The sequence below is a fragment of the Lynx canadensis genome, chromosome B2, assembly GCF_007474595.2.
Source record: "Lynx canadensis isolate LIC74 chromosome B2, mLynCan4.pri.v2, whole genome shotgun sequence".
Classification (NCBI taxonomy): Eukaryota; Metazoa; Chordata; class Mammalia; order Carnivora; family Felidae; genus Lynx; species Lynx canadensis.
In genome coordinates, this window is record NC_044307.1 from 22,309,304 (window position 1) to 23,397,608 (window position 1,088,305).

General features: G+C 41.5%; 5 protein-coding genes, 2 long non-coding RNA genes, 2 other non-coding genes and 5 pseudogenes across 19 annotated transcripts in view; 7 read left to right on the forward strand and 7 right to left on the reverse strand.

The window, feature by feature from the left end:
- The first annotated feature begins 34,175 nt into the window (after positions 1–34,175).
- Positions 34,176–34,607, forward strand: LOC115513627 (annotated as a pseudogene).
- Positions 34,608–45,175: 10,568 nt separating this feature from the next.
- Positions 45,176–45,338, reverse strand: LOC115515156. The gene has a single exon (XR_003969208.1). It is a non-coding gene; the product is annotated as a U1 spliceosomal RNA (small nuclear RNA).
- Positions 45,339–49,516: 4,178 nt separating this feature from the next.
- Positions 49,517–58,398, forward strand: NRN1 (neuritin 1). The gene is made up of 3 exons (XM_030314917.1): positions 49,517–49,762; positions 53,888–54,032; positions 57,294–58,398. The coding sequence occupies exons 1-3, from the start codon at positions 49,708–49,710 to the stop codon at positions 57,520–57,522; spliced, it is 429 nt and encodes a 142-aa protein (XP_030170777.1). The 5' UTR covers positions 49,517–49,707; the 3' UTR covers positions 57,523–58,398.
- A 71,364-nt stretch (positions 58,399–129,762) lies between these two features.
- LOC115514872 lies at positions 129,763–135,370 on the forward strand (annotated as a pseudogene).
- A 29,837-nt stretch (positions 135,371–165,207) lies between these two features.
- LOC115514873 lies at positions 165,208–166,028 on the reverse strand (annotated as a pseudogene).
- A 97,190-nt stretch (positions 166,029–263,218) lies between these two features.
- Positions 263,219–799,264, reverse strand: FARS2 (phenylalanyl-tRNA synthetase 2, mitochondrial). Of its 8 annotated transcripts, XM_030314912.2 has the most exons (10): positions 799,093–799,262; positions 747,669–747,755; positions 707,523–707,557; positions 671,354–671,549; positions 662,556–663,190; positions 619,537–619,696; positions 596,117–596,248; positions 469,200–469,360; positions 417,740–417,891; positions 263,219–263,512 (listed from the first exon to the last, which is right to left on the reverse strand). In XM_030314912.2, exons 5-10 carry the CDS (start codon positions 663,165–663,167, stop codon positions 263,374–263,376), a joined length of 1,356 nt encoding a protein of 451 aa, XP_030170772.1. In that variant the 5' UTR covers positions 663,168–663,190; positions 671,354–671,549; positions 707,523–707,557; positions 747,669–747,755; positions 799,093–799,262; the 3' UTR covers positions 263,219–263,373. The 8 variants fall into 8 exon arrangements, with proteins under 8 accessions (XP_030170772.1, XP_030170771.1, XP_030170774.1 ...); XM_030314911.2 differs by lacking the exon at positions 671,354–671,549; XM_030314914.2 differs by lacking the exon at positions 671,354–671,549 and having other exon boundaries at positions 662,556–663,147; positions 799,093–799,251.
- LOC115515176 lies at positions 357,416–357,514 on the reverse strand (annotated as a pseudogene).
- LOC115513630 lies at positions 363,869–365,912 on the forward strand. Its single transcript, XR_003968760.1, has 4 exons — positions 363,869–364,020; positions 364,216–364,347; positions 365,022–365,297; positions 365,704–365,912. It is a non-coding gene; the product is annotated as an uncharacterized LOC115513630 (long non-coding RNA).
- Positions 799,265–799,810: 546 nt separating the features above from the next.
- Positions 799,811–971,450, forward strand: LYRM4 (LYR motif containing 4). Of its 4 annotated transcripts, none has more exons than XM_030314919.1 (4): positions 799,811–800,099; positions 845,467–845,587; positions 907,275–907,382; positions 970,995–971,450. In XM_030314919.1, the coding sequence occupies exons 1-4, from the start codon at positions 800,014–800,016 to the stop codon at positions 971,061–971,063; spliced, it is 384 nt and encodes a 127-aa protein (XP_030170779.1). In that variant the 5' UTR covers positions 799,811–800,013; the 3' UTR covers positions 971,064–971,450. The 4 variants fall into 4 exon arrangements, with proteins under 4 accessions (XP_030170779.1, XP_030170782.1, XP_030170781.1 ...); XM_030314920.1 differs by lacking the exon at positions 799,811–800,099 and adding an exon at positions 843,507–843,663; XM_030314922.1 differs by lacking the exons at positions 907,275–907,382; positions 970,995–971,450 and adding an exon at positions 845,728–845,862.
- Positions 852,733–853,915, reverse strand: LOC115513631 (annotated as a pseudogene).
- A 3,296-nt stretch (positions 971,451–974,746) lies between the features above and the next one.
- LOC115515142 lies at positions 974,747–974,880 on the reverse strand. Its single transcript, XR_003969194.1, has one exon. It is a non-coding gene; the product is annotated as a small nucleolar RNA SNORA70 (small nucleolar RNA).
- Positions 974,881–991,314: 16,434 nt separating this feature from the next.
- PPP1R3G (protein phosphatase 1 regulatory subunit 3G) lies at positions 991,315–993,700 on the reverse strand. The gene has a single exon (XM_030314923.1). The coding sequence runs from the start codon at positions 992,964–992,966 to the stop codon at positions 991,929–991,931; it is 1,038 nt and encodes a 345-aa protein (XP_030170783.1). The 5' UTR covers positions 992,967–993,700; the 3' UTR covers positions 991,315–991,928.
- A 62,340-nt stretch (positions 993,701–1,056,040) lies between these two features.
- Positions 1,056,041–1,067,691, forward strand: LOC115513634. Its single transcript, XR_003968761.1, has 3 exons — positions 1,056,041–1,056,145; positions 1,064,477–1,064,479; positions 1,067,679–1,067,691. It is a non-coding gene; the product is annotated as an uncharacterized LOC115513634 (long non-coding RNA).
- Positions 1,067,692–1,080,087: 12,396 nt separating this feature from the next.
- Positions 1,080,088–1,088,305, forward strand: part of RPP40 (ribonuclease P/MRP subunit p40) — an 8,737-nt gene continuing 519 nt past the window's right edge. Inside the window, exons 1-7 of the mRNA XM_030314925.1 lie at positions 1,080,088–1,080,228; positions 1,081,835–1,081,979; positions 1,083,292–1,083,360; positions 1,084,163–1,084,258; positions 1,084,939–1,085,064; positions 1,086,782–1,086,980; positions 1,087,124–1,087,258. Of these exons, the coding sequence (XP_030170785.1) occupies positions 1,080,106–1,080,228; positions 1,081,835–1,081,979; positions 1,083,292–1,083,360; positions 1,084,163–1,084,258; positions 1,084,939–1,085,064; positions 1,086,782–1,086,980; positions 1,087,124–1,087,258 (893 nt within the window). The 5' untranslated portion in view covers positions 1,080,088–1,080,105. The remainder of the gene's footprint in view (positions 1,080,229–1,081,834; positions 1,081,980–1,083,291; positions 1,083,361–1,084,162; positions 1,084,259–1,084,938; positions 1,085,065–1,086,781; positions 1,086,981–1,087,123; positions 1,087,259–1,088,305) is intronic.

A 1,088,305-nucleotide genomic window follows, 5' to 3' on the forward strand; every position in this document is an offset into this window, starting at 1 on the left:
AGTGATATTGACCACAATATAACTTACTGAATCAATCCTTCTTTTTCCAGTTCTTTAATAATAAACAATAAGGATTGAGTTACTACATGATCTAAGAGATACAAGGTATGTGGTTTCATAAGAACAAAGAATTCCTTGTATGTTTTTTATAGGTTCTTCATTTCATATTAAATCAAAGGTTCTATAACATATTACATTGGGGCTCTAATGGTTCTTACCTAATATTATCAATATCATCATGAGAGCCAATGGAAGAGTCAGTTCCTAGATCTGCTGACGAGGCTGCAGAGGCTGTGAGTCATTCTTGAACTAGAATGGCACATGGGACCTTCCAGCTGCCATGTGGGCTCAGTCATTTTTCTGCTTATGAACAACAACAAAATAACAAATTAAGCAAGTATTTGGTATTGCTCCGGGATTTAGAGTGAAATATCTTTATCCGAGGACTAAAGAGTCCTGGTAGCAGACATATTGTGATGTTTCCCTTTTCAAGCTCTTAATCCTTTTTGCCAGCGAGGCCAGATGTACACTAAATGAATGACATTAGCCAGATCCCACTCAGGGTCGTGTCAAGGAGGAGTTCAGCTCTGGTAATGAGAAAATACGACCTCCTCCGGTTCTCTCTATAGAGGTCACTTGGTCCTGCTTTGACAAATACTTTTTGTAAGGCTGATTATAAGAGGTGCTCCAGAACAGTGATTCACAAACTGGGCATCTTGTTCATTTGCATTAATTAGGTCTGGGGTGGGACCTGAGATTCTATATTGCTAACAAGCTTCTAGATGACGCCTATGCTGCAGGTCCACGGACCACACTGTCAGTACCACGGTCTAGAACATATTCAGAAACTAAAACAGCAGTGTTTCTGAGATATGTCAGTGGTGACAGAGATATCTAGCCAGAAAAATTAAGATGTTGAATCATTCCAGAATATCTGAGGCGTGTGGTTATCCTCTTTGTACCCAATAACTCTTAGAACCATATGTGGATTACAATCACAATTTCTTACACAATTGTTCAGGTGAATCTTATTTTGGGTCCTCACCAAGGCTACTCATAAGCAAACTGATGACAAAAGGGGCTTATAGATGATGAACATCTATAAGTGTTCATATTTGGTATGTGTTTCCCATTCCGTGGTACCCATTCTCCTTCCTCTTCATCATCCCTTTCCCCCAATCCCACCTCACCTTCATCTGAATTAAGTAATTCTCAATCCTGTTTCCGAATCCTCCTCCCCATAAAAGCATTCCTTTAGGAGGAAAATCTGACTGTCAGCTTAATGGGGTGTTAACCTAATCCAAAAGAATGACCCTCCAGTGGTAGAATTCCAAGTACAATCCAGACAGGAGAAAACAATACTTGGGAGCATTAAGACCTTTCCAGCAGTGGTCTGTGGCTGACTTGAAAGTCCATCCCAGGATGGCCTGAGTCCACTTCCAGACTCTCCTCTGGCCTAGGATCCCTCACCTCTACCCCAGTAGAAGCTTCTATCCCCAACCAGTGGGCCTGGCTTTGGGCCACCATAGTTTAAGCAGGTGCATGGGCAACACCTCAAGATTGGCTTGATGAAGGCATTTGATGCCCTGTTGGGTATTATATTCCTGTTCTTTAACTCAAATTATCTAAAAGGGAGTTTTTAATCTTACATGTATTTACTTATGTTTACAGAGGCAATGGATGGAGTTAAAACCCCTCTGAGTTGAAATTTAACTGCTATACAATATCAGATTTGCTATGATTGAAAGGGGAGCCCTCTATTTATTCTTCATCTTTAGGTGTATTACATTTGTCAAGTTGGGGGAAGCAGGAACAAATGGCAAACCCCTGTTCCCTCGCTTCCCTTCCCTCTCTGTGTCCTAAAGAACACTCCTCTATCTCAGCTCAGTGGAAAAGTACAATGATTCTTGTATCACTCGGGCTGGGTTTCTTGGGTTAAATCGCTGGGGCTGAGTCACTGGGGCCAAACTGAAGACGCTTGTTGCCATAGGCTATCTGATCTGTCCACCATGTCATTTTTGAAGTAAAGAAAATATTGAATTAGAATATAAGAGGACTGTGAATCCAGATGTCCAGCCGATGGAAAGATGGGTAATGAGAAAACAGAGCTGACCTCTTTCAGCAAAGCTAGGAAATGGCAGGGGATTGGAAGAAGCAGCTGTTCACTTTTGGCAGCTGCAGTGAAGGGCAATGTTACGGAATGTCAAAAAACAGCATATTTCATTGCAGCTTCTCTATTGCCCTTTAATGATTCAGGAGCAGAGCCATCTTTAACGACACTTGGCATGCTGTCTGCTTTAAAGGCAAATAAAATGTCCTCATTTCATCTGGCTTTCCCAGAGAAGGGGCATTTGAAACACTGGAGAGGAAGAGATAATGGTCAAAATGTGTCCTTCTCATGTAACACCTGAATAATGGTTTGTTACCTGGAAGGACCACTTTGCCTGTGAAATAATTTCCTGGTTTACTTTGAGAACATATGATAAGATATTTTTAGATCCTAATTCTACCATAGCATCTAAATACTTGAAATAATCTGGATCCTAATTTGAGGATATAATACCACGTTACAGCTGAGATAATTTTCATAGCCAATAGTCTTAACCAAGACTTTCTTATTTGAACAGTGAACAAACTTCACTACCAACAATTGTAACATATTCTTTTAAAATGAGCTCTATCCTTAAAAGTTCCTCACCACAAAAGTCATTAAATGAGGCATTTGAAGATTTTTTTTCATAGTTCAGCTTTGTGTACATAGTATGAAGAAGAAGACTTAGTGATTATCCAGTTGACTCAAACTCAAAGAAAACCAACTACTCAGTTTGGTTATACAAGGAACAACTTTTGGTTAATTGTTGACTAGACCCAAGTTCAACAGCAAAATCTCAAAGGTTGTTTAATTTATGGCATTTATGTCATTATGACACAAAATATAAATTATGGGGTATGGGGGCACTTGGGTGGCTCAGTCAATTAAGTGACTAACTCTTGGATTCAGCTCAAGTCATGACCTCATGGTTCATGGAACTGAGTCCCACGTTGGGCTCTGCATTGACAGCATGGAGTCAGCTTGGGATTGTCTCTCTCTCCCCTCTCTCTCACTTGTGCATGCTCTCTCTCTCAAAATAAATAAACATAAATAAATAAATAAATAAATAAATAAATAAAATGTGTTTTATGAAATGCATTGTGATATATGAAATCATTGATTTTCACCCAAGATGTTGTTACTTTGAGACTCCTAGCATGTCATTATCAATTCTGAGGTGTATCATGCATCATTTGTGATATTTAATTATGAAAGTACTTGGACTTTTAAATAATTTGCCTTTTATAGTGGCCACATTTATAAATTGTCATGTGTGTGTGGGTGGGAACAGATTCAAGATGACTCCCAATATGTCATTCACATGACTATTCCTTCTGAATTGTTGGGGAGAGAGAGAGAGAGAAAAAAAGGTGATACTAGAGAAATAACTGTTGAGTCAAAACTGAGCAATAGTAAGCAAGCATTGTAAATGCCATCAATAATTATGTTTAAATGGGCTCTTCTAATTACCCATTTCATTCATGAGGGACTCTCCTGCCAGTCTGTTCCCAGCTGGTTCATCCTGAAGGAAACCCAGCTGTGGAACTGCTCTCACAGCCCACCATGACTGAGGGAGAGTCAGACAGCGGGCTCCAGAAGCTTCTAGCCACTGCAGAGCAGAGAGAGGAGAAAAAAGCCCACCAGGAAGCCAGACAGTCATTCGTCTAATTATTGATGGGGACCACTCTATTTTCCAAAACTTATAAACCTAGATTTTAATTTTAGAAATACAAACATAAGATATCTGAGTCACCAAAACACTTGACTCCCACCAACACTGAATTAAAGCAAAAAAGGACAAAACTTCTCAACTATTCCAGATTGGACACCAGTGAGATTTGAGAGTTTGGGGAGACAAAACAAGATCATCAGAGGAACAATATGAGATAAAGAAAAAACTCTTGGGAATACAAAATAAAAAACAGATGGTGTGGTTTTTCCACCTAGAAAAATCCATGAGGGCTGAAAGACCTTTTAAAGTCATACATTTTGGCAAGTTGTTAAAAGATAATTATGGAGTTTTTTAATCTCCCTGAATCCACCCCCTGCCCCACCATAAAAAAAAAAAAAACAGAAAATAGAATCACAAAACCAAAAAGCCACAGATAATATCTAGAACAAAACTAGACAATACTAAATTCCCAGAAACCTAAAGCAGGAGCAGTCAAGGACAATTAGGGCCACAAGATCCATGTGGTATTAGCAACTGGGCAGGAAAGAGGGGGAGACAGTAGGGTATCTGTCAGCCTCAGAACAGAAGAGCCCCACAACCATCAAGAATTTTACATCAACTATACTGACCTTCAAACATAAGCTGTTTTGGACATGCAGGAAGAGCTTAGGACATGTGTTCCCAGAAGCCCTTCCTGGAAATCCACAGGAATGAGCTGAGATCCACCAAATGACTCAAGATACCCAATGATAGCACTGGAAGGAATACAGGCAACAAAGGAACATAGTAAATGACCACTGAATTCAAACAGAAAAAAAAAATCAGAATATACGCAACAAAAGACTTGAGTTCATCAACAAACAAAAAAAAAAATGGATGGGGGTAAACCCATAGGTTAAAAGACACTTATATGACATATCAAATAATTAGCGTGCTGGAACTGATTTGTATCCTGATTCAAACAAACTTTAAAAATAATTTAAAGACAATAGGGAAATGGAAATACTAGATAGTTAATGATGTTAAGGGATTGTTGTTCATATTATTTAGGTACAATAATGGTATTATAGCTATACTTCTTTTTTAAAAAGAGTCTATATATTTTAGAAATGTATACTGAGGGGCACCTAGGTTGCTCAGTCGGTTGGGCGGCTGACTAAGGCTCAGGTCATGATCTCGCGGTAGGTGAGTGAGTTCGAGCCCCACCTCAGGCTCTGTGCTGACAGCACGGAGCCTGGAGCCTGCTTCCCATTCTGTGTCTCCCTCTCTCTCTGCCCCTTCCCTGCTTGCTCTCTGTATCTCTCTGTCTCTCAAAAACAATAAACATTAAAAATTTTTTTTTAAGAAATGTATAGTGAAATGTGATGTCTGATAGTTGCTTCCAAATAAGCTGGAGTTGGTGGAGAGCATATGCATGCTACACATGCACTGGGGTTGGCTGACAGACGAAGGCTATTGGCTCTGGGTGGGGGGAGCACAAAGATGTGTTGTATGTTGCCTTTAGTTCGGTGTATGTTTGGAATTTTCCATACTAAAAGCTAAAACAAATAAAAATAGATGAGTTTATAAAAATCAGTGGCAAAGGACCCCTGGATGATGCAGTCAGTTAAGTGTCCTACTCTTGATCTCAGCTCGGGTCATGATCTCATGGTTTGTGAGTTTGAGCCCCACATTGGGCTCTTGCTGATGGTGCAGATCCTGCTTGGGATTCTCTCTCTCTCTCTCTCTCTCTCTCTCACACACACACACACACACACACACAAAATAACTAAATAAACTTAAAAATAATAAAAATAAAAATCAGTGGCAAACTTTAATCCACAAATAACAGGTAATATAATATGAGAGGGAGATGCCCTACTTAACAAAATGCCTAAAATACCTAGAAAGTTGCTTATAAAATATAAAAGACTCTATAGAGAAAAAAGAGAAATTACAAAACTTGACTGAAAGTCATAGAAGAACTTAATCAATAGACATTATATGCTCCAAATGCCAACATTTAGAGATGTCACTTTCCCACATATTTATCTATAAATTTAATGCAACACCAATCTTTCAACAAGGTTTTCTTTAACTTGACTAATTAGTTATAAAGTTCCCCCAAATAAGAAAACATTAGAAAACAATGAGGAAATTGTAGAAGAGTTCAGAAGAGAGGATCTTTACATTCCTAGTTAACAAAACATGCCCCAATACTGGAGAAATTAGAACAGTGCTATGCTGTTGCAGCCCAAACAAATCAATCACTGAAACAGAATAGAGATTTTGGAAACAGACATAGGCATTTATAAGAATTTATTATAGAGTAAGATGGCATTTCAAATCAGTGGGGAAAGGATGGAGTATTCAATAAGCACCTGCTAGGACAATTGAATCTCTTTTTGGAAACAGAAACAGAAGCAATGTTCAGATGAAACCTCATGAAAATAATTTTCAGACGTTAATATACAAATGTAAGAATTAAATCTATCAAAATATAAGAAACACGAGAAATTACTTTTCTACTTTTAAAATATGGAGAGCCTTTCTTAATTAGGACACAACCACTTCAGTAGAGTGATAGTTTCTAGGTGTAAGTAGGGAAAGAACTCCCAAAATGTAATGCTATTTAAAAAAAAAAAAGATCCAGAATAGTGTGTATAATTTTCTACCTTTTGTATATAAAATAAGAAAGGATAGACATCTACATTTACATTTGTTTCTATACTCAAAAATAAACTCTGGAAAAATACACAATAATACACAATATACACAATACACACAAAATACACAATAAGGCACTAATAACAGAAGCGCCTGTCACAGCTGCAGAGTACGGGAACTGAATGGGGGGTGGGGGGGAAGAGCCCTGGAATAGGAAGATCTTTCACTCCACAACTTCGTTTCCTTTATTTTCTTTTCATTTTTTTTCATTTTCTTTAATTTTTGAATTATGTGAATGCCTCTTGCACTTATTTCAAAAGTGAAAGAAGTAAATACAGTGAGGAACTAAGGTATTTTCACAACAGATATCATAAAAAAACTGGATAGACAAATACAGAGGAGGAACTGTTTGTCCTCTGGATGACCAAGTGTTAAACTCCTTAATAGATATAAAGCTCTTTAAACTTAAAGAAGGGGGAAAAGGAAACACCTGGATAGAAAAAACAAACAAAATATATAAACAAGTGGGGTGGGGTATGGATGGGTCAGTCGTTTAAGCCTTAACTCTTGATTTCAGCTCAGGTCATGATTTGGGGTTCGTGGGATCAAGCCCCAGGTTGGGCTCTATGCTGACAGCTTGGGATTCTCTCCCTCTCTTTCGTCTCTCCCCCTTCTTATACACTCTTTCTCAAAATAAACATTTAAAAAAAAGAAGTTGAGGGTTGATGGGGGGTGGGAGGGAGGGGAGGGTGTGTGATGGGTATTGAGGAGGGCACCTTTTGAGATGAGCACTGGGTGTTGTATGAAAACCAATTTGACAATAAATTTCATATATTGAAAAAAAATAAAAATTAAAAAATTAAAAAAATAAAAAAACTTAAAAAAAATAAAAATAAAAAAAGAAGTTAAAAAATAAATAAACAAGCAATTGACTCCCCCCAAAAGGCAACCCCCCCAAATGCTCAAAGCCTTAGAAAAAATGTTGCTAAGATTTTGCTAGAGAAATGATGCTAAAATATTTCTGCCTTTCAAGTCAGCAGGACTGGTGACACCTAACATTGGTGAGGATGTGAAAAAGCAGTGGTGGCTATGTTGGTGGTGACAGAATCTGCTCGGATCTGTCTATATCACAACTCTCCACTTAAGCTGCCCCTGCTAAAGCTGCTAATAACTCCCACACACTAAATTCAGGACCACTTTTCAGTACGTGTACTTCCTGCCACACCTTTCTGTCTTTGGCATGCAAGACACCATGGTTCCATTCATTTATTCATTAAAAATATTGATATATTGGGGCCTCTGGGTGGCTCAGTTGATTCAGCACCCCACTCTTGATTTCAGCTCAGGTTGCAGTTGATGAGATCAAGCCCCTACATCGGGCACCACACTGACAGTGTGGGGTCTGCTTGGGGTTCTCTCTTTCTGCCCCTCCCCCACTCACACATATGTGCACACTTCCTCTCTCAAAATAAAGAAATAAACTTTTAAAAAATATTTACATATTTCCAGGAGTTGTGGAGATCCCTAGAAACAAAAAAGTGACCCAAACCAAACTTGGCCCATAACCACAGGGAGCTTCCTGTCTACACGTTTTCTCCATGCCCTGGCTCCTTCTCAGCTGCCTACAGAGGCTTCACTAGCCTTTAAATTCTAGAGTTTCTCTGGCCTAAGCCTTCTCCTCTCATCTAGTGTCTCTGCTGGGGGTGTCTACTTCCTTAGTATCCAGTGCCCATTCTGCCTAATACAGACCCCCACTTCTTCCTGGTTTCACTTTTCAGTTTGTTAGCCTCTTTTGCTGCAGTCCAGAAGCAGATGACTTTCAAGTCATCACAATATGTCAGAAGGTCAATACAAGCCGACACTATGTCACATGCCTATGTCATTCCCCTAACTTCACGTCCTTACATGGGCCTTTTATCATGTCACAGCATCACAAGAAGAAAGGTGAGAAGGGTACAGTAAGATATTTTGAGAGAGAGAGATCACATTCATATAACTTTCATCACAGTCTATTGTTATCATTCTTCTATTTTATTATTAGTGACTGTTGTTAATCTCTTGTGCCTAAATAAATTAAACTTTACCATAAGTGTGTATGTATGGTAAAAAAACATAGTATAGACTTTTGTCCTATCCATGGTCTCAGACATCCACTGTTGGTCTTGGAACATACACGCTGTGGATAACAGGGGACTACTGTACTCAGCCACTTCTCTGTACTCTAGATTCGTGAATTTTCACTTGGATGTTCCACAGGCACCACAAATTTGACAGTCAAAATGAACTCATGATTTACTGCCTCCTCCAGTGTGATCTGCCAATACTCCCTCGCTCACCAAACAGAACTCCCTAAATTTAGCCCACCATACCCGCCTCCAAGACATTCTCCACACCCGCCTCTTCCTCAAACCCATGATCAATCAAGAGTCAGGTTGTTCCTACTCCGCCTTGTAAACGGATCTTGAATCCATCCACTTCTCTCCTCCTCCACGCCATCTCCCTGGTTTAAGGCACCATCATCCCCACAGTGAAACTAGCAATAGTCTTGAGCCTTCCCAGATCTGTTCTTGCCCCTTTCCATCTATTCTTTGCACCGCAGCCACAGTGGTCTTTGGAATGTAGGTTTGATCATGTCACTCCTCAGATTACATTCCTCCAATGGCTTCTCACTGCTCCTAGGGTAAAATCCAGACTAACCACCAGGCTCTGGAATAACTGGCCCCTGACTGCCTCAGTGGCCTCCTCTCAAAACTACTCTTGCATGGCCGTGATTGAAAGGATATGGTAGATCTGTATGTATTGACACGGAGAATTATCTATGCTCACTATGCTCACCATTGGTGGGCACTGTATAACGTATAGAATTGTCAAATCATTATGTTGTACACCTGAAACTAATATAACATTCTGCCAACTGTATGTCAATAATAAACATTTTAAAATTTTTTTTTCAACGTTTATTTATTTTTGGGACAGAGAGAGACAGAGCATGAACGGGGGAGGGGCAGAGAGAGAGGGAGACACAGAATCGGAAACAGGCTCCAGGCTCTGAGCCATCAGCCCAGAGCCCGACGCGGGGCTCGAACTCACGGACCGCGAGAGCGTGACCTGGCTGAAGTCGGACGCTTAACCGACTGCGCCACCCAGGCGCCCCAATAATAAACATTTTTAAAGTAGGTTACAGGCTGATCCTATTTTTTAAAATTTATATACATATACAAATATATATAAATATTATTCATATGTATGTATATATGTATCTATATATAAATGTGTATTTTTTTTAAAGGCCTGTCTTCTTTTTTATTTTTTTATTTTAGAGAGCATGCACAAGGGAGGGAGAGGGGCAGAGGGAGGGAGAGAGAGAGAGAGAGAAAGAGAGAATCTTGAGCAGGCTCCACACCCACCTCAGAGCCCAATACAGGGCTCAATCCCATGACTCTGGGATTATGACATGAACTGATATCAAGAGTCAGAGGCTCAACTGACTGAACCACAAAGGCACCCCTAAATGTCTACTTAGATACATATATATACATACATACTTACATACATATACATCTGGAATGAGAGCCTCCAAATTGCTTTATTTGTAGGCTGTGCTTATGTAGAGAAGTCAACTTTCTTCATCATACACTTTGTCTTTAGATGATGCCACACATATGTACTACTTTTTCTAATAAAAACAAAACACTTAGTTCCATTTAAAAATTTACTTTGGGATTCTAAGTTGTGATTTTGTAGCCCATTGTTTGTTTTATCTGTTGACCTAAGGAAGAACACAGCAATAAGTAAAAAAAAAAAAAACACAATGTCGGATGCATTTAGATCTTCTGGGCACGTGAGGGAGAGGGATGCTGTGAACATGCTTGGTAGTCACATGCCAACAGTCATTTCAGTCAAAGATAGACAAAATGATCAGCAATAAAATTATTCATAGGAATAAGAGTATGTTGAAAAACTGCTACATCTACATGTTGTGATTTTTGCATGAAACAATTTTGTTTGTTCTTATTCTGTAACAGCACATACTTTCTAGCTTGTTAATATTACTTACAGAGTGACAACCTAAAAGCATCAAGCCTCTTTTTAAAAGTTCAATTGTTTTTCCAAAATTAAGTAAGCCATATTTTCTTTGTAAAAGGACAAGTTTTGACATCTCCAAAAGGCTGATTCATTATTCACGTGATTATACGATATATTTTATGAATGCCATAAAAATTGTAACGTTATTTGCTTTATTTCTCTGCCACGCATGCCAGGGATACATCAAAATCCAGAAATATTCATGGCAGTGTGTGGTGCCTGTGAACACTAGCCAGCATGTGAGCACAGCACGACGGGGAGAGGAGTTTAGGATGCTGCTGGTCTAACAGAGGTCAGAGCTATGCATTTGGCATCTTAGTCTTAGTAGCCATGCCATCGCTGACTTCAGGAAAGCCAAAATTCTATAGCCCTTTTGCCTCTATCCAAATATGGTTATAATGCCAACATTGCTACATCAAAGCAGTCACTTCAAAGATCTTCAAAAAGAAGACAGGTCAGAAAATTACCTACAGAGAGGTAAAAGGGTTGTTCTCAGAGAGGGTCCCTGGATCCAACCTTAGTGAAGCACCTGGTGTTGGACAGCTCCCTATAGACCGAGTAGAAAAGGCACCATAAATGTCTCATGCTCCAGATTCTGAGATCATTTGTCCACCTGTCAGAACATCCACAGTGATGACAATGATTGTCCTGATTGCTAATTACCATAAATCTTAAGTGATGTGACTTCAGAGCTTAGGAAGGGCACAGTCATTTTTAAAAATATCTGCTGGTATTAAAAATAAGTTTATGAAATAAACATAAACATTAAGCATGTGTTTTCTCACAGCTGTCTGTGTCATTTCTCAGCTAATACTCCATTCCTCCCAAAAATGTCATGGGCAATTGTTTTGTTACCAACACAATCTATTTCCTATCTCCTCTAGCTGCTTGTAACTCCTGAGAGAGAACGGCACAGGGAGAATATATTTTGTTTACTTGTGTGTGGTTGTTTTTAAAAATGAGGCCATTTCAAGCGGCGATGGTGGGGGGGGGGTTGTTTGTTTGCTTGGCGGGTTATTCATTTATGGGTTACTCTTGTGCCCTCTCTCAGCTCGCCTTCAACATGTGTGATGTGTATGAACAGTTAGCACCCCCCTGCAGCTCTCTCAAATCTGCTAATATATGGACTCCAGTCTGCAGCACCCTGTGGCAAATGCAAATAAGGAATCCCTAAAGTTAGTACTCAGTCTACACACAGTCCAATTCTAGACTTCATTTTTATCTTCCTCAGTCTCCACTCCCTACCTGACTCAGCTCTCTTTTAACGACCTCTGAACACTCCAAAATATTTTGATCGTTGGGGTAGGCTGGGCACAAGCAGGTCTGAGGTAGCATGGCATGGTCTGATGCACAGTGCAGTGATGTTCCAGCCCTGGAACTCTGCTCAGCACCCACCCACAGGATTCTGTGAATCCTACCCAGCTGCAGCTCCCCACATCTTCAAGAAGGCCTCTTCTCCATATGGAGCCACTGGAAATATTCAGTCTCCTTGTACACAGACCCTTAAAAATCCAAATTCTGAACATTTCCCACATCTCCTGATCTCTGAAATATGATAGGTTCCTCTGAGACTGAAAGGAGGGGAAATTCTACCATCAGCATACCCTCCCAGAGGTGTTCATGGCAACAGCCAAAACACAAATCTCTCCCTCACTCCAGCCTACTTTCAGCCTCCTGTGCACTGTCTGGACTAGCACTGGCACAATGATTTGAGCATATCTAGAATCGGCCTGGGTCACAGTTCACTTCCCCTCTTGTGTCTTTGGCAGTGGCAACAAAGAACAACCTGTTTCCTGTAAACTGCAGAAGATAGAAGAAAACATTACCTCCACAACCCTGGTTCATTCATACCCTCACCAGTGCAGGACGACTCGGCAAGAGCCCCTTGCAATCTTTCCATCTGAAGGGTACAGTGAGTGGAGCTATTGCCTGGTTTTTTAAAAAGTGTATAGTTTCAGCCACTCTATTTCCCAGTCTTCAGTTTCTTCACCTGCAAAATAAAATAGGTGAATTAGAAGGAATGCTTTGATAACATTTCCAGCACCAACCATACTGGAAGGTTCTGAGTGGAGATACTACATGTGGTAACAGGACACATTTGGAGGAACCTATTGGCCATCATGCAAACTGATCAAGTCAACTCAGTTTCTGCATTGATTCCAAACTCTCTAATACTTTGTAATAAGTAAACAATCTCTATTGTTCAATTTTTTTGCTACATATCTTTCATGCTAACAGATGTTCATAATTTCCAATCTGAAGCACTACAAAATCTTGATATTGTCAGAGGGAAAATACATTCAGTTTAGTTTAATCAACCTGAATATAGTCTTTGGAAAATCAGTTCTGTCATCTCTCCCTATGCCACCAGAATATCATATTCCAAGCATTATGGAAAATAGATCATTTACCGCATATAAGTTAAACTTGTACTTCGCCAGTGATATAGTTAGAACACTCTGGCATTCTGGACTTATGTTTTTAAGGCTACTTTTTGTTAATATTATTTTCCTTAGTCAAATGTGAGGAATGATTAAACATTCATGAGAAACTCATTTTGATCCTTATAAACTGTTAAATCTTGATAAGTCTAATAACCTTAAAATCTAAAATACTAAAATAAGACCTGTCTTTTCCAAATGTGAACAAAGTACAAAAAGCAGGGGAAGAAAACCTGCCAAGCTTATAATGGGTCTGAAGACTCATGTCGGATGGGGCCCTTATAAGAAGAGCTCTGCAGAGAGGTCTCGGCTTTGTCCCATATGTGGGCATTGACCATATTCATATTCTAGTAAATTATGGCCTCATAATTGACCAGATCCACAATACTATCTATCTGACTTGGTTTTAGTATAAGTCTGATCCCAGAGAGGCCAGGCTTTTCTATACCTGTATCAGTCAGTCATTGACTGCAGAAGGTTATGTAGCAGGGAGGATAGGTATAACCTCCCAACATCTGTGGACAAGGGGCTCCTGTTAATGAAGGAGAAGGCACCAGAAAAAGCTGCAGCTGTGTGCTGTTAGCAGACAACACAGGTTGGAGGCACCAGCCCAAGTAGAGATGATGTGGGCAGAGCACCACCAGCATCTACTCCGCAGATGCAACCAACAACTACTTCCAGTGCTGGGGTAATAGAGGGACAATTATTCCCAAAGCTGAATCAATATTGTATGCAGAGTCATGGGAGAGCTGGAATACTTCATAGTTTGGAATTTTTAGAGGGAATGTTTTGGTTGTAGGAAAACTGAGTAACAATAAATTACCACCCTTACAAAATGTTGAATTCTTCCATTGGTTAATTGATTTCGAAAATGTGTATTGAATGCTTAATGTTTGCTAAGTTATACTTCAGAGCTATCTAGATGAATATGCCTTGCTCCTGCCCTTAGGCTGCTCACCATCTAGAGATAAGGACAGGTCTGATTTTTCTAACTCCTAATGGATTCTCAAGCCCCTGCTTCTGACTACCCCATGTGCAATGCCTATCAAATTGGGAGGCAGAGAGAAGTAGGAAAAGAATCTCCTAATAATTTAACCTATAAATACCAAATTTAGAGAGTCGACTGGGAAGAGAAAATGGGATGATTTCTGGGACTGAGTACATTGAACATCATTTTTTTTTTTTTGCATTCCAAGCAATTGGTATATTTTATGACTAATCTCATGAACTGCTACACTATGGTTTTGAAGAAGAAAAATAAGGTCATGTGCCAACTTGATATGTCTTATCTGCTGAGGCAAGGTAAAACTCTTATCTACATTTTTCTCTAAAATAAGAGAGATATATTATCACTACAGCTATCAAAGTGTCTGTGAATGCAGAAATGCTCATTATTTATATAGCAACATAAATGCATGCAGCAATTGACTATACATAGCACCTGCTGAACAAACAACTGCATCCCCAAACTGCTGAGAAGAGTAAAATATAGAAGAATACAATGCAGGAAAAACATAATCTAGGCAACAGAAAGTAGTTTGTGGTCTTTATGAGCAGAAAGCTTTATAGAACAGATACCATTCTCTGTTTAAAATATTCAGTGATGAGACCTTATGCATTGTATTTGTAAAATATGCATTTGTCTTATCAGATCTATCATTTTTATGGACCTCAGGAAACCAATGAAACTATGTTTTAAAATAAGTTCATTGAGAATCAAAGTCAAAGAAATGGCAATGGTTTAGGGAAATGTAGTTGAGTTGTGGATAAAAAGACAAAATAAACAAGTGGGACTACATCAAACCACAGAGCTTCTGGATAGCAAAGGAAACCATCAACAAAACGAAAAGGCAACTTGCTGAATGGTGGAAGATATTTGCAAAGCATACATCTGATAAGGGGTTAGTATTCAAAATATATAAAGAACTTACGCAACTTAATATTAAAAAAAACAGCCAGGTTAATAAATGGGCAGAGGACTTGAGTAGACATTTTTCCAACGAAGCCATACAGATGGCCAGTGGGTACATGAAGAAGGTGTTCAGTCAACATCACTGATTATCAGGGAAATACAAATCAAAACCATAATTAGATATCACCTCACACCTGGCAGATTGGCTGTTATCAAATACACACACACACACACACACACACACACACATACACACACACAAATGATGGTGAGGATGTAGCAAAAAGGGACCCCTCATTATTAGTGGGAATGTAAACCAGTGCAGCCACTATATTTTGAGGTTCCTCAAAAATTTAAAAATAGAACTACCATACAATTCAGCAATTCCACTTCTGGGTATTTATCTGAAGGAAAGAAAAACACCAACTCAAAGAGATATATGCACCCCTATGTTCACTGAATTATTTACAATAGCCAAGATATGGAAGCAATGTAAGTGTCCATCAATAGATGAATGGATATTATACACAACAGAATATTACTCAGCCAAAAAAAAATGAAATCTTGTCATTTGTGACAATATGAATGGACCTAGAGTATTATGCTAAGTGAAATAAGTCAGAGAAAGAGAAATACCATATGATTTCACTTGTATGTGGAATCTAAAAAGCAAAACAAACAAAACAAAACACAAACAGACTAATAATCACAGGGAACAAACTGTTGGTTACCAAAGGGGGCATGGCGGGGGGGGGGGTGCGGACAGTGAAACAGGTGAAAGGGATTAAGCGGTACCAACCTCCAACCTCCAGTTATAAAGTAAGTAAGTCAGGGGATATAATGTACAGCATAGGAAATATAGTCAATTATAGTATCATGACAGATGGTAACTAGACATTGTGGGGATCATTTCACAGTGTTTAAAAATATGGAATCACTACGATGTGCACCTGAAACTAATAGGACATTGTATGTCAATTATACTTCAAAAGAAGCATAGTGTATCAACACTGCTCTAGTAATTGTGACAACTGAACCATACTAGTGAAAGATGTTAATAATAGGGAAGGAAGCCTGGCCAAGAGTATGTGGGAACTTCCTGTACCATATTCACAATTTTTCTGTGTATCTATAACTATTCTAAAATCAAAAGTTTATATTTTTAAAAAGACAAATTAGGATGTAGAAGTTAATATCATGATTAATAGATATGATTTAGAAACATTTTGCATAAAAGGTTAGAGAAGTTCTGTTTATCTCATAGAAATGTGTTTGTGGGTTGGGCAATGAATTGGATAAGGTCGATATGGCTTGATGCAAGTTACCTAGTTTTATCTGGGGCCACAGATTCAATCTCCATGGTCTACAAAAGCAAGTCACAAATGTGGGTTGTGGATCACAAGACGAAATTGCCCACACTGGGGCTTGAGGGACAGAGGTCATCACTATTCTGGACAAGTTATTCAAATTAGCTACTGCAGTGATGATAATAAGTCAAATTAACTATTATTAAGGAGTTATTTTTAAACTGATAGCACTAAAGTTAGGTAATATATATTATTTTAAATGGTGTCAATGTGTCACCAAAATACCCACTGGCCAATAAATAGTAGGGTGACCATACAATTTATTGTCTCAGCCAGGACACTTTTGATGTTAAAAAGAGGTACTATTAATAATCCAGTACAATATGGGCAAACCGTGACTGTTTCAAGCAAACCTAGAGCCAGGTACAAAATGGGGAAATGGCCGGGTTACCAAAAAAAATCTGTGAAACTTGAATCCTCTTTATTCATCTTCAGCCTTCAAGAAAGTCAGTTACCCTCCAGGAAGTATGATAAATACAAGACTACATTCCACAGAGCCTCCTGGACAGCAGCCAGAGTTAGGTTTCAAACAAGTTCGAACAGTAAGTTTGTCCTTATCACCTACTGCATTTCTTAACCAGTTTTACTGGCTTCAAAGGAGCTTTGAAGAAAAAAGAAGAAATCTTTAATATGTGTGTGAAAACTACAACATAAAGGGCATATTCAGCAGTATTTCTAGCTCATAGCTTAGGAAAATACTACCCACTGACTGTGAGTCAACATTTATCCATCCAGCAACTCTCTACACTCTTCCATAAAGAAGTCACTGGATTTGTGAAACTATACACCAACATTTCTCAACCTCACCACTATTAACATTTGGCACCAGATAATTCTTTGCGGGGGGTGGGGGTGGGGAGGGGGGGACCTGTGCATTGTAAGATGCTTAACAGCATTCTTGGCTTCTACTCCCTAGATGTCAATACCAGTATCCCTCTAGTTTTGACAACCAAAATGTCTCCAAACATTGCCAAGTGCTCCCCAGAGGACAAAATCACCCATATTTGAGATCCACTGGTATATACCATGACCTTTTTTCTTTGCCATTATACCTGCTACTAAGTTGTCCCATGCCCTGAAGGTCTACAGATCCTTGCAACGTTCAGCTGAAAAGGATCTCAGAGGAAATAAATCCTCTCTTCCACATGTTTGTTAAAGCATCTGTAACATCCTGGAACATAATCACCAAGATTCTGGTTGGCTCTCCCAGCATCAGGGAGCTCACTTCCACATGAGATAATCTATTTAATGCTTAGGCATTTTGAATATGAGGAAGTGTATTAATGCTGAGCCAAAATCAGTTTGCCTGTGATTACCTCTCTCATCCTAACTTTACCCAAGGGAACCCCATAGAAGGTGTCTCCTCCCTCTTCCTCTCCCTCCTCCCTCTCCACACAGCCCTTCCTTTCTTCCCAGAGAAGTTTTTCTATTAAATACTTCCCTTAAGCAACTCACCAGTTTCTCTCTCTGCCTCAAGACTTTCCAAATAATCAAGATGATATGAGAGTGAGGATGATAATGATGGTGTTGATGATGAGGATGAAGATGATGATGGTGGTGGTAGTGGCAGTTGTGGTGGTGATGGTGGTGGTGGCAGTGAGGATATGATGGTGGTGATGATGATGATGGTGGCAGTGATAAAGATGATGATGGGGATGGGGTTGATGATGATGGTGGTAGTGACAGTTGTGGTGATGATGGTGGTGGCAGTGATGAAGATGACAGTGATGGTGGTGGGGGTGATGATGTTAGCCATAATTTGTTGAGCTCCTTCCATGTACTATATTCTCTTCACCCATCACAATGCAATCCAATATACCAAGCATATTAACTACCCAAAATGAAGTTGGCAGATTAATCTAAAATATAACTTCAGGACACTTGGGTGGCTCAGTCAGTTAGGCAACTCTTGATTTCGGCTCAGGTCATGATCTCATAGCTTGTGGGATCAAGCCCCGCTTTGGACTCTGTGCTAACAGCACAGAGCCTGCTTGAGATTCTCTCTGTCTCTATCTCTCTTTCTGCCCTTCCCCTGTTTGCACGTGCACACGTTCTCCCTCTCTCTCTCTCTCTCTCTCTCTCTCACTCCCTCTCTCTCTCTCTCTCTCTCTCTCTCACACACACACACATAAATAAATAAACTTTAAAAATAAATACAATACAATACAATACAATACAATACAATACAATACAATAAAATATGACTTCTACCAGGTCATTCCCTACTTCACGTACTGACCTTGGCTTTCTACTACACAGTCCTCTCCCAGACTTCCAGGGCTCCTCTTGAGCTGTCTCTCCTTTTGGAAGGCAATAAAATTCTTCTCCTTTCCCCTCTGAGAGGCTCCAATGCCATCTCTCTAGTCTTCTTCACAGCCCACCACACACATATAAACCCACAACTACCCACACTCTGATTCTTATTTCCATGGGATGTTCTCCTACTGCCTCTACACCTACTCAGATATTGCTCTTCCTTCTAGGTCAGGTAAAAATCCTCTTCAATTCACTTCCATTCACTCACATTTTTGAATACCTCTTGGTGCCAAGCATTGTGCCACCCACTCTGATGCAGAACTCAAAGCCTCACAGGCACCTTGTGACAGACATCAGATTTAGCCATCAGCGAGACTTCCCAGGCTTCCCTCCCCCCCACATCCAGCCTACTCAAAACAACTTTGTCTGTCCAGTTCAGATTCTTTCCCTCCATCACCCTCTGGAAAGAGTTCTATCTTTGCCTGACTGGCTTCAGCAGTTTTGTGAAGCAGGATTAAGGGAATGGATAGAGAAAAGAGAAGCCACATAGACAACCCCCCCCCCAAAAAAAAAACTTTAAAAAGCTAAGAGAAGCAAGACAGACAAAACCAAAAGGTGTGGTTTGGGTGTTAGGAAAGTTAGGAGTGTTTTGTTTGAAAAGCTTTAGAGCAGCCACTGCTATCAAGAGCACTTAGGGACAAGGGGAAATAAAATTCTGAAGAATGTCACTGAAGGTTATGACATAGATCACCTTTAATGTTCTTCCTGAGACACAAGAAATATTTTTAATTATTTTTAGTTACTAGATTGTGCTTATTTGAATGCAAAAGTATAAAAAAATAAAGCCTGGGCCACGTGGTCCTCAGTTCATATTTATTTATAATCTAAACTGTGACCTTGGGGAGTTAAAAGGGGAACTATTAATAATTATTCTGGAATAAGAGATATACATCAGGAATGTGCTGGTGAAACCAGGATGTCCAGTCGCCCTAGTTATCATCATTATAAAATGTGGCAAGGGAGGGCATGAGATGTGCCCAGGAAATCCCTGGGGCCCAAAGATTAGTAGTTCATCTAGTATGTGGCAAGAGAGAGAAGAAAAAAATCTTTCCAACAACATGGGCCTGTAGTGAACTTCCTCTTTTCTGAATTAAACCCAGCCTGAATCACCTGAGTTACATCCTGTCTCTTACCATTTGCTAATTTTTTTCTAATGTTCACAAAGAATAAAAAAAAAAAAAAGGTGGGGAGAGACATCAGTCTTTTATACCATCAAAAGGAGACAAGAAAAGAACAACATTCTTCTATATCTCTCCCAAGGCTGGGAAGTGTAGGAGATTAAAAAAAAAGGAGAGGGGGGTCACGATAAATACATGCTGTTTGAGCAATCTTATTCCCCTAGACTGGGGGATGTGTACCCATTTTCCAAGTATTTTGTAATGGCCTTAGAGCAACATCAGCAGTGGGGCAGAAAGGGTAATGTCAATATTTACAGGCAAGCAGGCCAACATTTCTATCTTGGATTAATAGAGAAGAGAGTGAACTAGAGTCTCATTTACCAAGCTTCCCCGACATTCCAAAACGTCACTTAAGAGTCCATCACATTTATACACCTACATTGCCAAGCAGAGGTAAACTTTCTTTGTCTCCAGCTCTGAAAAAGAAAAATGTCTATTACACTCACCACAACCTTCCTCCCTCCATCCACATCTGCTGCTCCAACAGATTCTTGAGTAAATAATTTCAAACACTCTTCTGCAACCAATAGGCAAGTTTTGAGGAAAAAAAATGGCTGATATCTCTTGTTCACTTCAATTCAGTGTGATGAACACAAGACAGATTTGGGATACAAGCAACTTTCTGGCAGGTGGGGGAGCACTTTGCTGCAAAGTCACCTCTTTGGGCCCTCCCCAGTGCAGGTGGTGTTGGAGGGTGTTGAAAAAACCTGATGAAGTATGTTGTCACGAAGGTCTGGACTCAGACAGGAAAGCCATAGGCAGGTAAGGGAACCTAGGCTGACCAACGTAGGTCTTTGGATTTGAATGTCAGGCTAACATTGACTTTTTGCTGATGAGTACAAAAATGTTCTCTCACCTGCCTGACCTGAGGTGGAGCTTTCACTATCTGGTCATCTCCATTATAAAATTGCTTCTTGGGCACTCAATTTCATGACATATTACCTAAGACATATTTCTAGGACACAGCCAGTTTCTTGAGGCTAATAGTTATTTATTCATCTATGCATATAATAAAACTCAAGCATCATATTAAAAAAAGAAGGGAGGGAAAGAAGAAAGATGTTTCTTCACCACCAACGTCAGGCTGAAGGAGCATGATCAACAATTCATTAGATGCCACAGAATGACAGAAAGTTGGATAAACTACTGGTCAGTCATGTCATGCCCACCTTGTCTGTATTCCTTAAGAAACATAAGGCACTCCAATAAGACAGACCCTATTTTCCAATGCCAATATTATTAAGGAGTTCTACTTTAAACCAATAAAATATATATATTAATAAAACCACCTTCCAACTTTTCCATTAAAATGCCATCACCACCATGATTTAATGGGGAATATAAATGTCACTTCAACTTCAGGTTCAATTCAAGGCAGATTACGACTAGGAACAATCTGTCACAAATTTTTGGTACATTTTATCCTGTTTTGTGACAAAACACCAAACAATTAGGCCACAGGGTACAGGGAGTAGAGCTCAATAAAGTTCTAAAGGTCTAAAGAGTAGTCTGTCCTTTTAGTTTGCGGCTAATAAATATTTTATTGTTGTTTGGAGAACACGTAAGTGGAGATAGCAATTTCCTTTCTGTGACTATCCTAGAAATGGTAGTTACTTCTTGATGAGTGGAAACAAGAATTTCCTTTTAGGTACTTGCCTGTGACTAAAACTTCACTTAACTATGCAGCCAGTATGCTCCTAAAAGACTGGGCGAGAGATGATCTCACACTAGCTTTGGTCATGTATCTAAAGAAATAAATATTAGACTGGGAAGCCTTTGTGAAGAAAATACTTGTTTCCATAGCTAAAGTTTTCTGCAATTTATGGTTCTTCATGGTTTCATAATTTAGAGATCAGTTCATGGGAAAATATTCAACTCAATTTTCTAAGGCACTTTTAATTAACAAAATGCCTTGTCTTTCCAACAATATGAGGAAATACAGTATTCTACAATTATTAACTTCTCTGAAAATGGGAGTTGAACACAAGCTTTATTTTTTTAGGATTTCTTCATGTTTGTGAAAATTCCTTTAAAAACATATTAAACAGGGGCACCTGGTTGGCTGTTGGTTGAGCGCCCAACTTAGACTTAGGTCATGATCTCATAGTTCAGTTCATGAATCCAAGACCCGCATCGGGCTCTCTGTTGTCAGCATGAGCCCACTTCGGATCCTCTGTCCACACCCCCTCCCCCGACACCGCTCTCTCTCTCTCTCTGCCCCTCCCCAACTTGTGCATGTGTGTGGGCACACTCTCTCTAAAAATAAATAAATAAACTTTTAAAAAACATATTATACATTTGCCTGCTTTCTTAAACAAAATACAATGAACACAAACAACTGTCCTTAGGTCAAGACCTATATTAAAATTCAATCAATCCAGGAGTGCCTGGGTGGCTCAGTCAGTTGAGCTTCCAACTTCGGCTCAGGTCATGATCTCGCAGTTCATGATTTCGAGCCTCGCATCAGGCTCTGTGCTGACAACTCAGAGCCCAAAGCCTGCTTTGGATTCTGTGTCTACCTCTTTCTTTGCCCCTCCCCTGCTTTCTCTCTCTCTCTCTCAAAAATAAATAAGCATTTAAAAAATCAATCAATCAATCAATCAATCCAAATCAATCCTAATGATTCGGTGTCTTAATGTCTCAGGAATCCATCTACTTCTTTCCATTTTCATAGCCACCACTGTCTTTCCCCACCTGCCACTTCAATAGTTCCTGCATGGCCTCCTTGCCTCCTCCCTGGCCCCACTCAGTCCATGCCCTATAGAGATTCAGTGCTATATCCAGACCAGATCAGATCATGTCTCTACCTCTACCATTAACACATAACACTGCCTTCCATTGGAACCTTTAAGCGGCATCCCATAGCCCTTGGAATAAAATCCAAATTCCTTATGATGAACTGCAAGGCCCTGACTAATCTGATCCCAGCTACTTTTCAAACTCATCTGGTACCACTGTCCCTTTCACTATACTCCACCTTCACAGGCCATGTGGTTTTAGACTCTCACACATGCAAGCTCTTTCCCTCAAGTAATAAACAGACCTCAAGTTTACAGCTTTAATTTTTTTCCTGGAATGGTCTTCCCCTGGTTCTTTGCCCACCTTTCTCATTTTTTTTCTTTAAGGTCCCAACTTAAGTGTCATCTCCTAGGAGAAAACATCCACAATCACTAGGGTGGGTTGAATTGTGTCCCCCATAAAGGTCTTAACCCCAGATACCTGTGAATGTGGCCTTATTTGGAAATAGGGCCTTTGCAGATGTAACCAAGTTAAGGTGAGGTCATGCTGGAGTAGGATGTCCCCTAAACCCAATGACCAGTGCCATAAGAGAAAGAGTCAAAGACACAGACACACATGCCACATGAGGCAGGTTGATGTTGAAGGCAACTACAAACCAGAGAAGGCCAAGGATAGCCGGGCAACCACCAGAGGCTGGAAGAGAGCAAAGGAGTCATCTCAAAAGCCATCAGAGGGAGCACGGCTGTAGGACACCTTGATTTTAGGCTTCCAGCATCCAGAATGGTGGGACAATGAGTTTCTGTTGTTTTAAGGCACCCAGTTTGTGGTAATCTGTTACAGCAGCCCTAGGAAAGCTGATACAATCCCCCAATGTCACATAGGTTCCAGGTTCTTCCTTCTTATGCTTTGAGAAACTGAGAGCACCTTTCATAGATCAGAATCATTCATCGGTGTGTTTACCCGTGTCTCTCCCACTATACCAAAGGAGACATGAGGTCGAATCTGGGTGCATTTTGTTCACCTCCATATACTATACACCTCCAGATGGCACCTGTCTTCTAGAAGATGCTCATTGAAGGCTTCTTTAGTTCTACTCATGGCACTTTAATACTTCACACTCTCTTGGGCTCTTGAAATGTGTGGGGTGGACTGTCCTAAAACTAAATAGTCCCACATTGCCAGACTGATACCTACTGGTCCAGAATCATGGATTTGTAGTGCTGGAAAGAATCTTAGAAATCCATCAGCTCCCCCCACCCCCACCAGAGGCCCTCACTGGTTTTTCAGATGTGAAAACTGTGTCTTCTGCAGATGATACCAGCTGTCACTTCTTACAGATGTCAGTCTACCCCTGCTTCTAAAGAGCAGCACTAGATTGCCTGCAACTGCCTCACCTAAGGGTCCCAAGGCAGCTTTCCCTCACCTGAAGAAGAAAGTCTGTGGCACATGACAGCTCTTCACTGCTTGGTAACATTTTTATGTAATTGCAATAATAGAAATTTAAGCCTGGAAGCAACCTCTTTACACATCATATGAGCAACACCGTCCCCTCATCTAATTGACTATGTCTTGGTTATATACATTGTTAAATTTAGCAATATTTATTGGTGTGAATTACCAATTAACAACTCCCAAAGAGTTCCCTTGGCTATTTCTGAGCATTTCCCTAAGGGCTACCTCAAACAGGCCATTACCATGGCCCTCAGATTCCCCCGCTGCTCACACAAACTCAGGGGCCTCTTCTCTTGCTTTCTGTTGAGCCCCTGCATCCCAAATGTGGGGCACCATTTCTCACATTACACAGATTCTGTGCTATAAAGTTTTAGTGAGACTTTCTGGAAAGAAATAATGAAGTAATAGAAGGGAAATGCCATATTCAACCCAGAAAACAATATACAGCTACAGCCCGAGCCCACAACTTCAGCCTGCCTTCTGTGGTCAGAAGAGAATATGAGTTTCTACCACAAGTGGAAGCAGGTCCGGATCCCCCAGGCCTCAGAGCCTCATCCCAGTGGCCCTGTGGCCACAGGGAAGGCGAGAAGCCCTTCCTTCAGCTCAGTTCCTTGGCCAGCTCACTTCCTGCACCAAGACTGATTCCCTTCCATGAAGCACCACCCTCAGTGGTGTCTTTTGCTCCTTGGACTACTTGTGAGGGCTGCCTTAACAGAGTGACACAAACTGGGTGTCTTCAAAGACAGAAATTTATTGGGGTATCTGGGTGGTTCAGTGGGTTAAGCATCCAACTCTTGATTTTGGCTCAGTTCGTGATCTCATGGTTCATGAGTTCGAGCCCCACAACCAGCTTTGCGCTGACAACGCGGAGCCTGCTTGGGATTCTCTCTCTACCTGCCTCTCTCTGCCCCTCACCCCCCTCTCTCTTTCTCTCTCTCTCTCAAGATAAATAAAAACTTTTTTAAAAAGTCAGAAATGTATTGTCTCCAACTTCTGAAGGCTGTAAGTACGAGATCAAGGTGTCAGTGGGTTGATTCCCTAGGAGTGCTGTGAGGGAGAATCTGTCTCACGCCTCTGTCCTAGCTTCTGGCGGTTTACCAGAAACCTTTTGTAATAGGGGGAAACTAAGCATGTCTGACTCCAGGTTTGCTTCTACTGCTGCAGTGGGAAAAGTAGCTTAGGAACTTCTGCTTAGCCCAGCACTCAGGCATGTTAATCATCAAAAGAATTTTGCTTATAGTTAAGATTTGTCAAAAACTGCTTTCTCACCCAAAACCTACCTCACTCAAGGAAATAAAGAAGGACATAAGGTTCTGAGCAGAGTACGCACAGAAAGACAAAGTTGATGGAAAACAGAGAAGAGAAGAGCTTCATTAATCTGGGCAAACACTAGACAACTCATAGCAAAGCTCTAATAAAAACTGGAGTAGTGAAGATGGCTTAATTTGAGGCCTAATGGGCTTCCTACCAACAACTCCAAATTTAGGCCTTCAGGGCAGTGTACCATACCCCCCTGTCTCTAGAAGGTGGTGTATGCAGGCTGTAGAGTGGATTCCAAGTTCACATATATAGCAGCTTGTCCAGAGGTGGACTACAGGCAAACCCTGTCAGAGGCTCCTGGAAACAGAAAAAAGACCATCACCCAGAATCAGAACTGACCCATAGCACAATGACCTGACCCACACTGGAGAGGTGACTCGAAAAAACCAGGCTCTAAGGAAACAGGAATCAGGCAGAGCAGCCAAAAGTGTTGTACCAATGCTCCCCTGAGTGAGGAGGGTAAGAAGGTTCCATGGTCTGAAAATAGAAGGCAGAGAAGATTACTGCCTTACCGATTCTATACCCTATAGGGAGATTTTTACCAAGAGCTTCTTTATACCCATAAACAGAAAAGAAGTCTATGCAAAAAGTTATCTTAAAGATTGTCGCTCCTCATCAGGGAAATACAAATGAAAACCACACTCAGATATCACCTCACGCCAGTCAGAGTGGCTAAAATGAACAAATCAGGAGACTATAGATGCTGGCAAGGATGTGGACAAACGGGAACCCTCTTGCACTGTTGGTGGGAATGCAAACTGGTGCAGCCACTCTTGAGAACAGTGTGGATGTTCCTCAAAAAATTAAAAATAGATCTACCATATGACCCAGCAATAGCACTGCTAAGAATCTACCAAAGGGATACAGGAGTGCTGATGCATAGGGGCACATGTACCCCAATGTTTATAGCAGCACTTTCAATAATAGCCAAATTATGTAAAGAGCCTAAATGTCCATCAACAGATGAATGGATAAAGAAGATGTGGTTTATATATACAGTGAAATACTACTTGGCAATGAGAAAGAATGAAATCCTGCCATTTGCAGCAACGCGGATGGAACTGGAGGGTATTACGCTAAGTGAAATAAGTCAGTCAGAGAAAGACGATACCATATGTTTTCACTCATATGTGGATCTTGAGAAACCTAACAGAAGACCATGGGGGGAGGGGAAGGGAAAGAAAAATTAGAGAGGGAGGGAGGCAAACCATAAGAGACTCTTAAAAACTCAGAATAAACTGAGGGTTGATGGGGGGTGGGAGGGAGGGGAGGATGGGTGATGGGTATTGAGGAGGGCACCTGTTGGGATGAGCACTGGGTGTTGTATGGAAACCAATTTGACAATAAATTTCATATTTAAAAAAAATTTGTCCTGGAGGGACACCTGGGTAGCTTCGTCAGTTGAGCATCTGACTTTGGCTCAGTTCATGATCTCACAGTTCATGAGTTCAAGTCCCACAAACTACTGTCAGTGCAGAGCCCGCTTTGGATCATTTGTTCCCATCTCTCTGCTCCTCTCCTGCTCACACTCTGTCTATAAAAAATAAATAAACATTTAAAAAAAGATTATTCTGGAGCCCAGCCTCACACCAGGATAGAGAGGAAAAGGGAGAATTCTCTTGTGGTGGCTGCTGTGCTGCCAGCCAAGCTCACTTCCCACCCTTCTGACAAAATAATTGGTGGCATTTGTGACCAGCCTGGCTTCCGTATCAGGACTGTCTCAGTACCAGAGCTCCATAAACTCTTGAAGATATAATCACATTTTTTCAAAATTACAGTTGGAAAAAATATTTATCTGATAAAATGACACTTCAGATGTATCAGTTGAACTATTTAAAAAATTACACAATCTTGGGGCACCTGGGTGGCTCAGTCGGTTAAGCGTCCGACTTCGGCCCAGGTCACGATCTCATGGTCCGTGAGTTCGAGCCCCGCGTCGGGCTCTTGGCTGATGGCCCAGAGCCTGGAGCCTGCTTCCGATTCTGTGTCTCCCTCTCTCTCTGCCCCTCCCCCATTCATGCTCTGTCTCTCTCTGTCTCAAAAAAAAAATTACACAATCTTTAGGAGCAGGAAGAAAACATGCAGTGTTGAAAGAAGTAGATTCTCTTTCCTGCGTGGCCACAGGACGCTGATGGTCAGGGGAAGCTTTCACCCCTGCTGAAACCAGAGGACAAGAGGGTACCATTAAAATGAAGCAAAAATGAAAAACTTTAGTAGCAGCATAATGTTTCCTAATTCAACATTAGCCTAATGTCTAAGAAATCGTTGTGAACAATTCATTGAAAGCAAAAAAGCCTCCAATTCTAAATGTACATAAAAGTAATCTACAATACTTTCAACCTTTCAGAGGCCGTCCTGGGGAAGAAGTCTGAGAAATTATTTAGAACTGAGTTTAAGAAAAATCCACTCATTTGTCTTGTTATTTTTCTTTAAATCTTATTCCAAATGCTTTCTATTTAAATCTTATTCCAGGGTCATGTGGGTGGCTCAGTTGGTTAAGCGTCCAACTCTTGATTTCAGCTCAGGTCATGATCTCACAGTGGTGAGATTGAGCTCCACATCTGGCTTTGTGCTGAAAGTGAAGCTTGCTTGGGATTCTCTCTCTGCCCCTCCCCTGCTCACATGCTTGCTGTCTCTCTCACTCACCCTCTTAAAATAAATAAATAAATAAATAAATAAATAAATAAAAGAAAGAAGACAATTTTATCCAAATATGTAAAAGTAGATAATTCTCATTTAATGAATATTTATTTTATTATGGCAATGCTTTATTTTTTAGTTTTTAAAAAAAGTCCTACTTGGGGCAACTAGGTGGCTCAGTCAGTTAAGAATCCGACCTCGGCTCAAGTCATGATCTCACGGCTCCTGAATTCGAGCCCTGCATTGGGCTCTGTGCTGACAGCTCAGAGCCTGGAGCCTGCTTCAGATTCTGTGTCTGCCTCTCTCTCTGACCCACCACTGCTCATTCTCTCTCTCTCTCTCTCTCTCAAAAAAAAAAAAATAGCCCTACTTAAAAGATGCACTATGAGCTCAACCATATTTTAACTCTTCATGATAGAAAGCTCTATTGCAGAGGCAGGGTCCCACTAGCAGATCCTTGATGCACTGAGAAACTGTACAACCCACAGTGAATGTGCCCTGCGATCTCACGGTTATATCAGTGACATAAATGTCACATTCCCTTTGATCACTGAAACATGCTGTTTATAATTTTCTTACAACATAGGCATATACTTGTTTCTTCAAATGCAAGGAAGGTTGGGTGGAAGAGAAAATGACATCCTCAGAGAATCTATAGTCAGAGGTCTTGAGATCTCCAAGCCAGACCTCACACAAACTTGTGGCCAGAAATCACATTCCCTTAAAGTTGGGGTGCCGGGCTGACTCAGTCAGTAAAGCATGTGACTCTCAAGTACCTTCTGGGTAAAGTCACCTTCCATACAGCATCAAAGATTCCAAGCATATGAAAACTTAAATATTAGAATACTAAACTATGCTCAAACAGTCCCATTTTTTTGGGTAAAATGTGTTTCTGTAGTGATTCATAGAACAAAAGCCTGCCTCTATGAAGACTATACATGGACCAAACATGTTCTGTCATCTTCATTATCCAGACATGATCAGAATCACCAGGGGAGACCATTAGATGCTCAAGCAAAGATGGAGAAAGTATAATATAGCCCACACTATATGTGTCTCTATTAGGACATATTGACTGTATGCATCAACAAAATGCAAAGCAGCAAAAAAGGAGAGATACCTGTGTCTTCCATGGGATCAGGTCAGCTTTAGAAAAAGAGAACCAAGATGACAATTCTTAACTTTTGAATATGTGGATGGCAGGATAAAAAGCTCCTGAGTAAGCATAGCTGTTATTAGTAATCATATCAGATACATATCCATTTTCAATGCTAAAAAATTAATAGTTTCATAAGCAATAGGTGGTGAGGTTATTTATAAGATACAAAATCCAGAAGCCAAACATGAAGATATGGACAAACCTCAGTACTTGAAAATTATAGACTTTTCATAGCAGAAGACGTCACAGACAAAGTCAAAAAAGAAAATAATAGTTATGGGGAAATATTTGAAATGTGTACAGAAAAGACAAAATTTATATCCAAAGTGCATTTGCCTTAGTGAAGACCAGGTCAGCTGGGCTCTCCTGGAGAATACATCCAAGTGGTAAGGCATTTGGTCTCATGCAATAAATGCCTTCTAATACACACACCTCCTTGAGCCTTCTGATTTCTTCTGTGCTGCTCTGTCAAGGAAGTTCAGGTATCTATAGCTGGATTGATTATACCAGCATTGTGTGCAAGCTTCACAGAGCCACCCCAGTGCATGTCAACACTGGCTCTGGGACTCCTTCCTAGGATCTTAAATCCCTAGCCACAGGAGTCCCATGGCAGTAAAGTCACCCTCATCGACTTTATTCCACCCTCCCTCATCTACCACTTTCAATACCCACTTCCACTTGTGTATTGCCAGTTCACACTGTTATATATTTTCCAGGTCTTGTAATTCCTTGGGTGAGTGCACTTTTTGCCCTGGAGTAGGGACTATATTTCTTACTGAGGTTGTATGCACCTTGACCCTAATTTATTGTTCCGAAGGCAGTGAGGTGAGGCAGGTCTAAAGGTTGAGAATAATACACCTGCCTTGGATGGGGTTTTTGCAGTCTCCGACATCTTCAAAGGGAGGCTGCATGGGGAGGGAAATGTTTCTGCTGGCCTGGAAGGTTCCAGATAATTCCAGGTTAAATATTATCAGATTCATCTACCCAAATGTCTCATCTCAGGTGAAAGGCACCACTCTTTTCCTATCAAGGTCCTAACTTTCACATTTGAGATTATTCAAGCCTATGCATTTACTCTGGTAGCTCCGATATCCTTAAAATTAAATTCTGGGTCCCATTTTCAGCACATTCTGAAATAAGGTTATTGAATAAAAGGTTCTCTTTAAATATTCAACTGTCTAGTACAGTAATCATTAGCCACAAGTATCTAATGAGAACTTGAAATGTGGTTATTACAAACTGAGATATTCTAGAAGTGTAAAATACATACTTGATTTTGAAAACTTAGTCCAAAAATGTAAAGTAGCTTATTTTATATGTACATGTTGAAATTACAATATTTTGGATACACTGGGTTAAATAAAATATATTACGGAAATTAATTTCACCTGTTTCTATTTTTTAATTTGAGGCTACTAGAAGATATAAAATAACATATGTAGTTCATGTTATATTTCCATCGGACAGAATGATTCCATGGGGGCTCTCAGGCTTTCACAGTGATCCCTGAGTAAAGAATTAGCTAACTGAACTTATTCTTTTCACAAGAATTGTAAAGCAGCACAGAAGTCAGTCCATTTCAATTTTCATTTGTCAAGGTGCATAGAACTTTACGGTACAAAAAGTGAGCCTTAATGTGTAAAAATTTTTTTAAAAATCCTTTATGGGGTGCCTGACTGTTCAGTTGGTGGAGCATACAACTCTCGATCTCAGGGTTGTGAGTTAGAACCCATGTTGGGTATAGAGATTACTTAAAAATAAAATCTTTTTAAAAAATCATTTAGGAGGTTGAGGAATCCAAGATGGAATACAGAATATGACAAAAGAGTCTAACTATATTACAAATCTATGAAATAATCTCACTGAAGGGAATGGTGCAAAAAGACGTTGATCTCAGTAACTTTGAACTGAGTGGAGTCTGTGAGACTAAAAGCAATAAGAACTCTACATAAGCACAGTACTCAGGGTGTTTCCCATGGGAGTACAGGTTAACATTTCTTTCTTTTTTTAAGAGAGAGAGCGAGAGAAAGCGAGAGACAGTATGAGTAGGAAAGAGGGCAGAAGGAGAGAGAGAGAATCTCAAGCTGGTTCCATGCTCAGCACGGAGCCCAATACAAGGCTCAATCCCATGACCCTGGCACCATGACCTGAGCTAAAATCAAAAGTCAGACACTCAATCAACTGAGCCACCCAGGTGTCCCAAAAGAAAGGTCTAACTTTTTAAAGTAGATCCACTCCCAGTATGGAGCCCACTGTGGGTGGGGTTTGAACTCATGACCCTGAGATCAAGATCTGAGCTGAGATCAAGAGTCAGATGCTTGACCAACTAAGCCACCCAGGCACCCCTGCAGGCTGACCATTCTGAGGCCACTATACATGTATACTAGAACTGAACAATTAAGTAACTGGGTTAGAGATGGTAGGAGTAATGTTTCTCATTGTTGGAGTGAGAGGTTACAGAGAAGCATGGGGAGGAGGTCAAAAAGATCTATATGGTAATGGATTAGAGTTGTAGACATTAGTATGAACTCACATTTGACTTAATGACTTAACACAAATGGTTACATAGCCAAATATTTATACATCTGTGCATATGCACATATATTTTATATGTATTTTATTGCTAAATCAGATGAAAGAGCCTGGAAGAATTAACACCTCAGTTGCAGCAAGCACACCAAGTGCTTAGATTTTGGTTTCTAATACCATTCTACAATAAAAGGAACCAGAATTCCTTAAAGAAATAGTTGATTCTAGGACAGGGGTGGAAAATAGATAAGATGATCCTGGAGCATTTGTATGCCAGAAAGCAAAGAAGTGCTCCAATAAAAAAAAAAAAAAAAGGCCAACAACTATGGGATATTTAAAGGCACACAAGACCCAACTGAAACAGTTCACAGCAGTGAAAGTTTAACAATTTGAGCAATAAAATAAGTAAAGTAGTATTTAACACTGTGAAATCATAAGTTAAATATCAGTGAGTCCTCACTAATGGGGGGGGGAGAAAGGCTTTCATAAGTGAATAAGTGAACAACAAAATACAAATATTCCATGCAGAAAAATTCCAAATAATTTATGTAGCTACTGTCAAAGAGGTCGAGCATAATCCACACTCCTCAAGTGTGGGCTGTGCATAATGGCTTCTTGACAAAGAGGATGAAGGGAAAAGGATACAAAAGGAGTCACTTTATAGTGGAGAAACCTCAAAAACACTACCTCTGCCAGATGATCAAGGTTAACATGGACAGTGATTAAGTCATCATCTTAGTTCAGGCTGCCATAATGAAATACCATAGACCAATGGCTTAAACAACCGAAATTTGTTTCTCAAAGTTCTGAATGTTGGGAAGTCCAAGGTCAAGATTCCAGAAAGGTAGATTTCATTCTGAGGTCTTTTCTCTTACCTTGTAGGTAGCTACTTTCTTACTCAGGGCTCATTTTACTCATTCTTCCTCCCCAAGTGTTTGTGCACTGTTGGGGAGAAAGAAAGAGTAAAATCTCTGGTGCCTCTTTATTAAGACATTAATACTATAATGAGGGTCTTTCCCTCTTGATCTCATCTAACCCTAGTTATTTCCCAAAAATCCCATCTCCAAATACTATCACATTGGGAGTTAGGGCTTTGACATATGAGTTTGAGGGGGACACAACATTCAGCCCATTGCATACATGTTGATAGTAAGTGATAAGAATGGCACTTTACCTCCATGGTCTTATTCTCAAAACCTCTTAACTACAGACTAGTCATAAGGAAAACATAAGACAAATCTCAATTTAAGGAGAGTATATAAAACACCTGACCAGTAATCAATCCTCAAACCTGTCACAGTCATCAAAAACAAAGAAAGTCTGAGAAACAGCCATAGCCATGATGATCCAAAGAGCTATAATAACTAAACGTAATGTGGTATCCTAAATGGGGTTCTAGAACAGCAAAAGAACATGAGGTAAAGACAAAGGAAATCTGAATAAAATATGACCTTTAATAATTATAAGAAATATACCATATCTATGTAAGATGTTAACAATAGGAGAAAGTGGGTGTGTGGTATATGGTAATTCTCTGTACTGCCTGAACAATTTTTTCTGTAAATCTGTTCAAAACTAAACATTTCTAAAAGTAAAACTTTGATGAGAATGGAGCTAGAATGTATTATGCTAAGCGAAATAAGTCAATCAGAGAAAGACAAATACTATATGATTTCACTCACATGTGGAATTTAAAAAACAAAACGGGTGAACATATGGGAAGCAGGACAAAAAGAGAAGAGAAGGAAACAAACCACAAAAGACCTTTAATGATAGAGAACAAACTGAGGGTTGATGGAGGGAAGAGAGTGGGGGATGGGTTAGTTGGGTGATGGGTACTAAGGAGGGCACTTGTGATGAGCACTGGATGTTGTATGTAAGTGATGAATCACTGAATTCTACCCCTGAAACCAATACTGCACTATATGTTAACTAAAATTTAAATTTATAAAAGGAAAAAAATAAAATAAAAATTTATTAAAAAGAAGACTCTGCTAGAAATTCTTCTACAATTGTTTTTAAGAATAATGATCAATGGGGTACCAGGGTGAGTCAGTTGGTTAAGCATCTGACACTTGATTTCGGTTCAGGTCATGACCTTGTGGTTCACGAGACCAAGCCCCGAGTTGGGTTCTGTGCTGACAGCACAGAGCCTGCTTGGGATTCTGTCTGTCCCTCTCTCTCTTCCCTTTCCCCCACTTGTGCTCTTTCTCTAAATAAATAAACTTTAAAAAGAATAATGGTTAAAATTAAAAATTTACTGGATTAGTTTAACAACAATATAGATACAGATAACGAGAGAATTTATGAAATGGAAAATAGAAGGAAATATATAAAATGAGACATGGTAAAACAAAAGGATGGAAATATGAAAGAGTAACCCATAGAACATTTGGGGAAGGGTGGGAGGGCAATATATGTATACTTAGAAAAGAAGCAATAATTGAAGAGATAGTGGCATTAAAACACAGACGTCTTAAGGAGCCCAAGCAGAACAGTTTAAAAATGCATAAGATGGCAGGCTTGCAGTGAGTGGCTATCAGGAATGAAAACAGGTATGCCTGGAAAAGCAGTTTCTCTTCAAATCATCTTCTTTCATGCCACTTGATAAGCATCTTGATTCACCATGGCATTAGCATCAGTAAAATGGGTGATATCAACTATAACTATCTAGAAACATTTATTTCCAATTCAAAACAGAGATTTATATTGTGTTTGTCATAAATCTACATATTCTCCTCTTCCAGATGACTATAATTGCAAAGTAGAGCTTGCTTTGACATCTGATGGCAGGACAATAGTATGATACCACCCTTCTGTGGACATTCCATATGAACCTATAAAACCTATCCCTCAGCCAGATCCTGTATATAATAATGAAGAAACACATGATCAAGTGCTGAAAACCATATTAGAAGAAAAAAATGAACACTTTGAGCAAGGACCAATGATAGAACAACTTAGCGAAATGTTCTTCACTACTTAGCACCATCGGTATCCTCATAGACTGTATCATAGATTCAGTCATAGGAAACTGGAACCACCAAAAGACAGATGATATTGAGATTTTCAGGAATTAAAAGGATGTTATCTTGTATCTCATTTGCCATATGACAAAATGCAATTATGTTCACTGTTATGTAGCAAGACAATAATAAAATGTTTTTTCAGAAAGAAAGAAAGAAAGAAAGAAAGAAAGAAAGAAAGAAAGAAAGAAAGAAATTCAAACCAAAGCGCATGATGAAAATCCAAAAAACAAAGACAAAGAAAAACGTAGCTAACACAGCTAGAAAATAAATACTAATGGTGATCAAAAGAATAACAGTTAAGAATAATGACTCTCAACAGAAACAAGTCAGCAGGTAATGAGGTATTTATAAAACTCAGAAATAAACTGACAAGCTAGAATTGTATATTGGAGGAAGATATCCTTCAAGAATAAAAGTGAAATAAGGGTGCCTGAATGGCTCAGTCCGTTAAGCATCTGACTTCAGCTCAAGTCATGACAGTTTGTGGGTTCGAGCCCCACATCTGGCTCTGTGCTGACAGCTCAGAGCCTCGAGCCTGCTTCAGATTCTGTGTCTCCCTCTCTCTCTCTATCCTTTGCCTGCTTGTTCTCTGTCTCTTTCTCTGTCTCTCAAAAATAAACATTAAAAAAAGAATAAAAGTGAAATAAAGCCACTTTCAGACAAACAAAATCTGAAATAATTTGTCATTTGAAGACTTACACTAAACAAAAATGATCCCAGATGGAAGGTCAGAGGATCTGATCCCAAAAATGATCCCAGGAAGGAATGAAGAACAATGAAAATGGTAAATATGTGGATAAATATGTAGAAAATATGAATAAATTCTGGATGTATAGAACAATAATAATGTCCTATTAAGTTTTAAACATAAAGAGAATTAAGATGTACAAAAATGATGCTACGTAAATTGAGATAAGCAGCAATTCAGTTAAAGTTTCAAAAATATTTGTGTTATCAAAGAACAGCATAATTTATATGGGACTTGGATAAATTTGACACACATTTCGTAATTTCTAGGGGATCTAGAACCATAATAAATAGTATATAACTTCCAAGATAATAAAGAGAGGAAATGAAGTAATGAAGCATAATCAATCCAAAAGAAGGCAACAGAGGAGATTAAAAAGGGACATGGCAGAGATGAGATAAATAGAAAATATATAAGGAGATGGTAGATTTAAACCCAAATATATTGGTACTTATACTAACTGTAAATTAACTTAAGGCTCCAATTCAAAAGCAAAGATTGTCAGACTGGACTTTTTCAAAGGATGTGTTGTTTACAAGAGAAGTCTAAAATAAAAGGATACAAGTAATTTGAAAGTAAAAGAATAGAAAAAGATACACATGCAAATATTCTCCTAAAAAATGTTAGATGCTATATTGATATTAGGAAAAGTAGGCTTTAAGGCAAAAAAAAAATTTTATAAAGATAGAAACTTAACAATAATAAAGGTTCAAATTACTAGGAAGATATTAAAAAATCAGACACCTATTGTAGGTATCTAATAGCATAGTCTTCTACAAAGCAAAAGCCGACTGAATTAAAAGGAAAAATAAGGGGTGCCTGGGTGGCTCAGTCGGTTTAGCGTTAGACTCTTGGTTTTGACTCAGGTCATGATCTCATGGTTTATGGGTTGGAGCCCCAAACCCAGCTCCACACTGACTGCTTGGGATTCTCTCTCTCCCTCTCTTTCTGCCCTTCCCCTGCTGGTGCTCTCTCTCTTTCTCTCTCTCTTTCTTCTCTCTCAAAATCAATAAATAAACTTTAAAAAAAGGAAAAATAGACAAATTGAAAATCATCACTATTTCCAACAAATCTCTCTTGGCAATGAAAAAAATGAACACATAAAAAGTCACTATGGATATAAAATATTTGAGGAACACAATCAGAAAACTTGGCCTAATGGACATTTACAAAACACTGAAACCAATCACTATTTTATATATATATATATATTATATATATATATATATATATATATATATAATATATATATATACACACACACACACACACACACACAATTTCTCAAAAAATGATTGAAATCATGCAGCATTGTCTCTAACTATGTTGTAGTTCAGCTGTAAATCAATACTCAAAAGGCAACCAGATTATCCCAGTCCTGAGAAGATGCTGAACAAGCAAGACTGTTGGCCCCCAGCTTCAAGGTCAACACTGAGGAAATTAGAGAGAAAACTTGGAGAAACCTTGAGATGACAGGGTTTGTTCTGAACGCCTGATGATTAAGTGGTGGCTGTGGCCAGTGGACCAGAAATCCTGACAAGACTGAGGAAGAATAAAATCAAAAAGAAACTATTGGCATTCTAGTTTTGTTTTTCCCTTGCCCTCCCTGAAGGAACAAACATATCTTCCTTCTGTCCCATTGTGACTCAGACTTCTGGTCCAGGTGTCCACTGAAGCAAAGTAAAGGCAGTATAGAGCCCTATACTACTGAGGAGCTAGAAAAATAAACAGGGACCAACTAACCAAGGATATTCATTTTTCCATCCTTCCACCTCCAAATCCCCAAGACTGGTAAGTTAAAATCTAAAAGTAATCTCTAATATCCAGATAATTGGAGATCTAAAAAGAGAGAAATAGTTTAAATGGAGAGAAGGAAATGGAGTTAAATTTCCTGGAACTAAAAAACTAGGAAAGAAAGACTTTGGACTGAAAAGTGTTCCAGAGAAGAGTAATGAGGAAAATGTCCAACTAGACATATTTTAGTGAAATTTGAGAATATCAAGGTCAAAGAAAAAATTCTTTTTTTAATATTAATGTTTATTTATTTTAGAGAGAGACAGAGACAGAGTGCAAACGGGGGAGGGACAAAGAAGGGGGGGGGACACAATTCAAAGCAGGCTCCAGGCTCCATGCTGTAGGCACGGAGCCCAACATGGGGCTCTAACTCACGAACTGTGAGAGCATAACCTGAGCTAAAACCAAGAGTCAGACGCTTAACCAACTAGCGCCACCCAGGTGCCCCAGAAAAAATTCTTAAAGTATAAACATAATACAGCCTCATGTATGGGAGGTAGATAGACACTAGATTTTCCAACAGCAATACTGGATACAAGCAGACAATGGAGTTACATTTTTAAAGTATTGAAGGAAAAGCCGCATTGTCATTCAAATAAATAAAAAACATTGAAATATACAAAGTATCAAAAGGTATCACTGAGATGCATAGTTAAAAGTGTCTTGGATGAATAATTTAAATAGAGGAAAGATCATGTAAATAATGCTCAAAACATAGGTAAATTAAAGGTTACTTAATTGTGCTATTTTAAAACTAACAAAACAAAAGCTAAGACTAAAGTAAAAGAAAATAATGCATCCATTTTAATCAAAAATCAAAATTGTAATTTTAAAGCCTATATAGTATCTAAATGTATAACTGTAAAATTCTTAGAAAGAGCATAACAGAAATTCTTTGTGACCTAGGGTTCAGTGAATAGTTCTTGTACATAATCCCAAAACCATTATCCATAAAAGCAAAAACAAAAAAAAAAAGATAAATTATATTTCATGGAAATTTAAAACTTTTGTTTACAAATGACGGTGTCCAGAGGATAAAAATAAAAGGCACCAAGTGGAAAAAAAATATTTGCAAATCACAAATTTAACAAAGGATTCATATTCAAAGAAATTCATATGCAAAGAAATCTCTAAACTTAACAGCAGGAAAACAAGCAATCCAAGGAGAAAATGAGAAAGTGACTTGAACAGACACTTCATCAAATAAGAAATGGGCATGGCAAAGAAACACATGAAAACATGTTCACCATCACTAGACATGAGGAGAATGCAAATGGAAAGCTGATGATATATCACTACACATCTATCAGAACAGCTAAAAGTAAAAGGACCGATGACACCAAATGTTGGTAAGGATGCAAAGAAACAGTATCTTTCACACATGCTACTGAGGATGTAAAATAGTACAGCAGTACAGTACTTGAAATCAGTCTGGCCATTTTTTTAAAAGTCAGACACAGACTTGCCATACAATCTAGTAACCACATGCCTACGCAGTTATTCTAGAGAAATCAAAATTTATGCTTACATGAAAATCTGTACAAAAATGTTCATATCAACTTTATTTGTAATAAAGTTCCCCAAACTGGAAACTACCCAAATGTCCTTCCATACATGAATAGTTAAGCAAATTTTGGTACATCCATAGCATGGAATACTATTCAGCAATTTTTTTTTTTTAATGAGCTATTGGTACAACAGTTTAGGTGGCTCTTAAGAGGATTGTACTGAGACACCTGGGTGGCTCAGTCAGTTTAGCATCCAACCCTTGATTTCAGCTCAGGTCATGATCCCACAGTCATGGGATCAAGCCCTACATCAGGCTCTGTGCTGAACATGGAGCCTGCTTAAGATTCTCTCTCTCAGGGCACCTGGGTGGCTCAGTCAAACATCCAACTTTGGCTCAGGTCATGATCTCACAGTTTCTGAGTTCAAGCCCTGAGTCGGGCTCTGTTCTGACAACTCAGAACCTGGAGCCCGCTTCAGATTCTGTCTCCCTCTCTCTCTCTGCTTCTGCTCCCCTGCTTGTGTTCTCTCTCTCTCTCAGAAATAAATAAAAACTTCTAAAAATTAAAAAAAAGATTCTCTCTTTCTACCCCTCTCCCTCTCCACCCCGTGACTTGCTCTTGCTCTCTCTTTCTCTCAAAAAAAAAAAAAAAAAAAAAAAAAAAAAAAGGAAGGGGAGATTGAACTGAATGAAAAAACCCAATCCATTTTATATGACATTCTGGAAAAAAGAAAATTATAGAAATGAAAAACAGATAAGTAATTGCCCAAGATTAGGGAAGAGGACGGGGGGGTTGCCTTTTTTTTGTTTTAAAGTGGGGGAGCCCAGGTTACTTCCTTTGCAATAACAACTGTACCTAAATTGTGGTGGTAGTATACAAATCTGTACATGTGATAAAATGTCATAGATTATATACATATAAAAACTGAGTACCTATAAAAACACTGGTGAAATCTGAATAAGATCTTTAGCCACTTTTATCATGTTAATTAATATTTTGATTTTCATAACGTACTACAGTTATATAAGATGTCACCCTTAGGGGAAACTGGGTGAGGATATATGAGAACTCTCTGAACAGGGGCGCCTGGGTGGCTCAGTCAGTTGAGCATCTGACTTTGGCTCAGGTCATGATCTCGCAGTTCAAGAGTGCTAGCCCCACATCAGGCTCACTGCTGTTAGCCTCTCAGTGCAGAACCCGCTTCAGATCCTCTGTACCCCCTCTTTCTATGCCCCTCCACTTGCACTATCCCAAAAATAAAAATAAAATAAAATAAAATAAAATAAAAATAAAGAACTCACTGTGCTATTTTTGGAACTTTTCATGAATCTAAAAAATAAAATGTTTTTTTAAAGCCTAGGGGCCTGGGTGGCTCAGCTGGTTGAGTGTCCGACTTCGGCTCAGGTCATGATCTCACGCGCTGAGTCAGGCTCTGTGCTGATGGCTCGGAGCCTAGAGTCTGTTTCGATTTCTGTGTCTCCCTCTCTCTCTGCCCTTCCCCCACTCGCACTCTGTCTCTCTTTGTCTCAAAAATAAAATAATTTTTTTTTAATTTGTAAAAGCCTATATAGTATCAATATAATAGTGTTAGGAGTATGAGAAAACCAATGGATCAAAGAATAGACTAATGTCTTGCTTTCTTTGGGAGAACATATCTATGTCAATTCAAAATATTAAAGAAATAATTAAAAAGAAATATAACTTGAAAATGAGATAAACTGAAATATAAAAATAGTAGAAACAAGTCTGAAGATGTCACTAATTACAATTAATATAAATGGATCAAACACACCAGTTAGAAGATAAATATTGTCAAATCGGGCTTTAAAAAAATCTGTTTAAGATACCATATGTTTTCACTCTTATGTGGATCTTGAGAAACTGAACAGAAGACCATGGCGGGGAAGGAATAAAAAAAAAGGTTTGAGAGGGAGGGAGCCAAAACATAAGAGACTCTTAAAAACTGAGAACAAACTGAGGGTTGATGGGGGGTGGGAGGGAGGGGAGAATGGGTGATGGGCATTGAGGAGGGCACTTGTTGGGATGAGCACTGGTGTTGTATGGAAACCAATTTGACAATAAATTTCATATTTAAAAAATAAAGATAAAAAAATCTGTTTAGGGATGCCTGGCTGGCTCAGTCTGTTGAGCGAGCGACTTCAGCACAAGTCATGATCTCACAGTTCATGAGCTCCAACTCTGCATGGGGCTCTCTGCTGTCAGTGTCCAGCCACTTTGGATCCCTCTCTCTCTGCCCCTCCCTCTCTCTCTCTCTCTTTCTCTCAAAAATAAATAAACATTTTTTTTAAAAAGTAAATAAAAATCTGTATTACCAGAGGGGAGGTGGCCAGAGATAAAATAGGTGATGGTGATTAAAGAGGACACTTGTAATGAGCACCGGATATTGTATGGAACTGTACACCTGAAACTAATATAGCACTATATGTTAACTAACTGGAATTCAAACTAAAATGTAATTAAAAAAGAGAGAGAAATGGGGGGAGAGAGAGAGAGATACACCTAAAACATAAGAACAAGCCAAGGTTAAAAGTAAAACATGAAGAAAACAAGACATATCTTTAAAAAAAACTTCCAGCCTAATCATACCAATATCCTATAAAACAGACTTTAAGCAAAAGGACTGTTAGATACAGAGGGGATTGTTATATAATGATGAAAATATTCAATTCATCAAAGAGAAATAATAACTCTAAACGAGTATCCATTTAATAAAATACTCTAAAATGACCATGAATAACCAAGATACTTCTGAAAAAGAAGGGCAGAAAGGAATGTTTGCCTATCCAATATCAGGACTTATCCTGAAGGAATAGTTATTAAACAGTGTGGTGCTGACCTTGGAATAAACATATGGACCAATGAAAGAGTGCAGAACCAGATCCTTCCCTGTGCGGAACTCAGGTACGTGCACAGACCATTTGTAATAGCCCTGGGAGGGAAAGGGCTCGTCAATAAGGGAAGGTGGTGGCAAATATGACTCACAATACAGAAAAACATGAAATTAGATCCCTTCCTCAAGCCACATATAAAATCAAGGCAGCCTATCTTCTTTTCGCTTTCCTTCCCAGCATGGAGAAATTACACGTTGGTGGAGAACACGGGACAATAGACAGACCTGAGGAGCCACAAGTTGGTGCAGGCAGCTAGCCCAGAGGATGAACGCATGGACCCATGCGCCTGAGGAAGCAAGGGGGGCTGGCGCATGCGCTGACAGGGCTTGCTGCTGAGAATGTGGGGCAGTGAAGAACAGTGGGGAACCACGGAGGGCATGGAGAAATGGGAGCAGGCGGAGGGAGGAGACAGCCAGTGAGGTTAAAGATTGGTTAGACCGAACAATTGAGTAAATTGAGCAACAAAATAACATGCTGAGGATAATGGGAGTCCAGATTCTCAGTTTATTTACACATAATGTGAAACAGCACCCCACTGGATGAATGAGATTAAAATTCACCAGCAACACCCACCCACCCCCCACCCTCCCTTCTTCATAGGAATGCTAACCTTATCTTTTAGAGGAAGACAACAGGATGAGTTCCAGGTGGCCTAAACCACTTTGAGCTTGGCCACCATCTCAGGCCTGCACAGATGGACCACAGAGTGTTAGACAGTTATACCTCATTATAATGTTAAGATCTCCACCTAAGGATGTCAAACCTAATTAACATAACATACAATGCATGTATAAGCATGTTTCCTAAGTACACATGCATGACCTTATGCGCACCTCTACATGTGATGACAGAACTCCCTTTGCTGAATATGTATCTTAGACCTAAATACAAGAAACCTATTCAGGCCACCCCATCTGGGGAGTCATGATTTTGGGAGTTATTCCCTGTGATCTCCTACTTATTATAAATACAGTTTCCTTTGTGTGACAATCCCACCTGGGGTAGTCTATCTGTAGCTCACCAGGGAGTGAATTCACATTAGTTCAGTTGCATATTGAAAGGGTATTGGACTGATATTGGAAGTGTCAATATAAATTCATAGTTCTATATCATAGTCATAGAATATGTTTGTACAGACTATACAGATACATAAATAGAAATGTGTGTGTGTGGTATGTATGTGTACCTAGAAGTACACACACATATTCCTCACTTCTATCTTCTCAGAGGAACTTAGAAGCAACCACACTCTAGCAACAACAAGCACTACCAAGGCCTAGATCTTGTTTTAAATTTTTTTTAAAAAAGCTGAGCTTGTGGAAAATTGACTGAGTCCAGGGCTAGGTCAGGACATGACGAGCCCAGAATACCTTTTTGTGGCAGAACATAAGAATTCTCAATGTATGATTAGGATACACTGAAAAGACACAAAAATCAGCTTGAAATGCCTCCCACCGGCTAAATAAGGAACAATTTGGGCATTAAAATAAGAAGGGATTACAGCACATCGAAAAAGATAGGGATCCATCAGTGCACACTGATTTAAAGGAAGGAAGGAAGGAGGGAAGGAAGGAAAGAACAAAGAAAGAAAGAAAGAAGAAAGAAAGAAAGAAAGAAAGAAAGAAAGAAAGAAAGAAAGAAGACAGAGAGAGAAAGAAAGAAAGAGGAAAAAAGAAAGCTCTTTTTTACAGTAGAATGCCAAATAAATTTAGAAGAAATGAGAAAGAGAATCACTATTTGCCAACCACCCTAGAGGTGCATGATTTAGGCAGGAGGGCTAATGGATACTAAGACTGTCGTGTGGAAGTATGATGAGGACTAGGAATCATCCTAGTCTCAGAATACTTCCCTACAAAATACTAATCACTTACAAAGGAAGACATGGAAATGGTGAATTTCAGGAAGAGAAACCTGGCAGACACCAACACAACCAGGTAATCCAGATTAACATCAACTGTGATAGAATGGGTCAATATGTGTTACTCCTAATGAGGTGCATTGAGAAGAACACAACTTGTTTCTGAAGTAGTACTATGGTGATTGTATGGTGTGGGTGTGGTCACCAGAAACATGAGACTGACCACAGTGAGATCAACCTGTAATCTTTAAAACCCTCAGGACTGGAAAGACATGGAGACACCGAGACCTTTAAATGTTAAACCAGTTTGCTTGCATTCCTGGAATAAATCACATATGCTTTCTCGTCTATGAAACACCTCTTCATGTATTTTGACCATTTTTTAATTTTAGGGATTGTATATGTGTGTGTGTGTGTACGTGTACATAACATACTTTTAAAAATTTGGTTTGAGTTCTTTAGTTCTTGATACTCATGTTTTGTGACAGTTTATAATTTATTCTTTTATTTTATTTAAGGTGTTACTTTATGAAAAGAAGTTTTTCATTTATTATGCTCAAATTTATCAGTCTTTTCCAGTTCATGCTTTTTATGCTTATTTAAGGTTTAAAAATGTCTATATATTTCACTTACTATATTAAGGCTTTATTTTCAACATTTAAGTCCTCAATTCACCTGGAATAGATTTTTTTGTAAATAATTATTTTGAAATAATTGCAGACTTAAAGAAAAATTGAGAGAACAGTCCAAGAACTCCAGTAACCCTTCAGCCAAAGATTCCCCAGTTATTAACATTTTACTGTGTTTGCTCCATTGCTATTTATTTATCTCCATGATTGGCATTACTTTTCTGAGGCTTCTGAAAACAAGCTGTAGCTATAATGTCTCATTACCCCTCAATACTCCAGTGTATGCTCTCCTTACTCGATAAAAAACCCCAAACCAACAACCAACCAAACAAAAACCAAGGACACCCTTCTCTATAATCAGCATGCAACTCTACAATTAGGTAATACACAATGGTACAAACTAATGTCTAATTCACAGACCACAATGAAATTTTGCTAACTGTCTAACAATTCTCTGGCCTTTTTGATTTAGGATCTTATCTCAAAAAAAAAAGGTTGCATTTAGTTGGCATGTCTGTCCTGACTATTTCAATGTGAGTGGGAACCACTGTGTGATAAATCAATGTCCTGGGCATCTTTGGTTTGTGTGCATTGTTCTGTGTGTATATTCCATAACAATGTTAATTTTTATTGAAATATTAGTTTTAAATAGAAAGCTAATCACATTGATGTATTTCAAACACAGTATTTGCTCCCAGAATTCAAATTTCTGCATAAATAATTTTTCAGTCACCATATTTGTAAAGCCCAGAAATTTAAACTAATTTTGAAGCAGTGCTTAGAGAGTGAAATATCAGGGTGCCTGGGTGGCTCAGTCAGTTAACTGACCAACTCTTGATCTTGGCTCAGGTCATGATCTCACAGTTAGTGGGATGGAACCCTATATTGGGCTCATAGGGCCTGCTTGTGATTCTCTCTCTGCCCATCCCCTACTGGTGTTCTCTCCTCTCTCTCTCTCAAAATAAATAAATAAACTTAAAGAAAAAGAGTGAAAAATCATCTTACCAAGTACCAGATACCAAGAGAGATCTGAAACGGATTTTTATTGGAACCCCTACCTACATAGCTCTACAAAAAAATCATTCCCCTCCTAATTTATATGATTACTTAAACATGGTATAGTTCTCATTTTCTCTCTTTTTTTCCCCCAGGGGAAAGCACAAACACAGTCCCCCATTACCACAAACTATGCAGTCGAGTTTCCCACATTTGGGGAAGTCGCAGGGGTCAGCACATGCAGAGTGCAATGGATAGCCTTGCCATGGGAAAACCACCTTCATGATCATGCTATCTCCCTGGTCAGATAAGTATTAGTTGCTCTCATTTTAAAGTAAAGAGTATTATACTTTACATTCATATTTTGATCAAAGGTTTCAGTTGAAGGTGTTAAAAAACAAAATTCAACTGAGTACATTTGAAGATCTAATTGGCTTTATTAAGCAATTCATGAATCAAGTAGCATCCCATCTAGCTAGTTTAGAGAAGCTCTGAGGAGTTGTATAAAATTGAAGGATTTTAGAGGGAGAGTGGGACAAGAAGTTATTAGCAAAAGAAAAGAAAGGATTGTTTCTGGCAAATTCCCCTTCCCTTTGAGGGAGAAGGGCAGGGGCTTTATCACACAGATTATCTCCTCTGCCTTTGGTGGTGTAGTGCAGGGAAGGATGGAGAGGGCCCAAGTGATAGATTACCTAATTGTTGCTGACCAGAAAATTCCAGATTGATTTGCTTTAACATTCCATTCCTAGAGAGGTTGAAATTGCAATTAAGTCTTGGTTTGCTGTCCTGGGGGTTAGTAATTCCACCTTGGGGCTGCGGTTTTCTTTTTAACAAAGTTATAAAAAATGACAGACTACATTTATGAGAGAGAGGTATTGCTAGACCAATCCATTTTAATATAGCAATGGATTCTTTCTGACCAAAAAGAGGTAGAATTTTCTAGTGGCCCTGACAACTGCTCTTGCAGATAATTTCCAAGGGATGTTTTTTGAAATGGCAGCTTCTGGAAAGTCCACTTATGATGGATTGGTGGAGAGTTGGGGGATGGACTGGCTCAGTGCTTTGACCTGTTGCCAATGTGGAAACACGGAACGCAGGTCTGGCCCACACCAGGCGTTCGTGTGTGTGTGTGTGTGTGTGTGTGTGTGTGTGTGTGGAACATATGCATGCCCACTTGCTGAGGCTGGGGCGGCAGCAAACTTGAACTGAGGGAGGAAGTCGATGCCAACCAGGCTTAAAATTAGACATGGTCTCTTTCTGGCAGTTTTAGGGATAAAAAGTTTTGCATATTTTTGTCTTAATTATGCAGACCTACTTTCAGGGGTACCTTTGGCTCAATGTGATATGCAGACCCAAACAGCACCAATGGCTTTTTTCCCCTATCCTTCACCGTATTTGTTTCTTTAGCTTGAAACAAAATTGCTTATCTAATGGAAACATGCCCTTTGCCAGAAGCTGGCCTACAGCAACCACACTTGCATGGACTTTGTTCTTTTCGTGCACATCCCCACTCCCAACCCCATCAACGGTTGGGAGAAAATCTCCGGTTCACAAAAGTCAAAGGCTAAACCATCTTGGAGATCGCGTCCTATGTCCGTTTTTCGGATCAGTAAACTGACACCTAGAGAAGCGTAGAGACCAGTCGGGGTCATGCCAATACCCACAACACAAGGCCTGGGTTTCCCCGCTTTCCTTCGCTGCTCCTTCACCTCTAATACGGTGTGGGGTGGACTGATCGGATTAAAGAAAGAAAGGAAGAAATGTTGTCCAATGCCGCCTTCAACTACTGATATCGCCCTCCAACGTTCCCAAACAGTTAGCTTGCATTGGCAACCACGGAACCTGTACGGAGTCCTAACTGCAAAACGACCTGCAATTTTAAAAGCGCTTAAAAACCCAAACAAAAAACACCGTTAGCATCTGCTTTCAACCTTTTGTAGTACTAACTCTGCTCTCTCATTTCCTCACTTTCAAAGCAACCCACGCGGGCGGGGGAGGCCAGGACGCGAGGGGAGGAAAGAGGAGAGTTCGGGAAAGCCAGCGGGGGCTTGGGGGTGGCGCCGCGCCGCACGGCGGGGTAGAGACCACCGAGAGCCGGCCCCAGAGCCCCAGCGCGGGCGGCTGTGCGCACGCGCGCGGGTCGGCGGGCTGCAGCTTTCCTGCACCCCGCTTCATTCTGCTTCATTGAGCCCTTTAGCGCTGCCTCCTCCCAACCCCCAAAGCCCCAGGCTGGGATGGGGGAAATCCCAGGGCATCCTCAGAAAACGACGTTTTGGAAGATCCGGGATGGGTGGGTAGCAGGAGGAAGGCAAGGACGTTAAGGGCAAAAATCTTAAATCGCCCCCAGCTGCGTCTCTGCAAAAGTCTAAGAGAGACACCGGCGCCACCGCTCACGGCTGGCGGGAGAGCAGACGACTGGGCAGGCAGAGCGCGGGACCCCGAGGGGCGGGGCGGAGCTGTGGGCGGGGCCTGCTGCCACTCCCCCGAGGCCCCGCCCCTCGGACCAACCTCCCGCCCTGCCATTGGAGGGCGTCGGGGGCGGGTCCGAGGGACACCCCCCTCTCGCCACCGGCCCCCGCCCCGCCCTCTGCCCGCCTACGCTTTCGGCCCTTCCAGGAGCCTCTGAGCACCAGGAAAGGAAACACCGGGGCTGCCAAAGAGCCCCTGGACGCTGGAAAGGCGGGCCCCCGGCCACCCCACCCACCGGTCTGGTGACGTCACCGGGTGGAGCTACGTGGCTCCGCCCCCGGGGCCGGGGCCCGTGCCCACACCTCTGAGTCTGCGGCTCCCGCGGGACGCGGGGACGCGGCCGCCCTGTGCAGAGGTACCACGTCACAAAGTGCTGCAGCCAGTACCCCCGCGCTCCCCTTCAGCCCCTCACTCTCCACAGCATGTCCCACCCCTCTTTTTTTGCCCCTTTTTCTGACTCTGCTTCTCCAAATGGCTGAGTGTGGGGACCAGGAGATGGGAGCGCAGATGGCACGCTGCCTGAAGGAAGTAAATTTGATTTGATATCTCCTTAATCCGTTTGCATTTCTACTGCTTATTTAATATCTTGATATTTTCTCGTGTAATTTTGGAAGATTTCAGGGGGCGTTTTCTTTTTGTGTGTGTGGGGGGAGGGTTCTTTCTTAGGGGACTTAAAGTTGGCCGATGCCTTCTTTAGCTTTTGATTTAAAAAAACTGGGATTTAGTCATCTTTTCGTGCAGAAGGGAAAGAAACCAAAGCTTAACGGCCTTTAGAAAGGAAACAGCCCTGTTTATTTTTCATTCTTAACTCAAGCTGTCGTCGTTAGCACCTTGCACTGAGCACAGACGCAGCTGCAGAAGCACTTCGTTGCAGAGTACGCTGCGTCTACACAGGATTTGTGCCCGAGCATCAAAAGACAGTGCAGGTGTATATGGATGCGGGAGTGCGTGTGCGTACGTGATGTACGTGTGTGCGTGTGTGTACGTGTGTGTGTGGCCCAACAAATAACCCCAAGAGGCGCATCAGGATCAGAAAGAACCCCACATACTATCGATGGCCTAGGAAATTTCCTAAAGCTCTTAGTTTGAAACTAAACTGAGTTAGCAAAATCTCTAGTATCAGAAAATCATCTTTGCAGAGAGAGGCTCGTTTCTCCGTGCTCTCCTGTCCCCCAAAACAGGTGTCGCTGTGTCTCGTGAACCCATCTCTCGCTGGCTGGGGCGTCCGAAGTGATGAGATTCACCGAGGGCACTTGGTGGAGATTTCAGGGGCCCCACGTGTGCAGACTAAACCCCAGGGCCTGGGTGTGTGTGCGCGCTCCCGTGCGGTGTGAGCAGGCGGGCAAGGGGGCGCTCGGCTCATTGGCGTGCGTGTGTGTGTGCGTGAGTGTGTGCTCACGCGCTCTAGGCTGCGCGCAGAGCTCAGCTGCTGGGTTGGAGAGAAAGAGTAGGCAAGTGCAGGGGACAGGAGGCTGAGCGGGGGGGGGGGGGGGGGGCGGGGGGATGTCGAATTAATAGAGCTCTTTAGCTGTTTTCCCTTTCCCGTTCTCGCTCGTTTAAACCCCACTACAACGTAGGGATAGGGGGCTGGATTCTCCGTTGAGCTGATGGAGGAGGGGGAACAAGTTGAAACAATCGAGTGGGCGCGCCAGGACTCCCCGGCTCCAGGCAGGGAGGGGAGAGGGAGCCCCTGTTCCGCGCCGGGAGGGGGCGGGGTTGGGGGGGGCCCCAGGAACCGCGAGGAGGCGGGGGTGGCTGCGGGGACGGACAAGTGGTCACCCCCAGGAGGCGAGAATTCGTTTGGATTGTACATTAATTGGAGATATCTGATTAATTCCAGTTTCTGATGACTATAAATGGCGATCTCTACCAAGGTGTCTTTATTTAAAAAAAAAAAAAATCATTCCGTGTCATCCCCCACGTCAGGCCTGCTCGTGGGCGTGAGGCTGTACTTCCTCCGCCCCCTCCTAATGGAGTGAACCATTCCCAGCTCTTCCCCCTCTCTCTCTCAGCCTCTCTCTCTCTTTCTCTCTCTCTCTCTCTCTCTCTCTCTTCCTCGCTCCCTCTCTTTCTCTCCTCCCTCTGCCTTCCCCGTGCATAAAGTCTCCGTCGCTCTTGGAACTTGTTGGCAATGCCTATTTTTCAGCTTTCCCCCGCGTTCTCTAAACTAACTATTTAAAGGTCTGCGGTCGCAAATGGTTTGACTAAACGTAGGATGGGACTTAAGTTGAACGGCAGATATATTTCACTGATCCTCGCGGTGCAAATAGGTAAGTGGCCGCCCGGCCAGGCTTGCGGCTGTCGGCAGGCGGTAGCCGGCCGGCCCGAGGCGCCGAGGGGACCTACTGGCTGCCCGGGGGTGCGGAGAAGCCGGCAAACCCCAAGGGTGGGGGCAGCGGCTCCTAGGGACTCGGGCGTCCCGGGTTGGTTTTTCTTAAAAAGAGAGAGAGAGAGAGAGAGAGAGAGACACTCCAAACGTTCGCCAGGATATGTATGCAGCTGGCCGTTTTCAGAAGGGGGTTTCCCCCCCCCCCCTTTTTCCCCCAAAGCGCACGTCCATTTTTGCTTCCCTTTCTGGGGTTAAAGCAGGTTTCAGGCGCTCTGGGGCAATGCATTGGCCCCTGCGATGCTGCAAGGTATTATTTTGAAGGGTCGAAAGGTGAATGCAGGAACAAGATGGCTAGGCAGCTAGAATGGAAAGTTTATGTGCAGAAAGCAAAGATATTTCGGGGCTCAGACTGCTGCATTTAGAACTTTGTCATTCTCCCGCCCCCCTACCCCCCATAGCCTAGCTGCAGCGTTTGCACCGGGCACCGCAGACCCGGCTGGAGAGCAAATTGAGAACGATAGGGAACCCCAGAGCACATATTTTAATAGGCTTATCACTAAGGAGGTTGAATTCAGCCAAATATACGTGGGTATAATATTCTATGAATATTTGCCTGTTCCTTTCCACATAGGCATCTGTATTTTATATCTAGGAAAGGGTTAAGAAGTGTTTGCAATGTGCCATATGGGGGGATTCTTATTTTTGTTTGTTTGGGGGTAATTATTACGGATTTATTTAGTCCCCATTTTATGTTAAGGAATGTTGAGTCGTAGTTATACTGTTTGGGGCTTTTAAAAGTTCGCGTTTTCCATCCAGAATGAGGAAGACGTGATGGAAGCCAGCACTAGAAAACCCACTTCTTCGATGCAGGTCGTTGCATTAATTAACCTGACCTAAAAGTGAAAGTGAAGTAGATTATTAATAGAATGGACAAGAGAAAAAATAGAAACTCTTCAAACGGGTTTTCTGGAGACTGAGGGAATTGTTGCCTCCTACCATTTCAGGCTGTAGCATTCTTTACAGACAAACCCTTGCAGTATTTGGGTGGGAGGGTGCTTTAGGGAATGGGGCAACAGAAAATGTACATTTCTCTTCGTGAGAAATGTGGAAGAAACAGGGTTTGGAGTTATCTGTATATTAGAAATGGATTCTCTGCAGTGGGTTTTTATGCATTTGACATGATTTTGTGTATTTTGTTGCATGAACATTACAGGGATTTTAGACTATGTGCAGGATGTTGGCGTTTTCCTTTAAGAAATGACTTGATATTTTGAATCTGGTTCTTTTGAATCTTTGACATTAGTGCAAAGAGATTTAAAAAATATAAAAAATGCTAATTGCAGCAAATGCCTTAAATGTTGGAAATAAGTGAATGTGACATTTAGCAATTAGCCTGCAAATTTTTAGAGAGCAGGAGACAGCGGTTATTTTTGACACAGGGATTTTCATGGGAGCAGGTTTGGGGTTGTTTTCCTGGAGGGATATAACCTTACTTTGGAGGGGTTAAAGAAAAAAAGAGAGAGAGCGTTTGTGCTTGCGGGATACTCTTGGAACACATTAACCTCGGCCGGAAAATGACCATTTGTTGGCTGTGGAATTGAAATTGAGCATGTTTGTTCCCGAATGTCTGCCCTTTCCCGCACCAGAGCCTCGATCTTTAATTCATGGCTGGGAGCTATCCCAAGTCATTGACATTTGGCAACAAAAGTGGGGGTTGGGAAGGGACGGGGAGATGGAGAGGGTGGTGAGCACAAATGAAGACACGCGGGAGGAAGTTTGAAATGAATGAGAGGTCGAACGAATGAATGAACGGATAGGAAAGGCACAGGACATGGACATCGGAGAGGACAGGGAAGGAGCCCGGGTCGCCCTCCGGAGCCGCCTCGCTGAAGCGGGGTTCAGGAAGGACAGCGAGGGTCGCGCGGGCTATGACCTGCTCAGATGCATAAGCCTCAAAACGCGTCCCGCGCGCAAGCTCCGGTCCTCCCACAGCGAACTAGAGACGAAGCAGTCATAGTTGAAAAAAAAAAAATTTCACGACTTCTTATTTTACACACGCACACACTCACACATGCGCGGTGTGGAGGGAGGGTCTTCTCTTCCAGCAGCGCCCGCAAAGATAACGTGACAGGAGCGCTTCCCGCCCCAGGCGAGCCCCAATTCCCCTTTAAAATATTGTCTGTACATCTTAGGGGCTACTTTTTTGCCACTGAGTTTTGGGGGTGGAGGTAAAGGGTAAGGAGAGACGGGAGCTGGGTGGGGGAGGGGAGGATGAACTGTATTTTATTCCGTTTCGACGCTGCAAAGCAGCATTTGTGGCATGCATTATAGAAGAGGACGCGTAGGGTTCATTTCATTGTGACCGCATTCTAGCAGAACAAAGATTCGTTTATTCTCTCTCAGTGTTATATTAAATATTGCAGTCGCAAGGCCTTTTAATATTTCTCGGAGGTGGGGGGAAGGAGATTTATGAAGGTTTACGTCTCTGCCCGAGCGGAGGTCGAAGTTAACCTTAGTCCCTTCCCTTCCCCGGTGCTTCCCGTTCCGGATTAGAAAGCGCAAGGCCCGCCTCGCTCTTCCTGCTGCAATTTGCAAACGGGGCACTCTCGGAGGCTGCTGCAGGTTCGGTCACCTTCCTCTGGTCTGCGTCTGGCCCAGCTCTCGGGGACCAGCGGCTGAGGGTGGTGGGGGCGGTGAGGTATAAAGTCCTCTCCGGACACACTCCTACGCAAGCGGCGGCGGTCAGAACACTGCCCGGGAAGGGAGCGAGCGCTCAGGGTCTTGGGTACTGGAGGCCGATTTCGATTCTAAGATTCGCCCTTTCCCTCTGCTCCCCCAGCCCCAACAGCGCGGATCAACGCTACTGGCGCCCCTCCTGGCCCCCGGCGTGCTTTTGGCCAAGAGCCATCGAACGTTTAGCCATTTGTTGGCCTTGGGGTGGAGAGAAATGGCCTTCGCAGCGGCAGTCCGGCGCCTTGGGGTTTGACCGCCCCGAAGCCAGGAGCGAGGACTTAGGTGCCGCTTGGGTTACCTCCCCGCTCCCCTCCTCCCACGGTCCCAGCCGCTATCCCGGCTCCCGCCCCTCCGGAGGGAACCAGGAGCTAGAGGCCCAGAGCCCCAGGCGACTGCCACCTGTGCCCCTCAGAGTTGGGGCCTGGAGAGAAAAGGTCCCACCCGCTGCGGGCGGGAGTGGTGGCCGGTTTTTCCGGGTGTGTGGGGAGCTCAGCCGCCACCAGAGGCTCACGGATTTGGCCTTCGCGGAGATAACCCACCCGCGCAAACACAGCCGTGACTCTGCTGGGTCCTGACTGCCCCGACCACTCGTCACCCCCGCCCAGTCTCCGGACACCGAGGCTGCTCTCTCTCAGTGGGGTGGGGAGGGTGCCTGCGAGGATCTCCCTCGGAACACAAACTCCACGGTAGGCAATCTGTTTTATAATGAAACAATCCACCTCGGTGGCTGCTGCCGGGTTCCAGAGACTTTATTAATTTATTCATTCAGCAGTGTTTGCTGAGAACCCACCAAGCACCGCGCGCCGGCCCGAGGCTTTCTCGCAAGTCGTGGCCTGGGGTTCAGCGGCGTGGCCCCACGCGTTGCCGCCTCGCCCACCTCTTCCTCTCCCCCGCACTCTGCTGTCGTGACCCCCTCTGTCACCTCAGAAATGCAAGATTGCACTTCGAGAGCCAGGACGGACTTGCTGGGGAAGTGTTGGGAAACGAAGGAGGGAGTGAGGAGAAAGGGAGAAATAAAAGAGACGGGGGAGGTGAGAAGAGGGGGCGAGGGAAACAGAAAAAGATAGATGCAGAGTGAGATGCTGGAGGGAGCTGCAGGAAAGGAATGGACTCAACTCCCCCTCCCGCACACGCTCACCCACCCGACCGTAGGCACCGGACACTAGTTGGGGGCGGGTCAGTCATTCTTGGGCCACATCTTTCATTCACCTTTAACACAGGCGTCCCGCGAGGCTGGGCGCTAGTGGACGCGGCGGCTCGACGGGGCTGGTGGGCCGCGGGGCTGTAGGGCAGGGTCGCGGCGCTGCTGACCGGTGTCCCCTCCTCCCCGCAGCGTACCTGGTGCAGGCCGTGAGAGCAGCGGGCAAGTGCGATGCGGTCTTTAAGGGCTTTTCGGACTGTTTGCTCAAGCTGGGCGACAGCATGGCCAACTACCCGCAGGGCCTGGACGACAAGACGAACATCAAGACCGTGTGCACGTAAGTGTTCTCTTTGGCATGCTAGGTTTCCATTCTGGGGGGCGCTGCTGAGGTCGGAGAGGGCCTTGCCTACCCGCCTGAGCTCTGAATTCCCCGCCAGCGCTAATCCGTGCGGGCTAGCCCTCGGATCTTGGCCAGGGTCTGCACTACCCAAGGGGACCCTGTGGCCTGAGATGGGCAGAGGATGATCCTCCCACGCGGGGGCCAATCCCAGCCCTGCGCAGCTCCACCGGCACCCACAGAGGCGCGCGCACTCAGCGCACTGGAACCCGGAGGGGCCTGGAGAGCTGCTAGCAGTTCCTCGCTCTACTTTGAGTCAGTCTTCATCATTCTTTTTTCTGCGTGCATGAGTGGACTGCTGGCTACTCTCCGAAAAACGTTTGGTTCTGGTTTGAGGAGCTTTTTAGGAAATACTAGGTTTGCATAAAGGAAAAGTCACTCTCCTGTTTGGTCCATTTCCCCTGATGAAACCCCCTTCCAATACACACCAAGAACATTGAGATGTAGGCAAGGGAGCGTGGGTCCCTCTTCCTCTTTCTAAGAGAGAGACTGAAGGGATATTTTGTTTTGTGCCAATGATTTTGCCCAAAGAAAGTAAGTCCTGGGCACCCAGTGATGATATCTGCCGAATCTGTGGCAGATTAGAGGTGTAGAATAGCCACCCTCCTTGCTCCACCCCCTCCTCTCTGCATCTGCTCGGTATCCCCAGGCCAGGGCAGCTAAGGGCTAGGAACCAGTTCACAGTCAGGTAGTGTGGGTGACTTTTCCCAGAGCTAGACTGGAAAGTACAGCTCCCACTGGCAAAGGAAGTAACTAGTAGAGAGCCCGGCTGTGGTAGACCAGCAACATTTTAGCTGCTGCAGACCTTGAAGTACCTCCATCCTCTGCAACACACACACACACACACACACACACACACACACACACACACTTATTTTACTTTATTTTTCAGAAAGAGCTGTAACTCCCACCCCTTGCCCAATAATGACCCTTCCAAAAAATGCCAAGACAAGAGGTGTTCCCTGTTCCCTGTAGGTTGGAGAAACCATTTTCTGCACCACCTTTTTTATACTGTGAAGTCCTTGTCCTCTCTCTAATTCCTGGGGAGGGGGGTGTTTATTTGTTTAAATTATGAGCACTTAAATGGGGGTCAATTTTGCCACACACTTTCCTAAATACCCTGGTGTCCTCCAACAGTCACAGCAGTTCGGTGGCTGGTACTTTCCCACCAGAAAAGGACAAAAGGCAGGATCTGGGTTGCATGCCCACCTACTTTAATCCTGAATGTCTGATGATAGGTAAGAGTATATCTATAAAGCTGGATGAAAGGTTAAATATAGATCAGCTCCCCAATATTCCATTATTTGCCAGAATTTGGTTATTCCAAGTTATTTTAATTTTTTAGCAGGGCTTGGTCCCGGAGAATGGAAGTGAGGGGGACCCCTGCTGCGGTCTGGGCTCACTTCTTTAGTGGCACTGGTTGCTCAACACTCTGCTGAAGCCCACCCCCTCTCAGTTCCATGTGGATATCAGCCACTTTCCACCACAGTCCTCTTCCAAGAGGGTCCTGTCCTCATCTGGGCATGCATAAAAAAGGAGAGATTTAGATATACTTTGGGACGTGCAATTATAGCAGAGAGCTGTCCCTGCTCCTCTTAGTTTCTCTAAATCTTGCTATTTATTACGAATTGAGGCACCTGGAAGCCCTGTGGTTCAGGATCCGCAGTCCTCATAAATTAGAGACTCATAAAGGTCATTACAAAACAGCCAGAGCTCAAGGCAATCCAACAAGCATTTATATCTTTTCTATTAGCCAGGGGATGGGGTGGGAGTGGAAACACGGATAAATCAAACATGGTGCTTGCCTTCAACGTACTTACAGTCCAGGCTAGCGAGCAGCAGGGAGAGATAGGAGAAAATACAACCAAATTGCGTGGAGGGCGGTCGCTAGTGACCTGGCACTAAAGGCCCGGGCTAAGTGGGAGCCAGCCCGGAGTTACCGAGACGCACAGATCGACCGAGCACCGAGAGGAGACAGCGCCCCAGGAATCGATCACGGGTTGGAATTATATTTAGTCTAGGGATCTATTTTGGGTTTTCAGAAGAAAGGGGGACAATAAAAAAGGACAGGTTGGTTGAAGGTTGTGGGGGCGGGGCTAGGAGCTCAGCGGAGGAGGAGGAAGCGGCTGAGGAAGAAGGCGCGGGGCACCGGGAAGAGGCGGGGAGCGAGGACAGGGAGAGGGGTCCCAAGAAGGCTGGCAGCGGTGGGCACCGCGGCGGCACCGGAGTCCCGGCCTGGGGGGCTGTGACTACACCGGCAGACCGTGGGGAGGAGGCTTCGTGGGGTCCCAAGCCTATGAAAGACTGCGGAGGGGGAGAAGAGGAGGGACAGAGCGCCCAGGCAGGGCGCTCCGGGATTCGCGAAAGCAGAAGGTGGCTACGGAGCTGGCCCTAGGGCACTGACACTCACCGACCCGGGGAGGGGAGAGGCAGGCAGGCGTCTCCGGACCGAATCAGAGCCGGGGGACTGTGGAGAGCAAGGCCAGGGGCCACGGAGGGCCGAAGAGGAAGGGGAAGAGGCGGAGGAAGAGGAAGTGAGGAACTGAACAGAGGAAAACCGAGGGGAGGGAAAAGGAGGAAGACAAAGAAGGGAAGAAGAAAGGATGGGAAAGTCGGAGAACGGGAAACAAAAGGAAGGGAGGAGGGAGAGTGCGGGCGAAGGCGAGAGAGTACCGCAGCGAGTGGGGGGAGGAGGGACACAGAAGGGACGAGGGGGAGGAGAAAGTGAGAAGCCAAGAGGGGAGGGCCGTGTTCAGAGCAAGTAACCCATCTTGCAAGCTAAGAGGCATTAATGGGCGGCAGCTTGCAAGGCTTAGCACTGTTTTCCTAGCTTTCCCCGAGGAGGACGAGCAATCTGTTTGAGCAGGCCGAGGTGCCAGCGCGGCGCAGCCGGTGCGGCCCGGCTCCCGGCTGCCGGGTGCCTGCCAGGGAGCGGGAAAGGGAAACCAGACGCCGAAGGGGGCGGCCTCTGTCCTTGGACGGCGGCTTCCTGGGTGGGCCGAGGTCTGGCGAGGGCCCGCCTGGCCCGACTCAAGCGCCGGGACGGTGGAGAAGAGGTGGCGTGGGGGGATGGGGGGAGGCGTCCCCGGGAGGTTTGCGAGGCCGCGACCCGGGAGGCGCAGGGGCGCAGCGGCGCAGGCCCGGGTCCTCCCCGAGCCCAAAGTCAACCTGCTTCTTCCGTTTTGTTCTGTTCCTCGCCAGATACTGGGAGGATTTCCACAGCTGCACGGTCACAGCCCTTACGGATTGCCAGGAAGGGGCGAAAGATATGTGGGATAAACTGAGAAAAGAATCCAAAAACCTCAACATCCAAGGCAGCTTATTCGAACTCTGCGGCAGCGGCAACGGGGCGGCGGGGTCCCTGCTCCCGGCGCTCCCAGTGCTTCTGGTGTCTCTCTCGGCAGCTTTAGCGACTTGGCTTTCCTTCTGAGCGCGGGGCCGGCTCCCCCCCGCGCGCCCACCCACACTCACTCCATGCTCCCGGAAATCGAGAGGAAGATCCATTCGTTCTTTGGGGACGTTGTGATTCTCTGTGATGCTGAAAACACTCATATAGGATTGTGGGAAATTCCGATTCTCCTTTTGATTTCGTTCGATTTCTTGTGTTTTATTTGCCAAATGTTACCGATCAGTGAGCAAGCAAGCACAGCCAAAACCGGACCTCAGCTTTAGTCCGTCTTCACACAAAAATAAGGAAAACGGCAAACCCACCCCATTTCTTTTTTAATTTTTATTTTTTTGGCACAAGAATCTCAGGAACGGCCCTGGGCCACCTACTATATTAATCATGTTAATACATGACAAATGATGGGCTCCTCCTAATAGCAAAGAGAGGAGAGGAGAAGGCCAGGGGAATGAAATCAAGAGAGATGTCCGCGAGGAAGGCATATGGTGAATAACTCACGCTCACGTCTTTCTTCCACAGTATCTTGTTTTGATCATTTCCACTGCACATTTCTCCTCGAGGAAAGTGAAAGGACAGATCGTTGACTTTGTGTTTTAAGGATAGGAGGGAGAGAGGGAAAGGATTGAGGAAATCTCGGGGGTATAGGGAAAGGCTGCCAGCAGAATCGTTGCTAAAGTCACTGAGAGGTTAAGCTTTACCTGGTGTTGTTGATGCATCTTTCCAAGTCCACTGCCTTTATTTTCCCTCTCGTTTTAGCTGTTACACATACGGTAATACCTGAATATCCAACGGTATAGATCACAGGGGGGGATGTTAAATGTTAATCTAAAATATAGTTAAAAAAAGATTTTGACATAAAAGAGCCTTGATTTTAAAAAAAAAGAGAGAGATGTAATTTAAAAAGTTTATTATAAATTAAATTCAGCAAAAAAAAAAAGATTTGCTACAAAGTATAGAGAAGTATAAAATAAAAGTTATTGTTTGAAACGGGGGTGTCGTTTGTTTCCTGCCCCAAGCCTGCTTTCTTGGTCCAGTTCTCGGGATTCCCTGTAGGGACACGGGATGCCAGATGATAAATGCTCCTGTTCACAAGCCAGTTGGTAACCTACCACCTTCAAGCAGACCCTCCTCAACTAGGTCACTTTGTCACTTTTCCGAAATTCTGTTTACTGAAAGAAGAGGAAGAGGCAGTTGTACTTTTGATAAGTGAAAAGCAGAGATGTTAGCTCTGGGTGAGGTTTAGGGGGAACTGGGCTTGCGCGAGAGGACACACGCAGACCCCGCCCCAGGCGGGTCGGAGCCCTAACCACCATCCCGGCAGGCCGAGCCCTAACCACGATTCGCCTTTTCCTCTGCGGTGGCCTGAGGCAGCTTGAACGAACCGCCATTAAGGGCTCCAGCAGAGGGGCCTAGAGGCTGTGGTCCCTGGCAGGGAGCAGGTGAATCCTTTCATAATTAATAAGACAGCTCAGCTGAAATGGCGAGGAGACGGGGCCCTATTGATCCGGCAGGCGAGCTGCTTCCACCTCTCCTATTTATAGGCCCCGCATGGCCTTACGGAGAAGTAAACATTCGAGAGTAAACACGAGCAGAGGAGACCGGGGTCCAAGGCCTCGGAAACTGGAGCAGGCGGGGGGGGGGGGGCGGTGGGGGGGTGGCGACAGAAACGAATGTTCGCCGCCTCTGGGTTCAAGGAAATCGAAATCTGATTTCTAGGACAAGGTGAAGGTGGGAGGGAGCTGCGGGCCTCCTCCCCCCCAGGGTGGGGGGTGGAGGGCTGGTGGAGGGAGGCCTTGGAGGCTGCGGCGGGTTCCCGCGTCAGCGGAGCGAGCGGCCGCCGCCCGGAGGGTGCGCGGGGGCTCTGAAATGCAATGTGTAAACAATCGCTAGAGTAACAGTTCATAAATCAAACCCAGTAGGTCGCGGCCCAATCTGCATTCCCCCCACGGATTGAATTCCAGCAACACATGCGTCCCGGAGCCCCGAGCGCTTGAAGCTGCCCGGATTCTTAATGGCAGCATATATTACCGCGGCCAGTTCACGCACGCGCCGCGCGCCCGGCCACTCCTGGGAATAATTTCACCCGCCACCCCCTACCCAGCCCCGCCTCCGTGAATCCCCGGTTCTCAGCCAAAAGCAAAGGAGATCCTCGCTGCCTGCGCAGAGTGGTCACCCACAGGGAACGGCGGTTGTTTTGGAAAATAGCGTTTGGTTTTGATCATTTCGTTTCAGTGGTTATTTTCGGCCCAAGTAGAAGTAGGATGATGCTAACCCGAGCCCAATCCCTGGAATTCAGATTAAAATGTCTCTGCCTATTTTAAATACGAATCTATTTAATGAGGGGGAGGAGAAGTGGAGAAAGAGGGAGGGTCTTCTCCTGTCGTTTTTGCCTGGAGAGCTCGCCGCCTCCTATTGGTATCTTTCCCAAGGAAAACAGGGGGCGAACCCGTGCACACAACTGGGCAAGGGAAACGCACGCACCGTGCTCCCCAGGCTTTGCGGGGAGGGAGACTCCTGCGACACACGGAGGATGCCCCTCCCCTAGCAGCGAGGCTGTCCCACCTAGACAGCAGTCTCCTTCGAGATCTGGGAGGAGGCGAGGCTGAAGGAGGGGGCAGACGCGACGGGGCGGGGAGGATTGGGAACGAGGCTCGCTAGCTCTTCCAACAAGATTCTCTCCAAGGAACCCCGTCCTCCTGCGGCTCCAACTGCCTCCCTAGAGAGAGGGCGCCGCACCGCCACGTCCTTCCAGGCCCCCACTCCGCCCTGCCCCTGATTGTCCTGGAGGTGCCTCGAGAAAGCTCGGTGACGTGTCGGGGGCTCCTCTGCCCTGTCCTGGGCCGGGCACTACGAGCACGTGCGCTTGGAAGGAGCCGCAGGAACGCAGGGCCGCGAGTCTCGGAAACCCAGGCTGCCGCATCTGACTCGTTAGAGAACATTTCTTCTTGTTGTGGTGATTGTTTAGATTATTATCGCGCCGTCTTCGACTATAATTTGCTGTTTAATCATGATGACATCTCCGTATGTTAGCTGATGTTGTTTTTAAGCAGCAACGCAGTAAGCCCTGTTCCCAGCTCGGGGAGATATTAACCAGGGTGCCCGCACTCCTTGCCCAGATGGGGGCGGGGGACCGGGTGGGTTTCCGGCACCAAGGAGATCGTCAGACCAACCTCCACCTCACCCAGCAGCATCTCCAGCTCTTGCACAGCCCGTTGCCACGTGGCGCACCAGCGCTGGCTCTGAGCCTTTGAGAACTTGTTGGGCTTGCAGAAGCTCCCTCTTTCACTCCCCTGCCTGCCCAAGTAGATTCAAGTCACAGCAGTACACTTGAGTGTAACGTTTGGTTTTCCTCGTGAAAATGTCAGAGAGGTCAGCTCCAGAGCCCTTGGGAGGGGGAGTTAGAGGGAACAAGGACCTGAAAAAGGGGGCTCAGAGAAAACTGGGAAAACGTCCAGAAATAGTCAGCGGAGGGGAGAGAGGCGATCATCTTAAACACAGAAGGAGATGATGAAGAAACTTTAAGCTGGAGATAGTCGAGTTTCAGAGGAAGGGTGGAGGATAGAGAAGAAATTGGGACTAATTTTCATTCAGGACTCTCAGAGAAGCAAACGCCCGCAAGGACCACCATGCAGATTCTCCTTCTGTGACCCCAGAGATGCTTTCACTCCAGCTGGAGCCTCAAGGGCTAGGGCCACAGTCATCGAGGAGCCTGGGGTCTGGGCAGGCCTGAGAGAGGTGTCTGTGGGGCCGGAGCACCAGCAGCCCCCACCTCCGCATACCAGAACGCACCCTGGGGAAATAAGACCGCTGAGAAGAAGTGAAGCCTATCCCCTCTCCGCCTTCCTGAAACTCCTTCAGATAGGACAGAGCTGCTTCTGGGAAGGTCTCCAACCATTCTCTCCTTCTCCTGCTCCCCCGCACACATAAGGCTCTGAACCCTTGGCAGCTCCAGGCTGGGTGAGGGTGGTCCTGGAGGTGTCCACTCTCTGGAACAGTCTACTGCCTGGTCCCATAGGACCAGAGGAAATGTTCTCACTGCTCCAAAGCTTCCCTTGTCCCTTGTTTCTACTGTGAAAATAAAGTGGCGGGGGGGGGGGGAGGTGGAGGGCAGTGAGGATTCCAGCTGTGTGGCTAGAGCAAGACCCAGGGTTCATCTGTGGCAAGCCCTGCCCCCTCAAGTCACTGCAAGACAGGTCATCAGGGAACTTTGTAATGCTATATTCTGTCCCCTCTCCCCCAAAGAGAAGAACAGCATCTCCTAGGGACACTTCCTTGATGTTGGGGCCAGGCAACCTCAGCTGAAAACCCCAATGCTAGAATAAAAAACCCAGCCCAGCCCTGCCCAGCGTGGGCTCTGGCAATCTCCCCAGTTGTGCCTCATGGGGTGAGGAGGAGGTTAACATTTCCATCCAGATTCTCCTCCTGGAAGAACATGGCCTTTAGAGTGAGGACTAAGGAGCCAAAATACCTGTTTGCCAGCTGCATAACCGTGGGTGGGTTACTTAACTCCTCTATCACCCCTCTGTTTTCCTCCTCTGTAAAATGGGGATAATCCTACCTACCTCGTTGGGTTGCATTTTGTATCAAATGGAATAACATAGGTAAAGTGTTTTTCCACTACATGCCTCTTACTAGCTATTATTTTCGTTTCTTCCCGCCTCTATGCCAGCTTAATTCAGTGAGTCTCGCTGAATTCTTCAAAAATAACCTCTAGTAGAAAACCTCATTATGACCTGTAATACCTTGGGGAAGTTTTCCTTCATAGTCTAGCAGCTTAAACTCTTCTTGCTGCAGGCTACTTAGCACTCCACCCCACCAACTGGCCTTCTCAGAGGATGCTGTAGATAAGCTCCTTGAATTAGTCAGCTGCTCCGAGTTGACTGTGCCCCAGACCCTACAGCCACACCCCTCCAGCTGGGGCTTTCATTCCCCAATGTGGAATCCCTAGGTTTTCCCAGAACTGGCCAGATTCACCTTGGAGATTTCTCGGCAACTTCCATTCTCCATCTTCTCTCTGCTGCCATTTATATTATGTTAATTTATTATAAATTAATATTTATATTAAATTCCTCTTTCCAAATTAAAACATAAAGAATTTACTGTAATCATCAAAGCAATACACTGATACATAGAACAAAACAAATGAACCCACCTGCACTGTTAACAGACCGATGTGTATCCTTTCATACTTTTCTCCATGATCTGAAAACATATTGACATGAACCCATACAGAAGGTAGAGGGGTTTTTTTTCATTTGGGCAAAATTATGGTATATATTATTCTTATACCAAATCCTTTAAGATCAATAATTAAACAAACAACTCCTGCTTTTAAATAGTTACACAATATTTCTTAGATGGCCATACCACAGTTTATTTAATTATCTGCCTATTGGTGGACATTTAAGTTTTCCCAGTTTTTTGTTGTCCTACAAATATTGTTATAATAAGTATTCTTGTTCAAACAATGTTATGTACTAGTATTTTGTTTCTTCTATAGAATAGATTCTGCCAAATTTGGATTGCTGGGCAAAAAGATATGTATGTGTGTTTATTTTTTATTTTATATATATATATATATATATATATATATATATATATATATATATTTTTCATTTGGGGGGAAAAAAACACTGTTGGATTATCTTCCCAAACTGTGTAGAGTGCATATTTGCCATCGCCATTAATACTGTATGTTAAAACATTTTTGGTTTTGTCAACACAGTAGGTAACCTAGTGGCTTTCTGGAAGGCCAGCCTTTCTAGGCACACACATTGGGTTGCCTGGGCCCCTCTGGGGCCCTGATAATCTCCAGAGCTCTGGCCAGAAAGGCAGCCAGACTTGGAGTACCCCCAGGGCAGCCATGTTGCCCTGCAAGTAGTGACTTTCATGCAAAGTCAGGTGTAATTAGTCCTGGAAAATTATGACTCTCTTCTGCTAATCTAACCCACAGGCCTGGGGAACTGAGGGCAAAGGTGCTTCGAGCAGGTTCAGCAAGTGATTGTGGGCCGGCAGAGGTTGAGCTCAGCACTGGATCCTTCCCCTCCCCCACAGCTCCTGCCACTTACAGCAGGAGCTATTCTCTGGGTCAAACCGGCTCTATGGGTCAGTACCCAGTCTTCAAACCCCGGCCCATCTGCAGTGGAAGGTGGGTGAAGGAAAAGGCAGCAAAAGAAAAGAAAATTGCAGACCTCAGGAAGGACAGCAAAGATGACAGCTGAACTTTTCTTTTCCCTACCCTGTGAGATGGAGAGGCTTCCACAGACGGACCAACTTGGAGCCAGTGGGGGGAGGACTGAACCATCAGTAGGGATAAGGTGTACAGAGACCTCGCTGTCCCTTCTCTGCCCACATCCTGGCCAAACTTAAAAAAAAATTAATTTACTTTTATTAAGCATAGTACATGCTAAGCATTATGCTAAAGCTTTGCAAACATTATCCCATTTCCTGCATTCATTTCTGTAGGAGATTGTATTGTTTTACTGATGAGAAACAGGTTTAGAAAAGAGGTTAGTAACTTGCCGGGAATCAGCAGGTAGTTAAGAGGCCGGATGAAAATTTGAGTAGTAATCTGTTTTGGAAACCTATTTTAAGACTTCACTTTGCTTATTTGTTACTATTTTGAGCCAGAGAGAGAGAGAGAGAGAGAGAGAGGGAGAGGGCACAAGTTTAAAAACAACAACCACAAAACTTAAATCCTGTGACAGAATAATCGCTTCCTGAAGATGCTTTGTCCTAATCCTGGGAAACTGAACATGTGTTATTTACATGGCAAAGGGGAAGTAATAAGGCTGCAGGTGGAAATAGGTGGCTAATGGGCTGAGTTTAATAAAATAATCCAGGAGATTATCCTGGATCCCCTTAGGGTCCCAGTGTAATCACAGAGATCCTTAAAAGTGGAAGAGGTCAGAGTAAGGGGGTGCTGGGAGGACTGGACTCACCATTGTTGGCTTTGATGGGAAGAAAGGGCCCAAAAGCCAAAGAATTCCAGTAGTCTCTAGAAGCTAGAAAAGACAAGAATACGATTCTTCCCTAGTCTCCAGGAAGGAATGCAGCCCAGTGATTTCAGCCCAGTGAAACTTGTGTCAGACTTCTGACCTATAGAACTAACTGTAAGAAAACAAATTTGCATTGTTGAAGCCACCAAGTGTGTGGTAATCTATTACAGTTGTGAATAGAGAAATAATACAAATCCTAATTTGCATCAAACCGATTAGATTATACATTTACATATATCCAGAGAGCCTGAGTGTTTAGGATGTATGTTTGCTGGGATCTCCTCAGGGAACCTTCTTTGTCTGAACGGGGTTTTCCAGAGGAGGTGGGATGGGGAGGGGATGACAGCTTCAATTCATTGGGGAATGAATTTCAAAGGACAAACAACAAAAAATTTATGTTGATGTTTTCTGATGCTTTGGCATAAAACCTTTTTTATTATTTTCTCCCCCATTTTGTGCTGTCTTTTACCTGCCAGAGCCTCTTACTTGCTTCCTTGACCTCCAGCAATTTAATAGACATGCAGGCAAGTTCCTTGGTTCTGTATCAGTCACAGGCCTCCTCAGATATGAAAAGTTCATCATCACATTGATAGATGGTTTGATGGTACATTTGTGAAATGTACCACCAGGTAGTTATTCTCTTGATAAATCACAGCAGCTGATATTAACTACAAACCTTACTTATCACCTGGACAAATCATGTGTTAGGTAGATTTTTAATGGTGGTGGCATTCCTGACTTTGTACATTACCTGAACAGAACACAGAAGGAAGTCGATTCAATCTCCTTGGATTGTCTGGAATGAATCCCTCACTATGGGTGTGATAGGAGGGAGGTGGATAATAGAAACACAGGAAAAAGCAAAGCCAGATCAACCACAGGCGGGCACTGCCTTCCACATGGAGAGAAACTTCTTAAAATAGTCCAAACCTGGTAAAGAGATGAAGGGAGAAAAGGACACACTTGTCCATCTGGGTTAATCAAGTCACAAATTGCTTTGTTTACATTAAGACACCACTGTAGGAGTCTCTCTTCCTGATTAAGACAAAAGCAAGACTGAGCAAGCCGACTAGCGGAGCAGGGGAGGGCAAGCAGGGATAATTAGCTTTAGCCCGACTGAAGGACTGAGCTGCCACAGATTCCTGTGCCTGGTCCGACTTCTGTCTTGCCATTTTCTCAGAGGGGTCTGCTGATGACTGGGGAGTCACTGTGAAAAATGCCTCTGGGACCCTTATGTTCTCCAGTCACCTCCTCAGGCTTTTGCCTGAAACATGGCCAAGCAAAGTGGTTCATTTAACTCCGGCCAAACACAAAGTCTTCAAAACAGGCAACTTTGAAGGGGATAAAGATCAGAGCGTGTCAGAGGCACACCCACCAACACCAAGTCCAGAGCTGTGACAGTCTGGAGTCTTTATATCTGCTCAGTACATGGGGCTGTCATGTTGTATCCTGCACACCTACCACCTTTTACAGAGCAGCCAGTTGGCAGTGTATTTTGCTGTGTAACCATTCTTCTGCCCCTCATCTTACACTGTTTTCTCCTCTTCTGAACAGAATGAGGGAGGTGTGGATTTCCTCAATTGTTTTGTATATGGGATTTTTGTATATTTTTCCTCTTTCTGAATGAATGCATACCCACTTATATAGATACTCATAATTACATACTCTCTATTTCATATATTCTCCCTAAGATACACACACACACACACACACACACACATGCACACTGCGCCTGCAGCCTTGACCTTATTCCCTCTGTTTTGCTCTTGGATCTTGCCTCTCATCTACTAAATTGTCATTGTTATCTTGTGTTTCATCATTCAAGCCTTCCATCCCCTCAGCTTACAAATACACTCAGGGCTCTTATAGCTTGAAAGATAACCCTGTTCTCTTGTCCATTCTACCTTCCACTGACCCATTTCTCCAGCAAACTCTTGCAGTAGTGCCCAGGCCAGGGCAGATACTCAGGGAATTTGGAATGACACATGATTGAAATTTTCCCTTTCCCTTCTCTGCCAGCTTTCCCTCCAGTGCCCCATCCCTGGCCTCAGGAGCCCCTGGAGACCCAGGTTCTTTCCTACCCACTGCGGACATTCACCCTCATTGGCTTCCTCCATTCTCCCCATTCATGATTTCTATTTTACCATATAAAAATTATTTTATGTATTTTATTTTACAATTTGCCAATAATCCACACTCACTGTAGGAAAATTAACAATCAAAGGTAATGAGCCAAAAAGGGAAAAATTTAGATAGCCCTAAGTTCTTCAGCCAGCAGTATGCGTGTTGGTCTCTGTGTCTCTTGTATTAATTCTCTCCTTCCTACATGGGTGTGATAATGTCATTTCCTTTTTCAAGAAGTTCCCCTTCCTTCCCATTGCTGAATCATTGCTGAGTGATTCAGGCTCCCTGCATGGCAATGACGACTTATCAGGATCTGGTCCCCCTCACCTTGCCAGACTCCCCACCCCGACCCCATCCATAGCCCTCCAGGCCCCACATACACAGCAGCCACGCTCTTACTGTCACATCCTCTCCCCCACTCCACATCTTTGCTCATTTAGCTCTTCCGCTATGAAATACACTGTTACTTCTTTCTACTGTCTTCCCTCCACCTGGGGATACCCTCCTCCTTCCTCAAGACTCTGTTCAGACTCAACCATTCATGAGTCCTCTGATCCCTGAATCAGAATTACTGAGTTGCCCCTTGTTGTTCTTAATTTTGTATTATAATTAGCTGTCTACTGGTCTGTTTTGTCTTAAAACCGTAAGTTCCTTCAGGTCAGGAAGTATGCCTCATTAATCTCTGAATATGCCACAATGCCTAGCACTGTGCCGGCACAGATGTTTACAGAATGAAGAACATTTCCAGCTCCTCTTGCCTCACACATATGTAGTTGTTCATTCTAATTTTGAGAGGAAAGGAAGAAGTATTGCTGATGTTAACACTGCTTCTCATTCATCCCTTTTCTCCCTTAGAAACTCCTCCGTGGTGGCCTGGGTGTTTACCCCCAGAAGAGGGGAGGCATAAAATTGTTGGATGTAAGCCATGGAGTATTGTACCATACAGTGGTTAGAAGCAAAGGAATAGATGTGCCCATAGCACTGTGGGTAAAAGGGAATTAATGAATGGTAGCTACAACAACAGGGTGGAAAGAGAAAAGAAGCAACTCCTTGGTATACCCTTTCCGTGCCTCTCAGAACAACTTACTCAGTGTTTTATTAGCTTGTTGTATTTTTTTGTAGGCTACCCGGAAACCTGGAAGACCTTCATCCCCTCTTCTCTAAAGAACTCTTGGGGTGCCTCGGTGGCTCAGTCAGTTAAGCATCCGACTTGATTTCAGCTCAGGTAATGATCTCAGGGTTTGTGAGTTTGAGCCCCGCATCGGGCTCTGCACTGTTAGTGCAGGGATTCTCTCTCTCTCTCTCTCTCTCTCAAAATAAGTAAATAAACTTAAAAAAATAAATAACTCTTGAAATTGACCACTTTTCTGCTCTTTTGTTTAAAGAAGAGAACTTTCCATGCCTCATTTTCACTTGGATTATACACTTAGCACCTCACATATACACAATGACTATGCATGTGGTAGCCAGCCTCCAAGATGGCCTCCAATGATCCTTGACTGCTGACTACATGCCTGTGTGAAGTCACTTTGCATAACAAACCAGGGTTGGCCCCATGTGACCAATAGAATACAAATGAAGTAATGATGTGTGAGTTTCAAAGGTAGGTCATAAAAGGTATTGCAGCTTCCTCTTTAGTTTCTTAGATGACTTTTTTGAGGGGAAGTCATTTTCCCAGCCATAAGGATGCTTTAGCAGTCCTGAAGATAAGTCCAAACAGAAAGGAACTGTATCCACCTGCCAATAGCGTCACTGACCTCCCAGCCGTGTGAGCGAGCCGCTTTGAAAAGTAGATTCTCGGGGCGCCTGGGTGGCGCAGTTGGTTAAGCGTCCGACTTCAGCCAGGTCACGATCTCGCGGTCCGTGAGTTCGAGCCCCGCGTCAGGCTCCGGGCTGATGGCTCGGAGCCTGGAGCCTGTTTCCGATTCTGTGTCTCCCTCTCTCTCTGCCCCTCCCCCGTTCATGCTCTGTCTCTCTCTGTCCCAAAAATAAATAAACATTGAAAAAAAAAAAGAAAAAAAAAAAAAAAAGAAAAGTAGATTCTCTAGCCATAGTTAGAACCTCAGATGACTGCAGCCCTAGCTGATATCTGACTGTAACCTCACGAAGACCTGAATCCAGGACCATGCATGTCAAGCTGCTCTAAATTCCTTGTGCACAGAAACCAGGAGAGATAACAGATGATTACTGTTGTCAAGCCAATGTTTGAGGATGCGCTAGATGGCCAATAAAATGCATCTGGTATTTCCTTTCATTTTATTCTTCAGTGTTTGCTCATTTATCCATATATCCAAATGAATTTTGGAAGACTTCTTTTTGGTGGGACCCAAAAAAGAAAGGACATTATGTATTGAACTGTTGTATAGTGAATAGGAACATACTTTGGGGGGGGGTGAGTATCTAAATACTTCAAATAGTGATTCTTGGCCGAGTGACTGTGGTACCATAAAGTAGTTGGGGAATGTATCAAGAAATGTCCAAAAAGGAAAACAGAAAACAATCTAGGTATCTCAAAGAGAGGTGACTTAATATAAAAGATTGGTTAAAATGTGTTAGAAAGACTGAAAGAGCCTGGGTAGCTCAGTCGGTTAAGCGTCTGGCTTCAGCTCAGGTCATGATCTCGCTGCTTGTGGGTTTGAGCCCTATGTTAGACTCTGTGCTGACAGCTCAGATTTTGTGTCTCCATCTCTCTCTGCCCCTCCCCCACTCATGCTCCATCTCTCACTCCCTCTCTCCCTCTTCCTCTCTCTCTCTCCCTCTCTCAAAAATAAAACATTAGGGATACCTGGGTTGCTTCAGCTCAGGTCATGATCGTGAGCTCAAGCCCCATGTTGGATTCTGTACTGACAGCTCAGAGCCTGGAGCCTGCTTCGAATTCTGTGTCTCCCTCTATCTCTACCCCTCCCTCACTTGTGTGCTCTCTCTCTCTCTCTCTCTCTCAAAAAATGAATAAACATTTAAACAATTTTTTAAATAAATAAATGTTTAAAAAATTTTTTAATTAAAATTTTTAAATTAAAAAAAATTTTTTAAAAAGAAAAAGAATAAAAAGGAGTCATGCTACCCAAAGATTAGTAGTAGGAAAACACCACAATACTTAGTTCTGAAGGAATAAAAGGGAAAATGGCATTAACCAGAGCCCATGGCCACTTCAACATCAAGGCTGCTGTTGTACAGCTGAAGACACCCCAGAAGTTAGAGAGAAAAAGCTGGTTTCAATATTCTTCCCCCCCCCCCAGTCTCCTGCCAAAGGCTCCCATTGGCAGAAACTAAGAGACATCAGTAGACAATGGAGTCTGGGAAATGTAGTTCTCAAGCTTCCTGCATGGGTACTAGAGAAAAGATATCAATAGAAAGTTTTCCTATCTCAGTTGAGGAGCTGAGAGCCAAAAGACATTACTTATCACTGGGAACAACAACAGAGATAACGGAAACAAGTGTGTGCATGTTTGATGAGGTTCTATTCAAAAATAAAATATCCAACATAAGGTAGTCATTTGCTATTAGAGAAAGTCAGAGAAATTCAAATATCCCCACATTCATCTTTTAAGACACATTTCAGTAGCAATACGTTCAAAACTAAATTCTTCAAAAGAGCTGCCACACCAAAGGCCTTGTTATTAATTGTGGAAGAACATATGGAATAAGAAGAGCTAACACATTAAGCATGCAATATAGACCCAGCACTATAGTAACTGCTTTTCAATTATTAACTCTTTACCTCTCACACATCTCTATGAAGTCAGTCCTATTGGGATCCATTTTACAGGTGAGCAAATTCAATCCCAGAGGAATTAAGTCACCTAGATGGTGACTAGCAAAGTCAGGGTCCCAACGTAGTAGCCTGGCTTCAGAGGTCATATGCTTGACCCCTCCACTGTACTGCCGCTGTGTTCTTCTCACCCCACCTGAAAGGGAGAGCTAATCACTGGTTACAACTCTGCCTAGAATATTCCAAAAGATTAATAATATTCAAAGGGATGAAAGACAAAGCCAGCAGAAACCCAACCCCTGAGCCATGGGGTTAATTTTGACTCAGTTTGTCCAAATGTTGACTCTATTAGAATGTGACCTATTAATTCTTTCAGAATTAGAAAGGCCGTGGTTCCTAAATTATCTGGGGCTCTCTGTAAAAGTATTCTTAGTCTGGAAATACCACACCCAAGTATGGAGGAAGATTGATAACTGGCATCCTGGGTGGGCCTGTGAGAGGGAAAGCTGTGTGCTTGGACACTAATGAAACTCCATGCAGAACAACACAAGTGTGGTGCTGCTTATTGCCCCCTGTACCCACACAAAAACCTAGAGATGGTCATGTCGACAAGCTCGCCTCAGTTCTTTCCTTCAGTAGAGAGGCACAGAGGAGGAAGAGATTGGTTCTTTAGAAATTGCACCCTATCATCTATGATATGTTGTTTTCAAAGAGCCAGTGATTTGCATTACCCGGAAATCATCAGTGACATCCTCGTTGTACCTTGAGAGAGACTAGGCTAAAGAGAAAGGAGACGTGGCAGGGGGTGGGGGAATGGGACTCATCGTATAATAGCATCAGACCCTCCTGCCAACCACCCTTATTTTCTGAAGATGTTACTTTTTTCTTGGAGACCACACGTGGGTCCTGCCTGTTAGGTTTGAAAAGGAGCAGAAGGACAGTAGTGACATAATTCTCCAACAATTTATGTTTTAATGTTTATTTATTTTTGACAGACAGAGGGACAGAGCGCGAGTGGGGTAGGGGCAGAGAGACAGGGTGACACAGAATCCAAAGTAGGTTCCAGGCTCAGAGCTGTCAGCACAGAGCCCAATGTGGGGCTCATGAACTCATGACGCAAGATCATGACCTCAGCCAAAGTCAGATGCTCAACTGACTGAGTCATCCAGGAGCCCCCTCCAGTAATTTTAGATGGCAGACCCGGAGTACCTAGTGCCACTGAGTCTAATTGCAGAAGCATTAATGCTTCTTCTGAAATAATGTGATTGGCCTATCAGGGCAGAAGGGCAGATTCACACGGCCCAGAGCTGTCTCCAGGCCCATTAAGAGTATTCTTGTGTGTTTGGGTTAGCCAAAGTGGACCCAATCCCTGACCTCCAGGAGGGGCATCTGAAACAGAACATTGATATGGAAACTTAGAAAGGATTCCACAGCTGTGATTATAACTTAAGAGATGAGTTACCATGCAATTTATGGAGAAAGCTGTTTATTGTTTTTTAGTCATCTCATGTACAGACTCATATAATAAACCAATCATTTTCCTTTTGCCTCACTCATGGCCAGAGGAGAAAAATTGGGTACCTCAAGTAAAAAGAAAAAATGACCTATTATCTTGATGGCCACGTGCCTGTGTGTGATTATGAATGGAGGCACTAGGAAAGAAGAATTAATACACAGAACTTTTCCTTAAGGTGAATGGCTTGTTTTAAAGAATATGTGTTTCTTTCTTTCTAGGAAAGAGTTACTATAAAACCACCATTTCTGTCACTGCCTTGCACCCCAATCAGGACGAGCCATCTTCCGTTGTGCAAAGCACATGCAAGATGTCAACTCTTCCCTCCAAACATCCAACTCAGGGAGGTAGTAACTCCAAAGTTCACACTTACATATCCCAGAGTAGCATATTGGTTTTGTCCTTCTCTCTTTGGGGTCTTTTTTATAATATAGCTGTCAACATGAAAAGAAGAAAGTCGACACTGAAGAAGAAAGAGCTCCCTGATAGAGACAATGGTTTCTGAGCACATGCTGCAACACTATGAAAAGGGGTGAAAAATATCAAGTCACAGATGTTTGTCTGCTACATGGAAAGAAAACAGAGATGGGAGGACCCATCAAGGTTTGAATCTTAATTTGCTATTTCTTTAACATTCATGTCCCTACTTGACCCTACATGTGCCTTATTCTCTGACCTCACCACCTCCTTGCTCTTTCGATGCTCTGCATGTCACAAGCTTATCAGCCTTACTGCCTTTGTACTTATTATTTCCTCTGCCTCTCCCCAAAATCTTTGCATGGAAGATTCCTTCTTGTCATTTAGTTTTAACCTCAATGTCACCGCTTCGGAGATACCTTCTCTGACCTTACATTGCAAGTGAGAGCCACCCTCCACTGAAACTTCTCCCACAAACAGGCATGATCACATTGTCTGGTTGTGTTTTGTTTAAACCCTCTAACCCTTATACCATTTAATAAATTCCTGCCTAACATTGATGTATCTTCTGAGTTTTTAATTTTTTTAATATGAAATTCATTGTCCAATTGTTTCCATACAACACCCAGTGCTCATCCCAAAAGGTGCCCTCCTCAATACCCATCACCCACCCCCCATCAACCCTCAGTTTTGAGTTTTTAATTTTTTTTAACATTTATTTATTTTTGAAAGAGCATGAGCAGGGAAGGAGCAGAGAGAGTGGGAGACACAGAATCTGAAGCAGGCTCTAGGCTCCGAGCTGTCAGCACAGACCCCAATGCAGGGCTCGAACTCACAAATTGCAAGATCATGACCTAGACCGAAGTCGGACGCTTAACCGACTGAGCCACCCAGGCACCCTGTATCTTCTGAGTTTTGATGCCCTGGGCAAAGCTGTGCCCCAGACCTTGGGCAGATAGACCCTCTGTGCAGGTCTCTCCCCTTAAAGATCCTGAGTTTCATCTCTGGGTCTCCCCTCTGCTCCCTTCCCTGCATTTACATTTCTACAGTTCCACATCTAGAATTTACCTACACTATTCAGCCCACAGTTTGGCTGTCTTGGTTTTAACTATAAGCAGGTCTCAAAATGACATAGATTGGCGCCTGCTGAAAGCTCTCCAGAGAATCAAGTGGAGCCTCCCTGGGAACCAGCACAGGTAGTAATTGGCAATGGCAGGCTGGCCTGGTCTTTCCTGGGTGGCCTTGGTGGTGGAGCAAATGTGGGCAAGGATGGCCGACTACACCCCAGCCGCAGTCAACACCCCTGGAAATCAATGTTTGATTATAGTAGAATGGTCCAGATGGTTCAAGGCCCCAAAGCCCCTGTCCAGCTGTCATCTGCACGAACACAGAATATGGAGGATAAGGTGGTATTTAGGTGTTAATATTCACTTTGTGGGAAAACCATACTACCTTAGGAATAACTCAAACATTTAAAAAAAATTTTTTTTAATGTTTATTTATTTTTGAGACAGAGAGAGACAGAGCATGAATGGGGGAGGGTCAGAGAGAGGGAGACACAGAATCTGAAACAGACTCCAGGCTCTGAGCTGTCAGCACAGAGCCCGACGCGGGGCTCGAACTCACGGACCGCGAGATCATGACCTGAGCTGAAGTCGGCCGCCCAACCGACTGAGCCACCCAGGCGCCCCTCAAACATTTTTTAACAAATGTCATTCTGCAGAAAGATCTCTCTTTCTTTGTAATATGATATAACATATATAACAAACTGCCACTCTCTTAAGTAAAACCAAACCCTGGCCCTTCAGAGTTGGCCATGGAGGGAGAATTTCTATATGAAGCAGACCTCATCCACCTGACTTCTGTTCCAGGAGATTTACTACTCCTTTGAGAGTCTCTGGGAGATTGCTTCTGCTACCACCAGACTGGCCCCAGGGGGGTGCCGCCCCCCATGACAATATGTTCTGCCCCTCCCTGGGGGGGGGGGTCTCAATCTTGGCTGTACATCCCAATCTCCTAGGTGATGTTTGGTTTGATACAGGACATCCTGGCTTGGACCCTATCCCAGTCCTATATAGCATCTGAAAGCCAAGTGGGGACAGTGATGGTCGTGGACTTAGCAAATGACTCTGGGCCGGAGTTGGGGGTGATGATCACTAAACGTGGATGTACAGACCTTAAAATCATCCCTTAGTTTCCATTAAGCAGCATGGATGAAACAAGATCATTTTAGAAAGATATTAGGGAAGCCCTTGGGAAAGAAAAATAAACAGAGAGTAACATCCAAGTAGATGAGCAAGATTACAATTTTCTGGTCTGGAGTTCTCTACAGCACCAGTTTCAAAGGAACAGTAATCTAGAAAGAAGTTATGTCAAAATTAAAACATGTAAGAAGTTTCCATAGTCAAATGAGTTTGGAACACGCTAGTTATTTGCTCCTAATCTTGACAGCAATGGTGCAGCATTGCATTTTGAAATCTCCTAAAAGTCCTACAGTTAAAAGAACCCATTGGGGTTGTTCAACCCGTAATTTCCTAAATGTATATCACTGCTGAAACCCAATAACCAAAGACATCGTGAAGCACATCTAGATTCTTTCAAAGCCCACAACAGGGCTTAGGGAGTGACTCAGATGACTCCCACTTCTCCACTTGGCCCAGCTAGAGTTCCTGCCACCTAAGGAGTCTCATTAGTTTTGGACTGATCATCTTCTCTTGAGAAAAACCCACCCCTAAAACCAGGCCCACTCCACAGGCTACCATATCAGAATTTGATACAATAAAACTTCTCTCCCTTCAAGAGATATGCACAGTAGCAAAGAGGTCTTTGTCTTAAAATATGAAATCAATGCAGCTAATTGTACATCCAGAAGAAAAGAAAGTAAGCCTTCTTCATGGCCCTCTGTCAGCTCATCAACCCATTATTACATGAGTAAATGCAGGGTTCTGCTTCAACTGTGGCTGAGGGTCATCCAGATTCTTGGCAAAATGGATCAGGAGGCAAAGTTTGTCTCCAAGGAAGCACCTCTCAGTTCCCTCCTCCTCCCACCTAAGAGAGGACCTGCCCTGTTGGAAAGCACCTTTGCTTTCTTCTCTTGAGTTCTCTTCTTGCCCTTTCTGCCACAGAGTGGAGGGGAAGAAGAAAATGAAATCCTTGTTGCAGGGCAGAGATTAGAAAAAGAAAAAATGAAAATAGTAAAAGAAGTTCCCTGAGACTATTGGGTAAGGACACTGTGAAGGCAGAATATATTGTGTCTAGGGTCCCTAGCTGAAATTTGGAAAACTTTTTCCCATAGACCATTGCTTCTTAGCCAAGGACTATTTTGTTTCCAGATGACATTTGGCAACGTCTGAAGACAGTTTGAATTGTCACGTCTGGGGAAGGGGTGCTCGTGGGAACTAGTGGGTAGAGGCCAGGGATGCTGCTAAACATCCTACAATGCATAAGACAGTCCCCACAACAAAGAATTTTCTAGCCTCAGATTGCTAGAAAATAGTGATAAGGTTGGGAAACTGCCATAGATCTATGATGTATTTGGTAATCCTGTTTGATAATCAGGCATGATGGCTTAAATAGATTTTGTCGGTCATCTTTGATATCTCAGTAAAAGTCTCTCCACAAGATAATGTATTTTAAGCTCTATTTGGTCAAATAACATGATTATATGACTTACACACAGTAGCTTCATTTCCTTCATGGAGGACTCATTAATTAATTGCCGACTATCCATCCCAACTGAGATAGAAACTTCTAGAACATTGCCTGATTGAGAGTAGACAACCAATATTGAATGAATGAATGAATGAATGAATGAATTCAGACTGTTGGGAACTGCCTGGTTGTTCTCATAAGCAGAGCCCATCTCATCTATATGTTTCCACATCTACAGCACCTGGTCTAGGTCTTTGCATAGAGAAAGAGACTCAATCCTGACTGCTGAATGCATGAATCTATGAAAGTGAATTAAAAAAATGGGCCAACAGTATCAATATCTCTGTGTTTCACTGTGAAAAATTAATGAACACACCCACCACTTTTGAGGATAGTTACACACGAGGTGACTGTACTCTGCTTCAGGTTCTCATTGGAACGTTCTACCAGGGAGTCAGGTGAAAAGTCTAGACTTGAGTGTTGGAGACAGTGGTTCTTATCAGAACATCAAGCCCAAACCGAGGAGTCGATTATTCCTCTCCCTTCCAAACCGCTTTCTAAGAATGTTTTGGCATTCTGCCATCAAAGGGTGCATGCCTCATGTGGTAGAAGTTAGTAATATGGGGAATCTGATGATTCAAATGTCTTAAAGTAGGAAAAAAAGGGAAGAAAGAAGAAAAAAAGAAGGCTTTGTGACAGTCTTCTCTTTCCTGTTCTTTTCTATGGATAACATGTTGATTGTTAAGAGCTGTGAAGATTTGAGGCGCCTGGGTGGCTCAGGTAGTTAAGCTCAAGTCATAATCTCATGGTTCATGGGTTTGAGCCCCGCATCCAGCTCTGTGCTGACAGCGAGGAGCCTGGAGCCTGCTTTGAGTCCTGTGTCTCCCTTTCTCTCCGCCCTTTCCCTGCTCTCTCTCTCTCTCTCTCAAAAATGAATAAACATTAAAAACAATTTTTTAAAGAGCTGTGAAGATTTGATAAATTTCCTTTCCTGAGCGCTAGATCAGTATCAAGCAGTGTCATCATGCTACCGTTCCCAGCTTCCTCACCTATGGACACTACTTTAGCTTCATTTTTTTCCCCCTGTGATACATCTTTGCATGATTAGCAGGTCCCTCATTAGGGATTATAGGTGCCAGCAAAGAAGAAGGCAACAAGTTTAGATGAGGAGAGTGAAAACAGAAGAGAAGCCAGTTTGCAAATTGTCCCAATAATGTTCTAGGGGTGTTTCTCTGGAGCCAGATCCAACACAGGACCACATGTTGCATCTACTTGTCATGCCTCCTTCTGTTCTTCTAACCTCAGACACTTGCACATCCACTCGGTTAATTGGAAAGTTTTCATAATCGTTTTTGTCCATAAAATTAAGTTTCTGAAGGAAGCATTAATAATATAATATTTTACTCCTGAAATGACACTTATTTCCACATCAACTGACAATGGAATTTCAACCTGCAAAGCACCACAAGAAGACTGGTCACCCTCAGTTACATCTGGAATATTTGACTATTCAGATACTGACACTATAATTCAACAGTGTCTAACCCATCTTATTTGTGTTGTTATGCTGATTATATGTGATAACTTAGGCACTCACATGCTTGCTGATGCACAAGGATGGGGATGCCAGAAATGACACGAGGTCAGCATTCAACTTTGGCCTTTGAAAGTCCAACACCAAAGGCAAAGAACTGATTTTGATTAACAATGAGGTTGTTACTCACTCATTATCAGGGAAGTACAAATCAAAATCACAATGAGATACCACCTCATACCTGTTGTTAAAATTAACAACTCAGGAAACAACAGATGTTGGCAAAGATGCAGAGAAAGGGGAACTCTTGTATTGCTGGTGGGAATGCAAACTGGTGTAGCCACTCTGGAAAAAAGAATGAAGGTTCCTCAGAAAATAAAAAATAGAACTACCTTACAACCCAGCCATCACACTACTAGGTATTTATCCAAAGAATACAAAAATGCTGATTTGAAAGGGCACATGCACCCTGATGTTTATAGCAGCTATATCGACAATAGCCAAATTATGAAAAGAGCCCAAATATCCATTAACTGATGAATGGATAAAGAAGATGTGGTGTATATATACAATGGAATATTACTCAGAGATGAAAAAGAATGAAATCTTGCCATTTGCAACACTGTGGATGGAACTAGAGTGTATTATGCTAAGTGAAATAAGTTAGAGAAAGACAAATATCATATGATTTCACTCCTATATGGAATTTAAGAAACAAAACAAATGAACATAAGAGAAGGGAAGCAAAATTAAGATAAAAACATAGAGGGAGACAAACCATAAAAGACTCTTAAATACAGAGAACAAACTGAGAGTTGTTGGAGGGATACTGGGTGGGGAATGCTCTAAGTGGGTGATGGGCATTAGGGAGGGCACTTTTTTGGAATCAGCACCAGGTGTTATATGTAAGCAATGGATCACTAAATTCTACTCCTGAAATTATTATTATACTATATGTTAACTAACTTGGATTTAAATGTATATAGTATAAATATATATAATATATTTAAATATATAACATAAAATAATATATATTAAATAAACAAAGAATGAGGTTGTAGCCAATTTTGTGCATTTATAAAGTGTCTATCAGAGGTGAATTTACTGTGAGGCTAAGAAAGTTTAAGCTGGGACTCTAGTGGGTGCTAGTTGGGAACTACATGGGAGGGCCCCTGGCAACACGTTCTCATGTCCCCCTGTCTTGCTTCCTCTCAGCCTACCTTTTAGTCCAGCAATGCTGTAGCAATCATCTTCATGCAGGTGAAACTTGGCAGCACCACACACCTCTCCCCGCCCCAGAGCTTCTCTGACTTTAAAGTGAGGGATGTTGGGGAGAACCCCACCCAGTACTCACACATATACAGTTGGAAAGTGCTAGAAAATTAACTTTCTAAGAGTAGCTCTTAATCAGTGGAAGATGGAGAGCTGGCGAGTTAAATACTCCCATCTTCCCTTCCTTGGTTGGGCAATTCTGAGATACATTCTGCATGGTTTCTCAAAAGGTCCCCAAAGCACTAAGATGCATTTACCCCCAAACATGAGCAAATTAAGAACCTATCTTTGCAAGGATCCAAGAAAGGAGAACCCAGGAAGGAACAGTAACACCAACAAATCAGTCAAAAGAAAAATATGAGAGAAAAATTAAAAGACATGGAGTTTTCACCCAGAAGCTCACATCTTCATTTAAAGAGCTCTCCAGAAAGAAAAAAACAGAGAAAACAGGAAATCATAAAAGAAATTTTCCCTGGCTGAGCAAAAGCATGAGTTGCCAGATTGGAAGAGTCTTTCTAGTGACTTCTCCAGAGAGAAGAAAGCCATTACCTAAAATGAAAAGAAAAATAAGCATCACATTTTATATGGCAACACCAGTCTTTATATGGCAATGCCACCCTTTAAGTTTCAACACCAATGTACAAGATAAGGTGGCGATATTTCCATTGTGTTGGAGATGAAGCCCTTTGATAGCTCTTTCCCAGATAGAGTTGTCTTTCCCAGCTTCCATCTCTGATTGTTGTGGAGGTCTGGAGCTCTGCCAAGCCCTGCTTTCTTATCCTCTCAGGACCTTATATCAGGATAGTCTGTCTCCACAGAAGGAATTTTCCTTTCTTCAGAGTGTGGTTGTGTTTTCAACCTAGAATCAAACACATGTGTTGGCTGTATAACCCAGGGGAGGCTTGGTTGCTGGACTGTCCTCTCCGTTCTGTCCTCAATGGTCCCTCCCTTCTCCTTCCATTTGTTTTGTCTGATCTTGAAATTTCTCTGGATTGGTTCTTCTCTTTATGGGTGTCTTGGATTGTTTTCTGTTCACATCTGTTAGCAATACAATTCCATCCATTTTCTATCTTCTTTTCAGAAATGTCTGAACATTTCTCGTCTTTAGATGTGTTTGTGTTTTTCTTGGTCATTGTAAATTTGTGCTTTTTAGGATACAGCTTTTTTTATTTTAGTATATGCAGGATTGGAGGAAAAGTGAAAGATTATGTTCAGTTTGTCTTCCTCCACTATCCTTTCTGTGTGTATTCTAATTTTTATAGACTATAGAAAAAGTATATTGTGAAATATATGCATACTAAAAGTCACATTATATGAGTTACTTTATTTATTTATTTATTTATTTATTTATTTATTTATTTAAAGAGCATGAGTGTGAGTAGGGGAGGGGCTGAGAGAGGGTTAGAGAGAGAATCCCAAGCAGGCTTCACAGTAGTCCGATGTGAGGCTCGATCCCATGAACATGAGATCATGACCTGAGTCAAAGTCAAGAGTTGGACACTAAACCAACTGAGCCACCCATGCATCCCACTTGGCATTATACTTCAAACATTTCCCTACAGAAAAAACTCCATTGCATTTTCTTCAAATGTAAAAGAGAGACAATATCATGGGTAAATTTAGCTCATGGCGGAAATAGGAACAAAAATTCAGGGTCTAATACTTTCTTATGCCATACACAAAAATTAATCCAAAATGGGAGAAAGACCTAAATGTAAGACAGGAAACCATCAAAATCCTAGAGGAGAACACAGGCAGTAACCTCTTTGACCTTGGTCATAGCAACTTCTTACTAGCCACATCTCCAGAGGCAAGGGAAACAAAAGCAAACATGAACCGTAGGGATCTTATCAAGATAAAATCTGCACAGCAAAAGGAACAACCGACAAAACTAAAAGACAACATATAAAATGGGAGAAGATATTTGTATATGACATATCTGATAAAGGGTTAGTATCCAAAACATATAAAGAACTTACAAAACTCAACACCCAAAAAAACAAATAATCCAGTTAAAAAATGGGCAGAAGATATGAATAGACATTTTCCCAAAGAAGACATCCAGATGGCTAACAGACACATGAAAAGATGTTCAACATCACTCATCTTCAGGGAAATGCAAATCAAAACTACAATGAAATACTACCCCGCATCTATCAGAAAATGCCTACAATTAACAACACAAGAAACAACAGGTGTTGACAAGAATGTGGAGAAAGGGGAAACCTCTTGTACTGTTGGTGGGAATGCAAACTGGTATAGCTACTCTGGAAAATAATATGGAGTTTCCTCACAAGGTTAAAAATAGAACTACCCTACACCCAGCAATTGCACCACTAGGTATTTACCCAAAGGATACAAAAATACTAATTCGAAGGGATAATTGTACCCCGATGTTTATCATCATTATCAACATTATCATCATTATCAACAATAGCCAAATTATGAAAAGAGCCCAAATGTCCATTGACAGATGAATGGATAAGGAAGATGTGGTGTATATACACAATGGAATATCATTCAGCCATCAAAAAGAATGAAATCTTACCATTTACAATGATGTAGGGAGCTAGAGTATATTATGCAAAGTAAAATACGTCAGTCAGAGAACGACAACTACCATATGATTTCACTCATATGTGGAATTTAAGAAACGAAACAGATGAACATAGGGGAAAAAAGAGAGAGAGGCAAACCAGAAAACAGACTGTTATGTTACAGAACAAACTGTTACAGAACAAACTGACGTTTTCTGAAGGGGAGGTGGGGGGGAGATGGGTTAATAGGGTGATGGGCATTGAAGAGGGCACTTGTTGAGATGAGCACCAGGTGTTATATGTAAGTGATGGATCACTAAGTTCTACATATGAAACTAATATTGTGTTGTATGTTAATTAACTGGAATTTCAATAAAAACTTGGAAAAAATAAATAAAATTCAGGGTCTATTAATTAACAAAATTGGCAAAAGTAGGGTATATTATTTTTCTTCTTTAATGTCAGATCTTAAAACACCTGGATATCACACAACCAAAAATTGGTCAGTATATCGATGTATTTGTCAATTTAGCTGTTTTGTAGTCCAGTCATTTCAGTTTCTTCATGGTTAAATTGTATCAACAATGCAAGGATTCAGTGACTGTAAAGGGAAACCTGTATTCTTGTTGGATATATGTATTTTTAAATCTATGTTATACTCATAACATGAAGTAAAGATGCAAGGAAATTGCACAAGAGTTATTTTTAAAAAATGTCCTCATGGAAAAATCAGGATGGAAGGATTGTATAAATATTTGGAAGTCAAGGGAAAGAACACAGGTAGATAAGAAAACTCTTTCCCCTCTCCTGGGGAGAGGAAAAAAGACTTCTTTTTCCCTCCGAAAAACATAGGGAAAATTTATGACGTGGACCCTCTCCAAAAGACCGAACAGAAAGAAAATAAACGTATGCAACAAGGATGCAACTCATGTTATAGTTGATGATGTTAAGAATAAAAGAGTATGAGGAATAAAATAATGATATTGAGTCTCTGTGTAAAGCTCAGTGGGGAGGGTAATAGTGTTCTATGAGAGTTTACTAAAATATAAAGGAGTTCACTAAGAAACAGCAATAGTTGTAGCTAGAAGTATGAGGCTAGATGCTTTGCAAGGTATCTTTTTGGTTCACAGAGGAATTTACTCAAAGTTCCAAAGAAAATCTCTTCAGCACCCACCACACATCAAATGAACACTTTGGAGGCAAGCAAAATAATGTCCCTCCCACATCCAAAGATGTCTACCTCCTAATCCCCAGAATATGATACCTGGATTATTCAGGTGGGCCTAATCAGATCCCACCCATCCTTGAAAATGAAGGACATTTCTCAGCAGCTGGAAAGGACATGAGAGGGAAGGAGGAGAGATTCAAAACATAAGACGGACTCCATATCATTGCAAGTTTTGAAGCTGGAAGAAGAAGGCCACAAGCCAAGGCCTGCAGGAGCTTCTAAAAGCTGGGAACAGCCCTCCACTGAGGACAAGGAAATGAGGACCCTAATTTTAAAACCACAAGGAGTTGAATTCTGCCAACAACTTGAGTGAATAAGAAATGGATTTCCCTTAGAGCCTCTAGAAAGGAATAGAGTCTGCTGCTACCTTGGTCTGAGCCCAGGGAGGCCGTGCTGCCCTTCTGACCTACAGAGCTGTGAGATAATAAATTTATGATCATTTTATATGATAAATGTGTTGATGTCACTAAGTTTGTGGTAATTTGTTATGGCAGCAATAGAAAATGAACACAACTTTTATCAGATTATCTCTACCAAGGAGGCCCAGATAAAATCACATATTTGGACCTTGGAGTTTCCACAAAAGGATATGGATGTCTTGAAGGAAGAGGCTCATTTAAAACTGGAGAAATTTCAGTGTGGGCCATCAGACTCTATGGTACCTTTCTGAGAGTCAAGACTCAAAGGTAGGATTTGAGGTGATGGTGGCCCCATGTTTGCCTCTGATGGGGTCACGAACAAGGACTTTTCTCTCCGTGCGGCCCTGAGCAATCTTGTGTCCAAATGTTCCTGCTTCAGATGTCTCTCCATCATGACTTCTGCCCACAGTGCTACCCAACATTCTCCTGGGCTAAAATGTGTAACCACTTCATGCTTTGTTGGATGAAAGGAAGAACACAGATTCTAGAAAACATTGTTTTATTTGTTTTTCCTCAACTGTTATTTTTTCTTTTGCCCTTGAGTGTTTAGCCTAGCCCAAACTGGGAGATATTAAATTATCGATGTTTAGTGGTTGATGGCTATATTTGTAAATATTTTGATTAGCAAATCTTTAGACATTGTCTGGACAAACCCAACCTTTAAATTTAATGTTTCAATTTACAAAATACACACACAAATCTATGCCTAAATTATACCCATGATATATGTGAAAATTACATTCCACAGACACTAGTCAATTATGCATTGTGGTAACTCAGATTTAGAATCAGTTAAAGACACAAAGAAAAGTTTGGTATAACCAAGTATTCACATGTCCCACAAATCTCACCAGAGTAACTGGGCTTAGTTGAGAGTATTAGCTTCTTCCTTATTCTTTTTTTCTTTCCTTTATTCATCAAACATATATTGAGTCAACACTATTATGGATTACATTAGTGCTAGAAATTAAATGATTAGCAAAACATGTATGTTGTTGTTCTAATAGGACTTAGAATTGAAAGGTCATCCATACATGAAATAACAATGTCAATAGACAGAAAGACACTGAAATAAAAGTGTTTAAGGAGAGTGTATAGTAGGAAGCTATTATGAATGTTTGTGTCCCCTCAACATTCATTTGCTAAAACCCTAATCCTCACCAGGATGGTATTAGGAGGCAGGGCCTTTGGGAGGGAATTAGGTCATGAGAGTAGAGCCCTTATGAATGGGATTAGTGCCCTTATTAAAAGAAAACATGGAAGATGATTTCTTCCTCTCAGTCATGTGAGGAGGCAAAGAGAAGAACAGAAAACCAGGAAGAGGACTGTCACTAGACACCAGATCTGTCAGCACCATGATCCTGGACTCCAGCCTCCAGAACTAAGAGAAAGTTCATGGTGCTTTGTCTGTGGTGCTTTGTCACAGCAGCCTGAACTGGCCCAGCTGGGGACCTAGAACTGCTCTGGAGGTCAGAGAAAGCACTCTGAGGAAGTCATGCTTAAGCTGCACTGTGAAGGATGGGTGGGGCCAGATAGGAGAGATTAGCTTGTGTGGGTCCTGAGGGGGGAGCGTGGGGGCACTGAGGACTAAGAGAATCCAGGGTAGCAGGGAGAGAGGAAAAGAATTGCTGGAGTAAAGGCAAGGAGGTGAGTGGGCAGGGCCCAAGTCTACGTACTTTGCTGGCCTTTCAAAGATCTCAGTCCTTACTTAAAAAGCCAAAGGAAGGCATTGAAGATTTTAAATGGAGAAAAAATAGTCATATTTTTGACTCTTCAAAAGTTATTTGTGACTGCAGAAGATAGATTAGGGAGGGATGGGGGAGGCAAGAATGGATTTGGGGAAGAATGGTGGCCTGTTACCGTAGGGTCAAGTAGAGCATGAAGGAAGAGCAAAAGTCAAGACCACTCTTGGGTCTGGTCTGGGTATTGGATGGCTGGTGGGTCTTTCAACCTGGAGGACCAGATGTGGAAGAGAAGAGGTGAGGCCAAGTTGGACCCAGTGACTTTGAGACTCCCAGTGGAAATGTTGACAGGTCACTTGGCTGTGAGTCCCAAACTTGGAGAAGCTATGTTTGAGTATCATAAGCAAAGAATATCATTTGAAGTCATGGGTGCAAAAAAAATCAACTGAAAAGCATAAAGCACTTCAAGTCATCTTTGAGGAAAAGCATAATTTTTTAAACGTTTATTTACTTCTAAGGGAGAGAGCACGAGCAGGGGAGGGGCAGAGAGAGAAGGGGACAGAGGATTGGAAGTGGGTTCTGTGCTGACAGCAGCCAGCCCAATGTGGGGCTTGAACTCACAAACCACAAGATCATGATCTGAGCCCAAGTCGAATGCTCAGCCGACTGAGTCATCCAGGTGCCCCTGAGGAAAACCATAATTTAAAGGCCAGATAGAGGAGGATGCACTCTGACAAAGGAGGCTGAGGAGAAGCAGTCTGGAGATAGGATGACAACGAGGAGAGGGTGGTGATGTAGAAGCGAAGGGCAAGGGTGGATATGGACTTGGACATTTCTCTGTATCTCCCTATATGCTCATGACATGAGATGTGCCCCTAGTGGTTTTATCACAGCTGTACTCTGTGAGACTCTGTGAGACTCTGTGAGACGTTTTTGGAAAACACCAGGATGACCTTCATTCATCTTCCCCTCATAAGCTCTGTGGAACCTCGAAGAGCGACTGACCTGCATGGCCAATGGTGCCTCCCATACCCTCCTCCGCTGGCAGAATAAAAGGAATTGGTATTTTTAATGAGAGAAGTAGCAAACACATTTTATGTTAGTGTTAATGATCCCATAGAGAAAGGAAAATAATGATGTAGCAAAAGAATTTCTGGAGTAATGTTCTTGGGTTAGCCAGAGGGTACATCATAAGATATGAAGTCATGGGATTAGCTTTAATAAGAACATGGATAGGTAGTCCAAGGTCACAAATGGGAAGGCAGAGCTAGTCGGTGAAGGCAGGTGGGTAAGTGTGGGGGCAGTTATTGCTGCAGGAAGACTGTTACTTCTTGGCCCCTGTTGTCTCTATAGCTACACTCTGGGGAGGAACAGAGAAGAAACAGAGTCGGAAGGCATGAATTGGCTTTATTATTTCCCCAGCTGGGAAATCTCCCAAAAGTAGTTAACCAATGAGGAGTATTTTCTTTTTCACAGGTAAAGTTTTATTCAAGATATATAAAATATATTTTTATATATTTATGATGTTATCAATATTATTGATATTTATTTTTTCCAGGTTTACTGAGATTAATTGACATACAGCCCTGTGTAAGTTTAAGGTATATGGCATAACGACTTAATTTACATATGCTATGAAATGGTCACCATATCTCATATTGATACAAAAGAAAAAAAAGAAGAAAGGAAAAAAGCTCTTTTAGTTGTGATGAGAACTCTTAGGATCTACTCTCTTAACTTGCAAATATACCATACAGCCCAGTGTTACTTACAGTCATCATGTTGTACATTCCATCCCCAGTAGGAGGTGCTGTTTCTGGTTTTGTTTGTTTCTGTTTGTGTATATGTGTCAATATACATATATATATATATATATATTTGAGAGAGTGCAAGTGGGAGAGGGGCAGAGAGAGAGGGACAGAGGATCCAAAGCAGGCTCTGTGCTGACAGGCTGACAGCAGAGATCCTGGGCTCAAACCAACCAACCATGAGATCTTGACCTGAAGTCAGATGCTCAACCAAATGAGTCACCCAGGAGCCCCTCGGAGGTATTATTATAAACTCATGGGTTTTTACATACGTGATGTGTTTCAATGAGGACCAGCTGTTACTCCTCGTTATTCATTATTGTCCCACCTTTAGGCACTGGGAGCCTTGCAAATTGATACCTGTGTCCTTTTGACATGACCTTAGTAGTCTAGTCTTTATTTCCTTTCTTTCTGCCTTAATTTCCTGCCGTAGCCCTGGAAATGGCCACCATTCTAAGGAGCCTGGTTTGTTTTGGTGATGGAGAGTATCTAGAGACCACACTCCGAGCACTGTAGTCTTGCAATTTATTTTCTAGGCCTGCTTGTCCCTTGATCCGCAGTAGGCAGTTTTGCCAGATAGAGCTTCCTGAAACCCAGTTGGTGCATGTCTCCCCTGGGTTTGAATATCCTACAATGAACATTTACTGCCCCCAGGACACGGACCATTCAGGTGAGTCTGGAACTCAAGGTCTCCTGCATCAGCTTCCCTGCGCTCATCTTTCCACAAACATTGGAACAGAGACAAGAAGCGTGCTGGCTCCTGGAGAAGTTCGCTCCCATCCCATGTCCACGTCAGAGGTGGGTTGGGCCAGAATCCCAGCCAGAGACATCGCGGGGGTGGGGGCAATGTGAGGAGCCTGCTCTCAGATGGGTGCCGCATGCCTCCTACGGTCTTCCAGGCACAGGTGCTGGCCTGTCCCTGCATTTGCGAGCTGAGTGATTCTGGCATGTCATCCCTCACCACCAGCTGCTCATTCACAAAAAGGAGATGACACCAAACTCACAGGGCCTTTGTGAGGATGAAGTGAGAAGACCCACATTGAGCACCTGGCTCAGGATATTAACAGACAGTAAATAACCACTACTTGTCCTTCTCCAGATCACTGTACACTCTGTTATACAATCAGATGGCTCAGAATTTAAAAATACTGAGTCCCTCTGAAAGCACTGCGGCTATTTTTACCTGTCCCTTCACAAAAGGTCACAGGTGTGCCCTGTTGTTGGGGAGAGGGCAACCCTGAGTCACTTCCTCCCCCACGGCTGGGCCTGCTGGGCCGCCCTAGATGGGACCAGGCTGTTCACGGAGAGCTGCCCAGGCCCCAAGGATTCCTCCTTGTTGACATTCAAGAGGGTTTTCAAAAAATCACTGTCCTTGCAGGAGACTGGGCTGACTTCCCACTTCTGAATTGCTCATGCTTCTTTACCTCTCAGTCATCCTCTTTCTGAAATTGACCACTGCTCTTCCCGAAGTTAGCAATGATTAGCAGGCAGTTGATAATTCAAATTTGAGGCTGACTTATTTGGACTCGAAGCAAGTGATAAGACTCCTTCCTTTAAAAGATGAGGGGAGGGGGCGCCTGGGTGGCTCAGTCGGTTAAGCAGCCGACTTCAGCTCAGGTCATGATTTTGCAGTCCGTGAGTTGGAGCCCCGCGTCGGGCTCTGTGCTGACAGCTCAGAGCCTGGAGCCTGTTTCAGATTCTGTGTCTCCCTCTCTCTGACCCTCCCCCGTTCATGCTCTGTCTCTCTGTGTCTCAAAAATAAATAAACATTAAAAAAAATTTTTTTAATAAAAAATAAAAAAATAAAAGATGAGAGGGGCACCTGGGCCGCTTGGTTGGTTAAGCTTCTGACTCTTGGTTTCAGCTCAAGTCATGATCTCATGGCTCATGAGTTTGAACCCCGAGCCCTAAGACTCCACAGGGACTCCGTGTTGCCAGCGCAGGATTCTCTCTCTCCCTCTTTCTCTGCTCCTCTCTCTCTCTCTCTCTCTGTCTCAAAAATGAATAAACATTAAAAAATAAAAAAGGAGGGCACCTGGGTGGCTCATTCGGTTAAGCATCTGACTCTTGTTCTTGGCTCAAGTCATGACTTCTTGGTTTCATGAGTTTGAACCCCACTGTTACTGTGGAGCCTGCTTGAGATTCTCTCTCTCTCCCTCACTGTCTGCCCCTCCACTACTCACGCTGTCTCTGTCTCTCTCAAAAAATAAATAAACTTTAAAGATAAATAAATAAAAAAATAAATAGCGAGCACCTGGGTGGCTCAGTTGGTTAAGTGTCCAATTTCAGCTCAAGTCATGATCTCATGGTTCATGAGTTCAAGCCCTGAGCCCCAGGCCAGGCTCCTCTGTCCCCCTCTCTCTGTCCCTCCCCTGCTCACACATGCATTCACTCTCTGTCTCTCAAAAATAAATAAACATTAATAAATATAACATGATATAATATAATATAATATAATATAATATAATATAATATGATATATGAGAGTCAGTGGGGGTGTCCAACTCTTGGTTTTGGTTCAGGTCATAATCTCACAGTTGGTGAGATCGAGCCCCACATTGGGCTCTGTGCTGATAGCATGGAGCTGCCTGGGATTCTCTCTCTCCCTCTCTCTGCCTCTCCCCTCTTCTCTAAATAAATAAATAAATAAATAACTTAAAAAGATGAGAATGAGTGTATAGCTGTGGTCTACAACTGTGACTACATATTGGAAGGACAGAGGAGCTTAAAAATACTGACACCTGGGTCCCACCCTCAAAGACTCTGGATCATTGGCCTGAGGTGTGGCCTGGGCATTGGACTATTTTATACACTCCCCATGTGAGTCTGCTGTACAGCAAAAGGTGAGAACAGACATAAGGTGAATGCAGTTTCTCTGCGCCACACAGGAGAGTCATCAGCTGGGGAGCTACATAGGAAAACTTGCTTTTCTCTGGCTTCTAGAACTCTTGTGTGTATTGTGACTCCAGGTGAGGGGAGAGAAGGAAGCACCTGCCAGGTCATGGAGGGCTTGAACCCCATGTTGAAACATTTTCAGCATATTTTAAGCTTGGTCAAGTTTGCATTGTAGGAAATATTGTCTGGCAGTGTGGGGAGAATGTGCAGCAGTGGGCATGCGTGCAGGAGACCAACAGTCCATTGAAGGCCCCTTGTGAGATAACAAGAGTCTGAAACAAGGCAAGAGCCATGGCAGATGGCAAGAGCATGGAAAGCAAGAAAGAGGGGGCTTCACTATCTCCTATGGGCTCTGGCCCAGATGCCTGCCTTCCCTGTGCCAAGCCCACCCTACCCATTGCCCCTTGGCTTATTGGGACTTTTGTGTGCAGGCCTCTATGTCTCCACTGGGGTATCTCTTAATCAGCATAATGAACCACATTAATTATGCTTTTGTTTCGGGCCAGGCATTTGTCTAAGAACTTCTCGCTTTACCGTTAAGAAAACTGAGGCTTAGCAAGGTTAAGTGACATGCCCAAGGTCACACAGCCAGGGAGACATAGAGCTGGATGCACGCAGGTTTCTGACTTGACCCTTACACTCTCTGTGACTCCCCCTTCCTACCTGTGGCACTCAAGTGCCCCTTCCCCTGGCTGAGGCCATCTCCTTTTAAATTCAGTCTGAGAACTGACTGAACCCACAGGCTTCATCTGGTTATCCATCCTGGCCAGCCCAGCCTTGGAGTCTTAATGTCCACACCAGCAGGAGGTTCCAACCTGTATTTGCATCAGGTAAATTGGCCACCCTGTTAAAATAGTTCTAATTGATATGATTTCAACTTGTACTACCTCATAACTAAAAATATCCCCTAATCCCTTACGTTTTCCACATGCTAAAGCATTGAAGCCTCATAATTTTCTTTTCAGGAGAAGAAAATTAAAAATAGTATTGGTAATGAATTTAACCTTTGTGAAAAGTCAGAAAGGTCCTACATAAGACTGAGTACAGGCTCCCAGCATTCCTGGAGAAATCTGGAAGGCAGGAAATTTATCCTTTAAGAACTTCTACATGAACACTGTTGGAAATGCCACCTGAAATTATGGCCACAATAATTGGAACTAACTTCTTAAGGCTCTGTCAGTTTCCAAGTGATCATTTACTTCATCTTCTTTACATGTTATGTGGTTGTGATTGACATTTAGTGAGTACATGTGATATGACAATGCTGGACTATGCATTTACAAAAAGTACTCTCGTTATGATGTCCCTATTTTTCATATATTTTTAAAAGTTTATTTATTTATTTATTTATTTATTTATTTTTGAGAGGGAGAGAGAGAGTAGGGGAGGAGCAGAGAGAGAGGGAGAGAGAGAATCCCAAGCAGGCTCCACCCTTTCAGCACAGAGCCTGATGTGGGTCTTGGACTAACGAACCATGGGATTGTGACCTGAGCTACAATCAAGAGTCAGATGCTTAAATGACTGAGCCGCCCAGGCTCCCCATGACCTCCCTATTTCACAGATGAGGAAACTGAGGCTCAGAAAAGCTAACTTGTACAAGTTTCCAAGGTGGTGTGTAACAGAAACTACATTTGAAGCCAGATCTGTGTAACCTGGACACCATGCTTATAACCATTAACTGTATCGTTAGGACTCTCGATAAGAACAATTATAGCCTCATGTATACATTAATACCTGCCACTTTGCACACCACACCTATTAGCAACATTTTCTCTGAGCTTTGTTTTAAAAACATATATTGGAGTGGTTTTCCCTATAAAGAGTATTGTAATAGTTCCATTTAACTTTCTTGTGTGTAAAATGATATCACTGGCGTGTTTCAAATACATTTACAGTCAGTGATGGTTAATATTCAAAAGGGTAATGATTGGGGAATCATTTCTTATCAAGATCTTTGCCCAGCAGCTATGTCTCTGCTTGCTGTGTGATACTGTAGGGGTGTCAGTCATCTGGGCAACCTGTGATTTAGCCTTCAACTCGGTGTGGGACACCAGGGAAGGGCTCTCCTTCTTGGAGTCTCAGTTTCTAAATATAAGGTGTCTTGCAGCTCCCAAGCTTCTGTGATTCTCTCTGGAAAGCAGCTTGTAGTACATTAGTGACTCCCCAAAGAGTCCTTTGGCTCTATGATTTTACAGTTTCATTGTTGGATATAACATTGTCCTTAAAAACAAGAACCTGTCTATATTTTGCAGACCCTGTATCTCGCAGTCTATGGTATTCATTAACATCAACCTCTGATTAAACAGTTGATTCAATAAGATGTTTCTGAAAAAAAGTAAAATAGTCAGAACTCAGGCATTTGCATCCTCTGAAGAGTAGGAAATCCAGTCTGAAAAGCCAGGCAATTTGTGTGTGGGTGGGTGGGGGGGTACCCAGTTCATTTGGTAACAACCAAGTACATTCAGTAATTCCATTCATCAGATGGCCTTGCCAGAGCCACCTGCTGGCAGTGTTGCTTTCTCTGTGTAGTTGAGTGTTTTGGAAATTACAGTCTCATTAGTTTGAAAGAGCTCTTTGGTGATTATTTTGGGAAAGCTAAGAATTATTTGGTGATATGGATAATTTCCTCTAACTCAATTTGGCGGGGTGGTGGGGTGGAATTTTTGTGTGGTAGGTGTTATTTAAATCTGGAAAATCTGAGATTTGGGTACCACAACTGTAACACTACCAGACTGGGCTCCCTGAGGTCAGGACTGATACACAATCTTACCTGGCACAGAGTAAGTACTCGGTGAGTGCTTGTTGAATAAATGAGTACATGAATGAATGGTTATATTCCAGCATCCAAGAGGGCTTTAAATTCAAAATTCTTGACTTTTACTTTATAGGAATCACTGAGTTTCCTTGGGGACTATATATAATTATCTCCTTTATGTTATAAACATATTCTATGTGTTTTATAGATTCTTCTAATATGGAAGAGGATTGGATAAGAATAATGGTTTATGGTTGTTAAGATTTTCCAGTAGGCTTTATGATTAGAGCATATGGCTTTCCTTAGTATAAAATAATATGTGAACAGAGACAAGAAACCACATAAGAGGAAAATAAATGCCAGAAGAATTTTCCTTCCTCATTTAGGTAGAACTGAATGAAGAATTTGCTCAGGTTTTACCATAGAGAAGAGTCTTGTAAAAACTTCAGTTTGGTATTCTACTGGCTCTAGGTGAAATAACACAATAACCCCAGTAAATTTTTTAAAACTATGCTATTCAAGTAAAACAACACCTTAACTATAAATATGATTCTTCAGCTTGGATAAATGAATATAAAAATGAGTCAACTGATGTATCAAGTTTGAGAACTAACATTATCTGGATGATTTTTTAAAAGGTCACACCTAGCTGGCTCAGTCAGTGGAATGTGCTACTCTTGATCTTGGGCATGTGGGTTCAAGCCTCACATTGCGTATAGAGATCACTTAAAAATAAAAACCTTCGGGGCGCCTGGGTGGCGCAGTCGGTTAAGCGTCCGACTTCAGCCAGGTCACGATCTCGCGGTCTGTGAGTTCGAGCCCCGTGTCGGGCTCTGGGCTGATGGCTCAGAGCCTGGAGCCTGCTTCCGATTCTGTGTCTCCCTCTCTCTCTGCCCCTCCCCCGTTCATGCTCTGTCTCTCTCTGTCCCAAAAATAAATAAAAACTTTGAAAAAAAAAATTTAAAAAAAAATAAATAAAATAAAAACCTTCATGAAAAAACAAATAAAAGTCACCCTCTAAAGGAAATTCTGACACATGCTACAATGTGGATGAAACTCGAGGACACCATGCTCAGTGAAATGAGCCAGTCGCAGAAAGGACAAATACTGTATGAGCGCACTTATACATGAGGTCCTTAGAGTAGTCAAAATCATAAAGACAAGAAAATAGAATGGTGGTGGTTGCCAGGGGCTGGGGAAGGCAGAGTTAGTGTTTAACAGGAGAAGAGTTTCAGATTTGAGAAGAGTCATGGGGATGAATGGTAGTGATGATTGCACAACAGTGTGAATGCATTTAATACCATCGAACTGTATACTTAGGAATGGTTTAGAAGGTAAATTTTATGTTATGTGTATTTTAGCACACACACAAAAATTACAAAGTGAAAAAAAGGTCACCCTTTGTCTTGGTCAGCATAGCGTGACTTCTAGAACTTTGTGTCTTCCTTACTGTGTGGACAGAATGAGTATAATTTCACTTTGGTCATGTTGGGCAGAAGCGTGATATGGTGGTGGTTGCTGTTTGGATTTTTATTCTTTTTTTAAAAAATTTTTTTAATGTTTATTTATTTTTGAGAGACAGATACATCGTGAGCGTGAGAGGGGCAGACAGGGAGGAAGACACAGAATCCAAAGCAGGCTCCAGGCTCTGAGCTGTCAGCACAGAGCCTGACCCAGGGCTCAAACCTCTGAACAGTGAGATCATGACCTGGGCCAAAGTCAGATGCTTAACTGACTGAGCCACCCAGGCGTCCTATGGATTTTTAAATATGGGAAGAAGTGTGACAGATTTTTCTGCACTATCTGTGTTAATCCAGCATTATCTCTGCCCCCTTATGTGGTGTATTCTACATTGCTGAGGAAAAGTCTGCAATTTCTTTTCCTTGTATGGTTTGAGTTAAGGTTTTCCAATAAAAAAGTGGAAGAAAAGAACTCTGTCAGGCAGTGGAGATGGTTTGCTATGGCTTTTGCAGGAGGGGAACACCCTCTTTCCCAAGAGCCACACACTGAAATCCTTGATAGCAGCTGTCCTTGGCTTTGAGGCACCCTCTTGAGAACCACCTGCTTTGGGGCTGTAGGCAGCTGGAGTCTGGGTAGCAGCTTCCCTGTGATTCCTGCTCTTCCAGATTTCCTGAAAGCAGACTTCCCTAGCCCTACTCAACAGTCATGTTTTTCTTTGTATTAGATCTCTTTCAACTTGAAATACTTGGTGTCTCCTTTTCTCCTGAATGAATCGTGACTGTTGGACCATTTTTGCCTTATTGGACATTTTAGGGAAGAGGCTGTGTGGTCCAATCTCACTTCTGGGTGACCCTGAGTCCCAGAGTTCTGGAAGTCTTAGAATAGAAGAGGGAGGAGCTGCCCAGCTGTTAGGGGTAAATGCAATTCCTACCTGGGCAAGCCCAAAGCATGAGGTCCCAAGGAGTGAGGGGAGAGCAGGAAGGGTGTTGTGTGTAGGCGGAACCCTGGCAGTTCATCAGAAATAATGGTTAGTAGGGAGAAGGAGCTTTTCAGAAAGTCTGGGTGGCGAGGTTGGCTGTGGAGCTGCTGGGTCAGTTTTCACAGACATATTTCTCTAGCCATGAGAGAGCATGTATGAGGAAAGACCCAAAAACTGAGTAAATACATTGTCATTATAGGGGGATAATATAATGCACAGTTTAACCTGCTTTGACTGAACTGAAACCATGTCTTTTACATAAAATTAAAAATACTATACCTTAAGGACTTGTGGTAAACTGAATTATTTATCCTATTTCTTCAATCCTCAGCAGTAGCACTAGATGGCCACATTTGGCCATGGCCTCATGGTGTGAGAAATATACTTTTCTGCCCCTTGATTTTGGGCTTGGGCATGTGACTTGCTTTGGCCAATGGGATGTTAACACATGTTGATGCAAGAGGAAGCTTAAAATTTACTTATGCGGTCAGGTTCATTCTCTCATGCATCTACCATCCCATGGGAAGAATGTACCATATATAGTCAATGTCTCTGCAGCCTGAACCCCAGAATGAGTCATATGAAGTAGAGTCTGCAAAAGACTCAGAGGCATATGAGTGATACATAGTTATTTTCCATGGAGAATTTAGGGTTGTTTGTTACCCAGTAAACTTGTAGCAATAACTACCTGACACAGTTACATATAGCACATCATAGATACTGCTCTTTATGGAATAATTAATGACTTTTCGAGGATAGTTTTTTTTAAGAAATTTTTTAATGTTTATTTTTGAGAGAGACAGAGCACAAGCAGGAGAGGGGCAGAGAGAGAGGGAAATAGAATCTGAAGCAGGCTCCAGGCTCTGAACTGTCAGCACAGAGCCCAACATGGGGCTCAAACCCAAGAACCGTGAGATCATGACCTGAGCCGAAGTCAGATGCTTAACCAACTGAGTCACCCAGGCGCCCCAGAGGATAGTTTTGAACACATTCAATTTTCACAATCAATGTACTGACTTTAGACTCAAATTCATGCCGAGAGGAGATTCTGTATCACCTTCAATGACCACTTTGTTTTATTTAGTTTGATGAGTAAAAATTGTTTCAGTTTGTTACAGTTGATATCCTAGCTGGCTTGTGTATCATCTAGGTAATGAAGAATAGGCCTAGAATTGATGTGGATCAAAACAAAATCTGCATTCACAGGTCCACAGAGGCCTCTTCTTCCTCTTGTCAGCATTTAAAAATGGTGCTTTCAGATAATTTCATAATTATTTTTTTCCATTTTGCTTAGTGAAATTTACACAGCAGAGAAGTGTCTTTGAGAATGAACAAACTAAAAAAAAAGGCACGAACAAACTGAGAAATATACATGATCATTCATTTGGCACTATCTTCTAAAATTTCACACTTTGGGGATAAGCAAAATTAGTATAATTTGCTTCTTAAATTGCTTACTAACATTGTAAGTGAGCCAGTGCAAGAGAAAGGAAATTATAGCTTTCAGTGGAATATGACAAAGTGAGACTTCGAGAGTTTTAGTGAACAGTGATGCTGATGGATACCAACCCTACTGACCCCAGCACTGATGGCTCCCAGAAGGAGACCTGAACTGTCTGACCCCCTGAGTCCCCTTTTGCTTATAACTCCAGATTCTGGGTGGTCAAGGGGCAATATTTCAGTCACCAAATTTCTTCACCGGCTTTTGCTACCTGAGTTGAATGTGGTAAATTATCCTGACAGTTATTCTTTTAAGATAAAACCATCTTCTTTCTATTGGGTAGAGATTAGGGCATATCATGGTTGCTATGGTTACTCAGACTCCTGCCTTGAGTTTGGATAGTGCCACCCGATAGTCAAGAGAACCCGGTTTACATGAGCAGCTCCCCCCATACTCTATACAGTCCATCTGGGGGAGAAGCTGGGTTCAAAAGTTTCCCAGTCCATTTCTGTCTGGGTCAAAGACAAACAAGAGATATCTGTGGAGTGGCTTCCTTAGTTACTCCTGCATTACTTGGCTATTTTCTCTCCAGGTCTTGGGTGGACAAAGTATGGCTAAAATCCCAGGACCACCTGGGTCTGAGTCCCTACTTCATCATTTTATTAGTTGAGTGAACATGGGCAGGTTACTAAATGAACTTGGGCCTCAGTCATTTCATCTGTAAAATGGAGGCAATGACAGCACCCACCCTATAAGCCTACTGTGAGAACTAAACCACATAATCCTGTAAAAGGCCTGGCCAGTACCTGGTATACAGTGCATTCTCAACCAATGTTAGCTGCTATAAGAGAAATAACAGTTGTTCTCATGAAGGCATCTTCTGCCATAAAATAGGGCCCCTCCCAGGTACGGGGGACTTTAGGCACAATGACAGCAAAGAGACAGTTCCCTGTCTGCAACCTCACCCTTGTATCAGCCCCCAGAGGCTCCAGATAAGAATGGCCCAGTATTTAAGGATGTGGCATCTAGCATCTTGACCCCCTCACCAGGTTCCAGTGGATGCTTTCCACCCTCATTAGGACACAAAGGCTGTCTCTCAACACCTCCGTGATGGATGGAGGGGGCCGCCTACAGTGGTACCAGCCACACCTGATTCCTGAGGAAGAGAACGGTGAGGCAGGATGACATCCCCAGCCTGCTGGGGCTGGTTTTGATGTCTTATTTCAGATCCGTTGTAGCTGCCCCAGGCCCCCCAGGCTGCTCTCTGTTGTGGTTTGACAAACTCGTCTGTCACCGGGTACATGCCATTTGGGGCGACTGTGTGACAGGCAGGGCCATGTCATTCCTGAGCCACACAGTGACACTTTCTCTGGAAGACACCACATAGAAAAGCATGTGCACAACCTGCCTTTCATTTTTTTCCCTGTTCAGCCCCTTTCTTAGCTCCTGACATTGTAGTTTGGAAAAGACACACCTGCTTTTCCACTCTGCTCCAAAACACACTGTTTAGAGGCTTCTCAGCTCCTTCTAGGAAGCACTGAAAGAATACCAGGTCATGTGGTGAGTGGACAAATCTCTTCAAGCTCAGTGCAGGGGATCTCACCACACGAGCTTTGCTACACCTGGGAAGATGGTCCTCTACCTTCCCTGGCTCTTATCTTCACTTACTCAAACTAAATTGTAAGTTGTGCTCACCTGCGCCTTATTTCAAAGTGGGTCGGCTAGGTATGGTGCAAAACGCTGGGCTGCAAAGCCCTGCCCTGGAGGGCCTGACAACCTATTGGAGGAGCCACCAGGAAAAGACTGGCTGTAACATCGCATGTGGATGGTACACATCATGATACAACAGTGGAGTTGGACAGAAGGACAGACAAAGAAGTGCCTGATTCTTCCTAACGTACCTCACGCAAGTGGGTGTGGAGAGGGGAGGTGGTCAAGAAAAGACTACCCAGAAACTGATAAATCAGAACGTTCTAGAAAGAATTCCCCAGGAAGAGAAAAAATGAGCAGGTTTTTGATAGGAGAAAAGATATTTCAATCTGAAAAAAAAAGGCATGAGAAAGTCAGTGGTGTGAGAGTCTGGGAATGGCAGACTGGAGCACATTCTCTGCAGTGTCTGGAATGTGGGGTGTGAAGAAGGAATGATATTTGAAAGGTCGGTAGGGCCAAAACAGTGAAGAAAATATACGTTTAGGGGACTTCTGTGGATTCTTCCTCTGTAGAGTACCCTCAGGCCACACCCGTAAAACCAGCGAGTTGCCACAAGTTCATATGGCATCAGAGAGAAAAAAGAACCGGAGAAAAATAAAGGGAATGATGGATATTTATGCTGTTATTCCTTTTTGGTCCATAATGTTATTCATGCCTCAGACAAAGATTCACATTAACAAATGTAAAATAAATTGGCCAATAATTGGTGTATTCCACAGAGTGTTACGTTTTGCTTTTATCTCATGCTAAAATAAATTTTATTTAAAAAATAAGGGAAATACTCCTTTCTTCAAGATTAATCCTTTTTTTAACTTTATTTATTTCCTTTGAGAGGGGTGGAGGGGGGAGAGAGAGAATCCCAAGCAGGCTCTGCACTGCCAGCACAGAGCCAGATGTGGGTCTCGATCCCACACACTGTGAGATCATGACCTAAACCAAAATCAAGAGTTGGACGCTTAACCTGACAAAGCCACCCAGTTGCCCTCCCCATCCCCCCTTTTTTGTTGTTGTTGTAGATAAAGGTCAAAGGTAAATCAACCTAGAAATGATCTTTTTTAGATTAAAAACTCAACCGCTTCTTTTTAAGAGAAGAAAAAGTGAATGAAGTCAGAAGAGTGAAATGTCTTGCTTAAGTTAAGATCTGAACACAAGATATCAAATTTCCAGTTCAATCCAACAAATTTATTTGAAAAAAATGTTAGTAATAGGAGATAAGCCACCTTAGGGAGTCCCATTTTATAGCTGATGAAATTGAGGTCCTTCAAGAGGTGAAATGGGGGCACATGGCCTTAAAGTTGCCACACAGGCAAAACTGCCATTGAGAACCCCAACCCCCAAGCCAGTCAGTGTCATCTGGCTAGGACACAAAGTTCATTACTCTTTATCACAGCAGGAGAAGCAGCTCACGTATTCCTTGAAAGCGGTTGGTGGCACCATCTTTGTTTGCAAAGGGCAATGCCATTCTACAGAAGCTCAGAGAGGACCCCTCCCTGGGAGGTGTTTATTTATTGGAGACCTCAGCTGGAGAATTATGACCCTATAGGACTTTTTCAGCCTTCTGCCCATTATAGATGGCGGTTCCATATCTATGGAGCACCTGTGTGCCACATTCTCTGCTAGCCCAGGGTTACAGACCCTTTGCAAGCTGACCACTCCTCCTAAGGAGTCAGACAAACTCACAGAGTCACCTTCTGGATCCCAAGATCCACCTGGGATGTCTGAATGGTTTGTTGGAGGACCAAGGCTTGAATCTTCAGAGCCAGGCACGGGCAGACATTGTCACCTGCTTGATGTGACCCAGATTTCTTTTTTCCACTGCAATTGAATTTATATCTCTATTTAATCTTGTTCCTGTGTGGGTTTGGCTCTCTGCTTTGCTCTCTCAGCTCCTTAGAAATGTGGCCTTAGTAACCAGGGGGAACATTTGCTTTCACAGTGTGTATAAGTGACACAATGGGGCAACGTAGCCTGATCACCAGTGCTACGGAGGCATTTCACTCACGCACCTTCCACAAAAAGCTCCTTTGCAGTCCACAGTGGGATTACTAGGAACCAACGCTGGCCAAGCTCTCAAAGAGAAAATAATGACAGGGAAGAAGGCTTGAGAAGAGCAAGGCAAAGAGAATTGAGAGACATGTATACAAAGGAGTAATAAATAGCACACATCAAATATCACTCTCAGAAAAATCTATCAACCCACATATTCTACAAATGTGTATTGATAACCTACCACATGCCAACACTGTGCCCACTTGCATGCCTAATCGAGCTAGAATTGCTGCCCCTGATCTGACTCATTCAAACTGAAATTCTGTAATTGAGGGGAAAGAGGATCTAAAAAGCCAAACTTTCCAAAATGCCAAACCTGAGCAAATATGACTGACTGTCCACCTCAGTCAACCCCTCTACTCAAAGACCATTCTTGTCACTTCCCTTTGGCTATGGGTATCCCCAGATGCTTCACTTCCATCCCTATCAAGAGTAGATCACCTCACTACACAGTTCAAATGGAGAAGCAACCTCCAGAATTATGGGGTTTTTCTATTTTATATATTTTTTCCAGAATTATGGCATTTTATAAGTAAACCTTTTATTTTTGGAATAATTTAAGATTTTCAGAAAGTTTCAAAGATAGTACCCATAGTTTCCATATACCTTTCGTTCAGTTTCCCTGATGTTATCATCTTACATCACCATTACTTCTAGACTTTATTCCCTAATTTTCCTACTATCCAGGCCTTTTGTTTTGTTCCAGAATCTTCTCCAGGATACCACACTGCATTTAGCAGAATTTTGTTTTTCAGCCCATGTGTTCATAGAGAAGATTGCCAAAATTAAAGGAGGTTGTTGCTAAGTATTTAGAATTAATAGACTAATAATTCCAAAGGATTAGCTCACATTTCTCCCGTCTTGTATCTATACTCACAGCCTAAATAATTAACTAAGCGAACAGTTGTTTTTAAAAGAAAGTTTTAAGATTTTTGTTATTGTGGTAATTGCAAAATGCATTTTCTACTTCTGACTCTCCTTTGCCCAGAAATAGCAGCAACTAACTCTTCATAGTGGACAACAGAGATTTCCTTCAGGGCTGGAATTCCTGTTCTCTTGGAGTTCCAGGAGTTTTGAGGAAGAGAAGATTGGCTTCATTTTCCCTGAAGGGCATGGTGAAGTTTCTGTTCTCTAACTAAAATGTAAGAAATACAGACTCCTAAAAACTCACACCCAGGCTGTGGGGTTAAAGATAAGCCAGATTCCCAGCTAAGAGGTGGTCTGCATTTCTAGAAAGTGTTGTTAGAATTTGTGTAGCAACTTTTCATGAAGACGTTCTGAAATGGAGGTGGCCAGAGGTGAAGATCCAGATGTAAGTTCAGAGATGGGCATACTTGGGGCCCCCATACTGGTGTACCAAGGAGTCTGGAGTGCCTACTAGGCCCTTCTTTGGAACAGACTGGGGTGGAAATAGTCACATAGGTTTCTGATGAAATCTATTAATCCCAAAAAGATGGTGTTTCAGATAACTCATTTTTGCCACAAATTCTGATTTTTCCTTCATTAACCAACATACTGGCTTATTTATCTACTTAACAGAGAGAAGGATTTTGAGGGTGACGGCAGTGACAATTGTCATTCATGTTATTGCTGAAGTATTCTGTGTTTTGACATAGAGTGCATGCTTAGTAATAATGCTATTTAATCAAGAAGGATCAATGACAACTTAAAAGATCACCAAATTGTAAAGAGCTACTTTGGGGAACAGTTTGTGCCTTTTAGCTGTGGGCAAGGCAAGGAAGAAAATGGAGAGAAGGGGTAGAGGAGTAGGGCATTCACTCTGCATGGATGTGTCTGGACACATACAATCTGGGTACCTCTTCTTCTCTCACTTTGGGAAGGAAACATTTTCCCCTGCACACTTTTATTTCTGATTTATAAATTCTTTTCAGAGAAATATTTAACCCCAAGAAAGCTTCCTTTAAGACATCATTTTATCTTTTTTCCCCATGGATAAGAAAAAAGTAGAAGTGATTTTAAGCTAAAAAATATTTCTCTTAATAACTAAGAATAAATCACATGATTTTAACTACAACCTTCAAAATATTGTTTTTCCTCATTTAATAAATGATATTCTGTGCTTCATTCTTTAAATGAACTATACAATTATTTTTTAACAAATGAACTACAAAATCATCTGTGTTTTTTGTTGTTTGAACTGCATGTATATTAACATACATTGAAATTTAGCCATGGGTTATAGCGTTAAAACAGACAAAATAGGGGGTGCCTGTGTGACTTAGTAGGTTAGGCGTCTGACTCTTGATTTGCACTCTGGTCATGATCCCAGGGTCGTGGGATTCAAGCCTGTGTTGGGCTCCATGCTGAGCATTGAGTCTGCTTAATATTTTCTCTCTCTCTCTCTCTGCTCCTCTCCCCCACTTGTGCTCTCTCTCTCTCTAAAATAATAATAATAATAATAGACAAAATAGGTTTATTTATGTAACTTTATAGCTTTATTTCTGAATGATAAGAAAAGGGAAAGGATTATAGATTACTAGTTCTAAGCTCTTCGCCACAAATATTGCATTCCAGGATAGATAGTCGACATCTATATAAATGAGGAGGGTGGTTTTTGGTTCGTCATTATATAAAAACAACTGGATAGATTTTTGCCAGGTGTAGAGGATATGCTTGGGATAACATGACTTAAAAGATATGCTGTATGACATAGACAGACTTCCATTTGGACATCTAAGATTCACTGACAGAGAGAGGCAGACATTCTCCTAAGTAGCAGAAACAGGTCAAATGAGATGACCTCGCGCCCACCAGTCAGAACTGACATCTGTATATTAGGATGAACTGAACTGGAAACCTAGAAAAGCAGTGATTTCATTTATGAGCCCCAAATTAAAAATCAGTGGAACAGATCCACCTTATTGCCAAAGTTAATTTGCAACAGATATACTTCTCTCCTGGGGAACCCAGTGCTTCTCTTGGGTGATCAGTAGCAGAGATATATTTATTTCACAAATAATGCTTCTACACATTCTTGTAGAATATAATTCTTGGATCCATTCCTCTTTACAGTATGAGGAAGCCCAGCCCCAGACCTCAATAAAAGAATAGTCATATTGGATAAGCTCATTGTTTAGATGTCTTCTGTTTAATATTGGTATTTCAGGATCTTAGAGATATCTTGATATGCTGTGAAGAATTTTGATCAGATGAATACAAACTTCACACCTAATATAGATTCTCTAGAGGCAAATTTTCAGAATATCATCTTCATGCTCCTCATTAATTTGTTGAATTTCTTCATTAGTTTCAAATGCTTTCTGTCTAACCAGTGGTCTGTTGTGTGAATAATTGAACAATATTTGACTAAGATTACAAACAAGTGAAATTGTACAGTAGCCAAACATTTCAAGGCTGCTGGATGTTTTAGCTGAGCAACAAACGAGGTGCAGGAGTCATGAGCAGACCTCTCTGATCTTTATTCACCACCACATAGATCACTTGGTGTGGTCTTAGGCTCTCAAATGGTTCTATTAAAAATGTATTTATTTATTGGTTGGGGTGCCTGGGTGGCTCAGTCAGTTAAGCATCCAATCTTAGCTCCGGTCATGATCTCGCGGCTCGTGAGTTTGAGACCTGCTTCAAGCTCTGTGCTGAAGGCTCGGAGCCTGGACCCTGCTTCAGATTCTATGGCTTCCTCTCTTTCTCTCTGCCCCTCCCCCATTTGTGCTCTCTCTCTCTCTCAAAAATAAATAAACATTAAAAAGTGTTTTTATTTATTTGTGATTAAGGAACACATTTTACATTAAGTTCCAACATTGAAAAGTAAAAAAGCATGCTATAAAAACTTTCCTTCTGACCCTATAGCCCTGTTCTTCCCATAGATGACTTACCATTACTTGGTCTCTGGCAGAGGTATGTTATGACATGTAAGCAAATATACATTATATATTTGTTTGATTTAACAATACATTTTGAAGCTCAGTCTATATCATTACAAAAAGAGATGCCTCATTCTCCTTAGTGTCTGCAATTCAATTGTATAAATGTACTATAACTTATTTAAATTCTTTCCCCTTGTGGGACATTGAGGTTGTTCCCAATCTGTTGTCATCAAAAACAATGCTCTAATAATGAATAACTGTACGCTGATCATTTCTTACATTTCCACATATATATGTAGGATAAATTCCTACAACTGGGAATTGCTGGGTCAAAGAGTTCATGCATTTGACTTTTAATAAATATTGCTAAATTGCTATTAAATAAATATTAATTGCTTTTAATAAATATTGCTAAATCTCTAATTTAGAGATTGTACAAATTTTGACACCTGCCAGCTATACATGGTTTAATTTTAAAGGCAAGATATATTTAAATAATTTAATTAGTTAATTTTCTAAAAATGAAAGGGAAGCAGATGCCATGACCACTTTGGACACTGTCAACCCAACTGAGGCAACTCTCCTTAGTGTTCAACAGAAATCAGTATCAGCCAACCTCAGCTCTGCCAGTAACTGCAGTGCAACTTCAGGCAAGTCTCAGTTTCATCTGGGAATGGACACACCAGTGGGTAACTGTGCCTTCTGGCCTCCAGTGTGGTTCATCCAGTAGAAGTATTATCTGACACTCAGGTGTCAGGCCTAGACTGGAAGTCAGGAGCCAGGAGAAAACAGACCAGGGCCAAGCATGGAAAGTGACTAAGTCCAGGGAGGCACCAAGAGTAATAACAGCTAACATATGTGTGACGCTTTCTATGAGACAGACACTGATCCGAGGACTTTTCATGTGTGAATTCCCTTAATCCTTATAACAACACTAAGAGATAGGTACTATCATTGTTTTCCTTTTACAGATGAGGAAACTGAGGCTCAACAAGATTACTCAAGTAGTAAGCCACAGAACTAGGGTTTGAAGCTGAGAGGTCTGACTCTAGGGTCTCAAAGAGACCAAAGGATAAAGACAAAATATCCGAGGTCTGGAAGACATCTGATGTGCTATCAGCTTGCACAGGGGCCTATCTCAGAAGGTAGGCAACTAGGAGGTGGGTGTCTCTGGCAGGATGAAAAAAGGAGAAGGTGGGTTGGTTGACAGATAAATGCAGATACACTCTTCCTTGGAAGTTTACATAAACCTGACCTTCAACCTGCAAGTGAGGGACCTGGCCTCATGGTCTGGCAATTTGCAGTGCTGTCATTCCAGTTGTGTGTGGCACCAAACACCAGAAAGTTGCTGTATCTTCTGAAAGATGAAGAGCCAGGAGAACCAGACATGATTTTCCCAGCTTGGGATCTCATTACTTAGGTGGTTACTCATCGTAGGGCTGTTTGGACACACTTTCCTAAACTCACAGAGCTTTGGAGATTACAAAGACTGCCAGTACTAGGAACCCCCTACTCCAGGCCTTTTATAGAATGTTTGCAAACAGAGTAAACAATACAAAAATATTCATCCCTCTTAACTGAAATCAGGAAAGCTTAAATCTGTGGGCAGAGAAGAAATAACCAATTTACTCTAAAATTGCTCCTTTTTAAAAAACATTATCAGGGCAAATATCTTACTAATCGCTTGATTATTGCTATTACAAGCCAGTTTAGACAAGAAACAAGATACACCAGCAAACCTTTTTTTCCCAGCAGAATTTATCCCTCAATTAAAAAAAAATACTGTCTAGTTTTTTCATTTATGCACAACTTCAGTAGACTGGCTTAAATATTCGTTTAAAATTGCAGGTGTCCATCCAGGAGAGCAGCCCACTGCTGCAAAGACCCCATCATCTACCCTACAAGCAATGGGGTATACTTCTGGGGGAGGTGTGAATTGAGGGGCTCAGAAGAGGGGTCTAAAGGTGGACCTCATCCAGTAACTATATGGTGGGTATTTCCCCTAAAGGAGCTTCCAATAAATTCACACCATGGACTTCCAAAATAATTAGCATTTGGATGTCTGCTGTACTGAGTGCATTGGCTGTAATGTCACTTAAGTAAGAGACACTTGTCCCTTGCCTTATGTCCCTTTCTTCTGGGAAAACCCAGAGACCCAGAGGAGAGGGTAGGAAAGGCACTGGGTTCAGACAACCTCCCTCACCCCCTGCATTCCAAAGTCAGACCACAGGATTTCCCATACTCCAAGGTCTTTATGCTGAAACTCCACTGTTGCCCAAGGGAAGAAAAATGGAATTATATTTGAGATTGGAGTTTTAAACTGGATAATGCTTTTGATAACAGAATTTTGCTAACTAGTTATGGAATATGCCCAATTTTTCAATATGAAGCATAGAGGAGAAATTTGGTATAGCTTAAATGGGGAAGTACAGGGAGTGGAAATCCATTTGTGTATTCACTTTTCTGAGTTCAGACAATTTCACAAACCCATTGTGAGTGTGAGAATTGCAATGACAGAAAGAGGAGAAAGGGTCATGAGAGCAGATGCATGAAGGCCCAGAGAGATTGTAGCACCTTTAAGGGGTAGAAAGAAACTCCAAAGGGCTAAGGTTCAGAGGCCAGGATGTGAGGGCTGTGGTATGTGTGGGAGCATGTAGGGAGAGATGTTAGCAAGGTAAGAAGGAACCAGATCATAAAGGGCCCTGGAAGCCATAATCAGGAAGCTGGTGTTATCCTTAAAAAAGGGGAGAAAGTTGTGGAAGTGTTTTAAAACTGGTGGGGAGGGGGGAAGCAAGATGGAACAGGGGTTGGAAGAAGGCAAAGTTGAAGCTGTTGTGCTAATCTAAGCAAGAGATGATAATGAACTGGTCTGGGATTGTTGGCAATGAGAATTAAGAGCATCGTAAAAATTTGAGATATATGTAAGAAGCAGAATAAACAGAATATGTAGGGAATGGTTGGATGGTGGATAGTAGGGTAGATGGAATATAGAGTGAAGAAGATGAGGGGAGCCTGTGTGACTCGGTTGGTTGAATGTCAGACTCTTGATCTCAGCCCAGGTAATGATCTCACAGTTCCTGGGATCAAGTCTTGCATCAGGACTTGGAAATTTCCTGTTTGGAAATCTCTCTTTCCCTCTCTCTGTCTCTCAAAATAAATAAACAAACATTAATAAAAAAAAAAAAAGAAGATGATGATACCCAGGTTCTACTTTACCCGATCTTGAGTTGATGGTGGCAGGTGGAACTTCAGTATACTTCCTGAAAATAGACCCATTTCTTAACTTAGACCCTCTGGATACTGTCCAGTCCTCCCAGGCCCTAAAATGTCTACTGCTCACATCCTGAGTGGAATGCTGACACCCCAGCTAGGCAAACCAATTGTCAGGGTCAACTAAAAAGCAAAAAGCCTAATTCAGTACAAGAATTGTCTCAGTTAGCTAGTGCTAGAATAATGCTGAATAACAAAACCATCCCCAAACTCAATTTCTTAGAAGAATACTCATTTGTTCTCCTGAGACTGCGCGTTGGCTGGGGCAGTTCACCTAGGCTGGACTACAGTGGGCGTATTTGGGCTTCAACTATTGATCTGAGTCTGGCTGCGGTGGCTCTACTCCATGTGTTCATTCTGGGCTGAAGAGGCAGTAGTTACCCTAGAGAAAGCACATCTCATGGAAGATGGAAGATGGAAGAACCAAGAGAGCAAGCCCAATCATTCAGGTGTTTTCAAGCCTTTGGTTACATCATGTCTCCTAACACTGTATTGATATTGACTAAAGCAAATCCCAAGGCCAAGGCTAAAGCCAAAGGTCAGGATAGTATGCTTGGTGCATAAAGGTAAAAGTGGGGCAGGAATGACTATCACTAGACAACAATATGATTCACCATATGGATATAATAGAAGTGTTTTATTTTATTTAATTCTACATGACACATTATTATAGGCTGTAAAGCTAGGTAAGGGGAATAAACTTACTACCTCAAGCAAAGTTACTCTGCAGTGAAATAATTATCTAGACTCAGTAGGGCATGGAGAGAAATTCCAATCCCCCTAAAAATTCCCATCATTTTATAAGTTAGAGGTTGCAAGTCTTTCCCTAAGAGGACTTGTTGTTCCTTTCTAAAGGTTAGTTACATATTCTATTGAGTTGCTGCCAGGTTAGCAGTGGTACCTGATCTGTGGTCATGTGGACCCAATGATTAAGCAAGCAGATCACAGAAAGACCAAACAGAAAACACATAATTCAGCCATTCATGAATTTATGCCAGGATATAGCTTCTGATTCAAGTAACAGCATAAATATTTTAACCTTTTTCTGTGTAGAAGTGATTTCATATTCAGATTCAACCGTTATTAATCACTATTTAATATAACTCTGGTTTTAACTTCCAGACTTGAGTTCAGAAACTTTCTGAGGTATGTGCATTCTTATCAGTGTGTGGCTCCAATACTGAGGCTTTCGAGATGTTTTCTCATAAAAACCCTAGCCAGTGACTCGCAATTTTCAATTTCCTGTGTCTTCTGTGTTACTAATACTGTTCCCTTCTTCCATTGCCTTAATGAAAGTTTCTTATATGTCACTGCAAAGTGTCAAATCTCACAGAAGCCCTTGGAACAATGTTTTATAAAGGTTTTAAGCCTGTTGCCAACCTTTTAAAATAGGTGAGATTTCAAATCAAAATCTTAGCTTTTCTGGTTTTTCTCAAAATATTAGAAGATCTGGCTAATGGAGTCCTGCCATTGTAGGGTGTGAGGACTGGCTGGGGCTGGGCAGCCGCTGCCCCCTGCAGGCTGGGCTCTCACCCTGCAGGTGGGGCCCTCTGCCTCTGTTTCTGCTGTTAGCTTGGCTCCTGGAGGGGGGTTGTCCCCCCACTTTCCATCCTTGTACCATCTTTGCATGAATGATGGCCTCTCTCTAATCCATGTGATTTTTCTCTGTGCGCAGCCTCCTTCTTTTCCAAGAGAAGTGAAATTGATTTGTCGTTCTCCTCCATCTTTTCTGCAACTCATCCCATATATCCTTCCTAGGTGAGAAGGTTGCTCTCCTGCATCAGCATAAAAGCCTGTGGCGGATGCTTTTCCACCAGAAAAAATATCTCCCTGGCCATCATCCAACTGTCTTACCCCACCTTGCTTTGTGGTCTCTAAATCTCAGTGTGTTTTGAATTATTTTGCATAGAACACCCAAATCTCTGAAGATTATCCTCTGCCCTAGTGCCTCCAATTTACATCAAATGATTTCAAAGTGTCATGTTTTCTTTAGAAGACATTTGGAAAGCCACAATTTTTAAGCAAAATTATATAATGATTTTTTCACACCTACTTCACAAGTTTTTTTCCCCTCTGAAAATGTCTAAAGAGTTCCCTACTGAATAAGGAAGGGCCTACGATCCCCCTTGGTGACCCTTTGTGGTTTCTTCAAGCTAGAACAACTTTTAAGTCTTCTTTTAATTAATTTTCCAAAATGTTCCAACTCTCTACCCAAGGATTTCAAGGTGGATTCAAGAACGATGATAAATGGAAGCACAGCACTCTCAGCTGCTAACTAAATTCTTTCTTAATCATTAAGTGAAAAACCAAATCAATATAATTTTAAGGGAGAACAAAACATATAGTGAAAGGTTAGCATTCCATCTTGCTTAGAAATGGAGGCAGGTGTGTGTTTTTGTTTTTTGTTTTTGTTTTGTTTTGTGTGTGTGTGTGTGTGTGTTGCTTATAAAATAATGTGTATGTGGCCTCAGCTTGCCCATTGCTACGCAACTCACGGGAGCCCTGGGAGCAAACCAAAGGCAATTCCAGAAGCCACTGAACCACACGGACATGGAAACTCCCAGATTCCTCCCAGGCAGAGGCACTGTTTAAGCAGAATAGACTTAATCTAGCTGTTTAGACACATCCCATGCTCCCGAAGAATCTATTTCTGGCTCTGGGTTTCATTATAAATGTCAGGACACCATATAGTTATGGTTAAAAAGACACTTTCATTAGAAGTCCCTCTTCCCAGACATTTGCAGCTTTTTGAATAAATTACCCTTTGGGATGAAATTTCTTCTCGATGTGAAGGTAAATTAGTACGGAAAACTTAACAAAGTCCATGTTTTCTTCTCCTTTTGGTGGGATGCAACACCAGTATAAGGGAAATAAAGAAAAATGCCTTCCATTAGGATCTGGGAGGCATTCATTGCTAAAGTCCAGGTAGGATCATCTATTTGACCATTCTTTTTTTTTAATTATTATTATTTTTTTTTATGAAATTTATTGACAAATTGGTTTCCATACAACACCCAGTGCTCATCCCAAAAGGTGCCCTCCTCAATACTCATCACCCACCCTCCCCTCCCTCCCACCCCCCATCAACCCTCAGTTTGTTCTCAGTTTTTAACAGTCTCTTAGGCTTTGGCTCTCTCCCACTCTAACCTCTTTTTTTTTTTTTTCCTTCCCCTCCCCCATGGGTTCCTGTTAAGTTTCTCAGGATCCACATAAGAGTGAAACCATATGGTATCTGTCTTTCTCTGTATGGCTTATTTCACTTAGCATTACACTCTCCAGTTCCATCCACGTTGCTACAAAGGGCCATATTTCATTTTTTCTCATTGCCACGTAGTACTCCATTGTGTATATATACCACAATTTCTTTATCCATTCATCAGTTGATGGACATTTAGGCTCTTTCCATAATTTGGCTATTGTTGAGAGTGCTGCTATGAACATTGGGGTACAAGTGCCCCTATGCATCAGTACTCCTGTATCCCTTGGATAAATTCCTAGCAGTGCTATTGCTGGGTCATAGGGTAGGTCTATTTTTAATTTTCTGAGGAACCTCCACACTGCTTTCCAGAGCGGCTGCACCAATTTGCATTCCCACCAACAGTGCAAGAGGGTTCCCGTTTCTCCACATCCTCTCCAGCATCTATAGTCTCCTGATTTGTTCATTTTGGCCACTCTGACTGGCGTGAGGTGATACCTGAGTGTGGTTTTGATTTGTATTTCCCTGATAAGGAGCGACGCTGAACATCTTTTCATGTGCCTGTTGGCCATCTGGATGTCTTCTTTAGAGAAGTGTCTATTCATGTTTTCTGCCCATTTCTTCACTGGGTTATTTGTTTTTCGGGTGTGGAGTTTGGTGAGCTCTTTATAGATTTTGGATACTAGCCCTTTGTCCGATATGTCATTTGCAAATATCTTTTCCCATTCCGTTGGTTGCCTTTTAGTTTTGTTGGTTGTTTCCTTTGCTGTGCAGAAGCTTTTTATCTTCATAAGGTCCCAGTAATTCACTTTTGCTTTTAATCCCCTTGCCTTTGGGGATGTGTCGAGTAAGAGATTGCTACGGCTGAGGTCAGAGAGATCTTTTCCTGCTTTCTCCTCTAAGGTTTTGATGGTTTCCTGTCTCACATTTAGGTCCTTTATCCATTTTGACTTTATTTTTGTAAATGGTGTAAGAAAGTGGTCTAGTTTCAACCTTCTGCATGTTGCTGTCCAGTTCTCCCAGCACCATTTGTTAAAGAGGCTGTCTTTTTTCCATTGGATGTTCTTTCCTGCTTTGTCAAAGATGAGTTGGCCATACGTTTGTGGGTCTAGTTCTGGGGTTTCTATTCTATTCCATTGGTCTGTGTGTCTGTTTTTGTGCCAATACCATGCTGTCTTGATGATGACAGCTTTGTAGTAGAGGCTAAAGTCTGGGATTGTGATGCCTCCTGCTTTGGTCTTCTTCTTCAAAATTCCTTTGGCTATTCGGGGCCTTTTGTGGTTCCATATGAATTTTAGGATTGCTTGTTCTAATTTCGAGAAGAATGCTGGTGCAATTTTGATTGGGATTGCATTGAATGTGTAGATAGCTTTGGGTAGTATTGACATTTTGACAATATTTATTTTTCCAATCCATGAGCAGGGAATGTCTTTCCATTTCTTTAAGTCTTCTTCAATTACCTTCATAAGCTTTCTATAGTTTTCAGCATACAGATCCTTTACATCTTTGGTTAGATTTATTCCTAGGTATTTTATGCTTCTTGGTGCAATTGTGAATGGGATCAGTTTCTTTATTTGTCTTTCTGTTGCTTCATTGTTAGTGTATAAGAATGCAACTGATTTCTGGACATTGATTTTGTATCCTGCAACTTTGCTGAATTCATGTATCAGTTCTAGCAGACTTTTGGTGGAGTCTATCGGATTTTCCATGTATAATATCATGTCATCTGCAAAAAGCGAAAGCTTGACTTCATCTTTGCCAATTTTGATGCCTTTGATTTCCTTTTGTTGTCTGATTGCTGATGCTAGAACTTCCAGCACTATGTTAAACAACAGCGGTGAGAGTGGGCATCCCTGTCGTGTTCCTGATCTCAGGGAAAAAGCTCTCAGTTTTTCCCCGTTGAGGATGATGTTAGCTGTGGGCTTTTCATAAATGGCTTTTATGATCTTTAAGTATGTTCCTTCTATCCCGACTTTCTCAAGGGTTTTTATTAAGAAAGGGTGCTGGATTTTGTCAAAGGCCTTTTCTGCATCGATTGACAGGATCATATGGTTCTTCTCTTTTTTTTTGTTAATGTGATGTATCACGTTGATTGATTTGCGAATGTTGAACCAGCCCTGCATCCCAGGGATGAATCCCACTTGATCATGGTGAATAATTCTTTTTATATGCTGTTGAATTCGATTTGCTAGTATCTTATTGAGAATTTTTGCATCCATATTCATCAGGGATATTGGCCTGTAGTTCTCTTTTTTTACTGGGTCTCTGTCTGGTTTAGGAATCAAAGTAATACTGGCTTCATAGAATGAGTCTGGAAGTTTTCCTTCCCTTTCTATTTCTTGGAATAGCTTGAGAAGGATAGGTATTATCTCTGCTTTAAATGTCTGGTAGAACTCCCCTGGGAAGCCATCTGGTCCTGGACTCTTATTTGTTGGGAGATTTTTGATAACCGATTCAATTTCTTCGCTGGTTATGGGTCTGTTCAAGCTTTCTATTTCCTCCTGATTGAGTTTTGGAAGAGTGTGGGTGTTCAGGAATGTGTCCATTTCTTCCAGGTTGTCCAATTTGTTGGCATATAATTTTTCATAGTATTCCCTGATAATTGTTTGTATCTCTGAGGGATTGGTTGTAATAATTCCATTTTCATTCATGATTTTATCTATTTGGGTCATCTCCCTTTTCTTTTTGAGAAGCCTGGCTAGAGGTTTGTCAATTTTGTTTATTTTTTCAAAAAACCAACTCTTGGTTTCGTTGATCTGCTCTACAGTTTTTTTAGATTCTATATTGTTTATTTCTGCTCTGATCTTTATTATTTCTCTTCTTCTGCTGGGTTTAGGCTACCTTTGCTGTTCTGCTTCTATTTCCTTTAGGTGTGCTGTTAGATTTTGTATTTGGGATTTTTCTTGTTTCTTGAGATAGGCCTGGATTGCAATGTATTTTCCTCTCAGGACTGCCTTCGCTGCGTCCCAAAGCGTTTGGATTGTTGTATTTTCATTTTCGTTTGTTTCCATATATTTTTTGATTTCTTCTCTAATTGCCTGGTTGACCCACTCATTCGTTAGTAGGGTGTTCTTTAACCTCCACGCTTTTGGAGGTTTTCCAGACTTTTTCCTGTGGTTGATTTCAAGCTTCATAGCATTGTGGTCTGAAAGTATGCATGGTATAATTTCAATTCTTGTAAACTTATGAAGGGCTGTTTTGTGACCCAGTATATGATCTATCTTGGAGAATGTTCCATGTGCACTCGAGAAGAAAGTATATTCTGTTGCTTTGGGATGCAGAGTTCTAAATATATCTGTCAAGTCCATCTGATCCAATGTCTCATTCAGGGCCCTTGTTTCTTTATTGACTGTGTGTCTAGATGATCTATCCATTTCTGTAAGTGGGGTGTTAAAGTCCCCTGCAATTACCACATTCTTATCAATAAGGTTGCTTCTGTTTATGAGTAATTGTTTTATATACTTGGGGGCTCCGGTATTCGGCGCATAGACATTTATAATTGTTAGCTCTTCCTGATGGATAGACCCTGTAACTATTATATAATGTCCTTCTTCATCTCTTGTTACAGCCTTTAATTTAAAGTCTAGTTTGTCTGATATAAGTATGGCTACTCCAGCTTTCTTTTGGCTTCCAGTAGCATGATAAATAGTTCTCCATCCCCTCACTCTGAATCTAAAGGTGTCCTCAGGTCTAAAATGAGTCTCTTGTAGACAGCAAATAGATGGGTCTTGTTTTTTTATCCATTCTGATACCCTATGTCTTTTGGTTGGCGCATTTAATCCGTTTACATTCAGTGTTATTATAGAAAGATACGGGTTTAGAGTCATTGTGATGTCTGTATGTTTTATGCTTGTAGTGATGTCTCTGGTACTTTGTCTCACAGGGTCCCCCTTAGGATCTCTTGTAGGGCTGGTTTAGTGGTGACAAATTCCTTCAGTTTTTGTTTGTTTGGGAAGACCTTTATCTCTCCTTCTATTCTAAATGACAGACTTGCTGGATAAAGGATTCTCGGCTGCATATTTTTGCTGTCTAGCACCCTGAAAATCTCGTGCCAATTCTTTCTGGCCTGCCAAGTTTCAAAAGAGAGATCAGTCACGAGTCTTATAGGTCTCCCTTTATATGTGAGGGCACGTTTACCCCTTGCTGCTTTCAGAATTTTCTCTTTATCCTTGTATTTTGCCAGTTTCACTATGATATGTCGTGCAGAAGATCGATTCAAGTTACGTCTGAAGGGAGTTCTCTGTGCCTCTTGGATTTCAATGCCTTTTTCCTTCCCCAGTTCAGGGAAGTTCTCAGCTATTATTTCTTCAAGTACCCCTTCAGCACCTTTCCCTCTCTCTTCCTCCTCTGGAATACCAATTATGCGTATATTATTTCTTTTTAGTGTATCACTTAGTTCTCTAATTTTCCCCTCATACTCCTGGATTTTTTTTATCTCTCTTTTTCTCAGCTTCCTCTTTTTCCATAACTTTATCTTCTAGTTCACCTATTCTCTCCTCTGCCTCTTCCATCCGAGCTGTGGTGGTTTGCATTTTGTTTTGCATTTCCTTTAAAGCGTTTTTCAGCTCCTCGTGACTGTTCCTTAGTCCCTTGATCTCTGTAGCAAGAGATTCTCTGCTGTCCTGTATACTGTTTTCCAGCCCAGCGATTAATTTTATGACTATTATTCTAAATTCACTTTCTGTTATATTATTTAAATCCTTTTTGATCAGCTCATTAGCTGTTGTTATTTCCTGGAGATTCTTCTGAGGGGAATTCTTCCGCTTGGTCATTTTGGATAGTCCCTGGTGCGGTGAGGACCTGCAGGGCACTTCCCCTGTGCTGTGGTGTATAACTGGAGTTGGTGGGCGGGGCCGCAGTCAGTCCTGATGTCTGCCCCCAGCCCACCGCTGGGGCCACAGTCAGACTGGTGTGTGCCTTCTCTTCCCCTCTCCTAGGGGCGGGATTCACTGTGGGGTGGCGTGGCCCATCTGGGCTACTTGCACACTGCCAGGCTTGTGATGCTGGGGATCTGGCGTATTAGCTGGGGTGGGAAGGCAAGGTGCACGGTGGCGGGGGGGGGGGGGGGGGCAGGCTTAGCTCGCTTCTCCTTAGGTGATCCACTTCAGGAGGGGCCCTGTGGCAGCCGGAGGGAGTCAGATCTGCTGCCGGAGGTTTGGCTCCGCAGAAGCACAGAGTTGGGTGTTTGCGCGGAGCGAGCAATTTCCCTGGCCGGAACCGGTTCCCTTTGGGATTTTGGCTGGGGGATGGGCGGGGGAGATGGCGCTGGCGAGCGCCTTTGTTCCCCGCCAAACTGAGCTCTGTCGTCCGGGGGCTCCGCAGCTCACCCTCCCTTTGTCCTCCAGCCTTCCCGCTTTCGGAGCAGAGCTGTTAACTTATGACCTCCCAGACGCTAAGTCGCGCTTGCTGTGGGAACACAGTCCGTCAGGCCCCTCCGCTTTTGCCAGCCGGACTCGGGGGCTCTGCTTGGCTGGCGAGCCGCCCCTCCGCCCCGGCTCCCTCCCGCCAGTCCGTGGAGCGCGCACCGCCTCGCCGCCCTTCCTACCCTCTTCCGTGGGCCTCTCGTCTGCACTTGGGTCCGGTGACTCCGTTCTGCTAATCCTCTGGCGGTTTTCTGGGTTATTTAGGCAGGTGTAGGTGGAATCTAAGTGATCAGCAGGACGCGCGGTGATCCCAGCGTCCTCCTACGCCGCCATCTTCCTGCGCCTCTCCTAATTATTATTATTTTTAATGTTTATTTATCTTTGAGAGAGAGAGAGACAGATTGTGAGTGGGGGAGGGGCAGACAGAAAGGGAGACACAGAATCGGAAGCAGGCTCCAGGCTCTGATCTGTCAGCACAGAGCCTGATGGGGGGGTTCAAACTCATGGACCTCGAGATCATGACCTAAGGTGAAGTCAGATGCTTAACCAACTGAGGCACCCAGGTGCCCCTGTTTGGCCATTCTTAGTATTTGCAGACTCATTGTGGATTTTATGATCAGTCTAGCAGTGAGTTAAAAGGAGGGAGGCTGTCAAAGAGAGAGAAGGGAGAAAGAGAGGGATACCTCTGTTACCCCAGTATATACATATATCTCCATTCAGGAGGTCTAAGGCCCAGAAGCTAAGGTCAAGGGTTGTTTTCTTTAGGGTCAGTGTTAAAGCAGCACCAAGGTATGCTGAGTGTTGAAGCTCTCACTAAGCAAAAGCATGCAGGAGGAAAAGCCAAAGTTCACATACCAATGTCAACAGGGCAGAGAAAGGATCAAGGTCAGGAGTCTAGAGTCAAGAGTTGAGTTTATTGGGAACAGAACTACAACAAAACCAACATTGGTAAGATGCTGGTTAGGCCGGAGGGGCTGTCTTTGGTGGTCGCCTCAGCTGGCCCAGAGATATAGAGCTTGAGGATGCTTCCCAAAAGAGACGCCAGCATTGTGACAGTGACAAAAATGGGACCAGTGTCCACGATCCCTCCTCATCAGCTGGGAAATACAAATGCCCAGACATCAGTGTCATTGACATGACCTGAACATTTTGTCTGTCCTATGAGTCAAAACAGCATGGATGGAGACAGGTAGCCTTCTGCATAAATGCCTAGTTATTTAACTGTTTTATATTTTTGGGTTTGGGATGGCAAACAATTAGTAACCATAATGGTCCCATATAAAGCACTGTTAAGTGCTTTGAATTAAGAAAGGTTTCTGTTGAGAGCCTGAGTGTTTGAAATATCGAGGGCTGTATCTCACCTGTCCCCAGTGAGTGGGTGTGGAGACATGGGTTACCGCCGCTCTCTCTTGACATCATCCCCAGCAGAGTGTGAAGGCTCCTTACTGCCAAAAGAGAAAATTTCCTCCTTCCACCCCGGAGGCTCGAATTTCTTCTATATTCTGTCTCCTACCTTCCCTGCATGTGTGGGTGAACGGTAAGTGCCTTTGACACTTTTGAACAGACCTGTGTTAGGAATGAATCTCTAAGGCTCTTAAAAACCACCCGCTGAACAAGTAAAAGTTGTCTTTCTCACCCTGATAGAGATTTTCCAACTTTTTAATAAAGTATCAAGGTAGAAATGGGCTGTACTTTGAGCCACCACACTAGTTATGAACAACCAAACGTTTCTCCTGGCACATTTATAGCTCAGATAGACCCTTTGGATCCCAAGCGCTGTGTAAAAGTTGACCCACTGGATCTTTGCAATTCCAAGGTTCAGGATGAGGACAGATCAGCTCCTATGGCGGCTCCGCCCCTTCAGGGTCCAAACTTCGGTTCAAAGATTCCACAGCTTAACTGAATTTGAACAATAGTAACTGAGCATCTTGCCAAAAGAGCAAGGAAAGGGGTTGATTGGCATATCCTCCCATAATCGCACTAAAAGTCATCTTTAAAACAGGGATCATTTAGGGGCGCCTGGGTGGCTCAGTCGGTTAAGCGTCCGACTTTGGCTCAGGTCATGATCTCACGGTCCGTGAGTTGGAGCCCCGCGTCGGGCTCTGTGCTGACAGCTCAGAGCCTGGAGCCTGTTTCAGATTCTGTGTCTCCCTCTCTCTCTGCCCCTCCCCTGTTCATGCTTTGTCTCTCTCTGTCTCAAAAATAAATAAAAACGTTAAAAAAATTTTTTTTAATAAATAAATAAATAAATAAATAAATAAATAAATAAATAAAACAGGGATCATTTGAGTCATATTCTTGTGAGAATGGGGGAGTGATACAGATGAAAGCATGCAGACTCTGCTTACTTTAAAAGCCTATCTAGAATAATTCAGGGGAGACAACAATATGTGATTCTTTTCTGCAAGTAAATGTGTATTTCTTTCAGTATCAAGTTGCTGAAGATTCTACAGCAATGATGGACAGCCCTGCTATGGTAAGAATGTTTTTATCTTCACAAAAAGCACATGTTGAAATCCTAACCCTTGAAGGTAATGGTATTAGGAGGTAGAGCATTTTGGGAAGTGTTTAAGTCATAAGACTGGAGCTCTCGTGAATGAAATGACTGCCTTTTGAAAGAGACCCCTGCAGAGATCCCTAGCCCCTCCTTCCATGTGAGGATACAAAGAGAAGTCTGCAACCCCCAAAGGGGCCCTCACCTGAACCCAACCCTGTTGGAACCCTGATCTTGGACTTTCAACCTCCAAAACCTTGAGAAATAGATTTCTGTTGTTTGTATCCACCCAGTCTGTGATACTTTGTTATAGTAGCCTGCATGAAGTAAGACATGCCCTTTGGAGGATACTGGTGTTGCTGGGCCCTGTTAATAAGGGTATGTATGCTTATAATTTTTCCAGCTGTCAGCCGGTGTTCAAGCCACAGGGTGAAGCTCAGTCAGTGACCAAGGTTTTAGTCTTGCCAAGTGACTAAGTTCACATGAGGGGAAGAGTCACTGAGGAGCCCCATGTCCACCATGGTTACCAGCCTGGGAGCTTGGGAGTTGGAAAGAATGGTCTAGCCTTTTGCTATCCCTCTCTATGTGGGAAAGGTTCAGACCTCTTTACAAGGGTATCTCTTGCTTCCTGATTCTCATCAAGCACTCATGCATCCACTCCCAGGGGCATTGACCGCCGGTGCTAGTTTTTCTGACCCTTCCACCACAGAAGAGCTGTTTCTGTCATCCTGGTATCCTTATTGTTCCACAAACCAGGCCCACTGACATGTAAACTTTGCTCACTCTCCTGGAATACTTCAGCTTTCTGCCAATACTGAGTCAGATTCATTCTTGAGGGCTGAGCCAGTTCTCTGTCCTCAAGACCTCCCGGCCCTGACTCTGGTCCTCCCTGAGGTCCTCCTCTTCTGCTAACTGTTGCTTTAGCTTTCCCTGTTCATAAGTTGTGAAATGAATATTTGCTGAATCTGAGCCCCCCAGTGAAGCTTGGTCTTGCCAGGTGTCTGAGCTCATACAGTCCAGAGCAGGGGTACATGGGGGGCACCACTTCCACCATGGCTATAAGCCCAGATCTGAGGAGCTGGAAGGAATGGCCTATCATGGCCTTTCTCTATCCCTCACCTTGTGGAACAGGCTTGGGCCTCTTTACAGGAGTCCACCTTGGTTCCTAGATTGTTCTCTTGTCCCCTTGATAGAATGGCTGTGATTCTTGAACAGTCCTGAAAGGATCTTGGAAAACAGACCCTGCTTAAGTCAAATCCAAAAGCCCTTGTGTCTGCATTCATGTTGGCTTCATTCTTTACTTTATTTCAAAGAACATGGGCATCAAAGAAGCCAAAGATCCTTTGTCTTAATTTTATTCAACAAACTTGCTGAGCCTGTATCTTTCAGAATCCATCCATCATTCAATATTAGACATAGGTTGGACAGGGAGTGGATGGGACAAAGGGGGATTCGAGAATGACTACATAATGGTGGCTGTGTTCATGAACTTAAAATGAGCTTGAGAAAATCATATCAATAGCTGAGTACAATATAAGTCCCATTAATATAGATATTATAATAAAATTGTCATGGGTCACAGGTGTAGGTGAAATCCACCCCAATTCAGAGGACTACAGAAAGCTGCTTGACAAGATGTCATTTTCATTGAATGCTAAAAGCTGAAGAGAATAGGTAGATATAGAAGTGGAGGGAATAATGTAACATGTAGGGCTGAATATGGGAAAGTCATGTAGACTTCAGCAAGGTATCCTTGTGTTTGAGTTCCTGGGATGTAAAAGGAAGGGATTAGTGAGAAACAAGGTAGGAAAGAAGGGCTGGAGTAGAAAAATGGAGAGCTATGTTCAGAGACAGGGCCCTCTGGCTATAAACCAGCCACCTGATCCTCATGACATGTGCTCATGACTGAAGATCCCCCACTGCCCTGCCACTTCCTCTCCTGCCTTATTGGAGAGTTAAGAGCCATATGCTCTTTCCCTGCTTTCTCCCCAACACTTAAGGCAGTTATGTTTAAAAACAATGGACAAATGGATTTATTTTACTCTAACTTATTCCGTTTGCAGCACTTTGTTTCTATAGATCCAAATCTCTGTGAGGCATCACATTTTTTATGCCATAAGACTTCTTTTAATATTTCTTGTAGTGACGGTCTTCTGACAATGATGTCTCTCAGTTTTGGTTTGGTCGAGGAGGTCTTTATTTTTCCTGCATCTTTGAAAGGTATTTTCACAAGATATAGAATTATGGTGTAATCCCATTGCCTCTGGCTTCTTGGTTTCTATCGAGAAATGTGCTGGAATACTTACTTTTGTTTCTCTTTTGGTACTGTGTCTTTTATTCTTTTTCTGATCTCAAGATTTCCCCTTTATGATTTTGTTTCCAATAGCTTGAATCTGATATTCCTGGATGTGTGGGTGGTTTCTGAGCTTCATGGGTTTCTGAAATGGGGGCTGTCATTCATATTGGAAAAATCTTGGTCATGAGTCCCGACATGTTTCATGTTGGACCTCAAAGATAGCCTTGGTGCTTCTCCTTGTCTATTCTATTGGACTATCTCCGGCTCCAATGGCCTTAGCTAATTTGTTACCTAACCCACTTTTTAGCACCTGGCAGATATGGCCAATTTTCAGTCTATATTGACCAGACGCCTCAAAAGGGAAGCAGACACATGCTAAGCAGCTAGGACTTTACTTTGCTGGCAATACGGGAGCCATGTATAATTTTTGAGTAGGAGAGAAACTTGATCACAACAGTAGTTTGGGAGGCTATAACTCTGAGTGCAGAAAAAATAATAAGCTATAAGTGGTGGAGACTGATAGTGGGGATAATAAGTAAAAGGTTGATGCAAAAATCTTCTTAAGAGGAAAATCTGGGGTGCCTCGGTGGCTCAGTAGGTTAAGCATCTGACCTTGGCTCAGGTCATGATCTCATGTTTTGTGGGTTCAAGCCCCATGTCAGGCTCTGTGCTGATAGCTCAGAGCCTCGAGTCTGCTTCAGATTCCGTGTTTCACCCTCTCTTTCTTCCCCCGCCCTCGTTTTCACTCTGTGTCTCTCTGTCAAAAATAAATAAACATTTTTTTAAAAAGAAAGACAAAAGGAAAATCATGGAGGAAGTAAGCAATGGGAACTTCTGGGAGGAACATTCCAAGGATGTATCCATAACAGAATTTTCCAAATTAGTAATGAACCATTGTTATGTAGAACACTAACAGGAGTTCTAACAAATGTTCTGTGGTTGAAAAATGTGGAAAATTCTGTGTCAGATGAAGTTAAACAGGTTTCTAAATTGCAGACATTCTCAGAGACTTTAATATGGGAATGCACTCAGACCATCTCTTGGGAGGGGTGAGGGTATGGTATGTAGTGTTTCCCAAATATGCTGACCAAAGTATGCTGTTCTCATAATGCTTCCAATATCTTCAGTGCTTCATGGAACATCAGTTCTGGAAGTACATCTCAACAAAACCATGAACATTTGAATTCAGTATTAAGGAGTTAGGGACAGGGGTAAAGGAGAGGGAGGAAGATGTTGACCACAACTCTGAGGTTTAGCCTGAGTAATTAACCAGATGTTGAGGTCAAAACTGAGATAGGAACATGAGAGGGGTAGCTGACTTGGAGGGAAAAAATGAGAAATTCACTTTGGGGAATGAAAACACATATGCTGAAAAGAAGAATGGTTCTTTGATATTTCCTATAAGAGTGATTCATCTCTGCATTGGAAATTTCCAACTGATTTAATAAAAAATAAACCTTACATCCTCTAAGGCCATTAACTAGAGCAAAAATCTATCCACTAAGTGAAAAGCTGGATTCCAGAGACTTGGTATTAGTTTCCTAAAATTTCCTTCCCTTGGATCTCTCCATATTATTACAACCACCACCATCATGACCTTGGGAAGGACCTTGCTCCCCCTGTAAATAAAGCCCTCACCCAAATTAGGAAACATGATATTCCCCACTAACACCCAACAGCATGACTGAGATCAAGCTGGAATTTTACTAAAGGCTTTGGCTTAACAAAATGAAAGAAATATAGGTAGTCATAAGAAACTGGTAATCTGGCCTACAAACTGTTGCTTCCTCACCTTCCATTTAGGACCTACTCAGTTTTCCCTCTGTCCTTCTCTTATGAAGGCCATCACTAACTCCCTCACTCAGGAGCAATCTGAAAGACAATTCTATGTCCAACAGTCCTTGACACATAGAAGATGTTTGATAAATACTGTTGAATTAAACCACATTGTGTTTAGAGAAAAGCAGAGGTTTGTCTTCTTGTCTGGTTTCCTGGACAAAAGACCAGCTTTGTCTTCATGTGGCCAACAGCATGATAACCCCATTAGGACACAAAACACAGCACAGATTGCAAAATACAAAGCGCTTCTGCTTTCGGGTAGAATGATCACGTGTAGGCAGAGGGTAATTCTACTGCCTGCCATGTCTGCCTACTACAGAGAATGGCTTCAACCTTGAAGAGAATCTGTCCGTAAGTACAGGGTGAGGAGATAGAGGGGAGGAAGGGGTGATTTGTGTGCTGCTAACATTCTCTAGGGTGTATGTTGGACAAAGTGTGATGAGGTCCAGGGATAGTTTCCTTCTCCATGACCATGTCCAATCAAGTTTGGCATACCCTACGGAAGGATGCAGGTGGCATGCGGTATCTCTGTTTAGAATGAGGTTTAAGAAACTCAGGCATCAATCAGTGATCCTTCTGTGGCCATGTGTGAATCTAAAATCTTAGATGAGCAACTCCATACAAACAGGAACAATATCCTAAGTTATCTGGCTTCTTCTGAGTGTTTCCTGACCCCACCTTTCAGCTTAGATGTTGCTGTCCAGCATCTGACAGCTGAATCAAACCTTCAAAGAATTCTTCAGTGGTGGGAAAGATGTTTCATTTTTATTTAAATTAGTTCTCTGTGCTGACAGCTCAGAGCCTGGAGCCTGCTTTGGATTCTGTGTCTCCCTTTCTCTCTCCCCCTCCCCCACTTGTGCTCTGTCTCTGTCTCTCTCTCTCTCTCTCTCTCTCAAAAATAAATAAAATATCTTTAAAAGTTTTAAAAATAAATAAATAAATAAATTAGTTGTCAAACATTAGTTACCTGAAGCATTCACACAAAACTCCAGATTTCTAACTGGGGCTCCTGGGTGGCTTAGTTGGTTAAGCGTCTGACTCTTGGTTTAGGCTCAGGTCATGATCTCACAGTTTGTGAGTTTGAGCTCTGTGTCAGGCTCTGCTCTGACAGTATTGAGACTGCTTGGGATTCTCTCTCTCTCTCTCTCTCTCTCTCTCTCTGTCTCTCTCTCTCTGTCTCTGTCTCTCTCTCCTCTCTCTCTGCCTCTCCCCTGTTTGTGTGCTCTGTTACTCTCTCTCTCTCAAAATAAATAAATAAACTTAAAAAAAATGAAACTCCAGATTTCCAACTTCTCCTGAAAAATCAGAAGCTATGGCTACTCAGGTCCTGCAGTCTGTTGTCAGCTGGCTCTACGAATGGCTGTTCCTGGTAGCCATCTTGTCTTCAGTCTTCCACAGCCTCTCCCATCCCACTGAACCCATGCAACTTGCCTGCCTTGTGGCTGTAAGCATCAGCAGATGTGAGCCTTGGTTCACACAAAGGTCTGCTCTGGGCACTGTCATCTGATGGGAGATGTGGGCTATGTTCCTGAAATCCACCTCATAAAGAAATTCTGTGAGGAGCCAGCTAATTTCTGGGAACTGCTCTCCTAGAATTTCAGCAAAGCATGTCAGACACACTCATGGCCTTCCTAATCCAAAGAAAGCTATTCCTTAGCTACAAATTGTGTGTACTTCTGATTACCACCCAAGTAATGTCTAGGCAAGGCAAGCATCATTTGTGTGTAATTGTATTTGAGACTGTACTTATGTGCCAAGGCATTTGGCTGACTGACATGTGGTTGGCTCTAGTGTGGTCCCCAGTGAATTTAGGAACATGATTTAATGACTCATTTTCAAACTCACTGGCAATGAATGAGAATTGGTGGGGGTCAGAGGTGGGGAGCCAAAGCCAGTCAAGACCATCAAGACTTTTAGGCCAAAGCCATGGGATACCCTTTCCCATGGGAAGGTGAGGGAGGGAGCAAGAAGCAGTGGGAGACCTCAAGGAGAAAAGCAGAGAGAAGCAGTCAGGGGAGGGAACTTTGGGGGAGTCTTTTTGCAGCAATATTTCTTTATAGCAAAATTTGCACACTGGTTATCCCCGAACTAAACTTGGCCTACACATGTGCTTTAGCTGGCCTGCACAGTGTTTGTTTTACATTTGAGCTATCAAGATTATTGTGTAGGGGTACTTTGGTGGCTCAGTCAGTTAAGCATCCAACTCTTGGATTTGACTCAAGTCATGATCTCATGTTTTGTGAGTTAGAGCCCCATGTTGGGCTCTGCGTTGATAGCATGGAAGCTGCTTGGGATTCTATCTCTGTCTCTTCCTCTCTCCCTCCCCCCTCTCCCTCTCTCTCAAAATAAATAAACTTGAAAAAATAAAACCACTATTCATTGAAAAAATATATTGTGTAATTTTTAAAATACAGACTTTTAGGTTTTTTTGTGGAAAAAAATAGTCCCAGGCAAGATGTTGCAGGTAGGCATTCCGGCAGGACAAAAAGCCACTGTACTAAGTGAAGGCTAAGCCCTTGTAGAGAGTATGCTCTCTGACTCACTCAGCTCCCATGCACACAGCGACCCTGCTCATGCCTGGCTCCCTTCAGTCATCCTCATGGCCTACCTGCTCCAGGCAAGCATGTGGGTTGAGACTCTGCTTTCTAACAGTGAAATCTGGAAAAAACAAAAACAAAACAAAACAAAAAAAAACACCAGACGTCACCCTGAATCTAATCCTGGCTGAGTCACCTAGTCCACTGTAATGGTGGCCAAGTCACCTCGACAAACCTGAGCCTCTATTTTGTCATCTACGCAATGGGGAGGTCCTACAGAAAAACCCAGGTCCTTCCCAGCTCCAACAGTTATGATATGCATACCTGTAAACAACCAGGAAGGGGGGAATTATTTAAAACCCAAACTGACTGAGGTTGAATTTACCTTTGAAGGTGAGGGAAGGGTGTACCAGAGGGTAGTGAATGTCGGTGATCCTGTACCCCTCCTTGCAGAGACTGGGGTCGGGGGGAGGGGAGCAAGAAAGGGTTTGGCCCACTGGGTTTGTAAAGGGGATGCCTGGAACCCAGCTCAGGGGTGCAGGCCAGAGAGAGTCAAGTTTTTCTCAAAAAGAAGCTGGGAGAAACTGAGTTTGCAGAAATGGCTGAGGTCTAGAACAGCATGTACCCAATACTCACTTCTCAGCTGTTTAGTGTGTTCGGAGTACCTTCCCTTCAGCTCCCACATTCAGGAAAGGCTTTATGTGAGTGGGGCGTTTTGTGGGAAATCAAGAAAGGAGCCTCATAGTGCAATGTAGTAGGGGCTGTCACAGGTGGAGGGCAGTGGCAATCCATAATCGGAACGGATTCAGGGGAGCAGGTACGATGGGCAAGGTGGCAAGGAAAATGGGAGCCCCACCTCTACCCCACCTTCTCCTCTGCCCAGGAGGGCTTGGGAGGACACAGGGCTCCCTCTACAGCGGTGTGGAGTGGGACTGGAGCCTACTCATTTGAATCTCAGGGATAGGGTTCCTTCCCTGCAATCTGGGATACCACGTATGTGCATGGCATTCTGCATGTGTCCTTCCATGGACTCACATTTCTGACAAAGGGCTGACAGGGCACACCTCAAAGTCACTTCTCTTCTCACATGCAGAAATGGAAAGGAGTCAGACTCACTGCTTCCTTTGCTTGGGGGTATCTCGAAAGAAAGACTCCCAGAGGCCAGAGCTGTGGGCTCCCTGGAAACCTTCCTTCCCAGGTGTGTCTCTGAGCTGACATGAGGCTGGAAGCGTCCGCAGGTCCTGCCTGGGAGCCTGCACAGAGCTGCCGAGGGGCACACTGCAGGGCATTTGTCCACCGGCCCTCATGCGGGAGTCCTATCCGCATCTTTCCCTGCCTTTTCAGAACCCACAGAAACCCTGTCTGTCAGTCCTTTGTGAGCATTTCTTTTTTGGAAAGACTGTTCGAAGGAAAGAGACCCGTTATGGAGTGCGTGTGCCCTATTTTCACACTATCTCCTGCCACTCTCAAGGCCTAGTTCCCAGGGGCAAGAATTGTGTCATTTCCAGATAAAATGTGAATGTGCCCCAGGGGACATGAGGATGGGGTGTGTCAGGCTCTGCTGCTGCTGAGGCATTTGCTCCCACAGGACTTATCAGTGCCTCTCACTGGGGTTGAAGGCCTCACATGGCATGGCCCTGTTCCTCTCCCACTCAGGGCTATATCCAGGCTCTGTGGGCTAGGCCATGTCATAGAGCATTTTAGGACAACTGTCTATTTCTAGGCCACCTAAAGGAAGCCAGAGGAGTCATAATCAGACTCATTCATTCAAACAACATACCCCTTGAGCAACCTTTACCTGCTAGCTTCCGGGGAAAAGCAGTTAACATGAGGGAAGCAGTTCTTTCCTATATTGAGCTTATACTCCTGCAGGCCTTAAATGACTAATTAGACAATTTACTATTTACAGCAGTCATGATTAGTGGTATAAGGAGGTACCAGAATATGAGAGAGCATATAAAAGGATGACCTAATTTTGGGGTTGTCAGTGAAGGCAGCTCTTCGGAGCTACAGTATTTCATTGAATCGAAAGTGTCACCAGTTGTAACACACACCATTATTCTGTGTACACTAAGAAAGAAAAAGATGTTTCCAATTAAATATGACAGAAGACTTTCTTATAACTTATAATATTTATTTTATTTTTAATTTGACATAAAGCTTTGTTACCAATCATTTTGTGCATAGCTAAGAGAGGAAATGTAAGCAAAATAGGTCCTTAATGAATTCTTAAAATGTCTTTATACTGAGTCCATTTCTTCCTAATCATCTCCAACTCAGAGTTGATGTCTCCTGGTTTCCACACATTCTCATCCTCTATGCCATTAAGAGCACTGGTGATGCGATATTTCTTCTTTTAAAGTTTTTTAAATGTTTATTTATTTGAGAGAGAGAGACAGAGAGAGAGAGAGAGAGAGAGAGAGAGAGAGAGAGAGAGAACATGAGTGGGGGAGGGGCAGAGAGAGAGGGAGACACAGAATCTGAAGCAGGCTCCAGGCTCTGAGCTGTCAGCACAGAGCTGGAAATGGGGCTCCAACTCACAAATGGTGAGATCATGACTTGAGCCAAAGTCGGATGCTTAACTTACTGAGCCACCCAGGCACCCCCTGTGATGTGATATTTCTTAAAAGAATTTATAAAAGAACTAACAGCTATTGTTTCTGTGCTTTTAAGTCAAATTTGCAACAATGTAGAGCTGACATATTTTGAGTCCTGCTTGGGAAATGTTGCTAAGCATGTCCAATCCACCATTTCCTCCCTCCCATGACATAGCCACTTGATTCCACGCATAGCCAATGCACCCCAATTTTGGAGACATTAAAATGTGAAGGAATATGTGCTTTCAAACCAATGAAACATAGTAGTTTCTAAGATGAGATCTTATGGATGAGCAAGAACTAGCTATGGAAAAAAGGGATGGACAAGAGAGTATTCTGAAGGGAGGGAGACCACATGTAAAGGCTTGGAGATGAGAAAAGTGTGGTGCATGTGACTGACCCACAGAGTAGGGAGGAGATGACAAGGAATAAAGTTAAGTGATAGGTAGGGCTTGTCCTTACCTGTGCAAGTCCTTGCAAGCCATGCCAGGGACATGGAATTTCATCCTAAGAGCAATAGGAAGCCTTTGAAATGTTTGGGGCAAGAAGTGGGCACAGAAGGGTGAAAGGCAGATGCATTAGAGAGAATCTGTACAAGATATTTCCATCTGAAGTCTGGAGACTACATGTGAAAGGTCAAGCATAAGCCCTAGCAGTAGCCCCATGAGAGAGCATGGTGGCTTTGTAATTGGAATTTGTGGCTGGATCCTGATTGGATAGGAGGTGGTGAAGGGGAGGGAGGGAGAAATCCAAGATGACTCCCAGATACCTCTTGTGAGTCAACAAACACTGCATCCGGGCCAAGTCTGGGGATGGAAACAACTAATTGATTTTGGCCAAGTTGCATCTGCAGAAGCTCCAAGACAGCCAATGAGAGACAGTCCATAGACAGTAGGATGTATGGGTCTAGAGCTCATAGGCTGGGCATTTAGGCAGGAGAGGTGAATTTGAAAATCATCAGAACATGCCTGGCAGCTGCAGTGATGTGCATGGATGTGATTAGGGAGAGGGTGCAAAGTGAGACTTGGAAATGGCCAAGAGCTGAGTCTTGAGGAACTTCAAACTTTGGACTTGAGTGGTGGAGGGTAAGCTGTCAAAGGAGCCCAAGGAGGAAGAAGAGAAACCAGGACAGTGTATCACAGAGGCCAAGAGATGAGCACTGTCTGGGATGTTGCCTCTAGTGGTTCTTTAGAACTTGGGCATCTGCATACCTTCCTGCAGAGTATGGCTTCTTCCATATTGCCTCTGTCTTCAACATTTGCCTCCTTTATAAAGTATTTTACTTTGAACAAGCTCGACTTAATTTGCCTTCACATAAAATATACACCTATTCATCATAACCTCTCCTGGGGGCCCTCAAGCGCACCCAACTTGTCCAACTTAAACCCAACTCTCCAGCAAGCTCATCACAGTCCTGTCGATGAAGTTGTTGAGTGCTTCTGAGAAGAGAGAAAGGAGAGAGAGGGCAAAGGGAAGAAGCAAAGGAGAAGAAGAAAGCCAATGTTTATTGAGCACCAACTCTGTACTGTCATTATGCTTGTCTAATACCAGCAAAATGGTGCAAATGAGTATCACTATCAGCAACTTAAAGGCTCAGAGAGGTTAAATAATTTGAGTTAAGTCACACGGGTAATATACTGTGTATATAAAGCCAAATCTCCAACTTACATCTATCTTCTCGAAAAATATTTTTTGAGGGGCAGTCTTTTGTAGGAAGCTCATGTGTGTTTGTGAAATGCAAGCACATCAACTCTGAGGCAAAACCACCATAGTAAAGGGGAAGATTCTAGTGTGAAAAAGAAGTGGTAATAGTTGACAACAGAAGTCTAAACATAACCCTGATGAATGACCTCCATGAATAATTTTGTTCTTTTTTCTTTTTTTAGTGATATTGGTGGGTTAGAGTTTAGTAGAAATATCTGTACTGTGATGGATATATTGGTGGCAATTACCAGTGAGAAGTCTCCTTCATGGGGTCTATTTTAATGGGAACACCATTTGAAGGAGTTAGCGGTGACAAACCTATTTATTTCTCTGCTTCACTTGTTAGCTCCTTTCAGCACAGTAGGAAACTACAATCTAATGTGGCCCAGATTCCCTTCAGAATAGCCAGGGTCTTCGTAATTCTCATTAAGGTGTCTCTGGGTAGAGTCTGAGGAAGGAAGAAGGCATGTATGAGAGCACCAATGAGCTGTAACCATCTCTTTTACCTGGAGGAGGCGCTGCTCTGTGCTAAATACTCAAGAAATTAACAAATAGGGGCGCCTGGGTGGCTCAGTCTGTTGACTGTCCGACTCCAGCTCAGGTGATGATCCCCCAGTTTGTGGGTTCAAGCCCCGCAGCAGGCTCTGTGGTGACAGCTCAGAGCCTGGAGCCTGCTTCAGATTCTATGTCGCCCTCTCTCTCTGCCCATCCCCCCTCATTCTCTCTCTTTCTCTCTCTCTCAAAAATAAATAAACATTTAAAAAATTTTAAAGAAATTAACAAATAACTAATGTTCCTAAAATTAACCTAAGGGGGAGTGGGGGAAACCCAGGTAGCCAAGAAGAGCTGCAGTGCGGAGACATGGTGGCCTGTGGAGCCTCCCCTGACCATCCAGCAGGTCCTGAAATGTGGTGAACCCCGGTTTGTCTGCTACCAGGATGGACCGCAGCGGCCTCCTGCCCTTCCAGCTCTGGTGCCCCTGGCCCTTTGGCACCTACTCCCAGAACCAGCCACTCCCACCTGCCGCAGCCCTTAAGACATCAGCCTGCCCAGAGCCGGCCAGCGGGGCTGAGCCAGACCACAGGCCTGCCCACTCAGAGAACACCCCACCCACCTTGGCCACTGACGCCCCTGCCTCCCAGCCTGCCCCGCTCCTCTCCGCAGCAGCTGCTGGCGATGAGGGGCGAGTCCTGCTGGACATGTGGTACATTACCAAGCCCGGGAATACAAAGGAGAAGGTGGCCTTTCTTGTGGCCCACCAGTGTGGTGGGGACAGCCGGGCCAGCTCCATGAAGGTCAAGGGGCACTGGGGCAGTGACAGCTCCAAGGCCAAGCGGAGGAGGCGCTGTCTTCAGCCTACTAAGGCTCCACCGGACCCAGGGGGCCTAGAGGGCCCCCTGCCACTGAAGGGGCCCAGACTCAGCTGGTGAGGATGTAGACCTGCTCTCTGTGGCCGAGATGGTGGCCCTGGTGGAACAGCGGGCCGTCCTGGCCCTACAGAACTACCCATGCCCAGGCACCCCAGCGCCTATGGTCTCCGTGTCGGTTGAGCAGGGTGGGCCTGCCAAAGGTCTGGGGTCCAAACGGAGGTCTGGTGGCGGGGACTGCAGCCACATAGCTGAGGCAGTGGCCCACTTTGAGGCCCAGCGGGACAGCCCTCCAGCCAAAGGCCTCCGCAAAGAGGAGCAGCCTGGGCCCGGCCCAGGGAAGGTGCGCATCGCCTTTCCTATCTCCAACCGCCGAGAGCCTCAGGCTCCCGATGACAGCTTGCCCAACGGGAGCAGTGGCTGGCCAGTTGTGCCTACCCTGGCAGCCCAGGCCCCGGGGCCCGAGCCAAGGACAAGATCACCAGTGACCTGTACCAGCTCATCAGCCCCTCTCGGGATGTCCTGCCCAGCAATGTGGAGTTCCTTCTTGGCTCGGGCGGATGAAGCCAGCGAGGGGGAGACCACGGTCCCTGCCAGGCCTGAGGACACTCCCCCGGCGCCCCCTCCAGCCCCTGCCCAGGACTGCAGCGCTTCAGGCTTCCACGTGGACGTGGTAGTGACGGGTGTGGTGGACGAGTGCATCTTCTTTGGCAAGGATGCACCAAGAATGTGAAAGAGGAGACGGTGTGCCTGACGGTCAGCCCCGAGGAGCCGCCCCCACCTGACTCTTCTTCCTCCAGCTCTTCTTCCTCCAGTCCCAGCGTCCGGACGGGCCCCCCGAGCCGCCCCCAGCCGACTCCCCCGCCACCGCTGGACGACGCTGAGGGGACAGTGGACACCTCCCTGTGCCGCCTGTATCGGCACGTGTCACACGACTTCCTGGAGATCCGCTTCAAGATCCAGCGCTGCTGGAGCCGCCGCAGTACGTGCTGCTGCTGCCCGAGCAGGTGCTGGTGAAGATCTTCAGCTTCCTGCCCACGCGGGCCCTGGCGGCCCTCAAGTGCACCTGCCACCACCTCAAGGGCATCATTGAGGCGTTCGGTGTGCGGGCCACAGACTCGCGCTGGAGCCGCGACCCCCTGTATCGCTATGACCCTTGGAAGCAGTGCCGCAAGAGATACGAGAAGGGTGACCTGTTGCTGTGCAGCTAGCACCCGAAGCCCCTACCACCTCGACCTGCCTTACGGACGTTCCTACTGGATGTGCTGCCGCCGAGTGGACCGCGAGACGCCTGGCTGCCGCCTGGGTCTGCAGAATAACAACTGGGTGCTGCCCTGCAATGGGCAGGGAGGAAGGGAGGTGAAGCCGGGGAAGGTGTTGGGGGGGGAGCCCACTGTGTCCACCCCTTCCCCCCCCCGCCCCTGGGAGCCCAGGGCCAGACTGGGTCACCCTCCAGGCGGTATTGATCCCCTTCCAGAACTGAGATGGGGTTCAGGGGGATAATTGAGAAGGCACTCTGATCAGCCAACCCCTATTGGTTTTCTAGTCTTCAGACACAGGGCCTGTGGACCCCTCAAGTAGGGTGGTTTTTATCAGCATTTCAATTTCTTCTCCATTCAGCCCCAACACCCTCCTTGCCACTCTACACCCCAGGGACCCACCAGCAGGGAGCAGACGGAAGCTGATTTTGGTACTACTTAAAGGTTCCCCCATTCTGGGCCCCTTCTGCTGCCCCCCCCCCCACACACACACACAACCCATGCCAGCCAGTTCTTTGTCTCTGGAGCTGTGTTCTCCCAAGAGGATGTAGCATGCAAAGTCAGTATCTCTCCTGACTTGCCACACCAGGGCTTACCTCCTCTTTAGGAATTGGGGGCCATCAGATCACAGAACAGATGTGGCACTTTTCACGGCAACCTGCCATTTCTAGACCTTTTCCCCATTAAAACAATAAAAAAAGAAAAATCCCTGTTTTCTCCTTAACCTAAAGCTACCAGTCTCTTCACTTCCCCTAAAGAAGAGAAAATAAAGCTGAAATATAAAAATTCCCTATCTCCCATTATTTAAACTATTTCCATTGCTTCTCTACGCCCCACCCCACCCCCCAAAAAAAGCTGTGAAGCCCTTTGCCTAGCTCTTGACAGTGTGGGGGCCAGTGGGCAGGGACTGTGGGTTTGAATTTCTGGATTGTTTTTCCTTACACTCTGGGTATTTGTTCAGGCATTGGGGTCTCTCCAGCCCCAGCCACATGAGTTTCTTTAGAATCCTTTGGACACCTGAGACCTTGATTTTTCAGGCAGTTTGCTCTGGGGTATTTTCGTTCAGGGTTTTTTTTTGTTTTGTTTTGTTTTTGGTTTTTGGTTTTGGTTTTGGTTTTTTATCCTTGTGGTTCTGGAAGCTTCTGGTGTGCGTCATCTGACCAGTTTTGAATTGGTCCTTTCTATAAAATCAATATTTATAAGGCAAAAAAAAATTTAACCTAAGGAGACCAACCCTGGTCTCTCTAGCCCAGACAACATGGCAAGGTGTGAGGGCAGATAGTGGTTGTGATCCATGAGGATGTTTCCACAGCAGGGCAGGTAGCTGCTTTGGCCACATGTGCAGGGCAGAGGGAAGTAGCAAGGTGGTGGTTGCTTCACCCTGTTTCTTGGACATACAGATAATCATTACTGGCAGTTTCATCTTGATTCTCAAAGACAGCATCTGTGACAAGGAAGCTTAGTTCTGTACAATCATGGTGGGCAAGATTGCTGTCAGTATCAGAAATGCACATTTGTTTGTGGTACCTCAGCACCACATAATTAAGGAGGCTGAAACTATAGAGATTCTTGTGTCCATGTTCAATAGAGGCTCTTTTGGATGGGGAACTTCTTAGGTGAGCGTGAGGGTATAGAATAAAACAGAAGCAGGAATCACCTGAAAAGTATCCTATGTCTGCCTGGGGAAGACACGCTTCAGGTGATTCCTCTCCTCTCCCTTCCTCACCCCTGTCTCTCCAACAAATCCAGATGTGAACACCAAGAAAGTAGATGAACAGGAGAAGCTGGTGACCCACTAGAACAACAGCCAAACAGTGTCAACTGGACTTCCTTTTTGCCAAATAACTTGAAAATCTGATGAGAGTACTAAAGTACAGCACTAAATGGTTACTAAGCTGGTTTTTTCTTCCTGGGTTCACAATTATACCACATTTCCCAGAGACCTTAGAGTTGGAGGGAGCCATGTGACATACTCTTGCCAATGGAAACTGAGCAGAAGGGATGTGCCCTGGCAGACAGTGAAGAGGTGATGTGCCTTCTCAATCTTTCTCTGCATTGGCCTTTGTCGACTGGTGAGTGGATATGAGGGTTTCCTCAAGGCCACATATTAAAGATGGCTGTGCCTCAGCACAGAAGAAAATTGGCTCCCTGAATGGCTATGTGGAGCAGAGCTCACTGACCACATCAAACTATGACAAAAACAAGCAATAAACTTTTATTATACCAAATTACTGAGATTTTGAGGATCGTCTGTTACAGCAGTCACCATTAACGGATACAGCTGCACAGCCCAGGATTATGGATCTTTGCAGTAAGCCTCCTTCTTCCTTACCTCCTGAAGTCTTTAACGGCTTTGCAAAAATCAGGGTTGTGTTTTTGTCCTTTGCTTTTTAGTTCTTAATGCATTTGTTCAGGGACAAAGCATTTTTTGAAACAATTTTTAATGGAAACTCAATAAAAAGACCTCAAACCAATGTAGCAACTTGGTAATCATTCAAAATGAAGCATTGGAGTTCAAGGCCTGATGTGCTATTCAAATAAAATTATGAAGATTTGTTCCAAAAATCCAGCTAACATTTTAGGGGGGAAAAGCATGCCTTGTTTTCTGTTCTGAGCCTGTTTTTAGCTCTTGATCTGTCCAACACTCTGTACCAGCTCTTCGGAATGTGTGCCTCATGTGTCCTTTTCTGATGAAATGTCATGAGCTGGCCTTTGACATTCAGCATTTCCCAAACTTGGCACCAAGAGGTTTTGCCTTTGTTCACTGTAACACAATTGTTGTCTTTTCCCCAAAGTGGGATTTCTGATTCTCTTCTCTGAATCCTGAAAATGGATTTTCCTCACTCCTCTTACCTTGATTTTGAGTTGTGGGCCTGAAGGTAGTATCATGGGAACCATCATAGCAGTTAGAAATCAGAAAAGATGAAAGTACAGAGACCTGTATCTGGTGAGTTCCTGCCACAGTGGCTTGACTCAGCTTTCCTCCGGTCTTGAAAACTTCTTCTTCCTTCTTCTCCCTGTCTCTCTAAATCCTGCTAATGCTTCAAGGTCTGGCTCAGTGTAAGGTTTATAAGACTTCCCACATGGACCCTCACTAGGTTAAACTTTTCAAGAGCACAAAGAACACGTTTGGTTTTGTTCATAATTTCCCCAGCATATACTGCTCTGACTGCCATTTGCCACATGTTTTTAAAATATATGCTGAATGCATTGATGACTTGGAATAAATGGATGAATTTTAGGAACTCTGCCCATCTCAAGTAACTGAATTACCAGGAAGAATGGAAAGGAAGAGACACTCATTCTTCTCCAAATACACATTATCTACACGACATCATTTAGCAAGTAAGTGCATTTAATGCTCATTTTGACAGTACACAGAACCAGTAGCATTTGCCTTATGCACTTTGACAACATTTCTAACTTATCTGGGGGGGGAATAATAATCACAAATGACAGTGCCCATGACAACCTCCAACCCAAACCATAAAATAGATCATTGTGTTCTTGCATTAAAAAACATTGAGATATGATAAACTTTTCATTTTCTCATGTTTTATTTTTTTAATAGAAATATCCATTGACCTGCATGGCATTCTTTGAAGAATATACAATGCTGGGTGTGATAAAATATTGCTCCTCTCCCCTAAAAATGTCTATGTCTTAATCTCCAGAACCTGTGAATTTCTTATGTTCCATGATAAGGAAGAATGCAGGTTGCTGATGGAATTAAGGATGTTAATCAGCTGACCGTAAAATATAGGAGATTATCCTGTATTATTCAGGCGGCCCAATGTAATCACAAGGGTCCTTTAAATGTAGAAGAGGGAAGTATAATAGTTATTGTCCTAGTGATGCAGGGTGGGAAAGAATTGACTGCCATTGCTGGCTTTGAAGACAGAGGGGACTATGGAATGTGAGCAGCTTCTATAAGTCAGTAAAGGAAAGAAAATAGATTCCCTCCTAGAGTCTTCAGAAGGAATGGATTTTAGTGCACTGGGACCCATTTTGGAACTCTGATCTCCAGAACTATGAGACAGTACAGGCATACCTTCGAGATATTGGTTCAGTTCCACACCACTGCAAAAAAAGCAAATATTGCAATAAAGCAAGTAAAATGAATTTTTTGGCTTCCCAGTGTATATAAAAGTTATGTTTACCCTATACTGTAGTACATTAAGTGTGCAATAGCATTGTCTAAAAAGAAATATACATACCTGAATTTAAAAATACTTCATTGCTAACAAATTGCTAACCATCATTTGAGCTTTCAGCGAGTCCTAACTGCTGATCACAGATCACCATAACAAATATAATAATATGAAAAAGTTTGAAATTTTGTGAGAATTACCAAAATGTGACAAAGAGATAGAAATTGAGCAAATGCTGTTGGAAAAATGGCACTGATAGGCCTACTTGATGGAGGGTTTCCACAAACCTTCAGTTTGTAAAAAAATAAAATGCTGTATCTGTGAAGCACTGGAAAACAAAGCACGATAAAATAAGCCACTGAGTTTGTGGTACTTTGTTATAGCAGCAATAGGAGACTAATATACTGAGGTTCTAAACAAAACAGAGGAGAAGGGGTACAGATGCATTTTACAACTTAGCAAAAAAAGATACAACAAAAGCATTTATTTTTCTCATTTTGTCCATTTGAGCTTATTTTTTCTCTCCAAACATTCACCACCAGCAAAGACTAAGACATATGCTCTTTCAGTATTCAACACAGGGCAATACAACACCAATAGAAGGTGGCCAGAAACAACTATTGGTTAAAAATATACAGTGGATGGCAAACACATTCTGTTATTCAGTAAAGTGGAACTAATTTGGTGTTTTTCCAGGAACTCTTTGGTGATAAAGGAAAAGCTCACAACTCGAAATAAAATTATAACATACAGATGCTCTCCTATTGTCAGGAGGTTTGAAGACACTAGATCTTGGAAGAGACAGGCAGATCTCCATGGCAGGAAGGACAGGGCTTGGGTGGAAAGTGCCCTTGACAGGGCATCCCATTAATTTCCAGCTCTTCAACCACCTGGTCTTTAGCAGAGATGATAACAGGTAACTGTGTCTGACAGATGTGAGTTTCTGCTCATCCTCTCTCCCATTTGCAAGGGACATGTCTAGGAACAGAGGAATATCAGAAGGCGGGCAGGGAAGGGAGAGGGAAAAGAGGTGATGAGCCTGGACTATTTTAAACTTTAGTAATTGGTGCCAGAATGGTTAAGAGTAGGCATGCATTTTATATAATACCCAGACCTAAAAGAGATTATTTTCCAAAGGGAGAAAGAATTATTAGCAAACCCAGGGTTTCATGAAAACATGAAAAAGTTTCACTGGTCTTTCCAAGCATTAGTTCATAAACCCAGGCCGTTTTTCTGAAATGAAAGCTATAGACAACTCAAACACACTTCTGGGCATTTATCTGTTAATAACGTGAATGTTAGCTACCACCTGGGTTTGCTGGAAGGATTAACTGAATTCATATTTTTTAACTGATTAAACAGTGCCAGGCACATGGTAAGAAATGTGGAGGTGTTGCTGACCATTATTGTTAAATCAAAGTAAACCACCTTATATAGAATAATGAATCAAAAATAGAATGTGACCCTTTCAATCTATGCTCCACATACCAGAATTTAAGTCATGATTTGGTGGTGGATCCACCACCAGATTTGTGTGGTTTCCCAGTCCAAGAGAAATAAAAGGAGCTAAATAAGCTGAGTTCCTCATACAGGTAAGACCACACCAGGGGGAGAGGGAGCATGTGACCATTGGGTCAGAGAATCTCACTGAGCTCCAGCACTAGTGATGTCACAACAGGAAGCCGCATGGCTTCAGTGTGACTCTCCATGCATCTGTATGTACATTCTGCACAACCTACAAGGAGTCCAACTCCAGTCCTGATAAATATCTGTTGATTGAGTGAATGAGCTGAACAGGACACACACACACACACACACACACACACACACACCGAGCCTCCATAGCCCATTCTATAAAATAAAAAGAATGCATTTCGATAATTTTTAAAGACCACCCCATTGCCTTCTTAATAAAATTTTTAAAAGAATCAATAATCTTAAAAAAGAAAGATATTGAAAAATAATAAGGGAATCTGCGCTTATAAAACAAAAGCAGATTTAAACAAGTTTACCAGCACCTGTTCCTTTCTCAATTGCCTTTTCCTTTAGCTCTCAGACTTTGGGGGAGATCACATGACAATAGTGATGTATTTAAAAAAACGGTTATAACTGCAGTTATAACTGGCTGGCTCAGTTGCTAGAGCATGTGACTCTTGATCTCTGAGTCGTGAATGAATTCAAGCCCCACATACTTACTTGATCAATCAATAAATCAATTAACTAAAATTTTAAAAAATGTTATAACTATTTTAGGTTGGGTTCTCTGGAAACAGATATGAGGTAGAGATTGGCATGTAAGGAGTATTTTGTGGAATGGTCTCAGGTCAACTTGAGGGTTGACCTTAGTGTCAATCCCAAGGGGATAAAGAAAGCAGGGTGACAGTGGCACGTAGGTGTCTCAGTTGGTTAAACATCTGACTTCGGCTCAGGCCATGATCTCATGGTTTGTGATTTTGAGCCCTACGTCGGGCTCTGTGCTGATAGTTCAGAGCCTGGAGACTATTTCAGATTCTGTGTCTCCATTCTCTGCCTTTCCTCTGCTTGTGCTCGCTTGCTCTCTCTCTCTCTCAAAAATATATAAATATTTTTTAAAAATTAAAAAAAAGAAAGCAGGGTTAGAGAGAGAGGGATGGGGGTTGAATGCCTTGCAGTCACAACAGAGGCTTCAGTCAGTCCCATGATGAGTTCTGACATGGTCCTTCAGAGCTGTCCCAGCTTGAAGCAAGCAGGCTATGCCCTCACATTTCCCTGCCTTCCTGCCCCTTTGGCCAATCATTGACCAGTCTTTGGAGCTGACTGCCCATGAGGAGAAAGGGAAGCAGCCATGGGGGAGGTGGCTACCTTTGGTTGAGGGTACTTCCAGGGAGGGACGCAGCACCCACACCACAGGAACTGGGAGAATGAGAGCCTCAGTCTTTGTGTTAGTTATCTGTTGCACAGAAACAAATCACCACTTAGAGTTTTAAAATAGCACATATTTATTATCTCATCATTTCCATGGAGTAGGAGTCTGGACATGGCTTAACTGGGTCCTCTGGTCAGGGTCTTACAGGCTGTAGTCAATGTGTTAATTGGGTTGTGTTTTCATCTGAAGCTCCACAAAGGAAGAATCCATTTCCAAGATTATTCAAATTATTGGCAGAACTCATTTCCTTGCGGCTGTATGACTGCAGGCCTGGCTTTTTGCTGGCTATTGCCTGCCGGCCACTTTCACACCCTAGAAGTTATCCATATTCTTTGCCACATGGGCTTTTCTAACATAGCCAATTACTTCATGAAGCCTTCAGGAAGAGTCTTTCACTTGCAGACACTGTCAGTGTCTATTTCAAGTGCATTCGACTGATTAACTCAGGCTCACTCTTTTGATTGACTCAGAATCAACTGACTTGGGACCTTAATTATATCTCACAATCCCTTTACTACTGCTATATTCTATGACTAGAAGCACACTACAGGTCCCATCCAGGAGAGCTGGGGAGGGGAGGAGAGATTACATAAGGCATGAACATCAGGGGGTAGGAATCGTGGAGACCATTTTGGGATCTGTCTGCCATCGTCCTGAAGGGGAAATCTGAGTTGTATGCTATAGATCCACTATAATAAATATAAAATCTGGTAAACAAGATTCCTCAAGTGCCAAGTGATTTTAGGCTGACCCATTTTGCAGGCAGCTTTAAATTTGGGGGGATTTTAACAGAGATAGTGTCAAGGTCTTCATGGTGGCAGGGGACAATACCACCTAAAACCTAAATATGTAGCTCTCAATGGGCAAGTTTCAAAGGGGTGGGTGTTAGCACAGCCCTTTGCACATAGTGAGATTTCATAAATGCCTGTTGAATGAAATTCAGTGGGATAGAGAGCAGCGTTTTATGCTGCAAGGGAGTTGTGAGTCTCCTCGGTCTGAATCTTCTGCTGAATGTCTAACCATTCATAAGTGGCCAGACTGTCAGTGAAAATAATGGCTAAGTTTGAATGCCTGTAAAAGTCCATAGAAAAGTGCTTCTTTTGTCAAGTGAAAATACCAAGGGGAAAAAAAATCTTTCCTAAACTATATAAATTCACCTTTATTTTAAAAAAAAAATTTGTATGTAGGTTGTATTTATAAACTTTTATTTTTAAAATAGAAGCAGAGTAGAGGGAATAATAAAAAATGATCTGAAGCTCGAAGACAGGTCCTGCAGGAACCCCAAACTACCAACAAGAGTTATGGGCCCTGGCATTTTGGTGTGGGGACAATTCCAGCCACTGAAACTATGTGGCTGATTGACAGATGAAAATGGAGAAAACTGTTTCAAGTAGGAAGGGAACTAACTGCCTAATTCTTTACATATGTGATTGTCAGTTAATACTTTAAGGTCTGTGCAACACCCACTCATCTTCATTTTGTAGAAAAGGAAGCATTCTTTGCCCTCATGTGGCATAGTCTACTTTGGGGGCCAGACAAGGAGAGGCCATGTGACACTGGGGGTCTGTGCTCTGGGAGAGAACATGAAGGGGCTGCCGGGCAGGGGGGAGCACTTCACCCTGCACAAAGGAGGCTTCCCAGCAGGAGGAGATTCTGAGTGGACACTGTGTCTTTCCTTCATGGGTCAGTGGGAGAAAAGAATGCTATGTAGGATGGAAAGGGCAGCCAAAGAGGAAGCCTGAACCTCCTACTTTGCAGTTTTCCTGGAGTCACCTACGTCACTGTGTCTTATGTGGAAGGGGATGGCTTTGGGCTAGTTTAACTCACATATAGATAGATGGGAAGAGGCTAGATAGACAGACTTAGCTTATACAGCTCATAAGAAGTCCTACTTAGAGGGCACCTGGATGACTCAGTCAATTAAGTGTCCAACTCTTGGTTTTGGCTCAGATCATGATCTCATGGTGGTGATCTTATGGTTGTGAGATAAAGCTCTGCGGTGGGTTCCGTGCTGGGTGTGGAGACTACTTGAGATTTTCTCTCCCTCTCTCTTTATCCCTCCCCCCTCAAAGCCCTGCTTAGGAATATAGTACCTTCCTTCCTTTTGTTGAAGGTAATTTACCCTCAAAATGGTTTCTAACAATGTAGATTTCTTCTTTGATGAGTTTTGGAAAATCAAGCCCAAGCCACCCAAAGATAAGGCTTAATAGGTCCTCTTTCCCTAGCATATTATTCCTCACAATTAACTGTCTTCATTCTCTCATCTGGAAACATGGACCCTCTTAGAGTTAAGAAACCACACAATTAGAATTAGGGTGATCATATAATTTATCACCTAAAGTGGACACTTCAGAGAGTGAAAGGGAGCATGAATAATAATTATTCTAGTGCAACAGACAAAAACTGGGGCAATCCAGGCAGACCATCAGGCTACCATCAGCCCAATTTTTTTTAAGTTTATTTATTTATTTAATTTGAGAGAGACAGAGACAGTGCAAGTGGGAGAAGGGCAGAGAGAGAGGGAGGCAGAGAACCCCAAGCAGGCTCCACATGGTCAGCTCAGAGCCCAATGTAGGGCTCAACTCATGAAACCCTGAGTCATGACCTGAGCCAAAATCAAGAGTTTGACGCTCAACCTACCGAGCCAGCCAGGCAAACTCAACCCAATTCAACGCTAATTAGCTACAGAATGGAAACAGAACTTTCCCAGGACTCCCAGAAGCTCCCGTATCTGGGTGATAAGGAGAAAGGCAGCCATGTTCTTCCTGCCTGAGTTACACAGAGTGTGCCAGACTTTGTCTAAGAAGAATATTGTTACCTAATAAGACTTTAGGAGCCCTATGTTTAGGAAAAGTCTGTTCTCCGAAAATGAGAAGAGCAGATAATAAACAGTCAGCTCATTAAATGCCCAGATTTTTAAAAATTCAGCAATATCTATTTTTAGAAAGCTCATTTTTACTCACTCTAAATATTCTCCTGCTCCACCCACGAGCAAAAGTGATTTTGTAGCAATTGACTCTGAGGCTGCTGACGTCATTAGGTAGGGAATTAGACTGGAGAACTCCCAGGTTTGCAGTGAAACTAGTGAACACTGACATGCAATGGAGGAGAGCCACCCATCTGGAGGAGATACAACCTAGACTATGATTATAAAATGTGTATTGAGGAGGCCTGGGAAGCACTTATACCTAACTGGAGGACCAAGGGATAGCTTTAGTGTGCAATGGAACTGATGAAGAGGAAGGCTGTAGCCTAATCAATTCAGTTAATGTATCTGAAGACAGTGTTAGCCAAACAAGATGGTCTGCACAGAATCTAAAAGAGAACTGAACAACCTTGCATGTGACAGTGCTCCTCCATCAAGGCCAAATCTTTCAGACAGGAAAAGGTGGTTTTCTTTGTTAAGAGTCAAGGAAAGCCCCTCTGATTTTGGCAAGGCTTGAGTGAAACCCCATACCCCCCACCAAATCCTCCTCAACAACCCACTTTCCATTGTTCTGATTCTCAATTTATCCAAACAACTTTGAGTGACACCGCATCTACACAGAAATTCTCTGAGTCTCTAAATCTACTGATAGTTCAGCAACAGGGTCTAGTTGATGGAATTCCTCACCAACAGTCATAACCAGAATCTGAAATTCTCCTAAAATATTAAGAGGATGAAAGATGATAGTTTCATTTAAATTTTTAAAAAAAATTTTAAACGTTTATTTATTTCAGAGAGAGAGAGAGTGACAGCGTGGGAACAGGGGAGGGGAAGAGAGAGAGGGAGACACAGAATCTGAAGCAGGCTCCAGGCTCTGAGAAGTCAGCACAGCTTTCTCACTGGAGAGAATTTTCATATCTTTTGTTTACTAGTAAGCCTCTTCTAGATTCACTTCATTTCTCAATGCCTGTTGGAAAATGTGATTCTCAGAGCTAAACATGATGTTCAGGTGTGGTCTGACCATTAAAGAAAACAAGACAACCACTCTTCTCTTGATTGGTCCAATTAAGTACCTCAAGTCTGTATGATTCAGGACTGTCAGCAAGTCAGCTAAGCAAGAACTCTGGTGTGTGTGTGTGTGTGTGTGTGTTATTGTAATTCAATTTTTAAGTTTTAAGATAATTATAGATTTCCATATAGTTGTAAGAAATAATACAGAGAACCGTGCAACCTTTACCTAGTTTCCTCTAGGAGCAACATCTTACAATACTGTAATGTAATATAACCAGGGTATTGATTGACACACATATGCAGTCAAGATATAGAACATTTCCATCACTATAAGGAACCCTCATTTGCCCTTTTATAGTCACATCTATTTCTTCCTTCCCCTACTCTCTCTTAATCCCTGGTAACCACTAATCTGTTTTCCATTTCTACAATTTTGTTATTTTTTTTTAATTTTTTTTTTCAACGTTTTATTTTATTTTTGGGACAGAGAGAGACAGAGCATGAACGGGGGAGGGGCAGAGAGAGAGGGAGACACAGAATCGGAATCAGGCTCCAGGCTCTGAGCCATCAGCCCAGAGCCTGACGCGGGGCTCGAACTCACAGACCGCGAGATCGTGACCTGGCTGAAGTCGGACGCTTAACCGACTGCGCCACCCAGGCGCCCCAACAATTTTGTTATTTTAAGAATAAGTGGAGGGGCACCTGGGTGGCTCAGTCAGTTAAGCCTTCAACTTTGGCTCAGGTCATGATCTCACAGTTGGTGAGTTCAAGTCCCATGTCGGGCTCTGTACTGACAGCCTGGAGCCTGCTTCAGACTCCCTGTCTCCCTCTCTTTCTGCTTCTCCCCTACTCATGCACTCTTTTTCTCTCTCCCAAAAATAAATTTTAAAAAATTTTTTAATTAAAAAAAAGAGTAAGTGGAATTGTAGGGTAGGTAACCTTTGGGATTAGAATTTTTACTCACCATAATTCTCTGGAGAGTCATCCAGGTTGCTGTGTGCATCAACAGTTGTTTCTTTCCATTGCTGAGTAGTATTCCATGACATACTACATTCCATGGATGTACCAAAGTTGGTTTAGCCATTCATTTATTGAAGGACACCTGGGGTGCTTCCAGTTTTTGGCTATTAGTAAGAAAACTGCTGTTCCTGTGTGAACGTTAAGTCTACATTTTTCTAGGATAAATGCCCAAGAGCGCAATTGCTGAGTTTTATGATAGTTGTATGTTTAATATTCAAAGAAACTTCTGAACTGTTTTCCAGAATGATTTATACCTATTTTTGATCCAGATCTGTAGTTAAGCTGGTGTACCCCAATTCAAAGCCGTAAAGCATTTTGTGTTTTGGTGTGCTTGTGCATTTTTGTTCTTGGACCTGAATGCAATGTGCATTTATTTTCCTTAAATGTTATTTTGGTAATTTCATGCCAATATTCCAAGTCTTAAGATCTTTCATATCTGCTTTCTCTCATCCAACATATTAACTGTTCTTCTTGACTCCATTTTTTCTGTGCCTTTTGTAACCATGTTTATTAAAGCTTTCTTCACCCAGAGCTTGAAGGGAGAAAAAATGGAATAGGACAAAACCCTAAAGCATGACACTGGAGACAAACTCTCCAGGTGAATCTTATCAGCAGATCTACACTTTCTTCCCTGTCTATAAGGATAATACCAGGAAAATTTCCAAAGGATTTGCAAAAGTCTGATTCCTCTGTATATAGCATTTCCATTCCTATCAATCCAAACACTTCATTTATAAAAGAGAGAAACATTTAAGTTCCTAGATCACACTATTTCACTGTGAATACACTTTAATTCTTACTGAGAGACATTTTCTTTTCTTAGTTAACAGAGATGGAAGACATTAATAAAATTACTTTCAACATGGTAGCTTTGCTCTTTTTTTCTTTTTGAGAGAGAGAGAGAGCACAAGCAGGAGAGGAGCAGAGAGAGAGAGAGAGAGAGAGAGAGAGAGAGAGAGACTCTTAAATAGGCTCCACACCCAGTGAGGAGCCCAATGCGGGGCTTGATCTCATAATAGTGAGATCATGACCTGAGCCAAAATCAAGAGTCACATATTTAACTGACTGAGGGTGGCTTGGTTTTTCAATCTAGGCTGCAATGCCCATTTAGGGCATCAAGATTTTGGAAACAGGATGCTGACAATGATGAAGATGATGATGGTGGTGATGGTGATGATCACAGCTAACACAGGTAGCATGCTTACTAGATGCCAAACATTTCTGAGAACTATGAGGTTCTGTGTCATTTTTATACCTGTATCTGGTTTGTGAATAATTGTATCATTCATAGGGATTGGAAAAATGAGTGTTCTTTTTAGATGCACAGCATGGCTGCCAGACACTTTAATCATAAGCTTTACTTGGGATTGTGTCTGAATTCTTGGTAGAAAGGAAAATTGGTAATATAAAATCAAAGCCAAAGAAAGCTTGTGCTTTATTATCTGATTATTGTAGGCATAACAAGGCTTGAGAAGCCTAATTACCTTAATTTTAGTCACTGTGTACTATATCCTGAGAGCATTTTATATCTCTGCACTTTTCACATTTGAAACATGACAATTCAAATAATTAAAACTAAAATCCAAAAAAAAATTAAAAAAAAAAAAAAAAAAGGGGCGCCTGGGTGGCGTAGTCGGTTAAGCATCCGACTTCAGCCAGGTCACGATCTCGCAGTCCGTGAGTTCGAGCCCCGCGTCAGGCTCTGGGCTGATGGCTCAGAGCCTGGAGCCTGTTTCCGATTCTGTGTCTCCCTCTCTCTCTGCCCCTCCCCCATTCATGCTCTGTCTCTCTCTGTCCCAAAAATAAATAAACGTTGAAAAAAAAAATTAAAAAAAAAACACTAAAATCCAGAGTTCAATAAACACAGTATTTTAATTTTATTTCTTTATGTATTTATATATTCTTATTATTACTTATTTATTTTATTTAGCTCTCTTCTGATTCTCAAGAAAACCATTGAGTTAGTGATACCTGATAAGGTAAAGGAATATGCAATTTAAAGAAATAATTATACAATAACACGGATATAATTTGATTTATACTTGTAAGTGGTACAGGGAGAAACAGAGCTATATCATACTTTGAAGAGTGATAGTAATACTTATTCAGATTTAATCATTTTATTAATACAAAATTAAAAAAAAGATTTTTAAAACGTTGAAAATCAGCTTGGCTTAAGAATCTTTTGGTGGCAATTTAAGCAGCCATGGAAGGTGGAAATCTGTACTATATTAGAAGAGAGAAACAATAAAATGCAAGACATCCCACTCACATGGGAGCATACAACCTTAGTTATAAGCAAGAATCATTCTGCCTCACACTATAATGACATTCCAGAATCAGATTGAGGAGTCAGTCCCAAAATGGGATTAAAAAAAAAATCAGATCTTGAAGGAAGTCTTGGTTGACATGTTCATTTACTTTGTTAAATCCAAAGCGTCTTAAGTGGCAGCTATACAGACTAATCCAATTGTTACACAGGAGGCACTGCACTATTTCTTAATATGTAACTTCAAAGCACTTGAAACCATTAAGTTGGTTTGAACATGATACAGAAAGTACTGGGAGGGAAGGTGATATTAGTGGTCAAGAGCATAAATGCTGTTAAGATGAAAAGGCTCTGCTATTTGATTTATTATCACACCAAAGAGCAGATAATAGTCACGTGACCTCATATGAGTTTCATTTAGCATCTCTTAGACTCCGTTTCTTGTAAAAAATGGCAATTAAAATTGCCTTGGAGTATATATGGAAAAAAAATCCCTATTCCTGTATCTTGTATAGTATGCAGGGGGCAAATTATAGTTTCTTTTGGTCACTTACTGCATTATAATAATGACTTGCTTATTACTTACTTATTGAGCATTACTATGTGCCAAGGCTAAGGAACATTTTTATATCCTATCAAATCCTTACAATTCTATTGGAAAATGCCAATTTTTCTCATTTTTTGCTGATGGGAAAACTGAGGCACAGAAGTTAAGGGAATTAGCCAAGATTCCCAGGTAAAAGGGGGGCCAAGCCCATACATAAAGTCTATCAGTGAGATGGCAGAAATCAAGCATGTGATCACCACACTACACACACACACACACAAACACACACACACACACACACACACACATACTATGTATTTATTTATAGTATAAATTAGCTTTCAATGGACTAGAAATAAGAAACTGGGCTAAGTTGACTGGGGCACCCACCAACTTCCCTGATTTCAGGCTAAATGGTCTTTGAGTTTCTCTAAACCCATTTTCTTTTTCTTTTCCTCAGTAAACAAATATTTATTAATACCTTATTACTTTTCATGAACCTACAAATGGTGTTTTAGGAAAAATAACATTTTTAAAATGTGATGCAGTCTCCATTCTAGACGACAGTCATTATGCACACAGTGCACTACCCTCTGCCTTGTATCAGTCTGAGCACTGAGGTACCTCAGACAGACCAACACCTCAGCCCTCATGGAGCTTCCATTTTATTCTAACAGCTTTGTTGGGATATTATTTGCATACAATAATATTATCCTAGTTAAAGTGTATGACTCAATGACTTTTAGTGTATTTAGAGTTGTGCAAACATCCCAGAGTTGAAGTTTATAACATCTACATCACTCCAAAAACAAAATGTTGACTTTATTAACACTCACTCCCCCTCCCCAACCTCCAGCCACAGGCAACCACTAACGTGCTCTCTGCCTCTATAGGATTACTACTGTGAACATTTCTGTACCTGAACGAAGTGGTTTTTTGTGAATGGCCTCTTTCACTCAGCACAATGTTTGCAAGTCTCATCCATATTATGGTATTTATCAATACTTTATATTTTTAAGATTTTTTTTAATTTTTAAGTAATCTCTACACCTAACGTGGGGCTCAAGCCCACAACCCTGAGATCAAGAGTCACATGCTCCACCAATTGAACCAGCCGGCTAATTCTCAATACTTCATTTTATATTTATTTTTTAAATGTTTATTTATTTATTTTGAGAGAGAGAGAGAGCATGAGCAGGGGAGGGGCAGCGAGGGAGGGAGAGAATCTCAATTAGGCACGATGCTCAACATGGAGCCCCATGCAGGGCTCAATCCCATGAACCATGAGATCATGACCTGGGCTGAAATCAAGAGTTGGATATTCAACCTACTGAGCCACCCAGGCACCCCAAGATATTTTTCAAGTAATCTCTGCACCTAACGTGGGGCTCAAACCCACAATCCTGAGATAAAGAGTCACACACTTCACAGACTGAGTCACCCAGGCGCCCCAACACCTCATTTTAAAGCCTGAATAGTATTGCGTTGTATGGGTAGACCACATCTTATCCTTTCATCAGCTGATGGACATTTAGGTTATTTCCATTTTGTATCTATTATGTATGATGCTGTTATGCATTTTATATACATTTGTTTATAAGTTTTTGTGTGGACATGTGTTTTTGTTTCCTTGGAATGAAATTCCTAGCAGCAGAATTGCCAGGTGATGTGATTGCTCAATGTTTAACGCTTTGAGGAACTTCTAAATTGTTCTCTAAAGTGGTCACACCATTTTACATTCCTAGCAGCGTGTATGAGGGTTCCAGATTCTCTACATCCTCACCAATGTTCATTATCCAACACTTGTTATTGTACGTCTTTTTGCTTCTATGGTGTGAAGTGGTATTCCATGGTATTTTTTAAAAATTTTTTAACGTTTATTTGTTATTTCCAAGAGACAGAAAGAGAGCACAAGCAGGGGAGGGGTAGAGAGACAGCCCCAAAAAGGAAAGGATACATGCTATATGAGGAACCCTGGAAACATCATGCTAAGTGAAAGAAGCTAGTCACAGAAGACCACATATTATATAATCCCATTCATAGGAAGTGTTCAAAATAGGGAGATCTATAGAGACCCATTAGTGACTTAGGGCTGTGGGGGAGAGGAAATGGGGGTGATAACTAAAGGGTGTGGGGTTTAATTTACAGGTTGTGAAAAGTTTCTAAAATGAGCTGTGGTGATATTTGCATGTTATCTGTAAATATAGCAAAATCCATTGAATCATACTCTTTAAAGAGGAAGTTGTATGGTATGTGGATTATAAGCTGGTAAAGCTGACATTCTTTAAATAACTTTTTAAACATTTATTTATTATTTTTGAGAGACAGAGACAGAGAAAGCGTGAGTGGGGGAAGGCAGAAAGAGAGGGAGACACAGAATCTGAAGCAGGCTCCAGGTTCCAAGCTGTCAGCACAGAGTCCGATGCGGGGCTCAAACCCATGAACTGTGAGATCATGACCTGAGCTGAAGTTGGAATCTTAACCAACTGAGTCCCCTAGGCACCCTTCCATTGTGGTTTTGATGCCATGTCCCGAACAACCAATGATGTTTGGCTTTTTTTCATGTGCTATTGGCCATTTGCATATCTCCTTTGGGGAAATGTCTATTCAAATCCTTTGTCCCTCTTTAAATTGGGTTATTTATCCAGGAGCCTGGGTGGCTCAGTCTGTTAAGCGACCAACTCTTGATTTTGGTTCAGGTCATGATCTCATGGTTCATGAGTTCGAGCCCCACACGGGGCTCTGTGCTGACAGCATGGAGCCTGCTTAGGATTCTGTCTCCCTGTCTCTTTGCCCCTCCCCCTCTTGCTCTCTATCTTGCTCTCAAAATAAATAAAAATAAATAAATAAATAAATAAATAGGGTTATTTATCTTTACTGATCTGCAATTGTTCTATGTGTACCCTAGGTGTAAGTCCTTTGTCAAATATATGATTTACAAATATTTTTCTCCCATTCTAGAATTTGTCTTTTAACTTTCTTGTGGTATTGTTTGAAGCACCAAAGTTTCAACTTGTTTCTTTTTATTTATTTATTTTTATGGTAAAATATGCGTGACCTAAAATTTATCAATGACATTAAGCACCTTCACAATGTTGTGCAACCATCACTACCATCGACCTCCAGAAGTTTTTTCCACCTTCCAAAACTGAAATTACATGCCTCTTAAGCACTAATTTCTCATTCTCCCCTTCCCCTCAGGCCCTGACAACCACCATTATACTTTCTGCCTTTATGAATTTAACTACTCTAGGGATCTCATATGAGTGGAATCATATAGTATCTGTCCTTTTGTAACTGGCTTATTTCATTTACCATAATGTCTTTAAGGTTCATGTATGCTATAACATGTGTCAGAATTTCCTTCCTTTTTAAGGCCGAATAATACCCCATTTGTATATATCACATTTTGCGTATCCACTCATCCATTGATGGAAAAAGTTTTTTTTTTTATTTTGATGGAAAAAGTTTTTAATTTTGATGAAGACGAATTTGCTTATTTTTTTATTGCTTGTGCTTTTGGTGTCACATCTAAGGTATCATTGCCTAAGCCCCAATCATGAAGATTTACTCCTGAATTTTCTTCCCAGAGTTTTATCTCTCACATTTTGGTCTATGATCTATTTCAAGTTAATTTTTGTTCAGAGTGTGGATATCCAGTTGTCCTTGTACCATTTGCTGAAAAAAAAAAAAAAAACTATTCTTTCCCCCACTGAATTGTCTTGGCACCTTTGCTGAAAATCAATTAACCAGGGGCACCTGGCTGGCTCAGTCAGTAGAACATGTGACTCTTGACCTCAGGGTTGTGAGTTCAAGCCCCACGTTGTGTGTGGAGCCTACCTGAAACAAAACAAACAGAAGGAGAAAAGGAAAATCAATTAACTTAAACATAAGATTTCATTTGGGGATTCTCAATGCTATTCTCATTTCCTTATCTTTAAGTGAGCAATCTGATCTAGATTGCAGTTACTTTAAATTTGCCTGATCAGAATCACCTCTCATGTTTGTAAAAATAGACATTCCCAGGTATTTTCTCTGGTGATTCTGATTCAGTAGACTCCGGGGTAAGGCGGGAATTTGCTGTTCCTCCAGTCTTCCTTAACTCAGTTACCAGCAGCACATTTCCCCTGGTTCCTCAGACCAAAAACTAGAATGTAGCAGTGCTAGTTATTAAGCTACTGTCTGTTATTCCTAAACTCACCCTTCTCTACTCTGCTCAGAAGTTGGGCTGGAGCTCTGGAAACCACATACTCCATGGCAGCTGCTCTACAATGTGTTCTGCCAATAGGAAATGTGAGGGGGAGACTGAAAACCCAGGGGAAGGGAAGGAGAAGGACTTGCCCCTCCCAGTTTGTTCCTGATTATGTGTCGTTCTGTGGGCATCATGCCAGGGTGGCATCTTAACTCCAGTAGCAGCAATTCCTTCCCATTACCAGCAATTAAATCTATTTTGTAGGATTTAAAAAAAAATATTTGCAGAAACAACTTTATTTAAATCTCAGTTAAGACAGCAGCACCCACCAACCAGTCAGCACCCTCTTGACAGACGTCTGGGTTACATGCCCACAGGGCACTACTCTGAGTTCAGACACCAACACCAACACCAAATACGCAGCACCTCCTCAGATGTCTAAGTTTTAGCTCCCCAAGGTTACTACTCTAAGTTTCTAAGTTTTAATATTCTTTTTTAAATTTTTTTTTTCAACGTTTATTTATTTTTGGGACAGAGAGAGACAGAGCATGAACGGGGGAGGGGCAGAGAGAGAAGGAGACACAGAATCGGAAACAGGCTCCAGGCTCCGAGCCATCAGCCCAGAGCCTGACGCGGGGCTCGAACTCACGGACCGCGAGATCGTGATCTGGCTGAAGTCGGACGCTTAACCGACTGCGCCACCCAGGCGCCCCTCTAAGTTTTAATATTCTTAATATCTTCCCTTTGTTCCATTGACCCTACGTTTTGGGAGCTACTTCCTGGAATTGCTTCCCCCATACTACTTTAGACTTTGTGTTGCATCTTTTCAGTTACCTATATGACAACTAGTTAATTTTAATCTTTTTAAAAAATTTTTAATGTTTATTTATTTTTGAGAGAGAGAGAGACAGAGCATGAATGGGGGAGGGGCAGAGAGTGAGGGAGACACAGAATCTGAAGCAGGCTCCGGGCTCTGAGATGTCAGCACAGAGACTGACACGGGGCTCAAACTCACAAGCTATGAGATCATGACCTGAGCCGAAGTCGTACACTCAACTAACTGAGCCACCCAGGTGCCCCACAACTAGTTAATTTTATATATGAAATTCTCTCTTTTTTGACTTCCACCGCATGAAGAAGTACCTTGTTTGGAAGTTGCTTATTAGGCAACAAGCAGCCCCAGGACTATGGTCCCTTAGAGAAGAGAAAGAAACAGGAGTTCTCTATCATTGTCCCATCTTCATACTTAGAGGTAATCTCCACTCCATGGTTCAGAGAAGAGGAATCCAAGCAGAGTCTATTGTTCTCACTGAATTGAGGAGACAGAGAAAGACATTTGGAGATCCTGAAACAATGGGATTTTGCAGAGCAGACTACCAGGGAGAAGGGAGTTACACAGAGAAAGAACTCACAGATCTTCACTACAGTTCTGTTTAGTCTTTGGCTATGACTACTCTGGGCATGCATAGGGGTAAACTCCATGAAGCCAGGCAAAGAACAACTATCAGAGAGCTACAAAAGAAACAGATCTTAGGGCTAGGAGATATTTGAGATATTTGAGTTCCAAGTAGCCTAAGTGGAGTGAGGTAGATGAACACTTGGGCCATTCCATAGAGAACCCAGAGGGGTCACACTTTAATAATAGGGTTTAATTATCCCTAGAGTAAAAGCTACTCTGGATATACCTTAATAAAATTTGAAAACAAGCCTTGAGATAACCACGCTGACCTGAAAGTAACTTCACTGCTTAAGTGCTAAAACAAACTGTAGCACCCTTTAAAGGAAGACAGCATACAGGAGAAAAATTAGGCAATAGAAATCATGTTGTCTAAGAAGCTGGCATCAAAACAAGATGAAGCGTGCAAGGATTTTATTAGGGGAAGTATCTGTATGTGGAAAAATGTGAAAAGAGCCTAATAAGGGTGGGAGAAGTGTCAAAACATAATAAAATCTGACCCTGAGGGAAGAAAAGAGAAAGAAACTGAAAAAAAGTGAACAAAACCTCTGTGACCAATAAGATAACATCAAGTGATATAAAACACGTATAACTGGAGTCCAGAAGGTGAGGAGATAGAGGAGGGGCCAGAACATATACCTGAAGGAATAACAGCTGATTTTTTTTTTTTTGCAAATTTGATGAAAACTACGAACCCCCAGGCCCAAAAATCACAATAAATAGGAAAACATAAAGAAACCCACATCAAAACAGATCAGAATCAAATTTCTGAAAAACAACGAAAAAGAGACAATTTTAAAAGCAGCCAAAGGAAAGAAGACAAGTTTTATAGAGAGAGTAACACAGATAGGGATTAAAATAGACTTTTTGTCAGATCCCATGCAAATCAGAAGACAATGCAATGGCATGTTTAAAGTTCTAAGAGAAAAATCTGCCAAACTGGAATTCTATTCCTTGTGAAAATATTTTTCAGAAATGAAGACAGAGTGAAGATTGTTCAGACGAACAATGAGACACAGTCACCAGTAGATCTTACTACAAAAAATAGTAAAGGAAGTTTTGCTGTTTCATGGCAAGAAAAAGAAGTTTCTCGGGGTGAAGAAACATGATTCAAGATGGAAACTTGAATCTACACAAAAGAAAGTAGAGTGCCAAAAAGGAAAATGTGGGTAAATACAAAAGGCTTTTGTTGTTGTTGTTGCTGTTGTTGCTGTTGTTGTAGTTGTTGTTGTTAAGTCTGTTAACCTCTTTCTGTTCAAATAATGGGTGTGGTCTCTATTTCCTGGCCAAACTCCAAGTGATATAAGAGCCTATTTTTCTTCTCAAATCTGTCCCATCAGCCCAGAGGGCTCTGTGAACCACATTCTGTTGGCTTCCCATTATTCTTAAAAACAAAAAGAATACACTACAAAACAAAAAGAAATCACTTTCTATTGACTGCCTACCACAACCCACGCACTGCTTTTCTCCCAGCATTCTCCTTAAAATCCAATCTCTTCACCATCTCTGATCTGGCTCCTGCAAATTTCTCCAACTGCAGCTACTATCCCTGCCCACTTGCTGTTCTCTAAATCACACCAGCCTTTGGGTTCCTCAAAAACATCAGGTGTGTTTCCATCTCAGGATCCTTTTATACTTGCTGGTCCTTCCACTGAATGCTCTTCCCTCAGATACTTTCATGGCTCTCTCCTTCTTCTTAATGGGATCACTGTTTGAATACCACAGTCTCAGAGAGATTGCCTCACCCTATTAAGTGTAGCAAGCCCCTGGTTTCTCCCCAACTACCTTCTCTACCATTCACTTTCCTGGGTTTTATTTGTTGCTTTTTATTTGAGTATAGTTGACATGCAATGTTACATTAGTTTCAGATGTACAACACAGTTTATATTAACAAGTTTATGTGTTATGCTGTGCTCACAAGTGCAGCTACCATCTGTCACCGTACAATGGTATTACAGTATTATTTACTATATTCCCTATGCTGTGCCTTTGATTCCCATGACTTATTCATTCCATAATGGGAAGCCTGTATCTCCTACTGCCATTCACCCATTTTGCCCATCCCTCCCCCTCTCTCCCATCTGACAACCACCAGTTTGTTCTCTGTATTTATAGGTCTGATTCTGCTTTTTATTTGTTTGCTCACTTATTTGTTATTTGTTTGGTTTTTTTTAGATTCTACATAGGAGTGAAATCATGTGGTATTTGTCTTTTTCAGTCTGACTTATTTCACTTTGCACAATACCCTCTGGGTCCATCCATGTTGTTGCAAATGGCATGATCTCATACTTTTTCATGGCTACATACAATTCCATTGAATATACATGCCACATCTTTTCTGTCTATTTGTCTATCAATGGACTGTTGGGATGCTTCCATATCTTGGCTATTGTAAATAATGCTTCAGTAAATATAGTGGGGCATATATATTTTTGAATTAGTGTTTTTGGAGTTTTTTTTTTTGGAGGGGGGGAGGTAAATACCCAACAGTAGAATTATTGGATCATATGGTATTTCTATTTTTAATTTTTTGAGGAATGTCATACTGTTTTCCCCAGTGGCTGCACCACCTTACGTTCCTACCAACAGTGCATGAGGATTCTTTTTTCTCCACATCCTCACCAAAACTTGTTATTTCTTGTCTTTTTTAATTTTAGTTATTCCAATGGGTGTGAGGTAATATCCCATTGTAGTTTTGATTTGCATTAGTGATGTTGAGCATCTTTTCATGTGTCTGTTGGCCACCTGTACGCTACCATTCACTTTCTATTCTGTTACCCTGCTCAACTGACTTCAAAGCATTGCAGGTGGAAGTTAAGTGACTTACCTATCTTCTATTAGATTTTTGGGGCCCCTGGTAGATTGCATATTGACTCCGCCAAAATGTCTACATCCTAATCTCTACAATATGTGAATATTTTACCTTATATGGCAAAAGAACTTTGCAGATGTGATTAAATTAAGGATCTTGAGAGGATGAGATTTTGCTGGGTTATTTAGATAGACCCAATGTAGTCATTAGGGTCTTTAAAAGAGGAGGGAAGGAGGATCACACTCACAGAAGATGGTGTGACAATGGAAGCAGAGAGACAGAATAGGACATGTGATGTTGGAAGCAGGAATTTGAGTTATGAGTTTTGAACGACTGAGGAAATAACTATGAGCCGAAGAATGTAAGTGGCTTCCAAAAGCTGGAAAAGATTCCCCTGGGGCTTCCAGAAGAATCAGTCTATACCTTAACTTTTTCCCAGTGTGACTTATTTTGAACCCCTGCCTTCCAGAACCTTAAACCATTTATTAGTAGATTGTTTTAACCCACTTGTTTTGTGATAAGTTGTCACAGCAGCAAAAGCAATCTGATAAAGTTTCTTATTTTAGAACAACATAAGTGCCATGAAAAGAATCACATGATCTTTCTTTATCTTGTATCTTATATCATCAAATTAATCATATCAGGTGTCCTTTTGGGATAGATCCCAAATCCAACAACTTCACAAGACCTCTGACACTAAGACCACAGTCCAAGATACTGTTTTCTTTCACTGGGAGTACTGAACGACCTCCCAACTGGTCTCCCTGCTACTACTCCCATCCAAGTACTAATCGGGCCTGACCCTGTTTAGCTTCTGAGATCAGATGAGTTTGAGAGCATTCAGGGTAGTTTGGCCATAGACTCCCTGCTTCTACTCTTAATTTCTACTGTCTATGGTCCACAGAGCATCCAGAGGAATCTTTAAACACGAGTCATATCACAGATCCCTGCTGAAACCTTCAGTGGCTTTTCTTGTCATCCCCAGGAAATTCCTCAGTCCTTACTGGGGCCTCAAAGCTGCACATCATCTGGTCCTAAGATGCCTCTCTGACCTCATCCCCAGTCATTATACCTCTTGCTCCCCTAATAAAGCATTTAAGTGGTACAAACAGAATTTGAACCCAGAACTGTGCTCCAACATGATGTCAGCTTGATTAGGCATTCCAACCATATGCCAGTGAAAGCCTCTCTGTCTCAGGGTTCTACCTCGCTGGATCACGTGGGACTCAGCTGCTATGCTGGTTAAAATACAAATAGCTGGGCCACTCTCCCAAAGATGTCAATTCAGTGGATCTGACATGAGGCCCAGGAATCTGCTTTGAAGATTTAGGTGCACATGATAGTTTGAGAATCCCTGAACTGCTCAATGAATAGAGTGTAATTCACCTATACAGGTAAAAACAGCACCTTGTTGATAGGCATGAATGAACTTGATTTAGAAAGCCTAAGACTAGAAAGATCAATTTATGTTTCCATTATCAGCCTCAGCTGAGCAGCTGTGCAGAAGCCAGCTTAATTAAGTACATTATTATGGGGAAAGCCAAATAATTAAGGAAAAATTATCACTATATCCTGTAACTACTATATTTATTCTGAGGCACTGAAATAAATGTTGGCTTTTCCCAGCCTCCTCAAAGCAGAGGCTGGGGTAGGGATAACAGCAAATGACTATCAGTGATGTCAGGATAAGCACAGAGATGATGTCAATTGGTGTTAAAAAATTTACTTGGATGGTCTGGACCAACCAGCCAGGATTTGGAGATCAAGAGCATAGCCTGAGGAGCCTGACCCACCTGAATTCAATTCTGTCTTCTTGACCAACCAGCTGTATAACATTAAGCAAATGATTGACACTCTCAGTCTTTGTTTTTCTATTTGTAGGATGAGGCCACTAGCAGAACCTATTTTGTGAGGTGGTTATGAGGATTACATTTGAGAATATCTTCAAAGCATTTATTTCTGGCATGCAGGAAGCACTCAACAAATGGTTAATTTGATTATCACAGCTACCATATTAATTCTCTTCCTTGCCTTAAACACTGGCTAATTTTGCTTATGTAAAAACATATTAGGGATTCTTCCCCATTGAGGTTTCCTGGAACACACTCTGCATTCCATTCAGAACTATTCATGAGAAATGATCCCTGACCCTGAGACCTGATCCAACAGCTGATAACTGCATGAAGCATGTGGCTTGACTGTTTATACCTCTGCTATTATACAAAGAGCTCATGACCTGGTAGCATCAAAGACCTTGCTCATCACTGTTTTTACCCTCTACTTAAATATCTTGTGTACAGAGCAGAGTATCTGCTCGAGAAACACTTGTTGAATGAATACATAGGTAGAAGCCTGTATCTCAAGAATGACATAATGCCGTGTGTCAGCTAGGATTCAATAGAGGTCTTGCAATTCTCCTAATGAAAGCTATATGAGCAACTCAGTTTCTTCATGACTTCATTGTCATCACTGTATAGATAGATAGTAATGTTTTGTGTAGAGTAGGAGTCGGTCTTTTTACAGTGCAATGCCTGAACAAAATTGGGTTTGGGGTAAAATTTTTCAATAAGTATAGGGGCGCCTGGGTGGCTTGGTTGGTTAAGCGTCCGACTTCAGCTCAGGTCATGATCTCACGGTCCGTGGGTTCAAGCCCCGCGTCGGGCTTTGTGCTGACAGCTCAGAGCCTGGAGCCTGTTTCAGATTCTGTGTCTCCCTCTCTCTCTGCCCCTCCCCTGTTCATGCTCTGTCTCTCTCCGTCTCAAAAATAAATAAACATTAAAAAAAATAAGTATTAAAAATGTTCTCCCTAACATTGGGGGTCTTATTTAAGTGTCCATAGGAGAAATTAGACAGGATGGTTTTGTTGGCCTCTACTCATTGGTCTTGGCTATTAGCCTCGTGCTATATTTTGCCTGGAGCTTGAGATTCTTGACAGTGAATTATTACCTTCCAGATGTCTCATAAAAATAATAATAAAAGAAAAGATTATATGAAGAAACCCAAGACCTTGTCAGCCTTTGTGAGCAGACACCCATATCCTTTTAGCCACTGCCAACCTTCTAAGAGAAGACTGTATGAAATGTGGTCCTGTGAGTGGCCCCAGTGTGACACAAGGTTAAGAGTTTGGGCCCTGAAATCCAGCTCTACTTTTTGTTACCTGTAACATTTGATGAGTGAATGTAACATGCGTGGAACATGCCCTGGCACAATTACGTTTGTCATTATTACCTGGAGGAGTGATCCTTGTCTGTGTCAGTTATGGTCAAGTTCCAGGACTAGGAATTTACAGCAGCTATATTTTAGGGAGTGTAATACATTGGAAGGGCTGGAGGAATGGCTGCCAGCATGTCCTCAAGAGACGGCCTTGGGAACTGGGTTTAAGAGCACACAGCTACTGAGCTGAGATGCAAAGACCAAGAGACTATGCTGCCACCACCAGGAACCTGGGGACTGGACATGGCTGATTTGGGCCACGACAGCCACCAGAATGCCTTTCAACATCCATGAAGATTAAGCTGGACATGCTGCCCCAAATCCCTCCCTATTACCCTACTTGTGAGCAAAAGCAGCCATGGAAGCAAGAAAATGGCTCCCACCTCATTCCTGCCTCTTAGCCTGCATCTATGGTAGCCTGCCTCCAGGATGGCCCCCAATGATCCCTGCCTCCTGGGGTTCATCTCCTGGTGGAGTCCCTCCACCATTGTACCAGCAGTGGTTTGTATGGTTAATAGAACCCAGCAGGAATGATGGTGCATCACTTCCAAGACTGGGTTGTAGATGACGCTCTGATGTCTATCATATGACTTCTATCCCTTGTTCTCTTCCTTTCTCAGATCACTTACTCTGGGGGAAACCAGAGTTGCCTTGTCTTTAGGACATTCTTGCAGTCTTGTAGCAAAGCCCATAGGGTGAGAAACTGAGGCCTCTTACCAGCAACCATGTGAGTGAGCAAGGAAGCAGCCCCTCCAGCTTCTGAGACAACAGTGCCAGTAGACTTCTAGGCTTTATAAGAAACCCAGAGCCAGAACCACCCAGTTAAGCTACTCCCAGACTCCTGACCCTCAGAACTAGGAAAGAGAATAAATGTTCACTGTATTAAGCAGCTAGGTTTTGGACTAATCTGTTACTTAGCAATAGAGAACTAAACAGCATCTAAGTAGGAGGACTCAATTCACCTCCCAAACCCTAGCTGCAAGGAATATGCAATGTAGTTTCAGCCTTATGGCTGTGCAGAGCAGAGGAACACAGGAGGAAGGGGCTGGTTGCTGACTGATCCTATCCACACACTACGCCACACCATTTCATGCCAAGGATGCCAGTGTGATCATGTTTGTAAGCAACTAGGGATCAGACAACCAATACATTTCAGACAACTCTGTCTTACAGAATCTTGTCCATCTTTATTCACAAACCAAATCCTTCTTTTGCTATGATCATTGTCAGCCACCAAGAGCAATTCTCTCCTCTTTGCCTCCATTAAACAGAGAGAAGTGAATCCTTTCTGCATCACATAATACAAAAAATATCTCAAGATTCTCCACTCAGTGGAGAAGTATAATAAGTAGGGCTTATAATAAAGTGCAGATACCACAGTGACAAAATAAACCCATGCAAGTCACCAGGCTAAGACATGAAGCTCTTTTGTGGACCCACTTTTGCTACTGTTGATCAGTTGATGAGCAAACTATTTGAGCTACTCTCTGCTGCCACACCTGCCTCCTGCCTGGTGAGAATGAGCAGCTCAGGGAGGTCCATACTGCAGTATTTATAACAGAAACTGTTTTCCTTAGTGGTTCTCAAAAATGCCTCAAGGTAAAATGTCTGATGCTTTATAAAAATGAATGCATCATCTTTGAGGGGCCCCACACCAGGAACAAGTGACTGAGATAGGAGCTAACGGCATCAACGGAGATGTTTGTGTCTTTGTTTTCCAGAAGTCACAAGGACTGTTTAGCAAAGAAATGGTATGATATGGTGGGGACCTCTGCTTGGGAGACAGAGGAAGGCTCTGTACAGAGGAAGTAAGGCAGGCAGTTCTTCTAGGGTGGCATCAAGGGTGCAAACCATTAACACCTCTTTTTGGAGAAATTATAACAAGGCTTAAACAGAAGAGGCAAGAAGAAACTGTGCAAATGTCCCAGAGTAGATGCTGTGAATGAGGGACAGACCTGCACAACAAAGGATTTATGAACTGGTGGCCTTGAAAAGACTTACAGAGGGTGGCAGGCAGGAAAGAACATTTAATTTGTACTTTGCGCTTGTATGTTTTTTAACATAGAGCACTCTGAGAGGAATTTACTTTTTTAAATATATATTTTAAGGTTTTTTATTTATTTTGAAAGAGAGAGAGCATGAGCAGGGGAAGGGGAGGGAGAGAGAGAATCCCAAGCAGGCTCCATGTTGTCAGTGAAGAGCCCAACATAGGACTAGATCCCACAAACTGCGAGATCATGACCTGAGCTGAAACCAAGAGTTGGACACTTAACTGACTAAGCCACCAGACACCCCAAGAGGCATTTACTTTTTTATAAAGAAGGGTTTTTAAAAATTAAATATAATTTATTGTCAAATTTGTTTCCATACAACACCCAGTGCTCGTCCCAACAGGTAAGAAGGGTTTTTGTTTTTTGGTATTTTTTGAAAAGCAAAGGTATATATATTATATATAAATAAATATATCAATTTCCTGGCTTTCTTAGATTTTTTTAAGACCTAAAAAAGTCTAGCCCAAAACATGCTGAATACAAGTGTCAGTTATTAAGAGGCCGTTGCTCTCTGTCTCTAACTGGTATGCAATCTAATTTCATACAATCCACACCGACATCAACACCCTAAATAGCCTGTAGGGCTCAGAGTTTTTTAATTTCTGCATGTCAGCTGGTGAACAAACACTCTGAGATGATGTGTCCTGTGGTACCACCTACCTGTTCAACTTCTGACGTGTTGGCATCTTTAGGTAGTGGTGAACTTTGCGGGGCAGTTTTATTGTACTTGGACCCTCTTCTGTTCTAAACCTGGCGGACTATGGAAAAATCATAATTGCTGGCTTCCTAAATTTAACAGATTTAACGTAAAGATACAAATTGTTGCAAGATACAAAAGTACTGAATCCTAATCTTCAGTCAGAAACCAATTATACTTAATCTGATTGATTCTTTGTTCAATTATGAAGGAAAAGAACAATATTGGAGACTATTATGAAAAGATTACATATAAAAAGCAAATGTAGTTGGAGACCTTATGATTTTTCAATCTCTAGGAAAGGAACAATGTAAGAAAAGAGTTGTTACACTCTCAGAGAACAACAGGAACACATTATATGCAAATAGGGAGCATCATGCAAACAGACTCTCTAGGAGCAGTTTGTTCACTGCCATGCCATAAATTAGGCTCCCTCGATCCTTTCAGAGATAGAAAACTTGTCGAAATTAATCATTGTAATTTAGAGGGGCTCAGGATGGTCATTGAGATGCCAAGAACCAACAGACCCCGGCATCTCTGTATTCTTCCTTCCTTCCTTGTTTCTTTGCTTCCTTCCTTCTTTATTCTCTCTCTCTCTTGGAGCTCCTGCCTGGCTCTGTCAGTTGAGCGTCTAATTCTTGGTTTCAGCTCAGGTCACAATCTCACAATTTGTGAGTTCAACCCCTATATCAGGCTCTGTGCTAACATTGCAGAGCTTGCTCGGAACTCTCTCCTCTCTCTCTGCCCCTCCTCTGCTCACTCTCTCTCTCTCTGAAAATAAATAAATATTTATTCTCTCTCTCGCTGTCTCTTTCTCTCTCCCTTTTCAATTTATTTATTCTTTAATTTTGCCAATTTTATCATTTTTACTCTAAAATCCATTATTTCTATTTCTTTCTTTCTTTCTTTCTTTCTTTCTTTCTTTCGAGAGCAAGCAGGGGAGGAGCAGAGAGACAGTAGGAGAGAGAATTCCATTCAAGCTCTTCACTGTCAGCAGGGAGCCTGATGCAGAGCTTGATCCTACATGATATGACCTGAGCTGAAATCAAGAATCCAATGCTTAACCAACTGAGACACTCACTCACCCCTCTCTCTCCCTTTTTACAAATGTGAAATATCCACTTCTTTAACTACATACACATTCACAACATAGATAGGTATAGGAGTATATGAAGATCTACAGATGCATATACATGTAAATATAGTAAAGTCTTCTGCCCAATTCTGTTCCATTCCAACCAGGGAAGTTATTTAACTGGTAAAGTTGAGAAGCTATTTGATGATAGGAGAATACACTTGTGGACTGAGATAGGGAAATAATCGTGCGACATGGTCCAGAACAATGTTGTGTCTGAGATGGGGTTCCTTTTTTCTCTCGGCTCAGTAGGAGATTGAATGAGAATACTTGAGACCTGCAAGCTTCTGGAAGAGAACTGAAGAGAACAGATCTGTAAGAAATTTGAGAGGTTTTAGAAATGGACACATCCAATTTTCCCAATGTCTCACAATAACTCTTGTTTTATTGATAAAAGAAAATCAGTGTTTTTGCCCTTTGATGAAGAATTTCTTTTTTTTTTTTTAATTTTTTTTTCAACGTTTATTTATTTTTGGGACAGAGAGAGATAGAGCATGAACAGGGGAGGGGCAGAGAGAGAGGGAGACACAGAATCGGAAGCAGGCTCCAGGCTCTGAGCCATCAGCCCAGAGTCTGACGCGGGGCTCGAACTCACGGACCGCGAGATCGTGACCTGGCTGAAGTCGGACGCTTAACCGACTGCGCCACCCAGGCGCCCCTGATGAAGAATTTCTTGATGTGGTAAACTTGATGAAGGGAAGGATGCTACACACACACACACACACGTGCATGCACTCAGTTCCATGCACAAAAATGCTTACCATAGCCTCATTTATAATGGTCAATAACAATGACAAAAAGCAGGCAACTGAGGAACCCTAAGAGAGTTATAGGTAAGAAAATAATGATGTCTATGAATCATTCATGCCATCTTAGGCTCTCTGGGCTCTAAGATAAGCTCAAGCCAGTAGTGACAGAGGAGCTATCCAAAAATGTCCTTGGGACAACAGGTATGATATGATAAACACATACCAGGAGCTGGGATTTGGCCAGGCCCCAGGAGAACAGGAATTGGTTCCAAGTTTCTGGGGCTTTAAGAGGATGAGGTCAAGGATCTTCACTGTATGGTTGTGTCACTTATGAGTTCTTGCTACTCTCCCCTCATCTGTTCCATTTCCAAGTTCCTCAACAAGAGCAACTTCCTCGTCTGTCACCTGGAATCTCTTCTCCCCAGCTCACAGCTTCTGCTATGTGTCCTAGTTCCTGTTTATTTATGTTATTCATGTTTTTTTATTCCTTTTATGACTTTAACTTGCCTTGGCCCATGATGACACTTTTGCATCTTTCATTTATATTTTAGCTGTCATTGGTAAATGACAGAATCTCTGTTTCCATCTAGCACTTCTAAAAGAGAGAAGTTGACCAGTTGAGCAAATAGCCATCACCCTATTAGGCATGAGCCTCTAAGCCCCAGGCCTTCCGGTAGGCTGCTGATAAGCCTGTGGATTGCCTGCTGTGGGTGAGCAGTCGCCAGGGAGTGTGGGTTATTACATTATAGAAACACAGTTATGCAGGTTGTATCTCCAAAACAGACTATGGGTGAGCAGTCTCCCTTATAAGGGACTCCAGGCATGGGCAGGCACCACAATCTGCATCTCTAGGGCCAACCTGATGAGTGCATTACAATTGCCCACAGAGTGTCTGCATGCACTTCTAACAGGGAGTCAATGAATCCAGCTTGTCGAGAAGGTAATTTGGCAATATATATCAAATAACTTAATGTTCATAGACTTTGCCTGATCATTTTACTCCCAAGATTTTTATACCAAGGGAATGATTAAAGATGAACACAAAGATCTACATGTAAAAATCTTCTTCAGGAGATTATTTATATTAGAAAAAATATTCAAAAAGGAAATTTGTTAAGTATGCTCTATATAGGTGCAGTAGAATATGATGCAGGTATTGAAAAGATGGTGGAGACAAATATACAATAGGTAGTAGGGATGTTCAGGATGAACAGAAAAACAGATTTAAAAGTATGGTGTAATAAGAAATACATTTGGTCTTTGTCCCCAGTTCCTGGCACAGAGCTTCTAAAATCCCTTGGAATTTCCCCAATGATAGGACTGTCTTTTGTTATTCATTAGGAGCCCCTTTGGTTACACCTGAGTTTATTGGAAGGAGGGGGTGGGGCTGCAAACTGATCTCTATAAAAACTCATGAACAATGAGATGTGATGAGCTTCTGAATTGGAAAACACATCCATGTGCTGGGACGGTGGTACACCCTATCTTTACTGGGACAGAAGCTCCTGAACTCAGCATCCTTCAAACATTTTCCTATGCACCTCCTCATCTGGCTGTTCATTTGTATCCTTTAGAATAAACTGGTTTAAGTAAAGTGTCTTCTTGTGTTCTGTGACCCATTCCAGCAAATTATCCAACCTGAAGAGGGGGTTGTGAGAACGCTTGTTTTATGGACATTTGGTTAGAAGTATGGGTGGCCATTTGGCCTCTGGGCTGGGGGTGGTCCTGTGGGCTGAACTCCTGTGGAGTCTGATGCTGACCCTGGAGACAGAGGGGGTCAGAATTGTGTTGAATTGTAGGACACCCGATTGGTGTCTGAAGAATTGGATATTGGTGTTAGACATCCTCCAAATAGGAAAATGTAGAAAACATTCCCCAATATTATTTATAAACACACAAACACAAAAACAAAGGAGTTATGTAACAAAAACTTAATTATGATTCTTATTTATTTTTATGTGAGCAATCATCTGATGTATAAAAAGATGCAACTAAATTCAAAATGATACAAAATATCAATTTCAGGGTGCCTGGGTGGCTCATTTGTTTGACTCTTGATTTCAGTTCAGGTCATGATCCCAGGGTTGTAGGATAAAGCCCCCCACATCAGGCTCAGTGCTGTGCATGAAGCCTGCTTAAGATTCTCTTTTTGTCCCTCTGCACCTCCCCTGCTCCTGCACTCTCTGTCTCTCTAAAACAAACAAACAAAAAAAAACACACACCACAAGATATCAATTTAAAAACAACAAAAAGTGAGTATATTTAATCATACTCAGCTTATAAGAGAGCACATGGGTAAATAGAATAATTCATTCTATAGCATAGTGCTATATGAACTGGGAACGGAAAAAGTTGGTAAAGGAAGGCAGAGGAACTCTCAAGAATCGGAACCAAGCTTGGCGGGGTGGTGAGGGGCACTCCTGGGTGGCTCAGTCGGTTAAGTGTCCAACTTCGGCTTAGATCGTGATCTCACGGTTCACGAGTTTGAGACCCACAATGGGCTCTGTGCCGACAGCTCTGAGCCTGGAGCCTGCTTCAGATTCTCTGTCTCCCTCTCTCTCTGCCCCTCCACTGCTCACACACACTCTCTCTCTCTCAAAAATAAATAAACACTAAAAAAAAATTAAAAAAAGAATTGGAACTGAGGGGCTCCATAATCATCTGGCATCCACTCAGTGTTGTACCTATGGTTAGAAATGTACGTGATGTGGGGCACCTGGATGGCTCAGTGGGTTAAGCGTCTGACTTCAGCTCAGGTCATGATCTCACAGTTCAGGAGTTTGATCCCCCCATGGGGCTCCATGCTGGCAGTGCAGAGCCTGCTTGGGACTCTCTCTCTGCTCTCTCTCTGCCCCTCCCCACTCGTGCACACACTATCTCAAAATAAATTTTAAAAACTTTAAAAAAATAAAAAAGAAATGTACATAATGGGAACTCCAGGGATCTTCCATATCCTTCCTTTAAGCTCCCCCCACCAATCAACTGTGGCCACAATGTAACGGTTGTGCTGAGTTACTCTCTATATTAAGTAGTTATCCTCATGGGTTCCTTTGTGCATGGTAATCATTCAAACCTAGGATTCTCGGGAATCCTTAGAGCCACTGGATACTCTTGACCCAAATTCTCAACTTCAGCCATTAAACAGTCAGTTATACATTTGGCATACAGGCAGTCCATCTTTGACTGTACTAAGTCAAGTTTTCCTTTAATAGACAAATTGATAAAGTTGGTATCAACCAGAATGTCATAAGATGGGCCCAGCTATGTCATATTAAAAGAATACGCAGGGTGGTGTTGGGCAACTTCTCTTTCCTTGAGTGCACTGGAACCTTTCTTTTCTTTCTCTTTAGGTTTTAATCTATCTTTCTGTTGAAGCCTCTGATATCTGAGACTAAGCATTTACTTCACGGTCATGTACTTTCTTACCTTCCTTTGCTTCCCCATGTTCATGCTGCACTCTTATTTCTTTCTAATTACTGTTATTTCTAAAGGGAGACGTGGGTGCTTTTTCTAAAAATTGTTATTATGAATAGTTATTATGCTTACAACTGGAAACAATAGTTTAGCAATTAATGTTTACAAAGAGTTTGTGATAACACTCATATATAATGTTAAATGAAAACAAGAATACAAAATTGAACATTGTGCAGTTACAACTCTGTTAAAAATATGGAGCAAAAAGGCGGGAAACACATTGCAGGGTGGAAATGTCTATTTCTGAGTGGTGGACCTACAAGTGACTGCTTTTTTACTTGAGTGTATTTTGCTTGCTTTTCTAAAATGGGCATATGTTGGTTTTCACCAACTTAAAGGAAACTTGAAGGTTATGGAGATTAAGAGATCTATCCAAGGCCACAGTTGTTCAGCAGAGAAACTGGGATAGGGGGACAGATATTCTGACATACATGGAGTGGACACTGTGATGTCCTGCTCAGATCCCCTTCAGAAACAACATTTCTTCCCCCAGCTACCAGAAGTGTTAACACAAGACAGTGTGCAAAGGTCAAAGTGCTAATGCTGGAAAAAACCACTTTCCCAAGGTGAGCCACTCTTTCGTGGCAGCTCACACCCAATGATGGAGGGTCACAAAGGACTCTATTTGGGGCAACTCTAAAGGGTCATTCTGCTTCATAGTCCCCAAGGAGTCACCAAAGATCTTAGCATTGTATCACAGCTTGACACCTCCCTCTGCCCAGTCCTGCTTCCGTCCTCTCCCTTCCATGAATGTAGTTTCTCCCTAATAAACATCCTGCACAATAAGCTTTATCTCAGAGTCAGCTTCCCAGTGAACCCAGCCTGTGACAGTTGGTAGGTATCAGGAGTGGTTCAAGAAAGCAGACACTATAATGAGATATTGGAACAAGATCATCTGCCACCCAGCTGAGGATGAAAACTCTCTATCACTGGTGGAGGTGGAGTCCAGAGCCCACGGCATAAAACAGAAGGACAATTTCTAGAACTTTCACCAGGGGTGAAATGGGACAGCATATCTGTGGTAGGGGAGGCATCAGGCATTTGAGAAATATGAGGGAAATCATTGCTATAAGAACAACAGAATTGTGTAGCTACTGCTGAATTTGCTAGACTTCTGGAAAAAGAGAAAGAAAAGCTGGGAGCAACTAATCAGCAATGAAATCTAGGCTGGAAAGCCAGAGGGCCTTCTTGGAAGCATAGAGGGATGCGCTTGTCTCTGCGCTGGGAGACTGAAGACAAGGCAAGGAACTGAATCCACAGGGCAGCAGAGTTTGAGAGAGACCACTCTTTCAAACACGTCACACCTGTTGCTCCAAGGCCAGGCCCTGGAAAAAAAAAAATGGGATCCCAATACCCAAGGTGAGGACACGGGGGTTGAAAGGCCCAAATCTGCTGGTGCCCTGGAGCTTGCAGAGAGCTCCCTTAACCCAGCCCCATGTTTGAAGCCTGGCTATAGGTAGGTGCACAGGCCTCTCCTCCATAAAATACATGCTCCTCTTGGGATCCCACCCACCTCCACTTCTGGCATAAGCCTACACTAGAGCTAATAGGGCTAAGGCACAACACAGCCCAGCTAGGGTCATTCTGGGTCTGGGAAGGAGGAAAGGAACAATACCTCACAGGAGCAGCAGGACCCAGCCAGCTGAAGCAGCAGCCTAGGCACGTGTGTGGGGGCCAGACTGTGTGTTGGAGCAAGGGGAGCAGAACACAAGGTATGATAGTGGAAATGCTATAGGTTTGGAAGCACTCCCCCAGGATTCCAGATGGAGCACCCAGGGGACAGCCCCAGGAGACAGTGAGGACATGCTTGTAATGGAAAAGTAACCGCTGCACGAAGTAAGGTAGAATTGCCAGCATTTTGGTGGCATATGGTGGAGACTGTTCAGAGAAATGTGCACACTCAAGTGGATATACTGTATCAGGTTGGAAAACACAGCAGAGGAATATGCTCCGAAGGAGGGTCCAGGGGATGTCCAGGGGATGCCCTCGTTCCCAGGGCACTAAGGAAGACACATGTGAGACAGGCTCCAGCTTCCCTCAGGGACTCAGTGATGGCTCTGTAGGAGATGCTGCCACAGAATTGAGCTTGCCAACAACAGGATAGTGGGGTGAAAAGACTCTGGAACAAGAAAGACCACATCATAGCATGTCACCACCAGGAGTCAGGTGAAGGCAATTATCATAGTGTCCAGGTCAGAGGGGCAGCCACAGAGCTTGACCCCCAGGGAGGAAACAGTCACTAGAACTCAGGGCCCTTAGGGGTGCCTGGGTGGCTTAGTTGGTTAAGCGTCCAATTCCTGATTTTGGCTCAGGTCATGATCTCTCAGATCATGAGTTCAAGCCCCACATCAGGCTCTGTGCTGGTGGTGCAGAGCCTGCTTGAGATTCTCTGTCTCCCTCTCTCTCTGCCCCTCCCCTACTTGCATGTTCGCTTGCTCGCTCTCTCTCTCTCTCTCTCCCTCTCTCAAAAATAAATAAACTTTATTTTAAAAAATTTAAAAATTTAAAAACCTCAGGGCCCCTAGGGGTAAAATAGATGGGCAGCCAGTAAGGATGGTATTCTATCTGTGCAATCCAAGAAATCAAGAATGGATGAGCTGGGCAGTGCCCCAGTTTTGCTCAGTTCCCAAACCCGATCCAGAACCTACAGACTGAAGGAGAGTCTCCATCCTCAGAAAAAAGGAAGGGAAGGGAAGGAGGAAGGGAGGGACGGAGGGAGAAGACAGGCAGGTAGGCCTTGCAATCATGGAAAGTATACATGGTAATGATTTCTCATGTCTTCCCTAATGGAACATAAAGTCATTTACTTGGATTACTGTACACTGGAGAAAGCAAATATCCAAATATTCTGAGGACATTGTTGACATCATAAAGCCATAAAGCAATGTCATGCCTGCCTACCTTAACTGAGGAACGTAAGGGGTCTGGGTAACAAATGGAGCCCTGGCCTAGGCCCAGCTCACAATGGGCCCACTGGGTCCATAAACTCTGTCCCAATGGTCATTTCCCTGGTCTCTGAATGTCTAATTGGGACTGACATACTTGGAAGTTGGCACAGCATCCACATTGGGTCCTCAGCCAGTGAGGAAAGAGCTATCACAGGGGAAAAAGTCAAGTGGTGCTGGGAACTGGCAAACTTTTTCTATAAAGGTCTAGGTAGTAAATATTTTAGGCTTTTCAGACCAAGAAGCAATCAATACCCTCAACTCCTTGAACAACTGTTCCCACCCCCAAAATGTAAATGTAGTCTTTTTTTACACTTTACACTTAAAAATGTATAAAACCATTCTTTGTCCTCAGGTTGTACAAAAACAGAAGCATGATTTCCATCATGTTCGCTATATTTAGAACAAATATAAATGGACTGAGAGATCTCCCAGGATGCACAATGAAATACAATTTCCCTTGGGGTCAGATAGTCTCTAGGATTGTTGGATCTTGGACATATCAAAAGCTTATTTACTTTTTTCAAAACTAAGAAAACTCATCCCCAGAAGAATAAATTTAGATAAAAATATTTAGCCTGGGAGTCTAGTCCCTCCATTAAATTACATGCAAAGTTTTGTGTGCATGTGTGTTTGTCCATATGTTCAAAGATAGTAAGAACCTTGATATGGTGGTGCCATGCCTCATTGCATCCCAGACCCCTGTCTCCATGAAATTGAAGGTGAATGTTTGCCTGGCTTCCCCTGTGAGGACTCACCATCAACAAAAGTCTCCTGGGCTGCCACCAGGTCCCAAGGGCTTCAGGCATCTGAGGGACTCAAGGGGAAAAGCTACCCCAATCGATAGACTGAATGGTTCAATAACTCATTTTGCTGCCAGGGCAGTAAAATAAATAAATAAGAACCTAGCTGGAAGTAGAAATTGTCCATGTTCAGTGCTTCTTGGAGGCCAAGTTGATGGGCTTTAATAGCTTCAGTCGGCACAGGACACAGGCAGACTGTCCCAGCAGTGTGCCCTCTGTTTCCTAGGTAACCGAATTTGAAATAAGATGATGACTGGAACTGGGTATCGAATCAATTTGTTGGAGGTACAAATGTGGGAAAGGCAAACTTCACATAAAACCTCAGACTGCAGCATCCGCATTTATTATCATTTCAGCTTGTGTGTCTCTACCGCTCAATTACCTGCCACCCAGCTTAGCCAGCCCTTCCCTCCCAACTGAAGAGCCCCACCCCCTGAAAAAAAGAAAATCACAGTTCCTTGTGCTGTCATGATCAATAGGATGCTTCTCTCCATCAGATGAAAAGAGCTAGAGGCAGATATGCATGGGGAAAGCTCTTTTGTGTTACAAGCCTTAGTGGCGGGGTTCTGGCTAAAGTAAGGATCTAGAAATTGCTACGTGATCCGCCATCCATCCGATCTGGTTGTGAAGAGATTGCTCCAGGGTTTCTCCAGAGGGAAGGAAATTCCCAAGTACTGTAGCTAGTGGGTCACCAATTCTTAGCCTTTGCCCGGCTTCAGTTTCAGGGAGTTTCAGCAGTTACCACTTTGGCTGGGTCAAGGGTAGGAATAGGGATAGGAATAAGGAAGAACCTTCCCTGGGCAACTTGTGCCCCTCCCATCCTAACACTTAACCATGGTGTATTGTAATTGCCTCAAGATTTCTTAGTGTCATCTATTCTGTTCTGGACTCAATCAATGGCATCAGCTTATAACATATGTAATGAATGAATCAATGAATGAATTTTAGTGGAGATAGTAGTGAGAAATCCCTTGGTCCATGCCGAGTCCTTGAGTTTTTTTTTTTTTTTCTCTTGTCACAGCCTCCTTCCCAGCATCAGTCCTTATTTCCCAAATTTACAAAGAAGGGGAGCACATTCCCCCACCCCTGAACATAGAGGGCCCCAAGGAGAAAGCATTCTCCCCAAACCTGACACATAACGGTACTCGATACATACTTGCCAATTAAGTTGCTCTGATTATCATGCAAAATAATTTGACATGATTTTAGAAACAATTTTGGGCTTCCACCTTTTATAGTGTCGATTGGATTATTTAAAAGCTTTTACTGAATATTTCAATCGGGATAGGCAGGTATCAGCTAGCCTTGTCTTTACAGGGCCAAATGGTAAATATTTTCTGCTTTCCAGGCCATGCTGTCTGTGTTACACCTATTCATCACTGTTACTGCATCATGAAAGCAGCTGTATGTATACCCATAATGAATGTTTATGAATGGGTGTAGCTATGTTCTAATAAAACTTATTTATAAACACAGGTGGGGGGGCCAGATTTGGCCCATAGGCAGTAGTTTGCCAACCCATAAACTAGGCTAGGTTATACTAACAAAACCACCAAAATCTCAGAGGCTACGCACACTGAAAGGTTATTTCCCCCTCACGCTACATGTCCAAGATGGATGCTGGTGGCAAGGAGGTTTTTCTCCAAAAAATTACTATACACCATTTTAGGACACCTGCACCTCTATGTGAGGCTTCACTATTCCCCACAAGAGAGGGGGCGGGCAATAAGGTAAACTCTGGCAACTAAATGTCTTAGCCCAGAAGGACACACCTCACTTCTCTTCTCATGTCTGTCTGGAGCTCATCACTTTGCCATCCCTAAATTCAAAAGTGTGGAAAATTGTAATCCAAAATTAGCAGAGAACTGAATATTGGTAAATCAGAGAACTATGCACCACATTGAGCATTAGAATGTGCAGAGCCCTATTTGGGACTAACAGGAAGCCTCTGTCTCATAGTGGATGAGACAGATGTGCCTCGACAAAAAGTGGATGCAAAGTCACTGTGATAAGTGAGTAGTGGGTAGTGTGACATCTACAGTCCCTTTAGCTGCAAACTCTGTGATTGGATCTAAGTGTGATAAACACACAACACATGGAAGGGATAGCAGGATCACTGCTCTGTTTACACACTCAATGGACAGTGCAAATTCTGACACAGGATTCTCGCCACCCCCTCAGTGCCTCCAGCCTATTTCTAGATTGAGGAATATGGGTCTGCAGGGGATGAGGTGAGAAGGGCAAAAGAGAAGAAAGCAAACACAGCTTCCAGCAGGCAAAAGTCATCATGTACATTTCAAAAATGATAAAAGACTTACCTGGAACACAGTAGAAAGTTGCCAAGGACAGACATTTAACCCAAGCAAATTTTACACTATGTCAGCAACAGATACCAGTAGGTTCTCCTTTTGAACATCCAAATATAACTGGTCAGATTCATGTTCTAAGTGGGAAAAACACCAGAATTGAAAAGCCTGGTGTGAGACTGTCAGTGAAAGTAAAAGTTAAGACACACACACACACACACACACACACACACACACACGGCACATTGGTGCCCTCGTCCATAGGGCCCCCAGGCTCTGGGGTGGCAGGATGCCCCTGGGCCAGCCCCGTGCAAGGGGGACTCCTGAGGTGGAAAAGCTCAAGCCTCAGGGAAATGCTTTACCTGCTTAATGAAAAGTCTGTTTTGTCAGTTCCCAAGAATACTTACCTTCTCCCCAGAGACTTCCAAGAATTAATTAATACTAAATGCTTGTCCGGCCCTTTGCCAATGTAAAGGATTTGTTTAGTCTGAAAGGCCACAGGAAGCACAAACAGGAGAGTTGGGCTTTATTTTATAAAGACTCCACCTGCATTCATGCACAGAATGACCTTGCCATGTGGAAAACACAAGGGAAAGAGGCCCTTCCTATTTTAGGAAGTGTCATTTCCACACCACACAGAATGCAGGTCACACATTGCCAGATTCTCTCTCTCTCTCTCTCTCTCCCTCCCTCTCTCTCTCTCTATATATGGCATGTATATTCCACATTATGATGATATATGGACTGTTAGGGATACTACTAAAGATAAGAACTTTGTTATTTCCTCTAAGACCCATTTCTGAAATCTGCAATAAACAACAACAGCATGTGGCCATTTCTTGGGATTCCAGTGCAACAATAGAAATAGAGAACAATTCAAAGTTGTTTGTTGTCTAGAGGAGGCACAGAGGCAGAGGGGGGCCTTACCTGGAGCCAGTCAAGCTGTAGAGTCTGAAGGAAGAGTTCCCAAGGCTACCCTTGATTCTGACATCATCTGTAAATTCAGGGACTTTCCAAAACTACCTCCAGTTTCAACAGTTCACTGAAAGGGCTCACAGAACTCACTGAAGGCTGTTATACTCATGGCTACAGTTTATTACAGGGAAAAGATTAGAACCAACCAAAGGAAGACACACAGAGGACAGAGTCCAAGGGTTTCCAAACACAAGACTTCCATTGTCCTCAGGAGGTGACACCCTCTCAGCATCAGTGTGTGAGGATACACAAGGAGTATTGCCAACCAGGGAAACCCACCCATGCTTTGGGGTCCAGAGATGTTACTGGGGCTTCATTACATAGGCACGACTGATTGATTGATTGCCCATTGGTCTGAACTCAATTCCATCTCCCTCTCTAAGGAATTTGGACTGTTATCACATAGTCTGAGGGGCCCATCCTGAGCCACCCATTAGCATAAGCTATCTGTGGTCCAAGGGGCTCACTTGGATAGCAAAGACTGTCCTATCACTCAGGGAGTTCCAAGGGTTTAATGGTTACCTTCCAGGAGCCAGGGATAAAAGTGAGATCTCTCTGGGTGAAACCAAATTCCTTACTACACCTGTCCCAAAGAAGACACCCCCAGTAGCTTTGCCCGGGAAGTTTGCTGAGGACAGAGAGGTCTAAGCAGTAGCATCCAAGTTTCAAGGGAAAATGATATGTCCCCATGGGAGTAGTCAGTGGATTATCTGTTTATCATTCCTCTTCATGCCTAAGTCTTTTCTGGGCTGCATAGCTTCCCAGAACATGATTCCAGACCACAATCTCTTCTCTTCTCTTTTGTCCATTCATGAATTTCATTTACCCATAGCTCAAGGTCCTTCTCAAGCTTCATGTTCTTTGTGAAATGTGACAGTTTTGAAAACTGGCTGAAAGTAACAGGAACTCTCACTCATTGCTAGTGAGAATGCAAAATGGTGCAGCCACTTTGAAAGCCAGTTGGGCGGTTTCTCACAAGACTAAACATACTCTTACCATACAATCCAGCAATTGAGCTCCTTGATATTTACTCAAAGGAGTTGAAAATTTATGTTCACACAAAAACCTGCACAAGAATGTTTATAACAACATTATTCATAACTGCCAAAACTTGGAGGCAACCAAGATGTCCTTAAGTAGGTGAATGGATAGATAAATTTTGTTACATCCAGACAGCATAATATTATTCAGCACTATGAGCTACCAAGTCATGAAAACACATGGAGGAAACTTCAATGCACATTACTAAGTGAAAGAAGCCAATCTGAAAAGTCTACATACTGTATAATTCCAACTCTATGACATCTTTTCCAGGCAAAATTTGGGGGACAATAAGAAGATCAGAGGTTGGGAAAGGTTAAGAGGAAAAGAGGGATGAATAGATGCAACACATCTGGGAGGCAGTGAAACCTTTCTGCATGATACTATTGGTGAGGGAGCATGGGGCAAGCTGAGGGCAAAGTGCAGGCTAACAGTACCCCTCCCCACCCCCACCAACCCCAAAAAGTCTGATATTCCTTGGACACTCCAGGCTACCCAAAAACAGGGAAGGACAAAAAAACAAATGGTTAAACTGATAAGAGTTTCCACCAGTTTACCAGAAAGGACAATCCCACCATAGCCTAAAGTCCAGGAACTGTCTTAATGGTAATGCTTTGTTAGGGGGAAAAACAACCTTAGTTTGACAATAGCTAGGCCTCCAGTAAGTCTTTAGCATGTGAAAGTCTCTTTGGAAACTCCCTCTCCACTCTCCGACTCCATAACACCCTCCCCCACACACACTTACAATGCAGCTCTTCCTGCCCATGGGTCCTGTCCCCATGCTTTAATAAAATCGCCTTTTTGCACCAAAGACATCTTCAAGAATTCTTTCTTGGCTGTTGGCTCCAGACCCCATGAGTCCCCATCACCCCAAAACTTCATAATTATGACAGTGAACGCATGTCACTTATATTTGCCAAGGCTGTAGGTGTAGGGATCACACCAAGAGTCAACCCTAATGTAAACTATGGACTCTGGGTGATAATGATGTGTCAGTGTGGGTTCATTCATTGTAACAAATGTACCAGTCAGGTGTGGGATGAGCAGTGCCAGATGAATAACTCTGGAGTTATTTAAGTGTGTCTTCTTTCCCTGGCTGGGTTGCTGCTCTCTCTGGGGCAGGGACCAGCATGCATTTGGTGTCCAAACAGCACGGGGCAGGCACAGAGCTTTGTACAGAATAGGTGTTCTACAAGAATCTGTTAAAAAAGAAAAACCATGCAGGTCGCCTCGATGGTTCAGTCAGTTAAGCATCCAACTTTGGCTCAGGTCATGATCTTGCAGTCCGGGCGTTTGAGCCCTGTGTCGAGCTCTGTGCTGACAGCTGAGAGCCTGGAACCTGCTTTGAATTCTGTGTCTCCCTCTCTCTATGGCCCTCCCCCACTTGTTCTCTCTCTCTCTCTCTTTCTCTCTCTCTCTCTCTCTCTCTAATATAAATAAATAAACATTAAAAAAAGAAGAAGAAAAACTATGCAGACAAGCATCTGCATGACATCATGGTCTCGGTGTTGCCTGACAATAGCAGGGTCAGGTGGCACTGCTACATCTTCACGTGGTCAGCCCAAGACAGTCCCTCTCCCTGCCAATGCTCCTCCTCTTTTACCACTTCACTTACTCTCTAGAGTCTCAGCCTTTGGAAAATTTTGGTCCAATGAGTTCCATTCACCCCAGTGTCAAAGTACTTAAACCTCTCATTGTATTTCCTGAGAAGCTGTTGATTGGATTGGGAAGACACACACATGGAGATTCCTGGTATCACCCAGAGTTGACGTGGGTGTGGACAAATGGTCACTGACTTGGACCACTGCTGGTATGAGAGTTCTTTGATGTAGACATTTTGGAAAGTAAATTGGCACCACGTATTGAAAGCTGTAAAACAAAAAATGTATACCTAATTCTGAGAATTTGTTCTAAAGAAATAGTGTATGAGCAAAAGCACTTAGTTTTATGGATCTCTGCATTATCTATAAGAGGAGAGGAAATTGCTACAACGAGATGCCCAACAATAGAGACTGCTTAAACATACCACGATCTACCCACAGGTGACATGCTTTTTCTTCATTCTGTACCAGGCATGGTTCCATAGGAGAGAAATGTATGAACGACACAGACAGAAAGTCTGGCCTTGTGGAGCCTGCATGCTGGGTTGGGGAGGGTGGGTAAAGGCAACAAATTAACACATTTTTCACAAAAGTACAATACTTGGTATGTTGGAGAGTGATGTTGACTGTGGAGAAAAATCCAACAGAGCAGGGAGATGGAGAGTGTATGGAGGAAGGGTTTGGGTAGGAGTTAGAAAATATTAAATAGGCTAGTTGGGGAAGGTCTCATTGAGAAGATGATATCTAAGTAAAGCTGGAAGAGGCAAAGGAACAAGTTGGGGAAAGGGAATATTCTAGAGTATTCTAGAAAGGAAGAACAGAAAATGCATGGCCCTAAGGCTGGAGCATATTCAAGAAACAGCAAGGAAGTCACTGTGGCTGAAGTGGAGTGAGCAGGAGGGAAAGAAGTAAATAAGGTGAGGCATATGGTATAGGGCCTTACTGATCACAGTAAGAACTTTGAATTTTAGTCCGTGGAAGGAGGAGCCTATAGAGGGCTTGGGAGAGGAGCAACGTGATCCGACTCAGGTTTTTAAGTAATCACTCTGGCTGCTGTGTTTAAGACAAGCATAAGGGAACAAGTCAAAAGGGGAGGGTCTATTAGGAAGATGTTGCAATATTCCAAGGGTGCCTTGCACGAGGGGTAACGCCGTAGCAAAATTCTGGATCTGTTGTGAAGGCAGAGCCAACAGAATTTGCTACCATATTTGGACACAGGGTATGGCCAAAAGGCAGAAGCCAAGAAGAACGGTCATTCTGAATCCTATGCAGAAGGAAATCCAATAACAGAAAATATTCTGAATATATTTCTAATTGAATCAGGTTATAAAACAATGTTGTTAAAAATTACTCTATTATTGGAAAAGAAAATACAGATATATGCGAATACAAAAAGACTTGAAGGATATCAACTGAACTGTGAGAAGTGGTTACCTTAGGAGCAGGATTGCTGGTAGTTTTTATTTTCTTCTTTTGCCTGTTTTTAATGTCTACTTTCCCAGCATGAAAACACATTGTTTTTTAACCACAAAAAATAGAATAAGTCATTTTAACCTGACCCTCCTCTCCATCCTCCTAAAACTGGGTCAGTCAATACAAGACCCTCTTCTAGATAACTTCAGGGTTTCCTCTGTTTTCCTGATGTTAATTATAGCTACTTAAGACATTATGTAGTTTCAAAGAGAGACGACAGCAAATATTTAGAAATCCTTGTATTCTTTCCCAGAAGCAATCTCAGGTAGAAGGGCGGGACTGTCTGTGCCTTGTGATGTGAGTAGACAGATTCTTGGGAAAGTTTGTGGCAAAATACGGTACAGTAATGTGTGGGTTTTTGATTCATACCAAATTATTCAACACAAAAAGATGCCCATAATGGTATCAAGAATGACTGGGGACACCTATTGGAAGTGTGACCACCTTGCTGTGGAGGCTCTGTCTCTTGCTTTCTGAGGACAGCAAGACATGCATGTGTGGGAAAATGGGGGAAAACATGGTGCAGCTCAGACCATCAGCCTTACAGATGGGTGGAAAGAAGATGAAGCAGTGTGCTGGAGCATACAGGGACTTCTTCCTGGAGGTTGTGGAAGCTGACCCCAGGCCCAGAGAAAGAGAAGGGGAGGATGAGGGTAGGCACAGGGAACAAAGGAGGAGAGCCCAGATTAAGTAAAGGGCTTGTTACTCAGTCAGTGACATCTTTCCCAGAGAAAGCCCTGTAGCAATGCTTAAATAGCCTCTTCACATGAGGGCCTATTACTTCTGGCACTTGTCCACACAGTCACTTTGTCCATGGAAAGTTTTCCATCTCCCTGAAAGGAACCTCTATTTGAGTTAGGATTATTTAACTAATCTTTTTCTTCTTTTAAATGAACAGTTAAGATGGAAAGTTTTAAATTATGTGCTCGATGATATTTATGTGTTTAAGAAATGAATTATTTTAGCACAATAATTTGAACATTGTGCCAGTATCACAGTTAATGACTAAGTAAATGACTCCCACTTTTGGTTTGGGTAAATATTTCTCTCTCCATTATCATTTATTCCCTTATGGGAGCCATAGACTGCATCATAAACTCAGCACAGAGGATTGTTCTAAGTTTGTTTTATTCAATATTTAGTAGAAGCTACCTATAACATCCATTAGGGGAGATAATGGATGTCTTTCCTTTTCTAGAAAGTCTGTACTCCTATGACAGTCATAAAATGAGCATTTTATACGCTCTGGGTCTGGATTGACCCAAGTTCTCAAATTGTGCAGGTTTGGAAGCAGGCATGAAAGCAATTATCTGCCATTCTGAAAATATTCAGTCTTTTCCACTGCCTTCACTGTGGAAAGAAAATGCTGGTGCAAGACTGGAAGATCTGGAGGAGGTGAGTCTGTGTAGGTGCGTGTGTCTGAGACGGTTGGGGGAAGTCATGGAGAAGAGGTGACCACCAGCAGACCTATAAGCTGAACCCAGTCAATGGGAGGGTCCTCAACCCTTTCCCTGTCCTTGAAATATGGGTTCTTCTTGCTCCTCCTCCTCCCAGAAGATGCTCCAAGGACAAAGCCTTGAGATAATGATGTGGTGTTGAGAGCACCTGCATGACATGTGTGACTGAAATCAGTTAAGGCTTTAAGATGTGGTGGGCAGGTGTGGGGATCCATTCATCTTGCTGCTGAGCAAAACAAACCTTGTATGTAAATTCCCTTTGCTCAATAAAACAGCCACCTACCAACATAGAGTGGCCTGAGTCTTTCTTCAGTCTCTCCCTGCCCTCTGAGTATGGTGGCCAATTTCAGATTTCACCCAGGGAAACTCCAAAAGCGGTCATGAATCAATGAGGAGCCAGCTGGTAAACTGAGTCAGTGATCAGTGACCATACATGTGTGACCCAGGCTCACATGGCATTGAGTTCAGATGTTTTTCCTTCAATACAAAAGCATCATCAACAACCACAACAGATGCAACCCATGGAGTGTCAGGTTGTGCCCGCTGTGTACTGAAGAAGAGCACTCAGCTGTGTGCTCCTTGACGGCAGACACCAATGTCAAGAACCCCATCGTGGGAAGGTTGCAATATCCCTCCTGCCCCCTGCCCTCACACATCTCTCTACCCTCTTCCCTCCTCTGGGACTTTCCCAAAGCACCTGTCACAACCTAACTTACTAAATATTATTTATTGAATCTTGCTCAATGTCTGTCTCCCTCCCCTACAATGCAATCTCCATGACTGTTTCATACAGTGTGGTTCCCAATTACTAGTACAGTGTGGGTACTCCATAAATATTTAGTGAAGAATGAATGAATTATCCCCCAGTGCCTAGGAAAGCACCTAGAACACAGTAGGGACTCAATACGTAGTTTCAGAATGCATGAAGGGATCCACTGATTAACACGTTATGTAATTTAATCCTACATGATAATTATTATTATTTTCATTTGACAGACAAGAAAACATAGACATAAACAGGTTCAGCAGTTTGTTCAGGGACGTGGAAATGGTTAACAGCAGAGAGAGGATGCAAACAATTTTGTCTAGTGTCAAAGCCCATATAATTATGCTAGACTGAATAAGACTGTTTAATGTGGAATTTGGAAACAGATCCATTGAGAACGCATAGATTTACAGATATATATGTGTACATTTCATTACAGCTTGTAAACACTAGTGGCTTAGAGACAAAAATCTAAGATCTGGCCCAGGTTCTCTCTCTTTTAAATTGAGGTATAATTGACATGTAACATGATATTAGTTTCAGGCATACACCATAATGATTTGATACTTGTATATATTGTAAAATGATCACAATTAGTCTGGTTAACATCCATCACGAAAGATAGTTACAAAATGGTTTTCACTTGAGATGAGAACTTTCAAGACCTACTAAGTGAACAACTTTTATGTATGCAATACAGAATTACGAACTATAGTCCCCTTGCTGTACATTATAATCCTCAGGACTTGTCTGATTTATAACTGGAAGTCTATGACTTTTGACCCCCTTTCACCCATTTCGCCATGCCCTCCCAATCCTAACCTCTGGCAGCTACCATTCTGTTCTCTGTGTCTATGAGCTTGGTAAGTGGTGTTTCTTTTTTTTCCCATAGATGCCACAACTGAGTGAGATCACATGGTATTTGTCTTCCTCTGACTGACTTATCTCAGCATGATGCCCTCAAGGTCTCTCTGTATTGTTGCAAATGGCAAGATTTCCTTGGTTGAATAATATTCCATTGTGTATATCTACCACAATTTCTTTATCCTTTTATCCATCAGTGGACACTTAAGTTGTTTTCATGTCTTGACTATTGTAAATAATGCTGCAATGAACATGGGGCTCCAGATAAATGTTCAAGTTAGTATTTTAATTTTCTTTGCATAAATATTAAGCAGTGGAATTGCTAAATCTTATGGTAGTTTGATTTTTAATTTTTTGAGGAATCTCCATACTGTTTTCCACAGTGGCTGCACCAATGTATATTTCCCCCAACAGTGCACAGGGTTCCCTTTCTCCACATCCTTAACAACACCTGTTATCTCTTGTCTTTTTGATAGTAGCCATTCTAACAGGTGCAAAGTGACATCTCATTGTGGTTCTGGTTTGCATTTCACTGATGATTAATGATGTAGACTATCTTTTCATGTAACTGTTGGTTGCCTCTTTCTCTTCTTTGAGAAAATGTATATTGTGATCGTCTGCACTTTTTTAAATCAGATTGTTTGGGGGTTTTTTGTTATTAGTTTGTATGAGTACTTTATATATTTTGTATATTAATGTCTTATCAAAGTCTTTGCAAAACTTTTTCCCCATTTGGTAGGTTTTCTTTTCATTTTGTGAGACTACATCATATTAAAACCTTCTTTACATCAGAGGAAACCACCAACACCCATTGAAAAACAGTCAAAAGAGAACTACCATATGATCCAGGAATGTCACTTCTGGATATTTATCCAGATAATTAGGGAGGGTGTTTGTTTGTTTGTTTGTTTCACAGCCAGCATGGGGTCTAAGCACAACCCTGAGTTCAAGACCTAAGCTGAGATCAAGAGTCAGATACTTAAGCAACTGAGCCATCCAGGTTTGGATGGTTTCTTTGGATATTTATCCAAAGAAAACAAAAATACTAAGTCAAAAAGATATCTGCACCCCCATATTCATTGCAGCATTATTTACAATAGCTAAGACATGGAAACGACCTATTAATGGATGGATGGACAAAGAAATTATGGTATATGGAGAGAGTGGAATATCAGTTAGTCATCAAAAAAAAAAACAACAGTGAAATCTTGCCATTTGTGACAACATGGATGAACTCTGAGGGCATTATGCTAAGTGAAATAAGTTTGACAGAGAAAGACAAATCGTATGATCTCTCTTATATGTGGAGTTTAAAAAAGGAAGAAAAAGGCTCATAGAAGCAGACAACAGATTGGTGTTTACCAAAGGTGGAAGGAAAGGGTTAGGAGTAAATGGGTGAAAATGGTATAAGTCTATTTTTAAAATATTTTTAAATATGAATATGCCCAGGCTTTCAGCGAAAAAATGGAAAGGCAGTTCCAAGCAAGAGGAAAAAGTGAGCAAAGGAAAGAAAGCTGCAGCAATGAGCCAGAGAAATGAGGCAGGACTGGGAGGGCAGTTTCCCCAACATCCAGAACTACCTTGGTCACTGCTTTACAGCTGAGGAAACTGAGAGTTACCCACTCAAGGCCAGGCAATAGCTGCAGGGCCTTTGACGTTCGAGGTTCCTGCCATTCTTGCCTCAGTGGGTCCAGGCTATGAGGGTGGCTAAATACAAGCCTTGTCCAGCAGGAAACATGTCTCTCTTCTGCTAGTATTGCTAGAGAAGTACAAAAGGATAGCAGATTTTCATGTGTCTACCACTCAAAATGAAAAATGTTAACATTTTGTCACATTTGCATGGGGTCCTATTGCCCATGATTATTCCCAACAGGCAACCCCAGTGGTGAATCTGGTGAGGATCTAGGTTTTTATAATTCTACATCACACCACACACATGTATCTATAAACAAAATACACCATGTGTGTTTTAAACATGTACAGGCAGGACTCAAACAACACATACCATCATACCATTCTCCTGCCTGCTGTTTTCATTCAATATTGTATCTTCGAAGTTTATACAGGTGGAATCATACACTTACTTATATAAACCATTTCATAATATTCCTTTAATTTATTTACCTGTTTTCCTCCTGACAGACACTTTAGTGGTTTTCAGATTTTTGCTATTATGTCTCATTGTGCACACATGACAATTTGTCTAGAATTGGGATTGCTTGATAGTAGGTTATGCACATGTTTTGGCTCTAGTAGATGTTTCCAAAGTGGGAGGAGGAAGAAGAAGAAGAAGAAGAAGAAGAAGAAGAAGAAGAAGAAGAAGAAGAAGAAGAAGAAAGAGGAGGGGGAGGGGGAGAGGGAGGAGGAGGAGGAGGAGGAGGGGGGAGGGGGAGGGGGAGAAGGGGGAAGAGGAGGAGGAGAAAACTTGGGCCAACCCATCCCCTTTCTTCTGGAAATTTCTCCTCTCAATCCATCTCTAGCAAATAGGAACATTCTGCTTTGCCAAAACATCCCAGAGAAGAAGACCGGTGCAGAATTCTCTTCTAGGGAATTGTAGTGCTGTGCCATTTTGACACAAATGTTCTGCCTTAACACTTTCCCACTATAGTTAAATCCTCATCCTTCTTGTCCTAATCTATGGAAACAGTAAGAGGTTGCCATCATTTAATGATATCCTTTTACATACCTCATGATAGTTAATAGTTTTTACATTGGCTGGAGCCCATGTTTAATTGGAATTAAAGGGTGCTGAGAATGTACAAAGCCATTCTTGTTTGCAGGGAGTTATTCATTGCATTTGTGCTTGCCTTCTTGAGTAGACATCTGGAACTGTGCTACCATAATTATTTCTTATTGTAATGAGTTGAACTATACCCCCCACCTACCCAAATAGGTTGAAGTCTTAACCTCCAATACATTAGAATGTGTCTTTACTTGACGATAGGGTCATTGCCGATGTAATTAAGTAAGATGAGGTCACGGTGGAGTAGAGTGGGCCCTGGTCCCACACCAGGGCTGGTGTCCCTATAAGACAGCCATGTGGAGACTCACACAGCAGAACTCCACGTGGCGACAAAGGCAGAGACTGAAATTATTCAGTCGCACCCCACAGAAGGCCAAAGGTTGCCAACAAAGCACCAGAAGCTAGAGGAAGCAAGCAAGGATTTGCCTAAAGTTTTCAGGAAGAGCATGGACTCACTGACACCTTGAATTTGGACTTTTGGCATCAAGAACTGCGAGATAATACAGTTCTCCTATTTCAAAGACACCTGGTTTGTGGTGCTTGTTATGGCAGCCTGAGGAAACAATATAATTATATAAATGGTTTCTCTTTGATCAAGTATCTAACCTGTATTGATCTGGATGAAAGTGTGTCTCCACATTTCACTCATCTCCTCCTGCTTTGAGAGACTTTGGAAGCTTCTGAATGAGGAGGCTATTTTCAGAAATAGTAATGAAAGTTTCAATTTTGGATGTCTTTAATTATAATGTAAAAATGAGTAACACTCTTTCCAAAAAGAGCTACCCTAAATCCATCTGGGATTCAAGGAGATACTGAATTCAAACAACGCACTACTGCCATAGTCCTTAATGGATGCCCAATTCTAAGAATAGCAGAGCATTATTCTAAAATTAAAATAATCACTAAAGCTGGGTGACAGAATGCCTTTATGTGGGCCTCTACAGGCCTGGCTATGCCAGATTTAATTAAGGAGTTTTATTTGCATCAATAAATTATTATCCAAGGTAAAATTAAAGTTATTCGATTTGTTCACACTCAATTTCGTTTAGGTGTACAATTAGTGGTATAAGTCTATTGCAAAATAATTCAGCCAAGAAATCAATTTTAGCACCTACAAAAAGCCCAACCAAGCTATAATTACAATATTCCAAATGCTAATTGTGTACAGTTTGGGATAAGAAATATACATATATATCATCTCACTGTTTACAACCAAAAAATTATACTTGCATAAAACATGAGAAAATTATCTTCATTATTTATGACCCTCTAAAGGCTAAGATGTTCCTTTTAGGGCCCTTTTGGATGGATCCACATTAGAAATTATTGTCTTCCCTGGCTGCATATGTACAATTTCTTCTTCTTGTGGAGTCAGAAGCTAATGTGTGCTGATGCAGAGAGCCCCATAGTAGGAGGCAGCGGGGACCAGAGATCAATGCAGGAGCTGGGACCTCAGGGAAGAGCCTGGGTTTGGGGGAAATGTCTGTCACCTATAGTATCAACGTATTCTCATCTATGAGAGAAAGGTCACAAGTTGGGGGATGAGCAACTAATGGAATAATTGATAAAAATGATGTTCATTTCCAAATAGGAAATTAGTTGTATGCTCCAGGCAGGCCATAAGGTAACCATACTTGATGAAAACCAGTGAGAATTAAGACAACATTCAGCAGATTGTTCTGAGAGTCATAATGGCCTCTAGAGCATTCTCTCTCTAAAAATACTGGACAGAATCATTTGGAGCAATATAAGAACGCAAAGGTGGTAGATACCTGAGTTGGATTTTGTTATTTTGACAATGATCTCTTGCTATCCGCCAAAACCACATGCACTGTGACAATGATGCCATGCATTTGCATAGCAAGTCACAGTGTACAAAGGTCCAACATGCGTATCTCTCCCTGGGAGGTCCATTTGCAAGTGATTATTACCACCACATCTGTTTTTCAGTTGGAGAGGAAACTGAGTGAATTGAAGAAGAAAAAGGACTGGGTAAGTGGGAGACTCAGCCAAGACTCCACAGCCATGTTGGTAACATATTTTGACATACATCTTTCACATTTGCATTTCACAGAAATTCATTATTTTATTTATTGTAAAGAGTTACTCTGTTATGCGCTACACTGTTTGCCTGGGACTATGGGGAGAAATTCCTTAATATCTTAGCACCATAAAGAACTGTTCTCCTGAGCATTGGGCTAGTTACCTATTCCAGCACATTCTCCCTCTAGAAAAATGGATGGATGTTCTTCTGGGTCATTTTTATGCATAATGACACTTATGTGTCTCTCCAAGGTGCCCAAGTTCTGAAAGGGAAAAGTAAGGATTGATTCAGACAATGGGAATGGGAAAAGTAGGTGGAATAGGTAGAACTGAGGAGAACAGGAAGATGTCAGCTTCCCCTGACACTAACCCAACTGATTGGCTCACTTGTGTAGAATTTCATGTGACTCTGGTACTAAGTTTGGGGGGAGATGGTGACAAATGCAGTGCATTCAGAGAGAGAATGGGGAGCAGTTAGGAAAAAATTCCCATAAGGAGTTGTTGAAGTAACTGGAGATGTTGAGTCCTGACTACAGAAGTCTCGAGGAAACACTGTACATGCTTTGTATAATGTGGAGAGCCACCATACAAAGAGGCAGGAGAAATTTTCCGGTGAATGCACAGGACATAATGAGATCATTGGAAAAGAACACCAGGAAGAAAATTTCCTTTCAATGTAAGAGAAGGTATTTTAACAATTCTAGCAGGCAAACAATGGTCAGGGTGTCCTGTAGAACTTTCCACCCTTGACTGGAAGTATCCAAACAGTGACTGGAGAGTTGTCCTAAAGGGTACCATTTGGTTCAAGCAAATGGCTCTGGGGTCAGTTCAATGGTACCAAGTTCAATGGTACCAAGGGTACCATTTGGTTCTAGCTCCAACTGCCCATGACTTTATGAATAAGTTCTACTTGGTTCCCAGGGTTCATTATTTTTTTGGTGTTTGCCAGAGACCTCTCCATGAGACAGTAAACCTTTCTCCCTTCTATTATCTCATGGTCATTTTAGAATGTCATTTCTTTGGCTGGCTCCTTCTTCCCTGGCTCCTTGGGTCTGAAAAGTGATGCCATACTCTGAAGGAATTAGGAAGTGCTGGTGGAAAATTTCTATTAATTGCCAATATATTTTTTATCTTAGTAGACTTTTGTGTTCTCTCTGTACCTCACAGTTTGTAGGCATTTAATGAAGTTTTAATGGTGAATGAGTGAGTATGAATATTATCTTGGCAGCTAATTTTGAAAACAATATTCCAAGCTTTAAGGAGAAAAGAAAAGGGAAATAATCCAAAAAAATTCTAAACCTTTTAAAACAGCTCTAAGTTAGAAATTGAATTAATTGCTCATGATTTTTAAAAATACTCTTAGCAAACTGGAAATAGAAAATTTCCTAAAATGATTTTGAAAACACTATAAAAATACATAGCCTACATCATGCTAAATGGTGAAATATTAAAAATATTCTCTTTAAAATCAAATCAGATAAGGAGGCTTGCTATTTTCAGCTCCAGTGAACATTTTACTAAAGGTTCTACACTGTGTGATAAGACAAGAAAAAAGGTATAAATAATGCAGTATAAAAAACAAAATTGGTAGAGACACCTGGGTGGCTCAGTCAGTTAAGTGTCCGACTTCAGCTCAGGTCATGATCTTGCACTTTGTGGGTTTGAGCCCTGCATCAGGCTCTCTGCTGTCAGCATGGAGCCTTCTTCAGATCTTCTGTCCCACCGCTACCCTCCCCCACTCCCTCATGCTTTCTCTCTCTCTCTCAAAAATAAATAAACATTTTTAAAAATAGAGCAAAATTCAGGTCATGATCTCATGGTTCATGAGTTCAAGCCCCGCGTCGGGCTCTGTGCTGACAGTGCAGAACCTGCTTGGAATTCTCTGTGTCCCTCTCTTTCTGCCCCTACCCTTGCTCATGATCACATGCTATCTCTTTCTCTCTCTCAAAATAAATAAACATTAAAAAACACAAAGTTTTAAAAAATAGAGCAAAATAAACAAAGGTGTATCACCACAAAAATGGTCTCTTCTTAATTTGGCCTTGTTGAATCTGCTTTCCTGTCTCTGTTGTCAGTGGCTAAGCAGCACATTAACAAAAGTTTGCTACTCACCAAGTTCCTGTGAACTCTCCAGGTCCACCTGGTCTGATTGTGTCTTGCTTCTCAGCATGGCCAGCCTCTCCTGGGCTCCAGCCTATCTTCAGCAAGCAGCTTTACTTTTTGGAACCATATCTTATCTCCTGTCTTTACAGAGCAACTCTCGTAAAGGGGCACAAAGCAAACCTTGTCTTCCCTGCCTTATATGATTCTCTATAATCCCCCTTTTAAGGATTTAGCCCAGGTTAAATGTTGTTTATTTGCTTAAAAAAAGAATTTAAATAAAATTGAGTTTTTTATACAGCCTAAATATTAAATAAGTATGAACAAATATATGTTATGGGGTCAGAACAGGCATATCGATTGATGAGAAAACAGGCGTATTGATTGAGCAGTATGGCTGAAAGATCCAGTCATCTAAGATCTCATTGAGCACTTATCAGCATAGGGGTCAACAAGAGAAAGAGGTGGCCCCTGCCCACCATTAGGCAAGCAACACCATCTATCATACAGAACACAAGTAGATAATATATGCAGAAGAGCTAGATGGACTATTCCCATAGACAGATGGGGGAAAATGTGGGCTAGATGACAGAGCATTGGGTGATTCACACATAACTGGTTGAACTAACATACCCAGCAGAGCAGATTAATGAACAAATGCCAGCATATCGTGAGATCTCTATTGGCTCTACCCTCATTCCAGTCTTGTCCAACATTTTTATAAATGATTTGGACAAAAGAAGGGTAGTGTAATCAACCAAATGTATGTTATCATGAAAGTAGGAGTGATAGTAAATATGCTGAATAACAGAATCAGAATCCAAAAACCTGCAGAGTGGCTCCAATTAGCCAGCCCGGTTAGGGGTGATGTGTCCAGATAGAGAGACAGGATGTGTTCACCATGCCCAGTGCTGTACTTACCACACCTGCGTGGTCCTTCGGGGACAACATATGCAAATGGGAATTTTACAGTAAAACAAACTCTAGGCAAAGTGACCAGGATAATGTGACTGGAAACCAGGGTAACAAGATGTGCAATCTAGCACAGGAGATGTAGCCTATGACTACATGTGATCCATTGCCATACATTTAAGGGAATACATATGAAATGAAATAGGACTTCAGCTTATTCTGTGTCATTCCACAAGACTGAACTAAGACAAGACAGAGTTTGACTTTACGGAAAAGAAAAGGAATATTGGCTTAGTACCTATCTAGTGCCAGAAATGATGCTTAGTGTTTCATAATAATCCTCCCAACAACCAAATAAATTGTTCTGTTTATCTATGGCTAAATAGCAAACCACTACAAAACTTAGTAGCAGCTTAAAATAGCCATGTATTATTCTTCTAGCTCACCTGTCTGTGGGTCAGAAATTTGGACAGGGCAGAACAAGGAGAGCTTATCTCTTCTCCGTGATGCCTGGGGCCTCAGCTGGAGTGTCTTGAATGGCTGAAGGCTGTTCAGGTGTCCCTCTTGGTCTCTCTATCCAGCCTCCAAGGGTGGGCTTCCTCACATCATGGTGGCCTTGGGATCGGTGAACCTGTTAGGCAGGGCTCGGGGCTCCAAGAGGTGAGGCAGATGTCGCCCCTCCTCTCAGGTCTAGGCTAGCAGCTGGCAGAGCAGTTCCTCTTTACCGCGCTGGTCAGGCTGGTCCCAGGGCCAGTGCGCATTTGGGGAGAGGGAAAAGGAGAGACAGAGAAAGCCTCTGTGGCTGTCTATGACCCAACACACTGGGGAAGAAGCACAGGATCATAGGGACTGGCAGAGCCAGGACTCAAACCAGAACTGACCAGTGATCATTCCATTCAGTACCTTCAGGCCCTCAGTGACCTCCCAGATGTCCTCTCAATGTGCATGCTTCTTTTTAAAAATTATTTATGTTTATGTATTTATTTTGAGAGAGAGAACACAAGCAAGGGAAGGAGCAGAGAGAAAGAGGGAGAGAGAGAATCCCAAGCAGGCTCTGCACTGACAGTGTGCAGAGTCCAATGAGGGATCGAACTCACAAACCCATGAGATCATAGCCTGAGCCAAGGTCACGACTTGGACATTTAACTGACTGAGCCACCCAGGCACCCAGCCCCCACCCCTGCTACCTTGCTTATCTCCAAATGTGAACCACGCATCTCTGTTTGAATTTTACAGCAGCCCATCAGACTCAGCAGGCAGATGTGAATCCTAAACTTATCACGGGCCCCCTCTCCATCCCAAACTGGGCACACCCACTGCCCCTAACATCCACCTAGTCTCCCAGGCTCAGCACATCCTGGCGAATCTGTTCCCACTCGCTCACTCATTTCTTGGGCCCCATGTCAGTCACAAAGGCCTGTGAGTTCACGTACACCACAACAAACCAGGGATCTGGCCTGCTGGTTGGGATATCCCTCTCCAAGCTCACCTAACTCCAGTCATACTGTCCTGATGCTCCTCTGTCCTCATCCCCGCCTTCTGAGCAGAAGCTCAGACAGCATCTCCCAGATGCCACCGTGGCGGATGTAGCACCTTCCCTTAGCCCTTCCAACCCCTAAGCTCACTTTCTTCTTCACGGTGTTTATCCTTACCTGATATGGCGGTATCTATTTATTTGCTTATTTACTGACTGTCCCCATCTCTCCCTGGAACAGTGCCATTCAATAGAAATACAACATGAGGGGTGCCTGGTTGGCTGAGTCAGTTCATCACCTGACTCTGGCTCAGATGATGATCTCACAGCTTGTGGTTCAAGCTCCACATCATGCTCTGTGCCTGCAGCCTGCTTCAGATTCTCTGTCTCCCTTTCTCTCTCTGCCCCTCCCCATTTGTGCTCACTCTCTCTCTCAAAAATAAAGAAATAAACTTTAAAAGAAAGGAAAGAAATAAAACATGAGCCCTGTATGTAATTTCACATCTTATGGTAGCCACACGTTAAAAGCCAGAAAAGAAGCAAGTGACATTAATTTTAATCATATATTTTATTTTGCTCAAACATCCAGTGTATTATCATTTCAACATATAGCCAATGCAAAAAAAAAAAAAAAAAAAAGATTAATGGAATCCTTTCCACTTTTTGTTCTCTGTTTTGAGTTCCGGTGCACATGTTCTCCCAGCACTTCTCATTGAGACTCGCCTGTTTCAAGGGCTCAGTGGCTCCAAGAGCAGCACAGCTCTAAAATATAATAAGCCCCAGGGCTCAGAGAGCTTGTGCTCCTTGTCCACCTCTCTCTTCTCAGGGCCTGCAACAATGCCTGGCACTGAGTCAGTGTTTGTGGATTGCATAAATACCATAAAGTAAATTGCATCCCTTGTCTTGGTTCCTCTCCCTCCCACACCAGCCCCAGTCCCCCTCACCTCTTGTATGGCAGGCACTTCCTACCTGTTGGCACCTGCAGGTGTGGCCGGTAATTTCCTTTTCCTGGAACCTTGTCACCAGTTCCAGAAGCTACTGGAGAAAGGCTCTAAGGGAGCAGCCCGGGTGCTGTGTCTGTGCCTGGCACCAGTAGCAGCAACATTCAAGCTAGGAAAGGTTTAGAATCTGCCTGATCTGGTGGCCCCACCTGCGGGCTCCTGCTGAAGGCCTCTTCCCCTTCTTTCTTAGCCAGAGTGTCTGGGTCTCTGGTTCTCTCCTCCCCTCTCCCTGCCTTTGCCCTTAATCCTGAGCTCTAGGGTGGAATCCCCTCAGGGATTTCTAAAGGTCTTCAGTGTAACTTAGGTTGGGAACACTGACTTCTGATTCTATGCTTTTATAAAAAAATTTTATTTGAGAGAGAGAGAGAGAGAGAGAGAGCAAGCAGGGAAGAGGGAGAGAGAGAGGATGAGAGAGGAAGAGAGAGAGAGAGAAAGTCTTAAGCAGGCTTCATGCTCAGCACAGAGCCCAACTTGGGACTCAGTGCTACAACCCTGGGATCATGACTTGAGCCAAAATCAAGAGTCAGATGCTCAACCAACTGGATCCCAGGCACCCCGACCTCATGTTTTTTGACTGAAGAAATTGATGGCAGAGGCCTGTTTGGTCTGAACTGGTGCCTACCATGATGGCTGGCTCTAAGGACCCACTGCCTGCCCATTTGTCTGCTACTTCTGTGACAGCTTGGTGCCAGCCTGCTGCCCGAGCTCTTGGCCTTGGCTGACAGTTCCAAACTTCTTGTCCCTGGATGTTCCATCTAGGTGTGGCCCAGAGTGGTCAGCTGGCTTTGAGTTCCTCCTCTACGGATTCTTTTTTGTGCCTAGGTGATTCAGTCAAGCATCCAACTTTGGCTCAGGTCATGATCTCACAGTACATGGGTTCAGGCCCCACATGAGGCTCTGTGCTGACAGCTCAGAGTCTGAAGCCTGTTTTGGATTCTGTTTCTCCCTCTCTTTCTGTCCTCCCCCACTTGCACCCTTTCTGTCTCTATCTCTCAAAAATAATAAACATTTAAAAAGTTATTTAAAGAATGTCAGCTTTACCAGCTTATGATCCACATACCATACAACTTCCTTTTTAAAGAGTATGATTCAATGGATTTTGCTATATTTACAGATAACGTGCAAATATCACCACAGCTCATTTTAGAAACTTTTCACAACCTGTAAAAGAAACCCCACACCCTTTAGTTACCACCCCCGTTTCCCCTCCCCCACAGCCCTAGGTCACTAATAGGTCTCTATAGACCTCCCTATTTTAAACACTTCCTATGAATGGGGTTATATAATATGTGGTCTTCTGTGACTAGCTTCTTTCACTTAGCATGATATTTCCATGGTTTTTCATATAGCATGTATCCCTTCCTTTTTAGGGCTAAATAATATTCCATTGTATGGACATATCCACTCATCAGCTGATACGCATTTGGATTCTTTCCACCTTTTGGCTATTAGGAATAATGCCATATGAACACTCATGTACAATCCCCCATCAGTTCTGCCCGTATCTTGCTGCCAGGCTGATCTTTGACAAACATGGGAGAGCAGATCAGTTTATTGTTCTGACACTTCCAGGGGCTTGGCCCTTCACAACTGGAGTGCCCTCCATTTCTCCCCATGCTATGGAGGGAGCAATGGAGGAAGCAATGGAGGAAGCAATGGAGGGCCATGGTCAGGGCAAAGGCTTTGGACTCAGAGGTCACAGTTATAGTTACCAGTGGGCTAAGCCAGACACAAGACCAGCCCAGTTTTGGGATTTGGGGACAGCAGTGATGATTCTTTCACTTTGATTTACTATCCACTAGGCAACAAGCAGATCAAAGATGCCAGGGGCTGTACTCCACAAGGCTACCTTCTGACTTCCACAGAGATGTCCAGGCTCAGAGGACAGCTGGCCACCCTCCATGTGAGCCCACAGAGCCCAGCACTGCCCCTTATCAGCTAGAGAGGGACCATGACAGCACTTTAGGGTCCTCCACATTAGCACTGTAGCCACACTCATCTGTGTTCTACCTCTGACTGCCTCATCAGGTAACACCACAGTGCTTATTATCCCCTGTTTATGGGGATAAAAATACACCAACCTCACAGGATTCCTGAAAACCCATGCATGCATGCATGAACCAGGCCAGAACAAGGAAAGCACTCTATGCATGTCAGCCATGATCTCTTCCCAAGGCAAACACTTTGCTCTGTGGAGACTTCTCTTGAAGTCATCCCCTCTTCATACCTTGCATCTAGATTCTTAGGTTAACCAAGTTCTGGCTATTTCTATTAGTTTCCTACTGCTGTTGTAACAAATTGCCACAAACTCAAATGTGACGGCTTAAAACACACACACTTATTATATGTGCCTTCTGGAGGGCAGAAGGCCGAAACTTGTCACAGTGGGCAAAAATCAAGGTGTTAGCAGGGTTCTGTTTCTTCTGGGGACTCTAGGGAAGAATTGTTGCCCTGACCTTTCTAGCTTCTTGATGCTGCCCACAGTCCTTAGCTCACAGCCCCCTCCTCCATCTTGAAAGCCAGCCAGCAATGGCTGGTGGAGTCTTTCTCAAATTGGGTCAGTCGGCCTCTCTGAGTCTGTTGTCACATCTCTGCTTCCTCCCTTGAGATTTCCTTGGCCCACCTGGATAATCCATGATAATCTCCCCATCTCAACACAGCTCGTTAGCAATGTTTATTCCAGCTGCAACCGAATACCCTCTTGCCACAAAACCTTTTGTCATGGCAGCTCCAGGTATCAGAGTGCAAACATCTCTGGGGAGCATTATTCTGCCTACCACACTATTCTTTAATGTTCAGTTATGGCCTCCCCTTGCCACTTGGGTCTTCCCCAAATGACCCAGTCCTCTGCCTCCTTTCCTAAATGCCCAAAATACTTATCATCTGTAACCTTCATGTTTACATAGCTTTTGTGCCATCGTGTACTCTTCCATAAGTGAAATGTAAAGTCCAGAAAGGCAAGGACCACATCTCACCCCCTGAGAGAGGCAGCGTGGCAGAGCAGAAAGGCCCAGAACTGGGAGCCAAGGGGCCTTGCTTCCATTCTAGCCTCTGGCTGGGAAACCCTGAGTGATTTTCTGGACATCTGTGATTCTCATTTCCCTCTCTGTAAAATGGGGTTCATCCAAACTCTAGCCATAGCCACTGTTAAAAATCAAAACAAAGCAACACATCAACAAAAACAAACTACTCAATGAAAAAAAAAAATGAGCAGAGGTCTTCAATAGACATTTCTCCAAATAAGACATACAAATGACAAAAAAAGCACATGAAGAGATACTCAACATCACTCATTAGGAAAATGAGGTGCTACTTCATGTCCATTGGGATGGCTATTATAAAAAGAAAAACAGAAAATTACAAGTGTTGGCGAGGATGTGGAAAAATTGGAACACCTGTGCATTGCCAGTGGGAATGTAAGATGGTGCCGCTGTTGGGGAAAACAGTATGATGATTCTTCAAAAAATTAAACAGAGAATTACCATATCATCCAGCAATTCCACTTCTGGGTATATGCCCAAAGGGAAAGCAGGGACTTCAACACCCACGTCCACAGCTGCACTATTCACTACAGCCAAAAGGTAAAGCAACCCAAGGGACCATCAACAGATGAATGGGTAAACAAACTGTGGTATACTCATACAATGGAATATTGGGGCCACCAACAGGGATGGTCCCACTGCCCACCAGAGACACAGTCTTAACAAGGAAAGAAATTCTGGAACATGCTACAAAGTGTGTGAACCTTAAGGCTACCATGCCAAGTGAAATGAGCCAGTCACCAAAGATGAATATTTTATGATTGCATATATGAGGTTCCTGAACAGTCAGGCTTATAGAGATATAAAGGAGAAAGATGGTTGCCAGGGGCTAAAGGGTCGAGCAGGAGTTAGTGTTTAATGGGGGCAGACTTTCAGTCTGGGAAGATGGAAAACTTCCGGGGATGGATGGCGGTGATGGTCGCAGAACAACGTGAAGGTACTTATGCCACAGAACTTTCCACTTAAAATGGTTAAGATGGTACATTTTATATTACATATACCTTACTGCAACAACAACAAAAAATCAAGCAATGTAAGAAGTGCTCTGGTAGCTATAACATTTGTACAACTTTAAGGTGATGGTTTCCTGATATCCTATTACCTTCTCACCATTTTTCTGCTCATATTCCAGATCCCAATAAATAGTGCAGAGTTGCCCAGGCACATACATCTTCCTGTCCTTTTCTTTCCCAGCCCATCTGCAGACGTGTGTAGCTAACCATCTTACCTGACGATGTCTCGTAAACTATAGCAGTCTGAACATTTTTAAAAGTTTTTTTTAATGTTTATTTATTTTTGAGAGAGAGAGAGACAGAGTACGAGTGGGGGAAGGGCAGAGAGAGAGGGAGACACAGGATCCGAAGAAGGCTCCAGCCTCTCAGCTGTCAGCGCAGAGTCTGACGTGGGGCTCAAACTCATGGGCTGCAAGGTCACGACCTGAGCCAAAGTCGGAAGCCCAACCGACCTATCCACCCAGACGCCCCTGAACATTTTTAATGTGACAAAACGTGAAAAGGGATGGAGAAAGAAAGGTAGACATGTGTGTGCATTGTGCATTCATGGATTTGTGTTTATAATCCAAAGATGTTATTTTTCAAGTCTGCCTAAAGCTGGTTCCACCTGCTGGTTTCTTTTGGTGACCCAAATACGTGTGTGCATTCTCCATATGCTTTGGAGTCTGCACACAATGAGCTATGTTTGTCCCTCGACTGACTTTATGCAGTGGAAGCAGAGCACACAGCACGTAGACCAGGGAGCCCGAAATCCCGAGCCAAGCTGCACGCAGGGTAGGTAGGAGCTGGGGGAAGCAATAAGACCTAATAACCTCACCCATTCTCCTAATTGCTTTCTTCTCACAAAGAACCACACCAGAGGCTCCGGTGGCCCTCAGGGAAATCTCTGCTTGTTACGAGGCCGGTGGGCAAGCCTTCCCTCACTGTGAAATGCTGGCAGTTTGTGTCAACAAATCCAATTTCAGTCAATCAATAGCCCGCCTCCTAGCTCTGTCCTCCAGGCCCCACAGAGCCGGGAGCTGGCTTCCCCTTCCTCCCAGCCCTGCCCACAGGAGCCCTGGCAGGAAGAGCGGCTGGCTGGGTACAGAGGATGAACAGGCAGTGGGGTCCAGCTGGTTGTGGCAGAGGGCCACCAACAGGGATGATCCCACCGCCCACATGAGACACAGTGCGGCGTGTGGGTTACAAGCGCCAGCTTTGCACAGAGAAGCCCAGGTACAAGGGCTGGCTGTGCTACTTTTGCCTGTATGGCCTTCGGCAAGCTCTTCACCTCTTTGAGCTCCAGGTTCCTCCTTTCTAAGGCAGGATGGTAATGGTGTCCACATCCGGGATTGTTCAGAGAAGGATTACAATGCACGCAAGGCACCCAGCTCGTCTCTGGCCCATATTAAGTATAAAGAGGGAGAGGCACTGGAGATCTGCCAAAACTTACAAGCCCGATAGGACAGCACATGGGAGCTACTGTGGAGATTACAGTCATCATTAGCACCATCATCATGACCCCTGTCTTCTGGAGGATTGTGTGGGAAAACAGCTCAGGACTCTACTGGCAGAGAGGGAACCAGCCCATGTAGGTCTACCAACATGGAGGAGAACCTTTGACCATACACTAGTTCATGAAGGTTCCCTAAGCAGACATGCTTATTAGATGTCATCAGTGTTTGTAAAAAGAAATATCCAAACTGTAGTGCTGTCTGGGTGACTCAGTTGGTTAAGCATCCAAGTCTTGGTTTCAGCTCAAGTCATGATCTCATGATTTCATGAGTTCAAGCCCCACATTGGGCTCTCTACTGACAGTGTGGAGCCTACTAGGGATTCTCTCTCTCTCCCTCTCTCTCTCTGTCCCTCTCCCACTCACCCTATGTCTGTCTCTCTCAAAATAAATAAACTTAAAAAAATATATATCCAAATTGTAGTGTCCTCATCAGATGCCTGGTACCTGACCTCAGGAGAGTCATTTGCAGGCAGATGTTCCCAAGGAAGTTTGCTCCATCGCCTGGCACAACATGCAATAGGGACAGGGTTTAACCTCAGACATACTGGTTTTCCAGAGAGCAAGGCAAAAGGACTCCACAGCGGTTCCCTGAGATTTCTGCATTTCCCCTGGGAAGCCAGAAAGAACAGAGCCCTTCCCAAAAAGGAGCCCTCTCACCTGTAGGGGAGGTCACAGTTTCATAGATCTTTGGGTGCTAGAGGTCCCCACCGGGCAGCAAAGAGTTAACACAACCCTACTTCTTGCTAGCTGGCCATCATGCCCAATAGACTGGGGGGTGAGACCCTTCTGCATATGCATGATCATGTGAATTCCCCACAGGGCCAGGAGCAAAGCCCCTCAGAGCGGGACACACAAGGACAGGTTCAAGCTAATCAGGCAGCACAGGGCTCCAACTGAAGCTCCGGAAATACGGAATTTGTAACTAACCGAGGATGCAAACATTTCTCCAGCAGGAAATGGCTAGAAAGACAGACCATAGAGTGCATTTTGCGCCTGCCGTTGCTGCTGCTGTTTTGCTTAATTGGGAAAGGAAAGAGAGTAATTAGAGGTGTGGTTTCCAGATGCAGAATGCCTTAATATTTATGGAGTTTCTAGTCTGAGGCAAGCACTGTAAGAGACCCTTCCACATTCATTATTTCATTTTGTGCATCACAATAACCCTGCCTAGCCAGTATATTTACCTTTTTGTTGTTGTTAAATGAGGAAGCAGAGGCCCAGATATAACCTGAAAAGCTCAGGGACCTGGCACTGAGCAGGTACTCAGTAATGAGAGATTAACGGAGACCTGCCCAGGGTCACAGTCAGCAGGAAAGATTCAAATGCAGATTCTAAAGGTCCAGGCCACTCCTGACCCCACTTTGCTCTCTCCCTACCTGCTTGCTCAGGGCAGGAGACTAGGAGGCCTTCATCAGGAATGGGTTTTGGCTTCTGGGAAAAACTTCCAGATGGAGAAAATAAAGCTTTTTCTAGAGGAATCTGCTTTTACAGGAGCAGCCATATCTCCATGCAGCCCAAGGGGAGATCCCTCTGAACATTTAAGGTAGTCTCAGATATTCAGAGGAGAGAGCCAAAGATTCTGAATTTAAAAGAAAAAGGGAGTGAAAGACCCCCAGGCTAATAAAATGTGAGTTATATCTGCTATGAAATTGGGCTTTCCTATGAAAGCACGGGGTCAGTGCCTGCTTCCTTTCTGGAATTTACCTTACGGTGAGTACAGTGAAAACCAAAAGAACAAAAACCAAGTCGCCATGCATGTTTGGGACATTTGGGATTAGGATATATAAGCACAGTGGGAAGAGTCCTAGAAATTGCTCCCAGAAATTTGATTACTGGGTAGAAATGACAGGAATCTGGATTTCCAACCAGACTTCTTGAGTTCCAGACTCTAGCATATGAAACTTCTTCCTGACACTCCATGCAGATGCACCATGGGCATATACAACTCATCATACCTGCAGTCAAATGAATGATTGGTTGCTGCCTACACCCACCCCCCATGCCCACTGCCACCAACGGGAACATGGCCTGCCTTCTCTACTTGGGTTGGAGGTATCATTGTCATCCACCCAGCCTCTCAAACTAGATACTTGAGATATGTGTCAGCCCTCCCTCACTGATCCAGCAGGCTGCGTCCTGCCAGAGTCTCTCCTTCACACTGTCACTGACCTGTGGCATCTTTCTTCCATTCTCATACTCGAGCTTCTAGACCAGCCTCCCCAGTTGTAGTCTTACCCTCCTGTGCCCATCAGTGGTTCCAGAGACATTGTTCTAAAATCCTAATTTGATCATGGCACTCCCCTACTTATCAGCTTCCATCACTCACCAGCATTGCACACTCTAGAGTCCAAGCCTCTTAGCAGACTCTGAAAACTTGCATGATCTCCATAGATGGACAAATTGGGCTTGCCTCCAAAGTGCCTCCCATCTAGGTTAAATAAGTGCCACTGAGAGGGTTCATTTTATGTGTCACCTTGGTCAGACATACTAGTTGGCTTGGGCTGCCATGTAAGATACCACAGGCTGGGTGGCTTAAACAGCAGAAAAGTATTTCCTTGTGGTTGTGGAGGCTGGAAGTCCAAGATCAAGGTGCCAGAAGGATTGGCTTCTCCCAAGGCCTCTCTCCTTGGCTAACAGACGGCCACCTTCTCACTGTGTCCTCATATACCCCTGCTTTTTTTTCTCTGTGTGTCCTAATCTCCTCTTTTCATAAGGACATCAGTCATACTGGATAAAAGCCCACCCCAACAGGCTCAGTTTAACTTCAACACCTCATCAAGGGTCCTATCATCAAATACAGTCATATTCCAAGGTACAGGAGGTTAGGACTTCAACATATGGATTTGGAAGGGACATCATTCAGCCCATAACAGCGATAGTATCCAGTTTGGGGGTCAAACACCAGTTTAGATGTTGCTGTGAAGGTATTTTTTAGATGTGATTAAAGTTTAAATCAATGGTCTTTAAGTAAAGCAGGTAACGCTCCATAACATGGGTTGGCCTCATCCAATCAGTTGAAGGCCTTAAGAGAAAAGACTGAGGTCCCCTGAGGAAAAGAGCATTCTGCCTCCAGGCTGCCTTTGGCTTAGAGCCAATCATATCAATTCTTCCCCAGCTCTGGGATTTCAGACTTTCCAGCCCCAATAATTGTGTGGGACAATTCCTTAAAGCAAATCTCTCTTAGGACACCTGGGTGACTCAGTTGGTTAAGCATCCAACTTCGGCACAGGTCATGATCTCACAGTCAGTGAGTTTGAGCCCTGCATCAGGCTTTGTGCTGACAATTCAGAGCCTGGAGACTGCTTCGGATTCTGTGTCTCCCCCTCTGTCTAGCCCTCCCTGGCTTGTTCTCTGTCTGTCTGTCTCTCTCTCAAAAATAAATAAACATTAAAAAAAATTTTTTAAACAAATCTCTCTTGATATATGTACACATATCTTTTTGGTTCTATTTCTCTAAAGAACCCTGACCAGCCCTAACCACATACCCCAAAAGATACCTGAAAACACATAAAAATGTAAATACAGAGGTAGGCAGTCAAGGGTTGGTATGGTGTTTCCAAAATCACCAGGGGCCCAGGCTACTTCCATCTTGATACTTAGTGTGCTATCTCATGGTCCTACCTGGCTGCTTGAGCTCCAGATATCACGTCTCTATTCCAGCCAGCAGGAGAGAGGAAGGGACATAAAAGAGAATACCTCTTCCTTTCAGAGATACGTTCTGTAAATTGAACATGAACATCTCGTTCGCCAGAATTTGGTCACATCTAGTTGCAAGGAAACTGGGAATGTAGTCTTTATTCCAGAATATGTGTGCCCAGCTAAAATCAGAAGGTTTTATATAATCATAGAAAGGAGGGGTGGATATGGCATTGCACCACAATACATTTGCTACAAGTACCAGCTTAAGTGGGTGCCAACAGGAATGAATTATTTAGAAATTAAGAGATTAACGTGGGCAGGGGCAGGCAGAGAGGGCTCTATGATGGAAAGGGGACCTAGGCTACTTTTGAAGGAAGGGTTAATTCTCTCAAGCAGGAGAACATCCCCGCAAGCTTGTCCCAGGGTGCGCATAAACACTACTGTGAGCAGCATGACACTGGGGGGGGGGGGGGGCTGCTCAGCCCAGGATCGGCAGAGTGTGAGGCCAGTGCTGGAAGGCAGGCTCACTCTGCAACAGGCTGGCAGGCAGCAGCTGCCCGCCGAGGATGGACAGGCTGACGGCTAATGGGACCCACGGCCAAGGGCATGGCGACCCTTCCAGCACTGATTCAGTCTTCACAGAGACCAGGGGTCGGGGGAGGCCGGGGAGTGAGGGAGGGGCCGTGGGATTGCTTCCATCTCCTCAGGGCAAGCCAGCCAATGGGCGGCCTCGCTGATGTTGTAATGCTCCAGCTCGGCATTTCATTGGCCATCTCTCTTTCTGGGCTCAAACTATTTTTTCATTCCCCCCACCCCTACCCCCCCCCCAGAAGTCGCAACTAGGCATAAACAAGATACAGAGGAGCAGCGTTGAGCCCAGATGGGTGGAAGAACACGCCCCTCAAGTGCTGTGTCGTCTGTGAGGACAGAAACTGTGACAAGCCCCCAAGCCCCTCACAGGCCTTGGGGAGGCTGGGCTCGCCCACCCAGGCACAGGAGAGATTTCTCCCCCCTGATACTTATTTTTGTTTTCACAGTTTTACAATTCATGTTTCTTACTGTACGGTCGCTCAGGGCTTTTAACACACCAAAGGGCTCCGTGAAGCTTCAACAGGGATAAACCTGTAAGTGAGTAGCATTTCCTAAACCTGGTTGATCTCAGAGTCTTTTACTCGCAGACCATATTCCACCGGACACGCTCTAGAAGGTGCTCCGCTAGCGAGTAAGTCACTCCGGAAATCCCAGCTCTTCAGGAAGTCATCCTCCCAGGGCCCCTCCCTGGGCTGGGTTATCTGGCCTCCACACCCACCTTGGGGTCTGCCCTTGCCAGGCTCTGCTTAGTTGGAGCCTTGTGGCTTAATAGTCATGAGCAGCAGCCCAGGGTCACTCGTGGCCCCAAGTTGGGGTGGGAGGTGGAGGTGAGAAGTCTGGTGCTGGGAGAGCCTTACTCTCCCTCCTATGTCCCCCTTTGCACCCACCTGTGGATGCCAGGCGGCAATGACTGGGGCCCTTCTCAACACCAGCATCCTTGAGTGCTAGAGATGGATTCTGCACTCAGGGTGCTCCCTGGGAGGACCCAAGGCAGAGAACTGAGCAAGTCACTGCAATACCGTGTGCTGGGTGCAAGACTGGAAGTCATACCACATATGGTCATGGCTCTGAGGAAGGGAGTGATTGCTCTATTTTGGAGGAGACAGTGGGACGGGGCACCAGGGAGAAAGGGGATATAAGAGGCTAAAGATAGAAGTCAGTGCTTGAGGTGGTCAAATGAAACCTCTACGCAGTTTAGGGTCCTCCAAAGTGTTCGCATCCCAGGAAACCAGGCCTGAGAACCAGACTTATGGGACAAGGGCTAAGCTCACCAGTGCACTCCAAGTTAAAAGCAGGCCTAGTGCCTGTGCAGAGGGTCAATGAGCCTGGGCTGGTGTGTGCTCTGGCCAAGCCCATGCCTGGTTTTCCTACTGCAGCTCCCAGATTGTGTCTGATACCAGAGAGGGAACTTCTGTCAGGTGATAGCCACGTGGTCAGAGGCGAGCAAGCCTCTTCATCCCAAGCGGGGTTAAGCACGTTGTATGGCGGTGGGGCAGAGGCATGGGAGTTGCTGGTGCACTGAGGCTCGGGGCTAAAGTGGTAAGAAGAGGCTGAGGACAAGATGGAGCAGAGGCAAGGTAAAAGTTGAGCGGGAGGAAAAAGATGGCAGCTTGATGTAGTGCTGGTGCCCCGGGGATTAGGAGCTTTGCATTCTGGCTCCAGCTCGCCTTCTTCCTGCCTGTGTGACCTTGGGCCAGGCATCTCTGATCTGGGCTAGTTCACTTTTCTATAAAAGGAAGTGGGGAAGGGCGCCTGGGTGGCGCAGTCGGTTAAGCGTCCGACTTCAGCCAGGTCACGATCTCGCGGTCCGTGAATTCAAGCCCCGTGTCGGGCTCTGGGCTGATGGCTCAGAGCCTGGAGCCTGTTTCCGGTTCTGTGTCTCCCTCTCGCTCTCTGCCCCTCCCCCATTCATGCTCTGTCTCTCTCTGTCCCAAAAATAAATAAAAGCCCCCTCCTTCTCAAGTGTAATAACATCTTCCTTTCTGGAAGGTCCCTTACCAACTGCAGGTGTTACCACTGTAAACAGGAACGGATAGACAGGTGCGGGTGGCACAGTGATCCTCATGAGGGTGGGGTGAGGCTGCTAGCACCCTGGGCTGACTCAGAACGGTGCAGCACACAGCCCTCCCTGCCCCCCCCCCCACACCATCTCTCTGCTTTCTACCTGCTGAGCCCCCCAGGACACTGCAGCTCATGTAATAGTCTCCTCCAGTTCCCATAATGGTCCTGCAGCAGCTCCTGCAGGCTCAGCCTCTCTCTGCTGGCAGCAGGCTGTGAGTTCAGAGGGAAAATGAGCTCCTGGCTCTTGGGAAGGTGAAATCAGGCTCCAGAGTCAACCCAGGACAGTGGTAGAGCCACAGTTTCCCCTGGACACAAGGCCTGTGCAGGGCCCATACAGCGGAACTCTCACTCATTCCTCCACCCTGCAGAATCTAAATAGAAAGAGAAGGATCAGCCTTTGCTCCTCATTTGATATGGTACCCTTTTTTTTTTTTTTTAATTTTTTTTTTCAACGTTTATTTATTTTTGGGACAGAGAGAGACAGAGCATGAACGGGGGAGGGGCAGAGAGAGAGGGAGACACAGAATCGGAAACAGGCTCCAGGCTCCGAGCCATCAGCCCAGAGCCTGACGCGGGGCTCGAACTCCCGGACCGCGAGATCGTGACCTGGCTGAAGTCGGACGCTTAACCGACTGCGCCACCCAGGCGCCCCGATATGGTACCCTTTCTTGCAGTTGTTTCCAAACCATGTTTACCTAAGAGTCCTGTCTGTAAATGCAATCTAACATGAAAGTGTAAACAACAAGTATTCAATAATTATTCCTTGAAATAAATGTCTATCGGGTGCAGTGTTGAGAACTTGCTACACACTGATGATCCAAATAGACCTTCTCCCTGCCTTCAGAGCGTGTGGTTTAGTGAGTGAGACCACACATAAACAAATATTTTATGGACACTTATGATCAATGCAATGAAGGAAAAGAAAGCGGGGATGTGTTTAGGTTGATTTGTCAGGATGGATTTCCTGGGAAGGGATGTTCCTGCCTCTAACGAGGACCTGGTCAGTGTGAAAGCTGAGGACAGGGCCAGGCAGAGCCTTCAGTGACTGACAACACCCAGAAATAATGAGCAACCCCCACATGCAGATGGGACAGTGAGACGCCCCTGCCTGGTGGGAGGTGCTGACCTTCTCCACAGTGCAAGCCAAGCCAACAGCTCCCACCTGTGCCCCCAGTGGCCTGCCAAACATCAAGTCATAGGTTAATAAAATGTACAAATACAGAGATTTTCACACAATCGATACACATTAAGCATTTGAAGGTGACCAGCCCCATAAAAAAAGCATCAACAAATTCAACAAAACAAAGAGCTTACAACTGGGGAAACTGAGTTACTAGCGTATCAGAACAGAAAGTTTTAGATCCATGTATTTAATATCTTCAGAGAGATAAGGGAAGATGTATATATCACATATATCAAGAGAAAAGATGGGTATGACTCAAGAGCCTGGCAATTATGAAGAGAACTAATGAGAGATCTTAGAAATGAAAAATATAATTATGCAAAAATTATTCTGACTGTAGTTTGGAGAATGAATACAAGGAGGCAAGACAGATAGAATCCAGTAAGGGATGACAGTGGCTTTGGCTAGGATGGGGGCAGAGCAGAAAGAGAAGAGTAGATGTATTCAAAATATATTTTAATGAGGATTCTGCAAGACTTTCTAACTTGCTAAGGGTTTGAATGAGAGGATGAAGGAGAGAGGGCACTCAGGGATGATTTCTAGAACAAACACAGAACTGCTCCCTGCATAGACCAGGGAAGCCCCTTTACCCTCTGTGTGCATCAAAATGAGTTGTACAACCCCTTGTACAATCCCCAAACTGCACCTTTTGAGGTTTTCTCTTCTCCTTGCTCTTGACCTAGAGGGCTTGAAAAGAAGAGGCGAGAGCTGAGTCCCTCACTGAATGTGGCCATTATGTTTGTCATCCCTGGTGCCTCAGGGAGGGTCATGGTTGTGAGGGGAGAGAAATGTGACCATTGCAGATTGGGTGCCCTTGAAAGCAGGCCCTGAGATGGAGTTTTTCTTGCAGAATGTTGATTAAGGAGTCAACAATGAAGGAGTGGGGGGCGGGGGGAAGAAGGATCAAGCAGAGAAAGAAGTAGAACCAAACCTGATGACAGCCTTGGTCAATCCCATGGGGGATGGAATGACCAGACTGTTATGCACTTTCATTCTTCAGTCATTAGATTTGGGTAGCACTCCCCATTGCCGGAATAGCAAGTCCTTATTGAAGGGTGGCACATTATAAAGATCAGCACAGTGATTGAAGTCACAGATGCCCCTCAAGTGGCTTGAGTGCGGCCTTGTGTATATCTTACTGTTCCTTGTACTTACCTGGTCTGAGGTCATTACTAAACATATCTCCATATTGTGGGGAAATCATAAGTTCAGAGGCAAGGGAAGGCCTAATCAAAGCCAAGAACATCATTCATTGGGGTAAAAGAGAAAGGAGTGGCTTTAAAAATGGTCAATATGGAGCTGAAATCATCTCACTTATGGCAAACTGTATAACCCTAAGCACAAATCTTGGGAAGTTCATACCCTGAGATCCAGAGTCTACAAGTTCACAATATAATACCTTATTAAGAAAGCAAGTCTAAGTCAATCGATAGAGACCCTCTCTGCTGATTCAAATTCTGTTTTCACATGACCTGGCTGGCAGTGGGCTGAGACTCATCTGTCACAACACTTGGAAGCCCTAAATGTGGACTGATGAACTGCAATATAGAACATCTTTGAGTCCCTACATCATTCAGGGATTCTATATTCTACTAAAGTCTGCTTATGTGATATTTGGGATTGTGAATGTAAAAACTGAGGCAGGAGGCAAATGATAATGTATCCAAATATGCTCTCTGCTATTTGGTTCAATGGGGCCTGGGATTTTTGAAATTATGAAATAAAGTGGTTTACTGGGCAGTGTTCCATGGAGGGGAATAAGGAAGCAGGATAGGGAGAAGGAAGCCAAGCAAAATGCAAAGCCAACAAAGCCCCATGCTTGAAAGGTGACTGCCTCATCCCACACAGGAGGTCTGTGGACCATGAGCCCCTCTACTCACTTGTCAGAGGGATGGACATTGGCTGGTAATTCCCATTCTCCATGTGCTCAGGCAAAGCACCTTCCAGAAGTAGCCCTCTGACAAAGAATGGAGTCTAGATATTGGGAGAAAAAGCAAACTGGGAACTGAGGGGCATGGAAGTAGGAAGGGAACCTGAGGATACAGAGCGGAATGGACACCACAATTGCCAGGAAGAAGTTCCAAGGTTATGGAGTCAGCACCACTGTGTCCAAGACCATGCTGCCTATTGTGGAGAAGACAGAAGTCCCCAGACTCCACGGCTCTCATCAGTAACAGATGTCTGTTCCCTCAACATTTCAAACCAGGCTTAAGTTTCCTCACTGTTCAGATATGGCTTCCTGGGATGATGGCAGCGAGCATCAGTGAATGTTAGGGGTCATAGTTGCATCTGGAAAATGACTGGCTTTTCAATGCACTGTGTTCATAATGATCATAGCAACAAATACAACAATAATGTGGCTGAGATTATGCTCACCACACCTATTTTCTCTTCCTGGAATATAGCAAATCTTTCTATTCAAGCACCCTTGGGTCTAGGTAGATTGGGTCTAGTACCCTTGGATCTATTCTCAATAATGTCATTGCTTCCAGGTCAAGGCAGTAAAAGCAAGCGTGAATTTCCTTCAGAAACCTTAAAGTCCACATGCTGGAGATAGTGATTCCACAAAATGGAGGGCAGCATTCTTGAGTCCCTGGGTCACAGGAGAGCCACCTGACCACAATTATCCACACTGGACCCTGTGTTAGTGGGAAATAAACTTTTGCTAAGCCATGAAGATCTTCAAGCTGTGAGCTGTTAGCTTGCTCTGTTACATTTAACGGCAATAACCACAGAAACAACAACCTGTCATGTAGTATCATGATTTTCCTTTTGTAGGTGAGGAAATTGAGGATCAAAATGGTTAAAAGGCTAGCAATGGCAGAGGTGGAACTCAAAGTTTATCTTTAATCCCAGCCTATGTTCACTGTCATGTAAAGCCTAGTGTGACTATGTTTGATGCTTTCCCACATGTCAGCTTTGATGGGACAGAGAGGAGAATATAGAAACCTGGGGTCTCTTGGGTGGGATATGGAATGGGGAGGTAGGACACAGAAAATAAAGGCTCTCCACATCAGAAGCCAAGCTTTAGGCACTCTGCAATTTTGCTAAGGCCTTCCCCACCTGCTCACATATGGTCTTCCCTTAATATCCTCACTGTAATGAAGTTGTTTCTTCACTACAGTATGCTCATTTGTCTTGTGTGATTCTAATGACTACTTGCTACTGAAGAGAAGAAATGAGGTGATTTAAGTGTCCAACCTTAAATTCTCAAGGCTGTGCCCCTCAACTCCAAGCAGAAGCAGAGAACCTCTTGTATCATGTAGACATCTTGCTTGCTTTCTGTTCTGCCACTTACCCATTTCCTTCTTAATAAATCTGATTTTCCAAGTTACCATATCCTTTGGGGAAGTCTAAGCCATTCCTCTAGCCAGGAGTGAGAGTTCATGGCCTAAGCTAAATATGTATGATGGAGTGATTTCCCTGTCAGATTATTGGCTTAGGCATGGGCATGGGATGTAGTTCTGGTCAATGGACCTAAGCAGAAAGTCTGCTGATGAGGTTTCTGGGAAGGCCCTCCTTTAAAAAAAAAAAAAAAAAAAAAAAAAAAAGATAAAAATGCTTGCTTTTCTGTCTTGGGGCTTGGGTGTGTATGTTGTTCCTGAAACCAAAACAGTCATCATGGGTCCATTAGGAGAATAGTCTATCAGGATAAGCCAAAGATTCAGGATGGCAGAGTAGTAAGACAGAAATAACCTGAGTCTTTAAGACATTGGTGAACTTGTGAATTAACCAAAACTGGAATTTCTGCCCCTCTGGACTTATTATGTGAGATAATAAACTGCTTAATTGTTCACATCATGATGAATTAGGGTTTCTTTTTTTTTTTTTTTTTAATTTTTTTAAATTTTTTTTTTTTAAATTTTTTTTTCAACGTTTATTTATTTTCAGGACAGAGAGAGACAGAGCATGAACAGGGGAGGGGCAGAGAGAGAGGGAGACACAGAATCGGAAACAGGCTCCAGGCTCTGAGCCATCAGCCCAGAGCCCGACGCGGGGCTCGAACTCACGGAGCGCGAGATCGTGACCTGGCTGAAGTCGGACGCTTAACCGACTGCGCCACCCAGGCGCCCCGAATTAGGGTTTCTATTACTTGCAACCGAAAGCATCCCAATGGATTCAACTGATAATGTTGCCATATGCTCTAGGAGGGAGAGCACAAGAAGAGCTTAGTGGCTCCCACAATGCTTAGTGGCTCAGTTGGCTTTCTTGATAGGATCTTAGCTTCCACCCATGCCCTGGGCTCTGACTTAGAATAAATCCTTCCACATTTCACTTACTCATGACTCTGCTCATCTTAGCCCCACTGCCCTTCAGAGGGAGCATACCCTGAATTACTCCACGACAAATCCTCAAGTTTCCACCCAGTTTCCCAGCTGCCCATTCTCATTGCTGCAAGCAGGAGAAAGATGTTGAACACCACGAGTCCTGGCAATTCTTTGCAAAAGATGGTGACTGTTTTCTTGGGTTTCCATAGGTGAGTAATAGGAAGGAAAAGAAGCTCATTTTTTCTAACATTAATTAATTCACATAAGGTCACATTTTACATCATTTTAATTAACTTTCATTGAGTTCATGTTCAAAATGGGAAAAAAATATGTTCATTAAAATAAGTCATGAGGACCTTAGGTATAACAGTATGGGGTATTTAAACAGGTTAGAAAATTGGAAATCTTTTCCTTCTGCTCTGATGCATGGTGGGGTTTTGTGAATTCCTAACTTCTCTCTAACATATCACCTTTGCAGAATTCAGGAAGAAATAGACTTGAAGGTTTTAACTCTTTCAGGAAGCCTTTTCTGAGATTTCTCACCCCTGCTTGTTCCCTTCCTCAACCACTGGCTAAACCCCCTGTCCCATTAACACTTTGCAAACCTCTGTCTCACAACTACTACGTTATTTGACGTTAATCATTTAATATTTTATTTCCTCCACAACATTGTGAGGTTCTTGAGGGCAAGACCTTGTGTTATTTCTTTATCTTCTAGCAAGATGGTTGGCATACAATAGGTGCTCAGTATAAGTTTATTGAATGAATGAAAGCCAGGAAAATTTTTCCTGGGTCTCATTTTAATTTAAGAAAGGACAAGTATATATAGCACTGTGTAAAATGAAAATTAAAAGGCAAAGTCCTTTAATGGTAGTATTGAAGTCCTGCAGAATGTGCTGTCTATGTCAGAGTGGCTGGTGGAACACAGCTGGCAGCTGGGCTGGTCTCTGAAATGTGGACTTAGGACAAGTGTGGGTCCATGTGCCTCACACACCTGGGAATACAGTAACAGAGTCTTAAAGCATACCCAGTGACAATCTGCACTAATCTGGAGGGTAGGAGCTGCCTGAGGTGCATTTGTTCTATGTTTTGGCTTTTGGGATTGTCCCCAAATGAAGCACAAGCATTTTTCTTAGCTGAGCCTGACACTGATTCTCCAGATACCTGTCCATCTAACTCATAAGGCCTCCATGACTCTTTTTCCATTTCTCAGCAAGCCCCTGTCAGATGGAGTTTCATCACACAAGTCCTTGCTGAGCCTGGCAATGTGCCCAATTACATAGCAAGTCCAATTGCAGGACTACAGGTTCTCCTTGGTGCCCCATTTGTCCTTCCCCATTGTCCCCAACAGCCACTTCATTCACTGTCCTCATTCCCCTCCCCCTGTGGAATGACCTGCCATCCCCACTTGGTCAACAAGTATGAAATTGGCTGGAAAAAAAGGCAACAGTCTTCTTATTTTTCAAGAGGTGCTTTGTAGCTGGGAAAGTTTGAGACTGAATTTCCCCATGCTCAGATTTACCTCCCTGTTGAAATTTGTAAGTAGTCTTACTTTGTCTTTTTCTTTTCTTTTTTAAGATTTTATTTTTAAGTAATCTCTATATCCAACGTGGGGCTTGAATTCACTACCACAAGATCAAGAGTCACATGCTTGGGGCAGCTGGGTGGCTCAGTCAGTTAAGTGTTCGATTTCGGCTCAGGTCGCAGTCTCATGGTTCATGAATTTGAGCCTCACATTGGGCTCAGTGTGGAGCCTGCCTGGGATTCTCTGTTTCCCTCTCTCTGCCCCTCCCCTGCTCACACTTTCTTTTCTCTCAAAAATAGATAGATAAATAAATAAACAGAAAAAAAAAAGAGTCACACGCTCTACTGACTGAGCCAGGCAGCTGTCCCCTTGTGTGACTTACTTTTAAGAAACTCCAATATTTGGATTTCTAAATGTAGATTCAAACACTATTCACACCACAAAAGGATTTTCCCATCTTCAAAGGACTTGTCCTTAGACTCCTACAAATCAATAAGAATAAGTTAACCAAATAAAAAAATGAACAAAATGCTTGAACAAGCCTTTCCTTTCAAAGTTTATCCAAATGGCTGTTAACATAGAAAACTATGCTCAATTGCATTAATCAGGCACATGCAAATTAAAATCAAATTAATACCAATAGACACCCACCAGAATGGCCAAACATTCTGGTAAATGAAAAACATAGAAAATAATAAGTGTTAGCAAGGGTGTGGAGGAACTAGATTCACATACACTGCTAGTGAAATTGGTACAACATGTTTGACAATATAAAACTGAATACACATAAGCCCTGACTCACAGATTCCACTCTCAGGTATGTGCCCAATGGAAATACACATATATATGCACCAACACACAGGTAGTAGAATGTGCTGATCAGCATCATTTGTTGTACAATATGTCTGGTAATTATGCAAATGTTAATCAATGGTAGAATAGATATAAATAAACTGTGATATAGTCACACAACAGAATATTCTTCAGTGATGAAAACAGACACTACATGCAACAATGTGGATGAAATTGATGAACACAATGTTAAGCAAAAGATAGACACAAGAGTGTATCACTTTAAATAAAGTAAAACCTGGTAAAATTAAGCTATGTTCTTGGAAATCAGAATAGTGATTATCCTAAGGGGGTAAGAGATTGGAGGGAAGCATGGGGAGGGCCCTCTAGAGTTTTTATAATGTTTTATTTCTTGATCTGGATCCTGGTTACATAGATGTGTCCAGGCTGTGACATGTGCACTTTCCAGTGTGTGTATTAAATTTCAGTTAAAAAAAGGTTTTTTAAGTATGATGAAATTTATAAATTTTTCATGCCACAATAGAACTTTCTAGAATTATATTTGCTATCCAGAATGAAACATACCACCAATGTTCAGTTGGATTAAGTATTTTCCCTCCCTAGTGTCTTTACTAGCTTACTAATTCTGGAAGGCTAGGGAACTGAGTTAGGATTTAGGGACTAACTTCTACATGCATGGCATTGGATCATGTGTTTTTGGTATTCTCTAAATACCCTATGTTCCTGCACTCCAACTGAGGCCCAGAGGACAGAGACCATTTTTCATTCTCTTTTGTCTCCCCACCCCATCTCTTCCTCAATGCCCAGCTGCCCTGAGGATTCTTCAGAGGACATAGTTTCAGGCTGGAGAGGATTCCTTACTTCTCTAACTCTGTCACAGAACAAGCTCTGAGATAGGATGTCTTTCTTTTATGAAGCAAGAATTTATTATGTACCTGTAATTACCTCAGTTTACCTTCACATTCTCAAACCTATGCCCATTTTACGGAGGAGAAAACTGGGAAGCATCACTCAAAAGGCAACATCCTTCAGAAGTGACAAGCTGGTCACAGGATTCAGTTGGCTCCATGACCACACCATACTGCCTGGTGTTTTCTAGAGAAGCCTCACTCTGCAATTTTAGTTTCCAAAAGCAGCCACCTTCTTTCTGCAAGTAACAACCTGGGCTGGCTGGCCATCCCTGACCGGCCGTGAGTTTTGATGTCCCTTCATTCCGCCCCAGGGCCTGGAGACAATCATTCAGAACTCCCCTACTAGACGCTCTGGTTCTTCGCAGGTCCCAATGGGGCCCAAGACAGGGTCACCCCACTCTGAGCCTGCCTATTCCTTCTCTGCAGGAGAGGAAGGAAGACCCCAGAATTTTGCTGGCCTCTCTGTGGCGGACATGGAAGCTGCTCCTGCCTGATCAGTACCTGGGCGAGTCTGCTCCGGGTGCATGGGCCCTACAGATGCTGTCAGAGCTGCCCATTTATAGACAATGGCCGGGCGCCCAAATTTTCCCCAGGCAGCCTGACTGCACGCTTCACCTCCCAGCCCGGCTGTGTGGAACTCTCCATCTGTATTGATCACACTGGCTTACCACTGCAGACAGAAAGCCGCTCTGTAATCTGCTGGGGAAGGCACAGCGCTACCCAGCATGGCGATTACAACTCAGCTCAGGGAAATGAGCCTCTGGTCTTGAGCTCAGCCCAGCAGCCTTTTTTTCCTCAGTGGAATTTTCCCCAGGCTTGCTCGGCGCAGACTCAGGGATAGCAAATTGACCACTCCTCAGTGCTCTGGTTCTGCCATGGAAATCAGTAAAGGCAGCCTCAAGGGCAGGGTCTAAACCAGCACATCTTGATGGAGAGCATGCACACCCATTATCTCTGTGCTCAGGGTCCCCAAACTCCAATCTTTGGCCAACCTCCAATGACCATTTTCTGCACTTTATGCCTCCCTCACCCTTGGCAGAGAAATCGCTGCATGATCCCAGCAAGAGTGATGGAGTTGCAATGTGGCCAGGACTTTAGAGGCCATCCGGTGCTCCTTTTACCAGTGAGAAAACAAGCCCAGAGAAGTTAACTGACTTGCCCAAGGTCACACAGCCGTGCAGGTAGAAGTTGTATGAAAAGAATCCAGGCCTTCTGATTTGATGATCACCTCCCCCTCCCCCACAGCATTCTAGGCTGTTTTTCTTTCTTTACATAAGGGACTCCTCTAAGCCCTGCACAGTTTTGGGCTACAGATTCAGGAGAGCCTAGAGATGATCACTTTCCTTTGGGGAGGCCAGAGAGATTTGTGAGGGGACCCACCAGGGATGACAGTGCTAAAGGAGAGCACACCCCAGGGCCCAGGTGGCTCACAGAAAAGTAGGCAGAAGGTGAGCATTGTTTGGGCCACAGCAGGGAAGAGTGAGGGGAACACATGTGTGCACCAAGTCAGTGTCAGCTGCCCTCAAGCATCCGAATGTCCCAGGAGGGGCAGCAAATGCCTGCTTCCCCTGGCAATATTGACACCCGGACCAGTGACTGTCAGGTAATTCCTGTGCTCTGTTCACTGCATCAGTTGAAACCGAAAATGCATCACCCTCCAGGAGGGTTGGCATGGAGGACATCTGAGGCAGTGAAGGCAGGCGTCAGGTTGGTCACCTCCAGTATATTCAGAGATGATCAGAGGAGGGTCGCACAATGGCTGGATGTCCCCAGCCGGCAGCCTCTGCAATTCTCTCCTCTTTTCCCATCCCCAACTTCCTGTTCCCTGCCTTGGGCCAGTTTTCCCCCTCTCCCTCTCCACCCCATCTAGACATTCCAGGCCTGTGTCCCACTTTCCGAAGGACCTGCCTATGAGGTAACTGGCTAGAGAATTGGGCCGATGCAGAAGGATGGCCGTGGTGGCTTGTGATTTTCACAGTTTGCCTATCCTTGGATAACTTCCCAAATCTACATCGATGTGCCAAGTCTGGGCCAGTCTCCATGCCTCCGTGGGCCTCTGTTTCCACATCTGAAGCTCTGGGTCTTTTTAAGCAAGAGCAACCATACCTCCCATGAGGATGGTGCTATTACTTTTTTTAAAAATGTTCTTGTCTTATTATGTTTGTGCTCTGAATTCAGACAGCACAGACCTGAGGTCCAGCTTTGCCCCATCTTCACAGCCTGCCCTCCAATCCTCAGTGTCCCCATCTGTATTATGGGGTTGATAAAGTCAACCACATGGTTTGCTTGAAGGACTGAGTGAGATGATGCATGGGAAGTTATCCCAATGCAGTGTTATCCCAGTGTTATCCCAATAAATGTAACATGTTCACATGTCCTCATCATTTATGAAGCAGGTAGGGCATATTCTAGCATCAAAATGATAGATGCATAAATGGAACTCCAAGAAGTGACTCATCTAGAAGCAGAGGTTTCAGGGTCTGTGGACACCTCCCAATGCTACCTCCTCAGTATCTCTGTTTCTGATGAGCTATCCGCCACTCCTTGGGAGGTTTGGAAAATGCAGAGTGGGTTCTCATTGCTCACACAGTCCTGACTGCATGCAAGAATCCCAGAGTAAAATCTGTGTGTCTGACATTCCTTAGGGTTTGCCCTCATGATTAATTTTATAGATGAAGAAGTTAAGGCCCAGAGATGTTGAGTGGCATACCTGGGGGTCACACAGCTTATTCTCCCCTCACTCCCACCTCCATCTCTGTGCCCGGAGATGCTGTCCCTTCTCCTGATTCAGGGTTTGATCTAGGTTGTCCTTACTTTGCCCATTCACAGATCCTGGAGAGGGAACTCAGGGGTCTTGTAGTCCAGGACCTTCTGGGCACAAGAAGGCCCTCCTGAGCAATGCCTGCCCCAGCCCCTTCGCACCCTATCCCAAGTTGGTGGGATTCCAGGGTCACACTTTGCTCCTATCTTCCACGTAGCTGCAGTTGTCCAGTGGCTGTTCCTTTGCTCAGGCCAAAATGTGTCTGTCAACTCCACCCAGTAGGCCTGGGGTTAGGAAGAGGTCCCAGAGAGGGCCATAGCACAGCAGGTGAGACCAGGGACCCAGCTCATCCTGGGGGGCACACAGCCCAGTGAGCTACCACCAATCTGCAGGGACAATGAGCCCAAAAGTCACTTCTGCAGGGGGCAAAGCCTGACCTTCCCTCGTGGCTCCAGTGGGGCCAGAAGCACAGCCAGTTCCCCTCATCTGCCATCTGTGTCTGCTGTGCTGACTTCACTCTCAGGTTGCAAGGACAGTTGAGTAGATGCCATCAGAGAACACAACTCCTGAAGGAGCAGCGTCTGGGCGGGGATGGAGTTCACGTTCACAGGTGTTTGATGCTCATCCTTATTAAACCCAGTCCAGAGAACTTATTCCTGGCCAGCACATGTCCTGGCCTCAGAGGGGAGGAAGGCAAGTGGGCAGCAACCCTTGAGAGGGTTTTCCTCTTGGGATAATATTCAAGGCTGGATGAAGAGAGGGTGGTTGGCCCTGCCTTCCACAATGTTAGGGCTACGTAGGGGTCCAACTCCAGTTTTTAGGAAGGAAACACAAATATTTTCAGGTTTCAAGTGAAGCAAAGCATGTGCCTTGTCTCAGAGGAATCCAGTCACAACCTTCAAACAGGCTCACAGTGCTCCCCCCAGGACCCTCCCCAGCTCTTGTCCCTCTCCACAGCCCCTGCACCCCCCCCAGGTTGGGCCTCACAGTCAGGAAGAGCTCAAAATTCCAAGCTGTTATTATGACCCCACAGGGGGCCTCTGACATCCCCGTGAGCCAACACTGTGCATGGGGAAACAGGGCTATGACTGAAGCAACATTTGGGCCTAAAACCTCACTGCTGCCGGGCTCGGAAGCCCAGGGATCTGGCAGGTCTGAGCACAACAGCAGCTCAGGCCCGTCTGTGCGTCCTGAGCTGCCCTGTCCCTCAGCTCTCTGTAAGTGCTTGGGGATGGCAGGGAAAGTTGGGCCCTAGTGGGGAGTCCCTCCCAAACAGTGGGCACGATGAGGCCTGAGTGTGACCTGAGAGCCCATTTGACCACCAAGCATCCTGCAGCCCACTGTCCTCAGCTGTTTCAGCAGATCAGCTGTGCTCATTCCAGGTCTTTAAGTTTATCTCATATTTTTTTTTTTTTTGGCTCCCTCTGAGAGGCAAATGTTCTAACAAAGATGTGAGATACTGGAACAAGGCATTAATTTCAATAGTCACTTAAAAGCAATTGCTTGGGAAATATCTCATTTTCCCATTAAATGCTGCACAGCCAAAACCTCAGGTGATTCTCTTCCCTTTCTCTCTCTGGCCCCTTCCACCTCCATGCGCTAACCCCCCTTCCCCTCTGCCAACAGCTCACAACCAGCAGATCATTTCCCAGTCCTTCCTAAAATTATATCCAGAGTACATAAATGATTCCATTTGGCTAATAAGCAACCTCTAGACAGCAAATGCCTGACAGGTGACTTACCCTAAAGAAATCATCCTGGAGGGGCTTCCCCCCAAGGTGGGTGTCTTCTTAGGAGCACAGAGCAGGTGGCTAATCATGTTAGCAGCTTTGTGAACACTCCATTCTTGGTGCAGGGGGACTGGCAGGCACACAGGGGCCTGGAGAGGGGGCAGCCTGCCCTCTGAGGTCTCTTCTTGCTAATGAGACATGGATGATGTAAAGAATGCATTTCCAGGTTTTCCCTGGCCTTCCACTAGACAAAAGTCTGAAGAGGCGTGTCTTTCAAGACCTGTCTCAGGGGAAGCTGTGATCCAGGTGGGGCTGAGCCTGACAGACGTAGTGGATGATTTGAAAAATTGATTGTGGTCTTTCACTGCAAAACCGGGAGAGAAGTCCTGGCTGCCTCCCATCCTCCCCATCTGAAGGCCCTGGGGCCTGACTGAGACAGAGCTAGAGGCTGGAAAAGGGGAGTCTTGGCCTGTCCCCCATTTTCCCAGTCTCCCCATGCCCCTGGCCCCCAACCCCCTACTTGTCTTCCAACTACAGGCTCTTCTCTCTGGTTCCATTACTGCAGGGCCCCACTCTAAGATGCCATCTAATGTAATCTCTCTCTAAGGGAGACCCACAAAACACACCTGCCCCCTCTTTCACAGAGATTCTGATTATTATTATTATTAAAAATAAGAGTTGACTATATGTGACAGACTTCCGCAGGCTCAATTCCAACTGTCAATTTCATCGACAGTTTACAGAAGAACTGAGGCCCAGAGAAGCTCAGTCATGTCCCCTGAAGTCACACTGCTGTGTTCTGAGGATTTGAGCCCGGATTCTCTTGGTTCTGGGGCCTGAATACATGATTGCATGGCAGCACTCTCCATCTAGCCTGCAAGTCTCAAGGAAATTCATCTCCAGTGAGGGAGTTTTGAGTCCCGGCAGTGAGGAGCTCTCTGGAGCAGGGTACTGACCCCATAGACTTCATATGGCTTCACAGCTGCTGGCACCTGCAGCCTCTCCTCCCTGAGTAAGAGAGGAGCATGGAAAACAGTATGGTAGGTCCTCAAAAAATTCAAAATAGAGCTACCATGAGATTCATCAATCCCACTTCTAAGTATGTATCAAGGGAAACAAAATCAAGTTCTCAGAGATATCTGCACCTCCCTGTTCATTGCAGCATTATTTATGACAGCCAACATATGGGAACAACCCAAGTGCCCTTCAAGAGATGAATGGATAAAGAAAATGTGGTCTATACGTACAATGGAACATAACTCAACCTTTAAAAAAAAGGAAATCTTACCCTTTGCGAAAACATAGAAGAACCTGGAGGACATTGTACTAAGTGAAGTAAGACAGACACAGAAAGAGAAATACTGCATGATACTTTAATGTATGTGGAATCTAAAATAGTCAAACTCATAGGAGCAGAGAGTAGAATGGTGGTTGCCAGGGGCTGGGGGATGGGGGCACATGGGAAGATATTGGTCATAGCCAAATACAAAATTACAGTTATACAGGAGGAGCTAGTTCTGGGGATTTAAAGTACAACATGGTGGGGTGCCTGGGTGGCATATTCAGTTAAGCATCCAACTCTTGATTTCAGCTTGGGTCATGATCTCATAGTTCATGGGATCGAGCCCCATGTCAGTCTCTGTACTGAGCATGGAGCCTGCTTGGGATTCTCTCTCTCTTCTCCTCTCCAGCTCTCTCTCTCTCTCTCTCTCTCTCAAAATAAATAAATAAATAAATATTTTAAAAAAATAAAGTACAACATGGTGACTCTGGTTAAGAATATATATTATACTTGAAATTTGCTAAGAGGGTAGATCTTAAGTGTTCTCACCAAAAGAAAAAAAGGAAGAAGGAAAATGGTAATTAATCAAGGTGATAGATAGGTTAATTAGTTTGATTGAGGTGCTCCTTTCACAATGTATGCGTATATGAAAACATCAAACTGGGGGCGCCTGGGTGGCTCAGTTGGCTCAGGTCATGATCTCACAGCTCGTGAGTTCGAGCCCTACATCAGGGTCTGCACTGGCAGCTCAGAGCCTGGAGCCTGCTTTGGGTTCTGTCTCTCTCTCTCTCTTTCTGCCCCTCCCCTGCTTATGTTCTCTCTTTAAAAAATAAACTTAAAAAAAGAAAGAAAACTTCAAACAGTATACCTTGAATATTTACAATTTTTATTTATCAATTATACCTCAATAAATGTGGGGTGAAAGGAGAGACAGACCAGGAGCCACCAGCTCTGCATACAATTATGAGTCTCATCTTACTGATTCCCACCTTAGGGAGAGAAGCTGAGGCTCAGAGAGGCTGAATCAAATGATAAGGTCACATAGATTTAAGGTCTCTTCTCTTCTCTAGGCAATGGGCTTTAAGGCTGTCGTTCTCTTCTTCCCTGTAATTTGATGGCTCTGAGTTGCCCTTCTTGGGCTTTGGTGCAGCTGAGCTCTTGCATCAGCCTGCATATACATGTGCACTTAGAGACGTGAATGCTGTAATTTCCTTGTTCACGCACAGTCTATCCCAGGGCTGGGGGGTGAGACGGCAAGAGAAGGGGTCTTGAGGGTCAAGACCATGTGGGAAGGCTGGGCCACTGAACCCAGAGTGTGGCTCAAGTCAGCCAGCCCGGCTCCTGAAGCCACACACACATAGGAAGGTGTTATCCCATTTCAGGAGCTGCCCTGATGCCACAGGAGGCCACGCAGCTGTTGGAGGCTGCTCTGGTCTGTCTGGGATCACTCTAGCCAAGGTCTGGTCTTTCCTTCAGAGCAGAAAATCAAAGCACATTGAAGAAAACCCTGAGAAGGCTATCGTTTTCCAACCTTGAGTGCCTGGGGTGGAATTCTGGTCCGATGTTTGGAGGACTGACTTTTGTGAAGTAATGTGTCTGGGACAAGTGATGGTTCCTTCTCTTCCTACTGTCTGGTCTGCTCCTGCCAGACTCACCAGCAGAGTGGAGAGAAAGAGCGATTGAGTTCTATGATCTAAGGGATCCCAGGTGCCCCAAGGCAGCCATAGAGCCACACCATTTGGAGAGCCCAGTTTTATGCTTTCCACAGCCTCCTGCTGCTGGTGCTTGAGGAGGATGACAAAGCAGCAGCAGCTCAGCCAGTCCAGGCCCAGGCAGCGTGGGGCGAGGTTCTCGGTGTAGGAGTGCGATCATAGGCTTGGACAACAGAGAGACCTGGTTCCATTGATATATTCCATGTAAACTTGGGCAAGTCTCAGCCTCTCCAAGCCTCAATTTCTTCACCCATGCATTGGGGACAAGAGTGTCAATTCTGCAAGGCTAGTGTGAAAATTAAATGAGAATCTTAATAGAAGCCTAGAAATGTCAGCATCATAATGATGGTAGTCTATTACTGCCTACAACTCACATTTTCTCAGCACTGACTGCAGACCAAGCTCTGTGCTAAGCATTCATATTAACTGTCCCAAATACCAATCAAAACCATGATGAGATGCCACCTCATGCCTATCAGAATGGCTAAAATTAACAACACAAGAAACAACAGGTGTTGACCGGACGCAGAGAAAGGGAAGCCCTTTTGCACTGTTGGTGGAAATGCAAACTGGTGGAGCCACTCTGAACAGTGTGGGGGTTCCTCAGAAAGTTAAGAATAGAACTACCCTATGACCCAGCAATTGCACTACTAGATATTTACCCAAAGGATACAAAAAGTGGCAGATGCACCCCAATGTTTATAGCAGCATTATCAACAATAACCAAACTATGGAGAGAACCCAAATGTCCATCAAATGATGAATGGATAAAGAAGATGTGGAATACATATACAATGGGATATTACTCAGCCATCAAAAAGAGTGTAAATTTTGTCATTTGCAATGATGTGGATGGAGCTAGAATGTATTATGCTAAATGAAATCAATCAATCAAAGACAAACACCATATGATTTCACTCATATGTGGAATTTAAGAAACAAAACAGATGAACATATGGGAAGAGGGACAAAAAGAGGAGAGAAGGAAACAAACCATAAAAGTCCTTTAATGATAGAGAACAAACTGAGGGTTGGTGGAGGGAGGTGGGTGGGGGATGGGCTAGTTGGGTGTTAAGTACGAAGGAAGTCACTTGTTACGCTGAGCGCCGGGTGTATGTAAGTGGTGAATTACATACACTGAATTCCACTCCTGAAACCAATATTTCATTGTATGTTAACTAACTAGAATTTACATTAAAAAATTGAAAAAAAAATATTAACTATCCCACATAGTCATCCTAAAAATCAAATGAGTATGTATTATTACTATCCCTATTTTGTAGATGGGAAGACTAAGACTCCAAAAGGCTAAGTGGGCTTTCCAGAATCACTGCACATGTGTATGCAGACAGTAAGTCATAAGAAGCCAAAGTCATTGGATATCTACCTTTCTCTCCTGCCATTATCACACAATCACTTAAGTGGTGGTTGTTCCTTTAACTGAATGAGCGCACCTGCTGTTTCCAAGTCTGTGGACCTTCCCACATCCATACCACACAGAGTTCTTCAGTTATGCCATGAAATAGGACATGCATTGTTTTTTATTTTCAAAATGAAGAAAGCGAGGCATTGCAGAGTTAAGTTACACACAGCTAGCAAGTGGCAGAGAGTGGAAGAAAACCAGCATTTATGAGCACTTACTCTATGCCAAGCGCTGTGATTATTTCAAGCTTCTGTTGTCGCCGATCTGCAGGGAAGCTTTGGGGGATGTTGGAATTTCCTTGACTTCTCATAACTACCCTGTGAAGAAAGTCTGATTGTTTATTTTCTTATGTTACAGACAAGGAAACTGAGGTCCAGAGCATTTAATTAGACTCCAAAACTTGTTAACAAGGAAGGAGAGGGTTCCTTTCTGTTTTTTAGGGAATGTGTAGACAACCCCGATTCCCACCTGAGGACGAGATGGAGATGAGTTCTGTTCGTCCCACGTACTCCTGCTCACCCCCCAAATCCCACAGATCAGTTAGGGAAGGCTTTCGAGGCCCTGGCTTCCCAACAGAGTGAAGACATGGGTCAGAAAGGGCTGCTGCTTTTGTGGGTGGCCAGGGGGACCGAAATGCTGTGCTCCCCACTCCTGGATGCTTCCCCATCTCCTCCTCCCTATGTCCCCAGTAAACCCCGGGAGGACTGGAATGCTAGCAGGTATGGGAAACAGCCAGAAGCCATACATCCAGCCTCTGGTGATGCAAGGGTATCCTGCACTCTGGTTGTGGTGGAAGTCATCTTTCCTAGACAGCCAGGCACAGCGCCACTGAAAAGATTGGTGTTGAGCAGTGTCTAGAAGGATCCTGAGGAACAGACAGACATAACTGCAGGTGAAAGCTGAGGCCTATGGCAAGCCATCCTCTCTGGCCCCTGAGAGACCCGGGGGGTGGGACCTCGTCATTATCTCCAACATTAGACCCCATCTTTTTGTTCGCTTCCAATATTGGTAACATAATTGGGGGCATACATCCAATATGGGAATGTTTATTGATTTGCAAATTCTATTAATGTGCCACTGAGCTAGTGAAGGCATCCCAAAGCAGACACCAATATTGATATTACAAGGGGATAATAAGAAACCCTAATTAGAATTTCTGATGCTTTCTCCCTGCACGTATGACAAATCCCCCATGGTGTGGCCCCTCTGGCCTGGGAGCCACTGCTTTTAGACCTTGGTAGAGAGCCGGCTGGGGCCCTGGCAGGGCTTGGGCTTCAGGAGGCTGTTTAGTGAGGGCTTTGGAAGCACAGGCTTTGGAGGGAGTGGGTTTGGAGCCCATCTTTTCCTCTGAGGAGACATGTGGCCTAGGAATTGACCTTCCTCCTTGAAGCCTGTTTCCTCACTGCTGAAATGAGGCAGACAACCCTGTTGTGCAGAGTTGATAAGGTGACAACCATGGGGCCTAGCACTGGGGAGGTACTGAAGTGGCCTGGGTACCTGGATATCAGTCCCAAGGATGAGGTCTAAGTTAGGAGGGACTGATGGCACAGGAGAGAAGTCCAAGGACCAAGGACCCACTCTGCTCTTGAGCTCATCCCCTCCCCTAAGCTGGGTGGGCCTCCACGGGGAAGCCACACCAGTGTCACTCCAGGTAGAACTCCATTAACAGAAACGCACACATTCATAAGTTCGGTTTAATCCTTCTTCTGGCATCTTCCCAGTTTTGTTCGCAAAAGCTTGCACGTCCCTTTGGCAACTTAGAAAGCAGAGTAAAACCAGAAAAAGAATTCTGGAGAAGTAGAAATTTATTTTTGACCTGGAACAGCTTCATGATATGAGACCGACACTCTCTCCGAGTCAAGGCAGAGACTTGACCCCCACCCACTCCGCTGCCCCAGGCCATTTATTTAGCAGGACCCACATCATTCTCAGGAGGCTCCTGAATGAGCTGGGGGCCCTATCATTAGTAGGATGTGTGAAGCCACTGACCATGCCCCGGGGTAGCTCCTGTGGCCTGGGACAGGGTGTTCCAGGGGATAGCAGTCCAGGGCCAGTCCATCCCAATATGGCTCCCCCTGAAAGAACCACTTTCACACTGCTGCCAAATTAAACTTGCATTTGGGCAGGGGAAGGAAGTGGTGGGTAAAGGTGGAACATGGGGAGAACTGGCCACAGGCAGAGGGGGCAGCTGCTCTGGCTTCCCTGGGAACCACAGCCCTGTCTCTCATACATCCTACCCCGGAGCACTCACATCCGAGCTTTATGAGTGGGTATTAGATTCCACTGCGGCTGCAGTGGGCATGTTGATGGAGAGTTCAGCTGGGCTGCAAGGACACATCCCTGGTGCAGTCCTGGATCACAAACACTGTGGCTGAGGGGGGGCGGTGGTGGCGGGGAGGACAGGGTGACCTGGATACATCCTCCCTAATAACCCCACACTCTTTACTAGTTACCTTCAGTGTCTTTTGCCCTTCCATCCCCTTCAAAGTGAAGATACTCACAATACCTATCACCATCCTTAGCGCAAAGTTGCATAATCTTTCACTTTCCCTGAGCCCTGGCCTGCCAGTCTCTGCTGCAGCCACTGTGAGGACAGGACGAATTCATTTGCAAAGGACAAGCACAAGCCTCTGGTGGGAAACAAATGCAATGTACCACAGTAAATGGGAGCAGCTTAAAAAAAAAAAAGGACAAAATCCATTGGGGACCCTGTTGCCATAGGAACTGGTGTTACAGCTTGCTTCCGATAATTAATGGAGGGTTTTGCTATTACAGTATTCTTGAAACTTCGCTCTCCCCTGTGCTGCACTGCAGAATGCAGCATCGCTTCCCCATTCATAAATATTTCATTACCACCGGCTGCTGCGTTTCATCATGGAGGATAACACTTGGCCTAATCCACCCCTCGCCAAACTGTTGTCCTGTCAGAGAAGCAGAGCTTTTTTCCTTCTTCCTTCTGCAGCTTCCATTACCTGGTGTGAAGCTTTCTTCATTCCCCAACCTCAAAGGGCGGCTTCACTGGCTTTGCTTTCAGATCCTGACATCTATCCCCCGTGCCTCATCTTCCTTTCCTAGAGGTCGGGTTGGCCTCCGCCTGAGGCATCTGTCCAGCTCAGGGCCCTGCTGCCTCTCTGTGTCCCCTTGGATGGTGGCCTGGGAGGACGCTGGGCTTTCCATCCTGGTTTTGCAAGGTGCTGGCTCAGCTTCAGGTCCCTCATGGTTCAGTGGAGACATGGCCTGACCCGCAGGGTCAGAGAGGGAGGAAGTGAGCCTGTGCTGCCCTGGGATGTGCTCACATGGTGGTTTCTGGTGCTGGTTTGTTCTCAGATTTCCTGTGTTTATCTAGATGAAATCATATCCACGTTATTTTATTTTATTTTATTTTTTTAAATGTTTTATTCACTTATTTTGAGAGAGAAAGAATGCAAGCAGGGGAGGGGCAGAGAGGGAGAGAGAGAAAGAACCCCAAGCAGGCTTCGCGCTTGAACTCACAAACCATGAGATAAATGACCTGAGCAGAAACCAAGAGTCAGACACTTAACTGACTGAGCCACCCAGGTGCCCCTTTTCTTTTATTTTAAAAGAAGGGCTTGTTCCTCCTGGCTGCCAGGGCTGCCTGGCTCCTGGCTGCCAGCTGCTTCTGGAACCACGTGTGGACTCTGTGGCGAGAGCTGGCTCTGGCGAGGGCCCTTCACTGGAACTTGAGGGAAAGGACATTGAGCTATAAAAGGAGCTGTCTAAGGGCAAGAGGGAGGAGTCCTGAGCAAGGGGGAGCAGCAAGGTGGATTCATGTGCATGAAGTGTAGAAAACTAGTCTCAGGCTCACCTTCCCCCCAGGACTCAGCCAAACACACCTTCCCTCTCGTATTTCCTAAAAGCATTTTAAGGCTCAATTACTGAACGTTTACTCAGGGCTCTTTGAGTCTTGCTCTAGGAAGAGGCAGAGCAGAGGGGGTGGATGGGGTCTGCTGCTCCTCCAGGTGAGGCAGCAACACTGGGAGAGGGGGGCTGGGGGCTCAGAAGCCCAGCTGCTAGCAGATACTGAGCACTGGCCTGGGGGGAGACTTGGGGAAATTCCCCCGGGCTCTGGGCTTGTTTCCCTTCTGCCTCCCATAAGAATATAAGCACCAGCGTCACTCTCTACCAGCCCCAACTGTACAGTCTCCCGAGTTTTGATAAAAGGGTGTATGCCCTCTGTGATGCCTCTGCGCCCAGCCTACTCTGGGTCACCGTGGCATCCCCTTTCCAAGCCATCCCCAGACTGCAGGGAAAGTGGGGGCAGATGCCTGGGAAGCCACTCACTGCAGACAGGCCTGAATGCCTGGCCCCCCATGATCCACTTTTCTCCACGCTCCTCTCTCAAGGCACAGGGTCTAGGCAGATGTGCACTCCCAGGGGCCAGAGCCAGGTGAAAGAGGCGCCAAGGACAGGAAGAACCAGACAGGATCAAAACTGGGGAGATCAAATTGTGCCAGGGAGTCCCAGGAAAGAGTTCAGAGAAGACAGAAGACAAGGCCAAGAAGGTTAGAAATGGTGGGACTTCTGCAGGAACCAGGAACCAGAAGCAGAGAGCCAAGCAGGACTAAGCACAGACACGTCCAGCCAATAGTCAGGAACACCTAGATGCTCCTTTGCAGTGGTCTCTACTGTGGGGCCCAAGCGAGTCAGGCCAGCTAAAAGCATGAATGTGGGATAATGTCAGCCTCTGTGATTGCATTGCTTTTACTGCTTTTAGCTCCTTCTCCAAACCCTGCCTACATCATAGATACTGGCTTGATGGGTGCTACTGAGTTCCAGAACCATGTCTCCCACAACCATCAGTCATGCCAGTGTAGACAGTGGGCCAGAGGCTACCCATAGAGACACTCTTCCCTGCCCCTGAATTCCCCAAACTGCCTCCATGAGTTCAGGACTCTCTGACAGAACTTCCAGCCTTTTCAGTCTGAGGGGGAAGCTGGTCCAAGACTCGGTGCTCATTCCAGAAGCCCCTGATGCCCTGGAACTATCTAATATTCCCATCTAAGTGCTTTGACTTATAAGACCAGAGACCTGGGCTCAGTTGAGCATCTGACTTCGGCTCAGGTCGTGATCTCACAGCCCTCGTTGGGCTCTCTGCTGTCAGCACAGAGCCTGCTTTGGATCCTCTGTCCCCCTCTCTCTCTGCACCTCCCCCACCCACACTCTGTCTCAAAAATAAATAAACGTTAAAAAAAAAAAAAAAACAAGACCATGGACCTTGGGTGTACCCTCAACCTCCTGCCCCTGGGGACATTTTCTGGAATCCTGGCCTGCTCTGATTCTGCAGGGCCAGTCTTCGAGGTGGGCTCATACCAGCCTCAAAGAGCCTGGACCTCTCCACACCTAGTCTCAGTGGGACAAGCCTCTGCAAGGCCAGCTCGTGGGAGTCCTTTTCTGCAAGTTCTCTTTCTAGCCTCATCTGTTCCAGTTTCTGGGACACAAATTTAACTCCCCTGCCCACAGTGCTCACCACCTTCTCTGCCTATTTTTTTTCTTAACTGTGGTAAAATGCACACATAACATAAAAAGTACCATCTTAATCATTTTAAGTGTATGGTCCTGTGATATTAACTATATTCACAATGTCCTGCAACCATCACCATCTCCAGAACTTTCTCATTTTGCAAACCTGAAATTCTGTCCCTTTAAATACTAACTCCCCCTTCCCTCCCTCTGCCCCTGGCACCCACCCTTCCACTGTGTGTCTCTAAGAAGTAGGCTGATCTAGGAACCTCATGTATGTGGAATCATATAGTATTTGTCCTGTTGTGACTGGTTTGGCTATTTCACTGGGCATGATGTGTTCAAGCTTCCTCCATGTTGTAGCATGTGCCAGAATGTCCTTCCTTTCTAAAGCTGAATAATATTCCACTGTATGTATACACATTTTGTTTCATCCATTCACCCATCAACGGACGCGTACGTCGCTTATACCTTTTGGCTAATGTGTGTAATGCTGCTAGGAATGCGAGGATACTGATATCTGTCTGAGTCTCTGCTTTGACTTTGGCATACATACCCAGAAGTGGAATTGCTGGACTGCATGGTAATTCTATGCTTAGTTTTTTTTTTTTTTTGAGAAATGGCCATACTGTTTTCCACAGTGGCTGCACCATTTTACATTCCCACCAGCAGTGCACAAAGTTCCAATTTTCCCACATTCTTAACAATACTTGTTATTTCCTGTTGTTTTTGTTTTGTTTTTGTTTTACTACTCACCATCATAATGGGTGTGAAATGGTCTCACTGTGGTTTAATTCACATTACCCTAATGATTAGGGATGTCAAGCCTCATTTCATGTCCTTTTTGGACATTGGAGAAATGTCTCTTCAAGTTCTTTGCCCATTTTTCAGCAGGTGTCTCAATAAGTGTTTGTATTTTTGTTGAGTTACAGGAGTTCAGCTTGTTCTGGAGCTTTTGAGGCAGGCACCTTTGCTATGAATGAACCCGAGTGATATTCAGACACACACACCTTTAATTGTCCTTTGGAGTCTGGTCTCCCCAGCCAGGGATCCACCTACCTGCCCTCTTGGGAGCCATCTCCAGTCTCTTTTTTTACAGGCAGTAGTAAGAAGCACAGGAGCATTTTCAGGTTTGGGGACACCATGGCTCCCCTTGGGCAGAATGTGTGATGCATTGTTTTTGTGACCTTCCCCTTCCTACTGGTGCCTGGGCCTTGCTGACCTTGGGTCCCAGGAGCACTCTCCATTGATGACTTCTGGGAAGTTTCCACAGAGCTCCTGTATCACATTTTCCCAGGTCAAAGCCAAACATTTCATTACAGCTTCAAAGATTCAGCACCACATGCACTTCAGGGAAGCTCAAGGGCAAGGAAAAAGGAAACGTGGACCAGAAGTATTCTTTCAGTCCATTATTGCTACTATGAGAAGTGTGTAAGTACTCACCTTCCAGATCCCATTGTGTTCTGTGCCAGCGCATTTGCTGGGCATCTACTCTGAGCCACACACCAAGCTGGGTGCTGATCCCACAGCCTTCCCTGACAGCTTCACCTTATTCCCCACAGGTTTCTGCTTTCCAGCTCCAGGGAAGCCCCGGGGGAGTCAGTGCCACAGAAGAGAGAGAAGTCAGGGGAGAAAAGAACAAAGATGGAAAAGGGTAGGAAGACTTTCCCTCTGTCCTCTGCTCCCATTCAGGGGAGGAGCCCCAACCCCACACTTGTTTGCTTAGGAGAAGTGGACCAGCTTCTCACTCAGGTCTGGATTTCGTGGAGCCAAGCTGTACTAAGGCAGAAGGAAGCCTGGGCCAGGGTCTGACTTTCAAGGAAAAAGTTTTCTCCTAACATTGAGGAAATCTGACATATTTGTAGGTTAGCTCTGCCATCATAGGGGAAGACATCTGTCCTTCAGAACAAGCCCAGGGAGCCAGGTAGGGAGTGGGGGACAGGGTGACGGAAGAAGGAGGGAAAGGAGGGAAACACTGGAAAAGAGAAACAATGGTAGGCAGAGGTGGGCTGTGGAGGAGGGGGAGAAAGTGTTCATGAATACAGAGTGTTATTTGAAGAGCAATTAGCACAGCACCCAGTGTCTATGACATGCTTAAAGAATGCCCGTCACATCACCAACTAAGGCTGGCCCCACCAATCTATGAAATGGGGGGTTTCTACAGCAGCAACACCCCCTCTCCTCTTGACTTGCCACCCACCCATCCCCACCCTCACTTTTCTGTGGAAAATAAGGACTCAGGGTGTGGCCTCTGGAACATTATAAATCTCTCCATGTTGTGGAGGACGGGCGCTTCATGGGTGGGTGGAGTTTCCAGCCCACTATCCAAGGAGGGTGCCTCAGCTTCTGTCTGTTCTATATGTATGTATCGAAAGGAAGTTCTCCTGCTTAAACATGATGGTGTAAATTACTGGCCTGGAGACCCTCTAACGACCCTTCCACCTGGGACATCTCATGGTCCCACACTGCCCCAGACAGACAGTGATCGGTGCCCCCATCCCTGTTAGCCACAGGAAGCTGGCCAGGCATAAGGTGGCTGTAAAGAGGAAGCAGTTGGCCCACATCTCCTGCCCAACTGAGCAAGTGTGTTTGTCACACTAGGAATGGTTGTTCCCAGAAGTTGGAAATGGTTAGCAGAGTCCAACGTCCCCAGGAATGCTGGAATTTGATAAAGTGAGACTTTCTGGACCTGGTGTCAATCTAAGGAAGTGAAAGGGGACAGATTTTAACCTCACATGAGAGATTTTATAAAAAATGAAACTGATTTGGGGCGCCTGGGTGGCTCAGTCAGTTGAGCGGCCGACTTCGGCTCAGGTCACGATCTCGTGGTCAGTGAGTTCGAGCCCCGTGTCGGGCTCTGTGTTGACAGCTCGGAGCCTGGAGCCTGTTTCGGATTCTGCGTCTCCCTCTCTCTGACCCTCCCCCGTTCATGCTCTGTCTTTCTCTGTCTCAAAAATAAATAAACGTTTAAAAAAATAATTAAAAAAAATGAAACTGATTTGGGGTCAAATGGAGACCCAAAGTAGAAATATTTCACAAAACATAACAAACAGCTGGGTTTTTTAAAACCATTTCCCTTGTGCGCTCAAAGCCCACATGTGCATAGGTGGAGAGGCTGACTGAAAATCACACAAACCCAGGAGTCTGCTGTCAGCATCTGAATTAGTGACTCTCAACCCCGGCTACATACTGTGACGACCTGATGGTTTTGTTTAATTCTGTTGTTCAAGCCCCACGCTCACCAAGTCTGATTTAAATGGCCTGGGTGAGGGTGGGCGTAGGGATTTTATTACCTTATATCGGTCAGGATGGCTATTATCAAAAACAAAAGACAACAGTGTTGGTGAGGATGTGGAGAAAAGGGACCCTCGTGCAATGCTGTTGGGAACGCAAAATGGTGCGGCCACTGTGGGAAACAGTATAGGGGTTTCTCCAAACATTAAAAATAAAACTATTGGGGCACCTGGGTGGCTTAGTCATTTGAGCGTCCAACTCTTGATTTTAGCTCAGGTCATGAATGCAGGGTGGTGGGACCAAGCCCCACGTCAGGGTCTGTGCTGAGCATGGAACCTATTTGAGATTCTCTCTCTCTCCTTTTGCCCTTCTCCCCCACTTGTGCTCTCTCTCTCTCTCTCTCCCTAAAAAATACAAACAAACAAACAAACACATAAATATAAAGCTATCATATGATTTAGAAGTCTCATTTCTGGGTATTTATCCAAAAGAATTCAAGATACATCAGGATCTCAGCATTATTAGTCCTCCTATGTTCACAGCAGCATTATGCACAATAGCCTAGGTGTGGAAACAACTTAAATGTTCATTGATAGGTGAATGGACAAAGAAAATGTGGTCTGTACTCACAACGGTCCACTATTCAGCCTTAAGAAAGAAGGAAATCCTATAATATGTTGCCACATGGGTGAACCTTGAGAACATTATGCTCAGTGAATGGGCTGGTCACAGAAAGACAAAGACTGCATGATTCTACATAAATGAGGTGTCTAAAATAGTTAAGTTCACAGAAACAAAGAGTGGAAGGGTGGCTGCCAGGGGCTGGGGAGGGGGAAATGAGGAGTTATTAATCAACAGGCATAAAGTCTTCAGTTAAGCAAGATTAATAAGCTCTAGAGATTGTCTGTACAACATCTTATCTACAGTCAACAGTGCTGTACTATACACTTAGAGATTTGTTAATGGTAGGTCTCATGTTTAGTGTTCATACTACAATTTAGAAAATGTTTTTTAAATGCTAACCAGATAATCATGATGGGCAACCAGGGTTGAGGGCCACTTACCCAAAACAACAATAGCACAACTTCCACCAATCTCACACCTTGGTACTTACCCAAAGGAGTTGAAAGCTTATGTCTAAGCAAAAACCTGCATGTGGATATTTGCAACAACTTTATTCATAAGTGCCAAAATTTGGAAACAACCAAGATGACCCTCAGTATCTTCAGGAGGTGAATGCGTAAATAAACTCTGGTACGTCCAGACAATGGAATATTACCCAGCATTAAAAGGAAATAAGCTATCATGTCATGAAAAGACACAGAGGAATCTTAAATGCATATTTCTAAGTGAAAGAAGTGATCTTAACAGGCTACATGCTGTATGACTCCAACTCTATGACACTCTAGAGAAAGCAAAACCACTGTCCATAATCTATGGAGACAATAAAAAGAACAATGGTTATTAGGGCTTGGAGGACAGAGGACTGAAAAGGCAGAGCACAGAGGAGTTTTAGGGCAGTGAAACTACACTGTGTGATACCATAATGATGGAAACATGTCATTATGCATTTGTCCAACCCCACAGAATGTACAACACCAGGAGTGAACCCTAGTGTAAACTATACACTTTGGGTGATTATGATGTGTCAGTGTGGGTTCATCCATTGTAACAAATGTCTCACTCTGGAGGAGATGTTGATGAGGGGGAGGCTATGCATGTGTGGACCAGGGGGTTTACAGGAAATCTCTGTACTCTTCATCACTCAACTTTGCTATACACCTAAAATGTCTCTTAAAAAATCAAACCTTTCTTAAAAATTGCCTAATTTAACATGGGCAAGTCTTCTCACACACATGATTCACCATGTTGAAATTTTCATTAGTAAAACAAGAGTGATACATTTTTTTTTAATTTTTTTTATTTTTAGAGAGAGAATGAGGGCAGGGGCAGAGAGAGAGGGAGAGAGAGAGAAACTCAAGCAGGCTCTATGCTCAGTGTGGAGCTGGACACAGGGCTCGATCCCACGACCCTGGGATCAGGACCTGAGATGAAACCAAGAGTTAGGTGTTTAGCTGACTGAGCCACTCAGGTGTCCCAAGAGTGATAAAGTTTTAAAGATTTGAGTCAGGTATGTATTGACAGAAATGAAATGTCCATCCTTGGCTGACGTGTCTTTTGAGGGTAGTGCTGAGGTACAATTTCCCCCAGCTAATCCTTAAGATCAGGCTCACGACCAGCCCTCAGCATAGACTTCTGAGAAGTTTCAAAGACATTGAGAATACCTCAGTTAAATTAGCCATCCCCACATCAGTATTATCTAGAATTCTGCAACCAGAAATTCACCCTCTCCTCCCAGGAGTTTCTGGGAATGTCTATGTACAAAATATGAATAGCTAGGCACCCATCACAGCTTTTTATACCTCTTCCTGGGAACAGGATTTGATAAGAGAGAGTAGGTAAAGGGAAGAGTGAGGATCCCAGGGTTGAGCAGGGGGCCCTTCCCCTCCATCCCCTCCTCCATGACTGTTTCAGGGGGCAGCTCTGCAAAAGGGGCTTGAGGTAGGGATGGCCAGTGGTCTCCAGCTGACCCAGCTTCTGCCAGTGTGCAGGAGGCTTGGTAGGTCCTGCCTATTATGGCCAGACCTGCACCAGCGCCCACCTCTGGAAGAGAGGTCGGGCATGTGGGCACTGAGGCGCTGTGGCCACTCTCTTAGCCCAGTGGCTGTGTCCCAAGAGGGAGTGACCCACCTCACAGGCCCAGGATGATGTGCCCTGCGGGTATGAATTCTATACACAGCATGCTTCAGTCTAGGGCCCCTACATAGGGCACAGGGCAAGGAGTTCTGGGATGTTTCCCAGTCCAGCTGTCACCAATGTCCTTTGAGACGCCAGCAGGGCACTGGGATATAGGCCACAGCATGTGTGGAAGTGGCATTCACTCTTGAAGGAAACCTGGGCTGTTTCCTACCACAGGGATAACATTGGGATATAGTGGGAAAGAGCTTCAGGCCTGGAGTCAAGAGACCTTCCATTTACCACCCTGTGCTTTTATTTACTTAGATTTTAATTTCACCATCTCTAAGCCAGTGCAAATGTCTGTGGTGCCTACCATCCTGGAAGGTTGTAAGGATCAAGTGGGGTGAAAACCTTTGAAATCTTATTGCCCTTTATAAGTGATGGTTATCTGCCTGATGGGCCACTGGCCTTTTGGGGGAAAATGGGGTTAGTGTTTAACCAAATGCAGCTTACAGAGAAGTCCAGACACAGAGCAATTGGTTATACAGGCCATTTGTGTCCATCACTCACGTCACAGATGCAATCATTCTTTTGGGTTGCATGATGCCTGTTTTAGTAGCTTCCAAAACAACTAATCCTTTGATGTTAAATTAAAGAAAATTAATTTCTCATTGGAGTTCCCTGAGAAAGGGAACTTTGTTTCTTTTTGCAAAGGAATATTATTAATAATAATTTTTAAACTCTTATTCTGGAGTAGACCATTGTGGTAGAATCTCATGGTGTTTCAAGCCCTAAAGAATTGTCTGAGGCTGCCACCCTCAGAAGGGAGTCGTGCTGGCCTTGACTGTCCCTGGTCTGCCCAGGAGACTGAGTGCACGAGCAGGAGGAGAGAGTGACCCACAGGGGAGGGGCGCTCACAGTGCCAGAGGACCAGCCATCCCCACAGACAGCTCCCTTTGCCTCTGTTCTACAAACACCTCTTGGCTCCCCAGAAGGCACACAACACTAATGCCCTTGTAAATAGGCTCCCCCGACTTGGGGAGTGAGCAGTTTCAAGAAATCCAATGGAAGAAACAGCCAGTGTTGCAATCCTGGCAAACGCTCTTGGGCTTTCTCTCTCTCTCTCCCTCTCTCTCTCTCTTTTTTTTTCCTTTCCCCGTTTTAACTGTTAAAATTCATCTCCGACATCGCACACACGAATGAAATCAACAGTCTCTTATCAGATCCCAAATCTGTCAGCGATGTCTACCAGCCGCCTGGAGCCAAAAGCCTCTTAGCACATGTGTGACTTGAGCTGAAAAGGGGCTGGGACAACAGTGCAGGCAGTTTTGTTCTGGCACCCTCGTTCCCAAACATTTGCTCATTTAGAGCACGGCAAGCAGCGATGCCTGCATTCTCAACTATCTCAGTTCCATGGGCTTCCAGACATGGTTCAAGCATCTCCCTGGCATGCATTAGGGTCTGCCTTCTGCAGGCACCAGTCACCGGCCCATGGCTGTTTGACCAGTGGCCAAACTCAGTGCTCTCCCCCAGCCCTAGGATGCTAGCCCAGGTTTCCCCAGGGTGGGAAGAGCTGGGGGTACTGCCTGGGAGGAACAGGTGTCTGAGTGGATTGGGCTGAGCCCTGGGTCTGGGTTCACCCCCCACTCACCCTGGCCCAGTGCTTTCAGGACTTGGGTGCTTTGTATGGTAAGTCCACAGGCAGCTCCGGGAGTGCTGGACTCCAGGAAGATCCCATTACTCCTCTCTCTAAGACCCACCTTTTCCCACGATTTCTGCTAGAGAGAGACATGAGACTTAACAGAACATAAGTTTCCTGAGAATAAAGTGTGGGGTTAATCCATCTATGTATTCCTGGGTCTGGCACCTAAATACCAATATTAATAAGAACCATTCATGGGGCATCTACCAAGTGTCAGTTACTTTATATAGATCTTCTTGCAGATATTAATATAGTTTTTAAGCAGATGAGTAGAATAAGCTAGAAAGTTAAGGAAATTTCCTGAGGTAGTGAAAGTGGCAAAGCCTCTATACATTTCCCCTTGACTTTTTATTATAATGATTGATGAATAAATACATCGAATGGATGTGTGGATGAATGAATGAATGAATGAATGAGTGAATGAATAAATCTGTTATATTCAGTGAGTGAATGAATAAATCTGTTCTATTAATCAGTCTATGTGTCTGTCTGCCTGTCTGAAGACAGGGAGAGAACATGACCTAAAGGATGAACTTGGGTCTGTGTAGCAAAGGTAGGGTACCCCACCAGCTCTGCCCCAGTGAAGACCCAGATTTCTAGGTGGGGAGGTGTGTGAGCTCAGACTCATGGGCAGTAGAAATAGGTGCAACTCCTTCCTCTGCGCCCCAGGCAGGGCCACATGGGAAGCACCAGCATTGGTCAGGAAGCAGAACAAATGGGAGAAAAGTATGGGCCAGAGTCTTTATTGTGGTTTCCTTGGGCTGGAACTGGCAAATCAAGGTGGGCAGGCTTCAGATTGGCTATTTTAAATAATTCAGCTCTGGGACATATGGGCTCTCCCTAGTAGTCTGGTACCTGGCTCTGGGGTGATTAGGGCAGGTGGACAGTGGCCGGCAGTGAAAAAGCCCATGGAGGATATAGTTGGGGTGTTCCTGGATTGGTTTGTTTGTATTTGAAAGGTGAACTCTGAAGGGGAGAGTGCTATCTCCAGGAGTTAACTAACCCTGGGAGGGGCAGTTCCTCCAGGGTCAGCACGTCCTGAAGATGTCAAAACGTCAGAATATAGAAAATGAAAGACAGTTGGGGTGCCTGGGTGGCTCCAACTCTTGATTTTGGCTCAGATCATGATCTCATAGTGGTGAGATTGAGCCCTGCATTGGGCTCTGTGCTCAGTGTGGAGCCTGCTTAAGATTATCTCCCTCCCTCTCCCTCTGCCCCTCCCCTCATACACATGCGCATGTGTGCTCTCTCTCTGTCTCTCGCAAAAAAGAAAAGAAAATGAAAGAGAGTGAATGCACTGAGGCTCCTGAGGACCCATCAGGGCAGAGGTCTGCTTTGAATGCTGGATATCCAAAAAGATACAATAATGTTAACATGTTAAAAAATATAAACTATATCCAGGCTAACTCCCTTTCTAGATAGAAATCCAGAAAGATTATGCTTCTGTGGTCATCCATGGAGACATCCCATCATCACCTTCACCTTTTATCAATTCTGTTACCATTTAAGGGGGGACATTAAGTGCCAGTACTATGGCAGATACTGCATGGTTGGTCCCACCCCTACCACCTCCCCAACCACACCTTGGCCATCTTCCTGGGCTCCAATTCTTCCAGCATACCAGGCTCCTCCTTGGCCTCTTGTCTTTTGCAAATGCCCATCCTTCTTTGGCCTGCCCACCACTCCACCTTGCCTATATATACATATATATAAAATCTCTCTCTATTGTATCTCTCTCTCTCTCTCTCTCTCTCTCTCTGTGTGCGTGTGTGTGTGTGTGTGTATAGGGAGGGAGAGAGAGAGAGAGATTGTAATGAGTTGGCTTACACAATAATTGCCGTGGAGAAGTCCCAAGATCTGTAGCTGGCAGGGTGGAGACAGGAGAGAGCCAGTGGTAGGATTTTTGCTTGGAGGACAGGAGAAGACTGATGCTCCAGCTCAGTCAGTCAGGCAGGAACCTGACCTCTTATTCAGCCTTTTTGCTCTATTCAGGTCTTCAGTGGATTGGATGAAGCCCACCCACGTTAAGAAGAGTAATCTATTTACTCAGTCTACTATATCATTCATAGGTTAATCCTATCCAGAAACACCCTCAGACACACCCAGAATGATGTTTGACCCAAGATCTGGACATCCCATGGCCCAGTCAAGCACACCCCCCCACACAAAATTAACTACACTCTGTTAATGTCCTACAGACCCATAGAGCTTAAAATGTCCAGAACTGACCTCGATACCGCCCCCCACCCCAGCATGCTGCCCAAACCAGCGCCTAAAATGTCCAGAACTGACCGCGATACCGCCCCCCGACCTCCACCCCAGCACGCTGCCCAAACCAGCGCCATGTCCCACCTGTCACTCTGACTCCACGTCGCTCAGCACCACGACCCACAGCCCCGCCCCTAAAGCATGTCTCGAGTGCATCCCCACCTCTCATGTTCACGGTACCAGCCTTCTTTGGCAAGCCCATCACCTGCCTGAGTTTTGGCCACTGCCTGTGTGGCCTCAGGTCTTCAGTGTTTCCTCCAATCTTGTCCCCACACCGCCACCTTCACTGTCTTTCTGAAATGGTATGCATTTGGCTGAGATCTGTTTGTGGCGTCCTCTTGGGATGAAATTGCACTCCTGGGCCATGTACTCTGACGGCTTGGGAGGCCTTCGTCCACTGGATCTGACCTACAATGTGGCTTGCACTCCTTGGTGGAGAACGCTTAATATAAGTCACAGCCTCCAGCTCCCCACACCCAGGCGCCTCCACAGGGCTCAGAACACAAAGGAAGGCTGGTCTCAGTCCTGATCATGCGGTTCATCATGATGAACCTTAGGGAGCATGGGCAGCATTTTCCCCTGAAGAATTGTTTATTCATTCATTTATTCGTTCATTCATTTAACAAGTATTCTGAAACAGTATTTCATGACTAGTACTATTCTAGACACTGGGATATGAGGAGAAGTAACACCCGATCTGCAGTGAGGGAGTCAAGATGTGTTGTATGGAAGCCAACTAACAATGCAAGGCAATGAGAGGAAAGCACAGAGGGGCACGGTCAGTCCCTATGGTTTTCTAGATCCAGGAAGCACTAATAAAAGGGGCGGGGGGAGGAAGGAGGGAAAGAGAGCACAGGAATCCTTAATATACCCAGGAGAGTGTAAAACTGATGTCCATACCAAATTCTGCACATAGATGTTTATAGCAGCTTTATTTGTAAGTGACAAAACTTGGAAGCAGTCAAGACGTCCTTCAGTAACTGAATGGATAAATGAATTCTGGTATATGCAGACAATGGGATATTATTCAGTGCTAAAAAGAAATGAGCTATCAAGCCACAAAAAAGACACAAAGGAAACCAAATGCATATCACTAAGTGAAAGAAGCCAATCTGGAAAGACTACACACTGGATGATTCCAACTCTGTGACATCCTGGAAGAGGCAAAACAATGGAGAGAGTAAAAAGGTGGGTGGTTGCCATGGGTTTCGAGGAGAGGAGGATGAACAGGTGGAACACAAGGGAGTTTTAGGGCAGTGGAAATACTCTGTAGGACACTGCAATGATGGCAATTTGTGGAAACCCACAGAAGGTACAATTCCAAGAATAAACCCTAATCTAAGGGAAACTATGGACTTTGGGTGGTTTTCACGTGTCAGTGTAGATTCATCGATTGTAACAAATGTCCCACTCTGATGGGGGTGTTGATGGTGGGGAAGGCTGCATGTATGTGGGGGGAGGGGGTATACAGGAAATCTCTGTACTTTCCTTTCAACTTTGCTGTGAACCTAAAACTTCTTTAAAAATAAACTCTATTTTTAAAAAAGAAGAAGAAAAAGAAAAGGTGGGAGGGAGGCTGGGTTTTGCAGGAAATTGCTCTAAGGTTCTGAAATCCTTTTCCCTCCCTTTTCTGAAATGCAATGACGCTTACCAGCCACCAGCTTGCCTGCCTCTTGGTCCCCAGTTATGGAGATGACAGTGGTCTGTGATATGTGCCTCTGACTCAGTCACCTGGCCTGGTGTCTGAATCCCCTGAAAGCTGCTCCCTGGTCCCATATTCTCTCTGGCAGGCGCCCAAAAGTCTCTGCTCCCTGTCCTACTAGAGTTTCTCCCCAGGCCCCACCAGAAGTAAGTGGACCCCTCAGCGTCTGTAAGCAGGCATCTGGAGCCTCACTGTGTCTCTCTATTCTGCAGGGACTTCTGGGGCTCCAGCTTTTCCCAATTGTCAGCTTCCTCTGGGCTTCTTTCCCTATATCCCTATAGTTTCTGCTTTTTTTTTTTTTTTTCAACCTCTTTTGACAACGACCCTGCCTCCATCTTCTGGAAAGAGCCCTGTAAAATCTGAGCTCAGCCCAGATCCCCTTAGGGTCAACAGGGATGTCTTCTGTGGCCTTGGGAGGGACTGTGCATGGGCTGGCTGGATGGGTTTTACTCCCCTTGGATTTGACTATTCAGAGTTTAAATTTGATCTTCTGAATGTAATTCTTCATGTATTCCTTCTTTTTAACATATTTTTATATATCCTTATATAGAATTCTTACATATTTTTATATGCTTTTCTTTCCCCCTGAAGTCTAATGTATATGTTCAGCCCTATGAATTCTCTGATGGCATTCTCCTTTCTACCAAGACTCCTACTGATTCTTCTAAGATCAAAAGTTAATTCAGATAGTAGCTCCCCTTAATGCTTCCTTTTTGTTTTTCATTGCATGGCTAATTCAAAATTTATGTGAAAATATTGTGAAAATTTTTAATGTTTATTTATTTTTTTGAGAGAGAGAGAGAGAGAAAGAAAAAACTCAAGCAGGGGAGGGGCAGAGAGAAAGGGAGAGAGTGAGAATCTCAAGCAAGCTCTGCACTGCCAGCACAGAGCCCAGTGCAGAGCTCCATCCCGTGAACCATGAGATCAAGCCCTCAGCCGAAATCTATTCAGCCACCGAGGCACTCTGAAAATATTGTGAAATATTTAACAGGAAAATACTACCATGAAGTCAGACCTTATAATCACCACACTTTTCTTTTTTTTTTTCTTTTTTTTTTTAATCTTTATTTTTGAGAGAGAGAGACAGCATGTGAGCAGGGGAGGAGCAGAGAGAGAGGGAGACACAGAATCTGAAGCAGGTTCCAGGCTCTGAGCTGTCAGCACAGAGCCTGATGCAGGGCTTGAATTCACAAACCGTGAGATCATGACCTGAGCCGAAGTCAGACACTCAACCAACTGAGCCACCCAGGCGCCCCATCACCACACTTTTCTTTACACTGTTACTACATATGCATGCATCTCTACATGCCACATGGTATTGTTTTTTTCATGTAATCTTTATTGTAAATGAATCTCCATACCTGTATTCTTATGCACTTGCTTTTCTGAACTCAACATTACATTTTTTTATATTCAGGCATGTTAATATATAGAACACCAGCTCATGCATTTTCACTACTGCCTAGTACTTCCTTATATAATTATATCACAACTGATATATCCATTGTTCTGCTGATGATCATTGTAAATGACTCGTTTTTGGGTTTTTTTTTTTTTTGTTGTTGTTTGGTTTGGTTGTTTTGGAATTCAAAGAATGCTGCTATGAACATTCTAGAACAAGCCTTCTCTTCTATTTCAGTGTGGTGCATTATCCAAGAAAATTTTTTAATGTGAAACCATCTTTGGATTCTTAGGTGAAACGCAACTTGGTTACAATGTATTTTTATTTTTATAGATCACTGGATTTGGTTGAAACTTTAACACAGATGCCTGCGGTTGCAGGTGCCAGGTGGCCGTTCCCAGGGTCAGGATAATCCTCCAAGAGCCTTGTATAATTTGGGGAGGGGGGCGCAGTATAACCAACTCCTTTGGGACTGTTCCAACCACACCTCCCACGGTGCACACCTCCTCCTCAGAGACATGCTCCACCCCGCTCCAGGCCCCTGGCTGATGTTCATTCTCTAGTTTGGGAACAGAGTAAAATGACAGCTGCCACATCGAGGTCCCTCTCCTCCCAGCTGGGTCCATTGCCAGGGTACCTGCTTCTCCTCCTGTCCCTTCACTGAGTCTCTAGGCCATTTGCTGCAAGAGTCAAAATCCCACCTGGTGTCTACTACGCTCACCTTGCCACCTCCAGGGCAGCTGGAGAAAGTGTCACCTACATGGCCAGGTGCTGCTTGGCAGGTAGAGGTTGTTAATGCTGGGGGACTCAACCTGTAAAAGAGACACATCCCATCTCACTGAGAGATGACAGAACACTTCAATAAGTATGTTTTCTTTCTGAGGACATAGGGACTTGCAAGGGAGCTAATGTAGTGGAGTCTATTTTGAGAAACTGGGGGAGGGGGAGGGGAGTGGGCTTCAGGGTCTGCCTCTTTTACTCTCCCCCCTTTAAACAAATTGGCAACGATTGTGCTTCATGCTGTAGGGGGAGCGTGCAGTAGTGTCCACCACCAGAGTAATTCCCTTCTGATTGTTATTATTTTGTAGGAAACCCTAATTACTTGGGGAAAGGGAATTCAGAGTACCCTGAAGAAATGCAAAGGAAGAAAGAACCACACAGGATTAAAAGAAATGCCCTTGGCACATCTGCCATTGACAAAGCCAGGCGTGCATCTCAGAGAGGAGAATAAACCCCAGAAAGGGAAGAGCCACAGTGGGTGTCCAGCCCGATAGACCCATAGGGAGACGCACGGGGTTTCTTTGCCCCTGGCATGGCACAGGACCAGCAGCAGCCAGATGCTGTCCATGGTCCTGTCCACAGCAGCCTGGGCGTGCAGGCCCCCGGGTGCCAGACAGACACCCCTGGGCCAGTCAGCATTTTGCTCAACCCTGAAGCCGGGGAGGGGAGAGGCCCCGGGAACAAGCCCAGTTACACTTTTCAGCTGCCTGAGTGGAGATTCAGAATTAGGAATGCATCACAGAAAATGTGACGTGATATATATTTTTGCACAGTCAGGCTGTGGGCCACGAGTCACACTTGCCACACCTTGTTAAGTGGTGAATCCTGTCATTCTGTGTGTCATTAGTCCAGAGCCACAACTAAGGCTGTGGCTGGTTTGTGGCTGCAAGATGCAGACAAGTCACCTGGGGGAAAGCAGCAGAGCCCCGAATTCCCGTCCTGCAAACTCACACCCAAGGACCAGTAGTGACCCACCTAGAGATCCAGCTCTCAGGCTCTGCGAGGCTTTTCAGGCTGTGAAAAGCCAGTGAGGAGCAGGGTGGTAGAGGCTCTAGAGCTTTCCGTGAACAGCCGGGAGCAACATATTCTCAGGCCCTGAGAATCCCCACAAGTAATGAGTCGGGCAACAGTGGGGTCTTGCGGGGGATCGGGCATGTGTGTTTGAGACCCTTCAGTTTCTCCGTGACCATGATAATCATACTATTATGCCTCCAGTGTGTTTCCTGTTGGGACCCCTGTGAGTCCGTGTGGCAGGGACATTTGAAACTCCACAGGCTGAATGTAATTAGATGCAATGGAACACGCTGGTGGTTCTATTTTATTAAAGAAAAATGGAAATAAATTCACCTCAGAGGAAAGATCAAACCATGAAGTCATACAGAAAAAGGAACGGACCAGAAGGTTCTCTACGTTGTGCTTGGCGCCGGTTCTTCGGGTTAACAGACTGTCTTTTAAAGCCACTTTCTTTTTTCTCTCTTTTTTTGAACTAATTCTATCCAACCATCCAGCACAGATTCAGAACTGTTAACCTGGAAAAGAGGGGACATGTGGAGGTCGCCTTGGTAACTAGCGCCTGTGCAGTCTGTAGCTCCTGCCCCTGGCAGATCGGAACAGAGCGCGTCTGAATTGATCTTGCTGCTCAGCTCTTGCCCTCTTTGCCTGGAGGCATCAAGCAAGGTTTAGAAAGATGAGCACCAAACACCCCCATGTTCAGAGGACCATCTCTGCCTGGCGACACAGCCCCTGCTTCTCCCTCAGGATTTCAACTTCGCTCATTAGTGTCGTGGCAAATCTGCCTTTTTTTCCCCCTGTTATTCTCAAGTCTCTGTTTAGATCATCAGAAATATTTTTTTGATGTAAAATAGTACCCTTTGACCCAGAATCTAGTGAAATGAACTAATCCACAAGATGGAAAATGCTGTATGCCTGAAGATGTTCACTGCAGCATTTTTTATAAGAGTGACAGATAGCAACTTACATATACAGAATAGGAGGAGGATTATATACCTTGTAGTATATACATGAGAAATATGCAATTATGCAGTCAACAAATTATAACTATGTGGCAACAGAATAAAATACATCTCACAATCCTAAACTTGGAAAGACTACAACATTATACATTAGTTGGTTATATATATATATGCACAGGACAAAGGACTAGAAAAGAATGCACAAGAATATTTGTTGTTGTTTTAGATGGGTGACTTCAGGCATGATTTCCCCTCGCTTTTGTAATTAATAAAATGAATAGCATTCTTAACTTCTCCAAATATAAACCAATATCATAGTTATTTTAAAAGGCCTCTCACCAGTTTTTTTTTTTTTAAACTAAACCTGTTAGATATGGGGCCAAGTAAGTCAAGAAAGATTAAAAGCTGAACTTTTTCAAATTTGCAAGAAGATCTCTTTTCACCTGAGCAATAAATCTGTTATTCTCCTTATTCCTGTTTTGTTTCTGGTTTTTTTTTTTTTTTAGGCAAAATGCTTATTTTTCTTATCTATTCATTTTATTTAACGCTGTCTCTCATGCTACCTTTGGACCTCTATTGTCACATCAATGATGGCCCCTGTTTCCTCAACTACAGGCTCCAAAAACCATTGCATGTTAAGACAGAAGGGATGTTAGAATTCATTTCCCTAGTGTTCCTCAAACTGGGGTCAATTGTGGGTGGAGAGAGAGAGGACCCTATTTTCACTTCTTCAGTTTACTCTGCATTGATCACTATATAATATGCTATAAGCATAAAGCATTTCTATTTAGCTTTATGTTATACATATTTAAGTGTTATTACAATAGAAATATTTTCAGTCAACACTAGGGAGCATGAATATTTTCTTTCTCTTTTTCTTTATGAGGGGCAAGTCCTCATTAAGCCTTCCCCTGTCTTCAAGTGATAAGGACCCTGAGTGCAAGGGAGGAGAATAACTGGGTCCTGTTCCCTCTGGAGTGGGGACACTAAGGCCTGTTCAGTGCTTAACTATCCCATGCAGGGTTTAGAAGTGCCAGCTGGGATTGGCCTATCAGACTCTACATCACAGGTCTGAGAGCTCAGTGAAGGTTGTGGCTTTATAGTGATGGAATTTCCATAACCAGCCTAGACCTCTGCTCTGACCTCTAGATTTACCTACTGGGCTACACACCTGACATCTCTTCTTGGACATCTTAAACTTGACACAGGTCAAACAGAACACGTAGTCCTTCCCACTGACAAGGATCCCCTCCTTTACCAAATTGTAGTTAGGCTCCTCTGAACTTTCTTCTCAACTTCCTTGGCCTTGGCTGGTTGCCCTTGGTTTGTGAGCCCAGAATAGCAAGAAGTCTTCCAACCCATTCAGCAAGAATCCTCCTACCCTTGACACCTAATCAAGTTCCTCTTAATAATTTTCCACAAACTGACCCCCTTGCCCTGCCTATCAGATGCAAATCACCAGTTACCCTATTGTATTGGAGTTGAATTTAACCCCTCTCCACCATTGCAATAGTCTTGAATAAAGTTCCCCTGCTTAAGTCTGTCCGGTACAGTTTCTCTTGGACATCTCCCATACTCCCCAAACATGTATACTTCCGGTTTTCTCTACCAGCCACCCAGCTGCTTGAGCCATGAAACCCAGGGGCCATCCCTGATGCCACCCCTCCCCCTGTTCTTTGCATCCAAGCAATCCATCTTGAATCCCTTCTCTCCCCCTCTCTCTCTCCCTCTTTCCCTACCCTAGTCCCAGGTACTATGATCTCCAGCCTATACACCTGAAACCTCTAGCTGGTCTCCCAATTCTAGTTTGGCCCCCTGAAATCCATTCTATACAAGGCAGCAAAAGCAAACTTGTTATAGGATAAATGAGATCATGGCTCTCTCCTGCTCAGACCTTCGAAGAGCTTTTCATTTCTCTGAGATTTTAAACCAGGCTCCTCACCTGACTGCAAAGCCTTATGAGATTAGCCCAAGCACCCCTTCTTGGCCTCATCTGATTGTTATATATTTATGTGTCTGCTTATCTGTCTTTGTGTTTGCTTCCCACTAGAATGTAAGTGCCGTGAGGGTAGAGCCATGTCATTCTTGTTTGCTGTCATCTTTACATACCTATGACCATGCCTGGCTTGTGTTCACTCTCAACCACAATTTGTTAAATGACCTAATTTAACCTTGGGTTGAAATTGACTTTCAGAGAACCCCTTTAGTCACCTATTCCATGTACAAACCAAGAGCCTAGTCTTCCTTATGGGTCCCAGGGTCCCGTCTGCTCCAAACAGCTCCTGTATGTCCACCTTGCCACAGCCAAATGCAGGCTGGTTTGTAGCAGAGAAACACATATCTTTTATGTTAGCCTGAAAGTAGGACTTAATGTCCTTATATTCTGTGTCACAAAGTGGGAAGGGGGGGTCACATGACATTGACATTGTGTGGGCTGTGGGCAGGTGATCTTGTTCCATAGTCCACTGTAAACCATGAGTTCTGAGAACTTGAAATGCATCCAAAGTGGAGCACCTGGATGGCTCAGTCAGTTGAGCATGTGACTCTTGGTTTCAGCTCAGATCAGTATCTCATAGTTCGTCAGTTCGAGGCCCACATCGGGCTCGGTGCTGACAGTGTGGATCCTGCTTAGGATTCTCTCCTCCCTCTCTCTCTGCCCCTACCCCTACTTCTCTCTCTTAAATAAATAAACTTAAAAAATGATTCTTAAAAAAAAAGAATGCATCCAAAGTGATATTTGAGGAATTTTATATATCTTCAGTCCAACTGCAAAGAATTTCTGTATTTTATTTCCATTGAAAAAGGTCAGTAGGAATAAAATTAAGCATAAAAAATTCTTTTTTTTTTTCCAGCTTGTAACTAAAAGGCTTTGCAGGTAGGCAATAGATTTTGCTGAAAGTGGTTGTTTTATGGATGTCTGGTCTCTGGGATCCCCTGCTCATCTCTGGGATTCCCTAGCATACCCCACCAGAAGTGGTGAGAGATATCCTCAAGAAATTCTCATGGCTTCAAAGCATGGCCTTGCTCTTTTCAGGTTAAACAGTTTCAAATGTGGTTACATCAGGCTTATTCAACAGATAACAGGACAGAGGGGACAAGGGCTGGGTGAGGTCTTTGAATAGGCGAAGTCCTTGGGTAGTCGTGTGCACAACTGGTCTACACAACTAGCAGGGGTATGGGTGCTGACATGCATGGGGGGCAGACAAGGCACTGGGAGCTTCAAGATCTCTCTTCTCATTGTTTCCATGTACCAAGTTAATTGGGAATTGAGGTTAGGTCCCGAGTGCATGTAGGGGGAAGAGGGTGTTGGAGGCTTCAGGAGAGACAAGGTGTAAAATGACTATGTAGGATAGGGAAGAATGCTGACTGACAATGTGTAGTAGAATCTGGCAGTGCTGAGGGGTGCATGAGGTCTATGGTCATGAATTTCGAGTGATGCTTGTCTGTACTGGTTGGCCTTTTCTTCCAGGAAGAGAAAGTTGTTTGGGCGTATGTACAGAGTAGGTGGAGAGATGACGAGCAGGTGAGAGGTTTTGCCAGGCAAGTGTGATGAAGAAAGGGAGGGCAGCCAAGTGTGTGTGTGTGTGTTATATATATTTGTCAGTGAGTGATTAAAATAATGGAATATGGGGTGTTTCCACTGTAAGGTTTTTTTTTTTTCCACTGTAAGGTTTTTTTGTGCCATTCGATTAGTTACCATGTCCATAATTGCTAATATTTTTTAATTAGAAAAGAAAAGAGTAAAGTAGATGTCGGTCAGATTAAGAACAAGTCAGTCCAGGGAGGTACGTACTGAGGTGATCTCCAGTCCAACCTCCACTCCTGTCAGGTGCTGGTCCCATCTCTCTCCTCCTTGGGGTACAAGTATCACCGACACAAGGATTGAGGGGCCCACTCTAGGGTCTCCTGGGCCTCTGAATGGGTTTATTGTCAGAGTGTATCTGGCTCTCTAGGGCCTGGATCCCACTCATCTTAAGATCAAGTCCACTCCTCACTCTTTCTGAGGTAAAATATGAGTCAATACACCAAAGGTAGGAGGCTCAGGAGACTTTCTGTCTGTCAGGGACTGAATTGTATCCCCCCCCAAAATTAATATGAATCCTAACCTTTAGTACCTCAGCTGACCGTATGTGGAGATAGGGTCTCTAAAGAGGTAATGAAGGTAAAATGAGGTCATTGGGATGGGCCCTAATCCAATCTGACTGGTGTCTTCATAAGAAGAGGGGATCAGAATGCTGACACATACCCACACTGAGGGAAGATTGTGTGAAGACACAGGGAGAAGACGACCATGTACAAGCCAGGGAGAGAGGCCTCAGAAGGAACCAACCAGCCTCCAGAACTCTTATTTTAGCCACCCAGTCTATGGTACTCTGTCCTAGCCACCTGTGAAAACTAATATACCATCCAAACTAGGTGGGCTGTCTTCTAGAAGATTACTAAACTATGTCAAATATTTCAAAACTGTTTTTATGAAATACAAGCTGAAATGTTTCAGCAGTGTCTCCTCCTTTGCACACTTAGATGTAAGTGAATTACTGGCCCATGTCTTTGTAGGTTTAAGCATACGGCATCCAGTTTATTTCATATGTGTTTACTTTTGCCTCACTGAATTCTTTTGTTATTTACATTAAGTCCCAAAATGAGCTCTTCATCTAATGTTAAGGAAAGATTAAAATCATTTCATCAGGTAAGTAAGTAAATCAGATGAAACCCCACTGAAATTGGAAGTCATCATGTTGGGATCAAGTTCGTCCCATTCAGAGTGATAGTATACACATGGAATGGCATAAACGAGATGTATTACTAACAGTGTGTGTGTGTGTGTGTGTGTGTACTGATGTATAAACTCTGGAAAGATTTAAAAAATACCCAACTATGTGAACATGCTGGAGAGTGGATAGAAACAGGCAGAAACTGGAAGGGCACTGCCTCTGGGTAGAATGGGCATTTGTCTGGCTCTCAGCAGGACACTCCCTGGTTGGCAGGCAGAATAGCTGGAGCTGAGGCAGAAAACCCAGTCTTATTGCCTACTCCCTCAGAGCAGGGAGAAGGGCTGCCTGAGCTGCTAGAAAACAAAGGGAGAAATGCCAGATAGGAGGAAGCCAGTGAGGGGAACCCTGACATCTGCATATAAACTGCCCCCAGGTCCATGGCTGTCCTCTGAACTGAGCTTGCATGGAAAAGAATCCAGAGAACCTGGGAGGAGGAGGCATGGAGTATAGGGTGGGGGCGCGGAAGGGCGGGCATAAAGGAGAAGACAGGATGGTGCAGCCAATGTGGAAAACAGTATGGAGGTTCCTCAAAAAATTAAAAATAGAACTACCGTATCATCCGGTAATTCCACTACTGGGTACCTCCCCCAAAGACTGTGAAAATACTAATCTGAAAAGTTATATGCACCCCCATGTTTACTGCAGCATTATTTTTACCACAGCCAAATTATGGAAACAGCCCAAGTGTCTATCAATAGATGAATGGATGAAGAAGTGTGGTATATGATACACACACACACACACACACACACACAGAAATATATACACAATGGAATATTATTCAGCCATAAAAAGAATGAAATCTTGCCATTTGCAATGATATGGATAGAGGGTATAATGCTAAGTCAATCAGAGAAAGACAAATACTGTATGATTTCACATAAAGGTGGAATTTAAGAAATAAAACCAACTAACAAAGAAAAAAAGAGACAAACCAAAAAAATAGACTCTTAACTGTAGAAAACAAACTGGATGAAATAGGTTAAGGGGATTAAGAGTACATTTCCCGGGGTGGGGGAGAAGGAAAAAAAAAAAAAAAAGAATACATTTCCCATGATGAGCACTGAATGATGTACAGAATTGTTGAATCAATATATTATACACTAAACTCAGTATACATTGTATGTTCACTACACTGTAATTAAAGTTTTTAAAAAAGAAGACTTAGGAGATGTCAAAAGTTGAGCTCTTGGGGAGCATGTTCTTCCAACTACAGTGGAATTAATCTAGAAACCAACATTTTGAAAATCCCCAAATAGCTTCAATGGACCTTATTGGCACAATTGATGAATTTTGAATATGGACAGATTAGGCAATAATATTTATCCATGTGGAATTTCCAGATTTGTACAATTAGGCTGTGGTTATACAAAAGATGGTCCCTGTTCTTGAGAAATATCTGCTGGATATTTATAGCAAGACAGAACTGTATGGGGGAGAGAGGATGATAAAGCCAATGGGATCCATGGGAACAAGTAGTAAATCTGAGGAAAGGTATACAGGAGTTCCTTGTACTATTTTTGCAACTTTTATGGAAGTTTAAAATTATATCAGTAGAAAAACATTTAAAAACCTAATTCTGATCCTATCCATCTCTTTTGCTTCCATTTCCCTCTTGAAAAGTCTGTATTAGAGATCTGAGGCAAGACTTTCCATCACATGTGTTGTTTCTTCCCTACTTGAGCGGGGAATTGGCAAGGTTGGGACTGTGCCCAAACAGCAGGCAAGGGTTTTGTCTCCCAGCATCTGGTTGCCCTCAGCCGGCCCCACTTCCAGGCACCAGCTCACTGTTATTTGGCTTTTAAGTAGCCAGGCCCCTGTGTTCAACTGCAAAGCTAATCACAGAAAGCCAGCAGCAGGGATTAGTGTCCACTAGATAAATGACCAGCAGCTATTGTCATATTGTTCAAAGGGTAGAAACCTCTAGATAAGAAAGGTGAAGAACAATTGTGTCTCAATAATGAATTTGTGGGTGGTGGGGTGTGAGAGAGTATTCAGAGAAGGATGAAGAGGGAACGGAAAGGTTGCTTTAGCCCGTATCTCACAGGAGGGAAGAAAGGAGGGCCAGCATTTCTGGCGCATTCCCCACACGCCAGGCTCTATATGCTCTGTTGCGTCTGAAGTAGACAAGAGCTCTGTGCACTTGTCCTTCTGAACCACCTTTCACTGCTTTCCCATGTCTGGGAGAAGTTCCCCCTGTTGTGTCTATGTGGCCTGACTCGTCCCACAAGAGAATGCGAGGATGCCAGAACCTGTCTACCTCAGTCTTCCTTGCAGTGTCATGGGGCCTGTGACCCAGTCCCCCAGTCAGATGCACCAGCCTGGAGTCTCAGGGACCCGAGGCCAGGGTGGCTGCAGGAGACAGAGACCCTGGGCAAAAGGGCAGTGTCTGTGCGGTGGTGGCGTCCTCACAGTGAGGTTAGAGGTGTGGCTCCCACACTCTTTGCCTTTCACCCAGCACCTCCCCCCACCCCTGCCACACCTCTGTATATACTCTTTTTTTATTGTGGTAAAATACACACAATATAAAGTTTACTATCAAAACCATTTTTTTTTTGAGAAAAAGAGAGAAAGAAAGAGAGAGAGTTCATAAGCAGAGTAAGAGCAGAGGGAGAGAGAATCTTATGCAGATCCCATGCCCAGCGAGGATCTCACAAACGTGAGGTCATGACCTGAACCAAAATCAAGAGTCAGACGCTTAACCAACTGAGTCACCCAAGCACTCAAAACCATTTTCAATTGTAGTGGCATCAAGCACTTTCTCGGTGTTATTACAACCATCACCACCATCTAGTTCTAGAATTTCTTTATCGCCTCTGATGGAAACCCTATACCCACTAAGCAATTTCTTTCCACTCCTCACCTGTCCACACCCCAGCCCCTGGCAACCCCTAATCTGAATTCTGTCCCTATGGATCTGCCCATTGGATACTTCACATGAATGGAATCGTTATGGGATCTTTCGTGTCTGGCTTCTGTCAATAAACACAATGTTTCCAGGGTTCACCCGTGTTGTAGCGTGTTATCAGAACTTCATTCCTTTTTATGGCTGAATAATATTCTGTTGTATGTTTGTTTATTCATTCATCCACTGATAGACATTTAGATTGTTTCTAACTTTTGGCTGTTGTGAGTAGAGCTGTTGTGAATAGTCATGTAGAAGTGTTTGAACACCTGTGTTCAGTTCTTTGGGGTTTATACCTGGGAATGGAATTGCTGGGTCATATGGTTTTAACTTACAGGGGAGCAGTCCCACTTTTTCCCCTCAGCATCTTTTTAATACCCCTTTTTCCCCTCCTTGATATGAACATGTTTTTTTTTTTTTTTCCCTGCTGCTTGTTACTAAGAACTCTAATGCCTCATTCCCATCTCACTGATGGGAAAACTGAGGCTCAGGGAGATTGAGTCATCTGTCCAGGCTCCTGGCTGGTAGGTGCTTGATCCAGACCACAAACCCTGTAACAGTGTAGTGGCAAGACTCTGGGACAATGAGATTCCCTTTGTGTCTTACTGCCTGCATGATATGGTGCAGTGGTTCCCACTAGGGGGTCCCTGGAGGCCAGGGTCTCCATGATTTAGTGGCAGGAGTCTAGGAGCTGTTCTGAATATTTCACAAAGCTTAATGGAAAACTCCACATTCCCACAATGAGGCTATTCAGGCTATCTAAAATGTCAAGTTTCTTTGCTTTTGGAAGGAATTAAATCAACCTAGGGTGGTAATAAGGGTTATCTCCTGCTGATCAGCAGACTCTGGCTGGCAGTTATGTATATTTTTGATTAATTTAAAAATGGGAAAATGAATAAATTATTACTTGATAAATGCAGTTGTTTGGTAGATAAAAATCTCTTAAAACATGGGGTCCTGGGGGGAAAAAAGTAACAAATGAGTTTCTTGGTAGTAAAAAAAAAAAAAAATGGTGAAAGCATTGGCCTGGTAGGAAGACGTCTGAGGCTAGGCCTGTAGCTCTGGGTTTGGCCTCCGTTGTACCAACAGTCAGGCCTCATGGAAGTGACGGAATCTATGAAGACTTCAGTTTCCAACTCTCTACCATAAGGAGCGGCTTGCTGGGCTACTGTGGTTCTGACCTTGACAAGGAATGAGGCAATGAAGAGTGAGAGAGTTCATTTCTTCTAGGTGCCACAGCATGGTCTGGCCTCCCAAAGAAGCCAGACATGGAGCTCAGCTTCCCCCAGGATCTCAGTGTGGTCAGAGACAATAGATCCAGCAGAGAAAACCTGCAGGCAAAGGACACCACCGTCTCTGTCCAGACCCCTCCCCTGCAGTATCCTCTTTCTGTGATGGACCCCGCTGTTCTCAGCCCAGGGACTTTATATCTCTTTCCCATCTCCCTCCTATGTCAACCCTCTCCACCCCTCTGCTGTGTCCCACAGGGATCACTGCCTGGCTCCTTGTGGCCATGCCCCACCTGCTTCCCTGGCCATCTTCCCAGGTCATGGGTGTGTTTTCTTGCTCTTAGCCTGCAGTCATGTCACCAGAGCTCTCCAGTGCATCTCTCACCATCCTTCTTAAAACCACGGCCCTCCAAAGGCAAGGAAATTAAAAGCAAAAATGAACTATTGGGACCTCATCAAGATAAAAAGCTTCTGAACTGCAAAGGAAACAATCAACAAAACTAAAAGGCAACCAAAGGAATGGGAGAAGATATTTGCAAATGACATAACAAAGGGTTAGTACCCAAAAGCTATAAAAAACTCATCAAACTCCACACCTGAAAAACAAATAATCCAGTGATGAAATGGGCAGAAAACATGAATAGACACTTCTCTAAAGAAGACATCTGGATGGCCAACAGACACATGAGAAGATGCTCAACATCACTCCTCATCAGGGAAATACAAATCAAAACCACACTCAGATACCACCTCACGCCAGTCAGAGTGGCTAAAATGAACATATCAGGAGGCTATTGATGCTGGAGAGGATGTGGAGAAACGGGAACCCTCTTGCACTGTTGGTGGGAATGCAAACTGGTGCAGCCACTCTGGAAAACAGTGTGGAGGTTCCTCAAAAAATTAAAAATATATCTACCCTATGACCCAGCAATCACACTGCTAGGAATCTACCCAAGGGATACAGGAGTGCTGATGCATAGGGGCACATGTACCCCAATGTTTATATCAGCACTTTCAATAATAGCCAAATTATGGAGAGAGCCTAAATGTCCATCAACAGATGAATGGATAAAGAAGATGTGGTTTATATATACAATGGAATACTACTTGGCAATGAGAAAGAATGAAATCTGGCCATTTGCAGCACCGTGGATGGAACTGGAGGGTATTATGCTAAGTGAAATAAGTCGGTCAGAGAAAGACAGATACCATATGTTTTCACTCATATGTGGATCTTGAGAAACTTAACAGAAGTCCATGGGGGCAGGGAAGGGGGAAAAAGTTACAAACAGAGAGGGAGGGAGGCAAACCCTAAGAGACTCTTAAATACAGAGAACAAACTGAGGGTTGATGGGGGGTGGGGAAGAGGGGAAAGTGGGTGATGGGCATTGAGGAGGGCACTTGTTGGGATGAGCATTGGGTGTTGTATGTGGATCTTGAGAAACTTAACAGAAGTCCATGGGGGCAGGGAAGGGGGAAAAAGTTACAAACAGAGAGGGAGGGAGGCAAACCCTAAGAGACTCTTAAATACAGAGAACAAACTGAGGGTTGATGGGGGGTGGGGAAGAGGGGAAAGTGGGTGATGGGCATTGAGGAGGGCACTTGTTGGGATGAGCATTGGGTGTTGTATGGAAGCCAATTTGACAATAAAATATATTTTTAAAAAAACCCGGGGCCCTGCCACTAAAAGCCACATGAAGCCCCCCACCTGGGCCCAGCTGCTTCCCACCTCCAAGCCTTTGGATCAACCACAATTGCAATCTTGACATTAAACCTCAGAAAGTGACCAAGGGTTTAGCATTTTGATTTCTGGTGATATGCAGTCCCTGACAACAAATATGGTAAGCCCCTGTGAATCAGAACACTGGTTTCTCTGTGGTTTTGAACAAGTTCTTCCACTTTGTCTCCATACTGAATGCTCTCATCACTGGAAAGAATATTTGCCATCTACCTCACCATGAGTTATGGACATAAATAAATGAACATTTGTAAAGAGCTTAAAAGCGCTAGAAGAAAAGGCATGGGCTGTGAGTAAACACACTTCATAAAGTGTCAGCTCTGGAGGGCCATCTTTCATGTCATGAATACTGACGTCCTTGACTGATTAATCCACAAAGGGATGTTGGCCACCCTCACTGACAAACACCCTGGCAGAAAGGTCATGAGGGGTGAGCCCTGTGGGAAGTGGAGTTGTTAGTCGAGTGGCTTCGGTATCTAGCACACCCAGGCTGCCCTCCACAGCCTCATCCTGCTTGGACTAGCCTCTACACACTCTGTTCAGTTTGGACTCCAAGTTTCAGCTTAACTAGTCCCTGTAGTTTCTGACTGCCAAGGAGCTGCATGACATTGGGCCAGTCTGGGAGACACTGTTGGCTTCCTATAAAATAACATTCCCCACTCCACTTATTTTTTCTGGCAGAGCCTTTTTCCTACAACAGAGGCTGGAAATGCTAGATACTTCCTTTCCCACTTGCCTTGAGATGCTGGAGTGTGGGCATGTGAACTAATCCTGGCTGATGAGGTTTGAAGGAAGGCTAAGAAATACTTTCTCTATGATAAAAATAAATTTGTGAAGAGAAACTAAGATGCTTTGCCATCTTCATTCTTGCTTTTGGAGGTTGTATGGAGACATGTTTGTTGATGCGCTTGCAGCCATATTGCAACCATGAGGGGAAGACATGGTCCACATGCTGCAGTTGGTAGAGCACAAAGATGAGAAAAGCCTGAGGTCTCAGTAACAGCATCAGAGCACTGAATCAGCTGTCCCCTGCAGGCTTCTCGTTCTCTGAGATAATTGTGTAAGCCAGTCTAGATTGGGTATTCTGACATCTGATAGTTGAAATCATCCATATAATACAGCAAGTCATTTTACTTCTCTGGGTCTCAGCAATTCATCTCTAAAATGGGGCTACTGGACAAATGATCACTAAGGGTTCTTTGGATCTAGATTTTCCTGGATACCTCCAAGTGCCATATTTTTTCCCCCAGAAACTTCCCAGACCTCACAATCCCTTCAGTTGGGATTGTGGTCCTCTCTGAAACTACACCCAGATTGCCTTTCTCTTTCTTTCTTTCTTCCTTCCTTCCTTCCTTCCTTCCTTCCTTCCTTCCTTCCTTCCTTCTTTCTCTTTCTTTCTTTCTTTCTTTCTTCTTTCTTTCTTTCTTTCTTCTTTCTTCTTTCTTTCTTTCTTTCTTTCTTTCTTTCTTTCTTTCTTTCTTCTTTCTTTCTTCTTTCTTTCTTTCTTTCTTTCTTCTTTTTCTTTCTGTGCCTGCTTACCAGCTCCAATGCTAGCTGCTTTTCCATGCACTGTGTCACTTAATCCTTATGACAATTTCACATCTCATCCTACAGCTGTGGGTTTGTGAGGCTAAGTAAGAGGCATTGTGCTCAAGGATCCCACATTTCAACTTGCATCTGCCTGATTCCAAAGCCCAAGCTCCTAACCACCTTGGTGAACTGTCTGTGTTATCTTCATTATCTTGAGAATGAGCTTTAAGTGACCCTATTAAACAGTATTTTTCAAGCCCTGAGGCCCCCACACAGCATTAAACTCCAGGAATTAGACTAGCCCGTCCCAAGTGGAGTCACTGGCAAACACCATTCAGAGCCTTCTGGGGGTGGGGTGGGGGCTGGCCCAGCAAACACAGGTAACCTCGGGCCTGGGCCCTGACTGGAATAGCACAGCGTAACTGCATCAGAGCCAGCCAGCCCCGAGGCGTGATGCAGGGAGGCCAACACTGCTTAGCATCCCCTCCTCTGGGTTCTGGGGGGGCTTGTCCGAGAAGCTCAATGAGCTGTTTCTCCCCGTGCTATTAAGAGGCTCTGCTGCCTGTGCCCAGCCTGGACATGAGGTGATTAATGGGCAGTGACAGGAGAATTAGTGGCTGCCCTCACCAGGGAGTGGCAATTTGCCAGGTGCTGTTTCCCTCATCAAAGGGGGTGAGCGGGTGAGCAGGCCAGTGTCCTTCCATCTGGCCGGGGCTGTGGCTGCATTCCCATCATCCAGGGCTGAGTTAATCCAGGCCAGAGCTGCGTTCTCTAGGAGGGCTGAGTGGGGGGGGGGGTGAGGGGGCAAGGGGATGGGGGAGGAAGGAAGAGGAGAGGAGGGAGGGAGGAGACAAAGAAAAAGAAGGAAGAGAAGCAGGGGTGGAGGAAAGTGGGGACAGAGTTCTGTCCAGCTGCCTGAAGGGAATGGTTTGCAGGGAGGAGCAAATGGAACTAGGATTAAAGATATTACTTGTGATGCCTTGAATGCCTCTGAAACAGTCAGAACACCCTCTGCCTAGGCAGACCTGGGGGAGTAAGTGGTCACTGGCACTGGCTGGGGCCACAGTGAAAGCGCCCTCCCAGAGCCACACCCAACTACCCGCCACCAGGGGCTAGAGCAGGAGGCAGATTCTCAGATTCTTGTCACTCCCTTCCCAGTGCAGGGCGAACTCCTGGAGGATCCAGAAGACTCACCTAGTGTGTGAAAAGCATTTGAGACTCGCTCTTCCTCTTGTTACAGGCAGTCCACGGCCCCTCTGTCTCGCACACCCTGACAGCCTCGGGCACCAAGGTCACTGCCTGGTAGCACCCGCGGCCTTGGCACTCTCTGTGTGAACAGGCCCTCCTTCTCTGGCTCATTTCAGGGCTATCTGGCTGGAGCACCCCCATGTGTTCTGGTCCCTGAGGCCCACATGCTGGCCCTCAAGTCAGCTATCCTCTCAGTGTTTCCCTGAAGGGACCCATGAGATGCTCCTTCAAGGCCAGAGAAACCCAGTGTCTCTTGGGAAAGTGAGACTTGAAGGCCTCTCTCCACCTAAACACACCACATCTCCAGCTTCCCAGCTCACTCCCAGGCAGATTCCGCGAGGAGGGGCAACTGTGAGGTGACCCTCTTTTCAGAGTCCTAATGAGAAGGAGGGCTGGTCCCTCTGGCTTGGGGCTTATATTAGTTTCTTAGGGCTGCCCTAAGTACGTGCTACAGACTGGGGAGCTTAAACACCAGAAGTTCACTCTCTCACAGTTCCAGAGACCAGAAGTCCAAATTCAAGGTGTCGGCAGGGCTCTGTTGCCTCTGGAATCCTCTCTTGCCTCTTCCTGGTGACTGGTGGTTTATTGGCAATCTGGTGATCCTTGGCTTGGAGCTACATAACTCCAATCTCTGCCTGTATCATCACATGTCACATGGCGTTCCCTCTGTGTGCATCTCTGTCCTCATGTGGCCGTCTTCCTTCAGGGACACTGGACCTTCTGAACCAAGGCTCACTCCAGGATGATCTCATCTTAACGAATTACATTGTCAAAGACCCTGTCTCCAAATAAGATCACACTGTAGTAAGTGGGGGTTAGGACTTCCACAGCTCTTTTTTGGGTAAATGCAGTTCAGCTCCTAACAGGGGACAAGGATCTGAAGGGTGGGATTTTCTTCCTCATTCTCTCTGCAGCCCGGTTAGGCCTTAATGATGAGCAGTTCAATCCTCTATGCTCTGGAAGGTGCTCATTGCTCTAGCCAAAAGCTTCTTTAGATCTAGTGCACGCCAATCATCAGGGATCTTATTAAATGCAGATTCTGATTGCATTCTGGGGAGGGGCCTGGGACTCTGCATTCCTAACAAGCTCTTGGGTGATGCTCACACTTCAGGAACCCCACATCACACAGTAAGTAGCTGTCCCACTGAGCCATTCTGAGGAGGTCAAGTGCCAGCCCCTCCAGCCCTGGGGAGGGGTGGAAGGCTGCCAGGTCCATGTGCTAGAAGGCAGAAAGTAGAACACTCCATTTTAATCACCAGAAAACAGCATCCCTGGTAAGTGTGTGGTCGAATATGCTCCAAGTCTTGTGTGGGAGCTGCTGGCTGAATCCTCGGTGCGGCCAGATCCCAGGGAAGGAGTGGAAGACAGACTTGGCTGCAAGTTTCAGAGAAGGCACATCACATCCACATCAGTCCTAATTCAGGAAGATCCTTTTTTAAAATCTCTCTTGGGAAATAGGAATGGAATTGCTGGGTCATATGATAAATATATATTTATAACATTTTATTACTATTGAATGTCAATATTCTTAATGCTTTAAAAATAAGTTTTATTTATTTATTATTATTTTTTTAATGCTTATTTATTTTTGAGAGGTGGGGGGAGCAGGTGAGGGTCAGAGAGAGAGGGAGACAGAGGATCCAAAGGGGGCTCTGAGCTGATAGCAGAGAACCTGACGTAGGGCTCGAACTCACAAACTCTGAGATCATGACCTGAGCTGAAATCAAGAGTGGGACGCTTAACTGACTGAGCCACCCAGGCACCCCCAAAATATCAGTTTTATTGGGATTATAATTCACATACCTTGAAATTCACTCTTTCAAATCATACAATTCTGTGGACTTTAATACATTCATACGGTTGAGCATCCATCCCCCACAACCAGTTCCAGAACATTTTCTCAACATGGGCTTCAGAAAAATACTGCTACACCTGTAACAGCTCATTGTGCTAAAATCTTCCCATGCCTTAGCTCACCTAACCTCCATCACAATGAGTATGATTAGTGCCCCCATTTGTAAAATGGGGAAACTGAGTCAGGAGGCTCAGGAACTCCTCAAGTTCACCCAGCCAGTCAGTGGCAGGGCCCCCGCTCACATCTGATATCTAAAGCATGCATCTTGACCCCTTGGTCAAGCCTTCAGGTCCTCCCAGCTTCTGACCCAGGGAGGGAGTACCACTGACTATAGTCAGGCCTGGTGGCTTGAGGGCAGGAGGGAGAATGTCACGGGAGTCTGATTTCTCAATCCGGCCACAGTATGAACCTCCCCTAGGTGGGAGGGAGCTGCTCTGTGGATCCCGGAAGCCATCGGCAGCTGCTGGGCTTCACTGTGATGCCTGGGTGCTTCCCACCGGGTGGAAGATGGACACAGGACGTGCTTTGTTGTAAGCTTGATGCCCCAGCTGGAGCAGGGGAGTATGGCTACTGTCACCGTGCTGCTCTAGCTCAGAAGGACTTTGGGGAGAAGCTATATGGCTAAACCAGAGGCTCTATCAGCAACCCTTGGGGCCCCTCCTTCTCTTCTCTGTGCCACTGAGTCAGCCAGCCAGTCGCCCAACGTACCCCAGCTCCAAGGACAGCATTGAGGGCTCCATCACTTCTCGCCTGTGTCCTGTGCGGGGTGGTCTTGCACCCTCACTCCTCCACCTTCACCCAGTCTCCCCAGCATGTGTTGCCCCTCTCCTGGAGATGGTTGCACCTCAAGGTGCACCCCCAGCGTCCTTCTGGACACTTCTCTACCCATGTCTTCCAGAATCCCTGCTTCCACCCAGCTGAGCAGCTTTCTCTGCTTTGGAGTTGTAGCATTCATTTGGCTGTGAGAGCAGCTTGGTAATTTTTCTCTTTGTTACTGTACATACATAATTTACATGCAGTGAAAGGCACAGATCTTCAAGTGTATGGTTTGATGAGTTTTGACAAATGCATTTGTCCACATAACTCCCCTCCTCTCAAGATATAGAACGTTTCCATCACCTAAAAATGCCCCATGTGCCCCTTTCAGTCAATCACTTCCCAGGCCCAAGCAACCTCTGATCTATCTGCGTTTGCCACTGTAGATTAGTTCCGTCTGCTCGATCACTTCATAAATGTGTTTCTTGATGGCTAATAGGGCTGAGCATCTTTTCATCTTATTGGCCATTTATAAATCTTTTTGTGAAGTGTTTGTTCAAATATTCACTCATTCCGTTCAAAGGGTGTTTTGTTTTGTTTTGTTCTTTTTAAATTACCATTGAATCGTAGGAACTGTGCATTCTGGATATAAATCCTTGTGAAATACAGGTTGCAAATATTTTCTCCCAATCTATGGTTTGCCTATTCATTTTCTTAATGATGTGTTTCAAAGAATAGAAGTTCTAAATCTTGAAAAAGTCCAATTTATCACTTTTTTCTTTACTAGTTTTTTCTGTGTCCTCTCTAAGAAACCTTGTTTATCCAAGGTCACAAAGATAGTCCCTTATGTTTTTTTCCTGAAGCCTTACAAGTTATGGCTTTTGTATTTAGCTCTATGCTCCATCTCAAATTATTCTTTGTGTGAAGTGTGGAGTAGGGTCGAGATTCTTATGCGGATAACCAGTAGTTACAGAACCATTTGTTGAAAAGACTTTCTTTTTTCCATGGAGTTGCTTCAGCACCCTAGTTATTTCTTATTAATAATAAAGTATAGATGACTTCAAATAATTCACTCTTTTTTAAAGTTTATTTGTTTTGAGAGAGACACAGAGGGCGAGGGAGAGAGTGGCAGAGAGAAAGGGACAGAGAGAATCCCAAGCAAGCTCTGCACGGTTAGCACAGAGCCCAATGCGGGGCTCAAACTCACAAACCCTGAGATCATGACCTGAGCCGAAACCAAGAGTTGGAAGATTGACCGAGCCACCCACCCAGACACCCCAAATAATTCACTCTTGATAGGTGAAAAGATGTTAAAAATAGACTTTAAAGTTTTCCCTGTAAAATGGCAAGTCCACACATTGTCTTCCAAAATCCTTTCTTGACTGGGAAAGATGAAGTGCTGCTGTCTGGCTGGCCAGCCATGACCTGTACACAGCCCCAGGTGCACCTTCACCCTGCCCAGGAATGGCCAGTAGCTGAGGGTGTGGCAGGGAACATGGGCTGGGAAGTGCTGCTTTAGGGTGTAGCACACTGATTCTCTTTCTGGATGGATCCTTATTGTGTAACCAGTCTCAAGTGGCCTCCTTGATTTCTGCTGTTAACTCAGTGTGGTCTGGCGTCCCCTCCATTGTTTGATTCTTGGTGAGAACACCAAGCCCTCTGTGAGGCTTGTGTCCACATTAGGCGTGCACACACACACACACACACACACACCCTAGCCTTCATTTTGAGAGAGAAGGCTATAGGGGGGAGTTCCTTGTTTTATTGCTCCGGCTGCAGAGGGCAATGTGCTGTGATGGTGTTTTCATCCCTCTTCTGTGCGTGGCAGACATGTGGCAGACGTGGCATGGTGGAAGGCCATAGGCTTTTTAGTCTTACGGACAAATGGCCTTAAATTCTAGCTCTATTACCCACTGACTAGAGAAGCCTGGTCCTGGCCTTGGGCTTGATGTGTTCAACCCCTAAGCAGACATACTGTGATTACTTTCAGAGTTGTTGTGAGGTTAACATGAAATACTTGAGAGTTTTATGCACAGCTTTCTTAGTGCTTCTGAGCCATTCATTTCGTACTCTGTCTGCAGTAAGAAGGGCAGGGATTACCACCTTTGTTTTAGTGTGGAGGAAATTAAGCCTTAGGGATGCTAGATGACCCACCTGGAGCAGAGCTGGGTTTAGACCTGGGTCTCAGCCTCAGGCTTGGCCCTGTGCCCAGTGGAACATCCCTGCACCGCTCCCCTCCTGAGAATGGCCACAGGGCTCAGGGATGGGAGGAAAAAAGTGCCAGTAATTTGTTTTCTCTTGACTGCTTTCAAAGCAGTAAGGCATTTCTGGGTACAGAAGCCACCCAGAAATCTCAGAGTCAACACGACCTTGAGTAATTGCTGAGGTCAGGAATAACCACATTTCCTCCCTATCCCGGTGCTGGGACACTTTCCTGGGAGCACTGATTGCCCTTACAGGGTCCTAGATTGCTCAGTTTTGGTTCTCCCCTGTCACTCAGGAGCTGACCTTTTCGACTCTGAAAGTGACCTTGAATCTGACTTTCTGTCCAGAAGCAGCGATGGCTACATGTATAAATCTATTGAAGGTTTTGAGCATCAGAAGATAAAAAGCGGCTTCTAGTGGTTTTGACATAGAACCCAAAGCTGGCCCCCAGAGCCTACGTCAGATGACCTAGCATCTCACTGAGAGGTCCTGTGGCTTGTCTGTAGCTTCTGTCACTATCCTGAAACTTGAAGCTCCTGCAGGTGAGGTCTCCACCACTATGTGGTCCATCACCTCTTCCGTGGTCCAGAATGAACTCCCAGCCCTGACTACTGTTGTCTCAGTGCCTGGGCAGGTGCACAGGGAGGAGTGGGAGGCAATGTTAAGAGCACAGGCCTGGGGGTCAGAAGGACCTTCTCCAGTGCTGCTGGTTTTGTAACATTTCCCTGTGCACCTTAATCTTGCACCTGGAAATGAGAGATAATGGGACCAGCTCTAGGGGCTTGTGAGGTTTGAATAAGAGGAGGCATATAAACTCCATGAGGGCTGGACTTGGTCTCTCTTTCTATGACTCCATGCCTCCATCAGTTGTGTAGAACAGCGGTCCCCACTCTAAACAGCTGAATGAAGGTGGAGTACTGTGCCCGAAACACGACGATATTAGCCACATCAATGTCACTGTCATGTGATGCTTCCACTACCAGGCAAATACTTACGTGGCCTACAGATGGGTGGAGGCAGATGGCCCTGGCTCGTGGCCTGTAAGCGCTGAGTGACAGTAGTCACTGTGAAGACTGGAAGACTCCTAGCATGAGAATGGAGGACACAATGTGCCCACTGGGGTGTCTCAGTAAGTAGAGTCCACGTGTGGGCATTTGGAGGCTGCTGTAAATTCTTTGAGTTCACTCAAAGATGCATGAAAATGCATGAAAATGAATTTAAAAAATAAAAGAACATCCAGTGTCGAAGGGTTTCCTTTTTCTTTTCTTGACTACTGGGCCACCAGCCAATGGCTGGGAGCACTGGGCCAGTGTTGTGGTGACTGGCTGGTTCCAGGAATGATAAGTCACAGGGTACAGCACAGGGGAATCAGTTCAGCACGATGTCACTCATCCAGAAGAGGGAAAAGCAAGGAGGGGACAAAGGGGTAAATGGCTCCACCCTTGAGCTGCAGTTGGTCACGGAATTTATCACCATGACCTTCAGAGTAGCCAGTGTCTGCTGACCTCTGGCTGCCTGGCGTCTTGAGAGGCCTGTTGACATGGATAAGTGATGCATGGGCCTGAAGCATACTTGGCCTTCAACTCCAGGACATGGCTGCAACCCTAGCCTGAGCCTTCCTGCCTCTCATGTAAAGTCACGCTCAGGATGCCTGACTCAGTGTGGTGTTGTGGAAAACGGCTCCAGAAAGCCCAGTTCTGGGCACAGCTCTACAGTAACTAGTTATGTCCTCAGGGAAGCCATCTTGCCCCTCCGGACTCCAGGGTCCTCATGTGTAGACACTCACCTAGGGGCAGATGTGGCTGCTCCCAGGAGCTGTTCCAGTTGCAATATTCCACGGTTCTACTGTTTCCCACCTGAATCATGATCAGAGCAAGTATCATTTACTGCTGGCTTGTTAGGTTCCAGGTTCTATGCCAAGTATAGCACATGAGAGGTCTCATTGGGTCCTCACAATCAACCTCTGTAGTAGGTGTTATTATTACTCCCATTTTATGAAGGAGGGAACCGAGCATTCTGGAGGGTCACAGTGACGGTGCTGGTGTTAGTCACCATGCTCTACGTTATACAGAATTGTCTGTTTTTGAATTGCAAGGTGCTGTTCGTCTTATGGATTAAATTACCTTTCCCATTGTTTCCTTTCTCATTACTTATTTTCCTATGGGAACCATGAAAAAAGTCAAGAGCTGGATGGGGCGGGTCTGCTTTGGTGTGAGTGTCAGCCCACTAGATTAGAAAGAGGGGGTCAGCACAAGCTCGTGCAGCTGGAGTTCTTAGAAAAGAACAGAGGCCCAAGGAGCAGGAGGGAGGCACAGACCCGACCACCAACCAATGTCTGTGTAGGCAGAAGGTGCTAATTTGGAGGCGGCAGGCCTGAGTGTGAGGGTATTGTTCCTGGTCTAGTCCTGTGACATCTTTAGGCCTTAGTACCTCATTAGTAAAATGTTAGATAATGGATATACATTATAGAGTATTGAGAGGAAACATTCAGAAAAGTCCTCTGTGAACCTTCCTGAATGTCACTCCTACCCCAGGCCCGAGTATAAGGTTTGGCGCAAGCACGGTATTGGACAAATATTTGTGGGCCATGGGGTGGCACTGTGATTTTCTGGGTGTTATCCACCTAACTTGGGTTGTTACAGAATATTAATAAATGCCTAACTGGTCTTGGGGAGAAGATGGCTCTCTGAGGCTAGTCGGAAACGGTCTGCTGGCAAACGCTCCTGAAGAAGATATTACTAATCATGGTGTGCATTCCACACAAGATCTATCCGCTTTAGTAACTGCATCTAAGGGGCCTCAGGACCCTGGACAGCAGTTTGATGCCATGCATGGGTGCAGGAGTTGGGGCACTGCTCCCTTAATTCCCTTGAAAATCCAAAGGAAAAGTACAAATGAATAACACTGTAAAATGACATTAAGGCCCCTTTGGAGAGCAGCTGCCCACCCCCCATGCTGCTAGCCGATAATGGCCACCCCTCATCAAATATTTATTCCAGCCCTTGTGGTCGTCCATCAGCCTCCAGCATCATGCCAGGGATGGAATCTGATTATTAAAAATGGTCAGGAGCGAGGAAGGCAGACTACAAAGTGCTTGGGATGGAAAGGAGGGAACATCAAAGCCCCATATTCTTCCTTAAAGGTCGTCTCCGGAAGCAGAGGCCTCCTATTAGGCAATCAAACTCGCAGGGATTCAAGGACCTGGCCCCTGCGTGCTTCCCAGCCTCTTGCTCCTTTCTTTTCTCGCCAGTGGGCCAGAAGGGAGTGAAGCCAGAGCCTGACTCTGAGCCACGGGTTTATGAAAAGCAAGAAATACGCTGCCCCATGCAGACATGTGACTGCCTTCACTTTTGAGGGGGGTCCTGGCATTTCATTAGTGCCCTGTTTGAAGCCTGCCCTTTGCAAAGCAGAAAATGAAGAGAAGAAAGTAAGTACGGAGGCTGATTCAAACAATCTTCTGGTATCTTGAGTTTGTGATATCCCTTTGTGTGGCTTCACTTATTACATGGGTGGAAGAGCCTGTCAGGCAAGAAATCATGCCTGGTGTTTACACTTTAATGGAACCCAGGGACCAATTAACCACACTAAGTGCCAACGGGCAAAGCATTTCTTAAAGGAATAGGAGGGAACTCTTATATTAATGTTCCATTTCCCTCCTCTTTTCCCAAATAAAAGACAGATGCTATGTCAACAGTCTCTCAAGAGTGATCTTTTATTTTCTGAAAGTCCTAAAACTGACCCATTTATCAAAACATGACTGATGTCTCAGCCTACAAACAATATCCTTTTCTCCCTCACAAATCCTGGAGCCCCGAGAGGCTGCAGCCTGGTCCAAGCAGTGCCATCAAAATCTGCCCTCCACTCCCAGCAGCTGCACGGCGGCCTCCTGCACAGCCTGGTGGACACGCCTGACCTCTCTCTGGGACAAGGTCCTCTCCATGTGGCGGTAGGTGATGCGGTAGCAGTGGCTTGTCTTGTGTGTCCTGGAGAATGGAAGAGAAAGGCAGGTAAGTGAGGGACAGACGTGCCTGCCGCCTGTAGGAACGGTGTTGCCGGCTCTGACCAGATCAACCCCTGAGGAGAATAGGATGGGATCCGGGGCCTACTGGCATGGTGTGACAGAGACATCACCATCACTAACAGCCTGTACCTCTTACAGGCTTCCTGAGAGGTGGTGGTTGGGAGACCACTGACTTGAATAATCAAGAATGCTGGTTCCCACTGGACTAGCTGCATTCAAGTTCCCTGGGCAGGATGTTTCTTACAAGTCTGATTTCCTGGGCCAAGCCCTGGATAGGTGGGATGTGGGCTCTGGGTTTCTGGGCTTTTTATCGGTTCCTCAGGGGACTCTGCTAAGCAGAGATGGTCAGGAGCCAAGGCCAGCAAGCCTCCACCTTTCTCACGTCACAGAAAACATATTTGGAAGGCACACTGCAGTCACAAGGCCGGGATTGGCTCTGGGGGCTCTAGCCGCCTAAAAGGCTGAGTGGTATCACTCCGTTTGCACCTCTAACAGGCCATGGAAAGCATAGAGACAATTGTGCCATACAGACATGCTTCCAAGTTCCAGGTAGTGGGGCCTTTTGCAGAACTTAGTCTTCACAGAGACACGTGAAGCCACAGCTCCTGGTGCGGCTGCTCTGTGAACACGCTTCTCCACAGGTGTGCCTGTGTGTTTCAGGTATATTTGGACAGGCCTTCCGTTGCTGCTGGAAAGGCAAGGCCTGCCCTGCTGGGGTCCTTAAGAAGCGTTCCACTGCAAAAGTACAGCCCAACTGTGCCCAGTGGCACTGGGCCTCTTGTGGCCACTGGAAAGACTCCACACTGCCTCCCCCAGGTGCAGAAGACAGGCCTTTTTTTCAATTTGACATCATCAAGGAAGGAGGCTGCAACATCCTGAGTTTCTGAGAGATGGAAGATTCCAGAGGAGGAAAAATTAGTTAAGGAGTGAGAAGGAGGGCATAGGAATCATAGATGCTTGAAGATGATGCCAACATTTACTAGAACAAGTGTGGTGATAGGATCTGGGGGCCCAGGTTGTCAGTGACCTGGTGATGGTGCAAGGGTGTGATGGTTTCCTGCGGGTGGGGGGCACAGCCATGTCAAGTTACGCCCACTGCAGGGGACACCTCCACTAGCCTCCTAATTCCCTGTGCCAGTGAGGCAGACAGGGGCCCCCTGCAAGTCAGTGGCAGCTGGGCCACGACACACCTTTCCTGGGTCTCAGTTTCTCCTCTGTTGAAAGAGGTTAACAGCATAGCACTTACACCATCAACCTTTCCAATCTGTTGCAAAGACCTAGTCAGAAAGGGACAGGGCTCTGCAAATTATGAAGAACTTGAGTGTGAGGCAAAAGTATCCTTGTGGCAACTGTTGGTATGTGCTTTCGTTGGTTCACTCAGGCATCTTTTACTTAGCTGACGAGTTCGTAATATGGCCACTCTGCATGCTGGGATGCCCAACCAAAGATGAATGGGAAAAATTTATCATCTTGTCTCTATATGCTTCCCAGAAGGCCCCTAGAAGGATTCCCGGGATTCAAACAGCTTTTATAAAACATTTTGATGAGTGAGGTGTAAATGAATCATAAACATATGGATTAATTTTATAATTTGAGAGAAATAAAATTTGGCAGAATATTTGGTGATAATTCAGTAGCTTCAACTGAAAATCAACCAGCTTTGCCTTTTCCTAACATCACTGGGGAGAGAAAGAAGACTTACTTTTGTTTTCTAGAAACTTCTTTTTGAAGATTTTAGTTGGTGGGACATACTCCTGTCCTCATTTGCTTGTCGGAGGACTGAAAGCAGTGGAGCTGGCAATTGGTCATGAGTCTCCTCATCCTTGAGGAGTGGGTTGTCCCCGAGAACTACAGGGTCACAGACCTGAAGGGTCTCATGGCTCGTCACTGACCAGGTTAAGACGATGGATTTCTTAAGAGGAGGGATGCCCTCAGTGCCCAACTCCAAGTATCTGAATTAGAGCTCTTTTGATTCTTTTATACCACCCAATGTGGCCTTTTTGTGGTCAAAAAGCTTCTCAACCTTTTATCTGCCATGACCCTCACTGTCACTCAATGAGAGCAGCATTGATATAGTGCTTCTTATGTACCAGGAACCACTGTAAGCCCTTTGCAGGCATTAACTCATGTAAGCATCAAAACCCCACTGAGTTCCTAGCACTCTTGTCCTGGTTATAAAAATAAGGAAACTGAGGCACAGAGAGCAAAATAACTTGCCCAAGTTCACACAGCTACTAAGTGGCAGGGCTGGATTTGAAACCAGGCCATCTGGAGGGAATGCAATCGTGCAGCCACTGTGGAAAACAGCTTGGTGGGTCCTCAAAGAGTTAAACATGGAATTACCATATGAGCCAGCCATTCTACTCCTAGGTATATACACCCCAAAGAACTGAAAGCATGTATTCAAACAAAGACCTGTACGAAAATTTTCATAGCCAAACAGTGGATATGGCCGTCAATGGATTAATAGATAAACAAAATATGGTATAGCCATATGGTGGACCTGTACAATGGAATACTATTTAGTCATTGAAGGAATGAATTAATGATACATGCTGCAATGTGGATAAACCCCCAAAACATGCTAAGTGAAAGAAGCCAGACACAGCAGATCACATACTGCATGATTTCATTCACATGATATATCCAGAATAGGGAAATTCGTATGATAGAAAGCAGACTGGCGGTTGCCAGAGGGTGGGGGAAGGAGGTACAGGTAGAAACCGCTTAATGGTGTGAAAATTAATAAAGGGGACTGGGATGCTAGAAGGGGAGCCTACAAGGGAGAGCCCTTCCACTCAATGTCAATTACAAGAAGAATTGTCAACTACAGACTCCAACAGAAGTGTCAGTTACAGACCTCAACAGAAGAGTCTCAACAGGAAGCAATTGTCAATTACAGGTCCCAACAGGGAAGGATGTACACTGCATCTCCTACAGGAAATCAACCACCCCTGCAACACAGCCAGTGAGAAACCACCATCACCCTGAATTCCTGTTTCTCTCCAATGAACTTTTGTCCAAAACAACCCCTCTCAACTTCCTCCTTCTCTATAAAATAATATTCTTCGCTTGTGTTTGTTGGATTTGCCTATGATTGTGCTGTAGCTGGCTTGTTCCAGATTGTAATTCTCTGTTATTTCCAAATAAGTTGCTGGTAAGATAACTGGCAGTGTGAAGGTTGACATTTGGCACAAGGTTTTCTTTTGGGGTGAAGAAAATGCTTTGGAACTAGGTAGGTAGTGTGGCTGCCTAACATCGAGAATGTCCTAACTGCCAATGACCCTCCCACTTCAAAACTGGTTAATTTTCAATGTTTATTTATTTTTGAGAGACAGAGGCAGAGCATGAGTGGGGGAGGGGCAGAGAGAGAGAGAGAGAGAGAGAGAGAGAGAGACACAGAATCCGAAGCAGGCTCCAGGCTCTGAGTTGTCAGCACAGAGCCCGACATGGGGCTCGAACCCACAAACCACGAGATCATGACCTGAGCCGAAGTCGGACGCTTAACCAACTGAGCCACTCGGGCGCCCCAAAAATGGTTAATTTTCACCTCATTACAAATACACACAAGGAAACTAGGCAGTTTGGTTTCAGAGCCCAATATTAGCTACCATGCCTGAGCACTCCACCACACTCCTCCTTGTCTTCTTTTCCCTTCTCCAGCCTCTTCCTTCTACCCTAACTTTTCCTAAGAAGTGACAAGGCTTGCAAGCTACTGAGAAGGGAATTGCCCTTAATCCTTCTATTCAAGAGATGGAGTAAGCCCATGTTCCTTTCTAGCTCTGCTCTTTGACTAACAAGCCAGACATGAGGCATAACTGTGACATAGAGTGGGAATCCCTGGAACATGGATGCTTTTTAAGAGGTCTTTCCCATATATACAACGGAGTATTACTTGACAGTCAAAAAGACTGAAATCTTGTCATTTGCAACTCTGTCAATGGAACTAGAGGGTATTATGCTAAGCAAAATTAGAGAAAGACAAATATCATATGACTTCACTCATATGAGGACTTTAAGATACAAAACAGATGAATGTAAGGGAAGGAAGGCAAAAATAATATAAAAACAGGAAGGGGAACAAAACATAAGAGACTTAAATATGGATAACAAACAGACGGTTACTGGAGGGGTTGTGGGAGGGGGGTGGGCTAAATGGGTAAGGGGCATTAAGGAATCTACTCCTGAAATCATTGTTTCACTATATGCTAACTAATTTGGATGTAAATTTTGAAAAATAAAAAATAAAATTAAAAACAATAAAAAAAAATTAAAAAAAAAAAGGTCTTTCCTGCTTATGGGGCCATTAAAAGGCGCGTTGCAAAGCCAAACAGCTGGTGGGAAATCAAGAGGGCTTGCAGGGAGAGCATAAAAGGGGGGTTGGGGAGGGGTGCAGTCGCAGCTCCTGTCCACACACAGTTGGCTGGGCAGAGTGAAGCTGCCAAAGCCTTCCCCCCAGACTCACGTGGGCACAGCCTTCAGACAAGAAACCTTCCCGGAAAGAGAGAAGAGACTACATTGACAATTCTCTCTACTGTACCTGATAGCTTCTAGTCATAGGCAGAAGAAATGAGAATATCCCTTATGGAGTTTGTGAGGGCAAATTTCCTTACAGTAAGTCTGAAGAAGAGTCTAAACATTTCTTTTGGTGCTGGAATTTCACTGCATTAGGATATTGGCGGAAACGAGTTGGTCACTGGTTGGAGCTTGGATTTTTAACAGAGACTTTGGATTGAGAACCCGAGAATGTTTGAGCTTCAAGGGCTTATCACTCGTCTAACTCAGAGACTGATTCAGTTCTTGAACAGACAGCGCGTTCCAGGCACTGAGCTGGACAGAGGTAAGCGAGTGAGGGGAGTCCCGACCCAACAGGTTCACATCTGGGGACCAGAGGTCTGCAGAGGTCCTGCAGCAACCCGGGAGGAGCCCGAGTGGAGGACTGTTCCCCTTGTCTCCGTGATGCGGCTGGTGCTGCATTGAAATCAGCCATGCGGCACTCCCACCTCGCATCCTCCTTCAGCAAACGACTCTTTCCTCTGGTGCTTCCCCGTGAGCATCTATGTGGTACTACTCATGTAACACGAGGCTGGGCTCTCCAGGGCCTGTGAAAGGGATCCAGATCATCCTGCCTACTCAGGGGCTTACCTCTGGTGAGAAAAAGGACACAGGACGGCCCATGCGTGCCCACGCACAGAGGAGCTGAACGATGCTGTGGTTCACTGCTCTAACCAGCCTCCCACCTTTTGTGTTTTCCTACCTGGCCTCCCTTCAGTTCTCATTCTCAGAGATCCAACCTGGCTCATGAAGCTGGAAACATGGCTCAGAACTTTTTCTGAAACTTACTTCTCCTTGGGTCCTGTTCCCTGCTCCGGTGTGATTGCCAAGGTGCACCGAACTCTGCTGTCCTATGTGTCCGGCTGCCCGCCCCCCTCCCAGGAACTGAGGGGCAGCCCCCTGTGGACAGGTGGCAGCGCTGGGCTGCATGGTGGACGCACCTGTGGGCAGGGAGCCTGTATTTTCAGGCCTCCTTCTCCCGAAGCACTAACTAACCTTAAACCTATGGAAGGGGATGTTTGGGTGCTGCGCATGATCGAGTCTGGATTAGTAGAGGAGTGTCGAAATCAGACATGTTTAAGAGGAGTCCTGCCCTAGCTCTTTCTTTTCTTCCTGACCAAATAAGTGATAAAATTAACAAGTATCAAAAGTACCGTTAGGTGACTGGCTGTGCTCCAGTTCACAGGGTGCCAGCAATAGACTCTGAAAGAACGTGGGGCTAACCAAGCATCGCTGGAAAGAAGGGACAAGGGGTCTGAGTGCTAGCGAGGGTTGGATTACTTCTATTACACAACCACTTGGTTTACTCTGGCAACTAGACAGGTTCCAAATGTGAAATAAAACCCTTCCATGGGATGCAGCCAAAGCTCAGCTCCTGCAACACCCACAGTGGTTGGCTTTTCCATCTGTGACAAGAGCAGCTACTTCATGTTCTTGGCCACTGGACACATCCTGGAGTAGATCGTTTACCACCAGTAGTTACTGCAGATGCCACCTATGCGTGCTGGGACTACTCAACACAATAATGTCCATTTGGTCTGTCACACAGGTCAGCCTCACACTGGATTCTTTCATTTACTTCTGAGGATACACAACTACCTGATGTTTCCCTGTTTCCAGTATCATGGGTTATGTGCGATGTCACACGTATAATGCATACCTCTCTTGTCCTATACACAGCACAGAGGATATAGGTGTAGGTTATGTATACTCTCTTCTACTCAGGTCACTGTCTTTTTCTAAATTCCTGCCCCAGGTGCTGCCATGGGGTGGGTTCCGTTTTCTGAGTAAAGAAAACAGGAATTCCCCTGTTCACTTTTAATGTGTCTCCTGCATGTATCATGCAGAAGGTCAGTGGGAAGCCCCACAAGGCAATGTCCCGCACACCATCAGGAGGGTGCAGAATGCTTTCATGGGGTGGGGGTGGGGTTTGGCTCAGGCAAGGGAACAGGATGATGGAAAAAGGAGAATGGAAGGGAGTATCTGTTCAAGGCTGCTCCTGAAAATACAGAATGAAAAGGGGCCTGGTGGAATGCAGAGGAGCCCAGAATTTGCACCTAGAGACCTGAGTTGTAGTCCCTGCTCTGCCCTTTGCTTTCTGTGTGACTTGGGGCAGTTTACTTAACCCCTTGTGAAGTGAGGGTCACCACCCTACTCCTGGGCTTGTGCCGGCTGAGTGGGGCATGTCTGGAGCCTGCTAGGATGAGCCCTGGGAGCTCAACCCCTAGTCTGTCCCATCTCCTTCCCCTATTCCCGGGACGCGTCAGGAGAGGAACGGCACTACGGGGAGGACGACCTGTATTTCTTACATCCTTCTTTGAAATCTCCTTTTGTGGGCCTGGAATCTGACCTGTGGCCAAGGGTAGCATGAGCACATTGGTTAGCTGTGGCTGGGAAAGTTCAGTGAGGAGGACAGGTCAGGGAGAGTGATGAATTATCACTCAGAATTAGGCACCATTTAAATAAGTCATCTGGAAATTAAGTAAATTATTTTTTCTTCTTTACCTTTCATGTATATATGTATATATGAAATATATTTCATATATATATATATTTCATATATACATATATACAATATTTCATATATACATACACATTTCATAAATATATATAATATACTATATATAGTATATATTTAGTATATGTATATATACTAAAAAAGAGGAGAAAATAAAATCTGATTATAAGACAGCATACAGTGATTCTATATCACTTTCCTAATGAACTGCTCTGGGGTTTTCTCTGAAAGAGATATCACTGGTTTAATGTAAAGAAAGAATATAGGCGTGGGAGGCAGGAGACCCGGGTCCTAGTCCAAGCCCCAGCAACATCTGTGTGGCCTCCCCAGTGAGATGGCTAGACTGAATGGGCTCGAGGCCCCTCCCAGCTCTAACAGTCCAACAGTTACTTCAGAGGACAGATGAGTTTCTAAAGCAAATGCACATGCAGAGGAAAGGAGCCAGCCAGCCAGCAAGCAGCATTTGCAAGCTGCATGGAATGAAAGAGAAAGGGGCCCTGATCTGGCGGGCAATTTCTTGACAGGCTAATGCATGAACACAAGATGCATTAGTAATATTCATGATCAAAGCAAGAAGGAAGGGAGTTGGCTTCATGAGGTTGGATTACGGCTTGGTAGAGCCCACTGAGAAAGTCTTCTTGTAGAAGGTGGACCTCGACTTATAACAGACACTCTGGACAACTTATAGCCCCTCTCCATCAACTACGCTTTTCTAGCCTGCATCCCTTACCCCCACACTTTCCAGAACTAAGAGGTCTGCTTTTCTTATTCTCAGAATGGTAGGTTGTAGGCTCAACGCTCCCTGGTGGGCCGTTCTAAGTGAGGTCCCCCCCCCCCCCCCCACCCAGTTCCTAGCTAGCCAGCATCAGCAGTGCCTGTCACTGCCACTGCTGTGGTTACGATTTCTTCCCAGAGGGATTTCTGTTCCTGGGAGTCAGTCACAAGAAACCAAACCAGATGGTGCCTCTGACAGTTACTGCCTTGGGAAAGACAACTCCAATCCAGGCCTTGATGGAGGGAGAGTCAGAGCCAGGGAAAAAGGAACTTGCTGGGTGCAGCTTGAGTAGAGCTGCTTTCAAACCTGCCTCCCCCGCCCCCCTCCCCAGTTCCCAGTCATCTCGAGTGGTGGCAACTTAAGAGCTCCTCAGAGACGCACGTTTTGCAGGCAAGAAATGCTTTTTCACATCAAACACTTGTCAAGTCCTCAGGGAAGTTTCCAAACACCCCCAGGGTTTTATTTCCATCAATCCCTGTAACTTCTCCTGGTACTTCCCAATGAGTGTCTCATGCTAAGCTCCTCAGGAGGGACGGTGTTCATGCTCTCGCCTCCTGGGGAGCATGGCCCATGTTCCTGCCCCCCACATGCATGTATATACATATGAAAATTGTTTTGGGGAAATCATCTAATAGAATCTCTTATGGAGGGGCACAAGATCTAGACTAGCCAGTGCCACGAGGGCCTAGCTAGAGGACCTTAACCTTGGGCCAGTTCTTCATTTCTGATCTAGGTTCTCATTTTAAGACACAGATAATGAACTCATAGGGTTTTTTGAAGAAACTGCATGAAAATAATATATGTTAGGTGTTTAGCATAGTTCAGGCTTATAGTTAACAATTAGTATTATTAATTATGTACCTAAATATTAAATAGCCTCTACTTTGGGCCACACAGAAAGTGACCTTAGATGAATTATCAGAGTTTCTACTTCTCATTTGTAAAAATGGATCCCTAATATGATACATACTACAACACAGAAGAAACTTGGGGGCATTATATCAGGTGAAATAAGCCAGACACATAAGGTCAAACATGTAAGTCCACTTATACGAAGTTCCTAGAGAAGGGTGGTTGCGAAGGGCTGGGGAAAGGGAGGAGGGGGAGTTAGTGTTTAATGGGGACAGAGTTTCGGTCTGGGAAGATGAAAAAGACCTGGCGGCAGATGGCGTGATGGCTGCAAAACAGTATGAAGGTACTTAATGCCACAGAACCATACATTTAAAAGTGGTGAACATGGTAAATTTTACGTTATGTATATTTTATTAAAATAAAAAAAAATTTGACGAGGAGAGTTGGCCCAAATAACCTAGTTGACTATAACTAGGAATGGGGGTTGGCAACTCACATTTATATTTAGAACAAACAAACAAAAGACAACAACGAAAACCCGACCAGATCACTGACACCCATGTGGCAGACTGTTGGAGGGTATGACGTGACTGCTTCCCGTCCTCCCCAGATGGCTCACTTTGACTTCATTAACCTGTCTCCTAAGCTGCCCTGCATTTCATACAAATGAATTTTTACGATGCCCTGCTCGTAATGCTATAACAGAGAATTTAACCATATTTGAACAATTCTTTTCCATGATTCCATGATCTTCCAAGCTATCCTCATACATTTCTAACAAACTTGGAGTAATGGTTCATTTTGCACAGATTTCCAAAGCTCTGTGCTTTTTGGTTGTGTGGAAAATTTGGAAGAGGTTTTATTTTTCTCCCTGGCTTAGTCTGCCAAGCCAGAGTCAACAGAGCTAACTTTAACTCTTCTACTGTTACATGGCAGCTTCCCAAACGTGTTGACACTTTGGTGGATGACTCACGTTACAAAACAGAAGATTTGTGGTGGGTGAAGTGCTACATTTCCACCTCAATCAATTGATTAGCAATTATTTATCCTGTGATGAGGCAGACATTGTGGAAGATACAAGATACGAGTTGCTTGATCAACACACAAATATTCACAGAGTGGCTGTTCTGTGCACAGCTCAGTGGTGGTGTGAGGGGGAAGAAGTATCCCAAAATAATATAAAGAAGGACTGGCTAGATAACCATCTACTTGGGGCTTAAGACATTTATATATGAAAGGATACCAACAGGACAAAGCAGTTCACACTAAATGTTAAATGAACGACATAGGTTGTAAATAACTTAGTATTGAGAAACATTAGCAGGGGAGAAGAGATTAGATTTAGATCTTAAAGTATGATTAGGATTTTTGCAGGTGAAGGTCAAGGGGTGCATCTAGCTGGCAAAATGACACAAGGACTGGCTGAGAGGCATTGCTTATATCTTTTTTCCTCTTCCATTTCAACGCTGAGTTGGTGAGTGTATGTTACAGGTATAAATGGTCCAGTGAAGAGGTATCCAGAGGATGCACGATCTGCTTGCTGGGAGAGGGCTGTATACAACCACAGCAGGATGCCAGCTTTGGTCACAGCATGTACAGGAAGTGACTGACCCTGTAAGAGGGAAGGGTCATTTCTGCAAAGGCACAGACAGAATCATGCACATGCAATGGACAGGTTGAGGAGAGGTGAGTAGTTCAGAGTGGCTGGTCTGGGTGTAGATAGTACAGAACTGGTAGGGTAGGAGGCTGCAGGGTGGGTAGAGATTATAGAGGAGGGTCTTATGTTCCTAAGAAGCCTCAAACAAAAATCCATCATTAAGCAATCAACCAAACAACAGAGTCCAGGATCTTGTCTCTACAGTATCTTATAACTGCTCTGGACAGTTTTATTGCATCTAGAGTCTGGTCCTCAGTGAACTTCAGATCTCACTCCCCACAAACAACAGAGGATTACTCAGATATTATGGTATATTATGTCACCAATCTGGTAAAAAAAATTTTTTAAGGGAGAGATAGTGTGAGCAGGGGAGAGGGGTGGGGGGCAGGAGGGTGGGGAGCGGGAGAAAGAGAAAGAGAGTATCTTAAGTAGGCTCCATGCTCAGTACAGAGTCCAATGCAGGGCTCAATCCCATGACTCTGGGATCACAGCCTGAGCCGAAATCAAGAGTTGGACACACAACTGACTGAGTTACCCAGGTGCCCCCTGATCTGATATTAATAACCACCCAACAAAGGAATATCCTATAGATCTATCCTCAATCCCATTATTATGAGTAGAATTACCCATAACTGTGTTATGTTGTACAACTTATATTTCTTTAGCAAGTAATGGATCAAATGTGCTGATTGCTTTAAGAAAGACTCAGTGTCTAGATAATTATGAAGGAAGTATTAGGAAAGAGAAATTTATATACATTTCAAATGACTTATGGTTATTTTGCAAATGTTTTTGAGGAGGGACTCTCTCAGTCTAATTAATAGCACCATCTCTTGACAAATAGTGAGTGGGAGATTGAGGGAGAGAATGACAAAATAGAGACTTGGTTGGCAGGATGAGCTCCCACTAATTCATCGTATTCTAGGCTGGAATACAGCAGTGATATCTTGATTAAGGATTCATTGTACAAGCAACATATTTTATGGAATCATAGAATCCAAGACATATAGGCCTTAAAGATTTTCTGGCCCATGATTGAGCTCTTTCTATAAAGCCTTATGTTGGTGTACTTCTGGGGCAGACCATTCCAGGCTTCCCCAGCACAGGCTGAGAGCAAGATCCCCTTTACAATGAGCTGACAAGTGCTTCCTATGTTTGTCCTCATTGGTCCTCAGTTCTGCTCCATGACAGCCCTAGTGAGGGACTGCTAGGATCACTGATAGTCAGAGTTGGAGGCAGCACATGTAATGTTTAACATCACTGTCTCTAAGGTTAAATGTATGTCTGTCTATGCATCTGCCTATCCATCCATCCATCCATCTATCCATCCATCCATCCATCCAACCATCCATCCATCCATCCCATTTATCCATCCAACAGATGAAGTGAATATCCAATATATGTCATGTATTCTGCCAAGTATTGAGGACCAAATGATGGAACAAAAAACAAAACAAAACAAACCTGACCTCATGAAGCTCACAGTCTAGCATAAGACACAGGCATTAATCAAAGAATTACGAAGAAATGTAAATCGCAACTACGCTACTGGGTTTGAAGAAGAGGTATGTGAGGCTACATAAAAGGGCAATTGACCCACTCAAAGGGTGGGTCAGAGAAGGTTCCTTGTGCAAGTGTTAGTGAGCTGAGATCCTACAGAGGGTAGGAGCTAACCAGGAGAATGAAAGTGAGGGGTGGTGATCGGAGGAGTTTCTGGTAGAGGGGCTGACAAGTATACAGGCCCTATGGTCTGAGTTCAGATCCTAACTGCTCCTCCTCTGAGCTATGTGATCTCGGTCAGATTTCTGACCTTCTCCAAGTCTCAGTTTTCATGATAACATGGAGAAAACAATCCTGCATGTCATGCAGATGAAGCCTTCATGGGCTCAGTCCAGGTTCATTACTATGAGCACCATCATCTGAGAGTCCCATAGTTCAGGCCTTTTCTCTTAAGCAACAGAACCCCAATCTCTCTCCCATGTGATGCCCTTCAATTTTGTTCCCTATAATTACATGGTATATATAGAGTACAGCTTAAAGCAAAGCTACTTTGGTTAAAGTGGGCTTGAGGATCTCATGCACGTGGCCTCTGCTTCCTGCCCACAGCAGCCTCCTTCCCCAGAGGCTCATCAGAATCCCCAAAGCTCCAAGGAGGGCAATTTAAAAACCACCCCAGGGGCACATGAGTGGCTCAGTTGGTTAAGTGTCTGACTTCAGCTCAGGTCATAATCTCATGGGTTTTGAGTTTGAGCCCTGCATTGGGCTCTGCACTGATAGTTCAGAGCCTGCCTGGGATTCTCTCTCCCCCTCTCTCTCTGCCCCTGCTCTACTCCGTCTCACTCAAAAATAAATAAACTTAAAAAACAAAACATCCCAGATTCTACAATAAGAAGCAAAACTCAGAGAGGCAATGAATGGTTTGCCTGAACTCATCTCAAAATTTACAAATCACAGTGAAATTTGCTTACAATACAATTGAAGCTCATTTGGGGGAACATATTCTTCTATATAAAGAGAAATCTTTGCTTCCATGGAGTATAAATCCAGGAAGATACAGCAAAGAGCAGATAGGCTGCAGAAGTTAGAAACCTGGATTCTTATCTGAAAGCTTATCACTAAGACAAGTGACTTAACAGGTCTTTTAACAGTTCTGAGCCTCAGTTTCCCTATTTTATAGAAGGGATTACAGCTGTCTTGCAGTGTTACAAACAGTTAGTAGGTTTTTAAAGTGCTTTGCAAACAAGTGACTATTTAAATATACCATAATAAAAGGGAAATTTCATCTCTGCAAATGGCCAAACAATATTTAGTGCTAAACTTGGGGAGAAACGGTAATCTAATTGAATATTTCCTGTTAAAAGAAAGCACAGTGATATAGTAAACAAGATACATTTTCTGATATGGCCTACGGCTTGTCCTGTAATAATTCTTAAAAAAAAAAAAAAAGAGTTCCAAACAACTTTGGAGGACAAAACAGCATCATATAGCCTTTAACACAGACCACTTGGCAGGTTAGTGTTACTTGAAGTCAAGCTGCTGGACTGGCTGGGTGTACTACGTTATAGTCATACCACAGTCATGGATGTTCCTAATGGATCTATTTTTACCATCTAGAGAAAGACACAACTATCCCAGACCATCTATTCCCCCGGAAAGCTAACATGAGGAAACCACACTGACAGAAACCTGTAACATCTATATGAAAACAGTACTTAAATTCCACATATTGATAAAATTAAAGAAAGCTCTGGGCTTTGCCATCACATAGTCTTTGTAAAATTGAAGATACTTTGTTACTAATCATAGTAGCAACAGTAAGAAAAGTTAATTATAAAGTGATGCAGCTTCCAAAGCCTTGGACCCACACAATCTTATTGGTTGAGATCTACGTGGCAATCCTGACAGGCAGACACTGCCACTTCCTTCTGCAGAGCCAGGAACGGGCCCAGGGAGATGAAGGGACGTAGTGAGGGTCACAGCTAGAATATGTGGGCACTTGCTTCCTTCTTGAGCAGGTCTGCTCATCTTTTTGTCCTAGGCACACTGTTCAGCCTGTTAATGTCACCATTAGCGACTTTTAAACAGGGATATCACAGTAACCACTAAAATTACAGGATGCTTTCAGAAACAGGACTAGGACTTTGTCACAAAAGAGGAAAAAAGATATTCCTTAGTAAATATTACTTAGCAGAGAAAGTGGAGGAAGTATAAAGAAAGGATGAAACAAGAAAGAAAAAATATTTTAAAGGGAAGAATGATCTATTATGTACTCAGTGCTACGCACCACAATGTTTCACTTTATTCTCATCATTAATAGAAAATGTGGAGGAAAAAAAATAAAACAACAACAAAAAAATAGAAACAAACATGCCAGAATAAGGGAGAGTATGAGACTGATGAAGACACAGTCAAACCTAGAGAACACAGAACCCAGATCTGCAGGTTGTGAGTTAAACTAGTGGAGACAATACACTTGTTTTTAGAATGTGCAAACAAAATGAAAAGAAAGCCTTATCAATTCCATGGTTTGTACTGTCTGGGAGGAGAAAAGACCACAGTTCTTTAAGAAAGCAAAATTTACCCCAACATAATACTCTAAAAGAAATTTTTCAGGTGGGGCTCCACACAGGGAACTTCAAATTAATAATGACTATGATTTATGGATCACTAAGTATGTCTACATGCATTACCTCATTTAATTCTTAGCCAGTCCTATCATAATGGGAATTATTTCTCCTATTTTGCAGACAAGAAAACTATAGCTCAGAGAGGTTAAAAGTGACTTGCCCAGGTCGCTCAAATAGTAGGTAACAGACGCAGGATTATGATTTGGGTGTCCAAAGGCCTCCAAAGCTATGCTTTCATCCTGGGCTGGGAATATTGTCTGATATTAGTGGCCAATGTCTCAACCATATCACTATTTCAAGGCAGTAGCTGAGTTTCATCAGGCTGTTTCCTTGATGAAACTTGAGGGAATAGTCCTAAAATGTACTTCCATGAAAAGACAATTTTGCTTCAGGCAAGGGGCGGGGGTCAGTTCAACACAGCTTTTTGGGGGGTCCAGATATCTTTGCTACTTGGATAAATCCATTGACTTTTCCAGGTCTCAATAAGACAGAAGCAACGCTATTTGCTCCTGACTAGTCCCTCAGTTAGGAAAAAACTGAAGTCATGTGAGTAAAGCATTGTCAGCAACTTGGAAAAAAGTTACTAATACAGTAAGAGTCAAAGTCAATAAGTCATTTCAAATATTATTGAATTACAGTTGTTTGTTTTCAAATTCAGTGAAAATAAATATTTTCTTACTTCAAAATAATGTTATCAAGCTTGTATTTCTGGTATACTGGAGAGAAACATAATCAGTCTTCTTAAGTTGAATTCTATCCATTATAATAATTTAGCAAGATTTGATGAGTGCCCATGGGTTAATTTCAAGGGCAAAGTATCAAGACACCTCAATTGTGGGCTCATGGGGCAATGTGACACACTGTCATGCCTTGAAGAAACAACTAGTGTGGTCCAACATCTTTAGGTTCCCTTACTTCATGCTGATTTTTTTTTTTTTTTTCTGGGCAAAGGACTTGAGTGTGCAGAGTTGGGCAGTGTGTGCTTTGGACAGATTGCTGGGACAGGTAACCAAAGAGTATGTCTGTCTCTTCCATGCATGACAATTAGCTCAGAATAAGAAAGCAGTGAAGGAGGAAGGTTCCAGAATGATGACAGAATAAAATAAAAATCCTACTGCCATATACTCCCAGATGTGTTGAATAACATATAAGAACATTGGCTTAAAAAAAATAGCTAAATAGATAACATGAAAGCAAGGGAAAATCTCCCTAATGCTTCAGCTGTCTAGAGTAGAGAGAAATATCAGTTACTGTAACCTAGAGTTTATATTTTGATGTCCACCTGGGAATAGGGGTGAAGTCTTTGGTCCACATGAAGCAAGGAGTTGGAACTGGGTAAGCAGCTGGATTCCTGCACAAAGCTGGTACCCTAAAGGACTGTATCCTTAATAAAACAGTATACTAAGAAAAAATATACGCTTGGCACAAAGAGGGGCAAAACAATTTTGTCTCTGCCTAGATTCTGAGAACAATGCAAAGGAGTCTACCCTGAGAATCAAAATCCCAGGTTTGTGTCACAAGAGGCTTTTGGATCCAAAATACACAGTGCCTTAGATCCTCAAGCTGAGAAGTCAACATAAAATTGGTCCTGAAATGGTGCTAACCCCAGGATGCCTGGCAGAAGAACATGAAGAGCAGCTCTGTAGAGAAGGTTAGCTACATGGGATCACTTCAGGAAAAGCTTCAAGGAACATAACCTCATAGTCAAAAATTACAGAACACATGAGGAAATAACCCATTATATGCCCGAGTCATTAGATAAAAAATACAGAAGGATCAGTACCCCCAAGAATTTCAGATATAAGAACAACCTAAAAAGTGTTTAAAATGCTTAAAAATGGATTCAAACATTTAAAAATGCCCCAAATACTTAAAGACTTAAAAGAACCATATGAAAGAACATTATGAAAAGAGAACAGCAGGTCTGAAATAGACCTACATAAAAATGTAGAGAAATAAAAACACAGTTATAATTTGAAAATGGGTGGAAAGGTTAAAACAACAGATTAGACACAGCTGAATGAAGAATTAGTAACCTGGAAGACAGATCTGAGGAGCTGCTTAGAATGCAGTAGAGAGAAAGAAGTACAGAAATGGAAGACAGGAGAGAGGGTAAGAAACATAGGATAGAATACAAGTGCCAGAAGAATATAGAGAGAAGAAGGAGAGGCAATATCTGAAAAGATAACAGCAAGAGACTTCCAGAATTGATGAAATCCTCACACTCTGGAAGCACAGTAAATTCTGAATGGGATAAAAGGAAAGTCTACATCAGACACATTGTAATGAAACTGCAGAACACCTAAGACAATAAGATGACCTTGAAAACAACTAGAGAGGAAAAATACAGAATTTGCAAAAGAACAATGAAAGAAATAGGTGACTTCTCAATAGCTACGAAGGGGTCAGGAGGTAATGGAATAATACCAACAAAATGTCAACTCCTATTAATTGTACTCAGCTAAGCTGTTATTCTAGAATGATGGCAAAATAAAAACACTCTCACACAAAGTGGAACATGATGAGAAAGTTTACCACTCAATACCTTCATGAAAGAACTATGGAAAGTATATTTTAGGAAGGAAACTGAATTCAAAAAGAAAGTGGATGTGAGAAGCCAGCAACAATAATATGATGGCTTAGATCACAACCAGGTGAAAGCTAGGTCTGCGATGTCCCAGTTTTCAGGGATAGTCCCCCTCTTAGATGGTATTCCCAGAATTGCTTCGAGTTGGAGTAAGCTCTCAGGAAAGCCGATCTCCTGCTCTGGGCATTACCCTCAGTCCTAGGCCTCCCACAGAAGCCAACTACTTGCAGAAATGCACTGTGAAGCCACACGGCAGAACTGAGGGCTCCCGCTCTGGTCACATACACCGGCTTTCAGCACATGCTAGGTGTTATTTCTTTCTGGAAAGTTGCTGAATCTCTGTAAAAGTGGGGCTAATAACATACTTTATAGATATGTGCATGGAGATCCGAACACAGTGCCTGGCACAAAATAAATAGTAAGAGATAGCAGTCAGTATATAATTAGTATTAGCATCATGACCATTGCTAATTAGTTTAATGAACAGTACATACATTTATTTAGGTTCACAAAAAAAGTGATGTGTCCCCATATTTGTCAGAAAAAAGAAAAATGAACAAGAGTATTAATATCAACAGAAATTTATCAGGCACCAGGTGCTAAGTACTATACACTCTCCACCACACTACTTTTGGCCTTTGAGCACCTCTGACTGCATGACATCAAAGCAGGTCCTCTGATAGCATCACCCTGGTGCTGGCTGAATTAAAACTGTAGGGAAGCGGCTGGCAAGTCTTTCTCAGAAACACTGTTGTTGACTGTACTTGATTTGGAAGATACATCCTGGTTGGTTTTGTTCATAAAAAAAAATTTCTTTTTAATGTTTATTTATTTTTGAGAGAAAGAGACAGAGCGTGAGTGGGGGAGGGGCAGAGAGAGAGGGAGACACAGAATCCAAAGTGGGCTCCAGGGTCTGAGCTGTCAGCACAGAGCCCGATGCAGGGCTCAACCTCACGAATGGTAAGATCATGACCTGAGCTGAAATCAGATGCTTAACCGACTGAGCTGCCCAGGTGCCCTGGTTTTGTTTTTTAAAACCACTTTCTGCAGTTACCTCTGGCCACAGGAAAAATCAAAATAGAGCAGAGAGAAAAGACAGATCTGCTGCTCTCTTTTCAACATACAGGACAAAGCCATGAAATCTGCATGCATGTTAACATGGGGGGGGGGTGCGGCAAAAGAAGGGCCTGGATTATTGACAGCTCTGTGCCACAGCCAATTATTTTTACAGTTCATTAAAAGACCTCATTCACCTTCGTCTCTATTCCAATAAGCAAAACAGCAACTCACAAAACAGACACGTGTCCAAGGAGAAGTGCTGCAGAGGGATCTAATGTCTTGTTGGTGGACCCTGAGTGGAAAGCTCTACAGCTGGAATAGAGCTACAGGGATAAATCCTGGGCCTTCAAGCAAACATGCCAGAGGGGGCACACTTTCTCCTTGTTACTGACGAAATAAACTGATGTCCAAAGCAGAAACCCCTCTGGCCACCTGCTTGTTTCAGTGTTTGCAGAAGTGACTTTGACTCATAATGTTTCCATGCAACACATGTACTCTCTCTGCCCTTCTCTCTTTCCCTCCCTCTGTCTCAGTGCCCCCAGATCAAGATCCAAGGGACTTCTGGGTGCTGAGTTGCTACTTTGTTTTGGGCACGTTTATTTAAAAAGTGCTAAGTACTTTTGTAATATACTATAATATACTTTTCTAATATACTATACTATCTTGCATACTTCTCAAAACTCTCTTATATAGCATTACTCCCATGGGAACAATAAGGACACTGAGAGCCAGAGGGGATGTGTGACTTGCCCACTCCACCTGCTCTGCTAGTTGGGGCAGAGTCTGTGGGGCCCTCTCCAGGACACCCCGCTGCCCCTTTCCTAAGACACGGCTCTGGGTGAGAGAAGTGGGGGGCACTGGGAAACAGCAACATGTGGGGTGTGAGGAAGTTTGGTTTCCCATGCTGTTAGTCTTTCCCCTAACCACCCAGGTAATCCTGAGCAAGCAGCTAACATCTCTGGGCCTCACTTCCTTCACGTGGACTAGATGGTCACTGAGATCTCTGGCCTCTTCACTCAGGGTCTCTAAGTGCTTATGTATCCATAGCAGGTCAGGACGGACGAAAAACTGGGACCCAGGAGGAAGCATGTCTCTAAGTCACCTTGGCACCCAGCATCTGTCCTACTTCACCCTGGCCATGAAAACTGTTGCTTACAAACAAGCATTTGGCTGGGAGTTCCAGAGGCTGGCGGTGTATGAAGCTTTACTACGGTCCTTTTGAGTAAGTAGCTACAAAACTGCTAATTGGATTCGGTGAGTTGCTGAGTCACCATTGGGTAAGATCAAGTTGCTCTGCACATTTGATGAGGCCCATCCTGTCAGCAGCTGAGAACATTTTCTTTGTGATTAAAAAGAACAGGAGTGCGAGAAGACGTGCAGGGGATTGGCTTTCACAATTTATGACGAGTAATTAAAATCTAACAGGCCACAATTAGAAAGCCTCCACCACAACCTTATTTTGCCATTTGTCTTTTAATTAAATATGTCCCATGATTTAGCTCTAATTCAACACAGATTTCTGGTGCGGACAGGGGAGAGGAACACACAGAGGTCAGGGCTCTGATGGACTGGTGATGACATCTTCTTGGAGAAAGAGGGTAGTGAGAAGAAGCTCAAGTATTTCATATAAACCACTGATCTTTCCTTTCTGGGGATCTTTGCACATCACAAAAAAGAGATGAAATGTGCCTGGCCCTTCACAAAACCACCACTGGGCAGAGCTGGTGGAAGGACTTTTTAATCTTCCAGAATTGATAGGGTGATAAGTGGGAGAAATTTACCATTATGCCATGGAAAAGAAACATTTGTTAGGGCACTGTGGCACAACCCGGGGTGGGAGAAATCACTTTTAATGGAAGAGATTCAGAGAGATTTCTCTTTTGTGCTACTAATGGCTTACTGCAAACAAGCAGTAACTTTGTGCACAGCGTGTTTAAGGTGCCTGAGTGGGGCCATCGAACAAGGGTGCGAGGAGTGGGGGGTCCTTGGATGTGACTGTCTTCCTGAGTGCAGCCCGGGGTGGGAGACACTGCATGCCATCACAGGCTTCCACCAGGCTCATCCCTCAAGCCAGAAACAGGCAAGGGAGAAGCATTTACGCATCTGCTTTGTAATTTGGAGCTGGCATGAGGGAAGATGTTCCACTTTAGAAGCTTCGGAAGGATCCATGATTGGAATTAGATTTACTGACTCCCTTTTAAAGGATTTCTCACTGGAATGAATGCTGGTGAAGACAGAACTGAAGGCAGTTCACATAATGGATCATTCTTTAGCTTGCTTTGCTCAAAAGGAAAAAGTTGTCAGTTGCATGCTGGGAACTGATGCATTTTTATTATTCATCAACCATCAAGTGTCCAGGACAGCAGCACCTGATCCCTGAGCTGCAAGAGGCCATTTGTCTGATAAACTAGAGGCTGAAAGTCTATTGGCCTAAGTCACTTCAATGGCTACTCCTGACTTTCTTCCCTCTACCGACACACCCAGGAGGCTCAACTTCTATAATTTCCCCCCAATAGTTAAAATCACTAAAGGGGGGTGGGTGGGATCCCTTATGGAGAGTTATGTCCCAAATACCATTTAGAAGACAGTGAGTTTGTATCCAGAATACATGTTTGACACCCAGAAGCAACACTGGAGAGGTATTAGGATTCCAGCCTAGCCTCTCAGAATCCACCTAACTTACTATGCTTATGAGGCTTCCTCAGCATGAAAAAGGAAGGGAACATTTCTAGGCTGAATTAATAGGGTGCCTAGCAAAGCAATATCCAACATGGTGAAGACTTTGAAATCCTATAAAAATGGGTTCATCAAGAGAGATGCTTAGGGATCGATCAGTTGGAAAGTTGAAAGAGACCTTGAATAGTCATCTTTTGTTTTTTTTATTTAAAAAATTTTAAATGTTTATTTATTATTTTGAGAGAGGGAGGGGGAGAGATAGAGAGAGAGAGAGAGAGAGAGAGAGAGAGAGAGAGAATGAGAGAGGCAGAGAGGGAGATACAGAATCCGAATCTGAGCTTTCAGCCCGGAACCTGACATGGGGCTCAAACTCATGGACCACGAGACCATGACCTGAGCTGAATTCAGATGCTTAACTGCCTGAGCCACCCAGGTGCCCTTGAATAGTGATCTTTTAAATGATCGTGCCTTCTTTCCCAGGCAAAAATAAGAAGTCACAAGAAACCCCTTCAACTTTCATCTACTGTCTTGCCTCCTCCCGAAGCCTGGACCCCAGCATAGTGATGTGCATTCTACAGTCTCCAAATTCTGGGGGCCTTGTCTACCAACGATATTTTCTCCCTCCGGTATCTGCAGCCCTCTTCTCTCTGGGCCTTCCCCTGCCCTCCCACCAGTATTTAGAGAAGCCTAAGTCCATCTTAGAGAAACTCTTTCCAAGATGTCTCCTCTGATTCTCTTTTATTTCTTGCCTCTCTGCCAGAGCCAAGCTTACTGCAAATGTCTATCTAAATGCCTCCACGTTCTCTTGCTACTCATTTCCCAGTGCACTATGGTCTTGTCTGATCAAGAGGGTTGAGGGGCTGAGGTCCAGCTTGTGTTGTGCTCACCACGTGCGGGGATGGGTCCGCAGGTGAAGTCACACAATCTTCTCACTGGTTCTTCTAGGAGTACCTCATGTGCAACCCCCTGGCCTGGGGCCCTTCCCTCAGGAGAGGGATTAGCCTGAAGGGGAGGAAAGGAAGAGAGCGGGGCCTGAAGGTCTCAGTCCATGCAGGGCTCCCCCTTTTGCACCAGCCCAACCTCCGCATATCTGCCCATTCACGGAAGTAGGGAGTGGATTTCAGGGATGGTAATTTCGGGAGCCCAACCATATACCAATATTAAAACTGTATTTTGATCTTCACCTGATTCCTGTATCTACTTCTTAGTTACATCTCAATTCAATGAAGAAGAGGGATGCCATTTATTGGTCCTCCTCAAAATGTCAACAAACCCAATCTGTTACTGTTTCACGCTAATAGCATGCAAGTCAAAAAGCAAAGTAGCAAGGATCCAGTGTTCACCTATAGGCAGCACCGAATTTGTATTTGCTGAATGGGTGAATGAAAAGTATTCAGTAATGGCGGGCAGTAGTTGAACCAACTTATTTTTCATTACTGTTCCAGACTTTGTCAATGATGAGTCGTGTGTCCTGTAACAAGTTGTTCAACCTCTCTGAGCCTCAGTCATATTATTAAGACAAAATGATATATTGTATGTAGTACACTTAGCTGGCATACATTAATAATGAAGGCTGGTTCTTTTTATTTTCAGTTTTACTCTTAACCCCTGATTCTTGCCTGCGGCTATGATGCCTGGTGCTGGCCTTCTCCTGCCCCTCACCATTCTTGGTAAGGAAAAGGGTCAAGTTCTTACAGCACATTAGCCACGAGGGCTGTGATTCCCGAAGCTCTCAAGATTATTTTCTCTTTGTTTCCTGCGTTTATCTGGCAGTGCCCTTTGTACCAAACATACTGTTCTTTTCACTAGAAACGAGTCCCTGAGACATACTTATTTTTCCCTTTTGCTCAAAATGGGAGGTGTCATTTTCTCCCTTGGTCAGCTATGAGAAAAGAGGCTCCAGAATGCCAATGGGAAAGGTTTGAGGGGAGAAAGCAAAGTTCCGGGAGGCATTGATTCTGGCACCCATGCTGGGAAGACACAGGCAGGGGTGGGTAGAAGGGAGGTGGGGTAAGGGAGAGAGGGGCTACATTGGGAGAGTTTTCTTGAGGTGGGAACGGAACTGGGTTGGGGGGCAGATTTTGAATGACAATGTTAAAGTCATTTCAGATAAACTCTTGATCTTAAGAAACAGTCCAGGATAAAGCACAGAATAGTAAAGGGAATGAGCTTGGAACTGGAGAAGATGGAAAGTTTCGCTAAAGATTTTAAGAACAATCTCTAAATTCAATAATTGAAAAAGAGAGGCAAATGGGCTGGTAACTCAATATACTTCAGTGATAAGAAAAAGGTTGCTTAACAACAAGGTGAAGGCTGACAGGTGACTGCCAGTCACTTCTGTCATCTGACTCTCAAGATCATGTGTGTGGTTTTGGCAAGTGACTTAACTCCTCTGAGCCTCACTGCAGCCGACAGTAGCATCCGCTCCCCTTCCCACATTGTGGTATCCAGTCTGTAGGATGGTCTCCAATGATCCCTGCCACCTGTATTCATGCTTCCATGTAATTCCCTCTCACATCATACCATATTCCACACATACCTGTGCGACCAAGAGAATGTGGCAGACACTACAGTATGTTACTTTTATAGCCCATGACAACCCATAAGCAAACCCTGCAGGCTGTGGCTTCAAAGCACGCCAAGAACTGAGTGCTTCTCACCACCTTCCCAACTACCATCCAAATCAGCACCCTCTCTGTCTGAATTACTCTAATAGTCTAACTGGTCTCCCTGTCTCTCCCCTTGCCTCCTTAGAGCAGCCAAAATAATGCTGTTAAAACATTAAGTCACATCATGTCACCTCTGCTCAAAACATTTTTTTTTCAAATTTTTAAAAATTCTTATCTTTTTGGTGGGGGGGTTAATGTTTATCTTTGGGGGGGGGAAGGGCAGAGAGAGACGGAGACAGAGGATATGAAGCAGAGCCCAATGTGGGGCTCGAACTCACAAATTATAAAATCATGACCTGAGCTGAAGTCAGACGCTTAAGTGACTGAGCCACCTAGGTGCCCCCAAAACCTTCTAGAACCTTCTCACTGCATTCAGAGTTAAAGCCCATGTCCTGTCAATGGCCTACAAGATCCCGTGTGACCAGACCCCCAGTGTTACTCCCAATTTTCTCCTACGACGCCCATCATGCTTGCTGTTCTATTCTTCAAACTTGAGGTTTGTACCTGCCTCAGAACCTATCTCACTTCCCTGCTTTTTATCCACAGCACTTGTCATAATCCATAAAACACTATGTATGTTACTCATTTATTTTATTATCTGTCTCCACAGAACATAAGCTGTGGGTGGACACTGCTTTCTCTTCAATTTTGTTCATTGCTGCAGTCTCTGAGCCTGGCAAACAGCAGGGGCTTAATACATATCAACTGATATCGACGCTGGTTACTATCAAGAGATATGCATGGGCTCAGGCACTGAGGGGACAAGGATGAATAAGATCTGACCCTGTCCTAAGAAAGCATATCCCTTCTCCCTCCACACTCCAGCTTCCTCCTGACCAAGCCCCCGTCTCACCAGCCAGATCTGGCTGCTGCCCAGAGGCTGGGCCACTAATCATGGAAGCCCCAGGCCTGAGTAGGTGCTGTCTGCAAAGAACTAGGGTCTGAAAGAACTAAGAGCCTTCTGCCATCTTACTTGGCTGGGGGGGGTTCTGAGTGGCAGAAGCTCACTGACAAGGGGCCCAGAATGCCACCATCTGGATTACGCTCAGAGTGCAAATAAATGAATATATGGCAAGCAGACAAGAATCTGCCACTGTCAACACAAAAACAGACTAATGGTATGGAAGACTAACTGTGTGTGAGTGTGTATGTGAGTGTGCATCCTCTTCCATGCACCATCTAAGGACCACTGTCTTTGTTCACTAGGGTAGGCTCTGGCTTCTAGAGGAAAGCTTGCCCAGCTTTGGGCTCATCTCCACGGTATAAAAAGATAATTATCTACTGGCTGCCTGGGAATATATGGTATCAAATAGATTACTTTAGTAATTAAAATAATGAAAGGAGTTATCAGGGCTGGAAGATATTTTTTTTTTGTCTTTTTAATTGAAGACTCTAAATAAGGGTGAAAATATGAATGGGAGAGGAAGTCCTGATTAATCCATCTGATAATTACAGGGCATGTCAGTTGAGGGCTTGTCTCCACATCACAGGCCTTTGGGGTTCATTTCACTGGTCAGCTTTTCTTGGTGCCCTCCTCTGACTCTGAACCATACAGGGTCACAGAGGGCTTACGTTGGGATAAAAAGTGGCTCTTGCAGCCCATTTATTTATTTATTCTTTCGTTTGCAGCCATGGACATTTTGTACTTTCCTCAAACAGACCTTTTTATTCTACTGTCTTTGAAAAGAGCTAATAAAGAATCAATTACAAGGGATACACACAAACAGAAATTGGTATTTATCTATGCGGGATATCTGCTGAGAAATAAAAGGATCATTAAACCACAGGCACACACGATGAAGTGTGTCTACTGAAGATTGTCCGCCATGAAATGTGTGAGTGTGCCCTGCTCTCAAATGAGAGGCTCGTTCCTCGCCCACAGGACAAAAAGAGCCAAGGCTGAGGCCGTGGGGGGCAGTTGTCCCCTCTTCTCAAGAGCCCTGGGAACCACTCCATACTCCAGATTTCCAGGAAATCTCTTGAGAGGCCACTTTTCCCTGAGAATTTGGCGCTACAAAGAGCCAGAAAGTAGAACAGGGCTAATAATAACTTCATTGCTCTCATCCTTATTCAGAAACTCACTTTCATTTTTTTTTAATGGCTCTTTTCTAGGAGCCATTAAACCATTTTGTGGGTATATTTGTAGATGTTAATTTTGGCATAAACGTTAGAGGCTATGGCATAAACACCATTTCTTTTCCTAAAGAGCGTCAAATGCTACAGATAAAGTTAATGATGTGACTAGGTTGGGGAGAATGACTGAGATGATCGTAACTATTTCCTTTGTCACCAAAACCTAATTGCCAAATCCAAACAGACCTTGACGGGGGTATTTTCTTTATGATTGTTCATTACATCGTATATTTACGTTTTAACGCACTTTTCTGCTTATGTGTTGTATGTGGCAATAAAAAGGTAAAGCAGTTTAATGTGTTGCCTGCCAAGAGGAGGCTTATGGTATTTTCCGTGCTTAAAGTACGGGACTGCCTCTGAGCTCTGAGGTGCATTGCAGGGGTCACTAGGCATTTGCCCTGTGCTCTGGACTTCATTTATTCACTTGGGTTCTAAAGCTTCCTTCTGCCCAACCCCCCCCCCCCCTTCCTTATGAAAAGCTGGTCAGGATACGGGAATGGGTGGAAACTGGTGGGCAGGTGAGCGCAGGCTGAGGAATCAGATGGAAGTAGGTTTGCACTGCAGTTCTGTTACTTACTAGCTGTGTGACCTGGGGAAGCTGCCCCCCACAGCCTCTGCTTCCTAATCCGTGAACAGAGACCATCATAGTATCTATCTCAGAGAATTGTTGTAATGGGTAATTTGTAATGGGTAATGGGTAATTTGTTAACATACTGTTTCAGTCAGGATGCTGATGGCTGGGGGTAACAGAGTTCCCAATTCAAACAGGTGCAAGGAACGCAGAAGTGTGTTGGACCGAATTTGTCTTGTTAAGAGTAGGGCAGGTGAGAGGGCTGTCCTATGGCAGTGGCTTTGGTTTGGTTTCTCTGCCATTTCCCCAACTAGCTCCATCCCCAGACTTTTGCCAAAAGGTCCAGGCTTGTTACCCACACAGGAAAACATCCTCCCTGAGGTTCTCTCTCAAGTGTGAGGCTCCTTGAAGCCCTTGGATGTCTCAGATCTTCCCCTCACAAATCAATGGTCCCCACTGGGGTAGGGCCCATTCCTAGGCCAATCATCGTCACGGAGGAAATACCATGTACTGATTGGCTTAGAACTGGGTGGAAGAAATGAAATGAGCACCATTACCAGAGATTAGTTAGGGGTCTGCCCTGGAGCTGAGGGTGGGCAGTGGTCAAGGGTAGAAATGTTGAGGAGAAATGCACATTGAGTGTTATACATACATAAGATGCTCCTAGCATGTAATTAGCCCTCAGTGAATGGAAACTATTATTGTGGTAGTTGTGTAGGTAGGACATTTATTAAATGCCTGTTGATATATAATACATTTGTTTTTTACTTTCTCAAAGGAGAGTGCAACAGCTAACTTTAAACTCAGCATTGCTTCTGGGGTGCCTGGGTCGCTCAGTTGGTAGAGTGTTCGGTGATTTTGGCTCAGGTCATGATCCCAGGGTTGTGGGATCAAGCCCCATGTCAAGCTCTGCACTAAGCATGGAGCCTGCTTAGGATTCTCTCGGTCTCTCTGCCCCCACCCCCCAAAAAATCTAAACTCAGCATGCTTCTGTGAATATGCTTTCCTAGCCCTTATCTCCTCTCTTCCAACTCCTCTAGAGCATGGTATATACCCACAAAGATCTCCCTTTACAAAGCCTCTCTCACATGAAAACAATTTCAGTGCATGTGAGAGCCTTCAACAACAGCATTAGAAACATGGTTTTGTTCTAAGCCAGGCTTGTTACTGATCAAATGCTTACCATGAAAGTTTCATTAGGTTATTAGGGATCATGGCTTTCACCTTCTAATATTCAAGCTGTTTTGTACAGTTGCAAAGAGACTACAAAACTAGGAGCATTGATTAAGTGCTTCTGTAAATCAATACGAACACTGTAGCCTCTCAGACACTATAAGAAAGGTAATGTATGATCTTGGCCTCATCTGTTGCCCAGATGCTTGTGGTCAAAGTCCCCACAACAGGGACTGTTGCTGTGGATTTCAGTCTTGCCGGGTGGACAAAAGGAAGGCTTTGTGGTTTCCAATGTTACAGATCAGTTTGAAGGGTGAAAGTTACCCCCATCAAGGGAATTTTAGAGATGGGAGAAGTGAAAGTTTCTAAAGGGGATGCAAGGTGCCACTTAGTAAGATATTGGAATCCCAAAGGACTTTTCTCAAAGTTCTCAAGAGGGCTGGGTTATAGCCAGGGGAATTCTTAAGGCTCAAATAACTAGACAGAACTTACAAGGCAGGATACTGATAATGTTATTGACCTGCTGGATATATATCCTACTCCTGCTCCATCATCCTTACATATACCCTCAGTCCCATCCCCACACAAACACTTAAGCACCTGTGAGCAACTCACTGGCCATCAGGCAAAAGCATCATTTCTCTCAGCAGGGCTGTGCACTTCTGTTTTTGCCCATGTATATCTAATTCTTTCAAAGATTATGGATGACTTCTTTTGTTCTTCTTAAAGAAACCCTTATGGGATAAAAAGTTTACCTGTTTAGAATACTATTACCAGATTCCTCTGCCTTATTTTTAATACCCACGAATGTATCCTTTTCTTTGCAGACACTCAAGAAGCACAAGGCAAGTAAAGAAGGGGAGGTGGGGGCGAGGGTCATGTGAGGGTAAGAAAAATCAACCATCCAACCAAACAAGCCACAAAACAAAACAACGAAAGAAAAATAAAAATAAGAGGAAATTTTGCACAGACCAAAAAATAAGATAAAAAATAAGAGGAAATTTTGCACAGACCAAAGGAAAAGTCTCCAACTCTTCTAAAGGCTTTCCACAGCAAAGTTCTCCTTGAAGTTAATACTTAGAAGATTATACAAATAACAGGAAAAAATAAAATATGCTTAATAAAAAAACAACCTGCTAGAATTCTTGAGAATTATCACCCTTCTCGCCACCCTTATCCATTGGACTGACTGACTTGTTTCTTTTGAGGAAACTATGTTTGGAATCAAAGGGATAAGAAATCTGGGAAGAGCAGTGATGCAGAAAGAAGGGTCAAACTAAGAGATGGGATGATGATGACAGGAAATGTTGTGGGAGGGTGAAAAATTGTCCCCAAATTGGATCCGGGAAGAATGAGGCACCAGGAAATGCCCCATGTGCCCCCCTGCACTGTGAGCATCTTGCCAACAAATAACAAGTGAAGATTTGAGAGCAAGCAAACCTGGAATTGCGAGTCAACTCCAGAAACAAAGCTGGCGTCGAGATACTTGTTAATCTTAGAACTGAAGAGTCAAGCCTGTCTTTCTCCAGGCCAAACCCACACTGAAACTTTCCTCACAGGCAGAATAAAAACGTGGAGGCTGAGACTGAGTTCAGAACCAGATGCTTGGGAAATATCCCAGGAGCCTGTGGAACATGGAGGCACCTGTCACTAAGGGGAAGTCACTCAGTGGGGCCAGGCCAGAAGCCGTTGGGTGGGGCTGGCTGGCTGGCAGCGTGCAGCTGGGGTGGTTGGAAACCAATGGTCAGGAGGTGAAGTGTAGCTGCCGGAGTGAGTGTGGGCACTGGTGACATCAGCTGGAGGGTGTCAACTAAGCCATGGTTCAGGAGTGCTGGCATGCCCCTGTAGCCCTGGAGAAATGTCCCACACCTGCTTGGCAAGCTAATGCTACGCACAGTTTTGGAAGAAGCAACAGGAAACCGGGGAATAGCAGCAGACCTGTATCAGGGTGGGGAAACAGTGTCAGAGCCAAGGCTGCCATGCCACGAATCCGCTGCACTCCATGGTGTCCACACGTGCGGTCAGCTCATGGCACCTGCAGTGGGGGGCTTTGTGTACAGAGACAGCTGGGAAGGGGAAAGTTGAAAATGGGAATGTGGTCCTATCAGGGTTTGGTGAAATTCTTCCTCCTCTAACCTCTAAGGCGAACTTGTGTCCTCCTTCGCCTCTAAGGCGAACTTGTGTCCTGAGAATGAGGAATGAACACGCAGATGCTCTTGGGAGACACTGAGAGGCCAGTGTCAGGGGAGGGCAGCCATTTCTTGAGTAGCCGGCAGGGTGCTGCTGTAGGACTGACCGATCAAAGGATGTGGTGGCCGGAAGATAGTCTGTTTCTTTACTTAAAAAATTTTTTTCATGTTTATTTTTGAGAGAGACAGAGAGAGACAGAGCATGAGCGGGGGAGAGGCAGAGAGAGGAAGACACAGAATCCAAAGCAGGCTCTAGCCTCCGAGCTGTCAGCACAGAGCCTGACGCAGAGCTCGAACTCACAAACTGCGAGATCATGACCTGAGCCAAAGTCGGACGCCTAATGGACTAAGCCAGCCAGGCACCTCTAGTCAATTAGTTCAGCAGGTTGTTGTGCATGTTCTGCCTCAGCAAGGCTCCTGAGGAGAACAGGGAGCAGAGGGCAGAGACATTTATTTTCTCAGAGGTGCTGCCTACAAAAGATGGAGCTGGTGAGTGACACACAACACACCTTAATGCAGGTCTTCTGGAGAGCTACTCCCCAAGGTCAGAGACCAGCGTGACATTCCCCTCCTTTCATTTCCCAGATGGAGGGTCTATTTGCTCCGTAGGGATAACAGGCAAGCCTCTGCCTAGGTGAGGCATGGTGATGTGCCCTTTCTTACAGCAGGTGGGCGCTGAGATATGGGGGAACAGCATCCAGAAGTGCGGGTCCTTTGAGGCTCTGTGGGGGTCTGTGAATATCCTTAATACGGGTGCTTAAACCAAGCCCAAGGATTTGCCTTTCTCAAAAAAGCAAGTGACAGAGAAAAAAGAAGAAACTGAGATTTAAAAAAAATTTTTTCTTAATGCTTTGCTTTGTACCAAAGTCACTGATTTCTAAAGGTACCAACAAACTCATCTGGTACTTACTTTTGATTAGAATGGTGCAGGCTTCTGCTTCTACAGACTTAAGAAACCTCTATCCCTGACTTAGTTCATTGGGACAAACTAAAATGGCCCCAAAGGTCCCTGGTGTTTGAAAATCCCAGAGGCTGCCACACCATAAGCCCCCCCTTAGTTCTCAGTTTCTATTTAAAGAGCCATTTACACTTGCACGTGCGTATTTTGTCACACCTCAGATGGAGAGGGTTTGAAGGGCAGACATCAAGGCTTCTGGCGCCACGAGGTATATGGTCTCTCCCAGGACAAGGTGGAACATGCCAGTGTACATAGGCCCTTCGGCCTGCTTTCTGCTCTGGACTAAAACAACTTGGTGGTTAAAAGCAAGGAGTCTGGGGTCCTCTAAACCCTGATCCCAGTCCCGCGTTTTGCTCTATGGTCTTGGGCGGAAGGGTGTTAAACTTCCTAAGCCTCAACTGCTTTACCTGTGAAATGGGGTCAGTAACAGTATCTATCCTGTAGAGCTGTTGAAAGGACTGACGAAAATACTGCAAGTGGTGCTTCCAGTGGAGTGGCTAGGACTCGCTCTAGAGGCCCCAAGGACTGGGAGATCTGGATTGAGATCAAGCTCCCCTCCTTTCCTTTGCTCCAAAATGCCACGTATACATGTGGCAGCACGGGGAGCCCTCCTGGACAAGGATTACAGATGGAGGCCTAGAAGGGTAGTTGTTTTTCACCAATACTCCAGAATTTTGCCATGAGAAGTGAAGTGGTCAATATTAGCCTGGGAAACACGTGTCCATGTTGTAGATGTTTCTCAGGGAGTCAGCCCACCTCCTCCGCACAGGCTCCCAGGGACCCTGAGGGCCTAAGGTCACAGTTCCTCCTCCTAAGCAATTTTTATTTTGCTCTAAGTGTAAAAAATAACCAACTGCTTTGGTTTTTTTTTTTTTTTAATTTTTTTTAACGTTTTATTTTTGAGACAGAGAGAGACAGAGCATGAACGGGGGAGGGGCAGAGAGAGAAGGAGACACAGAATCAGAAGCAGGCTCCAGGCTCTGAGCCATCAGCCCAGAGCCCGACGCGGGGCTCGAACTCACGGACCGCGAGATCGTGACCTGAGCCGAAGTCGGACGCCCAACCGACTGAGCCACCCAGGTGCCCCATCCAACTGCTTTGGTTTTAATCACTCCTCTCAGGGAGTATGGGTCAAACAACAGGCCATGGTACCAACTTGGCCAAAGTTGGAAATGGCTGAGTTAGGAGTTAGTTAGGATTCTTGTTTTCTTGACACATGCAACAACTTGTATGGATCTGAAGGGCATTAGACTGAAAAAAAAAATCTCAAAAAGTCACATACTCTATGATTCCATTTATATAATATTCTTTTTTTTAATTTAATTTTTTTATATTTACATCTAAATTAGTTAGCATATAGTGCAACAATGATTTCAGAAGTAGATTCCTTAATGCCTCTTACCCATTTAGCCTATTCCCCCTCCCACAATCCCTCCAGTAACCCTCTGTTTGTTCTCCATACTTAAGATTCTCATATGTTTTGTCTCCCTCCCTGTTTTTATATTATTTTTGTTTCCCTTCCCTTATGTTCATCTGTTTTATCTCTTAAAGGCCTCATATGAGTAAAGTCATATGATATTTGTCTTTCTCTGACTAATTTCACTTAGCATAATATCCTCCAGTTCCATCCACGTAGTTGCAAATGGCAAGATTTCATTCTTTTTGATTGCCAAGTAATACTCCAATATATATATATATATATACACACACACACACACACACACACACACACACACACACACACCACATTTTCTTTATCCATTTATCCATTCATGGACATAGGGGCTCTTTCCATACTTTGGCTATTGTTGATTGTGCTGCTATAAACATTGGGGTGCATATGTCCCTTCGAAACAGCACACTTGTATCCCTTGGGTAAATACCTAGTAGTGCAATTGCTGGGTCGTAGGATAGTTGTATTTTTAATTTTTTGAGGAACCTCCATACTGTTTTCCAGAGTGCCTGCACCAGCTTGCATTCCCACCAACAGTGCAAAAAGAGATCCTTTTTCTCTGCATCCTCGCCAACATCTGTTGTTGCCTGAGTTGCTAATGTTAGCCATTCTGACAGATGTCAGGTGGTATCTCACCGTGGTTTTGATTTGTATCTCCCTGATGATGAGTGATGTTGAGCATTTTTTCATGTGACTGTTGGCCATCTGGATGTCTTCTTTGGAGAAGTGTCTATTCATGTCTTTTGCCCATTTCTTCACTGGATTATTTGTTTTTTGGATGTTGAGTTTGATAAGTTCTTTATAGATTTTGGATACTAGCCCTTTGATATGTCATTTGCAAATATCTTCTCCCATTCCATCTGTTGCCTTTTAGTTTTGCTTATTGTTTCCTTCGCTGTGCAGAAGGTTTTTATGTTGATGAGGTCCCAGCAGTTCATTTTTGCTTTTGTTTCCCTTGCCTCTGGCAACGTATTGAGTAAGAAGTTGCTGCGGCTAATATCAAAGAGATTTTGCCTGATTTCTCCTCAAGGATTTTGATGGTTTCCTGTCTTACGTTTAGGTCTTTCATCCATTTTGAGTTTATTTTTGTCTATGGTGTAAGAAAGTGGTCCAGGTTCATTCTTCTGCATGTCACTGTCCAGTTTTCCCAGCACCACTTGCTGAGAGACTGTCTTTATTCCAATGGATATTCTTTCCTGCTTTGTCAAATATTAGTTGGGTACACATTTATGGGTCCATTTCTGGGTTCTCTATTCTGTTCCATTGATCTGAGTGTCTGTTCTTGTGCCAGTACCATACTGTCTTGATGATTACAGCTTTGTAGTATAGCTTAAAGTCCGGGATTGTGATGCCTCCTGCTTTGGTTTTCTTTTTCAAGATTGCTTTGGCTATTTGGGGTCTTTTCTGGTTCCATACAAATTTTAGGTTTATTTGTTCTAGCTCTGTGAAGAATGCTGGTGTTACTTTGATAGGGATTGTGTTGAGTATGTATATTGCTTTGGGTAGTATCGACATTTTAACAATATTTGCTCTTCCTATCCAGGAGCATGGAATTTTTTTCTATTTTTTTGTGTCTTCTTCAATTTCTTTCATAATCTTTCTATAGTTTCCAGTGTATAGATTTTTCATCTCTTTGGTTAGATCTATTCCTACGTATTTTATGGTTTTTGGTGCAGTTATAAATGGGATTGATTCCTTGATTTCTCTTTCTGTTGCTTCATTGTTGGTGAATAGGAATGCAACTGATTTGTGTTCATTGATTTTATATCCTGCAACTTTGCTGAATTCATGAATCAGTTTTAGCAGTTTTTTGGTGGAATCTTTTGGGTTTTCTATATAGAGTATCATGTCATCTGCGAAGAGTGAAAGTTTGACCTCCTCCTGGCCGATTTGGATGCCTTTTATTTCTTTGTGTTGTCTGATTGCAGAGGCTAAGACTTCCAATACTATGTTGAATAACAGTGGTGAGAATGGACATCCCTGTCTTGTTCCTGACCTTAAAGGGAAAGCTCTCAGTTTTTCCCTGTTGAGGATATTAGCAGTAGGTCTTTCATGTATGGCTTTTATGATCTCGAGGTATGATCCTTCTCTCCCTACTTTCTTGAGGGTTTTTATCAAGAAAGGATGCTGTATTTTGTCAAATGCTTTCTCTGCATCTATTGAGAGGATCATATGTTTCTTGTCCTTTCTTTTATTGATATGATGAATCACATTGTTTTGCAGATATTGAAGCAGCCCTGCATCCCCATTTATATAATATTCTTAAAATGACAAAATTATAAAGATGGAAAACAGATTAGAGGCTAAGGGTTGGGGGGGAAGACACTCCAGGGGAGACACTCGAAGGGAGCATGAGGGAGATCTTTTCACAATAGGATCATTTTGTATCAGATGCCAGTGGCAGTCACACAAATCCACACATACAGTATAACAAGACAGAGCTGTGCACCTGTGCGCGTGCACACGTGAGCAACCCACTGCTTTGCTTTGCAGGAGTTATGACACAGTTAGCATTCAAGCAACAGGCCAGTGTCCTAACTTTTTCAAAGTTGGAAATTACTAAGCTAGAGGTCAGGATTCTTGTTTTGTCATTGTAATTTTTGGGGGGTGCAATGGGGGGAGGCCATCTTTCACTGTATCTAAAATCGAGGCATCACAGTGTTTTAAAAACCAAACCAAACCACTGCAGAGAAGGAAACCACATGTTACAACTCACTGCCTGGTGTGTTAGCATTCTGCCAATTCAGTGGTGACTAGATGGTAAACGATCACCAAAGAGGATCTGTATGATGCAATATGTTTCAGTATCCCTCTCTCTCTCTCTCTCTTTCTGTCTCTCACACACACACACACGCACACGCACACACTCACACACGCACACACCTGATGTCCTCCGCCCTGAGGTTTCCCAAGGGCTGACACTCCGTGACTTTGAACCTCTCGCCATGGTGAATGTCTGTTCTGCCGATGCTCAGGCTGTGTGCACTGGTGGTTAAATATTTTGAATGCAACTCATGACTCCTAGGTTTTGTATCCCACAGAATAAAAACAACAAGAACAACAATACAATGAAATAAATGCACAACCCTTCGATGAAAGTTTTATACTTTTAGGAGTCTTGCAACTTGCAATTTTTTTTTTTTCTAAATGTAGGGTTTGTGATAAGTATTTCGAATTTAACTGCTGGAAAGAAATCTGTGACTAGCTTCGTGACTTGTAACTAACTCTTCTTGCTGTTACCATATGGTGTTTCCTTTAATAAAAACATTTTGCAGAAATAATGATAAAAAATTACTTTAAGCTTTTATAAAAGTTAGATGTTCCTGGCAATAAAAACACTCCTTATAATGAGGTAGATAACTTTGCATGTGGTAAACAGGAAAAACTCTGCTGACCTTGCCACTTTATCTCTAAGTGAAAATGATGCAATCCATTTGTGTCATTCATTCTTAGACATTTCCTGAATCTCTCATTCACTGACCTCTTATTAGACTGCAGGGACATACATTTAAGGCTCCTGTTCTATTCATGTATCCTCTAGGATCCTGTTTCCTTTGACTGTTTGCAACAGAACAACATATTCTCTATCTTCAGAGCTCTGAGCCATACTGTGTGTCGGTTCTGATGAGTTTAGCTGAAGGGAGCCAAAAGAGCTGACCTGGCTTAAACACATTAAAAAACTTCTTGGAGGCGTGCAGACCAAAGCAGCTGTGAGTGATGGCAGGGGGAATCTGGCCTCTTTCTTCTTTCTGTCCCACCATCCTTAGCAAGCAGGCTGCTGTCTTTACGTGCATTCCCTAATGGCTACGAGATGGCTGCCCCATCTCCAGGCCTCCCATCAGCTCTGCGGATAGACAGGAGAAGAGTTGCCTGGTAAAAGGCCAAAGGGATGTCCTAGGCAAAAAGCCTTTTAGGAAACCTCATCCAGAAACTTCTCCTTATTCTTTGGCCAGAATTGGGTTGCACAGCCACCTCTAAGCCTGGGATAAGAGAGTCATGGATGAGGTTAGGTCAGCCAACGAATACCATCTTCTGCTCACACTACTGCAGAGAAGAAGGAGGGATGAGCCTGTTTTCTTATAGGATCTTATTTCTGAAGGGACTTCGGTTCTCCCACTGCCTTTTAAGATCCCTGTGAGTGGTTTTGAGTGTACATATGTGAGGTCTTGGTTGCTCAGCTTTACCTTTATAAGAACTAACTGTGCGATATTCCTTCTTGTGAGCCTGACTGTGTGGCTCATGTATGGAACCTATGAACTGTGATTTCATGTCCTTATGTTAGTTCACAGGGCAAAGTGAAAGTAGAGTAAGTTTAAATAAATGTCTTTACCCCCAAATCATCTGGCTTAGAGTGGAGGGAGGGAGGGTCCAGTCTCAGGCACGAATGGGTATTGTAGGGATAGAAAAGAGCTGAGACAGAGGGTATGCAAGTTATTCTACACTACAGATGTGGAAACAGTAAACTGGTTTGCTATGTATTTAACCACCACTCTTAGGTAACTCTCCCCTCTGGGTTGAAAAAGAAGTGTTCTAGCAATTATGATGGTTTCAAATTTATAAGAGTTGCATTCATGCCGGTCTGCATTGAAAAGTTCTGTGGCCACTTCTATAATAAATAGCCAGGGGTACATATAGTTAAAAAAGTCCCTTGAGGTTAAACTGAAAATATGTTTCTCGCTTTTGTTTCAAAACTATCATGATCACTGGGCTTTTCGCATTTTAATATAATCCACAAAATAATCAGCAGGCGTGTCCTGGAATAAATGTGGACTAAAAATTTCCTCTAAAAGGCTTCTTACCCCATTGTGTTGGTCTTTTTAGAGCTTAAGAGTTGTAAAGAGCGCGATTATGTCAGTTCTTCAGAGATGTGAATGTACTACCTGTGGTAGCCAGTCTCTGAGGGGCCCCCAGTGATCCCCACCTCCTGCCATTCACACTCTGTGTGGTCTCCCTGCCACCTGGACCAGGGGTGGTCTGTGTGGCACACACTACGGCAGAAGTGATGATGTGTTACGTCCAAGGGTAGGCTATGAAACACATCATGGCTCCTGTTCCCTCTAGTCACTCACTCATGGACGCCAGCTGCCATGCTGCCCTATGGAGAAGGCCACATGCCAAGGAGCAAATGACTTCTGACCAACGGCTTGGGAGGAACCAAGGTCTCCTGGCACAGCCAAGAGAGTGAGCTTGGAAGGGGATCCTCTAGCCCCTGTCAAGCCTTTAGGTGATACAGTACGAACCCCCACTCCCACCTCAACATCTTCACTACAATCTCATGACAGAACCGGAGCCAATATCACCCAGTCAAGACACTCACTCTCTAATTCCTGACCATAGAAACTGTAAGAGAATAAAACATTTGTTGTGTTCAGCCACACTGTTTTGGGAGTAATTCATTATGCAGCAATAGATAACTAATCTACTAACCTTCCCTCTTCTGAATGGTTCAAACCAGCTTTGCAATCATCTTGAGAATAGCTTCCTAAAAGGGGGAACATCAATGGTCATTGTGACACCCAACCTTCCTCACTATTTTGGGAAGTTAACATGACACACTACAGAGCACGGTGTCACAGACAGGGCCAGACCTGCAGGGTGTGTTCAACAGGCAGGGGGTGAACACAACTTGCCAAAGAGTGAATCTAGAGGTTTAGGACATAGGTAATATCCTATTTACTACAATCCTTAAAGTAACAATATTCAGAGGCTTACAATGGCCTTTTAGACTTTGCACGGCTCTATGAGTAGGCAAAGAATTCCTGAGAGAAAAGAGCCAAGGGTATATGATGTCCTATCAATTAGAACCACAATTATCACTTATGCACTGATACTTTACACCATTATTTCACCTAATGCTCCCAACAATCCAAGGAGAAATGGAGGTCCAGTGAGGACAAGTAATTTGAGGGCACGAAGTGATGGAACCACAATTTGGGCCAGGAGCTTTCTTACTATGAAGCCCTATTCCTTTAATCGCTAAACTCCCCACATTTTCCCTGGTTCAGCCCACCAATGTGATCTTGTGAGCCACCCACAGAAAGTACAGGGTAATGGAAGGAAGACATGGGAATGGCAGTAGACAGAATCAGAGAAGTAGGAAGATTACAGTTCTGCCACTTATTAGCTCAGTGACCTCGAGTAAGTCACTTAACCTTTCTGAGTCTTTCATGAAGAATGAACAATTCTATAATGAATAGCCAGGGGTACAGATAGTAAAACAAAAACAAAAACAAAAACAAAACCCTTGAGGCTAAACTGAATATATGTTTCTAGCTTTTGGTTCAAAACTAATAACTAATAATCCTTTTTGCATTTTAATATAACCTGCAAAATAGCCAGGAGATGTGTCTGGACTTAATCTTCTGAAAGGCTGCATACTTTATTGTGATGGTCATTTTAGAGGCCAACAGTCATGAAGTAGAGGAAGAGAGGAATTATCTATCTATAGAAAGACACAGTATCCTATCCATTCAACTCTCCATCTGTCTGTCCGTCCATCCATCCATCCATCCATCCATCCATCCATCCATCCATCCTTTGGTGGAGGAACTCTCTAGGCTCTGATTACTTATCCTCATTTTTTTGGTGAATCTCCCTATGTATAAGGTGAGTATAACACCAATATATATATCAAAGGATTATTATGAAGATTGAAATAATTTATATAAAGCATTTGAAGTATTGTCTGGCCATATTAAGTGCTGTGGAAGTGCTCCCTATTGTCATGGTCATCATCAGCACCATCGTCTAAGGAGAGAGACTCCAATCTGATGGGTCAGATTCCAGGACACAGCCTGAGTGACGAGACTGCAGAGTGAAAATGGCACCTCAGGGACATGGCTCTCCCTGATGCCCTCCTCGTGCTATCTCACAGTGCAAAGAAGATCAAAGGCCCAAGGCCTACTCCCTAATTCCATGTACTTAAAGTCCTAAAGAAGACCGACTCTTTTTTCCTGCTTGGGAGGAGAGCTGGCCACATCTTCTTTTCTCAGGAGAACATGCATTCAGTACCCCACTCTCTTGTCCTCCAGTAGTACAACAAATCTGAAATCTAGTTTGGGGGGTGAAACAGGTCTCTTAGGCCTCTAGGATAGGCCTCCTGCTCCAGCCCAGCTTTCCAGAATTCCCAGAAAAATCTGTCAGACTACATTCTCCATTGCTCATCATGTTCAAATCTGCCGATGGAACTTGCAGCTACCGTCTACATTCAGTGTTGGTAATTCCAAACCCCTTAGCTATAACACCAATGTAGCACTTTTGAATCCCATGGTTATACAACAGCAACAATGATTATAATAGCTGGTATTTCTTGTGGATTTACTATGTGCTAGACATTCATATATCTATCAATTCATTTAATTCTTACAACTCTGATGAAGAGGCTACTACAATCCCTATTTCATACATGTAGGAAACAGAGCTCAAGAAGGTTACTGATTTCAAGGTTACATATCAAGTAACTAGGCTGGGAACAGAACCCGGGTCTCTCTGACTTCAGAACCAGTGGTCCCCACTGCTGTGGGGGCCTATCAATGTATAGCAGCTACAGGCTCTCAGGCTTGATTACACAACACCGAGAAAAAAATCACATCAAAGAGTAAAGTATAGACTCCAAGGTTTTGACAAAAGTTCTGCTTTGGGCTACTAATCTTTTCATTCATTCATTCATTCATTCATTCATTCATTCATAGAGTAAGTGAGTGAGCTGGGGACGGGCAGAGAGAGAGGAGAGAGAATCCTAAACAGGTTCCTCACCACCAGTACAGAGCCCGTGGTGGGGCTGGAACTCACGAACCATGAGATCATGAGCTGAGTAGAAACCAAGAGTCGGACTGCTTAACTGACTGAGCCACCCAGGATCCCCATCTGGGATACTATTCTTTTCTTTCTTTCTTTCTTTCTTTCTTTCTTTCTTTCTTTCTTTCTTTCTGAGAGAGAGGGTACAAGTGACAGAGGGGCAGAGAAAGGGAGGGAGGGAGAGAGAGAGAAGCAGGGCTCAAACTCACTGGATGTAGGACTCCAGCTCACAAACCATGAGATCATGACTTGAGCCAAGGTCAGATGTTTAACTGAGCCACCCAGGCACTTTGGGTTACTATTCTTATATATTCTTGGGCAAAGGTGGTTAGATTAAAAAATGGGACAATCAGTGTGACTATGAAAATCAGGGTGTGGCAGTGGCAAGGAGGAGAAATAAAACAGATTATAAACCCTACTGGCTCTACGAAATGTTTTTGATATTTTAGAAAGAGAGTCAATGGTTAGGATGGAAAAAACAACAACAACCATCTTTTTAGAGTAAAAATCTCCTTTTTTTTAGACCATGGTATTACAAAAGTTTAAAGAAAATGTGCCATGAGATTTCCTGCTCTAATTTGCAATGATTCAGGACACACTTCACTTAGATCGGGAAATGATAAGCATGTGACCCACATAGCTTCAATTTCCTCTGTTGAAAACCAAATCCCATTTTCACTTGTGGGCATTTCATTCATCTTTGCTTTTTTGGTTTTTTAATTACATAGCAGAAAGCGCTACTGTAATTTCCTCCCTGCGTAACGACAGCATTATTCATCAAGAAGCTTTTAATTCTATACAGCAATTGCTTCTCTTCAAAAATCTGCTTTCAATCTCCACAGAGGCAGGAGGGTGTGATTTTTTGACCCTAAGGTTAATTGTCTGCAAATAAGTTAAAATCACACAATACCTCATCCTGGGAAAAGGGAATGCGAGCCTGACCCTTCACTTTACCTGTCTTATTGTTAGAGGTGGTATGGGATTGAGCTGGGGCAGGGCAGCCAGACCCTGTGGCATTCCTTGTCTGTCCCTCTGGACCTTGATCTGTGAGGGAGGGGCAGGACCATCTCTTCCATGGCTGTAATTTATTTTATTTCTCTAAATATAATTTATTGTCAAGTTAGCTAACATACAGTGTATACAGTGTGCTCTCAGTTTGATTCATCGCTTACATACGACACCCAGTGCTCACCCAACAAGTGGCCTCCTTGCTGCCCTATAACCCATTCCCCCCCACCCCCATCAACCCTCAGGTTGTTCTCTGTATTTAAGAGTCTCTTATGGTTTGCCTTCCTCTCTGTTTGAGGGCTCACATGGTATCTGGCTCATGGGAAGAAGTCGATAAATGATTGCAAAAGTGATCTGAGTTGAAAGAAGAGTGAATGGAGGACTGAGCTCTGAAGCATTCCTGACTTTTGTTTTTAAAGTTCTGTGTATGAAAAGATCCTATTTCTGGAGGAAAAAAAGGAGAGAAGCAATGAGGAGATTCACTAGGGGCCCTCAGGGGACTAGTGACCAGGACTGAGGAGTGAGGCTGATCTGGGAGGAAAGTCTGATGTGCCCATGGGATCCGGTGTCTTCTTCCCAGACTCTTCCCTCCCAATTGCACCACCAATAACATCCATCTTCTCTCCAGTGATGGGCCCAACTCTCACTTCTTCATTTGTTTCATTGTAATTAAAAACCACTTCTGAGTACCCTATGTGTGGCCTGATATTGAACTTTGGCTGGAAGGGAATGGATAAGAATAATGGTTGCTAACATGTGTGGAGTACCCACTAGGCACCAGGGACACCTGCACGCGGTTTCAAGCATTAACCTCTCAGCCTCACAGCACCCCAGGGGGCTAAACGCCAGGTGATCCCTGCTCCCCAAGGGGGGCTTGCATGCTTCATCACTACAGCATCCCACATGCACCCCTCGTTATACTTGTGTCTGGTGTCACCAGAACCATTTGTTGACATGTCTGTCACTTCTAAAGACTGCTCATTCACTTTTGTGTCCCCAACACCTAGCACAGTGGCTGGTACATGACAGGTGCTATATAATGTTTGCTGTGTTATTTAAGTGGCTTCTTAAATCCAACGGGGAAGGAACCACATTAGGAAGCAATGCAAAATTGTACACACAGTTCCAGAGGGGCAGAGTGCAGGCAGGGGCCTGGGCCAGTGACACAAACTTGGAACCTTGCGGGTTGAGGGGCAGCTAGGCAAGCCTGTCACAGCCATGGGGTCAGCAGGACCCCTGAAGAGGACAGCAGCAGAGGAGGCAGCGATTGTGGGAGGGCAGGTTCTCCTCACGTGGGTGACACGAGGCAGGGTCTCGGTGCGGTCCAGACGACACATGATGTGATAAATCACTGTGGGCCATTGAGCAGATAAAGGTTCCCAGCTGTGGCTAACAAATGTTGAGGACCTGAGAGGGACCAAGGGGCCCTATTTTTATGATCTTCAATTTTTAATGGGAAAGGATGTCTGAGAAGACGGAGATCAAACAGTGTGCCCCAACGTGATGGCTGCATAGGCTTCGAATGGAATTTCGGTGCAGAGGGACTTTGAGCTCCAGTAGACAACACAGCCCAGCTTCTGCCCCTTGGACAGGACACTACCCACAGAAGAATGTGCAGAACATCAAAGGGCAGGACTAAGTAAAACTTCTCACTAGAAACCACACCCCTGCCTGTGAAAAATGCTCCATCACATAGGATCTATGGCTCCTACTCCAGGGGGCAGGGGCTGATGGCGTGAGTGTGCTGGGGAGAGCACTGGGCAGGATCTGGGGCATGGGGTATTGAGGATCTGGGGTCCTACTCCCAGCAGAGAAAGGGGAAAGTTTTGTGGGCTGTATGGAGAGAGGGAGGACCCACAAAGAAAAAGAGAAAGAAGGGAAAGGAGGAGGGCAGGAGAAGGAGGAAAGGAAAGTGGGAGGAGAGGTGTTTTCCTCTGAGTGGTGGTCCCTGGGGTCTGTCTCATTTCCCAGCTTCTTCATACCTTTTTAAAAACCCCAATGCCCCAATTCTTTTAAATGCCCAAAGTCTGTCACCTTCTCAGGTCAGCTGAATTTCCAAGAGTTATTGGTCTGCCTGGGGCGGGGGGCAGGGGGGTAGGGTAGTCACACTTGCATCCAGGGCTCAGCGTTTTCCCCACACAATGAGCATGTAGCCTCAGAGTCCGTGCTTGCAGAGAGACTGCTTGGGTTGGTATACCAGCTCTACCTCTTAGTTGCTGTGAGACATGAAGCAAGTTACTTAACCTTGCTGTGCTTCAGTTTCCTCATCTTTAATGTACCTTCTAGGGCTGAGTGACTAATTGAGTTAACCCATGTGAAGCTCTTAGACTATAAGAAGCACATAATAAAGTTACTGATAGCAATGATTTGGGGAGGCAAATTTACTATTAACAGAAGAACCATTTAATAAGAGTGACTAAGTGAAGACTTAGCTCATGACCTCTGAAAGATCACCAGCTCATTGTATAATCCATCCTTTGTGAAGAACAGTTTTGTCAGTTGTACAGGAGTTCTTAGAAGGAGTCTTAATTTCTCTCTCCCGGCCTTGTGCTCGGACATACTAACCAATGATAATGAATTACTGCCCTATGACATATCTTGGGTAAATAAATCCAAGGAAAACAGTTCTAGTTGGACAAAGATCCCTTTGGCCCTGTAAATCCTCATTCTTTATAGACTGATCTAGGCCTGGGGTTGGTTGAAATCATCTTCCTAAGGACTGACCCATATGTGTCTCTCTTTTCCAGTCTCCCTTCCCCCTGGTTCTCAAAAACAGAAGCATCTATATCCTCCTCCCAAGCATCTTCTCCCAAACATTTAGTGCCTTCGATCTCCTGCTGTTTCCTCATTAATCGTCTTATCTATCTTCAATCTCTCTTTCTCCCTGAAAAAGGCTCATATTTCTCTCAAAAAAAAAATTTTTTTAAAGGAAACTCTTTTACAGTGCTTGTTTTCACTGAAAAAGTTCTTGAAATGTAATATACTTCTTGCCTCTACCCTCAGTTCCTAAGTATGGGGGCTCCATTAACACCATTCTCCTATAACTATGTATTTAAGTCTCTGGTGACCTTCAGTGTCCACCAGAGAGTCCTGTAATTCCATCTTCACTCATCTAGACCTTTTTGAGCATGTCAAAGTCAACCCTATCTTCCCCTCTGAAACTTCTCTCAGCGTCCCATGACCCTGTGTTCCTGGAAACCTTAGTAAGCTTCTGACTGTTCCTTCTTGGGCTCTGGATTTGCGCTCTCTTACAACCTCCTCACCTGCTCCCATATACGGCCTGCCTTACCTTGATGTGGGTGCTCCCAAAGGACCTATCCTTGGCAGTTTTCTCTTCTCTGCTCTTTACTTTGTCCAAGCACATGGTTCAAGTGACCACCTCTATGTAGAGAACCTGGGTGCTGACTTCTCCTGCAAGCCTACATTCCCCAACACCTGCTCAGCACCTCCAGCTAACTGTATGTCTATGGGGCTCAGTCTCAAGCTAGTCCAAACTGAGTCACCCCCTCCTTCCATGCCTGTGCATCTCCCTGGGTGCCATCACTCTGATCATGGCCCATCATTCTCCCAGGCACCCAGATACTCTCAAAGACTTGGGATCACCTTAGACTCTTCACTTTCTCTGGCCTCTACTTCTAAATCTTATCAATCCTGCAATCTCAGATGCACACCTCCTCTTCTCAGTGCTCATTAAACACATCCCAATTCAGTCCCTCCTCAACAGCTTTCGGCCTTTGCCTTCCACTCAGAATCTCCACCATCTGTTTTTCCCCAACTCCAACCCATCATCATCTCCACAAAGCCCAGTCTAATCCCGGTCCTGCTCTGTGTCTCACGAGTTGGGCACTGCTCTCTCCTTTCCTACATACAGATGGAGAGAGTGAGGTTCACGGAAGTTCAGTCTAAGGTCAGTAAGTAGGAGAGCCAAAATTTAAATTTAAGAATGTCTAGCTCCAAAGGCACTATTGTTCCATGGATGGATTGTTGGCTGGTGAGCTGGATAGACAGATGGATGGGTCAATGGGTAAAGAGGTGAATAAATGAAGAAATAATAAGCAGAGTTTGGTAACTAAGAACAACCCATCCCACCAAGTGGACTGGCATATGTTTAAAATGGGAGGGCAGCCTTGGCATAATTCCTGTAGAGCAGTGGTTCTTAACAGGGTAGTTTTGCTCCTCAGGGGACATTTGGCAAGATTTGGGGACATTTTCAGTTGTCACAACTGGCGTGTGTGGGGGGCATGTTGCTCATGGCATATGGTAGGTAGAGGCCAGGGAGGCTGTAAACATCCTGCAAAGCTCAGGACAGCGCCCACAGCAAAGACTTATCCGATCTGAAATGTCAACAGTGCCAAGCTTGACAAACCCTGCTTAAGAGTGATTCAGTGCCAAGTAGTATTCCATTTGCAGCAACATGGATGGGATTGGCGGGTATCATGCTAAGTGAAATAAGTCAGTCAGAGAAAGACAGATGCCATGTGTTTTCACTCATATGTGGATCTTGAGAAACTTAAACAGAAGACTATGGGGGAAAGGAAGGGGGAAAAAACAGCTACAGAGAGGGAGGGAGGCAAATCATAAGAGACTCTTAAATACTGAGAACAAACTAAGGGTTGATGGGGAGGTGGGGAGAGGGGAAAGTGGGTGATGGGTATTGAGGAGGGTACCTATTGGGATGAGCACTGGGTGTTGTATGGAAACCAACTTGACAATAAATTATATCTAATTAAAAAAAAAGTGATTTAGGCCAATCCCTTGGGAAATAGGCAAGTTTTCTGAGGGTAAGTGAAGGAATATGATGAGTAATTTTATACTTGGAAATCTGTGCTTCAAAAATAAGCAAACAGAAAACAAAACCAAAGCGTGGATGGCTTGTGCTTAAAAGAACAAGGGCCCACCCCTTGAGGGGAAAGAGAGAGAGGAGCCGAGGATGGAAACAGAACTCAGTACAGAGGAGTGCAGAGCATTGCCATATATCCTAAATGTTTCCAAGAGAAAAATAAAATGAGCACATACCTCACCTTTCAAAAACACATGCAGGTGGATGTGTGTTGCCTTTTCTGAACAACCCTCTCTGTTCTAAGACTGTGTGCCTACCCCTGCTTTCTTGTCCTCATCTCTTTGATATTCCTGCCCCAGTTTCCCCAGTGTTGTGCTCCCTGTGCAGCCCATGTCAGGCCGAGGGGCAGGCTCTGAGACTCCCGTGGCTGGGCTGGAGCTTTGGCTCAACCCAAAGCTGGTGTTGGCCAGCCGGGGTGCCTGGCCCTTGGCTCTACCTTTGGGACAGCCAAGGACACTCAACAGGCCCTCATGAGCCCTGCCAGGGGTTGACGGGACTCTGCGTCCACCTCACTCATTAGCACAAGCTACTCATTTTAGTTACTTTGAGAGGAAGTTGAGTCAACATACACTCAAAATCAACTCCATGTAGTGGCTGCATGGGCCTTGGTTCCTTCCTGAAGCAGCAAGATTGATTCTCCCTGGGACTGAATGCTTGCTTTGCTTAAGTGCCCCTTTCAGTTAAGTTGTGAGAAATGGAAATAATAGCCATCTGCAGGATGAGTGAGCACTGCAGTGCTGAGAGTCCTCAGAACCTACCATCCGCTTCCTGGGTACAGACTGCAGCCTGGGCCATGGTCAAAAGCATGCTGCCCAGTGCTGGAGACAAGGGGGACCTTCAAAAGTCCACGAGAGAAGGACTGGAGAGCTCAGGCAAGGTTTCAGGTGGCTTCAGGGCGGACAGCTTCAACACAGCAGGGTCCCTTGACAGAAGGCAGGGCAGCAGAGAGCAGAGAATTTTACCAAAAAATATAGTTCACACTGGGTAACTACCTGGTTGTTTCCTGGAAAAGCCCAAGTACAGGAGGCTCACAACTGGGCCTGATAGCTCTCATATTCTAAAACAAGCCTCCATTTGCTTCCTCCAACCAGGTTCTCCTGAAGTACAGTGAGCTGTGCAAACGGAGGCTTTCTTTATGATTTAGACCAATTCACTGCCAGTTATAGCTCTCCACAGTGCACGATGTGTTTTTCCTGTCACTTACTGCAGGGAGAGAATCATGTGAGTATGTTCTCAGTTTTGCCAACAGCAAAAATCATTTTGAAGAAGGCATTCTTACTAGATGAATAGAACTATTATTCCCTATACTTCCTTGTCCCCTCCCCATCATGAATAAACAGTCATTTCAGCTTTAGCAAACCTCGCTTCAAAAATAGGCAAAGCACAGACACACACACAAAAAAAAAAAAAAAAAGAAAGAAAAAACACCCAATAAAGCTGTAATGCTCTAAAATCCATAATTCGCCTCCAAATGTCACAATGTGAAAGCACCCGAGTCCCTTCTAAGCACATTAGTAAGGGACAGTAGGCCATTGCCAGCTATTAGACTACTTTGAAATAAACCCAAATGATTGCAAGCCAGGCATAATTCCTCTATTTAAGTTTCTCATGGAACTGCAACCCTGTGATTGCAAACTCCGGCTACCATTCAAAATTAACAAAGGATGCAGACACTGTCGATGAAACATTAATGACCAATTTGCAAATGTTCTAAGACCCCCTTCGTTCATCATGGGTTCATCAATGCAACACTCACCCATCTCTCTTTATTCTTTCAATTATTTAGCATCCATTAAGTGCCCACAGTAGGCCAAGCTCCGATGACCTTTCATCCACATTACCTCCCCACTAACAGCTTCATTCACCTGGTGGCCCTTCTAACTGCACAGCGAATCGACCTTTGCCTTAAGGCAGGAAGCTCATTTAGAAATCATTCTCTATGGGCACCCCTTGCATTACATCTCCAAGTGCTGAGGACACAGGGCAGTGTGCAGATATGACAGAAACTCGAGGAACTTTTCCAGGCTGTCCCAGTGCACTGGAGGAAAACATACCTGAAAATGAGATCCTTGTGGTACCTCAATCTGTGAATCCTTCAGACCCACTTTGTCTGACTTAATTAACTCAGACATCTTTAAATATTTACCATGTGCCTACAATAATGTTCCAAGAAGCACTGTCTCAGAGGGTGGAGGATACATAAGATGAGACAGGTAAAAGCATAGCAATGTCACAGCTGCTGTGGAGGGCTGAGCAGTGTTGTGGGTTCAGAGCCAAGTTCTGATCACCCAGATGTGGGGTCACCTCCACGTAAGTGGAGTTGGGGACCATGAAGGATTGAGGGACATGGAAAGGTCCTCCCCATTTCAAACGACTCCCCTTCGCTGCGTGTCCTAGACTCAAGTGCATCCTGAATCACAAAGACGGACACCAGACGGTGCCCTGAATGCACTTGCTTCACAGTTACCTGAAGCCCACCAGGGTAGCATTTCTGATCTTAAACAGGAAGTCCCTGACCTGGCCTTTCCTCCATTCTGGCCACTCAGCACCATGCCGTGACCTCTGAAAAGTGATAATGAATACAAATGACACCGCTACCATAGAGAAAGTAGCAGATGCTATGAAACAGGTATAAACAGAATGTTCCAGGAGACCAGTAGAGAGACAGAAAGCTCTTGGCAGAGGAACAGGGTCTGACCTCATGAAGGCAGTGGCATTTGAGCTAGCCATTGAATGATGGTTCTCTCCAATCAACTAATAATGATTAATAACAACCCCAACCCCCCACCCCACAGAGCAGCCACTACTATTTACTGAGTAATTCTCTGGGTGCCAAGCACTGTATTCATGCTCTTCCTATTAGCAACAGCCCACGGGAAAACCCCATTCTACAGATGGTAAAAGCAAGGCTCAAAGAGGCTAAGGTCACACCATTTGCACACAATAATGATAAAGCTGGAATCTGAATCATGTTTGTTTAGCTGAGATCATCACTGTGATGGCCCGAGGATGTTACATGTTCATTCCATGTCACTCTGGAAGAGCCTTGGTTCCTGGGGAGTGATGTGGGTGCAGAACAGGGGACCACTGCTGCTGAGAGCCAGTGCGGGAGCCACTGGCTAGGAACTTCCAAAAGTAGAGAAGACGGGTGAATTCTGGGGCGAGAGCGGGCAGAGGGAGCCCCGGCTCTGGGGACTGTAGTCTCGTTAACTACTGATGCCCTCTACCCTTCCACAGCCTCCATGCTCTTCCAGAACAATGCCTGCTGGGCAGTGGGGGTCTCTTAGGCACCGGGGGGGGGGGGCTCATGCTCCCTCCTTTCTTTTTACTGCTTTTCGCATATTCTTAAAACAATCACAGAAACGCTAAAAGAAAAGCAATTAATGTGCTCATGTCCCTTCTCATCTTAACACAAATGTTGTCACATGTCTGCATTTCTTTACAGTCCTTGCCAATATGTATCCCTATTTTCACACAGTTACGGGATGCACACACAATTTTAGGTTTTGTTTTATGTAACGTTATTGTCTAAATATTTTCCTATTTGCTGCAGTCTTCATAATTATCATCTTGATGGTGGGTTCCAGACATCAAATTTGCATCCCCCGCACAGGGGCCTGCTGGCTCCAGAGTGAGGCACTTGAAATTCACTCCCCAAATCTACATGTGGGAAGTACAGCCCTGAATGTGCACACGTCCATTAAACACTCTGGCGAAGGGGCTCCAGATTGACCCAAGTGAGGATGGAAAAAAAAAAAAAAAGATTTGAAAGAGAAAAAAAGGGCAAGGTTTCTATTTGTGTTTCAGCCGCAGGGATGGAAGAAGAGGAGAGAATCTGGAGCTGGTGCCTTGGTGGGGGTGGGGGGAAGGGTAGCACAGCCAGACTTTTAAAGTCAAGCCTCCCAAGGCTGGTGTGCTCCACTGTGCAGTCACTTAACCGCTCAGATTCACCCACCTTCCTTCCAATTAAAGTTCCTAAAATAGCAACAATGACAATGCTGATAAGCATAATACAAGATGACACTTTCACAGCACTTTGTCACATGCCACGTGCTGTTCCAAGAGCTTCACATGTATCAGCTCATTCAATCTTTATAAGTATCTACTATTTTTTCCTGTTTTACAGGTGTGGAAACTGAGGCACCAAGAGGAATAGGTAGGTCTTCCCACAGCTGGTGGCAAGGATTTGAACCCAGGCAGCCAGGCTGGAGAGTCCATGCTTGGAATCATTTCATAATAGCTGCCTCAAAACTCAGATTTCAATTCCTTCCCTGCTTAAAATTCTTTTCTCATCTCCCACTGAACATCAAATTCAGTTCCAACCCATTCGGCTGGCATTCAAGGCCCCACACAGCCTGCCTCCAAAGTCCCTTTCTAGCTTTCTTCCCATAATTCCCCTTCACACTTCTCCATTCCACACGTGAGGTACAAAGCATGAGCATGGGGTCCAAAGTATGACTGTTCCCAGCTAGTAATCCTTAGTCTCTCTTCCCTGTGTTGGCCTAGAATGTCCCCTGTTTCCACATATCCCAATCTTACCCGTTTTTCTGCTCCAGGAGCTTTCTCTTCCCATACTGCTCAGCTCTTCCTTCTCTGAGCTCTAGGAACCATGTACTGTGATACCTCCTTTCAACCTGGACACTGAAGTCCACGCAGGGAAGGAGAAGAGGGCTTATGAGGCATAACACACAGCTGTACATGATACTCTCTCTCCTCATTAGTCCCTGCACCCCACCCCACTGCCCCCACCTCACATTTTCCCTTCCCTTTGAGTTCAAGTCCATCCCATATTTCTGACTGACCTTCAAAGTCTGGAAGAAGTGGGTTTTGGAGGGCATTCTTCCTGCTGCTTCCTTCTAGGGTTTCTGAGTTTTTGAAGGAAGAAAAAGTATGTTGACTGAGTACTTTTTCTCTTAGGTACAGTTCATTAGAAATTGTCCTTCCAGCCAGAATCATAACACACAGGTGCATATTTCTACCTCCCTTAGGGCTGGTCAGGCCTTATTTATTATTAAACCTACCCCATCTGCTGGGCTAGCATGTAAGCTAACCTGTAACACTGGGAACAATCAGGGGCGATCTCTGCTCTAAGAAGGGAGCTGAGCACACCTCTGAGCAGGGATAGGAAAACTGCTGGCTTCTCTCTCAGCCCCACCAGGGCTCCACCCACTTAGAACCTGACCCCACGGGAGTATGGCATGACCCACACTTCTTACCTAGTGTTATTCTTATTTGGGAAAATATCTTACATTGCCTACATGGACCTAAGCTTTTTAGAGGTAAGCTATTTTTATATCCCACATAGTACCTTGTCGAAAACCTGCCACTTGATATTCAACAAATGTTTGATGAATGAATGAATAGCTTTTTCTAAGAGGACCAATATGATAAACTCATGAAGAATTAGTAATAAACAATAATAAATTTATTAGAGATCCTAGTGAGTGAAATAAGGCAAAAAAAAAAAAACGAAATAAAAGGCATGGATTGAAAAGGAAGAGATAAAATTCTCTTACTTACAGATGTCATGATTTGGCTATAATGATAACCCAAAATAATCTATTAAAAAAACTACTAGAACTTAGTAAGGTCACAAAACACAAAATCAATCTTAAAAAAAAATCTATATTTCTATAAACTAGCAATCAACAACTGAAAACCAAAATAATAAAAATGATGCCATTTGCAGTAGCATGAAAACACATGAAATATGTAAGCACAAATATGAGAAAATAAGTACTAGATATGTGTGATTAAAAATATAAACACTGGCAAAATAAATCAAAGATCTAAATAAATGATGAGATACATACACCACGATCATGGATTGAAACACAAAATATTTTGATGTTAATTTTTCCCAGACTACTATATATATTCAACACAATTCTAATCCGATTCTGAGCACAAGTGTTTGTAGAAATCAACAAGCTGATTTTAAATTTTATATGGAAAGCAAAGGAATACCCCAAACAGTTTTGTAAAAAAACAAAATTAGAGGACTGCACTACTTGATTTTGAGATGTCCTATAAAGCAATAGTAATCAAGCCAGGGTTGTATTAAATAAAGGACAAACAAAAATAACCAGAATAGAAAACCCAAATAGACCTATATATGTGGTCAACTGATTTCTCAAAACAGGAGAAAAACAAGGAGAAAGGAGAGTGCTGAAACTATTGGATATGAACATGGTGCTGAAACTATTGGATATCCATAAGCAAAAAAAAGTAAAAAAGGAACCTCAATTCACATCTTGCACATTCTGCAAAAATTAACTCAAATTAACTTAAGTGTAAATCTAAAACCACAAAGCATCTAGAAGATAATCTTTGTTGTCCTGGATTAGGTAAAGATTTCTTAGATACAATGCCAAACATATGATTTGTAAAAGAAAATACTGATAAACTGAATCTTAATAAGAAGAAAACAACTTAAGTAACAAAATGAACAAAAGATATGAAGAGACAATTCATCAAAGATATACAAATGGCAAATGAGCACATGACACTCAACATCATTTGATATATTAACAAAATGCAAATTAAAAACAATAATTTATCACTACATCTATTAGGTTAAAAAACAAACGATCTGACAATACCGAGTGCTGGTGAGGATTCTAAGGAACTAGAAGTGTCATACGTTGCTGGTGGGAATGAGAAATGGTACAGCCACTTTAGGAAACAGGGCAGTTTCTTACAAAGTTAGACGTACATTTACCATATGACCCAGAAATCCCACCCACTCTTGGGTATTTACCAAAGTGAAATGATAACTTATGTTCACACAAACACCTGCATGTGAATATTTACAGCAGTTTTATTTACATTTGCCCCAAACTGGAGACAATCTAAATGTCTCTCACCTGGAAAATGAAGAAACAAATTGTGGTTCATTAATACAATGGAATACTACTCAGCAATAAAAAGGAAAAAAAACTACTCACATACAACAACATGAAAAGACCTCAAGGGCATTATGCTAAATGAAAGGAACCAGATTCAAGAAGTTACATACTGCATGATTCCATTGCTATGACATTCTGGAAAAGGCAAATGCATAGGGTTAGAAAATAGATCAGTGGGTGCTATTGGCTGAGAGTGGGAGGTAGGGTCGGCTAAAGGGTCTCAGGTCTGGCAGATTCCAAAACGCTGTAAAACAGAACTTAAATCAGGCAGTTCAGGGAAAAGTGTGATGAAATTTACAACACTTGCCTGGCTTGGGGTCCCGTGGAACCCAGGGGGAGCCCTTCCCTTCCGACTTAGCGCACTCTCTTCCTGCCGCAGGTGAGTAACCCAGTGGGCAGCCCAGTGAGGGCTCTGCTGGGGGTTTCCACTGTCCTGGGGGAGTATGCCTGTCACCAGCAGGGCCCCTCACAACTGAGACCTCCTGCTGTGGCTGCTTCTAAAATTCACTGCGAGCCACATTTTGGCCTAACGCCCTGAAGCCTCTTTTCAGGAAGAAAGCATTGAACCTTCCAGTTTCATTTTGTTTTTTACTGCTTGTTCAAAGAACAATCATATAAAATAAAAATATCATCCTCAGGCAAGAGAATTTAATTCAAACATTCTTAAGAGTAGATTCAACAACAAACAAACCTGCCTCATTCTTGGTTTCCCCCGGTTACAGAAAGAAAAAATGGAAAGAAGCAGAGAGTATTTATGGGAACAAGAATTTTCACCTGCCCCTCACACATGACCAAGAAACTTTGTAACAAGCACTTTATGGACATGATCCTAGTACATCTTCCCAACAACCCGAGGTCAGGGATTCTGCTATTATCCCACCTTACAGATGAAAACACTGAGGCTGGAAGGATCAGTACTGTGTCCAGGTTGCACAGTTCGTAGGGCATAAGGCAAAGATTTGAATCCAAGCACTTTTGCCCCAAGGTCCAAGCTCTTAACCAGATGCTACAGTTGATATTTACACAGCTATGGTCAGAATGGGCTAGGAAGTTGCCTTTTGGTTTGTGAAGAAATGAAAAAGGTGTTAGATTTGTTTCTTCTCAACTCTCTCTTTTTATATTAAACCTGTATGCACACACTTGGGGTTAGTCATTATCTGTGCCTCCTGATGGACTCTTATGACTGGCCCATTCATGGCCTGCCTGCTTTCACTCACTCATCTGTTCTTAATAAGGTAAGATAATCAACACCCACAAAACCACCACTCAACATCAGAACTGGAACTTTGACAAGGAGCTATATCTCTCTATGTGGTCTTCCCTGAACTGGTCCCCCTGACTCCCCTATCTGAGGTCATCGCAACTTTGAATTTCTGTTTACTGTCCTCTTGGTTTCCTTTTTATATAGCCTTATCACAACTATAATATTTTTAGAATTTATTTTTATTGTATAAAAAGTATCATGCTATATGTAATCGCTTGGATTTTTCCACTTACAGTCACAACTTTATTTTTTTAAGTTTATTTTAAGAGAGAGAGAGAGAGAGAGAAGGAGAGAGAGGACACATGCAAGTGGGGGCAGGGCTGAGCCTGAAGTGGGGCTTGATCTCACAAATTGTGAGATCACGACCTGAGCTGAAATCAAGGGTTGGTGGCTTAACCGACTGAGCCACCCAGGTGCCCCACATTCACACCTTTATAGCCAGAAGTTGGAATTTCAAGGCCAGCTATAGTCATCTGCAGAAGGAGGTATGAAGATGGGTGAAAACACACTTCCTGGGGGCAGTACGAGGTGGCTGTCACCTTTTACTCTTCATCAAACTTAGAATAAAAGCCAGCTCCTTACCTTGGTTTCTAAGGCCCAATCCAGTGTGGACCTGGACTTTCTCGCTGACCTTCCCTCACACCATGTCCTCCTCAGTCACTACGCTTAGTGACATGGTCCTCTTTCTGTTCTTCAGCCATTCTTGCTTCAGAGCCTGACTAGCTGTCCTGTTCTACCTGCTCTTAAGTTTCACCTGAAATGTTACCTTCTCTGAGGAGCCTTTCATGACCACCCAACCTAAAATAGCCCCTCTGATGCACAGCCCTGCTTTAGTTTGGTTATAGGATCCTATGCATTTTGAACAAAATTTTCTCTCTTGCCCCTCTATAAGAAGAAAGTCTTGTATAGGTCATCCTGAATATCTACCGTAGACCCTTTGGGGGCCCCCAAGACCCTTTTAGGGGTTTATAAGGTCAAAACAATTTCATAAGAATAAAGCCTTGTTTGCACTTTTCACCGTGTTGATATTTGTAATGTTGGTGAAAAAGCAAAGGTGGATAAAATCCATGAGCCCCTAATGCCGATCATGGTGGCAGTGGCACTGACATGTGACTAGTGGCCATTGCATGTTTTACCATTTCATACTTACAGGGGAAAACAACAATCCATTTCACTTAAGAATGCCTTGAAAGAGCAGTAAAAATGATTGCCTTTGTTACATCTTGACCTTGGAGTACATATCTTTTTGATAATCTGTGTGACTACATGGGATGACTGTCTGTTACATACTGCGGTATGGGGGTGAAAAGCACTTCTGTGATCATTTGAGTTGTGAGACGAACTAGCAACTTTCTTCATGGAACACCATCAACTACTGACAGATCATGGCAGAAATTTTCTCAAAAGTGAATGACGTGGCCTGATAGTAATTTTTGGCAAGGAAAAAAATCAAGCTTTCAAGTGAAAATCTGCATTTTGGAAAACTTGTATCGGCCAATGCTTCCTGATACTTAAGACGTTTCTGATAAGAATGGCGGTGATATTAATAAATGTGATTTTTTAACCTTAGATAATGAAATGTGTCAACATTTGAAAGAGCTGCATAACTCAGTCAACCAATATCTTCCAACTGACTAATGTGAAATGTCACAAAAACATGCCTTTGTAAAAAATCCATTCAAATTGTATGATAGGCTAATAGATTTTAACTTAACTAACAAGTTCAAGTGCAGCTAACTTTTAAGAAACTACTACTTGCTGAGTTTTGGTGTAATACCAAAAAAGAATATCTACAATTCTCAAAAGGCTATTAAGACGCTCTCGCTTTTTCAGCAACTTATGGCAAGGTCGGATTTTCTTCAGATACTTCAATTAAAACAACTTAGAATACCAAATTGAATGTAGAAGCAGATATAAGACACCAGCTGTTTTCTATTAAGCCAGACATTAATGAGATCTGAAAAATATAAATCAATGCCACTCTTTCATTACAATTTTGTTTTTTTCATAAAAATATGTTTATGTTAACATGCAATAGCTTCCTTATTACCTCTATGTGAGTTAATAAAATATTTTTAAATATCACATTTTAAAATTTCAATATGGTCAACATCAATAGATATATACCCCCCACCCCCGCTTCAATATTTTTAAGAGTGTAAAGGGGATCTTCAGACTCAAAAGTTTGTGAATCTCCACTCTAGTGGCTAGCATATGCTGGGTACTTGATAAATGTTGTTAAATGAACATACTAAAGACATATTCTCTTTACTTTGTATCTGTCCTCCCTGCCCTTTCAAAATGTTCCACAAAGCTTTCTCAGTGGCTCAAAGTATTAGAGTAAGACCAGCGATATGAGGACCCAGTGACAGGAGCATATAAGTCCCTGCAGAACTCAGAAGTTTCCCTCAGAATCACCATATGTGTCTCCAACTATTTTTTTTATCCTTTCCCTTTTCTTAAGTGCTTACGTCAGATACAAAATTTAAAACTGGTTCTAAGTGTGTTTACTATGATTGCTTTAATTTTAACTACTGGTATTGCTGTAATATTGGTTTTTTTCTTTCTTTCTTTCTTTTTTTTTTTTTTTGCTGTTGCGCATTGAACATGCAGGTGATCTCACCACACTGCATGCTCAAGAGGAGCCTAACTGCCATTTAAAAATCACTTTTTTTTTCAATTTTAGAGAGAAGGAGAGAGAGAGAGAGTGGGAGAGAGGGGCAGAAGGAGAGACAGAGAGTGGGAGAGAGGGGCAGAAGGAGAGAGACAGAATCCCAAGCAGGCTCCATGCTCAGCACAGAGCCTGATGCGAGGCTCAATCCCACAGCCCTAGAATCATGACCAGAGCCAGAATCAAGAGTCAGATGCTCAACCAACTGGGGCCACCCAGGTGCCCCTAAACATCACTTTTTAATAGGAAAGCACATGACTTATTTTGAAAGTGACTCTCAATCTTCTGGGAGACAGATGACATTGTGGCTGTGGCAATTTCTGTGGCAAGACAGAGAAAGTTCACAGACGGCTTGCATCACACTAAAAGAAGTCACATTTGGAAGCTGTCTCATGTAAAAGTAAATACACTGTGCTACAGCTTTATAGATAAGCCAAATGATGCTGCAGAACCTGCCCTTGGAATTATATTATAAAGGTGTATGCTCTCTCCTCTTAGTGTCACATCAATGACAAACTAGTGACATCCACAGCATTTGGCTGGCCACAAAACCAAGAACTTCTACCAGAATCCACATAAAGTTCTTTGTGTTGAGTCCTAAGAGAATGTCCACACACAAGGGCACTGATTGTACCCTCACAACTGCCATGCCCAGATTTTCCAAATAGTGGTCTTCTGCTTTCAAAATCTCATGTTAGCATCTAAGTGTTCTTCTTCAGACAAGTATAACTGAATCAGCAGGTAAAACGGGTGCAGGGAGGCAGGAGACAAATCTCAGATCCTGACTATGTTGTGTAAACAATGTGCTCTGCACAAGTTGCAAGTGGTAAGGTTCCAAGTGGGGTTGGAAACACTCCTGAAAGCTTCCATAGGAAGACCGGGGACATACACTGGTTTAGGAGAACCAAAGTTTCAATATGAACAAGAAGATTCTAAATAAAATTTCCCAGGGTGCCTGGATGGCTCAGTTGGTTAAACATCCAACTTTGGCTCAGGTCATGATCTTGAGGTTCGTAGGTTTGAGCCCCGCGTCGGGCTCTGTGCTGACAGCTCAGAGCCTGGAGCCTGCTTTGGATTCTGTGTCTCCCTCTCTTTCTCTCTGCCCCTCCCCAGCTCGTGCTCTGTCTTTCTCTCAAAAATAAATAAACATTAAAAAATTTTAAATAAAACGTCCCTGTTTTTACAGCACACCTAACATGAAATTAATAAACCAGAATTTAACACAAACATTTTACTTTCCAATCCAAAAAAGGAGCCACACTGCTTTGGGCTGACAGATTTCACAGGCTCAGGAGGAACAGGCTCAAGCTTTCATTAACTATTCAGCTATGAGACATCTGGGGCCACAAAATGAGGGTGGAAAAGACCACATATTTTTTGCTTCAGTTAAATAAAAGAGGTTTGGTTAAAAGAAAAAATTCAGCTTGAATTGTGAATGGTCATCCTTGAATTTGATATTCTAAATGTCCCCCATTATACACTCAGAGTTACAGCCTGTTTCATCTGATTCACTGTTCAACAGTGGCATTATCTGAAAACCAGGAAGCCACTAAACACTTATCAGCAAAAATGTGACCAACCTTGGCCATCACAGGAAATCTTCTGAAGAGGGTACATAGCAAGGAGCACGGGATATTCACTCACTCACTCAACATCTACTTAGTAAGCTCTTACCATGCGCCTGGCTTAGGGGAGGTGGACATTAAGAACCCAGCACTAGCTCTTGCCCTCAGGAAGTCTAGCACAGAAGAGCTGAATAAATTTTTACACAGCTAATATTGAAAGTAAAACACCATCTTAATTACTGATACCTCCCTGCTTTCAACACTTCTGCAATATAAAGAAAATAGGGTATAGTAGAAAGCGTACTGTTGCCTTCCTGGGAGGCGCTTGACATGTGTGATTAGGTACGTAAGCTCCCCTGATGAATAATGGATCTAAGCCATGCTCACCAATGGTTGCCAAAAACATTAGTTAAAAAAGCCAATGGGGGAACTTTATCATAGATACGCTAAGCTGACAGTGCTCAGTACAGTGAGCTCAGTACAGTCCAGTGCTCAGTACAAAGAGAGAGACATACAGAAGTACAGATCACCACCCGTGAAGTAGTCTTGCCTCCCCACAAAACAGTCAAATTTAAATCTGATGAAGTCTCTAGATTCAACTACTACAGGAAATACAGAGGCTAGAAGAACCTGTTAAATGACACCACAGGGATGCAACTGGCAAAGTTTTAGAATGTAGGAAACTGTATAGGGCAAACCACCTAACTTCTTCAGCAACAAAAATTACCAAGAAAAGAGGAAGAAAGGAACCATAGACAAAAAGGGGCCTAAGAGATGTATCAACCAAATGCAAGCATGGGCCTCGTTTAGATATGAATTCAACAAACCACTGAAAGAAGAAAGTATGAAACAAACAGGGAAAACAGGAAAATTTGAACACTGACTATATATTTGATAATTAAATATTTTTTAAGGGAGTGATAAAAATATTGTGGTTACGGTTTTTGAAGAACGCTTTTTTGCTTGTTTTGTTATAGGTACATACATGGGTGTTTATGGATGAAACGGGATTAGCTCCAAAAGAATAAGTGGAGAAATAAGTATGTGAAAAGATGCTCCACATTTATTCGCCCTATTATTATCATCATTCAGCAATAAGAAGAAACAAAGTACTGACACATGCTACAACATGGATCAATCTTGAAAGCTTTATGCTAAGTGAAAGAAAACAGTCACTAGGGACCACACGTTACATGATTCCATGTACATGAAATGCCCAGAATAGGCAAATCTACAGAAATAAGAAGCAGATCAGTGGTTGCTTAGGGCTGGGGTGGGGAGGGTTACAATACTGGGGGATGGGGGTTGATGGCTTTCTTTTTGGGGTTATAAAAATATTCTAAAATTGACAGATGCACAACTCTGCACAATTACAAAAGCCATGTAATTGTACACTTAAAAAAAAAAGAATTCATGTTGGGGAGGGAGTAGGTAAGGATACAGGTGATAACAGATCATGTGTTGTAAATTTTTTACATGTGTAGGCTCCATCATAAATCCTTTGGGTCAAATCCTGGCTCTGTCAGTTACTGGCTGTGTGACCTTGGGCAAGGCATTTAATGTCTTTGAATCTCAGCTTCCTGGTGGAAAATGGGGACAATATAGGGGATAACAAAGACTCTACATGAACCTAGGTATATATGGGCTAAATGATGTTGATACATTTGTTTTTTTTTATTTATTTTTTAAGTTTTTTTAAATATATTTTTGAGAGGGCAAGCAAGGGCGGGGTGGGGGCAGAGAGACTGGGAGGGAATCCCAAGCAGGTGCCATGCCATCAGCGCGGAGCCGGACACGAGGCTCAATCCCAGGAACTGCGAGATAATGACCTGAGCCGAAATCCAGAGCCTGACCGCTTAACTGACTAGGCCACCCAGGCACCCTGAGGTTGATACATTTAAAGCATGTGGAATAGTGTTTGGCATGTATGAAATGCTCAGTTTGGCAAGTATGAAATGCTTACGTATTATTATTCTCAACTGTTTTTGTTTTCTTATATCAGCTCCTTCAGGAGCATCCATTTCTTCAGTATCTCCCTCAGAAATCACAGTAATTATGAACAAGTAGTAGATGCTCAATAAAAGCTTCCTGACACTTCCTGATGTTTTGTTGGCTTTGTGTTTCTCAATTGTTAGGATTCTCCTTAATATGAGGTATTATCCTTCAAAGTTTCTGTATTCTGTGAGTGAGTGAGTGAGTTTTCTTTTTGGTTTCAGGCTACAGATGGGGATTTGGGAGGAGCAGTGAGATATAAGGAGACCAACTATAGCCGCAGTAATCAGCTTCATGCCAGAAGAAAGTCTGGCTGAGCCCCCAAAGGCCACAAGTGCTGGGACAAAAAAGGATAAAGCCCACAGATGATCCTTCTAGACCCCTTTCCTTCGGTGATGCCTTTGAATAAGACTGGCTCAACCCAGAGATGGCCGCATTTTGTTGCTAATGTTAATGGGACTGCCAGCTTTCCCTCTGGATTCAAACGCAGTCATCTGTGGTTCTCACTCTTATACCCCCACTTAGCATCTTAAATTAGCAAAGTGCTGTGGCTCCTTTTCAATAACAAAGGCTCTACATGAACCTAAATCAGTAAAACCATGATAAATATTTTATAAATGGCACTCCGAAAGCACAGCTTGAGTGTGTGTGCGTGCGTACACACACGCACACACACACACACACGCACACACACAAGGGGATTTATATGCTCACACACGCTCTCCACACAGAACTCCGGCATTCCCTCCCATTCAAGTTTGCTCCAAAACAGATTTTTTATTTTTATTTTGTTGTACTGTACATATCAACTGCACAAGGCAATCAGCCAAGGAGAGATTTAAACATATGGACTAAATTTCATGGCTTTGAAAAACATGGTAGAGCAAGACCGTGTTATGTATGCCCTTCTGCTCTGCACTATGGACTGCCATGTGGCTGGGCAGGTGCTCCATGCTCGTGCCAGATTCCCCCTGGGGCCATGGGGTCAAAGTGCCTCTCCCACATCTGCAGTGGCCGGTCCAAACATGCAAAGGCTCCTGTGAAAGCTGACGTAGAGCTGTGATACTCAGCACTCTCTCCACTTGAAAACTGCTTGTCCCCCTGGGCCCACCAACGTCCAGCAAGACAATCAGAAATGTTGAATGGTACGGGCATTTGATATGCTATGGATGTGTAAGATCGTCACGTACTTTAGAAAATCAATGTGGTAATTCAATTTATCTTCCAAAGTGTTCATCTTTCCAGACCTCCATTCCATTTGTAAGGTGAGCAAGTATGTCCTACCAAAGAATGAACCTAAAATAAACTCGATGTTATTGTTATAATATCCAGAATTCACAAATTTTTAACGTTTGCTAAAATGAGTAGTATTCTTCCAGTTTACTTGCATAACCTCTTTGGCTTCTTCTGGCTGGGTAACTGAAACAGAAATGTGTTGATGTGTTATGACCAAAACACCGCTACCTCTGGGAACACAGTGCATCCTCGCCTACAGGTACACAACTCGCCACCTTCTTGTCAATGTTGTCCATTCCCAGGGAAAGGTAAAGAGAATAAGTGGAAACAAACAAACAAGTAAGTCCCAACCCAGCAGTGCCACCATAGTGTCACACTGCCATGACCCCAAAGGTCCTGTGGTCACGCACTGCAGGTCAGCCTAAGCTAGGAAGCAGGTCATACATTGTCCCTTGACTTTCTCTTCCTTTCAGAAAGCTTATCGGAATGGACACTTCATATTGGGGACAGTGACAGTTCTAGAGCTATGCCTCCTGCATGCTCCATTTTAGGGAGAGGTATTGGAATGGTACAGGCATGTGTTGTCTGCAGCGGGAGCTTTGGGACCAAGCATGACTAGTCACAGCTTCCTTAGTGCACGCCGGACACGTGCGTGTGGAGCAGCCATTTGGCAGCATTGGTGCAGGAGCTCTCCCCGGCCTCGCCAACTGGCTCAGGAGTACAGAGCAGGGAGGGGACAGGTGGCAGGGGGCTGGAGGGAGAGGCAGGCACTGCAGTGGGAAGACTATGGCCTTCATAGGCAGGTATCCCTTAGTTTGAACCATGGCTCTGCTACTTTCTAGAGGTGTGACTGGCACAGTGAATTCCATGGCTTTTTTTGAGCACTTCCTTCTTTTTCTGGCACTACAGGATACTTCAGGCTCGTCTCATGTATTTCCTGCCGCAGTCCTAGAATCTGTCATCTCACCAAGGAGCGTGTAAGCTTGCTTTCAAGCTTTGTTGGTCAGGACCAGGGCAGCCTTTAGTCTAGGGATCCTTTTCCCCCAACACTGAGGGATTACCCTTCTGACTACCATCGCCATGGTTTTCCTACTCTGGCTGGTGGGAACACAAACCATTCCCTGCCCTGTAGGACCTCAGAGATTGTTCTGTCTGTTCCTTTCCTGTGATTCTTTCCTCAGTTGCTGGTAGCTTCCTCACACCAAGTGCTGAGCAGTACCTGCTGAGGACCAAAGGGAAAGCCTCTGCAGACCCCCAAAGCTCACTCTCTAGGAAGCTCAGCTCCCTCTTGGACTCTACCTAGAGAATTCCAGCTGCCTTGGCCTCTGATTCCCTAACTCTGTCTCTTGAGAGTAGAGACTCCTGGGCTCTGTCTGGGTCCTCTTACCTGTGTTGTGGCCTTGGACCCCCCTCCAGCAGCAAGCTGGGAGGACTGTAGGGCCTACCCTGGTGTTTCTCCTCAGGGACCCCGTACTACCTAGGGTCCAATGTCTGCAAACCACTGTTTTGTATATTATGTCTAGATTTTTAGTCTTCTGAGTTGGGAAGGTAAATTCACTCTCTGTTACCCTATCTTGGCCTGAGCCGAAGTTCTGAAGTTCACTATATATAAAGGGTCCCATTTAGAACCATTTGTGATTGACTTTCCTGGGATACTCAATAGTGTTATCACAGTGATGTGCAGTGAGTCACCTCCTTGACAAGTGAGGAACACAGCTTGGGCCACATGGCATCATATGAGCAGGGCGAACCTGTCTACATCACATATGAGGGTGCTGGAGGTGTCAAACCTAACTAGTATGAAGCTGGGAGGCTGAGAAAACCAAAATGCCTTCCTGCACAGCTACAGGATGATCAGACAGCTGCTGGGGAGAGGGCTGCCTCACCAGGCACACCTCAGGAGCCAAGGGCCTGTGTCAGCCAGCGATGACCAAGGATTTTAAATGAAAACAGCCCACCTGAGTGATGTGCACATGTCAAAGCAGCTTTAATAGCCCACAGGAGAACAGTTGATTTCATACGATTTTCCCTTCATCCTAGGCAAGCTGAGAAGTGCTGGTTAATATGAGCACTCACCAATAGCTGAGAAACTCACTCAGCTAACAAGGGAAGACGGTGGAAAATCATGGCTGAAAATTCCCCCCTGGGGCTCTACTCGGAGTCTTCCCTACATCTCAACTATATCAGAGGGAGTGACACATTGCATGTGTGTACACACACACACACACACACACACACACACACACACACACACGCAGTATACATCCTTATGGAACATAAATAGGAAACCATCATTTTCTTCTGGGTCTCAATTCCATTGCCTTCAGGCCTTAGCAGCCTTATTCCCAAAACTGTGACACAGGTGTTAACGACTTGCAAACAAATTTTTAAAATTTAGGAGACTTCCACCAAAGGAAAGAATATGTTTCAGATGTAAGTGTGTCATTCACTGTCAATCAGAAATACTGCAAAGGGAATTTTCTTTTCATGGTGCACATTGGCCTCCCCCAAATGGTAGATCTACCTGTAACTTGCAACCCAGAACCACCGACTCCTCTCTACGCCAGTTAATGCGACCACGTTTTCTGTCCTCCTTCAACCAGGGGCGGGGAAGTAGCAACTAGAGTAGAAAAGCTGCCAAGGAGCAGCACCCAGAGTTCAGTTTCGGCAACTGTTTGTTGCAGAACTTTTGCATTCAGTGGGTGCACCATGATCTCTGCTAAGTTACACTGAAGTATTTCAAATGGTGTCCCCTTGTTTCACCCTATTCCCTTCAGGATAACTGCCTGGGGTCCTGCCTGTGAATTCCTGTGTCCTGGCAGACCAAGGGACAAGCTGAAGCTAACTGACCATGTAGGAATCTACTGAGAAATGACCGAGGCTGGCTAGCAGAGCTCCTCTGATCTCAAATACAGATAGAGTGAAATTAGGCCAAAAAAAAAAAAAAAGCCAAAGAAGGACAGAATCAATCTGAATATAGATATATAGATTTAGGCTTGAACCATAAGGAAATTCCATATTCCTGGGCCAATCTAAGGAATGGAAGTTTCTAACAAAACACGAGTAGTATTTTCCACAATGACTGCTTGTTAGTTAGAAGACCATGTACAAAACCTTTCTGCCCGGGCATTTTGCCACCACACCAGACTGTTCACTGCTCTGCAAACACACCGTAAACTTCCAGGCTTGTGAGTTTTCATTCTACCCACAACATCGTCCCCATGTGCTGCACGTGGTGAATTCTTGCACATTCTTTAAGGTTTAACTCAAATGTCACCTTCCTTGTTAGGCATATATCCTGACAATATCCTGACAATAAGGAATTAATAACCAATGCATTCCTTCTCTGTGCTGCACAGTGCTTAATGCATCCCTTAGTTAGAGCAGGTATCCTCTGCACCGCGATTACCCAAAAAATGTTTGCCTTCTGCTTTGGAATGTGGGGCACTTGAGGGCAGGGACTGAGCCTTGTTCATCTCTGGGGCCCCCTGAGCCTAAAAAAGTGCCTGGGACATGGCGGGGCCTGTGTGAGATGTGCACTGGGAGGCTGGGTGCACGAAAGCAGGGAAATGAGCTCCTGTACAGGAAAAGTACAGTACTTCAGGATCTTCATGGTGGATTTACACATGCGCTCTCATTTGCCCTTTTCTACCTCGGGAAGTGGGGGAGGTGCTCCTCACCATCTACTCCTAAGGAAGACATTTGTGTTTCGAAAGGTTTCATGAGCAGGAAATGCCTGGATTAGACCTAAAAAGACCGAGGTTCTAGTCTTGACTATCCTGCAGAATGTTCTGTGTGACTTTGAGCACGTCTGTGTGCCTGGGCTAGAGGAGATGATCTCAATGGTCTGTAATCTGACCATAAGCAGCTAAGCCTCCTGTAAGGTCATACATGTGGAGGAGGTGAAACCAGTACTGGCATCAAGGTTTTCTGATTCTTAATGTGTTGTCAGAGGTCCTGGCGCTGTTTTAGAGCGAACTTCTGACTTCGCTTCACTCTCAGATGCTGAATTTGTTTTCAAATCCATGTACTATTGAAATAATGGCTGTTCCCCAACTGTTAATGAGAAGCTGCTTTTAGGAGTGAAACCCATGTTGCCAGCACTGCGTGGGGTCGGCCCACGCTGCTAGCCGCAGACGGGTCCACGGGAGACCACGAGGACACATTAGTTTCTTTCAGCAAATATGGCAACAGGGCGATGATATCAAGCACGTCCCTAATAAAAGAAAGCGGGAAAGGACACACAAAGGAATAAAAGTGAATAAGAACAAGCACTTACAAGGTCCTGGGCTAATTGTGCCTTTGTTAAGGCAGAACATTTTGGTTCATCAAGGCACTTTGGAGAAAGCAAGGCTGTATCTGCTGAGCCCTTATTACAGGCTTCCTGACTGCAGTGATGGAAACAATGGGAGCTTCATAAATGGATGGAAAGACTGCCATTTCCCCCACTGCCTCAAAGTCTCACAAAAGCTCTAACTACTTTTCCGATCATCTCGTCCAGCAACATCTGGCAAATCTCAAGGCTGAAGAAGTAGTAAGAGAATGAATAGTGGAAGAGTGATGGCGGGAGTATGCTGAATGCAGTTCTCAGTCGTAAACAATAAGGAACCACACAGGGAAGGTAAAAGGTGGCCAGTATTAGCAAATAGCTTCCTTACTACAAAAGCATAGTAGCCAAAGCTCTCATTCAAAGGCAAGTTAAATATGGTCTTCCTTGTTGGAAACCCAACAGTTGACAGAGCTCTGGGTTTAAAAGAGCTGCCTCACTGGCTACTCTCAGGGCTCATTCATGGCAGGTAAGCAGCACAGGCTGTCAGCCATGCCCAGTGACCTGCAAGGCTCTTGGAAGTGGAATGGGGGGAGGGTATCTGAACTAATGGGGGCAGCACTGGCCACATTTAATTCAAGAGCTATTGCCCTTGAATTAAGGGATGTGCAAGGGATGTGACAGTGACCCAGACACAGCCCCTGCCCTTGGAAAGCTTGCCATCTAATGGAGGGAGGAAGATAATCCTGTCACTGTTGCATAGGGAAGGCTAAGATAATGATCATCAACAAGGAATCAATTGCAAAGTGTGATTGAGGTTCAGAGGAGGGAGAGAGCACAAGATACTGGGAAATAAGCATTCAAGATGGTTAGTGAAAGGCAAGAAAGAGCTCAACAGGCAGAGAGGGGTTGATGCAGAATGACAGTCATGAGCAACAGGTGAGGTGCTCGCCCGTGTTTAAGCAGGAACAATCCCAGGGATGGAGCAGAGGCTACATAAGTGGGAAAACAAAAGGAAATAACACTGAGAATATGACGGTGCTATGCTTTGAATGTCTGTATCATATGTTGTAATATCAACCCCAATGTGACGGTATCTGGAGATGGGGCCTTTGGGAGGTTAGATTAGGGTTACATGAGGTCATGAGGGTGGAGCTGCCATGATGAGATTAGTGCCCCTATAAGGAAATAAGGGGATGAGACTCTCTCTCTGTCTGCCATGTGAGGAAGCCAGGAACAGAGCCCTCACCAGAACACAACCATACTGGCATTCTGATTTGGACTTTGAGTTTCCAGAACCGTGAGAAATAAAAGTCTGTTGTTTCAGCCTTGAGTCTATGGTATTCTTCTTATAGCAACACAAGCTGACTAAGCTAGGTGGGCTCGAAAGGGCCCTAGGCATTAGAATAAGCCACTTGGTTTTGGTAGAGACACTGGAGAACCACCATGCATTTCCTAGCAGGGAGGTTTCCAGGTCTGTCTTCTAGGAAGATTAGTTGGACAGCGATGTTTAGGATGAATTAGGAAGGTCAGGATACAGGCAAAGGGAAGCAAGTTGGAGGCTGCCGAAGTAGTAGCTGTAACAGAAGGTAACAAGAACGTGAGTGCCCTGAGCTGACAATCCAGGTGGAAGGAGGAAAAGGCAGGGATGAAAGTGAGCAGAGAAAGGAAGGCAGATGGGAGGAGGCGGGGACGGGGGGGGGGGGGGTAGGTGAGGATGAGGTCCCAGGCCCAGGTGACGCAGAGAAGGCTGAAGCCATTTAGAAGGGTAAGAGGTCAGAAGGCCAAAATGAGCCCCATTTATGTATGTTCAACCCACGGTGCAGACAGCTGGAGATGTGGGGCTGAGGCTCTGCAGACAAGCCTGCTGTGGAAGCAGAGTGAGGAGCTGTCGGAAGAGGGTCGCTACTGATGCTGGAGGAGTGGGTAAGCAGGAGGGAGAGAAGCCTCACATCAGGGGATGGCAGAAGAGGAATCAGAAACTGGAGAGCCAGCCAAAGCAGCAGGGGTGCTGTGTGAGTCTGGCCATGGCCAGCACACCCAGAAGGCAGCAGAGGAACTTATGAAAGAGGGGTTCCTGGGGCGCCCGGGGGGCTCAGTTGGTTAAGCGTCTGACTCTTGGTTTAGGCTCAGGTCATGATCTTGCGGTTTCATGAGTTCAAGCCCTGTGTCAGGCTCTGTGCCAACAGTGCAGAACCTGCTTGGGATTCTCTCTCCCTGTCTCTCTGTCCCTCCCTCACTTGCGCGGTCTCTCTCAAAACAAACAAACAAACTAACTAACTAAAAAAAAAAAAGAGGGGTTCCCTAAACATACTTCCCTGTTCTTATCCCAAGTGATGCCTTTGGCCTAGATGGGGAGAGATTACATAAAAACCAAGGGAAGCCACAAGGAGAGTAGCAGAGGGAGGGAGATTCCCCAGTTTTTAAAGACTAAGACCCTTGGCACTTCCATTTTCACAGGACTGAAACAACTCTTGCTCTTCCTACCTGCCAGGCCCAGCTACATCAACCCTTAACTTCTCTGGTGGACCAAGGTTTCCTGGCATCCAAGGGCCACTTTAAGGGCATTTATCACATAGATGGGCAGGATTATTTGGTTATTTTTTTCAAAAGTTGAAGAAACGCTGGCTAACAAAACTGAAACTATTTTTAAAGTAAATATTATTTTTGGCTGCTGTCAGCACGAACCCTCTCAGCAAGGTACCTGCTTAGTGCAGGGATGGTGAGCCCGTGCCACAGCCCCCTCTCTGGTGTCTGTGTTCACGAGCGGGAATTCACAGCCACAAACCCTGGGGTCCCTGCCACAGTGCATGCCATGGCTCTGCCATTGCTGCTCACTAAGCCCCTCCGTTCCCTCGATGTATGCTGGGGACAGCAAGCTGACACATGGGGAGCATTATAGGAAGTGATGCTCTGAGAAATTATCTGCCACAGAGTCTCAGAAATGTTAACTATAACCATTACCCTGATTGTTAATAGTACTCTTTATTTCTACCAGAATAAAAATCCTGAAGACCAATTACTGTGGCTTGGCCCAAGGGCAAGTGTTTGGAAGCTTTGTTAGTGGCAGGCATGGGGATCAATCCACAGGTCATTGTGAATTTCCTCATTGGAAACTATCTCCGGATCAGTCAGATCTTAAATCCGTGAGCAGAAAACAGTCAGGAACTAGAAGGTTAAATGTGTCTGATTCAGGAGGAAGAAGACAGTGGGCCGATTCCTAATCTATCCTTTGATTGCCTTTCTTTCTACAAAGTACTTCCTATAGTAGCATTTGGATGTAGTTAGCAACTCTGGCCTTCAGTGCTTCCAGATTTCCTTTTCCCATGACTACAGAGAAAGAAACACAGGGAAAGATGTAAACTTTTAGATAAGAAGCCATTTGCACTGCAGTTCCTTTCTGATTTTGTTTTTGTTTTTAATGAATTCTATTATCCTACCTTCAGAGTTAAAAAGTGTAATATTTCAGTGACAGGTTCAGGCTATTCAAAATGCTGAATATGTCTCCATGATTTTGTTAAGTGTTTGAAATCACAGAAAGGCTTTCTGCCAGCATGCTCCCTGTCACCAGGAAATCCTTCTACCTGAACTCTTACTTCAAAACTCATGAAGCTAATGAATCAAATTCCATTTCTACGAAGTGCAAAAGCAGAAAAAACTCCCCTACAGTGACTGAAGTTAGAGTGGCTGTCTCGGAGGGGAGGGGTGAGTAGTGGGAAGGGACAGGAGGGAACTTTCTAGGGTGATGGAAATGTCCTATGTTTTATTTTCGATGGTGGACACATGGTATATACAACTGCCAAAACTCAAAGATGTGAACAATTAAGATTAGTTCATTTTGTAGGATATAAATTATATCTCAATAAAAATTTTGACATAAGTGAACAAAAATTCTTTGCAAGCACCTTTTCTTTAAAAACTGGCCTCAGGACAGAGCAGGGAAGTACAGTACCCACGGTCTCCCTCCCACTGTCATTCTTTCTTGGGGCAGGAGTGGGGGGCTTGTGTGCACACAGGACACAAGAAGCATGTGGTCAATGCTCTGCCAGGGCTTGCCAGCTGGTCGCCCTGGCATTTGGGTGCAGTTTCTTTCTTGGATAGAAGGCCCTTCCTTCTGGTCAGGTCGTGGTGGATCAGTAATGAAAGTAAGTACTCTTTCCAATCTACAGCATGCCTGGAATAATCATTAAATAATGGACGTCACTTCATGGCTTGAGTTTGAGGGGACAGATACAAGAGAAAGCTACCCAGTATTTCATCCACCTGCCCCATCCCCACCATCCTCCTCCTCACCCTGGACCCCGCCCCTGTGCGGGGAGGAACATCAGTGGCCCCAGCAGGAAGCTGACACACTCATGGAGCAGAACTGCCCTTCACAGTATACACAACCAAGAGCGTGTGGTGCCCGCACTGTCACTCAGCAGAGGACTTTGTGTCAGCAGCTCGCTCTGCTTTTCCTCTGAGCACGTTAAGTTGGAATATATGGATCTTCGAATACTTAACGTTGCAGACTTAAAAAAAGTGATAATTTCACGTTTTGAAAATTTCAGAGTTTTGACACATCTGCTATGTTTACTATATGGTTTATTTGACCAGATTGTAACTTGCACAAACTTTTACAACTCTTGAGTGACACTGCTACAATTCTGGTCATTTCTTCATCATTTTTTAAAAAAATTGTTTGAATGTTTATTTATTTTTGAGAGGGAAAGAGAGGGAGGGAGGGAGGGAGGGAGGGGGAGAGAGAGAGAGAGAGACAGAGACAGAGACAGAGAGAGACAGAGAATAAGCAGGGGAGGGGCAGAGAGAGAGGGAGACACAGAATCCGAAGGAGGCTCCAGGCTCTGAGTTGAGCTGTCAGCACAGAGCTCAACACGGGGCTTGAACTCATAGACTGCGAGATCATGACCTCAGCCGAAGTCAGAGCTCAACTGACTGAGCCCCCTAGGTGCCCCCACGTCTTCATCTCTAATGACAACATTTACCATTTGTGTGCCAATAGCATCAATATTTTCATTTGTTCGGAAAAATGCAAGAAGTTTATAGAGATCACTATGCCTGCCTTATGTTAATAACATTGATAAAAATGGCAATAACACTAACAGACAGCACATAAGTGTGTACATAAGCATTCCATATATATTAACTCATTTATTCGTTACAACAACTCTGAGGTAAGTTCCATTATCATCTGCATTTACAGAGAAGGAAACTATTTACCAGGATTCCATGATAATTACCAAAGCTAGGGCTGAATGGCTCCCAGTGCAAATAAGTTCAAAATTTTAGATATTCATTACCATACTTCCTATTTGTATGTTTCTTTTTTTGGCAGCTTTTGGGAAATCATCCGACTTGCAGACTGACCATCCATGCTCACATTATAAACCTGTGGACTATTACCATTTGCGTGTTGATTTGATTTCTAGGATTCATATTATACCCCCCCCCTTTTTTTTGGACTTCAATGAGTCATTCTGAACCCAAGATCCAACCACTAAAGAAAAGGGCAAATTTAGTATATGTAAATATTAACTTGTAAATGAGACAAAAATACATTTGTAGATAGTTGAGAAGTAAATAAGACAGTCCTTGGAGTGTATGTTAAATATTTAATACCCTTATCACTATGATGTATTAAGAAAAAAAAAATCTGACCGGTGTTAAAATTAAGAAAAACTAGGGGTGCCTGGGTGGCTTGGTCGGTTGAGTGTCCGACTTCGGCTCAGGTCATGATCTCACGGTCTGTGAGTTCGAGCCCCGCGTCGGGCTCTGGGCTGACAGCTCAGAGCCTGGAGCCTGTTTCGGATTCTGTGTCTCCCTCTCTCTCTGACCCTCCCCCGTTCATGCTCTGTCTCTCTCTGTCTCAAAAATAAAATAAAAAAACGTTAAAAAAAATTAAAAAAAAAAAAAAGAAAAAAAAAAAAAGAAAAACTAAACCCTCTAATCATCCCTATCAGTCATAGAAGGGAGAGCCCAGCACCGTGTTTCTCACTGACAGGAGGTGACACAGGATTTCCCAGGGAAGGCTGCGGGTGGAGGGGAGGGAGGCGGCTGGGTCTGAGGCAGAATAGGGGGCACAGACAATGAAAGTGCAGCAGGTTTGGAGGGTCCTGAGAGAAAGGGAAGCCAGTGGTCCATGTCAGCAATAGCACCTCCCAGGGGGTGGCAGGACCCCTGGGAGAGCTCAGGGATGCAGTGTGGACTCAACAGCAAAAGCTGAAGTTTCTGGAGTCCTGGGAAAGATCCTCATGCCCAGCTCTGCACAGAAGCAGAGAAGGACCTGTCTGCCTTCAAGAGATCCAGGCTTGGACACAGAACACATCACAGCTATGACCCGTGTGCTGTGGCTGCAGAGTGCTCCTTCCCAGATTTGCAAGGCCTTCAGGTGATATGGTGTATGTGTGTGGAAGAGGCAGGCGTGGTGGTGAGGTGGGTTAGAGGTAGGAGTAGGAGACTGATAAAATCATATTTTGACAAATAAAGGAAGGTGTCATGTCTCATATCCAGAGCTGTGGGATAAAACATATACCTGCTATAGACCCATTAGTAAGAATACAATGGGAACCTGCAAAAATCTCAATTATCTTATATTTTACATTTCCTCTAAAATTGTCAACTGCCAACAGACCCACTAGTATGCCTGCCAGAGACCCCCAGGGATTCACGAAACTTATCTTACAAAGCAGTGTACTCGATCTTGAGCACCAGAGAGTGGGGACCTTTTAGCACCTAGCAGACAGGAAGCACACAACAAAAATGTGTTGAGCTGAACTGATGTTGTTTGATTAGAGTTAAATCTATGCCTTTAGAATCATAACCCAGGATGAAAACCTGCCACTGCAGGGGCCTACCGGAGGTTCATCATTCTTTGGAACCATGACATACAAGCCACAAGACCTGACAGCTACATTTGTTTTTAACAATTGTCTGAATCTTATTAAATGGGAATTTAAAGGAAAATAATGTGTCCCTATGTAATTTCCTTCCCTTCTCCCTTTCTTCCTTTAAATTTTGCCTGTGGAAGTTTTCAAGCCTGAGAAGACCTCATTTCGTTTTGAAGCAGAAGGATGTCAAAATCTTGAAAAACCAATATCCGTTAAACCAGACCAACAGGTATGAAAGTTCTGCCAAAGTCCAGCTCTGTAAAATTTTCTGGTGTTCCCAAGGGGCAACTGTGGGGACAGTGACAACCAGAAGGTACACAAGAAAGGAGCCCAGCCGGGCCTTCCTGAACCACCAGTCCCTTGCAAGACTCACCATGGAAGCCATCCAGCTTAGGCCTCCCACCTCTCATTATCTCAGTCCCCAGTCTCTGGGGACATGGCAGTATACTGAAGGAAAGGGAAAACCAAAACATTTGTCATCAAAAGTCTTAATTAAGTAAAATCCAAGGAACCAGAATCCTCAGACAAGCTTTATTTTGCTGTCTTATTTCACTTTTAGAAGATGGTAGACTGAGCATTTGTTTTTAAACAAATAAAAAGTCCTTAAATATGGCTTAGGGACAGTCCAACCTTAGCCCCAAATTCCTAGCCTTCTAAAATTTTACAATAAAAGCTGACTTAAATTAATTCATGAAATTAGTGAATTGCCTTTCCACAAGTTCTAGAAATATCTGTGATCGTAGCCCATCAGAAAAACATTTCAATTATCAAAGAAAGGTTAAAGCTAAATTTTATCTACTTACTAAGGCAGAAGGTACACACATCACCATAGAAAGATAAATACGAACAGAAACTAAAAGGGTTTTCTGTATTAATTCTCATTACAAAAAATATTGAACTAGTCAGAACATACACTTCATAGAACATTCCAATTAATTAAGGTTGATCAAAATAGATGTCATTATCTCTGCAGGTACTGTCTCCTCAAAAAGTTTGCCACTTTTTTCAATATTAAAGAAAATATTACTGGAAATCTGGTTGAGCATGTATTTTGCTAAAAGAACACTTTAAAATATTTCTGAGATCACAATTAAAAAGCTTTATGCTTTTTAAACATAATTTCCAACAAGGAGAAAAACGTTAAAAGTTTTTTGTTGTTGATTTGCTTACTCTTTTATATTATTTATTTATTTTTGAGAGACAGAGAGAGACAGAGCACAAGCGGGGGAGGGGCAGAGAGAGAAGAGAGAGAGGGGAGACACAGAATCTGAAGCAGCTCCAGGCTCTGAGCTGTCAGCACAGAGCCCGACATAGGGCTTGAACTCACAAACCGTGAGATCATGACCTGAGCTGAAGTCGAATGCTTAACTGACAGAGCACCCCCAGGCACCACTGCTTACTCTTAATGAAAACACTTAAGAGGGATATGTACCATGAGCTTTCGAAAGTCCCAGATTTCGGGGTGCATTTTATAAGTTAGCACAAAATTCTAATTTGGCAAGATGTCAAGAACAACAATATAATAAAACAGAAGTCAGAGAAAGGCTACACTAGGTTAAGAAGTAGCCAGTATGAATCTGAAAATGGGATAAGAGCACACATATTACGAACTGCTTTATTTTATATTTGACAAGTCACATCTTTCTCACCTCATTATTGCTCCCAAGATGTTTTAATATTTACTGTGCATTAATAAAAATGAGTAACGAAGAGCGCTCCGCTCAACCACATGCCACAAGTAACCGCTAAAGCACAAAATAACTTAATAAAAAGTTCTTATTAGAATATACCAAGAATTTCAATTAGCCCTTTTATTTACCGATGTTATCTTAAAGTTGACATAAAGTTAACGGCTCCCTGCTTTTAATTTACTCCATTTAATGACTAATTCTTCTCCATTTCTATTATTCTTTTAGGGATGAAGCCAGAGAAAAAAGCAAAGCAAAGGTATTGCCAGCACTGTGACTGTCAGTTCCTGACATCAGCAATGTTGCTCTGGATTCTGAAGTTTCTGAAATGTCACTGGAGTCCTCTATTCTGCCCCTGTCCAAAGTTGTTGTGTGTGTCCCTCGTCTGGTAAAAGCCAATATGAAGGCCCAAGTGCAGCCATTCGTATTCACCAATAACGTCAGTTTCACCTGCAGGCTTCTGTAATGGACAAGCGCCTGCCTCCAGGCTGTGCAGGGCCCCAGGCAGAGGGCAATGTGCCCGGCAGCCAGAGGCAGACGCTGCTAATATCAGGATTCCCCATGTGTCACCAATGGCCTTTCCAGAGACAGGCACACGCGAGGCTCTAACTCTCCAAAGGCTGCCAGGAGCAGAGCCCAGGTAATCCCGATGAATTAGAGGATCCCGTCCCTCCCGACACCAGGGCCCACCGCGATTGCAAGCTTGTCACAGATGGGCAGTCCATTTGTCTGCCACGGCCCAGCAAATCCCATAGATCCTCTGAGCCTCTGAGGTAGGCTTTTCAGACCCTGAATCTTATTTAATGTTCACACGGAAAGGCAACTACTGCTTGCTGTGCCCATAAAAGTCTTGGTGAAAATTAACACCTTGCTCATATAAAAGCAGAAAGAAAGGTATTTCTCTCTTTGGAGGCCATTCGGGAAGGAACACGATCTACCTATGAGCAGGGTTCTACGTTAGCACTGGGGTGACAGGAGTGTGTTCCCCACAAAAGTGGGGCTCTGTTATGTGAACTGCGGGCCTGGCAGGAAAAACCCCCTTGTAGATGTCTGTATGTCTGACATCCTCAGTTCAATAGGGAAGGTAACAAAGAGGGTCTTTATTTGATTCTGTCCCCAAAGCCAGGTGTCTCTCACACATGTGTCACCAATCACAAGTTCAGTAAGTTGAAGCAGTGAGAATAATTAAAAGCAGATTATCACAGCTATTGCTACATGTTTTGGAAAAAGATCCCTCTGTATATAACCCTCAAAGTTACTTAAAAGTAAACACATCCATCTCATTATCTACTGTATTTTTGATGTTCAACAGAGAATAAAACCCGTTATGTTACATGATAACATAATAAGGTAACCTCTTGCTGTCATCAGGGGAAATTGAGTTTTAAATTCTATCCATCAGGAAAATACTTAAAATGGACAATTTAGTAAATTAACGTATTTGGATTTCCATGACTTGTAGTTATGGCATTTTAAATTTAGATGTGGTGGTCCTAAGCCCTCTGCAGTCATTAGGGAAGACACAGATAATGCCTGGTGAATTCTGATAACAGACTGGAATTGCACATTCTATAAAAGTGTAGAATGCATTGGAGGATCGGAGTCCAGTCCAAAATACAGTGAAATGCCACTGGGAAGGTTCTGTGGAAAACACTAATGGTGGTTGTGAATGTCACTTGGGTCCCTGTATAGCAGTGGTTCTCAAATTCTGCTACATGATAGAATCACCTGGGAGCTTTTTAAAATCTTGGTGCAAGGCCTCACTCCAGACCTGCAAACTGGGTGTTAGCAATTTTTAAAAGCCTCCAAGTAGTTCGAATGTGCTAATGTCTGAGAACCAGTGTTATAGATAAGTGCTTTTTATTTTTTATTTATTTTTTAAAATGTTTATTCATTTACTTAGAGAGCATGTGCACGCACACACACACGAGTGGGAGAGGGGCAGCAAGAAATGAAGAGAGAGAATCCCAAGCAGAGTCTGCACTGTCAGCATGGACCCCAATGCAGGGCTCAAACCCATGAACTGTGAGATGATAACCTGAGCTGAAATCAAGTGTCAGATGCTTAACTGACCCAGGTGCCCCGGATAAGTGCTTTTCAAAGTTGAATGTGCACACGAATCGCTGGATCTTGTTAAGACGCGGATTCTGATTCAGTAGGTCTAGAGTGGGGCCTGAGACTCTGTGTTTTAACAAGACCCCAGGGAATGCCGCTGGCCCATGGAATAGTTTCAGTAGCAAAACCATAGACAATGGTAAACCACCAAATACCTCTGTGAGGGGGTGATATAATCAAAGCTGAGCTTTCTAAAGATGAATCAAGCATGCTTTAGTTCAGTAGATTTCAAGGCGAGGGAATGGGATAGGAGACCAGTGAGGAAGCTACTGACAGAGACCAAGAGAGGGGCACAGGGGAGTCTCAAGGAATCCTGGTAGCAGACTCACTTAGGGGAAGTAACCCTACCTTCTTCAGTGCCACCCATTAATGCTGTTGCTAAGGGGTGCACTTGTACAAGGCCCTAGTAGCATCTCAAAGACCGTATAAAACTGCAGTCTACTTTGGTACATGGTCCTTCCGGGCAGCCTGAGTAATTGAAAAGCACAACAGGGGTGTGAATGCCAGTGCCTTTGAATTCTCCTTGTGGAAAAGACTCCTTGTTCACCTATCAATCACTTCTCCTTTCTTTGGAGGCACATGGGGGACTTCCTCCTATCTGCTCCTTGCAGTTGAGAGGGCCCTGTAACAATCTGAGCAGGTGGGGTGAGCCAAGCCGGCAATCACGCCCACTCTTCCCTCCCTGGCTGTCCCAGTAGTGGACCAGAGGGGAAATCCCAGCTCTCAGTGTAAGAAATATGTTTTTGTCAGGTTATGTGGCAGAGACCTTCAGGTTATTTGTTACCAAAACATTAGACTGGCCAATCTCTACTGATGGATACTCTGATCAAGTGGCTTCACTCTGTGTGGGTCAGTCCCAGCAACCAGGCAGGGGTGATCTGAGGCTCCTGGTGGCCTGGTGAGCCTGCTGATGAACTGTCCAAATTCTATTTAGAATGGGGGATATTCCTTTTGTTTGCTTGTTTGTTTAACAGTTTGTGATATTGAATTCTATAAAAGTTATTCAATCTATTACATCAAGTGCTGAAAAGAAAAAAAAATGTTGACAATATCCAAATGAATATCTAGCAGTTATTTAAAAGTTATTTTCTCATATCAAGCAAAAATTAAAAGTTGAGCTCACTAAAAATAATTTTTAAGCAATTTAATTTTTGAATTACAGCTAACTCTTGAACAACATAGGTTTGAACTACATGAGTCCATTTACATACAAATATTTTAACAAGTACAATACAGTACTATAAATGTATTTTCTCTTCCTTATGAACTTTTTAAAATGATTTAAAGTAAATATGATTTTTATTCATTGTTTTTATTTTTTTCCCATTATTCATTTTGTTGGAAGAGGTTATAGATGTATATTTTTTTAATTTCTTTAAATTCAAGTTAGTTAACATATCATGTAGTATTGGTTCAGGAGTAGAACTCGGTGATTCATCACTTACTTATAACACCCAGTGCTCATCCCAACAAGTGCCCTCCTTAATGACCAAGGATGGGGGGGTGTTTCTGAAAGATCCTAGTACTAATGACTCATGTAACCCACAGGCCCAGTGGGGAAACTTCACAAGGCCTCATGTCAGAAGGGTTTCCTAAGCTCCTGAAGCTTTCCTTCTTGTAAGTAAGATAGTTCTAAAATAAGTATTCTTGGCCACAGTGTTTATTTCTTTTTTCCCTTGTTCCTCCATATCATGGGTAGCAGGAACCAGGCATCATTATTTGGCTTTAACCTCTGCTCTCTATTTTAATCCAACTCTCTCAAAGCCAGTTTTCTACATCCAGAGTTTTAACTAAAAAGCATGACACAAACCTATTGTTACGATTCAAATTATATTGGGTGATTTTTTTTAATTAAAAAAAAATAACTGCTGCTTTTAAGTTGAAGATGTAGCTTGATATTCGTTTCAGACTTCTCACTTTTCACACCAAACCGGAGAAGGTTCAGGGGGCTCTAATGTCACTCAGCTAAACCTCACCCTGAAATTAGATATTTGAAGTCTGCAAATGAATGTAAAACAGGTTGGGTGTGAGCACAGTATTAAAAGGATGACCTGAAACCACTTCGAAGGCGAGTCATCAACTTTAGTGGTATCTCATCATTTTGTCTTTGTTTATTCAAAGTCATACTTATTTCTCAAATGGATAATGAGCAGAGTCCTCAGAAAATATTCTTGCCTCACTTATCACGAAGTGGAAAGAGCACTGCATTGTGTACTTGATAAATATTTTTAAATTTACTGAATAAACTGGACCCAAATTTCTCATTTGTGCAACGGAGTTAGATGTCTTTTCATCTCTGTAGTTTTCTGCCATGCTGGGTTAGGATTCCCTTCAGTGGCAGATGTGAACTTATCTTGGCTGGAAATCAAAGAAGGCTTTTAGTTCTCTGAGACTCTCAGACAGCCTCCTATTCTCTACCCCTCAGTCTTTCCTTTACCTCTCATACAATGCAGTTCAAAAGAAATTTCAAAACTCATTGTAATTGGTCATTTCACCCAAACATCTCTTTCTGCTTAGACATAATCACATAGTCATCTGTGTCTACCTTTACAGCCCATTAAAAATAAAGCCCTAGTGAGGTTTTAATTTGTTTTCTTTGAGTTTCTTGGTATTTTCCAAATTCTGACAATGAACGTGTTACTTTGGTAAACAGGAGAAAAGGCATTAAAATACATGAAATTGGATGACATCTCAGAAGCTGTGCTTTCTCCAAAATTATTTTTTCCTATTTCTGCTAAACTGAAAAACTCATCTAGCTGGAGAGACTTGTTCCCAAGAGAGTCTAGTTGGTTTTGCTGAAATTTTTATTACCTTTTGTTTATTAAATCATTGATATCTGTTCTCTATGGTTGGGTAAGTTCTATCTGTCAATCCAGGATGATCCACTTATATGGGCTGCATCTTGCAAATAGGGCCTAATAAATGAATGTCTTCCATACTGGATTTTTAAAAATTATTGTTTTATCATAAAAATAATATATGCTAATAGTAAAAATTCTGAATTATACAGAAGGTGGTATGAACTGAAGAGATAAAGATATCCCCAATTCTAGTCCCCTGCTGTGGAGGTAACGATTGTTAACAATCTCCTTTGTGTCTTTTTAGATATTATCTATGCACAAAAAACAGAAAATGAAATCTCCTATACAATGCTCTTTCAACATGTCTTATTCATCTTTTCTTATTGTTGGATATAATTGTTTATAATAACAACTAGTGTTCTGTAGTATGAACATTCTAAAATTTATTTACTCAGTCTTCAATTGAGGAACAGTTTTGGGCATTATATCAAGCAGTGCAATGAACATACTGGCCCACACATCTTTAAATACCACTATTAAGATATTTATGGGATGAGTAAATTCTGGGTTAAAGAGTGAGTGTATTTTCAATACTGGTACTTATCATGAAAACTGCCTTCCAGAAGAATTATACCTATCTGTACTTCCACAAATAATGTAGATGGATAGAACCTGTTATTCAATACATTTGACAGCACTGAGTATTATCAATTTTTAGGATCTTTACCAATCTAACTACTGAAAAAGTGTTAGTCATAATTATTAATTTGTATATTTCTCCAACCATGAGTGAGGCTGAGCACACTTTCCTATGTTTACTAGCAGTCTGTATTTCTTACTCTCACTGACTGACAAGGGCTCTTTCTTACATTAAGAAAAGTGGTCTTTTATCATGGTGTGTCAATTCTCCCTCCCCACCCATCCTCTTGTTATATGTTCTTGATCCACTTGTTGAGAAGTTTTACATTTTTATGTGGATAAATTCATCGCTCTTTTCCTTTATGGCTTCTGAGTTTTCTAGTAGGTTTATTTTTCTAAGAAAGGAAGGAATGATTCTAATTTAACCTGTATAAACCACTGAAAGTAGCTGAAGAGGCTGGCTCTATTACTAACATACAGTGCAACCTTCTGCAAATTACTCATTCTCCAAGAATTTCAATTTCCTCATCTGTAAAATTAGAAAAGCCACTACCTTCATGGATGATTGTGAAGACCAAATAAAACAATGTAAGTTGTGACTCAGTGCACTGCACACAGGGAGTATAGTAGCCTTGCTTCCCCCAGATTTCAGACATTGCCATCACTTAGCTCCAGGGGGTGAGTGCTAGCTAGTTCAGTGGTGAATTCACATTTCCCTGGGAATCCCAGCACACCGACCAGGAGCTCAGCTCCTGGCTTGCTGTGGTAATGCACGATACATTCTTAGCACGGTTGTTAGAGCACCCTGGGATCTAAAAGCTTTTGATTATTTTTGGGATCTATGCTCACCAAAATGGCTCAGGGCACACAAATGCCAGTGACAACTGTGGGGGCACACAAACCCCAGTGATGACTACACAGTTACCCAGCTTTTGAGTAAGAGTGACGTCTTTACCTTACTTTTCATGAGAATGAAGGGAGGAAGTTGCTCCAGAGCAAAGAACAGAATTGAAACAAGAAATTAAAAAGTATAAAAACTTACATGGCATTTCCCATTCTCTTCTTTCATTAAAGGAGAATTCATAAGCACCACACAGGTTGACAGTCCTCTTTACAATAGGAAGAGAGACATGTATGTACATCTAATTGACAGTCTATTCTGCACATTCACACTCGGCCTCTTATCTGATTTTATTTATTAGGGCTACATAGATCAAGAAGACCAAATATTTCTTCAGAGAACTCAATTATTTAATAAACTTCTTACTTAAATGAATATCAAATCCCAAGCAATTTTAATTAGAAGGAATTTATTTTTCCTACACACTCTAAGCACTGTAACATCAGGGTTATTCAAGCAAGAAGCAAACCTAGTTCCTAATTGTTTCTAGAACCTAATTGTTCCTAGAACCTAATTGTTCAGAGTGGCAGTTGCTCTTTTGGCTCAATTTTAAGTTTTAAGTATCTAGAAAATACATGTGTTGGGTACCTATTGTTAACCGAGCACTCAGAGCTACTGTTCTAGTACCAGGCCCAGCAACACTGATCTTAGCATCTGCAATAAAAACTCCAGAATTAGTCACATTCTATAAACACATTTTAGCCAGAGAACTCCATTGTTCATTTTTTACAGAAATCTGTGCACGGAATATAGCACCATCATTTTCTCAAAGGTGGCAGCAATGATATCGTCCATGCTACATGTGCTTCCTCCAATGTGACCTTGATAGTTCTTTCTTTGAGAGGTGCAAGCTGTGTTCTCTCCTCTTGAAAACAAATGGATTCTATGACTGTTTCCACTAACAGAGGCCAGCAGAAGTGAGCCTATGTGACTTCTGAGGTTAGGTCACAAAAACAGCTACCATATATAAGGAGTTTAAAGGTCCAGAGATGACAATGGTGAGGAAGCTCAGGCCATGTGGAGAGAGCCAGGTGTTCTCCAGCCCAAATCCCATCAAGTCCTAGCCAAGGCCTGCTGCCAGTCTCGAGGATTCCACCCTGCCATCAAGCCACTCCCAGTCTTTGAACCTTCAAAGGATTGCAGCACAGAGACAAGGATTTGTGCACTTACTACAGTCAGTGCCACAAAGTTTTGGGGCAGTTTGTTACACAGCAATAAATAACTAGATCTTTATCCTAGGTTTACTTGAAAACAGGCTATCTTGCAACTGCTGAGGATAAATGATTCCCCAAAGCACTGCAAAACTTCTGCAGGAACAATGTGAACAGATTAGCCACCCTGCCCATTAATATCCTGCTAAACAGCCCTGTGTCAGGAAGCAGTCATTCATCTGTTACTCTCCACGTAAAAGCCAAACGATGGATTCCCCATAAGTCATCAGGCTGCTCTAAGATTAGTGGTGAAGGGGTAAATCTGGAGAGGGTCTTCCAAAATGAAAATAAAATATTTAGACCATCTTGCAAGTTGCTCTTCAGATGCTGCATTTTTCTCTTTCATCGGTTCCAGCTGACAACAGTTGACAGCCGCTTCTGTGGCTGTTTAAGCCGAAAACCATTTATCCTGAGAACATAAAGACGAATGCCAGACTGGATCTGATATATGTAAAAGTAAACTCATAGGATGGAATCGTGTCCAAAGAGCACATTAATAACATTATTATTATTAATATTTATTTTGCAAAGTAGATGAAATATGAATCCTCTGATCCAGGGTATAAAATAAACTCTGGATGGGAAACAGGAAATACAGTATTGATTAACCTGAATTTATAAGGATCCTCACTGCGGGTGGCAAAAAAAGCGGGGAAGGTAGAATAAAGAGCTTCATCCCCATGAAACCTGGCATGGTTGGTAGCAATGTGGTAGACCTGGCGACAGTACCACTGACTTGGTGTTTATGACATGTTTAAACAACTGGACCAACATACAAGGCAAGAATGCAAAATAGCCACAGACACATCCCAGCCCACATGTTCATATGGCATAAACTCAACATATTGGTATACATACATTTTCACATTAGCATCCATTACAGTAGATTTTGGGCATTATGTTATATATAATTTAGCATTCCCCTGCCTACTGTTGGTTAGCAGTAAACAGATTAAACTTTCTAACCATTAAGCATTATATTTTTTTAAGCCTGCTAGCTTCTGCATGTCTATTTTACTTCCATCTTAAGGTTTAAAAAAATCTAATTATCAAGGTAGATTCTGAACAAGACTTCAGTGCCCAGCTCGGGGTGTGGTGAAGAGTGTTTAGCTAAGCTTTCAATGGAAAGAAGAAAAAAACTTGAGGCCAAAAGAGTTTACATGGCTTGCCAAAGGGCATACCAATGGCTGGTTATTATTTTAAAAGATGAAGCTGAGATCAATTTTCAACAGCATAAAAGGTTCATGGAAACAAAGCCTGTTATCATCAACAATATGAAACTTGCCTAATTTCTGTGGACATCTTCTGAGCATCCACGACAGCCCAGGAGCTATGCTCGGTGACATAAGACAAACAGAATAACCTCCCTGTTCCTCTCAGTCTTCCTTAGGCAGGCTTCCAGGTGCTATAAATTCAGCTCAGGTGTCATTTTCACCATCTTCCAGGGGAGTCCTGAGCTCCTAGAAAGTGATCTTAATATGTACTGAGTGGTGCCATAGGAAGTGTATTCTAAAGTTCTTAAATCTAATTAATAGCATTTAAAAATATAGTCTCTATGCTTAAGAAAACTGAAGAAGGTTTTCACACCTGAAAATATGGGAAAATACTGTCAAGGCAATGAGACTTCTACAGGATGTAAGAGACCCACTATAAGCCTCACCTGGGAAGCCTTTGAACATGACCTCATGGTGATCCCAAGCATGACCTAGAGAGGCCAGTCCGTGAGCTCCTCTCATCCTCATGTGTGCCATAACCGAAATCTCTGATGCTTTATTCACAACAGGCAGAATCTAAAATGCCCTTTCCAGTCCAGAGAGTCTCTCCAGCTTAAATCGCTCCCCCAAACTAAATTCTCCCTGCTTTCTGTACGGGAGAGTCAGGCTACTGGAAATGTCATTCTTCACGCAGTACTCACACATCAAGGTCAGCTACCTCCGGATTAAAGCTACCCCGTTACAATAGTGGCTTTCAGGATGTCTCAAACAGGCCTGCCTGTTTACCTCTAGTTTTACAATCTGGGCTGCTTGGAAAGGTTGGACAGAAAGTTCTGAAGCCAGCTGTTGGGTGTATAAATCCATATCAGTTCAATACTATGGTCTGGGGCACAGAACCGGAGAGGCTCACAGGAAACTGAGGGGGAACTCAGCTTCTGTACCTGGCTCACAAATAATGAATCTTTTATGCAAAAGCAATTACATATACGAGGAAAAAAAAACTTTCCTTGAAATGGCAGAAGTGAAAAAAAACTATTGATTGGTTTTGTCCCCAAACAATAGGATCATTTCCCCTTTGCTTTCAGCCCACATTCTGGATGGCTCTGCCTTGGTCCTCAGCTGGCTGTGAGGTGCCTCCTGAGCTAGCCAGCTCCTGACCTCCAAGGACTGTCCCCCATGCTTCTGCGCACACTTAATGTCATTTGAATTGAGCTCCTCACCGTCATCAGTCTCCGTGAACCCACAGTGTTTCAGGTGAAGGATTCTGAGTTTCAACACTTCAAGAAGAGAAATTATAAAAGGAAATTGTTCTCTGGCTCTGCTTACTTTTTTTTTATTTGCTTAACATTTCCCCCCTAGCTGGTGAGCGTGCAATTCGAGTGACTTTAGAGCTAAGTTTAAACAGAATACTAGGAGTCAAAGAAACCTGTCTTTTTTGTTTTAAAGTTTTTATTTACTTGAGAGGGGAGGGGGAGGGGCAGAGAGAGAGAGAGAGATGGGAGAGAGAGAATCCCAAGCAGGCTCTGCACAGTGTGGAGTCCAGTGAAGGGCTCAATCCCATGAATGATGAGACCATGACCTGAACCAAAATCAAGAGTCAGACGCTTAACTGACTGAGCCACCCAGGTACCCCAAGAAACCTGTCTTATTATTAGAGCCTTTAACAGATGTAATAGAATCAGGCTCCTGTTAGCAAGAAAAACATCTAATGGTTTAGATTAGCTCCCTCAATTGTCCTTTCAAAACCTATTCCACCTCTCCATTCACTGTAGAAGATGCCATCTTGAAGTGACAGGTACTGGGACTTCTCAAGATGCTACTTAAGAGGGAGAAAGTAGTTTGCTGATTAGGACCATTAAGCAGTGCTTGGAGGGGAGAAGTCAGCTTCTTGTTGTGGCTTCTCATTTATATGGCTGGCTTAATCTAGGGTAAGGCTCCTGGAAATGGCCCTTGGAAACAAACACAGGTGGGTCGTGAGAATGAAAAGCAACCAACTACCTCAGTTAGCAAGAGCCCTCAGAGAACAGAATGCAAATTTAATTTTTTACTCAGGGATACATCAGAATATGCTTTTGTTTCACTCTTGAAGCGGATCTTGCTAAGTCATTTGTTTTGAGGACGAGTGCACAGTGTTTGCATGTGATGGGGGTGCAGCAGGTGCTGGGCGACAGGCCAGGGGTGAATCAGTGGGCTTTTTTAAGAGTCAGCAAATCAGGGGCAATCCTCTGTTGACCTGTGCTTTCATGCATGCTCTGGGTCATGATTCTAAACAGGAATGCTAATATATACAAGTGTGTAGGTAACAAGAATGACACCATTATGTATCTGTATCGGACTTTAGTTTACAAAACTCTGAAAGGCAGATATACAGAAAACTGTACTTCTGAGAAGTGAAATGATGTGTCCTAGATGAAACTTCTGTTTTATAGCAGAGGCAGACCAAACTCAGGTTTCTGGGCTCCTAAGCTGGAAGTCTCTCCATTGGCCCATGAAACCCTTTTCCTACCCTTGAAGATACAGCCATAGAACTCTGGGAATTAGCAGCAGCTTCCAGACTGACCTAGATCAGATCTAAGTAATCTTTTCACTAGGAAATAACAGAAACTGGGGTGCCTGGGTGGCTCAGTTGGTTAAGCGTCCGACTTCAGCTCAGGTCATGACCTCATGGTTTGTGGGTTCGAGCCCCACGTCAGGCTCTCTGCTGACAGCTCAGAGCCTGGAGCCTGCTTTGGATTCTGTCTTCCTCTCTCTCTGCCCCTCCCCTGCTTGTGCGCTCTCTCTCTCTCTCTGTCAAAAATATATAAACATAAAAAAAAAATAACAGACCCTACTGTTCCTCCCTCCTAGCACATCATCACCATTCACCTGGTGACTCAATCCTAAACCTAGGAGACATCCTTGTGTCCTGACTCTTCCTCGTGTCCCATGTGCTCTGCCTTCATAACAGGCCTTCCCTCCATGCCTATGCCAGCCTCCCATGCCAAACTTCCTTCACCTTTCATCTGGACTGATAACCCACCAGCAGCTCGTCCTCTGTTTCTCCTCCACCTGACAGTCCATTCTCTACCCAAGCAGAAACCACGCTAACACTCCTTAAAACTTGCCATCACACTTAGAAAAGTTTCCGTGTTGTGGCTCACAGAGTTCCCAGGCTCACCAGCTTCTCTGACTCACTGCATCTCACAAACATACCAACCTAGTTCCTGTCTCAGGGCCTTTCCCTAACCTTTTCCCTCCACCTCCTCCAGACTTTGCCTGGCTGCTCTTTCACTTCCCTGTTTTCTCAGGGGGATCTTCCCTGACTCTCCTGAAAATAAGCTACTGCTTGCTTTCTGCTTCACTGTCTCTGTACTCTACTGTCATTCACTGTACATATCACTACTTGAAATCACACCGCCAATGAACTTATTTCCTGTCCTTCCCAATAGCCCAGAAGCCCCTTGAGGACAGAGCCCTGTTGTCTTGGTCCCTGTGTATTGCCCACACCTGAACAGAACCTGGCACCCATCCGCTGAGTGTGTGTGTGAAAGAATAACATGCAGCAGATGGGAGAAAAGCCAAAAGTCCTTGGCTCCCCGAGGACTCAACAGATATATTATAGTCCAGCAGCATAAGCTTTTCCTGGATCCAGTGTGGAAAAGAATGGTATGTTAAGGGTACCCTTTATGCAATCAATAGTGCCCACAGTAACATTTACAAAGATGAATTCCACCACACTACCTTACATTTCTTTAGAAACTGCTTTACATTAATATATTATATTATATTATATTATATTATATTATATATTATATTATTATACTATACTAATATTATATTATATTATACTATACCATATTATATTATTAAATATTATAGAACTAAATTTTAACAATAGACAGGACAGCGCACCTGGGTGGCTCAGTCAGTTGAGTGTCTGACTCGTGATTTCAGCTCAGGTCAAGATCTCACGGTTCATGGGTTCGAACCTCGCATCGGGCTCTGTGCTGACAGTGCTTAGTCTGCTTGGGATTCTCTCTCTCTCTCTGCCCCTCCCCTGCTCTGTCTCAAAATAAGTAAATATTAAAATAAAAATAGACACGGCTAGCATGGTGTCAGGCATATAGCGGGTGCCCAGTAAACACACATTGCTGAATTTTAAAAATTTCTATCATCTGCCATCAAATTAATTATTTTCATTTCCTCATGTTTCCTCTATCCCTTTCAAAATACAAATATATACTTTTACACTGTCGTAACCACATATAGGTATTGATTTGTTTCCTATTTTACATTTTTTAACACTTTTTTGATGTTGCAACCCAGTCTTTGTAATTTTTAACAACTATGTAATATTCCATCAAGGTGCCTTGCTATATAACTCACCTCGCCTCTTTGGGGCATTTGGCCACTGAGTTCACTGAAAGTAAAAACACCACATAAATTGAGGTAGGATCAGAAGTTCAGCAGAACCAAACCCACATTCTGACCAGGGCAGAGAATCAACCCAACTGCATGATGTCTGTCACAGAGCAGCCTAAATTCTCTCTATTGCATCAGTTTATTGGAACAAACTGTAGATTGTCATCAGAAAGCTCCAAATCACTGCACAAATTATTTATGAAAGAATGACTTCAACCATTGGCCAAGTGTAGCCAGACTCAGGAAAAGGCACCAGAGGAGGAAGAGGACGGAAGAGGCAGCAGCTGTAAGGGAGCTGGAAAGACTTTAATACAGGCGCCAGTCAGAGCCTATTTTATTCCTCTGCTCTCTTGAGAAAACAGTCAGCAGTTTGTTAGGGGATGAATCAGTCAGAGTCAGAGGGGGAAGAAAGGGCTTGTATATCTTGAGGATTATTGTTAAAATGCTCGATAAGTGGTTGTAAAGTTATGCGGTTTTCTTCTTTTTCCTCTTTAAACATTTCCCCCTCTTGGTGTATAGGCGAAATAGTCATTGGCAAGAATTTGGGGAACATGGGAAAGTATGAAGAAGAAAGTAAAAATCCCCTGTAGTCCTGTGAGCTGGACTGGCCACTGTGACACGTGTGCTTGTCGTGCTCTCCCTTACGGATACATCAATCTACATAAAAGTAGAATAACAACACCTAGCCTACTCTTTACCATTAAACCTACTATATTGTGAACCTTTTGTTCGATGTCTCTAACAATTATTTAAAGTAACACAGTGTCGAATATGTGCAAAATAGTTCTTTGTGTTCAGATGAGGAAAGCAGAATTGATTTGTTTCTCCGTGGGTAACATACAGGTTGTTCCCAAATTTTCTTATAAATAATAATGCAGAACTCTTTGAATTCTTCTTAAATGAATTCCTTAGGGCAGTTTTTTTTTTTTTTATTTTGTTTGGTTTTGGTTCTTTTTAAACTGAAGTATAGTTAATACAATGTTACATTAGTTTCAGGTGGATCTATGAGTATCTGCTGAATTTTCTAGACGAAGCATAATAAAAAGACAACAATCAATCATCTTCCACACCAGCTGTCTGTGGCGATGATGGCAGAAAGACGGGACAGGGAAGTGAACCAGAGAGTAGCTATGTGAGAAATACAGGGAGTACTGCTTTGGTTTTTAACTCTGGTTTACCATAATTCTCATTTACCACTTTCATTAGGTCTTACCTCTATCGTTGATAGAAACATCTACCCTAAATCCTTCTCTCTGTGACACTGTGGATAAACAATGGTGGGGGATAACTAGACCTGCTAGTGGTTTGGATGACTACATAACCCATGGCTACTTTTACCATTAGAATTACAGTCTTGTTTGCCTGGTTATGAGTCTTCCTGTTGGAAGGGCACCTTTTCTCAAGGTTGTGGACTGAAATACAACTTTGCCTACATTTACACCATGTCCAAGAGCACGCAAGTGTGCTGACCATGAAGCAGTTTCTCATGACCTCACTCAGTCTCAGCATCTGAGCTACACTGTAATGGTAGCCACTGGACTTGGTTGAAATCAAACTTTCATTAAGTAGCAGAAAGATACAATTGCTGTTAACTTACACCCGGATGCAGCTATTTCCACACTGGGTTTAAAGATAAAATTCTGCTACAGAGGGAGAAGAACCCTGTAGTTTGGGAAAACACTTTAATCAACTTATTATTATTCATATTATTATTATTATTATCATCAAGAACAGGGAAGGTGAAACAGAGGAAGCTAAACCACTCTAGTAGTTAAGTAAAAGGATATCCACATAGGGGGTTGTAATGAAAGAAACCGATTTGTGGGAGCTTCCTTGGGTCAGGCCAAAGAGATGGGAGTTTAGGGAAGAGCAGGCACTAGGGAGAAGCCAGGAAATAATAAATTTCCTCTAAAGAGACAGCTGCTTCCTGGTGTTACTCCAGAAACAAGACAAGAGATGGCCAGTAAGTGATTCACTGTGGTGACAAATCACTGATTGACTGTCACAACTGTGATGCAGAAATTCAGTTTTAGTTTCCTCTCCATTATTTCCAATCTCTTATAAGTCACTGCACCACTTAGGGTATCCTGAGGACTTAAAAGGAGGTGCAGTGATCAATGTCATGAAGCCAACAACCTGCGGAGTGTTGCCAAGACCGTAGGGGTGCTGGAGAAAAGGGCCAGAAACAAGAGCTAGAGGAGGGCATGATTATCCCCATGAGATCTGCAGAAACTCCACAGGGCATGATGGTTGCATACAGCTGAATATTTTTGTTTGGATTTTAAAGGAAAGGGTAAGAGAAGGCTTGCGACCCGAGGGCATATTTGGTTATAACCACAGGCTGGTGATCACTCATTTTGAGGACCTAGTTTTAATGTCTTGCAGATATGGTCTCTAAAGATATAGAGGATATCAACCCTAAGAAAGTATAGCCTGAAGGAAATGTTAGAAAGTAAAAGGCTTGCTTTCTCCTCTTTGTTTTCTGGCTTTCAACAGAAGGTCAGGTGCAGCATATCATCCTTCACCAGCAAGAAAATCTGAGACAATTTCCTAAGGACAGGCCTCTGGCAGGATGTTCCTGGAGCTTAGTTTACTATTCCAACCACAGATCAATGTGTTTTAGACATTCCTTCTGATCCAAGGGGCACCACTTTTGGGTCAAGACAAGATTGCAGGCTAATTCATTAGGATATCAGAGAGACAATGGACAAAATTCAAGAAAACACACAGCAGATACCTTTGCATCCTGTCCTCTGCTAGAACTTTCAGGGGAGTCCTTGGGAAATTTAGAGGGCTCACTCTAAAACTTTGAGGAATGAGGGGCTGAAAACTGAAAATGAATTATTTAAAATATCCTCTTTGTAATTCACAGACTTTAATTGCACATATCAGGATACATTCCTCCTAGCTTACATATCACCTAGCTAAGGTAGACCCTTCTTTGGCATTTCTAGAGGATGTAGGAATGAGACGTGTTTGGGGCTCCAGAGGCTATCAGACAGCAGAAACAGTGCCCAAGAAGCCCTCGAGCTACTAAAGGATGGCTGGGTATGAAATGAGGTGAATCTCCTCCCTCGAACATTATTTATCTAGATATTAAGAGGCTATCTCCAGTGGTGGCTCAGGGCACACAATCTATAGCATAGATTGTAAGTATAAGTGTCTTCTCTGATGTGGATTTAGTACCTTTAAGGGACATAAGTCCTAGGTGGCTGACCCCTGCCAGCAGTTACCTTACTATAGGATGGGCTTCTATTGGGTTGTGAGAACCTTCTCAAGGCATTAGTCTCAGCTTTTCTAGATCCCTTACCTGCCCCCAAGTCTACAAAGGATGGTGACCTTCAAGAATTGATGGAAGTGTTCTTGGGGCACCTGGGTGGCTCAGTTGATTGTCTGACTTTGGCTCAGGTCATGATCTTGTGGTATGTGGGCTTGAGCCCTGCCTTGGGCTCTGTGCTGACAGCTCAGAGCCTGGAGCCTACTTTGGATTCTGTGTCTCCCTCTCTCTTTCTGCACCTTCCCAGCTCATGCTCTGTATCTCTCTCTCTCAAAAATAAACATTAAATTTTTTTTTAAAGAATTGATGGAACTATTCTTTAAACCATATACATCTACCATATCTACAAAATAGTTTCTTTCTGTTGATAAGTAATCTATATTAGATCTCCAAGAAATTGGGTTGGGTATGTAAGACAGGTGTCAGAGGCACACTTAGGGACTGTTTCTTTGAGGAAAAGATTTTTGACACCCAGTTTGTCAATTTTTATTCAACTTGTCTGAAAAGATATTGTCAACTTCCCTCATGAAATTTCTCTTGTAGAGTTCCCCATTTAACCCATTGCCACTCTTGTTCTCCCTTTTGTTCAGCCCAAGCCCTAGAGGCATCGACCACTTATTTTTCTTACTTCTACCTCTGTGTATTTCACATCCATCCATTGTTTGCAATTTTCATTATTATCAGTTGAACCCATATTCTCATTGGTCTTGAATGAACTGTTTGCTTGATAGACTGATTCATTCACTCATTCATTCTACACCCATTTTCTAAGTGCCTCTTTTGTGTTGGGCACAAGATAGAATTCCTGCCTTCAGGAATTTCACCACCAAGTGGATGAAACAGACACGTATGTGGACATTTCAAACAAGTGCAAAGCAAAACCAGAAGTGTTAGAAATGTATATACACACTCAGGGCACCTGATGGCTCAGTCGGTTAAGCGTCCAACTCTTGCTTTTGGCTCTGGTCATGATCTCGCAGTTTGTGAGTTCAAGCCCGACACTGGGCTCTGTGCTGACAGTGCAGAGCCTGCTTAAGATTCTCTGTCTCCTGCTCTCTGTCCCTCCCCAACTTGCTCTCTATCTCTCTCTCAAAACAAATAAATAAATAAACATTAAAAAAAAAAGAATACACAATCATACACAAGCACATGGGAGAAGGAACAATGACCCTGGGCTTTGGCGACAGTCCCTTGCTTGTCCCTCTTCCAGGGGTGGGTGCCTACTCTTCTCTGTCCTACTCACTGAAGCCAGGTTAATTTCCCAAAGCAGTGTTGCGAGGCCAATATTCCTAACAGGGATTCATCTAGCACCTGCAGGACTTCCTCACACACACATGGACTGATTATCAAAGGCACCTGCCTGTGTCTTTTTGCTGTGGCTCTAATTGTTAGAAAGTCTTTGGAATATATCACCTAACTACTCTGTTGTTAGAGAAGTCTGGCTAATGGAATTTTATTATGTTGGCCCATTGCCAAATTCTTAACAGATACTATGGTGTAAAGGGGCAAAGGTGGGAAGAAAGAACTGTTGAAAGGGAGTTAGAAGAAGGAAATGTAAGAAAGCTGAACACAAATGTTAGCTACTTTACGACTGTCTTACGGACCAGTTCTTTTTAGTTATGGTGACTTTGATTATCAGCGTTTGCACCATGTTCATAAAAAAAAAAAAGATACATGGTTTGATAAGAGTATCTTTTGATTCACAAATATAAATTATATGAAATTAATCATCTTCGGTTATGCATTTCAAATGTTTTCCTAACTAAAAGAATATCCGCTCATGAAACTAATGAGCAACAATCTCGACGTGTGGGCACTTTAAATATACATATGCCTCTGAATTTGAGATAGATTTTTAAAGATCTATTTTGGTCACTGTTAAAGTAAAGCAGGGCAAAGTAATTCTTTCCAACAGTAATAACCACCTCTTGGTTGTTCCAGGAATGACTATGCTCTGTGGATTTCTCAAATGGAATTTTCTTTGTACTAGGCAAATATTGAGACAACATTTAAGTTGGCTCGAGTCTGTCTATATTGACTTCAGGAAGCAGCAAATATCATGGGACAATACAAGGGTGAGAGAGGGAATCTTGCAGTCATTACCACCAAGGCAAGATGAAGCATACATTCACAGAAAGTTGACCATAAGGATTTTCTCTCACTAATATAGTATAAAAGGACAGACTAAGTCCTATTAAGTTTGGGAGAGTTTAATAGATATAAACAAAATGAGACTTTTGCATGCAGAAATATGGCTCCATCTACAATTTTCTAAACTGCTTTGATCTTTGTATAAAATCCTATTTGAATCATTTAATGTATTATCACAAGGCACATGGCATACATCCTACCTTAATGTGACACCATAAATGTCCTTATGGCTAGCTGTGCTCCCTGAATCCTTTTATGAGGATGTTATTGAGAATTTAAGCAGATCCTAAACTAGGACACCAGATTCATGTGCAATAAAATATACTGTTAGTCCCATGATTTAAAAATGGAAGATTATATAAATGCGTATTTCTGGATATATAGCTGGCCTAATATGTATTTAAAAAATGCAAAGTCCAGTTGAATTAATGAGGGCCTAATAGGAGAATGAAGGAGAGAAAAAGACGAATCAAATAAAGAACTCATCCTGTTTCCGATTCTGTGTCTCCCTCTCTCTCTGCCCCTCCCCCGTTCATGCTCTGTCTCTCTCTGTCCCAAAAATAAATAAAAACATTGAAAAAAAAAATTAAAAAAAAAAATAAAGAACTCATCAATAATAGACGAGTATAGACACCCCTCATTCAACTAATGTTCCATTCAAGTGACTTTCCTTGATTAGTGAGGCTAGCATCTTTACGTATCATTTAGAAAATCTTCCTACATACTTAAATGGAATGTGTTAATTAAACTTTTCTGTAGCAAACTTCAGTCAGGTTGTTTGGACTGCTTTTATTAGCTTTATATGAGCCTAACCAAATTGAATAGACTTTATTTTAATTTATACTTTAAATGCCTTCTTCATTCAATAAAAAAAAGTGAAATTTCCCTTAGGTGGGAGAAAAAGGATGATTTTTGCCATAGTTTCAATGTAGCATATGCCACAATTATCATCAAGATGTTGTTCAATATGTGGAGAAGGTGATTAAGAAAACACGTTCTGTGACACAGAAAAGAAAATGAAATTTAACTTCCTGCCGGATATGTTAACCAATGGAAAACATGAGGAAAACAATGTTCTTCTGTAGGGTATTTATATATTTGTCCTGGTTTGTGTTCTTTATCTGTAAACTGATAAGAACAGATACTACACCTGATCTTAGTCAAAAGGCCGAGAAGTGACTGTGTTCTTTACCTCTAAACTGTTCACTCTGTTTTGGTGAAGATTAGCCCTTCTTGTAATGTTTTCTAATTTTCTAAGTTACTCTTTCTAATGTTTCTAAGTTACTCTTGTAAAATAAACGAAACTTGGAAGCACAACTCCAAAATCAAGATATACTGTTTAATTACCGGGTGATGTTCTTACTACACTTCCCCTATGACTTACCCTAATTTAATAGGTCTCTTCAACATTATAGGTGGTACAAGTGGAATGGCAGGTGACATATTGTGTGACTAAACAGTTACTGTAGACAATATTATACAGATAACAAGACACATTCACACAGGTTGCATATGGCTTTATGACTTCAGCAATTCTGTTAGGTTTTCAATGAAAAGGAGTATATTTTCTCTGTTTCCTAGAATCTCATGTCATTCCTCTCCAGAACCTCTTCCTTTGAAGAGAGCCATGTAGACTGGGGACACATGGTGACTAAATCCTTGTGCTGAGAACACACGTGCCATTACCAGTTACTTATTATCCACTACATGTCATCTATCTAGTCATCCACCCATCTACCTACCTACCTACCAATCTATGTGTTTGTGTCTGCAAACGTGCTATAGTTTTTACTGACTCAATAGGTGAATACATGCAAGCTTATCCATACCTTCTTCACCAAATATTTATTGACCATGTTGTGCCAGATACTGTGCTTTTTATTTCGTTTCTCCCTAAAAAAATGCAGATTAGAAAATATTTTAGTTACCCATAATAATTGGGAAATATTAGGTAAAAAGTACAGAATAGAAGTAGTAAAAAGAAAACTAAGCTCTGGCCTTAGCCCTGCCACTACCCACTTCTTGGGACTTTGGGCATTTCCCTCTGACTGTGTTGGTCTTAACTTTTTCATTTGTATAATGAAGGAACAGGACCAGACAATCTTTAAAAAATCTCCCTGAGTACAAAATGTCAGAGTTCCAAATATGGAAGTATTTTATACTTTATAACGTTGAAAACGGGCTAAAATAGTGCTTCTCCCAGAAGAACAACGACATTGATCTTATTTAGGTTACAAGCATTCCAATGTGAGAAAAAGGCAAATATTGTGCTTCTAACCCCTGCTTAAGAATCTGAGCCCAGGCAAAAAGAAATTGGGCATTCACAGAACTGTTGAACAAAACAAGTATGAATGACTGTAAACATTTCATAAATTTCACGTGCCATAAAATATAACAGTCAAATCAGTACCCCTTGTCTATAGTTGCTCGATAAGTGGAGGATGAGGATAGAAACAAGATTTCCCAGCCTCTCTATTGCTTCAGGGTATTTGAACATCCTCCAGGGGCCAAGCATCAGTGTCCCCTGTAGTTGGGCCAATTGGAACTAACATCTGACCATCAGGGTCTTCTCTTAATCCAGCTATCAAACACAAAAGGAAGTGGCCTTTAGGAGAATATTTACAAATGGAGAAAGTTTGGGCTGTTACCAGTTTGGGCCAATAGATACAAAGAAAATAAGTGGTGTGAATCTGTCAACATGCAACAATTTCTCTGATTTGTGACACCGGCTTTCCCATTTCTTTCTTTCATTTTTTTTTGAAGAGTATGCACCAACTGAAAATAGTCATTTTTAAAATGACAAAAAAAAAAAAAAAGAAGACAGTTTCTAAGTCAGTGCTGGAATATAATATATACATGAATCTTTGGCTGGGCCAAAAAACTTGGCAAGTCTTCAACATTTTGGTTAGCATTTGGTTGACTTAAAAAGTTATATGGTTAATTCATATAAATTATATAAAAATGAAGATAAATAAATATGTAAGCAAAATTAAAGTATACTATAATCCTACCATCCAGACACAAGCAGTTGACATCTTGTATAGTCTTCTAGTCTTCTGCAATGTATACACACATTATACATATTATGTCTGTATTTATATTCATCTATAAATCCATGCCATCCTGCAGGCATATCTAGGTGTCCAAAGAGCTCTGGAGATGACGATGTTGGCACACCTGTGTGTGTGTACATCTGTGTCCTAAGGCACCCCATTTGGGAAGCTTTGCTCTACACTCTCCATAAATTTGACTGTCTGAAACCAGCATCGTCAGCACTGGAGCGAAGCAGTAGCTTGATTTCTTGGAAAGCACCCACGGTTCTTATATCTGCCCCTCACTTCAAAAGAGCTGGCACAAGTCCAGTTAGCATAAATTTGGCTAAATTCTACACCAGTGTTGGAGAGCACAGAATTCTTTACTGTCCAAGTCCCACTTTTAGAATAAAGCCATTGTTGAGGCACCTGGGTGGCTCAGTCAGTTAAGCGTCCGACTTCAGCTCAGGTCATGATCTCGCGCTCCATGAGTTCGAGCCCCACGTTGGGTTCTGTGCTGACAGCTTGGAGCCTGGAGCCTGCTTCTGATTCTGTGTCTTCCTCTCTCTCTGCCCCTCCCCTGCTGATGCTCTGTCTCTCTCACTCTCAAAAAATGAATAAATGTTAAAAAAAATTTTTTTAAATAAAGCCATTGTAACTGTGTCCTTACTGACATGTCTCTCCTCTCCCTCCTCTGGACATTGCACCAGGGTGGACAGGCCCAAATCTGTGTCCTGAGATGGGCATGGAGAAATGGTGTGCTGAGTCCTGAGCACAGAGGGAGGCAAGCAGGTACTATAGGTAGTACCCGTGCACTTCAGTTCCTCAAGCATGACTGACCTCATGCCAGGCACCATGCACGAGCACAAGATGAGGCTTTCGCCCTCAATGTACAAAGCTGGTTTGAAGCAGACACATATATTGTTAGAATCAACATGGGAAGTACAAGCTGCTGCTGTCACTGGTTTATGTTTCCTCAAGTTCCTTTAGGGTAGGGACACATCTATTCAGTCTATTTTGTCTCTTCTCAATGGGAAGCACAGTTTGGGGCACAAAGAAGGTGCTGGAACACTTGGCTGGTAGACTTAGTATTGAGCTGCAGTGGTAGATGTGATAAACTTCCTGCCCAGTTATAGTCTCCATAGGTCTTTAGTTATGCTAATTACCCATGTTTTGCCCTAACTGGCTAGGGATTCTGTATGTCACAGCGGGAGGGCACACAGGGTGCATTCATGGCAGTGGCTTGTGTCATCCCATTACTATCGCCATGCAAAGGTGTTTCTACTCCAAAGGCAAAACACGGTGTTGCCAAATTCCAAAAACAGAAAGGAACACATGTCGTCAGTGGCAACCAAACTTCGTTTCTGTCATGAATCACTGTGGCCTCATTCTGACAGGTCCAGTTGCAACCTAGCCCTGGATCACACCAAGTAGTGACTCAGCTACATTGAGACTTCAGATGCTATTTTTAAGGGGGGGGGGGTAGGGGAGGTACAGAGAAGCTATATTATGTTTTCCTGAATTTTAATAGCCTAAACTAAATCTTTAGGAAAAGTTAACTGCCCCCAAAATTATGTAACTTATACAGTTTACTTTTTATATCATAGTTTGCCCATTGAAGTCACAAATCATTCTCATGACCAAAATTGATCTGATCAAAATGGAAGAGGGAAGTTTTCAGAAGAGTCTGGGTCCAAGGAAAGCAACTGTGGTGCACAGTGGAAAGAACGCCAGCCTGAGAGTCAGAAAGCCTGGCCCTGGTACGCTTAGTAGTGACATTTGGAGTGACCGGTTAGTGAGGCTGGGCCAGGTGTGCTGGGGGGAGTCTTGGGGACTGCGGGTGTGGGTGAGTGTGGTCTGCCCTGCTGGCTTTGTACTTTGGATCTGGTGAAGGAGACTGTCCTGACCCCAGTGAACCTGCCTGAGACTCCACATACTTCAATGCTGTCTTTGTGCTCTTATCTTCCCACCGAAGGGGCTCTGCTGTTTCCTAACTCTCATATAGCCACCTACTGACTCCTGTGTTCATCCACTCATCCTTGTCTGGAGTTTCTCCAAATGCCACCTTCTCTTGAGTGATCAGAACAGCACACATGTTTCCAAAGTAGATACATGATATTTTTGTTGAAAACTAGGACAGTGTTTTCCTCAAATCCTCATTCCTCACGATGATTGGAATTTTGTTTCCTCTCCTGGCACCATCCCTATCTTCAGGGGAACAGCCCACCTACAGTGAGTCTTAACTTTAATTCTTGGACAAAAGTGGAAGGCTCATAGGTGTTCACCTCTCCACACTTGTGTGGTTTCTCCTGTGCATGTCCCCTCACCGCTGTTGGTAGAGTAAGCCATCTAGCTTCGGAGATCTCTCGTGACACAAATTCTACTCTAAAAAGTGTTCCTTAGATGGAAACATTTTTAAAAGGTAAATGACCCTCTGTAAACATGTTTTTGGTTCTTTGAGGAAGTCCTTCTTTTCTATTTTTTTCCAGAGTAAACACTCTTTCAGGTTGGAAGGCCTAGGGAGAAATAATACCCAAACTGGCCCTATGACTCTGAGAGGAAGCGGTTAATGAAAGGAGGGGGCTAATAATCTACAGAGAAATCTGTTATCACAATGATGCTGGATATAAGGATTCTTTCTGGAACTTCAGGAAGTTCCGAATAGAAACAGAGAACTGCACAGAACCCCAGTTTAATGCTGAGATTTCCTGTTGCCACACCACACAATTCAATGCCTGAACAGCTCATTAACCAACCACTTTGAGCAACAAAGCCGTCCAACTCTGGGGACAGGAAGAGCGGAGACAGAGTGGGAGTAGCTCCTACGTCATGTTCTGAAAGCTCAGTCGTGGAGCCTCATTTTTTCTTTCTGAGGAACTCATGGACGCTGAAACTTCCTCCTCCTCAGCTGTTGGCCAGCAGCAGGCCCTAAATTAGTTAAATTTAACTATAATAAACATGCTGCAAATGAATTATATTTAACTCTAGCAGCCACCTCAGGGTTTGTCTCGAGATGGAATAATTTTAGCTTATGCCACCATACGTCCCCTAACTAAGGCAGAAAGTAATTACCTAAGCATTTACCATAACAAGTTCACTGACACTCACTATTTATTATAGTGTGTGAACATTCGAGTCCTTTGTATAGTCAGGCATAGACTGTAGGCTGCTGAATGTGTAGTCTCAGATGGACGCAATAGGGACACCAAAAATAAAAATGTTTCAGGCAAATATAAATCCGGTAGAACCACCTAACTTCATCTTCATTAACAATTAGTAATAATTTTGGAGAGTCCCAGTTGAAACTTTTACTTGTCAGTAGAACAGGGCCAGCTAAGAAATTGAACACTGTAGGTCAGATGATAAGCTTTTTGAGAGAAAAGGTACATGGAAACACTTATAAAGTGTATTTATTTAAAAACAACAACAACAACAACAACAACATAAAATTGGGCTTCAGTGCTATGCATGCTAATGAGAAATCATGTTTATCTATCCATTAAAGCAGGATCTTACTCAGTAGCATTTGGTTAGGGGAACAGTCTGTGTTTCTCAAAGTACCTACAAGTAATAACAACTTAAACTGCCATTCCTCATAAAATATTCTGATATTCTATACTTCATTTGTTCTGAATAATCTCCCCATTTGAAAAATTCTCACTTATTCACTCATCCCTTGTGCATTTATTATGCATCAGTTGTGGGCTGAGTACTATAAATGTAAAGAACAATAAGACATGGTCTCTGCTTTCTAGAAGCTAAGAGCTGAGTAGGAGACACAGCCCTGTAAACAGATGACTTCCTGCAGTGTGATATCTGCAATGATTAGTGAGGTATACTGCCTGTTCAATGAAAGTTAATTTGTTTGGTATTGATTTATGGGATTCAAGAAGGAGAACCTAACTATGACTTGACGAATAGCCAAACTGCCTGGGGCTGGCCCTGGCCACTGCACATGTGCTTTTAGGGCAGAATCACCCATATTTAAGTGCATATGTCATTAACACGCTACATTTAATTGGTATATGTGATCTGTGAAGCTTCATGTTTTCACTTCTTGCCTTAAAGAGGCTTACAAGAGAAAATATATAATAAAAAACGTTTAGATATGAATGAAAATGAAGAATAAATATGAGGGGTGGTATGTTCTTGACGCCTTTTCAAGCCAGACTCATTTCAGCCCACTCCCTCCCTGTTCCCCTCCAGAGGCCATGAGCCATATGAGCAAATACAAAGAGAGACCTGCAGGTGTGGGTTGAGAATGAGGTACAAGGGTGCTTTGGCCAACTCAGACCCTCTTGTCCTTCACCAGCTCTGGACTGGGGTGCTGGGTGTTGTTGAAGCTGACAAGGTGCTAGCCCAGCATCCCCTCTGTTAGGCTGCCTTCTCAGCTGATTCTCTCAAGAGCCCACAGGGGGCAGGAGAGGCTCATAGGGCAGGATTCAGCAAGTCCAGACTTGTGGCTGCAATCCATCTAGTGGCACCTCTCTCCTGACAGAACAGTGTGGGGAGGGGAAATGTCAGGAAGAGTAGGCCTGCAGAGATCAGGAAAGAGGGCAATGCAAACAGCAAGCTCTGAAGGCTTCTGCGTGGAGCCGGATGACCTTCACCCCCAGCCCTGAGCCTCTTCCCCACCAGAGTGAAAGGGAAAGTGGTGAGTAACATAATTCTTAAGATTAAATTTACCTGCACCTTAAGGCAAGCCAGGTTTTTCTTGGCAGTTAACTCTTAAGACATTTCTCACAGAAGCTTTTATAGAGGGGGTGCTGAAGGATAATAATGGATAAGATCCTCAGCAATTTTCCTGTTGGACATTCGGTAACACATTGCATATGGCTGTTTCTTACAGGACCTGATGATGAACGCCTAGTACAAGCTGCTCAAGCTTCTCTCCGTGAAGGCCCGAATAACGATGTGGACACGGTGTTATAAAATGATTTCCACAGCAGGATGGGAATTAACATTTGTTTGTTTGTTTCAGGTATGCGCTAGGTACTCCAGATTTATTATTTAAACACAACTCTCTTGAAAACACTACCCAGTAAGTATTACTATCCTCATTTTTACAAGTGAGCATACGGAGACCCAGAGAAGTTAAGTAACTTGATCAAGGCATACAGCAACCAAAAGGTAAAACCAGGATTCCAGCTTGGATATGTCTTCAAAGCCACACCTTTTTGCTTCAGCTGTTTCTAAATAATATTCTTTATTATAGTATTCTTTATAATATATTTATATAAATATATATATTTATAATATTCTTTTTGAAATGTTTTGCCTGAATCAAGCTGTAAAAACCACCTAAAAATCAATTCATTTAGTTAGGTTTTAGGGGTTCTTTTCCAACTGATTTCTCTGATGATCTGACCAAAATGATCAATTGGCTGGCTATTTCACTGTCATACAGACATTTGGGTAAGTCAGTCCCACACTTAAACTGGTGCAATATCATTTATATTAGCTGTCGCTGTCCAGCAGTACAAGAGCAAACATAAATATTTGCTAATGTGGCTGCGTATAAAAGACAAATAAAACTCACATTATATACAAGTCACCCCCATTTATAAGTAAAATTCAACATAACTGAAGCTACTGAACCCTACATCATCCCTTGGGGGAAAAAGCCATATTTAAAAACCTCTCATCTGTTTTCAGACCAACTATTTATTGTCAGCGTACAGAGACTTCTGAAGGAGTCGAGCTGAGGAACAGCTGAGAGAAACTCTCTGATGACGGGCATGAAAGCAGTATGTGCCAGGAAACAATAAAGCAGGGGGTTGGAGACAAAACTCAGCAGCTCAGGAAGCACACACACCACAGGCATAATTTCTCATCAGTGTCAGAAAGTGCTTCTCCTGCTCTAAGAGGTGGTCACCAGCAGCCAACACAGTTTAAGAAGAGAGAGCATCTGTCTTCATCAACCCACTCAAGGTGTGTTTACCTACTGGAAACTCAGAGAAAAAGAAATGTAAACTAACTAAATGTGGTTGATGTCTTCACCTCTCTTTGCTCTGTCTCCATTTCTCCATTTGCAAACTAAGAGCTTTGAACAGAGCTAAGGGCTCATCTGGGTCTGACATTCTATAATTCTATGAATTCAGCCACTGGCTCTATGACTGGTATTGATTTTTTTTTAAGGGGCTATCTTTAATATCAAATGATACTTCTTTTTTCTCCCCAGATTTTGGTTTTGTTGGTCATGATCTTAATCACATTTTGATCATTTTGTCTATTTTTGTATCTCTAGTGTCTAGCACTGCATATGCACGGTACATGGCAAATCTTCATCATGCACTAAATATTGATTAAATTTTTGTCTCTCCTTTCAACTGGCAAGCCTCCTGGAGCTCCCGGTACTGAACAGGAGAAGACTCAATACGGTTCTTGCACAATGAGGCTGGCTGCCCTCTTGTTATCAAGAGTCACTCATGGAGCATCTAGATTGGCACCTCTTCCAATTCAAAGCACATTCTGGGACCTGCAGTGGCTGTTAATCAGCAAGTGTTTACTGAGCTTGCTTTAATGTGCTTTGCTCCCTCTCTCTCTAAAAAAAAAAAAAAAAAAAATGGTGCCCCTTACTTCTGTTTCTTTTAGGTAAGAAATAAATATTCTAAGTTAGTTGAGGGAGTTGGATTTTTCTTTGTATAGTTCACCACTCCTATTTCAGGGCATTACACATAGGAGGAACTCAATATTTTGGGGTTAACAGAGTTCAGTGATTTAATAAACACCACAGTCTTTTCAAGCACAGTACCCTAGATCTTCTATGGCTAGGAACCCTCCTTTCCTACTTCTGGATCCTACCGTGGGGCTAGATGCACCTCCCCTTTTTAGGTCTCTTCAATGTCAATGCCTCTACAATTATAGCCACCTCTTTTCCCTCATGATACTCTTGCCAGATCACCAACTCGTTCTATTCAGAAGAGTGCAATTGCCGTAAAGAGAAAGCAGGAGGCGCTCACCTTCTGCTGCGATGTCACCCTGTAGCTGGTTTGTGGCTAGCTTTTGGTTTACCCACTTGAATTCTGCCAGGGTCTGTTTTGTGAAAGAATTAAAAAAGCAATACTATGTAGTTAAACTTCAAAGGAAATAGTTAAAGGAAAGAAGCACAATTTCCATTCTCTTTCCAAATGGCTAAACGCATTTCAGCCCCTTATGTTTCCAAAAACTGTTTATAATGTACTTTTCTCTATTCTAGGTCACTGAAACGCCTGCCCTGGGCTATGTGTTTCTGGCTCAGACATCCTCATATGAGGGGAAAATGAATACAATAGAAACATAAAGCATACAGCCTTATTATCAAGCAGATAGAAACCACCTCATATACACACACCCATGCCTCTGTGTCTCCTTGACATTCTCATCTCAAATCCCTCAGGAGTGTGTGAGTACTAAATCTCCAAGAAATTCTTTCTGTTTTGAAGACAAGCTGCATTATGGCCCCAGCATGCCTGTCTAGTCAGCATTCTCTGCGCATTCTCAAAGCTGTGCCCCATGGGCTCAAGAAACACAGTAGACCGCCAGCCCTAGCATTGTCCCTAGAGTGGGCCTAAGGAACATGGCCTCCTACCCACCTGCTGCATCTCCTCCATTGCCATCAGCCAGCTGAGGTTCCAGGCTTTAGGGATATTAGAGGGTCCCCAAGGAAAGCCACCAGTCAGCACCTTGGCCAGCTGAGCCTCAGTTTAGGCTCTGTCAGGACAATAGTCTTATGTGACCACCCAGATTCTGCTTAACAAACACCCCATTGTTAGAAAGCTCTTTGTATGAGCTGAGATCAACCTCTTATAATTTTCTCCTACTGGTCTTAGTCCTGCGCCTGAAAGAGTATATTCCATTTTCATCATGAAATTGTCTCTTTAAAACAACATAAAGTAAACAAAAAGCCAGCATCATTGGGTATGGAGGAATAGAGAAAACTAGGTGAAGAGTACTGGATCAAACTGATAAAGAGAAGCTTCTGTGTGATGAAGAAGCAGTGAAAACAGGACCCTTCCAATCTCTTCTTTGTCCAACTGCCTTTGAACTATGAGGGGACAGACCCAGAGAAATCGCTGGAGAGCAACAGTTATAAAATTTGACAAGTACATAATAAGTGCCTACTCTGAGGAAGGTCTCATGTTAGTGCTAGGTGCAGAGATGAGGTTCCTGTCCTCAATATCTCATGTTCTACCAAGAGAAATAGACAAATCCAGATCTAAACACAATACAATGTCCATTATTCAAAACATTCACAGTCATGGAGTTATGGGTTACTTTGTGCTTTTCAGATGACACTTTTTATGAATTAATTATTCATCTAAAATAGAAGTAGAGGAAATCAAAGGAAGTCAATTTTGGGATATGGATATACCAGGGAAATCACTGATGCAAGACCAAGGAGAGATATGTAGACTCTCTTGGTCATGAATCCATGCCCAGGACTTGGGGGCTGATTTCCTGGGTGGGAGGTGATGCCCTTCCCTAACATGGCCCTAATGGCAATGCCAGCTGTCTTGAGGGCCAGGCCAGCTCAGAGGACATTTTCTAAGTGGGATTGAGTTGAAGGGGTCTACTTGGCTCTTAGCCACTCAGATATCTTTGATTTCTGGCCCTTTCTCTCCTCTTCTAGTGCAGGAGAGTTTCTATCTTCAGCATAAAATTAGCATAGAGATGAAGCCATTTCAGGGGATATACAGTGAATTGACACAGCAGACATTACGTTTTTCATTTCTAAAATGAAAAAGTTACCTTTTTTCTTTAAAATCCCAAGACTGCCACTTAATTTGTGTTAGCCTGCACTTCCACTGTTGCTCTGTCAACAGTGGAGCAGTGCTGAGGAAGGCTGAAGAAGGCGGAGGAAGATAGCAGCTGTGGGCTGTGAACAGAGTCATCTATCCATGGGGACACCTAAGCACCTGCAGGGCATGGCACTGGGCAGCTTATGGACAGTTCATCCTTGGAGCCTCTAGTAGACACACTGATAATGGCCCAGGAGCGAACAATAGTGCTGACCAAATCTTGTCTCAAGATATATAGGGCAGGACCTGGTCCAAATTCACTCCTGTCTGTCTCTGACTTCCCTCACATCATTTCAAAGGCTTCTTCACTCTCCTTCCTTTTCCTACTGGAAAAAAAGATTCTGAGTAGCTAGGCTGGGACGAATGACAAATTTGCCATGGAACTGGCCCCACCTCTTCTTCCTCACCAACTTTTGTCTTTTTTTAGGTTTTCTCACGTCCCTCCTCTCCTCTCTTTTAAGCTCTTAAGTTCTTTCCACTTTTTCATTAGTGGATTGCTTCTGATCTCATCGGAAAACATTCTCTGAATCATTAACAATATAAGATGCTATGGAAAGCTGTCTGCTGGTGGCCCCAAAGGCAATCTCTCTTCAATGTCACTGTCAGAGCTTTTCAATTAAGGGAGCACAGAGTGGCTCTGAATAACACTGGATCTTTACAGCAAGTGATTCCATCCAAACAGATTTAGGAAGAATGTTTTCTGGAAAGTTCAATCATCTGATTCCACGGCTAAATAGTCTAAAAGAGCTAAAAAATAATGTTATTTATGTGTACCAAGCTGGAGGAAGGTATTCTGTGTCTCTGAGAGTCATGCTGTTCCTCCTGGGTGGGTGGGGTGGGGGTAGTGTTTTTAATACAAAGGGAATAAATACTGCTTATTGCATATATGGAAAATGATAAATCAACATTCATATAATATAAAATCTTATTACTATAGATCATATGAATTTAGACACTGTGAAAAACTGGACATACAATAACCTACTTTTAAAGTTGCATGTGATGAAGACGAGGTGTCTCCTAAATGAAACCTCCAACAAAAGGAGGCAGGAAGACAGACTTCTGAAGCCCATTCTAGTATCTAAAATAGCTAGACTCTGTTAAGTGCTTAGTATGTGCCAGCTATTGTTCTAAGAGTTTTATATTAACTTTTTTTCTTTTTTAAAAAATGTTTATTTATTTTTGAGAAAGAGAGAGAGACAGAACATGAGTGGGGGAGGGGCAGAGAGAGAGGGAGACACAGAATCCAAAGCAGGCTCCAGGCTCTGAGCTGTCAGCACAGAGCCTGACACAGGCCTCAAACTCATGAACTGCGAGATCACAACCTGAGCCAAAGTTGGATGCTTAACTGACTGGGCCACCCAGGTGCCCTCTGAGTTAACTCTTTCAATGGTTATAATAATCATATGAGATTAAGTAGTATTAGGTCTAGTTTATACAGAAGTAAAAAGGGGCACAAAGAAGTTCTAACCTGTCCAAGGTCACACATGGCCGGCAAATGGCAGGCCCGGCATTCAAACCCAGGCAGCCTTCCCCAGGCACCTTTCCTTTTGACCAGTGCTATTATACATTGCTGGCTTCTCATGAAAGAACCTGAAAAATAGCTAGTTAGCATCATTTTCTTAGATACTTATAATTTTGGTTAATTACTGAAAGTAGTATTATGCGGTCCTTACACACATTTCAACTAATCTAGGTAACACTTGTTCCTGAATTAGTTGAAATGGCAAATACCAGAAATGGGAATGGCCTCAGTAGACAATACTTCTCTGACTACATCCTGAGAGGAATCCTGGGAGGCTCCTTCTGCACACAAGGGGTTACATGAAGCTTTGGAAGCTGGCAGTATGGGTAACGACTTCCACATTGCTGTTGGAGCAAGTGTAACATATAGCACAGAGGTGTTACGACAATGATTGTCATATTTCATAAATTACATTCTGCTATTCACAGGGAAGTCCCTGCAAAACTAAAGCAATAATATGCATACAGAACAGCAGTAATAATATTGTAAGCAATGCATTGTAAGGATGGGGACATATAACAAATGAAAAATACAGTCTGTAATAAAAGAGCTGAGAGAAGAAACGAATACTGTGAAAAAAACATGTTGTGAATTTAAAAACATGTTGAGACAGAATAACTCATGATAAGAAGTTAATAAAAAATTACAGTGGCCTGGATCCATGTCAAAGATAAGCCCAAGTAGAAAATCTAAGCAAAGCAATAAAAACATTTTTTCCTTTTTTTTTTTTCATTCAATGTAAAATATCTTTTTGTCCAGTTGAACACAGTAACTTCTGGAGAGATTAGTTTAATAAAAGGTTTCCCAATGAAGGAAGGAGGCTGGTGTGCTTTGGCAGTATGAGACCCCCAGAAAGGATCTGTGCCTAAGTCAAACCACAGGGGGACAGCCTCATCCTCATTCACAGCACCCACCACACAAAGGCCTGGCTTCTCTGCTCAGCCTGCTTCCCCACTCCATCACACTATTTCAAATGTTCTCCATTATCCTCAAACCACCCTGACCTGACCTCTCCCTCATTCATCCTCAAGAAAGCCCTCCCATGTACTTCACAGAGCAGAGAGAAGCCACTCAGGTGGGGACTCCATCAATTTCCAGTCGCTGAATTGAGAAACCTACAGTACCTGTCTCTCCATTCTGAGGTCAATGCTATTCACCTCCTTCAGCTTTGGGCACCATGATGTCCCCTCTTCTTTCAAGAACAATGCACCACTGGGTATGCCCTCTCTCCCTCACTCATGTAGTCAATCTCTCCTTCTCTACTGGATCCTTTTATTGACTTTTTAATAGACTTTATTTCTTAGAGGAATTTTGGGTTCACAGCAAAAATGGGAAGTAGGCACAGACATTTCCCATATACCCCCCTCCTACACACATGCATAGCCTCCCTCATTATCAACATCTCCTGCCAAAGGGGATTTGTTACAACTTGGTGAATGTACACAGACACATAATCATCACCTACATCCATACTTTACATTGGGGTTCATCCTTGGTGTTTTTTGTTGACTTGGAAATACACAGAAGTCTACTACTTTTTTTTATAAAACTTTCCTTGACTCGCACATCCCCTCCAACTACCACTTGGTCTCTCTCCTTCCCTTGAGTTGTCTCTCCTCACTGTCTCTATTTCCTCCCACTTTTTTCTCAATCCACTTTAAACCTCACCTCTGCCTCCCCAAAATGCTCATTTCTCAATAAGGTGGCCAATGACTCTTATGTAGCCTAAATAACAATGGCTCTTTGTTAGTCATTAACAAAGTCATTACTTTTGTGATGTGCTGTGTGATATGTTGGCTACACTCAGTGTCTTGAAGTATGCATATTCCTTGGCTTCTATAACTCCCACACCCTGGCTCTCTCTCACTTGCCCAGCTCTGCCTATTCCATGCTGGTTTATTATCCTTCCCCTGGTCACTAAATGCCTGAGTTCCTCAATACTCACCCCAAATCCCTTGGTTCTCATTCCATTCTTCTAGTTGATCTTCTCCATACCCTCAGTTTCAAATATATCCTAAATGAAGATTACCCACAAATGTATATTCTAGTCCCCGTATCTCCTGTAAGCCCCAGACTATTTTGAATTGCCTGTGCAACATGTTTACCTCAGCATCTCAGGTAAGCCTCAAGGTCAATGTGTTCAAACCTAAATCTCAACCACCTATGTCCTTTTTATCAATAAATGGCAACACCGTCCATCCAGTTCCACAAGTCAGACACTTGGGGTCATCCATCATCACCTCATAGTCAAATAAGTAGCAAGTTCTGGAAATTTCAGTATTTATTAATGTTAGTATATGTTCACTTGCTTCATCACCTTGGCCATAACCTCAGCCCTGGCTACCATTATCTCCAGTGTAGCTATTGCAATAGCCATCTCTTGGCCCTGTAGCCCCCCTTTCCCCTTCCAATCTATTCTCCACAAAACAGCCAAAATACGTCTTTCTGGAAACCAAATCTAGTCATGCAACATGCTTTGCTTAAGCATTTTGGGGGCTTCCTATTGCTATTGATAAAATAAGATGTCCTTACCCAGCCTATAAGGCCCAGCATGGTCAGGTCTTGCCCACCTCTTCAGCCTGGTCGCCACATTCTCCCTTTTGTTCACCTACATTGGCCTTCTTACTGGGTCCACCATGCATCAAGTTTTTCCTGCCAGATCCTTGCTTGTGCTTCCTCAGCTTTGAATGTTCATCTCTCTCCCACCTTGCACTCAACCTTGATTCCAGTGTTCAGCTATTCTTAAAACACCACATTAATAACTTACCCCAGTTGTCATTTCACATTTATATTGATTAAATTTAGTTTTTCCATCTAGCCTAGACTATAAGCTCTTTTCAAATAGAGCCGTGTCTGTCTTTGCTTTCCACTGTAACTACACACAGCGGACATTCAGTTGAACAAACAAAAGAATGAATGCACTAATGAATGAAGGTGGTAACCAGACTGTGATAGAGAGAGTGCAGGATTGGTAAATGGCTTCTCTTTGTAGAGTGGGGTAAAGGAAGGTGGCAGCTCCAGTCTGGAGCGACAGTGAGGTCTACCAGCAAAGGCCTCTTTCAGAAATGACACATTCTGGCCATGTTTACCATGCCTCCCTTAAGAGAAAGGAAAGGGAAAGAGGGAGAGGAGGGAAGATAGTAAAGCAAGATTTCCAACCTCCTTTAAAATGTAAATGCCCCTGAGAAGGTACATTTTAAAGTTCATTCCATTAACTAACACATGAAATATCTGTGAAAGCCTTAGGAGGATTTAGCAACACTGAAACCGTCTTCAATGCACCTTGTCATTTATATTACAGTTCTTTTTAACACATCTTTGTACTATGTTCTCTATATGCCTATCTCCTTCAACTGGACTATAAATTACTTGAAGCCAAGGACTGTGATTTTCTTTCCCTGCTATGTAGCATTGAAGCGACACTGGTGTCGGGCATAGCTTGGGCACTCATGAGTGGTTTTTTTTTTTTTTTTTTTTTTTTTTTTTATGAAATTTATTGACAAATTGGTTTCCATACAACACCCAGTGCTCATCCCAAAAGGTGCCCTCCTCAATACCCATCACCCACCCTCCCCTCCCTCCCACCCCCCATCAACCCTCAGTTTGTTCTCAGTTTTTAACAGTCTCATGAGTGTTTTTTGATGAAGGTCAGATAGAAAAACAAGGAATTGGATAAATGTAAAGGTAGGCATAAAAAACAAAGCTGCCTAGTTTACCATTGTGTAGATGGACTAAAACGGTATATACCAAATAATTATATCACCCTGATAAAGGGCACTCTAGTGTAGGGGAATGAGCAACGGGCTGGAAATCAGAAGACAATTCTGTAATTATCTATTCACCTGATTGTCACCTCTTTAAACTGTGACTTCCTTAAGAGATGGCAGGCTTTTTTTTTTTTTTTTTTTTTTTTTTGTCTTTGCGCGGGGTAAATGTGATTCTCTTCTCAATTCCTTTAATATAGTTACCAAATGAATCAAAATCTAGTTGTAGCTCTTGAACTGACTAGCAGGTTAGTGTTGTCTAGAAGTCTTGTCTTTCTGGGTAAGAATCCTGATGGTAAAGTGATACAGTAGGACAATATGCTCTCCAAGATCTTTCTCTCAGGTCTAACATTTGATGAATATATAATTAAACATCTGAACAAGGAGAGAAAAGCTGGGGACAGCCAAGGAGGAAGTAATTGTGTTAATTACAGTAAGTCAAATGGGACTTTAAGAAATCTTGCATAATGTTCATCCTAACAGGTATTGCTAACAAGGATCACGATAAAGGAGCAACTAGTATAATATTGGCAATTTGCATAAAAGTCTCTTAATATATTGCAAAATGTTATGGGGAACAATTATAAAACAGGGGTGAACGTCGGTGCCAGGGAACCTGGTAGTTCAGGAAGACAGTAATTCAAATAAAAAAATGACCCAGTCTGAAATATGATATGAGCTTATATAAACTATTTTTACCAGCAGCATCTATGGAAAGGATGATTAAGTAATTTGACATGAATTTGAAATTATCTAATAACTTGGTTTTACCTTGGAGGAGAAAATGCTTAGTTTCTCCTAAAATTCATCTCCCTGAAGATTTCTGACAAACATGCCAGTCATATATTTTGCTAACAATGTATCTACCTCCTTCTGGAAAAATTAGTTCATTAATAGAAAATTCTTGGCAACTTCCCTCCAGTTTATACAATGTAAATGCCACCATGGCTACGACAATAATGTGCTGTGCAACATGGATTTCTCAAGGAAGCAAGTGTACAAGTAGATAATTACTTATAGTTAAATGTGGTTAAACAACAGTCTCAGACCCCAGAAGGATACATCTGCATAGCTCAACATTCACTTCCTTGAAGCATCTACGTGTTTTTTCTTGGTCTCAGTAACGTGCTGTGCAATGTGTATTTCTTAAGGAAGCAAGTGTACAAGTAGATAATTACTTATAGTTAAATGTGGTTAAACAACAGCCTGAGACCCCAGAAGGATACATCTGCACAGCTCAACATTCACTTCCTTGAAGCATCTACAGTTTTTTCTTGGTCTTAACAATTGGGGATGAAAATCTTTCAAAAATGTGTTGTTTCCAAACTCTGCAGAGTAATAACCATAATAACTTAGTGGTAACCACCAATGTTTATTGAGTACTTACTTTGTGCCAGACAGTCCTCAGTGCCTTTATATATTCATTTATATAATCCTCAAAGCAACTCTGAGGAAGGCACTATTTCTTATAATTCCCCATCTCACGGATGTGGACATTGAGGCACAGAGAAGTTAAATAACTTGCCTAAGGCAACATGGTGAGTAAGTGGTGAAGCCAGTATTTGAACCCAAGTAAGCAGCCTGCCTCAAAGCCCACACTCTTAACGACAATGCGATACCAGGCCTTTATAAACTACTGGCCATAATATAATGTAAACTTCTAGTGAAAACAGAGTTACAATTTTGAACATCAATTTTTGAAAATGACTCTGTGTTCCCTTTCCGTATTCTCTGCTTTTAAAAACCATTAATGCAATTCAGGCTTCATGCAGCTAAATGCATAGAAATCCCAGTGCAGCACTAATAACCAAAACCCCTTTGAAGCCAGAACCTCATGCACAAGGGCAAAGGACTCCAGAACCAGTTTTACTGTTGCCACCTTCCTGCATCTTAACGGTAAAAACCTGAGTGTCCCAAAGTAAGCGGACTTCAGTGATCTGACAGGAGGGCACATATTTAAGTGATTTCCCACATCTGGTGTTCCATGTCATTTCCTCTGCTAAGCTTGATTGGACAATCTGATCAGTGCAGCAAAGTGGAAGAGACGCCTTCACTGCACCAAGTGATCCTGAATCTGAGCTTGGCCAGAAAGATTTAAGCTCTGAGGCCCCCATTCAGATAAAGTCTTCTCCCTAAAAAGGTATAGGAGTCAGGCTTCTAAGCTGAGGCAGAGCTGGTAGCTGAACAATAATAAAGGGCACTTCCTCTTATGGGGGGAAATATACACCCATAAAAAGAGGGCTAGGGGATAAAAGCTGAAAGGAAATTTCAAGGCTTTTACGTATTATTATACATTTTTCTACATTATTATATACATAATAAATGTATACACACCTATACATATAATTCATGTAATATACATATACCCACAATGTATAATGTGCATGCATTATATATTATACGTATTACATAGTAAGATGTGAAATGTGTAACATTTTGGTGCCTGTAGTGTATTGATAGAATATTACAGTATCTGTCAAAGCCAGTCAGGTGACACTTGCTGGTTGAACAAGATACACGGAATATGGGTAACCATTCACAGGTTTTCCATTCTCCCTAGGAAACACCACATGGATGCTTAAAACGGCTGTACCAGAGAACAAATTTAAGGACAAACATGCTATTGGCCTAGGCTTTGTTTCAGTGTCACTCACTGCTCTGGCAGGTGGGCAAGGATTAGAATGACAGAGGAGACTGCTCAAGCATCTCATTCACTCAGCTTATCTCCTCCTATTCAGTGATGGGCAAAAGAATGGTCCCCCACAGATGTCTGCATCCTCATCCCTAGAACGTGGGAGAGGGGACTTTGCAACTGGGATTCAGTTAAGGATTGTGAGATGGGGGATGCCAATTATTTGGGTGGGCTCAAGGTGATCACAAGAATCCTAACGGAGGGAGGGAGGAGGTCAGAGTTTGAGGAGATGAGATGCAAGAGGTAGAAGTCAGGGTTACGTGAGGAAGGGGCCACAGACCAAGGAAAGCAGGCTACCTTTAAAAGCCAGGAAAGGTAGGGGACTTTTCTATATTAGAACCTCCAGCAGAAGGAAATAGCCCCTGGCGATGCCTTGACTTCAGCCCAGTTCTGATTTCAGACCTTGCTTGACCTGCATAGCTGTAAGGTAGTAATAAATCTGTATTGTCTTAAGCCACTGAGTTTGTGGTAATTGGTTAGTGCAGTAATAAGAAAGTAATACAGCTAATACAGAGTGAAAGGAGGGATTCTGGGCACAAAAATAAATGAGAAGAATCATTTGAAAGGAATATTACAGAAACGGTAAGGAAACAGGGCTTTCTCAGATCACACAGCAGAAACTCAAACTTTACTAGGCTTAAGGAAGAAAAATTTGGCAGAAGGGCATAGTGAGAGAAAAGCATGGAATTTGAAGGACAGGTGCCTGAGTAGACCCACTGCCTGCACTCAAGCACCGTGGAGAAGGAGGCTTCCAACATACTGAGTAGTGTAGGGAACATATAAATCTGTTCTCCACAATCTTTATAATAGCTGGGTTCCACCCTCAGGGCTTCAGATCTTTAGGTCTTAAAAGACTTTTGGTCTTATGATTTTCCTCACCAAACCTTCAGTTAGTCCTAAGGGGAAAGGCACTATCCCAACCCCAGGGGCAACTAATGCAGTCCAAGCCATTATTCACAAAGATGTATTGGTCTGACAACATCTTTCTTTGAAGGATAAATATTTTAAATAGCAACTCCAGGAAAACATTTTAAAATTCTGATTTAATCTTCCTGAAATTATCAGCTAACACTGCAGAGAAGGATTGAGAAAGGGCTGGCTGACCTATGATCTACCAAGAGGAAACACTTGGATGTGGCAGAGGTTCAGGAAAGGTTGTGATGACCCATCAGAGATCCTTCCCCTCCCGTGTCTCAGCTGGGCTGGGGCAGCTCTGCTTTTTCAGTGAGCCTGCTCCTGCCTCTCCCAGAAAGCCTGAGGACCCTAAATGGACTCTGATTCCATGGCCAAAGGGCCATCGATGGGCATCGCTCATTCTGTTAGTGATGTCATCAATGCTACCAAAGAGCCTAGGGCACCATTGACATTGTACTTACATATAGCACCCAGGTCAGGCACGCCTGAGACCACCAAGAACTGCCCAGCCCTGCTGAAGGCTAATGTCACATGTAACAGGAAACTTCTGAATGGTCACCGAACACAAGTTTGAGTCAGAGCAGAGGAGATGCGAGCTATCCTTTGCAAATTTTTGCCCAAGTAGCTGCTGTGATGGAAGGCGTTCCAGCTGGGCTATGTGCTCAATGAAGGGGGCTTTGTTTTGTTCACTGATATATCCTCAGTGCCCAGAGAGCCACCTGACACAGGGCAGGCACTCATGTTTGTGGAATGAGCAAATGAATGAATGAAAAGAGGCTGGGATGTGTTTTTTTAAAATTACAATATGGCAAATCCTTCAGACTTAACTCACTGGAGCTCTTCCTGGTCCCTGAAATGAGATCTGTGCCCCTTTGAGCCCCCATAAGAGGGCTCTCATATGTTCTTCTCCTCAGACTTGTGCTGTTGTCACTAAGTTCTTCCGAGTTTCCTCTCCAAAAGAAACTGAAAACGGCTAAGGGTTGAGCCTGCCTTATCCATCATTGTATCTGCTGCAGCCAGTCCAATGCCTTTCATGAAGGAGGTGCCCAGTAAATGCCAAGAGATGTGAATCAGTACAGCATCTTTTCTTCACTTTTCCTGGAGAGATAGGGTCACTTGGATCACAGTAGATTGTAGTAAATCAATACACTCTTTTTTTTCCCCCAAGCTCATAATTACCATATAAAAGAAAGAACTAATGTAAAATAAGAAGTGATCCTCCAATAAGAGGATCCAGATTTATCAATATCTGAGGTTTTGCCAGAAGTGATAAGCATTTTTAAGTCAATTTCTCAATACAAAAACCTTGATATTAATATAGATATATATGCATATACATAGGACTAGATTTACTAATAGGCTTTCCCTATCTTTGAAGTAAGAGGAGATAAAAATAAAATGCAGATTGCATTGAACAAATAGCATATGGCATGCTTTATAAATATATACGTTTTTGTCTCTGTCTCCCTCACACACACAAACCCCAAACTCTGTCTTTCAAGATACTGGCCCCTTGCCCTACTTTGAGGTACCTAAACAGAAAGCTTTGGGATCTCTGATGCTATCATTTCCTTACAGGCCGTCTGGGGGAAGGTTTGTCTGTTACCACCGGTCAGGAAATGCACTGGATGCTTGTTCCTCAGAACACCGTGAGATACTTTTGAAGCCCCTTCCCATCAAAGCTGGAGGGTTCTCTAACCACATTAGCTACACCTTAGGTCTCACCATTTGCTGTGCCTGGAGCCCGGTACCCAACAGGGGCTGCAGATGCTAACAAGCGCTGATCAAAAGACTCTGTCAATAGAATTCCCTACTTTTCTCTTCTTCGCTGAACATTAGTGACTGAAAAATGAAAGGGCCGAAGGGTAGCTGCGCCATGGAAAGTGGTCAGGCAGCACAAACACATGCCAGTCTTTTGATTTCTACATGTGATGGGAAATTGGTGCTTTGAAAGAAAGAGGGAGGACAATTAATATTTATCGGCTTTGTAAGAAGATAAAGCAAATTTATTCTTGAACAGTCCTGCCAATTATTCCTTGATAAAAATGAAAACTAAATTTTAGAAAAGTTATATTTGCACATATTTGGAGAGCCGAATCATTCTAAGGGCTTATTCCCAAAGACTGCAGCCCCCAGCCCAATCCTGCCATAGCCAGCTTCCCAGTGGCAACCTGCGTTCACCTCTTCCAGGGGATGCGCTTGGTATTTCTCTCTGGATCTTTAAATAACAGACTGTTATTGCTATGTCTTGTTGGAGTTTTGTTTGTTTTTCGTTTTCAGCATTATATATTAGCTCTGCATACCAGAAGAAAGGCACTGAGCTCCTCCACATCCCATTCCTCCCACACCACCATTCTGCACGTGCGTATGCCCCACCGTCATCCCAATAAAAGCACGTTGAGACTTTAGTTAGTTCACCATTCAGTGAATGCAGAGACTATGATTACTTTTCTTTCTCTGTGCAACTTTTTGTTCTCCCTGGCTTTAATAACCATGTTGATTTTCATCTGTGTTGTTTCTACAAATGTGTGCATTTCCATGCTCTTTTCCTGTTGTGCAGGGGGTGGAAGGCATGGTGCAGTGGTTATGAGTGTGCACTGCCTTGGGTTCAAATCTCACTTTGCCACTAACTAGCTGTGTAACTTTAGACTAATTATTAAAGCACTGAGTGCCTCATTTGTACAAGGAAGATAATAATGATCATCTGTCTAATAACTGCTACTCTTCAGATTCCACTAAATTGTATCTGATATACAGTGACTTTGCAGTAAGTATAAGTGATGATGGCTATTGTTAAGTATTCAATCATTATATCCTGCTAAAGCCTCCCCTGGAGCCTTCTGATCTGCTCCAATTGGATGGATCACCCTCTGGAAGACTGCACCGTAGCCAGGGCTTTGGGATGGTCGTTCTCCAGCATCCTGGGGATGCCCTTTGCCTTTCTCCGATGTTGGGTCTTCTTCCTCATGAGTCTTGTCTTGGCTTCTCACTTTGGTGGAATGTCCTCTGGTAGTCTGAAAGTACCCTTCTACCTTGAGGTTTGATGGACGGTATGGCCAAGCATCAGATGCTGGGTTGAAAATTATTTTTGTCAAGCTTTTGAAGGCATTGTTCTTCTGGTTTCTAGAGCTACTGCCAAGACATATGATGTCATTCTAACTCCTGATTCATATTCTGTCTCTCTCTCAGGTTTGAGCATCTTCTCTTTTGTCTCCATCACTCTGTCAGGCCCTGAGAGTCTTGATGTGACTCCCATTTTGTTCATTGCCCTGGGTACTTAGTCTGTCCTTTCAATGTGGAAATGCACGTTTTCTTCTGTTTCCTCTAAAATTTTCTTTCTCTTCTTAGGGGAACTCAACTTCAGTTTTCAACTCTCCTACTGACTTCTGTATTTGTGCTATCAATTTTCTAATGTTTAAGAGCTCCTTTTGTTCTCTGAATATTCCACTTTTAAACAAGTCTTTGTTGTTGGTCCAAAATCATTAGCATCTTTTACTTCTCTGAGGATGTTAAAAACAAGTTCTTTTTTTTAATGTTCTCTTCTTCCTCCACAGTCTTAGGATCCTTCAAGCTGCACTTGTTTTCATTTTTGCTTTGGTCCTACTTTGCAAATGCCTGGTACTTCTTGGATATGTGTTCATACTTCAGGGTGAGCTGCTGGGAGCCCTGTGTGTTTTGCATGTGTCTCGTGCAAGACTAGGGCTTTACTGTCACTGTAAAACTGTGCTGTTAGTGTAATAGCATCTTGACAGGTAACTGAAGTTAATGCTTGTTTCAATCCGCCATCTTTAATCAGAAGCCTATTAACCGTACTTCTTCGGTAAGGTAACTGAGGTATCAGGAGAGGGACTTCACTGAAGAATAATTTGTAAGCTCTGTTTCTTGGAGAACCCCTGTCAATATATTAGGCTCTTTTCTCACAGGCTGGTAAGATTCCCAGAATGGCTATTCCAATCCCCTAGTGGGGTAAGGGTGGGGATGGTAACACAAGTGGCTAAGATTCAGGGAGACGAGTGGGTGAAGAAGTTGGAGGTCTCAGTATCCAGCTAGTAAACTTTTACTTCATCCACCAAACCAGAGATCCTCTGCTTTATCCTCTCCAGAGATAAATCTTTAGCCTTCTATCAAGATAAAAGCTTGTCAGTTACTGGGTTGTAGCAGTACATATTACACAGAACTGGGGAGAAAATCTGGAGTTCTGCTTCCTGTTTTAGCCCTGTCTTTACCGCCCACCCCTGACCCCTCACTCCAGAGGGACCAGTACTACTAATGAATACTGGCATTTAGGTTGGGTTGCTTCTTGGATTTCCCCACTGCTAACTTGGATTTCAGCTTTCAGGGTCTACTTAAATAGCTACCACTTCTCCAACTGCTTCTCAGCTTCCAAAATTATGTAGCTGATGTCTCCTATTCACTTAATCTTTAATTAATTTATGCCACAATAAATAAGCAAAACTTTACTGTTACAGTAATGGTATCTTGAGAGGTAACTGAGGTTGATGCTTGTGTTCAATCTGCCATCTTTATTCAGAAGTCTGTTAACCACACTTCTTAGGTAAGGCACTTGGAGGTACCAGGAGAAGGTATGCAATTTGTTGAAGCTCATAAAAATCAGTAAGAAATGAAATCAGAACCTGAACTCAGGTCTGCCTGATCCTAAAACCTCACCCCTTCCACGAGAGCACACTCCTCTTCCAACAGGAGTCACCTACTAGAGTGTGTTCCACTTTAAAATCAGTACCAAGATAAATACCATTAGACCTTGAAGATTCAGGTGATGTCTCTCAGCCTAATGTCGCCAGAAGGCCACATTCCACACCTTGTTGCAAATGTTACACTTTTGCTCCATGAATTCTACCCAAAGCCCTGGCTTAGCCCTCTGACCTCAGTTTGAAAGGGTTTCTAGAAGGGAAGGGAATGCCTCCAACAGAAAGGTCCTTGACCAGTATTGTGAATGCCAACTGTTACCTTTTTCAGTGATCAAAAGACTCCCAGGAAATTAAAAAACAAAACAAAACAAAGCCTTCTCAGAAAATGTCTGAGGTCTCTGTATCAAAAAGTCAAAGAGAGGGGTACTTCTAGGTCTCACTCATCAATGGTCATGGTTATCTCCTCATGATGAACCCTGGACTCCATATGACAAACTTGTCCTGTGGGTCCCCATCAGCATTAGTCTTTTCTGCACAGCTAGAGTATCCGAGTACAGCTCTAGAATCACACAGGCTTGGGTTCGGATCCCAGCTTTGTCACGTACTACTCATGTGGACTATGAGAAAGCTACATAAGTTCTCTAAGCCTTGATCTTCTCTGCTATAAAATGACAAGGGTCATAGCAGTCACTTCATCGAGCTGCGATCAGTTTAAGTGAGATATTGTATATTAAGCATAATATCTAGTGGTCCATGGTAAATAAATTCTAAGTGATATTTTATTTTTCTTGTTATCACCACATTCAAGAAATGTTTATGCAGGGGCATGTGGGTGGCTCAGTTGGTTAAGCGTCCAAATCCTGGTTTTGGCTCAGGTCATGATCTCCCAGTTTGTGGGTTAAAGCCCCATGTCAGGCTCTGCACTGACAGTGTAGAGCCTGTTGAGTATTTCTCCCTCTCTTTCTCTGCCCCTCCCTAGCTTGCTCTCTGTCTCTCTGTCTCTCTCTCTCTCTCAAAATAAATAAATAAACGAATATAAAAAAAGAAATGTTTATGTATATACGCACAAAAAAACTTTGTAACTGTATACTGACAAATGCTAGCTCGACTTAATTGTGGTGATCATTTCACAACATATACAAATGTCAAATCATTATGTTGTACACTTGAAACTGACACAATGTTACATGTCAGTTACATCTCAATTGAAAAGACAAAATGTTTATGTTACAAATTCACTGGAGACTAAAATATCTACTATGTTCAAAGAGTTGGATTATACTTTGTGGAGGATACAAAAATGAACAAAAATCAGCTCTACCTTTAAATGGCTTGTGGTCTGGTGCCAGGCAGGGCGAACACAGCAGGCGTCCCGCATGATGTTACTGGGAACGGATTACCCAGCAGCCAGTGCCCACAGCTCCTGGCCCTGCAATAAGCCTTGGGGGCACTAGAAGCTGGCCCCAGTGTCTCCAGGGTTGCTCCCAGCCACTCAGATCTTCCAAACAATGTATTCTGGGGATAGAACTTCGGTTATGTAAAAGTTTAAAAAAGTGAAATGATGCAAGCTACGTGAAGGATACCGGAGATAAACGATCTATTTATATTTTTATGGTGAAGACATAAATAGAAAAAAACGCAGCATCAAAGAAATGTTCCTTAAAATATACATACAGCATGGATGAGAGATATATGCGCAGCACAAACACATGCTAACTATATACCTTTTCACATCAGCCATAATTCTACAAGACTCATTAAGGAAGATTTACCGACCACTGTAATTATAGAAATTAACCCTCTGACAAACTGGGGCATGGTGTGCTTCAGTGATTTTTTAAGACATTTTGTAATAAGACTGTCAAAACAGTAATGAGGAGCTCCTAAGTCCAATCCTTGGCTATTAGCCCACAGACAATATACACATAGATGACCATGTTGTTTTATGTAACATTAATGCACTCAATAACTAACTGAGCACCTATTAAGTGCCAGGGATTGTCTGGAACCTGAGGATATAGCATAAGCAATATAGAAAAGGTTCTTGTCCCTACGGGGGGGTGTGTTTGTTGGCAGACATTAAACATATTAATAAATAATATTTTTACAGCATTAAAAAAAGCTATAAAGAAAATAAAGAAGGCTAGTGGACTCGAATGATATTCCTGAAATAAAGAGAGTTGGTTTAAAAAAAACAACAACTAGTTTTAGGATTTGAATTCTTTGAAGGGTAAAGGCAGACAAACAGTTAAAAAAAAAAAAAAAAAAAAAGAAGAAGGAGAAGGCAAAGATGACAAAAGAAATCACAAAGGAAGCAAAGGAGTTCCGGAGCTCATTATATAGGATCCGAGGAAGGACATTCACCAGAGATCATGGTTCCAAAAAACCCTTGTTTCTTCCCTCCCTGCCCCCCTCCAACTTAGTGTGAGTGGGTCCCCAGGCACAGGGAGAGGGAGGCAAGCAATGGCTCCCACTGCAGGCACACAGAGCCCTGTCGTGTAGCACCCAGGCAGGGAGAGGGACAGGCCCAGGATAGCTGGATGGGACATTGGACTAGAAACTTAGGCTGGGGTACAGACGGCCCGGAGATTTGGGGATGTCTCGTATTCTTGCCAGCAAAAGACAGCAGGGACTGGGGGCGCCATTCAGGAAGCCGGTCCCTTTTCTGAAGTCTGAATGAGGCACACACACTTAGTGAGTTGGCAAAAGAGGCTGGCTGGGTGCTAAGAAATGTCAGGTTTGGCATTTAATTTAATGAATCCACCCTGGTTCAGCATACATGAGATTTTCAAAGAGAATTTCTCTGAAATTATCCCATGTCTCTCAGACTACTTATAAACCAAACAATGGTATACAGTAATTGTTTTCAGTGAGAAACAGTTGTCACTGAGACCAGGAGGCAGCGTGCCTGGCACTTTACATGCATTGATTCATTCATTTCTCACAACGCTCCGGATGTAGTTGGAATTATTATTACCCCCATTTTACAGATCAGGAAACTGAGGTAGAGAGATTAAAATAACAGCAAGTGAGTGCAGAGCTATCATTAGAACCCAGGCAGTCTGGCCCCAGATTTCCTGCTGTTAATCCTAAGGTTACAAGCTAATGGCAGGGGTTGCAAAACGGGGGAGAATCTAGAAACTGGAGGTGTGGTGGTATCACTCATTGATTATTCTGTGGATGTTAAAGCACATGTTGGTATTTTACCTTTTAATTCTGGTCATTTCACCATGTGACTCTTCTACAGTAGATGCCATGCTTTATTATTTTCTAATTTATTTATTTAAATTCAAGTTACTTAACATACAGTGTAGCAGTTTCAGGAGCAGAATTTACTGATTCATCACTTACATATAACACTCAGTGCTCATCCCAACAAGTGCCCTCCTTAATGCCCATCACCCATTTAGTGCCTCCCCCCAGCAACCCTTAGTTTGTTCCCTGTATTTAAGAGTATCTTATGGTTTGTCTCCCTCTCTGTTTTTATCTTATTTTTGGTTCCCTTCCCTTATGTGCATCTGTTTTATTTCTTAAATTCCACACGAAGCACGATACTCTATGTGGAAAACCCGAAAGACTACCAAAAAACCGCTAGAACCGATATGTGAATTTAGCAAAGTCGCAGGATATAAAATCAACGTACAGAAATTGGTTGTATTTCTATACACCAAAAATGAAGCAGCGGAAAGAGAGATCAAGGAATCAATCCCATTTACATTTGCACCAAAAGCCATAAGATATCTTAGGAATAAGCCTAACCCAAGAGGTCATGCTTTATTTTGAACCTGGTTTTTGCTCTGTTGTTCTCAAGGTGTAAGGGATGAGCTTCTCTAACTTTCTGAATGAAGAAAGCAGTGATTGCAGAGTGTTTGACAGAGCAAGCTACAAATTTTCCAGGATGCTACAGAAATAAGAAGTGATCGATCCATCCCAAAACTTTTTTCGATCACTCTTGCCAACATTTATTCAAGTCCAGGCTGGCAAATGTGTGCATGCTCTGTCTTTCCTAGCTTATAATGTTAATTTCATTTTATTTTTAGGACATGGTTGATCACATTAATTTCCAGTGTTAATTCCAAGTATTCTTTCTCATATTCTTGGTCTACTTTTTGAACCAAGGCAGTTGACACATACATTTGGATCATCTGTTATGTGCCAAGTACTATGCTTAGGGTACAAAGATAAATAAGACATTGGTGCCTACCAGGAAGGAAGGGAAAGAGGAGGCAGGAAAAGGGAGGCCAGCCCAAAGCCAAACTCCCTGCTCGGGATGGAATAAAGTGGTAAAAGAACAGTCATGCCCTTACTAATTGTGGGGGAGGAACACAGCAAACAAAACTAAACCAAAGATACATCTGGGCCACTGTTTTCATTCTCCTCCTAAATTTCAAACTCATTAGTGCTAATAACAAGTAAAGGAGTGATGGGTTTCATCTCCCCTCCCCAGGTATTCTCTGATAAAAAAACTTACAAGGAGCTAGGAGAACCATAACAGTTTTAATAAATGGATTGCTCATCCAAACCCCATTAGGCAATTCTTCTTATGCTTTGGAGAAGAGGAGCCACAGATGGGAATCCAAGGCCATGAGATGCAGACCACGGATGGGGAGCTCTGGAATAGACAGAGAGAATGGCATGGTCCCAGCCCCTCCTTCATCTCACAGGTGGGAAGTGGGTTCTCAGAGATAAGTCCAAGGTCACACAGCTGGTTAGTGGCAGAGCCCCTGCAGCCTAGATATATTCTTTCCTAATCTAATAGTGTAGACTTTATTTGTTAAGCAGCATTGGACATACCCTGAAAACAGTGAGGACCCAAGGGAATAAGAAAGACACTGATAAGTCATGATTAAGAATGAAAAGTAATCCCCAAGAAGGCCTCTCCATTGTCCTCGGTGTTTCCCCCTACTGCTCCCTCTCTGTCCTCAGTCCGGCTTCCTACTCTACTCGAAAACTCACTGCCATCTCAATCTGCCGAAGCATGAAAGACCTGATTTAAAAATACCACTTGCATCCTGAAAACAGGATGGCCTCCCTGGCATCATCCTATTCCTGTACCTCTGTTAAATCATGAGTAAAACGCGTGGAAAAATGCCTCAGTCTTTGAATGAAGTGGGAGACAACCAATCGCCACATGGCACTGGAGACGGTAGAACGGAGGAAGCTCTCTGTTGAAACGCATAGTTGACTTACCCTACAGCCTAAGGAAACGTGAGTCCTGTGCAGTTAATTTTAATATTTCTCATGTGCCAATTTTTTTGTGGCACCAGGTCAATTTAATGCAGCCGACTGTGCCAGACAACACAAATGCCAAGACAAAGGCACAATTCAACAGGACCAAATGTCCCCCGTTCTCAGGATGGGCCTCCTTCCTCAACTTGAAAGCTTCCACACATGCCAGCTTTGATTTTGCTGTAGTTCACACACACACTCTCTGTCTCTCAGACACACACACACACACACACACACACACACACACACACACGGAGGAAATTTCTGACGATGGTGAAGCAGAGAAAGGACTGTAAGGCACTGAACAAAAGGCACGTCTGCTCTCCTGCTTTGATTCTGGTCCTTTGTAAACAAATCTGCAAAAGGCGGCCCAAGTGTGGGGACAGAAGGAGGAGCCTGGCACTCTCCTTCCTAGTCCCTTAGGGTTTGTTAATCTCTTTATACTCTCTTCCAAGGTAATATTCAAATCAGCCACACAGCTCAATTTACTTTGCTTGGGACTCTAATTGAATAAATCTAAAATAACAACAGACGCAGTGGCCCTGCGCTTTGGTCAAGTTTTTCTTAGATACTTAAGGCACATTCTGGCTGTCTTAATTCTGACTGCATCAGGGAAAGGTGCTCTGTTCCGGTCCCTGATTTTACACCAGTGGCAGGCTGACTGTCATTCACTGTTTCAGAGGTTGATAATATTTACTGCTGGGTGAAAGGTTTCCAGAATAACATAGGAAGTGTTTAAGTATCCCTGAAGGTGTGAAGAATGTCTTACCCAAGTCAACTGGTACGTTTTTAAAGCAAAGAAATTCGGTAAGGTCCTATACTGTGCTAAATGTCACTTCTTCAGAATCACGAGACCTGGGTCAACTATGGGGTGGTAGTCTATTTGGTCCATTTTCTAAGTTACATTAAGGTGAGCCCTCGATGATCCTGCATTTGTAGCTATTCCCATTTGTAAACATATTCAGGGAATGACACTACAGTAAACCTGTCACTCATTCTAGCTTCTTTCCATCCTTTGGCAAAGGATAAGAATTTTAAAAACTATATTTTCACCTACTGGGAGTAGGGATGCAGGTTGAAACCTTAGGAACATCATAAGATAAGTGAGCCACTGATAATGAGTTTAAAACTGGTAGATCAAACCTTGGACCTTCAAGCTTTTCTCTGGGAAGAGTATCACCTAGTAAGAATGCTTTTAAGGAAATCATACACTAAACATGCTGAGAGGCTATTCAAGATCATGTGTGTAGAAATGCTGATATTCTTTCAGTTCTTTGGAGACAAGGGTTAAAAGGAATCAGTGCACACAACTGGCACCTCTCAAGGAAAGGAAGGAGCAGGTCTGTGCTGTGGCTGAATAGTGATCATGTTGTGGAGGGATCCTCTGTCTTACAAATGAAAGTAACATTCTGTGCCTGAGCATTGCCCTACTGCAGGATGGTCATCAGAGTGAACATTTCTGCTTCTTGGTGTGCAGGTGTTTTCATTATATGTTCACCATATAGTCTTAGGAGTTCAGAAACTCTCCCTCAGGGAACCATCAAAATCCTCAAGAAAAAAACAGGCAATAACCTCTTTGACTTTGGCTATAGCAACTTCTTACTTGACATGTCTCTGGAGGCAAGGGAAACAAAAGTAAAAATAAACTATTGGAACCTCATCAGGATAAAAAGCTTCTGCACAGTGAAGGAAACAATCAGCAAAACTAAAAAGCAAACAGCATAATGGGAGGAGATATTTGCAAATGACACATCAGATACAGAGTCATCCAAAATCTATAAGGAACTTATCAAACTCAACACTCAAAAAAAAAAAAAAAAATCCAGTGAAGAATGGGCAAAATACATGAATAGACACTTTTCCAAAGAAGACATCCAGATGGCTGGATTTCATCATTTCATCCATGAAAAGATGCTCAACATCACTAATCATCAGGGAAATATAAATCAAAACCACAATGAGATGCCTCACACCTGTCAAAATGCCTAAAATTAACAACTCAGGCAACAACAGATGTTGGCAAGGATACAGAGAAAGAAGAACCCTTTTGCATTGCTGGTGGGAATGCAAACTGGTGCAGCCACTCTGGACAATAATTAAAAACAGAACTACCCTATGACTCAGCAATAGCACTGCTAGGTATTTATCCAAAGGATATAGGAGTGCTGATTTGAAGGGGCACATGCACCCCAATGTGTATAGCAGCACTATCAACAATAGCCAAAGTATGGAAAGAGCCCAATGTCCATCAACTGACAAATGGATAAAGAAGATGTGGTATGTATACACACATACACACTGGAATATTACTCAGCCATCAAAAACAATGAAATCTTACCATTTGTAACAATGTGGATCGAACTAGAGTTCATTATGCTAAGCCAAATAAGTTAGAGAAAGACAAATATATGATTTCACTCTTATGTGGAATTTAAGAAACAAACCAGATGAACATATGGGAAGGGCAGCAAAATAATATAAAAAGAGAAAGGGAGACAAACCATAAGAGACTCCTTAATACAGAGAACAAACTGACGGTTGCTGGCAGGGTATTGGGGGAGGATGGGCTAAATAGGCGATGGGCATTAAGGAGGGCACTTGTTGGGACGAGCACTGGGTGTTAAATGTAAGTGATGAATCGCTAAATTCTACTCCTGAAATCATCATTACACTATATGGTAACTAACTTGGTTTTGAATAAAAGAAAAAAAAAAAGAAAAACACTAATTCAAAAAGAAAAAAGTAAAAAGAAAGTCTTTCTCATGGGTTCAGTAAATGCCCAGCAAACACTTTGGGCCAAAGACCTCCTCTCTCCTCAACAGACCAAGGGGTCTTCACCTTCTCAATAATCCCACCACACACTTGCCCCTAGCCTCTCAAGTTTTTCTTTCACTGGTAGAACTGTTCCAAGTGTATGAGTCCCTTTCCCAGGCCCCTGCCTCTCATCTTGGGCTCATAAGGCCCAGGTTCCACTACTGCTCAGGCTGGAGCATGAACCAAGCAGTCCATGCTGAAAACTGGCTCCTAACCACTGGGAAATGTGCAGGTGCAGGGTTAGGAGCCCAAATCCCTCTCTGCTACCTGAACACCTGTGAACTAATGCTCACACTTCAATGGGAGCCAGCTGCTTGCCCTGTCGTTGCATATAAGGGCAGAATGTGAGAAGTCACCTGAACACCCTGCTGCTATCGTCAGTGCAGCAGGGAAATGTTAACGAAGTAAATGAATGAATGTCGACATCACTACCTGGAACAAGCCTCCAACTTATTAAATATCCCACAGCCTGCGCATTTCAGCTCCTATCTGAGATTTTTTTCCTTCTTACATTCGTTTTATGCCCCTCTGATCTCACATCTTGTTTCTAATCACAGCTCAGAGTGAAACACATGTAAGGTAATTACTCCTTGGTGCTCTGTGGTAGCGCTCATTGATTAGAAATCATTTTCAGAGGGAACACTATAACAAGGAGTTTTGATCAAAGCTGGATTATTATTTCAGTTCCTTGTTTCACCCACATACATTTGCTTCCTCCTCCAGGAAGAAAATTTGTGTGTGTGTGTGTGTGTGTGTGTGTGTGTAGATAGAGTTTTTCTTAGAGTGGAACTATTTATTTCCTTAATCTAAAACAACTATTTCTTTAAAAAGCGGCTAATCAAGCTTCTTCCTGAAACTCATGTTTCAAGCTCTTAGTGTCACTACTTCAGTCCCATCTCTCTGGGATGGGGCCATGTTTATGTCAAGATGGTGGGCACTGCAGGGTCAGGCCCAGCCAGGGCCAGAGGAAACATGCTCATGGAGGATGTGGCCCTGGAATGTCATGAGGACGCAGAGGGAGCTCTGAAGGCAAAGACTGGGCTGTGGAGGGTCTGATGCGCCTAGTGAGTTCACTTGGAGGCCCCATCCTTCTGTGCCTGCCCTACTGGCACATTGGACTCAAATCATGAACACAGTGCATTTCAAATTTGCCCTTCTTTTAAGTTGTTTACAGCTGTGCAAATGACTTTCTTATCTAATCCTAGAAAGCAGGCATCCGAGGTCTGCCACAGAAGCTAGAGTGAGATGCACAGGAGGAAGTTCTATTTTTATTTTTTGACATTTAAAAAAATCCTCTTCCATTCTTCTTCCTGAGGTGCTGGGTTAGATTCTACAAGCAGGGCAAAGACAGGATACGCTAGAATGTCAACTCTCAATTACAGTTTTAAAAGGGGAAAGAAGAAGTTGAGATATTCCAAAAGGTTTTAAAATTAAGAGTTTATATTTTCAAAGTAACTGTTTTAGCTTGGAGTAAACCATCATTAGCCCTTAATCCAAATAATCAGAAAGCTTAAACAATGGTCAAGTGACTTAAAAGAAAAGAGACACATCTTGGATTCAGAATATTTAGAAGAGCACTATACATGGATTGTCCTGGATCAGCACAGCTCATGGTTAAGCCTTTAATGTTCTACATTTATAGTTCTCCATAGCAATGAACTTGTCCCCTGAAAATGAGAAGCTACTGGTATCTGAAATAGGTCTTATATAATATATATGTGTACACATATATATGTATAAGTGTGTTACAGTCCATATACATATACACATTACACATACACACATATGTGTATAGTATGAGCATATGGCAGACTTCCCCCGCTTGTCTACAGCTTTCCTTTCCAGGGTTCCAGCTACCCATGGTCTACTGCAGTTGGAAGCAAACCAGTCCTCCTTCTGACCTATTATCAGCAGGTCGGTAGTTAGCCTAATGTCTATGTCACTCACCTCACTTCATCTCATCATGTATGCATTTTGTCATCTCACATCATAAGAAGGATGATATAGTACAGTAAAGGTGTTTTGAGAGAGAGAGAGTGAGAGAGAGAGACCACATTCACATAACTTTTATTACAGTACATTGTTATATAGTTCTATTATATTATTGTTGTTAATCTCTTTCTGTACCTCATTTATAAATTAAGCTTTATCACAGGTGTGATATGTTATGTAGAGGAAAAACATAGCATATACAGGGTTTGGCACTCTCTGCAGTTTCAGGCATCCTCTGGGGGCCCTGGAACGTACCTCCTGTGGATAAGGGGGGACTGCTGTAAGTCTATGGCTAAGAAGATTTTATTCATTTAGTAAATATTTACTAATTGCCCATCATTATGGCAAGCCCTGAGAAAAATAGATCAATAAGATAAAATTCCTACCCTTGAGCTCACAGTCTAGTGGGAGACACATGAAAATATGAAGTACAATGAAATGTTAGTGGCTTTCTGATGGATGTACATATGGGCATAGTGAAAACCAACAGGAACAACTTTCCCTGGAGGACAGGGGTATCATGAGAGGTTTCCCAAGGAAAGGAGTCCTTGAGTTGTACTATTAAGGTTGCCCGGTGGCCTCAGTATTTGAACTTTGATATCCAGTAACCCACACTTGGTATGTGCAGTAACTCACAGATAAGCATTCTGGATAAGCAAGCATCTTCTGTACAGTTTCCTGGGCTAAAATTAACCCTGAGTTTCATTACCTGCACTTGGCACCAAGGGAATGCAGTCTGGGAGCATGCTGTCCCTAGGACCATTGACACACAAAATATAATGGACAGTCAGTGTACGAGACACCCGTGGAACAGAATGGGCCGGGATGCCTCTCGGCTCTGCGATCCTGCAATGACACACCACTTTGAGTAGGAAAAGTCCAAGGGAAATGAATAGCGTTTTGAAAATAAGGACCATCTTCCAAAATAGCTGTCCACTGCCCTCACGGCACTGCCCCAACAGGAAGAGGGGTTGGCCTGTTTCCAGCCTGCACTGGGAACAGAGCAGTGGGGGCTCTGTCCTAAAGCCTGGTCTGCCAGAGACCTCTGCATGAAACTGCTCAAGTCAGGACTTGAGTCTGGGACACTGACCTGGAAAAGTAAAATCCTGGTGCTCCAAGTAGGAGGGATGGCCAGCTCCCAGATTTAATTTGGTTGTTGTGCGTAAAAAGCAAAAAGAGCCACTGTGTCGCTTTTAAGACCTGCATGATTACTGAATAGCTGTGTAACATCAGGAGGGTGAATTAGACTTCTGAGCCTCAGTCTTCCCACTGTATCACTACATAATACAGTACCTTATACAGACCTGGTGCACAATAGCATACGCATACACACAGATACATACACCCTAAGAAAAGTACCCACATGGGATTCCAGGAAAAAGAGACCTCAAAGACACACCCTGACAAAAAAGTTAAATGTTATTTAAGGACACAACATTTAAAACCTCTGTCCAATAGTGAAGCATATTATTAGTAAAATGGAGTGTGATTAAAACAAGTTATTCAGAAACCCACCAGATGAGTAGAGAGTTGATTAAAGAGACAACTCACCATAGGGAAAGTATGTGACCCTCGGGCACTGAAGCCCTGAAGCAAGGAAAGTAGGTGACCCTTCCAAGAACTGCATGTTCTAGTCAGATGCCCAGGACCTACCCCCGTGATGGGTACTGGCCACATCTCTCTTGGTGAGTGACAGATTGGTTCTGTAGGGGACCTCACTTGCCAGTGGAATACTACAAGGACATCATGGATCCTTACAAGGCCCTATACCTCCAGAGCCATCACTGGCACCTGCTCTCATCTCACTGACCTGTTTGCAGAGCAAGAGCCAAACTCTGATTAAAGAAGAGAGGAAGATAGGTCTGATTCCCCAGTTCACAAAATGTGGCCCTTCCAAGACACCATGGCTCCCCATGGGCTATTTATGCAAATGGCCTGCTCAACTGTGAACCATACTTAAGCAAGAAGAAGCTACTTCTCATTTCTGAAAATTCCCCCAAATATTCTGAATATGTCCGACAAGATTCCCTGATGAACACAAGTCTTCAGAAGTTCTTTAAGTGCAGGGTACAAACATTAGAACATTTCATATGCAAATTTCACATAATCACTGAGACCAATATGGCTTCTGGTTAAAAAACTCCCCTGACAGGACATGAGATACAAAGGTTCAGTAACAGGCACTGGGAATACATCAGCAGTCAAACAGAAGGCTGAAGAAACACATGTTAAAATTAAAAATTCAATCACTTTGCTTTAAAACATTTGGATGTATTTTTAAGAACTTCATCTCATTTTAGACTTATAATACTGATTTTAAGGTAGGGTTATTATATCAGTTTTTTCAGAATGATGAACCAGTGGCTCAGAGAAGCTAAGTGACCTGTCCCAAAACAGGACAGAGGCTGGTAGAATGCAGAGCTCTTTCTCCTACATCAATCCATGCTCAGGTTACATGACCCCATCTGCAGGCCTCTGATGACTGGACTGGGGATGGGGGTTGGGCAGGCAGCGATGAGTGTCTTGAGCTCTATCCAGCAGAGGCCCCCCTCTGGAGGCCAATCAGATCTTCCCTTGTGGGGAAGCTGGACGTGTCACAAGAGAAAAAGAGTCATTAGGAGCTGTGAAATAGGCACCATTGGGTGCCCAGGCACCATCATGGTCAAGCCCTGTTGTGGGAAGCACATAACAGGGGCATGAGACAAGCTTCCTGGGTGCTAGCTAGCAAGGCACCCAATCCTGAGAGAGGTCAGTTCTCAGGGAGGTCTGCTCTGAGACTGGGTGGATTTTGTGTCTTCCCTACCGGTTGCACATCCCCAGAGCAAGCTTCTGTGCCTAAAGTAGCTCATTTCATTGTAAAAAGCAATGATACAAGGCAAAAGCAAAAGGAAAGCATGTTATCTTTACAGTCCTTTGCTAGAATATGGGATCAGAGAGTGATCAGACAGTAGCATCTCCCTGTATATGGTACAGCATCCTCAGCCAGGAGTGACTGCTCTAAAAGGGTGCTCCTTGTTTTCACTGCCCACCTTAGATATCAGACTGGGGACAGAAACCCAGAACTATCCATAAAATTCCTTTAGGAGCTGTTGTGGGCTGAATTTGTCCCCCCAAATTCATATGTTGAAGTCTTTACTCTCAGTACCTCAGAATATGACCTAACTTGGAGACAGGGTCTTTACAGAGGTAATTAACGTAAAATGAGGTCATGTAGTGGGCCCCAATCCTACAGGAAGATATCAGGACACAGACATATACAGAAGAAAGACCGTGAGAGGACGTGGGGAGAATGCGGCATCTGAGTCAAGGAGAGATGCCTCAGAAGGAGTCAATCCTGCTGACACCTTGATCTCGAACTTCTAGCCTCCAGGCCAGGGAAACAATAAAATTCCTTTGTTTCAGCAACCCAGTCTGTGGTGTTTATCATGGTGGCCCCAGCAAAGGAATGTGGAAGCCTTAATGTTGGGTCTCTAGCACAACACCAAAGGGGCCGGCGAGCAATTTCAAGCCACATGCTGGAAGCAGTAGAGTGATTTGGTAGGAACGTGTCTGGGGCTCACACCACTGGGGTTGAATCCTGGCTCCGCCACTAGAGGCCATGTCTCTTTGGGTGAGATGTTTCACCTAAGGTGCCTGGTATCTAAAAGGAAGCGCACAACCCTGCATGTCTCAAGGGAGGTGGTAAAGGTGTAATGAGGTCCGGCGAATAAAGACTTAGTGCTGAGCCGCAGCCATTGGACACAGCCCTCAACAAAGGTTTGCTTTTATTCTCACAGTTAATTCAGACACAGCTGATTGTATGGGGTGTGTCGAGGATGCGGACTCTGAGGCCCTAGTCCTCCTCACCAGGAACTGCTCAGTCTGACCTGGCAATCAGTTGTTCCTTGTTCTGCTCTGGATTATTCTCCTTCCTCTTCTCATGAGTTTGCCACACTCCTGGGAATGTCTTGTGGACCTCATGCCGGGATGGATGGCTGTGTGCATTTATTTGTCTCCCTGTACGCCTGCCTGAAGCTCCCTTCAACTCACAGTGTTTAGGGAAAGTATTAGCAAAGAGGCTTCACTTCTTATCAATATGTTCTATGAAATTCTCCTTGCCATCTGGTGCCTGGAGTGGCTTTTCTCGATTTGGGACGCACTCTCTGCCCACTCCCTGACATGGGAGCTGCTGTGCCAATGCAGTGGGTCAGAAAGTGTAACTGACGGATTGAAGTAGACACTTAGGCAGCAAAGCTCCTAATTGCCAGCGAACGTACTTAGGCACTTAGGCTAACAAAGCCTCTCAGGGGACAGAAACAGGATACCACTGTACTTCCAGGGTACCTTAGCTGGATGCCTGGGGCAAGTTAAGGAAATCTACTTTTCGTCCTGCTGGCTCCACAAGAAAGGGGAATTTGTTTCAGGAGCCAAACAGCCTGGGAGAGGAAGGCCTTCCAGCCCCAGGAAAGCATAGGAATAAGGGACCTGACTGCCCTCTGGATTTCATCTTGGCCTTCTGTCTCTACTTCTGTCTGTATATCTGCTTGGTTTTCTTCTCTGTAAACTGCCATTCTTTGCCTCTCTGCTCCTTAAGGCAAAAAGACAACATGGAAAGTACCTCTGTCGAAGAATGACTTAATCCCTGTCATCCCCAGCTGTAAATTCTCATGGGTCAAGCATCTGTCTGGGTCCAATCATCTGAGACTGGGACTAGGGGTAGGGTGGTGTAGAGAGGAAGCCTCACTGCACAACATGGCTGCCAGGGCCCACTGCTCTGGAGAGGGAGAGAGGAGGTGTTCACAGAGGAGGGGAAATCACTAGTAGCTATGCAGATACCCCAAAAGTTAACCACTATGCTCTCAAGCCTTAGCTGCAAAAGCTCAGGGTTCTATAGTCAAGCTCAAACCCACATCCATATACAAGAACTACACTTCCTCATAGAGATTTATACTTTTAGTCTTCCACTTAAGTGTGGCCATTTTCTTAGGTACATCCAGTGTTATAAATGCATATATGATTTTGAAGTTTGGAATGCTCATTACACATCTCCAAACAGAAATGCTGATTAACACAAAACACCCAAACAAACCTATCACATGTCTTTAAAACTCAAAAAGAAATGCAATTGCTTTTTGTAAGTCAATATAACTATGCTATTTAAAACTAGATGTCTAATAGTTGATGTGCTTTGAAAATTATTTTACCATGAAATAGACATGAAAATAACAATAGAGGGGTGCCTGGGAGGCCTAGTCGGTTAAGAGTCCAACTTTGGCTCAGGTCATGATCTCGTGGTTGGTGAGTTCAATCCCCATGTTGGGCTCTATGCTGACAGAGGGCTGGAGCCTGCTTCGAGTTCTGTGTCCTCCTCTTTCTGCCCCTCCCCCACTCACTCTGTCTTTCCCTCTCAAAAATAAACATTAAAAAAATACCGCTAGATGATGGCAAAATAGTGATAGCTCCTAAAAATGATTGCTATCCCTTGTTTCATGAACACTGACAGTAACTAGTTGGTATTCACTTACATCACTGAATGAACTTCTTGCTGAATTCCAAATCAGAATACAAAGTGCCGTCTGCCTTGTGCAGGATCCCTCTGGTATTCAGACTCTGTGGTGTAGACATCAGGCCTGAATCAAAACCCTGAGATACAAAGACATAGGGCCTGTCCAGAGTGGAAGTCTCATCAGATACCACCCTGTGAACAGATGTGCTGGCATCATTTCCTGGCATGGGGCGTCCTTCTCCTCTCCTTTGTCCCACTTTTCTACCAGCAGCATATACAGCACTTACCCCGCGCCACCCCCCCAGTATAATTAATTATAATTAATGTTTTCTTAAGATGCTAAAAAAATCCCTTTCTCATATCTTAACTCCACCATACTTTTCTTCTCTTGTCATATACTCAACCTTTTTTTTCTGTCTTTTAATCCAATATAATTAAGACCTTGAGAAAGCAACTTTATTGCTTGCAACAAACGATCGTTGAGCAACTGGATGCTTAATTTGAGTATGAGCTTAACTATAGTAAATACAACATATAAAGCTTTCCAACCTAGATGCTTTGCTGTTCTCGGTGTGTGTTTAATGCTTGCATTTAATTAAAGTTAGTTTCTCCCAGAAGAAATTCACCGCTAGGATATTAACATCACCATCAACAACAGTATTAACATTTATTGTATACTATGTGCCAGGCACTGCAAAATAGCCTTATAAAGTAGGCCCTAATGTTAAGTCCATTTTAAAGATAAAGAAACTGAGGCTTAGAAAGATAAAGCCAGCTGCTTAAAGTCCCAGAGGCCAACAAGTGACAAAGATAGGAGCTGAACTGAAGGCAACTCCAGAGCCCATGCTGCAGCCACTACCCCACAAAGGCTTCCCCGCTCTGGGCAATGACATGCTCTATTCCTTCCAGGACATAACATGAAATAAGACAGAATATGGCAACAACTACATTGTGTAGCTACTGAAGGTTAACTGAACCCCAGAAACCACAATCCAGCCCAATCTCAGGAACCTGATCAATCTGACACATAAGCATATGCCTGGGACAAAGGACATGCAAAGGCTTTGCTACCCAGTGTCCTCAGATGACAATGCAGCCTCCAGAACAGAGACTTGGGGTGGCCACATGGCTACTCTGGTCTGACATGACAGTGTGGCTACTCATTTAGTGAGAATAGGAATACATGTAAACCAAGGCATAAATGACCCAGTTCATATATATGCCAGTGTTTAAGCGTCTTTAAAAAAAAAAAAACAAAACAAAACTGAGTAAAGTAATTGGTTTCATGTCTTTGGTAACAGATTCTATTATTGCAAATTATTGATCTTGTATATGGTATCAGGAAAGACAGTTAGCTATTTAGGAAAATAAAAGTGTGACCCTCTCATCTCGCAATACCATCGTAAGTTCCAGATGGATCCAGAAATACAATTTAAATAAACAACTTAAGAGAAAATGTGAGTAGGGGTGCCCGGGTGGCTCAGTCAGTTGTGCATCCCACTTCAGCTCAGGTCATGATCTAAGGGTTCGTGAGTTCAAGCCCCAAATCAGGCTCGCTGTTGTCAGCACAGAGTCCACTTCAGATTCTCTGTCCCCCCCTCTGTCTGCCCCTCCCCTGCTTGTGCTCTCTCAAAAATAAAAAAAAAAAATAAAATAAAAGAAAAAGAGAAAATGTAAGTAAATATTTATATAATCCTTTACGTGTTAGATACGGACTTTTTAAGACAATTGAAGGAATCAGTGAAAAAAACATTAGATATGACAATACGAAAGAAGATAAAATATTGCTATGTCCCAAACACCACACAGAATAAAAGGCAGATAACAATCTGAAAAAAAATCATAACAACCATGAGAGAAAGTGGACTAGGATTCTGGGTATATAAATAGCTTATACAAGTTGATCTGACAGGTTTTATTGTTTACAAAACCCCAACTCTTATGAGAAGTATTCAAATGATTAACAAGCACACGGAAAGATTTTATTCCACCATTCACTGAAACAACGAAGTGCTCTGATAATTATATGTAAATAAGTATAACTTTTCCACATCAAAAAAGCATTAAAAAATTTAAATAGTACACGATGAAAGCAGAATTCTCTGAATATATATGTATGCATGTTCATTCTATATATTAAAAAAAAAGACTAGAAGAAGGACATAAAAATGAAAACAGTGCTCATCTGTGAGTGGTTGAATTATAGGGAATTTAAATTATCTTTCTTTTCTTAAAATAAAGATCCATTATATCTAATACCCAAATCTAATATTTTTAATAGATAAGAAAGAAAAGAATGGATGGAGCTAGAATGTATCATGCTAAGTGAAATAAGTCAGTTGGAGAAAGACAAATACCATATGATTTCACTCAAATGTGGAATTTAAGAAATAAAACAGATGAACATATGGGAAGAGGGGGAAAGAGAAGAGAGGGAAACAAGAGACTCTTAACGATAGAAAACAAATGGTTGATGGAAGGAGGTGGGTAGGAGATGAGCTAGATGGGTAGTAAAGAGGGTACTTGTGATGAGCTGCATGTAAGTGATGAATCACTGAATTCTACTTCTGAAACCAGTATTGCACTGTATGTTAACTAAAATTTAAATAATAATAAAAATGTGGTATAAAAAAAAGGAGGGAGAGAGGAAGAAAGGAAAGAAGGAAGGGGAAAGAAGGAAATAATTTGTAACTTTCAAGAGGTTAAGAGGCAATAAAAAGTTTGGTGTAATAAGTGCCCAGAACATATAAAGAACTCTTACAGCTCAACAAAGGACTTTATGAAAAGATCAGTTAGTTGCTAAGGAAATATAAATCGAAACCAAATGATGGATGGATGGATGGAAGGGAGGGGGAGATGGAGGAAGGAACAAGTGTCAGAGAGTATGCAGAGAAACTGAAACCCATGTACATTGCTGGTGGGAATGTAAAATGATTTAGCTACCATAGAAAACAGTTCGACAGTTCCACAAAAAGTTAAACAGAATTACCAAATGACTCAGCAACTCTATTCCTACGTATATCCCCAAAAGAATTGAGAACAGGGACTCAAATGCTTTTGCATACATGTTCATACCTGCATTATTTACAGTTGCCAAAATGTGGAAACAACCTAAATACCCACCAGGAAAGGAACGGATAAATAAAATATATGTTTCTACGTACAATGGAAAATTACTCAGCCATAAAAATGAATGAAGTATTGCTACACGGTATAAGGTAGATGGACCTCAAAAACATGCTAAGTGAAAGAAGCCAGACACAAAAGGTCACATACTATATAACTCCATTTTTTAAAATGTAATGTAATGTCAAGTTGGCTAACATACAGTGTATATGACATATTCAGAATAGGGAGACCCACCGAGACAGAATGCAGACTGGTGGCAGTTAGGGGCTGAGGGATGGAAGGAGTGGGGAAAGGGAAGCAGGGTGTGGGGTTTCTTTGGGGTGATGAAAACGTCTTGGATCTAGATAAGCAGAGAGATGTGGTGGTTACACAATACTGTGAATGTATTAAATGTCACTGAATTGCTCACTCATGTAAATTTCACCTCACTAAAAACAACAATAGAAAAATAAGTTGAGAGTAGCCTTTCCATGGGGACACCATCTACATGGCCACCAATTTAAAACAGATTTGTCAGACATCCATGAATTGGAGACTTAGATTCAGGGATAAAATGCAGTAGAGATCTCCTCCTCCTCACATCTGCTATGGATTGTTTGGATCTATTTTTCCACAGAATACATCCAGCAGATATTTTAACACACATGATTTCTTGATTTTTATTGGAGGCCTCAGGTGGGAAACTGTTTATTTTTTATTTTTTTAATGTTCATTTATTGTTGAGAGAGAGACAGAATATGAGCAGGAGAGGGGCAGAGAGAGAGGGAGATACAGAATCGGAAGCAGGCTCCAGTCTCTGAGCTGTCAGCACAGAGCCCAATGTGGGGCTCGAACCCGTGAACTGTGAGATCATGACTTGAGCCAAAGTCGGACGCTTAACCCACTGAACCACCCAGGCACCCCAAGAAACTGGTTTTAAAACATAATGCAAAGGCCCAATTGATAAACAAATATGAATTTTGAAATTACTGCTACTGTTTTATTCTAGCTTTATTTTTCATATTTACTGATGATAAGGACCTAAAACTACCACCTAACTAAAATTATTAGCCACTCAAGGCAGCATACCAAAAGATGATAATAGCTCTATTTCACAGTTGCTTGAAAGTATGCATGTCAGAATGACTGAATGTAATTTTAATTAAACAAATTTGTAATTAGGAATACAATAACTGTCGTGCCATTTTTATATTACGGCCTGAGCTAGAAGAATAAAAATCCTCCTTGTAGTACCATAAGTAGGAAACCTAAGTAAAAGCATTATTTAAAATAATTAAATGGTGTCATTACGATGTATAAATCTGGTCATATGTTATGGGATCCAATTTCGATCTCCACCTGGTCCAGCCATTGGCCGAACAAAGCTGTCTAAGGGGCAGGGCAGGCACTACTGGAGACATCAGATGATTTAAAGGCAGGGAGGAAGGGCACCCCAGAAACAGACATGAAAATGTGTTGCTCCCCACCCCGGCTAAAATCTCTAAAACACATGTTTTCTGAGACGCACTTGAAACCACTCTGCTCTGAAGGTTGGCGGGACCTTGAATTTTGGTTTTCTATTAACTATTAGGATTTTTCATCTTGAATACCTATACTGATCTCCTTTACTTTAACTATGCTAAGAATAGCTTCTATTCAGACTAGTCTTCTCAAGAATTTGATCTGTTTAATATTGCCAGGTATATTCCTGTATCAGACGTGATATAACATTATTCGGGATTCATATTGAAATAGATTTCCTGGCAGTAGGAATTCTGAAAAGAAGTTCAATGTGCAGGTATTCATTGATTCAATCCAGGTTAAAAAAAATATAACATTCTAAATATAATCAAAACCAGCTCTTCTTGGTTCTCCTTGCGATATGCTCCTCACACCTTCTTTTCCTAGCTTTCTTTCTCTCATTTTGGGGAGGCTGTTTTTGGCTCCAGAGGCGAGTGGAGGTCAAGTCTAATTTCAGGAGCTGTGTGTACTTTGTATTATACTGCACTTCTGTTCCCAAGGGGTGGCTTTATCTTCTGGAGGAGGCAGAGCTGCACAGCAGGTGCCTAGGTTCCCCTGTCTTACAGAAGTAAAGGGAAGCATATGCAACCTTAAGGAGTTTTTTCTTCCCCATGTGCCATTTTAGGAAATGCTGATCAAAGTATTGTTCAAATTCCAAATTCCATTCATATTTTCAGGTCTTCATTTGCATGCCATATCCTTTCTTAAGTTAAATACAGTGGCTATATACAGGCCCAAGTGAATTTAATTAATTTAATTGGTGCTGGGGAGTAATCTCTATCACTCCAGTATAATCCCTGCTTCTCGGAAAGGGCTAATGGATATCCTTTACCTGCTCTATCTACCCCTTAAATGAGCTATGCAGGAAGGGAAAATAAAACAGGTAAGTGTCTGAAAAGTGAAACTTCCCTACAACATTATTGTAAATGAAAATTACCAAGCACATAACCCTGAAGAGGCAGGTTTAAGTGCTAGAGTAAGGACATTTTGTTTGCTCCGTAACACATCAACCCTCTGTATCTACCCATTAAATCAAGTATTCTCTAATTACTAGCATTTGTGGAATAAATATTCATGAAGGCACAACAGGGGGGAAATGAGAATATGATTAACGAAAGTATTTTCTATCATTGAATTTCCTACTGAAGGCCTCCTATTGGCCAAATCCATGTGGTCTTGGCAGATCTATCTGACGGCATTCTATAATCTCGCTCCTGCAAGACAGAACCTTCCATGGCTTCTGTCCCCCAGCCTCTGCTCCTCTACGTGGACCTCCTGGATTGCACTTCCTAATTCCTTCACTCAGTCTTTCTGTCTTCCATCCCTTAAGACTTCCTTGGGGTTTGTTCTTTCCTCATCTTACCCTTTTCCTGTTCCAGACATGTCCTGGGCACCTCCTATCTAGAGCTGCCAACTGTATATCCTAATCTTGTCTTCTCGCTCATGTGCTCTTAGGTCAGCATTCCCACGTGGCCTACCTAAAACTCAAGAAGTGGGGCACTTGGGTGGCTCAGTCAGTTAAGTGTCCTACTCTTGATTTCAGCTCAGATCATGATCTCACAGTTCTTGAGTCTGAGTCTTGCATCAGGCTCCATGCTGACAGTGCAGAGCCTGTTTAGGATTCTCTCCCATCTCTTTTTGCCCCTCCCCACCTTGTGTCCACGCAATCTCTCTCTCTCTCTCTCTCTCTCAAATAGACTTGGAAAAAAAAAAACAAAAAACAGAAGAAGACCAGAAGTAATTAAAATCACCTCCTCCAAACCACTGCTCCCTCTACTTAACCCCTGCCTCAAGGTCAGCCCCCATCCTCGTAGTCATAACACTCAGGACTGGGGAGTGATATTTGGTCCCTTCATCTAGGTTGTCTCTCCCAAATGGGTCCACATTTCCTGTGGATTTTTACTGAATTTCCTTTCCATCAGTCAGCTTTTCCCACAAGGCTTCAGCCATGGTCTCAGCTCAGACAATTATCTCCTCTCATTCAGATGTGCTTCCATACCTTACCCTACCTCCAACCTTACCCCATGGCCAACACAGTCTCAAGACAGATAATCAGTTACAAACTTGAAAACAGCTGAATTAGCTCAATGAGTACCCGCATATTCTACCAGAGAGGACCACATGTTTATAAGGAAATACCAGGCCTTTAAGGTCTGGCCCCTCCCAAACTCTCCAGCTTTATTCCCTTCCCTTCCTCCCTGCCCTCCTGGCTCTGCCAAGCTTCCTGTATGCTAGGTACACTCAATTATGTTCATATCTCTGTGTTCCTGTCTCTGTGCCTGCTGTCTACTCTGCCTGGAATTTCTTGGCCCATTCCATACCTAATTCTTATTTGTCAGCTGAAACATAATCTGTAAACATTTCTTGGGCATTTAAGGCAAAGTGACACGATGCTCTTCCTTGAAACCATGGTGGCACCGTCTCTCACCTGACACTTCTCATATTAAATTGCAAATATCTATGTGCACTGACCTCCTATCAGATTGTGAGCTCCTTGAGGACAAGGACTCATTTAAAAAATCATTTAAAAATTTTTTTAAGTGTTTAGCTTTGAGAGAAACAGTGGGGGAGGGGCAGAGAGAGAGAGGGAGACACAGAATCGAAAGCAGGCTCCGGGTTCTGAGCTGTCAGCCCAGAGCCCAATGTAGGGCTTGAACCCACAAACCATGAGATCATCACCTGAGCTGAAGTCTGACACTTAACTGACTGAGCCACCCAGGTGCCCCTAAAAAGCCATTTGTATATCTCCTGACCATAAATATCATGGTGCCTCACCCATGGTAATGTTCAAATACATATTCACTAGAATGAATGAGTCACAACTTGAGACACATGAATTTTTAGCTATTCTAGCTAAGAGGAAAGGACCATTCAAAATTATACTGAATAGAAACATTTGGAGCTCAAGGGCCCTCTGCAGCCTCATCTCTGCAGTTCTCCAGAGTTCTCCGGAAAGGAAGCTGATGACTTCTGCCTGTCACCCTCTTATTTCCTGCCCTCTTCCAGTGCCAAAAGTCTGCGATTATGAGTCTTAGAAATCACTTGATCTCAAATAATGAAAACTCAAATGAAACAACAAGGGAGTCACACTTGCTTAGGGAATCTGACCAAGGATTGGACAACCAAGCTGTGGAAAGGGCAGGGTGCGGCTGGGCCCCAGAACACAATGGAACCTGGGACTCAACCATACCAGCATCTTCTCTCCATCTTGCATCTCTGTTCTGCTGCTTCCTTCTCCCTCTCTGCTTACCACATTCTCCCCGCATGGGACACATGGCCAGAGATGGTTCCTAGGTATGTCACTCACAGCTTAAGCTCTCTTTGGTCTTCTATCCAAACATTATGGAGAATAGGCCTTACTGGCCCAGCTTTATCAGGAGCTCACCCCTGGATCAATCACTTAGGCCGAGAGGCAGAGTCCCACTGGACCAGTGTAGATGCTCTCCTATTAACCATGCATATTGGGGAAGAAGATGCTTCTAGAAAAGGACGTTGGCAGCCATGTCAGGGGTCCACTATTCCTATTATGCCAAATGGCATGCCTTAGGTACACAGGTGGCTTGGAAAGTCCACATTCAAGACAGCTAAGGTTTTTCTGCCTTCCCTGTACAGACAGCTTTTTCTTCCTTTCATGTTATGTTCCTTCAAAATTTCCCTTGTTCCTCATCTTGCGGCAAACAAACATACAGAAAGCATGTCATGATTTGACTCTCTGAATTTCTATTCCACCTTGCAATTGCCCCTCTTCCAATCAGAAAAGGGTTTCCTAGGTAATCATGAAAATTTGCATACTTCCAACACCCCACACTTTTCTGATCCTGGATGCTCAGAGCTTTAAAATATATTTTACAGAGGATACAACCAATCTTCTTAAAAGGCATTTTTTTTTCCTTTTACTTTTTTTCCTTTTCTCTATTGGAACACTGGTCTCAAAAACATTATTTTTAAACCAGCAGTTTACTCAGAATCTAACTTGCTATGACCTAATTTCTGTTCCTAAGGAGCAATTCTCCTCTCCACTCTGTTTTTCCTCAGTAAGAAACCGTCATAATGGATATGGGTTGTAAAGGCTTCTGGTCACCCAGGTGCAAAATGTACCAAATGGGGTCTCTTCTACATAGAAAGGGATGCCAGTTTATCTGCAGAAAACATGACAGAAGTATGTTGTTGCTGGCTTTTCTTCCTTTTTATCATTCATTCATAAAAAAAATGTTTATTGAGTAGTTGCTATGTTTTATATCTCAAGTAGAGTAGAAAGTTACAGACCCAGTGTCTGGCAGTAACTGGCAGTGCCGTAGTGGGAACTGTATAAATACAATGCAATGTGGCAACTGCCAAAAAGAATGTGTTAGAAATGCTTATTCCACCATCACTACAGAATTCCAAAAAGTGCACACCGTGTGTGTTGCTGGACAGACGATCATCTAGGAGAGATTACCATATTTAATAAATGCTGGGATAAGATAAGTGATTATTCCAGTAAATTCTGTATAAATGTTGAGACCACAGCAGTCCCCTCTCGAACAAATACTTCACCTGCTTAATTTTCACTGCTGGTTTCCTCTCTTCTCATCTTACTATTGTACTTTCTTTCGGGAGAAGTTAGCCAGATACGCCAAATAGAGAATCTAAAACTTTCATGGGGTATTCTTTCTCCTCTAAGAAATATTAAGTAAGACATTATAAAAAAATTATGTTGACAAAAGATGAGGTGACTGGCATTTGTTGAATTTGTCCTCATTTCTGAGCTGTGCTTCCATGGAAAAGATTTTAGTCTAAGCTGAGATGGAGTCAGGTCTGCACTGGAATCCCCAAGCCTTCATTTGCATGGGGGGGGGCGGGGCGCATGCGGGAAGCCTGGGGGGGGGGGGGGGGGGAGAGCTCTGCAAGGTAGGAAAGAAGATGGGCTCAAAGCAGAGTTGCTGAAGTCCCAGGGGACAGGTGTGACACCAGAGGGGGAAAGCACAGGGACACCCAAACCTGAAATAGCACAGGACACCATAAAGACCTCAGAGTCCTACAGGTGTGCCAGCCAGGGGAAGCAGCAGCAGGGCCGGTGATATGCAGGAGGAAACCCGAGGGCCCCAGGAGAGTCACCAGCATGTTCACAGGAAGCTTGTAAGCAAATGGGAGACACCTTTTGGGATCTCCAGACATACTTGAGGGTAACTCTGCAGGAGGCTGAGGTCCCTGTGGGCACATGGTGGTGACATGCTGGGGATATCTGAATATAAGGTCCTGAATTCATTTCTTAAGTGTCTGACTAGTGCTCTGACTGCCAAGCGGCCCTATGGAGACGGGACTCCCTAACTTACACCACATTGCCTTAAGGTGTCCTCTTCCTCATGTAAATCTCATGGAACATTCTATCTTACTCTGTCCTCACTAGACACATGATTAAATTCCCATCATAGTAATACTTTCTCTGGCTCCAAACTCCACATGAATAAACAGACCCTCCTTCCCCACCAGTGAAGGTATAGGTATTCAAAACAAAAACAAACAACAAAAAACAAAACAAACAAAAAACCAAAACAAACAACAACAACAAAACCAAAACTGAAGCTCCTGTTGGTCTCCTGGATTTTCTAACTTACCACACCCCCCCCCCCCCACTCCCACATCTGGACTCCAAAGCCAATCCCAAGTCTAAGTAGGGGACAATCAGGAGCCTTGGGTCTTCAGCAACCAGTGGAGTGTCCAGGCAGATGGCTGCCCCTAAGCCCGGCTGCCCTGTGACTGCTTGTCTGCTCTGTCACCTGCTTCCACTGTGCTTGCTGACTGCATGGCCCCCTACCAAAGGTCCCCAATAAGAAAGATGACCTAGCTCTTGGGTACCATTTGGACCATCTGTGGGCACAACTGGTCCCTTCTGCTGGAGCTGACCTCTCATCCCGAGAGGTGCCTGCCTGCTGTGGCCACCTTTTGTACATCAACTGCTTGCGTCTCGGTTATGACCAAGTTAAGGAAGATAACTAGCCCAAGAGACATTCAGGTGACCAAATGGCACCACCCCAGCCCACACACTGTGTGCCTTGTAGCCCCAGCCTGTGTGATGCTGGAGCCAGAGGGATTGACAAGTCTGCTAAGTCCATCTCTGCTATTGAGAAATACGAATTTTCTAGAATGATTCAAAGAGGTCTCAGAGACTTTCTTACAAATCATAGGCCCATCTTTCGAGACTCAACTCTGAAATCTGTACTCAGGATAACTGTTTGGTTATCTTATATATGATTCTGAGGCTGTACGTGGATTCATAAATGTCTTGGTTACTAAGACATCATCGTTAACTGTGAGGGCTGTAGCACATTCAAGGTCAAGCCTCTGTGGGGTGTGAAGGACAAGGTAACTAACTGACACAGTGCAGACAGTGCCGTGGGGGAGGGGAGTGAGGGGGGGAGGGCTGGGAGGGAGGGGCAGCCTCCCAGGGCTGGCTCTGGGTATCAAATTTGGGTGGTAGCTTAGTTGAAGTGACCTTGTGACCTGGGATAACAGATTTAAAGATCCAAAATGATTTAGAGCATTGCTCATAATTGCCCCAAATGATGGGGTGGGGCTGCCCTTCCCTGTCACATTTCTGCCAGCAATTCTGTGGCAGGTTGTCCTTGGTGTGCATTTTAACTTGCTTTAATCTGATCAATATTGTTGGGGGTGAGACAGGGAAACATCAAGTGATGTTACTTGAGCCTCACATCATGGAAGAGAGCATTCAATCTCCACGCTACAAAAGGTGCACAAGTTGCCAAGTGAGGATAACATCCAAAGAATTGCTTGAAAACCGCTAATTGAAAGTTAAAGAGGGAGAGCGGCTCCATGGCTAATTCTCACAAAGGTGTGCTGTAACACAGCACATCACTGAAGATACAGCTCATTAAGTGCCTGGCCTCTCTCCTTGCCTGGCTGTCATCAAGCAATCTCTCTGCTCCTCCTCTGCCCTGTGCGGAGATGCTGTTCCTGGGGCCCTGCCAGGTCAGTGCTGAAGGTAATCCCAAAGAATCCTCAGCAATGGTGAAGTGCTGGGGCACAAGGCAGAACAAGGTGTTTTGGGGACTGAACTAATTGTGTTTTAATTTGTCTAGCGCTGGTGGCAACAGGGCTGCTGTGTGACGGTGAGGAAAGGCACCCTCGTGGGCTGCTTTAAAAGAAGCCTTGGAGAAGGAGGGAAAGGATGGGAGGCAGGGAAAAAAAACAAATATCCAAGCTAAAAATAGTATTCTTAGAATTGCTTCTGGGCTGTCTGAACCACAACAATAAAAGTTCTTACACTCACGCCACCAGCATTGCAATAAAAGTGAAGAAAGGGAAAGAAGCCAGGAGGGTTCTAAAGCAGGCCTGGCCACCTCGAGCCACCTCCCTGGGACTGCATGCTGTCAGCTTCAAGGGGACACAACTTCTGACAAGCTCTCTCAAGATTAGCTGTAGCTGGCTTTTCATTGCTGGCCAAGCTTTAAGTCCAGATAACTGCACTTACTTGGCTCTGTCACAAGAAACCAGACCAGGAGTGATTTGTAAGCCAGGATGTCATCCCACCGTCACTGTCCATAGCCTTTTCTCAACACACAACCCAGAGAGCCGCCATATTGACTACACAGCTTGGCCGGTCAGCATCTTTGTGATTAAAAATTTGCTCCTTAAGTTGCAGGAAGAACATGTATCATTTCAGAATGATACTTTTATATGAAGTCTGTTCTGCTTCCCTTTAGTACCAGAACTTCCTATTTATATGTAATTTGGCTGCCAAGTCCAAGACTCCTAGCTGTGCTAAGGTTATTCTTTATTTTAATAAACAAGACGGGTTGATTGTGAAAGTTACTAGTATTTACTGTAATAGCTAGCCATTAAAAAAAAACCCAAACAAACCTCTGTGCCATTTTGAAAGAATTTTACATATACGGGCTCATCTAATTTTTGCAGTTATACCCATTAAAGATGATGTTAGCGCCCTTGGTTGGCAGATGAGGGAACTGGGCTCAGACAGTCCCAATTTCAGACATATAGGAGGTGCAGGGCCAAGACTCAGCTGATGGCTTCTGACTCTGGATTCTGAGCTCTTTCTTGCCTCTACTTTTTATGTCATAAAATACCTCCAGTCATTTAACAAAAGCTCCTCTAAGGAATGAAGAAGGATCAATGAGCTATCCATCAAGTGTCACATAGTAAGGCAGCCTCCTTCCACTAATATAAACATTGTGGGAAGATACAAGTGAGCAACTATGACATCGTGCCTTACAGAGTGTCCATCAAGTGCAACAGCCTAGAAAAGTTTAAATGCAAATAAGGAACACAAGATAGGAATGAGCCAGTGATTAGGAGCGGTTACCTAGAGCCCTATATGTGGGGTAGACTAGTGGGCGACGGGGAAAAGAGGGCAGTACTCGGGTGCTTGTTCCGTTCTGAAAAACATCCTGTGAACCCTTTTGGTTGAAAATGTTCAGACAGTTGGCTCTTTGTTCTGGAAAGCAGGGCTGAGTTGTCTTATTAGTGGTCCCTGGCCAGATCAGCAATAAGGTCTTGATCCAAGAGTGGTCCATCCACAGATTGCCTGGAACCTCAGAAGGCAGCCTGGTACAAGAGCTCTCCCTAAAAGGGGGTACTGGCAGTTTGACCAGTCAGTTGGATTAATTCCTTCCAGTTTGCACTTTGATAATGGAGTGGACTGGCCAGAAAATACTTTGACCCAATGCAGAAGAAACAGGTGGAGGTGTCCGTGTTTGTGTAAGTAGCGGGGCGGGGGGCTGGGGGAAGACACAGACACTGTCTAAGAGGAGCCAGCAGAGGGATAGAGCCAGAGGCACCCCAGCTGAAGAAGGTCTCTGGCCTCTAGACCATCTTGGTTCCAAACAGGTTTCCTGTTCTGAATCAGGTGTACCCTTAAATGCATCCCCTATGTCTTAAAGTGGCTACCATGAATGAATTTGTCCCAGCAACAAAATAACATAACAACCCAGAATTCTTTTTTATAGGAACTGAAGGTTTCTACTGAAAAGCACTTACTGACAGTAATTAGAGTCAGAATTGTGTATATCTCATTCACAAGGTATCAGAAGGGAGACAGATGTGCAGAACTTGCTATTCCTGTCTCCTGGGAAATCTTCCTATCCCAATGGCTTCTTTCCTTTGAATCTATAACCCTAGACATGTGCCCCTTTGTTTTAAGTTCCATGAGAGGTTACTGAGCATCAGTTACGTGCAAGTAACCGTGCATGCAATTTACTAGGCTTAACCCACCTTATATCTATCCCCTTCTACTTTTTATTGCTGTTCACTTTCCTGTGTTATTTGGCTCCATAAAAATAGGATCTTGCCTTAATATCCTTGTGGTCCTAATGTCTCCTATGACACAGAAACTCAAGAATCAATTAATTAATGTTTTTTACAACATGCCTCTCTGCCTGAAGTTCAAGGAAGTCTAAAAATGGTAGTGCTGGAGTCAGAAGCTACTGAGTTCAGGTTAAAAAGGAACACAAGAAAAGATATGTATAAACAAGTGAACCTACTAACTTGTTAAAACAACGTCAGAGGCCAATTTGAATCATGTGGCTAATTAGAGCAAGGAGAGGCATGTGACTCAAGTGAAGCCTGTCCGCCAGCTGCTCAGTGACCTCTGACTTGGCCAGAAAAGTTGAGTGGGGCCAGGGAGATTCCTTTGTCGAAAGTGTCAGAATTGGGCTAGGTGCTAGCAACTGGTGCTGAGAGCTGACACCTGACAGTCATTTAGACTCAGGGGCTGGGCAGGGTATTCAGAACTCTGCAAGATACCGACAGAGCCTTGAGCTACATGGCAGAAAGTAGAAGGGCAGGGGTGGAGAGCCAGAGTGAGTGTGTGGAAATAAAATGCAATAGAGAAGTAGAAACTGGTACACACACCCCAGAAAGAGCTCCTGCTCTTTCTGAAGCCTAGTTGGTGTGCCCAGCTTTTTCCTATGTTCCACCAAGTATGTTTCTTGGAAACACAAGAAACCCCCCACCTGATACACCTCCCTCTTGTGAGGTCCTTCTCTTCCTTCTCCCTGCTGGCCAGAACATAAAACTAAAGCATGATTTTAAGAAATATTTTTCAGAAGACATAAGAAATTCTTTACTAAATGATATCCCAGTGGCTCTCAAACTGGGGGTGATTTTGCACCAACAGGGTGCATTTGGCAATGTCTGGAGGCATTTTTTATCATAAATGGGGATGGTAGCAGAGGCCACAGGTATTGCTGACAAATTACAATGCACTGAATAGCCCCCCAAAACAAAGAATTATCTGGCCCCAAATATCAGTGGTGCAGAGGCTGAAGAACCCCACTTTAGACCAAGGGGCTGATAATACAGAAATCATTCAAAGATCAAACATCCCCTGATAACATGTATAGAGAAAGTCAAGACAGGGAAAATGTAACAATATTAAGAATTGGTGTTAGGGTGTTGAGACGGTGAGTGAATCTCTACCTTTTTTATTTTTTAAACTTTCATGTTTTTATTGGATACAGTTGGACAAAGCAAAAACAAACATACCAGGAAAGGAAAGAAGGGAGGGAAAGATTGGAGGAAGGAGAAGTCACTCCAATGCCTCATCTTTAGGTGCTCCCACTGCCACATCATGGCCAGTTATGGGCAGGTGATGCCCATGACTCATACCCACTGAGAGGTGGGGCTGGCCACGTTGACAAGGTGCCTCTCCTGGTGAATTACCTCTTGAGCATTCTGTTAAAAGTGCTGACAAATGCTCCAGTATCCCTACCTATGCCAATTAGTTCAAACTACAAGTGGTCAGCCATAAAGGACAGAACCATTATGTATCAAGTCGGGCTGAAGAGAGCTGGGACTCACCTTTGGTGCCCAAAGCTTGCGGTATGCTCCCTTTTTAGCATCTCAGCCCCAACTAGACCCTGACTATGGGTTCACGCATTCAGGAAAGCATGACCATGACTGTGTGAGCAGGCTGTGCAGGGTAAGCAGCAGCCTCAGGAACAGGGTGGAAGTCTTTGGGAAGGCTCTGGTTTGGGGACATGCTGGGCAGTGCCTGCTGCAGACACCTGGGCACTTTCCCCACCACGCCCCACTCCTTGCAGTAAAATCAAGTAACTCTTTTTAATTCTCAAGTTCTAACTCCCAAAACCTCTGCCTTGAGCTTAAGCCAAATCTGTCCTATTTGAGCCCACTTTACAGTCCATTTCTACAGTTCACAAATAATTGGTGGCATTCCCAAATGATGGGTGTTAGTAGCTGAAGACACTGGATAAGTTTTCCTTCTGCCTTTCTTTGCTCTCTCTCCTACCCCGGGGCTAAGAAATATTTTAAGCAACTGTGTTACAGGAGAAAATAAACACTGTTCACCATAATTCCTTCAGTTGCATGGGCCATGACCAGTGTACTCAGAATGTGTCGGGCAACAGATATCCAAGTTTGTATGTTGACGTACATATTTTCCTAAGTTTTTCTCATTATTCAGCGCATGCATAGAGCACAATATTGCAAAGGCATCAGAGTGCATTGTGGTGACCGTAGTTCTCCTCTCCAAAGTAATCACTACTCTACTTTTGTTATGTGAAATTTGGAACTATAAGAACTCTACTGCACATTAAGGGGCCTACAGATTAAGTGGCAAAGATGCTCTGGGAGAAGGTTCCGAATGGCAGACTAGAACAAAATGTCATATTCTTCTAATATGAACAGCTACGTCCTTCAGGGCGCAAACTGTTATTTGTAATCCCAGAAAATATCTGCCCATTTGTCTAACATTATGAAATTAGGTTTCATATTCAGCAGTTTATGTCTCCCCGAAATATCTTAGGATATGCTTTTGTTCACAAAATGAAACCTAATTTGTTGAAAAAATAACACATGACTTTGTTCAACTACTTGTTTATTTCAAAGAGTCATTCACTCATTACTAGCATTTCTCAGTTTTTGATGTTAGGAGAAGAAAGGGTCACAGCTCTTTGGACTGTCTAGCAATATTTAATTTATGTGTTTAGAAGATAAAGTTAAGTCTTGAGTTCAAGATATGCATTGATGAGTGCAAGGTCAGGTGGCCCTCCACATGCCACCACCCAAGTCAGGAACTTTTAATGGGAGGACAACGGGAGGGGTTGTAGGGTCCCTCAGGTAAAAAGGACCTATGAAAGGAGGATTTTAGGAATATGTGAGTGGCTCCCTCCCCTATATCAGGGATCCGGAAACTATGGGTCAAATCTACCCCACCACCTGTTTTTCTAGTTAAAGCTTTGTTGGAACACAGCCATGTTTGTTTGATTTCATTTTGTCTATAGCTGCTTTTGTAACAGCAGAGGTGAGCAGATGTCACCTCAAAAGTCAAAAATATTTACTATCTGGCCCTTAATGGAAAAGGTTGCTACCCTCCTGCCTTAGATACTTGCTGAGAATTTATCAGTGAGCCGCTATTACTAAATAACATGTCCTTTTCTGTAAGTATGTCCTTTTCCTCAGGGCTATAATAGCAAAGTTTACCTTTGGTGGACAGTAACAAAGATCCAAAAACTAGTGGCTTCAACAAGGATACTTGTCTCACATAAAAGTCCAGGGCTGAATGGACTCTAGCGTCGGAGACCCAGGCTGTATGCAACACAACTTCCATTTTCAAAGGTCATAACATGGGTCATAATGGCTGCCAAAGTACCAGCCATTACATTCACATCGAAGTAGTAGCAGGAAGAAAAAAAGGACAGCCTCAACCCAACTTTTCAGGAAAACTTGTAGAAATACCATTAAACACTTCTACTTATAAATTATTGGCTAAACTCGGCAAATAGATACACTTAACTTATAGTGGAGGCTCAGACGTGTAGACTTTTAGTTGGCTGGCAAGCTGCTTAGATAAAAAATCAAGGTTACGTTATTTTTTTATATATATATTTAAAGTTTATCATTTATTATTTCTGATGAGAGGGAGAAAGCACATGCAAAAACAGGAGAGGGACAGAGAGAGAAAGGGAGACACAGAATCTGAAGCAGACTCCAGGCTCTGAGCTGTCAGCACAGAGCCCAACGTGGGGCTTGAACTCACAAAGGATGAGATCATCACCCGAGCCAAAGTCGGACACTTAATGGACTGAGTCACCCAGGTGCCCAAGGTGACATTATTTTTTAAATGGGAGGTGGATATTGAGAGATAATTAGCAATCTCTGCCACACCAAGTCCCTTTTTAAGATCGGTGCACACCTCTGGGCAGGCTAGTCATTTGGCAGAGCTCCGGAATAATAGGCCTTAATATTTGTTTAACATTTATTTAAAAGATGGTAAGATCAATGCCAATAAGACATATTTTTTGGTTAGATGGTTTCTTCCAAATTTCCAGTCAAAAGTACTGTCTCCTTCAGAAAAAACTGGACAAATTCTTCTTCCAGGTACTATGTGGTTGTGTGTATAGACTGGCATCAACAGAGTACTCCTAGACAGTCCAGTGATTTTTTAAAATTTAATTTTATTTATAAAATGTTTTTTTAACTTATTTTTGAGAGAGCACGACAATGTGAGTGGGGGAGGGACAGAGAGAGAGGGAGAACAGAATTGAAACAGACTTCAGGCTCTGAGCTATCAGCACAGAGCCCGCCATGCGGGGCTCCCAACTCACAAACCATGAGATCATGACCTGAGCTGAAGTTCGACACTTAACCAACTGAGTCACCCAGGCACCCCAGTGATGTGTTTTTCTGTTGTTGTTGTGTTGTTTTGTTTTGTTTTTAATGGAGTATCTGTCTGCCTGGTCTGTCTGTGGTCCACAGGACCCTGATGCTACCTCAATCTCATTGTAATGTCTCCAATTAACATGCCCATTCTACATTTACCCTAACTACTGCAAATCATCTACAAGTCAGGAAAACCCAATATTTGCTCCCTACCCCAAACCACACTTACTCCCACATCCAGGACAATAACATTGCTCTATAACCTTAAGATCTGATGATATTAACCACAAGGGCAACTCATCTAACTTGGGCACTGGTGATATGAGAGGCAGAGTACAGAAGCTAAGGCATTAGCAAGAAGCAAAAGCTTAAGAAGTAAAAATTTAAGAACATATTCTGAATCCTTGATTCCAAAGGACTTCTACATATCAAACCAACAATGGGAAAAAATTAACAAGTCATGTGCTTCTGGCATATCAGTTATTACTTAGCAATCAGTCTTATTCCCGTACTTTTCCTCCTTCTCAAAAGTGAGTAATCAGAATTTCAGTATTAACATGTAAATTCCTGGAAATTTCTCTCTCACATAAAAGTCCCAGGCTGGAATGCGTATGTCCATTGTGTCAAAAGCCCAGGCTGCTCCATACATTCTATTTTCTGTAAAGCTAAGGGGCAGATATCATTCTACAAACTCCAAAGTAGATTTCAAGGCAGCCAAAGCAGCTGAAATCAAGTAGAAGCCAATGAGAGGATGTGAAGAAAAGAAACACACACACAGTGGCATTTCCAGAAAACACAAGCAAAGATACATTTCTCAAGAGCTGAGGGCTACGACGGAAGTTCAAAATCTTTATCACTGAGGTAAACAAAAGGTGAATCTTTGTTTGTAATAAGAGAGGATTTGGGACGGGAGGCAGAACTACGTTAAAGAATCAATGAGATGAATGAGCCATATTTAAAGAAAGAGTTGATTTCCTGGTACTGGAGAGGAAGAAAACTATGTGTTGTGAAACACAACTAGCCCGGATGATCACCCTAGCCCCTCTCTGCCAAGTCAGCCCCCAACCTCACACTTCAACTTTATGCAAATAGCTGGCTCAGAAAAACCCAGTGCTGTTCAATACAAGTAACAAAAAGGCAATCATGTGCACACCACAGATACATCAATTTAAAAATCGGGGGAAAAAAATAATGAAGATGGCAGAAAAACTCACTAACAAAGAAGTCACAGAAAAAAATGTGCCACTGGATCATAAGAACTTGCTGGCGAAAATATCCTGCAATAAATTTTTAAAAACCAAATGAAGCAATTCTCCGTGAAGCAAAATTACAAAGCAGAATAGAAAGTAGACGGCAAGAAAACAGAAACGAACAGAAATGTGAGCTCACAGAACTCAGAAAAGGTGGGGAAAACAAAAGTAATCAAAGACGGAAATGGAATGTGAGCAGGGAAGAAGAGATTGCAGAAAACAGTAAGGGACAGAGAAGGTAGCAATGAGGAAAAGCATTCAAAAATGAAGTGGAGATAAAGAGTTTTAAAACATTAGACAGAAAGCTGACAAGTAGAGAAGTCAGACAAAGAAGAGCCTACTCATGTATAACTGGAATCCCTACAGAATGAAACAGAATAGAATGATGGATCTGAGCAAATCCCTTAACAATATAACTCAAGAAAACTTTTCTAAAGCCAAAGCAGAGTCAAATCTGATTAGCGTAAGACTATCTCTCCCTCTCTCTCTCTCCTCTCTCTCTCTCTCACACACACACACACACACACACACACACACACACACACACACCCCAGGGTGAACAGGCCCTCAGACAGTTAGTAAACTTTTATCCTAGGACCCAACACAGCTTTTGGCATGTGGCAAACACTTCATAAACATTCACTGAGAGGACCTAACCAAACAGCTTTTTTCCCACAAACTCCTCTGTTCCTGGGATGTGATATGGTAAGAAATAATTTCTAAAAGCAATACTGAAAAACTCCAAGATCCTTAAAACATTCTGTTTCACATATTTTTCTTTATGAAGGCAGAAAAGATTAAATACACAGTTTAGAAACATTTTCAGAAAGGACTGGTATAAAAATCTTTTCTGATAAACGATACATTCACTATAAATTCTAGAGACGTTTTGTATCATATGCATTAAGTTCCAGCAAAATTTCATTATGTGTTTCCATAGACATTTTTCACAGAGAAACAACAAAGGATAAAATCAGAAAGTTTTTTTGTTTTTTTTTGTTTTTTTTTACTTACTTTGGATGTTCAAACTTGTCTATCAGTTCAACTTTTTCCACCAGGTCTCCTCCAATTGTTCGTACTAAGTCATAGAAATCGTTTTCTGTATAATTCTCAGAGGGTAACCAGAATGAGATGTCATTTATCACAGCAGGATATTTGCTAAGAGGCTAACAAAACAAGAGAAGAAAAGAGATTGATTTGTTAGTTGGGTGAGAATGTTTAAATTTTTCATGGAAAGTTACACTTGGCTAATTAGAAAATGCTGGTAAAGCATTATTTCAGCACTTGGATTTTCAGGGACAAAGTGAAGAGAAAGATAAAGCCAATGTTCAAAATTAGCAAATTCCATTATGAATGTTATGGATTCTTATCACATTCATTTGTAACATTATCATATATTATATTTATATAACCATTAATGTTCAATTTAGTATAAAGCAATTTGAATATATCATATTTCAGGGTTTTTTTTTTCCCATTTGAATACTAGAGTAGAAAAGTTCACATTTAATTAACAAGTGATTCATTAATTTCCTGTGATATTTCAGGAAATCATTTTAATAGAGAAATAAGTAAAGGCTTGTCAAAATTGATATTTCAATTAGTAATGTCATTATTTGTTAGTATTTCTAGTTATTAAAATAAAAGACTGGGATGATAAGTAGTCATTTGGGGAGTTATTTTTCAAATTATGATTCCAAGAATAAACACAAATGTAGTCACTTCCCCCATTTTATCCCATTTTTTTCCAGTTTATTTGAGCTCATTATTATACTGGACAGGTGTTTAAAATTAGATGCTTTTATGAGTCACTGCATTTGTTTATGTGGCATATATATATATATATATATGTAATTATATATATATAATAAGTGTGGGTCCCACTTATATATATGTGGGTCTATAAGTTACTGCCACGATTAAAAATGTTTTGTTATATAACTATGAAGTCCTAAGGGAATATGTGCTAAAGTATAAATCTGTTAGAAGAGCAAGTTTATACACTGGTTTACAGCAAGCCTGATATCACTATAAACCCTTTAGTGAATCACTGATCAGGAAAAGTATAACTTTTTAAATGGCAAGACCTCTGAAGAATCAAATACTCAAACGAAAAATGATTATACAACTTGAAATATCAATAAAGTTGTCAGACAAATGCATCAGTTCAGAACACACATTCCAAATGAACGTTATACAGCTACCATCAAGGTGCTTTTGACAAAATAGCAAGGCTCCTGAAAAACATCCTTGGTTTTCTCTCCTATAATAAAGTCAGGATCCTGTGATAAATCATCCCTGGGTTAATGTAACAACACAACAGGAGTTTGGTGGTTACACAAGTTGCTCTTCCTTTGGACAACATCCTCCTGCCACTTTAGGAACACGAAAGTTTAGGGAGATTAGATGAAAGGCTGGGATTGACAGGAATTAGCACAAAATGTCCTCTTCAGCTGATCTGAGCTGAGATACCACTGAGCCCTGATGACAGAAATGGGAGGTGTCCAACTGAGCATTAGTGTTAGCAACCCAGTGACAACAAGAAACATGATAGTAACATAATAATGCTGTCAGCCAGGATATAGGACCCCAAAACATTAAAAATACATCTTACAGTAAATTACACTTTTAAAAATTAGGGCGAAAAGCCCAGACTGTTATACTGCAAACTAGTTTAAGCTAACAAATTATATATGACAAGTTTAAAGTAATGGTTTATCTAAAGGAAGCATTCACTATATTAATTGGTGTATGTCAGATGTGGGATACCTACTGATGACTTATGCTTTTTTGAGGGGGAAAATAAAATTTTGTTTTGAAAATAAGATTATGGATCTATGGTCACTGGAACGTAGGCTTTCTGATCCTGAGTCGGAGGTGGTGTTAAAAACTAACCAGGGGCTTCCCACTGCTCTTAGGATAAAGTCCCCAATTCTTGAAAAGTTCTAGTTCTTTCTGTTGTTCTCCAGGCTCTCACACCAGCCTGGTTATTCAGTTTCTTGAACACACTAAGTTACTTCCTCCATATACTGTTTCCTGCCCTCCCTACCCTATTTCTGATCCTGTGTTACCACATTCAATTCTAACCCTCGCAGACTCCATTAGTCCTTTGTCATGGCAGCCTATACTTCTCTTTCATACTACCTTTCATATTGTGATTGTGTAATTACTTAATGTCTGTCTTCCCAGTATATTACAATTTTTGAGGGTGGGGTGTGTATCTTTTTATACCTCCAAATCTCTATTACCTTGCATAGTCCCCGTGACATTGTAGGTATTCATTAACAGCAGATTACAACACTACCTAGTGTGAGCAATGGCTACATTACAGTGAATCAATTAGATGTTCTTTCTTCTGTAGCCAGACCAGCTAATGGGTGCGTAAGGTCAGTAAGGCATAGAGACTTGCCTCTATCCCTGGCTATGCTGCCATGAAGAGATAGTGATCATGTGGGATGACACAGAAGAGGTGGACAGGCAAAGTGATTTGGTAAAGACTTGATAATCCACAATCACAGAACCAGATAATTTTAGAATTGGAAAAAACCTGTTAACCTAAATAAAGAGGTAGACTGAGGCAAGCTTGAATGACCAGAAACTGAGTTTATTCAGGAATAGCAGAGGAATTGCAATTCAGAAAATTCATGCTGCAGGTGAGTCCACTGAGAGCTTGGGGCAGGCTATATCAACAGGGAGGAGTATGCAGAGAAGGCAGTCCAGCCAGAGTCTAAGCAGTAAGTACCCTGGCAGGAGGATGACAAAAGATCTAAATATATATAAAGAACTTATATAACTCAATATTGCAAAACCAAATAATCCAATTAAAAAATGGGCAGAAGACATGAACAGACATTTCTCCAAAGAAGACATACAAATTGCTAACAGACACATGAAGATACTCAACATCACTCATCATCAGAGAAAATGAAAATCAAAACCACAATGAGATATCACCTCATACCTGTGAGAATGGCTAAAATAAAAAATACAAGAAACAAGTGGTGGTGAAGATGTGGAGAAAAAGGAACCCTCGTGCACTGTTGGTGGGAATGCAAACTGGTGCAGCCATTGTGGAAAACAGTATGGAGGTTTCTCAAAAAATTAAAAATAGAATTACCATATGATTCAATAATTCCACTACCAGTTATTTACCCAAAGATTATGAAAACACGAATTCAAAAATATATGTGCACCCCTGTGTTTATTGCAGCATTATTCACAATGGCCAAAACAGGGTCCATCGATTGATGAATGGACAAAGATGATGCAGTATATATACACAATGGAGTATTATTCAGCCATGTAAAATGATGAGATCTTGCCATTTGTAAATGCATGAATGGATCTAGAGCATATAATGCTAAGTGAAATAAGTCAAAGAAAGGTAAATACCATATGATTTCACTCATATGTGTAATTTAAGAGACAATAAGAAAAAACCAGACTATTAACTATAGAGAACAAACTCATGGTTACCAGAGGGGAGGTGGGTTGGAGGATGGATGAAAAAGGTGATGGGGATTAAGAGGACACCTTGATGGATTCAGATGGGGTACCTAGGTGGCTCAGTCCATTGAGCATCAGACTCTTGATTTTGGCTCAGGTCATGATCTCATGGTTCCTAAGATGGAGCCTGCTTGGGATTCTTTCTCTCCCTCTCTCTCTGCCCCTCCCCTGCTCACTCTCTCTCTCTCTAAAAAAATAAACTAAAAAAAAAAAAAAGAGGACACTTATGAGCACTGAGTAATGTATACAATTGTTGAATCCCTATGTTGTACATCTGAAACTAATGTAACATTAAAAAAAAAAATTAACGATTATTTATTTTTGAGAGACAGAGCGAGAGCAGGAGCCAGAAAGGGGCAAAGAAAGGGGCAGAGAGAGAGGGAGACACAGAATCCCAAGCAGGCTCCAGGCTCTGAGCTGTCAGCACAGAGCCTGATGCGGGGCTCGAATCCATGAATGGTGAGATCATGACCTGAGCCAAAGTTGGATGCTTAACTGACTGAGCCACCCAGGCACCCCTAAAACTAATGTAACATTGTATTTAACTGTACCGGAATTAAAATAAAATTTTTAAAAAGAGGCCATGTCTCTGTCCTGCTCTGTCCCTAGGATCAAAGCTTCACTTAAGCCGGAGGTCATGGTGGCAGCAATTTGTAGCAGTGATTATTGCCTCCTTTCTAGAGTTTACAGAGCACAACCACCACCTGGCCCTATTTCTAAGAGTTTCGTGGTTCCTGTACTTGTACTTGAGTGAACACTTTGGCCCAGTGCATGATTCAGAGCTCTTTTAGTTCCAACATTCTGCCAGAGCCAAACCTCTGGTTTCCCTTCCCTGCTTATGAACCCAGAATGCACAGTGTCTTCATTCCCGCTCTCAACTTTGTGTTGGTCTTGTCCACAGATACAGATCTTTTGTAGGGGGAAAGGCGAAGGCATGGTTCTGTCTTTTTCATGTTCTCTTTTTAGACTGTTATCTCTCACTGCTGTGTGTGTGAAGCAGGTAGAGAGAGGCCTACAGAGCAACACTGACTTGACTCTGTATCTCCTTACACAACGGTTCTTAACTTTGTCTGGGAGAGGACAGAGACCTCCCTGACAATGTGAAGGTTCAAATCCTTGTTCTAGAACATATTTTCACAAACACAGATTTCTACATGGGACTTCTGGATTCACAAACCCAGTAAAAGTCATTCAAAGGGTCAGATAAGGACCCATACTCAAAACCGTGTCATGAGTTCAAATACAGACAACTGAAACTACTGTATGAAGGGAATTAAAAAATACCAAAATTGTTCTTACTACCATATGATATATACACATAAGTATGCAGTTTGCATTCATATACATTTAAGGAGTGTATATTTTATGATAATAAAACCATACATGAAGTCATCATTGTCTTATGGTAGCTACTAGAAATGCAGTCACATTTATATAAACAAAAAAAGTCTGCTTTTTATGGACTGGACTAAGAAACTCCTTATTGCAACTCAGGACAACTCTGAAGGGCCCCCCTCATTCCAGAGCTGCCTATGGGTAGGCAGAGGTCTTTGTGGCAAATGCATCATAGCCCACCTTCTCCCTCTCTCCAGTCCAGCTTCCGTCCCTTCCCGTCCACAGGGGTTGATCCTGACAGAACCTGATAATAAGCTTCCAGCTTGCTAACCTTCGTCTTAGAGTCTGCTTTCTGGGGGAACCTGACTTGTGACTCTGAGACATCAGCAAAACCAGCTGACAAAAAATTTAGTGCATTTAGGGGGACGCTAAGCATCAAGGAACATACACTTAGAGTGAGGCACATCTGGATTGGAGTGTGGGCCCTACTGCCAGCTATATGCTAGACGGAAATGGCTCCACCGTGGTGCCCTGGCAGACTGGCATATATTACATAGGCCCCACAGGGGAAGACCTGAACCACAGCCCCACCTGCATTTGGCAGGCTGCCTTGTGATCCTCATGGACAAGACCGCTAGGAGGCTATCTCCTGGTCACCCCGCTTTCCCCTACGAGGTTGTCATGAGGCAGCTTCTCATCACCTCCTGGGTTCTGAAGAGGTATGAGGCTTCCTGCCTTGCCGTCCTCTCAAAAGAATCCCAGGATATAAAACCTCTTGGCTGCCATCTAGAACTGTGTACTTCACAGTCAGGGTATAACTTGTGTTATAATCATCCACTCGTTAACAGACTGAATTATGTTTGAGTCCTAAAGCCCAATACGTCAGAACGTAACCTTCTTGGGAGAAAGAGTCTTTACAGAGATAATCAAGTTTAAAATGAGGTCATTAGGGTGGGTCCTAAATACAATAAGACTGGTGTCCTAATCTAAAGGGGAATTTTGGGCACAGAGACAGACGCAGGAAAGTTGCCATGTGAGGATGAATCCAGAGATAGGGAGGATGCTTCCACAAGATAAGGAATGCCAAGGACTGCCAGCAAACCACAGAAGCTAGGGGGAGGCTGGAACAGATTCTTCTTCACGGCCCTCAGGAGGAACCAACCCTGCAGGCACCTGAATCTCAGACGTCTAGGCTCTAGGACTGTGACGAAGGAGAAGCTGCCTGGTTTGCAGCACCCTGTTATGGCAGCACTGCGAAACCAATAGAGCCCCTTATGTTTCAGTGTCACCCTTTTAATGGTGTGTGGGAGGAGGACCACAGGGAGCTGGCAGTCTGCGGCAGAAACAAACTGTCCCAATCCCCAGGTGGCTCCCTGTAGCTTCACCAGCCAAATCAGCAGGCCTTGGCCTTTCCTGGTGTGTTCACAGGCCTGAGAAAACTTACATCACAGTTTCTCTGCCTATAACATGGAGACAGCACCTATTTAGCCATCTGTAGTGAAGAGGACACGAAGGGATGTTCGTAAAGCATATGCTTAGTCATTTTCAAGCCAAAACATTGACTTGGACAGTTCAACAAATACACAATTTTGACAGTTGTCCATGACACCCGGTTATAAGCTTGCCAAAGTGATTGAGGTGTGAACAGGGGTCTGAACAGTGAGATCTGGGTTTACCAATACTAGTCCATCCTAACTGGCCCCTTGCTCCAGACTCACCTCCAAATTTAAACTACAAATGTCCCCATGCACCTTCCCTCAAAGGCTCCCTTCTTATCACTCCATGATAAAATCAAAGCACTTTAGGCCCTCTGTACCTGTTCATAAATATTCTCAAGGAAGATAATCTTAACCTCCGGTTGGTAACACAAGCGAGTACTTTTATTCCAGATTATTAATCAAAATCTTCCTCTTAAATGTTCTTTTCTTGTGTAAGGATACTAAGGCAGGAGAACAGATCATCGTTCTCCACTATGCATATTTTCTGTATTCGTTGCTCAATTATTACCTCCACCTCTGTCTTCTTTCCTTTAGGCAAAGCTGTTATCTTTTGTTTTGTTTTCCTTTTCTGGTCTACTAATTATTTTGATAGTCCCTTTAACAGGGTACTTCTTCGATGAGTTATCCACAGAGTTCTAAAACTGTCAAGGTGACTTTTAGTCAGCTTTTAACCAAGGCCAAGTTTTGGCAAAGGACTACTTTGCAGCTCTCTTAGGCACTGCTTCTCTTTCTAGTTCAAACACATGGCCCTTGGTTTATTACTAAAACTATATTATTAATGATTACCATTCGTGGGATGCTGTGTGCCAAAGAATGTGCTCAAACTTTTTTTTTTTTTTTTTAATGTGTATTTATTTATTTATTTTGAGAGAAAGAGACCACAAGTGGGGAGAGGCAGAGAGAGAAAAAAAAAAAAAAAAAAAAAAAAGGAGGGGAGGGAGGGAAAGAAGAGGGGAGGGGAAAAAAGGATCTCAAGCAGGCTCGGCAGTGTCAGCACAGACCCGGTGCGGGGCTCAAACTCATGAACTGTGAGATCATGACCTAAGCTGAAATCAAGAGTCGACACTCAACCAACTGACCCACCCAGGTGCCCCTGTGCCAGCACTTTCTATGCATCAGCTCATTACTGTGCAGCACAATCCCATGAGATGAACATGATTCCTCTTTCCACCGTGCCCATGAAGAAACTGTGGCTTGCAGACCTTAGCTCATTTGCCCAAGGTCAAACAGCCGGGAAGTGGCAGAGCCAAGATCAAATGCAGGGCCAGGTGGTGCTCTTAATACTCATGCTTTAAGGCCTCCCATTTGAAACCAAGGGCTCGCAGAAAATGGCTCAGTTTCTAGTACTGTTTCCAGAAGTAGTCTCTCCAGCCTAATTAATAATTATGTAAATAAGAACAAATCTAACATTTATCCCTATGGTGCCTTCCATGACATTTCCTTTTCGAATGATTCATTGAACTTTTAGATTAATTATCTTGATTTATAAGTATCTCTAGACTGTTTACAGTCTGTGTGATTGTGTTCTTGTCTAAATTAACTTAAAAATCAGTCTTACCTATGAAAACAGTGTGCACTATCGATTACCTCGCTTTATATCCCAATGTTTCAGAGCTCCCTTACTTTTAATTCCATCTCTTCATTTTGTAATAAAAAAGCTGTTTATCAAATTGGGCTGGCAGGTTCGGTACTTCACAAATTCAGGTTGTTCTAACTCATGATTCCATGCTGCCTTGGTGTTTACAGATTCTCTCACTTTGTTCCAATGTTCTGTTTTTATCCTTACTTAATTTCGCTCAGTGCCGGGAGCATGGCGTGTTGGTCAGGGGTAAGCACGGCTCCTGCTCAGGCAGCTTCTGTTCTGTTACTTCGCCCAGAAACCACAGGAGAACCAGCATATTTGAAGCATTCTTTCAAACTTCCAGTTTCTCATATTTGTGCTTAATTTTTTGACAGAATTCCAGTTCTGGTTGAAGATTCACAGGAAATCAAGAATTTCCATAACGAAATAGTGTGGGACAATCATTTTGGCAGCCTGCTTAATGAATGAACTTTCCAAGTTTCTATGGCATGGTCCCTCCTCAACTATTTACTGAACTCCTTAAGAGCAGAAACAAAATTTCAAATCTTTTTGAATCCTCTCAAATTTACTTCAAAGCTCTGACCTCTAGTTATTTAAAACAAATCATATGCATGTGAGAAACAAAGATGTGTTTGCTACTCCAGTTAATGAAGAGGGCGGAAGTGGAGAGTGGTGGCCCTACATTCTCTGTGGGAACCTAGGGATCCACAGCAGGGTGTCAGGGCCCTTCCTGCAATAGTTTCTAACTTAAGAAACAAAAGAAAAAAGTAATCCTCAGAAATCTCTGTTCAAATAAAGTATCATGTGTGCTTCTAGTTAAAGAAGGAATCGCAGAGAGAGTGGGGGCCTGTGGTCCAGACCACCCCTCAGAGCACTGGCAGAGTGCCGCGCACAGAATACTAACGTGAAAAATACAAGAGTCTCTTTTGGGGGTGATGAAAACGTTCTCAAATCGATCGTGCAGAGGGTCGCACATCTCTGTGAATATACTAAAGACCACAGGATCACGCAATTTCAGTGGGTGAACTGTGCACTTATGTGGCTCAAATCTCAGTTTTAAAAGCAATACATGAATAAACCTCTTGGTCAAAAAAATAAGGGTTCTGGAAATGGAGAGCTGCAATTTTGTATTTAGTCTCTTTACTTCATCTTCCGAACTTAGCAAAGACTTCATCTCTTATACTCATCGTTTCAGGTGAGATCATTAAACCTTTCTGAAGCCGGCATTACTTCTGCATTCTGTGTTTTCCTCTCCGAGGTAAAATGTTTGTAAAAGTTTTGCCCAATTGTTTACATCTCCCATTAACTGTCTGGTCTGGATCTTTACAGCCTTGTACAATCACAATAGTTGAAGTGAGGTCACATTTGCCTTCATGATCATAATTTTTCCCAGTTAATCATGTTCACTGGGAGACAAGTATTTATTTCCCTTATGCCTCAAGGAAGTGAATGGAGGCCCCAATTCATCCCATCTCATTCTCTTGCCTCTCCTGAAAAAATACAAAATAGGAAACTAGGTTTCTTAATCTCCAATCCCAAATTTAACCTCAAAATGGTACATGCTAAGAGCAGGAACTCTGTGAGGGGATCAGTTTCTTTTTCATTTTTTGCCTCAGTCTATGCAATGCTGCTCCCATTCTGTTAGGGACTACACATGCCAGGAGGTAAAACCCAGGGCCAGCTAGAAAACATAACTTGAACTTGCCTGAGTTCATACAGGGCTGGCCTTCTGACTATTCCAGGGTTCAGAGGAAAACAGGCAAAACAAAATTTAACCTCAAGAACTTAAGACATCGAATTTCAATGGCTTGTTCAAAACTGGAGTAAAGATCAAACTTCAGACTCTCACAGACAAAAAGGTATTTTATAGAGCAGACTCTCTTCGATTTGACCTTCTGCCTTTCTTTCTCACTCCACATTCTTCCCCCACACTACTGTCTGCTGGTCCTTTTAGGCCAGATCCTTTTAGGTGTCTTAGGCCATCAAGCTCCCTTGATACTACATATTTTAATACTTCTTCCTGACTCCCATAAAGCCAAAGAATTAACACCAGTAAGCAGATACTCATCCTGTGTCTAACATTTTGTTCTTCATCCCTTTTGGTAAAAGAAAGGTCTGGGGGAGGCGGGTTAGGCTAATTACTTCTAAGAAACAGTTACTGATTTGTTTTTCCTAGAATATAATCTAATACCAACTCTCAGCCATAGCGTAGCAATGGATAGGGGAATAAAAAGTTGTGGCCATCTAAATTTTTAGAAGAAAACATCATAGCTGCTTCAGGCAAGGAGAGGGGACACAGGAGATGAAACGCGAGGAAAACATGAGGTACAAGGTACTGGTGATATTCACCACGGTGGGGTGGTGGCTTCACAGGTATCCACTGTATTAGTATACTTCACAACTTAAACATATCATTTTTCAAGTATCAAATATTAAAGAAATTAAAAGGTTAAAAGGGTATAAATGCTTAGTCATACCTGGAGAGATTGCATAATGGAGGGGAACACTGGCCACAGATTATGCATTCCCATGTTAAAAAGAAATCGTTTTTTCCCATATTTAAAAATAAAATTCCAGCTGTTACTATTGGATTCTATTTCAACAAAGAAAACAATGAGTTCGGCTTCTGCACATTAGGGACAGACGTGAGGCATTATTTTCTTCTGCACCAAATCCAAACCAGTCTAACAAAACCTACAACAAAAAGTTCACAGAGGGCAGATGTGACACCTTAGTTGAAAGTAAAGGGAATGTGAATGAGGGGTTCCAATCGAGAGACCTCCACTCAGGTGATAGCAGAAGAATTTACGCATCACTGGAGACAGAGAACGAGAGAAATTCACCAGGCACCTACTATGTGACTGCTCAGACACTGTCCCTGCCACCGAGGAGCTCACAGACTAGAGGAGAAGAAAACCATAAGAAGCGGTGCGCACAAATGTGGTTTGTGCACTGCAGCAGAGGGAAGACTCCCTTGTGGTGCAGAAGGAGACTCAGGCATCTTTGTAAATCCGGCAGAAAGCCTGAATGGGGACCCTTACATTACCTCCCCCACTCCTCAGAGAAAAATGCATCTTCCATTCATTAAAGAAAAGTTAAGTTCATTAAAGTAACTAAACCATGGGGGCACCTGGGTGGCTCAGTCCTTTAAGCCTCTGACTTCAGCTCAGGTCATGATCTTACAGTTCATGAGTTTGAGCCCCACATTGGGCTCTGTGCTGGCAGCTCAGAGCTTGGAGCCTGCTTCAAATTCTGTCTCTCTCTCTGTGCCTCCCTTCCTGGTACTCTGTTTCTCTCTGTCTCACAAATAAACATGCATTGTAATTAAAAATAGAAAATAAAAAAATAAAAAAAGGGGCTCCTGGGTGGCTCAGTTGGTTGAGCGTGTGACTTTGGCTCAGGTCATGATCTTGCGGTCCATGAGTTCGAGCCCCACGTCAGGCTCTGTGCTGACAGCTCAGAGCCTGGAGCCTGCTTCAAAATCTGTGTCTCCCTCTCTCTGCCCTTCCCCCACTCACACTCTGCCCCCCTCTCTCTCTCTCTCAAAGACAAATAAACATTAAAAATTTTTTTAATAAAATAAAATAAAATAAAATAAAATAAAATAAAATAAAATAAAATAAAATACTAAAACATGGAGTGTATACGAAGAAGTTTGGAGCCATTTGTCACATCAAAATCCAAACTTGACAGGGAGACAAAGGTGACGAATGACTACTTTCTGGAGCAGGTGCAGCCATAATAGGACACCCTCTGCAGAGAGGTGGTAGTTTCAGACTGTGCTCTTCTCTGACTCTGAATAAGCTGCCAAGCTCTCTGGGCCCAGATTTCCTCATCTGAAAAAGAAAGAACTTAGCACCTCATACACTGTTGTCTATTAAAACTGTCCCATGTGATGCCACAGGAGGCACCCTGAAGAACCTGGGCCATTGTCAAGTGCATCCGAGAAATGCTGGGTTTCACCATGTTCTGCAGGGAAATCTGCCCTTCCTCCTCGTCAGAGGGCTAGGTCTTCCTAAATTGTAAACTAAATGGACCATGTGCAACCCAAATTTTCGATGCCACTGATCATGAGAGCCACACCCCTGGCCAGAAAAGTGGCAGCGGCATTTGCCAAAAACATCTGTGTCCTGACTTCTAGGATGGCTCTGTGTCATCTCCACTCAAATCACAACTCCTCGAAGTGACCCTGGGTTTCTTGCCACTTTAAACAAACTTTTAGAGCTGGAAAAATAAGCTTTTCAGACTTCTATCAAATAAACCTTATGCCATGTTGCTGAGGCTACAAGCAAGCAAAACTGTCACTCCTTTTTCTCCAAAAAAATCATATCTGCTGATTACCTGTATGGGACATGAGGTTTTTCATTCTCCTGTACCCACCCTCACAGCGGGTTAAGGCACAGAGTGCGGTCCAGGTTGTGCAGATGGGGAAATGGAAGAGCAGAGGCTGTAGCACTCAAGGGTGCACACGGGTAACGAGAGAGTGGAGACTGGGTCCTGAGGGAGTGGAGAGAGGGTCCTGAGGGAGTGGAGAGGGGGAAGTCCTGAGGGAGTGGAGGGGGGGGGGGTCCTGAGGGAGTGGAGGGGGGGGGTCCTGAGGGAGTGGAGAGGGGGGAGTCCTGAGGGAGTGGAGGGGGGATCCTGAGGGAGGGGAGAGAGGGTCCTGAGGGAGTGGAGGGGGGGTTCTGAGGGAGTGGAGACTGGGTCCTGAGGGAGTGGGGGGGGGTTCTTGAGGCAGTGGAGATGGGGTCCTGAGTGTGTGGAGGGGGTTCCTGAGAGAGTCGAGGGGGGATGTCTCAACACAGCTGCAGGTAGCTCCCAAGTCTCCTATTCATCCAGGAAATCACAGCCCAGCCAGGGAAGGGCCCTCCTCCTGAAGGCCACCGGGCATATGGAGGACAGAGGTCATGCTGCCCCTTGCCTTCATCTCTTAGGACTCACCTTGTCCTTTTCGAGCTAGGGCACACCCCTCAGCCTCAGCAGACTCCTTGGTAAAATAGGAATGATATTCTTACCTTGCCGAATTATTATGAAGATTAAATGGGCTAATATATATTAAAAACCCTTATAAATAACAAAACACCATATAAGGTAAGGTATGATTAATTATCCCTTCTTTGGGTTTTGTAAGCTTTCTTAAAAAAAAATCATCAGACTAATGACACAATAATGGCTGCCATTTAGTACCATATACCAGGCACCGTTACCTCGCTTCCCCTGCAAATTAAGTCTCTGTCGGACTTTATACCACTGCTGGTACAACCCAGATACGCCACTTACTAGTTTTTGTAAGGTTGGGCAGTTCCTTTATCTCTCAATTCCCCATGTGCAAGACGAGGACCCGGCCAGGGGCCCCTCAGGGTGCTGTGAGGATTAAAGGCATCGGTATACGTAAAGCGCAATTGTAACTACCTAAGTGTTTAGTGCCTCATCTCTCCTTCATTTGTACGTGGCCCAACCATGTTTCAGATCCTGCTGTTTCTGCCTCTTTGTGCTGTGGCACTTACTAACGTCTGTAATCTGGGAAGAGTTGACATATCTCTATGGGTTATGTGATTAAAAGTGTCTCAAAGGGCAGGGACCATGTTTTCTCCCTCTTTATGTTAACGTGGTGCCTGGCACACAATGTTAATAACTAACGCATGTGGGACTGAATTAAAAAGCCACAAGGCTCGCTGCCATGATTACTGGTTTGCCAGCCTTGATCTGGTTGTGGTCCCAGGGTAGGTGGTTCCTGGGGTAGGGAAACAGGAAAAGGGGGAGAAGGGCGGTGCAAGAAACACTGACAGAGGAAAAGGACAAATGCTCGGGAGGTGGAGCTGAGGCATCATTTCCCCTCAGGGAAGTGCATCAAAGATCAAGGGACAGATCCCTTTTAGTGGAGGGAAGAGAGGGTTAATAAACCGAAAACAGAAACACGGAGGGCCTTTTCAGACTTTTGTTCTGGAGAGCTAAAGGGTCAAACGTGGAGTGGAGTGGAGAGGAGAAAAGAATGGGATGCTCAAGACTTTTGCATTTTATTAAGGCTCGGAGTGATGAGGGAGGAAGACCCTCTTAGGCTAACGGAGCAGCATACGTTCCTGGGTACCCAGCTCCTGCCTTCCAGCTCTGGACCCACCTCCCTGCTCTGCCCCAAGAGGATGGCTGGGCTCTACAAACCGCATCTCTGGAGGGAGGCTGCAGGAGGGAGGAGGGAGGCAGGAGGAGGGCGTGGTTCCCCCTGCTGGCTTCGTGCTGTCAGGGCCCCAGCAGCACCGCTTGGGCACCACCGTGGCGCCACTGTGACCCTGGCAGCAGCGGCTTTTCTAATGCCTGCAGAGCCAGCTTCATGGGACCCTCCCCAGCTGTGGGTCCCAGTCCCTCCTCTGGACTCAGAGACAGTTGCTCTTCCTCCTCTTCGGAGGCCCTGGTTTCAGCTTTGAAGGATCAAGCTTGTACATCTTATTATTTCCAACTTCTTTTGTTCTCTCAGCCTTAGAGGGGGGAGCTGCTTCCTGCAATTGCTACATCTGTGAAACCTCAGTGTTGTCCTTCTGACTTTTTAGTTACCTCCCTCACAGGTCCATTTCTTTAGATTAAATTCTTTATAATAATAAAAAAAAGTAAATGAACTGGTGTGGTTTTTGTCAACTGCTCAAACCCTGACTGATAATACCAAGGAAGAAAGGGAGAAAGAGATTTACCAAGAAACCTGTTGTCCCCAATATCACGTCAGATTCAAATAAACTTAGAAATAAGAGCCGGAATAACAAATTTGCAATGTAAGTCTAAACAAAGAAATGAAAACCAAAGAAGGTACTGAAAGTTGCTCACAGAACAACAAAGCTGCTTCCTCGAGCACCAATCCTCTGTTCATTTAGGGACACGTCAAAGGTACCAACCGTATCTCCTTCTTTTCTAAGAATCAACAAAGACACCCTCTCCAGGTACCACACCCCAGATTGAAGCACTCCATCCCTGCAAAGATAAAAGACACCAGACCTATGATCCTTCACGTTTCTTCTCCTTCCTTTGTCAAATACAACTCAGTGGTGTGAGAAGTGAACCTGGCAAGGTGGGGGTGGGGGTGGGGTGGGGGGCTGGGGAGAGGACATGGAACAAACACCCGGAGGGGTTAATGACTCCGGGCAGATGGAACAAGGCTGGAGGGACATGCCACTGTGTGTCTGGCTTGTAGCAGTGACTCCTTTCCAGGGTCATCAGCCAGGAGTTTAGCCACAGCTTGTCCAGCCACCTAGTACCCTGAGGAGCCATCAGTAATGGTGTTTCATTCAAAGCCTTTACCATGCTTTAGTGTTACCCTCACTTGACAGGTAATAGGGAGACAGTCTCTGTTCCTATGGAAAGTGTGAAGAACCTGAATTTGACACACCAGATAGGAGGTAATTTCCTCGTGGCAGAGTTTTTCAAGGTTCTGAATTTCTTTATCTGCTTATTTTTTTGAGAGAAAAGCTGAAAAAGGTGAGGGTAAGGGAAGAATACTGGCTCCTCATTTCAGTTGGAGGGTCGTGTTGCCCCTGAAAGATGGTGATAACTATGTAGCTGGGCACAAGGCCCTGTGTTTGGGAGGATGTTAGCAGAGGCCGGGGAGGGCAGGAGGCGTGGCTCCTGCCTAGAGGTGCTATAAGTGGTGAGCCTTCCAAGAGAAACGGCAGAAGAATGAGCTGTAAAACCTTGAACTTCCCTTGAGCTGATACACTTGTTACTTGCTCTCTGTCAGGGGGGATTCTGTCCATGCTGTCTGCCCCCTCCTTACTTGTTCTGTGTGCTGCTAATGAACCAGAACCCTGTCAGTGCTCGGGAAGGCTTTGATTGGCTCACCCTTTCTCTGATTGTGACAAGGAGATAAGGCAGAAAGCAGAGATGGGAGGAGGGAAAAGGCTGGACAGAGGATCTGGGGGCTGAGGCAGAACAGGGAAGAGCCTGTGATCACTGAAGAGGCTGGGACACGAGCAGTGCTGTGAGCTGGGGTGCGGCACTGGGCCAGTGTCACACAGGGTCCCTCAAGCTGTCTGTCCAGTACCTGCCTTGTCTCCTTTCTGGGCTCCTCCCACTGCAAAGCAGGGAGTGCTGACTGGGAGTGGACAGAAGTGAGGCAAGACACAAAGCAGGATATGTCAACATCAGGGACATTCTTTTTGGCTATTGATTGTGGGTGGTTGAAATATGGGATCCCTTCAGGTGACTGACAAACGCCCTCTCGGTCCTAAAGCAGAGACACTAGATAAATCCAATAAAGAGAGTCTGTGTGGAGGCCGAGTCTATTTTAGGGCTGGCAGGTTGGTGAATTTTCCACTGCTAGATCTCGCCACTGTTTTCAACCATTTTAAAAAATATTACAAGTAGAGAGTAGAGGTTGGATCTCTTAAAGATTTAAGACAATCAAAACAAAATGGCACATTTCAGAAAGGCTAGAAAAGGGACACAAGAACACAAATGTCTACAGAATACACTGTCTGCAAACACTTGGGCACTGATCAACCCACCTTTTGTCAGTCTTTCTTTTTTTTCTTCATTCATTCATTCAACAAATATTTCATGAATATTATGTGTAAGAAACATGAAAGGCACACAACAGACATTAAGATGGGGAACATATTCTTTTTCCCAGGAAATTTGCAAGCTGATAGGTGTGGTCAGTATGGATTACTATAAATATTTAACTTAAATCTCAGGGAAGTGAGTTTCAGGAATGAGGCACCAACACATAGGAATCCAATGAGCCATCACTGTCAGCTGGGATGTTCTTGAAGGGAGGGGCTATCTGAGCCTGAGGGCTGGAAAGTGGTATGTGTGGGAGAGAGCAAGGGATCTTCAGGGTACAAGAAAAATGTCTTCAGCAAAGATATTTTACCAGCAACATCCAGGAGATAATATCTGAGGTTCTTTTGAGTTCCAAAGGCTGAAAAATAGATGAACTACATTTGGTATGTTGAACCTGAAACTCAATCAGGACACCCATGTGGACAAGGCTAGTGGGCAAGTGGCCTGCCTGTCAAGAGGAAGAGTGGAAGCTTCACGAGAGCAGAAGGCAAGTCTCATGTTTTTGTGATCCTCCCCCCTAGTTTCTAACAGAGTAGTTGCTCAGAGAAGTTGATGTGGCTTGTAGACATAACGTACGATTTCTTGTCATATTCAACCACTCTCTAATGCCAAGAAATTGACTGCTTAGTCTAGGGTCACTCAGTCCCTGGGCTTAACTCCTTCCTATTATGATAGGAAAAGACAGGATTCAGTAGGCAGAGAGGGAAAGATTAGGACCTGAGGTCCCTGGGTGGGGAAAAACACACATTTTGGAACAATGCTGATAGTGCCTGACTATAGCAAACCTCCTCTGGCCCAGGAATTTGACAAAAGACCTGACTAAATATAATTAGACCATAAAACCTATAACCCACAGGAACGGTATGGCCACAGACTACCCCTCATACAATGGAAACGAGCCAATCAGGAATGGACAACCCAGCACACAGAGCTATCAAGCCAATAAGGGTAGAACCTGAGAAGGAGCAAGCAGGAAGGGGGGATGGACAACCAGAACCTTATAAAACAAGGGCCTTTGCCTATAGTCCTTGGGCATTCACTTTCAAATGTCCCCTCTCTGTAAAGACAGCTCTCCTATATTCTTACTTTCTGATCTTATATACTAATAAACTCTCCCTGCTGCTCATTTTGTGCCCACTTCTTCATTCTTTGAAGTGGTGAGACAACAAATCCTGAGTATTGAGGTAAAAAAAAAAAAAAAAAAGTCCTGCAACACTATTGCTGTTTGACCTTAGGTCTCTCTGTGACTTTTAGATATCTAAATTTCATTTAAGTATGGTATTTCCCCGAAATCCCAGGAAATTAATGTACAGTTTGGTTTGAAAAGATAAGACAGTGAAGTTTTCTTTATCCAAGTTTCAATGGCATTAACACCAGTTATGCCTCATCCATTCCCAAAGTTTCCATAAGCAGAAGTCTGGCCTTACTGTGAAATTATAATGTTCTATTTGTACTTGTTCTCTTAGATCTCTTTATTTTTTTAACATGTGGCTGATTTGGATAATTTAATGAGCCCAGAATACATTTTCGAAGCTGATCTTGATGACTGGTTACTAATTTCTCATGGCTAATCCAATTCCCCAGGAATTTCATTCTATGCCTACAACATGCAAGGCAGTTGTTAAGAAATTTAAAATGTAAGACATAGATACTCTTCAAAGGAGCTTAAAATTCAGTGCAAGAGAAAGCCCAGAAATGTTCATAACAGACATTCTAGGCTATGTGAAAAAGTGAAGCAAAATCTACCCACCCCCACCTCAAAAAACGGAAGTGCTGACCAGGTTGGTACAATTTACAAAGCTATACTTCCACAGACTACTATAATCTGATGGAACAGGTGCTACATATGTGGGGTTTAGCAGGAAAAGAGGAATGTGAGTGGTGTGTTAGTTCTCTCTCCAACCTAAATTCCTACCAGCATATTATATGCTGGGAATATCATCTCAGAGGTGGGGATGGAGATGAATGAATACTGGCACTCCAGCCTGTTTCTTATCAACCAATGCACATCCCTGTGCCAGGTGACACCGAGGTACAATTCGTGGCAAGGAATGCCCAGATGGACACTGGCCATGATCTCTTTACCCGTGGAGTACATGCTCTGGCCCAGGTGCCTGAGCCTCTAACTAACAGAATCCACACTTCTGGGGGGCTGGCCTGGCATGGGTCTCTTCCAAGAGCTCCCCAGAGGGCTCCAATGCAGACAGAGTACTGGGAACCACTGCCATAGTCTCGTTCACTGCTTCTCTCACTCTGTAAAAGGACACTGGTCATACATGAGCCACTCTTCACTATTCCATCTGCCCACACTGAGACCCAAATCAATAGCTCTGTCAACCGTAAATATGTATTATCCAACATTTGCTGAGCACTTACTATGTGCCAGCACTTGCTAGATACTGAGCTGAGGACCTTGCATACATTTTGACATTTAATCTTCAAAAACAACCTTAGGAGGTAAGCACTACTGGCTTCCCAGTTTACAGATGGAGAAACTATAACTAAACAGAAGTTAAGTGACCTGCTCAAAGTCACATAGCTATTCAGAGTGGAGTCAGACTTGAATCTTATCTGCTTGGCATCAAAGTTTGCGCTTCTAATCACTAAGATATACCAGCTCATTTATATGTATGAGACATTCAGTTTTTAAAATGTGTTCTGCATCTACATACAAAAGACTATTTGATACATATTTCTCCATAAAATAGAGAAAAATAAAATATCTACTTGGAAGTGATTTACTGAAAGGATATATATTCAGCATCTATTTTCATAGAACATTTTGCTGATGATGTGCATCTAGCCTTGGTGTCTGGAATCTTAACAGGATACTACTCGTGTTCCCAGAGATGGCATGTTCCAGTGTGCTTCATCTGACACCTCAGGAGTCACTGCAGTGCGCTGCTGCAGTCCAGCCCATCTGCAGAGGTGACTGAGCAGGCTTGGAAAAATGTTGACGCTGCTGAGCAAAGCTACAGGATTTTCACTGTTTTCAAAATAAAAGATGATCCTTACACTGTTCAAGAGAAGACTGCTGCTAAAGCCAAACTAGTCTTCTGAGTTCATTCCTCTTATCAGCACGTATCGCACTCCTTCCTGATGAACAGTAATCCCACTATTAATACGAGTCAGTATTTATGGAGCTCTGACTGTGTGCCAGATACTGCCCTAGTGCTTTCCATGAATCCTCACACCAACTCCTCATTATAGATGAGAGGACTGAGGCACAGAGAGGCTAAGAAGTCTGCCCAAGATTATAGTTACATAACTAGTATCTAACTCTGCTCTCTACAGAACTCGCGAACTATAGTTAGCGAGCAGAAGAGCTGGGAACCAGGCATGCTAGCTCCCATTCTTTGGTTCGTTACCACCCGCTTCCTATGTATCAGGCACCGTGACAGGCACAGAAGTTATGATACAGCACCTCTGCAGGTAGAGAAGCACACCAGTGGGAGATAGGATGGTGAGAGCCAGTTTCCCAGGTAAGTGTAAAGGAGTAACACTTTGAAGACTAACCTCAAACTGTCAAGAGAAATTATCAAGTAAGTTTCAGTCTGATGAGAGTAAGAACTCCTAGAGAATGGTCAGGAGCTGATAAGCCATGCCAAAGGTGTGAATATGGAGAAAGGCAGAGAGCAAGAAGAGGGAATGACCTTAGGACATGGCTCTGACCTGAGGGCCTTTCCAAGCTGCTGAAGGGCTCACCGTGTAGGCAGCTGGGTCTCCTGAGCCTGGCATCCACTGGGTAATCATGAATGAATGGTGATACCGGACAGGGAGAATTCAGAGGAAAGCAGGTCCTATGATGAGGAGAGAATCAGTAGGCAGAACCAAGGAGACCCATTAGTTTAACTGAAAAAAAAAAAAAAGGTTCTTTTTTCTTAGTAAGGAGAAGAACAGATGTCAGGGCAAAGCTTAAGGTGGGGAAAGATGTCAGGGGAGAAAGGAGGCAGCACCAGCAAGTTTGCTTTTGATGCAGAGGTTGCAAAACTGGGAACTCAAGGACCAAATATATGTTGTTTGTATTTTTTTTTTTAACGTCTATTTATTTTTGAGAGACGGGGTACGAGTGGGGAAGGGCAGAGAAAAGAGGGAGACAGAATCCGAAGCAGGCTCCAGGCTCTGAGCTGTCAGCACAGAGCCTGACATGGGGCTCGAACCCACAAACCGTGACATCATGATCTGGGCCGAAGTTGGACGCTTAACTGACGAGCCACCCAGGCACCCCTGTTTGTATTTTTAATCTGAATACTTTGTCTACATTACAAAATCAGGAAATCTCACATCATCTGGATTCTCACTTATCTCTTAAAATGAGAAGATGTGGCAATGCCAGGCTTGAACCTCCATATGACCACAGCAGGGACCCCCTTTAGAAGAGGTTTCATTGCCCTAATTGTCCGCAACCACTTCTTTACACTGGGTCCCTTACCTTGCCTATGTCCCCACAGAGCCCCTGTGCACATGCGACTTGCTGACCTGCAGTTTGGATATCAAGAACAGAGGTGAGAAGACTGCTCTGGGAGAATTCAGGGCCACACTTCACGGGAAGGGAGACTTATCATGCAGAGAACCTGGCAGTTGTCTTAATGGAGAATAAAAGACCAGAGAGGATGACAACTGGCCAGAAAGTCATTTCAGCGGCCCCCCACCCCACCCATCTCCAAAAGCAGAGTTTTTCATGTCTATAGATGTGTTAGTTCATGATTCACATGCAATACCTCATTTAATAGTGTGTATTAAAAACATGTTCTCATTTAACAACCTATGAGATAAATAATATTGCTCCTTTTTAAAAATGAGAATATTGAGGCTTGAGAGTTAAGTAATTAGCTCAAGGTCACATAACTGAGGTTTGAACATGGGCAGTCTGACTCCAAAGCTCAGGAACGTAAAGGAGTCTGGGCATTAGAAGAATGCTAATAGATGTGTTTCTTAAAAGGGTTCCATGGTCAAATAAATTTGGGAAATGGTAGCTTCGGGTTTCTTCCTGTAAGACTTCTCAGAACCTTTAAAACACTAACAGGCTTTGTGAACCTCCAAGTAAGGGAAGCCATGTCCCCAAGTTTACTTGTGAAACCTTCTTTGTGAGAAACACAATACGGAGTATGCTGTCGTGGACAGGATATGTTCTGGAGTCACATGAATGAAACCTGATAAAACTGGGTTGAACAGTACAGATTTTCTGAACCAGTCAAATGTTTTGCACAGCTTATATTTTTGAAAACAATATTTCATTTATAGAAGTCTTTAGCTTATAAACTCACCTTTTCCTTGCTAACCTGAGATCTCCTCCATTGAAATATATCTTGTTGTTTTGGTTCTATTAATCTGCATGTCTATTAAAACCCATTCTAACACATCTGTAACAGGAAGGTAATAAAAATAATCTTACACATACAGGATATTTTGACACTTCATTGCATTCCCATTTTAAAGATGAAGAAAATGAGCCCAAAGAGGTTAAATGAATTGACAATAGTCAAAAAGCTATCAAGTAAGTGCTTGTTAACCTATTCTTCCACTTTGTGATGGACATCACAAAGTACTGCCCGATGTCAGTGTACTCAAACATTAATTAGGTTTTTATGCCAAATGTATTTTGTTTTCTTATTTAACAGTCATTTTGACATTACTCATCTAGTTAAGTCATACAGTTCCCAGTTAGCCACACATTTTGATTAACTCCATTCCTCAACCATGGTGGTTTTCAGAGAATATATTATAATGAGGCTTCTAAATAATGTGGTTGAGGCATATTATGACTACTAGGACTTTAATATAACAAAGAAGTCAAAACTAAAGACCAATAGCCTGTAAGAAAGCAATGTGGACGGTTATTTTTATTTTACAAAAAAGTAAATATTTATTTTCCCCACAAATCTAAAGATCCCTAGCACCAATGTTTTGCCATGAGAAAGAATATGGGAAGAAGGGTATTACAATAATAAAAAATAATGCATTTTTCTTCTCTCTGCTGCCTCTTGTCATTTAGTTTCCATGTAACCTAATTCTTATTCTGATCAGAGGAGAAGGAACTGGAAACCAGGATTTTATTAACACCATCGATATCTACCCACGCTCAGGCACATGCACAAACACACTCCTCTGGTTTCTAATTATGCATTTTACAGATGAGCTTCGCTGGCTGCTCTCCTTGCAGATGATGAATAAAGTAGCTTTTGTTTTTAGAGATTTACTTCAAAGACCTCTTCATTAAATGCTATTTGGGGGCAGATACATATCTATGGAAGGTTTGAAAAAAAACATGCTGATAAAATAACCATCAAGGAAATGTGTCGCTGACAGAACCTAAGACAGTCTCTCTCCAAAGGACACACTTAAAATACTACACACACACACACACCCCCAGGGAGGAAGAAGTTTACTATGAAAAGGCCTTTAAAGACTCTTTTAAAATATCCAAAATTCCTATGCAGAGAGTAATAAGCACTTAAAGATATGGCTGCTTGTTGGCTGGTGTGTTTGGCTAGTGGAAGAGAGGGGAGGAGACAATGGTGTTGCAAAAACTGCCCCATTTTCTTTGAGAGTCTGTTGAATTCTGCTATTTCTGTCCCACAGCTTGGATGAATGGGTGGAGGAAAGTGTGAGGAAGGGGGGAAGTAGAACTCTGATAAGGGTGTGGCATAAACAGCCAGAGAGGAGGTCCTGACTCCGCCTCTAACTTCCCACCTAGGCAGGCAGAATTTCAGGTGGGTCCCAGCACCCTCACCTGAGCACTCAAGCCAGGTGGGGGGAAGGGAGGCCATGAAGGAGGGGAGGTCTATACCTGACAGCTGTTCCAAAACACAAATGGAGATGTTTCCTGCAAAAATCCAACTTTTCTGCTTTTGAATTTCACCACAAATTGGAAGAAAAAAGCATTTAACCTTGAGGCAGCAGTAATTTCCTCAAAATGCCCCACATTTAGGGACATAATAGAGAATCCATCCAACACAGGCTTCCCTGGTGAAATGGCTACTTGCCTGTGCTAGATCAGACCGAACTGCAGGGTTATCACATGTACTCATTAAGTGCATGAACCAGACTGCCCGCATTCAAACCTGGCTCCACTACTTACTGTCAGAGTATGTGGCTATTGCCCTATTTTATGACCTTTCGGGGTCTCAGTTTCCTCATCTGTAAAATGGGGATATTAACAGTATCTGTTTAAAATATGTAAACATGAGGGGCCTAGACTGGCACCTGGAAGTATGATATAAGGATCTGTTAAACAAATAACTAACTCTAATTGTAAATATAGGAGATAGTGAGCCAGCTGGTTTCTGTTACTGAACGATTTATTAACAATTTAAATGACATCCACATTTCACTGGAAGCGTTTAAGTTGTCATTCAAATGAAATCCCTTGGAAATAGAACTATCTTCATTCATTTTACAAGCGGGGAAACTGAGGCACCAAGGGGACATACTTAAACATATATGATTCTTCTGCACATCCTGCCAAGTCCTTCTCGTGTGGCTATATCCATGGCAGGTGTTTAACACACACTGGTGGCCTGAACTGAATTTCCTGAGGTCTGAGACCTAACTGGAAATGTAACAGAGCTAGAAATATTCTTTAATTTCATGCCTTTTACAGATTTTAATTGTTGAGGAAGAACAGTGATAAATTTGGCATACTGAACCATTTCATTTTTACAGTGACTTTTTTTTAAGCACAGGAAATTTTGTACTGGGTATGAGGAACATTCATTCATTGGTAAGATGTTTGTGTAAAGAGTGTCACTGGGCTAATGATGAATGAGTGAGGGCTGTGAAACACCAGACACTGCAGCAATTTATTTCCTAAACCCCATCAGGCCTTGGCTAGGCTGTCTTTTAATCTGTATGTGAGCTTCACTGGATACTCTGCTTTGAAAAAATTCAAGCCACTCAAAAGAAACTGATATACTATATCACAGAATCTGCAAGGCTGAATGAACGCTATTATGTCAGCAATGACATCATAAACTTCATTATTCTATAACTCACACTTTTCACACAAAGGACCATCCAACTTTGCTGAAAGACAATGCAAAAATGTTTTTTATTGTGACTTTGGTAAAGGACATTTTTTCCCAAGTGACCGAAATCTGATTAAAAGTTAGCCCAGCTCTGGAGTTCTCCATCATTATACACACACATACTTAGAGCTACCTGGCAGCAGAGGCTCTGACACAAATGATCATACTGAGCTGTGTGAAATTGCTAATGATTGAGGGTCTTGACTCTCCTAAAAGCAATTTCATAGGGTTCAATCTGATAGTTGTGTTACTTAGGACAGGTTTCAACATTCTGTAAATGTCAGTTTCCTCATCTATAAAGTGGGGATACTCTTAGTACTTTGAGGTGCTTTCATAAAGATTATATAAAATATACAAAAAGTACTTAGCATTGTCATGGTGGGCACATTAATGCTTACTAAAGGTTATTCATTATTCGTAGTAATAATATCAGCCTCTGGTTCTGGTTCTGATGTGGCCTTCCTGGGGTCAATCTGAACTGGAAGTACCTACTGGAATCATGTAAAGTGCCTCAGGAAGTAAGCACCCAGCAACTTCAGCAGAAACCACCCCATGCCCCCACGAGCACAAGCGGGACTTCTAACCACGTCCTTCTTTCTTCTCTGTCCCTATTAGGCATTAACGGCAGCGGCAATTTTCACAAAGCAGCTGTCAGCTGCGGGAAGGTGCCAGAGCTCAGAGCAAATAAGCACGCCCAACCTCTCGCACACACACCTGACTGGGCAACTGCCTGTGCGCCATGCTGAGAGATGGCACCCTGTGGGACACCGTTCAGCAACAAAACGCTGCCGCTTCGGCAGCAGCGCTAGCAGACCAGGCAGATGACTGACTTCTGTTTTTCTAATAAAAAGCAAAACAGAACCCATATAAAAGCTTTCCGAGATCCATTTTTCTGCTGACTACAGTCCACCCTCATTACTCCTTGTTTTTTATTTGTTTTAACTTCCTTTTGCATTCTTAGTCACGAGAGCATTCGCATGTGCATGAAATCGCTTCCTGTGCATTGGTTTTCTCTCCCCAGCTACACTGGGTGCTTTCTAAGGCAGAAGCCATCTCCATTGCTGGGCATATACCAGCCTCTCAATAAATCGCTGGTGAATAATTGATGTTGCAAATCCAGTGTGAAAATGGATCCTCCCCTCTGTCATCCTTCACACTTTTAGGCTGCGAAGCTTCAATACAAAACCCGTGTTCGTTTGTGGCTTCCTATAAACTCTGCCATGCTGCTGTGATTCCAAAGACTTGACTTAATAATTTTATGCACAGTGAGAGAGAACTTTCCAGAACCAGTGAACAGACAACTTTCCCAATGGTTCTGTTTATCCTTTATACTAAACAAATGTGGTTTTTGGCAACCTGTGTTCTCCATTAAGTGCACATATTGGCAGATACTGAATATACCTATGAATCTTAACAGAGATAGAAACCAGTCCTCTTTCTGGAAGTGAAGAGGACTACCTAGAACCCCAAGGGTGAAGTCCTCTCCCGGAAAATAGTTTTCTCAATTTGCACATCATGCAAAATGGTCTACAGTCTACAGAAGCATACAGATAATTTACATCTTTATAGCACTATCCAATACCACTCCAGCACACAAAGGGATTTCACATGCAAGGTCTCAACTACTCCTTTCATGTAAGGTGTGTGTGTGTGTGGGGGGGGGGGAGTGCTGATATTATGCCCATTTCAAAGAAGCAACTGAGGTTTAGAAAGCTTATGTATGTGGTGCAGGGCTCCACTGTGGACAATGCTGCCGGACATTTGGGTATCTAAGCTTTTGATAGGTGAAGCTACTAGGACAGGGCTACTTAGTTTCTGTGTGGTTGTCTTCCTGGACCACAACAGAATAGAAACACCTTGCAGCCTCAGTTTTGTCAGAAGAAAAAGGGGGGGTAACACAATCCAGAAATGAAAGCGTCTTAAACTGAATTTCCACCCTTTCTTCCCAGGGCCCTATGTTCTGGCAAAGAAAAAGAAGATGAAACCAAGGACTCAAGGAAAAAAAAACAAAAAACAAAACAAAAACCAAAGATATATAGAGAAAGGATGAGTACTTGATCTCAAATGGGAGAGCAATATTTTTAAAAACGATATTTTATTTCTAAGTTAGATTTGCAGCTAATGTAAGTCTTACTTTCATCATCAGTGAGTGACAATGCGTCATGGTGATTACTTGTCTGTTGCAGAAAAGAATAACCACAGAGAAGTCATCAGTGACTCAACAAGACACACGGTGCTGTTCTCAGCCTATCGGGTGCACACACCCCCTCCACACAGGATGTAAAGAATGTCCGAATGGGCAAATAAAAGCAATGGCTTCGGGGGGGAAAAACAACTTGGGCCCTTCTGCTGAATCCAGAGAAAAGGCATTAAATCTCATTATTTTTCCTTTTTTTGGGGGGTAAGTCATTCTGGCTAAAAAGTAAGAGCTCTCAAAAAAAATGTTTTTTCAGGGCACCTGGGTGGCTCAGTTGGTTAAGCATCTGACTTTGGCTCAGGTCATGATCTCACAGTTCGTGGGTTTTGAGCCCCGGGTCAGGCTCTGTGCTGACAGCATGGAGCCTGAAAACTGCTTCAGATTCTGTGTCTCCCTCTCTCTCTGCCCGTCCCCTGCTTGCACTCTGTCTCTGTCTCTCTCAAAAATAAATAAACATAAAAAAACTTTTATTTTCATACATTTGCCTCTTACCTTAAAGTAGATTCAACTAACTCTTAACAGGGCCCAAACAAGAGGTTTTTGTACACAAGCACTTTATAATTCATTTAAACACATGATGTAATGGGCGTCTGGGTGGCTCAGCTGTTGAGCGGCCGACTTCAGCTCAGGTCATGATCTCATGGTTCATGAGTTCTGAGCCCTGCACTGGGCTTGCTGCTGCTAGCACAGAGCTCGCTTCAGATCCTCTCTCTCTGCCCCTCCTCTGTTTTCCTCTCCTCTCTCTGTCTCAAAAATAAATAAACATTTAAAAAGATACATTATTTAATATGCTAACATGGACCTTTACAGTTCTAATAGTTAAGATTTACATAATACTACGTCAGCATTGTGCTAAGGATTTTACATATATTTAAACTGATTGATCCTCAACAACAACATTACCCTATAGGTGGAAATTGATATTATTCCCATTTTATAGGTGAGAAACAAGCCCAGAAAATCTTTGTATGTACATCTTTGTGTATACATGTATGTATATACGTACATATGTATACACACCTACTAGTATGTAGGAGAATTGGGACTTATCCGGGAGTCTGGCTCCAGAGGTCATGTCTTGCTACGTTTTATCTTTGTATCTCACTTCTAAATACCTTTTTTACATCGAAAAGGTAACGAAGTCACTTCTCCCCACACTGTGCACGCAGGTTTCTTTACAGCCATGTGCACATGGAGTGAAAGGCAGGTTTTTGTTTGAGCGCAGTCTCACCACCGTCCAGAGTAGCCTCCCCAGGGTGGTGGACACCCTGCCCAGTGAGAACCGGCCACTGCCCGGGGTGCTGTTGATACACTGGAGAGGAGGCATACTGGGGTCCTGGCTGAATACTTGCTTTTGGACACCAGCACCAAACGTGCTGAGGAAGAAGATGCCGGGCAGTCACCAGAGGAGTTAACCACTATTGATGCCTACAAATGCAATGGATGTTATCAGATTTCAGGAAACAGCAACTAAGATTAATTGTTGTAAGAGGATTCCATGAAAGATACAGTGCACATTATCTTTTCCTGCAAAGCTACTGCAAGATGTTAATTAGTGGATTCTGCTTTCTGGATTTACGCTTAACAAGGGCTCCATAGTTTTGCTTTCCTATAGACTGAGGAAGCAGGTTTAATGGAAAAAGTGAATGTAATTCAGTCTTTCACACAATGACTGTGAAGAAAAAATATATAATAAAAACTCATCAAGTTCAAAGACATATTCCAGGGTCATCTCATATTCTCCCTGCTCTGACCATGGATTCAGTTTTTTTCTACAAAGAACGCTGCTTCCTTTTAGGTAGAATGGTATTTAGAAAGTAAATCTGAGTACCAGGCCTGCTCACTGCTACTGCTATATCACTGCTTCTAGGCCCTCACAGTAGGCAGAGCTAGAGACGGGAAATGTGTGCATGTACACACACACACACACACATGCAACACACACACACACACAAACTTATATTAACTAGCTAAAAAACCATGAGTTGATACCAGTACCTCTAATTTGAATTTAGCAACCAGGGTTCACTGTTGTCTTTCCTTTCCTCATATCTATTCTTCCTTTCTTCAACAATGAGAAACCTGACTCTCATTATCCTGAGTATTACTGACCTCTTTGCTCAAGCTAGAAAAGAAGACAGTTTCAGAATTACTCACCCATAGTGTTATAGATTAAAAAAAAGACCCCACTGAGTAGAGTTGAACATTTTTTCAAGCCTTTTTCTTTGGTAAAATATACATACAGTGAAATGTATAAGTTGTAAATGTACATCCTTAGAGCCAGCTATCAAGATATAGGACACTTCTAATCACTCCAGGTAATACAAAAGTTGTCTAAGAATCACAGGGACACACCAAAAGGACATAGAAAGCAGACTGAAGTGCCAAATCTGAGAAATGAGAGGTTCAAAAAAAAATTAAGCAAAGGATTGCAACTCACTGGATAAAATAAACAAGTCCTTTTTATATGCATAACTGAAGGAAGGAAGGAAGGAGTGAAATTCTGATGAGACACAAGAGATTCAGAGTATCACCCCATAAATAACTTTCTTACTACTTACAAAGGGAAAACCAGTACCTTTCTGGTTAGAGAAACATGGCAGGTATTACCTTAACCTAGCAATCAGAGATCACCACTAACATGAGGTCAAATGGACATCGTGCTTCTCCTGATACCACACACTGAGAAGGACCAAACATGTTGGTTGTGGTCTTCCTGTGAAAAACACACAACCTGAATCCAAACGTGAGGAAACTTTGGACAATTCAAACTGAAGCCTGTTCTACGCAACTTATTTTACTTTTCAAAGAATGTCAAGGTCAAGAAACATAAACAAAGGCTGAGAAATTATTCCTGATTTAAGGTGACCAAAGAGATTTGACAACTAAATGCAACTATTAATTGTATTGGATCCTGGACCAGGAAGAAAACAGCCATAAAAAACATTATTGGGAAGGTTGACAAAATCTGAATATGGGTTGTGGGTTAGAGGTTGAATCAATGTGAAATTTCCTGACTTATATTAACTATACTGTGATCATGTATGAAAAAGTTCTTGTTCTTAGAAAATACAGGTTAATACGTTTAGGAGGAAAGGGCATGTATGGGCTACTGGATCTCAAACCAGAGGGAGTATATATGTGTGTGTACATATACACACTTGTATACACATTAAACACTATCTATTCAATCCTCATTATGTATCTCATAAAAGATACATATATATATTTGCTCATTATTCAGGTTCTGCTTCTGCCAATGTGCCTACTCTCTACCATGTATTTGCAATACCTGCAGCATTTTCATGGCCATTTGCAGATATGAGCAGAGTGGTGCCCATGTGCCCGTTCCCAGCTGAGGCTGAACAAAAACTACACTGCTGTCCTGGTCCAGCTCTCATACTATAAACAAGTGTCCCTTTGAAAGTTTATTTAGTGCCACATTTTTGCTATTTTTGTGTTTTTTGTGGGTGTTTTTGCTGTTTAAAATAGCCCCCGAGTGCAAGGCTAAAATGCACTAAGTACCTAAGTGCAAGAAGGCGTGTGATGTGTCTCATGCAAAAATACATGCGCTAGCTAAGCTTCGTTGAGGCATGAGGACAGCGCTGGCTCGTGAGTTCAATGTTTATAAAACAACTATATATTAAATAAGGTATCTAAAGCAGAAATGCAGATAAAGCAAGGTCACCCACTGATAAATTGATGACAGTGTTGTGACCAGAGGCTGGTAGGAATCTAATCCTCTATTCTCCCAAGAACTGCAGTTTGCTATTTGGTGTTCAAGGTGAGTTTACAGAACATGCCTACCACAAATAATGAGAATCAACTGTACATACACATACAGTTGGTCTCTGTACAGGGTCTTAGAGTGTTTTTTATACTCTTCTTGTAACTCTTCTTTAAATTTGAATTCATATGAAAATTAAAAGTCACCAAAAAATCACATCAGGTATAAAACTGCCAAAAATGTAATACATGCACATAGCAAGTAAGTCAAATGTTATAAAAGGGCATTTAATAAAAATGAAGTCTCCCTCCCAACCTAGACCTCGAGTCCCTTCCTCTCCCCAAATTCAATCACTGTTAAGAGTTTATGTATTCAGGCTGCCTGGGTGGCACAGTTGGTTTCAGCTCAGGTCAATTCTTGACTTCGGCTCAGGTCATGATCCCACAGTCCTGGGATAGAGCCATTCTCTGCCCCTCTCCCACTCTTGTGCTCCCTCTCTAAAAAAAAAAAAAAAAAAAAAAAAAAAAAAAAAAAAAAAAAAAAAAAAAAAAAAAAAAAAAAAAAACAGACAGACAGGACAAAATGAGTAAACAAAAACTGAAAAAAAAGTTTCTGTATTCCTCTAGGGCTTTTTTGGGAATATTCACATGGCATATATTTTTATTTTCAAAATCCACATGGGAACATGCTATAGCTACTGCTTTTCCTTTTTTTTAAAAAATTTAATGTTTATTAATTATTTTGAGAGAGAGAGAGAGAGAGAAAGAGAGAGACAGAGTGCGAATTGGGGAGGGGCAGAGAGAGAGGGAGACACAGAATCGGAAGCAGGCTCCAGGCTCTGAGCTGTCAGCACAGAGCCTGACGCGGGGCTTGAACTCATGGACTGTGATATCATGACCTGAGCTGAAGTCCGACCCTCAACCGACTGAGTCACGGAGGTGCCAGTGTTTCTCATTTTTATATAGAGCTACCTTATTCTTTTTCGTTGCAGCATAGTATTTCTTTCACAAACAGTCCTTAAGTCATGTAACCAGTCTCTTCTAGATGGAGGTGTAGGTTGTTCTCAGCCTTCTATTACAAATATCATTGCTCCACACATTACGCCTATTTTTTGGAAGATATTGTCCTTATGATTTTAATAAGGTAGCTGATAAGCACGTGCAATCAGTAGATGCACTACTGACATACATATGCTGCCGTTGAGGCGCCGCAGGGAAAAGCTTGTCCACCTTTACTATGTAACATTTATTTTAGCTGGCAGCTACTTTTAGTCACAGATTACAGAAAGCACACTTTAACTGGAAATGTTCCGCTTCCCTTGTATTACTCATGGAACATTACTGGATTGCTGCTGTTGGCCTGCAAATTGTGCTAGTGTCCAAGAGAAAACCTGCACTGGGTGCTGAAGATAAAAGGAGTATGACTTGACCCACTGCACTTAGGGGTCTTCTAAGCCCAGAGGCAAGGAGAAGGCAGGACAACTATTGCAAAAGTGGAAAATGCTATAATTAAGCCCAGTATGGGGAAGACACTTACATTTTGTTGAATGGTTACTGAATAAACAAAGTGCTTACTGGAAAACTAAAATAAAGGAGAGGAGGGAAGGTGTAGGGGAGAACAGAGTGGGTGTAATGTCGATCATGGCCTAAAGGGGGAGCAGTAGAGCATAAAGGGAAAGTTCAAGCTCTAGAGTCAGAAGGCCAGGGTGCCAAATGTAGAGTCTAGTTTTCTCAGCTCTAAGACTCTCTAAACTTCAAACACCTTCACTGCAATATGGGGATATCAAGATAACAGCATTTATGTCAGATGGCTGGGATTTAATAAAATTACACAAACTGAAAGACAGCCCAAGGTCAGCACTCAATAAAAGCTACCTATTGTTTCCAGCAAGAGAAATGGGGGAGGGCAGGGGCCTTTCAAAGAGAAGCAATAGAATAAAGTATGACTGTAATCTCAGTGAGGGCAGGGACTGTCTTGGTCATAAACCCAGTGGCTAAATGCAGAGCGTGGTCAAAACAGACTCAACAAGGAGTTGTGGAATCAATGAACTAAAGAATGACTGACTTCAGAAAACAGAAGTCCTATGTGACATCAGAAAGAGGGCAGGAGGGAGGCAGGGGCAGGAGATAGGATAGGAAGGGACAATTCATGAACAGATTGGACATCATGTAAAGAGTTCAGATCCAATCTCTAAGCAATGGGGAACCAGTGAAAGTGTTAAAACAAGACAGTAACATCATGATACATGGATGATGGTTGGGAAGGGGAAGAACCCAGAGCCATAGGAAACAACCCAGGAATGTTGGCTAGAGGTTCTCATAGGGTTAGGCACATGAGAATCACTGGGAGCATGTTAAAAAGCAGATTTCTAGATTCTGTTCTGAAAGATTCTGACTAGGTAGATCTAGGAGCGATAGAGGACTATTAAAAATCAAAAACAAAAACAAAACAGAAGTAGAGAATAAGGAAGATGTGGGATTCTGTGTAAGATGGCCTTACTTTTCCAGTGATAAAATGAGGTTATTTGTTAAAGGCAAGGGGTGAAAGAGGCTGTGACACAGATCCAGGACTCCCAGTAAGAGACTGGACATTTGCAGAGGGGTTAATCAGTTCTGCTCTGCTAATGTTTTGTAAGGCACATTCCACATGGGAACAATGTTCAAGCAGGAAACAGGTGAATCTGGGGCTTAACATAGAATAAGGGTCTGCCTATATGTGTTGACAGAAATGTGGGGGTATCAGTGAGAGAACAGTGGAGGCAGCTGACTGACCTCAGGCTCCATCTGGGCATGGAGGGCCAAGAAGTGAGGCCTGGGGGATGCAGGCAGAATGGCAGACTGGGCAAGAGCTGCAGGGTAGAGAGAAGGCCAAAGAGGGGGGTTGCTGGTAGAAATTCAGGGGGCAGAAGGGCAGAAGGACAGAGGATCAAGGCAAGAGAGGAGGTGCACAGAAAAGCCCAGCAGCTGGATGACCCGGGTGTGGCTGTGAAGTAAATCTGAGGCGGAAGTGCTTTTTATGTGATTCATAGAAGGCCAAGTGACTGTGGTATGCAAGCATTGCTCCTAGGATGGCAGAGAGAAAAACTCGGGTGGGGGTTGGAACCACCAGTTGATCAGGAGGGCGGTCAGATGATGGCAAGGGGAGTGGGAAGGGTGTTATTACCCGAGGGCTCCAGATTCAGCCACCTCTGAAAGTGCTGAGCAGGGAATTCAAATCAGGGTCTCAAGGTGCCCTCTTGTTAACTTCTGAGGCTTTGAGAGCAGGATTCCCTACATGCTTTCCTATATGATTCAACAGTCTTTCCCATATACTATTTATTATTATTTAATAGTTATGTAAGCACCTAAACCATTTTGAAATAAAGGTATTGTACCCACGTCACAAAGCAGGCATGAATTATATCAGACCAAAATGAAATCGACATGTTTATATTAATGCAGGCCTACCACAGGTAGTTTTACGCACTCTTATAGGCTCTCCTCTGATTACAATAAAACTAATTAGTCAATAAATAATGTTGGAGGCTCTACCTCATTTGTTCAGTGTCCAAGTTCAATTTACATACTAATGGCTGCATACTTGCCTTTAATAGATACAGTATGTGAAAGTAAGTATAATAAATGAATAACCGTTTAAGTGTAAAGTTAGCACATCTTCATGAGAAATCTGAAAAATCAAACAGACAGTGAATCTATTTATTTCTTCTATATTATGAACTAAAGCTAATCACTGGATGAGATGATAAATGAGAATTATTTCAGAGTGGCATAGCAATGAAGGTGCCTCTTCCATAAAGAAATGTGCAGAGCGGCACCTGGGTGGCTTGGTCGGTTAAGTGTCGGACTTCGGCTCAGGTCATGATCTCACGGTCTGTGAGTTCGAGCCCCATGTCGGGCTCTGTGCTGACCGCTCAGAGCCTGGAGCCTGTTTCAGATTCTGTGTCTCCCTCTCTCTCTGCCCCTCCCCTGTTCATGCTCTGTCTCTCTCTGTCTCAAAAATAAATAAACGTTAAAAAAAATTAAAAAAAAAAAAGAAATGTGCAGAAACTGGTGCAAAGAACAGTTTATCCATGAGGCTTGATCTCTGTGGATTGGAACTGGAAAGGCCCAGCTGCTAGGGACGGTGCAGATGTGCTCCCCGATTCCAGGAGCCTGTCAACAGCCTTTCTTATCCTAGTTCTAGAATCTATTAAACAAGCAGGTTCTCCCCTTCAGCAACCACATTGAGGCTCCATACCGAGACCACTTTCTCTGACGCCAAATTAGCCAAAATTAACAAAGTGTATTCTCCATTCTATCTTTTCTCCTTTAAAAGGTTAAGTGGCACAGGACAATTTTCTGTGTGCCACGTGTGCAGCTAACAAGGTAATAATTGAGAAATTGGGTGAGAAGGACAAAAAAACCCTAAAACTAGAAATCCTCAGTATCTGGGAAGAGGGCAACTGAATTACCTTTAAAAGATGCAAAAGTTATGGTAACACATCACTAAAGAAGCAAACTAAAGTCCACAAAAGGAAAAAGGGAGATGCTAGGGTTTTAATCATTCCACCGAAATTCAGAGGGCATACCATAATATTCCAGATTGCTGAAGCTTTAAACGAACAATGCAAGCCAACTTTAGATCTCCTCTCTTCTCACTTCCTCACATTTCCAACAAAATAAACACATTACAGAGATTTCCCAAGTAATTCAAATGTAGATGGAATTTATTAGAATATTTGATTCTAATTTCCTTTTCCTTTTCAATCTTCGGTCAAGAAAAAAATATTTTCTGCTTACCATACAGAAATATTACAGAAGTCTCCAAAAGCTGAAAACCACCGTAATTTTTTTTTTTGTGTGTATGTAATAATTTTATGCTGACCTTCCATGATATGAGCATTTCTGTCACTGCCCTAAGCAAAGGTTCATGAGCCTGAAGCAGGAGAACTGTCCATATGCCCCAGCAGGCCCTCCTCTGTCCCTACCCTGCCTCTGTTAATGTAGTCCTCTGGCCTGAAGGAAGAAGCTTCTTCACCTGTGGATTTGCTGGCCTTCGCATTCTGTCCTGAGCCAATTCCCCAGTGCCAACCCCGGTGCTTGCTTACCAAATTCATCTCACTTGGCAATGATGTGCACACCCATTGTGACCTGAGTATTATTAAAAATAGTCTTTTTTTTTTTAAGTCAAGATAATAAGAAAATGTAGAGGCCACTTTTGGGAACCAACGTGAACAATGGAAACGTGAGTAAGGTAGAAAGGCCACAGTGACTGACTTCAGCCCCCTGGCTGAATATAAACAGTCCCATTAGGTGACCCACCTCAAAATATCCATAATCCCTAGGTGACTAGTGGGTTACTTACACTGGCCACAGGTACCAAAAAAGGAAAATTCCATTTCCCACACCTGCTCACTTTCCCCCTTTAACTACAGCTCCCAGCCACTACCCAGTGGCAGACAGTCTCTGCTTTTTGTCCAGCCCACCACTTCCTTGTGGTGTATTCAATAAACTTCCATCTGTTTTGTTGTGCTTAGGGTGAATTCTTTCACCATCCACACTGCTGGCTTCCGCTGGATCGGGGCACCCTACATTTGGTGGCCCCCATCCGATCAGGAGAGATCCCGCAGAAAATATTACAAAGGACTTTATGCCAATACATTTGAAGTTAGATGAAACAAATTTCTAGAAAAAAATACAATTTATCAAAACTGACACAAAATAAAACAAAATCTGAATAGCGTTAAGAACTGTTAAGAAATTTAATCTGCGGTTAAAAACTTCCCACAAAGAAAACTCCAGGCCCGGATAACTTCACTGATAAACTGGATCAGACACGTAAGAAAGAAATAATGTCAATCTTCAAAATATTCTCTCAGAGAATAGAAAACAAACAAACAAACAAACACAAAACAAAACACTTCCAAATTAGTTTTATGAGGATAGCATAACCTTAACATCAAAACCTGGTAGGAACGAAAACTGAAATCTATTTCATCCCTCATCCACAAATTTAGAATCCTTAACAAATATCTGAAAATCAAATCCAGAAATCTATTAAAAAGACCATATATTCCAACCATATTCATTTCAGGACTAGAAGGCTTTAACATGCAAAAACACAATCACTATATGTCACTATATTAACAGAATAAAGCCAAAATATTATGAGATTGCTTTTCAATATATGGGTAAAATATAATTTACATAATTCTAAACATTTGAAATATATATATATATATCCCATTTATTGATAAATTTGTAGTCATTTATGATAAAAGCTCTTAGCAAACTCGAAATGGGAGGAAACCTCTTTTATTTGATAAAAGGGTTTACAAAAAAACTAAGCAGACCACTTTAAATAAATATACATTTCAAAATTTTAAGATCATACATTGGATTTGGTTTTAGTTTTACATTACCATAGTTCATTTAGCTCAATCTCCCCAGTTCAGTCTACTCCAGTGAGAAACAAAGAATCACTCCTGCTAAAATGACTGTTTCAAAGTCCGTCAGCTAGCAAACTGCTTTTGCATTTAGATTTACAAATCCCCTGGAATTCACTTTTTGATAATTAGGAACCTGGGGTCAAGTTCCATTTTTTCCATATGAACACTCAATTTTCCCTGTTCCACTTTGCACAAAAGGCTTCTCTGGTCTGTCTGTCCCACAGGGCACGTGTGTTTCTGGGCTCATCACTGCATTCTGGGGGCCTCTGTGTCCACCCTGCCTGAGTGCCACCCTCTCAATTACTGCAGCTTTTTTTTTTTTTTTATGAAATTTATTGACAAATTGGTTTCCATACAACACCCAGTGCTCATCCCAAAAGGTGCCCTCCTCAATACCCATCACCCACCCTCCCCTCCCTCCCACCCCCCATCAACCCTCAGTTTGTTCTCAGTTTTTAACAGTCTCTTATGCTTTGGCTCTCTCCCACTCTAACCTCTTTTTTTTTTTTTTTTTTTTTTTGCAGCTTTTAAAAGAACTTGACATCAATGTCCATCAACTTGGATAAAGAAATTGTGGTTTATATACACAATGGAATACTAAGTGGCAATGAGAAAGAATGAAATATGGCCTTCTGTAGCAACGTGGATGGAACTGGAGAGCGTTATGCTAAGTGAAATAAGTCATACAGAGAAAGACAGATACCATATGTTTTCACTCTTATGTGGATCCTGAGAAACTTAACAGAAGACCAAGGGGGAGGGGAAGGAAAAAACAAAAAAGGTTAGAGAGGAAGGGAGCCAAAACATAACAGACTGTTAAAAACTTACAACAAAGTGAGGGTTGATGGGGGTGGGAGGGAAGGGAGGGTGGGTGATGGGTACTGAGGAGGGCACCTGTTGGGATGAGCACTGGGTGTTGTTGTATGGAAACCAATTTGACAATAAATTTCATATTAAAACAAATAAAAATAAAAAAATAAAAGAACTTGACATCAGATTAAGCAAAGGCTTCCACTTTGGTTATCTGGCTATTCCTGGTCCTCTGTGTTTCTATATACCTTTTAGAATCCACTTATCAAATTTCTCATAAAATCTCTCTGAATTTCTACTTTTTAACTATTTTGGTCACTTAGTATGCATTTTGAAACAACCCTACAAACTGTTTTTGAATATACACATGTAACGTGAGAATGGTAAATATCAAACTGAAGTCAGGCGTCACCTCTGTGGAGGAGAGCAGGAAGGAGAATGTCATCGGGGAGGGCTAGGTGTTATCAACTGCATTTCTGATGCTTTCATTCTCTAAAAGAATCTGTGGTAAAATCTTAGCGCTTTTGAGGGAGGAAGGCTGCAGCTTAGCTGGAAAGAGGGCACACAGTCATGTTGTTAGCAAATCAAATCAAGAAATAGATGTATGTTTAGAATATTTTGTCTTTTTAAAAATAAATAAAAATAAATATAATACACTTACTTCGTTCTCAAAAAGCAGTTAACCTGGAGTTCAAAATCTGCCAAATGGGCTCTACAGGGGTCATGTATTTATCATTCAGTATCTTTCATAGTGAATCACGGCCTATAATTGTAATTTATAACTCTCACAGGGAGGCCCTTTAGAAAATAAATTCTTCCCTCATACTGAAAGAAAACATTTGATTCATTCCTCAGCCAAGTGAGAGAAAGAATAATTAAGCTATCTACTATATAAATTACTGCTTACTTTAACCATTCTTCATTTCCAAGATCACAAGATTACACATAACAAAATGCCAACATAAAGGCACAAAGTTTGAAAAGCTGTGCAGTAATGTGATCACAAAGTAATTCTCAATTCTCTATTTAAACACAGGCTGACTGTAAGTCCTAACATTTCAGATGAACCCAAATGTTCCTCTAACCCTTTGAGTAAAGGAGCAGAGCCCACCTCTAATTGCATCAGTGAAGTGACCTGTTTTTCCTATTGCACAGGATGAAATAAATTAAAGACACAGAACAACCTCACTTACCTTCCTTGACTAAGAATTCAATAAGGTAAACTACTTGGATTTAATTTGGTTCCCAGAACATTAATATATATCTTGGGTTTTCCATTTGAATTGGCTCTAATCAACACTTGTTATGTTTCTGATAACTCTCAGGATCTCATTCCCAGGTTAAGTGGCTTTGAGGTTAGTATTTCAGCCCTTTTCCCCTTAGGCCAAGATAGTTAACATAGTTGGATATGCCATGGTGACCCTGATTTTCTATGCTCAATCTGAAATACAGCCACACATGCCCATGAGCCCCATCCAGTTGTTCTATGAAAAGTAGGCACAGCACGTTCTAGGCAAAAGGAACATTTCACATTTGACTTGGGATCAAACTCTAAGGGATGATTTCAAGCATTAGCCAGCTTAAGGTAGGCTATAGGCTGGAATAGCTTTTCTAGCTGCCTTATCATCCCATTTCATAAGTGACTGTTTATTCACAGAAATGCCTGTGGTGATAAGAGACCGCATTGCCTACGGGGCCTAATTGTACACATCTGGTATCACAGTTAGTGAAGTAATGCAGAAAAATAAGCCTTATTGACATGAGCTCAGTATAAATATCAGAAAACAACGCGTTGCCATCACAGACCACTCCAACTGCCTTGAAAATGAGGTGACAAGACTCTGCTAAGGACTTCTGGAAGACTTTTCCTCACACTTAAAAGGAAACAAAAGTGTTCTGTTTTCTGCTTCTGGACCTTGTTGTATGAGGGGAGGCTCCGTGCTCCTGCCACCATCCTTCAAGTCTAAGGGGGAAAAAGCATTCAAGGTTCTAGAGCCCTGGCATCACTGAGGGATGCCTGCTGTTGTTCTTATTTTAACTACCCTGAGTTGGGTTTTTCTTGGTTGAAGCCAGAAGCATCCCTAATTCAATCTTGTAACAATCACTCCCTATATTAAGACCTGAGAAAAAAAAACCCATTGACCGACTCATCCTTGTTTAATTGACATGTTCTTTCTTTCTATGACAATTCCTTCAAAACTATGTTTGTTTCTGGTCTCTATTCTGATGATTTCCTCTTAAAACTATACATTTTTCTCCCCAGCTTTATGAAGGTATAATTGGACAAACCAAAATATATATAATTAAGGTACACAATGTGATGGTTTGAAATATATATATCATTTATATATATATATAATGAAATTTTTAATTTATATTTTATGTTTATATATATAATGAAATATTTAGTAAAACTGTAACTTTTACTTTATGACCCATCAACGATTAGTATTCAGTTTAGATGATTCTCTTTAGTACTAATGTACCCTTCAGTTTCCAGAGACAGAAATACCAAAACCTCCTCTAGTCAGTTAATTCCCAAAATATATTGCACATAATTTGTCAGATTTTATGGATGTTGGCAAGATTTAAAGTCTAATGTGCTGTCTATAAATAGGAAGTTCTTGTATATTTCCAAGGTTAATAGCCAAGAAAATGTAATATGGATATTGAATGTGTGTACATATAAAGGTCACATAACACACATCCTTCTAATCTATGCTATGAGAAAGCTGTGGAAGAAGACACTGATGGGCTCATTCTTTTTTTTTTTTTTTAAGTGCCTCAAACAAACAAACAAAACTGTGGTAGCAATTTTTGAAATATGTAAGTGCATCACAAGACCCCTGCCTTAACGATAGCAAAAAACCAGTCAAAAATCCACAGGCCTCTGATGATAGAGGCTCCAATACAAACATGGGGCCACAGTCCAGAGGATTCCATAGACTACAGGTCAATGAAACATCCTCACATCCCACGAGTAGGGTTATATAACACTAATGTTGCCAAAGCAAGCTAAAGATGGGAACTATGGGCAGGAAGGGTCAGGAATCACGAGGACTACAGCCGCTGCACTGAGAATAGTGTGTTTCGTAGTAGTTACAGTAGTGGTGGTGATAATACTGCTGGTGGTAAAAATATGAATAATAGTTAACCTGGATGAAACACTTACTATGTGATAGGGTCTGATATAAATGCTTTACATATAAGCACTATATTCCCAAAACAAACTTGTCCATTCTCTTGCTCACTGCATCTCTCCTCATTTTGCAGTCAACGATGATTACAGAGCACATATAAAAGGTTCTATAGATGGTCAGGTCCCCCACTTCTTCATCTACCTCTATTATAGGCATAGCTCCCAGATATTACAGGTTCAGTTCAGGGTGCCCATAATAAAGCAAGTATCACAATAAAGCAAGTCAAATGAACTTTTTGGTTTCCCAGTACATACAAAAGTTATGTTTATGCTATACTGTAGCCTATTAAATGTGCAATAGCATTAGGTCTTAAAAAACAATGTATATGCCTAATTAAAAAATATTTTATTGCTAACCATCATCTGAGCTTTCCATGAATTGTAATCTTTTTGCTGGTGGAGGGTCTTGCCTTCATGTTGATGGCTGCTGACTGAACAGAGTGGTGGTTGCTGAAGGTGGGGTGGCTGTGGCAATTTCTTAAAATAAGACATCAATGAAGTTGGCCACATTGATTGACTCTTCCTTTCACAAACAGTTTCTCTGTAGCTTGTGATGGTATTTAATAGCATTTTACCCACAGAACTTCTTTCTGTGGAGTCCATCTTATTAAACCCTGTTTTATCAACTGTTTTATCAACTAAGTTTATGTAATATTCTGAATCCTTTGTCATTTCAACAGTCCCCACAGCAGCTTGACCAGGAGTAGATGCCATCTCAAGAAACTATTTTCTTTGTTCATCCATAAGAAGGAACTCCTCACCTGTTCAAGTTTGAAAACAAGATTGCAACCATTCAGGCACATCTTCAGGCTCCACTTCTAATTCCAGTTGTCTGGCTCTTTCCACCCCATCTACAGTTACGTCTTCCACTGAAGTACTAAACCCCTCCAAAGTCATCTATGGGGGTGGGAATCAGCTTCTCTCAATGTTCTGTTCATGTTGATGCTTTGATCTTTTCCCATGAATCATGCATGCTCTTAATGGCATCTGGGATGGTGAATCCTTTCCAGAACACTTTCAATACAGTTTGCTCAGATCCATCAGAGGAATCACTGTTGCAGCTACAGCCTTACTAAATGTATTTTTTTTTTAAATTTATTTTTGAGAGAGAGAGAGCAAGTTGGAGAGGAGCAGAGAGAGAGGGGGACAGAGGATCTGAAGCAGGTTCTGTGCTGACAGCCAAGAGCCTGATGGCAGGGCTTGAACTCACGAACTGTGAGATCATGACCTGAGCTGAAGTTGGACGCTTAACCAACTGAGGCACCCAAGTGCCCCACAAAATGTATTTCTTAAATAACAAGACTTGAAAGTCAAAATTAACCCTTGACCCATGAGTTGCAGAATGGATGCTGTGTTAGGAGGCATGAAGACAACATTAATCTCATCATATATCTCCATCACAGCTGTTGGGTGACCAGGTACATTGTCAATGAACAGGAATACTTTGAAAAAGATCTTTCTGAACAGTAGGTCTCAAGAGAGGTCTTAAAATATTCAGTAAACCATGTCGTAAACAGATGTGCTATCATCCAGGCTCTGGGTTTTTGGAACAGTAAATGAGCATCGGCTTCAACTTCAAGTCACCAGCTGCATTAGCCTGTAACAAGAAAGTCAGCTTGTATTTTGAAGCTTTGAAGGCAGGCACTGACTTCTCCTCTCTAGCTATTCAAGTCCTAGATGGCATCTTTCTCCAACAGAAGGCTGTTTGGTCTACACTGAAAATCTGTTGTGTAGTGCATCCACCTTCATTAATGATCTTAGCTAGATTCTCTGGATAGCTTGCTACAGCCTCTATGTTAGCACTTGCTGCTTTACAGTTTGCACTTTGATGTTATGGAGATGGCTTCTTTCCTTAAACCTCTGCTAGCGGGGCGCCTGGGTGGCGCAGTAGGTTAAGCGTCCGACTTCAGCCAGGTCACGATCTCGTGGTCCGTGAGTTCGAGCCCCGCGTCGGGCTCTGGGCTGATGGCTCAGAGCCTGGAGCCTGCTTCCGATTCTGTGTCTCCCTCTCTCTCTGCCCCTCCCCTGCTCATGCTCTGTCTCTCTCTGTCCCAAAAATAAATAAATGTTGAAACCTCTGCTAGCTTCAAATCTTTCTTCTGCAGCTTCCTCACCTGGCTCAGCCTTCACAGAATTGAAGAGAGTCTGGATACCCTGGATTCAGCTTTGGCTTCAGGGACTGTTGTGGCTGGTTACCTTTCATCTGGATTACTAAAACTTTCTCCATATCAGCAATCGGGTGGCTTTTGTTTCTTATTCATGTGTTCACTGGAGTAGCACTTTTAATTTCTTTCAAGAACTTTTCTTTGCATTCACAACTTGGCTAACTGTTTGGGGCTAGAGGCCTAGCTTTTGGACTGTCTCAGCATTCAACATGCCTTCCTCACTAAGCTTCATCTGGGATTTAAAGTGAGATTTAAAAGTGAGAGACACGTAACTCTTCTTTTTACTTGAACACACAGAGACCACTATAGGGTGATTATATTGTGGTCTGATTTCAATATTGTTGTATCTCAGGAAATAGGGAGGCCCAAGGAAAGGGAGATGGGAACCAGCTGGTTGGTGGAGCAGTGGAGCAGTCAGAACACACACTTTTTTTTTTTTTTTTTTTTCAACGTTTATTTATTTTTGGGACAGAGAGAGACAGAGCATGAACGGGGGAGGGGCAGACAGAGAGGGAGACACAGAATCGGAAACAGGCTCCAGGCTCCGAGCCGTCAGCCCAGAGCCTGACGCGGGGCTTGAACTCCCGGACCGCGAGATCGTGACCTGGCTGAAGTCGGACGCTTAACCGACTGCGCCACCCAGGCACCCCAACACACACTTTTTTTTTTATTAAGTTCACTGTCTTATACGGGCGTGGTTGGTGGTGCCCCAAAACATTTACATCAGTAACATCAAAGATCACTGATCACAGATCACCTAAGGAATATAATGATAATGAAAAAGTTTGAAATACTGCAAGAATTACCCATATGTGACACAGAGACACAAAGTGAGCAAATGTTACTGGAAAAATGGAGTCAATAGACTTGTTCGACACAGGGTTCCCACAAACCTTTATTTTGTAAAATACGCCATACCTGTGATTTGCAATAAAATGCAGCACAAGAAGTGAGATATGCCTGCAGTTTCTTCTGGGATAAATATCCCTTTTTTAGAAAAAGAACAATAGTTATGTGTTTTCTGTATACATGTGAGATGGGAAAAAAAATGCACATGGAAATAGTGAAAAACTGTGAGATCCATTAATATCACCGCAGCACAACAAAGCTGAAGGGATTCTCACAGCTGGATTTATTTGGGGACAGAATGAAGAAAGTGTGCATCCTCCTGCATTAAGTCTCTATAGACAACATTTATGATAATGACAGCAGAGCTAGATCTAGGAGCTAGTCCAAGCCATGGAGATTAGCACGTAATCACAGGCTCAAGTCCTAATACAATTCTGGAGAGACACGGAGGGATTTCAAGAATTAAACTAGGAAAAAAGGATTAAAAAAAAAAAAAAAGGAAGAAGAAAATTTTAGCCTCCACATGCATTGGTCAGTGTCAGCAAAATTCTACATGTTCCATTATAGTACTTCTATATTATTTTATTATCTTTGATAATTCTGTCTCTTCTTCCAGACTATAAACAACTTGATGTCAGAAACTGTCAATTTCATCTTACTGATTCCAGAATAGTGTTTTGGTCTAGGGACAACAGAGTTCACTAGTTCAGTATCAGGAGCTCGCTGGAGTCCACTGCAGACAAAATCCTAGCTCAGTCACTTACTACTAGAGTCCTTATGGTTGAGCTACTTGGTGGTTCCAAGCCTCAGTTTCATCACCTATAAAACCAGTTTACGGTATCCACCCCATTAGATTGTGTTAATGAAAGTTATAATATCAGCAAAATATTTAGTCCAGTGGCCTGTACACAGCACTCAACAAATGGCAAGTATTATAAGCTATTTGATGAATTAATGTACAACATGTGGGCCACTGAACTATGATTGCTGGAAGACATCAATAAGGGAAAATGGCCAACCCTAGCCTTTAGAAACTACCAGTCTTCATATAACCCAGCATCCCCTGCTGATGCTTGGTACTACAGGGAGAGCAAGGACAAACTGTGACACACTTTCCCTCAGGTGTCTATCCATGATTGACCTCACAGATGACCTTCACAGTCAAGGTCCTGCTCATGCCTGCACCACATTTTGTGTACATCCAGCCTCATCCTTCACATCTTGGATTGTATGTTTTCTAATTCAAGTACTGACAGCTTCTCTTCATAAATTACTTAAAGTACACAAACACATCTCTGACTAGAGCACGGTTTAAATACACATTTAAACCGTGTGAGATTATTTACACAGTCTCCTCTCATTGACAAATACAATGAATGAATGAATGAATGAATGAGAGAGAGGAGATAGAAAGGAAGAAAGGAGGGAGGAAAGACAGAAGGGAAGAGAAAAAAGAAAGGAAGAGAAGGGGAGGGAAGGGAAGGTAGGAAGAAGGAAGAGAAGAAAAAAGAGGGCAAAGAAGAAGGCAGGAAGACCTCTGGCAGGTCATAAAAACAAAAGTGTTACAGTACTGCACCTGAAATTTATGGTAACAAAATCAAAGGCAAGAAGAAGAGTTTCAAGTTTTGTGCAAAGGAATCATAATTTGTTGTAATAGTTATACTAAACAGAAATTTAGAATGCATCAGAGGAGGAAGTGAGTTTAATCACCTGGTCAGACTATCTCACTTTATTATCTCATTTTACTGATGAGGCAGCTGAGGCTCTGACAAGTAAGATGACTTTGCTCATCATTATGCAGCTGCAGAATGTGGTCCATGGATCAACAGCATCGGCATCGTCTGGTAATGTTAGAAATGCAGACTCTCAGGCTCCATGTTAGCCATACTAAATCAGAATCTGCGCTTTAATAAGTTCCTTGGGTGATTCATCTGAACATTGAAGTTTGAGAAGCATTAACACAAGCAGCTTGTTACTAGTAAGTTAATAACCTGGATGATTTACTCAATGCTTTATTTTTCTATAAACTATACACCAATCTTTGGATCTGTTAGAAAAATTTAAATCCTTTAGCTGTGAAGAATCAACCTATGGATTTTACACTCAGGATAGAACTTTGGGAAACGGCTCTTCGAAGCCCTGAATAAACATGTGCTAACACATAACACACAGTGACCACTTGGCTACTGTTTCCTCATCTGTCAAGTGGAAAGAACAACAGTACCTAAACTCAGAAGGTTATTAAGAGGACTAAACGAAGGCATGTTAAGTCTTTAGAATAACGGACACAGAGTAAGGCCTCAATGACTGTTAAGCTTGGAGTGTGACTGTTGTTAGCTCTTACATAGGGTACATAGGGTGTAGTGCAATAGGCTTGCACACCGCAGCCCATGATTCTCACCTGTTCTGGCTGCAATGACACATGTATGAAGTACTATTCAGGATTACGAATAAGTATAGCCTGTGCCCACAAAAGAGAGCCGATAAAACTCCTTAATGGGGTGAAAACATAACAACCAACATTGCTGAAACTTGGCTTGCTGACTTTTCCACTCAGTGCACTGAAGTGGCAAATTTCACCTAGAGGCATTGGCAGGTGTACACACAACCAGTGCCCAGATGCCAGAGTCAGCCCAGCAAGGGGAGCTGGAGTGTGGGACAGAGATCTCTTGTGCAGAATGAGACGACACTTGTATGATAAAACCACCAGCTTGTTCATCCACGTTATTTCAAGCACCGATCCAGGTTGGGGAAAGAGAGCCATAACAGACAAAGCAGGTAATTCAAACCACGTAAAATAGAAACCAAAAATCAAAATCACATTATAACCTGCGTTTCTTACTTACTAGACACACACAATGTTGTGAAGGTATTCAGGAAAGAGTGGCATAGGGGGGGTCTTGGGGTGATACAAATCAGACCATTGTTAGTCCCTAGAAGAGAGCCATCATAGTGAGATGGACAGATGGATTTATAAGACTATGCAGAGGAAGATGCCAGAGAAGCTGAGAGCCTAAAACATAATCTTGGATGGCCTCAAGGGAGATGAAAGAAAAGGAATTTCTGTCGCCTTCCAGCCCTCCACAATACAATTCCCAAATGGCTCCCAGGTTTCCCAGCCAGAGAAGCCACGTACTCAATAGCTGCCAGCAAACCTTCTCCCCGCCACATTCCTCCCCTCCCCTCCCCTCGGAGAAGAGTCTTGCACAGTATTATGATCATGTTAAATATTCTTCTGAAGACAGGCCAAAAATATTAAGTGACAAAATGAGTCTCATTCCTTGCATATATATGAACATGACTGTTCCACACCAATAGGTAAAAACTGCTAACACTCAGGTACTGTCTGCATCACACTTATCTAAACACAAAATCTGCTCTATTATACCTTCCATGATGAAAATGGGATACATAAAGGTATACATGGTAAGTTGAATAATGGCTCCTCAAAGATGCCCACGTCCCAATCCCTGGAACCCGGGAACATGTTACCTTACATTCAAAAAGAACTTTACAGGGGCTCCTGGGTGACTCAGTCAATTAAACATCTGACTCTCAAGCATAAGAGACTCTTAAAAACTGAGAACAAACTGAGGGTTGATGGGGGGTGGGAGGGAGGGGAGGGTGGGTGATGGGTATTGAGGAGGGCACCTTTTGGGATGAGCACTGGGTGTTGTATGGAAACCAATTTGACAATAAATTTCATATATTGAAAAAATAAATAAACAAACATCTGACTCTTGATGTCGGTTCAGGTCATGATCTCACAGTTTGGGGGTTCGAGCCCCACATCGGGCTCTGTGCTGACAGGGCAGAACGTGTTTGGGATTCTCTTTCTCCCCCTGTCTGTCCTTCCCCTGTGCGTGCTCTGTCTCTCTCTCTCTCTCTCTCTCTCTCTCTCAAAATAAATAAACAAACATGAAAAAATAAAAGAACTTTACAGATGTGATTAAGAAAGGATCTTGGGGTGTGGAGATTATCTTAAATGATCTTGGTAGACTCCATGTAATCACAAGGGTCCTTTTCTTTTCTTGTAAGAGGAAGACAAAATTTCAGAGGCGATGTGACCAGAGAGGGAAGGAGAGGGGAAAAGGCAATGTGGGAGGAAACCATGATCCAAGAATAAGAACAGCCCTATAAACTTTCACAGGCAAGGAAACAGATTCCCTCCCACCTTGAGCCACCAGAAGGAACCAGCCCCACTGACACCTTTGTTTCAGCCCAATCTCAGACTGGTTCTGCATTTCTGACCTCTGGAACTAAGAAAGGACACTGTTTTAAGCTGCTAGATTTGTGGTAATTCGTTGTGACAGCAATAGGGAGCTAACACAGAATATAATCAATAAATACTAATTATAAGTGAATAATTAGGAAACAGCTCTCTGTGATCTATAATTTACAAAGTATTTTATATTTTTCAGTGATCAAATCCTAGCTGTTCATCAGAAATTCTTAAGTTTATTACACAAAGACAGCCATTTAGGTTATATAATAGTGCAAGTATGCATACATTGACTTTAAAATCTGAAAGCAAAAGAAATTACAAAAAATGACATGTAATACAAGAAACTCATAGTCTATTCCTGGATATCTTGGTATCTCCTAACAGATGACAGTTAAAGTGCACTTAAGATTGGACCTAAACCACTCACTTATGGTAGCATCTGTGTTAGTCACCTGTGTGCATCCCTCCAGTGTTGGGCACACTGCTCTGTACAGTGTTGGCTGGTGTTCCATCAATATTTGCCAATTAAATAAATGACTGAAAAAATGAAAATATGAATGAGAAAAACTTACACCCTTAGCCAGGTTTTACTTTTGATCATTCAGATGGAGCTTTATTCCAAATTAACCTAGAAGGACTTGGTGCTAGAATAAAAAAAAAAAAAAAAAAAAAAAAACAGCTTCCTTAAAAAAAAAAATAGGATTTTTTAAAAAGGCCATTAAAGATGGAGTCAAAATGTAAATAAATTATAGGAGATTTTCCAGTTCTGGTTAGGAGGCAAAAGGTCACAGAAAACCATCGGCCCCACTATAGTGATGAGAAAACAATAACTTTAGAGATCTTATTTGTCATACAAGATATTGAGGAGATCTGGACACAAGTCTAATCGAACAGACTGCCTTCTACTGTTCTACTGTCTGGGGGACAGATATTGATGGATACTTCCCCTACTGGTGCATGAGTGGGCAGAACTAGCCTGCTTTTGGTAAAGAAACCTTGCTGGAATAAGGAATAATGAGCCAAACTCTTCTCAGCCAAGCATTGGTGGGTGTGGCAGGCTGGAAAGTGGGGGAATGGCTAGCTAGCCCTCACTGCCAGCCAATCCTCCTTCATAATACTTTTGCTTGGCAGCTACTGGTGGGTAGAAGCTGGCAACTGGTGGAAAGTAGAGAGATCACATCTCATGTGCATAGATCCCAAAGTCTGCTGCAGGGCCAGATCTCACCACCAAGGGGATGGCAGACGTGAAATGCGGTTCAACTCCTGATTAGAACGAAGAGATGTGGCCTACACACCTTAGCTGCCTGACAGGGGAAAGGACAAGGCTTGCTGAGGACATATACTACCTATTTCGGTTTCTTTGTTCTTTTATATACAATATAAAAGTGAGACACATGAAAAAGCAGGAAAAGTGTGACCCATAACTAAGAAGAAAAAAAGAATAAAAGGAGAACAACAGGTAACAAAATGGTTGGAATTAACAAGACAAAAATAACTACTACATGACGATGCTAAAGAATTTAAGGTAAAATGTACAAAATGGGTGAGAAGACGAAGAATCCTCCAGAGTAATAAAAACTCTAAAAAAGAAGCAAACAGAAATTGTAGAACTGGTAAGTACAATATGAATTCATTGGAGGGGCTTAATGGTTAAGTGGACAAGACAGAAAGGCTGGTAAATCCAAAGATAAGGGAATAAAAACTATCCAAAATAAAGCACAGAGTGAAAAAAAAAAAAAACCAATAATAAAAAACACACCCTGAGAATCAGAGTACTAAGTCATAACTTCAAACGGTCTGACACACATGTAGTTGCAGCCTGAACAGAAAAGAAAGAATAGAGTATAAATGGAAAAGATATTAGATGAGGGTTTCAAAGATGGTTGAAAAGACATTAAATCCAACACAGTGAAACTCTAAGCTGTAAAACAGAAAATCATATACAGGGCAAACCACTGAAAACCAGAGTAAAAAGCTAAGACAATGAAATGACTTGTTTCAAGAGCTGAAAGGAAAACACATGCAAACACACACACACGCGCGCGCGCATACACATGTGCATACAAACTGGCAACCTAGACACCTATAATCAAAGAAAATATTCCTAAAAAGTAAAAATGAAATAAAGGCATTTCCAAACAACCAAACTGAGCACATTCATGCTGCATTACAGGAAAATATTTAAGGAAGTTCTCCAGACCGAAGGGAAATGATCACAGAGAAAAACCAAGATCGGCAGAAAGGAATGATCAGTGGGGTAAGTATCAAGGGAGATATAAAACAACATCGTTTTAAATTTCTTTAAAAAGACAATTGGCTATTTGAAGCAAATAGAGCGACTACTGTGGGATTATAATACATGGAGAAATAAAATAACAATAATAATATAAAAATCAGGGGAGTAAAAAAATGACACTGTTGAAGGATATTTAATATCTCATGAAGTTGTGTAATAGCTACTGATGGTAAAGGGTGATGCATTAATTATGTATATCGTAATCTAGAACAGCCACTTAAAAATAATACAAAATGGTGAAACTAAATAGTAACAGGAGTAATAAAATGGAATGTAAAAACAAACAAACCAAAAAACAGAAACTCTCAGTTTCCAAATAAAGAAATGAAGAAAAGAAGGGGGAAATGAGGGAAGAAATAAAAAATGACAGAATTAAGCCCAAGAATATCCCATGTAATTATAGTAAATGTAAGATGTATTCAACACTCCAATGAAATAAAAAGGCCCAGTTCTACACAACGTTCAAGAGACACTTTTAAGAACATAGAGTGAAAATAAAAGGATGAAAAAGACACACATGACAAACACTAATCACAAGAAAGCCAGTGTGTCTATACTAGTATCAGAAAAACTAAACTTTAAGATGGCTATTTCATAATGATAAAATGGTCATTAACAAAGCCCAAAGTTGGTTCTTTGCTCAGACTAAAAGCTTCGTAAATCTTTTTTTTCTTCTGTATACAGCTTCCGATGGTTTATGAATTCCTGTGTTTATGGACCTCTATTTAAAACTTCTTTTCAAATGCACATTATTTTATTTTTTTATTTTTTTTTAACGTTTATTCATTTTTGAGAGACAGAGAGAGACAGAGCATGAGCGGGGAAGGGGCAGAGAGGGAGACACAAAATCCGAAGCAGGCTCCAGGCTCTGAGCTGTCAGCACAGAGCCCGATGCGGGGCTTGAACTCACTAACTGTGAGATCATGACCTGAGCCAAAGTCGGACGCGCAACCGACTGGGCCACCCAGGCGTCCCACAAATTCACATTATTTTTAAATTCAACAAGTTTCTTTTCAAGTGCATGACCCCTTCAATTCTTGAAAATCATTATTATAATTAATATTTGATTCTTACAAGTCATGTTACCTGAAATTTCACCTTCTGGTTGATATCTGACACGCGGAACTGCTTCAGGAAACGCTCATCCTCACTCCAGAAGAGGCGGATATCAGGGATGTCATAGAGGATCATGGCCAGTCTTTCCAATCCCAGGCCAAAAGCCCAACCGATCTGATCTTGAGCACCAGCTACAATTAGGAAAGCAAAACACAACTGATTTTAAAAATATGAAGACTACAGGGTGCCTGGGTGGTTTCAGTCGGTTGAGTGTCCAACTCTTGGTTTCAGCTCAGGTCATTGTCCTGTGGTTGTGGGGTCAAGTCCTGCATCAAGCTTCATGCTGAGCATGGAGCCTACGTAAGATCTCTCCCTCTGACCTGTTCCCCTGCTCACGAACTCTCTATCTCTAAAACAAACAAACAAACAAACAAAACATTTTTTTTAAATATATAAAGACTTCACAGGTGCATCCTACTTTCCTACTTGTGGGTAAATAACCAGTAACACTGGTTGTGAGCCTACTAGCAGGCAAGGCACTGGGGAGAGACATCCATAAGCCCATCCATAAGTTTTACATTTCTTGTGCTCCCCACATTCCTCACTTCCCTCCCTGAGGCACTCTGGAGTCCCACTGCCTCTAATGTTTCCTTTCATTTTTTATTATATTCCAAGCACTTTAAGCCCTGCTTCCTGCCTCTGAAAAACAATTTTCCTGTAATCTTTATTTGCCCTGATTCAAATTTAGCCTACTATGTGTAGAGAGAGAGAAAAAAGATGGTCTCTGTCCCTGTGTGGCTTACTAAATGGGTGGGTATGTTGGAAGTGTGCCATAATGGACTGTTAATATTCAGAAAAATCCCTCATTTTGTTAAAACAACTTTTACCCTTAGTAAGAGCTACCTCAATAATGGATGGAGATCAAGCAAGCCAAGGTGGAACGTTCATTTAGTACCACTCACTCCAAAGGTAAAGTGTGTTGTTCACAGTACAGCAATGCTATGAACTCAAAGGGTTTATTTCACTTACCTGAATCAGACTAAGACCAAAGACATAGACCTGCTGTGTGAAGAAGGCAAGAGAGCAAGTCATACTACTTGAAAAGCTTACGGAAAGGGCTCATGAACATAATTTCAACTGGACACTTAGGGTGTCTGGATCCTGGGCAGGCTGCAATGGCCTCAAGATTTTACTCCCATCATACATGCCCTGTGTAAATCTCTCCCTTTGAGTGCGGTGGCCCTGGGAACAGAATGGGACTTCAGCCCTGTGATTAGTTACTTTATATTGAAGTTCATCTGAGCAAACCAGAGAGACTCTCCTGCTGGCCCAGGAAAAGTGAGCTGACACGCAGCGAGAGGGCCATGTGGCTAGGACCTGAGGGAGGCCTCTAAAAGTTGGGGGAAGCCCTGGCGGTCAGCAATAAGTGGGACCCTAATTCCTACAATCATAAGGAAATGAATTCTCCCAACAGGGTGAATGGGCTGAGAGGAGGACCAGAACTCCTGAAGAGCACATAGCCGTGCTGACCCCTTGATTTCTACCTGTGAAGACCCTGGGCAGAGGCCCCAGCCAACCTGTGCCTGGACTTCTGATGCAAGGAAACTGACATAATAAATTTGTGTGGTTTAATCTACTAAGTATGACATTAATTTGTTACCAGGCAAAAAATAAAAACAAACAAACAAACAATAACAACAAAAAACCCCACAAAACTAATACACATCCAAAATGTGGAGAAAGGTAAAAGAAAATTCCAGACTGAAGGAACGTCTTCAAATAGCAGAGGGGTAGCAGTGTAGCATAGAAGCGTTAGGAGTGCATTATGGAAACACAGAAGGTTTGAGGCAGATAGGACATTGCAGAAAGGATCCATTTCTGGCTAGGTGCTCCCACCACCATCATTTATAAATAAAACAACAAGGATAAATGTGTAAAAGAAGCCAGGCAGAAGTATGAGCCTCTTCAAATGGTTTGTTTAAAAGCTGAATGAATTAAATAATCAAATGAGATCACAAAAGAAAAAGATACTAAGAGAGAAAATGGATCAGTAGCGAGAGGGAAGATGAATGAGAAAGAAAAGCCAGTGGTTCGCTGAGTACACCTGTTCCTGAACAAAAATGAACACTCAGGTGAGGTAGAGGGAAGTGGGGTATTCAACCTCACAGACAGTGGGATCATGAACATTATGCACAACCCCTGACCCAGTGGTCACATGCCTAAGAGAGCAACTGAAGAGTGAGGCAAAATAGTTTAGAATAATTCATACTGATTCATGAGACTTGAAAAATAGGTTGGTGACTAATAAAAGACATGAAATTTAATATAACCATGATAGACTTTTAAAATCTACTTAAAGAAGAATTTTTATTTCCTTAAGTTTTTATTTATTTATTTTGAGAGACAGAGAGAGAGAGAGAGAGAGAGAGAGAGAGCGCGCGCATGAGCAGAGGAGGGAGAGACAGAGAGTCCCAAGGAGGCATCACACTGTCAGTGCAGGCTCTGATGCAGGGCTTGAACTCATGAACTGTGAGATCATGACCTGAGCCTAAATCAGGAGTCAGACGTTTGACCAACTGAGCCACTCAGGCGCCCCAAGAATTTTTATTTTTTTAAATGGAAAGAAAAAATGGCAGTCCTGCTGATGTGGTTCCAGCACATTCTGCATCGTGTGGTTCCACTGTCCTCATTCACTGGGGGGTTACACTAGGTATTCTTACAATTTGGAAACAATATATACATGTAAAGATCCTTAAGAATGTTCATACTCATTATTATTATGATTCTACTCAGGAATTGATCCTAAAGAAATAATTCAACAAAAGAAAAATATAAATGAAAGAAGATATTCAGCAGTATTACTTTATAAGAGCAAAAACATGGAAACAACCTAAGTGGCCCAAATTAGGGAATGGCTTACAAAATATACTACATTTTCATGAAATCATTAAAAATTGTAATTATAAAATACAGATTTATTAAGTGGCAGACTATAAGAAATTATGAAAAATATTTATGATAACATGAATATGTACTGTGATACCACTATTTAATATAGGTCCAAGTGAGGGTGGTAATGTGAAAAAACAAAAAACAAAACATGATGTTCAAGAATTATAATGGGTAATAGTTTTAAAACTTCAAAACATTTTCCTATAATTGTTAGTTGTTTCAAGTGAAAAAAAAAATAAAGATAGGTAGCAAGGTTAATGCTGCTTTGTGACTGAGGCTTTTTCTTTAATCTTTTCAATTTTATTATCATTCTTTTAGATATAACCAACCACTTAGAGCCTAATATCTGTAACTGAATAAGCAGTAACAGATATTTCCTACTATACAGTAACTACTGCTTATTTAGGGTATTTGACTTTATTTAATATCTAGTAATTTTTTTTAGTATGTTATGCTCCTTTCATGTTACCCTCAGTTAGTTCCCCATCCCCTGAAACTTTTTCTAAAGCAAAAACACAAATAGAGCCCCTAAAAGTAGGTAAGAAAATGAGCAACAATCTAATTTTTAAAGTTGAAAAAAATTAATTTATATTTGAGAGAGAGACAGAGTATGAGCAGGGGAAGGGCAGAGAGAGAGAAGGGAGACACAGAATCCAAAGCAGGCTCCAACCTGTCAGCACAGAGCCTGACGCAGGGCTTGAACTCATGAACCGCAAGATCATGACCTGAGCCAAAGTCAGATGTTCAAGTGACTGAGCCACCCAGGTGCCCCCTCTAATTTTTTAAATGGACCAAGAATATGAAGACATTCACAGAAAGGAAAGAAAAATTACCCTTAAGCAAATGAAAGCTTACTTAAGAAAAATAAAAGATGAAAATGCACAAAGTTATCATATTTTATATACCAGATTGGCAAAAATAAATACATCTGATTCCATACTTGAGAGCAAAGCCAAGGGAAAACAAGCACTCTCTATATTGCTGGTAGGTTCACAATTGAGTCTTTAAGCTATTGACCTAAGAAGCATAGTATACCAGTAGCTATCAGAATTACAGATGCATGTACCACCTTGTTACTTTAACTACTAGAAAGTATCCTCCTTACAGGAAATTAGGACTGTATAAGACCACTTGCTGGAGTATTGTTTATAAAAGCAAAAGACTGTAAACAACCCAAATATTCATCACTAGAGAAATGATTAAATAAACTATGCTATGTCTGTACAATGAAATATTATTATAAAAAGGCTCCAACCAATTTCAAAAACTCAAAGCAGCAGCTGTTTTTATTATTTTTATTATTTTATTATTATTATTATTTTTAATATTAAACTTACTGTCAAATTGGTTTCCAAACAACACCCAGTGCTCATCCCAACAGGTGCCCTCCTCAATGCCCATCACCCACCCTCCTCTCCCTCCCACCCCCCCTCAACCCTCAGTTTATTCCGTTTTTAAGAGTCTCATATGGTTTGCCTCTCCCCCTCTCTAACTTTTTTTTCCTTCCCCTCCCCCATGGTCTTCTGTTAAGTTTCTCAGGATCCACGTAAGGGTGAAAACATATGGCATCTGTCTTTCTCTGTCTGACCTCCGCCGCAGCAATTTCTTACTTGACACATCTCCAAAGGCAAGGGAATTAAAAGCAAAAATGAACTATTGGGACCTCATGAAGATAAAAAGCTTCTGCACTGCAAAGGTAACAATCAACAAAACTAAAAGGCAACCAACGGAATGGGAAAAGATATTTGCAAATGACATATCGGACAAAGGGCTAGTATCCAAAATCTATAAAGAGCTCACCAAACTCCACACCCGAAAAACAAATAATCCAGTGAAGAAATGGGCAGAAAACATGAAGAGACACTCCTCTAAAGAAGACATCCAGATGGTCAACAGGCACACAAAAAATGCTCAATGTCACTCCTCATCAGGGAAATACAAATCAAAACCACACTCAGATACCACCTCACGTCAGTCAGAGTGGCTAAAACGAACAAATCAGGAGACTATAGATGCTGGTGAGGATGTGGAGAAACGGGAACCCTCTTGCACTGTTGGTGGGAATGCAAACTGGTGCAGCCATTCTGGAAAACAGTGTGGAGGTTCCTCAAAAAAATTAAAAATAGATCTACCCTATGACCCAGCAATACCACTGGTAGGAATTTACCTGAGGGATACAGGAGTGCTGTTGCATAGGGGCACTTGTACCCCAATGTTTATAGCAGCACTTTCAACAATAGCCAAATTATCGAAAAAGCCTAAATGTCCATCAACTGACGAATGGATAAGGAAGATGTGGTTTATATATACAATGGAATACTACTTGGCAATGAGAAAGAATGAAATCTGCCATTTGTAGCAACGTGGATGGAACTGGAGAATGTTATGCTAAGTGTTTTTATTTATTTATTTTTAATTCGGGGGTAGGTAGGAAAGAACCGTGCAAATGGAGGACAGAGGTAGGAAGTCTTTATAGTACATGCCTTTTTATATAAAGACTGATAGAGATTTTTGTTACTAGATAAAATACAGGAATTTGTTTTCTGTTTATTTTTAAGAGGTTATAAGAAGCACAAAGTATTCCTCTTTGGTTGCACTGGGACCAAACTTTCAGGAAAATCATGAGTAGTAAAAATGGATCTCTATGTCCTCTTTTTAGAGCCAGAATTGGTCTCTTTCATTCTGTAAGAGGCAAGGCTGGAAAATAAGTGTTATCATCTGTAGGGATTTCAAAAACAACAACAAATTTCTTCTACCCTTCCTCTTCAATCTCAGTGGGTTGTAATGGCTTCAACCAATTGAGTATGGGGGAAGTGATACTATGTGACTTCCAAGGTCACATCAAAATAGCCACACAACTAACACTTGGTTTTCTTGGAATGCTCACTCTCCACACACCCTCTCTCACAATTCTTTCTCTAGAACATTCTCTCTTGGAACCTAGCTGCCATGCTCTGAGAAGGAAGTAACACAGAAAGATCATGTGTAGGTGCTCTAGTGGACAGTCTCAGGTGAATCTAGCTTTCAAACCATCCTGGTGTTGACAGCAGGTATGTCACTAAAGAAGACTCAAGAGGGTGCCAGCCCTAGCTCTCTAAATCACCTCAGCTGTTTAATCTTCCCAAGGCTCCAGCCATTGCGGATGAGAGACAAACTATCTCCACTGTGTGCTGTCCAAATTTGTGACCACAGAATAATAAAATGGCGGCTTTCTTAGGCTATTAAGTTTGGAGTGGTTTATTATTCAACAAGAGATAACCAGACATTGCCCTTGTTAAATCATCTGGGTTGTGCTTTCTATTGCAAACATTTCCCATATGGGTAATCTAAGGTTAACTGAACTGCTGATGTAAGTTCATATGTCTGAGATATAAGAATGATGTGAATAGCAACTAGATAGGGTTTCACATAGATCAGGAATTAAGCTTAAATAAGATGAATCCACTATACTATAGCACATCATATACACCAGAATATTAATTATGTCCTAATATCACATCTTATCCAAAGCCCATGCCACCCCACATCATTCATCGCATTGCCCATCCAACGTATAAACAAAACAGTCCTAAGCCAAAGCTATCCAAAACCCCTCTCCAAACCAACTACTGCTTTTCATCTTATTTTTCCACCTCATGATGAATGGGGTCATCATCCATCTAGTTACTCAAGGCAGAAACCTGGGAGTAAACTAACTTAAAACACTACCTCATTTCAGATATAGACCTTTAAATTATATCTCAAAATTTCTCTCAAAACCATCCCTTCATTCTAGTCCAATTGTAGCTAGAGATTTGTCCCTTCAACAAACATCTCCCACCTGGACTATTCCAAGAAACTCCCAAGTAGTCACCGTCTGTCTCCCTATTTGGTCCATCTGTGATAGTGCTGCCAAGTCTCTTTCTAAAACATAAATCTGGACATTGTCACAGTGGATATGTGTAAGGATAGGACAATGAATGACTCATCTCCAAGATAGCCATATGTGTTCTTATTTTTATTTTTCAGTGTCTTTCTAAACCATAAAAAAAAAAAAAAACTCTTAAAATTGTCCCACAGATTCCCATTCACTCTAGCTGAACTTGAATATTCATGGAATTTCAAGATTAGATATGCAAGGTCCAGCTGGAAAAATGCTTCATAATAAGTTAAATACTAACATCTCTGTTTATCACTTGGTATCAAGGCAATCATAATGACAAATGGGAAAACAAATATTTAGCTATAAGATACATACAGATTAAGAAGCACTGGTCTAGGGGTGCTGGGTGGCTCAGTCAGTTAAGCATCAGACTTCAGCTCAGGCTATGATCTCATGGTTTGTGAGGTTGAGCCCTGCTTTGGGTGAGCTCGAGCCCCACTTCTCTCTCTCTCCCTTTCTGCCCCTCCTGGGATTCTCTCCTCTTCCTCTCTCTCTGCCCCTTGCTCACTTGCATCCCCTCTCTCTCTCAAAACAAACAAACAAACAAACAAACAAACAAAGCCCTGATCTTTAGTGAAGAACTTTCTAAAAAATTTCCAACATATCACAGGTTGTTAATTTTGTCAAATATAAAATTATGCACACCATACAACAGAATTCACATTCTTTTCAAGGAAGATGGGTCATTCATCAACATAAATGATTTTCTGAGACACAAAACAAATTTCAAATACTTAAAAGGCATTAAATTTAAGAAATGTCCTATGTCCAAAGAGAAAATAAATCAGAAGTCAAGAGTATACAAATATCTAAAGACATTCCCAAATACTGGGAAATTATACAACATACTTTTAAATAACCCAAGTCAAAGAAAAAAAAAATCACAAGAAAAATTAGAAAATGCATTCAAATGAATACAAATTAAGATGCAACACAAAATAATGTATGGAATGAATCTAAAGCTGTAATTCAAAAGAAGCCTATAGCATTAAATGCTTATGTGAGAGGGGAAAGGTGTCAAATCAATGAACTACTACCTTACAAATGTAGAAAAAGAAAATAAAATTAAGAACAAACTAAGCCAAACAAAGGAAAAACTAAATATAGCAGTGCAAGTGATAACATTAAAAAAAAAAGGAAAGAAAAACAATAGAGAAAATTGATGAACACCAAAAACTGGTTTAAAATAAATTTTTTTAAATTGAAGGACAGTTGACACACAATGTTAGGTTAGTTTCAGATGTACAACATAGCGATTCGACAACTCCATACTTTGTGGTATGCTCACCACTCTGTATGTTGTGGTAGCTACCATATGTCACCATACAATGCTATTATAATACCACTGACTATATTCCCTATGCTGTACATTTAACCCTGTGACTTATTCCAGAACTGGACGGCTGTATCTCCCACTTCCTCTTGCCTGTTTTGCCCATCCTTCCACCACCCTCCTCTCTGGCAACCGTTAGCTTGTTCTCTGTATTTATGGGTATGTTTCAACCTTTTGTTTGTTTGTTTGATTTTTTAGTTTTCATATGTAAGTGAAATCATATGGTATTCTCTAGAATCAAAAAAGAAACAGTAAGTTTTGATGAGGATGTGAAAAAAAGGAAGCTTTGTGCACTGTTGGTGGGAATGTAAACTGGTGAAGCCACTGTGGGAAACAGTATAATAAGGAGGGTCCTCAAAAAATTAAAGATATATAGCATCTGTATGTTTATTGCAGCATTATTTACAGTAGCCAAGGTAAGGAAACAACCGAAGTATCCATCAATAGATGAATGGACAAAGAACAGGTGGTATACATACACAATGGAACATTAGTCATTGTATAAAAGAAAAAGCTTTCTCTGTTTGACTGATTTCACTTAGCATAATACCTTCTGGGCCCATCCATGTTGTCACAAATGGCAAGGTCTTATTCTTTTTTATGACTGAATAATGTTCCTTTGTATATGTATGTGTACCAAAAGCTGAGCGGTTTTGTTTTTTTTTTTTGAAATATCAATAAAATGGATAAATTGCTAGCCAGACAAATTAGGAAAAAACATGAAAAAGAGAAAGTACAAATTACCAATGTCAGGAACTAAAGATAGGACCTCACTAAAGGCAGATCCTAGTGGTAATAAAAGGATAATGAAAGAATATTATAAAATAACTTTATGCAGGTGAATTCAACAACTATTCAACAATCCATACAAAATGGACAAATTATTCCCCAAAAAACCCCCAAACTACCAAAGCCCATTAAGAAGAACAGATAACCTATATCAATTAAAATACTGAATATATAATTGAGAACCTTCCCACGGGCACCTGGGTGGCTCAGTTGGTTAAGTGTCTGACTTTGGCTCAAGCCATGATCTTGCAGTTCGCGAGTTCAAGCCCCGCACCGGCCTGCTGCTGTCAGTGCAGAGACCACTTTGGATCTGCTGCCCCCCTCTCTCTGTGTCCCTCCTCAGCTCGTGCTCTCTCTCTCTCAAAAATAAATAAAACATTAAAAAAAGAAAAGAAAAGAAAAACCTTCTTGCAAAGAAAACTCTGGGGCCAGATGGCTTCACTAAGTGAATTCTATCACAATGTTAAGAAAGAAATAATCTAAATCTATAAAACACTACCAGGAAATAGAGAATAAGGAAATTTTATGAGACCAGGATTGCCCTTATACCAAACCAGAGAAAGACATTACAAAAAAAAGACAACTTTAAACAAATATGCATCATGAGAAAACAAACAAACCACCTTTTACAAAATATTAACAAATTAAATCCAGCAATGCATACAAGGGACACTATGTCAGGACCGGATTTATCCCAGGAATGTAAGGTTAGCTCAACATATGAACATCAATCAATGTAATTCATCATATAAGCAGATTAAAAAATAAAACCCAACACACAATTAGAAAAAGCAATCGTAGATGCAAAAGTAGATGCAGAAAAAGCAGCTGAAAAAAATTCAACATCCATTCATTATAAAAATTCTCAGGTAATGAAGAACACAGGGCATTTCTTTAATCTGATGAATGACACAATACAAAAACCACAGCTAATATAATTCACAGTGATGAAAGACCAGTCGCTTTGCCCTCAGGGTCAGCTTGAAGATAGACAGGTATGTCCACTCTCTCTATTTGTTTCTACTAACCTGAGTTCTAAGCTAGTGGGGAAATGGCAGGGGGTGGGGGAAGGGTAGGGGGAGCAAAAACAGATGAACAGATTGTCTTTATTTGGAGATGGCATGATTGTCTACATAAAAACACCTAAGGAAAATATTTCAAAGGTTACTGCTACGTGAATTCAGGAAGATGATGATATACAAAAATCTGCAGTGTGATGGTCTTAGGGGCATCTGTTCCACCTGGCTGTCAGTGGGGACAAGTGCAGAACCTCTCCTGAACACAGGAGACTGGCTCTACTGAGAAGACCCAACGCACAGGCCAGTGAGGGAGCCATGACATCAAGCACCCGCAATCCCAAGCACCTTGGTCGAGGGCTAGAGTGTCATTAGTAACAGGGAGCAGCTGGCCTCCAGCTTCCTTCTGCTGTACTTTGAGTCTCGTAATCATTCTTATTGAAAAGATCACTTGTGACCATCACTGTGGAGGGCTGCAAGAAAGGATATGGCATCTCTTTGCAGAGCTGTACCAAACTTTACCTTTGAAACACTTAGTTTTGGTCCCACCTAGAACAGCTTCTTTTGAATTGTCCCCTGAATTGGGCTAGCTGGCCATGCCATTAGTAAGGCACCAGGCATACCTGTCCAGGATGCTGATCTCTGTACCACATAGTCTGCCCTAGGAGACATCATTAAATGAACTGACCTCAGATCTAAGAAGATGGAAATGGCAAACACTTCTTTCCCCTGAACAACTGGGTTGTTTTTCATTTTAAGGATACCATGAGTTACATAATTGACCGTAATTCTCTCCTTACTTTGGCCCCACAGATGCTTAGAGCCAACCTTGCAGGTCACCTCCACAACTGTGCAAGTGTTCAGGGTACATTTCTCTGTGTGACTCTTGGCCCAGTTTTATCTTCTTAGTCTTATTTCCTCTTTGTCCTGATTATCTCAACTATTTATTTTCTCCTCTTGTACATACTTTTATATGGTACTTCAAATTCTTTATGGAAGGAAGTGAGCCATAAATAACTAGATACTTAAAGATACTGTCAGCCAAGGCAGGTCTAATTTTCAGGTCTTTGGCACTCCCCAGCTATAATTTGTTGCCAGGTGCTCAAGGGCTGACAGGGTTTTAAGGCAGTATATTTTTTTCCCTATTCTAACACTAGAGAGTTCCAGTAAACTAGAGTCCCCAAAGCAGAAAGCTGACTGTAGGGAAACATCCTCACTTAAACAGAATATTCAGGATGGGAAGGAATTAGGTGTTCTGATTAACATGACTTTGTGCTGAATGGAGCAACCCACACAGGAAAAGATTTTGTTTTTGTTGTCGGTGCTGAAAATCATTCTAAGAAGGTCAGCCTATAAATAGAAGCAAAATAACATGAGACAGGAGCCCAGAGATGGGGAAGTTAAAAGGAGGGAAAGGAAAAGAAGAGGAGGAGTAGAACGGCAACTGAGAAGAGGGCAGTAAGAAGTCATCAGCGTGAACATGGAGAAATCAAGTGGACCTTAGAGCCTAAAAGCACCTAATCCCATACACTGTCCCTTCTACAGCAGATGGCCCTCCAGGCTCTGCCTCAACAGCCGCAAAAAGAGAAGCACTAGTAAGAGAGGAACCAGAGCAGTGCACAAGCCTCCACACACAGCCTCTGGTCTGGCCCCTCCAAAGCAAAGCCCCTGCGAGCATGAAGCATGTCAGAGAAGACAGCGGCTACGCTAGCCATGCAACAGGTTGGGAAACAAAGAGCACTAAGGGAAGATTAAAACTGGCTGCTATTGCTCAACACCATGCCTCTGAAGGCGTAGGACATCTGTGCTATCTGTGGAAGGCATTGGGGGTGGGGTGGGTGGAGATACCGCTCAAACCTCCATCCCCAAAGTCCTTAGAAAAATCACTGTGCCACACAGAAAAGGTTGTATCACCAACCTGAGAAAAGTCTGAGAATGGGCAGTTGTTGACTGTGACACAGATCTGTACACAAACACACAGTATTTAAGCTGCACCAAGACAAGTGAAGCCCATGTACCTTCATCGCTAGTATGGAGCCACATAAAGAAGGTTACATAATATAATTAGACTTTTGTCAGACAATGCCAGAAGATAAGGGATTTGGGAGAATTTGGTGGGGGGGGGCGGGCAAGAAGTAGAGAGAACTTTTAGGGCAATGAAAATACTTTATATGACACTATAATGATGGATACACGTCATTATACATTTTTCCAAACCCACAAATGTACAACCCTAAGAGTGAACCCTAAAGTAAACAATGAATTTGGGGTGATAATAATGTGTAATTGTAGGTTCATCAGCTGTAAAAAATGTAGCACTCTGGTGGCACATGTTGATAATTGGGGAGGCTGTGCATGTGAGGGGGCAGAGGGTATATGGTAAATCTCTGTACCTTACTCTCAAGTTTGCTGTGAACCTAAAACAGCTCAAAAAATTAATTTTTTAAAAAAATTTAAAATTAAAAAGAGGGGAGAGTGGAAAGACAACTCATTGAATTAGAGAAAGGACTTGCAAATTATATATCTGTTAAGGGTCTATTATCCAGGATATCTAAGGAACTCCTACAACTCAACAACAGATACAAAACCCAGTTGAAAAATGCGCAAAAGAGGGGCACCTGGATGGCTCAGTCGGTTAAGTGTCTGACTCTTGATTTCAGCTCATTAAGTCCCACAGTTTGTGGGAAAGAATCCCACGTTGTGCTCTGAACTAACAGCACAGAGCCTACTTAGGACTCTCTCCCTCTCTTTCTGCCCCTCCCCTGCTTGTGCACTCTCTCTCTCAAAAATAAATAAACGTTAAAAAGAAAAAAAGAAAAAAATGGGCAAAAGATTTACAGAGATATTTCTCCAGAGAAGTTATACAAATAGCCCACAGGCACATGAAAAGATGTTCCACATCATTAGTCATTCGGGAAATATAAACCAAAACCATAGTGAGATACCACTTCATATCTACTAGGCTGGCTACAATACAAACAAACAAAAAACTCATAAAACAAGCATCAACAGGGATGTAAATGAACTGGATCCCTTGTCCATTGCTGCTGGAATGTACCATGATGCAGCTGCTGTGGACAACAGTTTGGTCATTCTTCAAAATGTTGAACATAGAATTACTGTATGACCTAGCCATTCTTCTCTCTCTCTCCCTCCCTTTCTCTTTCAGTCTACCTGCCTACCTACCTACCTACCTACCTACCTATCGCTAGCTATATGCAGGTATGCATGCACATGCATACACACAATATAGTTATAGACATATATGGATATATAGATGAATATATGTATATCCAAAAATTGAAAAAAGGGACTCAAGATAACTGTACACTAATGTTCACACCAGCATTATTCACAAATGACAAAAGGAAAAAACAAAACAAAACAACAACAACAACAAAACTCAGTATCTGAGAATGAATAAACAAAATGTGGTACATATATAAAATGGGATATTATTCAGCCCTAAAAGGAAATGAAGTTCTTATACATGCTATAGGATGAGTGAACATTGAAAAGATACACTAAGTGAAACAAGCCAGACAAAAGGACACATACTATCTGATTTCACCTATGCGAAATATCTAGAATAAGTAAATTCATGGAGACAGCAAGATTAGAGGTTACTAAGGGGCTAGAAAGAGGGGGGAATGGGGAGTTACTGTTTAATGAATACAAAGCTTCTGCTTGAGGTGATGAAAATGTTTTGGAAATCGATAGTGCCAATGGTTGAACAACACTGTGAATCTAATTAATGTCAGTGAATTGTATACCTAAAAATGGCTAAAAATAGTTAAAAAGGCAAATTTTATATTGTAAATTTTACCACATAAATGTAAGATTTCAAAGGGGCTAAACATTTACAAACTTTGAAAAAAATTTCTGTGTGTTCTTCACTTTTTTTTTTTTCTCATTACCACATCCATCTCCAAAAACACTGAGATTTACCAACTGAGCCATTATGCAGCCAATTATTTCAGTAGATCTGGGCTGCTTCTCCCATGAAATGATAGAACAGCAGTAATACAGCATCTCAAGTTCCTTTCAGCTCTTAAAAGTCTAGGATGCGGCTCAGTTTAGAGGTAGTTAACTAAGCTCTAAAGAAGCTTTCTTTTTGTTGTTGTTGTTCATTTATTTTGAGGAGAGAGAAGGAGAGGGAGAGGAAGGGGCAGCAAGAAAGAGGGAGAGAGAGAGAGAATCCCAAGAAGACTCTGCACTCATAGCAACATGGGGCTCAATTTCATGAACCATGAGGTCATGACCTGAGCCTAAATCAAGAATCAGACGCTTAAATGCCCGTAAAGAAGCTTTCATCGAAATAAATACAAAGTACTGTAAAAATAATTTGTTTAATATTTAACAGCATAACAAAGGTAACTGCCAACTGCTCTCTCCTCTGGCCATCTGGTCACCTTCGACCCCTCAGACATGCAGGTACACTTGACTTTGCACCCTTTGCTTGGACAACTGTGTCCACTGGGAATGGTCTTTTCCTCCACCTGATCCAGGTCTCTGTTCAAATGTCACCTTCTCAAGGTGGCCTTCCTGACCATCCACTTTAAAACTATATACTTCTCCACCAATCCACACTTCCAAACCCCTTATTCTGCCCTGTTTTCATCAGAGAATATCATCTTCTAAGATACTACAACCTTTCCTATTTTTTCTATTTATTGTTTACTGTCAGATTGCTGCTAGCCTGTAATCTGCGAGGGCAGGATCTTTGCTGGCTTTCATCACTAATACATCTCAAGTGGCTAGAACAGTGTGGGGCATGTAGCAAGTGCTTGGGTATTTGCAATGTGAGTGAATGGCATGGAAGGAGAAGTGCTGAGAATTTTCTACTCTTTAAGTTACTTGTTTCATATAAATGGGTAGTATTATGAAGAATTTCAGACTTAAAATGAAGTCTTCAGTATGAGCAGTGACTTTCTCTAATGTATCTGTGAGAGATTTTATCCATCATATTGTGAGGTGATATTTTAACAGGGGTGATATCAGAAATGCCATTTCTGAAAAAGCTCAGAAAGCAGAGAGTTGGAACACAAAAACATAAGAGGAAAAAAATGAATATTCTAATCACTCATCCCACCCTTCACGGCCATTCACTGAGCTTACACTATAGAAGGTAGCTGGCACTGGGCACTAGCTCCTTGAAGTCTGGGACTTCAGCACTGCTTCTGTGCCAGTATTTTGTCTATTTTATTTTGTTCCTCGGTGACTGAACTGCTAAAATGTAAAGAGCCCCTGTACCCTGAGGTTCCCTCTCAAAATGTTTTGTTGCAAAGCCAAGGATCAAATTAAAACTTTAAACTATTTTGCTGGAAAACATTTTTTTAATTATATTAAGTATATTTTTCCTTCCTTGTCAATAGGGGCTAATTTCTAGGCGTCCTTTGACTTAATGAATTGACGCTTTCCCACAATAATTGCCACAAGTAATACTGAAACAACCCAGCAATTAACATTCATATTTTATAGAAGTTAACCAATTACAAAACATTTCATCAATATTATCTTGATTTTGACTCTCACAATTATCCTAAGGGGAATGCCAGGACTGGTATTATCATCTATATTTAAAAAATAAACACCATTTAAGCAAAATCACAGACAATGGGACTCAAATCTGTTTTTTCACTTCAAGTATATATCCAACGAATGCTTCCCTAGATTCACTTTCAAACATTATTGTAGAGGAGCTATGTTCAAAGTATTTCAAGCCATTAAAAATTCTACTTCTACTGTATGCCTTCTACCTTCTAACTAACTGCCAGCTTCCTGATTGACTTCATCGTTACTCCATGAAAGCTAGTAAAATGACTTGTATAAGTAAGTGCTCAAATATATCAGATTTTTCTGAATAAGCAAAATGTGGGTTTTTTCCACCACACCAAATAATGCTTTTAATCCTGAATTTGACTAACATATACAGAAACCCTGAGTGAGATGACAGGGCTAGTATTTAGCAGTGGTATTGGACAAAAGCTTCCCCCTCCCTTGATCATTAGGTACCCTGGCAGTCACACAAGAATGAAAGCCCCGTATACTGCACACCCAAAAGCAGGTCTAGAAAAGCCAGTAAAGGTACATAAATTCTGATTTCTTCTCTTTTCACCACTGGGTTAGTCCTTGATCCCCTGCTTTCTAGCTACAACTCTTGAATTCTTCAGAGACTTACTACTGGATGATTGACTTTTCAAGCTGTGCCCAAAGATCGATCTCCTGCCTGAAAAATTTCTCTAGTTGTATATATCCTTGGCCCCACACAATTCTGTCAATAAGTCCTTCACACAATCCAAAGGCAGACCTCTTTTAAAAGAACCTTTTGATGGTGTGGAGCAGACTGGGGATCAGATTCTATGAGCTGTAAAGACAGTGGTCCTTAATACAATCTGAGCTAGACTGCATGTGAATAAACTTAAAACAACAAATCCTTCAACACCCATGGTGTTGAAGGATTGGACCATGGCCTTTCCTTCTTGTGTTCTAGATTTCAGTTTTCTGTAGTTTAATGAAGGAGAAAACAGCTTCTGGTTCAGGTACCAATCAATAGTACATGAAGCAATTCCCAATGGTCTTGTCCCCTGAGAATCTTCCTCACGGATGTTTCCAGCTTCCTTTGAGGGCTTGTGTCCCAGGAATCGGCATCCTTCTGCTCCTTGTGCCTTTAATCTGGGTGTGGTGGATCGTATTAGTTGCCCCCCCCCCCAGCAGCCATCCTGTCTTCTTTGGAGTATGGGGGGCAATGTACCTACCCCCAGGGGAGAGAAGGATCCCTGTTTTCCAATGACTCATCTAGGGGAAGACATGGCTAATGAGATAGATCGGGAAATCTGCTAGGATGCTCAAGGGCAAGATAAAGGTCCTTCAAACTCTTCCTGTCTCCCTTCCTGCACTGAATACTGCCACATGAGAATATGATGCCTGAAGCTGCAGCAGCCAACATGTGACCAGAGGGCAACAAGCTGGCAGATGAAAGCCAGTGTGCTGAGGAGGGAAATGAGGGTGAGTGTAAAGAGCCTGGACCTTTCAAAACCAGCCCTGCAACCTATACATTAGGACTTACTAATCTTTGAAATGAATTATAAAAGTCTGTATTACTTAAACTACTGTTATCTATGGTTTCTGCTTCTTGCTGACAGATACTTAAAACCTGACATACCAAAGAACAGGGAGAGGACCATACAGAGCTATTTGTAAGACAGGTCCTGTTGGGAAGACAATGGTAATTTTAATGCATGAAATCTGGTCTTTTTGAAGCCTTGTCTCAGGACTCAAGACAACAAATTTCAGTTTTTATCTGGTCTCAGGTTGCCTTCTCTAAAGCCTAGCCATCATGCATTAGTGGGAGACATGCAGACCAGGGTACCAGTCACAATGGCATGAAGATGGAAACTGGGATCTTAGTAAGGTTATGAACATACTAAATGACCATTGATGGTGGAACAGAACCATATGAAAATTCCAGACAAATGAAACAAAAGGATGCCCTAAGAGATCCATCCCCCAAATGTAGAAAGACTAAGATATATTGTCATACAACTACTGATAGAGAAGTAGGACTTCAACTTTTATCAAAGCAGGGAAAATGGCGCTGAGAAGACAGCCAGATAACTCTCTTCAGCTATTTCTTCAATAGGTCCAACAGGTAGGAAGTGCAGTAGTCAAGCCTATATGCAATAACATACACATCTCTTTATGCAGAGTTAGTATTATACCTGAGTCACAAAGGATGTTAACACAGCAGTGCCTAGTAATAAACTTCTTATGGAAGGGAACTGACCAGTATGTCTCAGTCCAAATGCTCCAGTGAGAGGGCACAAGAAACTAATGGTGTTAACAAGTAAGAGGTACATACTGGTCACTGCAGATCTTCAGTCAAAAGTCAGAGTACAGGAACTCTGAACTCCCATTGGTAACTACGCTAAAGGAGAAAAGAGCACACACACCACCTTGATATCACCCCTTAGCGACCGTGATTTCGGTTTGCTCTTACAAGCTGCATGGCGCTCACGTTATACTCACTTGATCCGAGCATAGCAAAAGGTACAATCTATGGAAAAGTGAGCACACTCCCTAAAAACTTAAAGACACTTGCTGAAACTTTCCTCAGTCAAAAAAGTATGGCAGTAGCTATATCAGTTATTATTTTTATATTTATTTACATATTGATAATTATATAAACATATGTATTATATATAACTTATTTAGCAATTTGAGAGTAGGTTCCTTATATCGTGTTCCTTCATCCCTACTACTTCCATGTATATTTCCTAAGATCAAAGATATTGTCTTATATATCCATAGCAGAGTTAACAAATTTAGGAAATTTCACATCAATGTAACACTCTTATCTAATCTGTAGTTCATATTTAAATTTGGTCAGTTTCCCCAGGAATGTCCTTGTAGCCTTTTCTCCCTTAGTACAAGATCCAGTCTAGGATTACATAATGCATTAGGTACCATGTCTCTTTAGTCTCCTTTAATCTGGAGCAGCTACTTGAACTTCCTTGGTCCTGAAAGACACTGACATTGTAGAGAATCCTGACCAATTATTTTATAGAATGTCCCACAAGTTGATGTTTTCTGATGTTTCTTCATGATTAGATTAAGGCCCTGGAACCCAGATGGAGTACTACGACAGTGATATGGTGTCCTTCTCTCTTTTCCTAGGCATTCATCTTCGGACATATGGCATCCAGCTACCCCGTATTAGGGGTTCCTAAGACCATCCACATGTCACTTATTTTTTGCTACAAAAACTTAGTGGTTTAAGAAAACTATTCATTTAGCTTAATATCGGTTGGCACTTTGAGCTCAGGAAGAAACCTTTCTGTTTTCCAGGGTTTAGCACTCACATGTCCGGTGTTGGCTGCCTGTCAGCTAGGACTCCTTGGTTCTCTCTTACCATGCAACAAGCTAGCTCAGGCTCATATACATGGTGGCTTGCAGGGACCTACTTGCAGTAGGAAGGCAAGTCTCAATGTGCAAACACTTTCCAACCTTCTGTTTGAATCATGTTTGCTACTATCACTATAGGCCAAAGCAAATCACATGGCCAAGTTACACAGGAGTAGAGAAAGAACTAATAGGAAGGTTAGAATTTGTGGCCATTTTTTACCCTGCTGTAGTGAGAGATTGGTTGCGTTGTTCAGAACTGTTTTCCAAAACCTTCCCTCTCCTACCTATACCCCAATTATTAGGTGAATTCCTTCTCCACTGTCTACTCAGCTATTAACAAGTCTGTGGGAAGCCACTATAGTAGCCTGTCTTGCAAAGTCTGCTCAGCTGCTTTAATAGTCATTTAATTCACTCATCAGATATTTATTGTGGCTTATATTTGTACAAAAACATGTTTTCTGATGAACAGTATTGTATGAAGGAAGGAGCCAAAAGAAAATTATCTGCTTATCATGTTTCAGAAAATATTATCTCTTTTAATCCTCACATCAACTCTGTTATGTTGCTATTATTAGCTCTATTTTATAGATGAGAAAACCAAAGTGTAGAGAGTTAACTAATTTGTGCCAGATTACATAGCTATCCAGAAAAGCTTCTGGCTGCAAGTCACAGAATTATTTGGGCCATTTATTTTTAGTGACTTAAATAATTAAACTTTTCATTTCTCTAACTAGGATTCTCGAGGTAGGCATTTCCAGGTTCAGTACAGAGCTCAAGGATGTCCTGAAGGAGGCTTGCTCTGTCTTTTTGCTCCACCATCCTTGGTTTGGTTTTCATACTTATTATACTGCTATCATGACTGCAAAATGGCTTGCCCATTTGTAGTCATCATATTTCATACAAGAAGAAAACAGGGGGCACATGGCTGGCTCCGTTGGTGGAGCATGCTACCCTTGACCTTGGAGTTGTGAGTTTGAGCCCCACGTTAGGTGTAGAGATACTTAAAAATAAAATCTTAAAAAAAAAAAAAAAGAAGAAGAAGAAGAAAAAGGCAGGGGCAGTTCTAATGGTCACTGCTCTCAGGTTTGCTGCTTTATAGGGAAGCAAAAGCTAACCCCAAAAGCCCTTAAACTTCTCCTTACATTGCACTGCCTACAACTGTGTCACTTAGCCACCACTACATGTAAGGGGTACAAGGAAAATGAGTGTTTGGTTTCTTAAACTCTAAACTGGGGTGTGTCCAAGGAAGCATGGGGCTGGGAATGGCATTGGGTCAGCCAACCAACAACAAGTAAGTGCGAGATCAAGAATGTGAACACAGGCATGTATCATTCTACAGTTTATGCTCTCGAGGGATGAGTACTCTCAAATCAGAGAAAGAAAAACCTATGAACACATATATGATAGGTCCAATGAGTAGGAGAAGCTAGGTTCTCCTCCTCTATGGAATCACAGAGGAAGGAGAGGGGGTCTACTTTAAGGTCAGCTGAACAAGAATGTTTTGGAAGGGTTAGATGAGTATGGTCTTAAATGACAAGTAGAGTTTAAGAAGATAAAGATCTTCCAATTAGGGGGAAAGCTAAAATCAAACATATGGAGGCAGAAACATGAAATGAAGTTGAGTTGGCCAAATTGACAACACTACAGGGTAATTCAGAACCATCTGAAAATGTAAAGGGAATAGTCATTCCTTACTTAGCATTTATTAAGAGTTAAAAGTGAAATATATTGACTCAAATATAATGAACCAAGGATTCACATCCCACCTCTTCTACCTCCCTTTGACTAGCTGCTAAAATATAGTATTCATACCTTTTGCCCCTTTCCCTCCCGTTTCAATCTAAGATTCTAGAACTCAAGAGAATTAAGTACTGCTCCACAGTAAATCACAAACAAAAGTTTCATTCAGCAAACATTAGCCTTCCTAACAGTTTACTAGTCTTCAACATTTTCTATTTTTGATATAGAAGTTGCTTTTGTTCAATTTTTTTTGTTGCGTTTTATTTATAATTGCTTAAATTACATACAGAGCTGTAGGTAACAATGTATTCTCAAAATCAGCAGATGAGACTTTTTAAAAACAGAATCACATTTTAGGTGCATCAAGATGGTCATTAATTAAAAAATCACTTTCAACTAAATGTGGATTCATTATACATCAATTTTTATAAGGTTAGTCACGTCCATAATAGGTGTTTGAGGGAACACCATTGAACACTATACAGAGTTGTTAGGTGGGATATGCTGTTACTTACTTCAAATGTACCATTAAGTTTCCTTATTAACAAGAGTTATCAAAACTGGGCCACAAGTGAAAAAGCCAACTAGAATTGTGAAGTCTTCGAGGAAGAAAGGAGCAGAAATGGAAAGTGAGTCTGTAAATCCCCCACACTGTGGTCCTAGGGAACAGACCTTTGGATGGCAGGGTCAACAAAGTCCTTCCAACAGACACCATTGGCCCTTTCTCACTCTGATTCCAATTTCCATGAAACACAGACTTCTAAGGGTCAGCTCCAACTTGCGAGTAACTTGGCCCAGCTCCTTGATACCCAAAGGGAACACAGCTTAGCTACAATATTTACATAAGCACCAGAGAATGCCTTCTTCTTAGTGTGGAGAACATGAAAACCTGCTGATGCACCTTTTAAGCATTTTAACCCATTGCTAAAATTCCTGAAGTCTTAAGTTATATGTGCTTACCTATTCTTTCTGTTATAGAACCAAGGAGTAATACTTGTCTGCCTTGTAGTCTGAAAAAGTGTGCTTTCATATCTATATTAGAAAAATTGCTTTCCAAAATAAAAGTTAGTAGTGCTCTATTTCTTGTCACACTGTTATAATTTTTTAACCATGAAAGGAATTTAATTTAGAGTAAGTAATGCCACTGTCACTTAAATATATGAATGATAAAAGAAATGTCAGCTGTTCTAATTCCGTAATTCCCAAGTAACGACGATTAATGAAACACTCTTTACTAGTGGGAGTTGTTTTAAGCAGTAGATAAAGGAGCCACTGAGCCTTTTAAGATTTACTCTCATAACCAAATTACATCTCTCTTCATCATTATCCAAAATATAATTAAAAGATGACATTTAAAACAAACAAAAAAAATCAAACTACATCCCACTCCCAAAGGAAAGGCAACTGAGAAGCACCTCTTTACCTCCACTGAGAGTTGACATGTATTCCCAGAGAAACCCTTACTTCTAACTTCTACCTTTTGCACTGCATCTGTCAGCCTGGAGTGTCAATCTCCCATCAATACATGAAAAACAGGATGATTTTATCATTGACTGTTATTGGATAGATATTAATTGGGTTGTTTCACTGCTGTGGAAATATTCTTTGACCTTTCCAAAAAGAAAACAAATCAATATAAGTAATCTTATAAAGACTTCTGTTTTCTTTCTCGGTTTGCTCCAATAGTCTAAAATTTATTAAGTTACATTATCTGTGGTCTTTACGGTTTTAGACCATGTACTCTACCAACTATCTACACTCACAGAAAAGACATCCTTTCATGTTAGCCCAAATACACAAGGTTATATATAACCTCTTGGCTGAAGCCAAGTTAATTATCATACACAAGAGCATTTCTGAGCAAAAGTCAAGCAGCTTGATTCAATCTCTCCCCAAATATCTTAAGGACAAATGAACAAAAACTTTCTTGGCAAGCTCTTCGAACCATTTTTTCCTTTGTATTTTTAAACCTTAATTCTCCATTTTCTGTTCCCCTCTTGCACCTCCCACAGTTTTCTTTATATGACGTAACTCTCCCAACTAACAGAGTATTTGCGACTAGAGGGTGGGCACACCCCTTCTGAAGCCAAAGTTATCAGGGATTGATTGGAGGCATGGAACTAATGTCCACACTGGAATTCTTTACGGCCTGACCCTCCCAGTTGTGTGAAACCAATTATTACAAACTCGGAAAAAACATAGATCAAGTCTTAATACAGTCCTAAAGAGGCACTGTTCATTCACACCATAAGGAAATGCATACACAGCTGATGGTGTTACTGGTTTGTCAGGGACAATGGTAATTCAACTGTCACAATAATAAGTCTGTAACAGTATGAAAAATACACTAGATGAATTTTTTTTTTTCACATCAATCCAGATGTATTCGGTCTGTGCATGGTAAGAAATATGAGATAAAGTAAAAACAACCACTGGAAGGCCAATCCATCTATGACCCAACAGGTCAAAAAGTGAGTGTGCCAGATGTCCTTCAGCAGGTGGATGGTTAAATGAATGGTGAGACATCCACATGCCATGTAATGCTAATTCGTGTGATACAAAGGAATGGACTACTGATAGAGGTGACAATCTGGATGAATCTACAGGGAATTATACTCTGGGAGTGTCAATTCTAAAAGGTTATATGTTATATGATTCCATTTCTACAGCATTTTAAATACACAATTTTAGAAATGGAGAACAGATTAGTGAACGCTAGGGACAGCAGATAGAGGTGGGGGTGGGTACGGTTGTAAAAGGACAACATGAAGGATCCCTGTGGTGATGGAACTACTTTGTACCTTCATTTTTGTGGTGAATACACAAATCTATACACGATAAAACTGTATAGAAATGAATATGCATACAAACAAATAACTTAAGGGAAAACTGGAAAAATCTGTATAAGATCAATGGAGTGTCAGTGTCAATAACCTGGTGTAATACTGTGCTATATTTTGGCAAAATGCTACCACTGATGGAAATGGAATAAAATGTTTTTACAACTGCATACGAATCTACAATTATTCCCCAAAAATCATTAAAAAGAAAGGCAAGTGCAGCTCTACACGTTTGTGAAAAGCCAAATTCTGACCTCCCCTTCCATGGTAGTCTTGTAAAAGCCTTCCGAACAAGGTCGTCTACAGTTCCTACAAGTCAACATGCTTGGGAAATCCTCCCCAGCACCCTGGAAACACACCCGGCAGAGGGATGTCAGTGCACCATTCTGCAACTTCTTTCTGCTCTCATTCTTTATCCTGTCTTCCCTTCTCCAATAACCTACTCAGTCACATGCAAATATTCCTTCAATACCAAGATGCATTATTAACAAAGGACTACTTCTAAATGTGATAAATAGTACTGATTGGATCCCTGGATAAAGATATTTTCTATGCCCTTTTTCTCAATGTAAATCTGAGTTCCCTTGGGGAATCTGCTCTTGCCCCATCCCCTTTCTTTTTCTGGACATTTCTAGAACCTGAGAACTTGACAGAGAAGAAGGGACAGACATGGAACAGACCTATTTCCTGGGTCAGGGCAGCATCTGTGTACAAATAGGCAAGAGGTTGCCTTGTGGGGGGTTCTACTTGCGGGGAATTACATGGAAGCTGAGCAGAGATAAATCTCTCAGTAAGGAAGGCCAGGTGTTCCCTTTCTACAAATTCCCAGTGAGAGTGTGTGCCCACAGGAAGGACTGCTGGCCCTTCGGTATGCCACAAAGGTTGATTGGCCATTCCCTGCTCAGAGGCTCTCCCCAACCCACTCAGAAGCAGGCCCCGCTCTTTGGTAGTACATGGAGATGTCAGGCCAGGGGAAGAAAGTTGCTGCCAACTAACATGGGCTTGTTTTCTTCCTCAGAGGAAAACTGGGCCCTAAGTAAGTCGCAATCTTCTCCTGCAGTTAGCGTAATCACATACTGCTATCCAAACAGACAGGCTAAGAGCACTGACTGTGGATCCAGACTAGTCCTGGCTGCATCATTTACTAGGCAGGCAGTAACCTCAGGCAGGCTCTTTAACCTCTCTCTGAGTCAACTTTCCCATCTGTAAAATGAGGACAATTAAGAGTATCTACATTATGGAGCCACTTTGAGGCTTAAACAGGTTATTGAGGTGAAGGGCTCAGATAAGCACCTGAACAAAGAAAGGGCTCTCTGAGAGTCTGTAATGATCATCACATAGTTCTGTGGAAACATCAACACAGAGGGGAGCATTGCACTTGCTCCACTTTGAACTTGTGACTCGCACCAACCCTGTGAACAAGCAGTTCATATCAGATAGGAATACATCCTCTCATGCGAACATGAGAATCACGGCTGTCTCACTAGATATGCATATGAAATAGAAGGTTAAATGGAATATTTCCTGTTGTCAGTGGGGGTTCCAAAGGCTAAGAAAGATAGATACTCCATACACTCTGAGACAGTGAGATAAGCTTGCTCATCATCCACCTCCGCGATACATTAGTAAAAGCTAAGAATTCACTGTGTTACTGGAGAAATGCCCTCTTTTGGAGAGAGTTACCATTGGATAGCTGCCTTTCTCTTCGTCAGGGAAGTCAGGGAGTGATTCCCCGTCAAGGAAGTAGGGGGATTTAATGAACCATGTAGAGAACCTGGCAAATATCTCCCTGGATTTGGGGGACCCAGAGACTGCCCCTCACCCACACTTGAAAAGCTCTGAAGGCAGAAGACTGAATGGAAAAGATTGTAGTCACGGAGCAGAAAAACAAGTCTGTGCTAGACAACAGGGGGAGAACTCTGAGTTTTCTGTAGCCTGGAGAGGCACTCAAGCAGAAAGGAACTGGCTATAAGCAACCTTGAAAAGCACCCCATCCACGGGTAGCCTACAGTGGATGAGTTGACCTCAGCAGAAGAAGTCTATAAATACACAGAGACCCTGGGGTGGGATCCAGCCATCAGTCAGATATGACATGACCCATATGGGGTTCTTCAGTCAAAAATCACTAGTGGGAATCGCTAAGGAATCCACAAATGCACCCCCATGAGAAGAAGTTATTAGCATCCTCATAGTGGTCACACCCAGAAGTCACTGATGCCAGATTCCAAATCTAACTGTAAAAAAAGCCTCACTTCTGTCTTCCCTGCCCAATCCTCTTCTCCCCTTGCTCCCTGCTCCTCCATTACCACTCTTGGTGCTTCTACACCTGTGCCCCTGTTCTGACCTGAGGGAGGAGAAAAAGCTTTAAGTAGATGGAAGATGGAAACTTTGCTATTAGCCTGGACTGTACTTGAAAATGACAAAAAAAAAAAAAAAAAAAAAAAAAAAAAAAAAAGCTATGGGATCTATGGGATCTGCTTGAAATTTCACTCTGGATGAGGAAGAACGGTTAGAATTTGTTGAATGAAGGTCATGGTATGAAACATAAAACTATTTTAGAAGTTTATCTGTAGTGAGTCCAGCTCACTGAATGCAATGTTATAAAAAGATTTTACTTTAACGTTCCCTCTCCACTCCCCTCATCCTAAGTGCCTCAAAAAAATTCTCTCTTTTTTGTGCTTCTCACTGTCTCATACCTGCTCTTGCCTTCTTATGCCTCGAGGTTAACAAATACATAGTTGAAATATCTAAATATTTTACTCTTGACCCAAATTAGAATAGCATAAAATGTTAAACTGAGTAAAAATGATGAGGAATTGAAAAAGAAAATATAAGAATATGGATTAAATGTAACCATTTTTTTTCATTCTTAGTCCTAAATCTTGCCGCCAAATCATCCACTTAGTCAAAATTGCTCACTCTTTCCAAGCAAGTCCAATGCATTTTTTAGCCATGACTATGGAATATAAGAGATAAAACAGATGGAGGGTAACTTAAAAGGACATGAGAACAGAGCTGGATAAAAATAAGATATTGGTTGGCAAAGCTAAAAACACAATTCCACGGGTCTAAGCGCATGAAATTTGTGTAACATGATGTGTTAATCAGACAGACCAAATTGGCAGAGTTTATCTTGGAACAATGGTACAGATTGTCCCTTTCATCAGCAAACTCTGTCAATTCACATCTAGGCCAGTAAGAATAATCTGTGTGGGAGAAAATGCTACGTGAAAACCAAAACCCTGCTTTATTCTCATCTTTCTGGAAATGAAGGCAAGTATGTGTCCCTATCCTCCTTGCTGACAAACAGAGGGTTATGCAGACTTGTGCTCTTCCTAACAGAATCTAGGCAGACAGGACATGAGCTTCTTCTCAGTCTGGCCCTGGGAGACCCTCCCTCCAGCTCTCTCTTCCCCTGCTGCGGGGACCTTGGCAGTCACATGTTCCCATGCTCCCTGTGGATGGATGACTCCACGTTGGTCAATCTCAGATTCATTGTCAGTGGACTGTGGATTTTCAATGGATTAAGATACTGAGATTTCAGAGGATTTCTCTGTTAGTACAGCCTGACCTAGCCTATTCTGACTATAAATTACCCCTAACATTCTCATATGTTGGAGGAATCTGGACTTACTGAAGAGTTGCATAACCTAATTGGTACCAATCGTAGAATCAACACCACTTTTCCTTGTCCTATAAAAATAATTTTGCTAACTCAGTATAAACATTTCATATAAGGAGATTTGGAGAGTTAACCACTTACATACTGTTATAAAGAAAATAACGTTCCTCTACCGTGCAAAGGTTCAGTAAGCAAGAGTTTGGCTAAAATATAAGAAAAAGAGTTTTTGAATGTCTATACAACGAAGCACTAAAACAGGTTACTTAGAGTGGTTGTGCAATCATGAGTTCTGAAAGTCTTTATAATTAAGACTGACCATCGCCCTAGTGGCCTGTGTCAGACTTTCATTCAGTTTCTTGCCTTGCTAGAGGCTCAGGTCTTGGTTAGAATATCCAGAAGGGCTTTTCTGGCTTTATAAATTTTGTTCAGGAGGGGGCTTTCTATTACAGAAAGAAAACAAAGCAAACTCTGGTATGCATTCATCTAACAACTATTTAGTGAGTACTGCCTGGGTGCTTGCCCATGCCACACAGTACAAGGGATGGAATGGGGAGTGGAAGAGACCCTGCCTCTCCCTTCATAAGTTCGTAATCCAACAGCTTTATAAACTAGCCCACACATTTTTGGTAGGACAAGATCAACACCATATGTTGAACATTGCTTCTCAACTTCAGTGTCAAATGTTAACTGTTACTCTGAATACGGAATGTTACTAAATGTCAATGCACAAAAAATTTCCCACTGCCCATTATCACCCAAACCCAAACCTTAGATAAAAGCTGAACAGAAATCATTAGGATCTTCTTCAAACCTCCAGGATCTGGTCATTTTAGAAGTTTTTATGTTCAAAGTAAAAAAAGAGAGAGAAAGAGAGGAGAGAAAGGCAAATATATGTCGACATATACATATCAACATATCTATGTTGATATATTTTTGTCGATATTTTCTCATTTTCAATTTTAATAAATTTATTAAATTTATAGAAACCCCAAGGATAATTTGAAAAATACGGCTTCGTCATTTTTTACTCATCAAATTGGCAAACATTTCAGTCTGACAATGAATGGTGCTGGCAAAAGAGAGCACAAACAGGACGCTCCCACATTGCTGCCAGAGGCAAGGCAGGATACAGGGGCTTCAGCTGTATCTATAATGTCTCATTTCATGAGCTGTTAATTTGAACAGAGTGTCTATTATATTACTCTCCGTACTTTGTGGAATGCTTGAATTTTTCCTTAGTAATAATTTTTAGAATGTGTCCTCCAAGGGCAGGGAAGAAGAGGTCACTTCTTTCACACACTGTCGAGAACAAAGAAATAACTATGTAAGTTTAGTCTAAGAAAGCAAGAGACACAAGCACTTTTCTAACTGGGCAGCTTGGAACTGGATGTGGCTACTCCCAGCAAGAGCCAGAACCCAGACAGGAAGTATGGACACCAGCTGCAATCACAACTTGTGCTTAAAGACCTGCATTCAGGCCTCACAAATCCAGGAATACGACCATTCTTTAAAACAGTAACAACCAATCCAACATGATGCTTCATCTTTGAACAAAACGTGTGATCTTCAGTTTTCCTCAGCCTCAGGTACGACAGGATCCTCTGGCACGTTCCTATTTTTGGTCAAGAAGAAGTACCGCTGTCCACCTCCCCTGAAATCTGCTAATAGCTTGGCATTGTGGGGAATTAATTGGTCAGGACTGTGTGGCAGGGAGAACCCAATCTTAGTTACTCTCTTTGGCAAGAAGCAAACTGAATTTTTAAGGAAGTCACCTAACCTTATAGCTAAGCTTCTCTGCTTGAATTATCACTTCTAGTCTCATCTGCCTATTCAAAGCAACACAATACAACTATGAATAGATAAATCATCTCCTTTCTCAACACAGCTCAACAACATTAAGACCACATCTGTGAGTGTGAGGAAAAAACACTGTGATGGTATCGACAACCAGACAACTAAATTAAAAAAAAATTTTTTTTAAATGTTTTTATTTCTTTTTGAGACAGAGAGAGACAGAGCATGAGCAGGGAAGGGGCAGAGAGAGAGGGAGACACAGAATCCAAAGCAGGCTCCAGGCTCTGAGCTGTCAGCACCGAGCCCCACGCAGGGCTCAAACTCATGGACTGTGAGATCACGACCTGAGCTGAAGTCAGGCGCTTAACTGACTGAGCCACCCAGGTGCCCCACCAGACAACTAAGTTTGATAACACAATGGGGCCCTTATTTTATTCTTGCAAAAAAATTACATAGGGGACTGGGCTCACAGAGTCATATTGTTGTTAAGAGTATACTGGGGAAGAAATGGACACTCGGAATATAGTGGCTCTTCTATTAGATATATCTCCTTCCTTGGCCTTATGGAGGTGCAAGATTGATGGAGAAATTAACAGCATTGTTTTTGTTCTACACCCAAGCCTCACCCAGCAAATAGTGTTCAAAGTCATGACCCCTTTCTCCAACCAATCAACATGATTAAAATTCTCCCATCAAAACCCTCCTTGACCTGCTTCTACCTTGTTTTACTTCTTCTTTTATTTGACTCCTTCCCTTCTGGACAAGCTTTTTGAAAGGATAGTCTATACCCACTGCTTCCACATCCTCAACTCCCACTTACTTTTTGGGGCAATCAAGATTAACTGAGTTCTGGTTTCTACTGCACCATTCCATTAAGGTTACTTTCACAAACATTGACAAGATCTTCTATCTGCCAAATTCAAAGCCACTTCCTAGAGCCAACTGCCTTAGTTCAGGCTTTTATAGCAAAAATACCATTCTCTACGTGGTTCATAAACAACAAAAATTAATCTCTCACAGTTCTGGAAGCTGAGAAGTCCAAGATCAAGTATCGGCAAATTCAGTATCTCGTGAGGGCCTGCTTCCTGCTTCATGGACTATCTTTTCCTTCAATGCCCCTCGCATAGAAGGGGCAAAGGGAAGTACTCTGGGGTCTCTTTTTTTAGGGCCTAATGCCATTGATTAGGGTAAAGCCTAATCCTTCTCAAGGGCTACACCTCCTAATACCATCACACGGGGTATTAGGATTTCAGCATAAGAATTTTGGGAAATACAAACATTCAGTCCATAACACCAATCTCATAGCAAATCTGTCACATGACATCCTTCTTTTTGAAATGCTGCACATCCGCCCCTTGCAATGGATGCTTTCTGAGGTTCTGCACAGACAAGTCAGCTCATACACCCAACGTGAATGTGCCAGCAAACATCTTGCTTCTTCATGGCTATGGCCTGGTCACCACCTATTCGTAGCTTCTGGACAAATTTCCCCATGATGCTTTTCATCTGCTACAGAATTCTGTATGTTATGCGCTATGCCAAGTGTTATTATATCAACATTTTGCCGGCAAAATTTAACCTTAAAGTAATCACTCTTATTTTGTGCAAAAAGGTTTCTAATATACTGCAAGTATTACATCAGTTCACATGAATCTGAACATCTTCTAACCATGCAGAAAAACTGCAAGTGCTCATACTGGAACCATTACAAAGCTCTTACTTGTTTCAGAATTCTTAGATTTTATTAAGAACTTGCTTTGTTACTAATATTAATAAAATTACAACTGATTTGATTAGGGGTTATAGTTTTAGATATTATATGACTATAAAAATTATCAAATAGTCATCAAAATATATATTTCTTGCCTGATGCCAACCTTGATTCTACTATTAATAGAAATGCCACACTTTAACATTTATTATAATAAAAATTGGTGATCCTTTACGAAATCAATTATGAGCATATATCTTCACGTATTATAGAATCAATTAGAGTCTTATCTGTTCCCATATTTTCCTCTGGCCCATGCTTACATGTCAGTGTTCCTCAGGCAAACATTTCTGCCTCCTGTACTTCTCAGTCTACATTTTCTCTAGGTAGTTGTATAGAAAACCATTGTTTTATCCACCACCTGATCACTCTCAAATCTATTTCTCTAGCCCAGCCCTTCTTCCAGAGTTTAGATTCATCTACCCAAGCACCTTGTGAATGAGCCATAATCAAGTCACATCAACATTTTCAAAACTGAACTCACTGATGCATAGCCTACTTCTCCCAAATTCAAAATGTTAGTTTGTGACGCAACTGCCCATCAGTCACCCACACCGGAATCCCAAGAGTCACCCTCAACTCCTTGTTCCGAAACTCCAATTCCCAATTTCTATAGTCATTGCTACTGCTCTTATGCAACCCTCATGTTTGTCCCCCTGGATAGTGCAACAACCTTCTGGCCAGTATCCCAGTCTCCATTCTAGAGTCGGGCACACCATCATCAGTATTGCCCAGAGCTAACTAAAATGCAAACATGACGTTGTGATTCTACTATTTAAAAATTTCTAGTTTAAATAGTTAAAAACTAAGCTGCTTAGAGAACAGCATCCAAGACTCTTCCCTCCCTGGTTCCCGCCACCCTCTATATCACCAACTCCTGCCACATCATCCTTTACAAGTTATGCCCCAGAAAAGCCCCACCAACAGAAATATAAAGCAAGCTACATATGCAGTATTAAATTTTCCAGTAGACACATGAAAAAAAAAAAAGGAAAAATAAACAGGTAAAATTAATTATATTAATATATTTTATTTAATCAAGTACATCTAAAGTGTTCATTTCACCATGTAGTCATATTTTAAAAAGTATTAATGAGATAGTTTATATTCCTTTTATGAACTAAGTATTTGAAACCTGGTATATATTTTACTGTTAAAGCAAATCTGAATTTGAGCTAGCCACATCTTGCATGCGCAATAGCCACATGTGGTCAGTGGCTACCATATTGGACAGTACGGTTCTAGCACTGACAAGATGCGTGATTCATTTCCCTATTTACCATGATTTTTCATGCCTCTGTTGTTCTTTTTCCAAACTTTCTCATTTCATTTTTTGAGATTTAGCTCAGCCAGCCCTTCCTACCTCCCACACTGAACTAAGTACAGACTCATATTTCATGAGTTCTTGTGCACACCACCATCACAGCACTTCCAAAAGCACACTGAATTCATCTATCTACATGTGTGTCTCCAATGCTAGATTTTGTCTGGGAGACAAAATCCTACCAGATCTACTCATTTATATCCCAAATACCTTACAAAATGTTGTACACAGTAGCAATTAAATCATTGTTGAATTAAAAAGATTCAGAGTAGTGTGTATACCACTAAAATCAGAGTTATAAGTTTATGTTCTGGTTCCTGAGTGAACATTTTACAGTTAATCTTTGAACAATGCAGAGGTTAGGGCCACGTGGACAACTTTGACTCTCCCAAAATTTAACTACTAATAGCCTACAGTTGACCAGCCTTATTTACACATATTTTGTACACTATGTGTATTGCATATTGTACTCTTACAGTAAAGTAAGCTAGAAAAAAGAAAATATTATTAACAAAACCATAAGGAAGAGAAACTACTGTTACAGTATTGTACTGTACTTATTGAAGAAAATCCTCATGGAAGTGTACCTGTGCCATACATATTCGTCTTGTCCAAGGGTCAACTACATATCCTTAATTAATAAAAAATTGTAAAGATATATTGCAAATACACACAATCCTTGTATAGGTTCTCTTCCCATGCAGAGCCTACTTATAAAAAATTGTAACTATGGTGTAACTTGGGTATAATACAGAAATTTAAAATATGAAGTTATAAAACATCTTGGATATGATCCGGGTACTTCAGGAAGAAAGAGAAAATAGGTGCAAGAGTTTAAATGACAAATACAAACTATGAAAGTAGCTAATGTGGAACTAGTGCCATAACCATGTGCCCAGGTCCCTAGAATTTTCCATTACACCAAACTGCACATGAGGCTGTGTCAATGACGCACATTAAGCAGATACATGTTGTACTTAAAATCCACTTAAAATTGGAGAAAATTGTATAATTGAAAGTCTTCTGGTTATGACTGGTGTCGATTCTTTTCTAGACAGCATGGCAGATAATGCACTGCTCAACTAATATTCCTTATGCTCCTCCTTCTGGTCCTTCTACAGTTCCTTGGGGCCACAGACACATTCTAGCCATCAAAACAAGTGTAAGTGGCACATGTCACCTCTGGGATGAGGCATTGAAGAGCTGGTGTGTCTCCTCCACATTCCTCTTCCCTGTCCCTAGGTCCAGTGCTGCAATGGCACCTGCCGGCTCTAAGAGGCCTGCTGTGCCGAATTACCAAGTGCAGGGGTCAACTCCCACAGGAGCAAGAAACAAACTTGAGTCATGCTAGGTTAGTGAGAGTTTGAGGTTATATTTTGGTGGCAGCAGCTCATGTTTAATTACCCTGAGTAATAACCGACAGAAAACTAAATTACATTTCTAAGGACGTGTATCTTGAAATTGAGTACTGTAGCAATGTAATTAATATTACACTAAATTACCCAGGGCGCCTGGGTGGCTCAGTCAGTTAACCGCCCGACTTTGGCTCAGGTCATGATCTCGTGGTTCACGAGTTCAAGCCCCGCATAGGGCTCTGTGCTGATAGCTCAGAGCCTGGAGCCTGCTTTGGATTCTGTGTCTCCCTCTCTGTCTCCCTCCCCTGCTCAAGGTCTGTCTCTCTTTCAAAAACAAAGATTAAACAAAAAACTACCCTAAATTACTAAATACAAATCCACTTTAAGATATTTTCTGCTACTTTTCCCATTTTTAAAATGGCATAATAAACTATACATTAAACTTCAGATGTATCAGGTGTAAAGTCTGGTTAAAGACTTATAAAATCATCAATATTGAAAACACAGACAAAAATCAAATCCTGAACAAAATTTTAGCACTGGTAAGTTTTCCAAAACTGGCAGTATCCTCACAAAGTGGCTGTATCAGTGAAGGTCATTGTGAGTCTAGGACCTATAGTTTTCTTTTCACGTAAGATATCATTCCGTGAGGAATTCCTACTGACAAAATTATCATGGAACTTCAAGTAGGCTCCATTCATCATCCTTGAGTAGCATTACTAACATCATCTTACTTCTGCAAGTACAAAAAAACACTTTTTATTATTACAGTCAGCTATACCTCTTTAAATTTTACTAGTTGCAATTACTTCCCTCCCTACACATATATTCAATATATCTGTAATTAAAAGCCACAGATGCCATTTGAGGGAGGATTAATGATGTACAATATGCATCTCCTGACTGTACATATAGGGCTGTCACTATAAGATTGTATTGAAACATTTGGAAAGAGTTCGAGTTGGCGCTGGCATCAATTTTAGCGTAGATCCTCTTCGCCAGGCAGAGTGGCTCACAGCAATAGTTATTTTGCAAACTGAAAGCATGATTACCTTGTGTTTCAGCCAATTGTGGGGTGAATTCTCTGAATGTCTGAATTTTAAATTCATACTGAAAAACTTTTAGACATTTAGAACAGATTTCATAGATGCTTACACTTTTAAATGCTGCCAAGCCTTTCTAAATAATGAATTAAACTAGGTAATTCCCAATTACTATTATAGAATTACTATGCAAGGCGAGGCTACCCATATCTCTGAGATGATCAATATTTTTGTCTCTTTCCAAATAAATATCACTGAGACTGATGCCAAGGAGCTTACTGCCTATGTTTTCTTCTAGGAGTTTTATGGTTTCAGGTCTCACATTCAAAGTCTTTAATCCATTTTGAGTTAGTTTTTGTGAATGGTGGTCTAGTTTCACTCTTTTGCATGTGGCTGACCAGCTTTCCCTGCACCATTTATTGAAGAGACTATCCTTTCCCCATTGTATGTGCTCTCCTCCGTTGTCAAATTAATAAATTAACAATTAATTAATTGATCTTTTTGTACACGTTTATTTCTGAGCTCTCTATTCTGTCCCATTGATCTATGTGGCTGTTTATGGGCCAATACCAACTGTTTGATTACTACAGCTTTGTGGGGTAGTATGAAATCAGGGAGCCTGACACCTCTGGCTTTGTTCTTTCTCAAGATTACTTAGACTAATCAGGGCTTTTTGTGGTTCCATACAAATAGGATTATTTGTCATAATGGCTATTATCAAAAAGATAAGATCTATCAAGTGTTGCTTGGAATGTGGCGAAAAGGGAACTCTAGGACACTGCTGGTGGGAATGCAAATTTGTGCAACCACCATGGAAAACAGTATGGAGCTTTCTCAAAAGAATTAAAACTAGAACTACTGCATGACCCAGCAATTCCACTTCTAGGTATCTACCCCAAGAAAATGAAAACACTAATTCAAAAAGATATATGTGGGGGTGCCTGGGTGGCTGGCTCATTCAGTTAAGCATATGACTTCAGCTCAGGTCATGAACTTGTGTTCGTGAGTTTGAGTTCCACATTGCTCTCTCTGCTGTCAGTGCAGGGTCCGCTTCAGATTCTGTGTCCCCCTCTCTCTCTGCCTCTCCCCTGCTCTCACGTGCTCTCTACCTCTCAAAAATAAACATTTTTTAAAAATTAAAAATAAAAGACATATATGTGCTCCTATGTTCATTACAGCATTATTTACAACAGCCAAGATACAGAAACAACATAAGTGTCCATCAATGGATGAATGGATAAAGAAGATGTGGTGTGTGTGTATGTATGTGTGTAGATATAGATATAGACATAGACATAGACATAGATATATATCTACACATACATACAATGCAATACTATTCAGCCATAAATAACAAATCCTTAAAAAAAAAAAAAAAAAGAATGAAATCCTGCCATTGCCAATAATGAAGACAGACCTAGATGGTGATAATGTTAAGTGAAATAAGTCAGACAGTAAAACAATAGTGCATGATTTCACTTATAACAAATGTAAAAAACAAAACAAAACAAAACTCAAATGCTGAGATACAGAGAACAGAGTGGTGGTTGCTAGAGGTGGAAGAGGTTGGAGGATGGGGGTGGAAATGTATGAAGGGAATCAGAAGTACAAACTTCCAGTTATAAAAAAGTCATAGGGATGAAAAGTACAGCATGGGGAATATAGTCCATAATACTGCATTAATTTTGTACAGTGACAGACAGTGACCAGACTTACCATGGTGATTAGTTTGCAATGTATACAAATGTCAAATTTCTGTATTGTACATGTAAAACTAATATAATATTGTATTTCAATTATACTTCAATAAAAAGTGCCACTATATACTTCAAAGCAGTTAGAAAAAGATTTTTGTCTTTTTAATGTTAGTCTGAAGTACATTTCCTTACATTAAAAATGTGTACTTGGTTGGAAAGGATTTCATTATAATTCACACAACTTGTTTTAACTAGATGGTTGGCAGATTACTTGTGCTTCATTTAAGAATTTGGCTGAATACTCGTGAATTTGCAATACACAGACTTTTCTTAAAATCAAAACACATCTGGGACATTCCTAGATTCACTTTATCTTATATTTTTCCCTATTCCTCACTTTTATTTTTTCCTATTTGATAACTACATTGTGTGTTTTCCTGTAAGCATCCTCATACCTCTGTGTAACATGGAGGAACATAGATAACCAAATAAAGAGATAAAATATCACATCTGACCTATCAATGTATTTGTTTCAGAATATAAAAAGAGTTCTTGACTCTCGAATTTGTAATGGTTTATAAAGCCTTCCCTACCCTAGGCATCTGAAGGGACCCTGACCAGGGCCTAAGTGATAAGTTAGACAGTGATAAGCCCTAAACACTGTGTTCAGATTCTAGGCTGTTCTGGACTGGGACAACAAAACTGCTCCACAGTAGTTACTGTCGCAATCATTACTATTCTTCTCACCCTGGCCAACCTCCCAGCAGCCTAGACAGACAGAAGAGGCTAACAGGTAAAGCCAGGAATGGAGAGGGGACTAAAGAAGCACCCAGAACAGAAAGACAGGTGAACCCCAGATGGAATTTCAGGGTCACGTACACCATGTATTACAAAGTTCTCCTCCCTCTTCCCTGGCTAACTGCCATCCATCCTTCAACCTTAGGCTAAATATCACTTTTTCCAGGGGGCCTTCTAAATGACCTTCTGGATTAGGACAAATTCCCGTTCCAATGCTTCCACAAAACTTTGTATTATACTTTTGTTATATGCAGGTATTCATTCAAGAAATATTTACTGAACCCTTACTTACTATGTGCCAGGCACTTGTTCCAGGTAATAGGAACACAACGTGAACAAAATTCTGCTCCTTTTCCCAGAGTTTCAATCTCTTAATGATCTCACCATTCACCCAGATGCCCAAAATCTGTATTGACCCTGTTCACTGCCTCCTCCTCACATTTAAATGAGTCACTAAGGCTTACTGGGTTTGACCTCTGGATTCTCTCTTGAATCTAGCTTATTCCTATCCCAACCACGGCTGCCAAGCACAACTATCTGTCCTCTCCCCTGGGATCTATTCTCACAGCCCCCAACACCCATCCTCTCCAACCCAAGGTACACACATATAACTGGGGCTCCCAGAATTCCAGCTCCTACAACTGGAGCAAACCTGTCTAGGGTTTCTCTAGAAACCAAGAGATTTGACACTGGTATTTCCCTTGGTTCCCATATCTTCTCTCAGGTACCCTGTGCTGCTGCCATCTATTTGTACTTTCCCACCTATGTTCTACTATTTTGTGCCCACCAGTGACATCTAACATGGTTCCCTGACACCTACTACATGTTTAATACTTACATGTTGATTAAAAGAATCTGCATGAATTGTTGCCAATGCCTTCATCACATCTGCATCCCAAATGCCTAGCACAACACCTGTAACCTAGGAAATGCTAAGTAATGCTTGCAGAATAAATGTAAGGACAAATGATTGCTGGACAAGTGATCTACCTTCGCCTAGGACACAGAGTGTAATACAAGCAAGTAGAGAGCAATGATTTTCTCCTTCATAAAGAAGCCCAAGAGCCTTTGCTAGTTTCCTTCAGGAACATGAACTATGCAGGTCTTGAGAGGTAAAATCAGAATAACCTATTAGAGTGACTCCAGGGAGGACACATTCCCTTCTTGTTTCATTTTTCTTTTAATTCAGCTGATATTGATTGAGGTACTATGAAGGTAGCACCATGTAATGGAAACAGAATTGCCCTGGGAGTCAGAGGACCTGAGGTAAATTCTAACACTGGCTCTACCTCTAATTAGCTGCGTGACCTGGATCCAGCTGTATCAGAAGCCAGCCCACCCTGTGGACCTCCTATTTATGTAAGCAACTGAAATCCCTTTTTCTGCTGTAGTTGGACTCCTGACTCTTAAAACTAACAGTGCTAATAGCCCATCCTCATTGTCTATTGTGGTTGCATCACTGTGTGGATAAGCCAAAAAATGTCACAGATGAGGCACGTTTGGATTATAGCAAAGCACTTGATTAAAGTCTCTTAAAATATCCTTGCGAAAGAGAAAAGAGAGCTCAACTGTATACTTAGATGATCTGAAACCTGTTGAACCAATATATGCAAAATGTTCTGATTAACCAACGCACATGGAGAGAGTTTGCTGGTATCATTTTACAGGCTCCCTAAACCCACCAGTATCCTACTTAGGGTGCTCAGCAGGCACCTGGAGGAATGAAAGACATGCTTATCAGACTTCTAGGTCTCTCGAGGCAGAGAGAAACAGTTAATACAGTAGATATATGAGTCAAGATTCAATAGCCTAAAGAGGCCCAAGAGAATGGGTTTAATAAGGAAAACAGAGAAAAGGCCCATGTAGGGCCATACGTCTCCGAAATAACCCTTATCTTCAGTTTTTCCCCAAATACATTTGGAGAATTTACCTAGCCTAGGAAATGAGATTCTCTGCTTTTCTTTTTGGTTTTTATGGCTTGTAATTACGTTTCTTGTCTGTGCATTTTTATTCTCCTTCATAGATAGGGTATGATTTTTTTTCTTAATTGTAACTGTTCTTAGAGTTATTTGGGAAAGTTGCCCATTTATGATTAATTAGCTTTTTGATTATTTTGTATTTAAGAGCCTTGAGGCCTTCAGGCATATGCACCTGAAAATTAAAATGTATTAACGTTAACATAATGAAATCAAAATGATTTTATGTTACCTCGTGATTTATATTGATTTGAAAAGTTATTTAAGCATAATTTATAGGTTACTTCTCACCAGCACAATAGCTATTAGCCCCCTCATTTTCATCTGCAAGAAAGTCTCAAGATTTCTTAAATCCCTTCTATAAAAACTATTCATTCCACCTTCCATTATTCTTTCTTGTTACAACTTCCATCCCTCTAGCTTTCCTCTTGTTTACTGGTTTTGGGGGGCTCCTGGGTGGCTCAGGTCACGATCTCACAGTCTGTAAGTTCCATCAGCACAGAGCCTGCTTGAGATTCTCTCTTCTTCTTCTTCTTCACTCTGCCCCTCTCAAAATAGATAAATAAACTTTAAAAAATTAAATACTAGTTTTGGCCAGCAAGTCCAGCTAGTTTGGGGTGGCCATGTAGAAAACACTTTCATCCCAGGCCTCGTGCTCATTGTGTCTTTAGAGTGAAGGGACCTTCTGTCCTCTCTGAGCTCAGGGGAGGGTGCAGAGAACTACACTGGACCTGATGAGGGGCGGGCATGGAACTCATATCAGATTCGAACCACAAACATGAGTATTAAAAAAGCCCTCCACATATGCTGGGTGGGTTTGGGGGGTGGTTCCTGGAAATTTGCCTAGACATTAATAAACAGCAGCTCGGTTTTCATCTGGACATTATTTTTGTGAGCTCAGCTCCTCTGCCGGTGAATCCCCAAGAGGACACGAGGATGGTGGCAGGACATGGGAACAAGGCTCAGAACCCGTTCTACTACCTATGTGGTCAAGCTCATAACTTTATTTCATCATCCGTGTATTTATCTACTCATTCAGCAAACAGTGATTAATGCAGGAGGCTCCCTACTAAGCATAGGGATTGCAAAGGTTAGTAAGACACAGGTTCTGTGCTCCAACCCCTCCAGGTCCTCTCATTCTTCCAACAAATGCTGCATACCTACAAAGTGCAAGGCCCTGTACACATTGCTCTGGGGGCCTTGGGAAGCTTAAAGACTAGGAAGAAAGACGGGCTCTGCTGTGGTCAAAGAAAGCTTTAGAGAAAGTGCTCTCTGAAGCCTGAACAAGGAGAAACTGCTTTAGCAGAGAGGGTTTACAGAGGGCTTAATGGAAGGAAGCAAGATGGGATGGTAACCCACAGGGACCAACTGGAATCTCCCTTAAGTGATCACGTGCACCTCTGCCATCCCTGAGAACAGAACAGTAATGTTTCACTTTTTAGATAATCACAGATTTGCTGAATTGGAAAAAAAGAAAAAGAAAAAGAAAAAAGAAATGAGGCAAAATCTTTGTTAAATAAAGGGAGAAAAAAAACCCCAAACAACCTATCCTCTCCTCCCCAGTAAAACTTGTGGTTGCTGCTCTTCCCTGCCATCTATCTATAAAACAATCTCTGTAATCCCCAACCCCACACTGGCAGGCCTCACAAAATGTAAAGCTAAAATTATAGTTAACACCACCAAACAGAGCGCCACATTAAATTAGAAAACAAAATTGGGAGACATAATGTATTTTGAGTAAAAAGAAAATAAAGTCGAAATGATGTGTATATATAAACACATAAAGGAGTATACATATGTTATGTGTTAGTATATATAGATGTTGTATTGTGGATAATGCTCTTCCCACTAACCTGTTTTTTAAAAAACAGTGCACTACAGCAGGTGTCCACATAAAGAAACCACCCACATTCCAAGAACAGTCCTAATGCTCTGCCCACCCACCTTCTGCCCCGCTGCATTCCAGCTCCACATCAAGCTTGACTTATTACACTCTTGACATCTTTTTCTCACTCATCATCTACTGCCTGGAAAAGCCAGTCACTTAGACATTACAAGGACGCCTTGCCTTATCCTTAAGAACCCACCTTTCTGGGACCTGCGCCCTGAGAGACTGACCCTCATTCTCTGAGCTCAAGTGTAAAAACCTGGGCCAGTTCTATTCTACTACGATCAGCTCACTTAGGCAATATGCTCACTGGAATTTCTTTATGACATTTCATCAGCTACATAATGTATGCGAGGAACCATTCACCAGACAAAGTGTAGCTGAAGCAGTGGGTCATCTTGGAGTTCCAGGCTACGGAAGGCTGAAGTGCATAGATGTGGGTAATGTTGGATGTTTAGTATCTGGGAAGAAAGTGTTCATAACAGTTTTGGTTCAGAAAAACAAAATCTTGGTCACAAGATTACCAGTGTATATACCTAATGTTCATTTCTGTTGCCTAAGGCTATTTTCCCCCCATCCTTTATATGAAAGGGTTGGCAAACTATATGTGGCCCTTGGGCCAAATTCAGCCATGTCCATTCATGTCTGTATTTTCTGGAGACTGGCCCACACAGCTGAAAATATTTACTCTCTTGCTCTTTACAGAAAAAGTCTGCCACTTTAGATTTTTCACTATACATAATCACCTCCTAATATCACTGACATTTCTTTCCTCCAAAAAGCTTCTCAATTTCATAATACCCCCATTTCCAATGATCACACTATGGTTCATGCTCTCTCCACTTCATGGTTTGAGGTATTTTCCCTCTCCTATACCCATCCTCAACATTGCTGCCAGGCTGATCTTCATTATGAATCCTCTTAGCCCACACCCAAAGACTTACATGCTCTTAACTGCCACCAAAGCCAATTTCCTAAGGGCCCCAAGTCTTACCTCTGCCCTGTTTGGCTGGTGCCCTCCCTGCTGCTTGCACACTGCAAGCCTTCCTCCCCTACTGTTGTACTCCTGTTTCCTCCCCTACTGTTCCTCCCCTACAAGCTTCTGTTGCTTCCTCTGCCCAGCCTCCCAGACCCAGCACTGCTCCTATTTCCTTCTGTGGGTCTCCTCCCGATGGTCCACGGATGCCCTGCTGGCCACTCCACATTCTGCTCTTTTGTTTAACTCATGCTGCCAAGTATTCACTCACTCCCAGTTCACTTCCTGCTGAATTATCTGCTCACCTTGCAGATTCTGATGGTGGAAAAAAACATTAATTTATCAAGACAAAGACTACAATAGAGATTCTGCTGAGAGGAATTCATCTGGTGGATGGTCCTCTCTTGGATGTGGTTTCCAAAACTGGACCAGATCTCAATGTGCAGACCACCTACTCTTTGGCACATTACACTTATAGTTTATGTCACATACTTAACTCTTTTCAAGGTTATTTCACATTTTTGCCTTTTATCTCCTCTCAGAGTGCATAAATACCAGTTGAGATATGGGATATAGCTTGCAGGGCTTGGTAATACGTAGAGGAACTTAAAAACTGTGAGACAGCACTATAGCTGGCTTTAAAACCTCAAGATTTGTTTGCTCTCCATACCTGCATATGAAAAGCCAGAACTCTTTATCACATGCTTACCAGATATCATGAATTTGGGAAGAAAAGGAAACCCCTCCAACAGGGCATATGCTCTGGTCTCAGATACTCATTTGAATGGTCAGGTCTTTAACAGGCTGAATATTTCTAAATATACTGTTCTGGGAACTCTTGTACTTTCAACAAAATAATATAACCTTGCTATAAAATCCTTAAGAAAGAGAGACTGGAGTTTTCCTCCCTTGCTTCCTGCTTCTTCTTTGTTCCTCTGCTCTCTCTTTAGTCTTCTCTCCATTGCCCCATGAGGCTCCAGCATCACCCTCATTATCTGACCCACTAGCCCAGAGGTCACTGACTGCCAAACTGGGCCACTAGAAACTGATCTTTTTTTTTTTTTTTTTAATTTTTTTTTTCAATGTTTATTTATTTTTGGGACAGAGAGAGACAGAGCATGAACGGGGGAGGGGCAGAGAGAGAGGGAGACACAGAATCGGAAACAGGCTCCAGGCTCTGAGCCATCAGCCCAGAGCCCGACGCGGGGCTCGAACTCACGGACCGTGAGATCGTGACCTGGCTGAAGTCGGACGCTTAACCGACTGCGCCACCCAGGCGCCCCTAGAAACTGATCTTAATGTACAACATAATCTCAAATGACAATTCCTGCCTCTCTTGAAAGCTATTTTCATTATTCTCTTAAAATTATTGCAGACCCCCAGTCTTCTACCCCAGCACACCACTCACTCACTGTTGCCTGGGAACTTGCACTTCTAACTGCCTTATCAAACAGCAATGAAAGTACTAAAAATTAACAGCTGAAAGAAGAGATGAAAAAGAATATGCTTCAAATTCACTTTTAGTCATTATAGGTCAAAAGGTGCTAAATGTCAGCCTTAAAAAAAAAAAAAAAAGAGCTTCCTTTTTATGAATTGGTACAACAAATGTAGGAGATGATACCTCAAACCCCAAATGGGTTTTAAACACAAACATTTAAGTTGTGTGCCAGTTTCTAAGTCAATGTTAGCCAGTGTGACCACACTAAACAATGGGAAAGCCGGTCAGGCAGGGCAGGGGTAAGTAACCACTATTGTCAACCACACCGCTAATTTGCTAGGTGCCATCAATTTTTGCTGCCAAATTCTGAAACCTTTCTCTTTGAAAGGCTGTGAGCCCTGTATTCACAGAGAAGGTAGGTGGTAGAAAGGGGTTGGAGAGGTTAGGTGTCTGTGTGAATCAGTTTTTAGAAAGATCTGAAACCTGAAACAGCAGTGTGCATGCACTCGAATGTGCAAAACTGAAAGAAAGCAATCCTGGGTTGAAAAATCAAAGCCATTTGCAGTAGACACACATCCAGGAAAGGGGGGGGGGGCAGTCTTTAAATATACAGTTAGCCTTTTAGCCTCTCTCTGTGGAAAACTCTGGATTGCCAGAGAAACCGTCAGATTTCCCCTATCTTATTGTTCATGAACTTTCACAGTGATTTTACATCTAGCTGTTTTCACAAATGCCTAAATGATCAACCACTGCAGCAGATGGCTTTTCTCACCCATAGTCACATCTATTAGCTAAATCTGCTCTGTTCCCCCAAAGCAGATCCTTCCCCGGTCCAAAGCATCATCAGTCATATTATCAACAAGTATTAATGATTCTAGCCTGTCATTTGTAAATGCTGGTCTTCAGCAGACTGATACACATTGGGAATCTTCAGGCAATGGTGGGAGGTGCTAGAGACAAGCTAGAAAAGCTTATTCACTGATACCAACAGAAAACACAGGGAGGGTGCTCGCAGAGCAGTAAATAGAAAATAACAGGCTGTGAAGACAGCAGGCACACTAAGGGCTGGCTGGATAGTCTGGCCCCCAGCCATGCTCCAGGCCCACACTCTCTAGTTGACCTCCTGAACACTGGTGTTCTTTCATCTTGAGAGTTTAAATTCAGGTGTTAGTTCAGACTTGTGGTGGTTGTCCTCCTTTCTATCGGCCTTGAGTTTCCATCTGTGGAGAAATTTCTAGTAGAGCAACTGTTCTGATCTCTCACTCTGCCTGTACTGAGTCCCTGTTGAAGAAGTAAGTTCCCTGATTGGTCCATCTTTCTGAATGGGGTGCAGTTGATCTATTAAAAGACCTCAAACAGTAGAAATTTGCTTTTTTCCTATGCTTCCACCCCAGCCAGGTGAGAGACTTGGTGCCAGTTAATGTCAGGTTCACCATCCTGTCAGGTGAGCTGGAGAGGAAGGGTGGGAGTGGTGGGAAGGAAGTGCAGAATTCTTAATTCTTTCCCCTTGGAAAGCCATGGAAAGCCAGGTTATCCAATCAGCTTAGAAAAAATCGAGTTGACATTCCGTTTCCTCCATCTGCTTAGATGTCTTACTCTTAATTTGCTTTAAACTCAGGAGAGGAAGAAATGACTCTTATGGTTGCAATTGACAGCAATTAAACTTGAATTTACAATAGCAAAAAGTTAATTTATTATAAAAATGTTCAGGTGACTGGTGAAACCTAAATGGGAATATCAGGAAAAACTCCACCTGGGAAATTAAATATTATCCTGCCTCTCATTCTATATTTCCTTTCTTCTTTTAATTTCTGCTGACTCTCAAGTCCAAAGTATGGGATATATGGCCGCCCAATGCTCCCCAGCTTCACATCTTATAACTTTAGGCACTTAAAAGAGACTGTATTATTTGTTGTCTTCAATCCACAGTTCCTGGGCCAAAATTGTGAATGTTCCAGCCTGGGCCAGGGGCCCACTCCCGCCAACCATCTAAATGGAGTGGAGCTAATCAATTAAGGAAGAGGGTGTGGTAAGGCAGAACAGCTAAAGTACAACTAGACGGTGAATACCAAACTGGATGGGTGAAGGAAACCCCAAGGGAATGAGTTTCTGGGATAGCAAACCTTTTACAACCTGGTCTGAATATTCTTAATTCTGCCATGTTTCAATCCTAAAGATTCACCAAGCCATTAGTGAATGAAAGACCCACATAATTTATTATAAGACATTTTTGGGAGTAAAAATGGATGTAGCAAATAATTAAAATTATATTATTTTTTGAAGGATTTAGTTACTGACAAGCTAGTTTTCTTATATTAATGGATCTACAGAATCACTTTATTCAGAAACTATTTCCAAAAACAAATTTTTTCTAGAAAAAAATATGTTCATGAATATTAAAGCAAAATAAAAAACTTCTTTATATTAATTTTATGAATTTCTAAAAGCAGTATAAATGATAATTGGTCTTGGCATATATTTATAAACCTTGATCAGTTTCACAACAATCACTTTTAAATTCTATCTCTGATATTTTTCTAAAAGCACATGTTTTCAACATGACCTTGGTATTTTAATTTTGTGTCATGAAATTGCCTGAAATCTTCTTTGAAGTTGCATCCTGGGCAAGTTGAGATTGTTGACACCTTCAATGGACTCTTCTGTGAAGACTACCCAAGTTTGATTTTTGAAAACATCCTGAGGGTGTGTGATATGCTCAGAACAAGTCCTACCAAATGGAGAATATTTCTCGATTTTATTTTTTTATTGGAATGCATAAATATTTCAGCCACAATACTTTCAAAGGAAATGCCTTTCTGCTTCTACATTAACAAGAGCAAGCTCTTCATATAAATCGTCTCTATTTATGATTCTGTTGAATGTTTTGCCAAATTTAAATGATGCAATATTATGTCATCTCAATTTCATTCCATTGTGCTACAGCATAAAAATTTATCCAATTAAATACAGAAGTTACACTTAAAAAATACTTTCCATAGTACAGTTATGCTAAATCAGAATTACTGAATTTCAAATTAGAGTTTATGTACCACTGGGTCCTCATCATGTAATTTTTCAGTACCTGCTTTCCTTTTGTGAGGATATAGTCCAGTATCTTCTAGATTTCAGGCCTTGTTTTTAATAACTGCAATTCTCTAAAAGCTTCAAATGCTGATGTTTTTGGTGTTTCATTAACTGAATGCTTTAAGATTTCCAATGGATTTTGGGGAAAGAAATATAGCCAAAATGTAAAGGACTCATACATTCAATAACACTGTACAATAGTGAGGGGAGATACAAACTAGTTTTTCAAAGGCTGAGCCACTGCTAAAATTCAACTGACAACAGGTAGCAGAGACAGCAAGTAGGACAGTTCTTGGAAAACTGAGGTGTTTTTCATATTTAACTTCAACTTTGTTGAAAAAAATTTACAGTGATATATATCTCACAATCGATTCCAAGTATATTTTGGATCCACTTTTCTAAATTTAGAAAATTGTTTTTATTAAAACACCATACTCTACAAAATTTTAATATGTTATCATTGCAAAACTAAATAATTTGTTCATAAATGTTGAACTTTGGGACTGGATTTGCAATCACAAGTACAATAATGTCAGATGTGTTTCTTTGAACAGTATGAACTACCAAAAACTTTCCTTTGATCTCATGAATTGGATTTAAAAAAATGGAAAATTTATTGGAATCAATTTAATTTTCTACTTAAAGTATCTGATGAGATGATACTGATATAAAATTGGCATGATCAACATCACTAGTCATCAGGAAAATGCAAATCAAAACCACAATCAGATATCACCTCACACCTGGCAGAATGGCTGTTATCAAAAAGATAAGAAATAAGCATTGGCGAGCATGTGGAGTAAAAGAACTCTCATGCACTGTTGGTAGGAATGTAAATTGGTGTAGCTGTTGTGGGAAACAGTATAAAAGTTCCTCAAAAAATTAAAAATAGAATTACCACGCAATCCAGTAGTTCTACTACTGAGTACTTATCCAAAGGAAATGAAAACACTAAGTTGAAAAGATATATGCACCTCTACTTTCACTGCGGCATTATTTACAACACCCAAATTATGGAAGCAACCTAAGCATCCGTTAACAGATTTATGGATAATGAAAATGTCACACATACACACACACAATGGAATGTTACTCTCAGTTATTAAAAAAAGAAAATGGATGAAATGTCACCATTTGCAACATGGATGCACCTAGAGGGTATTGTGCTAACTGAAATCTAAATAAGAAAACAAACGAAGAAAATCATAAATATAAGGAACAAACTGGTAGTTGCCAGAGGAGAGAGGGGTGGGGGGAAGGGCAAAATAGATGAAGGGAATTAAGAGGTATAAACTTCCAGCTATAAAATGAATAAGTCATGAGGATGAAAAGTACAGCATAGGGAATACAGTCAATAATATTGTAATAACGTTGTATGGTGACAGATGGTAACCACATCTACCGCGGTAAGCTATGCATAATGTACAGAATTGTTGAATCACTATGTGGTTCACCTGAAACTAATATAACAAAAAAACTATGGCATGATCTCTTAATTGTTTACAAAGTTCTTTTGCTAGGGGAGCCAAGATATTAACAGCTACAACTATACTTTCTAAAAAAATGTTTATTTTTTGAGAGTGCAAGCAGGGGAGGGGCAGAGAGAGGAGGACAGAGGATACAAAGTGGGCTCCGTGCTCACAGCAGCGAACCAGATGTGGGGCTTGAACACAGGAACCGTGAGATCATGACCTGAGCCGAAGTCGGATGCTCAACCAACTGAGCCAGCCAGGTGCCCCTACAACTATACTTGTAATGTGTGTGCAAGGAAACTTGAACTCAAAAATGAGTGAAATTAACTTAGAGAAATAGTTATTTGATCTAAATGAAATAATAATGTAAAAGCGCTGCATCTGTTAAATTCTCACCTTTGGAATTTTTAGGTTAGTTGCTAATGCTTTTTCAACAGATTGATTTCCTTGTGTTTTCTTATGATCACTGATATTTTTATGGCCTTCATGTGAATGGTAAATATTGACAGGTTACATATTCAGTATCAACTTTCTTGAAAAATGGAAATCTGGCAATTCATTTTCCCTTTTAAAAGGGCACTTATTTGGTGTGTTGGCACTTATACAGGGGTGCTGTACTTTTTGTCCTCATGACTTATTCATTTTATAGCTGGAAGTTTATACCTTTTAATTCCCTTCATCTATTTTGCTCTTCCCCCCACCCCTCTCTCCTCTGGCAACTACCAGTTTGTTCTTTGTATTTATGAGGAATAATTGCTACTAAAAGCGTTTACAGAAAGATAAAAAACATTACCAAAAAGTGAAACAAAGGAATAGTTGCGGATTTATACCCTACACAATGTGACAAACCCCTGCAGCAAGAGCATGCAGACTGTCCTTATCTCTAGGCTCTGCTGCCCAACTGCTCACAAGCCCTTCCCCCATATATTTCGACCTGTAATTTGTTACAATTCTCACCGAGAAAGCTGACTGAGCACCAGTGGCTCCTAGAAACTGTGGAATGGACCCTGGTACACCTGGCTGATATACCACATGGCTGGCAGGGGTAGCAGTACCCAGCACTTCTCCCACCACCACGCTGGAGTAGGAGGCATTAACTGCCCCAACCCAGACCCTCATGTCTCAGTGCACTGTTTGCTTGAGAGCATAGTGCACAATATCCTTAAAGGGCGGTGTTGTTTAAGCTGCATCTGAAAGGCTTGGGAAAAGAGAGGTTATGGCTGGTCAGATTCAGATTTCACTGAGAACCCTGTTCACTGCACATGCTTCTCACATACTACTGAGGGACAGCAGGGCAGAGCTGGAAGTACAAAGCAAAGATCTATCAAGCCCATCCTGGTTTATTTTAATGCAACCAGTAATAATGACAGTTTATTTTATTTTTTAAATATTTATTTTTGAGGGGGGTGGGACAGAGGATCTGAACCAGGCTCTGTGCTGACAGCCACAAGCCCAATGTGGGGCTCAAACTCAGGAACTGCGAGATCACAACCTGAGCCGAAGTCAGCCGCTCAACTGACTTAAAATAAAACTCACAGTGCCCCATGACAGTTTATTTTAAACATTAGAAATCTGAGACAATGCTAATTTGGGGGGTATGAAGGCACAAACTGGGCCTGCCCTGAGCAAACTGAGATGTGCTTGGATCACCCCATCAATTAACAACTCTGCAAAGAAAACACGATTAACATAGCTAAAACTAATTACCTACTTACTAACCACAAGGTATATGCTAAATGCTTCATAGGTATTACCTTTTTTAATGTTCCAATAAGCATATCTATAAAGTAGGTATCATTTCTTCAGCAGACTTATTTCTTTCAGTTTTCTTAGTACAGAGCTGAAGTAGTGGAGGTATTACCCAAGTCTGAGATTTTACCCAAGATTCAGACAGTGAAACACTGAGTGGCAGGAGTCACTTACATCACACCCACGTGTTGGTTTAGTCTGCATAACAACCCTGGCTGCTTCTTTTGAAAAGGGTGGCCCAATCTTCTTTGGGTGAACCAACTTTGTTTATGTTAATCACTATGTCTCCCTAACCACCCACCCACCCACCCTCCCAAAAAAGCAAGGCAGGACCAATCATCTGTCTCTTAAGGATCTGGTTCCTGAATGACAGAAAATGTTTTATTTCAAGTCATTCCACTGGCACTGCCTTGGAGAGGCTGTCCTAGATACTACAGCTACCTTGTTCCTCCCCTTTTTGAGGGTTCCCTGTGTGAAACCTCACCAGTTCTGTGAATGACTCCGTGGCCTTTCCCCTCCCTTTTAAATTAAAGTTAGCCAGAACTGGTTTCTATAGTTTACAACCAAAGCACGTCGACCCCTCAAAAACGAAATCCAGGTCTGTCTGACTCTGGAGTCCGTGCTGTGCTCTTCACCACAGTAGCCTGGGATCTTCCTTAGCCACCACCTCGTGCCAGATGAACCCACACTTGGCTGTGCTACAGGGGGAACACACTGGAAGGAAACAGCACAGACCTCTCCTTGGAAAGCCTCTACCTGCAGCACCTGTGTCTGCTCTACTCCTGGCTGGAACTTCATTTCCCAGGGGTTGTCCGGGAAAGATACTTTTTAATGTGCTATCTTCCTCCTCAAATCTTATTTAGTCTGCATTCTGCTTCAACGAAATCACAGGCAGCTGTTAGCAGTCTTGTGAAAAACAGCGTTTCTATGAATACTTTCCAGCCTCCACATCAGCCTCTTTCGCAAGACACTGAAGAAAATGCAGTACCCCAGTGGCCAGAATTTCTCACTGTACCACACACATTTTTCCAAGCTGGAGGAGAGGAGGGAGGAAAAGGGCAGCAGAGTTGAATAACAGAGAACTGGATCAGATACTCAATAGGCTTTTCAACGACATTAAGTGGCAAAACGGCTGACACGAAGAATCGTGTGAAAGGTCTATCTTCATAAAACAACACATTTGCAAAGGACGCTGCCCCTAGAATTGCTGCCTCAGCTTGGACCAACTGGCATTTGCTTCTGCCCAAATCCCAGATGCCCCTTACAATCATTTCTGTGGAGGAAAGAGAGAAGACACTGTGAAGGAAGCAGAAAACCAACACAAAATGAACAGGAAATATAGGCCATTACTGCACCCAGTGTTTAAGTAGTTAGTGACTGCTATTTGAGTCAGAATTGGTTTTTCAAAGTAAAAGAGCAACATATGATCTCATCAAAGATATTCTGGCGCACAGTACTGGATAAATGGCTTTGTACCAGTTTTCTATTTCTGCACACAATGACGTCATCAAGCCAAAGGGAACTAAAGTGGGAGAAAGTGCCCCCAAAGTTTAAGCTCCAGCAAACACTGAGCACACTGGAGGAGCTTCAGAGAACAGCAGTCATTAGCCATCAATGCATTTAATTGTGGATGAGCATGTTGAGGTCCAGAGACAGTAAATGACTTGGTCTAAGGTCACAGACCCAATTAGTAATAGATCTGAGATTAGAAATCAAGCCTTCTAAATCCATTCTTCACCAGTCATTCCTCTTCACCACATTGCTCCAGTTCACACGAGTTAAGTCTGAAGGACTCCAGTGCAGTTTTCATCTCCTGAAGGGAAGACCCAGCCAGCGCTCCCTAAGAAAACCACCAGGGAACTTCCCCACACTGCCTGTTGCACCTCCACTTACTCCCAAAACACTTCACTCTGAAAAACCATATTTACTCCAACCTCTCAGATTCCTTGGCTTTCACTTGGGCCAGAACCAGGTTACAGAACTGCCAGTGCCAAGCGGGGTGCAGCCATGATCAACACATGCCTCACGCAAGCCTCCTCCAACAAGAGAAAGGCACCACTTGCCTCCGTGGAAATGCAACTGCTACTTGTGGGTTTCCAGCATCCTGGCTCTTCTGCTTTCCAGGTTCTCCCAGTGTAACTGAGATGTTCCTCTGCTTAACTCAGCAATCTTTTTTTTTTTTTTTTTTTTGAGAGAGCGAGCGAGAGCACTCAAGTGAGCAAGGGGCTGAGATAGAGAGAGAATCCCATGAGGGAGAGAGAGAGACAGAGAGAGAGAGGATCCCACAAAGGGCAGAGAGAGAGAGAGAGAAGCAGGGCTTGTGTTCACCCAAAGTGGGGCTCATATTGGCCTGAAGCAGCTTGAGTTCACCCAACGTTGGGGCCCAAATGGTGAGATCATGACCTGAGCTGAAGGCAGATGCTTAACCAACTAAGCCACCCAGGCACTCTTAACTCAGCAATCTTAACCTCATCTTCATGCTACTATCCCCATGTGAACTTTAACTGACAGGCACTCACCCTGAAAAACGGCTGATGGGCTGGGGATAGCTACAGCAAGTGCTGCTTTGTGGACAGCTAGACAACTTGTAGGCAAGACAAATTCAACTTTGTTCTTTGCAGGAAGTGAAAAAAACAAAGAGTATGCAGATAGAACATCTAATTCAACAATCAACTCAGACAACATCTACTGAGTGCCTGGTGTGGGTATGTCACTCTGTTGTTAGAGACACAGGAAGAATAGGATCTTCCTTCAAGGAACACTAAATTCTAGAGAAGAAACGCACAAGTCCAAAGATCACAACACCTTTGGCTTTATGCGAAAACCAGACTTCTTGGTGTCAAATAGTTAAATTTGGCTGATCTGACTTCCATCCTGGCATTTCTTTTCTCCTGTTGGTGCTCTTGAGCACTGACTTTGAAAAATGAAATAGTCAAAAGCCTGGTGACAAGGACAAGAAGAAAATAGACCCTTCAATCTCTACGACTCCAGAAAACATATCTTCTAAACATATGACCTAGAACTGACTTATTATCAGAGGAAGTCAGATTTCCAATTTAGAACTATGAAGTATGGAAAAAAAATTTTTTTAATCATTTCTTAACCTTTAGGATTTGTCCTAGATCGTTCAGTGAAATGACCAGTAGCATCAAGATGCCTAAGCAACAAATATTTGTGTCCTACACACTCCCAGGGCAGCTCCCTACCCCTAGAAGTCCCCAGTAGAGACGGCTAAAGCAGATGTGATTGGGAGAGGTTTTTATCCCTCTCAAAATTGGCCCCAGAGTTATAGAATTAGCTATCTGATCCCTAAATTATGGCAATTTGAGGGAAGAGGACTGAAAATTATTTGTTTATTCACAATGAACAATAATGTGAAACACTTCATTGGCTTCCAATGTCCCCAGATCCTATTATGATGAAAGATTAAGGGAGATTAACCTCTGGGGGTAAAGGAGAATAAATTAAGGGATTACATTTTTAAAGCAGACGGTTTTTAAAATCCCACTTAAAATGAAGCTAAGAGTAATAAAATCAGCCACATCTATAGCTCTTGATCAGAACAACACTGAGGAAATATTTTTAAAAATATAGTTAGAAAACTGTAAGAAGTTTGAAGGACACTACTGGTGTTCACTGTCAATGTTAATACCTTACTTACTACAGTAATAGTTAACACAGGCTTTTAACGGAAGGTGTGAAATAACGTTTGGTGGAACATTTTGATTTCCATTATTAAGAAAGGAACACAATGTTCCTTTTTACTCATTTTTTTTCCTGACATTTAATCCATGACAGTCAATCATTTCAGGTACTGTTTAGTTTGTCCTTCATCTGACATTATGAATTTCATTCTCAAGAAGCCTGGCAAAGAGATCCACGCTATAACTGCTCAAAACTCAGCAGAGTGGCAATGATGCAGACTGACTGCTCCTATCCCCAAATTCGTATTTCCTCTTCTACTTGCATTAGTTTCTCTGGAACTCTGGGAAGTGTAACATCAATCCAAATTCTTTAATTTCTCACATGGGTTCAAATAACATTTCAAATAACAATCATTTTATATTATAATAATCACATTATATTTACTGTCATACATTATATACAATGATAATGACACTGCCACCCGTACTAGTAAGGATTTGGAGTTTTCCAAATCTTTGTCACAAGATTTCATTTACTCTCAGTGTCATCCTGTAAGGGAGTTATCGTTAGTCTTCGATTTCCATTCATACCATTCAGGCAAGGGATTAGAGCTTACCTACCGCTGCTTAGGGCCAAACTGTACAACCTCCCCATTCGTATGTGGAAGTCCTAACCCCTGATACCTCAGAATGTGAGTGTATTTGGAGAAAGGATCTTTAAAGAGATAATTAGGTAAAATGAGGTTATTGAGGTGAGCCCCAATCCAACAGGGCTGGTGTCCTTATAAGAAGATGTCAGGACACAGGTAGGCACAGACAGAAGGCCACAGGAAGATACAGAGAGAAGGGGGCATCTATAAGCCAACATAGAGGCTAATACACTAATTCACAAAACTCTTCCTCTGCTGACAAAACAGTCTGAATACCAAACATTTCATAAGGTTTTACTTTTAATAATCTTTGACTCCTATAATACCAACACCAAAGTCAACATCTAAAAACACCTAAGTGATGAATGACCCACTTGTCACTTGAACGACATACTCTGCTACAGAGCAGTCAGGAAATCATGCAACAGATTCAAAACCTGAATAGTAAATAGAGTGAAATGAACAACTCCTGCTCCAAAAAGAAAAAAAAAAAGATAAGAAAGAAAAGAAATATATAGTTTTATGTGGTGTGGCCAGAGTAATTGGGAAGAAAGTCAGCAAAGGAATTAGTTGGTAGGGGAGGGCGGTCAGCATGGGGATGGTAATTTGGGAAGTGAGGGGTACTGCTGATTTTAAGAAATGAGTTTTCTCCCATGTGCAGACACGAATGAAAAGAACTGAAAATCAGGCCAAAAAAAATGCCACCATTTCAAAACATCTTTGTTCTTAAAGCAAAGACGTGATTGAGAGAAACACAGAAGACTCCATGCTCTGTATCACTGTGCTAAGTGAAACAAACAAAGGACATGCTGTCAGTGAAAGAGCTAACTATTCTGGAAGCTTCTCAACATGTCCCAGAAAGTCCAGTGGACAAACTCCTTCTTTACATGTATTTTCACCTGATTCCAGTTGACATTTCACTAAACAAAAAGCGTTCTTTTCTCCTTTGCTGTAATTTTGAGGCTATTTTGCTGTTCTATAGCATCCACTTAAAAGGAGGCAGGAGAAGGGCAACTGAGTGGCACAGTCAGTTAAGCCTCCGACTTCAGCTCCGGTCATGATCTCGCAGTCTGTGGGTTCGAGCCCCACATCGGGCTCTGTGCTGACAGCTCAGAGCCTGGAGTCTGCTTCCAATTCTGTGTCTCCCTCTCTCTACCCCTTCCCTGCTCGTTCTTGTTCTCTCTCTCTCTCAAAATAAATAAATATGTTTTAAACAAAGAGAGGAGGCAGGAGATGGGGCTCCTGGGTGGCTCAGTCAGTTAAGCATCCAACTCCTGATCTGGGCTCAGGTCATGATCTCAGGGTTCATAGGTTCCAACCCCACATCAGAACTCCATGCTGATAGTGCAGAGCCTGCTTGGATTCTTTCTCTCTCTCACTCTCTCTGCCTCTCCCATGCACTAACTCTCTTGAAATAAATAAGTATACTTTTAAAACAAAAAAGAGTAGGCAGGAGATGAACAAGGCAAAACTAGGGACACCTGCGTGGCTCAGTCAGTTGGGCATCCAACTCTTGGTTTCAGCTCAGGTCATGATCTCACAGTTCATGAGTTTGAGACCTGCATTAGGCTCTGAGTTGACAGCACAGGCAAAGCCTGCTTGGGATCCTCTCTCTGGCTCACTCTCTTTCTCTTCTCTCTCAAAATAAATAAAAACTTTAAAAATATTTAAAAAATAAAATAATTAAATTGAACTTTAAAAAGATGGAATTATAGATAAATGTGAAAGTTAGAAGAGACTTGAGAACTGTTTATCTAAAAAATCCACTAACCGTTAATCTGATTTGAACAAAGCTACTGGAGAATGAGCAAGGGGCTGATGCTTACAGACCTATTTAGGCCATCTCTTGGTGCTATCCCTGGCTCCTCCTCCTGTAGGCTAAGTGTCTCACGGTTTTAGTATTAAATCAATTTTATGTCCAGCCCATTTCCATATAGAGGTATGCCAAGTATCTAACTCTAGAACTTGCTGAATAAAGTCAAAAGAATAAAACTGGAATGTTTCACAGGTTCTCATTTCATTCATTCATTCATCAAACACCTATTGAGTCTTTACAATGGGTCAGGCACAGATCTAAGTGATAAAGATGTAATGGTGAAAAGACAGTCCTGCCCCTTGGCCTTGCAGTGCTTAAAGTCTCCTTTGTGTGCAATGCAGTCGTGTCAGAGTTTAGGGAAAAGTGATATCAAAGTGAAGGGCTGGTGAGTTGCTCAGACAGGACCTAGCAACTCTGCAATCTTGCCATGGACTCTCCAGTCTAGTCCTCACAGCCCTCCTCAGGCCTGCACTCTGGGAAACCAGTCCATTAGGGCTGAGACAAGAAATAGGTTCTACTTACTATTCTTGCTTAGAGCATGAACATTTGAATACAAATCTTTCCTAGTTCCAAACAGCTCTGTGTAAGTTTCTGCTCTTGATGACTTCACCTGGGAAGGTAATTCGTGTGGATCAAGCCAATCCTGAGCAGCACAAACCACCACCTCACTATTACTGGTTTAATTTTGGATAAAACTTAACTGATGATCTTCTGACCCAAATAACAGAGCAAATTTAGAATAGCTAACCCAAAAGCTTAAGGATTCATGTTCCATTAGGAACCCTTTAACCTGAATAGCATGCTTCCATTTTCTCTTTCTACCCCCAGATTCTTTTTTTTTTTTTTTTGCACCTTCTTGTGTTTCTATTAGACTAGACCCCAGAAGCAATGGCAGAACAGAGGCAGTGTTCACATTTTCAATTCACTTTTAATTATAGAAAACAGTTGGCAAAATATCAAAACCCCATGTACAATTTCTTCTGGTTCCACAGGGAGCACCAAGGTTTACCAAGGGGAGAGAACAACTGAGACAAATAACGAAGTTAGAGAATTATGACAATGCAGAAAAGAAAAGAGAAGATAAAACACAGGCAGAAAATGATGACAAATCTACATCTTCCAGCTGGCACACTACCTTGGATCAAAAGCTAAAAATGTACGTTCTAATTTAAGGTGGGTACAATTTTCACTGGGTTTAACCTGAGTCACATATTTGACCTCTACAGTTTCTATAGTTGGAAAAAAAGTTTTTATTATTTGAGAGGGTAGAACAAAGCCATGGGAGGGAAAACTACAAAGTTCACTCCTGCCAACCTTTGTCACCCAGGAAGCATAACCTCACAAAGCCAGTCATTTTAGGAAGTGTGTTTCCAAGAGAAGAGCAATTACTTCTTAAATGGGCCAACATGTTCGTTTGTTTAAAAGGGTCAAAAAGAAGAAAAAGATTAATCTGAACTATAAGGAAGCATCTAATAGAGTTATTTTCCATTGCTCTTTCTTTGCGTTTTCTTTTGACATTGTAGACAATTTGGATACCTTGAACTTGCCAGCTCTAGGGGAAAAGGAGGGAGGGAGAGAGAAAAAGGAAAAGAATATAACCTCTTTGTATACAGTATGTTTGAAATTTCAGTCATCAAACATGTGAAGTCAGGCAGGCAATATGGCAAAGGAGGCAACTTGAAAAGTAAAGAGATGTAAAATGCAAAAGATACAACAGAGGAAACACCCCAAATCAAAAGGACAGGTAGAGGGAAGAGAGAGGAGAGGAGTAGCAGGCATGAACCCACTCAATGGTGCGCCCATCTGCTAGAGAACCACCTTCCCCAAACATATGAAGTAAATCTCTACAGTGCAAGCTACACTAGTTTGGTCACACTATTAATGGGAAGACACAAAGGGAATGAGAGCATGCCAAAGACATCGAAATAGAGCAGGGGTAGCAATGTGTGATGCTTGCTTAGAAGCAAAGAAGGTGAGTGTAGAGTGCCAGAAAACACAGACAGGATTTCAGTCCTATAACTGTGCAAGCTCAGGCATGCTTCTAGAAATTTCTGAGCCTCATCTGTGGGATTCAGAATGGCTGGACTGTATGATCAGTAAGCTCTCTTCTTTTAAAAATGTTATAGTTCTAAAATCTAGAATTTTACTTTTTATTATTTTTTTAAAAAAATTTTTAATGTTTATTATTTTGAGAGAGAGGGAGACAAGAGTGTGAGTGAGTGTGGGGCAGAGAGAGAGGGAGACACAGAATCTGAAGCAGGCTCCAGGCTCCGAGCTGTCAGCACAGGGCCCGACGCGGGGCTCAAACTCATAGACTGAGAGATCATGACCTGAGCCGAAGTTGGATGCTTAACCGACTGACCCATCCAGGCGCCCTGAGAATTTTACTTTTTAAAACCAATTTTGACTCAAATACTAATCACTAACTACTGAGACTTTGAGTATATACCCCAAACTTTAAACTATCCCCACAAAGCTACTTATACCACAGAAAAAAGGGGGTACGGGGGAGTGTGGGAGTGGGACTGAAAACAAGACCTATAGAAAACAAGCAATACAAGGGAGGACTGAGGTGCTCCCAACCGTGGACCAAGATCAGCTTTTGACAGGAGTTCCAACAACTGCCCTCCATGCCTAAAGGCCTTCCAGACACTGTCCTAGTCACAGATGGCACTGCTCACTGTATCTTCAAACGGAAATAGTACTTCCATAATATAGAGGATATGTCACTGATGCCACAGACAAAATGAAAGCAAGTAAAATACTGGCATAACTTTGTGCCTTATAAAGTAATTTAATTACACAAGAGTTACATCTCTAGTGCTTTACAACAAAAATGTTGTAAATAATGTTCTAAGTGTTATGGGAGAGACACTCATGCCAATTTCTGTGCATTATTTCTTTTAATCCTCAGAACACCACTAGGAATAAGTAATACCCTTGTCTGCATTTAATGGCTGAGAAAGCTAAACTGAGAGACATGAGGGGAAGTGTCCAATGCTGCAGAACCTGCCAGCAGTGCAGCCGGAAGTCAGACCCCCGAGTCCTGGCGTAGCAATCTGCTGGAGACACAACACGATCCCTGGAGAACATGATCTTGCCTACTCATCACCTCAAAGGTCAATGTAATTCAGTCGTGATGGAGTCACATGACAAAAGACATGTATTCTATCACTATCTTGTCAGCCCCTTGTTTCATTTTAAAAAGTTCTTAGATGCTATTCTGTCCTAGGCACTATGCTAAAAGATACGATGATTCCCTCCTTTCAAGAATATGAAAATCTTACTAGAGAAATGAGAAACAAATGAAGCAAATGAAAATTAAAAGCAACCATCCAATAATTTAATAATCAGACAGCAAGATAGTGCAATATGTGGTTCATTTCTAAATGAGGAATATATAGAATACAAGTCCACAAGAGAAAAAGGCCAAAAAAAAAAAAAAAAAAGGAATTGGTAGGTAGCTTTGTAAACCATGGAAACCACACTGAGAGAGAAGAGAGGCAGACAGTAGACTTAGTCCACAAAGGGACACTTATAAAGCTGAAACACTTAAACTGGTGGGGACAGGACAGGAGTGTGGTTTGCTGAGTCTAGTGCAGTGCTTCCTGGTGATAGTCACTAAGCAAATTACATAAGCAAAAGGTTGCAAGGGGAAACAACAAATTGGCTTAGCATTACAGGATTTATCACGTTAGAAGAAAGTATCTTTTGAGGCGACATTAATTTGGGCTCCAATTATACAATAAACACACTGAAATAATCAAATTACCTAGACTCAAATGCATTTAATAATCACCAAAAAAGGAGAGGAAGATGCAAATGCACTAAAAAAGTTAATATAAATAACTTAGGTCAATGCTGAGATAAAGAAAAATGAGTCACAAAAATAAAATAAAATGATAGCAGATACAATCCTGTCCCTAAAACCTTGTCAATTTTTGATGCAGACAGCACCCTGTCTTCCACAATAAGGACATAAGAACATACGGAAATGTTCTGTGATATTGTTCTCAAAGACACTTCTGTGTATTGTCTTATCCTGCATAGTCTAGAACAACCTTTCCTGACTCTTGCCATTTGGTGAACTCCTGCTGGCCTTCAAAATTAAGCCCCAAGGTTACTCCTCAGGAAGCCTTTCTGGCAAACTTAGGCACAACTGACCTCGTACTCCTAGACAGCTGCCTCTGAGCTCTGTAAAGGCATTTCCTGCTGCATTCAACATTGCCTCATGGGGACTGCCAGCCTCCATGTCTGCTTATCTGAGGGCTCCTGGACTATAAGATTGTTGACTTATTCATTTTCATATGTCTACTACCTAGCACTGTTTTAACACTGTGCCCAGAACATGGGCTTAATAATTACTGGTTGAATAGCAAATAAATTAAAATTCATAGACAATATGCCAAGTGCTATTTGGCATTTACAGATGTAGTACAATGCTTAACACACTGCAGATATTTGAAAAATATTTGCTGGTATGATTCTATTGCTGGTAGAATTTAAAATCTCTGCTTGACATAAAGCTATGAGGAAATGTCCATTTAAACAAGGCCAGCCGTAAATAGTAGTAGTATATTAATGCTTACAGAATGCATTTTACGTTCTTGGGAGTCTATGCTTTAACTCATCTCTTAAGTTAGGAAAGTCAAGATATACACTATCTTATTATCTTTCCAGTAGCTTCATGGGGTAGATGTTAATAAAAAGCTGCTAATCTGACTGAAGACCATTCTGCTAGCATTCCCTGTTACTTGTACTTAATTTTAAGGTATCAGAAGAATAAGATTAGTCTCATGACATCTGAAAAGTACAAACAGCAGCGAGTGTTTAGGGGAGTAGTGAAAAAGGTGAGCTCATGGTAGAAATAAAAATTAGGGATGACTGTAACATGCGAATCAGGTGTGAAAATGATGAATGCTGCGCATATGTATGGAATGAAGCAGATGCTAGGAGAGAAAATTCTAAGGGCAGAGAAGGCATCAGGCAACCTGGGAAATGCTCTGTATTTATGCAACTCTCAATAATTGGCAAGAGACAAGAAGTGATCAAGGATATGGAAAAGCTTCTGAGTGGTAGCTAGAGAATTTGCTTCAATGGTGCATGATTATTAACCTGATGTGACTCCAGGAAAAGGCAAGGAGATTGAGAGCTTTAGGCTAAGTATGGTCAAAATGCTGCTGAGAAATGCTATTGCAAGGCCCACTTGATTCTGCTCAGCAACAATTCCAGAGGCCATGACTAGAAAGGATTCTTATCTCCCATGGAGATGGTACAACAGATTTTCAGTGCAGATTAAAAAAAAAAAAAAAAAAAAAAAAAAGCAAGCCAATTTAAAAAATGGGCAAGAATAAGAACAGACACTGCACAAAAGATATATGAATGGCAATTTAAAACATGAATAGATATTTAACATCACTAGTCACCAGAGAAATGCAAATTAAAAACATAATGATACCACTACAAATATACTAGAATCATTAATGTTAAAAAGACTGTCAATGTCAAAGGTTGTTGAGGAATTAGAGAAACTAGAACTCTCATTGTATTTGTTACCCATTGCTGTGTAACAAATTATTAAAAACTTATAAGTCTAAAACAACAAACAGTAGTTCTATCACAATTTCTGATGGTCAGGAATCCAAGAGCAGCTTAGCTGAGTGGTTCTGACTCTGAGTTTCCCATGAGGTTGGGATCATGATGTCCTCAAGTCTGAAGGCATCTAGAGATAGAACTGGCTGGAATATCTGCTTCCAAGCTCACTCATATAGCTAGCTATTAGTAGGAGGTATCAGTCTCTTTTCTTTTTAATGTTTTGAAAATGTTTACTTTGAGAGAGAGCATGTGTGAGCGGGGGAGGGGCAGAGAGAGAGGGAGAGAGAGGATCCCAAGCAGGCTCCATGGTGTTAGCACAGAGCCCAACGTGGGCCTTGATCTTACAAACAGAGAGATCATGGCCTGAGCCCAAAAATCAAGAGTTAGATGCTTAACTGACTGAGCCACCCAGGTGCCCCCAGGAGGTATCAGTTTCTAACAGGCTGTTGGCCTCGTCATGTGGGTCTCTGCATAGGGCTGCTTGCAACATACCAACTGGCTTCTCACAAAGTGAGTGATTCAAAAGACAGCAAGCAATCAGTCAAGATGACAGTTGCAGTGCATTTTAGAACCTAAGCTCAGAAGTAATACACCATCATTTCTGCTATATTCTACTGATCACCCAAAGTAATCCTGATACAGTGTGGGAGGAGACACTGTACAGGTAGGAATCTCAGAAAGCAGGGATCACTGTGGATCATCTTACAAGGTGGCTACCACAGTTATACATTGTTGGTAGGAATACAAAATGGTAAATCACCTTGGAAAATAATATAACAGTATCTTACAAATAGTTACCAAATGACCCTTCTTTCATTTCCAATCTCATTCACTCAAGAGAAATGAACACATGTATCCACACAAAGATGTGTACTTGGGTGTTCACATAATATCATTACATATGATACTCGCAAACTGAAAGCAATTCCAATGTTCATCAGCTGATGAATGGATAAACAAATTTTGATATATCCACTCTATGAAATACTACTCAACAATTATAAAGAATAAAATATTAATATATTCAACATGGATGAATCTCAAACACTTTGTAAGTGACAAAAGCAAACACAAAAGTCTATGCACTTTGAGTCATTTCCATATGAAATTCTAGACAAGGCAGACTATAATGACAGAAAACAATATATCAGTGATGGCTTACAGCTGGTGTGGGGGAGAGAGAACAACTGCAAAGGACCACAAGGAAGCCTTTTAAGGTGAGCCTTTTCTATATTTTGACTGAGGTGGCTACACAATTGTATATATTTACCAAAATTCATCAAACTGCACGCTTGAAATGGAGGTTTTATTTTACATAAATACCTTAATAAGAATATTACGTGCATGATATTACTGTATGCTTCTCACTCCGAAGATACGTTACTATACATAAAATGTAAAAACACTTAATATGCCAACACGGCTAATCAGAAAATCAAACTTAAAGGACACCAGTGACTGGTAGGCTTATCTGGAAAGTAATACAACTGTGCAAGAGAGGAAGGAAAAGCCCAGAACTAAAAGTAATGGTGTTATGAATAGAGGAAAGGAAAGAGATGGAAGCCACATTGCATAGGCTGAACTGATTGAATCTGTCAAGTGATTGGAGGTAAAGGAGAATCAAAGGAGACATTCAAATATTGGGCAACTGGGAGGATCATGATACCATTAAAATGCCAAATGCCACCTTCCCGGTGAGGCATCTGCTGATTGTCCTATTTTAAAATGAAATAACCTCACCCACCCCTCTAATCTGAACCTCCTATCCTCCTTCCCAGCTTCATTTTTCACTAACATCATTCATGATCTTATGACACTAGGATAATGTATTTCACTCACTCACCTTGTTGTTGATCTACTCCAACCAGACTCTACGCTCCAGAAAGGTATAGTTTTGTCCTGTTCTATTCACCACCGTATACCCAATGCCTAGAAAGGTACTTGCTACATAAGAGCTCAAGAAATATTTATTGAATGAATTGAATGAAAAGATTAAAAGAGATTTTAAAAATCAGGAAAATTAATGGGTGTGCATGTATTGTGTTTGAGGAGATAAGGAAGAATTGATAGATTTGGATTCAGATATGCAGAATGTGAGGTATTTAACAGCTAAAGAAGGACCAGAGCTGCTGTGGGAGAAGTCACAGTTGGTGATTTTCCCAAAGATAACGACTGAAGCTCTGCAAAAATATGAGATCTCTAACAGGCACCTCAAATTCGAGTCCACAACTAAACTCTTATGCTCCACTAAACTTGCTATCTTTCAACAAAGGATTCTAAGGCACACAAACAAATATCTGAAATATTATCTTCTGCATTGTACTTCACTGTGCTGTAAAAGTGTTTGTCTAAGTGTGGACATAATGCACACTTTGTAATGGTGACTTTGTGTATCATCAGATATCATTAACAGAATAAACAATTCTGTCCACAGAACCAAACATAAGCACATAAGGTCAGTAGAAATATTTAGGCAGCGCAACAGTAGACATCAACCATACTAACTCTTTAAGCCCTGATAGACCAATAGAAGTCTGAGTACTTAATAACTCCAGAACCACTGAAAACATTTTTCAGAAGAAACAGAATGACAGCCTGAGTAAAGTGAATATCATCACAAATGTATGGCTGCACTTTTGTTCTTGAAGCTTGAGTGATTCAACCACTATTGTTTTGGGCAAGGTTGAGTGAAGATGGAGACAGGATTCAGAGACAGTTAAAGAAATAGTCAGGGCCTAACACAAAAGCTAACAATTGACTCCAGGGATAGGAAAAAACACATTTGTCCCAGGACGCAGCTGACTCTAACACCTAGTTCCTAATGAAGAAGAAAGTGCTGAAGAAATTATCCCCAGGCATGATGGATACTGCCTCAAGGAAAGCATATTCTACAGAATCCAGCACTGCCCCTGGTGGCCAGCTCCCTTGTCCCCACCAACGTGGAATAATAAGAGTTTTTACAGAGCCTTACCATGTGCCAGACAGACGAGGCACGTAATGTCACGGAGCTCAACTCACGTAAATGAGTAAAGGTGCTGAGGGAAGACTGGTCATTCCAAGACTTAAAACAATCACATGCCCCAGGAGCCTAATGGAGAAAACACTAGCCTCCTAAAATCACCCAGGACTGTCAATGCCCACAGGGACTTTAGAACAGTTTTGTCAAACCGCTCACGCTCCAGGGGAGGAAACGAGGCCCCGAGAGGTAGAGCCGCGTGCATGCACTGGCCTCTGTCAGTACAGGGCAGAGCAAGGAGACAGAGCACAGGATCTGCTGCAGGACTAGCCAGGGTTGAATGCAGCTCTCCACCAATTAACACATGTGACTTTGGCCAAGTTACCTTCTGTAAATCCCCACTTGGTCAGCAGTGAAAGGGAATGGCAACAACAGTGTCAAGTGTACAGTGCTGTTGTGAATATTAAAGGAGATAACTGGGGCATGTTATTACCTGGGTACCTGCGCAGAGCTGCTGAATGTCCAGTCTATGTTCGCAGTTATGCTGGCTGGTATTGTCACTACTCTGATTCTGTTTTATCCTCTGAGTATTTGAGATCGGTTGTCGAACTCTGTTCTGGGATTTAGACTCACTCAGTGACTGTGTTTAACTCGCTTCATGAGCTGTTGGTCTAGATAGCTTGTTTCCAAAATTTCAGCAGCCTACCTAAGTGCCAGTCCCTGACTTCTCAAGCGGCTTGCACCAGAGGCTCTCACCTGTCAACCATCAGCACCCCTCCACGCTATGCTCACAAGGCAGGATGCAAAACCTGTCCCTTGAGGTGAGGATTGGCCCAAGGCGGGGACTGGGACTCTCAGTCATGCCAGCAGCTTGCTCATGATGAAGAGGAATCCATCCAGGCAGCGGACCCAGAGGCCCAGGCACACAAATAGGACTGCACATCTCAGGGGGGAACCACAAATGCCTTGATGTGCAAATTGAAAAACAAATAACCAAAAATTCCTTCCCTGTATAAGCATGGCCATTTCAGCTGAGTATCATCTTTTTATATATACCTCACTTTGTAACTTCTTCATAATAATCAGCAATACCCCTGAACATGAGCAACCAATATCCAATCACCTTCATTTCTGTCAGTGATGGGTCCCTCTGGGATTCTAATGGTATGAAGTATACAGAACACGAAAACAAATGACTGAGTATATAAATCATATAATTCAATTGATCAAAGCTTCATTTTGAATTACTAATAATATTACCACTGTCAGCTGATAATATTAGCATGTAAAGATCACGATCTCTCTTCAGCAAGGATAGAGGTAGATCATTTTGCATGGGAAGGCAAACAGGTCAGCTCTTAGTGGCTTGTTCATACATTCACTTGATGTAAATATGGCTGACAGCTGCCCACGGGGGAATGAAAGAAAGCAATGCCAACTTTAAGAAGCCCATGACCCCACAAGCTGCCCTCCTGACATCACACTTGGCTCATTACAACATATAAAAGAAGTCTTGTTGCTCAGCAACAAGTAATATGCTGGCATTGAGAAACGAATCAATACAGTGTTGGCTAGAACTCCTTCATAAGCAAAAGTAAAACAATAATTTACTCTGAAATTCTGATTGCAGAGCATTCTCCCCTGTGAGCTAACCTTTGTGTCTACCACACCACTAAGCTGAACAAATATTTATCATGGATTTTTTTCACGAAATTACTATAGGGTGAGTACTAACCTGAATCGAAGGTTAAATTGAAAACAAATCACAGAAATAACAGACAAGAAGACACCTGTTAGGAAATATGGTCAATAATACTGTAATACACTTACAACAGTGAGCGTTTCATATATAATTGTTAAATCATTATGTTGTACACTTGAAACTAACTTAATATTACATGTCAACTATACTTGAGTTAAAAATAAATAAAATAAATAAAATAAAATAAAATAAAATAAAATAAAATAAAATAAAATAAAAAGACAAATAGGTAGATGGACAGCACATGTCCTGTGTGGAAACGTGGTTCAGGACTTAGGTAAGCATTCTTTTGCACTGGGCAACTACTAAAACCAAAACCAATGTAATCTTGTACTTTACAAATGTCCTATAAAAAAGGATGATAATTCCTTTTTCCAAATATAACATTTCAAAAAGTTAAGCTCTATTAAAATTACCAGTTTAACAGAAACGCATCTGCTTCTATAATATTAATAGTTTACATTTACTGAGTGTGGCCAGGCCCCGTGCTAAGTACTTTATATTCATTAAATCTCTACCATATCCTTGAGAGAGGGAATGCTATAGTTTCCACTTTACAGTTGTGCAAACAGAATCTTAGAAAGAATAAATAACTAGTTTAAATACATGAGGCTAGTTAGTGGCAGAGTTAGGATTCTACCTAACTCTAGGGTAGGGCTGCCCAGTAGAACTATGTGTGAGACATGCTCTGGATGTATGCTGTCCAATTCAGAGCCACTGGCTACATGTGGCTCCTAGGCACTTGAAATATGGCTACTGTGACTAGGGAACAAGAGTGGCTAGTGGCTAAAACACTGGACTAGACAGAAAGGCTCTAGAGCTGTGATCATCAACCTGTAGGCTGTAGACCAAACCTGGCCAGCAGCCTGTTCAAGCATGACCATGAGCTAAGAATGTGTTTTATGTCTTTAAAAGGCATTACAGAAGCAGCAGCAGCAGCGGAGATAGCATATGGCCCACAAAGCCTAACATATTTACTATCTTGTATTTCATAGAAAAAAAGTCCATGGCCCCTTGCCCTACGGCTGTCCTCTTCACCACCAAAATCACTGCCCGTGGGAAAAGAGATTTGAAACCCAATCTCCCAGTTTAAATCTTAACAGTATGAGGATGATATTAAACATCATGCCATGTGAGCGTTTTTGTGTTTTCCATTATAGTATTGAAGAGACTCAAGCCTGAGCAAAGGCCAAAAAAAAAAAAAAAAAAAAAAAGAAAAAGAAAAGAAATGCTGACTAAGATATGCCCTAATTAAGTTCTTCTGTACAGTCAGCCACTAAAATAACACTTCACATTTACAAACTGCTTTTGCATTCATTATCTCATGTTTTATTTAAAACGACTTCATGAGCGGGGATGTCCATTTCACAAAGGAGAAAACTGAGACACACTAGGGCTCAATGCTGCATGGAAGAAGTGGTCTCTCCAAGCCCGCTGGCTTACCTATGAAATAAGATTTCTGTAGACGCTGAAGAAAACAGTACAATAACGAGCATCCCACATCTTCAACTGATTCAGAACAGCTAAGGCCACAGGTTTCCTCCCTCTGTGGGAGAAAGAGCCTCTGTTCTCCCACCAGGTAAGTGAATGCAGAGGGAGAGGTGGGGACAGGGCTCCTCCAGGGCTGTGTCTCATTCCTAGAACGGAAACAGTCTCTGACGGACAGAGTGGCTGTTTTGCAGGGAGTGGGGAGGCTAAAAATCAACAGGAGCACAACTCTTAAGAGTCAGGCCCTCTCAAAAGTCTGAGCAGCTTTGCCCTCTTTGACCTGGCTGTCAGGTGAGCACATGCATTAAGAAGGACACCACTCTTTTGGCAATAACTGAGACACTTTGGAAATTCACTGTACCCTTCTACAGAGCTGGCAGGTCTCTCTGACATCCCGCATGGCACTCCTGTGATTTCTGGGACCTGAGGTACCTCTAGGATTTACAGTGTGTGGCAAACTATGCTTTTTCTGTCCTGTGCCCACTGACAGTCCCCAGATTTTCCTGTAGGTACATATGAGCCTTTGGTTATTGTGATTCTTTTCTTAGACTTGACACAGCGCTGTCCAGTAAGACCCAATAGCTCCATGGGGCTATTTCAACTTAAGTGAATTAAAACTAAACATTAAAAATCTAGTTCCTTGGTTGCATTTATGTACAACTCGAGCTCAACAGCTACGTGTGGTTAGAGGCTACCATACTGGAGATGGTACAGAACATTTCCATCATCACAAAAAGCTATACTAGACTGTGCTGCAATCCAAACCCCAATATTCACACAAGTATCATTAGATGCACATACATGATGAGTGATCACGTTTTTGTTCTAACTTCTGATTTGTAATACACCAATGCCACACAACCACTACCAAAATACTTCCAGTAATTACTAACAGAAGTCCTTCACAGCACCACTAATTTAAATCACTCACTATTTTTGTATGCTTCCCTCCACACACTCCCCTTTGCCCATGGGACAATTACATTATTTATTAATGTGTTTGCCTGAACGTTTTGCTTGGCAATTTAAACTTCCAAATCTCCTTTCTCATCTGGGGTATTTTAGCCTTGATGGGGCGCGTGGAACTACTGACACTGTATATTACTGTGTAAATCAGTAAAGGCTTAGAAATGTGTGTGTGTACTTACCTCCCATCTGATTAGTTTTCTGTTACCTTTGTCTACTAGCCTTCCTTGACTCCTCAATGCAAGCTTTAAGTAATTACTATGGAAATAATTTCAGTGGGGAATCAATTTGGGTTGCTCCAAAAGCAGAGCCTGAGGCAAGGACTTCTTGCAGGTGGGTGTGGTGGCGGGGGGTTGATCCCGGGAGGCTGGAGTGAGGCTAGAGTGACTGATGAATGGAGAAAAGCTAAACACACGTGTGCTATGTAGGTGCTAGGGTACGCGTAGGATCTCAAAGCCACCATGTGGAAGACTTGTAGAAATCATCAGCATAGGGTATTTACCTATCCACCAGCTCCCAAACCCTTAGCTGAGAACTGTACTTTGAGGAAGCTCTCAGGCAGGGGTCTAGTGAGTGCCTGCAGCACTGGATGCAGAAAGTAAAAAAAGAAGGTGGGCCCTGGAAGTATAGGTGGGTCCCAGCTTGCATGATTTTTTCCCCTGCAGTTGTGGCTGAACCCAGGGCTGGGCTGAGAGGTGGTGAGGCAGCCGCCCAGGGCAGGCTTCTCTGAAAATGAGAACAAGCATTATTTCCCTTACTGTAATATCAACCAGTAACTTCCCTTGCAAAACTCTTCTTCATCCTTTGGGACTCAGCCAGAGTAGTTTCCTCCTTGAAGCTCTTGCAGCTCTGCCAACCCCCAACTGAGCTGGATGCTTTTTCTCAGGGCTCCCCCAGCACCCTGCTGCACTCACCACCATCACTTGCAAAAGTGTGCACTTGCTCGCTCTCTCTCCACTAGACTCTTAACTCCCCCATGGCAAAAAACGGTCTGTCCATCACCTTTAGGAATGGTGCTCCTCACATACTGCCAGGCACACCAGAACTCAGTACCTGTGCACTCAGTGAGTGGAAGGCAGGAAAGGAGGAAATGGGCATCCCCAGACATCAAATAGGAAGAGAGGATTCCAAATCTCTATCCATCTTCATGCTCACCATCAATGATAAAGGGCCCGGGCCCAACAAAATCAAATAGGAATTTGTAGAACTTTGTACTTCATGTTACTTCGTTTACTCCAGCAACAGCCCTGGTCAGTTAAACTGTATTTCATCAGACCTGAGACATCACTGATTAGAAGATGCTGCATTATCTGATGTGCTATCAGGAAAGAAAAAATACTGCCAAATAAATGAAAGATGAACTGATTGGTAAGACAAGTACTGACTTCAGAAATACAAAAACGTGGGAAAAAGAAGCTTTTTCTTCCTGGAATTTTTCAAATGTGATATTTATTTATTTCCCATCCGATTCCAAAAAAGGTCTAACTTGGCAAGCCTAAGAGACAGATATCATTATTTGCATTTTACCAATAAAAAATAAATATCGAAGATTCTAAGGAAGACCGCTGGCGTTTCCTTGGTTTTCGTCCCAGTCCATTTCATGATGCCCACCCCTCACTCTGCTCAAGACACCCTTAGATGAACTCATTCATGCTGACAAGGAACTTACAAAGACAGCCTTCCAGAGATATCTGTGTATACCTGGACTCCTTACACTTGAAACAGAGGAGCAAGAAACGGTAACTGAGGGCTGCACCCCTACATGAAAACCTAAGCATCCCTGTCAGAATATGCATCAATGCAGAAGTTCCACATTCCCAGGGGAAAAAGATTACATGTGCTGAAGTAAGTGAGGAATGTAAAAGGAAGTTCTTATGCATGGTTAAAGCAAGCGGCCAAGAATTTGATTTTTGACACTGATTTTTGACACCACTGATTTTGACAGGCAGCGGAACTGGTGGTAGGAAACGACGTCACAGTTTTGTTTTCTTTTGAAGAGTCAAGTGAATGGGTACAGATACTGGGATACTGATGCCAAATGGCTAGTCACCTTCCTCATTCCCCAAACTTAAGAATAATGAACGTGGGGGGACCCAAGAAGAGGAAGAAGGAAAAGAAGCTGTGGAAGTAATTACAGCTCGCACTCCATGTCCAACTGACAGCTCGCAATATGCCCCATGCCTTTTCTCCTCCCTTCCGAAGGGCCTGAACCAGCTAATGAACAGGTGACTGAGGCTCAATGCTTTGTGATGCACCAGCACTTCCCCTCCCCCATGCGGGCTCTCCCCCTCTCCCTAGCCTATTAGCAAGTAGGCCTGGCACAGTGTCCACGTTACCATGTGGTGCGCCTGGGCAGGAACACACGGAGGGCTCCCCTGGGCTCTGGAGGCAGGTGGTACCCGTTCTAAACAGAGATGACAAAAAGATGCTTGTGCCAGAATATTTCTCTTTCCAGGGTGAAGAGCCGTGAATTGAAAGGGAGGTGTAAGACATGTAGAAAGGACTGACTGCCTTTTCCTGCTGCCAGTAAACACTGTGCAGCAGGCCAACTGCAAAGGGGCATTTTTTAAAGGGTGCTTTCATTTTTAATTTTGCAAAATGGATTCAACCAACAGACTAGCATGTGCATGCACGCGATGTTGTTTTTCATTTTTCAAGTCCTCTACACAGCCTGCAGAAGCTGATTTTACAGAAAGAACCACAAAACACTTCAAATCCACCATACAGTTAAACACGGGCAGGGTAGGGTTGGGGACATATACATTTCAGTGAATAAAGAAGATGCCTAGATGGTACCTCTGCTTTAAGTAACAGTGGTGGTGGAGGTTTCAATTTTATGGTGGGAGTGGGATGGCAGAGAGCCAGGAAGGAAATAGCAAAGGGCAGGGCCTTCTCTAGATTTTTAACATTTCCCAAGATGGGTTTTCAAACATTCATTTCTCTGTTTCAAATAGTTTACCAAAAGTTATATATCTCACTTGGCAATTAAGTATTTTCACTTAACATATGAAAATGGACATATCAGTTGGTAATATTTGAATCCTAGTGTATCTCAGGTAGGGGGGCATTATTCAGTACAATAACCAGATGTGGTCTGCTCAATGGTAATACTTCCCTTGGACTGCACTCTGCTTCTATAATATCATCGACGTTTTTCAGCTGCCTTAGCATACATAAACTCATATTGAATTTGTGACAAATTACCTCCTCCACTTCTCCCCACCCTGGAGTTGTGTAATTAATTTTTTAAACCTAATTTAAAGATTTTATATTTATCTTTACTATTTTTTTACCCTCTTATTTCTGGCGCATCATTTTAGATTATCAAGATTTGCTTGACTCAAGATCAAGTCACTAATCATATTAGCTGTCCCTCCCAGCCTTGTGTCAACTGCCAATTTGATAAACGTGTCTTCATCACCATCATTGATAAAAATTATGAGCAAGACAAGTCGGAGGGCAGAGCTCTGCATGGCTCCACTATAAATATTCCTGCAGCTTAATATTAAACTGATAATCCACACTCTGGAAAGGTCTGTCTAAATAAATACAAAGGCACTATTCTTCTGCCCAGCCCACATTGCTCCATGTTACTCACAGGGCCTCTGGGGATATTTTCTCAAATGCCTCATGAATATCCAGATCCACAATATACTACATGGTTTCTATCTGCTCTCAGATAAATTTAGGTACTGAGCCTAGTGGAAAGGGAGACAGGAGGGAGGGGACAGAGGAGTTTCAGACAAGTATTGTTGGCACTCTGTCAACCTAGTCACAACTGCCAAGGCACCTCCCCAGCCCCAAGGAGGTAGTTAATCAGCATAACTTTCTTTTTACTCAGAACTTCATCTTCCACATCAGGGAATGTTAATCTGATGGCTTACGTGTTCCATTTACCAGAGGTTTGCATACTGGTGGGTTAAAAACCTGAGATTTCATCATCAGGACAAAGACAAATTAAAGGCAAAACCTGAAATTAACTAAAAAAAAAACAAACAACAACAACAAAAAAAAAAAACACCTCCCTCAAACAGTGAAAGCATCAAATAAATACAAGCCCCTAGCAATGTCTTTTTTTCCCATGTGCCTGAGCCGCTATACTGGAAGGGGCACTGAACTGGGTCTCAGAAGACTTAGCCCTAGAGCCGCCAGAAGATGCTCTGTCCTCTGGTTATATCATTTGTCCTCCAGTATTTCAATCACTTTATCTGTAAAGAGAAGGAGCTGTGCTAGAAGTCTCCCAGCTACCGGCCCTCTTCAACCCTGCACAAACCTTCACTTGCCTTTATGCACCCTGGTCCCTTTTTCACTTTGGGGAACTGGGTCTAACCTGCCAGGGATAAGAAAAGGCAACATCGTTATGTGTGTGTGCACGTGTGTGTGTGTGTGTGTGTGTGTGTGTGTGTGTGGCATGTGTACGTGGGATGTGTACAAGTGCACGCATGCGCATATGTACCTTGTGTGTCTGATGCTTACTACAGTGGGGAGGTATAGGAGCCACAGACACAGATTTGAGAGGACAGACTGCTAGTTCCCAATTTTGCCAATCGTCCTTCCTTCCTCCTGTTCCTTGGGAGTGGAAAGCTGCACTAGGACGTTGTGCATCAAGATGCCTAGCTGATGTCTGTCTGAGACTGGTCAACTCAGGTGCTCAGGTGTGGCTGTGTAGGTTTTGGCTTAACTGCTTTCAAGTTGCCAGTTAACCTTTGAAATTAATTGCTAGTTAACCTTTGAAATTAAGTTGTAAGGTGGTCAATACTATTAGTTCAAATCAGAATGTGTTTTTAAAACTATTCTGGAATTTTATTATATATACAATACCACCTAAACTGGGTCATTGCACAGAGCTTTGGAAATTGTTTTATTATGCAGAGGTCTGAGCTGTAACAGCATTTGTTCCAAGATGCTATAACTTTTATAGATATATTATGCAAAAGTAGAGATTAGGAATCAGAAAATGAATAAAATTTAAAAGATAAACAACTGCATATTAGAAGTGGTTTTATGCTGCTAGGAGACAAATCTAGACGAATATGTGGAGACCTTCCCGTTCCTGGGTTTTTGACAAAAGACTGCCCAGTGGCACCAGAGGAAAGAATAACTCAATCCCTGGTTCAGACTCCTATGACATATTCCACATCATGTTGCCTCTCTGATGGTGGTACCCACTTGAACAGAAGATGATCTATTTTCAACAGAATGGGTAGAATACAGGTATACCAACAAGAAAGAACAGACAAACCTAACACATTTTGTACGCAACCTGCTAACTACTGACCCCATGTTGGACTACAATAGGGACCTCTGAACAAAGGAATCACAAGTGAAAATATCTGCATACAGGAGCCAACATAAGCCCAGAGTTAACATGGGTAAGAGGCATCTCCAAGTGCGTCCAGGAAATGTAGGATCACAGGTTAAGCACACTGGAATTTTTAAAAGCCACCATTTCACTATATGACACATAATGTTAAGTGATTTTATATATTAAAATAAGAATATATGATGGTGCCAACAATGTATATATTTTATTGTCAAGAAAAGACGGGAGGCTTTGAAAAATATTTATACTTGGAACAAGCATTGGGACTTTATCTTACCCAGCCATGGGACTGAGCACCCTCTCCTCCACTGAGAATGGGGACAATTCTGGGAAGAAACGCCACATGGCCACCAAGAGTAAATGGCCAAATTGCAATCAGCTGGCCATTCACAGTTGCTGAGAGCAGGTCATGAGACAGCCCAAAGCAGCACCAACTTTGGGGGAAGGTGGGAAAGCTACCCAAATGAACGAATATACCGGCCACCAAAAACCAACCATTTTTGTGGTGACGTGGTTGTTTTCCATCTGCAGGTGGGGGACTCTCAGTCAACTTGAGAGAAATATGGAGGCCTGAACACTTTTATCCAGCCTCAGCCTCTGGTTATTCTTTCTACTTGGCATTGGTAGCACAGACGGATTAACAGATGAGCAGACCCAGCCAGGGGCTAGGAAACAGAAGGCTCAAGCTGTACTCATGCTTTGGCTACTCATTACTAGGACATTTACCACGCTATCCCTAGGCTTCTTCCCTCAGAAAATGGGAATGATATCCCCCGCTTCTTCCCAATAAAGACTGAGATCAGAAAGTAAGAAAATAATCTGTAAACGCAGCATACAAGAGAAAGATGTTGTCATCAGCTAGAAAATTACTTCTATCTCTCACATTCTAGAATTTTAAATACAATAGGAAAAAGCTACCAATGGACAGACAGGTTAAATAGTATCTGGTCACAGAATAGGATAATGAAATTATCTGAAGCCTCTGTTGCTACCACAATAATCTGTGTTCTTGCAATTAGATTTCCACACATTTTTTCATGTTTTCTTTTTTATTTTTCTCTCCCATGTTTAATGTGGTAAAATTGACAAACAAAAATTATATATATTCAAGGTGTATAATAGGATTTTGATACATGCATACATTGTGAAATGATCACCACAATGCAGCTAATTAACATACCCATCATCTTACAGTTACCATTTTCTTTGTGTGTGTGTGTGTGTGTGTGTGTGTGTGTGTAGTGAGAACACTTAATAAGATTTATTCTCCCAGAAAATTTCAAGTATACAATATGTACTGTTAACTATATTACCATGCTAAATATTAGATCCCCTGAAATTATTCTTGTATAATTAAAACTTTGTACTCCTTGACCAACATCTCCCCATTTTCCTCTCCCTTCATTCTCTGGCAACCATTGTTCTATTCTCTGCTTCTATGAATCTATTTTAAATTCTAAATATAAGTGAAAAGAGGCAGTATTTGTCTTTCTGTGTCTGGCTTATTGCACTTAGCATGTTGCCCCAAATGTCAGGATTTCTTTCTTTTTAAAGCCTGTATACTATTCCATTGTACTTACACATATCACATTTTACCAATTCATTGACCAATTCATGGACACCTAGGTTGTTTCCAAATTTTGGCTACTGAGAATAATGCTGCAATGAATATGGGAATACTGATTTAATTTCCTTCAGATATACACCCTGAATTGGAAATGCTGGATCCCATGGTAGTTTGGTTTTTAATTTTTTTAGGGAACCTCTAGACTGTTTTCCATAGTGACTACACCAATTTACATTCCCACCAACAATGCACAAGGGTTCCCTTTTCTTACATTGTCACCAATACTTACCTTCTCTTTTTTTCTTTAATAATACCCATTCTAATAAGAATGAGGTAAGATCTCATTGTGGTTTTCATTTGCATTCCCCTGATGATTAGTAATGTTGAGTACCCTTCTGCACATTTGTTAACCATTGTGTCTTCTTTTGAGAAATGTCTGTTCAAGTCCTTTGGTCACTCTTTAATCCATTTTTTTTTTTGTTTTTTTCTTTTGTTTTGTTTTGTTTTGTTTTGTTTTGTTTTTTGCTATTGTGTTGTATGTGTTCCTTACATACTTTGGATACTAATCCTTTATCAGAAATGTAGTTTGCAAGTATTTCCTCCCTTTCCATAGGTGGCCTTTTCATTCTTTCATTTCCTTTGCTGTGCAGAAACTTTTTACTTTGATGTAGCTCCAATTGTCTATTTTTGCTTTCGTTGCATGTGCTTTTGTTTTCATGTTCAAAAAAATCATTCCCCAGAACAATGTCAAAGAGCTTTTCCCCTATGTTTTCTTCTAATAGTTTTACAGTTTCAGGTCTTATGTTTAACTCTTTAATCCATTTTGGGTTGATTGCATATGGTGTGAGATAAAGGTCCAATTTCATTCTTCTGCATATAGATATCCACTTTTCCCAACACCATTTATTAAAGAGACTATCCCTTCCACACTGTGTGTCCTTGACACCCTTGATAAAGATTAGTCAACTGCAGATACATGGTGTTATCTGGACTCTCTATTCTGTTCCATTGGTCTTGCTTGTTTGTTTTTAGGCCAATACCATATTGTTTTAATTACTATAGCTTTCTTTGTTTTTATGCCAATATCATATTATTTTAATTACTGTAGCTTTATAATAAAGTTTGAAATCAGAAAGTGTAATGCCTCCAGCTTTTTTCTTCTCACTCAAAACTGCTGTAACCATTTAGGGTCTTTGTGGTTCATTTGAATTTCAGGACTTTTTTTTTCCTATTTCTGTAAAGAATGCCATTGGATGTTGACAGGGATTGCATTGAATCTGTGGTTCACTTTGGATAGTATGGGCATTTTAACAATATTAATTATTTCAATCCATAAACAACAGATGTGTTTCCATTTATCTGTGTCTTCCTTACTTTTATTCATCTTTTTTTCTTCCTTATAACTGTCAGTATATAAGTCTTCCACATCTTTGGTTAAGATTATTCCTAAGTGCTATGTCAGTGTTAACCTGGCAGGTAAAGGCACCTTTTAGGATTTTCTAAATATATGATCACATCACCTGCAAAACAGAGATAATTTTATATCTTCCCTTACAGATTGGATGCCTTTTATTTATTTTCCTTGTCGGACTGCTCTAACAATCAGTCCTAGGTTGAATAAAAGTGGCAAGAGTGGGCATCCTTGCCTTATACTGTTATCTTAGAAGAAAAACTTTCAGTTTTTCCCCATTGATTATGTTAGCTGTGGCCTCTAAGACAGCACATGAGTGCCTTCATGTGCCAGGCTAATACTCACATAGCACTTTATGTAGGCCAAGCACTGTCTAATCATATGAATTAATTCATTTAAACTCCAAGGTATTAAATTTTGCATGTAGGTATAAATATATATGTAAATTGCATAAATATGTAAATTATATGTGTAATTTATACAAAATATATACAATATACATGGAATATATAATACACACACATAAATTAATTTATAGTATAGTTATTAAGGCTTAGAGAGGTTAACGAATTTGCCCACGGTCACCCAGCTAGTGAAGACAGGATTCAACCTCGAGCAATCTGAATCCAGAACCCATATTCCTAATAACTGTTGCTATATGTCTTGCAATGAGACTTGTTCTCCTGAGTCAAACAAACAAATAAAAGGGTTTTCACGAAAGGGGGAGTATTAAGAAGAAAATAAGAGCAATGGGATAGACGGTATCTGAAGGAGATCTGCTTATGGGCTGATACTCTGCTCAGAAAACAGTTCCTATACATCTCAGACCACCAAGCTAATCTTAAGACTAGTTCTGCTTGGCCCTGTTGGAACCAAGCACAATCAAGGCTTCCATTTGTTTTTATTTTTGTTTTTGTCTCAATTAAAGGATTATGTGCAGAGTATTGTGATAGGTACACACACAAAGGAGTTTGGACATACAAAGTTGAGTTGGATATGGACCCTGCTTTCCAGTCATACATTTTAACTAGGAAAGAGAATCAATTGCCAAACCTAATTATCTTTAGAAAGAAAGATGAGGATATTTTCTTCTGATTGTAAAAAAGTCTATCTCCATTCCTGATTTTGAACTACCAGCTAGAGAGAGCCTCATGCTGATGCCTAACTGGCACTAAGTATTCTATATTTGTAAATTTCACCTGTTCTCCTGCATTGCAACTGCTCTGTCTCCTACATCCCCTATTCTTCCCAATAACCCTGAGTATCAGTCTTGGGATAAAATCCCAGCCCTCAGTCAGTTGTCCAGTCCTCTTAGGTCTGTCATATCCTTCTGCTCTGGCCCGGCCTCCACTACACCACCACAATCAAGGGTAGGCTTTCATTGCCTCTTGTATAGAACTTCTCTACAAAAGCAACAGCGAAAGGTTTCCACCAGTCAGGTATAACACTTCTCCATGATATTTCATACAAGGCCACATTAATTCATTCCCTCCCTCATTCCATTCATTCAGCCAATAAATATTTACTGATCACCCATCAACACACCTCACTCTGTTCTAGGAGTTATGGAGTCAATAGTCACAAGACAGATAAGTACATGCCCAAATGGAGTTTAAATTCTGGTAAAGACGACAGATAACAGGGGCGCTTGGGTGGCTCAGTCAGTTGAGCATCCAACTTCGGCTCAGGTCATAATCTCAGGGTTTGTGAGTTCGAGCCCCACATCAGTCTCTGTGCTGACAGCTCAGAGCCTGGAGCCTGCTTCAGATTCTGTGTCTCCCTCTCTCTCTGCCCCATCCCCACTCACACTCTGTCTCTCTCTCCTTCAAAAATAAATAAACATTAAAAAAGAAGAAGGCAGATAACAAACATGTAAATAAATAAAAATTCTGAGTGATAAATGCCATGAAGAAAATAAAGCTGGATGATATAAAAGAAAGCATATCAATTAGAATGTCTCTGACTCAGGTAACAGAAAACCCAACTCAGAGGACCTTATTAAAAAAGGAATAACACCTCAGGAAACAAGTCTAGAGTGGAGAGGGTTCTGGGCATGTTCCATCAGGATTCTGGCTCTTTATAGTTCTGGCACTGTCTTCCTCTGGCTATTGGTTTTATTCTGAGGCAGCAGACCTCTATATCACCATTGTTTATTCAACTTCAAGGGGATGAAGAGGAAACCATCTCTTCCTGTGAGCTTTCTTGGCAGAGAGAACAGTTTTCCCAGAAGCCCCTTGTAGCTCATTCATCCAGCCCTGAGTCATGTGCCCAAGACTAAACCAATCACTGATAAGAAGAGGATTACAATGAAGAAGATTAGACCAGTCAGGATCTACCCTTGGAGAAGGGATAGGAGCACCTTCCCCCAGGGGTCAAAATGGCTATGTGAGCAAAATCAGAGGAGAAAATAAAAAGGAAGCAATTTTTCAGTGTCCACTGTGGCAAGCCATTTGGTGTTAGGCTGTACAGATGGGAACTGCAGGTTGGGAAATAGGCAAACAGTGAAAGAGGGACTCTCCAGGCTGCAATCTGAATGATGAGAAAGAAGTAGTCATAAAAAGCCTGCGGGAAAGAGCGTTTCTGATGACAATTCAGTAAGAGCAGAGACTCAGACAAAAGGAAGGTCAGCCTGTTCAGAAAACAGAAAACAGTGTGACCACAGTAGAGTATGGGAATGAGACAGTGGCTGGTGAAGCCAGAGTGATGGGCAGGGGCTAGACACGCAAGGTCTCAAGGCCTTAGATGGGAGGTGCCATTCTACCTGCAGGAAGCTTTTAGAAGGTAGTTGGGAGAATGACCTGATCTGAAACGCACATGCTTCCTGAAATGTCTTGTCACCCTTTTTGACTATGACTCAATTCACAGACTAGAAAATATGAAGCACAAACTCCTTGGCTGAGCATTTACAGTCCTCTATGATCTGGCTGCAACAGCTTCTACATCATACACTCAAATACTCTGTTCCCTTATTATATCCTAAGTAGTGCTACACACACATTCTTGCACATACCTAGATTATACTTCTCTTCAAGCCTACACATCCACCTCCACACTTTTAAGAAACTACCCAAAAAATCTAGTCTTTGACCACTGGCTATGAGTGCATTGGTAACCTCTTCAAAGACCAAGTCAAATGCTGCAAAACCTTCCAACACTCTGGGAAAAGTCATCTTTCCCATCTTAAAACAATCATGTCTCTTCCTCTAGCCTTCCTCTCGTGGGAAATTGCCAATTACCTTGCATGTGGTTCTTTCAGAATATATCTTATCTTTATAACACTATCAGCATAAATGTGTTTGTGAATGCCCCCCTCTTCTACCTTCATCTCCACTTCAAGTACTGGAATGCCTGGAGTTGACTGGAATGTCACTTGTTTGGTAAATAACGAATATACGAATTGCTAAATAAACAAATGAACAAACAGTGCTGGCTGGTCCTGATCACTGAAGCTCCAGAGGAGACAAACACAGGTAGAAAGTGGCATGTGCCATTAGAGAATACAGAAATGAGCTGCTGGCTCAAGAAGTATGCAGTGACCTTAGTTTGGAAGGTATGAAGGCTATTTCATGAATGATGTGTTTTCCTACCTTCATGTCAATTCCTGGCAGAACTCAAGGACCGGGTTCTGGGAGGCTGACCTACAGAGCACAAATCTGGCAACAGGGGGTTGCCTGAAATTCCCAAAATATCCACAATTGGACTGGATTTCCTGGTTGGTGCTCTAATAATGTGGTGGTATTAGTGATTAGGGATGTGAGTTTCTAGGGCTATCTAGCAGGGCAGGATCTGTACTGTGTCACCAATGCAGTAAGATGTTTGCTTTACTGCTTATCTGCTTTTACTACTATGTTGAAAGACACTGCTGCCCCATTAAAGATCTTCTATCTTTATATGCCTATGTAGATCAGGTGAAAATGCAGGTAACAAAGATAATTCACTTTAATGTACACATTTAAAAAACTGAGCCTTTTACCAAATTCACTTTAAACAAGAAATACAGAAACAAAGAATAAACAAGAACAATGGAATAAACCTAAGGACAACTGAAAAAAGAAAAACATGTATTTATATCTAACTCAGTGTTTTCTAAAGCTTTACATGCCCTTTCATGAATTAGGAGTGGCATATTCTTAACTCACACATGCATAAAAGGTTCATGAGTTATAGAGCGTGAGGCTCTGCTAAAGCTGGTTTGTGTCACACCTCCTTGGCATTATTTAAATGCAAGGTTTGGTATAAAAATGTGAATAACTTCAAAAATAACATGCAACATGTATTCAAAATAAGAATATTGTATTATTACTTTATTACATACTGGTTTAAAATAGCCTCACAGACGAACATATCCATGGACCACAAATACCCTTTTATGCTATGAATATATATTTGCAGACAGTTCATCCAAATACTAACATTGTTTTTTCTTGCACACAGAATTTTATGTGACATATACTGCATTTGTGCTCCTCTTATTTAACAAAGTTGTGTGTGTGTGTGTGTGCGTCTTCTTATTTCTTCCACCCAAATAAACAAGCAGATTGACATCACAAGGCTTCTTTTTTGCTTAGGCAGAATATTGAGCAAACAAATATTTATTCTGGGTTACTCAGCTGTGATACATAAGGGGATTCATGACATGCTATGTCTGGTGCCTGCTTAGTTTTACGAGATAATTGCACCTTGGATCACCTAGAACATCACATTAAATGGAGAGACCTGATTTTAAAATTTAAAAAACATGGAATGGTCAGAATTTAATCAGTCATGCCTCCATAAATTAAGGGAGATATAAATAAATGGGCAATAGAAAGGTGCAATAAAACCAGGATTAATCAAACTGTGATTAATTCAGGATCAGATTAAAACCAATAGTGCCAGCTGTATCAGATCCATTCTGCAGCGTTATTCTCTCGTGCTCCTTTTTGTTACCTCTTTTTTCCTCCTTCTCATTCCCCTTTGCTCTCACCCCTGGGGCACCCTCCTCGGTGGATAAACCTGCAGGAGAGTTAATTGTCACATACATGGATTTAATCACATTGTCCATCACATTTGGGGGCCCTGCCTTTAGCGATCCGTGACTAATTGTTGTGGTAATTTTTCAATCATTAACAGCAGCGCATATGCTGCAGACAAATCCCAAGGTGTCCACTAAACCCCAGTGACAAGCGGCACACAGGCTCCAGAAGGGCCGGCACACGCCTGGCCCCAGCCCCCATCCCCAATCCTATTAGTCATGCACCATCATTAATATACATCTTTTCCAAGGCTATGCCAGGCTGTGATGAGGTCAGAGGGGCCTGAGCATGCTTTATAACATGGCCTTGCTTTCAATCTATTCTTTGAAAAAGGAAAAGGTAGAGGAGAGAAAAGGAAATTAAAACTCCATGTGGGACAAGTAGCTGAGGGCCTGTTCTAAATTCTGCTTGCTTCTCATTCATTTTCAGGCAGGCTCCTGAGCTGCGGCAAGTGCCCTTTCTTTGAGTTTCAGCAGTATTAGTGATCTCCATGGCAACCACTGGTGCTCATCTGCTGCACCACACTGCAGCTTCCCTGGGCTCAATTCTCAAGTCGCCCTGGTGTCAGACGGGGCACGCCATGCGCGCTGGTGGGACGAGACCTTGCCTTGGGGAATCCTCCAGCTGATTGAAGTCCTGCTCTAATCACCACACAATATGAGCGAACAAGATCACACGGAATATGATCTGCCTGCACAGATTCCAGGAATGCTATTTATTTTTCATTTTCCATTTTTTGAGGGTCTTTGTTGGGTAAAAGCAAAGAGCCACTAGAATAACTATCTTACAAAAAGGATTAATATTGAAATCCCTGGTGGTACACTGTTGTGGGTAACTGATTTATTTAATGCATGCATCTCATATATCTTGCATTAAAGGAAATACTCAAGAGAAAATTCAAACTCCTGGATTTTCCCTTTGGCTCTTCCTAAATGAAGGAACATTTGGGATACTGTCACAGTAGGGAAAAGCAAGAGAAAGGTTCCTGCATTATTACTGAAATTCTGACTCTTCCTACAGAATCTTAGGAAATTCCCTCTTATACCCAGTTTTCCCAAGATTAAAATAAGATCTACTTATTTTAGGCACTTAGCACTGGATCACTGAACAAGGTCTCGGCAAGACTTAATTAATATGTGCAATTCATTTTTAGTTCCTCAGATGAAAGATGTTTGGTGCAAGCTCCATTATTATGAAATGAGGGGCCTAGCGCCCTCTACTGCTGCTTCGAGGTCAATCTCTTAGCATCTGAAGTCCTGTCGTTGGGGTTCATTTATTGTTAACAAGTATTCTTACACTTTGACTTAGAAGGCATTTACTGATAAGAAAGAGCAGGAAGAAAAGTGCAAGGGAGGAAGAAGAGAAAACAGATAGAGAAAACAATAGGCTGGCTGCTATAAATGGAACTGAGTTACACCAAGATGACTCAAAGGGATCTAAGCTTATTTACAGCAGAGTGACAAAGGTCTGAGAAAATTCACCATGCCCAACTTTGCTCCATTAGCAAACATTAAAAGGATAAACAAAGGGATACCTTATTTTCTGCTCACATTCTTCCAGGACAAGAAGGTGGGGGGGGGAGGTGGAGAGCAGGCTATCAATAGGATCTTAATTAATTGTTCTGTTTTTAGATAAGTCAGGTAAAAAAGAAAGCCTCATTTTTCTTGGAATTTTTAACATTCATGGCACTAGTTCCCAACTTCATTTCTGAGGTTAATTTGAACAAACTCAGACCCATACTCCATAACACTGCACAGAACAAGTCCATTCTTGAGCCTAGATTTACTTATTAGTTATCATAATAGCCTAAAATTTATACAGATGAGAAAGGAAAACAATTTTATCCTTTTCTCCATTATGTAAATAACCCTTAAACAACATTTAAACAACGATAAATATAAGTTCAGCTGACAGCTGAAATTGGACAACATTCGGAAGAAATTCTGCTCCTTTATTCAAAGTTAACTCCTTCTGGAAAGGTGTTGCTAATAAAAATTAATAATATGTTAAAGTCTAATACTCAATGAATTGTTTTTCTGCATCAGAAACAGTTCTAAGTGCTCTCCCTGCAACATTCTTTAATTTTTAGAACTTCTCAAAGTCCACACCAATATTATTCCCATTTTTGAGTTGAGGAGAATGAGATACAGTGAATAAGTACCTTGTGTAAGGTCACACAAACAAGTCACAACACCAGAATTCAAATCCAAGCCATAGGAATCCTAACCACCCCCCAAATTAACCCTTAGGCCATAGTGAAGACACTGGGTAGAATCAAATTCTGAGAAGACTGAACTCAAAAAAGCTGTTGATTATGGAATCTAGGTCCTTAAAGAAAAATTAAAATTATGAAAGCTCTTTTTATCTTAAATATTTCCACCTCCTTTGGGGCGCCTGGGTGGCGCAGTCGGTTAAGCGTCCGACTTCAGCCAGGTCACGATCTCGCAGTCTGTGAGTTTGAGCCCCGCGTCGGGCTCTGGGCTGATGGCTCAGAGCCTGGAGCCTGTTTCCGATTCTGTGTCTCCCTCTCTCCCTGCCCCTCCCCCGTTCATGCTCTGTCTCTCTCTGTCCCAAAAATAAATAAACGTTGAAAAAAAAAAATTAAAAAAAAAAATATTTCCACCTCCAAACCCAATCCTCATCTTTGTAGAAGAAAAGACCACATGTTTTTCTATCACCTTTAATTTTTTAATGGTACATCATCAGTTTACTCTGCAACTGAATCGGTGCCACTGACAGAAACCCAGCTCTGGTAAGGCACATCAGGGCCAGTGTCCAGAACATGCTACATGCCCAAATTTCAGAGCCAGCAGATGGTCTGGGAGCTGCCACAGCGGCAATTAACAGTGAGTTGCTGAGCGAGGACAAGGGGTTTTCTCAGCCCTGAGCAGCTGTCTAGGGAGAAAGACAAGAAAGTATCCAGTGGCAGGATTAGCTACTCATCACCCCCACCCGAGTCTCTTCAGCTGATGCCAGGAGGGACACGGAGCAGAGGAAGAGTCTGAAGTGTGCATGAGGCTCAGAGAGATAGGGAGGAGTGGTGGGGCGGGGAAGTCGGTACCAACTGAGTGGACTCTGACAGAGCACAGATCTGCACAGGAAGGAGCCTCAATGGGACAGTATGTGGTGATGACCCAGGTGGGAAAGCAAAACAGCTGCTGGGTGGGCAGCTAACCCCAGGGCCACCACTGAGTGCCCCCCCCACCCCCCAGGAATAGAGTGGAAGGAGCAAGAGCTAAAGACAGGGTTCTGTCAAGTCATTTGTGTAAGGGGCTCACACGGCTCTCTGGCTCTTTTCAAGGACATGAATCCCACAAGACTTGAAATGACCAGAGTCCAGCAAAGTGAGACTGTCAGGAAGACATAATTTCAAAATTTTCCTGTCCTACAGTAGCTGGAAGAGGGAAGAGGGATGCCAAGCCAAAGGCACATCTATATTTGTATCTACAGAGACAAATTCTAGATACAGAAATCCTGAACTTTCATCATTCTGAACCAGGGATGGACCCCGCAAGCTCGCACAGGGTACCCTAGAAAGACAAATACAGCATTATCTTTTCTTTATTATCTCACTATTAGTTTCCAAGCCATTTGTGTAAGAACAGGAACGGCCTGCAGCGTCCCAGGCATACAGTGCTTCTCTGAAGTGCAAATAATTTGCTAATTGTTAGGAAGTGAAATGATTTACAGATTATGATCTATTCTGCAGACATGGGAAAAAGAGCAAAGATCACACTCTAGCCCTCAAAGTAACGTCATTCCACTTCATGAACGAAATGGCCCCCTTTGACACAAATAAAGCTTTCTGGTCAAACTAGATTTTAGAAAATTAGTTTCTTTCTATAACATTATGTATTATCCTTAAATAGTTCTTTCTTTAAATACAAAATGCTTGATGGGGTGCCTGGGTGGCTCAGCCAGTTGGTTGAGTGTCCAGCTTTGGCTCAGGTCATGGTTTGTGAGTTTGAGCCCCACATCAGGCTCTCTGCTGTCAGCACTGAGCCTGCCTCAGGTCATCTGTCCCCTCCCCACTCTCTGCCCACCCCTCCCCCCTGCACATGTGCATGCTCGCTCTCTCTCTCTCAAAAATAAATAAAATTAAAAAATAACAAATAAATAAATAAGCAAGCTTGGTCAGAATACAAAAGGAAGTCACTTATTACAACAAGATATAAGATTCCTTCACCATCACACAAATTCTTTCATTATATAGCTAAAAAATTCTTTTTTCTATTACAAGCCAGGGGGAGGGGGAGATATCTAATTGGCATGCTTTGAAATATTAGATATTTGAAATATCTAATTTTGAAAACAGATGTACAATCTTTCAGTGCTTAAGAATACTATTATTCAATGCATTGCAAGATGAGAAATACCACTTAGGAAATCACTGGCTTTGATGTTACTGACACTAAGGGTTACAGTTTTTTTTTTTTTTTTTTTTTTTTGCCTATTATAGTGGATCTTTATTTTTTTCTTTAGTTTTTTTTTCAATATATGAAGTTTATTGTCAAATTGGTTTCCATACAACACCCAGTGCTCATCCCAAAAGGTGCCCTCCTCAATACCCATCACCCACCCTCCCCTCCCTCCCACCCCCCCCCATCAACCCTCAGTTTGTTCTCAGTTTTTAAGAGTCTCTTATGCTTTGGCTGTCTTCCACTCTAACCTCTTTTTTTTTTCTTCCCCTCCCCCATGGGTTTCTGTTAAGTTTCTCAGGATCCACATAAGAGTGAAACCATATGCTATCTGTCTTTCTCTGTATGGCTTATTTCACTTAGCATAACACTCTCCAATTCCATCCACGTTGCTACAAAGGGCCATATGTCATTCTTTCTCATTGCCACGTAGTACTCCATTGTGTATATAAACCACAATTTCTTTATCCATTCAACAGTTGATGGACATTTAGGCTCTTTCCATAATTTGGCTATTGTTGAGAGTGCTGCTATAAACATTGGGGTACAAGTGCCCCTATGCATCAGTACTTCTGAGGGTTACAGCTCTTAAAAGACTTTAATTTGATGCATATAACACGTGACCAGAAATGTTGGGATGAGGACATCACAGACTTCCTGCAGAGGATGGATGTGACGCTCTCTCAGGGCCCTTTCAGCCTTGATATTTGGTGATTGTAGGTTTTTACCACTGGACTCAGTCTCTCAATAAAGAAAATGGGCAAAAAACATTGTACCAGTATATATTCTATTTAATGGAAGCCTGAAGTAAATCATAATGTTAAGAAAACAAATGTTTTGGGGCGCCTGGGTGGCGCAGTCGGTTAAGCGTCCGACTTCAGCCAGGTCACGATCTCGCGGTCCGGGAGTTCGAGCCCCGCGTCAGGCTCCGGGCTGATGGCTCGGAGCCTGGAGCCTGTTTCCGATTCTGTGTCTCCCTCTCACTCTGCCCCTCCCCCGTTCATGCTCCGTCTCTCTCTGTCCCAAAAATAAATAAACATTGAAAAAAAAAAAAAAAAAAAAGAAAACAAATGTTTTGAAACATGGCTTATTATTCCCTTCTGATAACTTTCTTAAGGTAACGAACACTTACAACCATCAAAATGCAGATCTACAATCACAGAACTATAAAAGATAAAGGCATAAGGAATCTTAGAAATAATCTTGTAGTGCAACCCCATTTATTTCACTGATCAGGAAACTGAGAAGTCTGGAGAAGTATACTAATAATAACAATACTACTACCATTACTATTATCATTTGCAAACTGACATGTACCAAAAGGGAATTATGTGCCCAAACTACTCTAAGTGTTTTCTACATATAATCTGCTTTTAATCTTGAATCCTAAAAGATACACATTAGTATTACCATGCCGAGCTTTCCAAATAAGGAAATTAGGGCACAAAAAGGCTATCTCAGGGGTCTAGGTTTATCCAGATGGCCAGGACAAAGCAAGAGGAGGACAGAGCAGTTTGCCTCTACAGCCTTACTCTTTACCCATGAAACCATGAAAAACCACAGCTTCTCAAATAAACTGTACCTACAAGTACATTCATAGTATTAACCAAGGTAAAACAAAGTGTATACTTCAGGATTACCATGCCCATATTTTTAGGACCTTCCCAGGTGCTACAGGTACCTAGAGAATTAAGACATGGCCTTCTGAATGAGGAGCTGAGATGAAACCCACCCAAGGACGGGAGTCTGGAGAAAGATGCTACAACTACAGATGCTAACTCTGCATTGAGAAGTAGACTCTAAAAACCAGACACAATCTTGAAAACAGAACTGCCATGACCATTTGGGCCTCAAAAGCTACCGTGCTTATCAAACAATTCACTGATGGCAGTCTGGTGACATGCGCCTACTGGCAGGCAGGAAGGCAGAAAGATTAAACTAAACATTTACTTAATGATAGCTACTATCTTAGATACAATGAAGTTACTTTTTTTCCTTCTGGTATTCTATCACGTTGGAAGAGTCCCGAACACCATGTGAAGATTCACAGCCCGCAAACTAAAAGTAGATGGCAAACCTACTCTCATCATCCTAAAAAAATGAGAAAACTTGGCCATGAGGTGGTTATGAGGTAGCTAAGTGATTTGCTAGGAATCTGCAGGGGGGAGAGGAGAAACTACCAGAAAAAAATTAGGTTGTTCAACTACAGCACGTGGCATGTGGGGCGAAAAAATAAGACTATCAATACTAGAAACTTATGTTTTGATGAACTGGTGAAGGAAGTGGATCTAGCAAAGAAGATTGAGAAAATAGATCACTGAGGAACATTTTATTACCATCTCATACCTACTGTATCTTCAGCATCTAAAAAGCCCTCATGGATAAGTGTTATTAGCTCACAAGCAGGTAGGGGTGATTTCAAGGACTCTCAGGTATTATAATGAGAAACTACTTCAGCAGTGATCACAAAGAACTTCTCAGAAATGGAATGGCCCCTAAATTAGGGCTTCTGAAGCTTCAAAAGTAATTCTTCAACAGCAATAAAATTTACGTAAATCTCAAAGTATCCATTTAAGGACCGGTTAATAATAGGTAACCACTTGGGAAAAGAATCATTATTAAATTTATACAGTCAAAAAACTTGAGCCACATACAGAAACATCCCATTTAATTTAAACAAACTAATTATTAGAAACATATGTCTTAACAACTGATGAATTAGGGAGTGACTAACTTATAAAAGAATTCAGTACTAGTATCCTGTTCTCCTTTTATAACATGTTAGTTTGTATTCAACTTTTCAGAGACATATCTTTTGCAGGAACTGAGAAACATGTGCCTCTGACCATTCCTGCCAAGAAGGTTTCAGGCCACGTCCATGAGGAGAGAAGCCACTGCAGCACATGGCTGAAGTGTCATGTCCTCATGGGCAGCGGGGAATCCAGACAAGAGCTGGAAGGAGCCATTTCTGACCCCAGTGCTTCTCAGAAGGTGGCTAATAATTCCTAGCACCAGAATTACCAGGGACAGTACTTCAGAATGCAACCCTGGACACCCTACACACGGCCTGCGTCAAAAGCTCAGGGGACCTGCATTTGTATCCGACTCCCAGATTCGAGAAGTGTTGCACTAACAGCTGAGCTGTTTTGCCAGCAGCCTGGGAAAGAGCTCTCACTGGATGGGTACGTGTTATTGGGCCATTATGAAGGCCAACATCGTCTGGGTTGATCTGAAACTTGATTATGTTTTCAGAGTTAAGCCTGCAGGCACAAAGTTGACTAATAAGACAGTTTTTGCCTTTAAGGAGCTCAAAATCTAGGGGGATACAGAAAGAAACTCAGAAAGCACGGAAGTATGGCAATGGCATTGGAGAGATATATACAAGGCATTTGAGAAACACAAAGAAAGGCCCCATCTTGGCCAGGGTGGAGACAGAAATGGAAATGAAGGGACAGACACAGACTCTGTGAAGATTTTGCAAATGAGTTAAATGAGGGACTGACATTAGATCTTTAAGGATGAGCCAAAATTAAAGGGAGAAAATGGGAAAGGGAAAGGGGACTAATGGCAGAAGGAATGGCATGTGTGAAGTTATAGAGGAAAACAGAGAAGAAGCATTTAGGGAGCAACATATTACCCATTATCTTTGAAAGGAATGAACTACACAGGAGTTGTGCATAAGAAATGAGCCTTCTCTGGTGCACCTGGGTGGCTCAGTAAGTTAAGCACCTGACTCTTGATTTTGGCTCAGGACATGATCTCAAAGTTCTGAGTTCAAGCCCCATGTCAGGTTCCATGCTGTCATACAGCCTGCTTGGGATTCTCTCTCTCCCTCTCTCTCTGCCCCGCCCCTGCTTGCTCTCTCTTGTTCTCCCTCACAAATAAATAAATAACCTTTAAAAAATACTATTTTTTAAAAAAAGAATATGGCTGTGAAGTTATAACTGAAAAACTTTATTTAAGTTAAAACTGAAAAACTAAAAATATCAATGATGCTTACACTATAAAACTTCCAATATAAGAGGAAAAAAGGGGGGAATGTTTCCTAGGGCTTGTCAAGTACTTTCTAACAAATATGAAAGATTGAAGGATTGGTTTTCCTAGGAGTACTTACATTGAAATGTCTACAAAAGGGACCAGCAGATTCAGAATCCAAGGTGTGTCCATCTGGGCAGAGTTAATGGGGATGAAATACATAAATGGAAAGACTTAGCAGGGGTCTTTAAAAAGTCACAAGTAAGAACAGAAAATCAATTGAGGATGTAGTCTGAAGCCAGTACAATAGCTCTGCTACAGAGTCAAGGTGCTGAGCCGGTCTGGTTTGGGTTTGAAGTCAAGGAGCAAAATTGTAAAATAAACTATAGCCCACAGATAAGACTGGAAGGTTGCCCAAACTAAGTTAACTTTAAATGAATGACATAAAACATAAAATGACAAAATAAACAAATCACACACACACACACACACACACACACACACACCCCCCCCACATACCAACCACCTTTCTAATTCCATTCTCTCAGAAATGCTTCTCATTGCTTCTACTTTTTCAAAAGACAGAGGCCTGAGATAGTCACTGAAGATGTAGAACGTATGTTCAATTTCCATCCTAACACAACTACAAAAAAAAACTAAGCAGTTAAATCCTGATTCCCCCCCCCCCACCTCTTTTTGCTTTTACATAAATAGATTTGGGGTTAGAATTGTCTCTTCAGAGGATGTTATAAAAATCTATTCCTTTCAGGAGGGCTATATTTAAAATGTCCCTGGGAAGAGGAGATCTACTCAAGTTAAAAAGCTATATATCCCCCTAGTAACTGAGTTCAGTCTTTACCAATCTCCATGGGCTAGAGCTCTGCTTAGACAATAGTCTCCCCTTATTTGCAAGAGATATACTCCAAGACCCAGTGGATCACTGAAAATGTGGATAGCATCCTACCCTATATATACTACTTCTTTGTATGTCCTATACATACAGGTCTATGACAAACTTTAATTTATAAATGAGGTATAGTAAGAGAGTGACAACAATAACTAATAATAAAATAGAACAGTTATAACAATTTTCTATGATAAAAGTTATGTGAAATTTATGGTCTCTCTCAAAATATCTTCTTATACTGTACTCACCCTTCTTTTTGTAATGATATGAGATGATAAAATGCTTATGTGTACAAGATGAAGTGAGGTGAGTGACACAGGCACAAGGATGTAGTGTTAGGCTACTAGTGACAATGTGTCAGAAGGAGGACCATCTGCCTCCAGACCCCGGGTGACCACAGGTAGCTGAAACCGCAGAAAGCAAAACTGTGATAAGGGGGACCTCTGTGTGTAACCTAAAGCCTTCACACTCAAGTCTGTGGGGATTCCACTAGCTGTATCTTCAAGGACTCTAGAAAAGATCTGTCACCTTCCTTAAAGAAAAATGGCCATTTTACTATTTTTAGTTTTTCAGGCTAAATTATGTAAACACATGATTAGGTCACTAATATCTCTGAAACAAAGTTGTATTTTTATGTTGTTGTTGTTTGTTTCCTTTTTATTTGTTTTGAATCTACAGGAGAGGTACTTTTCTGTGGCTTCGGGTTGCTGTGCATTTTGAAAAATTTCAAGCATTGTGAAAAGCTAGGAGATGCCATTTCATAGTTACTTGAAAATACCACATATGATCCCAGTATTACTAGAGCTTGCGAATCAAAGGAGAAAAACAGATACTTAATAGGTTCAGAAAAAGCTGAGCGCTATGAAGGAATGTTCTCATCAATGACAATTAAATAAAGTAGAGCAGGGAGGTTTGAAATGGACAAGGGACAAAGTGACAAATCAAAACAGTTACATTCAGCAATGCTGGACAAAGGAGGCTCTTTCCACCACAATATATCCCTAATGAGTGAGATTTAAGGATAAGCTGGAAGACAGTCCAGGATTCCCAATGACTCCACCCAGACTGCCCTGATGGGACTTGAACACCTCCACCTGAGCCACGGTCAAGGTCATGACTACGCATCTGCAGGAGTAAGGGGCTAGCACATATTGTGGAACCAGCTGCTGCTGACCCTGCCGCTCTGCTGAGTCACAGCCCATTTCTCAAGCCTGGTAGGGTAGCAGTGTAAGAAACTATTTCTACCTTGTCCCAAATGGAACCCTGTCCTCGTGACACAGCTAGCTTTTCCTTGCATTAGGAAATAGCACGTAGCAGATGCTCAACAAGTGTTGCTAAATAAGTTAGTAAACTGGTTAATAAATTAATGAATGAACAAATGAACAATAGCTCACATCAGCCCCCAAGAGACACACACAGCTGCATTTACTATCACACTCTTTCACATTAGATGGGGGACAGCAACCAGGTGCGTATACTTCAGGTCAGAGAACTCATCTTCGGCCCCTCCACAGTGCCCAGCATGAATTCTCCACAGCAGAACACCTTATAAAACCTCCTTCTCCTTTACCTTAATATAGTAATGTGGCTGTGTGAATTTAAACCTTATTAAAGCCTTCTCTATCCCTTTCCTTCAAAAAGGCCTTTTTCAATTGGATATTATTACAGGGAGTAGAAGAAGGAAATCGGTAATGTAAACCAAAAGAAAAATGAAAGCAATCTAAGGTTGAGGCACGCTGTCAGGGGACTCTACTACACAGAATCCGGAAAGCAGTTTTCATGTACAGAAGCAACAGAAAAATGGCATGTGTGATATGCTTTAATCCAGATTTTTTTTTTTTTTAGAAAACAAATCTGCTCATAAATAGCACATACCTAAGCAACCATACTTTGCAAATGCTATTTGTGTATTTATGCCACAGGCACAAGAAATGAATCTACAGATAATCTGTATTATTGAAGTTTTATCACGTCTATTATTGTTGTAAATTTTCCTATGATATTTTCAGCAGAGACATAATAATGTAACTGTGCTTTTATTTTTCCTTAAAAAGACAAGAAACAAAATAAACACTCTAAACTCAAGCAAGGAATTCCTGTTACTTTTTTTTTACAGATGACAGGAAAGGCAGTTCAACACAATGGCTATAAGTGGACCCAGCCCAACATATATAATATGAAATTTCAGAACATGGGGACAAAAAGAGGTTCCTAAAAATCCCAGGAATCCACAAAAACTTTTAGAACAAATAAACAAGTTTAGCAATGTTAAAGAATACAAGATAAATAAGCAAAAATCAATCATATTTCTATTTACTAGCAATAAATAATCTGAGAAAGAAATTAAGAAAGCAAGACCATTCATAATACCTTTAGGAAAAAAATATTTAGAAATAAATTTCATAAAATAAGTACAAGATTGTCCACTGAAAACTATAAAACACTGCTGAGAGAAATTGAACATGATCAAGTCGAAGGTCCACAACCTATTGGCCACAGTCCAGTCTCCTGTTTTTGTAAATAAAGTGTTATTGGAACATAGCTACAGCTCACTGTCCATGCTAATTTCCCACATTATAATGGCAAAGTTGAATAGATGTGACAGAGTCTGAATGGCCCACAGGAAGAATCTACTTCCTATCTGCTCCTTTAAGAAAAAGTTTGGCAATCTCTGACCTAAATAAATGGAGAGATATTCCATGCTAACACAATACTGTTAACATGGCAATTTTCTTCAAAATGATCTACAGGTTCAGTGCAATTCCTATCAAAATCCCACCAGGCTTTTTTTGTGTACAATTGACAAGCTGATTCTAAAATTTAGGAGTTAGAATGGCAAAAATAATGTTAAAAAAAAAAAAAAAAGGAACGAAGTTTGAGAACTTATACTACCCAATTTCAAACATGCTATATAGCCACAATAGTCAAGACTGCATGTTTCTGTATACAGATTTTCAACACGATTATGAAGGCAATTCAGTAAAGCAGGAATAGTCTTCTCCACAAACAGTTCTGGAACAAATGGATAATCACAATCAAATAGATAATGGATTCAAAGAGATGAATTTAGAATCTTTCCTTACATCATATATAAACTTTATATAAAATTAGATCATACACCTAGATGAAAAATAAACAATAAACTTCTAGAAGAAAATACAAGAGAAAATCTTCATAGTTGGAGTAGTCAAAGAACTTTTAGGTTACACAACAAAAGCACGATCCACAAGAGAAAACAAATGATAGACTGGATTTTACTAAAATTAAAAACTATCCTGCTTCAAAAGATACTAAGAAAATAAAAAAAGTCACAGACTAGGAAAAAATATATGCAAATCATATATATGATAAAGATCCCTTTTTTAATGGGAGTTGTAATATTTTTTTAAATTTTTTAATGTTTATTTATTTTTGAGATAGAGACAGAGCATGAGCAGGGAAGGAGCAGAGAGAGAGGGAGACACAGAATCTGAAGCAGACTCCAGGCTCTGAGCTGTCAGCACAGAGCCCAATGCAGGGCTCGAACTCGTCAACTGCGAGATCATGACCCGAGCCGAAGTCAGACGCTCAACTGACTGAGCCACCCAGGCGCCCCATGATAAAGATCTTATATCCAGACTATATAAAGAACTTTAACAACTAAATAATAAGGCAAACAACCCAATTAAAAATGGGCAAAATATTGCAATAAACATTTCACCACAGAAGATATATAAATGGCTCATACACACGGTTAAAGGATGCTAAATATCATTATTCATGAGAAAAGTATAAATTAAAACTATAATGAGATCCCTTTACATACTCATTGAAACAGCTATTATCAAGAAGACAGACAATACAAAATGTTGGTGAGGATGCAGGAAAACCACAATCCTCACACACTCCTGGTAAACACATAAAATGGCACTGTCGCTCTGGAAGCCAGTTCGGCAGTTTCTTCAAAAGTAAACTGTAAGCTCACATACAACCCAGCAATTCTACTCCAGAGTATCTACTGAAAAGAAATGAAATAATATATCCCCATAAAGACTGGTACATGAAAAGTCACAGAAGCTTTATTCATAACAACCCCAAATCAAAAATAATCTAAATGTCCACCAACTGGTGAGCAAAGAAACCAAATGCACGCAATACTAAGCAAAAACACTAAGGAACAAACCACTGAAACGCCCCAACAAGATGAACTGTAAAACATGCTGAGCGAAAGAAGCCACATGCAAAGGGCTACACGATTCCATTTATATGAGATGTCTAGAAAAAACAAATCTATAGAAACAGAAAGTAGAACAGTGGTTGCCTGGGGCTAGGGGGGTAGGAGGCGTGAGGAAACTTTTTGGGATGATGGAAATGTGCTAAAAGCAAATTGTAGTGAGGGATGCAAAACTCTATAAATTTACTAAACAAATCCTTGAATTGTATACTTGCAGTGGGAAATTTTACATCATGTAAATTATTCCTCAATAAAACTTAAAAAAAAGGACACCTGGGTGGCTCAGTTAAGTGTCCAACTTCGGCTCAGGTCATAATCTCACGGTTTGTGAGTTCGAGCCCTGCGTTGGGCTCTGTGCTGACAACTCAGAGCTTGGAGTCCGCTTTGGATTCTGTATCCCCCTCTCTCCCTGTCCTTCTGCCACTCGTGTTCTCTCTCAAAAATCAATGCTAAGGGGCGCCTGGGTGGCGCAGTCGGTTAAGCGTCCGACTTCAGCCAGGTCACGATCTCGCGGTCCGTGAGTTCGAGCCCCGCGTCAGGCTCTGGGCTGATGGCTCAGAGCCTGGAGCCTGTTTCCGATTCTGTGTCTCCCTCTCTCTCTGCCCCTCCCCCGTTCATGCTCTGTCTCTCTCTGTCCCAAAAATAAATAAACGATAAAAAAAAAAAATTAAAAAAATAAAAAAAATAAAAATAAAAAAAAATAAAATAAAATAAAAATCAATGCTAAAATAAATTAACAAATAAATAAATAAAACTTAAAAAAAAATTAACTCCAGGGAGAAAAAAAATGGTCACAAATAAATGATCAGGAATTAAAATGTCTTCAGAACTGTAAACAGAACAAGGGAATCTGTAAGACATTCTTTATCATTCTAAAAGATTTTCACACAAAAATGTTATACCCTGACAAATGACTACAAATGAGCAAAAACAGAGTAAATGACTTTCAGACATGCAAGAACTCAGGGAAATTGCTTCCCATGTATCCTTTCTCAGAAAGGCACTGGAAGATAAGATCCATTAAAACAAGACAGCAAACATACACATGCGTGTGTGCACATATGTGTACACACACACACACACACACACACACACACACACACACACACACACGGCCCCGGTGTGGTGTTTAGTATAGAATGGCATTCAGCAGTCTATCTACTTCCATGTACTTTTTTTTGTATGGCAGAGGCTGAAAGCTAAACACTACACTTCTTGGCCTTCCTTGCTGTTGGGTTCAGTCATTAGGTTCTTCCAATTAGATGCGGTCAATTAGATGGGCTGTGGAAATGGAGGTGATCCTTCTGCAGCTTTGGCTCTCTGTACTGGCCAGCATGGCAGTGGGACTGATGGATTTTTCTACACGTGTTCCAATATGTAGCTATCTTCAGCTTCACAGATATCAAGAGACAGTAGCTGTGACAGGTTCTGATCTTTAGACTGCAGCTACAGCAGAAGATTCCTGAAGTGCACAGTCCCAGGGGTAGCCTCCTGACTCCCCCCTTCATCCTAAAATGGCAGAAGATGCAGTACCTTTGGCAGTGAGGGCACCTGTGTGGTTCTGGGGCATTCCTGGAAGCCCGGCCTCAAGCCCACTCCTCTAATACTTCCAATGATTTGGAAGGCATTTATTTTCTTTTTTTGTTTAATTAGCTAGTGTGGTTCTGTCTCTTCCAGCTGAACCCCTGAGTAATATAATACTCAGGTAGACACAGGAGGCAGTATATCCCATACAAAAAAGAGATAAAGGGCATTTCCAAGAATATGGCAAAGAGAGACAGCAAGGTGACTGCAGAATACCAATGTTAGAAATCAACCCATCCAGGGGCACCTGGGTGGCTAGTTGGTTAAGCAGCCGACTCCAGCTCAGGTCATGATCACACAGTTTGTGGGTTCCAGCCCCACATCGGGCTCTATGCTGACAGCTCAGAGCCTGCCTGGAGCCTGCTTCGGATTCTTTCCCTCTTTCTCTGCCCGTCCCCTGCTTGCACTCTGTCTCTCCTCTCAAAAATAAATAAACATTAAAATAATTAAAAAAAAAAAAAAGAAAAAGAAATCAACCTGTCCAGATATTGGAAACAACCTAAGTGCCCATCGATGGATAAGGAAATTATAGTATGTGTGTATACACACATACACACACACACACACACACACACACACACAGGAATATCATTCATCTGTAAAAAAGAATGAAATCTTGTCATTTGTGACAAAATGAATGGACCTTGAGGGCATTATGCTAAATGAATCAGATAGAAAAAAGGCAAACACCATATAATCTCTTATTATATGTGAAATCAAAAACACAAAACTCCAAAAAATAAGCTCATAGATACAGAGAACAGAGGACAACTGGTAGTTGCCTGAGGCAAGGGATTGGGGTGAGGGGTGGGGGGAAGAAATGGGTGGCAAAGGTTTTTTTTTGTTTTTTGTTTTTTTGTAAGATAATCACAGTTCACTATTTCACCTGTGGACAGAATTTAGGTAATCAAAATAATCTAACACAAAGTACTGACCTATTCCAAATTATATTCTAACCACAGACGAGTTTAGGAGATGCAAAGAGCACCTATTTTAGTGTTAGGGTGGGTAAGAAATGACTACATCCCCATATTTCATATTGAGTAGTTAAAAGAGAAGGTTTAAACTGAAAAGAAATCAAGCAGCAGCAGTGTGAGCATGTTACGTACAGACAGAAACATCAACAAGAAGAGGCTCTGAGAGCTGAAACACTGCCTCTAGGGCAGAGGCAATTGGCATGCAGGGGTAGGTAGAGGAAATGCACGTGGGGGTGGGGGGCTGTGTACTAAAATGTGTACAACTATTTGACTCTTTAAACTATGGGCTCAATACACTTTAAGGAAGTGTAAAAAGTAAAGAGTAAAGGAAGTGTCAAGGGCCCCCCCCCCCCCATCATCCCAAGGCTGAAGCCCTCTGGGGACAGATGGGATGTCCCTCCAGCTCTGGGCCCTGTGAGCAGTGGCTCTGAGCATGCCAGCATAGGTGGCACTCAACTTGTGTGCTTCCCACTCTCATCTGGAAAGGTGCTGGGTCATGGTGAGCCAAGAGCACAAAAGAGGAAAGAAGCTCAAGTGAAACTGTAGCTAAAGCGATAGAAGATCAGATGCAAAAGCAATGTCTCGGGATACTGGGGATAAAATAAAAGATCACAGATTGCTTTTCAGAGATAAAGTCTCTGAAATGAGTTTGAGCCAACCACTAGCAACTGTCTCTATCTTAAAGAGTTATTGAAATACCAACATTTTGAGTTAAAGGTTAATTAGAGTGCCTGAATTCAAATTTTCTTCTGAAGTATCCAAGAGTCATGATTTCCAGGAATATATAAAACTAATTCATTTTTTTTTCTTGGAAGTAGTGTGGGTCTATGAAAACAGATCCACTGACTACTATTCTCAAAGGACTCCTGTTTCCTTCAGTGCTGTCCACCCGGACCAGGTTTCACCAGTTCTGCTAAACCGTATGGGTGGGTGGTGAGTCAATGCAAAAGTTTTACAAAACACATGCAGCTGAAAGACTGCATGTGGCCAAATTAATACATTTCATTCTTTAATTTTTAATCTAATGCATCTGAGAGAACAAAAGCATAAAAACCACTACCACCATCTCTGTTAAAATTTATCTTCAGAGTAGAATTGTACCATTTATATAGGCATGGCCCTTCTCCCCACAACAGATAAATTTGCACTTGCCTAAGTGAAATTTCATTCTTCCTGCAATCAAATTGCTACCAGCATGCTTGTGAACACTATAAATCTGCCCATGTTGATTCTTGAAATGAAAAATATCAAGGGAAATAAATAATCCTTTACTCCCTGCCATTCTTAGGAATAAGAAACAACAGACATTTTGACTAGGTAGAAGAAACAATAAAAATGTCCTCACTTAGCAGGCTTCTGGTTTGAATTGCCAGCCTCAGCATTATCCATGAATACTGGGCAGATTATGCAACTGTCCAGGGGTAATGTGTCTAATCTGTACATGGAAAGCAAGATCATGATTTTATGCTATTAATTCACTGTTATTAGCCATTATTTGCAGGTGGGGAGGGTAGGAGGATGAAGGGACACCCAGGTCACCTCCAGGCCTTTCCACTGGTAGATTCACGTGACATTTTAGACTACGGAGGGCCTTGGTCTGGCTGGCCAAAGAGCTAGAGGTACTCCTCTTTACAGAGAAGAGTGCTCCTCTTTACAGAGAATAGTGTTTCATGGCTCTGGGCAAGAAGGCCAACTTTGCCAGTCCAGACTTCTTACATCCCTAGCCACAACAGGGCCTCGGGTACTTTAAACGCCATTCAGCTAGTTCCTGCTCAAACCCCTTTCTTGCCAAGCTAGTACTGCATTTCCAGCCATGGGCAGCTCTCACTCTAAATGACAGCAAGGGACTAAATGTAGACAGACCTAAGGAGCAGAAGGCAGAGTGGGGCCAATCAGAGCCAAGGGGAAGGCAGCCAGGGGCATTGGCAGCAGGAGCAGACACACAAGCTGCACCCTGGAGCTGATCACAACCCACACGGCAGAGCGATGGGCAGAGGACCCATGACAGTCACAAGGAAGTCATGCCAGAGGAATCCATGTCTCATCTCCACCTTCGATCGGGGACTTCGCTGATGCCAGAGCCAATCCACTTGGTATCTGGAGGCTTTTCCAGCAAACAAAGCATATTTTGTATAACACATCTGAGTGTGAAAAGTAGGAAACACTTCTAAAGAGAGAGATTTGGAAGCTTTTAAAATTATAATGCTCTTTTACTGCTTAATTTCTGATCTCTCAGCTATACCCTCCCAATTTTTAGCCTTGGCTGAGACATCAACTCATGAGTTATTTATTTTTCCTTGACTCAGTTTCCCCCCAGAGAAACAGGAAATAGAACCATATGCTTATTTCTAACTCTCAAATTCAACTAAGATATTCATTTCTGTTTATTTCAGGCCATTAAATATTCAGTGAGTCCAGGAACCAGGTACTTCAGGGGATTAAAAATAAATAAATAAAAGAATCAGATGCCCTGCTGTCAAGAAGCTCAGATCTACCAGGTTTAAAAAAATCCTTAAATAACCATACCAAAAGGTAAACTATGGTAAATATCGTAGGAGAAGCTGCCGACAGATGGCTCAACAAACAACTTCTGTGGCTCTGGTATGTGCTGGCCTTGCATCAGGCATAGAAGGAAAGAAGATCAATACAAGTCAGCCGGCCCTTCCCTTCGGGGTGCAGCAGAGGGTCTGGGAGGGAGAAGTAGCCTCTGGTCCTAGTGATCCAGCATCCAGTGACAGGAGTCAAGCAAGCTCTGACAGTGCAGCTACCAATGGCATGCTTTCTGACGGCAGAGGTGACGCTGGCCAGCAGAGACAGAGAGATGGTGCTGTGAGCCCGAGAGAACAGCATGGCAGCCTCGAGACTGGAGGACACCCACCTCTGTGCTGCCAAGAGCACGTGTAGTAGGGGAAGGTGAGGAGGGTGGCTGGAAGCATCCTTGGAAAAGCAGGTATTTATGGTTTGTCTTGCAGACAGTAGAGGATCACTGAGCTTTGCAGTGTCACAACTGGAATTTAAGTCAAAATAGCACGTAAGCCTCTGCCCAAGGCCAGTGGGCTACCGTCAGCCTCCCTTTCTTGGCTGCTGTGGAGTAGTACTCTTGCCAGGAAATGGGGATAAGCAGGGACAGGGACTAGGAAGGGACCTTGCAAGTTCCGCCTTTGCCATCTCTTCCCTGACCAGATCCTCCAAACACACCCTTCCGCCAGACAGAACCATAATAAACTGCTAGTAGCTAAACAGTGTTAAACCCTGCAAATGCTCCTAGAACACGAGCTCCAGCAGGGCAAGAAGGTTTGTGCTCTGCTGTGTCTAAAGCACCTAGAAGAGTAGTAGGCAGTGTAGGCGTGCAATGAGTATTTGTTAAATGAACAAAGTTCAAGGCATGCAGGTAAGTATAAACAGAGACCATAAACAATCTTCAATGTCATCTTTAATCTTTTCTTCTTACAGATGAGGAAACAGAGGCTTGATGGTGTCAAAGGATCCCCTCCATTCACAGTCAGCCAGGGAGTTAATCATTTAGGTGCAAAACAACAACTATCATCCAGGTCTCCTGATGCTGAGTCTAAGGCTCCTTCCAATGTCCCACATTACCCCCTGGTTTTTGCATTTTCAATGCCCTATAATTAAGAGTGATGAAATTAGAAAGCAGCAGTTTCTACATCTCCGAAGAGTTTTATTCTAAAACTGTTCAGAACCTCCATGACACAGAGTATTAAGGTAGTAAAAACCAATTGTGAGCAGGATGGGAGAAACATTCTGATTTCAGGTCAATGAAATAAAAGCAACACTCTCTCCTTGCTTTTACAACTCTGCTGCTTAGCATTTCTGAGGCTACCTCCATTACTCTGCTTTGAAACTGCTTGGTAAACTACATCAGACATTACTCGACTAACACTCTCACAATCGGCCCTTCCCCGCTGGCTCCCCAGAGACCAACACATACCCAAGCTTCAAACATCATCCCCTGGCACTAAAAGTGTATCTATTTTGAAAGAAAACAAATAGCAGCTTGTGTCATCTTTGGAGTAGCTTTTTGGAACCTTCTGCAAAGATTTAAAATAAAAAAGCTGCTTGGTAACCAACCGCAGGGTCAGAAACAAATATAGGTGAGGGATAACCAAGCCAGTTTTGAATGAAGACCAGAGAAGGGAACCTCACAATGACATCATTGTTCAAAAATCAGGATTTGTGATCACTAGCTCTGCGCCGGGCACTGCAAGATGCTGGGAGTCAGCTGTGAACGTTCAACAGGGTCCTTGTCCTCAAAGTGGGACAAGGTGGGAGTGGTGAGAAGAGGGTGGGGGGGCGTTGGCGGCTAGAATCAGAGACATTTAACAAAGACACAATCACAAGCAGTTCATTGCAATGGCAATACTTACCACAAGGGGTGTGCAGGTGCTAGAGAGTGTCCCATGGGGTCCTCTGCCGGGCCAGGGCAGTCCCAGCATAAGGAAGGGTCTGTGCTCAGCCTAAGCAGGAAGGAAGATCTGAAAAGGCCTGGGTGGCTGGAGTGCCTGGTGCCAGGTGGAGGGGACTTGGCGCGGCTAGAGAGGCAGTCAGGACCAGACCCACAGCAGGCACTGGGCCCAAGAGCACTGCAACTAAGGGTTTTGAACTTCACCCTTTGAGAATCCAAAGATTATATAAGGAGATTATAATGACAGAGACTTGATGGTTAAAAGAACATCCTTTGAAAAACAAGTGTTTATGTTTTCAGCACAGTACAAACCACGTTAACAAAATAATGTAAATTAGTACATAAGGACTGCGAGTTCCGCATTTAAGAGCGACAGCAGAAAAACATGTTCGTGGATCCACGAAATGCAGGGCATGGTTAGCAACCCCCAGTGGCACTGATAAAAAATAACAGGCACATTTCTGTGGAAAATAAAAAAGAAAACAAAAATTAGGGAACATGATGTTTCTAAAGACTATGCTAAAATTCAAAATTTGTTAAAAGAATAAACTAATGACTCCATTTTCAATTTAGTGTATAAACTAAATAATAAAAATACTGAGGCTTTCATTACAAAAGAAAAAAAAAGATCATTCCTCCTTCTCAAAGCTCCCTCGGCCCCTCCAGCCTACATCTACATTCACAGACATCATCTAACGTCTTAGCACACAGATAGCAGTGGGTCAGGCACTGCTTTGCTGGCTGTCTTGGATGGTTACCTTACTAGCCAACTCTTACATTTAACACACTTTGCCTGTGTTGATGGCCAGAGTACCCATAGGGACTGTGAACTCCTTAAGAAATTCCCACACACTTTTGTACCAACCAGGGCACCTGGCAACATGCCAGGCACATGGGAGTGGCAAGCACTGACTCATCAAGTGAGCAATTAGCAAAAGACAGAAAATGGGATTTGGAAATAATCTGCGGATTTGGGTTATAGAGATCTTCCACAATTAACTTCATTATACATTAAACAAAGCAAATCAAATCCTATCACACTAGTAAGAAAAGACTAAGGAACATAAAAAAAAAAAAGAACATTATAAAATTCAATTGTTTTAAAGACACAGTGCCTCCCAGATGAGGGGGGGTTTTCCTCTCAGCTCTCTGTGTCAAGAACATTGTGCTTTCCCTGCAAAAATGGGCATGTTTTTATCCTGTAGACACTGTGGATAATATTAATTATGCTTCCCTCTTTCCTTTTTACCATTTGGCAGCTACAGCCAAATCTACATCTCCTTATGGCAACCAATATAAATGTGCACTTTGCTGTTACCACCTTAACTCAGCTTTGTATTTTCCTATGCTTATTTTACCTTTACCTTTTGCCCCTCGATTTTTGTCTTCTCCAGCTGTATCTGTTATCTATAGATGTCACTATCTCATAGCCTTTGTAGAAGTGTTTTGAATAAATCTGAATAAATTACTAAGCAAAGGATGCTTTAGTGCTCCACGATTCACTCTATTGTGCATCCTTTAGGAAAATAATTTTTAAACAAGGCAATTAATCCTCTGTTAAGCTGATTTCCCAATCAGACCTACCCAGAATGACTCCCTTGTCCCCCAACAAAATATCCAGGGAGTGACATGATCAGGTGTATTATTTCAGGTGCCTAGCTTTACTTTTCTGTTCCCTGGCTCTTCACAGTTCCTATTGTCTCTGTTGATCACTGGGGCCTGTCAGGTCTACTTCCTCGGGTCTCCAGAATCTATTTCCTCGCTTGAATTTCGACTGCCACAGATATAATTCAAGCTCTCAACATTTCTTTCCCAGGCTGTATGATGCTCCAAGCCACTCTCACGGCCTCCCGTCTCTGCTCCATCCAATCTATCTTTCAGTCCAGAAGTGGAGGGTTTGTGCCAAAATCCATTCACCCATTCACGCATTTGATAAATATCTACTGAGTACCTACTAAAGGTTAGGCGTGTGTGAGGCATTGGTGGCAAAGAAATAAAGAAACCTGATGTCTCTTCAATAGCTCATGAAAAGAGCAGAGGCAGACCCATAAACAAACGACACTACAGTATGATAAGTGTACAGCCTGCCTAGTGTCCTGTCGGGAAATAACCATGACGAGTACACACGGCACATCCAAGAGCTGTGCAGAGCATGGAGTATCTACAGGTGAAAGAGGAAGAGAAAGCTGCAGGGGCAGGCCAAGGCCAGGTCAAAAAGGACTGACTTGCTATGCTGATCTCAATACACAATTTCTATTTAGAAACTTCCAGTGGTCCCCCATTCCCAGCTCCAAGTAAGTCCCCAATCTCCCTTTGTGATCCATTCTCAACTCCTAGTCCTGTGCCAGACCCAACTACACCTCACTTCTCCAAGACTCAGAGCAATGAGGCCCTTGGCCTGCTTCCAGTCGTTGTTCTGGGGCCACAGAATGTTCCAGCCCACTTCACTCATCTCTGCCTGCTGAGAACCTTATTTACCATCTCCTCAATATTTTATAATCTGGCAACCACTAACAAGTATGAATTAAGTATGATTCTTACCTTCAGGGAGGTTACAGTCTTGTGGAAGAAGATGGTAAGCTGAGTAACTACCATAGAGAGAGATTACAAAGAGATTCTATCCAAAAGAGACTCCAAGATAAAACATTAGCCATGCACAGCATTATTGTTAGCTTTACTTCTCTTAATTCTAAGAAAAATCTAGCAGGAATAGTAGCTCATATTAGCCCCATACCACTGGGACAGATGCTGCCCATAGCCCCAGATATAGGGTCAGGGCTACAGGAATAAAGTCTCCACTAGCCATTTCCCCATGAATTATCAAAGTGAGCAGTGAGCACAAAATCCCAAATCTTATGACAGTTCAAGAGCCAAAATACGGACTTACTTGAGAATTAAATACTAAGCAGAACATGTTTCCTGGAGACAGGAATAATTGGATTTTCATGAAACGTAATGCAATGTTTGTTCATTCTATGTAAACATATACAGATTGCAAGTAAGGCTAGATTAATTCCCTCAAAGCACACTAGATTTCCACCAACATAATGAAGCTGTCTGTAGTAATAAAGTCTTAGAAGTCAACATGTGAAGACTTTTTCATTTATTTCCCTATACCTGAAGTGGCAGGATAAAAATGAGATGAAAATATAGGACTTTAATATGTAAATTAATCCAAAAGTAACTTTTCCAGAAAATATGCAAAAAGCTCAGAATGAAAGTAAGCTCTATATGCATCTACAGGAATGAGCAGTGACCTAGAAAGCCCTGGGGTGTTTATAGCACTTCCAATCATACCTAAAATACTACATTATACAGTCAGTGGAGCAAAACCTTCCCCAAATTCTTCCTGAAGGGACATTCATGCAAACAAAGCAGACAATGAGGGGGAGGACCTTAATTACCTTCGTGGGAAATCACTGCAAGTTTTTCAGAAAAGCAGAGAAATTATGAAAGAGGTGTCTAGGATATATCTAGCAATAGCATGTGGCACAGATTAGAGGAAAAAGACCCAAGAGGCCAGCAGAAAAAAAGGCTACTACAAAAGCCCTAGTGTTCATGCTTGCTTGCTTGCTTGCTTGCTTCCTTTCTAGGCTCCACACTGAACATAGGCCTTGAACTCAGGACCCTGATATCAAGAGTTACTGGATGCTCTACCAACTGAGCCAGCCGGATGCCTGCCACCCCCCACCCTTTTTTTTTTTTTTTTTTTTAATAAAACCCAGTGTGCTTTCTCTTGCCTCTCAACCTCTGAATATGCAGCTGCTCTAGCCTAGAACAGAAGTCAGCATACTACAACCTGCAGGCCAAAGCTTGTCCCCACTCCCTCTGTTTTTGTGTGGCCTGCAAGATAAGAATGACTTTTATGTTTTTAAATGGTTGAGAAATATCAAAGGAAGAATTCTGTTTCATGACATATGGAAACTACATGAGATTTTCAGTGCCCATAAGTAAAATTCTACTGGAACACAGCCATACTTGTTTGTTTACCAATGTCTGTGGCTGTTCTCATGCTATAATGGCACAGTTGAATCACTGCAACAGAGACGGGACAGCCAGCCAAGCCTAAAATGTTTGGCATCTGGTGCATCACAAAACAAGTTTGCTGACTTCTGACCTCACATGCTTCCCCTTCTCTACCGCCTTTCACCCCTAACTCCCTGGTTCTTCACGGCCCACCCTGGAAGGCCTTTTCGAAGCCGTCCCCTAAGTCACACTGGACGCTGCCTCCTTCTGTTCTCGTAGCACAATGCACAGGCATCATGCCCCACTGCAACTGTATGTTTACCTGTCCATGTCCCCCACCTGACTGCAAGTTCCATAAGAGCAAGGACCATCTCTAGCTGTATATCTATCCCTAGTTGATATGCAGTAAATATTGAATGAATGAATGAATGAATGCATGATGAACAAATTAATGGAGACCTGAACCAAATGAGAACTTGCCTGTAGACAAATGAATTCTACTGAATTCAAAAGATAAAGAAACCCCAGATAATGTTTATTTTTTTGCAGTGTTATCTCCCTTGGCTTTTTTCGCCTTTCTCTATGATAATTTTCTTACATTATCTTAATTTCATGACTTTTTTTTTTTTTTTTAAATTTTTTTTTTTTTCAACGTTTATTTATTTTTGGGACAGAGAGAGACAGAGCATGAACGGGGGAGGGGCAGAGACAGAGGGAGACACAGAATCGGAAACAGGCTCCAGGCTCTGAGCCATCAGCCCAGAGCCTGACGCGGGGCTCGAACTCACAGACCGCGAGATCGTGACCTGGCTGAAGTCGGACGCTTAACCGACTGCGCCACCCAGGCGCCCCTTAATTTCATGACTTTTAACAACACTGATGACTCCAAAATCTCTTATGAAGCTCACTTACACTTTCATATCTTTTATGTCCAAGTATCTCTGAGATATTTCTACCTAGATGTCTTACAGACACTTTAGACTTAGAAGGTCCAAAGCTTGGGTGCAATCTCCATATCCTTCTTTGTCTTCAGCTTGTGAAGTGGCATTATGAGTCACTAAGGCTTAACTTGGCATCACCTTCAACATCTCCCTCTTGCTCACCCCCTTCCAATCCATATACCAGATATGGCTGCTTTACCCCAAAAATACCTTGAAATCCACCTTCTCTTCTTCTCTCAATTGTCACTGCTGAAATGCAGGCCATCCCATTTTCTCACATGGATTAGCAGGTTCTATCTACTCTTCCTATCACCAATTTTCACTGTTCTGAAATTCTCCCACAAAAAAAAAAAAAAAAAAAAAAAACCCCAACCTAAACCTGGTCACATTATTTCACCACTTCAAAAAATCTCTAATGGGAAAAAAATGAGCAAGAGATTTAAGGGCTGTTCATAGAAAATAAAATAAAAATGTCTCTTTTTATATATGAAAAGATGCTTAGCCCTCACTGAAATACAAATTAAAATGACCTTGATCCACAGTTTTCATTTGTCACATTAGCAAAATCCCAATGCTCGATCACACACATGTTGTTAGGGGTGTGAGGAAGTAAGAACTCTCACACATCACAGGTGGGAATAAAAACAGGCAGCTTGATGTGGTTATCTATCAAGTGTACTTGACAGGCATGAGGGCTATAAAAATTAAAAATGCTGGGCGGGGGAGAGGGACAGGTGGTAAAATAGGTGAAGGGGATTAAGAGTACACTTGTCACAATGAGCACCAACTACATATGGAATTGTTGAAATCACTATATTGTACACCTGAAACTAACAGAACACTGTATGTTAATTATACTGGAATTAAAATTAAATATACATATATACACAAAATTATAAATTTTTTTATACTGAATATACTGTTTGACCTAGCAATTCCATTTCAGGGAACGAATCTCATAGAGATACTTGCTATGAAATGTGACATGTGTACAGAGTAATTCACTGAAAGACTGTTTTTAATAGAAAAAGATTGGAAACCATACAAAACGCCTACCAACTCAGCACTAGTTAAATACATTATGGCTCATACACGCAATGGAAAACCAGGCAGCTGTGAATATAAATGAGTATGCTTTCTAACATACAAAGATCTCTAAAGCACACTGTAAGTGAAAAAAGATGTAAAATAATACAGTACACTATTTGTTTTCACGAAGGAAAAAAAAGAATATATATGTGAGTTGCATTTAAAAGCTACATGACTACAAAATGAAGAAAAATCAGAAGCAAAAGCAGTGGAAGGAAGCGTGTACACACACACACACACACACACACACACACACACACACACACACCTCCCCCCCAACACACACACCACATAAACCCCAAATGAATGTATTTCCTAGAAAATAAAACCTACATAGTAAATGGACAGGTCTCCTTCTTCTACTCTGCTATCCCTTTCCCCTTCCTCCAAATAAATCCCTACTGGCTGTAATACTATAGTATTAAGCCCAAACTACGTAATTTTGCCAAAAAACCCATCACACTACAGGCCTCCTAGATTCATCTCCCAACACATACTGCTCCAATCATATACAAATTCTCTGCCCTCAAACATCCCAAATCTTTTAGTAGTCTGTATCTTTGAACATGCTGACCCCTCTACCTAGAAGGCCCTACATTTTCTCTTGCTCTTGGGGCAAGGTCCTATCCATTCTTTAAGACCAAAGTGAAAGAACACCTCTTCAACAGTAACTCTTCTGGGACAACTTCCCTGAACCCTCTCTGAACCCACTTGCTACCTGGCATGACAACTTTGTTTCTGAGGCTCTGTGTGGGACTGTTTCCTTTATTAGACCATTAGCTCTTTGAGGTCAGGAACTCTGCCTTATTCATCTCTCACCAGGCATCTACCTTTCCGTCAAATGCTACCTGCCTTCCTTACCCTTTCCTCATCTGATGAATGGTTTGCCCTTCTGGGTAACAAACACCTTCAAGTAACAAATTGTACTTGTCTGAATAAGGTCCTTAAGGCAGAAAACATTATTAGTCACAAACTGTTCAGTGACCCTCAAATCATACCTGCATTTGATTCTCTACCATACATACCTAAAATCTTCCCATTAAACAATTCTAACTCCTCATATGTAAAAGAAGGGTAATCAGTGTTTGTTAACTCTTTAAAGCCACAGAACCCTTTGAGAATCTAATGAAAACTACAATTACTCTCCCCACCATACACCTTGCCCTAAAACATCCCTTCACAAACAGATGCAAAAGTTGGCCTGTACTTTCAGGGGATTCAGAGTTAATGAAAGCTGAAGGTTCCAACTTTTACTCCCCAAAGGATGGAAGGGTTAAAGTAAGAAGAGAAAGGATCTAACACTTTTTGATGCACCAAATACTCCACAAAGCACATTATATGCATTATTTCATTTATTTTTCAAGCCAAACCAAAAAAAGTGCCTATTATCAGTCTCATTTTATAGATGAGGTACTTGAATTCAGAGATGTTAAGTAATAAATGTGTTTGTGAATGAAAGTATACCTTTCTGGCCTAAATCCCCCAATATTTTCTACAGACACAAGTATACCTATCCTATGATGGTTGAGGAAACCAGTCAGCAGTAACTAGTAAGTACTAGAATAAGCAAGTCCTACAAGATACTGTCCTTTCTTGTCCACATCTTCTCCCCATGTCTACTATTCCATGCACCACCAAGATACTGACAAAGAATGCCCCAACAGGCAGCCCCATCAATGGCTAACAGAGAAATAACCAGCCGTGGACAAGGGAAAGAAAACTGATTTATTAAGCAAGTCAATTTCAAAGTCCCATACCCAAAGAAAGGGAGCTATTCAAAGACTCTTTCAGGCCTCCTTGGGTAGAGACATATTCTCTGTGCCAATCAACCAGTGTAGACTACTGGTTGATACAGCTACTCTCCAGGAGGCAAATACACTTGGACTTAGACTAGATACAGAGAGAGCCTGTCAAGGAGAGTCATAATAATCTTCTAGATGAGATAATAAAAGCCAACTCACCACATGCATTTCATCCAGGAGTGAATCCACGTTTGGTAGGGCTCAAAGCCTATCCAATTCAGAAGAGCTCTCTATAACTTACTTCTTTCATTTCAGAGGAGATCTGGCCCTGATTGCCTCCTCTCTCTTAAAAACCGCCTCAGTGATAAGAAAGAAGTAATGCTAGTTACTTATGGCTCAGAAAACTGATAGTATAGAGGGTAGAGGGTAGGGGCCGTGGAATTCACTTATAATTCTCTGGAGGGCATATAGTGGCAAAGCATGCCCAACGTTCTGAGTATCACTTATGCCTAGAAGCGCTGCAACCAGGACTACCTGATCCCTTCAGCATGCCCAGAATGCGGCCCCCAGGCACACAAAGCCTGGCAAAGACTCTTAAGATTCACTCCAGTCTGGTGTGCTTCTCTCTCTCCTGCCACCGCTTCAGCTAGTGCTCTCATCATTTAGAGTCTAGACTGTTCTCTTTCCTTTGGACCTGCATTTCTTCAACTCACTCTCCTCAGTAATGCCACTTTCTAAAACACAAACCTGATCAAATCTTTCTCCTACTTCAAAATCTCCCAGTCTCTTGCTACTACCAGAAGGATGAGATGTAAGCTCTTTTATATCCCCTCCAAGCCCTTCCAAACTGACTACGACCAAGGAGGTCTTCTGCCTCCTCTACTTGATTCCTATGCCTTTGGTCTGACCAGTACCCCATACTAACCAGTCTTTCCAGAACACATGGTGCTGCCTCCTACTCTACACATCTCTGCAAAAGCTACTCTCTTTGCCTAGAAAGATCTTTTCATTCTACTACTATCATGTAACCTGGTCAACTTTATTGCTCACTTCAAGCCACACAACCTTGGTGAAGCCTTGCCTAGTCTCTCGAGGAAGGGTGTCTTCCTTCAACTGTTACCACAGCGTCATGGAAACGGTAGATGCCTCCGTCCCTACCACTGGATTTTAAGTCCCTCAAAGGCAGAAATGACATCTGTATATGCAGCACCTATCATGGTGGCTGCCACACAGATACTTAATAAATGCTTGTTAAAGGAATGGACAGAGGGAAGGAAGGCTGATTCTAATAAATGGAAGCATGAAATAATGGATTTCAAGAGCTTTTCCTTCCTAATGCCTTCAAAGCCCCAAACCCCTCAATTTCCAGGGCTCCACAGAGAGTCTAAAATGCCAAATGAATGTTCGAAATCATGTATGTTAACATCAGCTGCTTTCCTTCATATTCAAGGCATTCTTTAAGATAAAATTTTAAAAGACTATCTTACTATACTTTGTCATTACTTCCCTAAAACACGTTTTTACTAGTCTCCTAGTTCGCGGTCAAGCCCAGGCAAACAAGGGAAAAGCATTTTCCTATGTGTCCTTCCTGGAATAGGCTCCACAAAAGAGATCTTTTCTTATGTTTGAAAATACTGCCCTCTCGATCCCTTGCACAGTGATAGGTCTTCCTAACTCAGAGATGCTCTCTGCTAAAGAGAGTTTTAGGACTTTGTCAACTCATTAATTTCTACACTTAGTTGAATATCAAATCTTCTCTTGTGTGAAACATCCAATAGTACCCAGGTGCTCCAAGCATACACTTCGAGAAATGTTGTATTTGACCAAATCCTGAATTATGTCAATGAAAAAAAATTTTGAGAATCTGGTATAAATTTTACCTAGTGACATTACTTCATTTTATCTATGGACATAAGAGGACCTTTTCATGAAGACACTGTTTCCAACCTAAAATACAGAAACAAACCTTAAAAAAAAAAAAAAAAGATAAAAGAAAAATAACTTACCAGATTGTGTTTATCCCCACAGTACCATAAATAATTCCTAAACTTCTAAATTGCCTTTTTGCGAGGGAGAAAATAAAATTGAGCCATTGAGGAGCACATTGCTACCTGCCTGCAAAGCTGCAGTAATCCCATGAAGCAAGAGTTTCATAAATAGTTTAAATAAAATTCAATTATATGAGCACTCTTTTTTTTTTTTTTTTTTTTTTTTTTTTTTTTTTTAATTCTGAGAGTTTCTTTAAGGGGGTGTGGGGAAGAAACCTGATTAACCAACCATATACACCAAAGTCCTGCTGTTATGCAATTTTCCATGTGGTGCTATAAAACAAAACACAATCCCCTGTGGGTTTTATTAATATTAAAAATCTCTAGCTTGTTTAAGAGGCCAAATCATAAGATCTGAGAGCTAAAAAGAAATCTGGAGTTTATATCATCTATGCCCTGTATTTTACAGATAAAGAAAATGAGACACTCATGACCTACCCAAAATGTCTGCAGCAAGGAGTGGCCAGGACTGACTATAGGCAGATCTTCCCTCTGAGGCCCTGCACTTCCCACCGCATCTTTCTGTGTTAGCAGCTGAGAATAAATAGACCAGGGGCCAGGCTGGGAAACTAGGTGGTTTCCCTCCACACTTTATTGTTCCAATAAGCCTGGATGGAGAAAGAACAGTTAACATCAGGATGAGGAAGAAGGGGTCCACCCACTCAATACCCATTGTTAATGTTATAATATGTATACTGAATGCCTACTATGTGCAAGCCATTGGTCTAGGAACTGGGAATACAATGGTGGTCAAAACCAAAATATTCCCTACTATCACAAAGCTTACATTCTTTTTTTTTTAACTTGTATTAACTTTATTAGCATTTCCCTTTTGCCCAAAAATGAAATTACAAATGAACTTCACTTCTTCCTGAGACTGACTGAAGTCAGAAACCTAGAACTAAAATATTGAAAAGGTTATACTGAGGGGCACCTGGGTGGCTCAGTCGGTTAAATGTCTGACTCTTGATTTCAGCTCAGGTCATGATCTCATGATTCGTGAGATCGAGCCCCATGTTAGGGGATTCTCTCTCTGCCCCCTCTCTCTCTAGCCCTCCCCCACCCATGCTCTCTCTCAAAAATAAATACACATTAAAAAAGGTTATACTGAGAATGCGTACATGTACATGGGTGCACACGCGCACACAAACACACACACACACACACACACACACACACACACACACACACACGATCCTCCATGTCAGTAGCATTTCATAAAACTCCCATGGGGAGAGCTTTCCAGATAAATCCCATCCTGAATCACTGCCTGGTTTAGGGAACAACCACAACACACACTAAAATACTAGGAAGCAATTTCAATGGCTTCTCAGGGGCAGTGGGGTGGGTAGAAAAAGTCAAGCTTTTCAACCATCCTTCTTACTAAGATAGTAAAGGAAATGATAAGGAAAACTTGAAAGAAGTAAGTCAATCCTATGAAATGATATTGGAAGAGAGAATCTTAAGTACCTATGAGCCCTGCATAAACTGAGAAAAAATACACAGAGCAACCACAATGTACATTTTATAACCAGCTACTGCAGATGGACAAAGCGGTACACGATCTCAGTGGTGTAAAACCACAAGCACATATCTATGGGGCTGGGGCTTGACTGGGGCTCAGGGAGTCCAGACTGGGCTGGGCTTCAGCTCCAGGTTGGTTTTGGATCCATTCCACATGCTTCCTACTGTTCTAGAACGTGCAGGCTATACCTGTCCATCTCATTAAAAAGAAGGAAGAAGCAAAAAAGGACAAAACTAACTGTCAAGTACATTTCAAGCTTCTCCTCATATCACATCTGCTAATATCCTGTTAGCCAAAACAGTCACATGGCCAAGCCAAAAAATCAGCAGGGCAGAAAAATCCACTCCTCACACTGTGGCAAGTGCTTCAAGGTCATGGGACAAAGTGCATGGATACGGGGAGGGCATACAAACTGGGAACAACAATGAGGTCTAATGAAAGAAACAGCATTTTGCAACAATCCAAACTTGCCAAATTTCATTTCTTTCTAATCCAAACCCCTTATCTGGAAACTCATAAGCTACTCTATCAACTTTAAAAGATAATGGTTGGATTGTGTTACTGAGGTTACTGTTTCAGGAATGGGGGAGACAACAGGAAAAAATACAAATAGTTGAAAAGGGAAAATTAAGTCCATATCGATGGAAGAAGGACTAGGGAATTAAATGGCAATTGCTTTATATTTGCCAAATATATAAGTCCTAACACACTAAAAATACAATACTGGGCAGATTCTCTGCTATCCAGAAGTTCCCTACATATAGAAAGTATGCCACAGACAGTATGAAATACATACTACCACAGCTGCAAAAACATCAGAAAATAGGGCACTTGGGTGCCTCAGTTGGTTAAGTATCTGATTCTTGATCTTGGTTCAGGTCATGATGTCATGGTTTGTAAGATCAAGACCTGCTTCAGGTGCTGTGCTAACAATGCGGAGCCTGCTTGGAATTCTCTTTCTCCCTCTCTCTCTACCCCTCCCCTACTTACTCTATCCATCTCAAAGTGAATAAATAAACATTAAAAAAAAAATCAGAAAGGTACTCATACCACAACTTGAAATCAACCTACAAAAATGTTATTTTCATTGGAATAATGGAAATATGAAGGAGTGACATGGAGCCTAAGTAGAGCTAGACAGAACTAAAAAATATACCAGGAAACAAATCAAATTCTGTACAACTACTGTAACTGGAATCCCCAAGCAAGCTCCAAGCTACATTTCCTAGTCAAACAAGTGCATCCTACAGCATACCTTCCCAGCTAGAGAAACTGTCATAGGGGGTGGGACCAAATCTGACAGAACATTAGGAAAGAGAAGGTAGATGTTTGAAAATCATTAAATATTTAGAATCCCCATGCTGAAAATATGAATGATATGGCAATAACATCAGAGACTTAAACCACCAGAATCAAGCATGACAAGCAGAAGGGTTATCTTTATGGAACCTGTCAACTTACACCCACTCACATTCCCTGATAAAGTGACTTTTTTTGGAGAATGGCATTATATAAAGAAATCTAAAGTTACTCAAGTAAGAAATACATATATCCCATTTATGAAAGAGCAACTGGGGGAAAAAAGCCACCTAGACAATACTATTATAATACATAAAAATGACAAATAATTAGCATTCAAAATAAAGAATTCCTACCAATCACTAAAAACAAACAAACAAACACAGATAAATGAGCCCCATCTGGAAAGGAACAAAAGAAAAACTATAGATTTCAAATAAACATATAAAAAATGTGTTTGACCTTAATATAATCAGGTGAGTAGAAATGAAATGATAGTAAGATACTATTTTTTTAAACCCACCAGATCAGCAAAATAATTTGAACAAGGTCAAGTGTAGAAGAGGATACAGAGCAACAAGAACTTTCATACAAATGCACAAGGCAGTGTAAATTGGACCAACCACTCTGGGAAACAAACTTGTGATGGCCAATAAAGCTAAAGTAGTCCATAAAAACTAACTTTGGGAAATCCACTGCTAAAAAAAATATACCTTAGAGAAACGCTTACACCTATACACATAGGATGTACAAGAATGTTCAGCAATAGCATTTGTAATAGGAAAAGAAAAAAGAAAAAACTAGAAATAGTCAAATGTCCAATAGATGAATAAACTATCGCATATTCTTCCAATAGAATTTAAGTAGTGAAAAATGACTGAACTAAAACTCTACATATGACAGCACAGATGAACTTCACAATGCTACATGGAAAAGTAAAGTCATAAAAGGATGGCATAATTCCACTTGCAAAAATATAAAAGCCCATGAATGTTAACTGTTTTATAATACACATAGTAACTCTACAATGAAAATCAAGATAACAACACAAAACTCAAAACAGTGATTCTCATAGGATGGAGGCAAAGTGGGACGATACCAACAAAAAGGATATATACAGTGGGGGCAGGGAGGTTCGGCTGTATAATGTCCTTTGTCTCTTAAGCTAGGTGGTGGATAGTGGACTGATAGATAAAATAAAGCATTGGAATACAGAGAGATACAGACAGATGAGCAGACAAAGTATAAGAATAAAGTATCTCAAGGAAAACAATTTTAAGAAAAAATAACCCTTAAAAAGTTAGAGAGACTTCAGTAGGTTTACAGTAAAAAGTAAAGAATGAATGGAAGAAGAACTAAGTTGGAAGACTCACACTTACCAATTCTAAAACTTACTGCAAAGCTACACTACTCAAAACATGTGGTACTTGTGTGAGGACAGAAACATAGAACACTGGAATAGAACTAAGAGTTCAGAAATAAACCCATACATCTATGGTCAACTGATTTTTTGACAGAGGTGCCAAGAGCTTTCAATGGTAAAGGAATAGTTTCTTCAATAAATGGTACTGGAACAACTGGATGCCTGCATGCAAAAGAATAAATTTGGACCTCTACCTCATATCATGTACAAAAATTAACACAAAATGGATCAATGACCTAAATAGAAGAGCCCAAACCACAAAACTCTTAGATAAAAACACAGGGGTAAATCTAGTTGACCTTAAGTTTGATCATAGATTCTTAGATATGACAGCAAAAGCAGGTGCAAGAGAAGAAGAACAGACAAATTAGACTTCATTAAAATCTAAAAATTTTGTGCTTCAAAGGACATACATTATCAAGATATAAAAAGAAAACCTACAGATTTGGAGAAAATATTTACAAATCATACAGCTGATAAAGGTCTAATATCCAGAATATATAAAGACCTCTTACAACTCAGCAACAAAAAAACAATCCAATTTTTATTTTTTTTTTTTTTTTATTTTTTTATTTTTTTTATGAAATTTATTGACAAATTGGTTTCCATACAACACCCAGTGCTCATCCCAAAAGGTGCCCTCCTCAATACCCATCACCCACCCTCCCCTCCCTCCCACCCCCCATCAACCCTCAGTTTGTTCTCAGTTTTTAACAGTCTCTTATGCTTTGGCTCTCTCCCACTCTAACCTCTTTTTTTTTTTTTTCCTTCCCCTCCCCCATGGGTTCCTGTTAAGTTTCTCAGGATCCACATAAGAGTGAAACCATATGGTATCTGTCTTTCTCTGTATGGCTTATTTCACTTAGCATTACACTCTCCAGTTCCATCCACGTTGCTACAAAGGGCCATATTTCATTTTTTCTCATTGCCACATAGTATTCCATTGTGTATATAAACCACAATTTCTTTATCCATTCATCAGTTGATGGACATTTAGGCTCTTTCCATAATTTGGCTATTGTTGAGAGTGCTGCTATGAACATTGGGGTACAAGTGCCCCTATGCATAAGTACTCCTGTATCCCTTGGGTAAATTCCTAGCAGTGCTATTGCTGGGTCATAGGGTAGGTCTATTTTTAATTTTCTGAATCCAATTTTTAAAATGAGCAAAGGAACACGTGGGTGGCTCAGTCAGTTAAGCGTCCAACTTCAGCTCAGGTCATGATCTCACGGTTCTTGAGTTCGAGCTCCACATAGGGCTTCTGTGCTGACAGCTCAGAGCCTGGAGCCTGTTTGAGATTCTGTGTCTCCCTCTCTGTCTGCCCCTCCCCTGCTCATTCTGTCTCTCTCTGTCTCTCAAAAATAAATAAGCATTAAAAAAAACTCTTTAAAATGAGCAAAGAAATTGAATAGACATGTTTTTAAAGAAGATAAACAAACAGTATATGAAAATATGTTTAACATTATAAGCCATTAGGGAAATAAAAATCAAAACCACAGAGAGGGACTACTTCATACCTACTATGATGGCTGTAAAACAAAACAAAACAAAACAAAACAAAACAAAACAAAACAAAACAAAACAATACCAGGCAAACAGAAAATAATAAGCAATGGCAAGGAAGTGGAGAAATAGAAGTCTCATATATTGCTGGTGGGAAGGTAAAATGGTTTAGCCCTTGTGGGAGATAATTTGGTACTTCCTCAAAAGTAAACACAGAGTTACTATATGATGCAGCAATTCCACTCCTAAGTTATGCACCCAAATAAACTGAAAACAATGACTCAAATACATGTACATCCATGCTCACAGCAGCATTATACACAATAGCCAAAATATGGAAATAGCCCAAATGTCTGTATAAAGACTGTTTACTGTCAACAATACATAAATGGCCAAAAAGACTCCCCCACGATGTCTATACAACCATTAACAATGATGATGTAGGTAAATATTTGGTAACATGAAAAGACACTCATGTCAAATTTGTTGTGAAAAAGCGTAATACAAAAAAATAAGCAAAGGATGATTATATTTTTCTAAAATATATACAAGTTTTTCATACGGATATGGCTAATTATATATATATGCATGTTTTAAAAGTTTTACCTAGGTAACAACGGAATTGCTTTTATTTTCTTTTTTATACTTTATTTTTAAAATTTTTCCAATGATTACAGACTTTTTTATGTCAGAAAAAAAAATCTCACCATCTTACCCATTTTGAAAAGAGAAAAAGGACAAAGGCTAAGTAAATATTTGAAAAGACATCTCTCCTCTGACAGCTTGAAAATGTGTCACTAGGAGGAACTACAAGGCCACACATACACATGGGGCTGACACATATTTGTTTGCTTTTCTGAAAGGGCACTAACAGGGCCAAGACTGACTTAAGGGAAGGGAGGAAAGTTAGACGGCTAAAGGAAAGGAAGGAAGAAGAGAAAGATTGGGGAGTGACATGGGAAGGAAAGAAAGAAATCAGAGTCTGCAGATCTTAGTCTCAACTCAGTGTTTTACCTAAAAATGCACTATGTTTAATTTTAATTAATAAAGTCAATAGATTAGGGGTGCCTGGGTAGCTCAGTCAGTTGAGCATCCGACTTCAGCTCAGATCATGATCTCATGGTTCTTGGGTTCGAGCCCCACATCCGGCTCTGTGCTGACAGCTCAGAGCCTGGAACCTGCTTCGGATTTTGTGTCTCCCTCTCTCTCTGCCCCTCCCCTGTTCATACTCTCTCTCTCTCAAAAATAAACATTAAAAATTTTTTTTAAAAATAATAAAGTCGATAGATTAAATACACAGGTAGACCCAATATATCCACAGTTTTCTGGCACCACGTAGATATGTCCATGCAATTATCCTTTTACCTGGGGTGCCTTCACAATCCAACCTACAGTTTGGTCTCACTATGGGGGTATGAGCCCTCTATTACTCACTCTGATTGCAATTTAAATCCCTGGACAAGGATACATACACAAAATCACTAAAAGAGCACTATGAAAAGTAAATAGACAAATTTTGATTGAAAGTCAAAACCTGGAGAAACGGCCTCCATAGGAGGAATTTCATGTTTGTTTGCTTCTCCCATGTTTTTGCCCTGAAGGTGGGCCCCAGCTGCAGAGCTGCACAGCATCAATGGCAGCTAAGACTCCAAGAGAAATCTCTCCTTCTATATTCAGGGAAATGGCTCTGTGAGTTGGAGTGGAGAAGAGCCCAGAGGAGATGCCCTAATTCTACCTGCATAAGCATCAGCCTAACCCATGACTACACATGCACACCACAGACTCAAGCTACCATAGCAAAAGCTGAGAAAACTGAACCGAGATGTGAACCATTCACACGAGTTTCTGACTGACCCCTCAAGTACATATGTGCGGGAAGGACAGAGATCAGCATCATTAAGACTTATACTGAGATCTGAATGACTGCCCATGGGAAAGAAGTCAGAACCAAGGTCTAAACTTCACCAAGTGACCATCTACTAAAATATCAACAGTTAACACAAATTTAAAATAGGACAGAGTGCACACAACTTACCGTTCACAACTTGCAACACACAAAGTTATTTGACAAAGAACCAAGAAAATATGATGAATTCTAAACAGAATTCATTCTTGATGCGACCCAGATGTTGGAACTATCAGACAGATATTTTAAAGCAATTACTGTAACTATGTTCCATGAGGTAAAGAAAAACACAATTCATAGGAATGAAAATATAGGAATTCTCAGAAGAGAAATAGGAACGAATAAATAAATTCAAAAAACACATACAAAATTTAAAACCAAAAAAAAATCTGAAATAAAAAAATATATTTGATGATCAAGGCAGTTCTGTGAAGGTGATACAGGAACATGAACATGGAACAGAAATTAGTATGAAAAACAGCAAAAGATAGACAAAAGTGAGCAGAGTATTGGGATCTTCTGAGATAAAATCGAAAGATCTAACATGGGTACAATTTGAGCTAGATCTAGAAGGGGAGGAGGAAGAGACTGAGATAGAAAAAATTATCTGAAGAAATAATGACCAGAAAATTCTCAAAATATGTGAAAAACATAAATTCATGGACTCAAGCTCAGGGAATCTGAAAACAGAGTCCAAGAAAACCACACCTCGATGCATCAAAATCACACTGATGAAAACCAAAGGTAAAGAAAACAATCTTGAAAGTAGCTAAAGAAAGACAACATATTACTTTTGGGTGAATATGACTGAAATGATTCTGTGGTTCTCTACAGAATCTATAGAGGCAGAAGACAATGGAACAACATCTTTAAATTGTTAAGAAAAAAGATGAATTCAGAATTCTATTCTCAGTAAAAATATTCTTGATGATAAGGGGTAAATAAAGACATTCTCAGATAAAGGAGCACTAAGAAATTCATCACCAACAGACATGGTAAGGGAAGTTTTCCATACCAAAGGGAAAAAATACCAGAGGGAAACAAGCATCTTCGGGAATAAAAGAAGAGCAAGAGAATTGTAACAGCTAGGTAAATAGAAAACTATGGTCTCTTAAGTTCTTTAAAATGCATATGACTTTTTAAAGCAAAAAAGTTTAACACTGAGTGGTGAGGTTTTCAATGTATGTAGACACAACACATGTAACTATAACACCATAAAAGTAACTGAGAACAGGGGTAAGGCTAGAATGCTTATTTTAATATAAATAAAACAGACTTCAAGAAAAAGAGAAGTACCAGAGATAAAGATGATATTTCATAATGATAAAAGGGGCAACTCATGAAGAAGACATAAGAGTTATAAAAGCATATATATCCAATAATATAGCTTTAAAAAAACATGAAGAAAAATTAATAGGATAAAAGAGCAGATAGAGAAGCCCATAATCATAGTAGAAAATTTTAATAATCTTTTCTGGGAAACTGATAGGATACTAAGACCAAAAAAAAAAAAAAATCAGTAAACATAAAAGAGCTGAACACTATTCAATTACATTGATCTATTTAACGTTTACAGAACATTCCGCGCCTAGGTTTTTTCTCAAGGGAAATGGAAACATACAGGCACACAAAGGATTTTATACAAATATCTACAGCAGCTTTATTTCTAATAGCCAAAACTGGGAACAAACTAAATGTCCATCAAAAAGTGCATGGATAATCTAATTGGGTATGTCTATACAATGAAACAATACTTAAAACAATAAGGAATGAATGACATATACAACACTGATCAATATACACAACACGGATTAATTTCAAAATCATTATGCTGAGGGAGAGAAGCAAAACATAAAGAATATACTGTATGATTCCACTTATATAAACCTCTAGAAAATCCAAACTCATCCATAATGACAGAGGTAGATCGGTGGTTGCCTAGTGACAGGGTGGCAGGAGGGATAGATTACCAAAAGGGCACAAGGCAACTTTGGCTGGTGATGAAAATGTTTATTATCTTGACAGTGGTGATAGTTTCATGGGTATACACATATGTCAAAAATAGATCAAACTGTACAGTTTCAATATTCATAGTTCATCATCTTTCAATTATACACCAATAAAACTGGGGAAAATATTCAACCTAAAAGTAGGATTTTCAAAGCATGGTCTGAATGTGGGTCATTCATAAGAATTATCTAGGCTATTTATTTAAAATGCACATCTCAGGGGTGACTGGGTGGCTCAGTCGGTTCAGAGTCCGACTTCAGCTCAGGTCATCATCTCACGGTTCATGAGTTTGAGCCCCGCGTCAGGCTCTGTGCTGATAGCTCAGAGCCTGGATCCTGCTTCAGATTCTGTGTCTCCTTCTCTCCCTGCCCTCCCTTGCTTGTGCTGTCCATCTCTCTCTCTCTCTCTCTCTCTCTCTCTCTCTCAAAAATAAACATTAAAAAAAAATTTTAAATGCACATCTCAGTCCTCATCCCAGACCTACGTACCCTGATATGAACATTTTACATAGGCTCTCCAGGTGATTACCAGGCTCTCCAGGCAGTTACCAGGCACACACTTAACCACTGGTTAAACCCAGGACCAATTCAAATACCACCTCCTCTCTGATGCTTCCACTAATCTAACTGATGAACATAGTCCCCTCTTCACACCTCCCAAAGCTCCATGTCATGAGTGGCACTTATGTTACCATGCTCTCATTATATAATCTCATCTTCCCTATTACATGGTAAATTTTACAGGGAGAGGTCACATCTTATGGTGTCCGTGTCCTCCTCTTTGTCTAGCACAGTGCCTTACACACAAAAGATGCTAAGTAGATTAATGGTAGGTCTGCCTGTATATAATACTATGCCCAGTACAGGCACATATCTTGGTTGTTGCCTCTAGAAGTTCCCCAGCTGAGATTAATAACACTGAATGTCACAAGTGTGTGTAGAGGCTGCACAGACTGGCTACTAAAGACAGTAACAGACTGGAAATAGATATTTATTCACATAGGAAAAGAAGCACTGGGTATCCTACCTGGCCATCCAAGCAAAGTTCATAAAGTACACAACTCCTTGCAAACAGAAACCTAACTTATTCTGGGACATACATTTCAAATACCCATACTTCTAGCATTCCATCCTGAATGTAATCAGGACAAGGTCTTGGCACAATCTTCTTCAATCTCTTCTTCCTCCCCATTCTGCCCACGATACCTCTGTTACAAATACTTATCACATAGTATTGTAATCATTTGTATGTCTGTGTATGCTATGCTATTCCCAAAGGCAAGAACAATGCTTCACTTTTCTACAGCCTTAAACGGAATTCAAGAGAAATTGACAAATGAACAAGAACAAAGAATGATTGTTAACAACGGAAACTGGGTGCCTGGGTGACTCAGTCGGTTAAGCATCCAACTCTTGTTATCAGTTCAGATGATCTCACTGTTCATGAGTTCCAGCCCTACATTGGGCTCTGAGCTGACAGTGCAGAGCCTGCTTGGGATTCTCTCTCTCCCTCTCTCTCTCACCCTCTCCCGTTCATGTGCACCCTCTCTCACTGTCAAAAATAAACTTAAAAAAAAAACAAAACTGGAAATTGTTCACGTATATATTTACAAGGTTCTCCCAAAAGATCACACTTTTAAATTTTAACAAAGAGGTAAAGAAAGAGATTTCATCTTTTAAATGTTATATTCCACCATAGAGCTTTTTCCATTACAATCTTCTAAATTTCAAGGGGCTCAAATAAATGGTAAATTCCTTTCTGGTACAATCACAGCCTACAGTCACCCTGGTGATGATTTTAGATGTTTGTGCTCCATATATTACTTGAAAAGACATTAGCAACCTGAGTCAGCCCAATGGGAAGTGAGGGTGTGGTATTTGGGGACATGACTCAGTACTGTCCTCAAAACATCTCCTCAAGGAAAAACCAATAAAATCATCATAACAACTGTCATCACCCACATCATGATTAGTAAATCTAAGAAATCTGAAAGCAATGGCAAAAACATTATAAATTAAAGAAGAAATAAAGTAAAATTCTATAAGCTATGTGGAAGAGCCTTATCTTACTCCAGGGGAAAAAAATCCACATATATGCCATAGTCAACTTAAATGTGTAATAGCGTTTTCACAAACTGTTCATATTAACAATCTAATTCCCTGCTTTTAATTAAATGCACTCGATCATAGGAGACAACATACATGATGGCCTAGCTCTTCTTTAGGGGTAACAAATAACTACCAGCCAAAGAGAGCTCTGCTTGCTGTTGTTTGTTTCATTTGGTTTCTGTTCTTCATTCTAGGTGAGACAGAATAATTTATTTGCAATGGATTTCTAGCCACTTCATAATCATGCAATTTACTATCTGGATAGTGCAGCATGGTACCTTCCTCAGGCTCTGTCAATGGGATCACATCAGCATCTACATGAGAGCCTTGTTATCAAGGCTAAATGAAAGAAAGGCTCAGAAGCATTGGTGAGATGAGGTGAGATCCTGGCCAACAGGAAGGGCTTAAGTGTGGCTGCTAATTTCACCATCTAGTTCCGGCTTCTTTGGTGTCCAGTTACTTTAGCACTTACCTGTGCCGCTATGAGACCCTTAAAGAAGGAGATCTATAGCCACATGTTAGTGTTTCTTGGAAGTTCTATTTTAACGTTTTTTGTTTTTTTTTTTTTTTTTTTTATTTTTGGGACAGAGAGAGACAGAGCATGAACGGGGGAGGGGCAGAGAGAGAGGGAGACACAGAATCGGAAGCAGGCTCCAGGCTCCGAGCCATCAGCCCAGAGCCTGACGCGGGGCTCGAACTCACGGACCGCGAGATCGTGACCTGGCTGAAGTCGGACGCTTAACCGGCTGCGCCACCCAGGCGCCCCTGGAAGTTCTATTTTAAAAGGCAGGGGAGTGGAAGGGAGGGAAGGAAATGTAGGAGAGAAGATGGAAGGAACGGCAAAATGGAACTAGAGGGCTGGAGCATGCACAGTCAGCCTTTCTCTAGACCACGGAGCTCAGCAGACAGAAAATTAGCTGTTCTTACAAATAAAGCCTGCGGTTGATGATTGCCAGGCACACAGTTTAAAGATTTTAACTACGGATGTCAAAACACATCCCAGTCTGAGAACACAGAGCAGAACTTTGTCACAATAACTTAAAGTTCAAATAGCACAGCCTACACAGAATTTCTTTTACAAAATCATCTCTTCTTTCTTTTCAGTAGTCTCCCTCGCAAGATATTTCTTTTAAAATTTATCTGCACAATTTTCCACCAACTAAAACCACATCTTACCACAACTGTGAACCTCTCAAATATATTTGCATCTCATATGTTCTGTTTTGTTTTGTTTTCTTTCCTTTTCTTTTCTTTCACTTTGCCACTTCCCTCAAGAACACTTGACATGGCTGATCCAATTGTGGAATAGCAGTCCCATTAATGTGCAATAATGACTTGGAAACCTGTTTCAGATAACTGTATTTGGCCAATTACTGTGTGAATAAACTTCATAAAAACCCATCAAGGACACTGGAAAAGATACAAGGAAGCACTATTCCCAGCAACAACTGACATGTTAAGCTGACCATCCCCTGACTGGCTTTCTCAGTCCTGGCCCTTGATAACACATGTTTCTGGGATGAAGCCTGGGATTCCTTCAAATCTTCTAAGAAAAAAAACAAAAACATCCCAGAAGTATTTGAAGTTAGCTCCTACTCAAGAAGAGATTAAATCTTACATATTTGCTTCCAATTTTTTGTGTTTTCTACCAAGATGGATATATACGTATCAGGCTGATTTTCCGGTGTCTCTTACTATTGGTTAATTGTCTTTTTCCCTCTAAAATCACTCAGACTAGAATCATGGATACTGAAGTGACTAAGATCAAAGAGGTGATCTAATTCCAATTAATGAGAAATCATTTCTGTGATGTACAGGACAGCCTCTGTTCAAATATTTCCTTTTTAAGGGGGCTCTGTTGATAAATGGCTCTAACCATTTGAAAAACAATTTAAAAACAAAATCAGCAATTAATTTTAGTCAGCATGCCAGACCCAGTGCTAATAAGCACGTTACATACATCACCTTGATGAATGCTCATAATGAAACTTTGAGCAAGGTATCATTGTGCCCATTTTAATTATGAGAAAACTAAGACTCACAGGGGTTTAAGCAACTTGCCTGAAGACACACAGCTGTCAACTGACAGAAAACCTAAGACAGACAGACACCCAGGCCCAAGCCTCACAACTTTTATACACAGCCCTTAACATGCGACCTCTCTGTCCTTCTCTAGGTCAGCTCTTCAAATTATTGAAAACTATCCAAGAAGCATTTGGCACTGTTCTGGGCTTTCCCCCAAGCCTTCCTTGGCAGAAAGGAGAGGAATCTGTGAGCTGAGTCCAGGCCCCTGCAGACAAAGGTTACCTGGGAGTAAGAAGGGAAGGCTAGGCCTCCAGTCTCCCAAGCCGGATTACCACAAATCTTGCACTTGACTGCCACCTCATCTCTTCTGTCTCACACCATCCTTATTCTCTAACCCCATGACCTTACCCGTGGTCTCTCTACATTTCTTAGCCACCAAGAGGGCCTGCTCTTCTCCATTCTGCTGCCTGAGGCCCTGTGACCAAACCTGAACCAGAGCCACTGCCCTCCAAGGCCACAGAGTAAATGCCCTACTTCGGGAAGGGGAGAGGGGCAGAGTGCAATCTTCATCAGTTCCCCTCCACTTAACTGCTTACACAGAGTTCCTGCTCAAATGCCCAATCCCACCGACTTCTCATGGAGGATTTATACTCTGAAAAAATATTTTTTAATTACGTTCATATAGTGATTTAAAAAAAAACAGCTCTGAAATTAAGTTTAGAAATAATCATTTTTATTAAGCAATGGTCCTGCAGAGAAGAGCTGTATCCACAGATATAACTTACTTATAAATGAAATAAGAACAAAAAAGTATTATATATTGGCCTTGTTCTTAAACAGTTTGGAAGGCAAACTGGACTCATGTGGTATGCATCAAATGCTTAGAGGCAACTGCAAAGCAACATATCAACAAATACGAAATTATGAAGTACAAATCCAATACTTAAGTGCTAACAAGGAAGATCTCCAGAAACAAAAAGTCTGTGCAAAATGTGAGAAATGAAGTTCTTCCAGAGTTAAGTATGGAGAGTTAAGGGACAAGTATGGGGGCAACAGGAGGAGACAGAGATTGTGAGGCTACCCCTACAGGGTCATATAAATGCATATGAAAATAAGTATGCAAATGAAGTGAAAGGAGAGAGAGTCTTTTTCAAGAGAGCCTACAAAAAAATGTTGGATTCTTTTCTACCTGAATTTACTAGTTGCTGTTCCATCACCCCACAGCCAAGAACTTCTAGCCATTCTCCGTGGAAGTTGATCTCCATCTCGAAGGAAGGATGAGTAAAAGGGAAGTAGCAGTCTACCCACCTAATGTCCAGTCCTGCAAAGATGCGAAATAAAAACAGATAGTGTTAAAAGGCAGTCTATCCTTCCTTATGATCAAGCCTGCCCTTCAGCTAATGACAACAATTACTACATTCTGAGTAAAATAAATAGGAAACAAACTCATTTGCAGCATGTGAGGGGGAGGCAATAAATCTTAAAACTTGTGAAAAACTGGGCATGTCTTTTCCAATATGAAAAACACTTTGTGCAGTTCCAGGACCCTCTAAAACCAAATCAATCACTTGTCAAATCCCTGCAAACACCTGGCAGAGGGAAAAAAATTAGGTCAAGATCAGGGGAAAGCAGGTAATTTGTCTAGTTCTATAAGTGAAAATGATATCTTTTCAGAGGTAAAGAAAAAAACGTTTTACTATATATCCTGAAAACTTACTTATCAACAGTATGACCAATTTTGGATAAACTAATCAACTTTTATTTCCATAAGTATATATATTAATTTTTTTAATTAAGTTTATAAGAACTAATAAAAAGTTAAATAAGATCTCTCAGCTAAATTTAAGCAAAACATCTAGAAAGTCAAAACATTTACTCCTACAGAGGAGTACAAATATTCATACATCTAAACAAACAAGTACAGGCTAAATGCCAGAATAAATTTTTCAATAAGCAATCATGAACATGGCACTCATAAACAATGACATTATTAATTAACAAAAGAAAAGACTAAAGAATTAAAAACAAACCCTGCAAAGAGCAGAAGTCACTATACCAGAAAAACCAGATGAGAAGGTCATCTGGTAGCTAAATGGCCACCATGAGGAAAACAGAAAAGTGGGCATCGTGCAAATCATCTATGGTCTCCTGCCTAGGCTCCCTTCCCTTCCTGTAATGATCTTTCTCTTCTCTAAGCAACGTTTCTGATTCCGTTTCTCCACAGTAACATGACCTCCTATGAACTGAAAACACTGTCTTTTCTCACTCAAGACTATCTGTATTTTAAACCTTGTGGAAATCAGAATGTGAAATGAATAAAAGTAATAACAAAAACTGCTTCCATTTATTGAGGACTTACTATGCCTCTGTCATCCCACTTCACATGTAGGGAAAACAAACTATCGGAAAGGTCAAGTGTCTGCCCAAAGGCACACAGCTAACAGATCACTAGGCCAAATCTAGGCCTTCCCAACTCCAAAACTCCCGCTCTTGACAATTAAAATATAATTCCCTGCCCATCAATAAAAGATATTTCAATAATCAAAAAGCAGATGGGAACAGAATTATGAAACATGGGGACCTTCCCTATGCCCCAGACAACAAAGGGCAAAGTAGGCTTTTCTTTTATGTTTTGTTTTAGTTGCCTTTATTTTCCTATCTACCTGATGTCTACGGCAAGTGACAAATGATTTCTGTTACACCAGTAACACAATATTCCTCGCTCTTGCTATACACATAGTATAATAGACAAATGTTACACTGCACATATATATAGTGCACAATTTGACATATGTTGACAATGTCTACATCTATGAAACTGTCACCACGATCAATATAATGAACATGTGCATCACCCCCAAAAGTTTCCTAGTGCCCTTTTGTAATCCTACCCCTCTGCCTGTTGCCCCTTACCTCTTGTCTTCACCCCACATGTCCCCAGGCAACTGAAGATCTCCTTTCTGTCCCTACAAAATAGTTTGCCTTTCCTAGAATTTTATAACAACGGAATCATATATCATGTACTTTTTTTTTTTTCATATGGCTTCTTGCACTCAGAAGAATGATTTTAAGATTCACCCATGTTGCACCTATCAACAGTTCCTTCCTTCTTATCACTGAGTAGATTTCACCAACAGTTTTTCTAACCAGGAAAAAAGCTGATCCTGTTGCAGGCCACTGGAGAAGTGTCCTCAGGTCCCCTGAGTAGTTCAGACTTCTCTGGATGGAAGCTCCTACATGCAGAGCAGGTGTTTATTCGCCACTATGTTCTCAGAAGAAGGTATCGGTATACCTGTGTGTTTGTCCAGCTTTGGGACCCACAATCCCCTACCACACTTTTACTGAAAAGCTGCAGACGCAGTCCCACTGGCAAACAGAGACGTGTGAAGCACTGGGATATATAACCGAGTGCAGACAGACGAGCAGAGAAACAATTTTTATCATTCTTTTTTTGTAACTCCTGACAGATAAGCACAAATCACCTAGTGAAAACAACTTAGAAAAACAAATTTTGTTTACATGGCTTGAATCGAATTTTACCAAAAGCAAGATGAGAACTCAGGGTTAACATGATTCAACCATTACACAGTTAAACATCACCTGGAGCAAAGTTAGGTGAGGTCTACACAAATGAATTTTTCTTGTGTGTCCTTACTTTATTCCTTTGGACAAGCTAAATGCATAGACTTTAGTTTATATAGCTTTATAGCTCACACCTATAAAACCTTACATTCCCCACCCCCCAGTCAGAGAGAAAGAATATATAAGACATTACTGAGCCCTGAAAACATCACAAATGTTGATTCAAGTAATTCTACTATCAATTTTTATGAAGCCCAGACTAAATCCCTACTGCATAATGTCTATGGGAAGCTCAGCCTGCATAGACAGGACTCTACACACACCCTCTGAGCTGTTGGTATGAGTGGTGTCAACAGAGCACAAAGACTGAACTGAAAAGTGATGTAAGGATCTCACCCCTTGTCTAGGAACCCGCTGTTACTGAAGGGCTTTGGCCACTTCTAGAAGTAAAAAAAATTACAACCATGGATTGAAATTTTTTTAGTGTTGAATAAATTCTTAAGATAAAATGTCCACATGTTGGTTGTATCAACCCTTGCTCTTTTTTTGTTGATGACTTCAGTCACCCTGGCTCTGGGTTTCTTCTTGCTCAGTCATCCTACAGGTGTCCGTCAGGAGCAACCACAGTAATCGCTCCACTCTGAAAACCACACCCGGCAAAGCAGAAAAGGCAGGGAAGCTGGCCAAAGTTCTTCAGAATACATGAAGATGATTAATATTAATCATTTGTGGAGCAGAATCCATTGATAACAGTATCACAGAAACTAAGACAGAAAACATAGATTGGCAAAAGTTATGTCCAATGGACCTAGAGCATTTTTAATCCTTTTCAACTCCTCAGATCCTATTAAAAGTTTCCTTTCTGAATCTATATGATCATGCAAAGAATGCCAAACCCATAAACCATTTACCCCCTTTGTTCCATTACTTTAAAGACCTCAGTTTAAATTCTACTTCTTTCACATCAACAGGCAAAAGCCAAAATCTATGAAACCCCAGTTTTGAGAAACCTGCATCTCTGCTTCAAACAAAAATGGTCCTTATTTGAAAGTAAATTCTATTATTTAATGTGTAATTTTTGCCAAAACACCATATTCTTTTATATATGTGTATATATATATATATATATATATATATATATGTATGTGTGTATGTATATATATATATATATATATATATATATATATATATTAAACGTTTATTTCTGAAGGGGGAGCAGAGAGAGAGGGAGACAGAAGATCCAAAGCAGGCTCTGCGCTGGCAGCACAAAGCCCAATGTGGGGCTCAAATTTCACAAACTGTGAGATCATAACCCGAGCCAAAGTCGGAAGCTTAACTGACTGAGTCACCCAGGCGCTCCCTTTTATATATTCTAACAATTTAAATTCCAATTATATTGACACATTAACAGTACTTTTTTGTTTTTCAACCACTCATAGTGGAATCATTTAAAAATACACCTTCTTCTTGTTTTCTCCCCATAACCTCAAAATTATAGTAAGGTTGGGGTGCCTACATGGCTCAGTCAGTCAAGCATCCAACTTGTGGTTTTGGCTCAGGTCATGATCTCGCAATTCATGAGTTTGAGCCCCACATCAGACTCTGCACTAGGGATTCTCTCCCTTTCCCTCTCTTTCTCTCTGCCTGTCCCACACACTATCCTTCTCAAAATAAATAAACATTTAAAAAAAAAGAAAAAATTATAGTCAGGATTATAATATTGGGTTGAAAAAGCATCTGGAAATACAGCTTATATTAAAAGATGTGGTACTGAATAACTGGCTAAAAACTTACAGAGTATGGCTTATTTCACATGCCCAAGTATCAGGAGTCAGAAAAAAAATCCACGAAAACCTATATATTTTGTGTTACATATTAATGGAGAAAAACGTTTTGTAAACATGTCCAAATCATATGGATTAATTATGCATTAGACCAATCTCTTCTTGGGATGACAGAAGAAATTACGCACACATGTATTATATATCTAATGGAAAATAATTGCAAATATTTTTCTTACCTTTGTTTTTTTTTGTTTTTTTTGTTTTTGTTTTTTTGTTTGCTTAGTTGGTTGGTTGCTTGGTTTGGACCACAATTCACTAAACCATATTTATAAATGAAGCTCAGAGCTTTTTAAAAATTGCCTTAGAACTCTGTGAGACTGGAGCAACTGTCAAAAATTACATACCATACTTTTGAGCTGAGAGTCAAATAAAAGAAAGAATACCTTAGAATAAACAAAATATGATTTGAGTCTCAGATTTCTACCTATTTCTGTGAAACAGTGGGCAGGTTAATTAATCTCTCTGAGCCCCAGATGTCTCTTCTCCCCACTGTGTGTAACGACATCTATTTCAAGAGTGGTCATGAGTAAAGAACTTATATGTAGGAGCCCAGGTTTTCTCAAAGACAGAGAGATCCCTTTTGGAGATCTGGGCACTCACTCTGCCTTTTCTCCTAAGTGAGGATGCCGGCTTTGTTCAAGAATGAAGACAGCCCTTGGGGCGCCTGGGTGGCGCAGTCGGTTAAGCGTCCGACTTCAGCCAGGTCACGATCTCGCGGTCCCTGAGTTCGAGCCCCGCGTCAGGCTCTGGGCTGATGGCTCAGAGCCTGGAGCCTGTTTCCGATTCTGTGTCTCCCTCTCTCTCTGCCCCTCCCCCGTTCATGCTCTGTCTCTCTCTGTCCCAAAAATAAATAAACGTTGAAAAAAAAAAAAAAAAAAAAAAAAAAAAAAAAAAAAAAAAAAAAAGAATGAAGACAGCCCAAAGTCTAAAAGCATCCCCTCAAATGGGACCGCAGAAATGATTAGTGAAAATTCCTTCGGCATAGTGACGTGAGCCCAAATGCATGTAGCTAGAAATCTAATTCTCCCAACTCTGGTGAGATATGACCTGCCCCTACCTGCCACGGGGAACCAGGGACATGGAAAGGCAGCACTGCATGTCATCTGCTCTGTGTACCAGCTTCGCGACTGCTGGACCCCTGGAAAACCGATCAGGGATACAATGAAGGGGGCCAGTGTGAGGGTCTCCTCCCACCAAGCCCTGTCTCCTATGCCTGTCTCCTATGCAGTGTTGCAGTGCCTAACCACGGTGACATGTTGTAAATATTAAATAGGTGTCATTCCACCTCACCCCCCAACCCACCTTCACCACAGATCTCCTACAACATGTTTAATTGCCCTGACTTATTGGCTCACTGAGGGATTCTTCCTGTTTCTCATCCATACCCTGTATATTTAAAGATGAGACTTTGCTATCAGAACCACCTCCCAGAGGTGTGAGAATCTAGATTTTAAAAGGTTGATGGCACAAACTAGAGCATGTACCAGTGATTTTATATATCCTACCATGGCTACCCTCCACTGAAGCAGATAATTGTTTAAATTGACTATACAAATATGCAATTAATAACTGCTACTGGGCATTAATTTTTCAACAGGTTTTCCCTCGGCTGGTAGCAGGGAAACAGAATGCAGTGCTCTGATACCAGGGTGGCTATTCACACTTTCTGCACAGGATATAGCAGGCATCAGGAAGGAAAGTGAGGTAGGCAGAAAAAGGGTGAAAGGCTAAAAATAAATTCTTAGAAAAACTATGATCATCTTAGATGATTACCATCTAACTAGGGAAATTATCCGGATGCCATGTCAAAGGTACCTAACAATTCCATCTTTTTCTGTATCCATTTAATTGAATTAAAGACCCACAGCCCTTTAAACTGAATATACACCAAGTGGCATACAGGCATTTTTCCAGGTTTCTCAATATTGCTCTATTCTAATAGCTTTCTTTAAAAAGTCATTTTAATAGGTAATATGTTCACAGGGTTCAAAATCAATATACTGTAAGAGGATATATTTTACTATGTAACAAAGCATCAGTGACATCACAAGGAACAAAAGTTTTGTAATTATCTGAGGTGACTATGTTAGCTATTGTGGTAATCACTTCACAATATATACACACATCAAGTCATTATGTTGTATACCTTATACTAATACAACACTGTATATCAATTATATGTCAATAAACCTGGGGAAAAATATGTCATCAGTTAAAGTCTCACTGCATCCTTGTCCCTGTCCTATCCCCTCCTCCTGAATCCTTATGGGTGAACTACTAGGGTTTCCTTTTCATCACCAGATGTAAGCAAATATGGACATGTACCTCTATTTTCCTTCCTTTTTTATATAAAAGACAGCATTCTTGCACATTATTCTACACCATGCTTTTATCACTTAATGATATGTTCTGGAGGCACCAACCTCCTCATTCCTTTCCCTGCTCCTTCACAGTGTTCCAGCAAGTAGCTATGCTACATTTATGTAAGAAGACCCCTATACTTGAACTATATCCATTATTCTGCTATGAACAATAGTGCTACACCAACCTACTCTGTTGGGCAAAGAGTAAATGGTTTTATAGTTTTAATATTGCCCTCCACAAGAGTTGTAACAATTTTGCACTCCCATCAGCTCAATACTTTTCAGGGGCACCAAGGCCACACAACTAATTAGTACAAGAGTCAAACTGGAACTCCTGTCCACGCTGAACATTCAGGGTATCTGCTGGGTGTACTGAGACAAGACCACCCAGGTTGACCCCCCTGAGCAGCTCTCATGTAGCCAGTGCAGAAGCTGGACACCATGGACAAGATTCCAGGTTCCTACTGAGTTCCTTGCCCTTGTTGTCTGTTTGCATATCCTGTCTCACCCTAGCAAAGGAAAAGAGTATGCTCTGGACCAAATAACCACATGGCTAGCAGTAATGAGGAAGAGGAAGCACAGGTAAGGCTTGAAGCATCCATGTGGGAATATGAAATTGATTCCATTTCCAAAACCCATCCCACAAGCAGAACAAAGTCATTCACAACTTACCATTAATTCCCCACCTAGGACCTTACAAACCTGGCAATGCCATCAATGTGACTCTTTAGCATGCCATATATATCCTATTATGTCCACACAGCCGCATACTCTTGAATCCAGGACTGCAGACAGCTAAGAGGAATAAAATCATTCCAACTACAAAGTTAACATTAAAGACTACCTTTTCCCTCTTGGAGAGGGAAAGAGGATAATAAAATACTCTCGTGTGGAACCTCCATAGCACATAGCAGAAGCTATCAGCACTATTTCAGCCACAATGATGCCCTCTACTAAGACGTATACAAAGTAATAGGGGAGAAAGAAAAGGCTAGCATTTTCTACCACCAACGGTGATAGTGTAACTGATCACATATCTATTATCACAGTCTTCTGTTTATCACAGTCTTCTGCCTGGTGGAAAGACTGGGGTGGTAAGTGTTGTTTCAGGCTCTTGCCATAAACTGCTATACACAGGAATCCTTTTGATTAGGGCTTGGATCTTAAAATGATACTATCATCTCTCTACCTCACAGTGGGGTGAGAAATGGAGTACAGCACAAATTAATGGCACCTCATTCCAAACCTGGCCATGAGGTCAGAGTCACTAGGATAACTGACTGCTCTTGGGCTATGTAGGGAGCAAAGGAGACAGTGTAACAACAACCTGGCCTGGGGTGAGCCACAGCAACAGGCTGGTCCTCAATCTTCCTTGCCAACCATTCCCACAGGATGGCACACAAACCTTATAGACAGAAGCCTAACACTCCACCCCAACAAATCTGATCAAAGAAGACGTAGGTAGGCCAGTCATAATGTATGGAAAGAGCAATCATAGATCTAGGATCAAATCCCAGCTCCACCATTTAGCAAGTTCCTTACCCTCTCACTGCCTCAATTTTGTTTAAAATAAGAATACTTACCTCACAGAGTTCTGGTAACAATTCAGTAAGAAAAAGTATGTAAAGAACCTAAATACCAAATGAGTGATTTTTGAATTGAATGTCATTGAAATTCAGACCATAATATAAAATATCTTTCATCTTTTTATAAAAACATGAAAAAAAAAATTTTCCAAGTTGCATTCTTAAGGTAATCAACATTTGCTATTCATTTAATGTGGCGCTGTGCTGAACACTTTGCATGCCCTCTTTAATCTTTGCACTGATATAAACACTGCTCAATGACTCCTACCGTACACATCTTATAGATGAAGGAACTGTGGTTACAACAGCTTACATATCTTATCTCAGTTTACACAGTAAATGTCAAGATCAGAATTCAAAACCAGGTGCCAGACAACAAAGCCCTATGCTGCCCTCCACTGGAACAGATAATGAAAAACTACACTAACTTGGCTTTCCACGCAAAGTGGCTTTATAAGACCAAGATGACATCAGAGACTCCTTGTTTTTCTAACACATTATGACAGGTATGATAACAAAGAGAAAACCAAAAAGGTATAGTCTACATTCAAAGATAAAAGAAATACCTCCATAGGCTAGAAACAGAACAGAAATGGAACACAGTGAGAGAGGAGAAAGCACAGTGCTTCTGGACTCAGGGTCCATACTCAGGAAGAGGTGCCAAGACTTGCCGTCAGCAGGATGATGTACTACTGGTTCAGGATCTGAGGGAAGCTAAAAGCTTAAAGTCAGTTGCAAGAATGGAATACGCTCCAAGCTCATAAAAGAAGGGTGACAAAAACTCACCAAATCCAGCCTGGGGCAAGAGCTCTAAAGAGCTGTAGCCTGAGAGATCCTAGCCATAGGCCTTGGAGCTTCCATATCCCTTAAATCAGAGCTGGACAGTAAATTGAACAGATCCCTATGAGTCTGTTCTGGATTTTAAGCCTAGACAGCTAGGTGGAACCAACTGCAAAGACACATCGGGGAGAACCAAGCAAAGCAGGAAAGAACAGGAGGGAGGAAAAGAGAGAAAAGGAAAAAAATGAAAACAAAAATGCTCCACTGAATATGAACCTGTAAACCAAAATTCCAAAGTACATGAATAAATCTAATGCTAAGTAAGCTGGCTAACAAAACCAACCATCAAACAAGAATTCACTCCAGATGAAATTAATTTTCTAAAGCAACCTAAAATCTTATTTTTATGTTTATTTTATTTTTTAATTTTTAAAATTTACATCCAAATTAGTTAGCATATAGTAAAATAATGATTTTCAGGAGTACATTCCTTAATGCCCCTTACCCATTAGCCCATCCCCCCTCCCACAACGCCTCCAGTAACCCTCTGTTTGTTCTCCATATTTATGAGTCTCTTCTGTTTTGTCCCCCTCCCTGTTTTTATATTATTTTTGTTTCCCTTCCCTTATGTTCATCTGTTTTGTCTCGTAAAGGCCTCATAGGAGTGAAGTCATATGATTTTTGTCTTTCTCCGACTGACTAATTTCACTTAGCATAATACCCTCCAGGTCTATCCACATAATTGCAAATGGCAAGATTTCATTCTTTTTGATTGCTGAGTAATACTCCATGGTATATATATATACCACATTTTCTTTATCCATTCATCCATTGATGGACATTTGGGCTCTTTCCATACTTTGGCTATTGTTGATAGTGCTGCTATAACCATGGGGGTGCAGGTGTCCCTTCGAAACAGCACACCTGTATCCCGTGGATAAATGCCTATTAGTGCAATTGCTGGGTCGTAGGGTAGTTCTATTTTTAGTTCAAGCCCTGTGTTGGCCTCTGTGCTGACAGCTCAGAACCTGGAGACTGCTTCAGGTTCTGTGTCTCCTTCTCTCTCTGCCCCTCTCCTGCTCAAGCTCTGTCTCTCTGTCTCTCTCTCAAAAATAAATAAACATTAAAAAAAATTAAAACAAGTATGTTTCAGATATCCCAAGGAATACAATAAAGCACAATTTACAGATTTGTTCTAAAAAAAATCATAAGGCAATCTTTTTGTAAACCAGATCTAAACAATGCAACTGTAAGATTTTATCTATCTCCCTATCAAATTTTGCTTTGAGAAGCAAAACACCAGTCCTGATTTCAAAGAATTTCTGTCACAAACAGTAAGCAGCAACAGAAAAGAAGCCAAAGAAAAACAGATTAAGTGATGAGTGAGGAATAAAAAAAAATTAAAAAAAGAAAGATGAAGACAGCGAGGTGTAAAAGAAAAAATGGAGAAGAAAGTACAGACAGTCCTTGACTTATGATTTTTTGACTTTACGACAGACTGAAAACGACATGCGTTCACTAGACACTGTTCTTTGAATTTTGAAGTTCCATCTTTTCCCAGGCTCTGGTGCTACTGGGCAGTGGCAGCAACAAGCCGCAGCTCCCAGTCAGCCATGTGATCACAAGGGTAACAGCCCATACACTTCCAACCATTCTGTACATGTACACCGTTCAGTGTTTCGCCTTCAGTACAGTATTCAACAAATTACATGAGATACTCAAGACTTTTTTTTTATCAGATAGGCTTTGTGCTAGCTGATTTTGCCCAACTGTAGGCTAATGTAAGTGTTCTGAACACATTTAAAGTAGGTGAGGCTACGCTATGATGTTTGTCAGGGTAGGTGAATTAAATGCATATTCTACTTAGGATATTTTCAACTAACAATGAGCTTATCAGGATGTAAACCCATCATAAGTCAAAGAATATATATATCTAAAAGGAGAAGTCAAAGTGTCAAATGAAAAAGAATGATCTCCATGTCTGGACAAGGTGGAATAATGATAAATCAGTTTTACCTTTCCACATGAAAAACTAAAAACAAATAAAAAACAATGCCACGTAAAGCATTGGACATCAGGTAACCAAGGACACTGATCAGTGAGAGGGGAGCCCTAATACTGTCGTTGGAGAGAAGAACACAGAAAGAGCCCAGAAGACTTCCCAAGCTAAGGAGACAGAGTGGGGATCTGTACAAGTCAGCGTTAAGTAGAATTCATTGAACAGAGTGGAGAGAAGAGGGCTGCATACAGAACTCTAAAGATCTGAAAAAAACCCCACAATTTTAGTATTAAATTGAATGCTATCAGTACTTAAATCTACACAAGGCCAGGGAACAAATAACAAAAAAACATTAGCGGGAATAATGCTGGGAACTCACAAGTACCAAGAATACTGCCAATTCCCAACAGCCAAGTGGAAAACAATAATCAATGGGTTATCAGTTACAGTACTAAGAAGGGTCTTATGTTGGTTGCGGGAAAAAAAAATAACCTGGACCCTGTGTAACAAGATTTAACAGGAAGAACAAAAAGGATTAAGGTATTTGTAAGTAATCTCAGAACAAACTTCAGGAATACTATGAGGAATACAAAAATACTGAAAGCATTACAAGGTAAAATTAACAATGCCTGGCATTTTCTAGAAAATTATTATGCAAAAAAGAAAACATTAGGAAAAAATAAATAGCAATTCATCAACAAATGACACAGACTATAGAAGTAGCAGAAAAAAAAATATTAATGTATGATAGTAGTATTCAATATATTCAATAAGTTCCAGGAAAGCCTGAAAATGTTAAGTAGAGACAAAGAAAATACAAAAGAAGGCACTCACTGAAACAAATGAATGGGGTGAATAAGAAAGGAACACTGGCTGGAATTCACAGCAGATTAGATATTGCAGAAAAAAATAATTGGTGAACTTGAAGATAAAGCAATGGAAAGTATCCAAAAGGAAACACAGAAGGAGAAAAAAAGGAACAAAATAGAAAGAAAAGTGAAAAGAACACCAATGAATTCTGAAAAAGTTTAAAGTGGCCAAATATAGATGTTATTGGAGTCCACAAAGGAAGAAAGTGATAGAGAAAATAAGAAGAATAAAATTTACCAATATTTCTCAAAGTGGACGAAAAATATAAACCCATCAATCCCAGCTCAACCAACTCAGGCACAAAAAAATTTAAAGAAAACTACAGCTATGCAAATCATAACCACATTGCTTAAATCTAATGACAAAGAAAAAATTTCAAAAACAAAGAGAAGACACATTATATATAGAAGAACAAAGGCAAAAGCAAAAATCACAGCAGATCTCTTACAAGAAACACACATAAGAGAGAGAAACAATATTTTTAAAGAACTAAAACAAAAAAACTGTCAATCTAGAATCCTTTACTCAATGACAATGTCTCAAAAACAAAGACAAGGTAGACACTTTTTCAGACAGACAAAAGCTGAAGGAATTCACTGCTAGCAGATCGAGACTATGAAATATATTAATGACAGTCCTTCAAGCTGAAGGAAAATGATACCAGGTAGAAACTAGAGAAGGAGCAATGCACACTGTAACTAGTTGGGTTAATATAAGACTTTTTTTTTCTTTTTTTCTTTAAATATCCTTAAAAGCTAATCAACTGTTTAAACAAAAATAACCACAATGTATTTAGCAGTTGATAACACTGATATAAGTAAAATACATTAACAACAACAGCACAAAGTCCAGAAAGGGAGAAATGAAAGTCTACTGTTGCAAGGGATTTATACTATACATGAGTAGTATAATATCACTTGAAGATAGACTATGCAAACTTAAAGGTATATATTATCAACCATAAAGTAATTGCTAGAATAACACAAAAAGTTATAGCTACTAAGTCAAACAAAACAGATAAAATGAAATAGTAAAAACTCTACAATTAATCCAAAGAAAGCAAAGCTGAAAAAAATAAAGAACCAAGAATAAATGTGACAAATAGAAAACAAATAGCAAAATGATCATTTAAACTCAACCACACAGATAATCACATTGATGCAAATAATCTCATTAAAACAACTTTGAGGGGTGCCTGAGTGATTCATTCAGTTAAGTGTCCAACTTCAGCTCAGGGCATGATCTTGCAGTTCATGAGTTCGAACCCCGCAACAGGCTCTGTGCTGACAGCTCAAAGCCTGGGGACTGCTTCAGATTCTGCATCTCCCTCTCTCTCTGCCCCTCCTCTGCTTGCACTCTGTCTGTCTCTCAAAAATAAATAAATACCATTAAAAATTAAAGAAAAAACAACTTCGAACAAGAAGAACAAAGTTGGAAGGTTAAATTCAAGGCTTGTGATGAAGCTACTATAATGAAAAAAGTGTAACATTGAATCAAGATAGACAATAATAGATGAATGGAACAGAATATAGAATCCAGAAATAGATCCAAACATATACAGTCAATTGATTTTAGACAAAGGTAGGAAGGCATGGTTACTTCAACAAATGGTGCTAGATATCCATATGCAAAAAATATATAATCCATAGCTCATACCATATGTAAAATTTTTCAAAATAATGACAAGCCTAAAAATAAAACCAAAAAGTATAAAACTTCTAGAAGAAAACAAAGTAGAAAAATCTTTATGACCTGGGTTAGTTAAGATTGCTCAGAAACTACATGAAAAACATATTCCATAAAAGAAAAAAAATAATTAAATTTCATTAAAATTAAGAACCTCTGTTCTTTGAGGGCCACTGTTAAGAGAATGAAAAGACAAGCACAGAATGGGGGGGGGGCGGGTATCTTCAAATCACATATCTGATAAAAGACTTGTCTGCAGAATACATAAAGAAGCTTTGAAAATCAATTTAAAAAATTTTAATGGGAAAAAGGTTTGGAAACTTCACCCAAGAATACATAAATGGATAGCAAATAAACACATGATGCTCAGCACCAGTAGTCATTAAGAAAATGCAAATTAAAATCACAATCAGGTATGACTATATACCTATTAGAATGGCTAAAATTAAAATGACTGACCATACCTAGTATTGCCAAAGATGGGGAGCAACTTCTATCATATACTACTAACAGAAATAAAAAAATGGTTCAACCACTTTGAAAAAACAGTTTGGCAGTCTCTTCTAGAGTTAAATGTACACCTCCTATTCAGCCATTCCATTCCTACATATTTACACAGGAGAAATAAAAATATATGCCCATACAAAGACCTAAACCTGGGTGGCTCAGTCAGTTAAACAGCCAACTATTAATTTCAGCGTGGGTCATGATCTCACATCATGAGATCGAGCCCTGCACTGGGCTCTTTGCTAACAGCGTGGGGTCTGCTTGGGATTCTCTCTCTCCCTCTCTTTCTCTGCCCCTCTCCCACTCAAAATAAATAAATAAACATTTTAAAAAAGAAGAAGAACAAAGAGCTAAACACAAATATTTATAGCAGCTTTATTTGTAACAGTCAAAACCTAGAAACACCCCAAATGTCCATCCACCTAGATAGATAAACATATTGTGAGCTGTCTGTACAATATAACACAATTCAGCAGTAAAAAAGAATGAAGCATTAATACATGCTGAAACATGGAAGTATCTCAAGATAATTATGCTCAGTGAGAAAGGTCATGATCTCACAGCCTGTGATTTCGCGCCCCACATTGGGCTCTGTGCTGACAGCTCAGAGCCTAGAGCCTGCTTTGGATTCTGTGTCTCCCTCTCTCTCTGCCCCTCCCCCACTCGTGCTCTGTCTCTCTGTCTCTCTGTCTCTCTGTCTCTCTCAAGAATAAATAAACATTAATTTTTTTTTAATTTTTTAATTTGATTCAATTTTAGGAACAAAGTAGAACTAACCACTATAAACCTAATTACTATTCTCAATCGCTTTCACTTCAGTTATATTAACAGGGATTCATGGATAGAGAAAAATTTGAAAAGATATGAAAGATATGGGATCCTCATTACCATTACAAGTGACTTCACTCTTGACTAAGTCAACATACAGGATACAGAGCCCTAGGATATTTTGGTTGGATGGGACAACATGTACGTTGGGTTGACAAGCAGGTTATTTTGGGGGTATCAATACCTATGGAAGAAGAAGGTGGCAACAGGTTGGAACAGAAGAAGTCAATGAGCTGCAGTCAGGCCCAACAAAGCCTTACATAGCTCTGGTGCTTAGCCCATCAAGACTGCCCTATAGTGGGATAGTGGGGTAGTGGGTCAAAATGCTGGGCCTTTTTATTTCTGCCACAACCAGTCTTTGGATGTGGGCAGCCCTGGGAAAGGCATCTCCTGGGGCAACGAGTCTGCCTATAAGCTGAGGCAGTCCCCAAAGGAGCTGACAGCTGGAGGCCATCTGCACTCTCATCAGGAGGATCCTTGGAGGGGATCCTAAGACATGTATCTCAATGACCATCACAGGTCTTTTTTATCTTAAACAAAAGGTAAGAGAAATTACTTGCCCACAGCAACATATCTAGTCAACACCAAAGGACACACTCTGTTTCTTCTTCAGACTAGTTAATCTAACTTGTGCTACAGTCCAATGGTTTCTAAAGGGAAAATCCAATGTTTAGCAAGACTGTACCAAAGAAGGCCTGTAAATCCTATGGAACAGAGGGTGAAACTAAAACGTTAGTTATCCTAAACCCCCACCTTAGCTGCTCTGAAAGAAATGATTGGCCAAATAGGATACGAAATATTGGAGAAACAATTTAGAAATGTTTAAAATGACAGCAAATGCCACAAGCATGAAAATAATCTAAAGGGTTATTTTATTCCTTTCTAATTCTAAACTGGAAACCTCTCTTAGCCTTAGGATGCTGGCACAATTGAAATGTTAACAGAAAATAATAAACTGCTTTGGCGAGGCAGGGGGAAAAAAACCTGAACTAAAGCAGCTGTAATAACAACAAATTGCCACAAGGAAATAGTATGTTCTAATTTTTAATTTTCCTTTTCAAGAACAAAGGAATATGATATTAATAACAACATCAAAAAAGGGGGAACGCAAACTTAGACCATAAGCACAAACATAAAAAGTCACTAAATAATTCTGAGGGGCGCCAAGGTAGTAACTACTCATTAACTAATTAAAGAAAGATGGAATTTGAAGTTTTTAAATGATCTTTGGTGTCTATAATGGAACTGAGTCTGATGTGGCAAATAGGGCTCTACCCTGAGCTAGTAATAAGAGCCAGAGTAAGGCTCAGAAATATTCACAGTCTCAGAAATATTATCTTTTTAAAAGAGCCTACCTCTAACATGGGCTTGGAAGTCAGGCTGATTAGGCTAAAACCCAGGCTCAAAACATTTCCAACTATGTGAACTTCATGGTACTGCATTTCTCTGTGTCTAGGTTCCCTTGTCTAAAAAGAACAGAGATTATAATCATAGATGTGGGTCAAAACAAAAAGATCCTTGTGCAGCATTTGACACTGTTAATTATTATCTCTATCACTGTCACTTATCATAATTAAAACTATTAGTAATCTAAATGACACCCAGGTTGTTTGTACCTGTATGGTTTACCAAGGTATTTTTCAGAAACTAGCAGACCTCCCCCCAAAAAATTAAATGACCCTCTGAAATGCCCAGTGTAATAACATGGCACTTCTGTTCAGAGTGCAAAAGAAACAGCCAAGAGTCTTGAGGGAGTAGTTAAGATTCAGTGTGAACACCAGGAGAGCACACAGCACCTGTTTTCTCTTATACATACCCCCTCGCCCTTGTAGTTCATAAAATGGGTCTGGATTTGGCTCACCTTCCCACCCTGCTTAACATCTACCCTGAGAAGAATCTTAGCAGATGTTATACTCATACAAACACACCTGGGGACAAGCTCACTCCCAGAGACGGCTCCCTTGGCAATACGCATGGCAAAGATACACAGGGGCTAGGTAAGATGCATCTTTAAGGATTTTCAGGGTATTTGGCTACTGGGTGAATGGGGTTAAAAATGATCTCATAGCTGGAAGGAAAGAAAAAATAAAAGGCTTTTATCAGATAGACTTTAGTGCACTGAACAACATATATTCTCCAAGCAGGTAGATTTTTTACTTCAATGCCATTCCACAATTCTTGCGAGCTCAGTCTTATAAACAAAAAGTAAATTTGAAGATTTATAAAACAGTACCTCTGATCTGTAATGAAATCTAAAACCTAAAAGTCAAGGCCAATAGATTTTTAAAAATAAAGAAAATGTTTGCCTGAAATAGAGAAGTAACAACTTCACTGCTGTTTCAAAAGTTAATATTCTTATTTTAATATTCAGAAAAGTCATACACTTCAGAAGTGGTTTTTTATGAGGAAAATTGCTACCTGGAAACTTTTGTCTCAAAGCACAATTTTGAGTGGCATTCAAATACAAATATTAAAAATAAAAACATAAAGGAAATCCGGCACTGGATGCAAAGTTCCAAGGTCCCTGGGAAGGTTTTATAATCTACAGAGGGTCTAGAACATTTTTTTTCTTTTTAAAATATTTGCTGGTGTTCAGAGAGGACATTAAGGCTTCCATCAACCCCAATACGACTGTTATGTCAGTCTGGTATAAAATCACATCTCATTTCATTAGACAAAATAAAGACAAATCAACCATAACTACTGTTCTTTGACTGTAAAATATTTCCTCATAAAAATCCCTGTTTTTACTGCCTTGTTTTAATTTTTCTCCCTTTCCTTAGTCCTTCATTATTTTTCATATTTACACATTTATTTAACATTTTCTTCTTACAAGGCACCTTTCACATATGTTACTTTATTTTATTCTCATGGGAAACAAGTATTATTATGTTGGCTTTTAAGAATTAGAAGACTGGGGCCTAAAGCACTAAATGACCTGTTTAAGATTTTAAAGTGGATGAAAGAGAACTTAAGTTTAATTTTTCTGCACACTACCATTTCTCAGTGGACATGAGATTTCTCAGTTAACCATTTTTCTTCCTTTCTTGTGCATTTTTCATGCCTTAGTGCCATAACCACTATCTGCTTACTCTCAATGACTAGAGTCAGCCCTGATGTCCTCCAACCAGGAAGCTCTCCTGGAGCACATGCTCAATCTCAGGGGAGGTCCCTCTCCTATGTGCTGTCATGACACTTTGCATTTCCCTGTGAGAGGGGTCAAGATTCATGGCTCCAGGAAAGCAGAGATTATATCTAACTTATTTAGAACTGTGATGCCTGAAATGTGCTGGAAATCCAAGAGTCCACCCTGCTCAGAAAAATAAAAACCCAGCCCCAAAGAGAGTTTAGATGAGCACACAGAAGAGCGTCTGCTTCGGGACTCAGCCTGTGCACCAGAAAGTTTCCTGGTCGGAGGCCACATGAGTAGACACTAGAGGATAAATAAGAATTATCCAGTTGAAGGGTGAAGGGGCTGGGAGGCCTAAACAAGGTGAGGGGGGAAGACAAGAATAAAAAATAACAAAGTAGGAGAAACACAAATACTGGCATTTAAGAAAGGAGGCTACCTGCCTGTTTAGAACCACTCAGTTATCTAACCAGGAGGCAGTTTCTGAACCTCACCAACAGCAAATCCTTTGATGAGATAAATGTGTCACAAGGCACAAATAAAGAGGGTTCTAAAAACGATTCTTTCCATAGTTTGACAATGGGAAAAGTCAGATGATCATGAACCTTTTTGTAAAGCGACTAGAGGATTATGATCTCCCTCAAATACTACAATCCCTTCTACCCTAACTTGCCTTGAAAATGGCCTAAACAACACAGTCCATCTCTCCTGCATTCCAGTGTTAAATAGATAATATTACTGCTAAAAATGTCACAAGTCCTTTATTTTATCATGGAAGTAAAGAGAAGCTGGCTATAACAGGATTTTCCTATCAACAATCTCACTCTGAAACTTGTTTCACTACTACATTATTTTATTTAAATACAAAATATTGCATAGCAAGCAACAGAAATAGAAAATAGCAAATATCCATGTACCTACCATTCAGTTTTATGAAATCAAAACATTTTGTCATATTTAACTTCATATCTTTTTAATTTTAATGAAACATTATGAACACACTTGGAAGCCTGGTTTGTACCTCCTCCCTATATGATTTTTCACCTCCTAGAAAAAGACGTTAGCATGAAGCTGATGTTCTCTTTTTAAAAATACATATATATATGAAGAATATATAGGATTATTTAGTGGTTTCTTAAATATTACATGAACTAGGCATCCAGCAGTTGAGATATTCTAACAAACCTTGCTAAAATAGGGCAGCAGAGGCTTAATGAATTGTAACAAGAATCTCTATAAATATAATTTGAACTCGCACATAGGTAGGGAAATCTGGAGGTGCAAAAACATAGAGGTCAATTAAAAGTCGTAAGGGAGCACTCAAGTTCCAGCTGGGGGAATGCTAACTAAGACTCCCACATAAGGCGTGCACTTTGTACTACAATCTGTTTTTCTATGTCATTGCAAACACAAATGTTAGACTTTTAGGTTTTACACATGAAAAATGACAATAAATAACTGGTGGCTTTCATTTGCTTTTCTTTGGTACTAATAAGGGTGAACGTCTTTTCATGTGTTCATTTGTCATTCTAGCTACACCATTTGTCACTTTCACGAAATGTTCACCCATTTCTCCCTTAGGTTGACTTTTGCTTATTTATTTGGAGGACCTCCTTATATATGCTGAATGCTTACTTGACATGCCACTGTACTCTTATTATAATGTCTAAAATTAAAACGACTGACCACATCAACTATCACTGAAGACACAGAGCAACTGGAAGATTCATACACTATTGGAAGGAATATAAAATGGTATACCCACCTCAGAGAATAGTTTAGTGGCTTCCTAGAAAGTTAGAAGACAACTACCACATGGTGTAGCCATTCCACTGCTTTTACCAAAGCAAAATAAAAGCATACATCCTTACAAAGACTTGTACATGAATATACAAAGCTTTTGCATAGAGCTTTACCTATAATGGCAAAACACTGGAAATGATCCAAATCTCAATCAATGGGTAGATGAATAAATAAACTACTGAATGGAATACTGCTACATAAAAAAAAAAAAAATGAACTATTAATATACACTCCACCATGGATGATCTTAAAATAATTATGGTAACTGAAACAAGCCAGGCCAAAAAGAGGGGAAAAAAACCAGGGTACACATCATAGCATTCCATTTATAAAAATCTAGAAGGTATAAATTAATCAATAGTGACAGAAAGTATAAAAATGATTACCTAGGGTGAGGAAATGTAAGGAAGGGCAAGAAGGAGAGATTACCAAGGTACAGAAGGAAAATTTGGGAGTGATGAACATGTTCATTACCTCGACTGTGATGGTGGTTTCATGAGTATATACATACGTCAAAATTGATGAGAGTGTGTAAATATGTTTACTTTACTGTATGTCAACTTAGCCTATATACTTTAAACATGTATAGTTTATTTTATATCAATTATAACTCAATAAAGCTGTTCCTTAAAATTTTGTAGGAATACTGGGAGAATAATGCTAATATCATCCTCAGTGGGAAAAAACTGAGCCCCCTAAGGTCAGGAACAAGACAGGGATGTCCACTCTCGCCACTGTTATTCAACATAGTATTGGAAGTCTTAGCCTCTGGAATCAGACAACACAAAGAAATAAAAGGCATCCAAACTGGCCAGGAGGAGGTCAAACTTTCACTCTTCACAGATGACATAATACTCTATATGGAAAACCCAAAAGATTCCACCAAAAAACTCCTAGAACTGATTCATGAATTCAGCAAAGTTGCAGGATATAAAATCAATGCATAGAAATCCATTGCATTCTTATTCACCAAGAATGAAGCAACAGAAAGAGAAATCAAGGAATCGATCCCATTTACAGTTGCACAAAAAACCATAAAACACCTAGGAATAAACCTAACCAAAGAGGTGAAAAATCTATACACTGAAAACTATAGAAAGCTTATGAAAGAAATTGAAGAAGACACAAAAAAATGGAAAAAGATTCCATGCTCCTGGATAGAAAGAACAAATATTGTTAAAATGTCAATACTACCCAAAGCAATCTACCTATTCAGTGCAATCCCTATCAAAGTAATACCAGCATTCTTCACAGAGCTAGAACAAATAATCCTAAAATTTGTATGGAATCAGAAAAGACCCCAAATAGCCAAAGCAATCTTGAAAAAGAAAACCAAAGCAGAAGGCATCACAATCCCAGACTTCAAGCTATACTACAAAGCTATAATCATCAAGACAGTATGGTACTGGCACAAGAACAGACACTCAGATAAATGGAACAGAATAGAGAACCCAGAAATGGACCCACAAACATATGGCCAACTAATCTTTGACAAAGCAGGAAAGAATATCCAATAGAATAAAGACAGTCTCTTCAGCAAGTGGTGCTGGGAAAACTGGAGAGCGACATGCAGAAGAATGAACCTGGACCACTTTCTTACACCATACACAAAAATAAACTCAAAATGGATGAAAGACCTCAATGTAAGACAGGAAGCCATCAAAATCCTCGAAGAGAAAGCAGGCAAAAACCTCTTTGATCTTGCCTGCGGCAACTTCTTACTCAACACGTTTCCGGAGGCAAGAGAAACAAAAGCAAAAATGAACTACTGGGACCTCATCAAAATAAAAAGCTTCCGCACAGCGAAGGAAACAATCAGCAAAACTAAAAGGCAACCAACAGAATGGGAGAAGATATTTGCAAATGACATATCAGATAAACAGTGAGTAGCCAAAATCTATAAAGAACTTATCAAACTAAACACCCAAAAATCAAATAATCCAGTGAAGAAATGGGCAAAAGACATGAATAGACACTTCTCCAAGGAAGACATCCGGATGGCCAACCGACACATGAAAAAATACTCAACGTCACTCATCATGAGGGAAATACAAATCAAAACCACAATGAGATACCACCTCACACCCGTCAGAATGGCTAACATTAACAACTCAGGCAACAACAGATGTTAGCGAGGATGTGGAGAAAGAGGATCACTTTTGCATTGTTGGTGGCAATACAAGCTGGTGCAGCCACTCTGGAAAAAAGTATGGAGGTTCCTCAAAAAACTAAAAATAGAACAACCCTACAACCCAGCAATTGCACTACTAGGCATTTATTCACAGGATACAGGTGTGCTGTTTCGAAGGGACACACGCACCCCCATGGTTATAGCAGCACTATCAACAATAGCCAAAGTATGGAAAGAGTCCAAATGTCCATCAATGGATGAATGGATGGATAAAGAAAATGTGGTATATATACAATGGAGTATTACTTGGCAATCAAAAAGAATGAAATCTTGCCATTTGCAACTACATGGATAAACCTGGAGGGTATTATGCTAAGTGAAATTAGTCAGCCAGAGAAAGACAAAAATCATATGACTTCACCCCTATGAGGCCTTTAAGAGACAAAACAGATGAACATAAGGGAAGGGAAACAAAAATAATATAAAAACAGGGAGGGGGACAAAACAGAAGAGACTCATAAATATGGAGAACAAACTGAGGGTTGCTGAAAGGGTTATGGGAGGGGGGATGGGCTAAATGGGTAAGGGGCATTAAGGAATGTACTCCTGAAATCATTGTTTCACTATATGCTAACTAATTTGGATGTAAATTTTAAAAAATAAAAAATAAAAATAAATTTAAAAAAAGAATAGTAGGAGAATAAAACAGAATCCTAACCATGCTAGGCTTCTGTCTTCTAAACATCTTTTCAAATACAGGTCAAAAATTTTTAAATTCCCCTAACCTTCTTTTTACATCTTTCTAAAAATAAGCAAAATAATATCTCAAGTAAGTTAGAAATGGTGAGAGGGATTGGAGGCATCACAGACAAAAGGTTATCCTGGAGATATAACGGAGAACAAGGACTGAAGTGAGAATCCAGGTCTTAAAAAGACTGTTCTTCCTCCAGGAAATTCACTGTGAACCTGTTTGCTATTGATAGTAGTAATCTGTATGTCAACATACAAAATTTTCCACTGGGCCCACTCACATGGTTGAGAATCTTGCCCCATCAATCCAAGTCTGACCTAATGATAGTATGCTAAAAGAATAACACTAATCAACCTATACACTTTCTCTGCACTGATCTTAATCCATTCTCATTCTTATCAAAGGTTGTAATCGTTTTTCCTTCTCAAGCTAATTCCATTTTCATGTCCTCTGGCTCCACAAGTGAAATGAACCAGCAAATCTGTAAAGTTCTACTTCACTGAGGACCAGAACCACTAAGCCACAACTTAGACCAAAAAATCTAAACACAACTAGCCTTTTTTTTTTTTTTTTAAAGCAGACTCCATGTCCAACGTGGGTCTTAAACTTATGACCCTGAAATTAAGACTCACATGCTCTACAGATGAAGCTGACCAGGCACCCCAACACAACTAGCCTTAATGATTTCAGAAAGATGGTAATTGTTAAATATTTAAGCTCCCAGAAGACAAAGGCAGATGAGTACCTACCATCTCCAAAAAGATGTGTCACAAGCCTGGTAAGCGTTTGCTTAAGGTCAAATTCAACGAGCTTTGTGGCCTCCATGGTATGTGTCTCCTGTTTATAGGCAGAACGAGAACTCTGTTCAAAGAGCTGCAGGCTTTCTCCATCCTTTATGCCAGTAAATAACTGCAAATCAAGAGGAATAAGATAAATAAAGTAAAATAAATAAATAAATAAAAAAAAGTATCCTGGTCAGTCTACATGAAAAAAACATAATATGAGAATAAAATCCATTAAGTCTTCTAGCCAATCAACATACTGGAATTAACATTCATTTGGTACCAACTCTGAACAAAGCACTATGCCACATGTTATGGAGAGTCTTTAGGGAATTAAAAAACACTGTTATGATCTTTTCTCATCTCTTCATTTCAGTTTGGCTTAATTTATAGTCATTTCCTCAAAACAGACATTATCCTCAGTGCTAATACAAATACCACTGAATCAGGTTTTCAGACTCTAAAATTATATCCCTACATCCTACAGTGTCCTTACAGTGTGACCTGAGACTAGGTAAGAAAGTATAATCCAAAAATTAAATTCTGTAATGTTCATGAAGTCAGGAAGTATGCCGGGCTTTGCTTAACCTTGTTATCACCAAAACCCAGGACATAATTTTGCCATTTACTATCCAGGTAAACACAGGCAAGTGTTATGGTAAAGAAATCTTGGGTAATGATTTGTGAAGTAGAAATAATAATACTAAATTAAGATACTTTGTGATAATTAAAATAATACATGAAAAGCATAGAGTACCTGGCACATTGCTATGCCTAAAAAAAAAAATGTGATTATCATCACAATCATCATTTTTTATTATAATTTATTGACAAATTGGTTTCCATACAACACCCAGTGCTCATCCCAACAAAAGCCCTCCTCAATGCCCATCACCCACTTTCCCCTCTCCCCCACTCCCTATCAACCCTCAGTTTGTTCTCAGGACCCAAGGAAAAAAATAAAGTTACAGACAAGAAGGGAGGCAAACCATACGAGACAATCATCATTATTAATCACAGCTATTATTAGTCATAAGCTGCTTTACCACAAAATAAAGTGTCCCCATCTTTAACAAAATAGATCTTCAGCTAGGAGAGGACTAAAGATGGAGAACTGAGCAAATGAATCTATTATTCTTTCCACCTAATGTCCCATGAAATAATTTTTTTAATGTTTTAATTTTTTTTTTTTAATTTTTTTTTCAACGTTTATTCATTTTTGGGACAGAGAGAGACAGAGCATGAACGGGGGAGGGGCAGAGAGAGAGGGAGACACAGAATCGGAAACAGGCTCCAGGCTCCGAGCCATCAGCCCAGAGCCCGACGCGGGGCTCGAACTCGCGGACCGTGAGATCGTGACCTGGCTGAAGTCGGACGCTTAACCGACTGCGCCACCCAGGCGCCCTTTAATGTTTTAATTTAAAAAACTGAGTCAACTGCTGTTTCTAGTAACATTGGGGTGAATAATTAGAACCAAACCTCCTCATATTTCTACTAAAACATACAAAAATTCTTAAAAGTATAGAAGTAACACAATAGGGAGGAATTACTTAAAATTCTACAAGAAAGCACAAAACCAGAAAACAAAACCCAGCATAAGCCAGAGAGAAACACTGAGAATATCTGCATCTCCAAGTATCAACTGAAAAGGTGAACATTGGTCATGACAGCTTACCATGACAAGTAAGGTTAAAGTGAAAAGCCCACAGTATCTGACCAAGTTGGGTTATCAAATAAACAGCCCTAAAGCACTTCCCTCATGATAAGGATGAATACAATAGTAAATCAGTTCTTGTCAAACTTATAGTCAAGGCTCACATTTACCTGGGCAAGACAGAGAACCTCAGGCTGTGAAAATGGACTAAGGCAATTACAGACTGGTAACTCCTCTAAGTGCCAGCAAAATCAAATGAAAATCTCAGAAAAAGATTCTACTATCCTATAACTCAAATTAGTCCTATGAGAGCTGAAGACAGTGCAGCTGCCAAAGTCTATGTCTTTCAACACTTACTTTAACAGTAACTTAGAACAACAAAAAGAACAAATAAAACTATTAAACACCATGCTTTCATCACAAAACAGACAATGCCCAACTTTCAAAATGATTGTAAGTTAAAAAGGTAAGAGGAAGAAAAATTGAGGGAAAGAGAGAACAGGGGAAGTAGTGAGGTACTAAGTTTGATCTAAAATAGCCACCAGAAAGAGGAAGTGACCTTAAGTGTGAAACTGCTATGACTATTCTAGGGGATGTGACTAGGGACCACAAGAAAAGGACTGAAAAGCAAGCCCAGGTCAAAGTTACACTCTTCCAAAGGCATGGTTACAATGGAAGAGAAGAAGGTGAAAACAATGAAAGACATCCTTTGACAACTGAGGGGGGAAGAGTAAAAGAGGCAAAAGAGAAAACTTAGGACTCCATAAAATAAAGCAAATCTAAAAACTTAAGAGGATTTATAAAACTATTCCCAACCCACCTTACCAAAAAACAAACAAAAAACCCAAAACAAAAAATTCCACTAAAGACTACACTTTGCCACACTAACAGAAGAGAGCACCAGACAACTATAATTTCCTCTAAACAACCAAAACCCACAAAAAGTAACAGAAGAAAATGAAATAAAGCTACAGAGAATTATTACTACCCCCTACCCCAGAAAATCAGAAAACCATTCAAAACAGATCAATAGATGAAAATCTAATCCTTTCTCCCCTCCCCCCAAAAAAGTCAAGAAGCAGAAGCAGAAGAAAAAGAAGAAGGTAACATACTACTTGAAAAGCAAATTTAATACACTAAACCAAGCATTTGGAGTACAAATAATTGCTTGAGTCAGAAACCCAAAAATTAAGAACAAAACTGTATGAAAAGCAGGAAGAAATGAAAAGAGAGTTGACTGAACTCAGGAAGGAAATAGAAGAAAACTATCTCAGAATGGAAGTCTAAATTGCGAAGTATGCAGGAGGTAACAGCCTCAATGAGGATTTAATAAGGGGCATTAAATAAAAGCAGGAAGACAACCAAGATAAGAACAATGAGGTGAAGAAAGAAAAGTCTGAGAGAAAGTGGTGGAAATAGAAGCCATGCAAAGAAGGAATAACATATATATAATTGGAAGTCCCTAAAGGAGGAGAAACAAAACACTGGAACAGGACTAATGGGCACCAGATAAAATAAGCATCTGAGAAAATGCACCTAGGAGGACAAAACACAAGACATATCCTGGGAAAAACTCTACCAGACTTCAAAGATAAAGAGGAAAAATCTCTTAGGCCTCCAGGCAAAATGACCAAATAAGTTAGAAGGGCAAAGCAATCAGACTCAAATCAGACTCTTGAAAACAACATACAAAACAGGGCAACAATGCAGCCACGTTTTCAGACAACTCAATAATAAAAAAAAAAAATTTTTTAAGTATGGACCAAGAATTTTATATCCAGCAACACTGGCCTTTGAGCATCAGGTCTACAGAAAAAGTTGTAAACATACAAGAACACAGGGGATTTCACATTAATGAGTATTTTGAAGAATTCAGCAAAGAATAAACTTTATTCAAGCACAGCATAATTGGGAAATATTCAACTAAAAAAGAAAAACTACCACATTAATGATGAATAACACATTAATGTATAAAATTGTAGATTTGACACTAAACAAAAGTAGAAATAACAGAACAAGAAATGGAAGGAGAGGGAGAAGTGGCAAGTGGAACATATACACATTGGTTACTGTATACATGATAAGTAATAGTTAAAGAACACTTTAAAACAAACTAGTAAGTTAAATAAGAAAACAGTGAAATAACATTTAAAAAGATGTAAAAATAAAGGTTACTATTGAAACAAAAATATGAATCTTTCTAAAAGGCAAAAAATTAATTCAAAAGGAAAAACACAATAAAACAAAATATATCTGGTGGACAAAGAAATAAGCTGAATATATGGGGCGCCTGGGTGGCGCAGTCGGTTAAGCGTCCGACTTCAGCCAGGTCACGATCTCGCGGTCCGTGAGTTCGAGCCCCGCGTCGGGCTCTGGGCTGATGGCTCAGAGCCTGGAGCCTGTTTCCGATGCTGTGTCTCCCTCTCTCTCTGCCCCTCCCCCGTTCATGCTCTGTATCTCTCTGTCCCAAAAATAAATAAACGTTGAAAAAAAAAAATTAAAAAAAAAAAAAAAAGAAATAAGCTGAATATAAAATAACCATAACTACAAAATACAATTGTGGAGTTGAGACCAAACGTATCAGGCATTATCAATACACGTGAATGGATTTGATTCACTTCTTAAAAGAAAAAAAGAACAAAAACATTAAATATGATCACAAAGTAGGACCCAACTAACTACATGCTGTTTACAAGAAACACACCTTAAATAATGTTAAAAATAAAGGAACAAAGTAGAGTATAACAGGCAGAAACAAAAAATTAAGCACAGTAATTACGAAATTAGAAAAGGTAAAATTCAACCAAAAAAAAAAAAAAAACCCACTAAACATGGAAAAGACATATTAATTATCAAGTTTGCAAGTCATTATGAATACACAGTACTAACCAATGTTTACAAATCAAATAAGACAGAAATCACGCTTATTCAGAAAAAAATCCATAGAAGAAGTCCATTTTCCAGTTCATGGCTACCGTGTTGGGAGTCCCTAGAATCCTTTGAATCTCCCCGGGCCTCCAGCAGCATGATCATCTTTGACATGGCTCTGGAAGCTATTATGAGCAAGCAGCCTAGTGGTCAGCCTGGCAAAGGCACACCAGACCCCGATCCTGAGTGGTCACCACCAGTCTTCAGGAGGTGCTAGGCTCATCAGAGTCCCACCATTACCCTCCCTGTAGACCAGGCAGGATGCAGCAAGCAGAAGCAATTGGGTTCTTTCATATCAAAACAGCAAAACATTTAAAAGGAAGTTGAGAGAACCCCACTCTTTACTATCCAAGACACACACAAGCCTTCCTGACACACTATAATCATGTGCGCTGCACCACATGGAAAATAAACTCTAAGCAGCCGGCGGGGAGGAGGGGGGTGGGGAGGAGAGGAAGAAAGGGAAAAAAACTAAAATCCATAGGAGATGAAAAGGACACTTAGAAACACTAATAATATAAGAATTTAATATACCATTCTTACGATAAAATCAAGTAAACAAAATCAACTTAAGAAGATAGAAGAGCTAAACAACATAACTAATAAAGGAAAGTTGATAGCCATATACATATATCTCCCCTGACAATATAAAATACATTTTCTTCTTAAAGACTCGGCAACACATAAGTACTCTCCATAAAGAAGAAATAAGAAGTATGTCCCATTATAAGAAATAATAAGCTCCATTCTGACTACAATACTATAAGCTAAAAGTCATTACCAAAAAATGAAGAGAACACACAGGCCCTTTCATGGAAACTGAAAGAAAAGAAAAGGAAAAAAATCTTTCAGGCAACAATGGGACAAAGGGACAATATCCGAATACATAAGAAACTTTTTAGAAGTTGACAAAGGGCTAAAACATCACTAGAAAATGGGAAAAAATACAGGAATATACAATTCACTAAAAAAAAAAAAGAAATGAAAATGACCCTTAACATATGAAACCTATTCAAAAGAGAAATGCCAATTAAAACACGACATATTATTTCTAATCTATGACACCGGTGGAAATGAAAAAGCAAAACATATTCTTCTCGTGAGGCTTGGGAAAACTTGTATTCACACAGACTGTTGATAGAAACAAACTGGAAGAACCCATTTGAAGGCAAATTTGGCAATATCTAACAAAAATTACATTCGTGTTCACCTCCTGACCCAATCATTCTACTTCTATTTACCCTGAAGATAAACCTCCGGAACCAATACTTATGTTCATTGTTTTTGTTGTAACATTATTTGTAACAACAGAGCACTAGAAACAAAGAAATGTCCATACATAAGAAAAAAGTTAAATAAACTATGGTCTATCCATACAATGGAGTACTTTGCAGATACAACAAAGAATGAAAATCTCTGAACTAATACACAATGATTACCAAGATACACTGTTAAGTGAAAAAGCAAAGGACCAAAAAAGCATTTATCATATGCTACTTTAAAAAAAATCGATTTTGTGGCTTTTCATGTAAAAAAAAAAAAGGAAAATAATAAAAAAATATACACAAATCTGTTCATTTGTATAAAATAAAACTGAGCAAACAGCATCGAAAAGATGAATTGAAAACTAAAGAGATGAATTTCATAAAGGAAAGGAGGTGGTAACACACTGCAGACTGGGAAGAATCAGTGAGTGGAAATGGAGTCAAGAGAAGGAGGTAGTAGGAGTCGGGGGATGAGACAGAAGTAAGACTTTCTTAAGTAAACTTTTTTGTATAGTTCTGACATTTAGAATCACGGTAATATTTTGTCTACTCAAAAAATTTAAAATAATAATTAAAACCCACCCAGATGTGGTGAGAACTCAAACTGAAATAATAACAGCACTAATTCTATTCTTACTAAAGGACACTGCCACACTGAAGAGGGTAGAAAAGAACCAACCAAAGTAAATGTGAAAAATTATATTTTAACTATTTCGTTAGACACAAAATTATTAAAGCAAATACTGTATGTGCCAACGTTTCTGAAACTATCTGATGTTCATTCTAGAACTGATCAAGTAAGCAAATACGTTGTGGGTAAGGAAAACCAGGCAATTAACTAACTGTCAAAAAAAAAAAAAAAGGAGGAAGACTAGAAAGACTCATGTGATAATGACTGGAATTGGAGGTATCAATATGAATTCATATTTTTTACGCATATACAGATAAAAAAAGAAAATTAGGGGCGCCTGGGTGGCTCAGTTGGTTGAGTGGCCGACTTCGGCTCAGGTCAAGATCTCGCGGTCCGTGGGTTCAAGCCCCGCGTCGGGCTCTGAGCTGACAGCTCGGAGCCTGGAGCCTGTTTCGGATTCTGTGTCTCCCTCTCTCTGACCCTCCCCCTTTCATGCTCTGTCTCTCTCTGTCTCAAAAATAAATAAACGTTAAAGAAATTTAAAAAAAAAAGAAAATTAAATAAAAGTGCATGTAGGGGCACCTGGGTGGCTCAGTTAAGTGTCCAACTCTTGATTTCAGTTCAGGTCATAATCCCACAGCCATGAAATCAAGCCCTGTGCCCCTCATCAAGCACCTCACTAGGCACGGAGCCTGCTGGGGATTCTCCCTCTCTCTCCCTTTCCCTCTACCCGTCCCCTGCTCAAGGTCTCTCTCAGGGAAAAAACAAAACAAAAAGTACATGTACATACACTTACATGTATGTATTGTCCATTGAGGGGACCTAGAAACAATGACCTTCCACTAGCAATAATGGCACTCAAGCCTGGGTTTCTAAACACCATTTTTTAATGAAAAGGCAGGGCTCCTAAAGAAATGAATGATTCCAGGGCTGAGGCAGAGAGAACACACCATGAACCTGAGATACAATGTGGAGCCAAGGAAGGATGAAAACGTGTGAAAAGAAATAGGAGTCTGTTTGAAGGGGCTCCCAGTGGTCAAATTGGGGTCAACTGAAAAGCCAAATAAATCATTCTAGTAAGGAACTATAACCCACAAAATAAATAAATATCCACAAAATCATACTGATATAAATAGGTGAATAAATACATATGAAAGAAGGTAAAGGCTGGCCTTTCTAATAATAAAATTCTAAACAATAACTTTAGAAGAAATGATGGATTAAAAAAAAATGACCATTTGGCAAACACTAAAGTAGTAATCATTTCAGGCAATAATTCTCAATGAATTCTAAAGTTAGTGGGGATAAATATATTGAAAAAGAGGATATTTATATATAGCTTCAAAGTATTCTCCCACAAGAAACTTATTAATTGCAAAGGGAAGGATAATTACTTTATTGTGCAGAAATCTAATAGATGCCATATTTACCAAGTGATCAAAATTAAAAATTATACATAATGACACCATGTGCCTTTTAATTTAATACACAAATAAGGGCACAAATAACTTATATATAATATATATAATATTACACATATAGTATTATAAGAGCACAAATAACTTATATATAATGTATATAATATTACATAATATGTATATAATAGTACATATATATAATATTATGTAAATACAGTTACTGTCCCCAAAATAATTACACAAAAAATCAGCAAGGAGTGTCAAGTATTCCTACGGATAAAAATAAAGCATTTTTCCCTAGGAATAAGAACTACTCCAAGGATACATTAATCAGAAAAAAGGAGGAGAGCTGAACTAGTAAGATGAAATGGAAGAAAATATTTCATTAGTACTGGTACAGAGAAAAAAAGAATGAGGTGCTCTTAGTCAAAATGCATATCCAGGTATAAGGTGTTATTATCCCCCCCAAATAAATAACTGACCAGAACTGAAAAAGCCCCAGGTTCCAAAAGATACCTTTTATAATCCATTAAAAGTAAAAATCCTATTACAGGATCTAGCTGGATAATAAAAAAGAAATATTTACTCACAATCATACATTAAAAAAATACACTGGACTAACAATGCCAAGTTATTCAACTGGAGAAGGAAACTGGAGCTGGGTCTTGCAGAGTAACTCTGGAGTAACTAACAAAATACATGAAAAAAGGGCCCAAAGGGTGACAGCCCTGCTCTGTGTCCACTCCAAAAGATGAAGATTAGCCTTTTTATTTTTATTTACTTAATGAGATAAAAAAGACACAGAACATTATATGATTTGTAGACAACATTATGACCTCAGGTATGTATACACTGTGAAATGATAACCAAAATAACTTTTGTTAACATTTATCATCACACACAGTTACAAATTCTTGTTTTAATGATGAGAAATTTTAAGATCTACTCTCTTAGCAAGTTTCAAATATACAATACAGTATTATAGTCTACTGCCACCAGGCTGTATATTACATCACCAGGACTTACTTCTCTCATAACTGGAAGTTGTAACTTTTGACCACCTTCACCCATTTTGCCTACCTCCTAACCCGCTGCCTCTGGCAACCAAGAACTTTTTCTCTATGAGTTCAGGGGATTTTAGATTTCACATATAAGTGAGATCATACATATTTGCCTTTTTCTGACATTCCACTAAGCATCGAAAACCCTCAAGGTCCATACATGTTGTAAGAAATAGCACAATTTCCTTCATTTTTGTGGCTGAAAAATATTTGTGTGTGTGTGTGTATGTGTGTGTACCACATTTTCTTTATGCATTCATCATCAATAGACACTTAGGTTGATTCCATATCTTGGCTATTATAAATAATGCTGCAATGAACATGGGGGTGCAGATACATTTCAAGATAGTGATTTCCTTTCCTTTGGTACAATACCCAGAAGTGGGATTGCTGGATCACGTGGAAGTTCTATTTCTAATTTTTTTGAGGAACCTCCATGCTGTCTTCCATACTGGCTGCACAAATTTGTATTCCCACCAAGAGTGCACAAGGAATCACTTTTTTCCACATCCTCGCCAACACTTGTTACTTCTTGTCTTTTTGATAAAAACCATTCTAACAGGTATGAGGGGATATCTCATTGTGGCTTTGGTTTGTAATTCCCTGATGAGAAGTGATGTTGATTAACATATCATGATTAATCATGTTGATTAATGTGTCTGTTGGCCATTTGTATATCTTCTTTGGGAAATTTTCTATTCAGTTCCTCTTCCCATTTTTAATTGAAATTGTTTATTGACTCTTATTGGTTCTTTATATATTTTGGTGACAAAACCCAAATTAATATTTCTCTTTCTGATAGTGTTTAGAAACAAAACAGACTTTTGTATATTGATCTTTCAACTGGCAACTTCACTGAATTAGTTCTAGCAGTTTTTTGGTTGGTTCTTTATGGTTTACTACATATAATATTATGTCATCTGCAAATAAAGATAGTTTTACTGCTTGCTTCCCAATGTGGACTCTTTTTTTGGGCCTTATTGCTTTGGACAGGACTTCCAGTACTATGTTGAATAAAAGTGACAAGAAGTGGCATACTTGTCTAGTTCCTGATCTTGGGGGAAAAAAAAACCTTTCAGTTTTTCTCACTGAGTATGATGTTAGGTGTGGGCTTGTCATATATGGCCTTTATTATGTTGAGGTGGATTCCCTCTGTACACATTTTGTTGAGTTTTTACCATAAATGGATATTGATCTCTGTCAAATGCTTTTTCTGCATCCATTGGGATATGATTTTTATCCTTCATTACAGTGATATGGTATCTCACATTGATTTGCAGACACTGAAGCATCCCTGAATTCCTGCAATAAATTTCACTTGGACATGGTATGAACTTTTGAATGTACTGTTGAATTCAGTTTGCTAATACCTGTGTTAATACTAGTTGGGAATTTTTGCGTCTATGATCATTGGGGTATTGGCCTCTACTATAGTCATACCTCATGTTATTGTGTTCACTTTCTTGCAAATCACAGAAATTGCATTGTTTACAAATTAAAGATTCAAAACTTCATTGGAGGAAGTAACGTGTGGTGAAAATAGCAAGAGAACTAGAATTAGAATTGGTGGGGCACCTGGGTGGTTCAGTCAGGTGAACATCCAACTTTGGCTCAGGTCACGATCTTCCAATTGTAGGTTCAAGCCCAACATCAGGCTCACTGCTGTCAGCACAGAGCCCACTTTGGATCCTCGGTCCCCCTCTCCTCTCTCTCTGCCCCTCCCCCACTTGCACGTGCATGCACGCACACTCTCTCTCTCTCAAAAATAAACATTAATAAAAAAAGAAGTGGAACCTGAGGATGTGACTGAACTGCTGCCATCTTATGATAAAACTTTAACAGATGTGGAGTTGCTTCTTATGGATGAGCAAAGAAAGCAGTTTCTGGAGATGGCATCTACTCTGGTGACGATTCTGTGATGACTATTGAAGTGATAACAGGATTTATATTACATAAATTTAGTTGGTAAAGCAGCAGGTTTGAGAAGATGTACTCCAATTCTGAAAGTTGTTCTACTGTGGATAAAATGCTATCAAACAGCATAGCATGTCACAGAGAAATCAACTGTGAAAGGAAGAGTCAACTGATGCTGCAAACTTCATCGTTGTCTTAAGAAAATGCCACAGCCACTCCAACCTTCAGCAACCACCAGCCTGATCAATCAGCAGCCATCAATGTTAAGACAAGACCCTCCATCAGCAAAAAGATTACAACTCATTGAAAGCTCAGAAAATGGTTAGCATTTTTTAGCAATAAAGAATTTTTAATTAGGGTATGTACATTGTTTTTTAGACATAATGTTATTGCATACTTAATAGACTACAGTATACTGTAAACATAAATTTTATATGCACTGGGAATCCAAAATATTCATTAGACTCATTTTACCAAGATATTCACTTTATTGTGGTGGCCTGGAACTGAACTTGAAATATCTCCAAAGAATGCCTGTAATTTCCTTCATTATATTGTCTTTGTCTGCAAACAGGGCAACAGGGTAAAATAAGTAAAAGTGCTCCCTCCTCTTCTGTTTTTTGGAAAAGTTTGAGAAGGATTGGTATCAATTCTTCTTTAAACGTTTGGAGGAATTCAGTAGTGAAGCAATCTGGTCCTGTGCTTTTGTTTATAAGGAAGTTCTTGATTACTGTTTCTATCTCCTTATTCATTATTGGTCGGTTCAGATTTTCTATTTCTTCATAATTCAATGTTGGTAGATTATGTTTCCAGGAATTTATCCACTTCCAAGCTGTCCAATTTGTTCACATGCAATTGTTTATAGTAGTCTTATTTATATTTCTGTAGTATCAGTTGTAATGTCTCATCTTTTATTTCTGATTTTATTTATATTGAGGCTTCTTGCTTTTTTTTCTTGCTAACTCTAGCTAAGGTTTTATCTATTTTGTTAACCTTTCCAAAAATACAACTCTTAATTTCATTGTTTTTTTTTTCTACTTGTCTTTTCAGCCTCTATCTTGGTTATTTCCACTCTATCTTTGTTACTTCCTTTCTTCTACTAACTTTGGGCTTCATTTATTTTTCTTTTTCTGGTTCTTGAGTTGTAAACTTAGGCTGTTGATAGGAAATATTTTTTCATCCTTAATTTTATATGTTTATCACTATGAACTTCCCTGTTAGAACTGCTTTTGCTGCATCCCATAAGTTTTACTACATTGTATTTCCATTTTAATTTGTCTCGTGACATTTTTTTATTTCTCTTTTGATTTCTTCTTTGACTTACTGGCTGTTAAGTAGCATGTTGTTTAATCTCCAATATTTATGAATTTTCTAGCTTTCATCTTTTATTTATTTCTAGTTTTATACCATTGTGACCAGAAAAGATGTTTGATATTACTTTGTTAAGATTTCTTTTGGGGCCTAACATAGACATGGCCTATCCTGGGGAAAGTTCATCAGTGTTCAAGAAGAATGGGTATTGTGCTTCTATTTGGATGGAATGTTCTATAAATGTCTGGTAAGTACATCTGATCTAATATAGAGTTTTAAGTCCTATGTTTCCTTATTTTTTTTCTGTCTGCATGATCTATCTATTAATGAGAGTAGGATACTGAAGTCCCCTACTATTACTGTATAGTTGTCTATTTCTCCCTTTAGGTGGGTTAATCTTTGCCCGATATATTTAGGTGCTTTTATGTAGGGTGTATAAACATTTATAAATTTTAAATATCCTCTTATTGGATCGACCCCCTTTACCATTACATAATGATCTTCTTTGTCTCTTATTAGTCTTTTCTTAAAGTCTATTTTGTCTTATATAAGTATGATATCCCAGCTTTTACTGGATTTCTATGTGCATGCAATATCTTTTTCCCTTCCTTCACTTTTGGTCTATTTGTGTCCTTAACTCTGCAATGAGTTTATTTATGAGTCTCTTATAAGTAACATATAGTTGAGTGTTGTTTTTTAAATCCATTTAGCCACTTTATGTCTTTTGACTGGAAGACTTCCATTTACATTTAAAATAATTATTGATAGGCATGTACTAATTAACATTTTGTTAGCTGTTTTCTAGTGGTTTTGTAATTTCTTCATTCCTTTTTTGTCTTGCTCTCTTCCTTTGTGATTGGATGATTTTCTGAAGTGGTATACTTAGGTTCCTTTCTCTTTCTCTTTTGTGTTGTGTTTTTGTTGTGTGGTTACCATGAGGTTTATATAAAATACAGTAGGGTTGTAAGAATTTATTTTAAGTTGATAACATCTTAAGTTTGAACACACTCTAAAGTTCTACATTTTATACCCCCCATTTACATTTCTAATGTCACGATTTACATCTTTTTATCTCATGCATCCATTAACAAATTATTATAGTTATAGTTATTTTCTAATACTTTTGTCTTTTAACCTGCATAATAAACTTATAAGTGATTAACCCACCAGCACTAAAACATTAGGTTATTCTGACTTTAACTACATAACTAACTCTATCCTTGAGATTTATACTTTATGTTTTCCTGTTACTAATTAGCACCCTTTTATTTCAGCTTAAGGAAATCCCTTTAACAATTAAGACCACTCTAGATGAACTCATTCAGATGTTTCTTGCCTGTTAAACTCTACCTTTTCTTTAATTCTGAAGGACAGCTTTGCTAAGTACAGTATTCTTGGTTGAGCAGCTTTTTCTTTTGGCACTATGGATATATCATGCCACTCTTGCAAATTTTGCTAATAGTCTTAATTAAGGGGTGGGAGGGTGTGTGGGAGTTCTCTTGCACATAACAAGGTTTTTTTCGTTGCTGTTGTTGCTTTTAAGATACACTCATGTCTGGAACTTAAGAAACAAAACAAACAGGGGTGCCTCAGTGGCTCAGTCAGGTTAAGTGTCAGCCTTCAGCGTAAGTCATAACCTCACAGTTCATGAGTTCGAGCTCCATGTCGGGTTCTGTGCTGACAGCTCAGAGCCTGGAGCCTGCTTCAGATCTGTCTCCCTCTCTCTCTCTGCCCCGCCCCCACTCGCACTCTGTCTCTCTCCTTCAAAAATAAAAATAAACATTAAAAAAAATGAAACAAAACAAAGACAAACAAAAATATAGACTCCTAAATACAGAGAATAACTGATGCATGCCAGAAGGCAGGTGGGTAGGGGGGACAGGTGAAATAGGTGAATAGAAGTATACTTATCATTTATGAGCACTGAGTAATGTATAGAATTGTTAAATCATTATATTGTATACTTAAAACTAATATAACACAATATAATTATACTTAAAATTTAAAAATTTTTTTTTACAAATGTGTAATAACTATGACCAGTGATGCTCCCAGTCAATTGTACAGCAAACAATTCCATTAAAGTTTGAAACCTGTCAGCTTAGTGATTCACAGTTATGGAATAGACCTGCTTTAGCAGGACAGCCGGCCTGGAGGTTGGAGGATAAGGGCTCTCCATGACCACTATATGATCTTTTGGAAGCCCCTTCCCCTCGGAGCCTGGTCTCTCAGTTAAAGACATTTCATTTTTAAACAGTCTTAGAACAGCATGTACACTAGATCCCCATTATTGGAAACAAACCCAATACTTAAATTACTCCTTGTAACAAACAGATCTATAATATGCATTCTGATAACTGAATATTAATATTAAAATAGAATACAGCAAATGGCAATAAGCAGGAACGTCAGCATTTTTGTTCATTCCTCTTCTACCTCTGGAAATTGAGTTATCTGAAAGATGGATTATTTGATAATGCCCACGTTTGCATACAGACTTTGATTTTTTTTTTCCTGTATTTGCTCTAGTGTGGTGGTCCTCAAACTGTAGTTTGTACAAGGTTTGCTATAGATTGTTAATGATTTAAAATAAACAGTCTCTAGTGAAAAAAAATTTTTTTATAAAGATTCTCTCCTTGGATGTGGAGAAACAGGAACCCTCTTGCACTGTTGGTGAGAATGCAAATTGGTGCAGCCACTCTGGAAAACAGTGTGGAGGTTCCTCAGAAAATTAAAAATAGACCTACCCTATGACCCAGCAATAGCACTGCTAGGAATTTATCCAAAGGATACAGGAGTACTGATGCATAGGGGCACTTGTACCCCAATGTTTATAGCAGCACTCTCAACAATAGCCAAATTATGGAAAGAGCCTAAATGTCCATCAACTGATAAATGGATAAATAAATTGTGGTTTATATACACAATGGAGTACTACGTGGCAATGAGAAAGAATGAAATATGGCCCTTTGTAGCAACATGGATGGAACTGGAGAGTGTTATGCTAAGTAAAATAAGCCATACAGAGAAAGACAGATACCATATGGTTTCACTCTTATGTAGATCCTGAGAAACTTAACAGAAACCCATGGGGGAGGGGAAGGAAAAAAAAAAAAAAGAGGTTAGAGTGGAAAAGAGCCAAAGCATAAGAGACTCTTAAAAACTGAGAACAAACTGAGGGTTGATGGGGGGGTGGGAGGGAGGGGAGGGTGGGTGATGGGTATTCAGGAGGGCACCTTTTGGGATGAGCACCGGGTGTTGTATGGAAACCAATTTGACAATAAACTTCATATATTGAAAAAATAAAAAAATTAAAAAAAATAAAGATTCTCTCCTTACTTTTAACTTTTGGCAATTTAATTATAAAGTGTCTTAGTATTCATCTTATTTTGAACTCCTTGCGCCTCTGAGATCTAGATGGCTATTTCTTTTCCCAGATTAGGGAAGTCTTCAGTCATTATTTCTTCAAATAAGCCCTTTTCTCTCTGTCTTCTTCTGGGACCCCTATAATACAAATATTCGTCTTGATGGTGTCTCATAAGTATCTCAAGTTATCTTTACTCTCACTCTTTTTTCCTTCTTGCTCCTCCTACTGGATGAATTCCATTGCCCTGTGTTCATGTTCCCTAATCCTTTCTTCTGCTTCATCTAGTCTGCTGTTGAACCCTTTACTGAATTTTTGTGTGCAGTTATATTCTTCAACTCTGCTATTTCTTTTTGGTACTTTCTTATATTTCTATCTCTTTGTTAAAATTTTCACTTTATTTATGCATTGTTCTCCTAACTTTGTGAGCATCTTTATGGTCATTATTTTAAACTCTTTATCAAGTAAATCATTTATCTCTGTTTCATTAAGGTCTTTTTCTAAGGTTTCATCTTGTTTTTTCATTTAGAACATATTCCTCTGTTTTTTCATTTTCCTTAACTCTCCATGTTGGCTTCTGTGCATTTGATAAAATATGCCCCTTTCCCACTGCTCATGGAATAGTTTGTGAAGGAAGTGAATCTTACCATTCAACCCTGACCCAGCTCTTGCTTGTTTCTAAAATCTCTGATTGTCCTTTGTTCTTAGTGACTCCCAGTAGTTGAGGGTGTTGCAAGACCTGTCACTGTCTCAAAGGAAAGGATCCCAGTCAGCACCTAGATATATGCTGATTAGAAGCCAGACTGTAAGGCAGCAGCTTTCAAAGTATGCAAATATACTTTCAAGGGACAACTGGGAGACAGGAAGACAGCCAATTAAGAATTATTTCTTTCATGAACACAAGTCCTCCTGGCCACAAGAGCCAGGTATCAAATGATGTGTTCTCTGGGTGGCAGCCATAAAAACCAGGGCACCAGATGAAGATGACCCTTTTCAAAAGATGTGATCTTGTTCCTGTACCACTCCAAATGCCCAACTGAGTGTCATGTAAAAAGTTACTGAACACTAAAAGAAAGAATACGTTTATACTGCTGTTACTTAAGGACCCTGAGTGCATAATTTTTTTTTTTAAACTGATTTTTGTATGATCAATATGGGTATTTCAAAGTAACACTTGGAGGTAAAAACAAATGGCCCTTGCTCCATATCACTTACAAAAGGTACAGAAAAACAGCATATTTCTCATCAAATGCCATCCAATTAGATATTTCCTAATTGGATACTAAGGTTCTAAAATCGTGTGTGAACAATACTATCCATATGATTTTGTTGTAACATTATGTAAATAGGTGTACATGGATTAAATTGGCTTTATGTTCCACTCATTCTGGGGCTTAAATAGTCTTTTTGACACCAATGTCATTGTTACCAGGAAAAAAATGGAATCCTCTCTCAAATTTCCACTCAAACAAATGAGAGATACTTGAACATTTAGGAATTCAGAGCCTAAAATCAGACATTTGGTCCAATGTGGTGATTCTCCCGATTTTCATGGGTCAAAACTGAGAGAAATGAAAACTAAACAAATACCAGAGCACAAAGGTTAAGGATGTCTCATCAATCATGCTCCTTCCATAACCCACACTAAACACACAACAGGTGAAAGACAAGCACCATGATGGTTCTCTAGTCTTACACAAGATGATAGCCCTAGCATGTGTGCTCACAAAGGAAGAGAATGCCCTTCTCCAACTGTTATGTTCTTGCTGAAAATACTAATCATATCTCATATTTGTAAGGTGTATTATTATTTTTCAAAGAGTACTTTCTTGATACATTATTTCTTCCCGTTGTCATAGAACCTCCCCACCATTACCCTCAAACCCTCCCACTCCTACTATGAGTACTTTACACGGGTGGAATATAAGTCTCTCAGAGTGTGTGTCTTGCCCAACCTTTCTCAGCATAACTCAGGGAGTCCATTTGTGCACTACATGCTTCAATTATTCATTGTGGCCAATCTAGTTTTAATAGATCAATCAGAAGCACTGCCACGTCTGTGCAGATGCAGAAAACATAACAAAACTTCTGGAGGAGTATGATGGGGATGGATGATGTAATAAACCCAAAACCACCAATGTTTCCCCAAAAGCAGCACACATTCTATTAAGATTTAGGAAGGTATACAAGTAAGTACATTATTTTAATAGTTATGTATTAATTTAATTGTATACTACATAAATATGTCACACCCGTATGAAACCCATAATTTCAGAGATTGTAGAGCTTAGGACAGAGCTAAGTAAGAGAATTCAGTCAGTTTAAGACTATTTTTCAAAAATTATAAGCATCTAATAGTATATGCAATATAGAGGAATAACCAAAAATTACTTGTAATATACACTAAAGACTCAAGATTGAAAAACTCTCATAGGAAGAAAAGCAGTAATTTGTAAGGCCATGTGCACACTACAACACAAAGAATAAGACCATGTGAACAAATCAGCTATTATTCCGAGAACAAATATAATACTGGAACTGGAAGGGACTTTACAGATCAACAATATCAACTCCAAATAAGGAAATGAAATCCAGAGAGGGGAAGATCCACAAAGGCTAAGACTACTGAGCCAATTAGCCATCACACTGGGACTAAAATACTCAGCTCACCCCTGATTCCAGGGACCTTTAAAGTGGCTGCCTCTGAGCTTTATGTCTGAGAGACATCCACCATTGATGAAATTAAACTTGATTTCCATTAACTGCACACAATAGGCTATGTCATTTGTTTTTCTAACCAAGATTTCTTCTATTTCTCTGACATTTTCTTAAGTGTCCTTGCACAAACCCCAATGACCAATAACACAAATTCCACCCCTACTGAAATTGCTTACAAAAGCCAGGGCAAGTGGTTCACAAATGAGAAAAGAATGAATGTGAGAAATTAATTCTAATCGGGTGTAAAACTAAAAGTGGATTGCAAAAGCCAATTAAATTTAAAATTTAGAAAGTCAAAGGGATTTTTCAAAATGCCCCAGATTTTTAAACACACATTTAAAAAGCAAATAGAAAAGCAAATGATCAGAAGAATAATACATATCTATGCAAAATCATGAGTGGCCAAGTGTAAAAGTGGCTTAGATGATAGCAGGACAGAGTTATTTAGGACTGGTCTGTGGTTGCTAAAGCAGTTTTTCTCTTCAGCCATTTAAAGATACCCATTGGTCACTGGTTTAATCTATACAGTCTGCCTTTAATAGTCATGCTAAAGACACACCATGCCTCTGGGTTCCTGTGAAAGACACATGACCCTGTAACAAAGTTTGCCACTGCTGTTGCTTGCACTACCACTGGCTAACAGTTCTGGATCATTTACTGTATTTGCTCCTTATTGAGTGCTTATCTCACTTACTCTATGCCTCCACTTAATCCTCACAATCCTTAGTATTTTCCTATATCTCAGATAAGAAACCTGAGGCTTAGAAAAGTTAAACAACTTGCCACTTACACAGTAAGTGGTGGAGTCTGAATTCAAACCAAAATATGACTCACGGACTCATCCTCCAGTTTCCTATGGCCATTTCCACGACAACGTGTATATTATCATCTCTTTGTCTTCGGTGTAGCAAGGATTTACAGAGCCGGATGGACAGGACTAGGAACTGAATACAAAACATGAACAGAGATGAGCTGCCACAATTTTTCACACAACGATACTGCTTTAGGCACCTTATATGAAATAGTGGCAGTTTACCTTAATTAAATCACTGTTATTGTACGAGGTCCACTAAATCTCTCAAAATATAATTAAGGTTTGCCTTTCAAATGTATTAATAATGTGTAAGTGCATCAATGTGGACAGTTATTGGAGGAAGACTGCTCTGAAATAAAATGGGAGCTGCATAATGTTCTGTCTCATCGACAGGAGGGCAGCATGTGGCAGAGGCCACGTGTACTTCAAGAGGCAATATTGAGCTCCCAGAGGCTGACATTCCTGTGGCACCTATTATGACACCAGTGCTTGATGCAGGTTACCTCAACCCTTTCCTTCTGCACTAAAGGAAGGAGCAGAACCAAAGGAAAAGAGCGGTAGAAATGTGGAACTGAAGTAAATAAATGATCCTCATGCAGAGTTGAGCAAATAAATAATCTTCATAAAGGTGAGAAAGCAGAAGAAATGTGCTCAAATCCAAAAGTGGTTCAGAGGAAACCCTCCAGAAAAGACACAGATTTATGATACTGCTGCTCAGTGTATAAATCCCTGGAGGTTGAAATAGCATAGGAAATAATCAAAATAAAACCTTAGTTCAAACAGACCCTGAGGTGACGGGGTCTCGCAAAGGCAAGGTCCCTCAGAGGCATCCAGCAAGGATACGTTATGCATGTGCGATGAACAGCACGTGTTCACCGTATTTTAACTTCATGTTAATGCTGCTAATTCCACCTTTCCTGCCTGAAGTATGAAGCCTAGCCTGATCTCATGGTGAAAGACAAAATTAGGCTTGCTTTCTGAAAAACCTAAACAAGCTAAGGAAGTACTGGAACAAGAAACAGTATTAACAGTGTCCAGATGGCATTTAGAAAAATACATTTGAAACAGATAGAATGTTTGCAAGTTGCAAAGCATGTCTGCATTATAAAATTAAAACAAGTATGGTAAGGTCACTTCAACAGCATATGAAATTTTAACCAGCTGGCACACCAATCAGGCCACGACTATGTCACCAACTCCGTTAAGTCTGGGTTTCTAAAGCCAATCTTGTTCTGAGGTAACAGAGCAGAAGTCTAACGCCTTGTGGGACAGCATGCTTGCTCTGAACAATATCAAATGCAGGCACAAGAAACATGAGTGGTAAAGCTATAATCCAAGATCGTATTAATGGGAAAATATTGCCGAGTGATACAGCCAAATAAAATAGTTTAAGCAGAAATGTTGAGTACAAGAAAGAAATGAGATGATAACTATGAATTCAGGTTAACCAAACTAGCATTTTAATAAAGGAAAAGGGAGGAAGTGAAAGGAGAAGGGGAAAGAAAAAGAGGAGAAAGAGATGAAAGACAAGGAAGAGAAGAGGGGGAGGAGCTTTCAAATCTCAACAATAGTGTCCAAGTGACATTTTAGTCTACTGATGTGCTCTGTTTTAGAATGATGCTTTGCCTACAGTCAAAAAAGATTTCTGCAAGCTGACACTTTTTTTTAATGTTTCATTTAGCTGTATAACTCTATTAGAAATGATGTGATTCAAAAGATTACCAGCTTTATTAGATGGGAAAAAAATTAAAAACAATAGTCTTTGAGTAACAAGAGAATTCTTTGGCAGTTGGGAGCACTGGCGGGGGACGGGGGTAGGTTGTGGGGACAATAAGAAAGGTGGGAAGTAAAAACTCAAAGGTGCTCACAGAATACAATATAGTTGTTACGTAGCTCTGCATGATCAAGAGGATTTCTTTTTGATAGATTTTGAAATGTCCCAGAGCTGGGAAATGGGTGCCAGAGAACTAAGTTCTACAAAGAGGAACAATTCAGAACAACTCCCCACTGACAACAGAAAAAGGAACTTGGGGAGAAGAGTTAGGCTCATTCAGAAATTTTTCAGAATGACTGCACTGCAGATTACATGACACAAATTCTTTTTACTCACGAAATTATCAGCAAATCCCTCATCGCTCATAATGACTTTGTTATCACTGGCCTTTTATCGGAACTAAGAGAGGTTCCTAGTTCTGTGTTCTGCTGAGCAGGAGGTGAAAACAGAATGAACACAGACATAACATTAACCAGAGAGACTTTTTTATTTCAAATTGTATAGCTTAAAAACAAAGGCCAGTATAAAACCAGTGCCATCTAGAGGCAAAGAAGATATGGAACTGTTATCAATGGCGATGGTGCACAATCTCTTCAATAAAAAACCCACTCTTTTCGTTATCCCCCATGAACCCATTTTTTAAAAGATTTTTGTCTAGCAAATTGCATTTACTAGATAATAATACTTTTTAAATTAGAGACACTTGTGGGCACCTGGGTGGCTCAATTAGTTATGTGTCCAACTCTTGATGTCAGCTCAGGTCATGATCTCACAATTCGTGAGATCAAGACCCACAATGGGCTCACACTGACAGTGCGGAGCCTGCGGGATTTTGTCTCCGCTCTCTCTCTGCCCCTCCCTCTGCTCGTGCTCATATCCATTCCCTCTCTCTCTCTCTCAAAATAAATAAACTTAAAAAATAAATAAGAGACACATAATTGACACCAGTTGCTATTTATTTTTCTTTATAAACATTTTCCCCTCAATTGTATGACTTTTTAAAGAGATAAGAAGTAGGGTTTAAGATAAGGCAGTCCCAAAGACACAAAACTACTTATTCAACTCAAAGATTCTGAATTATCACTAGACAAGTATTCCTCCCACTGCCAAAGGTAATTAAAAAGGCCACAGCAAGAAGGTTTGGAAATAAATAAAAATAAATTTAGGTCATAATATATAAAAATTAGTTCAATTATGGTGACAAATACACCATACCAATATAAGATGTAAGAGGAAACTAGGTGTGGGGTACACAGAACTGTGTACTGCCTCTGCAATTTTTCTGTAAAATCTAGAACATTCTAAAATAAAGCTGACTACAAAATTGAATATAGGGACTACATGCTCCTCTGAGTGAGGTCAGCATGATAAAGAGAAACTAAAGCCCAAAGAGCAACATACCAAACTCTTAATGTGAGAGAAGACAGGCGACCACGATTTGTAACCAGCTGAGAAGCAACAGGAAAACCAACTGTGGTCCATGTGACAGACCTGGCCTCAAGAATGAATGAATGAATGAATGAATGAATGAATGAATGAATAAAGGTACCATCACAATGCCTTGAACAGAACAGATGCTCATGCATGCCTTCTTAACTACCTGATTAATTTAGAATTGCCTCTATAAGGCATGTGCTGAGTCAACAACCAAATCTGGAGAAAGTATTAGCTGATCTCTCTAGTCAACTTCAGAGACTAACCAGGTATGTTACTCCTTAAAGATGTCTGTCTCAGCTACACTATTTTGCCAGGAAACTAAAAAATTGGCTTTTCCTTCATAGTGAAAAATAAAAGTCATCAGGAAACTCCCCAAATTCTAGCTTCCCGCTTCCACTTATAAATGTGCATGCCTTTGCAGTCATCCTTCAGTCCTTTGCGCCCACCTTTGTTTAAAAAAGGAAGGAAGAAAGGAAGGGAGGGAGGGAGGGAGACTCCCTCTGATGGGGCTCTAGACCCTACCAACACTTCTCCCAGTGACTTGAATATACTTTAAACCCACCACTTTCTGTCTCCCCAAAGTTCTTACTTAGAAATCATCCCATGTCTCCTCCTCCTTTATTCCCTTTTCTGGCTCTTTGTCCTCAGTAAAAATATTCAACTCTTCCCTTTAACCAATAGCCTACAAAAGACACAAAGCTCCCTCTCATTCATGCTACTACAACCCACTCTCCTCTTCCCAAGTAAGTTGGTCACTCTTTCTTGGTCTTCTTAAGTTGCCTTTTCCTTCATTTCCTGACACTAAATATTTGTATTTAGCCCTCGTTTTCAGCTTTGTACACTCGTGACTCCACTTCTGCTCCCGTAGATGACTGCAGCTAAATTCCTAGCCGCAACTGTGCTCAGAGATCATAAATATCCACCTCTGTCCTCGACAACTGTGCCAGGGCCCAGACACATACCTGCACCTGCATGAACATGAACACTGCCATCTGCAAATCCTCTACCCAGACACATCCCAAACTCAACTAGCTCCCCTGATCGCAACCCCAAAACCTACTTCTCCTCCTGTCATCTCCAACTCTGGGAATGGGACCAAGAAAGCTGACCAACAGTTATTTTCAAATACTTTCCCCTTTCCCTCACTCCCCCATGTATAGCCACCAAATCCAGTAAATTCTACCTCCTTAACATCTTTCAAGTCCATTCTTCCATATCTGTAATCCTTATTGTTTCTTTGGCTTGGCCTTAACTGGTTTTCAGATTATAAATAATCTTCTAACAGTCTCCTCATGTCCAACCTTGCCTACACTGCTCCATCCCATGGGCTACTCTTGCAGAATTCTTTCTGTAAAATGCCAATCTGATTGCCTCACTCTTCTACTTAAGAATTATTAAAGACTTCCTGATACTTTTTTTTCTTAGTATTTTTAAAGGTCAAATTCCAAAAAGTTACATAGAAGGCCCTTCACGAAGCAGTTTATACCTCTCTCACTAACTTCGTCTCCTATGACTTCCCCATGCTCCAGCCACCCCACAATACATTTTCTAGAGATTCATCACTCTCTTGTTTTCTCTTGCCTTCAAATATACTACTACCACAACCTGAACAGAACACCCCTTCCCTGCCAGGATAACTTCAAATGTCTCTTTAAGATTCTCTACTAAGCCTTCTATTATTACCCCAGGTATAAACATTTCCTTCTTCTGTGCCTTCATCATGTCTATTTCACTGAGCTAACTGTGTTGGGTTGAGCTTCCACTTTATTTATCTATCTCCTTCCTTGGCTATAAACAAAAGGAATTGCACTTAGTCAGGATCTTATTTTACAACAATCCTGTTTTGAGGTGGTTGCTAAGAACACACAGCATCCAAACACAAAGGCAATCTATATCTAACTCAGCTCAACCAAAACCTGTCACCAGGCAGATCGCCTCTGATCCCCAGGGACAAGTCAGTCACCTAGAGACTGACAGATAAAGCCTATAATTCCGATGAATACAGCCTCATACATTTGGCAGGCCCACTGCTTATTAATTCTTGGTGCACAGACAGAGAAAGAAGTAAGAATCACTTCTAAAAAGAAGCACGTCCACATATCTTACCACAGGAACTCCCAAGCCTTCATTCCCCCAGAATGCAGCAAGCAAATTCAATTACGTTATTCAAATCCAACTAAAGCATTTCAGCAAATATTAAGTATTCAAATCACTTTGGAGGAAGGATTGGGATGTCTTAGTGAGATGAATAGACAGACATATTAAAGGGATAGCAGACTCATCCAAGAGGATTTCAGCCGCTAATTTCCACAGTTTTTAATTTCTTTAAACAACTGGGCCCTAAGTGAGATCTTCTACTGCTCATCATTTGGGAAGACTTGTGGTTGAAAGGGCCCAGTTAAACACAACTCCGTCCTGGGGTCTCTGTGGGAAGTCCATTCCTGTTTTAGCTAATTGATATTGAATCAGTTTTGTCATTCCCTGGATTTTTTGTAATGCACCACATGCCAATTAATCAAGTTACAGAGATTAGCACAGGGGAGGGAATGCATTAAAGGTCTGCACTGCAAAAGTAGACTTTATTTTCTCTCCCTCCTGCTTGTCTCATTTCCTCTTCTTGCTATATAGAACTTTGTGCCAGTGGAGTAATGGGAAGAGATTTGAAGCAGTCAGTGTTTGTGGCGAAAGATGCTACAAAAATCACTAGTAGTTGAAAAGAAACTTCTGCCACGCAGCTGAACAAAATACTGGCTGTCAAGGGTGCTCTATGAAACAAGAAGCTCCAACTTTCAAATGGACAGGTTCCTGTGCTTTCTCAGGGACCCCCCCCCCCACAACACTGGACCTTCATTTGCAAACTCTAATAGGCCCCCATTGGACAACACAATCTTCCCAAATCTCCACAAGGTGAAGCCTCCATGAGAGGAAACTCAAGTTAAGTGCATCATAGAAACTCAAGTTAAGTGTCCTTGCTTAGTGACAAAATGCATCTTCTCAAGAAGCCAGGAACAGGGAATCCTCAAAAGAGCAAGTTGGCGCCCACATGATGCCACACAGTTGTTTTCCTGGCTTACACAGAGGCTGTGCTCTGCATCAATGTCAGTGGGGCATCAACAGTGACTCCTGCCTCCTTCTTCTCCCTGGAGATATTGTCAAAGGCTTCTGGCTATTCTGGAAATCTGGTCAGTTTTTGTTTTGTTTGCCTGCTTTTATTAACTCTAGCATATCATGACAAGTTTATTTCTTAGCACTTTTCCTCTCTCAGGGGTTCTCCTAAGGGTACCAATGGGTAAAGGAAGTAGATTAATATTCTGCCAAGCTCTAGCCTACAGAATAAAAAAAAAAAAAAAACACAACATCAGGAACTTCAATCCATCAAAGTAAGGAACTTACGTGAATCTATACACAAACTACATGAGAGATTAAATATCTGGATATGTGGAGGCAAAAAGTAACGATGGCAATAATAATAAAAAAAAAAACACCCCACCCTGGTGAGAACTGATTCTCATGACAACCCCCATTTAAAGGAGAAGAAAACTTCATCCATTCTGCTGTCACCTTTAAAATGGTGATCTCTCATCACCCTATTCCTAGGTTATAATGACAGATAAAACAGAAAGAGATTCCATTTTCTTCTTCAGGTGGTTGACCAGCTCATTCACAATGTCAGTGGGTGAAATATAACAGGACCAAGGCCCCATCTAAATTCTATCACCTACTCTAAAGAAAAATGACAGGAGACATATTACTAATCAGTCAACAGAAAAGACAGCAGTGGCTTGGAAGGAAGGAAGGAAGGAAGGAAGGAAGGAAGGAAGGAAGGAAGGAAGGAAGGAAGGAAGGAAGGAAGGAACAAAGGAAGGAAGAAAGGAACAAAGGAAGGAATAAAGGAAGGAAGGAAGATAAAGAAGAGAAAAAGATCAGATCTAAAAAGCAGGACACAAAAGGTATCCAATTCATGTGGATAATATACTGATAATACACAGCTGTATCTACACTTAACTAACACAAGAAGGGCAGACATCTATTTTTAAGATAATATAAGGGGATGGGGAGGGAGCAAACATTTGCTGGGCAGCTCCCACTTGTCAGGAATCATGCTAAATTCTTTAACCACAACTCAAGAGTTGTACTTCTTTTAATTAAGGAACCTGAGGCTTGAAGTGGTTAAGTAATTTATCTAAGGTCACCAGAGAGTAAGATGCAGAGCCAGGATTTGACTCCCCTCACACCAGCTCAAAAGCAGGTGTTATTTGCAGAATAACAAGCACCACTACCAGAAACATTTTCCATCTATGATGCCAAGATCCACAGATGGGCTCAAGCAACCCAAAAGTTCCTTATTCAATCCTAAAGGGTGAAAAATACAAAATTTCATACTTTCACACTTTTATGCACAAATAAAAGCTACTTACTAGTAATTAACTATGTTGTTTACTAGGAGTTACTAAAATGTGCCATCCACAGAACAAAATTAAGGACTTACTACAATTGACCAGGGACTTTCGGCATTCCACTACAAACTCTGGCTGCTCAAGAAGAGTGTGATGGTTCATTTTATGTGTCCACTTGACTGGGTCACAGAATGGCCAGATATTTGGTTAAACATTATTTCTGGATATGTCTAGGAGAGTGTTTATAGATGAGTTTAATATCAGAATATGTAGGCTGAGTAAAGCAGATTACAGTCTCCAATGTGATTGGGCCTTATCTAATCTGTTGAAGGCCTGAATAAAATAAAAGGCTGAGTAACAATAAATATTTTCTCTGTGCGTGGCTGTCTTTGAGGTAGAATGTCAGTCTTCTCTTGCCATTGGACTTATGGATTTGGACTGGAACTTATACCATTGGCTTTCCTGCTTCTCAAGCCTTTGGACTCGGACTGGAACTATACTACTGGCTATCCGTGGTCTGACTTCTCAGCCTCCATAATCATGTAAGCCACTTCCTTATAATAAATCGCTTTATATAAATCACACACACACACACACACACACACACACACACACACAACTAGTGTTCTGTTTCCAGAGAATTCTAACACAAAAAGACAACACCAAAAAAACTCCTATAGCCCTGGACCACATTGGAAAAGTTGGAATCTCCACAATTCATTAGAAGGAGACTATCAGTTAATCTTCAATAGTATCCAAGGTTGGCTTCAGATGTAGATTTCGAATGCTGGAGGAGCTTTTTTTTTTTTTTTTTTATTTTTGGGACAGAGAGAGACAGAGCATGAACGGGGGAGGGGCAGAGAGAGAGGGAGACACAGAATCGGAAACAGGCTCCAGGCTCTGAGCCATCAGCCCAGAGCCTGACGCGGGGCTCGAACTCACGGACCGCGAGATCGTGACCTGGCTGAAGTCGGACGCTTAACCGACTGCGCCACCCAGGCGCCCCTGGAGGAGCTTTTTAACAATAAACCATGGTTAGTCCTACCACTATGGACATGTTTGTTGTGGGTTACTTGATAAATGGTATCATATATATCGATGCATGATGGAATCAACATCTAAAAAGATTTTCAAATTAAACTTGACAATTTCGTTCAAAGAAGAATCATTTACACCACGATTGCCAAAGTAGAAACATACATATTCTACATGGTCCCACCACCAAATTCCCCAAGAAATGACACATCATTGCTATCACAAGTTTCTGCACTGAAAAGGTGAAAGAGTTGGGACAAATGAACTGAGGGTCTTTAACCTTCTAAGAGTCCATCTCCTTAAAATATGGAGAAACATTACCTGGAATGATAAGGTGACCCAAAAATCCCTTAAAAACAGCCTTTCACTGATAATTCTGTACAGTAAGAAAGTTATTCTTTCCACTTGTCTAATGTAAACCCTACTCTGTTTTGATTTGAGCCTAGGTCATAAACCTAAATGATACCTACAATGAATTATCTAAACCCCAATATATACCAGGCCTCCAAGAGTCACCTTTAGTGGATTTGTACTAAGATCTGCTCCCCACAAGACCCATGCCACCCAACTCTGTACCTGAGTCTGATCTCAAGGTAGCTCTCTACCTTACAAGCTTCTAAACCTAGAACAACTATTTCCATTTCTTGGATCTAGAATGGCCACGACATAAGAACTTAGGCAAAAATTGTCCCCTTGGCTTCCTCCAAAACATTTAAGTCACCCTCCTATTCTTAGCCTTTGACTCTTAACGAGACTTCAGTCTTGATCCTCCAATCACCCCAACAGCTGACATCTGGTCATTCCCAAATTAGGCAGTGGTTCTATGTCTTCCTATAGCTAACTTAACCCTAACTTCTGCTGTTATTCATGTAATCCACCACCAAACATAGTCCCAGTTTGGATCTCAATGTGATCCAAGAGAGGTATTATAAAGAAACAGCAGAAGTGGGAAGAGAGAATTACTAAGGGAATAAAGAACAACAGCTTTTCCAATTTACTATAGACTTGGGCTGGGAATTACTGACCTGGAGACTGAACTATCTCTTCGACAGTGACTTCTAACTTCACAACCTAATCCAGGAACATATCATACTGCTTAAGCTATATACAAAATCGTGTGTGTGTGTGTGTGTGTGTGTGTGTGTGTGTGTGTGTGTGTGTGTGTATGTTTAGTATCCAAATCTCTCAGCAGATTCCCAAATGGTAAAAGAAAAAGAGTAGAAATCATTGCTATGATGAAATGCTATCAATCATATATATAACATTAAAGTCTCCATACTGGTGAAAAATAACACTGTCTTTAAATGATGCATCTGGGGGGCGCCTGGGTGGCGCAGTCGGTTAAGCATCCGACTTCAGCCAGGTCACGATCTCACGGTCTGTGAGTTCGAGCCCCGCGTCAGGCTCTGGGCTGATGGCTCGGAGCCTGGAGCCTGTTTCCGATTCTGTGTCTCCCTCTCTCTCTGCCCCTCCCCCGTTCATGCTCTGTCTCTGTCCCAAAAATAAATAAAAACGTTGAAAAAAAAAATTAAAAAAAAAAAAATGATGCATCTGGTTTAAGAAAACTGTTTTAATCTTTCAAATTCATTCATATTAACCAGTTTACAATATCAGAGACCTACCCTCAGATGAGTCTGGGGGATCACATTAGACAGAAGATTCAAGGACAAAGCTTCAGAAAGCAGACACAAGTCAAACAGCAGAAGCATCATCTTTTAAATCTAAGAGAAGACTCGGGTATCTGACCCAACAATTCAACAAGATATGTTTATCACAGGTTAGTTGCTGGATCTGAGACTGGCTGGTAAAGAAAACTCTCTCTCCTTACCTTTCCCACCTGTACCTACCAAGTCGAAATGTGAAATTACACCATCCCTTCCATACAAGTAGGTTTCCGTAATGTGCACCACACAAAGAAATGTGGTCTCCAGCAAGGTGTAAAGTCTACTGCAAAAGAGCATATATCACTGTGAAAATATTTTTGCTACTTTCACACATCACTTCAGCTAGTACAAAAAATACTCCTATTGTAATTATGTGGATTAAGTAAAAACCTAATGAGGCCCTCTTGGCCTCCAATAACAAAGGCAGAATGTAAATGATAATGATTTTCCTGAGATCTTCAAGGGATGAGATGTAGAGGATATTCGACTGTTTTTCTCTGGAAGCTATCTTGGTTCAGGAGTACAAGTTTACCCTTCAGAACATCCTCTGTCCTTTATACATTCCATGTACTAAGAAGCAATAACTAGAGAGCTTGTCCACAACCTAAATTACATTCAGAAATTTTAAATTAGAATCACGGACAAATGTTTGTGCCTCCCTAAATATGACTTTTTCTAGCAACCCATTTATTGGGTGAATAACAGCCTATCTCCCTAAAGACTTCTAGATACTCAGGAAAATGAGCAAGCTGGCTGTGCCAGTTACCAATGTATTGCCTCTCACCCACAAATCAATCCTCCATTGACTGCTCTGTGAAAACTGAGTTGGGCCCTTCAAATGTTTTTCCTTTGCCAGCTGGCACAATGTTAAACTCTGTCAGTAGAGGTCTCTGAAAAGACATTCATTGCAAAGGGATTCCTGCTGGATCCCCTGTACCCTGCAGTGTAAACCCAGCACTCAGCTCACCACAGTGGTCAGCTGCTTCCTCCACTACCCTTTTTAGGCAATTTTATAGCAGAGTGCTTCCTACAAGACACCACCTCCAACATAGCTTTCCCTGGCACCTCAAAAAGCAGATTTCCAGCAAATTCCAGAATGTGGACATCCAGCAATTTCACCAGCATGAAACCACTACCACCTCTGTGCCATTAGTGAACCACAGCTGGGGGTATGGGGGAGGGGGCTCTTCCTTAAGAACTCGGTGTCAATCCTAGGGGTATCACCTGTTCATTTATCTGCTAGTTCTCTTTACATCTTACTAGCCAGTCCCTCATTACCCCAGTTTTCTATGTTATAGTGAATAATTCTTTATATTAACCTTTCCTTGGCCCATTACTATGTGGTTTCTGTCCTGCAATCCAGGCCTGAGTGACAGACCTGCTCCTCTGGAAGGCTGGAGCATGAGAGTCAGCTCTGAGAATGCCTGGCCAGAAGGGTGGACTGGCGAGCTGCCATGCACTGAATTACATTAGTTGCCATCCTTTGCAGAGTAGAAGCTGGCAGACAAGAATAAGGGAGACATGCAAGTGCCACATTTACCAACTGCTACTCTGTGCAGGAGCCTGAGTTAGAGACACTGTTAAGGAAGTGACCAACCAGTTGGAGATACCAGACATACACAAACCAAAAGTTCAAGGCAGGAAGTACTGAAAGCTCAGTGAGGGTCATGGGCAATAACACTAAGGGTCAGTGACAGGTTCTCAGGAGGCTAAGACACTAGTAGTTTCTATTTTGTCATAGCAAGAACAAATTATCTGCAAAAGCCTGTGCCACAGAAAACAGAGACTGGTCTCTCTTTAAATGCTTCTCCAACCCCCACTTTGTCCTCCAATAATGGGTTATTACTCAAATCCAATATATTGTGGACTCCTGGCTGTGACCAGTTGTCTTTTGCTTCACTGTCAAGCGATATACCTAAGTAAACACTCGGCTCGAAAAATAGAATTTAAAATCAGAAAAGCCATTTCAATTTAACTGTGTCTTTGGCAGAGGGAGTCCTTCCTAAAAGATTTTAAAGAAGAGATTAGGGAAACATGGTGACTATAATCTATCAAAGCCAAACAAAAATGCCTTCAATAAAGCCCCTCCACATGAGGCTATTAAGGAAACCCAATAACCACATGGTAGAGAATAAAACCCTGTCATTCACTAAATGATAGAAAAGTGATTCAGGGTAGAAAGCAGGAATAAAGAGACTACCTTTGGCTCACCACAAGAGTAACAGTGGGGAAGCTCAGAAAAAGAAGCCCAAGAACAGGAGGGTTCTAATGAACCATCTGGAAGGTGGGAGAGATTATCAAAGGGAGCAAAAATGAAATTTGCTGATGATAAATGAGAGTGGTTTTCTAACATGGATGAGCCACAAAGGATGTCAAAAGGGTTGTTCTAAATGAAGGATATCCACTCCAGTAGGATTGAGTATTACAGGAAGGAGCACAAGCCATGGAAGGAACCCCTTAACCACACTCTGACAAGAAGAAATGGGGAATGACAGTGATTATTTTTAAAGAGTAAGCAGTTGAGATGGGATGGGATATGAACTTCGACCTCTTGATGAAGTAATGTGTCGTGGTCCAAATTAAGTCAAAATTTACTTCCCTACATACCTTTAGTACTCATCTCTTCTATAAAAACATTCCCTTTGTTTCCATGTAGATATTCATAAATTAGATATTAATTATAAAATATTTACAACTTCTCCATAATATAACTATGTCTCCATTTATCACACCATACTTGTGTTTACTTAGAAATATAAGACTTTACTTTGTATTCTGTAGGCCGGTAAAAATTTCAAAAAATTCTAGGAAGGAAGATAAGGTTGGCAATGCTTTATTTTGCCAAGTACAGGCATACTTTTAAAATTCTATCACCATCACTTCATAAAGGAATATTTGGATAGTTATGAAAGTAGCAAGGAAATAATCTCAGGACAAGGAAGAGTCCTTTAAAGTGAACAAATATATATTTATAAAACCTGCTACATTGCTCTTATATTTATAATTTTCCTGGAAGATCAACAAAAACTAGGTGAATGAATGAGGACTTGTTACTACACTCAAGTTTGAGAATTACTAGCCAAGAAGACAAAAACAAGATAGATACACACATTCTTAAAATTAAAAAGAAGCAGCATTTAGATTTTTTTTAATAATAATAAAGACAGAAATAGGAAGAAAGGAAGGCTCATCATGAACAATCTTAAAGTCAGACAGAAGTACAGCTTGCATAGGTGTGTATGTAAGAGAAAGACTCTGGATAAAACTGACCCAGAGGAAGTCATTTAAGGGGAATGAAGACAATGAAGACACTCTGAGGAAACAAAGACTCTGCAGTGAAGAATAAATTGCAGAGCATCCTACCTCCTCCACAGCCCCTCGATGCGTTCCTGTACTGAGTGCATTCACAGGAATCTTACACAGGACACAGCTGGTGGAACAGGACAAGACATCTCCAGGGACAAAAGGAAAATATAGCTTCTTTGAACAGGTCCAGGTATGTACTTATTAATTTTTTTTTTACATCAGATTAAATAGATACAGGATTTGTATGGGCTCCCTCTGGTGGGTCTGTCAAACACATGAGATTTTCTACTCTTTGCAAAATAAATGCCTCACATGTTTAGTAAAAATTCAGTTTTGAAGGAATTGAACAGTGATGCTCAAACTTTTTAATCTCAAAAATCCTTCTATGCTCAAAAAAAAATCATAATTTGTGGCATTATTAGCAGAGAATAATGATGCTTGCCACCACTCACACTTCCTTCGCCTGCCAGGTAATCAGTGTCTTGATTTTGATGTTTATCACTCCCATATATTTTTCTCACACCTACCTACGTATTTATCTAACCAAAAAAACACGGTATGTGTGATGGGGGGAGAGAGAAGGAAAGAGAGCTACAACAAGTGAAAACAAAGAAAGCATAAGCAAGTATACAATGAGAACACTTGTTATTGGGCATATTCTAAAATATCTATTAAAAAAGACATCACAGTTTGGTATCACTCATAACTTATTTGTTTCTCTCAACCCTGTATTAAAACCTCATCCTTGTTGACATACGTACTCTATGTTAACTAAAATAAAGTATTCAGTGTACAAATAGCCAATACTTTCTTTATACTTAAAGAAAAAAATGCCACATTAGAGCATATAATTAAAAAAGAAAAAAAAACTAGCAAATAACTCTACAAAGTGGAGACAACTATATACACTCCCAAAAGAAAGGTACAAGATTTGTGGTTCCTCTAGATTCTTGCTACTGGCCAGGGTTATTAATTTTTGCCAATCTAATGGATTTGGAACAATATTTGGTTCTAGTACTTTGCATTTTGTTATTTGCGGATAAAACCAGTACTTGTTTACTAGCTGATAGACTATTAATGCTGATGAGATGAATAATTTTTAAAAATTTACACAATAAATCATTCATATAGTGTATAGTGTATCATGTTTAAAGAATAAAAGCACATACACGTGTGCTCGCCACCTATATCCATTTTCAGAAAACAATACCAAAAACTTTGCAGCCCCTTTCAAGCCCCTACCTGACCACAATCCCCTCGCCGCTCCTAACAGAGGTAACAACTAAATTTTTTCATTATTCCCTTGCTTTCTTTAATTTTTCCACATATGCACGAACCCCTATATAACATATTAATTTTTCCCATTTTTTAAACTCTACATAAATACAATTATACAATGTAAGTTTCTGTAACTTTCTTTCCTTGCCTAATACTACTTTCTATATTCAGTCATATTGATGTATATCCTTGAGACTCATTTTCACAGATATTTCCCAGATTTCACTTATTTTCACTCACATACCACTGTATAAATATACCATAATTTACTTATCTGTTCTACTCTTGGTAGAAACATGGGTTGTTCCAAGTTTGGGTTAATACTAATAGCACTATGAACATTCTCATCTATCTGCTAATATAAGCACTCAATCTTAGAACATATCTAAGTATATACGTGGGCATGAAATTTCAGGTGTTCTGATTTCATACTCCCCCAGAGCATTGCCATGGCTCCACGTATTGGCCAATACTTGGTATTGTCAGACCTTCCCTACTGGATTATTTTTTTCAAACTAAGACCTTTTTATTTGATAACATTAATCTCTTAGCTATACACACAGCAAATACCTCCACCCTGCCTGTTACTTGTCTTTCAACTTCATTTATGAAGGCTTTTATTAGACAGAAATTTTACCTTAATGTAGTGACTCTTTAACAATGTCTTCTATTTAGGATTTTTCTTGTTTAGATAGTCTCAGTTTACAATATTATAATCTACCTTCAAAGTGATAATAATAATAATCTCTCATATTGTCTTAGGTTTTAAAGACCTCTTCACAAATGAATTGTCAATCCATCCAGAATTGCATTTTGAATTAGGTGTGAGATAAAGATCAATTCTTTTTCCCTACACAGATAATTGTCTCCGAGCAATTCATGTAGAATCCATCATCTCTCCACTTATTTAACATCATCTCCATTTTATAGTAAGATAATAAAATCACAAATATGAGTAGAGCTATTTCAAAATTCTCTATTTGACTAAACTTGTGCCAATAATAAACCATCTTAATAACTAGAGCATTAGAAGTCTTGACAGCTGGTAAGGCATGCACATTATACCTGTGTTGTAAAAATTATTCTGGCTATTCATAAACTTGCTCTTCCTATGAATCTGAAGATCAGTCCTTCAACTTCTCTAAAATACCCAGTGGATATTTTGATTAGATTTGTGCCAAATTTATAGATTGATTTTGGAAGAACTGCTATTGTCATGATATTGTTTCCTAACTACGAATCTGTGATCATGACATATCTCTCTTTTTTCTCTTCTTCTTTTACATCTTTTAATAATATCTGGTAATTTTATCCATAAATATCTTGACCATCTTCTGAAACAACTATAACTGAGCACTTCAAAGTGTTAGTTGATAACAATGAATGAAATCTTTATTCCTTTATATTTTCTAATTGGCTATTACTTATGAATAAGAAATGTATTTTCTCTATATTATAGTCTTTATACTCATCAACTCTACTGAACTCTCTCATTAGTTCTAATAATTGACCTGAATATTCTATTCAATTTTTGAAGCAAACAATCATATCATTTACAAATGAAGCAGCTTTATCTCATGTTTTCCAATGCTTATACCTTCCATTTCTCTTTCTGGCTTACTACATAAAGTAGAACTTCTACACAATGATGAATAGCACCAGTAATGGCAATAATCCCAAATTATTGCTAATTTTGATAGAAATGTTTATAATGAGTCACCACTAATTATGATGTTTGCTGTGACTGCTTGACAAATATCATGTCAGTTAAGAAAGTTCCCTTATATTCCTAACTAAAAGTTTGTATAAGTCATTAATGTCATCCAATGCTTCTTTAATGTCATAAAACATTAAATGCCATCAAATTATTTTTCTACCTCTTTTGAGGCGATCACATGCTTTTTCTCCTTACAGAAGTTAATATAATGGAATAAATTTATAATAATAATGTGGTAGAACACAATACATCAGTGAATTAAATCTGCAAATATTTCACTTAAAAATTCTGTATCTATTCATTAAAATAGAGAATCATCTGGGGCACCCGGGTGGCTCAGTTGGTTGAGCGTCCGACTTCAGCTTAGGTCATAATCTCACAGTTCATGAGTTTGAGCCCCACATCAGGCTCTGTGCTGCCAGCTCAGAGCCTGGAGCCTTCTTCGGATTCTGTGTCTCCCTCTCTCCGCCCCTCCCCCACTCATGCTCACCTGCTCTCTCTCCCTCTCAAAAAAATTAAAAATATTAAAAAATTTTTTTAAATAGAGAATCGTCGTTAGAGAGGGAGGGAGCCAAAACATAAGAGACTCTTAAAAACTGAGAAGAAACTGAGGGTTGACAGGGGGTGGGTAATGGGTATTGAGGAGGGCACCTGTTGGGATGAGCACTGGGTGTTGTATGGAAACCAATTTGACAATAAATTTCATATTTAAATAAATAAATAAATAAATAAATAAATAAAATTCAGCATATAAAAAAATAAAAAATTAGAGAATCATCTATGTTCATAAAGATGAAAATTCTATAATTTTCTTTTTCATCTAGTTTGTATATGAACATGTCTAACCACATGAAATGAGCTTGATAGGTCTCTCTTTCTATTCTCTGAAACAATGTACAAGCCTTTCAGACTTGGTAAAAACATGTACAGTCATCTCAGGATGATGGAAGAGAGGCTAATGATCCTAGATTTAATTGGCTTCAGTCTTCTATGGAAAGCAATGTATTCTCTTATAATAATATCTCCTGCTTCCTCTTTGTTTTTTAATCTTAATAAATGTCTCCCAGGGCACCTGGGTGGCTCAGTCAGTTAAGTGTAAAACTTTGGCTCACGTCATGATCTCACTGTCACTCTGCTGTCAGCACTGAGCCTGCTTCAGATCCTGTGTGTGTCTATCCGTCTGTCTGTCTCTCCTGCCCCCCATCCTCTCAAAAATAAATAAGCATTAAAGAAATAATAATTATTGTTTCCCACATGAAATCACGGAGCATCTCATGATTGTCTGAAACCTTCTTAAAGATCTGGACCCCAGTTTGTGTTCACCAAATGTTTTTCTAATTAAATGACTGACTGACCCCAGTGTTTTTCCTTCAGTCTTTTTCTTTAAACTTTTATCAGAAAAATTTCAAATATGTGCAAAAGTAGAAAGGATAATGAATCCTCACATATCCAACACCCAGCTTAGATAATTAACAATTCATGACCAATCCTCTTCCATTCATCCCCAAATGCCTATCCCCATATTATTCTAAAGAAAACCACAGACATCTGATCATTTCACCCACAGTATTTCAATATATATATATATATATATATATAAAAGAAAATGACTTTATAAAAATATAATACAATGATCATACCTTTAAAAATAAAAAGAAAAGAACTCATTAAATTTAAATATTCAGTTAGTACTCAAATTCCCAGTGGTCTCAAATGATTTCTTCCCTTAAAGATGTTTTCTCTTGATAGGATCTACACATTGTGATTACTTGATCTTTCTTCTCATCTTTAATGTTCTTGCCATTTATTTGACAAAACTGAATCATTTATCCTGTAGAGCAGGCTTCTCAAACTATCTGTGTTGAAAGGATGGTTTTAGATTTCCAGTCGGTCTTATACTAAGACCCGGTCCCACTGTGCACAACTACTAAACACTCTGAACACGTGCAACTCGCCAAGATCATCTAAGAACACCAGAAGCAATTTATTATATGCTATTCAACAAATTGAATATGATGGCTAAAACATTTCTAAACACTGCTCCTTAAACATTTCTAAGGTCTTCCTATTGATTCTTCTATTTATTCATTATGCAGGTAACATCTTGAGTAGCATTGCTGTCACATTTCCCACAGGCTGGATTTTGCTTATTAATTCTCCATGGTGTTGTTTAACATGTTTCTCTGTACTCTGTACTTTCTATAAATTTGGAGCTGGATCTAGTGATTTGATCAGATTCAGGTCCAAATTTTTTGGCAAGACTTTAGAGTTGGCATTGTATTCTTTCATCAGGAGACCCAAAAGGCTGGCTCTGACCCTTCTTTTTGGGATGTTGGTGGTCATTGGTGAACAATGTTATTAACTAGTACTAAATGTCAAAGGCCTGCTAGTAAATTTGGTTCTCCAAAGTTTGTTCTCTGAGAGACTCAGATCTCCTGAGCCACCACTGGTTCCCTCCATGGCCTCAGTTGCTGACACAATGCAGATCATCCAGCTGTCAGTTGTGAGTTCCCAGCATTTGTGAAGATCTGAGGGAGAACTTGTCACCCAGCTGTGTTGGAGATGGGCTTTGCTATTCCAGTTGCTGTTTTGTAAGATTCGGGACTATTAAAAACGATTCAACCCGCCTATCTTCCATTTTTTAAAAACAATGCTGTTTGCTTTAGCATCTTAAACTGAACTTAGTTGATAGATATTTTTCAGGGTTTAAAATTTTTCCTGGGGCACCTGGGTGGCTCAGTGGGTTAAGCGTCCAACTTCGCCTTGGGTCACAATCACACGGTTTGTGAGTTCAACCCCGCATCAGGCTCTGTGCTGACAGCTCAGAGCCTGGAGCCTGCTTCAGATTCTGCCCCTCCCCTGCTCATGCTCTGTCTCTCTCTCCCTCAAGAATAAATAAACATTAAAAAAATGTTTTTTAATTTTTTTTTAATGTTTATTTATTTTTGAGACAGAGAAAGAGCATGAGCAGGGGAGGGTCAGAGAGAGGGAGACACAGAATCCGAAGCAGGCTCCAGGCTCCGAGCTGTCAGCACAGAGCCTGACGCAGGGCTCGAACTCACAGACTCAGATCATGACCCGAGCCAAAGGTGGACACCCAACCGCCTGAGCCACCCAGACGCCCCACATTAAAAAACAATTTTTTTTCAAAGAAACTTAAGAAGTAACTTTTTCCTAAGTATATTTTAAATTAAATGTACTACAAGTACCTTTTTAGCTATATCCAACCCATTTTGTTTTATGTTTCTACAAAATAAAGTGACTATTTTCCCCCACATCTGAGCAGTCTAAAGAGAGTGTTTTCATTGCTGGTTAGTGATAAGTGATTTGTAATTTACTGTAATATGTCTCTTTAACCCATGAATACTATAGCTGTGAATTTTTAAATGTCTGAGGATGTGAAAAGTTTTTCTTTTCTTTTCTTTTCTTTTCTTTTCTTCCTGCTTTCTACCTAAACTACATTGCAGTCAAGCATAGTTCTATGTTATTGATTCTTTGACAATTGTTTAGACTTCAGCTGTCTGCTAGTCTATGGACAAGTTATTGTAAGTAGCCCACACTGTATGCCTTTAACTCTGGGGATAGAATCGGTGTGTGTGTATAGTTACAGGATTTTAGTTTAGTTACAAAATTTTAAACATAAACATAAATGAAGCCTGTTAATCATGTTTTCAGGTTGTCTGCATATTTACTCATTTTGTCTTCTTAATCCATTGATTTTTGATTCAAGTCATTTAAATTCTACTATGGTTATAAATTTATCAAATTTAACTTTTATTTCTTCAGTTTTGGTTTATGTATTACGGCTATGATGTTGGACACATTAAAATTTCTGATTCATAAAGCATCATGGTTGATGTATCCTTTATTCATACTTATCATTGTTCCCATAAATTCTATTTTGTCTAATATTAATATTGCTGCACCAGCTTTCTTTTGGTAAGTATTTTTTGATATATCTTTTTCCTGCCCTTTATTTTCAGCCTCTAGTATCGTTTTGTTTTGGACCTCTCTAATTGAAAAACATCCATTATGATAATGTATGTCTTTTTTTTTCTGTTTATTTTTGAGAGAGACAGACAGACAGACAGACAGAGAGCAAGTGGGGAAGGGGTAAAGAGAGAGAGAGACAGAGAATCCAAAGCAGGCTCCAAGGCTCCAAGCTGTAAGCAAAGAGCTCGGTGTGGGGCTCGAACTCCTGAACTGCAAGATCATGACCTGAGCCAAAGTCGGACACTTAACTAACTGAGCCACCCAGGCACCCCTGATAATGTATGTCTTCAATTGGTAAATTTAACCCACTTAGATTTGTGAGTACTGATATGTTTAACCTTTTTTCTAAACAAAAAGGGTTTTCTTAACAATTGATAGTTAAAATATATATATGTATGTGTGTGTGTGTATATATATATATATATAGAGAGAGAGAGAGAGAGAGAGAGACAGATGTGTGTGTGTGTGTATATATATATATATATATATATAGACAGAGAGAGACAGAGAGAGAGAGAGACAGATGTGTGTGTGTGTATATATATATATATATATATATAGACAGAGAGAGAGAGAGAGTCATAATTCAGCCATTTCTAGGCTTATCATTATTTCTTTTACCCATACCTCTGTATTTACTTTTCTTCTTGTTGACATATACCTTATAGTGATTAAAATAATAATTACAAAGATTGTTAAAAACCGGACTTCTGTATTATTAAAAGATAATAATATAATTGTTAATTACATATTACATAAGTAACATGATTAAAGTTACTTAAAAGTCCTATTCCTAGGGGAATAAACTAAAAGAAGGAAAAAACTTTTTTTTGAGGGTTAAGATTAGGTCAGACTTAGTACCAACACTTTAGTTGAGGCCAAGAATTAAAAAACAAAAACAAAAACAAAAAAAAAACCCTCTCTCTCCCCAACACCATTCTTGAAACTAACATTTTACTTGGGTCATAAACAGGTTCCACTTACAAAGCAGCCCCCTGAAAAGCAACAGAAAACAGAAGAATGGGCAATGAACTACAAATACCTGAGTTCAAGTTTTAGCCCTACCACCAACTGGGTGGGTAACCTGGGGCAACGTTTGGGGACTTCAGATTCCTCATGGTTCAAATGTAAACAATCGATCTCATGAAGTTTTCAAGAGGAGTGAACGAAACAGTAAACAGGAACTCTTATCAAACTATATCATTAGTTTTTTTTTTGTTTTTTTTTTTGTTTTTTTTTAAATTTCTTTTTTTCAATGTTTATTTATTTTTGGGACAGAGAGAGACAGAGCATGAACGGGGGAGGGGCAGAGAGAGAGGGAGACACAGAATCGGAAACAGGCTCCAGGCTCTGAGCCATCAGCCCAGAGCCTGACGCGGGGCTCGAACTCACGGACCGCGAGATCGTGACCTGGCTGAAGTCGGACGCTTAACCGACTGCGCCACCCAGGCGCCCCTATATCATTAGTTTTATATGTGTAGGTATTGTGTATAATTTTTTAAACTATACAGCAGAAAATACAGTAACATTATCAGTCCAGATTAGTCATGTTTGCTACCCACTAAATTGGACTGGACCCCAAATAAGAAAACAAGATGAAGATCAGTTTCCTACCCCTCTTCCTATTTTCCACCTTCCAAGGATTTTTCCTCCATTAAAATGCTAGCGTAAGTCTCGAAGCTTTCCCTGCCACTTTCAAGGCATTCAGGCTTACAAATTAGTGAGCGCTTTCCTTTCTCGGTGTTTTAATGAGGTAAGCTGGGCTGAGCACCTGCCCGCTGCTGTGACCTGGACATCATATTACTAGCATACGTCTCCTCCAGGACATTAACTGTAGGTGACATTCTACCACTTGGTCTTATTTCCTCGACTTTCACCTGTCTTTGTTCACTTCCTTTTCATTGCCCAATAAACCCATATCCTTATTAATAGTACTAAGTCTGACTTAGAAAATAGACAGCTATTCTGACCAGTAAGAGTGCTCATTTAAGCAGCTCTGCAATCAAGTTTGGGTGGCCTTTTTGTGTAAAGCTAACCTACTGCTGTATTATCACAGACTCACAGGAAAACAGCACATCCTGAGGCAAACAGTTGTCTTGTATGACATGACTCATTTAATACAAGAAAACAATGGTCACTTATTAGCCTAGGGATCATATACTATTCCTTTCCATGTCCAACAACCCATTTAGCTTATGTTCACAGGAGGAAGTTTTGTGATGATAATCATCCCTCCTATTTCAATGAACACATTTGGAAGAAGTGCTAAAGGAGTAAAAGTAAAATACTTGCTGTGCTTCATTTAATTCCATTTGTTTCTTACATAAAAAACAGACAGGGGCACCTGGGTGGCTCAACTGGTTAAGCGTCCGACTCTTGGTTTCAGATCAGGTCAGGAACTCCTGGCTCGTGAATTCAAGGCCTGCATTGGGCTCCGCACTGACAGCACAGAGCTTGCTTGGGATTCTCTCTCTGCCCCTCCCCTGCTCATACTCTCTCTCTCTCTCTCAAAATAAATAAACTTAAAAAAAATAGAGACTTAAAAATAAATGAATGAAAGACTAGTGCTAATGCAGGTTTTTAGGAAACAGACTCAAGCTTTTAGCGATTTTCATAATTTGCCAAAAAAAAATTAGGAAATCAATATATTATGATATCAACTAACAAATGCAAGGTGCTGGGTGCTTTTAAGAATAACTAGAATATCAGATTTCCCAATCAAAAAGCACTAAGTATCCACACATACACTTCAGGAACAGCAACAACTAAGACACCTCACAAAGAAAAAAATGTAAAGCACCTACAAATGTAAAGCAGGGAAGGGTAAGGGAAGAGCTTGGGGTAAGAACAGTTTCCAACCTCAGCCAATAAATTGCCAGTCCCCTATACTGTATAAGAAATTCATTAATCTCTAATAGCATGAACACATAATTAACTCTTACGAACTGAGAACTGGAATAATCTGACCACAGATTTCAGCACTGTATGTTCCTCCGTTTGGATTGAGGATAGATTTGAACCACTGACTATTCATTCATATGAAGAAATTCTGAAAAAAGCAGGTCAATATTGAAAGAATAAGGTCAGACAGGCAAAAACAAAAGCCCACTAATTTCTGTAGGTACCAACACAACAAATCAATCAAAAATATTGAGGTTTGGCCTGTACAAAGGAAATCATCAAGGATGTATAATACACAAATGCAAAATGAAATCAAGGACAAGTGGTTTCATTGAGATAAACTTTAGGGACTTCAACAAGAACATCCAGGCCTTCTGTCAAGGATAAGAAATGTCTCAAGACTCACCTCATGCTTCGAGAAGAGTCGGACGCCCTCCAGCTGGTGGAACACTGGGTAGTGCTGGGAGTCTATCTGGTCGCGCCGGTAGACATCACCCACCACCAGGAAGGCATCCAGCCCAGCATGCAGCAGGTCCCACTGGTGTGCAGACGTGTGAGCTCGCAGCATGTGAGTCCCATTCACGTAATAGTTGTCTCCCTTCTTCCGGCTGGGGTGGTCGGCTGGGATGAGCAGGCTGTCAAAGTTCTGCCAGATGGTGACCACTGGAGAAAGGTCATCATAAACTGAGAACAGCGGAGTCCCAAAGCGGCCCACATACTGCTGGTAGAAGTGTTCCTTCACCCTCTCCTTGATCAGCCAAAGAGGGTGATGCTGCTGATTGTGCAGATTCCTGCCAACCCTGGAGAGAACTTTCCGGGAGAGGTTGCTGTAGTTGTCCTGAGGGTAGGATTTGCCCAGCAGCTCCAGCACGTTGCCCGAAGCTCCTCGGGCAGCAAACTCTGAAGCAGCAGGTCTTGAGCCCACAGTCTGTTGATGATGGCCTTTGGAGACACTGCTGGCCTTCCTCACCAGGTAGATATGCATGTGGCCAACTCTCCTGAGTGTTGAACAAATCATTGTAGAAACTTATTTCACAGAGTCTGGAAAGAGCACACGTGCAAAGCACAGGTCAGGCTTCACACTGTAAAAAGTAAACATGTCCTTTGTGTCTCCTCCCAACCCCTCACTGTCCTGACATCTGTCTCCCCATGACTTCCTCCACACAGATCAAATTAAGGAAATCTGCTGCCAGAGGCTTAATAGTCACCGCTCTAAGTCAAAAGAACCTTGGACGTCACTTTTAGACACCTACTCTCAAGTTGTCCTTCCCTTGTCCTTGAGTTTGAAGAAATCTTCCTTTATCACATCATGTCATGTCCTGAATCCCTTATGTTGAATAAAACTTTAAATGTGACAATTTCCTTGTATTTGGACTATTTGAGAACCAAAAAGTTTAGAGGGATCATCTAAAAGACAGGGAGGGCTTGGCTGACCCTAGCAAAGTCTCATTAATTAAAGGAAACACATGATTACATACAGCGGAACAAACAGATGATATCTGAAACAGCCATCCTGCACATTTCTGTTTATCCTCCTAACTACCAAGTTCTGCTTACCTGTGACAGACATGACTTCTGGATTATCCCATATATTACAAAATGTTGTTACATAATGTTACAAAATTGTTATCACATTAAAATTTTTTTGATGTTTCAAATAAAATACACCACTTCAGGTGGTGGTTATTTTAGTTTTCACTTTTATAAAAACAAAAACAAACAACTTCAGGAAATATTATACAAAGTGATAGACTATACCAATGGACAGCTGAAGTTATTTTTATAAATGCAAATCTTTTCTGTACTCACATTTGGTCGTGTCATTTAAATGTGTGTCATACCACTGCAGCATCCTACCATTGTATTTTTGTTTTGCGAAAGAGCAAGTTTCTACTATACACCCACAATAAACCAGGAGAAGGGCTACACTTACATGGCTAGGGATACAGAGCAGTCAGAAAACAAAGTACTGACAAAATCTTTAAAAAACAAAAAATGCCTAGAATTTAATCTAAGAAGAGACCAAATTAATTAATTTAAGACAAGCATCATCAAATTTCACAGTGGAAAGTCACTTCAGAAGTCACCTGGCACAGGCCATTCAACGTCAAAGATGAGGTGGCTAAGATGGCTAAGTGGCTGACTCTTGATGTCGGCTCAAGTCATGATTTCACAGTTCATGAGTTGTGCACTGAGAGCACGGAGCCTGAGATTCTCTCTCTCCCTCTCTCTCTCTGCCCCTCCCCCACTTGCACACGTGCATGTGCACACGTGCTCTCTCTCTCTCAAAATAAACAAACAAACAAACAAACAAACAAAAAGGTGACAAAGACCCAGGTATAGCTGACTGAACTTTAGGGCACTGAAGAGTTAAGACAACAGAGGAAGAGTCTGGGCCACTAATGTATGGTCATAGAAGCAAATTTTAAACTGACTCAGGGATCTCAGTAATGAAAATCTTTAGATGTCATTTCCCTATGTTCATAAAAAAATTTACTATGAATTAAATCACCGAAATCGCCATCAAACTTTTAGAATTGTTTTTATCTATTGAGCTACTTTAAAGCATACAACCAAGTGATTATTTTACTTTAATGGCCCTATAATCATACTAAGAAAGTACATACCTTCGTCATAGTAAGCTGCATTAGAAGGGAATTCTATTGTTCCACATGACCATCAAAAGCATACTGAGCATGTACCCAGGCAGCAGAGCGTAACTGGTTCAAAAGTGCAACTGAAAATATCTAGCTACAAGTTAAGTTATTGTGGGTGTGTGTGATTGCTTATTAGAAGCCTGTGCATTATACCTTTGCCAGAGACTACTGTCATGACACAAGATACCCGGGAACTCCCTGGATTTATTCAAATACGGCACTATTTTGTCAGTTGTTTCTAAAAGTGTTTTTGGGTGAGCTTCAGGGGGAATCTGTCTTCCTATCTACAGTGTTCAGGGGCTTGTCAATGCAAGAGACAGGAATTTTAAATATGCATGTGCCACCTTCTACATCTTGGCACAAACTCAGGCTGTTAGGTTATTAGCTACCTAGCTCAGCACCCTTGGCAAGACATGAGAAAGCATTTCTTCCCTCCAAAGGCATATGCTGTTACACAAAGTTCAGAATTCTTCTGGGGAAGGTGCTATTGGTGCAGTTAATCAAGGGTTGCTGACTGTCTTTTCCTTCTCAATTCCCAGCCCTTCACACATGCACTTCTAGGTTCTGTTCCCACATTTGTGCCCTATCCTCATGCCCCTTCTTTGTTCTCCTCACCCCACCTCTACCTTACTTAGCAAAGTTTAATTATCTTGTCTTCTTTTCCAGGCTTTTTATCTAATCTGCTCAGCCCTGGCATTATGTTCCCCACAGTGTATTCTCCCCACCCAAAACAATTACTTGGGTTTTTTTCTTCTATTATCATCTCTTACAGGGAGAGAATAATGATTATGATAACATTCCCAGTTCCATCCAGCAAGATTCCTTTCCTTTTGTCTCTGTCAAATTTCCTGTAAGAGTTCAAGGGGCACCTGGTGACTCAGTTGGTTAAGCACTGGACTCCTGATTTTGCCTCAGGTCATGATCTCATGGTTCTTGAGATACAGCCTAGCCTGGAGCTCTGTGCTAAGAACATGGAGCCTGCTTGGGATTCTCGCCCTTCCTCTCTCTCTATCCTCCCTCACTCGTGTGTGGCTGTGGCTGTGGGTGTGTATGTGTGTGTCAAAACAAATAAACATTAAAAAAAAAAAAGTTCGGGGCGCCTGGGTGGCGCAGTCGGTTAAGCGTCCGACTTCAGCCAGGTCACGATCTCGCAGTCCGTGAGTTCGAGCCCCGCGTCGGGCTCTGGGCTGATGGCTCAGAGCCTGGAGCCTGTTTCCGATTCTGTGTCTCCCTCTCTCTCTGCCCCTCCCCCGTTCATGCTCTGTCTCTCTCTGTCCCAAAAATAAATAAACGTTGAAAAAAAAAAAATTAAAAAAAAAAATTAAAAAAAAAAAAAAAAAGTTCATGTGGAAAACACAGGAGCCATGGGAAAATACCACCAATGGCAGTCAGACTTCTATTGATGGCGGGTCTTTTATCTCATGCTTTCAACAACACTGTGAGATAAGTACTATTCCTACCACTTTACAAAGAAACTAAGGCTTAAACAGATCATTCAACTTGCAGAAACTCTTACATCTTCCCAAGAACAAAGTTCAGAACTCTAAGCAACTCAAGTACTTCTCAATCAATAGACCCAGACTGTTAAATTCAAATTACACATCTTTAATTACCTCTCTTAACTTCTTTCTTATGTGAACATGATTACACATAATTGCATTTTAAGTGCACAAATGAATACAGGAATGAATAAATTAATACATCAAATAAAACCCACTAGTTTATTTTTTTTTTAATTTTTTTTCAACGTTTATTTATTTTTGGGACAGAGAGAGACAGAGCATGAACGGGCGAGGGGCAGAGAGAGAGGGAGACACAGAATCGGAAACAGGCTCCAGGCTCTGAGCCATCAGCCCAGAGCCCGACGCGGGGCTCGAACTCACGGACCGCGAGATCGCGACCTGGCTGAAGTCGGACGCTTAACCGACTGCGCCACCCAGGCGCCCCAAAACCCATTAGTTTAGATAGTGGAAGTGAAATACTATTTAACCTAGAACCATAGGACCAAACCTGCCCATGTTCTGTTTTTGTAAATAGCTTTCTTGGACTTTAGCAATGCCCATTCATTTATAGTTTGTCTGTGGTGGCTTCTCTACTCTGAAGGCAGAGCTGAATAGCTGCCAGAGACTAGGTCTTTAGAGGCAAAGACCTAAAATACTTACTATCTTGTTCTTTACAGAAAAGTCTGCTGAGCCCTGTTTTAGCTTAATTCACTGAAAATTCTTCCACACTATTAAGAATCTCTTCCTAGTCACAAATATATGCAGATTATAGAGCCACAAAAAGTAACAAAAGTACAAATGTGTATGTTAAATGTGCTAACATTGGTAGAGAAGAGACCGTGAGACCAACCATGAGAAGTCAATACAATACAAGGGGCAAAAGACCACACTTTGCAGAGACATCCACGTGGTGTGACCCTAAGTTGGCCAGTCAGGCACTGCGTATTATCCTCAGACACACCGCCTGATCTTTCAGACTCTCAAGTTTCTCATGTATAAAAATTTAGGAAACAATACCAACCTCATAGTAAAAGAATTAAACTAGATCTTGTTCATAATATACTTAACCCAATGCCCAATATGTAAGAGATGAGTTGAATCAAGAGTTGGAAATGACCCAGAGACTTCTAGAGACCAGATAACAGAGAAAACAATAAAGTTATTCACTGAAGAAACACAGGATGAATTTTGTTTGTCTGTTCAAGTGATTTTCATATGTGTATTTGTGGTTGGAGAAGGAAATAGCTTTGGATAGGTTGAAGTTAAGAATGGGTTAAGACAGTCATGTTAGTAATTTCTAGGAATCAGTCTGTAGTATGGGTTTGAAAAAGTGAGAGATTAGTGCTAGAAATGTAGACCTTGAAAGTTATGTGCATAGAGGTAAGAGGTAACATCATAAGGGTATATGAGAATCCATGGGCAAGTGAGAACAAAAACAAAAATCGGCAAAAGACTGAACTCTTAGAAATTATCATATTTCCAAGGGAAGGGTATATAAAGAATAAGCCAGAAGAGAACCAAAGAGTACAGTATCACAGAAGCTAAGCACAATGAAGTTTTAGATGGAAACCAAGGTGTTTTCCGAACCTTAATGCTACTGAATGTGCAATCCTTAGCATGCTATATTATTACTATTTGTCTTCTTGTTAGACTATGTGGTTCTTGAGAGTAGAACTAACTAACTCTCTCTCATGTAAATCTTTGTATACCCAGACTCTAGCACTACCCCTGATACTGGATAAAAGAGGAGGGAAGAAGTAAAAGAAGAAAAACAGAAAAGGATGGAAAGAAAATTGGTCAAAGGATAAAGCATAACAAAGAGGTTAGGCAAGGAGCAAAGTAAAGAATTATTTGACAAGATGATCATCAACAGGGCAATTTCAATATTTCAATGGCTGAGTGCGGACAGAAATCAGATTATAATGGGTGGGGGATAAACTTAAGAATCCCCCAGGCTTACACCAATGGGTTAGCAAGGCATAAAGAAATACAAAGCCATAGGATGCTCACACCCACGTTTGGGCAAACAAGACAAGGCAACCAAGAATAGGGAGGTGCAAAGGCATCCCAGAATAGAGAGGAGATACAGAGTCCCCAGAATAGAAAGGGAGGGGCAAAGGCCCAGAAATAAGGGTACAAAGGTGCCCAATAAATAGGTATATGAAATAAACAAGATTAGATATTCAGGGTGGAAGCACCCCCAATTTAGTACTATAGCAAAAAGCTGCTTTCACAGGAGGAAAGGACCAAGTTAGGTAAATAGGTAAATTGGGCTACAGACCACTAACAGCCCAGAGTGGAGATGATCAACAAAAAGAAAGGTGCTTTGTTAACTCTGAGATTATTTCCCCTATCTGACTCATCCCCTAGGCTAGCTAAGATAAACAGAAGTGTTGCCTCAGGTCTGTTGTAAACAACCTTCCAACCAACTGCCCAGCATTAGGATTTTGCTTTGTATTAACCCAAACCCCTAACCCCAGATATCTTCAAGACCCCCTTTCCCTCACATCCACAAGGTAATATTCACAGATTCATTGTCTCTTTGTGCACATCCATCTCCATATTTGTAAGCCTTCTGATCCTAATAAAAACAGGGCAAGGACCCTTATTCAGGGCTCTTGTCTTTTCCCGGACATTAGCCATATCTCACTTTTCATCCTACGTCCCACTGTCTTGCTAGACAAGACAGAAATTTAGACCGAGAGTCTATGACAATAATGGGTTAAGAAATGAACAGAAGATGTAAAAATGAAGGAGGATACCAATGAGAGAATAAATGAAAATATTTAAAACTTCTGAGACTCAAGGAAGGGAAGCTGACGGAACTTTTAATAGATGGTCCTAATCTCTCAAGGAAAGCTGTAGATTTATAAATAAAAATACTGTGTATGATCTCAAATTCACAAAATGAATGTGATTTTTTTTCAAAGACAAATGCTGTAATTTAGAGTGAAAAGTTATAAATATTAGAAAACAGGGTCATGGGTTGCCTGGGTGGCGCAGTAGGTTGAGCGTCCGACTTCAGCCAGGTCACGATCTCGCGGTCCGTGAGTTCGAGCCCCGCGTCAGGCTCTGGGCTGATGGCTCAGAGCCTGGAGCCTGTTTCCGATTCTGTGTCTCCCTCTCCCTCTGCTCTCCCCTGTTCATGCTCTGTCTCTCTCTGTCCCAAAAATAAATAAACGTTGAAAAAAAAAATTAAAAAAAAAAAAAAAAAGAAAACAGGGTCAGAGGAGGGCACTGTGCATGAAATTAAGGGGAATCCATTTAAGAGTTATTTGTAGAAAATAAAAATTAGGAGAAACATGAAAAATTTGAAAAAGTAAAAGGAAACTGATTTAGAGAAAGTATAAGCCCAGAATGTGTAGGAAAATACTAGAGAAACAAGGATGATTGATGTGGTTACTAGGAAGTCAGGAGTCAGCCAAAAAGAAATACCTGTTAATTCGTGACCTGTCATCCAGGAACAACCTAACAGCAGAGAGCAATCACTAGAATATTTTTCTAGACAGACCCAAAGATTACTGATTTTTCATAAGTAAATAAATATTTAATATACATTCTGTACAAATCCAAGAAAGTCACCAATCAAGGATTCTGGAGGCTGGTGGATATTGATCTGAATATTACTTAGTACCAGATAACCTATCTTCCTGGCACACCCTTAATTTTAACCCATTTCACTCCAATCTCTTGGGTCCCCAGAGCTTTCTTAACTGAATGTTAGGCCTACTTTTCGATCAACCAATCATTGTAAGTCAGAATATCCTACAGGAATATCCTATAGGAATACAGCACAGCTCCTTATCAAGAATGCAGTATTGCTTTTGAAAAAATACGCAATAACAAGAATGTTTACATTTTATAAAATAGTTTCACATGCATTTTATTATTATTGATTCCAATAAGACCTCCTGTAGTACACATAATTATTCATCACAATTCACAGAAAAGAAATACCAGTCCATAAGTGACATAACTCAATTCCCACGGGTAAAAGTAGAAAATAGGGGCCTCGAATCCTTGTCTTCTAACTTTAAAAATCCCATGACCTTTCCAATATACTCTAAGCCACTGAAGAAGAAAAATAAGATGGAGACAAAAGAGGAACAAAAACAAAGGTATAAATAATAGTTTCTTTAGTCAGTGGTAAAAGTTTTAGTGCAATAAAATAAATATAAAAATGTCATACATTGACTACATAAGGAACTCTGTGTACTTCTCACTCTACCATGACTTGAAAAAAATATGCTATAGGTAGTCACTACTACTAAAAAATGCAATGATATTTTACTTACAAGGACATTTATTACCTTATTACTTACAAGGACATTTTGAGATGTCTGCAATGGGCCAAAACTCTTTTTAAAAGGCTATTCAGGTAAGTTCATACTGACTTTTCTTTTGATACATTTTCCCATAAACATCAGAAGGCAAAATCACTCTGCTGGCTTTAGAGTGAGTGCCTCAGAGCCCTATAAAAAGTGCTCACTGCTGTTGTTTGTTGATGATGGGAACAATGAAGATAAGGGGTCATCTCTTCCAGTGTACAGGATGGACTAATTCATTCCATCATATTTTCCTTCCTTCTTTGGTCATTCCAAGTTCTGCAAACATACAGTATTTTAAGCTACTTTGACTAATTACAGATCACAGGACATAAAAAAAAAAATATTATGGTACTCTAAATGACATTTACTTACAGCTACTATATAACTTTGTGTTTATAAGAAAAAAATAAATAATTACAAATAATAAATTCAAACCAGAAAATAAATGAAAAATCTGACTGGAACCTGCCTTTTCTTTATTCTTGGGTATTGATAGTTGTAGAAATTACCTAACACCACAAGAGTCCTTCCTCTCTTACTTTCTGGTCCTCTATTTACATAGTCCAAAACTGTGGATTATTAGAAAACAAACTTCTGACTTGATGTCATTACTACCATGAGTAACTGTGCTGCACTACCCAAATCCGCCCTCAAGAGAGAAGGACTCATCCACCCAGATGCCCCTCAGGTTTCAGCCTTTTTTAAAGATAGCCTCACCTCAAGAAAACTGCCTTGCCCAGGGTCATACAACCTTCCAGGAGCAGTCTGCATCCATTATGGTGGGTGGTTTGTTTCAGGAAAGGCTGGCTGACAGGCCCCCATGCAGGTGGCTGAGATTTTCGTTGGGACTGTGCGGAAGCTCAACTTCTCCCTCCGCCCAATCCAGCTTCTTCTCAGTCCCCCATAGGTGTTGCTGCCAAGAGCAATACCACATAATTAATAAGTGTCCTGCATGCTAAACTTCACCTCAGAGTTTGCTTCCTGGGAAACCCAGTCTGGGACACATTCAACAGAATTAAACCCTCTACTCTTCCTCCTAAAGCAGAAAGACAATATATTGAGCTTTATTTTGATGCTACCCTGACACTCATTTTCCTTGTAATCAGAGCAAATTGTTTTCTCTGCACTTAAAATACACATAAAATTTAAGTGTACAGTTCCGTGGCATTTAGTACATTGACAATGTTGTGCAACATCACCACCATCTATTCCTGGACTGTTTTTATCATCCCAAACTGAAACTCCGGTAAAAACAATTTTTTTAAATGTTTATTTATTTACTTTGAGAGAGAGAGAGAGAGAGAGAGAGAGAGAGAGAGAGAGAGAGAAGGGGAGGGGCAGAGAGAGGGGGAGACAGAGAATCTCAAGTAGGCTCTGTGGTATCAGCGCAGTGCAGGGCTGGAACTCACAAACTGTGAGATCATGACCCAATCTGAAATCAAGACTCAGGTGCTCAACCAACTGAGCCACCCAGGTGCCCCCAAACAATTATTTTTAAAGAAAAATTATATAGTGACATTTAAGACTTTTAACACTGTAAAATCCTTAAGGGAAGTGAGGCTAAAGTTCATCTTCTGCAAGTGTCAAAAGCAATGTAGTTAGTTCCATGTTCCAACTTGGACAGAAAATGCTTCTTAAAAAATTGACACTGGAACCAAATGAGGGGAAAAAAGAAGTCCTAGCATACCATAAGCAGTACACCTTAAACAGACACTGGATCACTTTTTTCCAGCCCTTTTTGACAAATGGTGTTGTTATTTACAAGACAGAGCTTATTCTGACCAAAAACCAATGGTCTATGCCATCCAACAGAACTTTCTGCAATGACAGGACTGTCCTAAATCCACACTGTCAAATATGGTAGACACCAGCCACATCTGGTTATTGAGTATTTGAGATGTGGCCAGTGCAACTGAGGGATTTCATTTTTAATTTTATTTTACTTAATTTTAATTGAAATTGGCCACATGTGACTAGTAGGTATATTAGGGCAGATCTAGACCCCCATATAAGAAAAATGAGGATTCTATAACCAAAACGATCAAAACTGACTTCCAAGATTGTGTTTTTAGTATATAAACTAGCTTCCGAAATAGTATATGGATTTCAGCTTATAAATAGGGAGAGCTATTCAATCTTCAGAAGAATTTAAAAAATTAGAAAACTAGAAAGGATCACAGAGATCATGAAGTCCAACAGTCATATTTTGTAGATATCAAGTCAAAGATTAGCTATATCCCCAAGGATGTGCAGCCAATGAGTCAGTCAGAGGTGAGAACGTAGTGGCCTAATTCCCAGGTAAATGTTCCTTCTACTTCAACTTAAGTCTAGTTAAGATCTCACCTATAATGTAGAATCTAAAAAAGCAAGTACACAGAAGCATAAAGAGTAGAAAGGTAGGGGTGGAGTGGAGGGGGAAATGAAAAGATGTCGGTCAAAAGGTACAAAGATGCAGCATGACATCAACTATAGTTTATAATACTGTATTGAATACTGGAAATTCACAGAGAGCAGATTTAAGATACTCTCATTGAACATAGAAAAATGGTAACTATGTGAGGAAATGATTGTGAATTAGTTGGATTGTAGAAACCATTTCATATATGTGTATCAAAAAATTATATTATATACCTTATATATACACAATTTTTATTTAAAAAAGTAAATTAAGTGAATTTAATAAATATATAAAAATAAAAAGGTATCTGAGGCATCTTGTTACATGGTCACAAATTATACTTGGATGCTTTTGGTTGTTCAGTAGGCCACATGAGAACACTGTAAACTGTCTTTACCACTATATATCTAGCACAAGTGACTGGAACTAGCAAAACATCAAGCAAATGTTTGTTGTTAGAATGAATGAATTTTGTAACGATTTAAACAGTCGGTCCTTTCAATTTCTCTCTAGGTCTTGTATGTAAATGAAACCAGGCAGCGCATTAAGTCTGCCTGACTGGTAATTTCTTCAAAGCACACTTAGCAAACATGACCCACATATGGTCATAACCATACCAAAAAAAAAGAAAAAAAAAGAGATCAGGCACATTCCATTAACCTCCAGTTTCTACCAAGAAATATGAAGCGTGGCTCAGTCAACACAGTTTATACATTTTACCCCACTAAAATAATGGTGGGGAAATGGCCAACTTCCGTTAACTTTTACTCATAAAAGGGCAAAGCAAGAGTATGTTTATGCTCCTGCTGAGTAGTATGAATACCAAAAAAAAAAAAAAAGTCTCTAAAAAGGCAGCTATATTATTAGTGAGAGTGTTATTGGTGCAACCTTTCTAGAAGGGAATTCAGTACTACCAAGAGATTTAAAACTGTTCATACCCTTTGACAGGGTAATTACCTTTCTAGGAATTTATCACAAGGAAATAATGTAAATGAAGACAGAAGTTAAACACAAAGAAGTTTCATTATAGCATGATTTATAATACAAAAATATTAGAAACAACATAAACATCCCCCAACAAGAGAGTGATTAAGTAAATTATAGAACCATACAATAAAATATTATGCATTCATAAAGTATAATGGTTTCAAAGAGTTTTAATGATACAACCATATACTTATAAAGTGATAAATAGGATATAAAATTGTATGTATGATATGATCTTAACTATGTAAACATATATCTATACCTATAAATATACACATATTATATTTAGGAACTAAGCAAGATTTAATACTTATAATCCCCAGTCCTTATTTTCTGTTTTGTACTTTTATATTTCTAAACTTTCTAAACAGATACTAAATTTTTAATTAAACTTCTTTATTATGAAATATTGAATTATGATTATAAGAAGTTTTAAAATATCTGTTGAGTTGAGCTCTAGCCATCTTAATTGCCTATACTAAACCCACTTATAACTACATCAAGAATAAATGCCACCAGTATAAATGTAACATGGCCATAGATAGTTTAATTAATTGTGTTCAATGACCCGCTAAACAATTATTTTTTTAGAACAATGCAGGTAGAATGCTTGGCATGTATAAACTTCTGTGCCTTTCCAATTTCCTCTCCCTAGCTATAAATCAACTGTCACAATCACCATGCCAATCACTCAACGTTATTTCCCTAAGATATTCAGATTTTCTAGGAAATTAATGCCAGATCCTATACCAAATAAATGATTTTCAATTACACCCATTAATGAAGTCTTTAATGCATGTTAAAGCTAAAATGTTACATTGCATTTTGGTTAAACAAATATTTATTTCTAAAGGAAAATTCTCACTAAAACTTAGTTCAAACTAAGCTCCTACCTATGCTTTATATGCAACTCATTGTATGGGACTGCCAGAGGATCTCAGAAAAGTATGGCAGTATTACTACCATCATGGTAATCATTAGCCTCAATCTGGCCATCTAATGATGGGCCAGCCCTGATACATGGAAGTTAAGAAGGCTTGTTCCAGTCTATCTCTTTATCATGGGTTTCTGGCCTAGCAGGCTCTCCTCAATTCAGTCCCCCCTTGTTTACTGTTATTACTGCACACTCACTGTTCAAGGGCCAAGAATTAACTCATGACACATTTTTCACTACAGCAGTTATGGGGTTTTACATCTGCTGTGATGTGTGTTTTTCAACACCACCAAGCACGTCTCCAGTCCTCTGCAGATACCAGTTGGGTGCCCTACAATTTACTGAATTCTGACATTATCTACCTGGAGATAGCATTAGACAGCACAGGTTAAGAACTCAGTCCCACAAGACTGCCCCCTTGCCCCACTTTAGATGCCAATCACTAGTCCAGATGATGACCAGCTATAAGTCAGAGGTTCCCCCTCCTCAGGTTTTATCAATTTACTAGAGTGGAACTCAGGAGAATAGTTTACATACTATATTACTGGCTTATTATGAAAAGATATAACTCAGGAACATCCAGATAGAAGAGACACATAGGGCAAAGTTTGTGGGAAGGAGGATGGAGCTTCCATACTCTCTGGGCACACCACCATCCACATGACCAGCAACCCTGAAGCTCTCTCACCGCATCCTTCTGGGGTTTTATGGAGGATTCATTACATAGATCTGACTGATTAAATCAGTTGTCATGGTGGCTGGGCTCAATTTCCAGCCCCTCTGCCCCTCCTCAAAGGTCTTGTTGGTTCTCTTGGCAATCAGCCCCCATCCTCAGGTAACCTAGGGGATTGCCAAAAGCCACTTCATTAATATAAACTCAGCTGTGCTAGGAAGGGTTTGTTATATGAGTAACAAAAGACACCCATTTTACCTTTCTGTCCCTGGAGCTTTTTCTGGTAGTGGGAACAAAACTGAATATTATAACAAAAGATGCAACTATGGGTTATAATTACAATTAGAAATTACAAGGGCTGGGGCACCTGGGTAGGCTCAGTTGGTTGAGTTTCCAACTTCAGCTCAGGTCATGATCTTGTATTTCGTGGGTTCAAGCCCCATATTGGGCTCTCTGCTATCAGCACAGAGCCTGCTTCAGGCTTCAGATCTTCTGTACCCCTTTCTCTCTGCCTCTCCCCAACTTGCGTGCACTTGCACACTCTCAAAAATAAATTTTTTTTAAAAAAGAAAGAAATTACAAGGGTTTTAGGAGCTATATGCTAGGAACATGGACTAAACCAAGTATGTATTTCTTAATTTAAATCTCATTAGCACATCTGCATTCATAATGTCACCGTCATCAGCACTACTCTCCTCATGCTGGCCTGAATTCCAGCAATTTCCTCATCATTCAAGGAATGTACAAGAGGCACAACATTATCAAATTTAGCATCTATTCAATTTATTTAATAGTCTGGATGATCAACTTCTGGCATAAGAAGTGAGTGTGACATAATCTTTTCATTAGTGCCATGGTTTCCTTCAATGTCTCCTTTGCAGGTTTAATTTCAAACTTCATTGTAGTCCCAAGTCAGGACCAAGCATTTGTTGTGTTGATTGATCAACCTCATTTCAAGCACTAGCCACTGCATCAATAGCATTTTTAAGGTTGAGTTCTTGTACTGAAAGTTGTAAAACCCAAGGAATCTATTAACTACAGCAAGCATGCAGATTACCTTTATTTTTTTAACATGTTTACTAACAGGAAACCTCACTTAAAACAAAATCGGGAAGTCTCAGGATGGGAAGCTCTATGCCCTTCCACTCTTTTTCAATACAATTGCAGACCCAACAAGAAAAGCCTGACTTGACCTTACTGGGACTTGACCTTACACATGGAAGGAAGCTGAAGGAAGAGATGCTTTCCTCATCCCCAGGTAACAGCTCAGCCAATGAGAAGCCACCATACTTGGAACTCTGAGTTTACTCCAAGGAACTTTTAGTTCATAACTGCCTTCCCAACTTACTCATTTTCTCCTTGAAAAAGCTTGCCTCTCATTTGTTCCCCAGACTTGCCTGAGGTTTTGCCTCAGTTCATTTGTCCTGGGATTGCAATTCTCTTTTATCCTCAAATAAACCCATCTTTTGCTGCTAAAATAACTCGCAGTTTTTACTTTTAGAGTTATCAGGGGCATAAAATTCTTTGGTCACTATTAAATGTGTCCGTTAAAGATGTCACATTATTGGGTTAGGTAGACGTCAAAAACATTACTTTTCACAATAAATTGAAAAGTAAGGCTGTGTAAACCAGTTATCTAGGAACAACAAAATTCCTTTTTTCTTCCAGTCCAGCTTATCATTAGTCAGTTTGTACTGCTGATTCAAAGGAGTAATAAACTGTTCAGAAAATACTTCTCTGGTTAGCTCTGCTGTCTTATGTAAATAATAATTTCTAACTAAAATGCATGTATACTCATCCCCCCTTATTCATGGGGAATATGCTCCCAAGACCCCCCCCCAGTGGATGCCTAAAACTAAAGACAGTAATGAACCCTATAAATCCTTTTTTTGCTATGCATACCTGTGATAAAATTTAACTTGTGAGACCCAGTAGAAGATTAATAACAATAAAATAGAACAATTATAATAGTATGCTCTAATAAACGTTATGTGAATGCCCCCCCCCCCTTCAAAATTGTTAGAGAAGCCAAGAACACACAGTTGAAACTTGGTCAAATAGGACAAAGGTCTTACAAATTAAACTACATACACCCAGGTCCTGGTCACCATAGCCAGCGTTTTTCCTCCTGAGACTGAGACTATCATGAAAAGGACCATATGCAAATGAAGTCAGTCATCAGAGACAAGACCACACATTATCTAGATAGCTGTACCTTGGAGAATAAGTAGGAAAGTTATTCTGGGAGTGGTTCTGTTCAATACACAAAGAATAAAATCACCAAGAGTCCAGCTTGGCTGTGCAGAAGATCAGAAGATATGGTTTTTGCAAATTCTGGAAATAACAGGGCACCACAAAAATTTATCTCCTGCTGGTTGAGTTGAAGTCAATATAAATAACCTGGATGTTTAAAATATAAATATTCACACTTTGAATGCCAAATGCATCTAGTAGTAACTATCTGTGGACATGTATATCTCTCCCACTAGAAAACAACCAATACAGGCTCAAACAGACACTGTGTTTTTGAAATCATTGATTTGCAATAACATGAAATACCTAGGAGAAACCTTTTAACACACAGTTGTACCAAGAGCATCCCATATTCTTTCCTTGACTTTTGTCCATTTAGACACAATTATCCTTTTGCAGAGCATCGCTGGGCTTAATTCCTGGAAATTACTGTAGGCACCAATAGCAACAACCTGGCTTTTCCACCTGGGGCACTTTAACAGCACTGAAGAGAATAAAGTGAATAAACTCTTTTCTCTAAGGATTCACCGAGATATGTTTTTCTGATTGATTCTGGAGCATGTAAGTGACAAAAGGGAAGCCTGCAAGGCAGGAAGCTGTAGTGCCAGCACACAAGAGGGTCTACAGCTCGGAAACACCAGCAGTCCCTTCCCTTTCAAAAATGCTCTCTTCTTGCATGGATAAATGAAAGTACTTCTTACCTTAAGTGACTATTTATCCATCATTGGTTTCAACAACATATTTAAGGCATGGCTTAAAGCCACCAGCAAGAAATTGGCAACAGACTTGACGCCTGGGGCACATGGCTTCCACAGATTGGCAAAGGTCCAGTTGCAATATTAACGAGTATACCATTTGTCAAGACAATTATGCAAGAAAACTTGGCAGCTACTCATAGAGGGCAAGCCTGATGAGAAATGGTGCCAGAGCACACGGATCAGAGAGCCTGAGAAATCCCCTGGCAGTTCAGTCTTCTTTGGTAAGAGTTACCTTTTGTGTAGACAATGCCTTTTATTAAAATGAAGTCTTAAGGGGGAAGAAAGGAGCTGGAAAAGCAATTTTAAAATACTCATTATCTGAATATACAATGCTCCCATTCAGAAGAAGTGTCTTTTCATCACTATAAATTCAGTTGAGAAATGACTACCAATATCATTCTTTGTTAATAAATGCCATATTTTCAAGAATGAAAGTTTTGAAAATGTTCTGTCACACGGGAAGTTTCTTAATTGTTCAAGAATAGAAGGGTACTCCAGAGAAAAGTTATCTAGTGATGGACATAAAAACAAATGGAAAAATACTGCACTTGGTTCCAAGAGAAATCAGTTCTGTTGCCCTAAGTCAAAAGGTTAAAATCTGTAATTAAACAAATGCACAAGGGAATGACTGCAGACCAAAGACGCTGCAAAATGAATTTGAAGATTGGTTAATAAGTATCTTAAAGATATCGCCATATTTGGAACTGCAGAGAGATTCCCAATCACTCTTGCACTATTTTTCAGTTAAGAAAAGTATCATCAGTTAAAATTAAGATCATGTCACCAGTATCCATTAGTATGAATGAAATACCAAAACTGCTAGTTACTCTTAACGTGAATCAACTACTAGTTATCACTTATTTTGTTTCTAATGAAAGGCCTATACTGTGGTTCTCCATCCACATCTGCAGAATGACAGAATAATTATCCACTAAATTCCACATGTAAGATAACTGTATAATAATCTTACTAAAGTACATGTACATAACAGGCTTAAAATTTTAAAAAAGTACTTAGCTAATGAAAAAGAATAAAGTTTTCACCCAGAAATAATTTAGCAAGCAGAATGGCTATGGCAAATAAAATTAAAACTTGTTTTAAATCAATTCAATAAACTGCCTATTAAAAACTATTTTAGGCAATTAGAAATATTACTTTTACATAGAAAAATAGCCTCTAGGTTAAAAATTATTTTCTCCTAAATATTCTAAATAAATTGATTTTAGCTAAGATTCTCCAAATAAAGTTGCTGCATATAAAATCCTGGAGTCTGGGCTGTAGTGGTGGAAGGAATAAAACACAGCACACAAAGGCTTGGCCAGTCCTCAGTTCCACAATTATTAAGTAGATGCTATCAGCCTGAAATATGTGTCTACCAACAAATGGTAAAATAAAATCACCTCCTCTCAAAAGTGTTTCCTTTCTTCTTTATATTATTTTTTTCATTCAGTTCTCACAACAACACAACAAAAAACATAAACGGATTTGTCCAAAGTCAACTGAGAACTGAAAGCCCTGAATGGAGCATCAGGAATCAAGCCCAAGCCTTCTGACTCTTGCCAGATCCTGGTCTGTCCTGCCACTGCCATTATCAGCCCTCTTCTGATAAATACCTGCTGTCCTCACTTTTTCCAATGGACAGTCCTGATAAGCTCCTTGTCAGTTTTCTTTTCAAATGAAAACACACCTTCCCTTTGAAATGTTTTGTAATTGCAGAGATGTTTTATCTCTGTTAAACTATGTCTTATCCTTCCTACTTTCCTCAAACACAGCTGTGCCCTCTCTTCTCTCTTCCCCACAAGCACATAAGACACTCACTGAGCTCACCCGGCAGCTGCAAATCCATCTGTTAGAGCTTAAGCTACTGGAGGACAGGGACAATGTTTTTGTCCGTAAAAGGAATGTTTTCCCAAGCCAAAAGGAGTGAACTCCACTAAGAATATCCATGTTATATCTTTCTGTATTACTGTTCTGCTGAGAAAAGACACTATTCATGAACTCACGGTGACATTTCCACGGGACCACCCTCTCCCCACAGCACATGTAATTATAAAGTGATGACAAGCAAAGTACAGCAGTGAAGGTCATTTAGAAAGCCATTTGAAAACGTGGAAATCAAACAACATTCTTTAATTCTTGCTTCAGAGAAGGCTGTTATGTGCACACTAAACCATATTCTGAATATAGTGACAGGAGGGCAGAACAGTGAAATTTAGGCCCACTTATGAAGGTTCCATCAGCCTCAATCAGTCCAGATCATATTATGCTCTCTGTTAAAATTCCCCTGTAAAGGGGCACTGGGTGGCTCAGTCAGTTAAGCATCAGACTCTTATTTTGGCTCAGGTCATGATCTCACAGTTCAGGAGATCGAGCCTTGCCAGGCTCTGCACTGACAGCACAGAGCCTGCTTGGGATTCTCTCTCTCTCCCTCTCTCTCTGCCCCTCCCCTGCTTGTGCATGCACATGTGTGCACTCTCTCTCTCAAAATAAATAAAAACTAGCAGTGCCTAGGTGGCTCAGTCAGTTAAGCAGCCAACTTTGGCTCAGGTCATGATCTCAAGGTTCATAGGTTCGAGCCTCGCATTGGGCTCTGTGCTGACAGCTCAGAGCCTGGAATGTGCTTCAGATTCTGCCTGTCTCTCTGCCCCTCCCCCACTTGCACTCTCTCTCTCTCTCTCTCTCTCTCTCTCTCAAAAATAAAATAAAATAAAAAAATAAATAAATAAATAAAATCCCCTGTAAAAAAGTTCTGCATTTCTCTGTACACTATGTAACTTCTAAAGGATTAACTAGTGCATGAAATCAGTTCATTGAAATTGCAAAGTATATATGAAACAAAAATGATGAAAATAATATACACACAGTCCATTCTCATTATTCACGGTAGTTATGATCTATAACATCTCTAGGAACACTAGATTAGTGAATACTGAACCACTGCTCCTAGGGGAAATAGAGAGTTAGTTTCCTGTGAGCCTCTGTTCACATTTTTGTCAACTAATCAATACATAACCTTGTTTTATGTGTGTTTCTGTTAAAAGATACTCTACTTAATATATACTGTAGATTCACTAAAGTCGAATTCACAACCAACGGCACTATAACTCAGGGCCTGAATGAAGCTATCTAACACAGGTATTTTCTCAATAAGGCATATCACAGCCTTCTTGAGCTTGGGAGCACAAGACAGCACTTGAGCACTACTCTTGGGGGCCATTATAAACAGCAAAATCATCAACAACACAAAAATGTGAAAAACATGGCACTAAATAGCTGGCAAAAAGTACACACATTTATAGAAAGAGCTGAAACAAGAAGGTAGAGCATTGTGTTATTGGACCTCAGGTGGAAACATGGGTGAATCAAAGTTTTGATGCTCTTTACGTATCCTCAAATGACCATGAAAACTCTACAAGTATTGATTTTGAGGTTACAAACAAATGTTAGCAACTAAGCAAATTCACAAATACAGAATCCATGAATAATCCAGGAATAATAAGGACTGCATGAATGTCAAGATATTGACAATAACAGATGCCTCCACGGAAGTAAACCTAGCTGGCTGGGAGATGGGGGGCAGGGAGGCTTACTTTTGTACCAAAGTGTTAGAACACCTTGCATTTTTCTGTGTGTGTGTGTGTGTGTGTGTGTGCGCGCGTGCGTGTGTGTGTGAGAGAGAGAAAGAGACAGAGACAAAGAGAGACAGAGACAGAAACAGAGAAAGAGAATTTTATGACCTGTGCTCAGAGAAAATAGCATGAAACATACTAATGATATAAAAAATATAAAAGTTTGGGGTTCTAATAGTAAAAAGACAACCAAATAAAATTAGGAATAAGGAAGAATTAAAGTAGAAACAAATAAATTCAAAAACAGAAAATCACAAATATTTGGAGTTTCTCTGCTTGGAAATGACAACACACTCTCATTAAGAGAACAGCACAGAAGGAAGAAAAAAAAATCCCATGATTTTTTAAGCTCTCAATTCCCACACAAGGAGGGGGCTACAGGAGGTATGATACAAAATGAAGATATTTTTAGAAATAATTATATAGTAAAGTATGAGCTTTACACATAATTTAATTTTTCCAAGTATTGTTATTTTAAACAATATTTAAAATGCTTTTGCATAAGACAGTGGTTCTCAAAGTATGGTCCCAGGAACAGCAACATCAACATCAAAAAAGAAACTGTGAGGGGCACCCAGGTGGCTCAGTGGGTTAAGCGGCCGACTTTGGCTCAGGTCATGATCTTGCAGTCCGTGAGCTCAAGCCCCACGTCAGGCTCTGTGCTGACAGCTCAGAGCCTGTACCCTGTCTTCAGATTCTGTGTCTCCCTCTCTCTCTACCCATCCCCCTCTCCCACACACTCTCTCCCTCCCTCCCTCTCTCTCAAAAATAAACATTAAAAAAAGAAAAAGAAAAAAGAAAAAAGAAACTGTGAGTAGTAGATTCTCAGGCCCTACCCCAGACCCAAGAAATAGAGACTCTGAAGCAGGGCCAGCAGTCTGTAACTTAACAAGGCTTCTGGATGACTCTATGTCAGCAAAACTTGGAGAACCACTGGTAGAGAAACACTCTGAAATATTACGATACTATTTAACAAAGGCTATAAACAAAATTTAAACTTTTCTCAATGACAACGGTCACCCTTTAGGAAAAGCTATTGCTATTTCTGCAGTTTTTTTAGTGTTTAATTCTTTTTTGTCTCTTTCAATTTCAGTTGGCCAGCAGAACCTCTACCACAATTATAATAGTACTAATAGCTCTGCGATGCTCTCAGAGTTTGAGGCTTTCACTCTGTTGTAAACTATCAGGGAAGCAAAACAATTAAGCTAATTAGAATTAAATGCTATGTATCCATAAGACTGGGTGCAGTCCTAAAGCATAAAGTGCCTGGTGTTAGTGCAAGAAGATTGAAGTGGCAAGTTTTTTTATTCCTATAAGGCTTTTAATTCCCAGACGTGGCTGTGCACCAAAAGAATGACATGGGTAGAATATTAATCTCTAGAGATGATGGAGATGTTACCATATTAAGATTTGGAAATATTATTCACTTAGACTAAAATATATGTCTGTGACTACTGTTATAAGAATTCACTTCAAAAAGTACACAGTTGCAAAGAGTTCTAGAAGCCTGGTTTCCAGTTCTACCTTGGGCTTCATTCTTCCACAGCCTTTCCAACATTAGAAAAGATAGTTCTCTCATGTGGCTAGTTAAGCAAGTATTTATACTGAAGAGAAACTTAAAATTTCAAAGTCAGGGGGAACTTAAAGATGAGATAGACCCAGTATGGCATTTAACAGATGTGAAAACTGAGGCCCAAAGACACCTTCCCTGCAGAGACCAGGCCTTCTATTCCCCTTTACTTGTCACCTAGTATTCTTTCCATGGTCCCACCAGTATTTTCCCCCACACAAATAAAGCACAAGCACCCACAGAGTGGTAAGCAAACACTTGAGCAGCGTGGGCATTACATACTTAAATTATTTTAGATTTTAGAATAGCCAAAACAATCTTGAAGAAGAAAAACAGAGATGGAAGTATCACAATTCCAGATTTCAACTTATACTACAAAGCTGTAGTAATCAAAACAGTATGGCACTGGCACAAAAATATACACAAAAATCAACAGAACAGGATAGAAAACCCAGAAACAAATCCATGATTGTGTGGTCAATTCATCTTCAACAAAGCTGGCAAGAATATGCAATGAGAAAAAGACAGTCTCTTCAACAAATGGTGCTGGGAAAACTGGAGAGCTACGTGCAGAAGAATGAAAATGGACCACTTCCTTATATTAGACACAAAAATAATCTCAAAATGGATGAAAGACCTAAATGTGAGACCTGAAAAAAACCTAGAAGACAGCACACGCAGTAATTCTCTGACAGGAGCCATAGCAATATCTTTCTAGATATCTCCTGAGGCAAGGAAAATAGAAGCAAAAATAAACTATTGGGACTACAGCAAAATAAAAAGCTTCTGCACAATAAAGGAAACAATCAACAAAAGTAAAAGACAGTCTACTGAATGGGAGAAGATAATTGGAAATGAAAATGATAAAGGGTTAGTACCCAAAATATACAAAGAACTGATACAACTCAACATCCAAAAAACATACAATCCAATTCAAAAATGGGCAGAAGACATGAACAGACATTTCTCCAAAAATGACATACAGATGGCCAACAGACACGTTAAAAGATGCTCAACATCACTCATCATCAGGGAAATGCAAATCAAAACTACAATGAGGCATCACCTTACACTTGTCAGAATGGCTAAAATCAAAACACAAGAAACAAGTGTTGCCAAGGATGTAGAGAAAAAGAACCGTCATACACTTTTGGTAGGAATGCAAAACACAGTGGTGTACCACTGTAGAAAACAGTATGGAAGTTTTCTCAAAAAGTTAAAAATAAAAGTACCCTACAGTCTAGTAATCGCATTACAGGGTATTTACCCAAAGAATACAAGAACACTAATTCAAAGGATACATGCACCCCCTATGTTTATTGCAGCATTATTTATAATAGACAATCTGTGGAAGCAGCTCAAGTGTCCATCGATAGATGAATGGATAAAGAAGATGTGGAGTGTGTGTGTGTGTGTGTGTGTGTGTATAATGGAATATAATCAGCCATAAAAAAGAATGAAAACTTGCCATCTGCAAGAATATGGATGGAACTACAGTATAATGGTAAGTGAAATAAGTCAGTCAGAGAAAGACCATATGATTTCACTCACATGTGGAATTTAGGAAACAATACAAAGGAACAAAGGAAAAAGAGAGGAGAGAGACAGAGAGGCAAACCAAGAAACAGACTGTTAACTATACAGAACAAACTGATAGTTACCATAAGGGAAGTGGGCAGGGGAGATGGGTGAAATAGGTCAAGGGGATTAAGAAGACACTTCTGAGCACTGAGTAATGTATACAATTGTTGAATCACTATATCGTACACTTAAAACTATTATAACAGTGTATGTTAACTATATTGGAATTAAAACTAAAAATTAAAGAAACATCAATGCTAATCTTCTTGAAAGAGGGGCATTTTTTTTTAAGGCTTCCTCCCAGAAATCAAAGTTTCTGTCAAAAAAACATCATGCCATAGATGACCTACCTTATAAATGGGAAAAAACGAAAGTGGTTTTCAAATTTTTACTGCCAGAGATTTAGTCTGTTAGACAGTGTCCTTGTCTTTTTATGGTGATTGCAAAAGTGTACCGCCCCTAAGTGACTGAATAGGACAAAACCAGAAACGGAGTATTCACATTTGGAAAAAGCTTAAGTGTCCAACTCTAAGGGGCTGGTGAAATAAAGTACTGGCACTGTTAAACTAATTTTAAAAAGAGGTCATTAGACAGAGGTTGCTCTAAGGCTATGGCAGCCTACCTAAGCAATTCAAAATCTACACCCGCAAAAGTCTCAAGGTTACAAAATCAAAACTTAAGGACAACTGATCACAAACAGCCAACTAGACTTTAAGCTATTGCCAATCAATAATTTCCTTACTTCACTTCCACTGTTTCTCTATAAAAGCCTCTCCCCACACTCCTGTCCATGGAGTGCTCCTATCCATTTTTGGTTTGGCACTGCCCAATTCAAATCAATATTTGCTCAAACTCTTAAAATGTTTAATATGAATCAGATTATCTTTTAACAGTTCAAATGATGTGGGAGAAAACATTAATTGAGAATATTTTTTTACATTGGTCAAGGATCACAAAATGATAAAGCAGCTAAAAAATTATACATATAACATGATAATGTATTTTTTACATATGTGTGTAGGTCTTAACCTAGAAAAACTACCATATGAACATAGAAAGAAATTAACTGCCTCTGATTTCCCCCACCCTGCTTTTATGCACTGAGCTTTTTTTTTTTTTTTAATTTTTTTTTTCAACGTTTATTTATTTTTTTTGGGACAGAGAGAGACAGAGCATGAACAGGGGAGGGGCAGAGGGAGAGGGAGACACAGAATCAGAAACAGGCTCCAGGCTCCGAGCCATCAGCCCAGAGCCTGACGCGGGGCTCGAACTCACGGACCGCGAGATCGTGACCTGGCTGAAGTCGGACGCTTAACCGACTGCGCCACCCAGGCGCCCCTGCACTGAGCTTTTGTAATGTAGTTTCTTGTGGAGGATCAGTTCATCTCTGTCAATATTCTGTCAAAGTACTCCTGAAAATCCTCCATGAACTATTATGAGGAATATATCAGGAATGTGTTTTCTGGAGATAGAGATTTTTATGGGTTTGCTAAACTTCAAGTCCACCAACCAGTTGCTGTTCATCGTACTGTGAAAAGGTATGTTCCCACAATCTAAAAAAAATTAATTTCGCATCTCCCTATCCAGTTCTTTTGTTTGGTCATAAAGCTTATTTCCTTTCCTTCATAAAAACTACAGCACTTGTAAGGAAAGGAAAAGTTTTCCTCAACCCTCTTAGAGTTTATGACAGAGTTGAAAAGTAAACTGACAAAGACAGCTAATCCTATTACTCTAACAGGAGAAAAACACGCAAATTTTATTAAATGTTTACATGTACGTGGAGCCTTCACAAGAGAATGAGGGCCCAAAGACAGGAAGCGTTTATAGCTTACAGACAAAGAAACAATCAATTTGTGAAGGGTGAGGGCAGTAAATAATAAAGTAACTAAGAAAGTAGGGATTAGCCTAACAAGGTTTGTTTGGACAGATTTCTTGGCCCCAAATTCCCATCTCTGGTGATAACAATGCATTCTTTCCTCCTTGTACAGAGAGGGTGCCTTTCATATGGGAGATTTATTTCCGTCTACAAAGAAGACAGTGGGGAGAAGCAGTGACCTTCTTCTGTCATTTTTTTTCAAATTCGTCAGTTTAAGATCTTCAATATGCCAAGGTGCCTTATTTTGGGGTGAGCATATCTTGAACCCCATTGCATTCATGTAGTCAAATAAAGCTTCCAGCATATTTGCATTAGTGTCTAAATATCCCAGCTACAAAGGCAAGTACTTGGAATATAAAGATGAATAAATGATAGCCTTCTCCTCAACCTCACAGTCTGAAATCCAGTATAACAGAGTGAAATAAATATGGTCCTGATGCTCCTGAAGCTACAATCCCCTCCCTGGATAGTATCCCCTCACTTAGATGCTTCTAGATTACAAATATTTACAACCACACTTGTCTTCACTCTGTATTTTCAGAACCTAACCAGTGAATTGGCAAAAAGAAGGAACTTACCAAATGAATAAAGGACTGTCAAAGATACAAAAGGCTGGAAGACAACCCAGCCCTCCAAAGGAATTTATTTTTATGATGATTTTTTAAATTAAACTTTTAATCTTGAGATAATTCTTGATTTGCATACCTACAGTTAGAATAAATAACACAGAGACAAAGAGAGAAACCAAGGTCCAGTTTCCCCCAATGATAACATATGCAAAACCATGGTACCAAAATCAAAACCAGGATGCTGACACCGATAACATTCAACACAGAACATTTCAAACACCAAAAGGAGCCCCTGAGCTGCCCTTTCAGAGCCAGGCTCACCTCTCTCCCCTACCATGTCCATCACCCACAGTAACCAGTAAGTCTGTGCTCCACTTCCATGCTTTTAGAATTTCAAGAATGTTATATAAATGGCACATATAATACAGGCCCGCTTAGGGTTGCGTATTTTCATTTGGCTTAATTCCTTGGAGCCATCCAGGCTGTTGTATCAAGACTTTCTTCCATTTTATTGACTAGTACCCATGTGTGAGATCACAGAAAATATATAGAAATAAATATATTGGGTCTCTGTCCCTGCCTTCTGGCAAAGAGCTGATAAAGCTGTTACAAATTCCTAAGCAATAAGAACAGTAGGAGCATCTCTTGTTCTAGTATTTGGTCTTTGACTCCATCCCTGACACAAGGCTTTTCAAACCCTTGTAAATTCCTACACAGTAAGAGCACTGGAGGCAACTTTTGTTCTAATGAGGCAACTCTAGGTGGGCTCCTGGATGGAGTGGATGGAGGCTGGTCACCAGAAAGACCAAGCCCTGAGTAGAAGCTTGGAATATCCAGTCTTACCTCCCATCCCCCAAGGAGGGGAGAGGGGCTAGAAATGGAATTAATAATCATGCTTATATGAGGCAGCCTCCAAAAATCCTAATAGCACAAGGTTTGGAGAACTTCCAGGTTGAACACATCCACATTAGGAGGGGTGGTGCACTCCAACTCCACAGAGATGGAAGCTCTTGCACTCAGGAGCCCCCATCAGAGCTCACCCTATGTAATCTATCTAGCTGTTCATCTGTACCCTTTACCATATCCTGTAAGAGACTGGTAAACATAAATTAAGTGTTTTCCTGAATTCTGTGAGCCACTCCAGCAAATTAATGGGGAAACTGAGGAGGGGGGCTGAGTGAACCTCTAATTTCTGAGCAGTTGCTCAGAAGCTCGGGTGATACTCGCGATGGGCATCTGAGGTGTGTAGGTGTGTGTTTTGGGACTGAGCCCTTAAGCTATGGCACCTGACATTATCTCTGGGTAGACATTGTTAGAACTGAATTAAATAGTGGGACACCTAGCTTATGTCTGAGAACTGCTTACTGATGTGGAGAAAAATCTCTGAATGTTCAGTGACCAGAAGTGTCAGAAGAGGAGCATTCTCCGTAAAGGCAAACAAGACAGGCAAAGAGGATGAGGAAACATGCAGGAAAGGAAAAAAAAAAAAACAAAACAGAGACTTTTGCTTTACACCAGTTTGCTTTACTACAGTCTAATGAGTCACCCTTTGAAGGATATCTGGATTGTTTCTGTTTTGGCTATTACCCAAAAAAAAAAAAAAAAAAAAAAAAGCTACTATGAACATTCATGTACAGATTTGATATGAACGTACGTTTTCATATCTCTGGGATAAATGCCAAGAGTGCAACTGCTGGGTCACATGGGAGTTGTGTGTTCAGTTTTATAAGAAACTGCCAACCCGTTTTCCAGAGTTGCTATATCTTTTACTTCCTGCCCAACAATGTATGAATGATACAGTCTCTTCACATCCTCGCCAACCATTTGGGGTTGTCACTACTCTTATTTTAGCCATTCTGCTAGGTATGTAGTGATAGCTCATTGTGGTTTAAATTTATATTTCCCTAATGGGTAATGACGGGGAACATCTTTTTGTGTGCTTATTTGTCATCTGTAGATCTTCTTTGGTAAAATGTCTATTCATGGTTTTTGTCCATTTTCTAATTGCATATTTTGCTTCTTTTACTGTTAAATTTTATAAGTTTTATATATGTTGTATGCTGGTCCTTTATCAAATATGTAGTTTCCAAATATTTTCTTCTAGTCTTGTAACTTGTTTTTTCATCCTCTTAACAGGACCTTTACCAGAGTGAGAGCCCATTTTTGATGAGATCCAGTGCATCAATCCTTTTCTTATGAATCATGGTTTGGCTTGTCAAGTCTAGGGCTTTTAAGCCCTAGACCCCAAGATTCTCCTGGTTTTTTTCTAAAATATTTATTATTGTCTTGCATTTTAAATTAAATTCATGACCCATTCTGAGTTAATAAGGTGTGAGGGTTAAGCCATGGTGTATTGTTTTACCAATGAATGTCCAATTGTTCCAGCACCATTTTTTTTTTTTTTAACGTTATCCTTCTTCCATTAAATTGCTTTTTTCTAGATTTTCTATTCTGGGTCTATTCCTCTATCAACACCATAAGCTTTACTTTACCTTAGCTATATTATGTTTTAATAATAAGTAGTGTGATTCCACTGACTTCATTCTTTTTCAGGAAGATTTTTTAAGTATTCTAGGACTTGTGCTTTTGCCCATAAATTTTAAAAGAAGCTAGTGTGTAAAAATCTTGCTGGTTCCGAAGAGTACAGTAGAGAGGGGATGAGTGTTTCACCTTACAGAGGAGAAGCCTGACAAACACCACCTCAGCCAGGTGATCAAGGTCAACGTTGACAGTGATTAGTTACACTGATCATATGAAACCCATGATATGATGTGATGAAAATGGCCATTACCATTGTGGTTGTTTTCCCCCCAAAACACATAACCCTAGTCTCATCATGAGAAAAACAGCACATAAATCCCACTGAAAGACAATCTAAAAATATCCCACAGATACTCCTTGAAACTGTCAAGATCATCAAATCAAGGAAAGTCTAACAAACTGTCCAGCTCAAGACAAAGATGACTACATATAATGTGGCAACCTGGATGAGATTCTGGAAAACAAATGGAACATTATGTAAAAAAAAATAAGAAATCTGAATAAAGTATGGACTTTAGTTAATAATAATGCATCAATATTGGTTCATTAATTGGAACAAATGTACCAGACCAATGCAAGATGTTAACAACTGGGGAAACTGGGTATTGGATACATGAAAACTTTTTGCTTTATCTTACCAATTTTTCTGTAACTCTAAAACTGTTCTAAAATAAAAACTTTTATATATGTTTCTAAAAGACAAGTGTTCAAAGATTAAAATTTAGTATCATTAATAATAATTACTTCATCAAGGCCATCTTTAAATGAAAACAAACAAAACAACAACAACAAAAAGCATTGTTGGGGTTTTCATAATAATTGCATTGAACAATTTAGGGAGAACTGACATCCTCACTAGGTTGAGTGTCCTGATCTGTGAACACAGTTATCTCTCTGCATTTATCTAGGTCTTTGACTTCTTTCATCAGTATTTTATAAACTTCAGCATATAGATCCAAGATGGAATTCATTAAATATATTCCTAAGTATTTCATTTTCTGAAGAGTGACTATAATTAATTATGTGTCTGTAATTTTGGTTCCTAAATGTTCATTGTATAGAATAAAATGAATTCTATTTGTTCATATTACATCCTGTGACCTTGCAAATTCACTTATTAGTTTTAGTTAGGAGGGCATTCTGTTTCCTTTGGGTTGGGTTTGGTTTGGTTTGGTTTTGGTAGATTCTTTGGGATATTCTGTACAGATAATCAGATCATCTGTAAATAGGAATAGTTGTATTTCTTCTTTTCCAATCTGAATGCCTTTGACTTCTTGTTCTTACTTTACTGCAGTGGCTAACACTTCCAATACAATGTTAAATAGAGGTTAAGAGAAGACATCCTTGCTTTGTCCCCAAACTTAGAGGAAAAGCATTGAGTGTATTAGCATTAAATATGATATTAACTGGAGGATTTTTATAGATTTTTATCAAATTGAGGAAGTTCCCCTCTATTCCTAGTCTGCTGAGAGTTTTTATCTTGAATGAGTATTGGGTTTTCTCAAATGTTTTTTCTATATTAACTGATACGATCACATGATTTTCTTTAGTCTGCTGATATGGTAGATTATAATGACTAGTTTTCAAATACTCGATTAAGATGAATTTTAAAGGATAAAGAAGACTTTATCAGACATAAATATAAATGCATTTGTGTTTATTTGCTTAATGTGTATTTATCATTACTAGACTACCAGCTCAATAGTGGATTATTTACGTTTTATTCAACAGTGCATACCCAATCCTAAACCTAGTACCTAGCATGCTATAACACTCAATAAACACTTGTGGAAGAGAGAGAAGAAAGAATAAAATGCTCAAGTACACAGCCACAAGTGTATACATTAGAAAAATGACCAGACAGAGTACAGAAGCCAGAGATTATGTTGAGGAGTGGCTGAAAGGCAGAGCATATACATAAATTAACTCAAGATACATCAAAAACCTAAACATACAACATAATGACCTAAATGTGAAGCTTTTAGAAGTCAATATATGAAATATTTGCATAACCTGGAGTAGACAAAAGCTTCTTAGAAAGTAGAAAGCAATAATCATAAAAGAAAGTATTGATAAAGTATTGATAGAATTGAAAATTAAAATTCTCTTCTTCAAATGACATCTTCAAGAACTGAATAGGGAAGCCAAGGACTGGGAGAAAATGTTTGCAAAGCATGAATATGGCAGCTATGATGTATAAAGAATCCCTATAATTCAATAGTAAAAAGACAAACAACCCAGTTAAAAACAAATGAACAAAATGTTTCAACACATTTCAAAAAGATATACAAAGGTCTGATAAGCACATATAAAAGTGTCTGACATCAATAGTCAGCAAGAAAATGTAAATAAAACCAGTGATATACTACTATTATTTATTGCCACTATTATCAATTATTGTTATAGCAGTAGAATAACTAAAATTATAAGACTGACAACACGAAATGTTGGAGATGTGGAGCAATCAAAACTCACATATACTAGTTAGGGACAGTGTAAAATGATATAACTTCTTCAGAGCAACGGTTTATAAAAGTAAACATACACCTTTCCTATAATCCAACAATTCTAATCCTAGATATTTAACCAAGAGAAAATGTCTACAAAAAGACCTGCACAAGTTACATTCATGGTAACTTTATTCATAACAGCCCCAAAACAGAAAAAGCACAGATGTCCTCAATAGAAGAAGGGATAAACAAATAACGGTATCATACAATGGAATGCCATTACATACATACACACAGATTACTAAAGGCACAATAACACAGATGAACCTCAAAACATTATGATGAATAAAAAGAAACCAGTCACAAAGAGTACATACTATATGATTCCCTTTATGTTAGGTAATATAACAAATCAAACTAAATATAGTGGAAAGAGAATTAAAACAATGCCTTCCTTTGGAGGGTGGGGGAGGAGATTAATGTTCAAAGGGGCATGAGGAGACTTGTTGGGATATATAACTTAAGTAATGTTTTGTATCTTGATGGGGTTTGAATTACACACTTATATACATTTGTCAGAACTCAATCTGTGCATTTCACTGTATGTAAATTTTGCCTTCAAAACAAAATTATAGTTTCATATGTATTTGGAGAAAGTCTTCAAATTACTTTGAAATTTATTTTTAAAAAAAAGATGGATTGTACTGGTGGATGGACAGAAGGATAGACAGATGGATGTGTGGTAAAATGAGCATACTAATGTATGAACTAAAAGAATCCAGGGATGGCCTTTACAGAGGTTCAGTGTAAAACTTCTTTGAAAATGTACTGTACGCTTGAAACTTCAATAATAAACGAAAAAATGGGGAAAAAGTAAATTCGGGATTAGATCAAGCACACAATGGTACACTCAAGAGTATGGATCTCCCCCTGTAATGTCTACTTTTCAAACCCTAGGGCTCTATGGAAATGGCTCAGGGGTGAAAATTAGACAGGAAGGACTCTGGCCCTAATGACACTACAGCAGCTCTACTTGTATTACACTTTATAAAGCAGCATTTCATGCAAATAGTTTGAAAGGTTCCAGTGATGCAAAGAAACACACACACACACACACACACACACCACACACACAGGAAATCACTGCTGAAGTTGATGACAACTTTCACCACACAAGTATCATGGGCCTCCATGAGTGACAAAACACCTGTCTTTTCCAGGAATGGCTGTGTAAAATATGCAAAGTGGTGCCTCATACATATCCTCATAGAAATGGAATACTTAAAAAACACTGAAGATCACTGGTTTACTATCTTGACTTTCCAGATCAGAAACCTGGGTCCAATAAGGAAAGAAACTTCCAGGTGACAGGTCACCCCATAGTGTGGGGTGAACCAGGTCCAGGCTCATAAGGTGTCACCAGTCCCCTTCCTGCTCACTCTTCTGTAACACCACATCCTGCCATGATCCCCAGCACCCCTGAGGAGTCTTTAATGAGATTTTCTAGTTATTTTGGAGAGAAGGTATTTGAAAAATAAGGTCTGTGCTTCATAAGACAAAATGCTTCAAAAGCAGAAAGTCCATTTTCTTCAGAGCAGCCTGTGAAAGATTATAGGCTTATTTTCTGATTTTGACATTTATTTGAAATTCAGATTCTATTGTATAACCTAATATAAGCTATGGAGATAATTAATATAATGTGAATATCTCCAAGTGAAGTGGGAGAATGGAGGAAAAAGAACGTTCTTAAAGTTCAAGCCACTTTTCTGTGCCACTTTACAGCATTTAATTGTCTGCTATTCTCAAACACAAAATTCAAACATTAAGCTAAAATTACTCTCCTCTCTAAATCTCTATTACCTGTTCTGCACAAAGAGCGTGTGGACCTCTTTTATACATGTGTCTGAGAAGCTTGTGGGTAAACTGCTATTTAACGGAGGCCTGGAGTTCATCTTTCAGTATAGTCAAGAGGCCCCTCAATTTAATTTAACTGAGGGTGAGCTGATAACACATGTCAAACATACCCTGGTAAGCTACCAATTTTATAATCCATGCAGCCCTGGGTCTTCCTGATATTTTTCAAACATCAAAATAACAGCTTGCCTTTAAGATTTTTCACCTTTGTAGCAGAATCAAAGAAGGCTATCTCTCAAAACTACTTATCTTTTTACTAGCCCTCTTGTCAAAGTTCTGGTAAGAGAGCAGAAGGATAATAACAATGGCATTATGATTCTCTCTTGAGTCACTAACTGGGCACTTCACATGTATATCTCACATAGTCACCGTCACAATCCAAGATTTATATTATTTTGTAGAAAAGGAAAAATAAGGCTCCAGTTACACACACAGAAAGGGTACTGTGAAGAATCAGAAACCAGGTATAACCGCAAAGCCCAGTTTTTCTATCAAGTTGGATGATGGAAAAACTTTAGTTATCCTCATCAAGACCCCTCACTCCCATCACACTGCACCCAGGGCATTGAGCAGAATTTAGCATCTGGTGCAACACATCCTCTAACCCAGATAGGGTTTCCAGAAGATGCACTGCCTCCATGACCACTCGCTCCTCTAATGTGCTGCCTCCTCCCTAAACCACCAGCTCAACTGTCAATATGTGGCCTTCCGGTGGAGCGGAAGAGGGACGCAGAGTATATCAGGAGGACACCACAGGTTGCACAAGACATAAAGAGAAGGGCCACGGCTGCCCTGCATGTAATAAGGAGATTTGCTATGTACCCCAGGGCCCCCCTTCAAGGTAGCTGGATCTGTTACAAATCTCTGGGAGTCTCCTGTGAGGCTTACTGCATCATCTCCACATCCCCTCTCCTGTGCAGGGATGGGACTGGAAGCAAATGCTCCCCACAGTGAACAAGGCCACAGCCACAGCCAGTCTCTCCAAAGGAAGCAGCCACAGTGGCCTTTCTGAATAATGATTCCAGACACAGATAAACTGGACCTGGAGGCCACCCACCTCCAAGTTCGCACATGAAAACAACAATGCAGTGGCTTTTGTGAAGTTTGATGAGCCGAAATCTAGGCTGAGATCCATTTTGGTGACCACGTACCCAGAAACAACCAGCGAGAGCTCTAAAAGGAGGCACGAAGGGCAGAGCTGGCCCTTGCTGGCAGCAAAGAAGGCTGAGGGTGCTCAGAACAGGGCAACGCTCGTTCTTAGCCATCATCATACACACGGACCACTGTGACATTTTAGTTTGAGAGCTAATAAACAATTTTCTCCTTTAAAGGGACAGGAGAGGTCACTTTAAATTTGGAAACTCTGAAAGGGTAAAACTGATACCACAGTCTTAAGAGGACAGGAAGGAGAGTCTGTAGGTTGGATGACTGAAGAGACAAAGGTCCTTTCCCAGCCCTCAGATATCCCCCAGCAGGGTCGATAATACCAGGTAGCCCATTTCACCCCTTCCCTGTCAGGAGCCTGCCAACAGCCCTGTGCATTGCAGGTCCTAACACCCAGCTTCTCTGTGGTTCTTCTTTTCCACTTTTGTCTCCATTTCCTTACATGATCCTCTTTATTTTTATACCATATGATAAGTTTATATCCTGCTTGTAAGCGGCCTTCAATTATTTAAGAGAAAGGTGAGAAATAAATCACAGTAATTCTTACTTTCTTCTCCATACAGGGCTGAAAAAAAGAAGATAAAGTTGTTCAAATTATATCTAAATAAGAATGCTCGGTTTCTGTGTAAGGATCTGAATTAGTTTAAGGAGAATCACATTAACCACATTGGAAACAATCTTAAAGATCATAAAGACTAACTTGGTCATCTTGCAGAAGAGAAAATGCCCCAGGAGACACTCAACTTAACAAAGGTTGCAATGTTATTTGTAGGCATGCCACAACTTTACAGCATGATGCGCATGCAACCGACTCTTTCAAATGCTGAAAGAGGACATATTCAAACCATGTCTCTCGAGCCATGTATTAGCTGACAGACACACACATGCCACTACAGCAGTTACACTTTGCCAAGCAACGTTTACTTGTGCAATTATTTAAAGATCGTGTAACATTTACTTATTTTCTGAAAATGAGTGGAAATGGAAAAATATAAGTGCTGATACTAACAATACAAGTGAAACAACGATGGACATAATTAAGGGTATGAAATTGACGGCTCGCCATCCACTGACCAGTTAAAGGACATAAGTTGTTTCATTCAGCATGCAAAGGTAACAGGGAGCAAAGTATAGACATCCCCAATACCAAGACCACAATGTCTAAATAGAGTCCTAGCAATGAGAGCAAGTGATAGAAAATTTTTAAAAGATGACAAAAATCTTAAATGAAAACTAGTATCAAAAGAACATTCCAGTAACTCAAATACAGAGCAGGGAGTTCAAATGTCTGTTCGCCAGGTATACACCTTACTACACAATCAGGGTAACCAGTTCCTTATTAAAAGAAAAAAGGACACTGGGGTGCCTGGGTGGCTCAGTCAGTTCAGCGTCTGACTTCAGCTCAGATCATGATCTCACAGTTCATGAGTTCAAGGCCCGCATCGGGCCCTGTGCTGACAGCTCAGAACCTGGAGCCTGTATCAGATTCTGTCTCCCTCTCTCCCTGCGCCTGCCCCACTCATGCTCTGTCTCTCTTTCTCTCTCAAAAACAGACATTAAAAAAAAAAAAATGAAGAGAAAGTTTATTAATAAGCCACAACAACTGTGTACCAGAAGTATTTAGGTATAATAATTTGTCTCTTTCTATGAGAAAGAATAGTAATAAAAAATTGGCTTACGATATACCTCATTAGAGATAAATTTAAAGAGAAGCCAATCCTGAGGCCAAACTATGTATAGGAACAGGTCTATAACTCTGGGATACATAAAAGAAAATTTCTGCATATATTATATCTAAGTCAGTGATTCTTAACTGAGCGGCTGGCAGGGGGAGGATTTTGACCCTCTTGTCCCTCAAATTTTTGGTTATCACAGCACAGGAGGAAGGGCTACTGGCATCTAGTGAGTAAGAGCAAAGGATGCCACTAAACATCCCACAGAGCACAGGACAGCTTCCACAACAAAGAACTATCTGTTCCAAAATGTCATGCTGCAGAGGTTGGGAAATCCTAGTCTTTCTGTGTCTGTGTCTGTTCTGATTCCGATTCTCCCATTCTCATCTTCCCCTCCCCCGCGTGCACTGTCTCTCCCTCTCAAAAATAAACAAACATTAAAAAAATTTTTTTTAAAAAGATAAAAGGACAAGATAGCATTAAAGTCAACATCACGGGTTTCTGTTCTTACCCCTTACAAAACCACCAGTGATATAGTCCTTACCTCTATTAGCACTAACAGTGTGTTTCACTGATATGGACAGTACTATTACTGACAGAAGCAAAATCTGAGCTACAAAATTACAGTTTGTAAAACTGTCAATATTTCAGCTTACTATACGTTTAATGCTCTAGAAATACATGTACATTGTAATAAGAGTTGGCATAAAAACACACATTTATCTTTTACTTCTCTAATAAGAGTTGGCATAAAAACACACATTTATCTTTTACTTCTCTGAGAACATAAAACTACATGTTCAACTTCTACACATGAAAGTTTTTTTTTTTTTTCACATGAAAGTTTTAAAAACTTTTTGAGGAGTACATTGTGAAGTAAAGTGGATGGCAGCCCGTAGTGGCAGAGAAAACACTAGAACCCAGTCTCTTGAAGAGTATGTCTTTTACATTTCTTTTGCTAGGCTTCTCTCCCATGACTAGATTGCACTGGCTTTGTGACATCTTCTCTGGCTACGCACAAACTCTTGTTTATTGTTCATGGTTATTGGCAGAGAATTCTAAGGTCTGCAGGATAGAGATAAAACAAAGAACCTACCAAGTGGATGTTCTTCCACTCTATTCTTAACCCATGAAAAAATGTGGTCAAAGGCAATTCACATTGACTTTCAGTTCTTTTTTTAAATAAAGTACATCCAAGGAAATTAGAACTAGATCATAAGCAAAAATTCAGGGGTTAGAGAAGGAAATAAATAAAACCACAAAAACCACTCCAACTCTCTGCCTTGCATACAAGCTCCTAGCTGTGGGGCACCTGGGTGGCTCAGTTGGTTAAGTGTCTAACTTTGGCTCAGGTCATGATCTCATGGTTTGTGAGTTCGAGCCTCTCATTGGGCTCTCTGCACTGACAGTGTGGAGCCTGCCTGGGATGGATTCATTCATTCTCTCTCTCTCTCTGTCTTTCTCTCTCTGCCCCTCTCCCACTTGCACTCTCTCTCTGTCAAAATAAATAACCTTAAAAAAAAAAAGTAAATAAATAAATAAATAAATAAGCAAGCAAGCAAGCAAGCAAGCAAGCTCCTAGCTACAAGACAGAAGGCAAAGAAGTAGGAAGATGCAATTGTTCCTCCAGGAAAAGGCACTCAGGATTACCAGGATCGCAAGATAGCCAGAGAATGACTATCTAAATTTCCACTCATGTGTAATGATTTGGTTAAATAAATAAAATAAAAACAGTAATATCATAGAGAGTGATAACAAGGCTAACAGTAGAAAGTAAAAGTAAAAAGTTTCAGTGCCTAGAAGGGAGACTTTTCTACTATTTTCTTCTAATGAGCTATTTAGTCCTTATTCACATAGTTCTTCAAATTTCTATATTTTCTATCATTTAAAAAGTCCCTCTCGGGGCACCTGGGGGGCTCAGTCAGTTGAATGTCTGACTCTGTTTCAGCTCAGGTCATGATCCCAGGGTCATGGGATCAAGTCCCCCATCAGGCTCCACACTCCACTGGGCTCCATGCTGAATGTGGAACCTGCTTAATTTTCTCTCTCTCCCTCCCTCTGTCCCTCTCCCACTCATGCACATGCACTCTGGCCCTCTCTCTGAAATTAAAAAAAAAAAAAAAAAAAGTCCCTCTCTTGACCCTATCTTCCTCTCCAGCTACTATCTCATTAACCTCCACTCTTTTACCACAAAACACCTCCAAAGTGTTATATACCAATGTCCTCTAATTCCTCTGCTCCATGCTCTAGACTCAGCCCAAGGAGGCATTTATTCCACCACCATAATTGCTGCTGTCCAGGCCATCAGTGACCCCGCATTAGTAACCCAACAGCTGGTGCTTGGTGTGCATCCTTCTTGAACAATCAGCAGCATTTGACAAACTTGCTCCCTTCTTTTTCTTAAAACATTCTCATCTTAGGGTTCAGCTCACCACCTGGCCTTCTCTTCTCTCACTAGCTCTTCCTTACTGGCCATGTGCTTATTCCTGCTCCTCACCCAACTGGGAACACTGATGAGCCCAGTGCTCAGTCCTCAAGTCACGCCTCTTGCACTACACTCACTTCTTAGGTGACGTGGTCCATCTCACAATTTTAAATGTCACCTGTAAACTGAAACTTCTCTAGCTAAATCCTCCTCCCCTAAACTCCAAATCTACTAACCTACTGCCTACTCAGCATCTCTACGTGGAGGTCCAATAGCCATTTCCAACCTATTACAACCAACGCTAAGCTTCTGATTTTGCACTCCCCCCTCTAATTTGCTCTTCTTCACGTCATCCTCCTAGCGGATCAAGTCAGAAACTCTGGAGTCACCCGTGATTTCTGTTTGTCATGCTTCATATTGAATCCATAAACAAATTTTGTTAGCTCTACCTTTAAAACATATGTTGATTCCAACTTCTTACTTATCTCCACTGTTACCACCCCAAACTAAGCCACCAAGAACTCTCACTTGAAATTTTACACTTGTTTCCTGTTTCCATCCTTACTCCTCTACAGCCTACTTTTCACACAGTTGAAAGAGTAATCCTTTAAATTTTTCCGTATCCTCAGCTCCAAAATCTCTGCCCAACATAAGATGACCGAATCACCCATATCCTTATATAATCCTCTCCCTTTGACTATGAGAAGAACTTGCATATATGAAGGCTATCAGTTCCATGACACTGTTGTGTTTACATGTCAAATGTGAAAGGGTTTTGCAGACACAGTTATGACTCCTAATGAGTTGACTTTGAGTTTATCACAGGGGTGACTATTCTAAGTGGGTCCAGCCCAATCAAGGGAGCCCTTTCCAAAAGGGCTTAGGTATCACAGAGGCACAGAGACTGGAAGCATTAAAGATTTTCCTACTGGCCTTAAACAATAAAGAGCTACAGGGGCGCCTGGGTGGCTCAGTCGGTAAGCGTCCAACTTAGGCTCTCACAGTCCTTGAGTTCAAGCCTTGCGTCAGGCTCTGTGCTGACAGCTCAGAGCCTGAAGCCTGCTTCAGATTCTGTGTTTCCTTCTCTCTCTGCCCCTCCCCTGCTCATGCTCTGTCTCTGTCTCAAAAATAAATAAAACATTAAAAAAAATTTTTTTAATAAAAAAATTAAAAGGGCTATAATGTGAATTATCTATGGAGGGAGCTAGGTGGCAGGGTACTTACTGTGGGAGACCTCTAGAAGCTAAGGGTCACCATAATGTGAATTCTGCCAGAAACCATATCAGTGTGGATGAAGACCCCAAGTTCCAGATGAGAATGTAACTCAACTAACACATTGATTTCAGCCTGGAAAGACCATGAAGAAAAACCCACCTGAGCTGTGGCTACACTTTCTTACCTACAGAAACTGAGATAATAAATGGGTGCTGATTTAAGCCACTAAGTTTGTGTTAAATACTATGTACCAAGAAGGTATATATTCAATAAACACTGTTGAACAAATCATTTCTCATTCGTTTACATGCTTTGAATTAATAAAAGCCACACATATCAAGCTCCTAATACAAGTGAAATTCCTAATAATCTGACTAAAGGCTACTTTATCACCAATTCCCAGGATTTGATATCCTAAAAAATAAGGCGGCAAAAAGGGGCACAATCATTTCAATCAAATAGTATATGATGGTAAAAATCAAATTCCAAAAGAAAATTAAAAAAAAAGAATTAGGGCTCTTTCATTTTACTTTCCTATTGTATTCTTAGTGTTCTAAATAAACAACTGCATCAAAAATGCTATGAGAATTGATTAAAAAAAAAGTATCAGCACAGATAATTTTGCCAGATGTGATGTGATGGCTAAATAACAGGGGAAAACTTCCCTAATGTATTTTTAGAATTTTCTAAATATTTAGTTTGCCTTTGTTCAATAATTCTTTTACTTTGGGGTACCTAAAATACAATTCTGGACACAGGTTAAATGTTTGAAGACAGAAATAAAGTCCACCAAAAAATAAAAATGAATTTCTGGATGTCAGTATAGAAGACACTCAAGGCAGGAATCGGAAAATAAAAAGGGATACCATCGCAATCCCATGGGTTGTGGGAACACCCACGCTGGAAGACAGCCAAACTCCACCCACCAGCTCCCTGGAAAATTCTCACAGCTTCCCTCAAAACTTCTCTCCCAGGACATACAATCACAGGACATGAAATCTGTATGTACAGCCACAGAGCAGGCAAACAAAATTGGAATGACATGCCCACAGGAAATTTACTCCAAAAAAGGATTTCTGTCTCCATTTTGTCTCCTCTTTTTCTCCTCAGCCACCATGCAGGTAATTCCTCCTCTACCGACATACAATTAATCCACACCATTGACAGCCTCCAGACAGGAAAGACAGAAGATGGCACAGCCTTGACCTGAAATGACACGCAGCTTCCAGGGAAAGACCCCAATACCCCCGACAAGGGAGGTTTCACGTAGCCATTCCCAAGACCCACTATCATCTTTCTGTTAAGGATATGGTACTATTGCTTCCCTAGTAATTCTAATATTAGGAAATGTACGTGAAACATGATTTTGTGAAACACCAAATTCCTGACTTTGACTTTCAAGGAAAATAGCTAAAATTAAATGGATTCGTTTATTAACATAAGAATCATGAGGATTAGGGGTGTCTGGTTGGCTCAGTCGGTGAAGCATGTGACTCTTGACTTGGGGATTGTAAATTCAAGCCCCATTTTGGTATAGAGATTACTTAAAAATAAAATTATGGGGATCAGAGGAGAAAAGGGAGAATTCCTGTGAAGCATTCTGAAGACTTACGAATAAATAAAATAAAATAATACACACACAAAAAAAAAAAAAAAAAAAAAACACCCACATTGCTGGTAGGATTAACTTTTTACCCAAAGCAGACCTTAGTATTTGCTCTTTGATCTAATAAATATAATCAATGAGTTTGGAATATTTCTAGGATATGCAGTCATTCTCCTGGGACATATGCCACTGTTCCACATCAAACAAAACCTTTTTCCTGGGCATCTGATAGAAGCGAGGTCATATGAAAAGACATCTCATAGGTGACTGACTAGTTTTACAAGGGCAAGATAGTTTATCACAGAGTGAGGTCTCATCAATAAATAACAAAACTAATTCAACATAGGCGTTTGGTACTGTACTGATTAAATGTGGAAAAAAAAAAAAAAGGTGCCTGGGTGGCTCAGTTGGTTGAGCATCTGACTCTTGATTTCGGGTCACAGTTTCTGAGTTTGAGCTCCACATCAGGCTCTTCACTGACATTGCGGGGCCTGCTTGGGATTCTCTCTCTCTCTCTCTCTCCTCTCTCTCTCTGACTCTCCCCTGCTCATGCTCTCTCTTGCAAATAAATAATCTTAAAAAAAAAATCTTTAGTTTCCATTCATTTTTATAATAGCAACATATGAAGCCCAAGAAAGAATTTATGTATTATAACTTATATGCCATGAACATTGTTAAAATAGTATGTTTGAGAAAATATATATATTCAGGAAAGAACAGTAAACAAGCAGGTATCATGATCATTATTAATATAGTATTTTTTGAGGAAAAACAGAATATATAGAAAAGGCTAGCAAATCTGGGAAGTATGTAGGAAATTTACGAGAAGCATGTTCCAGAGCACTGAGCATGAAAATATGGACAGCTCCCACTCATTCTTCAACAAACAGGGGCAGTGCCAAGCACTGGGGATTTCTGGGAAATGTGACCTAGCCATGAAACACTGTGGCAAACTATAGACAAATGCAGAGAAAGTGGGCTAGAGTGCTAAATACCATAAACATTACCATACAGTGCCCTGGGACTCCAGGAACTATTGGCAGAGATGATCAGAAAAAACCCACTCAAAGATGTAAACTTCTGAGAATTCCTGCCATCTGGACAGGATTAGGACCTGTGTAATGGAATGCAACATCTTGAACACTGGGAAAGACAAGTCACTGCTGCAGAAACATCCAGGGAACAGCACCCACCAGTTCTGTGTGGATTCTATGCAGAACATTGGGACAAGTGACAAGCTATGCAAAGACAGCTGACGAGAAAAGAAAGACACATTTTAAAGGTACACCAGGTAGACTGTAAACACACCAAAGCAAATCTAGCAAGTAGCTTTAGCTTCCTGGGAATGGAGACAATTCATGAGATAGAAAACAGCACAACATGAAAATAAGTTAATTAGTAAAAAAGTTGTTTGCATACTTAAAAAAAAAAAAAAAAGGAAAGATAATTCTGCTGAGTATCTAATGAAAACATTGAAACTTTTATTTTTTCTATACAATCAATATAGAAAACAACTATCCATAAAAGTTATGAAAACAATTATCCATAAAAGTTGGATTTTCCTTGGAACCAATGAGGTCATATTACTTTCAGACTCTGAATTTTTCCTTCCCAATATCATCAAGTTCCCACCTAGACACATAAAAAGAATAAAATATACAATAATTTATTTAAATATCTGCTTTAAATAAATTTTCAAAGCAATTTTTAAATAAATTTTGTCTAAAATTATAATTCTTGGAGTGCTTGGATGGCCCAGTTGGTTATGCGTCTGGCTCCTAGTTTCAGCTCAGGTCATGATCTCATGGTTTGTAAGTTTGAGCCCAGCATAGGACTTCACACTGACAAGGCAGAGCATGCTTGGGATTCTCTCTCTCTCTCTCTCTCTCCTCTCTCTCTCTCTCTCTCTCTCTCTCCACCCCTCCCCAGACCTCTCTCTTTCTCTCCTCAAAATAAATAAACTTAAAAAAAATAAAAATAAAATAAAATTATAATTGTTCCTCTGAAAATATGAACAGATTTCATTGATTAATTACCAAGGAAATGTGACAACTTTCCAAAACCTTTCTTCTTGGTGGAAAGCAACCTACAGTCTCTAGGTAAGTTATAAAATCATTTATAACAGGGTAAATACTTTACAACCAATCATTTTTTTTTTTCATTTTAGGACTTTAGCCAATGTGAGAACATAAACCAGAAGGTAATGGAACATAACTTCCGGAAGGAAGAACCAAAGTATTATTGGCCACCCATAACTGTCTCTCTAGAAATCTCAAAAGAATTGACAACTATTAGAACAACTAACAGGATGCTCAAGGGAATAAATGTAAATTCCTAAAAGCAATAGTATTTTCAATCCCAGCAATAACCAACAAGAAATAAAGTTATAATGAAAACAAAATCTTTTATAATAACTAAGTAGCCCCCCCGCCTTATAAACAGTTTCATTTTCCACGGTTTCTGGTTACCCTCAGTCAACCATGGCCCAGGAGATAATCCTCCTTCTGACATATTTCAGAAGGTCAGTAGTAGCCGAATACAACATCACAAGCATACATCATTCACCTTGCTTCATTTCTTCACACAAGCATTTTATCACCTCACATCATCACAAGAAGAGTACTATAGGACAGTAAGAAATTCCGAGAGAGAGATACCACATTCACATAACTTTTATTACAGCATACTGTTATAATTGTTCTATTTTATATCATTGTTAATCTCTCCCTGTGTCTAATTTATAAACTTTATCATAGGTATGTACATATAGGAAAACACAGGATACATAGAGTTCAATACATTCTGTGGTTTCAGGTGCCTGCTAGGGGTCTTAGACCAAATTCCCCAGAACTAGGGGAGGAACTACTGCATATAAAAAGGCCTATATGAAGCCAAATTACAAAAATTTACCAAAAGCCATGAAAGAAAATCAGAATAAATAGAAAGAGATATATGTTGAATGGGAAGATGATAATACAAAAATGTCAGCTCTATCCAAATTATTTTGATGTAATTTCTAACGGCAATTTCTCCGGGATGTGAGGGGAAAGTTAAGAGGACTTGAGGGGCACCTGGGTAGCTTAGTCAGTTGGGTGTCCGACTTCAGCTCAGGTCATGATCTCACACAGTTCGTGGGTTTGAGCCCCGCATCCGGCTCTGTGCTGACAGCTCAGAGCCTGAAGCCTGCTTCGGATTCTGTGTCTCCCTCTCTCTGCCCCTTCCCAAGCTCATGCTCAGTCTCTCTCTGTCTCTCAAAAATGAATTAACATTAAAAAAAAAAAAAATTTAAAAAGAGGTCTTGAAATAACCACCTAAGTTCATTGAAAAATTAAACAAGTGACAGAAGCTAGCAATTTTTGAAAATAAATAAGAAAAAAGGAACAATGAAAACTCGCAAGAGGGGCACCTGAGTGGCTCAGTCAGCTGAGCATCTGACTCTTGATTTCGGCTCAGGTCATGATCTTGTGGTTCATGGGATTGAGCCCCACACTGGGCTCTGTGCTGGCAGCACAGAGCCTGCTTGGAATTCTCTCTCTCTGCCCCTCCCCTGCTCATGCTCTCTCTCAAAATAAATAAACATTTTTTTTTTAAAAATGGCAAAAGATGGGGCGCCTGGGTGGCGCAGTCGGTTAAGCGTCCGACTTCAGCCAGGTCACGATCTCGCGGTCCGTGAGTTCGAGCCCCGCGTCAGGCTCTGGGCTGATGGCTCAGAGCCTGGAGCCTGTTTCCGATTCTGCGTCTCCCTCTCTCTCTGCCCCTACCCCGTACATGCTCTGTCTCTCTCTGTCCCAAAAATAAATAAACGTTGAAAAAAAATAAAAAAAAAAAAAATGGCAAAAGACCTGACATAGCAAACAGATTCTGAGGAAGTTTAAAATTTAATATAGATCCTCACAAATCAATGTAGAAACAAATTCCATAAGACATAGTGTTAAGAAACGGACTATTTGGGAGAAAAATGAACTCATCTTCACATCATATGCCAAAACAGACTGTAGAGAGTTCTGTAGAGTTCTATGTTTAAAAACAAAAGAAAACAAACAAAAACAAGAAATATTGGTAATTTTTTTAACTGATCTGGGGTTAAGAATGACTGTTATACAAAAGAAGTAAATGAAATAAATGAATGGAAGACACATAAGTTTGACCATATGAAAATTTAAGACTGCTGATGTTTGTAACCATCAGAAAATTTGAAAGTTTAAAAAAGAAAATGGGGAAAATCTCTGCAGTGAATGACACAGCCAGCCACTATTTACTAGGGCTCTGGGACAGAATGTCAGCTCTTTGAAATGCTGATGGTCTTTTCAACATTCTATGCCATATAAATAGTTGTTTACATCATTTTAAATATAGATCTGGAAAACAAAAGCATACATTTTATTTCAAAAACAAATCTGGGCTTTTGAAAATAGTTTATTTGCCCATAGAGTTATGAGTTCCCACATATGTGAAGAAATATCTTTGATCCTAGGAAGAGCTTGAAAAGACTCAGCTTTCAGTTACACTGGTATGAAGTAAAGTCTCTTGAGACTTTTAAAAAACCATCAGCCTTCCATGTCTTTGTTCTTCCAGAGAAAAACTGTTTTATTTTAAAACTCTAGAATGATATATTTAGAACTAAGATTTTTTTCCTCCACTCTGAGCTTTCTTACAAAAAGCAACCTTACCTTTTAGTCTGTTTTAATCCCAAAGGAGACAGTATCTGAAAAATAAAAATAAACACAATCGGAAAAAACAGTTGAAAATTAATGGTTCAAATACATTCAAGCCTCTGTAATTTTTCATATTAAGTCATACCAGAGCTCTGTGCAGAAGAAATAGGTGCAGTGTTTCTCCAAGTTTGCACTAGTGGGGGGTAGCACCTCTGAGGTACAGCACAGTGTGAACAATAAAATCTCGTCCCTCTTGTCTCTGTAAAATGTAAAATGCCTGCCCCAAGGCTATAAAAAGAATGGACTTGAATGCACAAATATCCACTATCTACTAGGCTTGTTGTACACATAAACACTAATGCTTACTATTTGACAGTACAACTAAATAAAAACAAGGTTATTGTTTGCATATCAAATGTTAATTTGTTTTACTTTCTACTTTGATAAATATTACGTTCTCTAATTACATACAATTTCTCCCAAACTTAACCTGTAGAAGTAATAGTGAAAAACTCATTCATGATATTTCTACACAATGAATCACATGATATAATTTTATTTCACCTAATAGCATTGGTAAAGTAATTTTTTCTCCATTGCTAAAGTATTTTTAAAAAGGATTTACATTATAATCACTAATTGTTCATAACATGTTTAGTTTTACCTAAGATATTTGCTCAGAAGAAACAGTTCGAAATCTTTTATCTGAATGATATCTGTTCATTTAATTAAATCAATTCTAAATTTCAATACTGGTCAAAAAATAACATCAGTATGTAAGTCAAGACACAAAGAAAAAAAAAAACACATTTATAAATAGATAGAGTCTAGCAAACCAGAAAGCTTCAACACTCTTAAGAAGAAATGTCAACACAAAACACCTGCACATGATTATCCTGCTGGTTAACTATGGATCTTTCTCTGGCATCTGTTGATTTGTCATTCCTACTTGCCCTCTATACAGTTTCTAGGAGAGTACTTGTTTCCCTTTCTGGCCTAGGTTATAACAAAGGATAAGATGGGGGCAGAATTGAAATGGAAATGGAACTTATAAACGTATGAGTCACTTAAAGCAGCAAAAACCCATGAAGTGAGGACACTGATTTGGAAGTAGCAATTTTGGACAAATACATCTTGCTAGAGTACAGTCACATATGCCAGGGAACCACTGTTCTCACAGGTCAAATGGCAACAAATGGTCACATGACTTAGAAACCAAATTTAGGTCCATCGACTTCAGAGAAATCATTACATCATCATAAAAATCATAAAAGCAATATCAGACCCTAATCTTAATATACAGATAGATGGCAAAGGACAAGGGTTCCACATTACCACAGGATAAGCATGGCTTAACAGAAGACCATGGAAGGGGGGAAAAGAAAAAAGTTACAGAGAAGAAAGGAGGCAAACCATAAGAGACTCTTAAATACAGAGAACAAACTGAGGGTTGATGGGGTGGAGAGGGGAAAGTGGTGATGAGCATTGAGGAGGGCACCTGTAGGGATGGATGAGCACTGAGTGTTGTATGGAAACCAATTTGATAATAAATTATATAAAAAATAAATAAATATAAATAAAGAAATAATAAAATAAAAAATCATCATCCATGAAATCAAAGAGTTTAAAATATATGAAGGTGGAACATCACAGTATTCACAGTGAAACACAGAAATACGCTTATAAAAGAACACATGATTAACAGGCGAAGAGCCATCAGGTCCTGCAGATGTACATGAGGAGGAACAGCAAATGCAGACAATGCCTGGTAATGCATTCATGGAAGAGGTGAGACTCCGACTGGTTATTCCATAATAAGTCAAGTTCAGACAGCCAAAAAAGTATAGAGAAAAGGCAGCAGATGGTATACACACAAGAAAAGTCAAATCAGAGTTCAAAGTTACAACAAATACTTAATGTTGTATGCTACTGGTCTAATATCTGGCTAGGGATTGCTCGAAATACCAACAGGCCAGTCAGACACGGGAAGCCAAGCAAAAGCCAAACAGCAGTTTTACAAGTAACATTGGCCGAAAACAACTTCTAAAATTCAACAATAAATGGAGACCAGCAATTAAGAAAGGTTCCAGGTGATATCCTTTAAACAAGGTTCAAAACCTAGTGAGGCAGGACTTTCCTTACACATTTTATAGATTTCACTATAGGACTCTCTTGAAAATATCTTAATATGATCATGTTGATCAAAAAAAAAGTAAATCAAACCTGATGCTATAACTTCATCACTCTGTGTTTTATAATCTTGCTGATAACTGCAATTCAGTCATCTCAAATCAGCAGCAAACTCCAGCAAAAACAGGGGTTTTGAAAGTAAAAGTCCTGGGTTCAAATCTACACCCACCTTAACTAGCAAGTCATTTAATATCACAAAACCTCATCTGAAAAATGGTAATAAATGCTATGAAATGAGATCTATATATCTGTATGGGTATAGATGATATTTAAACATACACACACACAAACACACACACAGAATCTACACATAGAATCTAGCTGGGTGTCTCACACACAATGAGTGAGCTTTACACGCGTTTCTTTTTTCTTGCCTATTTCAAGTAAAACCAAAATATATAGAACCACTTAAATACTGACTGCTCCTAAGCACATCTTTTAGTTTCCCCTAATTTCACTGACATAATTCCATGAAAGCAGTAAAAAAAAGTAATGGTGATAAAGAATATCCAGACAATTCAAAAAGAAAATGGGACATTTTAGAAATTACCAATACAAAAAGAAAGCATTCTGAATAAATCCAAGGTCATATAAAAAGGTATTAGCATAACATTCTTGATTTGATCTATAAACCTAAGAATTATTCACTTTGCTAAATAAAAGCAAATTCCTAGTATCTGTTCTTTTATAGTCCTTAATACTGAACCAATATGTTTTTAATGTAATTCATCCATTGTCTAAGTCTAATCATCTTCCCACATGAGCATTCACCCCACTTGCCCTTCCCATAGTCTCATAACTGCACTGGCACAATATCATGGGTAATATACTGACGAACAGTGTTGAAACCATGTGATATTGACCTCGTTTTCTCCATTTCCTCTGATTCGAAAATAGCTTATACCCTACATAACACAGGTATATACCTCTGGGTGCATTAAAAGTCAGGATCTCTGAGAAAGCAGGGTTTAAATAAAGCCACTTAAGTTAATCTGAGTAGCTCAGCTACTTTAGGGATATCATCAATCATCAAAACTAGCCAGAAACTGCTAGAATAGCATCTTCCAAACTTCACATAAATAAATCTGTGAGTTTCTTAACATTCCATGCTTTCAATTAGCCTTTCTATAGCTCTGCTCATTTTTTATAACCATATACTTCTTCCTATTGATTCTCAGCACTCATATATGGCAGGAAACCATGCCAAGCTAATAGAATGACATGCATTTATGCAGTGATTTTAATTAAGTCATTTTGGAATCTCCTTAGCATTCTGATGAAGATGATATGTTGTCTTCCTTGAAGTGAGCACAGTTGAATTTGTCTTTGTATTTCCAGTACCTGGCCCAGTGCCTGCTACATACCAGGTGATCAGTATCCATCACAAATCGCCAGAGTGGACACAGTCCTGGGTTTCAATCCTGGCTCCAGGACTCTCCAAATCTAACCTGGAATGTGAGCAAATCATGTGACCTCCCAGGGTTCTAGTGTCTTTTATAAAAATGGGAATGAAGAAATCCATTTCATAGAGTTCTGTGAAAACTAAATGAGTAATGTATTTAAAGTCATTTCGGAGTAGCTGGTACATAAGGGCTGGAAAAATTGTAGATTAGTTTCACTAAATCATACATACTCCTCACACAAATCCTCTCTGAGGTCATAAATTACATAGGTATGTCAGACTATGGATTCAGAGTAATACCTCCCTTAAGACCAATGATTATAGACAGAAGGGTACTAGACCCTAAGAAGCAGCATTCTCTGAAATTTGCCTTGAGCATTTAGAATATTTCCCACATCTGGTTTCATGGTCCAATTCTGTAAATTTTGTATCTCACGGTTCCTTTAGACTCAACCCTACTATGACCCATTAACAACCATACTGTGCATCCTAGGCCAGCTAATCCCTAATCCTCTTTATATCTATCTCCTTCCTTGTATCTAACCCTTAATATTCCATTACTGGTCCTAACATTCCAAAGAGAAATAGAGATGAATAAGCTTTGGGGTCAGATAAGAGGAAATCCCAGCCACCAGAACACTATTTTTTGAGCCCTTCCGTGTGGCCATAGAATCCCAAAAGGTATAACAAGTATAACACAGCAGGCTGGACATGGGGAAGCAGTGACATTTCAATGCTCCTAGAAGATGTGAAACAGGGATCTGGTGAATCTCTCATTATAAATATCTAAATACAAAGCATTTTAAAACTAAAATTCATTAGTCTATAAACGTAAGTGAGAAAGACCATGGTGAATTCAGCCAAGCAAAATAAGAGAGATAATGAAATCTTCTATCTGAAGACTATCTAAGTATAAGCCTGGAAACTTCAGAGTTCATAAGATGTAAGTCTAAAAAATATTTGGGATAAGATTATAAATCAACAAATATTGACCAAACGTCTACTACAATAATGCAAACATTTGCAAGGTCTTCTAGAAGTTACAAGGTATGTTCAAATAATACTTGCATAAATACTGGTAGCAAACATCCAAATCTACCCGAGAGAATAGAAGGAATGACTATATCTCTAGGGGAGACTGGAGGCATAATCCAAAAGCGTCTGTTAATGAACATGAAATTTCTTTGATGCCACATTTCTGATTTTTTTCCTAATACATAATCCCTATATTTGTTGTAATTATACTTACATAATAAAACACCCATTAAAAAAATCCCTCTCACACTCTCAAAAATAAATAAACAATTAAATTAAAAATGGGGTGCCTAGGATGGCTCAACTGGTTAAGCTTCATGACTTCGGCTCAGGTCATGATTTCGTAGATCATGGTTTCAAGCCCTGCATCAGGGTCTGTGCTGACAGCTCAGAGCCTGGAGCCTGCTTCAGATTCTGCGTCTCCCTGTCTCCCTGCCCTTCCCCACTTGTGCTGTCTCTCTGTCTCTGTCTCTGTCTCTCTCTCTCTACACATACACACACACATATATATATGAAAAATAAACAAACATTAAAAAAATATTTTTAATCCCCAACACTGGGGTTCAGAAAAACATTCAAGTTAGTGATACACTTAGGTGTTGGAAGATGGCACGCTCTGAAATGTGCTGCCCAACACTCTACTGTCGCCATCCACTCTACTATGCTTCTCTTCCATTTAGCTGTTCCTCAGTTGTATCCTTTATAATAAGGCAGTAATAGTAAGTAAGGTGATTTCCTGGGTTCTGTGAGCCAATCTAGCAAATTATTGAATCTGAGGAGGGGGTTAATGGGAACCTAAGATTCAAGCTGGTTAGTGAGAAGCATGGGTAGCAACCTGGAAAGGTGACCCAGCATCTACAGGGGTTGGGGGGAGGCGGGGGTCTGGTGGGATTGAGTCCTCTCCCTGTGGGGACTGAGCTAAATCTGGGTAGCTAGTACAGAAACCAAATTTAATTGTAGGATACACAGTCAGTATCTGAAGAGCTGGAAAAGTGTTAATATGGGGGGTGGGGGGAGGAACAAGCAAAGGACACATTTGGTATCAAAATTTTATGAGTGAAGTCAGCTCACAGGCACATCAAACATGGAAGGACAAAAATTACAGTCAAGAGACAACGGTGAGTTCATTCTAGATTTCACTCACATTCTTTTTGCTTTTTGTTGTTGTTCACTCACATTCTTGATTTTGAACCATCATTCTAATGTGTGGAGAAACCTGAATAACTTAACACACATGAATGATTGTGGAAATCAATAAGCTATCAAATTTTAAAATACTGCACCAGGTGGTGGACTTCAATTTACAAAAGAAATACATTCTATCAACTTCATTACAAGTTGGATGGCAGCCCACATGTTTTAAAGCAACAAGGTTTATGAGAGTGGGTGAAAATCCATGAGGCTATGGTGTAGCTGAAACATGGCACTCTATCACCCCAAAATCTTCGCACACATAAAGCAGGGCCATTTTGCAAAGGTGTGCTCTGATCTTGCAGCCCTGAAGGAAGTAGCACAGAGGTGTTCCCTCCCTCTAACTTCTCTGACAAGACACTCCCTCAGTTCAAGGCCAGGAATGGTGAATTTGACCATGGCTGCCCTCCACCACAACAGATGGCTTGGTAAGGTTTATAAAAGAAACAGTAGTGGGAAAAGAAGAGCTGTTTAAAAACACAGAACTGGGCTCATCATTCTAGGCCTCGGAGCTGCAGTGTAAGGTGTTCACAACTGAAATGGCTCAGAAGCTATTCTTACAACAACTAAGAACTTACTGAGTTGTTCTTATTACAGGATAATTCCTAACAAAATGCATGTCGTATCTTAAAAGCCAAAAGGAATAAAATAGAAGGCACCAAGACACCTAAAATATTCTACCATCATTTACACTTCAAAATGACAAAGTAAGAGTAATCAACACCTGTAGACAGAGGTGTGAGACCAGAGTGCCTGGCTTAGGAAATCGAGGCAGACATTCCCCCACAGTCCTATGGGAGTTCTTCAGAACAAGCTCAGTCAGAACCTGGGTCTCCTGAATCCTAAGATGTTAATGTTTCATAACATGATATTGCCAATGAAGAGGCTAACATGGGATCCTAATGATAAAGAGGGGGGCATCCTACCTTCACATCATTCATGCTCAAAACTAACAGAGCAAAAGGACCACTCTGCAAAACCACACTATTATTCTCTAGACCAATTTCTCAAATATCTAAGCTCACAGTGGACAGACGGTAAGGATGTCAGTGAGAAAGACTAAGCAGCCTCCTGCTATAATTAAATTTCCTACATAATGATAGGTAGACTCTTCCCAATTTATTTCTTATAACTTGAGGAGAAGGGGATATTTAATTCTGGCCTATCCTGAAATGTAGTAAAAATGGAAGTCTCATTTACCAGCAACAAAAATAAAAGTTACACGTTTAGTTATTTTAAGATCTAACAATACTAAGATCACTATTTTTAGGTGATTTGCAAAGACCAGCATGAATCTGAAGACTCTTTTTACCATTTAAGAACAAATCCGTTCTATACCCTGCCTGATCTCTGAAGGGGATAAAATTTCCCAGTCTGCTACTAAAAATCAGATGTACAAACCAGGAGTCAGTATGTTCAGTAAAGCCCAGAATAGTATCAACGCCCATAAAGTGAGAATCAACACAAGGCAAGGGGCGGTGCAGGTGTAGCTGTCCCCTGCCTGTCCTCCCAGTTTTCTATTCTCAAGTGAGGCAGACTGCAGGCTGACGCCAGAATGAAAAGTAAGAAAGGAGAAAGGAGGAAAAGGTCAACTCAGAGCTAAACGGCATGCAGGGACGCAGGCTGCACAGGTGATCTTTACCATCCACAACGTGACCTTTTTCTGTGTTCTTCTCTTCACCAACCAGCTTCACAAACTATGGAGATTTCATATTGAATAATGGAAAAACTGTGAATAATAACTGGCACCATTAGCTGATTAAAAGAAAGAAAGTAAAAAAAATTTTTTTCCTTCCTTGTTTTTCCAGGGTGGGGGTTAACTCAGCTGAACACTAGAAAGCCACAATCTCCCTTGACAGTGTTACAAATTTTTAAACGTTTATTATTTACTTTTGAGAGAGACAGAGTGAGAGCAGGGGAGGGGCAGAGAGAGACAGAGACCCAGAATCTGAAGTAGGCTCCAGGCTCTGAGCTGGTCAGCACAGAGCCTGATGCGGGGCTCAAACTCCAGAACCGTGAGATCATGACCTGAGCCAAAGTCAGACACTTGACCAACTGAGCCGTCCAGGAGCCCCTTCCTCGGGAGTGTTAAATGCGCTATCACCCCAGCATAAGGAACCAGGCTAAGGAGCAGGTGCATCTGTGAGGGGCCTGGGCTGATTTACCATTTTCATGACTCTGTTTTCAGTCTTGTCAGTATTCCTGTGTGGTAATGCCCTTAATACCAGGTCTGGCTACCATAGTGGCCAGCTGCACTAACTAGTTAAATTCATAGAAGAGTATCTACAGATAGTTATGAGGCTGACATGTAAATTAACATAAAAGGTCTATCAATAAGTCACTGATAACAAAATACTGCCTCTTGAGAAAGAACAGTCCACACCCCAACTGCATGCTCCCCAACTGTGAGCATCCGATGGCACTTGCAGGTGGAGATGCAGTGATGCTCAGAGCAAACACTGTGCCGTGTGGCTCACTTGGGGTCTCCCATGTGGCTATGTTCTCTACCCAAGTTTCTAGAGAGAGAAGAGTGACAAGGCCATTGACCCCAGAACACAAAGCCTTAACAAAGGTGGTAGAAAGGAGTGAAAAGGGAGGAACCTGGAAATTTTTTCAGCAGCCCCAGGCCTGGCCAATCTCTAGTCCCTGTTGGTGCCAGTTAGGAGAGGGGGAAACCTGGCCTGTCCTTCATAAGGACCTCCAGGAGGATCTCAAAGCAGCCATTGGAGCCCTGGGGTCAGCAGCCATGCGGGCAAGGCTTCCTCTGAAGACTCACCAGGATGGTCCTGTGCCAAATGCTAACAATGAGGGAAATGAAAAGTGTTCCTCCTGAGAACATGTCAGGGCCCTGCCCTAGAATCTGTGATCACTCTGTCTAGAATAATATCCCTACAGTGACTTGGGCTTGCCCTGAGGCTCAGCTTAAGTCCTGATTACAGGGAGTTACACAGCAGAGTAAACGCTCCACTGATGGTCACTTGAAATAATGCCAAACTAAAGGAGCCTGACCAACCACCTTTGGAGTTGCTCCAGTCATATAAGGGTAGATAGGTAATTTTCAAAGCAAATAATGTGTATGCATATTCTACGTGTAAAACCATATAGACACACAGCCTAATAAAAACACTGTACCTGTGAATGCACCTCACACTTCCTAACATTAGGTATTAGGAATGTTATTTTCAAATTTCCCATTAATGCTTCAAAATGTATCCTTTTACACTCATTATTTTAGTGGCATTTAAAAGGTTCCCATATTTTATTAAACTACTGTGTTTTTAAACAGACAATGCTTGCATTTTTAATACTACAGTAATGATGTTTTGTAACTAATTTGTCCATCACATACATTGCATGCATTGGACATAGTCATTACAAATCATTCTTTTTTATGGTGATTAAAAAAAAACATTTGAAAAATTTGATCACTGATAAAATCATACGGCCTTCCTAAACAAGTGGGAAATTTTTCATGGCTAGACTGCAAGTACATGCAAAATATTTCTGATACTTGGTTTTAAGAACCTGTTGTTTGAGCTGGAAATTATGCTACATCTGATAAACCACCAGAAATGCTTGTGGCTCCTATTCTTCAGCAACTTAGAGATCCCTGCTCCTGAAGTTTGGAGGCTGGACACCGCTGAAAAGGTGCCCACGCAGGGAGGCAGAAAAAAAGCAGGTGCAATCATGCCAATCCCTGACTGCTGCTGAACGACAAAGAGGACCACACTCAGCATCCCCATTATGAGACTTAGCATCAGGGAAGAAAATAAATAATGCACCACTCTGGAAATTTCTTTAGCTGCTATATCAAGCTGGAAATAGATTTGCTTCAGCACTCTGGCACGCAGTATGCCAGCAATTCCTCTCCCCTTTGTCAAAAGGGAAAAAAAAAAAAAAAACCTACAGACTTTAAAATACCCACCAGAGCTGCCAGCTTACAGGGGGATGAAATAGCCAGAGGAACTGATATGCCATATATCTAGGGAACAGAAAAGCAACAGAGAAACACTCTTTTAATATAAAAAGACTTGACAAAGTTAAAAGAAACATTTTAAAAGTAAAAGCCATTTTTGAACAATGCTCAGATTTCTCGCAATCTGCACCTGCGGGATGCATGGGAGGTACAAGGAACCAGATGTTTGCAGGGGCTTGCTAACAAACGCCTTCCTGCAGCAGAATGGCATGTCTCTCCACATGACAGTCTGAGGAGGCAGGGAAGTGACACAGGAAATCTGTGGTCCATTCTCGGTGGAAAGTCAGTCTGATTCCCTGTCAACTGCACGCAGCAACCTTAGCGCCCGTCCTCCAGAAGCAGGGCTGCACCTCGGGGGCCGCGAGCCAAGCCCAGAGAGACAGAGGAAAGGTAGATTCCATCATTCGCCACGCTGAATTGTTAGAGAAACAGCTAGGTTCCTCTAGCACTGTTTGCACGCAGTGTATCATATACCTATGTTTGGGGTCCTTGAGCGTGCCCTCCTCATACGCCGGGTCAATGGAAATTCGCTCCACCAAAATGGCTCAACTGCTCCTTCACCAGTATGTTCACAAAACGTGCGAGTAGGCAGCCCAAGAACTAAGAACGGGAAGGGATGATGTCTGAGAGGTGAGAGGGCCCGCGTGTTCACACAACAGTGGAAGGAGCTGTAACACACACCTTGGTAGAAAATCCTAGTCTCTTCCCTGCGGTTACCACTAAAAAGAGTGATTGGCAGGTAAGGGAAGAGAAAGTAGCAGATTATAAATTAATTGGCATAGAGAGCAAATCCCAGAAGGAAGTCGCCTATTAGTTTCAAGCAAGTAAAATGTATATGCATTATCCCTACTCTTTTCTGAATAATTTCACAGCCCGGTACAATAGGAGCTGCCGTCACTGCAGAACCAGAGTCAGCCGTGCAAAGTCCTCGGTGAGGAGCTTCTGGCCTGCTCCTCCCTAAGGCCCAGCAGTAACGAGACCTTCCCCAGCCTGGTCATTCCGCTCTGTCCTCCGGGTGACTGACAGAAAATCCCGGCAAGACTCTGGATGACCACTGCTCTCCATCCTAGATGTTCATATTTCAACAGAGACTCATGATGAAAAGTCTGTAAGACTTAAAAGTATAACTTGCTACTTATGTAATTTTGCATATAAGGAAAGCAGCAGGGTCTTTGACCATCTCTTAAACCGGTATAGAAAAACTCTACCCTCATAAGGCCAAGTCTTGGTACCTCTATTGTGCAGAGCAGGGCAAATCCAAGATGGCACGGAAGGTTGCAGAAATGCTATTCTATCCATCAGAACTACATCACTTTAATGACTCAGGAGGTGTTTGAAATAAGTAACAGAACATAAAGAAAAATTTTCTTTACAAGGAAAACATTACAAATCAGAGGAAAACTTTCTAGAATTTTCACATCTTATGATAATTAAATTATATGCCATAATCTAATCCTGTGAGTATATCATCAGTACCTCTATCATACTTTTAATTTTCAACTAAAAACACACAGATGCTTTAAAAAACAAAACAAAGCAAAACAAAAGACCCATTTAGAAACACAGAATTATTGTTGTCTTAAGCTAATAAAAGTAGTAACACCCAACTTTCCAACAAAATAATAATTTCTGATAGGGATTAGAGAAGATGGAAGCTTTTGCTTATAAAATAATGGAACTAACCCAAAACAACCCAAATACTGACTAATAACAAAGGAAATCAAACTCCCCCATCATCTCTGGAAGCATTTCTGGGACTTGCCCTCTGGATACAAATTTTTTTTTATCTTCCAATAGAGACAAAACCCAAAGCAAAGCAAGACCCACAGCAGACCAAGGAAGGTGAGTCCTGCAGGGTAGCACTGAGAGAGACTCTGTTCCTGGACCTCACATCTCCAGGGAAAGCACTAGAAGACAGTTTCCACCAGAACCCACTCAGCAGGAGTCCTCAGTGACATTTTAGCTTACTTCCCCCCTCACCATCGAAACCAAACCAAAACAACCAAGAAAGAATACCAGTTAAAGCTTTAGTTCCTCATTTAAAGCATGCAAATCATCTAATTGTGAATTCAAACAATGGAAAAACCAATCTGCTCACTTTCTGGCAACAACAGTCCTTTTTAATGAGAACATGCTCTATGCTCCACAATGATATCACTAGGAATACCCACTGTTCAATGTGTTGTATAATCAGCTTTTCTATGCATAGGCAAACATGTATTGTTTTTACAAAGTAGGGACTATACTGGGGCGACTGGGTGGCTCAGTCGGTGGAGCCTCTGACTTAGGCTCAGGTCATGATCTCGCGGTCTGTGAGTTCGAGTCCTGCATCAGGCTCTGTGCTGACAGCTCAGAGCCTAGAGCCTGCTTCAGATTCTGTGTCTCCCTCTCTCTCTGCCCTTCCCCCACTCGTGCGCTCTCTCTCTCTCTCTCTCTCTCTCTCTCTCTCTCTCTCTCTGTCTGTCAAAAATAAACATTTAAAAAAAAAAGTAGGGACTATCTTATATCTCCCTTTTTAAATACCCAATGTAAGTTACTGCAATCATTTTACAAGTTGTGGAAACAATATCAATGGCTACATTATATTAAGTCAAAAAACAAATTACAATTTATTTCATCATTTTCCCATGGGATATTTAGGTTGCTTCCCATGTAAATTTATGTTTATTTACATGATTACTTAATGAACATTTGTCTGACTCACCAGATTGCAAACACCTGTGTTTGTAATTTGTGACTGTTATATTCTCATTTCACAGCAACACTTGAAATATGCTAGGTAGACTATAGCATCAGGTGAATAAATGAATGACCCTATGCTTTAATTCTTGACTCATATCAGCCTCATCCGGAAAACATTCCTGATACATCTCAGCTATACACAGTGCTCTAGCTCTCTTCTGAAATACCATGGACTTCTTTTTTTTTGTATCTACATTGCAGAGAAAAGAGAAAAACGTTATTTGGTGAATGCTGTTATGTGCCAGGCACCATGCCAGTCATATTCAAGAAGGTCCATGCCAAAAAAGATTGCACCTTAGGAAAAGGACACGCCAAAAACCTACCACTAAATTTTCAATCCAGGGACTTTCCTTAATTCTTCAGTGGCCTCACTAAGCAGTCTGACCAGAAGCAGCTCAGGTCCCACCCTAAATGCCTGGGGATGGTCTGAGAGGACAGAAGCACACTGCAGCTCAGACGGTCTGCCACTGTGGCTGAACCCTGGGCATGGAGATGTGAGCTCACCTCTCTACCTCCTGTACTATTGGGGCACATGGTAGCTGCCCAATATATACATTTGTTTGACAAATATTATTGATAATATTATTATGGCTTCTAACATCCCCTCAGGAGTCAAAACATTAAGTACTTGCATACATTACTTAGTACATTAATAGAAAAGGATTGGGCTAGGGAGAGAGGCTCTTCCAACTCAACAAGTGAACTTAAAATAACAACAGATATTCAGCCTGAAGTCATCAGTCCACGTTTGCTCTCTAGTTCGTAAGGATTTAATGTGAGGCAGGAGAAGAGAAGAGATCTGGATGAGGCCCCTCCAAAAGCTGTCACACCAAGGTGGCCAGCTTCATGCCAAAGGGCCTACAAGGCACCATCCCTCCTATAAATAGGGTTCTATACACCCCTTAGTGTTTCTAGCACTCTGGACAGTTTCATTTTCTTTCGCATTTTCAAGGAAGAATTTGTACTCAGGACCATGTCCTGCTTCAAGGACTGCAGACAAATTAATTCACAAGAAGCTCTGAAAAGTGCTACACAAAATGGCTGGTTGTCTCATCCCTCATATGACTGAATTATTCATTTAAGAGATAAGTATATCAAAACTCAAAAGTGTCAAAACCTGGGAGTCTCCTGACCCCACATCTGGCCCATGGGAGCCACAGAGCACCTAGTAGAGAACACTAGCTCAGGACATGATCTCTGCCCTCACCTGCTCCACGTTATCATCAAGCTGCTTACCCTCCCTCAGCATTCACTTGCCAATTAGCTAAATGGGGATCTGTAGCTAAAATGAATTAGAAAGGCAGAGAAAGTCTTTGAAAACAGTAAATGCTACTGTCACTTGTTAGTGTTAATACCATTATACAATCTGCTCAAGGCAGTGACAATGCTACACTAAGACAACACACACACGAGATCCATTCAAATCAGTAATCACCTCCCATAGTCCATCATCAAAAGCCAATCAGGAAGATATTAAATGCTTACCCGTTAATATTTAATAGTGTTTATTTTACAAAACCATCTCCCCCCCCACAAACACAGAAAAAGGAGGGAGAGGAGAAGGAGAAAGGAGGAAGGTTCCAGGTACAGTCTAGTCTCTGAAGTTTCACCAGGTGTGAGTAGAGAGACTGGCCTCTCCACTCCACAGGGGGCCCCTGGAAATCCCATAAATTGCAGCATCACAGTTATTTTTGCCACAATGGTTTTGAATGCCTTAAAAATGCCAGATAGCTCGAACCCAACAGACAGACCCCACAGCACTTGGCACACTTCGATCCTCCACTGGACAAAGTCCCCTGAGGTGGCCAGGCCACATGCATACAGCTGGAGAAAGTTGGAGCCACCTAGGGTTCCACCACCATTGCTGGCATTGTAGGGGGAATGAGAAGACGACAGGGACAATGTGGGAGAGTTTTGTTCAAATGGTAGTCTTCATCTCCTGACCAGGTTGGGACTTACAGTCACCTTGGCTGTTCTGCTGGCCTTCCACACAGGCTCCTGGTCCTCATGCCACTGATTTTCTGTCTTAGAGAACAAAGTAAAGGTGGGAATGACAGCACTCTGCTGCTTAGGTTGACAGAGACACTTGTCTCCACCACATGGGACGGAGAAAGACAACACTGTTCTTGGGATCAGCCATAGGCAGGGACTTCACAGTGACAGAGTGCCCTCCAGCTGGGGTGTCTTAGTAGTCCAAAGCCAGCAGATGGTCTTTAATTCTTCATGCCTCAGGCCTATCATTGAGTCGTGGATCTCTTCCCACTTGTAGCCCATGGACAGCATCGACTCAGACTGCCAGGGATCCTTGTAGTCAGGGAGTGGCTCAATGGAAGGCCTCAGTTCCTCTTCAGGGCCCATGTCTATCCATGAATCCCTCATAATTTCCTCTAAAATGTCTCTGTCACTGTGGTTGTAGATCAGGAATTTCTTAAGCAGGCTTTCACTCTCTATGGACATGATGAAAGAAAAGTCATATACTCCATCCAATACCTAAGCCCACAGGTCTTTGAATTCCAATCCCTCAAAATGTAGGAAACTGGTGACCATAATAAAAAAAGGATGATTCCAATGCTCCAAATCCACCTAGGGGGCATCATAATTATGACTCCAAAAAAATTCCAGAGAATAAGGAGGTCTGCCACAAGTATTCAGCTTACGCATTCACGATGGTGAACACATTACCAAAGCCAAAGTCCACAACCTCGACATTAAGGTCAACAACAAAAAGCAAGTTCTCTGGCTCTAAGTCCCTGTGGACAACACTCTTCTGGTGGTAGCACTGTACATGGACACTGTCCAGAAAATGTGCTACAAGCCTCTTTCTCATGTAGCCATGGTCCACCAAGTAATCAAATATCTCTCCTCCACTAGTAGACACCCTGACCAGGTAGAATGGTCCTGGATCAAGATCATGTCAAACAGTTTCACATTAGGATAATTCGAATACTAAAAAATTTTAAATCAATAAAAAAAAAACATAAAAAAGAAAAAAATGAGAGACTTGAAAAATAAAAGAAAAATAAAGAAAAAGAATGAGGACAAATGAAAGTAAAATAATTTTTTTTAAAAAAGGAAATAATTTTAAAGAAAAAAATAAAAAGAACAAACAAAAAAGACAAAAAGCCAAACAGGAAAAAAGCTAACTGTGGTCAACATCCCTCAGGTCACCAAAACTCAGCTTCCTGGGTAAAAGAACCAAAAACTTAGGGTCAACCATGGACTCCTACAGGTGCATGAAGTTCCCTAACAATGGTTCCTTATGAGGTTATAGCAAGAAATGCACCATTCACTACCGGGAATAATCCACAGTGCTTTCTCACATTTGTCTCAAGACAAATTTTTTTAAGAAAGAGGGGGATTACCCCAAGAGATTTTTTTTATGTGGTTGATAGCCATCAATAGTAACTTACGAAAATTTAAAACATATAAGATGCTTCAGTGGCCTTTTCATTTCTAGTTTGGAAAGCTACAATAACATTTGTCTTTTAAAGAGCTCGTATGTCTACACTTAGTAGTATTCAATTCCTTTTCCTTTAAGGTCTGAGAGATTCACCTCAAAATGATACCACTGGCAGAGTGATACTATATAACAAAAATTTCTGTTACATAAGAGACAATAAGGTGCATGATTAACATACACAGAGCTGAAGGGAACAAGACTTTTGGTATTTATTTTGTTTTGGTATTTATTTGTTCTTTGCACTTTAGCCCAGAGTCTTTGGAGGTTCTACTCTTCCATGAGCCAGAGATCCTGCTATGTCCATTTCAGTAATTTTTAAGCATAGAGACTGAAGCTGCAAGTTGAGAAATTCACCCTTTTTAAAACTAACAAGTCATAAAATTCCATGTCTGTATTATTCAGCATGGGTGTGGGCATGGATACTGGGTGCCAGGCATGGCACCAGTGCCTCAGGAGAGGGAAGCAAGGAGCCCCTGGACTTATTCCTTCTCTGACACTCCTCCTTTCTTTATGTAGATCCAAGTTTCTGACCTGTATCATTTCCCTTCTCTCTGAAGAACTTTTTTTAACACTTCCTGCCAGACAGATTTACTAGTGAAAAGTTCCTTCAATTTTTGAGAAACTCTTTTTCTCCATCACTTCTGCAGGATAATTTTACTAGATTATATAGCATTGTTTCAAAGATATTGTGAGTTCAGTTCCAGACCATCACAATGAAGTGAATACCATAATAAAATGAGTCAAATTAATTTTTCCTAGTGCATATAAAAGCTATATTTACTGGCATCTATTAGGTATGCAATAGCATCATGCCTGAAAAACAATGTGCATAACTATTTAAAAAACACGTTTATTACTAAAAAGCGTTGACCATCATCTAACCTTTCATCAAGTTGTAATCTCTTTACTGGTGGAGGATCTTGTATCCATGTTGCTGGCTGCTGACTGATCAGGGTGGTGGTTGCTGAAGGATGGGGTGGCTACGACAATTCTTTTTATTTTAATTTTTATTTTTGAGAGAGAGACAGAGCGAGAGCATGAGCAGGGGAGGGGCAGAGAGAGAGAGAGAGGGAGACACAGAATCTGAAGCAGGCTCCAGGCTCTGAACTGTCAGCACAGTTCCCGATGTGGGGCTTGAACCCATGAACCACGAGATCATGACCTAGGACGAAGTCTGACACTTAACCTACTGAGCCACTGAAGCGCCCCTACGGCAATATCTTAAATAATACAACAATGAAGTCAGCCACACCTACTGAGTCCTCCCCTCAGGAAAAATTTCTCTGTGGCTTGTAACGCTGTTTGGTAGCATTTTACCCACAATAGAATTTCTTTCAAATTGGAGACCATCCTTTCAAACCCTGGCACTGCATTTATCAACTAAGTTATGTAATATTCTAAATCTTCTGTTGCATTCCAACAGCCTTCACGGCATCGTCACCAGGATCCCACTTTCTTTGCTCATAAGTAACAAGCAGCTCCTCATCCGTTCAACTTTGATCACAAGATGGCAGCAGTGCAGTCACATCCTCAGGCTCCACTTCTAATTCTAGTTCTCTGGCTGTTTCCACCCCAACTGCAGTCACTTGCCCCAATAAAGTCCTGAACCCCTCAAAGTCATCCACGAGAATGAGAATCAACTTCTTCCAAACTCCTATTCGTGTTGGTATCTTGACCTCTTCCCATCAGTCACCAATTTTCTTAATGGCATGGAAAATGGTGAATCTGTTCCTGAAGGTTTTCAATTGACTTTGCTTAGAACCATCAGAGGAATCACTCTTTATGGCAGTTCTAGCCTTACAATATGTATTTGTTAAATAATAAAACTTGAAAGTTGAAGTTACTCCTTGATCCATGGGTTGGAGAATGGATGCTGTGTCAGCAGGCATGAAAACAACATCATGTTGTACATCTCCAACTGATGTCTTGGCTGACCAGGTGCACTGTCAACAAGCAGGAATATTTTAAGGGGAATCTTTTGTTTGTTTGTTTTTCTTTTTTCTGAGCAGTAGGTCTCAACAGTGGGCTTAAAATATTCAGTTAAATCATGTTGTAAACAGATGTGCTACCATCCAGGCTTTGTTGTTCCATTTACAGGGCACAGGCAGAATAGTTTAACATAATTCTTAAGGGCCCTAGGATTTTGGAATGGCGAATGAGCACTGACTTCAACTTGAAGTCACCAGCTGCTTTATACCCTGACAGGAGAGTCAGTCTGTCCTTTAAAGCTTTGAGGTCAGGCACTGACCTCTCCTCTCCTACTATGAAAGTCCTAGATGACATCTTCCAATAGAAGGCTGTTTGGTCTACGTTGAACACCTGCTGTTTAATGCAGCCACCTTCATGAATTATCTTAGCTAGCTATATCTTCTAGATAACCAACTACAGTTTCTACATTAGCCCTGCTGCTTTACCTTGCACTTTGATATTACAAATATGGATTCTTCCCTTAAACTTCGTGAACCCCTTCTAGCTTCAACTTTTCTTTAGCAGCTTCCACGTCTCTCTCCCCTTCACAGAATTGAAGAGAGTTAGGGCCTTGGTCTGGATTAGCATTTGGTCTAAGGGAATGTTATAGCTGGTTTGATCTTCTATCCAAGCCGCTAAAACTTTCTACATATCAGTAAACAAGCTACTTTGCTTTCTCATCATTCGTGTGATCCCTGGAGCAGCACTTTTAATTTTCTTCAAGAACTTTTCCTTTGCATTCACAACTTGGCTAGCTTTTTGGTGCAAGTGGCCTACCTTCTGGCCTGTCTCGGCATTTGACATGACTTCCTCACTAAGCTTCATCATTTCTAGCTTTCAATTTAAAGTGAGAGACGTACAACTCTTCCTTTCACTTGAACAGTTAGAAGCCATGATAGGGTAACTGGCTTAATTTCAATATTCCTATGTCTTAGGAAATAGGGAGGCCCAAGAAATGGGGGAACAGCTGGTCAGTGGAGCAGTCAGAATACAGACAATATTTATTAATTCAGTTCACCATCTTATCCTGGCACACACTTGTGGCACCTCAAACAATTACAAGAGGAACATTAAAGATCACTGGTCACAGAGCACCATACCAAATATAATAATCATGGAAAAGTTTGAAATATTGTGAGGGTTATCAAAATATGACACAGAAACATGAAGTGAGAAATTGTTGTTGGAAAAATGGCACCAACATACTTGTTTGATGCAGGATTGCCACAAACCTTCAATTTGCAAAAAACACAGAATGTGCAAAATTCAGTAAAGCAAAGGACAGTAAAACAAGATACGCCTGTACAGACTTCAAGGTTAACTGTTTTTTCTGATTTGCTTATGTGGATTCTGAATAGAAATCTAGTGTAATTCTTACCCTTGAGCCTTATACAGGTAAGGTATTTATCTCTTCTGGATTTACTCAAGATTTTCTCTTTGTCTTTTTCTGCAGTTTTAGTATGCTATGTCTAAGCACAGATTTTTTGAAATTTGCCTGCATAGCGTTCTCTGTGCTTCCTAGATTTGTGGTTTGATGACTGTCATCAATTTGGGGAAATGTCTCAGCCATTATTACTTCAAATATTTCTTCTTTTCCTCTTTATTCTTTTGGTATTCCCAATACACATATTTTATAGCTTTTAATTGTCCTATAGTTCTTAAACATTCTGTTCTGGTAATTTTTTTTTTCTTTTTTTCCCTTTGCTTTTTCAGTTGGGCAAGTTTCTCTTGACGAATCTGCAAACTCATTGACTGCTTCCTTGGCCCCAGTCCAGTCTACTGGGGACCCAAAAGGCATTCTTCATTTCTCTTACAGTGTTTCATTTCTAGCATTAATTCTGATTCTTTCCAGAGTTTCCACCTCTCTGCTTATATCTATCTGTTCTTGAATTTTGCCCACTTTTTCCATTAGAACCCTTAGCATATTATACATATTTTAAATGCTCAGTCTGATCATTCAATAATCTCTTCTGTATCTGACTATGGTTCTTCTGATGCTTCATTTGTCTCTTCAAACTGTGTTTTGCCTTTTAGTGTGCCTTGTAATCTTTTGTTGAAAGCCAGACATGATGCATTGTGTAAAAGGAACTAAGGCCTTTAGTGTGAGGTTGTATGTGTATCTGGCTAGGAGGTAAGCTGCGTTTACTGTTGGTTTTAGGTGGCAAGAGGCTAAAAATTCCTCTAGTGTCGCTGTTTTTGTCTTTCCTAATGCCTTAGGCTTTCTCTTACAAGAGTTTGAGCCTTGCTGTTGATAATCCCATGTTATTATCCAGGACCATGACTGATATGGTAGTAAGGTACATAGTGCTATAATTAGGTCTCAGCCTTTTAGGGAGCCTGTGCCCCTGGACTGTGACTTTCACAGGTGTTACTCAGCTTTCTTCTTCCCCCTAAGGTGAAACCAAAAGTCTAGAATGGGCTGGAATTGGGTATTTCCCATTCCCCAAGTCAGTTAGGTTCTGTTAGGTAAAACCCAGGTCTGTTAGGCTTTAGTAAAATAGCATCTTTTACAGCAGGCTTTTGTTAAGGAGAACAGAATGCTCTGGATATATTTCAAAATGGTTTCTTTTCCCCTCTTACTGCCAGAAACAGGAGAGGACTTTTCTGAGACTCTGGTGGGGCTTCTGGAAGTAAAATTCATGAAAGCACAGAGCCCTTCTCCCCAATACAAGGCCCTGGTAGTTTTTAACTCTCACCCACAAGCCTCTAGAAATTCACCTGTTACAGTTTAACTGTTCCTAACAGTCCTGGTGGGGGAAGGGCAGGGGGGAGGGGAGCAAGGGCTGGGCATGGGAGGGCTCTACTCTTGGACTTCTACTTCTGGTAAACCGTGATTCTTGCTATGCACTCCTCTTTCCATTTCTTGGGCCAGGAATTTACTCTGTGACCTCGATTCTCTCATGGATCTGAGAAGAATTGTTGATTTTCAGTTTGTTGATCTTATTTTCTCACTATGAGGACAGGACAGTGGACTTGTAAGGTCTTCACATGTTGTCCCATGAAACTGTTTGGTTTAGTAATGTGTCATTTTGGTGATATTATAGTCCTATTTACAATGCTCAAAACTACAAAAATCTGTTTATTTCAAGTATTTTGTTTATAACATGCTATATGGAAATACTACTTGCATACAGAAAAAACACTCAGCACATATGAGTGTTTAGAAAAGCAGCTAATCCTTCCTACAGTGCCACTCAACCTAGATGTATCTTGCACAGTACATCTGACATTTAAAAATCTCTGTTTGGATTACAACGATCTTTTCTTTATAAATAACTTCTAAAACCAGATGTCAGCCAACACAATATGGCTCCATTAGTCAGTGAAGGCTGCCAGTTAAGCATCTGGATAGCCACCAGCATGCCTCTCCATAATGAAGCTCTTGCAGGTGACAGAGTGAGCACCAGCAGAATATGCTGCTTTATTTCTAATGCACAACTCATTTGTTGATGCCATGCAAGGCGGCAGGAGGCAAATGATTTCATTTCATATGAAGCAGGTTCCTATATGGTTGTTTATCATGGTCATTTACCTCTGAACATGCATGTATAACCAGCCCATCATAAGTGTGTTAGGTGTTTGGGTGCCCTCTATTCCCCCTTTCTCCAAAAATCATCTTACTCTTTAGAAACAAACACTCTTTTCAAAATAATATGCTGCCAATGGTGTATCTTGATGCTTTGGGAAATACATGTTTTGTTGCTAGTATATCATTCTTTCTTTGGAAGATGGGGAGCTATTACTTCACCGCAAATACTTAAGAACTTACTCTTACTATTTCTCAAACTGTGGAATGTTTTTTTTTCCAGATTATATTTTCATAACTTATCTTAGCTCCTTCGTCTTACCATTAAATGAATTTCCCTTCTAACTGTAATTTCTGGCTTCAAAACTTATTTACCTCAGTAAATCTACAGTGAAATTCATTACATGTAATTTATGACTTTAGAATCACATTCACATCAACAGACCAAAATGTCACACAGTGTTTGATTTTACTATGGGGTTCTGCAGGTGTCGCAAACATGTAAAGAGATGAGACAGCTATCCACAAAGCTATGATAATGGGGAAAGGTCAGATAACACATATATATAAAGGAATACTCACCTTGTCTGACATTGTCCATCATTATGTGGAGGTCTTAACCCTTATTAACGTTTGTCCAAGATTCTCATAGCAATATTAGTTGTTTATCTAATATTCAGGCAGACTGTTCCTTATCCCAAAAGATTATTCCTAAAGTCCAAATATTTAAACCTTATGTTATGAAAGATTCCTAAACCTCTTCAAAACCAAGAATCCATCAGCAAGATCATCAACCATCAATTATCTCCACCCACAATTTGCCAGCTTTATCATTTCAGATTTTTGTATATTAGATTTTCCTGAAATAGAGCACAACTGAACTTTTGTTACACAGATTGTATTTCTTTCTCAAAGAAATCCAGATTGCTATATAAAAGTTGCCTCAAAAATCTCAAGAATCTTCTCAGATAAAAGTAATATAAATTCTCAATTCAATTATATGAAAGAGTAATGAAACTTATATTTCCCAAACTGAAATATAAGCTTTTTAGATGCCACTGACCCACAGGGCCAACAGGCCTTCCATGGATCACAAATATGGGGAGAATCCCCTTACTCGATGGCTTAATGCATATAAGATATTCAAGATCATTAATCATTAGAGAAAAAACATCCATTCAAACAGCAGACAAGATATAAGCTCTAACTGAGGAGAAATCAGACTAGAGGAAGTTCACCACATAAGGTCAGTGCTTAGTAGAGACCCAAGAGACTTCCTCAGCTATTCCTTGGAAGGAGAATCCAGCAGTGCTGGTGATCCCTGCCGAAACACAGAAACAACCTACCCCTTCCCCCACATCATTCCTGCTCTCCCTGCTCCCACTGGCCTCAATCAAGTGATAACTCCGCTCTGCCCCACACACCCCATCCCGCCCACCACAAGTTCTACTGAATCCATCTCTTCAATATCTCAGGGATCCATCTTCCTCTTTCCATCCCTACTGTCATTGCCTCCATCAGGCCACCTTTATTTATCTAAGGGACTCTTGAGTACATTCCCTTAGTCCAGTCTCAGCTTTCTCAATCTATTTTCCCCCAAACAACCAGCAATATCTTCCAAACTACAGGTCTGATCAAGTCACTCTACTGGTGATGCACCTGGATAGCTCAGTTGGTTAAGCGACCACCTTCAGCTCAGGTCATGATCTCATGGCTCATGAGTTCGACCCCCACGTAGGGCTCTGTGCTGACAGCTCAGAGCCTGGAGCCTGCTTCAGATTCTGTGTCTCCCTCTCTCTCAAAATAAATAAACATTAAAAAAATTTTTTTTTAAAGTCATTCTACTAGAAAAATCATTTAGTGGCTGTCCCATACCAAAAAATGTCTCTGTGGATAAAATCCTTATGCCTCAGCATAATTATACAGACCTCCCTAAATTGGCTTGGATGTTCCCAAATTTTGCTACACATGGAAATCTGGGAAGCTTTGCAACTTCCAATGTCTTGGCATACCCCATCCCAACTAAGTCACAATGCCTGCAGGCAGAAGCCAAGTATCAGTATTTTTTCATTTCCAAGTGACTCCAAAGTCAACAAAGCTTTGGGAAACAATGCTTCCCTCTAGAGATTCACCTCCTACAACTCTCTGACTCCAAGCCACAAACTAGCCTACCTGACCCATTTTCTGTTTTTCAATAATCCAAGGCTTTGCTGAGGCTATTCCCTGTGAACACTCTTCCCTCAGTTAAGACTTGTACAAATCAATGTCCTAAAAGAGCTCCCAGTACATTTTAGCAGAGTCCTTAAAGAATTCCCTATCAGAAATTACTTTCTGGGGAAACAATCAACAAAACTAAAAGGCAACCTACTGAATAGGAGAAGATATTTGGAAATGACATATCCAATAAAGGGTCAGTATCTGAAAAATACAAAGAACTAATAAACTCAATACCCAAAAATTAATCCAATTAAAAAGGATAGAAAACACGAACAGACATTTCTCCAAAGATGACATACAGATGGCCAACAGACCCATGAAAAGACATTCAATATCACTCATCATCAGGAAAATGCAAGCAAAACTACCATGAGATATCACCTCACACCCATCAGAATGGCTAAAATAAACACAAGAAACAGCAAGTATTGGCAAGGATGTGGAGAAAAAGGAACCCTCATGCACTGTTGGTGAAAATGCAAACTGGTGCAGCCATTGTGGTAAATAGTACGGAGGTTCCTCAAATAATTAAAAATAGAAATACCATATGATCTGGGAATCGCACTACTGGATATTTACCCGAAACATACAAAACACAATTCAAAGGGATACATGCACCCCTATGTTTACTACATCATTATTTACAATAGCCAAATTATAGGTGCATCCCAAGTATCCATCAACAGATGAATGGATAAAGATGTGGTATATGGTACACACACACATAGGAATATTATTCAGCCATAAAAAAATGAAATCTTACCATCTCCAACAACCACTGAATCCAATGGATAGAGCTACAGTACACTGCCAAGTGAAATAAGTCAGTCAGAAAAAAACAAATACTATATGATTTCACTCATATGTAAAATAAGAAACAAAATAACAAGGGAAAAAAAAACAAAAAGAAACAGACTCTTACCTGCAGAGAACAAACTGATGGTTACCAGGTGTGGGGGTACAGGAGAGAGGGAATTGGTGAAGGGGATTAAGAGTACACTGTCATGATGAGCACTGAGTAATGTATAGAATTGTTGAATCACTATATACACCTAAAACTAATGTAACATTTGGCATCTTAACTATATTGGAATTAAAATTTACAAAAGGAAAGAATGAATTATCTTCTGGAAATACCCAATCAAGTCACTGACAAGGAAAGCACATATTAAACAGCTATACATACAGATCTGTGCTGTGAAAGTTGTGATGTGTAAGTGGTAAATGCAGTTGGGAAACAGCTAAGACGATAAAGTATGGCCCTAAACCACTTGGCTTTTATCCAATAAATTTTTATACTTTGCTAAGAAAGAAAGAAAGAAAAAGAAGAAAGAAAGAAGAAAGAAAGAGAAAGAAAGAAAGAAAAAGGAAAGTATAAAACTAGCAGTAAAGTATAAGTGACTGCATAACCAGAACTAGCTGACAACAGTCTCTCTGGGTGTGCACAACCTGGGACCTAGGTAAGGATTTTGTGGCATATTCTAGCCTGGGATTTGTCTGGCATATCCCTCACAGACAAGAATCCCCAAACGTGGGATTCAGATGATTCTCTAGTTAACCATTATCTGTTTAAATAACATTGAGATTTGTTTTTAGGGTATTGGTTGTTTGTATTTTGCTGGTAAGCTTGCTCTGCACTCCTACCACCTTCCAAATATACACACGTACACACACACACACACACCACACACACACACATGCAAAATCTCTCTCTGTATCTCTCTGTCTCTCTCCCTCTCTTCCAAATCTCAGTTAAAGGCCATGCCTATAGGTTCCCTGGCAACTTGTGCTTCCCCTATTATACCACTGAATACACGGTATTGGGTCTTCCTATTGATCAGACAGCAACCCCACTAAACACCAAGTTCTCTGGAAGCCAGGGGCAAATCCTCCTTGGTGACCACACATCCCCAAAAGGAAGCATCAGATGGAAGCTCCTAAGGAAAGGGACTGCGCCCTCGCCGTTGAACAGCTGTCTCCAGCACATCCAGCACTGGCACATACTAGGCACTCCATTGTTTATTCAAGTCCAGGTTGGATCCCTTAAAAACGATAAATCAATACTTGCCACTGGGGTCTTGAAATTTTGAGAGATGGCTCTTTAAGAAAGAACAGCCGGAATAGGAGGCAGGAATAAAGTGCCTCATAATTTCTAGCACATCCTGGAAATTATCCTACTTTTCAAAACCCTCTTCAAAGAGGACATTCCCAGCAGCTACAGAAATGAACCCAATCTTTAAGTTTTGATATTCCCAGTTCTTTCTCCTGTCTTACTATAATATTCTGTACCATTGTTAACGTCTTTTCCAGGTTGGTGATATTGCCCTCCAATGTCAAACAATAAGTCCTCAAATAATAAAGACTATTCCCAGGGCTGTTAGGAAGAATAAGTGAGAATGTAAAAAATAAAATAAAAGTCTTCTGGAACACAAGAAATACTATACAAATGTAAGTTATGAGACTTATAGATTAATAGCAAGCAAAACCCAAAAGAAATTCTTATTGAAATTTTTATACTTTAATTTCTGGGGATAAATGAATGCCATGAATGAAACTGCATCACTTTTGAATTAAAGGCACATTCACAAGGATTGTAGCTTCATTCATAATCTGAATTGCTTCCAGAAGATGGTCCCAAATCATGTGCTTTTTTCTAAATTATCTACCAGTTTCAGACATTGCACACATCTAAAAAGCTGATTAGAAGTCAAAGAGCTTTATGTACCTAAATTTGGTTTGTGGATGAATATGTTTATTGCATAAAACCCATTAACATTCAGAAGACCCTATGATGCATGGAAAATTATTTAAACTAACTTTTACCCCCAAAGAAATCTACAGTGGGTAAATTCACACGGGGCCACAATGGAGATGTTATACCACTATGGATCAGAAATGCATTACAGTTATGCAAGCAGGCAGTCTGTGAGTGGCTTTTTGTCTCTCATTCTGACAGCGAGATCCAATCATGAGCCTCTAGTTCCATCACTTACAAACTTTCAGGTTCTCGGGGCACCTGGGTGGCTCAGTCAGTTAAGCATCCAACTTCGGCTTAGGTCATGATCTCACAGTTTGTGGTACAAGCCCCACGTCGGGCTCTGTGCTGACAGCTCAGAGCCTGGAGCCTGCTTCAGATTCTGTGTCTCCCTCTCTCTCTCTCTGCCCCTCCCCTGCTCATGCTCTGTCTCTCTCTGTCTCAAAAATAAAACATTAAAGGGGCGCGTGGGTGGCGCAGTCGGTTAAGCGTCCGACTTCAGCCAGGTCACGATCTCGCGGTCCGTGAGTTCGAGCCCCGCGTCAGGCTCTGGGCTGACGGCTCGGAGCCTGGAGCCTGTTTCCAATTCTGTGTCTCCCTCTCTCTCTGCCCCTCCCCCGTTCATGCTCTGTCTCTCTCTGTCCCAAAAATAAATAAACGTTGAAAAAAAAAATTTAAAAAAAATAAAAAAATAAAAAAAAATAAATAAAACATTAAAAAAATTTTTTAATTAAAAAATAAAAACCTTCAGATTCTCACCAACCCCCCCCCACCATGTTTAGGCTTAAAAAGAGGCTGATGGCCCTCTTCTTAGTTGATTACCACCAAGATCAAAAATTGAAAAGGTCTCAATCTTAACAGGGCTTCATATATCTAAAGAGGACAGGATGAACAAATTAAGTTGATCTGAGTCTCATACCACAATCTACAAGAAAGTTTTACAGAATTTTTTCTACGTAACATTTGTTAAGGAGTGTAGATATATAAATGTTCTAATACAGAGAAAGAAAACTCTATAAACTCATACTCAGATAACCCCTGTTGAGTTAAAAATAATTGAACAGACTATAAGCGCGCACGCGCGCGCACACACACACACACACACACACACACACAAATTCCAACAGTACCCCCCCTCAATCTCTACCTCAGTTACTTTGTCACCTTTCTTACAACAGTTAATGTTTCCTATTTTGGAAAGAGTGGGAGATTTATTTAATCTATAAAACATTCTCTTCGAGTACTTCTATAAGCAGGTCATAGGCCACATCTTGCTTTTCATTTAAGAACAACATGCACTGGCATTTTTTCCTCTGTCAGCACATTATACGTACTCCTCACTCTTTGGACAGCTACAGATCATACTACCATTTGGTATTTATTTAACCAGTGCCACACTGAGATGCTCTGGTCTCCCAGGTTTTTGCTATAGCAAATGATGCTGGAATAAGCATCCTTACCCACATAACTTAGCACATCATTGTGTAAGTACAGAAGGAAGGTGATTTTTTAAGGGTGGGATTCCTAGGGAAAAAAGCATACGCAATCTACTTTGATACTGTCTGTATATCTTATGTTTTTGTGGTGAGAGTTTCTGTTTGCCGAAATTCTCATGAGCGCTTAGAATTTTATTATTTTTTTTTTTTTTTTTGCCTAACTGGTCAAAAATACCTCATTGGCATACCTGTATATTTTATATTGTATATTTTTTCTTAAACTACCAATTCTCTCTCTCTCTCTCTTTCACACACACACACACACACACACACACACACTATTGGATTAATAGTTTTTCATTATTTCATTTTTCATTATGAATTCTTTTAAAATTAAGAATTGTTTTAAAATTAAGATAGTTACTGGCAACTCTTTCTTAGCCACGTGTGTTACAAATATATGGCTTAGAGAAAGGTCTTCACCATTCCAAAATTATAAATAAGTCCATCCATGTTTCTTACAGTTTTACTTCTTTGTATTTTCATTCTTTAATCTTTGATCTATATCGAATTCACCTCGGTGTAAAGAATGAAAGAGAAAAAATGCATTTTGTTTAATCTTGTTTCCCTGAACATTTAAATTATTGGAAATCTATTTTCTACAGTGGTTTGAAAACCATCATTATCATAATCCAATTTCAGGTCCATTTCAGGTTTACTTCTGGATACTATTTTGTTCTGTTGATCTGTCTGCCTATTTCTTCTTTTGTAGCAAGAAGTTGAAGTTACCCAGTTCCAGCGTTTAAGTAATGATAGCTTCATAATGTATCTTAACATACAGTAAGTCCAGGTGCTGCTCCTTCTTCATTTTCCAGAATTTCCCAGGTTTTTCTCACATTTTTATTTTGCAGATGAATTCTGTATCATTTGCCAACTCCCTCCGTAAACAACAAAACTCTTTTGAATTGGGAAAGCACCGATTTCACAAATTTCTAGAGAACTGACCCCTTTCAATATTGAGCCTTCCTTTCTAAACTCTTCCTTTTTCCATTTCTTCAACCCTCCTATCACAGCCCTTTGATTTTAAAGTTTTCATCATATAACTCTTCCACATTTCTTATTCCAAGTTTATCCACAGCTGTTGTAAAAAACCTAGTTTTAAACATATTTTGTTGGATAGGTAATACAGAAACACTACAAAATTAAAAAGATACAAAGAGATATAAATTAAAAGGTAAAGCTCCCTCCCACCCCTATCCTCCAGCCATCTAGATTTCTTCCCTGGAAATCATTTCAAATCTGCATCAGATGTAAATCATTTTGCTGTTAAGAAATTAGTATGTCCTCTCTTTAAACAGAAAAGCTCGAGGCTAAAATGAATCTCACGCACTCCAGGTCTTAACGATAACCCTCGCTCCTGCCAGTCAGCTGGATTCCTACTTCTCCTTAAATCTTCCATGTCTAATCCACCAGTAAGTCCTAATGCATCTACCCCAGGTTCATCTACTTCTTCCTAATTCGCTAGACTACGAATCAGAAAGGCCGAGACCCCGGCTGACTTCATGTCTGTTTATCCTGTACACAGCACACTGACTGGCACAGAATGTTAACAGTACCACTGCCCCATGCATACAAAGTGCCTGATGTAGTACTGCATGTTAGAACAGCAGTCACAATGGGGGCTACACAAAGGGGGATCTGCAGGTGCCTAGTGCCAACCTACAGTAGGAAAGGACAAAAAAGTAGGTACAAAAATCCTTTTGGAACAATTAGGCTGCCACATTCTTCCAATTCACGTTTCTCAAAATTTACAAAAATCAACAACAGAATAGAAATAAAAAATTATGATCTTTTGCCACAGATGGTTTAAGAAGAAGGGGCATGTAAGCCACCAGTATCTCATGCCTACACTACACTGGTAGGCATCCAATGAGACTCACTGCTTCCTCTCTTGCCTACCTCCAATCCATTTCTACAGTGATCCTTCTAGAGAGTAACACAGAACCACAGCCGTGCAGCTCAAATCCTTCAGTGCTCACCCTCAGCATTCACCAGGACCTACAATCTCCACATCACTGGGCTCCTTCCTGCTTCTGTGACCTCACCCATTATCTGTTTTGTTACCATCTGGGTGCCGGGCTCTGTCTGCCTTCCCAGGACATACCACTGTCTTTCTGCCTTGAGGCCATTATATGGCACGCTCCCTCAGCTAGGAATACCTGGCCCAATAGATACTCAATAAACTGAGAAAAGAATTAATGGAAGAAGAATAATTTTATAGCAGGCTACATTTAAAAAGTAAAAAAATTCTCACATCAATGCCCCATTTTTTGATAAAAATAAAAACCTCACACTCTCCCTTTTAGACTTTTTTTTAAAGATTTATTTTTAAGTAATCTCTATACCCCGTGTGGGGCTTGAACCCACAACCCTAAGACCAAGAGTCGCACACTCTACTGAATGAGCCAGCCAGGCACCCCTTCCTTTACTTCAGTCTTAAAAGATTCTCATATCTTGAAGCAACGTGAGTAGGTGTAGGTAAGGCAGAAGATAAAGCACAATGTGGGATCCTGTCCTCCCAAAACCAAGTTGCAGGGCAGCTCTGTGTTCTAACCACCCGCCCTTTAAGATTCCCACAGGCACCACCCTTTCCTAACCACCACCCACAACTGTAAGCTGAGCTGAGGTAATTCATAAAACAGGAAATCAAATTAACAAATATATGCCAGAATGTTCAAACTCACTGGCAACCCAAACAAAAATTAAAAACTCAATGCTATTATTTGTTTATCAAGTTAACAAAGCTTAAACAGCAATAATAACCAACATTAATGTGCAGTGTGTGGTTAGTTTCCAATGTTTGGCATTCGTAGTATCAACTTATGGAAAACAATATATACAATATTATACAACATAAAACCCTGTGTATATGTTTTGTGTGTGTGTGTCTGTAACATCAAAATGTTTTATCTTTTTTGACCAGCAATTCAACTCTGAGAAAACACCCTAAAGAACTAATCCTAAATACATACCAAGCTTCATGCATAAAAAGCTCACTAGAGGATAATTTGTAATTGAGAAAATACTGGAGGGTGTGCCAATCAATTTCTCTCAGAAGAAAGAGGGAGCCCATCACTACTGACTGAACAGACATTGCACCCAGGTCTGTCTCCATGACTGAGGGGCAGTGCAAAACCCCACTGATGAAAAAGGGCTGAGCCTGTGGTCCAGACACTGCCAGAATAAGCAAATATTTTAGTAACTGCCTCCTGATGAAAAATTCAGGTATCTGTAAAGGAAATTATAACAAGGAAAAACATGCATTAAGTAGAAAGAAAAAACACTTGCATAAATAGACTGATTACAAGCACATAAAAATTACATATAGGAAAGGAATGGCAGACAATTTTGAAACATTATAAGTGGCTTGCATTCAACTAGAAGGAACTTGGGTTAATTTTCTCTCTTCTTTCAGTTTTTCCTCATTTTCTAAATTTTTGAGAACAAGCTTATAGTTCCTATCACAAACAAACAAAAAAAAAAATTAGTCCCTTTGAGACCAAAGTAAAAAAGTGCCTACCTCAGCAAGTTGTAACAAAATGTTTATCCACAGTGTTAAGAATCTTCTAGCTTCTTTTACTGTATAACCATATTACTGGTTATTGCACAGAAAGCAGTATGGAGCTAGAAACCATCCTGTCCACTAGTCGACAAATAGGATTAACAAGATTATCTTTGTGCTCTCCCAGGAAAAAAGTGGTTTACACTCTGAGACAGTTTTAAACAGTGGCACCATGCATAAAGTAAGCTATTCAGTCATACCAAGGACAAACATTTCTACCCCAAAGTTATAGAAACACAGTAAAAGCCCTCTGAAATGTAAATACTCATAAATTTCAAACCCGATTACCCAGTAGCTATAACTACTGACAGCTTATGTGGTTAACATCAATTTCGAGAGGCCTCAAGCCATTGCAGACTGAGCAGGCTGTAGTCATCCACAAATCATTCAAATCCCAGGGCAGACATCACATGGCTGTTAGAAGGACCCGGAGACTGTTCATTCTCCCTCCTGCTTTGTCTCCTCAGTGGTGCCATTTGGCATTCACCACGGGCACTTCCCTCACTATTAAAGCCTTTAGCTTTAGAACTTCAACTGTGCAAACAAATGTGCTTGTCACATTCAGGATGAGAGGTTACAAAGAGGAAGGAAGAAAAACACCACACAGACGATGCAACACTGAGGTTTAGATTTCAGTCACACAAGAGAAATCAAGAAACTCAAAGTTAATGCTCCCTTGACAAACTTAAATCTCTACTCCGCACGTATGAATCATAATCAGAGTTTTATTAGGGTCACAATTGCAGCAAATACACACTCAAATCATGTACCACAACTAACACTGAGCATTCTTCCTCTGAAATAAAAGTTTATATTCAAATCCAGAGATAACGCAAAGCTGTAATTTTGTATGAAACTGAATTTGGATCCCGCGCTATCCCTTGACCTCTATGGCTCTGGACCCTATCTGACTATTGCATCAAGGTCACAATCTCTTTAACACATCTGTGCAGCTACAAGAGAGGGGAACTGTGGGCATATGGCAAAGTAAACTCCAAACATAGATCTGGTGAGGGTATGGGGGGATAGGAGTAGCAAAACAAGTGACCTAAGTTCTGTCAACACCATGTAGTGGAAGGGACACCAGAGCAGGAACCAAAGGACCAGGTCTGAGTTCCCAGGCGTCATCCACTATCTGTATGATCTTGAGGAAGACACTTGGCCTTACCAGGCTGGGTTTCTTCATCTGTTGAACAAGGAGATCCTGTGAGATGATGTGGGAAGTAAAACACACAAGTGAGAGGTCTTTTCCAGCATTACCTTTGTCAGGTAATTTCTCCACCAAAGCGTCCTCCTCCTTTACCCCTGGGAGATCTGCTGCAGGTTTTACATGAGAACCCAGGACCAGTGCAGTCCTGTCAGGTCACTGCAAGGCTTTGGTAGAACTCCTGGGACCACGAGGATGCAGCCTTCATTTCCCCCATTCATTCATTCATTCAGTCAGTCAGTCAGATGACACAAAGCCACCACTACATACATAACATACAAAATAATATGCTAGACAATCCAGGGGACAGGTATAAAAAGTAACGATTTTAAAAAGTACAGTCCCTCTTTAAGGCATTTAATGTTTACAGTCCAATGGGAAACAAAGAATTAGAGGAAACTGTAATGGCACAGATCTAGAACAAATTACTAATGAAGCAAAGTACCTTTCCAGCTGAGGCCTAGATAAGACCTCAAAATCCTCAACACAAGCATTCCATTATGAAAGACTGTAGTTATCAGGTGAGGGAAGTTTTGCTGCCCAGGTAGGCCTGCTCCTGAGCATATGCCCAGATACCTCCCCTACCTGTCCTAGGACTCCTTCAAATTCCACCTTCACTTCCAAATCATTAGGTATTCTCAGAAAGGAGAGGGCCACTAAGAACCTCATCACAGTGGCTAAAGGTTGTTAACTAACCTTTGCCAATTTTAAAATTTTCAAAATTCCAGAGAAACAGGAAATACACATAAGTTGCTTTATTCCTTGTCTAACACACTGCAATACTAAACACTGAACTGGACAATTACTACACTGGCATTAGACACCTAATATATTCCTATTAACAAGAATAATGCATAATGTCATTGAGGCTGAAATCAACACACACAGGAATCCATGAGTTTTGCGTGCACACGTGCATACGCGCACACCACACCCACACACACACACACCCTTCTCCTCTCCTACTCTGAGAGGCCACATCCCTAACCCTGGCTAGCCATCTGGGAAACAAATGACTTTGTGATGGCATTGTAAATTGGTTCCCACTCCTCTGGAAAGCAATCTGGCAATATGTTTTAGAAGCCATAAAATTCTTCATACTCTTTGACCTAGTAATGCCACACCTGGGACTCTCTCATAAGAATCTAATTCAAAATATGGAAATACTTACACGCACAAAGATATACCTTATGGTGTTATTAATAATTGTGAAAAGGTGGGAGCAATGTACTTGTCAACAACAGAGCTAAATAATTAATGGTACAGTACCACAACAGAATATTATGCAACCATTAAAATGGTAATGATGTAGATTATGTAGCAATAAAGGGGAATGCAGACAAAAAACAACAGGCACAAATATGTAAAAATCATTGCAGAAAAGTTTAAAAACTGATAATCACTGTTTTAGGATGGTAAATGGAGGTGTTTTTTCCCCTTTTTATTTCTTATCTTTTTGTCATATAGTATTATTTTAGGGGTGCTTGGGTGGCTCAGTCAGTTAAGCAACAGACTCTTTTTTCAATGTTATTTATTTTGAGAGACAGACAGGCAGGCGGAGGAGGGACAGAGAGGGAGAGAGAGATCATTTTGACCTGAGCCAAAATCAAGAGTCGGACACTTAACCAACTGAGTCACCTACACGCCCCTCAGGTGCCCTTAAGTGACTGACTCGATTTCAGCTCAGTCATCATCTCATGATTCGTGAGATCGAGCCTCACATTGGGCTCTACACTGATAGCATGGAGTCTGCTTGGGATTTTTCTCTATCCCTGTCATCTCTCAAATAAACATTTACAAAATAGAGAGAGAGAATCCTTTTGAAAAAATGGAAGGCAGGCTTTTAATCTTAAGAATAAAGAGGAAAGGGGGCCACATCAGAGAGTAAAGCCTGCTCTCTTACCAGAGAGGAAGGGGACCAGAGGCATTTCACACTGCATGAGGGTCTGGAATTCGTATGCACAGAGCAGCTTCATGGAGAACCTTCTGGAGGTGTCCCATATTGTCAACGATTACCAAAAAATGAGCAGTGCCACCAGCTAACCCCATTCAACTCCCTCCATTATGAGCATCCTGAGGCAGAGAATTCCCCAAGCACACCACACATGCTGTCAGCTTAGTTCTCTGTTAAAGAGATTTATATGGGGTCATATGAGGCTGTACAATAATTCATTAAGGAAATAAGCTCGGATTTTCACATTTGGAGCAATGAGGAATGTCTGTGGCAAGAAATGTAATAATCAGAAAGATGGGAGGAAGAAGCAGAAACATCTGTCACTTGTAGGGAAGCAGAGTGTGGCAGCAGAGGGTGTGTGTCCCAGGGACAGGAGTCAAAGTAAGAGCAGGACTGGCCTCTCCTGGGCTGACTCAGGGATGAAGGAAGCAGGAAGTCAGGAAGAATATTTAATCCTAACAGATGGAAACGGATTTAAACTTGGAGCCATTCAACCCTACATGCAGTTTCAGCCCTGTGTCCAGCCTGGGGACCAGCCCCTACACTGGGAGATCTTGGGGGACTCCAGGCCAGTTTTAAAGGGCCAACACTGAGTGAGTCTTGTAGATTCTCTGCTTTGCAGCTCTTGTGTCTTGCACTTATCTGTTGGCCAAGCACCTCATTTACAATGCAGTGTCAACAACCAAGTTCTAACCTCCCCTCTATATTTTAATTTCTACTCTAAGGCCCTGCCCTGGAAGGCCACAGAGCAACTGACTTCAAATTTAAAATTATATTACCTTCCTCTCTGTAGACCTTGGGAAAATTACTTAATCTGTCCAAACCTCAGTTCCTTTATCTTTAAAATCTGTACCTGTACCATAAGATCATTATCAGTTTCAAAGAAATAACGAATGTAAACCATAGTATCAGATGCATCATAATGCTAAAATAAAGTTTGCTACACATGCCCTCTGTTCCTCAACTACTAGCATCTGGCCTGTCTCCCTTCCTCCACTACTCCTGCCCATTAAACATGAATAGCATGGCCCACTCTCTATTGGTTATACCTTATACCAACCACACACCTGGAAACAGCTTGCCCTCTGGAACCCTACTATCCAAACCGAGGACACTCATTTCTGAGCCATGATCTGACTCCACTTCCCACAGATATAACACCTTAGACAAAGAGGAGCACACAGCAATCCTTTCAAAGCTGGGATGGTGAGGTCATACTGCCTGCGTTCAAGCCCTGTGCTTTCACCTGTTAGTTAATGTGACTTTGGTCAAGCTACTTAATCCCTCTGCGCCTCAATTTTCCCATCTATAAACAGATATAAAACTGTTGTATCAAGTATATTAACAAAATTCTGAGAGCTCTATCTAGCACCTAGGAAACAGGTACATTTTTTAACTTTGATCCCCATGAGAGTATTTAGGTAGAGGTATTTGGTTAGCTATGTATGCTATCCCACATTAGCAGACAAGTCAAACATCTTTGCTTCTCTCTGGCACTGGCATAGATTAAGTAGGCTTTCTAGGGTAAAGGCTTGCTATCCCCAGTGTGGTGCACAGACAAGCATTGGCATCACGTGGGCGTTCCTTAGAAACGCAGATTCTCGGGACCCATTTAGCCCAACTGAAGCAGAACCATTTTGTATGCCCAAGTCACCTCGGGTTCTTGTGATAACACAGATCTAGGTGGGGAGAGGTACCTGAAACCACTATGTTAGGACCACACATAGGAGTAGCAGGTGCCACAATGAAAAGAGCACCCTGCATTCCAAAAAGAAAGGGCACCAAGATGTGACAAAACTGTCATCTTGGCATTTATAAGTGGACAAGGAGGGAGATGGGCATGATGGTAACGATGGAAGAGTGTACAGCTAAGAAGATAAATGGCACAAGGAGCTTCTCACTAAGTTCTTAGAGGGGAGGGACCATGTCTTACTCATCTTGGTTTTTTAACAGAGACTGACTGACATAGAGGAAGTGAATGGCTCACTGTAAGCATCCGACACTAGCTTTACTTTTGTTTAATAATCCCCATTTTCAATAAGATTGGAACGTTTGTTAGTTTTACAAAAAAACACCATGGTTTTACTGTTATATTTGTGGCCCCTCCCATCCTACCGTAATATAAAATTTGATTCTACACTTCCTATATGAAGATGCCACAAACTACCATTGAGGGAAGGGAACCATTTCTGAACTGTTCCCCTTAGAAATGGTCCTGGCTTTGAAAGCCCCTGAGGGGGCACTGGGACTAGAAGAAGGGGCCAGAAGAACATCCTTCTCCACATGTTGTTAAAGAGAATTTGCTGCCTTTTCATTTCAAACATCTGGCATGTTAAAACTAAGTTAAGATGGGGCGCCTGGGTGGCGCAGTCGGTTGGGCGTCCGACTTCAGCCAGGTCACGATCTCGCGGTCCGTGAGTTCGAGCCCCGCGTCAGGCTCTGGGCTGATGGCTCGGAGCCTGGAGCCTGTTTCCGATTCTGTGTCTCCCCTCTCTCTCTGCCCCTCCCCCGTTCATGCTCTGTCTCTCTCTGTCCCCAAAATAAATAACATTAAAAAAACTCTGTGATGTTAATCATTTAAAAAAAAAAAAAAAAAAAAAAACTAAGTTAAGGTGACAGAAAATTAAGTGCCCCATTGTTACAACCCTTGACCTTTTCTTAGTGACATGTGTAACTAATTAGCCCCTGGAGGTCAACCAGGGAATAATTAGAGGGAAGGTGATGGAGAATCAAATGAGAGTACAGAGCAGAAAAAAATCATTCCAACTGATCCAAGATCCCCTTCAGGTCCTTGCAGGGAAGCACAGCCTTCATTTTCTAAGACATCAGAAATGAACAGACGCCCTTGCCTTTGATCTGAGCAATGAGTCCCCCTCACCCATCAGGCCTTCACTCCACCCCTCCACACAAACCTGTCACCAAGGTAATGAACTTAAGAGGAGAAATCCACACAAATGGGAGAAGACAGCCACCTCCCCACTCCAGCCCCCACAACCATTATGAAATTACCTAAATGTGAATGCTAGATCAAACCCAAATGTGCCTCTCTTTGAAAAAACCAAGGAGGATGAATGACAGATGTCCCTAAGAGAATTTCCTGCATCACTCTGAATTAGCAGCTATGTATGAATACAAATAAACATAACATCATGTATGTTTATACTACATATATACCTAAGTGCATACACATATACCTGTACAGATTTCTCTGCTCTGCCCGTATCTGCAAGGTTTCGGAGTGGGTCAGGAAGTCCTTGTCCTCCACTACTGGAGTAACACAAACATTTTCTACCCTTAAGTGAGGTCTCTGATACACAGCAGGAAAAGCACCACAGGTCATATATCCTTTCTGCTTCAACCGCTGACAGAGCTCTCATAAACACACAGAATACAAACAATGACGAAGTTAGAAAATTTTACATCTAAATACTCATTTTTAAAACAAAATCAAAGCAAGGAGAATACGTGGTTCCCCAACCCCAAATCTCATCTCTGGACTTTGATGAAGTTTCAACCAAATAATCTTAAAGCCACAGTACAACACAGGGAGGAGGGTGCCAGATCCTTCACTGCCTTTTTAAATAAACTCAAAACGGCCCAGGAGAAGCTCAGACAAAACATTCCTCTAAACCAGACTGACTGTGCAGTTTACTCAGATACAGCCAGATTTCCCAAAGTAATGATACGGCTGAGTGTCTAAATGCACAGGCCGGCAGGCACTACAGGTACTAAGGGTCTAAATGAGAAGACTTCCAGAACTGCAGAAACATCAGCTCCGATGTCACAAACAGTCTTCAGTTACAAAATGAAACTGCCATTAGAACTCAGCGACCTGGAGCTTGCGTTGAAATCTTGGAAAACAAATTGTTGTCTTTCCTCTCTATTCCTAAACTCAAGCCTCTGCAGAATAAGATCTGTCCTCCACAGCAAACAGCACAACATTGTGTGAATATGAGGACATACATACTCCATAAGGATATGAAAATAAATTTCAACCACAGATAAACAAAACAGAAGAGAGTCCCTTTGTCTATAAGAAATATATTCCAGCAAACCTTGCTAATAAGGACAACTAGAGAAAAGACCTTCTGTATCTTCTGTGGTGGTAGAAATCTTAATTAGAGCCCAAAGAAACAGGTACTCAAGAGAAATCAGAACAACAATCCTATACTTTAACCATACATTAGAATTATCCGTAGAGCGTTTTTACAAATCCCAATGGCCAGGGCACCCACCAGACGAGTTAGATCAGAATCTCTGAAGTGGGCCTCAGGCCTCATTTTTTCTTCTTTTTTTTCCTTTTTTTTTTTTTTTTTTAAGGCATCATCATTTTTTCAAGCTCCCCAGGTGGAGTGCAGTGTACAACCAAGGTCAGGAACCACTGAATTAGTGACTATTCTAAAGATACCTTCCAGATCAGACTGTTCATCTTCGCCGATGGTGGACCCTTGATACAAGGGGACCAGGAGTCTCTATCTAAAGCCAACACCCAGTATAATGCTATACTATACAATCCATTACCCCCAAACCTGGGAGGGCACTTAAGGCCATGCACACCCAGCCACCCAGTCTTAAAATGAAGCACAGAAGTCACCCACCCAGATGGCCTGCCTAGATGAACAGGGTCAAAGAGGCCCCTAGATCTGTTGTTTTCACAGGAGGCCTCCCTGGCAGTGGCAGGAGAGGTTCTGGAGATAGGCCACCCTGAGCCAGCATTACCAAGGAAGGGCACTATTTTCAGAATGCCACAACACCCCCTTAGATGACTACTCTCTGAGGGAGAATGCACACCTCTTAGCAAAACACACACGGGGATTAAAAAAATAAGTACACTTCCTAGCTCCTCTGGTGAGAAAGCTGGAAATTTCACTGTCATACCCTCGTCGTTTCCCCCAATTTAAATCTGGCTTCAGATAATTTTGCTTGGTTTTATTTGAAGGCAAACTTTCTGGCAGGAGGAGGCAGAGTGAAGATGTATAAAAAATTCCACCAAAATCATTTCATATTTATTCAAAACATTTAAAGGCAAAATATTGCCCAAGAAATCCGAATAAAAAGAAAACAGAACATACCACATACATCTCTTAAGATGGTTATTTTAAATAACAGTTTAAAGTATAAATTTAGAATGGCAGAAAAAAACTATTTAGAGATATTCAAAAATTAGTATCGTTCTACGAAATGTGGAATTTTTTTAAAGACCATTTTTAACAAAACAAGGAAAAAGAAAAGAAAAACCAACCACTAAATCTAACAGTGCTTAACTGCCTGGGTCTGAATCCAGGCTTGGATACTCTATTAGGCATAGTGCCCTTAATCATGTCTCTGAGCCTCTCTGGGCCCCATCTTACCTGGATAACAAAGGTTCTGAGTTGGACTACAGGGTTCAATTCAGATCTGCACATGTTAGCTGTGTGAGCCCATTCAACCTTTGCACTTCTCTTCCTCCTCTGTAATACTAAAATAAGAATAATACCTACCTGCGATCTGGAGAAATAGGAAGCCTGGCACACCACTGACGGAAATGCAAACTGGTGAGGCCACTGTAGAAAGTAGTATGGCGGTCCCTAAAAATATTAAACATAGAATTACCATATGAGCCAGCAATTCTACCTCTGGCTATATGCCCAAAAGAACTGAAAGCAAGATTTCAAACATATTTCTACACCCATGTTCATAGCAGAATATTCACATGGGCCAAAAGGTAGAAGCAACCCAAGAGGACATGGACATATAATTGCACAAAATGTGGCACATGCGTACAATGGAATACAGCTCAGCCTTAACAAAGAAGGAAACTGACACAGGCTATAACATGGATGAACCCTGAAGATGTTATGCTGAAATATGCCAGTCACAAATTGACACATATTGTATGATTCCACTTATGTGAGGTCCCTAGAATAGTCAAATTGATAGAGACAGAAAGCAGAATGGTGGTAGCCAGGGGCTTGGCAGAGGAGGGAAGGGGAGGCAGGGCGGGGAGGGTCCAGAGGTAGGAATTAGGAGTTAGTATTTAATGGGTACAGAGTTTCAGTCTGAGGAAGACAAAAAAGTTCTGAGAGGGATGGGGTGATGGTTTACACAACAATGTGAATGTACTTAATGCCACTTAGCTGTACACTGAAGAATAGTTAAGACAGTCATTTTTATGTCTTGTACATTTTGCCACAATAAAAAAATAAACGTAAATAAGAAAGAATAAATAGTCCCTACTTTCTAGAGACATTGTAAAGATTAAATATAAGTAAAGTGTATAGAGAGTGCCCAGCACAGAGTAAACCCTCCATAAATATTAGCTACTATCTTATTTTCCTGCTTTTGTTGCTCCTTCCAGTCCCCACTACTGTGTACTACAGAAATAGATGCTCACTGATTACATTCTGATCCCCTCCCCCCTTGGAGCTGTATACCTTCTGCAATGAGACAGTTCCAGTCCAGGCCTTCCTTGTAATAGAAATGCTGCTTCCCTGGGACAAAACTTTCACACAACAGATAAAGATGAAGAAACCACCTAACTTCACAGTCTTCACACATAAAGCTGAGATGACCACATTTAAATAAAACAAAACAAAACAAAACAAAAAAACCTGATTTTAGTGTCTTCATTTCCTAAATGGATTGTCAGTAATTCTGCCTCAAAAAATGGGTTCAAAGGCTAATGCTGTCACTTATGTCTGATAGAAAAAAGAAGGAAAGTCTCCCTGCTATTCATAAATGTTCTCCCACTTTCTGTCAAAACCAAGACTATTTTACTTCTTTGCTCGGTCATTTAAAAAAACTATCAGTATGAAAACTTCCAAGTATACAAAAGTAGAGAGTTCAACTAGCCCTCATATAACCAGCTTAATAACCAATATTAACCTTTTTCACTCTGCCAAAGACTCTACATTCTCTCTCTAAAATATCAGAATAAAAGCACCACAATTGGCTACACTGAAGCAATATTCATCTGTAACAATCACTGTCATCATCATCACTACTTTTTGTTACTTTTAAAAGTTCTTTTCTGGCATCTTCTCACCTCCTTTTATTTTTTCCTTTGAAACTACAAATAATTTCAGTATCTACCTTGCCAAGATAATTGTAAGAATGTAGCATACGTGAAAGTGCATAGCTTGGTGTCTAACACATATTGGTTTCCTGAGAAATATTCGTTCTCCAAAACCACCATCTCATCTTGCTCCATGATGAGAGACACCCCCACATATCCTTCTCCATGCTTTGTCCCTTCTTTGGGGAAGGAAGTGTTTCCTAACGCTAGTCCTTATTCCTTCTTGTACCCCTGCCTCCTTCTAAACCAGGAATCCCAAACACAAATGACTAACCACAAATCCAATCACTGAGAAGACCCCAAATATAAAGACAAAGAAGGTAAATAAATTGAACTGATAAATGCATTCAACATTTAGGGTACCAGTCCCTAAATTAAAAATAAAAAACATACCCAATTTGTGCCTATATATTATTTAACAGAAAAATCAGGCTAGACTTACTAATGCAAGTCATTCCCGTGTGTGTGTGTGTGTGTGTGTGTGTGTGTGTGTGTGTGTGTGTATCTATATTTTAAACGTTAAACTCTTTTTTGATGATCTAAGAAGTTTTAAATGCTGATGAGATTCATTTCCTTGCAGTACTTTTCGCCCATGGCAAACCTGCCACCTCTAATTTGTTTTAAAAGGAACTGTAATCACCCAATCAATCATACTCTTGACCTTCAGCCTTTAAAGTCACTTCACTGTGGTCAAAATTGGCTCTAAAAATTCATGTTGTAACAGTGCTATTGTCCTCAAGCTCCAAAATGCCAATGACAGGAATATAATTTGAGTAAACCCTCTGGTAGAAGAAAAAAACAGCACATGGAGTTTCCAGTTTGTCTTCTACCAGGATTCTTTAAATAAAAGTGAATGTCTATGATATTATTAAGTAATAACTTTTCCTCCACTGGGGTTTAAAGACTTATAAATCACCCAAGTTTCTATGCAGTGAAACTAGTTTCTTCATCATAAAAACCACATGGCTTTCTTTTGGTTTTAAATAACTTATCTTTCTTTATGGGGAGGTACAGAATGACCAAGTAATAATCTTTCCAGTTCTCACCTTCTCTTCTCCTAGCACACACTCAATCTTCACCTCATTGGCATCCATCTTTCTTGCTTGTATCCTACTTCAATGGAAAAAGGATCTTTCTGCTTGCGCAGGCCAAAGCATTATCGCTAATTAATTTCAACATACAAAAATGCTCAAGTTTCTTCCATGACAACAACAAGCACCCACAAACCCATCCAGCTACAAGTCCCCTCTGGCACTGTCTATCTCCCTATTTCTTAAGAAGGCACTGAGGCTTAAACATTAAGTCCATACTATCTTCATTTCCTCAACCCAATGAAATATAGGTTCTATGTCCCACTGCAATAGAAATATTTTCAGTAGTGTCTCCAAAGGCCTTCCAGTTATTCAATCCAGTTACTTTTCAGTGCTTATCTCACTTGAGGTCTCTGTAGCATTTGACATTACTGGTCACACCCTCTTCCAAAGCATGCCTTCCCTCAGTTTTTTTGGCCTTTCTCCTGACCTTCCTCCTACCTCTTTGAACACTCCTACTCAATCTCCTTCAAGGACTCATATCCTCCAATCATCCCTATTAGTCAGTGACCCCATCTTCAGCCCTGTTCTCTTCTATATCTACTACATACCATTCTTGGTCCCTTTTGAATACCACTGACTTCAGTTACCAATTATGTGTCAAGTTCTGTCAGATCTCCGTATTTCCATCTCTGGTCTCCCTCATGAGCTCCAGTTTACACACGCAGGACTTCTCCGCCTGGGTGTTGCCAAGGCACCTTAAACTCAACACATCCAAAATCTAATATAAGCTCATGCTCTTCCTACATGGGTGAATGCTACCAACCACCACCTGGTTATTCAATCCAGAAAAATGGAAGGCATCCTTTAGTCCTTGTCCTTTATTCCTGATATGCAAGCAGTCAATGGGCTTCTAAACTCCAATCTCTAGGGTTTGTGTCTCCCCTTCAATCTCCTCCACTACTGCTAGTCCAGGTCTTCCCATCATTTCTCACATAAATCATCTCTCATTACCAAAATACACAAGTGCAGTTCTCTGTCTCCAATCAACACATGTGGCTCTGACCAGCTCTCCAGCCTACTGTCAAAATTATCTAAAATAAAGTCTCATAAGGTCACTCTTCTAAAACTTTTCCAAACAATCTGACGTCTTTTATCTTCATAATTTATTTCCTGAATATTTGACCTACCCCATGTGTTGCCATCAACTACCTCTCCCAGAGCATCAGCCAGACAGAAGTACACATCCATGCAAACACAGCTCCCTCACCCAAGGGAAGCCCTTCCACTCTCTGACTGATTAACTCTTGTGCATTCTGAGAACTTCCTTGTGAAAAGATTTTCTGACTCGACTTTTCCAGGTAAAGTAACCCTCCATTCTGCAGCCACAGCACCATGCGCCTATAGATCACTGGTTTTTGTTGGAGATGTTGACTTTATCTCTCCCAATAAACTAAGCACTCTTTGAAAGAAGGAAATGCATCTTACTAAATTTGTATGTTCAGCTACTACATATTTGCAAAATTAATGAATGAATATTCATTCATAAGGCTTATTTTTCACCAAATAAATTTTTCAAAATTTGATTCTAACGATAAAAGGCAAATCGCACACTAAGAACAACAGAAGAAATGACATTTTTTATGAGAGACCTTGTACTTCATTTTCTTACAAACTATAAAAGTCCAAGGGTTTCTTCCCCCCAAATGGAATGGTTTGGGGAGCTGGAAGCACCACTAACCACTATCACTGACCTCCCGCCCAGCCCTGTGGCACACTGCCTTCAGAGAAGCACTTTATGCAGCACTGGCTTTTGAAACAAAGATTAGAAGATGGTCAATTTGTTAAAAAGCAACATTCTACTAAAATTCCAAAGATAAAAGAAAGAATCAAGGTTAAGCAGCAGTTTCTTATACTAGATAAAACTAAGTTCCTTATATCAGATCACATCAACAGGAATGAACTTATGAAAATAACTAGGCACCTGGCAGGGAAATACTTATCAAGCTCTTTTCCCAATGGTGAACACACACCACACCACAAAGATTTCTACACCTGTTTCTGGAATGTAAAAAAGCAAGAAGGATACAGATTCTTCCATATTGCATATGCTCTTGTGGAGCCATGTGGAAAGAAATGTTCCATGTAAGACTAGCACAGTGCTTCCATTCCAGAATTTCTTTAATCAACCCCCAGGGGATGAAAGGGGATATCACCAACTAAGTTGGATCTCATTAACCAATCACAGGTCACCAAAACATGTCAGCCTAAAGTTTTTGTCATCCAAGTAGAAAAGACTGAACTACATTCAACATGAGCAACTTTCTGCTTGAAAAACTCCTATTTCAGAGCACCTAGGTGGCTCACTCAATTAAGTGTCTGACTCTAGATTTCGGGTCAGATCATGAACTTCTGGTTCGTGACTTTGAGCTCCACATTGGACTCTGCACTAAGAGCATGGAGCCTGCTTGGGATTCTCTCTCTCCCTCTCCCTCTGCCCCTCCCCCACTTATGTCCTCTCTCTGTCTCCCTCAAAATAAACTTAAGGGAAAAGAAAAACTGTTTTATTTCATCTAGGCAACCTTGATTTCAAACTTTAAATGTTTGCAAATAAATACACTGCATGTGCGTTTTCAGTTGTCAATAAAAGACATCCAAATGACTTTGATGCTCTTTTCTCCAATGGAACTTGCAATCCCAGTGATAACTTAATAGCAATCAGTGACATACCACATCTTATGTCCACAGAACGTGCCAACTTTGTGTAGAAAGTCCACTTGACTACAGAAACCTATATACAAGAAAGCATAACTTATGGACTATTACTGCCCCTGTCTGTCCTACACAAAGTCATTTGCCATAATTTGGTGAAAAGTAGATAAAACAGTGTTAAAAGATTCAAACAGTTCCAGATTTCTAAGTATGACATAGATATATCCAAATTCAATTTTCCTGTATCTTTAAGAAATGTAACATTTAGCAAGCTATTTCTAATTTTTTTTCAAAACAGTATCATACATTATAAACACCATTATAGGGGAGGGTCCAACATGGTGGAGCAGCATGGTAGTTTTCTGCTTCTCTCCTACCTGAAATACAGCTAGATCAACAACAAACCAACTTGCACACCTAGAAAATCGATCTGAAGATTAACACAACAATCTGCATAACTTGAGCCACAGAACTCAGCAGGTACGTGGTGTGGAGAGGAGAAATGGGGAAGAGAGAAGCCATAGAGAGTAGGGAGCTGTTTTTGCTTCCAGAGAGAGGACAGAGACAGGACGAAGAGTACAGGAAAAACACTCCCCCCAAAAGCAGCTGGAGAGAAAGAGTGGAAACACCCATAAAGGACCAAAAAAGAAAAGGAGAAAGGAGAGGGTTTAAATACCATCAGGGCACTATAAACGGGGGGGGGGGGGGGGGGTGCACAGAGTCTGAAACTCCACAGCTCGATATCTGATGGATCTGCTGGAAAGGGTAAAACCCCAAGAGCAGAGAGCAAGGTCCAAGGGGTCCTTGGGCCCAGGGAAAGAGGCGATTCCCCTGCTGAGAGCACAATTAGTAGAAGCTGTGCGGCCTCCCCACAGGGAGAGGTCCCAGTGGACCCCAGAGAACAGCCACGTTTGCTGTTGCTGTAACAAGGACAATGGGAGGGGGGTGGTGAAGCTGCGTGCCAGGTATGTATTGTGCTTTACCATAATCCCTGAAACGCTACTGCTACACTACAGCGCAAACTTTTTCTGGGGCGGGCAACCAGCCGCAGTCACTGGGCATCTGCAACACTGCAGTCATATGAATGTTCCTAGGGATGAGCCAGCACCCAACCACTGATCGGCAAGAGGGTCAAGTGGGTTTGCATGGGTCAAAGCCACAGGGCCTTCAAAAGTGAGGGGTTTGGAAACACAGCCCCATCTGAGATAAAACTCAGGAGGGAGGTGCCACTTGGAAGGCTGACAACTTAGTTGCAGACAATGCAGAAGCAGGGAGTAGCCACAAGTCAGAGACAAAGAGTGATGCTTGATTGCCAATCGGGGAGAACATATAGTTCTGATGCTAGAGACTAGGTAGATGGGTGGTGCCATTTTCACCTCTCCCACGCATGTGCGTACACGCATAAAGAAACCACAACAATCCACACCAGTAAACTAAACAATGCCATCTAGGGGAGAAAGGTGCCATTACACCAAGCCACGTCCAAATGCACCAACCATGATATAGAGAAACACCACAAGTCTCTAGGCCTGTTTAGTTTGCACACTATAAAGTGGTTCATAGTTTGACTTCTAGGGGAAACTGGATGTAATTTCAATCATATTTCATTCTGTTTACTGGTCCTTCTATTCAATTTTTTTCCTTTTCTTCTCATTTCTTATTTTGAATACAGAAAGAGAAAAATCTATTTTTATTCTCCGTTTTATAAAAAACATTTTTCTTTAAATTTTTTCTACTATGTTTTTATTTTTTAATAATTTTTTCTTACTTTAATCATTTAAATTTTATTTTATAGTATTCATTTTTGTAAATTTTCAAATGTTTTCCTACTTTTTTTACTTTTAAGTTTTCTTTCCCTTTTTCTCTCTTCTATGAACCTTCTTGCAATAACCAAACCAAAACACACCTAAGATATCACATCCTTTATTTTTTGTGTTGTTTTTAATTTTTAATTTTTTTATTATTAATTCCTTTTCTTCCTTCATAATGACAAAAGTGAAGGAATTCACACCCCAAAATTAAGAACAGGAAGAAATGACAGCCAGGGACTTAATCAACACAGATACAAGCAAGATGTGTGAACCAGAATTTAGAATCACGATAATAAGAATACAAGCTATGGTTGAAAAAAGCATAGAATCCCTATCTGCAGAGATAAACGAAGTAAAATCTAGTCAGGACAAAATTAAAAATGCTATAACTGAGATGCAATCTCAATAGATGCCACAGTGGCAAGAATGGATGAAGCAGAGCAGCAAATCAGCGATATAGAGGACAAACTTATGGAGAATAATGAAGCAGAAAAAAAGAGGGAAACTAAGACAAAAGAGCACAATATAAGAATTAGAGAACTCAGTGACTCATTAAAAAGGAATAACATCCAAAAAATAGGGGTCCCAGAAGACGGAGAGAGATAAAGGCATAGAAGGTTTATGTGAGCAAATCATAGTGGAAAATTTTCCTAACCTGAGGAAAGACACAGACCTCAAAATCCAGGAAGCACAGAGAACTCCCATTAGATTCAACAAAAACCGACCATCAAGGCATATCATAGTCAAACTCACAAAATACACAGGCAAGGAAAGAATCATGAAAGCAGCAAGGGAAAAAAAGTCCCTAACCTACAAGGGAAGACAGATCAGATTCACGGCAGACTTATCCATAGAAACTTGGCAAGCCAGAAAGGAGTGGCAGGATATATTCAATGTGCTGAATCAGTAAAATATGCAGCCAAGAATTCTTTATCCAGCAAGGCTACCAGTCATAATAGAAGGAGAGATAAAGAGTTTCCCAAACAAAAATTAAAGGAGTTTGTGACCACTAAACCAGCCCTGCAAGAAATTTTACGGGGGACTCTCTGAGGGGAGACAAAAAGAAAGAAAAGACCAAAGGCAACAAAGACTAGAAAGGACCAGAGAACACCACCAGAAACTCCAACTGTACAGGCAACACAATGACAATAAATTCATATCTTTCAGATCTCACTCTAAATGTCAACAGAATAAACACTGCAATCAAAAGACACGATAGAAGGGATTAAAAAACAAGATCCATCTATATGCTGTTTACAAGAGACCAAGTTTAGACCTAAAGACACCATCAGATTGAAAGTAAGGAGATGGAGAAGCATCTATCATGTTAACAGCCACAAAAAGCTGGGGTAGCCATACTTATATCAAACAATCTAGATTTTAAAATAAAGACAGTAACAAGAGCTAACGAAAGGCATTATATCATAATGAAGGGGACTATACACCAAGAAGATCTAGCAATTGTAAACATTTATGCCCCCAATGTGAGAGCACACACCTATATAAATCAATTAATCAAAAACATGAAGAAACTCATTGACAATAATACCATAATAGTAGGGGGCCTCACACCCCACTTACAACAATGGACAGATCATCTAAGCAGAAAATCAACAAGAAAACAATGGCTTTGAATGACTCACTGGACCGGATGGACTTAACACATATATTCAGAACATTTCATCCTAAAGCAGCAGAATACACATTCTTCTTGAGCGCACATGGAACATTCTCCAGAAAAGATCATACACTGGGACACAAATCAGCCCTCAACAAGTACAAAAAGATCAAGATCATATCATGCATATTTTCAGACCTCAACACAATGTAACTCAAAATAAACCACAAGAAATAATTTGGAAAGACAACACATACTTGGAGACTAAAGAACATCCTACTAAAGAATGAATGGGTTAATTAAGAAGTTAAAGAAAAAAATTAAAAACACATGGAAACCAATGAAAATCGTTAACACCACAACCCAAAACCTCTAGGACACAGCAAAAGCAGTCATAAGAGGGAAGTATATAGCAATCCACCTTCCACCCATAAGGAAGGAAGAAAGATCTCAGATACAGAACCTAACCTTTCACCTTAAAAGAGCTGGAAAAATAATAGCAAATAAAACCTCAAGTGAGCAGAAGATGGGAAATAATAAAGATCAGAGCAGAAATCAAAGCTATCAAAACAAAAACAACAACAACAAACCATGAGTAGAACAGATCAATGAAACCAGGAGCTGCTTCTTTGAAAGAATTAACAAAACTGATAAACCCCTACCAGTTTGATAAAAATGAAAAACGAAAGGACCCAAATAAATAAAATCAAGAATGAAAGAGGAAAGCTCACAACTAACACTGCAGCAATACAAACAATGATAAGAAAATATTATGAGCAATTATTTGCCAATAACTTGGGCAATCTGGAAAAAATAGACAAATTCCTAGAAACATATACACTACCAAAACTGAAACAGGAAGAAATAGAAAATTTGAACAGACCCATAAACAGTAAAGAAATAAAATCAGTAATGAAAAATCTCCCAAAAAACAAGAGTCCAGGACCATATGGTTTTCCAGAGAAATTCTACCAAACATATAAAGAAGAATTAACACCTATTCTCTTGAAGCTGTTCTAAAAAACATAAATGGGAGGCAAACTTCTAAACTCATTGTATGAAGTCAGCATTACCTTGATTCCAAAACCAGACAAAGACCCCACTAAAAAGGAGAACTACAGACCAGTTTCCCTGATGAACATGGATGCAAAAATTCTTAAGATACTAGCCAATCAGATCCAACAAAACATTAAAAGTATTATTCACCACAACCAAGTGGGATCTATACCTGGTTCAATATCCACAAAATAATCAATGTGATACATCACATCAAGAAAAGAAAGGACGAGAACCACATGATCCTCTCAACAGGGGCACAGAAAGCATTTGACAAAATACAGCATCCTTTCTTGATTAAAACCCTCAAGAAAGTAAGAATAGAAGGATGATACCTTGAGATCATAAAAGCCATACATGAAAGACCCTCTGCTAATATCATCCTCAATGGAGAAAAACTGAAAGCTTTCCCCCTAAGATCAGGAACACAACAGGGATATCCACTCTCACCACTGTTATTCAGAATAGTCCTGGAAGTCCTAGCCTCAGCAATCAAACAACACAAAGGAATAAAAGGCATCCAAATCGGCAAGGACAAAGTCAACTTTCACTCTTCGCAGATGACATGATACTCTATGGAAAACCCAAAAGATTCCACCAAAAACTGCTAGAACTGTCCCATGAATTCAGCAAAGTAGCAGAATATAAAATCAATTCATTTCTATACACCAATAATGAAGCAACAGAAAGAGAAGTCAAGGAATTGATCCCATTTACAATTGCACCAAAACCCATAAAATATCTAGGAATAAACCTAACCAAACAGGTGAAAAATCTATACACTGAAAACTATAGAAAACTTATGAAAGAAATTGAAGAAGACACAAAATCATGGAAAAATATTCCATGCTCCTGGATTCAAAGAATATTGTTAAAATGTCGATACTACCCAAAATCATCTACATATTCAACGCAATCCCTATTAACACCAGCATTCTTCACACAACTAGAACAATCCTAAAATTTGGAACCATACAAATTTGGAACCATACAAATTTCCATGCATATTTGGAACCAGATAAGACCCTGAATACTCAAAGCAATCCTGGGGGAAAAAAAAAAAGCTGGAGGCATCACAATCCCAGACATCAAGCTGTATTACAAAGCTGTCATGATCAAGACAGTATGGTATTGGCACAAAACCAGATACTCAGATCAATGGAACAGAATAGAGAACCGAGAAATGGGCCCACAAATGTATGGCCAATTAATCTTTGACAAAGCAGAAAAGAATATCCAATGGAAAAAGACAGTCTCTTCAGCAAACGGTGTTGGTCAAACTGGACAGTGATTTGCAGAAAAATGAACCTGGACCACTTTCTTACACCATACACAAAAATAAACTCAAAATGGACGAAAGACCTGAATATAAGACAGGAAGCCATCAAAATCCTAGAGGAGGACCTCAAAACCTCTTTTGACCTCAGCCACAGCAACTTCTTACTCAACACGGCTCCAGAGACAAGAGAAACAAAAGCAAAAATGAATTAATGGGACCTCATCAAGATAAAAAGCTTCTGCACAGCAAAGCAAACAATCAGCAAAACAGAAAGGCAACCGACGGAATGGGAGAAGGTATCTGCAAACGACATATCACATAAAGGGTTAGTATCCAAAATCTATAAAGAAGTTATCAAACTCAACACCCAAAAAATAAATAATCCAGTGAAGAAATGGGCAAAAGACATGAATAGACACTTCTCCAAAGAACACATCCAGATGGCTAACAGACACATGAAAAAATGCTCAACGGAACTCATCATCAGGGAAATACAAATCAAAACCACAATGAGATACCACCTCACACCTGTCAGAATGGCTAAAATTAACAACTCAGGCAACAGCAGATGAAGAGAAAGAGGATGGATCTCTTTTGCATTGCTGGTGCGAATGCAAACTGGTGTAGCCACTCTGGAAAACAGTATGGATCTTCCTCAAAAAGTTAAAAATAGAACTACCCTACGACACACCAATTGCACTATTAGGTATTTATCCAAGGATACAGGTGTGCTGTTTCAAAGGGGCATATGCACCCCAATGTTTATAGCAGCACTACTGACAGTAGCCAAAGTATGGAAAGAGCCCAAAGGTCCATTGACGGATGAACGAATAAAGAAGATGTGGTATATATATACAAGGCAGTATTACTTGGCATTCAAAAAGAATGAAATCTTGCCATTTGCAACAACATGGAGGGAAATAGAGGGTATTATGCTAAGAGAAATTAGTCAGAGAAAGACAAATACCATATGACTTCACTCATATCTGGAATTTAAGATACAAAATAGATGAACATAAGAGAAGAGAAACAAAAATAATACAAAAACAGAGAGGGGGACAAAACATAACATAGTGAACAAATACAGAGAATAAACTGAGGGTTGCTGGAGGGGTTGTGTGTGTGGGGATGGGCTGAATGGGCAATGGGCATTAAAGAAGACACCTGTTAGGATGAGCACTGGGTTTTATACATAGGGGATGAATCACTAGAATCTATTCCTGAAATCATTATTCCACTATATGCAAACTAACTTGGATGTAAATTTAAAAAAAAAAATGTTACCTATAAATAAATGCATACATACGTAAGTACATTAATTAATTAATTAAAAACACCATTAGTTAACCCCTTGGACAACACGAGATGTAGTGGCACCAACCACCCCCCCCCCTCACCTCCACAAAGTAGAAAATCCATGTAAGAGTTTTGATATCCCCAAAACTTTACTAATAGTCTGTCGTTGACCAGAAACCTTACCCATAACATAGTAGATTAACACATTTTGTGTTATATGTTATCATATACTGTATTCTTACAATAAAGCAAGTTAGAGACACAAATGTTAAGACAATCGTAAGAAAGAGAAAATACATTACACTACTGTACGAAATCCATGAAGAAGTGGACTTGCAGAGTTCAAATCCATGTTATTCAAGGGTCAATTGTATTTAATAATGATCTTGAAAACTTTACACTTTCTGACTAGCTTCTAAAAAGGACCCAAGCACAAAAGAATAGCATTCTGGCTCCTCTGGATTTTCCCCAATGTAAGAATTCAAACTAGTGCCTAATTTGGTAACTACATAAGCAGTCTATCATTCCCATTCTGTACGGCAATGGTAAAAACTAGGGAATACTTAAACTTTTAAGGATTAAAATCAAACATAATCCCTTCTCCTTTGACTTAAATCTGGAATTTGGTTTGTGTAATATGTTAAATGTGTCATCAAAATATTTTATTCAAATTTTATTACGTTTTTAATAACTCAGTTATTGCTGTTAAAATGAACCATCAATACTCTTCACATCTAAGCGCATGTCAATTGTGAAGGACACATCACAAATGGGGTAAATATACTCCACAATATCGAGAGTTAAACATCTTAGAACTTTCAACTTAGAATAAATGGCTTGGATGCTTTTGCTACCTCCATGGGACTTAAACATGATGATATTCCTGTGACTGTCAGTTATTTATTTTAGGCTATATATTACATACACTGTCAAAATCTCTCTTGTATATATAAATGTAAGTGCAATGCCTAGATCCATTAGTAAAAGTTATTATAATGGAGAGGGAAACAAGAACTATTATTCCACATAGATGCCATATATAGAGAGAGATAAGTAAAATTGTACAACTTTACTCAATAGTTTTATCTACTGTGGAATAGAACAAATATACATATCATATGGAGGTTTATTTACAGCTACAATAACAGTAACCTTTAATTCATTTGAACGCTTTCTACAAGTAGCTCAAAGAATTGCTAAGTATATATTGGTCTCACAACTTGCCTAAAATCAGTACCATTTTGATGAAAGAGTAAACAGACTCAATAACTGTGTTGCTTAAAATCAGTAGCACAGACTGACCAGTAGCTATTTTCTCTCATCTGTGTATTAAAATCCAACAGACTGCCATTTTTCTTTCTGTCTTTTAAGAGTATGTTCTAAAAACTTCATAGAGGAGAATGTAAGTTGTAGGAGAGCAGGGACTTTAGTCCACCCCACCCCCACGCCTACATATGGCCAGCACCGTCAACAGTGCCCCCCAACAGCACAAATGGGAGAATCAGGCTACTTATATTCAAAACCACAGGTCATGGCTGTGTCTTAGGATGGTTGTCATCAAATTCTATAGTATCAGCAAATGTAATTGGTGAGAAGAGTTCAGAGCACAATAGACAAAGTCAGGCTGGCCCTCAATAGGCCAATAATAAGGCACCATAATAAGTTCCTCCAAACTGTTGACTAGAAACATCAAAAGAAGATAGCAAAAACTCAGGACAGATGGTTGGACGAGATATGACAATCACTGGCTCAGCACAGATGGAAAAGGAAAACTCAGAGGAGAAAATCTTTGTCACCCAGTCAAAACTATGACATTGCCAACAAGCAAGGAGAAAGAACATGTTGGATGTGGTGACACTCCCTGATAAATACAAGGAGAGCTCTGAGAATAAGGCTGTGCAGGAGGAAGAAAGAAAACAAGAAAAGAATAGAAAGAAAATATTATAGGAGAACCAAACAGATACCCACAATTGGGTCACATATTCTAATAAATGGAGGGCTCTGTGAACACATTGCTACTCATCCCTGTCCCCTGCCCTCAGAAGAGTGAACACCTGCACAATTTCCAAAAGTGTGATCATAAAACACCTACCGAGAAAGGGGACTGGAACCACATGAGGCTGGGGTAAGCTCCTTGTCTTGAAGAAATAGCCATCTGTACTAACAGTGTTTCTTCTGGAAGAGGTTTTGATCTGAAGGTTCATATAAACAGAGCTATTTCTGCTAATAGAATTTGTGGCATACTATAAAGGTCCACCAAAGAAGAAAATGGCATTGCCAGAATATAGGACAACTCTAGAAAATTCTTTTGGAAGAAGTATATATAGGAGATGAAAATGCACAGAGAAACAGAAAACTGAATGTCCCCATCCGTTAGCTTACACCAGGCCCAGGCCAGGCTAATTTCAGGGACGGAATTTGTTAGTTTCTTTACATAAAGACACCTCCTTGCCAGAGCTTACCAGGTGGACCCAGAGAGTCAGACTCAGACCCACAAGCACAGCTTTCCCTACTCAGGGCTCACAGGTGTAACAATACCCAGAAGGGGTCTATTACTCTCTGGAAGATTCTCAAGCAGTACCAGAATTAAATTGGCAATTATTTAACATGTAGAAACTATTCCCTCTCTCGTGCACTCTCTCTCTCTCTCTCTCACACTCACACACACACGCACACACACACAGAGCATACATGCTTTATACATAATTTCATAGTACTTGAAATGCTATCATGCAAGAGGAGGAATGGATGTGGTCTAAGCAGGTGAATGAGAGCAGGAACAGAAAAGAGAGAAAAATGTGAGAACCATATTCCCCATATGTGAACTTTCTTAATCAGGGCAAACAACTGGAGGGAAAAGGGGCAGCACTCTGAGCCCATCAGGAATTCTGGGGGAGGACAGCCTCCATCAGGAGGCTGGGGGACTGCTCATGGGAGTGCATGGTGGCTTACTGCCCCCCACACACAGATACCATTGCTAAGAAAGATATTCAAACATGGCCTAAATGCTATGAGTGGCATTGGGAGAGACATTAATTCCTTCCCTACCTGCCCCAGAGCTCCAGATAACCAAACTGCTAAAAGAACCAAAAAAGCAGACTTCCCTGAACAACAACAAAAATGTACTTGCAGATGGAGCCTTAAATTCAAGGAATAACTGTGAGCATCTACGACATGCTAAGATTAGCCCTGGATGGTCCTTCATGCCTTGAACAGAGTTCAAGAGTCTATCAAAAGTAGCTGAAAGCAGGATTTTGCTAATACAGATAGACACACTAAGAAAAATTTTCAGAGAACTTAAAAATATTCTCTTCAAGAACAAAATGCCATCTTTTCCATTAACCCAGACCTCATGTTCTTGTACCCAACGTATCTCCTCTCAGAGTCTCTATGGCTCTTCCTTTCCTTCTCTTCTCCTTCTGCCTACTGATTCCATTGGCTATCTCCCAAGCAATGCTCCCATTAACCTCTTTGATACTTGCATCTGATGCTTCCCACCTTGACTGCTTCCTCACTTCAAACAAACCAGGTTTCCCTCAACTTCTTTACCCCTTCACCTTTACAAACAATGTATTTTTCTCCATTATATCAAGTTTCTAGAAAAAGAAATCTACATGAGAGCCTGCCCTCCCTGTTCCCACTTTCCCTGTCTCAGGGTCTGGCATACAGCAGTGCTCAATATATGCCAGAGCCAGGATCGTTATGAAAATGTTAGTTGTGGGAAGCCTGTGTGGCTCAGTCGTTTAAGTGTCCAACTCTTGGTTTCAGCTCAGGTCATGATCTCGTGGTTCATGAGTTTGAGCCCGTGTCAGGCTCCGTGCTGACAGTGCAGAGCCTGCCTGGGATTCTTCTCTCCTCTCCCTTTCTTTCTGCCCCTCCCCTGCTTGTGCGCTCGCTCTCTCTCTCTCTCTCTCAAAATAAATAAACTTTAAAAAATGAAAATGTTAGATGTTACAATAAACAGAAGAAAGTGTATCAAGTGGAGAAGCTGATTTGGGGTGAGGGTGAAGAATGAGTTTCTGTTAGACACACTGTGTGTGTAGTGATGGCAAAATGTGCAGATGGGCATGTTAAGTGATATATGAGAGGTCAGCCCACATTAGTGCTGATGTCACGCTTGAAAGAAGGCCAAAGAGGAAGGCTCTGGGCAGACAGATTCTCCTATGAGGAGAATCCATTAGGGAGTGGAGACCTTAGTTCCTACTATCACAGAAGCTAGGAAAGGAAAGCATTTTAAGAAGGTAAGGTGAAAACACTGGTAAGGGTATGAAATGCCACCACTAAAGTGAAGATGATTCAAGACTGTACATGAGGTGAGGGGTAATTTAACCACTAAGAGGTTATCAGTGATCTCAGCAAAGCTGTTTCTTGATGAATAAGATACGTACGGAATATATGCAAAAATCCCAAATGAAACATGAACAAACAGAACCCAGAAACCACTAAAATACTATTCCAAAAGGGGTGGTGGGTGCCTGTTATGCACAGGACTCAAGGATAAATCAAAATAGAAAATCTAGTCCTCTAATTTACCCTATGATCACAGGAGAAAAATCATATAATCAGCCCCACAGATACTCAAATGGCATGTGACAATCTTCATTAAAACAAACTCTTAAAAAAGGGGATAACTATTGCCTTAATATCATGCCAATAAATACACCAAAACTCCAGAATTATGATTTTTGAGAAACCATTATAAGCATTCCATGAAAGCCCAACTTCTGAATAGAGAAATGGGAATCAGGAAGTGACAGAAAGTTCCCCAAAAAGGAATTACAAATGCATCTGAAAGTTACGAAAAGATGCTCAATCTCACTCAGAAAGAAATGTAAATTAAAATGACAATCAGATATTTTTTAATCTACAGACTGGGAAATTTTATATTGTTTGATAGCATACTATTATGAAGGTCTAAGAAACAAGCATGCTGATAAAAACTCTGTGGAAGACAATTGGCAATATAATCAACATTGAAAACACACATATCCTTTTATTCAGCAATCCCACTTGTGGTAATTTAAATCTACAGATATATTTGTTGGCATGTGTGCAAAATAACGCATGAACAAAGATATTCCCTATTTGTAAGAGCCAAAGACAGGAAATACATTCTATTAACTGGGGACAAAGTAAATTAGGAATAAGGCAGCTCTACCTGTATTGCCATAAGATATCTCTAAGATATGTTGTTGAATGACAAAAGCAAGACATTGATTACTGTGCAGGGTAGCTAACATTTTTAACAGGAATATAAACATAGCTTATGTAAATACACACACATATATAAGAAAGTATATAGGAGTAAGAGCTTAGGGACAAACACAGGAGAGAGGCTTACTTTTCATAATATATGCATTGACACTTTTGAATTTTATATGAAATACATTACAATCCAGGGACTCTATGATCACTCTCGACCTTCCTACTCAGCTTAAGTCCACACAGTCAGTCCATTGGTAAGGACTGTGAATTCTATCTTCACATTTCTGCCAGTTTGGCCCTCCTATCCACCGCCTCCAGAACTAACATAATTTAGTTGTTATCTTCCTTGTTATCTTCCTCCAAAATAATTAAACAGCCTTTAACCACCTCCCTCCTGAAATCATCACCTTCTCTGATATACTTTATGCACTGTGCCTGGACTTACCCTTCTAAAGCACAACTTTATTAAGCTTCAAAAGACCTGGATTCCAGTTGGTCTATCACAGTACTCTCCGCAGGCCCAAGCCCTTTCCCTCCCAGGGACTGTACCCTACACTCCAGTTGAACAAAACTGCTCTCAAGGACCAGAACTACTGCTGCTTTTTCCCATCCCTCCCTAAATTCTAGTGATCTCCTCCACCAGGAACACCCCATTTCATGCACATCTCTCCTCCTTACATGCGCAAGCTAAGATGGTTTGTGGCCTTCAGCACCCACTGCAAAGGCCACCAGTCTCAGGAAATGTTTCCTAAAGTACATTCAGGATGTGACAACAGAACTGTGTGTTTCTTTTAGGGTGGTTCTTTATGTCCATTCTGCTGATTTTTTCTTAAGCACCTGTGCCAGTGGTAAACCTCTCCCTTGGAGCTGCATCTTCTGCTTTGTTCCTTAGTCTTCTGAATATGGTGATGTGCCCACAGCAATAAAGAGCAAGTCACTTGGTGAAGGCAACACTTCCCTTCAAATTCTCCAAACTCCTATTGCTCATTAAAAGACTAAAAAGCCATCTTGAATCCCTATGTTTGGATGTGCTTATTCTACACAGTTGCCCAGTGATCGCAATGGTATCATACTCAGTTAGTAGCTATTACAAACATTAAATAACTGTCCCCTGCTTCTTTTTGCTTTTCTCAAAGGAGACTGATAAAAAGTCTGGAGTACCAAGCACATGACAACACATATGCAAAGAAGTTAATTTTACCGCTTGTCACTTAAAAGTAATTTTCTAGAGTTATTGTTTTTTAAATGAGAAAAAATTATCTTTCCAGGACAAGCAAGTAAGGTTAGTGATGGCTAGGAGCAGTAGCTAAATTGGATGGATTCAGATCCTTAGCAAAAAGTGCCTACCACATCCTAATATATGGCAGTTAATGAATTTAGTTAGGTCATGATGATTTTATTTTTTTAACTATTTAATGTTTATTTTTGAGAGAGAGAGAGAATGTGGGTGGGGGAGGAGCAGAGAGAGAGGGGGACACAAATCTGAAGCAGGCTCCAGGCTCCGAGCTGTCAGCACAGAGCCTGATGCAGCACTCGAACCCACAAATCCGAGATCATGACCTGAGCTGAAGTTAGACACTTAACTGTCTATACCACCCAAGCACCCCGGTCAAGGTCGTTTTAAAAGGGGTGATCCCAGAGTACCTGGGCGGCTCAGTCTGTTAAGCATCTGACTCTTGGTTTCACCTCAGGTCATGATCTCACGGTTTGTGATTTTGAGCCCCACATCAAGCTCCATGCTGACAGTATAGAGCCTCCTTGGGATCCCCTCTCTCTCTTCTTCCCCTCCTGCGCTTTCTCTAAATAAATAAATACTTAAAAAAATAAAATAAAATGTGTCCCTATAGACACATAAGTATCAGTATTATATATTGGTTTGGACAATGACTTTGAGCAAGAATTTAAAAATTCATCATCAAATTTATATAGACAGAAAGTAGAATAATAGTTACCAGAGGCTAGAGAGAGGGAGAATGGGGAGTTATTGTTAAATGGGGATAGTGTTTGGGAGATGAAAAAGTTCTAAAGAATGCACAGTCGTGATGGTTACACAACAATATAAATGTACTAATGCCCCTGAACTGTATACACAAAATCATTAAAATGATAAATTTTATTGTATGTATGTATATACATACACATAACTACAATTTTTAGAAATCTTTCATGAAACATGACCTTTAAACATATGTCATGCTCATGAATTAGAAGAATTAGGAGCGCCTGGGTGGCGCAGTCGGTTAAGCGTCCGACTTCAGCCAGGTCACGATCTCGCAGTCTGTGAGTTCGAGCCCCGCGTCGGGCTCTGGGCTGATGGCTCAGAGCCTGGAGCCTGTTTCCGATTCTGTGTCTCCTTCTCTCTCTGCCCCTCCCCCGTTCATGCTCTGTCTCTCTCTGTCCCAAAAATAAATAAACGTTGAAAAAAAAAAAAAGAAGAAGAATTAATTTTGTTAAAATATCTATACTACCCAAAGCAATCTACAGATTCAATACAATCCCTATCAAAATACCAACAGCATCTTTCACAGAACTAGGACAAAGAATCCTAAAATTTCCATGAAACCACAAAAGACCGCCAAAACCAAAGCAATCCTGAAAAAGAGCAAAGCTAAAGGTTTCACACTCCTTGATTTGAAACTATACCACAAAACTCTAATAATCAAAACAGTATGGTATGGCACCAAAAAAGGAAATATAAGGACCAATAGAACAAAACAGAATCCAGAAATAAACCCATGCTTTTACGGTCTAATTAATCTATGACAAAGGAGGTGAAAACATACAATAGGGAAGAGAGGATCTCATCAATAAATAGTGATTGAAAAACAGGACAACTGCATGCAAAAAAAATGATATTGGACCACTTTCTTATACCATACTCAAAAATAAACTCAAAATTAGTTAAAGACTTAAATGTAAGACCATAAACCATAAAATGCCTAGAAGAAAAGATAGGCAGTAAGCTCCTGAACTTACTGAACAAAAAATATTGTATGAGCAATATTTTTTAGATCTGACCCCTCAGTCAAGGGCAACACAAACAATAATTACTGAACTACATCACACTAAAAAGCTTCACATAGTGAAAGAAACCATCAACAAAATGAAAAGCAACCTACTGAATAGAAGGTAACTACAAATGATATTCTGATGAGGGATTAATATCCAAAATGTTTAAACAACACACACAACACAGTAACAACAACAACAACAACAACAACAACAACAAATCCAATTAAAAAATGGACAGAGGGCCTGAACAGACATTTCTCCAAAGAAGACATACAAGATGGCCAACACACATAAAAAGATGTTCAATATCACTAATCATCAGGGAAATGCCATCAAAACTACGAGATATCACCTCATGCCTGTCAGAATGGCAATTATCAAAAAGATACGAAATACCAAGTGTTGATGAGGGTATAGAGAAAAATACCTCACATGCACTGCTGGTAGGAAAGCAAAATGATACAGTCACTATGGAAAACAGTATGGAGGTTCTCCAAAAAATTAAAAGTAGAACTACAATACAATCCAGGAATTCCACTTCTGGGTATTTACCAAAAAAAAGATAAAAGAAAAAGAAAAACAATACACTAATTCAAAAAGATATACGTACCCCTATGTTCACTGCAGCACTATTTACAATAGCCAAGTTACGGAAACAAGGGTACATCAATAGATGAATGGATAAGGTCCATTGATAAATGAATGGATAAAGAAGATTTAGAATATATAATGGAATATTAGCCATAAAAAAGAATGAAATCTTGCCATTTGCAACAACACTGATGAACCTAGAGGGTATTATGCTAAGTGAAATAAGTAGGACAAAGAAAGATAAATACCACACAATTCCACTTATACATGGAATCTAGAAAACAAAAGAACAAAACTAAACAGAAACAGACTCAGAAAAGAGAACAATGTGGTGGTTGCCACAGGGGAGGTGGATGGGGGAATGGGCAAAGTAAGGTAAGGGGATTAAAAGGTACAAACTTCTAGTTATGAAATAAATAAGGCACGAGGATATAATGTACAGCATGGGGAATATTGTTAATAATGGGTAAAATCTTTGTATGGTGACAGACGGTAGATAGATTTGTTGTGGTGATCAATTCATAATGCACATACTGCTGAGTCACTATGCTACACACCTGAAACTAATATAATATTGTATGTCAATTGTACTTCAATAAAAAAGACAATATAAACAAAACATAAGCAGCTTACTGCTTAATCAGATTAAATTTGATGCTTCAAATATATTAATCATAAAGTTTATCCTGATAATTTTTTAAATCCTACCTTCATTTGGAAAGTACTAATGTATTACTTAAGTTTACTCTGCTAATTCTTATTCTTCCTCTTTTTAATCCTACTCTTCACTTCACCTTCCAAGACAGATCCATGCTATGTAGTCATAAGACAACTGTTACATATAGCTGCTGACAGTGGACAGCCAGGCAAAGGAGGCTGCAGAAGGCTTGAATGCAAAGAAACCCAACCCTTATTCCTTGATGAGTCCTCTCCCAAACTAAAGCCCAGGAGGCTCCAGTCAATTGATACAGTGCAATTAAAATAATAAAAAATAAGAAATAAAGAACAGAAGAAAATGTAATATTAATACCGAATCACAGAATGTCACTGAGGACATAAGATCTTCTACATCTCAAGTAAACCATAAAACACACTAAGTCTTGTAAAATGAACTATGCACATGGTACTGCTTTTAGGAGGCCTTTTCAGCTTCAGCAATTACCTATGGTTACAGGGATAGTATTCAATATTAATATTTTTAAATGTAGGAGCACTTGGGTGCTCAGTAGGTTGAGCATGTGACTTCGGCTCAGGTCATGCTCTCATGGTTTGTGAGTTCAAGCCCTGCATCAGGCTCTGTGCTGACAACTCAGAGCCTGGAGCCTAATTCAGATTCTGTGTCTCCCTCTCTCTCTGCCCCTCCCCTGCTCGTGCTTTGTTTCTCTCTCTCTCTCTCTCAAAAATAAATAAACATGGAAAAAAAATTTTTAATATATATATTTTCTTAATGTCAAAGGCAGATAAAAGCAAGTCTAGAACTGTGCTAATACACCCCCCAATAATCACATGTGGCTACCTAAATTTAAATTAAGTAAATAAAGTGAAAAATGTAGTTCTTCAGGGGGTGCCTGGTGGCTCAGTTGGTTAAGAATCTGACTCTAGATTTCGGCTCAGGTCATGATCTCAACATTCAGGAAATCAAGCTCCACGTCAGGCTCTGTGGTGACAGCGTGAAGCCTGCTTGGTGTTCTCTCTCTCCCCTTCTCTCTCTCTCTGACCCTCCCTCTCTCTCTCTCTATACATATAAATAAATAAACTTTAAAAAAATGTAGTTGCTCGGTTGCACTAGCCACATCTCAAGTGCCACATACAGGTGGTGACTGCCATACTCCACAGCACAGATGGAAAACACTTCCATCACCACAGAAAGTCTACTGAACAGATCTCCTCTGGATACTAAGTGCCTTTTTCTGAAGCAACCACAGCATTTTCTTTCATTCGTTCACTCAACATGTGTTTGCTGCTGAGCTCCTGCTACAGGACTGGCACTGTGCTGATTATCACGCATGGCCATGAGTAAATCTAATAATTTAGGTAGGCCATACATAGAAACCTAAAAAATATGAGTAGAGACCATACGTTTAGACAAAGAGCAGTCAAGGAAGTTCTGCCTGAGGAAGTAATATTCAGGCCGAGATTAGAAAGATTAGCCATTCAAAAAGAAACAGTTTCCAGAGGGAACTGAAGAACCAAAGTGTTCAGGAAGGAAGGGCTTAGCATGCTCTAGAAACTGATTTCAGTGCATTTTGCAGCTGCCTCATTAAACTCAAACACCAAGCAAAGCATTTCACTGACACCAAATCTATTCCAATGGGGAAGTTAGACAACAGTCCATATATTATCCGAGGCAGCTCTCCTTCTCCCTCTAAATCACCTGCTTTTTTGTCATTTCATTTCTTGAAGTACCAACTTCTGAGGGGGCAGGAACAGAAAGAGCAATTAATTTTGTTACTTCTTAGCAGAGGAAAAATGGGCTTAAGTGGGGTTTCTGAATTATGGTGAATTTTAACTAGCTGTGTTCTCCCAAGCCACTGCTTACGCGGTAAACAAGACACTGCCATCATAAGTGCAGCAGCTTCCACTTGAGGGTAGCTGTCGTGATCTCTGCCAAGGGCAAACAACCCACACAGACTTGGAGCAGCAGCATCTGGCCGCTGGTCTGACAGCTAACTGGGGGCATGGTCCTCTTCCCGGGAGACGCAGTTGGCTGCCATGCAGTGAGCCCCACAGCACTGTCACTGTCCACTGACAGCTCCCATGTGGGGCAGCTTTCCAAAGCCAGGACTGAGGGGCACTCCAAACAGCAAACCCCCAGGGCCTCTGTAAGTGTGGGTACTTGGAACACCTCTGCCTAGCAACTCATTCACCCATTTATACACACCTTGTCATCCTACTGTCTTTTCAAACTTTTTCATCACCTTTCCACCCCAAATGGCTCTTTACTACCAGGTCTTGGGCTGCGATTGATAATGCCCAAGGTCCCCTTCAAGGAGCTACACAAAGCAGCTGTAGGGAGCACCCCCAAGACCTCTGAGCAGAATGGAGGCAGGAAGGTCGTGAACGAGCGCTGAAGCCACTGTCCTGTGTGTGTTGTCCACTGTGCACACAAGACCTCCTAAGGGTGGCTGAAAGACACCATCTATCTTCCTCTCTACTTAATGGGAGCCAAACCATCGAGGCAAATTTTTTTTTTCCTATCCCATTTCTTTCAGAGAGGGGAAAAATACAACCTATGTTGCTGGTAAGAACTGAAGTGCTTGGTATTGGGGGTGGGGGAAGAAGACGCCTGCATTTTCATACCAAATTAATTAAGAGTCAAATATGGAAATTCTGCTTCTGACATCAGCTTTTGATTTCTTAGCCTTAATGAAGAAAAACCCAATGCTAACTAAACTGAAAAACCTAGGGAAATTGCATAATTCTAGAAGATCAGGCTAAGGAACATCTTTTAAATCCACACGTTATAATATCCATTGCACAGCGACATTTCTGCCAAAACACATTTCAGTAATTAAAATTAAAGTTCTTTCAAATAAAGTATGCCATTATCATTTTTAGTAAAAGACCTTGTAAAAACACTTCATTTTACTATATTTTGAAGACAGCATAAGCTTCAGATGTTACAATACCATGTGAGTATATCCAAAAAAAAGAACAAGAAAAAAAAAAACTAAAGCCTGTGCTACTGCCAGATCTAGTTCACTCATGGCAGTAAGACGAAGGCCCTCCCCCCACACCCTTTTTTTTTTTTTTTACAGAAAACCAAAGCAGAATGTCTTAGTTCGAGCTGCTATAACAAAATACTACAGACCTGGTGGCTTACAAACAACAAATAGTTTTGGAGGCTAGGAAGTCCAAGGTCAAGGTGCTGGCAGGTTTGGTACCACATGAGAACCCACTTCCTGGTTCAAACAGCCACCTTTTCGCTGTGTTGTCCACACATGATAGAAGGGCCAGAACTCTCTGGGAAACCTTTTATGAGACACTAATGCCAATCAAGAGGGCTCTACCCTCATGACCCAATCACCTCCCAAAGACTCCACCTCATGTGATTTCAACATGTGAATTGGGGAGAGGGGGCGCAAACTTTCAGTTTATGGCACACAGTAATGAGAATACGTTATTAATCTTCACAATGCCCCTAGGGGTAGGGAAAGAACAGATTATTTCAGTTCCATTTTGGACTGAAGAGAGATAAACAGAAAAAGGTAACCGGAACACAGATCCCACAAGCTGGGGCAAAGCATGGCTGAACTCTGATCTGTCAGTGCTCTGTTCAGTACCTCATCCCCGTCACGATCATACTGTAAGAGATGAAAACTGTCAGCAATTGATGTCTGCTTTATTTAAAACTATAATTTAGATTAATTACAAATGAAGTGTAACTTTAAGAAGAAAATACTTTAAAAGATTAGGGTTCTAGTCCAAACAAGAGGATATAAGATACCAACGCACAAGGACCTACTCTCTTCAAAACTTCCCTCATTTATTATATGGACATAATCAAAATAGGGTGAACACAAGGATATTCCTTAAAATGAGGGTCTAGGGGTAAAAACTAAAATGTGAGGCTGGGATTTCATTGAAAGAAATACTGAAATAATGCTGAGCAAGGAAAAAACACCAGTGTTCTTCCATATTATGAATAAATTACGATACATAGATTCTATTAAAAAAGTCCATCCATATCTTTCATATTTTAAATACATTCTCTTCTAATCATGGTATTTCTAATATACTACCACCTAAAAACAAATTTTAGCTTCAATATAGGGCCAGCAACTTTTATACTCTACAGAGATTACTTGGGAAGTAATCTAACTTTAAGTACAAATGTATAAGACATTTGGAAATCAGTATTCCTTAACTTTAACAGTTAAAGTTATACCACATTTTCTTTACTTTCCAGTTTGCAGCTTTCTGGTAAATAAAGGAATTCTGTTATTAAAAAAAAAAAAAAGTACTTTAAAACCTTGGATTGTGAGTAACTTGTTCTGTGAGTGTTCCACAAGACAAACAAACATTTCTAATAAATTTTAACTCGATAAATGAGCTCTTGTGATACAAGTAGTACGTGACGCCAAATATCACATGATCACAACTGAGCCAGCGGCGCTCTCTCTCTCTCTCTCTCTCTCGCTCTCGCTCTCTCTCTCTCTCTCGTTGCGGTATTGTGGGTGATCATCTCCCGTGCTCAGATGCTCAGTCTCAGAACACGGTGTTTGGCAGAAATGAGTGATTTTTCAGAACATTGGAAGATGCCCACAACTGGCACTAATGTGTTAGTGAATTTTGTCACTTCAAAGCACCTATGGACAGACCTTTGCTTTTCCATACAAGTTTGTAGAAGCTTAGGAATGCTTTGCTTTATTCTAGGTCAGGCTGCCTGCAGATATAGACCCTTTCCTCTGCTGCATTATTGCTGGTTACACTAAATACAGTATATGACAAGAATGTATTAATACTGTACTATAGTCAACATCTGTGTGAGCGTATACAATGGCCCCCACATAGAAAGAGATTCCATTGAGCCGATAGCAGTGATTCCATTAGTGACAGTGAAAGTTGTCCTACACAAAAACCCTCCTCTCTCTTGTCTCCCTCACACCAGCCACGAAGGTTTTCAAAGGTAAGCGCAAGTTAATTTATTTCTTTATATTTTGTATTTTCTTTATTTTGTATTATATTACAGTGTTGTAATCATTTTTATATGAATATTTTTGAGTTGTGGAATAAATCATCTGAATTTCCATTATCTCTTATGGGGAAATTCACTTTGATAAATGAGTGTTTTGGATTACAGGCATGCTTCTGAAAAGAATTATGCTCACAAACCAAGATTTTACTATATCCATAACCACCCATTTGGAATGGGTATATATTTCCTTCTCCTCAAAAATGTAACTGATGAGCAACTGAGTAATGTATTGAATTGTTATATTATTATGTTGTATATCTGAAACTAGCATAACACTGTATGCCAATTATACTTCAAAAATAAATAAGTAAAAAAATTTTAAAACACCAGAAAGATGTACCTGAGGGGCACCTGGGTGGCTCTGTTTCAGCTCAGGTCGTGATCTCATGGTTCATAGAATCGCGCGGCACATCAGGCTCTGCGTGATAGCATGGAGCCTGCTTGCGATTCTCTCTCTTCCCCTCCCCCACTTGTGCATGTGTTTTCTCTCTCTCGCAAAATAAATAAACATTAAAAAAAAGAAAGAAAGAAAAATGTACTTGAAAAGTACAGTCATTCTAAAACCTCATGGGTCAATTCCACTTGTTTTAAAAGCAAACCACTGTGCAATTCTAAGTGCAACTTTATTTTTTTTTTTTTTCTTCTTTCTTCAACGTTTTTATTTATTTTTTTTGGGACAGAGAGAGACAGAGCATGAACGGGGGAGGGGCAGAGAGAGAGGGAGACACAGAATCGGAAACAGGCTCCAGGCTCTGAGCTATCAGCCCAGAGCCCGACGCGGGGCTCGAACTCACGGACCGCGAGATCGTGACCTGGCTGAAGTCGGACGCTTAACCGACTGCGCCACCCAGGCGCCCCAAGTGCAACTTTATTTAATGTTTTAAGTCTTTCAAAAAAAATCAAACACCTGCATGTGACAGATACCAATTAATCTAAAGAAAACACTGTGAACCAGCTCCTGTACACATGCAAACAGCTCTGAGTAACATTAAACCAAATCCACCACCTGTGCATTTATCCTGCTTTGCAGCCACCATCTGATCAATGAATAACAAAAAGGGAAAGTTAATTACGGAGTAGCTTCTGTATGTATTAGGCTTACACGTCACAAGAGGATAAATGATTTCTCATTCCTCCACAGTATTCTAAAGGTGACTCAGGAGTATACTGAGCCTGCATTTGAGAAGTACAGATTTTATTTGAAAATACTACTACAACAACATGTATTTGTTCCTGTGCTGCCTGTTACAGAGACAGGAATAGATAGATCCAAGAGATCCTTCAAGGTTCTTCCCAATGCCATGAAGAGTTTCTGGACAGATGGACACAGTCATCTCCTGACAAGGAAGGAGTAATTCCTGTTCCACCAGCCAGTCAATCCCACTACATTAGGCCTTCATGACCTCCCTGCTTTAAATCTCCTAAAATCTCCTGGTTTTGTTTTTGGATTTTGTTGTTTCTGTGTGTGTGTGCATAGTTTTTTGGTTTTGTTTGTTTTTTGGTTTTTGTTTTTTTTTTGGAGGGGGAGTGGGTGTCTTCATTTTTAATATTTGTGCATATAGGGCTGTGTTTCTCTAGAGGAAACAAAAATCAGTTTGACCTAGAGAATAGCTTGAAATATGGAATACTTTAAAAGAAATAAAACTAATTTGCAAATATTTACTGTGCCCTTGGAAGAAGTGCTAGGAAACAGAATAAGAAAGTGTCTACCCTCAAACGTTTCAGAAGGCCAGTCTTGCAAAATTCCAAAATCATTGATGCGCAATGACTGTGCCTTCATCAGTCACACATATTAGTGGCAGCACTAGGGGCCAGTGGTTTTCAATCTTGACTGAACATTAGAATTACCTGGAAAGCTACTAAGAAAGATGTGTCAAGGCACCCTCATGAGATTTGTATTTGACTGCTATGGGAGAAGCCATGACATTAGTCGTTTCATAAGCTCCTGTGACTATAATGTACAGCCAGGACCAAGAGCCACTGCTCCACATAGACAGTTCACAAACCCTACAGCTGCTAAATCGAACAGATATAAGACTGGTTCTCAAATTGTCAAGGGTTGTTTAACTCAGCCTTGGGTTTCACAAAATACCTAGCATTCTACCCATAGAGTTCCTTTTTTTGTTTGTTTTAGGTTATAAAAGATGATTTGTGTCATCTGACCTTCAGCTGGCAAGTAGTCCTGAGAAGCCTATATGTGCCTTTAGATAACCATTTTAAAATTATCTAGATTTCCCCATGAAATCATTTTTGTTACAAAGATTTCTTCACATAAAAATTTTTAATGTTTATTTATTTTGAGAGAGAGAGAGAGAATGTGTGCAAGCCAAGCAGGGGAGGGGCAGAGAGAGAGGGAGAAAGAATCCCAAGTTGACAGTGTGGAGCCAGAGGTGGGGCTCGATCTCATGAACTGTTAAATCATGACCTGAACTGAAATCAAGAGTTGGAGGCTTAACTGACTAAGCCACTCAGGCACCCCTGAAAATTTCATTTTTAAGTAATTACTGAGAACAGTCAAAATGATATTTAATAAAAATGCTATTTTTCCAAAAAGTAAGAAGCAGGGCGCCTGGGTGGCGCAGTCGGTTAAGCGTCCGACTTCAGCCAGGTCACGATCTCGCGGTCCGTGAGTTCGAGCCCCGCGTCGGGCTCTGGGCTGATGGCTCAGAGCCTGGAGCCTGTTTCCGATTCTGTGTCTCCCTCTCTCTCTGCCCCTCCCCCGTTCATGCTCTGTCTCTCTCTGTCCCAAAAATAAATAAACGTTGAAAAAAAAATTTTTTTAAAAAAAAGACAAAAAGTAAGAAGCAATGCTGGCCATTTTCAGAAGACTTCTGAAATAATCTTCACATCTTTCACATCTTCTACAGGAAGTTTTGTTAAGACCAGTTCAACAACAGGCTGGTATGATATAACTTCAGGCCTTTGTATATGCAAAATTAGATTTTGCTTTATTGATTTGCTGTTAGGTTTTGAAAGAATGAGGCACATATGTCACAAGAAGACTGGTTAAATGGGGGTAGCAAGAAGTCTTGGTGTAATGTTAACTGTCACGTATTTCAAGATTATGGACAGGATCAATTCTAAAAACTGCTTAAGGGAGGAAAAAAATCAAGCACAGAATTTATTTCCTCTTAAAACTAGGTTCTTCCTCTTGCAAAAGGGGCTTACATAAGGAAACTTTGAATACACCTAGCCCACAGTCATGTGACCTGGTCCTGGAGCATGGGGATAGGCGGGTATATATGCATCATCCTACTAAACTCAGGGCTTCCCCACAGCAATGCCAGTAAGGAATGGCAATAGCACACCTGCGTGGATGCAATGAACACGGATGGGTACCATCTGCTCTTTCAGACAGCTGTCTGACTTGGGCCTGATGACCATGGTCCTCCACCCTGGTGGCACATTAGAAGCCCCTGACACTTTTTAAATACATTATTACTGGGCCCCATGCCCAGCATTTATAATTGACTTGATGTGAGTGGAACTAGAATACTGGTAGTTTTTGAAGGTTCTCAGATGTGAAACAGAAGGCCAGAGAACCAGTGGGTTAATGAAACCAAAAGGTTATCCATCTGTCAGCTAATGTGATCTGGAACAACTAAGGGGAACAAGTTCAGATAAAGACAGATCTGACCTCTGAGCTTGTTTAGACTACTCAATCCCGGCCTCTCTCCTAGACAGAAGGAGGAGGGGGAGGTGGCTCGTGTGAGAGGAAAGAGCTTGAGCTTACAGATAGGCAGGCAAGGGTTCAAATTCCCATTCCACCATTCACTAGTTGTATAGCCCCTGTCCACTGAGAAGATTCTTTCAGCCTGTTTTCCCAGATGTAAACTGGCACCCATTGCATCTCATCAGGGTTCTACCTAGACTAACATGAATTTGATGTAAAATAAGTGGTACAGCAGGTATTCAAAAATGAGAGCTGTGTCAACCTCTGAGCAATCCAAATGAGCCTTTGGCAATAAAGAGAGGCATCCCGTAGCTCATCTCTTCACACATAAGACACATTCAATACCTCATTTCTCAAAGTTTCACAGCCGTAGTACAATATTTTGTACTCCATATTTTCTTGAAGCCAGTAACAAAGATCTCTCATGGCGAACTTGTGGAGATCATAGCTTACTTGTTAAACAAAACTGCCAGTGATGCTGAATCATAACAAAGACATAACTGATGGATCTAAAACAGGAAAGAGCAGTTCAACTACCTCAGCACGGCTCCCAGGGAAGAACGGGATACTTAGCTGAGGGGCAAAGAAGGAACCCAAACCCTAGAACAAACATACCCCTATGGCTCCAGAGTCCTATGGCCTTGAGTTCAAATTTCAGCTTCAACATTGCAGTAAAATCACACACTCTGTTAGCTTTAACTTATTCATCAATTAGATGGGAAGAGTGCCATCGGAGCCAGAATTCTCATAAAAACTAAAGTGCAAATGAGGTAAAGGGCAGAGCACAAAGTGGATGTTCAGTAAATCAGGTTTTATTTCCCTTGCCCTATCTATATTTTGATCTCTGGTCATGAAATTTCTGATGAATTATGCCTCTGAAATATTGCCTCCTCATGAATCAAACAACTCTCAAACCTAAAGTGCAAAAATTCACAAACCATTCAAAAATCACTAGAAAGGTATCTTTTGGACAGTGGGTTCCCTTTGGGGAATGGGGAAACTAGACAGAGACGAAGAGACACAGAATATTTCTGAATACTCACTTCATATCCTATGCAACATTCCCAATGTCTAAACCTCAAAACTAATGGAAATATATTGAGGAAAAAGAGTAACTAAGCATGATAACAGCATAGGCTTATTTCTTATTCTTTAAAATCTTGGGGTCATCATCATCTGACCAGGTCTCAAAGGGGACTCAATGATTGATTACTAAGCACAAACAAATTGTGTTAAATTAGAATATTAATACAGGAAATCTGTATCAAACATTTTACACCTAAATGATAGGAAAGCTGAGATGTATAATCAATTTACAAATAATTGTAACTGACTGACAGGAAAAAAAAAAAAAACTCAGCCAACTTTCCACTTGATTTATATACCTATTAAATCCAGGAACTTCTAGACAGTTTTGTATAATTATTATCATGACTAAAACAAGAAGTATGAGAAAAGGAAGTGTGTAAGAAAATAACATATAAACATCAATTTAGAGGGGCGCCTAGGTGGCTCAGTTGGTTGAGCTTTCAGCTCTTCATTTCAGCTCAGGTCATGATCCCAGGGTCATGGGATCAAGCCCCACATCAGGCTCTGTGCTGAGCATGGAGCCTGATTAAGATTCTCTCTTTCTCTTCCTCTGCCCCTCTCTACCACTTTCGCTCTCACTCTTTACAATAACAAAAAACAAAAAAAAATGTTTTTTAATAAATTTAAAAATAATTACAATTAACAGCAAAATAGTCTCAGTTTTCCATTTGATTTATATACATGTTAAATCTAGCAACTAATAGACCGATTTGTGCAATTATTATCATGACCAAAATAAAAAGTATATGAAATAGAGGTATGTAAGAAAATGACATACAATCATCAATGACTTTTTTTCATTAGAGACAACAGATCTACAAAGATCCTTCTAAGGCTCCCATCTGAAACATAACAACCAAGATCACTGATACACTGATTTGACTACAAGTCTTGCTGTATATTTAGCATTATAACTAAGAAATTGGTCACACCCCTCAAGGAACTCACAGACTGCCAGAAAACCAGAGTGAGAGATATATAGGTTCCCAACTAAAATTCCAGACTATGTGATTATGGAGGGCAATGGAAGAAGTGACTAACTCCACATGGAAGAAGAGCAGAAAAGATTTCACAAAGGGTTAATTTCCAGGGGTTGATGGCTAACACCATCAGAGACTGCACATCTCTTCTCAATTCTGCATTTGGCGGCTTTTTGACAATGGCCTGAAATTGGGTGTAAATACACTGACTACAGCCAAACACAATCAGGCACTGCTCCCACAAACATTTTGTTTTTAGTTTATTTATGTACTTTGAGAGAGAGAGCATGTGTGTGCATGCACGAGCAGGGGAAGGGCAGAGAGAGGGAAAGAGAGAATCTCCAGCAGGCTCTGCACTGCCTATGCAGAGCCGACGCAGGGTTCATTCTCACAAACTATGAGATCGCGACCTGAGTCGAAATCAAGAGTCAGATACTTAACCGACTGAGTCACCCAGGTGCCTCCATAAATACTGTTTATTAAACATCGACCAGCACACCAATGATCTTGATGGCAAATTTTATTTAATGTTTTTACTTATTTTCATATGTGGAATTTAAGAAACAAAATAGATGAACATAGGGGAAGGGAAGGAAAAATAAGATAAAAACAGAGAGGGACACAAACCATAAAAGACTCTTAAATACAGAGAACAAATTGAGGGTTGCTTGAGGGGAAGTGAGGGAGGGGGGATAGGCTAAATGGGTGATGGGCATTAAGGAGGTGGCTTGTTGGGATGAGCACTGGGTGTTATATGTAAGTGATGAAGCATTGAGTTCTACCCCTGAAACAGTTATCACACTGTAGGTTAACTAACTTGAATTTAAATAAATAAACTTTTAGAAAATAAAAATAAAAAGCCATATATACACAGCACCGTCTTTTCCCATCACAGTGTCCTTTGCAGAAGGAATGGATAAGGGAAGAAGTAAGTTTTCATCCAGAGGCAGGGGAAGATTAGCTCACTGAACACAATGTTAAAGAAGTATTAGTTGGAAAAAATGTGTTTGACCTACATCCCATAGGTCATGCCAGTACAACATATTGTTACATATGAAGTATCCCTAAACCACAGGCAGTAAGTCAAATCCACTAACGAAAGCACATCAACAAAGCAGAGTAGGGAAATTCATACTAGTCTGAAGCAGACCAATTAGATGATATTAAAAAGCAGTCAACAAAAATCTAGACTAGGTAAGGAGAAAAGTAGGTATGTGAGATAGATCTGGAACAGTAAAAAAGTGCAAAGCCGAGTAGATTCGAAGTCCAATTAGGGAGAAAGAACTGTGCTTCCATGGTAGCAAAGGGTAGCTGAAAGGTGGGAACAGCAGAGTTAGAGAAACGCTTAAAATGGAGAATATGGAGGCAGTTCAGTCAATAAAACGTGTTTAACTACGAATCCCAGCTGGCCACTTACTATTTATGTTTCCTCGTTCTACGCGATTGTGATGAGTATTAGATAAGGTAACCCATAAAACAGCCAGCCCAACAATAAGCACTCAAAAAGTAATTAGTCCCTTCCGTGCCCATGGGAGCTGATGAGCTGTGAACCAGGAACCAGCAGTGTGAGGGTGGAAACTCGAGCTATCAGAATAGAGCCATCCACAGTTTAAAATTCATATTATTTAACTTCAAATACAAGAATCCTACAGCAAGGAAAAAAAAAAAAACTTTGAGGGGAAAGAAGAAAACCAAGGACATTAATTAGTACACCATGAAACTACAGCACTAGTAGAAAACTCCACTGAATTACTGACCTCAATTGGCAAATATTTATTGAATCCTAAGCGAAGTACAATCTAACTTAGAAGCCAATTAGAGGTAAAATAGGTAGAACTGAGTGATTGCTTGTATTTACAAAGAGGGGTAGAAGCCAAGGATGACCTGAGTTAGGACAGCGAATGTCCACTGAGCGATAAGAGGACATGTTTCTGTCATGTGCAGGGCTTCAGAATGTGCTCTGCAGCCATGGAAGAGATGGAAACATAATGGTTAGCACAGTAGAAACATCCTGGCATTATTACAGCGTAAACGGGGGCTCCCAACCTATTTCAGCCTTAAAATAAATTTTAACTTGGAAAAATCATCCAATCTCCACAAGATCAAACATATATATATATATATGTATGTATATATATATATATATACACATACATATATATACATACATATATACACATATATACATATGTGTGTATATATGTATGTATATGTATGTATATATATACATATACATACATATATACACACATATGTATATATGTGTATATATGTATGTATATATATGTATATATATACGTTTCATCTCGTGGAGATTGGATGATTTTGTAAATATGATTTTATATATTGGCTTTATATATTGGATGATTTTATAAATATGATTTTATATATTGGCTGAAATATATATATATATATATATATTTTAAGATTGATGTTTAATGAATGAATGGCTATCCAATGATAAAGGATGGTTATAGTTCCTAAGGAAAATCTATACTTCAGAGTACATAATCAAACCAGGCTCTCAACCCAAAAATCAGTAATAATAATAGCTAACCTTCCTACAGTACTTTCTACAAATCCAGCACTATTTTAAGTGCTTTGTATGTATTAATTTCTTTCATTATAACAACAGCCTGGGACAGAAGTACTTTTATTTTTTCATTGAGATATAAGTGACATATATCGTTATATTAATTTCAGGTATACAACATAATGATTCGATATTGCAAACCGATGACCACAGTAAGTATAGTTAGTTAAAATCCACCACCATAATCACAAATTTTTTTTCTTTTGATGAGAACTTTCAAGATCTACTCTCTTAGCAACATTTTAATGCCCATTGTATAATTCAAAATTATTTAAAACCATTGATAATCACAGTAGCTTTTTATCACTGCATATTTTTCCAGTCACTATACTATGTGCATATGTTTGAAAAATGAGTGGACAAGCATGTTAGAAATAAAGGGATTCATGGGGCACCTAGGTGACTCAGTCAGATGAATGTCCAACTCTTAATTTCAGCTCGGGTCATGATCCCAGTCATGAACTGCACTGAGCGTGGAACCTGCTAGGGATTCTCTCTCCCTCTGCCCCTCTCCTCCACTCATGTGCTCTCTCCCTCTCTCTCTCTCTAAAATTAAAAAAAAAAAAAATTTTTTTTAATTAAAAAAATAAAAAGAAGCATAGGGATTCCTAAGCCTTTTCTTTCTGTGGTTCCACAGTTGACTAGCACATGGACTGGAAATCACTGTTCTAAGTGATTTAACTGACAGGACCATGAATCTTTTAAAATTCATATCCCTAATCCTAAACTTGCAGAACCTGTAGAATAAAGAGGGAGAAAAAATGCAGTTGAAAAGAACAGGTTCAGAGAGAGTCTAGCAAAACACAAAACGAAAGAACAAGTAGCCAATATTCACTGAATACATACGGTATGCAAAGTAATGATCATTCACTCTAATCATATTTAAGCATTTTATTAATCATCTAGTATATGCAAAGTGTTAAGCAAACAACTGTAATAAAAAATAGACATAGTCTCTGTCCTCATGGAATACACAGCCTGATAACAGAGAAAAAGATTGATCAAATAATCACACAAAGAGATGTAGAACTCAAGCAAGACTGCTGTAATGACTTTTGTTGCCTTTTACAAAAAAAATCAGTCCCTGTTCTCTTGGTAACTACTTCAATGTCATTGTATGTACCCGACATGCTTACCTACCCATTCCCAGCTTTCAGAGCCTATATATCTTGGGGACAACTGGACCCATTCTTGCCTCTAGGATATAGGCAGGTGACTCAAACCTAAACTAATTGTAATCCTATGCCCTAACTACAGTGATTGGTTCAAAGACAGATGAGCACACAACTCACTCAAGAGTTGAACAGATAGGATTATTGGGCGCTCCTGGTCCGCAAACTCACTCTTCTGATGTTCTGGAAACAAGTACCCCAGAATTGTTGCTGGCCTTCCACAACTAAGAGAGGATGCCAGCCTGAGGATAAAGCTGCCATTGTACAGGACAGAGTGAAAACAGGACAAAGCCAGGTCTTTAACAACATCACTCAAATAAACCACTCCTAAAGCTTATCTGACTTCTGAACTTTCAAGATACATGACACAGTAAGGCCATTATGTTGGTTCAAATTTATTTGACCTGCGTTTTGTTACTTGCAACTGCAGTCACTCTCAGCAAAAAATACACTCACAACATTAAGAGGGCTTAAAAGAGGAAGCTCTGCTTAAACTCTGAGAAGGTATCTTTGAGTTAAGTATCCCTTACACTAATACTGGACAAATTAGGAAAGGCAGAAAAACCATTCCAGGCTGTTGGATCAGCATTTGCAAAGACCTTCAGGGTCATATTGGCTGTGTTAGAGAGTTTACACACTTTTTTAGACTTTATTCTAAAAATGATGCAGGGAGTTTGGGGAGGGAGGGGAAGGAAGATCAGCATAAATCACTGTCATATTAATCTATACTGAACATTTTATGTTAAAATAGTTTTCAAGACCATAGAAAAGGATTTTCAGAAAACAGTGTAACTTGGCACCCATGGAATCTCCTCTACAAAATCTTTAACAGAGGGACATTCCAACTCAGCTTGGACACTGTGGTGAAACTGACCTTATTGTGATGAAATGTATTAATCCAGGATGGTTTACCCAGAGGCTTTAAAAAGTAGGGGGTATAGGCAATTCTTGGAAGACCAGGTGTCTACAAATAAAAGCAGCACCGTAACTATCATCACAGCCAGGTCTCAGAAGGCTGGAGGTGCTCTCACTGCACCTGGAAGCCAAGGCATGAATGAGATTTCTAACAGAGCTTAACATAAATGCTCAAGCACATGCACTTACTTCAAAGTGCTCAAAGACTTGAACTAGATAACACTGTCCATACCTTAAAATGTCAAGAAGGAGAGAGAAAAGTATGCCTGATAAGCTTTCCTGTATTTAATGACTTAGCCATTTTCACTTTCCCCTGCATTCCAGAATATATATATTATAAAGATAATTCTACCAATAAATGAATTCTTATTAACTAAAGCTAACTCTGTATCACTGTCTGCCAATATTACTGCAATCCATTTCACACAGCCAGGCTTTTATTACTCTTAAATATTATTAGTTAACTCAAGCTCACCATTACACAATATACAGGACACAGGTTTGCCAAGGTGAATTGCTTTGGTTGTATTCAGCAAATAAATTTTTAAATTAAAAAGCTATGAAATATTAAATCATATAAAAGTATTCACTACAATAGCAAAAAGTCATGAATTCTCTATTTAGCTTCCACTGATAATAACATTCTCCAGGATAGTATTGCAGTCGATTTATGTATACGTCCCAAAATTCATATTAAAATCTTAAGTTAAAAACCCAGGTGATGGTATAAGGAGATAGGGTCTTTGCGGGTGATTAGGTCATGAAGATTCCTAAGGAATGGGATCAATGCCCTTGTAACAGAGGCCCCAGAGACATCCCTTGCCCCATCCATGCGAGAACACAGCAAAACAGAAGCCATCTATGAACCAGGAAGCTCTCACCAGACATTTATTCTGCCAGTGCCTTGATCTTAAACTTCCTTGCCTCCAGACCTGTTAGGAATAAATTTCTGTTGTTTATAAGCTCCCCAGTTTATGGTATTTTGTTATAGTAGCCCAAACAGACTAAGACAAGTATCCAAGATTCTAAGATATTTCTCTAGACTGTGGCCAGCTGCCCAGTTTGCACACCTGGGGAGGAGGGGAGCCAGCCCCGAGCTCAGTAACTACTTCAGAGGCACAGTCCACAGTGGGAGAAAGCAATCCCTTCCCTGGAGTGTGGTGGGAAGATGGTATATAGCCATTCAAAGGACAAAGGTCCCTTCCTGCACCCACCAGCCAGAGGCCATTTATCGATGTGGTGGAGAGGCACTTCCCCAGAACCAGGGCACATGGAGCAGGCCCATTAAGGCATCGGGGTTTAAATCCCAGCCAAGTGCCAGGGAGGTGTGGGAGTCAGCAGAGTGGGACAAACCGCCTCATTCGTGACTGCGGCACTATGAGGTCAGCCTGAACAGAGTGGTTTGGGACACCCGATACAGGGAGGAGAGACTGGGGTGTTGACATTTTTCTCCCCATCACCATCAAGGTGTAGCTTCAGGGAACAGACAGGGGCCCAGACAGTGGAGGTGAACCGCCTACACCAAACCATGCCCTTCTGGCACCTGGTAACTGCGTATCTACTGGAGCAGAATTGACACTGAGGAACCAGACAGCCCTTCCTCCAGACCGGTGCTGCCACCAGTTCGAAGGCACCCATAGTTTTGTATTTACAGACGTAATTCTGGGACAATTCTTATTACATATGTTTTTTTTTTCTTCCTTTTTTCCTTATTTCTTCCCTTCTCTAGTCTGGTTATTCTGGTTCTTGGTTTGTTTAAGCAGACATTTTTAATCTATTCTCTTTATATCTGTTCTATATCTCCTTCTTTATTTCCCCCTCTCTCTCTATCTGGATTAAGCAGTATAGTTTCCCTGCCTGGTCAATTTTCTTTTCTTTTTTTCCCCGCCCCTGTCATTTCTCTGTATGGCATAAGGCCTCTTCCACCAACACCTCCCCGCCCCATTGGGTTTTGTTGTTGCTGTTTTTTGTTATTTGTTGTTTTGTGTGTGTGTGTGTGTGTGTGTGTGTGTGTGTGTGTTCTTTTGTTTTTTGGGTTCTTTGGGGGTTTTTTTGGGGGTGCAGGGGTTGTTTTTTTTTTTCAGGGCTACTTCAGTGAACAACTCAAAGCACACCTGGTGAAGGGTCCAAAACATCACTACAAGTAGGGAGATAAAGCAACGAAAGTCACAATAACAGAGAGCAAGTAACACTCCAAAAAACACCTCCTGAAGGGTCAGGCCCTGGACAGTGTATGACCCCTCTTTAATATAGTAGTGCTCGCAAGTGCAGGGCACATGACAAGCTTTTAAAACACATATGGGACAGAAAACTAGCCAAAATGATGAAATTGAAGAATTCTTCTCAAAAGAAATTCTAGGAAGAAATGACAGCTAAAGAATTGATCAAAATAGATATAAACAATATAACTGAACAAGAATTTAGAATAATAGTCATAAGATTAACAGCTGGGTTTGAAAAAAAGCATACAAGACAGAAGAATCTATTGCTGAAGAGATCAAGAAACTAAAAAATAGTCCTAAAGAATTAAAAAATGTTGTAAATGAGGTGTAAAATAAACTAGAGGCTGTGACAGAGAAGATTAAAGAGGCAGAAGGGAGAATAAGTGAAATAGAAGATAAAATTGTGGAAAAAGATGAAGCTGAGAAAAAGAGAGATAAATTCTAGACCACGAGGGGAGAATCAGAGAACTAAGTGATTCAATGAAACATAATATCTGTATCATAGGAGTTCCAGAAGAAGAAAAGAGAGAGAAAGGGGCTGAAAGTGTACTTAAACAAATCATAGCTGAGAACTTCCCTAATGTGGGGAAGGAAGCAGACATTGAAATCCAGGAGGCACAGAGAACTCCCTTCAGACGTAACAGGAATCGAACTTCTGCACAACAAATCATACTGAAACTAGCAAAATACAAAGATAAAGAGAGAATTCGGAAAGCAGCTAGGGATAAACGGGCCTTAACCTACAAGGGTAGATACATAAGGGTAGTAAGAGACCTATTTACTGAAACTTGGCAGGCCAGAAAGGAGTGGCAGGAAAATTTCAATGTGCTGAATAGGAAAAATATGCAGCCAAAAATTCTTTACTTAGCAAGCTTGTCATTCAGAATAGAAAGATAAATGTTTTCCCAGACAAAAACTGAAGGAGTTCATCACCACTAAACCAGCCCTACAAGAAATCCTATCGGGGACTCTGTGACTGGGATGTTGCAAAGACCACAAAGGACCAGAGACATCACTACAAGCATGAAAACTACAGATAACACAATGACACTAAATCCATATCTTTCAATAATAACACTGAATGTAAATGGACTAAATGATCCAGTCAAAAGACACAGGGTATCAGAATGGATGATCCATCTATTTTCTGTCTACAAGAGACCCATTTTAGACCAGAGGACACCTTCAGATTGAAAGTGAGGGGATGAAGAACCATCTATCATGCTACTGTAAGTCAAAAGAAAGCTGGAGTAGCCATACTTATATCAGACAAACTACATTTTAAACTAAAGCCTGTAACAAGAGAAAGGAATTATGTCATAATTACAGGGTCTATCCATCAAGAAGAGCTAATAATTATAAATGTTTATGTGCCGAATATGGGAGCCCCAAATATATAAAACAATGAATCACAAACATAAGCAATCTTATTGATAAAAATATGCTAATTGCAGGAGACTTGATTACTCCACCTATAACAATGGACAGATCATCTAGGCAGAAAATCAATAAACAATGGCCCTGAATGATACACTGGACCAGATGGCCTTGACAGATAAATTCAGATCTTTCCATCCAAAAGTAACAGAGTACACATTCTTCTCGAGTGCACACGGAACATTCTCCAAGATAGATCACACACTGGGTCACAAAACAGCCCTCAATAAATGTAAAAGAATTAAGATCATACCATGCACATTTTCAGATCACAATGCTATGAAACTTGAAATCAACCACAGGAAAAGTTTGGAAAAACCTCAAAATGCATGGAGTTAAAGAACATCCAACTAAATAATGAATGGGTAAACCAGGCAATTAAAGAAGAAATTTAAAAATATTTAAAGAAACAACAACAACAAAAAATGAAAACACGACAGTCCAAACACTTTCGGATGCAGAAAGGGCAGTCCTAAGAAGAAAATACATTGCAATCCAGGCCTATCTCAAGAAACAAGAAAAATCCAAAATACAAAACCTAACAGAACATCTAAAGGAACTAGAAGCAGAAGAGCAAAGAAACTTCAAGGCCAGCACAAAAAGAAAAATAATAAAGATTAGAGCAGAAACAAACATATAGAATCCAAAAAAAACCAGAACAGATCAATGAAACTAAGAGTTGGTTTTTGAAAAAATAAACAAAACTGATAAATCCCTACCCAAGACTTCTCAAAAAGAAAAAAGAGGACCCAAATTGATAAAATCATGAATTAAATTGGACTTATCACGACCAACCCCTCAGAAATAAATTATTGGAGAATACTATGAAAAATTATATTACAACAAACTGGACAACCTGGAAGAAACAGACAAATTCCTAGACACCCACACACTACCAAAATACAAAGAGAAAGAAATAGAAAATTTGAACAGACCCATAATTAGTGAAGAAACTGAGTCAGTTATCAAAAATCTCTCAACAAATAAGAGTCCTGGGCCAGACTGATTCCCAGGGGAATTCTACCAAACATTTAGAGCAGAGTTAATACCTATCCTTCTCAAGCTGTTCCAAAATATAGAAATGGAAGGAAAGTTTCTGGACTCATTCTATGAAGCCAGCATAACCTTAATTCCCAAACCAGATAGAGACCCCACAGAAAAGGAGAATTACAGGCCAATATCCCTGATGAACACGAATGCAAAAAATTCTCAACAAGATACTAGCAAATCAAATTCAACAGCATATAAAAAGAATTATTCACCAAGATCAAGTGGGATTCATTCCTGGGCTGCAGGGCTGGTTCGATATTCGCAAATCAAGCAATGTGATACGTCACATTAATAAAAGAAAGGATAAGAACATTTGATCCTGTCAATAAATGCAGAAAAAGCATTTGACAAAATACAGAATCCTTTCTTAATAAAAACCCTCAAGAACGTCGGGATAGAAGGAACATACCTAAACATCATAAAAGCCATATATGAAAAGCCCACAACTATTATCATCTTCAATGGGGAAAAACTGAGAACTTTCCCCCTGAGACCAAGAATACAACAGGGATGTCCACTCTCACCACTGTTGCTCAACATAGTGTTGGAAGTCCCAGCATCAGCAGACAACAAAATGAAATAAAAGGCATCAAAATTGTCTAAGAAGAAGTCAAACTTACACTTTTCACAGACAATATGATACTCTACATAGAAAACCTGACAGACTCCACCAAAAGACTGCTAGAACTGATACAAGAATTTAGCAAAGTCACAGGATACATAATCAATGTACAGAAATCAGTTGCATTTCTATACACCAATAATGAAGCAACAGAAAGTGAAATCAAGAAATCGATCCCATTTACAACTGCACCAAGAACCATAAAATACCTAAGAATAAACCTAACCAAAGATGTAAAATGTCTGTATGCTGAAAACTATAGGAAACTTATGAAGGAAATTGAGGAAGACACAAAGAAATGGAAAAACATTCCATGCTTATGGATGAGAATAACAAATATTGTTAAAATGTTAATACTACCCAAAGCAATCTACACATTCAATGCAATCCCAATCAAAAGTGCACCGGCATTCTTCTCAAAGCTAAAACAAACAATCCTAAAATTTGTATGGAATCACAAAAGACCCTGAATAGCCAAAGTTATATTGAAAAAGAAAACCAAAGCAGGAGGCATCACAATCCCAGACTTTAGCCTCTACTACAAAGCTGTAATCATCAAGACAGTATAGTATTGGCACAAAAAAGACACACAGACCAATGGAATAGAAAACCCAGAATTGAACCCACAAATGTATAGGCAACTAATCTTTGACAAAGCAGGAAAGAATATCCAATGGAAAAAAGACAGTCTCTTTAGCAAATGGTGCTGGGAGAACTGGACAGCAACATGCAGAAGAATGAAACGAGACCACTTTCTTACACCATACACAAAAATAAACTCAAAATGGATAAAAGACCTAAATGTGAGACAGGAAACCATCAAAACCCTAGAGGAGAAAACAGGCAACAACCTCTTTGACCTCAGCCGCAGCAATTTCTTGCTCAACACATCTCCAAAGGCAAGGGAAACAAAAACAAAAATGAACTACTAGGACCTCATCAAGATAAATTCTGCACTGCAAAGGAAACAATCAACAAAACTAAAAGGCAACTGAAGGAATGGGAAAAGATATTTGCAAATGACATATCAGATAAAGGGTTAGTATCCAAAATCTACAAAGAACTTACCAAACCCAATACCCGAAAAACAAATAATCCAGTGAAGAAATGGGCACAAGACATGAATACACACTTTTCCAAAGAAGTCATCCAGATGGCCAACAGACACATGAAAAGATGCTCAATGTCACTCATCATCAGGGAAATACAAATCAAAACCACACTGAGACACAATCTCACACCAGTCAGAATGGCTAAAATGAACAACTCAGGAAACACCGATGTGGAGAAATAGGAACCCTCTTGCATTGTTGGTGGGAATGCAAACTGGTGCAGCCACTCCGGAAAACAGTGTGGAGGTTCCTCAAAAAAATTAAAAATAGAACTACCCTACGACCCAGCAATAGCACTACTAGAAATTTATCCAAAGGATACAGGAGTTCTGATTCATAGAGGCACATATATCCCAATGTTTATAGCAGCACTTTCAACAATAGCCAAATTATGCAAAGAGCTAAATGTCCATCAAGTGATGAATGGATAAAGAAGATGTGGTTTATATATACAATGGAATACTACTTGGCAATGAGAAAGAATGAAATCACGCTATTTGCAGCAATGTGGATGGAACTGGAAGGTATTATGCTAAGTGAAATAAGTCAGTCAGAGATAGATATCGTATGTTTTCACTCATCTGTGGATCTTGAGAAACTTAACAAAAGACCATGGGGGGAGGGAAGGGGAAAAAATAGTTACAAACAGAGAGGGAGGGAGGCAAACCGTAAGAGATTCTTAAATACAGGGGCGCCTGGGTGGCTCAGTCCGTTAGGCGTCCGACTTCGGCTCAGGTCATGATCTCACAGTTTGTGGGTTCAAGCCCCGTGTTGGGCTCTGTGCTGACAGCTGAGAGCCTGGAGCCTTCTTCAGATTCTGTGTCTCCCTCTCTCTCTGTTCCTTTCCCACTCATGCTGTCTCTGTCTCTCAAAAATAAAATAAAACATTAAAAAAAATTTTTTTAAAGAGACTCTTAAATACAGAGAACTGAGGGTTGATGGGAGGTGGGGGAGAGGGGAAAGTGGGTATGAGCACTGAGGAGGGTAACTGGGTGTTATATGTAAGCCATGAGTCACAGGAATCTATTCTCAAAACCAAGAACACACTATATACACTGTATGTTAGCCAATTTGACAATAAATTACATTAAAAAAAAGAAAGATGGTGAAATAGAAAATCTGTATATTGGTCTCTGCCCCCAGTTCCTGGCTCCTAGAACCCTTATAATTTTCTAACCAATACGAATCCTAGAAGCATCTCTTGTTCTAATATTTGGTCTTTGACCCCATCAACACAGGGATCACAAAACCCTTGAAAATTCCTAAGTGATAAGAGCACTAAGAGCATTGTTATTTCTAAAGAAGTGACCTTGGGTGGGCTCCTGTAAGGCTCCTGAAGGGACTGGTCACCAGAAAGACCAAGCCAGGATTAGATGCTTGGGATTTTCAGCCCCATCCCCCCACCCCATCCCACTTCTCTAGTGAACAGAGGGGTTGAAAATGCTGCTAATTGATCATGGCTACATGAGGAAGCTTCCATAAAATCCCAATAGTATGGGGTTTGCAAAGATTCCAGGTGGGTGAACACATCCACACAGGTGGGGCAGTTCACCCCAACTCCACAGGGACAGAAGCTCCTGCACTCAGGGCCCTCCCAGACCTCACCCAATGTATCTCTTCCTCTGGCTGTTCATCTGTGCTCTTCATCACAGCCTTTAATAAACTGGTGCGTGTAAATGTTCCCTTGAGGTTTGTGAGCCTCTCTAGTAAATTAATCAAACCTGAGCAGAGAGTCACGGGAACCTCCAATTTGCAGCCAAATCCGACAGATGGCATGGGCAACCTGGGGATCCACTACTTGCAATTGGCATCTGAAATAGGAGGGTAGGGAGGGCAGTCTTAGGGGAATGAGCTTTACCCTGTGGAATCTGATGCTATCTTCAGGCAGTGTCAGGATTGAGTTGAACTGTAGGATACCCAGCTGGTGTCGGTAAAAATCCCCATACATCAGGTGACCAGAAATGAAGTGTTCTGTTTGAACAGCTAAGGAGATGCACAGGAAAGAAACACACAGTAGGGAAGAACTGCAGGATTTTTCTTTACAAAGATATACCGTCCTTCCAAGATATCAGTTAATATCACAGAACTCCGTTTCTGTATGAGACATTGACCTAGTATTTCGTCAGTGACTAGGCAAACACAGGCTGCTGTGTGTTTTTTTTTTTTCCTAAACAGAGTCAATCCTAAGTGCTGCAAATCCTAAGTGTTTTCTGTACATAACCACTGATCTGAACAAACAGATGGTGGTTATTACTCCCCACTCAAAGAAGTCAATCAGGGCTTCAAATCTGTCTTTATAAGAATTTTTTAAAAATTTTTTATGATTATTTTTGAGGGAGAGGAACAAAGCACAAGTCAGGGAGGGCCAGAGAGAGAGAGGACACAGAATCCAAAGTAGGTTCCAGGCTCCGAGCTGTCAGCACAGAGCCTGGCACAGGGCTCAAACCCACAGACTGCAAGATCATGACCTAAGCCAAAGTCAGACACTTAACTTGCTGGGCCACCCAGGTGCTCCTGTCTTTATAAGAATTACTGAAATGAGATGTTTGCAAACTGCCTGGCAAAGCTTTTGGAAAAGAATATAAACTTTAAGCATTATCATCACATAGAGCTAGCTGATGAATAATTCATTCTGAAATATACAAACAATAAGAAAATATAATTGCTCTAATTCACCCCTCATAACTAGTATGAAAAAGAATGCAGGTGATCTATAGCAGAGTATTACTATTAAAAAAAAAAAAAAAAAGCAAGGGAGCCTGGGTAGCTCAGTCGATTCAACGTGCAAGTCTTGATTTCAGCTCAGGTCATAATCCCAGGTCATGGGATTGAGCTCCACTTTGGGCTTGGTGCTGAGCATGGATCCTGCTTGGGATTGTCTGTCTGTCTCTCTCTCTCTCTCTCTCTCTCTCTCTCCCTCTCCCTCCCTCTCCTCTCTCTCCCTCTCCCTCTCTCTCCCTCCCTCCTCCACCTCTGTCCCTCTCCTCAACTCCATGTGCTCTCTCTCTTAAACAAACAAACAAACAAACAAACATTACCATAAACCACATTGTAAAAGAATTCCCATGTTGGTAAGAGTTTGTAGTAGGAAAAGATGGTTTCTTTCCTTCAGAAGGCAAAGAATTTGTTTCCAAAAAAAAAATGCTCTAGAAGTAACATTTGATCTACTTTATACAAAATCAATTGTCAGTTTTATTGTTGTTGTCCAAAAGTAAGGGAACCTTTAGCCTCCAATCAATGAAACTAGACTATCTAGCTGCTTTCTAACTTTCTTAGAGAACAGATTTTCTTAGGTAAGACTCTCCAGAAAGCAGAGTCTCAGAAATCCCCCAAGAAGTAATGTCTGTTGCACACATGAACAGACAACCTAAAAAGGGCATTCGATTGAGGTCTTTTCTAAGACACGTTAATAGGAAAAAAAATTTTTTTTTCTCTTACAAGGTTAAATAAAAAGCTAGTATAAAAAAATCAATATGTGAGATTTTCTGAATATTTGTTAGGAGCTAACCAGTTACCTTTATAAATAAGTGGAATCCAACTAAAGTTCGGATATGGTTGAAATTTACCCATGTTATCCAAGAAAAATTAATACACTTCAAACTCCTGAAGCTTCCACTGAAGACTGTCTGTGAAGCAGTGTAGCATCATGGCTAGACAGATCAGGTCCTCGGCCAATGCCTACCCTCACTGCTTCCTAGCTGTGGAACATTCCGACTCAATAACCCAACCTCTCAGCTTCCCTGTCCTTAAATGAAGTTAACAGCTTTCTTTCCCATCAGGTCTCCAATCAACTGAGATCATACAAGTACGGAGCAGGTGTCCACCATCCAGGAAAGCTGCTGTGCCAGGCTTCCCAGCTGCATCTCCTGCACTCCCCCTCAAGTACCCTCCAACTCCCCCCTCACAAGTCTGTAGGCCTTGATCATCTTTCCCCAGACCTCACTCACTCTCTCTCTTCTACCCTTTCCAAGAGTTAAGTTTTATCCTGCAGTAACCATCGCACCCACACACCAAACCCTGGGATTCCTTTCAAGACCCAGCTCAAACATAAATTCTCTCAAGCCCAAATGAACACTACCTCCTACAAAAGCCCCCTAATTCCCACAGATTAACACTTCTCTACCAGGCTGCATCCAATCACCTGGGGAATAAAAAACAAAAAAAATTAAAAACAAAATCCTCCTGGAGCCTGGGCCATGCTGACTTTGTCAGTCTGAGGTGTGGCCCAGGCACTACCCATGGAAGTGACCTCTCATGCTGAGATTCCATGCTTCTCCTCAAGCACTTTATACTTTGTTTTAATTACATACAAACTGTACTTAAACTATAAACTCTTGGAAACCTAGATCAGTATTTGATTGATAGCCCTCAAATATCCACAGGAACTGTGGCTTGAACTAACAGGCTGGTCAACTATATGTTAAACACAGAGGTAAACAGAATTTCAGTACTCCTAAAATATAGGATTGAAAAGTATGGTTTAAAACAAAAACCTAACAACACCTAAAAAACTAACCTATATTTCAACAGATGTTAAAGTCTACTTATGTGAACTAGCCAATGTATAAGAAATAACTTATCCCCAAAACAGAAGAAGCATCATTAAAACAAAGCAGGCACAGGACTAATCACGTCTGGTTTCACAGATGGTCCTTCCCATCCATCTTCCAGAGTTCCCTGAATGGGTCATGCTCCCTCATGCTTCAATTCTCTGAATATACACTACAACGTCTTACCACATTCTTCATCTGGGTTACTAACTAATTGGGGAAACACCTTCTATGATGGAAAGCCTCCCCTTAGGTCAAAATCCGAGTTGAATGGCCCTCTTCTGTACTCTCCAGACACTTGGTAACATAGCACCTGACAAAACAAATTAATACTTTGCTTCTCTAGTTCCCTGTCCAGTTCTGGGAGGACCAAAAGGCTCTGTTCATGGTAACTCCATCATCTTAGATAATGTATGGCACTTAGGAAGCATTCAATCAATGTTGAATAAATGAAATCAAAAAGGCCTTCAGTTTGTTCATCTGTAAAAAGGAGTTGATATCCAAGGTCTCTTCCAGCTTCACATTCTATTACAATAATGGTTCAATTAAAAAAAAAGTGAAAATTACATATAATAAAGACTTAGATCCACGTTTGGAGTGGAATAATTTCTAAATCATAATATCACAAATCACTCATTTATATAAGATTTTCTTTGTACATCATTTTAAGCCTGGGGAACCTGGGTGGCTCAGTCTGTTAAGCACCTGCCTTCGGCTCAGGTCATGATCTCAGTTTGTGAGTTCAAGCCCTGCATCGCGCTCTCTGTTGTCAGTGCAGAGCCCACTTTAGATCCTTTGTCCCCCTCTCTCTCCCCCTCACCCCCTCATAAATAAATTAATTAATAACTTAGTATTTAAGCTTAAGACAATAAATTGCTGTTACGTTACTATGTTTAGAGAAATTTCTCTTCAAAAAGGATTAAGCGTTCATTAGCAATCCAGCAACCCGAATTTTAATATGAAGTAATACATCATTAAAACTTTTTTTTTCGTGTTTATTTATTTTTGAGAGAGAAAGAGAGACATATCATAAGCAGGAGAGGGCAGAAAGAGAGAAACAGAATCTGAACTAGGCTCCAGGCTCGGAGCTGTCCGCAGAGTCCAAAGCAGGGCTCAAACTCACAAACCCTGAGACTGTGACCTGAGCTGAAGTCCGACGCTTAACAGACTGAGCCACCCAGATGTCCCATACATCATTTTAAATCGGTAGTTAAAGAACTGTAAATTTTTACATTTTGAGGCTTAAGTGGTAGTAGATGGGTATCACTAGCTAATAGTCATTACCTAAGAGAATACTCAGCCCAGAATAGAATGCATATTAAAGAACATATCAGTAAGTAATCCTCACGTACTGGCCTAATTCCTTTCACCCTCAAACAGAGCTACTATTTAAAATAGTCATCTCTGCAATAAAGATGTACAAAAATAGAGATTTAGCTTTGGAATGCAATTTTTTTTATTAGTTGTTCAAGACAACAATATCCAAGATGCTGGTAAATTATTTCAAATACAACAAAAATATTTTTGTGAGGACTTGGCTTGGAATCTACTGGGAAGTTATCACCGACCTAACCTCAACTATTCTTTGTACTAACAGATGACTAGCTACCCAAACTAAACTTTAAATATTTGGAAAGCTTTCTTTGATTACGACAAAGTTAAAGTCCTTGATCTACATTAACTGTATAAATGATTAAATCACCTGATAATTAGACATAAACAACTGTATACAGTAATAATTATTCCAACCTTATTTTATAGATGGAAGCAAAATATAATGCAATCCCAACTATTTTTTAAAGTTTATTCATTTAAGTAATCTCTACACTTTACACTGGCCTTCCTCCAACTCACAACCCCGAGATCAAGAGCCACATGATCCACTGATTGAACCAGCCAGGCAACACTACAATTCCCAATATTTTTAAACAAGCCAAAATAACTTTTCTGTTTTTTTTTTCTTTTACCTTGATAGCTTTCTCTATTTTTAACTTGCAGGAACATTGTAGTTTTCCCAGGTGCCCCATTTTATGTCATTAGCACTCATGTACCATATTATGAGAAAATGGCTCTAGATCTTACTCTGTAATAATCAATTACCTTGGTCTTGAATCCTTTCAGTAATGCCAAGGATAAACTCAAAATATTAAAATCCCTTTCAGTAATTCTGAGGCAAGACTTGCCCAATGACCTGATCAACCTGCAAGAGTGACAGAAGCTTGACTACTCTGTAAAAAAAAAAAACCTTATTTTGATACTCACAGATGTGGGACACCTTTAAAAAAAAAAATCAAACAGGAAACTTAAAAAGATTTTAATAGAAGTATGTTCTCTTCCATGCCTTTTTTTAAAATGCCATTGCATTATAACAAGTAATATTAACAAGAATATCTGGGTGCAAGGACACCAGGCTGCAAGTACACTAAAGTGCATCGAGATCAGAAAAGTGTTTCCATCTCTTACAGTTTCTGAAAATACGAGGTTTTGATATAAAGCAAGTGTCATTTTAAAACCAGATAAACTTAAAGAGACGAAATACAACCACAACTCACTGGTTGAATTAAGATGGATGTTGAGGGAAACTTGTTTTTTACGTCTAAAGTTACTCCTACCTGTGATGTGAGCAAGAAAACTGTGACTCTTCTAACGTTGTCTATATAGACAGAAACACTCCCAAAATAAGACAGGTGCTTTACAAACACACCTAGTTTTAACTAGAACTAGCTCAGGCTTCTCTACGCCCGGTCCTACGTTCAAGAACCAAAACAACTAAATTTATCCACCACGGTAACAAAGTGATTCTGAAGTGCTGATGTCTTCAGGGAAAGACCAAGAGAGAAAACTTAGCCACGAAGAACTTCGTGAGAAAACTTGCTCAGCTTCTAGTTTTGGGTCTGAAATTATCTCAAGAGAGTTCTTAAATCCTTTAAGTTTTCCCAATTAACCACTCACGCCACCCCACCTTTCGTACACATTAGATGACAAAAGTCCGCGGGACTCTCAAAAGCAAAACCTCGAAAGCTCAAAGAACACCCGGAAAGGGGGGAAATTCCACGGCCAATAACTCTCCCCGCCACCACCGACCGCCCATGTCGCACATCACGCTGCAGCGAGGCAAACACTCACCCACCGCTCGCCCAGGAGACACAAGCCTGGGTGCTTCAAAATCTGAAGTGCGGTACGCTGCTTACTCTCCTGGGAGGTCTCTTACCCGCCGCACCCCCTCCCCACCTTAGAGATACCTCCCCAGCATGCTGGGCGCTGCCATTTTGACAAGAAAGGGGGCCTTGCTATCAAGGCCCTTAGCCGGTCGTCCTGAGCAGAGCCTAAGAACCAGGGAGTCCCTCACCTGTCGACTCAGCGCCCCCTACAACCCATCCCTATGCTCAGAAAGTTCCCTGTACAGGGGGTCCACAGACAGAGAGCCGTAAAGTAAAGGCAACCTGGAAAGCCCGCTCGGCCTCTCAGGCAGCGCGGAGGGCGGCCCCAGCGCAAAGGGCGGGTCATCTGCGGGCGAAGGCGGGGCGTCGACCCACCGCGCTCCTGGTAACCGTGGCAACGAGGCCTTGGGCCTTGCAGAGATAGCACTGGGAGCTGCAATATGAGGCTAAATGTACCCGCCACGACCTAGGCAGTTCTCGAAGGCGCTCCTTAACGGGCAACGCGCACTCAATGCTAGAAACTCCGCCCTGCGTCCCTCCCCAGGCTCAGACCTTCCCCTGTGGCCGTCCCCCTTCTTCCCCCTCAGCTGCTGCACGCCTCCTCCCAGGCGCGGGCAGAGAACGGCAACGCCTCCTTGTCGGCACCTCCCCCTTAAGCTGCCCGAAGCCCGCCTGCGCCCGCCTCCCCAGCGGCGCGCGACGCCCAGCGCCCCGAGGTGCGGGCCGGTGTTCTCCTAGGTCGAGGTGCGGCCCGCTAGCGAGACCGAGCCCCACTGTATTTTCTTTTATTTCATTTCACTCAAGGTTTTGCACAGACTGAAGTTTTGTGGGTTAGGTTAAACTCGGGACCTCCTCAAAAAGGACCCTTTTTTTTTTTTCTTTCAAAATGGCAGCCTCCAGCCGCGCACAAGTGTTAGATCTGTACCGGGCGATGCTGAGAGAAAGCAAGCATTTCAGCGCCTACAATTACAGGTGACCCAGTGGGCGGCGAGGGCCGGGAGGTCCGGGGTGCGGGGAGCTCCTGTCCCGCGCCGGAGGCTTTGGAATGGGGATGCAAAGGCTCCGCCGCCGAAAAACGTGCCCCTGTCGACCAGCGTAGCTCTCTGAAACCTTCAGGGAAGAGCAGGGGGCTTGCCCTTTATTGTATTAAAGAATAGGTTCAAATATTGTGAAGTTTTCCCCCAAATCGAATACCGTGGTTCTCTGGGAGTGTGGTTACTAGTGTGTTTCTGTGGACGTGGAAACTGCAAGGGTTCAAGCTAGGACCCGTTTGTCTCCTGTAGAGCTTCAAGATTGGAAGAGTTGATAGTGGAAGTAAGCAGTCAGAAGCGCATGTCCGCAAGCTGAAGACTCACTCTAGCCACTTCTTTAATAATAGCCTACGTGTCTTAACTAGCTTTCTTGGTTACAAGAATCAGAATCAAATCACTTCTACTTAGGGCACTGGCTTTGCGGAGGGGGTCGGGCGAGGGCAGGGTTTGTAAAGGAAATTCAAGTAGCGGTAAAGGAACGAAAGTCTCACAGTCTTCCAGGAGCTGAAACGTTTCCCTTGGCCTCATAAAATGGGGATACAGCCTTAAAAATCTTAGTAGCAGAAGGATGAGAGTCTAAACTTACATCCCTCAATGTGTTGCACGACTTTCTCCGTGCCTGCCCCTTCCTCATATATGCTCTTGAGTTCCTTATACTCTTCATATATTTTTTTGGTCTACCTCCCAGCCTCTGCTTCCTTTTTTTGCTTCCTTATAACTTCTGACCATCGTTACTGTATGGATTCTGTCTCTGCGTCCTTTCATATTAGGTGTTTCCTACCAACTACCTGATCCTGTCTGAGTATGAGACATATTTAGGCGAGATCTGACTTTGGGTGATTGGCCAGGCCAAGCGTCCTAGGAGAGAGCCTATCCTTGGAAAGATCTGGTTAGATAGGCGCCACCCTCCCAGTGAGTATATGAGCTGTGAGGCCCTATAAGTAGACCCAGTACAATGTAGGTTATGGGAACACTAAACCTCTCAAGCAGTGGCTAATTTTTAGATACCTGCATGGTAAAGGTATTCATCCTATAAATTTGAGAACATCTGGACCATACCAGTGAGACCAAATTTACCCAGTCAAATGGCTGAAAGAAACATTTCATAAGAGACCGTGGTTTTACTTAATGAATTTGCCTTTGGAAGGTAAGGTTTATAAATATCAGGAATACTGGTAGAATTTTTAACAAAAAATTAACCTAGTACTTAGCACCAAGACTTCACCAAGTCTGTTGAAGAAACCCACAAAATATGCAAGTGAATAAATGGTAACAGTTATTTACATTACATTCTGGAAGAAGATATTTTGTCATTTAAGTTTACTGAGCATATGCAAGAATTAGGATAGGCACACAGGTCACACACTGAAGAGACAGCAGCAGGGATAGGGTAGATGAGAAAGCACATTGTGGAAAAGTCAAGTACGAGCCCTCAGAGAATATATAACCTTCAACAAGTCGCTCAACCTTAGTATTTCAATTTTCTTGTTTGTAAAATTAGCCTGTTGGACTAGGTAATCTCTAAGGACTCTTACATTTCTAAAAATCCATTCGGAAATGATTTATGAGCCAGGTGGTGAAATGTACACTTGAGGCAAAGTTTTATCCAGTGAATAAATGCCAAGTCAACAGGAGTAAACTGCAGGAAAATCATTCAAAGCTCATAGGCAGAAAATTGGAAATGAGTTTCTGTAGGAGCCACTGTAAAGTAATAGACATTTAGAAAGTAGTTGCTCAAATTATACTTTGAGTAATGCTTTTGAACCAAATTTATTAAATACATGTAAATGTATTAACTGTAGGGATCTGGTAATCATTTTACACTTTCTTGAAATCATAGACCTAAAACCTGAGATTCCTACCAGTATGTCTAAGATAATAAATGTACTTTTTACAAAATAATGTTCTTCTTGTATATTAAGGCTATGTCTTGTGAATTTCAAAGACATCCCCTTCCCCCTTGTAAAGTTCTTTCTATTGTCTTTAAACATTCTTTAAACAGTCTTCTCTTGAGTTCATCCTCTTTTGAGATTCAGCTCAATCATGACCTTCTCAGGACAGAGGTTTTCCTAATTTCCCTCATCCACAACCCCACCTCCATCTAAACAGGTCCTTTTCCTAAGTGTCATTTTACTTCAGTGCTTCCAAAAACTTTGCCTCTGCCACACCAAAACCTAGATATAGAAAGATGAGAGCTTTGGGCTCAGCAAGGCCCATCAGTGGCTTTTTTAACAGACCTTTGTGGGACACAGTTATAGAAACCATTTTTGCAAACTGTGTTAAGTGCTGTGATGGGCATGCACAGGGGATAGAATCAAGAACATATTGGATCAAAGGCATAAAGCAGCATAGTATGTTCAGATAACAACAAACAGCAGAAGACTGTTTAATTTCTGAAGAGTTAAGTGTGATTCATGAGGTGACAGAGGATGAGACTAAGGGTAGAAAGGGCCACATACATATTCAAGGACCTAGGCACCATGCCTTGGACATGGACTTTATTCTTAGCTAACAGGCAACCAATAAAGCATTTTAAACCAGGGAGAGACATGGCCAGATTTACGTTTTAGGGAGATCACTGGCAGTAGTGTAGAAGATAATTTTGAGAGCTAGATACAAGGACACCAAATGGAAGTTCATTACAGCAGTGCTGAGGAGAGATTAGGGTCTTAATGAAGGCAGGAATAGTGGATGATAGAGAAAAAAAGGCATTTTAATATAGGATAAAATTGTTAGAACGCTATGAATGATTGGATTCAGGAAGAAGGAAGAGAATCCAAGCAGAGTCTAGAATCACAACCAGGATACTAGTTAAGAGGAGGCACAGAAAGATTAAGTGTAAAGTTCTGCCATTAACTGACTTACAGAAATAGCTGGTCTTATGACAAGAAGACTCCTAAATACATCTTAGGACATCTTGAGTAAATGTCATCTGATGTGCAGCAAAGGCAGTTATGCACAAGCATCTACAGCTCAGGGGAGCAAACAGGGCCAGAGTTACTATCATCACTTATTTGCTGTGTGACCCTGGGGAAGTCATTTCACGTCTCTGTTTTGCAGTTTCTTAATCTATAACACAGAGATAATGATTTATCTCTCATATAGTGATAGAGGTTTAAATGAGTTAATACATGTCAAGTGCTTACAATTATGCCTGGCACAGAGTAAGTACCCAGTAAGTGGAATTATCTTAAGAGGAATTAAAATCTTGGTATTAGGTGAAATTTCCAGGAAGAGTATTTAGGGCAGTAGCTCTCAACCAGGGGCAATTTTATTTGACAATGTCTGGATATATTTTTGTTGTCACAGCTTGGGTGGGAGGATGCTGCTAGCATCTAATAGCTAGAGGCCAGGGATGCTGCTAAACACAAGAAAGCCCCCCATAATAAAGAATTACCTGGGGCCACCCGGGTGACTCAGTCAGTTGAGTGTCCAGTTGATCTTAGCTAGGTCACAATCTCAGGGTTTGTGAGATCAAGCCCCACATCAGGCTCTGGGCTGATAGCATGGAGCCTGCTTGGGATTCTCTCTCTCTCAAAAATAAATAAATAAACTTTAAAAACAAATTATCTGTTCCAACATATCAAACATGCTAAGACTGAGAAATCTTGGTATATGGTGAGAAAATTAGTGGGCTAAGGATGCTGTTCTAGAGAACATCAAAATTTAAGGAATTAGACAATGAAGAGCCACTTAAGGACAAAGAAGAGCCACTTAAGGAGACCAAGAAGACATAGTCTAAGGATATGATCCTCAAATTTAATGGTCTCAGGATCCTTTTACATTCTTATATATAACTGAGGACCCCCAAGAGCTTTTTTGTGTGCAGCATAGTTATCAAAATCGTATTAAAAATTAAAACTAAAACATTTTAAAACACCTATCTTTAAACGAAATAATAAACCCATTACACACAAACATAAATAACATTTTTATGAAAAATAACTTTTTCTTCCAAATTAAAAATTAGTGGCAAGAGTGACATTATTCAACAGTTTTGCAAATCTCTTTAACGTTCGTCTTAATGAAAGAAGAGTACATTCTTCTATTTGTTTCTGCCTTCAGCTTCTTGCTGTATCGCATGTCATTTAGCCTCTGGGAAATTTCACCATACACTCATAAGAGAGTGAGGAAGAAACAAGCAAATATCTTCTTGATATTGTGAAAATACTTTTCCTGATGAAGCTGCTGAAAGATCTCAGAGACCCCCAGTGGCCTCTGAGCCACACTTGGATAAGTACTCTAATGTCTAAAAGGGAGAAGAGAACAAGCAGAGAGGGTAGTGTCACAGAAGTCAAGATAGTCACATGTTTGCGGAAAGTGGTTGTGGTCAGGGTCACTTGCTTTAGCAAGGTCTAATAAATAAAGATGGAAATGTGGTCCCTGTTTTGGGCAGTATGGAGATCTCTAGGGACCTTTACCAGAGCAGTGCCAGTGGCTAAGGCAGAACCCAGATTGTGGGGCTTGAGAAGTGAATCAGAAGGAAGTAAACAGCCACAGTGAGTGTAGACCAACCCGCCACTGCAGGAAGTCTGGTTAACGTGATATGGGAGTTTGGATAACTTCGAGAGCGGGGCCGCACAAAAGGTGAGAGGCAGAGTATCTGACAGCATGGTTGGTCCTGGGACTTGAGGGGGAACACTTTCTCATCAGTTACGGTGACAGAAGTGACCATGTGGGAAGGTTGGGAAGTTCACATGATTCGTGCCATGCCTGATTGCCAGTGTCTGGATAAACAGGAAAGTAAGTGGATGTTGAGGAAGCACTGTGTTGTCAGATTTATTGTTATACATATCAAATACTATTGTAGTTGTAGGTGTACTTGTCTCAACCATTTGTTCCTTGAATGCCTGTATTCCATTCCTATCTTATGTCTGTATTTCTAGTGCTTAACACAATAACTGCCTAGTATATACTTACGAATATTTGTTGGAAAGCAAGAGGAAATTGTATTCAGAGGTAATTTTTATCAGCCATTTTGCTATTACACATTAAAAATATTGTAAAATGTGGGGCACCTGGGTGGCTCAGTTGGTCACACGTCCGACCCTAGATTTCAGCTCAGGTCATGATCTCACGGTTTGTGAGTTCAAGCCCCACATCCGGGCTCTGTGCTCACAGAGTGGAGCCTGCTTTGGATCTTCTATCTCCCTCTCTTTGCCCCTCCCCCACTCACGCTTTTCTCTCTCTCTCTCTCTCTCTCTCTCAAAAATTTTTTAAATGTTAAAAAAATATTTTAAAATATGAGACAAAGCAAAAATAATGCCCATGTGCTTACCAAACTGAGTGTCAGAACTTTTTTGGTAAATTTTTGAGTATGATATAGTTCCTGTAGCACTAAGCACTGTGGTAGGAGCTGCAAATATAATTAGCCTCCCATTAATGGTACGAAAATGGTAAGTACTGTTGACCTTAAAAAACAAAAGAGCCCTTTATTTTACCAGCATAATGAGTTCCTTTGGGAATAGTGGAGGAATTGTGATTCAGGACTTGCAAGCTGTGACAAACTATAGGCCAGCTCTGGAGAACTCAGGAGAGGAACATTACAGAGAAAAAGGAAGAGGTTGGTAGGGGCTGCTTGGAACAAAAGACTGTTGGAGGGTGGCGATGGCTTCTTATTGGCTGAGTCGTGGCAGTTTCTCCTTGGCAGGGCTGTTGCTGGGCAAGGAGAAAACCTTCCTTCCGCTGGAGTAGCAAAGTGAACTAGACCAAAAGTTCATGGGTGAGCAGTCCCCCTACGGGACTTCTCACCTGCATTTTAAATAAGATTTCCCTTCACTAATTTTCATAGTATCATCAGGAGTTTATCAGTAAAGTACAAAGGAGGAAAGGCTGACCTCATAAACACCACCTTAAAAATGGATATCATTAAGAATGCTTTTGACTGTAAGTAATAGAAAACCTTTACACAGTACTCAAGTAAAGGGTTCACATAGAGAAGATCTGGAGGTATGTAGCTAAACTGATTTAGCTGCTAGATGATAACATGTCTGAGTGTTCATTTTCCTCTCATGCATATGCCCGATGGTTGTAAACGGCTGTCAAGGTTCCAAATATCATATCTTTATGCAAGGCAAAAAGAAGAAAGAAGGATATCCCAAACAGGAAAGAGTAAGTTTTCTTTTCACAAGGAAAGGGTAAACTTGCCTGCAGCCTTTCTAGTGAACTTCTGGTTACAGCACTGACCAGGACTCTGTTACAGTTTTATCACTTGCTGAGCACAAGGCTGGAAAATGAGGATATAGCTATTCCAGGCTCTGCAGTGGAAGGCAGCAAGAGAAAAGAGTTGGGAATGACTGCTGGGCCAGCTAACACTTGGTGTCTTCCATAGCTGGGGGCATGAAGACATGGGTGGAGGAGCACACCAGGCACAGACGATGAGGTACTGGGGAAGTAAAACACAAGGGCACATCAGAACCAGAGGTAGGTAACTGGCTGAAGCATTGGACTGGAGTTCCATCATAGATGACTTTAAGTGCTCAGCGAAATAGCCAGCAAGTGATAAAATCGGTCTAAAAGGAAAGTAAAGACAGAAAGGATAAACGGCTTGACTAAGGTCTCACAGCTGGTAACTGACAGAATAGGAGCTAAAAAGCTTCCCAGCCCCCAGTGCACTGCTATTTCTATGACTCCATGCTTTTCCATGGAAAATTCCTACAACCCCATGCATCCTTGACTTGACCTTCAGAAGTTTTAGAAACATCAATCCAAAGATATTTATTTTCATGGTTTCTTTTACAGCTGAAGTAGCTAAATAGACTCTTTAGTTTCGTGACTGATAAACTGCTAACTGTTGATAAATGTCAGGTCTCCAGTACTACCTGCTACACAATTGAAGGCAACATTATTGAAGTCCCTGATTGCAGTCTTAACAAATGGACTAAATAATGATTCCTATTTAGTAATCTGTTCTCTTTGAACTAGAAGCTGAGGACATGGAACCTGGAGCTTCTGGACACAGCAGGAACCAAGTAGAGGGTTTACTTCACAGGTTTCTATACTCATTGTTGCAGATCTTTTCACATTAACAACCTTTTCTGCCCCATGTGCTACTGATTGATCAAGAATGTAAGGTGAATAATACTAACTGACGTGAATAGTGTTAACACTAAGCACCTTTCTAAAACACCTTTCTTTCTAACACGCCTTTCTAAGATAGGAAAGCTCTACTAAAGACCTTACTGCCAAATATTCTTTGGGCAAATCAGTTTGTTTCTAACAGTTCCTGGCCTTTCATAGAATATATGTTATTGCACTAGAGCCTCGGGCTAGTTATAAGTTATAACTATATAACTTATATAAGATGGCCCTGCAGTTATAAGATCGTAGTATGGTTGGGCCTAAGAAATGTACACATAGGACAGCTCAAGAAACTCAACAGAAGAAACAAATGCAAATTGAAACAGTGACCAAACACTGGAGATTTGCTAAACGTAGTGGCTTTGAATGAGACACTTGTCACACAGATGGATGTTTTGCCAGACTCCTATATCATACAGATATTGTGAAAATAATGCTATAGTGATTGTGTCAGTTCTCTGGCCCTACCGTTGACTTCAGCTGTAGCTTCGTACATCTGTTCTCATGTAGAAACTTTAAATCCTTAAATATGTTTTTCATTTTTATAAAGATAACTTTAGCCTCCCCACTGAAACATTCTTTACTTTGTTCTCAAAGTAAAACCTGCCTTTCTGGAGAGTGTGATGCTAAGTGAAATAAGCCATACAGAGAAAGACAGATACCATATGGTTTCACTCTTATGTGGATCCTGAGAAACTTAACAGAAACCCATGGGGGAGGGGAAGGAAAAAAAAAAAAAAGAGGTTAGAGTGGGAGAGAGCCAAAGCATAAGAGACTGTTAAAAACTGAGAACAAACTGAGGGTTGATGGGGGGGTGGGAGGGAGGGGAGGGTGGGTGATGGGTATTGAGGAGGGCACCTTTTGGGATGAGCACTGGGTGTTGTATGGAAACCAATTTGACAATAAATTTCATATATTGAAAAAAAAAAAGTAAAACCTGCCTTTAACCAGAAGTTTCTGATGTGTGGGCAATTACCCAGGAACTCTTGTTCTTTTGCACCTCTTCTTCCCTCACTCAGTTTAGAGCCATGCATTCATGCCACCTGGGACAGCCCTCAGGTTGGCGAGCATTAAATGTTGCATTTTGCTTTTTGCTATTTTTAGCAAGATTGTTAGGATTCCCCCCCATCCCTCCGTAAAAAGTTTGCCTCTTGTGTCTTGAAATGCATGTATAACCACAGAATTCTGTAATAAACAGCCAGATGAGAGTTTTGCTCAGAAATGTTGAACAAATCATACCTCTCTGTGAATTATATTACAGGCTATGAAAGTTACAGAGGAGGAGAGCAATAAAAAAGAAAAAGACAACTATTAAATTTTCTAAGTGCTTCCCGAATTTAGTCTTAAATTTGAGCTCCTAAGTCAGCTCGTAGCACTTTATTAGAAGTGTTCTTACCTGACCCCTTCTCTCTATAAAGCTCCACAACAACTCAACAACTAGAGACAGTTCATTTGTGCTAAAGAATAACAGCTTCTTAGACTCTTCAGAGAAGGATTATTCATTATTGTTGAATACGCTTGAAATCCCCCACAAAAATTTTTTTTTCGGGGAGCCTGGGTGGCTCAGTCAGTTAAGCGTCCGACTTCAGCTCAGGTCATGATCTCGCGGTCCACAAGTTCGAGCCCCGCATTGGGCTCTGTGCTGCCAGCTCAGAGCCTGGAGCCTGCTTTGGATTCTGTGTCTCCCTCTCTCTCTGCCCCTCCCCGATTCATGCTCTGTCTCTCTCTGTCTCAAAAGTAAATAAACGTTAAAAAACATTTTTTTTTATTTTTTTTTTCTTTCATGGTTGCTAAGTTCTGCCGTGTTGAGTCATCATGATTTTGAAAAATAAGTAAAAATTGTATAGATAACTCAGAGAAGAAAATATTTAAGATATTCACCTGCCTGAATGGGGGAGGGAGATAATGTATTATTTTTTACCCTTAACAGTAGAGAGAAGTGTTAAAAACTTATTAGATCTATGTGTCATTGTTGACTTACTGAGTGCAGTTTATAAGAATTTCCAAATTGCACTTACTCTATTTATACTTCCTCTTAGCCCCTAAAGCATTTTTAAAACTTGGAAGAATACATATAATAAAACACAATAAAATGAAATAATTGTTATAATTAAAAAATAATAAATGAGAAAAGCAGGGCAAAGAGAAACTAAAGGTAGAGAATATAAAAGAAAGTAAAGTTAGAACACAAAATACAATTATAAGTCAATAGGACTTCCATAAAGTATCTTTAAATTAATGTGTTGTACTAGGGTATGCTTTTTTTTTAATGCAAGTGTACTTAAAAACATTTTGTTTGAAAACTGCTGTAATGAGCACCATAGAAAATTGCCTGCCTCTTAATGACTTGCATCAGTAACCTTATGACTACTTTGCCTTGGGTGAAAGGTACTTCATCTCCTGTTTCTTGTCTTCTATGACCCCTTTGCTGACACTGAATCCCATTTCATCAGATCATAGATTTTTATATATGTCTTAGCATTTATGTTTTCAATTAACTGGTTCCTAGCCAATTTAGGAAAATCCTTCAGAAACCAAATTAAGTAATACAACTAGATCAGTTACATGGATCAAACTGAATTTCTGGATTTAGCAAGAATCAGCTAAATTAAGATGAGTCCTCCTGGCTTTTGTTTATATTAGCAATAGGCATGCCTTCAATAGGGTTCTTTCAGTTGATCTCTCCCCTCCAATTTTGAGAATCAGATTTAGAATTTCCAAAGTTACAATTAATGTATATCACTGTGATATCTTGATTATCTATGTGGCTTCATCAACACTTATTACTGGAATTGTCTTTGAAAGTATAGTAGTTTTTTTTCACTCAGATACTTTGAGATTTAAACAAAAAAAAAATAGCTCATAGAAATGTCTTTCATGACAAAAGAGAAACAAAAGTTGCAGTGACTTGATGCTAGGTCTTCTCCTTTATTTTCTTTTACCCCTTATTTCTTTCCCTAATGTTATCATTCCTGAACTAATTTGCTTTAAATGTTGTTTTCACTATTATGAATGAGAATCATGAGCAAGGCAGTCTTGACTTAGAAAGATTCCTGGGCAGGGCGCCTGGGTGGCTCAATCGGTTAAGCGTCTGACTCTTGGCTTCAGCTCAAGTCATGATCTCAAAGTTTCATGAGTTCAAGCCCCATATTGGACTCTGCGCAGGCAGCGTAGAGCCTGCTTAGGATTCTCTCTCTCCCTCTCTTTCTGCCCCTCCCCCACTCACTCTGTCTGCTGTCTCTCAAAATAAAGAAATAAAACTTAAAAAATATATATATAAGAAAGAAAGATTCCTGGCCTTTGAATCAAGAAACTTATTTCAGGGATACTTTGGCTGGCTTAGTTGGTAGAGCATACCACACTTGCTCTTGGGGTCATGAATGAGTTTGAGCCCCATGTTGCATATGGAGATTACTTAAAAAAAAAAAAAAAAGCAAACTTGTATTCACATTTGAAGTCAACTGGCTACTAGCTCTGTGATTGTTATTTACTCCCCAGTACAGTGTCTGTAAATTGAGAATGCTGACATTGCAAAACTTTCTGGCAGAATGTTTGGCATACAGCAGGTACTCCAAAAATCACTTCTGTGTTTCAGCAGATACAAGTTAATTAGCTACTGCATAGTGATCTTTTATACTGACTATCCAACTGCCAAATCTTTGGGATTTGTAGTAGCCAACAGTCATGTAACCATTTCAGTTAAACTGTGGAGTCCCATTCGGTAATACATAGTTTTGGTATGATGGTTTGAGCCTTCATTCAGCTATCATTCTTTGGATACCTGCCGTGTGCCAGATCTTTTGCTCCTGCTGGCGGTACAGAGATAAACAGAACATGATCTTTGCCTGAGAGGAGCTTCACGGTTCAGTGCATACAGTAATGCACTCACTGAGGATTTTACAACACTGTGGTGGCAGTGTGCTGATAGAGAACTGAGCAGCACATCGTGGGAGCAGACAGACGGTGCAACGTAGCCTGTCCAGAAAGGGGAGTGAGGTTTAGAAAGCAATGGTAGTTGGTCTGAGCTGTGAGGATTCAGTAGGGATTTGCTGGTGAAGGGGAAGCAGAAGCAGAGGGGACATGTGTGGGAAAGACAAAAAACAAAAAGAATATAAATGGTGCCAGGTGTGAGAAACTGCCAGCAGTCTGGTGCCACTGATGACAGCAGGCGAGGGTAAGAATAGACAGATCATAGAGGTGGGACCACAGATGACAGAACCCTGCATGCCAGCCTGCTGGGGTATGTTACTAGACAGCAGAAAGCCCTTAGGTATTTCAACCAGACTCCAGGTACACCTTTAGCTGGATCACCCTAAACATGAAGGAGACAATACACAGATGCCAGTGAGGAGGTGATGGCATTAGTTTAGTTTAGTCAGATGATGTTGAAGGCCAAACTGAGCAATGGTGCTTAATGGAAAGAAGAAACTGGTTTTGAGATGTATTGAGAAATAGAATTAGCTGTTCCTCGTGATTGGTTGAATATGTTGGATTAGAGAGAATAACTTGAGTTTCAGTTAGCAGAATGTAATCGTAAGGAGAAAGACCATTCCAGATGAAGCCTCACATTTCAGGGGCACTGCCTCCTTGGTACAAGGACATTTTCTATAGGTGCCTTTGTGTGCAGTGGCATAGCTTCAGGAGAGTTTCTGGACATTTCAGGCATGCTTTGAAAGCACCTCTTTGGCCCTACATGCTAACTTAATGTGCAACACTGTATATACACTTATCTCACTTTTCTTTCTCCGATTAATGTGTCTTTCATATATTAATTTACTTAATTTGCCAGTTATTGTTCATCGATGTTCCATTAGTTCATTGTATCTGTTCTCAGAGTAATTATTTATTCTTTTTAATAGATGCCTCGTTAGATGTCATTAATGCATCTATTACCCCTATATTCTTTTGTTTCTAGGGTAATTTTTGGGTGGATTTAGACATCCCCCTTTCACCTAGTTTGAAGTGATTTATGTAATCAATTCATTACAATTATAAATATTCTATACCAAGGCTCCTGGGTGGCTCAGTCAGTTAAGCAACCAACTCTTGATTTTAGCTCAGGTCGTGATCTCATGGTTTGTGAGTTCTAGCCCTGCATCAGGCTCTGCACTGATGGCTTAGAGCCTGCTTGGGATTCTCTCTCCCTCTCTCTGTTCCTCCTACATCTGTCTGTCTGTCTCTCTCTCTCTCTCTCTCTCTCTCAAAATAAATAAATAAATAAATCTTTAAAAATGTATATTGTTTTAAACCATAATTATTCATTTAATGCCCTCATACCGTTTCTTTTTGCATATCCACACTTTGAGAATAAATACAAATTATCTTCCCTATATGATTATCGCTCCCCAGCATCTGATCCCTAACAGTGATGTTGTTTTAACCACAAATCATTTCTGTAGGCAGAGGCATCTCTTATCTAGAATCACCATTGCCCTTTACTAAGCAAAATGCTAAATTAATTGAGAAAGTAGTTCCTTGTAGCCAGACTGGAGCGAGAACAAACCTTTGATCCTCTAACCTGATCCTGTTGTCTCTTACTCATTTAACACATGTGTATTGAGCACTCGCAATGTATTCAAGTTCAGTGCTCTGTTTCTTTCCTTCTCGAACCCAGAATGAACAGATTTTAGTTATGGTGGCCCTCTAAACTTGTGGAGACATGAAATAATAAGCACAGCATTTAGTGGCAACTTAATGCTTTATCCCCGAATTTGAAACTCTAAAGGAAGGAAATCCCGGAAGGTGTTCGGTAAATTCGGGCAGACCCTGCTGGGCAGCCTCCTGAGAGGGGTGTTGCTTACAGGCTCTGCCCCCCTGTAGGCCCCAGTCCTGACTATGGCCTTCATTCTCCGCACCCAGTTTAGGCACCTCTCCTTCCCCACGGCTGAAGGACTTAATTCCCTTGAGACCCTGATATACCTAAAGGTCTGTTCATTCCCAGGTTCCTGTGCTTGGTCCTTCCTCTTCTCCCTCTTCGTACCTTTCCAGTAATTTTATCATAATCCATGGTTTCATTAGCCACCCAGGTCTGTCTATTTCCCGCCCAAGCCCCTTCCCCAAGCACTGGATGCCATAGGCAGCTCACACCACCTCCAAACCTGCTTAGGCTCAGCTGGAAACTGGATGTTCATCCAAGAATGCTCCCTGTTCTTCCACGTTCTGCCTGCACGCCACTCAGGCCTATCTCCTCCCTTTCATCCCCACTTGCTTAGCCCAGCCCATCCTTACTCCTCACCTGGATGGCTGTGCCCATATTCTACCGTCAGTCCCCTCTGCACCCTGCTCTCTTCACTGCGAGCTTTCTAAATGCAGGTAGCGAACTGAGCGGGTGCTGGGCACCAGGCTAAGCATGGTAGGCAGATGATTTCTGCCAGGAAGGAGTACCATGGTTTATCCAGCTGAAGGACCCTGTAAGAGACAGAGTCAATATTTGAACCCAAAACTTTGGCTCCATGATATGTGTGCTCCCACCCAGTCAACCACCTCCCCCTGCTTAAAACGCACCAGAGGTTTGACAAACCTTTCTTCCTAGCTTCACATGCCCGTCTTTGTGTTCTGCGTCCTCTCTTTGTGTCTCTCTTCATTTCAGCCACATCAAACTTCTCCCATTTTCCTAATGGTGCCAAGTGGCTTGGGGCCTTTGCAGGTCACACACTGATTCCTAGGTTTGAAACACACCTCCTCCCTTTGTACAGCAAATACCTAATCATCCTTCAAAATTCAGCTATTTGGCTGATTCTTGGTAAGCTCTCGGGCACCACCCAACCCCATTCTGTTTCCTTACTATACAATTTTTTTTTTAAGAAAATTTTAGTTGCTTCGCATTGCTCTTGATAAAATCCGAAATCCTTACCATGGCCTACGTTTGCCACGGGATCGGTTTCCCTGCCTCTTTAGCCTTATATATTATCACCTCCCCATTTGGGGGGTACTCTCCTCCTACTGTCCTTTTATTGACTTCCTTATATCCTCTGCTGCCTCAAACCCATACCCCTCCTCTGTCACAAAGGTCTTCTTTCTCTGTTCCTTTAGGTCACCCCTCCCTGCTCACCCACCTGGACCCCAACAAAGGCACTCCCCAGTCCTGTAAGCTCTCACAACCCTGTGATTTCTCCATCATGACACTTACCCCAGGTGTAATTTTACATGGACTTTGTGATTGCCTTAGTAATGTCTCCTCAACTAGTCTGACCGCAGGCTGTAGGACATCAAGGACTGTGTGCATCTCACCACTATTACTGCAGCATCCAAGCCAGGCACCAGTGCATGGACCAGTGCATCAGTATGGCAAATGTGTGGGTCATATTTATGATGGCTCCTCCCTTGTCTTCCAGACAGCTTGTGCAAAATCCTTCCATGTTAATTCCCTTATCCCTCTTGTCCCTTTTTTTACTGAACTGTCATCCCAGGACATAGGGACTCTGAATCAACTTTGCTTCCTCAGTGGTAACATACTATAAAAGCAAGAGAAATGTGAGAGTGAGTGCTGTGTCTATGGGTAACTGCTTACTAACAAGTGTAAGTGAAAAGATTTTGATTAACTAACACGGTGGCCATGTTTAGGGCCCAGACAGCCACATAATTTTCTTTTCCTTCCTAACTTTGTGACATATCTAAATACAAAGAAATCTCAGAGAATTTTAAGAGAAGACTTGGTTTTCCCCAACCAGATTTATGTCTATATCCTTTTTCTTTTCCCAGAAATTCACCTATTATATTTAAAAAGGTCTTCCTGCAAATGAAGGAAGCTTGATTTCTTTTTCTTTGGGATCACCGTAAGGTATGTGTAGGCAAGCCAGCTATTAATAAGTAATCACACAGTACTAGGACAGTTATTTTCCAAGCCGCCTCACCAAGCCTGGGGAAGACCACCAGGCGGTGTGACAACTGCAGCAGGAGCCCAGCCCAGAGGACGGCCTTGTCAGCCTCCCCACCCCAGCCCGCTGGCAGCACAGCCTTGCTGTCTATGTTTGGGTTTTGAATGCTCGCGTGTGTGTGCTACCACTGCTGGCCTGCCCATCCACATCCACGTGGCCACCACTGCTGAGGCCTCTCAAAACCTCAAGCTGGGTGAACATACAGAGAGCAGGTCCCAACTTCTATCCCAAGCTAGGGCAGAAGTGCTTCTCACCACAGGGTGAGGATCTTGGGTTTGGTACCATTTCTTTCTACCTTCTGGCTGAACTCATGAGCTAAGTCAGACAGGATTCTTTCTTCTCCTTTCCCAACACTCCTGCTCTTGCATCTCTCCGTGCCCTGGGACCTTCAGACTTGGTCTGTCCCCTAAAGGGCGAACAGAGAGGGGGGAAGGGGCTCTATTATAGTGATTTCATGTCAGTAGCAAAGTTAAGAAGTAGACTCAATTCAGGAAGCAAGATGTGTTGGACGTATATTTTCTTAAAAGCCACTTCCTTTTCTTTCTAAAAACATAAAAACACAAGGAAAAAGTATCCAAAATATTGAGACATCCCAGGTGATGAACAAAAATTGGTATGAGAGGAAGAAAAGACCATGTCAGAAATAATCTGTCACTGGTAGTGATTGTGGACGTGTTTTCTTAAGATGCCTTCATCTGTTTCACTGGGAAGAATTTTTAAAGGTCAGAAGAACCAGTATAAGATAATAAGAGAAAAATAAGCCTCTTTGTTTTAATTAATTAAAAATAACCAAAATGCAAAAAACTACTTCTAGTTTCATAACCTCTACTTCTAACCTAGATAGTCTTCTACTGGAGATAATATTATTTCCACCATAATTAATTTTAATCCACAGTCAGGTGGAAAATTTCATATATTTCAGGCGTATAATTATTATCACAGAAGATTATTTCCCTGGCATCATTCTAACCCTAGGGAGTAAGAGGAAATCCAGTGTTTATTTTTAGTGTATCTTCCATTTTTTTCTTCTTTAAGGATGGAGCAAAAAGTTATTACCTTTCAACACAGCCTGTTTTCATTTTACAATTCCTTTATATTTTTATTTGCCAACCTGAAGACAAATGTGTTCAGAATACTGGAACCTGAGAAAAGAGAATCTCGTTCATTTCTATTCTCTAAGTCTTTCACTGTGCAAGAGAATGGGAGCTAGGGACAGCAGGGTTAAACACCAGCATTCTGTGCACCCAGGGTCATAATATCTCTGGAGTCCTGAGTCTCTGACTCGTGATGGAGCAGTGTGAATAAAAGAAAGCTTGGGGTGGAGGCAGAAAACCTGATTCAAGTGTGGGTGGAGCAGACAGATGAAGTTAACAGAATTTGCCCTTGAAGGATTTGCTGGTTCCTACTATATTTTGAGTCCTTGAAGAATGGAAATCTTGCTATATTCATGTTTGTTTGTTTTTTAACCTCCCCTTCCATAGCTTTGCCTATAATGAAGATTCTTATAAAAAACACAAGCAGGGGGCGCCTGGGTGGCGCAGTCGGTTAAGCGTCCGACTTCAGCCAGGTCATGATCTCGCGGTCCGTGAGTTCGAGCCCCGCGTCAGGCTCTGGGCTGATGGCTCAGAGCCTGGAGCCTGTTTCTGATTCTGTGTCTCCCTCTCTCTCTGACCCTCCCCCGTTCATGCTCTGTCTCTCTCTGTCCCCCAAAAAATAAATAAACGTTGAAAAAAAAAAATTTAAAAAAACACAAGCAGGCCAGCAAATTATTAAATGAGAATTTACATGTGTAGGCTTCCTAATCTGTGAAGCACTTTCAAATTAAGGTGGTGGTAATATGGTTAAGAGTGTTTGAGTTTGTCTTACTTACATTGAATAATCTTCTTTTATGACCTTGCTATGGATGAAGGGCTCTGTTAGGATGCTCAGTATTCCTGAGTCAGGCCAGTGCTATGTGTCATTATTTTAGAGTATGTCACGTGTCCACCACCAAGACCGTAGCTGCCTCCAGGCCTCCCATGCCTCCTTGATCCTTGTGGACAGTAACTTTTTGGCAAAGACATTGGCATATGACATATCCTCACGAGCCATGTTCATTCAGTGAGCAAGTATTTATTGAATTTCCAGTATACACCAAGAGTTCTGCTGGGAGCCGGAGATACAGCAGAGAATAAAACTCAGAATCCTGCATTCATAGAGTTTTCATTCTGGTTAGATGGTGTTTTAACAGAAGCCTTCCAGCCCTTTGATAACTACATCCAAGGGAGAGAATAGTCTCACACATGTCTGTTGTACCAAAGTCTGCACTCTGCTGAGGCTTAGTTGCATTCCAGGGGTCAGTAGCATTGGGAGAATTGATTTTATTCAAATTCTGATTAAAATAATATTAATAAAATCAGTCCTTGCCACTGAGGCTGTTTACTGCCTCAGGGATATCTGTTCCATATTCACACAGATCCCCCAGTGTTTAGGGGGAAAGAGAAAAAAAGGGGGGCTCCAAAGTGAATTAACATTGATTGATCACATGCCTGAGATTACATATTTTAATATGCATTTTCTTGTTCAACATAGAATCACTGTGAAATAGGCATTGTTATTCTATTTTACAACTACAATCATAAAAATAGCTTTTTTTTACTTAAACATTTCTTGTGGGCCAGATGCATGTTAGTCTCTTCCTTGGATTATCTCATTTAACCATCATGGAAACTCCATGAAGCGGATTTTTAATTTCCCCCAGTTTGCAGGTGAGGAAGCTGCAGCTTAAAGCAGAAAGTAGTATACCTAAAATGTTACAGCTGATAGGGAGTGAAGGTAACACCTGAGTCCTTTAACACCAACACTTTTCCCCGTGTTCCATGTGGACTCAGGTTAGGAAGCCTTCTCTACCTCCACCTGTCTCCACAGGAAGATGCAGACCTTTATCTTTGAGTGGGCTTCTTTTTTTTTTTTTTTAATGTTATATTTATTTTTGAATGAGAGAGAGAGACAAAGCGTGAGCAGGGTAGGGTCAGAGAGAGAGGGAAACACAGAATCCAGAGCAGGCTCTAGGCTCTGAGCTGTCAGCACAGAGCCCAACGTGGGGCTCAAACCCACTAGCCATGAGATCATGACCTGAGCCTAAGTCAGACACTTAACCAACTAAGCCAGCCAACAGTGGATTCTGGTGTCCTGCCAAATAGATGCATGTAAGGTGTTCATGAAAACCCCTCCTGGGGACCATTGCCAACATCACAGAAGATATCTTTCTGTATATCTGTATATCAGATATCTTTCTGCCCCTTGACTTAAAAGCACAGATCAGTAATTTTAATTCCCTATATAATTATTTTCATTTTCTTAGCAATCCTTTTTTTCTGTTGGCCTTGCTCACAAGCTAAAACCCACACTAAATACTACTCCTGAGGGTTTACAGTCCTGTCTGTGAGAATCCCCCAAGAATATCTTGACTTTGGAACTTCCCTCCAGACCCAGGTTGGTGGCCTTTGTGTGCTCCTTTTAAGACAGAAGATAAAACAGATGCTTAAAATTGTCATTTCACAGTTGATGTTTTAATAGATGTTGCTCCCCAACTGATATTTGTTTTAGGTTCTTAAGTGAATAATTTATAATGTGTGTGTATACCCTAAGGCAATATTACCACAAAAGGTACAGTGTTATAAACTGAAAATAAATTCACTTGGTTCCATGCCATATTCTAAAAATATCAGTGGAGGGGCAGGAACAGTAGTAATGAGAAATAATATTTCTGCCAAGTAGTTGGGAGAGAAAAAAAAAAGAGAAGGAAGATAGGAGGCAGGATTTTATTGGAAAGAAACAATACTCAAGATGAGCAGAAAGAGTGGGCAAGGTCACTGTGCCCTAAGCAGTAGAATACAAGACAGGCTAGCTTTGGCAGAGCTGGATGTACTACCTAAAGGGATCTTTCCAAGAAAGATCTGTGGTGGGCCTGCCTGGGTGGCTCAGTCGGTTAAGCATCCAACTCTTGGTTTTGGCTCAGGTCATGATCTCGCTGTTTGTGGTTTGAGCCCCATTCAGGCTCTGTGTTGGCAGTGCGGAGCCTACATAAGATTTTCTCTCTCTCTCTCTTTCTGCCCCTCCCCTGCTCTCTCTCTCAAAATAATTTTTTTTTAAAAAAAAAAATTTTTTTTTAAAGAAAGAAAGATCTATGGTGCTGTGAGTCTCATTTGGCACAAGGCCACATGGCCCCACTTACCATAACGGAAGGAAACAGTTCTGGACCACAGGCCCTGCTTCCCTCCTGATTGGTGCAGAACTCAAGCTGTAGAGTGTGAGCATCCCCCTGCCATCATCGCCTTCCCTTCCATGTTTCTGCCTGCTCGTGCTCTTGTCTTATGCCGCGTCTGCATCCGTTGCTTTTTGGGGACAACCAAAATGGTGGCTGTGGGCCTATGTCAAAGGACCTTCTAGAACAGACAGCCAGCTTCTACAGGAAAACGTTATTACTTTAAAAGAGCCAGTAGCCAACCCTGTAGAACAAAGACCAGTGTGGTTTGTGCTGTTAGGGGTACAGATAATCCTCTGGTAGCCTGCTCATGGTAGAAATGGTCTACACATGCTTTCCACTGTTCCCTTCAACTTATTCCTCATTCCATTGCAGTCTGGCTTGGCAAATTCTTCCTGTTACTTTTTTGTCTTTGGCCCATTCACCATGATCATTGACTTTCCTCCCTCCCCAGCATACAGGACACCATCACCACTGTCTCCTGGTCTCCTCCCCAGTTGTCACACTTGTCCTCCTCTACCTCTCTTCCTTCAGTATGAGAGGTCCCTTATATCACATCTTGACCTTCTCACACCCTCCCTAGATGTGCTCATCAGTTGTGGCTTCAATCCTGATGATTCACGTTTGGTTTATCCTTTCCCCTAGCCTGCAAATCCTTTCCAAGGCCTTCCTTCATCTTCTGGGTATGCTACCAAATTGAGTGTGTCTACACAAAATTCTGCATGCCCTTCCAGCAAATGTGTCCCTCCTGCGTTCCCTCTCATTGTCTAGATGTTCAGCTTTCAAGCTAGAAATCACTCACCTTTTCTCCTTATTTTACCCATAGTCAGTCTTCTTGCCAAGTGGATTGCACATTTCTCTTACTAGCAGAAATTTTGTGCCTCCACAGTGATTTCCTTTGTTAGTCCTCAACATTTTTTGTGTGAATTTTATGAAAGCCTTCTACTGATCTCTGCACCTCCAGGTCTTAGTGCTACCAGGCATCCTTCATACTGTCACCAGAATGTGTGTGTGTCTGTGTGTGTGTGTGTGTGTGTGTGTGTGTGTGTGTGTGGTTTTTTCTAATGTTTATTTATTTATTTTGAGAGAGAGAGAGACAGAGCACGAGCATAGGAGGGGCAGAGAGAGAGGGAGAAAGAGAATCCCAAACAGATTCTGTGCTGTCATCACAGAACCCAACATGGGGCTCAATCCCACAAACCATGAGATCATGACTTGCCAAAATCAAAAGTCAGACACTCAACTGACTGAGCCACTGAGGTGCCCCTCACCAGAATAGTTTTATAAATCCAAATCTGATTGTGCCACTCTCTGAAGTCATGCATTTAAAAGTAGTACCGAGTTAGTAGAAACAGAATTCTTCCCTTAGGAGCCAAGATTTGTCAAGAAAATTTGACTAGGTAGACTTCCAATGAATAAATTCTGAATGAGAGCCCAGTAAATATAAGCCATAGTCTAGGACTATGAATAACTATGTCCAAGACATTATTATGTTTATCTATATGAAATACGTCTAATTTGCTTGTAAAATTAAGGTATTCAAATAGATTCGTTTTCTGCTGCTGGAAAATTAAGAACTGACCCTCAGTCAAAATTTGCATTTGTGTCGTATCATGAAGAAGCTTTAGCAAAATAAATAGGATCATAAAATTAACATTTTATTGTTCTTCAAAGATCTGTATTCACTTCACTACTCTCACTGAATTAAATTACCTTTAGTTATTTGTTTATATAAGGAAAAAAGAACAAGTCAACCTGACTGAATAAAATATGGATTATTTACAAGCTCTTGGACTTTCTCTTATTTAAATGCTTATGAATTTCTTAGCTGACTTAACTTATGTACCTTGTGCCAATATGAGTTTGGTTAATCAATGAATGATGTGTCTTTACACTCAAATTTTCTAATAACAAAAATTTCTTTTCTCACATGGGTATATAGTTACCCTGCAGCACTCGTCTTAAATGACAGTAGCTTCTCTTGATACTACTACATATTGCTGTATTGTGATTAGATGAAATTTCCTTGGGCTGGCCTGGCAACTTTACCATCTTTTAGCATTGTTATTCCAAATTCTCGATAAATAAAAAATTTTGCAACCTCATCTTTTCTCAAATAAACTGAAAACAAGCTGCACTTAATTTTAGTCTTAATTCATTCCAATATGTTTTTTTTACCAGTGAATCAGGATTGTATGTGTGTCTTAAGTGAGAAAATTGGGGAAAATAACAGGAAAACCAAAATGAGACCTGCAATGAGGTTATTAACAAGCAAAATGCATGCTGAGAAGACAGGACATTTGGCAGCCAGGAGCACAGCCTCAGGTCTGGCTCTGAGCTTCCCAGCAGCCTATGCAAAGAGAAGACCATGAATGGTTACTTGAATCAATCAGTGTTCTGAGATATATAAGCAGCCAGCTGCTTAGAAATACACTCTCCTGACACGAAATCTCAAGAGATTGCTCTCCTGAAGGCAACATCCTTAGCAGAAATACAACCAGTTTCAAAGGGCAGTCTCTTCTGGCATCTCATAATGTGGACTAACAGCACCAGACCAGCAGATCTGCAAGAGACCCAAGATTGCAGGTCCCTGGCACAACCCACAGATAGTATCCAGAGGAATAGAGGGCTTGCCTTTTAGTCAATCCTACATAAATAGTACTTATTTCAGTCGGAGCCTTGATGTGTTTTGAACAGCAGTGAGTAAAATTATACTCCCACCCAAAATCTAAACTGAGTAGAAAGTGAAAGCTTTACCTTTATCTTGAGGGAATAGCCATGGACAAAACCAAAGACTTTTTCTAAGAACTTTGGATCCATTCCAGTTCTGTACCTTATGATGGACCATCTTTTTTAAACAAAATAACTTTCAGATGAGACATGCAAATAAATTCATGATACAGTGAACCCATGTATAACTAAATTGGTTTATTCTGTACGGTTATTTTGAGCTTTATAAGCCACTTAACATGTACCAAAAATTAAGACATTGTTTTCAGAAAATTTTATCTAAGTCTGTTTTTTTTAAATAATATTTGAGCTCAAAGCCGTTGTCTCTTAAGACCACTCTCCATGTGTGTTAAAACGTTTCTATCTAGGGGCGCCTGGATGGTTCAGTCGGTTAAGCATTTTGACTCTTGATTTCCTCTCAGCTCAGGTCATGATTTCACAGTTGGTGGGATCGAGCCTCGCATCCAGCCCTGCACTGACAGCACAGAACCTGCTCGGGATTCTCTCTCTCCCCATCTCTCTCTGCTTCTTCCCCACTTGCTCGCTCGCTCTCTCTCTGTCTCTCTCTCTCTCTCTCCAAATAAATAAATGTAAAAAAAAAAAAAAAAACCTCTCTATTTGCATTCAGGTATGACTTCATGCTCAGGGAGAGAGATATTTTAGTCCCCCTCCTTATCTGTGGTGGGGCGACATATGTCAGTACCCCCCAGTGGATGCCTGAAGCCACAGACAGTGCAGAACCCTATAGTCAATATATATTTTTTTCCTATACATACATACCTTTGATAAAGCTTTACCTATACATTAGGCACAGCAAGAGATTAACAACAACAACTAATAATAAAATAGAACAATTATGACCATATGCCATAACAAAAGGTATGTGAATGTGGTATATTTCTCTCAAAATACTGTACTCCCCCTTTCTCTTGTGATGATGTGAGATGATAAATTGTTACATGAGGAGATAAAGTGAAGTGAATGGCGTAGGCTTATGAGGTAGTGTTAAGCTACTATTGACCTTCTGAAGATACATCAGGAGGATCACCTTCAGGACTGTGGTTGACCAAATGTGACTGAAAACGCAGAAAGCAAAACCACAGATAAGGGGCAGATAAAAGAACACCATACGTTATTCTTTTCGAGTGGTTGTGGTTTTGTTGACCTAGAGTTTCCCTCAGAAGAGTAGAGTTTAGCATTGACCATGGTGATAATATTTTTTTCTTACTGTAAGCCAAATATACTAATCTGCCTATTCTTAATCTCTAAACAAGTGAGAACATTTTAAATTTTCAAATTTTTTCAGTGGCAGTCAATCAGTAAACACATTTTTTTTTTTTTTTCTGATGAAACTACTTTGTAACCAAGTAAAGCTTGGACACACAAATAAAAGAACAGGCCTTAAGCCATGCACTGAAGATTAACACAACCAGATTATTTCTCTGTCTAAAGTATTCTAAAGTAACTTAACTACACATATTTGATGTTGTTGCAGGAAGAGAATTGTGATGATGTGTTCAAATTACACTTTATTTAGGAAATGTTAAAAGTGTAGTGTGCAGTAATTGGAGATATATGCGAGTTATTTCCAGAACTATCTAGCACTGATAATGTGCAATAATAATTATTAAATAATAGTGAGGAAAAGATATAAACATGTAGTTAATAGGTGAAATAAAAAATAATATCTAAAATTGTTTGTTAGGTTAAAAAAATATGGGGTGCCTGGGTGGCTTAGTTGGTTAAGCGTCTAACTTTGGCTTAGGTCATGATCTCACAGTTTGTGGGTTCAAGCCCCGCGTCAGGCTCTGTGCTGACACCTCAGAGCCTGGAGCCTGCTTCAGATTCTATGTCATGTCTCCCTCTCTGCACCTCCCCCGCTTGCACTCTCTCTCTCAAAAGTAAATAAAATAATATTAGTTTAGTCTATTCTGTATATAATTATGGCTAAATACAATTGAATTTTTATTCCTATTGGTTTAGAAATCTTACATTTACCATTGGGTCACAGGTTTTTGGGCAAGTTTTGTTTTTTGTTTTCTAATTAAATAAAAATGTCCAATTCAACAATAGTTATAGAGTGGCTACCATAAGCAAAGCATAGTGTGGCCTGTGGGGAAGTAAAGATGAATAGGGTCAGGGCCCCTGTGTTGAAAAGATGAAGAACCTGGTGGGGTGGACATACTCTCCGTAAAGCTGAGGGAACAAGGCAGTGTAATGGGGGGACCCAGATGGACTAGGAACAAAGTGTTAGAGGCCGAGAGGGAACCTGGGAGTGGAACAGCCATGAAGCAGTGGGGCACGGGGGTTGGATGTACTCACTAGTGGAAACTAAATTTCATTTGCGAGCTATGTAATACTAAAACTACAACTTCACTGCTAAAGTACTTTCCTTCTCCCTTGATCTAGCAGCTAAATCTTACCAGAGAATTCCATCTCCTGTTCAGAGACTCGTGCTTTAAAAAAGTAGTCTTTTTCCCTCTCTTCTCCCTCCAAAACTTCTCTATTCCTTCTTCCACATTTTCCTCTTTCCTTTTCCATACTTTTTCCCAGTCATATAGAAGTACAGAATTTTGAATTCTAAATTTATCATTGGCCTCCCTTTGTGGTATGGCTCGTCCACTTTGGTGAAATTCTGTTCATCCTTCAGCCTCCTCAGACAGACTTCCCAAACCCCTAGACCAAGTTACTCCCTCCTTCCTCTCTCTTCTCAGAGCATACATATATTCTTATTATAGTAATTTGCAGTGTGTCCCTGATACCATGAGCCTTGTAAAGCCTTGGCCTATTTCCATTTGAACCTTTAGTACCTGACACTACCAGCTGCCTAAATGGATGAGTGTATGAGTGAACAAAACAAATTCCTTTTGACTAGTAAATACATCTCACAAGGTACTGTTCTCTATATCTCAGGGATATTGGTTACAAACAAAATAATTATTTTTAAATAATGGTGAAGATTCCCTAAAAACTGATACTTCACATATAAAGGCAGTGCTAAATTTAGTCATCTTAAATAACCATGAGAGCTTTTACTTTGTTTTTTTTTTTTAACATCATGATAGATAATATAGTATAGGCAGTTTTAAGAAGTAAGGCTTGAAATTGGAGTCCTGATTTTTTTTACCACCTCTTTTTTTTGTTTTTATTTTTTTTATTTATTATTTTTTTTTAAATATTAAATTTATTGTCAAATTGGTTTCCATACAACACCCAGTGCTCATTCCCACAGGTGCCCTCCTCAATACCCATCACCCACCCTCCCCTCCTTCTCACCCCCCATCAACCCTCAGTTCTCAGTTTTTAAGAGTCTCTTATGTTTTGGCTCCCTCCCTCTCTAACCTTTTTTTTTTTTCCTTCCCTTCCCCCATGGTCTTCTGTTAAGTTTCTCAGGATCCACATAAGAGTGAAAACATATAGTATCTGTCTTTCTCTCTCTGTCTTATTTCACTTAGCATAACACTCTCTACTTCCATCCACGTTGCTACAAAAGGCCAGATTTCATTCTCATTGCCACGTAGTATTCCATTGTGTATGTAAACCACAACTTCTTTGTCCATTTGTCAGTTGATGGACATTTAGGCTCTTTCCATAATTTGGCTATTGTTGAAAGTGCTGCTATAAACATTGGGGTACAAGTGCCCCTGTGCATTAGCACTCCTATATCCCTTGTGTAAATTCCTAGCAGTGCTATTGCTGGGTCATACGGTAGGTCTATTTTTAATTTTTTGAGTAACCTCCACACTGTTTTCCAGAGCGGCTGTACCAGTTTACATTCCCACCAACAGTGCAAGAGGGTTCCCGTTTCTCCACATCCTCGCCAGCATCTATAGTCTCCTGATATGTTCATTTTAGCCACTCTGACTGGCGTGAGGTGGTATCTGAGTGTGGTTTTGATTTGTATTTCCCTGATGAGGAGCGACGTTGAGCATCTTTTCATGTGCCTGTTGGCCATCTGGATGTCTTCTTTAGAGAAGTGTCTCTTCATGTTTTCTGCCCATTTCTTCACTGGATTATTTGTTTTTCGGGTGTGGAGTTTGGTGAGCTTTTTATAGATTTTGGATACTAGCCCTTTGTCCGATATGTCATTTGCAAATATCTTTTCCCATTCCATTGGCTGCCTTTTAGTTTTGTTGATTGTTTCCTTGACAGTGCAGAAGCTTTTTATCTTGATGAAGTCCCAATAGTTCATTTTTGCTTTTAATTCCCTTGCCTTTGGGGATGTGTCACATAAGTAATTGCTGTGGCTGAGGTCAGAGAGGTTTTTTTCCTGCTTTCTCCTCTAAGATTTTGATGGTTTCCTGTCTCACATTCAGGTCCTTTATCCATTTTGAGTTTATTTTTGTGAATGGTGTAAGAAAGTGGTCTGGTTTCATTCTTCTGCATGTTGCTGTCCAGTTCTCCCAGCACCATTGGTTAAAGAGACTGTCTTTTTTCCGTTGGATGTTCTTTCCTGCTTTGTCAAAGATTAGTTGGCCATACTTTTGTGGGTCTAATTCTGGGGTTTCTATTCTTTTCCATTGGTCTATGTGTCTGTTTTTGTGCCAATACCATGCTGTCTTGATGATTACAACTTTGTAATAGAGGCTAAAATCTGGGATTGTGATGCCTCCTGCTTTGGTCTTCTTCAAAATTACTTTGGCTATTCGGGATCTTTTGTGGTTCCATACAAATTTTAGGATTGCTTGTTCTAGCTTCAAGAAGAATGCTGGTGCAATTTTGATTGGGATTGCATTGAATGTGTAGATAGCTTTGGGTAGTATTGACATTTTGACAATATTTATTCTTCCAATCCATGAGCACAGAATGTTTTTCCATTACTTTATGTCTTCTTCAATTTCCTTCATAAGCTTTCTATAGTTTTCAGCATACAGATCTTTTACATCTTTGGTTAGGTATTTAATGCTTCTTGGTGCAATTGTGAATGGGATCAGTTTCTTTATTTGTCTCTCTGTTGCTTCATTATTAGTGTATAAGAATGCAGCTGATTTCTGTATGTTGATTTTGTATCCTGCGACTTTGCTGAATTCATGTATCAGTTCTAGCAGACTTTTGGTGGAGTCTGTCAGGTTTTCCATGTATAATATCATGTCACCTGCAAAAAGTGAAAGCTTGACATCATCATTGCCAATTTTGATGCCTTTGATTTCCTTTTGTTGTCTGATTGCTGATGCTAGCTAGCACTTCCAACACTATGTTAAACAACAGCGGTGAGAGTTTTTACCACCTCTTTTTAAGCAAAGCAGCGTTGTTAGTTATAGCGGAGAAGTAAAGGGACAAGCTGGGGAAAGAGCTGTAGAATCGCAACCTGATCAGAGATGCTCAGGCAAGACCAGGCTCCACATCCACAGATGAATCAGCATCATCTCCAGCCAGAACTGCTCACGGTCCTGAGCCATCCCCCAGACCGCTGTAGCAGAGGAAGAACACAAGTACTCTTACATCCTGTGCTTGGAACATGCAAGTTAAACTGTGAGAAGATTAACAGGAGGCAAAGCACACAAATTTTATTTCCTATTGATATTTATATAGGGCATGTGGAGGGCTACATAGAAAAATGAAGGCCCCCCCCCCAAAAAGCAATTAGACCTGGGGCTCCTCTGCCTTTTTTACAAAGGGTGATAAAGCTGTGGAGAAGTGACCAGGCAAAGAAAAGGATTGGGGTTTTTTAAGGGTAGTATATTGGAGGAAAGTGACTAGGAAATACATGGGGGAAACTGATGGAATATAAAGGTGGTGTTAGTATGGTTTGTGCAGACTTATCGTGGTGTAGACTCTTGTCTCCAGTGTTAAGAATGTTCTCTTTCTCCTGGTACTGGGAGGACATCTTTCTCATGGGAAATGTATGCCCTGCTTTTTATGCAGAAAGAAGGACAGAACCCTTCCTGCATCTGCTGTTCTTTCTCAATTGCCTGCCGCTCAAAATAACCAAATGCCAAAGTGGCATATTTGGGGGCAGAATGTTCTGACCCCTTTTATTACTGTGATCTAACTGTGGACTGGCATGAGGTGTGTGTGGCAGGGGACTTCTAGGGAGAAGGGGTTGGGAGTCTCTGTTGAAGATCCCTGCTGCGACTAATGAACTTGACATACCCAAAGTCAGCTGATGCCCTTCTTAGGCTGTGTGGCTAGGTGGTTAAAGGAGATACAAGTAACGGGCTGTGCCTGGAGTGTAGTCAGTGTGCTGGCCCAGTTAGCTGTTGTGAGAGAAGGGTTTGAGGTTGGTCATGATGCTCTGTAAGTAGCCTTTAATGACTGAGCAGGACTTGCACAGAGTAACTGTTGTCACAGGGTCTGCGACCAGCCCATTCAGTCTCCAGCTCTTGAACCTTAAAGGAGCAGCCTCAGTAGAAGTTTTGTCCAGATCAGCATTTCCCAAAATGTCCTGGATATTATTGGGAGTGGGAAGAGGTATTGTGAACGAATCCAGGTGCCTAACTCTGTCTTCCTATGTTTCCAGGTTTCTGTACTGCTTTAATGTGCAGATATTCATTGTAACTCTTTTCAGGGGGGTACTGGTATTTTTCACATAACTCATGCTGGGAAATGCTGTCAGATCTGATTTTCACCTGCTGTAGGCTCTTGAAAGCACACCTAGGCAATTGGAAGGTCCTCCTCAAATCTGTCAGATCACCCATTTTCTGGGCCTGCTATGGTTGATCATGTACATGAGAGCTCCTTATTTCTAGGGAACATGTTTTGCAAAAAAAAAAAAAAAAAAAAAAAAAAAAGTTGCAGTGAGGCAAGCTTGCTGACTGAACCTCAGTGTATTAAACAGAGGCTCAGAGGATGAGACCTCTCTTGTTCTATTCATCCACTGATGCTGGTTCTCTGTAAATATAGTTTATCACACTTGTGTGGCTTTTAATGCAAGGTGGACAGTTTAAAAATTTTAGTAGATAGTTAAAGAACACGGAACTCATTTAAGTTTGTGTGCCCTACATTAAGTGATTGCTCGATACCCACTGTGAACGTGCCGTTTGTTGATTCTCAGCTAGGCTTATTAGATTGTGGAATTGCAAACAATACTGAGGCCAAATGCCTTCATGCTCTGAGCGTTTATGTATATTGAAAAGTCGGCCTTCGATTTAGGCCAAGTAATAAAAGTTTCATGCAACTCAAAATCAAAGTGTGTTGCAGATTTCTGGTCCCTGAGTTCTCAGTGCTAAAATATATAAGTGGTGGGGAGAAAAGCCCTTCATGTTTTACCAGTTAGGCCTGGTATCTACACAGTTGTGGTCATCCTTCCACAGCAGCAGTTGCTAGGACCTTGGACCTAAGCAGATAGAAGAAGATCAAATTTCAAAAGAAAATGCCCGGTGACATATAGTGAAGGGCTTTATTAGCAAGGTAGTACATTCCTCTCCTGCACTTCTTTACGCTTCTGTAAAATGTCCTGGCTCCTGTCCATGTGTTGGCATTTAGTTCCCTGTCCTTAGAATATCATGCCTTCTTAACCACGTACTTAACCATGGACTAACTGTCCAGAAAGTGTCACTACCTTTGCGAATCCTCTATATCCCAAGAGAATTGCCAAGACTTGACCTTGGACAGGAGCTATAGGTAGTGACCAAGACATGGAAGGTTCCGGGGACAGCCTGCGGCCAGGTTCCTTTAGCCACAGCATGCCCTGAAGGAAGAGATGAAGTCTGCCCACAACTAAAGATGCCTGTCACCAGTCCTACGGCAGAATGAGGAGAATTAGGTTTATATAAATCATCAGAATTTATTCTGAGACTACATTTGTGGTTTGACCTACCATGTATTTTAGTTTTCATTGTTGTTTTGGCCGAAAAATGCTGTGTCCTTCTAATATTACTTAGTATTAATACGAACAAGTAGTATAATAAAAACAGCTACCAAATTTGGAAATGCAAATGTTTACTCAATTTTCTTCAGTCTTCAAGTTCTTTAAAATAAAATTAAATCCTAACACAAACACCTACTAGATGATTCACAGAGATGTTATGGAAATAAATTATGTAATGCATGGAGATATTTTGACCTACTTGGAAGAAAGCTACAATAACAAGTTATTTGTATTATAGATGGCCAAGCAAACAAACTTTATTTCAAAGCGATACAGTACCTAGACCAAAATAGCCATCGCTTTATTACAGTGCTTGTATTCCATGCCTCCTGCTGCTTATGACATCCCAGGAGACATAGAGGTTAATTGCATTTTTAAATTCATAGAATTTTAGACTAGACAAGACTTTAGAGATGCCTCTTCTCTATGAAAAGCAAAATTAAAGCTCTCCAAAGGGAGAAAGGGCTACTAGATTTTGTCAGTAATTCTAGGGCTATGATTAATGTTTTCATTTGCATAAATTTACATATAACATTCAGAACTCTTTAACTCTAAGTAAGCAAAGTAAAGTTAAGCTAATGGGCTCCCTTGCCCTGGATTCAATCCGGTATTCAGGGATTGCGGGAACTGAGCCAGCTTGTCCCTTCCTATCCTTTCCAAAGCCAAGATACTCAGGGGAAGCTCAGGAGGATTTTGACTGTACTTTGCAGCCATGATTCCAGGCCCTGACACCTTTTTAGTTTATCTCCTGGTTTCTAGTTTTCTTGTGGATGGGTATGGGTACTATATACCTGATACATGTTTATGTCGATTTTTCTTCCGAATAACTCAGCAAATATTCTGCTATTTCCTACATTGTAGGAAGGGGGAGGGAGAATCATTCTGTTTTTTGCCTGTGAATTATCCTTAATAATACACTGAGCACAAGCTATGTGACTTATCTGTGTTCCCTCTTGTCTTTCCTTCTTTGCTCATTTATTGTTGCTGGTGACTGATGGCAGGAGGAAAGAATAAAACAAAAGACATTTTATTTGGTGCTTTTTTTTTTAGCAGCACTGATAGGAAATTTTAATGAAGACATTTGAGTTTAATGACCAAGACTTGTCCATTTTTCCTGCTTACCCTCCTCCCCACCAAAAATGGAAAATCCAGAATTAATTAATTGAATATTCTATTGTAGATAATTATTCTCCATAAATTTTAAGTCATCTGAAGGTCATGTCCTTCTTAAAAACTGAGAACAAACTGAGGGTTGATGGGGGGTGGGAGGGAGGGGAGGGTGGGTGATGGGTATTGAAGAGGGCATCTTTTGGGATGAGCACTGGGTGTTGTATGGAAACCAATTTGACAATAAATTTCATATATTAAAAATAATAATAAAATAAAAAATAAAAAACATTCTCTGCCAAAAAAAAAAAATCATGTCTTATACTGGCTGGTTCACACTATAACTTAAAACAATTTTTTTAATTGTATTCTGAGCCTGACTTTTATTATCCCTTATTACATAATGAAAACTTGAACTTGCTTTTTTGGTATTAGGTCAAGCTCATTTCTGGTAGTTGCAGGGAGAAACAGAGCCAGAAAATCCTATCCATGCACACGGAGCCTTTATGTCACAGTGATACTTTTAAAAGAAATATGGCCAGTTCCATAAGAAGAGGATTTGTGGATACGAGGACAATGAATACTTGAGTATTATCTTGTTTTTCTCCTAATAAGAGTAGTTGCAGGACCTGTTCATCTTTCAGTCCACGAGTATGTGAGGAATGGACCATGGATCTGAGCCTCAGCTGCCAGCTCTTGGATTTAGCTTACAGGGGACTGCACTTTCTAAACAGCCATGTCTAAAATGAAATAAAAGAGAAGCCAGGACCTCCCCATTACTTGATCTGCATGCCTTACTGCAGAAAGCTGGACCACAGTTGTATAGGTGGCCTTTATTTTGATAAATTGGTTTACGTTTTGAAAAATCTTGTTTGCAACAAAATGTCAGTGGCTGTGAGGAAGGATCCAAGTGATAATTACAAGTTCAATTTTGATGAATTATAGGTTAAAGATACTAAATGTTTTTAAGCACCAAAAAGGAAACCTAGACAGAGCGATTCTAAAGTTTTTCTCTAGGGCCTGAGGAGAACATCTGCTACAGGATGGTGCTGCCTTTCTTTCCTTCTGTTATTTTATTAGGTGTTTTTTTAAAGAGATTATTTAAAAATTTCTCCATAGAGGCACCTGGCTATCTCAGTCAGTAGAGCATGCGCTCGTGGGGCACCTGGGTGGCTCAGCAGGTTAAGCATCAGACTTTTTGGCTCAGGTCATGATCTCATGGTTCATGAGTTCAAGCCACACATGGGGCTCTCTGCTGTCAGCACAGAGCCAGCTGGATGCTCTGTCTCCCTCTCTTTCTGCCCCTTCCCCGCACGTGCGCGCACGCGCTCTCTCTCTCTCTCTCTCTCTCTCTCTCTCAAAAATAAATAAACATTTAAAAAAACAAAGGAGCATGGGGCTCTTGATCTTGGGTTGTGAGTGTAAGTCCCACATGGGGAGTGGAGATTACATAAATAAGTAAAACTTCAAAAAAAAATTCTCTATGGAGAGTTACCTAAAATCTACAGTTACATGAATACGTTTTTAAGTGATTTTTTACATACATTTTTACTCATTTGTACATAATTTTCATGTTTATTATTTTAATAGATATTGTCCATTAATTTACCATAATTTCTTGGTTTATTATTGGACATTTAGATTAGGATGAATCCCACAAAGGGGGCTGAGTGGGGTGATAGCCTAAGTTCTAAGAACTGGGGGTTTTCAGAAGTTCATCCCATGGGGGAAGAAATTCCTGGCACCACCTCCTTTAATCCGTGGAAAGTTTTTCTCTTGGGTGCTCTCTGTCTCGCCCTTCTGTTGTTAGTCTCATCTGTCAAACCTGCAAGTATGGATTTCCTCAAACGTCTGTCTTTTCCATAACTAGACCTGGACTAGATGTTTGGCAAATTGGTACCAGCATTCTGGATATTTCCAACCTCAGCTGGCCCCTTCACATTGTTTGGCAACTTCTGGAGTCTGTGAATGCTCTCAATTTCTGAAAGGATTCTTTTAAACCCCTCTCCTCAAACTTCCAATCCTCCTCACTCTTTTTTTTCTCATAATTTTGTTTTCCGATGTATACCCCAGAAGCTATCACATAAAAGAATAAAATCAGTTGTCTTAACTAATCCCACTGATTTTTTTTTCATTTTTAATTTGTTTGACATGTTTTAAAAATACCTTGTTTCCTCCTCTATTTTCTTATGTGATACTGTTTTTCCTTTGTAAAATGTTAACAAACATTGTTCATTTATTAAACTCTGCTTTTACTTTATTACTAATAGGGCTATGTAAGCCATTAATTTTCATCTAAGAACGGTTTTAACTACATTCCAAAAATTCTATGCATAATCTTTGTCATTATTTTAAAAATATTCTTATTATGTCATGAATTTTTTTCTAGGCTCAATTATTATTTATGAGTGTGTCTTCAAGAATTTAGGGTTTTTTCCTCTATACATTTACTAATTTTTGTCCAGTAAGTATATGCTGATGTTGTTCTTGCTAAAGTTACTAATAACATCCTGACTTCTAAATTCATCGGGGCTCTTTTCAGCCTTTGTCTTACCCTTTGTAGGACCTGTGACAGTCTTCTTTACTCTCCACTTATTAAGTATGTCTTCTTGCTGTCTGTCTTTCCTGCCTCTACTCTGATACCCTGTGCCTGCCCTTAAATATTTACTGTGTCTCCAGGGCTCTATCCAGGGCCAGCTTCTCTTCCTATCCTACTGCTTTCCTCTCAGCAATCACATCTACCCCCAATGGTTGTGCCTCACTCTTCTTTATCAGGGATTTTCAAGTTCATTGCCAGCCTGGACCTTCTCACCAGAGATCCAAAACCCAATCTCTTCTCCCACAAATTGAGCCTTCTCTAATGCAGATTCTTCTTTATTGTAGTGTATTACTGATTTTATGTTGTCACTAGGAACTTATGAGGAAATAATTCTGATTGTAATAATTTAGAAAGCATAAACTCTAATACCCAAAAGCAATTATTGTTAATATGCCATTATATTTTCTTCTAATTTTCTATGGCTACATATTCCAGAATTTAGGTCATTCTGAGTATACAGTTACATCCTTCTTTTAAAAAACGTACTCGTGGCACCTGAGTTGCTCCATCACTTAAGCATCTGACCCTCGGTTTTGGCTTAGGTCATGATCTCACGGTGTCATGGGTTTGAGCTCCTCATTGTGCTGTGCGCTGACAGCGCAGAGCCTGCTTGAGATTCTCTCTCTCTCCCTCTCCCCCTCCCTCCCTCTCTCCGTGCTCCTCCCCTACTCATGCTGTCTCTGTCTTTCGCAAGATAAATAAACTTAGAAAAAAAATTTAAAAACGTACTCTTAGTGAATGGTGTAAAGTTAAGATTCATATTCAACACCTTCCACCAAAATAAATTCCAGAAAGAGTGAAACAAAAAATTAATCCATAAAAGTTCTCAAGAATACTTGGATCAGGGGCGCCTGGGTGGCTCAGTCGGTTGAGCATCCGACTTCATCTCAGGTCATGATCTCATAGTCTGTGGGTTCAAGCCCCGCGTCAGGCTCTGTGCTGACACCTCAGAGCCTGGAGCCTGTTTCAGATTCTGTGTCTCCCTCTCTCTGTCCCTTCCCCACTCATGCTCTCTCTCTCAAAAATGAGTAAACGTTAAAAAAAAAAAAATAGAAAAAAAAAGAATACATGGATCAGTGTTTTCTTGTGATTTTGCAATAGAGAAGGCTTTTTGAATATATGATAATTAACCCTGAAGCCATAACATAAAAATTGATACACTTGACTACATGAGAATTAAACATCTCCATGACAAAAACACACAAACATCTTAAAGCCAAATGACAAACCAAGAAGAACATTGCAACTCCTTACAATAGATGTCACCAATGAATCAAAAAGAAAAACCATTCAGTTAAGAAAAGGTAAAGGATATAAACAAATATAAATGGCCTTAAACTTGTGAAAAGGTTTCATTCCTCAAAAATTAAAAGGTAAAGGATATAAACAGAAATATAAATGGCCTTAAACTTGTGAAAGTTTCATTCCTCAAAAATAGGTAGAGAATCTTAATAGACATTTTCCAAAGAAGACATATAGATGCCCAACAGACACATGAAAAGATGCTCAACATTACTAATTATCAGGGAAATGGCAAATCAAAACCACAATAAAAGACCTCCTCACACCTGTTAGAATGGCTAGTATCAAAAAGAAAACAATAACAAGTGTTGGTGAGGATGTGGAGAAAGAGGGACCATCATGCACTGTTGGTGGAAATGTGAATTGGTGCAACCACTGTGGAAAACAGTACGGAGGTTCCTCAAAAAATTAAAAATAAAACTGCTATGTGATCCAGAAAATTTACTTCTGAGAATATATCTGAAAAAATGAAGACACTAATTCAAAAAGATATGTACCCACCTATGTTCACTGTAGAATTATAATGACCAGGCTATGGAAACAACCTAAGTGTCCATCAGTGGATGAATGGATAAAGAAGATGTGCGTATGTACACACATACACACACACACACACTGGAATATTAGCTGTAAAAAAGAATAAAATCTTACCATTTGCAGGGCACCTGGGTGCCTCATTCGGCTGAGCATCTCACTTCGGCTCAGGTCATGATCTCACAGTTTGTGAGTTTGATCCCCACATCAGGCTCTGTGTTAACAGCTCAGAGCCTGGAGCCTGCTTCAGATTCTGTGTCTCCCTCTCTCTCTGCCCCTCCCCTGCTCATGCTCTGTCTCTCTCAAAAATAAATAAACATTAAAAAAAAATTTAATTTTAAAAAATTTACCATTTGCAATAACATGGACCAATCTTGAGGAAATTGTGCTAAAGGAAATATTATACAAATATCGTGTGATTTCACTTACATGTGGAATCTAAAATGACATATGAACAAACAAAACCAAAATCATAGATACAGAGAACAGAATGGTGATCGCCAAATAGGAAGTAGGCAAAACAGATGAAGAGGGTGAAGAGACACAAACTTCCAGTCATAAAGAAGTCATGGGGATGTAACATGTGCAGCATGCTGACTACAGTCCATAATATTCTAGAGCACACTTGAAAGTTGCCAAGAGAGTAGGTCCTTAAGTTCACTTTGTATGGTGACAGATGTTCACTAGACTTACTGTGGTGATCGTTTCACTGTGTATACAGATATCAAATTATGTTTTTCACCTGAAACCAATACAATGTTATGTGTTAATTATATCTCAACAAAAAAATGTAATAAAATGAGATACTGTTTTCACCAGTTAGATTAGCAAAGATCAGAAACTTCAATGACACATTGTTTTGGCAAAGGTGTTGGGAAATAGTCATACTTCTACATTGCTGCTGGAACCTGTATGCAGAATTTGGACAATATTTTATCAAAGCTGTAAATTCACATGCTTCACCCTACAAATTCCATTTCTTGGAATTGATCCCACAGACACACACATACATGATGCTACTGTAAACAAGGATATTGATTAATTACAGCAGTGTTTATAATAGCAAGATTTCAAACAACCTGGCTAAGTGAATCCTAATTCATCCATACAGTGGAATAGGACACAACTGTTTATGACTTGAGTCAACTCCATTTATATTGATATGAAATGCTCCCTGATACATTTTAACTAAAGTTTTTAAGTTACACAGTATGTTGAGTACAGAGGTTTAAACATGAATCTACTATCTCTCGGAGGCTAGTAAGAAACAGCTGTGAATTGCATCCAGAGAGAACTGGGAGGGAAACTGATCTTTCTTCTGACGTTTTTTGAAAGCTATGACTTTTGCACCTGTGACTTCAAGGTTGTTTTTTTTTTTTTTAATGTTTATTTTGAGAGAGATAGAGAGTGAGCAGGGGAGGCGCTGAGAGAGAAAGAGACAGAGACAGAGAATCCCAAGCAGGCGCTGCTACTGTCAGCGAGGAGCCCAACATGGGGTTTGAATACATGAACCATGAGTTGTGACCTGAGTTATGACCTGAGCTGTTTTATAAGCTGCATAATTTTGAGGTGTCTGGGTGGCCCATTTGGTTGAGCATCCAGCTCTTGATTTCCGCTCAGGTCATGATCCCAGGGTTGTGGGATCGAGTCCCATGTCAGGCTCCATGCTGAGCAAGGAACCTGCTTAAGATTCTCTCTCTCTCTCTCTCTCTCTCTCTCTCTCTCCTGCTCTCAAATAAAAATTTTTAAAAAGTTTTAAAAGCTGCATAATTTCATAGTGTATGTACTCCTTTCTCCATTATTGAATGTTTAGGGTTTTTATTTTTAATGCTTACAAATAGTTCTATAACGAACATCGTTCAGTATGCATCTTTGTGCATGTTTCAGGTTATTTCTGCAGAATTGCCAAAAAAATTCCTGGATAAACAATTATGAACATTCTTACACATTATCATGCTATTTTCCCCCAGAGGAAGTGCAGTTCCTACACCTACCAGCAGGATGCAAAGGCCCTTTGTTTTTTATTTGTAAAAAATAAAACTGCTGATGTGATAGCAGAAAATCCCACCTTGTTTAAATTTGCATTTCTCTGATTATGACTGAGGTGGAACATTCATGTATCTCTGTCCATTTATCTCTCTAAATTTAGTCACTCTTTGTGCTCTCTTGTGAATTATTGTTTCTGGCCTCTTATTTATTTACTGTGGTCCTAATGTCTTTCCACTCGATTTATATGTGCTATTTATGTGCTAAGGATATTAATCTTTTGTCATATTTGTTTCTAACTGGGTTAGCTCTTTAAGGACGAGTAGGAGTTAGCCAAGAAATCAGGCTGGAGGAGGACACTCCTTGTACAGAGAAATGCCAGGCTAGGGTTGGTGGTCCATGCTGGAAATGGTGCTTGATGGAATGTGAGAGATGAGCAGGGCTATACTGTCCCTGCGTTTGACCCTTATCCTGAAGATCATGAAATGCCATTAGGGGATTTTTAACAGGGAAATATATAGTAGGTTTTGTTTACAGCTGCCCAAAAACTAAGAAGATTTGGTCTCCAAAGTAGGTTTTCTAATAGTAACTTCACCTCCTCTCTCCACAACCCTTCTTATTGATCACTGTCCTCCTTTTGAGAACAACTAATCTCAATTATTTCACATATTCTTTCTGCTTGTATCAATAGCTCTTTTCCTCATAATGTTCTCAGCTCCTTGTCTTTTCATAAGACATGCTTGGCACTTGAACTATTTGTAGGACCACCTGAAGCAGCATTGAGAGATCAGATGATCTTTTTAAGCTTTGTGATGCCAGAGACAATTTTTTAATGCCTTTTCCAATGAATAACACCTTGGCTTATACCAAGTGCTTATCACAATTTGGGTGGAGTTTATCAACCTCTGGAAGAGGCATGGCCTGGAGTTGAAAATCACAGACTGTAGTCAACTGGGTTCAGAACCCAAGTCTGCCACTTACTGGACATGTCATCGTGGCCTAAATGTTCTGAATCTCTCTGAGCCATGCTTTGTGAAGATTACATGAGATCATGTGTATCTAGTACTTAGCATAGTGCCCTGTGCATGGTACTTGGTGCCATCAATCACAGATAATATTTTGTTCTCCCTTTGGGCCCTCAAAACAACAAATGACTGTGGAAACAGCCTTTTTCTTTGTGGTTTTGAAAACAGAAATCTGAGGATATACTTACCTATGTTCCATTCTCCTACTATAAAACTACTATAAAAACTATAAAGTTTTTTCTTTATCCTTCTTTTGTTTTTGAGAGAGAGAGACCATGTGCATGCACCAGCAAGCTAGCAGAGGGGCAGAGAGAGAGAGGGAGAGAGAGAGAGAGAGAGCGAGAGAGAGCCCAAGTAGGCTCCACACCCACTGCAGACCCCAACACAGGGCTCAATCCCATGACCATGAGATCATGACCTGAGCTGAAATCAAGAGTCTGACATTCAACCAACTGAGCCCTGCCACGCCCCTCTTTATCCTTTCTTAAACTATTTTTTCTCTGACCTTGGAGTTCACGGTTTTATAAGTAAACATCTTAGCATTGTACTCTAGTTGTTAAATCTCAATGAGTCTCCTCAATTTTTCATAATCACTCCTTGCACATTTTCTTCTATTATAACTTTAATTATCTACCCAGTTCAGTTTGTTCACGCTTATTATTCATAGGTTAATACCTTTGCCCTGTTCCAAAGCTTAATTTTTTCATACGTATTTCTCATTTTTCATAATTTTTCTACTTTAGATTTGATTTTCCAGTTTGTCCTCCACCCTGGTTTCTATAATACAGCGTTAATTTCTACTTCACCCATGTATATAATCATCCTCTAATATTGCAGTCTTTTGTTGGTGGTATCTTTTTGCTTTTGTTTCTCTTAAAATTGGGCACATGTGATATAACTCCTATACTATTTATCTTTTCAATTTTCTGTAAAGTCAACCTAGTGAGAAATAATTTACCTACAATAAAATGCATCTATTTTAAGTGTACAATTTCAATGTTTTGACAAATGGATGGTCTTATGAAAACAGCACCCCAATCAAGATAAGAACTATTCCATTGCCCCCCAAAACTCTCCTTAGCCCTCTGTGTTCACTTTCCAAGAATTCCAGTTCCTCTTTCATCTCATTCTAATAGATTTCCTATATAGTCTCTGACTCCAAAACCATGTTGATCTCCCCTGTAGCCCCAGCACCTCATAGAGCACTTACATAATAGGCGTTCAGTACATAATTTCTTCAGTGAACTCTCAGTGCAGATTTTGTAACCACTGCCTCTCATCTTTATGCTGCAAACCCTCTCATTCTGTTTCCTTTTCAGTTTCCTATTCTTTGTTATGTTTTCCTTATTGATTATTGGTCTTTTTCCCAAAGACCTTTAGAAGGGCAGAGAGAGAGAGAGAGACAGAAAGAGAGAGAGAGAGAGAGAGAGAGAGAGAGAGAGAGAGAGAGAGAGAATCCCAAGCAGGCTATGCCCTGTCAGCAAAGAACCTGAGATGAGGCTCGAACTCATGAACTGTGTGATCATGACCTGAGCCAAAATCAAAAGCCAGATGCTTTACCAACTGAGCCACCTAGCACCCCACAAGATCTTTGTAATGTTGCCTATGATGTTTTGAGAAGTTTATTTATTCTCTAAATATTTATTGAGTACAATTTCTGAGCCAAGCACTTTAGATCCAGTGGTAAACAAAAAAAGACAAAACACCCTATTATGTGGGTCTTATATTCTAGTAGGAACTTGGACTCCTAAGAAGGAAGCTTTTTGATCTGTCCCTCACCCTGTTATCCACCCTGAGTACTTATGACCTTCAAATGACCCTTGAGCTTTCTCTTTGTTGGTGGTAGTATCCATTTTATTGATCAACACATGTGCTATAGTTATCCCAAGTCTACTGCATTAGTGTGAGAGATAAGAGCCTGAACTAAGATGAGGTCTGAGGGTTTGGAGAAGTGGAAGGTGATTCAGAAGAGATGTAAAAGGTGTGTTTGCTTGAATATAAGGAATTAAGGAAAAGGAAGGAATTTAGGATGAATCTCCAAATATCTGGCTGAGGTAGTTAGCTATATAAAGATGCACCTACCTACAAAGGAAATACTGGCCACTGGGGTCAGGAAAGAAAGAGGGAGGTGACTTCAGTATTGAAAGTGCTCAGTGGAAAAAGCTGTAGTGGGTATAGTGGGTATCTTTTGATGGTAAATCCAAAGGCAATTGGTTTATATGGATTTGGGACTCAGAAAGGAGGCATGGGTGAGCAAAAGACCTGGTAGCCAATGGTATGAATGTGATCATGAGACCTTAGGCAACACATTCAATTATTGGAGGAGATTTTGTCATAATAAAAGAGGTCCAGGGCCACCTGTGTGGCTCATTTGATTAAGCATCTCTTGATTTTGGCTCAGGTCATTATCTCAGGGTCATGAGATTGAGACCCACATTGGGCTCCGCGCTGGGCATGGAGCCTGCTTGGGATTCTGTCTCTCTCCCTTTTCTCCCTCCTCTCCCTCTGCCCCTCTCCCCCCACCCTCACTGCCCCTGTCTCTCTCAAATAAACATTTAAAAATAAATAAATAGCATTTTAAAAAAGAAAAAGAAAAGTCCAATACGTGCCCTAGAGAATGTAACATAGAAGAGGCAGCCGAATAAGATGAGCTCACAAAGGAGCCTCAGAAGAAATAACTAGTAGATCTAGAGAGCAAGACAAGAAACCAACCAGCTGTGGAACTTTCCATCAGTAAAGCAAATGTAGATAACTCAGTAAAAGATTGCAAACACTGTCATCTATCTCATTATAAAAATCATCGACTTTAAATGATTTTATTTTTGTTAAAAATTATGATCATTTTGTAAGTCACCTAAAACTGGAGGCCTATGTGTACACTGAGTGCCATTTAGATATTAAGTCTTGATGAATCTTGAGACTTGATATCAAGAAGTCAGCAGATAACAGTGTCATGGAGGCATACAACATGCCTCTGTTAGGTAGCTTAACACTAGGTACCTTAACGTAGGTACCTAATGTTAACATTAGGTAACTTGGCCTCAAAACTGTGTCAGGGGTGAACCAATGACCCGTAAGCAGCAGTAGGATCCAAGAACACACTGGCACTTTCCTCTCAGTCCCATGGAATCTGGAGGCATGGCAAAATTTAAGCAGCTTTCTCCTAATGGCTGTAAAGGAAGATCTTCAGGGGCAAGGCACATTTGAGTTAAGGCCAGTTGATGGAGGACATGTCCCTCCAAGCAGTTGAAGGAGTTTGCCCCAGAGAGGCTACAAGAAGGGTCAAGTTGTTTTGTTACTGGGATACTTGACTTGGGGTTGGGGAAAGAAGGAAAAAGCAGCTGATGTTTTTACAGGATGGATAAGCAGAGAAACCAGCATGGGGGGCTTGGCGGGGGTGGGTTATGAAGGATGGTGCAAATGAGGGATATTCTATCAGCTTATTTCCCAATCACACATTTTGGATGCTACAACCAGTGTGAGCCTCCAGGTGCCATGATTATTATGGCCTGCATTTAGCTGACACTAGTTCTGGAAGGGGAGAAAGTAAACCAAAACCTTGGGAACTACATACAGAACTTTCATTACTGCCGGCTGTTTATTTTGTGACTGGGAAATTACAATGCATGGAAGACCCTCACAAAGGAGTTTGATCCTTGCGATGGAGAGCTTGAAGGGCTGCTGGGAAACCAAAGAGCAAAGGCTGGGGTAGAAAAGGAAAGCCAAATGGAAATCTCCTTCACAAAGAAGCCCTAAGGAACTCTGCCAAGCTTCAGGAGGGTAGAGGTAGAGTGGTGACTATATGAGCAGCAAAGCCTTACTGTTTCCGCGGATGTGGTCTGCCTTCTCGTGGTTGATAGCTCTTGCTGTTCTGTTGCCTTTTATGTGTTAATTTTTCATGCCTTATTTCAAACAGCATCTGACTCCCATTAGGATGATCCTAAGGCAAGGCATTGTGTAGCAGCTGGCTGCCATTTTCACAGCAGCGTCTGCACATCTTTCTTTGAAATGTTCTTGCTCAGTGATGTGATTGAGAGGCCAATAGCCAGAACGTGTTCAAGGATAAATGGTTTACCTTAATAGTGGTAGAAAAAAATGCAAAGGATAAAAACCAGGCAGGGACAGAAATGAAATAATTGATGGTTGGTTAGCCCTCTCCTATGAAATTTGAAGATTCAGGCAGATTTGTGATTACCTTCAAAAAGTTGTGATCATTGGAAATAATTCATAAAACTGAAAAATTGCTCATGAAGTAATAGTCATGTTACTTGCATGGTTCCAAGCCTGTGCAATGTCTTCTGTTAGGGCAGAGAAGACAGTGGAGGAAGAGGAAGAACAGGAAAGAAGAAGGAACCATGTATATGGTAAAGGTGCATTCAGATTTTGAACAACTTTTGATTGCTTTAGACACATTTAATTCAAACTCTAGAACTTTATTCCATTAAGTGTGGACTCTGGGGATTTGGGGAGACAACAAGAATGCACAGCAGAATATGTAGAAGACCAGATCATGAGCCCAATTGATACAATTGTAGAGTGCCATAAGTTATTTTCTGATTTCTTTAAACTTAAGAAGAACTTCAGACTTTCCATTCCAGGCCATACTCCTTTTTTGCTAGCTATTCTGGGCTAGTCACTAGCTTTTAGAAAAATGAATTTAGTAATGACTACTCTTGCCCATTGCATTTTTTCCAAAAAGCCCATGAAGCATCCTGAGTGAAGAATTAAAACAATGGATGACTCCCTGGGGTAAATTCCTGTTCTAAAACCAGTTCTGCATATAGAACAGAATATTAGAATTAAATTGTGGTGTCCACTCGGGTCCCATCACCACAACAAGGAAACTGTTTTGAAGAGTGTATGGGTGCGAGGATGATCAGTGATGTTGTGTTGTGTTAATAACCATCATGCTGTGCAAGACAGTGCGCGAGAAATTGCTTTTAGCTTACCTCCGTACTATCTAAAATTTTATTAGATTAGCAGCTACACAGGAGGAGAATATCTAACATAGTCTATTAGTAAAAATCCTTTCCTGTGCCTTTGCAAGTGAAGGAGCCCTTCATTACGTAGTGTCTGCTAGTTCAGGGATTCCATTTCCATTGTTGCCCCAAGATGGATCCTGAGCACCCAGGAGGGTCTCTGCAAATATTCCAGCTGGTCTGCAAAGGGCTCAGATGAAAGTCTCCCCAGTGGCTTACCTCCTAAAAATGTAAGTTCCTAAACTGTCTGCTTTTTGCCTTTACAATTCTTTTTTTTTTTTTTTAAGTTTATTTATTTTGAGGGGAGGAAGGGCAGAGACAGAGGGAGAGAGAGAATACCTAGCAGGCTCTGCACTGTCAGCTCAAAGCCCAACGCAGGGCTTGATATCACAATCCTAGGATCATGACCTGAGCCAAAATCAAGAGTCAGATGCTCAATCAACTGAGCCATCCAGGTGTCCCTTGCCTTTACGATTCTTAACGTTACAAGATTTCATTTTACTTTTGTTTTTAAAACCCGATATTTGCATTCTTAATTTAAAATGTCTTTTTATTTTAGAAAAGTTGATCTAAAACCAAATTAGTCTTCTCTAAAACAAGTTTTCCCAGTAAATTATATCCATCTCCCAAAGCACTAAGAAATATTTCCCTTCTCTCATTTCTTTGCCTCTATGTGCAGATGTTACTAATAGTTTCACATGGATTCTTCAGCTGGTGTTTAAAGTTAAAAGCAAAGCCATCTGATACCATTAAAAGGCTAGAGAAAATGGTATCTGATGTGCCTGACTTGGACTCTTTCTCCTTAGTCTCTTGTCTTCAGGCTGTTGTAGATGAGACAGACATGGGTTAAGGCCGTTACTATCTGCATGTGGGGTACATCAGATTAAGGACTCTTGATTATCCAGACCATTCTGCCTTCTGTACACACACCTTGGTATGACTCTGAGGATGCAGGATGAAAGTGAGCTTGTGACGTGAGGAGAGCAGAAGACTAATGCATTAAGGGTATTAAGAAGAATTTTCGGGGTGCCTGGGTGGCTCAGTCAGTTAACCATCCAACTCTTCATTTCAGCTCAGGTCATGATCCCAAGGTCGTAGGATCGATCCCCCACATCAGTCTCCATCATGACACTGGGGAGCCCACTTGGGATTTTCTCTCTCTCTCTCCCTCTCTCTCTGTCCCTCCCCCTGCGCTAAATAAATAAATAAATAAATAAACTTTTAAAAAAAAGAAGAGCTTTCAGTTTTTGGGTCTTCCTATGTACCCATCTCTGTGCCAAATTCCAGACATAAATTATTTAAGCTGAATCCTCCCAGCAGCCCTGAGAAATAGGTGGTACTATGCCCATTTGACAGATGAGGAAACACAGGCGTATGTTAAGCTTGTGTGATTTGAAAGCCGTGCTTTTGAACTGCCGTCCTGTGCTGCATGTAATTTATATTGAAGGGGAGAGGGTGTTTGTGTGTGCATGTATATGCATATCTATGCACTTTAAAGATGGAGGAAAGCATTTTGGTGTCCTCTCCACCCTCAACTGTGGTAGGGTCCCAATGTGGATCCTTATATGTTATGTTCCATGAAAGGAACAAACAGCTAAAACAGGGGACAAGATTAGAAAGCTGACCCAACCAAGTTAAGCATAGGTCATAACTGTCTCGGTGCATGAATGTGTAGTGCATCATTTCACCTCTTTTAATTCTTGCTTTGTCTCTGTGCATTAAAGTTTCAATTATCCACGTTAACGGAGAGAATGCAGACATGAATAACTAAAGACCCAGTAATCTAAGGAGCAGTTCCGTAGCAGTTTGCCATTTATATGTGATTTGTTTGCGCTAGATTTATTTCCCTAATCTGTTTGCTTAGTCATCCCAGAATAGTAATAGATGGGTCTGTCCCAAGAGCAAAGATATAAGTGGATTATCCACAGGGGAATACAGTTAATTCATCAGGAAGAGCTTTTGATTTTATTTGAAAGCATAGCTTCAGACCGCTGACACCTTTTCTTTTTTTTTTTTCCCCTGAATTCATTTAGAACTTATGCTGTCAGGAGGATAAGAGATGCCTTCAGAGAAAATAAGAATGTAAAGGATCCTGTAGAAATTCAAACCTTAGTGAATAAAGCCAAAAGAGACCTTGAGTTAATTCGTCGACAGGTAAGATGGTTCAATGATGTCCTGTCTTTCATTAAGCGCTGTTAAGCTTTGACATCTCCTTCCTAATTGGACATCACTGCTTTCGGTGTTTATGATTTATACCACAGGGCCATGAAACTCTGTTCTTTTTACTCATATAGACACAGAAAGATGACCTATCCACATTACTGAACTCAAGAAGAACCTAAAGGAAAATATCAGCTTTCCAGAATTTCCAGGGGACGCATCCTTCTGGGAAGCTGCGTTCTCATAGTTCACTCAAGGTTGATCCTTTAAACATGGGAAACGTTTTAAAAATTTTGTCTCTTTGTAAGATATATTTACACATTTATGCGTTGACATATGTCAAAGAACATAAATATATTCTGCTTTTCCTTGTATTTTAAAATCGTAATTCAAGGTGATGTTGCCCTTTTCTTGAAGACACCATCCTGGTGAGTCGTTGCCACATGGAAGGTGTATCTGCAGGTGCAAATGGTGTAAAGCACAGCTGCTTAGCTAGTGAGCCCATAACAGACCCTGGAAGGTGTTTTTGTCTTCATCATGTAGAGGTGCCAGGGATCACACTGATTTGTGCTTGCTTTTCTCCTTCTCATGAGGTGGAGTTGGGCATCTGTAGCAGCATGGTCTCCTGGGTAGTGTCATTTGTCCCTCTTTCTGCAAAATTAATTAAAGAGCCAAAGGCCAAGCAGCCTGCTATCAGTTGGTTTTCTCACTCTCTAAAAAAATCATCCTTTTCACTATTTTTCTTTGATTTAACAATAATCACACCATAAGCTCCATTTCTGCTTCTGTTCATCTGTCTTACTTGCAGTAAATTTGTTTATAAAGTATGGAAGGGAAACCCCGTATCATTTCCCTAGGTTCTGCGTAGTGTTATGGAAAGGGCTTGTTTTATTTTGTTTTGTTTATTTAAATCCAAGTTAGTTAACATGTAGTGTAATAATGATTTCAGAAGTAGAATTTAGTGATTCATCACTAACATGTAACACCCAGTGCTCATCCCAGCAAGTGCCCTCCTTCATGCCCATTGCCCATTTAGCCCATCCCCCACTCAGCACCCCACCAGCAACCCTCTGTTTTCTGTATTTAAGAATCTCTGGTGGTTTGTCTCCCCCTCTCTTTTTATCTTACTTTTCCTTCCCCTCCCCCGTGTTCATCTGTTTTGTTTCTTAAATTCCACATATGAGTGAAATGATATTTGTCTTTCTCTGACTAATTTTGCGTAGCATAATACCCTCCGGTTCCATCCACATTGTTGGAAATGGCAAGATTTCATTCTATTTCATTGCCGAGTAATATTCCAGTGTGTGTGTGTGTGTGTGTGTGTGTGTGTGTGTGTGTGTACGTGTACCACATTTTCTTTATCCATTCATTAGTCGATGGAGATTTGGGCTCTTTCCATAATGGTGGCTGTTGTCAATAGTGTTGCTATAAACACTGGGGTGCATGTGCCCCTTCAAATCAGTATTTTTGTATCCTTTGGATAAATACCTAGTAGTGCAATTGCTGGGTTATAGGGTAGTCCTGTTTTTAATTTTTTGAGGAACCTCTATTCTGTTGGAAAGGACTTGTTTAGCATCATCAGGAGATACCAGCTTGGCTGACAGCATGTCATATCACAATATATGACATACATATACACATCCCTAACCCTTCTTCATGCTTGACTCTAAACAGAATTCAAAAAAGAAAAAAAAGAAGAAGCTATAGTATGCACTGTAGTTTTCTTTTTATGTCACATTTGAAAGTCTTGCAATCTGATGAAACAGTCCCTTCTAGAATAACCTTTCAGATTCTGATAACCCTTCTTGAGTTCTACAGTTATCTAGCAACAGAATAACTTGGGCACATCTGGACAAGCCTGGGAAATGATCTTTAAGGAAGGGCATGAAAAGATAATAGGAGTCAGAAAAAGAAACTGATCTGCACATTTGCATGCACTCTGATAGTGGCAGGTAAAAGAGTTGTCATTTTGAAAACTCTAGGACAATGGCATTTCCTAGACATCAGTGGCTGAATTTTATGGGATCCTTTAGCACTGGAACTTGGAAAAGCAAGCAGCCTGAGTCCTTATTTCACATAAACTCAGAGAGATTCAATTCTTTGGCACTTTCTTATGTGGAAGTTGGCAAGCGTCTCCCAAACAGGCTGGCTTCATCTTTCTGTGTAAAGTTGCACAGAGTAGAAACTGCTTAGAAAAGGTGCCTGTAAGTACTCTGTGCCACTATTTCTTCTGTTATGTAATTGTCTGTGTCTTCTCCTGTTTTGAAATGCTAAAACCACCTTTCAAGAACAGAAAGACTAGACTAGCTCTCATCACACATCCCCAGTAAATCCATGCTCAAAACAGACTCCAACTCTGCAGTCATGGGACATGTGCTGGGGCCAGGGTGCCCTCCCTAGGACAGCCTGGCAAGTGCACCTTCCTTGACCTTGGGGGACTTGTGCTGCCTAAAATTATGTTATCCCTAAAGACTCTGCTCATGCTCAGAATGGTTCTGACAAATGAAAGCATTCCTATTCCATTAGAGAACTCATTAGCCATTTATAAGTCAATAACGTTTCTGTTCACTTCCCTGTCTTGTCAAGAGTATTCCTGAATCCAGGAATTTACCATGGTTAGCTTATGAGATGTTAATGTTACTGACTCCTCTAGCTACCTTGCTGAAAGCTAATATGAGTTGACCTTGGCCTAAAGGCCCAAAATAAAGCAGTGTCCGTATTTTCTTCACACCAGCTGCTATAATAGCCATCTAGCTTGCCTCCCTGATTTCCCTCCTGAATGATCTATTCTCCACACACTGCCAGAGTGATCTTTTTTTAAAAGGAAAATTAGAGCAGGTTATACCCCTGCTCAAAACCCTCCAGAGGCTTCATAGCACCATGGCAATAAAATCTGAAGTGCTTAAGAAGTCCTCAAAGGCCCTCCATTGCCTACGTCTCCCTCACACTATTTCAGATACCATCTTGATGTCCCCAAAACACCCCCGGCTTGTTCCCGTTGCAGAGGCTTTGTACCTTCTGCCTGGAATACTCTCTCCCCAGACCTTCCCACTGCTCGATTCCCCTTTTCACTCAGATTTTTACTCCAATTTCACCTTCTCACAGAAGCCTGTCCTGACCACACTGTCTAAAATAACCTTCCTTCTGTCATTCTGTCCCTTATCCTGCTTTCATTTTCCTTATGGCATCTATCAGTCCTGAAAATAACATTCCTTATTGCCTTGTCTGTTTTCTCCTCTTCTGTGAGGGTAGGGATCTCCCCTGTCATGGTCACCAATGCCTAATTGCAAGAACACAGGCTCTGGGTCCAGCCTGCCTGTGTTCAAGTCCTGACTCAGGCTACTAACTATGTGATCTTGAACCACATATTTAACCTCTTGGTGCCTAATGTAAAATTCAGATGAGAACAGGCTCAACTTCATGGGTATGGTGAGCATCAAATAATATATGTGAAGCCCTTGGGAACATACTGGCACATAGTATATACTTGATATTGTACTATTGTTTTTTTTTTTTTTAATTTTTTTTTTTCCAACGTTTATTTATTTTTGGGACAGAGAGAGACAGAGCATGAACGGGGGAGGGGCAGAGAGAGAGGGAGACACAGAATCGGAAACAGGCTCCAGGCTCAGAGCCATCAGCCCAGAGCCTGACGCGGGGCTCGAACTCACGGACCGCGAGATCGTGACCTGGCTGAAGTCGGACGCTTAACCGACTGCGCCACCCAGGCGCCCCGATATTGTACTATTGTTATCGGGAGTATCTAGAAAAACTCTTAATAATCCTCTGTGGAGGGTGCCTGGGTGGCTCAGTCAGCTAAGCATCCAACTCTTGATTTCAACTCAGGTCATGGTTTCACGGTTCATGGGCTCGAGCCCGGCACTGTCAGTGCAGAGCCTGCTTGGGATCCTCTCTCTCTCTCTCTCTCTCTCTCTCTCTCTCTCTCTCTCTCTCTCCTTCCCCTGTTCGTATACTCTCTCAAAATAAATAAACTTTAAAAAAATAAAATAAAAAAATAATCCTATGTGGACTAAAGGAATATGTGAAGAGTTTGGCCCCTGGGATCACACATCTCAGGCAAGGGGTCTATGCCACCAAAATCATGGTGTCTTGCTGGCTACCCAGAACCTTTCTTCAAAGAGAATGAACCATAAAGGGAAGGTGGAAACCTAATAAGGCCCTTAACCTCTAATCTAATGAGACATAACTGATACGAGCGGTAATATGCTTCTATCAGGTCCCTCTTCCATTTGCATCCTTGGACCCAAAGACCATCCACCAGGATGCATATCCATCCAAGCATCATTTTTCCATGGATAAGAAAGCCCCTGGCCACCTTCCCAGCTGCTACATACACACATCCTTAAAGGCAGTGCTCAAAGCGGAACCCTCCATCCAACTTCTCTCCTCTCTCGACACTGTTTACCTCTTCCTGCTTTCCAGTCAGTCTTTACAGTGGATCTTGCTTTCTGCCAATGCTTCTTCATTCCCTCCAGTCAGCTGTGATGCTAACAATACAGCTGTACACATGATACGATTGTGAAGTTTTAAAGAAGTCTCTGAGCAAAGATTTTCTTCTGGCTTTTTTGGATAGAGAACCAAGGTGCAGGCTGGATGCCTTAGAGCTTAGAGCAGACTCAGAAGTTGAAGGACATGAACTCCTAAGTCAGTAGAAACTGAAGGATAAAGATTAAGTCATTCCCCAGTTTTGTTCCCCAGGTATTTAAGGACATCAACCCAGCTTAGCATCTCCTCAGAGGTCTTTCTTCTTTCGTATCCTTAACGCTCAGAGATCCTGTCTCATTGTGGCAACCCTGGAGGGTGCTAGTTGGCATCAGTATTTCTCATTAGTCCTGCACACCACTCCTGAGGATTACTCTCATTTCAAGAAGTGGCATGGCAGATTGTTTTTCCTCCATTATGACCAAGTCAGACTCCTTTTGCTCCCTCTCCATAATTATGGCCCACTGAATAGAAACCTGACGTACACTTGTTCTTTCTTTTTGACATTCTTGGACCAACTGTCCCCTGAAAATTATAATCTAGTCTATCAGTCCCCAGTCTCTTTCCAGAGACAAGTATCATCTCATATCCCATAACTAGTAGAGGCATCCTTTTACCTTTCTTAAATTCCCATTATTTCCATATAAAATGGTCCTGTAAAGACAGATTGATCCTGGCAGCTTGTATGAGTATTTCCTCTCGCTGAAAGCAGGTTCTGGACTAGCCCCCACTAACCCTACCTTCCCTGTCTGCTTCCCAAGCAGGATCAAAAAGTTGGAGAGGCCTTCTGTGTATGTGCCAGATGGTGCCAAAAAGGATGCCCAAAAGATGGACTATATATGTGTAGGGTTGGGCAAAAAGGTCTCACACAATCTGGACAGCAAAGAAGTACTCAAGGACTTTCTACCTCAGAGGTTACAAAAGGCCCCTTAGATGTTGCATATCAGAAATAAGAACAAGAAGGTCATCTTGGTTCTTTTTTTCCATTTTGCTGTTCTGACGGTATTCCTTTTGATAAGGCACTGATTAGAATTAGCCCTCAGTTAATCATTCCCACTCATTATAGTTTGTCATGCCCCTTTGGATTTTGAACAACCAGAGCCTTATTTTCTATCACTGCTTCCATGCTCTACACCTTTGCTACTTGAGGTCACCCCTCTCCAGACCCGCAACATTGCTACCACCAAGGGGCCCTCTTCCCCTGTGTAGTTCATAGAGATTGGTGGTCGTCATAGTGAAAGTATTTTCCAAACATTCTGAAATAGAGTTATCGCCTTTGTTATATACCCAGCTAAATAGCAACATGTCTGTGAGAGGAGACATGGAAGAAACAGCCGAGGGTGGGAAACTATAACTACAGCAAGGAGGCCAGACCAATGTTTGTATACGTTGACAAAATTTCCTTGGATATGCAAATTAAGGTTGTGACTTTAGGAATTCTTAGCTACAGCCTAAATGTATAGCAACTTTTTCTTGAAACCTGGTGAAGACTAATATATCTGTGCAGAGTTTGGGTTTGTTTCCAGCTACGCGACATTCTCACTGTTCATCAGAGTGCATCCCATGATGCATACCATGAAGACCAGGCTCTAGGTTCTCGGGTAGCAACACACCTACATAACAGAAGGGGTGTGTATATGTGTGTGTGTGTGTTTGTACGCATGCGTTTGTGATTGACTCTTTTCTTACCCAGTTAACCAAGTAAAACCACAATCTCTAGGAAAGGAACAACTATTCCCTATTGAGAGGTTCCCAACCACCACCTTAACTAGGCTAGCAGATTTAGCACTAAATTTACATCCAAATGTTTGCTTCCCCTACCAGGGATGGTTGTACATGCGCTGATAAGGAATGCATCCCACAAAAGGAGGTTCAAGTGTAACTTCAGCATTTCAATGAAGTATTTGTTGCTGTGGTAGGTAATTTTACATGCTGGGTGACAACAAGGTTCTGGAGTCATACCAGCCTTGCCAGCAGCTTTTCAGTGACAACAATTTTTTTTTCTAATACTTTCCTGAAGGAAGGATTTTTTTTTTTTTTTTTTTTCATTTTAGAGAGAGCTTGAGCAGGAGAGAGGGGCGGAGGGAGAGAAAGAGAGAGATAGAAAGAATCCATGCTGAGTGTGCAGCTCTCCCTCTCCCGGTGCAGGGCTCAATCCCATGACCCCAAGATCATGACCTGAGCTAAAATCGAGTTCTATGTTCATCCAACTGAGCCACCCAAACGCCCCAGTGATAACAATTTTATACCACATTAGTCATTCTTAAGCCAGTGACGGCTTTGCAGGAGGGGCTTGGTTTGCTTTGGTTTGGTTTTTGACAAACAACTTTTTTACATATATTTTTCCTTCACATCCAGTTAAACAAAGTTGCTTTCAGTTTGGAAACATTGATTATGTCTTTTTTTCTCATAAGAAAAAAGTCTTTACCTGAATATTTATATAACTTCATTGCTGTTTTTACAACAAAAAAGTTTTAAACTGATTCATAGAATCCATCCAGTAACTTATGAAATTGAAATCCATTTCTCAAGAAGATGCAGTTATGGCTGAATGTATTTGATGCTTAGAGTACAGCATGAATAAGAAAAAATCCTTCATTCATCTGTGTTCATCTCTCCAAAAGCAAAAGAATCCATTTGACGTTTCGGTAAATATCAAAGTTAATTGTTTTCAAAAAAAAAAAAAAAGCTTCCCACATTCCCACAGAACCTTCCACCCAAGAAAGAGCAGTTTCAATGAATGGCTCCTGGAATCGGCTGAGTCTTCCTTTAGTCCAGTGAGGAGATGGTGTCAGGAATGTTCCTTCCACTGCTGGTGATGACCCCTGTGTCAGTCAGCTGCTGGTTGAACTAACATGAATATTGCTTTCATGAGGGCTGGTGGTGGTGACAGATGTGCTCTTGCTGTTAAAGGTGAGGTGAGACTCTCCAAAAAGATAAGAGGACAATACTAGGGATCAAGTGGAATATGAGGAGAAAAATCCAGACCTGGCAGATCTGATGACATGCTTTATATTGGCACATGGTGGAATAGCACTGGGCAGTCTGTTAGTGAAGGCGAAATAACAGCAGCGTCAACCAATGTCACACTAGGCACCCGTACAAAAGATGGCTGGGACATGAGAACCCCTTTGCTGGGGCTGCTTTGTGCTTCTGACATCAGGATGCCTTTTGTGTTGGCAAGAGGGGCTTCCTCTTCCTGGGGAAGGCTTTCTAGTGTTAGGTCAGTAACATCCCCCTTCTTCCTGCTTACCTCACTGACTACAGTCACTGAACAAGGCTTATGAAGACACTTGGAATTTTTATTTTTATACATGCTTGCTGGATACTTTCGTCACTTCTTTTCTTCTGTCTCATTGGACACCAAGAACCATCTTCTTGGAATCCGATCTCATCCACATCAGAACAGTCATTGAGAATTCCCATAAAAAGCCCATCTAAAATTAGACTTTCATGGGCAGCTTTTTTGTCACACACAGGACAAATCCAAGCGGGCTTCTCATTCATTTGCAGATAAAGGGCACCATCAAAACACTATAGATGTGTACCAGTCACTGCATGGCATGGGATTGTCGGCCTCATTTTCCTTAAAGGGCACCTCAAGGATACCTGAAGGAATTTCACTATCAGGAGCTGCAGTTAAGTTTTTCTTTAATTAGTTTTCTGAAATGATCAGGGTTTCTAGTATCTTTCATCTTTAGTCTCTGTAATGACATGGTTGATGTGAGCTGTAATACAAGATATACAGACATGGAGTAGTTCTTTCCAATATCTTTTTTTTTAATACTTATTTATCTTGAGGGAGGGTCAGAGAGAGAGGGAGACACAGAATCCAAAGCAGGTTCCAGGCCCCAAGCTGTCGGCACAGAGCCTGACATGGGGCTCAGAACTCACAAACCATGAGATCATGACCTGAGCTGAAGTCAGACACTTGCTTAACTGAGCCAACCAGGTGCCCCAATTCCTTCCAATTTCTGATGCCCAAGAATGAAAATCTGATTTGGCACAGCTGAAGACAACCCAACTAAAGATGTATTTGTGTTCAATCCTATTTTTAGGTGGTCATGCATAGCCAGGCAAAGGAAATGGCTTCCCATTCACTTTTATACATAGACCATTGAGGTGATTTTGTTCTTGAAAGCAACTTCTCTCTACCAGGCAGAATCCCAGCTAAACTTGTACTTTGTAATCTCTCCTATTATCTGGCAAAAAAAAAAAAAAAAAAAAAAAAAAAATCCCTGAATATGCATTTCTCTCTAACTTGTGTCAGAACAAAAATAAAAACTTCTCTTGAAATCGTTGAATACTGCTTTGAGCTAAACTCATGGGCTTGATGAGAACATCAGGAACATCATAAAAGGGCAGTTTTTTTTTTTTTAAATGCACATCAGGATGGACAGGAGGAATTGGGGGAGATGGCTGCATCTCAAACATGAGCTTAGTATTTTGAAGCAGCACGGAACCAACAGGAGAGGTATCGTGGGTGTGGTATCATAGAGGTGGAAGGCAACCAGTGGATTCCAGCCATGGCCAAGTCAGGTTCTACAGGATGAGCTGTCATCCATATTGAAACCAATGGCTTGATTACAGATCAACCAGAAAGTGCTTCAAGAGACAGTGGGTATCCACATCTCTATAATTTTTGGATTTTAGTCTGAGCCACAAGACTACAGCCACTCTTCTGTAAATGAAACGAGTATCAGGAGACCATGCTTGTGTCCACTTTATGCTGTCCAGGAAAGCCTAATAACAAGTGTAGTTCAGATCCCCTAAAACTAGAACCATATTCAGATTGGCTAAAATGAAAAACAGTGAGAACACCAGAGGCAGGTGAGGATGCAGAGAAACTAGATCACTGCATACGTTGCTGGTAGGAAAGTGAAATGGTACACCTCTCCTGAACTCGAAATCTGCCAACTGTGGGTGCTGCCACCAGAGCACTCCTCCCACCAGCACCCACGATACCTCCAGCACCGTCCTAAGCTGGACCCTGCTGGCAACAGGGATGCAGCTGACCAGCAGGGGAGCAACGCCCCACCAAACTAGGGCTTTTTATAATAAAATGGTTCAAGTAATGAATGTATGAAACTGCAGTTATAGGGGCGCCTGGGTGGCTTAGTTGGTTGAGCATCCAACTCTTGATTTCAGATCAGGTCATGATCCCAGAATGGGGCTCTGCACTGGGCATGGAGCCTGCTTAAGATTTTCCCTCTCTCTGTCCCTCTCCCTCTGCCCCTTCCTCCCGCTCACATGCCCCCCTCCTCAAAACATAAAGAGTAAATCTCAGTGGTAAGCAGTTAAGAACAGACTCCATACAGCCATTAGAAATAGTAGGAAAGAGGTTGATCTTACTGGTAGCCAGCATTTCTATGTGAGAGGAAGCATTTTCACCGTTTCTTAGCTTGCACCTAATTACTTTGTCAGTCACTAAAAGCAATTTGCCCAGTTTATTGGCGTTTGGGTGGTGATAGATGAGAGTCTCTGAAACCAAATTTTTTTTTACTTTTGTTTACTATTTTATGGTTTAGTCTTTACATGACCGTTCTAGAGAAATGTCCACCAATAACATTTTTAGTGTGCATGTCATGAAATGAGAAGTTCATGAATGATGTCTGTCTTCTTTCACCACCAGTCACTGCAACATCCATTTTAGTGCCCCATGTAGTAGTTAAAACTTAACTTAGAAGTGATATCTCGGGGCATCTGAGTGGCTCAGTCTATTGAGCGTCTAACTCTTGATCTCAGCTCAGTCTTGATCTCAGGGTCATGAGCTCAAGCCCTGCATTGGGCTCTGTGCTAGGCATGAAGCCTACTAAATAAATAAGTAAATAAATAAAGTTCAGGATTGTTAATTTTATGGTGCTTTTTTTCACCATAAATAATAAAAAATATCTCCCCACCCCCCGACCCCCAACAAAAGAATTATAGCTAGTCATCCATTTTTTTTTCTTAACTGGGAAAAATAAAATTAAATGCTTCAGACGTTGGTATTTAAGCATAGGAGGCTTAAGTCGTCTGAAGCTTGAACAAGTGAATTTATATCTGTGAGCCTTCAGTTTCTTATCTGTAAAATCAGAAGATTATATAGTCCAATTTCTAAGCCTACTTCCAGTTCTAAAATTCCATGGTCTAACATTTCACATAAATATCTGTCCCCTTCTTTATTTGCAGAAACTTACTGATATATTTTTTTTAGTAAACTACTCTATGCTTTGCATTCCTTGACCAATCTTTGCTAAGATCTTAACTCACTAGAGTTTAGGCTATAGATAAGCAAAGTTGTAAGCCAGCTATGTATTTATACCATCATAAATTTCAAAAACTTCTCTTGGTCTAACCTCTCTGCCACAAGGAAAGTCAGAAAATTGAATTATTTTATTAATGTCGCTAGCACCTCTGCTCTTAGCCTTCCTTTCTGATAGAATATACATCACCAGTACTAGAGCATATCTCTGAACAAAACATTTTCTTTCAAAGAAAATTAAGTAGCAATTCAAGAGCAATAATATGATAACTTGATAGGCAAGAAAAGGATTAAAATGCTTTCCTCAAGCCCCACCTTAATGTTGATACTAGTTTCTTCTTGATTGGACTTTTCCCTGCTCCCTGGATGGCTTCTCAGCTGCATGAAACGCAATCTGTGAGATAAATCAAATGACACTGTATATTTTGTAATTCCGTGCCCACAGTTTCTTTCCCTAGATATTTATCAAGCACCCACTCTATGCCATGTAATTATGAATTGACTTTATGAGCTTTTTGGAGGCAGAGTTGGGAATGGAATTTTGAAGTCCATCAGAACCTTGTAGAAGTTCTTTCTCAGTTTGATTCTTGGGAGACAAACCTTTTCTCTTCAATCCAGATCATACCTATTTGTTCATCTAATAGAACAGAAATATATGGACTCTGATAGGGTACCCCAGCAATACTTTCCTTGTGTCTATATAGATCAACTAAGATTAGATCAAAAGATCTATCTACATATTTAAAAACTAATAAAACAGTCAGAAGCAAAGGAGATTTAAGTACTCTATCTTGGACTTCAATAAAAATCCTCAGGAAATCAACATGAATTTATATACAATGACTCAGTTGCCCCCTGAGTGAACCCTGTATCTTTTGGATATCTGAATTCTTTCAATGTGAATGAAAGATTCCCCAACCCCCTATCAGATGAGAAGGGATGATTACTTTTATAGCTTGGCCTACATGTGACATTTTTTTTCAGCCTGTTCAATATATAGTTCCTCTACAGCTATAAAAAAAAGACTTCTTCATACAAGGATTGAAACCACTTTCTCTGCATTTTCTGGAAATTCCAGTACATCCTTGAGTCTGGGACGATAGTATTCCCACAGTTAGCATTCCTGTGGAAGAAATGCCTCTCTGATGGAGATTGCCCAGCAAATTTGCTTGAGTCTTCCAAGGCTGACATGCATAAAACAAGATTCCGGGTTCTTTCTAGAAGAAGCCTATCCCACCTCTGCATTTTTTCATATACAGCAATTGTTCTTTTTCATATTTGCGTGTGCAGAAGAGCTGAAGAAGGCAGCAGTAACGCTATTTATAGAAAGCTTTGCACGGGTTTCATTATTATCCTTCTCCCGTTGAGCCTACGAGAGCTGTTCACTCTTGAATTCCCTAAAGAACTATTTTTGTTGCTAAAGTATCTAAAGTGGAAGTAGATACCATCAACTCTGAAGCAGAAAGTACATTGATGTTCTAGGCAAGAAGTGGAAGTTGTCGATCTAAGCTCTGAGAGGAGCTTACTATGGGACCTTGGGGTAGCTGTTTATGTGCCTAATTTACCATATGTGTAAAAAGATGATTTTATATATGAATATTGATGAAGGTGATGCGGGTGGTGGTGGTGGTGGTGGTGGTGGTGGTAATGGTAATGAGGTGTGCTTGTTGTCAGTGTGGTTCATTGTGTCCTCTTTAGGCACTGAGACTACGTACTAAGCCCTTAGAACATGTTTCAGTTTCTCACAGCGGCCTTGTGAGAAAGATACTGTTTTCCCCATGTGTTAGATGAGGAAATTCAGACTGAGTGTGTTTGAATAACTCCCTGAGAACACACAATTAGGAGAATGGTGGGCCCACATGTCTTCTCACTTTTTTGGCCAGTTCTTAGAAGAGAGATCAAACTGTGGGTGGTCTGATCTTTACAGAAGCAAATAAGACATGGGAGATAGGAAAACAAGGCGAGATGTAGGTTTCCTTTTCTAATTGCTCATTTAGAATTTGTATTAGAAGGTAACAGTCTCTCTTCTGTAGACTCATGAATAGTTTATCCCTCTGAGCTGATCTCCTTTATCATTTCTCAAAAAACTATCTCCCTCTCTCTCTCTCTCTCTGCCTTCAAAAGAAAAAAAAAATACAGAAACCACAGTCTGAAAATGTTAAAGTTCAGCCACCTTATTTAAGAAGTGTTTGCTCAGAATTTCCCCGTAGATCTGAAGGTTGCAGCTCCAAATGTGCTTTTCCTGACAAGCAGTAACACTCGAGTGCCCTTCACTGGAAACCTTTTGATGCCTCGCTGCTGGGGTTGTCCTTTCAAGTAATCAGTTAATTTCAGCCATGCTTATGCAGAAGATCTTGTCCCAAGATGACTAAGGAACAGTTTCACACCTTCTAGGAAGGGGGCGGGGGGGGGGGTCCGAGGGATTCACCCCATTTATGTTTGTGTTTCTATACCACATCCTCTCTGGTGGCGGGAAGCCAGTGTGCTCCCACGCCCAGCGTATGGATAAGAAAATGCACTCCTTTCTGAGCACTTGGTATCTGCAGTTGGATTTTTATAAATTTGATGTGTTTCACTGGTATATATACATGAAGGCTAGATTCATTGGTGCTGTTGGAAAGATACCTCCTCCTTATACATCTCTCAGTGTTAAAAACTATTGTTGTTTTATGCAGAGATGTAATAGGAATGGTAGCCAAGAGAAGAGGTTTTGAGTAACATACACCTAAACTGAAATCCTAACACTTACTCACTAGCCCTCTGGCCTTGGTCATGTTATTTAATTTCTCTTAAAATATTACCATCATTCAATTTTTCTACTAAAGGCTAAGGAATACCATTCTGAAGTTAATGTTAGTTTTGTACTTGCTTTGCTTTTAAAATACCAAAGCCAAACACATCAGAAATTTTCTCTCTTCCCCAGTCTGGTAATGAAGGCTGTCGTATCATGAATTGGTCCGTGGTAAATAATCAAAAGACTCTATTCTCTAAGATGTGGCACTGTAATAATCTTAGTTTTATTCAGTAATGATAGTGCACATTAAATCAGTATTTTAAGTCTTTTTCTTTTCCTCGAACATTTCCCCTTCATACAGCCTAAGAGATACTTCTCCCCACCCATCTCAACTTCTTAATGCAGTGAAAATAGCACCAACCAGAGGCCACAAAGATTCTCCTCAGTCTCAGAAATTAGCAGTAGCATCACCAGGAAGTCCATGACCCTTTAGGCCTCATCTGTAAAAAAGTAAGGAATTGGGTACATTGGTTTCCAAGATCTCTAGCAGCATAAGAATTTGTTTATGAATCCTAAGTTTAACTGCCTTGTCGAGATTGGACTTGGGGTTTCTTTCAGCAGATTATTGCATCTCACTAATAAGTGAGTACATTCCAGAATTGCCTACACGGAGCAATTGGACATGCCTCTGGAGCTCAGTGAAAACTCAGTCACTAAATGCTGGGTGGCCCAGGAGCCAGCAGACCTGGGGTCTGCTCCCACCCACCGTTAGTAGGCAGGCAGCTCCCCCTGTGAGTGAGGAGGGAGGTGCTCCATGACCCTCTGAGGCCTCTCTCACACCGGACATTCCCTGATCCTGAAACTAATTGGTAATGATTGGTAGGTCCCAGAAACATCCCTGGGAATGTTGGATTTTGACCAAAGGTGAGTTATGTCACTGACCTCCTCTGTTTACTGAATTGACTTTAAAAAGAAACCCGAACTCCCCTGAGCTCACAGACAGCATGTTTTGTTGAGTGTGGGGGCGTAGCTAGGTTACGTAATGCTGGGTTATGTAATGTTCGTGCTTCGTTGTCAGCCTCAGCAGTGGAGCCGATTCGAGAAAACCCTTTGGCTGTACTTTGTGAAAGCTTTTAATACCCGGTGATGGCAGGAACGTTACCTGGGTCATGGTGACGTCAGGAGGCCTGTGAACTGTGCACAGAGCCCGCTGTTCTGTACATTCACAGACTGTACGTACCTCACTTACTAATGAGGTTTTCTTCACTGGGACCCAACGGTCCTCCAAGCCAGAGTGGGATGGGAAAGGGGACACCCGGAGAAAAGGCAAAAGGGAATGTTCCCCTTGCTTTGAACTAGGTTCTGAGCATTGCCAAGCTCAGTGTTTTGCTTTGTTTTTCCGCTCTCAGCTGCTGGGTAAGGTGTGCAGTTGTCTGCATAACTATCCATGTTTTTTATAACACTGAAGTATTCTTACTGGAAATGTGTTTTAAAACTGAGTCCATGTTTCCCTACCAGACACTGACCACTCTCCTCTATTCTGGGCAGTTTCTGGATCTGTTAGGAAAACTGCTTGCTCCTGCCTGTTTCTGTGCCTCCAGAGCCTGTCCCATGGACAGTCCTACTTTATATCCTGCCTGTGCAGCTCAGTCTCTCTGAAGCCAAATTGCAGGATCCTTGCGGGGGTGGGGTGCTGTTGGACCAGCACTGCACAGGCACACAGCACACACCCAGTGAACACCTTTCTGTGTTCACCAGCTCCCCACGGGAAGGCCTTGAATACCCTTCCTCCTTCTTTCTTGCCTGCCCAAATCTTGTCCTCTGAGCCACCAGAGCACTGAAGTGTGACTCCACAGCATTGACATGGCATTGCAATGGCATGTTAGTGAGTCTTGTCTGCCCTTAGCCTCTGACCTTCCAGGGAGATGGGGTTGTTTTCTTTTTTTATTTTTTTTTTTTATGTTTATTCATTTTTGAAAGACAGAGACAGAGCACAAGTAGGGGTGGATGGAGAGAGAGGGGGGCACAGAATCCGAAGCACGCTCCAGGCTCCGAGCTATCAGCACAGGGCCTGACACGGGGCTTGAACTCATGAACCGACAGATCATTACCTGAGCCGAAATCGGTCGCTCAACCGACTGAGCCACCTAGGCGCCCCAAGAGACGAGGTTGTTTTCTTGTTCACCGTGATACTCCCAGGGCCTTATAGATACAGTAAGCACTCCATTAATGCTTCATAGTGTCAAGATAGCTTGATAGGAAGACACAGAGGATGATTTTAGCCTGAAACTCAGGAGGACCAGTGCTAGCCCAGGCTGTGCCTCTTACTCCTGGCCCAAGCAGCCTTGGCCCCTCTGACTGGAAGTCTTCTGATAATTGTTAGCACGTTTCTGAATACAAAGGGAGATGACACGTGCCAACACCCTCTGAAAATCAGCAAGGCCGCTCGAGTTCCCTTTCAGTAACCAGCACTCGGGCCCTCAAAGATCCTGCTCTGGCTGAGGACATGGCCACCTCCTTTACCAGAAAGGAAGCCAGGAACTCCTTCTGGAAATTAGCGCATTTATTAGCTCTGCAAGACTAAGCTGAAAACAAAAGCTGGTCCGATAAGGTGAATTCCAACTGTACGAAACAAGGCTGTTAAACTGTGTGTTCACATTTCCTTACTCCACAAAGAGACATGAGCGCACGGGACCAGGGAGTCAGGAGTGGTTTCAGATCCTGGTTGTCGCTCCCTAGCTTTATGAACTTAGGGAAATGACTTCCTGTGGCACTCATTTCTCTGGTTACCTCCTTGTTGGGATGCGAGAAGACAAAGAAATGTGTGTGTGAAGCATGCAGCATGGTGCCCGGCCCATGGTCAATGTTCAATGAACGTAGCTGCATCCACGCTCTGGCTTGTTTTTTTTTTTTTTTCCATACATCTCTTAAAATCTCAAGTGCTGAAATGATGGAGATGTGGTACAGTTTGGTTTCAGATCTCTACATGTGCAGCGAGGGAGCAGCCACTGGCCCCTCTTCCAGGCAGTTCTGTTCTCTGGTCTCCTCCATGCTGACTCCTGAGGCTTTGCTAATCTGCAGGCTCTTGGCATATGGTACTTGTTGTAATGTAGGTCTGATTTTCCCAAATGCTTTTCAGTGGTTTCAGTGAAACTGCGAAGATTAAATTCCAAGTGACAGTTTCTATATGAAATATTTATCACATGCTGATAAAAGCATATCCACCAAATGGAACTGGGAGGGCAAAAGGGAAATTCAGTCCACATAATCTTACTTTCTTATTTTAAATGTTTCCATCACATTGCAGACTGCTGGGCAATGAAATGAAAGAAAGGCTATAGGAAAATAAAAGTGGCAGGGAAGGGCCAGTTGGTTTTTAGAAGTGAAAAATGGGGGTGCCTTCATTTGAATAAATAAAGGTATCCTCAAATTCAGAATACGGGAAGACAGAACCAGGAGCCCTTATTGGGCCTGGCAAGCAGAGCAGACAATACAGATAGAAAGATTTGGCTTCACAATGGTCTTCTCATCCACGCTCATACACATAAAACAGTGCCTGATCGACAAGGTATGTCTTAACAGGTGGGTGAAGTTTTCCTTACGTTGCTGCAATATTCATCTCAGACCATCTGTATTTATCCATAAGCAGTATTAAGTGTCTGCTGGAATGAGTTACCAAAGTAGGGGCAGAGATCAGTATTTGAGGAACTTGTCTTCTGATGACAGTTGATTGACAGACTTCATGAGTACATGTTCGAACACATGCCTTCGTAGAGGTAGACAAGTCATGAGAGTCTTATTGGTTTAATAGGGGTTTTTATCCTTGTCTCCTTAAGAGCAGAGACTATCTATCCCCACACTTAACCACAGTGCCTTACACACTGATAGTGCTTAGAAAATATCGCTGAATGAGTTATATGCTTTAATTCTAAAGGACTGAATTATATATGCTTGAATATCTTAGTAGTGGCTCAGTGTCATTCACTCTATTTATGGAATAACCTTTATCAGCAAAGCAAAAAGCCTTACCTGAGCTAACAAAATTTTAATCCATAACATGGAGCAGTAATTAGAACCATTACCAATTATAATAGCGCTCTCTTTGAGGCAGATAGTGGTCCTGACATACATACAGCCTTATGACAGTCTATTCATATTTTCTTGGGAGAATTGGGGAGAAATAAAGAGAGTGGGGGTGGGAACCAAAGCTTCTTTGGAGAGGCCTTTCACAGCAATTCATTCTTGTCCAAACATCTGAGTGCAAAAGACTGTGCTGAGTTGGTCTGCACACTCCTACATCTTCCTTTGGTAGCCTCTTGGGCTGACATAAGGTTCGTAATCCCTTCTGTTTTATATGTGAGGAAATCAGCCTGTCTGTGCTAGGTGGGGAATCAAATATAAGAACCAAGTACTACATTGTGAGCTGGGCTCCCCTTGCCTCTCTGGTCAGTTCTCCAGAGCTTTCTGGAACACAGATATTATAGACAAATACATTATGACTTATGCACCTTTAGCCTTTGGGAGAACTCTTTTTATGTGAATTCAGACATGCCCAAAAATGTAGGAAGGTCAAAAGCAGTCATGTTCTTGCCAGGATTCTTTGTTTAGACAAATCCATTATGAAAATTCAGAGTACCAAGAAAGTGTAATTGGAGATTGATGGAACACTTATAAAAACTAATTCTGGTTATAGTTACTCGCTGACTGTGGAGACTACAGGGGTTAACATTTTATTATCTCCTACTGCATGCTACATGCTTCAGGCACGGATCATTTCGTTTACAACTACTCTGCAGCCTGTCCTTATTTTACAGGTGAGGAAACCAAGGCACAGGGAGAGGGGTTATGGAGAGGGGGATTCATTAGCCGGTAGTGGTTGAAGGCAGGGTTTGAGTTGAGGTCTCTTATCGCCATCCCATGTGCCTGACAGTAGGATCTTTCATTGTATTTTAATAAATGAATTCTATAAAAATTTGATTTAGATATACTCTGTAGCGTTGGAAACCCCTTTCAACTAAAAGCCAGTGGGTGCTCAACATCAGGGAGTGGGTCTCCAGGAAAGGTGCCCACAGGACTGTGACTCCTGAATCCCTTGTCCTCAGGTCCTGATTCTCGAGAGAGAATAAGGTGCAGCGATCCCAAGCCCTCAGAGCTCTTCAAGATTTACTGATGGCGGGATCTGAAAGACAGATTGTTCCCTCTGGAGGTAGCAAACATGATCTCAGGGGTAAGCCAGAGGCCTGACCCAGAGCTGAGCGGAAGGCTGAAAAGGGAATTAAGTCTGGCCAGTGAAATGACTTACTCAAAGAAAAGGGATAGTTTGTGGCGTGAGCAAATCAAACTTCCTGCTCCACAACCCCGGCCTCTGGTTGATGGCCATTTGAGGCTTTGGTATCAAGGCCAAGGATCAAACTTTTTGGCCAGTCAAGGAGGGGAGGAGGGTATGTGCCTGTGCATGCACTTGTGCACATAGGAGGAACCTTTTAGGCTTACAGTACCAAGGCTTGCTGATAGTAAAAGGAAAGTAAATGAAGACTAGCACATTCTATATCAAATATACATGTTACTTGCACACCTCAAATACTTTAAACCATACACAAGTGAAGCTTTTTACTATCTAAGCACTTTTTAATGTTTGGAGAGAAAAACTATAACCTCAAAACAACCATGATACGTTTCTCCAAGAAAAAGAAAAGTTTTAATATTAATTTTAACACATTTTGTGCTTATATGTTGTAGTATACATGGAATTTAGTTCAACTCCCCTTTATATTTTAAACTGTATTACTAGGGGAACCAAAGCCTGCCTGGCCTCTAGTAGGATCTTCAAAGGCAGGACTTTGCACCTTCTGCTAATGGGGCAGCCTTGATTGTGCTGTGGAACCACCTGAGTGCCTTTACAAATCTCTGTGACCAGGCCCCTCCAAGCCATCGGAATTAGAGACTCTGGGGGTGGGACTCAGGCATCAGCAGTGTTAAAACACCCCAGGTGATTTCAGTATGCAACAAAGGTTGAGAACCAGTTTATGTAACCCTGAACAGCTGCCTCCAACCTGTCACCCTGCACAGAGTGCATGTTCTCCAGAAGGCAGAGTCTTTGATATTTGTGTTACTGATCTCTGGATATCTCTAAATTAACCTTTGGCCCAGGGATAATTTTTATTCTCTTGTACTTTCATGGAGATTCAGACTTCAAGCTCTCTTATATATTAAACAATGAAACTCTCTCTTATTACAACTGAAAATCTCATGTGTTCCCATTAAGAAAGAGTGCATATCCTGATGAAGCTCTTTGGGCTGCTATTGCCAGACAATATTCTTTTTTGTTTTTCTTTGAATGCTTATTTTTGAGAGAGAAAGAGAAAAAGGGGAGGGGCAGAGAGAATAGTGGGGAGACAGAGGATCTGAAGTGGGCTCCATGCTGAAAGCAGACAGTCCAATGCAGGGCTCAGATTCACAAACTGAGATCGTGAGCTAAGCCGAAGTCTGACACTTAACCGACTGAGCCACCAGGCACCACACAAGACAATATTCTTAACAACCAAGTAGAATACCAAGGCTTGATGTCAAAAGAATGGCAGAGACATCTTCTCAGGAACACAGCCCTCATCTCAGGGAGAAGTTATTTATTGTTCTTTGGGGGGGTATTTTTAGTGCAACGGTGGGTTTACTACTCTTGTAAATTGTAGCTCATCCATCCTGCGTTTCTGCTTGTCCCATAAACCTTGGCAATAAGAATATCTGCAGAGTCTTGGACCTTCACAGCAGGTGCATTCCCAAGTCAGGTTCCAAGTGCAGGTGAAATTATTCAGGAAATCATGCATCTTCTCTCCTTTCAAGGAGGAATATATGGGAAGAAAAGAAGATTAATAGAGCTATGTGCCAAGAAAGATACTTGTAAAATTTGTTCAGCCTTTCAAGATCATTGATAGGAGTGTGCTTCCTGCTTTGGTCTGTTTTGAAGCTGTCTGCAAGCCCTCAGCTGTGCTACTTGTCCTCAGCATCTACTCTCAGATAGATCACCATGGGGACAGCAAGGAGACCAGTGGAAGCATAACAGGGCAGTAGCTTTTGGGAACCAGCCCGGTGACAAATGCTAATGCACTGGGCCAAATGTTCTAGCACTCAAAGGAACTGGATATCAGGGCTTATATTGGGGTGGGTTGGCCCTCCAGCACACTGAATTTTTCTTAGGAAGTTGTCTGGAAATTTCCTGTCCTGATTTTTCTCAACTCCAGAACCAATCAAGATTCAGCCCATTGATGGAACTCTCTGATGAAATCTGGCAGTTCAATCTGTCCTTCTCTACTGAAGCCCAGTACTATGTTGATTTCATTAGATCGCATGTTCCTTAGCTCGCTAGAATATTCAGCTATGCCTTTATTGACACATAATTCACATACCATAAAATTCAACCATTTAAACTATACGATCCAGTGGTTTTTGGTGTATTGAGTTGTGTGACGATCACCACAATCATTTTCAGAACGTTATCATCACCCCTTAAAGAAATGCCATACACATCATCAGTGACCCCATTTCTCCCCAACCCACTCTCCCCCAGCACTTGGAAACCACTAATCTGCTTTATATCTCTATGGATTTACCTATTCTAGACATTTACATAAATGGAATTTGTTTTTGTGACTGGCTTCTTTCATTTAACATCATGTTTTCACATTTCATCCATTCATAGTATGTATTCTTTTTAATAGCATTGTATGATTGTACCACATTTTATCTATCCATTCATCAATTGATGAACATTTGGGCCATTTCCACTTTTTTGCTATTATCAGTGATGCTGTATGAGCACTTGTGTGCAAAGTTTGGTGTAGACATACATTTTCATTTCTCTTGGGTATATACCTAGAAGTGGAATTGCTGGGTCATGTGGTAACTCTGTGTTTAGTTTTCTGAGGAATTCCAGCCTGTTTTCCAAAGTAAGTGCTCCATTGCACATTACCATCAGCAGTGTATAAGGGTTAATTTTGCCACATTCTTGCAAACACTTGTGATTATCTGTCCTTTGCTTATAGCCATCCCAGTGGGTAAGAAGTGTATACCTTTTGTACATAAAACACTCAGATTGAGGTTGAAAAACTAATATTAACACAGTTGCCCGTGGAACATTCAAGGGAAGGTTAAGATTGTGTTTAATTTTTATATATTTATTTTGTCCACACGAACCTTGGGCCAGTCTTTCTGTATATCTAAACCCTGCTTCTCTGTGAGAACCAGTTTAAGCCCCCATTGGTTTTACAGTTTGTATAAGAGTTGGGTATGGGTTGGCAGTGTGCATTGGGTAGCCAGGGGTTGATTCAGATGATCTAAAGCTCTGGATGAGAATCCTGTCTTTCACCATCCCATGTGGCCCTCCCTGAGTTTGGTTTGAAGAGAATGAACTTCCCAGATGGACCAGGGTAATGTGCTTTGTCTTTCATAGTCCCTCAGAGTTCTTCCACACAGTAGGTGTTGGTTGATGTTTTTTTAACTCTACCGTCTTCCTCACAGAAATTCAGTTGCTGTCTCAAAAGCATAGACCTCCGTACTGCTAAGTCAGTCAATCTTTTTTATATCCTTATTCTTTATGTATCTAATAGTTTATTCCTTGAAACTTCTCTTTCATGCAAATTGGTGGCTTCAGTATAGTAGATATTTGCACTTGAGTGTTTTATCAGGACTTGAAACTGTCATGACCAAAACTTAATGACTTATCTTACCTTCCCCTTAAACTAATTTTCCCAGTACTTCCATTGTCTTGGTAACCCAGGCTCAAATCCTTCCTCTTCTCTATACACAGAGAATGGAGCCCATGAGTGCTCATGTCATTCATTTAAAATAAATCTGAGACTCTCTTCAGGTCCTCTAAAATAGGGTACCTGGGATATTAGAGTATGTTCTGAGATACTACCCTAAAAGCTACCTTTTTCTTTAGCTTCTGGCTTGGTGTATGCTAACCATTTATATAATCTGGTCTAACCAACTCAGGCACTTGGCCCACCCTTTAGTTAAATCAACGTGTCACATTCTTTGAATACTTTCCTTACCTAGCTTATCATGAATCACAAATAAACATTGTGGTTTTTTTTCTGTAGGACTTTACTTGAGGTTCTGTTAGGTATTCCTGTTGACTAGATGCTCATCTGTTTGAAAAATCCCACCTTTAATGTGAAAGCACCCCTTATTTCCTTGCAGCCTAATTTCCCTTGGCATTTATAGTGGTTGGATATGTATTGATGGGCATTACTCTCTAACTGCTGTGTCAAAGCACTTTGGGAAGCTCATCAATCTTGTGCTTTTTTTAATTGGCATCAATAATGTGTTTGCATTTATCAATATTTCCTAATTGCCAAGTTATAACAGTAGAACTTCTGCAATAAATCATGCCCACAGATATCTTCAGACATTAAGATTTAAAGTTTCTGTCAATATTTTGATGTATTATAAATTGTCTTTATGAGGATTTTTTTCCTATGAGAAAGGAAGAACTGTGTAGCAGGAGACAGAATTGAGTCAGTGTCACCATATAAAATTAAGTTAAAGGGCCAAATCATTCCAGTGAAAAGAGAAGAAAGCTGTTTCCCAAGCCAGTACAATACATTCCCATAAAGTTCAGCATTATTGTCCAAATGAATGTTAATGCGTCTCCCCTGCAAGTGATGTGCTGTGCCAATCCTCTTCCTGGGAGAGGAATTTGAACATAAGGACAGTTAGCACTCATGCAAAGAAGAAACTCTTTATCAACTCATTTTTCAGTAGCAGAAACTGAGGCTTCGTGAGCTAAGGTTATTTGCTGAGAGTCAAATAGTGACTTTGCAAGGCCAGGACTCAAACCCAGGGCTCTCAGGGTCCACAGGTGGACTTTTTACCTTTCAGGGACAAACTTGACCAAACCCAAAGGAGAGGGAGACCCACAGGTTGTCAAAGAACTGAATCCACATCATCTCTTAGGCAATTGAAGACACTAGAATGTTTGGCTCAGGAAAAAATGAGTGAAAAGCTCAGATGGTCTGTCCTGCTGTGCCTGAAGATCCTTCCCAAGGAGATGAGACACTGTCTTCCATGCACGCAGACAGCAGAAGTGGGGCCAGCCCTCTGACCTGGTGAGAGGCGATGTTGTGGGGCAGTTACAGATGTGGACCCAGGAGTCACATGGGCCCCAGCAAATCCCAGCTCAGCCACTCACCCAACCCCTGTCCTTGGACAAGTCAGTTGACCACTTTGTGTCCCACTTTCCTCAGCTAAGATAGGACTTTTGACAGTACTTACTTTTTAAGGTTGTCATGAGGACTCGGTAAGTTAATATGTGGAAAGTGCTTTTGATGGTGCTTGGCTCATAGTAAGTGTGGTATGTGCCACTGTTAGTGTTTTTACATTATAAAGCCAGAACTAGATGGGAGGAAGAGTTCTCTAAAAAAACCCTCACCATTTATACATTAATTCTGCAAATCTTTATGTACTAGACACTGTTCTAGACACTGGGACACAGCAATAGATAAGACAGATTTAGTCCCTGCCCCTGTCCTCCTACTGCTTACAATCTGTATTAGGGAGAAAGGGAATTACTATGTGAATCAATAAAGCAGCCATTCAGCACTGGAATGAACCATTTCTGGCATTGTGACACCAGCTCTTTCACTGTTATCCCTGAAGATATCCAGGCACAGGCTGCCTGAGGTCATTTTGAGAGGCGCTTGCCACTGTTGGATTTTATTAACATCTCTCTGCAAAGTAAGGTTAATTTAATGCAACCAGTGATTAAAACATCAATTCAGACATTGCTTTACTTTAAAACTGTCATCCTCTGGATCGTCAAGGTGAGGTGGGGGGATTATGCAGGACAATCCTGTGAGGTACAAGAAGAAAATATAGGACTTCTCATAATTTTTATCATTTTTTAAATGTATATTCTTGTATATATTTTATAATGTGCATAATTTCATAGCACAGGAGCACATGTAGATAACTTCCAAGTAAATATAAATACAGTGTAAACACACATTAAAGTTGCATGGGTAAACATATATTTTCCTTATTTCTGATGTGGTCATTTACGGATAATTTTCAACTATAAAGATAGTAGCTTTCTACATGAATGGAAAATTAAGACATACTTTCACCTCTACTGAAGAGTTTAAAAAAAAAACAATCATGATAATACTTGATGCTTTTATAGGAGTTAATGGTTTCATTGCTTTTAATCCTCCTTTGAGGATTAGGATAGGACCTATCCATGAGATAGGTCTTACACCCACTTTGCAGATGAGGAAACAGAGCATTTAGAGGTTATTCCCAGAACTCTTGGCACCTCATCATTTTGCCAGGGAAGAGAAATTTTAAAATTAAGGACTATAAAGCTGATGCTCATTATTAGCAGTATACCAGGGGAGTACCTGTTGGCATGGGTCAAGATGAATACTGTCCAGTCTCCCGTGTTGCTAGAAGAAGGACTGTGGCTATTTTTTACTGCTGCCATCTTCTGCTCTTACCCAAAAGGCAAAACCCTATCAAATATGTATCCTTCCACAAGATTTATTAGGAATGTGCAATGAAAAGGTCTTCAAGGAGCTTTCAGTGTACAAGAGGAGGTAACATTTATTTCCTAATCCCCAAATTGGTAGCTTGAAGTTGACTGTTATTTAAAGGCAAATGTCAGTTTGGGAGATAGTCTCTGTGTTTTCTCCTTCTTCATCCCCGTGTATCAGCAATCGGGATCCGTAGTTGTAGTCAACAGAAAACAACTCTGGCTAATTCCAGCACAAAGTAAATAGTTAAATATGTGTTGAATTAATGAACAGTGAATTTCTGTCTGTTTTCCTTCCATTCATGGATAAGGTTCTTAGGGGAAAGGGAACAGAGAGAGTTTAGAAGCTTGAAAAGGAAAGTTGGGAAGTATGTTCTAAATACGTAGAAACTAGTTTTCTGCCAACTATGGGTTGATAAAGATTTATGTAGATCTGTTGGCTTTCATCTAGTAAAATTGTATAGCATGAAAAACAGTGAATTGGAGTTCAGAGACCTATATTTTCCACTACTGAGCTGTGTGATCTTGAATAGTTATATAACTTCTAGATCTTGGTACTTTCTACTCTGAAATGGATGACTGGATGATTTAGCCTGAGTCTTCTTGTGAACTTTCTCTGCTGATAAAAATGCTGTATGTCTGTTCTGTCTAACACAGTAGCCACTACCCACACGTGGCTATTGATTCAGCACTTGAAATGTGGCTATTGTGACTAAGTAACTGAAGTTTCACTTTTAATTCATTTAAATTTAAATTTAAATTGCTGCTTGTAGCAAGTGGCTACCATATTGGACAGCACAGTTCTAGAGCATTCTATGATTTTCTGGATTCTGTAGGTTTATTTATGAGGTATAGGCTTGGAAGGTAGAAAAGATAAAAGTCAGAACTTCACATTAGTAAAGAATTGCACTCATATTATTTTTAACTTTTTTTTTTTTTTTTTACTTATTTTGAGAGAAAACACATGCACACAGGGGAGGGGCAGAGAGAGAGAGAGAGAAAAAATCCCAAACAGACTTCCTGTTGTCAGCACAGAGCCCTATGCGGGGCTCAGTCCCACGAACCATGAAATCATGACCTGAGCCAAGATTAGGAGTCTGACACTTAACCAACTAAACCACCTAGGTGCCCCATGTTCGTATTTTAATACCTAATTATTTGTTGGGAGAGAAGAACATACTCTAGAAATTCACATAGAATAGTGTAAAAAGCACAAGATTTGGAGTTAAGGGATTTGAATTTGAACTCTGGCACCACTAATCATGAACTTACCAGCCCTATCTACCATACAAAGTTTATCATCAAATGAAATGATAAATGTGAAAACACTTTGTGAATATAAGATTACTTTATGAATGTTAGTTATTCCATTATTACATAGAATCAGTGATCCTACTAAATTACAGATATCTCATAGGTTTTTTTTTGTGTTCATTGGTTTTTGGTAAAGATCAAGGGTATGAGTGAAAACCACATCTAGTGCTTACTTCACAACTTCTTCTTGATCTGTTTATATTTTATTTCTTTTTCTTGTCTTATACCATTAACTATGACTTCCAGTATGATGGTGAAAAGAGTGGTGAGGGGGCCATCCTTGCCTTGTTCCTGATCTCACTGGGAAAGCTTCTAGTTTTTCACTGTTAAGTATGATGTTAGCGCTGGATTTCTTGTAGATATTCTTTATCAAGTTGAGGAAGTTCCCCTCTATTCCTACTTTACTGACAGTTTTTATCTTATTTCATAACTTTAGATTTATTATCTTAGCCCTTGTAACTAGTTTGTTTGTTGTTTCCTTCCTTAGAAGCATTCCTTTGGATCTGATTTGTTACCTCTAAGTGACAGAACTACTACTTTTCAGGCCCTGAAGATAGGGTTTTGTGATGGTTAATTTGGCTGGGCCAAGGTGCCCAGATATTTGGTCAAACATTATTCTAGGCATTTCTGTAAAGATATTTTTTGGACAAGATTAACATTTAAGTGGGTGGACTTTGAGTAAAGCAGATTACTGTATATGATTTGAGTGGCCCTCATCCAGTCACTCAAAGGTCTGAGTAGAACAAAAAGCTGATACCTCCCCACACCGTACCCTAACTGAGCAAGAAGGAGTTCTGCTAGCAGATGGCCTTTGGACTCCAATTGCAACTCTTCTCTGTGAGTCTCCAGTCTGGTGGACTGCCCCCTACTTGCTAAGCCTCCACAATCAGGTGAGCCAGTTCCTTAAAATAAATCCATCTATCTCTCTCTGTCTCTGTCTCTGTCTCTCTCTCTCTTTTTCTCTCTCCCTCCTCCCCCACCTCCCTCCCTCCCTGCTATGGATATACATGTACTATATACACATAGACATACACATAGACATAGACACATTCTGTTGGTTTTCATGCCCTGCCTAACATACTTTTAAACTATTAGATCATTTTTCTGTTAAAGCCCCTGAAATCAAACCTAAGCCATTAATTTCAATTATTGTTTTTGTTTAGATATAATTTGCAGGTACCTCAATGCTGTGTGTCCATTTTCCTAGTTTCCTTACTTTTGTCAACCAAACCATATATGCAGACTTTGATTAGTAGGCTCCTTTTAAGGGACCTATAATCCTATTTGACTTTCTAAGGACCTTTACCAATTGACTCCCAGTTTCAGCCTGGGGAGGTTGTCAGGTCTCAGGTCTTCTTTCCTTGTCTGCTTCTGTCTGTGTCAGCCATACACAGAGGTCTCTTGTTAGTTAGATTGTTAGATAATTAGAGAACAACTTCAATTTGCCATTTTTAGCACATCTGACTAGCTGGGAAACTCTATTTCCCCCTCCACAGTTTCTCTTCTCTAAGATTCCCTGCTGCCTCTTTTTCAAAGACCAAAATGGGAAGAACGGAGATGCTACATACAGAATCTGTCCACTAACATTATCTTATCTCTTTCTGGCCATTTTTCTCTACTCTCTCTGTAAAAATTACCTGCTTTAGAAAGTGTCCAAGAGCCCTGCCCTTCCATCACATGTTTCTTCAGTTGGAGCAGCTAATGACCTACAACTTCATAGTCTTCACCAATACTGCTTTTAATAAAGCTATCAAGACATTCTTTAAATGTATTTTTATGGGGAAATAATCACACGTAGTATATGGAGATGCTGAAATAGAGCTTATTGCTCAACAGGAGAAGGTGTACTGTCACTCCAGGTTCTTCTATAATATCAGCCCTTTCATTTTCTTGATCAAGGATCTTGCATGTTAGATTTTTGCCTATAGGACTCTATGCTTTTTATTATATCTACCAAACTACAAATGGGGATTAAGCTTTTATGCCCAAACACACTTTGGATACATTATGAGTATACCTTATTGTAAGTATAGCTTGTTGTGGGTTTGATGTCTTTTAACTCCACACCAATTGAGAAGAGTTGATGTGATCACAGAACAGAGGAGCAGTGCCCTTTCCACAGAAGCACATTCCCACTCAAGCCAGGACAAGCCCCTCACAAGCAGTGTGCTTTTCTCTAACAAGAGGAAACTGTGAAGCGCAGAGGTCTAATCGTCCCAACAGTATAATAATTATTAGGACCTCAGAACTTTTTTTTTAACATTTGCCTTAACTTTTTTTCTAATAGATCCTCCCTACATGTCATATTTGGGAGAGTGTGAGGAGGAGTATTTTTTCAGAACATCTAGGATACATTCAGGGAGGTGAGGACAAAGTGTGCTTAGTCTGTACTTTTCTAATCCTGCTCACCTGGTGGGGATGTCATTGTATGACAGGGCCAGACACTGCTCTTGGATCCCTCCTTCCTTGGTCATAGCAGTTCTCTCCACCCAACCCCCACCACCACACCCCCCACCCCTCATCATCTTCATTCAGAAGTGACACACACTAAAAGTCATTCACAAGGTCCTATGGGGAGTATACTACTCAGCAAGGAAATGGACTGTGTCTCTGAAGAAGTGGGTTATAGACTCATTCATTGCCTTTTATAAATCTCAGGCTTTCATTAGCTCTGCATTTTGTTTTTGTTTTTTTTTCATTTTTCTACATTTTATTTTATTTTTTTTCAATATATGAAATTTATTGTCAAATTGATTTCCATACAACACCCAGTGCTCATCCCAAAAGGTGCCCTCCTCAATACCCATCACCCACCGTCCCCTCCCTCCCACCCCCCATCAACCCTCAGTTTGTTCTCAGTTTTTAACAGTCTCCTATGCTTTGGCTCTCTCCCACTCTAACCTCTTTTTTTTTTTTTCCTTCCCCTCCCCCATGGGTTTCTGTTAAGTTTCTCAGGATCCACATAAGAGTGAAACCATATGGTATCTGTCTTTCTCTGTATGGCTTATTTCACTTTAACTCTGCATTTTGACTGGAAGTTATTTCTTAGCTTATTAATGGGGGGTGAGCATCAGTATTTTGTTGTAAGTTAAAATTCTCGTCTTCATTTTATTTTTTTTTTAATGTTCATTTATTTTTGAAGGAGAGAGAGACCAAGTGCAAGCTGGGGAGGGGCAGAGAGAGAGGGAGACACAGAATCTTTATGAAGCAGGGTCCAGGCTCTGAGCTGTCAGCACAGAGCCTGATACGGGGCTCATACTCACGAACCATGAGATCATGACCTGAGTTGAAGTCTGATGCTTAACCAACTGAGCCACCCAGGTGTCCCTCATCTTCATTTTATAATGCCTGTGATATTTACTGATAACACGTATATAGGTTTGCAGATTTAACTTGGAAGAGGCTTATGATTGACCCTTCCCAATGTGTGCTCTACTCCATACGCATTGCCCCAGTGCCTATGGTAGGAACCCAGGATAGTTATGGGCTGACTACTAAAACTAGCATCTCAGGCATGTTTCTTTGGAATGAAAAGTAGCATATTGTTCTCTATATTAGTTTTCTTCTTTTAAAAAAAATTACTATTTTACTTGGACTTAAACAGTTTATGTAAAAGAATGAATATTTTCCCCTTTACTGAATTCCACCAATGTTGGCATTTTTTTTTTTTTTTTTGCCACATTTGCTTTATCTCCTATTTGCCTTTCTTTTTTTCTTTCTTCATTGAACTGTTTGAAAATAGGTTGCAGGCATAATACTACCTCTATATACTTCAATATATATCTTCTTAGAACAAGGACATTCTTCTGCATTATCACAGCTGTTTTCACACCTCAAAATTGAGCATCAATCCATACTTCAAATATATAGCCCATTTTCAAATTTTTCCAATTGTTCTATAATACCTTTTTTTAACTTTTTTGTCCTAATCTGGAATCCATTTGAGGATCAGGCGTTGCATTTTGTATTCATGTTTCTTAAAGCTCCTTTAACAGAGAAGAGTTCCTCTTTCTTTTTTTGGCAAATTTCATGATATTGACATAGTCTAGAATGTTCCCTAATATGAATGTGTGAGATTCTTTCTCCATTATTACACTCAGAATAATCACTTTGGCAGGAACACTCCTTTAGTACCATGATATTCTCCCTTTGCATCATGTCAGGAGGCCCCTAATGCTGGTTGTACCATTCAGTATTCGGTGCTCATCATGAAAAGTGTGCTCTTAATCCCATTACCTATTTCACCCTCCCCCCACCCACATCCCCTCTGGTAACTTTCAGTTTGTTCTCTATAGTTAGGAGTTTGTGGGGTTTTTTGTCTTCTTTTTTTTTCCTTTGTTTGTTTTGTTCCTTAAATTCCACATGAGTGAAATCATATGGTACTTGTCTTTTTCTAATTTATTTCACTTGGCATTATACTCTAGATCCATCCATGTTGTTGGAAATGGCAAGATTTCATTCTTTTATGGCTGAATGATATTCCATTGCATAAATATGCCACATCTTCTTTATCCATTCATCTATCGATGGACACTTGAGCTGCTTGCATAATTTGACCATTGTAAATAATGCTGCATATATCCTTTCAAAGTAGTGTTTTTGTATTCTTTGGGTAAATACCCACTAGTGCACTCACTAGATCATAGGGTAGTTCTATTTTTAATTTTTTGAAGAACCCCCCCATATTGTTTTCTACAGGGGCTGCACCAGTTTATATTCCTAACAGCAGTGCATGAGGGTTCCTTTTCTCAACATCCTCACCATTCATTTGTTGTTTTTTGCATTGTTGATTTTAGCCATTCTGACAGGTGTGAGGTGAATACCTCATTGTAGTTTTGATTTGCATTGCCCTAATGAGTGATGTTGAGCATCTTTTCATGTATCTGTTGGCCATCTGTATGTCTTCTTTGGAGAAATGTCTGTTCATGTCTTCTGCCCATTTTTAATTGGATTACTTGTTACTTGGTTGCTGAGTCATATAAAGAATTTATATATTTTGGATACTAAACCTTTACCAGATAGGTCATTTGCAAATGTCTTCTCCCATTCAGTAAGTTGTCTTCTGGTTTCATTGATTGTTTCCTCTGCTGTGCAGAAGCTTTTTGTTTTGAAATAGCTCCAATAATTTATTTTTGTTTTTGTTTCCCTTCACTCAGGAGACATATCTAGAAAGATGTTGCTATGGCCAATGTCAGAGAAATTGCTGCCTGTGTTCTTTTCTAGGATTTTTATGGTTTCAGGTCTCACATTTAGATCCTTAATGCATTTTCAGTTTATTTTTGTGTGTGGATAAGAAAGTGGTCCAGTTTCATACTTTTCTTGTAGTTGGCCAGTTTTCCCAGCACCTTTTTTTTGAAGAGACTCTCTTTTTCCCATTACATATTCCTGCAAGATTAATTGATCATATAATCATGGGTTTATTTCTGGGCTTTCTGTTCCATTTCATTGATCTGTATGTCTCTTTTTGTGCCAGTACAATACTGTTTTGATTACAACAGCTTTGTAATATAATTTGAAATCTGGAATTGTGATACTTCCAGCTTTGCCTTTCTTTTTCCAGATTACTTTGGCTATTCGGGGACTTTTGTGGTTCATTACAAATTTTAGAACTGTTCTAGTTCTGTGAAAAATGCTGTTACTATTTTGATAGGGATTGCATTAAATCTGTAGATTGCTTTGGGTAGTATGAACATTTTAACAATATTGTTCTTCCAGTCCTTGAGCATGGAATATCTTCCCCTTTGTTTCATCTTTAATTTCTTTCATCTGTGGTTTATAGTTTTCAGAGTATAGGTCTTTCACCTCCTTGGTGAAGTTTATTCCTATGTATTTTATTTTCTTTGGTGTGATTATAAATGGGATTAATTTATCTTTCTGCTGCTTCATTATTAGTGTACATAAATGCAATGGATTTCTGTATATTCATTTTGTGTCCTGCAACCTTTATCAGTTCTAGTAGTTTTTTGTTGGAGTTATTGGGGGTTTCCTATATATAGTATCATGTCTCGGTAAATAGTGAAAGTTTCACTTCTTACTTACCAGTTTGGATGCCTTTTATTCCTTTTCTTGTCTGATTGCTGTGGCTAGGACTTCCAGTACTATATTGAATAAAATTGATAAGAGTTGACATTCTTGTCTTGCTCTTAACCCTAGGGAAAAGCTGTCAGTTTTCAACATTGAATATGATATTAGCTATGAGTTTTTCGTATATGGCCTTTAATATGTTGAAGTATATTCCCTCTAAAACCTACTTTGTTGAACATTTTTATCAAGAACGAATGTTGTACTTTGTCAAATGCTTTTTCTGCATCTCTTGAAATGATCATACAGTTTTTATTCCTTGTTGATGGGACATATCACATTGATTGATTTGCAAATACTGAGCCATCCTTGCATCCCAGGAGTAAGCCCCAGTTGATTGTGGTAAATGGTTTTTTTAATGTATTGTTGATTCCGTTTGCTAATATTTTGTTGAGAATATTTATATTTATGTTTATCAGAGATATTGGCCTGTAGTTCTCTTTTTTTTTTTTGTAGTGTCTTTATCTGGCTTTTGTATGGGGGTAATATTGGCCTCAGAATAAATTTGGAAGTTTTCCTTCCTCTTCTATTTCTTGAAATAATTTGAGAAGAATAAGTATGGACTATTCTTTAAATGTTTGGTAGAATTCGGGGCACCTGGATGGCTCAGTCGGTTAAGCATCCGACTTCAGCTCAGATCATGATCTCATAGTCTGTGAGTTTGAGCCCTGCATCAGGCTCTGTGCTGACAGCTCAGAGCCTGGAGCCTGCTTGGGATTCTGTGTCACCCTCTCTCTCTGCCCCTCCCCTGTGCATGCTCTGTCTCTCTCTATCTTAAAAATAAATGAAAACATTAAAAAAAAAATTTTAAATAAAAAAAGTAAAAAATAAAAATGTTTGGTAGAATTCACCCGTGAAGTCATCTGGTCCTGGGTTTTTGTTTGTTGGGAGTTTTTTTTATTACTGATTCAGTTTTCCTGCTGATAATCAGTCTGTTCAAATTTTCTATTTCTTCCTGCTTCAGTTTTGGTAGGTAATATACTTCTGGGAAATTATCCATTTCTTCTAGGTTGTCTAAATTATTGGCATATAATTTTTCATAATATTCTTACAATCCTTTGTATTTCTGTGATGCCAGTTGTTATTTCTACTCTTTCATTTCTGATTTTGAGTCCCCTCTCTTTTTTGTGTGTTTTCTTTTTATTTTTGTTTTTTGGTGAGTCTGGCTAAACATTTATCAATTTTGTTGATCTCTTCAAAGCCAGCTCCTGGTTTTATTGATCTGTTCCATTGTTTTTTCAGTTTTCTATTTCATTTATCTCTAATCTTTATTATTTCCTTCGTTCTACTGGTTTGGGGTTTTGTTTATTCTTTTTGTAGCTCATGTAGGTGTAAGATTAGGTTGTTTTATTTGAGATTTTTCTTGCTTCTTGAGGTAGAACTGTATTGCTATAAACTTCCCTCTTAGAACATTTTTTGCTTCATCCCAAAGATTTTGGACCATTGTGTTTTGATTGATATTTGTCTCCATGTTCTGTTTTGTTTTTCTAAGTACATTTCATGCCCAGCATGGAGTCCAGCACCAGGCTTGAACTCATGACCCTGAGATCAAGACTTGAGCTAAGATCAAGAGTCAGACACCTAACAAATTGAGCCACCCAGGCACCCGTGTCTCCATGTATTTTCTGATTTCCTCTTTGATTTCTTTTTTGGCCCATTCATTTTTTAGTAACGTGTCATTAATCTCCATTTATTTGCGGTCTTTGCAGGTTTTTTCTTGTGATTGATTTCTAGTTTTTATAGCATTGTGGTCAGAAAGGATACTTCAGTCTTTTTGAATTTGTTGAGACTAGTTTTGTGGCCTAATATGTGATCTATTCTGGAGAATGTTCCAAATGCACTTGAAAAGAATGTGTATTCTGCTGTTCTAGGATGGAATGTTCTGAATATATCTGTTAAATTCATCTGGTCCAGGGTGTCATTCAAAGCCACTATTTTTTTGTTGATTTTCTGTTTAGATAATGTGTCCCTTTTGATGTAAGTGGGTGTTAAGTACCCTACTATTCTTGCATTACTATTGATTGCTTCCTTTATGGTTGTTATTAACTGCTTTATACATTTGGGTATTCCCATGTTGCTGCATAAATATTTGCAATTGTTATATTTTCTTGTTGTATTGTCCCCATTATTATCATATAGTGTTCTTCTTTGTCTCTTGTTACAGTCTTTGTTAGAGTCCATTTGTCTGATATAAGTATTGCTACCTCGACTTTCTTTCATATCCATTTGCATGATAGATGTTTCTCCATCCCCTTTTTAGTCTGCATATGTCTTTAGGTGTGAAATGAGTCTCTTGTGGGCAGCATAAAGATGGGTCTTGTTTTCTTGGGATTTTTTTAATTGGTTTGTGTTTGTTTTTGTGGATCTTCTCTGTTCCTTTCTTCCCTTGCTCTCCCCATAAGTTCGCTTTTTTTAAGTGATCTACCTGGATTCCTTTCTCTTTATATTTTGCATATCTATGACCATTTGTGGTTACCATTAGGTTTGCATATAACATCTTTCGCATATAGCTAGCACTCTTCTGTTTAGTTGTTGGTCACTTAAGTTTGAACTCATTCTTTACTCCTCTCCCCTCCACATTTTAGATTTATAGTGTCATACTCTACATCCTTTTATTTTGTGAGTCCATTGACCAATTTTTATAGCTATATTTATTTTCACTGCTTTTGTGATTCCTACTTTCTTACTCTTACTTAACGATCTTTTCTTTCCACTCAAAGAATCTCCTTTAACATTTCTTGTAGGGCTGACTTAGTGGTCATGAATTCCTTTAACTTTTGTTTGTCCAGGAAACTCTTTTACTTTTCTTCTATTCTGAATGATTGACTTGCAGGATAGAGTTTTCTTGGCTGCAGAAGTTTTCCTTTCAGCACTTTCAATATATCATGCCACTCCCTTCTGGCCTGCAAAGTTTCTGCTGAAAAATCAGCTGATAGCATTATAGAGTTTTCCTTTTTTATAACTATTATATTTTCTCTTGCTACTTTTAAAATTTTCTATTACTACTTTTTGCCATTTTAATTACTATGTGTCTTGGTGTGAATCTGCTTGGCTTGATTTTCTTGGGAGATACCTGTGCCTCTTGGATATGGATTTCTATTCCTTCTCCAGATTCAAAAAGTTTTCAGCTATTATTTATTCAAATAAATTTTCTGCCCCCTTGTCTCTCTCTTCTCCTTCTGGGATCCCTGTAATGTGTATATTATTATACTTGATGATGTCGCTGCGTTCCCTAAATCTACTCTCATTTTTTACAATTTTTTTCTCTCACCTGCTCATCTTGATTACTTTTCATTACTTTGTCCTCCAGGTCACTGAGTCGTTCTCCTTCCTCTAGTCTACTATTTATTCCATCTAGTATATTTTTAATTTCATTTATTGTGTTCATCTCTGATTGGTTCTTTTTTATCTCTTTGTTAAGGGTCTCACTAATGTTCTCCACTCTTTTCTCAAGTCCAGTGAGTCTTTATGATCATCATTTTAAATTCCCTACCAGGCATATGACTTATCTGTTTTGCTTAGGTGTCTCACCATGATTCTGTTCTGTTCTTTCATTTGGCACATATTCTTCTGTCCCCTTATTTTGTCTGTCTCTGTTTCTGTGTTAGGAAATTCAGCTACATCTCTTGCTCTTGATAGTAATAACCTGATGGAGAAGAGATCCTGTGGTGCCCTGCACTGAAGTGTCCCCTCTTCACCGGAACTTGGCATTTTATGGGTGCCTCATGTGTGTGTTTTGTGCACCCTGCTGTTTTGGCTGTGCTTTTTCCTTCAGTCCAGTCATCTTCAGTGGTTATCTTTACCTGTTGTGGGCTTGTTTGGTTCCATTGGTATTAGTGGGCCAGTCTGGGGCTGTCTTGGGCTTGAGTTGAGTCAGACCAGGCATGTGCAAAATGTTGTAGCACTGAACTGCAGGGGGCTTTCCCTGTGTTGTCCCCTGAGAAACTTTCATTCATGGGTGGGCCTGCAGTCAGAATAGTGTCTGCCCGCACCCCACCCCTGGGGCCACAGTCTGACAGGTGTGTGTAGTTCTCTTTCCCTCTCTCAGGGGCAGGAGTGTCTTTGGACTGGTGCTGACCCCTGTTGGGGCTGCATGCATACTGCCAGGTATGTGGCACCACATTGGATGGGCTCTGGCCAAGAGCTATTGGAGGGAGTGGACCTGCAACATGCGTAGGCTGGGTGAGCAGTGTGTGCAAGGTTTGCACACAGGTCCACTGGAGGAGCAGACCTGCAGCGCAGGGACTGAGACAAGCCTGGCTGGAGGGAGTAGATCCACTAAAGTACAGTGGTGGGGGGAGAAGCAGTGTTAGCAGGTTAGGTACCTGGTTCCTGCAGGTAAGTGCCTGTGTTTTTTTGCTGTGGAGCAGGGGAGGGAAATGGCACCTGCTAGTTCCTTTGTTCCCAGAGGAGTCTCCCAAGGATCTCTTTCCCTCCAGGACAGCTCTCCCTTCTATAAGCCTCAGTCAGTTTTCAAACTGCTGCTTCTATACAGTATCTCTGTGGGCTTTTTGTTGTGCTGTCTCTTTAAGGGCAGGGATTCATTTCCCTTCCCAGCTGTCCCAGAGCTGAGCCAGCTGATTTTTAAAATTGAATGTTTTTAAGTTTCCACTGGTTGTAAGAACTTGTGATATTCAGCCCCTCTGGTTTTCAAAGCCAAATGTTATAGGGATTCACCTTCCCAGTGTGGGGGTCTGTTTCTCTCCCCTCTTTGCGCCCTGGAGTCCCTTTCTCCCACAGAGAGCCCAACAGGTGCATTTAGCTCCCCACCGCATCTCTGCTCTACCTACCCTCTTCAACCTCTTCTCTACATTTAGTTGTGGAGTTTTCTCTGCCAGTCTTCAGGTCATCTTCTGGGTTATTTACGCTGATGTGTTATCTAGTTGTATCCCTGGGAGGAGGTGAGCTTAGGGCCCTCCTACTCCATCTTCCCAACGGTCTAGTATCGAGGCTGGTTTTAAACACAATGCCTTATATGTGATAAAAGCTCTTTACCCTTTCCCCAGAAATATGTACACATATACATACACAGACAAAGTATTGCATAAGCTATCTGGTTTTCTTGAAGCTATGGGCTCAGGTTCAGAAACCAGTTTGCAAAATTAAGGTATGAAATTATCCAAGACCACATTCTCCAAGAAGCTCTCTCAGGTCTATTCTGATTACACCATTTCGTGATTCTAGACACTGGCTTTAATTCTGGTAAGTAGTTGTGAGACTGTTAGGAGCTTTTCCATTATTTGCTGATAAAAAATATGTATGATCACATCTCAGATTCTCACTTCTCAAGAGTAAAGTTGGGGTATTTTATATTCATAATTAGTTCCTGCAGCTTCTCTTGTAATCCCCCTTACACGGTGAACACTTAACCTCTCATAATCTATAACTCACATTTGTTCTCCGTAGCTAAAACACTAGTAACTCTAGTTATGCCAGTTTGGGGAATGGCACTTGGGTTGGAATTTCCCTGATCAGTTACATCAATTCAGTTGTTGTAACTTAATGTATTAACACTATGGAAGACTAATTCGAGAACCTAGACTGACCAGTCCACAGCTCTGATATATCTTTTCCACTTAAAATCTTAGAATATACCATGATAAAAGACCCTCGATTTTGACCTTTGGGACTCTAAACCAGGAACATCCCACAGTGGGAATTGCAGTCTGGGTATGTTTTCATCTTTCTTTCAGTTAGGATGGGACATGCCAGTGAATTCTCAGCAGCCTTTACTGGGGAAAAGATTGGGATTTTGAGGTCACTTACATCAATAGCTGTCCTTCCACATCACCATTAAAAACACAGGAATTTTAACTTACACTGTCTGCTTCTTTCCCTCTAAGTACTCATTTTTGGGCAGCTGAGATATGGCACAGAGATTTCTAATTGCATTATGTTCCCAGAGTCTGACCCAAAATGTTTCCAAAGATGTCAGAGGAAGATGACTGATTTAAATGATGTTTTCTGGATTTGAGTTTTCAGTCACATCAGAAGTGGTCAATTATATACTGTGCATACGTGTGTGTGTGTTTGGGGGGTGGTGATTTCGAATAAATAAATAACATTAAATTAATTTTCAATGTACAGCTTATTAGAGCCATCATATTTAATTGATTCCTTATTAGTATAGTTCAGAATAGAGATGGTGCTACTATAGAATACCAAATGAACTTTCTTCCAAGTGGATTTTTCCTAAGCATTGTGCCTAAACATTGTGCTAAAATACATTTATACATAAGGAGAGCACTTAGAAGTCACAGCTACTTAAAAAATGTACATTCTCAGTTTGAGCCAAACTGTTTAAAAAAAAGAAAAAAAAAACTCAAGGAAATCAATTATTTTGAGTCTATTAAAGAATTTACTGAGACTCAAGTACTGTCTACTTCGTGTGCTCAGTGTAATATTTTATTCTTCCAAAATAAATTCAGAACTGATTCTGGGAAAGTCCTATGAAAAAAATTAAAGCAAGGAAGAGTGTGATCTTGGTGTGTGGTATTTGAGGCAAATTTGAAAGCAAGCAGCTGAACTCAAATGTTTCTGCCCTTAACTCACTGAAGGACCTTGAGAAAATTGCATAAATTCTCTTTGTCTTATCTACTAAATGAAGATGCCAGTATCAGCCTACTTTTCTAGTTCAGGAAAAAAATTCTTTGGGTCAGATCAACTTCTGTTATATAAAGAATTATTGAACACAGTAGTACTCAAACGAAAATGCCTAGATTTCAGACAACAGAGATCCGATTCATAGAGCAAATGAAGCATGTATTGATTTTTTTGGACAGGTGATTTAGCCATCTTTGTTGTTTGTTTTTTTTTTTCTTTTCTGTGCTTTTTTAACTTCTTGTGCTATCACCACTAACCATGTAGAGATGTACTTAAATCTTGTTAAGGAAAGTTATAAGCATCAACAGGATGGCATTCTAAACAGCACTTTGGTTTCCTCTGTCCAAAGTATCATATGAAGTAATGTAGAGCTCCATGGTTACTAATGCCTAGGATTTCACAATCAACATTAATGCATGTCAAAATATAGGGTCTTGTGGGCTTTTTGGTCTTCAGACAGCTAAGATCAGGCGAGAAAAAACCCTTGAAGTCAAAAGAGATGCTTTTAAATCCTAGATTGTGATCTTAGGCTAACCACTTAATTTCTCTGAAACTCAGTAAAACTTTGGCTGCTGTGAAAACTAAGATAGGATAATAATGTTTTAGAATCTGCAAAGCACAAGTCAAGTAAGAATTCTATGTAATAAGGTAATAGCAAACTGTAAGATGAAGGAGCTTTATTAATAATGATACTAGATCACATTTATTGGACACTTCGTATGCTAAATGATTTACATGTACTGTCTTCATTTAGTCCTTCAACCAGTACTATGAGATGAGGAAACTGAAGTTTAAAGCAGTTATTTAGGTACCCACTGTCGCTCACTAATAAGTAAGAGACCCAGGATTCACACTTAGACTGTGAGCCCTAGCTCCTAAGGATGTGGATCAAGTGGATCAAGCTCCACTTAATGTGGTGATCACTACCAAATATCAGAATGAATGGGAACAGAACACAACCAATAATGCCCTGTGGCTTGCAAGTTGGGCAACTTGATCTTTCAGACATTTACATCTCTTTACTTATCATTTTTTAGTCAAAATATTATATTTTCAATATAAAAAACCTTAAAAGAAGAAATTTGCTCTCAATCTTTCTCCTAAATGTAAATCTCACTTTCCCATAGTAAGGGGTCTTATGTAGCCTTCCAGAAATTTCCTGTGCATTTAAAGGTAGTGTGTGTGTGCATATGTGTGCACTCTTTTCTGTTTAAACCAGAGGACAGTACACTAAAAATACTCTTTCACGGTCTCTTTTTCCCCCCACTAAATATAATATATTCTCCCATATCAGAACATACAACCTTTTTGGTGGTTGAATAGTATTCCTCAGTATGATCTGTTGTAATTTAACTAACTGGCCTGTTACTGATGGACATTGCACCAATCTCAGCTCTGTGCCATCATGAGCAGTACGGCAGTGGACATTCTGGTACCTGTCTTCATGTTGAATAAAGGCCTAGAGGAGGAAGAGCTAAGTCGAGGATGTGGGCATTGAAAACAGAGACCAGCATTCCCACATTGCCCAGCTTGCTACCATCCAGCAAAACCCTGTCTTCACACTCTGCAGAATATCAAACATCTTCGTCTATACCAATCCAATTTCTAAAAGGTGGTATCTCTTTAGTTACGGGTCAAGTTAAGGATAGTTTGTGTATACTACTATCTCTGTCTCTTTTCTGTGTTAATTTATTCACTGTTTTATTTCATGTCATACATATCACAAATATATTTCCCCCATTTGTCATTTATTGTTTGGCCTTGCTTACTACATGTTTGTATACAGGAGATTTTAATTTTTATGCAGTTAACTTTTTACTTTATTGCCTTTAAATGTAGCATCACGCCAGATTCCCATTCCAAGATTCCAAAATTCTCTTGCATTTCCTTCTGGTGCTTTTAGGGGTACTTTTTTATGTCCAATTTTTGATGAGTATAGAATTTATTTTAGTATAAGAACAGAGGTAGGGGTACAGTTAACTTCATCCAAAATCATATCCCCTTGTCCTAGTTACCATTTATCAACTAAGTAGACATTTTTGTTCTAATCAAACTTACCAGGCCACAAAATCCTCTGTTCCCTCCAGTTTACCTCATGAAGAGTGCCCTAATTTTACCCACCTCAGCGGTCCTACTTCCCTCTCAGTTCCCACCACCTCCACCTCTGAAAGCCTGCTCATCCTCTTCAGCTGCCCACTCTCCTAAAACCTTTCCTCTCTCCCTACTGGCTCCACGGCTCCCTCCCTAAAGCACATCTCCATTTCCCAGGTGCACAGATACACTTTGGCTTCTTTGCTCCCATTTCAAGTGACCCTGCCCAGCTTGTTTCCTTTTGCTTCTAAAGGGCCACTTGGGCTCAGCAAGTACCACTTCTGGCCTTGCTTTCACACCTCAACCCCTGTCATCCCAACCATATGCCAGCTCCTATACATGTAACCCGGTTCCTAATGACCACAAGCAGTGCGTGTACCCTCATCCAAGTAGACATCCTATTCATGCCTGACCGTTCTAACCCCTCTGAATGGCTGGTGTCCTCACTCCTGCCTCCCACACCACCAAGCCTGTCCCAGTCTCCTTTGCTGGCCCTCCCTTTCCCTGTGATCACGCCCACCACTATGACACATCTGTCCCCCTTGAGGACAACTCTCAAGTCCCTCTCCAGTCATCCCCTCTCCCCCAAGCACAGACATTGCAACCAGACAAGCCTTCTGGAGGTCTCTGCCCCGCCACTTACCAGCCGTGTGATGTTTGGGAGCCACTTTCTGTCTCTCAACCTCCAAGTGGGTCTGTCTCTCCTACTGGACGCTAGGTTTCATATGGACAGAGACTCGATGGTATTGTTTTGTATTGTATCTTATACAAGATTTGATTTTGCTGTACTGAGGGCCTGCTCTGTGTCAGATACTGAACTGGGGGCTTTATACAACTCATCTTTGACAAAGTAGGTGTGTGTTTGTATTCACTTCAAATATTGTATTTCAATATTGTATCTCAACCAAAATCCATCTCTTCCCATTAGCTATCCTATTATCATTAGTCTTTCTCCAGAAGCTTAGACTCTTTCAGAAAGAGAAGCTATGTTCTCGTAAGAAAGTCCCTGTTACAGCCATTTCCAGTGTCTGTGCTCTTTCCCTCCACCATGCTATCCCCCTGGCTCAGCCAGCCGTCTGTCCCCATGGCCCCGAGCATGGAACCGGCATTCAGTCACCCTTTAGTCACCAACAGACACAACTTGTCTCATTCATTTGTTCCCCCACTCATTGATTGAACAAATATCAGTCCTTCATGCCAAGACTCACCTGGGCTTTATGAGTTCAGTGGTGATGACACAGACTCAGCCCTGGAGGCACTAGAGTAGGATACTGTTGTAATGAGGCCACAGAACACACAGGGTGGGAGGTGGGGAGCAAGCGGGCAGTTTGAGGTGAGGCTTCTGAGCAGCAAGTAGGAGTAAGCCAGGGGAAGGCAAGGGTTATGAAAGCTGCAGAGATAAACAAGAGCTGGAGACCCGTCAGACCTTGCCCCCCATGCCTGGGCTTTATCTGGAGGGAGGGCCCTGCAAGTTTTACTTGGAGGTGCAGCACGATCACATTGCTCTTTCGTGCTTCCACACGGCTCCCTGTTGTTCTGCTGGTATCTGCACGGATCATCTGTTTATGGATTGCCCTTTGGAAGTGCCTTAAAAGCAGACTGTTTCTTTAACATGACAGCCTAGAATAGTGCCTGAACCACAGTAGGTGCTCCACAGGGTTGGTGGGGGAATAAGGGAATGTTGGCAGGGTAGATGATCAAGAGTCTCCTTTTCCTTTTTTTTTTTTTTAAAAAAAAAAGCATGAACTCAGGAGTTATTTATATCTTGTTTATTTTCTTTGGAGAACCAGACCTATTTTCTAAACACCAGATGGCTTAAATTAGTTTATTAAAATGTTAATATGGCTGATCTTTATAAAATATAAGCAAGTCCTTTTTGTTTTTGTAGGGTTTTAACATCTCCTCAGAGTAAAATCAAGCCTAGGTTGTTTAATATCTATTGCCTTCTAAAGGGAGAAAAAAAGTACAGCTTTTTGTTTTCTTTTTTTTTTTTTTTTTTTTTCATTTAAAGAGACAGCTCTTTTGAGGAAGGAAGGGAGACTCCCAGTTATAATTTTGAACCCCTTTATTGTGAAATTACACACCACTTGCCATTTGTATCTTGCTTTAGAGTTTTGGAATTTGTTTATTCTAATAGACAGACCCTATAATGTGTGTATGAAAAATCATTTGTCGTCAGTGAAGACGAGTCTGAAGAAAATGGACTAGATTTCCTCCTTAGTCCCTTCCATAAAAGGTTTTGATACACGAGGAGAGAATATAAGGCTTGATTTTTATTATTCTTAGCAATTCAAGCAAAGCTTTAAATAAGATCCAGGCATTCATATTTCATTGTTAAATTCTTTTTCCTGCATATTTTTTTTATTTCTAGTCATGTAGTCAAATGATGAGAAATGACCCCTTTTGTAACATACACTTGATTTAGTGGATCTGAAGAAGGGAAAGTAGGGTGTGGGATAAAGAGAAATGAGATCCGATGTGAAACGTACGTAGGAGATTGTATACGCTTAGCAGAGTTTGACACCATGGTAGGCTCGTTCTCCAGACATTTTCTAACAACCAGGATCTCACAGAACTACTGTACTGGTGAATGTTCATCCCTTTTGGATGGAAAACCTTTACTTCACTAAACAATATTTCCAAATATAATAATGATTATAATAATCATCATAATAATACAATAGTGGCCACTATTCATTTTGTTTCTTATATGCCAGACACTAACATATTTTCACTGAAGCTAAAAAGGAACAATGCATGCCACTCAAAGCTGCAAAATCCCACCTTTCAGTATTTAAAACTACTGCCCCAAAGCAGATGGTGAATGCTGTGCAGGGATAGAAAGCATAAGGGGCCTTTCATTTATACATCACAAGAAAGGGCAGAAATGACAAAGCAGCATATTTTATATTCTCTCTTTCCTGTAGCCATTGGCCCATAAGCTGCGGATTAGCCAGCGAGCAACCCCGTTCCCAAATGCCTTTCTAAATAAATGCACATTGGCTGTGGGGTAAGGTTTCTCCACATGGAAACTATATAAGAGGAGGGAAGGCAGAGAGGAAGAACAGCCTTTAGTAACGAAATAGTAAGTGTGTGCCAGAAATCAAAGATTTATGCTTTTATTGTAATTTCTACAACTTCATGTGGCAAACACTAGATTATAAAAATAAAATACACAGGCAAACTAAATCTTTCTGTAATAAAAAAAAAAGTCTCTATAACATATGTTCCCCACTCTTAGGCTGTGGCCTCTTTGAAAATTAATGCATCTCAGCTAACGAGTATAGGAGGTCCATCTATGTCAAATAAAATGTGATTTGACTCGTAATTTAAGTGACTAGTAATTTAACTGGTGACTGTACTCTACCTACTATGCTAAGTAAAGGAAGAACTAAATAGTGATTGCATCTCGGAACCACCTCTTTAAAATAGACATTCCTGGTGTGCCTGGGTGGCTCAGTTGGTTAAGTGCCCAACTCTTGATTTAAGCTCCAGTCATGATCTCACAGTTGTGAGATCAAGCCCCATATCAGCCTCCATACTGGGCATGGAGCTTGCTTGGGATTCTCTCTCTTGCTCTCCCTCTGCCACTCCCCTGCTTGTGCTTTTTCTCTCTGAAAGAAAGAAAGAAAGAAAGGAAAGAAAGAGAGAGAGAGAGAGAGAGAGAGAGAGAGAGAAAGAAAGAAAGAAAGAGAAAAGAGAGAAAAGAAAAGAAAAAGAAAAAGAAAAAGAAAAAGAAAAAGAAAAAGAAAAAGAAAAAGAAAAAGAAAAAGAATTTTTTTAAATACACATGCCCAAGCTTGCAGTTCTGAGCACCTCGACTGTCCTAGATAAAGCCATGGCTCTAAATTATTTTTTTAAAGTTTTTATGTATTTATTTTGAGAAAGAGACAGCATGAGCAGGGGAGGGGCAGAGAGAGAGGCAGGGAGAGAGAAAATCCCAAGCAGACTCTGCGCTGACAGCACAGAGCCTGACTTGGGGCTCAAACTCACAAAACTGTGAGATCATGACCTGAGCCCAAACCAAGTTGGACACTTAAACTGACTGAGCAACCCAGGCACCCTGGCTCTAAAACATTTTAAGACAGAAAGAGACACATATGATATACCTCTAAAGTATCGATTACCATTTAATATCCAGGGAACTTATGGCCATGGATACGTTTATTCTCGATGATCAATTTATTAATGTTATATATCCAATAATTGAAACATTAAAGTGGATCTTTGCTAAACATTTATCCATTGATTAAAAGCTAAATTTTATTTTCTTAACTAATTTAAAAAGCAGTTACTAATCTAATCTAGCTACTGCTTTCAAACTCTCCAAATATCTTAAAGATGAGCTATAACAACACAAAAGTAGTCATTACAAAACCAGTTACTATACTTTACTCCTAAACCTCTTCCAGAATATTAACACTACTGGTTTAATTCAAATTTTTGTTATTTCTACACAACATCCCAGGGTTTCAGAAATGTCACATTAATTAATACCTGTCTCCATGTTAATAACAAAAGGAAAAGAATACCTGAGGTTTCAGTACCTGAAGTAGATACCACCTGATTCCTGTCAGGGCACTGATCACCAATCTGAGCTACCTTTTTATTGCTAAAGTCCATTTGTTAAATCAGTGCAACTGTGTGTGTCTGTACGTGCTTTGTTTCTTTGTTCAATGGGACTACTATTAGCAGTCAAGAACAGTGGACCCATGGGAAGGAAGGAAATGTTCTCCTTAAGTCATACTGAGTCAAAGATGCCGGCATTATAACTTCTAGGTATGTCCAGCAAACCGCAAAAATGCAGACCTAGCACTCGGAAGCCACTTAAAGCAGGAGACCTAAGTTTGGAAGTCATCTGATAGGATGCGAACCCCTGAGACTGAGCTGTGTTGCCTAGAGGGAGCAGACAGAGAAAGAAGAGGCCGAGAAGAGCTTTCAGAACAGAGTTTCCAAGCATAATATTTGCCTGTGTCCATTACTTATAGAGAGCTCATCAGGAGGCTGTCTGGAAGAGGCAGTTCGAAAGCCATTTGTATTTCTGAGAACAGCTTAATGGAAGAGAACAGAATCAGCAGGGCAAAGCTGGTGGCCCAGAGGCAGAGGCACCAGCTTTGGAAGAGCAGCTTGGTAGAGAAGAGCAGGAGAGAACAGAGAACTGTTTGAGAATTAGGGGAATAGGTAGATGGGTCCATCTGGGATTTGTTGGGGGGGGGGGGATTTTTTTTTTTTAAGGGTGCAAAGATTTTATTGTTTGACTAAGAGAAAGGAGCTAATGCAAAAGAAATCATTGAAGGCACAATAAAGAGTAGGAAAAAATTAATGGAGAAAGGTCCCAGAGCAACCAGGGGAAAGTGGTTTTCCTAAAGAAGTCTCAAATACCATTAGACAAGAGAAGAATAGAATTGATAAAAAAGACATGTAAGACAATTCTGAGTCAAATGAAGAAGCTTACATTTTCTTTTTCCTACTTTGTCATTTATCTTTCAAGCTGGTTTGTGTTTGGGACTATTAAAAAGACTTCAAATACGTAATTAAATATATCAACAGTTTCAGGGCACCTGTCTGGCTCAGTCAGTTAAGCGTCTAACTTTGGGTTAGGTCATGATCTCACATTTCGTGAGTTCCAGCCCCGTATTGGGCTCTGCACTCTCAATGCAGAGCCTGCTTCAGATCTTCTGTCTCCCTCTTTCTCTACCCCACCCTTGCATGCTTGCTCTCCCGCGCTCTCTCTCTCTCTCTCTCTCTCGCTCTCGCGCGCGCTCTCTCTCTCTCTCAAAAATAAACATTATATATACACATAGATGATATATATACATATATATACATATATACATATATATCATGTATGTGTGTGATATATGCATATATATATACATATATGTATATATATATGCATCAACAGTTTCTTTTTTTTTTTTTCAACGGTTTTTATTTATTTTGGGGACAGAGAGAGACAGAGCATGAACGGGGGAGGGGCAGAGAGAGAGGGAGACACAGAATCGGAAACAGGCTCCAGGCTCCGAGCCATCAGCCCAGAGCCTGACGCGGGGCTGGAACTCACGGACCGCGAGATCGTGACCTGGCTGAAGTCGGACGCTTAACTGACTGCGCCACCCAGGCGCCCCAACAGTTTCTTTTATACTTTTGTTTCTCTTGGCACTAAAATTCACTCATCTTACATGTCCTCAAGTCTTTGAAAAAATTTAGAGAGCAAAACTGCATAAAATTTAGGTTATGGGGTTGAGATGCATTGCTTGCAAAGAAATGTGAAAAGGGTTGTTAGAATAGATGTAAAGAAAGCTGGGGGGGTGGGGCATTAACAATGCTTACAAGGATAATTGTGCAACGAGATGACAGAGATAAAGTCAAACGCGCACTTTAGCAGCAAGATCAATCAGCCCTGTTTGCAACATTTGGGAGCAGATAGGGACAGAGGTTAGTGCCATCTGCCAGGCTGAGATTGGCAAGGAGAATGCAGCAGTAGAAGTCAGACAAAGCAAGGGCACCCACGCTAGCGTCACTGCAGTGACCAGTCACCATGCCCAAGAGCACAGCTGTGGGGCTGGAAGGGGCAGGTGAGCTATGAGAATGGAAGAGACCAATCAACTAGAGGCCGTACTGAGGAAGAACAAGCTCAGGGTGACCACGTGAGAAGAGCAGAAGGAGAAGGATGGGAGACTGAATCAAGGTCTGGGGCTTGGCTTATGTCAGTGAGGTCCATACCTAAGGGTAGGTGACATTAGGAAGGCACTGAACATCATTGGACTTGAGGATTGTAGGTATAAGGCAGGGTGTTTGGAAGGTCATTAGCGTAGATGCTGAGAGACCTAAAAATGCTGGCAGAGGACTGAGTGGATAGGAAAACTGAGCTATGTACTGAAGTTATCAGAGAAAGGACATGAGCAGATAATAGCTACAAGTTTGGGAAGAGGGTCAGGACGGCAACAAGTGCAGGTACACCCACACCACCTTACACGGTAGCCTCAGAGAAAGTGGAGTAAGCAGGTGATATAAACTTCAGAATAATCCAGAGGCTCTACAGGGGCCTCTAGGATTATAGGCTCTTCGGATTTCATCAGTAACCATCTCCTGCAAGATGCTTTCATTCTCAGGTTAGCCCAGTAAACAAATCTACTTACATAGCGGAATCACCATTTGCGGTTTTGTAATGAGACTTAGCTTGTTGGTTTCTAAGAAACTGTGATGTGTGGCTAAAAGTGAAGGAAATTGTGTGGCTGGCATAATAAGATTCTATCTGACATAGTCACATCTCCTGTGATTAAGCACAGTAAGGAATTAATGGTAAGCAGAGTCACAGCCAAAAGTGTATTATAAGCATGATGGGGCAAGATATTACAAAACTCTATGTCTGTTTCTCAAAAAAAAAAAAAAAATCATAGAGTTGCCATATGATCTAGCAATTCCACTTCTGGGTATATCCCAAAAAAATTGAAAGCAGAGTCTCAAAGAGACATTTGCACACCTGTGTTCATGGCAGCATGATTTGCAATAGCCACAAGGTAGAAACAACCCAAATGTCCATTGATGGATAAATGGATAAACAAAATGTGGTTTATATGTATGATGGAATATTATTCAGCCTGAAAAAGGAATGAAGCACAGGCACATGGCCACAACGTGGATGAACCTTGAAAATGTTATGCGAAGTGAAATGAGGCAGTCACGAAAGGACACATTTCATATGATTCCACTTATATGAGGTATTTAGTATATCCAAATTCATAGACACGAAAAAGGAGAATGATGCTTGCCAGGGGAATGGAGAGTTACTGTTTATTGGGTTCAGAGTTTCAGTCTGGGAAGTCGAAAACATTCTAGAGACAGATGGTGGTAATGGTGCATGACAGTGTGAATGTGTTTCATGCCATAGAACTGTATACTTAAAAATGGTTTAAATGATAAGTTTTATGTATAATTAACCACAATTTTATAAAAATATATGAATACATTTTTATAAATAAATGGTTTAAATGATAAATCTTAATGTTTTATGTGTTGTACCACAACTAAAAAAAAATGCCAATTCCAGATTTGGAATTATTGAGGGGTGTTTACTCCCCCTTTTTTTCCAATTGTGCATTTACTTCTCAGTGAGAAGAAATCAGTAAGAGCATGCTCTCAATGATGAAAATAAATCATTTTCTAATCTTACAAGTGTAGGTGGCCATGTACACACAAGTGTGTGTGTGCACCTGCAAATCCATGCTATACTCAGCTTAGAAACAGCAAATTTGAACTGTCAGGAAACCCTCTTCCTTAAAAAGAACTCACTTTATTTTAATCTTCTGTAGCAGGGAAGTATAACCAGAGAAAACTCTTACAATCCACCCATTTTATTCATTTCTGCTCCTATTTCTCTCTGGGTCAGAAAAGGTAATACAGGTATAAGAAAGTCGTCTTTCAAAACCATGACATTCTGTAAATGTAAGACATGAAAACGGTGGTAGCACACCTTCCAGCCTGCCCACTAGGATCAAGGTATGACGCCCCTCCAGACAGGCAAAGCAGGATTGGGGGGGAGGCAGCTGCCTCACTCTATTTGGAGGAAACCTTTGAAAAGGAAGTCTTCATTGGAAATTGCACCTCTTAATCACTCTGACAATCTTGTCTCCTTTTCCAGTTTCACGTATTTTTTTAAAAAATATTTTCTTAATGTTTACTTATTTTTGAGAGAGACAGCACGTGACCACAGGAGGGACAGAGAGACGGGGAGAGAGGATCTGAAGTGGGCTCTGTGGAGCAGACAGCCTGATGCGGGGCTTGAACTCACGAACCGTGAAATCACTACCTGAGCCAAAGTCAGACACTTAACCAACTGAGCCACCCAGGCGCCCTGATCTCATAAATTCTTAATTGAGCTCTTGTTGGGGGAATGTTTGGAGGAAGTGTTGGGAAGTGCATGTGTGTTATAAGGAAGGGAAGAATGACCTGCCAGTTCTGCTTTCAGGAGCACAGAGCCAGTGTAGACAAAAGGACAAAGCTTCATGTGTATATACACATGTCCCATCTGAGACTGTTCTGGTGGCTCTGTGTTTTGGGGGTGTTTACGTAAGCATCAGCAGCAGGAGCCTGTGAAGCAGGACAGAGAAATACAATTGTTCAAGAAGCATTAGACTGGCAGAGCCCTAAAAGGTAAAATGATGAAAAGGTGGCTCCAGCAGACAGTTTAAGTAGAATTAGCTGAGCATGCATACAAAGATCTGTAGCCACTTTGGTGCTGTGAGACATGGGCCTGGATCACTGACCGTCTTCATGATAGTTGCAAAATGGTTCTCTATGTCTGTCAGGGACTAAATGATTCTGACCCCCCAAAATCATATGTAGAAGCCCCATACCCCCAATGTGATGACATTAGAAACTAGGGTCTTTGGGAGTTTATTAGGATTTGATTACGTCTTAAGGAGGGAGCCCTTGTGGATGGGATTAGTGCCCTGATAAGAGTCCTGATGGACTTTGCTTCCTCTCTCTGCTCTGCAGTATGAGACACAAGGAGAAATCAGCAGCCTGCAACCCAGTAAAGGGCCCTCACTAGAACCCGACCGTACTCACACCTGATTTCAGACTCCCAGCCTCCAGAACCATGAGAAGTACATGCCTGTTGTTTCTGAAGCCACCCAGTGGATGGTGTTGTGTTAAAGCAGCCCGAGTGGACCAAAACAGTGACCATGACAGTTAAGAGGCAGAGGCAGACTAGGTGACCAAGCGGGCTGTGAAGCACACTTTCAGGACCATGTTTGCTAAACATAGAATGCAGCCAGCTTTGCAGTGCTCAGTGTTGATTCCTCTGGCCTGTCATTTCACAGGAAATACATAAAATCTCCTTTCTACATAATCCTTTGTTTAAAAAAAAACACAATTTTTTTTTTTTTTTCTGATTCTCACCTTCTTTGGACAGTCTTTAAAATGATGTTGGGGTTTAAATTTGTTTAGTTTTTTTTTTCTCATTCTTGAAGTGATTAATATTAATGCTAAAAGTGAATACATTCACTTTTCCCTTTTAGAAGTTGCCAGAAAAAGGAATTACTTGCAGTCATAACAAAGACAGTTTAATTCAATAATGATGTAACTGCTTTACTATATAGAAGTTATATGTCGGATTGTTGTTTTTTGTTTTTGTTTTTTTTTAAGAAGAAATTCTAGGTAGATCAGCTTTGCAATACATCCATTTGGATTAAAAGTTGGCATTTGTAATAGGGGCACTTGTACCCCAATGTTTATAGCAGCACTCTCAACAATAGCCAAATTATGGAAAGAGCCTAAATGTCCATCAACTGATGAATGGATAAAGAAATTGTGGTTTATATGCACAATGGAGTACTACGTGGCAATGAGAAAGAATTAAATATGGCCCTTTGTAGCAACATGGATGGAACTGGAGAGTGTTATGCTAAGTGAAATAAGCCATACAGAGAAAGACAGATACTATATGTTTTCACTCTTATGTGGATCCTGAGAAACTTAACAGAAACCCATGGGGGAGGGGAAGGAAAAAAAAAAAAAGGAGGTTAGAGTGGGAGAGAGCCAAAGCATAAGAGACTCTTAAAAACAGAACAAACTGAGGGTTGATGGGGGGTGGGAGGGAGAGGAGGGTGGGTGACAGGTATTGAGGAGGGCACCTTTTGGGATGAGCACTGGGCGTTGTATGGAAACCAATTTGACAATAAATTTCATATATTGAAAAAAAAGTTGGCATTTGTAGCAATTGAATAAAGAACTATGGTTGTAGAAGGAGGCTAAGCCTCAGCCCTGAATCAAAGTTAACGGTATGTTATCAGGCCAAGGCTGCCTGTTTCTAGCCAACTCACAGCGATGCTCCCACCCTCAACATAGCTCACTCCCAACCTTATGTTGACATTGCTTATTTCTGAGTTGAAGTGGGTTGTCTTTTAACTCCGTCCCCATTTTTGCATCTCTCCAAAGTTCTGCCCACCCAAGGCATTAGGGGAAAGATCATTTACACCAGTACACAATCACTGCCAAGAAAGATGGGAGCCGGAGAAAGCGCAAGGTTATCTCTTTCCAGCTCTGCCTATACCAGAGCCTTGCTTCAGGCTGAGATGTAGAGAAATGGGAAGGAAATGGGAACAGGAAGCCAAGATGGAAAGGCTAAATGTATTTTGGGCCCCTTTTACACCCTCACAGATTGCTAGAATATGAGGTCTATCCATGCTTACATGTCCATTGAAGAAAAGCGGATACAGATGATTTTGTATGTTTCATTTACACATACACACTTCTACAGAAAATAAGGAGTTCCCTTTCGGAAGCTTTGGGGTTTTTTTCTTTGTTTGTTTTGTTTTTTAATACTTAAGAATCCTGAACAATGATTCTGCGGCACCTGGGTATCTCAGTCAGTTAAGTGTCCAGCTCTTGATTTCGGCTCAAGTCATGATCTCACAGTTCGTGAGTTTGAGCTCCACATCGGGCTCTGTGCTGACATCGCAGAGCCTGCTTGAGAGTCTCAGATTGTCTCTCTCCCTCTGTCTCTCTGTCCCTCCCCCTCACACACTCTATCTCAAAATAAATAGACTTAAAAAAAAAAAAAAAAAACCTGAACAAAGATTTTTTAAGAATCACATGGGAATTTCTCCATCCAAGTGTTACTCTTTAAATTATTTGCCTTGAGGGCCTGCCTGTTTACTTCAATAAACTTCCTTTTCAAAATTGCCATCCGTTTTAGTTTCCAGTGCACATAAGAAAATTGAGTTGTAGCATGGCCTCTTTCTTCATACTTGACTCTGAATCACTTTTGACTCTTTCAGAAAAGTAAATCTACCCTCATAGGATGAAACTTTGACAACACAGACAATATGCAAAAGAATGTCTGAGTTATTCATTCAATAAATATTGAATACCTACTATGTTGCCAAGTGTTCTGTGGGAGGACAGGCATGTAAGATGAATAGACAATTTCAGTCCTTACTCCTCAGCTGCTGGCAGTCTTAGGGGAAGACAGACATTCTCAAACAATTAAATCCATAGTGAAAACTGGTGGCATATGGGGGTATAGCAGGAGCCCAAGGCAAGGAGTGGCTTTCAGAAATGTTTTGAATAAAGACACCATCCTTGGAATACATTATCATCTCTCAAAATGACAGTCTCAAGGAAGGTGCAGGATCTAGTATGTTTCTTGAAGACTATCTTCATTTTCTATTAATTGTAGTAAATAATAATAAATAATCAATGCATTTGAACTGATTTGTTAGAATAATAGAAAGCAGAACACTATAGTGTTGCCCTTTAGCCCCTAAAACTATTCAAAGAAGATAAGTTGGAGCATCTTATGACTCTTGTTGGATGTTATATTTTTGTAAGTCATTGAAAGAACCTGGCACTATAAGGATATATTTGATAAGGATAGCTAAAATGATTGAAGAAAACGCTTCAGTAAAATATCCCTCAAGCCAGAGCAGTAGGACAGAAACAGCATGTCAAAACAAGACAACATGGGAGTCTGGCTCTAGAGATAAATTAAACAAGCATCCTTCACTTGGATGATAATTGTGTTGGCACCAGAGAGCTTGTGTATCACTGAATTGTGCTCTTAAAGAGGCAGTTGGTGCTTCAAAAGCAGTCATCCTGGTGAACAGGGGTAGGGTTTTCTGGTCAGGAGATTTCATTTCAAGCAAGGATGTGATTATTCCTGACTGTCATTGCATTACCAGGAAAACTTGCTTCTGAGATCCTTAAGAATACATCAGCTATGACATTTAAGGAAGGCCTTCAGAAGCTGTACTAACTAGCAATAAAATATAAGGTTGAGAAATTTCTAAAATCCTCTGTAAGTTTTTGTGCCAAAACTCACATTTCAGCAATGGTCACAGCTGTCAAGAGCACAGCTCCCCTAAATACAGAGAAGTGGGAGACTTCAGTAGCCCTCCCTCAGTTATCGGTGATGTCCCTGCATTCATACACTTGCATATTTTTCCTTCATACTGCCATTCTCAAGTTTTACACACATTTATGACATTGAAACAGGATTTTGGAGGTATTACAAAGAACCAACAGCCCTAAACAAAATGAAATATGTCATTTAGAGCATTAAACAAGCATATTCCTAAACACAACAATGTTTATATGTAATTGTGTGATGAGAAACTTGAGAAAACATACAAGAAGTTTTGGAAGTAATATCTCTGTCTCCATGCCGATGGAGATAAAATGATATTCTCTCACTTTTAGAAATCTGAGGTTCATATTCACTAAAACTTGAAAGACTGTGAAATAGGTAATCAGTCAGCTGACATTATCCTTGATTTCAAAGATGAAAGCTTCATTTTCAGAGACAAATCTAGATCCAGTACTTCCACTGCTGGCTATTTACCCAAAGGGAAAATAAAACACTAATTTGGAAAGATATATGCACCCCTATGTTTATTGCAGCATTATTTACAATAGCCATGATATGGAAGCAACATAAAGTTTTGTCTAGTTTCTATGCACAGGTTCTGAACCCCTCTTAGAAAGGTCCAAAACTCTTAATACAAAGCAATACTAAAGATTGCACATTTACATCTATTCACAAAAATCTATGCACTGGGGTCTAGAATGCCCCTCATTTCAATACTGCTTACTTAAAACTTTTTTTCAATGTTTATTTATTCTTGAGAGAGAGAGACAGACAGAGACAGAGTGTGAGTGGGGGAAGGTCAGAGAGAGAGGGAGACACAGAATCTGAAGCAGGCTCCAGGCTCTGAGCTGTCAGCGCAGAGCCTGACGCAGGGCTGGAATTCACAGACTGTGAGATCATGACCTGATCTGAAGTCGGACACTTAACCAACTGAGCCACCCAGGTGCCCCTCGATACTGCTTACTTTAAATACTATTTGTAGAGCCTCTGTTCAAGAATCTAGGGTCTGCGGTGCCTGGGTGGCTCAGTCAGTTAAGCGTCCACCTTCAGCTCAGGCAATGATCTTGCAGTTCATGAGTTCTAGTCCCACATCGGGCTCTGTGCTGACAGCTCAGAGCCTGCAGCCTGATTCAGATTCTGTGTCTCCTTCTCTCTCTGCCTCTCTCTCTCTCTCTCCCTTTCAAAAATGAATAAAAATTAAAAAAAAAAAAAAGAATCTAGGGTCTCACTAAATGGAAGGCATTCTTCCCCCATCTGTAATTAGTATAGGAATGGCAACATTTTAGTGCATTAATTTTATGTGTGATGTCTTTAAGCCCAATTAGCTAAGGAACAGACCTTTAATGACTAGCTATATAAAATCAAAGAAGGACTGGCTTATATTTTATATCCTCAACTCGTCTCAATATTTATTAGAATTTAAACTTTCCAAGGTTGATAATCTGTTTAAAATAAAAGGGAAAATATATATTTATACATGTACCTCAGTTTAATATTCTGGACTTAAGAATTACCAATTATAAATGTAAAGACAAAAAGAAGTATAGTAAAATAGGCCAAGAAGAGATTTAAGAAATCTAAAGCTAAAGCTTTATTTTTCTTCCTGCCCTCCTTGTGCTAATCATTAACTGAGTTTACAAATAACCCCCTCCTCTGAGAAGAAATATAGCAACACCAAACAGGACAAGCACACCAAATGATCTGTATTTTCCTTTTTATAACTGAGTCTTTGTGAAAATGTCCCTGTGCAATATACATGCCTCAGGTTCTATTCATTATCACCTCTGGATGAAGCCACGAGTTGGGAAAGATGGATAAATTCCTCGTTTTAACCATAATAATTGATTTGAGAAGTGATGCTATCCTTAGGAACATGGCTGATGCGCTGAAAGGGTGAAATTAGTTGTTGTTTTCTTGGTGAAGATGAAATTTTAATGTTTATTTATTTTTGAGAGAGAGTGAGACACACAGAGCGTAAGTGGGGGAGAGGCAGAGAGAGAAGGAGACACAGAATCTAAAGCAGATTCCAGGCTCTGAGCTGTCAGCACAGAGCCCGACACGGGGCTCGAACTCCTGAGCCCCGATCATGACCTGAGCTGAAGTCCGATACTTAACCGAATGAACCACCCAGGTGCCGCATTATGAAGGTGAAAATTTTAATGATTTTTCCATATTCTCTAGAACATTCACTGCTCTTTGTAAAATGCATTGTTAGATCCAAACACAGGCAGCTGCTTGTAGGAAACTCTTTATTCCTCCTTTACCCTAACATGAAGGACAAAAAAAAAAAAAAAGCAGCAGCAGCAGCTGGGAATATTTCCAGAGCATGTACTACGGGAAGCATCAGGTCTGACTATACAGAAGGTGGTTTTCTCCAGTCTGCATACTGGGCCACAGTTCTCTTCTCGCAGAACTCTGGAGCTCAGGACCAGAAGTGACAGTAATGGTCCCCAGGACCTTTACCCCAAGGCCTTGGGGTAGGCTCTTCAGTCTGTACCTTCCAGAATCGATGCACAGATTCCTGGGTCCCCAACACCAGGTACTGCAGGAATCGGACCTTATCTCTAGGACAACTTGCTAGTGAACGCAACTCTCCCAACAGGATACTGTAATTTGTAAGCCAGTTCATTTCCCTAAGACCTTACTTCTTTGTAAAATGAACTTCTCTTTTGCATACGTGAGCCCTACCTATGCTCAGAAGAATGGACCACCACCAGAGGTGTCTAGCCCAAAATAAGCACTCAGTAAATAGTAGGTCTGTAAACAAAAAAAACCTTAAAATATGACATGATGAGTTACTAATCACTCATACTCATTAAGTGCTCTCTTCAATATTATAATTTAGTGGAATTTCAAATATGTTAATATAGGTTATCATTTATTAATGAGAAAAGGATTGCAATTTTAACTCTCATATTTAACTCTTTAAAGTGTGGCACCTTTAATGCAGCTGGATGTTCTTATTCTATGACAGATTAGCTCATGATTCATTAGCTGTACACATCTTGGGTCCATATGTGCTGCTACACAGTAGGTTAGACCCCCACCTGGCTCAAGGAGTAGCCTAAAGGAATCTTGCAAACAGAAGATTCCAGTCCCTAGAGCAGTGCCAGGGCATAGCTTACATACAGCATGTGGCAGGGTTATTATGTCTAATTGGTACGTTGGTATTAACAAATGGGTAATGGCACAAAGCACAGGAAATTTCACTACATCTCTGGCAAATTCATAGTGAGAAAGAAGGACAGATGGTTGAAAACGGCCATAAAATGTTCTATTCCATGTCTGCAAAAATCATTAGTAGTTAAAGAGATGTTATTAATGGATCAGATTCACTTAGGGAGTCGTGTTTCTGTAATGTACATTAAAGCAATGATACTTCTGGTATTTTTAATGTAATCAGGGTCAAAGACAAACATGTCTTTGTATGTAATTAAAGAATAGATTTATCGACGTAAAGAAGCTGTTCCACATCACTTAGGAAGTTGTTCTTATCTTCTTACATTGAGGAGTAAAACGCCAACCACATGCTAGCCTCGTAGGTCCCTGAAATAATACCATATTGTTTCATTGGTATAATCTCGGGAGATGGGGAAGGGGTAAAGTTATTACTTCTGAAAATCACCAAAAGCCCATTTTTAAAAAGCCACAAATAACCAGTTTGTAAATTATGAATGAGTGATTTTAATCCCCCAGGTTGTTTAACATATTCTTTTAGAATTAATACGAAAATCAGTGTTTGGACTTTGTGAGCATGAGAATGATTTCCGTGGATGTTTTTAAATTTATTTATTTATTTTTTTAATTATTATTATTTTTCTTTTTTTTAACTCCTCTCTGTACCTGGTGTGGGGCTCGAACTCACAACCCTGAGGTCAAGAGTTACATGCTCGTAGGGAACCTGGATGGCTCAGTAGATTAAGCATACAACTTTGGCTCAGGTCATGATCTCATGGTTCATGAGTTCGAGCCCTGCATCAGCCTCTGTGCTGATGGCTCAGAGCCTGGAGCCTGCTTCAGATTCTGTGTCTCCCTCTCTCTCTGCCCCTCCCCCACTTGCACTCTGTCTCTCTCTCTCTTTCAAAAATAAATAAACATTTTAAAAAATTGTTTTTAAAGAGTTACATGCTCTTCTGACTGAGCCTACCATGTGCCCTAATTTCAATGGACGTTTTATGTCTGTGTGGCAGCATAATATCTGTAAACTGATGGACGTGCTTTAGGCCAGGTGCAGTGGCTTGTCATGGTCCCCTCCATGTGGAGTGGAACTTTCCGCCTTGCAGGTCCAGAATGCCAGAATCAGGAGGTTGTCAGTGCTTAGGGACAGCGGCTTTCCTTAGGACATCTCAAGGTGCAAAACAGGATTAAGGCAATTGTGTGAATCTAGCCGGGAAGCCAGAGGGATGGAGGTGTTCAGGAACCTGTGGTCATTGTTCTTGGGCTTTCTCTCACTCAGATTGTTCAGAAATACTCTTTCCCCAGCTCTTTCTCTTTCTGGGCTTTCTGAAACTGCTGCTCCTGAGAGCAACTCTTGCACGCAGAGGCAGCTCGTGTTTCTGCATGCTTTCCCAGCGTGGTAGAATGCATGGGCTTGTAGCACGTTTTCACTTGCTACCTTTTAGATCAGCTGCCAACCTTTGGCTTCCAGGCAGGCCTGTAATTACATAGTTTGTGTGTCTCCGGAGCCCCTTTTGGACATGGGCTAGAGTTCTTAAGGCAGCTGGCTACGCTCATGATGCTTTTCCTGAAGCACACGACCTGGAGCTACAAACAGAGACAGCGGTTCTGTTGCTGTCCCCACACGACTGTGTGGGCGTCACATCGTGTGGGCATCACAGTCAGGTTTGTGGATTTTATCCCAATGGAGCACTGATTTACAGCGTTCTCTTCTGCAAACCGATTGCCTCTGAGTAGGTTTCCCCCAGTTCATAGCCGTTTCCTTATCCTGTCAACCTAAAAATAATAACAATAAACCATTTAAACATCCTATATAAATCTGCCAGGTTTGATAAAAAGCGAGGGGGAGAAATCTCATCACCTCCAATGACAGTGGTGTAAAATCCCTGCATTTGGCTCTGGCAGAGTTTCCACCACAGAAAGAGGTGCTTTGTCATCACTTTGGACTCTTAAAATGTTGGGTGTTTTGGGTTTTTTTTTTTTCCCTCTCCCGCCCCTCTCCCTGCCCTCCTTCCTGAACAGTTAAAATGTTTATACGGTTGGTTAACAAACATCAGCAAAATGATAACAACCGCTATTGATCCCTGTATTATGGCTGTGGAAAGCCTAAACTTGCAGATTTATTCCTGATTATAAAGTAAGTCTTGGCTCTCTTTGTGCATTCGTTGGCCCCCGCCACCCACACGTTGTTCATTGCTGTGTGACACTGGTGTATCTTCCTCAGGTGAGAGGTGTCAGCCGTGAACTGGAGTAAGCCCTCCAGGTGCTAGATGCAGCTGTGCACCAGTGATTTGTTCTTGTAAATGTAGGACTTGAAGGGGTAGAGGGCTCTCAAAAGCAGCGTTCTCCTGTTTTCCCCAACAAGGAGAGAGGGGAGGAGCTGGAGACAGATAGGACGTTGATGAATGATCAGTGGTTTTGTTGCCACTGGGAAGGTTGGTTCAAGGGAAGTATTGCATCTTTTATTACATGAATAATCTATAGTTACTGTAATAATATTTGAGGGGAGAAAAATTATTCATAGTTCTACTCATGAAACACTATTATTTTCATGTATATCCTTCCAGAATGTTACTTCTGCAGATACATAAGAATGTGTATTTTTCAATAAATGGAATTCTAATCCTTCATAACTTTGTGACTTCCTAATTATAATTAACAGCTTTCAAGTCAGTAAAAGCATGCAAGCATCGTCATTTTTAAATGGACACATAGGGCACCACTGAATGCACTGCTTCATTTGTTTTGCTAATCCTTTATTGTTAGAGCTGAAGGTGTGTGCGACTTTAAACAATGCCATGATGAACATCCTTGTGAGTAAGATATCTTTGTTCACTTATCTAGCTCTTCATTTCAGGTAGATTACTGGAAATAGACTTGGCTCAGGTCATAATCTCGCAGTTTGTGGGTTCGAGCCCTGCATCGGGCTCTGTGCTGACAGCTCAGCCTGGAGTCTGCTTCAGGTTCTGTGTCTCCCTCTTTCTGCATCTCCCCCACTCACTCCCACTCCCTCCCTCTCTCTCTCTCTCCCTCTCAAAGATAAATAAACATTAAAAAAAAAAAAGTACACCCAGTTTAAGGAGATTTTCTACATGCCCGATTTGGGAGAGAGGGTGTGTGTTTGTTTTTACTATTCTACTGTGCCCTTCCTATGCTGTGAGATTAAATAAAATCTTGTCATTTGTATAGCCATATTTAAAGGAATAAAGTGAGAAAAGCTGTTTCACATCTAATTGCTTCTTGGGTCACAGAACCGTTGTGAATCTGACTAGAAACCGTTGTGAATGCTCCCCTAGAAAAATGGATGTATGTATATATACAATGCCAAGGGTTCATCTGCTCCTGAACCTAATCCATGGACTCCAGTTCAGTCTTTGACTTCTAGGTTCTTCTTAGTTTTTTTATTTGTGATTACTGTCACTTTCACACCAGTTAAGAATGAAGTTAATTTATTGTTTCTGCTCTAGTCTAATAAGTATTTTATGCTCTTCCATGTATAGTCCATTTTATAGTGGACTGTTATAAAATAGTATTGAAACCAAGAATGAAATCATTTCTGCAGAAAGACAGACTGCCCCTACTACTCTAGACTTACATATTGCAAAGGGTTACCAAAGATGTGTTTGAGCCATTTGGGTGAGACCATTCTAAACATACAGAATGTGATGTTCACATGCTTCACTTTACCCCATCTGTTCATGCATTTTTCCTGCTTGTAGGATTTACCCAGTTGATTGTCTCACGGTCCCATTTGGCATGACCAAAGCCAGACTCATCATTTCTTTCCCAACATGTCTGCCTTATTGTATCCAAATGTCTGTTAATCACACTGCTCTTCTTCCAGTTACTCATGGGTGGAATTTTAGACTCAACTTGAGCTTTCCTTGCCCAATGTATTAATCAGGGATCCCCACAGAAACAGAACCAAGAGGGTAGATATGTGTATAGAGAGGGAGAGGGAGAAAGGGAGAGAGATTTGTTATGAGGAATTGGCTCACAATTATGGAGGCTGACAAGTCTCAAGATCTCCAGGGTGAGTCTGCTGGAGACCCAGAAGAGCTGACCATTTAGTTCTGGTCCAAAGATCAGTAGGCTTAAGACATAGGAAGATCCTTTATGTCAGTTTGAGTCCAAAGGCAGGATAAAAGCTGATACTCCTTTTAAGACCATCAGGCAGGAAGAATTCTTTTTCTTAGGAGAGGGTCAGCTTTTTTATTCTTCTCAGTCCTTCAACTGATTGGGTAAGGCCCACCCACATTATGGAAGGCGGTCTACTGTACTCAGTGTTGGAAGTAAACTGGCCACCATAACATGGAGGGCAGGGAGAGACCAAAAAAAGAGGCAGATCATCCCAGATTGGTAGTTGGCAGGTTTAACAAGCAAGGGAACTTACTTACAAGGCTTATCTGGAGTGGCCACAAGAGAAGTAGATCTTTGCACCTGCCCACCAAAATCTTAAGTCTGTATAGAGACCTGAACTGGGTTCAGTCACATACCATCTAGATGGTCTTAACAACACTTTGTTCTTTCAAGGTTGTGTCCTTGAAATCAACGCCTGCTGTGGGAATGGTGGGCAGAACACACATTCCAAGGACAGGGACAGCATTGAGGAACCTCTACTTGCCAGGGTCCAGCTCACAGGTAAACTGGCAGTCACGTCCTCTTGATTACCTCCTCCAGCACTCAGTCTACCTATTTAAATGATAATACCATCCAGAAGCATCACACAGGTCATCTCTTCTTCCTGCAAACCTAGTAGAAGACACATAACAAATGAAGAGTGCAAGCTGACAGGATAAAGTAGAAGTGGGTTTTTTCCTATGGGGCTTACAGAATACTGAGAGAAACAGTTGGGAAAAGGCAAAATAAATCAACATCACAACCCTAGACAGGAAACAGTTTCAAGATTGAAAAAAGGTTTAACTTACAGGAAGAATGTGTGTGGTATACAGGAATGAAAATAGGAATATGTTTCATATACAGTTGATTCTCATTATTTGCAGAGTCCATATTTGTGCATTCACACACTTGATACCCATGGCACCTTCACCAGTGGTTATCTTACTGTTGGCCATGCCATTAACAGTGCCACTATAATTCTCTGTTTTTTTTAAGTTTATTTATTTTTGAGAGAGTGAGAAAAAGTGTGAAAGGGGAAGGGGCAGACAGAGGGAGACAGAATCCCAAGCAGGCTCCTCACTGTCAACGAGCCTGATGCAAGGCTTGATCTCATAAGCTAGACACTTAACCTACTAAGCCACCCAGATGCCTGCTTAAAGATGCTCTTGTGTGCCCTGACAAGTTTTGCTCATGCCTTTTGTGGTGTCATTTGACTCCTTGTGTTCTCAATGAAAACTGTCCTGTTTAGGGGCACCTGGGTGGCTCAGTCAGTGAAGCATCCAACTCTTGATTTCAGCTCAGGTCATGATCTCACCATACATGAGATCAAGCCCCATATCAGGCTCATTACTAACAGTGCAGAGCCTGGTTGGTATTCTCTCTCTCTCTCTCTCTCTCACTTCCCTCCCCCGCTTGCGTGTTCTCTCTCTCTCTCTCAAAATAAATAAATATTTTTTAAAAATAAAATAAAAACTGACCAGTTTTATTTCTGTTTTGATTCCCTAATTGGTCAGATCTAACTGCTGCCATCTAAGTGATGAGATTTGTTGTTCAAGCAAGAAAGAGCCAAAAATATATCAGTCTGGGTTTTTTTCCTAGCAATTTATTTTGAAATTTTTCAAAAATACAAGAAAAAAATTTTTTTCAATAATACAGTAATAACCCATATACCCTTTGCCCTTATTGACCCGTTGTTAGCCTTTGCCACGTTTGCTTGCTCTTACTTATTTGCCCATCTTCTTGCTCTCTTCCCTCTTTCTCTGTCACCATCATGGTCATCCTCTGTATGTTTTCCGGAACCATTTGAAAGTAAGTTGCACACATGACACTTTACTCCTAAATGTTTCAGCAGGTGTCTCCTCTAAGAACAAGCGCATTCTCCTACATGGCCACGATACCAACATCACATCCAGGACAGTTGTCAATGATGCAATAGTATTATCCGTTAGCATAAAATACAATCCAACACACATTTCTCCACACTCCCCCATCATACTCCTCCGTCTCCCGCCTCCCACCAGGATCCAATAAAGGGTCCAGTCACTGGCCGCCATGTTTCTTCTGTCTCCTTAAATCTGGACCACCCCTCTCCTCGCGGTTTTTTGTGTCTTTTGTGAGATTTCAGTTTTGAAGAGTCCAGGCCTTGTCATGGGTAATGTCCTGCCATTTGGACTTAGCCCATTACCCTTAGATTCAGGTAAAACATTTCTGGCAAGAATACTACATGAGTAATGTACCTTCTCATCTTGTCACATCAGGAGGTACCCCAGTATTGGGGATACTCAGTTTGATTATTTGCTCGATACCTCCTTTTCTCCCTATAATTAGTAAGTGATATTTGAGGCCTAGTGAAAATCCTGTTCTTCAGCAACTTTTCATCCATGTTTTAGCATTCATTGGCAGTGACCCTTGCCTGAATTAATTATTACATGAGTGGTTGCAAAAGGTGATTTTCCAAATAGCTGACATTCTATCCAAAAGAGCTCTTTTCCTCTCTTAGCCTTCTCACCCAATTTTTTTTATCACTAGAGATTTATTGTTGGTTCAGAGTGTAATCCATTACCATCATTGTTTCTTTGATGCTTGCATTGTCCCACATTTGCCAGTGGGAGCTTTTTCTAACCAGTTCCTGTGCCCCTTTAATATGGCCCAGTTCGTCTTTGAGCACCTCCTTGTTTTCTGACACAAAGTGGGTTTTTTTCTTTGTTTCTTCCCAATAATATGTTAAAAGAAACAATTGTATATTGTTTTCTACCCATAACTATATTTTATCAGAGCAGCCTATTTTAAAGAAGCAAACAAAATGTATACCCCATTCATAGCTAAAAATAAAATATACTGTATTTCTCCAGAAACAGATTTCTGGATCAGAGCCCAGCTACTAATAACACACATAAACAGTCACTTCCTTTCAGCAAAGAGTAGTAGGCCATTAAGAAATATCTGACTCGGCATTGTTTGTGTGTGAAAAGCCTCTTCCATGACAGCAGAAAAAGGAAAGTGAGTTGTACTGACAATTCAGAATGTTTAAATCATTCATCGGACAGGTGTTTTTATAATTTACATTGTGTGCCCAGCACCATGCTAAAGGCCATTATAGATCTATAAGGATATATTGTTAAAAAGGCAAAAGGAGATAAAGCTAGTTGAAAAATAGAAACGGGTCAGTATGTGACAGCGTACTTATTAAAGTTACAGGAATTAATAGGGGAAGAGATAGCATGGAGCAGAATGTGGGAGAACTTGTGAAGGAGCTCAGAGCAAAAGTGAACTTTGAGTCAATGGTTGTGTATCTGGTTTGCGTAGGCATGAAACGAGACTTTTTCTGACATATGAAGCTGTTAGCAGTGATTATCTTTGGGGAGGGGGACCAGAGCAACAAGACATAAGGCAGCAGCCTTTTTGTTATATGTCCTTGTGTGCATATATTACTTTTACAGTAACAGAGACAGATTTAAGATCTTGCTTATTAAAGATGAGTGACCTAATAGGAAGAGGAGTCTATACCAACTGAATAAAAAACTTGAAGTCCAGCCATGGGTTGGGCTGGGTAGTGGGAGCAAAGTTATAATTGATCTTTCAGACAATGGGGGACTACTGAAAGGTTGTGACAAAAGTAGGCATGCCTTGGGAGAACTAATGTAGCAAAAAAGTAATTTGCACATACACCAAAGGCTTATTTGCCTTTATTCAGAAGAGAGTCACTATGTGGTAGTTAAAATCAAGTTTAATTGCATCTAGTTTATTTAAAACACACTTTGATTTATATTTTTGAAAGTGGAGTCATTGGGATATGTCTTTTGAATAAATCAAGGCATACCTGGATGTATTTATGGATTCTTTGGACAATTTGTTTTGATCTACGATTTCTGAAATTGCACTCCTCAAAAACTGGCTTCTGTGGCTTTGCCACAACCTTTTTTTTGTTTTTGTTTTTGTTTTTAATTACCACAAAGGTTTAAATGCCAGTGATCATGTATCTAGTCAAATTCTAATGATACAGCTTTTGGAGACAGGATGCCACAGTAAAATGATTTTTGTGGTTTAATCAGTTTTGTACTTACATACTGGGCTGCTTTCAACTGTGGATTCCACTTATACCTCACACTTCACTGTGATGAGTCATGCGCAGGGAAGAATGGAGAGGAACCTGCATGTATGACACACTCTGTAAATGGATGGCCCTTCCCTTTCTCCCTGTAAAGCCAACTGTTGACAACTATAGGGTTTTTGTGCTCGGTTTGCTTTGGTTTGGATGTTTGGGCGGGGGGAGGGTGGTGGTTAGAGGTGGTGTTTTTGTTGTTGTTGTTTTTGTTTGTTTGTTTGTTTTTTGCCTCCATTGAATATAACAAATTAAATCCAAGGAAAATTCTCAAACTGTCAAAATAAATTCAATTTGTATTTACTCAAGTACAGATGGTCCCAGCTTTCAATAATTCATTCAGCCAAGGAGGCTTTTAAAAATTAGTATTTTATTCCTCTTCATTCTAAGCCACTTATTTCTTTTCTCCTAAGTCCAAAAATAAGCATATGAAGCTCAGATCAGTGTTTTGTTTCACCTGTGCTGAAGTCTCATCCAGTGGTGGTGATGGGTTGTTCATCCCGATATGGATTACTTATGAGGTCAAAGGACTTGTTTTACTCCCCTCTACTCTCTGACAGGCTGAAACTAACAGGGACAAGTGGGACATGGCTTAGGTAAAACATCACTCTCTACTCCACTTATCTCACCCCCCAAAATCAACGAAGGCAGCAAGAACACCTTGAAAAAAAAATGAAGCACCTCTACACAGTATATTCAGCATAAAAACTGGGCCAGAAGATCACATGGTGTGGCTTTTTAAAACAACTCTCACTTCCTCAGGTCACCACTGTTTACATGATGATGTTGGGTAGCTTCTGAGCTTTTTAAGCGAAACCTTTTAATATTTAATGTGGTTAAAAAAAGGTTTTCCACAGGCAGCTTTCAACACTACCAGAAATCCCTGTCTGTACAGTGGTGGTTATTGTAGTGTATCCCTTAAAAATTCTATTTTTTTTTTTCTACGTACTACCAACTCTGGAGTAAATACCAACACAGAACAAAATATTCTCAAATGGCTGTTTCATAGCACTTGCTATTCTAGTGAATGAGTTGTTTTTCCCCACTATATGCATTTTTGTTGCTTTTAGTAAAACTTGAATTGTACTTATTTTATGATGTTTTTAAAAAACTAAGATTGCCCTCCTAGCCTTTCACTTTACTGATTTTGTAAGTCTCAGCTTTGTCCATGATTCTCAGTTTCATTCGACACTTCCTTTTAGCAGATTATGGACAAGTAAGTCTCAATCTCTGTAACCTGTTTTCTAGAAATAGACTAAAAGGAAATAAGCTAGCATTTGTTGCAAATTTTGGGAAAATTATGTTGTGTCATATCTAAAAATGAATTTCCTAGGATTCTGTAATTATAGTCACTGATTCATGTAGTATCAACACAAAACTGGAGAAAAACAAATCAGGACAATTGGATGTTAGCATAGCAGAGCTACAAAAAGATGGCTAAAGGGATCATTAAAGAGTCTGCTCACTGAAAAATAAACACAGACATACACTTGTGTCCACACTAAAACTACTACTAAATCACTCACGGGCAGGAATAATAAGTGATGATTTGAATGAGGAAGTAAGACAAATTCACTGAAACTAGCAGTGTCTTCTATCCTTTTATTTCTCCATTTTCTCATCTAAAAGAAAGTAAAGAAAATACTTCTAATTAGATGCTTACAACGAGTTCAGCATGCTTGACTGGATGATAGGATACCCAAAAGCACTACATTCAAACTCTTAAACTAAGTTCCAGCTGGGGAAGCTTCTGCAGAGCATAGTTTCCCCTTTTTTGTTCTAGTTTCTTGTTTGTTTTGTTTTTAAGAATTACCCACACACACACCAAAAAAAAGGGGGGGGGGGGAGAATTCCCTTTAGATTACTAGTCATATAAAAATGCCCTGGGAAGGGGGTGGAGCAAATGGGGAAAGAAAATTGTTTAAAAGTGAATTGGGTTTGGGGGGGGGGCACCTAGGTGGCTCAGTCTGACTTGATTTTGGCACAGGTCGTGATCCCAGGATCATGGGATCAAGCCCCGTGTCAGGCTTTGCACTCAGCATGGAGCCTGCTTGAGATTCTCTCTCTCTCCCTCCCCCCATCTCCCCCACTCACAATCTCTCTCTGGAAAATAAAAACAGAAAGTGAATTGGCTTTTAAATAAAAAACTCAAAAATGAATTTCTTTAAAAACACATTTTGTTAAAATATGTAAACAGTGCAATATTGTAACAGCACAGCTCAACGTATTTTTGTACAATGAAGACATCATGTACTCAGTGATCAATCAAGTGAACGTTATCAGCACTCCACAAGCCCCTTGTAGTTCCTTGTCCCAGGACCCCACCAAGGATAACCACTGTCCTGATTTATCACATAGATTGGTTTTCCTGTTTTTATACTTTCCACAAATGGAATCTGGCTACTCTTGCTCAATATTATTTGAGATTCGTCCATATTATTCTGTGCTGGTATGGATGGTTTGTCCTCAGGGCTGTATATTTTTTCATTGTGTTAATACACCACAAAACTTATCTATCCTTTTTTACTACTGATGGGTATTTGGGTAGTTTCGAGTTTAGGGCTGAATAGTGCCAATATATATATATATATATATTGGTACTTATCTTTTAGTGGATGGTCATTCTAGGACTGGAACTGCCTGGTCATAGACTTTGCATGTATTCAGCTCTAGAAGATTCAGCCAAGCGGTTTTCCAAAATAGATGCACCAAATCGCATCCCCATGGATGCATGCAATTTATATTCTAGTTGTTCCACATCCTTTCGAATACTTGGTATTTTCCATCCTTTTTCATTTTAACCACTCTAGGGGATATGGTGGTTTTAATTTTAATTTTTCTAATAACTCACAAAGATGAGCCCCTTTTCGTGTATTTGTACATGGAGGGATATTTCATGTTTAGAGATTGGAATACCCATTAGAAAGTTGTCAGTGTTGTTCAAGTTGATGTATAGACATAATACAATCCCAGTCAAATTACTAGCAATTTTATTTTTGCAGAAACTGAGAAGCTCATTTAAAAATTCACATGGGTATTCAAAGGACCAAGGATAGCCAAAGAATTCTTACAGAAAATGGAGAAAGCAAGAATACTTGTACTATTGCATAGAAAGATTTCTAATGCTTTGGTACCTAAGACAGTGTTACTGGTGCAGGGCAAGGCTAACAGATCAATGGAACAGACTAGAGTCCAGAAATGGGCCCACTTCTATACTGTCATCTGATCTATGGCAGAGATGACACTGCATTGCAGTGGGAAAGGGATAGCCTTTTCAATAAATGGTGTTCAGCTATTTGGATAACTATTTGGAGATAAAAGAATCTTGACCTCTTCCTCATTTCATGCAAAAAGTGGGTTGTAGATTTAAATGGGAAAAATAAATAAATATATATGTGTACTTTTAGAGGAAGACCAAAGAAAACAACCTTACTACCTGGGAGTAGACAAAGATTTCTTAAATAGGACACAAAAAGTATGAACCATAAAAAATTAATATATTGGGCCATGTTAAAATTGTGATGTCAGGGGACCCCTGGTCAGTTCAGTGGTTAGAGCATGTGATTCTTGACCTCAGGGTCCTGGGTTCAAGCCCCATGTTGGGCATGGAGCCAACTTAAAAAAATTAATTTAGGGGCACCTTGGTGGCTCAGTTGGTTGAGCAGCCAGCTGCGGCTCAGGTCATGATCTCACAGTTTGTGAGTTCAAGCCCCGCGTTAGGCTCTGTGCTGACAGCTCAGAGCCTGGAACCTGCTTCAGATTCTGTGTCTCCCCTGCTCTCTCTGCCCCTCCCCCACTCACACTTTGTCTTTGTCTCTCTCTCTCTCTCTCTCTCTCTTTCTCAAAAATAAACATTAAAAAATTTTTTTAAATAAAAATGGGTGAAAATTTTGAACATTCACAAAAGGTGATATCCAGATGGCCATGTTTTTTCATTTTCTCCTTACTTTTAATAAGAGAATATGTATGTCGTGTACATATTCAGCTACTCTTTACTACTGCCATTCTAAAAGAGTATGCCTAGAAAACATCAATAATATGTATAATTACATGAAAACATGATGTCCTTTCAATATTACTGTTTTAGGTTCATGTTGTTTTGATGCCATGGACATATAAACATGCAGAATCTAAAGCATGCAACAGCAGGAAACACCAGATGGTTTCGCACATACTTATAACCCAAAAAAAAAATTAGCTTTTCCATTACCGTGAAATGTGAGCAAACAGATCTCCTCTGCCTCCTGCTTCTCTCCTTTTCCCTCTCCCCCTCCCTTCTCTCTCTTCTCCCCTCCACCCCTCTCTCTCTCTCTCTCTCTCTCTCTCTCTCTCTCTCTCTCTCTCTCTCTCTCACACACACACACACACACACACACACACAGAGTTCAGTCTTTGAGCTATGGACATCTCATCCCTGACCCAGAGCCACATCGGGCTCACTATTGCTGGTCACTAGTGTCATCTTTATGGAAATAACGAAAGGACACATAAGTGGCAGGAATAGATGAAGTGCAGAAGCCTGTGGTGTTCTCTGCTTGGAAATTTTTTAAAGCTGAAGATTTAATGTTTTTTTAGGGAAATGAAATAGGTGTAAACTTGACCAAGTTAAAACATTCTGCTCTAATACATACTTATTAATTAGAATCATCTGGAGGGTTCTGAAAACATGCTGATACCTGGGATCCTGGGTGCAATCTGGAACCTGGGAGGTTTTGTTTTGTTTTGTTTTTTAATTTTTTAAGTTTATTTATTTTGAGAGAGAGAGAACACGAGCAGGGGAGAGGTAAATAGAGAGGGAAAGAAAGAGAACCCCAAGTAGGCTCCACACACACATCAGTGCAGAGCTCGATGGAAGGCTTGAACTCATGAACCTCAAGACCATGACCTGAGCTGAAACCAAGAGTCAGATGCTTAACCAACTGAGCCACCCATGCTCCCCTGGACCCTGGGAGTTTTAAAAGCTCTGTGGGTGATTCTGATGTGCTGGTAAGGTTGTGACCCCTGCGGGTGCTTAAGTCAGGGTGCAGTTAAAACTGAAATCCTACGTTGATTGCTCCAAAGAGCCACCCTGTTAGACTACCTCATTTGTGTTTTGGTTTGACTGGGGAGGAGGGATATTTGTTCCTTTTAGAGTACTTCTCCAGGGACCTGAGTCCTGGGAATGACTAACAGAAAGTGGTAAAACTGTCTTTTCAGGAATATGCTCAGATGTTCTACACAGGGTCCCCTACCTTCCTAGTTATCCCAGGAGCACCTCACTGCAGATAGTGTGCACACAGTGCTAGTTCAGCAGAGAAGGCTACTGCAAACAAGAAGGATCTAGATTTCTAGTACATCCGGCCGTCCTCCCTCCTTCCTTCTCAGCCCCACCACACTGATTAAGAATTCATGATTGTAACTCAAGTATTTCAATACCGTGAAAGCACAGAGCCCTGGCAGTTCCTTCCAAAGAGAAACATGGTGGTAGTGGCTGTTAAAATTTTTATTTTTTAAATGCCATTGTGAATATAGATATACTGTAATGAAAATAAATCACTAAAATTTTTACATAATTCATACAGCCTTTTGTAACTGGTATCTTCCATGATTAATATCTTATTTACTTTCCCCTTCAGTAACCAAAAATAATTGATGTACTACATTTTAATATTTTCTATTTGTACTGCTTTAATTGATTTCATAAGTTATTCCAAATCCTGACCGCAAAGGTTATTTTATACTCATCTAATAATCGATTTAAGGTTGTAATATGTTGGGGGAACATAGATTATATACAACAGTTTGAAGACCATGCAATAGAAAAGTCTAAATAAGGTAAATAAAGGAAAACTTTTAAAGATAAAACCTACTAGTCTACTATGTAGCTAATAGATTTTTTCATATCTTAAGTTTTTTCCATTCTTTACCCATGTCCTCTGCCAACCAAAGAGCAAACAGGAGATAAATTTTAATCTCCAACCCTTAATCTGATTCTTATTCTTAACACGTTTTTCATTCACTAGATCAAAATATTGTTATTTAATAAAGGACCTAAATTTGTACACCATTAACCTTAATTTGGAACATTTTGGTTACTCAGTAATTTAACAATTTCTTCTAGTTTTGCATACATCATATATATTACCCCATGCAGAGGCTCAACTTTTTCAGTAGGTTGGACAGGACCAGTAGGTAGTATTATATTCTTCATTTGTCTAATGAAGTCCAGAGAAGTTAGACTGTGACTTTCTCTATTATAAATACAGGATGCAACTATTACTAGAATTCCATTTTTCTGATCTAAATCCTTTGCTCCGTTTGTTTGGGGAGCATTTTCATCTCTGTTAATTTAGGGCCCAGTCAGTTCGGAGGCAGTGGAAGGGAAGGAATATATCTACTAGTCAGTGATAGCCACTGAATTCAAACACTGAGCAGGATGCCACTCAGACCTCGACTTGGTTGAGAATCACACCCCTGAGAAGCCAGCACTTTGGCCTCCAATTTTCAGTTGAGGAAATGGAGACTCAGGGAGTCTACTAACCAACCAGTCCCAAAAGAGTGAGACCCAGGTCTGTCAGGTGCTGAAATTCCTTATTTGCTACTTCTCCAGGAATTCAGCATCCAGTTAGGAGGGAGGGGAAATTACACACACACATGGACACACCTGAAATTAAAGTACCATTTACTGTTCTGGAAGTTGCAGAAAGAGTAGTCACCAAGTTAAAGGGTTCCAGAGAAACAAAAGATCACTTCTGAATGGATGGTCAGCAGAACTCCTTTTTCACTGAGAAGATTCGCCATGGCTAAAGTCTAAGAAAGGAGATTTGGGCAGGCCAAGATTAGATAGATAGATAGATAGATAGATAGATAGATAGATAGATAGATAGATTTCAGTAGGCAAAATAAACAAGATGGATGGATGGATGGATGGACGGATGGGAGGAAGGAAGGAAGGAAGGAAAACATTCCAGGGAAAGATGATAGCTTAGAAGGAGAAAGCCAAAGAGATGGGGGAAATGAGGATGTAGGGAATAGATGAGCAACAGGAAAAGCAGATTTGAAGACCTTGCGTATATGCTGAATGAGCATGGCTAGTTTAATATATGCCCAATTCCAAATACTAAGATAAGTGCTGCTAGGTTAAAGGAAGCATCAAGAATTTTTGAACTGAGCTGATCCCATAAAGCTTCACAGCAGAGCGTGATTTGAGGTGGATATAAAGATAGGTATGAATTTTAAGGAAAATTCTTGAACAAAATGTCAAGACAGGAACACTAAGACCTAAGGTATGATTGCCAGGTAGAGATGAGAGGACAGCTTTGCTTTAAGAGAGACTTTGCGGTGGGTTAGGAGGCAGTGCAGAACCATTGAAAGTGTTTTAGTTCAAATGCTGCCCTCACCAACCTCTTTATTGTAAATACAATGGATAAAATATAATAAAAACAAAAAATAATTTTCATCCTTTTATCTTACATAATCTCTTAACTTTTAACCATGTGTTGACCTATTTCTCTCCTGGTTTTTGAAATACCCCCACTGTCCTGGCTTCTCTTTTACCATTATTTAGTCCCCTTTGTGGGCTCCTTTGTTCACCCATCTCCTTGTCTCCCCGCATTACCAGAGTCTGCCCTACTCATCTTCATCCTCTTCAGAAATGACCTGAGTGGCAGTGACACCTAAATATATGTTTCCAGCCCACACTTCTCTCCAGACTACACCCTGATCTGCCTTCCTCCTTGACGTTTCACCCGGGGTGAGTACGGCACCTGCTGTCAACCTTGCCCTGTCCAACCCAGTTCTTGCCCAGACATAGATCTGGTCCTGACCCTCCCTGTTGAAAACTCTCCTGTGACTCTCCATGAGGTGGCATTTGCCCATTTCCCAGTGTGGCCCAGCTGAGTGTCAATATTCTGAACCCACCTACACAATGAGTATACCAAGGCCTTCTCCCCACCCACATTCCCCTATAATTATGGGGAATTTAAAAAATTTAAAAAATTCCCACTCAAACAGATGGGCATGATGCCTCTAGAAATCTTTGTTTCCTCCAGAGCTGACCCTCTTCCAACCCAGCAAAGGCAATGGCAGTGATTATTTAGATTTCTGCTCCACAGGCATAACCTCAAGAGCTGTAGACCAGAGGAAAGAACCCTCCATAGCACAAATTTATCTCTCTCTGAGGCAGGTGCTTTGGAAAAGAATATTATTAAAGCTGGCTTGTGACGTTATGTTCAGGGTTTATCTTCATTGCCAAGAGTACCTGCCAAAGGTTTATCTGCTCGTATTTGCTTATGCTAGAAATACTGATAAATTACTCCTATTCTATATAAATGCGAATGTATATGTATTCTATATAAATACATCTGTGCATGCACGCACATATATACATACAAAACATGCATATGTGTGCATACATATATATATACATAGGCACATTCACATTCACACACGTGCCCCGATACACATATGTATATAAAACTGTTGGGGAATGGGGACCATTTTTCTTTTTTCTTTTTTCCCCTTCTCTCTGAGTCTGTCCCAAAGTCAACAGAGTGGGGTATACTTTGTGATGGCGTTGCCTTGGAGTTCAGTGCTGACACTCTTTTTCAAAGTCCTGTATTCTCTTTTCCTCAGCCACCCTGGCTGGCAGTAGGGGCTGTGGACTGCACGAAAGTCCCGGGTGCTCTCACCACGGTCTCTGCCCACGGTCTTGATTGAAATCCAGCTCACGTTATAGCGCTCAGGCTCAGGCATTGTTAGAACTGAGAGATATATTCAACTTTAAGCAAGAACAAACTAAATCTGCCTTCTAAGGAAAAGTAGGCCCAGCCTCCTGTGGCATTTCTTTAAATGGATTAATATGTTGATCTGGGAGAAATCGGGAGCCATCCTTCATGTTTTCATTATGAAGCCAGGTGAAATGAAAACCAAATCTTACTGCTAAATGCCACCCCTGGGAATTCTGCAGTGTTGTTTCTATTTTAAACCAAACTGCAGGATTTCTTCTTTAGTTAAAGCATAATGTTGTAAATATAAAATTTCAGTATTCCTTTCTTTTTTTAACTTTAGACACCATTTAGTTGCTTCCTGTTTGCAGAGCTCATACCAGGAACATTTTATAATGTTAAGCGGCTGTGAATATCTAATCACATGAGAAACAGTTGCTGTGTATCTACCTTCACGTGTTGGAGAAATTGCAGCCTGAGCCTGGTAATAAGGTACTAATTATCAGAGTACTGCATCATAGTCCTTAGCAGACACCTAAGCCTTTATTCACTTAAATGTTTGTTTTTAAGTGAAATTATCAGTCATAAAATAAAGCATAGGCATGAAATGGTGACTTTTGTCATGCTAAATTATTCTTGGTGATTTAGGGTAAAACACTTTTCCATGTCGTGTGCTTTCAGTATCTGTTTATAAATGAGCAAACATAGGGGGGCGCCTAGGTGGCTCAGTTGGTTAAGCGTCCAACTTCAGCTCCAGTCACAGTCTCACGGTTCGTGAGTTCGAACCCCGCATCAGGCACTATGCTGACAGCTCAGAGCATGGAGCCTGCTTCAGATTCTGTGTTTGCCTCTCTCTGCCCCTCCCCTGCTCGTGCTCTGTCTCTTTCTCTCTCAAAATAAATAAACATTAAAAAAATAAATGACAAATATGATTTTAAGAGAATGGAAGAATACTTTTCTCTGTTTTCTTAGTTACATACTCTGAACTTGTCATCCTGTTCTGTTTATCTGAGTTTAAGGGGAAATTTCTGGAAGAAAGACTGACTGAGCATTGCTTTATTATTATTATTATTTAAATTCAAGTTAGTTAACATATGGTGTAATAATGGTTTCAGGAGTAGAACCCAGTGATTCATCATGTCCATATAACACCCAGTGCTCATCCCAACAAATGCCCTCTTTAATGCCCATCACACATTTGGCCCATCCCCCCACCCACCTCCCCGCCAACATCCCTCAGTTTGTTCTCTGTATTTAAGACTCTCTTATGGTTGCCTCCCTGTCTGTTTGAAACTATTTTTTCCCCTTCCCTTCCCCCATGGTCTTCTGTTAAATTTCTCAAATTCCATGAGTGAAAACATAGCAGTCTTTCTCTGGCTGACTAATTTTGCTTAGCACTCTAGTTCCATCCACATTGTTGCAAATGGCAAGACTTCATTATTTTGATCACCAAGTAATATTCCCTTGTGTATGTATCTTTGTTATCCATTCATCAGTTGATGGAGGTTTGGGCTCTACTTCACACCTGTCAGAATGGCTAAAATTAACAACTCAGGAAACAATAGATGTTGGTGAGGGTGTGGAGAAAGGGGAACCCTTTTGTACTGCTGGTGGGAATGTAAACTGGTGCGGCCACACTGGAAAAAACAGTATGAAGGGTCCTCAGGAAACTAAAAGTAGAACTACCCTACAACCCAGCAGTGGCGCTCTGTTTATCCAAAGGACACAAAAATGCTGATTCAAAGGGGCACATGCACCCCAGTGTTTGTAGCAGCGCTATCAACAATAGCCAAATTAGGGGCATTGCTTCACAAGGCAAAGTTCAAAATGCTGAGAGGGTGTTTCATCTCGGAACTCAGATGGAGTGGAAGGTCAGGGTCTTGTGACCTCACCATGATGTTTATTGTAATTTGAAACCCTTGAAGATTTGCAGGCAGCTACCAGGCTGCTTCTGGGGAGCCTTACAGCAGTCAAGATTCCTCTCCCTGAGGGGACCCAGAATATCCCCTTGCGTTAGGCTACTTCTGTTTGCACAAAACAGATACTAGGAGGTTCAGAAGTGTGGGTTGGCTTGGAACAGATCTGAGATGGGGCTTTATTCTAATGACACCTGGAGAAATGGGGCAGCTCAGCAAAGATTGCCAGCCATTTACCTGTCTTACCTCACCATAGACAGGTCCTTCGAGATGGAACGGCAGCTCCCAAAGTTCACCTTTTCCTTTCCTGTTGCTTTCCTGCTGCATCTTTGCTTCCCCACCCCCACCCCTGCTGCTTATTCTTTCTGCTACTGGTGGGCTGGCTGACTCTGTTTCAAACAATTGCTTTAATTCCCTCCGTTTGGAGCACACCCACCCTCCATGGGCAGAGTTCCTGTGGTCTGGCCAGGTACCTGTGGTCTGTGCACCTCTGCCACTCGACAGAGAAGGCGCCATGAGCCTCAGCTTGGTTCATCTTGCATTTAGGCTGCGTCTCTGGGACCCGGTCTTCCTCTTCAGAGCTAGCAATGTGGCCTCGTTGTCTTGGATTCGATACAGGAGTATTCATTTCATACCTTTGCCTCCTGTTTTGGCAAACACTCTAGAAGACAGATGATAGAGTCCTATTGAAGAATTCACTATTGGATGACCAAGATTATAAATCTGTGTGGTTACCTCTGGAGAACTCTAGTTGAAATGAGAATGTCTGGTTTGTCCCACCTGCCTCCACAGGTATCTCAAGACTTTTCTCTCTGCTCTTTTTTTCATAGCCGTATACATCAACTGTTACTTATTTTGCAGGGAACATGTATGATACTTTGGAACACACACAAAGTGTAACTTACAAGAGTGTATATATAGTGTGAATACAGGCTGTACCCCACCAGAGATCTTTGCTTTGCTTTGTTTAATGCTTTAAACTTTCCTAAATGCTCTCCCATCCTTTATCACTTTAATCTTCCAAGTAACTAGGAGAGGCTAATCTCCACCTTTTGCTGCTGAGAAAACAGACCTAACACTACAGACAGAACCATTATTACAATCCCAGTTTTCTGATACGTTCCACAACGTCTTGACACAAAAGTGTACGATCACTGAATGATGTGTGCGTGCATGGCTTCCCCCCCCAACCCTGCCAAGCACACGTACACACACCTGTTGAGACTCATTTATTGAAAACTGATAGAATTTACCAGCATCGATAATTTTTCCATTCTGTATATGGTATTGGCGGCTGAGAAATTAATGATTAACCTAGTAAAGATGGAGTCTGAAAACCTGTCCTATGTTTCTGCAGTATTGTTAGCAGTCAGTCTAACGGTAGGCAGTGTGGGAAAGTCAGTGATTCTGTACAGAAAAGAATCAGTGTTTCCAAATCACTCGTCTTCCTAACATCCATCCATTCAGCCAGCCATCCTGTTAGAGTGACATTGTTTGGAAAAAGTCCCAGACCTGGGATAAAGGGACCTGAATTCTGATACATGCTTAGTATGTAATTTGGGTTAAGTCACTCTACATTTGTGAATCTGATTTTTTTTAAGTTTATTTATTTATTTTGAGAGAAAGAGAACGAAAGAGTGCAAGCTCGGGGTGGGTGGGGGGCAGGGAGAGAGAGAGAGAGAGAGCGTTCAGCACAGAGCCTCAACGCAGGGCTTGAACTCAGGAACCATAACATCGTGACCTGAGCTGAAATCAAGAGTGGGATGCTTAACTGACTGAGCTACCCAGGCGCCCTATAAATCTGATTTTTGTTTTTAATCTGTAAAATGAGGTGTTGGGATTTTGTTTTCTGATGTTTCATCCATGTGCAGCATGGTCTTAGGTCTGACACACCATTGTCTACTATAGTATCCCCTTTGTAACCTCCTTACCCACCCACTCCAGAGCCTGGAGACTGGGAAGGGTAGTGTCACTGATGTATTAAAAATCTTCCTTAGGCCCAATTTCCAGGTATTATATGAAATTCCCTCTGCTGCTTAATTCCACTGAATTACATTTTTCATGTTAATAGGCTAATATTTTTTGAACTTGTAAGATTGAATGTATGGAATGAAATCAATATCTCTGATAATTACTTGACGGGGGTGGGAAGGTTGAGTAGAAAGTCATTTAAAACTCGCAGACTAATATTGATTAAAATTATTGGCTTGAAGATTTAGAATATCTAAAATGTAGCCCCGGCATTTACGATGACATGTAGCAGGTCATTTTCTTTACTGGATTTAGGGAACAACCAGTAATTTAGAATCAGAGCATTCTGTGCATCCCTATATAGGGTGTTCTCAGGCTTTATTCCTGCAATTTCGCATTTTTATGTGGGATGTTCTAAGGGACAAGCAGTTCTCTCTTTCAGAATTATTGGAATCTTTCTTTTGTTATCTTTCAGTATTCACAGAATATGTGGTCATTTCATTCAAGTGTCCATGAATGATTCTAGACAGATCCATAGTTCTTTACGTTTGTTGAATGCCGTATAACAATGGTTCCCAATTCTGGCTAACCATTCAACATATTTTTTTTTTTAAGATCACACAGATGATTTTGGTGAGCATCCCTATTGAAAACCACAGGTTTACCAAAAGTGTCAGATTATAATTCACATGGTTTTCAGTCACTTTCACTCATCATGAGAAAGATACAAGAAGCCTTAGTGATGATCCCCCACCCCTTTCACAGAGAAGGCAGTTGAGGCTCGGGTTAAGTGAGCTGCCGAAAGTAACACTTCATCTGCTTTTTTTTCCCAATGTCCAACTTCTGCACCGACCCACTGTGTTATAACCTGAAGTCTTAGCCATGTTTCAGATTCTCAAAGCTTCAGCAGAAACAAACCTGAAAAACACAGTATATTGTGACAATCATGGAACCACAGAGAAGAAGAGTTAGGTGAATACTCTTCTCGTTTAAGGACCTGAAAGCCCAGCGGCCTTAAGTATCGTGTCAAGGATGTACCACTGGCTGTTACATATATGATCTGTAGGTAAATAAAATAGTAAGTACTCTTACTGTATAGTCAGCCCTTTATAGCATTCTCCACCCACCAGCAGGTTCACCATTAGAGGGCAAGGGGGTAAAACGTCAGCCCAGCTGCACAATTACATTAGCCTTCTGGCCCAGCCTGAAAACCCTACCCAGTCATTAACAGAGCAGACCCAAAGAGGTGGGCTTTCTTCAGAAGGACACAGTTAATATCTCATTATCTGAGAACAGTTCCCATTAGCATGTTCATTTTAGCTGGGTGTTGAGATTAGCTAGTAGTCAACTCAGGCAGTGAGGAAATGGCCTTTTGATGGGTGGGACTGTAGGAGGAAAGATGCCTGCAGGAGGTGGACAGCCAGAAGGACAGGCAGAATCACGGTATAAGCCAGAGGGAGGTAGCTGGACTTGCCTCCACCTGCCCATTTACCTCCACCATCCATGCCTTCTGATGCACGTTTTTACCAAAAAAGATACAGTGAAGTAGACTTTTTTTTTTTAGATCAGAAGGATGAAAGGTTACTAACAGCCAGCCCTGCTTCCCTGTCTAATCTACTATGTCATGCCAGGCACTGAACTACTTACTACAGATGTGTTGTCAGATTACAAGTTGTTTATCTCCGATGGATGTTTCCCCAAGTGGCATAAGTTACATGGGTGCTAACATTTTCCTAAGAAATGCTCTTGGCATCACATACCTGCCAGCAACATCTCACTGATCAGGGAAGCAGCATGGGAGCAGAAGCACAGAGCTGAGAGGCAGCCAGTGTTTGCATGCTGCTACCCGGAGGCAATAAAATGAAATTGAGTTAGTGATTTATTTCCAATTCCCATACTCCATGATTCTATTGACTCATGTTGGCAAGAATATCATAATCATACTGTAATTCATTCATTACATATGTGTGTATCAGGGCGCCTGGGTGGCTCAGTTGGTTAAGCGGCCGACTCTTGATCTCGGCTCAGGCCGTGATCTCGCAGTTTGTGGGATCAATCCCCACATCAGGCTCTGTGTTGACAGTGCGGAACCTGCTTGGGATTCTGTGTCTCCCTCTCTCTCTCCTTTTGCGTCTATCTCTCTCTCTCTTTCTCCCTCCCTCTCTCTCTCTTCCAAAATAAATGTTTAAAATTAATGTTTAGTTTTTTTACTAAATTTTTAATTTTTAATAAATAAATATGTGTGTGTCACCTTCTCTGTCTAGGGGGTTATGCTAGATGCTGTGGGGAATGCAGCAATGAGTCCCACAAAGACCTGCCCTTCTGGAGCCTCCCATCCAGCCTGGGAGATCGAAGTATGTCCAGAAAGTTCTCCCAGAAAGTGAAATGAAAAATAATCAGTTGAGAAAGATGTGGAAAAATAAACTTACAGTTTTTGAGCCTCTCTGTGTGCCCTAGGGACTTTACTGGATATTTTATGTACATTTAATGTAATTATCATGATAATCCTGTGGGGTAGGTATTATTATCCCATGTTATAGATGAGGGAGCAAACATTCAGAGAATAAGTAATCTGCCCCTAGTTGCACAGCTAGCACATTGAGCCACGACTCAGAAACAAGCCTTTCTGATTCCAAACTCAGACTTTTTCTATTAGATCATGTCACCTCCGGTTAAAATTCTAGGAGAATTGATACTCAGATAGTTTTGGCGGGGCGTGATAAGCGCTTTCTGGTAGAGGAGCCATTCGCTCAAGGGCTTAAATATGGTAGAAGTGGCATATGTTAGCTGGAGAGTATATATATTTCCAGCAAGGACACTGGAGGGAAAAAGCAGTGGGCTGGTAGGAACCCCTGCCTGCATGTACTCTCTGCCACGTGAGCAACACTTGTGAAAGCGTGGCCACGGAGCAGGGAAGGGCTGAGGCAGGTTGCAGGGGCAGATCCTACAGTTACTGCAAAGGCATCTCAGTGCTACTCCAGATTTGGGTGAGAGGTCATATCTGGCTGTGTCTTATGAGTACTTGTGTGTGGAGAGATGAGATCTGAGTCCACTGGACTGGCTGGGGTGCAAAGATGCAGGACTGAGCTGCCGGACCGAGATCAAAGGTCAGACATGGGGCATGGAGACAGCGGAGCATTCTGTGGCCTTCTCATGAAGGTGCTGTCATCAGGGAACCACACCCAAGAGCAGGGGCAGACTGGAGATGCACATGATTTCTTCAGCAGCAGTTCTAGGACTCCAGAGAGTGGTCAGAGCCAGAGTACGCGGGCGTCACGCTTTTGTAGGGGGAAGGGAGTCAAGGTGAAGTAGTAAGCTGGCACTCTACTGTTGACTAAGCACAGTTGGTACCTCTTGTGCTATTTGCAGTGGCTGAAGAGAGACCACAGAGAAAGAATAGCGGTGCTAATGGCTAACAATTATTAACTGCCTGCTTGTACCAGGCACTGTGCTCAGCGTTGTGCATACCTCAGTCCCTGCGCATGTCCCTGTGAGGCGGGGGTCATTTTTCATAGCAAGGAGCTAAGACAAGGGGAAGTAAATAAACCAACAAAGCCGGGGTTAGGGCACAGGTCTGATGGCCATTAAGTCCACCGACTTGGTTAAACAGAGAGAAGGAAGAGAGATGCTGTGATGGGGGAAAGTCAGACTCCAAAAAAAGAAAACCGGAGACAGCTGATTCCTGTTTATCAGTTGGCCACTAGATCCTTGGAAGTAAAGGTCGGGGCTGGAGTGACTTTGCATGACAGGTGCTGGTTCACCACCATTAACATTCACCTGCCTCCCAGAAAGCTTGCATATTGAGCTCTTAACTGATGTACTAGAATTTTCCCTACTCACAATAGAACAGATGGACTGTGGCACATTATGTGCCTCTCACTGCCCCATATTACTGTAGCCTGAAAGAAGGGTGAATGTCTGAAAGTCAGCAAGGATGCAGGGAGGCCAGAGACACACTGCTGTGCTCATCTGCTTCTGTGCATGAAGGTCTGACATGTAACCTTTGCCCTTCTTTACATTCACCCTACAGTATTTTTAAGCGATGAATGTTTTACTTGCAATAGTAACTATCTTAATACTGTGATGAGCCAGTAAGATGGCTTATCCTCGAATGGCTTCTACACCATGTGTGTGTGTACGTGTGTATGCGTGTGCATGCATGCACGCACACATATGATTGTAAATGGAATTGTAGATCTGATGGTTACATTTGCAAATATATTTAATTTTAGGGGGACACTGGCTCAGAATTTTCCATTTTTCTCATAGTATTACTATTTCAATCATGGCTCAGCAGGGAAGGCTTATTTGAAGCTCTGACCACTCACCTAAATTTAAGATATAACAAACCCTCTGATGTTCTGATCTCCACAGCAATGAAAGACTTCAGGGATACATTTTTTTTTTTCTTCCATAAGACGTACCAAGATTTTTAGTCTGCTTTTCCCACCAACCTTAGGATATATCGTGTTATCCTGAGATATTTAATAGCCAGATGAATTAGGTAAATCTGACTGCTGAGGGTTACTTTGCAGTTTCTGGCTCTTTCCACCCTGCCCATCCACAAAGAACACTTGGAGACTGTCCAGAGAAGCAGTAAGGACCAACCAGCGGTTTGAGCTGTGACTTTCTAGGAAGGCTTGGAATCCGGCTCTGTGACATGCTATATAATCTTGATTAAAACATCCACTGCCATCCCAGCCCCCACTCTAGAGTCTGAGATAATGAGCCAGACACCATCCTTGATGCCTGTGTCCTTGAGATGTGGGTGAATTAATGAGCTAATGCCAAAAAAAACCTAAAAGAGACTTGGATTGAAGGACCTCTCAGAGGAACAGCCTCCTGTTGCACTGCTTCTCCACCGGCAGGCTGTTCCCACATAGCATGCTTCCTTCAGGCCCTCATCCTCTCATTATCCTCATTTTATCCGTACCTGTGAGAGTATTCTATATCACTGCAGTAGAACCTGTTCCACTTACAGTTTTGAAAAACCTGAAAATATCACACACCGTAATGAAGTTTCAGTGAATTACTAATGATCACTCAGGACTATATGTCCAATGCTAAATTGGCTAAATTTTATTTTCCCAATCATTTATCTGAAACATAAGTATCATCCTACAATCCTAAAAAATAGTAATAGTAAGTAATACGAACTTTTAAGCTTAAAGTACAGTTTTGTAATATCAAACAAGTAGCACGTCTGATAAATGAAATTTTGTTAAAGGAGCTGCTGTAGATAAGAAATGAAGCTAGAGTTCTGAAAGAAATCCAAAACTTCTATTGAATTGTACATTTAGAAGTGCGTCAGAAATGACAAAGTAATCTTCCTATGTATATTTATAGGTTTAGTGAGCAGTTATTTCATTTATATATCTTTCATATAAATGGAAAATGATTCCAGAGCAGAGGCTGTCATTTTCAGTAATTGTTTCTGGCATGGTTTTAGAGGAGTTTACTTCTAAGGTCTGAGATCATGACCGACCTAGCTTGGTCGGTTAACCGTCCAACTGTCGATTTCAGCTCAGGTCGTGACCTTACAGCTTGGGATTCAGTTTGGGATTTTCTCTCTCTCCCTTTCTCTGCCCTTCTCCTGTCACTCACGCGCTCTCTCTCTCTCTCTCTCTCTCTCTCTCTCTCTCAAAAATAAATTTAAAAAAAACTTTTAGAAGAGTTGACGTCTTGATTGCTGTAAAGTGTATGTGTGTGTGTGTGTTCATCTCTTCACCAAGTAAATGTTATTACCCACTAACTAACCTGAAAATTTTTCTTTCACTGAAAAAACATTTTCCAAGACTAATCGGTTTTCACACTTTTTCATCTGTCTTTTGCACTTGAGAACATTTAGAAGGCACAGTTCAAATGGACACACTGATCAAGACTGATCAGTGGACACACTGATTCAGAGCCTGACTGTCCCAGCCCACATTGTGCAGTCCTCCCCTGCTTATACTGCAAGTATCCAAGAGCCTCGGGCTTGTCAAGGCCTTCACTTCTCCTGTTTTCAATAAACACCTCCTCAGTGCAGTGCAAGGCATGGAGGAGCAGACACGGCCCCTGCTCTCAGGAGCTGGCAGTCTGGGAGAACAGACATTAAACAGACAAGCACACGGGTGACTCTATCACAAGCCAAACTAAGTGCTGACAAGGAGGGCACATGACAGGATGACCAGGGACACCAGTCAAGGATGTCTTGAGACCAAGTGACACTTGGTCTGGGCCCTGGCGATAAGCAGAGGTGCGTGAAGGGAGGGTGGAGAAGGGCAGGCGTCCTGCAGGCGGGGACAGACCATGCAGAGACCCTCAGTGCTGCAGAGCACAGCATATTCCAGGAAGTAGAGGAAGAGCCCCTTGCCCTGGCTTCCCCACTCCAAGCCGCTCTGTCCACAAGAGAGTGTCTCCACCACCTCAGCCGCCATCTCCTATCAGCGCCACTCATTTATGAGACCTGGAGCTTCAGAGCTTGCAGGAGAACTCACATCAGCAGCACCCCAAGAGAAGCAAGAGGCAAAACAGGACATAATTTGTCCCCCGGTTCACTCCTACCTAACTTGGCTTGCTAACACAAGCAATCCAAGCAGTGGGGATGGAAGGTCAATAATCCATATTTCTCTGCATAGAATTTTTTTTAGGATTGTGAAATTTTGTATCTGTGTTTACTGTCTTCCTTTGAACAAAGAGTAACCTTTTTTAATTTTTTCTAATGTTTATTTTTGAGAAAGAGAGAGAGCATGAGCAGGGGAGAGGCAGAGAGAGAGGGAGACACAGAATCCAAAGCAGGCTCCAGGCTCTGAGCTATCAGCAGCAAATCTGATGAGGGGCCCAAACTCACAAACATTGAGATCATGACCTGAGCTGAAGTCGGACACTTAACCAACTGAGCCACCCAGGCACCCCTTTTTAAAAATTTTTTTTCAAACAAAGATTAAAAGGGACCCATTTATAAAACAGATAGCCAAATATATTTATTTACTGTTATGCATATTAATATAACAAATATATTTGGTCATATGAGCATATATAAAATTTGGTTAAGCAAATCCAAGGACTTTTTTTTTAATGTTTTTATTTATTCTTAGAGAGAGAGAGAGAGAGCACAAGCGGGGGAGGGGCATAGAGAGAGAGGGACAGAGAATCCAAAGCAAGCTCCAGGCTCTGAGCTGTCAGCACAGAGCCCGACGCGGGGCTTGAACCCACAAGCCATGAGATCATGACCTGAGCCAAAGTCAAACACCCAACCAATTGAGCCACCCAAGTGCCCCCAAGGGCTTTTTTTACTTAATTGGGGACAGTATATTTTCTAGACACTGATAACCCACAATTTAAATTATAATCTCATAGTGAACCTTAATTCTCAGGGAAAGGGACACTTACCTACTTCTGGTCACTCATTTTTTAATGTGTATTTATTTATTTTGAGAGAGAGCTCATGTATGAATGGGGGAGGGGCAGAGAGAGAATTCCATGCAGGCTCCGTGCTGTCAGCATGGAGCCTGACACTGGGCTAAAACCCACTAAGGACGAGATCGTGACCTGAGCCAAAATCAAGGACTCCCAATCAACCAAGCCACCCAGGAGCCCCATGGTCACTGACATTTTTGGTGAAACCTGAAGGAATTGTTCATTGGTAGCCTAACCAGGCACTTTAACTACCCATCCCCAGATCCAGCTTAAAATGTGAGGACATCAGGTAGATTATGACTACAAATGTTTGCTTCCTGGTTAAAGAAAAGAAAATCCCACATATCCTTGTTCTGTTAAGGTAATAAGAGGAATTCACATAGAACATAAATTAAACATAAATTGCTAAAACAAAAAATGTTTGGCTCAAACACAAGCATCACAGCAAAGCTTACCTGTCACCCAACTAGGAACATCATTAAAAGTAGAAATCTCCAGCCTACACAGTACCTGGTCATGGCTTCTTATAGGCTATAAGGGTTCATCTCCTGCTCTGCAAGGAGAAATGTTGGCAAGATTATTGCACCGTCTCTGTGCAATCTTCTCACACGCTGTTCCATTTTCCAGTGAAAGTCAAAAATGACCCTCTAGTAGTCTCTCTCTCTCTTTCTCTCTCTCTCTCTCTCTCTCTCTCTCTCTCTCTCTCTCTCTCCAAATCTCTGACCCGAGAATATGATAGGACTGTTTCGTATTATAACAACAAGTCCTGGATCAGTTAATTCAATGGCCCATAGACCTGGCTCCAGCTTGACAATGTCCAACAGTAAAAAATAGAAAGTCCCTGTCTCCTTGCCTTAAGAGCAGGGACACCTTTCCCACAAGGCCTCAACCGTCCTCCCTTCTAGTCACATTGACCAGAAGTGTGTTAAATGGTTGTGCTCCAACCATTCACTGGTCAGATAGATTGAGACCACAGTGAGTGCCTTAGATCAATAAAGGTGGACACCATGGGGCTAGAGAGAGACCAGCCTTCTCTAAGGCTCACAGGGGGCTGGACAGTTTGGGGCCTTGTTGGGAAGGAAGGAGGCAAAGAAGGGGCAGCTGTGGATGGGTAGCCAATGGTCTCAGCCACAGTAGGTTTAACACATGGGGCCCAGGAACCTGCATTTAACAAGTACTCCAGGTATTGCCCAGTAGTAGCAACTGGACAAGCACTTCAGTTTGACCCCTGCTCTCCCTTTACCAGCTCCATTACCTTAGATAAATCACCATGTCTCACGTCTGCATTGCAGTTTTCCCACTAATAACAACGATGTCTCCCTCAGAAGATGACAGGAAAAAAAAAAAAGAAGATGACAGGAAAAGTAAGGTGAATGCACAGTCCCGCCCTTCATTCCCAATTGATTAGGTCTAAGCTCTTTAAGGACAAGGTGTTAATAAGGGACCCATTGATGCTTTGCACAGTTCATTTACCTCACAGACATTGGTTCATTCGGGCTGACGGGAACAGCACATGAGTGAATGAGTGTTCCAGCACCTCCCAGTGTAAGGAGGCAGGCAGGGGTGAGTACAGCGTGATGAGAGCAGGAGGGGTGAGTACAGCGCGTGAGCACCATATACAGTGAGAGCGTATTAGAGTGCTTTAAGCGGTGAAGTGATAGTATCAAATTAATGTGCTGGAGGCATTGCAGTAATGAAGAAAATTAATTGTAGAGTGTGGATAATGGAGGCAGAGTGTCCAGGTAGAACTAATCTCTAAGCAAGAGATCATTTAGAGCTGAGGGAGGGGAGTGGCAGGTTGGAATGGAAAAGGATAGATGAACTCGAGAGGTAATTTCAAGATTGAATATACTGGGTTGGGGGCTCAGGAGATAGTCTGGTCTAGCAATATAGATTTAACAGTCAGCACTCTCAGAACATTGATAATGGAGCCATGGGTATAAATGAGGGCACCGTCGTATTTATTAAAGACATATTGGTGGCCTTGCTGATGTTTTATACCGTTTCCTATCAATATGCATGAGCAATGAAGAAATGAAATGTTCTTTTCTCCTCCTTGGCAGCATCTCTCCTGTGATATTTTTTACCCTCCTGATGACTAGAATCATATTGCTTTCCCTTTAGATGGATTTTTTTTTTTTTTTTCAACTCGGTGGGCAGGAGGGCCTTAGCTCTGGCAAAGAAACATCGCACCCACAGCCCTCACCATCACAGCAATGAGGTGCGTTGACTTTATTGTCAGATGAGCTCTGGGTTTCAGTTCTGGCTTCGTTTCAGTCCTGGCTGCCCACCACATTAGTTGTGTGAAATGGAGCACATTTTCTTAATCTTTATAAACCTCATTTTCCTCTCCTGCAAAACGAGAATAATATTATCTCCGCTTATCATAACCGCATTTCCTTTCCTTTGTTCAAATACAGAGACAAGAGGCAAATACGAGAAGGAGCAGAAAGAGCTTGCTTCAGACTTTAATATGATGTATTAGTGACTGAAAGCCAGAATGCCCACGTGTTGGTGTGTACTTGGGGCGGGGGAGGGGGGGCGGCACCTGGGTGGCTCAGTCGGTTAAGCGTCCAACTTCCGCTCAGGTCACGATTGCACAGTTCATGAGTTCGAGCCCTGCATCAGGCTCTGCTGTCGGCACAGAGCCTGCTTTGGATTCTCTATTCCCCGCTCCTCTGCCCCTCCCCTGCTTATTCTGTCTCTCGCTCTCAAAATAAACTTTAAGGGGAAAAAAAAGAAAAATGGTAGGTTGGCATGTACCACGGGGACTGGCCTATCGCACTGTGCTTTCTGTGGAACCGTGTCCCAGCTCTAGGTGCAGTGATAGAGGCTGCCTTTCTGCCTCTCAGGCACATTCCCAGTGAGAAGTACTTCCTTCCCAGGGGCCTGTGCCATCAAGGCAAATGACACGTTGGCTTTATGCTGGCAGTTCCGTGGCTCGTTCCCACTTATGATGGTGCATCAAAATGTCACAGCACATCAGACCTCAACGGCATTAGAAGTCCTGCGGCACAGCCCTGGCCGGAAAACCACGTGGGAAGGGATTGCAGAGGTTTGGCCAGGAATGGCCCAGCAGCCTTCGGAACAAGCTGCCCACACCTGAGGATGTTCCGTTTCCAGATGGTTCTAGCTCAGTGTTGTTTGGGATACTGAAGACATTTCCCAACTCCCATAGCTGTGGGTAGCTGGGGCTCTCTGGAAAAGACAGGAAGAAAAACCCCGTGACTTAATAACCCTCTATGAGAATTTCACTTTTTTATATATATTTGACATATTTCTGACAAATAGGCCATTCCTTTACTTTGTCCATGCTAAGGCTACTCCCCTTCTACCCTGTCAGCTCAGTGGTGCTGAGCAAGGCAGAGCAAGGTGGAGGGAATCCAGGGAACAGCAGTGGGAGTGCGGGGAAGCCCTGGACAGCTTTGCCTTGAGGAAACCATCTGACAGACATTTGCTTTTCCTAACACCTGCTTGGTAAGCCATTCTGATGATGTGGTCACATCACATCTCTCTGTCTCTCGGCTCTCCCTAAGCATTTCTTTTTCTGGGTTATGGAGCAGCTATTCTGGAAGGAAAGCAATTTGATGTCAGGGGCTCCTTTGAGCCTTGGGAATTAGGACTCAGAAGCTTGGACCTGGAGCTCAGCTGCTTTATGGAAATACACTGTGAATGTTTTATTCAGTAATGCATATATAACATTGAGCAGAATCCAAATACATAAATCACTTGTACAATAGCTGTTAAAAGCTACCTTCCAGCACGTCCGAACTCAGCTGCCAGAATCGCTTACAAAGTCCTCTATTGCCACCTGCTGGCTGAATGTTTTATTACACTGTTAAATCTTCCTCTGGGTATTTTCAGTTCCCTTCAGCCTCTTTATAATAGTCCTTGGCACTCAGGTTTTTCCAGGGTAAAATTTTCCCCCATCCAAAACTGAAATGCCTTATGCTTTTGAGGATTGCCAAGGAGAACCATAGTATTCTTTCAAACTCTGGCAGCAGAGAGAATAGGATGGACAGAAACCTTAGCATCTGTGGGAAGGCCCCCTGAATTCAGGCCCCCTGCCAGCCTACATCTCAAGGGCAAGAACTCAGTACTCAATTTATCTTTAGATCGGGCCCTATTATCATAGCTGTCTACCTCTCAGTGTCTTTCTATCACAGTCACCAGTATATTACACCAAAGGAATAGGAATTATTCATGTTAGCAATGTAACATTCCTACAAATCAGCATGAGTTCACAAGATTCCCAGTACAGAAACCTTAACGCCCCCCCCCCAAAAAAAGAAACCTTACCCCAGAAGTTGCCATGAGACACCAGAGGCAGAAGGTAAATTTGGTCACCTGTGCAAGACATAGTTGAATAATGATTGTGTGACTTTTGACATCAGTTCAAAATGGCCATCGTATCCTAAATGACAGTGGTGTGTCAACCTAGCATCGACTCTAATCCAAACAAGATCTCCAATGTAGCCGTGGGTCCTGGAGCACTCACAGATTTCACCTGAGCATTCGCAAAGTGAGTTATCAGCATTATATGGCTGAGTTACAGCCACGAGCCCTTCTGAACTAGAAGTGGCATCATTGAGGTCTTACCAGCTCAGAAACAGTACACTGGCATCTCAGCTCTGGAAGCACCATGAAAGGCTGGAGGGAGAATATCCCAAGTGCAGCCACATGGTGATTCAGGGAAGGGCAAGAGTACAAGAGTGCTGACTGAACCATGGGATGCCATGCCTGCGATGCATCTGTGATGCAGACGTTCTGTGAGACATCTGTGGCAGACAGGCAGGCTGAGGGGCCATGCCTGGAAATGACAGTGCTCTTTTTAGGCAAAGGTGTTCTAGAAACTGCACTTAAGAGGCAGAGTTGCTAAAGGATACTGAGCTCTTCAAATCTGGGCACGGGTATAGCCCAAAAAAGATGTTGTCAGGTAACATTATCTCTTAATACAAAGGCTAAGTTAACGGGTGGAAAATCGTGTTTTAAGTTTAGGGGGAGAATTCAAAAGCAGATGGCTTTTCACTTTCGCTATAAACCATGGAAGGGAATGTGGGATGGAAGAGTAGTAGAAATCTAACAAAGGCAATAAACTCAAGAACTTGACATATTGCTTATCTGTTTCTGCATAATAAACCACCTCCAAAATTGAGTGCCTTAGGACAACAGTCTTCATTTATTATCACTCCCAGCTTAGGTGCATCAGGGATTCAGACTGAGTCTGTCTTCATGAGAATGTTCCACGGTGACCAGGCCTAGCCAGAAGACTCAGAAGGAGGGGCCTGGAATCATCTTACTCACTTACGTGTCTGGTGGTTGACACTCCCTGCCAGCCAGGGCCCTGGCAAGAGTTGTCACCAGAACGTGCTCACACGGCCTCACCACGTAGACTGAGCTTCCTCACAACATGGTGGCTGGGTTCCAAGGCAAGAGTCCCAAAAGAGAGAGCCAGGCAGGGGATATGGTGCCTTTATGACCTAGCCTCAGAAGCCATGCCCTGTGACTTTCACTGTCAAAGGTGTATTGGTCAAGATAGTCAGACAACCTGCCCAGATCAGAGGGGAGAGAACTTGAACTCCTCTCAGTGAGTGTCAGGTCATGTATTTGGGAAATACCTCAGCTACATCTGTCTCATTCCTTGTAACTCCATTCTTTACACGGGCACAGCAACAGCGTGTGGCATGTTGTGGGCCCTCAGGTAACATGAGACATACCTATGCAGTGGATAAATGGGTGGGTCATTGGGTTGGCTTTAGTTCTGGTTCTTTCTCCAACTTGCAGTTTGACCTGGTCTTAGTGTCTCTGCATCTCAGTATCCTCTTCTAGAGAACAAAAACACTGACCTCTGAATCAGTAATTATTTCCCTTTTTTAGCAGGCTGATAGACATGCTTCAATGGTAGTGAAGTTTGCTACAAAAGTAATTCGGAGTGAAAGGGTGATGATAAAAGTTTGGAAAAGCCCCCTCCCCTCCCTTAAAAGCCCTTATTCCCCTCCCCACCTTGAGAATCCTGAGTTAAATGATCTCTAAAATTTCTCCCATCTCTGATCATGAGCATTGAAGCCTTGGACCCATTGCCTGGCTTCTTTGGGTCTTAGTTTCCTGCTGTGTAAAACAAATGGATGGTTAAATTATCATTCAGACTTTGTCAGCTTTCAGATGCGTGATTTTAGTGTTTATTTTGAACTAAGATTCCTTTATCCACACTAATTCTGCTTTACTATATGGACACTTGAGTCTGTAAGAGTCCAGTGTTTATAAGTTCCTACCTAAGCCATTTGCAATGTTTTCCTTTGTGTGGAATAATAGAATCACAGACTGGCTTTGTGATTTGGATTTGGAAATTGTCAAACTCTCCATTTTACAGTGGAGAAAACTGAGGCACACAGAGGCCAAGTGATGTGCCCAAGGTCAGAGGGTATATTAGGGCTCTACAGAGGAGCAAACCAACTGGATATAAAAGGAGATTTATGAAGAGGAAGCTAAGTCCCTCAATCTGCAAGCAGGAGACCCTGAAAGCTGGCGGTGTGATTCAGTCTTGAGTCTGAAGGCCTAAAAACAGCAGAAGCAAAATAAGATCCCATCCCCAGCTCAGTCAGGGAAAAGGTGTGAATTCTTCCTCGGGAGGACAAACCTGATTCCTGGGAGGGCGATCTAATTGCTGAGTCCACCAACTCAAGTGTTAATCTCATCTGGAAAAAACATCACACACACCCAGAAATAGTGTTTAATCTGGACATCCCTTGGCCCATTCAAATTAACGCTAAAATTAACTATCACAAAGGGCAGGGTTAGAGGCAATTCCAAGAGGTAGTAGGGTAACATCCTACTACCCCAGGCAGTATACTGTACCTTTCTGTTTGTGTGACATCATCCTGTTAATTGAAAATATGTAAGTGTTGTGTGGACCCTGGGTGACAGTGCCATCTTTTTTTTTTAGTTCCTCAAATGTGACAAATGTTCAATTACTTTTTATAAAGGTACAGATTTTTTAGACATGAAAACTCCACATCAAAAAACTGAAAAATCCAAAATCATTTTAACCAGAGGCAGTCATGAGCACGCATGGAGGTTCTTGGTATGATGTCTGTGGGGACCAACAGTGTTTGGATACATGTAGAACTAGGTATTTTAAATACAAGCTGACAGGCTTTTTAATCTACTAAATTAATTATTTAGGAGGTGGTAGGTGGCATAAGGAAAACCATACTGGTACCTCACAGTGTAGGAAAAAGGAAGGGGGCCATATTCTGGTTTAAATTTGGGTTTTTGTTTTTGTTTTTTTATGATTTATTTATTTTTGAGAGAGAGAGAGCACAAGTGGGGAAGGGGCAGAGAGAGGGGGAGACAGAAGATCCAAAGTGGGCTCTGTGCTGACAGCAGAGAGCCCGATGTGGGGCTCAAACTCACGAATCGTGGGGGTCACGACCTGAGCCAAAGTTGGACCCTCAACTGACTGAGTCACCCAGGTTTGACTGAGCCAAACCCAGGTGTTTGGGGTTTTTTTAATTGTAGTATCTTACTACACATAATAAAGTGTATCACCTTAACCATTTTTAAATACATGTGTTACATTTTTAACAGGCTCTCACTGAGTGATAAAGAACCCAAGAAATGATAAGTGAGGAATTGTTAGGCCTTACCTGTTCACAAGTACAAATCAAGTTGAAGCCCAAAGTAACTTTTCCAGACCCAGCTCCACGCTTCATAGAGAAGGTCCCCAGCCACAAATTGCAAATACCTGTAAATTTTACAGGTGAACTTTTGCATTGTAAAATGCTTACAGCCCATGATAGTTGTCTAAACCTACCTGTTGAGCCTTTTGAATGCAAAAGCCCTATGTCGTTTGCGTGTTCTCATCATATCCTTAATAAATCCTCCTTCCTCCAAACATTTTTAGAATTTTGGCAAGTTTTAGTTACATTTTATGTTTTAAAAATATCTTACATAGGGGCGCCTGGGTGGCGCAGTCGGTTAAGCGTCCGACTTCAGCCAGGTCACGATCTCGCGGTCCGTGAGTTCGAGCCCCGCGTCAGGCTCTGGGCTGATGGCTCAGAGCCTGGAGCCTGTTTCCAATTCTGTGTCTCCCTCTCTCTCTGCCCCTCCCCCCGTTCATGCTCTGTCTCTCTCTGTCCCAAAAATAAATAAACGTTGAAAAAAAAATTTTTTTTAAATAAAAAAAATATCTTACATAATATCAAACACAGTTATATCAAAAGTGTCAAAAACCAGCAAACCACTCCTGTTTTAAAACCAAACATTTACTTTTACGTAACACTCTTGAATCTCCTACTCCTGTTTATATTTTTTGTAAACAGAGTGGGACCTATGTCATGAATTGAACTTGATAATCTGTTGCCTAACTTCGGAGTATATTGTGGATCAAAGTTCTCATTATAATGGCTTTGCCATGTTTATAGAGCCACAGGGATGCGATGGTTTGAAATTTGACCCTGTTTCTCCATGGTCATCAGGTAGCCACCTGGCTTACTGTCGCTCTTTAGTTCCCAACTCTTGTCTCATAGAACAGGCTACTCACCCTTTCCAGGCCTCTGTCTTCTGTCCCTACAACAAAGATGTTAATGCCTGTTTCCTAGGAATTTAATAACAAGGATGACATTCAGTTCCATAAAACACCCTGCATAAGTGCCTGGAACTTAGTAGGTACTCAAAGAACATTAATATTCTTCTTTTGGGATTAAACTCTCTCAGGCTTTATCCATAGCAACCACTTTGGAGTCCTTCTTTGACTGCCAAAAGACTTTCTTTCAGACTTTATTTAGATTATTAGCATGATTATGGAGAGCAACATTTCTGTGTCTGAAGGATTAATCTCCTTTTTAGCACTCAACTTTTCTTAAATACCTCTAACACTTGCTTCTATTTAAAATCCCAAAAAACTGTTCCTTTCTCTTAACTCTAGTTCTTACCTTTCTCTTACTTCCTTTTATTTTACCCCAGTCCAAAGTCACATCTGTCACCAGGTTTGTTTTCTGTTGCATCTTGCTTGTTTTCCTGGGTTTTGAGTTTAGGATGTGTGTACTATACAAACGTCTATATATATAAGCTTTTTTGTGACATAGTCTGGAAAACACTCATAAGAACACTTATTCTTAGGGCACTTGGGTGGCTCAATCGGTTAAGCACCCAACTTCATCTCAGGTTATGATCTCACGGTTCATGAGCTCGAGCCCCACGTCAGGCTCTCTGCCGTCAGCACAGAGTATGCTTGGGATCCTCTGTCCCCGTCTCTCTGCCCCTCCCCGACTTGTGTGTGCACGCACACAAAAAATTAAACATTTAAAAATAAATAAACATCAAAAATAAATAAACTTTTTTTAAAAAGAACATTCATTCTTACTGGCTACTGATTCAAAATTCTCTAACTGAGGGAAAGTATTTAACATCGTTTTTTCTATAAATAAAACTTCAGCAGACATTTTTCTTTTGTCTTCATGAAATGTACTCTTGTGTTACCTTCTCAGAGCCCCTTATCTACTATTAATCTTTTTTAGAATCCTTTTTCAACTCCTGGAAGACAGCAAACTTGTTTTTCCTCTCTGTAACCTGTGGAGCCACTACCATACCCAATAGATTTTGACATAGGCAACACCACCTCAAATGTGTGAGTAACACGGTTGAGAGAGGGCAGATATTGGACAGAAGACATGACTAATATGCAGCTAATATGAATTAGAACCTCTCATATAAGATGATGCAGAATAGAAGTTAGAATTAGCAAAACTGCAGGAGGAATGTTCTGTATCTTCCTTCAAAATTATGTTTTGAGGGAATGGCTAGTATCAAAGAGACAAGAAATATCAGGTATTGGGAAGGATGTGGAGAAAAAAACCCTCGTGCAGTGTTGGTGGGAATGCAAATTAGTACAGCCACTATAGAAAACAATAGACAGGTTCCTCAAAAGAATTAAAAATAGAACTACCATGTGATCAGGTAATTGCACTACTGGGTATTTACCCAAAGGGGGGAAAAACACTAGTTGGAAAAAATATATGCACCCTTATATTTATTGCAGCATTATTTAAAATAGCCAAGATACGGGAGCAATCTAACTATTCATCGATAGACAGAGAAGATGTGGTGTATCTATACAATGGAATATTACGCAAAGAAAATATATCAGCACATCAAGATTACAAAGTACAAAGTGGAACAGCTTTTCAAAACTGTCACTGAGCGGAGCTATCCCCAGGAGTTTGGTTTCTGCTGGTCTGGTGCCCTCCTGACAGATCCGGGAAGCAACAGTTCTACATTGTACGTATAAAGAAACACTATGATCCAGCAATCCACCCGCAGGCAGGTACCCCAGAGAAATGAGAACATATGTCCTCTCAAAAAGCTTATACCCAGAATGTTCACAGCAGCACTCTTCACAATAGCCAAAAAATGGAAACAGCCCAGTGCTCGTCAGCTGATGAATGGATAAACAAAACATGGTATATCCATACAATGGAATATATTCAGCCATAAAAAGTAATGAAATACTGATATACACCAATATATGAAAGGGCATATATTACATGATTTCATTTTTGTGAAATAGCCAGAACAGGCAAATCGATAGACACAGGAGATAAGCAGTTGCCAGAAGCTGGGGAAGATGGGAGGTTTGAGGAGTAACAACTCAGGTATAGTTTCTCCTGTGGGTAATGAAAATTGATCGTGCTGATAGGTGTACAACTGTCAATATACTAAAAACCACTGAATGGTACACTTTGAAATCTTCTACAGTATGTGAATTATGTCTCCATAAAACTGTTAAGAAGAAAAGGTTCCAGGAAGAGACCAGTTCTTTCTGTACATAGACCTATACAACAAGAAGGAAAAAAAAGTGGGACCAGTCTTCCTACAGGTGTCATTACATCAGAACACTTTAGCAAGCCATCAGAAGGGGCTGTGACTAGAGCCTGTGGGACTCACCTTGTTGTAGGTGCCATTTGCATAGCCAACACCTGGGATCATTGAATGCTATGTGCCGAGCATTGTGCTAAAACAGTATAACTACTAATGACGTAAGGTTGGCATTATCTTATTCTGTAGGTGAGGAAACTGAGGCTCCAAGATTAGGTAATATAACCAAGGTTTCAGAGCCAGTGATTGGCAGAGCAAAGATGGAAACTTAAGTTTGTTTTAGGACAAAGTCCAGGATCTTCAACAGTGATTATCCTACCTTCCCACCTCTCCAGCCCCATCCCAGTTCATTCTAATAGACAGCAGGAAATTGTGGACAAGTTATTATTTAGAAGAACAATGACTTGGTTTTAAAAGTATTGAATAGAATTACCAAATGATCTTGCAACTCCACTTCTGGGTATATGCCCAAAAAATTGAGAGCATGGATTCAAACAGATTATTTGTCCAGCAGTGTTCACAGCATTATTCATAATCACCAAAAAGTGGACTCACCCAAATGTCCATCAACAAATGAGTGGATACGACAGCCAATAGACACATGAAAAAATGCTCAATATCACGCATCATCAGGGAAATACAAATCAAAACCCCACATTGAGATACCACCTCATACCGGTCAGAGTGGTTAAAATTAACAACTCAGGAGACAACAGATGTTTTCAAGGATGTGGAGAAATGGGAACCCTCTTAACCCTGTTGATGGGAATGCAAACTGGTGCAGCCACTCTGGAAAACATTGTTGAGGTTCCTCTAAAAATTAAAAATAGAATTACCCTACAACCCAGCAATAGCACTACTAGGAATTTATCTGAAGGATACAGAAGTGCTGATTCATAGGGGCACATGCACCCCGAGGTTTATAGCAGCACTGTTAACAATAACCAAATTATGGAAAGAGCTCAAATGTCCATCAAGTGATGAATGGATAAAGAATATCTGGTTTCTATATACAGGGGAATACTACTTGGCAATGAGAAAGAATGAAATCTTGCCATTTACAACAACATGGATGGAACTGGCGGGTATTACGCTAAGTGAAATAAGTCAGAGAAAGACAGATATATGTTTTCACTCATATGTGGAACTTGAGAAACTTAACACAAGACCGTGGGGGGAGGGATAGGGAAAAAAAATAGTTTCAAACAGAGAAGGAGGGAGGCAAACCATAAGAGACTCTTAAATACAGAGAACAAACTAAAAGTTGATGGGGTTGAGCATTGAGGTGATGAGCACTGGGTGTTATATGTAAGTCATAAATCATGGGAATCTACTCCCAAAGCCAAGAGTACATTTTATACACTGTATATGTTAGCTAACTTGACAATAAATTATATATTTTTAAAAAATGAACGGATAAACGAAATGGTCTTTGCATACAGTGGAATGTTTTTCCACCTTAGGAAGGAAGAAAATTCCAGAGAGGGAGGCAAACCATATGAGAGTCTTAAATACAGAGAACAAACTGAGGGCTGTTGGCGGGGAGGTGGGTGGGGGGATGGGCCAAATGTGTGATGGGCATTAAAGAGGGCATTTGTTGGGATGAGCACTGGGTGTTATATGGACGTGATGAATCACTGGGTTCTGCTGAAACCATTATTACACCATATGTTAACTAACTTGAATTTAAATAAAAATTAAATTAAGGAAAGAAATTCTGACGGAGGCTACAACATGGATGAACCTTGAACATTATGCTCCGTGAAGTAACCCAGGCAAAAAAGGACAAGTATCATATGATTCCATTTATGCGAAATCCTTACAGAAAGTAGAACGGTGGTTGCCAGGGTAAGGGGGAATGGAGAGTTCGTGTTTAATGGGTACAGAATTTCAGTTTGGGGAGATGAAAAAGTTAAGATAGATGATGGCCGTGTTCGTACAACATTGTGAATGTACTTAATGCCACTAACGTATACACTGGTCAAAACGGCAAATTTTATGTTGTGTATATTTTGCCACAATTGAAAAACGGTACAGTATCAGGTTTGCTTCACATTCTAGAACAGGAGAGCTTTTTTGAGTAGATTCAACTGGAAATTTTTTTTTTTTAATATATGAAATTTATTGTCAAATTGGTTTCCATACAATACCCAGTGCTCATCCCAAAAGGTGCCCTCCTCAATACCCATCACCCACCCTCCCCTCCCTCCCACCCCCCATCAACCCTCAGTTTGTTCTCAGTTTTTAACAGTCTCTTATGCTTTGGCTCTCTCCCACTCTAACCTCTTTTTTCTTTTTTTTCCTTCCCCTCCCCCATGGGTTTCTGTTAAGTTTCTCAGGATCCACATAAGAGTGAAACCATATGGTATCTGTCTTTCTCTGTATGGCTTATTTCACTTAGCATCACACTCTCCAGTTCCATCCACGTTGCTACAAAAGGCCATATTTCATTTTTTCTCATTGCCACGTAGTATTCCATTGTGTATATAAACCACAATTTCTTTATTCAACTGGAAATTTTAATGGTGTTTTTGTTTTTGTTTTTGAGGGAGGGAAGGAGAGAGAATGAGAGAGAATCCCAAGCGCAGTCCATGCTGTCAGCACAGAGATCATGACCTGAGCTGAAGTCAGATGCTTAACAGACTAGGCCACCTCAACTGGAAAATTTAAAAGACAATCCTTGTCTTATAAGGAGACCAGGTCTAAGGCATCCAGAGTAAACCCCACCTAGGGAGCTAATCCCATTACCCTAAAAGCCATACCTGTGGTGAATGAGCAGTCCATTCACAGTCCCAAGCATTGTAGTTACCTAGAGAGGAGAATAAGTAAAGATGAGGTTTTTTTAAACAAATAGACATTTGGTTAATTCTTTCCTGTATATTAGTTTGCAATGGTTGGGACTTTCTGTTTGTTTCTTAACTAGCCCCTCTCCCCCAGCTTTATTATGCTTTTATGGACAAATTAAAATTTCATGCAATTAAGTATATACCATGATTTTTTGATATACATATAAATTGGGACATGATTACCACAGTCCAACGAATTAAAATATCCATCATCATACATAGTTACCCTTGTGTGTGTGTGTGTGTCGTGAGAATGCTTGAGATCACTCTCTTTAGCACATTTTATTATTAACTATTTGTCACCACACTGTACATTAGGTGTCCAGAATGTGTACATCTTATAACTCAAATTTTGTACCCTTTGAGCAATATCTTCCCCCCCCCAACCTCCCATTTTCTCCACCCCTCCAGCCTTTGGTTACTACCATTCTCTCTGTTACTATGAATTTGACTTCTTTTAGTGGGATCATGCAGTATTTGTCTTTCTTTGTCTGGTTTGTTTCACTTAGCATAAAGTCATCCAGATTCATCCATGTTTTTGCAAATGCAAATGGCAGAATTTTCTTCCTTTAATGGTTGAATTATACTCCATTGTGTGTGTGTGTGTGTGTGTGTGTGTGTGTGTGTGTGTGTGTTCTTTATCCCTTCACCTGTTCATGGACACTTGGGTTGTTTCCATGTCTTGCCTAGTCAAATAATGCTGCATTGAACATAGGCATACAGATCTCTCTTTGGGATAATGATTTTATTTCCTTTGGATATAGACCCAGTTGGGATTGCTGGATGATATGGTACTTCTATTTTTAATATTTTGGTTATAATGGTTATACAAATTTGTTTTCAAATTTTTATTATGGAAAAATATAAACATATAAAAAAATATACAACATAGTGTAATGAGCTCCATGTACTGTTCACCCACCTTTAATAATCTTATACTCATGGCCAATGGTATTTTATCTGTATGCCCACCCAGGCCCTCCCATATTATTTTGAGAAAATTTATATTTCATATGAAACTATTTTAGTAAAAATCCAAAATTTTTTTTAACATAATCATAATACTATTATCATACCTAACAAATTAACAATTCCTAAATATCATCAAATATACAGTATCTAAATGGTGAACAGTCTCATATATATAATCTTTTAACCCTTGTGTGTTTGAATTAGGATCCATATCCACCTCTGAATGATATATCTTTTTTTTTAAGTTTATTTATTTTTGAGAAACAGAGAGAGAGCACAAGAGGGACAGAGAGAGAGGGGACAGAGGATCTGAAGCAGGCTGTATGTTGTTGGCAAAGAGCCCCATCCGGGTCTCAAACCCACGAACTGCAAGAACACGACCCAAGCTGAAGGCAGACACTTAACCAACTGAGCCACCCAGGCACCCCCGGATGGTATATCTCTTAAATTTCCTTTAATGTACAGGTTCTGTCCATATCCTTGTTTTCCTCACCTTTGTTTTCCTTGTAATTCATTTGCTAAAGAAGCAGGTTCTTAAGTCTAGATTTGTCACGTATATAAAAATTGGTAGTTGGATCTTAACCAACTAGGTTCTTAACCTGGGCTAGATATTAGACTCACCTGGGGAGCTTTTAAAAATCCTGACATGTGTGGAAATAGTTTGGCAGTTCCTAAATAAGTTAAACATAAAATTCCCATATGATCCAGCAAAATTATTGAAACAGGTGTTCAAACAAAAACTTTTACACAAATGTTCAAAGCACCATTATTCACAACAGCCAAAAGGTGGAAACAGCCCAGCTGTCTTCAACTGAAGAATGGATAGACAAAATATGGTATATCCATACAATAGAATCCATTCCATTAATGGAAAATTAATGAAATAATGATACATGCTTCAACCTGGATAAGCGTTGAAAACATGTTAAATGAAAGAAGTCTGACACAAGGGCCATATATCTTATGGTTCCATGTATATGAAATATCCAGAATAGGGAAGTCCATAGAGACATCAAATAGGTTAGCGGTTGCCAGGGACTGAAGGGAGGGGAAATGGTGAGTGGCTACTTAATGGGTATGGGGCAATGAAAAAGTTCTGGGGCAAGATAGTGGTCATGGTTGTACAACACTGTATATGTCATTAATGTATACTTCAGAGTGGTTTAAATTGTGAGTTTTATGTTATGTATTTGACCACAATTTTTTTATATTCTGATATGTAAGCCATACCCCAGGCCGAGTAAATTATAATCACTTTAAGTGTGACCCAAACATCAGAATATTCTAAAGCTTGGGGTGCCTGGATGGCTCAGTCAGTTAAGCATCGGACTCTTTTTTTTTTTAATTTTTTAAAATTTACATCCAAATTAGCATATAGTGCAACAATAATTTCAGGAGTAGATTCCTTAGTGCCCCGTACCCATTTAGCCCATCCCCCCTCCCACAACCCCTCCAGTAACCCTCAGTTTGTTCTCCATATTTATGAGTCTCTTCTGTTTTGTCCCCCTCCCTGTTTTTATATTATTTTTGTTTCCCTTCCCTTATGTTCATCTGTTTTGTCTCTTAAAGGCCTCATAGGAGTGAAGTCATATGATTTTTGTCTTTCTCTGACTAATTCCGCTTAGCATAATACCCTCCAGTTCCATCCACGTAGTTGCAAATGGCAAGATTTCATTCTTTTTGATTGCTGAGTAATACTCCATTGTGTATATATACCACGTTTTCTTTATCCATTCATCCATCGATGGACATTTGGGCTCTTTCCATACTTTGGCTATTGTTGATAGTGCTGCTATAAACATGGGGGTGCATGTGTCCCTTTGAAAGAGCACACTTATATCCCATGGATAAATGCCTAGTAGTGCAATTGCTGGGTCGTAGGGTAATTCTATTTTTAACTTTTTGAGGAACCTCCATACTGTTTTCCAGAGTGGCTGCACCAGCTTGCATTCCCACCAACAAAAGCATCTGACTCTTGATCTCAGCTCAGGTCTTCATCTCAGGGTCGTGAGTTCAGGCTTTGCACTGGGCTGCACACTGGACAGGAAACCGACTTAAAAAAAAAAAAAAAAAGAATATTCTGACGCTCTCCAAGGGATGCCAGTGCACAGCCAAGGTTTGGAATCATTGATAGGAGCTGGATTTCAAGCTTTCTTTGTAGGTGGTAGTGGAGGTGTGATATATTTAAGTTTGTGCCAGTCTGCTCACTTGTTCTTGGGAATAGCTATGTCTTTTCGGCTCCTATAGTCAGCAGATGCTGTCAGAAATTGCTGCCTAGAGTCACGCAAAATGTTGTCTCTTTTTTTAGAAAATAAATTTTGGAAAACCAGGGAAGAAAAAGATCATCTTGCATTGACCTGGTTGGGTTTTGGTTTTCGTTTTAACTTTTATTATTGAAGCATAGTTGACATACAATGTTATATTAGTTTCAGGTATACGAAAGAGTGATTCAATCTTGTTTTTGTTTTTTAATGTTTATTTATTTATTTTGAGAGAAAGCGTGAGCAGAGGAGGGACAGATTGGAGGAGGGGGTGAGCAGAGAGAGAATCCCAAGCAGGCGCCACACTGTCAGTGGAGAATCCAACACGGGGCTCGAACTCACAAACCATGAGATGATGACCTGAGCTGAAATCAAGAGTCAGATGCTTAACTGACTGAGCCACCCAGGCACCCCACGACCTTGTTTTTTTAATAAGAGGGAAAAAGGCCCTGCATTTGTAACTGCCGTGAAACCTCAGCATGGCCCATAAGGTGGCCCTTCAGTCTCCCAGCACACACCCTGCCAAAACGGGTGCTGTCCTGGCCACTTCTTGAGAAAACCGAGGGGCAAGAGGCCAAATAACCCCCGCTGATGCCTCAGGAAGGGAAGTGAACTTTCTCTTGTCACCCTTCTAATCCAGGGATGGCTCGTGCTGCCCTCAGTCCTATCGAATCTCAGCAGTGCCTGCTTCCCTTCCTCGGAAAGGAAAATGCCATTTCCTCAGCTTCCCGTGAGCTCGTATCAGGCCACAGCTGCTGCCTGTTCTGCGGCTTTGGCAGAGTTGCAAATAGGCTAAATGTAGACCGGGAGTTCTAGTTGTCCTCTGCTTCAGCCAGCTTCCTTTTCTGGCAAAATCTGAATAAACTCAACAACCCTAGGCAAATGGCTTGTTGCTCCCCATGGAGCTTCACAAAGCTAAGTTCTTTAAGAGATCCAAGAGATGGATGGCTTGTGATTTCCTTTGCTCAGCGTTACTCTGTTAACATCCTAAACTCTCATTTCTGAAAACGATGTGGCTGAGATGTGCCCCTGAAGGAAAACTACAAATTAAACTGGGAAATGAAATCTCCATCTTTCTCAACCTTTTGTAGCCCGGCCTCAGTGACCAAAGGACTCTTCTGTTTGAACAACATGGGGTTTCCATTTGAGATGTTAATTGGAAAGAATAGAAGACACTCATTCCGAGGACATGTATTGTAAAAGGTCATAGATTTGGCTTGGGACCAAATTCCCCTCACCAGCAACCTTTCTAGGTTTGTCAGCCCAGAAGCCAACCCTACTTCTTCCCTTCCATGCCTTGACCTTTCATTTGCTCGTTCAGCTCTAATAAAGTAATAAAGCTTAGTTGTGAATATTTCACACAAAAAAAAGAAGGTCCTAGATGTTGAGTTAGAAGACCTGGAATGGAATATGGCAGCTGTCTAAAATTTATTTACCAGTTGTGAAAATGTAGACTCGTTAATGAATTTCTCTGATTCTGTGTACTCATCTATAAGATTTATGTGGGCATTATGTATCGTATAGGGTATTTTTAAAAATTAAGTGAGAAACTAAGTAAAGCGTCTAAGCCTGGCATCTGCCCAGTAATTGTTACTTTCCTAAATATGTATTTCTAAGTAGGTAAAGCAAGTGATGGTCAAACTTTAATCCCTGAGAGGCAGGAAGGTTAGGGGACAAGATGCAGAAATGCCTTCTGTTTTTACTGTGGGATTGTCCCGAAAGTCACAAGAGTTGGATACAATCATGGAAGCTTGCTTAGGGTTAAACCAGGTTACAATTTAGGTAAATCCTGATCTATCAGTTGGGGATCCATAATTACTTGAAATAAAGGTGTAAGTTAGGGATAAAGTTATGAGGCCAAGACATACAATGATTGCCTTTCAATTATGATTTATATCTTTTTTTTTCCCTTTCACGTGTATTTTCCAGGTCTTGTATATTCTTGTATATTGTCACTTTTAATGATTACATATTAAGGATATGCCATAAGAGAAAGCTGTGACCAACTCTATGGCAGCTAATTTGAAAATCTAAGGAAAAGTAATTTCACCTGAGAAATGGAAAGCTTTTTTAAAGATTTTTTCTTTGGCCAAGTCCTTGATAAATGTTTATAAAACAGTAATATTTGTAAATATTTTGTGGTCAAGTTTTGTTAAAATATATTCTTTGAGGGGCACCTGGGTGGCTCAGTGGGTTAAGTGTCCAACTCTTGATTTCAGTTCAGGTCATTATCTCACGGTCTGTGGGTTCGAGCCCCACATCAGGCTCTGTGCTGACAGCTCAGAGCCTGAAGCCTGCTTCAGATTCTGTGTCTCCTTCTCTCTCTGCCCCTCCCCCGCTCACACTCAGTGTCTCTCTCCCTCTCTCTCTCTCTGTCTCCCCCCAAAATAAATAAACGTTAAAAAAAATTAAAATCAAACGTTAAAAAAAAAATTAAAAATTTTAAAATCTTTAAAAAAATTAAAAAATAAAATAAACCTTGTCACACAGGAGAGATGAGGCCTCCCTCAGACATGTAAGTAAAAAAAAGCAAGATGGATGAACTTGGTCATCCCCCCACATAGTATTTTACATCCAAAGCTATGTAAGAACATCAAGTGTGGATAAAGAGAGGAAAACACAAAAACAGAGGGCCCATAAGACGAAGTCACAGAACAATTGGGAGAAATTGGAGGGGGCATAATCTCCAAATATATTTATTGTGACCGTCAGTTTGTGAAAAGCGGCCTCTGAAATCTTCAGGTATGATTTTTTTTCCTGAAAAGGGAAGAAGGTAAGGGTGACTCCTTTTTATCTGCTGTCAGTCAGCCAGGCAGCTTGGTAACTTTGACTTTCCCCAAGGAACTGTGCTCAGCCACAATCAAGCCCAACAGCTTAATTTAGCCCCTTGTGATTGGTGAGGTTGAGAAGCAACTTGTACCGACAAGGCCACAAGGTGCCCTTATTTTGCAACAAGTTCAGTGACTGTGCAGTTGGCCACCCCCACTGTCAACCAGGACCAGGGGAAGCATGGCAATCGGCACCCCGTTCCCAGAATATGAATGTAATCACTGTGACTCTCTTCACACCGACAGGTTCTATAAAATATTTCTGTGCAGACAGCAAGAAACCTAAATTTAAATTTCCACTTGTTTTTTTTTATTCCAATAGGAGTAATGCGTATTTTATAGATGCTCAGCAACTTTAAGATACCATTTCCTGTTGCATGTGTACCTCACCAAGGGTTAGTCTTACACCAAAAAAATTTAAATGGAAGGTGTCACAGTCAGTTTCCTGGTTTTAGTTTTACGCTGAAGTTCAGCAAAATGCTACCTTTAGGAGAAATAGAATGAAGAGTACACAGCACCTCTCTGTACTACATTCACTTTTTAATGTTTATGTATTTATCTTGGGGAGGGGGGCGGAGAGAGACAATCCCAGACAGGCTCTGCACTGTCAGACGTGGGGCTCCACGTGGGGCTCCATCTCACAAACTGTGAGATCATGACCTGAGCTGATGTTGACAGTCCGACATTTAACCAGCTGAGTCACCCAGGCACCCCTCTTTTTGCAACTTCCTGTGAATGTATATTTATTTCAAAATGAAAAGGGTTTGGGGCACCTGGGTGGCTCAGTCAGTTAAGTGTCTGACTTTGGTCCAGGTCATGATCTCACAGTCTGTGGGTTTGAGCCCCATGTCGGGCTCTGTGTTGACAGCTCAGAGCCTGGAGCCTGCTTTGGATTCTGTGTCTCCCTCTCTCTCTCTCTCTCTCTCTACCTCTCCCCAGCTTGTGTTCTCTGTCTCTCAATAATAAGTAAATAAGCATAAAAAAGTCATTTTAAAAAATTCAAAATAAAAAAGATTAAAGTGATACATTTTAACACAGCATAGTATATATTTTACCATGATTTTTAAGCCCACTAAAAAACAAACAAATAGAACTTTTTTTAAAGGATGATATAGACCACCACTACTCTATAGAAATGTAATACAAGCTATAAATTTAAGCCACATGTATAATTTTAAATTTTCTAGTAGCCACATTAACAAAACTAAAAATAACCTGGCAAAATTAATTCTAATAATATATTTTTCTTTAACTTGGTGTGTCTAGAATATTGTCCTTTCACCATGTAATAAAAAAATATTAATAAGATATTTTGTGTTCTTTTTTCCTTATTAAGTCTTTGAAACACAGTGTGTGTTTCATACTTACAGAACATCTCAATTTGGAGTAGCCATAGTTCAAGTGCTAAATAGCCACACGGCCAAGTATAGACAGTATTGAGGTTATAAACACAAAATCTTTAATGTCTTTTTCAACATCTCTTAACATATTTATTGAGATTCATATACCACGTGATTCACCTATTTGAATTCATCTATACAATTCAGTGGTTTTTGTATATTGAGAGTTACATAAACATCCGTCACCATGATCCCATTTAGAACATTTCAGCACCCCAAAAAGAAACCCCATACCCACAGGGAGTCACTCTACATTGTCTCCTGTTCACCCACTCTCCCCCAGCCCTTGACAACCACTAATCTACTTTCTGTCTCTATGGATTTCCCTCTTCTAGACGTTTCATATATATGGAATCATAGAATATGTGGCTTTATGTATCTGACTACTTTCGTTTAGTGTCATCTTTTCACAAGTCCTCCATGTTGCAGCTTGTATCAATGCTTTAGTCCTTTTTATGGGCAGATAATATCCCATTACGCAGGTCCATTGTTTGGATATACGACATTTTGTTTATCTGTTCATCGGTTGATAGGTTGTCTCCATCTTTTGCAATTGTGAATACTGCTGCTATACACATTCTTGTACACCTTTTCGTGTAGACATATGTTCTCATTTTTCTTACACATATGCCCAGGAGTGGAATTGCTGCACAAAATCATTCTGCACTGTGCTTTAATTTTTTATACATTTCCCTTGGCCATATCTGCCTGTTTACATTCTTCAAATAGCTGAGCATTTATAGAAGCTACACTGCTAATCTCCCCGTGGTCTCAGAGGATTTGTCTCCATTTCCCCTGAACATTATAATGAGTTAGTGCTAGTGGCCCGGCTATGTCAAGTTCACTACCAAATGGCTAAGGACATAGTCAGCTTTTATCACTTTCTTCCTTGTGTTCTCACAGCCCTCGGTTTTCTTTCATTGTTCGTTACAGGAGTGTGGGGTATTTCTATCAAAAAATAAAGGAAATCTGAAAAGGTCAAATTTGTGATAAAGTCTCCAGTTTTCTATAATAGATTCCCTAAGCTAAATGACAGGGACACATCACTCTAAGACACTGGGTGGAAAGGAAAGAAGAAAGGTGAGGTCTTCATGCAAACTACTCAAAAAGAGAGGCTTGTCCCACTGGCTGGGCCATGTCATCAGGGTTGAATCCAGTGTCAGGGTCCCTCCATCTTTTTTTTCTTAACGTTAGCTCTTTTATTTTATTTCATGTTTATTTATTTTGAAAGAACAAGCATGCAAGCAGGGGAGGGGCTGATAGGGAGAGAGAATCCCAAGCAGGCTCTGCTCTGTCAGCTCAGAGACTGATGTGGGGCTCGATCTCATGAACCTTGAGACCATGACCTGAGCTGGAATCAGGAGTCAGACACTTAACTGACTGAGCCACCCAGGCACCCCAGGATCCCTTTTATCTTGATGACAGAAATGCATCATCCACCGTACTTGAACCAAAACGCAAATCAGAAATCAATCCAAAGGAAAAGATACTTCTAGCAGGTCACGTTTGGGACTCAAGGGTAAAATGAAAATCCAGAGCACAGCATTTATCACTGGACCATCACCAAAGCCTTCAAGTTATACTCTTTCTAAAATAACAACTGACTACCTCAGATGGTGAAGTTTCTCTAGTCGAGATGAATATAACTAAAACATCTTACTCATAAACCACATGCTCCCAAGAGGGGCTGCCTAAGGAAGAAGGCTTCCTCTGCCAGACTTGGCTTTTGCTGGTGACCACACTTAGTACTAGTTTCTTCTCTTCTGCAGGGCTTGCCTGAGACCTTGGACAGGCGCCTCCTTCTGGGATTCATTCATTCAATAGAGATTGCTAAGCACTGGGTATGGCTAATGAGGATGCCGACACCCAGACTGGTTCGTGGGCTCAGACCCCACCTGCAGAGACCCAAGGTTCCATGTTCAGGCAACAAAAGCAAGTGATTGGGTACTCTCAGTTGCTCTGAAGGGAGAGGACCTAGAGCTGAGCCAGGGGGTGAGGATTCAACAGGAGTGAGTAAAGAAACCACAGAGGTTTCCATGCCAAGCCTTCATATCAGAGAGAGATGATTTTAGCAGCTGTATGGGGTGGATGGAGGTGGGATAAGGGTCCCAGCCTTACTTCTTCCGTGTCTCTGCCAACCATATCAGCAGGGACACAGAAGGTATCCCACAGGCCTCATGTGATCAGGTCTAGCTTCCAGGCTCTTAAGAGAATATAGCTCCCTTAGGGGGGGTGGGAAGGAAGGTAACACAGCAGTGCCGGGTGCAGGGGACATGAAACAGACACAGCCCTGCGTCAGAGACAAACAACACATAAACTATACAAAATACAAAGGCAGTGCAGCGTAACTGGTGCTGCGACAGAACAGAAGGCCCTGAGTCCACAGAACACTTTTCCAAACATGGTCCGAGCCTCATCCCAGATCTGCTCACTCATAATCTCTGGGGGCTGGCAAAGAGCCCTCTGGTAAACTCACACACACTCAAGTTTGAGAAGCATTGCCAGCACAGGAGGCCATGTCCTTCTGTTGGGGGGAGCTGGGCTAGGACAGGGACGGGGGGAGGGGGCAGACAGGGAGGAGCACGGAGGCACAGGGATCCCAACCTCCAGGCAAAGTGTATTCTTCACTAAATAACTGTCTTCAGGCAGTCATGGTAGTGATTTAAAGTGCATCCCCATTTCCCTGAACTGAGAATTTTCTCAGGGATCCCATCCATGAAGGACACACGTTTCTGAACGTTTCTAAAGTCTTATTTTTAGCCCAATCAGATGCAGTTCGGGGGAGGAAAGAGTAGGAACAAAAAAGAGGCAAAAGACCCAAGACTCATGAAAGCAATAATATATTTTCTAGGAAAAAAGTCGTTTCTCCAAAAATTTTAAAAAGGAGGTAGGGGGAAGTTAAAGACCTTTATCCTAGAATCGATCATGTTTTCAGCTGAGCTACTGAAAGTGAGGCTGACACAAGATGTGCTGAAATGCACTGTTTACAAAGCACAGTTGTGAAGACAATGTAGAAACACAGGGGCAAGTGTCTGCTGTCCGGATTCTGGAGTAGTAACTCCAAAGAGTATACTCCCGTAACAGTGTGGAAACAGTGACTTTTAGTTTTTCACATATAAACATGACAAAAGGGGTATGCAGAAATAAAAATAAAGATGATTTTGGGGTGGTGGGATTATGGTTTTTTTTTTTTTTATTTAATACTGTTTAAAAAAACACTGTACTCATGGAATACACTGCGATTTAAAGGATTAGAGTGTAGAGCTTTGGTAAAACTCAGAGTAATAAGAATTAACCCTGTGATGTTGAGTAAATTAGGGTTACCCTTTCAACCCTGGATCTCTTTAAAACAGAGACAATGACATCTGCTCTATATATGAGGATCAGACGAGCCAATGAAGTGTACAGATACCTTGCAAACTGTAAAGTACTAGACAGATATTAGCTGTCACCATAATTATTACATGCAGCGTCTGAGGCTGTCTCATTTTTTTTTCAATTTTTTTTTTTTTTAGTTTATTTTGAGAGAGACAGAGCGAGTGGGGGAGGGACAGAGAGTGATTGAGAATTCCAAGCAGGCTCCACACCATCAGGACGGAGTCCAATGAGGGGCTCGAGCTCATGAAACCATGAGATCATGACCTGAGTCAGCTCAACTGGCCTGAGCCACCCAGGAGCCCCTGAGGCTGTCCCAGTCTTCATGAAACGGTGTAGTACGATTTCATTGAAGCAAAGTGAAAATGAAGAAAAGGCTGGGTCACAGTTGCCCTCACAAAAGAAAATGGTCACGGGTCCTTTTTCAAATAAGCTGTGGCAGAAAGTTGGGGCAGGAAGATCAATTTCCCTGCACTTTCGCCCTAGCAGTTGACAATGAGCACATTTTTTTTAAGTTTTTATTTAATTTATTTTTTTTTTAATTTACATCTAAGTTAGCATATAATGCAATAGTGATTTCAGGAGTAGATTCCTTAATGCCTCTTACCCATTTAGCCCATCGTCCTCCCACAACCCCTCCAGTAACCCTCTGTTTGTTCTCCATATTTGAGTCTCTTATGTTTTTGTCCCCCTCCCTGTTTTTATATTATTTTTGTTTCCCTTCCCTTATGTTCATCTGTTTTGTCTCTTAAAGGCTTCATATGAGTGAAGTCATATGATATTTGTCTTTCTCTGACTAATTTCACTAAGCATAATACCCCCCTCTAGTTCCATCCATGTAGTTGTGAATGGAAAGATTTTGTTATTTGACTGCCAAGTAATACTCCATTGTATATATATATACCACATCTTCTTTATCCATTCATCCATTGATGAACATTTGGGCTCTTTCCATACTTTGGCTGTTATTGATAGTGCTGCTATAAACATGGGGGTACATATGCCCCTTCGAAGCAGTACACCTATAACCCTTGGATAAATACCTAGTAGTGCAATTGCTGGATCGTAGGGTAGTTCTATTTTTAACTTTTTGAGGAACCTCCATACTGTTTTCCAGAGTGGCTGCACCAGTTTGCATTCCCACCAGCAGTGCAAAAGTGATCCTCTTTCTCCGCGTCCTCGCCAACATCTGTTGTTGCCTGAGTTGTTAATGTTAGCCATTCTGACAGATGTGAGGTGGTATCTCATTGTGGTTTTGATTTGTATTTCCCTCATGATGAGTGATGTTGAGCATTTTTTCATGTGTCGGTTGGCCATCCAGATGTCTTCTTTGGAGAAGTGTCTATTCATGTCTTTTGCCCATTTCTTCACTGGATTATTTGTTTTTTGGGTGTTGAGTTTGATAAGTTCTCTATACACTTTGGATACTCACCCTTTATCTGATATGTCATTTGCAAATATCTTCTCCCATTCTGTCAGTTGCCTTTTAGTTTTGCTGATTGTTTCCTTCACTGTGCAGAAGCTTTTTATTTTGATGAGGTCCCAGTAGTTCATTTTTGCTTTTGTTTCCCTTTCCTCCAGAGGCATGTTGAGTAAGAAGTTGCTGCGGGCAAGATCAAAGAGATTTTTGCCTGCTTTCTCTTAGAGGATTTTGATGACTTCCTGTCTTACCTTTAGGTCTTTCATCCATTTTGAGTTTATTTTTGTGTATGGTATAAGAAAGTGGTCCAGGTTCATTTTTCCACATGTCGCTGTCCAGTTTTCCCGGCACCACTTGCTGAAGAGACTGTCTTTATTCCTTCAGATATTCTTTCCTGCTTTGTCAAAGATTAGTTGGCCATATGTTTATGGGTTCATTTCTGGGTTCTCTATTCTGTTCCATTGATCTGAGTGTCTGTTCTTGTGCCAGTACCATACTGTCTTGATGATTACAGGTTTGTAATACAGCTTGAAGTCCGGACAATGAGCACATTTAAAGGAAGTCCATATCGTGAAAGGGAAAAACCACTATTTGCATGCAGAACCTCCCACTGAAGCCATTTGCTCAGGGTAGGCAGAAGGAGGCTACAGGGAGCTCCTCTGGGTTGTCTCTTTCTCAGGGAAGCCAGGAGGGCACAGAGATGGGGCAGGCAGAGGGTGGTCTTGCTGCGGCTCCCCGAAACCCAGGAAATCTGGCCACTGCAGCTGCCCTGCTCTGGAGCAGGACAGCCACGTGTCCTGGCCACCACTGAATGCTGGCAGGGTGTCTGCAGCTTGTGATTCAGAGGCCTGATTCTTTCCCCCTGTCGGGGAGACAAACTGCAGTGGATTTCTTGATGCTGATTCCCTCAACAGGTTATCTAGGGACTGGTTGTTTCCTCCACCAGGGCACATCCATCTGTGGCAAGCCTCAGAAATCTAGACTGTCAGCCACATGGTAGAGAGCAGTAGTGGGCACAGCCACAGGATCAAAGAAAAGATGTGCTCATGTTGGCAGTGGTGCTTCTGTTTGAGGCTCGGTAGAGCCCTTCTGGTGTCAATTCTTGGCTTCCTGGGTTTTTCATTGGAAGGTACAGTCAGTAACTGGGCTTCAGGAACAGCACAGAGGCTGTGTAAGCAGAGGACAAATCCCCTGTGTCCTTCTAGAACCCCAAAGATCAGGGAGGTGGGCTTGGTAAGACACACAGCCCTCCTGTCCTCTCCTTGACCCTGTGAGTGCTGAGGAATACCAAGGAGCCACCACACTGGCCTGACACCAAAAGAGAAGCTCTAGCCTCCTGTCTCATGATGTCATTTCAGGCTCTAGCTTCTGGCCTTCGCTTTCTCCCTCACCCAGAATAACTTCCTGGAGGAAAATACACTCCTCCCTTGCAGAATGCTAAGAAGAAACAAGAAAATGTGATTCTTATGATCAGAAGTGGCCTGTGCTTACTATGCATACCTTTTCAGTAATGGCCCAAATTACTCTCCAAAGTCCCTACCCTATAGGTGATATTCAGTGTTTAACCGCCAGTATGGCATAGGCCTTGACCTGTCATAATGAAAGCTGGCCCAAGCCAGAGCAGGGCAGCAATGCACTGAGCCAGACAAGGACCCTGAGTGTGAGGTCCAAGCATTCCATCCTGGAGGTAGGAGGAGGGAGGGAAGGAAGACTCTAAGTGTGAGGTCCAGACATCATGGAGGAGGGAGAGTCCCTGAGCAGCAGTCACTTACCAACAGTGCAGAAGTCATTCAACATTTTAACCAGTCTGGTATATACTGGCTGACTATCAGCTTTGCCCTGTCCCCTGGCCAACAGAGACTCTGTTTCCTAGCAGTCCCCCTCCCCCAGACACTATTGAGAACGCCCAAGAGTCCTGACGTATACGGAAGTGTCCCTGAACCCTACCAATTTGGGGGTCCTGTGGAAGCTGGTAACTGTGGATTCAGGATTAGGATCTGTAGACGTGAGCCATATTAAGCAGAGAGGTGCCATCCACTGACTGCCCATCCCTTACTACCCATCACTGCTGATGCCCTTTGTCCCAGGTCCTCCCACCCCCAGCTTTCCTCAACCAGCTTTCAGGGGCCTTCCAGGAGCACAGCTATTGGGCTTCAGGAGAAGCTGGGATGGATGGGGAAGTGAGTGAGTGCTGGGTTAGAGGCCAGGCAAGCACAGCTTCTTAAAGCATCTGGACCCAACACTGCCTCTGAGGTGTTTAGTTCATGCTGGTGTTTTTCTCTCATGTCCGTTATGGTGCACTTTTCAACCTGACTTCTGGATGGAGAAAAGACAGAAGAGAGCCAGCTAAGCAAATGTATATGTCTGACCCCAGTGTTGCTTAAGGTTTAATATCATTCCCAGAAGGTCCCTAAGCCCTGGGAAAGTAAGATGCTATTGACCATGTGTTCTAATATCCCTGGATCTGACGTGGCACGTCCCCACAGGGGTGGGCGCAAAGGAATGCAAAGCAGCTGTTTGAAAGAAAGAAGTAGATCTGTGTCCTGACATGGAATGATGCCAAGCTTGAAAAAGGGCAAGTTGTAGAAAAAAGTGTGGACTTTGACTTCATGTTTGTATCTATTGTCTCCCACCATTTCTTGTGTGAGCCGGGCTTCAGTTGATGAGGTGGAGGTAAGGCAACTGCCATGGCATTCCATCAGAAGCTGCTGGTGGCATTTTGCAGAGAAACTGTTCTGGCAAACCTGGGTCCGTGAGAGGTATGAGCACAGCAGGGGAGGGAATGCACATTGTCTCAGTGGGGACACTTGATCATTCCTGACTTCTTAACACCAAAAGGCATCAAAGTTATCCTGCTTATTTTTGTTTTGTTTTTAAGTTTTATTTATTTTGAGAGAGAGAGCACACATACGCACAAGTCGGGGAGGGGCAGAGAGAGAGGGCAGAAGATCTGAAGCCATCTCTGCATTGACAGCAGCAAGTCCGACGTGGCGCTAGAACTTACCAACCGTGAGATCACGACCTGAGCTGAAGTTGGACACTCAACCAGCTGAGCCACCCAGGTGCCCCAGACTTACCCTGTGTTTAAAAGAAGCCGGTAAATCAACACATTTCACAAGCCTGAATTTTAAAAAAAGAACAAGTGCACCTTCTGGCTCATACTCTGGAAACTTCAGCATTGAGTGCCTTTTCTTTATGACCTCGACTTTGGATCTGCTGTGTTCATTGACCTGGAAATTGTGAATCTGTTTACAGTGACAGGTGCCTCAAATAATGCTGTCCCCCACACCTGGAAGCTCACAAAGTGAAGAACTTGTAAAATCAAACCAAGTTGTGTGAGTGACCCTGCTCTGTCAAGTATGATGCCGTCAGCCATCCGATGAGCGAGACAGAGCCAAATCAAGTGAAATACAGTCAATCCACAAGTCTCTAGAAATAATTGTCCGAAGTGGTGGGTAATCATCTAACTCTGTATTTGTCTTTTTCTCTTTTTTTTTGTTTTTGTTTTTTTGGCCACCCTTAACTTTTCAGTTATATTTGCTTAAAGAAAATGTAAAATCAGAATTGAATCAAGCTGCCCCTGACAAAGGGTGTCCCCGAAGGGATAAAATAGCACCTGATCACCCCCACAAAGCATCAAGGATAGTCCTCAAACAAGTGATAAGCACACCGTCAAGAACTTGCTGGTCCCAGCACCGTCCCAGGAATTGTGAGCCTAGTCACTTGCATCACCTTGCCACTAATTAAAGTGGTGCCGGGATACTGGCCTTGCTGCTATGGTTTTGGTGACCTGAAGCACTGAGTTCAGGGGGCTGAGGTGCAGCTGAGCTCAACGAAGGAAGACCAGCACCTCTGGCAGTTTGCCTGGGCTCTGTCACCATCCCAGGGAAGTGCCAGGTTTCACTCTGACGTGATGTTTGGGTCCTGAGTTCTGCCCAGTTCCAAGAAGGGCTCGGTGACTGGCTGCCAGGGTGCTGACGTGCAACATGGTGTGCTTGCCATGTGGGTGCTTTCATCTCACAGATGTGCAATGCTTCACCGCCGCCTCCGGAACACTCCTCAGCGGCTAGCAGAGCGTTTGTATCCAGTATCCCCACGTGGTCAGCTCTGCTGCAGGGGCAGGTGCGGGTGAATATCTGGATATGATAGGCCTGTGTCCTGTTTTGTAACCATCTGCTCACCCCATGCAGTGGTCCAGACTAGCAGGTAGGAATCATCCTCAAACACCCAGTACCTCTAAAGAACAGATGTAGAAGGATTCCCTGGCCTTCATTAACAGTGTGGTATCCTAGGGGTGCCTGGGTGGCTCAGTCGGTTAAGTGTTCAACTTCAGCTCAGGTCATGATCTCACTGTTCATGAGTTCGGTCCCTGCATCAGATTTGCTGTTCATAGCCCAGAGCCTGGAGCCTGCTTCAGATTCTGTGTCTCCCTCTCTCTGCCCCTTACCCGCTCGCATGCGCTTTTTCTCTCTCTCTCTGTCAAAAATAAATAAACATTTTTTTTTTAAAATTAAAAAAAAAAAAAAAAACAGGGGCACCTGGATGGCTCAGTAGGTTAAGCGTCCCACTTCAGCTCAGGTCACAATCTTGCGGTTGGTGGGTTCGAGCCCCACGTTGGGCTCTGTGCTGACAGCTCAGAGCCTGGAGCCTGCTTCTGATTCTGTCTCCCTATCTCTCTGCCCCTCCCCCACTTGCGCTCTGTCTCTCTCTCTCTGAAAAATAAACATTAAAAAATTATTTTTTTAAAAAAACTGTGGCATTCTAGAATGATACTGAAGTACAAAGACCCCTCCCTGCCCCAACCTGGTCTTGTAGTCCATGGCTGTATCTTCTAGAAAGGCTATGCCCAAAGAGCACCTGGTGGGTAAGTATCAACCGGGGTTTTTTGTTTGTTTTTTGGAAAAGTATTCACCCACTAGTGGGAAAAAAAAACTGATAATTTAAAAATATTAATAATAAACCCTCTTATATGTGTGCTTCTTCTTCACTTAGGGGTGCCAATCAGAAGCAAGAGAACAGTGCCATACACAAACCCCTCCCCCACCTCCCTAATGAGAACCTCCTTGAGTGGGACCCAGCCATGTATATCCTTGAAAGCTAGCCCTGTAGATCTGAGGCCCAGTCTTGTTAGCAACCACTGCCTTACATGTATATTTGTTCAAAAAAAGGACTCACTCCTGCAGAGGAGACAGCATGCTTGTCGAGTTGGGAACCCCTGCTGGCTGCCCATGACTTCAGGCTCTTTGAGACCAGAGTTTTCTGAGCCCCATTACAATAGTTTGATTTCTTTTATTCTGATGGCCTGGGATACAAAAGAAAGAGGCTGTCCGTTGGTGGGCTTTTTAAAAAATTTTTAACTGAACATCAGACACGCAGAAAAACAATGGGATGGCCTACAATTCTGACAATAGATAAGACATAGGATGACCATATAATTCCTCATCACAAATGGAGACCCTTGAGAGTGAAAGAAGGCTCTATTAATAATCACGCTGGGACAATCGCATAAGCCGGGCATCTGGTCATGCTGATGAGCAGACACACTCCTGCATCTGGGGTGTCTCTTGTCCCCAGAAACGAGGATGAAACGCATTAACTGTGACATGGAATTTAGAGAAGAGATATGAATTTGTTCACCACTCTGCCGGGAATATTAGAGAAGATAAAAGGTCAGTTCCTCACCACCACCCTCCACATTAGGAATAACCAGTATCTAAAATTCAAGGCTCACAGAGTTGAATGGAGATGGAGCATGGGTGGAGAGAGAGGGAACACAAGAAGATCCATCTGTGGATTTTTTGGACTAATCTTCTTTCTCTGTTGTACATTCAGTTGTGGACGAATTTACAGAGATCTAGTTTGAATTCTTCAGGCATTCTTCCATTTCATAAAATGATAGCAAATTCAAAAGCAATAATATTAGGATACTACACGTAACCATTTTGAAAAACATCTTAGGCTGTTGAATTCTAGAAAGAAAAAGCATATGCATAAAGAGCTGTTTTTAGAGGAAGACCATGTGACCTATATTCGTAAGTTTGGATTTCATAATCCCTCTTACTGCTAAACAGAAAAAACTGAAAAAATTATAATTTCATGTATCCCTATTTCACTTTGCTTCGTTAAGAAGTTATTAGGAAACTAGTATGGTAAAAATGGTCTATTTGAAAAATGGTTGTGATCACAGTTGCCTTGACTGTGGCAAAGCTGTGGCAGCTACTCTCCATGCTCACTAGAGAGATTTGCTAAACAAGTTTTAGGCAGCATGGAAAGCTGTCTGACATCATCAAAGGTCAGAGGAGGGGTGCACATGTCCTGTCCGCCTTCCACAGGGCAAGCAGGCAACAGTCAGCAGAACGTATGGTCTGACAGACCAGAAGCTGAAATTCTCCTACCAAAGATTCATTTATATTGGTGGCTCAGAGGTTTGGGGGGACCTTCCAACTATCTTAGGAAATTGCAATACCTTAAAAATATGCCTCTCAACTGGGTGTGTCAGGAGGCACTCAAAGGCACAAGGTTAGTTAAGTGCATTTTCTCAAAGGGCCAGCATTACTTGACAACTTGGGAAAACATTTTTATAAAATGAGCATAAATACATTTTGGAGGAGAACACACCATTTACATGAAGATCAGTAAGGGACTTAAAAGAAATATTTAGTTGCCACATCCTCTTCAAGCTAAGCCCCAAAACCCGATGAGTATGATTTTATTTAGTAACTACTTCCATTTGATAGGACCTACTTCTAACTCTTATTCTGTTCATTTCTCTCTCCTTGGGCTAGTACCAACAGTTTCAGTTGTTTCTCAGAAATGCTTTAATATCTTCCTCATGTTCTTTCTTATTCTTGATATGTATTCATTCAAGTAAACACTAAAGTCATTTCCTCAGGTATCTCAAAAAACCCCATTGGGATTTTCATTATCATGTTACACATTAATTAATTTGGCAAAAGATTGACATTTTTATATGATTCAGTCTTTCCATGAACATGGTATATATCTTATTTTATTCAAACTCATTTTCTATTTGTAAGTTTTATAGTTTTCTTTCTTAAAGCCTTACACATGTATTTTTAAGGTTATGTTTAGATGTGTTATTTTTGTTGTTGTGACTGTTGTTGCTGTCTTTTCTCATCATATTCTGGCTTTTTATATGGGAAATGGAAGGACGTGCCCATCTAAGCAATTATACTCCTTCCAAATGTGGAAATTAAATACCAAAGACGGCGTTTCCCTATAAAAAGCCTGTAAATTGATGATAATAATGGCATCTTCCTCATAAAGTTGTTGTGAGACAGGAAGAATTCCTAATTGATTTAATTAATTGAATGCTTAGAACAGTGCATGGCACACAGTAAATGCTCATTAAATTGTGACTGTTACATCTCATCATCATTATCATTTTTATTTTTTAGTAGTAATAGCATTATCATCATTAATACTAATAGTGTAGTAGGGGCGCCTGGGTGGCTCAGTTGGTTGGGCATCCAACTTCAGCTCAGGTCATGATCTCATGGTTCATGAGTTCAAGCCCCATGTCGGGCTCTGTGCTGACAGCTTGCAGCCTAGAGCCTGTTTCAGATTCTGTGTCTCCCTCTCTCTCTGACCCTTCCCCACTCAACACTCAGTAGAACTCTCTCTGTCTCAAAAATAAATAAACATTTAAAAAACTAATAATTTTTTAAATGATGATAATAATAGTAGTAATAGTGTAGTCACTACAATGCCAGAGGTAAGATTTGTCCCTGTTCCCCACCCCCCATTGTACAGGGAACCATCCCTGCCTGGGTGGTTTTACCATCCTCAGAAAGGGAAGAGAGCAGGGACAGCCCACCCCTTGGCTTCTCCATCAGAGCCAGGTGTCACCATCTCTCCCAAAACTTTTCAGTGCCCAGGGCACCTCCTTCTCATGCCAGACTGCCCTGACCAGCTGGAAGCATCATGGTCCTACTGGTCAGGAAGCTGTGCCCCAGAGCAATGAGTCCTCAAGTCCAGCCCAAGAAGCTCAAGTTCAAAAGCAGGAGGTGGTGTCAGACATCACTGACACCCTCTCCACAGTGTGGGTGGGTTTAACAACTACAGAGTCATAGACTTTTGCACCCAGAGGGTGAGGAGGCTCTGAGAAAACATCTTTGAGGTCAGGATCTGACACCCTGTGGTATTCCTCTCGACAGCAGACAGGCCATGCACATAAGTGACATTTACAAGCCCTTACTACATGCCTGGTACTGTTCTTATTTAATCCTCTCAACAACATGAAGACAGTTAATATAATTGAGGCCCTAGGAAGTATCTGGGACAACTGGTACATTTCCTTCAAGTCTTGTATCCCATTTGATTCTCATAACAACTGTGTGAAACAGGCAGGAAGTAGCAGAGGCCCCATTTCAGCCTCCCCACTGCCCCCACCCCTGGTGATTGAGCCCAGCTCCTCTGAGTCTAAATCAGATTGAGATGTGTTGCACGGGAGACAGTGCATTGCTTCAGATGAGTAAGCAATGAAGACCTGAAACGCTGTACTCAATTTTCTTTTCTTGGATCCTCCTTCTTCCTCCCCAGCAGGTTATTTGCCTAATGAGTCTCAGAGCTCATAAGTGTTTCTAGGCCATCCAGCCATCCCATCTACTTGCAGTTGAGTAATCTGTGTATTTTTCTAATGGACTCTAATGCCAACTCCTGAAGTTTATAGAATAGAAGTGTGATCAGCTTTAATGACCAATTTATGCATGGTAATAGTCATATGTGGCTGGCTGAGCCCATCGGGGCTTCTGGAAGGGCTGTAAATTGAAGCTGGTAACTGCACTTCCTCACTTCATCGACCGGTTCCTCTCACCTGCAGCTCAGAAGCGACATGCTCTGTCATTAGCACCACAGCATCCATCCCATGGGGGGCTGGCCCCACGTGTATGCTAACACATTTTGTAGCCCAAATAAATACAACAGAACTGTTCCACAAACATTTATTGCCTCCCCTCTATAGCTCTCATTGAGATAACTTTTTAATATTTCCTCCCTGTGTGAACTGAATATTTCTCTTACATCTTCTGTAATTGCTCTGGGTTAATCCCTTATAGCCCTGGATTATAGCTTTAAAGTTTCTGCTGGGCCAAATTTAAATCATTTGATTTTGCTTAACAGTGAGTAGAGCATTCTTGTTACAATAAAATGATCCTATTGCGATTTTTATTGACTTGCCTTTATCAGTTCCATAATTCCATGGGTAGCTTGCCACCAAAGCACTGCAATAATTACTTACAGATCTGGGTTTCAGAACTGGTGGACGCAGAGCTTTGGTTATAACCAGGGATACTAGACATTGGTATGTTTAGTTGCTGAGTACTTACCAAGCACTTCCTACGTGCTTCGCACTGTCCTAAACTATGCTGTGAAGGCAGCTAAGTCAGAACAAGTAGAACGTGAACCCCTCCTTTCTCCCCATCAGTCATTGATGTTCATGCAGAGGAACGGATACAGGTATACAGATACATGTAGTGAATGTTCCCAGGAGAGAGAGTGAGCCCCTTCTGCAGAGGGGACCCAGGAAAGCTTCAACCATTTGCACAAAGTGTATGTGTGTGTGTGTGTGTGTGTGTGTGTGTGTGTGTGTGTGTGGCAGGGGCGGGGGGGTGGGGGGTAGGCTTTTGTATGGTGGACATGGAACAAACCTTTGTTGGTGGAGGAGTCTGAGCAAAGACCCAAAGTGATTTGGAAAACCCAAAGTGTCATGGCAGTCCATGAGAGGCTCAGTGGTATGTAGGAAGGTGGGCAGATACCAGACGACTGTGACTCTCAGACCAAGTGAGCCTGGACAGATGAAAAGATACTAATTGTTATGGTTTCTTAATGTCATTGACGATAAGATCTGATTTCTTTCTTCCACCCCCCGCAAAAGCCATGAAAGTGTTGTATCTGGATGGAGTTTTTTTTTGTTTGTTTGTTTTTTGTTTTTTAATTTACTTCCAAATTAGTTAGCATATAGTGCAACAGTGATTTCAGGAGCACTCCTTAGCGCTCCTTACCCATTTAGCCCACCCCCCCTTCCCACAACCCCTCCAGTAACCTTCAGTTTGTTCTCCATGAGTCTTCTGTTTTGTCCCCCCTCCCTGTTTTTATATTATTTTTGTTTCCCTTCCCTTATGTTCATCTGTTTTGTCTCTTAAAGGCGTCATAGGAGTGAAGTCATATGATTTTTGTCTTTCTCTGACTAATTCCACTTAGCATAATACCCTCCAGTTCCATCCACGTAGTTGCAAATGGCAAGATTTCATTCTTTTTGATTGCTGAGTAATACTCCATTGTATATGTATACCACATCTTCTTTATCCATTCATCCATCGATGGACATTTGGGCCCTTGCCATACTTTGGCTATTGTTGATAGTGCTGCTGTAAACATGGGGGTGCATGTGCCCCTTCAAAACAGCACACCTGTATCCTGTGGATAAATGCCTGGTAGTGCAATTGCTGGGTCGTAGTGTAGTTCTATTTTTAGTTTTTTGAGGAATTTCCATATTGCTTTCCAGAGTGGCTGCACCAGCTTGCATTCCCATGGATGGAGTTTTTAAAATCTAATTCATACTTCTTTCAAAATGGGACATATTTGAAGGTTTGCTTTGATTCAAGTTCCCTAAAACCTGAGCTCTTTGGATCGCCCCTCACTCTTCATTCTGCAGTTTTCTTTGGAGACCATACCACAGCTGCATTTCTTTCAAGAGAGCACCTGTCCCCCAAAGGTGCCATCCTTTAGATTGGGGGGCGAGGAGAACCAATACTATGTTAACTGTGTCCCTGGAGGCTTAGTTAGGAACACAGGAGAAAGGCCACACAACAGATGTTATAGCCTATCCATCAAGAAGGTGGCTGTTAGCACAGTGTCCACAAAGTGAGTTGTGTGGGAGAAGACGTGTTTATTCTGTGGCATGATAAGTGTCCTCCTGGATCTTCAGTCTCCACCAAGAAGACCACCTTTTCTTCCAGGTTACCAGAACACATGGCTGAACACTGGGCCCCTCAGGAGCCATCCAGCTGCTCTGAGATGGGTCCTGGAGATCCAGACAAGCATGGCAGTCACAGAGGCTGAGAGGTGGAAGAAACCCATGTGGTTCCACCTCTGTCCAGAATATAAATCCTCCATCCTCACCACCTCCTTCTTGTACAGAATTGACCGCTTCCCAAGGCAGCCAATTCCATTTTCTGACATCTCTGTGAAAGAGTTCTTCCTTATGCCATATCATAACTTCTGCCTACCACTAGAGCCCTGAAAAAAAACACTGATAAACTCAGCCAAGCACTCATGGAACATGGTATTGTAGACACTTCTCTAAGAGGGGTTCCTGGTAAACCCTCCCAAGATCAATTAAATATAAAACAAGTTCCCAGGTAACTGAATCATTTGAGCAGTTATATAAAATAATCTTTATTAGACATTCCCCAAAAACGTTTTGTTTTGTTTTGTTTTTCCTTTTTGAGTAATTGGTATTTTAGCCTTTCTTCTGAAAAGCATTGAGGGGCACCTGGCTGGCTCATTTGGTTAACCATCTAAATCTTGACTTCGGTCAAGGTCCTTGCTTGCTCAGGTCATGATCTCATGGTTTGTGAGTTGAGGCCCTCCATCAGGCTCTGTGCTGAGAGCAAGGAGCCTGCTTAGGATTCTATCTCCCTCTCTCTCTCAGCCCCTTCCCTGCTTGTTCTCTCTCTCTCAAAATAAATAAAAATAAACTTTAAAAATAAAAATAAAAAGCATTGATAGTGGCCCATTTGTCTGTTGAGGTTAGCAAATGAAAATAAAACCATATAGCAGCCAGAGTGGAGAATGCCTCTCTACCTCCTATCTGGAGTAGGGTAAATATGGCTTCCACTCACCCCACAGCTATCTCAGGTCATCAAGAAGAGAGGCCAGACCAGCCTCTGTGCTCCATTTGTCATGAAATCCCATCCAGCTAATCTCACCCCTCAAGATGGTTTATTGACTGCGTCATTCAGAGTGTGGTCCACAGAATCCCAGGCCCACCCTTTCCTCTTGCATCAGAAGCTATATGTGTTCCTTATATGGACAAGAGGAAGGGAGACTGAAGACACAGGAGCAAAGCTCATCACTGACTTTTGTTAGGAACTGTGCAGAGCACTCATTCCCCACCACCACCACCCCCTCTTTCCCTTTTTTCAGTTGAAGGAATTCATTTGCAGTTAAAATATCTACACAATCATCCTCATCCCCCGAAATCTCCACTCTTATATTTTGGCTTTCTCTTTAAATAATTTGGCTGCTCGGGGCGCCTGGGTGGCGCAGTCGGTTAAGCGTCCGACTTCAGCCAGGTCACGATCTCGCGGTCCGGGAGTTCGAGCCCCGCGTCAGGCTCTGGGCTGATGGCTCAGAGCCTGGAGCCTGTTTCCGATTCTGTGTCTCCCTCTCTCTCTGCCCCTCCCCCGTTCATGCTCTGTCTCTCTCTGTCCCAAAAATAAAATAAAAACGTTGAAAAGAAAAAAATAATAATAATAATTTGGCTGCTCTGACATCTTCCTTCACTTCCCTCTGGCACCACAATGCTTGTGAGCTACTGGTGCTCCCAAGGCCATCAGGATATCTCTCCGCAAGACATAACCAATGGCATGTGAAAATTCAGATGGTCTGTTGGGGTGTCCTTGATGAGAAACCACCACTGTACCTTAGTAATGACAATAGAGTATTTAACCATAAATAAGGAGGACATCTTGCCATTCGCAACAATATGGGTGGACCTAGAAGGTATAATGCTGAGTTGGATAAGTCAGACTGAGGAGGACAAATACCAACTGATGTCACTCCTATGTGGAGCCTCAACAACAAAACAAATGAATAAACCAACAAAAAGCATAATCAGACCTATAAATACAGAGAACAAACAGATGGTTGCTGGTCGGGGAGGGTATGGGAAGAATGTGTGAAGGACAGTGTGAGATACGGGCTTCCCATTACAGAGTGAATAAGTCATGGGCATAAGAGGCACAGCGTAGGAAATATAATCAGTGTTGTTGTAATAGTGTTGGATGGTAACAGATGGTAGCTACACTTGTGGTGGGCACAGCATAAGATATAGAGAAGTTGAATCACTATGTTGCACACTTGAAACTGTAAGATTGTATGTCAACTGTACTCAAAAAAATAAAATAAAATAGAATATTAAAGCAAGATGAAAAAAAACCACATGAGGGTCTAGCTTCTGACCCCTGGCTGCTATAGGTGTCTGCTATAGCCATTGAGAGTTTCCCTCATTTTCTCAGAGAGCAAAGACCCCAAATTACCCATAGATAGTGGCCAATCACTCTAAAATCCCTTCTGCACCAATTCTCCGTTTTCTAAGAAAGTATCACTTAGGAAATGCTTTTGGAGAAAACTCGTGAAAACCCTTTGTTCCAAAGGAAGGACTAGTTATCTGCTGTGGCCCCCAGTTATGGCTGCAGCATCTACCTGGGACAGTGGGAACACCTGGGCATTAACAGAAACACTCACTTTAAGAGGACACTTAGAAAGGGCAGGAAAGACAAGAGACAAGAGGTGAAAGAACACAGACCATGGTCCTCAGCCCCATCTGGGACAGGCGGTCATATTGCTGGCAGTGCTCTTAACGCAACGCCTATTCTAGCCCAACAAAGACAAGACACATTTCTGTGTTATGCTGAAAGCCTTTCCTTATGGAAGAACCGGTTCTAAAGGAAGGGGGTCCTGTTCAGTGAGGAGCTGCTGTGCACACATCTGGGTGGCTCTCCCTCTGGCCACCAGCCAGGGAACCTGGTGGATGGTCTCAGCCAGCTCAGGACAGCCTGAGAAACAGAGACCACGGCTGCTGGTGCCATTTCTAAAGTGAGAACGAATGACTGGATATCTAACTTGTTCTCACAGTGAGGGACGTGGGAATCAGAGGGCACAGGGAATTAGCGAAGGCCAACCTAGTGACTACAGTTTGCCCGTCGATGCAGTTTCCCACAAGCAACAGCCCTTTGGTGGCAGACGTTGGCATTTAAAGGGTTAGAAATGCTCTTTCTGACTTTTCACAGCTAACGGAGTCTTTCTTTGCCTTCAGGTCCACATTGGCCAACTGTATTCGACCGACAAGCTTATTATTGAAAATCAAGAGAAACCCAGGACCTAGGGAGCCAGGATCAGCCACCACTGGCAGCTGTGGACCCCACCTTCAGCATCCATTCTGTGCTTGGGATGCGGGCTCCCAACAGACCACAAGTGGCCTCTTTCTTACATCAGCTTAAAATAGCCTCTTGCTCTGCCCGCCCTGTAAGGAGCTGATAAACTGAGTCTGGTTTCCATTCTTCTTTAGCCTTTAGTGAAAAAGGATGGCTGTCTCCTTGGTTCAAGTGTTCAAATGAAGAGCTGGAGTTCGCTCCCAATACTGCTGTGTATTATTGTGTCTCCTCTGCCCACCCCTTTTTGTATCTCATCCCCGCTTGTATAGAGCACCTCCACACTATGTTTCTTGGTTGACAATAAACAGAATTGTCTGCCTAAGTCACCTGACACCAGATACACTCCTCATGATGAATGCATTTCTTCCTGCCAAGGCAGGTCCTGCAGAGGGCAGTGGGGACCCAGAGGGAGGGTCCCAACCTGAGCTGAGCCCTCCCTTAGTGAAGGTCGAAGTCTCAGCACCCAAGATTTGGGGGGGCAGCAGAGAGTAGGACAGGGTCAAAGGGGTGGAGGGCACATCCTGTGGTTTATACCTGGGCCTGATGCAACAGCAAAGGTGGCCCACAGGTGGCCACACACGTGCAAACAAGACACCATCAGCCCCACCGGCGAACTTGTTTCAAATGCAGAATCTCCAGCCCCATCCCAAATCTTCTGAATCGGAATCTTCAATCTAGCACATCTGGATTCCTCCAGCGCACAGGGAGCCCGAGGAAGGGCCACTCGCAGCACTGCTCCTGAAAGCTGGCTTCCAGAAGCATCTAGAAAATTTCTCGGCATCTCCCTCCCCCTCGGATTCTTAGTGAGAGATGAGGCACGATCATTTATATCTGCATTTTTAAAGATCCCTTAGTATTTTTAACATTTCTTAGCCAGTTTGGGGAAACTCTGCCTTTTGAGTATGTTGCAGGTAATGGAGATATTTGTGTGCATTTATCCCTGGAAACACATCAGTTCAAAACATAAAAGGAAGGTATTAAGTAACTTCCTTGATTTCCGGGGATTTTATGGGGGACCCAGATACTATCCAAGTGATTTTTCACCTTTGTAAACAACACAAAGTGAATTCATTACTTAGGTGGTTCGGTTTGGAACAGACTCATATAAATATTTACGGATCACAGAATCGCTGTGACGGTGTCACTGACCCTGCCACTGACCCACTGCCCCGTCACTTTAATTCTTACAGTCATGTGAGTCAAACAGGAACAGTCTAGATCCACAACCTCTTGCACGGGAAAAGATCATGTCTGCCCTTCTCACCCACAGATTGCAGATTTTGTGGTAACAGTGGATTCAAAATAGATTAACAGTGTGCTCGTTCTAATGAGCAGTACATCTTGTGACTTCAGAAAGCTTTTGCCCATGGATAGTCTTGTACACCTGCACCTTGGTGGGTCTGGGATCTGTCACCGGCCCAGCAGTGTTAGGGCTGCAGCATGGAGCAGAGGGTGAATGTAGGTGATGTGGATAATGTCCTTTCCCCCTTCAGCTGACTGTCCTTGAGCAGAGTCCCCCAGCCCTGGGATGTACAGCTCTGGATCAGTTTTTCCACTCTGCATCAGTAGAAAATATAGTCATTCAGCAACCGTTGCACCCAACAATGCGGGTAGCTAATGGATGTCACCTCTGATTTATACTTAATTAATTAAAGCAGCTGCTACTTGGAATCCTAAGTCTAGAGTTGAACCTCTCCTCTAGAAGTGTCAAGTTACCAGTAGGGTATCAGCTCCATAGGAGACTTCCCCCCAGATTTTAGTCACAGACACAGTGGACCAAGCAAACTTAACTTTGTTCTACAGGCCTTAACAGCAGGTCCCTTTTGTGTTAATTAAAGCTCATGAATGCCTTTGAACATGCCAAGCCTTAAAAATAGGGCTAATTTTTGTAACTCAAATAATACTAACTATGCATTAGGAATATATGGAAAGACTTGAAAGAATTGTGTCACACACAATCCACAGACGGGTCTTGAACCTGTACTTCAGGTACAGGTAAGGCAGGCAGAGCCTTACACTAGTCAGTCCCCAAATCAGAGGACCCAGGGTTGACTCTAGAGCTTTGACTAAAGGGACATGCCCATGGTTGTGATCTCTGAAAGAGTTCAGCGTTCTACGTGCTTGACTGGGTCCCACATCACACTCAGCCTCACGGACCTCTAGTGTGCTCAGCTGTTCCAAAAGAGGAATTCAGGCTGGGGTCTGGAGATCACTTTCCAGTGTCTGCATTTAGCAAATGGGAAATGCCACTATGAGTTAACTTCTCCTGAGGTGAAACCATTGGCCAAACACAGCTATTTTCTAGACCTTCAGAGAGAACACTTGGCTGGTCTGGCTCTCATGCTTTAATATCCAGGAAACCTCGTATGACCAAGTACATGGCTATGTTGTTCTGATGGCTGTTATTCTCTGGACTGTGAAACTAAAAGGCGATCATGGATTTGACGTAGCTGACTTCACCTTCTACTCTGCCCTGCCACCAACAGCAGTTACCTTTTTAACTCCCTTCATTCATAGCCTCACCCACCATGTCCAGCCCCAAATACAACCAGTAGTGCAATCCGACATTCAGGAGCAAAGGGAACAGGCTGGGGTGAGTCTACAGAGAAGATAAAATGTCACAGTTGGCTGGCGGTAGAGCCTACCTGGTCCGACCCCCAAATCTGCAGGTGTGAAAAACAAGATCTTGATCATCCCGGCTCATTGGCAGACCTTTCCCACCCACCCCTTTTGCTGATCTTTTCGTTCATTCAGCACTGCCTGCAAGCCGGCGGTGCAGGTGCCAGGGGGAGACCAGTGAACTAGACACGGCCCCTGACCTCACAGAGCTTGCAGTCCAGGGGGCAAATTGAATGAGAAAGGACCAGTCTGAGGAATGTTACAAAGGGTGACATAGAGATACTCTAGGAGCTGATGGGGTGTATCTGGAAAACCCTCCCTGAGGTCAGGGGGATTTAAATTTAAGATTAAATGAAGAGTTGGCTGGACAAAGGATGTGGAGAGGAGCTCTCTAGGCAGGAGGAACAGCATATGCAAAGCCCTGAATCAAGGCAGGAAAGTGCTATGCAAGGAACCAAAGGAAGCCCAGGATGGCTGACAGGCAAAGATGAGTCAAAAGGCAGGAACCTCTCTGCTGAAGGCTGTGGGAGCCTTGGCCTGAGGCTCTAAGAAGCTACTGAAGTTTTTCAGCAGGATGATATTTGTATTTGTGTTTTTGGACAGGAAGTAGGATTTATGAGTGGGTATGGAAAGGGATGGGTGGTGCCAAGGTTCTCATGAGTGCAGAGCCCACCATTTGTCCAAGGGGCCATAATTAGGGATGTGTTTGATGATCCCTATCTGGGGTGAGCCACTTTTCAGCCACCATTTCTTCAAATTCATCCACATTAAACTTAGTAAAGCCCCACTTCTTGGAAATGTGGATCTTCTGGCAGCCAGGGAACTTGAACCTGGCCTTACATAGGGCCTCAATCATGTGCATCTTGTTCTGCAACCTGCTATGCATGGACATGATGACTCGGCCAACGATGGCCCTGGCCTTTGTGCCCTGGGCCTTTCCAAAGGTACCCTGCATACCTGTCTGGAGCCTGGATTGGAGATAGCATGAGGTCAGACATCAATGTCCACTGGAAAGGGCTGTCCCCAAGGCCCCTTAGGGCAACCCATACAATCAACAGGCTTCATACACTACCAAGGAGGCTACTGCGTGCGGCCATTGCATACTGGGCCCCTGTGGGGAAAGAGCACAGTCGGCTTAATTGGCTGCAGATGATGTTTGTATTTCTAAAAGGTAACATTGTTATAAGGGGACTAGACTGGGAGAGATGCAGTGAGACCAACTTTTTTGGGGGGTGGGGGAAGGGTTAGATTGAACACTAATCCAGGAAAGAGATGGTAGTGACTTGACCTAGGACGGTGACAGTTGTAAAGTAGAGTCAACATCACCCTGAGAAGAACTTGCTTCGGCTCGGCTGCTCTCCCAAGGAGGTGGGAGACACGTGGAGCAGAGATGCCCGGCTGAGCCTCCCAGCCAGGTCTCGCTTAGATCAGTCAGCTGCAGCCAACCCTCAGGTATGTGATACATAAATTATTGTTTAAGGCACTGCGTCTTGGGTGGTTATGGAGCAATGACAAACTACTACAGAGAGCTAGCTAGTATAATAGTTTATCACTTTAACAGGGCCACATAGCAAGTCAGAAGGTAGGTAGACAAACTTGGTAAAAACTGTGCATCTCCCAGGTAGAGTCATTTCCACAAGTACCTACAGAGTATAGGTGTCACGTCTCCCAACTACTGGACCCCATCAGTGTGTACATTAAGAACAGAACAAGACCAAAAAAAGAAAATAGAGTCAACAGGACTTGGTAATTGAATGTGAAGTGGAGACAGGGTGTCCGGGGAGTCCAGGAGGGCTCCCAGGTTTGGGGCCTGAGTGACTGAACAGATGTTGGACACCTGCTAAGACAAGACAGGAGTGGGCACTATCTAAAGCTTTCTCCTCCTGCCAGGTTCAAACAACTTCAAGTTCAAACAAAAAGCTAGCAACTACAAATGTATCTTTTACTTCCAAAGGTTGAAAATATTATTTCGGGTTTTTTTTTTTTTCAAACAAAACAAAATCCACTGGAAGAAAACAATTTAAAAGACCCTAATGAAGAGATTTTATCCATAGCTCTCTGTAGAATAAATATACTCCTTCCACAAGGAAAGCCTATAGATAAATATTACCACTGGAGACAGGAGGAGTAGGGAGAAATGTTTCTACATTTTGCAAAGGGTGATATAAGATCAAAAGAAAAAAAGGCTAAGGAAGGTTGGTCTACATATTCTAAGAACATGGTACTTAAAAAGGCAACTAGGGGCAACTGGGTGGCTCAGTTGGTTAAGCGTCCGACTTCGGCTCAGGGCATGATCTCACGGTCTGTGAGTTTGAGCCCTGCATCAGGCGCTGTGCTGACAGCTCAGAGCCTGGAGCCTGCTTTGGATTCTATGTCTCCTTCTGTCTCTGCCCCTCCCCCACTTGTGCTCTGTCTCTCTCTATCAAAAATAAATAAATGTAAAAAAAAAATTTTAAATAAATAAAAAGTATGCAACTAAAGTGCACAGTAAAATATCAGCAAGTATACAGAAAGAACACAAATACATTTCATAACAGAATGAGCTGCTTTTGTTTGTTAAGTACTTCATACAAACTGTTAGTAGCTTTCTAGATTAAAGGATATCACAGTTACTGAGGCCAGGCTATAAATATAGCAGCAGCTGAAGAAATGATAAGCACTCAAAACACAGGAGAAAGCATTTCCTACACCAAGAATGATGTTCTCTGAGTTGGCCACCCTTCTTCCGGACCTACCCACAGTACCAAACAAGAAGTTCTTTGGTAAACATACAGAACCCAGATGACCAATTCTCGACTAAAGACAACCATATGGACTGAAGAACATTTTCACAATTCAACCTGTTAAACTGTGCCATTGGCTTCAGTGGCCCAGTGTGTGATTCACATGCCACGAGAAGTGGCCACAGTTTCTAGATCGTTGGAACAGACACATCTGGGGAGGTCATGCAGATGAGGGTGGGGAAGCCTGTGCAGATGTTTGTTATGAACCAAAGAAACAGCCCACAGGAACATGTGCTCTGCACATCCCAGGTCAGCAGACGCCTCATCAATAATCTAGTATTTGCTAATTGTCACAAAAGGATCTAGAAAAAAGCTGGAACTTGGTAGAGAAAGCAATGATTTGTGTATGCTGCAGCAGGCTTTTCCTGTGACAGTTTGCCCATCGCCTGGATGGACAGTGGCTCACCTCGCCTCAGAACAAATAAGATTGTTGCTTTTCAATCTTTCTGCAGCCCTTCTTTGTACTTCAGAGAACCATTCATGAAAATTGCTTCTCATGTTGAGATCCCATTTGAGGAGTGAGATAGATACTCTGGCTCTTGCTCAAGGGCAAAGTTTTAAGTCCAAAGACCCAGAAGGAGAACTCGCAGAAATGAATCTGACTGTGCTCTTTACCTCGGGGGACCACAGACACCACAATGGTGACAGCAATCTTGCCGTCTTGACATTTGACCACACAATCATTGACACCAATAAAGCTGGAATTGCACTTGTTGGTATCTTTCTGAACCGATTGGTCTCAGACTCAACACACCTGTGCTGACCATTGTGGCCATGTCGGTCATTAAACATTCTGGTTGCTTCTCCCAGAGAAGTTAAGTTTCTGGGGATCAGGAGGCCCAGCAGGAAGACAGCTTCCTACTCCAGCGATAACTGTTCTTAGAATGTTCAATGGTACTAAACCCTTTTTTTTCATCATCCCCAAAGTTACTTTATTTACTTTGTCTGAGAGTATCACTGAAATGGCTGTCAATTAAAGATCACTAAAACATTCTGATAGAACTTCCCATCAGTTACCAAGTGACTTCATGTGACTTCATCTGTCTTGAACACAGAGACAGTTTAATAACAATATAATTGGTTTGGTTTTTAAAGGAATATTTAACCTAGGTACATCTATGTGAAATACACAGCACACATAGGATATAGGATCAAGGAATACAACGTTAATGCCACGTGTCTTGTCAAGATTTGCCATGTTTACTCTCCCACTCATGCTTCAAACATGTAACATATTTAGGACTACTAATTTGCCAAATTTTAGCATGTATTTTCACTTTAAAACCACATCTTGGGGTGCCTGGGTGGTTCGATGGGTTGAGCATCCAACTCTTGATTTCAGCTCAGGTCATAATCCCAGAATCATGGGATTGAGTCCTGCATTGGGTTCTGCACTGAGCATGGAGCCTGCTTAAGATTCTCTCTCTCTCACTGCTCTCATTTGCTTGCATTCTGTCTCTCTAATCTAAAAATACTTTAAAATTAAAAAAAAAAGTTGTTAATGTTTATTTTTGAGAGAGAGAGAGAAAGAGCATGAGCAGGAGAGGGGCAGACACACACACACTCTCACACACACACACACACACACACACACAATCCAAAGTAGGGTCCAAGCTCTGAGGTGTCAACACAGAGCCTGACTCGGGGCTTGAACTCACCAACTGCAAGATCATTACCTGAACTGAAGTTGGATGCTGAACCAACTGAGCCACCCAGATGACCCTTTTAAAAATGTTTTTCAATTAAAAAAAATTTTTTTAATAAAAGCACATCTTTGTGGAACTCTGTAAATAGAAGCTTGTTCAAGGGGGGAAATGATATATCAGTAACTCAGACTGTAAAAAAATAAAACAATTCTTTAAAAAAAAAAAATTGGAAGACAGGGGCACCTGGATGGCTCAGTCAGTTAAGCATCTGACTTCAGCTCAGGTCATGATCTCATGGTTCGTCAGTTCGAGCCCCTCATCAGGCTCTCTGTTGTCAGCACAGAGCCTGCTTTGGATTCTCTGTCCCCCTCTCTCTCTCTCTGCCTCTTCCCAGTATGCACTTTCTCTCTTTCACAAAAATAAACATAAAAAAAAAAAAAAGCATTGGAAGACAGGAATACTGAGCAATAGGAGGAATGAGGATGGTGGAAACAAACCAGCCACGGGGGCCAGACAGTCTGAGCGCCAAGGATGCCACCCATACAAAGGGCTGTGCCTCCAACTGGGCCGCTAACTGACTTTGCAATGTTGCCTAAGTCCCCTCAACTTGGGCCTTGGCTCCTTCTGGGCAATGTGGGATAGTCAAATCCCAGGACCCCTAACAACATTTTTAGCTATAAAAGCTTGCAATTCCAGTTAAATTTAAAGGAAGGAAATAAACCATCCTAGAGACCCTCTGAATGTTCACTTTTGAAATAATTAGCAGGATATCTTCAGGACTAGTCCTCCAAGGTGGATGGAGGTTTGGTGCTATTTGGGTGGGCCATAGTTTTTAGCCCAGCCTGTGGCCCATGAGAATGTGAATTTGGGGTTAAACTGGGCAGTGAAGCCAGTTGGGCTCTCTGCAAAGGCACGGAGAAGTCCTGGAGGCAGTCCTGGCCCCTCAGAATCCAACCTGGCCTCCAGTCCAGTGTCTAACCAAACAAGTGGGTTTCCAGTTTTTTTCTGAAATGAAAACTTTCTTGAGGATGCCCGGCTGGCTCAGAGCCTACTTTAATACATACATACATACCTTTTCTCCCTGGCTTCTGGCTTTTGAGATTGCTAAAGGAAAATTGGACACAGCTGAAAAAGAAAGAGGCCATCCTTCTCTTGCTTACCCAGCAATAACTTTTGCTTTGCATGTTTTCCCAACAGGCATGTGGTTAAAAACCAAAGCTCTGAATGTACTCAAGCAAGAATGAGCGCTTTGGGGTAGAGGCAGGTTGTGGGCCAACATGAGCCAGGGGTTCCTGACCCTGAAAATTGTTTGAGGACCCCCGCTAAACACATGTAGAACAACTAGAAAATGACGGAATGCTGAGACTGGCTATGAGAGCAAGAGAACAGCATGGACCAGAGGGAACTCCAGGGTCCCAGGGCTTGAATAAGCCTCAGAGTGGGAGTGCAGTGTCAGGACAGGGAAGAGGTGGGGCATTCTCACGGGAGCACTGCACAAGGCAGGCACACTGAGTCCACACTGGATAAGGGAGCAAATCCTGGTTCCTTACGGGCTTAGGAATGATAAAGGTAGGCCCACAAGGTCGCCCCAACCTGTAGACCAACCAGAAAGCTCCTCATTCTTCCCTCTTCCAGCTCTGCCTCTTCCTGGCAGTGAGATCCCAGGTAAGTAGCTTCTCTAAACTTGATTCCCTGTCTATGAAATGGGTCTAACTGCCTACCTACCTTACAGGGTAGGATTACTGTAAGGATTGTAAATGTATCCTGCACATAAAATTCTTCTACCGTATTTGATCTAGAATAAGCAAGCAATAATTGTAAGGTGCTTTATCATTCATTTAGAAACTGTATCAGACACATTAGGAGATGCAGAAATGAACCAGATGTGGATTCCTCCCTTTACTATCCTTAACGACAGCAAATTTAGCACAGTACTTAAGACAGGTAAATAGCTTTACAAAGTCTAAGATGATAAGTTACCTGAGAGGGTCCAGGTAAAGTAGGGCTACAAGCGAGGAGGGAGGTAAGATACAAAAAGAGGGAGAGATTATTTCTGCCTGAACTGTAAATTCTAGGCTAAGGAGTCTGAGTTTTATTTGCTGGGAAAGGAGGCCCTTAAGCAGGAGAATGGTGGTAAACAGCAGATTAACCTCATAGTGACAGTGACACAGAGGATGCCCCTGAGGGGAGACAGCCAGGAAATTGTTGCAGTAACTTAGATGCAAGCATTTCTAAAGCCGGGCTGGGGTTGGCAGTGATGTGGATTGGATGTAGAGGCAAGAACGAATCCAGAAGGTATTTGCAAATGACAGATTTGGTGAGAGACTGGATGTGTAAAATAAAGAACGGGAGTGATGCAGAGATAACTTGAATGCTTGCTCCTGAAAAACTGGTAAGGCAGGGTTGCCTCTCACTGAAATAAAATACAGGGCAACGATACATCTCCCTGAAGGCAAACACACGTCCATATACATATACCTCACTGCACTGCTGTATGTCCACAGTTCACATTGCTGGGTGTTTTATTCGCAGTAGAGACACTTCAGGCTATCTTCCCATCTCCTGAGACCCCAACAGGAGTCAGGAGCTCTTGACAACCATTTTGCATCATAATCTTACCCCACCAGGAGTGAGAGTTCTATTTCTTTCTGGGCTATTTGCTGGAGCTCAGGAGGAACAGGCTTGGGAGGTACACCTTCCATCTGTCATGCAGACAGAAGATGGGATATCTAGTCTGCAGGAAAGATGAATGGAACAGGAAGGAGCAGAGCTGAAGCAGAGAGAGTCCCTCCTGAGTCTGGTAGCTCCAGACCCCGCAGAGGCCTGGCTGACTTTGGATTCCACATGGTAGCCCCGTATCCATCAAACCAACTCCCCTGTTTGCTCAGGCTGGCTTGAGTTAGTTTCTGTAACCTGCAGTTTGGAACCTTGACTAACACTGTGTTCTACTGACATATGGGGCCATGTTGAGGGCTACACGAGTTTACATTTTTCAATAGATAACGTCCCCAATGAAAAGGAGACCTAGTCCCCATTACACTCCCCCACAAGAAGTAGGAAGTAGGAAGAAGAGGGATGTTGACCTCTTGTCCCAATATTAAGAGGTCTAGATGTCTTACACTGCAACCATAGTAAAGAAGGAACTCAAGAAAAAACTCCTTTCTTTCCTATGGATGAACTCCAGATATGTTTTCTTCTCTGTATTTATTGAAACCATATATGGGTAAGAGCAATGGATCTGGGCCACACTGTCCTGGATTCAAATCCAAGCTCAGGCTCTTACTCACTGGCACATTGCTCAACCTCTCTGAGACTCAGTTTCTTTAGCTATAAATTGGGGGCAATATGTCTCTCACAGAGTCATGTTGGAGTCACTAAGGGGGCCTGGTGGGCACCCGTCTTCCCAGCCCAAGTTTTGTACACTTACGAAATACGAAAAATGAAGGTTGGTGGAAACAGAATGACTTCTTTATCGTTGGTGCAGGCTACAGTGAACAACACTGCTAAGTGTGTGAGTCAAAATCAGTCCATATTCCCAAGGAGACCCTTCACGCCAGGGAAGCGTGAGTCTACTGAGTTGTGGCACCACCCAGGTTGTGGCCTCCCCTGGTGTGAGAGGAGACTCACCCTCAAGCTGGGACAGGAGCTCAAAATGTGAACCAATGGCTGCAGCCTACCCAGCAAGTCCCTGTGGGCAGCAGGGAGGAGCAGGGAGGGAGCCCACCGGTGAGGGAGAAAACCCTCTCAGTGGCCAGGAGTGGAGAAATGGTGTTTCCCCACCTCAGTCCCCCCACTGATAGTTGTCAGGACTGAGTGAAATAATCCTGGCAAGTGGCATCCCATCCCATGGGTATCTAACCCAATCAAAATCAGCTATTATCTTCAGCAAGAAGAGACATAACTGACAAGTTAGGACACCACTGACAACTTCCACCCACAGCTGCTTTCGATGGATGCATGTGTCGGGGAGATGTGGGATGGGTTGTGTACATCTGTGACTCTCTCATGTGTTCTGCTCACCCTGCTTCAGACAGGACGTGAAGATCTCTGTGTGCCGGCCAGGACTTCAATATGTATAGTTTCTAGGTGTTACTGCTACGAGCAATGCGGCTATAAAATCTTGTACACGCTCTTGGTGCCCATGTGTATACACTTTAGTACCTCTGTGGAATTTCTAGCCGGGGACGTATGTATGTGTTCAGCTCTAGCAGATGCTGCCAAACAGGTTTACAATGTGACACTCCCATTTCTGGGATGTCTAGTCATATATGAGTGTGAGAACAGGGGGAATGGAAAGGGGCTGAGAAGCAGCTCTCTGCTGTGGGAGGCAACAGCCTTCGTCCAAAGCCCCCCACGCTCTGCCATGAGGAAGGCTGGCCTAAGGGGAACAGAGGCAGAGACACAAGGTCTACCAGCCACCCCACTACCAGAGATTCTCACACTACCAACACAGGGGATTCTGAGGGCCAGATTTTTTGAGAAAAACATTTTCTCATGTGTGTGGAGCTGGCTGGGGTTTGTAAAAGAAAGGTCGATGGGAGTGTGAGTGCACAGATGTGCCAGTCCACATAATGGCCCAAGTGTCCTGAATCCAAGCTCCCTGAAAGTCACGTCCCCTGTATGTCTTCATCCCCACGTATCCCAATGCCATGACTGTGCCCCCACCTGGGAAGAGCTCCATTGACCCGTGCTGAAAGAATGAATAGATTTCTGATGAGCTGACTGAGGGAAGGGTCCACCACAGAGGGTATAAAAAGAATTAGACATGGGGCACCTGGCTGGCTCAGTGGGCAGAGCATGTGACTCTTTTTTACAGATTTTTTTAAAGTTATTTATTTTATTTTATTTTATTTTATTTTATTTTATTTTATTTTATTTTATTTTATTTAGTTAGTTAGTTAGTTAGTTATTTTGAGAGAGAGAACAGGGGAGACAGCGAGAATCCCAAGCAGGCTCCAAACTGTCAGTACAGAGCCTGATGCGGGGCTTAAATTCACAAACCATGAGATCGTGACCTGAGCTGAAGTCAGAAGCTTAACCAACTAAGCCACCCAGGCGCCCTACAGCATGCAATCTCAGGGTTGTGAGTTCCAGCCCCACATTGGGCGTGGAATCCACTTTAAAAAAGAAAAAAAGAATTAGACACGGTCTTCCACTTGTGGAATCTGCAACACCTTTAAAAGAGAACAAAGAGTTAAAAGTGGATACCTGGAGGACTGTGTGGCAGACAAAAGGAGAATCCCTCCCAGTAGGAACTGACAAGGTGCAGCCGGGAGGGAAAGGGGATGAATCAGAACAAGGCAGTCACAAAATCAAAACATGTCCCAAAGAATGGGTTTTCAACAATATCACACAGTAGTCAGCAAACAGGAAGACCCTCAAAAGTAGCTTCTTAAGATAGGGCGGACAATCTTTGAAGAAGCTATTGCAAGGAATTCAGAAGACAGAAGTCAGATGAATGTGTGTACATGTATATATTATGTTATAACAACATGTATACACAATATACCACCCATTATGTGAACAAGAGGAAACAAATGGCATGTTTTCTGCCCACGTAACAAGAACAGTTTGGTTAGCACATTGGTGGCCACCATAATTTGTCCCCCAAGTTGGAAGTTTCATTTATTCTTCCTACACTCAGAGGAAGATAGACAACATTTATTCTCAGAACGAAATCAGTAGAAACCACCTTGCAGAGACCAGAAGGAAAACAGAAAGATGTTTAGAACCAACTGTCTGCTTGGTACTTTATAAGTAATTTCCCTTTGTGCTCATAACAATCTAATTAGGCGGGAATGACTGCCCCCATTGTGCAAGTGTGAAAACTCACACTCAGGTTAAGGGTCCTGTTTGAAAGCACACAGATAGCCAGGGCTGAGCTGGGGTCAACAGCAGGCCTGGCTCACCTGGAGCCCAAGTGTCTTCCCCACGTCACGCCTCTAATCCTGGCAGCTAAGTATATTTCACCAGCACAGCACCCGACAACGCTTTATACATTTCTCAATGGAAGGGATTTTTTCTTAATTTAATTTTGTTATTATTATTATTATGAATTTTTATTTGGAAATGGTTTAAAACTCGCAAGAAATTGCAGGAATAGCAGAGAGAATTCTTGTGTGTCTTTCACACACCTTTCCCTGACGATAATATCATCCATAACTATAGTACCTGGTCACAACCAGGAAGTCAATGTTGGTACAAGACTATTTATTATCAGGGTTTTTCAATGAATCCTCACTGAGGACTTAGGCCAGAAAATTACTTGTGGCCGAACGCTGTCCTGTGCTTTGTAGGATGTTTGCAGCACCCCTGGCCATTTGCACCTCCCTCCCCAGTTGTGACCACCAAAAATATTTCCGGATGCAGAAATAGCTTTTAAAGTACCAAATTGCTGGGATGCCTGGGTGGTTCAGCCGGTTTAGTGTCAGGCTCTTGATTTTGGCTCAGGTAATGAGATTGAGCCCCACGTTGGGCCTGACACTGAGCATAGTGCCTGCTTGAGAGTCTCTCTCTTTCTCTAAAAAATAAAAAGATAAAGTTCCAAATTGCTGTATATTCTTTATTCAAAATACAACTTCGGGTTCAGCATCTCTCAGACATAACACATGTAGAAAAATAACCACAACAAACAAAGTTTTTGTTTTTGTTTTTAATCCTTGGGATTTAAAAGACATTTTCAAACCACAAAAATATAATTATCCTTTAAAAAATCAAGGAGAAATAGGAAGGCTGCATTTTGATTACAGTGGTTCTCTGTTTAAATAAACACTAACAAAAATCACATTCACAGAAATCTGTTACTCATCCCAAACATTCCTGGGCACATTTCTCAAGCAAATCTTAAAACACAGATTGATAAGGTTATTTTCTCTCACATTATTAGAGAGAACTGTTAAAACATTCTAATGTGATCACATAAAAATCTACTGTCTGAAATAGTGACCCATTCTTGCTGCTGCTGTCTGGCTGATAAAGGAGCATTTGGCCCCATCTTGTTTCAGCTGAGGAGGGCAGACACTGTGCCGATGAAAGTTGATGGTCATTTCTGCTCCAGCTCTGAGAACCACCCCCAACTCTCAGACAGGGTTGGGAACCTCACCAACTTCCTTGGGCAAGTCAGAGCCCTCCACAGGTAGTATCCCTAGAAAGCTCAGGGATTCCAGACACACACCTACTGAAGCTATGTTGCATTTTAGACTCTGGAAAAATGACTTGGGCGTCAGAACCTGCCATTGCTTCTTACAATTATGCCTACAGAGAGTGTTGCTGAATCATTCTGGAAACCCTTGGCTATATAACATGTTTATCTGGATAGTGAACCAACTGGATGTAGCAGGTAGCAGAATCAACAGCAAAGGCTCAAAAAGCTACGCCTTCCACCTTCAGCAGCCATCAGCACACTTCTGCTCAGGCTAGAGCCTGCGGGGGATGGGACCAGACAAGCCACGGCCCAGGCCTGAGGCCCAAAACAGGAGTTTCATCCCCCTTCCACCTTCTCACGGCTTTACACAGTGATAGGTAGCACAGGGGCAGCCCTTACCCCTTAGCCTCAGAACTCAATGCCTTTACAACCCATTTTTTTAATGTTTATTTATTTTCGAGATACTGTGCGCTTGCAAGTGGGGGAGGGGTAGTGAGAGGGGGACAGAAGACTCCATGCTGACAGCTGCAAGCCTGATGCAGGGCTTGAACTCACTAACCCCCAGATCGTGACCTGAGCTGAAGCTGGATGCTCAACCGGATGAGCCACCGGCGCTCCCTTTACAACCCATTTTGAAGGTGTTGTTTCCTCCGCCGGAACAACTAACCTTTCAGAGCATTCATTTTTAATGACTTTATGGTGAATAGCAAAGTCCAAAATAATGCAGGATCTAAAGACAGAAGCGACCTCTAGTTCAGATTTGGGGAAATGGGGAATGAAGGGGTCACTAAGTTACTTTCTTTTATTTGCAAAAGAACATGTTATGTATTTCATTGTTAAGTACTTGTTTGCCATTTATTTCCACAATTATCCATTTTATAGATATCACAGGGACCTTCAAAACTCAATTCAATGTATAGATTTATGATCCTAAAACAATAGACCTCACTAATCTTGGTGTCTGCACTTATTTGTGAAATGGGTTACACAATGGCTTTGGGGTTTTCTGACTGCAAAACATAACATCACAAGCAACATGCCTGAAATTTGGACATAAAAACACAATTGCTCCTTAACCAGAGGCCCCTTAACCAGACAGGAGTATGCAAATAGACTATTTAAAGGAGTTCTGAACACAAACTCACCTTTCTTTTTAAATAATGTAAAATTAGAAAAAAAAAAAAACAAAACCTTATCCTCTCCAAGAAATTGTAACCTCTTTCACTACCCCAGAACAGCCTCCTAAAAGCAAGGGTGTTTTACCCAAAGACTTCGAGGGAGGAGCTGTAGCAATACGTCCTCTAGAGAGCACTGCGAGGTGTCCCCACTAAAGGCTATTCGTTTCCCGTGACCATCAATTTCTCATCTGCTGGAGTGGATGCTTCCTCAACATAACACGTGCATAGCTATTTGCAGAAAAGCCATCTGCGCGATGTGCTCATGAATTTTTCAACTTGGAGATTAAATATTTCAGGCTTAGTTCACAAAAATCTACCTGTTTTCCATCTTCATTCAATTCACATTTTCAGACAGAATTTCCCATTTCAGGATGCATTAGGATGCTGTTGACTCTCCTTGGGAAATGACCTCAGGTAACAAGTTTCAAAGGACCTGAATGCTGCCAACTATAAGAACGGGATGATGAGTAAATACAATCATGGAGAAATTAGACTGGTCTAAATGTAAGTTAGTCTAAAATATCTTTGCTTTGCCAGAGATGTTTGTAGATACGTACATTTCCCGGTTGAACTGGTTCTGAACTCATGACTTAAATAGACTTTTACTCTTCCATTAGACTCATTGGCAAATCTCACCAGCGCATCTTAAACGTAAACCCTTGATCTTCGCCAACTCAACAATCGATATTCAGCTGAAATGTGACTCTGTTCTCTCCTTGCCAATATTTGTCCCCTCAGAGGCGGCCAAGGTCAAAGAACTAGACTCCACAAAACGCAAATACAAAGCCTACCCAAAAGATTCAAAACAGTTTAAATCCTAATGAGTCTAAAGTTAAAATATTTAACACTCCAACAACCAGCCCTTGGAGGATTAAAGAACCATTTAGGGCTGCTTTCCGGTAGTCTCCCCGATCCGCTACAGGGAGTCCAGAAAGGAACATGAAAACACAGCAGGTCACCTAGTGGAATGTGTCTATTAGCTGGGTCAGCCCCTCCCAGCGGGCCTCGGGCACTCACCTGCTGATCTTCAAGATGGGCCAGGACTGTTCTGGAGAAGGAAAGCAGGGGTCACCAGGCTGAGCCCAGGCTGTCAGGATCCACCCTGGTCCAAGCCCTTTGCCCTTGTGTGGCTACCACGAGCACATCCCCGATCTCTGGAAGACCATCCTTGCCCCGGCATTGTGGGAATTGGCTGCGCAAATGCTGGACTGCAAACAGCTCCCTGTTTGTCAGGATTTGCTTATTAAGTTGCCACACGTCACAGTGCTGTCTTTAACCCACAAACCTGTGCTCCACTGCCTAAATCAAAAATACACATTTGATTCAGTTCCATGATGCCACAAAAAAGGAAAGCATCCCATTTCCTCTCGAAGGCTGTTCTTTGCAGTCCTGACAAAGCACATGCGACACAAATCACAATACTCCAAGTGGCTCCAAGCCACACGCTCTTAAGAAACACGACTGAGTCAGGAAATGAAAAAACTTGGCATACTCAAATATGCGCACCTGCTGTGCTAGATAGCAGCAAGATGGGGAACTCGTGAAACAATGTATAGTCCAACACAACAACTCCAGAAATGAAATGAGCAGAAGGCTCAGCTTTGCTGCGAGTGAGCAGACTCACGAACCACAGCATCACCAGGGAAGCCCTCAGCCCGGGTCAGGGAGGAAAGGCACAGCAGGTGAGGGCATGGTCAGGCGGAAAGCCCACTGAGCACCCAACCGGACAAAGTTCCCCTGGCCCTGCAGCTAAGGTTGGTGGATGACAACTGCTCCACCCCCACGTGCTATAGGAAGGCTGCTGGAGCTGTGGCCCTGCTGCCTATGAAGAGAGGCATGTCAGCGTCCCCCAGAGCTTGCTGGGTTTCCGGGATCCTAATCCAGTACTTCACTGAAGCAGGATCCTTGTCTCCCTGAGGGAAGTCTTGGAACGTCCTGATCACCCTGCTTCATAAACCTGAGGACTGTAAGGGGAAACTCTGTTCCATACAGACTGCTACGTTTTCCAGCCACTGCTTCTGAGACCTCAGATAAGGACACACACTTCATCCAACATTTCCTGACCCAGTGATCCATGGACCCACTTGCCCATAAAGAAGATGCTGGAATCTCTCTGGTAAAATTCAGCATCATTAAGTGAGCTGAGCAGAACTGAGTTTTGATCATTAGAGCTAATAGATACTTCAGCTATTACATTTCAGCATTTCAACTAGAATGACAGCCTCCCCCCTCACTCCCTTACTCAAGGTAAATATTCCTGAAAAAAACCCACAAGTGAATTGTTGGAATTTTGCTTTGGGGGATGAGCATGTGAGTTTTCATTCCACTCTGGAAATATACTCTCAAACACTTCCTTGGTCTGGCCAGTATCGCCCCTTCTTTTGAAACTACCTCTTCAAAAACAAAACCTATTTAACTTCCTTATGTTTCTTTACAAAATGTTTGTTATCAGTCTATAATGAAAAGTTGGCACTTTATAAAATTGACATTTAGAAGATTGCTTAATACTTAATGTATGAAGGGCCATAACCATGTGCAGAAAGACTGGGCTGTTCCAAATCTTTTACAAAATTCTGAACCTTAGAAAAACTATTCTCCAGGATTTGTGAGACAGCAAAGCTAGATTTCCTCACCTGAAAGCCAGGTTTGACTTTCATTATATTATGAAATAAGTACTTTTAAGAGTCATTGCTTGAATTCCAAAATATACTTTTGAAAGCCAATACTTTTTTTAAATAAAAAATTTGCTCTTCATACCTCTTTAAAATCCATTTCTTACTTTATTCCATATTTGAAGGGTTACCCTTTTGAAGAATACCAGACAAGGGGATCTCTATTTTGATCATGTTATTGGGCTCCTAATTTCATCCTTGTTTAATTTTAAATAATCCCAAACAACCCAAAAATAATGCATAATTATCATATGAATTGGCATTTCAAACTGTGCTATAAGCCATATACACTAGCAATATGTTTCAACTAAAATGTATTCATAAACACATAAGAAAAATATAAAATATATTTATCTAAGTGTTCTTATGCAATAATGCATTTTTTAAAAAGAGGTGGCATACAGAACTCAGTATGGGGCGTTGCATGAAAAAGCTTGATAATTTTTGTATTTAGTAACAGAAAAATGATGCAATTGTTAAAATTGTAAAAAATTGTAAAAATGCAATTGTTAAAATTGCTTATTTCTATGGTTATAAAACTTTTTATAAGTGTATGTGAATTAAGTATTCATTGTTTCATAGACATGACTATTTTTTAGTCTGCTTTACTCCAAGCATAAATTATAATGAACTTCGGATGGCTTTCTGCTAATAATTATTTGAAACTTTTCCCCATGATCAATTACCTTTGGCAACCACTGCTATAGTCAAAAGGAATGTCTCCAAAGCAGAGGTTAAATTAAATATTTCCATGGCTTTTTCCATTTTTCCATTTTGAGGCATGGAAGTATCTGGCAGTTTCTGTAACTTGATGTCAGTTCAGATAGATGCTATATTTCAGCCGTACTGATTTATTATTATTTCTTAGATGAAAGAGGACAAGTAGATTCTCCCCCCTTGCACAGTAATAATTGTACATTTGGTGTCTTAGTGTTTATTGTAACCAAGATTACTGAAAATAATGTAAACAGTTTTACCTCTACCCACAAGAGGTTCATTTCAAGTGGCAAACCTTACTGAAAGTTTAGCTACTTTATTAAGTGTAACTCTCAGCATCTACTGTTAAAAAATACTACTTTTCTAGAGCCAGATAAAAGACCAGTTAGTAAATATTTTACCTTTTGCCATATAGCCTTTGTTGTATCTACTCAACTTTACTTAGCAGGAAAGCAGTCACAGATTATATGTAAATGAATGTGCATGGCTGTGTTCCAATAAAACTTCATTTATGGAAACTGAATGTAAATTTCATATAATGCTCATGTGTCACAAAACAGTATTCTTCTTTTGAGTTTTTCCAATTGTTTACAAATGTAAAAGCATTCTCAGCTCTCAGGCCCTACGAGAACAGGCTTCAGGCTGAATTAGGCCCATGGGCTGTGGTATGCCTACCCTGGTTCCTATACAGCAATGGTAGAAACCATCCTTCTTAAAGATTACCATTACAAAATGAATTATCTGTACTCATCATGTGCTGGAAAATAATGAAAATGAAAGAAAGACAAATTACCAAGGGGTAACCAAGGTGTGGTTAAAAATCAGGTCCTCAGCCAGGATACTTACCTGCCCTGCTCATACATAGCCACTTTATCTTGGCATCCACAGCATCAGCAGCTGAGTGACGAAGGCCAGTGTGCACAGCACCCATCTGGTTCTGACAACATGTACCTGTTGGGCATGCTTCATCTCCTATCAGGTCATCACTACCCATTGTGGCTCTGACTAAAGACAGAAAGACACCTGTCCATTACACACACACACACACACACACACACACACACACACACACACACCCTCCTATCACCCAACCACTGGAAAGTCCAGCTTCTCTGGCTGCTAAAGGCCCAGAGAAGTCTAGCAGCTATTATGTGCTCCGCCTATACAAGGGGGTTGAGGGCTGGTGACTGCAGCTTACACAGGTCTACAGGATTACTCTAATGTATCAATTGACCAACCACCTCATTTTGGCAGGGGACAGAACCCTCCTACAAAACATTTCAAAGAACATTTTTGCCCAGAATAGGAAATCTGGGCTTTTCCACATCAGAGAGCAAGGATTGGAGGAAAGAAACTTGAAAATACTGTTAACTATTTGAGGAAGATCACCTGTCAAGACCTCCCAAACTCCCCAGGAGCTGAAATATAAAGTACAGCGTAAAAGAGTGTGCAAGTTGCCTTTACTTTTTTAAAGGACATGTGTACACATAGGCCCAAGTAAGTAATGTCCAGTCTGTGCAAACATCTCCCAGACCCCAGTTAAGAGAAAAGGACGGCCCAGCCCAGGCCCCACCCGGTTTTCTCAGAGAAACAGGCCCCTGTGCGAAGGCTCCCCTTCACCACCACGGTCCAGTGCATTCTCCTGGCATGATGTGGCAGGATGCCTGTCCTTTCCCTGAGACTCAGGCATCTCCAGCAAGCAGCAACGGCGAAAACACTTTGTCTATAGTTTTAAACAAATCCCAAGGTCTTACAATTAAGCGCAAGGGTCAGGAGACTTTTTCTTGGAGGAAGCTATGGCTCAGAGTCTTGAGAATTTCTTCCCATTCTGACGCAGAGCGAGAATCCCAGAAGCAGCGGAGGAAGGCCTAAGCGAGGAGACAACCGGCGAGGAGTTTCGGTGCTCACAAGGCTCACTCGCCGGATCCGTCCTGGTGAAAGTTTGCAGTTGAACGGCTCCCTCCTTTCCTTCCCCGAGGTACGGGGCTCAGCAAATCGTCCCCGCAGGTCACCCGGTTGCTCTGGGGCGGCGCGCGGCCTGGAGCCCGGCCTTGGGCTCAGAGCGCGTCGGAAGGCCGTACATAGCGCAGCGTGTAGTTGGCCCCCGAGTTATTGTCCCAGTACTCGCCCTGGGCACAGCGGTAGCACACGGCGAAGTGGACCGCGGCGCCCGGTTCGTCCGCGTCTTCCCCCTCCTGGGGCTGCAGGCCGGGGGGCAGGCACAGCGAGAAGTGGAAGCGCTCGGCGCCTGGCTCCTCCTCGGCGTCCCCGGGCCCCCCCGACGGCGCCTCCGGTGGCTGTGGCTCCGCCGGCGGCTCGGGCTGCAGCTCGGCCGGCACGTCTAGGAAGGAGCGCCACTCGGTGAAGGTGTAGCGCACCGCCACGGTTCTCGGCCCGGGGCAGCCCAGCACCCGGCCGGAGCCCGTCACCTCCGCTCCCGAGGGCGCCGAGCACTGCACGCGCTCCAAGCACACGCGCTGCCGCCGCAGTCTCTCGGCGGCGGCGCTGGGCCCGGGAAGCTCGAAAAGAGGCCGAAGCCGGGGAGGCGGCGCAGAGAGGGCCGCGGTCGCGGCCGCCGCGGCCAGCAGGCCGGGGAGCTGCTCCAGGTCTTGGGCGCGCATGGGGAAGCTGCGCAGGCGGGAGAGCACGGCGGGAGGCACCTGCGGCTCCTCCGCCTCGCTGAAGTGCTTCACGCTGGCCAGGCTTAGCCCCAGCGCGTCCGCGAACTGCACTCGCTTCTTGCACTTGGCGCAGCAGCTGCCGGGACCGTGCGGCAAGCCCTCGGCCCCCTCGCCGTCCTCCGGGCCGAGCCCCAGGCCAAGCTGCTGGCGCTGGCGCAGCAGCTTGGCCGCCTGCAAGATCGGGTCCGCGGGCAGGGAAAAGGAACGCGGGAGGCGGCGGCGGCACTCCAGCAGCTCCTCCGGTTCCTGGGAGGTGGCCTCTTCCTCCGCAGACAAGGGGTCAGCGTCGGGGCTCGGGGCCTCCGACGCGCCGCCGCCGTCGTCCCCCGGAGTGGGCAGCCCCTCGGCTGGAGGGGGCTCTCCAAAGAGCGCAGGTCCCTGTTTCTCCAAACTTAGCGCCCCCTGGGGCTCCATGACGCTGTCTGGCCCCGAGACTGTCCGTATCGCTTCTCCCTGGAGACTTAACACCTTGGGTCGTTGCAAAGGCGCGCAGAGCCCGCCCCGGGCTGGAGAGGAGAAGACAGTCCCACTGCGTAGCCCCGGGTTTTAGCGGCGGCGACCCGGCGCGAAGTGGGAGGAGGATGCCGGCGTGGGGCCGGCTCTGGGGATTGAACCTGCCAGCGGCGGGGGAGGGCCCGGGGCGGGGAGGCGCAGGCCGTGGGAACACCGGGGAGCTGGGCGGCGCGGGCCGGAGCAAGCGGGCGAGCTTCCCGAAGGCTGAGGCAGAAGGTGTAGACGGCTCTCTGGAAGTTGGGGGCTCCCTTTTCCCTCGCGCCCACCCCGGCGGGGTCCGCGTCGGTCCTGCCTCCGGAGCTCCTCGGGTGAACTGGCGCTCAGCTTTCGTGGACTCGGGCGCGAACTGCCTTCCTCCGGCGCGTCAAGTTGCCCCAGGTCTGGACGGGTCCGCCCTCTGGCGGGTCGCAAAGCCGTCTCCTCCCGGGTGTCGCGGCGGCCGGGGAAGTCCCCGGGGGCAGGCGCGCAATTAGGGAAGCTCGCCTGCGGGCAAGCGGACCGAGAGCGCCGATCGCCTCCCTCGCTTTCTTTTCCTTCCTTCCCAAACTTCGGGGCTCCCGGGCTTCAGTCCCGCTCTCCCGCCGGCGCGCTGGCCTCGGCGCTCCCGCAGTGGCGGCGCCCGGGGGCTGGGGCCGAGTCCGGGGCGGGGACGCGGCTCTGCGCCGAGAGCTGCCGGAGGCCATTAGCTCGGGGCCCGGGAGCACGTCCCCGCTCCTCCCCCCTGTCCCGCCCGCCGCGCTCCGGGGCCCCGACGACCGGGGCCCCGCGGGACCGTCGCCGCGCGCACTGCCTCTCCCCGAGGCCCCGAGGGGCCTCGGCGTGCGCTAGGGCTGCGAGGCGGCCGACCTGCGGCTCTACCGGTGGAACGTGGAACCTGGGCACTGGGGAGACCTTCGGTAGTGAGTTTTTGTTGTTGGTTTTGTCTGTTTTTAAGGCTAACTTTACCTTGATCAAAGTCAGTGTCTCGCAAACATCAGCGCGCGTCGGCGTCACCTGGAGGGGTTGTGAAAACATTCCTGCGCCACCCTGGAGTTTCTGATTCAGTGTTGCTGAAAGTATTTCCAACAAGGTCATGCCGATGCTGGGCTCCAGGGCCAGCATTTTGGGGACCTGCGTATAAACCTGTGTGGACGTGTGGAGTTACTTGTGTAAAAAGCTAGGGATTCTAGAAACATAGATACAGTATTTTAGGGGAAAAAAAGAAAAGAAAAAAAAAAGAAAAGCCAACCTACCTGGGTCATTTAACTGAGGCATGGTAACTAAAATACCTTATGGTCTGGCAGAATTTAAAGGGGCCAGCACCTGAGGCATTTTGGTGAGGCGGCAGGCATAAGATGGAGAGTAGGGAGTAAGGGTCATATTAATCACTAATATTGACTGAGCACCCAGCCATCAGCAAATGTTGGTTTGAACTGATCCTCCTTGCCTGATCTTATTCTCAGAGCATCATCCCTGTTCTACAAGTGGGACACAGAGGTGTAGAAGGATTTTTCATTGCCCAGGCCTCACAGCTAGGTGTGGTGGGATTTGAACCCTGGGCAATTAAGAGGGAAGAGTTCTCCCATCACTAGGAAGCCAGGGCTGGGGGTGTGATGCTCCTGAGGAAGGGGCTCTGCCATCCTCCTGTTAGGGTGGTAGGTCCTTGGGTGCCCAATATAGAATTCCACGATTGCATGTCAACTTGGAAGCTTACAAGAGGCACGTGATACTCTGTGTGTCTCCCTGAACAACTCCAAGATTTGGGGAAGAAGACATTATTTTTACATTTAGGTAAATATTTACATATTATGGAGTTAAACACAAAATTTGAAAATTATTTGGAAGATTAAAATAGGATTTCAAAGAGATTTTGAGGTTGTGGTGACCCTTTGGGTTACTGCCCTCATCAAGGCCATGTGCCCACTGCAGGACAAGGGACTTCAGGAGGTGAGGTGCCTAAGGAGTAGGACTCAAGGAGGCGTCAGTCTCAGGGTTATTGCAGGGCCCTAGGCCCAGAAACTCTCTTTGCTTTTTAGTGAAAGTGTTAGAACACCTCACCCTCAGGGAGCTCAGTATATTGAAGGAGACCAACATTAACCAAAAAGCAAATACAGGCTTGGCCACACTAGCAGATGCTAAGAAGGATGCAACCTAGCCAGGGAGGCCTCCGGGAGGAAGGTGAGTAGGAGTGAACAGATAGGCCTGCAGGTAACATTTCAGCCCATAGTTGTATGGGCCCCATGTGGGTGGGAATGTGGGGAATGTAGGTGGAAGGGGTTCACATGGCGGAGGAGGCAAGGGGTCTTTCTTGAGTCTCTTTCATAAGAGCACTAATCCCATCCATGAGGGCCCCACCCTCATGACCCAATTACCCTCCAAAGCCCAATCTCCTAAAACCTTCACATTGGGGGTTAGATTTCAACATAGGAACTTTGAGGGGACACAAACATGTACACTACAGCAGACACATTGATTGTTTTGAGGTGAAGACAATTGAGAAACAGCAGATACAGGAAGGGCTCTCCTTTCTACCCAAAATCACGGCATAGATTTCTTGTACCAGGAAAAGGAGAACATTCTCATCATCAAGACAGAGTTGACACCAATTTGAATCTGGACAAACAAACCTACTAAAATAGACCTTAGCTTCCACTAGTTTCCCCATGTACTTCTAGGTCACTTTCCCACATTTTACCCTTTTAGCCCAGACCCTTTTTTCCTTCGTCTTGCCACGTCCCCTGACTTAACCATCATTGTTAAAATGGTACATAAGCTCCCAGGCCTATCCGTTTCTTTGGGTCTTCATTTCTTACACTGAATATGAAAGCCTTCATGTACACATAAAACTACCAACAAGAAATAAACTTTTTATGTTTCTCTCTTGTAAATCTGTCTTTTGTCAGTTTAATTCTTAGGCCCAAACACAGAATTTAAGAGGATAGAGACACCATATATAATATGTTAAAGTGTTACAAAAATCTTAATTTTTAAAGTATTTTAAAAGAGCAGAAACATTTTAGAAATGTGTCCCCTAACTCTTCTTCAGCTTTTTGAAGAGGATTGAGTTGATTAAGATGAAGTCACAGTGAGTTTTCAGGGGCTTAAATGCAGCCATGGAAACTTCCTAGAAAAATGCCTTCTAATCTAAAAGGATCAAATTCTGTAGTGCCTTAGACTGCATTTTTCAGCACAACTGAAATATGGCAATGGGATGAACTTGCAATAAACTTGAAAAAAGCATTACCCTGCTTGCCTGGTTCATTTTTCTTTCTTATGTGTACCTTCTAGCAGAATCTAAGAGGTCTGAGTACAACTGACTTGCTTCAAAAGTGGAAAAAATAAAGCCAAGTGAAATTCAAATGATCTGCTTAACCAAAGCCACTCAGCCACCCAGAGAAGGGAGCGCCAGATTGATATCTAGTATAGCCAGGGCTTGCGAATCATCGTGTGCTAAAACACTGCTCACAGCATTGCACAACCTCACACAGCCTGATGGGATGGTTATGTTACCACAAGTATGGCAACCTGGAGGCCTACAACAATTCACTGAATTGCTCTGGTTACCCAGGATAGAATTTGCTGGGCCAGGATTTGGACTCACACAACCTACTGTCTGAACCCCGCTGCAGCCCTCTCTGGGAGCCTGCTGGAGGTAAGTCATGTTGCTTTTAGCTTAAAAAAAAAAAAAAAAGTCACCAAGTCAGAAGGGGCCTTGCTTCCCACAACAAAGGGATGAGGAGTTAATAAGAAAGCCTTAAGGATGGAGTTCTCTATTTTTATTCTAAATTTCTTTGGCTTCCCTATTTCAATGAGTTTTACTCATGTTTCTGATCATCCAGGTTTTAACATGATTTGCATAATATATTCTAAGTGTAATTTGTAAGTTTCCCAGAGCTTGATTGGCCTAATACCCAACCAATTTTTTTTTCTGAAATTAACAGAGTCATTTACACATTACATGTGAAAGAGCCCACTAGTATCAAGTTAACCTCCTATCAACACTTCAAGTTTTAGTATGTTAACTTTTTATCCTCATATCAATTTTCTGCAATGTTTAAGTCATTTCACTTACATTTAGTGACTTTTCTCATTTGACTTTGGATGACTATAAATACCAATCATAAGAAGCATAAACAAATGTGTGAAAACTTCAGTTCTTGGTATATGTGACACAATTCTAATGAGCATGCGAAACTCTGGGAGTGCAGGACTAATATCAATCTATTACTTCTGCCTGGCTCCCCAGAGTCTCTGTCAGCTTCTGGGAGGAGGCCCTTCATTAGTCCTCTCAACCTTCTTGTCCAGAGCCTCCCTGCTTCTTTTCCTCTGTGTGAGACAGAACTGAAAAGTTAGGGAAACTACTGGATTTGACATCTTTCTTTGAAGGGAGCAGGGAAGGACCCCTATGTCTTGCTGTCTCATAAAATGACAGAGACTTGGTCTCCTAATAGGGTCTGTGACAGCCCATGAGCGAGTGTAGTGGGCATGTGGCTGGCCAGCCCCACACACACCCCTCTGCCTCTGTTCTAGCAGGTATCCTACACACACTTCTCCCGTACTCCCCTCCAGAATAGCATCTGTCTGATCTCAGAGGAACACCCATCCTGCCCATGACTGGTTCAGGAATGAGCAAGTGACCCAGCCAGTAAGATGTGAGGGGGAAGTCTGAGAGGAAGCATCTGAGGGGCATTTCCTTTTTCCCAAGAGAGAGCCAGAGATGATGCATTCTCGTTTGATCCCTTGGACTCACAGCAGTTGCGACTACCTTGAGGTGAGGTGCTTACTGAGCACGGGAAATGGAACAGCCATTTTGTGATTTTGTGACTGAGCTGCTAAGTTGATGTTTCTCGATGGGAAGACTCTTTCGCTTTTTGAACTGGCAAGTCTTTGCTGTGACCATTTATAGCAAACAGTTTAAGATCTTTAACATCCATGAGCCCTGCCCTCAAAATGCCTCTAGCAGCCCCAGGAATGAGACAACCAAAAACATCCATCCTTTTGTTTCCAAATGAGAACCATGACACTCTGTCTTTGGACCTCTTACCATGTGAAATAAAAAAAAAAAAAAAAGTACAACCTTTTGGGGCACCCAGGTGGCTCAGTTGGTTGGGTGCCCAATTCTTGGTTTCGGCTCAGATCATGATCTCACAGTTCATGAGTTCGAGCCCTATGTGGGGCTCTGCACTAACAGCAAGGAGCCTGCTTAGGATTCTCTCTCTCCTCCTCCCCCTGCTCCTCCCCCTGCTCCTCCCCTGCTCGCATGCACACTCTCTCTCTCTCTCTCAAAATAAATAAATAAATTTTTTTTTTTTTAAGACAGCCTTTTGATTTAAGCCAGTTTAATTGAGCTTTCTCCTGGTTGCAGCCCAGGGTCTCCTAACAGGAAGGCATTTAAAAAATTTTTTTATTTATTTAAGTAATCTCCACATTCATCATGGGGCTTGAACTCATGACCCCAAGATCAAGAGTCGCATGTTCTTCTGACTGAGCCAGACAGGCACCCCAGGAAGGCATTATTATAATAATTTTGGAAGAATGAATAAATTGAGCCTCAAAGAGGTCAAGGAATGTGCCCAAGGATATCCACCAGCTGTGGCAGAACCAGCACGTGGCTCCAGATCTGACTTCAAAGCTTAGCTACTTCCTCCCTATCTGCTTCCTCTCCAGTCACATAGAAGTTACTCTGAACTTCACTATTCTGAATTTCTCCTTCCCGTCAATTTCCTCCAAAAGAACAAACCTGGTTAGTTTGTTCAGTGGAAAAATTCACACAACAAAGAAACAAAGGACGGAAGTTTTATGTGGAAAAAAATCAATAAATACAAAACATATATCTGTTTATTTATGTGTGGCATATTTCTGGGAAGACCCTGTCACAGGGTTTGCCTCTGGGGACTGGCGCTCAAGGACTGGGGCTATGAGGTGCGAGGAAAACTTACTCTCATTGTAGATCCTTTTGGACTGTTTGAATTCTTTGTCTTTTGAAAGTATCTTTTCATTGTACTAAACATTAAAAACTTTAAAGCACTTGTCAGTAAATTTTGTGTTAACGTATGTTTGCCATAATCTTAAAAATATTTAAAAAAAGCATTCATAGCATTCAGCACTTAAGAATTGAATTCACCTGACTCTTCCCTCTCACTGGCTACATTTGGCTGCTTGGTCTTATTCCTCTGCCCATTCTTCCTTTTGTTATAGTGGAGCCATCCTTTCTTTTTCCGTATCACTATTGTTATTCATCTAGCATGACCTCCTCCAGTCCTTTGGTGCAGCCCTGGTGAAGGAATCTTACCTGACCCCTGCTTTGACACCATCTATATACATCTCCCAACTATGGTCCAAACTCCTTACCCAGAAATAATCTGACTCCAACCACTTTTTTTTTAATGTTTATTATTTTTGAGAGAGAGAGACAGAGTACAAGTGGGGAAGGGGGAGAGAGACAGGGAAACACAGAATCTGAAGCAGTCTCCAGGCTCTGAGCTGTCAGCCCAGAGTCCAATGCAGGGCTAGAACTCATGAACCAGGTGGTGATGACCTGAGGCAAAGTTGGACACTTAAGTGACTAAGCCACCCAGATGCCCCTCCAACCACTTTTCCATCCTCTCCTCTCTATTCATCTTAAGAAGTCATTTTCTGCAAAAATCTTCTAGGAGCCCCCTGGGCTGATATAAGATGAGGCAGCAGAGCCCTAGGCCCTCTGCTCCACATCTAGCTAAGAAACTGTTCTTTTACCTATTTTACATATTGGGATTCCCCAACATGATGTTTCAACAAAGAACTCCACAGCAAAACAATATCACCATCATCACCATCAACATCATTATCACCATCATTACCATTACCATCTTCACCATCATCACTATCATCATGACTATCATCATCATTATCACCATCATTATTACTATCACTAGCTTCACCATCATTACCATCATCATCACTGTCATCACCATCACCATGACCATCACCACCACCCTTATCATCATTATCATCATCATCATCATTATCACCATCATTATTACCATTACCGTCTTCACCATCATCACTGTCATCATCACCGTCATCACCATCATCATCACTGTCATCACCATCATCACCATCATCATCACTGTCATCACCATCACCATGACCATCACCACCACCCTTATCATCATTATCATCATCATCATCATTATCACCATCATTATTACCATTACCGTCTTCACCATCATCACTGTCATCATCACCGTCTTCACCATCATCATCACTGTCATCACCATCACCATGACCATCCCACCACCCTTATCATCATTATCATCATCATCATCATCATTATCACCATCATTATTACCATTACCATCTTCACCATCATCACTGTCATCATCACCGTCATCACCATCATCATCACTGTCATCACCTTCACCATGACCATCACCACCACCCTTATCATCATTATCATCATCTCATTATTACCATCACCATCTTCAACATCATTATCATCACCATCACCAGGACCATCATCATTACCATCACCAGCATCATCATCATCACTATCATTCCCATCATATTTTAAAACCATAATTTGCTCTAGAGAAATTTGCTCTAGAGAAAATTCTTCCAAAATTTCTTCCCTTAAAAGTGCTTGTGCTCTTCTCATTGCCTGGAACATCCTACCCCATCTCCACTTTTTGAAATGACTTGGTCTTTAAGGAAATTTCCAAATTTTACTTCCTTTATGACCTTGTTTTGGATCAACCCAGTGAATAATGGTGACTTTTGCCCCAAGGCAGATTTGCAGAGAAACTACTGAAGCTTAAGTGTTATTTGACCCCTCTGATGCATTCACAGTCATGCTTTCGTATAATTTCAGGAGTAATGCATTTTAACCACAATTAGTTAAGACCACTTGTGTGAGGTGGTGTTGGAGCATCCAGTAGCATTTTGGGATCCAGATGAGGGACATATGAGTTGGGGACACATCTTTCAGTTTAATGGAGTATGTTTAGACGGTTCACAATGTCTCTTTAAGGTACTATTAGATGTCTGGTGTCAGAATGGCTTCCAGGATGTTACTGTGGCCCACTCTGTCCACTCAGCCAGTGGTGTGATGGGAAGGTACAGGGCCAGCATCCACAGCACCACCTTCAGGTGCTGTGGCAAGCAGCACCCACACAGCTCCCAGGGATCCTGCCTCCTGATGTTCAGGCTATAAGGAGAAGAAAGCTTTTCTTCTAAACTACTAGATTCGCCCCTGAGTTCCTGCAAATTAAGCTGATAAAAGATAGATTAACAGGACAAAAGAAAACAGTTTACTTACACGCGCAGCACGCATTCACAAGGGTGCGTGTGATGAGGAACTCAGGGTGAGGGGCAGTGGTTTGAACTTGGGCTTAAACATCATCGTAACAAAGAACAATAAACTTGTAGAGAAGCGACAAGACAAGGGAAAAGGGATAAATCCTTTTAGAAGTGGCAAACCTGGGAAGGCAAATATATAGGGGAAACATAGCAGATTAGTGCTGTTTTAATAAGGTTTATTATACAGATTCTTCCAGTGCTGTCTGAGCGGTTAAGAATCTAGAGTCATCTCCTGGTAAGAAGAGGGAAACACCTTTGCAAATGGAAATTTATGTTGTGCTTCTGGCCAGATAGGGGGAGGGCAGAGAGCTTTTTTTCTTTGCCTGCTGTTTCTTAATTTTTTTCAGTTCAAAATAATCCTCATGCCAAAGTGGCATATTTGGGGTGTCATATTCTGATGCTCTCCAGTGTCTGGTGTAATCTCCTTTCCTTGAGTGTGGGTAGAGCCTAGGGCCTTCTTCCTCCTGAATAGGGATAGGATGTCACTTTCATGTTAGGTCTTCTGCTGACACTCTCTGGCTCTCTCTCTTACTGATGTTCTGAAAAAGCCAGATGCCACGTTGAGAGATGTCTTGAAGGAAGAAGCTCATGTGGAAAGGAGGGTTTTTCTTTTATAGTAATTACGTGGAATAGAATTTATTAGCTTCCTGCATTGGTAGCCGCAAACCTATAACACATTTTTTACAGCTGCTGTGTCAGAGACACTTGATGGGGGGTTTCCAAAGTTTTCCCTCTCCACCACCCCGAAATTATGTAAGTTGCAGCCCCATATCACTGGGATCTGTCCTCCAACCCTTTTTTTTTTTTACTATTTTTTTCTTTAATTTAAAATGTTGATGTTTTGTTTTTCAGGAATTTCTTGCATAATTTTGATTCTTAAAATATTGAATTAAAATATTATTTATCTTGATTGCTGAGGGGTTTTTTTTGGTCTCCCCTTAAATTTTGTGCCCCAAACCAGTGCTTGTCTTACTTCACCAGGGTCCTGACTCTGCTTATTGGAGGTGGTTGAAAAGTAACCCAAGACACATTTCCTTCCTTAGTGGTACTTCCTGACTCCTTGGGTTAAGGTTTCATTTAATATGGTTTTGCAAAAAAATGTTTAATATATATTCTTACATAGCATGTTTTTATATTTGTATATAATGTATAAATACATGTATGTTAAAATTTTCTTCAAAACCATATTAAATTAAACCTTAACCATATATATATTGTCACATATTTGCATACACAGAGTATCATTGAGAAGTTATCCCAAAAACCATTAATAGAGCATGCTACAGGAGAAGGCAAGTGACAGGGGGAAACTTGCCTTAGAAAATGTGTTTTTTAATTTTTAAAGGAACATTTCCTAAGATAAATATTTTTTCCCTTAATACAAAAGCAATACTTACTCACTAGGGAAAACTTAGAAAGTATAGGTAAAGTAGGAAACAGAAAGTATAAATATTCATAATGTCATCCAGCAATAACCCTGTTAGTATCTTAGTGTTTATCTTTTTCAATCTGACCCTTTCCCCTCCCTCAGACCCAGAGTTTATTGCCTGCTTCTCTGGCGTGCTTCTTAACATTTACATCCCAGTTGGGTCTGACTTGTTTCCAAATCTTTTCTTCAATGAGTGCATCTCTACTTGGAGAACAGGGATTGTGTCTCATTGGTCTTTGTGATTTTCCTGGAGTGTGGAATAGGAGGTTTGGTCTGAATAAGGACCTGAGAGACCATGTCAGCAAATTATGTAATCTCCATGAGCTGTTTCCTCAGCTGTAAAATGGAATAATGTTAGTGCCTAACTTAAGAGAATCCAAGGGTGCCTGGGTGGCTCAGTCAGTTAAGCATCCGACTCTTGATCTCAGCTCAGGTCTTGATCTCAAGGGTGTTGAGTTCAAGCCCAGTGTTGGGCTCCACACTGGGCATGAAGCCTACTTAAAAAGAAAGAAGAAGTCCAGGGAATCTGGGTGGCTTGGACAGTTAATCTTCTGACTTCGACTCAGGTCATGATCCCGTGGTTCTGGAGTTTGAGTCCCCCATTGGGTGGTGTGGCTCTGTGCTGACAGCTCAGAGCCTGGACCCTCCTTCAGATTCGTGTCTCCCTCTCTTTCTGCCCCTCCCCTGCTCATGTTCTGTCTGTCTCTCTCTCAAAAATAAACAAGTATCTAAAAAAAAAAAGAAGGAAAGAAGAAGAAAATCCATATGAATTGCTTTCAGCAATTATTTTCTAACATGACCTAACAGTGCATTCATTAATTCAGCACACATTTATTGCATGTGATTATGTGCCAGACACTCTTCTAGGTGCTGGGGACAAAACAGTCAACAAAACAGTCATAAATTCTCCCATCTGGCTGGGAGTGGAGACAATATACAAAATTTACAGCATATCTGATCATGATAGGTGCTTTGGAAAATATAAAGCTTTACACATAGGTACTCATATTATGTATTTATTGAGTCACTTGCTATTCCCTAGCCTATTCTCCCTCACTTTCTGTCCCAAGTTCTGCTTTCCCATGGGATTAAATAACGAATATGGGGTTTAAACTCTCCAGACCTGCAGTGTAGACCGGCAATGGATCCCAGGTAGATGACTGGTCAGGGCTGCAGCGTGGAAAAACCAAGCCAGAGGTCATACAACATTTGTACCTCTGCCATCGGGAGACACCAATAGGTGTTTTGACGTGGGTTTTCTTCCAGATGAGCACACTGTTGTACTACTCTTAATTTGCACTCGGCTGTGATCGATAGTTACTGCTATGTGAAAGTCAGGACAGTAAACAGCAGCTCTGGCCCCCGTGTGGGGTGAGGGTGTGGGAGGTGCTGGCTAGGGGCTGTTTGACCCTTGTGTCACCAAGTTGTGGCTCCTGTCCAGGAAATTTCTCGCCCTGCCTGCTGCTACAGGAAGCTTTCAGGGTGCTGGCCTTTTCTCCGCTCCTTCCCCAAGCCATTTGCTGTTACCATTCAAGACTAGAGCCTCAACTGGGACCTCACAAAATGAGTGGGCAAATAGACAACACCATTGGGAGACAAACATCTTTGTAAATAAGCAAAGATTAAATGTATGAGCCCAAGCCTACAATAAATCAGAGTGGGAGGAACAGATTTTATTTTTAAGGGAAAAAATTAAACTTAAAGCATATCCAACACTGAGATCAATGTAGGGTGTTCTTGTAAGAGGATTTTAAATATATGGAAGTCAATTTATTACTACCCTATTCCCATAGCCAAGCATTAACTAATGTGCACACAAATTTTATATCTTCATACTAGGCATTCATACTTTTATTATTCCATTATTATGATGGTTAAAATTCCTCAACACAAATTGCCCCACACTGGCATTGGATTTGTTCTAATACTGCTTACTTTATATGGGTAAAGCCTAATTGATTACAATTTGTAATTTTTCCTTTCGCCAAATATAAAGTTTTCCACAAGAGTTACAAAACAAATCCATGAATTGCACGATATGATCGTCAACCTCCAAAATAGTCCTGAGTGATTCTTGCCTCGTGGTATTTAATCCCACCCCACCTCCCCATCCTGAACTGTGGTACCCAGCAGATTGTGGAAGTGACTATGCATGACTTCCCTGCTGGGTTATAAAACACACTGAGGATTCCCCTTGCTCTCCTGAATCACTTGCTTTAGGGAAGCCAGCCACCAAGTGGTGAGAACATTCAGGCAGCCCCGTGGAACAATCAACATCAATTTGCTGGTCTTCTGGGCAAGCCTCCTTGGAAGTGGATCTAAGCCTTCAGATGACTGTAGCCTTGGCTCATACCTTCAGTGCAGCCTCATGAGAAACTGAGAACAACCCAACTAAGCCATTCCCAAGCTCCTAGCATGAAATCTGTAAAACAATAAATGTTTATTGTTGTTTTATGATACTAAATTGGAAGTAATTTTGTTACACAGCATAGATAATGTAGTCTGTGCGCATAAGTGTCTATAAATGCAGAAGAAACATCTAGAAAGATGCACATGGCAACGTGTTAAACTTGGAGGAGGTGGAGTGGTAACAAGGAAATTAATGTTTATCTGTGTTGCTTTAATTTTTTCTTCAGATGAATATATGTATGTTTCAGTTATATAAATAGAAAAATAAATTTAAAGCCAAAACTTTAAAGCAATCAAGATGTCCTTCAGTAGCTGAATGTAAAACTGTGGTGTATCTGTACAATGCAATATTATCCAGTAATTTGAAAGCCACAAAAGGGCATGAAGAAAACTTAAATGCTGAGTGAAATAAGCCAATCTGAAAAGGCTACATACTGTATGATTCCAACTATATGACATTATGGAAGTGGCAAAACTACAGAGACAGTGATCAGTGGTTTTGAGGGTTTGGGGGAGGGATGAATAAGGCAGTGTACAGCAGATTTTTAGGGCAGTGAAACTATTCTGTATGATACTATACCAGCAGCTACAGGTCATTATGCATTTGTCCAACCCATACAATGTCAACACCAAGAGTGAACCTTATTGTCAACTATGGCCCTTAGTTAATAATAATGTATTAATGTTGGCTTGTCAATTGTAACAAACGTGCTACATTAGTGCCAGATGGTAATAATATGGGAAACAGTGGGGTGAGGGGCTGCAGATATATGGGAACTAATTCCACTTTCCACTCAATGTTTCTGTAAACCTAAAACTGCTCTAAAATATAAGGTCTATTAATTATTTTAAAAACACTATAAATTTTAAAAGATGAGTAAAAACAAGTATACCAACACAGATCTCACATCCAATTTGCCAGACACCAATCAGGGCCAGCTGGAATAGCAACTTCTGTGAGCAAGGTGGGAAGATTGACTCACCTGTCACTCTTGTTTCTATCAATGGTTTGGTTTTTTTGTTTTTGTTTGTTTGTTTGTTTTGTTTTTTCCAGCCAGCAGATAAAAGTTCAAAAACTTTATGGAGAATAGTCCAAAACCTGGATCCCTTATAGGCATCCCTTATAGGCATATTGTTAAAACTTGCCCCCCAAAGCTAAAAAGTAGATTGAGAATGGACTCTTGTAATGTTCCAGGAGATTCTGGGCCAGGGAGAGTCCACCAGATCTGAAGGAATGTGGCTTATAGGTCTCTCTGCAGAGCTTCAAGCTACTAGACAGCTCCCATTGGACCACTGCTCCATCTAGGCAGGTCACAATCCTTTTCTTGGAGGCAATGTGTGGCCAGCCAATTCCTGGGAAGCAGATGACAGTACCTGGGTCAGGTTACTAACGTGCTGGTGTGAACAGAGATGAAGAGAATTGCTCAGGGTCTGGGGAAAATGGGGCAGCTGGAGGACACAGCTTTCCTATTGTTGGAAGTATACCAGGGAATGTGTTGCCAAGAGAGGCTGGGCAATCATTAAAAGGATTGATCTAGTCTCTGGAGATGGCTCCCCCATCACAGTCCACAGTGGTTCCTGACATGAGATCTGGTGGGAGGTAATGGCACATTTTCAGGAGTATTCTTGCTCATTTACTGCACAAATAGCACGGTACTGGTGCTGGGATACAGAGGTGAGCAAGCCCAAATTCCCGGGGCTGTTGGAGAATTTATTCTAGGGGGGCTCAGATATGTTTACATGGTGAATGATGATACTCACTATGAGGAAAACAAAGTAAGGGGGAGGGGAGGGAGGATAGAATGAGTGGAAGGTGCCATGATGGATACAAGGGGATCAGGGAAGACATGGGACCTGGAAATGGAAAGTTGGTTAATGTGGTTGCAGAGAAGGGACTCCAATCTCCCCAGAATAACACCTGGCTCTCCCTGGGAGTACAGCAGACCGGTAAAGCCCAGCCTTGGCCATCTCCCCCTGCACTGTTGCATCACGGGACCAAGGCTTTGATAGATGAAATGGACCTCCCTGTCTCTGTAGATTGTGCCATCCTAAAAAAAAGTCTAAGCGTGCTGCCCACCTTACACCATTTCAAGAATGCTACTCAGGACAACTTCGTATAGAAGAGGAAATGCCCACAGAGATTCTTCCTGTGCCTCTCGAGAAGGGGTGCAGAGAGATGGAAAGGCATTTGTTGGAGGGCTGGTTTGTAAGCAAACAGTTTCAGAGGCCTGGTGGTGGGCTGGCCACACCACCCTCCTCCATGGTGCCCTTGACCACAGGGACATCGGTGCCACATGGGTCCTACCAGGTCCCTTCCCATGTGACTTCCACTTTCCCTTCCCCTCCTGTCTGTGGAGGGCTTTGGTGTGCCCCCAATCCAGCAGTCACACACTCATGAGGAACCACAGATTCTAAATTATGCAGTGTCTCCATAAGGACACAACATCAGAAATCCACTGACAGAGCTGGGAACTCATGTTCATTTGCACAGAGATGTAAGTTTTGTCCTGAGAGTCACCCGGGACTAAGGAGGTGGTGAGTGAAGGTTTTATTTGTTTGTTTTGTTTTCCTTTGTTTAAAATTTTTTTTTAACATTTGTTTATTTTTTTAATGTTTTTATTTATTTTTGAGACAGAGAGAGACAGAGCATGAGCAGGGAAGGGGCAGAAAGAGAGGGAGACAAAGAATCTGAAGCAGGCTTCAGGCTCAGAGCTGTCAGCACAGAGCCTGACGCGGGACTTGAACCCAGAGACCAAGATATCATGACCTGAGCCAAAGTCAGACGCTTATCCAACTGAGCCACCCAAAACAGCACCCCTGTTTTGCTTTGTTTTTAAAGAACCATCCTTGGGGTGCCTGGGTGGCGCAGTCGGTTAAGCGTCCGACTTCAGCCAGGTCACGATCTCGCGGTCCAGGAGTTCAAGCCCCGCGTCAGGCTCTGGGCTGATGGCTCAGAGCATGGAGCCTGTTTCCGATTCTGTGTCTCCCTCTCTCTCTGCCCCTCCCCCGTTCATGCTCTGTCTCTCTCTGTCCCAAAAATAAATAAACGTTGAAAAAAAATTTTTTTTAAAGAACCATCCTTAAAGTGGATGAACTTTCAATGGAAGAGAATAAGCTACAGGCAGCTCAGGGGCAGCTCAGAATAAACAGAATAACTTCCTTTTGTGTTAGCTCCATACCTCTGGCCCTACTTACCTCAGGCCTTTCTAAAAAAGAGATCACAAATTAAATAAAATTGTGAAGGAAGAAGAAAAACAGGTCATGAGATTGAGAAAAACCAAGTATTATCAAGAAATTAGAATAATTGTATGTTAATCCAGGCGAAGGGAGACAAAATTTGTGCTCAAAATATCAGTACTGAAATCTTACTTTTATATGAAAGTGCTAGAGTTAGTTATACAAAAGTTGAGCCATACGCACGCATAAAAGGCCTTCATTTCCAGAGAATTACCAGTATTCCAACGTCCTCAGTTATGGAGATTCTGGGTGCCACAGCTCTGCTTCACACTCAAGTCTCCCAAAGGTTTGCGGTACTTTGCGAACTCATTTTCTTGGGTTTCTGGGGGAGTTCTGTGAGCCCTCGGTGGTGATACAGAAGAGTATGAGGTTTCCTTCCACCAGCACCTCTGGGCTTTCACTGGTCACGGGCCTGATTTTGTATTAATTTCTCAGGATTCAATTCTTGTGCCATGCAGGTATTTGGTGCAGACCCTGTCCACCTCACCCCCACATATGGCCCAGACCTGTCGTTCTTCTTTCCCTGCCAGTGAAGCTTGGGAGAGAGGACACTTTCTCAGCACTTCCGGCTGATGCTCCGAGCACCACATCTCACAGATCGTGGGTGTTAGCTGTAGCCCTCAGTGCCTCATGCTGGGATCCAGCCCAAACTCTTGTATCAACTACTTCTTACCGCTTGAGTTCTTTTCTCTCTATACTTTTTAAAAAATTTTTTAAATGTTTATCTTGAGAGAGAGTGAACAGGGAGAGTGAACAGGGAAGGGGCAGAGAGCGAGGGAGACAAAATCCCAAGCCGGTTGCACACGGCCGGCACAGAGCCCAATATAGGGCTCAAACCCACAAACCATGAGATCATGACCCGAGCCAAAATCAAGAGTCAGGTACTTAACTGAGCCACCCAGATGCCTCATCTCTGTTTTTCTGATACCAAGAGTTTACATTCCATTCACTCAAACTTGGTTATGTAATAAAAAGAAAGAATTATTTTTTTTTCCTCCAACTTAAAGCAATCAACTTAATGAGTATGAAGCATAATTTGACAGGGAAATGAGTGTATTTTATCCAGGATTAACCCAGGGATTTGTAGCAGGAGAGGAACCCTAGGCCTCATTCTCATCTGCCACATTGGTGAAACCCAAGTGTCCATGAACAGGTTAATAAAGTGAATAAGTGATAATACAGTAATAAATAAATGGACAAATAAAGTGTGGTATATACGCACGGCGGAATATTATGAGGCCATAGAAAGTTCTGACACATGCTACAACTCAGATGAACCTTGAAAATAAGCTAAACGAAAGAAGTCAAACACAGAGGACCACAAATTGTAAGATTCCATATATATGAAATATCTAAAGTAGGGAAATCTATAGCGACAGAAAGATTTGTGGTTGCTTGGGATTGGGGGATTGGAGAGGCAGGGAATGAGAGCTGAAGGGCATAAGGTTTCTTTTTGAGATGATGGAACATTCTAACACTGACTGTAGTGATGGCTGCATATATCTATGAATGTTCTAAAAACCTTTGAGTCATATACTAGAAATGGGTGAGTTGCATGGCATGTAAATTATATGTAAATGAAAGGTGTTTTTTTTTTTTAAAGTGATTCTAGGGGCGCCTGGGTGGCACAGTCGGTTAAGCGTCCGACTTCAGCCAGGTCACGATCTCGCGGTCCGGGAGTTCGAGCCCCGCGTCAGGCTCTGTGCTGATGGCTCGGAGCCTGGAGCCTGTTTCCGATTCTGTGTCTCCCTCTCTCTCTGCCCCTCCCCCGTTCATGCTCTGTCTCTCTCTGTCCCAAAAATAAATAAAAACGTTGAAAAAAAAATTTTTTTTTAAAGTGATTCTTACCTTAAATCTGGTGTCACACAGGCAAAGAGAAGAGGTAGATTTGGTTTGGGTAAGTCTGCATAGACTGAGTGGGGGATTCTGATGGTATCCTATTAACTTCCTTGAAAACAACATCTTCTCTTTAAAACTTATTTGTATCCCTATCAGTAGCTTTTGGAGCCTATTAAACTCTCTTAAAAACTCTCTTTGCATTTGGATCAAAAAAAATTTTTATGACAGTTGTCATCCCAAAATGTTCACGTTCTCTCCATTTCTTATTTTCCTACACCAGGTTTATGGATAAAATCTTTGATGTTCTTTTCCCCCCACATTTTTAACAGTTTCTTTCATTTGCTTTTACTATTTTGAAAATATCTTTATTGAATTATACTTCATATACCATACAATTCACCTATTTAAAGTGTAAAACTCAGTATGTTTTTTTAGTATATTCACAGATACATGCAACCGTAACGACAGCAAGTTTTAGAATATTCTCATCACCTCTCCCTCTCTCTCTCTCTCTCTCTCTCTCTCTCTCACACACACACACACACACACACACACACCTTACCCTTTAGCTATTGCTGATGAACACACATTAAATCTATGTAAGCCTAGGGTGCCTGGGTGGCTCAGTTAATTAAGCATCTGACTTCAGCCCAGGTCATGATCTCACGGTTCACGGGTTTGAGCACTTCGTCCGGCTCTGTGCTGACAGCTCAGAGCCTGGAGCCCACTTCAGATTCCGTGTCTCCTCTCTCTCTGCCCCTCCCCCATTTATGCACGCTCTCTCTCTCTCTCTCTCTCTCTCTCAAAATAAATAAACATTAACAAAAAAATTTAAAAAGAAACCTATGTAAGCCTAGTAAGCTAAAAGTTCAAGGCATAAGTAATACTTCTCTTTGTCTCATTGATGTTATAATAAAATCAACCTTCTTTATTTTAGAGTTGTTCATTCTTTTATATGAAAAAGGGCAAAAATGAAATAAAATATTCACGTAGTTGAGAAATCACTGCTCTACAGGCAGAGGTGGAAGTTCAGCCAGAATTGAATTGTTGACAGAAAGTCAGGCCCACAAGACAGAGATGCTAGCTTGTTGCCATGCATGAAAGGTGGTCTGTGGATGGTGGTGGACAATATAGAAAGTACACATTGGGTAATAGTTGGTACATGAAACAGAAAACTGCTTATAGATCATGTTTGGAATAAAGGAGACAAAAAGCTAAAGCCCAAGGAATAAGTTTAAGTCATGAAAATAGAAGGATTGAAGGGTTAAGAGTGAATCAAATATTAGAGTTAAAAAGTAAAATAATACCAACAAAATAAAGACACTTAATTTTGTTTTAAATAACGAAACTAAAAATTTAGGGCAAGAAGATGGAATATTTAGTGGAAGAAATAATCCATTTAAAAAAGCTACAAAAAGTCTAAAATACCTACAGATAAACTTAAGAAATATATAGACTCAAATCTGTACAGTGAAGGAAAGTGTATTTCTACTGAGAGACACAAAAGAATACATCCATAAATGAAAAGAGCCCTATCCTTGAATAGGAAGAAACAATAGAAGACAGGTGTTCATTCTTCCGAAGAGAATCCACAGATCTACTGTGACCCTGATAGAATAAAAATATTTTGGAGAACTATATGCTAAAATTCATATGAAAATAGCCAGGAAAATTCTAAGAAGAAAGAGAAGAATGAGTAGGGGTTGGTCCTAACACATATTACAGCATATTTTAAAGCTATTTACTTAACAGGTTGATCCTCCCATGTGAATAAGAAGACAGATCACAAAAATGGATTAGAGAACCTAGAAACAAATGCAAATAGCTATAGGAACTGTGCAGTGTAGGTGATATTTACCATCAGTGGAGAAAAGATGAATTATTAACTACTACTGGGGGTGCCTGGGTGGCTTAGTCGGGTAGACGTCCAACTTGGGCTCAGGTCATGATCTCACAATTTGTGAGTTTGAGCCCTGTGTCGGGCTGTGTGCTGCCGGCTCAGAGCCTAGGGCCTGCTTCGGATTCTGTGTCTCCTTCTCTCTCTGCCCCTCTTCTCTCTCTCTCTCTCTCTCAAAAATAAACATTAAAAAAAATTTAAAAACTACTACTGGTAAAAACCAGTTGGCTATTTGGGAAGAAATAAAGCTCTTCCCTGATTCTAATTCTCAAATTAAGTTCCAGAGAAATTTAAAATTTTAATGTCAAAATTGAAAGCAAAAGAGACTAGAAAAAAGCACAGTATGGGGGGGAAAATCAGACTGGGAAACACCTGGATTAAGGAAGAAACAGAGATCAAAAACCATGCATGAGTTTACCTGCAAAGCATAAAGAAAAAATTTACTTGCAAAAAATTTACCAGTTCTTTCAAGGCAAAAATATATATATATATATATATATATATATATATATATATATAATATATATATATATATATATATATATATAATATATATATATATTATATATATATATATATAATAAACAAAATCAAAAGAAAACATACAGGGAACAATACTTCCAACACCTATGTCACATCTGACCTATGCCTTGGAGGGCAATGTGACAGTATCTATCAACATTTTCTTTTTTTTTTGGCTTTTAGGACGTCACTTTATTTTTTTTTATATTAGACATAATTTATTGTCAAATTGGTTTCCATACAACACCCAGGGCTCATCCCAACAGGTGCCCTCCTGAATGTCCATCACCCACTTTCCCCTCCCCCCACCCCCATCAACTCTCACTTTGTTCTTAGTATTTTTTTTAAATTTTTTTAAACGTTTATTTATTATTGAGAGACAGAGAGAGACAGAGCATGAGCAGGGGAGGGGCAGAGAGAGGAGGAGACACAGAATCCGAAACAGGCTCCAGGCTCTGAGCTGTTAGTGCAGAGCCCGATGCGGGGCTCGAACCCGCAAACCGCGATATCATGACCTGAACCGAAGTCGGATGCTTAACCGACTGTGCCACCCAGGCGCCCCTGTTCTCAGTATTTAAGAGTCTCTAAATGTCCATCAACTGACAAATGGATAAAGAAGATGTGGTTTATATATACAATGGAATACTACTTGGCAATGGGAAAGAATGAAATCTGGCCATTTGTAGCAGCATGGATGGGACTGGAGAGTATTATGCTACGTGAAATAAGTCAGGCAGAGAAAGACAGATACCATATGTTTTCACTCATATGTGGATCCTGAGAAACTTAGCAGAAGACCATGGGGGAGGGGATGGGGTAAAAAAAAATTTACAGAGAGGGAAGGAGGCAAACCATAAGAGACTCTTAAATTCTATCAACATTTTCGAAGCAAATAGTTTTGACCTAAGAACTGTACTTTTAGAACTTTTCCTATACTCTCATGTGTATGTACATATTTTACCAAAGAACTATTTGCAACAAGAAGAGATCAGAAACAACCCACGTGTTCTATAAAAAGGGGACAGATTCAAACATATTAATATATTTTTATATTACTAATATATTATGTACATCTATAATCTGTGTTATTGGTGCAGCCCTTACAAATATTGGGGTAATTCTTTGCATGCTGATATAAAACAATCTCCAAGATACGAGGTTAAAAAGAAAACAAAAGGTCCAGAGCTGTGTGAAAAGCAAGCTTCTATTGGGTCAATAGAGGGGGAGAGTATGTTTATTATATGCATAGACCATTCCTGGAAGGAAACATGAGATGCTGGTAACACTGTTTTCTCTGGAGACAGGGATTAGCAGACCAGAAGTCTTGCTTGATTTTCATTATATACTCTTTTATCCATTTTCATCATGTGCTTTTATTACTTTTCCAACTAAAGACAGTTAATAAAAAATCAAGGAAAACAAGTTGGAAGTGGGAAATTTTTACCTTAAAAATAAAGGAAATTAAAGTAGAAAGATAAAAATGGAAAGCAAACAACAGACATTGAAGCAACTTGATATACTCAAAGAGTGTGGTGATACAGAGCTGTAAGACCAAATATGACATTGATAAAACAGGAAAAATAACAGGGAACTAAGAAAGGAAGGGAAAAGATAACTGCTGGAGGCAAAGCTGAGTCCTCTGTGCTGTCTATAGGCTGGAAACAGGTCCCCTCCAAGGATACCTGAAGCTGAGCCAACTGCACAGCATCCAGGCAAAGTCCAGAAGCAGAAAAAAGGCATTAAGGACAGAGGGAGTCCAGGCTTGAGGGTAGGACCAGTGTGTGACAGGAAAGCTCCTCCAGGTCCACTCTCTCTAGCACTGGTGCTGTGGTTTGGAGAACGATGGTTGAGTATAGGGTGTAAGTTAAAAACCGTGCCCTTAGAGCATCCTGTTCCCATGGAGACAATGGGCTTGGACAGGTTGTTGGGGAAGTGGTTTGGGCAGACAACCAAAATTTGGTTCTTTTTAATGTTTCTTTGTTGAACTTCTTATTTTGTTCTTGTTTTGTTTTCCTGATATTGTTAAATCATTTATCTGCTTTCTTGTAGTTGTCTGAACCTCTGTAGAACAATTATTTTGAATTTTTTGTTCAGCAATTCCTACATCTCTGCTTCTTTGGTGACAGATACTGCAAGTTTACTATATTCCTTTGGTGGACATGTTCCTTGATTTTTCACGATCCCTGTAGCTTTGTGTAGGTGTCTGAAGCAGTCATTTCTTCTAGACTTTATAGACTGATTGCAGTAAGGGAAGCTTTCACCTGTGGATGGGGGCATGCTGGATTGTGCTATGACCCTGGGTCTAATGGTGTATGGTGCCAAGTTTGGGGGCACATGGCAGCACTGGGTCTGAGGGGGCACGATGTCTCTTTGGTTGAGGCCACTGGGATTCCCAACATTAACAACTCTATGGTCTTGGGTGAGAACTTCAGGGAGTCTACAGTGGCTGCAAGAGCTGTTCGTGTCTTCAGCAGCACTTCTAGCTACCAGGGACCTCAGTGGGCAGTGGTGGTGGCCAGAACCATAAGTGTGCACACACTCAGCGGTGGGGGTCAGCTGCAGGTGCCTATGTAGTGGTAGGGGCATCACAGACCACACACGTAATGATGGGGGCCAGAGCAGATACTAAGGGCTGGGGCCAGCTATGAGCCCACCAGAAACTGTGGGGACCCTGATTATCAGCATGCTGTCCTTCGACTGCATATGCCCCCCTCCCCACCCCCCACTCCCCCGCCCAAGCAGGCACACTGCAGTGGAGGCCAGTGGCAGGAATCAAGCAGGGGACATCCAGGTACACAGCTGAAGAGCAGGCACAGTGTTGTTGGCCAGTGATGGAAGGCCTGCAAGCAACTGGGCGGTCTCTATTTATATGCTCACCTGTGGCTTCACATTCTTCCCCCATCTCCATCCCCATCCCCAGGGCATGCACACTGTCATAAGGGAAGGTGATAGGCATCAGCCTGGTATCATATAGATGCATATCTGGTGGGGCTAGCCCTCAGCATGGGCACAGTTAGCGGAGGAAATTGTCAGCAGAGAGAGGATTCTAGGCTAGTGTCTTGTACTCATGCAGAGGCCCAAGCTGGTTGCAGGCATGGCCCCAGGGTTCTGGCAGAGATGAGGAGGGATTCGGGTGAGTGGTATCTTACACTTGCACAGCTGTAGCCATGGAGACCTCGGATGGCTGTCATTGTGGTTCCTGTCTCTGGCAGGGGCAGAGTGGGGAGGGAATGAGGAGGGAATTAAGCAGCTAGTGTCAGGGAACAAATGTGATTACTTGTGTGGTAAAAGCTGGCAAAATCTACAGGGGGTCTGAGGCAGCTGTGCTGACCATTGGCTTTGCAATGGCAAAGTTTGCGGAATTTGTCTGCAGATTGGGTCTCTAAACTGCATTTGATCTCACTGTGTGTCTGCTAATCAAGCCACTGCTCTTCCTCCTTGTTCGTAGCCAGCTCTATACTTTCGGGTTTGCCGGTCTGGTTGGGGTGGCACTGAAGCAAGTCACTTACACAACGCCCCAAGAGGCTGGAAAAATTTGCCACTCACCCTGCTCTCTTCCCGGATGAGAGGAAGTCCTTCTAGCTGGCAAGTTCCTTCTTGATGCACAGTGCCAGCTTGGGGAATGGGATGATACAAGCAAATAAAATTCCCAATTATTCTCAGTTATTTTTGTTACACTGTGTCGCTGAACTTCCTAAATGGACCTTAGAGGTCTCCCAGAACTGTTTTGGTTTGTGCATAGCTGTCCAATCACCGATCTCGTGGGATGATGGGGAAACTGGGTTCTCCATCACCATTTTTTTCTGCAACTATTGATTCCTTGTAGGTGGTGATTCCTTTCTCCCTGCTGCTTTCAAGATTCTCTCATCCTTACACAGGGGCCATGGTAATACCGTCCACATTGTTCCTGTTTCAGTATATGTGCTGCTGAAGCGAGCTCTCAGGATTCTCTCTTTGTCTTTTGATAGTTTGATTATAACGTCTCTTGGTGTGGGTCTTTTTGAGTTTATCCTACTTGGGTTTCATTGAGTTTCTTGGATGTTTATTTTCATGTCTTTAATCAAATCAAGGACATTTTCAACCATTATTTCTTCAAATAATCACTTTGCCCTTGTCTCTCTCTCCTCCTTCTGGGACTCCCACAACATGAATGATGGTCCATTTGACTGCATCCCACATGTCCTGTAGTCTCAGTTCATTTTTCTTTAGTCTTTTTCTTTTTATTCCTCAGGCTTGAGAATGTCAATGATCTTGTCTTCAAGTTCATTGCTTCTTCCACCTGCTCAAAGCTGTTCTGATTCTCTTTCACACATTTTTCATTTCAGTTATTGTAGTTTTCAGCTTGTGGATTGATTTTTATATTTTCTATCTCTTTGTTGATATTTATACCTTGTTCATACATCATTTTTCCTGATTGTGCCTAAATCTTCTTTTAGCTCTTTGACCAGCTTCAAGACAATTGTTTTAAGGTCTTTGTCTAGTAAACTTGCCATCTGGTCTTTCCCAGGGATGGTGTCTATTCATTTTTTTTCCTTTGAATGTGTCATACTTTCCTGTTTCTTTATATATATATATATATATATATATATATATATGCCTTGTGATTCTTTTTGTTGAAAACTGAACATTTGAATCTTATCATGTGTTAACTGTGGAGTTCAGATTCTCCCCTTGCTGGTTTTTGGGTTTATTTTTATAGAGATCAGCCTGAGATGTAAACCTAAGGTCTTCTCAGGCCTTTTCTGAGCCTGTGTCTTTCCCTGGGTATGTGCTGTAACTTTCTTTTTATTGTTTTTAAATATTTATTTATTTTTGAGAGAGAGAGAGAGAGAAAGAGACAGAGTACAAGTGGGAAAGGGGTAGAGAGAGAGGGAGAAACACAGAATCTGAAGCAGGCTCCAGACTCTGAGCTATCAGCAGAGCCTGACACAGGACTCAAACCCACGAACCACAAGATCGTGACCTGAGCCAAAGTCGGACGCTTAACTGATTGAGCCACCCAGGCGCCCCTGTGCTGTAACTTTTAAATTCATATGTGTAAGTGTATATGTATTCATATTTTTAAATGTGTATGTGGTTGGGGCACCTGGGTGGCTTAGTTGGTTAAGTGGTTGAGCACCCAACTTTGACTCAAGTCATGATCTCATGGTTTGTGAGTTCAAGCCCTGAGTCAGGCTCTGTGCAGATGGCTCAGAGCCTGGAGCCAACTTGGGATTCTGTATCTCCTGTCTCTGCCCCTCCTCTGCTTGCATTCTCTCTCTCTCTCTTAAAAATAAATAAACATCAAAAAAATGTTAAATGTGTATATGGTTGCTTTTGAATGTCCTAGTCCTTAAATGTCTAGCTCCCAAAATGAAAAAAAAAAAAAAAAAAAAAAGGAAAACATGAAGGGGAAAATGTCTCCCTAAACAGGTGCCAGCTGTTTAAATCCCCCTGAAACTGCTTTGGCTGGAGGAGGTGAGGTTTGTAAAAATGGCAATGAAGACTACAACAATGTCACCATCTCTGTGTCTGCACATCTGCAATCACAAGTATCAATCAGTGATCAGAGACAGATCCCTGTTATTCAGAGGGCAGGGTCCTTATCACCCACTGTAGCTCTTGCAAATGCTGTGCAAGCTGTTTCAGGCTGCCTGACAGGGGCCTGGTGGGTGGGGGATGCTACTGTGCTAGGAGTTGAAGTTGACCAAAATTAACTACAACTTACCTTTAAGCCTTCCTCTAGATGTTGCAAGCCTTCAGTAGACTATCTGGTTCTAAAATAGCTCTGCCACTGCAATTGTTCTGTACATGGGAGAGGGTCTCAGGATGCTTCCTACTTCACCATCTTCCTGACATCCAATTTTTTTTTTAAAGAGATTCCAAACTTTTCTAACAAAAATTTTCTTTTGAAAAAGAGATCAAAATTAGGTTCTCAATCCAAGAGGCCATGTATTATTATAATGAGTCATTATTCCCATGTTACAGATGAGGAAACTGAGAGTTAGAATGGCCAATACCTTTCCTGTTGAAGGTTCTACAGCTGTTCGGTGGGAGGCACCACACAGTCTAAAACAGATGATCTCAGCTGCTGTGTTCTTTGGACAGGGGATAGTTCTGTGGTTGTAGCAGGATATAAGACCATCTCAGTCACAGCAAATAGTGTACATTATTAGCTAACTTAGGTGGGAAGCTTGGGCCCCTATGGATTGTGCTTTCTGAGGTCAGTCTCCCTACTTGCCAATGCCTTTGGACCTGAAAGAAAAGCCTATCCTCAGATGCTCAGCAGGGGCTCCTTGTTGTCTGTGGAGAGGAGAGAATGCAGGCTCCCCCTTCAGGAACACAAGAGTCCTCTGGGGCCAGAGATGGCAGTGAAAGTCTGGTTATCCTGACAAACATCAGGCCTGTCTCACAGTGGTGATGCCCATGAGATCTTCATTGCCTCACTGCTCTTCCTTTCAATGCTGGCTCTTCTTTCAACCTTCCTTTTCAGTGAACCGTCTCACATTTCCCTCATTCTGCAATTGAAACTCCCACTGTCCTCAGCTCTCTGCACAACTGCCTCCCCAAAGGGAGCACTATCTCCTTGCGCTCCCTGAGGGAACTTCTTCCCTTGTGGCCCTCTGGAGCAAGTTCTGCTAATTCTTCCATACTTGTTCCCCAATTTCATGAGCTCAGAGGGACTATCACCTTTCTGTCTCTTCTTATTATCCCTTTCAGGCCATTACTTACCTTCCTTTAACTACTGCTCTCATCCCTTGAGACACACACTACTCAGCTACACTCACCCAACCTCCGCCTTGGGCTGCTTTCCTCCTCCTCGAATCACTGTCCATGTGGGGCTCTGCAGTACAAAAATCACAAGATGAAGTAGGGGTCCATGATGGAAAGCCCAGAATGCCCTCATGGAAACACATTGTCAAATAGAGCCTGTCTTTAAATGTAATGTTGCCATTCTGCTGAGCCTAGATTGTCATGAAAAAGAGAGCCATCATATGGAAAAGTTCCTACAGAATCATGAAGATTTGTCACTAAAATTTCAGTCTATCATCAATATTCTATACAAATCCTAAGACACAGATGCTCATAACTCTAATGGGAAATGAAATGTGTTAGTTGACGTTGAAACTGAGACTGAGTTTAACAAGGGCATTCATTAATCAGAATTTATTAAGCATATACATTGTAGAAAACTATTGAAGGAGAGCAGTGCTGACTGATTTTTAAGGAATCTTCAGACTCTAACAGAGACCTCAGGTCGGAGAGAACTTCACTACCCTCACCAGAGCACAGAAACACTCAGCAGGACTCCAGGCTATCCATAACTCTTTCCACTTTGTGATGCTTGATGCTATTATAACAAGGAAAAAACGAAAAATATGTTAGTGTTCAGAACACACATAAAACTTGAATTGCCTTTTGAATTTGACACCTTTACCAAGAATGGGTCATGTGAACTTTTAGGTTTATATGGGTTACATTTTTTAAGGCTTACCAGATGAGATTTTGGATCTAAGATACAGTGCTCAGCTATATCTTGGATTAAAATAATCACTGCAAGTCCAATCCAAGAATGCATCTTCACTGCCATATTATTGGATTTATAATGCTCCAGACACAAGTGGACCAGATACAAACCATTACAGATTGGAACAACCACCAGAAAAACATAGGGAATATGCAGAGACTTCACCAGAGTGGGAATCAAAATTTTAAGACAAACCCAAGCTTTGGGTTTGGGAAAGTCAGCTCTTAGCATTATATAAGTTCATGAAATTGAGGATGTGTGAGGACTTTTCAGTGCTAAAACCAGAAGAGATCCAGGAAAATGCACTGATGATAGAAATACAGAGCATACAAAATAATAATAATAATAAATACAGAGCATACTCACAAATATGAGTTGGCCACCAATCTAAAAGATACCTTTATGATATTAACAGCTAATAGTTGACTTTTAATATAATCTCACAGGACATATAATTTTACAAGAAATAAAGAAAATGTTCTAGAATGGCAAAGGAAGTTGGATAAAATAAACAGGAAAGACTGCTTCATGTTTGTATTCAGATTGGACAGATGCTAAATCAGGCTCCACCAGATGATATGAGAGCTGGGCTTAGAAAATCAGAAGTGACTGGGTCAGGTCAGTCCAGGAGAATTGAGAACTGAGAATTGTGAATCAGTCCTGGATTTCATCACAAACCAAATGGGCTAAGTTCCCACGTTTGTCAAAGTTAATCAGGGCTGAGGAAGATGGAAAGGAAAGGAAAGGAAAGGAAAGGAAAGGAAAGGAAAGGAAAGGAAAGGAAAGGGAAGGAAAGGGAAGGAAAGGAAAGGAGCCATGACCATCATCCAGGAACAAGTCCAACATACAGAGGTCAGACCCAGGCACCAGGGTGCATGTGGAAATCCTGAAATGAAGCAGGTAAGCCTCACCCTCTTGAAGTTGGATCCCTGACATGGTAGTGGGGATAAGAAGTTTCCTAGGTGTTTAAAACAATAATGTATTAATAGAAATTTTGAGGTATATTAAAGCCACCAGATTAGAAGACAATGGCCTTTGAAAAGATGGTTTACTACTCACACTTCTGAGGAGGAGGGGGCATGACACACCATGAAGGGAAGCACCAGTGTTGATCTGGAGGCAGATGGAGAGCGGGAGCTGTGGGCAAGAGTCTTTGTTGTGGTTTCCATGGGAAGGAATGTGTGAGCCAGGCCCCAGGATGGTGGTACCAATCCAGGGACACCTCCAGCCTTCTCAGACTTTCAGGGGTTGGAACTGTCCCCCTGTGTGCTCTAGGTGTGGCAGCATGGGTCATTTAGTGGCCAAAGGCCACTGGAAATGAGCACAACTTTCCCTAATCTTGCTAGACACAGGGATCCTGGAGGTGGGAGGGATTAAGCCCTTAAACCAGTATCTTTGCTCCCTGGTCTGCAAAGAGAAATGTTGGAAATGCCCAGAGAGTGTCTTCAGAAGTCCTGGGCACTGGGTGCCTGGGTGGCTCAGTTGGTTATGCATCCGACTTTGGCCCAGGTCATGATCTCACAGTTCGTGGGTTCTAGCCCCGTATTGGGTTCTGCACTGACAGCTCTGAGCTGGAGCCTGCTTTGGATTCTGTGTCTCCCTCTCACTCTGCCCCTCTTCTGCTCATGTTCTGTCTCTTTCTCTCAAAAATAATAAACTTTAGAAGTTCTGGGCAGGAATCCTGATCAACTGGAAGGAGAAAAGACAGCAATGGGATTAGTGCTGAGGCAAAGCCCTTCTGGGAGATACACTGTTTTCCTGCCAGAGACTCACAAAGACCCAACAAAGGAAGAGCACAAAATTGCATATATACAACCTTCCCTCCTTCTCTCCTCCTGCTACCTCCCACACTCTTATTAGATCAGTTCCTGGTTCTTCGGGTCTATTTTGTACAGAATCCAGGTGCTAAGAAAATAAGAAAATGATAGAACACAGAAAGTCTCAGTGGATGGATACAATGAAGAGATGGGCAGAGAGGGAGGATAAGGGGAGGAGGAGGGGCCAGGTGGGCTAGGCGTCAGAGGCGGGGTCTATGGGAAGCTCTGACAGAAGGTGTGGGCACGAGGGGATAGAAAGATGAAGAAATAGAACCTTTTGTAGATGTTGTGCTGTGTCTAAAAATTGTTTCCTCTTTCAAGTTCCCTCTAGAGACGAAATACAGATTTGGACTCCTCTCAACCCTACTTTTATGTCAGGCTGTTATTTCTTGGAAGGGAACACTGTGCCAGGACTCGGCCATATTGGGATCCCATGTTTATATGGATTATATTGTACTGAGCTGTGTTTTCATAAACTGTAGTCGGAGATGATTTTGCTGCTGTCAAATTTTATAGAAAAGCAGAAAAAGCATTTTTGGCTTTTGTGTTTTGGGAAAAAGAGAAGTCTGGGTATCACCCCTAAGGATGGCGAGTGCTCTGATTTCATTTCCCCTCCCAACTATGCAAGCCTAGACCTTTCTATTCTGATCTCAAGCTTGGAGGTGAACAGGACCTTTTTTTCTGAGGAAACATCTACACAATGCCAGACAAATTGAAGGAAAAGTAAAACCTTAACAGCCCGTTTGGTCCACGGATTGTAAAATGACCAAAAAGGATGGTTTGGCCCACTGTCTCTGTTATATTCCACTGCTCTCTTTTCACTCAGTTGTCTTAAGAGTGACTGTTTCAGGTTTAAGACGGAGCACAAAGTCTTTGTGACTTTTCTCAGCTGAAAGAGTCGTGCTTGTTTTGAATGGCAATATTGTTATGCCAAATGGAACTTACTTCTGGCAAATGGGATGGCTAATTGATAAATTCAGGACAGCAGGCCTCCTGAAGGAGACAGTGTAAATGAAAAAGAAAATGCGCGGAGCCTATGTACCAATAGTTAAGCCAGTGGGGAAGCCACTCTCTGGCATCTCTGATGGAAAACCTCTGTTGAAAAAGAGACCCCACCCCCACCCCACAGCAGTTTAAAGTCAAAAGACTAGCTGCTTGCTACTTTTTATTTTTAACTCTGAGAGGATCAATTAGAGCCTTCAGATGTCATCCCCTAAGGTCCTGGTTTGAGCCTGCTGACTCAGGAGAGGCAGACAGCAGGCCCTCCTGGGGCCTCAGTGCTTGTCCTTAATTGGTTTGAAAAATTGCAGTTGGATCTCAACAGCCACTGCTCTCAGGCTGGGTCAGGAGCCCAGAGGGACAGACGGAGGATGACAGCATGGCCTCCTGCCTTGCAAAGCCCCTCCACTTACTTTCCTGCCGTCACCCTTCTCTTCCTTCCCTGAAGTGTGTTTCTGGGACCTCTCCCCCAAACTGTCTTATGACAAGACCTCTTCTCATCTGTGATGACACTTCTGGAGGCACTTCCTGTCTGTGCTTGCTGGCTGGTAAGTCATTAATGAGAGGATTCCTCTTCCTGTACCTCTGCCTCAGGCCCCAAACGGCAGCCTGCTTCTGTTATTACCTTTGAGTTAAAGCCCATCTCTAGTTTTTCCTCCAGCATTTATTCTTTTGGTTTTTTTTAAAGTTTATTTTTATTTCTTGAGAGACAGAGAGAGCAAGTAGGGGAGGGGGAGAGAGAAGGAGGCAGAATCCCAAGCAGGCTCCGCACTGTCAGTGCAGAGCCTGATGTGGGGCTCAAACTCACGAACAGTGAGATCATGACCTGAGCTGAAGTCAGGAATCAGACACTTAACCGACTGAGCCAGCCAGGCGCCCCTTATCCTTCTGTTCTTTAACTGAACCCTTTCCTGCTTCAGTGTGCCACAAGTACTCTGACCACCCGCCTGCCTCTCCAGGCATCTTGGGGAAGCAGGACACTCACAAGGGTGGGAGAAACTCTGGCTTGCAGAAATAAGAGCTGTGCTTGCTACAGCCTCGGTTTCCTTGCCTGTAAATGAAGAGGGTTACAGAAGTATTTCAGCTAATACATGGAAAAGGAGTAATAGACCTAGAACATCCTCAATTTGCAAATCCTAATGTGTCACAGAGGTAGCAGTGAACATTAATGGCTGCTAATATCACAAGACCAGCAGACTTCAGATCTTCCTGGTAGAAGGAAACACCACCATCTGTGAAGTTGCTCTGTCCCTCCCCCAGCCCCACCACAAAAACAAAACCAAACCTGAATCTTGTCAAACCTCTAGATCTAATGAAGGATTTACAGGAATCAAGCAGGAAGGAGAAACATGTTAAAACAAACAAACAACTGGGGCACCTGGGTGGCTAAGTCAGTTAAGCGTCAGACTCTTGATTTTGGCTCGGGTCATGATCTCACATTCATGAGTTTGAGCCCCACATCAGGCTCCATGCTGACAGGTTGAGATTCTCTCTCTCCCTCTGTCTGCCCCTTCCCTGCTCAGGGTCTCTCTCTCTCCCTCTCTCTCTCAAAATAAATAAATAAAACTTAAAAAAATTAAAATAAAGTAAGATACAAAATTGAGGCTAAGGGAATCTCCACAAGGCAAATGACCCAAAATATACATGGGGGGAAAAAAAGAGATGAAGGGTTAACCTATAAGTGAGATATAAGAGATATATCAACCAATCACAATAGATTAAAAAAAGAAATTTGTTCTCAAATCTCCTTTTACTTTCAGCTGATTGAAATTTTATTCAAACAAAACTACATCCTATGGAGGCCTGCCCACTTGGTCTCATGCCCTCCATTCCCCCCGCTCTCACACCTGTCCCTGCAGCCCCTGGGACTCCCAGAGCACAGTCCACAAATCAGCAGACTGGAAGCTTAAGCGCTAGCAGTCTGGGATTCTGAGACTGAGATTTTCAGGAATGGCCTGAGGGGAGGAAAGGGACTCTGCAGTGCGACAGCCTTTTCCCCCCATGGGGCAGAGGACTAAAGGACAAGAAAGAAACAAACAGTACTACCACCAATGACAATAGCTTATGCTGTGGTGTCCCTTCCTGTAGCTCCAATTGACCTACAAGTGAGTTGGGGGGAAACAGAGTGGCCAACTGCCCTGGCCCATCATCGCCCTGGAGACGAGGTTGAAGAGGTAGGCCACATTGGGGTTTTTGCTTTTTTTTTCCTTTAGTACAATGGAAAGTTATTGAAAAATTTTAAATACAAGCTCAGCATTGTCTAATTTTACACACTTAGAAGATCTATGTTTGAAAGGGTCTAATGTTGGTTTGGAGGGGGGGGGGGTGAGAAGATAAGCCTGGAGACAGGGAAAACCACAAGGTTTTTTCACTAGTGTTATTGACAGATGATGGGATTACCTAAGAGGATTGAAACCTTGTGTCCATACAGAAACATGTATGGCAACGGTCACTGCAGTACTATTCATAATCACCTTAAAATGCAAACAACCCTGAAGTCCACCAACCAATGAATGGGAAAACAAAACAAGAGATATCTATACAGTGGGATATTATTTGGCCACAAAAAGAAATAAGGTACTGATGCTGACAGGTGCTACAGGAAGGATGGAACTTGAAAACATTACATTGAGTTAAAGAAGCCAGTCATACAAGAACACGTGATGTGTGATGCCATTTATATGAAGTGTCTGCTACAGGCAAATCTATAGAGACAGGAAGTAGAGTCGCAGGTGTCCAGAGAGGCCAGCAGGGGGATGGGGAGTCACTGCTGAGGGTGCAGGACTTCTTTCTGGGGAGGTGACATGTTCCAGAATTAGACAATGGTGATGGTTGCACGACTTTGTGAATAAACTAAAAACTAGTGAATTGTACACTTAAAAATAATTAAATTTAAATTTAAATTACATTAAGTGAAAATAAATTTTTAAAAAAAAATGGTGGGAACTGGAACAAAAGTGGTAATGGGGACGGAGTAGGTTCTAGAATTTTATTTTGTTTTATTTTATTTTGTTTTATTTTGTTTTGTTGTATTGTATTGTATTGTATTGTATTGTATTATATTGTATATAGAGAGAAAGCACAAGCAGGGGAGAAAAGCAGAGGGAGAGAGAGAGATTCTTAAGCAGGATCCATGCTCAGTGCAGACACCGACACAGGGCTCCATCCCATGACCCTGGGATCCTGACCTGAGCAGAAATCAAGGGTCAGATGCTCAACCGACTGAGCCACCTAGGTGACCCAGGTTCTAGAACTTTTCAAGAAAAGGAATAGAATTTGGTAAGAGGTTGGGCATGGGGTATGAGAGAGAAAGAGAAAGAGGGAGGGAGAGAGAAAGAGAAAGGGCAAGGGAAAGAGAAAGGAAAAGGGAGAGAGAGAGAAAGGAAAGGGAGAGAGAGAAAGAGAAAGAGAGATAGAAAGGGAAAGAAAGGGAAAGGGAAAGTGAGAGAGAGAAAGAGAGATTGAAAGGGAATGAGAAAGGGAAAGGAAGAGCGAAAGAAAGGAAGAGGAAGGGAGAGAGAAAGAGAAAGAAAGTGAAAGGGAGAGAGAGGGTGTGAAAAAGAGAAAGAGAAAGAGAAAGAGGAGGCTGGCTCTCAGGCACCCAGAAGCGTTCTGCCTGCGGACAGGCCTGCCACAGAGCAGGGCAGGTACAGAGGATGGGCAGTGATAGAGTGGGAGCCGTCGCCTGGAAGAGATGTGTGAGCTGGAAAAGCCCGGATGTGCTGCCTTGAAGCTGGACTTCCTTGCGGGGGTGGAGAGGACGGAGGCCACACACAGTCGGCTCTCAGATGGGGATTTCCCTGCTGCTAACAGGTGAGCAGAACTGAGCCCAGATTGTCCCGGAAATCGCCCAGGCCTCCATCCTGTTTCCTCCTGTGTGTTTTAGGAATGCTGAGCACTGTTCCCACCTTCTTTACTCTGGACTCCCCTTTATCTTTGCTCTGACTACATGGTATTGAAGGTTTTCAGTCTGTATCCAGACGAGGACAAGACTTCTGTGTGGAGACAAGTTCCTGGCGGTGGCAGGCATACAACGCATGGTTATTGGACTAGATTAAAATTTTATGTAGAGTTGGTCCATCATCTTAATTATTTGGAGTTTGTTTTTCCACCTCTGACATAGGTTTTAAAGCTAAAATGGCCAGAACTCCCTGTGGCATTCCAAGCTTGGACCTACCAGGAGGTGGTGTGTGGGAGAAAGCATAGGTGTGGAATTACTGGTCGGGTTCTCAGTTTTGGTTTTGCTGCAAGCTCTTATTTCTCTTAGCTGGATTATTCTTTATTCTTTATTTGATTTGATTTGATTTTTTATTTTTGGTAATCTATACCCAACCTGGGGTTCTAACTCATTACCTGGAGATTAAGGTTGCAAGCACTTCTGACTGAGCCAGCCAGGCACCCTTCTTAGCTGGATTATTTTATACAACTTTTAGGACTTACTCATCTATAAAATAAGGCCTAGGTATTATCTGAGAGAGTGCTGTCAGATAGAACTTGGGTGGTGACAGAAATGTGCTGTGGCTGTGCCGTCCAATATGGCAGCCATTAGCCACATGGCAGCCATTAGCCATCTGGCAGCTGAGACCTTGAAATGTGGTCAGTTTGACTGTTGGGAGCTCAGCTCTAAGACTCCTCACAGCTTTAAGATATCACTTTCTTTTTTTTACAAATCTTTTTTAAAAAAATTTATTTTAGAGAGAGAGTGTGTACAAGTGGGAGAAAGGGAGAGAGAAAAACAATCTTAAGCAGACTATGTGCTCAGCGCAGAGCCTGACACAGGGCTTAAACCCATGACCCTGGGATCATGACCTGAGCCAAAATCAACAGTTGGTTGCCCAACTGACTGAGCCACCAGGCGCCCCTAATATAACACTTCTTTTATGTGTTTCTACACATTCTTTCCTCTAGCCTTGTTTTCAAGTTCTAATGTATGACAATAGAAAACTCAAAGATATTTTTGTTTGAACAAAATGTCAACACGTTTGTAATATAATCAGTGATAAAGGAAACTTTTTAGGTAAGTATTTTGGAGAATTGAGAAAAAAAGACAAAAGGATACCCTAGCTGCAGTGTAAGGATGAGTTATGAGTCCTGGGAGGACTTGGGCAGTGCCATGAGCAGACAAGACTTGCCCGTAACCCCAACTCCTCCAATGTGCTATACAGACAGCCCCTATTATGCCTCTCCTGCCTGGGGGTGGGAACTGGGGGTGTCAATGCATCTGGAGGCTGCCATATCTGCCCAACTAGAGGGAAATGCCAGTTTAGAACACACAACAGACCTACTGCCACCTGTGGACCTGTGTCTTCAGTGTGTAAAAGGGGGCCCCCTTGTGTACAGAAAGACTATGGTAGGAGTGGTTTGTGGTGGGGCAGTTTTGCCCCCCACGGACATTTGGCAATGTCTAGAGACAGTTTTGGTTGTGACACACTTGGGTGGGAATGCTATTGGCATCTAGTGGGTAGAGGCCAGGGATACTAATAAACATCCTATAATACACAGAAGAGCTCCCCCCCACACACACATACACACAATGAAGAATTATCCAGCTGCCCCAAATCTCAATAGTGCTAATATTGAGAAACTCTGATTTGTAGCAACATTCCGTCTAGAAATGCAAAGCTTTATTATTGTATAGTCCTGGATTCCTAAAGCAGAGGCAAATGTTGAATAAATAAAATGGCTTATCTTCAGGGTAATGTCATCATTTGGCTTCTCGTCATTAACTAGGAAAAAAGACCAGAAATTGTTATAGTTTCCAGCTGTATTCGATTTCATATGAGTTAGGCAGAGCCCAAATTACATTAAACAATTAAGTGAAAAAAAGATCAGTCACAAGATATTTTTATTATATTGATCAAAATAATCTTACATGAGAGATATTTTCTCTCTTTGTTCATTAATAATTGTACCTTTCTTTTCCTACTGGTATATATATGCATATATTTGTATATATTTTCAAATGGGCTATAACTTATAATTCTAACTTGGCTGTAAATGCTGATTTATATATGTTGAATAATATTTACCAGGCAATATCTATCAAGTATTTAATATTTTTTCAAAAATTTCACATGTATTAATAAACTATGAGCCATCTTGCAAGATGATACCATTCCTGTTTTATAATGAGGGAAACAAAGAATAAGGAACAAGTTGTTTCCTTAAAGCCATAAAAAGGATCATGTATTTGATCCAAATATCCAAATATTTAAATATTTTTATCCCATAGGTCCTTGTATACAAAATAACTTAGAAAATAATTACTTTTTATTTTAAACTTCTTTTTTATTTTCTCTGTTTTCAAACCAAATTTTATTTAGGTATAATTTATATATATTAAAACTAAAATGTACTGTTTGATGAGTGCTTAAAAACTTACTCAGGGGTGCCTAGGTGGCTCAGTCGGTTAAGCATCTGACTTTGGCTCAGGTCATGATTTCACGGTTCATGAGTTTGAGTCCCGCATCGGGCTCTATGCTGACAGTGCTGACAGTGAGGATTTCTTTAGGATTTGTTTTTTTTTTTCATGTCTAATTGCATATATGTACATATACCATAACCATTGCTTTATCCATTCATCCATCAGTGGACACTTAGATTATTTCCATGTCTAAGCTATTGTAATTAATGCTGCTGTGAAAATGGGGATGCAAGTATCTTTTCACATTAGTGTTTTCACTACTTTTGGACATATTCCCAGAAGTAGAATTGCTGGATCATATGGTAGTTCTATTTTTAATTTGTGGAGGAACACCCATATTTTCCATAGTGGTTGTACCAATTTACGCTCTCACCAATAGTGCATAGGGTTCCCTTTTATCCACATCCTCACTGGCATTTGATATCTCTTATCTTTTGATGGCCATTTTAACAGGCATGAAGTGGTATCTCATTGTGGGTGTCTTTTTTAAGATTTTATTTTTAAGTAATCTCTACACTCAACATGGGGCTCGAACTCACAACCCTAAGATCAACAGTCTCATGTGCCACTGACTGAGCCAGCCAAGCTCCCCTCATTGTGGTTTTAATTTGCATCTCTCTAATGATTCGTGATGTTGAGCATCTTTTCAAGGGTCTATTGGCCTTTTGTATATCTTTGGAGAAATATCTATTCAGGTCCTTTACTATTTATTTGTTTGTTTAATTTTTTGCTGTTGAATTGTATGAGTTGTTTATGTTTTGGGTATTAACCCCTTATCAGATATATGGTTTGCAAATATTTTTTCCCATTCTGTAGGTTGTCTTTTCACTTTGTTGAATTCTTTTGCTATGCAGAAGCCTTTCTGTTTAATGTCTCTCACTTCTTTATTTTTTATTTTGTTGCTTATGCTTTAAGTGCCACATCCAAAAAATTATTACCGAGACCCATGTCAAGGAGTTTGGTCCTATATTTTCTTCTAGGAGTTTCATGGTTTCAGGTCTTACATTTAAGTCTTTAACCCATTTCCAGTTAATTTTTGTCAGTGGTTTAAGATATTGGTCCAGTTTTATTCTTTTACAATTGAACATCCAATTATCTTAGCACCATTTATTTATTTATTTATTTATTATTTTATTTTTTAATATGAAATTTATTGTCAAATTGGTCTCCATACAACACCCAGTGCTCATCCCAACAGCCTAGCACCATTTATTAAAGAGATTGTCTTTTCTCCATTGAGCATTCCTGACCGCCTTGTTGAATATTAGTTGACTGTGTATTCTTTTTTTTTTAAGTTTTTATTTAAATTGCAGCTAGTTGGGGCGCCTGGGTGGCGCAGTCGGTTAAGCGTCCGACTTCAGCCAGGTCACGATCTCGCGGTCCGGGAGTTCGAGCCCCGCGTCAGGCTCTGGGCTGATGGCTCGGAGCCTGGAGCCTGTTTCCGATTCTGTGTCTCCCTCTCTCTCTGCCCCTCCCCAGTTCATGCTCTGTCTCTCTCTGTCCCAAAAATAAATGAAAAAAGTAGAAAAAAAAATAAATAAATTGCAGCTAGTTAACACACAGTTTAATGTTAGTTTTAGGTGTGCAATATAGTGATTCAGTACTTTGGTACATCAGCCGGTGCTCATCATGACAAGTGCCCTCCTTAATCCCCATCACCTATTTCACCTATCCCCCTCCCTCCCTCTGGTAACCATTAATTTGTTCTCTATAATTGAGAGTCTGTTTCTTGGTTTTCCTCTCTCTCTTTTTCCCCTTTGCTCATTTGTTTTGTTACTTAAATTCCATATATGAGTGAAAATCATCTGATTGACGTATTTCACTTAACATAATACTCTCTAGCTCCATCCATGTCATTGCAAATGGCAAGATTTCATTCTTTTTTATAACTGAGTAATATCCCATTGTATATATATACACATATGTACAATAATATATAGATACCATATCTTCTTTATCCATTCATCAATCTATAGACACTTGGGTTGTTTCCATAATTTGGCTATTGTAAATAATGCTGCTATAAACATTGGGTACATTTATCCCTTTGAAGTAGTGTTTTTGTATTCTTTGGGTAAATACTTAGTAGCACAATTACTGGATTGTAGCATAGTCCTATTTTTAATTTTTTGAGGAACTTCCATACTGTTTTCCACAGTGGCTGCACCAGTTTGCATTCCCTCCAGTAGTTCAAGGGGGTTCTCCTTTCTCCATATCCTCACCAACAACATCCTCACCAACACCTGTTGTTTCTTGTGTTATTGATTTTAGCCATTCTGACAGGTATGAGGTGATATCTCATTGTACTTTGGATTTGTATTTCCCTGACAAGTGACATTGAGCATTGTTTCATGTGTCTGATGGCCATCTGTATGTCATCTTTGGAAAAATGTCTATGTATGTCTTCTGCCCATTTTTTAATTGGATTATTCTTTTTGGGTTGTTGACTTATATCAGTTCTTTATATATTTTGGATACTAACCCTTTATCAGATATGTCATTTGCAATCATTGTCTCTCATGAAGTAGGTTGCCTTTTAGTTTTGTTGATTGTTTCCTTTGCTATACAGAAGCTTTTTATTTTGATATGGTGCCAAAGTTTATTTTTGCTTTTGTTTCCCTTGTCTCAGGAGATATATCTGAAAAGAAGTTACTATGGCTGATGTCAAAGAAGTTATTTTCTTCTGTGTTCTCTTCCTGTGTTCTCTTCTAGTATTTTTATGATTTCAGGTCTCAAATTTAGGTCTTTATGCATTTTGAGTTTATTTTGGGGTAGAGTGTAAGAAAGTGGTCCAGTTTCATTCTTTTGCATATTGCTGAATTGACTGTATATTCTTAAGTTTTTTAAATTCATTAGAGCGTCATTTATTCAATGAACACTATAAGCAGCACAGTTTGGTTGACTATACAGCATCCTGGTACATAGGAAAGTTAACAGTTGTTCTGATACATCAACAAAATGTCACTAATTTATCACATTGGAAAAAAGGCCAGTGTGACTGAATAGAAACAGTTTTGAATTTTAGAATATTTGTAGAAAAAGTGTATTATTACTCCTTAGGCATCCGGGATCCTGCTATGAAATCATAGTGTGACCTCAAGCAACTCACTTCACATCTTTGAATCTCAATTTCATTATCAGAAGAGATAACAGGATTATATTAAAAGATCTCTTGGGTCCTTCTGGGCCAAAAGTTCTATGACTTTCAGTTTGTGCTTTCAGAACAGTAACTGTGCTCACTTCCTGCTGGGAATTCTCCTTCCCTGCCCTCCATCATCCCACACTCCCCTGGGATGAGAGAGCTCTCCACGCACTCATTCCATTTCCTCCTCCTCCTTCTGCTCTTTCTTGATCTCCTTTCCAGCCTCTTCTTCTGTTATGGAATTCCTCACGTTTCGTCTTTGGGGAACTCACTTTTTGTGGCTGTTGCAACCACCTGCCTGCTCATAACTTCCAAGTTGTTATGTCTCTCCCCCAGCTCCCCTGCTCTGGCCTCCTGGGAACAAATTAGTCAGCCACTAGGTCCTGAACATAGATGTTCACAGGCACGTCCAACTTACGTGTCCAACGGACTCCTCTCCTGCCCTAGCCCCACAAGCTGCTGCTTTCCCTATTTTCTTTATTTAAGTAAGAGCACCAGCACTTACTTAAATCTCAAAATCACTCTGAGGTGTTATTTTCCCATTATATAGACTCTGTACACTGGAGAAGAAAAGACTGAAGCCTGGAGAGGTGAAGATGGCTACACAGCTAGTGAGTTGGTGGAAACTCAAGCATCTCTGAGTCGGAGACTGGAGCTCTCACCCATGGCCCTACACCGTTCATCAGCCCAAGCCAGGAGCCTGGGGGTTGTCCCCAGTTCCTCCTTCACCACTCATGCCCAGCCCAGTGCTGGCACCTGGACTCAGATGGCTCTCAGATCAGCTCCTCAAACCTCTACCATGGCTGAGTTCATTCACCCTCTCCCTCACCTGGATATGGCCATCCCTCACTGTCTCCAGTCTAACCCTCAAACCACATATTACACTTAGAAAAAGTGTTTTTTTTTCACAGCAGATATCTTGTCACTCTCTTGCTTGAAACACACAGCATTCGCACAAGAGCAAGCTTTTTCGCTTACAGCAGGCCTCTCTACTCTGCTCGCATTGCGGTCCATCTTCATTATTTACAGATTCCATATTTGCCAGTTTGCTTGCGCTCTATGATGTATCTGTAATTCCAAAGTCGATATTCCTGGCACGTTGGCAGTTATTTGCAGATGTGCAGGGAGGGGGAAAGCCCAACTCATTCAGGGTGCACATTCCTAGCTGAGGTTGACCTGACACTCTATGCTTTTCATTTCAGCTCAGACTGTAAACAAGTGTCCTTTCCATGGCCTGTCTAGAGCCACATTTTTCATACTTTTGTGCCTTTTGTTAGTGATTTCTCTTTAAAATGGCCCCCAAGCGGGGCTCCTGGGTGGCGCAGTCGGTTAAGCGTCCGACTTCAGCCAGGTCACGATCTCGCGGTCCGTGAGTTCGAGCCCCGCGTCGGGCTCTGGGCTGATGGCTCAGAGCCTGGAGCCTGTTTCCGATTCTGTGTCTCCCTCTCTCTCTGCCCCTCCCCCGTTCATGCTCTGTCTCTCTCTGTCCCAAAAATAAATAAACGTTGAAAAAATAAAATAAAATAAAATAAAATGGCCCCCAAGCATAGGCTGAAGTGATGTCAGGGGTTCCGAAGTGCAAGAAGGCTGTGACGTGCCTTCAGGGGAAAGTGTTAGATGAGCTCCATTCAGCATGAGCTACAGGGCCATCAGCCATGAGTTCATTGTTACTGAATCAATGGTAGGGTACCTCCATAAAAAGAAAAAGGAAATCACCAATGTGTACATGAGGCCATTCCAGAAAGTGCCATTGATAGTGGGTGATGAAGTTATGAAAAAGATGGAAAAGTAGCGAAACTTGTGGATTCATGAGGTGGTTAAAAAAAAAAAAAAGCATAATGAGCAGTGTTATGAGGAAAGCCAAAGAAATTTATGGTCAGGGAAAGGTTAAACTTTTCTCAGAAAGGGCTGGTTCTAGGTTCTTGCATGTTTTTTTTTTTTAATGTTTATTCATTTTTGAGAGACAGAGACAGAGTGCAAGCAGGGGAGGGACAGAGAGAGAGGGAGACACAGAATCCGAAGCAGGCTCCAGGCTCTGAGTTGTCAGCACAGAGCCCGATGCGGGACTTGAACTCATGAACTGTGAGACATGACCTGAGCTGAAGTTGGACGTTTAAGCAACTGAGCCACCCAGGCGCCCCTAATCTAGGCACTTGCATGTTTCAAAGGTGACATGGTGTGAAAAGTGTTAAACTTGCGGGTGAGGCAGATCAGGAGGCTCTGGAAGAATTTCAAAAGCACATGCAAGCATTACACAGGAGAGGTGTTATGTGGAAGGGCAGGTTTTCAGTGCTGATGAAGCAGGCTTCTTTTGCAGGGACGTTGGCAAATGAATCTGTATAAGACAAATGGGGTTTTGATTGACAGAACTGTGACTGGAGGCTTCCAGCAACCTAACTCTGTGTTTCCCTAGGAGCAGTGTTCTGTATTCCCTAGTTTGGTATCTGCACTAAGTTCACAGAACCTGATTACCGTGAGTAATGAGAACTGACCACTTCCCACTATTCCTGTCGTGTGGGCTCCGCTATTTGTAGTTGTCTGCATGCCCTCTTTTTTCTCTCCAGCTGGTCATTGAGATTCATCCTTAAGCTTCTTTCCGTTTTCCCCAGGAAGTGTTTCTGGACCCCAGCCCAGGGTGACTGAGATACTCCTCTTCTAAGCTTGTTAACATACTGTGCATATACCTCTATCTCAGCAATGCAGTCTTTCGTACATGTATCTCCCCAACAGTCTCTAAGCTGCTTGAGGGCAAGGTTCTCCCTCCCTTCCTCCCTTCCTTCCTTCCTTCCTTCCTTCCTTCCTTCCTTCCTTCTTTCCTTCCTTCATCTATACACACACAACATATGTGTGTGTATGTTATTCATATGTGTATACATATAGATACATATTTTGTGGGTAGCAAAAACCAACACTCTGATATATTTCTTACATTGCACTTTTATTTTGCAATGGTTTTGTTGTTGTTGTTGTTTAGAGGGAGAGAGCATGCACCCATGCCACTCAACAGGGGAAGGACAGACGCAGAGAGAGAATCTTAAGCAGGCTCCACACCCAGTGTGAGCCACCCAGGCACCCCTTATTTTATTTTAAAAGTTAACATACAGCACTATACCATATTTAATTCTATGTTTCTGTGTTCTGATGCTTAGCACAGAGCCTGGCCCAAAGAGAGGATCAGTAAATAGTTGTTGAAAAAAAAAAAAAGCATAAAGGTTAACAATATTTATTCATTTTACCTAATTGAAGTTCCTTGGGCCATATAGTTGAAATAAATAAAATAGTTTTAAATTAACATATTAAACTAATAGCCTGTTCTTTGAAATATTTTAAATAATTCCTCCACCCTCTCTTTAACTTGAGCTATATATAAGAAAATTTTGCTGACCAGGGGGCCTGGGTGGCTCAGTTGGTTAAGTGTTTGGACTCTGGATTTCAGCTCGGGTCACGATCTCACAGTTTGTGAGTTCAAGCCCCACACTGGGCTCCATGCTGATAGTTCAGAGCCTGTTGGGATTCTTTCTCTCCCTCTCTCTCTCTGCCCCTCCCCTGCTCATGCTTATGCTCTCTTTCTCTCAAAAATAAATAAACTTAAAAAAAACAATTAAAAAATTTTGCTGAACAAATAAGATTAGTCCAAGTGGAGTAATTAGAAACTTGGAAGAAGTGGTCTGCATTAATGAGTTTTTACTATGCTCAGTAGAATTCTAGAATTTTAGAACCAGAGAGATCTCATTTATACATGGGTTAATTAGGCTCCTGCAGTGCTCCTGGGTGGCTCAGTCATTAAGCATCTGATATCGGCTCAGGTCACGATCTCACAGTTGGTGAGCTCATGCTCTGCTTTGGGTAAAACACGAGCCCTGGGTGAGCCCCGCTTCTCCCTCCCTCTCCCTCTCTCTCTCTTTCTGCCCCTCACTCACTTGCACCATCTCTCTGTCTCTCTCTCAAAAAAAAAGGCTCTTCCAGGTTAACTAAGGAGACAGGAGGGGAAAGACCATAGACAGCCCTTCATATGGGGCTGTGGGGCTTGGAAAGAAGGTCATTTGTGGGCAGCTCTGCTCCAGCCATCTGACAGCAGCTGTGTGAGTCCACAGCAGCTGTCTTTTGGAGATTGGACATTTGCTCCTTCTGGAGCAGGGGCTGCTGTTCTGAAGCCTGGGCTACTCTAGACAATGCTTGGTCATGGCTTGTCCTGACTCGTTACTTCTGCTGCTATTCTCCTTGCTTGTCTTATGCTTCTACCCTGACTAGCAAGTGCTGCCAGTTTCTCAAGAGTCTCAATTCAAATCCTCACCTAAAAAGGATCTGAATGCTTAAGATAGTTATTCTCCTTCCTGCTGGGCAGAGATCTCATTGCAGTCTACCTCCTAAGATGGAGGCTGATGAGGTTTTGGGGTGATGGTGGGGTTCGGAGCCGACAGCCAAGAAAGAGTTCTTGAAGATGTCTTTGGTGCAAAAAGGTGATTTTCTTAAAGCATTGGGACAGGACCCATGGGTGGAAAGAGCTGCACTGGGGTCATGAATAAAGACTGGTTATATACCATGGACTTGGGGGAGGTAAAGTCAAAAGGGAAGTTTCCAAAGAGACTTTCATATGCTAAAGACTCACAGGATACTGGAGGCCTAGCAATTGTCAAGCTAAGGTTGTTTTTCCCTCTAGCAAAACATTAACCTTAAGACAGTAGAGAATTCTGGACTTTAGGCTATTGATAAGATTGCCCTGTTTTTGTAATTGTACTAAGATATTTGTAAACTGATGGAGACTCTTAACAGTTTAACCATCTGTTTTCTGTCCTTTCCTTTGTTCTTGGGCAGCCAGGAGTGCCTGAGGAATATTACACACATCCCACCTTGTGTGTGGGATGGTGCTAGCTTGTACTTTGCCCTCAGCTTACCTTATACTCCCTCATCAGAGGCCACCCATAAATTATCTGCCCTTGGGGCCAGCACTTCTTCCTTGAACCAGGATGGTGAGAAGCACAGCTTTCTCAGAAGGCCTGTGGGTATGGACTGCACTCCACTTACACAACCAGGACTGCTCCTGGCTCTGGGGGTCCCAAACAGACCAGGTTCGGCCACTCACTGCTGACAAAATCCACAGGCAGAGAGACGAGGGGTTGCAAAACAAGAGAGGATTTTGTTTTCATGAGGCCAACACCGGGAGGACGTGGACTAGCGTCTCAAAGACTGTCTCCAAAGTGCTGACTACCCTTCCAGGTTTAAGTCAGGAGGATGTGGGACAGAGGTGGGTGGGTATGTGTAGGTGGGCCGTGAAGGTCAAGTCATTGTGGCCATGGGGTTAGTCACAGGGATCTTGCTGGCTCCTGCAGCCCTTGATGCTTGAGGGGGTAGTTTTGGCTTCCACAGGGGACTCAGGGTCTCCCATCTGAGTTCGGAAAGAAGATGGAAAGAACTTAATTAGAAAGTGATGAGGTTTTGGGGTGATGGTGGGGTTCAGAGCTGATGGCCAAGAAAGACTTCTTAAGACATCTTTGGTGCAAAAAGGTGATTTTATTAAAGCACGGGGACAGGACCTGTGGGCAGAAAGAGCTGCACTATAAGTGTGGGGGGGGGACCATTTTATGGAGTTGGCGGAGATAAAGAGGGAGTTCCTAAAGGGATTTTCATATGCTCACAGACTACTGGAGGCCTAGCTGTGGTCGAGCTAATGTTGTTTTTCCTTCTAGCAAAGCATTAACATTAAGACAGTAGCGAGTTCCTGGACCTTAGACTATTGGTGGGGTTGCCTTTTTCTTGTAAACTGGTGGAGACTCTTACCTGTTTAACCATTTGTTTGTACTTTCCTGCTCTTGGGTCACTGGGAGTATCCAAGGAATATTGTACATGTCCCACGGCGGGGGGGGGGGGGGAGGCGGGGGCAGTGTGCTAGCTTGTGTTTTGCCTACAACCTGCCTTATGCTCCCTCATCAGAAAGTACAGACTGATGTCAGAATGCAGGTGGCTGAAGTTCTCTTTCAGGAACTCCTCTCTGAATCAACAGAGGCAGACACTGAAGCCTGGAAAGTTAGGTAGGTCATTCTAAAGAGGGGCCTTTCGAAGTCCACTGTGGTCTAGGTCTCTGAAGGATGTCATCCCCCAGATTTTGAGAAGACTTGCCTGTATGGCTCATTTCTTTTGACTTACTCTAAATGTTTGGGTTAAGCCTGCAAGGCTGGTTAACATACATCTCATTTATGGATTGTCTAAACATACTGCCAGTGGATCTTTTATCAGAATTACTTCTGGCTGAAAATGAGGGATGTCTGATATGACTGAACATGAGTGGGCCTACAGCATATTGATTCTTTTCATTTGTTTCCTTAGTCTAAATAAAGGAGTTATTGCCTTAAAAATAAATGTAGGGGCTCCCAGGTGGCTCAGTCAGTTAAGCATCTGACTCTTGATTTGGGCTCAGATCGAGCTCCCCATTGAGCTGTGCGCTGACTGCGTGGAGTCTTCTTGGGATTTTCTCTCTCTCCCTCTCTCTCTCTCTCTCTGCCTCTTCCCTGTTCATGCTCTCTCTCCCTCCCTCTCTCTCTCTCTCTGAAAAATAAATAAACATTAAAAGAAAATAAATTAATAACACTGCAAGGGAAACTGGTATGAAACTTACTGATGTGAAATGTTGGGGTCTGGGTGTGAACAGTTAATAAAGAATTCTTGAGATGTCTTCTGTGCAAAAAAAGATGGTTTTATCAAAGCACGGGGACAGGACCAGTGGGCAGAAAGAGCTGCACTGGGGTTGTGAGGAGTGGCCAATTATATACTTTCATGTTGGGAGCAGATTAGGGATAGCGGGATTAGGGATAGTGTAAATTCGTAAAGAATTTTGGAAACAAGGTTTCCAGGACCTTGAGGGGCTAGCTGTTGTTAGGATAAGTCCATTTACTACTGTCTAGTAAACCCTCAGCCATGAGACTCTTGGGATTCATAGCAGTGGGCTATATGCTTGGAGGATGATTGCTAACATATATCCTGGGGGGTAGAGATAAAGGAAGTTTCCAAAGGGATTTTCATATGTTAAGGAAGACTTACAGGATCCTGGAGGTCAGGCTAATGTCAAGCTTAGGTTGTCTTTTGCCCTTAGCAAAGTATTAACCTTGAGGTAGTTGAGTTCCTGGAGGAAGGTCACTCTGCCCATTTCAAGTACTTATCAATGAACTGTAAGTTGTGAGGAAGTTTAATTTTTTTCTACATTTCTTTTGCCTTTGTTCTCCACAGAAGTTGCTGTTACTTGGAAGCTATTAGTATTGTTTTATTTTATTTTCAAATTTTTTTAATGTTTATTTTTGAGAGAGAGATAAACAGAATATGAGCGGGGGAGGGGCAGAGAGAGGGAGACACAGAATCTGAAGCAGGCTCCAGGCTCTGAGTTGTTAGTGCAGAGCCCAACAAGGGGCTCGAACTCATGGACTGTGAGATCACGACCTGAGTTGAAGGAGGACGCTCAACTGACTGAGCCACTCAGGTGCCCCTATTAGTATTGTTATAGAAGTATGAAGCCAGGCAGTATGGAGACTAGTATTTAGTTAATTGATATTTATTGAGAACCAGCTGTGGGCCAGACATCATACTAAGCCCTGGGAATACAGCATTGAACACGACAGACGTATTCCCTGCTCTCATGGAACTTAAATAGTATATATTCAACCAAACTGGTTTTCCATTTTTTTAGAACGATGAAGAGTAGGGCAAAGGGTGGAGGGAAGGTCAAAAGTAAGTCCAGAAGTCCTGCACCACAGTTGTCTAATTAAAGCATTTATGAAAGAACTTAAGCAACCAAATTAGCAATTTTAACTTTGAAAACGGCAATTAAACTCCAACCTGAAGCAAGCTGTGAGTCAGAATAATGCCACAATGATATTGTTAATCATCAGAGGGCTTGTTGCCCACTGGGCTTTCTTCCTTTTCCTCCTTCCCCCCTCTTTTCCTCTTAATAAAAACAACCCTTAATAAATAATTAACAGTAGACATGTTAATTATTGGATTGGTTATAAACTTCCATAAACCCAGTGATGTATGATGAGACTCAGGCCCTAAGGCCCTGAGCAGTCACCAGTTTCCATCACAAAAGACTCATTACTGGCTCCTCTGGTGTCCATCTGAGTTAATCAGCCCCAGGCCAGTGTGGAAGACCCTGTCCTACTTCCAGTGCTGATTTACTTTTTTCTGAAGCAGATTCATCATTGCTCACAAAGCAGTTCCCTTAAAACAGTTCCATTAGAACCCCCAAAGCTCAGGCTTGTGAATGGGGCACTTCCCTGTTGTTTTTCTCAGCACCGAGGAGGGCACACTACTGGCTGTGGAGGCTCGGCAGCAGACTTCTCGGAAGCATGTCAAATATCACTTGACATCTACTGCTCACCCTTAGAACTGATAAAGCCCTACTACATTCCTGCAGGGCACCCTGTTACCCAGAGCATCGAGCCCCGGGTCAGGGCCAACAGATGATGGCCTCATCATTCCCCAAGACAAAGGATACTGAGCCCAAAAGTAAAACCTTGGTGTGTGCCTGAACATTTTCCACATGCTTTTCATATCACTTTATTTCTAATGGGACATGGAGGGGTGCCTGTGTGGCTTAGTAGGTTAAGCATCCGACTTTGGCTGAGGTCATGATCTCACAGTTCGTGAGTTCCAGCCCCGCATCGGGCTCTGTACTGACCACTCAGAGCCTGGAGCCTGCTTCAGATTCTGTGTCTCCCTCTCTCTCTGCCCCTCCCCTGCTCATGCTCTCTCTCTCTCTCAAAAATCAACACTAAAAAAGTTTAAAAAATAAAATAAAATGAGACACAGATTTACACGTTTGAGCTAAAGAAGCACCCAACTGTGCTTCTGTATTTGACAGTTTGTATACTCTCCTTCTTCAACCAAAGGCTCTCCCTGCCCTTGACCCCTGGACCATTTCTGTAGTACATAAACAGCAAAGTAAGCACCCCAGGATATTGAACCACAGGGCAGTTTCACTGGGAGAAAGATGTGTCTGACCCCTTGCCTCTGGAAATGAACCAGCAGTCAGATTCACCTGGAATCCACTCTTACATCCAGTTGTCTGCTGGAGAGTTCAACCTTGGACACACTGACTGACTCACAAGCACATTGAAGTGTCTGGGCAGCTTCATGCCTGCTTGGGTAGGCGGGTTGTTAGAGTCAGTCTCAGGACAGCACATTTGTCATGAATGAGATGAAAATATTTATCACACTAGTAAATTTGTAACACTGGAATAGATTCCCCTGAAGGCATGTTCACTATTATTGTTGTAATCTATCCTCATATTAAAAAAAAAACCTAATAATATCAATTATTATTAAAGTCTGCTGAGTTACTCTACACCAGACTGATGTATAAAACACTGGGCAACTTAAAGCCCTCCCTCATCCAGTAGTTATTTCATGTTAACCACGTGAAGTGAGGCTTATAGGTTTTGGTGAATCTGTGACACCTGATAGGGAAACAAAGAAATTTACATATCACTCTCTGGCTTTCTTTATTATCGTTTTGGCCATAGAAGTTACACAACTTGATTATGAAAATAAAGGTCATCTAGAATATCCAGAATATTTTTATGTCAACTTCCTAAGATTACCATCTAAAATAAGACATTTAAAAATATTTTTGAGAAATCTTAGCTCATGAATAATATGTCCATAGACCCATGGGAGTTTGAGAACCCTATTTCTGTAGAAACAATCAAGAGCTCCATTTGTCTCTCCTAAGATTTTGAGATTCCGATGAAATACCACATCGACCCACTAATCTAGATCAAATGACCAGATTTCTGTTTATTATTCAAATAATTCAAATTCAGAATTTCTGTTTATTAAAAGATATCATTAAGATAATGAAGGAGCGATTCACAGAGTGGGAGTAGATATGTGTAACTAACAATAGGCTCATGTGCACATAGAAAATGAACTCTTATAAATCAATCAGTAAAAGACAAAGTTTAATATAAAACTGGGTTGAAGACCTAAATACATAATTTACAAAAGAAGATATCCAAATGGTCTTCAACTTCCTTAATAATTATATAAATTCAAGTAAAATCACAATGATATTTTACACACATCCTCCAGAATAGCTAAAATTAGAAAGACTAACAAACCAAGTGTTGGTAAGGATATGGACCAGTAAGTCTCATTTATAGCCAGAGGGAGTACATTGTATAATAGACCTAAAAATTAGCACATCTTGAGTCCCAGGTATTTCACTCCTGGGGTAACAGAAATGCACGCACATGTGCATCAAATAACACGTATAAGAATGTGTATAGCATCATTCTTTGCAATAGGAAAAACAAACGAAAAAGAAACTAAAACAGACTTCTGGTTTGCAGCTAGAATTGTCACTCTGGTCCTTACAACAGGATAAAAACTGAACAAATTGAAAAATCAGCAATTTTTCTTAGATTCATCAGAGAAGTGAAGTCCAGGGCAAACTGCTATCTCCAAATTGGAGAGACAGGTAACTACTGAAACTCTTTGCTTAGTAGGAACAAAACCTACCAGTGAAGGCAGTACTGGGAGAGAAAAACTTAAAACTTTAATTGAAAAATTGCTGGAGGTCCACCAAGAGGTGGACCAACTTGGGAATTAGAAATTAAGAGGAGTCCTGTCTTTTGTGAACCTACGCCACCAAGAGGTGAACCAACTTGGGAATTAGAAATTAAGAGGAGTCCTGTCTTTTGTGAACCTACGTCAAGGAGGTGGGAACACTACCAGGTTTTCAGAGTGAAAATCAGAGGAAAAACTCCCTCTGTCTTCCACAGGGGAGGAGAGAAGTAGCCATTTTAAAATATGCCCAGAGCATTCTGTTCTTAACAAAAGCCTGCCCTCAAGGGACACGATTTTGCTAGAGCCTAACCATCTTGGGACTTACCAGAATCTAACAGACCTGAGGCATGGCAAATACCCAACTCCAGCCCCCCAAAGCTCTCCTGTCTTAACTTAGGGCAGGGGAGTGTGGTGGTTGTCTGAGAAACTCTTTGTGAAGGTCATAGCCTAGGGCACAGGCTCATTAAGAACAGAGGTCTGGGGGCGCCTGGGTGGCGCAGTCGGTTAAGCGTCCGACTTCAGCCAGGTCACGATCTCGCGGTCCGGGAGTTCGAGCCCCGCGTCAGGCTCTGGGCTGATGGCTCAGAGCCTGGAGCCTGTTTCCGATTCTGTGTCTCCCTCTCTCTCTGCCCCTCCCCCGTTCATGCTCTGTCTCTCTCTGTCCCAAAAATAAATAAACGTTGAAAAAAAAAATTAAAAAAAAAAAAAAAAAGAACAGAGGTCTAATAGACTAGGTCTAAGAACATTCCCCCTCCCTCCACACCTCCTCACCATAGCGGCAAGGTTCCTGTACAAGGTTCCTGTAACAGATTACATTGAAAGAACTACAAGCCTCAGATCGTATTGAACAAGTCCTTAGGAAAACCCAGAGACAACAGAGGAGAAAGACCAGGTACACAGGGAAATTTTAGCCTCTAACACACCTACAGCTACAGCAAAGAGTAAACACAGCTTAACCCCTGGCCAGATAAACATAAAACCTCACACAAAAGGCATATTTACCTCAGATCTTCTTATCAAGTACATCGTGTCTAGCTTTCAAGTAAATTACAAAGCATGCTAAAAGGAAAAAACACAGCTTGAAGAGCAAGCATCAGAACCAGACTCAGATATGGCAGAATTTTTGGAATTATCAGACCAAGAATTTAAAATAACTGTGGTTCATATGCTAAGGGCTGTAGTAGAAAAAGTGGACAACATGCAAGAACAGGTGGGTAATGTAAGCAGAGAGATGGAAACTAAGAAAGAATCAAAAGGAAATGCTGGAATCAAAAACACTCTACTGGAAATGAAGAATGCCTTTGATGGGCTCATCAGTGGCCTGGACATGCCAAGAAAAAAGCCAATGAACTTGAGGATATACATCAATAGAAACTTCCCAGACTAGAAAGCAAAGACAACCAAGAATTAAAAAAAAAAAAAAAAGAAAGAAAGAAAGAAAGAAAGAAAAAGAAAAAAGAACAGAATAGAACATCCAACAATTACAGGATAATTTAAAACGGCGTAATGCACCTTTCTTCTCAAAAAAGAGAAGAAAGAGACAGAGAAAGGCATAGAAAAAATATTTGAAGTAAGAAGAGCTGTGAATTTCTCAAAATTTATGATAAACACCAAACCACAGATCCAGGAAGCTCAGAGAACACCATGTGGGAAGATACCAAAAAACTACACTGAAATGTATCATATTCAAAGTGCAGAAAAATCAAGGCGTCTGGGTGGCTGAGTTGTTCAGCATCTGACTTTGGCTCAGGTCATGATCTCATGGCTAGTGAGTTCAAGTCCCACATAGGGTGAATTCATGCTCTGCTTTGGGTGAGCCCCACTTCTCTCTCTCTTTCTCTCCCTCTGCCCCTCCTGGGATTCTCTCTCTCTCTCTCTGCCCCTTGCTCATTTGCACCCTCTCTCTCTCTCTCTCTAAACAAAACAAAACAAAAATAAAAATAAAAAAAACAACCAAAGTGCACAAAAATCAAAGACAAAGAGAAAATCTTGAAAAGAACCAGAGAAAATAGATGCCTTACCTATAGAGGGACAAGGATCCATCAAACTTCTTGCAAATCATGCTAGCAAGAAAACCCCACCAACCTAGAATTCTGAATCCAGGAAAATTATCCTTCAAAAGTAAAGGAGAAACAGACTTTCTCAGACAAACAAAAATTGAGGGAATTTGTTGCCAGTAGATATGCCTGGTACAAAAATGTAAAAGGAAGCTCTTTAGAGGAAAGGGAAATGATACAGGTCAGAAACTTGGATCTACATAAAGAAAGGAGTGCTAGAGAAGGAATAAGTCAAGGATTTCTCGCTTCCCTCCCCTGAGGCATCAGTGCCATACCTGGGCACCCAGCACCCATGCCCACACCTGTGCTAAATAATATGGACATTGAGTTTTGTGGCTTTTTGGCTTAAAGAAAGAGAATAACTTTCTCAACCCATTGCTACAGCCTCTACACTTACAGATTACTAAAATGCACATAGTGAGGTTTCTAGCTCATGGAAGAGAGGAGTCTCCTCCAAAGACTCTGGGAAAAACAAAATAAGAACTGAAAATATGATGAAAACCATCTTCTCCTCTGCTTTATAGATGTTGATAATGCACCTTATTGTATCTTTTGCAGCAGAACATATTGTTCTAATATCACCCTGCCAGTTAAGTGTCATGGCATCATTTTGATACAATCACTCAGAACCTAAAGAAAAAATAATTGAATATACTAAATGTAAACATGAGCTTTTTTAAAAGCCAAAGATTATTACAGCTTTTCCAAGTAGAAATGAAAAAGCCACTGAAGCATCCTATAGGTTTTAATTTTTAATAAGGTAAATATTGATTGCTATCCACCACATAAACAAGAAGCCCTTTGGGGTGCCCCCCCCACCTTTGTGCTTTACGAGTAAAGTATTCTTGAGGCCAGCAAGTGAGAAAAGCACTAGGAATTATCCCTGGTCGTGAATGGTACATTTCTTGCTATGACCTCATAGGGAACCATTGTTAGGCAACTGCACGTGCCTGCACAAGTCCGTGGTTGAGCCTAGGGGTCTTGGTCCTTTTATCCAGGAAGCTGATTTTTAGTGACCTGAAGGATGTTGACCACAGCTTTTTTCCTCTTTGTTTTTATTTTTTCCTGCTCTCTTTTTCTCTCTTTTTTCTTACTCTTTTTTTTTTAAGTTTTTGGTTTTTTCTTTCTTTTTAATTCCCTCATTTTTCTTTGTTCTAGTCTTAGTTTCTTTATTCTTTCATTTTTACTATCTCATTTTCTTAGTTTGCATTTTTATTCTTTGATTCCTTAATTTTCCAACCTTTTTATTATTCTTTGTCTCATTTAAAAATTTTTCCTTTTGGGGCGCCTGGGTGGCTCGGTTAAGCATCTGACTTCAGCTCAGGTCATGATCTTTTGGTCAGTGAGTTCGAGTCCCACATCGAGCTCTGTGCTGACAGCTCAGACCCTGGAGCCTGCTTCAGATTCTGTGTCTCCCTTTCTCTCTCTGCTCCTTCCCCTGCTCGTGGTCTATCTCTTAAAAATGAATAAACATTAAAACAAAATTTTTAAAATTTTTTTCCTTTTTCTCATTTTTAACATTTTTCCCATTTTTTTTTAAATTTAGTTTGTTAGCATTGTTAGTATTGTTTCTTACTATTGTTAGTGTTGTCAGTTAAGGTTGTTGGTATCCTTCATACAGCTAGCAGGTCACCATGCTGCAGGGCTGTTTTCTGCTGACAAGGAAACCCATATTGACAATTACCAGCTCCCTTAGACCATCAGCCAGATCAGCTTTGCTGAGGTGATGTTGGTCTGGCACATCCTGGCTGGGACAGGTAGTCATGAAGGTCTTTTAACAAGATCAGCTCCTCCAGCCTCCAGAGACTATTCCTCAAAGGTCAAAGCACGAAGGCCTGGAGCCATCCAATATCCTGAAGGTACTTGATGTTATTGAGACCCAGGAAACAGTACCTGGCCATGGAATATGCTAGTGAAGGAGAGATGGTTGCCCACTGCTTCAGAGCCTCATGAAAGAGCAGCTTGTAGCCAAGTCCACCAGATGGTGTCCGCTGTGCAGTGCTGCCACCAGGAGGCCAGTCAGGGAAAGACATACAGCATCACACTCTAGATCCATCCATGTCATTGCAAATGGCAAGATTTCATTCTTTTTTATGGCTGAAAAATACTCCATTGTGTATATATTCCACATCTTCTCTATCCATTCACCACTGATGAACACACGGCACAGTGAACAGAGGTTATCCCTGCTGGTGAGTTTGTGAAGTGTTGGAACGTGTTCTCATTAACGAGTACCATTTTTTGTTGTTGCCAGGAAGCGAGTAGATTTGTTTTTCCATTGTTTGAATTTACAATTAGATGCTTTACATGCTTTAAGTGAGAAACTAAAGCCTTAACTGATATTCTTTCTAGGTTGCCTTGGTTTGGTTTTGATGGTGAGGGGGGAAGTTAGCTAAATGTCACTGAAGACTCCTGCTGAGTGGGGCAAGAATGGTTCTTGTGGAAGCTGTCATCCAGTGTGGCCCCTGGAGGTGTGAGGTCCGGGCGCCTAGTCCTTCTCAGTGCTGCCCCTGCAGGGCTCACCTTCCACGGTCTGCTGTGGGTCTTGCTTTCCTTTGGGTTTTGCAAGGTAAAAACTTGCGTCCGGAGGGAAAGCTCCAGAAATGCTTCCAGGGATGATGGTGGGAGTTTGATTTCCAAGTAAGTATTCCTGGGCATTTGATTAAATTGCTTTGTTATTAATCAGTATTTGAGTTGTCCTGGATTAGTTCCATCATTCACAGGGATAGCTCCCATCTTCTACCATCCCCACCAAACACGATTGTTTTGTTTGAGAACTTTCCCCTTGGAAGTCAACGGTGTGTTATTACTTTTATCAGCTTAAAAAAACCAATAGTTCTGCGTTTCTGAAGTCTTGGTTTTTGGTTTTTAAAAACATCTGTGTGTTTTTGAGCTGAAAATGAAAAGTATTATGAAAGTACTCGTGGTATACCTATAAGGATAGAATAGGGCATTTAATTTATTATGTGGTGTGAAAATTCTAGAATTTTTCCTCTGATTTGTAGCATTTTCCCTTTAAGGAAAGTTTTTTTTTCTTTACGTTCTATTATTTATTTTAAACACCCACTGTGTCATTTAAAGTGCCATAGATTTTTTTTTTAATTAAGTAATCTATATGCCCAACATGGGGCTTGAACTCACAACCTGGAGATCAAGAGTCATACACTCTGCTGACTGAGCCAGCCAGACGCCCTTGAAGTGATGGAGTTCTGATGGACAGGATAATGTTTCTACAACCTTCCATGCCATCTTGGACTTACACTGTTTTATACAATAGAGGTGCCAAGGTTCGGCCTCATAAGGATGGGACTATTTTTCTGTTACGATTTAAGAGATGCTCAAAAGACCTCCCTCCTACTGCTTTCTGTATACCCCAAGTTACACAAGAATTGAGTTTGGCTCTTAAGTCTTACAGACTTTTCATCATGAGTCTCTATTGGAATATAAACATCTAGGATGGAGAGCAGCAGTCATCCACAGTCTTGCTGGGATTTCCTGCCAGTCATCCATAGGACAGAGCAGAATGACCAGGCTGGGGAAGGTCTCGTTACTGCTGGGCCTTAGGAGCAGGCAAGAAGCTCCTCACCGAGGACTTTGCACGGCTGACTCTGGTTCTGCAGTGACAGCAGCAACTATTGTACCGGGCTGTGAAATTATTCAGAAAAGAGTGGGGACGATGCATATACATTTTACCTGCTTGAAACTAATAGGCAACTTCCTTCTGGGATTTGCTCTCTACGCCAATAATTTATAATCTGTTCTTTCTCTTCCCTTACTTGCCAATCACTGCTCTTTTTAGTGGTAACCACAGGGAAGAAACTAGGATTTTCTACCAAGGTGTGTGTTACAGCTCCTTCCACTGTTGTGTGAATACACGGGCCCTCTCACCTCTCAGACAGACATCATCCCTTCCCGTTCTTAGTTCTTGGGCTGCTACTCGCATATTTTGTGAACATACTGGTGAAGGAGCAGTTGAGCCATTTTGGTGGAGCGAATTTCCATTGACCAGTGTATGAGGAGGGCACGCTCAGGGACCCCAAACATAGGTATATGACACACTGCGTGCAAACAGTGCTAGAGGAAACCTAGCTATTTCTCTAACAATTCAGAGTGACGAATGATGGAGTCTACCTTTCCTCTGTCTCTCTGGGCTTGGCTCGCGGCCCCTGAGGTGCAGTCAGTCCTGCTTCTGGGAGGACGGGTGCTAAGGTTGCCGCATGCCGTTGACAGGGAGTCAGACTGACTTTCCACCGAGAATGGACCACAGACAGATTTCCTGTGTCACTTCCCTGCCTCCTCAGACTGTCATGTGGAGAGACATGCCATTCTGCTGCAGGAAGGTATTTGTTAGCAAGCCCCTGCAAATATCTGGTTCCTTATACCTCCCATGCACCTCACAGGTGCAGATCCCGAGAAATCTGAGCATTGTTTACATATGGCTTTCACCTTCCATAATATTCCATTTCAGTTTGGTTAGTCATTTTAGGTTAAAAAAGGAATGTTTCTATGTTGCTTGTCTGTTCCCTAGATACATGGCATATCAGTTCCTTTGCAAATCTCTTCCCCTTGTAAGCTGGCAGCTCTAATAGATATTTTATTTTTTTTATTTAAAAAAATTCTTTTTTTAATGTTTATTTATTTTTGAGACAGAGCATGAATGGGGGAGGATCAGAGAGAAGGAGACACAGAATCGGAAACAGGCTCCAGGCTCCGAGCTGTCAGCAAAGAACCCGACGCAGGGCTCGAACTCACGGACTGCGAGATCATGACCTGAGCCGAAGTTGGCCGCTTAACCGACTGAGCCACCCAGGTGCCCCACCTAATAGATGTTTTAAAATATGGTTTATTTCTCTCAATAAAAAGGGGGAGGAATTGCTGGCATACTGTGTGCCAGGGCACTTGAAGCAAACCTATTTCATTTTTAAGTGTATTGATTTATTTTGAGAGAGAGAACCAGGAGGGGAGGGGCAGAGAGAAAGGAGGACAGAGGATCTGAAGCAGGTTCTGTACTGACAGCAGAGAGCCCAATGCAGGGCTCAAACTCACAAACCATGAGATCATGACCTGAGCTGAAGTCAGAGGCTCAACCGACTGAGCCACCCAGCAGCTCCATAACCCAATCTATTTCTAACTTGAATATCGCAGCTAAGGAACTTGCCAGAGTGGTGCGTTATTTTTGCCTCCTTGATGCTAGGTGCACTCAATGGGTAGCTGAGTGCTGCCACCTGTGCCATCCAGCAGCATCAGGGACTGGCATGATCCCACCTGCTTTGCCTGCCTCCCTGTGCAGGGGCCGATTTCATCTGTGACCAGCCTCCTCCAAACATCGAGTACAAAGGATCACTCGCTGAAAAGCAGGGGCCACAAGCATTTCTGGTGGTTTATTGTAGGGTGTATCTTTCTACAGTTTAAGCAACAGGTTCCTAAAAACAAGTGTCAGAAATATTTTGTGTGTATTTTCAGTCTAGCCATAAAAAAATTATTCGTTTAGAAAGATGCCGTGATTTATGCTTAGGGATAAAATTTTGTAAATGATTACTTAATTTTAAACAAAAATGAAAGCAAATGACCAGATACTTCCAATGTATGCAGTATATGTGACCGACAAAGTAGTAAAAAAACAATCCATGCCCTAGTAGTAAAGTGTTGAGAATAGGCAGTTTTTAAAAAGGAAAAAAAATCTAATAAAAATATGAAAATATTTTATTTATTTACTTATTTTTGAGAGAGAGAGAGAGCAAGTGGGGGAGCACATGCAGTATGTCAGGCCCACACTCAGCATGGGGCCCGACCTGGGACTTGATTTCATAACCACGATATCCTGACCATGAGATGATGACCAGAGCCAAAATCAAGAATCATTCACTCAACTGACTGAGCCACCCAGGCGCCCCAGAAATATGAAAAGATTTTAAACATCATTAATAAGAAATGAATATAAAAGCATACATTTTGGGGGCACCTGGGTGGCTCAGTTGGTTGAGCGGCCGACTCTTCATTTTGGCTCAAGTCATGTGGGACTCTGTGCTGACAGCATGGAACCTGCTTGGGATTTTCTCTTTCTCCCTCTCTCTCTGCCTCTCCCTCACTCTCTCTTTCTCATAATAAATAATTTTTTTAAAAAAGCATAAGTTTTTAAGCATCAGAATGGTAGAGATGAAAAAAAAAAAAACCAAAATACTCATCGACAGAGAGTAGAGCAGGAAATGTGCCTTCTCACCTGCTATCAGTGGGCATGTTCATAGGTACTATGTTTTTATAAGGGTGTCTGCCAATACATTATGCAATTTAGAAGATGCGCACACGGGTTTTGACATGGAGGCTACCTTCATCCAGGATTGTTCAGCCCAGCAATTTTTATTTCATGTGACCATCAGTGGAGAGCTTACTCTGCCCCCCTGTTCTGTCTGATGTATAAGTCACTGGACTCAGGACTCATGCTTGGTCCCAGTGGAAGCCCACGTTGCTGTGCTGGTCACTGAAAGGGCATCTCTTTTGCTCTGGGAAGAATGATCACAGATTCTAGAGCAGGGGCCCTGATGTTGTCAGGAGGAACACTTTTCATTTCCCTCAATTGTTAGCATTTGGCACAGGACCATCCTGGTGAGTCTTCAGAGGAAGCCTTGCCCGCATGGCTGCTGACCCCAGGGCTCCAATGGCTGCTTTGAGATCCTCCTGGAGGTCCTTATCAAGGACAGGTCAGGTTTCTCCCCACTCCTAACTGGCACCAACAGGGACTAGAGACTGGCCAGGCCTGGGGCTGCTAAGCAAATTGCCAGGTTCCTCCCTTTTCTCACTCCTTTTCCGCCACCTTTGTTAAGGCTTTGTGTTCTGGAGTCAATGGCCTTGTCACTCTTTTCTCTCTAGAAAATTGGGCCCAGAGCATATCAGCCACATGGGAGACCCCAAGTGAGCCACACGGCACAGTGTTTGCTCTGAGCATCACTGCATCTCCACCTGCAAGTGCCATCGGATGCTCAGAATTGGGGAGCATGCAGTTGGGGTGTGGACTGTTCTTTCCCAAGAGGCAGCATTTTGGTTTCAGTGACCTATTGATAGACCTTTTGTGTTAATTTACATGTCATCAACCCTATCCATCTTTTATGGATTCAACTAGTTAGTGCAGCTGACCACTGCTTTCAAATACAAGATTGTGAAAACAGAATCGTGAGAATGGTAAATCAGCCCAGGGCCCTCACAGATGCACCTGCTCCTTGGCCTGGTTCCTTAGGCTGGGGTGATAGCACATTTAACACTCCTGAGGGAGGGGCACCTGGATGGCTCAGTTGGTCAAGTGTCTGATTTTGGCTCAGGTTATGATCTCACGGTTCTTGAGTTCGAGCCCCACATCAGGTTCTGTGCTGACAGCTCAGAGCCTGGAGCCTGCTTCAGATTCTGGGTCTCTGTCTCTCTCTGCCCCTCCCCCGCTCTCACTCTGTCTCTCTCAAAAGTAAATAATAAACATTTAAAAATTTGTAACACTCTCAAGGGAGATCATGGCTTTCTAGTGCTCAGCTGAGTTAACCCCCACCCTGGAAAAACAAGGAAGGAAAAAAACTTAACAGTTTTTTACTATCTTTGTTTAATCAGTACTGTGCTGATGGTGCCAGTTATTATTTCACAGTTTTTCTGTTATTTGTTATGAAATCTCCATAGTTTGTGAAGCTGGTTGATGAAGAGATGAACACAGAAAAGGTCACGTTGTGAATGGTGAAGATTGCCCGTGGGGTTTGCAGTGTGCAGCCTGCATCCCTGCATGCCATTCAGCTCTGAGTTGACCTTTTCCTTCTTTTCTCCTTTCTTACTTTTCATTCTGGCGTCAGCCTGCAGTCTGCTCACATGAGAATAGAAAATTGGGGGGATGGGCAGGGGACAGCTGCACTGCCCCTTGCCTGTGTTGATTCCCACTTTGTGGGTTCCAATGGGCTTTGACATTATTCTGGGCTTTACTGAAATAACATACTGGCTCCTGGTTTGTATAGACGATTTTTAATAGCATTTAGGGAAATTTTACACACCCAGTTTTATGCCATTTTGGGAAATTAGGCAGGAAAGAAGATGAAAGATCCTTGAAATTCATGCTACTCTTTGCAGGTCCTCTTAAAATCCTGATTTCTTTTAGGGTTCCCAGATCCAATTCCAATATGTGGGTGCGTCCCCCATGCATACCACCAAACAATTCTCCAGCAATTCGTTGAGAATTCAATGCAATTCTGACACTATCTACCAGAAGATAGCATCAGATTCCATAGGTTAAGGGTTCATTCAGTTGTACAAGACTGCCTCCCACCCCTAACTTCAAATGCCAGTCGTGAGCCGCAGACTGTTCCCAGTGCTTCTCACCAGCCGCTACAGATTGGAGGGTCCTGTGACCCCTCCTCTGGTTCGATTAATTTGCTACAGCGGCTCACAAAACTCAGGGAAACACTAAACTGACATTTACCATTTTATTAAGGGATATGATAAAGGATATAAGCCAATAGCCAGATGCAGAGACCCATAGGGCAAGGTCCTGAACAAAGAAGCTTCTGTCCTCGTGGAGTTTGGGGCCCAGAATGGTGACATATGGAAGCATTCTGGTTTCCCAAGTGGGGAAGTTCTTTAAAAGACAAAAAGGCCCGAAAAGCTGTTCATTGCATAGACATGTCATTGCATAGACATGCTTAAGTCATTAGGCATTGGCTGATTCAATCTGTAGCTCTTCTCTCCTCCCCTGAGGTGGGACTAAAAATTCCAACCCTTTAATCACAAGGTTGGTCCTCCTGGCAGCCAGGCCCCTGCCTTTGGGTGGGGTTAAAAAGTCACCTTCTTTAATAACAAGACACCCATTTGTGGCTTTGAAACATTTTCAGGAACTGTGGAAAAAAACAAATATATCTGAAAAATATGACCAAACATATGTGTTTCATAAATTATATTGCATGATCTTAACAGATCCTTAAATAACTAAATTTATACCTTTTATATTTATTTTTATTAAGTCAGACATCCATTTACACTAGAGTTCAGGATAGGCCAGCATTAATAAGTACCCTTCTCCCCCCAAATAATAGGAGAATAAATTGGGAAGAGTTTACCTTTTAGCTTTATTTTCTTTCTTTCTTTTTGTTGAAGGATATAGGAAAATATTTTAATTTTAGCAGAAGATTGCTCATTCTCTCTCCCTCTCAACCCTTCTCCCCAATCCATTGTGAGCATAGTTATTTGAGAACATGGTTAGAGAATAAGGGTGTGATTTGGCAGAGCGGTCCTATTGCTGTTTTGAACATCAGTAATATGAAGGAAGGAGGCCCCCATTTTTCTTTCTTCTCTAACATGAAGGGCCTTGACTCAGGCTCTTTGGTAATGTCACGTCAGGAAAGATTAACAGCTTGAGACTCAGGAGATCCAGGTCTGGCTGTGCTCTGTCCTAAGAGCTCCCATGTGACAATGGGCAACCATTGCCTCAATTTCCTAGGCTGATCCTTCTGGTCCTTCATACCTCTGTTCAGATTTAGAGTTTTGAAGTATGACTGATGCCAGCATATTTATGGTGTCCTGGTGCTACCCCCCCCCCCACCGCACATTGCCTTTTAAGATATGGCATATATTGAATTAGGAATCCTTTTATAGTAAGAATGACTTCTAAACTATTCTCCTGGTGAACATCTTTTCCACTGCAGCTTTGAAGCCTAGAACATTGCTCTGTGGATCTAACAACAAGGGGGAAGTTTACTTACTGCAGATGGCCTGTTTTATGCTTAAAGAGCTCTTCTTTCCCTACAGATATTACCTTATAAACCTTTAGCAGCCAATTTTTGCTGGGGAGGGCAGCCGTGGTGAAATCCACTACCATTGGCTTTGAACAGAGGAAGTGCCCTGGCTAAGTTAGCAAGAGGGAAAGTCTCTAGTGCTGCCATCAGGGCTGTGATGTCAGAACATACATTTCTGAATGGTCCTCTTCTATGTGGTGCATAAAGTCAGGGATATTAGAGTGCTGTATTTTAGTTACTGTGGCCTTATCTGCTTATGTGGCCTGACTGATTTCTAAACACTCTGCTGTACATTGTTTCTATTAAAAAAAAGTATGGCTAACCAACTCAAACAAGTTGATAGAAGGTAATTCTATTGTAATATGGGTGGAAAGCCTTGTGAAATATTTTTAAGTTGCCGTAGCATACCAGTTTTTAAAATAAATCATATGACTTACCTGAGTTCAATTTCTCCTAACATCAGAGTTGTGGTACAAAATTATGAATTTGTAAAGTAAAACTGAATAAATTCAATATCTCTGAATTGACTATGTTCATTGCCCTGCCTTGGTTAAGGTGCCATTATTTTCTCTACTAAATCTTATCCATCCATTAAGATCTGTTTCCTCCTTCTGTGTTTTTCCCTTCTTTGAACATCTCTAGGACCTACTTGATTAGGCACCACCTTGCCCTATAGATTTTTTTCAGTTTCATATCCCAGAATATTCATTTCCATAAGGTCAGGAGATGTTATGCTGCTTATACACTGGCAGCACCATTTAGCTCAGTGTTTTGTGTCCAAGTAAGAGGCCATGTTTCTCAAGCCGGGTCATAGGTGATAGCACAGTGATGAGTTCTGCAAGAAGACATAACAATCCTTAATCCTAATAATAAAGCATCAAAATATTCAAGGTAGGAACTGATAGAACTGCAAGGAAAAATAGGTGAATTCACGATTGTAGTTAGAGACGTCAACAACAATCAGTAATTGACAAATCAGTAAGGACTTATGGAACAGCATAATCAATCAACTAGCCCTAATTGACTACTTAAGGTAAAGCAGATCTTATACTATACATCCTTCTCAAGCTCACGTAAAATATTCAACATATGCCACATTCTGTGCCATTAAACACACCTTAACAAATTTTAAAGAATAGAAATCACACAGGTACGCTCTCAGGCCACAGTGGAATTAAAGTGGAAATAAACAACAGAAAGATAGCTGGAAAAATCCCGAAATACTTGGAGATTAAATAGCATGTTTCTAAATAACACATGGGTCAAAGAAGCATCAAGGGAAATTTAAAAATAATTGAACTAAATGAAAATGAAAATACAACTTATCAAAAGTGTAAGTATTAAGGGAAATTCATATCATTGAATGTGTAAATATTAGAAAAGAAGATCTAAAATCAATAATGTAAACTTCCATTTTAGGAAACTAGAAAAAGAAGAGCAAGCTAAATCCAAGGTAAACGGGAAAAAAGAAATAATAAAATTAGAGAAGAAATCAATGCAATTGAAAAAGAGTATCAGTAGGGAAAATACTAATAAAAGATTCAATATAGCAAGACAGCATAACAATTACATTTATGTACATAACAACAAACCAATGAAATATTTGAAGCAAAAATTGATAGAATTGAAAGGAGAAATAGAGTTCTACAATGATAATTCAAGACTTTAATACCTCACTCTCAATAATGGATAGAATAACCAGACAGAAGATAAGTAAGAAAATACGGGATCTGAACAAGTGATAAGCCAACTAGGTGTAACAGACATATATGGAACATTCTACCCAACAATAACAGAATATACATTCTTCTCAAGTACATGTGGGACATTCTCCAGGATGAGCCACAAATGTTAAGCCACTGATAAATCTCAATATATTTTAAAAGATAACTGTCATATATAGTATCTTCTCTGACCACAATAAAATAAAGTTAGAAATTAATACAGAAGAAAAACTAGAAAATTCACAAATTTGTGGAAATTAAACAACACACTCTTAATCAATGGGTCAAAGAAGAAATCATAAGGGAAATTAGAAAATACTTAGAGATGCATGAAAACAAAAAACACCATATACCAAAACTTATGGGCCCAGCAAAACCAGTGCTATGGGAGAAATTAATATCTATAAATTTTTATATTACAAAGGGAGATCTCAAGTCAATACCCTAACATTACAATTTAAAAGATTAGAAAAAGAAGAACATGTTAAATCTAGTAGAGGGAAGGAAATAAAGACTGGAGTAGAGATAAATAAAATAGAGAATAGAAAATCAGTGAAACCAAACCTGGCTATAGATAGAAAATGTACGGTGATTCCTCAAAATATTAAAAATAGGATTATCATATGATCCAATAATTCCACTTCTGGGTATTAACCCAATAGAACTGAAATCAGGGACACTGATATATATGTACACATATGGTTATAGCAGCATTATTGCCAATATCCAAAAGGTGGAATAAACCCAAGTGTCCATCAATGGATGAATTGATAAAATGTGGTAATACATACAATGGAATATTATTCAGCCTTAAAAAGAGAGGAAATTTGGACACATGCTACAATAAATGGAAAAAAACCAAATACCGTATGATTCTACTCATATGAGGTTCCTAGAGTAGTCAAGTTCACAGAGACAGAAAGTAGAATTGTGGTTGCCAGGGCTGAAGGGAGGTGGGAATGGGAAGTGATTGTTCAATGGGTACGAGTTTTAGCTTTATAAGATAAAAAAAAATCTGTGCATGGAGGTGATGGTTGCATAAAAACGTGAATGTACGTAATGCTACTGAACTGTACACTTAAATGCTTAAAGTGGTAAATTTTATGTTGTGTATATTTCACCACAATATTTAAAAATAAATGATGTATTTAAAAATGGACGAATTGTGGCTGCATACAGTGCATGGATAAATATCACCATCATAATGTTACAGCAAAGAAACCAGACACAAAAATATATAAACTGTATAATTCCATTTATATATATTAAAAACAAACAAAAAAAAAACACGGGCACCTGGGTGGCTCAGTTGGTTAAGCATGTAACTTCTGCTTAGGCCATGATCTTGCAGTCTGTGGATTCAAGCCCTGCATTGGGCTCTGTGCGGACAGCTCAGATCCTGGAGCCTGCTTTGGATTCTGTGTCTCCCTCTCTCTCTGCCCATCCTCTGCTCATACTCTGTCTCTCTGTCTCTCAAAAATAAATAAATATTAAAAAAAAACAATTGGAAAACTGAGGTTCTGGCTTCCAGTAATGGTTATGTAGCCTGTGAACTAATACTCTCACAGATAACAGTAATAAAATCTGGATAAAATATCACATATAGTTAAAGAGAAATATGTACCTATATATAATACACATAAGCTATATGTGTGTGTATATTTCCAGAAAGTAAGCAGAAGAGAAAGGGAATCTACCCTTGAATGATGGGAATTGTGACAGGAGATATTTGCAAGCTTGAGTCTTTTTGCCTCAATGTACTTCACAATCTGTGCATGACCCATGTAGGCAGAAAACCACAGTCTTACTTGTGGTGTCAGAAAGGACATTTTTAGGGCTAGCAGAGTTGCTGGAAAGTTAGGGGAGAAATTCTGGAAGGGAGGGAGCCACAAAGGGGTAAATTCCAAAATATATATGTAGGTTTCCCCTAAATAAGGGATAGATCTTTAAACTACATATATGCAGAACATCTTTTAAGGGGCCCAGCCTGAAAGAGGATTTCAGCTGTGCCTACTGTAGTGAGTTTTGAGCCTAGCCAAGTTAACTCTGTACTAGGAAATTGACACTCTTCAAAGGAATAAAACAGAATCCAGAGTCTTCTATAACTATCACTGATAATGTCTAGTATGCAATTTTTAAAAATCATGAGATGTGTGAAGAAACAGGAAAATGTATTCTATATACAAAACAAACAGCAGGCAGTGGAAACTATCCCTCAGATATCCAAGATGTTGCAGTTAGCAGACAAGGATTTAAAATCAGTACTATGGGGCTCAGTCAGTTAAGCATCTGACTTTGGCTCAGGTCATGATCTTGCGGTTTTATAAGTTTGAACCCTGCGTTGGGTTCTGTGCTGACAGCCTGGGCCCTGCTTTGGATTCTGTGTCTCCCTCTCTCTCTGCCTCTCCCCTGCTCACTCTCTCTCTCAAAAAAAAAAAAATTAAAAAAATTAAAATCAGCTACTATAAATATGTTTCTGGGGGTAAAGAAAAATGTTCTCATAATTAATGAAATGATGTGGAAACTCAGCAGAAAAATGGAAATTATAAAAAGTTAGAAAGATGATAAAAGGAAAAGGAATTTACTTTTGAGCTTGTCAAAAATTAAAAGCCTGAAATTTGGTAGAAAACCTAAATTTTTAGATCCAAGAAGCTTAAAAAAAAATACAAATCAAACTAAACCTAACACATCATAGTCAAACTGCAAAAATCCAAAGATGATAAGAAAATCTTGAAAGCAGGCAGGGAAGGACACCACATTACATACAAGGGATAATAATATGAATGACAAATGATACATCATCAAGAATAAGAGACAAATCGACAATGAAATGATATCTTTAAAGTGCAGGAGGAAAAGTCAATGTCAACAAAGGATTCCACATTCACTCAGCAAAACTCTCCTTCAAAATGAAGCAGAAGCCACAATGAGATGCAACATACCTATTAGAATGTTTAGGGGTGCCTGGGTGGCTCCATCGGTTAAGGGTCCAACTTCAGCTCAGGTCATGATCTCACAGTTAGTGGGTTCAAGCCCCATGTCAGGCTCTGGAGCCTGGTTCAGATTCTGTGTGTGTGTCTCTCTCTGCTCCTCTCCCATTCTCTCTCTCTCTCTCTCTCTCTCTCTCTCTCTCTCAAAAATAAACATTAAGAAAAAAATTTTAAATGTCTAAAAAAAAATTGCAAATAGCAAGTGCTTTTGAGCATCTGGAATGACTAGAACTGGAAATGCAAAATGGTGGTGACTTTGGAAAATAATTTAACAGTTTTTTGTAAAGTTAAACATTAGATGATCCAGATATTCCACTCCTAGGTATTTAGTGAAGTGAATTGAAAACTAATGTTAAAAACTTGTGCGTGATTATGTATAGCCACTTTAGCCGTAATTTCCAAAACCTGTAAATAAACCAGGTGTCCTTCACCAGGTGAGTGAACGAATAACCCAGATACATCCATACAATAGGATACTGCTTGGCAACAAAAGGAACAGACAGCTGATTCACACAAGGACAAGGATGTATCTTAAGTGTTTTTCTCTAAGTGAAGGAAGTCAGACTCAAAAAGCTATATATTACATGATTCCTCTTACATGACATTCTAGAAAAGAAAAAATTATAGGGATGAAAAATGATCAGTGGTTGCCAAGGGATAAGGGGAGGGGAGGAGCTGACTGCCACAGGGCAGCATGAGAGACTTTTTTGGAGTGATCTACAGTGTTAGCCATTTAAGACATCAGTTACCTTTGTGAAGGAGGGAGGAAGAGAAGGATTGTCAGGGGGCCTGAGAGAAGCTGGTTCTAGCGCTTAGTTACACAAGTGTATTCAACCTGTAATAATTCACTGAGCTTTACGTGAATGGTTTCTGCATATATTCCTGTATGCATGTTTATGTCAATTAAAATTTAAATACATATTTGCATAAAAATCCTCAATATCTCAGAATAAACAGCAGCATTTGGTTGGGTTTTGTTTTAAAGTAAACATGTTTGCTTGTGGCATATCAGATGGATTTTAATATTACAAAGTATGAATGTCCTAAACCTTGGGTGACTGCCTAGGGTCTTTCTATTTTTTTTTTTTTTTTTTTTTTTTTAGAGATAAGGAGATAGAGCATGAGCAGAGGAGGGGCAGAGAGAGGCAGACACAGAATCTGAAGCAGGCTCCAGGCTCTGAGCTGTCAGCACAGAGCCTGATGCAGGGCTGGAACTCACGAGCTGTGAGATCATGACCTGAGCTGAAGTCGGACATTCAACCGACTGAGCCACCCAGGTGCACCGGGTCTTTCTATTTTTGCTTAAATTTGGTAGGTCATATGGCTTTGATTTTTTGTGATGCAATTTTTTTCCAGGAAAGTCCTCCCTTCCAAAGATGTGTACTGACACCAGGACACCTAGCACAGCACCTTGCATTTTGTATACACATACTCGTAGAACTGTGTTGACAGGAACAAAGCTAGTAGCAGAGGTCTGTTCATGCACAGGATAGTGAGCAGGTGATGGCAGGTAAGACTGAAAGGCTACACTTGGCAGTGAATGTTTTTACACTTGGTAAACTATTTGCAGCTAGTTCACCCAACCAATGTTGGTTTCAGCCTTGCCACCCACTATGATCACCTGAAAAGCTATTAAAAAAAAACGCTGATGCCCAGGTCCCACCCCAGGGATTCAGATTTAACTGATCTGTTGTGATTTGGGTTCCGTGAATTTCGAAAGCCCCCAGTTGATTTAATGTGCAGCCGGGGTGAGGGCCACAGATTCAGGGCCAGGGATGCATATGCTGTGATTTCCATGTGTGCTCTGGGGTCTTAGAAAACAGCTCTGCCCTGTTAAAATCAAAGGACTACTTCAGATTACTCAGCTCTTTGTCTAAACTGTAACAGGAGGAAATGTCTTCTTAGCAGATCTATCTTTATGTCACTTGCTTTCAGAATAAGAGGTTGCTTCGGGCACAGCAGTTTGATTTAGTCTGTGTTGAAAATCATTAATAGCCTACAGATACCAAAAAGGGATGAAAAGAATTTGCAAACACGTGGAGTGCATTATACATGTTTTCAAATTTCTCCTATGATTAGAAACTAAAACTCTACTGCTGAAGACTTGATTTCCTAAACTCAGCCCTCAGCCATTTCCCTAAATTATTCCAAATCTTTCCAATTCACTCAGTATTCTCTGGACTATTCCCAACATGAAGAGTACAAGATGGATGCAGATCTCAAAGGAATTCTCTTTCTATTGCAGAAGCCTCACTTTCCAGAACCTCGGGTGATAGGGAAGCTGCATGCAGTGTGATCTAGTGGAGGCAGGAGGGCTCTGCAGTCAGGAGATGATATGGGGTCCCAGCCCAGCCACTTAGTAGCTGTGGGGCTTTGGACAAATTTCTTGACTTGGAACAGTTACATAAACCTCATTTGCAAGAAAAAGCATAAGGATACTGATTGTAAAAACAGCAGTGACTTTTCATTCCTCCTTGTGGTCCACAACCTTTGCAACGTGATTTTATAGCTGCCCCTACTGACAGGCAGACTCTTCCTCCAAACCTTGCATCAGACATGGTCTTACTTGCTCTTGTCAATAGAAAGCAGTGGGTATGACAGCAGTGTGCCAGTTTGGGGCATGGGCTCAAAAGGTCTTAGATGCTTCTGCTTTTTCTTTCAGAATACAGCTGTCTCCAAGCCCATGTTAGCTGGCTGGAGGATGAAGTACCATGAGGAAGAGAACCAAGGTGCCCAGTTGACAGCCAGCTCATCCCCAGAAGTAGAGTCCCCTGGTCAACCAGCTGCTGACCACACGTGCATGAAGGAGCCCAGCAGAGACCAGACTGGTCCTGATGAGCCCAGGTTAAACTGCTGACCAACTCAATCATGAGCTAAAGTATTGGGATGGTTTCTTATACAATGGCTAATAATACACCAATTGCAGACAGGATGTCAAGATTCAATGATATATTAATTATAAGTTACTTAGCAAATAGTAGGCATACTATAGATGCTGATTTCCTTCTTCCCTCATTTAAAAAAATTTTTTTAGTTTTATTTATTTTTGAGAGAGAGCGAGAGAGCATGAGTGGGGGAGGGGCAGAGAGAAAGGGAGACCTAGAATCCGAAGCAGACTCCAGGCTCTGAGCTGTCGGCACAGAGGCAGAGCCTGATGGGGCCTTGAACCCACGAGCTGTGAGATCATGACCTGAGCCAAAGTCGATTGCTTAGCCGACTGAGCTACCCAGGTGTCCCAACTTCTTCCCTTATTTAATGTTGGATCTCCGGAGTGAAACAGAAATACATGTGGACATGTATGTATGTGATTGGTGCTTAAGCTCACATAGTGCCCCACACTGCAAGAGGAAATAGGTGACCAGAGTCTGACCGTAGGACTCAAGCCCAAATTGCAAAATAACAAATTTGCCTTTAATCTAGTCCCTCCAAATCTAAACTCTGGACGTCAAGGCTGTGGACAGGTCTGAAGACATGGAGTTCCCTCCTCCTGGGGCCCCATCTTCCTTTCATTGCTGTCTGATATCTGAGAAGGAGGAATGGGCCCCTGCCGAGAAGCAGCTGGGAAGCAGTGCTCCATTTGGGGAAACTTCCTGCTTGTGCCCCTCTGCTTCCTCTCAGGGTGCTTTTCTCCCCTTTGGTGGTGGAGGAGAGGGAGGGGTGTGACACTTCACTTCCTGTAGGTCAAGGGGAGTCAGAGCCCTCACTGTTGCACTCAGTGTGCCTGCCTCTCAACACATGTGAGTACTCAGCACGTACTGAAAGTGTAAAATAGAGTGAACTTCAAAGATTTAGTACCAAAAAAGGTAAAAATTTCATTAATAATTTTATATTGATTACACATTAAAATACTATTTGAGATGTATTTAGGTTAAATAAATTAATAGTATTACCATCAATTTCACCTGTTTTTTTTTTTTTTCTAATTTTCTCTGTGATTAGAAAACTTAAAACTGTATATGTGGCTCATGTCCTATTTCTACTAGACATTGCTGCCTTAGAGGACTGCCTCCTTTTCAAAGCCCAGGCTGCCTCCTCAAAGGACCAGAGGCCAGGAAGGTTAGGAAATCTAAAATTTTAAAAGAATTTGGCATTTTACTATTTCCATTTGTGAATGAAGGATTTAATAAGGTTTTAAATTTAAGATTTAATATTCAAAATAAAATGCATTCATTTCAACATTGTGCTTGGGGTTGTTCTGCATGGGGGTTGCAGAAGCACTGTGAAGAGGCTGTCCTTGGCTCCAGACCTTTACTACTTAGACAGCTTTTCATGGATTGGCTTAGGGCCTGATATTTCCATTTTTCATAGATATTCTTCCTCTAGGGTGATTAAGGAATGAGACTGAAATGAAATTTGAAGCTCTCACAAACCAAAGGATTTTTGTTTCTGTGGCTTACCAGCATTTTTAGTTTCTACTATCAGAAATACTAATTGTGAGGTGCCTGGATGGCTCAGTTAGTTAAGCGTCTGACCTCGGCTCAGGTCATGATCTTGCTGTTCATGAGTCGGGCTCTGTGCTGACAGCTCAGAGCCTGGACCCTGCTTTAGATTCTGTGTGTGTGTGTGTGTGTGTGTGTGTGTGTGTGTGTGTGTGTGTCTCTGTCCCTCCCCCGCTGGCACTCTCTCTCTCAAAAATAAATAAACGTTACAAAAACGGAGTCAGAGTCTTTATTTTAAAAAAAGGAAGAAAGAAATACTAATTGCAGGCCACAGCTGGGGAAAAGAACATAATGAATGGAGCTGCAGCTAAGTTTCACAGACATGTGAAAAAGAGACCTAACTTTCAACAATTCCAGTAAGTTCCCAGGACTCAGTCCACACGGAGCATTCGACTGCGACAGTTCCCACTGCCATTGCTGGTATTGAAATGGGATTGTGCGCTGAATCCAGACAGGGCTGGGATGCTTGAAGAGAGCAAATCTTCACAAAAACACTAAATAATAACACTCTTTAGTGAAAGCAAGCATAATGGCCAGCGTTAGCTGATGCAAGGCAACTTTTTTTCTTTTACTTTTCCAATAAACAGTATCTTCAAGGAGAGAAGCCTAGTTTCCACACAGCAGTGCATTGATGGGTGCTTGGGGATATGACTGAATTAAAGAGGGATAAAGGAGATGAAATCCACATTTTAATTGTAAACAGATGAGTCATTGAAAAACTTTCAGATCCATAAATCCATGTATATATTAATCATCACAGCAATGTGAAATGCAGGAAAATGATAAAAGCATGTGTCACTTATTATGTGTTTTTTCCTGCTCCTCCTTTTGTAAACTTTTCAAGTTCCTAAGTATACTCTTTATGAGAAGAAAAATTCCCACTGAAATCAATGTGAACCTTTAATACTATACAATTAGTTTTTCACTTTTTAAATTTTGTTTGTATGCTTCAAAGCCAAAGATATATAGTTGAACATCTTACATATTGCATTTTTGTAAAAACTCTGAATGTAAAAAGCTTCCTTTCTTCAATTACTAATAATAGTTGCAATTTGCCCATTCTATGAAGATACACTTCTAGGAACTGTGCGAAGGTGGAAAAGAAATAGCAAATATTGTTCCCGTGAGATGGCAAGTCCCCCACAGGCTGGGGCAGACACATAGTCTCTCTGGGGCTTAGCATGGTGTTTGGCACCTGGCAGGAGCTTAATTAAGAGCTTGTTGATTGAATAAGTGAATACTTCCAATGCACATAGAGGCCAAATACAGATACGTTCCACATGTGGTGCTTTGGAAGTCCAGAAGCACACTGATGCCACCTGTATACCCACCCCTTCTAAGACTCAGCCATGCCCTACTCCCCAGCCCCAGGGTGATGCCACCAGCTATGGGAGAATTCAGGGATTTCTCTTATCCAATGTCCTCACCTCATCACCATCTCCCTTCCCTTTAGTCTGTCCAAGCTGTCCTTCCACCTCTTATTCTTGTAGCTCTGTTCCTTCTACTGCAGATAGCTCTCCGCCTCCCTCCTCACCCCTCCCGTCTCTTCCATCAGATCTTGTCTGCTTTTCCTCCTGAAATAACTCTTCTGCACTCTCCCCATTCACATTTGCTTGGGAATCAAACATTTGCCCCACAGCTTTGTATTCCACAAATTTGGAAAAAAGGAAGTCATGTTCTGGAATGAGAACCAGTGCCATCCACCTCTAGAGATCCTACAAGTAGTTTAAGATCCTTTAGAATCTGCAGAGAAATCTTCATCTTTCTCATTTCCCTCTAATTAAGCTATTTTACTCCAAGCACCAGCATTAAAGACAAGCCAGTTTTTAAAAACAAAATTTTTAATGCTTGTTTATTCTTGAGAGAGAGAGAGAGAGAGAGAGAGAGCGAGACAAAGTGTGAGTGAGGGAGGGGCAGAGAGAGAGAGAGAGGGAGAGACAGAATCCGAAGCAGGCTCCAGTCTCCGAGCTGTCAGCAGAGCCCGACGTGGGGCTCAAACTCACAAACTGTGAGATCACGACCTGAGCTGAAGTTGGATGCTTAACCAACTGAGCCACTCAGGCGGGCCTTAGACAAATCAATTTTTACCTATTGTGCCAGCCATAAAAAGGGATGAAGTACTGACCCATGCTACAACTTGGACGAACCTTGAGAACATTATGCTGAGTGAAAGAAGCCAGTCACAAAGTCTAAATATTACATGATTCCATTTACATGAACTGTCCAGAAAAGACAAATATATGGGATAGAAAGTAGATTAGGGTCAGGGAAGGTGGGTGGGAATGTAGGAGGCTGACAACTAAAGGGAGTTTCCTTTTGAGGTTATGAGAATGATCTAAAATTGACTCGTGTTAGTTGTACCTATCTCTGCATGGACTAAAAACCATTAAATTATACACTTAGATTTAAAAAAAATTTTTTTTAATGTTTATTTTTGAGAGAGAGACAGAATATGAAGCATGGAGGGCAGAGAGAGACACAGGGCAGGGAGACACAGAATCTGAAGCAGGCTCCAGGCTCTGAGCTGTCCGCATGGAGCCCAATGTGGGGCTTGAACTCATGAACCGTGAGATCATGCCCTGAGCTGAAGTTGACACTTAACCAACTGAGTCACCCAGGAGCCCCTAAATTATACACTTTAAATGAGTGAATTGTACAGTACATGAATTGCATCTCAATGATTTAAAATTTTTATAAATTATGAACCATTTTACATGTACAAAAAATATATAGCATAAAGACAAATAAACATTCTGTACGTGTCACCTGCTTAATAAAATTTTACCACCACCTTTGAAGCCATCTGCATGGTTCTTCCCAAATACAATGCTTTGCCTCCCCTCCTAGAGAATCATTCATCTGAAGTTTAAAAAAATTATTATTCCTTTGACTTTCATTATAGCTTTGCCACATCTGTATCTCTAAATAGTATATTGTTGGGGAGGAGTTAGGATGGTGGAGAAACAGGGCTTTCCTTGTCCCTCAAACGCATGTGTATTGAGGCCAGGTCACTTGGAACACCCAGAAAATCAACCTGCAGAGTAGCAGAAGGATCTCCAAGGTTGAAGAGAGAGAGTGTAGCAGGTATGAGGCTTATTCTTTTTTTTTTTTTTTTAAGTTTATTTGAGAGGGAGAGAGAGAGAGAGAGACAGAGACAGAGAGAGAGAGAGAGAGAGAGAGCAAGCGCAGGGGAGGACAGAGAGAAAGGGAGAGAGAGAATCCCAAGCAGTTTCTGTGCACCGTCAGCACAAAGCCTGACGTGGAGCTCTAACTCAGGAAACCATGAGATCATGACCTGAGCCAAGATCAACAGTCAATTAACTGAGCTACCCAGGCGCCCCTGGCTTATTCTAACAAACAAATCAAAGCACACTTAGTGAAAGGTCCAAACACTCCCCACCGCAAGCAGGAGTTGTTCTGCAGAGGACTGACCTGGGGGAAAGAGCAGCCAAAACACAACAGCAGAGTACACACAACATACACCAGAAATACTTCCTGGAGTGCCAGGCCCTCAACAGTGTATGACCCCTTTCTAATATAGCATTACTCTCAGGTGCAGGAAACATTAACAGGTTTCTAGAACACACACAAGACAGAAACTTTAGCCAAAATGACAGAATGGAGGAATTCTCCCCAAAAGAAAGGTCAAGAAGAAATCACAGCCAGGGACTTGCTCAAAACAGATCTAAGCAATATATTTGAACAAGAACTTAGAACAGTCATAAAACTACTAGCTAGGCTCGAAAAAAAGCATAGAAGACACCACAGAAACCCTTGCTGCAGATCAAAGACCTAAAAACTAGTCAGACTGAAATAAAAAATGCTATAACTGAGGTGTAAAACTGACTGGATACAGTCACAATGAGGATTGAAGAAGCAGAAGGGAGAATAGGTGAGAAGATAAAATTATAGAAAATAATGAAGCTGAAAAGAAGAGGGAAAGGGAACTATTAGAGCACAAAGGGAGACAGGCTACTTAGTGATTCCATAAAATGAAACAATATCCGTTTCATTGGTGTCCCAGAAGAAGAACAGGAAAAGGATTATTTGAACAAATTATAGCTGAGAGCTTTCCCATCTGGGGAAGGAAACAGACATTCAAGTCCAAGAGGAACAGAGAAGTCCCCTCAAAATCAAGAAAAACAGGTCAACACCACAACATATCATAGTGAAACTTGCAAAATACAAAGATAAAGAGAGAATTCTGAAAGCAGTGAGGGACAAAAGGCTCTTAACCTACAAGGGTAGACACATTAGGTTAGCAGCAGACCTGCCACTGAAACTTGGCACGCCAGAAGGGAGTGGCAGGAAATATTCAACGTGCTAAGTGGGAAAAATATGCAGCCAAGAATACTTTATCCAGTAAGGTTATCATTCAGAATAGGAGAGATAAAGAGTTTCCCAGACAAAAACTAAAAGAGTTAGTAACCACTAAACAAGTCCTGCAAGAAATTTTAAGGGGGACTCTGGGTGGAGAGGAGGAGGATGAGGAGAAAGAGAAGGAGGATGAGGAGAAAGAGAAGGAGGAGAAGAAGGAGAAGAAGAAGGAGGAGAGGAGACCAAAACAACAAAAACTACAAAGGACCAAAGAACATCACCAGAAACACCAACTCTACAGGTAACACAATGGCACTAAATTCCTATCTTTCAAGAATCACTCTGAATGTAAATGGACTAAATGCACCAAAAGACACAGGGTATCAGAATGGATAAAAAAAGATCCATCTATATGCTGCCTACATGAGATTCATTAGACCTAAAGACACTTGCAGATTGAAAGTAAGGGGATGGAGAACCATCTATCATGCTAATGGATGTCAAAAGAAAGACAGGATAGCCATGCTTATTTCAGACAAACTAGTATTTAAAAAAATTTTTTTTAATGTTTATTTATTTTTGAGAGAGGGAGAGACAGAATGCAAGCTGGGGAGGGGCAGAGAGAGAGAGGGAGACACAGAATCCAAAGCAGGCTCCAGGCTCCGAGCTGTCCACACAGAGCCTGGCGCAGTGCTTGAACTCATGAACTGTGAGATCATGACCTGAGCTGAAGTGGAACGCTCAACTGACTGAGTCACCCAGGCGCCCTCAAACTGGAATTTATTTTTTAAAAAATACATTTATTTTTGAGCGGAAAAGAGAGAGTGTGTTAGTGGGGGAGGGGCAAAGAGAGGGGACAGAGGATCTGAAGCAGGCTCTGTGCAGAGAGCCTGATGCAGGGCACAAACTCAAAAACTGTGAGATCATGACCTGAGCTGAAGTCAGGTGCTTAACCAAGTGAATCACCCAGGCATCCCAGACAAACTAGATTCTAAAACAAAGACTGTAACAAGAGATGAAGAAGGGCATTACATCATAATTAAGGGGTCTATCTGTCAAGAAAATCTAACAATTGTAAATATTTATGCCACCAACCTGAGAGCACCCAAAGACATAAATCAATTAATTACAAACATGAAGAAACCCATTGATAATAATAATAGTAGGGGACTTTAATACTCCACTTACAACAATGGACAAATTATCTAAGCAGAAAATCAACAGGAAACAATGGCTTTGAATGAGACACTGGGCCAGATGGACTTAACAGATACATTCAGAACATTTCACCCTAAAACAGCAGGATACATATCTTCTTGAATGCACGTGGAACATTCCCCAGAACAGATCACACAGCTGGCCACAAATCAGCCCTCAACAGGTACAAAAAGATTATACCATGCATATTTTCAGATCACAATGCTATGAAACTTGAAGTCAACCACAAGAAAGCATTTGGAAAGCCCTCAAATACACGGAGATTACAGAACATCCTACTAAAGAATGAATGAGTTAACCAGGAAATTAAAGAAGAAATAAAAAAATACATGGAAGCCAATGAAAATGAAAACATGCCAGTCCAAACCCTTTCTGATGCAGCAAAGTCAGTCCTAAGAGTGAAGCATATTGTAATACAGGCCTATCTCAAGAAGCAAGAAAGATCCCCAATACACCATCTAACCTTACACCTAAAGAAGCTAGGAAAGGAACAGCAAATATGGCGTAAAGCCAGCAATAGAAGGGAAATAATAAAAACTAGGGCAGAAATAAATGATATAGAAACAAACAAAAAAAACCCAGAACAGATCAATGAGAGAGCCAGCTCTTTGAAAGAATTAACAAAATTGATAAAAACTTAGCCAGATTTATCAAAAAGAAAAGAGAAAGGACCCAAATAGATAAAACACAAACGAAAGGGAAAAGATCGCAACCAACACCACAGAAATACAAACAACTGTAAGAAAATACCATGAAAAATTATATGCCAACAAACAGGGCAATCTGGAAGAAACAGACAAATTCCTAGAAACATACAAACTACCAAAACTGAAACTCAAAGAAATAGAAAACTTGAATAGACCCATAACCAGCAAAGAAATTGAGTCAGTAATCAAAAATCTCCCAAAAAATAAGAGTACTGGGCCAGATGGCTTTCCAGGGGAATTCTACCAGACATTTAAAGAAGAGTTAATACCTATTCTTCTCAAACTGTTCCCAAAAAATATAACTGGAAGGAAAGCTTCCAAACTCATTTTATGAAGCCAGCATTACCTTGATTCCAAAGTCAAAGTACCCCACTAAAAAGGAGAACTACAAACCACTATCCCTGATGAACCTGGATGCAAAAATTCTCAACAAGATCCTAGCAAATTAAATCCAACAGTGTATTAAAAGAATTATTCACCATGAATTTATTCCTGGGCATCAGGATGGGTTCAATATTTGTAAATCAATCAACATGATACACCACATTAATAAAAGAAAGGATATGAACCATATGATCCTCCCAATAGGTGCAGAAAAAAGCATTTGACCAAATATAGCAAACTTTCTTGATAAAAACCCTCAAAAAAATAGGGGTAGAAGGAACGTACCTCAACATCATAAAGGCCACATACAAAAAATGCACAGCTAATATCATCCTCAGTGGAGAAAAGCCGAGAGCCTCCCCCTAAGGTCAGGAACATGACGGGATATCCACTCTCACCACTGTTGTTCAACATAGGACTGGAAGTCCTAGCCTCAGCAATCAGACAACAAAAAGAAATAAAAGTTATACAAATTGGCAAGAAAAGGGGTGCCTGGGTGGCTCAGTCAGTTAAGTGTCTGACTTCGGCTCAGGTCATGATCTCACAGCTCGTGAGTTCGAGCCCCGTGTTGGGCTCTGTGCAGACAGCTCAGAGCCTGGAGCCTGCTTCAGATTCTGTGTCTCCCTCTCTCTCTGCCCCTCCTCCACTCATGCTCTGTCTCTCTCTCTCTCTCTCTCTCTCAAAAATAAAAACATTTAAAAAAAACCAAAAAAACAAATTGGCAAAAAAGAAGTCAAACTTTCACTCTTCGCAGATGACATGATATTCTACGTGGAAAACCTGATTCACCAAAATTTGCTAGAACTGATACATGAATTCGGCAAAGTCACAGGATATAAAATCAAGGCACAGAAATCTGTTGCATTTCTATATACTAATAATGAAGCAGGAGAAAGAGAATTGATCCTGTTTACAATTGCGCCGAAAACCATAAGATACCTAGGAATAAACTTAACTGAAGAGATAAAAGATCTGTTTGCTGAAAACTATAGAACACTTATGAAAGAAATTGAAGAAGACAATTTCTTACTCATGGATTGGAAGAAAAAATATTGTTAAAATGTTAATACAACCAAAGCAATCTACACATTCAATGCAATCCCTCTCAAAGTAACAGCAGCATTATTCACAGAGCTAGAACAAAGAATTCCATAATTTGTATGGAACCAGGAAAGACCCTCAGTAACCTAAATAATGTTGAAAAAGAAAACCAAACCTTGTGGTATCACAATTCCAGACTTCAAGCTGTATTACAAAGCTGTAATCATCAATACAGTATGGTACCAGCACAAAAACAAACACATAGATCAATGGAATACAGAACCCAGAAATGGACCTACATATATATGGCCAACTAATCTTTGACAAAGCAGGAAAGCATATCCAATGGAAAAAAGTCTCTTCAGCAAATGGTGTTGGAAAACTCAACAGCAACAAGCAGAAGAATGAACCTGGACCACTTTCTTACACCATACACAAAAATAAATTTAAAATGATGAAAGATCTAAATGTAAGACAGAAACCATAAAAATCCTACAAAACAGGTAGCAACCTCTGTGACCTCAGCCACAGTAACTTATTAGACATGTCTCCAGAGGCAAGGGAAACAAAAGCAAAAATGAACTACTGGGACCTCAAGATAAAAAGCTTCTGCACAGCGAAGGAAACAATCAACAAAACTAAAAGGCAACCAACAGAATGGGAGAAGATATTTGCAAATGATACTGGATGAAGGGTTAGGATCCAACATCTACAAAGAACTTACCAAACTTGGGGCGCCTGGGTGGCGCAGTTGGTTAAGCGTCCGACTTCAGCCAGGTCACGATCTCGCGGTCCGAGTTCGAGCCCCGCGTCGGGCTCTGGGCTGATGGCTCAGAGCCTGGAGCCTGTTTCCGATTCTGTGTCTCCCTCTCTCTCTGCCCCTCCCCTGTTCATGCTCTGTCTCTCTCTGTCCCAAAAATAAACGTTGAAAAAAAAATTAAAAAAAAAAAAAAAAAAGAACTTACCAAACTCAACACCCACAAAACAATCCAGTGAAGAAATGGGGCAGAGGACATGAATAGACAGTTTTCCAAAGAAGACATCCAGAAGACAAACAGACACATGAAAAGATGCTCAACATCACTCATCATCAGGGAAATATAAATCAAAACCACAATGAGTTACTACCTCACACCTGTCAGAATGGCTAAAATTTATAGCTCAAGAAACAACAGATGTTGGTGAGGATATGGAGAAAGAGAAAGCCTTGTTGGTGGGAAAGCAAACTGGTGGAGCCACTCTGGACAACAGTCTGGAGGTTCCTCAAAAAATTAAAAATAGAACTACCCTATGACCCAGCAATTGCACTACTAGGTATTTATCCAAAGTACACAAAAATGCTGATTTGAAGGAGCACATGCACCCCAATGTTTATAGCAACACTATCAACAATAGCCACACTATGGAAAGAGCCCAAATGTCCATCAGCTGATGAATGCATTAAGATGTGGTACAGGGGTGCTTGGTGGCTCAGTTGATTAAGTGGCTGACTTTGGCTGTGGTCATGATCTCACAGTCTGTGGGTTTGAGCCCCGCATCAGGCTCTGTGCTGACAGTTCAGAGCCTGGAGCCTGTGCCCGATTCTGTGTCGTCCTCTCTCTGCCCCTCCTCTGCTCCTCTCAAAAATAAACATTAAAAAAAAAAAAAAAGATATGATTATTACTGAATATTACTCCCAGTGCAGGACTCAAACTCACAAGCTGCGAGACCATGACCTGAGCCAAAGTCAGCCGCTTAAACTGATTGAGCCACCCAGGCACCCTGAGAGCCTTTCACATTTTAAAGTTTCTTATTCTATTCTATGCGTTATTAATTAGCCTCTAAGTTGAAGGTACTAAAACCTACTAAAACCTACCTCAGAAAGGATTCTTATGAGATAATTAATATAAAGTGCTTGCGGTAGTTAGTGCCTGATTCATTATAGGTGTTCAATACTGAATATGCAATATTATATATTATTATACAGTTATTGATAATTATATATAAAATTATGGTGATTTCCCCTTTCTCTGTTAATGTATACTATTTCATTAACTGCATTGTGGATTAATAGTTTTCACATTATAGTAAAATCCAAGATAAACAGAAATGCCTCATCCTAGATATCTGAAGTCCCTGGATAGCTAAGATTTAAATTTTTTATGTACCAATTTACTTCTAAACATATGTTTTTCACTTTAAACAAAAGAATGAGCTTTATAAAAAAATGTCAACCATTTCAAAATCCTCTTCCAAAATTGTAATGAACATATGTGACAGAGTTTTAGTCAGACGGTGTGACTGTTTTGGGTTCTGCTTTTCTCCCCCAGATTTATTGAGATACAATTGACATATAACATTGTGTTCTGTTTTAAAATACTCCATTTGTGCACTTCCATGTGTTGACACAGTCCACACAGCTGCCAGTGTTAATATGTTTGCATGTTCCATCGATTCCCAACCAGTCAGAGGGAGAGGACATGAAGCAGTCTGGCTCTGAGCCCTTCCCAAAACTCCAGGGATTCAAGTCCTCACTTGGAGTGCATCATATATTCTTGGGGGCCGCTGATTTTTTCCACTGTACCTGCTGGATCCAGTTCCCAGGCTGCCTGCCATCATAGGGTAGTTTTGATCTTGTACCCCAACACCCGTCCATTCGTGGCAGCTGCCTGGAGCCCTGTGCTGATAAAGACTGTGAGGTCAAGTTTAGGCTTGGCAGGATGGAGTCCTCTGATTTATTACTGGTGTCTTCAATAGTTACAGTTCCCAGCACCACCTTCCCTGCTGCTCCCACCTGTAATGGGATGATGTTAACAGATTTTAGGTTGGCTGCCTACTGATGAACATACCCAGGAGCTTCAGAGATGGAAAGCTCTCTCCTTTCACCAGTATAAATACAATACACTTGCATGTACAATTGAATAACACGGGTTTGAAGTTTGCAGGTCTACTTATATGTGGATTTTTTACACTACAGTACTATAAATGTATTTTCCTTCATTTTAACAATTTTTCTCATTTCCTTTAAGAATATAGTATATAATACATATATAAAATAGGTGGTAATTTATTAACAGTAAGGCTTCCAGTCAACAGTAATTAAGTTTGGGGGGAGTCAAAAGCTATATGCTGATTTTTGACTGCAGGGGATAAAGGAGTGTGTGCATCCTAACTTCAGTGTTGTTCAAGGGTCAGCTGTATATTTATAGGCAATGTATTTGTGCCTTCAATTCGCACACTGATGCAGGCATTAATTTATGTAGAATAATATTTTAATGTTTTCACGGAGTTGAGCATATTTATCTATTTTTAAATGTTTATTCATTTTGAGAGAGAGAGAGAGAACGTGCGCATTAGCGTGCATGGGTGAGACACAGAGAAACAGAGAAAGAGAATCCCAAGCCGGCTCTGTGCTGTCAGCGCAGAGCCCGAGCTCAGTCTCATGAACTGAGAGATCATGATCTGAGCTGAAATCAAATTGGACACTTAACTGACAGAGGCACCCCAGCGCCCTGAGTTGAGCATATTTAAATTATTTTTGTACTTCTAATTTTATTGTATCGTAGTCCCAAAATGTGATGTGTAAAACTGTTATCCTTTTATATTTACTAAGTATATTTTTGTGTTTTTAGAATACAATCAAAGGTAATTTTTTTTTTTGCAAGTCTGTTGGTGTGGTCATTTAAAAATTCATATTTGCTACTATATTCTTTTGGATATATACATACAAATCAGTTATGTTTTGCTTCTTATTTCTTTCTTCTTCTTTCTTTTTTTTTTTTTTTTAAGCCATTCCTGGCCCTTCATCCTCAGACTTTTGCTATGCTCCCAAATCTGTGATCTAATATCCATTTGTCAATTAAGATTGCTTTCAGTTCGGGGCACCTGGCTGGCTCAATCAGTTAAGTGTCTGACTTTGTCTCAGGTCATGATCTCACGGTCCATGGGTTTGAGCCCCGCATTGGGCACTGTGCTGACAGCTCAGAGCCTAGAGCCTGCTTCAGATTCTGTCTCCCTCTCTGCCCCTCCTCAGCTCATGCTCACTTGCTCTCTCTCAAAAATGAATAAACATTAAAAAATAAAATAATAAGATTGCTTTCAGCTCTAGATACCAGAAATTCAGACAAATAATAGTATGAACAAGCAAGGGTAGCAGATGAGGCTGCAGAGGTAGGCAGGGGCCAGGTTATCTAAGCTTTTATACTACTGCAATGAAAAGCCAGGTTAAAGCCAGGCAGGGTTTAAGTGGGGGGTGGGTAGCATATACAGGCCTGCCTCAGATATACTGCAGTTTGGTTCCAGCCAACCACAATAAAGTGAATATGCAGTGAAGTGAGTCAAATAAATTTCCTGCTTCCCCAGTGGATATAAAAGTTATGCTTACACTATACTGTAATCTATTAAGTGTGCAATAGCATTTTGTCTTAAAAAATGTATATACTGGGGCACCTAGGTGGCTCAGTTGGTTAAGTGTCCAACTTCAGCTTATGTCATGATCTCACAGCTTGTGAGTTTGAGCCCTGAGTCAGGCTCTGTGCTGACAGCTTAGAGCCTGGAGCCTGCTTCTGATTCTGTATCTCCTTCTCTCTCTGCCCCTCCCCTGCTTGTGCGCTCTCTCTCAAAAAAAAATAAACATTGAAAAAAATATACATACCTTGATTAAAAAATTGTTTATTGCCAAAAAAATGCTAACCATCACCTGAGCTTTCAGAGTTGTAATTACTGATCACAGTAACAAATAATAATGAAACAGTTCGTAGTGTAAGAATTACTAAAATATGACAGTTACACAAGCAAGCAGATGACTTTGTAAAAATGGCACCAATGCTCAACACAGGGTTGCTACAAACCTTCAGTTTGTTAAAAACACAGTATATACAAAGCCCCTGGTTGGCTCAGTTGGTTAAGCGTCCCCCTTTGGCTCAGGTCATGATCTCACGGTTCGTGGGTTTAATCCCCACGTCAGGCTCTGTGCTGACAGGTCGGAGCCTGGAGCCTGCTTCAGATTCTGTGTCTTCCTCTCTCTCTGCCCCTCTCCCACTCATGCTGTCTCTCTCTCTCAAAAAATGAATAGACACTAAAATTTTTTTTAAAAAAACAGTCTCTCCCACTCATGCTGTCTCTCTCTCTCAAAAAATGAATAGACATTAAATTTTTTTTTAAAAAAACAGTATCTGCAGAGCATAGTAAAGTAAAATGCAATAAAATGGGTATGTCTGTATGACATTTTTCACTTTTTTGAGATCGGTTTGGATACTGAGGGGACAAGAGACCGCAGGAGAAGACAGGAAGCAGGGAGGTGGTTAGAAGCCTGTGTCTGGCAGTCAACTGAGAGAGGGGAAAGTGGCTGAAACTGGTTGTAGAAACAGAGGCAGTGAGTGAGAAGAGGCCGTCACCAGGATGCATGCTGCAGGCAGAGCCAACAAGCCACAGATATGGGGTGAGAAGTGTAGAAGAGTCAAGAATGATGCCTGGGGGTCCCTCACCCCCACCCCAGGGATGAGGACCCAGGCCTGGTGGTACAGATAGATGGTTCTGAAAGCTGAGATCACGAGGGATCACTCTGAGAAGAGAGGGCAGGAAAGAGAAGCGTGGAAGGTATGGATCACTAGAGATCTAGTGGAGGAGGACGGGCAGGAGGAAGTAGAGTAAGGTAAGCGGGGAAGAAAGGTTCTCAAAAATCCACAGGGGAGTGTACCAAGAAGGAGGGTTTGCAAATGTACCCAGAGATTTGTTCTGGCAGGGATGGCAAGCATGCACAGAAATGACTGTCATAAAGGAAGTTTTTACTCACAGCTCCCTAAAATCCGGAGCCACAACAGGAAGCTTCTAGGTTGGTCAGGAGGCAGGGGAAGTGAGGGGAGAGCATCAGTCAGAGCTTTTATTATGGGAAGGAATGACTGAGGCAGGGTAGACAGACTATGTAGGCTTAGGAGTGGCTAGTCTGAACAGTTTCAGTGGGCTCTGGAGTATCAGGACTGTCCCCAGTTATCTAGGACCTGGCCCTGGGGTTATTAGGGCAGGGGAACATTAGCCTGGAGCGAGCCTAACAGTTTCCAGAAGAGGTGACAGGGTGTAAGCTCTGGATTAGTTGGTTTGCAAATGAAAGACATGCTCCCAGCACAAATTATTTGCTATCTTTAGGAGTTATCTAAACCTGGAAGGGGCAATCCCACCCTAGTCAGTGAGGCCCCAGATCCAGAGCATCAGAGAAATTTTTAAAAAGAAGATAAGAAAATATAGTTAATACAAGGAAGAAGTGTTCAATTGTATCATCTGTGTTGAGTGCAGCTAAAAGACTGAGATAAGAACAGAAACTTGGCTTTGAATTTGGCAAATGGAAAGACCTTGATGAAAGCCAGGTCAGTGAAGTAGTATGGAGGAAAGCTAAAATATATTGGGTTCAGGAGAGAATGTGCAGAGAAGTGGCTTTTACGGAGCAGAGAAACAGAATGGTGAGAATGCAGAGGAATTCAGGGTCAAAGGAAGTGCCTTCACTTAATGCACAACATTAAGCACATTTGTATACTGATAGAAATGACCCAGCAGGCAGGGAGAAATGAATGAGTCATTACAGACAGAACTCCAGAACACTGTGGAGGGAGGCTGAAAGGATTCTGCAGTCCCAAACTTACTTGAAGTTATAGCTTCAGTCTTTTTTTTTTTTTTTAGTGTTTATTTATTTTTGACAGAGAGAGACAGACAGTGCATGAGTGGGGGAGGGGCAGAGAGAGAGGGAGACACAGAATCTGAAGCAGGCTCCAGGCTCCAAGCTGTCAGCACAGAGCCAGACGCAGGGCTTGAACTCACAGGCCGAGAGATCATGACCCGAGCTGAAGTTGGACACTTAACCGACTGAGCCACCCAGGCACCCCCACAGCTTTAGTCTTTAAAATAAATGAGAGTTTTAGAAGCACCTGGATGACTCAGTCGTCTGAGCATTTGACTTTGGCTCAGATCATGATCTCACAGTTTGCAGGTTCGAGCCCCGCGTCTGGCTCTGTGCGGACAGCTCAGAGCCTGGGGCCTGCTTCAGATTCTGTGTCTCCGTCTCTCTGCCCCTCTCCCGCTTGTGCTCTCTCTCTCTCAAAAATACATAAACATTTAAAATAAATGAGATTTTTGCCTTCTATTTCATAATACAGGCACACCCCCATAAAACATATCTGCAAGTATGATTTCCCTGGAAGAACACTGAGTTATGAATACCAGAATGGCATAGTGGCTGTTTATCAACCTTCAGCTGATATAATTTATATTGAATTTTCAAAACTTAATAACATATTTTAAACTAAATGGCTTGCAAGAAAACCTTCACATTGGCTTCAAATACAATTGGTAGACCATAAAATTACAGCACTTTGCAAATTTTGTATTATCAGCAAAGGTGTGTGAACACGTCTGATGGTGGTCTAAGAGAGGCCACTGCTACTTAAATTGTGACTAAGAGGTAATGTTTTAAGCATTTTATATCCTAATATGACATTTGTAACACCGCTAGGTGCCATGTTGTGATTCAGAAAATTGGTAGAATTTTTCAATTAACCTGCTATTCCTTATAATTTTTCCTGTTTAAAATAATGGTTAATATGTTTTTCTTAGTTTTCTCAGAGATAGTCTGACATTTTGGGCACACGTTACTGGCCCGGTCTGTTTAAAATTTTTAAATACTTACCTTGTAAATTATGTAACTTCGGTTGTTCCAAATCTTACAGTAAAATTGATGCTCCAGACAGTTGTACCACAGATAGTCTGATGTTTTGCATCCTCTCAGCACAGAATTGGGGCTGTGCATACTCCAGCTTGAGAAACGTATAGTACTTGATCAGAAAAATTATGGAAAAACGAATTCTCACATTGTAACAATAGTAACAAAATTTTTAAAGCCGTTCAGGTGGGATTTTTAAAAAGGGATCTTAAAGTGGTTCCGACGGAGTCGTATTGTAGGGCCGAAAACAGAAATTGTGTATTATCTTCCTGCACAAAACTCCTAAACCATTTGTGAAGGAACAGAGGGAGGATATACGGCAAGACAGCAGCAGGAGGGACGGAGGTCTTGGCGAGAAAGGTGGGTTTGAAAAAGCAAGTTCCAGGTTTCCAGGTACCAGGTATTTCCCCTGTAGGCAATGAATTTGCGGTTTCAGGTCCCCAAGGTTCAGGAACCTAAGATTCCGAAGAAACCCAGGCCCGCCCTCACCCCTAACCGGTCACCAAGCCCGAGCAGCTTCAACCGGCACTGCGCAGCTGCAATGCGCATGCCCGCGGGGCCAGGCGGAGGGGCGGAGCGAAGCGGAGGGACTGGGCTCCCCGACCTCGCTCAGGGCTTGTGTCGGAGAGAGCATGGCCACACTGCGCAGGCTGCGAGAGGTTCCCCGACACTTGCTGGTCTGCGAGAAATCCAATTTCGGCCATGACAAGTCGCGCCACCGGCATCTTGTGGAGACGCACTACCATAATTACAGGGTGAGTCTGGCCGTCGTGGGCCACTCAGGAAGCACCCCGTCTCCGGGAGCTGGAGAGATGTGGGGAAAGTCGCGTTCAGTGAGGAGCCCGCCCTCTGCGCGAAGAGGGGCGGGGCCCCGCGCTAGGCACTTTGGGAGCTTTAGTCTCTATACTACTCCGAGCTGGTAGCTTGCAGAGCTGCAGGACTACAACTCCCAGGATGCGCCGGGAGTAGGGGCAGTGTTCTGTCCTCGCAAGGAGGGGCTGGGCGATTTGCTCCGGGCCGATTCCAAAGCGTCGCTGGCTACTTTGGCCCCGCCCCCGGTGGAACAGTTTTTTCGGAGGAAAAAGTCAGGCACGGGCCTCTGGAGTAGAGAGGCTGTGACGTATGCCACGTGGAGCCGCGGACTGGCTCCAAATTGGGGCCTCGCGCCCCTCCCCACCTCTTGATTCTTTCTCCCACCTCATGGGAGCATCTTGCCGAGTCCAGACCCAGGAAGCACATGCTTTTCTAAACTGTTTAGAGGAACTAGTTTTATCTCTGAGAAAAGTTTCCACTTTGCCTGTTACCTTCTGTGGTCTCCAGCTGGAGCGCGCTAGGTTGTCAGGTTTAGAGTGAAATGAGTCGTGGTGTCCCTGTTTGCAAGCACAATTTAAGAGCTTTACGGGGGGGGGGGGCGGGTAACTTTGGCTTTTGCTTCGTAAAAATGTCAGCCGCATGGGGCGCCTTTCCGCAGATGTGGAAGTTGAGGCATCAGTGAGGTTAATTATTGGTTTATCCGGCATCTGGCAAGAGAAGAGGAGAATAATCCAAATGTCAGTCAAGGGTCTAATGGTCCGTTCTCACCAACCCATTTAAGTGGTGAGGCCTCCAAAAACTCGACTTAAACCGGTTTAAGCCTTTTGCTTTTACTTGAAATTGATCAGCCTAATCTCCACCCAGGTCTGACTGGCAGTTTCTCAGAGACACAAATGGTGACCTTGGTCCCTCAGGAATAGACTGGTGTTTGAGCTTTGGGAGAGCACTTTTCAAGGTGTGGAGCATTTGGGCCACATTTGAAACTGGTTAGGCTTAACATCTCTGCCTTAGGTTTCCATTTAAGCTTTCCAGCTCCTCACCAGCAGCAGTCAGGGTGTGTGCCTTCTCCCGCCTGGGCTGATCTGTAGAATTCTTCTGTCTAGAAAATGGAAATAACCAGGAGCACTTATGCTTTCGTGGAGCCTGTTAATGATTGATGTCCCTAATTTCTGTAAGCCCTAAAGGACAGTCCCTTTGATTCCAGCTGGTACCAGGATAAATCTAGGGATATTCCATTGTACTAGATTGCCCTAAAAATTAGAGTAGTGGACAGGATATAAAAGGTATTGCTTATTTGCAAAAGATGAAACGCAAGCAAGAGCTTTCTATTAATTTTTTTTTTCTCATTCAGCTTTCCTATAATGTTTGAATACACAAATAACATGAATTGTCAAATTTCTTTTTTCCTGAGACTGGTAAATTAATTTAAGAGTTTTGTAGAAACCTGTGGGGGAATAGTTAGCAGCCTTCATATGTTACAGCATCCCTAAAAAGCTGGGGGTTAATCTACATGAAAATAAGGCTTATTTATATTACACATTCCAATAGGTTTCATTTCTGATTCCTGAATGTGGGATACTATCAAAAGAACTGAAAAACCTGGTCATGGAAACCGGACCCTATTACTTTGTGAAGAACTTACCTCTTCATGAGTTAATTACACATGAATTCATCAACACCTTTGTGAAGAAAGGTGAGGAAAACCTGATCATATCTATGAACGTGGCAAGCTGAGGAAGGATAGTTACATCACATCACAATACTAGGGGTCTTCCCTTGTCTTAAACAGGGCCTCTGGAGATGGTCTGTGGGGTCAAGTGCATGCATCGCCCCCCTACCCTCAGTGTTCTCACCCTACACTTTCTGGCGCTCTCTTTAGGTGGTGGTTTCTGATTACACTTGTTCACAAGTGTGGCATGGGGATGTAACATGAAGGTATCTCTCATCTTAAAACAAGGATTCAAGGAGAGGAAGGTCTTGGGATCTGTGTGTTCAGATACACTGCTATTGGGTGTGTGGCTGCAGAGACCACTATGTTCCCACTCAGTCCCCACTCAGCAGTCTCAAAGGGTTCATCTCCTGATGCAGCCACAGCGGCTGTTCACCAGGCGGTGTGCCCGTTTATGGTTCAGTGCCTTCTGCTTAGATTTTATGGCTCTGACCCTCTTCTGCTCACCCCATTTCCATTCGTGTCTGCTGGGTTGATTTCTCTGTTGTAGTTGTTTTGTAGGGGCCACTTGTTTGAAACTGTATTTCAGTGTCTTTAGGGAATGCACCCTCACTACATGAATCACTGTGAGTAAGCCCCTTATCTTGTTGCCGGCCCTGTGTCTGTCCTCTGCATGGAGCTATGAAGAATCCAGTTCCTTGCAGTTCCTCTCCTTCAGGTGCTGCTGGCACTGCTCGAGAGACTGGACATGTTGTCCCTGGCCCCATCAACTTTATTCCTTTCATCTGCTCTGAAATTCAGTACTAATTTGTTAATAATGTGGACACTGGCTGCAACAGGCACTTTTACCTATCTGAACTCTTGCAACAGCTCTACAAATTAGGGCTATGATCCCCATTTTACAGGTGAGGAAACTGAGGTTCAGAGAGGCTGGGTGGCTTTCCTAACCTCACACAAGTTCCTGGCACATTTTGAAACTTTACCTGGAATCCTTCCTCTCAAGTGTATACATTTCCCTAGTGTTCTACTTTGTGCCTCTGCCAGCATCCCCGGGGGTACGCACTCCACCCTGAGTCCATTTTCTGCTTGATGGCAGTCACCTGGCACAAATAGGCCCTGGGGGGAGGGGGGGGCATGAACTAGCTAGAGTGTGGCCTCTGTGTCCTCCAGCTCACCCTTGGCAGGTTTGAGGTTGATTGAGTGAGCTGGAGCAGTGGTGGATACTGACCTTTAATCACCTGGAAGATTTGTTACAGTGTAAAGATAATCTGCTAAATTTTTGTAGGTGTGATTTTTTTTTTTCCTTAATTTCTGGTCTGGGCTCTTTCTCTTATAGGTTCGTGCTATGCACTAACATACCATACAAATATTGATGAAGATAATACAGTTGCCCTGCTGCCAAATGGTAACAACACTCAATCTTATCTTTGATTTTAGAAGAAATACTGTTAAAAAAAAAAAAAAAAGTCAAAACTCCAGATTCATTCCCCTTCTTAGAAGGAATTATTGTTAACAATTAGGAATTATTGGTGTTTATTCTTCCTGACATTTTATTTTTTTTTAATGTTTTATTTTATTTTTGAGAGAGAGCGAACGAGCGAACAGTGGAGGGGCAGAGAGGATCTGAAGCGGGCTCTGTACTGACAGCAGAGAGCCTGATATGGGGCTTAAGCTCATGAACCATGAAATCATGACCTGAGCTGAAGTTGGACTCCCAACTGACTGAGCCACCCAGGCTCCCTTCTCTTGACATTTTCTATAAATTTATAAACAGACATAAAGCTTGTTCTTTTTTTTTTTTTAACATAAATTGCATTGTATTACATTGTTTCTCGGTTTGCTTTTTTCCCCAATATGTCATAGACATCTTTCCATATCAGGGCATATAGTTCTGACTTACTATTTTTCATATTTTGAAGGTATTCCAGTGAATAGATATACCATGATTTAACTATTATTTCTTTAATAAAAATGTACATATTTCTGTTTTCACTATCATAAGTAATATCAGTGTATGTATAATACATTAAAATATCCTTCTACATAAGTAAGATGTATGTATAAATAATATCTTTGTATCACAAGGAAGATCCTTGTATGTAGTTTATTACCCTCATATCTAACTGTTGAATTTGCTGTGTTCGCTGTTCAGTCAGAGAACATGTCATATTTTAGCATCTTTTTTGGGGGAATTATTTGATTTTTAGGGAAATTAATTTTATCACTGGATAAAGATACTTATGAAGAAACTGGACTTCAAGGTCGTCCATCTCAGTATTCTGGCAGAAAAATCATGAAGTTCAGTAAGTATTATGCTCCATCGGTTTCCAACAAGTCAGTAATCGTCCTGTAGCTATTGAAGTTTAAATGTTTGAATTGCTGCTGTTCTTTTTGTTCAGAAGAACTATGGCTTTTTCTTGTCCTTAAAACTTCTGACTCAAGGGGCTCTAGGTTGAGCTTTGGAGAGAATAAGATTGCTGTTGTATCTATTTCTCTGCAGCTGTAGGCTGAATCTTATACAGATCACAGAGTTGGAATGGTCCATTAAATATATGTTTTGGGCCAAAAATTCAAAGTAATGAACCCAACATAAGAGTCTACAACTTGTTCTTAATGAAGAATTTCCTTTACTTTCACCAAATTTTGGGGATTACTAGTAGAGATTCACCTGTGAGTGAAAGAGATGGTTCTACTGATAGTGTCCGGTTTGAACGTGAATAGGTGAGGCTGCCACATCCATAGGTAGATTTAGGATTGACTTCCCAAGGACCTCTGCTCTTGGTCTTTGACCTAGGAAAAAGTATGAATTTAAAACAAGGCAGAGTTTTGATTTGGTAAACCAAAGGAGTGCAAGAAGAACAAAATAATTTTTACTATTCACAAAATTCAAAAAATTCTGATGCTTTTTAATACAACACTTTTGCCACAGTGTAGGCTGTAGTATATGTGAATGAACGATGTATTCCTCTTTCCATTTTTTAAGTTGTTTCCATTGATTTGATGGATTTATCCCTTAACCTGGATTCTAAGAAGTATGAAAGAGTTTCTTGGTCCTTCAAAGAAAAGAAGCCCTTGAAATTTGATTTTCTCTTGGCTTGGCATCACACAGGTATGAAAAATAGGTAACAATACAATGACTTGGAAATCCAATTATTGATTAAAGGGGGGTAATAGAGAATTCAAACAGGTGATTCATCCTTATGGTCTAGGATATTGTATACATATATGCATAAACATTATTCAGGAAGCTGCTTGCAGCCCTCTGCCCTCCCCAAGAGCTATACTTCAAGATGATCTAGGCCCACAGGCATCTGCCTCCATCACCGTGGGGTATGTTTGGATCCAGAGATCATGGCTTCAGAGCAGCTAACTCTTATCTGTTTCTCCTCTTCCTTCCTGCAGCTTACCTCAGATAGCCTTGGCTGCACATTTTTAAATAACACACATTCTAAATACAAACTGTTGATTATGGCAAGATAATAATCAGGCAGACCATTCATGGTCAGGTTAAATTTGTCATAACTTGAAATTGATTGAACGTTAAATTTAGTTCAGGGGTCCCCAGACAATGTTGATTTGCTTACAACTGCCATGTGCCTTGGTCCTTTTAGAGTGTATCTTTGGTCCATCACAAGATTGTCATGGGTCAGATCATCAGTTATGATGGTGTGGTACTCTGTTTTGGAGACTAGGGAGACACATAGGTCCATTTTGGAGATCACGCCTATCCATCTGCTCTTCCTCGGAAGTTTCTGGTCACTGGGTGCTGTAGGTTGCTTGCATGGGTCTGGAATGCTTCAGTGCTTCTCCTACTTACGGTAGAGATACAAGAGGGCAGAGACACTGACATTTCAGTTGCTCGAAGTGTTCATTGAGTACCTTCTGTATATTGGGTTCTGGAGAGTTCTGTGTTCCTAAGACTCCATATTATTCTAAGGGCTTATCAGGAACTGGGGAAGGTCTGAGATTTTCCCCACTTGTAAGCTAAGAAGTTAGCCTGCACAGTCTCATGGATGCTGGCAGAAGGTACGAGACTCAGGTCAGAGGCAAAGGGTTTAATTATTCATAGTGTCAGTGTCTGGACTATGAGCATATACAGTAGTGCACCAAGTCCCAGTACCTACAGGGTGATACACAGTGGGCCAGGTGACACCCGCGCATGGAGTGGGCTGCATTACAGAAGAGGAATCCGGAACTCCAGTCTTATACTGGCCAGTAAGCCTGCTGACCTTTGCTCCTGGTGGTGGGGGATGGGGGTAGGTGGGGTTGAGATGGAGAGCAGATTATTTCTATTGCCCTGGACAGTAAGAAAGCCTGCCTGTTGCTCCCCCCACTAAGGGGGCCACTACTGCTGTCTCCCAAGGCTGTTGGAAAATCCGTGAAGATACATTGATTTTACTGGGTTTTTAAAGACAAGCTCAGATGAGATGCTGTCATCGTTCAGTTCGTCTTATGCTTCCTTTAGAGAGATTATGCAAATAAGCTCCTCTCTGTAGAGTTCACTAATTTTATTTATACACGAGTGGTGCTTTTTTCTTTAGTCAAAATTCTCAGATTAGGGCACCTATGATACTACTATGGGTTGGACGTGAAAGGGTTACGCGTTTCCAGGAAAAGTGAAAGAAAGCGAATGTTTACAGAACTTTGGCACCAAGGAGCCCAAAGCAACTTAAATGATTTTAATTTGAATACAGCTTTGCACACCCTCCTTCTGCTTTACTTCATCCCGCCTGCTCCCCGGAACTGTCGGGAGGGAATGGGGTGGTTCCAGGGATTCGCCGAACTTGTTTCCAGTACTCACATGGCCTTTTATGGTGTGTTCTAAGGTGCAGAAGAATCAAGGATGATGTCGTACTTTGCCAGTTACGGAATTCAGGAGCGGCAGCCGCGAGTCGCCCTGAGCACGGCGAGCGAGCTGCAGTGCCCGGTGCTGCGGAGCGGCGAGCTGGGGGGAGCCCCGGAGGCGGCTTGCAGCGCCCCTGAGCTCCTGGACTGGCTGGGCGCCGTCTTCAGTAACGCCCAACTGTGAGTCCGGGGGCCCGGGCTGGGGCGTGGCCAGCGCCGCGTTCTTCATGGGGGTTTATACTTTGAAAATGATCAGGTGGGAGATAACAGAGGTGTTTTCTTTCTTTCTCTTTTGTGTGTGTGTGTGTGTGTGCGTGCTACAGAAATAATGAGCCGAATAATTTCGTATCAACCTATTGTTGTCCTCAGCCGAGCACGGTGGTGGCAAAAGCTTATTTGTGTACAATCACTGGGTTCATAGTTCCAGAGAAGATACGTCTCCTGTTGGAACAGCTGTGGTGAGAACTTTTTTTGCCTTTTAGGTCTTGCTTGTTCATGCCAGCGTGACATGTCCGGGGCAGGGCTACTGTTCCAGATCTCAGGGCTCTCTTGCACACGTCTTCTCTTTTTTCCTCACTTGGGTGCACAGTGTGGTAACATTACCATCTTAAATGATGTGACTGTCCTTGGTGAGAGGAAAATTCTGTTTGTACTTAACAAAAAGACAAAGAGCAGAGTTTAATTAGGCTTCTTGAAAACAAGCTGTTCATTTTTCACGTCGTGCCCCAAAAGTTATAATACCACTTAGGAAAATGGTGATACTCTATGGAACACGTTATGGTCTGTTTTAAATGTTAGAGTTCTGCAAAGGTTTTTTTTTTTTTTTTTGAAATGGGGTGAGAAAGCAAGTTGACCATCTTTGAAACCAAATCATGTCTAACATCTGTTCCCGCTCTTAACATCTGCCCAGGGCAGGGTTCACATGCCAGGGACTGGACACGCAGGATGGGGTGTGTGGTTGGGGTTCGGAAAGGTACTCTCCAGAAAAAACGCCACATTGTATCTAATGTCAGGAAACTCCATTCCCATATTAAAAAGGCTATGAAGTAAACATAATGCCTTTGCAGTCTTCACTTTTCAAATGTCTAAGATTTAAGTCTTGAGGGTTTTCTAAGTCTAATACCCCTTTTCACTTACTAGTTTAGTAGTTTGATTTTCCTCAATAAGAAGGTTGGATTTTAGGGGCACCTGGGTGGCTCAGTCGGTTGAGTGGCTGACTTCAGCTCAAGTCATGATCTCGGGGTTCATGAGTTTGGGCCAGGGTCGGGCTCTGTGCTGACAGTTCAGAGCCTGGAGCCTGCTTTGGATTCTGTGTCTCCCTCTCTCTCCCCCTCCCTTGCTCATGCTCTCTCTCTCTCTCTCTCTCTCTCTCTCATTCTCAAAAATGAATAAACATTAAAAATAATAATAATAAAAAGAAGCTTGGATTTTATTTAAATCCAGTAAATTATTCTGCAGTGTTGCCGTGAACACAGACTGTTAAGTGAACAACACTGTTAAATGGA

Coding starts and splice junctions, on each gene's coding strand:
- NRN1 (XM_030314917.1), top strand. CDS start 49,708: ATGGGACTTAAGTTGAACGGCAGATATATTTCACTGATCCTCGCGGTG. Junction 49,763..53,887: donor GATCCTCGCGGTGCAAATAG/GTAAGTGGCCGC, acceptor TCCTCCCCGCAG/CGTACCTGGTGCAGGCCGTG. Junction 54,033..57,293: donor AACATCAAGACCGTGTGCAC/GTAAGTGTTCTC, acceptor GTTCCTCGCCAG/ATACTGGGAGGATTTCCACA.
- FARS2 (XM_032593127.1), bottom strand. CDS start 663,167: ATGATTTGTTCAACACTCAGGAGAGTTGGCCACATGCATATCTACCTG. Junction 469,361..596,116: donor ACAGCAACTAGTAAATTCAG/GTAGAAAAGAAT, acceptor TCCTAATTGTAG/CTGGTGCTCAAGATCAGATC. Junction 263,513..417,739: donor GACAAGTTTGAACATCCAAA/GTAAGTAAAAAA, acceptor TCCATTCTCCAG/GACACACAAGACAAGCCACT.
- LYRM4 (XM_030314919.1), top strand. CDS start 800,014: ATGGCAGCCTCCAGCCGCGCACAAGTGTTAGATCTGTACCGGGCGATG. Junction 800,100..845,466: donor TTCAGCGCCTACAATTACAG/GTGACCCAGTGG, acceptor GAATTCATTTAG/AACTTATGCTGTCAGGAGGA. Junction 845,588..907,274: donor TTGAGTTAATTCGTCGACAG/GTAAGATGGTTC, acceptor TGTTCTTTCAAG/GTTGTGTCCTTGAAATCAAC.
- PPP1R3G (XM_030314923.1), bottom strand. CDS start 992,966: ATGGAGCCCCAGGGGGCGCTAAGTTTGGAGAAACAGGGACCTGCGCTC.